Below are 1,153,433 nucleotides of genomic sequence, written 5' to 3'. Positions count from 1 at the left end.
TACAAAACTCAAATCACTACTGCGTCCTTACACGAGGTCATTCCTGCTCCATTTATCCAGGATCGTGGCTGCACCTAAAACCCAAACGAGGTGCAGTCAAACCCTTATTGCAGCTTTGCGCCTGCGGCAAGGGCATCAACAACTTAGCCCAGCATACTCTTAGTTTCTCTCTCCTTCACCAAAAAACCCAGACGTGGAGAGGAGATCACCTAAAGAGTGTGTGTAAATGATATCAAATCCTCATCTATTTATACGGAAACAAGGATGACGAATAGACACGTCGGTTGGGCTTCTAGAGCCTACATAGGAGCTGGTCGGCTTGACTATAATTACATAAACAAAATAAATTCATATCTCCATAAATACTTATCGGAATCGGATGATCTTTGGATCAATCCTACACCTCTCGACGAGAGGGATCCAATAAAAATATCAGCTGCCATAAATAAGTTGACCCACATGGAGTTTGGCCCTAGTTGCCAATTTAACAACTCGGTCAAGTTGGAAGGTTTGGTACTGAACCAGCCAGTTTGGTATCAAACTGGTCCCTAATCTACTTTAGGAGGTCCAGTCAAGTTGGAAGGCAGTTTGGTATCAAACTGGTCCCTAATCTACTTTAGGAGGTACGGTCAGTTGGAAGGTTTGGTACTGAACCAGTCAGTTTGGTATCAAACAGGTCTTCAGCCATTTTGGTATCAAACTCTTCCCTAATCTAGTTTAGGAGGCCAAGTAGGCCAAGTAGAGAGTCAACTCAGCTGAGTCCAAATCTGAGTCCGCCGAGTTTTTAAACACGGCTGCTCATCAAGATTCAAACCAGCTCATTAAGATTCAAACCATGTGCAAAGAGTTCCAAAGTTCTTCCAATCTTATATTTGTCTTATCTAACCTTCGCCTATTCAGAATGTGATGTGATATGTTCCAAGCTGCTATTACCCATAAACCAACTTTGTCAGTTCTTTATTTTAATTGCTAGAATTGAAAACGCTGTAATAAGAGCGAGTACAGTTCAGAAAGATGTTCAGCGGTCTCTTTAGCCAGAGACTAGCCATGTTGGCTGGTCATATTGTCCCTTGACAGGAAATGAAGGTTTGCTCTGCTGATCTCTGGTACAAGTCTACTCTAATATTCGTTTTTGTGGATTTAGAAGGTCGTCCAGATTGAGTAGTGAAGCTGGTATCCAATCTGATACTTAACCTATTTGTTATTTTGTTTGAGCTGTAAAGGATGCTTCTGTTATTTGTTATTTTGTTTGAGCTGTAAAGGATGCTTCTGTTATTGAACTTGGTCTAGTTTGCCTCTGAATCCCTTCCCATTGTACTTTTGTATATGTGGTAATGTTTTACTATTCCCATAATTGCAGCTGTTTGTAATCTATAATTGTGCTCGAATACTCACGTGGCTGTCTTCCAAAGGGGTTAATGGTTACGTCCAAATTTCTACATTGGTTGCACGATCATATAATTTTCTCCGAGCTGTTTTTTTGCTATCTATTTGAACTAGCAATTTAATTAGAAGTGATTTTGCTTTTGAAATTTTGCTTGTGGCTGTCGTAGCATAGATTTCTCGAGTCCTTTATTGTTTCTAGAAAATATGTTTACACTATCATCCAAATTATTGAAAGGGATCAAGTTCTTTGTCATTGCAGGAGTACAAAGGGAAATTAAAGGTTTTCAAGATTGATCATGATGCCAATTCTCAACTTGTAGAGAAATATAAGGTTTATGGCCTGCCCACCTTAATTCTTTTTAAAGATGGACAGGAAGTTTCGGGAAGTCGAAGAGAAGGGGCCATTACAAAGGACAAACTAAAAGTGTATCTGGACCAGTTGTTAGAAACAGTAGCAGCAAGATAAATTTCTTTGGAGTATGCTATTAGTATCTTCCATCTATTCATGGTACAAGGGAAGAAATGTATTTCCTGTGCTCTATTTCTGTTCCGAAAAAGGGAAAAAGAAATAGAAGCGATCTCAACTTTAATTTTACTTTGGTAGACTTGCTTCTCTAAGGAGGAATGCATTTCTTGTACTCTAGTCAATACTCTGAGAAGAAACATGACAATAATGAATAATTATCTTTGTGATATTGTCCCTCATGGCATCAAAAGTTTGCTAGTCACACGTCAAAGGTTTATGATCATCTGATTCAATCACAGAATTTTAGTGTATAGCCACTGAAAACTCCATCTCTAATATCATTTTTTAGCTTAATTTTCTCACACTCTTCATTCAGAGAACCGGAAAAACTGCTATGCTACTAATTTTCTCTCCCCTGCCCTCTCGTATGCAAAAAGAGGGAAGAGAAACTGTTTATGTATGCACGCTGTAATATGAAAAGGACATATTTGCACGATCCAGGCATTCTTGGGCACATATGGACTGAAGGCCACCTCGTTTTCTGTTGTTGCCAGTTGGAAATCAATCTATGCCAGAAATTTACAGAGGGCCTCTAACATGACACTTAGGTGTCAGTGAAAGCCATCAACTGATTCATATTGACAGATCTCTTTTAATATTGACTTTGAATGCATAGACGTTATTAAAGGTTGCATCAAATATTACTGTTTGTTTATGTGATGCGCAGGAATTCTATGTTTATACGTTTCAAAAAATGTTATACATTATTCTCTGAGAAAAAGCAAGCAAGTCTGCAATTGTTCACTGTTAAAAAGTTGTTTTTGGCATCAATTGAAATTTTCAAATTTAATGCATAGCTTAAAATTTAAAACACACTAAAAATCAATGTTACTCTAGATTAATCTATGTTAATGATAAGTAACTGAAATAATTTCCATGTACAGAATGGTTCTATATTGTGAGGAGAAGAGAATATTGAAATGAACAACGATGGATATTATGTGTCTTTCCCTACAACAGTCTGGTCACTCTATCCAATAGTAAAAAAAAAAGATGAAAGAAAAAATTTCATGATCGCTTCATGAAATAATCAAGTCTATACATTATGCAATCTGTAATGTAAGAAAAGAACACTTACTATTTCTGTCTAGGCAGTTAAAAGAGAACAGAAAAGCATGCTTGATGGTCTGTAATGTAAGAAAAAAACATACTATGCCTCTTTAATCAGTTAAAAGAGTACAGAAAATACATGCTCGTTTAGACATACCTTTATACTAAAATTCAATACTCAAACTAGGGTGATAGATACAGAGTGAGGTTTATTGGAAAGAAGTTCAAGGAAGCTTATGAATCCACTACATGCAGTTTACAGGTCCTAAATTTCATGAACCTTCAACGGACCATGTGAACAGCTTTCAGGTTATCGCAACGATTTTAGTATGCAGAATTTGACAGTTATTTAATTAGAATTTAATACCGTTTTATCCATGGTCAAAGGATTTATATAATGATATAGAAAAATATCATTAATAGAAACAAATTAGAAGAAAATGTAACCAACCTTTTAAACTAAAATAACAAAAGAATGCAAAACTAAAATATATTTGAAAATTAATTAGATATGATCAAAGTTGTGAAAAATTCAAAGTAAATTAATAATAATTGTCGTGCAATGTTAAAAACGAAAAAGAGGGAGGAGGCGTAGGCGTAAATTTATCAAATGTTAATAGCAAAGTGAATATAGTAATATTATTGGGATAAATAATAGAGCGGTTAGCTTCATAATAATTATATTGCATTTCACAGAAATGCAATCAAGGAAAATTTTAAGAAACCCCCTAAATTTATAAATATAATAAATGGGCGAATCTCCATGGTATATAGGAAAAATGGAAGGCGATTTTATCAATAATATAATATGTATATATAATTTTTTGGCGAATCTTTCACCAGGCATGGCGAATATTTTACTCAATTATAAAATCTTGTAAGATCTTGGCGAGTCTTTCGCTAAATAATAAAACTTTGTAAAGTCCTAGTGAATCTTAGAATAGGCTACATGCTGGTTTAATTCCCCATTTAAATAGGCTACATTCGAGGTGAATACCATGGGTCAATACCATGTGCCATTTTGGTGAATCCATTTTTATTTTTATTAATTCTAATATTAGGGTTAATAATGGTTTTTTTCATGGTATTAATAACAATCTAGTCCATGGTATCGTAAATATAAGGTGACTTATGGAGTAAATATAAAAAAATGTTTTATTTGTTTACCATACCTGTCATTTATTTATATTTTTATTAATTTACCATACCTCTTTTACAAATATGGTATTTGGCCCGTAGGATTCACTTAAATAAAACCTCTTTCTTGAGCCTTCATAAATAGAACTGGACTAAATATAAAAAGAGGTTTTATTTATTTACGATACTTCTAGTTTATTTATATTTTTATTTATTTACCATACTTTTGAGTAAGTATAAAAAGACGTTTTATTTATTTAGCATACCTCCACTTTACTTATATTTTTATTTGTTTACACCCTTACATGTATATAAGACGACTTATGGAGTAAATATAAAAAATGTTTTATTTATTTAACATATCTCTCATTTATTTATATTTTTATTAATTTACCATACCTCTTTTATAAATATGGTATTTGGCCCATAGGATTCACTTAAATAAAACCTATTCTTGAAAATGGGCGAATGGAATCACTTAAATAAAACCTATTCTTGAAATCGTCCACTAAAAATTTAAAACCCCTTAATTTCCCCAAAGGGCAAACATTCGCCCCTAAAATTATCCTTGAATGCAATGTTTGTGTTGAATGCAATGTTTGTGTTGGATGGATTACGAAAAACAATATATTAAAATTCCCTGCTATCAACCCTTGATGAGATCACTCAGCTATTCAGTGTAATGTCAAACATTATCTAACCAGCTAAGAGTTATATAGCGAGGACAGATCCTAATTATATTCAAACGTTATCTACCCAGCTAGGAGTTCATCCAGATAGGGACATATCATAATTATGTTCAGTAAAGCTTGTGTGAGCCCTTGCCAAGGGCGAAAGTAAACGACCTCCAAGGACCTAAAATAAGAGGCATATTGGAGAGACCTGATTAATTAGCCTTCAATCATCTTGCGGGAGATCATCTCATATTAGAAACTTGGAGTTGGTCTAACTCCAGCAAAGAAAGCTATTTGGTTTTTTTGGTGGATTGGAACTGGACGGGATCAATTTTATGGTCTGTTAAGAGGTATCACTTAGTAGGATCTGCTGTATTACTAGTATTAGTAACTTTTTTCTGATTATGCAAACATCTCTCACTGCTGGAAATATATTTTCGAAACAGAGCACTGGTGTAAGCAATGATTGTCTAGTTTCTTGATGTGTGCCAGCTTCATGCATATTGGTGCTGTTACGCTGATACCATTACCATTGATTGCCAATGACTGAAGGTGTTTGATAGAATTTGAAATTTGCTTATCTCAGCCGTTAACCAATTTGGCTGGATTCAGGCTAACTTTAATCTCAATCTAATCATCTTCTAGATGGTTTTTAAGTCATTGTGCCAGCATTCCACCTTAAAGCAGTGCTACAAAATGCAGACAAAAGGGCAGTGGGGTATCTCGGAATCACTTTTGAAGGGTTCTAATATACAAAGACGACACTAATTCCATCAGAAACACCACTGTTAGAAGAAATAAGAGAGTTTTTAAAAGTACCAATGCTGCAGTTTTATTAGAGCCTATTTACATAAATGAAATACGCGCAGGTGTCATACCACTCCTCTTCCAAAGAGTAGGGTTGCTGTCAGCTCTTCTCCCCACATCCTGCAGACAGATGACAGATCCAAACAAAGGTGTTAAACTAATGCAGATGACAGATGACAGATGACGTTCCACTGAAGAGAAGATAGTTACGAAAAAACTTCGCACATGGAATTTTACCGTATGTCTTTATTTTGATTGAAAATAATAAAGTAAAAACCTGCATTTTTATATTAGAATAAAAAAAATTTTAATATTTAAAATTAAATAATTTTTATATATTAAATATTAGAAATACAATTTTGAATAAAATTATAAATTTTTATTAAATTTATTTTAAATACATCAAATAGATACTTATAACTTTAACCACTCTAAAAACCTTGTTTAATCACTCCCGAAAACCTTTCATTCCTAACCTCGATCATTAACTTCCACTTTGATATTCATTAAATAAACACCTATAAACTTAACCACTCCCATAATTTTTTCATTCCTATAAACTTAACCACTCCCATAATTTTTTCATTCCTAACCTTGATCATTAATCCTTTCCCTTGCGTTTTGATTTTCCTAATTTTATTTCTTTTTAATTTCAAATTTTAATTATCTTAAATTAACTTTCAATGTTATTTTATATTTCTTGTAATTTACTTTTTTATTATCTATTCTCCATTTAATCTGTTTTTACCGATTGTCTTTATTTATTTATCAATCACCCCTCTTTATATTATAATCTATTCTATTATTATATAATCAATAGCTTGTTTTATAATCTATTCTATTATTATTTCTTGATTATGAAGCTCCATAGTGAAATAGGTCGTTGGGCAGTGCTTAAAACACTATGGATGGAAAGGTTCTGCTATCTTTGTGAGAATACGAACATTGAGGATGAAAATCACTTCTTCTTAGAGTGCCCCCGTACAACCACGTTAGATCTCGGTTTCAAAATCTTTGTTGCAATACTGACAGTTTCAAAATCTTTGTTGAAATATTGACTTTCTTAGCCTTTTACTTTCTCAAAATTACAGTGAGCTCTGGAGGCTTCTCTCCAAGCTTTTTGAGCATAGGAATAAAATCTTAAATCAAACTAAATAATTCGTTTCTTTAGGTCTAATACACCAAAGTTTGGTCTCAATGGACATCATCATCATCATCACCATCATCACCATCATCATCATCATCACAATTTCCTATTACTCTATATCCTTCTCTTCAATCATAAAATTAAATAATTTTCTATTTCTTGTTAATGTATTTTTTTTCTTTTTTATTAATTATTAAATTAATATATTATTTAATTCAAACATTCTTTTTTCACTTTAGAATGTCTTGAAAATATTAAGATCTTGTATTTTATTTTTAATTATTTATTTATCCATTATAAAATATTTTACATTTCTTATTTTATTATTTATTATTAATTTATTTTCTATTGTTTGAATTTTTTGAAAATAAGTGTGTAGTCGTTTACTGTGTTAGAGTTTTAGGTGAACACTCCACAGGTTATTTTGATTGTTTGACACTAACCTATGTGTAGATGTTTACCGTGTCAGAGTTTTAGGTGAACACTCCACTCATCATCAAAGATTGTCTCACACTACACCCATCATCATCAAAGATTGGTGATAAGAATGTATGTTGATTCGACCTTAATTAATTATATATATGTATGTAGATTTGACCCCATATATATAATTCATTTATTACATAGTTTGAAATATATTACAATATCATAATATTATTAAATCATTAATTGATTATTTGTAACAAGATTAACAAGTGGCCTTCATCTAGCTAGATGACTTGTATTCATGGGCTTTGCAGCAATGTTGTGGACTATGCGATATCTGATATCAAAGTTTTCAATTGTATTGTTAATTTTGACCTCCTAGATGATCACAAGCCTAATTCTGACCACAAACCTCTATCTTTAACCCTAAACCTTGATATACACACCAACCACATGCAAAAGAATGGTGAGAGCCAAAGGCACACTCACTTTGACAAAATTAAAAAAGATCTCTTCTTAAAATATTTAACAAGGAATTTAGGTCTCTTAACGTATAATGATAACATTGATCACATCTACCACAATTTTACTACAACCCTCTCCACTACCATTAACAAATCCTCTATCACGATATTGTATAAAAATAACAACAGAACTTCCGACCCTTGGTATGATAAGGATTGCATGTTTGCTAGGAAGGCGATTAGAGATGCTCCTAACGAAACTGTGAAGCTTGACAAATAAAGTGTGTACAAAGGTCTTATCAAAAGGAAGAAAAAGTACTATATAAATAAGAATCTTTATGACTCCTTGGACACCATGGGCAACACCCTAAACACTCCTATAGAGGAAGATATATTTTCTTTGGAAGACGTGGAGTTCGGCATTACGAAGCTAACTAATGGGAAGGCTAGGGATATTGAAGGATACCAAGCTGTAATTTTCAAAATGGGAAGGTTTATCATCATCTTGCACATACACAAGCTCCTCAGCTTGGTAGTGAAACACGCTTCCCTAAGCCTCGGACGCAAAGCCTGAATGTGCCTATCTTTAAAAGTGGGGATAAAAATGTTTGTTATAACTATAGGACTATCATGATTAGCCTCATTTTAGCCAATTTGTATTGGCTCATTTTAGAAAAGAAGATTAGCATTTGGCTCGAGATTCATGGTAAAAGAGCTAAAGGACAAATTGGTTTTAGGAAGCATCACTCAATTATTAACCACCTTGTCACTATTAGGACTTTTGTCGAGGAGTGGCGCAATAGTAAAATTGATCTCTTTTGTTGTTTTGTTGACTTTAGAAAATCTTTCGACACTGTTCCTCAGGAGAAGTTATGGCAAAGGCTCGATGAGATAATGGTTCCTCTCGAGTTGAGAGTTGTTGTAACTAGGTTATACGAGAATGTTATTTCCAAGCTTAAGACCACCGAGGGTTAGTCTGAGGAGATTAAATACATTATCGGGGTTAAGCAAGGATGCCCCCTATCCCCTACCCTTTTTGGCATTTACATTGATAAGCTAGAAGAGTGTTAAGAATTTGCGAGATGCGATGGACCCAAGCTTGCTGGTATAGTCATTACTCTTCTCTTTTATGTTGATGATATCATTCTTCTTGCTAGAAGCCCTGATGATCTCAACAAGCAGCCTAGAATCCTCCATGATTACTGCTCCAATATGGGTATGATTGTTAATATTGACAAGGCTAAAGTCATGATAATTAAATCCAAAAAGATAAACTATGATAATTTCATTTACGATAACAATTACTTGGAGAAGGTTTCCTCATAAAAATATTCATGTATTGACATTCCCATTAGCCCAACTAGAACTAGAACATTGAGAAAATAATTATAAGAGGTTGGAAAGCTTAATATGAGCTTGAAAACCATTATAAGTCAACTGATCTTTAGTTTTGGAGTAAAAAGAATATCCTCTTTGAGACTCTTGTTGTTGCAGAATCTAGCGCAAATAAGTGTAGTGTGATTCTTTGTTACTTGATAACAATTTGTGGAGTCTTTTTACTTTTTCTCGTTAGCTTAATCTTCTTCTTATTCTTAATGCATGTGTGTGTACTTCATTAAACTGCTACCAAAACATAAGAACAAGAACACAAGATGTTGGCTCTCTGTCAGGGCCAAAACCTCTCTTCTCTTGAGAGGAAAACCCTTTAGTAAGCTTCTCTTATTGAAGCTTCTATTGATCAATGCCAAACCCTATACTCCTGACAAGAATATCCTCCAAGCACAAGTCAAGTCCTTTTGACACTTTGTTTCCTCAGAACTTCCTCCTTCCGGCACTGTGACCTCCTTCTTCTGACACTTCGTTTTTCTCTCAACTTTTGATAGACCTTATTGCACTTGCTCTAGAAGAGACACCTTTTGATAAGTCCATTTTCTTGTGATGATCCCTTCCTTCTACTTGACCAAATGAGCTCTTTCTTCAAGGTGTAGGTGCAGACTTGATATGATTGTCCTGCAACCCTAGATTTCTGCATGTGTGGTGACTTCCTTTATATGGTAAGCTCTTTTCTTCCTTCGCTTGATTGGGAGACCTTATAGGTCTAGTTTCCTAGTCCAATTAGATAGATATGCCAACAGTGAGTTTCTACTGCTATGGCTGCAAGCAGACCCTTCCCCTTTCGCACTTGTGGTTGTGTGTTCACCCTAGAGACAGTCCTTAATCTTTGACTTCTTTCTCTCTTCCTTCGTTGCCATAGAGGACCTCCTTTCTGTCCTTTTTATTAGCCTCTTCTTCCCTCGGATTTCAAAGCTCTTAATTGCGTTGTAATGGAGTGGACAACCTCTATTTATAGAGGACTATCCCTCCTTTTAGGTCGACTAAAAGGCCAACATGCTAACTGTTTGTAGGCCGACATGTTGAGCAGACTTCAATGGTTTCTATGGTGGTGTAACATGCTTGAAGGAGATTCTTTGATGGTGCCTTTACATAGGAGGAGACTTGGCTTTTCTTGGAGGTATTCTCTTGACTTCAATACATAATCATACATGGTGTAACATGCCATTAAGGTCTTTAACATTTCCTTTTGACTATTTGACTCACCTATAGCACTTAACATGTGCTAGACCTATTTCAATGAGAAAGAAACTCATTGTCATATATTATAAAAATAATATTTCTTTTCTTGAATAAGTACAAATATCAAAATCACATTTATGAAGATTGAACCTAGTTACATTTCTTCCAACACTCCCTCTTAACTAGGGAGGTATTCATACACTATTACAAGGTGTTTGGCGATTATCAATTTCTGAAGAATTCACATAAGAGAAATTGGATTTGCAATCCATCTGTTATAACATCATATCAACCAGGATTGTCATAGTGCAAGGCCTTGACTAACAACTCCATCTCTTCATGAGATCATGAGCTACAATGCTGGCGAGACCAATGATTTATAGACACCTTCATCATTGTCTCTCAAGGTACATACCCACCCGGGTGTTCTCTGAGTATGACCTTCTAGGACTATTCTAATCTTGGGTTCCCAACCCTCAAAGAATATTGGTCCTCTTGCCTACTCTTGTCTTGGATGCCCTACACATCCTCAAAGAGTATCGGATCCCAAATGACTACCTAATCCTCCCATTCTTTCTTCTCAAGTGAAGACAAGAATGTTGTGTCTATCTTGTGTCTACATTTCCATTCATGGCCTTCATCTAGACTTATGACTGTTAGCCTTGGTCTAGTGCATGACCCATGAGATGGAAAAACACAAATGTCACTCCTTTGTAATTAGGGGTGATCCAAAATCCCTTTTGAGCAGGGACTTTTCAGAGCTCCCTCTTAACTAGGGACTCTTCATCAACAACTTCTTCTTCGTGGGTTCTTCAACTGCTTGATCTCCTTCCTTTCTTTGATGTCATGAAGTCTTTGTTCGAACTTCTCCTAGGTAGGGCACCATCCATTGATCACTTTCCTTCTTGGTTTTTCATGTCATTGCTTCCTTTGTGGAAAGTGTCTTTCTTGCCATAAATCAGGTTTTCTTGTCATTTTGCTACTCCTTTGTCATTTGTCCATGCTTTGAAATACTCTTCTCATGGATGCTTCGTTGTACTTTCTTGTTTACATGCTTCGACCTAGTAGCCCATTATGACTTCATCCTGATATTTCTTTCAACATTGCTTTTTATTTTGCTGGATGACTTCTTCATCACGACATCTTTGTAGAGTAGAATCAGTTATCTGCATCTTTTATATCTCCAAGGCCTTCATAGGTGTCAAGAGTCCTTCCTTTCTTTGTCAGAGTTGTCCCGCCTTCTTTCGGGAGATATCTTCAAAGTATCTTGTCAGATAGTGATTCTCGGTGATCATGGTGTTCTTCACATGCTTGATCTCTTTCTTCATTTGCTTCTTCTTAGATAGATGGGTCAACCATCTTATGCTTCTTGTGAGAGCATTTCTTCATTGCTTGCTTCTTGGACTAGTCAGCACTTCTTCTTGCTTCGTAGTCAACAATCTTATACTCCTTATGTGGGCATCTTCTTTTGTTGACCTTTATTGCAATGTAGTACATGCCTTCGAGCATGTCCTTAGTGAAAGAGATTCTTTCATACTTGATCATGTTTATAGAACGATTCCTATGACTCAATAATACACAAAAGATAACATGACTAAACTTTGATGCATACATACCTCATCTTGATTCTCCTTTGATCATCTTAGCTTCATTTGGTTGTCTCTGGTGTGGCCCTTCTTGCTTCATCTTAGCTTGCCTACATATCATATTTTTCTTGAATCCCATGAATGAGATTCCCAATGAGACATCTGCTTTGGTTCATGAACCTTCTTTTGAAGATTCCATCATTGGATCTTAAAGACCCTTGCCTTGCAAATGTTTCTTTTCTTTTGATGATGGAGGTCTTCTAAGATTTCTTGATCATGATAAAATTTCTTTCATTGTGGATGAGGTCCTATACTAGGTACGCTCCTTCTACATGAATATCTTGAGCAATATCTACCAAGCTCCTATATTCTAGAAGATGATTCTAACCATGCATTTTGTTATTATTTATAAATGATTCTTCTACATGAGTATTTTGAACTCTATGTACATCATGCTTCTAGATTCTAGAGGATGTTTCTAGCCATGCAATTTTATTCTATTCCTACATGCTCCTATACTACTCAAAAACTTGAAAGAAGACTTGAAGTAAATAGTTTGACTTAGTCATAGTAGAGATCCGGAGGATCTTCCTTCTTTTGCTTCTTGTTTTCTTCTTTCATTTCTTGAGTCACATGAGCTTCTTCCCTTTTCCTCTTGTTGTTGTTGTCCTTCTTAAGCTTGAGACAATTCCTTTTGTAGTGTCCATATTCTTGGCATCCAAAACATTGGATTTTGGACATGTCTTTGTTGTTTGTTCTTCGTGGACCAAATTTTCCAAATTTACCCTTTCTTTTGGCCATGGTAGCGAATGCTTGCTCCTTTGATCCCACATCTTCCTTTTCTTTAAGTATAGTTTGCTTTGTCCTACATAGAGACCACATTTCCCTGAGTTTGGTTGCTTCCTTCTTGGCATATATGCTTGAGGTGAAATTGCCCCAATCCTCATGTAGAGAATTGAGTACTACAGTTGTCATCTCTCTATCAGACATGACTTCCCCAAGCTCTTGAAGTTGATCTCTCATTTAAGAGATTTTCATGAAGTACGGAGCTATTCCTTCCTTTTTTATCTTCATCTTGTACAATTCATTCCTTAGAGATATTACTTCTCTGATTGTGGATACCGAGAATATCTCTACTAGCTTATCGTAAATTTCTTTTGATGTTTCAAATTTGGAGACATAAGAAATGAGAGAGTCTTTGATTGATTCTATCATAATCCTTTGAGCTCTTGTCTTATCCTTATTTTACTTAGCTAAGGCTTGAGTTTCTTCCTTAGCAGTGATAGTGATATTCACTTTGATATGTTCTAGAAGTTCATTCTTCTTGAGAAGTAGATCAGTCTTCCTCTTCCATGCAAGAAAATTATTGGTACCTACCAATTTTTTGCTTTCCTTGCAAAAAGAAATTGATGTATATTCAAAAGGGGACATATAATTACATGATAGATTTTTGATATGTAATGGATTTTCTTCCTCCTTGAAGACTTGATGGCTTGCCTTCCTTGGATCTTTATGTTCTTTAAGTTGCCTTCTCCAAGTGGACTTGCTTGATGACTTGTATCTTGATGTAGGTCCTGCTCCGATCTAATCTTCTTTGTAGGTGCCTTTATGTAAGGCTCTTCTTCTTGCTATGTAGACTTCCTTGATGAATGATGGATTGGAGACATTCTCGTCCTTGAAGTGATTGAGACTTCTAGGCTTGATGCTTCAACCTTGTAGATGTCCTTCCTTGATAAGTGTTCTTGAGTTGCCCTTTCCTTGATGTGTCACCTTAGCTCTGATACCATGTTGAAAAATCTAGGGCAAATAAGTGTAGTGTGATTCTTCGTTACTTGATAACAATTAGTGGAGTCTTTTTACTTTTTCTTGTTAGCTTAATCTTCTTATTCTTCTTATTAATGCATGTGTGTGCACTTCATCAAACTGCTACCAAAACATAAGAACAAGAACACAAGACGTTGTCTCTTTGCCAGGGTCAAAACCTCTCTTCCCTTGAGAGGAAAACCCTTTAGTAAGTTTCTCTTATTGAAGCTTCTTATTGATCAATACCAAACCCCAGACCCCTAACAAGAATATCCTCCAAGCACAAGTCAAGTCCTTTTGGCACTTTGTTTCCTCGACACTTCCTCCTTCCGCCACTTCGACCTCCTTCTTCTGACACTTCATTCTTCTCTCAATTGTTGATAGAACTTGTTGCACTTGCTCTAGAAGAGACACCTTTTGATAAGTCCCTTTTCTTGTGATGATCCTTTCCTTCTACTTGACCAAATGAGCTCTTTCTTCAAGGTGTAGGTGCAGACTTGATATGACTATCCTGCAACCCTAGATTTTCGCACGTGTGGTGACTTCCTTTATATGGTAAGCTCTTTTCTTCCTTCGCTTGATTGGGAGACCTTATAGGTCTAGTTTCCTAGTCCAATTAGATAGATATGCCAACAATGAGTTTCTATTGCTATGGCCGCAGGAAGACCCTTCCCCTTTCACACGTGTGGCTCTGTGTTCACCCTAGAGACAATCCTTAATCTTCGACTTCTTTCTCTCTTCCTTTGTTGACCTAGAAGACCTCCTTTCCATCCTTTTTCTTAGCCTTTTCTTCCCTCGGATTTCAGAGCTCTTGATTTTGTTGTAACGGAGTGGACAACCTCTATTTATGGAAGATTGTCCCTCCTTTTAGGCCGACTAGAAGGCCGACATGTTAACTGTTTGTAGGTCGAATTGTTGAGCAAACTTTAGATGGTTTCTATGGTGGTGCAACATGCTTGAAGGAGCTTCTTTGATGGTGCCTTTGCATAGGAGGAGACTTGAATTTTCTGAGGTATTCTCTTTAATACATAATCATACATGGTGTAACATGCCCTTAAGGCCTTCAACATTTCCTATTGACTATTTGACTCACCTATAACACTTAACATGTGCTAGACCTATTCAATGAGCACGAAACTCATTGTCATATATTATAAAAATAATATTTCTTTTCTTGAATAAGTACAAATATCAAAATTTATGAAGACTAAACCTAGTTACATTTCCTTCAACATTTGTCACCCTTGTTATTTTATATAGATGTGAGGTTTGGGGTTGCGGTATATTGAGAGAATCACGGAGAAAGATTGAGATGATCCAAAATCAATTTGTAACCTATAAGCTCAAGATTAAAGGAAATACTCCCTACCCCAATCAAGTCCTTACCCTATCCTCTTGATTGAAGCTAGCCTCTCCCCCATTGAAAGCATGGCTATGTTTAGGTATCTGATGTACAAGAATAAACTGTACAACATGGAAGCCAAGAGCCCCCACAAAATTTCTTATAACTCTAGTAAAAACCCCCACCTCCGGCTTAAGCGAGGCTTGCATAAGGATGCCCAGTCCTGGCTTGACCATTAGGGGATAAAAGAGGAGATCATCTTGGAGGATAAGGATGATAATAAAAAACTATTACTTCCAAATTTAAGCATAAGTTGTGGGATGATAAGGGGTTAGAGGGAAAAAAGAATCTAAGATACTATAAGGAGGCGATCAACCCCACCCTTACTAACCAGAATTGATTCTCATGAGCTTCAAAGTGAAACCGGACATTAGTCTATTCCCAAAATTCCTTGGGACGAAAGAATTTCCCCCCTTTGTGATACTAAGAGAGGTGAAGATGAAAAACACTTTTTCCCAACCTTTACTTACATCTATTCTCATTTTCAAAACATTTTCCACTATACCAAACCTTCTTGGCTTGTTAAGTTAGCAAAACTGCAATGATCTTGCAACACTTCTCTCCCTTCTCTTTGATCATAGAAATAAACTATTAAAGAGTCTTAGTTAATCACTTACTTTCTTAAGGTCTGGTAGACCATATTGGTCTTTGTGGATGTTAAATATCATTATCATCGTCATAATATTATATTATAAATATAAAGCATATATTATTTTTTTCAATATATAAAATATAATCTAATTTTATTAATTTTCTTAAATTTTCAATCCCCTTTTATGTTTTATCCTTTTTGACCATTTATAGTTTAATTTAATAATTTCTATTTTTGGTCAAATCAACATGCACTCTAGCCATTTGTTTGCTTTCTAGTCGATGATGGGTGGAGTGTCCATCTGTAAACATCTACAAAGTTTATCTCTAAAGATTCAGATAATATGAACAACTTTGGAAATCTCCACTCACAAATTTATTTTCTAATTTCTAATTTATTATTCTTTTTAACTCAATTGAAATTCATTTTCATTATTTTCTCTAATTTATCTATCCCTTTTCTCCATAGTTAATTTACAATAAAAATGTGGTTTATTTTTTATTACCCTTAGTAAGGTAAAATATTTATTTATCTCAAACATACCTTTGACCTTTGAATTCTCTGGTAAACCGTTAAACTCTAGGATATCTGGAACACCTATTCACAATGACCTGCATTCTTTTTGAATCATTTTATTTCATTTGGTCCTTAAGGATAAGTGGAGTGTCCACCAAAACTTTGGACACAATCTTGGTATCACACGCATTGTAATGACTGCCATAAACAACATTACCTCTATATAAAACAGATTCAACACCTTAAAAATGTTTAGAATATTTGGATTTCTCATATTAAAAAAAAATTAAATTTAAAATTCTAAAAAAATTCTACCAAATTTATAATAAAAATAATTCAAAAAAGCTATAAAAAATACCGCAACATCTATTAATTAAACTATACTAATTTTAAAAAATATAAATTTAAAATATTAAATGGCTTCATCCTACTATCATTAGTACTTAGTTTGAGTGGTTGATTAGTGAAACCTTTTCTATGGAGTAATGATTATGCTCACATATATTCGGTTACATTAGAAAGAAGAAGTGGGATATTTAATGTCAAAAATGTTTATTATGGATATTGTATAGAGAAGAAATACGATTTTCAACCAGAAAAGTGTTGATTATAACCAATTATACATATGAATTGTCATGGATATTAGGTAATTGTAACGAGGAAATAATATAAAATGATGTTGTTTTTTTTAATTACGATAATAGGTTGATTATCATTCATATATATATTAAAAATATTCGAGATAACTTTATTTATCTTGGCATTTTGAGTGAAAAAATGGTGAAATTAATTTGTAGGGTTTATTTTAGAGGTAGATACTAGTTTGGTGATTCCATGTCTAGAATCTTCTAGAGTTAATTTAAGGTATCAAATGATATTTTATCGAATCAAACATTGTGATCTTAGCTCTTAGTCCTTGGCATTGTTCTATATATTAGTAGCTTTTTAACAATGTGAAATTCACCTTAATTGGAGTTTGTGTATGGATGTTATGTCTTCCACAAGTTGATTTACATTGTTCACCACCATCATACTAAGTGGATTCCATGTTAGCCCACATTAGTCACACATATGGGTCTACTCATGTGTGGATTGTGAAGAAGATTCTAGAGGTTCTAAAACCCTAATACTAAATGAGGTTTAAGGCATGCAAAAACCCTAACCTTGGAAAACAAGTTATGTCAAACATTAGGCTACTAGAAGATAAGGGTTCACAATATTTTGGTATTGTTATTGTTCCACAGTTGAGCAAAACATCTAGGATTGCGATATTGAAGTATAAAAAAGGAGGTAGAAGTTTCTATAACAACCATTTAGTGAAAGGAAGCATAGGTATCAAATATGCTTCCTACACTAATCCATAAGAAAATAATGTGCAAAAATTAAAACATAGTGTTTGCAAACAAATTAAATGAACATCAAATCATTAACAACATGATATTCTCGGAAAATCCCTTCCATTGGAAAAACCCACAATATAAAGAATACACAATGTACTATTCAGTAACTAAATGAATAGAATACAATTTTTGTGCTCTCAACAAGAGTGTTCAACAATAGCATAACCTATTTTGGTAGCATAATAGTAAGATTAAGATTACTCTCTCTCCCTCTAGCCTTGATACTAAATAAATAGGCATAAATAAAACCATAAACCATTTATGGTTTTCCATTTCTACTTGCTATGAAACCACTAGCAAGTTATTCATTGCCATTGCTCTACATCATTCTCTACTCCACTACAACGTTGCAAGGTTTTCTACTCCATTGAAACATTGGGAGGTTATCTTCTCCATTGTAACTCTTCAAGGTGTACAACATAATTTTCCCAACATTCTCTCACTTGTCATATACCTTGCAAGGGTACGTGGGATAATGCATTACAATACAAGCTAATTGTTAGGACCCATAAGGTCCATAGCCTCACAACATCATTTGGATTTACTTATTCCCATTGGTTTCATCAACATACTTGCAACATTTTCAAAGGTGATATGGATTGTATCATTAGATTATTTTCATCCATCTCGGTGCTTTCATGGTGGATAAATCAAAGAATTAGCTTAAAGGAGCAACTTTGGTGGTGGGAACCATTTTGGAGAATTGGAATCAGAAACCTTCCGAGGCCAATTTGAGGCCTACGATGACATTTTTTGGGGTAAAAATTTGTTTCTCAAGCACAACCTGACCTATTCTACACTTAAATATCTTTCCAACGAAATAAAAATCATATCAACAAAGTTTAAATGCAAAAGTTGTGCCTCCTAGAAGTTGACCTATCTTGATTAGCCATCAGAATTCAAGAGGATGCCCTGTCAACCCGCATTAATCATGGAAAATGGGCTACTCACATGAGCACTATGAATAAGACACTAGAAGGACCAATTTGTAACTCATATTTAGGTTTGAATGGGTCAAATTGACCACTAGTTGGCTATTGGGTTGTGCTATAATTGAGTCACTAGGAGGAAAATGGGTTCTATTAGATTTGTTGGCATTTTGTTCCATAATACAACAAAGAAGTTGATAAAGAGAGACCATAACAGAGGGGATTTGGTGTCTATAGAATCCCATGGGCCATAGTCTCAAGCAACTCCATAGAGAGTGCCTTCTCCTTTGTACTTGCATCATTTTCATTTCCAACTGGGTTTTTTTGGAAAGGGTTTCCCAGGTCATATCTTGGTGTTATTGTGGTTTGTGAATGAATATTTTACTTTTTCCATATTGTCCATATTTTGTCTATTGCACGCACAAGCATAAAACAATAACTTACTAAATCCAAAAATCTAATGAAAATTAACCCTCACAATATAGATTTTGGATATTCATTATATTTTTATCATATTTGTTGTGAAAAATTTTCCAATAGAATATAAACAAAAATTTACATATCATATTGGTATAGGAGCATTTTTCTTTGGGTATTTTTTGGGAAGTTGCAGTGGGTCAATATCGATTTAAGCAGAAAGTCATAAAACCTTGGCCATGGCTTAATCTATTTTTAATCACCCTTAAGATCTAGTAGAACATATATTATCAAGGCTAGAAGAGCGTGTTGTATATATTAGCCATATTAACACGAAACTCCTTATGGTGACTCTATAAAATAAGCTTGGAATAAGAGAAAATAAAGGTTTCAAATCAGAGGTAAAATGAGGGAAAATTGAGAGATTGTGAAAATATAGAGGAGTACATGAAATAATCCAAAAAAAGAAAAAAATTAGTTTCAGTGCCATGAGCCATTCACAATCCTTGTTCAAGATGGAAGAGAGGGTTGACATCAAACCATATCAATGTGATAATAAACAATTTTATTTTCTCATTTGAAACGAGAGGGACATGCCTTGACCTAGTGGGAAAGCCACACAAAAACTATGAGGTTGGAGGGGGATCCTTTAATGACTAAGTGGGAGGATTTTAAAATTGTCATAAAGTCACAATTCTATGCTATTGGGAATGCAGAGGACCAATGGATCTAATGGCATTACTTCACACAAAGATAGGGGCTAAGTGTACATGAGTACACCACAAAATTTAGGAAGAGGCAACAATGTTCGGTATCTCCCCCAAGAACCTAGATGTAATCCTTAAGTATTTGGGAGTTCAACATATCGATCTATAGAAGCAAGTGATGTAGTTCAAATCCATAATGGTGGATGAGGTTTGTGTACATGGACAATTTTCAGAAAATATAGGCTAGAAGAAAGGGCGATCAAGTGGTTCAAAGCAGAAGGAACACTGGGACACTTCCAAGGATAGGAAAAGAAGTGGAAAGGGGAAAGAAAAAATATAGCAACTAAAGAAAACCAATGCAAAGATCTTAGAAACCATTAAAACCATTTTAACAATGATTTTCACATAGAGTAGAATTACTTGAAATTGCATCTAGAGATCAACCAATATAACTGAAAGAAAGATGCAAACAAGATAAATCTCATAGCCATATATTCGAGAAATCAAGTGGAAAGTAGCTTGGAAACGAAGTGAGAATATTGTCTATACATTAGTATAGAAGGGGGTGAACCTGAGTATCCTTAAACAACAGGAAGAGAAGCAGATGACCAAAACCCTTCCATATAAAGATATGAGTAAATAAGACAAAATATGAAGTTATGTTCAACTCAATATCGTAGGAAAATATGTTGCAATGGATTTGGTCAAAAACATATATTGGAGGTTCATGACCAAATTAGCCCATATCCCTTAGGACAAATCAACATGGAGATAGAGATAAAGGTAACCAAACAATGCAAAATTGGATTTTCTATCAATGTTGATTTTATTGATGAAGTAGAATTCCATGTAATTCCACTTGATGTATGTGAAGTTGTATTTGGGAGTCCCTATATGTAGATTCAAGATGCAATCTTCATGTGGAGAGCCAACCAATATTGCCTCATCAAGGATGGGAAATCATCCATCATCAACATGCATAAGGGAAAGTCAAAGATTTCACTGGTAAGTTCCAACCATGTTAAGGAATTAGGTTTAGAAAGAAGTATGTTTGTTATTTTTAAGAGAAAATTAATCTGTAGAAAACTCAATGAGAGAAAATTCATCCTTAGAGGTGTAACATCCCTTGTTTTACCCATATTTTTATAATGATTAATTGTGACTATAATGGTACCATGGGAGCCACGACTAGTTGAGACAATATATTGTAACACATAACATAAATTAATGTAAATTTAATTGATTGGCATGAATGGAGGGACATCATGGATCTAAATCCTAAGGGGGTAACCCTATTGCATGTTGTCAACTAACCATTATACAATCAAGTTAATTGATGGAGGTTGGTTCTGACCCAATGGAGCTACCTCACAGACAATTTTTTATGAGATGGGATTAGGTGGTGTGGATAGGGGATCATGCCCATATCCATCTCCCTCATGAATCAAGGTAGAGACGACTGCCTTGATAAGAATGGGCTCAAATAGATAAGGAATATGGGAAATGAGGAAGGAAAGGCATATAACACATGTCCAAGAGAAAAAGTGTAGTTTAAAGAGATGCGGCAAGGGTAGCAATGGATAAAGACCAAAGCAGTGGAAAAGAAATAATTGGCCACATGAGATAATTCCCTAGAGGTTGGGCGTGGAGAACATGGAGCAAATCTAGAGTTTGTGACTAAGCCCTATGCTCGAAATGTAATTGGGGTTCTTTCCCTTGATTTGTTGCACTTGAGTCCATCGGAATGTGTCTAAGCTTTAATGGTTAGTGCTAGGCTCATTGGATGACCGAATCACTATGGTTCTTGTTGTATAGTTGTTAAACCACTTAGATAGGGCAATTTGAGCCATTGTGGTGCTTGCTGAAGAATTGTTAAACTACCTATACATTGGAATAGAGACCACTTGATCCAGGTGGATATTGGTGGCCACCCACCTATTCCACTTGGACCCCCAACACTGTTTCCTTTCAATTTCCTTAATTCTAGTAGAACTTTCTATTTTTGGCAGTTTTTTGGATCCTGAACTTTCGAAGTCATTTTGAGGCCCTAAATGGTGTTTTTTTGGAAAAGATGCCAAGCTTGTAACCTGTGGGCAAGGTCATTATGGGAATTTTTTTTTATCCTTATATATTTCTAACGAGGTATTGTGCATGCCAAACAAAGATAATATGGCCAAATTATGACCTCGGGAAGTTGGCGTTCCAACTAATCCCAACAAGGCTCACAAAATTTTGGCGCTTCATCTCATAGGGTCAGGTTTTTGGATGTTTAGGGTTTGCCATTATTTTTCGGTAATAAAAAGGCCTCTGAACCTCATTGTAATACAATTCAGAAGACATGTATCCATAATCTCTTCTCAGAGATAAGCTACCACTGCCCAGATAGTTTATTTCCATTTTGCATGTAAACATTTTTTAGTATTTGTTATTAATGAATTGAAGTTCAGTTTTTATTGTAGCTTTGTGTTTCTATTTAAATATGTATTTCATTTCGTTCTTGCATAAATCTGGATGACTGGCATCAGAGTAGTATGTTATTTCTCTATTTTTCTGTGCATGTCCCCAATGAGGTTGGGATATAAGGAGTTAGGACTTGAACTGGTTGAACCCTTATAAGACCATCCTCATCGACCTTGACAACCTCCCATTGTGGAAGATAAGAAAGACAAGGGTGTTGGAGATCCTTTCAAAATGTTTCTTGAAGAATCTCTTGAGCGACAAAGGAAATAGATGATTGATAACTTTTCCCAAATCCTTCAGCGGGTGAGGCATCTTCATCCAAAAACCACCTCAGAGGTTCCACCCCCTTTGAGGTACAACTTAAATTTGACATTCTTATATTTGAAGGCTAGATAGATGTAGATGCCGTAGATAAATTGTTAAATCTGTTGGAAGGATATTTTTCGGTCCTTAATTTTTCCAGTAGGGAAAATATTACTTTTTCGCTCCTAAAGGCCACCCCACACGTCAAGGACTAATGGGAAATCTACTGTGAGTAGAGGGATGAGAAGGAACCCTTGCTATTTTCATCCACACCCACTTCAAATTATTTTTGAGATGCCATCAAGGAACAATATTACCCTGTCTAGAGCTATGAAGATAAGTACATAAAATAGACCACACAGCGACATGTAGGGGACCAAGACGTGCCAGAGTTCATAAATATTTTTCATACCCTTCGCATGATGTTGGATATCAAATATTTCGAGTGGCATCTAGTACTCAAGTATCGCGATTGTCTACACAAATACATCCAAGATGAGATGGAGTTTCTAGACATCTTCTCGCTTGGTGCCGCATTGTTGGGTCCCTATAATACTAGTGATTACCCCATTACTATTGTAGTTATACCCCTTATTAATATTGTTGTGCCCCTATTGCCCCCATATTGTTATTACTGTGCCCCATAGAATCCTCTATTGTTATTTTTGTGGCTTTATATTATTATTGTTAGGTCGGCTGGATTATATTGTGACTCCTTAGACTCCTATATATAGAAAGGAGGTTTTTTCATTTGAATCATCCAAGAATTGTTCATTTATGTAATGTAAAGGAGGTTGCCCCCTCGAAGAGGCTGAATTCTAAGGCATTGATCTATCTTTTCTATCTTTTCTTGAGCTGGTTTCATAACATTTGGTATCAGAGCTTTGGATTCTAGGGTTTCACTGCTCCAAACAGGTCATCGTGGGATTTTCGCTATAAATTTTATTTTGAAATGTCAAAGTTGCAAAAAAAACCCATTTGAGAAGAAATCGCGTTGAATCTCAGGTCCGAATTTCAGAGCTTTTCGCGCTATATTTGCGGAGATATGATCTGAGGAAGTTGGTATTTTTGCAGACTCCTGAATTACATTCCAAATAGGTGACCTAGGGAAAATCGTCATAACTTTCTCTCTGGGGATCGGATTGGAATTTCGTAAGAAGGTATAGAAAGAGGATGGACTTTAGTTTCTTGTATGCATTTTTCAGATCCAAAGGTCGAAACAGTGACTCGTGGCACATCGTACAAGTTCGCTCTACTGAACTAGTCTATAATCAAGTCACTGTGGGAGATTTCACATAACTCTTCCTTGGAGAATCCAATTTGGGTCAGACTTGTGGCATTGGAAAGAGGACACAGAGGGCTACTGCAGGTCACAAATTCAGAACTGGATGATCTGAAATTACAGAGATACATCAGATTCAATATCAAGCTCCTACAAAGTGAAAAAAGGTGTGTAGTTTTTTTTTAAATTTTTGCATAAGATTGGTTTGAAAAATTAGTTTGAAGGAATTCAAAGGGCATAGTAAAGCATTATTATTGGTAATTGATGCCCCGAGGAAAGAAAATGCAAACACCTAGTAGGCAACCTGAAAGCTCTAGCATGACCCATGAAGAAGAGGAAGAAATGCAACATGATATATCAAAATTACGAGACCAAGTGCAACAATTGTCACTTGCACAAAAAGGAACAGAATCTAAGATGGATGGTTTAAAGAAAGATGTAGAAGCTAAGATGGATGGTTTAAAGAAAGGCGTAGAAGCTAAGATGGACGATTTGAAGATAGATTTGAAGACAGACATGGACGAATTGAAGATAAATATGAATAAGTTGCTACAAGAAATGGTCACTAATGGTGAAAGGGTAGTAAAGGAAACTCATGATGACAACAAAAGAAATGTTAATCATGATTCCATAGACTCTAATGTTGGATTGAAGACCCACCATATTCCAAAAATCGATATGAGGAAGTTTGATGGCAAGGATCCCGCCACATGGATATTACAGATGGAGCAATTCTTCGATCTCAATAATGTGCAAAACACACAAAAGGTACGTATGGCAACTTTATATTTGGAACCAAATCAGTTTGTATGGTATCAATGGCTTTGCTCTCGTAAACAATTTATCACTTGGGCAATTTTTACGGAAGAATTGATAGCACATTATGAGGATACAAAAAGCAACACTTTTTTTAGCCAATTGATAAGTCTCAAACAAAAGGGTTCAATAATGGAGCACATTGAGGAGTTCCAAAAATTGAACATAAGGGTAAAAGATATTCCAGAGGAGCATAGGATTGATGTGTTCATAGGGTCTTTAAAGGATAATATCCAACATGATGTTCGCCTTTGGGAACCTGATTCATTAGAGAAGGCATTCAGGTTAGCAAGAAAAATGGAAAGCAAAATTATGGCAACCAGGAAGCATACCACTCACAACTATAAAGACGGAAGTGTTGTTGCCCCTAGTCTTCCACAACCTATAAGGTTGACACCACAACAATTGGAAGAAAAAAGAGCAAAAGGGCTTTGTTACAGTTGTGATAGCAAATACACTAAAGGTCATAAGTGTGCTGAGAAGAAATTATTCTACATAGATTGTGAAGAGGAAGAAGAAAAGGAGCAAGAAAGGTCAAAAGAAGAGGATATACTCCAGGAACAAAGCCTAGATGAAGAACAAATAAATCCGACCATATCTTGTAATGCATTGGCGGGAATTACCACTCCTCAAACCATCAAGATAGAAGGACAAATCAAGAAGAAAAAGGTAATAGTGTTGATTGATTCAGGAAGCACCCACAATTTTATTCATTGTAAGGTAGCAAAAGAATTGAATTGCTTCCTATATCCAGCACCAGAGTGTCAAGTGATGATTGCAAATGGAGGAACAATAAATTGCTCTGGAAAGTGCCATAATATCAAGCTATCCATGGGAGAATATGTATTGACTAGCCCAATGCTTTCCATTCCAATGGGAGGTGTTGATGTTGTACTAGGAGTCCAATGGCTACAATCCTTGGGTACAATAGCTTTTAATTTTCAAGAACTTTTCATCAAATTTTCTACGGAAGGAAAGGAAGTTGAATTAAGGGGTATTGCAGGGAAACCAGGAAATATAATCAGCTCCAATGGTATGACAAAGCTTCTAAAAAAGGAGCAAAGAGGTGTAATTGCACAATTATGTTCGCTAGATGTTTCCACATCGGAATCATCTATTTCTCCAGATCTCCAAAAAGTCCTGGACAATCATTCCAAGGTATTTGAGACTCCCAAAGGTCTCCCACCTATGCGTGATCATGATCATGCTATTCATCTGATTCCAGGAAGTGTTCCTCCAAACATCAGGTCGTACAGATATCCCTATGTCCAAAAGAGTGAAATTGAACGTATGGTTGCAGAAATGCTAGAGGCTGGTATAATTCAACCGAGTCAAAGTTCTTTCTCTGCTCCAGTAGTATTGGTGCACAAGAAGGATGGATCATGGCGCATGTGTCCGGATTATAGGGAGCTCAACAAGCTCACTATTAAAGATAAGTTCCCCATTCCTGTCATTGATGAATTACTGGATGAATTGCATGGATCAATTTACTTCACCAAGTTGGATCTTCGTTCAGGATATCATCAAATCAGAATGAAGACTGAAGACATTCCGAAAATAGCATTTAGAACTCATGAAGGTCATTATGAATTTTTGGTCATGCCTTTTGGCCTTACCAATGCACCTTCAACATTTCAAGGTTTGATGAATTCAATTTTCAAACCATTCCTTAGAAAATTTGTGTTAGTATTTTTTGATGATATACTAATCTACAACAAGTCTTGGAAGGATCATGTTGAACATGTTGACAGGGTGCTACAACTATTGGAGGAGAAACAATTATATGCAAAAAGATCCAAATGTTTCTTTGGAGTCCAGGAGGTGGAATATCTGGGTCATATTGTATCTCATGAAGGAGTTAAGGTAGACCCTAGCAAAATTAAAGCCATTAAGGAATGGAAAATCCCCACATCCATAAAGCATCTGCGAGGATTTCTCGGGTTGACAGGGTATTATCGCAAGTTTGTTAAGAATTATGGGAGAATAGCAGCACCTCTAACAACATTATTGAAGAAAGATGCATTTTCATGGACTCAGAAAGCAACAAAGGCCTTTGAACATCTTAAAGAGGCAATGTGCCAAGCACCGGTCTTAGCTACACCGGACTTCACAAAAACCTTTATTGTGGAATGTGATGCTTCAGGAAATGGAATTTGTGCTGTTCTAATGCAAGATGAAAGACCCATTGCTTTTGAAAGTCGTCCAATCAAGGGAAAGTTTTTAAGCAAAGCTATTTATGAGAAGGAAATGTTGGCAATACTCCATGCACTTAAGAAATGGCGACCCTACCTAATGGGAAGACACTTCAAGGTAAAAACGGATCATGATAGCCTTAAATACTTTTTAGAACAAAGATTATCCTCTGAAGAGCAACAAAAGTGGGTCACAAAGATGTTGGGTTATGACTTTGAAATCATCTACAAAAAAGGGAAGCAAAATGTGGTGGCAGATGCACTCTCAAGAAAGGATGAGGATGTGGAAGCATTGTTGTGCGCCATTTCTATTATCCAACCAGATTGGATAAACGAAGCAAAGGAGGAATGGAAGAATGACGAAGAAGTGTGGGCACTTATTCGAAAGTTACAACAAGATTCCAGTACGTCTGATACATTTAGCTGGCAAAATGATTCGTTATGGTACAAAGATCGCTTATACCTCTGTAAGAATTCCCAGCTAAAACAAAAGATTCTTATGGAATTGCACACTTCTCCCTTAGGAGGGCACTCAGGATTTTTAAAAACTTACCACAGGGTTAAGAAGGAATTTTTTTTTGTTATGGCCTTAAATCAGATATTCAAAAGTTTGTGGCAGAATGTTTGGTTTGCCAACAAAATAAAGTTGAAACAATTAAGACACCAGGTCTATTACAACCTTTATCCATTCCAAGCCAACGTTGGGAGGAGGTTTCAATGGATTTTATCACAGGTTTACCCAAGTCTGAGGGAAAGAGTGTCATCATGGTGGTAGTTGACAGACTTACCAAGTATGCACACTTTTGTGCATTATCACATCCATTTAAAGCCAGTACAGTTTCTACTGCATTTATGGAAACAATTCAAAAGCTACATGGAAACCCAAAGATTATTGTAAGTGACAGAGATCCCATTTTCACTGGAAATTTTTGGACATAATTATTTTCTTGTCTTGGTACTCAGTTAGCTCATAGCTCATCTTATCATCCTCAATCTGATGGGCAAACTGAGATAGTAAACAAATGTTTGGAAGGATATCTTCGTTGCTTTGTATCTGATAAACAGACACAATGGGTCAAATGGTTGCCTCTGGCTGAATGGTGGTATAACACTTCCTTCCATACAACAACAAAAATGACCCCATTTATGGCACTTTATGGGTATCAACCACCATCCATCACATCATATTTAAGAGAAAATTCTAAGGTTCAGGCAGTGGAACATCACATCGAACATCAACAACAAGTCCTCCAACTCCTAAAGGATAACCTCGTATTGGCACAGAATAGAATGAAACAACAGACAGATCAACATCGCAGTGAAAGAAGTTTTGATGTAGGTGATTGTGTATTCCTACGACTACAACCATATAAGAAAATGTCCCTCAAGCAAGCTAAGAAGGATAATAAATTATCACCAAAGTATTATGGTCCGTACAAGGTGTTGCAAAAGATTGGTACTATGGCATACAAATTGGAGCTTCCTGCAGCTTCTCGATTGCACCCAGTTTTCCATGTTTCATGTTTAAAGAAGGTTATAGGCGACAAGCTCCCAGTTCAAACAATATTGCCAGAAATTGATGAGGAAGGAAAAATTATATTGGAACCGGAAGCAGTCACAGAAACAAGAACTCGACAGCTACGAAATCGATCAATTTCAGAGTATCTTATCAAGAGAACTTATCTGCTGAAGATTCCACATGGGAGGATGAGAATTTTATGCAAAGTATCCAGAACTACTCAAGCGTTGAGGACAACACTTGTTTGAAGGAGAGGGGCATGTTGGGTCCCTATAATACTAGTGATTACCCCATTACTATTGTAGTTATACCCCTTATTAATATTGTTGTGCCCCTATTGCCCCCATATTGTTATTACTGTGCCCCATAGAATCCCTCTATTGTTATTTTTGTGGCTTTATATTATTATTGTTAGGTCGGCTGGATTATATTGTGACTCCTTAGACTCCTATATATAGAAAGGAGGTTTTGTCATTTGAATCATCCAATAATTGTTCATTTATGTAATGTAAAGGAGGTTTCCCCCTCGAAGAGGCTGAATTCTAAGGCGTTGATCTATCTTTTCTATCTTTTCTTGAGCTGGTTTCATAACACGCATACCAACATGTGGTCAAGATCAAGCAAAAATTTAAATAAAAGAAGCAAGAAATTAGATCTGCAAATATGAAGAAAGGAAAAGGCACCACCAAACCGAAAAACAAAGGACAAATCCAAGGTGGGGTGACAAGTCATTGAAGCCGAAAGCAAAGAACAACACCATGAAGACAAAGAAGGGCATAACAAAATGGTGTGAGTTTCACAAGAGCCCCACTCACAAAACAAATGAGTGCCATGCTAAGCAGTCACTGGTGGCCGAGCTGAAGGCTTTAGAGTTAGATGCATGTTCTAACTCTGAGTTAGAATCCGACAAGGGGAATGGAAAAGGGAAAAAAATTGTCAATGCAAATCCAAACACCATCATTGTCACCACCAAAGGTCCAAGATATTGAGCCCGAAGATCTAGAGGAAGGGGAGCATCTCTTCCACTCACAAATATGCGTGAAGGGGTCTCCATTGCAGTTCATTGTTGATAGAGGGAACCAAAATAACCTCATCTCAGCAGAGGTTGTTAAGCGGTTGGGCCCACTAACCACACCACACCCATAACCATACACCATCGGGTGACTCCACCAAGGACAAGATCTCCGTGTTAGTCAATAATGCAATCTTTCCTACAACATCAAGCCCTTCACGAATGAGGTATTGTGAGATGTTGCATGAGGTACTATGTGATTTTGCTCCTCTTGAAGTAAATGATGTGTTATTAGGCAAACCATACTTGTGGAAGAAACATGTTGTGTATGAGTCGAGGCCTTGCATTGTTATTATCACTTTGGGCAGTAATTTATATAGGATACCATAGGTAGCCCTTCCTACCGCCATCTCTTTGATCTCTACTAAGTAATGCAATAAGATCATCTACCAGATAGGAATATTTTTTATTTTATCTCAAAGTAAGGGGAAGATCGTGGCAACATCCATAGCCCCTTAGAAGGATTCCACCATGCAACAGAAGTAGGTGGATAAGGTCATGGAAGAATACAAGGACATCTTCTGCTCACCCATAGGGTTATCTTTCCACTATCAGGTCAAGCTTTCAATCGATCTAACTCTAAGAGGACCTCTACCCAGTGCGCTGATATATCGTTGATCTATTCTGATAAATGAAGAAATCAAGTGACATATCTAGGAGTTGTTACAAAAAGGGCACATTTGATCAAGTTCCTCCCCTTGTGGGAGCCCAATTGTACTTGTACAAAAGAATGATGGGATCTAGAGAATCTGCATTGATTATCAAGAACTAAATAAAATTACTCTTAGAAATTGGTATCCAATCCCATGAATTGATGACCTTCTTGACCAGCTCATGGGGGCCAAGTACTTTAGCAAATATCGATTTGAAGTCTGGCTATCACCAGGTTCCAATAGAACCCACATATGTATGGAAGACCGCCTTTAAATCAAAGGAGGGCCTTTTTGAGTGGTTGGTCATGCCTTTCGGGTTGACAAATTCCCTTGCAACTTTTTTGCGGTTGATGGATGACATCTTGTAGCCCTTTACAAAATCGTTCATGGTTTTATATATGGGTGACATCCTCATCTTTAGAATGAATTGGGAAGAGCACTTGCAACACATTCGACAGGTCCTTCAAACCCTATAGTAGCAAAAACTATGTGCCAACTTGGAGAAATGCACCTTTGGCATGAGCCAGGTCCAAAATCTAGGTTACATAATTGATGAACAAGGTGTGCATGTGGATTCAGCTAAGATCCAAGTCATTTATAATTGGCCAACCCCGACCACTCTAACAAAGCTTCGCAACTTTTTGGGCCTTGCCAGTTTTTATTGGAGGTTCGTGTTGGGATTCTCTCATATCACTTGGCCTTTGAGTCAAGTTACCAATGGGTGGAGAAAAAAAAAAGTTTTTCAGATCCAAGTCCCAATAAAAGACATTCGTTGAGCTGAAGCACCACCTTTTCTCTGCACGAGTACTCACATTGTGATACCTGCAACAACCATTTGAAATTGAGACAAAAGCCTCTGACTATGTTATTGGTGTAGTTCTCACCCAACAAGGGCATCCGATGGCCTCTATGATCTAGATGGATATTGGTGGCCACCCACCTATTCCACTTGGACCCCCACATTGTTTCTTTCAGTTTCCTTAATTGTAGCACAAATTACTATTTTTGGTAGTTTTTTGGGTCCTGAACTTCCAGAGACATTTTGATTCCCTAAACGATGTTCTTTTGGGGAAAATTGGAAAAAATGAGTGTTTAACTTATATTTGTAGAAAAAAGCTATAGTCCTCATATAGATATTTCTAACGAGGTATTGTACACATCAAACAAAGATCTTATGCCAAAGTTATGAGCCTAGAAAGTTGATGTAGTAAGTTACCCCAATGGGACCACAAACTTTTGGCGCTTCATCTCCTAGGGTTAGGTTTTTTTATGTTTAAGTTTTTTCATTTTTTTCTCAATAATAAATATGCCTTCAAGCCTCATTGTTAAACACAGTTTAGAAGGCATGTATCTGCCACATATCTTCTCAGAGATAAGCTACCATCGCCTGAGCTAGTTTATTTCCATTTTGCGTCTAAACAATTTTCAGTGTTTGTTATTAATGAATTGAAGTTCTGTTTCATTGTATCTTTGTATTTCTGGTTATATCTATGTTTCTTTTTTTTCCTTCATAAATCTCGAACAATGGTATCAAAGTGGTGTTATATGGAATTTATATCTACGGATAAGTACATCTTCCCTAAGTGGGTAGTTACACTTAGAACAACAAAAGTAAAGATGTTTAACCTTTTCCTACAATATAAAGATAAGATAAAGGAACTTGCTTGTGATCCTTCGCTTCCTTTGAGTTGCTCCCATCGCTCCCACTGAAACTTAATTCGCTCAAATAGTATCTGCCAACATAAACAGAAGGCGACAACAATCAAAGCATATGATCTATCTACTGTAAACAAATGGAATCGACAACATTTTAACATACATTCATCATAGATATAGACAAAAGTATTGGAAAAGGAACAAACAACTTTATTGATTGATAAAAGGAGAAGTTACACCCAATGTGGTTCAATCCCGTGTCACTCATCCAGCTTAGTCCAAACCCTCATCACACCAATAGCACATCAATCCAACAACATAATATTACTTGAAAATGATTTCAAGTCTCAAACCAATAGTATTTCTCTATAATATCCAAGTTCTAGCCTCGTGATCACTATGATAAGTGGTCAATTTATAGGGAAATGCAAGTGGTTTTGTCATAAATTGGGTATTGAATGGTTTTCCATAATTGGATAGTTAGTTTCCATGGAGAAAGGGATGAGAGGATAGAGGGTTGAATGATCCATAGCCTATCCAAAATCGAGCTCATAGGATGAGATAAGAGTTGGGCATCCTTCTAGAATGCTCTAGAATCAAGGAATATTCCCAGAATCCTATGTCAATTTCGTTCATCCTTGCCCAGCGCAGGCTAAAGTGGGCCTAAGTGCTCTGCAACGTAGGTCTGAATGGGCCTACCTACTATGCAGAGTAGTTTCCCCTGACCAAGGCTGCGTTGGTGTCCCAAAGAGGCATTTCAACAGGGTTTCAAACTAGGAAACTTTCATGGATGAAAACATTCAATATGATGACTTGTCTAGGGCATGTAGCAACTGAAATTAGGGTTTGATGAGCCCTATTTGTACTGATCTGATCATCAGGAGTGATGTACCCAAATAGATCTGTAACAACTGCCCCCTAAAGCATGAAGTCGAAAATGATAATGTTGAGTGATATTTTTTATGATGTGATGAGGAGGATCTGAAGCGGATGGTGACCTGCATCAATTACAATACATAATATCATGATATCTTTGAATTTTTCATGAATTGCTGAGGGAAGGCATACCCATACTCAACATATAAACTTTTCATTACATGTACATAAATCAGATAGTCGTCTACAGATATAGACCCATAATAGGATGACCATCTGTGTAAATCCATCATACAGATGATTTAGTACTCTCCTAAAATCGCAGCCCAGATGGATGAAACTAGATCCAGGGTCTTCTATCTCATCCAATTGTTTGCTCAAGTACGAGTCTAACCATGTGAAATGTGTTGTGAAGTCAAACATGGGAAGACATTGTCTGATTAGCAGCCAATGATGTGAGTTTTTAACAGACGCGAGATAAATCACCGATAATGATAATGATTGTCAAGTTACTACATTACATTCTGCATGGTGTGAATATATGTTTTGATGTCGAACACCATGCAAAGTCTTTCGGTCGAAGGCCTGTGATGTCAACCTGTTGCCAGAAGTGAGAAACTTTCCATTGATGTATGCAAGCCTCAAGGTACTGGAAGGGTGTTTCTAAGTCAACTTCCTAGATAATGTGCTTATGTTGACAAGAAGCGACTCGTCGCAAGAGGGCCTTGATGTATCCCCCATCAACGACATGAAACGAGTGTAATGATTTTGAAGACCGAATGTGAATGACGACACAATGTTCAAGAATGGGGTCATGAAAATGAAGGTTTATGAGTATTGCAAAGGATGAAGTTTACAGAGTGACTTCTCTTGAACATGTCGGCGACACTGAATGAATTGGCGGCATTGGCCCAAAACCAAAGTGATGGATGGTGTGATAGACCATAGGTATGATAACCATCAAGCAGATAACCCAACCCAAATAGTCATAGAGATGAATTGAAAGTGTCATGTTCAAGAGCGACTTACTACCATAAAGTGATTTATCCCTTTTCCCATTTTCCATAGTCATTGCTGACTAGTACCTCTTTATTTTTTTAACAAGCTCGAGGAGGATAACATATGCTTGATGTATAATTCTACCCTTTTGGTGAATCCTCGCTATGTGATGTTTTAACAAGTCTAGCGAAGGTGAAACTCGGCCTTATCATGATGGACAATTTTTTCGCTATTTGATGCTTTAACGAGTTTAACGATAATGAGAACTCGGTCCTTTTCATGTTTAGAGAGTTTGAAAAGGGACAAAAAGAAAACTCCACAAGTTCTTTTTCGTAAATTTGTCTCTCAAGTCCGAAAAAGTGTAAAATAATACAAGAGAAAACCTATTGACCATGTTCGATCAACGTATTCCTTTTTTCGTAAATTACCTATCTCAGTCCAGAAAAGGGTTAAACTTATACTGATTAGATGTCATTTCCAATCTGTTTACGAGCTGAAAAGGAAAAACACTCTGCAATCTTTTCATGTTTCAAGAGTTTGAAAAGAGCTTAAAGAGGACTCCACATAGAGGAACAAGTGGTGTTTAGGATAGAAAATGGTTATGATGATGTTGGAACTTCTCAAAACATGTTGATTATGTGAAGAGACTGGCTAATAAGACCACTTATTGCAACTATTCCTCAAAAAGGGTAAAACAACCTAGTGAAAGCGTATGATCCGTCAAGCAGATAGTGACAATGGAAGGAGAAAAACCAAGGCTCATATGACAGAAGAAGTTGATAGAATGGAAATCACGAGGGTTAAATTGGGCATGGGTTAATTTTTACACAAGCTTGAACCATGAAGAACTCTGCTTGGATTCAGTTTCATGTTTACACAAGCTTGAAACGAAAAACTATGCTTGGATTCAGTTTCATTTTTACACAAGCTTGAAACGAAAAAATTATGCTTGGGATTGGTTTACATGCCCCCATCATGATGACTCGATTCTAGGTGCATGCCCCCCAAGCTTCATTGCATTCACCTAAATAGACTACTCGTGGCTATCAGGAGGATGGAATGAAGGTTCATTTATGAGATCAAGTGAAAGACTCGACTGGGATTTTATGAGATCTAATCAAAGACTCGAATTGGAACTTTGCTCCAGGGGACCTTGTTTCATCTTTTAATGAGCTTGACACAAGACAAGGAACTCTGCACAGATTCCATGTTTCATTTTTTAACGAGCTTGACACAAGACAAGGAACTATGCTCTTGGACCTGTTTCTTTTAATGAGGTTGACACAGTAAAAGAACTATCCTCATATTCCTTGTTTCATTTTTTAATGAGCTTGACACAAGACAAGGAACTATGATCATGATTCCTTGATCACGACCCATAAGAGGTCATGAATTACAAGAGGTTCTCATCAGATGGGAGAAAAATGCTCTAGAAGGGATACGTAGCAAGGAATCCATTAGAGAGATCTGGTTCCAAGGCCCCTAGTACATAATGCACGACATCATAGGATTGATCATCAATTGATGTAGGCATGGAATGGGTTGCCACATAATTGACCCGTGGCAGGGAAGATACCATTGGGACAAAAGGACCATTTAGGGAAGATGGTTGACTAGAAGCCATATTTGGGTCGGGAAATGAAAGCTCGTCAACGTTGAAAATTCTTCCTTTATGCGGGAAACACATCACTCGAAAGAGTGTTGAAACAATAGCTCCCATGTCATAAACATAGTGTTTCTCAAGAAGTAAATTGTAATCTAAAGGGCCTGTGACTACCACCACATTAAGATAAAAAAATTTTCCTCCCAAAGTAATAGATAACTGAGGAAGGATTCCTAATGGTTGACTGGTTCCTCTATTAAAAGCCAACAGATTCTAGGTAACAGGCACAAGTGGCGGCGAACCGAGTGGGTGCCAAGAAGTGGAGGAAATGATACTCACAGATGCACCTTCATCTATAAGTGCCAGATATAATCATATTATAAACCTGTAGTATGATCTAGAAAGGCACACAAGAAAGAAGACGACATCCTGCCAGTTGATTCCAATAAAAGGAAGTGACCAGATTACTTGGAGGGGGTACCATAAGAATGGGAGAATTACCCCCTTGAGTTATGAGAATGGGAGGATTTTCCTCCTATCTTGATGGAACGGGAGGGTTGCCTCCAAGCTCATTGGAATCTGAAGAAACGAAAAGAACCTGAGTGGTATCATACTCACTCTCTACGGGAAAGGTACGATTAACTGAAGGTGAAATCGGGTCAATTGTTTCCTCGACCTATGATTGGTTAGGTATAGACTCATGGGATTCACATTCAGAGAGAGTGGGTTTGACCGACGATTGATTTAGGAGACTCATGGGATTCACATTCAGAGAGAGTGGGTTTGACCGACAGTTGATTTAGGTCAGTCACTTCATCAACTAGTGAAGGATTAAGGGAGGGTCTCCTGTAACCAGATGGAAGTCACTGCGGAGACGCAGGACGGTTATCCAACACTTTTTTGGCTTCAACCAAATAGGGACAAAGGTGAATGGGGTGATTCCCTCTGCATAACATATATGGAAACTTAACTTTACCCTTATTTCCATGAACTTTACTACCACTAGTTGATGGTGTGTCACTAGCATGATCTCTAGAAGTTGATGATAGGATGTTGTGAACGAGAAGACCATTATTCTAAGATCTGAGGAATACCAGAACAATTTCGAAGAAGATGGTCTTCCGTACAAAGTTTGCAAGGATATCGAAGTTTGTGAGGTTTATCGAACGATTTCTCATCAGAAGTTGCATTCGAAGCAATGGTTGCTTGGTTGCCCCCTGCTGAATTTTCTTCTTCTTCGTATCCACCTGGTTATTAGTGTCAATACTTTCACCAGGCGAAGAGGAAGAAGGGGAGGAGGAAACAGTCGATGAAGAAGGTAAAGGATCAACTAGATGTTGATTTTGTCTAGTTGTAGGAATATTCAGTTGCGGGGCCAAGGAAGTTGAGAAAAACAATATTGGCAAACCGATGGTAAGTCCCGAAAGGGACAATGTAGCCATATAAGGAGCACTAATATTTCTGAAAGGAGGAAAAGGACAAGGATTCCCATCAAAAGGAATTCCTTGATCGGTGGACTCCGAAGTTGTTGCCATATGTCTCAACCTAAGATCAACTAAGGAGTGACGTGGAGGATGTTATCCGTGGTCAGTTAATTTTATTTTAATCAAAATAACATAACAAAACAAAAAAGGGATAATCTAGGCAAAAGGATTGCCAAGTAACTGTGAACTGCAATATACTGCCTCAGTAAACCAAGGACTTAACATACATGCAGACAATCTCCCTGAATGTTGTTTTCGGTGTGTCACAGTATACAAGGCGGCCGACTCGATTACCTATGGATGGATAGCAACCTAATGTAGTCCTCCCAAATATACCCGAAAGTACATGGAGGCCCAATCTGTGTTAGCATTGTCTAATGCGAAACCACACAGTGAGAGCATTCACTTATACTTTTCATACTATAACACCATCCGATATACCCAAAAGTACGTGGATGAGCTACGATATACTTACATACGTGGAATGAGGTATCACACTCGGAGTGTATCATAGACCATTAGCGACAGCTACAATGTTTAACAACGTAGGAACACGTCTCTAGCCTAGACCTCTAAATGTTATTCGTTAAGTTACAATGCTCCATTAGGTTAATTGAGATAAATTTTATTTGATCTTGTTTAAAAGTTTGCCTTTTAGGTTCACCGCGTGATGTTTATGAAACTCCTAGAATGCAACTATGATGAGAAACATTCTTTTCATTTGATTTAAACAATGAAAACCGTAACTCAAAGGGATAGAGTAATCAAAATCTTTAAACAAAGAGCATATAGCACATCTAATGAAACTTTCCCTATACCATTCCTACAAGCACACACAAACTTCTAAATTCATTATGCATGTTTTTATTTTCATTCCTTTAATGTTTAGATGAACATAAAAAAACTAAATGCACAAACGATCAATCAATGCTTTTCACAGGAAATGAAAACTTTACGACAACTTCTTTTTTAAAGAAATGAAGACTTTACGACAATTCTTTTCAGAAAAGTAAAGACTAATCAATGTAATATAACTTTGACAATGAATTGATAATGATAAAGAAATCTCTTAAGAAACACTAAACAATCAAGATCAAAGTAGGGTTAGGAAAGGAAATGCAAATTGATTTCAGAGCCATAGAAAACATTGATCTTTCAGAAAACAACATCATAAGCAACTTTGGAAAAAATCAAGCAAAATATGGGTTTTTTGGTTTGACAGGGATCAATGCAGCCCTGAGCGGGAGATAATTCATTTCAGAGCATTTTCTTTAATCCAAGGGTGCTCTACAGTCCACTATCCCCTGACCAAGGGTGCATTGGTAACAGAACATTCCTAGAATAGGCATTCCAGTGCAAACTTTTGACCAAAAAAGATTCAAAATGACTAAAAAGAGATCAATGAAGTCAAGTAAAATCTACTAGGATGTAATATGATAAGGGTAAACTACCAGGAACGGTGGTCGTTCCCCAGTATGGTTGCCAATTTTTTATACGAAATTTATACCTACGGATAAGTACATCTTCCCTAAGTGGGTAGTTATACTTAGAACAACAAAAGTAAAGACGTTTAACCTTTTCCTACAATAGACATATAAGATAAAGGGACCTACTTGTGATCCTTCTCTTCCTTTGAGTTGCTCCCGTCGCTCCCGCTCAAACTGAATTCGCTCAATTGGTACTTGCTAACATAAACATAAGACGGCAACAATCAAAGAATATGATCTATCTACTGTAAACAAATGGAATTGACAACATTTGAACATACATTCATCATATATATAGACAAAAGTATTGGAAAAGGAACAAACAACTTTATTTATTGATAGAAGGAGAAGTTACACCCAATGTGGTTCGATCTTGTTTCACTCATACAACTTAGTCCAAACCCTCATCACACCAATAACACATCAATCTAGCAGCATAAAATTACTTGACAATGATTTCAAGTCTCAAACCAACAATATTTCTCTATAATATCCAAGTTCTAGCCTCCTAATCACTATGATGAGTGGTCAATTTATAGGGAAATGCAAGTGGTTTTGTCATAAATTGGGTATTGAATGGTTTTCCATAATTGGATAGTTAGTTTCCATGGAGAAAGGGATGAGAGGATAGAGGGTTGAATGATCCATAACCTATCCAAAATTGAGCTCATAAGATGAGATAAGATTTGGGAATCCTTCTAGAATGATCTAGAATCAAGGAATATTCCCAGAATCCTATGTCAATTTTTCTCATCCTTGCCCAGCGCAAGCTAAAGTGGGCCTAGGGTGCTCTGCAATGCAGGTCTGAATGGGCTTACCTGCTATGCAGAGTAGTTTCCCTTGACCAAGGCTGCGTTGGTGTCCCAAAGATGCATTTCAGCAGGGTTTCAAACTAGGAAAATTTCATGGATGAAAACATTCAATATGATGACTTGTCTAGGGCATGAAGCAATTGAAATTAGGGTTTGATGAGCCCTATTTGTACTGATCTGATCGTCAGGAGTGATGTGCCCACATAGACCTGTAACAAGTGTTCTACTCTTTCTCTGTCTTTCTGTGCATGTCCCCAATGAGGTTGGGGTATAAGGATTTAGGGCTTGAAATGGTTGAACCTTTGCAAGACCTACCTCTCTGACCCCGATGACCTACCATGGTGGAAGAAAATAAAGATGACGGAGCAAGAGACCCTTTCAAAATATTTCTCGAAGAATCCCTCGAGTGGCAAAGGAACACGCTGATGGACAACTTTGCCCAAATCCTTTGGCAGATTCCCACATGCGACGCATATTCATCTGATAGCCACTCTGGAGGCACCACTCCCTTTAAGGTACAAGTCAACTTTAACAATCCCATATTTGAAGGCCAGATAGATGCATATTCCATAGATAAATGGTTAAATATTTTGGAAGGATACTTTTTGGTTCATGATTTTTCCAATAGGGAAAATATTGCTTTTGCACTCCACAAAGTTGCTCCCCACGTCAAGGACAGGTGGGAAACCTACTGTGAGTAGAGGGACGAGAGGGAACCCTCACTGTTTTCAACTGAACCCACTTGAAATTATTTCCGAGACACCATCAAGGAATAGTATTACCCTATCGGGAGGTATGAAGATAAGTACATAAAGTGGACCACATTGTGGCAGGGAAGGGACCAAGACGTGTTGAAGTTCACAAATATTTTTCATACCCTTCACACAAAGTTGGGTATCAAGGATTCTAAGTGGCATCTAGTACTCAAATACCACCATTATCTACATAAATACATCCAAGACGAGATGGAGTTCCTGGACATCTCCTTGCTTGGTGCTGCCTATCGATACGTTGTCAAGATTGAGTTGAAATTTAATAGAAGAAGCGATACTTTTGATCTACGAATTCGAAGCAAGGGAAAGGTGCCCCAAACTGTAGAGTAAAGGACAAAGCCAAGGTGGGGTGACCCATAACAACCTGTCAAAGCCAAAAGCAAATAACAACACCATGAAGAAAAAAAAGGACACAGGAAAGTAGTGTGAGTTCCATAAAATCCCCACTCACAATGCAAGTGAGTGTTGAGCCAAGCAGTGATTGGTGGCCGAGATGAAGGCTTAAGAGTATGATGCATGTTCCGATTCCTAGTCAGAACCTGACAAGGGGAATGACAAAGGGAAGCAAGTTATTGATATGGAGCCCAACGCCACCGTTTCCACCACCAAGGTTTAAAAGATTGACCCTAAAGATCTAGAGGAGGGAGAGCGTCTCTTCCACTCACAAATGTGGGTGTAGGTTTCTTTGTTGCAATTTATTATCGATAATGGAAGCCAAAAGAACCTCATTTCAACAGAGGTCATGAAGCAGTTGGGCTTGTTGAACGCACCACACCTGCAACCATACACCATCGGGTGGTTTCACCTAGGACGAGATCTCTGCGTTAGCCAACAGTTCTGCCTTCCCTACAATATCAAACCCTTCATGGATGAGGTACTGTGTGCGGTTGCTCTTCTTGAAGTTTGTGATGTATTATTAGGCCAACCATTCTTGTGGAAGCATCATGTTGTGTATGAGTCTACGCCTCGTACCGTTATTATTAGTTTGGTAAATAAGTTATACAGAATACCAAAGGTAGCTCCGCTTACCATCATCTCTTTGATCACTGCTAAGAAATATAGTAAGATCATCTCCTAGACTGAGAAATTTGTTTTCTTTTTTATTCACTTTAAAATTAAGGTGAAGATCATGGCCACATCTGTGGACCCTAGGAAGGGTTCCTCCACGCAACAAAAGCAGGTGGATAAGGTCATGGAAGAATATAGAGACATCTTCTCCTCACCCATAGGGGTACCCTTGCAATATTAGGTCAAGCATTTGATCGATCTAACTCCCAGAGCACTTGTGCCCAATGGGCCGATATACCAGCTCCATTATGGAAAATGAAGAGATGAAGGGGAAGATCCTAGAGTTTCTACAAAAATGGAACAATCGACCGAGTTCCTCACCTTGTGGAAGCCTGATTATATTAGTATAGAAGAAGGAGGGGACCTAGAGGCTTTGCATTTATTATCGGGTGTTAAACAAAATCATTGTCAGGAATAGGTATCTAATTCCACAGATTGATGATCTTATGGACTAGTTCAAGGGGGCCAAGTATTTCAACAAGATCGATATGAAGTCTAGCTATCATTAGGTTCCAATAGAGCCCACAAATGTATGGAAGACTGCCTTCAAATGAGAGGAAGGAATTTTTGAATGGCTAGTCATGCCCTTCGAGTTGAAAAATTCCCCTTCAACTTTTATGATGTTGATGGTTGAAATCTTGCAACCCTTCACCAACTCATTTGTGGTTGTTTATCTGGATGACATCCTCATCTTCGGGAGGAGCACTTACAACACATTTGAAAAGTCTTTCAAAACTTGCAACACAAACTGTGTGCCAACTTGGAGAAATGCACCTTTGGCATGAGCTAGGTCCCGTATATGGATAACATCATAGATGAGAAAGGTGTGCATGTTAATCCGGTTAAGATCCAAGTCATTCGGGATTGGCTAGCCCGACCACTCTAACAGAGCTTTGCAACTTTTTGGGCCTTGCAAATTTTTATCAGATGTTCGTGTTGGGATTCTCCCATATCACTTGGCCTTTGAGTCATATTACCAAGGGCGGAGTGAAAGAAATTTTTCATGGTCCAAGTCCCAATAGAAGGCGTTCGTTGAAATAAAGCATCACCTTTGCTTTACACCTGTACTCACATTTCCATACCTGCAACAATGGTTTGAAATTGAGACAGATGCCTCTGACTATGCTATTGGTGTAGTCCTCACCCAACACGGGAATCTAGTGGCCTATAATAGTGAGACACTTTTCGATACAATTTGGAAGTACCCCACCTATGATAAAGAGAATTATTCTATCGTGCAGTCTTGCTAATAATGGAAACATTACATTTTGGGGAAGGAGATGGTCATCCACACCGATCATCAACCTCTTCGGTTTATATAGACACAAGGGAAGTTTCAAAATGATCACCATCATAAGTGTCTACATATCTGCAACAATTACACTTGAACATTAAATACAAAAAAGGAAACACCAACCATCTTACAAATTGCCTCAACCTCCCCCCAATTGCAACACTGACTATTGTTCTAAACTCTTATGGCCGCGAGACCTCTGGATAGCCACAACTATATAAAAATGATCCAGAGTTCGCCACCACAACCAGATGTTAGTGGATAAAAAACAAGTTCCGAATTTCCACCTCTGGGATGCATTATTATGCTACCTAGGCCACCTTTATGTTCCTTCAAGCAAGCATGCCAAGCTAATTTGAGAGGCACATTATAGTTGGGTTGTAAGTCACTTTGTTATGGAGAAAATTGTGGCCATACTCCATTAGTACTTTCATTAGCCAAAACTATGATAAGATGTTGGAAAATATATCAGATCTTGTACTTCCAACCATTAAGAAGCAAGGCATGTACACTCGTCTGCCTACTCCCAGCCACCCCTGGGAATCCATCTCCATGGACTATTTGTCTGGCCTCCCTTTTACCAAGCATGGTAATGACTGTTTATTTTTTGGTTGTGGACACATTTTCTAAAATGGCTATATTAGTGGCCTACAAGAAGAGTATCAAAATAGATGACACTACCAAACTCTTCTTTGAACGAGTATGGGTACATTTTTGGACCCCGCAAACCATTATATCAGATTGAGATAGCAGGTTCTTGAGCACATTATGATCGAGCCTCTGGACACTGTTGGGCACCAAGCTCACTAAGTCGACTGCATTCCATCCCCAAATGGATGGCTAGACAAAATTTGTCAATAGGATGATAGTGCACATACTGCGCATGTACAACTCCAAGCATCCACGAACCTAGGATGAGAGCCTTCCCTATGTGCAAAACATCTATAACACAACTCTCCATAACTTGATTATTCGCAATCCCTTTCAAGTGGGTCTAGGATTTCACCCATTGTGTCTTATTGATATTGCCATGCCTCATGCAACTACAAAGACAAAATCCACACATATATGGTCTGAGGCTGATAAAGCAACCAAGTTTATTGAATGCATCCAACACATTCACTAGCAGGTTCATGACATCTTGGAGAGGTATAATTCCAAGTACAGGCAACGACCTGATCAACATTGGGTGTCGCACAAGTTTTAGGTGGGTGACAATGTTTGGTTGCATTTGAAGAAAGAACATCTTATAAGAGCCCATCAGAAGCTCATACCACTCCGATATGGGTCTTACACCATCACCAAGGTCGTGGGAGATAATGATTTTGAACTCAACATTCCCCCATTCCTTTGCGTGCACCCAATGTTCAATGTGGATTGCCTTTGACCATACTTTCCACCATTACTGGACACATCTGAAATTGTAGAACAACTCACACCAACAAAGCTAAACCCAGAATGCATGGAACATGCCACAATTGATAGGATTATGGACACACAAAACAAAAACACTCGCTAGTAGAAGATCTAATTGTATCTGGTTGTCAAAATTGACCAACTCCTGCACCAAGGCAAGTGGCTCACCAAGGACCAAGTTTAGCTGCATTTTCCCCATCTCATGGAGGCACTCAACGCAATGGGGACCATTTATTCCTAAGGGGGTGTTGATGGTGTTGGATTCTGCCAACAACTAAGGGGTCTGCCCGGTGTGAGGTCCTAATTAGATCTCACACAGTTTGGGATAGAAGCCCATCTGGTATGTGGGCCTGACTGCCACCATTAAGGCTTTCACTCTTCGTTATCAAATGAAAAGGTGTCAGAGTGAGGAAGGAAATGAAATGCCTAGGCAATGAAATAAATTCAACCTAAGATTGACAAACTATAGAAACATGTACAAGAAAGTCACAACAACAATAATAAGGAGTATGCTATGAGAAGGATATGTGAGCCAAAACCCAATCAGACATACATTAAGAAGAACATGTTAGAGGTTAATCACAAATCAGTTCACAATAGATCGTCGACATGGCAAGAAATAAGCAAACACATATTCAAAAGCAAACATACATGCACCAACTATGAACTAGTCCATAACATATTACGTGTATGAAATCAGACATATGATACAATGAAAATATCAGACAACCGATACAACCACCATGAGTAAGCATGGGAATCAATGCTAAACATGAAGAATATCTTATTAATGTTGCTGCAAATTCAAGTAAATATCTTGTAATTTGTCAAAGCCCAATAATGGAACATGGGCTGCTCATACCATTGAACAATGCAAAACCCTAGCCCCACTACATCTTACCCTACTATATGCCAAGAGATGAGTACCTTTAGCTCTTAAGCACAATTCAGCTTCTAATCATATCCCCAACTCAAGTGCTAAAATTCCACCCCCCCTCTTCCAAATGAGGCATGAGGATATACTTATAAGAGTGGGGAGGATGACCTTTCACCCCCTCCTGTGACCTTTCATATACCCTCATGACTCTTGACCTTCCTCACTATTCTCTCATGCTCAATGACTATTACATGCCTAATTCATCTTAGCATGGTTGTTGGCATTATCATGGGAAATATTTCATTATAACAACAAAGAATAAAGAAGTTGTTGGAAACTCTGATGCCTATTTCCAATGTTGTTGCACAAATATAGTGATTTGAATAATCTGATGAACCAAGTGGTGATGCTTATTTGCTACGTTGAATGTCCATTAGCATGCTAACACATTTTCCATTAAGGTTGGTGCAGTTCCTAGACCAGCTTGGTGGGGCCAATTTACCTGTTCATAGAAACCCTAGTTGTGTAGATTCTTGCAAGAAACCCTAGATTTCTTCATGCAAATATTCTACTTGCACACAAATGATACTAGTCATGCACACCTTCAAAATAATGACATTAAAAGGCATAATTAATTTACTAAAATAAATAAATTAATTGGACCCTTGTAAATTCCCCTCTTGTGCAACAATGTTGTTAGGGAAAGTGGCTTTTATAGGGTCTTGCTAGGCTTCCAATCATTATCTGCCAACTTTGAGACCCATCGTTCACTGCCACTCTAGGTGCCCTCTTTTTATTTGGATTGTTGCTTCGAAACTTCTTCCAAGAGTGACCCAAAATGATGGGAATTGGTCATACCTAGGCCACCAACTACAAACCCTAACTAGGCCCTCTTCCCTTGCATTCTGTTGTCTGAACATAGGGCATATTTGAGGTGAAGTGGATTCCTAGGCATTAGCCTAGGTTGGAATTGACTTTGAGGTGCACATGTATTAATGTTCACTTTGTTTGCCTCATGACAAGTTGGCTACATATGAAGTTTCTGGGCAGGTCGCATATCACATCTTTGAAGGAAATCACATTCTACCAACACATCATTAAGGTTCACCTTTTGCGACTTTGCGACTTTAGAGTAAAGGAGTGCAAGAAGGGGTCATGCGGTCACATTTTAGTATGAGTCGCACTTATCGGTAGGTGCTAAGTATGCAATATGTGACCCAACTGAGTACAATCGGGAGACACCATTGTAGGTTAATTCTCCCTTTCAACCCGTGTCTTGGCACAATTTACTGGGCATAAGCACTATTTCCATTACACATTCTTCATTGTGTCATTTTGTCGTTTAACAACTCATAGTACTTACCACCAGCGTATGATGATATATGGTCGCTTCATATATGTGTCAATCGAGCTTGTGCATCAAGTCTCCTATCATTTCCTCCTATGCAACTTTCAAATAGTTTCAAACTCATATCATATTTCAATTTTCATTTATTACCCTCATGGTCATTGCCTCTTGACACTGTGACTATAAGGTTTCAAATGTCTGCATAGTGTTCATGTCATTTCCTCTTGACACTGTGGCTATAAGGTTTCAAATGTCTGCATAACATTCACACTAGAGTTTTAAGGCAACATTGAGTGGTTTTGATAACGAACGTCATTTTTGCTTGATACCGACTTTCACTAGCTGCCATTGTGAAAGAAAATGCGGCAGCATTATGAAATTTTCAAGGATCCCGCCATGCAAGAGAATTCTTTGTTTGGGAGCATGGAGCACATGTTGAGGGAAATGGTGAAATTTCTTGTCTATTAAGGTTTCTCTTAGCTTCATGTTAAATTGCTTTGCTTAGCTATCAATTCAAAATCAAATCTGAAATGGTGTCCCTCCCTGATTAAATCACTGCCTTGATGTTAGTAGCACCTATTATCCAATGCCTGAGTAGGTCGCATTTTACAACCGTGATCTGTAGGTTTGAGGCGTAACTTTAACAATTTCCAAGTTTCGTAGTAAGGGGGGTTGCATGGAACATTGGCTTCGTCAAGTGTGACTTTGCAACTTAGCGACTTGGAAATAGGTCGCAATTACTGGGTGTATTGTTGGGAAAGAAGTGCAACATAGCAACTTTAGAATGTGGTTAAGGTTTCACCAAAGGGTGGAATCATGTGAAATGTAACCCAGTCGCATTGTGTTATTACAGGTTGCATTTCTTGTATGGTCTTGCCACCATATCGGCCCACATAAAACTTCAAATCCATTTTGTATCGAATCTGGTTACCAATTCGAATATATTTCTCCTCTTTTCATCATAACAAAAGCTTTTGTTCCTAAGACTCCAAACCAGCCCCTTAATTGTAGGCCCAACAAGAGCATCACCATAATTTCCTCTTCAGAATGTACATGCCTCAATGCCTCAGTTCCCAATCCATGATATTGCTTCTATCCTCCACACTGTTGCTAAAAGGGGTCTGGAATTGGACCTGTTACTCATGTATCCTCTTATCAACGGTGCTAACAATCGTTTTCTCTTTATCATTTGCTCTCTTACAACCATTTAATGTATCGTTCCTTGTATACAAACATCAAAATAATGCAACCCATAGTATAGTCTCATAAGCGACAAGTTCCTTGAGTGATTTTTTAACGCATTGCATTGTTTCTTATATGCACAACACCTCGTGGATTTGTCACCACTTCGTGCTTTATCACTAAAGCATGGTGTTATAACTAAAGAATAATATGATTTTGTCCAACACGTTGCATACACATGGTTGCAACACTTTGATCATTGTGCTTAACTCGTTTGATACATTTGACTTGTGTTTAACACGCTGTCAAGAGGGTAACAAAACGTGGCCTCAATGCTTTTAACACTATTCCAATATTTGTGTGGTCCTCTGCCATTTTCTCATCGCATAGTTAAATCAAAAGCATCTTTTGATACTTTAAGCAATAATGTAACATGCACCTTTCCCTTGGCACATATTTCTTGGCAGTGCGTTGATCTCTCCCGTCCCAAATCTTGCGCAGCCAGAACTGCACCCTAAGTGTCCTCTTTACAATGTATCACATAGGTTCTTTTCAGTTTTTTCTCTACTGTCAAATAAAGATCACTCTCAAGGAAATATATCGTAGTTTTAGATACTATGCCTAAGTTTCATTTTGAACTGCGAGGTTAAATCACATCTTCTATGCGGGAGACAGACACTTCAGAATTACTAAACAACAACTTCAAATAACTCATGCCCAATTCACATTTTTTCTCTCATCGTAAATTGGGATAATGGATGGCGAAGGGCATACAACGAAGTGCGACTTATGTCAACCACCCATATCTACTAGAGGGGTTAGATCGGTCGATTCCTTGACAACTTTGACAATCTCTGAAGCATATGTTGCCAACATCGATGGCATTCACCCATACATATTTTGCGTAGCCCAGAGTCATAATAGTCTTGAATAATTGCGGAGGTTTCATACGTGAATTTCCCAAGACTTTTCCCAAGCGTATGTCAGGGAGAGCTCAATGCGGTTAGCACACATATACATATCCCATAGAACTACATTTGACCATACCACCTCCCAATCAGTAAGGTTCCAAGGCACGTATGTGCCCATGGAATGCAATAATCTTCATGCTTTTACAAAACATTGCTCTCTTGGTATTCAATTAGGCACGTATTTGTATGGATTTGGCTTTATGCCCATGTTGTCTCATGGCCCTTAAATCATTTTATACCATGCAACCATTAAAATACCATTTTATACTTTGAACATGGCTTCTGCACACATGCAGGATAAGACCCTCTTTTAATTGCGCCCATATGAGACATTCAAACATATTTCTATCACTTTGACCTTAGAGCATCCTCTTTGATACATATATGCAATGGTATGTGTGGTTCACTGTCTCATGGAAACCTTTAAACACACTTTCTACACCTTTTACCCTTTATACTCCATGCATCAGTTTAGAATGTGTGCTAGTTTTATGGTGGCCACATGGCTTTGAATTATTCTTGGCAACAGTTCTCTTAAAACACAAAAGCATGAATCATGTTCATTCAAAATAAACACCCACCATGCCATGTATCAAGAATATGCCTTGTCCTGTGGCATGTTGTTCTTTACAAAGCCTCGTGAAGTGAATATTTTATATTATTAGATAAACTTTCCTCCACAAGTGGTGGCTTCTCAAACTATTATTCAATTTCATCCTTCTTCATTCAATATGTGCCCAATTCAACTCCATTTAAATCCCTACAAAGAAAATGGAATAACTAATTAAATCAGTGAAAGTAATCCATTTAAGACAATTGGAGGTGATAATATAATTACAAATCAATTCTATGGGTAGAACAAGAGATGATTGAATTCAAAACAACTCAACATTTGGGCACTTTAATGGGCCTACTTATTGTAAGAAACTTCGACATCATGCGATTCTCATGGTGATGAGGTAATTATAATGTGAGTGCCTTAAAGTGAAGATACATTGTTGAGAGCTAGGATTACTTCAAATCAAGCTTAGATCCTTAATCATGATGATGTAGGGTTCTAGAGATGCATGAGAAGGGTGATAGATTCACAAACCCTATCGCAACTAAGTGATGCCATGGCCATTAACATCAAATTATTCATTTTTTTACAACACACATGGTGGAGAAATAAGGGTTTGAGGGTGCATAGGACTTCTAATGCATTACTAAAGTAGTGAATGCCCCAAAATCCTCATGCGATAAAACATGATGAATGGGTGAAATATACATTACGTGAGTAGGCACTCCAATAGAATTTGATATAAATGAATCATGGGGATATTGACTAACCAAAAAATAGGTTATAACCCTAATGGCCTAAGGCTAGTGGAGGGGGACTCGAAATTTTGAGGATGCCCAAGATTTTGGGTGCTATTGTCGCAACCACAAAAAATGGCGAATCACTGGTAGAATCCAACATCTCTGGTTGCATCCCTGCAATAGATTGAGTTTGGATAATAATGAAAGGGAGTATTGAACAAACACTATGGGTACTAATAGGCCTCTAAATTAGACATAAATTAAGGCTCATGCCTCTATATTAAACATAAATTAAAGCTCGTCTAAGCATCCTTCAGCACATTAAACCTCTATTTTTGCATTAGATAATGTATTTTTAACTTTAATATGTTCATTAGCAAGGCTTATGGATAATTGCATATTTGTGCCTAATATTATTTATTTTTGTGGAATATTGTAAGAATATTGGGAAGATTATGGAGACTTGGAGGAGGAGATAATTTAGGGACCCACTCCCTACTACAAGAGGATCAATATTAAATAATAAATCAAGAAGATATTATGGAATTATGGCACAAATTGTGGAGCTCCAATGATTGAAAAAATCTAGGAATGTGCTCCTTGCCATTTAATGCAGATACCTAGCATTGGGAACTACGTCCACTAATTAAGGGATTTTGGTGGAGAAAGCTTCCTCCTTTCATGGGGAATGATTTCTAATCATTTTGTATAAATACCAAGTTGAATTTTCCTCTAGGGGTAAATTTTTACTAGTCTTCTTGTGGAGAGAACTCGTATTTTTGCAGCTCCATTGTCATTTCTTGTAGGGATGTAATTGTATTGATGGAAATAATGAAGATTGGTGTCATGTTAAACTTCTAAACCTTTGTATCCTTCATAGGAATTTGAGTTTATTTGGGCGTGGCCATCCCAAGAATCTCAGAGCCCTTTTGTATCATTTACTTTTCTTCTTTTCAATTCCTATTCACGTGCATCTCTTGTTCTTGTCTTTTTTGTATTTGTGCATTTAGTATTAATGATTTCTTGTTGTAGGATTGTGTTAAATGGTTGAAGTAATTTATTTTTCAGGATCACAAGCATCATTTCATCATTGGAACAACTTTGTAAGGTCATAGTAATCATTGAGCTACTTGGATTAATTTGCTTATTCCCAAATCTAGATTTTTGGAAGTCTTTTGTGGCAAATAACAATAAATTTATGATATTTTTTAGAGCATGCTAACAAGCTTAAACTGAATTGATTCCACTTGCATTAGATCACAAAAACATTCTAGTTAATAACAAAAATCACCCCATTGCATTTGCACTTGATTAGGTTAGGCATTTGATAGATTTACTAGCTCACTAGTTCTCGAATTTCTAGATTTTAGACTAGTAATTTTCTGCCATTTTTTAGCATGGGTTAACAAAGGTATTTTTGAGTAATTTCACTTGGAATGGAGACCTAAGACATCCCAGTCAATAAAAAAAAAATTCTCGTCCAATTTGGATTTAATTTGGCTGGTCATTTGGTGAATTATAACTCCCTATATCAAATCTGTTGTTCCCTGTAGTAGTACTACAAGAAACTCCGTAGAAGCCTTCCAACATGTATATACTTGCCCAGATTCCTCAAGAAACTTGGTTATTTATCCTTAGGGTTGAATCAAGACCCCTAGGCTCTAAATCAATTATTAGGAAAGACTAAATACCGCTTAGGATTTTCCTCTTTACCCATGTAAAATATTTCAGCAATTTGGGCTAATGGTCAAACTTATGAAATGGATAATAGAATGATGAATTTATTGATTTCCGCATCCAATGAAATTGGTTAATGGAATAAAATATTTGAAATGTAATGTTTGAAATTTAGTTCACGATCTTTACTTTATTCAATTAGAATAGGTTTCTTTCCTTGTACTTTCTTTCTTGCAATAGGTTGAGGTTTCCATTTCGAGCATTTCATTTTTTGCAATTAGTTTAGGATTTGACTTTAGTACATGCACTCCATTACATCATGAGAGCAAAGGAAGGAAACATTGTATGCTGCACATATAGTGCCGATACCTCTTAAGTTTGTACGAACCCTGGGTTGATAATTAAAGTTAGTAGCCTTGAGAGTTGCAACATTCTTGTTGCAATACCGAGGCTCATTACTTTTTGGCATCGTTGCCAAGGATGTGTCAAGGTATGCATTGTTTTCTTCCCTAGTTGATTAATTTCATTTACTTTCTGCAAAAATAAAATAATTACATTAGGAATCTTTCATTTAAAAACCAGAAAATTTCATTGCATTAGTGTTTTAATTCCATCATAAAAAATAAAAATAAAAAATATCTAACACCAAACCCCCCCTTTGATCACGTGTTGCAGTAAGAGCCACATCATCATTCATTTTTGCAGGTAGAAGAAAAAGCTACAGAAAAGAATGTAGAAGAAATGGATGGAGATGATGACAATGAGGAAGATCCTATCGGATTTCCCATTCAAGATACTGATGGTAGTGTGCACATGAAGAACATCCCTCTATCTTTTGTTCCAAAATTTCATGGTCTAAGGTAAGAGGATCTTGAAATCTCTCTTTGAATTTGAAATTGTTTGTAGATCTTATGGTTACTTATTAAACACTCAAAAATTGAGATTGTTTCTCACAACATTGAAGGATAAAGCTCTTAAATGGTTCATGAGTTTAGGGACTAATTCAATAAGTTCATGGAGTGAGATGCAAAAGTTATTTCTAGAAAAATATAAAGATCATGATCTTAAAGACTAAATATTTAGAATGAACAAAAAAAAAAGATGAGAGCCTTGAGGATCTAATAGAGAGGTTCATATACAATGTTAAGAGGTGAAAATTACATCATTTAGGATCTGACATACTAAAAACCCTATTATTTAGAACAATTAGGGATGAGTGGATTGATCTCCTTTATCTCATGAGTAGAGGTGATGTATACCAATTATCATTTGAAGAAATTTGTGAAACATGCAACCACATGTCAAGAGGAAGGGGAAGAGTAAGTAAATCAACATCAAGATCAGTAAGTCAAACTAAATTTGGAAATTTGCTTGATAACTTTAAAACAAAAATTCTTAGTAATCTAAGTGAACAAGTACAAATGTTAAGAATACAAAATGAGAAAAAAAAGATGTTGATATTTGTGTTGTCCATGCAGAATCACATGATGCTAAATATTACTCCTTATTACCATGGTTGAAGGAAGTTTACTAAGTGGACAATGGAGCAAGTCAATTTCCAAAGCAACTATGATATATAGCTCCAAGAGGACCATGACAACCTATTCAACCTGATATGATTCAAGATCCTAATTCACAATTTCAAGCTTATGCACATTCATCTCAAAGTAATTGGAAAACACCCTTTCCTTGGCAAGCTTGGCCATCTCAACCCCAAAACCAATCTTGGAAACAAGGTTGGCAAGGAACTTATGAGATCCATCCACAATATCCTCAGTATTTTCCTCAATATCCTCCATACCCAACCCCATGTTATCCCTACCATTCACCTCCCCACAACCACAACCCCAACCCCATCCATCTCAAATATCCACTCCCACTCAACTACCTGTACCACCATTTCTGAACCCACACAATGAAGTAGCTCAACCCACTTACAATGTTGAGGTACAACATTTCCAAACATATCCTCTTGATCTAAATGGTATTCATCTTAACTTAGGAAGAGTATCACAAAAAATAGATTATATTGATGTCATTGAAGAACCACATCCAGAAGAAGAAAATTCAAATGAGAATGCCAAAGGATCATGGGCTGCATTTGATGAAGAGCAGACATCAAAATCAAATATTGAGAACGTTCCCTCATTGTTACCATCAAATCCTCCATGTGTTCAAGAGAACAATCAACAAAAATGGGAAGATTTGAAGGTCATGGAAGAAGAAGACATCCAAGATGATCCAACTGAGCAAGTGGACAAGAGGCATCACAACTATATTGAAATATGGTTCCAGACAATCACTAAGTTGTAGCAATACTCTCTTCTTCAACTGTGCTTGATATCATCAAAGTCAAATCATTTGATCTCTCAAATTCAGGTACATGTCAAAGCATACATTTCAAGCGTACACATCAGTTTATCTCTCATTTTGATGTGCACTTGGCTTCATTGGAAGTATTCCTACAGTTGAAAAGGAATTTGTTTTTTCAAGTAGAGTAGGATAGGAAAAGAAATAAAAATTGAAAAATGAGAGAAAAAATAAAAATCTCAAGTGAAAACCTCCTTTGAGGTGCCTGAGATTGGCTCATTAATTAAAAACCTCCACGAGGCAGTCAATGGGTTGGGAAAAAAAGAGAAAAAAGAGAAAAATAAAAGATCTCAGGTGAAAAACTCCTTTGAGGCATGTAGGTAGACCTACGAGTTGAAAAATTCATTGAGGCGGCTAGTAGGCCCAGGAAAAAAAAAAAAAAAAAAAAAAAAACAAAAACAAAAACAAAAACAAAAACAAAAACTTCGCTCCATGTATCTCTCTGATGAATGTAGGTGTTCTCCAACATCTACAAGCAATAAAAACAAGTTGGCACCAAAGAAAAGAAAAATTGGTCAAAATTCTAGTCAAAGGAAGTCAAACTTGGACTTTCTCCTTTTCTCAGATGCTTTAGAAGGACCAAGTCCATGCAAATCCATCACCCTCATCTATTTCCACCATCCACTCATCATTCCCAAGCTTTTACCACTCATTTTCCTTGTTTTCTAGAAATACTACAGAAATGCTTTGTTTTACTACAAGAAACTAAAATACATAGACAATAAATTTATGTTTGTCATATATTGAAAACCATCCATACATTCTCCAATTTATTTCAGGTGGATATTTATATGGATGATGGTAACATGCTTAGGCAATTCCAGCAAATTCCAGTGCACCGTTTTCGAGAAATCAACCTCCATCACCTATAGCCATTTTTGAATTTTCTCAATATTCATGCATCCATTTAAACATTTGTTTCATGTGGAGATGCATATGGATGATGGTAACATGCCCAACCAATTTCAGAAAATTTTAGTGCACGGTTTCCAAGAAATTAACCTCCATCAACTTCAACCATTTTTAAATTTTTTCGAGATTTGTGCATCCATTGGCCAAATGTTTTTTTATGGGGAGGTGCATAAGGATGATGGAAACATGCTCAAAAAATTTCAGGTCAATCTATTCAACCGTTTGGGAGATATGGACAAAACAAGGCAAATATGTTGTTTCCTGTAGTACTACTACAGGATATCCTATTTCTACTACTAGATGCCCTGTTTTACTACATGAAATAGGCTGAAACTTAGGAGATGGTAGGAAAGGTAGAATGAAGTGCGAGAAAGGTGTCTAATGGTGGAATAAGGTATAGGGAAGGTGAACATCACCCATGGACAAGCCCATCACTCCAAGAAGGCTGGATTTGACTAGGATAGCTTGCTCATGGTAACTGGAAGATAGAGGTTTAGAATCACCAATCTATGAAGACATGTGCAGAAGCAAATAAGGGAATTCTCACCTCCGGAGGACCATGGATAAATCATCAACTCAGCAACAACATGCATGTATCTCCAACAACCATCAGGTAGGTACATGTATGCAATATTCTTGACCTCTTCTCTTGAGCATATTATAGTTAGAAATTTGTTGTGAATGCATGAGAGATGATGTTTTATAAGCTAAGGATGGGTCAACAGTCTTATCCGCCTTCAACTGGTTAATTGCAGCTCACTCATTCACTCATGCAATGTGGAAAAGCCAAATTATGAAGGGTGATGATTTCGAGGAATGGGCATAATAGTTAAAAGAGGAAATTTGTGCAAAGACGAAGTCACCAAAGCAATCCAAGACCTCCGTCCACTTCATATCCACTATCTATCTATCATTCATAAATCCCATTTCATAAGAAAAAATTAATATTTTTCAAGAACAAACCCTACACTCTGTCTCACCCTAAATATTTCTTGAAAAAAAAAAACAGAGCATACTTTCCATTTTCACAAACCTACACTACTCCCTCTGAGCCCTAGCATCACCCTCCAACCCCTCTACATCATTTCTCATCACTCTCATATAGTTAGAAGACCTTGAAGGAAGAAGGAATGACTGCTACAGCAAGGCAGAATGTTGCCACAAGAAGGAAGAAATTAACAAACTATGACAAAACCCAAAATGACAGTGCCTAAGAAAGACCTAATCAAAAAATATAATTCCAAGGACATTAGGAAATCATCTAGGCCACAAAATAGAAGAATAAGGCAACAAAAGGAAAGAAGGAATTCATCATCAAAATAGAAGTCAAACTGTAGTGATGAAAATAGGCTTTCCAAGAGGTCTCTAATATCTTTCTAGCTTTTGTCCAAGACCTAAAATATGTTATGGAAATGGGAGAAAGGCATGGAAGTCAAGTTGGGGGCCTACCCTAGGCTCAAACTATCATCTCTTCTCAAAACAGGTTTAAACGGGGTTTCCTGTAGTACTATAGGAACCACTACAGGGTTTCCTGTAGTACAGGAAACAACATAATTACTACAAGATGTCTTAGTTCTCATCTAAATGTGTTTTGAAGGTTTCATAGGTGTCCAAATGGTGGAAAAAGGTAGCATAAAGTTAGAAAAGGATGTGGAAGACCTTGCCAAACTGAAAAATATTCAAGAACCCATATTGAATAAGGGGAAGAATGCAAGCTAATAGTCTCAAGAAACAATGTGATTTTTTCTATGCACAAACAGTTTTGGAAAAGTGAGTGAAAATGGAATGAAGGTTTCAAGGTAGAGGATATGAATGAAATAAATCTACAAGCCAACATAGTTCACTTGCAAAGAGGAAAGTTATGTTTTTTGCTTGAAATATTTTTAAACAATAATGAAAAGAACAACTATATTTTTGGGCTTGTCCTTGCAGAACTTACAACCAAGATTCTTAAGAGAAAGGACTGAGGGATGCACAAGAGAGAGGCCACTAGGGCCATGAATGAGGCAAAATGAGGTCACTAAGTTGCTCATAGGACGAGCAACACTTTCAGCAAGGGGGTATGATGGGCCTATAAATTAGACATAAATTAAAGCCCATCTTAGCATCCTTTAGCACATTAAACCTCTCTTTTTGCATTAGATAATATATTTTTAACTTTAATATGTTCATTAGTAAGGTTTATGGATAATTGCATATGTGCTTAATATTTAATTTTGTGGAATATTGTAATAATATTGGGAAGATTATGGAGATTTGGAGGAGGAGATAATTCAGGGACTTGCTCCCTACTACAGGAGGATCAATATTAAATAATAAATCAACAAGATATTATGGAATTATGGCACAAATTGTGGAGCTCCAATAACTGAGAAAATCTAGGAATGTGTTCCCTGCAATTTAATGCAGATTCCTAGCATTGGGAACCAGATCCACTAATTAAGGGATTTTGGTGGGGAAAGCTTCCTCCTTTCATGGGGAATGATTCCTAATAATTTTATATAAGTACCAAGTCGAATTTTCCTCTAGGGGTGGATTTTTACTAGTCTTCTTGTGGAGAGAACTCGTAATTTTGCAGCTCCATTGTCATTTCTTGTAGGGATGTAATTTTATTGATGGAAATAATGAAGATTAGTGTCATGTTAAACTTCTAAACCTTGGTATCCTTCATAGGAATTTGATTTTCTTTGGGCTTAGCCATCCTAGGAGTCTCAGAGCCCTTTTGTATCATTTAATTTTCTTCCTTTCAATTCTTATTCACATGCATATCTTCTTCTTGTCTTTTTTGTATTTCTGCATTTAGTATTAATGATTTCTTGTTGTAGGATTGTGTTAAATGGTTGAAGTAAATTATTTTTCAGGATCACAAGAATAATTGCATCATTTGAACAACTTTGTAAGGTCATAGAAATCATTGAGCTACTTGGATTAGTTTGCTTATTCCCAAATCTAGATTTTTGGAAGTCTTTTGTGGCAAATAACAATAAATTTCTGCTATTTTTTAGAGCATGCTAACGAGCTTTAATTAAGTTGATTCCACTTGCATTAGATCACAAAAACATTCTAGTTAATAACAAAAATTATCCCATTGCATTTTCACTTGATTAAGTTAGGCATTTGATAGATTTACTAGCTCACTAGTTCTTGAATTTCTAGATTTTAAAATAGTAATTTTTTGCCATTTTTTAGCATGGGTTAACAAAGGTATTTTTGAATGATTCCACTTGGAATGGAGACCTAAGACATCCTAGTCAATAACAAAAAATTTCCCATCCAATTTGGATTTAATTTTGTCAGTCATTCGGTGAATTATAACTCCCTATAGCAAATCTACTGTTTCCTATAGTAGTACTACATGAAACCATGTAACAGCCTTCCAACATGTATATACTTGCCTAGATTCGCTCAAGAAACTTGGTTATTGTCCCTTAGATTTGAATCAAGATCCCTAGGCTCTAAATAAATTATTAGGGAATACTAAAGACCACTTAGGATTTTCCTATTTACCCATGTAAAACATTTCAGCAATTTGGGCTAATGGACAAACTTATGAAATGGATAATACAATGATGATTTTATTGATTGCCACATCCAATGAACTTTGTTAATGGGTCTAAAGTATTTGAAATGTAATGGTTGACATTTAGTTCATGATGTTTACTTTATGCAATTAGAATAGGTTTCTTTCATTGTACTTTCTTTCTTGCAATAGGTTAAGGTTTTAATTTCAAGCATTTGATTTTCTGCAATTAGTTTAGGATTTGACTTTAGTACATGCACTCCATTACATCATGACAACAGAGGAATGAGACATTGTATGTCGCACATATAGTGTCAATATCTCTTAAGTTTTTACGAACCCCGGGTTGATAATTAAAGTTGGTATCCCTGGGAGTTGCAGCATTCTTGTTGCAATACTGAGCCTCATCAGGTACCTCTTGCATTACTTTGACCTTTACAGATACACCACTTTCCCTGTGTCTTAGCTAGGTCCTATTAATCATTAAACACCACATAAAAAGTTCACACATTCCAGTAGTTGATGATAATGGAGAGAAAAGGTAAAGGGATTATTGTATTCATAATTTTAAAATAGGTTTCTGGTGTTGCTCTGTAGCCTGGACAACATCCTAGTGGAGTCACTTCAAGAAATCAAAAACATTGCTCTGTTGCCAGTAGGCGTAAACAATACCTTGACGGATTTGTTGCATCACCTCTCTGTGCAGGAAGAATTTCTCAATCATTTACTCTTTATTTAATTTCATTTCCTTTCATGTGCACATTAGCATTATTTATTGAGTGTTCATTGCGCCAAGGTGGATGAGGGATCCCGACTTATTTTAAACTCAAGAGAGGTTGTTTCTTTTTTAATAGAAACTGAAAGATATTTCAATTTAGGTTTTATCTCATGCCTTATTTCCATGTCACATCTCCAATTGACAGGTGAGTAATGAACACATACCAGGAAAGATATAGGACCAAGACGGAAACAAGGTTTAGCTTATAGAAATAGATCATTTGAACTAATTAGAGTTCCCCACTATTACCTGCTCGTAGTTTCCTTGTTAATGAGATAAATTGATATCAGACATGTTCAGGGCACAATTTTGATTATTGGTTCTATGAGAGGCTTCCACTTGGAGCAACCATTACAACTGTAGGAAACCATTATGCTTAGGGTTTCATATTTAGGGCAAGGTGACTAGGGAATCTCTTCAATGGTTTCAACATGCCCAAAGAGGTCAAAACAATCTTTAGGGTTAGATCACATGCAAAAAAGTGTAAGAAATCTTATCAAAACACCATAGGTGTTAGAGTCAATTAGTTTATTAGTAGTCGAATGTCGTCGAATCCATAATTTTGTTGTCATGCAACTGGTCAAACTCATAATTTTTTGTTGGTCATGAGTTCAACCAACCATTGCCTGGAAAGTCATCATGAACTTGGTCATCACTTGGTCATCAAAGTTTTCATCATTAATGGGAAGGGGTGTTTTTTTTTTAGAGTTGTCATTATAATTCTTGAGCTAGGGTTTTCAATGTTTGTTAGGGTGGTTCACCTGAACATATGTTTACAGTCAAAGGGATGATGTCTAAAGAAGTATGGTCACAATTTTTTCTCCCTCTTCTAATATCATTTATTTCCCTCATTTCCTATTCCCTATTTGCTTCCTTAGCCCTACTTATCCTATTCCCTTATCCCCTTATTCTTTCAAACTTTTTTCCTATTCCTAAATATTCATGTTATCCCTTATATCTATGTTAGGCCTAAATTCCCTTGCTAAAGAATCATTGTGTATGATGAGTGAACCTCACCCAGATACAACATACACAAACTTTGGTGATCATACCCACATCATTTTCTCAGATCCTATCATGCTCCCAAATTCAAATATGATTGCTTTCAGGTGGAGCACTAATTAAACACCATGTTTAATTACATCCTCAGAGGTTAGGATTCATTTTCAAATTACTCTAGGAGGCTGCCATTTTCATTGTTTCTAATAAGAGGAAAATGTATTGGTTCATCGTGCAGGAGAGTTGAAGACTGGTTATGCATTAAAAGGCAGATTGCAAAATAATTTCAAAAATTTTGCTGCGTTGTCGCTATGCAGAGTGCTACGCAACCACTGCGCAGTGTGTCCTGAAGCCACCAACGTTAACACAGAGAAATTTCAGCAGTGTGGGAGATATGATTCAGTTGCCCAGTCTATGAATTTATTGTTCAACACTCAGATTAAGGACAATAAATCTCTTGTTGCATTCTCTTTAAAAAACTTTGCTACGCACACCCTGCCTGTAAACCACGTGTACAGTCAAATTTCTAGCTTGAAGTCGTGTCTTGTTAATGAGAAAACATAGCCATCATGAAATACTGAGTGGTCAGGGAAATTTGTAAAGTGAAAAGGAGGGGATATTGTACGCATTGAGCCCAACACCCTAAACCTAGTAAACTCCTCCCCAACCATTAGAGTCGCTTTCAAGAATGTTGGTTGCATTCCATTCTGTCAGAAAGTCCAGAAAATGGGTCATAATACAAGATTAGCTAGCCTCTTTGCCCCGAACTTCCATGATAACAGAGTTAAGTTAGGGAATGTGGAAATCATTGTCACAAAAAAACTCATTCCAAATGCCACAAGTCTCCCCACAGTAGGTGAAAAATGGTTCAAAGGTGATGAGCTTGATATTTCAGCTTTTAAACAGTTTTTCAAGCCTGAGTTCAATGATAAGTTTGCTACAACTTTCCCCACCATCTACCTTCAGGACCATTACAGTGAGCTTTTGAAAGTTATCCAGAGGTATTTCACATGTGAGGGTAGATTCAACAGGGTGTACCAGTATCATTTGAGGCTTCTATGGCACTTCACAGACAAAAAACCCATGAACCTACCTTTCTTCTTATTCAAAAGTCTGGAAAGGATGGAAAAAAAAGTTCAACTTCAGAAGGATAACCATATGTCCAGTATTTTCCATTTCTCCCTCATTAAAATTTTGGTCAAGTTTGCAATTGATAAGAAGAATATTTATTGGTCAGACTTTCTATCTAGCATTGGTTTACTACCATAGACAGAATCTTCATCAGTCAAAATTTGTGAGGAGGAACAAGAAGTGCATGAAACACATGAGAAGAAGGTCACCCACACAGTGAAAGAGACAAAGTTGGTTGAAGAAAAGGATAAAAAACCTAGCAAGAAGTCCATGGGAAAACTTGGTAAGTAGGGTAAGAAGCAGATTTCAAAAGGCAAAGAGAAAACTCAAGAAACCAATGTTCATGTGGCATCATCTCAGACCACCAAATTTCAGGTTAAGGTAGAAGAAAAAGTCAAGAATGAAGAGTTTGTGATGAGGACTAGGACTAGGTCAAGGGCTAAGAAGAATGTGGAGGGGACAAACCCTCAGGCAGTTATTAAAATCTCAGAAGATAAACAAGAAGAAAAGAAAGAGGACAATAATGAAGAAGAAGTGAAGCAAGATGAACCAATTCAGTTTGAACAAGAAGGATATCCAATGTAATATGAGAAAGATGTCATACAGTATGAGGAAGAAGACCCTAGTATGGTTAGTATGAAAGAATTCCTTTCCAAATATCAGATGAAGATAGCATTCTTGAAGAAGAAAAATAGAGACCTGAAAGAAGTAGCTCAACCAATAATTGAAAAGGAAAAGACACCTCCTAAAACTATTGCTAAGGGTAAAGGTAAACATGTCTCATTCGCTGAATACGCCAAAGAGATTGGAGTGAAGCCTAGTGGGCCCACAACTAGAGTAGCCAGGTCAAAAATTAGTTATGTTCAGTAGATGAAAAAGGTGGCTCAATGATCCAGGAGGATGGATCCAAGAGGATTGATCCAGGGGGATCCATGAGGATTGATCTAGGTGGATCTCTAAAAAGTTCCAGTGGCATGGTAAGAAGGCTCAAAACTCAAATTGGAAGAATCTGGATAAACTTAGTATCAAATTGAAGTGTTCGTCATCCTGATTGCAACGATGCAAATGACACTCGAATTTGAGCTTATATGAAGAAGTTAGGGCAAGTCAAAGTTCTAGTTTGACTTGGACCGATGGCAGGAAGAAAAATGACATGGAAGAACTTCAGTGAATGGGGAAGCGCCAAGTGGTAGGCCGTCATTGGCCCTGCATTTCACAAATCACAGAAGGAATAGGTATGTGTTAAAGAAATCGGCCCTGAGCATACCAGGTTGTGATGCGATAATTGTAATCGCAGATCACAAGGAATAACAGTTACGGAATCGGCCCTCGACAATCAGGGTTGCGATTGTGATATCACAATCGCATATCGCACAACACAGAGTCTCGTATATATGTTACCCCCTGGCTTCGCCTATTGAGAATTGCGATGGATCCTGGATGCAATAAAATTATGGGTTGCAGTTAATAGTTTTGTCGAGTTCGCTGGTTCACACATCGCCCATCACATAGTGCAGCGCCGTTATGGAGAATCACCCCTAGTTCTTTGATTGTGATTTGCGGTGCTGACAGAATATGGCCTCCAATGATAAAGCTTCCAAGTTCAGGGAAATGCACAGATTCTTTGTATTATTCTGTTGGATAAGGAGTAAAGCACCGATTATTTATATTATTCTGCCAGTTTAATGGATTCAATGTGAAATGGTCTGTGAACTGTTTTCGATGGAAGTTTTTCCTTATTCGACAGGCTTGTTACCTACATACCATTCCAGCCCCGAGACCCTTTATTTGAAAAAACCATGAGTTGTCTTCAGACTAATATGTCGATTGTTTAACCAAATCACTTACTAAAGTTTTCCTTTGTTGAAACTGCCGGTTTATGAAGGAATCTGCCCACCAGAATATAAAGTGGGCTATCTGCACAATGATAAAGGGAGGGAAGCAGAGAGCAGTAGATTTACATAGCAGAGCAATGACACCTGCTCCTGGCAGGTGGCCGAAACCTTACCTCAGAGATCAGAAGGTTCCAAGAGGATGCAAAAGCTTCATTTCTCCAAAATAGGTGTTCAGATAGGTGATTCTACACGATTTTTCTCCAGGAAGTTAGTGGTATTATCTATTTCTAGAGTTGGGCTCTCCATTTGTCATCTATCTTCCAGATTTGAGGTATAAGGGTGTTTATGTAAAATATGCTTGTACTTCTTCTCTTTTCATGCCATTTAATGAATGAAGTCCTCCCCACTATTGAGTAGGGCCTAGAGAAGTAGTCCAAATTGGATGAACTCTGTAATAAAATCTCTTAATCTTTATCTCATGCGTGATTATGTCTTTTTATCTTCATTTTATATGTGTATGTTTCTATGATTTTTAAGTGCTCTGTTACATGTAATTCTGATGCATCTATAAGCAAAAAATCCTAGATCACTCAAGCACCTACTAAGCCACATTTTGACCAGTTGAAAGAGTATAAGATATGTATAAAAGAGATCGAGGAGAGTCATGAGAAGGTTAAGAGGTTCACGAATGAGAATCATAAATACAAGAAAGTTGTGCAACATCTACTGGAGAATTGTGACAAGGAAGTTCGTGAGGCTTTAAAAGCCCTTTACAAAGGTAAACATTTTGTTAAATGGTTAATTCCTATAAGAAGACAATGTAAAAACCTCTATATCAGGACCCTGGTATTGAATGCAAAGCTGAGGAACATGAAGAAGAGTTTAGACAAGGCATGGGGACCAGTTAAAAAGTATAAGGAAGTAGCCAAAGCATCTTCACCTGAAAGAGCGCTAAGGCTGAGATCTAAGGCTATGAATGAAGCAAAACCTACCCTGCCACTACGAACTGAGAAAAATGATCCCATACACCAAGCTTCCACCAGCAAGACCTCTAGCAAAAGGAAGAGGAGGTAATAGGTCCTTGCCTGAAGTTTGAAATTTTGTTTTTGGCTCAAATTCAAGTTGTAGATGTTGTTTTGATCAGTATAATGGTATGATTCTAATGTTTGGAGCGGCTTATAGTAGCATGGTGGTGTTTTGTTAAGACTGGAGGGCACTTAAGAGGCATTTTTGGAAAATGCACTACATAGTTGTTGTGCAGGCCCTGCCTACACACTTGCACGAGTATTGGGAAGAAGCCAGTTGTCAGGGTTTAAAGGTGTGAACATGGATCATATGTGAAAGCCAACTCAGACCATCAGTTGTTAGCCACGTGCCATCTTTGGAAGAAAAAAGTGTCATCATATTTACTGCGTAGATGTTACGCAACCATTGCACAGTCATCAATAAACATTTCTTCTTTTTGTTGTTTTATTTCATGAAGATATTCTTCGAAAATAGTATTGCTTTCACAAAGTTGTATTTTTTTGTATTAAGATAAATCCAAGGATACTTTTATGTTTTTCGTTTTTTGAGGAAAATGAATCAAACAACAACTTTCCTCTTTTTGGTTTTGGATCGATCCACTATTTGGATCAGTGATGCAGTGAATCTAGACACTTATTATGTTCTGCCTATGGTTTATTTAAACTGGTAAATACATATGAAACAGGTTGTTATGGTGTTGATGGTGTTGGACCCGTCAACCTTCAAGGGATATCCCCGGTGTGAAGTACCAACTAGACCTCACACCGTTTGGTGTAGGAGTCCCATCTGATATCATGGTCCAGTTTCCATTATCTTAAAGATATGCCTTAGCTCTTTCTTGTCAGCACATTAGAGTGGTATACTTCATCTTCAAACAATGAGGTTCGTGTACTTGGTGGGTGCTTAGTGTGCCCTGTGTCTAAGTTATTTCACTGCAGAGGGAGAGGGTGAGAGTGAGTTTCAAGTCAAAAGAGAATAGTCCCAACTCTTTTAGAGACACAAAACACAACAGGATATGTGAAAATTCTGATGAAGTAGTCCACATGGATGCGGCAGTTACAAACACAAAGGTGAACATATCGCATGTACAACACCCAACGGAGTAGTCCACACGAGTTCAACGGTCGTTATAACAAGTTTACAAGAATGAGTATGTCGAGCGTCCAACGGAGTAGTCCTCATGGGCGAGACAATGATAACAAATGATACAACACATTTCCAACAACATATGTGCTAAAACAACTGAAATAGTTCAACTATCTTAGTATAGGTTCAAGAAACATGCATTACAAGCGTCCAAAGAATAGTTTTATAAACGAATACAATACATGTGTGAAAACGTGCTGCCTGTTAATAGGCTTATGAATTAAGTGAAAGTTTCAAGACACATCTGTACACCATACATCACTAACCCATATAGTGGGGCGTTGGAGCCACTGCTCACTCCTTAAAGAAAAGACTACAAACTGTCAAGGCTATGTGGGAGGAGCCAAGGTGAAAAGAACTTGCATGTACAAGTGAGGGGTATATATAGCCAAGGGTGAACTTGACCCTTGTGACTCTTCGACTTCCATCATGACTGTTTCGCTTACATGACTCTTCAACTTCGTATGTGGGTCTCTTGGAATTCCATGTTACATTACATTGATTACAGCAGTATGACCCACAATAGTGATGTGGCCGAGACGACTCATGAAGTGACTCGACATGACAGTGCTGGTATGCACATGGCTGTGTTGTTCATGTCGAGTTGTTGTGATGTTGAGTGATGAGTGTGCCTGTGATGTACCATAGTGTCACCTCCACATGGCAAAGTGCACAAAGTTTCAATGGTCTTGGTGTTCGCTTGATGGTTCATGCATGTGCATGAGTCTCCTTCGCTTTCTACTTGGTATATTTTGTGTGTTCGTCCAATTGCGAAAAAGTCCTCTAGCATGTGCTCCTTGTTCATCTTGTCCGTCGTCACATCATGTCTCATCCATGTACCTATTTCTGCAATTACTCATGACATGACAACATCAAACACATAAATTCCCTAGTCTATCATGATGCATCATCTTTCACTTCAGGTGCAGGTGACCAAGAGAGAAGGTAAGGCTCTGAAACTGCGCAGAGCATATTTCAGACTGGGATGCGAGGCTCCAGGGCACTGTCAGGAAAAACTTCTTAGAGGTCATTGAGAGGCTGGATTGACAAGTCTGGGACAATAGTGACATATGTGGGATCTGGCTCAGCTCGAAGGCAGAATTGCGCAATTTTTCTATGGAAGGCAGTGCGGGGAAATGTTGATTTTGGGCAGCATCGAATGTGATTGGTGGAGAGGCTAAAGCACATGAGATCTCCAAGACCCAGAAATGGTTTGGCCAGATTCTAACCGGTTTGGGAGATATTAAAATAATTAATATTTTTAATGGAGTTCCTAAGTCTAAACTTAGGAAAAATAAAATATTAATGGGTATTAACATAAAACTCGCTTAGAACGTTCCAAAAGTCATGGATCAAGAAAAATCTAATCTTAGCCGTTGATTAGAGATTTAATCTCGGCCATCATTGACCAACGAGAAAAGTATAAGAAGAGGCTTGAGGGTTAGTTGGAGAACACACCAGAGTGATCAGTCATTCATTTTTCTAGAGCGAGGTTGCTAAGAAAAGTTGAATTAGTGATCAACAATGAGGGGCAGAGAGTAAGAGGCAGAGAGGCAGGGACAATACTGGGAGACCAACACAGAAACAAAGAGAGCAAGAGGAGAAGTCAGTTCAGGCTATGCAAAGCCCAACAGAGGCAGCGCAGAGCCCAGAGAGATTGTGTCATCCAAGTAGAGGGCAAAGGGAGTGACGTAGAGGCTCCCAGAGGCTGTGCAATGCCTCAAAGGGCTGACACAGAGGGTCTTGGGGCTGATGCAAGTTAGCAAGAGGCTGACGCAGAGGCCAGAAGGCCAGCACTGAGCTTCAGTTGTGCGGAAAGGGTTTTGTGGGACATGTTTCTGAATACCTGTTTCCGAATATAGAGGTATTGCTGTCGTGTATTTTTCTCTATCGGGTGAGATGGTTAGGCACCCAATTGTACTCAGAAAGACTACATAATAATATAACCGTCAAAATAGCTGCACCAGTTTTCCCGCATTGGGATTTTCCAGGGACATTTGTCCAAAAATAATGGTGTCACTTGTGTGCTTGTTTTCTTTCAGTTGTTGATCTGTAGATGTTGAGACTGTACTTGTGTTTATTTTCAGCATTTATATGGTTAAATAACTTGTTAATTATTTAAAAAAGTAGGTGAAATAAACCAGATAATAAATGAAGAATTTCTAACGGGTTAGAATTAGAAATTCCAACATGGTATCAGAGTGTGGTTGCAGATCACAGGAAAATCGAAGGCATCAGCTTAGCAAAAAATTTGCATTAGATTCAACTGTCTCGAGTGACAAAGTTGATCCTTATAGAAAGTGACAGAGGAAGGAGTGATGCAAGGGGACTGTCATCAATCTGGGCTAGAGAGAGGCAACGCAGAGGCCGAGGAGGGCAGAAACAGGCTCACGCAGAGCCACGCAGAGGTCAGGTGGGCTGATGCAGTTGGCTAAGGGAGTTGTTTTTCTGGTTCCGAGATTGTGTAGAGCCAAGAGGCTCAATCCATCAGTTGTTGGGGGATAGGAGGCTGTGGGTAGTTTGTGGAGAGAAGCTGGTGGGGTAATGTGGTCAAAACAGTCCCTAACAAGGCAAGATCAAGGTGGAGGGTGTAGAAATTTTGAATAATTTAACACATATTCAACAGAGATTATCCTGATCATGTACTATTGTGGAATACATACACATACATAAGCTCCTCTACGTTGATCATCAATTTAGTAGCATCAATAACAATAAAACATCAAGAGCATTCACACATTAACACAATATGTAACCCGGGGAAAGCATCTCGCTAAAAACCCCAACTATCTGTATATTAATGATTGAGACCATGTAACATTACAAAGTACAATGCTTATCACAAGCAATCCAGTACCAGCTCCACCTGTTACACACAATACAGCTAAGATCTGATCTCCAAATCTATTCCACTGCTTGCCTGCCTCCACTGCTCAATACCTGCTCAAGAATGAATGAGAATGGTTTACCAAACTCGTATTTCACCTCCAAAGAATCACTCACACTGTGTTAGATGTGAGTAGAGGCTATAATACTGGGAAAATACATGAGCAAACTCATTTGCATACTCAATCCCTTGATTGTGCAAGATCTGATGCACAACTATAGTCACAACTGATAGCAATCTGATTCTCTAACACCTGTCCCTGCTGAACTGAACATGCACTGACATGCAACTAAGTTAACTGATGTATTCTATAGTTGTATTATGAGTTAATAATTAGTTTAACAACTCATCATTAGTCTATTTGCAGTTAGACTAACTACAACTAGTTTAACCAGGTCAAACTGAACACAACTCCATCAACTCCACAATCAACTCCACCAAACTCAACTGATTGAGTTCTAACTGAATTCATGCATGCAACAACTCAACTGACTCATAAGAAAAGCGTAATTCCTTCTGACAGCTGCATGGGCCACATCTGTAGCTCAAATTGAAGTGCTCCAAGAGAATAAGATCAAGTTTATAGTCCAAATATTGTTATGAGACAATAATATTTGACTTTTCTATTTTGGACAGCCAGACTAAAAATAGACTTTGATCACTCCTGCTGTGATCACTCCTGCTGTGGTCACTCCTACTGTGATCACTCCTGCTATGGTCACTCCTGCCGTGATCATCCCTGCTGTGGTCACTCCTGCTGTGATCATCCCTGCTGGGATCCAAAAATAGAACTTGCGCCATAATTTGCCTGCGGGCCCACTTAGTGAAGGCGACTCTTTTCACTAAGCTCCATCATCTTGTTGCAATCTCAACACTCCCTCTCGACAAGATATGGATTATTAGCAACCTCTATCCTGCCTCGATGGTATTTGAGTTTGATCCTGGTGAGAGCCTTCGTCAGAATATCAGCATCCTGATCCTCCGTTGGAATGTATGAAAGTAACATGATCCTCCGCTGCACACAATCTCTGATATGATGGTACTTGATGTCTTTGCTGCCATATACTCGGCCTCTTGAGCTCCCTGCCCAATCTGCATCCTCCTGTCTATACCAAGATCCATATCCCGATGTGCCTCTCAAGTATCGCAATACATGCTTGCCCGCCTTCCAGAAGAGCTTGGTAGGCTTAACCATAACTTGTGAAAGCTGGTTAACAACATAGCATATATCGGGTCGTGTATTGACCAAATACATCAACGACCCCACCAACTGCCGATAAACAGTGGCATCCACTTCTTCTCCCGAAGTGGCATCCTCCTTCCTCCAACCTCCAGGAAGAGGAGTATCAACAGGCTTGCAGCCATGCATGTTGAACTTCTCCAATATCTCCCAAGCATACTTGCCCTGAGAAACAAACAGTCCACCACTGCGCTGCCATATTTCCAATCCTAGGAAATAGTGAAGGAGGCCCAAGTCCTTCATATCAAACTCTGTAGCAAGATCCTTCTTGCATGACAGTATCAACAACCCATCACCCATTAGAATCAAATCATCAACATACAGTACAATGATAAGCAACTTACCCTCCGCCACAATCTGGTATAGGTTAGGATCCGCCTCGCTCTTGGAGAATCCAAGTCTTGTGAAATAGCTATCTATCCGTGTGTACCAAGCACATGGTGCTTGCTTCAACCCATACAACGCTCTCTTGAGCCTGCACACATGCGACTCGCTGTTGAAGACCTCAAAGCCTTCGGGTTGCTCAATGTACACCTCCTCCTCAATGACTTCGTTGAGGAACGCAGTCTTCACATCCATCTGATGAATGTGCCATCCCATCTGCGTTGAGAGAGCAAGAATCGTCCGTATGGAAGAATACCTTGCGACAGGTGCAAAGGTCTCCTCATAATCAATCCCCTCTATCTGTGAAAAGCCTCAGGCAACAAATCTTGCCTTGTACTTCTCTACACTCCCGTCAGCTGCCTGCTTAACTTTGTAGATCCATCTCGAACCCACCACTGATTTCCCTTCCGGTCTAGGAATAATCTCCCATGCACTGTTTCTTACAATAGAATCATACTCTTCCACCATGGCGTCTACCCATGCGGGATCCTCCACAGCTTCCTCGAAAGAGGATGGCTTAGTCACAACACACTTGCTCATAAGAGCCATGTATCCAGTGTACCGATCAGGTGACCGTCTCTGCCTGCATTGGGCTGTAGGTGGTCCTACAAATTTCTCTGCATCTTGAGCCAGTCGCTCAGCTTCTGTCAAGCCCTTTCGCCCTCTGATGGTTGGCGCTGCATGAGTTGTCTCTTCTACTCCATGAACCTCGTCCTATGGCTGATCCACATCCTGAAGCTCATCCTTAGGAACTAATAGCTCCTCATCTGCATGCAAGTGTAGCTCCCTCTCAAGCGAACACTTCATGGCTTTCTCCTCCTGAAATTTTATATCCCGTCGCACAACAGTTTTACCACTGTCTGGCAAATACACATGATAGTTGTGGGGCGTATCAGTGCACCCCGCAAATATCCCAACCTCTGCGGTCGGCTCCAACTTCTTCCTGGCATCCTTCATCACATGCATGTAAATGTTAGCACCAAAAATCCTCAAATGAGAAAGATCAGGCTTCTTTCCAGAATAAGCCTCCTCGGGTGTACTCATGCCAAGTATCCTATGAGGACAACGGTTCTGCACATAAACTGTTGCATTGCATGCTTCTTCCCACAAGTGAAGGGGTAGGCCCTGATCATGCAACATTTCCTGTGCAGCACCCACAATCGTTCTGTTCTTCCGCTCAGCTACCTCGTTCTGTTGTGGGTTATGGGGAGCTATGAGCTCTCTTCGAATCCCTTCTGCCTTGCAGAAACCTTGAACTCGTCCGAGATGTATTCACCACCATTATTGCTCCTAAGAGCCTTCACCTTCTTCCCCGACTCCTTCTCGACCAGTGCTTTGAATTCACAGAACTTTGAATATGTCTCGCTCTTCTTCTGCATGAAGAAGATCCAACACTTATGAGAGAAATCATCAACAAAAATCACATAATACCTATGTTTTGTTGTCGAAGCAACTGAGAAAGGTCCACACATGTCTGTGTGAATTCTCTCAAGGATCGTCGTGGCACGACTATCCTTCTCGTGAAAGGTGGCTTTCACAAACTTCCCCAAAATACACCCCTTGCACTGATCTGACTGCGCAAGTGTGCCCTTAGGAAGCCCCGTAATGATCTGCTATAGTATCTTCAAGGCTCCATGGTGAAGGTGATCCAATCTCCTGTGCCACAACTTGCCATCATCCCGGCTCACCAATCCTTCTGCCTTGCCTGCCATTGCTGCGCATCCATCTACATGCAACTGATAAAGGTTCCTCACTCGAACCCCTATCTTCCGGGTCTCACCAGTTGTCTTGCTGCGCAGGAAAGCCTTTCCCTCGCTGAAAACAACATCATACCCCTTATCTTCTAACATTGCCACTGAGATAAGATTCTTCTTCAATCCTGGAACATGCATGACTTCCTTCAATACGAAGGGTTTACCAGACTCCCTCTCAAAGTAAATGGTACCGATACCGGTCGCACTGTATCTACCATCATCGCCCATCTTGATGTGCACTCCAAGATCTTTGTCCTCCAGATCAGAGAACAAATCTCTATCTCCCGTCATGTGAAAAGATGCACCACTGTCCAAGAACCACACCGATCCCATCACACTTGAAACCAAGCATGCGATCAATGAAAAATCAAGCTCAAACTGTGAGTCTAGAGCCTCTCCTGCTGCAGATTCAGCAGCCTGCTTGTTCTTCTTCTTCTGCGGACAATTAGTGGCATAATGTCCGTGTTGGTGACAATGAAAACACTTCACCTTGGACATGTCCTGCTTCTTGCATTTCACACAGGAATGAGAAGCTTTCTTGCTCTTCCCTTTCTTTGCTTTGGCAGCCAAAGCGCAATTCTCTTCATCAGATACCTTTGATGAAGATCCATTCTCACCTTTATTGTTTCTGAGTTTATCCTTGAGCACCAGGTCACTCTTGCTTTGGAATAACATTTGCAATCCGTTGAAAAACATTTCAACAACACTGCTGCAAATTCGATTTCCACCAGCTCCAAACTCAACTGCCTCGGATGTAAGATTTGTGAGAAAACAATATTTCTCGTACAGAGATTGACTGTATGGGAATTCACCGGATATCTCACCTTCCAAAGGAAGGATGAATCCAGAGGCTACCTGGCCCGATTACAGACTCTGCCTGAAGAAATAGAATGTAAACACTTCCTGAATAGTAGATCTGATGATCAACAGCTTCGATACCATGTAGAAATTTTGAATAATTTAACACATATTCAACAGAGATTATCCCGATCATGTACTATTGCGGAATACATACACAATACATAAGCTCCTCTACATTGATCATCAATTTAGCAGCATCAATAACAATAAAACATCAAGAGCATTCACACATTAACACAGTATGTAACCCGGGGAAAGCATCTCGCTAAAAACCCCAACTATCTGTATATTAATGATTGAGACCATGTAACATTACAAAGTACAATGCTTATCACAAGCAATCCAGTACCAGCTCCACCTGTTACACACAATACAACTAAGATCTGATCTCCAAATCTATTCCACTGCTTGCCTGCCTCCACTGCTCAATACCTGCTCAAGAATGAATGAGAATGGTTTACCAAACTCGTATTTCACCTCCAAAGAATAAATCACATTGTGTTAGACGTGAGAAGAGGCTATAATACTGGGAAAATACATGAGAAAACTCATTGGCATACTCAATCCCTTGATTGTGCAAGATCTGATGCACAACTATAGTCACAACTGATAGCAATCTGATTCTCTAACACCTGTCCCTGCTGAACTAAACATGCACTGACACACAACTAAGTTAACTGATGTATTCTATAGTTGTATTATGAGTTAATAATTAGTTTAACAACTCATCATTAGTCTATTTTTAGTTAGACGAACTACAACTAGTTTAACCAGGTCAAACTGAACACAACTCCATCAACGCCATAATCAACTCCACCAAACTCAACTGATTGAGTTCTAACTGAAGTCATGCATGCAACAACTCATCTGACTCATAAGAAAAGTTTACATCCTTCTGACAGCTGCATGGGCCACATCTATAGCTCAAACTGAAGTGCTCCAAGAGAATAAGATCAAGTTTATAGTCCAAATATTATTATGAGACAATAATATTTGACTTTTCTATTTTGGACAGCTAGTCTAAAAATAGACTTTGATCACTCCTGCTGTGATTACTCCTGTTGTGGTCACTCCTACTGTGATCATCCCTACTGTGGTCACTCTTGTTGTGATCATCCCTGCTGGGATCCAAAAATAGAACTTGCGCCATAATTTGCCTGTGGGCCCACTTAGTGAAGGCGACTCTTTTCACTAAGCTCCATCATCTTGTTGCAATCTCAACAGAGGGAGTTTCTACTAATGCATATTTCTAGCCAAGGGATCTGGATAAGTGTTGCAGTTGCAGAGAGACTCAGAGGAGTTGATAAAGAAGAGCAAAGAGATGGTCATGAATGGGCTGAGAGATTAAGATAGGTTGGATGGAGCGTCTAACTTTGTGGTCTGGAAGGGTAGGATCTTGTCCATTCTAGACAAACGTCGCATCAAGGGCTTCGCCTTGAGAACTATGGCTATCCCAGTTGACCTAGTAGCAAATGATAGGTACGAGGAGGCAATGGCTAAGGCTAAGTGCATCATCATCAATGAGGTCAAGGATCATGTGGTACCACATATTGCCGCGAAGGAAATGAAAAAGGAGATGTGGGATGCCTTGAAGACATTGTACCAACATACTTCAGTGCCGAGGAAGATACACGTGGAGAATCAGCAAAGGGCATACCAGATGTAGAAGGGAGAGCATATAGATGTCTACCTCAGTCGGTTGAAGGAGATCCGTGACCAGCTAACTTCCATAGGAGCCACGCCAAATCAGGAAATTATGGTGAGGACTGCACTTAATGCAGTCTCCGAGGATTAGGAGACATTTGTCCAGAGCATAGTGGGTAGGATGAGTCTTCTAGATTGGGAAGAACTATGGGTGGATTTTCGTCAAGAAGAGATCAGACGATTGACCAAGGTGAGGAGTAGCAACAAAGGGGTCAGGTTCAAGACAGAGGAAGAAGAGCATGAATCTCTAGCATCTGTGGGAAAGTAGGAGAAGAGGAAGAAGAAGGAACTCTCCAAGGTCAAGTGATTCCATTGTGGGGAACTGGGTCATTTTGTGAACCAATGTCCAAGGAAGAAGAGTAAGGGAGAGGCTTCTGAGTCGAAGGCAACACCAACGAAGGCAGAGAAAGAAGTTGAGGAGGACGACGATTGTGCCATGAGTGCTCATGTGCCACTTGAGAAGAAGTGGGGAGACATTGAGCTGTAGTCAGGAGGACTACATGCGATGAGGGGCAAGATCCTTGAGGTACCCAACCTCTTGGATTATACCTTGCTACAGGAGCCCCGAAGAGGAGTGGCAGGACTGGCGGATGTCGGTAGAGACGGATGCGGATGAGAGGACATAGAGTGCTACAGTGAAGGAGTCCTGGGGTAGTGCAAGGCTAGCAAGTTGCAACAATGAGAGAGGCACGGGAGTGTTGCACCAGTGTAGGATGGCATGGAGAGGTGTGCAATGGTGCAAGATACAGGGAGTTGTTGTAGCAACGCAGAGGTCAGTAGAGGGAGCACTTGTTAGTGGCAGAGGGAGCTTCAGGATCGAGAGTGTTTCTAGCCTAAGAGGGATGTCAGAAGTTGGGTGGATCAGTTACTTACTTCTCAGTAACTGAGTTGCTGTGCAGTAGCACGATGCAACATGATGAGAGGGGATGTAGTGCAGATGCAGTGGTGGGAGTATGGACCAGCAACATCACAGATGCAGAGAGCGCTGCCATACGAATGCAACAGGGGAAGTGGTAGGGCCTTGGGTAATAGTATCGGATGCAATAGTGCAAAGGATGTTGGGCGATGAGGCCTAGCATCAGCACAGGGACCGGTTCCATATGATCAACGTAATGCTCAGTGTGGAGTATTACTAGAGCACAATCCTCGCTAAGCGGGAGTGCTGATTTGGGGTAGCATAGGATGTGCTCTAGCCATGAAAATTTGTGGAGAGGCTAAAGCACATGAGATCTCCAAGACCCAGAATTCGTTTGGCCAGATTCTAACCGGTTTGGGAGATATTAAAATAATTATTATTTTTTAATGGAGTTCCTAAGTATAAACTTAGGAAAAATAAAATATTAATGGGTATTAATATAAAAATTGGTTAGAAGGTTCCAAAAGTCATGGATCAAGCCAAATCTAATATTATCTGTTGATTAGAGATTTAATCTCGGTCGTTGATGGACCAACGAGAAAAGTATAAGAAGAGACTTAAGGGTCAGTTGGAGAACACATCAGAGTGATCAGTCATTCATTTTTGCTAAAGCGGGGTTGCTATGCAAAGTTGAATCAGTGATCAACAACAAGGGGCAACGAGTACGAATAAGAGAGGTAGGGACAATACTGGAAGACCAACACAGAAGCAAAGAGACTAAGAGCAGTAGTCAGTTCAGGCTATGCAGAACCCAGTAGAGGCAGCACAGAGCCCAGAGAGACTGCATCATCCATGCAAACGACACATGATTTTCTAATTAGAATGCATTGTTGACAAATAGATCATTGAGTTAAATACAGAGCTGCAGAATTGCACGGTTTTTGAAGCTAAAATCCTGAGAAAACAGTTAAGTACACACGGCTATGCATTTTTGTTATGAAAAAAAAAAAAACCAATCCAATATTCAAATTGATCAATATCTCTTCCAGAAAACTATTTTTTATTATTTTATTTTATTTTATTTATTTATTATTATTATTATTTTTTAGACACTTGTGTAAGTGAATCATATCAATAGTTCCCCTTTTTTCTATTTTGCTCCAATCATGAATTGAATTTCACATCAACAAAAATTTACAACATGTTTTCATGGCAATTTTTTTTTTTTGAAAAACAATAAATTTATGAAATATTTACAAAATTAAAAAAAAAAAGTAAAATAAATGTGTATAAAGGAAAAAGAAAAGCACATGTACAAACTAAAGTATATATATACAAATAAACATAAAAAATCATAACAAAAACCTATAACACAAATGTTATAAAAAAAAAAACACTTCATTAAAAAAATAATAATAAAAAATTAAAAAGTTACGTGAGTTGAAGGAGATCTTGTCAGACAACTCAACGGGAGAAGATTGCATCTTGGGTAAAGAAGTAAGACGATGAATATCAAGAATCTCTACACATTTCCTAAGGTATGAAGGAAGCGATAAAGTTCGATGCTTCCCCTGATTCAAGGAAGGCAATTGGAGACGGTTGTGTCTTGGGTAAAGAAGTAAGACGTTGAATATCAAGAATCTCTACACATTTCCCAAGGCTTGAAGGAAGTGATAAAGTTCGATGCTTCCCCCGATTCAAGGAAGGCAATCGCATACCTTCAGCTCTCCTCCATATGTAACTATTTGAATAATGAGAAATCGTATAAAATATGACTCGAGCCAATTTGTGAAAAAAAAATCTCGGTGAAGAGGTATAGAAGTATATGTAGAGTTAACATCTTGTGAACCATCGAAAAAGAAAAATGCTCTACAAAAGACATCTCTTGCGAATTTGTGGAGAATTATTTTGAACCAGTGGCAAATTATTTGAATTTCGGAACTGAAAGAAGTTGGAATGATAACAGCGTGGTCATATGATTTATTCACAAAAATCTTGATACATTTCAAAGGAAAAGAACAATGAAGATATCATTCTCTAGTTAGTATTATGTGGTGACCTTTGTGCCAACCTAATTTCAGATACTCAAATTTTTGTATTCAGTTCAAAACTCATTGTGCGGACTTGTGGTAAAGGATTTTTCCAAGCCAGTGATCATTTATGTTCTCTTTTGCGGATTTATTGTAGACTACAAGAGGCTCGGGGAAATAAAAACAAATACCCATCAATGAAGCGGATCTACCTCTTGTAAATCAGGAAAATCAGATCAGGACCGCAACTACTCCCTGTGTATTAATTGAAAATCGTTTTTTTTCTGACGCAATTTGCCAAGTAAGGCTCCAGAGAACCCAGAATATCACCCAATAGGTTACGAATTTGAGAAAATCGTTCATGGGTTTTATAATTGACCCTGTTATGAGAAAAACCCATGTTTTAGGTTTTTGAAATTCATTTTCATTTGGCCAGATATTGTGTTTTAAAAATGACGTTTTTAAGTTGCTACACATTTCTGGCAAATGCTTAGGTATTTCTTCCAGAATGACTGTTAGATTTGAAGATTTGGCATGAAATGAATACTCCTCGGCAACTGACAAAGGTGGAACCCCTAATATGTTCCTTCCTGATCGATCTATAAGCAGGATGCCAACAATTGTGCCCAATGCATTCACATAGCAACAAAAGCATTCATGGCTCCACTACGACTCAAATGAGTCCAAATTCATATGATTTTTTTTTATTACAAACATCAGAATTTCTCAATGTTTTTGGGCAACTGACCCCTAATGTGTACCTTTCTAATGGCCACTAGTAATCTTCAGAATTCGAGATATTCATCTTGGAACTTTGCAACCTTGATATGCCTCCCATTTGGGTGGACTCTGAGAGATATGCATACCTCAATGTGCCCACCATTCGAGTCTGCGATTTGGGTGAACTCGAGGGAGTAGTTTATTCGGGTAACAAACATTCCAGTTTATTCGGGTGACAAACATTCCTCTATGGCTGATAACTTGAATGACAGAATGGAATTTTCAATTTCTCAGATTCTGACGCCATAGAAGGATTCCCATGGTCCTATTCTCAGTGGAACATGGAAGTTGTTTGCTTACATGAATGGCCTATTCTGAACTGGAGATATGTGTCGTCAATCTTCACAATTTTGGTGCAAATGCATATTGAATTGCAGGTAGAAGTTGAGCTACAGATGATTAGCCAAATATGCAGCAATTTAAAGCAAGATCTAATTTTATTTCTTTTTATTCCTTTTTTTTTTAAATGATGAATTTTGGATTTTGATTTTTAAGCTAATGTAATTTTTTTTACAGGTCGCATGAGAGCTTAAATTGTCAATTTCTTAATTCTCTTACAAAAAAAATTGATAATTAAAAAAAAAAAATACATTTTCTTTATTCAAAAACATGAAGAAATATATATATATATATATATATATATATATATATGTTTTTACTATTATTAAAAATCTAACATGATTTTTTTTATTGAAAATATTTGGGATGTTAATGAAAAGCAATGCAAGAAAATAAATAAAATTATAAAAGATTTCAAAGTCTAAAAACTTTAAAAAATGCAATCAAAAACTTAAAAAATGTAATCAATCTTGATTTTATTTCCCTAATTTAACTACTTGAAATATTTTTATTTTTATTTTTTAAGTATATGAATGCTTCCAATGGAGCCATTTACAGATTAAACTTTCTAAAATGTTCATATCCAAGTTTGTGAAACGTACCTGATTGTGTTTGAGGACATGAGAAATCATTTTAACTTTTAGATTTGTCGCAAAGATATTTTGAAGAACGGATGAATGTCATGGTGCAATCGTGTTTCAATACCATTCCTCAATGTAGTCCTTGTGATCCAAAGAATGTTTGATCTGCATTTTAGATCCTTTGTCCATAAATGGTTAATATCGAAATTTTTTTTTTTTTTTCCAAAAATGATATGCAGCTAAATGATTTATGCATCTACATGCTTTAATCATGCACCTAGGAAAAAATTGAAAAATAATATGAACTCTAGACTGAAAGCTAGTTCCTATGCACACTTCCCTGGAAACGACACCAAAATGTTGGGGAAAATCAATTACCTATCATTTAATTGTCAACCCGGGGGTTTCATAAAACTTGCGAAGCGTGTGTGCACTGTATATGCTAGAAATTAACTTCCAATTTAGATCAACCTAACTATGAAACCAAATAACGAAAAACCAAGTTCACCTATTCTAATTCAAAAATCAATTCAAAATAAATTATAGTACAGTGCGCGGAATTGAAATTACATGAAATGAAAGAAAAAATAATCATTCTTAACCTCTCATGCAGGAAAAGATATGAAAGCAAATAAAAACAATTGTTCTTAACTTCTAGATATGAAAGCAAATAAAAACAATCACTCTTAACCTCTAGGTAGAAAGCAAATAAAAACAATCACTCTTATCCTCTCACACAGGAAAAGATATGAAAGAAAATAAAAACAATTGCTCTTAACTTCTAGATAGGAAATCAAATAAAAACAATCGCTCTTAACCTCTAGGTAGAAAGAAAATAAAAACAATCACTCTTAACCTCTCACACAGGAAAATATATGAAAGCAAATAAAAACAATTGCTCTTAACTTTTAGGTAGAAAGAAAATAGAAACAATCACTCTTAACCTCTAGGTAGAAAGCAAATAGAAATGATCACTCTTAACCTCTCACACAGGAAAAGATATGAAATAAATAAATCTTAATCTATGAAATCAATAAATCTTAATCTATGAAAAACAATAAATCTCACACATTGTAGATGGCTAATCCAAAAGTAAGAGAGATGGAAAGTTGAGAGGCTCCAAATGCAAGCATAACCAAATCAAAGTGAACATCGCTCATGAGCATGGTGCCAAATCCAAATTCTATATTGAAAACATGAGCATTTCGCCAACTTTACGCATGCCTTTGAAAGGATAAGGCTCTCCTATTTATACAAAAACATAAGAAGCTACCTCATTAATGGAGGTCCATTATTCTCTCCCTAGATCCCTAGAAAATTTCATAGAGTTACAATTAAAATAGGTAATGATGAGACACATATCCTCCTTGACCTTTATCCAAATCTTCTTCCATATCTTGAAGGGAATTGGAATTTGAGCATTGGAGGCCACATAAAGGTGCCTTGGAAGCTTCCAAATGACCTACACATGTCATGAAACTCAAGCCACTTTTAAGTATTAGCAAGTATATGTCATTTTTCTAAGTTTTAACCATTTAATTCACTTATAATACTAGAAATCATTAACTTTTGGAAAACACAAAGGTAACCCCATGTAATCATGAAAATGGAGGCTAATGAAAGATTATATGGCTATGGAGTTGCGACATGTGAGTGAAATGGTGGCGATAAAGGTGAAAGTGGATGATATTTTGAATACATTTTGGAGACTCTACAAGTACCAAAGGGGAAAATCACTCGATTTTGTTTCCCATATACACAATGTTCACAAAAATCGATTCCAAAGAGAAATTAGACATACCTTCTACCATACCATTATCATGAAGTATTTGAAGGCCCTTCTCTCCAATATATCCAAGCCTTCGATGCCATAGAATGGTCTTTTCTTCAGAGACCACTAGATTTTCTACTCCAATTTCAGGAGCCCCAGAATTGTGTCACCCATCAATAACAATACTACCCATAAGCTTGTACATAGTTCCAATCTGAACTCCCCACATCAACAACAACGCTCCCCAAACCATATTGCCGGTATCTTTCTCAAACACTTTTTTTACACCTACATCATCCAACTTGCTTATAGAAATCAAATTTCTGGCCAATGTAGGAATATGCAAAACACCCATAAGTGTTCTAATCCTTCCACCTAGCAACTTCAGTTTGACTTTTCCGCGTCTGACAATTCTAGCTTTCCTGTCATCCCCTAAGAAGACATCACCACCATCATATTTCTCATACTCACCTAACCACTCCCTATGGGGAGTGAAGTGAAAGGATGCACCTAAATCAATCAACCATGCCTCATGGTCTACATGTGTACTTGAAGAAGAAACCAAGTACACATCCCCTCCTTCATCTAAGGTGGTTTTCACCTTTGCAAATGGAGCATCATCAGATCCCTTTCCTTTTTAAGGAGTTTTAGATCTACAACCCTTTTTGAAGTGCCCTTCCTTTCTGCATTTCTAGCACACCTTTACAGATTTTCCTGGAGATTTAGATCTCCCACTTGAGGACTTATTTTTGTTCCTGTTCTGGGACCGTCCTCATATAGACGAGACATCTCCATTTCGGCCCTCCATATTTTTCTATCTCATATCCTCCAAGAACAAGGATGAAACTATTTCATCAAACTTCAAGGTATTTGTATTGCTACCTATTGCAACAACCAAACTATCCCACGAATCTAGTAGAGAACACAACAAAATGATGCACTTATCTTCATCTGAAATTTTAATTCAACATATAACGACTGGCTTACCACAGTATTAAAGGCGTTCAAATTATCTATCACTGAGTCTCCATCCTTCATCCTCAGGTTATACAACTTTTTCCGTAGGAACAATTTATTAACCAGAGACTTAGATTGGTACAAAGTCCATAACTTGTCCCACAAAGCCTTCGTCGTAGCTTCCCTTGATACATTCAACAATACTGAATCTGATATACACAACCATATTGTGCTCTTTGCTTTCCGATCCAACTTCGTCCAGTCTTCACCCAACATTATCATTGGTTTAGTACCCAGATCTACTGCGATCCACTGATTTCTATCCACCAGCATATCCTCCATCTTGAGAACTCAAAATTCTGACCATTAATTTTTTCGATCTTTATGTTTCCACTGCTCGCCATCTTCTTTCACCCAAGAATCGATCCTGCATATCTCCCACTGAACAGGGTCTACCACAAGCCTGAGCAAAACCCCTCAGCAAAGGCATCCCCTTGAAGATGAAACAACTTTGATACCAAATATAGGTTTTAACCCCGTACAGAAATTACCTGCATATGAATTCTAAAAACAAAAAATAAACAATGGTGAGAACATAAAACATAAAACAAATATACACAACTATTTTCCCCTGGATCCAAAAATCGAGACTACTAGATTGATTTTTCATTATATTCCTTTCAATGTTACAATACATATGCAGACAAATCAAAACACAATCCATCAGGTCTTGGCATAATTAGGCTCAAATTGCCTGGTCTTCCAGACTTTCTTCTACATGATGTTTTATATCTGTCGGAGATGAGGAGAAAATTATTGTCCTTGGTCCACATTCGCTAGCAAGAACACTCTATTCATATTTTTGATGGCAAGGTTGAGGTCAGAAAAGCATCAGATCACTCACTTGTCATAACGGGGATAAAAGAAGAAAGACTTATGAAGCTGCAAGGTACCTCTGCTCGTGCATAAAACTTCTCATACAGTTCTCGTTATGATGAAGGTACATTTCCATCAAATATTTTATGGCATGCTAGATTTAGACACTTGAACTATGACAACCTTTTCTTCTTGAAGAAAAGTGGTGTTATTGGTTTACCTACAATTCCTAGGAAACTTAAGCAATGTGATGCTTGTATTATAGGAAAGCATAAAAAACAATCTTTTCATTATTCACATTCTAGAGCAAATAGAAAACTTGAACTTATTCATTTAGATTTATGTGGTCAAATGTATGTTCCTTCTGCAAATGGAAATAATTATATGATGACATTTATTGATGACTACACCAAAATGTGTTTGGTTTATTTATTGAAGAACAAATCTTATACTTTTCAAACATTCAAGAACTCTCATGCGTGGATTGAAAATGATGCACAATCTCATATTGGCTTTATTCGCACTGATAATGAAAAAGAATACACTTCAAATGAATTTGAAAACTATCTTCGCCAGCATGCGGTCAAACATCAAACAATTGTGCCTTATAATCCCCAACAAAACGGAGTAGCTAAAAGAATGAACATGACAATCTTAAATATGGTATGTTCTATGATGTTTTTAAAGAATGTAAAATTTATGTTTTAGGCTGATGAGTTCTATGTGTTGTATATGTAAAGAATAGATGTCCATCTAATTCTATTAGAAACAAGACTCCTTATGAAATGTGGTATGGACACATTCCTTCAGTAAAGCATATTAGGGTTTTTGGTTCCACCTGTTATGCCTCGATACCTAAGGAACTGATCTGACATTGAGATCTAAGACAAATAATAAGGCATTACAGACTTATGTGCATGGATTTGTCTATGTTATTTTATGTAATGGACCAATAAGATTGCGAAATACACAGACAATGAGGCAGTAAAACAAAAAACATAATAGACAACACATAACACAACAAATTTAATAAGGAGTTCACCCAATACTCCTGGGCTACATCTCCTGGTCCAGCCTTCAGTGGTGGCCTCTCTATTATGTCTTCAAGCAGAGTTTTTACAACAGTGAGCTCAATTTGAGCCTCACACACAACAGATGCAACAACAAGAGCTTTGCTTGAACCTCTCAAGCTTTCTCTGAGTACACAGACTCCCTCAACGCTCTTTGTCTCTGTCTTAGCTTTGTCTTGGCACTGTCTGCAATACTACTTGCTATGTCTTATGTTTTCCATGGCTTTAAAGCCAATCCTGTGTTGCCCGCTCGTTTCCTCTTCCTGGCTTTCTATCTCCCGGCCTCTGTCCGCTCGAATCCCCCTACTCAGTGTTAGCAAGCACGACATAACGCCTTTAGGGGAGGTGGCCACCTGCTCCGTAACGAATGAGTGCATTGGGCCCCTGAAATCCATGAAATGGTCATTCTCTATTTACACAGAGAAACGCTACAACACTGTGAAATTTCACCAAAACACTGCTTATTTTGGACTTCAAAAGTCCTTAAATATGGTCTATTCCTCTATCGGGTCTGTCCTCAATCGCTGTCGCAAGTCGCTTTGGCCCTGCTCCAAGGTTCCCCTTTGTATTTTAGAAATACGTTAAAACTGCGAAAATGCATTAGAAATGGCTTTTCTCCGGACTTGAAACAATATATAATAGCCTTAAGGAACCCTTTCGGGTCCGGATTATCGCATCGGCGCTTCACCCCTTGTATTTCATTTAATGAATGAAATAACGCAAAATACATTAAAAATCCTTTTCCACAAAACTCAAAACTTATGAAATAATATTTATATAACCATCGAGCTCGGTTCATCGGATTGCATATGTGTATGCGTATATTCCCACTCCTCTGTATAGCCCCGATTGCGATATCGTAATGTGACTGATCGCAATCGCACATCGCGATAACCCCGGGCCGTTGTAAGCGCTCTTGTGATCTCTGATAGCGATCCTGCGATGCAACATGGGTTGTCGATCTGTGTGCTTGATCGATGGTCCTAGTTGACTCCACCAATCGCTGTCGCAGGTGTTATGTAGTCTGCACCGATATCTGCTGTCTGCCTATGCCGATTGCGATTGCCGATCAGATCTGGACCGTTGATCGGCCAGATCTGATGGCTACTGTGCATTCACTTGTTCCGCCTCTGATACTCTATTTTTTTCACTGTTTTCACGTGTTTTCTCTGGTTTTTTCCTCCCGATAGTGTTTTTCAACCATTCTAAGGGCTCTTGGCATGCGATTGTTTGGATCTTTGGCATGGTTTTAAGAGATTTCAAGACTTAGAGAGTGTTCTTGGATCCATTTGGATCATGCCTTCCCATTGAAAAAGGATTTTGGACCACCAAAAGTTGGTTTTCAAGCATCGCTCAAGTGAGGATATAGTTGCCTCACTTGCCCAATCTCCATCCATTTTGCACTGCTAGGTTTTGAACCTTTGAGTCCAATTCTAAGGTACTCCACGTCCCCTCTGCACGTAGTCCTCACCTTCCTATCCAGAATTGTATCTTCTTGCAGCTCATTAAGGTATTCAGGCAACAGATCATCAATTTAAGGCAATTGACTTTGCTCTTCGGGATCTTCAATTAATGAAGGTTCAAACAGTCTTAAATTTTCTGCATTTACCACTGAATAGATGTGCATGTTTGCTGGTAGATCAAGGCAGAAAGCGTTCTCACCAATTTTCTCAAGTACCTTAAAAGGCCCATACCTTATTGGCTTCAACTTTTTTCCTTCACCTTGCATTCTGTCCTTACTAATACACAGCCAGACTTGATCACCAACTTGGAAGCTGTGCTCGACCCGATGTTTATCATGCCTTGCCTTGTACTTGGCTTGGCTCCTTTCCAGCTGTTCCTGCACTGCCTAGTGAATTTCTTGGATTTGTTCGATGAACCTGGTTGCTTTGTCCACATCACTGTGTCCAGCAACTGCTATGTCTTTTTCAAAGACAAAATCCAGGGGAGACCTTGGTATAAAACCAAAATAGGTCTCAAAAGGAGATCTCTGTGTAGAAGAATGTTTAGCACGGTTGTAAGCATGTTTCACATAACATAAATGTTCATCCCAAAGCTTGGGATGCTCGCTGCAATAACCCCTGAGAAACTAGATTACTGTCCTGTTGACTACCTCTGTTTGGCCATCTGTTTGTGGATGAAAGGTTGTGCTTTTATTCAATGTGGTGTCTATTAATTCCCACAAACTTGACCAAAACTTCCCAACAAATCGGCAGTCTCAATCAGATACTATGGAAGTGGGTAACCCAAAATGCACCCAAACATGCTAAAAGAACAACTTCGCTGTTTGTTCAGCTGTAATCTGCTTCTTACAGGGTATTAAAATACACATTTTGCTGAACCTGTCCACAATAACATATAAATAGTGATGACCTTTTCTAGATTTCGGCAATCCCCCAACAAAGTCCATGGAAACACTTTCCCAAGGATGAGAAGGAACTGGAAGTGGAGTGTACAAGCCTAGTTTTCTATTTCTGGGCTTGCTTTTAGCACACATGGTACACCTTCTTACATATCTAGAAATTGTTTCATGCATTTTTGGCCAATAGCAGTATCTTTGCAGCTGTGCAACTTGTTTACTTACACCAAAATGACCTTATATCAGAGAAGTATGTGCCTCCCTAATTATGTTAACTCTTTCTGTTTGTGGAATGCATAGCTTTCCCAAATGATACAAGAGTTGGTCCTTAACATAGTAATCCAATTCTTCTACTTTTTTGCAATTACTTAAAGCTGCATATACAACTTTAAAGTCTATATCTTGAGCATATTGTTCAATGTATCTTTCATGCATTACTGAGTTATGCTTAAGTATAGTAGATGCATTTATGATTGGTCTGGACAACATATCTGCATATATGATGACTAAATGAAACTGTTGTAGGAAACCCATCCACCTATAGTGTCTTGATTGCTGCAATTTAGTTTGTGAGTGCAAATACTGAAGTGGCTGATGATCAGTATGTATTATTGTTTCTTTGCCCATTAAGTAATGTTTCCACTTCTTCACACTCTAGACTAATGCATGCAATTCTTTATCATATGTATGATAATTAGCTACTACATAATTAAAAGTTTCAGAATGGTAGCATATGGGTTTACCATGTTGCATCAACACTGCTCCCATGGCATAGTCATTGGCTTCTGTTTCGATCTCAAATGGTTGTTGAAGATTTGGCAATGCTAGTACTGGTGTTGTACTAATTTTTTCTTTCAAGGTGTCGAAGGCTTTCTGCTGTTTGCCTCCCCACTGAAACACCTTGTTCAATCCTTTCAAAGCATGTAAGGGAGCTACAATTAAGGAAAAGTTAGCAGTAAACTTTCTCCAATATTGTGCTGCTCCTAGGAAGCTTCTAACTTCTGTAGCAGACTTGGGCTTAGACCAGTTTACAATGACTGCAACCTTAGAGGGATCTATCTTCAATTCACCACCCCCTACAATATGACCCAAATAATTCAAAGATGTTTTACCAAATTCACATTTTGATAATTTAAAAAAGAGATTTTCTTTTTTCAAAACATCTAGAGTCTGCCTTACATGCTTCAAATGTTCTTCCCATGTTTTACTGAACACAAGAATATCGTCCAAATATACAATTACAAAATCATCAATAAAAGGCATGAGTACATCATTCATAAGTCTCATGAAAGTGGTAGGAGCATTAGTTAAGCCAAAAGGCATAACTAGCCATTCATACAATGCTTGCTTTGTTTTGAAAGAAGTCTTCCATGCATCTTGCTCTACTACTTTGACCTGATGGTAACCACTACGCAAGTCCAAATTGGAAAAGTAAACAACTTCTTTCAATTGATCCAATAGATCATCAATGTGAGGAAGGGGATAATGATTCTTTATCATTATTTTATTCAGTGCTCAGTAATCAATGCACATCCTCCACGAACCATCTTTCTTCCTCACCAACACGATTGGAGATCCGCATGGTGATGTGCTTGGTCTTATGAACCCTTTCTTGAGTAGCTCCTGTACCTACTTCCTGATCTATGCATTCTCTAAAGCAGATAATCTTTTATACCTGTGGTTGCGATTATTGTTTCATCACCTGAGTTTGACCCCAAATCTTTCTGTATAGCAGCAACAGTCTTCTTCTTCTTGCCATCGAACTTCTTGGGTTTTAGTTTCGGATGCAAAGACCACCAATGCTCATTATCATGTCCATCCTTCTTGCAGTGAGTGCATGAAGGTTTGGCCTTTTGTATAGCATTTTCCTTCCTCTCTTTCCATTTCTGCTTCCTCCTTTCCTTGTTCTTGCTTGCAGTGTGTTTTGATGATCCCCCAATCTCTGGGTTCACATTCCTGCCTCTAGCCTCTAGATGGGTAGCCTAAACAGATACTTCATCTTTGGTAGTAGGGTTGAACATGAGAATGGTGTGCCTCAAATAGCTATGTAGACCACCTATATACTTCAACAAAGTTTCAGGTGAGTCTAAAGAAATGCCTAGAATCAAAGCTCTTTTTCTAAATTCTTGGGTGTAGCTTTGTACACTTTGCCCCTTTAATTGGCAAAGAGTTTTCTAACTCATCATAGCTTGCTGCATATAAGCTAGTGGATAGAATTATTTTTTAATTGAAGAAACAAATTCACTCCAGATAGAAAGAATTTTACCATGCTTCTTCAAGTCAGCTTGTGTCCTGCCTTCCCACCATACCAAGGCAGTTCCTCCAAGGCGTAGGTTGGCCAGCTGAATTTTACTCCTGTTTGAATCAATATTCTGCACCCTGCAATACACATCAATCTGTCTAATCCAGTTATCTAGCTTCTCTGCATTTAATTCTCCATCATATATTGGCAAATCAAATTTAACATCTAATTTAATCAAATATGTTTTCTTCATTTCATTTTCAAGGCTATTAGGAGGTGTGGATAGAGGAGCCACTTTTCCTTTCCCTTTGCCTTCAAAATGGCCATCTAGAAGAGATTCTTCTGTTCCTTTGTCTTGTTTGGAGGTTGAATAATCCTCACTTCGACCTTTCTTAAATTCTCGATACATTTCTTCTACCATGACTCTCATGGTCATGAAATTGTCCATGAACTGAGAGTCTGATTCCAAGGGATTTTCTTCTGCCATTTTCCTCCTAGGATAGACTCAACCAATTTTTGGGTTAGTTTCAACTAGTTCTCTTTCTCCTACTTTGAGCTTCAAACTAGTTACCATTCACCAATCCAGCACAAGCTTGTCTAACCTTAGCAAACCTAAAGCTCTGATACCACTTGATCTGATACTGAGATCTAAGACAAATAATAAGGTATTACAGACTTATGTGCATGGATTTGTCTATGTTATTTTATGAAATGGACTGATAAGATTGCGAAATACATAGACAATGAGGCAGTAAAAAAAAAAACATAGTAGACAACACATAACACATCGAATTTAATAAGGAGTTCACCCAATACTCCTGGGCTACATCTCCTGGTCTAGCCTTCAATGGTGGCCTCTCTATTATGTCTTCAAGCAAAGTTTTTACAACAATGAACTCAATTTGAGCCTCACACACAATAGATGCAACAACAAGAACTTTTCTTGAACCTATCAAGCTTTCTCTGAGTACACAGACTCCCTCAATGCTCTCTGTCTCTGTCTTAGCTCTGTCTCGGCACTGCCTGCAATACTGCCTGCTCTGTCTTCTGTTTTCCATGGCTTTAAAGCCAATCCTGCGCTGCCCACTTATTTCCTCTTCCCGGCGTTCTATCTCTCGACCTCTGTCCACTTGAATCCCCCTGCTCATTGTTAGCAAGCACGGCATAATGCCTTTAGGGGAGGTGGCCACCTGCTCCATAACGGATGAGTGCATTGGGCCCTTGAAATCCATGAAACGGTCATTCTCTGTTTACACAGAGAAACGCTACAACACTGTGAAATTCTGCCAAAACACTGCTTATTTTGGACTTCAAAAGTCCTTAAATATGGTTTATTTCTCTATTGGGTCTGTCCTCAATCGCTGTCGCAAGTCGCTTTGGCCCTGCTCCAAGGTTCCCCTTTGTATTTTAAAAATACGTTAAAACTGCGAAAATGCATTATAAATGGCTTTTCTCTAGACTTGAAACAATATATAATATCCTTAAGGAACCCTTTCGGGTCCAGCTTATCGCATGGCGCTTCACCCCTTGTATTTCGTTTAATGGACGAAATACACAAAATACATTAAAAATTCCTTTTTCGTGGATCTCAAATCTTATGAAATAATATTTATATAACTGTCGGGTCCGGTTCATCGGATTGCAGATGTGTATACATATATGCCCGCTCCTCTGTATAGCCTCGATTGCTATATCGCTATGCAACTGATTGCAATCGCACATTGCGATAACCCCAGGCCATTGTAAGTGCTCTTGTGATCTCCGATAGCGATCCTGAGATGCAACATAAGTCATCGATCTGCACACTTGATCGACGGTCCTAGTTGACTCCGCCAATTTCCATCGCAGGTGTTATGTAGTCTGCGCCGATATCCGCTATCTACCTATGCCGATTGCAATTTCCAATCAGATCTGGACCGTTGATCGGCCAGATCTGACAGCTACTGTGCATTCACTTGTTTCGCCTCTGATACTCTATTTTTTCACTGTTTTCACGTGTTTTCTCTAGTTTTTTTCCTCCCGATAGTGTTTTTTAGCCATTCTAAGGCTCTTGGCATGCGATTGTTTGGATCTTTGGCATGGTTTGAAGAGATTTCAAGACTTTGAGAGTGTTCTTGGATCCATTTGGATCAGGAACAAAGAAACAAACTTGGTGCAAGCAGTCATAAGTGTATCTTCTTCGGGTATTCAAATACCTCCAAAGCATATTTTCTTTATGATGAAATTAATAAGTTTGTTGTATCTAGAGATCTAATCTTTCTTGAATCTTCCAAAGCTAAAAATGTTGTTGAGCGGCAGATTAATCGGTTGGATAGATTTAGACATGCAAAATAATTTCAAGAATTTGATAATCAAATTCCACATCTTGAAGGGGGTATTCCTATACTAGATCAATCTGTTGAAACTTCTTCTGAAGCACTCTCTCCCCCAAATGAAGCTCCAACCATTGATGATACTTTGAGTGATGTGATTGAAAAAATTGGGAGACTAAATCTTGACTCAGCCACAAATTTGTCAACTGAGTAGCCTGAGCCATCTCATAAAGGTCCTCCAAAATGGTTGGGAAAGACACTGGAAAGTGTTCATCGTGATGAGGTTGGAAAGACAGGAACACGATATTCAATGTAACAAACCTGGTGAAAATTCCATGCAAAAATATATAAATTCCATAGATGATGGGACATGTATTCCAAGCTAAATGGTGGGCAAGACATCCTAGTGGTTGTTCATTTGGTTGTTTATGGCTAAGGAAATTGGCAAAGGCAATGGCTAAGGCATTAAAGAGGAAAAAAGGTATTTTGGCACATTTATTTATGAAAATAATGGAAATTAGGAGAAAAGGAAGGTGAAAGGTCACAAGTTGCATGTGAGGATGAAATTGAAGGAAAATAATGAAAAATGAAGAAATTAGAGGCCTCATTGATAAAAAGGCTTCTGAGGATCAGTTGGCAAGTTGCTCAGTATAAATATTTGGTCAATTGAGTGTTGGATCTCTCCCACTTTTCTCTCTCTCTGATACTCTTTGATACTAAGAATTTTCTTGGTGCACTCTTGGAGGGTGTAACATACTTGGATTCTTAGAGCAGGAAGGCAAAGGAAGAGCAGGAAAGCGCAAGAAGGCATCGACATTAGCAACTACATCAAATTTTCTTGTAGGTATTGAGTTGCATGTATGATTTCTTCACTAGTTTGGACATGCATGGCATATGCATGTGGATTCTTGGTCATGATCTGTCATTGGCATGGAGGTTGCCTGGATTGACAGTGGGTTGCATAGCCTTGCCATTTCCTAGATAGCCATGGTGATTGTGGGTTTACTTTCATGATTTTTTTTTGGTTGGTTCTCATGATTCCTTAGCTTGGGTTGAGTTATTAGTTCCTGGAAGCCCTGGTTGGACAAACGCTTTGGAAGCCCTGTAATAGCTTGGGTTGAGTTACTAGTCCTGGAATCCTTGGTTGGAAAAACACTCTGGAAAACCTTGGTGGGTTTAATTACTATTCATGGAAGCCTTGGTTGGACAAACGCTCTGGAAGCCCAGCGACAACTATGGATTGAGTTACTAGTCCTGGAAGCCTTGGTTGGAACAAATGCTCTAGAAGCCCTGGAAGCCTTGGATGGAGGCCAATTTGAAGATGGTTTTGTGATGTCCGACTATGAGGTGGAATCACTATTTGATGGGCTGAGGTGGATGGCCTCTGGAAGCCCTAGATGAGTTTTGATTGATGTGTTCTATGAGATCCCACATTCATGCTTGGAATATGGCACGGGGGTGAATGGATGAAGAGAGATTGGCTCAGCCATTTTACTGTCGGTTGGAATGTGGTAGTCCCATCTCCGGTTAGTTCATTGAATTCATTAATGAGAAATACTTTCCCTTGATTTCTATGTGTCAAGGTACTGATGTATTTATGGATTTGATGGTTGTCATGTTTATTGTATTTTGTGTCCCTATGATGTTGGTTATATGCACATTTTATGATAGCAATTATGTATGGCTTTTAACATGTTTTAACTTGTTACATTTGAATGGATAATGTGTCTATGACCTAATAGATGATAATGCAACAAATGGCATAAGGGAACAATGGTTCAAATGATTCTCAAATAAGTATGAGATCCATACACTTAACTCTGTTATTTACTCCTGTAGATTACATGTCGATGATATGTTTGATGAAATTCTTGTCATGGCTAGTAGGGATCCAATGAAGGTATTGAACAATTATTTTCTTTAGTTGTCCTTGGCTTTGAGCCTAAAAAAGTGGATTAAATCTTGGGGTCGCTGGCGCAACACTGACAATTTTGGTCCACAGTCACTAGCAGGCATGCCTATGAGAGCAAATTTAGTTTGTTGGTCGCTTCCTTGCCCATAGCATGAGAACGACTATGGCCCAAGAGACTTAAAATAGTAGTGGGACCTAGGGACAGGTTGTCTGAGAGCTTGACTTATCTTTTGAGGGTTGTGTTGATGATGTTGGGTGTTTGTATGGTGTGTATACCTTGGTTCCACTTCATTAATGTGACTTAGGAGGTCGAATCATATCATAGTGGCCTCTCGTCGTGTGTTTACCCCAGATGGCCAATTGCTTGGGTAGATATGGGAGGAGGGTGTTATAGAGTGGTATCAGAGCATGGTTGCACTCTCGTTGGGTCATGTGTTGGTCATGAATTCATGTTGGTTGCATATGTGTTCCTTATTCATGTAGTCCATGTGCTTGTTGCATTTGCATGGTGTTGATCATGGTTGTAGTGATGTCGCAATGTGAAGATTGAAGGTGTTGTCATGGGGTATGTCTTCATGTGTTTATGGTTGATTAAGCAGTTGTCATGCATGTATGGACCTAGTTAAAGTTATGCATGAATAGTAGGTCAAACATGCCTTGTGAAGTCATGGTATGCAATTTAGGTCATCATGATGCTATTAGTTGTTATGATACTAATGTGTTGGTTGAGATAGAGCAAGAGATGCAGACCATCATAGTGAGGTTGCGCCATTAGGCTTTGGGGTAAGAGCATATCGTCATACATGTATTGTATGTTTGGCATGCAGGTATGTAAGTTAAGGATTGTCATATGCATTAGGTTTATGTACATGTTTTGATGTTATGATTACATACATGATAAATGACAATTGATTACTATAGTTATATGTACATGTGTCAGATAGTCAAGAATGATAGTAACCTATGGTTGTATGGATTGCTAATGGTGCTTTATGTTAGATAGCTTGATTATTAGTTTATATGTTGTTGATGAGCATGATATATAGCTTATTGTTTTTATATGCTATTAACTTGATGATTAGGGTTATTTCATTGAGATCTTGATGTTCTAATTTAGATTGGTCATATGCGTGATGGTTATGTTCACTGCATTGAATATCTTGATGTTATATGTATTGCGTTAACCTGGTTTTACTTATGCAAATGGTTATGGTTGTGATATTTAGGTATGAGCCGACATATTTGTGATATGGTGTTGTACTAATCTAGATTGATCATACATATGTGATTGTTATGCATGAACGACAAATGCTTATGCACTTATGACGTGAACATGTTAGTTAGTTACTGTTATGGATATCATGATTAATGTTTGAGTTGACACATTGTAAAGTCACGTCTTGCTAACTAGATTGATTATGCAGACAAGATAGCCTCCCCTAAGGTACATTAAGGTACAAGATTTCTTATGTCATCTATTTGGTGTTTGAGTGTTTGGTGTGTCTATTATGTTGTCTAGTTGATTTATTTAGCATGGTATGTTTGCAAGTTGGTGGAATGTTTGATGAATTGCATAATATGAGTATGTGTTCAAATGATATTGTTTCAGGATGATTGTACTAACACATATGTGTCGATATAGTTGATATGTACTTGAGTGTAGTAGGTGATAGTTGTAGTGTTATGTCTAATGACTATGAGTTGACTATGGATTATGACATGATTGTTAGCCTTGCTAAATGTTGATTTCAAATTGATAGATATTACTGTCATAATATTTGGAACATGTGGTTGACATGTGTGAGCAGTTGCAGGAAGCATGTTGGTATTAGCCTAACAAGGTAATAGTTGATGTGTTTACATCACTAATAGTTGGGACGTGATGTGACAACACATAATAAGCCTTGAATTGCAGCAAACTAAAAAGGTAAAAGGAAGGAGTTGGACAAGAACTCATTTGGTTATGTTTGGAAACCCTAATTCCAAATGAATGAGTGCTTTGCCTACAGGAAGTCTTCTTAACCTTAATCTTGTCTGAAATTATGTGGTTACATGCAATATTCATGAACATGTACTTGATAGGTAAATTATCTAGTCTTCAGTTACAAGTGGAACTGTCAAAGAATTGGAGTCCTTTGAGAGATGGCGTGGGTGTGTTTAGTTGCAAGCAAGGTGCTTGGACCAACAATATGAGGTAACCATTGTATTGTTATGTTTATTTATGAATTGACAGTTATGTTTTGATGGCAATATGATGTAGGGAGTTGCATGGAAAGAGAGGTTTCCATGAAATCTTGAAGAAGGCTCAGGTTGAGCTTTCCCTGGGAACCATGGGGATCGAGTCATGATGTTTGTTGTTAGTCTTGTGCTTTTGGTATTTTTGTGCTTTGTTGTGCTTGATTGTGGTTTTGGTTGCGTCTTGTGCATGGCCATGCCACTTGGGTTGTGGTATTGTTATTGGTTTTATGATTTCCTTCTTGGTTGTTTCTTGTCTTGCCTTTTATGTTTTGAGTGTCTTGGGAATTGTTTGGGAAAGAGGAAAGTTAATGGAGCTCGGGGATAGTTGTGTGGTACTTGACAATTAATGTAAGGCTTAGAAGAAGCTCTATGCATGAGTAAGCACAGTGGAAGGTAAGACTATGACAGTCGATTGGATTGGTTGCGTCCATTGTGGTAAGCAAATGGTGGCAATATAGACATGAGAAAGGTAACCAGAAAAGGTCAAGTATGTGGATATGAGGTGTGAGATGCCTTGGCTATGTTGGGAACTGTTTTTCTCAATGTCATGCATGTTGTGCATGAATAAAGGGAGTTCTCTAAACCTTTACCTTGATATCTAGTATTTATGTTGTGATCATGATTGCTTTATGCTAATGACTATATGCATATATGTATGTATGTACATTGTTGTCTGATAGGGTCATCATAGATCATGATTTTTTTATATATGTTTGTATGTGTCTATGACCTAATAGATGATAATGCATCAAATGGCATAAGGGAACAATGGTTCATAGTGATTCTTAGATAAGTATGAGATCCCTACACTTAACTCTGTTATTTACACCTGTAGATTACATGTTGATGATATGTTTGACGAAATGCCTGTCATGACTAGTAGGGATCCAGTTAAGGTCTTGAATAAGTATGTGCTTTATTAATTTCATTTCCATGTTACTTTACTGATTTGAAGAGATGGATCAATTTTGGGCATTGAACTGGGCTCTGGGCCTGAATAAGTGGCTCAAATCCCGGAGTCGCTAACACAACACTCAAATTTTTGGTCCGCAGTCGCTAGCAGACAACCCTGCGAGAGAAAATTTAGGTTGCTAGTCGCTCCCTTTCCCATAGAATGAGAGCGAATATGGCCCAAGAGACCTAAAATAGCAGTGGGACCAAGGGATAGACTATCTGAGTGGCTAACTTGTCTTTTGACGGTTCTATTGATGATGTTGGATGTTTGTATGGTGTGTTTCCATCGGTTCCACTTCCTTAATGTGACTTAGTAGGTCAAATCATATCATAGTGGCCTCTCGTCACATGTTTACCCCGATTGGCCAGCTGCTTGGGTAGATTTGGGAGGAGGTTATACCAATGGATACATCATCGAAATGAAAGCAATGTGTTTGTAGCATGCTGGGATAAGCATGAATAAGACACTAGAAGAAAGGTTTATTGGTAAGGACAGTGTGGTTCTGATGTGTGGTATTACTGTTGTGCATATGTTGTACATGTTGCATCGTTGATGATTGTGTGCATGCAATATTGTGAATATGTAGTGTGTGTACATGTTGTTTATGCAATATTATGTATAGGGTGTAGTATAGATAGTGGTGTATGAATGTTGCATATTCAATGATGGGAATAGATGGTGTTTGCACATATTGGATATGCAGTGTTGCGTACAGATGATGCTATGTACATGTTGGAAATGTAGTGCTATGTACAAGTGGTGTTGTATAAATGATGTACATCTGGTGCTATGTACATATGGTGTGGTGTGCATGATTGTACAAGTGGTGTTGTGTGCATGTGGTGCTATGTACATGTTGTACAAGTGGCGCTATGTGTAGGTGGTGTTGTGTACATGTCTTGCATGTGGCATTGTGTACATGTGGTGTCATGTACATGTCATGCGTGTGGTACTGTGTACTTGTGGTATTGTGTACATGTTGTACAATGGCATTGTGTGCAGGTGGTGTTGTGTACGTGTCTTGCATGTGGCGCTGTGTACATGTGGTGTCGAGTACATGTCATGCGTGTGGTATTGTGTACACATTGTACAATGGTGCAGTGTACATATCGCATTGTGTACACGTTGTGCAGGTGGTGCCGTGTACATGTGATGTTGTGCACACGTTGTGTAGGTGGCGCTTGGTACATGTGGTACTAGTGTACGTGTTGGATTGAGTGCATGACATACATGCTATGTTGCGAGCATGCGGTACTATGGATGTGCATTGTGTAGTTGTGGTATCATGACATATGCATTCATTGTGTTGCAGTCTAGATATGTATTTGTGTTGTGTTGTGTTGTACACTAGGTATAGGTGTATGTGTTGTATGTCAGGTACAGGTGCATGCATTTCATGGTGTTGTACGGTGTGTGCAGTTGTATGTGTGTGATGAACACTATGCATATGTGCACCTGGTGGAGGAGAAGGCACTGGGTGTTTGTTGGGTGTGGAAATCGATTTGGTGTGCATATAGAAAGAACAAATGTATAAGTAAGGATCGATGAAGGATAAGTATCGGTATTGTATTTCAGTTTTACTATGCATATGATTTATGATTCTCATCTATGATGATTACATGTGATCTATGATTCTGGTTTATGATGGTTACATGTGATTTATGATTTTGATCTATGATGGTTATGTTTTGAGCTAACCTGAAGTGTTGTTTTTATACATGATGCTAGTTTGACTTGTCATGATAGGAAGTAAACAGGATTGCAAGTGTACCTTATTGACGAGCTACCAATGAGGTATGATTTGAATTTATTTGAATTTAATGGAAGTTATGTGATTGGTGTAGGAATGCGGGAACATGCCTGGTTGAGTGGCCTAAATCGACTGCAAGAATTAGAAGCAACAAAAAGAAATTGAAACAGGCAGCAATATGCTGGTAAAGCACTTCAGGAATAGGGCCATTGTGGGGCACTGGTAGCCAATTGTGTCCATTGATTTCCATGAGCATGCTATGACTAGTATGATGGTTTTGAGGTAGGTACATGCCTTGGTCTTTTTATCTTTCGATGCGAGGAAGCCTTGCCAAGGGATGGATTGCCCAACATGGGGGTGCCAACGGAACTTGGAAGGTGAGCGATTGCATGGAAGGGTTGATGGATTGGTCGAGGGGCTGTGTAATAGAGAAGGGAAGGCCGGGGATGGATTTGTTTTGGTCATGAACATTTCCAGATGGAATCAAATGCACATTGGCAGTGTTCCCTAGAATAATAAGCTGGTAACTATTCAATGAGAGGACCAGTGACGCGTGATTGCAGCGCTAGACATTGGATGCAACTTTGACTGTGGCAGTGGATTCTGGACTTCTGGGAAGGAGGTGAATCCTAGTATTACTTTTAAGGGTGGAGGTGTGATCCTATAGATTCCATTGTTGATTGATACATGCATTGTATTATTTTATTTGCTTGTTTAGCAAATGTGCATATGTGTATATGTGATTATTGTAAAGACTGTAATGAGTTGTGTTATAAAGATCCACTATGCGGTATGTTTTCATGATGTTTTGTTTTAGTAGATGGTCATTGTAAATACTGCAAAAAGCTATGTTATAAAGCTCCATGGGCAGTATGTTTTGTTTTCAGTGGTCTTGTTGGTCATAGGTTTCATTGAACACCGAGGACGGTGTTTCCCCAACGGGGAGGGTTCTGTAACTACCCTGGTGAAAATTCCATGTAAAAATATATAAATACCACGGATGATGGGACACTAATTCCACGCTGAATGGTGGGTAGGACATCCTAGTGGGTGTTCATTTGGTTGTTTATGGTTAAGGAAATTAGCAAAAGCAATGGTTAAGGCATTAAAGAGGCAAAAAGGTATTTTGGCACATTTATTTATGAAAATAATTGAAATTAGAAGAAAAGGAAGGTGAAAGGTCACAGGTTGCATGTGAGGAGGAAATTGAAGGAAAATAATGAAAAATGAAGAAATTAGAGGCCTCATTGATAAAAAGGCTTAGGAGGATCAGTTGGCAGGTTGTGCAGTGTAAAGACTTGGTCAATTCAGTGTTGGAGCTCTCTCACCTTTCTCTCTCTCTCTCATACTCTTGGATACTTAGAATTTTCTTGAAGAACTCTTGGAGTGTGTGACATACTTGGATTCTTGGAGAAAGAAGGAAAAGGAAGAGTAGGAAAGCATAAGAAGGCATTGGCATCAACAACTACATAATATTTGCTTGCAGGTACCAAGTTACATGTATGATTTCTTCACTAGTTTGGACATGCATGGCATATGCATGTGTATTCTTGGTCATGATCTGTCATTAGCATGGAGGTTGCCTAGATTGACAGTGGGTTGCCTAGCCTTTCCATTTCCGGGATAGCCATGGTGATTGTGGGTTTACTTTCATGATTGTTTTTGGTTGGTTATCATGATTTCTTAGCTTGGGTTGAGTTATTAGTTCTTGGAAGACCTGGTTGGACAAACACTCTGGAAGCCCTGTAATAGCTTGGGTAGAGTTACTAGTCCTAGAAGCCTTGGTTGGACAAACACTCTGGAAGCCCTTGGTGGGTTGAGTTACTAGTCCTAGAAGCCGTGGTTGGACAAATGCTTTGGAATCTCGACGATAGCTGTGGTTTGAGTTACTAGTCCTGGAATCCTTAGTTGGAACAAACGCTCTAGAAGCCCTAGAAGGCTTAGATAGAGACCAATCTGATGATGGTTTTGTGATGTCCAACCGTGAGGTGGAATCACTATTTGATGGGTTGAGGTGGATGGCCTCTAGAAGCCTTGGATGAGTCTTGATTGATGCGTTCTTGAGATCACACATTCATGCTTGGAATATGGCTCGAGGGTGGATGGTAGAAGAGATATTGGCTTAGCCATTCTACGGTTGGGTGGAACGTGGTAGTCCCATCTCCGGTTCGTTCATTGCATCCATTAATGAGAAATCCTTTGCCTTGATTTCCATGTGTAAAGGTACTGATGTATTTATGGATTTGATGGTTGACATGTTTATTGTATTTCTATCCCTATTATGCTGGTTATATGCACATTTTATGACAAGAGTTATGTATAGCTTTCAGCATGTTTTTACTTGTATGTGAATGTATAATGTGTCTATTACCTAATAGATGATAGTGTAGAAAATGGCATAAGGGAACGATGGTTCATAGCGGTTCTCAGATAAGTATGAGATCCCTACACTTAACTCTATTATTTACACTTGTAGATTACATGTCAATGATATGTTTGATGAAATATCTATCATGGCTAGTAGAGATCTAGTCAAGGTCTTGAACAAGTATTTGCTTTAGTACTTTAATTTCCATGTTACTTTAATGATTTGAAGAGATGGATCAGTTCTAAGCAGTGTCTCGGGCTTTGCACCTAAAAGTGTGGCTTAAATCCCATGGTCATTGGCACAACACTGAAAATTTTGGTTCACAGTCGCTGGCAAGCAGGCCTGTGAGAGCAACTCTAGATTGTTGGTTGCTCCCTTGCCCATAGCGTGAGAGCAACTATGGCTCAGGAGACCTAAAATAACAATGGGACCCAGGGATAGGCTGTCTGAGTGGCTGACTTGTCTTCTGAGGGTTCTGTTGATGATGTTGGATGTCTGTATGGTGTGTTTCCGTCGGTTCCACTTCCTTAGGAGGTCGAATCATATCATAGTGGCCTCTCGCCGCATGTTTACCCCTACTGGATGGTTTCTTAGCTAGATGTGGGAGGAGGGTGTTACATTCAACCAGGAAAAATGGGGGGTGATGTAGATGATTCTGATTCACTTGTTGATCTGGATGTTTCTTATGATTGTGAACTGAATTTGTCTATAGATTTTGAACCAACTTCCTTCAAAGAAGCTGCTTCTCATGATGAATGGAAAGAAGCGATGCAAAAGGAGTATGATTCCTTGATAAATAATGGCACTTGGAATCTGGTTGATCCTCCATTGGTAATCAAACCAATTGGCTGCAAGTGGGTCTATAAGAACAAGTATAAAGTTGATGGCTCACTTGACAAGCACAAAGCCAAGCTTGTGGTAAAAGGTTTTGCACAGAAGGAAGGGGTCGATTATGAGGAGACATTTTCCCCCACAACAAAATGGGATACAATCCAGACACTCTTTGCCTTGGCAGCTCAGAATGGTTGGAAAGTCCATCAAATGGATGTAAAAATTGCTTTCTTGAATGGAGATATGAAAGATAATGTTTTTATGTTCCATCCAGAAGGACTTGTTGTGAAGGGACAAGAACACAAGGTATGAAATCTTGTGAAATTCTTGTATGGCCTCAAGCAAGCAGCGTGAGCCTGGTATGAAAAGTTAACTAAGCATCTTTTGAAACTCACTTCAAACATTATGATCTTGATGATGCAACTTTGTTTGTCAAGAAAGTTGGAAAAACAATTGTATATCTTGTGGTGTATGCAAATGATCTTTTGATGACAAGGAACAATGAGAGCTAAATTGCATCCATAAAGAAGGAATTGAGAAAATTTTTTGAAATCACTAACTTGGGCTATGTTCAGTGCTACCTCGGTATTGAAGTAACTCAACATCCGAAGTTTATATTCTTCTCTCAGAAGAAGTACATTGGAGCTCTGCTGAACAAGTTTGGCATGGTTGAGTGCAATGATGCAATCCTTTGTTTACTACAATGGAATATAAATTGAAGCTCACATCCATTGAAGGAAAATAATTTGAAGATGCAACAAAGTATAGACAACTTGTAGGAAGTCTCAACTACTTGACTACTACCAGACCAGACATTTCATTTGTTGTTGGAATCCTCTCTAGGTTTATGAAAAAGCCTTGTGAGGGACATTTTCCTACTGCAAAAAGAGTTCTAAAGTACTTGAAGGGAACTCAAGAACTTGGACTCAAGTATACACAGGTGGGAAACTTCATCTTGATTAGATACTCTGATTCAAACTTAGATGGAGATAAAGAAACTGGGGTATCTACTTCAGGTTATGTTATGAGTCTTGGATTAGGAGTTGTCTCCTGGAGGTCACTCAAACAATCAGTTCCAACAAATTCCACAATAGAGGCAGAATATGTGGCCACAACTACCACCCTATTGAAACATGCTTCTGCAGCAAATTTCCAATGGGTCCCCTAGAAGTTTGATTTTCATCTTTTGGAATGATCTATTTTATCACATGGATGTCAACTTCTTGCCGAGTCAAATTTTCAAGGCCTGGTGGCTAAGCCATTAAATATACCTCTACTGCATGGATCATTCACGACACAGCCTGTCCCTTTATCCTCTCCCTTCATTGGGATCTTTCGATCCTCCCAAACATGCATGGTACATTGGCTCTCGTACAAACCATCACCCCTATTCTTATCATAATCGTTTGTTGGTTTAACTTGCAAAACTATTCATTGCATCATTGTCATGTTATAATCCCTTTACAAAGGTAACCCTTTGCAAAACACATAAACCATCCCTCTTTCACTTATCACACTCAATATGGGCACATAACACATGCCACAAGGGCTCCGGACCCGACGACATTATAAACCACAATATATATATTTTCGGGTCCAGAAACCCCGTTGCATATCGCAATCGGCCTAATTCCAAGGCATATGCATACATGGTGTGCCGCTACCCTCCAGACCCAACGGAATTATCAATCAGAATACATATATTTTCGGGTCCAGAGTGTTAGAGCCCAAATCTACCTCAGGTTGAGAAAGGTAGGTCTAGGGTAACATCAAACCACGCTTAACCTGGTAGCTAGCCCTACCAGGTCGGGAGAGGGCTCTTTCCTTGTCAATCTCAGGAAATATGTCAAATAATGCAAGAGATTACTTATGTAAATACTAATTTTAGGCTAGGTATATGCTCAGAGGAGTTTGATTGAATTTTATGGTTGTTTGCTGGATCAGATGTGAAAGGCAGTTTTGGGTCCGGGGAATGAACTCAGTTTTGCAGAGGGTTCTTTGGGGCGAGGTAGGCAAGTGCTTTAGCACTTTTAGATTAATTTTAATGGTGAGGAGTTGGAGAGGGCATGAATTTGTCATGAGTCCTCTTCAAACAGTATAAAAAATGAAAACTAAATAAACCCTAAGGTAGAGCACTGCGACATCAATGATTTCCACCTTTATACTTGATTCATTTAGTTAAGCAGAAAAGAGAGAGATAGTGGCACACATAAACACATGATAACTTGAACCAGAGAAGGAAAAACAATACTAAGTCACCTTGCCATAAGAATCCCACAAAATGCTGCAAACCCTGGTTTATTTCCTTGCCAAACTGCAAAAATGATGTACAATAGTGCTCAAAGCATCCATAAGAGTCCAACCCTGACAAATGACTAAGAAAACACATGATATAGACCTCTAAACCACCTGTGCTATCCATCAGGGGTCGAATCCATGAGAAGAGGAGTGGTTCCAACCATATCTAAACTAAGAACACAAAAAATAGGCAGTGGAACAACTTGCCTCTAAAACTTGGGAAACTGAATCATTCAACTCAAAACCACCTACAACTGATGTATCTACCTCATCAAGTCAATTTTTATAATTTTTACATCATAGTACATCAATTTACATCATGTCACATCATGAATTTGACCATAAGAGAGAAAATTTCAAATTAGAAGAAAACTAGGCAAAATTCTGAGCAAAAAAGGCAAAATTGGCACTTTTTCATCCTATGCGTAGCGCCATTTTTTCTGTGCGTAGTGCTTTTTCCAAGCTTCTTTGGGAAGGCTTCCTGAGGTCCAAATCAGGTGCAGGATAGCTCGTTGGAAATCCCTGTGAGTGTACTTTCTAGAAAAACTTGAATTTTTTGATTTGGAGTCCATTTTCCCCTCCAAAATTGCAATCTCCCAAGACTGCATCCTCTGTGGCCAAAAAGTGGCACAGAAGGCATCTTTTGAGTGTTTTTGGCCCTTTTGGAGGCCCAAAACTTGTCAAATTTCCTAGCAATTTCTGAGCATGCATAACTTTTCATGAGGAATCCAAAAATGCAAAGTTTTATTCAAATGGAGGTCCCCATCAAAAGCGTAGTGTCGATGGCGCTACGTACCTACCGGAAAAACCTGTTTTTTCCCTTGAAAAATTCAAAAATGCCCAAAAGTTCACCAAATTTCTTGAAATTTGGCATGAGTGATCTATGTTAGGTGCTATGCTGGGCCAATGAAGCTTCAGCCAATATTTTGAGCTTATCTTGCTCTTTCTTGCTCCTCAAAGTTCTCCTTAACTTGGCTTTTAGGCTTCTTATCCTTGTTTTACAAATTTTGTTCCGGGCCAAATAGTGATAAGCCATGTGGCACAACATCTTCTTCTCCTTGTTTCTCCAAGTGAATGTTTACCCTCTCTAGCCATGATTCCTGGTCCGCCTCAATTTCTTGCTCAAGAGGTGTTAATTTGACTTTCCTTCTTTTTACTGCTTGCCTGTTTTCCCTTATGGTTTGCAGCTCCATATTTGTTTGTTTATCCTCCAATTGCTTGTTATGTTGCTCAAGGTAGTTAATTATCCACTTAGCCCTCTCAAGGTTAAGTGATAAGGCACGAATGTCAGCTTCTCTCTCTCTAATGACCTCCTTGAGTCTTGAGATTTTGGAGATCAAATCAGTATCCTCCTCCTGAATCAAAACAAAATATCTATCCTGACCTTCAGAAGGCCCTTCATCAAGCAATGGTTGCTTTCATTTATCCGATACCTGTACTACTAAAGAAGAAGGCAAAGCCCCTTTCACCCCAAGTGAAGATAGCATTTGCCTATGGTCTGGTGAAGGAAACGTGTTGTGGGGAAAAATGCCTATGCAGGACGATCCTATCCACCTAAGGTGTGACAGTGCCTTAGCAACAAACAGAGACAGCTATTCTAGTATTCTTCCTTTATGAAATGAGAATGAAGAGAGATAGATGGACTAACCGGTGTCTTCCGTTTGTCCCTCGATCCAGTTCTCTCTTCTCTTTGGGAGTTCCCAGCTACTTGCCTTCTCGCTCGCCCAGCTTCAAGAGGTTTCTGCAAGATCACAAGAAGAGAACACTACACAAAGACATAGATTCATATTCATAACTAGTTCAGGATTAGAAATAAACTAAACATACTAATGCAACCATACATCAAAGATACACCAGTATATAGGAGAAACCAAGATAGCTTTATTGATGAATAACAAGGTTCAGGAAGAGATACAACCCAGAGGGCTCCAATCCAGCATCTCCTTCCCAGCAAATGAAATTCCTATCTTCACCTTCCCTCAAAGCATTAAGCACCCAATAATTCCAGTCTCAAACCAACAACAATTCTTTGCAATAACAAAATTCTAGCCCCCATATCTCATGGAGGAGAGATCCATATATAGATGTTTGGAGAGAGGATGAGTCAGCTTGAGATCTGACTAGTGTCCTCTCCCTCTGTCAGTTCTTGATTCCACTTGGAGGTTCTTGCTTCCACTTGGAGATTAAGAGCCTCTTACTCATCATAGTCGAATTCACTGAGGCAAGTGTCATTGAGGAAGATTCTGGAAGCTTCCTGGGTCTTGACACCTCTTGGAATGAACTTGCCATTTGTCAACTCTCGCTCAGCGCACCCTGGTAGTGCTTCTACCTGCGTTGCAGTGCAGGTAGCCAGTGTTGACTTTGACATTCAGCGCAGACAGCTAGTGGAGCCACTGAATTGATCCTGAATTGACTTGTTTTTGAGCAGTTTCTGGTGGAGAACTTCTGTGAATTGCTGTGGTTTGTTAGCCTTGTTCCTCTAGGGATAGGAACAACATGTTTGGGGACTTTGGATCCCTTAGATTATGGACATTTCATGCTCAATTCTGTAAGGCACAAAAATGTCTATAACAGTTGCCCCCTAAAGTATGAGGCCGTTTATCGGGTGAAATGCTTTATCAGGAGGATCCGAAGTTCATTCATTGCTGGGAGGAGACCTGTAATAAGATAAAATACAATACATTATTTTTCATACTACTTTCATGATCTAGTTGAGGCGGGCATTCCCATGCTCAGCTTTATAAATTCATTTTTCTGTACATAGAACATACAATCGTCTGATGGTAGATTGATAATTTTGATGAAATTGTCATCCTTTGTATAGGATGATTATCTGCTGCAATGATGTACATGTCAAAGTCTTTATCTTTCCTGAATATATATCGCAGCCCGGATGGATGAAACTAGATCCGGGGTCTTCAAACTCGTTCGATCTTCACTCTAAGTACAAGTCGATCCATGTGAGAATTGTTCTGAAGTCGAACATGGAAAGACATCGCTTGATTACCGGTCAATGAGGTAAACCGTTAACAAGCGCGAGAGGAATCACCGATAATGATAATGACCCTCAAGGTACTGCAGTACAATTCACGTGGTGTGAATAAAGGACTTGGAGTCGAACACCACGCAAAATCTTTCGGTCGAAGGTCATTGATGTATACCTGTCGCCGGAAGTGAGAAACTTGCCATTGAGGCATGCAAGCTTCAAAGTACTAAAGGGGTTGTTCCTAGATCAACTTCTTGGATAATGAGCTGATGTCGACAAGAAGCGATCGGTCAAAGGAGGGCCTTAATGAATCCCACATCAATGACACGGAACGGAGCTAATGATTTTGATGGAGGTGAAAACGATCTGTGATGTATGATTCAGGGTGGCGGTCATGAAAGGATGAAGGATAATGTACGGCAGTGGATGGGACACGGTTGGCTTTTTCTGAACGACTTCTCTTGAACATATGGCGACACTTATGCGATGGATCGGTAGCATTACCCCAAATATGGATGGTATGGCGAGACCATGGTGATGTGTCCGGTGAATGGAACAACCCAACCCGATTGTGGTACGGAGGAAAAGTCTCATGTTCAAGAGCGACTTGCTACCATCAAAGTTTTCTTGAGTTTCTCCCAATTTTTCCCCAGTCATTGCTGACCAGTACCTCTTTATTTTTGTCAAGCTTGAGGAGGATAGCATATGCTTGTTCTATAACTTGCCCTTCGGGCAAGCCCATCGCTATGTTTTAACGAGCCTAGCGATAGTGAAACTCGTTCTCGTCTAAAGACAAGTTTGTCGCTATTTAATGCATTTAACGAGTCTAACGACAAAGATAACTCGGTTCTTTTCATTTTTAGAGAGTCTGAAAAGGTACGTAAAGTCAACTCTGACAGTCCTTTTTTGTCATCTAATCCCTTAAGTCTGAAAAAGTATAAAACAATACAGAAGGGATGAGTTTTCGATAGTTTTAACGAGCCGAACAAAACAAGTGCTCGATATTTTTGTGTAATAATCCCTCAGGTCCAAAAAGATTAAAATCTAGAGGAGGGATAGCACTTCCTATCCCTTTAACGAGCTGGAAGGCCAAGGACTCGACAATCTTTTCATACTTTACGAGTCAGATGAAAACAGCTTAAAGAAGACTCGTCTTTTGAGGAACGAGTGATGAAATAGGTCAGCAGCTGATTCCAGGTAAGGCTTGGAATTTTCCAATCACGGCAGTGTCACAAGGATGGCTAGTGAAATCACTCTTCGCAGCTATTCCTCAAAATGGGTAAACAATCATATGGAGGTGAACGATCGGCCAATGGAAAAGTGGAGGTGACGGTGCAAACACGACCAAGGCTTTAATGGCTGACGATATTACATTCACTGTGGTTATTTACTGGGATAGTTCATTTTTTAATGAGCTTAAACGCGGGTGGAAACATTTGCTCGATCTTATGTTTATTTTTTAACGAGCATGAACTATGCGCTAAAACTGCTCGGATCTTGCGTTTATTTTTTAATGAGCATGAACTATGTGCTAAAACTGCTCGATCTTGCGTTTATTTTTTAACGAGCATGAACTGTGTGCTAAAACTGCTCGATTTATATGGTCAAATTTTGATTTTTTACCATAACTAGCTTTGCCCTTTTCAAAGATGGTACTGTATCCTCAATTGCTGCATCAAACTAGTTAGAAATGAATAACATTTGCTTGAAAACGAGATTGAAACCCTAATATTTCGCTTTGAACTACGTAAAAAGCAATCAAAAAGTGTTTTTACCTCTCATTTTACCATTTCATTTGAACTTGGTTTGTTGGAGCTTTGGAGGTGCCTCTTCCCCCTTGATTTTCATCAGTTGATTCCGGGAGATTCTGCGGACAATTTTCGGCGCCGTCTGGACCAGGTAGGAGCTAAACCCTAGCTCTTTCTTTTCATGGTTTCTTTTCTGCATTCTGTGCCTGTTTTCCTGCTTTCCTGAGCCCCTGGGGTTTTGTTAGGGCGCTCTGCCATCAGCGCAGCTGGTTCACTCAAAACCTGCATTGAATGTCAAGCTGCATGAAGGAAGTTTGACCTTCAACGCAGGTGGAGCACTGGCTAGTTGCGTTGGGCATAGAAAAATAGTTTTGTTGCACAGTTTTTGATGAAAATTTTGCCAGTTTCTCATCAAATTCAGGATCTAACTCCTCTCATGTTTTTTTTTCAGAGATTATTGGAGCAAAATGACCCTTACATGGCGAGAACGAGAACACGAAGAAGAGGACATGATTGCCCTCCATGATCCTGTCACGGTGAACGCGCTGCTGAACTGTGGTCTGTTGAAGTTCTTCCGTATCTCTAGTATGAGAGCACAAATCTCTCTACTGCAGTATATGCTTGATGCTTGGGATCCTATCAACCAAGTATTCCAGATTAGGAGAAAATATATCCCTTTGACCGTGGTAGACATTTACTTCTTGACTGGTTTGTCGAGGCGGGGTGCCCCCATTTCTTTGTCAGATTCGGCCCGAGGGAATGACTCTGTGAGAGATTATGTCTGCCAGTATTGCAGGGAAGGATCTCAGCCGAGTAGAGACGGCAAGGTCGTTATCTGTGAGATTACTGACAGGTCTCTCAGGTCCATTCTGTATACTATTGGTAGGATGGCCGGTAGTGCATCTCTTCATGTTGCCAACAGATCCTATGTGCAGCACGCCTTTGAGTGCCTCCAACCGAAAATATTCAACTGGTGTGATGCAGTACTTCTTCAGATGAAAAGTCAGTTGACCAAGGTAAAGGACGGGAAGCTGAAGAACTTTGGATTTGGTTCTATTTTGACTGCCTTTGCCTTGGAGAAGATACCACTGATGCAGCCTCAATATATTGCACTCGACTTGCCTTCTCCTACCGAGCCACGCATGCAGAGATGGGTTGATCACATGTCTAGGCATGCTGGTCAATCTCAGATTTCTTTCACTGATACCTTCTTCAGGTGGTTCGAGCATCAGGAGATGGTCTATTCCGAGTATCCATATGTTGGTATGGATTTCCGAGGTGATCCGGATTTGGTACTGCCGGATGGCGAACAGTGGGGCGCTATTGGTAAAATCTTCGACCATATCACTGTTTATTGTTTTTATTTGTAATGTCCTTGTGCTTTATTCTATCAATACTTTAATCAAACTCATGTGTGCTTGCAGATGTTGGTCCTGTTCGTCCAGCAGTTCGCCCGAGAGCGCCAGTTGCTGCCCCAGCAGGGGAGACTGCTGGGAGGGTTATTCTTCGTGACCTTGATGTGGCCGAGACCCTTACAGCTGTGCAGGAGCAGGTTGAGAGCCTTACTCTCGGCATTCCCGATGTGAGGATCGACGAGTTACCTTTACAGTTGCAGTGACATACTACTGGTGTGCCTAGACGATGGACTCGTCTCTTACGCATGATTGCACAGGTCGTGACGTGCTATCATGAGCATCACTAGACTAGGGTGCCCCCTAGCATTTTTGAGTTTTTGGGTCATGTGACCGATTTTTGTCTTGGTTACAGAACATTATGTATAAACGATAAACAACTTATATATATATATATATATATATATATATATATATTTTGATTTTCGGGATTTATTCTGGTTGAGTTATATGATCCATATGTACAACACTGATGATGTGTCTCTTTTTATAAATGTCGCAAATGTCTATCTAACACATAATTTGCTAATGAGTCGGTTAATGTGTTTAAGTTTCTAGAAATACGCTGGTATTGAATTAAATCAAACCGTCTTTCCAAAATCTTAACCCTTAGAAACATACGATAGATAGCTGGATTGCGGACGGAATATATACCAGTGAGTTGTAGTATTACGAGTTGTGAGTCTAGCCTGACGATTAGTCAGCTTATACCATGGGTGATGGCATCAGAGAGTAGTTCTATCAACGTGCTATACTCGGCGATGTTATTCGTTGATTGCCCAATACATACACCTCTGAAACTTACTAACTCGCCGCTTGGATCAAAAATGGCCCAGGCTGCGGAGGACACGTTTCGCGAACTACGACTCGCTCCGTCGGCATATCCAACACATGTCTCCAGAGGGTTTGACATCTGCAATAAATGTAAAAAGGTGGATTACTCGACCAAAACAACCACTTTAGCGAAAACAAAATACAACAAAAGCATACAGGTTACTATTTAAGCATAGTAACGCTTGAGGTACAACCCATTACGGGGTTGCGCCAGTGGAATTCCGTCATAATCCATTAACTCGTAGGCTCCTTTTGATAAAACTTGTTTAACAATATAGGGGCCCATCCATAAAGAATTAAATTTACCTGCTCCCAATTTATCGGATTCTTGGTCATAAAGCAAGACCAAGTCACCTTCTGAGAAGACACAGGGTTTGAGATTTTTGTCGAACTGCGCCTTGACTCGTTTCTTATGGGCTTCATTAGCCAAAGTGGCATCATGACAGGTTTCATCCAATTGGATTAATTCCAAGAAACGGGCCTCTTCTTCTGAAGTTCCGGGGAGGAGATCAATTGCGAGTTTAAGAGACGAGATTTCACACTAGATAGGTAGGACTGCTTCCAGGCCATACACCAGTTGGAAAGGTGTGAACCCGGTCGCATTTCTTACCGATGTTCGGTACGCCCACAAAGCTGAGTACAGGATTAGGTGCCATCTTCTTTTGTGAACCCCAATCATCCTTTGCAGCATGCGCTTCAGGACTTTGTTGATCGCTTCAACTTGCCCATTAGCTTGCGGATAATATGGGGTAGAGCTGTCGTGAGATAACCCTAGCTTGGCAGCTAATTCAACCATCATGTGATTGCGAAAATGCGATCCATGATCTGTAACTATAGCCTGTGGTACGCCGAACCTGGTGACTACATGATTGAAAAAGAAAAGGGCAGCTGTTTCACCAGTGTTATCTAATGTAGGCATCGCCTCGGCCCATTTGGTAAAATAGTCAACGGCGACTATAATATACCCATGCCCCCCGGTCGAGGTGGGGTTACATGTCATGAAATCGATGCCCCATTTGGCGAAAGGCCCAACAGCAACTATTGGTTGTAAAGGTGCGGGTGGTCTTCTGGTTTTGCTATCAAAAATTTGACAAGCATGGCAACTTCTGACTGTGGTTATGCAATCTTTGAACATGGTTGGCCAGAAGTATCCTGCTCGTAAGATTTTCTATGCTGTAGCATAACCAGATTGATGCCCCCCATAGGCACCTGAATGACACTCATTCAGGGCTTTTTCGGCCTCCTCATGGGTGAGGCACCTCCTTAGAACTGTATCGATACCACGACGGTAAAGCGTATCACCGACGATCATGTAGTCTTTTGCTTGGTATCGTATACGTTTCTGTTCTGAGTGAGAGGTGTTAGGCCTGAATTTTTGGGTTTGGAGATAAACGATTATATCTCCATACCACTCATCGCTTGTGGATATCAGAAACAAATTTTCATCCACGATTGAATCTTCGGATGTTTCATCGTTGGACGACGATGGGAGATCGCACAATAATTCTGCGAACACTAAAGCTTTCTTTGATTTGGATTTTACAAATTCCAGATCAAACTCTTGAAGGATCACTATCCATTTTGAATATTTGCCCCCCAGCAACTGTCGCGACAATATATAAGTCATGGGGTTGCAATCTGATAGAATGGTAGTTTTCCGAAAGAGGACATAATGTCGAAATCTTTGTATCGCTTGAACAGCAGCGAGTGCTAGCTTTTCAACGTAAGAATATTTGCTTTCTGTATCATTCAAGTTTTTACTTAAATAATATATAGGATGTTCAATTCCATCGACTTCTTGAACTAAAACCATCGCAATGGTCGTATCCGCTGCAGCCAGATACAGGTTAAAATCTCTTTGATAGTCCGGGGCATACATTAATGATGCTCTTACTAGAGACTCTTTCAGAGCGTCAAAAGAAGCTTGCGCCATCTGATCCCAGAAAAAAGGTACATCCTTTTTCAAAAGACGAGTATAACCTTTAGCGAGTTCTGCATAATTTGGAATGAACCTCCTCAGAAAGTTTGCTTTCCCTTGGAGTTTCTGAATTTGAAGCAAATTTGAAGGTGGAGGAAAATTGATGATTGCCTGAACCTTGCAAGGGTCGAGACGAATCCCGTCCTTGGAGACTACAAAGCCCAGTAAATGACCAGAGCTGACGCAAAATACACATTTGTGTGGATTGAGTCGTATCTTGTAGTGTCGGCAACGTAGAAATATCGTTCTTAAATGCTGCGGATGACCAGTCCGCTTTCGCGAATGAGCCGGAAGGTCGTCGAGGTATGGTTGAACGATGTTCTTGATGTCATGGAAGGCATAATTCATTGCCCTCTGAAACGTCGCCCCAGCGTTCTTTAAACCAAAGGGTAATTTCCGATATGCGAATGTGCCCCACGGACAAATGAATGCAGTCTTTGACTGGTCCTGTGGGCGGATATTTATTTGATTATACCCAGAGAATCCGTCCATAAATGAAAAGATTTCACATCCGGCGCATTCATCAATTATCTGGTCGATGAAGGGTGTAGGGTAGTTGTCTTTTGGACAAGCTTGGTTTACATCCCTATAATCGACAGACACTCTAATTGTCCCTTGTTTCTTCATAACAGGGACGATATTCGATACCCAATCGGTTAGAGGAACCAGGTAGATGAAACCAGCGTGGAGAAGTTTTTCAACTTCTGCCTTAATGGCAGCGGCTTTCTTGGGGTGCACCTGTCGAAGCCGTTGTCTTACTGGTTTGACATCATGAGACATCTTGATTTCATGTTCAACGATACTCGAGTCGATTCCTGGCATTTCATTATATGACCAAGCAAAGACATCTCTGAATTCGCGAAAAAGAGCGTTATATATTTCCAGCTCTGAAGGAGAACAACATTTGCCAACATAAATATTCTCTACAACATTTGCTTTGGTTGAGATATTTATGGCTATAGTCTCTTCAATATTGGATAGGTTCCGTTCGGAATCCACCGTGTTTACAGTATTTGATAGGAATTCAAAGACTGAAGGGTGATAAAGGTCGTTTTGAGTATCTTCTTCACAATCTGGAAGAAGGGAACGATGGTGGCTATCATTCCATGGTGCCCCCTCAATCAACATTGATTGTAGAATTCCTTTGTCGGTTTCATGCACTCGCGACCAAGGATCTAAAGGGGTACCATATTCTCTAGACCTATCTACCCAAACGGTTGATGAGTGTTGATTTGGATTCGCCTCCCATGCCAGAAACATTGATTGCTACAAAATTTCTATTAGGCTTGGAGGCAAAACCATTGCATGATCCATGTTAGTATCGTCTTCTGAAATCTTCTGCACTGAAGATATCATGTTGCAGGCTCCTACCAACGCTACTTCTCCAATATAGATTGGAGGTGGAAGCGCGAAAGTTCCCATTAATGTGGGGTCTTTCAGTAGGCCTACTCCGATATTTTGAAGCGAATGGTTGCTCTCATGGATCATTGGAATGCTTCCCGTAACTTGAGAACCATTAGGGAGGAAGTTTTGTTGGTCGACGATCGTAATCCCTCCTTGAAAGGGGAAGGCGATCTTTCTAAAATAGGTCGACACAACAACTGCCATGGCATAGATCCACGGTCTTCCTAGTAGATGTTGTAATCAAGATTCCCATCGATGACTTCAACATCTATTTCTACCGTTTTTCCCCCTAGTTCAACCTTCAAGTTATTTAGGATACCATATGGGGTATATGTCCTTCCGTCGAATGCTTTTAATGTTGTCGAAGATCGCGACAAGGTTGGAGATCCTAAAGTTTTCCAGCAACTCATCGACATGATACATGTAGATGCCCACTCATCAATAATTGTTCGGTGAACAATTTTGTTGAGGGCTTTCACTTGGATAAGGAAAGCTAGTTGAGCTGGTAACTGAGGATCGTATCCTTTGTGGTCAAAGGACACAAGATTGGAATCCTTAGGATCAACCCCACCAATGGCTGATAACAAAGCCTGCCTTTGGGATGGGCAATTTTGTAGTACTTCAAGAGTCGACATAGCGGATGGCGATTGGGCCAAATCTTCCACAATGTTATAACGCTGCGCTGCTCTGGCACGAGGATTAAATGTCAACTTGTGTACTACTCCCTTTGGCGGTTTTATTGTTAATTCAGGAATGATGGGTGGTGCAACTTCTGTCAAAGTTGTTATCAAACTGCTTGGTTGATCTTTTTCCTTGCCGTTCGACAGCTGTGGATTCCCGTAATCTTTGTTCCTTGTCGAAATCAAAGCATCATTTTGTTTCTTGGAAATTGACAAAATAAGCACTTGCGACGGGGAAGCATTTCCACTATCAACCAGATTTTGACCTGGATTTGGAAACGGATCAGTTAACACAGCTGAGGTTTGGGAACTTTTGAAGAACCTTTTAAGCTCAGCTTTGTATGGACAATTTGTTGTCCAATGATCCTCGTCACATATTAAACATGGACTTTTTGGTTTTCCTTTCCCAGGAGGGTTTGAAGAAGTTTTTTCAGGGGATGACTCACCCTGTTTCTTCTTCTTCCCTTTGTTTTGCTTCTTCTTGCTTCCTGGTTGATTGGTTTCTTTGCCTTTATCTGCTGATACGGCATTTACTTCCGAAGCAAGAATTTCGTCTTTTGCATTTTGATCTGAAGTCTTACGGGCCTTCTTGGAGTTGGCCTTTGTCGAATTCGCGTTTGTCGTGCCAATCACGCCATCGCTGGCATGAGAGTCATTATTTGATTTAGGAGGAGGAGGAATTGAGAATTCCGGTCTAGGGGCGTCAGGTATTTTGTCGTAGAGCGTGCCAGACTGAGTGTAGACTAAGTCTAGATATTGTGCACGAGCAATAACTTGCTCTTCCGTTACGACTCCCCCCTTGGCCACATCTTCCGTTATAGCAGGAAGTAACGACTTGATAAACCATTCAGCTAATAGCTGATCGGGAACGTACGTTTTTACCATCCTACGACGACGTCGCCACTCATGTATATGATCAGATATGTGAGTGGCCGTTGTCTGTTTTAAGTTGGTTAAGATTTCCGTTCCCGTTTCGTACCTTATCGGTAATTGAAAATGGGTTAAGAAAGTCGTGGCTAGGGAGCTGAAATTGTCGAACGAAACTCTAGGTAATTCAATATACCATTTTGCCACTGGGCCCGTTAACGTCCTCTGAAAAAGGCGAAGCCTTATCGAATCATCGTTTAGGGTGTTTGATGAACACCACAGATGAAAAGTCATCACGTGATTCGATGGGTCTTCACCTGGATTTCCATTAAATTTAGGAATGTCCGAAGGAAGTTTGTGAGGAATCGCTGGCCACCAAGGGGCGTAAGCAATTGGATCGTTTGTTAATCGGTGTAAATCGGGTAACTCTAAAGTTGCCACGAATGGTAACTGTTGATTCAGGTTAGGTGAAGCATACCCAGGATACGATGGGATCGCCTGAGCAGTTGGCCTTTGCATACCAGCATAATGTAATTGATGTTGGTATGACTGATACGGTTGGTGGACATGACCACTGTAAAGTGGTTGATTTTGACCGTTTTGGATGTATGGTTGTCCACTGTTCGCAAAGATCTGCTGCTCAGAACCTTGGTATACTTGTTGGAATTGTGGTTGTTGATATTGCACCAGCCACGGTTGCGAAGCCATGTTCTATTGCGCTATACTAACCGTTGGACCAAGGTGTGGGGTAATTGTACCCGTCTGGACCTGTGTTGCCCCACCAGTAGGTGATTGTGGTTGAGTCACAGGGTCAAGGGGCTGTTGCATTACAACCTGAGAAATCTGAGGTTGACATACAACAGGCAACGTTTGAACCTACGACACTGTCACAATAGCCGGTGTGGTCGGGATGTTCGACATAGGTACACATTGTTGCATAGAATACACAACCCTTGGTTGTTGAGGTAGCATAGGTACCCAACCACTTGATGTGATTCCAGTATAACCTGAATACTGTTGTGAACTCCCGTATGGATATCCTCCCGGAGGAGGTAATGAAAAGGCATACTGCCCCCCATACGGTGGCAATCCGGAACTCAAGGGGATTGTTTGTCCTTGGGGACTAGATTGCCCAAATTGACCTCCAAATGGATCAATCTGGCAAGTTTCAACATAAGAGTTACCGGATATTATTCCAGAGGAACAAACTGGAACGGACCACACTGTCGAAATAGTCCCTGGGTGGACTCCTTCTAGCGGTTGAGAGCTAGTCGGGACAGATGGTATGCCGGCAAACATTGTCGGAGTGACGGCAGGGAGTTCTGCTGTCGCTGTGTCATTCGACACAGTCCTAGATGTTGACGGTTGCTCAGACATTTTGAGTCTATCCAAGAGATTACCTAGCGATTCTACAGGAACTTCCACTTGTGGTAGACTAACTTCTGATGAAGGAAATAGAGTGACCCCGACTCCAAAATGTGTTGGAGTACTTACTTGCGGATCTTCTACAATTTCCTCTATCGCAATCAAACCAGGTGGAAGGGGAAGACCGTCAGGTCCGTAAAATATTTCTGGTGCTGAAGAAGGGGTTGAATCAACAGCGACAGTTTTTTGAGGAACAATACTCTCTGGACCGGTTACAGATGGAACTGGTTCAGTAACACAAGTGTTTGTTCTCAGACTAGGATCAGTATCACTGTCCCTCTGTGACTGTTGAACTTCTTCTGTAGAGGCAGGGTTTCCAGAAATGTTTGGAGTAACCGGAATCTCAGATGTTGTTGGAACACTTGTTCTAACTTTGATAGGAGATTTCGAACCGGTTAAACGAGTTCGCTTTGTCCGTACTGTTTTCGATTCCGGAGACAAAGACGGTTGACTCGTAAGTCTCCGCGAACGACGGGGTTTCAATTGACTTTCTTCCACGATTGCGGATTACTCGATCAACCAAAATACAAAAGGGGAAAAAGTGTTTCCGAATTAAATGAATTTTTTAGACGCTTTAGACACAACTTGCTTTTTCACTTTTAAAGAGTCGAGAAAAAGTTAAAGATGACTCTAGTCTCCTTCGATGTTTTAATGAGCCCGAAGTGACAAATGCTCGGATGGACTTTTTCTGTTATAGAGTCTGAAAAAGGCCAAAAGGAACTGCTCTGGAGTTCTAGGTAGAGGGTGTGCCAAACTTTTCGCAAAACCGCAGAATACTTTTTAAGGTACGGGCGGTTGATCTTCCTGAATGCTGTGTTCAGTGCATTGCGATCAGTAGGGCGGCCGACACAGCTTCCTAAGGATAAAGGTTTTATGCCTATAGGGGTCTCCCAATATATACGCGACGGTACATGGGAGCACAATCCGTACTGGTGTTATCGTCCCTCAGGAGGAATCACCCACCATCAACGAGATCGACAGTCACCAGGCTTTACGACGCCGGAACACGTCTCTAGCCTAGACCTCTATGTTGTGCGTTATGTTACAAAGCGTTGTTAAGTTCATTCAATTTATTTTAGGTTGATCTTTTTAGAAGTTTTCCTTTTGAGGTTCACCACGAGATGTATGATACAATTCCTAAATGCAGTCTAAAGATGATAAGCAAGCTTTATATCTTTTCAACTTATGAAAATCCTAGCTACAAAGGGAGAAGAAAGACACCATCTTTTCTCAAAGAGCAATCAGCACACTCTAATGCACTTTCCCTAAATCAAGCATGCAAACTATCAAGATGCAAATGCACAATGCAGATGTTTGTTTTCCGCTTTCTTAGTATTGATGCCTACAAAGAAAGCTTTTTGCACAACTTTGAATTTGCTTTTAAATGACAAATACAAACAAGTTTACTTTTCGAAATCAGAGAGGGTAGAAGAGATTACAACACTTTACGATTTGCGAAATGAATACTTGTTTCGACACTTAAAAGAGACAAACTCAAACCAAAAGCAAAAGTAAATGTATAATCAACTGTAAACAGCCAATGAACTCTCTCCTAAGATCACAATCAACAGATCTGAATCAAGGGCTACAGGATGACTATTTCACTCTTGCAAAGGAAAACTGTAAATGATGCCACAAACACATAAAAACACTCACAGTCTTTTTGTACAAAAGGAGGCGGAATTTAAGCAGAGAAAAGGAGTTATCAGACAGGTACCTATGCTGGTTACAGGCTGCAAAAATCAGAGATCAAAACAAGGCAAAACAGAGCAGAGAACCCCAGCTGCACAAGGCCTAACTAGATCAGCGTAACCTCAACACAGAGGTTTTGACATTCAGCGCGGGTAGCCTTCATGGGACCTGCGTTGAAATGCAGAACCTCTTCACAGGGTCTGCGCTGAAGGAGAAACGAGAGTTTCTCACTGGGTTCTGGGTCACAGTTTGCTGATTAATCTACGGTTTCAGGCCAAATCAAAGCAACAAGCAAGGTACAATCAAAGGGATGCTTTGAGGAAGGGCTAAGATCTATCACAAAGGATCATCAAATCATTTGTGAGTCCATTGTTCAGATCATAGACAAATCCAGTGATTGGATCAAAGCAGCAGCTGTCTACTTTGCATCTGAGAATAGCAGATGCAGTTCGATTGTTGCTGTTGAGTCTATGAAACAAACAATAATGGAAACACAAATAAAATGCCTAAACAGATTTCCCCAGTGGAGTCGCCAATTTGTTGTGCGGAAAAATGCCTATGCAGGACGATCCTATCCACCTAAGGTGTGACAGTGCCTTAGCAACAAACAGAGACAACTATTCTGGTATTCTTCCTTTATGAAATGAGAATGAAGAGAGATAGATGGACTAACCGGTGTCTTCCGTTTGTCCCTCGATCCAGTTCTCTCTTCTCTTCGGGAGTTCCCAGCTACTTGCCTTCTCGCTCGCCCAGCTTCAAGAGGTTTCTGCAAGATCACAAGAAGAGAACACTACACAAAGACATAGATTCATATTCATAACTAGTTTAGGATTAGAAATAAACTAAACATACTAATGCAACTATACATCAAAGATACACCAGTATATAGGAGAAACCAAGATAGCTTTATTGATGAATAACAAGGTTCAGGAAGAGATACAACCCAGAGGGCTCCAATCCAGCATCTCCTTCCCAGCAAATGAAATTCCTATCTTCACCTTCCCTCAAAGCATTAAGCACCCAATAATTCCAGTCTCAAACCAACAACAATTCTTTGCAATAACAAAATTCCAGCCCCCAGATCTCATGGAGGAGAGATCCATATATAGATGTTTGGAGAGAGGATGAGTCAGCTTGAGATCTGACTAGTGTCCTCTCCCTCTGTCAGTTCTTGATTCCACTTGGAGGTTCTTGCTTCCACTTGGAGATTAAGAGCCTCTTACTCATCATAGTCGAATTCACTGAGGCAAGTGTCATTGAGGAAGATTCTGGAAGCTTCCTGGGTCTTGACACCTCTTGGAATGAACTTGCCATTTGTCAACTCTCGCTCAGCGCACCCTGGTAGTGCTTCTACCTGCGTTGCAGTGCAGGTAGCCAGTGTTGACTTTGACATTCAGCGCAGACAGCTAGTGGAGCCACTGAATTGATCCTGAATTGACTTGTTTTTGAGCAGTTTCTGGTGGAGAACTTCTGTGAATTGCTGTGGTTTGTTAGCCTTGTTCCTCTAGGGGTAGGAACAACATGTTTGGGGACTTTGGATCCCTTAGATTATGGACATTTCATGCTCAAAGCTGTAAGGCACAAAAATGTCTATAACAAAACGAGACCCCTTCCACCCTTGGTGGAGATAATACTCGTTTGGCAGCTGCAAATAGCCTCTTTGTACCCTTTTCATAAGTGAAAAACACTGGCACACCTATAGTTTGAGTCTCATGAACCTCTGGCTGATTTGAAGGCCCTCCTTCCTCTTGAAGCACTGATGGGGTCACCTAAGGGATTTTGAAAACCTCATGTGAAATGAAAGTATCCCATGAAATATTCAGCAAGCTCAATTGATGCAAAACAACAATCTTGATCAATGAAAAATGATAAATGCTACTGAACTGCTGAGGAAGAGGTTTCCTTTGCACAATTGTAGCCATCTTCTCAATATTTCTGCATATGAAATAGGGGAGGTTCATCATCCTCAATCTAGTGAAATGCATCAACAATCTAACATGGTAAGTGTACAAGTGAGAAAACCTCCCTTCACAGGTGAAATATTTGATAATGAGCTTCATGAGTGGAGCATAAGTGTCTTGTAGGTATCTGAAAGGAAAGACCCTACTGATTTGCCTTTGATAACTAGCCTTGATGTAAGGCTCATAATGCTCTTTGCCCACAAGCTGTCCTTTGTTCCACTGTTCACCCACATTAGGAATACCTATTGCTGTTGCAATAGTTTTAGGTGTCAAAGTGAAAGATACACCAGCTAAGTTCACCTGGCCATTGTGAAGATGAAGGACAAATAGCCTAGCAAGTTCATGGTGATATTTCACCCTCTCCACCATCTCACAAAACTGGTAGCAAGACTGATGTTTAAAACATGTTACTGCAAGAGGGCAAGCTAGTAACTCTGTGAGAGTGGTGGGCTCCTCCCGAATGTGTTTTCCTCCCTTATGTGGTTTTCTTGGTGCATGAACCTCTTGGGAAGAATCACTGATAGTTTCAACATCCCTCTCATATGCTGAATCTGTTTCCATATTTGCAAATGTAGAGTGTAAAATGATGAGTACGAAGAGATTTTCTTGAAGTATAGGTGACTGTTGTTTTCTTTTTTTTAGGATTTAATAGGTTGACTGATAATATAAATGCAAAGGAGGGTTTTGATGATGGCTATAGGGTTAATAGGGAATGATAGGGTTTAGGAAATGAGAATTAGGGTTTGGGGAATATTGGGAATTATGTATAGGGCTTAGGGTTTGGTGATAGGGGTAAGGTGAGTGTCAATGGGAGAGGGAAAGGGAAAGGGAATTAGGGAAATTTAGTGCAAGGGGATGGGATGTGGGAAAATCATACAAGGGAGTGAAAACAACAAAAACTACAAAACCCTAGACAGTTTTATCATGACAACTTTGAGGCAACTAGGGTTTTATTTTTCAAGATTCAAAACACCATCAAGGATGACAAAAGCTCTTGCTATGGAAAATGGGAGGGTGTACTTACTTGTAAAGAGGTTATTTGAAAATTTGGAGGTTTGGAAAATCGATGGAATGAGTTTTTTGAGCTTAGCTGACAGATGCGTCGCGCCAATGGCTAGGTGCGTAGCGCACTTTTTGTGCATAGCGCCCATTGAAATTCCTTTGCAAATCCCGTGCCCGATGCGTAGTACCTGGCAGGTGCGTCGTGCCAGTGCCCATGTGCGTTGTGCTGGTGAAAGCTGGAAATTTTTGCTGCAAGTTTCCCTCTTTCTCTTCAAAGTGCGATTTTTCTTCTATTGCTTTCTCTCTCTTGCACAAATGAGGTCATCTAACACAAAGGATCACTTTATATACATTTTGACTTTAATTTTTCATTTAGAAAAAACCCACTTTCTAAAGTTCCATTTCACTTTTGCTTTTAAAAACCCTATTTTTGCAGTTTGGCTCTTTTTGTCATTTGATGAACATGATGCTTGGATGTTTTTGTTTCTTTTGTAGTAGCTGGAGTGCTGGATTTTGGCAAGGTGACCAAGGCCTGTAGCTGAAGCTTTATTACATATGAAAACATTAAAATTACATAAAATTTGCACATGAAATAGAAAACCATGTTTTCACCTCAAAACAAAGTTTTGAGGTAAAAACCCTTTATGAAGCAAATCACCGATGAAATTTGTGATTTTATGAACTTATTGGACATCCTCATGTGGCTGCTGACCTCTTATTGAGTTTTTGAAGACCATGGTGGCAAGCCCTAGACCTAATGAGACCTAAAACACTAAAATGACTTTTGTAAATGGAATGAAATAAAAATGACAACGATGACCTGTACAGGTGAAAATAGGCCAGCAGATGAAAGGCATGAGGGAAATTGACAAAGAAACACTACCATCAGATGATCCATTACCTAATGGAGTGTAGTTGATCGGATGAGACACCTAATATGCATGCAAAAGAGAAATTTGATCATTGATGGAGGGATGAAGATACCGACACTAACGCTAGCTACCAGGTTAAGCGTGGTTTGATGTTACCCTAGACCTGCCTTTCTCAGCCTGAGGTAGATTTAGACACTAACATGGAACATTTCGCATATCGCAATCGGCAAGGTCCCAAGGCTTGAACATAAGGTGCGCAACGATGTGGCTGACCCGCCGATCCTATTAAGCATATCATATAATATATCGGGTCTGGAGTTAATCGCTTATCGCTATCGGGAGGCATAGGGCTTATATATATGGCGCGCTACCATCTACTGGACCCGATGGTTTTATCAACCACGATATATATATATATATATATATATATATATATATATATATATATATATATATATATATATAGATATCGGGTCCTGTTAGCTCTGCTATATAACATCGATGTTCTAAAGGTTGGAGGAAAACTTGGCCCCTGGTCGTGCTCGAAGAAGGCCTATAACGGTTTCCCTCACCTTCTCCTTTATTTCTCTTACCCTCCCTTCATCTGCATTTCTCGTGCTTTTTGGTTAAAAATCATATAAAAGACCCTCGCTCTTAAGCCCCGAGCATTGAAACCTATACCCCATATAATTGCGCACCTTCACAAACTCTCACTGTCGTGACCTCAGCCGTCGATCTCCGCCGCGCCCGATCTAACGTTTCCCTGTCATATCCAATGAAAATCTGCGTGATTTAAACCCTACCGTCCGATCATCTCTAACGTGATCGGACGACACCCGCTCTCCCAGTGACCACAACGTAACAGCGCGTTAACGCGCGATGGAGGGCGGTTTTCTCCTCCCCTCCACCACCACACATCACGCACTGAGTGGGATCGCGCACTATCATCGCTTATCGCCCAACCCCCAACGCCGGTGCGAGAAACACCACTTACTTCCCATCCTCCATCCTCGCCCGATAATGCCGGTATGCTTCCGATGCCCGATGACCGTTGGAGGTGTCCACCCAAGATCCAACGGCCCACGTTCATTCTGGCCCGCTTTTCCCGATAGTCCCCACCAAGCCATATCTGTCGTCCATCCGCTCAATTCGACGGCTGATCTTCATCCATCATCCAACCCATCTATTCGCCATGCAATCCATGTCCCTGCCTGCTCCATGCACCCGAAGGATGAAGGTGATCAGTCTACCCGTACCAGGTGCATTCCCTCCTCAACAACCGCATTCAACGGACAGTATGGTTGAGGGGGAAAAGGACAGAGCATGAACATATAAATGCATTTAACAGTCATGGGACTTCATCCCATACGATACTCCAGCCACCCGAGAGGACAACAGAGCACCCGAGGAGATCAAATTCACTCACAAAGATAAGTAAACGAACTCAAAAGCTCCATCAGGCAACTCAATGTAGTTGGTGATCAGTTATGACCCCTCCATACTTAGAATGGCCAAGTTCCTTTGTAATGAAACTCTATATATACCCAGAAACAAGATGTGATCAGGGTTGATGGTTGTTGTTTTGATGTAAGGTTCAACTTCTGGAGACTGTAACTATTTTGGCACTTGCAGCGTCTCGTCTTCATTTTCAGCTGGTACAAGCTTCTTTTGCTGTCAATTGCTCACTTTTCATCCTTATTCTATTCTAAGTTGTGCCTAATATGTTGTATTTCTGAGCTCTTGATGTTTAGCATTAGAGAAGCTATCATCCTATCTTTGTGTTAAAGTCTTGTATGTATCAATGAATGAGTTATTCAGGTTTCTTTTCACCTAATGCCAGAGAGCTGTCATCTTGTCTGTGCATAGGGAATTAGATTTGCAGACTTCTTTACTGGTTGCATCCGGCCATCACATGGTCTTGTGCATTTGCTGGTGTGGTCAGTATTCTCCGTATTTACCCAATCCTTAAACTGTGAGTAATTGGTGGTCTAAATCCTTGTAGTCTGGGGGTGTTCACGCATGTCTGGAGTTAAGCTAAGTAGAAGTGGTTATCTGGCTTGAAAATGCATCATCTCTTCCATTCATCCATTTGCAACAATAAGTTGAATTTGTAATGTTCCCGAGCATCTCCGAGCTACAACCTAGGAGAGTTTCTTGGGGTGATAACATTAATTGGTGCCGTTGCTGGGGAGAGGAGATTGAAGCTCAGCTTCCCTGGGAGAACGACACAGTTCCATGCTTTGATGATAGACAAAGTCTGGACACATTTCAGGTTGTAATCATCTATTTGACGACTCTACTAGAGAACCAACCTAGTGGCGACTCCACATTACAGTTCTGGCTCAGTTTGTGAGGCATACCCGGAGAAATCCTCAGAAATCACCAGCTGACCCAGTGCCTGCCCCTGAGAAGATTGCTAAGTATAGGAGCATCAGGATCAGGTAAGCCCAAAAAATCTTATGTATCTCTGCAAGAAAAGCTTGTGGCTGAACATGTGCAGTTTAAAGATATAGAGCCTAGCAGTGTTGGTGAAGAAATACCCGCAGAGATTCATAACGCTCCTTGTTCATTTAGTTCCCCCTTGGATTCTAGTCCAAATAAAGCCTCCCATATAGTCCATCATAATCCTTTGTCTTTGTCATCTATTTTTTTACTTCCTACCATTCAATCTGCCAGTGTCCTCCCACCTATCCCAGTCATGGCAGGCCAACAAGCTCCCACAAAGATGGAAAGAATCATAGCTACTAGGTACAGACCCCTGGTCTTGCCTGTTCCTTTGAATGCCATGCCTACAGGAGAGCATCAGAAATATATGCCTAAGTTCACTAGAACAGAGGAAGTAACTGCTGAAGAACATCTTGAGTCTTTCTACAGTTATGCTGATAACCTAAATATCAGTGAGGATGATGTGTGGATGAGAGTGTTTGTCCAGAGCCTTGATGGAGAGGCTAGAAAGTGGTTCAGAGAATTGCCCCTAGGTCCATAGCAGACATTGAAGCATTGGATGATGCATTTCTGAAGCAATGGGGGGATAAGAAAGACCTGCTATACTACCATACTGAGTTTGGAAACCTCAAGAGGGAAAATGGGGAATCATTGCCTGATTTTACTAAAAGATTCAATCGTATGTACAGTAAGATACCAGCTGAAGTAAAGCCTATCCCCACCTCTGCCAAACTCACTTATGCCAATGCTTTTGACTCTGACTTCTGCCTGCTTTTAAGAGAAAGAAGATGTGCCACTCTAGCTGAAATGCAAGATGCAGCTCTAGAGGTGGAATCGAATATCATGGCTACAGAAAAGCTCAAAAGTCATGTTGATAGAAGGAGGTAGAGAGGTGAGGCTTCTTCTTCCTCTGCTTCATCTTCAGAACCTAAACTAGACAAAATGACTAAAATGATAGAGTCATTGGCTACTGAGATATCTAAGCTGAAGGTTGAGCAGAGCTCTGGAAAGACAAGGCTTCCAAACACATTTTCTCCAAGAAATCCAAATCCTTTCAGAAGAGCAAATGAACAATTGCAAATCATTCAAAGGGGTAAAGAAGCAAATGAAGAACAAAGAGTTAAGGCTCCTTTCCAAAACGTAGTCATGGAAGAGGAACAGCTTGAAGAAGAGGATGAAATTCATTGCATGGAAGATAAAGGCAGTGCTACCTTTTTGACATTGGTTGCCTATGAAGAATCATTGTTGTAGGACCAAACCAGTCAAAAGTGGGACAGAGAGGCTGTTCTACAGACGGATGAGCACCAAAGATATAATCTAAGGTCAAAAGCAAACAATGTCAAGGAGAATCCTTCCCAAAGAGCTGTTGTCCCAACAGAGCTATAGAATATCAGACAGAAGAAGCCAACAGCTGATCTAGTCATCCTCAAAGCACTAGCTCAAGAGGCGAGAGTTCCTGATAAGTCTCCTTCCCCTTTCAGCTTTGAGTTAGAAGTCCAAAAGTTAAAAATATCTCTACCTCTGATAGAACTTGTAAAGAGTGAAGTTTTTAGAAAGCCTATCCTTGATGCTCTTGAGCTAAAAGCCTCATCAGCCTCTACCGACTACGTCAATTTGAAAGATGATAAGCCTACAGTTGTGCTTAGCCCAATAATCAAACCTGCTGACAATAGCTCCCCATCATTCTATGTCTCCTTGACCATTCATGACAAAACCCTCCATAATTTCCTGCTAGACATAGGAGCCAGCCACAATTTGATGCCAAAGGCTGTCATGGAAGAGTTAGGCCTTGATATCAATAGACCATATCATGACTTATTCTCATTTGATTCAAGAAAGGTAAAATGCCTAGGATTAATCAAAGACCTGGCCATTACCCTGACTCAGTTGCCCATGAAGAGCATGGTTATGTATATTGTGGTAGCAGATGTCCCTCCCAAGTTTGGCATGCTGTTGTCTAGAGATCAAGAGACTAGGTGGGACACTACAGAACGATTTATCCTATGCCACTATCCCAGTTTTTGGAGGGGAAAGCAGGAGATTGTACAGAGAAGCACAACTGGCCTACATCATCAGTGATGAAAAGAATCCTTCTAATCATCCCATTTATGCTGTGGACACTGATTTTGGAGCATGTATCCTCCAAATTGAAGAATCTCAGAAGGCCTCAATGCAGATCAAGAAACCAGTGAATCAGGCCAAGAGAGAGCAAGGAAGTCAGGTTTGGGAGATGTTCTTTGATGGAGCATGTTCGAGGGAGACTGCAGGAGCAGGGGTGGTGCTAATATCTCCAAAACAAGAAAGCACACATCTGTCTTTTAAGCTGGCTTTCCAAGTCACGAACAAAATAGCAGAGTATGAAGCTCTGATATTGGGTCTCAATGCAGCTAAGGATAGAGGAATCAGGAACATAAAGGTGTTCGAAGATGCTAATATTATCATTCAACAAGTAAGAAAAACATTTCAAGCAAAGCACCCAAGGTTGAAAGCGTACAGAGATGAGGTATGGAGACTCAAAGATTCTTTTGATAAATTTTGTATCTCATATATCCCTAGAGTAAAAAATCAGCTTGCTAATTCCCTTGCTGTCTCTGCTAGTATGTTTATCCCTCCTATGCCTCCCAGGCTAGTTTATGAAGTTCAAATGAAATATAGACCATCCTTGCCTGATAATATCCAGCATTGGAAAGTTTTTGAAGATGATGATGAAGTGAATAGGTTTCTGCAAGTCATTAATGAATTCTCTGAAATGCAAATCGACCAAGAGAATGAAGCCTTGGAAGAAAGTCCCCAATCCCAGCTTAGAAACAAAATGGAAAAGATAGCATTGTCCAACTGCCCAGCAATCAGATACCTAAGGGTATAGTTCCTTTAGAAACACTGTTTGACCATAATGATGTGCCTTATAAGGCTGCCCAAAAAGAAGACCAGTCTGCAGTCTGTAAGCATAACATAGGGAGTCAAGATCATCCAAGATATATAAATCTATCCACCCATCTAGCTGTTGGCCAAAGTTCTGAGTACTGCAATTTAATGGAACAATTTGCTGATGTTTTTGCCTGGGAATATAGTGACCTGAAAACATATGAAAAAAAGATCATCCAGCAAAAAATCCATTTGGAGAAAGAAACCATTCCCTACAAGCAGAAACTGAGACCATAAATCCTTTGCTCCTCCCGTTGATTGAACAAGAAATCAAGAAGTTACTAGCTGCCAAAATCATAGTCCCTCTGAGATATTCAAAATGGGTAGCCAACCTGGTGGTGGTGAGGAAGAAAAGTGGAGAAATCAGGCTTTGCGTTGATTTCAGGAACTTAAACAAATGCTCTAAGAAAGACAATTATCCTCTGCCCAAGATGGAGCATTTGCTGCAGAAGGTCTCGGGAGCCAAAGTAATGTCTTTCCTAGATGGATTTTCAAGGTATAACCAGGTTGCTGTACATCCAGATGACCAAGAGAAGACTGCATTCACCACTCCTTAAGGCACTTTTATGTATTCCAAGATTCCTTTTGGGTTGATGAATGTTGGAGCCACCTTTCAGAGGGATATGGATATAGCATTTGTGGGAGAGAAGGACAAATTTTTCCTTGTCTACCTTGATGATATAACAGTGTACTCTAGTAGCCATCAAGACCATTTGTAGCATTTGAAGAAAGTGTTCCTGAAGTGCAGAAGGTTTGGGATTTCGGTTAATCCTAAAAAGTTACAGTTTGCTTTAGAAGAGGGCACGTTGTTAGGACATGTTGTTTCTGCTGCAGGTGTCAAGATTGACCCAGAAAGAGTCAGAGCAATACAGGCCTTGTCTGTCCCAAGATCAAAGAAGGATATCTAGTCCTTTCTGGGAAAATAAATTTTGTGAGGAGGTTTATTCCTAATTCTGCAGAACTTGTAAAAAAAATTACCTCCATGTTGAAAAAGGGGTCAGAAGTTAGGTGGACTAATGCAGCAAGAAGATCCTTTGAATCCATTAAGAAAGCTATTATGGAAGCTCCTACTTTAATCAACCCAAATTACAGCAAGGAGTTCCATATATTTTCGTTTGCCTCTGATGACACCCTTGCAGCAGTTTTGATCCAAGCAGATGAAGAAGGCTCAAAGCATCTAGTGGCATTTTTCAGCAAAACTTTAAGGGAAGCTGAGCTAACGTACGATACCATTGAAAAACAGGAATATGCTCTTATCAAATCTTTGAAAGCTTTCAGAATCTACATTCTGCATTCCAAGATAATTGCATATGTACCCTATACTTCAATAAAATATGTTCTAATGTAGCCTGATGCTGATGGAAGAAGGGCTAAATGGATTGCAAAGCTTATTGAATTTAACATAGAACTGAAGCCCACCAAGCTTGTCAGAGGTCAGGGCCTTGCCAGATTGATGGCTGAAGAAAACTGTAGAATATTGGACATAAATCTCATAAGCACAGCCTCAGAAGATGGACAGACAGTAGGAGAAATAGCTGAACCAGGGAAAAATCAGTCATTGGCAGAAAATATAGCTTCTTGTGAATGGTATTCTGCCATGGCTCAATTCTTGCTGAAGCTAGAAATTCCTCCAGGCCTTAGTTCGAGCCAAGCTAGAACTATTAAGCTCAGTGCAGCAAAATATTGCATTCATGAAAATCTCCTCTACTGGAGGGACCCCTCTGGAGTTCTCTTGAGGTGTCTAGACAAAGAACAATCAGTTGAAGTGATGCAGCAGTTTCATTCCAGCATATGTGGAGGACATCATTATTGGAAAACTACAGCCCACAAAATCCTCAGAGTTGGGTACTATTGGCCCACCTTGTTTGCTGATGTCTTTTCCTTTGTTAAATCATGTGATAGGTGCCAAACGTTTGAGGGGAAGCAACAATTGAAGTCCTTGCCCTTAATACCCATACATGCTAGTGGCCCTTTCCAGCAGTGGGGCCTGGATTTCATTGGAGAAATCAATCCACATTCCAGTGGCCAGCACAGATGGATCTTAGTTGCCACTGATTATTTCACTAAATGGATTGAGGCCATCCCTACCAGAAAGGTTGATCACCATGTGGTCATGAAGTTCTTGAATGAGAATATCTTCACTAGGTTTGGTTGTCCTCATAAACTAGTTACAGACAATGCAATAGCATTCCGGGCAAAAGAATGAACAGACATGTGCGACTCAATGGGCATTAAGCTAGTTCATTCCACTTCATACTACCCTCAAGGAAATGTTCTAGCAAAATCTTCCAACAAGAGCCTGACAAGGATAATTAAAAAGCTGTTGGAGGACAACAAAAAGAATTGGGATTCTAAGCTCAAGTATGCACTATGGGCTGACAGAGTAACCACCAAGAAATCCACAGGGAATTCTCCATTCAAGCTAGTATATGGCACTGAGGCTGTATTCCCAATTCAGTTAACCATCCCTATGGCAAAGTTCTTCAAGGAAGAGCAGAATGAGGAATAAGATATGGCAAAAAGGATCATTGATTTAGCAGAGATACATCAAATCAGAGAACAGCTGGTTGAAAGGTCTGCAGCACATCAGAAGAGAATCAAAGAAACCTTTGACAGGAGGAAAGAAACAAATAATTTTCAGATTGGAGACTTAGTTCTCAAGTGGAATGCACTGAAAGAGAAGAAAGGCAACCATGGGAAGTTTGATGCTTTATGGACCGGGCACTTTATCATTTCTTAGATCCAAGGAAACAATACTTTCATGCTGCGAAGTATGGAAGGAGAGACAGTTTTTTATGGCCCAGTTAATGGGCGATTTTTGAAAATTTATGTTGTTTAAGGTCTTCAGGCCTTAAAGTTGTAAATATGTTATTTTATTAGTTTTAGTGTAGACTCAGTTAGACTCCATGCCCAATGGAACACTAGGAGATTTTGCTAATTTGGTTTTGTAGGCAAGGCATTGGTCTGCAAGTTCTTGAGACCTCGCAGGGAGGATCTCATCCCCAGAAGGAGCCAGTGTTAGCTCTGCTATATAACATCGATGTTCTAAAGGTTGGAGGCAAACTTGGCCCCTGGTCGTGCTCGAAGAAGGCCTATAACAGTTGCCCTCACCTTCTCCTTTATTTCTCTCACCCTCCCTTCATCTCCATTTCTCATGCTTTTTGGTTAAAAATCATATAAAAGACCCTTGCTCTTAAGCCCTGAGCGCTAAAACCTATACCCCATATAACTGCGCACCTTCACAAACTCTCAATGCCGTGACCTCAACCGTCGATCTCCGCCGCGCCCGATTCAACGTTTCCCTATCACATCTGATGAAAATCCACGTGATTTAACCCCCGCCGTCCGATCATCTCTGACACGATCGGACGACATCCACTCTCCCCGTGACCACAACATAACGGCGCATTAACACGCGATGGAGGGCAGTTTTCTCCTCCCCTCCACTGCCACGCATCACGCACTGAGTGGGATCGTGCACTATCATCGCTTACCGCCTAACCCCCAATGCCGGTGTGAGCAATACCACTTACCGCCCATCCTCCATCCTCGCCCGATAACGCCCGTATGCTTCCGATGCCTGATGACCGTTGGAGCTGTCCACCCGAGATCCAACGGCCCACGTTCATTCTACCCCACTTTTCCCAATAGTCCCCGCCAAGCCATATCCGCCATCCATCTGCTCAATCCGACGACTGATCTTCATCCTTCATCCAACCTGTCTGTTCGCCATGCAGTCCACGCCCCTACCCGCTCTGTGCACCTGAAGGACGAAGGTGACCAGTCTACCCATACCAGGTGCATTTCCTCCTCAACAACCGCATTCAACAGACAATATGGTCGAGGGGGAAAGGACTGAGCACAAACAGATAAATGCATTTAATAGTTATGGGACTTCATCCCATATGATACTCCAGCCACCTGAGAGGACAACAGAGCACCCGAGGAGATCAAATTCACTCACAGAGACAAGTAAACGCACTTAGAAGCTCCATCAGGCAACTCAATGTGGTTGGTGATCAGTTATGACCCCTCCATACTTAGAATGGCCGAGTGCCTTTGTAATGAAACTCTATATATACCCAAAAACAAGATGTAATCAGGGTTGATGGTTGTTGTTTTGATGTGAGGTTCAACTTCTGGAGACTGTAACTATTTTGGCACTTGCAGCGTCTCATCTTCATTTTAAGCTAATACAAACTTCTTTTGCTGTCAATTTCCCACTTTTCATCCTTCTTCTGTTCTAAGCTATGCCTGATATGTTGTATTTCTGAGCTCTTGATGTTTAGAATTAGAGAAGCTGTCATCCTATCTCTGTGTTAAAGTCTTGTATGTATCAATGAATGGGCTATTCAGGTTTCTTTTCACCTAGTTCCAGAGAGCTGTCATCCTGTTTGTGCATAGGGAATTAGATTTGTAGACTTCTTTACTAGTTGCAGCCAGCCATCACATGGTCTTGTGCATTTTTTGGTGTGGTCAGTATTCTCCGTATTTACCCAATCCTTAAACTGTGAGTAATTGGTGGTCTAAAGCCTTGTAGTCTGGGGGTGTTCACACATGTCTGGAGTTAAGCTAAGTAGAAGTGGTTATCTGGCTTGAACAAGCATCATCTCTTCCATTCATCCATTTGCAACAATAAGTTGAATTTGTAATGTTCCCGAGCATCTCTGAGCTACAACCTAGGAGAGTTTCTTGGGGTGATAACAGGTCCGCAACATTTCGCATATCGCAATTGACCCGGTCCAAAGTTTCATATATAGCGCACCATAACCTCCCGGACCCATCGATGATTACAAAGCCTAGCATATAAATTTTCAAGTCCGCAATTTGGATTCGGCTATGTGTTTTACGACATTTTTCAGTGTAAACTGAGTTTGGCTTGCTAGGCTTAATCTATGCATAAAGCTAAAACCAGGGGCTGATTCTTTCACGTTTGATGTGATAAATGTTCAATAGAGGCAATATTCATGTTTTAAAGCATTTTTGTTGTATTTTTATAAGCGTGACTGGTGTCTCTTATTTCTGCAGGCCAGGAGTAACGAATGCACAAGCGGATCCGGAAAACCCTTATATGCAGAGGTATTCTGTCGAAAGAGCCGGCCTTTGACATTTTCAGTTGGTTTCCAGGCATTGCTTGCATGTTCCAAAAACAAAACCACTCTAGATCGCATCATGAATAGGACACACAGTCATCCTCTCTAATCAATAACCATTCAGTGCCTAGGAAATGAAGCGCCCTAATGACAAGAAACGCCCTTTACGTGTTAGTAGTGACACCGACTGTTTTCACCTATTTCTTCTGATCAACATAATGAAGGAAGGAGAGGGAAGGAAAAGAGTCATGGAAGACTGAGAGCGAGAGGCTTTTAGCATAAATATTACCTCCGAAGAGGGGAAGGGGATTTTAATTTTCGAAAGGAACAGTGTTGCTTTATTGTGAATGAGGAGGACTGTTTTTGAGGGGAGAAGGAGCCGATAGTTTCAGGTTCATTGTATTGTTTTGGATCAGAGTGTTGTTATTGGCATGAATGTAAATGTGATTTATATTTATGCATATTGATGACTTAGAGTCCACTATTAGTCTTCTTAAATTGAATGTGATTCAGTTTCATGGTTAACTTGTGAATGATCTCTGATTTGAAACTAAATTAAACATCAGTTGCAGTTTTAATTCCATAGAAGAATGTGGATTCCTATATGAGTGATTAGATTGCAATTTAGCTTTAATACAGTCTTGTCCAGCTGTGAATTCAATGATTGATTCATTTGGACTTGAATCTATGCATGATGTTTAACCTTCTTTATCACGCTCCTGCTGAATATATATATGATGTTTAAACCTTTGTATTATGCTTCTGCAGGATAGATTAGGATAGCTAGGACTAGATTAGAGTAGTCAGAAGTAGTAAAGATAGGATTTAATACATAATGGTTAGCTGTTTCATTTTGTTGATTTAATTGAAGTCTTCCTCCCGGAAGCAATCTTTCGACATGTTCAAACAGTTCACAGGGTCCTTTAAAACCCATCAAAGCTAGCCATTCCAAATGAAAGCAGGTCTAATTGGGGCTTGCGATCGGGTTAGTTCCCCTTGTTGGCATAGTACACATTAGCCATGTCAACAAATTGGCGCTAGAAGGAGGGCCTGAACTGTCCTCTCCAAGATTTCATCTATAAGTGCCACACATGGATTTAAAAGGATTAATGTATGGATCGTAAAGGTTGGAGAGATCCTGCCACACATTTGAAAGAGCCTCATTTTGAAGAGACAGAGACCCCTCTAAGCCCTGTATCTGGGTCACCCAAGGAAGAGAGACTGTGGGAGTATCCTGTCACTTAGGAACAACCTGTCAGAACACTTACTCGGGCTTACGCTCGTTCCCTCTCTTAGCTTCCCATATTTCACTCTTTACCTCCGACAACTATGAGAAAGCCAAGGATCTTTACCCTGAGTGAAAATACATCAGTAGCCACTTCTCTCGAAGACATTGTGCTAGAATCCTTGCAAAGTATCGACACCCCTTGGGAAGAAATCCCTGAGGATTCTCCTTCTAAAGGTAACTCCTCGCTTGATTTTGAGAATCATAATGGAGAAACCTCCAACCAAAACTTCCCTGTCCATAGTATGGCCAACATTCCCCCTCCAGGTGGAAATCATCCTCCACCACCTCCTCCGGGTGGGAATCAACCTCCACCTGCTCCTCCAGGTGGGAATCAACCCCCACCTCCTCCAGGAGCACTCCCTCCCTGGCTTGCACAGGATGTTGTAGTGGTACCTGGGCAGCAACATCCCTTACCCAAAAATACAGAAAGAGTGTTACCCAATTTTGACCCTGAGTGGGGAGATACTGCTGATAACCATATTCGCTCTTTCTTCCTAGCCTTGCACAAGTTGGGGGTCACTGATGAAGATGTGGTGTGCCGCCTATTCTCTTTTACTTTGATTGGTGCAACCTCCACATGGTATTTCAGTTTGAGAATAGGGTCGATTACCTCTTGGGATGCTTTTCAACAGGCCTTTTTGGACAAGTTTGGTGATGACAAAACACCTGCGACCTTAGTTTTAGAATTATCCCGTATGAAAATGGAAACCAAGGAGAAGGTTAAGGATTTTAACATCCGGTTCAACACCTTGTTCAACATAATACTAGTCACCACTAGACCTACTGAAGAGTTGCTAATGGAATTCTATATCTCTGCTCTCCCTGTCCCTACAACGATGTGGGTTAAAAGGAGTAATGTGCAAACCTTACAAGGTGCTATCGATGAAGCGGTGAAAGTTGAAAATGAAATGATCAGCCTCACAGCGTGCCACCCTACAACTATAGAAAAGAGAGCCCCTCAAACATCCAAGAAGAATAATGGAAATGATAACAAAGGGGCTGAAACTAAAGACAAGGACACCATGGATGTGGAAGGGTTGCATCAGATCATTAAGAAACTTACGAACACCATCATTGATATGAGAAGGAATCATGGAGAGAGTACTAGTGGTAAGGGAGGATATTATAATGATAAAAAAACCTTCAAACCTTTCTACCAGAAGAAAATAAATGGTGGTCATGGTCAACTCGCATTGCCTGCTCCACCTAATGAAGGGGCTTTAAACATAGAAGAATTGGCTCTAATTGGATCACTCCTCAATAAAGAAGAACCTATACTAGAGCTCGAACCAGAAGAATGAGACGAGGAGGAGTACCAAGTAGAGGAACCCTCGGATGAGGAAACCCAAATTAATGTGTTATGGGATTTCCATAATAATGAGAATGACAACGAGGGAGATGACACTGCATAAATTAATGCTAATGAAATCCACACACGCAATAAAGGGTCGCTTCCAGGTGTGACAAATCCATTAGACCAAACAAATTAAGATGTTCGCCCTGTGAAAGCATCCGCTCCTAAAGTTCCTGTTGAGAAGAGTGGGCCTGGCGGTCAATCCAAGAATACCCTTGTTGCAAGTCACCCACAGAAAGAAAATGTGTCTCCCACTGCAACAAAGGCTACTCAACATGGTAAACTCCCATTTAGAAATGGAAAAACATGTATGTTTACTCTGCCCTATCCTGTCTATAACATTGATTATAATATTATGGATGATCTCAAGAAGTTTAGGGCCAATATCACATATTTTGACTTGTTAAAATTAACGCAGCAAAGAGATTTGCTGCTGAAAGCTATGAATGAGTGGAACTGCAAAACCCCCACCACCTCAAGCACCCAAACCAAGAAGCCAATGTCCAAACCTGTTAGTACCACTAGTGCAGCCCAAATACCCTCAACTATGGAGGCCATGTTATCTAAAATGAATCGAAAGCCCCAAGATGTCAGCGCAGCCATGATAGGGAGGAAATCAAAATCTATGACCCCGTCGTTCCTCATTACATTTGAAATTTTCAACATGAACATCCACAATTGCTTGGTAGATTCCGGCGCCTCATCCACTATCATGCCTTATGCTGTGGCTAAAATACTTCAGGCCATACCTGAAAAAACTAGAACTCGAATCATGCAATTAGATAGGACAAATGTGACAGTAATTGGAGAATTGAAGGATGTGTTGATTCGGATGGCTGCTAAACCACAATACACTAGTGGTAGTCGATATACCTGAGGCCTATGGAATGCTGCTTAGTGTTACAGGGAAAAGTGTCTATATAGAACTGCTCTTTCCCACTAACGTGTGACAACTGCCTTAGAAACAAACAGAGAAAAACTACTTATGTTTTTCCTTTATGAATTATAGATAGAGAGGAACAGAAAGACCAACCTCTGTCTTGCACTAATCCCTTGATTCGATTCCTCTCTTCTTTGATAGTCCTCAGCTACCTGCTCCCTTGCACGCCCAGCTTCACAAATTACCTGTAAGATCACAGAAGCATAGCACTATACAAAGACATGGATCTATAATCATAAACAATCTAGGATCAGATGTAAATTGACCATACAAATGTAACAAGCATCAATGATACAAAAGCATGGAGGAAAACTCAAATAGCTTTTATTGATAAACAAGAAAAGAGCCAGGAAGAGTTACAACTAGTTGTTCCGACCCAGCATCAACCTCCCAGCAAAGAAGCCCCTCTTCACCTCAAACAAAGCTTAGATCACCCAACAATCTGATGTTTGTCTCTAGAAACCAACAACAATTCCTTACAATATGAAAAATTCCAGCCTCTGGATCTCTGGGATGAGGGATCCATATATAGATATCTATAAGGGGGATGAGTCAACTTGTGATTTGATTAGTGTCTTCTCTCTCATAGTTCTTGCTTCCACTTGGAGACTGAGAGCCTCTTACTCATCCTTGGTCGAATTCAGTGAGGCAAGTGTCAAAGGAGAAGATTCTAGAAGCTTCCATTGCCTCTCCACCTCGCGGAATGACACTGCCATTTGTCATTTCTCGCCCATCGCACCTGTTATCACTGAAAATTCTGTTGCTAAAATTTTTTTTAGCCTAGCTTAAAGACAGGGTGTTTTCGCAGCGCATGAATTCTTTTTAGCAGTTTCGCAGCGCTACATGTTTAGGTGTTTTCGTAGCATGCTACGAAATGGGGGATTTGTTCGAATCCATAGTAGCTGTCATGCAAAATAGTTCTGGGCGGATACATTTTACAGGTGGCATGTTCTCAAGAAGTCATTATCAATGCTTGTCATTAAGTTGTTGATGGTGGTTTTAATGTCTCTCAGTTAAGCTCTGTAGTCAATGTCTTGCGCCAAAGAAGCCCGAAGAAGAAATGGCCTCTCATTTTATAAAAAACAGAGAAATAAACATAATAAACAGCTGATTGAGGATTGGAGAAAAGCTGGTGCCTTGTGTACAACACCAGCTGGGTCCGGATGATTATTATGACAGATACTTCTCTATGAACCAGGCAAAATCTATCAGGTGGAATGTGTTTGCCGGGGCTGCGAGGCTTAATCCACAGGGGTTTTTCAAATGGATCTATCAATGCCACTCTGGTCTTTGTGTTGAAAAACAAGCCACTAGAATTGGTCAATGGGAAACGACGTTGCACTTTGAATGGGATTTCCTACCAAGCTCCTGCAACTCCACTCAAGCTTGCTGATCATTTTAATTTAACCGGAGACTTCAAACTTGATTTCCCAGACAGACAAATGAACAGGACATCAAAGCTTGATATGTCAATAATTAACGGCACCTATAAAGGATTCATGGAAATCATTCTACAGAATAATGATACAACTGTGCAAAGTTATTACATGGATGGCTATGCCTTTTTCGTTCTCGGGATGGACTATGGAGATTGGATCGAAGACAGCTGAGGAACATACAATAAATGGGATGGAGTTGCTCGTGCCACAGCACAGGTTTTCCCCAATGCCTGGACAGCAATTCTAGTATCTCTAGATAATGTTGGCATGTGGAATCTCCGAGCTTAAAATCTAGATACCTGGTATCTGGGTCAGGAAACATATGTAAGGGTTGTGAATTCAGAGATAAAACAACAAAACTGAGTTGCCTCTGCCTAGCAATGCTCTTTACTGTGGCACCTTCTCGCGCATACAGAAACCACAATCCCATACAAATGATTAAAAAAGCGTCGTTGTCATCTATCAATGTTGGCATGGTTACATTGCTTGGCTTCTCAAGCTGTGTGGAGAACATATCACCAAATAAACTCAACTAAGCTGTGACGATGCTACACCTTTGGACGCTGTCACCATGACATATGTCTCAACTATGGAGGCCTTCAATCATCCAGTGACTGTTGTACAGTGGCATCCAGAGAAAAATACAGTTGAATGGGAAATACCAACAATTCCTCACTCTGTAGACGCAATTCAAGTAACTCAAAGCGTTATATATATATCTGCAATGATTCAGCAAGAGAGAGATGACAAGATGTACTGTTTTTTCTTTGATTAACTTTGGCATGAAACTGAGGGATATTAAAGTTGAGCTACTAAAGGGTTTTGAGGAATGACGGCCTGAACATAAACCACCAACACAAGATGAGGAATTTTATTCGCTTACTGGAGAAAGTGAAGAGAGTCTTTCTGAAGGGAAGGTTGTACAAGCAAAGGTTGCGGTGGTAATAAAGTGGACATAATGTACTTTTCAATAGGAACCGAAATTTCAGGTCGTTTGTTTGGCACCAACATAAGTGATAATACAGATGGCGCTGAAGGAGATAGGCTTTGGCCATTTGGTTGATCTATATGCGTCCACATAATCGGTATCATGATAGATCAGATCCTCATGACCGTGAACGGTGTACGAGAGCTAAATTCTTAGACTTTACAACAGATAATATGTTTATTTATTCATCACCCACTGGTGTTATGATTGCAATCGATCTTGCTTACAATTTACATTCTGCATTTGGTAATTGCTTTCTTGTTTCAAAGCCGCCTCTTTCGGCCCAAGCTATGAACAAAATAATGAAGTCAGATCCTGCTTTGTATGGGTTAAGGAGCGCATAAGAAAGGGCCTGCAATTTTATTCTCCGGAGCCTACAGAATCGTATTTGTCAACTCCAAACTTTGGAGAGGGTTTACAAGTAACTGTTAGTGTGTTTGAGGGCTCTTCGATTCATATGCGGGACGCTTGAGCGTTGCTCACAAGATGATTCTCGAAAAATCAGAGTTGTCTATGAGTTGCAGTTACCTTCAGAGTATACTTTGGGTAAAACAATTTTGTCGAGGATATGACCAAATTTCAGGACTTTGTGCATTGGCCCTCATACCGGCGCTCCTCTGCATTACAAAGGGCTTCCTTTCCATAGAGTTATCAAAGGTTTTATAATACAAGGTGGAGACATTTCAGTTCAAAATGGTACAGGGGGTGAATCAATATATGGATTAAAGTTTGATGATGAAAACGTTCAACTGAAACATGAGCGCAGAGGAATGTTGTCAATGGCAAACTCTGGACCTAATCCATATAATTTTGTGAAGGATCAGATGATGGAATAGCTAATTTTTTCAAAGATGGAGATTTGTATCCAGACTGGTCAGCTGATCTTGATGAGAAATCTGCAGAAATTTCATGGTGGATGAATGTAGTAGATTCTGCGAAATGTTTTGGGAATGAAAATTACAAGAAAGGGGATTATAAGATGGCTTTAAGAAAATACAGAAAGGCATTGCGCTATCTGGACATTTGCTGGGAGAACACCAAATGTTGAACGGATCACTGTATAGGTCCTTCTATTGGTTCTGTTTGTTGCCTGTCGTTAGAATTCATGTTGGGTTTTCATTGGTGGCTGTTTGGAGGACACTGACATGAATACAGTCATCAATTATAACTACAGGATACCAATCATATTCATAAGCAGAGCTATGATTTTATGATGTTCGATCTTCTTTAAAATGATGATGATGATGGATCAATGATAATGCGGCAGTACATGACATCATTACAACACCCATACTACAACTGCAATGAAATTAAGTGAAAGTTATGTTTTGCAAGAACCTGTACCAGCCCTAGTGTTATGCAGAAGATAGTAATGTTGTAAAGAGGAGGTTCAGTAATGAAGACTGTGAAGTGGAGCGAGCCCTGTTGTTGTAGGCCTGGGAAGTAGATCAAGATAAGAAAATCAGAGTGTTACCTTCTTCAAGCCACATTCTAGGATGTGTTTCAAGGTCCACGTTCTTCATAGTAGCATTGATATTGAACAAATAACAAGAGAAACTACAGGTCAATTTGTTTTCTTTCTATTGAAAGTTGCAGCTTTAGAGGTGGTATGAAGGACTTCTAAAGCAAAATTTCCAGTAGTATGGAGGGGTATACAAGGACTTGGGTTGCTTAAATGCCCACCTTTTAGCTGTTTAGCTGTTTGTTAAGAGCACACAGGAATTCTCAAGATTCTCAAGCAAATCATTTACCAACTACAGATTCATTTGCTACGGAACAAATAGAGGTTGTTAACAGCAGTTTCGTAGCGCGCTACGAAACTGCTGTAGGTGATGATTTTAGGCGCAGAGCAGCTATTGTGATACTGTGAGCGGGAGTTGAGGAAGAGAAACACCTGTCTATCAATACCACCTACAGCACATCAGAAACATGGCAGCATTCCATGCCTGGGGTTATTAAAAGATTTGGGAACATGCTGCTATACTTTCGGAGAATGTGGGAGACAGAGACCGTTAAAATAGAGCACATCTTTTGGTCAATTAATGAGCCATCAGCGCTTTCAAGCATCCAAAGTCAGCGTTCCTTGCATCTTTAGCTCAGCCATCTCAGCCTAGCAGCAAAAGGACATGTGTCAAGAGCCAGAAAAGCATCATGCTACGAGGAGCAAAGATTTTGGATTTTGATTAAATGAAAACCATTTGTAATTTCAGTTTAGCCATTATGTAATTAATAAATTAGTTATGCACTAGATAGGGATAGTCAATAGCCACCTTCGAGGCTCCCCTCATGCTGGAGGAGGAAGCTCGAGGTGGTTAAGTTTGTTTGCCTATATATGGATCAAGGTTGGATGTAGAAAGGGTTGGAGATTTTATACAAAAACAGAGTTTATTTGGGCCAATGTAAAGACTTATTACAGTAATAGTAAAACAGTGGTTGTTTCTTCTCAAGATTCTCAATGGATTATATTGTTCAAATGTGATGGTGGTTCATTCTCTTAATGTTTTTTTTACAGCCTTGTTACAGCATAATCACTCAGAATTCATATCTTATGCTCTGACTTCCTGTATGTTTGGCAAGCTGTGGTTTTTGTGAAGTATGTTTGAACATCTAATGCAAAGAGCCTTGACTTCCATGAAATGACTGTGCTTTTGTTTATTAAATGTGTGAGACTCCATAGCCCAATGAAGACCAATTTGATATGTGTCCAACCAGCTTTGTTTTCATAAATGTGTGAAGAGTTAGCCATCTGTTGTTGTGATTGATTTTTATCAAAAGTTTGTGAGAGAGCCCTCTCTGACTAAGGAGGCTAATCCTTAGTCTAAAGACTGGTTGAAAGAGTTACATGAAATCTTGCTTGGCTGCAGCCCTAAGTACTGATTTTGTGATAACATTTTGGTGCATCTGTCGGGAGCCTGAAGCTTATTCATTCTCGAAGTTTTAAGATTGGATTTCTGAAGGTAGCAGGAGTTCAAAATGATTTTCGAGGCTGCAAAACTACCTTGGCAACTCCATTGTTGAAGAATTCAAGGTTTATATATTCATGGTGATTCCACTAGAGTTATGAAGGACCCAGAAGCTGCCATTCTTTGTTCAAGGTATGCATGCATAGATTTCTCAGGAATTCATGGTTTCCCAAATCATTTTCCCAAGGATGCATATTTTCTAAGGAATGGTCCCAAATTTAATGGAGAAGATTTGAGTTTAACTCTGAAGCATATCACAGATTTCTGTCAATTTTCAGAGCTTCTTAGGGTTAAACATGAGGATGTTTGCATAAGGTTATTTTATGATTCATTTCAAGGGAAATGCAAACAATGGATTGAAAGTTTTCCTATCAAATCCGTTAAGTCATTTCAAGACTTATGGCTTATGTTCTTGGAGGAATGGATAGATAGGTCAGAGGTGGTGGTGAACTCTCCTTCAGTTGAGGGTTTCAAACAATGGAATGATGATCATAGTAAAGAAGAAACAAATGAATCTTTTTCTTTGTCCTTATCCTCATATCTAAAATCCTTTGACTGCAAGTCAGAAGATAAGATGAAATTTTTTGATGAATTTGCCAAAGACATTGAGAAAGAAATTGAAGGTTTAGAAGGACAAATTCAGGCATATAGTTTTCATGATTATGATCATTATTCTCAGAAGTTTTCTATGGCAGAACGCAAGGAGACTATGCTGGTTCCTTTCTCTTTTACGATGGAGGAGCTGAACACTGTGGTTGAAGATCAGTTTGCACAGCTGGAAAGTTACAACGAAAACCAAGCTGATCATGTATTCTGGGATCCTGTAGCTGATTACATGGAAGAGTTTTACTCTCCAGTATTTCAGTTTTTCGAAGAAGATCAGAGGCAAATTCAGTGGCAGTGGTCATCAGACTATCATATTAGCTCTGAACTCCGATGCGGTCAAAGGACTCAAATGTCAGATAAGATAAATGATTGGCTACATTGGAAATATCATGTTGCTTGAGCTACAAGTGGAGCTTGTAGCTGATAGGGTAGGTAGGTATAGGTAAATGCAAATAAGCTCAAGGTTAACTGAGCATTTTTCAATAAATGTAGTTTTCTTTCTCCTACAGTCATGCTTGTCAAGCAAATTTCTTAGAGTACCACAAGGCACTGGACCTGCGAGTTCTTAGAGTACCACAAGGGCACACTATCCCAAGTGGAGCCACTGTTATCACTGAAAATTCTGTTGCTAAAAATTTTTTTAGCCTAGCTTAAAGACAGGGTGTTTTCGCAGCGCATGAATTCTTTTTAGCAGTTTCGCAGCGCTACATGTTTAGGTGTTTTCGTAGCATGCTACGAAATGGGGGATTTGTTCGAATCCATAGTAGCTGTCATGAAAAATAGTTCTGGGTGGATACATTTTACATGTGGCATGTTCTCAAGAAGTCATTATCAATGCTTGTCATTAAGTTGTTGATGGTGGTTTTAATGTCTCTCAGTTAAGCTCTGTAGTCAATGTCTTGCGCCAAAGAAGCCCGAAGAAGAAATGGCCTCTCATTTTATAAAAAACAGAGAAATAAACATAATAAACAGCTGATTGAGGATTGGAGAAAAGCTGGTGCCTTGTGTACAACACCAGCTGGGTCCGGATGATTATTATGACAGATACTTCTCTATGAACCAGGCAAAATCTATCAGGTGGAATGTGTTTGCCGGGGCTGCGAGGCTTAATCCACAGGGGTTTTTCAAATGGATCTATCAATGCCACTCTGGTCTTTGTGTTGAAAAACAAGCCACTAGAATTGGTCAATGGGAAACGACGTTGCACTTTGAATGGGATTTCCTACCAAGCTCCTGCAACTCCACTCAAGCTTGCTGATCATTTTAATTTAACCGGAGACTTCAAACTTGATTTCCCAGACAGACAAATGAACAGGACATCAAAGCTTGATATGTCAATAATTAATGGCACCTATAAAGGATTCATGGAAATCATTCTACAGAATAATGATACAACTGTGCAAAGTTATTACATGGATGGCTATGCCTTTTTCGTTCTCGGGATGGACTATGGAGATTGGATCGAAGACAGCTGAGGAACATACAATAAATGGGATGGAGTTGCTCGTGCCACAGCACAGGTTTTCCCCAATGCCTGGACAGCAATTCTAGTATCTCTAGATAATGTTGGCATGTGGAATCTCCGAGCTTAAAATCTAGATACCTGGTATCTGGGTCAGGAAACATATGTAAGGGTTGTGAATTCAGAGATAAAACAACAAAACTGAGTTGCCTCTGCCTAGCAATGCTCTTTACTGTGGCGCCTTCTCGCGCATACAGAAACCACAATCCCATACAAATGATTAAAAAAGCGTCGTTGTCATCTATCAATGTTGGCATGGTTACATTGCTTGGCTTCTCAAGCTGTGTGGAGAACATATCACCAAATAAACTCAACTAAGCTGTGACGATGCTACACCTTTGGACGCTGTCACCATGACATATGTCTCAACTATGGAGGCCTTCAATCATCCAGTGACTGCTGTACAGTGGCATCCAGAGAAAAATACAGTTGAATGGGAAATACCAACAATTCCTCACTCTGCAGACGCAATTCAAGTAACTCAAAGCGTTATATATATATCTGCAATGATTCAGCAAGAGAGAGATGACAAGATGTACTGTTGTTTCTTTGATTAACTTTGGCATGAAACTGAGGGATATTAAAGTTGAGCTACTAAAGGGTTTTGAGGAATGACGGCCTGAACATAAACTACCAACACAAGATGAGGAATTTTATTCGCTTACTGGAGAAAGTGAAGAGAGTCTTTCTGAAGGGAAGGTTGTACAAGCGAAGGTTGCGGTGGTAATAAAGTGGACATAATGCACTTTTCAATAGGAACCGAAATTTCAGGTCGTTTGTTTGGCACCAACATAAGTGATAATACAGATGGCGCTGAAGGAGATAGGCTTTGGCCATTTGGTTGATCTATATGCGTCCACATAATCGGTATCATGATAGATCAGATCCTCATGACCGTGAACGGTGTACGAGAGCTAAATTCTTAGACTTTACAACAGATAATATGTTTATTTATTCATCACCCACTGGTGTTATGATTGCAATCGATCTTGCTTACAATTTACATTCTGCATTTGGTAATTGCTTTCTTGTTTCAAAGCCGCCTCTTTCGGCCCAAGCTATGAACAGAATAATGAAGTCAGATCCTGCTTTGTATGGGTTAAGGAGTGCATAAGAAAGGGCCTGCAATTTTATTCTCCGGAGCCTACAGAATCGTATTTGTCAACTCCAAACTTTGGAGAGGGTTTACAAGTAACTGTTAGTGTGTTTGAGGGCTCTTCGATTCATATGCGGGACGCTTGAGCGTTGCTCACAAGATGATTCTCGAAAAATCCGAGTTGTCTATGAGTTGCAGTTACCTTCAGAGTATACTTTGGGTAAAACAATTTTGTCGAGGATATGACCAAATTTCAGGACTTTGTGCATTGGCCCTCATACCGGCGCTCCTCTGCATTACAAATGGCTTCCTTTCCATAGAGTTATCAAAGGTTTTATAATACAAGGTGGAGACATTTCAGTTCAAAATGGTACAGGGGGTGAATCAATATATGGATTAAAGTTTGATGATGAAAACGTTCAACTGAAACATGAGCGCAGAGGAATGTTGTCAATGGCAAACTCTGGACCTAATCCATATAATTTTGTGAAGGATCAGATGATGGAATAGCTAATTTTTTCAAAGATGGAGATTTGTATCCAGACTGGTCAGCTGATCTTGATGAGAAATCTGCAGAAATTTCATGGTGGATGAATGTAGTAGATTCTGCGAAATGTTTTGGGAATGAAAATTACAAGAAAGGGGATTATAAGATGGCTTTAAGAAAATACAGAAAGGCATTGCGCTATCTGGACATTTGCTGGGAGAACACCAAATGTTGAACGGATCACTGTATAGGTCCTTCTATTGGTTCTGTTTGTTGCCTGTCGTTAGAATTCATGTTGGGTTTTCATTAGTGGCTGTTTGGAGGACACTGACATGAATACAGTCATCAATTATAACTACAGGATACCAATCATATTCATAAGCAGAGCTATGATTTTATGATGTTCGATCTTCTTTAAAATGATGATGATGATGGATCAATGATAATGCGGCAGTACATGACATCATTACAACACCCATACTACAACTGCAATGAAATTAAGTGAAAGTTATGTTTTGCAAGAACCTGTACCAGCCCCAGTGTTATGCAGAAGATAGTAATGTTGTAAAGAGGAGGTTCAGTAATGAAGACTGTGAAGTGGAGCGAGCCCTGTTGTTGTAGGCCTGGGAAGTAGATCAAGATAAGAAAATCAGAGTGTTACCTTCTTCAAGCCACATTCTAGGATGTGTTTCAAGGTCCACGTTCTTCATAGTAGCATTGATATTGAACAAATAACAAGAGAAACTACAGGTCAATTTGTTTTCTTTCTATTGAAAGTTGCAGCTTTAGAGGTGGTATGAAGGACTTCTGAAGAAAAATTTCCAGTAGTATGGAGGGGTATACAAGGACTTGGGTTGCTTAAATGCCCACCTTTTAGCTGTTTAGCTGTTTGTTAAGAGCACACAGGAATTCTCAAGATTCTCAAGCAAATCATTTACCAACTACAGATTCATTTGCTACGGAACAAATAGAGGTTGTTAACAGCAGTTTCGTAGCGCGCTACGAAACTGCTGTAGGTGATGATTTTAGGCGCAGAGCAGCTATTGTGATACTGTGAGCGGGAGTTGAGGAAGAGAAACACCTATCTATCAATACCACCTACAGCACATCAGAAACATGGCAGCATTCCATGCCTGGGGTTATTAAAAGATTTGGGAACATGCTGCTATACTTTCGGAGAATGTGGGAGACAGAGACCGTTAAAATAGAGCACATCTTTTGGTCAATTAATGAGCCATCAGCGCTTTCAAGCATCCAAAGTCAGCGTTCCTTGCATCTTTAGCTCAGCCATCTCAGCCTAGCAGCAAAAGGACATGTGTCAAGAGCCAGAAAAGCATCATGCTACGAGGAGCAAAGATTTTGGATTTTGATTAAATGAAAACCATTTGTAATTTTAGTTTAGCCATTATGTAATTAATAAATTAGTTATGCACTAGATAGGGATAGTCAATAGCCACCTTCGAGGCTCCCCTCATGCTGGAGGAGGAAGCTCGAGGTGGTTAAGTTTGTTTGCCTATATATGGCTCAAGGTTGGATGTAGAAAGAGTTGGAGATTTTATACAAAAACAGAGTTTATTTGGGCCAATGTAAAGACTTATTACAGTAATAGTAAAAAAGTGGTTGTTTCTTCTCAAGATTCTCAATGGATTATATTGTTCAAATGTGATGGTGGTTCATTCTCTTAATGTTTTTTTTACAGCCTTGTTACAGCATAATCACTCAGAATTCATATCTTATGCTCTGACTTCCTGTATGTTTGGCAAGCTGTGGTTTTTGTGAAGTATGTTTGAACATCTAATGCAAAGAGCCTTGACTTCCATGAAATGACTGTGCTTTTGTTTATTAAATGTGTGAGACTCCATAGCCCAATGAAGACCAATTTGATATGTGTCCAACCAGCTTTGTTTTCATAAATGTGTGAAGAGTTAGCCATCTGTTGTTGTGATTGATTTTTATCAAAAGTTTGTGAGAGAGCCCTCTCTGACTAAGGAGGCTAATCCTTAGTCTAAAGACTGGTTGAAAGAGTTACATGAAATCTTGCTTGGCTGCAGCCCTAAGTACTGATTTTGTGATAACAACACCCCACAGAAGGGACTTTTGAAATGCAACGCACCCTCACAGTGTATTTAGGTGAGATGCAACGCACTTAACCAGTGGAGCAGCTGCAATGATCCTGTTTTGACCAATTCTGAGTAGTTTTTCATGGACAACTTCTGGGAGAAGCTGTAATCTGTTGACCTTGTTCCTTTAGGGGTTAGAACAACACTTTTAGGGACTTAGGAGCCCTTGGTTTATGGACATTTCATGCTTGGGGTTGTAGGGCACAAAAATGTCTATAACAGTTGCCCCCTAAAGTATGAGGTCGTTAACCTTTTGGTGTCGGGTGAAATGCTTTATTATGAGGATCCGAAGTTCTTTCAATGTTGGGAGGAGACCTGTAATAAGATACAATACAATACATTATCTTCATAATATTTTCATGATCTAGCTGAGGCGGGCATTCCCATGCTCAACTTTATAAATTCATTTTCATGTACATAGGACAGACAATCGTCTGAGTGTAGACTGATGATTCTGATAGAGCCATCATCCTTTTGAGTGGATAATTATCTGTGCGGAAATGATGTACATTTAATGTCTTTATTTCCCTGAATATATATCGCAGCCCGGATGGATGAAACTAGATCCGGGGTCTTCAATCTCGTCCGATCTTCACTCGAAGTACAAGTCGATCCATGTGAGAAATGTTCTGAAGTCGAACATGGAAAGACATCGCTTGATTACCAGTCAATGATGTAAACTGTTAGCAAGCGTGAGAGGAATCATCAATAATGATAATGACCCTCAAGGTACTGCAGTACAATTCACGTGGTGTGAATAAAGGACTTGGCGTCGAACACCACGCAAAATCTTTCGGTCGAAGGCCATTGATGTAAACCTGTCAATGGAAGTGAGAAACTTGCCATTGAGGCATGCAAGCTTCAAAGTACTGAATGGGGTGTTCCTAGATCAACTTCTTGGATATTGAGTTGATGTCGACAAGAAGTGATCCGTCACAGGAGGGCCTTACTGAATCCCACATCAATGACATGGAACGGAGCAAATGATTTTAATGGAGGTGAGAACGATCTGGTGATATAAGTTTCAGGGTGGCGGTCATGAAAGAATGGAGTATAATGTATGGTAGTGGGTGAGACACAGGTGAATTCTCTGAATGACTTCTCTTGAACATATCGGCGACACTGATGTGATGGATTGGTAGCATTAACCCCAAATGTGGATGGTATGGCGTGACCATGGTGATGTGACCGGTGAATGGAACAACCCAACCCGACTCGAACACGGAGCGGAAGTGTCATGTTCAAGAGGGACTTGCTACCAACAAAGTTTCTTTGAGTTTTCTTCCCAATTTTTCCCCAGTCATTGCTGACCAGTACCTCTTTATTTTTGTCAAGCTTGAGGAGGATAACATATGCTTGTTCTATAATTTGCCCTTTGGGCAAACCCATTGCTATGTTTTAACGAGCCTAGCTATCGCACGGAATGAGTCAATCTTGCGGACAAGATAGACCTTCCTAGAATCTAAAGAAGACCTAACGACAAGCAAATCAACCAGACACTATCTTTCTCTAAATATGCTTCAATAAACAATAGCAAACAAGTGTTTTTAGGGCCTACCTTTGGTCCAACGCAAGCTTGTGGATGCCCTCGCTCTTTTGATCCAAATGAGCTCCTTTTCACGAATCTGCAAACACAAACAAGGAAAACAAATTAAATAGCACCTGAAAAACCAATTGCATAAAACATAGTTAACATGAAAGTCAAGGAGTCCATGAAACAAATAACATAAGATACTTGTTGAGAAAAATGAGTTTGATTGTATTAATTCAAAAGAAGAAGAACTTTACAACCTTTGCCTTGACGCTGTACAAGCTCCTCCCAGGGTCCGACAAGATGTCTCCTCTACTTTGACAAGTTTCACTCACTCTCCAATGGAACCAAGAGGTATGTGATCTCTCCTCTCAAGCTCAACCAAAGAGTCTTAATTTCACCAGCATTTACCCTCAAAATGTTCAGCTTCTAACCTCCCTAGTCCTCACCCCAATGCCTGTATTTATAGTGCAATGGAGGGAAGTTACTAGGTCCTCCTTCAAAGGGATAAAGCCCTCCTTCAAAGGGATAGCTCCTTTAGTCAAGGGATTAGCTCCTTCTCTTTTGGGATGCATGAACCACCTCAGAGCGAACAATCCATGTCAAAATTCCTTCTAGAAAACTCTAGAATTAATCAAAAGTGAGTTTTTTAAGATAAAACTTGCGCCTTTTGACTTTCACAGGGGTCCGCACCTACACCGTTAGGGACAGAGCGGGTAGGTACGCAGCTTTTGTACACAGAAGGTGCGAGACCGCAGGTGACCATGAGAGAAAGTGCGGAACCAGAGTTACATTGATTTTTAATGTCTTTCTCCCACTTCCAAAGCTTGATTTGAAGAGCTGAGGTTTTAGACTTGCTTAGGAGGACAGTACAAGTGATGATAGACCCATACTGACTGCAAATAATCATGGTGACGATATTTTAGTGTAACAAATTGCCCCCTAAAGTGCGAAGTCTGTAGTAGATGAGGATTTCATATATCATATAGGAAGAGTGAAGTACTTTATCATTTCGAGGATCATCTTGTGGAGAGCCTGGTCGGAACCTGTAAAAACATTCAATGCAAGATATATGTATGAGATCATATCATCGCTGAGGTAAGCATTCCCATACTCAGATCAAAACTAACTAGAAAACTATCTACTGCTCTGATATAGGAATGATCTTGTAAAACATCACAAGTATGGACTCATGTGAACACAGTATGGACGCAGCCATATGTTTATAAATAGTCCACAATACAATGAATACAAAATTCCTCGCAGCCTGGATGGTAGAAACTAGATCCAGGGTCTTCATTTCTACTTCCCGAAAAAGTACGATTCTATCCATGCGAATAAATGTGTTGATGTCGAACATGGTAGAAACCACTTGATTACCAGTCAATGATGTAAACTGTTAACAAGTGTGAGAGAAACCACAAGTGATGTCAATGGCTCTCAAAGTACCCAGTACAATCCATGAGATGTGAGTAAATGTGTTGATGTCGAACATATCACGGAATCCTTCGATCGAAAGTCAATGATGTAAACTGTCATCAAAGGCGAGAAACCTGCCATTGAGGCATGCAGATCTCAAGGTACTGACGATTTCTAGATCATCTTTCTAGATAATGAGCTGATGTCGATAGAAAGCGATCCGTCGTAGGCAAGCCCACAACACGAAATCATAGATCAAGTTGAAGAAATTTAGTTGCAAGGACTGACTCAGGGATGGTCAAGATGGATGATAGATATTTTTACATATGAATGGCTTATTGGCAGTGACCTCTTGAACATATAACGGCATGACAGATGGCTTGGTGACAATTGACCCAAAGTTAATACCCAGAAACCGGCAGAAGACTTTCAATGTGGTTTGATCAACTGTTAGGCAAAGGATTTCCCAACCCAGGTAAATAAAAGTGTCGTATTCAAGAGTGGTTACAAAGTATGACAAACAGGCTCATTTTCCTCTCTTTCCCCCACCATTTCTGGCAAGTACCTCTTTATTTTTGACAAGCTTGAGGAGGATAACATTTGCTTGATTATAAGCTCATCCTTCGGATGAGTCCAACTTAGTTTAAATTCGAACCCTAAGAAGGAGTGGTTCATTCCTATTTGTAATTGAACAGGTCCTTTACTGTGAAATTTTAACGAGTCCAGTATAGGAGAAACTCGACGTTTTTCAATTTTAGAGAGTCTGAAAAAACTTAAGAAGACTCCAGGGTTGACCTTTTTCATAAATTTGTGTCTCCCAAGCCCGAAAAAGTATAAAATAATACTTGAGAGAACCGCTTGATCTTTTACGACCAAGGAGTACTTTTCGTTATTAGTGTTACTGATCCAAAAAAGTAAAAAAGCGATCAACGACATGTCGTTTTATAACCGATATCGAATTTGAAACGACAAAAATCCGGCAATCTTTTCATGTTTTTACGGTTGAAAAAGAGCTGTAAGTGGACCGTCTTTTAATTCCATTTTAACGAGTGTAAAAGAAACGCTCGGCAATCTTTTCATGTTTTAGGAGTCAGAAAAGGGCTTAAAGATGACTCTACTTGTTTTTCGTTGAAAATGATAGATTTCGCCTGAACAATCCTTTATTCTGCACAAAAACACAAACATTACTCATACCTGTTTGAAATGGATAAAAGCGTTGCAAAATACCTTTTCAAAGTGAAACATAAACAAATTTGCGATTTATTTACTCAAAAAACTTATAAAAAGGGCCTTTGTCAATTCATTTTTACTGTTCGAGTTTGGGTGAGAAAATAGTGCTTTTGCTTAGAAAACTTCTCGTGAAGATTGTGGAAAATCCAACCGTCGGAATCGAGCGCCGCCTTCTCCAGGTAATCCACATCATCCTACTCTTCATTTTCAACCGTTTAGTTTTTTGATTTAGTCCCTCATTTCATTTTTTGGGAGGGTTTTTAGGCGCAAAACCCGCGCGTGGGGGTCCACAGGTTTACCATTGCGGACCCGCGAACCCCGACTTTTTCTCCATTGGGAAAAAGCTCGGGGTCCACACCTTCCGTGTAGACAAAGTGCGGACCCACGCACTGTGTCTAACGCGGAGGGTGCGTACCCCGCCGCAAGGGTTTTGAACCCAAAATTTCTCAAAAATGGACCAATCAAAATGTTTTCTAGCAATTTAATTAATCTTTATACTTGATGCAGAGAGTATATCATGCTAGATTGGCGTGAACGAGAGCATGAGGACGTGGATACTGCTGCATGGAATCATCAGCCTTCACTTGATGCTTTGAGTGCATGCGGATTGTACAAATTCTGGACCATTCCTGGCATGAGGGCTCAGGTAGATTTCTTACAGTGGCTGGTTGACAGATGGAGCATACAGGACCAGTGTTTTTTCATTGGCGGGGCACCGGCTCGAAATCGAGCCGGAGGACATTTATTTCTTGACTGATTTTCCTAAGAGAGGCGAAGACTTGACTCTATACGGGACTAGGCCAGGTGGCCAGTCTGTCGATAGCCTCTGGCTAGAGTTCTGCAACAGCCAGGCTAAAGACAAAGGGATAGACATAAAGACCATATCCCGTCCTGAGCTCATGGTGATTGCGTTTACTGTCACCAGACTTTGCAGAGCTACCGCATTACATATTGCCACCGGATCCCAGATGCGTATGGCAGTTGATTGCTTTCGAGGCACCATCTTCAACTGGTGCAATGCTGTGCTGGCCAATGTGAAAGGCCAACTGACCAGGGCCAAAAGCGGACAACTAAAGACCTTTGGTTATGGGGCTTTGGTCGTGAGTTTTGGCCTGGAGAGGGTTCCTATGCTGATCCCATAGCACCTTACTGTTCGAGCAGGGCTTCCTCGAGAGCCCAAACTGATGCGATTGGTCGCAGTCATGGCCCGTCACCCGGACGAGAGGACAGAAGTTGCTCGGTTCAAACCTGAGTATTTCCAATGGTTGGAAAGTCAGGTTTTTTCCATTCAGGACTTCCCTTACGCTGGGATGGATTTCCGTGGTGACCCAAACATGGCTCTTCCACCAGGAGAGCAGTGGGACGAGTCAGGTAAAATCCTTTTCAACTTTTCCTATTTAAATATATATATATATATATATATATATATATATATATCTATATATATATATATATATATATATATATATATATATATATATATATATCTAGATATATATATATATATATATATATATATATATATATATATATATATATATATATATATATATATATATATTTTCCATCGTCTCAAAACTGATAGTAAAAATTTCAAATGCAGATGTGGGTCCACAGCGACCAGCCGCTCTCCGGCCTTTCGAGAGGAGGCAACCAGTTGCACCCGCGCCAACTCCACAAGACGAATCAGCAGAGGTTTTGGCCGAGTTGGAGAGTCATCTTGAGCACTTGACAGGGGATATTCCTGAGACCACTATAGACGACATTCCTCGTTGACTTCAGCGCTATGTGATTGGAGTCCCGGGACCTTTTAGGAGGTTCCTTTGCAAGGTGGCCCAGGCAGTGGTTTCTTATAGAGATCATCACCAGTGATAGGATGATCGCCTTTTGTGGGCACATGTGACATTTTTGTTTTTTGTACTTATCATTTTTGCCGATTATAAGGTGTTTTTCAACCTATGATCGAAGATGATGTATTTTTTGACACACTCCTATATATATATATATCACTATTACCGGCTTGTCTTGTAAATCATATTATGGAATGGTTTTAAATTTACATGTATGATTATTGCAAATGTCTATTTAACATTCGAGAAGCAATTGCATATGCTAATGTATTTAAAGACCTTGGAATATGCTGATATTCAATATAATCAAACTCACGTTCCAAGAGACGCACTCTCAAAAATAGTCTTAATAACACTGGATTTCTAATGGCATACACTCTATTAAGCTGTAACACAATGAGTTCAGAATCTAACCTCACTATCAAACTCCGAATCCCAAATGAAATAGATTCAAACAATAACTCAATCACTGCACTGTACTTTGCAATGTTGTTTGTAGTTTGACCGAGGCTTACCCCATGCATAGAAACTAACTCGTCAAGAGGGCGAATAGATAACCCAAGCTACGGAAGAGATGTTCCGTGTATTACAACAAGCACCATCAGCAAATCCAATGTATGTTTGGAGAGGCATCGACATCTGCAATATCAAGAGTAAAACCAAGATAAGCAGGAAAAATGACGGAAAAACACTCTCTAAGCTAAGCACACTTTTGTTTTTAAACTAAAACACACCAGCTAGAAAGAAAAACTATCCTAACTAAAAATCTCCATACCCCATTCTTTTAAGCATAGTACCTCTTCAAGTAAAGGCCATTTCTGGGTTTACCCAAAGAGTCCCCATCAAAGTCTACCAATTCATAGGCCCCTTTTGCTAGCTTTCGCTTAACAATATAGGGACCATGCCACATAGGAACGAATTTCCCAGCGCCTAATTTATCATTAGCTTGATCATACAATAACACTAGGTCTCCTTCCGAAAAATTTCGAGGGGTCACATTCCGATCATACTGAGCTTTCATACGTTTTGCGTGAGTCTCGATCGCCAATGCAGCATCACTTCGATTCTCATCTAATTGAGCTAAGTATAACAAACGCTTTTCCTCTTCGGAAGTAGCTGGAAGTAACTCGATGGCCATTTGCAGTGACGGGATTTCGCACTCAATGGGTAACACAGCTTCCAAACCATAGACTAGTTGGAAAGGAGTGAACCCTGTTGATGTTTTTATTGAAGTTCGGTACGCCCAAAGCGCTGAAAATAGCATGTTGTTCCAATTTGACCGATGAATCCCAATGATTCATCGGATCATGATAACTAAAACTTTGTTGATGGATTCAACCAGACCATTTGCTTGTGGATAATAAGGAGTTGAACTATCGTGACGTAAACCAAGCTGGCCTGTAAGTTCGGTCATCATAACGTTTCGAAAATGACGCCCATGATCAGTGATTATCGCTTGTGGGACACCAAACCTAGCAATTATATGATTGAACATGAAAATTGCAGTTGTCTTGCCGTCTGCCTCGAATGTAGGCATCGCCTCAGCCCACTTAGTAAAATAATCTACCGCAAGGATGATATATGCATGCCCCCCGGCCGAGTGAGGGTTACATGTAATAAAATCGATACCCCATTTGGCAAAAGGACCAACGGAAATTATAGGGTGGAGAGGAGCAGGTGGAGCGCGCATCTTATGATCAAAAATCTGGCAGTTGTGGCATTTTTGGACCGCCGTAATACAATCTTTAAACAAAGACGGCCAGAAATAGCCAGCGCGCAATATCTTTTGGGCTGTGGCATACCCAGACATATGACCACCACATGCTCCAGAGTGAAAGTCATTTAGAACCCTTTCAGCCTCTTTGTGAGTTAAGCAACGTCGAAAAATAAAGTCTGCCCCACGGCGATAAAGAGTATCTCCAATAATTTTGAATTGTTGGGACTGGAATCGAATTTTTCGACGTTCCGACCTTGAAATTTCTGGCCGAAAGGATTGGGTCTGGAGATAGATGATGATATCCCCATACCACGGATCTAAAGTGCTGATTAGAAACAAAGATTCGTCCGCAATGGGCTCCTCTACCATAGTTTTCGTGTCAGCACGCGGGAAGTCACACATTAATTCTGCAAAAACTAAAGATTTCTTAGACTTAGATTTCTCAAACTCCAAGTCGAACTCCTGCAGGATAACAATCCATTTAGAGTACTTGCCCCCTAGCAATTGTTTGGTCAAAATGTAGATCATAGGGTTGCAATCCGAAATTACCGTAGTTTTACGTAGTAAAATGTAGTGACAAAAACGTTGGACAGCTTGAACGGCTGCCAATGCCAATTTCTCCACATGTGAGTATTTTAGCTCAGTTGGATTTAACGTTCGACTAAGGTAATATATCACATGTTCCATTCCGAATTCATCTTCCTGAACTAAGACCATTCCAATGGTAGAATGGGAGGCGGCGAGATACAAGAAGTAATCCTGGTTGTAGTTGGGAGGATGCAACAACGGTGCATGGGTCAACGCGTGTTTGAGTGCATCAAAAGATTTCTGAGCTATCTCATCCCAAGAAAATTGAGTGTTTTGTTTCAACAACCGTGTAAAACCCTTTGTAACCTCGGCGTAGTTAGGAATGAATCGTCGTAAAAAGTTTTCTTTCACCTGCAAACTTTGGAGTTGGCGAAGACTCGAAGGAGGAGGCAAATTGATAATAGCTTCGACCTTCGAGGGATCAACGCGAATGCCGGCTTTTGAAACTACAAATCCCAGCAATCGACCTGTTTCTATACAGAAGACACATTTGTGTGGGTTCAACCGAATACGATAATGCCTACACCTCATAAAGATTGCTCGTAAATGGATGAGGTGATCAGCTCGATGTAATGAATGAGCCGGCAAGTCATTGAGGTAGGGTTGCACAATGTGCTTGATGTCATGAAACGCATAAGACATCGCCCTCTGAAAAGTTGCTCCGGCATTCTTAAGCCCAAAAGGTAATTTGCAATAAGCAAATGTCCCCCATGGACAAATGAAAGCCGTTTTTGGTTGATCGGCAGGTAGAATATTGATTTGATTGTATCCGGAAAAACCGTCCATAAAGGAAAATATTTCGCTGCCGGCACAATCATCAATGATTTGATCGATATAGGGAGTTGGGTAGTTGTCCTTTGGACAGGCTCGATTAATATCCCTATATTTGATGCATATTCTTATTGTCCCCTATTTTTTGTTAACCGAAACAATATTCGATACCCAATCCGTTAACGGGATCGGATAAATGAAACCTGCTTTCAACAGTTTCTCAACTTCTGCTTTAATTGCAGCAGCTTTTCGTGGGTGAATTTGACGCAAACGTTGCCGGACAGGTTTAGCGTCCGGGTAAGTCTTGATCTCATGAACAACAATTGTGGGATCAATTCCTGGCATTTCCTCATAGGACCAGGCAAACACGTCGCGGAATTCTTGAAATAGGGCCTTATATAATTGAATTTCATCATCTGTACACGAGGCACCTATATGAATGTTCTCAACAATTCCGAGCTTAACCGAAATGTCAATGGGGATAGTTCCAGAGATGTTTCCCAAATTTAACTCCGAATCGGGATGTTTGATTGGATTCTGAGGTTCCTTGACATATTCAGTCGTAAAGATTGATGAGAAATCATTTTCAAAATGATCATCCTCAGGTAAAAACGAAGATCTTTGATGGAGATCTTCCCATGGTAAATCATCTACACATAGGATTTCACGAATTTGCTCGTCAGAGTGAACAAGTTCAGAAAACGTAGTTAAATCCGAGGTTGATGTGAAAAGTGATTCCTCACAGACCACATTCATTAAGTCATTTTCGGTTGAACACGGGTCGGCAAAAGACTGCACGGCTTCATAGGCAATTTCATATGGACTCAAAGGCATGGAATTACCAAATGAGTCTATTTCAGATTCAGAAGGAACGATCCAAGGATCGTCATAAGAAACGGTGTCTGATGTAATCATATGAATGGTTACAAATGAAGATGATGCGTTGATTGGAGGAAAATGAAAAGTTCCCAGTAAACCAGCATCTTTAAATAATCCTACTCCAACATCCTTATATGGGATAGTCGATTTACCGACATGCTGAATACTCTCCGAAGAGGCTGGGTCGGATGAAAAGTAAGCCAGCTAGTCTATTGTTACGATCTTTCCATTATGTGGAAACTTTATTACTCTAAAGACCGATGAAACGACCGCTGTCATAGCGTAAGACCAACTTCCACCCAAGAGAAGGTTGTAGTCTAGAGGGGCATCAACCACCTCCACATCTAGACTAACGGTTTTTCCTTCAACCCCTATAGGAAAATCCTGTAGAATGCCAAAAGGATGAAACCCACGGCCATCAAAGGCCTTAAGAATTGTCGGGGATTGATTTAGTGAAGGAGAACCAAGCAATCTCCAACACTGTATCGACATAATACACGTTGAAGCTCCTTCATCAATTACAGTCCGATGAATAGGCCTGTTTTTTACTATCACTGGGATCTGGAAAGCCATTTGATGAGGCAAACGTGGTGTACTATTTTCTAGATCAAAGATTATTAGGTTCGGGTCCTGAACATCAACAGCTCCTATAGCCGACAAAAGTAATTTACACTGTGTTGGGCATGATTGCAGCACTTCCAAAGCCGACATTGCTGAGGGCGAAACAGCTAAATCCTCAACAATGTTATAACTCTGAGCCTCTCTCGCATGTGGATTGAAAGCTGACTTTCGAAGTATACCCTTGGTGGGCGGTTTGATTACTAAGTCTGGATTAGGTTTCTCGATCTGTAGTGGATCGGAACCGGGAGCTGAGGTTGATGGATTAGAATGAGAAGATTCTGCTTCTTTACCATCAACAGGACTTTTACTGCCATAATCTTGCGATCGAGTCGCAATCCTTACATGGGACATCATCAATATGGGTTCTTTATTGGCACTCGAGGAAGAACCTATCATCTTGCTATCTTGACTTGGAAACAGATCCTTCAAAACAGTAGGAGTTTGGGAACCTTTGACGATCTTTGAAACCTCTGCTCGATGAGGGCAGTCTCTTGTAAAATGTTCTTCATCACAAATGATACATGGATAACGAGGTTTGCGCTTTTCATCATTGGATTCTGCCTTTTCAGATTTCTCTTTTGAACTTTTGTCCGTTTTATTCTTCTTCTTTCCTTTCTTCTTCCCACCAGATTTTGATTTAGCTGTAGATGACTCTACAACGTGAATATCGGCGGAAACCTCTGCAGAAGAATCTCCTGTCGGGGAATCAGGCAAGGTTATGATAGGAGAAGAATTCTTGGAAGACTTCTTCTTACTTTTAGTGTTAACCGTACCAATCATACCGTCAGCGGCATGAGATCCCGAAGGAGCTGCAGTGATTTGATTTGACTTGGGAAGATCAGGGATCTTTTCGTGTAACGTACCTGACTGAGTATAGACCAAGTCAAGGTACTGTGCTTGAGCAATCACTTGCTCCTCAGTAACAACTCCGGCTTTAGCAACATCTTCAGTGATCCTTGGCAACAAAGATTTTACAAACCACTCAGCCAAGATTTGATCCGGAATAAATACCTTCACTAAACGTCGTCGACGTCTCCACTCATGAATATGATTTGAAATGTACGTGGATGTCGATTGTTTTAGCGAAGTTAACAATTCTGTGCCATTGTCATATCTGACTGGCAACTGAAAATGAGTTAAAAACGAGGTAGCTAACTGACTAAAATTATAAAAAGTGCCTCGCGGTAACTCAATGTACCACTTGGCTGCGAGACCAATTAGAGTGCGCTGGAAAAGTCTAAGACGGATCGAATCATCTGTGATGGAGTTAGACGCACACCAGAGGTGGTAAGTCATCACATGGTTCGACGGGTCCTCTCCAGATTTACCTTCGAACTTGGGAATGTCACTGGGCAACTTATTCGGCATTGGCGGCCAAAACAGAAGATAATTAATCGGATCATTCGTTAGGCACGACAAATCAGGTAAGTCCAAAGTTGCGATAAACGGTAACTTCCGATTAGGATCCCTAAAACTCTGGGTCATGAGACCAGCCCCAAGAGGAGGATACCTGGCATAACTAGGAATAGGAATCGCGTTCGGGATATTGTATCCTCCCGGAAAACCAGGATTAACCGGACCGTACTGGGGTTGTTGAGGTTGTTGATAAGTGTACCCAGGATACTGTTGATACTGATAAACTGGCTGCTGGACAACAGGACCGAATTGGTACTGTCCCTGGTATGGTTGATAGGTGAATTGAGGTTGACTTGTGACAACCGTACTTAAACCAGGTTGTCCTACAGGCATCTGAACCGTAGTTTGAATCGTGGATCCACACGATGGTAAAGATGTCTGAGGAGTAGATACAGGAATAGTAGAAACCCGAGCTGTCGATACTCCAGAAGTAGGTGGGGTAGATTGAACAGATCTTACGGCAGTTGCAGCAGTCATTTGAGATGGAGTACGAGGCGCAGTAGGCCCAGACTGAGAAACTATCGAAGGTACAGAAGTTTGAATGTTAGACTGGACTGGTTGGTGGAGTGAACCAGAAACTAAGGGTTGTCCAGTTTGAGATGACAATTGTACACTTGGCTGCAACACCTATTGAGTTTGCGATGGATCCCACACTATGTTCATTCCGGGGTACTGACCCATAACAGGTTGAGAATATTGAGGACCATAACCGGGTTGAGGGTAGGAATGATAATTGAAAGGCACATTTCCCGTTCCTTGAACATAAGATTGACCTTGGGGTGGTTGGAAACCTTGGTTCGAGTACTGACCTTGGGGTAGATACCCCTGAGGCACGTACTGATACTGGGGTTGACCTTGAGGTATAAATTGATACTGGGGTTGACCTTGGGGTACATATTGAGTCTGGGGTTGACCTTGAGGAACGTATTGTACCGTAGGTACGTACTGTCCTTGAGGTTGCCCCCCAGATGCAAATTGTGTACCTTGAGGTTGCCCCCCAGGCGTTAATTGAGGCTGCCCCCCAGGCGGTAACTGGCCACCTTGAGGTTGAGAATTGGGAATAGAACCTGACATCATAAGAATGTCTTCTACGCTCAACGGCTTTGCACCATTGCTTCCAGTGAATAACCCTTGTTCAATAGGTTGAGGAGATGCTCCCGAAAAAGTACCAGAAAGTGACTGATACCCAGAGGGAACAGAAGGACCGCCATACAAAAAAGATTCAGGCGATTGAGTAAACATGGACGACTGACCTGACATATTTACGGGAGTATAAAAACCTCTAGGGTGATAAGGAGCACGAGGTGGTGAAAAACTTAACGCTGGGTTTTCCAAATAATTAGTCAAAGAAAGATACCAAGTAGTACTTCTAGGTGGACTGTAAAAAATTGATTCACGCTCCCTTAGATCAATAACAGGTTGATTTTCAAGGATAGGGATGCCTACTTCTTCTTCCGGAGCAAGTTCTTTAATAGCTATCAAACCAGAAGGAAGATTTTCGGTGATTACTCTTTCTACCCTAGGTGAATTAGGACCACTAGAAGTTGGAGAGACAAAACCCGATGTTGGAGTAACAGGTTCAGATATCTCAATTTCTTCACCTATATCACTAGTAGATGAAAAGCTACCAGCAAGTTCAGAAACCGAAATAGATTCAGGATTATAACCTGTTACTAGAGTTTGGTAATCAGGATGTACAACCAATGAAGACTCTCCTTCTTTAGGTGACCCAACTTTACTGCCACTAGGAGTTACGAGGACTTTCAAGCCTTCAAGATGGCTCGGGACTTCTTCAGGAGGTTGGCCCCGAAGTCTAGGGGACTTCCTCAATAAATCAGCCACGGTTACAAACTCAGGAGACTTGCCCCGAAGTCTACGGGACTGTCTTGGTAATTCAGCCACAGTTAAAAACTTTTAACTACTTCACACGCAAACAAAGTAAAATCTCAATGAAAAAAACTCCTAAAGCCTCTAAAGAACCAAACAAATTTGAATCACACGCCTAAAGAATCTAGAGATCAAACACACACAAGCAGTAACTTTCCGGACCGAAAACACTAGTTGGTGATGAAATCCAACGTCGCAGAATTCAGTACAGAAATGGCAGTTGGAACAGTTACCCCGTCAACCTACTTAATGAATAGACTGGACCAAGTTCCTCCACTTAACCGTCTTGAGTGAAGTGAACCCCCCAGAAAATCCAGGTATAGTGGGATCTTCCCACCACTGTCACCTTAGGAAGAATCCTAAAGAATATGGCCACTAAGGTTACCAACTGAGACAAATACACCTGGGGGAACAGTCTACGATCCGATACGCATGCAAGGGCAGAGTAGCAAGCTCAATCCCCTTGAAGGCTCCTTGACATAATCCAAGGTTTACCAACAAGTGACCCCAGGCTCCTCGACAATGGTTAATTCGAGGTTTACCGTTTTTAATACGTGAATATCTGGCGTCGTTCCCAATGAGGAAGGATTGATTCCCACACTGGTTCAGACACAATCTCGTGCTTCTCCTTTAAGAGGAGCTTTCCCAGAGCATAAATGCAACAATTGGATTTCTTCCTACCACAAGATACAGCTACTTGTTTGTTTTTACTGTCTTGGAGAGTTAATTACTCTCCTACTCCAAGACACTAGCCTAAGCTAAGTTGGTGCATCAGAGCCCTAGAAATAAAATGTTACTAGGTGAATTTTACTTTAAGCGTTAATTTTAGTGGTTGTTGTTTAAGTCAAGAGGTGGCGGAGATGAAACTCGTGGTGTAAAGACTCGACTCAAAATCACTAAAAATATGCACCTAAGATGATTTAAACAATCTTTTCTCTTCGATGAACTTCTAAACTAAGAAAGAGTTTGAGAATGCAAATACTTTGTAAACACAAATCTTTCTCAATTAAACAAATTAAAAGAAGAGCTTTTCCTTTCCAAAGCACTCAAAACGAGACAACTAGCTATTTCACACAATTTTCCCTTTTCTTTTCAAAGCACTCAATCACTACAAAAAACAAACTTTTCCGAAAGAGATTTTTTTTATATTTTGTAAATAAAACACTCAAAACTAATGAAAATGACTAACTTTGAGAGCTACAAACTATATAAAAAGCTACTTGAAGTCAAAGCCTACTAAAAGTCTTTTTGAGGATGTTTTACTTAGCTAAATGTGAGCTAAGGACTAATTTATGCAGAATCACAATTAGTCAAAAAACAACCAATCTTTCGTTTTTTTTTTTTTTTTAAATGAAAATTCCAAACTTTCAACTACAAGCTTTTCGAAATTTTGAAATGAGAAAACTCAAAGCGGATTCCTCAACAAGGGGAGATTTCATAAATGGTCAGACTCATAAGAAGACTGGTAGACACCAAGGTAATCTGAGGTCCCTACGGCTTCTAAGCTCAGAGCCACTACACAACCAAAAACGAAAAACAAACCCAACAAGCAAAACTCCTAGTAATTCCACCTAAAATCCTAATGCTAATGAAATTAAACCAAGGAAAGTTTTTGACAGCGAACAAGCAGGTCTGGGCAATGGCTAAAACCTATAAACAAATTCTAAACTGATAAAAAAGAGAAAAATTTAAAATTTTTCAAATTTTTGACAGGGTACGCAGGCAACCTGTTTACACAGGTGCGTCCACGCTCTGTGCACAAAGCAAAAGTGCGTACAGGTACGCACTGTGCTTAACTCAGAGGGTGCGTACCTCTCCCAAAACTATGAAAAATGAAAACTAACTCAAAATTAACTAAATTCACCCAATCCCACAATCATCAAGTCAAAAACAGAAACAGAAAATACAGTTTCTCAGGTCAAAGTATAGACAAGGAAAACAATCAAGTCCCCAGTGGAGTCGCCATTTTGTCGCACGGAATGAGTCGATCTTGCAGACAAGATAGACCTTCCTAGAATCTAAAGAAGACCTAACGACAAGCAAACCAACCAGACACTATCTTTCTCTAAATATGCTTCAATAAACAATATCAAACAAGTGTTTTTAGGGCCTACCTTTGGTCCAACGCAAGTTTGTGGATGCCCTCGCTCTTTTGATCCAAATGAGCTCCTTTTCGCGAATCTGCAAACACAAACAAGGCTAACAAATTAAATAGCACCTGAAAAACCAATTGCATAAAACATATTTAACATGAAAGTCAAGGAGTCCATGAAACAAATAACATAAGATACTTGTTGAGAAAAATGAGTTTGATTGTATTAATTCAAAAGAAGAAGAACTTTACAACCTTTGCCTTGATGCTGTACAAGCTCCTCCTAGGGTTCGACAAGATGTCTCCTCTACTTTGACAAGTTTCACTCACTCTCCAATGGAACCAATAGGTATGTGATCTCTCCTCTCAAGCTCAACCAAAGAGTCTTAATTTCACCAGCATTTACCCTCAAAATGTTCAGCTTCTAACCTCCCTAGTCCTCACCCCAATGCCTGTATTTATAGTGCAATGGAGGGAAGTTACTAGGTCCTCCTTCAAAGGGAAAAAGCCCTCCTTCAAAGGGATAGCTCCTTTAGTCAAGGGATTATCTCCTTCTCTTTTGGGATGCATGAACCACCTCAGAGCGAACAATCCACGTCAAAATTCCTTCGAGAAAACTCTAGAATTAATCCAAAGTGAGTTTTTTAAGATAAAACTTGCGCCTTTTGACTTTCACAGGGGTCCACACCTACACCATTAGGGACAGAGCGGGTAGGTACGCAGCTTTTGTACACAGAAGGTGCGGGACCACAGGTGACCATGAGAGAAAGTGCAGAACCAGAGTTACATTAATTTTTAATGTCTTTCTCCCACTTCCAAAGCTTGATTTGAAGAGATGAGGTTTTAGACTTGCTTAGGAGGACAGTACAAGTGATGGCAGACCCATACTGACTGCAAATAATCATGGTGACGATATTTTAGTGTAACACTAGCGATAGTGAAACTCGTTCTCGTCTATAGACAAGTTTGTCGCTATTAATCTTTTTAACGAGTTTAACGACAAAGATAACTCGGTCCTTTTCAATTTTAGAGAGTCTGAAAAGGAACGTAAAGGTAACTCCAAAATTCCTTTTTCGTCATCTAATCCCTTAAGTCCGAAAAAGTATAAAACAATACAGAAGGGATGGATTTTTGATACTTTTAACGAGCCGAACAAAACAAGCGCTCGATCTTTTTGTGTAATAATCCCTTAGGTCCAAAAAGATTAAAATCTAGAGGAGGGATAGCACTTCCTGTCCCTTTAACGAGCTGGAGAGGCCAATGGCTCGGCAATATTTTCATATTTTACGAGTTAGTTGAAAAGAGCTTAAAGGAGACTCGTCTTTTGAGGAACGAGTGATAAAACGGGTAGCAGCTGATTCCAGGTAAGGTTTGGAATTTTCCAATCACGGCAGTGTCACAAGGATGGCTAGTGAAATCACTCTTCGCAGCTGTTCCTCAAAAGGGTAAACAATCAAATGGAGGTGAATGATCGGCCAATGAAAAAGTGGAGGTGACAATGCAAACACGACCAAGGCTTTAATGGCTGAAGTACTACATTCACGATGGTTATTTACTGGGGAATAGTTCATTTTTTAACGAGCTTAAACGCGGGTGGAAACATTTGCTCATGTCTTATGTTTATTTTTTAACGAGCTTGAACTATGTGCTAAAACTGCTCGATTGAATGGTCCCATTTTGATTTTACCATAAATAGCTTTGTTCTTTCAAAGATTGTACTGTATTTTCAACTGCTTCATCAAACTAGTCAGAAATGAACAATATATGCTTGAAAATGAGTTTAGAACACTAATATTTTACTTCGAACTACGTAAAAAGTAATTAAAAAGTGTTTTTACCTCTCATTTTACCATTTCATTTGAACTTTGGTTTGTTGGAGCTTTGGAGGTGCTTTTCCCCCTTGATTTTCATCAGCTGATTACGGGAGGTTCTGTGGACAATTCGCGGCGCCGTCTGGACCAGGTAGGAGCTAAACCTGAGCTCTTTCATTTCATGGTTTCCATTTTGCATTTTGAGCTTGATTCCTAGCTTTTCTGAGCCCCTGGGCTTTGAAGAACTCGTTCTACCTTCAGCGCACCCTCTGTGTATCGAAAGATGCGTTGAATGTTGACCTGTCTAAAGGCTATCTGACATTCAACGCACCTAGAACACTGCTGCAGGTGCGTTGGGTGCAGAAAAGGAATTTAATGCACAATTTTTTATGGAAAATTTTGCCTGTTTCTTACCAAAATCAGGATCTAACTCTTCTCTTGTTTGTTTTTCAGGGATATTTGGAGTAAGATGACCATTACATGGCGAGAACGTGAGCATGAAGAAGAGGACATGCTTGCCCTACATGATCCGGTTACAGTGAACGCACTGCGGAATTGTGGCTTGCTGAAGTTCTTCCGCATTTCTAGCATGAGACAGCAGATCAACTTACTGCAGTATTTGCTCGATGCTTGGGATCCTACCAATCAGGTTTTCCAGATCAGGGGCAAATCTATCCCCTTGACTGTAGTAGACATCTATTTCTTGACTGGCTTGTGGAGGCGGGGTGCCCCCATCTCTTTATCAGGTTCGGCCCGAGGAGGCGACTCTGTGAGAGATTATGTCCGCCGGTACTGAAAAGAAGGATCTCAGCCGAGTAAAGACGGCAAGATCATCATCCGTGATGTCACTGACAGGTCCCTCAGGACTATTCTGTTTAATTTTGGTAGGATGGCCGGTGGTGCAGCTCTTCATGTAGCCAACCGATCTTACATGCAGTATGCCTTGGAATGCCTCCAACCGAAGGTGTTAAACTGGTGCGACGCAGTGCTTCTTGTGATGAAAGAACAGTTGACCAAGATAAAGAGCGGGAGGTTGAAGAACTTTGGGTACGGTTCTATTTTGACCGCCTTTGACTTGGAGAAGATACCACTGATGCAGCCGCAGTATATTGCACTCGATCTACCTTCTCCTACTGAACCACATATGCAGAGATAGGTTGACCATATGTCTAGGCATGCTGGCCAGTCTCAGATTTCATTTTCTGATACCTTCTTCAGGTGGTTTGATCGTCAGGAGATGGTTTATTCTGAGTATCCATACGCTGGCATGGACTTCCGGGGTGATCCAGATTTAGTACTGCCGGATGGCGAGCAGTGGGGCGCCATTGGTAAAATCTTTGACCATATCCCTGTTTATCGTTTTTTGTTTATAATGTCCTTGTGCTTTATTCTATCAAGACTTTAATCAAACTCATGTGTACATGCAGATGTTGGTCCTGTTCGTCCAGTAGTTCGCCTGAGAGTACCGGCTGCTGCCCCAGCAGGAGAGGCCGTCGGAAGGGCTATCCTTCGCGACCTCGACGTGGCTGAGACTCTCACAGCATTACAGGAGCAGGTTGAGGGCCTCACTCTTGGTATTCCAGATGTGAGGACTGACGAGCTACCTTTGAGGTTACAGCGGCATACTACTGGTGTGCCCAGACGATGGACTCGTCTCTTACGCATGATCGCACAGGTTGTGACTTGTTATCACGAGCATCATTAGACTAGGGTGCCCCTAGAATTTTGAGTTTTTGGGTCATTTGACCGATTTTGTCTTGGTTACAGAACATTATGTGTAAACCATAAACAGTTATATATATTTTTGATTTTCGGAGTTTTACTTTGGTTAAGTTACATGATCCAAATGCAAGCATTGATGGTATGTTTCCTTTTATAAATGTTGCAAATGTCTATCTAACACATAATTTTCTAATGAGTCAGTTAATGTGTTTAAGTTTCTGGAAATATGTTGATATTGAATAAAATCAAATTGTCTTTCCAAAATCTTAACCCTTAGGAACATGCAATAAATAGCTGGGTTTCGGACGGAATATATACCATTGAGTTGTAGTATTACGAGCTGTGAGTCTAGCCTGACAATTAGTCGGCGTATACCATGTGTGATGGCATCAGAGAGAAGTTCTATCAACGCGCTATATTCAGCGATGTTATTTGTTGATCGACCAATACATACCCCTCTGAAACTTACTAACTCGCCGCTTGGATCAAAAATAGCCCAGGCTGCGGAAGATAGGTTCCGTGAACTACGACTCGCTCCGTCGGCATATCCAACACATGACTCCAATAGGTTTGACATCTGCAATAAATGTAAAAAGTGGATTACTTGACCAAAATAAACACTTTAGCGAAAACAAAAAACATAACAAAAGCATACAGGTTACCATTACGCATAGTAACACTTGAGGTACAACCCATTACGAGGTTGCGCCAGTGGAATTTCGTCATAATCCATTAACTCGTAGGATCCTTTTGCTAACACTCGTTTAACAATATAGGGGCCCATCCATAAAGACTTAAATTTACCTGCTCCCAATTTATCGGATTCTTGGTCGTAAAGCAAGACCAAGTCACCTTCTGAGAAGACACGGGGTTTGACATTTTTGTCGAACTGCGCCTTGACTCATTTCTTATGGGCTTCGTTAGCCAAAGCGGAATCACGACGGGTTTCATCCAATTGGATTAATTCCAAGAAACGAGCTTCTTCTTCTGAAGTTCCGGGGAGGAGATCAATTGCAAGTTTGAGAGACGAGATTTCACACTGGATTGGTAAGACTGCTTCCAGGCCATATACCAGTTGGAAAGGTGTAAACCCGGTTGCATTCCTTGCCGATGTTCGGTAAGCCCACAAAGCTAAGTACAGGATTAGGTGCCATTTTCTCTTGTGAACTCCAATCATTCTTTGTAGCATGCGCTTTAGGACCTTGTTGATTGCTTCAAATTGTCTGTTGGCTTGCGGAAAATATGGAGTAGAGCTATCGTGAGACAACCCTAGTTTGGCAGCTAATTCGACCATCATGTGATTGCGAAAATGCGATCCATGATCTGTGACTATAGCCTGTGGTACGTCGAATCTGGCGACTACATGATTGAAAAAGAAGAGGGCAGCTATTTCACCAGTATTATCTAATGTAGGCATCGCCTCGGCCCATTTGGTAAATTAGTCAGCTGCGACTATGATATACCCATGCCCCCCGGTCGAGGTGGGGTTACATGTCATGAAATCGATGCCCCATTTGGCGAATGGCCCAACAGCAACTATTCGCTGCAGAGGTGCGGGTGGTCTTCTGGTTTTGCTATCGAAAATTTGACAAGCATGGCAACTTCTGAATGCTATTATGCAATCTTTGATAATTGTTGGCCAGAAGTATCCTGCTCGTAAGATTTTCTGCGCTGTAGCATATCCAGATTGATGCCCCCCACACGCGCCTGAATGACAATCATTCAGGATTTTTTCGGCCTCCTCGTGGGTGAGGCACCTTCTCAGAACTGTATCGATACCACGACGGTAAAGTGTATCACCGATGATCATGTAGTCTTTTGCTTGTATCGAATACGTTTTTGTTCGGAGTGGGAGGTGTTTGGCCTGTATTTTTGGGTTTGGAGATAAATTATTATATCTCCATACCATTCATTGCTTGAAGATATCAGAAACAAACTTTCGTCCATGATTGTTTCTTCGGACGTTTCATCGTTGGACGACGATGGGAGATCGCACAATAATTCTGCGAAGACTAGAGCTTTCTTCGATTTGGATTTTACAAATTCCAGATCGAAATCTTGTAGGATTGCTATCCATTTTGAATATTTGCCCCCCAGCAACTGTCACGACAATATATAAGTCATGGGGTTGCAATCTGACAGAATGGTAGTTTTACGAAAGAGGACATAATGTCGAAATCTCTGTATCGCTTGAATAGCTGCGAGTGCTAGCTTTTCAACGTAATAATATTTGCTTTCTGTATCATTTAAGTTTTTACTTAAATAATATATGGGATGTTCTATTCCATCGACTTCTTGAACTAAAACCATTGCGATGGTCGTATCCGCTGCAGCCAGATACAGGTTAAAATCTTTTTGATAATCAGGAGCATACATTAATGATGCTTTCATTAGTGATTCTTTTAAAGCATCAAAGGAAGCTTGCGCAACCTGATCCCAAACAAAGGGCACTTCCTTTTTCAAAAGACGTGTATAACCTTTAGCAAGTTTGGCGTAATTTGGAATGAACCTCCTCAGAAAGTTCGCTTTCCCTTGGAGTTTCTGAATCTGAAGCAAATTCGAAGGTGGAGGCAAATTTATGATTGCCTAGACCTTACATGGGTCGAGACGAATCCTGTCCTTCGAGACTACAAAGCCAAGCAAACGACCAGAACTGACGCAAAATACACATTTATGTGGATTGAGTCATATCTTGTAGTGTCGGCAACGTAGAAATATCGCTCTTAAATGCTGCGGGTGATCAGTCCACTTTCGCGAATGAGCCGGAAGGTCGTCGAAGTATGGTTGAACGATGTTTTTGATGTAATGGAAGGCATAATTCATTGCCCTCTGAAACGTCGCCCCTGCATTCTTTAAACCAAAGGGTAATTTTCGATATGCGAACGTGCCCCACGGACAAATAAATGCAGTCTTTGACTGGTCCTGTGGGCGGATATTTATTTGATTATACCTGGAAAATCCATCCATGAATGTTCCTTGTTTCTTCATAACAGGGACAATATTCGATACCCAATCGGTTAGAGCAACCGGGTAGATGAAACCAGCATGGAGAAGTTTTTCAACTTCTGCCTTAATGGCAGCGACTTTCTTGGGGTGCACCTGCCTTAGCCGTTGTCGTACTGGTTTGACATCTGGATACATCTTAATTTCGTGTTCAACGATACTCGAGTCAATGCCTGGCATTTCACTGTATGACCAAGCAAAGACATCTCTGAATTCGCAAAAAAGAGTGTTATATATTTCCAGTTCTAAAGGAGAACAACATTTGCCAACATAAATATTCTCTACAACATCTGTTTTGGTCGAGATATTTATGGCGATAGTCTCTTCAATGTTGGACAAGTTTCGCTCGGAATCCACCGTGTTTACAGTATTTGATAGGAAATCAAAGACTGAAGGATGATAAAGGTCATCTTTAGTATCTTCTCCACAATCCGGAAAAAGGGAACGATGGTGGGAATCATTCCATGGTGCTCCTTCAATTACCATTGATTGGACAATTCCTTCGTCGGTGACATGCACTTGCGACCAAGGATCTGAAGGGGTACCATATTATTTAGACCTATCTATCCAAACGCTTGATGAGCGTTGATTTGGGTTTGCCTCCCATGCTAGGAACATTGATTGCCACAATACTTCCGTTGGGCTTGGGGGCAAAACCCTTGCATGATCCATGTCGATATCGTTTTTGAGATCTTTTTAGAAGATATCATATTGCAGGTTCCTATCGACGCCACTTCCGCCAGGTTGATTGGAGGTGGAAAGGCGAAAGTTCCCATTAGTATAGGATATTTTAGTAGGCCTACTCCGATATTTTGAAGCGAATGGGGGCTTCCATGGATCATGGGAATGCTTCCTGTAACTTGAGAACCATTGGGGAGGAAGTTTTGTTGATCGGCGATTGTAATCCCTCCTTGAAAGGGAAATGCAATCTTCTTAAAATAGGTCGACACAACAGCTGCCATAACATATATCCATGGTCTTCCTAGTAGGATGTTGTAATCAAGATTCCCATCGATGACTTCAACATCTATTTCTACCGTTTTCCCTCCTAGTTCAACTTTCAAGTTACTTAGGATACCATATGGGGTATATGTCCTTCCGTCAAATGCTTTTAATGTCGTCGAAGATCTCGACAAGGTTGGAGATCCTAAAGTCTTCCAGCAACTCATCGACATAATGCATGTAGATGCTCCCTCATCAATAATTGTTCGATGAACAGTTTTGTTGAGGGCTTTCACTTGAACAAGGAAAGCTAGTTGAGCTAGTAATTGAGGATCGTATCCTTTATGGTCGAAGGATATAAGATTGGAATCCTTTGGGTCTATCCCGCCAATGGCTGATAATAAAGCCTGCCTGTGGGATGGGCAATTCTGTAGTACTTCAAGAGTCGACATAGCGGATGGCGATTGGGCCAAATCTTCCACTATATTATAATGTTGTGTCGCTCTAGCGCGGGGGATTAAACGTCGACTTGTGTACTACTCCCTTTGGCGGTTTTATTGTCAATTCAGGGATGATGGGTGGCGTTCTGTCGAAGTTGTTGTCGAACTACTAGGTTGATCTTTATCCTTGTTGTTCGACAGCTGTGGATTCCCATAATCTTTGTTCCTTGTCAATATCAAAGCATCATTTTGCTGTTTTGAAACCGACAACATTAGCACTTGGGACGGGGAAGCATTTTCACCTTCAACCAGATTTGTTCCTGGATTTGGAAACGGATCAGTTAACACTGTGGAGGTTTTTGAATTCTTGAAGAATTTTTTAACCTCAACTCTGTGTGGACAACTTGTGGTCCAATGATCCTCATCGCATATGAGGCATGGATTTTTTGGTTTCCTATCTCCAAGAGGGTTTGAAGAAGATTTTTCAGGTGATGATTCCTCCTGTTTCTTCTTCTTCCCTTTGCCTTTCTTCTTTCTCCCTGGTTGTTTGGTTTCTTTGCCTTTATCTATTGATACGGAATTTACTTCCGAAGAAAGAAGTTCATCTTTTGCATTTTGACTTGAAATCTTACGGGCCTTTTTGGATGTAGCCTTTGTTGATTTCGTGTCTGTTGTGCCAATCACGCCATCGTTGCATGAGAGTCATTGTTCGATTTAGGAGGAGGAGGAATTGAGAATTCCGGTCTAGGGGCGTCAGGTATTTTATCATAGAGCGTGCCAGACTGAGTGTAAATCAAGTCCAGATATTGCGCACGAGCGATAACTTGCTCTTCTGTTATGACTCCCCCCTTTGCCACATCTTCCGTGATGGAAGGTAGTAATGACTTGATAAACCATTCAGCTAAGAGTTGATCGGGGACATAAGTTTTTACCATTCTACGACGACGTTGCCATTCATGTATATGATCAGATATGTGAGTGGCTGTCGTCTGTTTGAAATTGGTAAGAATTTCTGTTCCCGTTTCGTACCTTATTGGTAACTGAAAATGGGTTAAAAAGGTTGTGGCTAAGGTACTGAAGTTTTCGAACAAAGCTCTAGGTAATTCGATGTACCATTTTGTCGCTGGACCCGTTAACGTCCTCTGAAAGAGGCGAAGTCTTATCGAATCATCATTTAGGGTGTTTGATGAACACCATAGATGAAAGGTCATCACGTGATTCGATGGATCTTCACCTGGATTTCCATTAAATTTAGGAATATCTGATGGAAGTTTATGCGGAATCGCCGGCCACCAAGGGGCGTAAGCGATTGGATCGTTTGTTAACCTATTTAAATCAGGTAACTCTAAAGTCACCAAAAAGGGTAACTGCTGATTCAGGTTAGGCGAAGCCTACCCAGGATAAGATGGGATTGCCTGAACAGTTGGTCTTTGCATACCGGCATAATGCATTTGATGCTGGTATGTTTGGTAAGGTTGGTGGGCATGACCATTGTAAAATGGTTGATTTTGACCGTTTTGAATGTATGGCTATCCACTGTTAGCAAATATTTGTTGCTCAGAACCTTGGTATACTTGTTGGAATTGCGGTTGTTGGTATTGCACCAGCCATGGTTGTGAAGCCATGTGTTGTTGCCCGATACTAATAGTTTGACCAAGATGAGGGGTAATTGTACCCGTCTGAACCTGTGTCGTTCCACCGGTCGGTGATTATGGTTGAGTCGCAGGGTCAAGGGGCTGTTACATTACAACCTGAGAAACCTGAGGTTGGCATACAACAGGCAGCGCTTGAACTTGCGACACCGTCACAATAGCTGGTGTAGTTGGGATGTTTGACATAGGTAAGCATTGTTGCATCGAATATACAACTCTTGGTTGTTGAGGTAGTATTGGTACCCAACCGCTTGAGGTAATTCCAGTATAACCTGAATGTTGTTGTGAACTCCCGTATGGATATCCTCCCGGAGGGGATAATGAAAGGGTATACTACCCCCCATACGGTGGTAATCCAGAACTCAAGGGAATTGTTTGCCCTTGGGGATCGGACTGCCCAAATTGACCTCCAAATGGATCAATTTGTTGAGACTCAACATAAGAGTTTCCGGACATTATTCTGGATGAACAAACAGGAACAGACCCTACTGTCGAAATAGCCCCTAAGTGGGCCCCTTCTAGCGGCTAAGAGCTAGTCGGGACAGATGGTATACCGGCGAACATTGTCGGAGTGATAGCAGGGAGTTCTGTCGTCGCTGTGTCAGACGACACAGTCCTAGATGTTGACGGTTGTTCAGACATTTGTAGTCTATCCAAAAGATTACCTAGCGATTCTACAGGAGCTTCCGCTGGTGGTAGACTAACTTCTGATGAAGAAGGATATAGAGTGATCCCAACTCCAAATTGCGATGGAGTACTTGTTGGAGGATCTTCTACAATTTCTTCTATGGCAATCAGACCAGGTGGGAGGGGAAGACTGTCAGGTCCGTAAAATATTTCTGGTGCCGAAGAAGGTATGGAATCGGCAGCGACAGATGTCTGAAGAGCAAGACTCTCCGAACCGGTTGTAGATGGAACTGGTTCAGTAACATAAGTGTTTACTCTCAGGCTAGGATCAGTATCACTGTCCTTCTGTAGCTGCTGAACTTCTTCTGTAGAGGCAGGGATTCCATAAATGTTTGGAGTAACCGGAGTCTCTGATGTCGTTGGAACACTTGTTCTAACTTTAATAGGAGATTTGGAATCGGTTAAACGAGTTCGCTTTGTTCGTACTGGCTTCGATTCCGGAGACAAAGACGGTTGACTCGTAACCCTCTGCGAACAACGGGGTTTCAATTGACTTTCTTCCATGATTGCGGATTACTCACTAAAATAAAGGGGAAGTATGTTTCCAAATTAAATGAATTTTAGACGCTTTGACACAACTTTTTTTTTTAGTTTTTAAGAGTTGAGAAAAAACAAAAGATGACTCTAATCGCCTTTGATTTTTAATGAGCCTGAAGTGACAAGTGCTCAGATGGACCTTTTCTGTTAAGGAGTCTGAAAAGGAACGAAAGGGACTACTCTAGAAATCTAGGTAGAGGGAGTACCAAACCAATCGCAAAACTGCAGAATAATTTTTACGGTACGGCAGTCAATCTTCCCGAATGCTGTGTTCAGTGCATTGCGATCGATAGGGCGGCAGACATGGCTTCCTATGGATAAAGGATTAAGCCTATTGGGGTCTCCCAAAATATACTCGACGGTACGTGGGAGCACAAGTCCGTACTGGCACTCATGGTCTCAAAGTGGAGGAATCACCCAACCATCAGTGAGAACAACAGTTACCAGGTTTTACGACGCTGGAATACGTCTCTAGCCTAGACTTCTAAATGTTGTGCGTTAAGTTCCAAAGCGTTGTTAGATTCATTGAATTTATTTTAAGTTGATCTTGTTTATGAAGTTTGCCTTTTGGGTTCACCACGAGATGTAGATGTAATTCCTAAAATGCAATCTAAGATGATAAACAAACTTTTTATCTTCCTTATGCAATGAAAATCCTAGCTACTAGGGAAAAGAAAGACAGAATCTTTTCACAAAGAGCAAAGAGCACACTCTAAATGCACTTTTCCTAAACCAAGCCAATCAGACTATCTATATGCGAATGCACCTGCATGTATTTGTTTTCGACTTTCTTAGTATATGGATGCTAAAAAGAAAGTTGATGCACAAACCTGAATTTCTTTTCAAGCGAAAAATATAAACAAGCTTCTTTTCGAAATCAAAAATGGAGACGATCACAACACCTTACGATTTTGAAATGAATACTCGTTCTTGACACTAGAAAATTACAAATTCAGACCAAAAGCAATAGTAACAGGATAATCGACCATCAATAGCAATCAAACTCTTTCCTAGGACTAAAATCGACACTTGCGATAGTTTCAAATCAAAGGGCGACAGTACGATTATGCTACTTTTGCAAAGGAGAACTGTAAACGACTCAACAAACACACAAAAACATCTACAGTTCTTTTGTACAAAGGAGGCGGAATAACAGCAAGGAAAAGGGGTTTCAAACAGACATATACTGATCACAGGCAGCAAAATTCAGGAATAGAACTGGAAAGAATGATCCACAGAAACCACAACTGCACAGAGCTAGTCTGATCAGCGCACCTGTAACACAGAGAATCTGAAATGCAACACAAGTTGTCCACTCGGGAAGTGTGCTGAAATTCAGAATCTTTGAACAGTACCTTCGCTGGGCCAGAAACGAGACTCTGTTCAGTCTCCGGGTCACAGTTTGCAGTTCAGTTCTTGGTTTTTGGCCGAGTAAAAAGCAATCAGTAAGGCAACAATTAGGGGTAGATCTAAGGAGGATCTAAGAGCTATCACAAGGGCAATCAAATAGTTTGTGAATCAGTTGTTTAAATCATAAACAGATCCAGTAGATGGATTGAAGTAGCAGTTGTCTACTTTGCATTTGTTATGGAAAATGCAGTTCGAATGCTACTTGTAAGTTTATGAAATAGACAACAAAGAATGATAAACAAACAAACTAATTAGTTCCCCAGCGGAGTCGCCATTTTGTTACAGGGAAAAGTGTCTATATAGAACTGCTCTATCCCACTAAGGTGTGACAACTGCCTTAGAAACAAACAGAGAAAAGCTACTTATGTTTTTCCTTTATGAATTATAGATAGAGAGGAACAGAAAGACCAACCTCTGTCTTGCGCTAATCCCTTGATTCGATTCCTCTCTTCTTTGATAGTCCTCAACTACCTGCTCCCTTGCAAGCCCAGCTTCACAAAGTACCTGTAAGATCACAGAAGCATAGCACTATTCAAAGACATGGATCTATAATCATAAACAATCTAGGATCAGATGTAAATTGACCATACAAATGTAACAAGCATCAATGATACAAAAGCATGGAGGAAAACTCAAATAGCTTTTATTGATAAACAAGAAAAGAGCCAGGAAGAGTTACAACCAGTTGTTCCGACCCAGCATCAACCTCCCAGCAAAGAAGCCCCTCTTCACCTCAAACAAAGCTTAGATCACCCAACAATCTGATGTTTGTCTCTAGAAACCAACAACAATTCCTTACAATATGCAAAATTCCAGCCTCTGGATCTCTGGGATGAGGGATCCATATATAGATATCTGTAAGGGGGATGAGTCAGCTTGTGATTTGATTAGTGTCTTCTCTCTGATAGTTCTTGCTTCCACTTGGAGACTGAGGGCCTCTTACTCATCCTTGGTCGAATTCAGTGAGGCAAGTGGCACAGGAGAAGATTCTGGAAGCTTCCATTGCCTCTCCACCTCGCGGAATGACACTGCCATTTGTCATTTCTCGCCCATCGCACCCCACAGAAGGGACTTTTGAAATGCAACGCACCCTCACAATGTATTTAGGTGAGATGCAACGCACTTAGCCAGTGGAGCAGCTGCAATGATCCTGTTTTGACCAATTCTAAGTAGTTTTTCATGGAGAACTTCTGGGAGAAGCTGTAATTTGTTGACCTTGTTCCTTTAGGGGTTAGAACAACACTTTTAGGGACTTAGGAGCCCTTGGTTTATGGATATTTCATGCTTGGGGTTGTAGGGCACAAAAATGTCTATAACACTTAGCAGGAACTGGTCAGCAAAATTGAACGAATACTTCTCGACTAATTGGTCCCATCTCTTGTTGCCTAAGAAGGGAAAGGGTGATATGCTGAGAGTCGACAGGGAAAGATACATGAAGTATGTGGTAATGGAACTAAATGGTCCCAATGAACCTGTAATGTTTACCAACTCCATCCTTGGGAACTATAGTTTCAATGTTTATAATACAAAAACCTGTTTTGGAGATCAAGAAACTTTGACACACACACACAGTTGGAAATTCCTTCCCATAATCCAACTGATGAGCTATCCTGTATTATAGTAGATGATAGGACCAATTTCTTAGATAGTAGTTCAATTGATATAACATTAGATGCAATATTTTGGACACTCTATTTTGATCGATCTAACTGCTTTGAAGGTGTAGGTGCTGGAAATACTCTCATTGACCCGTAAGGGAACCAACACCTAATGGCCAGCCGGTTGGAGTTTGCATGTACCAACAACATGGCGGAATATGAGGGCCTACTTCAAGGCCTGAAGAAAGCCATTGGTATGAATGTGAAAAATCTTAAAGTTTTTGGTGACTCACAGATAATCGTAGACCAGGTAAGGAAAAGGATACATTGCAATTCTCCACACCTAGTGAGGTACCAGCATGAGGTATGGGATTTAATTGATAGTTTTTATTCCTTTAATATTACATACATACCTCGAGGCCAAAACCAAGATACTGATCTGATGGCTAATATGGCTGCTAAACTTTTGCCTAATTTTAGATTGAAGAAAAATAAATGTTCTGTTGAATTGATTTTCAGACCGTCTGTGCCTGATAACATCTCGAATTGGTAGGTTTTTGAAGATGATGAGCAAATCCTTGAGTTCCTACACTGCGAGAAGACATTCAAGAGTGCAGTCATTGACGAAAGGGAGCATGACAAGCTTATGAATGAAAGGGAAGATGAGGAAAAGGATCAACCCAATGTGATTCCAAAATCAGTGGTTAGGATGGAGCACTTGTATGACTTGCATGATAAATTCAAGAAACCTTTTAACTGCAAAACACATAGCTCGTCCATGAAATATGAAATGATAAACCTTAGGACCAAAAAGGACCTAAAAAAGGTCAATCTAGGCCTGGGGTGCTCTCCGCAAGAAAGGGCTGCATTTGTCAAACTATTTAAAGAATACAAGGATGTCTTTGCATGGACATATGAAGACCTAAAGACCTTTGATACCAGTATTATGCAGCATGTGATCCCTTTGGAAAAGGAGGCCAAGCCCTACCAACAAAAGCTACGTAAGATGCATCCAAGCCTAGAACCATTGGTGAAGAAAGAACTAAACAAGATGTTGGATGCTAAAATCATATTCCCGGTTAGACACACTCGCTAGGTAGCTAATTTCGTGCCAGTGAGAAAGAAAAATGGAGACATCAGGCTGTGTATTGATTTCAGAAACCTGAACAGAGCGTCCTAAAAGGATAACTATCCTGTTCCTGCTATGGAACACATCCTTTAGTGTGTTTCTGGGTCTGAAATGTTGTCCCTATTAGATGGGTTTTCAGGATATAATCAGGTACTGGTATCTCATGGGAATCATCTTAAGACAGCTTTCAACACGAAATGGGGCACCTACACATACCATAAAATTCCTTCTGGGCTCATTAACGCGGGTGCCACATTCCAGAGAGATATGGACATAGCCTTCTGAGGGTTGATGAACAGATCGGTAGTGGTGTACATGGATGACATCACTGTGTATTCATATCGCAGAAGGGATCACATTTATCACTTGAGGCAGATTTTCGAAAGATGCCAAAGGTATGGAATTTCTTTGAATCCCAAGAAGAGCATCTTTGCAGCCACAAAGGGGAAACTACTAGGTCATATCCTTTCTAAAGACAGAATTGTGATTGATCCTGAAAGAATATAAACCATCATGAGAATACAACCCCCTACCAATAAAAAAGCCATGCAATCTTTCTTCGGGAAGATTAATTTTGTTAGAAAATTTGTCTCAGGCTTCGTCGAAATAGTACGCCCCTTGCAGCTGATGATGAAGAAAGACGTTGTGTATAAATGGAGCGATGAAGCCAAGGAAGCATTTCAGTGAATCAAGGAAGCCATTGCTCAAGCTCCTGCGCTAGTCAGCCCTGATTTTGGCAAAGGATTCTCCTTATACACCTTTGATTCCGACCTTTCATATGCCACAATTCTCACTCAAAAAAGTGATGGTGGCAATGAAGTCCCCATTTCCTACATGAGTTCGAATCTCCAAGGAGCAGAACTGAATTACCCAGACGTGGAGAAACAGGGCTATGCAGTTTTCAAGGTCGTTAAACATTTCTGCCCTTACTTACTGAAGGCCAAGACCAAAGTCATCGTGCCCCATCTTGCTGTAAGAGCCCTCTTCGTGCAGAAAGAAATGGGCGAACAAAGAGGGAACTGGATAACCACCCTTCAAGAATTCGACATGGAGATAAAGCCAACACTGATAGTTCGAGGGCAGGGACTTTGCAAGCTAGTGGTAGAAGCCTTAGCGGACCAAAAGGAGGCATCTGAAAAATCAAGAATGTTGAGCTTGCAATATGCACAAAGGGAACTCAGGGAGGAGCTCTTATGGAGTAACGAAGCGCTGATGTATGAGCGAGAAGCATCGGAAACCTTTTTGGACCCCGAGTCGTGGTACCACGACATACGCTTCTATCTAGTGCGGGGTTCGTGTCCTGAACACATGGATGCATCACAGAGGAGAGCTCTCAGATTAAAATCCAATCTGTATTATTTGGCCGACAACATCTTGTACAGAAAAAATCATGATGGAATCTGGCTGAGGTGTTTAGAGAAAGATGATGCCAACCATGTATTGAAAGAAATGCATGACGGCCCAGCAGGTGGTCATTATGGCGGAGAGACCACTGCCCACAAAATATTGAGAGCTGGATATTATTGGCCCACAATGTTTAGAGACTCACATGCCTATGCTCGCAAATGCAAGGCGTGCCAAACCGCTGCAGGACGAGAAAGAAAGCCTGTTGTTCCCCTCAGGCCTATCATGATTTACTGACTGTTCCAACAATGGGGCCTAGACGTCATGGGCAAGATCACTCCAAACTCCTCACAACAGCAAAATTATATACTCACAGCGACTGATTACTTCACCAGATGGACCGAAGCCGTGAACGAATATGAGGTAATATCATTCATTGAGAAATTCATTATCAACAGGTATGGCATCCCTGATGCTCTCATCTTTGATAATGCTTCTTATTTTTCATCTCTGAGACTGACTAATTTTGCCATTGATAAGTCAATCCACATAAAATATGCAGAAAACTATTATCCCCAGGGAAACGGAGTTGCAGAGTCTTCCAATAAGAACCTTATCCGCATAATCTGCAAGACAGTCGCTGATAACCAGAGGAACTAGCACAATGCCTTGACAAATGCCCTTTGGGCCGATAGGGTCACCCCTAAAGTGGCCTTGGGAAACTCTCCATACTTCCTAGTCTATGGACAGGAAGCCATCTTGCCCCCAAACATTGCCCTTCCATCCTTACAGCTCTCCCAAGCTTCAAGAGGAACCCCTTCAGCCCCGCTTCAAGAAAGGATCGACCAACTGATGAAGCTGGAGGAATTAAGGGATAGAGCCAAAATTAAATTCAAAAATCACCAAATGATTGTAAAAAGATGGTTTGATCATCATCTGGCGGGAGATAAAGATTTCCAAGTGGGGGAACTAGTTCTGAAATGGGACAAGCTAAGTGAGCCAAAGGGTAAACACACAAAATTCCAACACCTATGGTTGGGCCCATTCCAAGTCGTTGAAAAGATTGGTCAAGGGACTTACAGGTTGAAAACATTACAGGGGGAGACTGAAAAGCTCCCTGTTAATGGCCAACATTTGAAGAGATACTTCCAGTAGCCACTGCATTGGTGGTTGCCTCCTGAGTAGGTTAGAGTTCATTTCATTTTTGTTGTTAGTTTAGTTGTATTTCTGTCCTTTCCTTTGTTTTCTGCCAAGTCTGTTCTCCTGCTGTTTTGAATTACATTCCTTTTCAGCCAGCTAATTGTAGTCCTCCGGTCTCGTTCTACCTTTCAGATTTGCCCTCATTCGCTACTCTCGGCCTTTCCCTACCTCATTAGCTTGCTGATGATTCTGTTGTTCCTGAATCCATCATTTCCCCGCAAATCAAACAAACCTTCTATCAGCCCATGAGCACTTGAGAATCAACAGTGGAATGCAAACCAAAACCCCTCATTGGCATCTATTGGGAACTGTGTGAGATATGTTGATAACTTGAACATCTGGAGCATGTAGGGGCATCTTTATAAAACAAAAAATGTGTAACTACAGCTGGAATAGCATGGAGGAATGTTGCATTTAAATAAATCCCACTCAAACCTAGCCTATACTTGCTTGTAAGGTTTACAGTCATTCTCCATTGGTCCCATCCACCACATTAAATGGTCCAATACCTGTTACTCACAAGTAAACCTCCTTTCATGGGCTAAGCTCACTGTCTCATACCCTGTGGCAAATCTAATTGTGCTATAGTCCTTATGCCTGAAACTAGAAGGACTTATCTAAAAAGAAATGAAGTGTCAAGTCCTTGTGCCAATCTGGAAGGACAGGTTGTTTGGGAAGCCGGTTAGAGTAACAACTGTTGTTGGGCTCAGAGTAACGATTGACACAGAAATCCCAACCTTGCTTAAGCGGTTTAAAAATATGGCATTATCCATGACTGCACCCCATTCAATCAATAAATATAGCACTGAAATTCTCATATAAAGTCCAAGAAAAACATGTTTACATCAAGCTTGATGAGCAATAAAGAGCTGAGGTACACACCTAAACATGTATGGACAAACTAGTGACGGCCCCAAAGGGATTTTTGAAAGTGGGAAACAGGTAGAGGAAGGTCAATAAACCCCATAATACTACCATTGGAGAATGCCCGTCAAAATCATATCAACAAGTGGAAGCTATTTGTCTCTATCCCCTTTGAAGCAATAATGTTCAAGTGGAACCCATGCTTGTCCATCTATATAGTTTTCATTTCAAGTTTATTTTAACATCCTGATGTGCTATTGATCTGAAGGTTATTTGGAAGCAGAGATAACTGGTTCGCCCAATGGTTCGCCATTTGTTGTGGCCACAACTACCACCCTATTGAAACATGCTTCTGCAGCAAATTTCCAATGGGTCCCCTAGAAGTTTGATTTTTCATCTTTCAGAATGATCTGTTTTATCACATGGATGTCAACTTCTTGCTGAGTCAAATTTTCAAGGCCTGATGGCTAAGCCATTAAATATACCTCTGCTGCATGGATCATTCACGACACAACCTGTCCCTTCATCCTCTCCCTTCATCGGTGCTATAGACATATTTGGGCACTACAACCCTAATCACATATGTCCATAAACCAAGGCTTCTAAACCCCTAAAAGTGTTGTTTCATACCCTAAAGGAACAAGGTCAGATGATTACATCATTTCCCAGAAGTTCTCCCTGAAAAACTACTCAGAACTGGTCAAAACTGGACCATGCAAGCTGCTCCATGCATAGGGTGCGATGCATCTCACCTATTACACACGGGGGGTGCGATGCATACTGGAAAGCCCTTCTGTAGGGTGCGATGAGCGAGAGTAGACAAATGGCAGAAGCAGTATGCTAGGTGGAAACCCAAAGAATCTTCTAGAAACTGCTCATATGACACTTGCCTCTCTGAATTCGCCAAGGGATGAGTAAGAGATCATGAAATCTCCAAGTGGAACCAAGAACTATCAGTGAAATGACACTAATCAAAATCCCAAAATCTGACTCACTCTCCTGTAAACATCTATATATGGATCCCTCATCCTAGAGATCCAGGGGCTGGAATTTTGTAACTTGCAAGGAAGTGCTGTTGGTTTCTCTTTGAAGACATTGTTGGGTGATCTTTCTTTGTATGAGGTGAAGAGGGCTTTCATGCTGGGAGGATGATGCTGGATCAGACAGCTTGGTTGTAATCCTCTACTACTTCTATCAATAAAGCTATTTGATTTTTCCTCCATATGTTTGTATATCTCTGAATCTTGTATTTGTATATGCATTTATATGGTTAATGTAAATTTGATCCTGCATTGTTTATGGTTATAGATCTCTATGCTTTGATGGTATTTTGCTGCTTTGACTCTATAAGTGTTCTTTAAAGTGGGACAAGTGAGAAGGGAGTGGTGAAGGCTCTATCAAAGGAGAGAGGAAACAAGGAAGGAGACTAACAAAAGACTGAGGTTGATACTCTTTGCTTCTCTCTCATCTATCTCTCATAAAGGAAAACACAAGTAACTTTAGTTTGTTTGTTTCTAAGATAGCTACCCGTCTTAGTGGGACTAGTAGCTCTAAATGGACACTAGTTTTCCCGATAACAAAATGGCGACTCCACTGGGAAGTGAATAGTTTGTTTGTTTTGTTACTGTTGTTTGCTTTATAAACCACAGACGGAGCCTAAAGTCAAGCCAGCTAGCCTTTGAACTGATTTTGCTATGCAACTGCAAAGTAGATCAACACTGATTCAGTCAATCTCCGGGTTGGTTTATGAACTGAACATCTAGCTTACAAACATCCTAAGTGCCCTGGTGGTAGCTCAAATAACCTCATTAGATCAGCCCCTATACTTTGTGTTTATTCACAATCATTAGCTCAGCCTAAATCCCTAAACTGAGCTGCAAACTGTGAGTGAAAACCAAGCTCAGTCACGTCCCTGGACCATCGCACTGTCTCTTCTTGGAAACCTGGATGCATCACACCTCCCGTGTGTTGCAAGTGAGATGCATCCCTGTTTCCCCTTGTTACAGGTGAGATGATTGAATGAGACTGTTTCTGCCTCCAGATTTTGGTTTTTTCTTCATTGTCTTTAGCTTTATTCAGTAGCTTTGCTGTCTATGATCAGTATATCACTGTTGAAACCATATTCCTTTGCATTATTCAGCCTCCATCAGGAGGAATTGTGAATGTTTTTTATGTATTTTTCATCATTTATAGTTCTCCTTTGCAAATAGTAGCTTAATCGAACTGTCGTCTTTTGATTTGAAAGTGTCGCAAGTGTCATTTTCAGTCAAGAAAAAGAGTGTCACAAAGCATTCTTCTTTTAGATAGTCGATTACACTTTTGCCATCATATTTGATTTGAAATTATTAGTATTTCAAGTGTCGAAAGTAGTTTTAATTCAAAATCGCAAAGTGTCGTCTTGGCCTTACTTTCGTTTTTTGAAGAGGAAATTGTTAGTACTGTCGCTTTGAAAGAAAATAATTCAGATCTGTACTTAGTTTTCTTTTTGTCATTCTCACATTAAGGAAACTGAAAAACAATACATGCATGTGCATTTGCATTTAGACTGCATGCTGAAATTGATTTAGGAAAAGTGCATCTAGTGTGTGCTCTATGCTCTATGTTGAAAGAATTTCATTTCTCTTTCCTTAGTAGCTAGGATTTTCATTGCAAAAAGAAAGTAAATGATTGTTTATCATCTTAGATTGCATATTTAGGAATTGTATATCTACATCACGTGGTGAACCTTAAAGGCAAACTTCTTAAGAAAGATCAACTGTAAAATAAACCTCAATGAACATAAAAATGCTTTGGAACCTAACGCACAACATTTAGAAGTCTAGGCTAGAGACTTATTTCGGCGTCGTAAAACCTAGTAACTATCGCTTTCATCGTAGGTTGGGTGATTCCTCCTCTTTGAGATGACAAGTGCTAGTACAGACTTGTTCTCCCACATACCATCGAGTATATATTGGGAGACCACAATAGGCTACATCCTTTATCCTTAGGAAGCCGTGTTTGCCGCCCTATCGATCGCAATGCATTGAACACAACATTCGGGAAGATTGACTGCCGTACCATAAAAAGTATTCTGAAGTTTTGCGATTGGTTTGGTAATCCCTCTATCTAAATTTCCAAAGCAATCACTTTCATTCCTTTTCAGACTCCTTAAAAGAAAAGGTCCATCTGAGCACTTTTCACTTCAGGCTCATTGAAAATCGACGGCGACTAGTCATCTTTAGCTTTTTCTCGACTCTTAAAAATTGAAAAAGCAAGTTGTGTCAAAGCGTCATAAAATTTATTTTAATCGGAATAACGTCACTGTTCCCTCGTTGGTCTTAGGTTGAGAAATGGAGTCTACCAATCAAGGATTTCCCCTTGGGGGAAATCCTAGTCCCTTCTCCTCTTGGGGGGATGTCGCCGCTCCACACATGGCCACATTGTCCCTTCCAGGACTCACAATTGGCCTGCTAGTATGGCTTTTCTTGACCTCTGTCGTTCAAAACACCGCAATTCCTTAGCAATCAAATCAGTAACCAAATGATACTAAAGTTGCTTCCCTACCTTCTACTTTGTTTGTTTCTCCCTCTCCTTCTTCCTCTTCGCTTGGTGAAGCTAGTAACGCTAAAAACCAAGTAGCTGAGAAGAAGAAGAAGAATCCAACGGCAAAAGGGGGCAACCATGCATCGTCTAGTGAAAATCCACACACTGCACCTTCTAAACCTAAATTTCCATGTGTCATTTGCAAGGGAGACCACTATCATCGAGATTGTCCCTGCATCCCACAGATCCTGAGGGACTGGTCTCCCCGCTTGCACAATCCAGTGTCTTCAACCTCTGACGATCATGTTGAGAGCACACCATCAACTAGTGAAAATGAAGCCAATGGAAAGAAAGGAAGATCTAAATTTCCTTGTAGACTATGTGAAGGTGATCATGTCCTCCATCGTTGTCCTTTCCTAGACGAAGCTAAAAGAGTCTTGGATAACCGTCCTACGTCACCGCAGCGACTTCCTCTCGGATACAAGAAACTCTTGCTGAGTCCATCGCTAGTTGAAAATCCGATTGACACACTATTGTTGTTGGTTGAAGCACCTATCATTGAAGATAAACCCTCTGAGTCCACACCGGACCAAAGTCAACAAGTCGAGATGGCAGTCGACCCAATCTTGTCTTCAGAGGGTCCACCTTCAGATGATACTGTCACCAAAGAGAATGAGAATGACACCGTTCAAATTCTTTTCGTAAACACAGAATTTGATGAACATGGGGGAAATCTACCCGTTCCTTTACCGCAGGAAGGAAGTTCATCAGAGATTTATCTGGCCATTTATTCGGTCCCTCCTCCAAGCAATCTAGTCATTTCCTTCGATTGGAATCTACTAGGGAGACCCCGCCTACCATCTAATGTACCATTCTGAATCATAGTACAAGCTTATAGAATGATCATGGTTGGTACTATCATAGATGAAGGGGCTTCTGTGAGTATCCTTTTCTCAACTACTTGGAAAGCACTTGGTTTGCCATCGCTTCTTCTTAAGATTCAAAATCTGACAGACTTCATCAAAGGAACCAGTTGACTGTTGGGGATCCTTCCAAATTTTCCTATAACTTTGAGAAGGAAAACCATTCATCTAAACGTGATGGTAGTCCAAGAGCCTTTAGATTACAATCTACTCCTCGGACATGACTACATTTATGGCATGGGAGCTATTGTTTCCTCACTCTTTCGAGTGATGTGTTTTCCACATGAAGGCAGAGTGGTCCACCTAGTTGACCAACTTTCATTCCCTGGTTCAAACACAACTATTAGTCAAATGCCATCCCTAACTGGTCCTTTTGCACAAGGAATGCCTCATCAATCTCCAATCTATCCACCTGATGAGCGCGAGTGATTCGGTGATTGTGACTGAAACCCAAGAGGCATGCGCCCTGGTCTGCTTCGGCAGGAAAACCTGGATATAGGGTAGGTTTCCACGTAGGAATATGACTAGTTTGACAATCCTGTCTATTTAGGAAAATGGATCAGACTGGAAAAGGATTCCCCCGTCAAAGGTTATGTAATTGGGACTGACAACAGTTACCTTTGTCCATTTCGATGGACATCACCAAGGAAGTGTTTTGTCTGTGACGTGGATCGAACAACCTTGCTAATGCAAGAACTTCCATATGGTGACCTGGAAACTCTACTTTATGCTTGGGGGCATGCAAACCTTTTTTCATGCAAGTGAAAAACAACCATTTATTTTCTTAGTTTGTAGGCTCTTAACCCTTTAGACTCGTCGGTTGGTCGTTCCTAGCTTGCATAACGAAAGGCTTCAGAGCAAAGTTTCGAATGGTGCAAGCTCCCTAAAAAATGAACCTATCAATGAGACATCCTTATTATACGACTGGCACGAGCAGTTTTATGGAAAGTTCAAGATCGTTAAAAAATAAACCTAGCCATGAGCAGTTTTACGTGAAGTTCAAGCTCGTTAAAAAATAAACCTAGCAATGAGCAAATGTTCCCCCAAAGTTTAAGCTCATTAAAAAATGAACCCACCTTCAGTGAATAATCTCTGAGATCGCATAATTATCAGCTTTTGAACCTTGGTCGTTTTCTCACCATCACCTCCACTCTTTTTTAGCCGATCATATGCCTTCATTTGATTGTTTACCCTTTTGAGGAACAACTGTGACGAGTGATTCTATTAGCCACCTTCTTTAGATTGTCGTGATTGAAAAGTTCCAAACCTTACCTGGAACCAGTTTCTATCCAAAAACATCAATCGTTCCTCAAAAAACAAGTCTCCTTAAAGCTCTTTTCATCTGACTCGTAAAATATGAAAAGATTGCCGAGCAATTGGCCTCTCCAGCTCGTTAAAACAATCGGAAGTGCCATCCCTCCTCTAGATTTTAATCTTCTTGGACCTGAGGGATCATTACACAAAAAGATCGAGCGCTTGTCCTGTTTGACTCATTAAAACTATCAAAAAGTCATCCCTTTCGTATTATTTTACACTTTTTCGGACTTAAGGGATTACATTACGAAAAATGACCACAGGAGTTGCCTTTCCATCCATTTTTAGACTCTTTAAAATTGAAAAGGACCGAGTTATCTTTGTCGTTAAACTCGTTAAAACAATAGCGACAAACTTGTCCATGTAGAGAAGAGCGAGTTTCACTGTCTTTAGGCTCGTTAAAACATAGCAACAGGTTTGCCCGAAGGGGAAATTATAGAACAAGCATATGTTATCCTCCTTAAGCTTGACAAAAATAAAGAGGTACTGGTCAGAAATGACTGGGGAAAAAGGGAAGAAAACTTGAATAGCTTCATTGGTAGTGGGTTGCTCTTGAACATGACACTTTCACTCCGTCACCATGATTGAGTCGGGTTGGGTTATTCCATTCACCGGTCATATCACCATTGGTCTATCGTACCATCCATTTTGGGGTTAATGCTACCAATCCATTTCAGTGTCGCTGATATGTTCAAGAGAAGTCGCTCAGAGAATTCACCAACCTAGCCAATGCCTCATCTGCTGCAATACCTTCACTCTCCATTTCTCATGACCGCCACCCCGAACCTTATATCATCAGATCGTTTTCACCTCCACAAAATCATTTTCTCTGTTCCGTGTCGTAGATGTGGGATTCATTAAGGCCCTCCTACGACGGGTCACTTCTTGGCGACACTAGCTCATTATCCAAGAAGTTGACTTAGGAACAACCCTTTCAGTACTTTGAAGCTTGCATGCCTCAATGGCAAGTTTCTCATTTCCAGCGACAGGTTTACATCAATGGCCTGCGACCGAAATATTTTGCGTGGTTTTCGACATCAACTCATGTATTCACACCACGTAAATTGTACTGCAGTACCTTGAGGGTCGTTATCATTATCGGTGATTCCTCTCGTGCTTGTTAATGACTTACATCATTGGCTGGTAATCAGGCAATGTCTTTCCATGTTCGACGTCAGAACATCTTTTCACATGGATCGACTTGTACTTCGGGCGAAGATTGAACAAGTTTGAAGACCCCGGATCTAGTTTCATCCATCTCGGCTGCGATATATTCAGAAAAATAAAGATATCAAATGTACATCACGGTGTTGTGGGGAAAAATGCCTATGCAGGATGATCCTATCCACCTAAGGTGTGACAGTGCCTTAGCAACAAACAGACAACTATTCTAGTATTCTTCCTTTATGAAATGAAAATAAAGAGAGATAGATGGACTAACCGGTGTCTTCCGTTTGTCCCTCGATCCGGTTTCTCTTCTCTTTGAGAGTTCCCAACTACTTGCCTTCTCGCTCGCCCAGCTTCAAGAGGTTTCTGCAAGATCACAAGAAGAGAACACTACACAAGACATGGATTCATATTCATAACTAGTTCAGGATTAGAAATAAACTAAACATACTAATGCAATCATACATCAAAGATACACCAATATATAGGAGAAACCAAGATAACTTTATTGATGAATAACAAGGTTCAGGAAGAGATACAACCCAGAGGGCTCCCATCCAGCATCTCCTTCCCAGCAAATGGAATTCCTATCTTCACCCCCTTCAAAGCATTAAGCACCCAATGATTCCAATCTCAAACCAATAGCAATTCTTTGCAATAACAAAATTCCAGCCTCTAGATCTCATGGAGGAGAGATCCATATATAGATGTTTGGAGAGAGGATGAGTCAGCTTGAGATCTGACTAGTGTCCTCTCCCTCTGTCAATTCTTGATTCCACTTGGAGGTTCTTGCTTCCACTTGGAGATTGGGAACCTCTTACTCATCACCAGTCGAATTCACTGAGGCAAGTGTCATTGAGGAAGATTCTGGAAGCTTCCTGGGTCTTGACACCTCTTGGAATGAACTTGCCATTTGGCAATTCTCGCTCAACGCACCCTGGTAGTGCTTCTACCTGCGTTGCAGTGCAGGTAGCCAGTGTTGGCTTTGACATTCAGCGCAGACAGCTAGTGGAGCCACTGAATTGATCCTGAATTGACTTGTTTTTGAGCAGTTTCTGGTGGAGAACTTCTATGAATTGCTATGGTTTGTTAGCCTTGTTCCTCTAGGGGTAGGAACAACATGTTTAGGGACTTTGGATCCCTTAGATTATTGACATTTCATGCTCAATGCTGTAAGGCACAAAAATGTCTATAACAGTTGCCCCCTAAAGTATGAGGCCGTTTATCGGGTGAAATGCTTTATCAGGAGGATCCGAAGTTCATCCAATGCTGGAGAGGAGACCTGTAATAAGATACAATACAATACATTATTTTTCATACTGCTTTCATGATCTAGCTGAGGCGGGCATTCCCATGCTCAGCTTTATAAATTCATTTTCCTGTACATAGAACAGACAATCGTCTGGTGGTAGACTGATAATTTTGATGAAATTATCATCCTTTGGGTAGGATGATTATCTGCTGCAATGATGTACATGTCAATGTCTTTATCTTTCCTGAATATATATCGCAGCCCGGATGGATGAAACTAGATCCGGGGTCTTCAAACTCGTTCGATCTTCACTCTAAGTACAAGTCGATCCATGTGAGAAATGTTTTGAAGTCGAACATGGAAAGACATCGCTTGATTACCAGTCAATGAGGTAAACCGTTAACAAGCGCGAGAGGAATCACCGATAATGATAATGACCCTCAAGGTACTGCAGTACAATTCACGTGGTGTGAATAAAGGACTTGGCGTCGAACACCACGCAAAATCTTTCGGTCGAAGGCCATTGATGTATACCTGTCGCCGGAAGTGAGAAACTTGCCATTGAGGCATGCAATCTTCAAAGTACTGAAGGGGTTGTTCCTAGATCAACTTCTCGGATAATGAGCTGATGTCGACAAGAAGTGATCCGTCAAAGGAGGGCCTTAATGAATCCCACATCAATGACACGGAACGGAGCTAATGATTTTGATGGAGGTGAAAACGATCTGTGACATATGAATCAGGGTGGCGGTCATGAAAGGATGAAGGATAATGTACGGCAGTGGATGGGACATGGTTGACTTTTCTGAACGACTTCTCTTGAACATATGGCGACACTGATGTGATGGATTGGTAGCATTACCCCAAATATGGATGGTATGGCGAGACCATGGTGATGTGACCGGTGAATGAAACAACCCAACCCAATTGTGGTATGGAGGAAAAGTGTCATGTTCAAGAGCGACTTGCTACCATCAAAGTTTTCTTGAGTTTCTCCCAATTTTCCCCAGTCATTGTTGACCAGTACCTCTTTATTTTTGTCAAGCTTGAGGAGGATAACATATGCTTGTTCTATAACTTGCCCTTCGGGCAAGCCCATCGCTATGTTTTAACGAGCCTAGCGATAGTGAAACTCGTTCTCGTCTAAAGACAAGTTTGTCGCTATTTAATGATTTTAACGAGTCTAGCGACAAAGATAACTCGGTCCTTTTCATTTTTAGAGAGTCTAAAAAGGTACATAAAGTTAACTCCAAAAGTCCTTTTTCGTCATCTAATCCCTTAAGTCCGAAAAAGTATAAAACAATACAGAAGGGATGAGTTTTCGATAGTTTTAACGAGCCGAATAAAACAAGCGCTCGATCTTTTTGTGCAATAATCCCTCAGGTCCAAAAAGATTAAAATCTAGAGGAGGGATAGCACTTCATGTCCCTTTAACGAGCTGGAAGGCCAAGGACTCGGCAATCTTTTCATATTTTACGAGTCAGATGAAAAGAGCTTAAAGAAGACTCGTCTTTTGAGGAACGAGTGATAAAATAGGTTAGCAGCTGATTCCAGGTACAGGTTGGAATTTTCCAATCACGGCAGTGTCACAAGGATGGCTAGTGAAATCACTCTTCGCAGCTGTTCCTCAAAATGGGTAAACAAACATATGGAGGTGAACGATCGGCCAATGGAAAAGTGGAGGTGACGGTGCAAACACGACCAAGGCTTTAATGGCTGATGATATTACATTCACTGTGGTTATTTACCGGGATAGTTCATTTTTTAACGAGCTTAAACGCGGGCGGAAACATTTGCTCGATCTTATGTTTATTTTTTAACGAGCATGAACTATGCGCTAAAACTGCTCGGATCTTGCGTTTATTTTTTAACGAGCATGAACTGTGTGCTAAAACTGCTCGATGCGGGTTTATTTTTTAATGAGCTTGAACCTCGTGGTAACACTGCTCATGATAAGTTTGCATGCCCCCAGCATAACAACGCAAATCGAGGTGTATGCTCCCCAAGCTTCATTGCATTCAACTCGGTGGTTGGAATGAAGGTTTACCTTTGAGATTTGGAAAGGGGATTGTTTCATTTTTTAATGAGGTTGACACAGTAAAAGAACTATCCTCATGACTCCTTGTTTCATTTTTTAACGAGGTTGACACGAGATAAGAACCGTCCTCGGAGCCCATTGTATTTACAGTATTTCTATTAGGCCGATGATCCATGCTGACAAAATGTTTAGGAATCTTCCGAATCCATTAGATATAGAAGATTTCATATTGTCGGTTTCCACTATGGCTACTTCCGCCAGATTACTCGTAGGCGGCAGGGCAAAAGTACCCATTAAGGCAGGGTCTTTTAGGAGACCTACTCCAATGTTTTGAAGCGAATGATTGCTTCCATGGATCGTTGGAGTGCTTCCCGTAACTTGTGAACTGTCGGGGAGGAAAGTTTGTTGGTCGACGACTGTAATTCCTCCTTGAAAGGGAAATGCAATCTTCCTGAAGTAGGTTGACACAACTGCGGCCATGGCATATATCCAGGGCCTTCCCAGTAGGATGTTGTAATCGAGGTTTCCATCGATTACTTCAACATCAACTTCTACTGTTTTTCCCCCCAGTTCAACTTGCAAGTTACTTAAAATCCCGTATGGAGTGTATGATCGTCCATCAAATGCTTTTAACGTCGTTGACGATTTCGACAAGGGTGTTGAGCCTAAATTTTTCCAGCAACTCATCGACATAAGACATGTAGATGCCCCCTCATCAATAATTGTTCGATGAACAGTTTTGTTGAGGGCTTTCACTTGAATAAGGAAAGCTAGTTGAGCTGGTAACTGAGGGTCATATTCTTTATGATCAAAGGCCACAAGATTGGAATCCATTGGGCCAATCCCACCTATTGCTGATAATAAAGCTTGCTCTTGGGAGGGGCAATTTTGCGGTACCTCAAGTGTCGACATAGCGGACGACGATTGGGCCAGGTCCTCTACTATATTATAATTCTGTGCTACTTTGGCACGAGGATTAAATGTCAATTTGTGTACTACTCCCTTTGGCGACTTTATCATTGGTTCAGGAATGATGGGTGGCACAACTTTGGTTAAAGTTGTCGTCGAACTATTAGGTTGTTCATTAGCCTTGTTATTCGACAGTCGTGGATTCCTGTAATCTTTATTCCTTGTCAAAGAATCATTTTGCTGCCTTGAGACAGACAACATAAGCACTTGGGATCGGGAAGCATCTTGATTAGCAACCAGTTTGGTTCCCGGGCTTGGAAACGGATCAGTCAATACCGCTGGGGTTTTTGAACTCTTAAAGAGTTTCTTAACTTCAGCTATATGTGGACAATCTCTCGTCCAATGATCCTCATCGCATATATGACACCCCGCAGGGGGTTTCCTTTTTCTCCCTTTCTTTTTCTTCTTGCCCCCTGGTTGCTTCAGTTGTTTGCCCTTGTCGGTCGACATGACATTTACTTTCGAGGCAAGAAGTTCCTCATTTGCATTTTGACTAGAAATCTTACAGGCCTTTTTAGATGTAGCCTTTGTCGATTTCGTACCTGTTTTGCCAATCACGCCATCGCCGGCGTGAGAGTCATTGTTTGATTTAGGAGGAGGAGGAATTGAGAATTCTGGTCTAGGGGCGTCAGGTATTTTGTCGTAGAGCGTGCCAGACTGAGTATAGACCAAGTCCAGATATTGCGCACGAGCGATGACTTGCTCTTCTGTTACGACTCCCCCTTTTGCCACATCTTCCGTGATTGTAGGAAGTAAGGATTTGATAAACCATTTAGCTAATAGCTGATCGGGAACGTACGTTTTCACCATCCTACGACGACGTCGCCACTCATGTATATGATCAGATATGTGAGTGGCCGTTGTCTGTTTGAAGTTGGTTAGGAGTTTCGTTCCTGTTTCATACCTTATCGGTAATTGAAAATGGGTTAAGAAAGTCGTGGCTAAGGTACTGAAGTTGTCGAACGAAGCTCTAGGCAACTCAATATACCATTTTGCTGTTGGACCCGTTAACGTCCTCTGAAAAAGGCGAAGCCTTATCGAATCATCGTTTAGGGTGTTCGATGAACACCATAGATGAAATGTCATCACGTGATTCGATGGATCTTCACCTGGATTTCCATTAAATTTAGGAATATTTGACGGAAGTTTATGCGGAATCGCTGGCCACCAAGGGGCATAAGCAATTGGATCATTCGTCAGCCGGTTTAGATCTAGTAATTCTAGAGTTGCTACAAAGGGCAACTGTTGATTCAGGTTAGGCGAAGCATATCCAGGATACGATGGAATTGCCTGAGCAGTGGGTCTTTGCATACCAGCATAATGCTGGAAACTTTGACAAGGTTGATGGGCATAACCACTATAATATGGTTGCCCATTACTTACAAAGACTTGTTGCTCAGGTCCTTGATATGATTGCTGGAATGGCAGTTGTTCTGATTGAACCAGCCCTGGTTGTTGGACCATTTGCTGTTGTCCAATACAGGATGATTGACAAAGATGAGGAGTCATAGTACTTGTTTGAGCCTGAGTCGCTCCAGATAAGGAGGCACTAACCTGAGGTTGTGATTGAGTCGTTGAGACAAGAGGCTGTTGTATTGCAACCTGAGGGTGTTGGGGTTGACATACAACAGGTAGCGCTTGTACTTGCGGCGCAGTCACCATAGCAGGTATAGTGGGAATATTCGACACAGGGTGGACTGGTTGCATTGAATATACAACCCTTGGTTGCTAAGGCAGTATTGGTACCCAACCGCTGGATGTAATTCCAGTTTGACCTGAACTTTGTTGTAAACTCCCATATGGTTGTTCTCCGGGAGGGAACAATGAAAAGGCATACTGCCCTCCATATGGCGGAAATCCAGTACTTAAAGGGTAGATTGGCCTTTGAAGACACATTGGATCAATTTGTTGAGTTTCAACGTAAGAAATACCAGATGATAATCCGGATGAAGAAATAGGAACTAACCATGTTGTCGAAGCAGTCCCTGATGGGACTCCGGCTTGTTGTTGATAACTTGCCGGGACAGATGGTATACCATTGAACATCGTTGGAGTAGCAGCAGGAGGTTCTGTTGTTGCTGTGTCATTCGACACAGTCCTAGATGTTGACGGTTGTTCAGACATTTTGAGTCTATCCAAAAGATTTTCTAGCGATTCTACAAGAACTTGCGATGAAAAGAGACTAACTTCGAAGACCAACGAGGGAATGGTGATGATTATTCCGTTTAAAATAAATTTTAACGACGCTTAGACACAACTTGCTTTTTCAATTTTAAAGAGTCGAGAAAAAGCTAAAGATGACTCTAGTCTCCTTCGATGTTTTAACGAGCCCGAAGTGACAAATGCTCGGATGGACTTTTTCCGTTATAGAGTCTGAAAAAGGCCAAAAGGAACTGCTCTGGAGTTCTAGGTAGAGGGTGTGCCAAACTTTTCGCAAAACCGCAGAATACTTTTTAAGGTACGAGCGGTCGATCTTCCTGAATGCTGTGTTCAGTGCATTGCGATCAGTAGGGCGGCCGACACGGCTTCCTAAGAATAAAGGTTTTATGCCTATAGGGGTCTGACAATATATACTCGACGGTACGTGGGAGCACAATCCGTACTGGCGCTATCGTCCCTCAGGAGGAATCACCCACCATCAGCGAGATCGACAGTCACCAGGCTTTACGACGTCGGAACACGTCTCTAGCCTAGACCTCTATGTTGTGCGTTAAGTTTCAAAGCGTTGTTAAGTTCATTCAATTTATTTTAGGTTGATCTTTTAGAAGTTTTCCTTTTGAGGTTCACCACGAGATGTATGATACAATTCCTAAATGCAGTCTAAAGATGATAAGTAAGCTTTATATCTTTTCAACTATGAAAATCCTAGCTACAACGGGAAAAGAAAGACACCATCTTTTCTCAAAGAGCAATCAGCACACTCTAATGCACTTTTCCTAAATCAAGCATGCAAACTATCAAGATGCAAATGCACAATGCAGGTGTTTGTTTTCCGCTTTCTTAATATTGATGCCTAAAAAGAAAGCTTTTTGTACAACTTTGAATTTGCTTTTAAATGACAAATACAAACAAGTTTACTTTTTCGAAATCAGAAAGGGTAGAAGAGATTACAACACTTAACGATTTTCGAAGTAAACACTTGTTTCGACACTTAAAAGAGACAAACTCAAACCAAAAGCAAAAGTAAATGTATAATCAACTGTAAACAGCCAATGAACTCTCTCCTAAGATCACAATCAACAGATCTGAATCAAGGGCTACAGGATGACTATTTCACTCTTGCAAAGGAAAACTGTAAATGACGCCACAAACACATAAAAACACTCACAGTCTTTTTGTACAAAAGGAGGCGGAATTTAAGCAGAGAAAAGGAGTTATCAGACTGGTACCTATGCTGGTTACAGGCTGCAAAAAATCAGAGATCAAAACAAGGCAAAACATAGCAGAGAACCCCAGCTGCACAAGGCCTAACTGGATCAGCGCAACCTCAACACAGGGGTTTTGACATTCAGCGCAGGTAGCCTTCACGGGACCTGCGTTGAAATGCAGAACCTCTTCACAGGGTCTGCGCTGAAGGAGAAACGAGAGTTTCTCACTGGGTTCTGGGTCACAGTTTGCTATTTAATCTACAGTTTCAGGCCAAATCAAAGCAACAAGCAAGGTACAATCAAAGGGATGCTTAGAGGAAGGGCTAAGATCTATCACAAAGGATCATCAAATCATTTGTGAATCCATTGTTCAGATCATAGACAAATCCAATGATTGGATCAAAGCAGCAGCTGTCTACTTTGCATCTGAGAATAGCAGATGCAGTTCGATTGTTGCTGTTGAGTCTATGAAACAAACAATGATAGAAACACAAATAAAATGACTAAACAGATCTCCCCAGCGGAGTTGCCAATTTGTTGGGGGGAAAAATGCCTATGCAGGACGATCCTATCCACCTAAGGTGTGACAGTGCCTTAGCAACAAACAGAGACAACTATTCTAGTATTCTTCCTTTATGAAATGAAAATAAAGAGAGATAGATGGACTAACCGGTGTCTTCCGTTTGTCCCTCGATCCGGTTTCTCTTCTCTTTGAGAGTTCCCAGCTACTTGCCTTCTCGCTCGCCCAGCTTCAAGAGGTTTCTGCAAGATCACAAGAAGAGAACACTACACAAGACATGGATTCATATTCATAACTAGTTCAGGATTAGAAATAAACTAAACATACTAATGCAATCATACATCAAAGATACACCAGTATATAGGAGAAACCAAGATAACTTTATTGATGAATAACAAGGTTAAGGAAGAGATACAACCCAGAGGGCTCCAATCCAGCATCTCCTTCCCAGCAAATGGAATTCCTATCTTCACCCCCTTCAAAGCATTAAGCACCCAATGATTCCAATCTCAAACCAACAGCAATTCTTTGCAATAACAAAATTCCAGCCTCTAGATCTCATGGAGGAGAGATCCATATATAGATGTTTGGAGAGAGGATGAGTTAGCTTGAGATCTGACTAGTGTCCTCTCCCTCTGTCAGTTCTTGATTCCACTTGGAGGTTCTTGCTTCCACTTGGAGATTGGGAATCTCTTACTCATCACCAGTCGAATTCACTGAGGCAAGTGTCATTGAGGAAGATTCTGGAAGCTTCTTGGGTCTTGACACCTCTTGGAATGAACTTGCCATTTGGAAATTCTCGCTCAACGCACCCTGGTAGTGCTTCTACCTGCGTTGCAGTGCAGGTAGCCAGTGTTGGCTTTGACATTCAGCGCAGACAACTAGTGGAGCCACTGAATTGATCCTGAATTGACTTGTTTTTGAGCAGTTTCTGGTGGAGAACTTCTGTGAATTGCTGTGGTTTGTTATCCTTGTTCCTCTAGGGGTAGGAACAACATGTTTAGGGACTTTGGATCCCTTAGATTATGGACATTTCATGCTCAGTGCTGTAAGGCACAAAAATGTCTATAACACATGGCTGCACAGATAATAATCCAAAGTAAAGGATGATGGCTCTACTAGAATCATCAGTCTGCCACACAAACAATTGTCTGTCTTATGTACATGAATATGAATTTATAAAGCTGAGCATGGGGATGCCTGCCTCAGCTAGATCATGAAAATATTGTGAAGATAATGTATTGTATTGTATCTTATTACAGGTCACCTTCCAGTTCGAAAAACCTCGGATCCTCATTATAAAGCATTTCACCCGACATAAGAACATTTACGACCTCATGCTTTAGGGGGCAACTGTTATAGACATATTTGGGCACTGCAACCCCAATCACATATGTCCATAAACCAAGGGCTTCTAAACCCCTAAAAGTGTTGTTTCATACCCTAAAGGAACAAGGTCAGCTGATTACATCATTTCCCAGAAGTTCTCCCTGAAAAACTACTAAGAACTGGTCAAAACTGGATCATACAGACTGCTCCATGCATAGGGTGCGATGCATCTCACCTATTACACATGGGGGGTGCGATGCATACTGGAAAGCCCTTTTGTAGGGTGCGATAAGCGAGAGCAGACAAATGGCAGAAGCAATTTGCTAGGTGGAAACCCATAGAATCTTCTAGAAACTGCTCATATGACAATTGCCTCTCTGAATTTGCCCAAGGATGAGTAAGAGATCATGGAATCTCCAAGTGGAACCAAGAACTATCAGTGAAATGACACTAATCAAAATCCCAGAAGCTGACTCACTCTCCTGTAAACATCTATATATGGATCCCTCATCCTAGAGATCCGAGGGCTGTAATTTTGTAACTTGCAAGGAAGTGCTATTGGTTTCTCTTTGAAGACATTGTTGGGTGATCTTGCTTTGTATGAGGTGAAGAGGGCTTTCATGCTGGGAGGATGATGCTGGATCAGACAGCTTGGTTGTAATCCTCTCTTCTACTACTATAATAAAGCTATTTGAGTTTTCCTCCATATGTTTGTATATCTCTGAATCTTGTATTTGCATAGGCATTTATATGGTTAATGTACATCTGATCCTACATTGTTTATGCTTATAGATCTCTATGCTTTGATGGTATTTTTCTGCTTTGATTCTACAGGTGTTCTTTGAAGCGGGACAAGTGAGAAAGGAGTGGTGAAGGCTCTATCAAAGGATAGAGGAAACAAGCAAGGAGACTAGTGAAAGACTGAGGTTGGTACTCTTTGCTTCTCTCTCATCTATCTCTCATAAAGGAAAACACAAGTAACTTTAGTTTGTTTGTTTCTAAGATAGCTACCCGTCTTAGCAGGACTAGCAGCTCTGAATGGACACTAGTTTTCCTGATAACAATCGAGATCTTTCGATCCTCCCAAACATGCATGGTACATTGGCACCCGCACAAACCATCACCCTTACCCTTATCATAATCGTTTGTTGGTTTAACTCGCAAAACCCTTCATCGCATCATTGTCGCATTATAATCCCTTTACAAAGGAAACCCTTCGCAAAACACATAAACCATCCCTCTTTCACTCATTGCACTCAATATGGGCACATAACACATGGCACAAGGGCTCCGGACCCAACGGTGTTATAAACCACAAGATATATATATTTTTTCGGGTCCGAAAACCCCGTTGCATATCGAAATCGGCCTAAGTCTACAGCATATGCATACATGGCGTGCCGCTACCCTCCGGACTCGATGGCCTTATCAACTGGAATACATATATTTTCGGGTCTGGAGTTAATCGCTTATCGCTATCGGGAGGCACAAGGCTTATATATATGGCATGCCACCATCTACCGAACCTGATGGTTTTATCAACCACGATATATATATATATATATATATATATATATATATATATATATATATATATCGGGTCCGCAGCATTTCGCATATCGCAATCGGCCCGGTCCAAAGTTTCATATATAGCGCACCATAACCTCCCGAACCTACCGATGATTACAAAGCCTAGCATATAAATTTTCAAGTCCACAATTTGGATTCGGCTATGTGTTTTGCGACAGTTTTCAGTGTAAACCGAGTTTGGCTTGATAGGCTTAATCTATGCATAAAGCTAAAAACCAGGGGCCAATTCTGTCAATAAAGGCAATATTCATGTTTTAAAGCATTTTTTTTGTATTTTTATAAGCGTGACTGGTGTCTCTTATTTCTGCAGGCTAGAAGTAACGAATGCACAAGCGGATCCGGAAAACCCTTATATGTAGAGGTGTTCTGTTGAAAGAGTCGGCCTTTGACATTTTCAGTTGGTTTCCAGGCATTGCTTGCATGTTCCGAAAATGAAACCACTCCAGATCGCATCATGAACAGGACACACAGTTATCCTTTCTAATCAAGAACCATTCAGTGCCCAAGAAATGAAACGCCCTTTACGTGTTAGTAGTGACACCAACTGTTTTCACCTGTTTCTTCTAATCGGCATAATGAAGGAAGGAGAGGGAAGGAGAAGAGGCAGGGAAGACCGAGAGCGAGAGGCTTTTAGCATAAATATTACCTCCAAAGAGGGGAAGGGACCTTTGATTTTCGAAAGGAATAGTGTTGCTTTATTGTGAATGAGGAGTACTGTTTTTTAGGGAAGAAGGAGTCGATAGTTTCATATTCATTGTATTGTTTTGGATCAAAGTGTTGTTACTGGCATGAATGTAAATGTGATTTATAATTATGCATATTGATGACTTACAATCCACTATTAGTCATGTTAAACTGAATGTGATTCAATTTCATGGTTAACTTGTGAATGGTCTCTGATTTGAAACTAAATTAAATATCAATTGCAGTTTTAATTCCATAGAAGTATGTGTATTCCTATATGAGTGATTAGATTGCAATTTAGCTTTAATACAGTCTTGTCCAGCTGTGAATTCAGTGATTGATTCATTTGGACTTGAATCTATGCATGGTGTTTAACCTTCTTTATCACGCTCCCGCTGAATATATATATGATGTTTAAACCTCTGTATTATGCTTATGCAGGATAGATTAGGTTATCTAGGACTAGATTAGAGTAGTCAGAAGTAGTAAAGATAGGATTTAATACATAATGGTTAGCTGTTTCATTTTGTTGATTTAATTGAAGTCTTCCTCCTAGAAGCAATCTTTCGACATGTTCAAACAGTTCACGGGGTCCTTTAAAACCCATCATAGCTAGCCATTCCAAACGAAAGCAGGTCTAATTCGGGCTTGCGATCGGGTTAGTTCCCCTTGTTGGCATAGTGCACATTAGCCATGTCAACACAACTGAAGAAACAAAGGAAATTGTGTGGCTCAGGAAAATTCAGGAAGATTTGCACGTGAAACAGGTGCATTCGAATCCACTCATGATTGACAACACTTCTGCAATAAAGTTGGCGAAGAACCCAAAGTTCCATGATCAAATGAAACACATCAATACAAAATATCATCTAATTTGACATCATATTGAGGCCAAAAAAATCCATTTATGCGATTGTTCCACAAATGAGCATATTGTAGACATATTCACCAAAGCACTGGCAAGAGAAAAGTTCGAAAGATTCAAAATGATGCTTGGACTCACTAACATCCCTTCATATTAAGGGGGGGGGGGGGGGGGGGGGGGGGGGGTGTTGACAACTAATCACTAGGATTGGGTGAATATATATAAAATAGTGTAAATAGAAAATAAAAAGAATAGGAATAAGAAGAGACGCTAGGAGGTGAAGCCCAAAAGTCTCTCCCTCCACGTATATATCCATGAGCAATCTTAATGAAAAAACACAATTCACATTGTGGAGTTACCTCTTAGCCTGACAAAAAGAAAAAGGTTCTTCAGCTTGACAAATATTCTGCCAAAAAAATGACATTGTCTACTGAGGCCACAATTTCGCTGGGAAAAATAATTTTTTTGTCGAAATCCTGCCCCTTTTGTTTTAAAAAAATGACCATAGAAGTGTTTGAATTGTTGTTGTTGTTTATTTATTTATTTTTATTTTTTATGGTGGAAATGAATTCAACGCCATCAAAAACCCCTAAGACACCCAAAATTCTAAAGCTTGACAACTGTAACCTAGATTTTTCAAAATTTATGTTGGATCTTTGCTAAAACCATGCAAGAATTTCCACTATTTTCTCAGCAAAATTGTGGTTTAATTAGACTACTCTAAAAAAATCAGGTATAGTAGGAATCCTGCAAGTGTGGCCTGAACTTTCCTGCGGAGTTATCATTACCCAACTTATTGCCTTTCAGTGGTAATTTCTACCATCCTAGTTTTATTGGACTACATAACACATCCCGCTCTTTAGGAAATGTCGTGGTTATCAAACTATATGTAGAGAATCGACCGTATCATCAAGGGGATCCTAAGAAGATTTTAAGTATAACAAACATTTAAATCCTGAAATCAGTGCAGGCATCAAATCACCTTGGATAATTAATTTTTTGTACATTTGGTGGTGTGAGGTTTTTTTTTTTTTTTTAACAAATTTCTATTTATGAAAATTTGATTAAAAACCATATACAAATTGTCAATCAATGTACAATAACCAATCACAAAAATGTAATTTAAATTAAAAAATAAAATTTATTTTCAAAATATTCAGTTTAATATTTATTTTTTTCAAAACTTTAATAAATTTGAGAGAATCTATATAAAAATTTCAAAACTAATTAAAGACAAACCTTTTTTACCTCAAAGCAAAAACAATATAACGTGTCTTTGGCAGATGTAATAATATAATCACTTAATTGCCTAAAGGGATTGGATTTAATGGTGGAAAGAAAAGAGTTTTTCACTACTGGGCAAAGTTGAATTCCTATGATGACCTAACTCAAAGCCATGGCGGCACCTTGAGGTACTAGTTTAACTTGTGGTAGTTGTACCCAAAGAGATTATATTAAATGGTTTCGTGATCCCACATGCCTAGCTTTAAAAATATGTAATATAATCATTTAACTAAAAAATACTTATAAATAACTTTTAAGAAACATATTATATTTATCATAATTTTGTATTAATATTAATATTTCTAAATTATTATTTAATAAAAAAACAATATTTTAAATCTATTTGATGGTGTTGGTGGTGGTGGTTAAAATGAGATAAGGAATTAATTAGTTTGCTTTATAATTTAACGGTATTGTAAAAAATATTTTTAAATTGAGATTTATTATGGGTGTTCATATGACATTTTAAGAGAATGTGAATTCATATTAACATTATTTATCTCACAAAATTGACAAATTATTTTGACCCATAACATTTTAGGGATTGTCCAATACTCTATTTCACTATGGATCTCATGAAAGCTTGTTCTTCCCTAACAATGTTGATTTTCTTCTTTATGAGTGTTGAAACATAGAGATAATTCTTATAACTTAATATTCTTTTATTCTCTAATTCTTTATTGTGCTACAATTTTTTCTTAAATTTGGATTAACTATATTTTTAATATTATTGTTATTCCATTGAGTGGGCATATTTCTTGACATCACAATAATCTAGCCAAGGCTTTGCATGTTTATGCCAACTCTACTTGAGTCTTCAGTGGTTTTAACCAATTCTGAAGCAACCTTAGGAATCATCTTGTCTTCCATGTTCTTTATTTTATTCTTGTACACTAATTGCATATTCATAACCATACTCTCTAATGGGGAAAGATTCATTTCTATGAGAAGGATAAGATATGATGCGTTGCCTTTAATTTTAAGGTTACAGTTATAAAAAACTTTTGGATTTGCTCTACAATTCTACATGATTCTCTAGAAATGTTGAAACCCAAACTTCACAATTTAGATAGTACGAGCAAGAGGAATCTTAGAGATGAGCTTCTTCTTATCCCAAAGCCAAAAGTTCACTAATTCACAATGTTTTCAAGTTAAACTTTCAACTTTCTATTTATCCTTTTCAATGTTAAATGAACATGTAATGAAGATTCATTATAAGATATTTACATAAAGTCACTTTCTCTAAATTATTATTCTCATACAAAACAAACTAGCGTTAGTAATCCTTTCAAATTTTGTTATTATAAACTTTGTTTTATAATTGTTAAAGAAAAAATATTTGAAAATCTTTAATAACTTCTTGTGATCATCAAAATTCCTTACCTTATATTTTCATTGATTCAAGGTTTATTAATATTTTACAATATTATAATTGTTTTAATGGTGTTATATATATAAAAACGATTTATTATTACTAACTTAATATATAAATACCATGTAATTGTAGTTTCATGATTATAATAATTAAGTTGTTTTTTCCCTTTAAAATTTTATCAATTATATGCATTTATTTCATGTATTAATAAGCTCTATAAAGCAATTTGTCTTGCCTTTTAGTAAAAAAATAATGAAATTGACGTGTTAAATGTTAAACAATGTGAGTGTATTTAATAAGTGTTTTTGTTACATACGATTTATAAGTGACTTGGAATACCAAGGAAGCTATTGTTAGACGATGTTGTAAGTTGTGTGCAAAGAAAATTGATGTCCCTATTAGTGCTTTTATTTGCTTAAATTAGAATGCAAGACTGGAGATGCTTACTATGCTTTCACAATGTCAACCATTAGTTGATCTCATCATTGATTTTATTAGCCAACTTGTTTAAACAAATTATTCCGATAAAATTATAACCGAAATGTTTATATATTTACCCTTTAAACCTTGACGCGGGAAAAATTTAAGGATGGATATTTATATTAAAGTTTAGAAACTTTGGCGAATCTCACTAGTCCATAATATGCAATTGTAAAATGTTTAGAGATATTTTTGTAAAAATATTCAAATTTATAATAATTTTATAGTCTCCATATAATTTTTTGACGATTTTTAGGATAAAATATTTTCATACCATAAAATTTGGGCGAATCATTTAAAAAAAATGGAAATTAGCAAATCTTTTTTTTTGGAAAAAGTATAGAAAATTAGTCCACCTATGAATATTAGCCCCTAAAATTTTCCCTGCCTTGAAGCAAGTCTCATAATCATTCTCTATCATATAGTCTTGGAGACAGACTACAAATTGATGCTCTGAAACATTGACCAATGACCAAATTGAAGGGAATGCAGTTTATCTAGAAAACATGCTTACAATTTTCTTTTTTCCCTTGGAAAAAGTCGTAATTTTCATTAAGAAAGAAAATTACATTTTGCAAATGCAAAGGCATACACTGTACTTTGGGCTAAAAGCCCATCCAATTTGAGTAATCAAAATTTGAGGTGTACTCCATGCAGGGAGACACTACTCTGTTACTGAGATTGCAATATAAAATATGTACATACTCTACGCAGAGAGTATTCAAAAAAATAGTTGTCATATATAAGTCTGTTTCATTGTGCATATATATAAATTATATAATCAAAAACAAAAAATAATTTCAAGCTCCTTCAGAGCTAGTTAATCTGATATGTCTATAAAAGGTCGATGATAGTACTGATGGAAATTCCATCCTTCTGCTCCAGTATGCTCCACGTTCCTCAAGGCCTGTGCGCTGCTTCCTTGGATAACAAATCGACAACTATCTTCCGCTCCTTATATATATGATGACAAATAAATGTGTCAAATAAATTTATAAGTCTATGGACTTCCTCCATGATATGTATCAGAGAAAATGCATTACAATTTGCATTTTTATTTATTAAATTGCATACTGTTTTTGAATCTCCAAACAGTTGTCAATTTCTGCATTGTTTTTCCAGTTCAAATTGTATGGTGTATTTTGCTGTGATAAGCTCAGCAAAATTGTTTGTCCCTCTTCCCAATCCCATTTTTATTTTGTATGAATGTGATACTGAGAGATGTAGTAAAGCTCCCCCCCCACACCCTATGTCTTGCGCTGAGCCGTCAAAATATGCCCAGGGGTGTGCTTGGTTTATGCTTTCTGGTGTGATATGCCTGGGAGTGGAGCGAGGTTCCTCCTCCGGGATGAGATGGTAGTCAGCTAGTATTCGGGCAGTGATGGTTGGCCAGTAGGGAAGGGAGTTTTGAAAGATATATCTATTACGGGTAATCCAAATGGCCCAGCAAGTAAGAATGGGAAGGTTCCTAGCTTTCGCTGAGGGTACGATAGACCACCAAGCTGTCTAGGCTTCCCAGACTGTCATGCCCTGCCATAGTGGGAGCGAGGGTATATGGAAGTGGATGGTAGTCCATAAATCTTTTATGGATGGGCACATAAGGAAAAGATGGTCTACAGTTTCGTTGTCGGTTTTGCATAGGCCGCACCAGAAGGGTCCATGAAAGGATCTTTTGCTAAGATACATGCTTACAATTTTCATAACAAGTCAGCAAAAATTATTTCAAAAAATGTTGTTTTGAACAATTCACATAATTCATCTCAACTTCATTTGTACCGGTGCAATAAGCAAATTCTGTCATGCGATAGTTGTTGATTGTGTTGGAGAATAACTCTTCATTACATAAATGTAATAAGCTATTATTTAAGGAATCTATTTTAGTTTAAAACAACTCATGTATAAGTGATCCAATGCATAATTAATTAATTATATTCCAAAATACATATCCATTAATATTGATATTCAACTATTGTGCTTGTGTGCATTGTTAGATTTGGAAAACTAAGCGACAATTTCTAGATATATGTCCATTAATGTTGCTTCGCTAATTATTTGTTAAACAATTTGATAAAGTTAGTAAAAAATGTATTCTTTTTCCTATTATTTTATAATTACTTAATATAATAAGTTTACTTAAAATATTTTATTATTAAAATGTTTTTTAATAAAATAACCGTGCCTTCAAAGTAATATATATATAAAAGTGAAGATTAAACCCTTTCACAGTTATTTGTATTAGATAAGATAAAGTGGAGTATGTATTTGTATTAGATAAAATGGAGTATGTTTACATAGACGGGACTGAAGACATCATTAAGAAGCATGTCTTCCAAATATGGAAGCTTGGCGGATGCTCGCAGAGTTTTGAATTTGATGCCTGAACTAAATGATGTCTCATGGATTGTGATGGTGGTTGTTTATGGTAGAAATGGGTGATGTGAGGATGCATTAGCTTTGTTTTGCCAATGTAGGTAATATGGGTTTATTTATGCTTGCCATGGCATATAATTCTTATTGCAAGTCAAAAGTATATTAGTGGCGTATATCAAGATGCCATAATGTTGAAATTATGGCTAAGTAAAGATCTAATAAGTAATTAATTAAAATATATTTATTTGAACACCATTAAAATGTCAAAAGTGGGTACATTTTAGCAGTGAATGAAGATGGCAAGATGTGAACCATCTCATTTAAAAGATATTTATTTGAACACCATTAAAATGTCAAAGGGGGTACATTTTAGCAGTGAATGAAGATGACAAGACATGAACCATCTCTTTTAATACTTTTGCCTTGCATTTATATGTTTATGAATTTCTGTCTTTCTTCTAGACTTAAAAGTTTGATGAAGATTCTATTTTATATGTTTTTTGCACCTGCAACTCTTAAATGCCTAAGTTTGTGGACAATTTCCATAATTAATGACAACAAACATTGGCTATGTCATTCAATTCCTTTACAAATGTTTTACAGTGATCTTCTTAATCCCATACCTTGTTATCAACCCATGAGTGATGCAAGATACAACAATAATAATTGTGATATGATAGCGAGAAGGAGCATCAGTACGAAGAATCAACTACACGTCATGTTGCAAGCCACAAAAATTATGCGTTAAGGTGCATTGCCTAATAACATATCCAAATTCACAACCAACTGTAGCAGAAATAAATGCCAATATTTTTTATTTTTTTTTGTGTGCATAAAATAGAAAAATAATTTATAAAGTTACTTCTTGTTAAATTGAAAAATATTTCATAGATTTGACTAAACTAATAGGTGGTTAGCCCAATACCGATTGTGTAACACTGTTAGGCGACAAGAATAATAATATTTCCTAAGTTAAGTTTTTTTTTCTTTCTCATATCTACAATTTTTTCTGATTTGATGTCATATTGAGATTCATATAATCGATTAATTTCATTTTAAACTAATCACGTAACTTAAAAATTTCATGTCTTAGGTTTTGAGTGTTGTATCTTCACTTATGGTTTGCATTTAAGTCATCTCTCCATACCATGAGTAGCGAACAATTAATGACACCTCCCTAAGACAACTAATGACACAAATCATCCATCGAGTTCTACGTGCACTGCATTAAAATTTTTATAAATATTGAGATTTGATGTGTACTATTATGACAATTTGTGGCATATAGATTTTTTTTTTTTTTTTTTTTTTTTTTATTAGTAAATAAAAATATTTTGACAAATTCTATTTATAACCACATAAAATTAGTCATTTCGTCTATATGAACCAATAAAAAAAAAGTAGAAATGCAAATTTAAAAAATTAAAATTTTCAAAATTTTTTTTTTTCAAAACTTTAATAAACTTATAAAATTTGTTTAAAAACTTTAAAACTAATTAAAATTCAAACATTTCGACCAAAAACACAATATAACCTATATAGATATAAAAATAAGAAATAATTAATATATACATAATCCTAATGGATTGTGTAAAGAAGCCACACATTTTTTTCTCATAAGAGAATTTTTATTGTTTTTAGAGGGAAATGAGGTTTTTTTTTTAATTTTTTAAACAAATACTACATTTACATAAATTGTATTTCATTCTTTCTATAAAAGACCTTATTGTCATCCTTACAATACTTTTGTTTCTACTATTCCTCCTATGAATCTTACCAGAAGTGTATTCCATAATCTCTTATTCTTTCAACTACTGTCCAAAAAAATAAAACTATCTTTGCAACAACAATAAGACAAGAGGGCTCTATGTCAATTCTTTTAATGTTCCTTACATTTTTCCCAAAAAAAAAACCACAATTCATCAAAACATAAAAGCTCTATGAAAAGTTTATGCTATCAGCATTTGTCATGGCTCCTTGTTCATACGAAGAAAATAAAAACTTACTTGGTTCCTTATCAATTCCTCTCTTAGATAGTAAATTTGTGGTCCAGTTTTGCTCCCTGTAAATGTGATTGAAATTGATAAGATGGTAGGTACTTACCAACGTCATGCATTTCATCCAGTTGATTAGTATGGGAGGATTGAAACTATTGTATCCTTTCACCTAGTCTATGATTCCTTTTGAATTTCCATAAATCTGAATGTGTTCCATACCTAGCCATTTTGCTGTGATGAGTACTTCCCATAGGGCTAAGATCATTGAAACTATTGTATCCTTTCACCTAGTCTATGATTCCTTTTGAATTTCCATAAATCTGAATGTGTTCCATACCTAGCCATTTTGCTGTGATGAGTACTTCCCATAGGGCTAAGATCTCTGCTTCATTGTGAGTGCCCTTACCTTTAGACTACGCATAATCGTAACATATTTACCAAATCCCAATCTAGGTTTCAAATTTGCCCGAAAAATCATGGAAATTCAGGTACAATTTTGAAAAAATCCGGCATAAATTTTTGTAAATGCAAATGGAAGCTTCAAGATTTTGGGTGTCTCATGGGTTTTTGATGGCGTTGAATCCATTTCCACCATCAAAAACATGATTTAAACTTTCATCCTGCAAAATTCTTTTGTAAAACAAATACAACCATTTTTAGCTATCCTAACAAATTTGTCCCTTGGGTAAAGCCTTAACAAATATTTAAAAAAAGAGTCATCTATGGAGGCGGAGGAATTGCCCAGAGGGCCAAAATGGCCGAAATCCGGGCAAAAAAAATTCAAAAAATCTTGTAGAGGTAGTGTTTGAATCATGTTTTTGAAGGTGAAAATGGATTCAACACCATTAAACACCTAAAATCTTGAAGTTTAACAACTATAACTTGAATTTTTACCTTTCAATTTCAAATCAGCTGGCCATTTAGCTTTGGGATTGTCTCATCTCAATGGTTTCTGCTTTTTGAAAATCTGCGTTGTTGTCTTACAATAAGGCACTCCGAATATGTGTACCCCTAATACTACTTTAAATGCGATGGAATATGTCCCATGCTGCCTGCTTTTTGAGACTTGTTTGAACATCTGCCCTAAGATGCTTCTCAAACATCCTGGAACGTGGCTTCATATGCCACCATTATGTATCTTATGATGACTTTTATATTGTCTTAATATAATGCATTTCTGCTTTTTTCTCTGAAAAAAAAACAACTATAACTTGAATTTCCAAAATTCCCTGCCAAATTTTCTCAAAATATAACCAAAATTCCCAGAGCAAAAGACAATGTCATTAGGCTACAGCTTTAAAAAAAACAGTTACAAACTTTAAAAATGAGTGCAAATCTGACAAGCTTGTCCTACAAGCAACTGGTATTCAATGCTTTCCAAAGTTCTCAGTAATAGTACAAATCCGACAAACTTGTCCAAATGCAGCTGGAATCTCAATGCTTTCCAAAGTTCTAAGCAAAGGGCCAATCTGACAAACTTGTCCTCAATACAAGCGGAACTTTAACGCTTTCCCAAGATCAAGGCAAAATAGCTATGGCCTCAGTGGTTTTGGAAATTTGGAACACACAGTTACGACAAATCTGTCTACCGCTTAAAGTTTGCCTTACTGTTCACATGGACGAGGCAAGCTGCAGGCAAGAATGGAGTTTAAGCGTCATTCTGTCCTTTTGTCCACTTTCAACTAGTAAATTCAGTGCGACATTAAAGCTGAATACAATAATATTTATTTTCGGCTATAAAAATTGTTCCCTGGCTTCAGCAATTACATTCTGGAATATCTTCATATAAATTTGTGCAGAAGGAAAAGCATCAACAATCTTTTCGTCTAATTCGATCTACTCTGAAAATGTAATATCTAATGGTTTCCGAGGTTTTCTCGTTTTCGAATCCTGCACACTGTTTCACGAAGCGAGACCGGAATGTACAGCTTTTAATTTACAGAGCAATCCATTAGTCACGGTAGTTCGCCAATTTTCCCATATCAGAATTATTGCTTCCGAATTACTTTTGCGAAAATTTCAATGAAAATTGTCTTTAAGAGAGCCAACTGGCACCGTCAAATCTGCTTTGAATATGACCGTAAAACATTAACACAATGGCGAGATATCTGCCTGTCTGTGAAAGCAGTTCATTCGAGGACCCCGGACGGTAGCGAGGAACGGATCACAGACAGCCAGGCAAGCGTGAAAGCAGTTGCTGCTGTAAATGCCAATCGGAATGGTTGGTTTTGATATTAAAGAACACTTGTCAGTGGGTCAGTCTGTCTACCTAGTGCATGAATCAACTTTATAATGATGTATAAATATTTTTATCACAGTCGGAACTTTCCAAAATGATACAAAGTAAATTAAGAATTTGGATGATACTGAAACTAAAAGAATTCATACGGAAATTTAATCATATTTAAAATTTAAAAGTTACAGATCTTCTCATTAATAATATGTTCTTGAAATCTGAAAAAGATCTTTGCAGATTGCAATTTTAAAATGGATTAGTTTTTAAGTTCAATAAATCTTTGCGAAATTCTACATAAATTAAATTAGAAAATAACCACAAAACTTTTCAAAATATTGCAGTTAAAACTTCCTGTTCAAAGACCTAAAAAGACTGCAATGGCTTTTTCAATAGTTAAGATTGTGGTTTTAACCCTACGGTACTCCAAACGCTTCCAAGATGAATTTACTCCATCGAATAAATGTCGCGAGAAGCAAACCCCAAAACTGACTCGGACCGACATGTGTACCCGTGATCCCACGGTAACAGGGTTGGTTGCTTGAAATTTTCCTTTTGTTAGTGCTGGTTCTGGCATCTCTTCAGAATGACGGGACCCTCAAACCGAGAGTAGCGCCCAAGCTTAAAAGCACCACAAGCTGGCGTGACAGGCAAGGCTCTGAGGACCTGGGTGACCCTATCAGCAGCAGCAGGAGGCTTATGAATAAATGCGATCACAGCATTTCTGCTACTCTCATTCGTTACAGCCTGGCACTAGGGTTTGGGCTTAAATCTTTAAATCTTCTTCCCCACTCGACACTTCACAGAGCAGCATTCTATAGGCAGTGGATGTGCAAGCAGCTGTCCCGGTTTCAAATCCTCAGACGGACAGACGTTAGCTTAGTAGAGTGTCGCCAAACATACATTCAATCCGAGATCGATTTCTGGGGACCTTTGCAAAGATATTACAGAAAGGTATGTTTTTGTAAGGTTCATTTCTGAAAGAAACCCCATTATTTTTTTAATTTGTTTAGCCAACTGTTTTCGACAGGGTATTCTATAATGGGGGCAGTAAGAGGGCATTCATCATCAGTCATAGCAACTGTGTGTGTGGTATTTGCTGCGTGTCTTGCCCTGCTGCTGAGTGATGGGGTGAATGGGCAGCTGAGTTCCGACTGGGTGTCCGAGCTGGCCTCGTCAAGGGATGGATGGTTTGATCTCGGCATCGAATCCTCCTCTGCAACCGAAATGTGCGATGAAGAAAGCTGGGGAGACTGTGGTGCTACTGTTGATGAGGAAAATGAAAATGTAGGGCATGGGAGGCTTTTGAGGCGAATCCGATACTACATCAGTTATGGGGCCTTAGCCGCGAATCAAATCCCGTGCCCTCCACGGTCTGGGAGATCGTATTACACTCGCAACTGTTACAGAACCGCAGAGCCCGTCAGACCTTATCACAGATCATGCACTGCAATCACTCGCTGCTTTAGAGACACTAGCTAATAAGCTAAACAAGGTCCTCAATCTTTGGCTCGGCCAGCTTCTTGAGTTGTATGCTTTGCACCAAAATATATGCATGCATTTTCTCTCTGATTTGCTATGTTATTTTTATCACAATGGGTGATATATCGTCTGTTTGCAACTGACAGGGTCTGGAACTTTGCATTGTGATTTTCAATTGAATGGTGAAAAAAAGTTGTCAGTTAAATTTACCAAAGTCGAGGGATAATCTTGGAAAATATATTCGTTTTATTCTAGGCTCTGCAAAATTGGATTTTAATATTCAAAATATATATATATATATATATATATATATATATATATATTTTGTCTAGTCAACTTAAAATGTTTTAAAATTTTGGGTTTTGACATTCAATATCATTTGTCCAATAAACTTTTGACTATTTAAAATTTGGATTTTAACATTTATTGAAATAAATTATTATAGAGGACATAATTTATGTCTGTCTCTTTCTCTTTTTTTTTTTGTTCTGGGAAAAAATTCCTGTTTTCTATTTTTATATTTTGCCTAATAAAAATTTCATATATTTGTAAATTTGAAATTTAACGGAAAAACGTTAAAATGTCAATAAAATTACCCTCAGATGATTCTGAATTCAATCAAACACAGTAAACCTCAAAAGTAGGAAGGAATGACTTAAGTATTTCATTTTAAAATATAAATTTGTCGTGTGTATAGTTTCTACAAATTCAAGTGTGCTCTGTTTGTTTCCCACCGTTGGTCTACTGGTTTGCCGTCGGAGACATGGTTGACAGTTGATCATCTTGTGCTCTGCTTAACGTTAAGCTTTTCGTTTTTTACTGATGTCCAGTGGCTGAGTAACAGATATATAGGTTTTTTTATTTTTATTTTTATTTTTTTTATTTCCTTCTTATATTAAATTGATAAATGTTATCATGACAGGTCATCAGCATACTGACTCAATTAACTGTAAGTATTAGATGTCAACACATTTTAACATTCAGACTTCTGCAGTATTTAAGGGGTGTATTTACCCTTAAGTACAGGTATTGCGTAGGGTTTATATAAAATAGTTTGGAACAACCAATTTTTAAAATTAAAGAGAATTTGGTGAAATAAAAAGATCAGAAATTGCAAAGTTCCTAGTTAGTTTACGATTTTCCAGGACTTTGGATAACTTTGGGACCTGTTAAAATGCATTGCAAAAGTTTTGACTCCTGAGAAAACATCTAAATTTCTGGCAATTTTTCTTCTAAAACTTAAAATCGAGGCAAATTCTCTTCTACAATTTCGAAAATAATTTTTAGGTTATCTACAGTGCAGCATTGATGATCGTATTTAGTGATGGTTGATAGAATGGTTAAATGGGAAGATATACAACATTTATGAGGGATGGTTGATATAATGGTTGATATAATGATTAACTGTGCAACATTTATGAAGGATGGTTCATCTCTCATGATGGTCAACTGTGTAGCATTGAAGGATGGTTCATCTCTCATGATGGTCAACTGTGTAGCATTTGTGAGGGGTGGGTGATATGATGGTTAAATGGGAAGATATGCAGTATTTATGAGGGATTCTTGATATAATGGTTAAATAGGAAGATATGTGATGGTTAACTTTGCAACATTTATGAGGAATGTTTGATATAAGAGTCAAATGGGAAAACATTCAACATCTCATGATGGTGTGCAGCTTTTGTGAGGAATGGTTTTATCTAAGGGTGGAATGAGAAGAAATGTAGCATTTCATTTTTGTGAGGATGGTTTTCTCTAATAGTGGAATGAGAAGAAATGTAGTATTTCACTACATTTCATTATGGTTAAATGTGCAGTATCTAGTGATGGAATGAGAAGAAATAGCATTTCATTATGGTTAAATGTGCAATATTTAATAGTGGAATGAGAAGAAATGTAGCATTTCACTATGGTTAAATGTGCAATATTAATGGTGGAATGAGAAGAAATGTAGCATTTCATTATGGTTAAATGTGCAATATCTATGAAGGATGGTTAAATGGTAAGATTTACAATATTTAAGAATGATGTAATTGTATTTAATTTATAATGGTCATAAAGATATTCATTTTGATGTGGTATTAAGGATAATGTAATTATATTTAATTTATGTCATCATAAAGATGTTTTTTTATTCATTTTGATGTTATGGTGAGATATGAAAGGTGTTGATGTTAGGGTTAAATATGAAAGATAATGTTTATAAAGGTGCCAATTTTTATTGGACATTCATTTTCTTGTTTTGTTTTTGTTTTGTTTTTTGATTGTAGGAGTGTTTGCATAATTTTTTAATAGTGAAAGTTGATTCAATATCATCAAAAACTATCATCCAAAATCCTTAAGGGTACTAGGTTTCCAAAATTTCCATTAAATTTTATTAAAATTTTACTGATATGATTTTTTTTATTAAATAATAATTCATTTGTTATATATATATATATATATATATTATTAAATAATAGTTCATTGGTCATATAAATATATATTTTTTTTGGTAGATAAATGAAAATGTTTAAATGATTAGGTAAAGGAAATACATGAGAAATTTAAGTAGTTAATGGATATCTTTAAAATAAAGATTTTATATTTATTATTAAAATGAAAATTTTATTACGAAAGTATTGTATTTTATTATTATTATTATTATTATTTTAATGGATGGGAAATATTTAGAATATTCATTCTTTTTTAAAAATGATGACGATGATAATTAACGTCTACGAAGACCAATGTAGTCTATCAGACCTCAAGAAAAGAGCCTAATTGTCATTATTCAAAATCTTGATTTTGTGATCATAGAACAGGGAAAGAAGCGTTCCAAGATTGCTATAACTGGGTTGGCTTAATAATTCAAGAAAATTGGAGGTGCGGCTGATGATTGGGGATTGAGAATGGATGTGGGAAAGAGTTGGGCAAAGGAAGTGCTTTTCATCTTTCACATTCTTAAAGGAAGTGCTTTTGATCACCTCCTTATAGTACCTTAACTTTCTTTAACCCTCTAGCTCTTAACACCACACATATTGTCCTTAAAACTAAAGGTAATAGTGTCTTTGATATTGTTCTTGCTTCCCATGATGATCCACTGCTTAATCCCCCAAAGGTTGACCATCTTGATGCCACCTGCGCTTGAGACGCGGGTGGATTTCATATCGTGAAGCTTCTTTTTATATATTAAATATCTAAACATAGTTGCACTTTCAACGGGGAACATGCCAACGCCGATCAAGAAGATATAATAGGGAGTATTTCCTTTGACCTTGAGGTTATAGGTTATGAATTGCTTTTGGATCATCTCAATCTTTCTATATGATTTCTTAGATATATTGCACCCCCAAACTTCACATCCATATAAGACAACAGGGGTGATGAGAGTCTCAAAGAGGAGCCTTTCTTTACTCCAAATGTAAATATCGGTTGACTTACAATTGTTTTCATGTTCATAATAATCTTCCCAACCTCCAATAATTATTTTTTCGTTGCTATAATTCTAGTTGAGTGGATGAGGAAAGTCAATACCCAAATATTTATAAGAAGAAACTTGCTCAAGACAATGGTTAGCATAGATGAAACTACCATGGGTGATCTTTTTGGATTTAATGATCATGACTTTAGTTTTGTCGGTATTAATTGTCATACCCATCGTGGAGTAGTAGACATGAAGAGTCTTAAATAGATGAAACTACCATGGGTGATCTTTTTGGATTTAATGATCAAAACTTTAGTCTTGTTGGTATTAACTGTCATAGTCATCGTGGAGTAGTAGACATGAAGAGTCTTAAGATGCTTGTTTAGGTCATCATGGCTCCTTGCAAGAAGAACGATATCATCAACGATAAAGGAGAAGAGTAATGATAATATTAGCGAGTTCGGTGCCTTTGCAGCCTGTAGTTTCCAAAGACTCCTCTAGTTTATCTATGTAAATACCAAAAAGGGTAGGGGAAAGGGATAACCTTGCTTAACCCCAATATTACATTTAATATCATTAGAGCACCCTTTGTTGGTCTTAATCTTGGCAATGATAGTCTTTTAGAGGTAGAGCACAACAATCCTTAGTTGAGTAGGAACCATGATCTCTTTGAGCCTCTCCTAAAGCTCATCTCGGGGGACAATGTTGAAAGCTCTTCTAAAGTCTACAAAACAACAAAAGAGATTAGTTTTACTATTGCAACATTCTTTTGCGATAATCCCAAGGGTGACAAGGTGGTTGATGGTCGAGTGATGTCTCCTAAAACCAACTTGCCCTTTAGCTCTTTTACCTTGGTTTTCAAGCCAAAGGCTAAGCTTTTTTTCCAGAATGAGCACATAAACCTTGGCTAGGATGTGGTTAATCATAATGGTCATGTAGTTAGAGGGAACATTTTTTCCCCATTTTTGAAGATAGGCACAATAAGGCTTTGAGTCCAAAGCTTAGGAAAGCCATGTTTTACGACCAAATTGAAAAGCTCGTGGAGATGAGTGAGGATAGATTTACCCATTTTAAAGATCTCATCTTGGTAACCTTCAATATCTTTGGCTTTCCCATTAGCGAGATTATTAATCCTAGACTCAATGTTCTTTAGAGAAAAAAATATCATCCTTAATAGGAGCGTTTAAGATGGTGCCCATGGTGTTAAGAGAGTCATACAATTTCTTAAGATAGTTATCCCTATTTTCTAGGGGGATAAAATGATTATCTTTAGTTTTACGAACAAACACATTCTGCCAAAACTTTTTGGGCTCAACTTTAGAAAGGTGGAGAAGATGCTCTTGTCTTTTATTAATATATGACCTCTTCTTCCTCTTAATGAGAGCTTTGTATATACTTATATTCTGGAGCTTAATGTTTTCATTAGGGTTGTCTCTGATTGCTTTCTCGGCAATTTTACAATGTTTGTCATACCAAGGGTTGAAAGTTCTATTATTTTTCTTATACGGAGTTTTATTAGAAAATTTCTAAGAGTGGTGGAAATGGTAGTAGTAAAATGGTAATAGATTTGATCAATGTTGTTATTATAAGTTAGGGAGCCTAAATTCCTTTCCAAATACCTTAAGAAAAGGTCGACATTACTTCTATTGAAGTGAATGTGACTTTTGCTTTCACTGTTATTTTGCATGTGGGTGGTGTGCATAACAAGATTGAGGGATAAAGACAAAGGTCTGTGGTCAGAGTCAGGTTTGTACTTGTTAAGAAGCTCAAAGTTTGTAATATGGTTGAAGACATGGATGTCAGAGATCACATAATCCACGACGCTGCTACTTAACCCATGGAAACAGGGCATCTGACCGGAGAGAGGCCATTTATTAATACCATTACAAATGATTAGGTTATGGGAACTACAAAGTTTAAGGAGGTAGGTGTCGAATAAATACTCGATTATGTCTTCAGATTTTCTTTTGAATCTATTAGCTAAGTGACCATCCTCATCAAGCCACAAGGGGTCGGGGTTAGAGTTGTTACTTAACATAATAGCTTGGTTAGTAGCAGTTTGAGCATTAAAGTCCCTAAGCAAAATGATATTGCCTTCATTCCTTAGGTTGTAGATGTTTTTTCTAAGGTATTGAAAGGACAATTCTTATCCAAGTTGTTTTTCTTATAGGATGTAGAGTTGATAGGGGTGGAATAGCAGATTGCAAGAAGATCCTATTGGTTTTAGAATCAGAGATTTCGATCCAAATGTATTGATTGAAGGGGTCGTTTTCATGACTCCGGATGTGAGAGGAAACCATATTCCTAATATAATAGGCTATACCACCAAAACCTCTCATGGAGGATTTCTTATTCCAGATAGACCAAAGAGTGAACCCGTCAAGGTGAGGGACCCTAGATTTGTTATGCTCCCAAGTTTCAACTAAAAGAATAAGATCAATATTACTCGGGATCCAACTTAACATAGGACCTTTACTCCATGGAAAACCACAACAGTTCCAGAAGAGGATCTGGAGTGATGTTATTCCCTATTTATCATTCATGTTTGGAACTTTGTCTTTAATAATAGCTTTTCTATTCCCAATGATTGCACATTTCCCCTCTTTTCTTGTCTCTTTGAATTTTTGTACTTTTTTCCCAAGTTCAACTTGGTCTTCTAGAATGAAGTCTTCATTTATAAATATTCTCGTTTCTTTTAGGCTTGGGGATTTCCTAAGTATATCTAATTTATGGTCATTACAATTGACCTTGACACGGATTAGTTTATGTTTATGCTCAAGTATCTTTCCTACCCTTATTGCTTTGGTGAGATAAGTTGTTTGAATTTGAGATTTTGTCTTTAATTGTTTTTTAACTAATTTTAATGTGTTTTCATTGTTTTGTCATTCTATATTAGCAATTATAAGGTGTAAAGCTCTTTTGTGGCACTCATGGTCAAGTACGATTAATTTATTAATTTATTCTTTTATGGGTTTAATATATTTTTTTGTGTTATTTAGGGTTGAGTTATTATGTAGTTGTTCTTTTAGATTTTTAATCTCATTTTTCAAAGTGTCATTTTCTTTAACCATTGCTTGTTTGCTATGTTCAATTTCTTGAATTCTACTTTTCATTCTTTGGAGTTCATGCTTGAGTGAGAGTAATTTATTTTTTAACGATTTATGGTTATTGTCAAGCATTGTAGTTAATTCTAGTCTAAAATGGTTCTCTTTCTTCTCTTTGTCTTTCTAAAGATTCAATGTACTCATAAAGACTCTCTAGGTTAATTTTACTTGGTCTCCTTTTGCTAGAGGGGGGTTTAGAAAGATGAAGAGAAATACTCATAGTGGAAATAAGCAAAACTTAACAAGAGGAGAATAGGTGGGAATGTATGCAACTGTCAGAGTTGTCTATAGTTGAACTGATTCTTCCTGATTCACTCATAGTTGAACTGATTCTTCCTGATTCACTCATAGTTGGTGTGTAGTTTGTCTCCCTCCGACAATGCGTTCTCTTATAACTACTGTAAGTAGCAAATTGCCAAGCTTTGAATTTGCAATATTAGATTGCTTGTGTTCTACCACAACTACCTAAGACCGTAAATTGCTCAGCTTTGAATCTGCAATCTTAAATTGCTCGCATCCTCCAACAACTTCAGGAGATGCGTTGCCTAAGAAGTTATATAATGTTGGAGAAACTGCCTCAAAAGTTATATGCGACCCTCATACACAGATCAATAATTATAATGCTGGAGAGACTGCCGAAGAAATTGCCTCAGAAGTTATATGTGACCCTTTGAGAGTGTGTTCTCTAATAGCTACTGTAAATAGCAAATTGCCCAGTGTCGAATCCGCAATATTAAATTGCTCGCATTCTGCAACAACTACCTGAAATCGTAAATTGCCCAGTTCCATATCTGCAATCTTAAATTGCTCGTGTCCTCCAACCACTGAATTCATAAATTTCCTAGTTTCGAATATGCAATTTTAAATTGTTCGCGGCCTCCAACAACTTCAGGAGATATGTTGCCTTAGAAGTTATATAATGTGTTTTGCAACAACTACCTCATGATTGTGCCTACACATTCTATCCAAAACACTGTGACAATTCGATTTTGCACAAATCCATATTATTGCACTTCCTATAGAGTGTTATTCTATTTTTGGAACTTAAAATCACTAATAAATAAGTTAATTTTATGTTTTGTTAAAAGCCTTATCTTTGTTGTTGCATTACATCTTTAAAAGTCAATAAGTGTGAGAGATTCAAGATTACATACGAAAAAATTTAACTTTTATTCTTCCTCCCAAAACTAAAGCCTCATTCTATTTTCAATATAATCTAGAACTAAAGCCTCATTCTATTTTCAATATAATCCATTGATTGAAAATCAATAATGGTGAGAGATTCCCAAATCACAAATAAATATTTTCACTTTAATTCTTCCCTCCTAGGATCAAAACCTTATTCTATCTTCAATATAATCTATGAAAATCTAGGTTTCATTTTGGAGATCCACAGAAGGCAGGTACTTGGAAATCATGATGATATTTGCTCCCTTTTAATAGTGTTAGTGTCGCTTGGTGGGAGGTGTGGAATCTGATGAGTTGTAATATGTATTTGTGGTTACAACTCATATTTAACAAGTATATTAAAAAAATACATCTCATAAATTACATGCATTAAAACATTTAATCTCTTAAATTGAGAGAATTTAAGGTACTTGTCATAAATTATAGTACCCATTTACAGAGTATTTACATCCTTACGATGATCGTACCACTAGTTGCAGTCCCATGAATCTCCATATGATCTTTTGTGAACAAAAGTGTAATTAAGAATATTGAAATCAAAGGCTCGAAACATAGTCATAGTCTCATGAGATATAAAGATAAAATAATTTTTGTTGGGGTTTCCGCTGAGATCTCATGCTCACTCTCCCTAGGAGCTAAGCCGAATAGTTGTGGACATGGACTCTCATGGGTTTCTCCTCACATTTATCTCTTCGCCCTTGCCTGCATAACCACCATTGCTGCTCTCTCCTTGCATTCATAACAGAAACCCAATTGGACTTCATATAACGTTGGCTGCTCCTTATGAAACGTTTTTGGCGATATGATAAGGACTAGCAATGAAGATACATAAGGTGGAGTAACGAACACCTTTAATGTTTATAGTCATTGAGTTATAAGGACTAGTTTTGCATTTACAGGCTGGCTCTTTGCATTCATGTACTTTGTCTTCCCTATCCTTATCTTCATCACTTCCAGTCTACTTTCCCGAAATTCGCAGTCTTTAAAGTCTTAATTTCATTGTATTCTCTTGCGCACTTAATAGATGTATAAATATGGTATCCGACATGCAATTTCAAGTTCACCTTGCCTCTCAGGTGAAAATGTGATGAATGTTAAATCTTTTTTAAGTACCATTCTGTTTATGCTTGGTTTAAATTGAGCTATATGTTGATCTTAGATGTACCATTCCATTAGGAATGATTGTGATACTATGAAGATGCACCAATATTTCAGGGGTGATTGTGCTAGTGAGGTTTGGAATTTCAAGTTCACTTTGCTTCTGAGGATTTTTTTTTCTTTTTAATGAATTGGTAACGTTTTTTAAATACCATTCTATTTAAATTATTTATATATATATATATATATATGAAATTTATCAACAATGGTGAATATGATGTTTTTTAATTTTATTTTTAATCATATATTTTATTTTTGGTAAACTAAAGCAAGATTCTATTACTAAAAGAGAATGTACATACATAAGCAGGACGCCACCCGCCCAGAAGGGAAACCGGGTGGCCTTCGATAGTATATAACAACCATCCAAAAAAAGTAGATGTTCAGTCTATCTAACCATGCTAAAAACCCTTCTATTCGTCCTAAAAACATACTGTTCGTAACTTGAAACCAGACCATCTAATATATCAAAAATACAAAAAGATTCATAGAAAAACCTCCTGTCGACATCTGCATATTCTACTGCTTCATGGCATCAGGCTTGACCTCAGTTTCTGCTTTAACCTCTATTCCACTTGCTTTAAACAGCTGGACCAGCTTGTCCATCTTCCTATCCTGCATGAGAAGAGTCATTTGTATATTCTTCAGTTCTCTTTTAAGGGTGGGCATTCCTTGAGCCAGCTCCACCATTTCAAATGCCACTTGTTCCATAGCCTTGGCGAGTAATCTCTTCATACCCCAGTAGACATGTAATGATTGCTTATAAAGGGACATTCTCCCTCTAGTGTGTCCCGGATCAGGGAGAAAACTCTCCCAATCTTCCATTTCAGGTTCAGATTGTTCCTGCATTGCCTCTTCTTCTAGGTGATCTATAATTCTCCGAATGTTAGGATTGGTCTCATTAATATAGGCCTCCTCTGCCTCCTGCAACTTCCTCCTCATATCCTTTTTTCCTCTCTTCCTACCTCGGACCCCACTGACTGAACCTTCCTCATGCGCTGCTCTGTTTGTTCGGCTCCCTCCACTGCCTGCAGGCCTCCCTCTGCTCCTGACGCTCCCTCGACCCCGACGACCTCGACTCCTTCCACGCCTGTTACCCTCATCCTCTTCAGATTCTTCCGAATCCTCCTCTGTATCTCCCCTGGCGCCCAATGGAGCAGTACTCCGCTTCCATATCCCAACCTTTCCGCCCGAGGTCGGCCGCTGTTCCTCCTCTGCAAGATAATCCCGTATATCAAATTCTTCCGAATCTTCCGGTATGTCCAGGTAAATGCGGTGCGACGGTTCCTCAGCCACATTCTTCAATTTTAATCATATTTGACAGTGAATAATTTTAAACCATAAATTCTATATCAAAATATTTTAGTTGCTTGTCATAAATTTTAATAAGCAGTTTAAATTTTAATAAGTAGTTTACGGACAAAGATTAAGCTAGAAAATTTGTCCTTCCGTTAGTTATAGCACCCATTTCTTATCACCATAATTCTTTCGTCGATTAGCCATAACATAAAAGGAATACGAAGAAAGATTAAAGCAGTTCCATTTTCTAGTTACACATTTCTATATTTTTGACATACATTTAAAACCATTTACTTTATCTTCAACAATTATAAAATTGTTGAAATTGCTCCCTACTCATCTTTATAAAAATAGAAATTTATTGGATATATGTACATCTAATAATAATAATTAATTCCCTCCCATCCATTATTTCCCTTTGAAGAACCTTCACCATTAGTAAGTGAAAGAGCTATGGTGAACCTAGTTTGCTTTCTTAAAGGTTTAGAGAAGGCATTTCCCATTTTTGCATTGATATTTGTATATGTGAAATAAAAAATTATAAATAATCAAGTATGCGTTAGATGTTATGTAAAGATGCAAAAAATAAGTTCTATAAGTACATATTTTTTTAGATATTGAATTCTTATTTAACAAATATGTCAGATGCACACGGAATGTGGACAACCATATAAGGTAAAGTGTGAATACATCTTCTATTAACAAATGATGCACATTTATAATACATGGGAGTGACCATTGGGTTCCATATTCCAAGGAATTTTGGACTCCCTTTGACTGTTTATCTTCCACACCATAACCCTTAGAGGATTACGTGTCCAACATTCCCCCCCTTAATCCAAAGGGGTATGTATGAGTCCAAGAAGAGAGTTGTAATAAAAAAATGTGCAAAAACATGCATGGCAACACTAGGCTGAATGTGCTCTCTGAAATGTTGGTATAAAAAGGGGTGGTTTAAGGATGACCACTAACACTAAAACACTTAGTGCAGTTCTAGGAACTCTTCCAAATCTCGCACGAAGTTGAAGTCTTCTGCTAGAGGAAGTGCTCCTTATGTTTTGAAGAGGGAAACCTTCAACCTTGGAAGGGAGGTCTCACCTCGCATAAAAAGGGAGAACCTCAACTTGAAAAGGGAGGTCTCAACCTGTGATGGTTTAAGGATGAACACCAGCTCTGGAATGCTTAATGCAATTCCTGGAACTCTTCCAAAACTAGCAAGAAGCTGAAGTCTTCTGCTAGAGGAAGTGTCCCTAATTCTTTTGAAGAGATATCTCAACCCTGCATAGATGGTTTAAGGTTGATCATCAACCGAAGGCATGCTCAGGAGCATCTTTGTCTTTGGCTACAACTCTGAATCTGGTACGAAAGTTTGTGGCTCAGGCTTGCTTGATGTGGCTTTGAAGCTTGTAGATGACCATCACTTCCCCCACCTGTCAGATACAAAGTGAGATGATGGAGAAAACTCAACTGCAAGATTGTTCAATATTATATAACAAGTTCTGAAATATGACTGAAATATCTTCTTGGCTATTGATGCCCATTGCCAAGAAGCGATCCATCCAAGATGAATCTTTGTTCTTGTAGGAGAATTGTTTTTGAAGCATCTGTTTGAAGAATGACTACTTTTATGACAATTCTTACATGGATGAAGATGAAAACAATGATCTTTCACATGGACAAATCTGTCACAATGTTGGCATTTAACAATTTGTTATGACTGTTGTGGAGGAGAAGAATCCGGAACAGGTAAAGGTGAACTATCATGAAGCAATCGAACACTCTGAAATTGGATGGGCTTTGAGTAATCTGGAATGTGAAAGGAAACCTCCTTATCATATCCAAGCCTATTCTGTGCTTGTTGTGGACAAGCTCTTCCCATGGTCTGATGATTTTCTTGGGAAGTGCAGACTGAATTTTTGTATCTGCATATGACTTTGTTGCTTCATTGGGCACCTGATCTAAATTAACTTGCTGCTCATGAGAGTCTGTTTCAATGTTCTGAACAGAAATAGGTTCAGAATGATGACTATAATTATGTAACTCCTCTTGCTATAGCTATGATTCAAGTTGCGAAAAATCAATTTTGTCTTGTGCATTTTGCGGACAAGTTTGAATTTCTGAGAGAGAGCCTTTTTTGATTTGGACTGTGTCATCAACAATAGATTGTATCAGAGTTTTCAAGAACTCTAATACTTCACCAATTTGAGTCATTTTCTCTAATGTCAAACTTACATTTTAAAATTTGTCCACAACTATGAACCAATTTCACTACAAGGTATTCTCAAGCTTTTTTCTCCCAGGAAACTACAATAATCAAGTGATACTCAAAATTTTAACTCTACAATTATTCTCCAAATCCACACTCACAAATAATGATTGGTTGCATTCATATACAAGGAAAATTATATTGTGCATTCCCAAACGATGAGACTCAAAACAAGAAACAGGTTAGTACCAAATCTGGTTACATAGACCTCGACCCAACATCATGGCGAGGATAAAAAAATGTTGTGAAAAATCATTACAGCCTAAATGGAGTGCTGACTGTGACGGTGCCCAAGCAGCCACAACCGAAACCTAAGAACTTTAAAATAAATTTCCAGATCCTGGCAAATAAGCATCCGCCATACTTTAAACTATAATCTGATTCGTAGATCCAGGTCAAATAAACATGTTATAAACCTTTTTCCCTTTCTTCCTTCGTCACGACAAGGAAATTTTATTAAAAATCGCTCATGCATGCAAGCTGAGACCGCAAGAGGACTCAAAATCTCGGCGGGCCGTATTTTCAAACCAGACGAACCATGTAACCCAGGAATAACGATTTCTTGATCACCAATCCAAAGAATTAAACAAAATTCACAATTACGCGGCTATGATCTTCAAATGAAATGAGACTTGAATGAGAAGAAACACTTAGGTCACCTTGTCAAAGAGATAACCAGATTCAAAATGTTGAGCTTTAATTTCAAGGCGATTTCACGATTCCGAGCCTGAGCTTTGTAGGTGATCCGCCATGAAATACGAGGAGTTGGGGCAATTCAAACCACTGTCCGTCACTTTATTAGGTCAATGGAAGCCCTACTTTTCATTTACAACTTGGTTCTAGCAATGCTATGGCGACACCCAGAAAATGTCGATCTGGAAAAAAGTTAAAGTCGTCCACTATTGCGCAGCTAGATCCAAGCCCTGGAGATACACGGGTAAGGAGGAAAACATGCAGAGGGAAGACATAAAAGTATTAGTTAAGAAATGGTGGGATATATATAACGACAAGTCTGGATTTTTATTTTTTATTTTATTTTATTTATTTATTTTAATTAATTATTTATTTATTTTTTCCTGAATTTGTCTACTCCTATATTGATACAAAAATAAAATTACAGAGAGGTAGTGGCCTCGAGAGGACTAGCCCAGAGAAGCGACATGCTTACAAAACCTCGCTTGAACACTGACCAAAAAGACTTGCTTAATGACTGACCAAGAAACATAGATATATCTAGAGATTGTAGCTGAACACTGACCAAAGATATATCTAGACCAAGACAAATTGATTGGGCCCATTCAAGTAATCAATAAAGCGCTGCCCTTTCAAAACTGGAATCTGACCCAAAAACAGTTTGATCCGAAACTGAGACCCAAAGACAGGAGAATGCTGCCCACACAGGGGAAACCGGCAATTTAACATTGGAAAAAACGGTCTGATCCTGAGAACTGTAAATCATGTAATGACTATAAACCCGGAGGGAATTGAGCATCTTCGTACAGCAAAAAAACAAAAACCAATAAGCGCAGACCTGATTAAGCTTCATGAGAGGTTGGAGGTGACTATTCAACAATGCGACATCCATATTGGTAGGGGTCTTCATCCTCAGAGGGATGACCCTCTTTGTTTAAAGAACCGCCACCTGTAGGAACGCTCGAACCGACCTGGGTGTTCATGTCCTGGGTTGCAGAGCCACCAGGGTCCTTTCTCTGAATATTGGCAATCTGAGAATTATCATGCTTGTCCTCCATCCTCGGCTCTAGAGATACCCCTGGAGTAACAACAACTGAACCAAAAGTATCCTCTCGCAGCTCAATGGTAACTGAAGCGATGAAGGAGGAATTACTGAGAGTGCAGGGGAAACGAAAGCGAGCCGTGTGAGATTGGGAATGTTGAGAGCGCGCTTCTATATTAAGCTGCCCTCGACCCCGGCCTCGGCCACTCCTGGTCACGGGATAACTGTCAAAGAAAAAGTCCGAGGCTTCAGACGATGGGTCCGAGGTAGTGGAGGAGGGCTGGTGGGTGACGCGGCCTCGGGAACTTCCTCTTCTGCAGCTCATTCTTGAGCGCACTCTGGGCATGTTGAAATGAGCAGAAAGAGCAGAATGGACAACTGTGGGAAAGACTGAGTAGGAGCAACAACAGAAATTGCAGAAAGGACTATGAGGAGCATGAAAACACAACGGAGAATCAACACAGCAATCCAGAGCCAGACAATACCCAGGGCTGTCTTGAGAGCGAGGAGCTGCTGCAACACTGGAACAACATGAGCGCAGGGGAGGAGCAAGAATGAAAATTAAGAAGAGTGCCATAACAAATAAACTTGCATACTAGAGAGGGGGAAGGAGCTGCATTAATGCGGCATTGAAGTTGTTGGCAGGAGACTTTAAAACTGGCTTCATGTGAGGCCGGATGGCGGTGGCATTAAGCCACGTGCCCACCCTCCAAGCCGCCTTTGTACAGCTTGCCATGCTACACACCCGCATCCGGGAGAGATATATCTTGTTGCACCAGAAGAGTGCAGTCTTGTTTGAGTTGTGCATCATTAGAATCACTTATTGGACCGGAGAAGAATGGGAGCTGCTGATTGACGCCTTGATTAGCCAATCTGTCTGCTACCTTGTTGGCTGAATGCCGAATGTGCTTGAAGGTAATGCTGCGGGAAGTCCTGAGCCATTCTTCAATTTGTTCCAATCTGCTTAGAAGCCGCCAGCTCGAAGCGATCTTTGCTGCTGAGGTGCCTGAGTGAATCCGAGTAGCTGCTTCTATTAAGATTTGAGAATCCCCTTCTACCTCTAGAGGGAAAAATTTTCCATTTCTGCTATACAGATGCCTTTCCATAAGCCTTCAAGTTCTGCAGCGTTGTTGGTATCTTTTCCAAGCGAACCATGATATATGTGCAGTGCTGAGCCAACATCGTTTCTGAAAATACCACCATATCCAGCCAGCCCAGGATTGCCCTTAGCAGCCTCGTCGAAGTTCAGTTTGTAAGAATGGGAGGCAGGAGGAGACCAGTTGTGGGGAGAAGCAGTACGGATTGGGGAGCTGGTCTTGACTTGAGCTAAAAAAGTGAGGTCCAAATTCCAATTTTTCAGGATGAGGCATTCCTGGGGTGAAGCTGGCAAGTCTGAGTCTTGCCAATGTCTTAGAGCTAGAGTTTCTTGCAAGTTTTGTTTGAGAAGTAGCCACAGGGTGTCAAGTGGCTTACTAATATTGTTGAAGATCCTGTTATTTCTCTCCTTCCAGATACTCCAATAGACAAAGCTCGGTAGGAGGATCCAAAGGGAGTTGAGAAGAAGGCTTTGGAAAGGATGCCGAGGCCAGTTTCTGATAGTGTTTATAATATCTCCCACACGTCTGCCCGTTCTTCTGTTGCACTGTGCAATTCTCTCCCAAAGTTGTGTTGCTAATGGGCAGGTGTCCAGGAGATGCAAGATGGTCTCTGTGTTAAGATTGCAATTAGGACATCTAGAAGGCCCATTAAATCCTCGCTTTTGTAGATTATCCCAAGTGAGGATTCGTTGTTTTCTTAGCAGCCAAAGGAAAGTAGAGACCTTAGGCCAGATGCTTGGTTGCCAGACCTGATCCCATAGCTGATCCTTTGTTATCTGCGTGGGTTGATAGAGAAGTTGGTATGCTTCCTTGGTAGTGAACATACCTTTGGGCGAGTATCCCCATCGCAGTTTGTCCTTTTGATCAGAGTATTTAATTTTCCTGAGTTTGAGCTCCTGATCGATCTCTTCATATGTTTCCTCCTGCCAGGTGCTAGCTGATCTCCAGAGTTGAAAACCTTGAGGGGATTGCTGCTGCCAAAACTGATGAACATGGATTTGATCAGTATGCTGCATAGAAGCTTGCCAATTGGGTTTATGGAAGAGTGAGGCTAGTTTGGGAAGTTGTTGCCAGGAGTCCTCCCAAAATCTTGCTGTGGTACCCGAATGGATTTCCCAAAAGCTGTGCGCTTGAATAAATGCACTATGTTGCTTGGCAGCATTCCAAATCAACGAGCCAGGGGTGGTTGTGCTAATTCGGATGAGATCTTCCTGTTGACTGCCTGGCGCATATTTGGCCTGCCAGAGATGTGCCCAAGGAATGTGCGGTTTGGATATCCAGTTCCACCAGATGCGGGCTCCCATGGTGTTATTGCTGTGGAGGGGATCCCTCAAACCTAGCCCACCAGCTGATCTCGGTAGACAGACCTCAGTCCATTTGACAAGAGCCCATTTTCTGTTGAGTCCTGAGGAACCCCAAAGAAAGTTTCTTTGAAGATTGCGAATATTTTTAAGAACCCATTTAGGGGCTGCCAATATAGAAAATAAGTACAGAGGCATGGCTTGGAGAACGGATTTGATTAGGATAAGCCTGCTAGCAATGTTGAGCGAGCGGAAGGTCCAGGAAGAGAGCCTGGTTTCTAAGTGGTCAAGGAGGGATCTCCAGGAGGCATGTTTGATAGCTGAGTCCAACAGGGGAGCTCCCAGATATTTCGAAGGAAGCACAACTATCGGGAAGCCCAAAATCCTGGCAATGTTTCTCTGAGTAAGGGTGGGAGTGTGGAAGAAGAAGAGCTGGGATTTGGAGGCATTGATGGTGGTACCAGATGCTTCTGAGAAGAGATTGAGCAGGGACTTAAAGGCAGAGGCCTCTTGAGCTGACGGATGGCCGAAAAGCATATTGTCATCGACAAACTGTTGGTGGGAGATGGGGGGTAGACCATGTAGAGAAATTCCCTTTAAGGTGTGGGAAGAGATAGTAGAATGAAGAAGGCGACTGAGACCTTCGGCCATGAGAACAAAGAGGAACGGGGAAAGAGGGTCACCTTGTCGAATGCCACGGGAAGGACGAAAGGGCGCAGAGGGAGAGCCATTAAGCAGGATGGAGAAACAGGGGGAAGAGATAAGATTCATAATCCATCGAGTCCAAGTAGCACTGAAGCCAAATGCTAATAACATTTGATTGATATAGGTCCAGCTGAGTTTATCAAAAGCTTTAGAAAGATCTAACTTGAGAATCATACCTGGCTTTTTTAATATCTTGAGTGAGTGGATCACTTCATTTGAGAGAATGATACCGTCCATGATCTGGTGCCCTTCTACATAGCCTGTCTGCTCTGGCGAGATGAGGATAGGGAGAAGAGGTTTGAGCCTGTTCGCCAAGACTTTGGATATGAGTTTGTAGATGACATTGCAAAGTGCAATGGGCCTATACTTGTCAGGCGTATTGGATTCTTCTGCTTTAGGTATTAGCACTATGAAGGTAGTGTTTAGGGAAGGAAGGATCCAATGCATCGATCACGATTCTTCCACTAGCTCCCAGACCTCTGTTTTGATAAGCTCCCAGAACGCATGAAAGAAGTTGGCTGTGAAGCCATCGGGACCAGGCGCTTTGCCATCCTTAAGATGGGCCATAGCATCCTCCACTTCCTGCATAGAGATGGGCTGGAGAAGCATATTGTTGTGGTCCGCCGTAATAATTTTAGGAATATGCTGCGTGATTGATCGAATGGCCTAGTTCCTGCACCCCGGAGGCTCCCGAAGAATGTCCTGAAAGTGCTCTTTGAATTCCTGTTCCACTTCTTCATGCACCTCCAGTCTCTCCCCTTGCCGATTATTAATGAAGGCGATGTTATTGTGCATTCTCCTTTGAATAGTAGACCTGTGATTTTTTTTTGTATTTTTCTCCCCTTCCTTAAGCCATCTGACCCTGGATTTTTGACGCCATAGGATTTCTTCTTGCTGCCTTCGTGCTTCGATCTTGGTCAAGAGGGCCTTCTCCTGTTGCGCATAGTCTTCCGTTCTTCCCTCAGAGATAATACACTGTTGCAGTGTATTCATTTGCTACTCCAGCACTTTCCGATGATCAAAAATGTTACCAAACTGAGTGCGATTCCATGATTTGAGAACTTGTTTAAGGTATTTTAGTTTTTGTTGAAACTGGAACATCTTGGCTCCTGCAGGGGGAGAGAAGGATTTCCAGGCATCGATAACTACTTCTTTGAAGTTAGGATGAGAAAACCAAAAGGATTCAAAGCGAAAAGGTCTATTGCACTTAGAGCCTGGACGCAACCACTGTAGCATTATGGGCCAATGATCAGAGCCCACTTGAGGCATGATGGAAGCATGAAAGTCCCCACCCAGGTGAATGGCATTATCCGATATAAGGAATCGATCCAGCCTAGAAGCTATATGCTGTGGTCCCCTTCTTTTATTGGTCCATGTATACACACCATTAGAAGTCTGAAGGTCCATTAACTGATTTCTGTGGATGAAGTCTTTGAAGCCCATGCTGTCACCTTCCAGCCTCGATCTACCTCCTGATTTTTCCCCCAAAGCTGTGATTATGTTGAAGTCACCGCCACAAATCCAAAGGGGAAAGCTCCTGTCAGAGTTGAGAGCTGTGAGTGTGTCCAACAGATCCAATTTTTTTTGTAAATCTTGTGGGAAATACACATTAGAGAGATGACCATGGATATTGGTCCCAATTAGGTGGAAGGTTGTCTGAATAAAGAAGTGTGAGGCGTGAAAATCTTGAAGGGAGAGTACTTGAGGGTTCCACATGATTGCTAGCCCTCCTGAAGCCCCTGAAGCATCCACTGAGACTGAGCGGCATCCTGACCAGGCTTTATTTAGAATCTTTTCCAGTACAGTGCTATTGCCTTTTGTTTCTTGTAGAAAGACTAATGAAGGCTTTTCTTGCTGGATCATATTTTTTAACATTCTGTGTTTTGCAGGGCTGTTAAGCCCTCTCACGTTCCATGAGATGAGCTTCATGAGGAACAGTGGGGAAGAGATTTGAAAAACTTGGTCAGCTTGGGAAATCTACCAGATTCCACCAGCATTTCTCCAATAATAATGGTCCTTTGCAGATCTGTTTTGCGCCCACGTTTCTTCGTGTCTTTCAGTATTTTTTTCCATCCCAAGGACTGCCTGCTTGAATACCAAGACATTTGTTATGCTGTGCTCTGGCTAAAACTACTTCAAGTCTTTCGATTTCCTGGGGGGGTATAGCATTGAATTCTTTCTGTCTACACGCTGCTTCCAGTTTGAGAATGTCCAGACCTTCTAGATCTACGCTTTCTGGTTCCTCATCCATGTGTATCGGTGTGTTCTGATCTTCCTCGTTTGACTTTTGATGGATACTGAGAGCTAGAGCTGCATCTATCTCCATGGTGGAAGATTGTAGGGCTATATCTAGATCTATTTTCTCAGAGGAGGTAGAGGTGGGGATGCTGGTGAGATTGGAGGCTGAGAGCGGAGCTGAAGATTTTGGAGGCGGGGGGGATGAGGAAGGAGATGGATCTGAAGGAGGGATTACAAGGTGATCCTCCATGGTATTTTGAGAAGTCAGGATTTCGAAACTGTTCCGTGTTTCAGGTTTCTTGAGATTATCTAGGGCGACTGGAGATTTCTTGGCATGCTTTCTTCGACTAGAGACCTTTGTGAATCCCTCAGCATCTTTGCTCGTCTCAGTGACAGGAGCTTTGGATTGAAGATTCAGTGGGCAATCCCTGAAAAGATGGCCATGTTCATGGCATTTTCTGCAACGAAAAGGAACATGCTCGTAGTCTATTGTTTGGACCCATTCAAAATCGTCATGAAATAGACTTACCGAGTCCATGAGTGCTTTGGCCAGATGCATGTGTACACAGATCCTGGCATAGGAGGTGTATCTTCGGAATTTAGTTTCCTCAGCAACTTTGATGAAAACCCCCAGGCTGTTGCCTATGTCCTTTAAGGTCTCCTCGTTCCAGTATTCCAGGGGAAGAGAGTACATACGAATCCATACTGGAGCCCAGTTGAAATATTCTTTGTCTGGATTGAACCTTTCTATCCAGTCACGAAGGTACAGGCCTGAAGAGTTGAAGAAGTACGGGCCTCCCTCGAAGATACGAGTTTTTTCCTCCAGACAGTTGAAAGTAGCAGTGAAGAAGCCTTTGGGACCGAGCTGCAAGGTAACTTGTCCTTTAGGCTTCCATTTGGAGGCGATCCATCCTTGCAAGGCCTTTTCAGTTGGCCAGAATCCGAGGAACTTGCCTATGAGTGCATGATCCCTCATATATTGGATTTGGTTGTTAATTCGATGACTGGGGAGATCTATTTTGATTCTTTCTGCAGACTTGGGGATGCATGTTGCAGAGGACGCCTTTGGTTGTGACGTCGAGGCATTCTGGTCAATGCCTTTGTCTTTGGCGGCCGCGGAACCTGTAGCAAAGTCACCAGCGTTGTCGATGGCAGGATCGATGTCATGGGCAGTCAGAGGGGTGGAGCCAGGATTGACCTGAGTGTCTGCGCTTACTGAAATGTCAGAAGAGGGACTGACGGGGGGAGGGGGGGCCGAGCCCACCCCTCTAGAGGGCGGATTCATGGTGAAGAAATCAGCGGAAATGCAGTATCAGGATAGCCATGAGCACAGAGGAGAAGGGTAACAGGGTTTATGCCAGAACCCTAGCAAGAGCAACATCGCTTGGTTGAGAATAACCACCCAAGTTTTTGTTTCAGTCGATCATATGTTGCAGTGAGTAGTGTCTTATGTGCACCCAACGATGAGTCTGGATTACAAAGCAGAGAAGCATTCAATTCCTGAGGCCGAAACACTTTCGAACTTGCAACAAATTATAGCGAATTCATTTTTGGCTACAATTCCCACGGCCGCTGGTTTCATTCCTTCTCCTTCTGCAACTTGATTCTTACGATAAATAATCTGGATCACTGATTCTTACAATTCCGTCGGGCAGAGCTGTGGTGCAGTAGAAACATATGGTTCCCAAGCACGACTGTGACATACTAAACATTCCTTTGTTATGTGAAGGCAAGCTTATATCTGTGAATTCAAAATTTCAATTGTGGGATAAATAATGGCCTCACACTGCCTAGGAGAGAAACATGCACCAGCAATGCTGTTGGAAGCACCAAAGCTGCATCCGAATAGATGACCCAATATCTAGATTGAGACCGAGGGAGACATAACTAGGCAGTACACATTTGATTCTAATGCCCTTCTCTGCGTAAAGGTCCTTGATGATTCAAGACCAATCAGAGATACAATGTCGACTGCTTTGCAGTCACCGCCATGAGATGGGAGGTATAGAGAAATGCAAAGAATCACACAATGGTATCAAAAAACTGAATAGAATACGCGTTACTACACAGTGGCGCAGAAGCGTTTTGTGAGACCAACACACAAATGGTTAGATAAATCGCTTTTCAAGAGGAATTCCTTTTAGAGAAGAATTTCAGGGGATTAAATGGAGAAAACACTTCTGACGGGGATGTAGAAAGGCCACAAAACAAAACAAGTGGCTCAAATATGAGCAGGGCCAACAATCACCCACTCTGATACCATGTCAGATGCACATGGAATGTGGACAGCCAAATAAGGTAAAGCGTGAATACATTTTCTATTAACAAATGATGCACATTTATAATACATGGGAGTGACCATTGGATTCCATATTCCAAGGTCTCTTGGACTCCCTTTGACATTTTATCTTCCACACCAGAACTCTTAGAGGATTAAGTGTCCAACAAAATATGTCATAATATTATGTAGTTTTTATTTGCAAATAAAGTCCTGAAATAAATAGAAACTCATTCTTCATATTTTTTTTTAGATGTTGTCACTTTCTCAATTTACATTTTTTGTTTGAAGTGTCACTTTTAGGGAGTTGTGGTTTCCAAGCATCACTTCAATCTCAATGTATTTTTGGAGCTATATAATTAGACTAATGAGTTATTGTGCTCTCTTTTTTTTAAAGATAACAACTCTAAGCCTACTTCCCAATTGTCATGCAAAATATGTATTTAATAGGAAAAAAAATTGACATTCACTAATATACATTAAAAAAATTAAAATAACAAATATGAAAAACAAATAACTATCATCAAATTTTCATTTGACATGCCAACTAAATTTGAAATTCTAAACTTGTTGGATAGCCTTCAAACTCTGGTTTGAGTTTACACTGCCATGACGCATGGGGAGTCCTTTAAAACGCAACACTTGTACTTAACTTGTCTATCCCATCCCTTTATTGTTATAATTATGGCGTTGTATGCCCTAGAGGATCGAAAATTATTGCCAATCCCACTAGTACGAGAGACATATCATGCACTATAGTTCTTCCCTATGGCCCTCGGGTCGCTCATCGCTTGGGTTCATCTTGCGAGGTGTTTTAGGTTCAAATTTAACTTTGTTGTTATCTAATATTGTGGTTTTGCTTTTAGAACAATTGATGTTACCAACGAACAATTTACCAGTTATATATTATCCAGGTATATTATGCTTTTAGACATTGTTATGTATTCATATGCATATGGTTGTGTATTCATATCACATTATATGCATATGGTTGTGTATTCATATCACATTCATATGCATATTTTGATACGGGTAACAATTTTTTTTTTTAATTCACTACTATATATTTTTTACGAAATATGTTCACATTTTTTTTTATAAATATAAAGCAATATAATTATTAAAATCTAAAGAAGAAATTAAAAATAATAAAAGTATAAATTTTTTAACTTGATTTTATATTTATCTATATATATATTAAAATCTGAAAAAGTAATTAAATATAATAATTGTTGGAGTAATTTATATAATGCTAATTAATTTTAACATAGTTATAAATAATTTAGAATTTAAAGTGAAATCAAACTCATCACAGTGAAAACAAATAAATTGATGAGCATAACAAAAGGGCTTTGAACTTCATAATTTTTTTATATAAAAGAGAAAGATTAAGACATCTTTGCAATAGTTAAGGAACTAAAAAATAAATAAAGATCTAGGTTGATGTTATTTGAGGTAAGTTTTAAATATGATAAATATGACATACTCAACAAAGCTTTGAGCTTAAAAGAGTAGAGTCTGGGTATTTATAAATGAAGATCTTACTCAAGTGGAAGTTAGTTGAAAAAGGTCAAAGAAGCCATACAAGAAGAGAAATTGATGATGATGATGACGAAGTTAGTTGAAAAAGGTAAAAAAAGCCATAAAAGAAGAGAAATTGATGATGAAATTGATGATGACGACGACGACGACGACGAAGAAGTTAGTTGAAAAAGGTAAAAGAAGCCAATGCAGTCTATCAGACCTTAAGAAGGAGAATCCAATTGTAATTATTTAGGATCTTATTTCTTTGCTAAAAAAGAAGGGAAAGAAGCACACCGAGATCAATATAGTTGGGCTGACTTAGTAAGTCAAGAAGATTGAAATTGTGACAGATGTTAGAGAAATGAGAGCGGACGTGAGTAAGGGCCGAAAAATCTAAAAGAAAGTGCTTTTCATCCTCCACTTTCTTAGTATCGCAAAGCTAACAGATTCTATCATCCTAGGGAGTCTTGGGATTAGACCACCATCCAATTTCACTCCAAAGATCGTGAGAGTTAGTTCTAATCTTAGCGATGTTCATATTTTTCTTCGAGCTAGTTAAAATAGAAAGATAATTCTGGTTCTCAAGGGTGGGATTGATCACCTCCTTATAATATCTTAGCTTCCTCTTACGCTCCAGCTCTTTATCATCCCATAATTTATCCTTAAATTTGGAGGTGATAGTATCTTTGACACTATCCTTGCTTCCCAAGACGATCTCCTCATTTATCCCCCAGTGGTTGAGCCAAGACTAGGCATCCTTATGTCACCCACGCTTGAGGTGAAGATGGGGGTTTTGACTAAAGTTAGAAGCAATTTTAGGAAGCCTCTTGGATTCCATGTTGTAAAGCTTCTTCTTATACATTAAATATCTAAACATAGCCCTGTTTTCAATAGGGGAGAGGCCAACTTCAACCAGGAGGATAGGATAGGGGGCATTTCCCTTGATCTTGAGGTTGTAGGTTATGAATTTCTTTTGGATCATCTCAATCTTTCTCCAAGACTCTCTGGATATACTGCAACCCTAGACTTCACAACCATACAGGACAACAGGGGTGACGAGGGTCTCAAAGAGGAACCTTTTTTTACTCCAAATACAAAGATCGACATCCTTACAATTGTTTTCAAGCACATAATAAGCTTTCTAGCCTCCAATAATCATTTTCTCAATGTTGTAGTTCCAGTTAAGCTGATAAGGGATGTCAATACCTAAATATTTATAAGAAGAGACTTGTTCCAAGCAATTGTCATCATAGACGAAATTTCCATGGGTGGTCTTTTTGGATTTAATTATCATGACTTTAGTCTTGTTGATATTAATTGGCATACCCATCTTGGAGCAATAGTCATGAAGAGTCTTAAGCTGCTTGTCCAGGTCCTTGTGACTTCTAGCAAGAAGAACGATATCATCAACGTAGAGGAGAAGAGTGATGATATTAGCAGCGAATTCAGTTCCTTTGCATCCCGCGATCTCCAAATACTCCTCTAACTTATTGATGCAAATACCAAAAAGGGTAGGGGAAAGGGGACACCCTTAACCCCGATATTGCATGTAATATCTTTAGATCACCCTTCGGTGGTTTTAATCTTGATAATAACCGTCAAAGAGTTATTAAGCATGGGGCCAAAAAGATAATAATAAATAGGAGGAATTTGAGACACTTAAGATCCTATCATGGAATTGTCGGGGTTTTCATTAGAGCAAAGAGTTTCTATTAAATTGGATATTGAGTAAAGTTGATATTATATTTTTGGTTGAAACTTGGGAGCACAATAAATCTAAGTTCCCTAACATAGAAGGATTAACACTGTATTTGAAATGAAACAATAAAACCTTTGGCAAAGGGATTAGAGGCATAACTTGCTACTTAAATACAACACTCCTCATGTTTAGCATTAGAAGAAATATCCTTTCAATCAGTACATGTAGATGGCGATTTCAGATATTAACGTCAAGAAAATTTATATAGCAATCTACTACTTCACGCTTACTAAATCTATCTTTCATAAGAAAAACAATTTAGATGAGAATTATCTTTACAAAAGCTTAGAACATATATTTACAACTTAAGAAATGAAAGTAAGCAGCATACTCGTGTTAGGAGACATCAATGCTAAAGCTGCAACTAATCAAGTTCTTTTAAACAATGCTCCCAACCCTAATCCTCTATTATTAGATGAGGACCTTGTTTTAGTAAACAAATACCAGAGAAACTTTGAAGATCTAACCAAAAAATTATTTTTCATTGAATTAATCAGGTTATAGTTCTTGATCTAATAATTTATAAGGGTTTATCCCCAATCGAGGTGTGAAACAGTTGGAGGCCCACTTGGGTTTGATTGATATGATAGAGAATTTATTGGTTTGGGATGGTGGGTGGTATCCCCCACACCCTCACATGCTTATTCACTATGATAACATGAAGCATCGCAGATCAAGGCAGATCCACGACGTGAAGGTTGGTAACCCTTGGTGCCTACAGGTGGTGGGAGCAGAGGTGGAGTTAAGACCATCTGTTCGACGTATAAATTCGGGTCCTCGGCTTCTTAGGGAGCCTAAGTTTGATGTTTACAGGTTCGCGGCACCAGAAATGCGAGAGGTATACCCAACTGCTACCTATCTCAGTTTGAGGTTGGCGTATAAAGTCTGGTATGTTATAATGCTATCTTTGTATCCTGGGTTGGGGACTGCTACTCGTGATAAGCCTTACATCTGGAGGGGAAAGGAAACACTGGTTAAATTAACAGTTTCTGTGACTGGCAATATTAGCCTTCTCGACTATGTAATGTTGATTTCTATCTTTTTTGGCAACATCCTTTCTCGCATGGGCATGTTTACTAGTTTCTGGTTTTTTCTCATGATGTTTCCTCTGCATGTTGATAATTAGGTTCCCCATTTTAAGCTTGAATTGTTTGGGCAAGCCTTGTGGAGAGTAAGGGTTCTGGTAAATGACCAGGGCCGAGTCTACGGACTCAGGGCTCAGGGGTGCATGGGGGCCACCATTTTTATTCTGGTGGTACCTCCCACTCCCGAAGGGTTACTATTTATGTATGCTTGCTGGCTCGGGTGGTGGAATTCTGAAGGGACGCAGTGTTGTCTGACGCTTCATTTGTTTTTCTAGTCATACATTAAATTAATGCTTGTCTTTTGGGTGGTTCTCTATATAAATCATATTCCAGGTCTGCCTACGTTGTATCCACTTCCAGCCTCTATATAATGTGCTGGTTTATGAGCGCGGGAAGGTGGGAGAAGGGTGAAGAAAGGGGGCCTGACCTTGGCAGATATGGTGAAGTCTTAGCCTCGCGGTGGAGCCTCGGGCCGAGGCGGAAGGGGTCATAGACACCAGGAAGGAAAGGAAAAGAAGTTGGTTCATCTTCTAGTTGGACTGCGCAACAGAGGACTGCGCAGTAGAGGACCACGCGACAGAGGACTGCACAAAATCGGGGCCGAAAAACGGACTCTGAGATTCTCCAAGCCATGGTTCAGGCATACAGCGAACGAGCCCCGACACAAGTGAAGCAATTGATCACGACCTGGGAGGCAAAGTTGAATTTGAATGCTGAGATTGAACCACCAGCCGAAGATTGGGGGTGAGCTAATCACGGACCCTGGGTACACTCGCAGCCATCTCACCCTGTTTAGATAGTCTGTCCATCTTTAATGGTTAAGGAAATGCATAGTGGCCAAAGCAATGACTGCGACCACCAACACAACAACACAAAGTGAGGCCGAGTTGGGCCTCCGAGACATTCAAAAATAGCTCCAGCTTATTCAACTTCAGTTCCAGAATCATAACACTCACCTGCTGTTGGGGTATAAAAGGTGCCTTTTAAAACTCCTATTTGTCCCACATTAATTATCAACCCGGGAAAGTCCTCTTATTTCAAGAGTGTACACAGTTTGTGGTGGCTATTTACTCAAGAGTAATGTTTCTAAATTGCAGTATAGTGCTTTCAAATACAAGAGTAAACGGATGCTTTAAATAAAACTCACTTGCAATTAAAGGAAACTCAATGCTCTGAAACTAAATTATTTATTCGACAAAGTAACAACAATTATCAGTCAAGGATACAATAGCAATAACTCATTCCTTGTTTAACTGATGTAAACTAAATCAAGCATAAATAAGATCCTCAATTTGAGAGCTTTGACAGTAATAGCCAATGTTCTTTACAGTTGTTGATCTCACACACAACACACTAAATAACCAAATTGGAAATGACAATGAAGTAAATCAACAATACCACTGCAAATTATGTAAATAAGATAATTCTGTTAATTGTAAGAATGCTAAAAGGAAAAACTAGATGATTACAGAAAGTAAATGAGCAGCAAAGCTATATAATAGAAATGAATAGCAAAGCTTATGTGACTGCAATGAAAAACAAAACTAAGTTGCTGAAATGAACAACGAAGCTCTGTAATTAGAATGAACAACAAAACAACATACTTGCAAAAAGCAATGATCTTGTTATGAGGGAAATGAACAACAATGCAATTCAATTGCAGAAGGTAATCATTAAACAAGCCACACTTGCAGAAATTAGAAATTAGGCAAACCACATTGTATGGTACAGGAACAACAAGTAGATCCACCAGGAGCTGGGCCCTTAGCCACCGGTGAATGCCACCAAATTACTTCAGGAGATGCAAAGGAACAACAACTATTTTTATATATTAATCATTGCATAATCGTTACAGCAAGTTCATAATCTGCTTCAACAATGAGAGTCAATGATCAAAGTTACAATTTTAATAGTAATTCTCCCATTCCTCCTATCCTATCCTATCTATCTCTAATCTAATAATCCATCTAATTCTCCATAATTCCTTCTTCTTTGCATTTATCTCCGTTTTTATTTAAATACATAGAGAGCAGAGAGTTGTTACAACATAGATGATTACAATGTGATTCCCATTACAAAATTGGATTGTTCACAACAAATTGATCAACAAGATCATATCTGAAATATCTTTCCATCAACATTCAACAAGAACAGGTCGAATTTGGTATTGCAATTGAGATAATTTGGAAACGGCCACAACAACGAATCTGAGAAAAACATCTTAAGAGAACCTTCCGTTTCTCTTAATACAGACGAAATTTGGGAAAACGGATCACAAGAAAACTAATTTGGTCTATTTTGGACAAAACCCATGTTTCGGATTTTCCAGATTCTTCTCCATTTGCCCAAAACTTCCAATGCAAAATTGTCACTTCTTATTCCAACGAATTTCTGAGTTGGAATATTTAATGATGAGCTGGAGATCAAATCTTCAATCTAGAAAATATCTTGGAGGCTAAAATGGTGAAAAAAATTATTAATAAACCATCATTGGTAAAATCATGCATAATAATCAATTTATTAAAAATAAAGGAGAAGAAATAATATTTATCCATAAGAGCATAAATAATTATAAAATGGAATTATATGATAAATAATGATAAATGACATGATAAAGAAGAGTAAAAATGGATGAAATAGGTGTTAAAAAGTGATAATAATAATGACGTATTAACGGCCCAACATACCCCCAAACTGAATATATTTCATGTCCTCATGCAACCCAAAACTGAATATATTGCATGTCCTCGTGCAACCCAAAGACTCTGTGTTAACCAAGCAATAAAAAAATTGGTCATCCCAAATCATGAAATGGATGGAACAAATGAATTCTTCCTCAAATAATGAATATTCAATTTTATAAATCTTGATGAAGGCGTGACAATTTTTACATTGACGTTCAACTTATGTGTATATGAAGTTGCAACAAAATATGATATAAGAAACAGCAAACTACATTAACCATTTTCTCAAAAACTACAAACCAGATTTTGCTGAAATTTTGCAAGTAGATTTATAATATATTAATGCTTCTATGATCCAAAAATCAGATCGTTTTGATGCACGGATCATGAGATATAAACAAAATGGTTGTAGGTGATAGTGCATGATTTCTGAAATTTTATGAACTAATTTAACTTGAAATTATCTGGGTTTGTGTATTTTAATGATACCTCTTTGTTATCCAGAAATCACAAGAATTCAGTTCATAATTTTAAAGATATATGCCAATCAATTTCTGCACTGTATAAAAATGAAATTGTATGCCTTAAATGAGAAAGAAAGTAGAAAACATTCATCATGTGTAGCAATTCCTCCCCCAAACTGAAGAATTAGCATGCCCTCATGCAATGCTAGAAAACAAATTGAGGTGGTTGCTACCATCTGTTGAAATCTATGCTTGGTGTAAAACAACATGGAATAAGGGAGGTGTTGAGAATGAATAAGAATATCAATGGATGATAAAGAATATTAATGACATGGTCATAAGAAAGAAATGAATGAAAACAACACTCCCCCAAACTGAAAGATGATATGTCTCTGAAAAATGGGAAGTGGTAAAGATGTGAAATGAATAATAATGCTCAATGGATTTTCATGAAATTCTCCTAAATTCGTAATAAATCAGAAAATTATGCTATTTTACCTCAAGTTTTACCTCTGAAAAAAATGTAGAATGACATGTATGGATTGACATTTGCTGAAGTTGATGTAAGCAGAGTTGATGCTGAAAGTGATGCAAAAGGTGGAATCCAGGCAAGCACATCATGTCTGAACAATTGTTCGCATTCGCGAGTTGCTCGAGCCTCTTCTGTTAGTTGCAATAGTGTGGTCATGCTGCGAATAGAGTTTCTCCCCCATACTTGTTGTTCTCCTGTAAACAAATCACTATTTTGCATACAATGTTCTTGAATCCACAGTGTTAGTTTTGAATAGCAACAGATAAGATGCATGCAAAAATTTCAATCAAAAAAACTTTTGTATACATGCAATACTAATATTTTGTCAAATCAACAAGTTATGGCAGAGTGCAGTAATTATATCGCATGTTATCCCATAATGTATACATTCCCCCCTCCAATTGGAAAAGGGATTCCATGACCATAAAGCATATGAAAGGTGTTATGCTGACGACAAGGCAAGGGAATGAACAATACGACAGTAAATGAAGCAGAGTACACATATCAATGATAGGATGACAAGAGGTATGGTTATAATGAGAGCAGAGTGTGTAAATATAGTTATGAATAAGAGATAGGACGCTTTGGATTGATGATAAGTTAAAAAAGAAAAAGGACAACAATATTCCAAAAAGATGCTTTGTTGACGGTATTCTAGCTAAAAATGATGCGATTGATTGGAAAACAATTTCTCATGCGTAAAGGTTCAAAACAGGGAAAAATTAAGGAAACAATTTCTCTGATAAAAAAAGAGAATAAGAAAATGGTATTATAGTAATAATTGACGATAAGATATAACTTCAATACCATAAGCAAAGCCTCTACTGCTAGCAGGCGTCCATAGCCTCGACAAGGTTGCTTTTTAACCCATATGAGCTAGGGTCCTCAATTTATAAATGGAGAGTTCTAGTGTTGTTTTACAGAAGAGATAGTGTGCTGGCGTGGTAATCAGATAACCACACTGCCATTCACTGGGATGTAGCAAAAGTGATCAAGCCGACTCGTGATGAGACCTCCTGTTCCAAGGATATTGTGTCTATCCAATGGATCATAACCCTAGTGTGGTGGCCATAGTGGGAATGTCACTTCGCTACATCCTTATGAACATGGTAGGCTGGCTCTTGATGAGACCCCCTATCCTCTATCTGTAGGCAAAATTTTTCTATTATTACAAATTTTTATGATAAAATAAAGGGAGGCTCAGTACTCCTTAAGAGTAGGTATGGTGGAAGAAGTTGGAACATGTCAATAGAAAAAAAATAAAAATATACCCATAATCTCATTTATTACAGACAGAGAAGATTATAACCAGGAAGGGTGGAACTAGCAGGGTATTAAGATGATCAGTTAGGATCATGTTCAATAGAAAACAATGCAATAAAGTAGTATATAAATAATTGTGTCCCTTTTGAAAAGAATCTATCATCAAGGAGCTGTCATGTTAAAGATCATAACGTGAATGATATTAACTCGCTTCAATAGAATCCATAATTCTTGTCCTCATAAAAGTAGTGTACTTCATGCCATGACGAGGAATCAATAAAATCTGGTTGAGATGAACTAGGAATAATCCCACAAGAGGAAAGAAGGGTTGTTCTTGAAAATACTTCCAAAGTGTTGTTCCTTTGAAGGAACAACAAAAACACTAAAAAAAGTGATGTTCCTTGTAGGGAACAACAAAGGAAAATACATGCAAAAGTGTTGTTCAGAGATATCTGAGTAGAGGAGGTATGATGGATATTATAAGGTATGAGGCCATTTCATATCATCAAACATCAGGTCTCCATCATTTGTCGAGAAGTCATTCTAAGGAACAAGTCATTCACCACACATAAGGGACTGTTTTTCTTCAAACTGTGTTTCTGGGCAAGAAAAGATGAATTTGAAAAACGTGAGAGATGTTTTTGTCCATCATTGACTTAAGAAGAAAAACCTCTTTTATTTTTTACACAGGTTTCATGGTTTGGGAGAAATGTCGAAAACATCATTTTCCTCAAGAGGGTTAGTGCACCTCTGGAGTGACCTTGGTAAAATCATTTTTTCTCCTATATGAAATGACCAAATGACTTTCTTGATGCGTCAATTGATAAGTAGACACAAATATCTTTCCAATGAGCTATCATGAACTCAATTTGGAGTTGAGGAAGACCTTCAAAAATTGACTACAACATCACTATGCATTTCGGCAGCCTCATTCTGCACATTTTGACCAGTCTTGGGAGATTGGACTTTTGACAAGGCAAATGAACTCCAAATTGAAAAATTCAAGATGTTATGGAAAGTAGACTTGACAAGATTTCCAACAAGCTATTGTACGCTCAATTTTGCTAAGGGGAAGGCCTCCAAAAGCAGGTGGAAAGTGGCGCTGTGCTTTTGACCAGTTTGCCCAAAAATTGTTGTTCCTTAAAAGGAACGACTGTTGTTCCTTAAGAGGAACAACAACTGTTCCTTAAGAGGAACAACAACTGTTCCTTAAATGGAACAACAAAAACATCAACACGCTAAACTGTTGTTCCTTAAATGGAATGGTTGTTGTTCCTTAAGAGGAACAACATCTGTTCCTTAAGAGGAACAACAACTGTTCCTTAAATGGAATAGCAAAAACACAAACACGCGAAACTGTTGTTCCTTAAATGGAACGGCAGTTGTTCCTTAACAGGAACAACAAAAGGACAAACATGCGAAACTGTTGTTCCTTAAATGGAATGGCTGTTGTTCCTTAAGAGGAACAACAGCTGTTCCTTAAGAGGAACAATGAACAAAATTCATACGAAAATTGGTGTTCCCTGTAGGGAACAACAAGGGAAAAATAGAAAAAAAAACTAATGTACAATCTATTATCCAAGCAAATCCAATCAAATAAAAAGAAAACAACAAAAAAGGTAAACTTATGTACAGGTTTCAAGAGAATAAATTGTTTAGTGGACTGGTGTTGTCGAAGAGTTTCCTTCTGCAGCAAGAATTTGTATTGTGGGGTCCTCATTGTTCAACCGCCAATGGAGCGGAAACTACAATTTGAAGGGAGCAACACCTGAAACACAAAAAAATAAAAGAAATCAGAAAAGAAACAACACTTTATTAAGTTACAACAACTATGATGTTATTTCTTAAGGAAAAAAATGATCTCTTTGAAAAATGTTTTGGCAGCAGTGACATGACATGAATCTTCAAATGGAAATCAATTGTTCATTGCTTCTATTATGAATCCATTGGGTAATGAATTGGATGAAATTCCTTTGTTTCATTAAAATTTCTTTCAAGAATCGCTCGTCCATAAATTGACCTTCTTTATTCTCCTAGGACTTGCAAAAAAACGAGTGTCTACCTGCAATAAAACATTAAATCATGGAGAAAGAGAGGTGATCAGGCTCCCCTAATCCAAGAATTATGCAAAAAAACAACAAGTAGTTACTCTATATAACAAATCCACGGAGAAAATAACAAAGTAAAATTTATTTGTTACTTGCGGGAGAGCAGTGGCCAATCATGCTAACCTGCAGTGTTTTAATCACAACTTCTTTGTTTTTCGTCCAAATTGAGTGATTCCAAAGCCAGATGAGAGCTAATTCAAAGGTATATCTCCAATAGAAATAGGTTTTAAAAATTCAATGATATGATATGTCAATTTTAGTTAGAACAACCTGCATAACAAAGTCATTTTCGATTACCCCACTTAGAACAACAATGGATATTTTAAGCATAGATTTTTTGTTTGATGTCGGATTCAAATGATTCAAATTGGAAATGAAAGTATATTCATTTATTTATCTCCAATAGAAACAGGTTTTGAAGAAAATAATAATTGATAGGTCAAATACTCTAAGGAACAGCCAGAAAAATAGAGTTTTAAGAGTGTTGATTTACGATAGACAGTCAGTATTTTTGTCATAACTTCCTCATACGATATCGAAAATGAGTGATTCAAATTGCCTTGTAAACTAGATTCATAGGGGAATATACCATAGAAAATTTGTTTCAAAATATGATCATTGAGGCCTTCAAAAATGGACTGTCCCAACTCTATTCCTGAGTTGCCCGCCAGACACCTTGTCAATGTTTTGGTTCTACATTTTTCGTTTTAAATCCAAATTGATTAATTCAAATTGGGTTGGAAAGTATACATCAAGGGATACTTAGGATAGAAACAGGTTTTAAAAATATTCCCTTTTGGTCCCTCAAAACATGACTGTCTCGGCTGTGTTTTCAGAAATTTCATCAAGGCCACAAGCCAAAATGGCGCCAAAATGCTGGGGTATAAAAGGTGCCTTTTAAAACTCCTATTTGTCCCACATTAATTATCAACCCTGGAAAGTCCTATTATTTCAAGAGTGTACACAGTTTGTGGCGGCTATTACTCAAGAGTAATGTTTCTAAATTGCAGTACAATGCTTTCAAATACAAGAGTAAACAGATGCTTTAAATAAAACTCACTTGCAATTAAAGGAAACTCAATGCTCTGAAACTAAATTATTTATTTGACAAAGTAACAATAATTATCAGTCAAGGATACAGTAGCAATAACTCATTGCTTGTTAAATTCACTGATGTAAACTAAATCAAGCATAAATAAGATCCTTAATCTGAGAGCTTTGACAGTAATAGCCAATGTTCTTTACAGTTGTTGATCTCACACACAACACACTAAATAACCAAATTGGAAATGACAATGAAGTAAATCAACAATATCACTGCATATTATGTAAATAAGATAATTTTGTTAACTGTAAGAATGCTAAAAGGCAAAACTAGATGATTGCAGAAAGTAAATCAACAACAAAGCTATATAATAGAAATGAACAACAAAGCTTATGTGACTGCAATGAACAACAAAACTAAGTTGCTGAAATGAACAACGAAGCTCTGTAATTAGAATGAACAGCACAACAACATACTTGCAGAAAGCAATGATCTTGTTATGAGGGAAATGAATAGCAACACAATTTAATTACAGAAGGTAATCATTAAACAAACCACACTTGCAGAAATCAGAAATTAGGCAAACCACACTGTATAGTATAGGAACAACAAGTAGATCCACCAAGAGCCCCTTAGCTGCCGGTGAATACCGCCGGATTACTTCAGGAGATGCGAAGGAACAACAATTGTTTTTATATATTAATCATTGCATAATCATTACAACAAGTTTGTGCTCTGCTTCAACAGCGAGAGTCAATGATCAAAGTTACAATTTCAATAGTAATTCTCCCATTCCTCCTATCCTATCCTATCTATCTCTAATATAATAATCCATCTAATTCTCCATAGTTCCTCCTTTGCTTTGATCTCTGTTTTCATTTAAATACATAGAGAGCAAAAAGCTGTTACAACATAGATGATTACAATGTGGTTCCCATTACAAAATTGGATTGTTCACAACAAATTGATCAACAAGATCATATCTGAAATATATTTCCATCAACATTCAACAGGAATAGGTCGAATTTGGTATTGCAACTAAGATAATTTGGAAAACGGCCACAACAGCGAATCTGAGAAAAACGTCTTCATAGAACCTTCTGTTTCTCTTAATACAGACCGAATTTGGGAAAACGACTTACTAGAAAACTAATTTAGTCCGTTCTGGACAAAACCCATGTTTTGGATTTTCCAGATTCTTCTCCATTTGCCCAAAACGTCCAATGCAAAATTGTCACTTCTTATTCCAGCGAATTTCTGAGTTGGAATATTTAATGATGAGCTGGAGATCAAATCTTCAATCTGGAAAATATCTTGGAGGCTAAAATGGTGAGCAAATTTATTAATAAACCATCATTGATAAAATCATGCATAATAATTAATTTATTAAAAATAAAGGAGAAGAAATAATATTTATCCATAAGAGCATAAATAATTATAAAATGGAATTATATGATAAATCATGATAAAGAAGAGTAGAAATGGATGAAATAGGTGTTAAAAAGTGATAATAATAATGACGTATTAACGACCCAACACCTGCATCGCATTGAGCAGCATATCCCATGTTTGCCGCAATTTGAATTACCAGGATCAAGTGCTAAAGATATTTCTCTAGTGGAATTGTTAGATGCTTAGTTGGTCGAAGTTATGCGTGTTAATTTTGGCTTAATTTTGGTTGTATATGTCAGGTAACATTTATGCTTTCAGTGTTATGCTTGCTAGTTGGTTTCTAGACTATCAACCTTATAAGGATTGATTAAACAGACTCAAACTATTCATGTTTTGGATGGATTATAATGCGATTCGGTGGTCAACGCACCTGTTTTCCCACTGGGAAGGTTGAGGCCACCGAACGAATTATATATTTGTAACCTGCCTATTTATAGATGAATGAATGAAAGGTACTGCTAAGCTTACAAAAAAAAATAAAATTATAAGGGTTTAACAAAATGTCATATGCAAAACTAATAATTTTCTTATTATTGTCAATAATTTATTTTTTATGTGAAACATCTAAAATAAGTGAAGATCAATGACCCCACAATTAACAGTTGCTATGGATATGTTGAAAATATATATAATTCTTTCTTTAAGTATTAGGCATTTAAAAGTTTTAGGTAGATGTAGTTATTTAATTGTTGGTCATTTATAAATTATGCCTTCATAATCAAAATCTCTATATTCTCTTAAAATTGTGATGATATGAACAATTTTAACATTGTTTAAAGAAGTTATTCAACATTTAATGTAATTTACCAAAAAAATTCAATGTTCCACCAAGTTCCCAAGAGGAGAGAACATAGGAATAGGGAGACACACACGGAGGATATGTGTGAGCAGCACATTTTTTTAAGGAAATATGGGGGGATGGGTGGACGTTTTGGTCCATAACATAGGGTTCCTTGTTTCTAAAATTATAAAAATAAAAAGTAATGACAAATTCACAACAATAAAAATTCATTTCATGCTAATTCATTATTGTGCAATCTTGTGGAAATGTTATAATCCCATAAATCCTAAAATCCTAAAAACTATTAATTTTTCCGAGTTACGAGATATAAAATTCTACTTTCTCCATATGACGTCTGATGATGTTGAAACGATTCTCAAACATCTTGAAACAATTAATAGTAATGAAAATTTAAGTAAAATGATAGAAAAAGTAAAATAAGGAGAATGCCATTTTTACTTTAAGAATTTAAAATTATCGTTAATTACCAAGATCACAAACACTTGAAAGCACTATCCATTATCTCTTATCCATTTTAAAGTGTTGGAAAAAAAATAACGTTTGGGGGAAAGGGGTGTTGAGTGTTCAAATGTATACTTTCTGGGGGAATGCCTAGAGTCCTCCTTTAGGGAAATTCATCATCCACATTAGGGAAACATTTCCCCTTGTATTTTGATAAATTTTCCATTAAGGAGGATGTGGGGAGATGTTTCCCTAGATTTCCTTGCCCCTGAATTGTGGGAAACATGGGGAGTGTCTATCAAGACCTCAGAGGACCCACACTGATATGGGTTCTCTATTGATCTTTGGGTGTGCGGCACCATGACCATTCCAACTTGGCAATGTATCCACATCAAGCCTTCTAAGCTTAGATTATACCTTAGTTCTTACTTCATAGTAATATTTTCCTTAAACACACAATCTATACACATTTATAATATTAACCAAGTATGCAATAGTCATGCACAACACAAGAATATAGGAACCAAGATTTTACTAGCTTGTGTGAATCCAATTGTGACTAACACCTAGCCATAACAATCATATTAAAAAAGTTTTACATTTGTAATGCAATCTTGGTCAATAAATCTCCACAAGAGATACAATGATATGATCTGAGCACAATCGTGTCACCCACAATATTGTGTAAGAATCCTCAATACACACCCACTTAGTCAACCACAACTTAGGCGATCCACACCACCCGAAATTGTATCACATCAAACTATTTTTCATAGGCCATGCCCTGTCATGTGCCCTATCTCTTCACTATACCAACCATGTGCCTTAGCTCATCACACTCCCTGTGACAACTTTCAAATTACAACACCGTGTGACTACCATGCGTTCAACCCATCACACATTTTGCAACTACAATTTTCTCATCGTATGTGATGTGTGTGTTATGCATTTTGGTTGCACTATTCAATGTGTTCTCCAATTCCTTTGTAATGTGACATATATGCATGCTTGTCTCATCCATCAAAAAATCATGTTATTCTGTGTGGCATGAGTCAACCTCTTGTTGTATGTATGTGTCGTTTGGGGAACTCCAAATTCTGTGCAATGGATTTTGGGAAATGTCTTCATGCATACATGCATCCAGCCAAGACCAATGATGCAGGAGCATTAGAGCTCCCAAGCCATTAATTCTTCGATGTGAAAAACATTCAAAATGGTGTCTTGATTTTTGGGAAGAATTTATATTCTTCTATGTAAATAAATTGTATTTTCAAAGTTGGTATATTTTATGAGTTTTATAACTAATGAGTCATATCTTTAGAAAAATTATGGATAGGTGAGATTTTGTCCAAAAGGAAAAATCAAATCTACCTTGAAAGGCATGAGAGATTCTAGGGATAGAATGAGCGATTTTAGAATTTAGAAAGATATGATTTATGGAGTGATTTTAGGATTTAAGAAAATCTAATTTATAAAGTGTTTTTAGGATTTAGAAAATCTATTGCATTTCATAATTCTACTTTTTGTAAGCCTACTAGAAATGAGAACTAATGGCCAAATGAATGTGAAATTGGGCTCATAGATTGAAACACATGTTTTTGAGTATTTTGTATTTACAGGTTTTGTTAACTTCATATCTTATGTGTATGAAGTGTCTATGTGCAGTATCATTCAAGAATTGTTAAAACTTAGAATTGGTGGAATTAAGTGCCTATGTGTGTGAAGAATTAGGTAGGGAAATATTATTTAAAATTGAGTGAAATTAAATTTACTGTATGTGTTAAATGATAGAGACCAATAATTATTGGTCAAACTATTGATGGGATATTTGCAATTAAATTCTTTGTGAATTTTGTATTGAATTTAGTTTTGGGTTATGTTGAGATCGTGTGGAGATCTAAGTATAGATTAGGAACATGAGTCATAGCAGGAAAATTTGATTTTCCTGCTATCACCCAAACTCTCATCCGTGCATGTCCAATTGAACTTTGAGTTGACTCTTGCCATATCATGCTAACCCTTATCACGATCTCTCTCACTTTCCCAACTAACCTAATGTATGTTGTGTTGTCCTCCACTATGTATCCACTCGCCCATGTAGTCGACCTAATTGAACTTAGTAAAGAGTGCTTGATGTCATACAACTGATCCGAATTGGATCCAAGAAGGGTTATCAGAGAACCATGACTGTATCAGGTCGGGACAGGCTTCAAAGAATTAAGAGTAGTGATCAGAAACACCTCTAAACAGTGGCAGTTAGCAACCACTGTGGAACGACGAGGACCTCAGTCAAAGCGCGTTGACCGAGGCCCATGGAGACTGCGCAGGAGGCGAAACTATTCCTTGGGAAGCCCGGATCGGGAAAAGGAGGCAGTATCACTGGGAAAAACCCCTCGAGAAGGAGAGGCCCAAGCGCTCAGTCGGATGGGAGCCGGGAAAAAAGTGGGGAAAAGGCTAAAGGCTAAGGCGGGACCCGCGCTCCAAAAACCGGCGGTATTTATCGGGGGCACCCTTGGGCGGTAAGCAGATTTGGCAAAAATGGAGCGATTCCACTCAACACTCGATGCGTGGCTAGCAGAGGAGAGAGAAAAACACCGTTCGTTGCGCGCTAACAGTCGAGCAAGTCAATCGCGCGAAATGTGCGAATGGCGTCGGATTTGGAGGCCCCAGATCTAACGGCTAAGATCGTGCCCGATGGGGAGACCAGAATTGACAGGCGATTAAGCCGCAATCTATAAGAATTTGAGGTCCAATTTGACCGCCAAGGTGGCGGATGACTCATTCCATGATGTAACTGAGAACCGAACCGACGAAGAAAGCTGGCACAGTTCATAGGAGGACAAGTGGCCACTCCCTGTGAGCCTGATGATGACGCCGAGAGAGGGAACTCCAAGCGAAGCTGCAATAGGTGATCTGATGGAAGTGGAAGGGGAATCGAATAGCCATGAGCTCGAATGGCTCTAAAGCCATGAACAGACAAGTAGAAGACACGGAGAGGAAGAACAGAGAAAGGAAGGAAACAAAAGGCAGAGAGAGCAAAAGCGAAGAAGATAGTGAAGCAAAAAGCAGAAAGAAGACAGAGGGCCGAGCTGACCAAAGGCAGCGTCGAGCACCAGAGAGCTTGAGAGATTCAAGCCATCCTTGAGAGGATCTGTCAGGACTGAGCACCACACTGGGCTCCTTCCATTAAAGACCAGAGAGGTCGAAGAGCTGGTGAGGAAAAGAGTCTGTGCACTCTAGTGGCTTGGGGAATCCAAGAACCACCCTGCCAAGCAAATTCTGTTTTAGGAGACTCATATTGAGCTCCTTCATTGTAATTCTCTACTTTAAGACACAATAAAAGAAGGCCACCACTGAGAGCTGGACTGAAGATGTAGCCCTGGAGGATAGGGTGAACTCCTTATTAAATTCTTGTGTTCTTATATTTTCTTATTGTATTTCTCTACTATTTTCCATTTCAAGTGTCTGTGTATTTGCAATCTGATCGATCTGTTGCCTAAATAACATAGACACACACCAGCACATGAGTCTGTAATACCTTCATTTAATAAATATTTAACTGAGATCACTCATAGGGTGATTTTCAGATCAAGTGGTATCAGAGCTTTAGGCTGTAAGGTTAGACAAGCTTGTGTTGGTTTAGCTGTTGAATGCTCACTAGATCAAAGCTCAAATTAGGAGAAGGAGAGTTGGTCGAAACTAATCCTGAAATTGGGAGAGTCTATCCTCGGAAGACAATGTCAGAGGAAGGTTCTGTAGGGCCAGACCCTCAATTCATAGAAAGTTTCCTAGCCATAAAGTCCATGGTAGAAGAAATGTATAGGGACTTTAGAAAGCATAAGGATGAAGATTCATCAGGTTCTAAACAAGACAAAGAAGAAGATGAGTCTCACTTCCATGACCACTCCAAAGGAAAAGGGAAAGAGGAAAACTTTCTGACACCTCCTTATAGCCCCGTGCATAATAAGAAAGCATCTTTGATCAAACTAGATGTTAAATTTGATTTGCTTGTATATGATGGAGAGCTAAATGTTGAAAAGTTGGACAATTGGATTAGACAAATTGATGTTTATTGCAGAGTGCAGAACATCGACTCAGACAAGAGCAAGATTCAACTGGAAAGCCTACGCCTAGGAGGCATTGCCTTGGTTTGGTGGGAAGGCAGAACCCAAACTGATTTGAAAAGACATGGCAAGCCTATCTCTGTCTGGAGTGAATTTGTTTCTGCCATCAAAAAGTAGTTCTATCCATTGGCCTACATGCAACAAGCCATGATGAGTAGGCAAACTCTTTGGAAGTTGAAAGGGAAAAGTGTGCAAGGGTACACTCAAGAATTTAGAAAGAGGGCATTGATTCTAGGAATCTCAGTAGACTCACCAGAGACTCTTTTGAAGTACATTGGTGGTCTACACAGCTACATGAGGCATACCATCCTCATGTTTAATCCAAATAGTATAGATGAGGTATCTGTACAAGCTACTCATCTAGAAGCTAGAGGAAAGAATGGAAATCCAGAAGTTGGGGGACCATCCCAACCCATTGCAAGCAAGAGCAAGGAGAAAAGAAAACAGAAGTGGAAAGCAAGGAAGGCTAACACTGCATAGAAAAGCAAAGCTTCATGCACTCACTGTAAAAAGGATGGGCATGATGATGAGCATTGTTGGATTTTGCATCTAGAGCTGAGATCTAAGAAGTTCGAGGGCAAGAAGAAGAAGACTGTTGTAGCTATTCAGAAAGATTTGGGGTCAGACTCATGAGATGAAACAACTATTGCAGCCAGAGGTATAAAAGGTAAGAATTCTGAGGCATCTACTAGTAATTTTGCTCAATCTATTATTGATGAAGAACATGAGAGAAAAATACATGAGCTTTTCCATATTCGAGTTGTTTCCAAATATCAAAATATTGATACTTTGTTTGATAGTGGCTCACAAGTAAATTTAATTTCTGAAACAATTGTAAAGAAATTTGGATTAGCAACTACACCTCACAAGAAACCATACCCATTAGGATGGTTGAACGATAAAGCACAACTACAAGTGACTAGACAGTGTAAACTCAAGTTTTCTTTTGGGTCAACATTTGTAGATGAGGTTGAGTTAGACATAATTCCTTTGGATATATGTGGAATTGTTTTAGGAAGTCCTTACTTGTATGATAGAAAAGCTATTTTCTATAGAGCTGAGAACAAGTATCTACTTGTTAAAGATGGAATCAAATACTTTGTAAGAGCTCATAAGCTCAAGAATAATTATACTCTCATAAACTCAAGGCAAATGAAAACAATGATAAATTCATGCAAACAATTCTTACTGATGGTTGTAAAGGAAAAGAAACCTGATAAAACCAATGTATTTGAGGGCTGTAATACTAAACAACAAGCTGATATAGAAAAGATTGTTTCAGAGTATGATGTCTTGTTTCAAGAACCTAAAGGTCTGCCACCCAAAAAGGAAATAGTACATGATATTATTTTGCAGCAAGATGCTCCATTGCCTAACATTGGAATGTACAGGTTGTCTGCTTTAGAGAATGTTGAAATCAAGAAGCAGGTGCAGGAGTTGCTCGAGAAAGGGTTCATCAGGCCTAGCACATCACCATGTGGGTCACCAATCGTTTTGGTGAGAAAGAAAGATGGCTCGTGGAGAATGTGCATTGACTATCAAGCACTGAATAAGATAACAATAAAAAATCGTTATCCCCTTCCTCGCATAGATGATCTTTTGGATCAATTGAAGGAAGTTGTTTATTTCACCAAGCTGGACTTGCACAGTGGATACCATCAGGTCAGAGTTGCAGAGCAAGATGCATGGAAGACTACTTTCAAAACAAAGAAGGGATTGTATGAGTGGCTGGTTATGCCTTTTGGCTTAACTAATGCTCCTGCTACTTTCATGAGATTAATGAATAATGTACTCAGACCTTTTTTTGATGATTTTGTTATTGTGTATCTAGATGACATTCTGATTTTTAGTAAAATGTGGGAAGAGCACTTAAAGCATGTTAAGCAGACATTAGATGTTTTGAGAAGAGAAAAACTTCATGTTAAACTCTCAAAATGTGAATTTGGCAAAACATCTCTAAATTATTTGGGTCATATAGTAGGGGGTGGTGAATTGAAGATAGATCCCTCTAAAGTGGCAGTCATTGTAAACTAGCCTAAACCCAAGTCTGTTACAGAAGTGAGAATCTTCTTAGGAGCAACACAATATTGGAGGAAGTTCATTTCTAACTTTTCCTCAATTGCAGCTCCCTTACATGCTTTAACAGGATTGAACAAGGTGTTTCAGTGGGGAGGCAAACATCAGAAAGCCTTCGACACCTTGAAAGAAAAGATTAGTACAACACCTGTACTAGCACTGCCTGATCTACAAAGACCATTTGAGATCCAAACGGATTCCAGTGACTATGCCATGGGAGCAGTGTTGACACAGCACGGTAAACCCATATGTTATCATTCTGAAACTTTTAATCCTGCAGTAGTTAACTATCCTACATATGATAAAGAATTGTATGCATTAGTTCAGAGTGTGAAAAAGTGGAAACGTTACTTAATGGGAAAAGAGACAGTAATACATACTGATCATCAACCACTTCAATATCTACACTCCCAAACTAAGTTGCAGCAATCAAGACATTACATATGGATGGGTTTTCTACAACAGTTTCATTTAGTCATCAGATATAAAAAGGGCATACATAATAAAGTTGCAGACATGTTATCTAGACCCATTATAAATGCATCTACTATACTTAAGCATAATTCTGTGCTACATGAAAGCTACATTGAACAATATGCTCAAGATATAGACTTTAAAGATGTATATGCAACTTTGAGTCAAGGCAAACGAGTAGAAGAATTGGATTACCATGTGAAGGACCGACTCTTATACCATTGTGGGAAACTCTGCATTCCACAAACTGAGAGAGTAAAGATAATTAGAGAAGCACACACTTCTCTGATATCAGGTCACTTTGGGGTAAGTAAAACAGTTGCACAATTGCAAATATTTTGTTATTGGCCAAAAATGAATGAGACAGTTTCTAGATATGTAAGAGGGTGTACTATGTGTGCTAAAAGCAAGCCCAGCTATAGAAAACTAGGCTTGTACACTCCATTTCCAGTTCCTTCTCACCCTTGGGAAAGTGTTTCCATGGATTTTATTGGAGCACTGCCTAAGTCTAGGAAAGGTCATGATTATCTATATGTTGTTGTGGATAGGTTCAACAAAATGTGTATTTTAATACCTTGTAATAAACAGATTACAGCTGAACAAACTACAAAACTGTTCTTTGAACATGTATGGGTTCATTTTGGATTACCCACTTCCATTGTATCTGATCGAGACACCTGATTTGTGGGGAAGTTTTGGTCAAGTCTGTGGGAACTGATGGACACCAAACTAAAGAAAAGCACAACTTTTCATCCACAAACTGATGGCCAGATAGAAGTAGTTAACAGGACAGTGATCCAGTTACTCAGAGGATATTGCAGCAAACATCCTAAGCTTTGGGATGAACATTTGTGTTATGTGCAGCATGCTTACAACAGAGAAAAACATTCTTCTACACAGAGATCTCCTTTTGAGACCTGTTTTGGTTTCACACCAAGGTCTCCTTTGGATTTTGTCTTTGGTAAAGATACCATGGTTGATGGACACAATGATGTGGACAAAGCAACTAGGTTCATTGATCAAATCCAGGAGATCCACCAGGCAGTACAGGAACAGCTGGAAAATAGCCAAGCCAAATACAAGGCTAGACATGACAAGCATCGGATGGAGCATAGTTTCCAAGTTGGTGACCAGGTCTGGTTGTATATCAACAAGGATAGGCTGCAACGTGAAGGTAAAAAGCTAAAGCCTATCAGGTATGGACCTTTCAAAATACTTGATAAGATTGTGAGAATGCTTTTCGCCATGATCTACCAACTTACATGCACATCTAATCAGTCGTAAATGTAGATTGATTGAGATTGTTTGAACCCTCACTGATTGAGGATCCTGAAGAGCAAAGTCAGCTGCCTTCTATTGGTGACCTGCTACCTGAATATCTTAATGAATTGCAGGAAGACACAGTGCTGGACAGGAAGGTGAGGATGACGCGCAGAGGAGATGTTGAGTACCTCAAAGTAGGGCTCAAAGGTTAAAATCCGAGCAATGCAAAGTGGATTGAGATTGGACAAGTGAGAAAACAGTACCTTCACTTAGTCAATTCTTGAAAACCAACTTTTGGTGGTCCAAAAGCTTTTTTCAATGGGAAGGCCATGATCCGAATTGGATCCAAGAAGAGTTATCAGAGAACCATGACTGTATCAGGTCGAGACAGGCTTCAAAGAATTAAGAGTAGCGATCAGAAACACCTCTAAACAGTGGCAGTTAGCAGCCAACGTGGAACGACGAGGACCTCAGTCAAAGCACGCTGACCGAGGCCCATGGAGACTGCGCAAGAGGCGAAACTAGCCCCTGGGAAGCTCAGATTTGGAAAAGGAGGCAGCATTGCTGGGAAAAACCCCTCGAGAAGGAGAGGCCCCAAGCGCTCAGTCACATGGGAGTCGGGAAAACCGTGGGGAAAAGGCTAAAGGCTAAGGCAGGACCCGCGCTCCAAAAACCGGCAGTATTTATCGGGGGCACCCTTGGGCGGTAAGCAGATTTGGCGAAAATGGAGCGATTCCACTTAGCGCCCGACGCATGGCAAGCAGAGGAGAGAGAAAACCGCCGCTCATCACGCGCTAACAATCGAGCAAGTCAACCGCGCGAAATGTGCGAATGGTGTCGGATCTGGAGGCCCCAGATCTAACGGCTGAGATCGCGCCCGATGGGGAGACCGGAATTGACAGGGGATTAAGCCGCAATCTATAAGAATTTGAGGTCCGATTTGACCGCCAAGGTGGCGGATGACTCATTCCACAACGTAACTGAGAAACCGAACCGACGAAGCAAGCTGGCGCAGTTCGCAGGAGGACAAGTGGCCACTCCCTGTGAGCCTGATGATGACGCCGAGATAGGGAACTCCAAGCGAAGCTGCAACAGGCGATCTGACGAAAGTGGAAGGGGAATCAAATAGCCATGAGCTCGAATGGCTCTAAAGCCATGAATAGACAAGCAGAAGACATAGAGAGGAAGAACAAAGAAAAGAAGGAAACAAAAGGCAGAGAGAGAAAAATCGAAGAAGACAGTGAAACAAAAAGCAGAAAGAAGACAGAGGGCCGAGCTGACCAAAGGCAACGTCGAGCACTAGAGAGCTTGAGAGATTCAAGCCATCCCTGAGAGGATCTATCAGGACTGAGCACCACACTGGGCTCCTTCCATTAAAGACCAGAGAGGTCGAAGAGCTGGTGAGGAAAAGAGTCTGTGCACTCTAGTGGCTTGGGGAATCCAAGAACCACCCTGCCAAGCAAATTCTATTTCAGGAGACTCATATTGAGCTCCTTCATTGTAATTCTCTGCTTTAAGACACAATAAAAGAAGGCCACCACTGAGAGCTAGACCAGAGATGTAGCCCTGGAGGATAGGGTGAACTCCTTATTAAATTCTTGTGTTCTTATATTTGCTTACTGTATTTCTCTGTTGTTTTCCATTTCAAGTGTCTGTGTATTTGCAATCTGATCGATCCGTTGCCTAAATAACATAGACACACACCAACACATGAGTCTGTAATACCTTCATTTAATAAATCTTTAACTGATATCACTCATAGGGTGATTTTTAGATCAAGCTTGATGTTGTGCCTCATCATTGTGCATGCCATCCCTAAATTTCTCCAAGAATCTTCTTTATGATCTTCTTGTGCAACTAAATGTCTCATATGTGTAGTCCATGCTCAGGAAATTCCCTAGGTGCATCGAAGATGATTGCTTGGCCTGATATAAGTGTGGAGTGCTTGCACTGTTCGGTTTGCTCCCTTGTGGGTCTAAAAAAAATCCCAACTTTCGTCTTGTCATGAGGTTTCCCGCACCTACCAAGTTTATGGTATTACATCCTCCCCCACTCCATGTTTTTTCCATCCTTGACAACCTCCCAAATAGTAAACACGAGCCTCCACGTCCACCAATGGACCATCATCATGGAAACCTACCACAAAATCCCTGTAGTGTCCTTCTTTGGTTCACTGACCTTGATATTACATTAGGCTTGATATAGCCTTAGGGATTATACATTATTCTTTGAGGACCTCAGGTTAAGGATTTGGTTATTTAACTTTTACTATTAGTGTTTGTGATATATCAATTTGATGTTAAGATGATAATGGTTGTGATAGACATGTTTGATAACTATACCTAATCATGTGATAGATTCATTGTGTTTCCTTGTTTACATTAGCGTATTGCTTACAATTAATGACTATGTTGATGATTACGTCATGGTGATGATTTATCATACACAATTATATTGATGACTAACATTATGAACATATATTACTGATGATTATTGAGTATGGTAAGAGATCACTTGGATGCACTTTCATGTGATAAGTCAATGACCTATGGTTTGATTGAATTGCATATTATTGTCTCAAAAATTTAAAGGTCAAATTAATATTTTATTGTGATTACTAATGGTATGTGAGTGGCTATAGACATGTGTTAGCTGCTTGGCTGAACAACTCACACATGGGTGATGAGGTTGTATAGATAGATGTTACTTCATGGGAAGGGTGGGATAAAGTCCCTGATTTCACCCCTGCCACTCCTGCCTTGCCTTGGGTTGTAAGGTGTTGAGATACGTTTTCTTTGAAGATCACGATGCCGTGGGGGCGGACCCTAGATTGGGTCTCTCACGAGGATTTACTAGGGGGATCACATCAAGGTGGATTTCTTTATCACCAACACCATTAATCTCACTATAGAGGGTGACATAGGAGAGGACAATGGTTTTCTTCGTCGCGCTTAGTTTTTCCCTTTGTAGTCACAAGATACCTGAATGGCAAGTGGTGCAATACCCTTGGAACTTCAAGGGAGGTTCTTGAAGTGCACCATTAACTTGGTACCCTTGGCATTAAGAAGAAAAGGGTAAAATATAATTAAGAGATGGTAATCATACAATGATGAACACTAATTCACACCATGCAGTAAGTGAGGTATTAGAATCAAATTAACTAAATCAAGAGAAAACCTTGGGATAAAGTGAGAATAGGACAAACTATAAAAAACTAAACCAATTGAGCAATTCTATCCTTCTCATGTTTGGAAAATATTAGGTAGATAATGTGTATTAAAATAACTCCACCAATATATAAGTTCTAATAAGAAGAAGTGGAAAATGACATAATAGAAACATTATTCCAAGGGTATTTTAACCCCATGAAGAGAATAGTGTGGTGCATGAAATTAAATAGGAAATTTAGTTTCATGAAAGAACTTCTGTTTGACAATAGCACAACACAAAGATCTCCATCCAAGAGTTCAACTAGAGATAAACTAGGGTGTAGTTGGAGAACGAAAATTAAGACCTTCCAGTTGACTTCAATAATGAACACAAAATAAGTAGTATAAAAGGAGGATCAAGGGACAACTATGAGAAGAAATAGGGAGCCATGTTGGAGTGATGGAAATTATGTTTTATTAATAAGAATTTAAGTAAATAATTTAGAAGAGCCTTGGTGAGAGGCTGACACGTGGATGGGTGAATAATCAAACTTTTAGATTAATAAAAATAAATGTTTTTTGCATGAAGTGACAAGTGTCACCTATGAAACCTCCTATAAAGAAGGAGCAAGATATGAGAGAGGGATTATTTTTCCCCCACTGTTGGATGACTTTCATAATACTGTTGTGATAGTGACTACTGAGTCTATAGCGAGTTTATTGAAGTGGAGGCCATTAGAGAGAGAAATATTGAACTAAGAGTGCTCTCCTCCACTTGCAAGTATTTTTCCTCCACTTTACAACCCCATTGCAGCTTGGGGGTTTGTGGGGAAGAAGCGTACCCAAGGAGTAGGTTGGGAGTTCAACTTGTGAGTCAACAACATTTGATTGGGACACAACATCCTTCACACATGTGCATGAACAACATCAAGGGAACGCAAGAATCAACAAAGTTAAGATTGAGACTCCACCTCTTTGGTGAATGGTATCTTAGGTTTTGGTAAATTTCTCATATATTTTTATTTATTATATATAATTATCATATTGTAAAAGTGAAGGATATTATTTATAATTGTAAATTTATGACTTGTTGATGTATGTGCCTTAAAATTATTGTGTGATTCTCATGGTTGATGTGATTTTAATTATTATGAGATTCTCATGTTGGATGTTGCTAATTGATGATTAGTTTTAAAATAAAACTTTTAATTGCTTATTATTTTCAATACAACAACTTAGACTTCACTACTTATTTGCTAATAAAATGTGAGCATGATACCCTGCATCTAATAACTTGCTGCTATTACCTTGTGTTTGGTTTGTAAAAAAAGATAGAAAAAAAGAAAAATAAATAAGTATATATACATATGGGTAAATGGCATCATAAGGAAGGTACCTACACTTGGTATCAGAGCTTAGGTTCAACCTTTAGGACTAATGGACCGTACATTAGTGTACATATGTAAGGTCAAACTGGATTGCTTTATGCCATCTCATGCCTAATGAATCTATTCTCACCATGAGAATATCATGTTGCACCATATGGATGATTGAAGGTTTATTGGCATTGCACTCATAACACTTAGTTCTCTTGGCCTCTTAGGCAAGACCAATTATTGGGGCAAAAAAAAACTATTAAAATGGAAAAGGAAAAAAATATATAGGTAAAGTGAATGAAAAGTACCATGATTTGTTCAATGATAAGAAAGAATCGAAAAGAAAAGAAAAAAATAGTCCACGACAACAAATGGTGTCATAAGGGTTGTCTATTTTAAACATAATTACCAATAAAACGGTAAGCGTACTGAGTTCTCAATTTTTTAGAGTTGCATAAAATTATCTGATTTTGAAAAGTGTTGATCAAAATACATCTTTTTTTTTAGCATATTTTTGACACTTTAAATATTCTTATGTATTAATTATGTACATTTTTTTTTAAATGTCAGTAATTTTCATGCTAATTTGAAAATTATTGATGCAACATCAAACCCTTTTTTTTGGGCTTATTTTTGACACTTGAAATTTGTTTGATATGTTAAGCATGGATAATTTTTTTTAAATTTCGGTGCTTTCATGTGGATTTTGAAAGTAGCATCAACCTTCTTTTTTAGGTATACTTTTAACACTTTTTTTTTTCAATGGTAAAATTGTAATCTTTAATTAGGTGGAAAAATTACATGTAGTAGATGCCCAAGGCATATGCATGTCTGCTGGACCACGACCATTTCAAAAAAAATTTATCAATATATTTGTTGGCGTAAGCCATCCATTGTGGAAATGTTCAGTAAAAGTTCCCTGTACATATTAACCTCTCCAGAGGTATTCATTCTGTTGTGCCATATATCATCAAAAAAATATACATAGTTCTTTGAGAAAAATAAAAATTGATAGACGAAGATAAACAACAAAAAATTAGGGCCTTTCCACCCTATGATATCCCTGATCTATATAGGGGCGGTGATGGTATTGGTAATGTTTGGCTCTTATTTGTTCTGAGGTCATCCACAAGCCTCGGGGTAGTAGCATGCCCTCCTTGGAAAGCCTGTCAGCACCTTTGTTATATTCCCTGTATATATGATGACAAGAAATTGAGTTATAATTTGTTGTAGGTGATGACTTCATCCAAAATATTTCAAAGTGAAATAGCATGACAATGATTTTTATTGTTGAACTAGTTGATAATGATTTTTGAATCCCCGAGAATCTGAATGGAAGTGAAATCATGAGCTAAAGCAAAGTGCAGCAGTTGTCTAAGGGTAATTAGCTCGACATAGTTGTTTGCCCCCTCCCCCAATCCCATTTGAACTTTGTAAAAGTGTTGTTCAGAAATATATAAGATGAAGCACCCTCCGCATCCATGGTTTTGAGCTGCTCCATCGGAAAAGGCCCATGGCCGGGATTTGTCAATCCGTCCGGGGGAGGTAATTTGGCGGTTGTGGGAGTTTTCAACTTCTGGGATGTCATGATAGGCAGCGACAGTACACTTTAAATTTTTTTATGTCCTAAGTATCCACAATTTTTTTTTAAATGTTGATTATTTAACCATTTTTCAAGTTGTCTTGTTCATCTTCTTATTTTTCGTCCTAAGATGTTTGTTTTTTAAGAGTTTTCCAAAGTTGTGTTTTTTATTTTTCTTTGCAATGTTTTTTTTAATGATTTTTTTTGCAAACTTATATATATATATATATATATATAAAGTTAAGATTTTTTATATATTTATATATCGTTAATTAATACTTCAATACACATAAAATAATTATCACTAGAAAATTATAATTTTAAACACTTAACAAAAATATACACATTTTCCATATAAATATAATTACAAAAAAACATGTATTTTGAAACACTTTCGCTATAAATAACATGTTAAATAAACGATTTTTATGAAAAATTTGAATATTTTCTTTTGCAAAAATAACAAATTATATATATATATATATATTCCAAAAAAACGATTCACATAAAATTTTAAATAAAAATAACAAAAAAAGCGTTAATTTTTTTTTTAAACATACAATTAAAAAAAACAATAATACATAAAATAAATAAATAAATACAATAAAATTAAAAAATTAAAAACATAAACGACATTAATTAAAAAAATATAAAATAAAAATGAAAAATAAAAACATTTAAAAAACACTAAAATAATTAAAATAATAATAATAAAATTAAAAAAACAAAACATTAAAGAAAAACGCATCTCTTAGCCACATAAGTTGACTCTGAAAATCAACTCTCTAAGGCCAAGGGCAGTTAACTTTTTTTAATTTTAATTTTAATTTTCTATAATGTTTTTTGTTTTGTTTTTGTTTTTGTTTTTTTTTTTTTTTTTTAAATTAATTTTTAATTTTTTAAATTTGTTATAAGTGTTTATTTTTATTTTTTTAATGTTTTATTTTAAATTAGTTTTAATTTTTTTCTTTTAATATATTTTTAAATTTATTTTTAACTTAATATTTATTATGATTTAAATATATATATTTTTTAATCTATTTTTTTTTTTAAATTGCTTTTCATTTGTATTTAATTTGCTTGTTTTTTAATTATCCCATTTTTTTTTCATTAATATTCAAATTTTTTTCATGAGTGTTCAATTTTTTCTTTAAATGATGTGTTTTTTTCATTTTTTTTATTTAAAATTTTTTCTTTTATGATTTAATTTTGTTTGTTAAACCATTTTTATGTTTGATTTTTTTTCGTATTTTTATTTTTATTTTTATTTTATGTTTTAATATAATTTTTTTATTTATTAGTTATTAAATTTTGTTTTTGTTTTACCTTTTTTTTCAATATTTTAATTTGTGTTTTGTTTTGTATTTTGTATTTTTATTTATTTATTATTATTATTATTATTTCCCTGCAGGGTTTGTATCGATCTTCGACTAGCAACTCGACCCCGTTATATGTTTATTTCATAGTTGATTTTAAAGTTTTTGTTATAATGGATCAAGTTTGGCCCCACAATGTGTCAATTTCATAGTTGATTTTTAAGATTTCATTGCAATTGTAGAAATTATGGTGTAGATTTGCAACTGCTCATAAAGTTTTAATTAAAATTACAAGTCACAAACCTACTCTACTTCTTTACAAAAGTTAATTCACAATCTAGAACAAAATTTTCAGACATGCGATAAGAGATAACACATATTATGCACATAGTATTTTCCCTGGGGAAAACAATCCTGCTAAAAACCCTAATGGTTGTTTATGTTAATATGATGAATAGAGATGTATTACAATTGCTTTGCTCAACTGAGCACAACCTAGAAATGAATAACCTATCTCTCTGCTCACTAAGAAGCTGTGACCCAGACTTAGTCAATTTCTTCCTCTACTTGAACCCCTATTTCCTTGCGTAATTCCTAAGAAATTATGCCCCTATTATTTAGGAATTTCTCCAAAATGGATTGCGTAATTCCCAAGGTTGATCATCTGACTGCATGCAACACTTGTACACTCAAGACTTGTCTACAATTGATGTTACATTGCCTTGGAATCTCCACAATAGCTGGCGAACTCAAATTCTCTACATGTAATAGCTATTTTGGGCTGATTGATTAGTTAACTGGATGATCACTGAGTTTGACTAAAGTCCCATTGCACAACTAACCTTCCACTAGTTCCTCCAATAGTTGGAACTAGTTTAACTGAAAACAACTTGAGATAACTGACTTTGATTGCTACAAATTAGCAATCGCATATGCTTAAATGAACTCTAAATCCTACAACTCGAATTTACTGAGTAAACTGGGTGACACAAGCCATGTCACACAAGTTAATTGCATTCAAGTTGTCTGCTGATGTGGAAATTCAAATTTTCTCAATTTAATCAAGGAAAAATCAAATTGAGAATTTCTTGTTGCATTTTTCAACACTCTCTCTCAGCAAGAAAGAGATTATCAACCACCCCATATCCTCCACCTATGGAACTTGAACTTCCCTCTTAACAAAGCCTTTATCAAAATGTCAACATCTTGTTCCTCTGTCAGAATGTAGTGTAGCAATATTATCTGCCTTTGCACACAGTCTTGTAAATGGTGATACTAGATATCTATATGCTTGGATCAATCGTGAAATACAAGATTCTCAAAGAGCTTGATGCAACTATGCTTTCATAGTAGATCATAGTTGAATCCATCATCTGACTAGACAATCTAACAAGTATCTTTCGCATCGAGATCACCTCACATGCTGCTTAACTGTCAACCATGTATTATGCTTCCGCTGAGCTGAGCACCACAGTTCTTTGCTTCCTGTTGTACCAGGAAACAACTGCGGACCAAACAATGAAAATTTCACTTGATGTATTCTTTCGGTTTGATGGACTCCCCGCCCAATCTGCATCTATGAAGCCACATAACTTCACTCCCTCTGTCTGTCTATACCATAGTCCAAATTGGGTAGTGTCTCTGAGCTACCGTAAAACATGCTTAGTGTTGGCATTATGATGCATGTGTTGTACTTGATGGCAACCCACTTGTAGCAGAACAACTCACTTGTATATGGTAACTAAATGAATCTACATAAGAGATATCAGATGTGACAGGATGCATGGCAGTTGTGTTTACATATGTGACAAAATGAAGGAATCAATTCAGAAGTAATATGGAAACTCACTCAGATGAAAGATCACAGTACAACAGGTTAACAACAAAGAATTACAAATCAGTCTACACAGAATGAAGAAAGAGAGGTATACGCAGGTTCATCTTGACCAAGCTGCGTATACACGCAGGTTAACAGAACAAAAGGTGCGTATAACGTATACACGCACTTTCACAGAAGGAAAAACACGTATATCTTGGAAAACTAAGTTTTTGGTTCGAGGTATTTGGTCCATGGTATTCTGATCCATGGTATTGGTCCAAGGTATCTGGTCCGAGGTATTGACCCTAGGTATTTGGTCCAAGGTATTGGTCTTAAGTGGTTTTGGTCCATGGTATTGAGAAAGACCTAAAACTATAAAAGGAGGAGAAGATCATTAGGCCAGTGGGTGCAAGGATTGAATATTTGATGAAGTGTGAAATATAGTATGCAAGTTATCGGCTTATGGTGCTTTGTTTGATCTGAACCAAGGAGGAACCTTAGCGGTTGATGGAGGATAAGATCTAGTGATGGATCGAGATCTTAAGGCTTGAAATGAACTATCTTTATATGGTTTGATCATGTTTATTCTAGATCTGAATACTGACGCATGTGTTGTTCTGTAAATGTTATGATCTGGGTATGACTGAAGTCTGGAATAACTATAAAATTATGAATTAATATTTACAGACATATACGCTGGTTGGCTTTGATAAAAGCGCGTATACATGCTAGTTCAACACATCTAAGTAGCGTATACATTATGTAATATGATATTTGAAGTTACAGGTGGATCTGACTGTTGTTGTAGAATTCTGGGTTCTGCTCTGTGTTCTGGTGACTGCAGTTTGATGATAGTATACTGAATGTTCAGATTGATTGATTATGATTTGCGTCAATGACGATAGGCTTTCAGTGATTCAGTTATGGGTGATTCAGAGATGTATGATTGAGTTTCAATGATTGGTTAATGCAGATGTATTTGATGGTTGTAGTGCAGTGGTGATTGATTTTGAGCTTCAATGTTGATAATGGGTCCAGTGTGAAAATTAGATGAAATGAGGCCTTCATGTGTATTGTTGTGTACCAAGAACATCTAGTCTGAAAATTTATGAAATGTCGTCCCTAGAGGAAGAGAGAAGGTTGCAGCCTTTTGTAGGTCGGCGCCTACGTACTAGTAAACATATCGGCTAGTACAAAAGCTAGGGGGTTGTAGCTCCCTTCCATTAGAAGCTAGAGAACGAGAGAAGGTAGTAACCTTCTACAGGTAGAAGCCTATGTATTGGTATGATTCTGCACTAGTACAATGTTGCAAACAGAGTTTCTTATTATTAAAAGAAAACAGAGATGACAACAGCAGGTGGTTTTCACCCACATTGGATTTCCACCTTAAATCTTGGTGTTCATGTGTGTTGCTTATGTGTGATCGTTCACTCTGTTATTAACTGCATATGGTTACTGTTTAATATTTAATAAAGTACTGATGCACAGATTAAATATCAACATATGATGAATTAATTGAATCATTAGTTTGTTGGATATACGCTTGTTTCTTTAAACACAGTTGCGTGTACACGTGGGTTACCCACATGGAAGTAGCATATATAAATTTGAGTATGAAAAGTAAAATATTATTGACTTGACTAATATTGATTCACCCCCCCCCCCCAAAGTATTATTTCCAACAATTGTTATCAGAGCAGGTCCTTTGGTAGAAGCTTGATCGCTTGAAGGAGATCCGTATAATAATGGGAAAGAAGCTAAAGAAGAAAACGCCTAAGAAGAAGAAGACATCTCAAAGGAACTATGACAATGGGAGAGTCGATAGGGGATTATGTGGAAGCAACTCTTCAGATTCAGAATCACCTTAGAATGAAGATGAACAAACAAAAGAACTATTAGGTATGAATTTGTTATCCTCTAGTGATACATTTCTTTGTCCATTAGAAGATGATGAAAGTGATAGCGAAACAACTGAATTTGCTCTTATGGGTGAGAGAGAAAGATATCAAATAGAGGTAGAATTTAAAAGGCTCACGGACAAAATTAGAGATCAACAAGATCTATTGGACAAAAGGGAATGTGCCTTCAAATAAGAAGCTACCAAACTAAAAGCTCAACTAGAGGAAGGAAACAAGGAAAAGGAAGATCAATGTCAAAAGCTGCAGGATGAAGTGACATCATTAAGAAATGAAGTAAATAAAAGGAGCACAACAATCAAGAAACTCAAAGATAGATCCAGTTACTATGAAAGTTTTGAAGCTAAGATCCTCTCTCTAAAGGAAGATCTTGAAAAATCAAATAACCAAAATGAAGAACTACTTCAAGCTCTTGAAGAACAAGAAAAAAAAGTTCTTGAATTAAGGCAACAGATGGAAGAAGGAAGAAAAGCTGAAGAAATCATGAAGAAACAGTATCTTGAAAAGGAAGAGAAATATCAAGTTGAGGTAAATATCCTAAAAGGTAAATTAGGAGAAAAGGATAAGCTTTTACGATTTCAAGATAGTACTAAGATTTTGGATGATATTCTTAGTAGTCAAAGGTCTCCTGCCATCAAAACTGGTCTTGGTTTTCATGAATCTGTTGAAGGTGAATCTAGCTCACAAAGTGAGGCAAGGAACTCTAATGCAAAATCTGAAATGCTCAACAAGGAGATGAGAGGTCAATCCCATCAACAACCAAGGAAAGAAATTCTTCAAAGAAAATCTTTTACTCCTAACTATGGAAGTGATAGTTGGTTATTTCCTCAAATGAATAATGTTGAATGTTTTATATGTCATAATCTTGGACATGTTGCAGCGAGATGCGGAAGTAGAATGGTTCAAAACCATCACTCAGAAAGATCATAAGCTTCCAGGTACTTTAAGGGATATTTTTTTTCTTGCAATATGTTTGGTCACAAAGCCATTGAATGTTATAGAAGAAATATGGAACATGTAAGATGTTATGCATGTAACAAGTTTGGACATATAGCAAAGGAATACAGGAAAAAATTTCGGGCACCATACCAAAAGGAGAAAACATCATCACTCTCGAAGATATGGAAGAAGAAGGAAGTACAGTCAGAAAAATGTGGCATGACATAGTGTACAAACATGGTAGACTCAGGAGAAGCCGAAAGTATGAAACTTCAATATTCTAAATCTCATACGCAAGTTTCATGAAGACAAGTCGTGTATATACGCAAGTTAGAAGTTGCACAGTCGCGTATATGTGGTTTGAGGAAAAATGCAGCGGGAAAGACTCAGAAAAACTGATTAGATATGATTCTGACAATTATCAGTTATCTTTTATGTTGTAATGATATATGACTATAGTCTGTGGATGCTATCCTCACAAGTTGTTGATAACTTGATGTATATCTAATTGATGATGATGCCTTGATACTTCTTACTGATATATGCAATGATCAGATATGACAGTGAATAGGTGGAACACGTTCAGGGGGAGAACATGCTATGCTTCTAACAAAACATTGTTGGCATTATGTTTAGAAGTCTTTTCAATGATGATGATGATTATGTGGCTAAAGTATTTAATTGATACATCTTGCTATGTAATGGTTATGATTTGCCTATGATGAAATCTCAGATGATGCTTGTATTGATTGGGGTTACATAGTTGTTGTTCGGATCAGATTTATGGATGATTGTGGATGTCTTTTTGATAATGTATACAGTACATATGTGTTGCTTACATAAGGACAAGGAGAAGTACAAAGCTTGAGTACACAACTTCATTATCTAATGATGAGCCACTCATTTCTTTTATGTTGCTATCATCATGCCTTCAAAGATGCATAAAGTTCATATGGTGCAGTTATGATGCAGGATTCCTATAGTTCTTGGCTCTCACATGGTTGAAGATTGCTACTATTGATGATATCAAGAAATCTTGACACAATGAGCTCATGGTTTAGATACATATTTCTATCTCTTTGATGGATATACAATATGCTGGATACATGGATGATTACTTAAGTTGCATATTGATAAATATTGTTGGTTGGCCAAGAGAATGGTGTTATTGCAGGTCACATGAAGACATAGCTATTTGAAGACAAGACTTAATGATGATGAGTTCTTATGATGATAGGTTGATACTCACATATGTTGATTATCATGGTTGATGCTTATCAGATATGGGATGTTCCCTAGTGATGATACATGGTTGATATATTGAAGTTCTTGTGGAAAGATCATGCAGTACTTGATGATGTTATGATCATAGATGATGACTATGGTGTTGTCACATACATATGATATGATGTGAATGATTTTGTGCTATTACTTGGAGATATGACATATGCTTAGAAGACTCCTTTTACTAAGGAAATGAAGCAAATTGATCTTGATGAGATCAAGAGGATGAGTTGATATCTATATGCGGAATACTTTGTCACATGTTGAAGATATTTACACTGTCATATCTTGGGAACAATGATGAACATATACAGGTTGTTGCTTTGGATGTTGTTGACAGATGCTTATGGTGTAGATCATACATGGTGTATGATAGTCGTTGATGACTATCATGGTCTTGTTTAAACATTTGGTCTCTGTTATAAATGTCATGTATATCATTCGATGTAAAGACCCATGATGTAATAATTTGTCTCTGTCTGTTGTAGTCTTTTGATGAATTCCTTTTGATCATATGATGTAATTTGTAACCCCACTATGCATGATTTAATAATTGATATATTTCAGTCATGTATATCCCCACTTGGTTGGGTGGATGAGTCAAATTTGGTATATCCCCACTCGGTTGGGAGATAGATGTATGTATGAGTGATTGGTGATAGGAAGGTCATCCTCACTTAGTTGAGTTATAGAGTCATGCTATTCTTTTGGAAAAATATTTGCAGACTCTGCATGAGCTCAGGGGGAGCATGGATGATATAGTGAATCTCAGCATGTACAAAGGGGGAGTTTAATCAGAGAATTCAACATGTGCTTAGGGGGAGCATGATCAATGTTTATATTCAGCTGTTCAGATATGAAAGTCTTATTTTTGGTCAGCCCTTTGCCCTTGATGTCAAAGGGGGAGAGTATTTTGGTGTTGCTTGTTATCTCTAATAGTTTCTACAGCTTGTGGTAATCAACACCAACATGGTTGCCATCAAGTCCAAAGGGGGGGATTGTTGGCATTATGATGCATGTGTTGTACTTGATGGCAACCCACTTGTAGCAGAACAACTCACTTGTATATGGTAACTAGATGAATCTACAGAAGAGATATCAGATGTGACAGAATGCATGGCAGTTGTGTTTACAGATGTGACAAAATGCAGGAATCAGTTCAGAAGTAATATGGCAACTCACTCAGATGAAAGATCACAGTACAATAGGTTAACAACAAAGAATTATAGATCAGTCTACATAGAATGAAGAAAGAGAGGTACGCAGGTTCATCTTGACCAAGCTGTGTATACACACAGATTAACATAACAAAAGGTGCGTATAACGTACACACACACTTTCACAGAAGGAAAATCGCGTATATCTTGGAAAACTAAGTTTTTGGTCCAAGGTATTTGGTCCATGGTATTTTGATCCATGGTATTGGTCCAAGGTATTTGGTCCGAGGTATTGACCCTAGGTATTTGGTCCAAGGCATTGGTCCTAAGTGGTTTTGGTCCATGGTATTGAGAAAGGCCTAAAACTATAAAAGGAGGAGAAGATCATTAGGCCAGTGGGTGCAAGGATTGAATATTTGATGAAGTGTGAAATCTAGTATGCAGGTTATCGGCTTATGGTGCTTTGTTTGATCTGAACCAAGGAGGAACCTTAGCAGTTGATGGAGGATAAGATCTAATGATGGATCAGGATCTTAAGGCTGGAAATGAACTATCTTTATATGGTTTGATCATGTTTATTCTAGATCTTAATACTGACACATGTGTTGTTCTGTAAATGTTATGATCTGGGTATGACTGAAGTTTGGAATAACTGTAAAATTATGAATTAATATTTACAGACATATACGCTGGTTGGCTTTGATAAAAGCACGTATACACGCTAGTTCAACACATCTAAGTAGCGTATACATTATGTAATATGATATTTGAAGTTACAGGTGGATCTGACTATTGTTGCAGAATTATGGGTTCTGCTCTGTGTTCTGGTGACTGCAGTTTGATGACAATATACTGAATGTTCAGATTGATTGATTATGATTTGCTTTAGTGACGATGGGCTTTCAGTGATTCAGTTATGGGTGATTCAGAGATTTATGATTGAGTTTCAATGATTGGTTAATGCAGATGTATTTGATGGTTGTAGTGCAGTGGTGATTGATTTTGAGCTTCAATGTTGATAATGGGTCCAGTATGAAAATTAGATGAAACGAGGCCTTCATGTGTATTGTTGTGTACCAGGAGCATCTAGTCTGAAAATTTATGAAACGTGGTCCCTGGAGGAAGAGAGAAGGTTGTAGCCTTCTGTAGGTCGGCGCCTACGTACTAGTAAACATATCGGCTAGTACAAGAGCTAGGGGGTTGTAGCTCCCTTCTAGTAGAAGCTGGAGAATGAGAGAAGGTAGTAACCTTCTGCAGGTAGAAGCCTGCGTACTGGTATGAGTCTGCACCAGTACAATGTTGTAAACATATTTTCTTATTATTAAAAGAAGATAGAGACGAAAACAGTAGGTGGTTTTCACCCACATTGGGTTTCCACCTTAAATCTTGTTGTTCATGTGTATTTTTTATGTGTGGTGATTCACTCTGTTATTAACTACATATGGTTACTGTTTAATATTTAATAAAGTACTGATGCACAGATTAAAGATCAACATATGATGAATTAACTGAATCATTAGTTTGCTGGATATACGCTTGTTTCCTTAGACACAGTTGCATGTACACGTGGGTTACCCACATGGAAGTAGTGTACATAAATTTGAGTATGAAAAGTAAAAAATTATTGACTTGAATAATACTGATTCACCCCCCCCCCCCCCTTCTTAGTATTATTTCCAACACTTAGATGCCTTCCAAAATAATTTGGTTGGCCTAACCATAGCTTGGCTTAGCTGGTTGAATGCATAACACATATTTGGTTGTGTGTTAACAAGATACATGAGTGAACCCACTAGTTTCCAATAAATGGTAGCATCCACTTCTTCACTTGAAGTGACATCCACCTTCCTCCAGTTGATTGCTAGAGGCATTTCCATGGGTTTACAACCCTCCATGCGGAACTTCTGTAGTATTTCATTTGCATACTTGTCTTGAGAGACAAATAGTTCCCCATCGCCTTGCCATACTTCCAAACCAAGGAACTAGTACATGAGACCCATGTCCTTCATTTCAAATTCTCTTGCAAGGCCCTCCTTGCAAGAACTGATCAATTGTTCATCACTAGTTAAAATCAAATCATCAACATATAAGACAATAATAAACAATTTATCTTCTACCAAGATATGATAGAGGTTTGCATCCTCTTCACTTTTAGTGAAGCTCAAACCCGTGAAATAGCTATCGATTCTGGTGCACCAATCATGTGGTGCTTGTTTGAGACCGTACAACACATGCTTGAGTTTGCACACATGAGACTCTTGATCAAATGTCTCAATATCTTCTGGTTGCTCGATGTACACCTCCTCCTCGATAAACCTAATGGAAAATGTTTTTTTATATCCATCTGGTGGATCTTCAACCCATCTGTGCAATCAGTGCATGAATTGATCTAATGGATGAGTACCTTGTTACAAGAGCAAAGGTCTCCACATAGTCAATTCCCTCAACTTGATAGTATCCTTTGGCCAGAAATCTAGTGTTATACTTCTCTATGCTTCCATTTGCTACCTGCTTCACCTTGAATATCCATCTCGAACCCACAACTGATTTATCTGTTAGTCTTGAGACCACTTCCCAAACACTATTCTTTACAATGGATTCACAATCCTCCAACATTGCATCATCCCATACAGGTTTCTCTACTGCTTCCTCGAAAGAGGATGGTTTAGTCTCTACAAGCTCAATCATTAGAGCCATGTAGCCAATGTATCGATCATGTGACCTTCTCTGCCTGCGCAAATTTGAAGGAGCACCCACATTCTCCCTCACATCCTGCACAAGTCTCTCAGCTTCCCTGGTTCTTTTTCTACCTTCTCTGGATGGTTCTGCTTGAGTGGTTGTCTCCACTCTCTGCTCCTCAATTTGTGGTTGCTCCACAAATTCTTGAGGTTCCTCCTTTGGAGCTAAAAGCTCCTCTTCTGGTGGGATCTGAAGCTCCCTCTCAAGAGAGCAACACATCACTTTCTCCTCATCAAAATTTACATCCCTTTGCACAACTGTCATTCTGAGGGATGACAAGTACACACAGTAGTTGTGTGGAGTTTTTGTGTAACCCACACATACCCCCAATTGTACAGTCGACTCAAGCTTCTTTCTTGATTCTTTGTAGACATGGCAGAAAACAGAGGCTCCAAAAATCTTGAAGTGCGACACATTTGACTTTGTCCCTGAGAAAGCCTCCTTCAGTGTAATCATGTCCAGAATTTGATGAGGAATTTGGTTCAGAAAATAGACTATTGTGTTGCATGCTTCAGCCCACAAGTGCAGAGGTAGGCCTTAGTCATGCAATGTCACCCTTGCTACTCCGACAATGTTATGATTATTTCTCTCAACCACCCCATTCTGCTGTGGGTTTTGGGGTGTTGTCAACTCTCGTCGAATGTCTTCTTTTGCATGGAAATTTTTAAATTCACTCGACACATACTCACCTCCATTATCATTCCCGAGAGCCTTCACCTTCTTGTCGATTTATTGCTCAACCAGTGCTTTGAATTCTACAAACTTGGATAATGTCTCATCCTTCCTCCGCATGAAGAAGATCCAACACTTCTATGAGAAGTCATCAATAAATATGATAAAATATTTGTGTTTTGACAGTGGAGGTTATCGAGAAAGGTCCACAGACATTATAGTGGATCCTTTCTAAGACTGCATGTTCTTTGTTGTTCCGATCATGGAATGTGGATTTTGTGTACTTCCCCAAGGTACATCCTTTACATACATCCTATTGCTCAAGTGCTCCTTTAGGGAGGCCAATGGTTATTTCTTGCATAATCTTCAAGGCACCATGATGCAAATGGAAAAGTCTTCTGTGATCATCGTCATCGCAGCTATGCACTTTCTCCACCTTAGTGCTTAATGCAACACAATCTTCCACATATAACTTATATAGGTTCTTCACATAACCCCGATCTGCTTTTCTTGTCCCTTGGCTATGTGTCTCAGGAATTATTTTCCTTTGTTGAATATCACATCATAACCACGATCTTCAAAAATTGCAACAAAGATGAGATATTTCTTTAGGCTCGGAACGAACATGACATCCTTGATCCTGAAAGGGGAGTCCGACTCCTTTTGAAAGTTTACTGTACAAATCCCAGTCTTGTTGTACCTTCCATCGTCCACAAGATCTATGTGCATATGGAGATCTTTGTCCTCCAGGTCACTGAAAAAATATCTACACCCTGTCATGTGGAATGAGACACCTGAGTCCAAGTACCACACGCTCCCCATCACTGTGCTTTCCATGCATGTGATAAGGGTAAATTCAAGCTCAAACTGGGAGTCAAGGCTTCACCTGCTGCTCCTCATGAGGTCTTCTTTCTTTCCTTTTTGTGTGGACACTTTGTGGCATAGTGCCTGAATCCATGACAATGGAAACATTTAATTTTGGACAAATCTTCCTTCTTGACCCCTTGGCTAGATTCTAATTTGGTTTGAGATTTATTCCCTTTTCCCTTCTTTGCTTTTCCAACCAATGCAATTTTTTCTTCATCCTTGCACTTGGATGAAGTCCCATCTATGGTATTCCGCCTTCTTTTCTCCTGTACCAAATCAGACCATAAGTGTTCCCAATTCAGTAGTTTCTCCCTCTCATTCACTGAATCTTGATAGCTATGCTAGCTCTTGGGAACACCTAGAAGGATTAGGCCTACCAAGTCATCCTATGAAATAGTAACACCAAATCCTCCAAGCTCATCACGAACTTGTGTGAACCTGCTAAGATACTGTGAGATAGTGACATTTTTCTGCATCTTGATATTTCAAAGTTTATCCTTGAGTGCCAGCTTCCTGTGGTCACTACTATTCTGGAATAGATTTATAAGTTCTTGCCACATTGTATAAGGAGTTTCTTTCCCATGGAGATTGGTGACAATGTGGTCCTGTACTCCCTCCAGTGTTATTATCCTCACTTTGACTACATCTTTCTTCCACTGAGCAAGGATTTGGGCATCAGATTCTATTAGTTTTGTAACATCTCTCTTGATGTATTATAGCAATCCATTGTTATTGAATACTGCCTCCATGAGATCCTTCCATGCAATGAAATTAGAGCTGCCTTCCAAGGCATACTCTAGCCCTAACCCGTTGAAGGTCATTTTCTCAGCTCTGAAGAGATCCTGCTACACTGAACTGCAAATTCAAACCTCCTAAGAAACAACTTCAAATTTTCTGCTCTAATGTGAATCCTGCTTCGATACCATGTAGAAATTATGGTGTAGATCTGCAAATGCTCATGAAGTTTAATCAAAATTGTTAACACTCAGGTTGTTCCCTTTGACTCCCAAGGGAATACGGCCGAGGTAACCACTAACCAATCTTTGGGTCACAGGTTCTAGTCTACCTATGACCAGAGAGGGCTCTCTCTTTATGTTTTAACTTTGTTTGTATAATTTTTTAGGCTAGTTATGATGCTCAAGGTTTTGTTTTTGGAATTTGCTGGATGATGACTTCAGTCAAGATATATATGTGCTTACCAGGGTGTTCTAGGCCATTGGGCATGGAGTCAGTGGTGCTAAATTTGTTTGATATGTCTTTGTTGATACATTAGTGATGCTGCAGAGCCAGATAAGTGTCTGAGAAACAATTCTTTGAATCTGTGATTAAGTGTGATGTAACCAGGGTATGAAAGGCAATTAAGAATCTTTCAACAAACTGGTATGGGGAAACAGTGAGAATATTATTTAGAAGCAGTGAAGAATTTCTATATAACATTCATATTTATAGAATTAATGAAAACATGAGCAATCAAGAATTCATGTTCATGATCAATTCTGAAGAAAACATTTTCAGCAATAAAGATTGAGCACAAGGTGTAACCAAACATTTCCTGTACTATTCCTTTTCTCTACTGCTAGATTAGTGAGACATGTGTATGATTTAATAAACATAAGAAGACAAAACATAGATTGAGAAAAACTTATTGTTCCATCAGACAGCACAGGAATTCTGCAACAGCACGCATAGCATCACCAAGACATCAAACATTCAGGAAATCACTGAGCTTTTCCAGCCTTTTGCATTAGATAATCTGAAAATATACAATACATTTGCCTCAGAATGAAAATCACCAACCCCTCATACGTTGCCAGGGGAGGTATATATACATAATTTACATAAGAAAATATCTAGCTGATGAGTAAATGTTTCATTAATGTCGTGCCAACTCCTGGAGCATTGTAGCTGAGAAAGTAAATGCTGTAGTAACTCCTCAGTGCCTTAGCTGTCCAAAATGGTCAGAGAATGTTGACTTAGTGACCGTTGGAGTCGGCTGAAGATGCGCTGCCCAAAATTTGCGTATTTTTGATCTTTTGCTTGCTGCCGCTGTCTTTTGCTGAGTCACCCTTTCGGCTGCCTAAAGTGCTGTCTTTATTATGCTTTTTGCCTTTTGCTGAGTTAGAGCTGAGTAGGACCGAGCAACTGAGACTACTGTGGCAAAATTTGTAGCATTGCCTGCCACCAATCCTCTTTGGGCAGCTGGTGTCTTCGAATTTTCACCAATGTTTCATCTGCCTCTGTATATCTATAAAAATTAGGGGGAACCTCAAATAGGTGGTGGATTTCATTTTCAATAAAAAATAGATTTTCAAGTTTGTCATGAAGGCCCTGCTTCCTCAGAAGTACTGGCAGATGCAGTGATATGATTTTCAATAAAAGTTGCCATCCTGGCAGCATATTGCTCACGGGGGAGCAGTTTCCCTATGCTGGTTAGTAGGCTGGGTAATCCCTTTCCTTGTAGTGCTCCCATTTTGAGCTTGTATTCATCCACCTCAGCCTGTATTTCGTGGCACTTTCTCTCTACAGTCTGTACATAATTCCTGAGAGTTAGCACCTTTTTAGCTGTGAGGACAGCCTCTGTTCTGTTAACAATGTTGATGGCTGCTAGCTCCTCCTGGGTCTGATTGTTCAAAAAATGTATCATTCTATTGGCCTGCTCAGGCCTATTCCCCAGTACTGTTCTGGCCTTTTGGATCTCGATCTGTGCTTTGGCAATTAGTTCCATTTGTTCATGCACAATCTTGATTGACTTCCATTGTCTAGTAATGGATTGGTCAATTCGGGCCCACAAAATTCTTTTTATTTCTGCCATAGCGCTTTCTAGCTTGAGCTCTTTCTCCAAGGCCTTTATTTTCTCTTTCAGGGCCTTTATTTCTCTACCTTGCTCTGCCACAGTCATCTTTGATTTGTCATATTTGGCCTCTAGCTCTGCCAACTTTTCCTTGGCCTGCTTAATCTCAGTAGCCTGGAGCTCCATTTCTTTGATAGCCTTAGTCAAATCTTCCATGTTTAAACTGGACTCTGGGGCTGTGGTTGTTGCTGCTGCTTCTGTTGTTGTTGTAGTTGTTACAGGGGCCACTGCTGCCTCTGTAGTTGTTGCAGTGGTTGAAGTAGTTGGAGGAGCTTGGGATGTAGATTCTCCCTGCTTATCTTGTAGTGCCCCTTCAAGCTCCTTTTCCAAATCAAGGACCTTCTGGTTAAGTTGCATTATTAAATCAAGCTGCTCATCGGCCTCCTTTTCCTTCTGCAATTCTGCTGTTTGGGGGTGCTCGGTGGGCAGCAGCTTTAACCTTTTCTTCAATGCATTAAGATCATCTTCTTTTTTCTTCATGAGGGCCCTCACGCCCTTTGGGTCCTTGGGATCATGTCCCAGGTCTATAATGATGTCCTCTAATGATTTGATCCTGTTATCCTTGGCCATGGAGGACATTCTCTCAAAATCCAACTGAATGTTGGTATTCTTTAATGATTCCTTTAATTCATGGGCCATTGTTGCCCTGTCCACCAAGGTGGCATAGACCATTTCTCCAGTCTGCTTGTGCAGTTCAATTTGGTCCATGGGGTGAATGTCTTTTGCCATGACCTCCACCCTTGTTCTTACATAATCTGCAGCTGATTTAGGCTGCGGCACCTTAGGTTTGAAGTGGCTGAGGATCATTTTCTCCTCTTGAATGTCATATACAGACATTAGCCTTTCTTGCTTGGCTGGTGTTGCCTTGAGAAACTGTTTGTATACTTCTATTCTTAGCAAATCATTCTATGCCTTTATTTGTTTGAAAGAAGCCTTAGTGCTTGAAGGCTTCTTGCTCTGCTGAGTGGAGGAGGACACCTCCAAGCCAAGCTGCAATCCCTGCTCCTGCTGAAAGGAGCTTGTGCCCGTTTGCTGGCTACCTTCCCCATCTTTCCTTGGACTGTCAAGGACTTCTTCACTTATCTCTTCTATTACCGGGGAGTCAACCTTTTGCCTCTTGGCCTCAGGTTGCTGGGAGGATCCACTAGCAGGAGTGGACTCTTCTCTGTCTCTTTTCTTACCCCTCTCCTCATGTGCTGGAGTCTGCAAAATAGGTGTTGTAGGTGGTTCAGTTTGCGGTGGAGGGGTCTGCTCTTGTTGCTGCCCAATTGAGGAGGCAGGCTGTTCTTTTACTGTTTCTTCTTCAACACCCATTATCCCTTTACCTTTATCTGTACCTAATGCTGCTATGGAAGGTGCCTCGGTGGCTGGTGCAGTTGTTGTGGCTAAGGTCCCTTCTCCCACTGGATGTGGTTGCTTGAAGATTACCTGCTGCACAGAATCCAAGTCAAGAGTTTTTTCCAAATCCTTGACATTCTTTTGCATTATCTCTTCTTCAGTTAGTTTTTCAATTAAAGTATCTTGCAGCCATTCTTGCTGATTGGCATACTGTTCAATATGTGGATATTTGCAATGCTCATAGCCTAACAGCCTGTACTTAACCCTCCTGGCACAGATGAAGCCTTCAGGGTCATAAGGGACCCACCGGAAGCTTTTTGAGAGCATGTACTTGTCTTTGAGGATTTGCTCAACATCTTGCCATCCCTCTTTTTTGTTCATGATGAAGGGGCCCAGGTGGTGCTTGAACTTGAGGTGTGCTTTCTTTTTGGCACTGTGAAAGTGGGTGAGGTCAGAGTGAATGAGCTGCCTATAATACTCCAAGGCAAACAATCTCATGGGCACATATTTTGGGAGCCTGTATGGACAGAGCTCACAGCCATAGATTCTGATGACTGTATGATCCTGGTATAGGTACCAATCACCTATTTTATAGTTTTTAGAGAGTTGCAGGGTTTTCTGTATTTCAAATGACAATTTGGGAGGAGGGGACCTCATCAATAAGTAGGAGACTGGGTATACAAATTGATCAATAAATTCACAATATGAATATGGTGAATTTTGGACTTGGTGGAAGACAGATGTCCAGAAGATAACAGATCTTCTTTCTCCTCTAGAATCCAGCTTTTTGATGTAGCATGGAAAAGCCTCGGTCTGGTAGTACATGAACATGTGATAGATATACGATGAATACTTGAAGATGCCCTCCCTAACCACTTTGAAAAGCTGCTCATGTATCTTGTTGGCTATGAACTTAGCAAAATTATATTTGTAGGCAGGAGGTTAGCCTGGGCTATAAGCAGCTAGTAATACCAGCACTGTCTCATCAACAAATTCACTGGTTTTATAGCCCAACACATATGAAATCATGTCCAGCAGAAGTTTTCCTATATCAGTAAAGTGGACATATAAGTAGGGAGGTGGCCCTGTGGGCTGGCGGTCAGGCCTCATAAATGTCTGGGTGATCTTATGCATGTCCTCAGTGGACATCTTGGCACCTGTATCCAGCAGATAGTTCATGGAGAAAGGAAACAACAGCTGAGTTTGTTTGAAGTTGAGCATCTGGTTGATGGACTCAGCATTAATGTGAAAGAGGATGCTCCCAGATGGAGACTTGACAGCTCTGTGATTTGCATCATAATTCTCAGCACATAGGCGAATAATCTCTGGAAAAATGTTAACAGACGGAAGAAAGTAATATGGCAGATTTGATTCCCATATCCCATATGTATCCTTGCCATTCAAATAGTCATCTCTCAACTCCCTGAAGGTCTGCAAATGGTTCCTATCACCCACAAAGTCTTGGATGAGGTAATCCCTGTCAGCAAGAGGCAGGGACTCCAGCTCTTTATTTGGTGGATTCATGGGGGCAACACTGAGAGCTGTGGGTGCAGGGGCAGCCATTATGTAATTTCTGAATGGAACAAGGCAAGTGCAATAGGTTGCAAGGCCTTTCTAGAAGTCAATTGGCAGATTGGATGCAGGTGCTGCTGAATGTATTCTTCAAAGAGGAATTGGCTGGCTAGGCAGGCTTGCCTCTGCTCTGCTTGGGTAAATTCACAGGAATTGTGAATAATGAAGATGAATTGCAGGGGGTGCAATTATAGTTTGGTGAAATTTGGTCCTTGAAGTATGTACCCGGCAAAAGGGAACAATGCCGGGCGATTTGGGAGTCAATTTGCGATTTTTGAGACCGCGGATTATTGTTTTAACACCAAATTTTGGAGCAGGGGGCAATGTAGGTTGCTTTGGTCCAGAATTGATTAAATGACAGTCCTTAATGTTGGATTTAGCAGGTGTTTAATGGACAACTTGCAGAGAAATGGCGTAAACACGGGTAGAACAGGTGAATTTGGGCAAATACCTGGATAAACGACGCCGAGATCCTCCGGATTGAACAGTGAGTGAATAATGCAGCTAAATTGGTGAGTTGCGGCGTCTGCAGCTTTGAATTTGGTGACTTGGAGGCAATTTTCGCAATGGACGCATAGAACAGTGACTCTGTCTTTTTCGCGTGAAAATGACACTAAACGGCTCTTTTGCGCGTTTTTAATGACCATTTTGGAAAATATGGGTCATTGGCGCTTTTCCGCCGATGACGTCAGCATGACGTCATGGCGGGCCCGGGTACGGAGGGTGACGTGGGCGCTGAGCTGGAGGCCAGCGTGGCCGGACACGGTGGCGGGCGGTGTGGGGTGGCAAAGTGACATGGAGGGCCACGAGGCGCGAGGGCGGGGGCCGGGGACATGACGTCAGGATGACGTAGAGTGACGTGACGGGGAAGGTGGTAAGCGGGAGGGTGGTAAGCGGTCTCCCCGCACTGCTTTTGGGAGAAGGCGGTATCGGGGAGGGGGGCTGCGAACACCCCCGCCAGCTGCCACGCGTCCCGTGTACGGGGGGGAAAACCGCCCGCTCCCCGGACGTTAACGCGCGGCACCTTCAGATCTCAAAATGCCCGCCCACCGTTGGATCAAAGGGGGCGGGAGATCAAGGGTTGGCGGGGGTCCCGACCCATCGTGCACGTTTTGGGGGGTCCCGCCGGCCAATAAACCATTTATTTAATACTTCGGGGTTCAAAACTTTGGTTAAGGGGTTTTTGCGTGGGTTTTGGGGTATGCGGGTTAGACTGTCGGGTTTAGAAAATATGTGAATATTGGGTTTGAGAGGGGGAGAAGGGGTTTGCATGGGTATTTTTCTGGAAAAAAGGGGGTATATATGAGGGTTAAGGGTGGGCTATTAGTCTAACCAGGGGTTAGAGTAATTCCCAAAACAAGGGTTGACTATAGTCCCTGGTGGACTAATGTCTCCCATAGACATACTATTTAGCTATAATGCTAAAGGGGGGATATTTATACATTGCTTGGGGTTTTATACACCATGGTGTTATAGTAGTAGGGGAAAAGGGGAACATAGGGGATTTAGTGTAGATAGAGTTAGTAGTTAGCACTGGAGGGGAGTGTGAATGGGAAGTGACAGATACTAAGCCTTTTTAGGAAACAAATTTAGTTAGGGAGTAGATCAAAATGAAAAGAATTTTTACACAAGAAATGTGGCTTCTTTTCAAAGAGAGAAGTCACTTCTGACATGAAATTTGTACAAATGAAGAGTCTAAGGAGGACTGATCAGGCAGATCCTGCAGTGCTCATGGGGAGGTTAGTAAAAACTTTTGAAGGGGATGAGGGAAGTTAGTGATAGTTTAGTAGTTTGCCAAATGAGCCATTGGTCTTGCCTTTCTTCTGCTGGTGACATCATTGTGATTTTTTCCAATTGATATACTTAGATCATGCTTTCTGCAACCTTCCACTGCCTACCCTGCCTATTATGCCTAACATGTTTTCTTCCTTTGGATGGGTGCACTTGGCCTTGCAAACCCTGATAATTCTCTTTTTCTTTTTGCTGCCCTCCTATCTAAGTCTACCCTTATGACTTCTAAGGGCCCAGATTTAGCAGTTGGGCTCCTTTATTTCTCTATCCACATAGTCATCTGTCAAGCTTGAACTGTTTGAACAGGTACTTCCTCTCTAGTCTACAACATTCAATTCAAAACATAGTGAGGCCCAACTTGAGCTGTTGGACCACCCATCAAAATAGTAGTGGCAATTTGGACTAGCCACTTTCATGGTCTTTGTTTGGGGTTCATTTCTTTTATTTTTTTCTTTGACCAATTGATTTTCTTGCCCTTTGATGTTTCTTTTAAGGCATACCCTCTTTACATTTTTTAAATGTCTGCCTCTTTCACAAAAATGGAACCTTAGCAGCATGGAAGGTGAACATTTTTGGCACTTCCACTGTCAATCATGAGAAATGAAAACCTATTGGTATAGGAGGCTAACAAAAATCACAAGACACAAACCTACTCTACTGCTTTGTGGAAGTTAAATCACAATTTAGAACAAAAATTTCAGACATACAATAAGAAATAACACACATGCACACAATATTTTTTCTGGGGAAAGCAATATGCTAAAACCCCCAATGCCTACTTGCATTAATTTTATGAATATAGATGTATTACAATTGCTTTGCTCAACTGAGCACAACTTGCAAGTGAATAACTTATCTCTTTGCTCACTAAGAAGCTATGAACCAAACTTAGTCAATTTTTGCCTCTACTTGAGTACCTATTTCCTTGTGCAATTCCTGAGAAATTAGGCCCCTATTATTTATGAATTTCTCCAAAATGAATTGCGCAATTCCGAAGGTTGACCATCTGACTGCATGCAACACATGTACACTGAAGACTAGTCTATAATTGATGTTACATTGCCTTGGAATCTCCACCACAGTTGGGGAAATCGAATTCTCTGCATGCACTAGCTATTTTGGGTTGATTGATCAGTTAACTGGATGATCACTGAGTTTGACTGAAGTCCCACTGCACAACTAACCTTCCACTAATTCCTCCAATAGTTGGAACTAGTTTAACTGAAAACAACTTGAGATAACTAACTTTGATTTCTACAAATTAGCAATCACACATGCTTAACTGAACTCTAACTCCTCCAACTCGAATTTACTAAGTAAACTGGGTAACACAAGCCATGTCACACAAGTTAACTGCATCCAAGTTGTTTGCTAATGTGGAAATTCAAAGTTTCTCATTTTAATCAAGGCAAAATCAAATTGAGAACTTCTTGTTGCATTTTTCAACAACAATGGGTCGAGTTCTCCTACACTACGTGTCAATTTGATGGTTGATTTTTAAATTTTTGTTGCAATGTGTAAAGTTGTTTTAGTTTAAGATTTTAAAACAGCTATAATTTTAGATTTAAAAAAATAAATTACTCTTGGTATAATGACTTTTTCATTCATAAGTTTATTTTTAAAGTTTTTTTAGTCATATAATTCTTCCATAATGACATGTTTGAAATATATTGAAAACTTAAGGTTTTTTCTAGTCGTGATATTTGGTTCTAATCTCATGATTGGAAAATTGTCAAAATTTTAAGATTTTTATGAGTCATGATATTTTATCTCTAATGCTATGATTGAAAACAATTATAAATATTTTATCTTTAACGCCATAGCTGAAAATTGTTGGAATTTTAAGGCTTTTTAGAAACATGATATTTTATCTTTAATGTCATGCCTCAAAATCGTTGGAATTCTAAGGTTTTTCTAAGTCATGATATTTTATCTTTAACGCTATTGTTAAAAATTGTTGAAAATTTACAAAAAAAAAATATGTTATTCCCGCATCAAAACTTTTCGTTTTCAGAGTGTTTTTTGCACAAAAAAATTGGTTTTTATTGCCATTTTTAAAAAATGTTAAAAATTTACCAAATATAAGTGTTGATGCAGCAACAACACTTTTATCTTTTAGACTGTTTTTCATGTTTTTTTGGGGTTTTTTGGCTAGAGTTCTCGTTTTGAGGTTACAGTTCTCGTTTCACTGGTAACTTTGTTTTTAGAAAAAATCCATATAAATTGATTACATTAGAGATTGAAAGAGGACCATAGCTTAGGTAACACTGCTTGCCATATTGCATGGGTGTGATGCATACACATTTAATGGTCATGTTCTTGTACCTCTTGTGTTGTCGTGCATCACATGTGGATATAATGAATGAATTTTAAATCCTGTCATAGGCATCAGAGATGTTTTTTTTTGTTTTTTTTTCTAAGTTGCCATCTAGAAAAACAACCTTCATACTGTTTGAATACTAAAGCTCACAAGCCCAAAGAAACCGGTCCTATGTAAAAACTCTCGAGAAAATATTTCTAGATTACTTGCAAACAATGTGAAGCATAGGCTCCCCCTTTAGCATTAAGATCACGATATACCAAACAAACAAATTTTTATCCTAACTTAAGATTTGGTTTTCGTGTTCTACATTTCCTTTTGCCTTAAAGGAAACTTGAGCAGGAAGTTTCCCATCTCAAAGAGAAAATACATAGCAATGATTGTAGGTATTAGCCTTCTGAAGGAAAAATGAAAGAAGCATTTTATTTTTACTCACTCTGCAACTTACTATTTGTGTTAAATAATTACCCATCTTTTTGTTTCTTCCACGCCATGAAAAATTGACATTCTGATTGCAAAGCAAAATTCCTCTATATCCCTAATTTTATGTACTGGTTAGAACACTTGGGCAGACCCAATTCCTGTTTATTTAGCAAATCAAAATCATGCTTATGATTATCATGGAATTGGTTCGATTTTTATTAGATCTCACCCATCACATCAACTTTGGCGAGAAATCAAACACACACTGGCGAGAAATCAAACACAAGGAGGGATATAAGTTGCAGAGCATGAAGACCAAATAGGAATGAGGACATCTTATAATGATTTGAATCATGATCCTTGTTCTTGAATTTCCACATGCACCTATGTTATAACTAAATCCAACTTGAACTTTAGTAAATGGCTTTCCCGGTGCACAATTAGCAAGTCTTCCTCCACAACACACTAGGGGGGTTTGATTGAAGGTTACATATCAAGCTAACTTATTGCCCAACCTAATCTAGAAGATGAATTAAACATATCAAAGCCCTAAAAGGCCATTACCCATATCCTGCATTGAAGAGAATAAGACATAAATTCTAAAACTTGTGCTTGTGTTAAAAATTTGGGAGTGTGGAAAAACAAGGCATAAATTTTGACTGCCTGTCGCAATGCTTCCTCATTCTTGATAGAAGTGTAATGGTTTTTGGAGCAAGTCCATCAATCTTCCCCAACACTTGTCTTATATCAAACCTTAGAGCAATGTTCTCTCATATAATCAGTGACTGAGGAATTCCCACTAGCATCCCCAACATCCATTGTTGCATTCCTTGGGCTTACAATGATGCTTCTAAAAAATGAATTTGTGCATATGTACCCCCATTAAAAGAGGGGTAACAAAGACAAGTTCACATCTTTGGAATCTGAAAAATATTGTAAGGAAGCTAGGATCAAAAGGCATCAAACCATTGTATACACTCCCTAGAAAAATGGCATGACAAAATGCATGAACATGATTCTTCTAGAGAGAGTAAGGAACATGCTTAGTAATGCCAATTTGCAACAAGAGTTGTGAGCAAAAGCAAACACAACATTCTATACGGTAAATCGATCATGATCAATTGCAATAGATTGTGAGATTCCTAAATAGGTATGGGCATATCATTCTTGTGATTACTCAAATTTAAGATTTCTTGGTTGTGAAGCTTATGCTCTCACTCCTAAAAATCAACACTCTAAGTTAGACCTTAGATAAAAGAAATATATTTTTATTGGTTATGATGATGTAGCTATGGGATATAAATTGTAGTATCCTACTACCCACAAAATCATCATTAGAAAAGATGTAATATTTGATGAGTCCCCTCTTATAAAAACAGGGATCGTGAAAAATGAATAGGAACAAGTATCGCAAAATCAACAAATTCAATTGGAGACTCAACCATCTACAAAACTGGGAAGCAAGAAGAATCTTCTAAAGAAGAAAATGTGGGTTAGAGAAAAACAAGGAAATGCCACAACCAACACTGAGGAGACCTACATAGTACATAAATCCTCCTAAGAGGTACAAAGATTATGTTTCATCTATCACTTTGATTACTAATGATGGGGAACCTTCTTGTTATTAGGAAGCTATAGGTGATATTGGAAGTGTTAAATGAAAAATAACAACGAAAGAAGAAATGAATGCCTTAGAGAAGAACAAAATATGGGATTTCATATAACTCCCAAAGGGCATAAATGTTGTTGGATGCAAGTGGGTTTACAAATTAAAAAAAGTGTTGACGGTAAAGTTGAAAGATACAAAGCAAGACTAATAGCAAAAAGGTATTCTGAAATGAAAGGTATTGATTTCCATAAAAAAAAAGTCACCACTCACTAAAATTGTTTCTATTCGTGTAGCATTAATACCAGTTGCTTTACTTGATCTTGAGTTAGTGCAGTTAAATTTAAATCACATTTTTAAATGAAATTTTGGATGAGTAAATATTAGTATTGAACAAACTAAATGGTTTGTTCAAGAAAAATGAATTGTTCGTAAATTCAAGAACTTATTGTATGGCCTAAAACAATCTCCTAGCAAATGGTACAAGAAGCTTGATTCCTTCATTGAGAACCAAAACTTTACTAAAAGTGAGTATGGATATTGTGTCTACTTCAAAATTTTGAATGGTATATTAATTATTTTGGTGTTACAAGTTGATGATATGCTTATTGCAAGTAAAATCATGGTTGACATCAACAACTTATATAAAAGATTTAGGGGTAATAAAACAAAAATTGGGCATTAAAATACACAAAAAAAATGGTCAATTTTGGTCTTCACAACAAAAATATGTGGAGAAAATCCTCGTGAAATTCAACATGAATAATGTGACACTTGTAAACATCCCTTAGGCTTCCCATTTTAATTTTGGTCTTCACAACAAAAATATGTGGAGAAAATCCTCGTGAAATTCAACATGAATAATGTGACACTTGTAAACATCCCTTAGGCTTCCCATTTTAAGTTTTCTTCAATTTTATATTCTAGTGGTAAAGAAGAAAATGATTATCTCTCGTGTACCATATGCTTGTACAATAGGAAGTTTAATACATGCGATGGTATGTACTAGATCAGATATTTTACATGCAAATGGTATTGTCACTAGATACACGGCAAGTCCTAGTAGATAGCATTGTGCAACAGTAAAATAGGTACTTCAATATCTTAAGGTACTTCAATATCTTATTGCATATATACTTATTGCATCGTCTTTAATGCTTGTAGCGATTTGGTCTGTGGTTATGTTGATTCAAATTTTGCAGTCGATTTGGACAAAAAGAGATCTACTTCAAGTTGCCTTTACTCTTATAGGAGGATTTATTAGTTGGATGTCAAAGCTTCAAGAAATGGTCGTTTTATCCACTATGAGGTAGAATATATAGCCGTCCCACATGCATAGAGGGAGACAATTTGGTTAAAGGATCAATTAGGTGAGTTTGGATAAGTGCAGTGCAAATTAATGTATTTTGTGATGGTTAAAAAACTATTTATTTGACTACCAATCCAGTTTATCACAATAGGACCAAGAATTTGATATTAAATTCCATTTTGTTAGACAAGTTATTGATGGAGGTGTTGTAGCTCTTAAGAAAGTTCATAGTCAAGAAAATTGTACAGACATGTTTAAAAAACTAGTGTTGTTAGAGAAACTATGGTGGTGTTTAGTTTGTCTTGACTTGTAGAAAAGGTAATCAATGAGCTTAGGCAAGGTATCAAATAAATTGTTGATAACGTGAGATTGTTGGAATTGTGGCAACAATTAACAAAAAAAATTACTGTAGAATTAAAATTTACTTCAAGTAAATATTTGGTAGTGTGTGTAACAGTGGTGGTTTATGTAATGGTGGCAGTTCATGTAACTCCTGTAACAATACCAAGACAATAAGATACCCATGTAGTCCAAGAGATGTATGGCGGAGTTTTAGAAAGCTTGGTTTAAGAAGATTTTAATCTTGATTCTTGAGCAATAAGAATAACAATACCTTACCCATGAATGTTTGCTTGATACACTATTTGGATTGTACCACATAAATTCTGTCTTGTTTGTATGCTTCTTTGTTAAATTGTTTTTCATTATTCCTCTGCATTTAATTTTGTGCTGCAATTCAACTTTTATGTGGGCTTTCGTATACCAACATTCATTCTTCATTCTTAACTCGAGTTAATATTCCTTTTGCTACTAAGATTAATTGTGATAACTAAGGGCTATCGATTAGGAATTTGGAACTGCAGAATAGTGGCAAACATAGAGTGAACTTGAAGGATTCTATTGTTTGACAATTGGCAGCGAACTTTACATCAACAAGAATCAAACCAAGAGAAAAATGAGAACAACCTGTAAGCCTGAAAACCAAGACAGACATTATGCTGTTTGTAATGCGTGTGTGTTTACAGGTAAAGGAATGGAAGGCAAGATGAAGCTATGGGGTTTTAAATTTTGCGTAGGGGATCGGATCAACTGCTTAAAGCTATGGGCAGCTCACATTCAAGAACAGTGTCAAATCCTACCGCAATCAGGATTGGTCAGCGTGGTTGCGGCCTGTGCTATACAAACTACCACAAGGTATGTGAAGCAATTAAAATTAGAATATCTTTACACCACAGATCTGAATATTAAATTCATTGGAAAGCCAAAATCACGGCTATTCCCCAAACAAAAGCTAAAGGTATATGTTACTTAAATCATCATGACCTATTCCCCTTGATAATTATAATTACCAATAATCTCCACAAGTACAAAGACCATCCTTGAAGTGATGAAAGCGATTCGCATCCCTCACAACTATTTCTCGTGTAACAACCTTTGAAATAAACTTAATGGCTATGTGGCAGTCACCACAAACACGAAGGTTCTTGATGACTCTAATGGTGGTACCTGGAATTGTGCTGATAAGACCAAAAACAACAGCAAGCTTCTCGCTGTGGTGGTGTAGGTGGCTTTCTTTATGCTCCTCCTCCAGATCATGCAATACAAAGTTTGTATGAGGCACATAACCTAACTCCTTTAAATAAGCTGTCAATTCCTCCAATTTTGCGTAAATTTCTTCAGTTTGTGGATGTGACATATCCCTTGCAACAAATGTGTGTATCTTGTTGTTGACTTCAATCCAACTGAGACCTGGCTCCTTTTTCACCCCTTTGTCATTCATCATTTTCCGAACCTCTGCTGCCTCATCCCAGCGGCCAGCAGCTGAAAAGATGTTTGAGAGTAGCACATAGGCTCCAGGGTGCTGTGGTTCCAACCGAAGAAGACATTCTGCAGCACGTTTTCCTATTTCCATATTGCCGTGAATTCTAGAAGCACCAAGCAAGGAACCCCATACAACAGCATCAGGTTCAACAGGCATCTTGCTGACCAGATCCTCTGCCTCATCCAGATGCCCAGCACGACCAAGAAGGTCAACAACGCATGCATAGTGATCAGATTGTGGTGCAATTCCATAATCTCGACTCATCGATTCAAAGTAAAGGAGACCTTCATCCACTAATCCCACATGGCTGCATGAAGAAAGGACTCCAATAAAGGTAAACTCATCTGGCTTCATCTCTTGGCATTGCATTTGCTCAAAGAGTTGGAGGGCTTCTTTACCATGACCATGCTGGGCATAACCTTTAATCATCGCATTCCATGATATAACATCTCGTCTAGTCATGCAGTTAAAGACTTGCAATGCATCTTCTATGCTCCCGCATTTGGCATACATGTGAATAAGGGCATTCCCTACAATGACATCCAACTCCAACCCAGTCCTAATGATTTGAGAATGAATGAGCTTACCTTGTTCAAGAGTTGCTAGACTGGCACATGCCTTAAGAATAATAGAGAAGGTAAACCGATCAGGTTTCGTATCTGTCTGTCTTAGTTGCATAAACAGTTTCAGGGCTTCAATATGTCCTTGCTGAGCATAAATTGCGATCACCCCAGTCCATGAAACCACATCTCTCACAGGCATTTTATCAAACACGTTGAGGGCATCTTCCACATTTCCACATTTTGCATACATGTCAACAAGGGCACTCCCCACAATGACCTCTGAATCAAACTCAGTTTTGATAACGACAGCATGGATCTGCCTTCCCTGCTCCAGCATTTCTAGGCCGCTGCAGGAACTGAGCACACTAGCCAGAGTGCTGCGATCGGGTACCATGCCGTATCCTAATATTCGGCAGAAGAGTTCAAGGGCTTCTCTTCCATAACCTTGCCGTTCGTACCCTGCAATCATTGCATTAGTTGATATCAGATTTTGTTGAGGCATTTTGTCAAACACTTGGCGTGCATCATCTAAATACCCGCATCTATAATACATTGTAACAAGAACATTTCCTACAAAAATATGCTGGTCAAATCCAGTTTTGATAGAGTTAGCATGGATCTGCCTTCCCTGTTGAATAGCTGCTAAGTTGGCGCATGCACTACAAACACTTCCAAGAGTAAACTGGTTCGGCTCGGCACTTACCCGATGCATTTCACTAAACAATGAAAGAGCTTCTTCGCTCATGCCCTGCTGCTCATAGCCCGAAATCACGGCAGTCCATGAAACTACGTTTCGCACAGGCATTTTTTCAAGCACTTGGCGCGCATCCGCTAATTCTCCGCATTTGGCGTACATGTTAAGGAGATGATTTTCAACGAAAAAATTGGGGTTAAACCCTGTTATGATCATATGGGCATGAACCAGCTTTCCCTCTCCCAATGCTTTTATTTTAGCGCAACCATGCAACAAAGGAGCATATGCATTGAAGTTTGCGGTGATGCCCAATTTATTCAAAATATCCATCGCTTTCTTCAATTGCCCATCATCACATAGGTTGGCAACATGCTCGTTGATTTCACAGCTGAACTCATTTGGGCATCTCTCTGAAGCCATGCCAATATTAAAGGAGCTTTTTAAGCAAACGGTTGAAAACATCTGGCGCCATAGTGATAAATATCGTGGCACTCCAGCTACATTCTGCATCTCTTAGAATTTTCAGTTCATTCGTCTGAGAAAAATGTCAGCTTCCATACCTCTCAGCCTCGTACTCTTAACATCTGACCAAGGTACTCTTGTTATGCGCGAAATCCATGAAAATCCAAAGTTTTCAGAGTCTAGGCAGCGTACTCCTTTCACTGGCATTTTAACCCGCCTTCTAGCGATAATTCAAGGGAGAAGGATAAAAGCCAGTAGAGAGAATAGTGACTTGGACAAAATAAAATGAAATCGCGTATTCTAAAAACCTAGTGTTAACACCCAGGTTGTTCCCTATGACTCCCAAGGGAATACGGCCGGGGTAACCACTAACCAATCTTTGGATCACTGCTTCTAGCCTAACAGTGATCAGAGAGGGCTCTCTCTTTATGATTTGTAACTGTTTGTTGTAGGGTTTTAGGCTAGCTATTATGCACTGTGTTTTGTTTATGTTTGGTTGGTGAAATTCCTTTTAGGTTCTAGTGAAGTAGTTTTCTGAGAAGTTGAGTACCATTGGGCAATGGAGTCTGTAGCTGTATGTGTTTGAAGTTTTGAGATGAAAGATGGGACTTACAGGGCCATTTGGGAGTTTAATAGAACAGATTTTTGATTAAAAGACTGGAAACAGGTAGCACGAATAGTGAAAGCATTTAAGAATTTCCACTATTTATCTATGTGTTCCCAACAGATAGCTTTAAGAAGAGAAAACAGAGGTCTTAGGGGCAAAGTTGAATCCCAGAGAATGACTGTTACAATAAAAAACACAGTCTTGAATTGCAGCATTTAAGAATTACAATTCTGTTACTGTATAAGAGGAAAACATTTATAATAGCTCAGTTTGAGTCCAGGGTAAACATGGTTAAATCCTGGTACTATCCTTTCACCTTGCTATCAAGTGTAAAACATTAGAACGACAAAGAGAACAAAAGACTCAAAACGGACACGATAAGAGATTTGAGAATACTTATAGTTTTATGCAACACCCATGGAATCCTGTAACAGGCATCCTTCACCACAAGACATCAAATACACCAAACTTCTGGAAGTTCCATTCCTCCTTTGTATTAATTCTCTGAAAATATTACAGCAGATGGAAGTTATCCAAGAGAAAATTCCAGCAACCCCTTCAGCATCTGTGAAGGGTCTATATATACTAGCGGTGGTCTACAGAAATATCTGAGTTCTGCGTTATCTCAGTCTTTACATTCTCACCAACTCTTTAAGATATTATGTCGAAAATTTATTACACATTTAATACACAGTACAGGCATTTTAATGCTCTGTCAGAAGATATTTAGCTTTATAAGAATAGCTAAGTCGGTCTGAATATTTGGAGTTAATGCATAGAAAACCCGACTGTAGGCTGGTACACTATGTCTCGGACCTGTCAGCTGTGACTTTGACTGCTGCTGGTGGCGAGTGACTGGTCTGGCCGAGTTGGCTCAGCCTCTGCCTTTTCCTGTGGGTATTAATTCCAAAAATTGTCACTGTATGTACCTGCTTCTTTCCCTTTGCGCTATTGGTTCTGTCCCGTTAAAATTGTCTGGGTCAAATGCCTCCAGACATCCTGTGTGGGCAGTTGATGTGCCAAAATTGCCCCTAGAGTCTCATCTGCTTCTGTGAACTTGAAGAAATTGGGTGGTGTATCAAACAGATGCTCTATCTCATTCATGAGAAAAAACAGGTTCTCCACTCTGTCATACATCATTTGCCCTGTGGCTGGCCCTGTGTCCTTTGAAGTGCTGGGAGGTTTTGCAATCTCTGCTACTGCATGTGCATCAATTCTCTTGTTATAGTTGTCCAGGGTGAGCAGTCTTCCCACGCTGCTCAAAATGTTGGGGAGGCCTCTGTTCTGCAGTGTTACAAACTTCTCCAGGAACCTGTTAATTTCTGTCTGCATGTCCTGTGTCCTTCTTTCCAAGGTTCCAATCAAGTTTCTCAATGTAACAACTCTCTTGGCTATGGCAATCGTTTCTGTCCTGTTGTTGATTCCCATGCTAGCCAATTGAGTGCTGGTTTTGTAATTCAGGATATTGATCATCCTGGTAGCTGCTTCTGGCATGTGCCCAAGGCTTGCCCTTGCTCTCTGTATTTCCTTGTTTGCTTTGGTGATGAGCACCATTTGTTCATCCATGGTTTCAATGTATTGCCACTGTTTGGCAATGGATCTCCCAATGTTGCTCCACAACACTGCTTTCATATCAGCTGTCACCCTTTCCAGTGCAAGCTCTTTTTCCAGCTCAGCAATCCTTCTCTTAAGGGTTTTCACCTCTCTCTCCTTGGCTGCCTCATTTTGTTTGCTTTTATCAAATTTCTCATTAACATTAGCCAAGTTCTGTTTGAGCCCATCCAGCTCTTTCATTTGAGCTTCCATAGCTCGGATCTCTGCTTGCAGCTTTTGCATGTCTAGACTAGCAGCCTGTTCTGATGTTGTAGTTGTTGCTGCTGTGGATGGCGCTGTAGTTGGTGCTGTAGCTTCTGTTTGCTGAGGAGGAGGAGCAGTCTTTGGAGGGACTTCCTCAAGATTTATTATCACAGGAGGAGGCTGGGAGGGATGGCCCTCTTCTCTTTGCTTCAGTGCTTCCTGTAGTGCTGCCTTTGCAGTTTCAGTTTGTCCTAGCTGGTCTTGAGTCCTAACCAGCTCTTTGTATAAGGATACCAGCAGGTCTGTGGTATCTTTTTCTTGCCGTTGCTGGGCAACTTCATCTGTTTGTGGATGGATGGTGGCCGGGAGTTTGATTTTCTTTCTTAGGGCTGCCATGTCTGCATCCCTTATTTTCAGCAGTTCTTGGATGCCTTTGACATCCTTGGGATCATGTCCAATATCTATGATTACCTCCTCCAAGGATTTGATCCTGTTGTCCTTGGCCTGTGAGGATGCTCGTTCCAATTCTAGCTGGGATGATGTATTGTCTAGGCTGCTCTTTAACTTGTAATTTTCCAGTGTCTCATCTGCCAGGGAGGCATACACCATTTCACCCGTTTGTTTGTGTAACTCTATCTTATCCATGGGGTGAATATCTTTAGCCAGAACCTCCATGTTGGTTCTTAAATAGTCTGAGGTGGACTGAGGATGTAGAGTTGTGGGCATAAAATGGCTCATTATCATTTTGCCCTCACTCACATCAAAAGCAGACATTAGTCTCTGCTGGTTGCTGGGGGCTAGTTTTAACAAGTGATCATAGAGTTGCACTTTTATGGGATCACTCCTTCTCTTGATTTCGATGAACTGCTGCTTTATACTTGAGTGCCCCTCTCTATGCCGGCCAGAAGAGCTGACCTCTCCTCCCATTGTCATATCTGGTCCTCTTTGAGATGAGCTGGCCGAGAGTTCTCCACTGGGTGGGCCCATGCCCATGGCCTGCCTTACTGCTATGTCCTCCTCTTGGGAGTCATTCAATCTTTGTCTCTTCTCTCCTCTGATCAAGGATGAAGTCTGGGGAGTCTCTCTCTCTCTCTTTCTGGTTAAGTCCTCCTTCTGAGGTGTTTGGAGGACTGAGCTGTCCACATTGATGTCTGTTCTTGGAGACAACTCTGTTTGGGGCTGCTGTTCTGTAGATCCGGGCAAATCTGTCTCTTTATTTTGCTGTAATGGCTGCTGCCCACTAGTTTGTGGTTTATCTTGTTGCTGCCCCAACTCCCGTTCTTCCATTTCTTCTTGCTGCTGTAGCAAGGTGTCAACCTGTTCTTCTGTTAATATAGGTGGTTGTTCCACCTGTTTGCCTTTGTCCTTGCTTGCTGCTTGGGTTGTCTGCTCGGCAGTTCGCTGTTGTGTTGCTGGTGTTGTGGTGGCTGCCCCAATTTGCCTCCTGTAGGAAATAGGCACCTGTCCACAAGTTTCCAAGTCAGCTTGTTTTTGGACATTTCTAGCCTCTTGCTCAAGTATTTCTTCATTAGTCATTTGCTCTACTAATGTGCCCTCTTCCCAATCTGGTGCATTTGCATATTTTTCAATTTCAGGTAATCTGGCATGAGCATAGTTGCCTAACTTATACCTGATCCTCCTGAGGGAAATAGAGTGGTTAGGGTCATATGGAATCCACTCAAAACTAGTTTTCAACTGGAGTCCTTCCAGGATCCTGTCTGCCTCTTTCCAGCCTTCTTCCTTCCTGTTGTATAAGAAGGGACCTAGCTGATTTCTCACTTTCAACTGTGATTTCTTGTTTTTACTCTGAAAGTGTAGGTAATCTGAGTTCCCAAATTGCCTGAAATATTCTAAGGCAAACAGTCTCATGGGAACGTACCTTGGCAGCCTAAATGGATTTAATTCACATCCATACACCCTAATGACTGTGTGATTCTGGTAGAAGTACCAGTTGCCGATGTTGTAAAGCTTGTTCAAATGAAGAATTCTTTTCATGTCATCGGTCAGTCTAGGAGGAGGGGCACCTTGCAGCACTGTTAGGGCTGGATGAACAAATAAATCAATAAACTCACAGTATGTATAAGGTGATAGTGAGGTACGATGGAACACAGGGGTCCAAAAAACAACTGATCTTGGGGTTCCTTGGGCGTTGAGTGACCTCAAAGGGACAGAGAAGGCAGCTGGCTGGTTGAACAAGAACAGATGATATATGTAGGAGGTATATCTGAACAGCCTCTCCCTCTTCAAGTTCATGAACTGGTCATGAATCTTCTCAGCTATATAAGTTGCATAATCATAGTGGATAGCTGGAGGCTTACCCGGGGCAAATATGGACAGCATGGCCAATATGCTGTCATCTACATCTTCCAGTCCTCTGAATCCCAGGACATATCCAATCAAGTCCACCATCATCCTGCCCAACTCATTCAGGTATTGGTACCCAATGGGAGGGGTTCTGACTGCTTCAGAGCTAGGTGTGACAAATAGCTGGTTAATCTTCACAATCTGGTCATTAGACAGGTTATTTCCTCTCTTTATCAAATCTTGCATGGAAAGAGGGGTCAATTTCTTGGCTGTATGAAAATGCAGCATCTGATTTATACTCTCTGGAGTGATCTGAAACAGGACTAGGCCTGTGGGGCTAATGACTGCCCTTTGGCTGGGGTCATAGCACTCTTGGCAACTGTAGATAAGCTCTGGCATGGGATTAACTTGGGGAAGGTTGTATATGGGCAAATTTGATTCCCAAATTCCCAGGATATCTGCTCCACTCATGTGCTGGGCTCTTAGTTCATTTAACATCTGGATATTATACTTAGTTCCCATAGGAAACCAGTCCAACATCTGGTAATCCATGTCTCCCAGGGGTTTCCATGCTAATTCTTGGTGGGGGGCATTGATAGGCTTAATATTGAGAGCAATGGGAGTCTCCATAGCTTGTGAAGGGATAAACTAATGCAATTTGACAAGTGAGTTGGCAAAGACAGACTGCAGATTGCCCTCTGTGGTAAAAACTTGATTTTCTGAACTGTCAGAGGGGAATTTACCAGCTAGAAATTGAAATACTGCTGGTAATTGGTTACAGAGACTCTTTTGGGGCCCAATTTAGCTCCTGGTAGTAATTCAGAGGTATTCAGCGGGGCATTTAGCCGAGAAAACGCAGGACGAGGGGTTTTCAGATGAATTGCAGTTTGTCACAACTCTGCAGGGAATTTTTGGACTTCACAGAGACAATGGTGGAGGTATAACTCGGTTTTAGCGGTGAAAAAATCTGTTTTACGGTCCTATTATGCCTGTGAGCAGTTTAGAGCAGAATGCAGGTCGAATGGAGGGCAGGGTAGGGTAAATACCTGTAACTTGACGTGCAGAAGTCGTGACAAGGTGTACTGCAGTTGCTGGAGTGGTCGCCTTTGTTGAATTTACAGGTTGGCGGAAATCCGGGCAGAAACGGTTAAACAGAGAGTTCAGCAGACAATAACAATGAAATGGTGAAAAAACGCGTGAAATTTGGTTAATATGAGATTTTTACCCATTTGGCGCTTTTTTTTTTTATGATGACGTCAGCATGACGTCATTGGTGGGTCACGGTGATGTGACGTCAGCTGACGTCATCGGGGAGGACGTGGCGGAAGACGACAGGTCAACGGGGGTGAGGTGGCAGTCCAGTCAGCGGTGAGTTGGACGCGTGGTGGAGGCGGGTACGAGACGTGGCAGACAGGTCAACTGGACGGGTGGAGGTGAAACCGTGACGGTCATGGTTAAGGCTCTAACCGTCACGGTTTCTCGGGGCGGTTAGAGTACGGTGCCCAGGGTGTCAGAGGGAGCTCCGAGACGGTCTAACGGGCGACGCGTGGCAGAGGCATGACGAGGCGCAACGTCATGTTCTCGGGAGTTAACGCGCGGACGTGGACGGCGTTCCGATATTGTGGTGGGCCGTCGGATCTGGAGGGCTTGATCCGACGGCTGGCGGAGGTGTAAGGTGCACGGCAGATAGGGCGGCGGAAAAATTTAACGTTTATGGGTTTTTTGACAAGGTTTTCAAATGTTTCAACCTCTGACCACCCGCGCTTGCATTTGGGGGCATGCTGAAGGCGGGATTTTGCCTTTTATAAGGTTTGCGGAGGGTTTGTGGGCTAGAGGGGTTTAGAGAGGGGTTTATACCCATGCAAAGGTATTTTTTGAGGGGAAATGATCTGCAGCAAAGGGAGAGTATCAGAGATAGGTTCACCATGGTGGCCAGATGCCACTATGATCCCTCTTTGCAGATTTCTCGGCTATTATGCCTAGGGGAGGGAATATATAACATTTAGGGCTTTATACACCTTAGTGTTATTACTATTAGGGCAAGGGGTAGAATAAGGGAGTTAAATAGTAGAATTAGGAGTTAGTAAAGTGAAGGAGGGGAATCTTTGAGAAAGGGGATGTTAATGATGGAGTAAGGGGGAAGAAGTGAAGTTAGTGATGCTTTCTGCTGTGAATCCATGAAATTCACCACCTTTTTTGCTGATATGTCCATTGCCTTGGCAAAATATCTTTGACAACTATGTAATGGTGAACCTGTCCTTTCTGCAACCACAACTGCCTACCCAACTATTTCACCTAACATTTTTTAGTTTCTTCTTGGAGGGGCACTTAGACTTGCAACCCTCAAGTGCCTTTTCTTTTCTTTGGCTTTTTCCTTGTTTTACTCTATCTGCTTCTACCCTTATCTCTTCCAAGGTCCCAGATTAGGCTTTTGGGAACCTTTGTTTCTCTACCTGAACTACTTGTCTGCCAAGATTAAGCTGTTTGGACAGACTTCTTTCTCTATTCTACAACTCAAAATTGAAACATGGCATGATCCAGATTAGACTGTTGAATCATCCACAAAAATGTAATAAGGTCCTCAATATCTGAAGTAATTTCACACACCTCTGATTACCTGGAAATATGGGATCTTTGTGCTAACAAAGCAGAGCCTATTTGGATTTTCAATAATCAATCATGAAATATGAAACCTATTACTATAGGTATCCAACAGTGGCTCCACATGGGGATGGTTTTTCTTTTGAAAGACCAAGAACAGCAGGTCAGATTGCCTTGTTCCTTGAATGTCCATCTTAATCTTTGAGCTCTGATACATGTAACCTGTCAAAATTGTGTGCTTTTTGATGGGAACCTCTGGTTCTATGTGCCTGTTGCTGCTAGGTGCAGCACTTGGAAAACCTCTTCTTACAAACTAAAAATAGAAAACATATATAGGCCTGAATATATACAATGAACCTTTGGATCCTTATCATAGTGGACCATCATAATAGTGCTTCAGCATCCTGCCATTGACAGGACCTTCATCCAGTTCAGTTACAGTCAAACTTTTAAGGAAATAAGTGTTATTACCTTGCACTGCTTGGACAGCAAATGGTCCTTTCCATAAAGAATCAAACTTCCCATGTTTCCCTTTCTCTTCTCTTCTTGCATCCCACTTTAGAACTTTGTCTCCCATATTGAAATCTTCTGCTTTGGTTCTTCTGTCAAAGGCCTTTTTCAGTTTTTCTTGTAATATTTGCACTCTGCTGAAAACTTGTTCTCTGGTCTGCTGTAAACAGATTATCTGGTTGATCCTTCTTTGCATATCATTTGGCTCTGCTTGACTTTCTTGTAGAAGTTTCATAACTGGCACCCCTAGTGATGAAGGAAATCTGGCCTCTAATCCATAGACCAACTCATATGGGCTGGTACCAATTGATCTTTTGGTGGTTAATCTATCTGCCCATAAAGCATTTACTAGTTTCTTGTGCCAGTTCTTTTTGTTCTCTTCCAATACTTTCTTTATGATGTTTATCAAGCTTTTGTTTGATGATTCAGCAAGACCATTTCCCTGAGGATAGTAAGCTGTAGAATGGCCCAAAGTGATGTGAAACTTATGACAGAAATTTATCATTTTCTTGGATTTGAAGGCAGCAGCATTGTCTGTTATTATCTTTTCTGGGCAGCCAAATCTAGCCAGTATATTGTTTTCTAGAAATTGAATGATCACTGAGTCATTTGCTTGTCTGCATGGGGCAGCTTCAATCCACTTGGTGAAGTAGTCTGTTGCAGTCAAAATCCATCTGTGTTGTCCTGAAGATGAGGGATGAATCTCTCCAATGAAATCCAAGCCCCATTGTTGAAAAGGTCTTTCTGTTGAAATGGGCCTCAAAGGAAGTGGCAGCAACTGTCTTCTGCCTTCAAACAGCTGGCACTTGTGGCATGATGTTGTGAATTTCTTCACATCTGAGAACATGGTGGGCCAGTAATAACCGGCCCTTAATATTTTGTCCACAGTGGACTTCCAGTACAAATGTCCACCACAGTCTCCAGCATGGAATTCTTGCATAATTTTATCAGTTTCATTCTCAAGAAGACAGTGCAGCAAAATACCTTCATGGTTTTTCCAGAGTAGATTCTCATCTAACACACAAAATTTGGATGTTTTCATTTTTAGGAACCTAGACTTAGTTCTGGACAGTCCTGGGGGAGCACACAGGTTTTGTAACACATAACAGATATCAGAGTACCATGGAGATTGTTCAAAGGCTACATTGATCTTTGGAGTCGCCAGCTCTGTTTCACTGTCCAGTTGGTTGATATCTAAGGCTTGGAAATTTGATTCTGTCATTAACTTAGCCAAACCTTGCCCTTTTATTAACTTTGTAGGCTTTATTTCAATGTCAAATTCAAGTATGTTTGCAATCCATTTTCCTCTTCTACCCTCTAAGTTTTCTTGGGTGAGAATGTCTTTGACAATAGGACTTGGTACATAAGCCACAACATGAGAGTAAAGGATATAGATCCTAAAATCTTTGATCGCTTTGATTAATGCATAGGCTTGTTTTTCCATTATTTGGTATTTCAAAGGAGCATCTCTAAGAGCTCTGCTGAAGAAGGCAATGGGCTTTTCATTCCCTTGATCATCTTTCTGCAATAAAACAGCAGCAATAGTATGCTGGGAGGCAAAAGAAAAAATAATAAAGTCTTTGTCAAACTGAGGATTAGTTAATACCGGGGTTTGGGTTAAAGCCAGTTTTATGCTTTCAAAGGCTTGCTTTGCTTCCATAGTCCACTTAACCTTTGAATCTTTCTTTAGCATATTGTTTAGCAGTCTGATCAATTCTGCTAAATTTGGGATGAACCTTCTTAAAAAATTGAGTTTTCCTAAGAATCCTTGCAACTCTTTGACACTCCTAGGGTGAGGCATTTGTAGGATCGCTTGTATCCTATCTGGATCAATTCTTATGCCATCTTTCGAAATGATGTGTCCTAGAAGTTTCCCTTCTTCCAAACCGAATAAAGACTTCTTGGGGTTTAAGGAGATGCCATATTTTCTGCATGTTATGAAAATCTGTCTTAAATGTTTCAAATGTTCTTGGTCAGATTTTGAGAAGGGTGTAAGATCATCTAAGTAAATGACCAAGAAATCATGAATTTCTTTTGCAAAAGCAATGTCCATTGCTCTTTGAAATGTTGCCCCTGCATTTTTCAATCCAAATGGCATTTTCACATACTTGAAAGTTCCCCATGGGGTAGTAAATGCAGTTTTGTCTTGATCATCTGGGTGCACTAAAATTTGATTGAAGCCTGAGAAGCCATCCAACAATGATATTCTTGAGGCTCCTACTACTCTTTGAAGGATGTGGTCCATTTTGGGTAAGGGATAGTTGTCTTTGAGTGAAACTTGATTCAGATTCCTTAAGTCTACACAAAGTCTGATTTCACCAGTTTTCTTTCTGGTAGGGACTAAATTTGAAATCCATTCCGAGAATCTGATTGGTGCTATAATACCAGCCTTGAACATTTTATGCAACTCTTTTTCAATGGAAGGAAGGAGCACAGGATTGATCCTTCTCAATTTCTGTTTGAATGGTTTTTGATTAGGCTTGAGAGGGATGGTATGCTGGATGACAGATGTGTCATAAGACTTCAAGTCTTCATAACCCCAGGCAAAGACATCTTGGAATTCTTTAAAGAGATCAACATATTTGGGCTTTTGATCGGGGGGCAAAGAGGCGGACAGCTTGACTATCTTAGGCTTTTCCATAGTGCCAATATTACATTCTTCAACTCTTGCATCTAATGGCTGCATCTTTGGCTTCCTAGGGATGTCATTTGAGTCAAAAATATCCTCTAATGGGGTAAGGCCCACTGGGAGGAAATTGTCTTTGAGTTGTATGATTTCAGTTTCAATGTTACTCATCTCTTCACAGTCCATTTGTTTAATTTGTTGAATGTTTTCATTGTTGAAAATGGTTGGGCTGAGTAGTTGTTTTGCTGTCCTAAGTGACATTGGGTGAGCAGATTGTTGAAACTGTAATTGTGATTGACTTGCTCCATCAACAATTTGAGATTGACTTGCTGTCTCAAGGTCAATATTTAATCCTGTAAACTCTTGTTGCAAAGTTAAAAAGTTGTTTATTTGCCTATCATTCTCAAATACTTGCCATTCTTTGACATTGTTTGGAATAGAAGGCCTATATTTGACTTCTGCTGTGAAACAATTGTTGGGTTGTAGTGGGAATTTGAAGGTGCTGGCAAATGTTGCCAAGCTGTGAGCATGGAGATTGTGGCCCCTTGGAATCTTTGTGAGAACAGACTCGGAGAAAGTTTCTAGTATTTCAATTACAGCAGACCTGTAGGACCTTAATCTTTTGTCATTGGTGACAAAATCCCCTTTTACTTGTTGAATTACTAGATCAGAGTCCCCCATGATTGAGAGGCTATGTGCTTGTAATGATTTAGCAATCTTGAGACCTAGTAGCAGAGCTTCATATTCTGCCATGTTGTTAGTGCATTTAAAGTTCAGTCTATATGCCCTGCCTTGTGCACAGGCTTTCTCTTTGTTATGTATCCATACTCCAGCTCCTGCCCCTAACTTGTTAACTGAGCCATCAAACTCTAGGACCCACAGACTATCTTGCTGGTCAGGGAATCTTAAATTCTTCTCATGGGATGGCCATGTGAGCATGAGTTGAGGTTTCTTTTCCCATTTGTCTCCTAGGATAATTTCATCATTTATTTGACAATTTTTTACAACTGAAGGAGGGTGAATGGGTATTGTTGGGCTGATTAAATTTTGGCAGGTGCCACTTGTTTGATGGATGTTTTGTTTTTGTATGGGTGTCTCGGTCTTGATGTTATTGCTTAAGGAATTTGTGCTGTCATTGAAAAGGATGAAGGAGTCTATGTCCGAATGGACAGCATATATTGGAAAATTTTGAGGCTTTTCTTCACTGCTGACCATGTATTTCATGAGTGTTTCCCTATAAAGTCTCTTGGGTTGCCCAAAGACAGAGATGGTTGCATATGACATGTCTAATTGCAGGGAGCCTTGGAGCTTGGCTCCCCATGATCTTGATAAGAGCATTCCATATTTGGGTGGGATATCGGCAACAACAACATCCATTAAAATGGTTTTGTTGGGAAATTGAACCAGGGACACACATAAATCCTTAATCAGGCCCAAGCATTTTACTTGACTAGAATCAAAAGAAAACAGGTCTTTGTATGGTCTTGTTATATCCAAATTTAATCTTTCCATGACTGCTTTTGGCATGAGGTTGTGAGATGCACCTGAGTCAAACATTGCATTGTGCAGTATTTTATCATGAACGTGTAAGCTGACATAAAAAGGTAAAACCCCTGTGACTACTGTTTTTCCATCTACCTCTGGACCAAACAGTAATTCTGGAGTGTCATCTAGCACATTTACATCATCTTTGTTGTTGGTGAGCTGAAGGGATTTCTTGATCTGTTGCTTATATATGTCATGCTTGGCTAGCTCTAAAAGGGGAATTGCTATCTTTAACTTGCCAACCTCTGTTCCTAGGTCAAAGGGTTTATCCACCTGAATTTTAGGGTCACGGACAGCAGTCCTTTTCTTGTTCAATGAAACTTCTTGTCGGATTTCATCTTGATTTTGGAACCTGCCCCCCATGTCCATGTCTTGAGGGGTGATGTTCGGATTTGGGTGAGAGGATGATGTTGCAGTGGGCTCTTGTGGTGTGGACAGAAATTCAGTGACCTCCTCAACCACTACTTCCTTTGCAGGCAAGTTTGTTTTGTCATTAGGTTCAGTGACTGAGGCTTCTTTAGATTGCTGTTTCTCCTTTACCTTTTCAGGCTGATTTGCATTTATAGTCCGACTTCTTAGTTTGTACTGCTTATGGACTTCATAGACAGCAGTATCATATCCTTGCTTAAAGTCAAAGGATTCTCCTGATTGTGTTTGGAATGTTTTGTTCTCATCCTCATCATGGTCTTCTTGTGTTAGGAACACATGGCTTTTACCATCCAGACCTATTAAATTGATCTCTGGATCTTCATTGAGTTGATTAGCCGAGGAAGTTTCTGCATAATTTTCTTGAAAAGGTGGTCTGATATCTTGGTCAGCACCTGTTTTTCCTATATTGGGGTTCTGTGTTCTCCTAAAATTTGGGTTTCTAGGAGTATTGTTTTGTGGTGCTTCCCATGATGACTTTCTTTCTACTGATTCCACTCTTTCACCTAGTCTTTTCATGCTGTTTAGTATTGCATCCAACTTTTGATCGAAACCCGAGGGCTCTTCTTTGAAACCAACCTTCTTTTCCAGCTTTGCCCTGTTTCTTTTGGCAATTAGGTTGGCCTCTACAGTGACTGCAACTCTTTGGGCTTCTGCAAGGGTTGGAGGGTCTCTTTCTCTCAACTGATAGGCCATATCAGAGTCAAAACCATCAGGGAAGTTATAAAGGGCTAAATCAGGAGGGGGCCTTAAGTTCTGGGGAATAGCATTGTATATGTTGTTAAACCTAGCACAATATTCCAACACCGTTTCTTGGGGACCTCTTTTAATAGTGTTATATTCACCCAGTATATGGTGTGGATCTCTCTTTTTCTCCCATCTGTTGGTAAATTCCTGGTATAGAACTTCAGAGGTTGCAATGGAATTTGCATTCAAGGATCTAAACCAAGTTCTGACATCCCCAGTTAGGCTTTGGACAAAAATTCTCATCCTGACACTATCATCATCAATTTCATAGGTCTCAAAGTGGTCTTGCATCTTTTTAGCATGCTGGATGGCTGTCAAAGGGCCATGGGAATCAAAAAATGAGAGTCTGGTTTGGTAGTCATGGGGTAGAGCTGGAGCATTGGCTGGTATCTGCAGAGGTGCATATCTGTTAGCCATATTTATGGGATTTATAGGGTTAATAGGGACAAATGGACCAGCTGGTATCACAGGTATAACAGGGGTAACAAGAGGGAAATTGATTGAAAGATTATGTGCAGAAGGTGAAGATGGGAGAGGAGGACTTTGAGGTGTTGATGATGAACTAGGGGAATTAGGTGTGGAACGGAAAAGGACTTTACAAGGAGTTGGTATGAGGATAGGTTGGTCTAAACTTATGACTGGATCAGCAGGCCTCTCCTGCTTGTGCTGTTTCCTTATGTTTTTTGTGATGATGTTTGGATTATTAACAATGATAGGCTGATCAGGGTCAGGATGTGCCCTAGTATGCCTTGGGTTTCTTTTAGGAGCCAGCTTCCAAGTGTTCTTTCAGAACTTTATACAGAAGTTTAGTATTTACAAGGGCTAAATAAGAACTCTGGAATGACTATATATGTTTCAAGGCCAGGATAAGTTTCCCTAGTTAGCTCTTCCTTAAGACTGAGAAACAGTCCTAAGATGTCTTGGCTAGCTTCAGGCTTGATGAAAGCTTTGGAAGATAGATAGTGATTGAATAGTCTTTGTCCCCAGCGGAGTCGCCAATTATGTTAACACCCAGGTTGTTCCCTATGACTCCCAAGGGAATACGGCCGGGGTAACCACTAACCAATCTTTGGATCACTGCTTCTAGCCTAACAGTGATCAGAGAGGGCTCTCTCTTTATGATTTGTAACTGTTTGTTGTAGGGTTTTAGGCTAGCTATTATGCACTGTGTTTTGTTTATGTTTGGTTGGTGAAATTCCTTTTAGGTTCTAGTGAAGTAGTTTTCTGAGAAGTTGAGTACCATTGGGCAATGGAGTCTGTAGCTGTATGTGTTTGAAGTTTTGAGATGAAAGATGGGACTTACAGGGCCATTTGGGAGTTTAATAGAACAGATTTTTGATTAAAAGACTGGAAACAGGTAGCACGAATAGTGAAAGCATTTAAGAATTTCCACTATTTATCTATGTGTTCCCAACAGATAGCTTTAAGAAGAGAAAACAGAGGTCTTAGGGGCAAAGTTGAATCCCAGAGAATGACTGTTACAATAAAAAACACAGTCTTGAATTGCAGCATTTAAGAATTACAATTCTGTTACTGTATAAGAGGAAAACATTTATAATAGCTCAGTTTGAGTCCAGGGTAAACATGGTTAAATCCTGGTACTATCCTTTCACCTTGCTATCAAGTGTAAAACATTAGAACGACAAAGAGAACAAAAGACTCAAAACGGACACGATAAGAGATTTGAGAATACTTATAGTTTTATGCAACACCCATGGAATCCTGTAACAGGCATCCTTCACCACAAGACATCAAATACACCAAACTTCTGGAAGTTCCATTCCTCCTTTGTATTAATTCTCTGAAAATATTACAGCAGATGGAAGTTATCCAAGAGAAAATTCCAGCAACCCCTTCAGCATCTGTGAAGGGTCTATATATACTAGCGGTGGTCTACAGAAATATCTGAGTTCTGCGTTATCTCAGTCTTTACATTCTCACCAACTCTTTAAGATATTATGTCGAAAATTTATTACACATTTAATACACAGTACAGGCATTTTAATGCTCTGTCAGAAGATATTTAGCTTTATAAGAATAGCTAAGTCGGTCTGAATATTTGGAGTTAATGCATAGAAAACCCGACTGTAGGCTGGTACACTATGTCTCGGACCTGTCAGCTGTGACTTTGACTGCTGCTGGTGGCGAGTGACTGGTCTGGCCGAGTTGGCTCAGCCTCTGCCTTTTCCTGTGGGTATTAATTCCCAAAATTGTCACTGTATGTACCTGCTTCTTTCCCTTTGCGCTATTGGTTCTGTCCCGTTAAAATTGTCTGGGTCAAATGCCTCCAGACATCCTGTGTGGGCAGTTGATGTGCCAAAATTGCCCCTAGAGTCTCATCTGCTTCTGTGAACTTGAAGAAATTGGGTGGTGTATCAAACAGATGCTCTATCTCATTCATGAGAAAAAACAGGTTCTCCACTCTGTCATACATCATTTGCCCTGTGGCTGGCCCTGTGTCCTTTGAAGTGCTGGGAGGTTTTGCAATCTCTGCTACTGCATGTGCATCAATTCTCTTGTTATAGTTGTCCAGGGTGAGCAGTCTTCCCACGCTGCTCAAAATGTTGGGGAGGCCTCTGTTCTGCAGTGTTACAAACTTCTCCAGGAACCTGTTAATTTCTGTCTGCATGTCCTGTGTCCTTCTTTCCAAGGTTCCAATCAAGTTTCTCAATGTAACAACTCTCTTGGCTATGGCAATCGTTTCTGTCCTGTTGTTGATTCCCATGCTAGCCAATTGAGTGCTGGTTTTGTAATTCAGGATATTGATCATCCTGGTAGCTGCTTCTGGCATGTGCCCAAGGCTTGCCCTTGCTCTCTGTATTTCCTTGTTTGCTTTGGTGATGAGCACCATTTGTTCATCCATGGTTTCAATGTATTGCCACTGTTTGGCAATGGATCTCCCAATGTTGCTCCACAACACTGCTTTCATATCAGCTGTCACCCTTTCCAGTGCAAGCTCTTTTTCCAGCTCAGCAATCCTTCTCTTAAGGGTTTTCACCTCTCTCTCCTTGGCTGCCTCATTTTGTTTGCTTTTATCAAATTTCTCATTAACATTAGCCAAGTTCTGTTTGAGCCCATCCAGCTCTTTCATTTGAGCTTCCATAGCTCGGATCTCTGCTTGCAGCTTTTGCATGTCTAGACTAGCAGCCTGTTCTGATGTTGTAGTTGTTGCTGCTGTGGATGGCGCTGTAGTTGGTGCTGTAGCTTCTGTTTGCTGAGGAGGAGGAGCAGTCTTTGGAGGGACTTCCTCAAGATTTATTATCACAGGAGGAGGCTGGGAGGGATGGCCCTCTTCTCTTTGCTTCAGTGCTTCCTGTAGTGCTGCCTTTGCAGTTTCAGTTTGTCCTAGCTGGTCTTGAGTCCTAACCAGCTCTTTGTATAAGGATACCAGCAGGTCTGTGGTATCTTTTTCTTGCCGTTGCTGGGCAACTTCATCTGTTTGTGGATGGATGGTGGCCGGGAGTTTGATTTTCTTTCTTAGGGCTGCCATGTCTGCATCCCTTATTTTCAGCAGTTCTTGGATGCCTTTGACATCCTTGGGATCATGTCCAATATCTATGATTACCTCCTCCAAGGATTTGATCCTGTTGTCCTTGGCCTGTGAGGATGCTCGTTCCAATTCTAGCTGGGATGATGTATTGTCTAGGCTGCTCTTTAACTTGTAATTTTCCAGTGTCTCATCTGCCAGGGAGGCATACACCATTTCACCCGTTTGTTTGTGTAACTCTATCTTATCCATGGGGTGAATATCTTTAGCCAGAACCTCCATGTTGGTTCTTAAATAGTCTGAGGTGGACTGAGGATGTAGAGTTGTGGGCATAAAATGGCTCATTATCATTTTGCCCTCACTCACATCAAAAGCAGACATTAGTCTCTGCTGGTTGCTGGGGGCTAGTTTTAACAAGTGATCATAGAGTTGCACTTTTATGGGATCACTCCTTCTCTTGATTTCGATGAACTGCTGCTTTATACTTGAGTGCCCCTCTCTATGCCGGCCAGAAGAGCTGACCTCTCCTCCCATTGTCATATCTGGTCCTCTTTGAGATGAGCTGGCCGAGAGTTCTCCACTGGGTGGGCCCATGCCCATGGCCTGCCTTACTGCTATGTCCTCCTCTTGGGAGTCATTCAATCTTTGTCTCTTCTCTCCTCTGATCAAGGATGAAGTCTGGGGAGTCTCTCTCTCTCTCTTTCTGGTTAAGTCCTCCTTCTGAGGTGTTTGGAGGACTGAGCTGTCCACATTGATGTCTGTTCTTGGAGACAACTCTGTTTGGGGCTGCTGTTCTGTAGATCCGGGCAAATCTGTCTCTTTATTTTGCTGTAATGGCTGCTGCCCACTAGTTTGTGGTTTATCTTGTTGCTGCCCCAACTCCCGTTCTTCCATTTCTTCTTGCTGCTGTAGCAAGGTGTCAACCTGTTCTTCTGTTAATATAGGTGGTTGTTCCACCTGTTTGCCTTTGTCCTTGCTTGCTGCTTGGGTTGTCTGCTCGGCAGTTCGCTGTTGTGTTGCTGGTGTTGTGGTGGCTGCCCCAATTTGCCTCCTGTAGGAAATAGGCACCTGTCCACAAGTTTCCAAGTCAGCTTGTTTTTGGACATTTCTAGCCTCTTGCTCAAGTATTTCTTCATTAGTCATTTGCTCTACTAATGTGCCCTCTTCCCAATCTGGTGCATTTGCATATTTTTCAATTTCAGGTAATCTGGCATGAGCATAGTTGCCTAACTTATACCTGATCCTCCCGAGGGAAATAGAGTGGTTAGGGTCATATGGAATCCACTCAAAACTAGTTTTCAACTGGAGTCCTTCCAGGATCCTGTCTGCCTCTTTCCAGCCTTCTTCCTTCCTGTTGTATAAGAAGGGACCTAGCTGATTTCTCACTTTCAACCGTGATTTCTTGTTTTTACTCTGAAAGTGTAGGTAATCTGAGTTCCCAAATTGCCTGAAATATTCTAAGGCAAACAGTCTCATGGGAACGTACCTTGGCAGCCTAAATGGATTTAATTCACATCCATACACCCTAATGACTGTGTGATTCTGGTAGAAGTACCAGTTGCCGATGTTGTAAAGCTTGTTCAAATGAAGAATTCTTTTCATGTCATCGGTCAGTCTAGGAGGAGGGGCACCTTGCAGCACTGTTAGGGCTGGATGAACAAATAAATCAATAAACTCACAGTATGTATAAGGTGATAGTGAGGTACGATGGAACACAGGGGTCCAAAAAACAACTGATCTTGGGGTTCCTTGGGCGTTGAGTGACCTCAAAGGGACAGAGAAGGCAGCTGGCTGGTTGAACAAGAACAGATGATATATGTAGGAGGTATATCTGAACAGCCTCTCCCTCTTCAAGTTCATGAACTGGTCATGAATCTTCTCAGCTATATAAGTTGCATAATCATAGTGGATAGCTGGAGGCTTACCCGGGGCAAATATGGACAGCATGGCCAATATGCTGTCATCTACATCTTCCAGTCCTCTGAATCCCAGGACATATCCAATCAAGTCCACCATCATCCTGCCCAACTCATTCAGGTATTGGTACCCAATGGGAGGGGTTCTGACTGCTTCAGAGCTAGGTGTGACAAATAGCTGGTTAATCTTCACAATCTGGTCATTAGACAGGTTATTTCCTCTCTTTATCAAATCTTGCATGGAAAGAGGGGTCAATTTCTTGGCTGTATGAAAATGCAGCATCTGATTTATACTCTCTGGAGTGATCTGAAACAGGACTAGGCCTGTGGGGCTAATGACTGCCCTTTGGCTGGGGTCATAGCACTCTTGGCAACTGTAGATAAGCTCTGGCATGGGATTAACTTGGGGAAGGTTGTATATGGGCAAATTTGATTCCCAAATTCCCAGGATATCTGCTCCACTCATGTGCTGGGCTCTTAGTTCATTTAACATCTGGATATTATACTTAGTTCCCATAGGAAACCAGTCCAACATCTGGTAATCCATGTCTCCCAGGGGTTTCCATGCTAATTCTTGGTGGGGGGCATTGATAGGCTTAATATTGAGAGCAATGGGAGTCTCCATAGCTTGTGAAGGGATAAACTAATGCAATTTGACAAGTGAGTTGGCAAAGACAGACTGCAGATTGCCCTCTGTGGTAAAAACTTGATTTTCTGAACTGTCAGAGGGGAATTTACCAGCTAGAAATTGAAATACTGCTGGTAATTGGTTACAGAGACTCTTTTGGGGCCCAATTTAGCTCCTGGTAGTAATTCAGAGGTATTCAGCGGGGCATTTAGCCGAGAAAACGCAGGACGAGGGGTTTTCAGATGAATTGCAGTTTGTCACAACTCTGCAGGGAATTTTTGGACTTCACAGAGACAATGGTGGAGGTATAACCCGGTTTTAGCGGTGAAAAAATCTGTTTTACGGTCCTATTATGCCTGTGAGCAGTTTAGAGCAGAATGCAGGTCGAATGGAGGGCAGGGTAGGGTAAATACCTGTAACTTGACGTGCAGAAGTCGTGACAAGGTGTACTGCAGTTGCTGGAGTGGTCGCCTTTGTTGAATTTACAGGTTGGCGGAAATCCGGGCAGAAACGGTTAAACAGAGAGTTCAGCAGACAATAACAATGAAATGGTGAAAGAACGCGTGAAATTTGGTTAATATGAGATTTTTACCCATTTGGCGCTTTTTTTTTTTTATGATGACGTCAGCATGACGTCATTGGTGGGTCACGGTGATGTGACGTCAGCTGACGTCATCGGGGAGGACGTGGCGGAAGACGACAGGTCAACGGGGGTGAGGTGGCAGTCCAGTCAGCGGTGAGCTGGACGCGTGGTGGAGGCGGGTACGAGACGTGGCAGACAGGTCAACTGGGACGGGCGGAGGTGAAACCGTGACGGTCATGGTTAAGGCTCTAACCGTCACGGTTTCTCGGGGCGGTTAGAGTACGGTGCCCAGGGTGTCAGAGGGAGCTCCGAGACGGTCTAACGGGCGACGCGTGGCAGAGGCATGACGAGGCGCAACGTCATGTTCTCGGGAGTTAACGCGCGGACGTGGACGGCGTTCCGATATTGTGGTGGGCCGTCGGATCTGGAGGGCTTGATCCGACGGCTGGCGGAGGTGTAAGGTGCACGGCGGATAGGGCGGCGGAAAAATTTAACGTTTATGGGTTTTTTGACAAGGTTTTCAAATGTTTCAACCTCTGACCACCCGCGCTTGCATTTGGGGGCATGCTGAAGGCGGGATTTTGCCTTTTATAAGGTTTGCGGAGGGTTTGTGGGCTAGAGGGGTTTAGAGAGGGGTTTATACCCATGCAAAGGTATTTTTTGAGGGGAAATGATCTGCAGCAAAGGGAGAGTATCAGAGATAGGTTCACCATGGTGGCCAGATGCCACTATGATCCCTCTTTGCAGATTTCTCGGCTATTATGCCTAGGGGAGGGAATATATAACATTTAGGGCTTTATACACCTTAGTGTTATTACTATTAGGGCAAGGGGTAGAATAAGGGAGTTAAATAGTAGAATTAGGAGTTAGTAAAGTGAAGGAGGGGAATCTTTGAGAAAGGGGATGTTAATGATGGAGTAAGGGGGAAGAAGTGAAGTTAGTGATGCTTTCTGCTGTGAATCCATGAAATTCACCACCTTTTTTGCTGATATGTCCATTGCCTTGGCAAAATATCTTTGACAACTATGTAATGGTGAACCTGTCCTTTCTGCAACCACAACTGCCTACCCAACTATTTCACCTAACATTTTTTAGTTTCTTCTTGGAGGGGCACTTAGACTTGCAACCCTCAAGTGCCTTTTCTTTTCTTTGGCTTTTTCCTTGTTTTACTCTATCTGCTTCTACCCTTATCTCTTCCAAGGTCCCAGATTAGGCTTTTGGGAACCTTTGTTTCTCTACCTGAACTACTTGTCTGCCAAGATTAAGCTGTTTGGACAGACTTCTTTCTCTATTCTACAACTCAAAATTGAAACATGGCATGATCCAGATTAGACTGTTGAATCATCCACAAAAATGTAATAAGGTCCTCAATATCTGAAGTAATTTCACACACCTCTGATTACCTGGAAATATGGGATCTTTGTGCTAACAAAGCAGAGCCTATTTGGATTTTCAATAATCAATCATGAAATATGAAACCTATTACTATAGGTATCCAACACCTAGTTCCGAAAATAATGGAAATTTTGGTAAAATTATAATAAAATTTGGAAATTTTTTAAGATCATTTTGGGTGTCGGGTTAGTTTTTGATAATCATTCAGACACTACAGCATCCTGATTCTTTTTAAAAAATTTTTACCAAATTCAGGCAAGAAATCTAAGTTCCGTGCGAATTTGTGGCGTGGGTAGACAATGCCTACTCCCCAAATAAAATTCAAGTGGTGGATCCTCCAGAATGAACAATATAAAGGTGTACAATGCATTTTATGAGCGATCCAGGGAAAGGATGATCATGCGTGCGACATAGCGAACTTTCACACGAGCCCTGTGCACTCGTACTACCAAATTATGTGATGAATGTTGAATTGTTATCACAAATTACTCGTTTAATTGTTTACGGGCAGGCATTGTGAGAAAATAGCGTCTAATCTCCTTAGAAATGTAAATAGCCTGTAATGTCCTCAGTAATGTAATTGGTGCAACTAACATTAGGCCGCCTGCCATGCTATTCGGATTGCTATGTACCGTTGAGAATATTTTGCACTCTGAAACAACTTCAATGGTTGGATAAACAAGATAGTCAACTCATTGTTTGAAACCAATTTGCAGAGATATTATTGATAAAATATTTGATTTTCGTTTTAATTTTATTTTTTAGAATATATTATAATAGGTTTTTAGTTTAGGTTTTACCATAAGAGTAATGATTCAATGCAGATGTGAGTTTAGGGTTTTCATACGAGCAAAAAATTAAGGAGGGTGTCATTTAGGTTGTAGAGGATAGATCAAGGAGGCTGTCATCTAGGTTTGTAGGATGGATGTTGAGAGATAAAGATATGCAAAAGGAGAAGGTGAAGACAAAGATCCGTGGGAAGCAAGATGGAGGTCTACAAGAGGCTAAGGTGAGGATGGAGCTCTATGGGAGGTGAAGGTAAGTTTGTGGCCCATCTAAGTGATCGCTATGATTCAACATAATGAGATTATGGGACCAAACATGGATTTAAAATTGTAAAACGAAATATTTGAGGATGTTGATAGGAGAAATACCTACAACAATCATTATACCCTGTTGAAAATTAAGAATGTTTGGAGGAGGCAAAGTTGGCACTAGTAGAAGGTGCAAGTCTTGTCCAAAGATCAACTAGAAATAATCGAGATCTCATGACCTACACCATTAGCTACCTTTTGTTCCTTCTTCCATGCAACTACTATTAAATTTCAAATGAATGGATATTTGGGTAAGGATTTATGCATTAATTAGGAAATCAATCAACATAATGTTTTTAGTAGTGCATTAAAGGCTACAAACTCTCCAATTTGGCTAAATGGAAGAGGATTATTCGAATGACCCATTGGGCAACCAATCGATCTGGTTTGACCTTATGGAGATCCTCCTCGGGGTTGTTGCTTTAACAAGACGGGAGGTCGTGGGAAATGATAACACTAAACCTTATGAAGATTTTGCTATGTGCCAAATCAGTCATTAGGTTGATTATTTGGACATCTACCACATTGAAATGATAGCCATTAGGGGAATTTTGAGGTCTAAAATGGGTCTTCTAAGGAAAATAATAAAATAAGAGTTATGAATTTTAAAAGGAAAATAAGGAAAAGTATTTTTTATTGTATTTTCGGCTTATCTCCTTCTATGTTTACTCAATTGACACGTGTAGACACTCGTTGGATGAATAATTAAATTCCACATCCAATGAGTACTCACTTTGCATGTTTTTTTAATAAACTCATATAAAAAAAATGAAAATACATGTGGTGTGGGTCTACTCAAAAGTATGCAGAGTGAGTATTTGTTGGATGTGGAATTTAATTCTACACCTGACGAGTGTCTACAATTGGCATTTAAGTAAACCTACAAGGAGATAAGACAAAAATACAAGGAAAAGTAGTTTTCTTCTTTTCCCTCCAAAATATTTACCATTGGGGATGACATCATCATCTTGAATCTTATTGGCTCTTTTAAAGTTGATTTTGTTAGTACATTTTTTGTTTTGAGGCTCATTTTTTACCTCAAAATTACACTAATAAACAATTTATTCTCCCCAAATCGCCTTATAAGGCCTACATGGAAAGGATGTTGGTATGTACAGTCGGGGAGATCATCTACCCTAGGTAATGGATTAGGTGGGAGAATTAGGCTCGTTTCTATGGAATCATTCTGAAAACTAGTAATGTGTTTGATGCACGTCCTTTAGAATTGATGACAAACAACTTGAGTTCTAGCTTTGTTGAAGGTCTATCAAACAAAAATTAAACCTAAGGGTTTATTGAATTGAGTCTAACTAGTGAAATTATCAATGGTATCTCTCCTTCTGACTCTAGAACCTCTACACAAGGAAACTTGGGACTAGGAGGATTAAGAAATCCTAGTAAAAGCAGGAAGTGTATAAAGAAAAAGCCAAAGGCCATTAGCATCCTGCTTGGGGACATAGTGAAACTCATGAGATTATGGAATTTGAGAACTTGATGTTGATAGGTAGTTTCTTGAGTAGGTGAACGGGGACAACATTGCTCAAATCTTGGAGTAAAGGAAACTTTGATACCCTTCTTGGTTATATCTTATGCAACATGGTCTTCATAAAAGGTTAGCTAATTTAGACCTTTTGGACCTTTGAAGACATAGAAAAAAATATCCAAATTAAATGGATATAGGGCTCACAAGTTTTATATCTCAAAAAGTGACACTTGGGCTTTGATGTCTTTTTGACCCAACTTGATTTTATTATATGCTCAAACTTCCCCTAATCCTCAAATTGAGGAAGCCTTTAGGAAACTTGGAAAATCTTTAGGTCTTTTTTATGAAGTAAATAGTTTCTATCATGACATAGGATACACTAGGTTGGCCAAAATATTGGTAAGCCTTGACCTTTCCAAGGGTATCATTGATATTGTAATCATCTAGAAAGGTCCAACTATTTTCTAGTACTATACCCTCGATTATGAATATGTGGAATATTTCATGAATATGGACATCTAGTAAAAATTTCTGCTCCTGAGAATATAAAAAATGTCTACGTTCAAAAGTTTCCTCCTTGTCTAAAGAATCTAACTCCTACTCATTAGGAAGGTAAGCCTACAAAGCACTTTCAGTCTATCCCTTGAGAAGATGTATCAATGCTAGACATCCTTGTAAAGGAGCTCCCATAGGAATAGTAGGACCCCCGTTTAAGGCTACCTTAATAGAAAGACTCTGCAACAATACAGGGTAAGAAATTGTACAAATTCATTGTAGTTTCAAATTGCTTTTGTAATATGCAAAAACACAAGACTTGAATCTACTCTGCTCAGCAGCGGAAACAATTAATCGATCGAGAAATCACAACATAAACATGAGGCAAGATTCAATCACATATGGTCAGATATTTATTTAAGGGGAAAGCAACTGCCCAAAACCCCTTCCTATTTGTATTGCATTAGTCAGAAAATAGAGAATAAATACAATGCTTGTTCAAGTCTAAACAATCTCTACACAAGTATAATCTATCTCACTACCTCACAAGCTGACTTTGGCCAATACTTAGCCAATTTTGCTGCCTGCCAAGCTCCTATTTCCTTGTGTTGTTTCTTTGGGAATTAGCCCCCTATTAATTAGGGAAATTCCCAATTAGAATTGCGCAATCCCTGTAGGCCCTTCTCTGACTACATGCACCACCTGTACAACTCGAAAAATTATACAACTGATAGTACACTGCCCTTGAACTCCAATCTCAATTGGGTAACTCGAATTTCATGTAAGCATGAGTTATGTATGGCTGATTTATCAGTTAACTAGTTGAACATTGAAGTTGCACCCCACTGTTAGGCCTCCTACTAGTTTCTCCAATAGTTGCAACTAGTTTAACTAACTTCAATTTAGTTTCACTGAATTAAATTATTACAACTCAAATTAAACTCAACCTAGGCCCCTAAAATTTATGAACAAGTCTACATGACTCAAGTTAGGCCCTCAACTCGAATTAATTGATCCAACTAAGTGAAATTAACTTACTTAACTCATTCTTATGGTCTTGTGATGTGGAATTACAATTTTCTCCTAATTTAATTCAAGGGAAAATTAAATCAGGGTTTTCTTGTTGCCATTTTCAACACTCCCTCTCAACAAGAAAGGGATTATTAGATACCCAAATCTTATCTCTATGGAACTCAAATTTTCCTCTTGACAATGCCTTTGTCAAAATATATGCATCATGTTCCTCTGTAGCAATGTATTCCAACAACATGATCTGCCTCAACACACAATCTCATAGATGGTGATACCGGATGTTGATATGCTTGGATTGATCACATCACAGTAAATCACGCTGGGATCCATCATCTGACCAAATAACCCAACAAGAATCTTCGTCATCCAGATAGATTCACAAGTTGCTTGACTAACAACCATGTAATCTGCTTCTGTTGAACTGAGTGCAACTAATCTATGCTTCTTGTTGTACCAAGAAATTATTGTTGACCCAATATTGAAGACTCCTCCTGAAGTGCTATTATGATCCGATGGACTACTCACCTAATCTGCATCTATGAAGCCTTGAAGCTTCACTCCCCCTGTCTGTCTGTACCAAAGACCATATTGAGTAGTTCCTCTGAGATATCTCAACACATGTTTGCCTACCTTCTAATACAATTTGGTTGGATTAACCATTACTTGACTAAGCTGGTTAACTACATAACACATGTATGGTTGTGTATTCACCAAATACATAAGTGAACCCACAAGCTACCTGTAAATAGTGGCCTCAGCCTCCTCACCTGAAGTAGCATCCTCTTTCCTCCAACTATCTTCTAGAGGAGTGTCCATGAGTTTTCTACTCTCCATGCAGAACTTCTTCAATATCTCATTGGCATACTTTCCCTGAGAGACAAATAGATCCCCATCTCCTTGCCATACTTCCAAACCGAGGAAATAATGCATGAGTCCCATGTCCTTCATCTTGAATTCTCTTGCAATATCCTCTTTGCAAGACTTGATCAACTTCTTATCACCAGTTAAAATTAAATCATCGGCATATAATACTATGATCAATAATTTACCTTCAACAACAATATGGTAAAGGTTTTCATTTGCTTTAGTTTTGGTGAAGCTCAACCTGGTGAAATAGTTATTGATCCTGGTGTACCAAGCACGAGGCACTTGCTTCAATCTATACAACACTCGCTTGAGTATGCACACATGTGACTCTCTATCGAAGGTCTCAAATCCTTCCAGTTGTTCAATGTACACCTCCTCCTCAATCACTCCATTGAGGAACGTTGCCTTCACATCCATCTAATGGATCTTCCATCCCATCTACGCTGCAAGTGCTAGAATTGATCTAATAGAAGAGCACCTTGATATTGGAGCAAAGGTCTCCTCATAATCAATTCCCTCCACCTGAGAGAACCTCTTGGACACAAATATGGCCTTATGTTTCTCAATGCTTTCGTCTGCTACTTTCTTCACCTTGTAGATCCACCTTGAACCTACCATTGACTTGTTCTCTGGTCTAGGGACAACTTTCGAAACATTGTTTCTGACTATGGAATCACATTCCTCTACCATGGCATCAACCTATACTGGCTTCTACACTGCTTACTCGAATGAGGATGGTTTTGTCTCAACTAGCTCATTCATCAGAGCCATGTACCCAGTGTACTGATCTAGTGACCTCCTCTACCTGCATTGTGATGTGGGTGCTCCCACATTCTCTCTAGCATCATGCAATAATCTGTCAACTCCCCTGGTGCGCTTCGTGCCATCTCTAGATGTCTTTGCATGAGTTGGTGTTTCCACTCTTTTCTCCTCTGCTTGTGGTTGCTCCACAACATCCTAAGATTCTTCCTTTGGAGCCAAAAGATCCTCATTTGCATGCAACTGAAGCTCCCCCTCAAGGGAACATCTCATGGCCTTCTCTTCATTGAACTTCACATGTCTACGAACAATTGTCATCCTGTGATATGGAAGGTACACCCGATAGTTGTGAGGTGTGTTAGTGTACCCCACAAATATGCCCAAGTCAGCTGTAGGCTCTAGCTTTTTCCTTGAATCCTTGGAAACATGAAAGTAAAAGGATGAACCAAAGATCCTGAAGTGTGACACATATGGTTTCTTCCCTGAAAAAGCTTCTTCTGGTGTACCCATCCTGAGAATCCGATGAGGACTCTTGTTTTGCAAATATACTACTGTTTTGCATGTTTTAGCCCACAAGTGCAACGATAGGCCCTCATCATGCAACATCACCCGTGCAACTCCCATAATACTTCTGTTCTTCCTCTCAGCCACCCCATTCTGTTGTGGGTTATGGGGTGCCATTAACGCCCATCAAATGCCTTATTTTGCATAGAATTTCTTGAACTTATTCGACACATATTCACCATTGTTATCGCTCCTGAGAGCCTTCACTTTCCTACTAGTGTCTTTCTCAACAAGTGCTTTAAATTCACAAAATTTGGAGAATGTCTGGTCTTTCTTCTACATGAAGAAAATCCAGCACTTACGTGAGAAATCATCTACAAATATAACATAATACCTGTGCTTGGTCGTGGAGGTTATCGAGAAATGTCCACACACATCTGAGTGAACTCTTTCAAGGATTGCTTGTGCTCTAATTTTCTTATCATGAAAGGTGGCTTTGGCGTACTTCCCCAGTGTACACCCTTTGCATGTATCTTGCTGCACTAGTGCACCCTTGGGAAGTCCTCTAGAAATATGTTGCATGATATTCAAAGTGCCATGGTGCAAATGACCAATTTTCATATGCCATAATTCACAAATGTCTCGGCTTTGCACCTTCTCTGCTTTCATGCTCAAAGCAACATAATATTCTACATCCAGTTTGTAGAGGTTCTGCATTCAAACCCCGACCTGCTTCACTTGTTCGTTGGCGATATGTCTAAGGAAAGCCTTTCCTTTGCTAAATATGCCATCATAGCCACAATCTTCCAACATAGCAACTGAAACTAAATTCTTCTTCAAACCCGGAACATACATGACATCTTTTAATGTGAGAGGAGAACTAGACTCCCTCTGAAAAGTAACTGTACTGATGTTGATCACGTTATACCTTCCATCATCTCCCATCTCGATGAGCATCTTGAGGTCCTTCTCCAAGTTAAAAAAATTCTTTGTTTCCCATCATATGGAATGAGGCTCCACTATCCAGATACCGCACACTACCCATCACCGATGTCACCATGCATGCAATGACTGTGAAATCCAACTTGAATTGTGAAGCTAGAGCTTCACTTGTCACTCCTCCTAAGGGCTTCTTGTTAGCCTTCTTGTGCGGAAACTTCATGGCATAGTGTCCCAGCTCATGACAGTGAAAACATTTTATCTTCGACAAGTCTTTCTTCTTGCCCTCCTGACGGGAATCTCCTTTGGATTGGGATTTCTTCCCTTTCCCTATCTTTTCCCTTCTAGCCAAGGCACAATTCTCCTTATCCTCAACCTTGGATGACGTTCCATCTCTATTGCTCTGCCTGATCTCTTCCTGCATGAGATCGTACCGTAATCGATCCTAGCTTGGTAGTTTGTCTCCACCATTCATGAAATCTTGATAACTATGCTAGCTCTTAGGAAGACCCAACATAGCTAGAGCTACCATATCTTCTTCTGGAACAATATTACCGACTCCGCCAAGTTCATCACAACAATGTGTGAATTTTCTCAGGTACTGCAGAATTGATTTTCCTTCTGCATTTTGATACTACAAATCTTGTCCTTTAGTTCCAACTTCCTATGGTAACTATTTTTCTCAAACAAGTTGATCATTGTTTTCCACGTCGCAAATGGAGTTTCTTTCCTGTGGAGATTTGAGACAATATGATCTCAAACTCCCTCAAATATGATCCTCCTCGCTTTAGCCACATCCTTCTTTCATTGAGAAAAATCCGGGGAATCAACTGTTGGGGGTTTAACTAAATCTATCTTGGTGTAATCTACTAGCCCGTTATCATCTAATACCGCCTCCATACAGATCTTCCATGCCAAAAAAATTGTGGTTCCCTCTAGAGCATACTCGAGCTTGAGTCCAGTGGAAGTCATCTTCTCAGTCCTGGAGAAAACCCGCAAGATTGATCTTGTAATTCAAACCTCCTGCAAAAGCTTCAAATTCTCTTCTCTTCTATTGTGATTCCTGCTCTGATACCATGTAGAAATTCATTGTAGATTCAAACTGCTTATGTAATATGCTAAAACAAAAGAATTGAATCTACTCTACTCAATAGTGGAAACAATTAATCGATCGAGAAATCACAACATAAACATGAGACAAGATTCAATTACATATGCTCAGAGATTTATCTAAGGGGAAAGAAACTGCTAAAAACGCCTTCCTATTTGTATTGCATTAGTCAGAAAATAGAGAAGAAATACAATGCTTGTTCAAGTCTGAACAATCTCTGCACAAGTATAATCTATCTCAGTGCCTCACAAGCTGACTGTGGCCAATACTTAGCCAATTTCTTAGACTTGATGGGTGGAGTTGCAGATTTCCCGTCCACCCATGGAGCAGAATTTTTGAGGAATCCAGGGGGAATCTAAAAGATTCCTTGAGCCCTAGTTTCTCAACTTCTCAGAATTCAGATTTTGGACAATCGATTTTGCACCATTCGACGCCACAGATCTGATGGTGCATTCGGATTTCTCATTCTCTCATTCTATTCTTCAGCCACTTTTCTAAGTGGAACGCAAGTGTCAACATCCATGTGCAAACAGTCATGTGATTGATTCCATGAGATCGATGGCCCGAACAGCTTCAACAGTTTGACATCCGCTTCTTCAGATGGCCCTTGGTTGTGAGGTATATGTTGTGTTCATGTACTTCTTCTTTATGCATTGTGCTGCACAGATCCTTGTTGATGCTTGATGTGGGATCTTGTTTCTTACTCATTTTTATGATTCCTACTTGATGTGACACGGAATCGCCTATGTGATGTACTTGTTGTCATGATTCATCATGTTGTGTTTTGAGATCCCTTTGTTGTATGTTGATGGGATACTCATGTGTCACCATGCATGTTTGTTTTGAGATCCCTTTTATGCCATGTTGGCGGGATGCTCATCGTGCATGAGTTTTGTGTCATATTGATAGGAGTCTTTTGACTAAGAGTTCCTGTAGTGGAACATCTCTTGGAGCCACTCTTGTGTGAGGGCATTTTCCTTGTATGATCGCGACATCATCTCTTGTGTACATCATCACTATTGAAAACACTTAATGCAGCAGCCTACACCATCTTGACATCGGGGCCCGGAGACGTAGTCCCTCCTAGACGAACTTCGTTATCAACGACTTATGTTTTTATGTTACTGATGATTGACATGTTCCTATTCTTTATAACATGCAGATGTATTCATTAATGTTCTTTTAAAAATGCAATTTAATACATCACAAAAGTAAAAGGTCTTGGAAGGGTCCTTCGTCACACCCGGACCTGGATCAAGTGGTATCAGAGCGGTCTTTGCGTTGATGTGAATTGTAGTGTGAACAATGGAACGTGCAACGACTAAGGATGAAAGAGCGATGTACGAGACCATGCTTAACATTTCCAAAAGAGTGGAGATAATGTATGAAAATATACAGAAAGAGAGAGGAAAAAGAGCGATTGCAGCTTCAGTTGCAAGCCACAGAAGAGGCCATGGAAGAACTAAAGCAAAACAACCAAAGTCTTCAAACAGATAACGTTGAATTAAACATGCATCTACATGAAGAGAAAGAGGAAAAACAAAGTTTGTTACGACATCTGCAAGCAAAGGACGAGGCCTTGGAAAAACTGCAGCGAGACCCATGTGAGGTAAAAAGTACTTTTCCATCTTCATGTATGTTTCCTGATGATGATTTCGCTATTTTTGAAAATCATACCACACGAATTGGCTCCAAATTGTTGAAGAGAATGGGGTATGAAGGAAAAGGCTTGGGCATTAATAGCCAAGGCATTGTCAACCCCATCAAAGTGGAGGAATTACCTTGTCATGCAGGACTTGGGTATGTCAGAAAGGAAGTTGGGCAATGTGCTGAGACAGCTAGTAAATCACCAACAACAGATGATGAGAAGTCATCATCAGTTCTTTCCAAATCGACAGAGGAGGTAAAAGATCTTGATTTACTTTTAGTTTTGTCATCACATAGTATGATTTCTATTGGAGATGTGGAGATCCCAATTACAGGGACAAACATGAGGCTCCTTACCAGGATGAAGCACGAGGAGGAAGAAGAACTTGGTGTTAATAACCAACGCATAACTCAACCTTTGGAGGTTGTGCACAAACATCAATTTGTAGGCTCAAGATACACTAAAGGAGAATGCTCGAAGGTGTTAGATTCGTCTGAGGCATTGTCGAAATCGTCGAGGAAAGAGAATGATGGGAAAACATCCCCATCATCCCATGGTAAGGAAAGAGCTAAGGCAAGCTCTCATCGCCATACTTACACCAGAGACAGCAAGGGAAGGTATAACCACTTTTGATCATTGAATGTTTGTTTCGATTATGATCATGTTGATAATAATGAATGTAAAACATGGCATCGAAAAACATGCACCTTTTTTGGATTACATAACCATACATTTTCTAAGTGTTGGAAAAGAATGGTTGCACACAAAAGGATGAGGCATGAAAGACCCTCTCAACAGCATGAAAAGAAACAGGTTAAGAAGATATGGAGGAAGAAAACCTACTGCAGTCATTGCGATAGAAGTGGCCATCAAAGAGCCACTTGTTGGAGGCTCCATCCAGAGCAGCGCCTTAAAGACAAAGATTCGGTGCATGAACCAGGTGAAGCAGTTGTTCGACAAGCAGAAACGCTACAAGGAGGAGACCCATTCACATTGATAAGTGAAAAATGGTTTCTAGATATGTTGTCATTTCATGGTTGTGCTTTTGTGAATCATTTGTTGCATTTTAAAATGTAAAAGTGATGATGTACTTTCCATCACTTGTTCAACAGCAATGATGTCTAGTCTTATTTAGTGTCGCATGTTAAACCATGAAAGTGATGTTATGTTTCCATCACTTGTCAAAACAATAGTGTTTGGCCTTAAGTTTGTAAATCATGTGTTGCAGTGATGATGTGTTTTCCATTACTTTTTGAAGCAACAATGATAGGTCGACCTTTTTGATATAGCTGAGGTCTTGCATCTATCTTGATGTAAACTTGACCACGGAGTATGTGTTATAAACTCATGGCAAGTGTGGGACATTTGGGTCATTAGTTGGTCATAAAAGTCAAGCATGTAATTTGCAAAACAATGTACTACAGGTTGCAGAGGTAGCAGGTGTCGGCTCGTCGCTTAAGGCTCCGAAGAACAAAGGTGAAGGAGATGGAAGCGAGACCTTTTCAGGACGCTTGTGATGCAGACAAGGTACATAGAAGTTGCAGATTATTTTTCATGCTTTTGGAGGACCAAAAGCTCTTCAGTGGGGAGGATTGATCCAAATGGTTGCAGAGACACACAAGACAAAGAGGGTTTATGAACGCTCGAAAATCAAAGTGCTCAAAATGAATTCAACCCAAGACCAGAGCGTAGATCTCGTCGTCCTGATCATGGAGGTGCGAACGGTTCGTCAATCCGAGCTCGTATGAGGGAGAACGAGCCAGTCAAATTTTTGGTCAAAGTTGGGTTGTGGGCCAGGTTTAAGTGTCCTACAATTTGAACGACCCCGAGGCATGAAACCTAGCTCCCAAAATCGGTCGAAATTGCGGCCTCATTAATTTGCCCAATATCCCTTATTTTCTAAATATTTAAAAAAATACCATATGTTAAATAAAAGTTAAAAAAAAATATATGATGTGGTGGCGGGCCACCACCCCTGCCACCCCCAAACCCACATTACATATGAAAAATTCAAAATTTTGTGGGCCGATGGGCCATCACCCCCACCAGCCCTTCCCCAAAACCTTACAAATATATTTTAAATAAATTTTGGCTCGGCGGCCATCACCCTGCCGAGCCCTCCATGCCACCGTAACCATTAAACATATTAAAGGGGTGAGCACGGGCCACCTCCGGTGGACACGGCCCCAAAACTTTAATACATTACAACAGGCCAACTAAAACCAACCAAATCGTGCGGGAAGTATGCGGCGGGCCACCCAATGCACACCCGACCCCCCATGTTTAAACAAAAAAGAATATGCCACGTTCTCATGTGTTAAAATTGGAGGGGTGGGGTTTGACTGCCTGACCCCTCCTCAATGAATCATTAAATTTAACCAATTCACCAACCACCTGCTTTGGGAAATTCGTCGACATTTTTATATTAACCAGGGATTTATTCAGTGCACGAAAAGGAGATGGACGAACCAGGAGAGGGCACGGTTTTAGAGACTAGTTAATTTTTAATTAATTTTTATGCAGGTGGAACCATCACTGAGCAGAATTTTGCAAGGGGACAAAATTTTCACTTTGTCAGATTTTGACAAATTTTATGGTTTCAACACTTCTTGACACCACGAACGCAATGGCGCTGTCCATGTCTCCATCAGAGTTCTGCATTTTTCATCCATTTTCAGTATGACGGTGGAACCATGATTGCTGCAAAAACAGGGAGCGGAACCACGATCGTTGCAATTTTCCTGAGGAGGTAATTTTTCTCCATGTCGGAATATAGTCAAGTTTACACTTGTTTTTCATGGTTTTCCGCAGGGATCGTAATGGAGAAGTTAGATTCACCTTTGGAGTTTTAGATTTCCCGTCCACCCATGGAGTAGAATCTTTGAGGAATCTAAAATATTCCTTAAGCCCCAAATTCTCAACTTCTCAGAATTTAGATTTTGGATAGTTGATTTTGCACTATTCGACGCCACAAATCTAATGGTACATTCAGATTTCTCATTCTCTCATTCTATTCTTCAACCACTTTTCTAAGTGGAATGCAGGTGTCAACATCCGTGTGCGAGTAGTCATGCAATTGATGCTGTGAGATCAATGGCTTGAACAGCTTCAGCAGTTTGACATCCGCTTCTTTAGATGGCCATTGGTTGTGAGGTATATGTTGTGTTCATGTATTTCTTCTTTATGCATTGTGTTGCACAGATCCTTGTTGATGCTTGATGTGGGATCTTGTTTCTTACTCATTTTTATGATTCCTGCTTAATGTGACGCGGAATCGCCTATGTGATGTACTTATTGTCATGATTCATCATGTCGTGTTTTGAGATCCCTTTTTTGTATGTTGATGGGATACTCATGTGTCGCCATGCATGTTTGTTTTGAGATCCCTTTTATGCCATGTTGGCGGGATGCTCATCGTGCATGAGTTTTGTGTCATATTGATAAGAGTCTTTTGACTGAGAGTTCCTGTAGTGGAACATCTCTTGGAGCCACTCCTGGGTGAGGGAATTTTCCTTGCATGATCGCGACATCATCTCTTGTGTACATCGTCACTATTGACAACACTTAATGCAGCGACCTACACCATCTTGACACCGGGGCTCGGACATGTAGTCCCTCCTGGACGAACTCCGTTATCAACGGATTATGTTTTTATGTTGTTGATGATTGACATGTTCCTCTTCTTTACAGCATGCAGATGTATTCATTAATGTTCTTTTAAAAATGAAATTTAACACGTCACCAAAGTAAAAGGTCTTGCAAGGGTCCTTCGTCACACCCGAACCTGGATCAGTTGTAGCTTGGTTACTTACATTAATGAAGAAAGGCTACGTTTAATTCATACTTATATTCTGAGTACCTCTTACCGAAGAATTCTGGAGACTTTGGGCCCGGTAAAGAGAAGATGTATTGCTTCGCCTATGTCATAATCCCTTCTATTTCGTTCTTGATTGCTTGTTAATGTTAAGTTAATATTACTTTTGGTTACTGTAAGGATTGTCAATTTAGTTTGAGTTTGCTATTCATTTGAGATTTAGATTGATCCGTGTGTTATATGCGAGTAATAATTTTGATTGAATCGGTTATGATAGTTCTAGCTCAGATCGTCATTCCCTTCAAGTAATGTTATCATAGGTTTGAGAAGTAGAATTAATCACTTTATGCTTCTATAGTCATTTGCTATTTAGATAACGTTTGATATTCTTCTATCGTTTTCTATTCAATTCAGAATTGTTGTTTGATTTGAAATTGTTGTTCAATCTGAAATTGTTGTTCAATTTGGAATTGTTGTTCAATCCAGAATTGTTATTCAATTCAGAATTGTTGTTCAATTCAGAATTGTTGTTCAATTTGGAATTGCTACTTAATTAGGATTTGTTGCTTAATTGAGATTTGTTGTTTATTTAGGATTTGTTGTTCAATTACCATTGCTCTTAATTGTTACAGTTCTCTTTCACTAGTGAGTGAGTTAGCTTCAATTCTAGTTAAAACTACCAAGCATGATTCTTTACAAGTTGTATTCAAATCTATTTTCTTCCATGATAGGTTAAGTAGAATTGCAGAGTGCGTTATGAATTTCTTTTAGAATTACTTCTTTCAGAGTTGATTGGATTGAGTTTGAAGAAGATAGTCATTAGCAATTGCAACGATTTGTTATTAGTTAACCTCTGAATTCACTGCATATATAGTGCTGACACTCTTGAAATAAAAAGACTTGCCTCAGGTTGACAATTAATGTAGGAATTAAGATTATTTGTAAAAAGACATCTTAGTGCACCAACATTTTGGCGTCATTGTTGGGGAGAGTATTCCAAAAATATTTCCTTTTTATCTTGCTGTAAAAGAATTGGGTTTTAAAAATGAGAGGTAAGAACCTGCGTACCTAGCAAGTAAAGTGCTTGCTTACCAGCCCGCTTTTTAGCAAAAGCTTAGAGGTTAAATAGGAAATGGTTTTTATGAATGACTAGGAATAGAAAGATAGAAAAAGAACCGAAACCCCCTCCAAAATCCACAAAACCCAGGGGATTGGTGAACCTTGGGAGAACGACCTTTATAGACGGAATTGTGAGAAAAGTAGAGTCTCAAGCATGAGTAGGATTCTAGGTTGTAACTGGAAAAAGTCCTACTATAATCCCTCAAGCAACATGCTCACCATCTGCAGCTCATGCTGAGATTCAAAGCCAAATTGGAGGATCTGAATAGAGTCTTCAAGCTACAGTAAGCTTACATTCTGATCCTCTACAAGTGGGAAAATCTTGTAGGTTAAGAGAAGGAGAAGGAGAAACCAGTGGAACTGCTAAGGTAGGACCTTAGTTGTCTGAACAAGGGTCTCCTATGATCCCAGGTCTAGGTAGTGCTGCAAAGCCATCTCGAGTTGTTAATCCTCTGCTTACTCGAAAAACACCCCGTAAAATTCCTGAAGAGTATTGGCATATATTTGACCAAATGGAAAACCAACCACATCAAGGTCAAACCTCGAAATTGGAATACCCCATAGTTGACCAAGTGGCCAATGCCCCCATGAAGGCTATTCCTTTGCAAAGTATCCCAACTTTTCATGGGATGATCACAGAGGATCCTAACGCCTTCTTATTCGAATTTTACGTCCTCTACAGAGGGTATGACTACACCATTGACCCCCAAAAGCTAAAAATATTCCCTTCTACTCTGAAAGGAGCAACTTTAAGATGGTTCATGGGTTTGGGTTGGCGTACTATTAATTCTTGGGACGATATGAAAACTGCCTTCCTCACCAGATACTAGGAATTTTGCAAGACTAGGGAGCTAAAGGATGAAATCTTTAAGATGGCTGCAAAAGATAATGAAACTCTAAAAGAGTACGTCGAACGGTTTCATTATATCTTGCAGAGATCTCCACACACCACCCTACGAAAAGAAGTCCTAAGAGTTATCTTAATTAAAGTAATGAAAGAGGAATGGTTAGAAACTCTAAATTTAATGGGGAAAGGATATATTTCTGAGGAAGATTATGATGAAATCATTCACTTGCGTATCAGGTGTTCGCGAGGAAGCTCGCGCATAAGAGCAGCAAGTTGAGATCCCATGAGCAAGGGACACAAGACACACAGTGGAGGAGTAACACAAATGGAAATTGGTAACCTCTTAGAAGATTTCAAAACAAATATCCTAGGCACCCTCACGACGTAGTTGGACATCCTACAGTCTAAACAAAAACAATCTTTAGCATAAAAAAACTTGGTCGTTTTCTGTCCATGCAGTCGGAAGAAGCAAAACCAACAAGAGTGTCCACTAGACATGGTTCAGACATGTGCTATTTGTACCAAGGATCACACTACTAAACAATGTCCATCACTCCCAGGGTTGAAAGCAATGTTCAAGGAAGTAGAAGAAGAGACAAAGCCAATGTATCTAATGAACCAACGTTGACAGTGGTACGCAAAACCTCTAGGTATGTCACAAGACACATCCCGGTTCTTTCCTTCTTCACGGTTTAATTAGCAACAGAACCCTGGGGCAGCATGGCAAGGCCAATCACCATACATGGTCAAATCAATCCTTTCCGGGTAATGGATGGCCAAATTCTCCTTTTACTCTTGTTTGGCAAGGCAATCCCTATCAATCCCAGTGGTTTGCCTCCACTTCTATTGGCATGCAGATGTATTCATTAATGTTCTTTTAAAAATTCAATTTAACACATCACCAAAGTAAAAGGTCTTGGAAGGGTCCTTCGTCACACCCGGACCTGGATCAGTTGTAACTTGGTCACTTACATTAATGAAGAAAGGTTGCGTTTAATTCATACTTATATTCTGAGTACCTCTTACCAGAGACTTCTGGCAACTTTGGGCCCGGTCAAGAGAAGATCTGCTGCGTCACCTGTGTCATAATCCCTTCTATTTTGTTCTTGATTGCTTGTTAATGTTAAGTTAATATTACTTTTTGTTATTGTAAGGATTGTCGATTCAGTTTGAGTTTGTTATTCATTTGAGATTTAGATTGATCTGTGTGTTATATGCGATTAATACCTTTCATTGAATCGGTTCTGATAGTTCTAGCTCAGATCGTCATTCCCTTCAAGTAATGTTATCATAGGTTTCAGAGGTAGAATTAATCGCTTTATGCTTCTACAATCATTTGCTATTTAGATAATGTTTGATATTCCTATATCGTTTTCTGTTCAATTCAGAATTGTTGTTCGATTCGAAATTGTTGTTCAATTTAGATTTGCTGTTTAATCCGGAATTGTTGTTCAATTCGGAATTTTTGTTCAATCCAGAATTGCTATTCAATTCAGATTTGTTGTTCAATTCAGAATTGCTATTCAATTCAAAATTGCTACTTAATTAGGATTTGTTGCTTAATTAGGATTTTTTGTTTATTTAGGATTTGTTGTTCAATTACCATTGCTGTTAATTGTTACAGTTCCCTTTCACTAGTGAGCGAGTTAGCTTCAATTCTAGTTAAAACTGGCAAGCGTGATTCTTTACAAGTTGTATTCAGATCTATTTTCTTCCATGATAGGTTAAGTAGAATTGTAGAGTGCGTTATGAATTTCTTTCAGAATTACTTCTTTCAGAGTTGATTGGATTGAATTTGAAGAAGACAGTCATTAGTAATTGCAACGGTTTGTTATTATTTAACCTCTGAATTCACTGCATGTATAGTGCTGACACTCTTGAAATAAAAAGACTTGCCTCAAGTTGACAATTAATGTAGGAATTAAGATTGTTTGTAAAAATACATCTTAGTGCGCCAACATTTTGGCGTCGTTGCCGGGGAGAGTGTTCCAAAAAGATTTCCTTTTTATCTTGTTGTAAAAGAATGGGGTTTTAAAAACGAGAGGTAAGAACCTGCGTACCTAGCAAGTAAAGTGCTTGCTTACCAGCCCACTTTTAAGCAAAAGCTTAGAGGGTAAATAGGAAATGGTTTTTATGAATGACTAGGAATAGAAAGATAGAAAAAGAACCGAACCTGCCTCCAAAATCCACAAAACCCAAGGGATTGGTGAACATTGGGAGAACGACTTTTATAGACGAAATTGTGAGAAAAATAGAGTCTTAAGCATGAGTAGGATTCCATGTTGTAACTGGAAAAAGTCCTACTATAATCCCTCAAGTAGCAGGCTCACCATCTGTAGCTCACGCTGAGATTCAAAGCCAAATTGGAGGATCTGAATAGAGTCTTCAAGCTACAGTAAGCTTACATTCTGATCCTCTACAAGTGGGAAAATCTTGTAGGTTAAGAGAAGTTGAAGGAGAAACCAATAGAACTGCTAAGGCAGGACCTTAGTTGTCTGAACAAGGGTCTCCTATGATCCTAGGTCTAGGTAGTGCTGCAAAGCCATCTCAGGTTGTTAATCCTCTGCTTACTCGAAAAACACCCCCTAAAATTCATGAAGAGTATTGGCACGTCTTTGACCAAATAGAAAACCAACCACATCAAGGTCAAACCTCGAAATTGGAATATCCCATAGTTGATCAAGTGGCCAATGCCCCCATGAAGGCTATTCCTCTACAGAGCATCCCAACTTTTCATTGGATAATCACAGAGGATCTTGACGCCTTCCTATTCGAATTTGACATCCTCTACAGAGGGTATGACTACACCATTGACCCCCAAAAGCTAAAAATATTCCCTTCTACTCTGAAAGGAGCAACTTTAGGATGGTTCATGGGTCTGGGTGGGTGTACTATTAATTCTTGGGATGATATGAAAACTTCCTTCCTCACTAGATACCAAGACTTTTGCAAGACTAGGGAGCTAAAGGATGAAATCTTTAAGATGGATGCAAAAGATAATGAAACTCTAGAAGAGTACGTCAAATGGTTTCATTATAACTTGCAGAGATCTCCACACACCACCCTACCAAAAGAAGTCCTAAGAGCTATCTTAATTAAAGTAATGAAAGAGGAATGGTTAGAAACTCTAAATTTAATAGGGAAAGGATATATTTCTGAGGAAGATTATGATGAAATCATTCGCTTGTAGTTGTGTATCAGGTGTTCACGAGGAAGCTCGCGCACAGGAGCAACAAGTTGAGATCCCATGACCAAGGGAAGCAAGACACACAGTGGAGGAGTAACACGAATGGAAATCGATAACCTCCTAGAAGATTTCAAAACAAATATCCTAGGCTTTCTCACAACGCAGCTGAACGTCCTACAGTCTAAACAAAAACAAGCTTTAGTAGAACAAAACTTGGCCATTTTCTATCCACGCAGTCGGAAGAGGCACAACTAACAAGAGTGTCCACTAGACATGTTTCAGACATGCACTATCTGTACCAAGGATCACGCTACTGAATAGTGTCCATCACTCCCAGGGTTGAAAGCAATGTTCAAGGAAGTATAAGAAGAGACAAAACCAGTGTATCTAATGAACCAATGTCGACAGTGGCAGGAAAAATGTCTAGGTATGTCACAAGACGCATCCCAGTTCTTTCCTTCTTCACACTTTAATTAGCAACAGAACCCCAGGGCAGCATGGAAAGGCCAATCACCTTACTCGAATTGGCAACCTTAGCCATTCTCTATGACACCATGGTCAAATAAATCCTTTCTGTGTAATGGATGGCCAAATTCTCCTTTTACTCTTGTTTGGAAAGGAAATCCCTATCAATCCCAGTGGTCTGCCTCCAGCCCTCCACTTCTGAATACCTGAATTGGTCTACGAATTGGCAGCGACCTTTGGGAATATCCAACACTCCTATGAGGACAGGTCCTTAACCTCAACTCGCATTGTTAGCTCCTTATCCATTACAACAAAATCCTCAGCCCCTTCTGCACCCTCAACTACCAGCCCAACCTAATGCAAATCCCAATAATAGACCAGTTCAACTGGTGCAAATTGTAGAAAGCTCAGACTATGAGATTGAGAAAAAAGAATGTAATGAACTTAGATTGAGGTCAGGACGTATCATCACCCCTGAGGAAAATAGGGATCAACCATCAATTGAGATTGAAACACCACCTTTACATATACCAACGCCTGTAATTGATATTGAAATGAAACGAGGAGAAGAGACAGATCAGCAGAAAGATCTAGAGGAACAAATAGTCACTTCTCCCCCGTTCCCCGAAAGGTTAATGATACCTAAGTTGATTGTGTACCCAGATTTTGATCTTCTAGGGGAATTAAAAAATATTTGTATAAAAATTCCGCTCCTCCAGGCCATTCAGGACATTCCCATCTATGCTAAAACAATTAAAGAGTTATGTGTAAAGAAGCTTGTGAGGAAAGCGAAAACTTCACCCACCATTCATGTTGTAGGAACCTTATCTCATTTACTCTTGGGAGAGGAAACTCCGGTAAAGTATGAAGATACTAGAAATCCCATAGTGACAGTTCATATATATGGTCGCTCTTTTCCAAATACACTAGTTGATCTGGGTGCAAAGATTAATATTTTAACAACAGAAACCTGTCAAACACTTGGTATTACAGCCTTGGAACCAACCACCACCTTACAAGAACTTGATAATCATTCGGTGGTAAGGCTAGAAGGAACTCTACAAGATATCATGGTCTCCGTTGATTCATGGAAATATCCAATAGATTTTCTTGTTATAAACTCGAAGAGTCAATTGGATGGGCACCCTGTGATATTGGGCCGACCTTAGCTGGTGACAACTGATGCATATATAGGCTGTCGGAGGGGCAGCATGACTATTGCAAAGGGGGATGTTGTAAAAAATCTTGGTTTATATCCCCCTTCCATACCTTCCATACCAAGTCTAGCCATTGTAAAAATATGTAAACAACCACCATCATACCTCGAAGAAAGCATCCGTTCACCACTCAAGTAGCAGAGGCACTAGAATTCAAAGATCAGACTGAAGATGATGTTATCAACAATTTTATTAATTAACCAGTTGATGTGAGCAATGTAAAGTGTCAAATGCTGAAAGCAATCCTTGATAATGAAGCATCGGAAGATCCCTTGAAGGATACTGATGATCAACACATCTAGATGACTGTTGTTCATAACAGCAAGCCGGTGGAAATTGAACCAGGAAAATTTTTAAACATTAATGATAGCTTGGACAATGATCATCAGCAAAAGCTCATTCAAATCTTGCAAAAATATAAAGGGGATTTTGCCTGGGATTATCCTGATATGAAGGGTATAGACCCATAACTGTGTACTCATCACTTCTATACTGAGAAGGATGCTCGACCTATCCGGCAACCTCAATAGAGATTGAATTCGCACCTTAAGGATATTGTGAAAGAAGAATTACAGAAGCTGCTGGATGTGAATTTCATTTATCCTATTTCATATAACAGATGAGTCTCTTCATTAGCGTTCGTTCCCAAGAAAAATGAGAAATGGTATATCTATGTAGATTACTGGGAACTGAACAAGGAAACACAGAAAGATCATTTCCCTCTCCCATTTATCGATCAATTCCTAGATACCTTGGTACGGAAGCAATTCTTTTCCTTCCTGGATGGCTTTAGTGGCTACAATCAAATTCAGATCACCCTTGAAGACCAAGATAAAACAACCTTCACTTGTACCTAGGGTACGTTCACTTACAGAGTATTACCATTCAGCTTATGCAATGCCCCAACCACATTTCAAAGAGCTATACTTAGAATTTTTGTTGACTTGATAAATGAAGGACTTGAGGTATACATGGATGACTTTACTCCATACGGGGATGACTTTGATCAAGCACTACAAACATTAGAAAAGGTTTTAGAACGATGCATTGCTACCAGGTTATGTTTAAGCAATGTCAAGTGTCACATGATGATGACCGAAGGTGTAATCTTGGGACATTATATTTCTGCAGCAAGGATATAGGTAGACCCAACAAAAATATAGGTAATTATTTTATTGCCTACTCCTTGTACTTAGACAGAGGTACATAGTTTCCTGGGATATGCAGGCTATTATCGCAGGTTTATTAAAAACTTTTCACAAATTGTTGCACCTTTATATGCTTTAACTGGAAATGTTGATTTCAAATGGTCTGACAAATGTGACACAACTTTTACAGGTTTAAAGAAGCTAGTCTCGACGACACCAGTATTACGTGGACCAAACTGGGAGCTACCTTTTCACATATCCACAGACGCATCAGATGCAGCTATAGGCGCTGTCCTCGGTCAGGAAGAGGACAGGAAGCCTTATGTTATATATTATATTAGCAAAAATCTCACTCTTGCAGAACTTAATTATACAGTAACAGAAAAAGAATTCTTAGCCATTATTTATGCAATAAACAAATTTAGACATTACATAACTGGCTACCAAGTTTTTCTGTATATTGATCACTCTACCATTCGGTATTTAGCTAACAAACCTATCAAAAATGGATGAGTGACCCGTTGGCTATTGCTTTTGCAGGAATTTGACATTACTATTAAGGATTGTCCGGGGAAGGAAAACCTAGTTACTGATTTTCTGTCTCGAATCCCAAAGGTAAATGATCCACTGGAAGTGGATGACCAATTCCCATATGAAAATTTGTTTGTCATGACAGTCAAGACGCCATGGTATGCAAATGTGGCAAATTATTTGGTAGTAGGGAAGCTTCCCAGGCATTTGAAATCGAGGGAAAGGAAACAGATCGTTTAGCATAGTGCCTGATTCTCTTGGATTGGCGGATATCTTTTTCACACAGGGTCTGACATGTGTATATGTAGATGCATTCATGAGGATGAGATTTATGACATCTTGAAAGCTTGCCATGTGAGCCCTGCGGAGGTCACTTCGCAGATCGAAGGACAAGGCATAAGGTACTACAGATGGGCTATTATTGGCCCACTATTTTTAAAGATGCTAAGAAACATGCCCATGCTTGTGATAACTACCAAAGGATGGGCCGACATGGCCAATCTGATGAAATGCCGCTGCAACCCCAATTAGTCATAGAACCCTTTGAACGATGGGCGTTGGATTTTGTTGGCCCATTCCATCCGCCATTGAATCAGAAAGCCTACATATTGGTTGCCATAGATTATTTGACGAAATAGGTGGAAACATTATATTTACCAAGAGCCATAGAGGAAGCCATGATTAACTTCCTCTTTGGGCTATTCATGCAGTATGGTTTACCGCGAGACAAGGATAATTTTAGGGGCGAATGTTCGCCCTTTGGCGAAATTAAGGGGTTTTAAATTTTTAGTGGGCGAATATTTTGTATCATAGTACATTTTTACAAATCACCTCAAATAGCCCACCTTATTTTAAGGGAGAGGGTAAAAAAGGTAAATTTAACCCTTGAAATTAGGACTTACAACCTTCCATTCGCCCATTTTCAAGAATAGGTTTTATTTAAGTGAATCCATTCGCGCATTTTCAAGAATAGGTTTTATTTAAGTGAATCCTATAGGCCAAATACCATATTTATAAAAGAGGTATGGTAAATTAATAAAAATATAAATAAATGAGAGGTATGGTAAATAAATAAAACATTTTTTATATTTACTCCATAAGTCACCTTATGTACATGTAAGGGTGTAAACAAATAAAAATATAAGTAAAGTGGAGGTATGGTAAATAAATAAAACGTCTTTTTATACTTACTCAAAAGGTATGGTAAATAAATAAAAATATAAATAAACTAGACGTATCGTAAATAAATAAAACCTCTTTTTATGTTTAGTCCATAACCCTCGTTCTATTTATGAAGGCTCAAGAAAGAGGTTTTATTTAAGTGAATCCTATGGGCCAAATACCATATTTGTAAAAGAGGTATGGTAAATTAATAAAAATATAAATAAACGAGAGGTATGGTAAACAAATAAAGCGTTTTTTTATATTTACTCCATAATTCACCTTATATTTACGAACACTCAAAAAATGGGTTATATTTAGGTGAAACCTATGGCCAAAATACTATGGGACAAATACCATGGACTAGATTGTTATTAATACCATGCAAAAAACCATTATTAACCCTAATATTAGAATTAATAAAAATAAAAATGGCACATGGTATTGACCCATGGTATTCACCAAAATGGCACATGGTATTGACCCATGGTATTGACCTGGAATGTAGCCTATTTAAATGGGGAATTAAACCAGCATGTAGCCTATGCTAATATTCACTAGGACTTTACAAAGTTTTATTATTTAGTGAAAGACTCGCCAAGATCTTACAAGATTTTATAATTGAGTAAAATATTCGCCATGCCTGGTGAGAGATTCGCCAAAAAATTATATATACATATTATATTATTGATAAAATCGCCTTCCATATTTCCTATATACCATGGAGATTCGCCCATTTATTATATTTATAAATTTAGGGGGGGTTCTTAAAATTTTCCCTGCCGCGAGAAGTGATAACAGATGGGGGATGGAAATTCGTAGGACACAAGATTATTGCCACTCTTAGAAACCATCACATTACACATAGGATCACTTCTCCGTATCACTCGCAGGAAAATGGGCAAGTCGAAAGCACCAATAAGGTCATTTTGTGATTCTGACCAAAGCAATCTCAACACATCAGCGAGACAGGGCTACTAGACTGTTAGAGGCCTTGTGGGCCTATTGCACAACTTGGAGGAATACTACTGGATACTCTCCGTACTAGCTCGTGTTCGGCAAAGAACCTATTTTCTGATCGAATTTGAAATAAAGACTCTAAGAACGCCTCAGGAAGTGGGGCTAGATTTAACAGAAGCCCAAACCAAGGGACTGCAAAAAATCAATGAATTAGATGAAGCTCGATTGCTAGCTTTGCAATGGGCTGCGATTATTCAGCAACAAAGGGCAAAGTGGCACGACAGCCACATCAAGAAGAAGACATTTCAAAAAGGGGATTGGGGACTCCTTTGCGACTCCAGATTCTAGGACTTTCTGGGCAAGTTTCAAACAAGATGGCTCAGCCCTTATGAGATTCAAGAAGTACATAACAATGACATTCTTACTTTTACTACCATTGACGGGTCTGGCCATTCTCTTAAGTTAAATGGGCATCGAGTGCATCTCTACCACAAACCACTCACTAAAGATTCTTTCTGCCATCAGGTACGCGAGTACCCCTCCATGCAAATCTCAACTGTAGAGAGTGATGACCCTGCAGATTTTCTTTCAAAAAATTGTGATTTAAAAAAATTGTAAATAATGTATATATTCTTTTTGATTGATTGTAATTTAGTTAGGTACCACCATGTAAATATGAGGATTTTTCTTGTTTTTAGTGCTTGGTAAGTGTTATTAAATCAATTGAATAATTGTCGTTCAATCAATTGAACAACACTTATGTTTATGTGTGTGTCATTGTTCAATTGATTGAACAATTTCTCTTCAATATATTGAAGATCACTTATTTTTATGTGTGGAAATTGTTGTTGAATCGATTGAACAACATTTTTGCGTTTTTAATTTTGCTGCTCAAACGATTGAATGATTGTTGTTCAGTTGATTGAACAACACTTTTTGCATTTTTTATTTTGCTGTTCAAATGATTGAACAATTGCTGTTCAATCGATTGAACATCACTTTTTGTGTTTTTATATTTTTGTTGTTCAAACGATTGAACGATTACTATTCAATCGATTGAACAACACTTTTTGCGTTTTTATATTTTCGCTATTGAAATGATTGAATGATTGCTTTTCAATCAATTGAACAACACTTTTTGTGTTTTATATTTTCGTTGTTCAAACAATTGAACGATTGCTGTTCAATCGATTGAACAACAATTTTTTCATTTTTATATTTTCGATGTCCAGACAATTGAACGATCGATGTTCAATCAATTGAACAACACTGTTTGCATCTTTAAATTTTTACTGATCAAACGATTGAAAAACACTTTTTGTGCTTTCATTTTTACATTTTCGTTGTTCAAACGATTGAATGATTGATGTTCAATCGATTGAATGATTGTTGTTCAATCAATTGAACAACACTTTTTGGTGTTTTAATTTTTTAATTTTTGTTGTTCAAACAATTGAATGATTGTTGTTCAATCGATTGAACAACACTTTTGCCTTTTTCTTTACCAATATTTGTTGTTCAAACAATGGAACATTTGCTGTTCAATCAATTGAACAACACTTTTGTGCTTGTTATTTTTCAGTTTTTGCTATTCAAACGATTGAACGATTGCTGTTTAATCGATTGAACATCACTCTTGAGTTTTATTTTCAATTTTTTTATATATTCATAAGATTGAACGATTGGTGTTCAATCAATTGAGCAACACTTTTGTGTTTTTTTCTTATTGATATTTTCCATTCAAACGATTGAATGATTGTTGTTCAATCATTTGAACACCAATCTTGCGTGTTTTCCTTTTGATTTTGCTGTTCAATCGATTGAACGATTGTTGTTCAATCAATTGAACAACAATTTTTCTTTCTTTTCGATTTTGCTATTCAAATGATTGAACGATTTCCGTTCAAACAATTGAACAACACTTTTATGTTTATTTTAGGACAAATTGTGATTTCTTTTATTTGATTCATTGCCAATCATTATGCCATCTTCTTTTTCTTTTATGTTTTGAATAAACACTATTTGAGTGGATTTGTGCCTAACATAAAGAAAAACAGTAATATCAACACTATTATGATTTATGAAGCCTCTTGATGGTTATCTTTATCCAAAAGCTGATATGGTGCATCTCTATAATGACTGGTTAGACATCTTTTTTGGATTCATCATAAAATGATTCATTATTTCAAACCATGCTTGCTTATTTACCACACTTTCAAATGGACAAATCCCTTCGAAATGATGAGATGGGGGTAAGAGTATAACCTTTCTTTGGCATATTTTTACTTCTTACACCATCCCTGACTCTTAAGGAGCAAATGAGCCTCCCTCTTTTTATAAAAACATCAAAAGATGAGAAAAATAAAAATAAAGAAATATGCAAATGCAATGAATACTATCTTAAAGAGGATAGGGGGTCTCATCATGAGCCAGCCTACCATGATCATAAAGATGTAACAAGTGACATTCCATTTTTGGCTACCAAACCAAGGTAATGACCTTCTTGATGATTACAAACTGTCAGAAGGACAGGGGGTCTCATTACGAGCCAACCTGATCATTTTGTTATATCTTGGTGAATGGCACTATGATCATTTGGTCACCATGCCAGCATAGTGGTCTCTTTATGGCAGAAAAAGAAGAATCAACTACATATTAAAAGGAGGACTCTGGCTCATTTGTGGGGTTAAAAAGCAACCCTGTCGAGGCTATGAACGCCTGCTGGCAGCAGTGGCTCTGCTTATGGTATTGGAGTATTATCTTACACTACCAAATTCTCTCTATTCTATTGCCACCTATGGATTCATTTCTAAGATGGTTTCCCATTTGAACAACACTCTTACAAGCCAATATGCATGGTAACTTATGTCACATATTCATTATATTATATATTTTTCCAATCAATTCATGACAGTCATTACTGCTTACCGCCAATTATGCGTCCATTACTAATACCGCTTGCAGTGAACATCTTTTCACATAATAATGTAGATATCTGTTTTTATCTTTTTCGGCCATTTTTACCTCTGATACGTGTCTTTCTTTAATTTATTTGTCATAAATTGCACCACTTTTCTAGATTGGTTGTCTGCATTTATGAATCCTCAATTCATGCACTTTCTTTTCACATGCTTGGTGGACGTGGACATCCTTTTTCCCATTGGAGGGGGGATGGTCTGCGTGTGAACAGTGTGTGAAACAGTTATGGATAATTGAATGCTAATTATTAAATTGATTTTCGGGTAAAGGTTGCATGATGATTGGATATGCATAATAATTAGCAAGGTATTTCTGATTAGAGAAACGACGATGACCATTATGGATGGCATGCAAATTAATTATGGGCCTGCGTAAAAAATGGTTGATGAGACAAATGACTTGACTGTATATGTTGTTAATTCCCAAATCAACGTCATTTTTCCTGTTAATTGCTTTAATGATCTTTGCTGCTGTTCTAATTTGCGAAAGAGCAGGAGAAGTCCATACAGGAGAACCAATCACAGGAACATAGTAGCCATGGGAGGTAGAGCTATCCGAAATGAGCCCTCTCGAGCACATAGGATAGCTGCAATATCTGAATAAATTGTAGGGATTTCACAAAGAAATGACACTCGAATTCTTGTAGAATTTGCAGAATGGAAGCACCACAGTAAGAGGCAGGGATATAATAGTCTCTGAAGCGGTCATAGCTGAAGTCACTGGACTTCCAGCTAAGGGAACAAAGTGGATAGAAAAGCACGTCATTTTGCACGATTCAGTTGCAGTGTTCCAGGACCCAGATGAGCAATTAGCACGAACAGGGAAAGGGATTCACCCTTCAGCGTTAAGATAGCCTTGGCTAGAGTTGGCAGTCATCGTGTGATGGTACATCACATGCGATTTTCACTAGGATGTGGTAAAGCCTCATCAACTCAAATTGTTAGCCATCCTAAAACAAAAAATTTCAATTAATTTGTTGTTTTATTTGAATTCTCTATTGCATGATGTCGCTCAATGAGTTAGGAAAGCTAAGGACCCACGCACTGTCATCAATCATCATGGACTGATTAAATTTCTTACCATACATGGACTGGCCCAACAACAATTAACCTAGGACAATATTGTAAATCCTACTTTGGCCCCACCTCTAGAGAACCTAGTAGTAGAACAATAAGGGCCTAGAACCCCAGGTCCGAGAAGGACGTGGAAGAGGAAAAATTCCTCTATGCCTTTGAACCCAACAAAACGCAGATGCTTTGCGTGCATGAAGTCCCAACAACATACCCAAATTCAGACAAATGAGGCCAACTCATCACTTACACCACCTCCAAGTCTGGAGAATACCCCTTTGCGAGACTATGAAGAAGAGGTGGCCGGGGTATTGGGAAACATGGGAATGTTTGGTTAGGGAAGAGAACAATTTGAGAATGTTGAAGGACAAAATTATACCCCCAACCAGTCTAAATCTGTTGATAGCCCTGGTTGTGATCAAACCCTGTCATTTACTGATTTCTTGGAAGAACAGAGGGAACCAGCCCCTTCTATGGAAAAACCCCTTGAAGCTGAGATGCATGAAGAGGAAGCTATTAGAGAAGAAAATCAGACAGCAGATATCGGTCCAGTGGACCCCCCAACTGAAGAAAATCCTGCAGATGAGACCCTGGGAGATGAAAATCAACCAGGTAATACTACTTTTTCTATGTCCCCTGAGGATGAGGCCTACCCAAAAGAAAACCCAGAGAATGATAACTGCTCAGGAGACACCATTCTATTGGGGTCTCCTAAGAGAAAAATTCATGTCAAAAAAGAATTAGAAGGTGAAGCTCCATCAGGAGATACAGTTCTAGTTGAAACCCTCACTGATGCTGACACAATGCCACCCGAGCATGAACCAGAGGAAAATGTAGCTGCACAACCATTGGTCGGAAGTTTTAGAATAAAGAAGTCCTACAAGGATAGGCTCATAAAAATGTTAAAAAATATAGAAAACAAAAGCGAATAATTTTGCAGCTAAGACAATGGTTAAAAGAAGCCATTAGAGCCAGGAATTTCAAAGTAGAAAAAGAGACCACAGGAACACATACAAAACATTGTTCTAGAAAGGATGCTGAAACCCAAACTGAGGTTATTCTGGTCTGTCCAAAGGAAACTCAACCAGAGCCATATCTTGTAGAGGACACTGAAATGCAGACTGAAGACCCCTGTGTTTGTACGCATGAGACCCAAACAGACTACTGTACTATGAACATTGATGTTCAGACTGATGTTGAAGAAAGCATCCCAATTGATTGTTGCATAACTCAAGAAGCAGTCGAGGATGCTATCCGAAATGAGCCTATAGAGACACAATATAATGATGCCCAAACAAAGGAGACACTTTCTTATATTCCCTTAGTAAGGAAGGCATTTATTAGCAGACTACGGAATGAACTACTAAAGGTTCAGCAGGAGTTAACCCAACACAAGGAGGAGGTAGTGCCCCTATGGATACATCAAGAATTAAAGAAAAAGCTTGGGGCACTCATAGTGACTGAGGATGAGACCTTTGCTCAGTACAAGGCTGAATAGAAAAAGGTTGAGAAAGCAAATAAAAATTACAGATGGCTAAAGAGCAGTTGGAAACTATCTGCTCTCTTTATTTAGACACCCTGTCATGCAGAGCCCCTGCTACAAATTATGCCTTATTCCTCCTGGAGAGATACCTCTTGTTGAAAGTCAAATTTGTTAAGGCTGGGAAGTCTGTGGAAATCAAAACTACCCCAGACTTTGTCAAGTTCTTCAAAGAACAAGATGAGCAGGTACAATGCCTCCTCTGTGAAATTTATATGCACAATTTCTTTCTGGAAGATGATAGGGACAACAACCCTGGCCCCTTTATAGGGGATGTACAACTCTAGACATTTCTCTCTTTTGCTACTAATCAACTCAAGTGGGCCAAGGCTCACAATACTTTTAGAAAGTGTGAAGAAGGAATCGACCTATGGGTGAGAGGGGAACCTACCAAACCCCTGCATCTCTCGGTCAGACACAAGCAATTCATGAAGAGAGATGGTGTTGTGGGCCAATTAGGGCCATTTCACACGGATATTATACAAGCTGGAAAGGACTACTTCCAAGAGATTAAGGAGGAAGCCTTGTATGAAGCCAGATAAATATGGGAAGTCTCCAACATTACTGTTAGAAACCGAGAACCATTTGGATACCGGAACTTTAAAGCTGCCTCCTCTCGTTTCCATAAGTATAGTAACATGGTCTTAACCATGGGGCCTGAATGGATAGGATGTCGGTATAGAACTCCAATCATATGGTATCCTTTAGAGAAGTATGAATGTGACAACACCTTGAAGGATCAAGACATTAACTAGGGTTTTGCTATACTAAAGAAGAAAAATGGCTTCAAAAATTATAAGGAGGTATATCCTGCCTATTCCCTAACTCGGCTACACCTCAACTATTTAATTGCATGAGGTCATGCAACAAGGTAAGCTGGGGAGTATGTTGGGTCAAGAAAAAGGTATTTTTTCTCCTTGGTAATCTCTTTATTTAACACTCATCCTCACATGATCATCTCTAGTTATGAATAAAAGTAGAGGAAATAGTAACTAAAGTCGCGTAAAAGTAATCAGTAACAAATTAGACGAATCTGAGTAGGAAAACCTGATTTTTACTATATTTATGTGCAGAAGTCACGAATTGAGCGATGGTTGCCCAATCGACAAAATGACAACATCTCACAATGGAAAGTGAGTGTCAGAGGCAAGGTAGGACAACGAAAGACCAGGCAAACCAATGGCTATTTTATGACAGAATCATACCAAGTATAGCGAAAGGGGATCCTGAGGATTCGCTTTTATCTATTTACTTTCTAAATTTAATATATAAGGCCGAAAGGCAAAACTGCACGAAGTTCAGATTTACATAGTTTGTAATTCTTCTTTTTGACATATAATATTGTTATTTTGGATGCTGTAACTTGGCTACTTACATTAATGAAGAAAGGTTGCTTTTAATTCATACTTATATTCTTAGTACCTCTTAGTAGAGACTTTTGGCGACTTTGCACCCGGTCAAGAAAGATCTACTGCTTCACCTATGTCATAATCCCTTCTATTTTGTTCTTGATTGCTTGTTAATGTTAAGTTAATATTACTTTTGATTATTGTAAGGATTATTGATTTAGTTTGCATTTGCTGTTAATTTGAGATTTAGATTGATCCATGTGTTATATGTGAGTAATAATTTTGATTGAATCAATTATGATATCTCTAGCTCAGATCACCATTCCCTTCAAGTAATGTTATCATAGGTTTCAGAGGTAGAATTAATCGCTTTATGCTTCTACAGTCATTTTCTATTTAGATAACGTTTGATATTCCTGTATCGTTTGCTGTTAAATTCAGAATTGTTGTTCGATTCAAAATTGTTGTTCAATTCAAATTTTTTGTTTAATCTGGAATTACTGTTCAATTCGGAATTTTTGTTCAATCCAGAATTGTTGTTCAATCCAGACTTTCTGTTCAATTCAGAATTGCTGCTTAATTAGGATTTGCTGCTTAATTAGGATTTGATGTTTATTTAGGATTTGATGTTCAATTACCATTGTTGTTAATTGTTACAATTTTATTTCATGAGTGAGCGAGTTAGCTTCAATTCTAGTTAAAAATGCCAAGCATGATTCTTTACAAGTTGTATTCAGATCTATGTTCTTCCATGATAGGTTAAGCAGAATTGCAGAGTGCGTTATGAATTTCTTTCAGAATTACTTCTTTCAAAGTTGATTGGATTGAGTTTGAATAATATAGTAATTAGTAATTGCAATGATTTGTTATTAGTTAACCTCTGAATTCGCTGCATATATAGTGTTGACACTCTTGAAATAAAAATACTTGCCTCGGGTTGAAAATTAATGTAGGAATTAAGATTGTTTGTAAAAAGACATCTTAGTGCACCAACACAAATCTCCTACTAGCTATGAAATAAAATTGCCCAGTGGTGGAGGGCCCTTTGCCACTATCGGGTATGAAACTTACAGCAAAATGGAGAGAATCAGATGACTATATCAAACATTTACAGCGCTTGCAAACACAATTCCTCCTTCAACGCAAAACCAAAGCCAAGATAATTTCCATTCGATAAAATCCGTAGAACAATAACAAAAGAGTTTGAATCCTTTAGTATGTATGCGTTGATCTATAGGTCTACATTGTTTCTACATGATTTATAGTCCATTCTACATATTACAATTTAGTAAAAATCAGATCATGGAGATGCCAATAGGATTTCCATTCTAAACTAGGCTTAGCAACCAACAGTTTGCCATACAAGTTTAATGATAAGACAGAATTCTTTTGTGGAGACTGAAAGCTGGCTATGCATCGTTTAATTTGATGAGGTCATGTTGACTATCATGTTCATCCTTAAGTGCAAATCTTCAAGTGTAATTTCCTAGAGTGCAATTCTGGATTGCTGCCTTAAGTTCAGTTCCTTTTCTGAGTGAAAAATTCACTTTTGATGTTGAATTCATGGGTCCCTGTGAGAGCAATCTTCACATATATCACCCATAATGATTAGTAAACAAACAAGCACACATTCAACTTCCAAATATTGATAATCAAAATAGCTAAAACAACACCATTTGTAATAATTTTACCTTAGATAGGAATTGGGTATAGTCCAGGCACAAGGAGGTTAAAATGACACAAAAAGAGTTCAACTGTAGGTTAAAATAGGGCAAAAAGTAGTATGAAAAGTGTATGAGCAAAGACAAAAAAGGGGGTCCAACATCTCCCCCACACTTGAGGTGATGCATGTCTTCATGCATCTCAAACCAAAAAGAGATTGAATCTCCTAAGTGTCTGGTCAAAGGAAAGCTGCCTTGACCAAGACTTCAAGCCCTCTTTTCACTAGCGCTGAACATTTGGTGAATTGTCTGGCTAATTTTTAGCATTGATCCTTTTTGCAGGATGAGTTCTAGTTGCTTTCCATGTAAAAAGCTATCTATTATTTCTCTTCAAGGCATCATTTTGAGTGAAGAGTCTCAAGTTACTATCGCAAAGCTGCTCATTCACTCCTCTGACATAGTGAAACAATACCTTAAACTTATGAGCCTGATCTTTGAGTTTACCAATCCTTTTATAGAGTCTGATCAACTTAATTCTTAGGTTCTCCTCTTCTTCAAAAATAGGTGTCCTTGCTGGAGCTGTGGATTTTTGGGAAGTACTTCCTTCAGGCATCTGACTTGCACTATGTTTAGGTGAAGAGAATTGTTGTTGTTGATTAGTTGAATGCTGAGTGGAAGTATGTAAATATCGAGCAATATCATCGGGAATTTGGGACTGCAATGGAGGTGAAGGAGACTGAGGGAGAGATGATGGGGATTGAGCAACGAACTCTGGGGATGAGGTTATAAACACTTGTTGAGGACTGGCAACTCGAAATAAAGATAAGGTGTGAGGAGGTTTGTTCATGCTTCGAGTCCTTCTTCTACCTTGTATAGGAGTTTCTATAGTAGGAGCTAGAGTTTTGTGAGCAGGAAACAAGGTTCTCCTAACCTTGTTCTTGGGTTGGTGACTTCATTGACCTGTTGAGGGAATTTCAGCTGGCTCAGTTAAGGTCTCCCTTCCTCTCTTCTCCTTTTTCTTCTTTCCTAACCGTATCTTTGAAGGCTCAGCTGCCTGGCTAGAAGAGGGATCAAAAATTTTAAGATTCTTGGGAGGAGGTGACACAAAATGGGCAAGAGAAGTGGGGGAAGTAGGGGTGCTTTGTGAGGTAGGTGCAGGGGTTTCCCTCCTAGACTTCAAGGTTCTGCCCATAGGCCTCTATCTCCACTTGACCTGTGTCTCTTCTCCTGGAAAGTTTTCTATGAGAAAGTCTTCCCAAGAATTATTTCTCTCACGCAACTTAGCCACAATCAAAATTTTAATTAGACTATGATGGTAGAGGGAAGTCTCTGGTTTCTTACCCTCAGATTGCGCTCCCTTGGCCATCTTGTGGAGGCTTAATTTCAAGAAATTTAGAATATTTATGGAGCAGTCCTCTGTAAAATGCAGAATATTTATGGAGCAGTACTCTTTAAAATGCATCAAGAGCCTGATATGATATAGAAAAACGATGTCGTACCTCACTTCGCAGGTTAAGAAACGCTAGATCATAGTTAACAAGGGATGCCATTGATCTTGAATGCAGGTACGCAAGACTCCTTTGGCCTAGCTTAGTGATTGATAAGATAGTTTTAGAAATTCTGCACCATTGGGAATGTGTAATTAGCTGCCCTTGAAGAAATTCTCCCCACTTGAAGGTAGCCCTATTGCTTCACTGAGAGACTGCTCTGTAATCTTGAGTTGCAAGTTTCCAACTTTGGCTCTCTTTCCATCCAACATTTGGGCAAAGGCCAAATCAACTACATTGTTATACCCCTAAAATTTTTGGAGAAAAACTATCCATCCCTTCTCTTCAATGACTGCCTTACAAGACTGATATTCAAGGGTCCGTGAGAACTGGCCAAATGTCTGCTCGTGCTTATATACTCCCATGGTGAAATTCTAAGTGCTCCTGTAGAATGTGCTGGCTCAGACAAGTGATCAACTGAACCAATGAACCGACTCTCTTATAGCAAATGTCACTCTAGTATTAGCACCCAATCGAATTACCAGACACCTCTATGGTGAGAACAATTCATATGGAGTCATTGTGAATAAATAAGAATGGTGTAGCAATTAAAAATCGAGAAGGGAATGTGCATTTCATAATTATGACATCAACGATTAAAAATAAGGGAATGGAACATGTATTTCATAATGGAGTCATGGGCATCGAGAGCAATAATGTGTTGGCCACCTTCTAGAGTGAGAGGTGTCAATCGATCATCATTACGCATCATACCTGTGATCAAAAGTCGGCAAAGGACTACTGATTTGGAATAGACTCAGCATCGATCTCCACCAAAGACTGCTCGTCTCAACGGAACCAATCATACTAACACCTGTGCGTATCTAAAAAATAATACCCTGCGTCTAGCCACAGATCAGTGCATGTCATGCCCATCAATGGAAATCATGCTCGAATTATGATTATACATGCAGAAAGGGTAGGGATCATAATCATGAGGAAGCCGAAATGAAAGGTCGCTTAATCAAATCTAGGAATATGTTAGGAAGTCGAGGTGAAAATAGGAATAGAGCTCGGATTTTTACGAAATCACGTAAAATAAAATTACATTTGGTGATCATTAGAACTATTCGAGACCAAATTAGGTAAGTTAGGTGCAATACTTGTGTCACTGCAATGATCTTGGGTATAGAAGATAGTGAAAACGCCTTCTAGATCCGTCGGTTGAACATGTTTCCTCATTGTGCAGAGAACATCAATTTTTCAGTGAATTGAGAGATCCAATCATCTGAGAAGACTTATTGGTGCTTTAATAACAGAGTTTACATATTTTTTCAGAGACTGTTATGTTTTAAGAAGCTAATGATGTTGCTATCACGATTAGCACTTGAACATTCATATTATTACAAATATTGTAGAATCTTGAAACAAACTGATTCTTAGGAAAGCTCTAGCCCAACATTAAGTACTTGAGAACAAATCTAGTTAAACATAGGAAATAGAACACAAATCTGTAACTCTTTCGACAAATTGGCATCAAATCAGCTGTGGGATAGCACTAGAACCCTGTCTATCATCTCATGGTTATTGACCAGGCTTGAGATGACAACTGCTTGGGTCATTTCTTATTTAGGGAGTTGGAAATGTCCAGAAAGAGAGCTCCAAGGGGGCTTCTTTCCTGTAATTATTCCCTTGGGCTCGAAAAAGAATAATTCAATGCCCAAAGGATCCCTAAACTACCACTACTTTATTTTTTTAGTGAGCCTAAAGTAGTTTGTGCTCGAGGCATTCATGTTTAGAGAGTCTGAATTGCCCATAGTAGACTCCAAGGGGTTTCCTTTCCGTAAACATTTCCTTGAGCTCGGAAAAGAACAATTCTATACTCAAGGAATCCCTAGACTAATACTGGTCCATATCATTTTGCGAGCCTGGATCAGTCAATGCTTGGGAGCTTCATGTTTAGAGAGTCTGAAGGCCTCCAAAGAAGACTCCACAGGTTCCTTTTCCATAAGTAATCCACCAGGCTTGGATAAAGGAATAAACTTGCTCATGGTGAATTCCTCCTTTATTCTACATGGGCTGTGGGGAGAACCACCTGTAGATATGAAAAATAATAGGCCACTAGTATAGATATATATATATATGCATGAGTAAATATAAAGAGATTAATCAACTGAACCAGTAAGGGGCTGGTCATTTGCATGAATCAGCTCCAACCCTAGATCCTTTCGCATTTCCTACAAAAATTGATCACATAACAGTGGTTTGTGATAAACTTTAAGCCGATGACCATTTACTACAAAAGAAGTCTTATCATCATCGATAATACAAATATGAACTGAACCGTTATCAAAAACTTCAGTTACTTCATACGGTCCTAACCATATGGTAGAATATTTACCTTTAAAATGCTTAAAATTACTAGTCACCTAGGCGAAAGACTTTCTTCTTGATAAATTTGTCATGCCATCATGCTCTTTGGTTCTAAACCAATGCAGTTCTATGGTAGGCATCTTGTCAGATTTCGTCAAGTTCATTCAATTGCATCAACCTCTGCTCTTGAGCCTCATTTAGATTCATGCCCAATTGGGTGGCAGTCCTGAATGTTTTTACTTGGAACTCAATGGGCAAGAGCACTTGTTTACCATAGACTAACTCACAAGGTGTGTGTCCTGTCACATTTCTCCAAGTGATTTGGTAAGCCCATAGTGCCTCTAGTAACTTATCCGTCCAATCCATATGATGCAATTGAATATTTTTTGTGAGGATGGGTTCCAAAACTTTTTTCGTGGACTCCACTTGCCTGTTAGCTGGGGGTGTTAAGGAGTCGATTTGTGATGCTTAATTTGATACTGCTCCGTGATTGCCTTGACCAAATTTTATGTAAATTGTGTACCCTGGTCAATGACAATTTCATGAGGCAGACCGAATCTTGTAAAGATGTCTTCGAAAAAAAATTATACTATTGCCTTTTCGATGGCAGCGTACAATGCTTTAGCCTCCACCCACTTGGTGACGTAGTCAATGCACACCAAGATATATTTTTTCTTCTTTGACATTGGGGAGATGGGCCCTACAAAGTCCAATGCCCACTTCTCAAAAGGTTCAATGGAAATTTGTGGTTGAAGAGGCATTTCATCGGAGGCAACTGGTCTCCCTATCTGTTGGCAAGTGTCACAACTCAAAACAAACTTCTTGGCGTCTTTAAAAAGTGTAGGCCAATAGTATCCAGTATGAAGAACTTTTTATGCAGTCATTTTATCGACAAAATGGCCACCACAAGGCTCGTTGTGAGTGGCTCTCGGCACATCATACATTTCATATTTCCGCACACACCGCCTCATAATCAAGTCTGGCCCAGTATAAAATAGATCCCCTTCGATCCAAGCGAAATTAGCACTACATTGCACTATATTATGTTTTTCTTAGGCCACCATGTTTTGAGGTAGTTTCCCCGATACCATATAATTGGCAACATCAACAGACCAAGGAGTAATAGTAGAAATGGCAAATAATGCTTCATCTGGCAATTCATCAGGCATTGGTGTTGGCATGCTTCCCTGCGCAATGTTCAAACGATATAAGAAGTTAGCTGCCAAGTTATCCCTTCTAGGCCTATCAATTATCATTATATTGAATTCTTGTAAAAGAAACAACGATCTTGTTATCCTACCATTAGTAATATCTTTATTCATTAAAAATCTAACAACAGAATGATTGGTATGGACAAATGTCTCATAACTGGTAATATAATGCCTAAACTCTCCTATAGCATGCACAACTGCTAACAACTCCTTTTCAGTAACCATATAATTTAATTCAATGGGAGAAAGATTTTTTGCTGACAAAATAAATAGCATAAGTAAAGTTATCCTCCCTTTTTCCCAAGAGCGATCCCAATGCAGTATCTGAAGCATCTATACAAATATGAAAAGGTAAGGACCAATTTGGCCCTCTCAATACCTAAGCAGTGGACAACTTTTCCTTTAGTACCTGAAAATCCTGTTGATAGTCAACATTCCATACGAAGTCAACATCTTTAGTTAACAATTTAAATAATGGTGCTGCAATTCTAGTGAAATTCTCAATAAATCATCGATAATAACATGTGTGCCCTAGAGAACTTCTTACCTCTTTTTGCGAACTAGGAATAGGGATACGTGAGATTACCTCAATTTTTTTCTGGATCAACTTGAATTCCTTCTAATGACACATGATGACCTAAAACAATCCCCTTAGTTTGCATCATCTTACATTTATCACTACTAAGGGCTAAATCAGCTTCTTGACAACGAATTAATACTTTCTCTAGATTTTCCAAAGCCTATGAAAATTCATCTCCATAAACTATGAAGTCATCCATATAGACCTCCACACAGTCATGGATAAAATCAGAGAAAATGGCAAGTACAACTCTCTAAAAAGTGGCGGGGGCGTTACAAAGACCAAAGGGAAGGACTCTATATGCATAAGTACTCCAAGGGCATGTAAAAGTAGTCTTTTCCTGTTCTTCTTCGGCTATTTGTATTTGATTGTAACCATTGTACCCATCTAGAAAATAAAAATACCTCTCATCTGAAAGCGTGTCAAGGACCTGGTCAATGAAGGGCAGTGGAAAATAATCACGCAATGTGGCTTTGTTTAATTCTCTGTAGTCAATGTAGATATGCCACTTGCCATTCTTCTTTGGAACCACTACTAGAGGTGACACCCACCTACTATCAGAAATGGGGTAAATGAAATCTACAACCAAAAGTTTCTAAAGTTCATCTTTGACAATGTCTTTTAATGCTGGGTTCATACGCCTTTGTGGTTGCCAAACAGGTCTCATTTCTTCATTTGTATAGATATGGTGGATGCAGGTGTCTGGATGTATGCCCCTCATGTCCAAGTAATCCCAGGCGAAAGCTCCAGTTTGTTCACGAATCATACTCATCAACTGCTGCCTTTGTTCTGCAGTCAATCCTGTACCGATATGTAATATTTTTCCTTCAAAAATTTCTACAGGTTCTATGGCGGGTTCATGGATTTCCTCCATTGCTGCAAAAAAGGCGAAGATAGCTAGATGGCAGGTTTCATGAAACTCATCACTAAACACATGCTGATAACCATTAAAAGAGATAGGATAATCGATACAAGAGCTATCAGCTAAAAACTGCTGCAAAACATGTTCATCAGAATGCTCCTGGAGACCTCTAGACTGATCTAATGAAAACAAAGGAAACATACAGTCTTCATCTCCATATGGGTTTTCGAGCCATAATGGTACTTCAGCAACTTTTTGAGTAGGGGGGAAAATAGAAAAAGTTTGGTTGTGGGGACCATTAGAAATAATCATTTCTCCGTTTCTACATCCTATGACAACATCAGTAGTTTCTAGCCACGGCCGTCCCAGAACCACAGGGTGTCCGGGCCTAGACATTTTCGGGAAATGACAACAAAATATATGGGATATTGAAAATAGGCAATCGTGACTACTATGTCCTCTAAGGTTCCCATTGGTTTGACAACAGATTTGTCTGCCATTTCTAGAAGGATAAGGGTGGATTTAAGTCCAGGTAGCTGTAACGATGTCATTGTTTCATAGGTCATTGAATTTATTGCTGCCCCTAAGTCCACAAGGGTATTTGGTAGAAGTACCCCGTTTATCTCAATGGTGACAATGGGATTCCCAGGGTCATTGTACTTTGCAGGCAAATCGGAAATCATAGTGGACATTTGGCTTATGATTTTGATGTTCTGGTTCTTATGCCCCTTCCTCCCTGGTTTCTTAATGCAGAGATCTTTGACAATTTTGGTGTAAATAGGAATGTCTCTAATTGCTTGTAAATGTGGAATTTTTATGCAGGCATTTCTTAGTTTGTTTTCCAAATCATGCTCAAGCAGGATCTGTTCTTTCTTTACAATTAGTCTTTCCAGGTATGGTGGTTCATTTGATTCTTCTTGCTGTGGTTGTTGTTGTTTTTCATTTTGCAAATGGTTTTCGAATGATGTGGGGGGCACATCTTCCTGGATAACAACAACTGATTTCCCTTTGTTAACTGTGTTTCCTGATCGTAATTGGATTTCATTCATATGAATGGAGATGATCATATATGTAGGAAAGGCTGAATATCCATGTTCTGCATAGGTTGAGGTAGCCTATTATGACTTGGGTTAGGTATGGGTTGTGCAGGAAATAGTGTAGGTCGAGGTGGGTTCAAGGTATTAGGTGCCTGCAAGGATGACGGGTTAGAAGGTGCAGGTAACAACTGATGCAAAGGAGGTGGTGGCAACATGGGTTGTTGATATATGTTAGGGTTATGCCCTTACTGATAGGTTTGCATGGTCGTATTATACGAGGTACTTGGCATGTTTGGGTAAGGCGCATAGAATTAGGTTTGGGGTTGATAGGCGTTGGTATAGGGGTTTGTCCTCCAATTCTGGCTCCAGGCAGTGTTTTGTGGTTGCAGAGTAGCCCAAGGAGGGTAAGATGCTTGGAAGGTCCAAGGCTGAGTCTAACCATAACCTTGGGAATTTGGATCTGGAAACACATTCTGATTCTGGCCTCTCCAGATGGGTCTTTTGGTGGCTTGAGATTGGTCAATGGCTTCAACGTTCCCTTTGTAGATAGCTTGTAGGTCGGGAAGTGATGGGCACTTCTCGGTCGGGTGTTCTAGAGTGCAGATTCCACAAATCTCAATGGCATTTAAAGGACATTCCCTATCTGCATGTTTGTGCCTACACTTGGAACAAAAGACTGCCATGGCTGCTTTTTCAGCCTCTTGTTTTTGTTTGATTTTCATAGTGTCTAGCTGGTCACTGATTGTGTTGAGTATATCAGTTTTAAAATTTTCTAATAAGTTCCCTAGTTCGACTCTTGTAGCAACATTAGCCACAGTTTTATTTAGCACATAGTCTTTGGAATTATCTTTAAATTCGTGAAGCTTTTTTCCTACTTTAGCTTGGCTCCTAGAATAGGTATGACAAAGCTCGACTACTGCAGCAAATGGCTTCTTATAGATGTCCTCAATGCTAAGAAGGTTTAATGTTTCAATGTAGTGATCCCTTAGCCCTTTTAGGAACACAATTTTAACAGTCATTTCATCTAAGTTTGACCCATGAAATTTGTGAAAATTGTATAGGAATCGTTCAAGATACTCTAGGTTTTCGTCTTCTGTTTGTTGCATCCTAAGGATATCATTGATGTCCCTACTCTTACAAAAATCATGATACTTTTTAAGGAAGACTGGTTTCATTTCATCCCATGAGTATATAGTGTGTTCCCCTAGACTCATGAACCATCTAAGGGCTGCATCTTTTAAAGTGGCAGGAAACAAGTTAACTTTATGTGCATCCTCATAGTAATTATAACTGTGACATAACATATCAAATTCCAAAGGAAATGCATCGGGATCTTCAGATGATTTACTGTAGAATATCGGAAGAGATGCCATTGGGATGTTTTTCATGTTGATGTCACGAGTCACATCTAGGATAGGGAATCCAAAGGTAGTTTCCTCTTCATCTTCCTTTGGGCCTCCCCTTGGTCCTTTCAGGTTGTTTCCTCCAAAGAGGTTAACATTGTGTTGAGGGCCTTCTCCCTCTCCATGGTGTTCTTCATTGTTTTGGTTCTCCCTATCGTGGTGGTCCATATCTGCGATGGGCACCCAAAGGGGTTTGATGATTATGGTGTGAACAGGAGGTATTGGAACACGGTTGATGTTGGTTGATTTCTCATCCACGTTATCTTGCAGTTCTACTGGTTCTTCTACCTCGATCCTTTCAGTGTTGTCAAAGACAACCTGTTGAATGGTCTTTTCTCCTTAATCTAATAATTCTCGATCCAAAACCAGGTTGGTATCGACACTTCCTCCTTCTTGTCTCAGTCCTGCACATCGATTAGCATGATTAATAAGAGGTATATTAACTAATGCAAAGGTTGCAGGAAATTTAGAACTAGAAATAAATCTACCCTTGCTATCTCTAGGTCTACCTGTACTCCTACACATAAAGATAAAGGAAATAGAAGTTCAAGAACAAGTAGTGATCGGTCAGAATTTGGAGCAACCCCACAAAATTGGATGCGTGTCTCTTCACTCACATCTTACCATACACTCTCCGCCCTCTGACAGTCCTAAAATATCCAGAAACTCTAACAATAATTGTTACCTGAATAAGAAATTACAACTTCCCCAACAACGACGCCAAAATGTTGAGAGCTTTAATGGGTGTATTAATTCTCCTACATCTATATGTCAATCCAGGCTCGTAAACACAAGTTGTACTGCGCTTTATAAATTTAGTTCTTGGTCAGAGTTCTAATGGTTTCCTTTATGAAGTTGAATCTAGCACACAATTCATCAAATTCTAGCAAGCATAATCAATAATCAAATTTTAACCTTGAAACTTTTAAGGAATCTATATCTTAAAACTATTCTACTTAAATGAAATCATGATATATATGCTAAGCAAAGACTTCTGATCCAAATACTTCATCAAATAACTCAAATATTATGAAAACCCTAGGAAACCCTAATTCTGTTACCTATGCTACTCTTGAAGGAAAAGTTGCAAATTCTAATCTAATTCAAGCATATTCCAAAGGCAAGTAGACTTGAAACTAGGCTTTTCAAGGGTAGCTTCAAACCCTTAGGACTCTATGATAAGCTTCACTCTTGGGTGCAACTCAGAATAATTTCCAACGAAAAACCTATTTCAATTATCTTGTTGGTTTGACTAAGTACAAATCTAACTCCTATGCCTGAAATTAAGATGACACAATAACTTCAAACCTGCTATCAAACCCTAGCTTAACAAAATAAAATCTTCTAGCATTCAATCATCATGAAAGGAAAACTTAAATAAGTGAAATACCAATTCTTCTTATCAAACCAAAGAAAGCTTGTCTTCAAACTGATAAACCTATGTCACTTTGAACCTATAATCTGTTTCAAAATAATATAAATTCGAGTTAAAAGTAATCTTCTACCTAATCCAATCAATCAAAGAAAGAAATGATCCTCCAATAACTAACTATGCTTAAATTATGTTCTGGAAGTCAATTTTTAACGTTTGACACATGCTCTGCAAATCATGAATGGAAAATCGAAATTGGAATTAGCTATCTCAACAACTCAATTATTATAATATCGAATTCAATTCAAAGTTCTGGGATTTTTGTATTAAGTTTCAATGATTTTTTATGAGATTGATCAGTCAACACTCCACATTGTAAATCTAATTCACTTGCTATAGCTACCTCACACACAACATGCAATATTTCTCGAGTTCAGATAAGTGTTTATAATCAGACTGTGATGGAGGAATTGAGATGATCATTGTGCAATTCACTTTTTGTGTAATTCAGGTTTGTGACTTGGGTTGTGCCTACGAGTGGGTAATGCTGCTATGTAGCAATAAATAGAACGATCATGCAGAGGCTAGGAAAGGCATTTTAGATTAGAAGCAAAGAATCAACATGCTGGGTTGAAGATGCAGTGAACAGAGGTTATTACATTCATCGTTGATTCACTTTGAGAACAAAGAGTGCCTAAGAGAAATTAAAGAAATGTGTTTTTGTTGAGATCGACTTGTAGAGACTGTGCAATCCAATCAAATGTGGATGTTAATTAATCTACTCATTTTCCATATAACCAAATCCAATCTGATGAAAACTAGCTCACTCAGAAACCAAAACAAGATATGTCACAAATGCCAGAACGTTGTTAAGTAAGAAAAATGAATTCAGAAGCTCTGGGAACAATTAACACAATCAATCAATGTTGCAAACTAATTTTAAATTCCTTTCAGAACAATTCAGAGAAACAAACTAAAAATTAAAGCAATCAAATCACCTACTAGCTATTAAATTAAATTGCCCAGTGGTGGTGGGCCCTTGCCACTACCGGGTATGAAACTTACAACAAAATGGAGAGAATCAAATGACTATATCAAACATTTACAGCTCTTGCAAACACAATTTCTCCTTCAATGCAAAACCAAAGCCAAGATAATTTACATTCGATAAAATCCGTAGAATAATAAAAAAAGGGTTTGAATCCTTTAGTATTTATGTGTGTATGTATCATTCTACATTGTTTCTACAGGATTTATAATCCATTCTACATATTACAATTTAGTAAAAATCAGATCATGGAGATGCCAATCAGATTTCCATTCTAATCCAAGCTTAGCAACCAACAGTTTTCCATACAAGTTCTAAATGATAAGACTAAATTCTATTGTGGAGGCTGAAAGCTGGCTATGAATTTTTTAATTTGATGAGGTCATGTTGACCATCGTGCTCATCCTTAAGTGAAAATCTTCAAGTGTAATTTCCTAGAGTGCAATTCTAGATTGTTGCCTTAAGTGCAGTTCCTTATTTGAGTGCAAAATTCGCTTTTGATGCTGAAGTCCTGGGTGCCTATGAGAGAAATCTTCACATATATCCCCCATAATGATTAGTAAACAAACAAGCACCCATTCAACTTCCCAGTATTGATCATCAAAATAGCTAAAACAACACCATTTGTAATTCTTTTACCTTGGATATGAATTCGGTATAGTTCGGTCACAAGGAGGTCAAAATGACATGAAAAGAGTTTTACTGTAGGTTAAAATAGGGCAAGAGGTAGTATGAAAAGTGTATGAGTAGAGACAAAAACAGGGTCCAATAGGGGTTACATGCAAAAGTCGTTTTAGAAACCTCCTGCCAAGTGTCGGCTTCTCTTAGATTTTTGGCATGCACATCATAAACCTCGATCTTATAAAAAATATTTATTCGACACTTCAGAGCTGATTATTCACTTCGATATTTGAGCTCTGGCATTCCCCATCGCATCTAGTAGTGTTCAGCACACTCAGCTCAATTTTTTCTGGGTAAGTCCACTTTTCATGTCTTTTGCTACTTTTCTGTCGCTTTTTGTATTTTAGATTGTGTGAGTGTTGTTTGATTGGTTTCATTGAACGCTTGTTGTCATTTTAATTCATGTTAGCTTGTAGAAGCACTATTTCAATTTTTCCATTTAATCTCCTTGTTGTCGCATGCATGGAAATGTTTGCACACTAACTGTCGTTGTTGTGGCGACTAGCTTCACACACTTCATTGTTTTCCCGTTTTACAGAATCTTGTAATCACTGATTGCATGCATGTTCATTCACTCATATTTGCACCCAACTTCACACATGAATTCAGTCTTTACAGTTTTCAGTCACCTGTTAGTGAGATTGCGTTGCCTTGGCCTGGACCTTGCCTTGCCCGACTTTCACTGTGCATTTCTGGGATGGAAGGCTCTACCTTGCTCCCAGAAATTGTACAGAGCTTACCTAACATTGACCTCCCAAGCATGCTCTGCATAATTCTAAGAGGCAGTGCCGTGTTGGCCCCCGGAATTGCGTAATGCAGTTTTACCGCGCTGAAGTCAAGTTAACTGAAATTGTGCATTACACAGTTTCAATCCTCAAAAGGCAAACATGGACTGTGCTTTGCATAGTTTCAGCAGTTAGTCAGTCCACTGATAGCCCGGATTGTGTTCTGTGAAATTCTGGCAGTCAGTCTCCCAGCCTTCCAGTGAAAATTGCGTAAATGTTCCAGTGAGTCACCTAAGTGTGTTGCATGTCAGTCCTCAGGTTCCTTTTGCTTTTCAACTGACAATTTGCTTGCCATGAGTGTTGCTCTATCTCCAGGTATCATAGATGTTCAAGATTCTCTCAGCAGTATAGGTACAATGGCTTCTAAGAGAGCAGGGTCAAAGGACACCATTAAGAGCACAACTGGAGATGTGGTTGAGAAAATGTCTATGAGCTTTCCCATCTACGAAGACACTAAGTTGTTCATAGACAAGGTGATCAAGATGAAAGGGAAGGACATCAACGACATATTTTCAGGCACATTTGAGGAGAATCTGTAGGACAATAGAGTCTATACCAAAGTACATAAGTCTGGCTTGTACTGGATTGCTTGCAGGTATCCCACGTTTCCATGCGCGGAAATGATCCATTGGATTGTCTCGCATACTGATCCAGAGGCAATGGGGTTGAGAAGTTTTAGTGGAACAAAACTTGCTACCTTCAGGGCAAAGGAATTTTAAGCAATGTATCACTTGCCGTAGCCGACGATCACAATGGATGCACCCTTCACCAGGCCCAGCAGTAGTGAAAACTCAAGAGACATCTTGAAGAGTTGGGTGAAAGAGCCGTCTAAGTTCAAGACAACACCCAACCAAGTATACAAGACAAAGATACTACAAAAGGCTTATTGATGAGGGTTCCCAGCTACTTGCCTTCTCGTTCACCCAGCTTCAAGAGGTTTCTGCAAGATCACAAGAAGAGAACACTACACAAGACATGGATTCATATTCATAACTAGTTCAAGATTAGAAATAAACTAAACATACTAATGCAATCATACATCAAAGATACATCAGTATATAGGAGAAACCAAGATAGCTTTATTGATGAATAACAAGGTTCAGGAAGAGATACAACCCAAAGGGCTCCAATCCAGCATCTCCTTCCCAGCAAATGGAATTACTATCTTCACCCCCTTCAAAGCATTAAGCACCCAATAGTTCCAGTCTCAAACCAACAACAATTATTTGCAATAACAAAATTCCAGCCTTCTAGATCTCATGGAGGAGAGATCCATATATAGATGTTTGGAGAGAGGATGAGTCAGCTTGAGATCTGACTAGTGTCCTCTCCCTCTGTCAGTTCTTGATTCCACTTGGAGGTTCTTGCTTCCACTTGGAGATTTGGAACCTCTTACTCATCACCAGTCGAATTCCCTGAGGCAAGTGTCATTGAGGAACATTTTGGAAGCTTCCTGGGTTTTGACACCTCGTGGAATGAACTTGCCACATGTCAACTCTCGCTCAGCGCAGGTAGCCAGTGTTGGCTTTGACATTCAGCGCAGGTAGCCAGTGTTGGCTTTGACATTCAGCGCAGACAGCTAGTGGAGCCACTGAATTGATCCTGAATTGACTTGTTTTTGAGCAGTTTCTGGTGGAGAACTTCTGTGAATTGCTATGGTTTGTTAGCCTTGTTCCTCTAGGGGTAGGAACAACATGTTTAGGGACTTTGGATCCCTTAGATTATGGACATTTCATGCTCAATGCTGTAAGGCACAAAAATGTCTATAACACTTACCAGGGAGATCCCTTGACATGTTGGCAGGTCCATTACCATCAACATTTCTAGCAATAGAAGGAGGGCTAGATGAAAAGCTGAGTCATCAGATCCTATTTTGAATCTTTGCACATCTATCATGGATATTTTTATAGTTAACCCTCTGTGATTTCTGTCCAACACACATTCCTTTGAAGTCACGAAGAAGTTTTTTGATCACTTGTCCAAACTAACGTATGATTGTGAAGGCGAAGTGGCTTGGCCTAAGAACTTACATGAATTCCTTTCATTCTTGGGGAGTGAGGAAGATTTTGATGAAGTAGAGGTCAGTATGTTGCTTGCGTACACACTTCGTGAATTCCCAGATCTATGGTGCCACAACCTGTCTCACAATTGCATACACTAATTTAAGGACTTTTTCACCATTTTGATCCTGAAGCTCTTGACAAGAAAATGTTAAAACAATGGAAGGCCCTGCATGAATCACCTATGGATTTTTGGAAGCACTTTCGTCTACTCATGTTTGAAGCTATGAAAACTCAGATGAAATTCCAATATCTTATGGATAGATTTGAATATTGATGTCACAATTCAATCTACCCCAAATTAAAGAAGAAGTTCAAATCCTTCTCAACATACTTCAGTGATGGAGCTGCGAAATCTCAAGCGGATATAGTTGTTGTCACAAGTGACTGTTTTCCTTCCCCTCATAAAACAACTCCACCCCCGCAAAGTGACGTGGGAGATCATGCACACACGTTTATTTAGTTGGTACATGCTTCCACCCTCACTACTCTTAATTTCTATGCAAATTTGGTTGGCAAGCCCATGGGTTGTCATATGCACTTGTTACTACAACCTCCGTCTCCGCGTTTTGCTGATCTTCCGGATTGCACTGTCTTGTGTTCTTCTGTTCCAAACTCTACACCTGTTGTTAACGAGGATCAAGCTATTGACGAAGTTGGTGTTGCAAAACCAACTTATGTTGTCATTTACAACGAGTATGACTGGGAATCTGAGCATCAACTCGTGGTGAAGGATGACCTCCTTCTGTCTGTGACTCCTCTATTTTTTCCTGACATCTTTGGTGATTCTTCTATCTCTTATTTTCCTTGTGTAAATTCATCCATAGATGCATCTACTTCTGATCATGCGCAGAACACACCCAATGTCAGTCCATTATTTGACAACGGAGAGGATAAATATTTCATTGAAAATCCACTTTATATTTCATCTACTTTTTTCGGAAACACAGAGGGTGAGCATTCTTGCTTCTCATCTACCCCTCTATTTGATTCATCAAATCATGAGGATGTCGATGAACTTATTGATTTTTCTGATCGTAGTTGTTGTGATCTATTTACTCATGTATTCGATCACGATGTTGATTCAATCATTGTTGATCTTTCAAAGCCACCTGTTTATGATGATCTATATGTCGATGAAGTTGAAACCTTGCAGGTTGTCAAGGCACTTCAGCCCGAGATGATGGTTATGTCAGGCCCTCGTTGTCCTAAGGTTGGTTTCATGCCCAATTAGGAAATTTTTGAACTACCCAAGGCCCCTCATCACTCATATGTATGCACTGAAGATCAATCCAACACACTTATTTCACTTCCTCCACTTGAATCACATGATCCTATCGCTCATGCATTGGAGGAATCATACACATCAAGAAAACTTGCAAGACATAAGTTATCTCTCTTTCTTACATTTGCTTCTCTATCACAATCAAGAGAGTGCATATGCTTATCATCTGCATGCAGTGTGTCACAACACTATGGTAAGTCCACATAATGCTTTTTGTGTGCTTTCACTCTTTTCTTGTATGTGTATGTGTTCAAACTCAGAGTGTGTTTGTATTCATTGTTATATCTTTCATGTTTATTGGTTTGCCTGATTGTACTTTTCATGAACCATGCCTTCACCAACATGGGTCAACCAATGCGCTGGTGGATGCATTGGAAGTATCACTTCACATGAGTAGACCCATGCACAGTTAGCTTAGGAGTAGGAGTAGTGTTTTCTTTTGTCTTGTTTGTTTGCATGCATGTTTCCTTTCTTGCTTTGTTTGTTTATTTGCTTGATTGCATGTTTTGCTTACTTGCTTTGCTTTTGCATTTACTTCTGCTCTTTGCTTTATTGTTTGTTTGCTTATTTACGTCCGTAGGTTAGTTTCACATCAAACTGTGTACGATTCTTGAAACAAGCCGGGTAAAGTACAAGAGGACTTGTACAGCTACCAACACTTGGTTATCTATTGTCTTCTCTCTTTATGCGGAAATTTTTTTCTTCAATCAATGATACACCAATGGAAAATAAGTTCTGTTTGAAGTGAATCTTGGTGAAAACACAAAACTTGCGCTCTAACTAGTACCACCTACTCTAGTAGGTCATTTTGGGTTAACCCTTGTCAGCTCAGTCAAGTAGAGTAAGGTGAGGGGGAAAACCTTAACAAGTATGTAAGAGGTACACATAACATACTTCTGTGAAGGAACAACCTCTTCTGCTCTCAATAAGTTAGGATCCCTCTTTCGCCTCTGAAATAAATAAGTTCCTATGCACAGTCCTTTGAAAAATGTAAAAAATGAAAAATGAAAATGTGAAAATTTTGAAAAATAAATAAATGAATAAGCTGAAAGAAGAGAAAGGCTTCCTGTGCAGAGAGGTGATGCAAGTAACTCCGCTGGGGTACTAACTAGGATTCCTGGTAGCGTAGCGATGCTTGTGTTCCTGTGTGACTTCGTCGGGGTACTGTCCAGGCCTGCTGGCAGCGGAGCAACACCAAAGATGAAACTTAAACTCTAATAGTCACATTACTTGTGCACCAATATACCCCTCATCCCCAATTGAAACAACTGATTTGACTTGGCTTGGAATGTGTTCTCACCGATTAAGAACATGGCAGGTGATACATCTTTCAATCAAGCTAGTGTGGAAACCACGATGATCCAAGAATCAAACAATACTTCCAGAGGGGTTAGACTTGCTTTTCACGAAACAAGGTCTATTCAGAGAGCTAGAGTTCTACTAATGTGTCCCCAATGTTGTAGCGACTACAACCATCCTCCAAAATTTTTCCTTAGCTTCGTTTTGGAGCCTCCCTACCAACCATCTTTAGCAGCATGTCTTGCACTGATAGGTACTTATGCTTCAGTTGAGTTTTTGTGGCTTATCAGCTTGTGTTTGCTAGCTTGTTTGCCTTCCACCCGCAAGTTGACATCCTGTGACTTGGTCATTAACTGGCTATTGTGCTCACTTGAAGAATTGTGCAAAACTGGAGGGAAACCAACCTTGCTCTCCAGGATTGTGCAGAGCATCAAGGCAGCTTGTTGCTCTCCAGAAATGCGCAGAGCAAGTAGACTACGTTCCCTTTGAAAATTGCGCAGAGAAACACATCAATGGGCTTGCTATTAAAATTTACGCAGATATGGATGATAGCCTTGGCTTCAGTCCAGAAATTTTGCAGAGCTTAAGGGGAAGCTAGAGCCACTCAACCCAGAAATTGCGCAGAGGTCACTTCAGGGCTTGCAATCTGTTTCATGTGTTGTAAAGTTGATTAGTTCCCTCTAGGACTGATCAATCTTACTTTGCATGCATGGGATGATTTTTTGCAGAAAAACAAAAAGAAAAAAGCAAAAAGAATTCCTAGATTTTAGGGATCCATTTTTAGCAGCTGGGGGTTACATGCAAAAATCGTTTTAGAAACCTCTAGCCAAGTGTCACTTTTTACTAGATTTGTGGCATGCACGTCATAAACCTTGATATTATCAAAACTATTTATTTGACACTTTAGAGCTCATTCTTCACTTCGATCTTGGAGCTCTAGCATTCCCCATCACAACTAGAAGCATTCAACACACTCCGCTCAACTTTTTCTGTGTGAGTGCACTTTTCATGTCTTTTGCTTCTTTTCTGTCACTTTTTGTATTTCAACTTGTGTGAGTGATGTTTGCTTGGCTTCATTGAAAGCTTGTTGTCATTTTAATGCATGTTAGCTTGTAGAAGCAATGTTTCAAGTTTTCCATTACATCTCCTTGTTGTCGCATGCATGGCACTCTTTCTGCACTAATGGTCATCGTTGCGACAACTCGCTTCACACACCTCATTGTTTTCCCTTTTTACTGAATCTTGCACTCACTGATTGCATGAATTTTCATTCACTCATGTTTGCACCCAGCTTCACACATGAATTCAATCTTTACTATTTTCAATCGCCCGTCGGCGGGTTTGAGCTGCCTTGCCCAAGACCTTGTCTTGCCTTGCTTTCACTGCACATTTATGAGATGGAAGGCTCTACCTTGCTCCCATAAATTGCATAGAGATTGCCTAACATTGACCTCCCAGGATTTATCTACGCAATTTTGAGAAGCAATGCCCCATTGGCCCCCAGAATTGCGTAATGGAGTTTTACTGGGTTGCAGTCAAGCTGACTAAAATTGTGCATTGCAGAGTTTCAGTCCTCAGCAGGCCAAGCTAGAATGTGCTCTGCATAGTTTCAGCAATCAGTCAGCCCACTGACAGTCGAAACTATGTTATGCACAGTTCTAGAAGTAAGTCTCCCAACCTCCCGGTTAAAATTACAAAAATCTTCCAGTGAGTCACCCAGGTGTGTTGTATGTCAGTGCTCAGGTTGCTTTTGGTTTTCAACTAACAATTTTCTTGTCATGAGTGTTTCTTTGTCTCGAGGTATCACAGGTGTTCAACAGTCTCTCAGTAGTAGAGTTACAATGGATTCCAAGAGAGGAGGGTCAAAGGACACCATTGAGAGCGCAACTGGAGATGTGGTCGAGAAAATGTCTATGATCTTACTCATCTACAAAGACACTAAGATGTTCATATACAGGGAGATCAAGATGAAATGGCAGGACATCAATGAAATCTTTTCATGCACATTTGAGAAGAATCTGGAGGACCGTAGAGTCTATGTCAACATAAACAAGTCTGACTTGTACCAGATTTCATGCATATATCCCGCGTTTCCATGCACAGACATGATCCATTGGATTGTCTCACATAATGATCCAGAGATAATGGTGTTGAGCAGTGTCAGTGGAATGAAACTTGCTACCTATAGGTGTAAAGGAATTTCAGGCGATGTATCACTTTCCACAGCCGAGGGTCACAATGGATGCACCCTTCACTAGGCCTAGCAGCAGTGCAAACTCAAGAGACATCTTGAAGAGTTGCGTAAAAGAGTCGTCTAAGTTTAGGACAACACCCAACCAAGTATACAAGACAAAGATACTGCGGAAGGCTTATCAACTCTTGGTCATCTTCCCATGCCGCTTATACGACTAGGAGAGCACAAAAACCTTCTTGTAGAGTTGGTGATTGTGTTGGATCATCTGGAAAACGAAGGAAGACCTTTCAACTAGTCCCACATGTTGGCTCTCTGATTGAAGGAACAATTAATAGAAGCCTGACATCTGCCCAAGGGTCAACAAGCAAAGCTTTTCATGTCCGCTTACATACTTGATGCAATCTGTGCTTGTCAACATTTTCCAAGCTTTGGTTGGGCATGGACACCTTCAAAAACCTCTGTGCACACCTATTGCAGGTTTTTTTCCGAGTGATACTTATGTGGAGTTATAATACAACTATCAAAACACTTTGTCACCACGGTGTACAGGATGATCTTTGAGCAGGATCCACCTTGCATGTCACAGGCAATAATGGAGGCATTGGTAAACATAGCGGATTGGTATGCCTCACCCCTTGGTACCTTCATCCGGATGTACAACACAGAGAAGGCTTCACATGTTTTACCAAAGTTTGCCATGGAAAAGCTAGTCATGCAAGAAGTTTCATATCACATCTTGACAGGGTTGTTAGCGAGACTGCACAGAAAGAAGAAGGCACCTTGGCCCTCTCTTCCTTTGCGGATCAGGTTGTATGAGATCTGGAATCTCAAGCATGTTGAGGCCGAGACAGAGGAATTCAATAGGTTTACCTTCAACACCAAAAGTTTCAATCCATATGAATCACGTTGCTTAATGAAGGACCACTATGCGAGAGTGTATCATCCTTGGATCCACGGGGCATGTCATTGGCCCGAGAAAGACCCATGGAGATATTGCTATAACTTCTCAAGGCTCAATGAACCAGTCAGTATGGTTGTAGATTGGTTAGCAATGCAGAAGGCAATAACATATCAGAGAGCAGCATCATTAGCAGCGTCAGAGGGCAACAAACCTACGCTTGAAAAAGGAAATAGGAAGGTTGCTGACAATGTAGAGGTGGAGCAAAGCTGCAAGTTCAAAGTAGATCCACTTGTGTTAAGAGCATCTTTGAAGATTGAGGTGAAGAGGTGACAACACGAAAAAAGGATCGTGCAAAGGTAGAGGGAGAAGCAGAAGCTAGAGGAAGTAGAAAAGGAGTTGTAGGAGTTGAAGCAACAACTCATGGAAGAACAAGAGATGCGCAAAAGAGAGAAGGAAGCGTAGCAGGAACATGAACAATAGGAGGCACAACATGCACACATTAATGAAATTGTGCTTATATAGGTTATTTATTCATCCAAACAGCTAGCACATAACAGAAAGGGTGAGCAGTCGCAGGAGCAGGACTTTTCTCAGGAGATTTTATAGATGTTGGAACAGATGGAGACGGATGTGGTTCAACCAGAGTTAGATTAGGACATTGATCTTATGCCTCGGAACCAAGAGGTCACTCCACCAACTTCACTAGATCCGAGAGTAGAGCAAGTCCCAAGCGATCAAGGAAACACTGAAATCCTTGAGGACAATCTGGAAGTGGATGTGCACAACATATCTTTCGACGAATCACAACACAGAGTTGTGCAGTCGCACATAGTGCCCACTCCAGATGTTTATGTATCTCCTGCGCTGTTTGAAGAACAAGTGATCATGTCCGATGTGTGCAGACATCTAGCTACCTTGCCTGAAGCTACAAGGGCATATGCCGAAGCCACTAGCTCGAGTGTTAGATTCTTGACAACTGAGAACGAGTGCATGGGTAAGGAGTTACAAGCGACCAAGCAGGGAGAAGAGCAAGTTATAACGTCCACCATAACGGAGTTGAGGAAAGTGATACTTGATGAAGTATCGTCTGTCGAGACAGTAATGTGGAAGTTGTACTTCAGGTTCATCATCGTGCATAAGTCAGTTGTCCATCTTAACAGTTGGAAGCAACGCTATGCTAGGAGAGCACACATCTTGTCATCATACACACTGTTGTCAATCATATGCAGATATGGATAATGAGGTACAAGGGAGCCCCATTGCACTTGCAAAAGAGGATGAATCCAAAGGCAGTGGAGTTGAAGGCACACATTTGGAGTCAGATCCATAAATATGAGAAACTCCCGCAGCTCATCACCATCTTACAGGCTTCACATGCACGAGTGTTCAAGAGCATGGATGTCATTGTGCGCACCCATGCGATCCCATCCATTGAAACACTCACTGAGGTGAAGACAAAGAACCAAGTCTGACTAGATCTGGACATGTACTTTGATCAATCGATGCGCATAGCCACCAGTGCAGACTTGTAGATGAGTGCAGACACTATGCACCAGTATGTTGTTGGTCCAACTGCACTCAAGACCATGATGCACATTCTATTCGACTAGTTGGACAGAGGTGCCAAATTAGTGTACCCGGATGCAACAAAGGAAAGAGTTCACTTTTAGAAGGATGTCACCACAGAGTACGTGGAGACTATAACAGACTACCAAGCTTGCAATCAATTTGCCACCGTCGATCATCGAGAGGATGTCGAAGAGTTAGTCTTCCCACAACTATCCGAGTCTTAGTGATGTCTCGCATGGCTTACTCAAGCCCATTTTTGTCTCACATGGGTACATGTGCAGATTGTATTATAAACATGTTGTAAATTGAAAGACCAAATGTCCATAGTAGAATGTAACAGTCATGTGTAAGTTGAAGAGTCATGAGGGTAGTTGAAGAGTCATAAAGGGGAATGTTAAGGGTCACCCCACCCTTTGCTATTCATAGAACCTCATAACTCTTGTATAGGCTTTTGGGAGCCAAGATTCCTATAGGTATAACTTAGAGAAAGATTGGAGTGTATTGTAATGAGCCTTGGCTTCTCCATAGTTCAAAGTTAGTACATCTCTTTGGAGGAGCAGGCGGTGGTGACTGTAATGTTTTGCTATTGAGGCTAGTGGTTGTCATGGTTGTATGTATGATTGGATCTTTCACTCTTTTGATATAATAGAGCCAAAACGTTTCATGCATATGTTGTTATTGTAGTTCGACTATACTGGTTACTCTAATGATGTATGTAGCTGTAATTTCCGCATGTATATATGGACTATTCCGTATGTGTTTGTATGAATCTTATCGAAGTGTGTTGTTGGTATAACCAATTACTTTGGATCATCGACTATCCTACTTTCCATATCGATATATCTTTCTACTTGTGTGTTCCATTTCAAGATGCGTGCTATCACAGGTTTCTAAGGGGCACACTCCTCTCCCCTTTCGTGTTTTAAAGCCTTTCATGCACCTTCCTTGACTTGCTGCAAAGTCACACCCTTGCTTCCAACAAGGACATCTTACTTACCTTTGTGCGTAACGGCCCAAGGTGATATCGTACTACCCGTTGCTGGGACTCCTACTCCAAACGGTCTGAGGTCTAGTTGGGACTTCTTACCAGGGAGATCCCATAACATGTTGGCGGGTCCAAACCGTCAACAGTACCTGCAAGAAAAACCCATTGTGGCTGTTGATCCTGATGTCCTCTTACACTTTCCTACTCTTCCTTTGCCTTCTTGCTCCAAGAATCCAAGTATGCCACATTCTCCAAGAGTGCTCCAAGAAAACTCTAAGCATCCAAGAGTTTGAGTGAGAGAGAATGGAACGAGAGCTCCAAAACTGAATTGACAAAGCTTACACTGACCAAGCCCTGAGCAAAAGCTTGCCAACTGATCCTGATAAGCCTTTTTATTAATGAGGCCTCTATTTTCTTCATTTTCCTCATATGCAACCTGTGACCTTTCACCTTCCTTTTTTCCTAATTTCCATTATTTTCATAAATAAATGTCAACAAATGCATCATGCCTTTCCAAAACTTTTTCCATTTCCTTTGCCAATTTCCTTAGCCATAATAAACTGATGAACACTCGCACTAGGATCTCTTACCCACCATTCAACTTGGAATACATGTCCTATTACCTTGGTCTTATTTTTTCCTTTATTAACTTTTTACATGAATTTTGACCAAGATTGTTACAATATCAGAGCAAGTTTCAATTCTATGTGACCTTTAGGTAAACATTGACAAATTTTTTTAAATAAATTTATCAATAATTTTAATGGAAATGAAATTTAAATTAATCTTAGATTAATTTAAAGTTGTGGCAACTATTCTATTACCCTTTATATTTAAATACTTCTTAATATTTATAATTAACCGTGTGTTCACTTAGACCAGAATAGAGAAACTTTTTAAGAATCTTTCAAATTGTTTAAGGAAAAAAGTATTTAAAATAAAAAATAAATTAAAAAGGAAAAGTAAAGTTCTAAATTTGTGTGTCCACCACAAAACACTACATAGTTTGAGGTTTGTCGAGGTGACAAAAGCATGGCTGACAGGGATTTCATGCACAATGTACACACCTACATCCTCAACGAACTCGTTGTGGATCGCCTTACCAATAGGTATATTATATAGCTTCTCTACTTAACGAATCTAGATTAAAATTCCACATTCCTATCAAATATTTCAAACTTCTCCTGCACTGTCGTTAATTATCTACAGACAAATCAAGGAGCCTAGAAACTTTTCATTCAATTTCCTTGTAACTTGGTTAAAAACTCCTCCTTACACCCAAAATAGTTGAAGAATAATTTTATACACGAAATCATATACGTCTCTATATATATACCTATCAAACACAATATTTAATCTGGTGATTTTAACATCCATTATTAGTCATTATAAATCTTTTTATAATACAAATATAAAAAATGCCTTTAAGTGTTAATAAATAAAAGCTTTCTACGTAACTTGAATTGAAGTATATGGATCTAGTGAAAGCATAGAATTGGTTTATATCTAAATAAAATGTTAAATATTTTGTTATATATAGAGATGTATGGGTTATATTAAATAATTTATTAATTTTAAGAAATTTATAAATAATATATATATTTAAGTATATAGATGGAAGCCGATAAGAATTCACAAAATGTTGATTGATATGACTATAAGTAGGATTTTATCTTAATCATATCAGCAAATCTAGTTGCATGTTTTGTAAATTATTATTTTTATAACTAAATGAATTATATAAGTTATGAGTATGTGATCAAAAAATTCTGTGTGGAGGTTTGGTCCTCGCAAGTCCCAAGGTCCATTTCCGGGTAGAGCTATGTAGTGGCTCTTCCTTAATTCCTGCTAATAACAGGGAGAATATATATGTATGTAAAACAAATAAGGAAAGGGAATTATATCACCCTATTACATACATAAATAGTACGAGTAATCTAATAAAGCACATAGAATAACTTGATAAAATATATATCAGATCTTCATGGATTAGTGTAATTTTAATGAAGGAATTAAGGATTGTATATGAAATGACCATTCTAACAAAGTAAAGATTGGTGTATATCATTTTTACATTTGGATGAGAATGAAATAAAACATGTGTTAAGGAATTTCATATATGAAGAAAGATAAAACAAATTTGCAAGATAAGTAAGACTTAATTAATAAAGGGTGTACTTGATTGGTAGGCAGTCATTGTTTCATGAGAGGATTAATGATATTTTTTTGGAGTAACATATCAAATTTATGATACTAGTAGAAGAATCCTTAGTCTGATTTGAAGAATGTTGCATCTTCGATAAAGGATATCAAGTGGCACTAAAGGATATCAAGTGATACCGAGTTACGAACATGATGAGACAAGCCAATAGTTCTGAAAGCAAACAATGATAATTACTAGGGATTAATTATCCCTTTGTACAAGTGAATTAAGAAAGATAAAAACAATTAAACAACGATGAATTTCATTGAATTTCCTTGGGAAAGGAAGAATACATGACTAAAGATCAGGGCTCAAAATGTTGAGGTTCATTTGAAATTTAACAATGTATCTAAATTACTATAACTATTATGTAAATTGTCAACTTCCTAGTTGAAAGAAATGGCAATGATTTTCGAAAAGTACTTGATATCTTGATGAAAACATGACACTAATAGTATTGATGAGATACCTTAGATCCTAGATGGATATTGAATAATCTTATTTTGTAGTACATTGTTTATACAAGCATATGAAATTGATTTTTTGTTCACAAATCATAATAAGAATGTTTATGGTGTACTATTGATCTATATTGTTGTGTATTAAGATGATGATCGTATTGATGATGTTATGATATGAGGTGATATTGACATGTGGTTCCATTTATTATGTGATTTCATGATTTGTCTTTGATACTTATATGTTTGATGTTATAACTTGTGATGGTATTTCATGTGGTTATTGCATACATATGTTATGACATGCATGAGCATGCAATTGTTACTATTTAGAATGTTGTGATAACAATGATGTTATGTTCTGTTGATGGATATGGTATGCGCGATAAAGCATATGGATTATTTTTTATGATGTTATGATTATCACTAATGCATGTTGAGATGTAATGATTTGCAGAAAATCCACAAATGGACTGAGAGGGTCGATTTATTTGATGATCTCATGAGAGCCCATACCTGTGAGGGAGAATATGTAACACCATATGGGCTGGGGATGGACTCAATCAACACTACATAAGCTAGTGGTCCCTTTGCTTTTTATAGTTCTTGATGTATAACTCTTGAGGGGCTATGGGACCATCTTGAAAAGGTTGAGTGCTTGATATTGAATTGAGATGTTGAAGTCCTGAGGGGGCATGATGATTTCAATTCCTGGTGTTGGGCACGTTAGTGAGTGTGGAGGGAATGGGCCAACCTTGCGAGATGCCCAAAGTCATTAAGTATTAGGACCAGATGCCTACCTTAGGGCAGATGAGGTCTAAGCCTTAGCGCGAGTTGTGAGGCCACCCTTAGGTGATGAGGCTTTAAGCTTGGTTTTGAAATTTGAGAAAAAGGACTTAAGATTCCTTGGGATTTCCCTGATGATGTGTAAACTTTCGATGCCTGCTGGTATACTAGTTCAACAGAGGGCGTAGAGAAAACATGAAGCAATAAATAAGTAAACAAAATAAAATAAAAAGTTAAATAACTCAACTTAAATTCGGGACGAAGTTCCTTAAAGAGGAGGGAGTATGTAATGCCCCATAGCAATAATAATAATAAAATAAATATTAATACATAAGTAAATAAATAATAAATAATAAAGAAAATATAATAATAGTAAATAAATAACAAATAATGAAGAAAATATAATAATTGTAAATAAATGAAATAGTAAATAATGAGTTCTAATAAATATATATAAAAGTAAACTATAAAAATAGTAAGAATAAGTAAAGTTAACAAAAGTAAAAATGAATAACATAATAAATATTTAAATTAAGAGAAATATTGAATTAAGTGAAATTTAAAACAAAGAAATAAAAGTTGGCATGTTGACACATGAATTGTGTACATGCATATTCCTTTCTAATTCCTTTCTATTTTGGGAACCATTTTTTCTTTTTAAAAGACAAAGAGGAGGATGCGATTATTCAATCTTTCAGAAGAAGAGTCTTGTGAGACAAAGGATTCCCTAGCAGTAGTAGTTGATTGAGGCTCAGGGGTGACTAGCTGTAGAAAGATAATGTCCCATTGAGCCTATGGTTAGGTGAAGAGTCGTGCCCATAAATTTTGTTGTGGTTAGCGGGATTCAAATAGTGTTCAACTTTGAAATCACAAGTAAAGAATATCATCACTACAGGTAAGTCGTCTCTACTCGTGTTTTTCAAAAATTCTCTGCTATTAGTTGAATAGTTTGTGTGCTGATTATTAATCACATGATTGATGTAATTAGTTGTACATGTTAATTTTGGGGTTGTTACAATTACCTATTGGGGTAATTTTCCTCAGAGAAAAATATTGTCCTTTTCTATTACCGAAAAGGAGTACATAGCAACTTTTACAAAATGTGTTTACACTACTTTGTATGACTTTGGCAAACAACATAGGATTGCAGGAAATAGCAACATTATATGATTTACAATAGAGAGTGTACAAAATAAACATCATCAACCATTGGGATCACAAAAAATGATAAAGAAAGAGCATAAATTAAGTGAGAACGTTATTCAATATTGAGTTTTGACTGCAAAAAACACTTGAAAATGAATTCAAAAATGATAAAAAAAAAAAAATTGCCAACAAACTGAAAATGCCGAGAAATTGATGCAAGATTCATACAAGAGGCACTCTAGAATGTACAAGGTGTATATTGTTATGATCATTAGGCAATTGTTGACCTGTGGATATGAGGATTCTCCCACTATTCTTTAAATGAGTACCCTTTCTTTCTTCAAAAAAAATGAAACCTTCTTCTGCTTTGAGATCATTCTTTGAAAGTATATCTACTTGCTTGTTCCACTCTCTATGGATGTGCTAAAAGGAGAGGAAAAATATTTTTTCATTCAGTATAGATATTATGTCCTTATAGTGGTATCATTAGAGAAATTTTGAGTTCAAAAATGGGACTGAAAATAAAAATTTATGACAAAAATAAACTTTATAGGAACCAATAGGATCCAATATGATGATGTCAACCATTAGGGATGATTCATCATTTTTGGAGGGAAAAAAAATAAAATAAATAAATAAATAAAAATAAAAATAAAAAAATTTCAAATCATATTTTCAACTTATTTCCCTATGATTTTACTCAAAGTTTGAGCGAGATCACTTGTTGGATGCATAATTTAATTTTTCATCCAAGGAGTACCCATGTTGCATACTTTCGATGGATCCTATTACATGAAAACTGTGAAATACATGAAAAAACATGATTGCAATCACATTTTTTCATGTATTTCATTTTTTTTTTTTTTTTTTCGTGTAGTAGGGTCCATCAAAAGTATGCAACATGGGTACTCATTGGATGAAAAATTAAATTATGCATCCAACAAGTGATCCCGCTCAAAATTTGAGTAAAATCATAAGGAAATTAGTTGAAAAAATAGTTTTTTTTCTTTTTCCCTACAAAACTTGATGAGGTAATCTAATCTTATTTTATTATTTCCACTATTATTTTATAATATTCCTTAGGAGTCCCATTTTAGACCTCAAAATTTCTCTAATGAACTTATATTCTTGTATATTATTTATTCATGATATCTAGACAATGATACATTTGGAGCCACCATAAAACTGTAAAGTATCAATTTTGATGTGAGAAGCAAAGAACATAAATTTTCAGCAAGTAGTGATTTCAGCCTTGGTATTGGAACCAGGTCCTATGTTCAACATATGTGATAGGAAAGGCCCCCGTGAATAAGTAAGTGGGTTCCCCCACCACATAGGAAATCTTGTGAGGAGTCATCAAAGAAACCCACATGGCAGGAACGGGGATTCGACAAATAATGGAAAGGTTTGAGAGGCTTGAAATTTTGGGGTCTCAAGTACTCCTTGAAAATACCAATAATTTGAGGGAGGATGTGGGGAGATTTGATATACATATCCTCAAATATGCATTTGTTTTATATCCCAAACTATAGAAACATGTACGGATTTGAAGTTACCCATCTTATGGTCCCACCAATGAAGACAAGAATCAAAGGAGGATATGGGGCCAAAATCCAAAAGATTGAGAGAAGCTAAAACATCATTCCATAAAGGCACCACTGAAAGTAGAGGTGATCTATGGATTTATACCCATTCAAGCATAGGAAACATATATTTAGGCCAGTGAAACCCCTACACAACAAGCTATCCCAAATGAGGACGTGGTTTTCCAAAGTAAGCCAAACAAAACATCTGAGTTTTGTGGAAGGGAAAATTTCCAAATCTTCATGTGCCACCATATATCCTCGGGATCAAGAGAGGAAGCAGTGATGGAGTGATAAGCCTACCTAGTTGTGACTTGACCATAGGATGAATTACAACTCCTTACAATGGAGTCCTCATTTAAAAAAAAAACTCATTAGAAGAGATACTTTTAACAAAAAAAGCCCATTGAGAAACCTGAGACCCTTGTAAACCCATATTAATAGATATTTTCCAACATCAATAGGGGATAGCCTAAGAGCTAGATGATGAATCATGGTATAAAATAAATACTCCCTGTGCATTTAGAGAATAGATAAGCTCTTAAGATAGATGATACAGATAATTTCCCCTGATAAAGGGATCCTTCCCAATGATACCTTGGTGTCCATTTCCCACCTTCTGTTAAAAATAATCAACTGCAGGTTAAATTCCACTTTGGACAACTCAATTGATGGAGATAATAATTGCATTGAATTCCTCTTTTCGAGAGGACCAACATCGACCTAAATATCACTCAAATCGGATAAGGGAAGGTGTACTTATTAAGAAAATCCCACATGTGCACTTGTGACAAGGTCAACCCTACAGCAAAGTGGACACCCTTGGAAGGCTATAAATACAAGTGACCTCTACCTCACTTGGACACAATCATGAGACACTCTTCTATATTGGTTTTTGGCTCACATAGGTCTAAGGCTTGTCCATGGAGGATCAAGTTCAATATGAGGTGAAATTGCAGGGTATGAAGCTCACATCTCTAATTTAGGGTTTTGGGACTCAGTTGCAAGCACAACACAGGAAGGATTCAACCATAATTGCTCAAACAGAAGCTCATCCGTGCTACTAAAGCCTTGCAGTTTCACATACAACTCTCCATCCATGTGACAGGGAGTTAGGGTTTCTGCAGTCTAGATCTAACCCCAGTTGCTCACATGCCAATCTTAAGGGAGCAACTAAGAAACTATAGTCGCTCGCATGACACCTCCTCTGTGCAACGGAGACCTAAAAGATGAAATATCAGTCTTCTGAATTTTTTTCTCATTAACTGCAATGTTCGGTAGTTGACCGCATATAGTGACAGTTCATTATAGACTTCAGAATGAGGGTTTTGAGTATATACATTGTTGGGTTCATTTCATGGATGTTGCAGTTGTTTTGCTGGTTAGTTGCATAGGTAAAGATATGGATTGGTGTACTCTATTTTAATAAATAATTTGATGACAATATAAGAAGAAGAATAATTTGAAAGGGTTTTCCCCATAGTGAGTTTTTCTTTGGTCTCCAACCAATCCTAGTGTCTCTATGTGTGAATTTTTTTCTTCTATTGTTCCTTTATGTTCCATTCCCTTGATGATGATGATATTGTTCTTTCTATATAGTTGCATATGCTGCTGAAGAATGATGTAAATTTGAATAATGTAATGATGTTATGGGGTGAATGTAATGTGTTAATAAAGAAATTATCAAATCAAAGAACAATATAGCCCTAAGAAAAAACAACATGGTACTAGAGTTGGGCTAAAGAAAAGTCATGGAGATCACCCCATGATGACACCATTGACGGAAGAAATAAGAGGATGGTGGAGACCTAAAAGAATTCTAGGGCTTGGAGAAAACCTTATGAAATTTGTGTATTAGGGTTTAATGGATATTATGAAGTTAGGGTTTGAGAGAAACCCTGGTTTATGGAAAATATTTGAGATATGAAACCTAGCATGGTCAACAAGAAGATGCTCAAGCACTTGTGACAGATTTGATGAAGCCCTAAATAGGATAGTCTCTAGTAGAAATAATTGTTGATAAAAGTTGTTGAATGGAAAGTGATGGCCCTTGAAGGCTGGTTCAATAGAGAGATGATCAGCTCCCTTTGAAGATAAGTAATTTTCGGTTTATGATACTTCTTTATTTATTTACTTTTGTTTAGACTTATGAAGCTAGTATTTTGATCATTACTTAGGCTTCCTGCATATATATTTGAGTATTTGGATGCTTCTAACTTCTTGCTCAGATATGATAAGTGGATCCTTCTTGCGGATCATAGCTAGTGTAGGAAGAGAAGATCTAGCATCAAAAAATAGGCATTTGATGAAAAGGTGACAATACACTACAAGCTTCCTATGTAAAATAAGAAGGTACAAAAGTATCTAATCACTACAAGGTATATATGGTGGTAGGTTTTAGCTACAAATTGGATGGAAATGTAAGACCTAAGGTATGATGAGAATGTATCTTTCACAAATGGCTCATACATATGAAAGTGATTTGGATTCATGGTTCTTATGATGAAATGGTGCACTTGGTATTGAACATGTATCTTACTTCTTGATCATGATGAACTTCTTCATTCTATGAGGCTACTTAATGTTGATCTCTGATATAGTGGTAGACTTGATGTTTGGCTAACATCTATCATTTTGGATATCTTAATCCCATAAACAAGTTTAGCACCTTGATTCTAGTAGATGGTGACTTGACACTATTTGTTTGTGAAAAGCATGGTAGCCATGATGATAGAAGTTGATATTTAGGATCTTTTGCTAACCATGGTTATGATTTTATGCACTTAGTAATTATGGCATATGGTAAAAATGAATTCCCTTACTTGACAGATTGAGTTACGTGACAAAGAAGTAATGTTGTGATCATGGTTCTTGAAGCATGCTCTTATTATCTATTTAAAACTAACCCTTGATTAATATCATGATGTCATGGTGAAGTAGCTAATGCTAACATATATGACCATGATGAATATGTGGATATAGTTTGACTTTATAATCTAACATATCTGCTGATGCATGACAATATTGTAGTCAGGTTGATGACTTAAATAAGGATGATTGAAGTGGCTTCCAATTCATAGGGAGAATCTCTCCATAAGATCCTTACTCCTATTACCATTGGCATTATATGTATATTGTTTACTGTTGAAGTATGATTTATGGGCATGAATAGACAAATATATGACATTGTTGATCTACAACAAGTTCTTAGATGAGGAGAGAGAGTTTTCCCTTGCTCTAAACATCATTCACATGGAAGAAAGATTACAAGTGTGACTGTAGCCTCTCAGCCACACATAAGTAAGGTCAATGGTGCAACTAGAGTCTCCCAACCACACGCAGGAAGTCCTATGGGTGCGACTATGCCTGTTAGACACAAAAATGAAATTTTATGCATGAAATTAGATGTTCACTTGAAGGATGTCAGTCCTACAGATGTGGAGTTGACAACAGAAAGATCCATGAGAAGGATAGCTTACTATAATATGAATATATAGACTGAACTTGTGTTTGCAGGTGACCATGACATGCATATAGATGTCATTATGTTTGAAGTGTGTGCTACAAGAGTTTGACATGATTTGGTTGTTTAATATAGAAAAACAATGTTTGGAGTTTTGACATGATGATGACTTAGAACTTCAACTTGATGTTGAAAAATGTTTTGGGGCTATAGATCTCTCTACGATAACAAATTTGGATTTGAAATGCTATTTAATTGTTTGATTTAAAGGCTGATGATTTATGCTATGTGGGCATAGTGACCTTTAGTGACTAATATGGGTATCTGATAATGGTCTTGTACTTGCCTCCTTGTTCCTAGCACAATGAGTCGAAGTATTGACAACTATGATTTAATGTGAAGTAATATGACAATGAATGGATGGAACTTGCATTACTTATTCTTGGTGTATGCATTTGCGTCTAGTGACTTATATTATGATCATGACTTGATGAAGTTTGGATTGATATTGCATGGTAGATGAAAACTTGTTGGCATGATAATAGATGAAGTCATGACTTGATGAGAGCTCTACTTGTCACCTGGTCTCAAGAATATGATACTATGATATTGTGATAATTTTGATATTCGTTATGATTTGGCATCTAAACTTTGATAAGCTGACTTATTTGATTTGATTATAAAATATTTATACAATATTGGTTTGGAAAAGTGTTATGTTTGTAGAGAGCATTGTCTAAAGCAAACTCCTCTATCTTGATGTGTCTTCATTGATAATTATCTGATGAATTCAAGATGATGTGTTGATCCAAACCTCTACTCTAGAAGTGTTCTAAGGTATGTTTTTAATTTTGGTTTTGGTTTTGGTTTTATACTATGACGGTCTACTATTGATAGGTATTGAGCCTTTGATTATCTAAGTGAGAAGGAGATGTCTTATGAAGATCGAAATAATGAATCATGGCATGATGAATCAATTTGTGAAGTTGGGGAAATATAATATATACTGTGAATCTATTGAAGAAGTATTGGAAAGTGGAAATTCAAATCCTTGCACACTTTGATTGAATTTCAAGATGTTGTGAAGATATATTGTTGAACTCAACTTGGAAACCAATAGTTGATTGAAGTATTGATGTTCCATTTTGAACACTTGTCCACACACACACACACACACACACACACATATATACATACTAGCTATGAGGAAGGATGAAGAATCTCTTTGGAGACATGTTTGAAAAAGTTTTGAATATGACATGGATACATTGCGATGACAAAGAGTGGGATCCGATTGACATAGAATATCATATATAGCTGGGATTGAGATACCTTCATATATTGAGACATTGTTGTTGTATGAGACAAGCATAGACTTGTGATTGACAGCTCCTTGAGAGGGAGGATTAATACGGTATATTTTTTGTATATATATGATTTTTTATGTTTGAATATGATATTTGATGTAATGACTTGCATGAACAGGAGACTGTTGCTATTGCTTCATGATGATCAAGATAATAACTGAAATGAATTATATGACAAAGAACATCGTTGATCGAGGATACTAAGCCAACTCTTCCCCCCTATCTGAGCTCCCATGGTAGAAGGGATCATGGGGTTGATGTAACTATGGACAATAGGGTATCACCCCTATATGTTACCCATAGGGTTGGAGATGCTACTCCCCTATCTACCAATAGGGTTGGAGATGTTTCTCCCCTATCTGGTCTATGAAAAGTATACCATAGTTGGCATCATACCCACAAGCATGGCTTGTTGGGAATACCAATCCTCATTTGGCCAATGGATTGAGAGTGTACTTGGGGTGTACAACCCAAGTCAATTATGATGCATATATTCTACCACATGAATGCTTAGAGTCATCAACGGGAATATCGGTAAGCAATAAGATTGGTTTGAGATTTTTTCCCCTATGAGATTCTGGGTTGGGAATGACTAGCTCCCCGATGTGATTCCGGGGTTGAGATGTGCTCCCCTGTGTGTTTGGATATCCTATTGCTCGATATGGGGTCATAGTAGTAGCTCCCCCATGAGATTGTGGGTCGAGATGTGCTCCTCAATGTGGTTCCAGGTTGAGGTATGCTCTCTGATGATATGCTCTCCGATGATGAGGCAAATTGACTCTCTGATGTGATTCCAAGTAGTAGCCCGATGGATAGAGGGTGGTAGATTGAGCTCCCCTCCAATGTCAAAATTCTTCTTCTTTTAGATTTGAGAATGTTTAGCATGTGAGAAAGGACAATCAAGAGATAAGTAGAAATAGGCAAGAGATGAATTGAGATGATCATTGATGATACATGATGACAAGATACTTGAGATTGGATATAGTTTGATGACAGGCTACAGACATAAATTATGTGGGTGTAATTCTCTGTAGTTGAGAGGAAGTGTTAAATATGAAACTACGATTAAATTACACTTTGGAAATCTCACTTGATGGAGATAATAATTGCATTAAATTCCTCTTTTTAAGAGGAATAAAATCGACCTAAATATCACTCAAATCGGATAAGGGAATGTGTACTTATGAAGAAAAGCCCACATGTGCACATGTGACATGGTCGACCCTAAAGCAAAGTTGACACCCTTGGAAGGCTATAAATACAAGTTACCTCTACCTAATTTTATACAATCACGAGAAACTCTTATATCTTTGTTCTTGGATCGCATAGGTCTGAGGGTCGTCCGCAGAGGATTAGGTTCGCTCTGAGGTGAAATTGCAGGGTCTGAAGCTCGCATCTTTGATTTAGGGATTTGGGCCTCAGTCATAGGCACAAAACATGAAGGATTCGACCATATTCACTCGCAAAAAAACTCATTTGTGCTGCTGGAGTCTTAAAATTGCATGTACAACTCTCCATCCATGCGACTGGGAGTTAGGGTTTCCGCAGTCCAGATCTAACCCCAGTCGTTCACATGCCAGGCTTAAGGGAGAGATTGGGAAGCTATAGTCACTCACATGACACCTCCTCCGTGCGACCGAGACCTAAAATATGAAATCTTAGTCTTCCAATTTTTTTTCACATTGACCGTAGTGTTCGAAAGTTTACTGCAGATAGTGACATTTCATTACAAACTTCAGAATCAAGGTTTTGAGTATATACATTGTTGGGTTCATTTCATGGATGTTGTAGTTGTTTTGTTGGTTAGTTACATAGATAAAGATATGGATCATTGTACTCTCTTTTGATGAATCATTTGATGAAAATATAAGAAGAAGAATAATTTTAAAGGGTTTTCCCCATAGTGGGTTTTCCCCTAGTCTCCGACCAATCCCGATGTCTCTACGTGTGAATGATTTTCTTCTATTGTTCCTTTATGTTCTGATGCATTGATGATGATGATATTGTTATTTCTATATAGTTGTATATGTTGCTAAATAATGATGTAAATCTGAATAATGTAATGATGTGATGGGTTGAATATAACATGTTAATGAAGAAATGCAATTATCAAAGCAAAGAACAACATAACCCTAAGAAAAATTAACACCTTCTAGGACATCCATTGAGCAATCCAAGGAAAAGCCACCACCAATCCCCTCTAGGAAATAGACCCAAAATAATACTCCTGCATATTGAAAGACCTCAACCACTTTGAAATAGGAATGTTATGTAAGTATTTATTAGAGATGGTACGGCTCCAGAGACCCAATCCAGTGATAGGCCTCGAGAAACTCTTCATGGAAAGGGCTTAGATTGAACCAATGAATATTTTTAAAACCCCATCCCCCAAAGCACTTAGGTTGATATAAAAATCCCATTTGGCCAAATGGTAGCCCGATCTTACCTTCTTGCCAGATAAAAGAAAATTGAACATACAATGGCATATCTTCCTAATGGTATATCTAGATATATTAGAAAGTGTCAACCAATATATTAGTATACTCTCCAATACATATATAACACCCTCCTCCCACATTTACCTAAGTGAACTGGTCTGTTGGGGTAAACATGTGACGGGAGGCTACTACAATATGATTCAAATCCCCATGTACAGTTAAGGAAGTGTAGCTTACACAACATAACCAATCTGAACTTCCGCACATACCACAGAACCTATATGAGCCAACCAACCCTTCTAGATTATCAAAACTTGTGACAAATTGATACTTCACTTCCCCAGAGCCTCAGTTGCTCCTAGGACATGGGCATGCATGATATCGGGGCCCTCCATTCGCTCTCACAACATGGGCATGCAAGTGACTGGGTTTTTTTTAGCCAATTTTAAGCTTGCTACCCAGGATTTTGTGCCCCCTTTTTAGGACCAGGACTCAGGCCACTACCCAGAACTCCATGAAACTTTCAGGAATGAAAATTAATATGAAAACAATGATACAAATGAAAATACTTGAACAAAGGCTTGGCTGGACCCCTACTAGCCATGACAAAATTTTTGGCAAACATGTCACAAATTTGCTGTTGGGTAGCGGAGGTCCTACATAACAGTTTTGGGGCGAGCCTATAAATTAAGATGAAAATATTGTAAAACTCCGAAATATGCGGAGCGCGGACTGAGGTCTCACCCGAGGTAGCAGGGGAGGGTGCTGGAACCAGGTTTCCGCACCCTTGGGATGTCTTGATGTGGTCTGGAAGGTTCGCGCACCATTTTGTGGCTTCGTGACACTCTGCTCCGCGTAGATCCGGACCCATGAAAATCCTTAATTCTTATTTATATATTAGATCTACTTTTTATGGTCTTTAAGCAAAAATTTAACAGAATTAACCAGTTCGCGCATCCAGAAAGATATAGATTTGCATAAACTCATAACATAAGCATACGCGCATAGATCAAATAGTTATATCAACCATAAATTAGCCAGATCCACAACAATTCAGATTTAACACAGAATTTCAGAATCAACTTATCTTTATTCAATTCTTACACCAATACATCCAGATCCACCCTGCACAATCAGTTGCAGGGGTCCGCGCACACAGCTGCGGACTCTACTAGGCCTCTCCGCACACAGTTGCAAAGCCTCTTTTTACCTACCAACACCCTTGACTTAGACTTATAGACGCTTCAAGACTTCGCTCCTCCAAAACCCATTACATTTCAGATCCAAAGTACATGTCAAAAGCTACCTTCTACCCTTAGAGCCTCGCTCTATTTATACATTCCCATGGTCAAGGGGGTCATGGGCAAGCCGTCTTAATTCCTATTATTCTATATTATTTCTTGGGCAGACAACCCTTTGACTTGATCTTTTACATGCTGCGCTCCGCATATTTCAAAGTTTTACACATGAAGGAACCTTTGAAAATTGGCGCGACTGTAGGGGCATGATGCAGGTAAGATTTGGGAGGTCGAAACTACACATAACGGAGAAATACGATGGACATGATGATCCACGCATGCAACTGAACAGATGGGTCCAAGCCTATGGAGAAGAGCCTCAACAGGAGTGGGTACACTTATTTTATCATACCCTGGACGTCATCCCAAGGAATTGCTATACTGAAACATAGCTCTAACATGGCACAGGCCAAGGGGATATCCTGCGCGAAGGGTTTCTGTCAACTTTCCTCTTTGAGCATCAATGGATGGATACTGTGGACGACGCTTTGCAGGTGGTAAAGGCCACTATTTTCAAAATACCATCAGAACCAAAAGAAATCGTGTAGCCAGACTGGTTGTGACAATTGAGCCAGGCCCTGGAATGTTACAATGTGCAGGTAGAAGAAGATGAGGATGACCCTAGTAACATCAATATTCGAGAAACAGAGGGGAGTCGCGAGGTGAACGGACCAGTAATTGAGGATCCAGACATAATCGCGCCATTGAAAACGAAACAAGTAAACATCATAACAGAGGAAGAGTCGAATTATGCAACGCTCAGAGACTATTGGGACGATGCCACAGTGGAAAAGGTTGTCGAGTTGCTTCGATAATATCAAGATTTATTCCCCACAAAAATCACGGAGTTAAAAGGGATCCTCGGTGACCTGGGAATGATGAAGATAACCCTGAAGCCGGATGCAAAGCCAGTTAAGCAGCGGCCTTACCGGTTGAATCCAAAATAGAAAGCAAAGGTTCGCGAAGAGTTGGACAAGATGCTTGTAGCAAGAATAATTGAACCAGTAGAAGAGTCCGACTAGGTAAGTCCTATGGTTGTGCAGGAGAAGAAACAAAAGGGTGAAATTCGAATTTGCGTCAATCTTAGAAAGCTCAATGATGCATGTGTCAACGATCCATTTCCGACGCCATTTACAGACGAGGTACTGGAAAATGTGGGAGGAGAGGAAGCCTACTCCTTCATGGACGGTTTCTCGGGTTACCACCAGATTAAGATCGTGCCAGAGGATAGGAGTAAGACAAATTTTGCCACCGAGTGGGGTTGTTTTCAGTATATAGTGATGCCCTTTGGACTAAAGAACGTGCTGACGATATTCTCCCGCGTTGTGGTAGCTGCATTCAAGGAATTTATACACAATTTCTTAGAGGTATATCTTAATGATTGGACCGTATTTAGGATAGTTAAGAAACAGACTGCGAGCTTACGGTTAATGCTGGATACTTGCCGACGGCACCAGATTGCACTAAATCTAAAGAAGTGTACTTTCCTCATCCCCTTCGGGAACCTGCTCGACCATGTGGTTTGTAAGCAAGGTTTGATGGTGGATCCGGCGAAGATCGTTGTCATACTCAATTTGCAAGCGCCGCAAAGTGTCAAACAATTGCACGCCACACTGGGACACACTGGTTACTATCGGAAGTTCATAAAAATCTACGCGCAAATCATGGCACCAATGGAACAGTTACTGAAGAAGGATGCTACTTATTGCTGGAATGAGGAATGCAACAAAAGTTTGGAAACGCTTAAGGAAAAGATGGCGTCAGCCCCTATATTGGTCTTTCCGAAATGGGACATTGAATTTCATGTTCACGTTGACGCATTGTGTATCGTGTTGGGCAGGATACTCACTCAAGAAGGAGCAGAGGGAATTGATCATCTGATCATGTTCGCAAGTTGATGATTGTCAAACGTTGAGAAGAACTACTCCACTATTGAGTGAGAAGGGTTGGCGATGGTATACGCACTCCAGAAATACTGCCACTATCTACTCGGAGGACACTTTAAGATGTATACTGACCACTCTGCGCTAAAATACCTAGTGAATAAGCCTGTGTTGGGGGGGGCGCATTTGTAGGTGGCTGCTATTATTTCAAGAATATGACTTCAAAGTTGTCGTAAAGGTAGGATGTCAGAATGTAGGCCCAGACCACCTATCTCGAATTGAGAACGGCGAAGAGCCCACAAACTTGGAGGAAAGACTACCAGATGCACAACTGTATGCAGTGCACATCACGAATAGCCATTTTGAGGACATAATCCACTTCTTAACCACAAGAACCACGCTGCAGGGATATTCCATTCAGCAGAAGAAAGAATTGGTGATACGCGCAACAAACTTTACTGTTATTGCAGGACACCTCTACAAGATTGGCAACGGCGAAATATTACGCAGATATGTACCTGAATTCAAGCGAGGACAGATCCTGGCCGAAGCACATGGGGAGGTTTCTGGAGGACATTATGCGGGTCGTGCCACAACATAGAAGATTCTTCGCGTGGGACTATGGTGGCCAACTCTACATCAAGACTCGAAAGCATACTGTCGGGCTTGCGACGTATGTCAACGGACTGGTAAACTGTCGTGAAGGGATGAAATGCCGCTCAATCCACAGATGACACTGCAACTGTTCAAAAAGTGGGCAATCAACTTCGTGGGACCTATCACACCTTAACGTAAGATGGGTGCACGCTATATCATCACCGCGACAGAATATTTGACCCGGTGGGCCGAAGCACATCCGGTTAAGGATTGCACGACTGCTACAGTGGCAAAATTTTTGTTCGAGAACATGTTGACACGGTTTGGATGTCCCAAAATTCCATTGACTATGAGTTTATGCAAATCTATATCTTTCTGGGTGCATGAACTGGTTAATTCTGTTAAATGTTTTCTTAAAGACCATAAAAAGTAGAGCTAATCTATAAATAATAATTAAGGATTTTCCTCGGTCCAGATCTACGCGGAGTAGAATGGTGCGAAGCCACAGAATGGTGTGCGAACCTTCCAGACCACATGAAGACATCCCAAGGGTGTAGAAACCTGGTTCGAGCACCCTCCCCTGCTACCTCGGGTGAGACCTCAGTCTGCGCTTCGCATATTTCAGAGTTTTACAATATTTTCATCTTAATTTATAGGCTCTAAGCCCCAAAACTATTACGCGGGACCTCCGCTACCCAACATATGCATTCTATAGGTCATAACAATAGATCTGAGCATAGGGGTCTCATACTTATCTGAGAATCTCTAAGAAGCATTGATGCTTTATCACCTAGCTGCATTATCATTTATTAGGTCATATATTCATTGTACATTTATTACAAATCAAAACATGATGAGAGCCATACATCATCATTGTCATAAAACATGCTCATAGCCAACATATAACCAACATAAATAACAAGGATACATCAGCCATAAATGCCTCATATGAACTAGTACATTTTCTCATAAAATACCAAAGAGAAATAGTTCTTATTAATTAATGATTAGGCCAACCAGGTTTGAGACTTCCACGTACCACTTGACCATAGATTTGTTGAACCAAATCTTTCTTTCAGCCAATCACCCCTGTGCCACATTCCAAGCATGAATTTGGAACTTATAACCAAAATCTACCATGGCTTCTTGAGGCTACACCACCTCACCCTCAATAATATAACCAAGCTTTACCGCAATCCCCACTGGATCACTAGGCCATAAACAATAAACATACAATACCAGGCTTTACCACAATCCCGATCGGATCACTAGGCCAAAAACAAGCATGGATGCCACTAGATCTTTCCACATACACCATGATGGATTTGTCCATCCTAACCTCTCGACTTTACCATGTATCCCGTCATTACTAGTAAAGGGATTCCTAGGCCTACAAGGTCTCCACCCTCTGGTATTTACTATGTATCCCATCTCAGGATTCCTAGGCGCAATCAAGGGTACTCACCATTGATATTTACCGTGTATCTCGTCATTCACCGATCAACGGATTCCTATGCTCAATCTAGGTGTTCACATTCAAGATTTACCATGTATCCCATCCCGAGATTCCTAGGCATTGTGAATAATATTGGGACCACCGCACTCAACTTCGAGTCCATTTGACAATCCAACTCAACCACATACAAAAGAACCCACCACACCATGGCTATTTGGAAATGGCAAGGCTAGGCTGAAAAATATTGTTACACTTGACAAAACCCATTCCCATGAAAACAAGAGAACCAAGAACACACATGCATAACCATACATGCTAAATCTAGCAAGGAAAATCATACATGAAAATCGATACCTGCAAATAATCCCACTATAGCTCCTTGATACTTCTCTTTCTTGTATGATCTTTGGTTCCCTTTGCCTTCTTTTCTCTTCTTGATCCAATGCTATAGTGCTCTAAGAAAAGCCTAAGTGTCCAAGAGTGTGAGAGAGAGAGAATAGGGAGAGCTCCAAAACTAAACTGAAAAAAGTCCATGAATTGATCCTTAGAAGCCTTTTTATCAACGAGGCCTATATTTTCTTCAATTTTCCATTATTTTCCTTCATTTTCCTCCTCACATGCAACCTATGACCTTTCACCTTCCTTTTCTCCTAATTTCCTTTATTTTCATAAATAAAATGCCAATTAATGTCTCATGCCTTTCCAAATCCTTTGCCATTGGCTTTTCCAATTTTCTTTAGCCATAATAATAAAAACGAACACTCACTAGGATGGTTTGCTCACCATTAAGCTTGGAATACGTGTCCCATGACATTGGTCTTATTTTTCCTTTATTAACTTTTACATGGATTTTTTACTAGGGTTTTTACAGAACCCTCCTCCTTAAGGGAATGTCGTCCTTGATGTTTAATGACACCTATAGCCAACAAAACCGTTGAAGACCAAAACATACTTCCCATGGAGCTTTATAACACAACTCAGTGCAGTGTTTACAATGACCACTACTAAAACATGATAAACATATCGTTCACTGGAGCTTTATAATACAACTCATTTATGATTTTACAATAACAACACATATATAACCATATTGTCTATGGAGTTTTATAAATCCAATTCGATACAGTATTTACAATAATATACACATATGCACGTTTTCTCAAACAACAAATAAAAGGGTATAATGCCTATATTTGCAACAAGGGAGTCCAGAGGCTCACACCTCCACCCTCAAAAGTAACACCAGGATTCACCTCCTTCCTAGGAAGTCCATAATCCACTGTCAAAATAAAAGTTGAACCCAGTGTCCAACGCCACAATCCTGCACCACTTGTCCTCTCAGTGAACAATTACTGACTCATTGTTCTAGGGCACACTCCCAATGTGCATCTAATTCCATCTGACAATGCTAATGATAAAAAAAAATATCCCCAACTTTCCCTTCTCTGCTACATAGTCCCTTGGGAAATCCAGAAACCCCCTTTCATGCAGTCACTCACCTTCCAAGTTCCCTTACATCCCCTATCCCAGATGATCTACCTCTTAGCAAGGCTTCCTTGCATCAGAAGGTAAAACAACCAAGGCATATACCTGCCTTAAAACCATCATACCGATCATAGCATGCTCAAGGAAATCAATGACACTATTAGGTACCAGTATCCCACAAAGGCTCTGCTCCTGGAGTGCTTTACCTACATATTGTTGCCTGTTCCAATTCCTTTTGATGCTGCTGCTAATTCTTGCAGTCAATTTCAACCACCCAACTGGGCATTTTTGTGCTTCATGTACCAAGCACATAACTTCCATTAGATTTAAAATAAATTGAAATAAATTCACATAATACCTCATTGGTAGCTCGTCAATGAGGTACACTTGCCATCATGTCTACTTCCTGTCACAACAAGCCAAACTAGCATCTTGACCACATCATCATGTATAAACATATCACATCCGGTTAGCTCAAAACACAACCATCATAGACCAAAATCATGAATCACATACAATCATCATAAACCAAAATCATAGATCACATATAGCCATCATAAATCAAAATCATAGATCACATGCATAATTAAAATTGAAATAAAATACTTATACTGATATTTTAATCAATCCTTAACTTCTACATTTATCTTTTGTTCTTTCCATACGCACACCGGATTGGTTTCCATACTCGAAAATCAACTATTTCCTTCTCTTCAACCTTGTACACATACACATAGTGTGCATCACACACATACAACCACACACGACATACAACACCATACAATTCATGCACTTACACCTGACATACAACACATACACCTACACTTGGTGTACAACACAACACATACACCTGCATCTGGTGTACAACACAAAACATACACCTACATCTAGTGTACGACACAACACAATACATACACCTACACCCAATGTATGACACACCACAATACATACACCTACACTTGGTGTACAACATAATACATATATGTATACAGACTACAACACAATGAATACACATGTCACGATACCAAGACTACACAATGCACATTCATAGTACCACACGTACACAAAATGACATATACAACATGCACACAATACCACATATGCACAACAAAACATGTACTACATGAACACAATACCACATGTACACAGTACCACCTACACACATCATCCCATGTACAACATGTGCACGACACCACATGTACACAACACCACCTACACAATGTGTACACAACACCACATGTATACAACATCATATGCACGACGTGTACACAAAACAACATGCACACATCACCACATGCATGACATGTACACAACACCACCTGCACACATCACCCCATGTACAACATGTACATGATACCATATGTACAATCATACACACAACACATGTACATAGCACCATATGTACAACATGCACACCACACCATATGCAACATGCATAAAGCACCATATGCACATATCACCGCATATCCAACATGTACATAGCACTATCTATACCCAAGATTGCATAAACAACATGTACACAACACCATATGTACATAGCATTACATAAACAACATGTACACAACGCCATCTGTACATAACATTGCATAAAAAACATATACAGAGTATCATATATACACAAAACCATATGTATACAACATCACAAGTATAACATGTACAACATATACACAATAGTAGTATTGCACATCCATAGACTACATAATGACTCTACCAAGCAACCTTGCTTTTAGGGTCCTTTCACTATGCATGCATGTTCCAGCATGCCACCGATCACACTGCTTCCATTTTTCTTATGTATCCCTCAACATCACCTGTCCATAACATAAACATAGAAATAGTATAAAAATATAATATCAATTCATATCCACATGACACTGACCTCGTATATCTGTCAGAGCTACTCTTCCCAATTTATTCCTCATAAACTAGGAATCTCTTCATACCATTCACTTGCATAAGCAATTATTCCTCCACAAGAATGATTCCTGATGGCCCTGTTAGACAACAACATGCATACATACATCTATATACATATAAACATAAGTATGAAACAATCATGATCCCTAACCACCCAGTCAGACAACTATATATATATATGTGTGTGTGTGTGTGTGTGTATGTATATACATGTGAACACTAGCACAAAACAATCATAATGACCCTATCAGTCAACAACATACATACATACATATATGCATATATAAACATCATACATGAATATATACATATATAGACATTATCATAATCATGATCACAACATAATTACCAGATTTCATAAGGTCAACGTTAAGAGAACTCCCTTTATCTTTGCACAGTAGGCACAACATTTAGAACAATAATTAGCAATCATAGCCAAGGAATCCATTATCTCAGATCCATTTTATTTACCTTTCATGTTACATTTCTCTTCATTTTCCCGCCACCATCCATTTACACCAATGAACCCAACCAATCGAACCAATTGCCATACTCTTACCTTCAGTTTCCCTTACTCATGCATCAAGCTTCATTCGGGTCTTACATTACTTGCTAGGTTTCATTCATCTCTCCCTGAGGTCCACTAACTTTCCTTTTTCCCAACTGATTCCCAAGACCCTCAAAACATAAAAGGAAAGAAAAAACACAAACAAGAAGAAAACCATGAAAACCAATAGTAATACGACACCGCAAACAAAGTGGTATGGCCATACACTAGACATAAACAAAACTGCAAACAAAGCACAAGAAAATCACAAAACATCGAAAGTACAAGAATAGAAACAAAAACCATGACTCAATCCCATGGTTCCCAATGCTTCCAAGGGAAAGCTCAACTTGAGCCTTCTCCAAGATTTCATGACAGTCTCTCTGCCATGCAATTCCCTGTATCATACTGCCATAAACACATAACTATTAGTGTATAAACAAATATAACAATATACCAATTATCATACTATGTTATGCCTAGCACGATGGCTTGTAACTGAACACATCCATACCATCTCTCAAGGGACTCCAATTCCCTTGACGAACCTAGCTATAACTAGAAACTAGCTAATATAGCTATCAAATACATGTTCATGAATACAACATATATCCACATAATGTTAGACAAAATCAAGGTTAAGAAGACTTCCTGTATGAAAATAAATCATTCATTTGGAATTAGGTTTCCAAACGCCAAAGGAATTCTCACCCTGTTCCCTTTTTACCATTTACCTTGCTGCAACTGAGCCTTATGATGTGCTATCACATTATCCAACTGTTACTTATATAAACAAATCAATTATTACCTTGTCAGGCTAATATCAAGCGTGTTTCCCTGCAACTATTCACATATGTCAATCATATGTTTCAAAGATAAGGACATCATATCTATTAATTGAAATCAACCTTTGCCAAGACTAACGACCATGTTATAATAAAAAATAGTCAAAACCATAATACTACAACTAGCACATACTTACACTCAAGTACATATCAGTTGTCTCAACACATAATTTGCTAGTACAACCATTTTAAAACAAGACCATTCATTCGTTCAATCTTATAGACACATACTCATATCATGCAAGTAATCAAACATTCAGACAACATATAGAAAACATAATAGACACCAAACACTCAAATACCAAATAAATGACATAATCAAACATTCAAATACCAAATAGACGACGTAAGAAAACTCATACCTTAATGTATCTCAGTGAGCTATCTTGTTGCACAATCAATCTAGATTATTACAACACAACATCACAATTATATCAACTCATACACGAGTATCATAACCAAAATCATCTGCATAGACCAATCCAGATTAACACAATACATATAACATCAAGATCTTAGTTGCAATGAACATACTCATCATGCATACGACCGCAATAACAACATGTTACTATCGTTCATGACAAACTGACGCATGTACACATGATCACACTGATTAACTAACATCTATCATACATGTAGTCGCAATAACCATAGACTAAAAAACATGTACATAACACTAATTCTTATAAAAATCCATTAACTAACATACTTGCATGCCAAACATACAATACCTGTATGACGACCTACTATTACCCTGACGTTCAATGTTACAACCTCGCTCTGGTGATCTACATCTCTTGCTCTATCTCAACCAACACATAAACATCATAACATACCAAGAATATCATGATGAACTAAAATGCATACAATGACCTCACAATGCATGTCTGACCTACTTATATACATGTATAACCATAACCATGACAATGCATGCATAACAACATATAGACACATACATGCATAACAAATGAAAAATCGACATGCACTCATGATGATCACATCCAACAAAAACACCGTCAACTGCTACATGGCGACACAACTGTAACAATGACCACTACCATGCATACATAACAAGAACATATACAACCTTCAGGCATGCATGACACACACATTCGGCCCACCTAGTCCAAGTCTTGAATCATGCTCTAATACCACTCTGTAACACCCTCCTCCCACATTTACCCAAGTTAACTGGTCTGCTAGGGTAAACATGTGACAAGGGGCTACTTCAATCTTATTCAAATGCCCATGTACATTTAAGGAAGTGGAACTGACACAACACAACCAATCTGACCTTCTGCACATACCATAAAACCTACAGGAGCCAACCAACCCTTCCAGGTGATCAACCGTTGTGATAATTTGACACTTCATTTCCCTAGAGCCTTTGTCTCTCCCAGGACATGAGCATGCATTTAACTGGGGACCTCCAATCCCTCTCATAGCATGGGCATGCAAGTGACTGTGTTTTTTCCAGCTAGTTCTAAGCCTGAGACCCCGAATTTTGTGCCACTTTTTTAGGACCAGGACTCAGGCCACTGCCCAAACCTCCATGAAACTTTCAGGAATGAAAAGTAACATCAAAACAATGATAAAAATGCAAATACTTGAATAAATACTTAGCCGAATTCATACTAGCCATGCCATACATTTTGTCAAACATGTCACAAATATGCATTCTATAGGCTATAACAACATCTCTGAGCATAGGCGTCTCATACTTATTTGAGAATCGCTACGAAGCATTGATGTCTTATCACATTAGCTACATTATCATCTATTAGGTCATATATTCATTGTACATTCATTTACAAATCAAAACATGATGAGAGACATACATCATCACAATCATAAAACATGCTCATAACCAACATATAACCAACATAAATAACAAGGATGAATCAACCATAAATGCCTCATATGAACCAGTACATTTTCTCATAAAATACCAAGGAGAAATAGTTCTTATTAACAAATGATTAGGCCAACTAGGTTCGTACTTCCACGTACCACCCAACCATAGATTTGATGAACCAAATCTTTATTTCAACCAATCACCCCCGTGCCATATTCCATGCATGAATGTAGAACTTATAACAAAAATAAACCAGGGCTTCCCAAGGCTACACCACCTCACCCTCAACAATAGAACTAGGCTTTACCACAATACCCACCAGATCACTAGGCCATAAACATTAAACATACAATACCAGGCTTTATCGAAATCCCCACTAGATCACTAGGCCAAAAACAAGCATGGATGCCACTAGATCTCTCCACCTACACCGTGAGGGATTTATCTGTCCCAACCTCTTGGCTTTACCATGTATCCCACCATTACCGGTCAAGGGGTTCCTATGCTTATGATGTCTCCACCCTCTGGTATTTGTTGTGTATCCCATCTTGGGATTCCTAGGCCCAATCAAGGCTACTCACCACTGAGATTTACCGTGTATCCCACCATCCATCGACCAAGGAACTCCTAGGCTCAATCGAGGTGTTCACATTCATGATTTACCATGTGTCCCATCCCAGGATTCTTGGGACCACCCTACTCAACTTCGAGTCCATCTGAGAATCTACCTCAACCACATACAAAAGAAACCACCACACCATGACTATCTGGAAATGGCAAGGTTAGGCTGAAAAACACTGTCACACCTAGAAAAGCCCATACCCATGGCAACAAGAGAACCAAGAACACACATGCATAACCATGCATGCTAAATCTAGTAAGGAAAATCATACATGCAAATCGATACCTGCAAATAATCTCGTTTTAGCTACTTGATCCTGCTCTTCCTTGCTTGGTCTTTCCTTCCCTTTGCCTTCTTTGCTCTTCTTGATCCAATGCTAGATTTCTTCAAGAAAGCTCAGTGTTCAAGAGTGTGTGAGAGAGAGAATATAGAGTGAGAGATCCAAAACTGAACTGACAAAAGTCCATGAATTGATCATCATAATCCTTTTTATCAATGAGGCCTCTATTTTCTTCAATTTTCCATTATTTTCCTTCATTTTCCTCCTCACATGCAACCTGTGACCTTTCACCTTCCTTTTCTCCTAATTTCCTTATTTTTCATAAATAAAATGCCAATTAATGCCTCATGCCTTTCGAAAGCCTTTTCCATTGCCTATGCCAATTTCCTTTAACCATAATAACCGAAATGAACACCCATTAGGATGTTTTTCCCACCATTCAGCTTGGAATACATGTCCTATGACCTGGGTATTATTTTTCCTTTATTAACTTTTACATGGATTTTTGACTAGGACTACTACGACATATTTAACGAAAACCATTCTACCACCCAAGGAAAGCCACTTGTAACACTAATTTGTATTTATGCTTTCAATCCTCTTAATAATTCAGGACCTATCTTGCACATAATAACAATTTGGTTTTCGGTGATAACCTAGGTAAGTAATGCCATTGTCAATGGGTGGAACCTTGAATGAAAGGATGGAGATAATAGAATCAATGGTCTGGTCTAGAATGTTATTATGGATGAAGGAGGATTTATGACTACTGATTTCCATATCAGTTGTAGCAAAAAAGGCTGAGAAGGTGCGATAAAAAATAACTCATTTAGTGGCGGAGGCTTACCCAAAAATTAACACATCATCCATGAAGAGTAGATGTGTTAAATATAAAGACTTGAACACCATAACACCTTTGATGAGACTATCCCTTTTAGTCTTGTTGATCATCTGGTTTAGACTGTCTATGATAAGAATAAATAAAAGAGGAGATAAAGGGCACCCATGTCTCAAGCCTCTATCAAGGAAATAAAACAGATGGGGATCCATTGACGAGCACCGAGAAGTTTGTAAATATTACACAACCCATGATCCAATTTGTAACCTTTAAGTCAAGACCAATATGGAGGAGTAAGAGCCTATGGAAGTCCTAATTCATTCTATCATATGCTTTGACCAAATATTTTAGTAGTCATAGCAATGGAATTTTTCGGTCTTAATGGAGTGCATAGCCCCTTGTGCCACTCTAATGGCATCATGAATTAGGAGACCAGGAACAAAACCAAATTGTTCTAGAGATAGGGAGGCATGGAGTTTACTTTTTAATATGTTAGAGAGGACTTTAGCAATGGCCTTATTTATCAAATTACATAAGGCAATAAGCCTAAAATCATTGAAAGTGAGAGGTTTGGAACATTTAGATATTAAATCAATGAAAGTGGCATTTATTGCCCTAGCCACCAACCTCGTATTCCTAGACTCCACAACCTACAAAATGTCATTTCCTAGTAGGTCAAAAAATGTGAGGGATAATTCAATCGTCCACTCGTTAGGACTAGGACTCTTGTCCTTAGCAAAGGATTTGAGAACCAATTTGATCTCTTCCAAGGAAACAAGAGCACCCAACAAGGTTGAGTCTTCCTCCAAGAAAAGACAAGGATAATGCTAAATAATATCATGTTAAGCTTGAATCAGATTATCACCTCGATCTTTGAAAAGTATAGGAAAATGTTCCTTAGTGACCTTCTCCAATTCTAATTGGGAACAATATATGTTTTAATCAGCATCCTGAATGTACCAAACATAATTTGTGATCCTTAGATGGTTGGAAAATTTGTGGAAGAATTTGGTGTTTCCATCTTCTTCCTTAACCCATATAGCTCTAATTTTAAGTGCCTATGTTCCTCCTCAACTTTGAGGAGCTAAGATTTCCTCTTAGGTAAAGTACAAAGGTAGTTTTTGATAACATCTAAGAAACTAGAGGATATAGTGAAATTTTGAGAGGATTTAATATCATATTCAATACCATCCAACTCTCGCTTCAAATTTAGAATATGAAGTCTTTCCCATGTTTTGAAATGTTTCTTAAGTTCCTTCATTTTAAAAACCCAAGATTACATGGTAGAGAAAGAGGATCCAACCTGTAACTCCTTCCAATAGGAATGTACGAAATAAATGAAATAGTCCTCTTTGAGCCAAGAATGATTAAATTTGAATGGGGGCTTACAGGGAGAGGTGCTAAAATCCAGTTGAAGAATGATTGGGGAGTGGTTGAAGATGTTATCCTGGCTAATCTAGGAGTGAAATCTACCCATTCTAGCAACCAAAGAGTCAACATTCAAAAAATGATCTAGGTGTTTGGAAATCCCATGTAACCCCGACCTCCCATTCCTCCAAGTAGCAGTAGGAGGGATGGTGTTAGGTCCTTATAATACTAGTGATTACCCCATTACTATTGTAGTTATATCCCTTATTAATATTTTTGTGCCCCTATTGTCCCCATATTGTTATTACTGTGCCCCATAGAATCCCTCTATTGTTATTTTTGTGCTGTTATATTATTATTGTTAGGTCGGCTTGGTTATATTGTGACCCCTTAGACTCCTATATATAGGAAGGAGGTTTTTTCATTTGTATAATCAAATAATTGTTCATTTATGTAATGTAAATGAGGTTTCCCCCTCGAAGAGGTTGAATTCTAAGGCTTTCATCTATCTCTTCTATATTTTTGTGAGCTGGTTTCATAACATTTGGTATCAAAGCTTTGGATTCTATGGTTTCGCTGCTCCAAACAGGTCATCGTGGAATTTGCACTATAACTTTTTTCTGTGATGTTTCAGACACTAAAAAAAAAACCCATTTGGTTTGAAATCGTTCTGAACCTTGGGTTCACAATTCAGAGCTTTTCGCGCTATATTTGCAGATATATGATCTGAGGAAGTTGGCCTTTTTGCAGACTCCCGAATTACATTCCAAATAGGTGACCTGGGGAAAATAGTCATAACTTTTGCTTTGAGCATCATATTGAAATTTCATAAAAAATTACAGAAAGAGGATGGACTGTAGTTTCTTGAATATATTTTTCAAATCCTAAGGTAAAAACAGTGACACGTGGCACTTCATACAAGTTTGTTCTTCTGAAAAGGTATATAATTAGGTCATCTTGGGAGATTGTGCATAACTCTTTCTTGGAGAATCTAAATTCGACCAGACTGGTGGCATTGGAAAGAGGCCACAGAGGGCTACTGCAGGTCGTAATTTTAGAACTGGAAGATTTGAAATTACAGAGATACATCAAATGCAATATTGAACTCCTACAAAGTGAAAAAGGTGTGTAGATTTTTTAACTTTTTGCATAAGCTTGGTTTGAAAAATTAGTTTGAAGAAATTCAAAGGGCATAGTGAAGCATTGTTATTGGTAACTGATGCCCTGAGGAAAGAAAATGCAAACACCTAGTAAACGACCTGAAAGCTCTAGCATGACTCATGAAGAAGAGGAAGAAATGCAACATGATATATCAAAATTATGAGGCCAAGTGCAACAAATGTCACTCGCACAAAAAGTAACAGAATCTAAGATGGATGGTTTAAAGAAAGTTGTAGAAGCTAATATGAATGACGTGGAAGCTAAGATGGATGATTTGAAGATATATTTGAAGACAGATTTGACAAAGTTTCTACAAGAAATGCTTACTAATGGTGAAAGGGTAGTGAAGGAAACTCATAATGAGAACAAAATAAAGGTTAATCATGATTTCATAGACTCTAACATTGGATCGAAGAACCACCATATTCCAAAAATCGATATGAGGAAGTTTGATGGCAAGGATCCCGCAACATGGATACTACAGATGGAGCAATTTTTCGATCTCCATAATGTGCAGAACACACAAAAGGTACGTATTGCAACTTTATATTTGGAACCAAATCAGTTTGTATGGTATCGATGGCTTTGCTCTCCTAAACAAATTGTCACTTGGGAAATTTTCATGGAAGAAATGTGTTAAGTTATGGTATGTTCTATGCTTATAACAGTTTACTTCTTTTTCTTATTATATTCAACCGATTAGCAATCACATGTACATAAAGTGAAGTGCAGATAGAACATTAAACGATCGACAGAAAACAAGCCAAGACAAGAGACACAAGATGTGGCGGCTAGCCAGGGACAAACCCCACAATGTGTGGGGAAACCCTTTGATCAAATCTTCTTTTATCTTCAATAATTCAGCAGAGATAAATAGTACAATAAATCTGATTCATATCAGCAGTAGCAAACCCTAGATTAGTAGCATCAGCATTAGCGGCTTCATTATCAAACTAGGGCAGACCATATCTCACAAACCGACAGTCGAATTGACTTCATTCCACCACAAAAAGTTTTGGCTTCCAGAGGAGGTTCAGATGAACCTATAGCGTAGTTCCAAAGAGGACATCTTCTAGGCCACGCAAGTCAATCTTTACTTCTGCAGTTGCAGCTTCAGTTTCAGCAGTTTCCGGTTTCAAACTAGGGCAGTTGATATCTTGCAAACCGTTCGTCAGATTGACTTCATTCCACCACCAAACGTTGTGGCTTTCAAAGGAGGTTCAGATGAACCTACAGCGCAGTTCCAAAGAGGAGATCTTCTAGGCCACGCAAGTCAATCTTTACTTTTGCAGTTGCAGCTTCAAATTCAACAGCTTCCGGCTTCACATGTGTGAGAGAGAGAGACCCATTTCAGCGCAGTAGAGAAGAGACTCATATCTGCGCAGTAGAGAGAGAGAGATGTGATGAGATGAGTGAGTCTAAATGAGGAAAAGTCCTCTTATATTTATACACAACGTTGGTGGGTGAATAGATGCGACTGTTGGGCTTCTGAGCCTACATGAGTTGTAGGTCGGCTTGATAATAATTCCATAATCAAAATAAATTCATATCTCCATGAATACTTATCGGAATCGGATGATCTTTATATCAATCCTACACCTCTCGACGAGAGGAATCTAATAAAAATATTATTAGCCATGAATAAGATGACCCACATGACGTTTTTCCCTGGTTGCCAAATTTAACACTCCCTCTCAACCATGGAGAACTTCATCTACAATCTGTCTATCGGTCGTTACTATTCATCCATCAAATGCACTGCCTTGTACAACTTGACCCTTGCCCTGCTCTGCTCTATTTTGCCTGTTCTGCTTTGTCTTGTTCTGCCATGCACTGATCTGTACTGTTTTGTTCTGTTCTGCTCTGCTCTTGCATTGTTCTGTTCTACTCTGCTTTTGTCCGAATTATGAAGAAGAAGAAATGATCGAGGATGTATCATACTGACTCAAAGTCAGTCTCAGAGTATGTACCACTGGTCCCAGACCAGTCTCAACCAACCCAAAGTCAGCGTCATAGTGAGTACAACTCCAATGGTCCCAGACCAATATCATCCTCCACTGACTCAAAGTCAGTCTCAGAGTATGTACCACTGATCCCAGACCAGTCTCAACCTACCCGAAGTCAGCGTCATAGTATGGTACAACTCCTACCACTGGTCCCAGACCAGTATCATTGATCCCAGATCAATGGAGGTCATCCTAGCGTAGGGAGTACGGTAGTTAAAACGATGCATTCATCGGTACTACTATGGTCCCTAACTTCATTTCCCTGCTGATTGATCAGATGAGAGGTACTTCCCATGTGTCCCAGACTGCATGGGTAGGATGCCTCGACAGGAGAACTAATCAATCCTGTCCTCACAGGAGAACACATCAATCCTGCTACAATTGCCATGGAGAACACATCAATCCAGGCCTCACAGGAGAACACATCAATCCTGCTACAATCGTTGTGGAGAACACATCAATCTAGGCTGCCATGGAGAACACATCAATCCAGGCCTCACAGGAGAACTAATCATCCTGCTACACAGGAGAGCGAATCATCCTGTTCCATAAGAGAGCGAATCATCTTGTCCCACAAGAGAGCGAATCATCTTGTTCCAGTGTGCACCACCAGGGGAGGGTGAGTCACCCTGTGGTCATATGTTTCTCCAGTAGGAACCGCAAGCTCTCAGAGCTCCCAGAGCTCAATGTATGCAACATGTAGGACCCTTGTACAAGGGTTTCTTGCCGACTCCAAGTCGTTTGGGAAAATCACATATTAGATATTTCCTCGGGGCTTTGACAAGGTGTATCAACCTGTACATCATCTTAATGTGATGGAGCTTCCTTGCTCATCGACTTACCATATCCCAGATGATGTCTATCTGCTGGAGAAATTGACGAATACGGGATTCCTCAATAATCGAATCCCACCTCTGGTTGTTACAGAGAATCACAGTGGTATCCAATGTAAATCCAAACATCTCACTAAAGAGATTTCACAACCAGACTGCCTCACATGAGGTTATGCTAGCAACAATATATCCTGCTTCGGCGGTGCTCAAAGCCACCGACTTCTGCTTCCTGCTCATCCAGGATATCGAAGCAGATCCCAAGGTGAAACAGTACTCGGAAGTGCTCTTACGGTCCACCACACTGTCTGCCCAATCAACATCAGTATATCCAAGTAGTCTCACATCTCCGATAGTGTATCTTAATCCATGAGAGATTGTGTCCTGAAGACATCTCAGAAGATTCCTGGCATCAATCCAGTGAGGCTCAACCAAATATGAGCTCACAATGCTAATTGCAAAACATATGTTCGGACGGAGGTTCACCAAGAACATCAATGCAAATGAGTTTTTGAAACTCAGAGGCATTTCCCAAGTCTGGTCCGACATCAATAGCATATAACTTCTAAAAGTTAAGATCCTCGAGGTAGTCACAGGCTTGTAGTCCATCATACTGAATCTTTCCAATATATTTACCACATATTTTCCTTGAGATAGGAAAATTTCCCTTGGCTTCTGCCACACTTCAAGTCCTTGGTCCTTCATTTCAAATTCAGAAGCCATCTCCCTCTTACATTTGTGAATGAGAGGGTTTGCACCTGTTGGAAAGAGGTCATCCACATACAACATCAGTATGAGAGGCTTGTCATCTTCAACCTTAAAGTAAAGGTTAGGACCAGCTTCACTCCTAGTGAATCCCAGCTTCATCAAGTAGCTATCGATCCTCTCATACTATGCTCGGGGTGCTTGCTTCAGCCCATAGAGAGCCTTCTTCAACCTGCATACATGAGATTTTCAATCATAAATCTCAAATCCTTCAGGTTGCTCTACATAGACCTCTTCTTTGATAGAACCATGCAAGAACGCGGTCTTAACATCCATCTGATGTAGGTTCCATCCTTGTGAAACGGCAAGGGCTATGATCGAGCGGATGGTCGTATATCTGGCAACAGGTGCAATTATCTCATCATAGTCTATACCTTCCTTTTGGGAGAAACCTCGAGCAACAAAACGAGCCTTATACTTTTCCGTGCTTCCAACTGCTGCATGCTTTATCTTGTAAAGCCATTTGGAAGTAACAACAGTCTTGTCCTGGGGTCTGGGAACTACTTCCAAACATCATTCTTTATGATAGACTCATATTCTTTGGTCATAGCATCCTTCCATACTTGATGCTTGACGGCATCTGAGAATGATGAAGGCTCATTTTGTATGATCGTTCTCATGATGGTCAAGTATCCCTGATACCTGTTAAGTTTCTTACTTTGACGGAAGGTTCCTCAGGGTGCAGCATGTCCTTCAGCACCATCAAGTATCCCCCTAAGCCATGAAGGCCTCTTCCTAGAAGAGGAAGGCTTATGTGGATGAGGATCAATCGGATCCATGGGTTCTTCTACATCAAGCATTGATTCATCATCCTTTTCTTTCGGTTCCCTGGTGTCGGCTTCTTAAGAGCTACTCAAAGTCAGCAGATTGTCCACCTTGCTGAGAGCCATATCTTTGTCAAAGGTGACATCATGACTAATCACAACTTCCCTTTGACTGGTGGTGAACATTTCTTCAGGAGTTGAGGAACCCAATGCTTGATGAGCTAATCGATTTTTTACATATACGGCGGTGATTGTAGTTTCAGCCCATAGAAACTTTGGAAGTCTTTTATCATGTAGCATGGCCCGGACAGCTTCCATCATCATGTGGTTCTTCCTTCCCACCACACCATTCTGCTCACGAGTATGTGGTGTAGTAGTCTCCCTCTTAATGCCAACCTCAGGTATGCCTGAGTTAACCAATTGTAATATATCGGAGGTCTTGCTTTGGCTTGAGGGGAATGGTCCCCTTTTGAGCTTTCCTTTGGCACATCCCGGACATACACCTTATTTCTCTACTTGGAATTCGGGCATCCCTGTTACCATATGTCTTACATCGGGTAGAGCTTTGTAATGAAGGTGGGCAAACCTCTGATGCCAAAGTTCGGACTAAAGAGTTGTGTCACAAGACATGACACCTAGCAGACTTCCATCGACCTGATATAATGAATCAACACTAAACCCAAGAGTAAAGGCATATTTAACATTATTTTTCCATATACATACCTTGCCATTGCTGAAGGTTACCTTGTAGCCTCTGTCTTCCATTGCCAAGATGGACACTAGGTTCCTTTTGAGGTCAGGTGCATTTAATACATCCTAGAATTTCTAGCCTTCTTGAATGCTTGTCCTCTTCCTTGATTCCCAGCTCTCCTCTTACCTTTGCTGTTGAATTTTCCATTCCTTTGATTGCCATCAGAGGGATTTCGAGTTGCACCACTGCATACTGTACCATGCTTCTCTAATCATGATTATCATCATGCTGCCCATGTCCATGATTTTATCCATCATAATGCTGCTCAAACTAGTGTGCATCATCATCATTCTATCCTATATGTCCATGATCTCATGTTGCCCTTTATGTCCATGATCTCATTCATCATGATGCTCGTGATCCCATACATAGTGACTTTCTTTATCGCGAATGTAACATCGTCATTTTCTTCTAGCCTTAGGTCTAGCCTTTCCTTTTGATTTAGTCCCGGAATTATTTCTTTTCTTTGCATGAGAAGAAAAAACAGCAGGAGGACCTTTAGGCATGGGCATTTCTTGCACTTCTTCCCTTGTTTCTTCTTGAATGCATCTAGCCATTAATTCCTCGAAACCAGGAATTACATTATAGTTCAAAAGAGTAGTCCTGAACACATACCATTCAAATGGCAATCCTCCAAGAGTTGTGAGTGCCATTTCTCTGTCAGTAATAGTTTCCCCAATAGATAGGAGATCATTCTTGATCTCGGTGATTCTTAAGAAGTATGCTTGCATACTTTCATCTTTACCCTTCTTGATTTCCCTCAACTTATTTCTAAGAAACAAAACTTGATTTGCATCATTAAATTTAAATAAACTCACCAGTCTGTCGTAGATTTCCTTGGAGGTGTCTAGATCAGAGATGTAGGCCACCAAGCGCTTGTCGATAGAGTCCCGGATGATCTTCTTTGTTTTGACTTCTCCATTTTTCCATTTGTTCCAGGCAGCAGCAGATGCATTTGATGAAGGCTCGACAATATTGCCTCTTACATGGTCCAACACTCCTTGATCTTCAAGGGTTAGATCGATAGACATATTCCATCCGTGATAGTCAGCTTTCTCACAGAGCTTGTCTTCGGTAGGAAAGAGTGTTGAGGACCCCATAGTTCTTTTAGGATAGCCTTGCCAATCTTCTCTTCAATGATTGCTCTTGCTCTTGCTCGGGCTTTGTCTTCACCTCAGCTCTGATACCATGTTAAGTTATGGTATGTTCTATGCTTATAACAGTTTGCTTCTTTTTCTTATTATATTCCACTGATTAGCAATCACATGTACATAAAGTAAAGTGCAGATAGAACATTAAACGATCGACAGAAAACAAGCCAAGACAAGAGACACAAGATGTGGCGGCTAGCCAGGGACAAACCCCACAATGTGTGGGGAAACCATTTGATCAAATCTTCTTTTATCTTCAATAATTCAGCAGAGAGAAATAGTACAATAAATCTGATTCATATCAGCAGTAGAAAACCCTAGATCAGTAGCATCAGCATTAGGGGCTTCATTATCAAACTAGGGCAGACCATATCTCACAAACCGACAGTTGGATTGACTTCATTCCACCACCAAAAGTTTTGGATTCCAGAGGAGGTTCAGATGAACCTACAGCGCAGTTCCAAAGAGGAGATATTCTAGGCCACACAAGTCAATCTTTACTTCTGCAGTTGCAGCTTCAGTTTCAGCAGTTTTCGGCTTCAAACTAGGGCAGTCGATATCCTGCAAACCGTTCGTCGGATTGACTTCATTCCACCACCAAAAGTTGCAGCTTTCAAAGGAGGTTCAGATGAAACTACAGTGTAGTTCCAAAGAGGAGATATTCTAGGCCACGCAAGTCAATCTTTACTTCTGCAGTTGCAGCTTCAAATTCAACAGCTTCCGGCTTCACATGTGTGAGAGAGAGAGACCCATTTCAGCGCAGTAGAGAAGAGACTCATATCTGCGCAGTAGAGAGAGAGAGATGTGATGAGATGAGTGAGTCTAAATGAGGAAAAGTCCTCTTATATTTATACACAACGTTGGTGGGTGAATAGATGCCACTGTTGGGTTTCTGAGCCTACATGAGTTGTAGGTCGGCTTGATAATAATTCCATAATCAAAATAAATTCATATCTCCATGAATACTTATCAGAATCAGATGATATTTATATCAATCCTACACCTCTCGACGAGAGGAATCTAATAAAAATATTATTAGCCATGAATAAGATGACCCACATGAAGTTTTGCCCTGGTTGCCAATTTTAACAAAATGACAGCACATTATGAGGATACAAAAAGCAACACTTTTTTTAGCCAATTGATAAGTCTCAAACAAAAGGGTTCTATGATGGATCACATTGAGGAATTCCAAAAATTGAACATAAGGGTAAAAGATATTCCAGAGGAGCATAGGATTGATGTGTTCATAGGGACTTTAAAGGATAATATCCAACATGAGGTTCGCCTTTGGGAACCTGATTCATTGGAGAAGGCATTCAGGTTAGCAAGAAAAATGGAAAGCAAAATTATGGCAACTAGGAAGCCTACCACTCACAACTATAAAGATGGAAGTGTTGTTGCCCCTAGCCTTCCACAACCTATAAGGTTGACACCACAACAATTGGAAGAAAAAAGAGCAAAAGGGCTTTGTTACAGTTTTGATAGCAAATACACTAAAGGTCATAAGTGTGATGAGAAGAAATTATTCTACATAGATTGTGAAGAGGAGGAAGAAAAGGAACAAGAAATGTCAAAAGAAGAGGATATACTCGAGGAACAAACCCTAGATAAAGAAGTAATGAATCCGACCATATCTTGTAATGCATTGGCTGGAATTACCACTCCTCAAACTATCAAGATAGAAGGACATATCAAGAAGAAAAAAGTAATAGTGTTGATTGATTCAAGAAGTACCCACAATTTTATTCATTGTAAGATAGCAAAAGAATTGAATTGCTTCCTATATCCAGCACCAGAGTGTCAAGTGATGGTTGCAAGTGGAGGAACCATAAATTGCTCTGGAAAGTGCCATCATATCAACCTATCGATGGGATAATATGTATTGAATAACCCAATGCTTTCCATTCCAATGGGAGGTGCTGATGTTGTACTAGGAGTCCAATGGCTAAAATCCTTGGGTACAATAGCTTTTAATTTTCAAGAAATTTTCATGAAATTTTCTGCGAAAGGAAAGGAAGTTGAATTAAGGGGTATTGTAGGGAAACCAAGAAAGATAATCAACTCTAACGGTATGACAAAGCTTCTAAAAAGGAACAATGAGGTGTAATTGCACAATTATGTTTGCTAGATGTTTCCACATCGAAATCATCTATTTCTCTAGATCTCCAAAAAGTCTTGGACAATCATTCCAAGGTATTTGAGACTCCCAAAGGCCTCCTACCTATTTGTGATCATGATCATGCTATTCATTTGATTCCAGGAAGTGTTCCTCCAAACATCAGGCTGTACAGATATCCCTATGCCCAAAAGAGTGAAATTGAACATATGGTTGCAAAAATGCTAGAGGCTAGTATAATTCAACCTAGTCAAAGTTTACAAAAAATATTTTTCGGCGAAGATCACATGAGACATCATTTGTCGACGCGTTTCGAACCAACCAGTGTGGTTCATCGTCAGGACAAGTTGAAGAAACAGATCTAGCTTAGCATGCTAAATAGACCGAGCAGAGCCTCCAATGGCTGGAGGAGTCTCTGCATCGTTTAAGAAAGGCTAGATCCATCTTCAACCTTGAAACCTGCAAGCGCGCAAACTCTACTAGTCAAAGTTCTTTCTCTGCTCCAGTAGTATTGGTGCATAAGAATGATGGATCATGGTGCATGTGTGCGGATTATAGGGAGCTCAACAAGCTCACTATTAAAGATAAGTTTCCCATTCCTGTCATTGATGAATTATTGGATGAATTGCATGGATAAATTTACTTCACCAAGTTGGATCTTCGTTCAGGATATCATCGAATCAAAATGAAGACTAAAGACATTCCAAAAATAGCATTTAGAACTCATGAGGGTCATTATGAATTTTTGGTCATGCCTTTGGCCTTACCAATGCACCTTCTACATTTCAAGGTTTGATGAATTCCATTTTCAAACTCTTCCTTAGAAAATTTGTGTTAGTATTTTTTGATGATATACTAATCTACAACAAGTCTTGGAAGGATCATGTTGAACATGTTGACAGGGTGCAACAACTATTGGAGGAGAAACAATTATATGCAAAAATATCCAAATGTTTCTTTGGAGTACAAGAGGTGGAATATCTGGGTCATATTGTATCTCATGAAGGAGTTAAGGTAGACCCTAGCAAAATTAAAGCCATTAAGGAATGGAAAATCCCCACATCCATAAAGCATCTGCAAGGATTTCTCAGGTTGACAAGGTATTATCGCAAGTTTGTTAAGAATTATGGGAGAATAGCAGCACCTCTCACAACATTATTGAAGAAAGATGCATTTTCATTGACTCCAGAAGCAACAAAGGCCTTCGAACATCTTAAAGAGGCAATGTGCCAAGCACCGGTCTTAGCTACACCGAACTTCACAAAAACCTTTATTGTGGAATGTGATGCTTCAGGAAATGGAATTGGTGTTGTTTTAATGCAATATGAAGGACCCATTGCTTTTGAAAGTCGTCCAATCAAGGGAAAGTTTTTACACAAAGCTATTCATGAGAAGGAAATGTTGGCAATACTACATGCACTTAAGAAATGACGACCCTACCTAATGGGAAGACACTTCAAGGTAAAAACGGATCATGATAGCCTTAAATACTTTTTAGAACAAAGATTATCCTCTGAAGAGCAACAAAAATGGGTCACAAAGATGTTGGGTTATGACTTTGAAATCATCTACAAAAAAGGGAAGAAAAATGTTGTGGCAGATGCACTCTCAAGAAAGGATGAGGATGTGGAAGCATTGTTGTGCGCCATTTCTATTATCCAACTAGATTGGATAAACGAAGCAAGGGAGGAATGGAAGAATGACAAAGAAGTGTGGGCACTTATTCGAAAGTTACAACAAGATTCCAGTACATCTTATACATTTAGTTGGAAAAATGATTCATTATGGTACAAAGATCGCTTATACCTCTATAATAATTCCCAACTCAAAAAAAATATTCTTTTGGAATTGCACACTTCTCCCTTAGGAGGGCACTTAGGATTTTTAAAAACTTACCACAGGGTTAAGAAGGAATTTTTTTTGGGATGGCCTTAAATCGGATATTCAAAAGTTTGTGGTGGAATGTTTGGTTTGCCAACAAAATAAAGTTGAAACAATTAAGACCCCAGGTCTATTACAACCTTTATCCATTCCAAGCCAACGTTGGGAGGAGGTTTCGATGGATTTTATCATAGGTTTACCCAAGTCTGAGGGAAATAGTGTCATCATGGTGGTAGTTGACAGACTTACCAAGTATGCACACTTTTGTGCATTATCACATCCATTTAAAGGCAATAAAGTTTCTACTGCATTTATGGAAACAATTCAAAAGCTACATGGAAACCCAAATATTATTGTAAGTGACAGAGATCCCATTTTCACTGGAAATTTTTGGACAAAATTATTTTCTTGTCTTGGTACTCAGTTAGCTCAGCTCATCTTATCATCCTCAATTTGATGGGAAAACTGAGATAGTAAAAAAATGTTTGGAAGGATATATTTGTTGCCTTGTATCTGATAAGCAGACACAATGGGTCAAATGGTTGCCTCTCGCTGAATGGTGGTATAACAATTCCTACCATACTGCAACAAAAATGACCCCATTTATGGCACTTTATGCATATCATCCACCATCCATCACATCATATTTGAGAGAAAATTCTAAGGTTCAAGTAGTGGAACATCACATCGAGCATCAACAACAAGTTCTCCAACTCTTAAAACATAACCTTGTGTTGGTGCAAATAGAATGAAACAACAGGCAAATCAACATCGCAACGAAAGAAGTTGTGATGTAGGTGACTGGGTATTCCTACGTCTACAACCATATAAAAAAATGTCCCTCAAGCAAGCTAAGAAGGATAACAAATTATCACCAAAGTATTATGGTCCATACAAGGTGTTTGGTACTATGGCATACAAATTGGAGCTTCTTGCAGCTTCTCGAGTGCACCCAATTTTCCATGTTTCATGTTTAAAGAAAGTTATAGGTGACAAGCTCCCAGTTCAAACAATATTGCCAGAACTTGAAGAGGAAGGAAATAACCGGAAGTAGTCACAGAAACAAGAAATTGACAGCTACGAAATCGATCAATTTCGGAGTATCTCATCAAGTGGAAGAACTTATTCGTTGAAGATTCCACATGGGAGGATGAGAATTTTATATAGAAGCATCCATAACTACTCAAGCATTGAGGACAACACTTTTTTTGAAGGAGAGGGGAATGTTAGGTCCCTATAATACTAGTGATTACCCCATTACTATTGTAGTTGTATCCCTTGTTAATATTGTTGTGCCCCTATTGTCCCCATATCGTTATTACTGTGCCCCATAGAATCCCTCTATTTTTATTTTTGTGCCTTTATATAATTATTGTTAGGTCAGCTTGGTTATATTGTGACCCCTTAGACTCCTATATATAGAAAGGAGTTTTTTTCATTTGCATAATCAAAGAATTGTTCATTTATGTAATGTAAAGGAGGTTTCCCCCTCGAAGAGGCTGAATTCTATGGCGTTCATCTATCTCTTCTATCTTTTTGTGAGCTGGTTTCATAACAGATAGGGAAAACATCAATGATATTTGAATCTTGAATAAGTTGAGAGATGACAAGAGTAGATGGGTCAAACCTAGCACTTACTCCCTAAACCTCATTGGCAGAAATAGTGAAATTTAAATCCCCAGCTAAAATGAAGGAGCGTTCTCGAAGCAAGTGATCCAAGGTATTCAAAAAATGCTCAAAAATCAAAGTGCTCAAAATTTCTCGAAACTAACACCAAGTCGTAGAGCTCGTCGTGTTGATTCCAATTATGCTTGAATTGCATCAATCCAACACCATATGACAAAGTTATGATGCTCTAAAGTTTTGGCCCAAAAAAAAGTCAACAAGTAGGTTTGACTGCGCAGGGTATGGATGTTGACATGGTAGTTCGTACGGGGACGTGGCAATCGATGGTTGATTGTACAGACATGAAGGTGGACCAATCACTGGAAGGCACGTGGTAACTGAATCGATGTACGGTTGGTGAGGTAGTCCATTCATAAGCCGTCATGTGGGCTAATCAAAGGGCGCCATGTAGCCCTATGAAAGGCCACCATGTGGCCTTGGAGTCTGAATTAAAAAATTTGTTTGGAGGGCCCATCAAAATCGAACCTCAGGCCTATTGACAAACAACATATCGCATTACAGTTAGACCAACTGTGTCACTTGTTAATTGTTGGTGGAGCAATTATATGTAAATACGAGTGGGATGGCGGTTTAGGGTAATAGGTGGGTCGATGGGCACACCTGACTAACCTAACCCATAGTTGTATGGTTATTAATGTGATTGAGGGCGCAACAACAGGAACGAAGCCAACAACCTTAGGTCATATGGGGTATCACGTAACCAACGACAGAGGAGGGTGCGGGGCCAATAACCCTATTTAATTTTTTAAAACAAAATAACATATAGCTGCCAACCCCGTCGGTTCGAACCCCCAACCTATGAGGAACCAAACTAATGTGCCATTGTTGGGCCATAGGCTCGTGTTGTTGAACTATTTGCAAAACCATTGGCTTTGATAGAGTAGTTTGTAGACAAATTGGATAAGAGGGGATATTTTGTTCATTTGAAAACATTTTTTAGTGCAACACGAGTCTATACGAGGGTTTTTGAGCATTCTAGACATCATGAGAGCATTATTTTTCCAAGTTGAGGCTTGTATTTTGTTGTAATGATCACTTGAGCATATTAATAAAGTGGTCACCATTGGAAGTTTGACCTGGATATGTAGCCCAAGATGGGTGAACTCCATTATTAACTTGTCTTTATCTTGTCATACATTTTTGTCCTCTTAACACTTTAAAATTTCTACAAATTAACTTAAGTTTGTGTGTTTTTTCAATTTCAATCCATTGCACAAAGATACATAAACTAATCTGCAAATTGATTAGTAATACCTTCAATTTTATTTTTGGATCAATTTGGTATCAGAGCATGGTTTTTGCAGTGAAGGTATGATAGGATTTGCAAGGTTTTTGAAAGCTTACAAGGTCTAAACGCAAGAAAGAAGGATTACTCTAAGAACTTAATCCTAAAATTGGCACAAGAAGACCACATACTCGACAAGTAATGTCGTATGAAGAAGCACAAGAGCTACTTTCTGAAGATGAAAGAGATTTAAAAAAACATTTTTATGATATGATTGAGGTGGTGAAATATTTGTATAATGAACGGACAAAACAGATACAAGGAGAATGGTCTTGACAATAAATAAATGAAGGTGGTGATGGGAGCATGCCTCCACCTCCTTCTCCTCCTTCTTCACATCCGTATTCACCTCCTTCTTCACATAGACCAACTCCCCAACATCCCCAAAAGGACATGCTAAGTCTCATTTACTTAAGCTTGATATAATGTTTGAATTGCCAATGTATGATGGAGAATTAAATGTTGAAAAGTTGGATGATTGAGTTCAACAAATTAAAGTTTATTGTAGGATCCAAAAGATTGATGATGATGTTATAAAAATCCAACTTGCTTCTCTTCAATTGGAAGGTGCAACTCTTATTTGGTGGGAGGATAGAACTCAAGAAGATTTGAAGAAAAGTGGTAAGATTATCTCTTCTTCGAATTATTTTATAGCTACATTAAGGAAGCAATTTTATCCATTAGCTTACATGCAAAAAACAATAATGAATTGGCAAACCTATAGACAAGCTAAAGTTCAAAATGTACAAAGTTATACACAAGAATTTAGAAAGAGAGCTTTGATCTTGTGTATTGATTTAACTTCACAAGAAACTCTCCTCAAATATATAGGTGGATTACATTGTTATTCAAGGCATACAATACTTATGTTTAATCCAATCAATCTAGATGAAGTATGTGTTCAGGCTACTCATTTAGAATCAAGAGGCAAGAATGTTCACGAGAGTCAAGCAAGAAACCATTTAAATATGGACACAAGGGGAAAGTAAAATCCAAAGGCAAAGCAAAGAAGAATGCTACGGTTAAGAAAGAGGAAGAGAAACTGACCTACAAGAATTGCTCAAAAGATGGTCATGATGAAGACCATTGTTGCAAATTACATCTAGAATTGAAGCCAAAGAAGTTCAATAACAAGGGCAAACAAATGACTGCTTTTACAACTCAACAAGATCTAGCATCTGATTCAGGTGATGAAACCAAGATCATAACCATGGCAATTAAAGGACGTATATCTTCTACCGCAAGTACTAGCTCTTCTAGCAAGTCTGTTGAATCTCAAAATGATAAGAAAATAAGTGAGTTTTTTCATATTAGGGTCATTACAAAAAATATAAAGGTTGATACACTATTTAATAGTGGATCTCAAGTCCATTTTATTTCTGAAGCAATTGTCAAGAGACTTAATTTAGAGACAACACCTCATGCAAAACCTTACCCTTTGGGTTGGGTACGTGATGATGCTAAATTGAAAGTGACAAGAAGATGTAAAATCAAATTTGCTATCATTGCTAATTTTATAGATGAGGTTGAGCTTGATGATGTACCACTTGAAATTTGTGGGATTGTCTTAGGGAGTCCATTTTTATATGACCGGAAATCCATATTCTATCGTCATGAGAACAAGTATCATATTTTCAAAGTTGGAATTGAATATATCGTTAGAGCACATCACAAGAAGATGAACTTATATCTTGTTAATGCAGGACAAATGAAGAGGCTTATGAATGCTAGTAATAATTTTGTATCGTTGATGATAAAAGCTAAGGATATTGCTGAATCTGAAGATTTCTCATAATATGATTATAAACTTAAGCACAATTTGGTTGAAGTGGTTAATACTTATGACAAGATGTTTTAGGAACCTAAAGGGTTACCCGCAAAAAGAGGAATCCAACATGAAATTCAATTGTAGCAAGATGCATCACTTCCAAATAATGGCATGTACAAAATGTCAACTTTGGAAAATGAAAAGATCAAGAAACAAGTGTAAGAGTTTTTTGATAAAGGGTCATCATACCTAGCAAATCTCCTTGTGGTCTCATATTGTTTTGGTTCCAAATAAATATGGTACATGGCGCATGTGTGTGGATTTCTGAGCTTTGAACAAGATCATGATAAAGAATCACTATCATCTTCATTGCATTGACGATTTTATAGATTAATTGAAGGATGTTGTGTATTTTACTAAGTTATACTTAAGAAGCGGTTATCATCAGATAAAGATTGTTGAAGGTGATATTTGGAAACTTATTTTAAGGCAAAACAAGGGTTGTTTGAATGGTTAGTAATTCGCTTTGGGATTTGCAATGCACCTGCTACATTCATGAGAGTTATGAATAATGTGTTGCGACCATTCCTTGATGAGTTTGTCATAGTATACTTAGATGATATTATGATTTTTAGTAAGACCGTGAAGAGCATGTCAAGCATGTAAAGCAAGTTATAGATGTCTTATAAAAAGGAAAAACTGTATTTGAAGATGTCAAAATGTGAATTTGGCAAAACATCTTTGGTGCGTTTAGGTCATATTGTAGGGGTGGTGAATTGAGAATTGATCCCTCCAAAGTTGATGCTATTGTGAATTGGCCTAAACCCAATAATGTAACAAATGTTAGGAGCTTTTTGGGATCAACCCGATATTGAAGAAAGTTCATTGCTAACTTCTCATCTATTGCAGCCCCATTATATGCTTCGACAAGTGTGAAGCAGGTCTTTTAGTGGGTAGGAAAACAATAGAAATCCTTCAACGCTTTGAAATAGAATATCAGTACAACCCCAGTTCTAGCACTTCCAAATCTCAAGCAACTATTTGAAATTCAAACCGATGCAAGTGAATATGCTATGGGAGCAGTTTTAATGCAACATGGTAAGCTAATATGCTGTCATTCTGGGACCTTTTCCAATGCAGTAATTAACTGTCCAACTTATGATAAATAGTTGTATGCTTAAGTTCAAAGTGTCAAGAAATGGAATCATTATTTGATGTGTAAAGAAACGAATTATTCATAATGACCATCAACCTTTGCAATATCTTAAATCACAAACTAAGCTACAACAAGCTAGGCATTTCAGATGGATGAGATTTTTGTAGCAATTTCATTTGGTCATCAAGTATAAAAAGGTATTTACAACAAAGTTGTAGATATGTTGTCAAGACCTATAATCATGCATCTGTCATTGTTAAGCCTAACTCGATCGTGCATGAAAGCTATATTAAACAATATGCTCAAGGTGAAGATTTCAAAAATGTTTATGCAACTTTGAGTCAAGGCAATCATGTTGAAGAATTGGATTATCATGTTCATAACAAGGTGTTGTATCATCTTGCAAAGTTGTGAATTCCATAAGGTGAAAGAGCTAATGTCATAAGCGAAACCCATACTTCTCTTATTGTTGGTCACTTTGGTGTAGGCAAAATAGTTGTTCAACTGCAGAGGTATTATTATTGGCCTCGTATGAATGCAACTGTAACAAGATATGTAAGAGGATGTTCTATATGCTCTATTATTAAACTGAGTAATAGGAAATTGGGTTTGTACACTCCACTTCCTATCCCTTCGCGTCCTTGGGAAAGTGTTTATATGGATTTTGTGGGGGAATTACCTATGTGTAGAAAAATGTCATGATTATTTGTATGTTTTAGTGGATATATTCAACAAAATGTGTGTGTGTTTATGCCTTGTAAGAAACATATTACAAGTGAACAAACTGCACAGATCTTCTTTCAGAATGTGTGGGTTCACTTTGGGTTATCCACTTCTATTATTTATGATCAAGATTCTCGATTTATCGGGAAGTTTTGGTCAAGTTTATGGGAACTCATGTACACCAAGTTAAAGAAGAGAACAACATTTCATCCACAAACTGACAATTAGACAGAGGTAGTAAACAAAACAATAGTGCATCTCCTTTGTAGATATTATGGTAAACATCCTAAGCTTTGGGATGAACATTTACATTACATCCAACATGCGTACAATCGTGTCAAGCATTCATCTACACAAACATCTCCATTTGAATCTTGTTTGGGTTGCTAAAGTCTCCTTTGAATTTCATCTTTGGTAAATACATCACAGTGGATGGACATAGTGATGTGAACAAAGCCAAGAATTTCATTGAACAAATCCAGTTAGTGCATCAAAGGGTACACGAACAGCTAGAGAAAATCCAAGCCAAGTATAAATCAAGGCATGACAAGCATCAGGTTTATCATGTTTTCCAAGTGGGAGATAAAGTTTGATTATACATCAACAAGGAAAGATTGCAAGGTGGAGGTAAAAAGTTCAAACCAATCATTTATGGCCCTTTCAATATTTTGGAGAAGATTGGTAATAATTCTTTCCGATTAGATTTTCCACCTTATATGAAAATTTACTCTAGTGTGAATGTGGAAAATTTGAGATTGTATGAGCCTCCTATGATCGTTGATCAAGAGGGGAATGTTCAGATTCCATCTATAGAAAATTTTGCTCCTAAATACTTGAACGAGTTGCAAGAGGACACTATTCTTGATAGAAAAATAAAGACTCCACGTAGAAGCAATGTGGAGTATCTTCATGTGGGACTTAAAGGTACCAATCCAAGTAAATGATCAGATAATGGGACTCATGTGCATGGATTTTCCTATGTTATTTTATGCAATGGATCGATAAGATTGTGAAATACACAGACTATGAAGCAGTAAAGAAGCATAATAGACAACACACATAAACATAGCAAATTTAATAAGGAGTTCACCCAATACTTCTGGGCTACATCTCCTGGTCTAGCCTTCAGTGGTGACCACTCTACTATGTCTTCAAATAGAGTTTTACAACAGTATGAGCTCAATTTGAGACTCAACACACAATAGATACAACATCAAGAGTTTGCTTGAACCTCTCAAGCCTCTCTGAGTACATAGACTCTCTCAATCACTTTTTGTCTTTGTCTTTGCTCTTTGTCTTGGCATTGCCTCCAATACTGCTTGCTTCAGTTTGATCTCTATCTATGGCTTTAAAGCCAATCTACGCTACTTGTTCGTTTCTCCTTCTCAGCTTTCTGTCTCCCGGCCTCTGTCTGCTCGAATCCCTCTTCTAGCGTTACACAATCATTGCATAACGCATTAAGGGGAGGTGGCCACCTATTCTGCAACGTAAGAGTGCCTCGGGCCTTTGGAACCCCTGAAACAGCCGCTTTCTGTTAACACAGAGAAATGTACTCGAAACTGTGAAAGTCCGCCACACCACGGTCTTTTGAACTTCAAAAGTCCTTAAATCTGGTCTATTCTCCTATCAGGTCCGTCCTCAATCGCCATTACAAGTCGCTTCGGCCTTGTTCCAAGGTTTCCCTTTGTATTTTGGAAATACGTAAAAACACTAAAAATAACGTAAAAATGGCTTCATACGGACTTGAAACAATATACATTTCCATTACCAAACCCCTTCGGGTCTGAGTTTTATCGCATCGACACCGTTTCTTTGTATTTCAAAATACACGGAATTACATTAAAAAAGCCAATCAATGGATCTGAAACTTTATAGCATATTGTTTTTAATTCTATCAGGTCTAACTATCGTGTATATATATACATATGTGTCTGCCCTTCTGTATGGCTCTGATGCGACTTGTCACAGTCGCATGTCGCATGGGCCCCGGGTCGTGGTAAGTGCTTCTATTGAAATCTGCCAATGCGATATGGCAGTGCAACATGGGCCGTCAATCTGCGCGCTTGATTGACAATCCTTGTTGACCCCGATGATCGCTATCGCAACATACATATGGCCTTTACCGATATCCGCCGATTTCCACTACCGATTGCTATTCATTGATTAGATCTGGATCGTTGATCGGCCAAATCTGACTGTTATTGTGCATTCACTGTTCAAGCCTCCGCTACTCTGTTTTTCAATGTTTTCTTTGTGTTTTTGGCTCCCGATAGCGTTTTCCACTGTTTTGTGAAGGTTTGATTATGCGATACTTCTGATCTTTTAGAGGATTTTTGAAGACTTAGAGGGTAAATGGATCCATTTTGGATCACTTCCCACTGAAAAAGGTTTTTGGACCACCAAAAGTTGTTTTCAAGCATCGATCAAGTCAGGATACAACTCCCTCACTTGCCCAATCTCTATCCATTTTGTACTGCTGGATTTTGAACCTCTGAGTCCAATTCTAAGGTACTCAGCATCCCCTCTGAACGTAGTTCTCACCTTCCTGTCCAGAATTGTATCTTCCTGCAACTCTTTGAGATATTCAGGCAACATACTATTAATAGAAGGCAATTGACTTTGCTCTTCGGGATCTTCAATTAATGAAGGTTCAAACAGTCTTAAATTTTCTGCGTTTACCACTGAATAGATGTGCATGTAAGTTGGCAAATCAAGGTGGAAGGCATTCTCACCAATTTTCTCAAGTATCTTGAAAGGCCCATACCTTATTGGCTTCAGCTTCTTTCCTTCACCTTGCATTCTGTCTTTGCTGATATACAACCAGACTTGATCACCAACTTGGAAGTTATGCTCCATCCGATGCTTATCATGCCTTGCCTTGTACTTGGCTTGGCTCTTTTCCAGTTGTTCCTGCATTGCTTGGTGAATTTCTTGGATCTGTTCAATGAACCTGGTTGCTTTGTCCACATCGCTGTGTCCATCAACCGCTATGTCTTTTTCAAAGACAAAATTCAAGGGAGACCTTGGTATAGAACCATAACAAGTCTCAAAATGAGATCTTTGTGTAGAAGAATGTTTAGCACGGTTGTAAGCATGTTGCATATAACATAAATGTTCATCCCAAAGCTTGGTATTCTTGCTGCAATATCCCCTAAGCAACTGGATCACTGTCCTATTGACTACCTCTGTTTGGCCATCTGTTTGTGGATGAAAGGTTGTGCTCTTCTTCAGTCTGGTGTCCATCAACTCCCACAAACTTGACCAAAAATTCCCAACAAATTTGGAATCTCGATTAGATATTGTGGAAGTGGGTAACCCAAAATGCACCCAGACATGCTGAAAGAACATCTTTGTTGTTTGTTTAGCTGTAATCTGCTTGTTGAAAGGTATTAAAATATACATTTTGCTGAACCTGTCCACAATAACATATAAATAGTCATGACCTTTTATAGATTTAGGCAATCCCCCAACAAAGTCCATGGAAAAACTTTCCCAAGGGCGAGAAGGAACTGGAAGTGGAGTGTACAAGCCTAGTTTTCTATTTCTGGGCTTGCTTTTAGCACACATGGTACACCCTTTAATATATCTAGAAACTGTTTCATGTATTTTTGGCCAATAGCAGAATCTTTGCAACTGTGCAACTGTTTTACTTACACCAAAATGACCTGATATCAGAGAAGTATGTGTTTCTTGAATTATGTTAACTCTTTCAGTTTGTGGAATGCATAGATTTCCCAAATGATACAAGAGTTCATCCTTAACATAATAATCCAGTTCTTCTATTTTTTTGCCATGACATAAAGTTGCATATACATCTTTAAAATCTATATCTTGAGCATATTGTTCAATGTAGATTTCATGCATTACCGAGTTATGCTTAAGTATAGTAGATGCATTTATGATTGGTCTAGATAACATATCTGCAACTTTATTGTGTATGCCTTTCTTATATCTTATGACTAGATGAAATTGTTGTAGGAAACCCATCCACCTATAGTGTATTGATTGTTGCAATTTAGTTTGTGAGTGCAAATATTGAAGTGGCTGATGATCAGTATGCATAACTTTTTCTTTTCCCATTAAGTAATGTTTCCACTTCTTTACACTCTGTACTAATGCATACAATTCTTTATCATATGTTGGATAATTAACTACTGTAGAATTCAATGTCTTAGAATGATAACATATGGGTTTACCATGTTGCATCAACATTGCTCCCATGGCATAGTCACTGGCATCTGTTTCAATCTCAAATGGTCTTTCAAGATCTGGCAATGCTAGTATTGGTGTTGTACTAATTTTTTCTTTCAAGGTGTCAAAGGCTTTCTTCTGTTTGCCTCCCCAATGAAACACCTTTTTCAATCCTGTTAAAGCATGTAAGGGCGCTGCAATTAAGGAAAAGTTAGCAATAAATTTCCTCCAATATTGTGTTTCCCCTAGGAAGCTCCTAACTTCTGTAGCAGATTTGGGTTTAGGCCAGTTCACAATGACTTTGACCTTAGAAGGATCTATCTTCAATTCACCGCCCCCTACAATATGACCCAAATAATTTAAAGATGTTTTGCCAAATTCAGACTTTGATAATTTAACATAGAGATTTTATTTTTTTCAAAACATCTAGAGTCTGCTTTACATGCTTCAAATGTTCTTCCCATGTTTTACTGAAAACAAGAATGTCATCTAAATATACAATTACAAAATCATCAATAAAAGGCCTAAGTACATCATTCATAACTCTCATGAAAGTGGCAGGAGCATTAGTTAAGCCAAAAGGCATAACTAGCCATCCATACAGACCTTGCTTTGTTTTGAAAGAAGTCTTCCATGCATCTTGCTCTGCTACTCTGACCTGATGGTAACCACTACGCAAGTCCAACTTGGAAAAGTAAACAACTTCTTTCAGCTGATCCAATAGATCATCAATGCGAGTAAGGGGATAACAATTCTTGATCGTTATTTTATTCAGTTCTCGTAATCAATGCACATCCTCGATGAACCGTCTTTCTTTCTCACCAACACGACTGGAGATCTGCATGGTGATGTGCTTGGCCTTATGAACCCTTTTTCGAGTAGCTCTTGTACCTGCTTCTTGATCTTTGCATTCTCTAAAGCAGATAAGCTGTACATTCTGATGTTAGGCAATGGAGCATCTTGCTACAAATTAATATCATGTACAATTTCCCTTTTGGGTGGTAGACCTTTAGGTTCTTGAAATAGGATATCATATTCTAGAACAAATTTTTCTAAATCGCCTTGTTGTTTAGCATCATAGCCTTCAAATACATTGGTTTTATCAGGTTTCTTTTCCTTTACAACCATCAGTAAAAATTGCTTGCATGAATTTACAATTCTTTTCATCTGCCCTGAGTTTATGAGAGTATAATTATTCTTGAGTCTATGAGCACTTACAATATATGCTATTCCATCTTTAACAAATTGATACTTATTTTTAGCTCTATGGCTTTTCTATCATACAAGTAAGGACTTCCTAAAACAATTCCACGTATATCCAAGGGAATTACATCTAACTCAACTTCATCTATAAATTCTAAACCAATGGAAAATCTAAGTTTACATTGTCTAGTCACTTGTAGCTTTGCTTTATCACATACCCAACCTAATGGATATGGATTTTTGTGAGGTGTGGTTAGTAATCCCAACTTCTTTACAATTGCTTCATAAATTAAGTTTACTTGTGAGCCACTATCAAACAAAGTATCAATCTTTTGATGCTTGGAAATAACTCTAATATGAGAAAGCTCATGTATTTTCCTCTCATTTTCTTCATTATCAATAGTTTGTGCAGAATTACTAGGAGATGCTTCAGAATTTTTACCTTTTATACCTGTTACTGTGATTGTTGTTTCATCACTTGAGTCTGACCCCAAATCCTTCTGCATAGCAGCAACAACCTTCTTCTTCTTGCCATCGAACTTCTTGGGTTTCAGCTTCGGATGCAAAGACCAGCAATGTTCATCATCATGTCCATCCTTCTTGCAGTGAGTGCATGAATGTTTGCCCTTCTGTACAACATTTTCCTTCCTCTCTTTCCATTTCTGTTTCCTCTTTTCCTTATTCTTGCTTGCAGTGGGTTTTGATGATTCCCCAACCTCTAGGTTCACATTCTTTCCTCTAGCCTCTAGATGTGTAGCCTAAACAGATACCTCATCTATGCTAGTATGGTTAAACATGAGAATGGTGTGCCTCAAATAACTATGCAGACCACCTATATACTTCAGCAAAGTTTCAGGTGAGTCTAAAGAAATGCCTAGAATTAAAGCTCTTTTTCTAAATTCCTGGGTATAGCTTTGTACACTTTGCCCTTTTAATTGGCGAAGAGTTTGCCAACACATCATAGCTTGCTACATATAAGCTAGTGGATAGAATTGATTTTTCATGGAAGAAAAAAATTCACTCCAGATAGAAAGAATTTGACCATGCTTCTTCAAGTCAGCGTGTGTCCTGCCTTCCCACCATACTAAGGCAATTCCTCCAAGGCGTAGGCTGGCCAGCTGAATTTTACTCCTGTCTGAATCAATATTCTGCACCCTGAAATACACATCAATCTGTTTAATCTAGTTATATAGCTTCTCTGCATTTAATTCTCCATCATATATTGGCAAATAAAATTTAACATCTAACTTAATCAAAGATGTTTTATTCTTTTTATTTTTAGGGATATCAGGAGGTGTGGATAGGGGAGCCTCTTTTCCTTTTCCTTTGCCTTCAGAATGGCCATCTAGAAGAGGTTCTTTTGTTCCTTTGTCTTGTTTGGAGGTTGAAGAATCTTCACTTCGACCTTTCTTAAATTCTCGATACATCTCTTCTACCATGGCTCTCATGGTCATGAAACTATCCATGAACTGAGAGTTTGATTCCAAGGGATTTTCTTCTGCCATTTCCCTCCTAGACTCTTCCTATTTCTGGGTTAGCTTCAACCAGTTTTCCTTCTCCTAATTTGAGCTTTGACCTAGTTATCATTCACCAATCCAGCACAAGCTTGTCTAACCTTAGCAACCTAAAGTTGTGATACCACTTGATCTGATAATGAGATCTTTTCAATTAATAAGGTATTACAGACTCATGTGCATGGATTTGCCTATGTTATTTTATGCAATGGATCGATAAGATTGTGAAATACATAGACAATGAAGCAATAAAGAAGGATAATAGACAACACACGTAAACACAGCAAATTTAATAAGGAGTTCATCCAATACTCTTGGGCTACATCTCCTAGTCCAGCCTTCAGTGGTGACCTCTCTATTATGTCTTCAAACAGAGTTTTACAACGGTATGAGCTCAATTTGAGACTCAACACAAAATAGATACAACGGAAAAAGTTTGCTTGAACCTCTCAAGCCTCTCTGAGTACACAAACTCTCTTAATCACTCTCTGTCTTTGTCTTGGCACTGCCTCCAATACTGCTTGCTTTAGTTTGCTCTTTGTCTGTGGCTTTAAAGCCAATCTGCGCTGCCTGTTCATGTCTCCTTCTTGGCTTTCTGTCTTCCGGCTTCTGTGATCCAAATGGATCCAAGAACACTCTCTAAGTCTTGAAAACTCTTAAAATCGTACCAAAGATCAAAATCATCACATGCCAAGAGCCCTTAGCATGGTGGAAAAACATTATCGGGAGGGAAAACCAAAGAAAAAAAATGAAAACAGTGAAAAAACATAGTATCAGAGGCGGAGCAAATGAATGCACAGAAGTTGTCAGATTTGGTCGATCAACGGTCCAGATCTGATCGAAAATCAAAATTGGCATAGGAAAATAGCGGGTATCGGCGCAGACCACATGACACTTGCGACGGTTACCGGCAGAGTCAATTAGGACCGTCGATCAAGAGCGCAGATCGACGGCCCATGTTGCATCGCAGAATCGTTATCGATGATTACAAAGAGTGCTTGCAAACGAACCGGGGCAAGAGCGATATGCGATTGCGATCAATCGCATCGCCATATCGTATCAGAGCAACACCATGGAGCAGGACCAATACACCTGTATAAGTGCGATCCGGGGAACAGGACCCGACGAGTTTATCAATATTATTCCATAAAATTTGAGATCCACAACAAAGACATTTTTAATGTATTTTCGCGATGTTCTTTATTAAACGAAATGTGAAGGATGAAGGCTAATGTGATGAGCTGGATCCGAAAGGGCTCCTTAAGGTTATTATATATTGTTTCAAGTCTAGAGAAAAGCCATTTCCAATGCATTTTCGCGATTTTAACACATTTCAAAATAACAAAGGGGAAATTTGGAGCAGGGCCATTGTGACATGTGATGGCGACTTACAGGCGAACCCGATAGGAGAATAGGGTGGATTTAAGGACTTTTCAAGTCTGAAATGAACTATGCTTTGGCGGAATTTCACAATCGTGAATGCATTTTCCTGTGTAAAATAGAAAACAACTACATTTGTAATTCTGAAGGATTTCAAGGGACCGAGGCACTTTTACGTTTCCGAATAGGTGGCCACCTCCCCTTTAGGCGTTATGCAATGATTGTGTAACGCTGGAAGAGGGATTCGAGCGGACAGAGGCCTGGGAGAAAGAAAGTCGGGAAGGAGAAACACAGCCTAGATTGGCTTTAAAGCCACAGACAAAGAGCAAACAGGACCGGCAGTATTGAAGGCAGTGCCGAGGCAGAGCTAAGATAGAGGCAGAGAGCGTTGAGGGAGTCTGTGTACTTAGAGGAAGCTTGAGAGGTTGAAGCAAAGCTCTTGTTGTTGCATCTATTGTGTGTGAGGCTCAAATTGAGCTCACTGTTGTAAAAACTCTGCTTGAAGACATAATAGAGACGCCACCATTGAAGGCTGGACCAGGAGATGTAGCCCAGGAGTATTAGGTGAACTCATCATTAAATTTGTTGTGTTATGTGTTATCTATTATGTTTTTTTTACTGCTTCATTGTCTGTGTATTTCGCAATCTTATCGATCCATTACATAAAATAACAAAGACAAATCCATGCACGAGTCTGTAATACCTTATTAATTGTCTTAGATCTCATTAACATATCAAGTGGTATCAGAGCTTTAGGTTTACTAAGTTTAGACAAGCTTGTGCTGGATTGGTGAATGATAACTAGGTCAAAGCTCAAATTAGGAGAAGGAGAACTAGTTGAAACTAACCCAGAAATTGGTAGAGTCTATCCTAGAAGGAAAATGGCAGAAGAAAATCCTCTGGAATCAGAATCTCAGTTCATGGACAGTTTCATGACCATGAGAGCCATGGTAGAAGAAATGTATAGAGAATTTAAGAAAGGTCGAAGTGAAGATTCTTCCACTTCCAAACAAGACAAAGAAACAAAAGAATCTCTTCTAGATGGCCATTTTGAAGGCAAAGGGAAAGGAAAAGAGGCTCCCTTATCCACACCTTCTGATAGCCCCGAAAATAAAAATAAGAAAACATCTTTGATTAAATTAGATGTTAAATTTGATTTGCCAATATATGATGGAAAATTAAATGCAGAGAAGCTAGATAATTGGATTAGACAGATTGATGTGTATTATAGGGTGCAGAGCATTGATTTAGACAGGAGTAAAATTCAGCTGGCCAGCCTACGCCTTGGAGGAACTGCCTTGGTATGGTGGGAAGGCAGGACACAAGCTGACTTGAAGAAGCATGGTAAAATTATTTATGTCTAAAGTGAGTTTGTTTCTGCAATTAAAAAACAATTCTATCCACTAGCTTATATGCAACAAGTTATGATGAGTTAGCAAACTCTTCGCCAATTAAAAGGGCAAAGTGTACAAAGCTACACCCAAGAATTTAGAAAAATAGCTTTGATTCTAGGCATTTCTCTACACTGACCTGAAACTTTGTTGAAGTATATAGGTGGTCTACACAGCTATTTGAGGCACACCATTCTCATGTTTAATCCTACTAGCATAGATGTGGTATCTATCCAGGCTACCCATCTAGAGGCTAGAGGAAAGAATGTGAACCCAGAGATTGGGGGATCATCAAAACCTACTGCAAGAAAGAACAAGGAAAAGAGGAAGAAGAAGTGGAAAGAGAGGAAGGCAAATGTTGTACAAAATTCCAAACCTTTATGCACTCACTGCAAGAAGGATGGACATGATGATGAAAATTGTTGGTCTTTACATCCGGAGCTAAAACCCAAGAAGTTTGACGGCAAGAAGAAGAAGATTGTTGCTGCTATACAGAAAGATTTGGGGTTAGACTCAGGGGATGAGACAACAATCGCAGCCACATGTATAAAAGGTAAAAATTCTGAAGCATCTACTAGTAATTCTGCCCAAACTATTGATAGTGAAGAATATAAGAGGAAAAGACATGAGATTTTTCATATTAGAGTTATTTCCAAGCATCAAAAGATTGATACTTTGTTTGATAGTGGCTCACAAGTAAACTTAATTTTTGAAGCAATTGTAAAGAAACTGGGACTACTAACCACACCTCATAAGAAGCCATATCCATTAGGTTGGGTATGTGATAAAACAAAGCTACAAGTGACTCGACAAGGTAAACTTAGGTTTTCTTTTGGGTCAGCGTTTGTAGATGAGGTTGAGTTAGATATCGTTCCCTTAGATATATGTGGAATTGTTTTAAGAAGTCCTTACTTGTATGATAGAAAAGCCATTTTCTACAGAGCTGAAAATAAGTATCAACTCGTTAAAGATGGAATTGAATATATTGTAAGAGCTCATAAACTCAAGAATAATTATACTCTCATAAACTCAGGGCAGATGAAAAGAATTGTAAATTCATGCAAGCAATTTTTACTGATGGTTGTAAAGGAAAAGAAACCTGATAAAACCAATGTATTTGAACACTGTGATGCTAAACAACAAGCTGATTTAGAAAAAGTTGTTTCAGAATATGATATCTTATTTCAAGAGCCAAAAGGTCTGCCACCCAAAAGGGAAATTGTACATGATATTAATTTGCAGCAAGATGCTCCATTGCCTAACATCAGAATGTACAGGTTATCCGCTTTAGAGAATGCAGAAATCAAGATGCAGGTACAAAAGCTGCTCGTGAAAGGGTTCATAAGACCAAGCACATCACCATGCAGATCTCCAATTGTGTTGGTGAGGAAGAAAGATGGTTCATGGAGGATGTGCATTGATTACCAAGCACTGAATAAAATAACAACCAAGAATCGTTATCCCCTTCCTCGCATTGATGATCTATTGGATCAGTTGAAGGAAGCTGTTTACTTTTCCAAGTTGGACTCGCGTAGTGGTTACCACCAGGTTAGAGTAGCAGAGCAAGATGCATGGAAAACTGCTTTCAAAACAAAACAAGGGTTGTAGGCTAGTTATGCCTTTTGGCTTAACTAATTCTCTTGCCACTTTCATGAGAGTAATGAATGATATACTCAGGCCTTTTATTGATGATTTTGTAATTGTATATTTAGATGACATTCTTGTTTTCAGTAAAACATGGGAAGAACATTTGAAGCATGTAAAGCAGACTCTAGATGTTTTTGAAAAAGAAAATATCTACGTTAAATTATCAAAATTTGAATTTGGTAAAACATCTTTGAATTATTTGGGTCATATTGTAGGGGGTGGTGAATTGAAGATAGATCCCTCTAAGGTTGCAGTCATTGTAAACTGTGAAAAACCCAAGTCTTCTTGATCCAGACTTAAACAGGAACGCAAAAAATTACAGAGATAACCATAACACATATATGCAGTGGAAATAATACTTCATTTCATTAATATAAAATACTGAAATATGTTTACAAACAGTGATGGAAATAAACCAGTTAGGGCGATGGTAGCTTATCTCTGAGAAGAGATGTGGTGGCTACATGCCTCTGAACTGTGTTACAATGAGACTCGAAGGTCTATTTATTGTTGAGAAACAATGGAAAACCCTTAACATTCCAAAACCTAACCCTAGAAGATGAAACGCCAAACGGTGGGCCCTGTTTGGGTAAATTGGTACATCAACTTCCTGGGGTCATAACTTTGGCATACGATCTCCATTTAACGCATGCAATAGCTCGTTAGAAAGATCTATCTGAGCACTACCACTTTGGGAAGGGAAACATCGGTCCATGGACCCATGTTGCCCCCATATTTCCCAAAAAAAGTCGTTTAGGGCCTCAAAACGGCTCCAGAAGTTCCGGACCCGAAAAACTGCTAAAAATAGTAAGTTGTGCTACAATTAAGGAAACTGAAAATGATGAGAGAAACAATGGTGGGGGTCCAGGTGGACTTGGCAGGTGGCCACCAGCATCCACCTGGATCATTCCTCCCCCCTAGGAAGCAATGGTCCCCATTGCGTTGAGTTCCTCCATGAGATGAGGAAACTTTTGCTGAACTTGGTCCCTGGTGAGCCACTTGCCCTGGTGAAGGAGTTGGCCTGCTTTGACAACTCGATACAGTTGGATATTTTGTTGGCAAGTGTTCTTGATCTGTGTGTCTATGATCTGATCAATTGCAACTTGTTCCATGCAATCTGGATTTAATTCTGTGGGTGTGAGTTGTTTTGCAATGTCGGATGTGTCTAGCAATGGTGGAAAGTATGGCCGAAGGCGGTCCACATTGAACACTGGGAGCAGGCCAAGGAATGGGGGAATGCTAAGCTCAAATGCATTGTCTCCCACATCCTTAGTAATGGTGTAAGGACCATATCGGAGTGGTCTCAGTTTCCGATAGGCTCCAGTAAGGCGTTCCTTTTTCAAATGAAACCAGACTTTGTCGCCCACCTGAAACTTGTGTGGCACCCAATGTTGATCATGTCGCTGCTTGTACTTGGCATTTGACTTCTCCAGGATGTCATGGACCTGCTGGCGAATATGTTGGATGTGCACTATGAAGTTGGTTGTCTTATCTATTTCGAATTGGACATGAGCCGAATCTATGTGAGTAGCTGCAAGTGGTATGGCCACATCAATGGGGCATAGTGGTTGGAATCCCAAGCCCACCTAAAAAGGGTTGTGGCCAGTCGAGCTGTGAAGAGCTTGGTTATAGCTATGCTGAACATAGGGGAGGCTCTCATTCCATGTGCGTGGATGCTTTGAGTTGTACATGCGCAGAATGTGCACATTCATCCTATTGACAACCTCTGTTTGGCCATCAGTTTGAGGATGGAAGGCTGTGGACTTAGTGAGTTTGGTGTCCAGCATTGACCAGAGACTAGACCAAAATGTACTGAGGAACCGACTATCCTGATCTGAGATGATAGACTATGGGATCCGAAAGTGCACCCACACTTGTTCAAAGAAGATTTTAGCAGTGGCTTCTGCTGTGATATTCTTCTTGCAGGCCGCCATAATGGCCATCTTTGAGAACCTGTCGACGACCACAAAAACACAGTTATTTCCATGCTTAGTGGAAGGAAGGCCTGACATGTAATCCATGGAGATGGATTCCCAAGGTTGACTAGGGGTAGGAAGCGGGGCTTAGAGGCCTTGCTTCTTGATGGTCGATTTGGCAATGGCACAGGCAGTACATGATCTGATGTACTTCCCAACATCCTGTCAAAGATTCGGCCAATAGAAATACTTTTGCAGTACTGCCACCGTTTTTTTGACCCCGAAATGCTGAGCAGTGCGACTGTCGTGTGCTTCCAAAATCATATTGGCACGCTCGCTTGAAGGAACGCAAAGGTGACCCAGGTGGCATAATAGGGCATCTTGGAGGTGAAAATCTGGAACATGCCGACCCTCCAAGAGTGTCTGGTATTGGGAATAGTGTCTATGCAGAGCTGCTAATCCCACTAAGGCTGGTAGCTACCTTAGAAACAAACACTCTAAAAACTACTTTCGTTTTCCTTTATGAGAAATAGATAATAGAAGAATAAGGAGACCAACCTCTGTCTTGCGCTTGGTTCCTTGCTCGATTCCTCTCTCTTCTGGTAGGTCTTTGCCACTCGCTTCCTTGTCTACCCAGCTTCAAAGAGTACCTGTAGAATCAAAGCAGCATAACACTATCCAAGAACATAGATCTATTATCATAAACAATATAGGATCAGATGTACATTGACCATACAAATGCATAAATCATCAATCATACAAGAATATGGAGGAAAACTTGAATAGCTTTATTGATAATCAAGAAAGAGCAAAGAGAATTACAACTGATTGTTCTAACCCAGCATCATCCTCTCAGCAAGTAAGCCCTTCTTCACCTCATGAAAAGCTTAGATCACCCAACACTATGATATTGCACCAAGAAACCAACATCACTTCCTTACAAGATAAAAAATTCTAGCCTCTGGATCTCTGGGATGAGGGATACATATATAGATGTCTGCAAGGGAGGTGAGTCAGCTTTTGAGATTTGATTAGTGTCTTCCCTCTGATAGTTCTTGATTCCACTTGGAGATTGATGATCTCTTACTCATCCCTGGTCGAATTCAGAGAGGCAAGTGTCACAGGAGAAGTTTCTGGAAGATTCCATGCTTCTCCACCTTGTGGATTGACCCTACCATTTGTCCCTTCTCGCCCATCGCACCCCATAGAAGGGATTTTTGACATGCATCACACCTACTGTGTGTATTTAGGTGGCATGCAACGCACTTTGCCTATGGAGCAAGTGAATGGTCCAGTTTTGACCAGTTCTGAGTAGTTTTTCATGGAGAACTTCTGGGAGATGCTGTAATTAGTTGACCTTGTTCTTCTAGGGGTTGGAACAACACTTTTATGGATTTAGGAGCCCTTGGTTTATGGCCATTTATGCTTGGGGTTGCAGTGCCCAAAAATGTATATAACAGTTGCCCCCTAAAGCTGAGGTCGTTAATCTTTTGATGTCGGGTGAAATGCTTTATCGTGAGGATCCGATGTTTTTTCAAGATGGGAGGCGACCTGTAATAAGATACAATACAATACATTATCTTCATTTTATTTTCATGATCTAGCTGAGGTGGGAATTCCCATGCTCAGCTTTATAAATTCATTTTCATGTACATAGGACAGACAATCCTCTAAGTGTAGACTGATGATTCTGGTAGAGCCATCATCCCTTAGATTGGATGATTATCTGTGCGGCAATGATGTACGTTTGATGTCTTTATTTTCCTGAATATATATCGCAACCCAGATGGATGAAACTAGATCCAAGGTCTTCAATCTCGTTCGATATTCCCTCAAAGTACAAGTCGATCCATGTGAGAGATGTTTTGGAGTCGAACATGGAAAGACATCGCCAGATTACCAGCCAGTGATGTAAGTTGTTAACAGGCGCGAGAGGAATCACCGATAATGATAATGATCCTCAAGGTACTATAGTACAATTCACGTGGTGTGAATAAGGGAATTGGCATCGAACACCACGCAAAACATTTCGATCGAAGGCCATTGATGTAAACCTGTGGCCGGAAGTGAGAAACTTGCCATTGAGGCATGTAAGCTTGAAAGTACTGAAAGGGTTGTTCCTAGATCGACTTGGATAATGAGCTGATGTCGACAAGAAGCGATCTGTCATAGGAGGGCCTTAGTGAATCCCACATCAATGACACAGAACGGAGCAAATGATTTTAATGGAGGTGAAAACAATCTGGTGATATACGGTTCAGGGTGGCGGTCATGAAAGAATGGAGCGAAAATGTATTATAGTGGGTGAGACACAGGTGAATTCTCTGAGCGACTTCTCTTGAACATATCGGCGACACTGACATGATGGATTGGTAGCATTAACCCCAAATGTGGATGGTGTGATGGAACCATGGTGATGTGACCAGTGAATGGAACAACCCAACCCGACTCGGATGCGGAGTGAAAGTGTCATGTTCAAGAGCGACTTGCTACCAACAAAGTTTCTTCAAGTTTTCTTCCCAATTTTTCCCCAGTCATTGCTAACCAGTACCTCTTTATTTTTGTCAAGCTTGAGGAGGATAACATATGCTTGTTCTATAATTTTCCCTTCGAGCAAACCCATCGCTATGTTTTAATGAGCCTAGCGATAATGAAACTCGTTCTTGTCTGTTATGGACATGTTTGTCGCTATTAGGTTTTAACGACATAGATAACTCGGTCCTTTTCAATTTTAGAGAGTCTAAAAAGGAACGTAAAGGAAACTCCAAAAATCCTTTTTCGTCATCTAATCCCTTAAGTTCGAAAAAGTATAAAATAATACGAAAGGTATTAATTTTCGGTAATTTTAACGAGCCGAACAAGACAAGCGCTCGATATTTTTGTGTAATAATCCCTCAGGTCCAAAAAGATTAAAATCTAAAGGAGGGATAGCACTTCCGGTCACTTTAACGAGCTGGAGAGGCCAATGACTCGGCAATCTTTTCATATTTTATGAGTCATTTGAAAAGAGCTTAAAGGAGACTCTTTTTTTGAGGAACGAGTGATAGATTAGGGTAGCAGCTGATTCCAGGTAAGGTTTGGAATTTTCCAATCACGGCAGTGTCACAAGGATGGCTAACAAGATCACTCTTCGCAGCTGTTCCTCAAAAGGGATAAAAAATCAAGTGGAGGTGAATGATCGGCCAATACAGAGTGGAGGTGATGATGAGAACATGACCAAGGCTTCAAAGTCTGAAGTAATACATTCACGATGGTTATTTACCAGAAATTGGTTCATTTTTTAATGAGCTTAAACGCTGGGGGAAACACTTGCTCATTGCTTATGTTTATTTTTTAACGAGCTTGAATTCCACATTAAAACTGCTCGATTAATCCAGTCGCATAATAAGGATGTCTCATATAAAAGACGACATTATTTCAAAGCTTTTCCCTACGTCCTTTCTTTATGAAAGTTAGGAAACGACCAATCCTACGAGTTTAAAGCGTTAGAGGGCCTATAAATTTAAAAAATAAATGGTTGCTCTTCGCTTGCATGCAAAAAGGTTTGCATGCCCCCAGGTATAGTGAAATAGAGTTTCAAGGTTACCCCTCAATTTGTAGACAAAACATTTGTTTTATCGGGAAAGGCCTACCTTTTCAGGTTACCCCTCAATTTGCAGACAAAACATTTGTTTTATCGGGAAAGGCCTACCTTTTTCAGGTTACCAAAGATTGTTCTATTTGTGTAACAAACAAAACACTTCTTCGGCGATGTCTACCGAAATAGACAAAGGTGAGTGGCGCAGATGCCTCCACTCACATAAATTTGACGAGGGAACCTTATTCTAGTCTAATCCCCTTTTCCTAAATGGACGGGTGTGTCAGACTAGTGAGATATCCTTCGCAGAAACCTACCCTATACCTGAAGTTTTCCTGTTGAAACAGGTCAGGGTGCATGCCCCCTGGGTTTCAGTCATGCCCTTCGAATCACTTGCGCTCATCAGGAGGACGGACTGGGGATTGATGAGACATTCCTTGCATGAAAAGACCATTCAGAGTTGGTATATGACTATTTGCTATGTGTGAACCGGGGAATGAAAGTTGGTCTACGAGCTTGACCACTCTTCCTTTGTGCGGAAAACACATTACTCTAAAGAGTGAGGAGACAATGGATCCCATGCAATAAATATAGTCTCGTCCAAGGAGTAGATTATAATCTAGGGGTCCTTGGACTACCATTATGTTCATGTGAACAATTTTCCTTCTCAATGTTATCGGCACATCGGGAAGGATCCCTAACGGTCGACTGGTTCCTTTGTCAAAGCCTGTTAGATTTCTCATCTCAGGCAAAAGTGATGGCGAACCAAGCGCTTTCCAAGAAATTGAAGAAATGATACTCACAGAAGCCCCCTCATCTATGATGGTACCGGCCATAACCATTCTATATACTTGAGCGATGATTTAGAATGGTACACTAGCCGGTAAACGGGGTCTACCTAGTAGATTCCAGTCAAAGGAAACAACCATGTTGCTCGGAGGTGGGACCAAATAGATGGCCGGGTATGACTCTGACTAACTTCCTTCCTGTGGTAAAGGAATGGGTAGATTGCCCCCATGTTCATCGGAGTCTGCGTTTATGAAGAGAATTTGAATGGTGTCGTTCTTGTTCTCTTCGGTGACTGTATCATCTGAAGATTGATCCTCTGAAGGCACAACCGGGTCAACTACCGCCTCGACCTTTTGACTTTCATCTGGTATGGATTCAGATGGTTTATCTTCAATGATAGACGCTTCGGCCGACCACAAGGGCATGTCAGCCGGATTTTCAACTAGTGACGGACTCGGCAAGAGTTTCTTATATCCAGGAGGAAGTCGTAACGGTGAAACCGGACGGTCGTCCAAGACTCTTTTAGCTTTGTCTAAGAAGGGACAACGGTGGACGGCATGATCGCCTTCACACAATTTACAAGGAAATTTATACTTTCCTTTTTGTCCAGGGGCTTCACTTTCACTAGTTGACGGTGTATGCTCAACATGATCGTCAGAGGTTGATGACACCGGATTTTGCAAACGAGGAGACCAGTCCCTTAAGATCCGAGGGATGCGAGGACAATCTCGATGGTAGTGGTCTCCTTTGCAAATGACACATGGCGATTTAGGCCTGGTCGGTGCAGTGTGTGCATTTTCGCTAGACGATGCTTGGTTGCCCCTTTTCGCCTTTGGCTCCTTCTTCTTCTTTTATTTTTTCTTCTTCTCCTTCTTCTTCTCAGTTACTTGATTTTGGGCTTTATTAGCTTCATCAAGCGAAGAGGAAGGAGGAGAGGAAGAATTCGATGAAGTAGAGGGTTGGGGGGTAACTCTAATATCGTATAGTTGCTGACTTGATTGTTCAAGAATTACGGTGTTCTGAACGACAGAAGTCGAGAAGAGCCATACGAGCAAGCCGATTGTCAATCTTGGAAGAGACAATGTGGCCATATGGGGTGCACCAACATCTCCCCAAGAGGAGAAGGGACTAGGATTTCCTCCAAGGGGAACTCCTTGGTTGGTGGACTCCATTTTTCTCAACTTAAGATCAACATAGGAAAGGTGATGATTATTCCATTTAAAATAAATTTTTGATGCTTTGACACAACTCGTTTTTTCAATTTTTAAGAGTCGAGAAAAAATAAAAGATGACTCTAGTCGCCTTCGATTTTTAATGAGCCTGAAGTGACAAGTGCTCAAATGGACCTTTTCCGTTAAGGAGTCTGAAAAGGAACGAAAGGGACTGCTCTAGAAATCTAGACAGAGGGATTACCAAACCAATCGCAAAACTGCAGAATACTTTTTACGATACGGCAGTCAATCTTCCTGAATGTTGTGTTCAGTGCATTGCGATCGATAGGGCGGCAGACACGGCTTCCTATGGATAAAGGATAAAGCCTATTGTGGTCTCCCAAAATATACTCGAAGGTACGTGGGAGCACAAGTCCGTACTGGCACTTATTGTCTCAAAGTGGAGGAATCACCCAAGCAACAGTGAAAACAACAGTTACCAGGCTTTACGACACCGGAATACATCTCTAGCCTAGACTTCTAGATGTTGTGCGTTACGTTCCAAAGCATTTTTAGATTCATTAAATTTATTTTATAATTGATCTTGCTTAAGAAATTTTCCTTTTAGGTTCACCGCATGATGTAGATGTACAATTCCGAAAATGCAATCTAAGATGATAAACAGTCATTTAATCTTCTTTCTGCAATGAAAATCCTAGCTACTAAGGAAAGAGAGATGGCGTTCTTTCAACAAAGAGCATAGAGCACACACTATGTGCACTATCCTAAATCAAACCAACAAACAGTCTAAATGCAAATGCACATGCATGTATTTGTTTTCAGCCTTCTTAATGTGTGAATGATAAAAAGAAAGCTAAGCACAAATCTGAATTATTTTCCAAAGTGACAATTACTAACAAGTTTCTTTTCAAAACAAAATGAGGACAATGACAACACTTTGCGATTTGGAATTGAAAACTTGCTTTCGACACTAGGAAAAACTACTAATTTAGATCAAATACAAGAGTAATAGTGTAATCGACTATCAAGAACAATCAGATTCTCTTCTATGACTGAAAACGACACTTGCGACACTTTCAAATCAAGAAACGATAATACAATTACGCTACTTCTTTGTAAAGGAGAACTGAAAATGACTCAAAAATACATAAAAACATTTACAGTTCTTTGCACAATAGAGGTGGAATAACAGCAAGGAAAGGGGTTTCAAACAGAGGTGTACCAACTACAGGCAACAAAACTCCTGAATAGAGCTAAAAAGAGTGAACACAGAAACCAAAATTTAGGAACAAGGCCTTGTCTGGTCAGCGCACTTGTAACACAGTGAAACTAAAATGCAAGGCACCTACTACACTCGGGAAGTGCGTTTCATTTGAAGTTCACAGAACAGACAGTGCGCTGGACCAGGGACGAGACTTTGATTGGATTTCGGGTCACAGTTTGCAGTTCAGTTCAAGGATTTAGGCCAAGCAAGTGGTAATCAGTAAATCAATCACAGGGGTAGATCTAAGGAGGTTACTAGAGCCACCACGAGGGCAATTAGAAAGCTTGTAAATCAATCATTTAGTTCATAAACAAAACCCAGAGATTGACTGAAGCAACGTTGATCTACTTTGCACTTGCAGAGCAAATGCAGTTCAAAGGCTAGCTGGCTTGACTTCAGGCTCCATCTGTAAGTTTATAAAGTAAACAAATGTAGATGAACAAACAATCTATTCGCTCCCCAGCAGAGTCGCCATTTTGTTTTTGGGAATAGTGTCTATGTAGAGCTGCTAATCCCACTAAGGCTGGTAGCTACCTTAGAAACAAACACACTAAAAACTACTTTCGTTTTCCTTTATGAGAAATAGATAAGAGAAGAATAAGGAGACCAACCTCTGTCTTGCGCTTGGTTCCTTGCTCGATTCCTCTCTCTTCTGGTAGGTCTTTTCCACTCGCTTCCTTGTCTACCCAGCGTCAAAGAGTACCTATAGAATCAAAAGAGCATAACACTATCCAAGAACATAGATCTATTATCATAAACAATATAGGATCAGATGTACATTGACCATACAAATGCATAAATCATCAATCATACAAGAATATGGAGGAAAACTTGAATAGCTTTATTGATAATCAAGAAAGAGCAAAGAGAATTACAACCGATTGTTCTGACCCAGCATCATCCTCTCAGCAAGTAAGCCCTTCTTCACCTCATGAAAAGCTTAGATCACCCAACACTATGATCTTGCACCAAGAAACCAATAGCACTTCCTTACAAGATACAAAATTCCAGCCTCTGGATCTCTGGGATGAGGGATCCATATATAGATGTCTGCAAGGGAGGTGAGTCAACTTTTGAGATTCGATTAGTGTCTTCCCTCTGATAGTTCTTGATTCCACTTGGAGATTGATGATCTCTTACTCATCCCTGGTCGAATTCAGAGAGGCAAGTGTCACAGGAGAAGTTTCTAGAAGATTCCATGCTTCTCCACCTTGCAGATTGACCCTGCCATTTGTCCCTTCTCGCCCATCGCACCCCATAGAAGGGATTTTTGACATGCATCACACCTACTGTGTGTATTTAGGTGGGATGCAACGCACTTTGCCTATGGAGCAAGTGAAATGGTCCAGTTTTGACCAGTTCTGAGTAGTTTTTCATGGAGAACTTCTGGGAGATGCTGTAATTAGTTGACCTTGTTCTTCTAGGGGTTGGAACAAAACTTTTAGGGACTTAGGAGCCATTGGTTTATGGACATTTATGCTTGGGGTTGCAGTGCCCAAAAATTTCTATAACACTCCTCCCTTGGTGACTTGACTCAAGGGCCCAGTGATATGAGAAAAACCCAACACGAACCTGCGGTAGAAGTTGGCAAGACCTAGAAAGTTGCGGAGCTCTGTTAGAGTGGTTGGAGATGGCTAATCCTGAATGACTTGGATCTTGGCTGGATCCACATGCACCCCATCTTCATCAATAATGTATCCCTGATACTGAACCTGGATCATGCCAAAAGTGCATTTCTCCAAATTGGCACATAGCTTGTGTTGCCGCAGTGTTTGGAGAACCTATCGGATGTGGTGGAGGTGCTCTTCCCAACTCTGGCTGAAGATTAGAATGTCATCCAAGTATACCACTACAAATGAGTTGGTGAATGGTCGCAATATGTCACCCATTAGCCTCATGAAGGTTGTAGGAGCATTTGCCAATCCGAAAGGCATAACCAACCATTCGAAAAGGCCCTCCTTGGCTTTGAAGGCAGTCTTCCACACATCAAAGGGTTCGATTGGTACCTAGTGATATCCTGACTTCAGATCGATCTTATTGAAATATTTCACCCCCTTTAGTTGGTCCAGGAGGTCATCAATCCTCGGGATCAGGTACCTATTACAGACAGTGATCTTGTTCAGCGCCCGATAGTCAATACAGAGTCTCCAAGTCCCATCCTTCTTCTGTACCAACACAATCTGGCTCCCACAAGGTGATTAACTCGGACGGATGTGACCTTTATACAGGAACTCCTGAATCTGCCTCTTGATTTCATCGTTCTCCAGAACGGAGCGCTGATAAATTGGTCCATTTGGTAGCGGCGCACCTGGGGTCAGATCGATGGAGTGCTTGACCTGACAGTGCAAAGGAACCCCTGTGAGGGAGGTGAAGATGTCCTTGTACTCCTCCACGACCTTGTCCATCTGTAGTTGTCATGCGGAGGGGCCCTGTCTAGAGGCCGTGGCTACCGTCTTCTTCTTTCCTTGAGGGCGTATCATCAGGAAAACAAATTTCATGGTTTTGGAAATGAGCTTACTGCATTGTTTTGCAGTAATCAAAGAATGGCGGTAGGCGGTGCTAACTCTGGTATCCTGTACAACTTATTTCCCAATGTAATAATAACAGCACAGGGCCTTGATTCATACACAGCATGTCACTTCCACAAGTATGGTTGTCCTAATAATACATCACAAACTTCAAGGGGAGCAATGTCACACAATACCTCATCTGTGAAGGGCTTGATGTTGTATGGAAGGCGACACTGCTGGCTCACGCGAAGATCCCGTCCTTGGTGAAGCCACCTGATGGTGTACGGTTGTGGATGTGCTGTGGTCAGTAAGCCCAACCGCTTCACGACCTCTGCCGAAATGAGGTTCTTTTGGCTCCTGCTATCGACAATGAACTATAGCGGGGAGCCCTTTACCCACATCTGGGAGTGGAAGAGACGCTCCTCCTCCTCTGGATCTTCGGGTTCATTTTTCTGGATCTTGGAGGTAGCAACAGTGGCGTTGGGATCTGCATCAATGATCTGCTTCCCTTTTTCATTCCCCTTGTCAGGTTCTGACTCAGAGTCGGAACATGCATCTGATTCTGAAACCTTTAGCTCAGCCACCAGTGACTGCTTGGCCCAACACTCACTTGTGTTGTGAGTGGAGCTCTTACGGAACTCACACCATTTTCCCGTGTCCTTTTTTGGCTTCACGACGCTGTTCTTTTCTTGCAGCTTCGGCGGGTTGTCTTGCGCTGCCCGCCTTCGCTTTGTCCTTTGTTCTGTGGTTTAGGGGCACCTTTTCCTTGCTTTGGATTCGCAGATCCAAAGTCTCGCTTCTTTTGTTTAAACTTTTGCTCGACCTTGACGGCATATCGATATGCTGTGCTGAGCAAGGATGTACTTGTGCAGGCAACCGTGGTATTTGAGTATCAAATGTTGCTCTGAATCCTTGATACCCAACTTTGTGCGAAGGTATGGAAAAGATTGGTGAACTCTGGCACGTCTTGGTCCCTTCCCTGCCGCAGCGTGGTCCACTTTATGTATTCATCCTCATAGCTTCCGACAGGGTAGTACTACTCCTTGATGGCATCCCGGAATGAATTCCAGGTGGGTGCGGCTGAAAATAGTGAGCCGGTACTTTCATCCTTCTGCTCGCAATAGGTTTCCCACCAGTCCTTGACGTGGGGGGCTGCTTTGAGAAGAGCGAAAAAAATCATTTCCCGACTCGAAAATTCATGAACAAAAAAATAACCCTCTAGCAGATTTAACCATTTATCGACGGCATCTACATCTATCTGACCCTCGAATATGGGGATTTCAAAATTAACTTGTACCTTAAAGGGCGTGGCATTTCCAGAGTAGCTGCTGAAAGCCGATGCGTCGCCTTTGGGTAGTCGCTGAAGGATCTGGGCAAAGCTTTCCATCATCACATTCTGTTGTCGCTCAAGGGCTTCTTCGAGCAAGATTTTGATAGGATCTCCTGCCCCTTCGTCTTTCTTCTCATCCGCCATGGGGGGCCATCGGGATTTGTGAGGCTGGTCATGCAAAGGTTCGACCAGTTCAAGCCCTAACTCATATCCCGACCTCGTTGGGGACATGCAAAGAAAAACAGAGAAAAAGTAGACCACTCTGATACCACTGATCCAAACTTAAACATGAACGCAACAAATTACAGAGATAACCATAACACAGATATGCAGCATAAATAATACTTCATTTCATTAATATAAAATACTGAAATATGTTTACAAACAATAATGGAAATAAACCAGCTAGGGCAATGGTAGCTTATCTCTGAGAAGAGATGTGGTGGCTACATGCCTTTGAACTATGTTACAATGAGGCTCGAACGCCTATTTATTGTTGAGAAACAATGGAAAACCCTTAACATTCCAAAACCTAACCCTATAAGATGAAACGCCAAACTGTGAGCCATGTTTGGGTAAATTGGTACATCAACTTCCCGGGGTCAAAACTTTGGCATACGATCTCCGTTTAATGCATACAATAGCTTGTTAGAAAGATCTATTCAAGAACTACCACTTTGGGAAAGAAAACGTTGGTCCATGGACCTAGGTTGCCCCCAAATTTCCCAAAAAAACGTCGTTTAGGGCCTCAAAATGGGTCCGGAAGTTTAGGACCCGAAAAACTGCTAAAAATAGTAAGTTGTGCTACAATTAAGGAAACTGAAAATGCTGAGAGAAACAATGGTGGGGATCCAGGTGGACTTGGTAGGTGGCCACCAACATCCACCTGGATCACTGCTACAGAAATTAGAAGATTCCTAGGGGCAACGTAGTACTAGAGAAAGTTTATTGCTAACTTTTCCTTAATTGTAGCACCCTTACATGCTTTAACAGGATTGAACAAGGTGTTTTAGTGGGGAGGCAAACAACAGAAAGCCTTCGACACCTTGAAAGAAAAACTTAGTATAACACCAGTATTAGCATTGCTAAATCTTCAACAACCATTTGAGATCGAAACCAATGCCAGTGATTATGCCATGGGAGCAGTGTTGATGCAACATCGTAAACCCATATGCTACCATTCAGAGACTTTTAATTTTGCAATAGTTAATTATCCTACATATGATAAAGAATTGTATGCATTAGTCCAAAGTGTGAAGAAGTGGAAACATTACTTAATGGGCAAAGAAACAATTATACATACTGATCATCAGCCACTTTAGTACTTGCACTCACAAATTAAATTGCAGTAATCAAGACACTAGGTGGATAGGTTTCCTACAATAGTTTCATTTAGTCATCAGATATAAAAAGGGAATACACAATAAAGTTGTATATATGTTGTCCAGACCAATCATAAATGCATCTAATATACTTAAGCATAACTCAGTAATGCATGAAAGCTACATTGAACAATATGCTCAAGATATAGACTTTAAAGATGTATATGCAGCTTTAAGTAATGGGAAAAGGTAGAAGAATTGGATTACAATGTTAAGGACCAACTCTTATATCATTTGGGAAAGCTATGCATTCAACAAATAGAAAGAGTTAACATAATTAGGGAGGCACATACTTCTCTGATATTAGCCCATTTTGGGGTAAGTAAAACAGTTGCATAGCTGCAAAGATATTGCCATTGGCCAAGAATGCATGAAACCATTTCTAGATATGTAAGAGGGTGTACCATGTGTGTTAAAAGTAAGCCCAACAATAGAAAACTAGGCTTGTACACTCCACTACCAGTCCCTTCCCTTCCTTGGGAAAGTGTTTCCATGGACTTTGTTGGGGGGTTGCCAGAATCTAGAAAGGGACATGACTATTTATATGTTATTGTGGACAGGTTCAGCAAAATGTGTATTTTAATACCTTGTAATAAGCAGATTACAACTGAACAAACAACGAAGTTGTTCTTTCAGCATGTCTGGGTGCATTTTGGGTTGCCCACTTCCATAATATTTGATTGAGACTCCCGATTTGTTGGGAAGTTTTGGTCAAGTCTGTGGGAATTGATGGACACCAGACTGAAGAAGAGCACAACCTTTCATCCACAAACAAATGGCCAAACAGAGGTAGTCAACAGGACAATGATCCAGTTTCTCAAGGGTTATTTCAGCAAGCATCCCAAGATTTGGGATGAACATTTATGTTATGTGCAACATGCTTACAACCGTGTTAAACATTCTTCTACACAGAGATCTCCTTTTGAGACCTGTTTTGGTTTTATACCAAGGTCTCCCTTGGATTTCGTCTTTGAAAAATACATAGCAATTTTTGGACACAGTGATGTGGACAAAGCAACCAGATTCATTGAACAGATCAAAGAAATTCACTAGGTAGTGCAGGAACAACTCGAAAAGAGCCAAGCCAAATACAAGGCAAGGCATGATAAACATCGGGTGGAGCACAACTTCCAAGTTGGTGATCAAGTCTGGCTGTATATCAGCAAAGACAGAATGCAAGGTGAAGGAAAGAAGCTGAAGCCAATAAGGTATGGGTCTTTTAAGGTACTTGAGAAAATTGTTGAGAACGCTTTATGCCTTGATCTGCCAGCATACATGCACATCTATTCAGTGGTAAATGCAAAAAGTTTAAGACTATTTGAACCTCCATTAATTGAAGATCCCGAAGAGCAAAGTCAATTGCCTTCCATTGATGATCTGTTGCCTGAACACCTCAATGAGCTGCAGGAAGATACAATTCTAGACAGGAAGGTGAGGACTATGCACAGAGGGGATGTGGAGTACTTTAGAATCGGGCTCAAAGGTACAAAACCCAACAGCACAAAACGGATAGAGATTGGGCAAGTGAGGCAACTATATCCTCACTTAAGCGATTCTTGAAGACCAACTTTTGGTGGTCCAAAAGCCTTTTTCAGTGGGAAGGCGTGATCCAAATGGATCCAAGAACACTATCTAAGTCTTGAAAACCCTTAAATCATACCAAAGATCAAAATCATTGCATTCCAAGAGCCCTTAGCATGAAGGAAAAACACTATTGGGAGGCAAAACCATAGAAAAAAACGTGAAAACAGTGAAAAAACAGAGTATCAGAGGCGAGCAAATGAATGCACAGGAGTTGTCAGATCAACGGTCCAGATCTGATCGGCAATCGAAATTGGCATAGGCAGACAGTGGATATCGGCACAGACCACATGACACTTGCGACGGTGACCGGCGGATTCAACTAGGACCGTCGATCAAGAGCTTAGATCGACGGCCCATGTTGCATCGCGGGATCGCTATCAGTGAATACAAAGAGCGCTTGCAAACGGCCTGGGGCATGAGCGATATGCGATTGCAATCAGTCGCATCATAGCAACACCATGGAGCGGGACCAATACACTTGTATATGTGCGATTCGACAAACCGGACCCGACGGGTTTATCAATATTATTCCATAAAATTTGAGATCCACAGCAAAGCCATTTTTAATGTATTTTCGTGATGTTCGTTATTAAACGAAATGCGAAGGATGAAGGCCAATGCGATGAGCCAAACCCGAAAGGGTTCCTTAAGGTTATTATATATTGTTTCAAGTCCGGAGAAAAGTCATTTCTAATGCATTTTCACGATTTTAACACATTTCAAAAATACAAAGGGGAACTTTGGAGCAGGGTCATTACGACATGCGATGGCGACTTACAGGTGGACCCGATAGGTGAATAGGGTGGATTTAAGGACTTTTGAAGTTCGAAATGAATGGTGCTTTGGCGGAATTCCATAATCGTGAATGCATTTTCCTGTGTAAAACATAAAATGACTGTGTTTGTAATTTTGAAGGATTTCAAGGGACCGAGGCACTCTTACGTTGCCGAATAGGTGGCCACCTCCCCTTTAGGCGTTATGCAATGATTGTGTAATGTTGGAAGAGGGATTCGAGTAGAGAGAGGCCTGGGAGAAATCCAGGAAGGAGAAATGCAGTGTAGATTGGCTTTAAAGCCACAGACAGAGAGCAAACAGGACAAGCAGTATTGAAGGCGGTGCCGAGACAGAGCTAGGACAGAGACAGAGAGCATTGAGGGAGTCTGTGTACTCAGAGGAAGCTTGAGAGGTTCAAGCAAAGCTCTTGTTGTTGCATCTGTTGTGTGTGAGGCTCAAATTGAGCTCACTGTTGTAAAAACTTTGCTTGAAGACATAATAGAGAGGCCACCACTAAAGGCTGGACCAGGACATGTAGCCCAGGAGTATTGGGTGAACTCTTCATTAAATTTGTTGTGTTATGTGTTATCTCTTATGTTTTGTTTACTACTTCATTGTCTGTGTATTTTGCAATCTTATCGATCCATTGCATAAAATAACATAGACAAATCCATGCACATGAGTCTGTAAAACCTTATTAATTCTCTTACATCTCATTAACAGATCACTCTATCCACTCGAATCCCTCTTCTAGCATTACACAATCATTGCATAATGCATTAAGGGGAGGTGGCTACCTATTCTACATAAGAGTGCATCGAGCCTTTGGAACCCCTGAAATAGTCGCTTTCTGTTAACACAGAGAAATGTACTCGAAAATGTGAAAGTCTGCCACAACACAGTGTTTCAGACTTCAAAAGTCCTTAAATCTGGTCTGTTCTCCTATCAGGTATGTCCTCAATCACCATTGCAAGTCGCTTCAGCCTTGTTCCAAGGTTTCCCTTTGTATTTTGGAAATATGTAAAAACACTAAAAATAACATAAAAATGGCTTCCTCCGAACTTGAAACAATATACATTTCCATTCCCGAACCCCTACGGGTCAGGGTTTTATCGCATTGGCGCTATTTCTTTGTATTTCGAAATACACAGAATTACATTAAAAATGCCAATTTACGGATCTCAAACTTTATAGCATATCGTTTGTAATTCTATCGGGTCTGACTGTTGCGTATATATATACATATGTGTCCGCCCTTCTGTATGGCTCTGATGCGACTTTGCGATGCGACTTGTCGCAGTCGCATGTCGCATGGGCCCCAGGTCGTGGTAAGTGCTTCTATTGAAATCTGCCGATGCAATATGGCGATGCAATGTGGGTCGTCGATCTGCGCGCTTGATCGACGGTCCTCGTTGACCCCGCTGATCACTACCACAACATACATATGGTCTCCGCCAATTGCCACTGCTGATTACGATTCGCCGATCAGATTTGAACCGTTGGTCATCCAGATCTGATGGCTACTGTGCATTCACTGTTCAAGCCTCGCTACTCTATTTTTCGACTTTTTCTTTGTGTTTTTGGCTCCCGATATCGTTTTTCGTTGTTTTGTGAAGGTTTGATTATGCGATACTTTTGATTTTTTAGAGGATTTTTGAAGACTTAGAGGGTAAATTGATCCATTTTGGATCAGTAAAGCATGGTGGAGAGAGATTTTGAAAGTGAGGGATTTTTACCCTCACTTGCTAAATAAAAACAAGTTTTTGGTGGTCCAAAAGCTTCTTGTAAGGAGGAGTGATTTAGGGGATCTAGAAAATGTTCAAAAATAAAAGTGCTCAAATTCTCTCGAAACTAATGCCAAGTTATATAACTCATTGCGCTGATTCGAATGACGCTTGAATCACGTCAATCTGACACCATATGACAAAGTTATGACGTTATGAAGTTTTGGCCAAAAAAAATAAAAAAAATCAACAAGCAGGTTTGACTATGCATGGTACAGACGCTGACATGGCAGTAAGTGGTTGGTTGTATGGAAAATCATGTGGACCAATCATGGGAAGGCACATGGCATCTGACTCAACATATGGTTGGTGAGGTGGTCCAATCATAGGCTGCCACGTGGGCTAATGAGAAAGCGCCATGTGGCCCTATGAAAGGTTGCCATGTGGCCTTGGAGTCTGAATTAAAAAAATTGTTTGGAGGGCCCATCGGAATTGAACCCCAAACATGTTGGGAAAAAATTCGTCACATTACTTTTTAGACAAATTGTGTCACTTGTTAATGGGTGGGCCAACAGGCACACCCCACTGGCCTTGCCCACAAATGTATGGTTATTAATGTGACTGGGGGCGAGGTAATGGGAATGGAGCCAACGACCCCAGGTCATATGGGGTATCACGTAACCAAAGGCAGAGGAGGGCACAGGGCCAATGATCCTATTTAAAATTTTGAAACAAAATAACATTATAACCGTCAACCTCTTCAGTTCGAACCCCCGACCTGCGGGAACCAAACTAAAGCATCATTGTTGGGCCATAGCACTGTGTTATTGAACATTTTGCTAAGTCATTGGCTTTTGTAGAGTATTTTGTAGACATATTGGAAAAGAGGGTATATATTGTTCATTTAGAGGCATGTTTTAGCACAATAAGAGCCTAAACAAGGGTTTTTGAGCATTCTAGACAACACGGGAGCATTATTTTTGCAAGTTGAGGCTTGTATTTTTATGTAATGAGAACTTGAGCATCTTAATAAAGCAGTCACCATTGGAAGTTGGCCCCGGAGACATAGCCGAAGATAGGTGAACTCCGTTATCAACTTGTTTTTGTTTTGTATTGTATTTTTGTCCTCTTAACACTTTAAAATTTATGCAAATTAACTTAAGTTTATGTGTTTTCACAATTTCTATCCATTGCAAAAAGATACATAAACTAACTTGAAAATTGATCAGTAATACTTTCAATTTTATTTTTGCATCAGCGAGCCACTGTGATGGAGATGGCTCCAAAAAACCTCTTTTTCCTCATAAGGCCCATAATAGTTAACAAGAATGACAAGACACTCCAAGCCTCTAAAATGACCTCCCAGGATGATACCAACCTTCAAGGAATATGGTCTAATAGATGCATCATGTAGATTCCACATGACCAAGAGGCCCCTACAACGTACCATAACATCTATAGAGAAAACATACCATTTAGGAAACATTTGAAGGAGTACATCCCTAGCCTTATCACTTAGAACCATGGTTTAATGAATAAAGATAATAGAAGGACAATGTATTCCAACCAAGCTATGGAAGGCTCGTCTTTTAGGAGGGAATCCTACTCCTCAGATATTCAAGGAAATTATGATCAAGGGGAACCCTTGTAAGAGGAATGTTTTGCTCTAAGGGCCCTTAGGGATACAGACACATTTGAGATCTCCTTGAAGAGTCCACCTTGGAAAACACTCTCAGGAGCAAGTTCCTTTTTATTTTGTTTTTTCTTTTTGATAATTACATTTTTGAAAGAAAATTTTGAATCCACATTTGGAGGGGCACTAGTGTGTGGAGAGGGGAAAATAGGAATATGGGAAAGGTTGAGAGATGCTTGATAGGAAGAGTCTAGGGAAAGAGAGTTAGATCTAGAAGAATCCCCCACCTTAGGAACAGAAAGAGAGTTAGATCTAGAAGAATCCCCCACCTTAGGATCAGAACCCTGATGAGAGCTTGACCAAGGAAGAGACCTAGTTGTCTGGTTTATGCACCTTCTGGAGGAGATATCAGAGTTTTTAAGAAAATGAGATGTAAATGATGAAGAAAGAGGGGAACCAGAGGATTAGAGAAGAGGATTTATGGATGAAACATGGCCTAATGACAAAGGATTAAAAGGTAGGGAGGAGGAACTACTTAAAGGATGAAAATTTGAGAGATATGAGTCATAATGGTCTAGATCCTTTGAAACAAAGGATAATTCTTTAAAAGGAATAGAGGAATTAAAAACAAGATTATCCAGAAAAAGTGTGTCTTCAACAGAAAGACATTGTATGAGCTTACCTAACAGGACGTTAGATGAGGTAGATGAGTTCCCAAAAGAAATAGGAGGAGGTGCAATTCTAACAACTACATCACGAGTGAAGTCTTTCAAGCCCTCAATAGCATCCAAGACCCCAGCACCTCCAAAAAAAGAGGGGAAACCCTCCTCTACTAAACCCATGTGAGTGCGAGTGGTGTCTGCAATTATAGACACCCCAATAGAGAAAATGACAGTATTCAAAGCCCAATTACACAATACAACTGAGGATTTATATCCACGCACAACTAGAAAATCATTTACATCAGCGTTCATCAATAAAATAGGAGGCCGCCTTGGATGAACCATCCTCGCCCCATTAGAGCCCCAGGTCATTTGAACACCCTGGATGGTGATGCACCGCGTTGAGGAAAATTAGAAGCCTTGCCACCCAAGCTAGGGTTTGTGAGCTCAGGCATTACAAAGAAGTCACAAGTCGCTTTGAGATGTGTTGATTGATGACATTTTACGCACCTAAAGGGGACTTTCTAGAAATACAACATTTGACAAAAGGACGTGTGCTTGAGAGCAATCTCTAGTTTCGCTGGAAGACCTTGGGAGACATCCATCTCCACCAAAACCCATAACACCCTTTTATCATAAGCAACCAAAGGCCCATCATTGAAGAAAACAAACCTTCCAATTTTGTTGGCTACCTTCAAAACAATTTGATGAGTCCAAATTTCCAGGGGGAAGTCGACCAACTTGACTCAAAGATATTGAGATTTGGGTTTTTCCGAAAGCGTATTAAACCCTACATGCCACCTATGAAGCCAAAGATGTTCTCGTCCAACGACCCGACTTTCTATTGTATCATGAGTAGATCACCTTCGTCTAGGAAATGAAAATGGAGCCACTTGTTCATAAGACGACTAATATTTAGACTGTATCCAAGCAAGGGCTTCCAATGAACAAACACCCAAGTTTGAATCTGATTTTTACTGAGAGCCATATAGTAATCTTTTCCCATTAAGGCACGAGACGATAGGCTAGCAACCCCGTTCATGTCGATGTCACAACCTAGGGTAAGCGACGACCTCTTGTCACAGATTCAAAGAGCTTTGGAAGCTCGATTAGGTCTCACTAGAGAAACCTGAGAATGTAAATGGGGAACCTCTAGACAATTGTGACCCTCACCACCAGGTGTTAGCCCCTAGTTACTCTAAGGTCACCTAGTGGTTTTTCCAATATGTTTGACTCCATAAGCGAACTAAATGGTGGCAAAAAAACAAACAAGGGGCAAAAGAAGCAAATAAAACTGGAAACCCCTTTAATGAAAAATAATCTAACCCAAGAAAAGGAAAAAAACCTTACAGAGTGAGGGAGTAACCTAAAATAACTAGAAAAAACAGGAATAAGTTGTCAGGCCATGGGAAGAAAAAAGGAAGATAAACAAGTCATAGCGGGCCCAGTAAACAAGAGAAGTGAATGACTGAGGTTAGAAACATCCCCATAGAACCCACGAGCCACTGAGCAACCACCTCAACACTAAACTCATTGTATGAAAGAGGAGGAAAATGGTATCATAGAAAGATAGACAAAAGAGGGATGGAGAAAATAAATTTTTACCAGAGCCTCCCAACAACTTGAAAAACTAGTAATGATCCAAAATGGATTTAGTACAGAATCTAAGTCTAAAAATATTTCTCACGGAGGAAAAATGAAAGTCAAAGGATGCTCTTGGGAATAGTCTCATTGCATAGATATTTTCAATCTGAATCTAATGCAATTTGAATGGGCGAAAATGGACTCCGGATGAAGGAGTTATCGCAAAAAAAAGATTGTCCATTATCCTTACAAAATGAGGCATTTCCTATAAAAATGATCTTAAAGGCTCCTTAAGGAAAATTCGCATTAGAAGGGTTCAAAGGGAGGACTTAAGCGGAGGCGGAAGGACTCCCCAATTGCGACCTCTGACATATCGCATCGGAGGTAGGCCTTCATGCAATATCGGAACCCAGGCAGAGCCGATTGCGATATGCGATGAGTCGAATCGGCGATATATATATATATATATATATCACATCGGAACAATGCATTGGATGTTGTTTAGACCTCGGGAAGTTGGGCAATGCGACTGTGAAATTCCGATGCGATCGGTGATTGGCGATCAGATCGCACAAATATAAAGGGTCATTGACACAACGCGATTGCGATTAGTGATCAGGGCGTGGACTCCATAGTGTTTATAAATGCGACTGCATATTATTTGAAGTTTGGATTTTCGGATTTTCAATGTAATCCTGTGTATTTGGTGTTTGGCCATAGGCAATGCGATTTGTGATGAGCGATGAAGAACACGGACCCGATAGGATTATAGGAGCGATTGAATATTATTTGAGTTCCGGCTAAATGCTCCATGATGCATTTTTCATTAGTTTTCCTGTGTATTGTGTTACGTGTTCGAACTCAGGAATCTGCCCGAAGAAAGGCCGTCTGTGTATTTTCCATTGTAAAAACAGCTTCCATTCCTTGTGCCACGTTTTAAGTAGGCGTTTCTGTAACAATGATGTGTTATGTAATACGCAGAGCCACAGAGCCAGATCGCCAGTCGCAGAGCCACAGAGCCAGAGAGCCAGAGGGCCAGTCGAAGAAACACAGAGGTAGAGGAATGATTACACACAGAGGAACGGATGGAAGCGGAGAGTCGGAAAATACCTCACAAAAGCCAGAGAGCAAGATTGACAAATGGGAGCTCACAAAAATGTAGCAGCATAGAAGCTAGTCTCCCTTCGAGGAGCTCACAGCAGGCTCCCTTCAGGGAAGTTCTCTCTCCAGAGAGCTCACGCTGTAACATCCTATAGCCGCAGAGCTGATAGAGGCATAAAGCCACCAAAGGTTGGGGTCAAATTGCCCAGGGATGATTCCTCAGGATGAGGAAGGGACAAAGAGCCCAAAGCCAGAGAGCTAGAGCCAGAGCCAAGAGCCAGAGCCAGAGCAAAGAGCCAGAGCAGAAAGCCAGAGCCAGAGCCCAGAGCGAGAGCGAGGGCCGAGAGCTAGAGCCAAGCGCCGAGAGCCAGAGCAGAAAGCCAGAGCCAGAGCCCAGAGTGAGAGCGAGGGTCGAGAGCTAGAGCCAAGCGCCGAGAGCCAGAGAGCCAAATAGCCAGGGATAAAAATGGTATTCTAAACCCATAGGTTCAGTTGTAAACCAATGGAGTTGAGCGTGGAGCTTGTAAAAGAATTCAACCATAATCCCAAAGAGCCTAGTTGAATTGACTAGAGCTCAAGGAGACGTAGCCCAAGAGGTTTGGGTGAACTCCATATTAAATTTGCTGTCTTATGGTTTGTTTACTTGCTGCATCTTGTTGCTATGTGTATGATGTTTATTTGCTGCACTGGCTCACTATTATATGCTACATATCAGTTTTAAGCAAATAAACTTAAAGCAAATAAACAATTAAAGACAAACACAAGCAGACACCTATTTCAAGTCCTTTAATTCCACAAATTGTCAAGCATAAGATAGATCTTGGGAATATATAAGCTTTGGAGTGGGAGAGGTTCTTGTAAGCATGACAAGAACCCTTTAGTGCCCCATTTTCAGATCAGGTGGTATAGGAGCCAAAAGTTGATTAACCCCACCTTCAAAGAAGGTTATATCAGAGCTGGTTATACCAGAGCAGGTTGTATCATGAAGCAGGTTGTATCGTGATGCAAGTGGTATCAGATCAGAAGTCTTGATTGACAGAGCAATCTATTTGCTTGTTTGACTTGAAAGGTGTTCAAACATTAGAAAGAATTTAGTTGTTTGATTGTTTGTAAACTGACTGTTGAGTGAGTTTGCAGAGGTGAAAACTATTGATAGCTAAGTCCAGGAGAGGACAAGAAGGAAGAAGGGCTGAAGGCATTCTTCTTATGCCAAAGGACCTTAAAGAAAACCTTGAAGCACAAACGGTTTGTTGCAAAAGGTTGCTTGAATAAGCTCTTTGTTAATCTTGTTTTAAGTTCTTTTGTTCATTTTGATAATGACAACTTCTACAAGTGAGTCCTCAAATTCTTCTTTCTTCACAAGAGTCTTTGATGAAGACATGAATCAAGACTTGTTCACCATGATGGATATGGTGAGAGAATGTATGAGGATGAAAGGAAGAACACCATACTTAGAGAGAAGTTGAATTCCATGAAGGAAGAGAAGCAGTTGCTTTCTGACAAATTGCAGGAATGGAGTGACAACTTCATATTGCAAATATGAACCTGAAAAGGATGCATGACTTGGAAACACAACCCTTTGTTGCAAAAGAAGCCTTATTCAAGTATTAGCTTGAAGAAGAGTTAAATAATTCCAGTTTGCCTTCAAATTCCTCTAAGAATGTTTATATTGGTTCTTTTGAAAAACATACCAGATGCATAGGTTCCAAGTTAATGTCTAAAATGGGCCATGAACGAAAATGCTTGGGCAAACATGCATAGGGTATTGTTGAGCCAATAATAGTTGAGGAAAGGCCCAAGTATTTGGGTCTTGGCTATGGACAAGCTTATGGAGAAAGTTCCAAAGCTACCCTGAAGACCATTGAAACAACTCCAAGAAAGAGTTTCATTGTAAGTCTTCTACCTCAAGATTGTGAAGGTTGTATTCTTGGGGAATGCAATAGTGTGAAGCATACTTTGCAGAAAGAAGGTGTATATCAGCATACACTTGAACCAGAGAGTTGTGGAAACTCTCAAACCATTGAAGAGGTTGATGGTGTTCCAAAAGGAGCTACTTCTTCATTCAATTCACCTCCTCATGAAGGCAATAAAGGTGAAAGAGAAAGATATAAATCTGGTTTTAACCATATTCCTTTTTATTATGTTCAACATGGTAAATTTCCATATAAGTATGGGAAAAGAATTGCATGTTCCTTTTATGGTTTGGATAACCATAATGTTTCTAGATGTTGGAAGAGAATGGCCACAGAGAGGAAAATTTTGAAGGAAATGAAGCAAGAAGCCATAGGTCCACTGGACAAGGCAAATCATGCTGTCAAGAGGATGCACATGTGTTGCACTTACTGCCATTAGCAAAGACACATTGCTGAAAAGTGTTGGACTTTAAATCCAACAATGCTTCTAAGAAACTTGAAGAAGGTGGAAAGAGAGAATGGCAGGAATGGAAAGAAAGATTCCACAAATGATGTGTTTCAAGATGATTCACATGTTGATGCTGATGTGTAGACAAAGGAAGGACCTTTGAAATGGATTGGTAAGAAATGGTTAGAGTTCTTATCTAATTAAGATTGCATGTCTATTAATATAACACATTTATTTGCATTTATTTGTTAATGGAATGCAAGTTGCAGGATTCTACCAAGAAGGTGAATGGAAAAGTTGAGTAGGAGACTCACTTTATTGCTGCAATATTATATTCATTTTAGCTTCGAAAATACAATGTGCTTAAGCGAAAGTTGAAAGGTGAAATGCATGCATAAGCATGATATGCATGAACACAGGGATGTTGATGATTTCCTTGTATTTGAACATGTATGTGTGATTAACTTGAAGGGTTGATTACTTTGTTTTAAACATGCATGTAATGTTAATGTTGACTTGGAAAATGTTGATTTGGTCTCCAAGATGGAGATGAAGATGAAGTGTTTTATCTTGAAAAAGAACTGTAGAATTCTTTTTCTACATGCTTGACTTAAGGGTCAATTGTTTTAAAGGCATGTTTTGTTGACTTGTTATCTAGTTAATCATTTGTATGCAGATGTAAAGACATGGAGGTGTTCACAAGATGTGAAATCTGTTTCTTTTGTTGACGCAGGAGTTTAGGCCATCTAGTTGTTGTCTGTAATATGTTGTTGTTAACTGTTGTTGTTGACAGTATGTCAAACAGGTACAAATGAAAATTTTGTGAAGCAGATGTAACTTCACATTGGTTAGAACCACCTTGGATCAATGATAAAGGAATAGAAGTTCAAACTACCTTCTGTGACCTTCTCAACAGGAGTTCTGCAAGAAGTCAAGGAGGAAGACAGTTCTTCCCAGGAGGACAAGCACATCCAGAAAGAAAAATGTTCAAAGGCTTTGGTTCACAGGCACTATGCAAGGCAAGTGTATGGAGGTTGAAAGAAGAGGGTGAGGTACTCTCATTTATTGTTCAGATTAGAGTATCAGTCTTTTGGAGACCAAAAGATTTTTAGTGAAAAGGCGTGATCCAAAATGGATCTAGTATAGACTCTAAGTCTAAAAATATTCCTCACATAGGAAAAACGAAAGTCAAAGGATGCTCTTGGGAATAGTCTCATTGCGTAGATATTTTCAATCTAAATCTATTGCAATTTGAATGGGTGAAAATGGACTCCGGATGGAGTTATCGCAAAAAGAAAATTGTCCATTATCCTTAGAAAAGGAGGTGTTTCCTATAAAAATGGACTTAAAGGATCCTTAAGGAAAAACCACATCGGAATGGTTTATAGGGAGGACTTAAGCAGAGGCAGGAGGACTCCCCTATTGCGACCTCCGACATATCGCATTGGAGGTAGGCCTTCGCGCGATATCGGAACCAAGGCAGAGCCGATTGCGATATGCGATGATTCGGATCAGCAAATCGACAATAGATATATATATATATATATATATATATATATATATATATATATATATATATATATATATATATCGCATCAGAACAATGCATCAGATGTTGTCCAGACCCCGGGCCGTTGGGAAATGCGACTGCGAAATGCCGATGCGATTGGCGATCAGATCGCACAAATATAATAGTGCGAATGCGATTAGCGATCAGGGCATGGACCCGATAAGGTTTATAAATGCGGCTGCATATTATTTGAAGTTTGGATTTTCAGATTTTCAATGTATTCCTGTGTATTTGGTGTTTGGCCAAGGCAATGCGATTTGCAATGAGCGATGATGAACATAAACCCGATAGGATTATAGGAGCAATTGAATATTATTTGAGTTCCGGCTAAATGCTCCATGATGCATTTTTCATCAGTTTTCCGATGTATTGCGTTACGTGTTCGAACTTGGGAATCTGCCCGAAGAAAGGCTGCCTGTGTATTTTCCATTGTAAAAACGGCTTCCATTCCTTGTGCCATGTTGTAAGCAGGCGTTTTTGTAACAATGATGCGTTATGTAATACGCAGAGCCATAGAGCCATTGAGCCAGATGGCTAGTCGCAAAGCCATAGAGCCAGAGAGCCAGAGGGCCTGTTGAAGAAATGCAGAGGCAAAGGAATGATTACACATAGAGGAACGGATGGAAGCCGCAGAGTCGTAGGATACCTCACAAAAGCCAGAGAGCACGATTGACAAAGGAGAGCTTACACAAATGTAGCAGCAGAGAAGCTAGTCTTCCTTCAAGGAGCTTAAAACAGGCTCCCTTCAGGGAAGTTCTCTCTCCAGAGAGCTCACATTGTAACATCCCATAGCTGCAGAGCTGATAAAGGAATAGAGTCACCAGAAGTTGGAGGCGAATTTCCCAGGGATGATTCCTCGGGATGAGGAAGGGACAAAGAGCCTAGAGCTAGAGCAGAGAGCCAGAGCAGAGAGCTAGAGCTGGAGCGAGAGCCAAAGCCAAGAGTCAGAGCCAGAGCCGAGAGCCAGAGCTAGAGAGCCGAGAGACAGAGAGCCAAATAGGCAAGGATAAAAATGGTATTCTAAACCCATAGGTTCAGTTGTAAACCAATGGAGTTGAGCGTGGAGCTTGTAAAAGAATTCAGCCATAATCCCAAAGAGCCTAGTCGAGTTGACTAGAGCTCAAGGAGACGTAGCCTAGGAGGCTTGGGTGAACTCCATTTTAAACTTGTTGTCTTATGGTTTGTTTACTTGCTGCATCTTGTTGCTATGTGTATGATGTTTATTTGCTACACTGTTTCACTGTTATATGCTACATATCAGTTTTAAGCAAATAAACTTGAAGTAAATAAACAGTTAAAGACAAACACAAGCAGACACCTATTTCAAGTCCTTTAATTCCGCAAATTGTCAAGCATAAGATAGATCTTGGGAATATATAAGCTTTGGAGTGGGAGAGGTAACATAAGACAAAAAGCCTTTAGTGCCCCATTTTCAGATCAAGTAATCCCCATTCCTGGCTACAAATTCCACTCCCTGCTCAAGATTTTCAACAAACCCTAGCCACCAGATTGCAACATAGCCATTTTTTTCATCTGTGGTGTTTCATTCTATCAGTACAATTATCTGCATCAATTTCATTCCATTGATGCAATTTTTAGCTGCCACATAATGGTAGGTGCGTCCATTATCATCACCTATTGGGGTCTTACTAAGGTTCAAAAACAACACATAAATCACATTTTCCACTTCCCTACATAGTTTTTGACACATGATTTAAATACCTTGGTTTCATCTAAAACCCAATATTTACTTGAAAGTTGATTGACAATGGCTCATTGCCAAAATTGACAAAAAACTAAACACTTAGTTCAATAAGTGGCTCTCGTATGGTGGATTCTTAGTTATGGTCAAATCTATCCTTGGGGCTATCCCATTCAATCAGATGTCCCTTGTTGGGATCCCAAAAAGGAATCCTTTCATAGATTAGGAAGCTTTGCTATCATTTCATCTCATTAGAGGACTGAGAAAATAAAGGTATGGCACTAGTATCCTAGAAAATGCTTGCTATCCCAAAATTCCAAGGAGTTTGGGGGATAAAACATCTATTTCTATCCTCAAAAGCCCTAGTAGCAAATAATGTTTGGAGACACTTGAAGGGATAAGGATTGTGGGCTCAAACCATAAAGGATAAATATTTTTCCACCATATCCATGGAGGATTGCATTCAAACTCCAATTTAAAAAGCATTAAACTCTTCGCTCATTTGAAAATCCATAGCTTCAACATTTCTATTCATTTAGATTTGGTTGATTTGGAATTTTGGCAAAGGAAACAAGGTCCATATATGCCTTGACCCTTGGATTGGAAGAAAATGTGCACATAGGCTAACCACTTCCTATCATTTAGGACTTAAGATCCAAAGACTTCTATACATTGAGTCATATTGCTTAGGGCTAGGTGGGTTAATAATCATCACCAACAATGGTTGTCGTAAAGACATGTAACTCAATGAAGATTATGCTAAGGCTTGGAAAAGCATACATAGATAGTGTAGGAAATGTAGCATCATCTTAACTAATGGAAAGGATGAACTCTTATGGTTCTTGCACCCTTTAGGAGGCTACAAGCTAAAATCTAGGTACAAAGCTTTCGAATTGGAAGACATGGATTAACCATCAATCTAGTGGTGGGAATCCATTTAGAAACTCAAATGTAACCAACAAAAGAAAAACTTTTCATGTAGTTGCTCCTCAACAATAGGGCCCTTACTTGAGATATTATTTAAAAAGGCATTTTGAAGGTCTAGGTAGGTGTTGCCTCTATGAAGTTGATCTCAAAACAAATTCCCATCTTATCCTTTCCTAACAAGAGTTTCTTAAGATAGGTACGGATAGAAATTGAAGGACTTATTGTTGTGAATAATCCATGCAAGAAGCCTCCACAGAAAAAGCTTACAATAATTGGAATTAGAACAACACCACTAAAGCCTTAAAAGCTTTTACCCTCACCCTATCTTGGGGAATTTGGTTGGTCCAAAATGTCAATATTTTTGAAGGAAATGGCACCATGCCTCTTAAGTGTGCTACTCAAACTCTTATCTTAGTGCCTTTCCTCAAATCTCTTCTACCCCTCGCCCTCAAGTATCAACATGCCAAATAACGAATCCTTTTTGTGGGCATTTTTGGATGGAACCTCTCGAGGCAATCCATCCAATGCATCCAAGGGAGGTGTTGGAGGTGCCATTTTCCTCTCCAAAAATGACTGTTTCATTGGGAGATGGGCTCAGCCATAATTCCAGTGAACTCGATATGGTCCTTATGCTTGATGTCGTAAAAGAAGTCACACATATACAAATATTGGGTAACTCTCTCTTAATTATACAACCAGTGAAAGTGGTTTATGTCTTGTGGAATTACCTACTGCGGCCTTTATTTCCAGACATCAAAAAACTTGCAATCCACTCTCTCACATTTCTTTCACTTTTGTATAGGGAACAAAATTTTGAAGCTAACAAGTTGTCCAAGGGAAGGTTAGGAGCTACAAGAAGGAACTTATGAAATCATTAATTCCCAACAAGGCCACCCGACTTCACTTTTATGAACCCCAATTTATAGTTTTCTTTTAGTATTAAAGTTTGTGGAATATTGAACTTACTAAAAATCACTTAGAAGCTATTGTCCTTATGGGCTGTAAATGCGAGTCTTTATCTTTTTTGTTTTCTATATCTAGATTTTAGGTGATGATAATCTAGAAACAACCTAGCCCGAAAATCTGCTAACACGCAAGGATACTGAATCTATCTTTATTTTTCGCTAAAGAAAGGATAGATGCCCTTTTTGTATAAGGCCCATTAGAAGTAGTTTGATATACCAATCCATCTCTCTATTTGTAATTTTGTTATCTTTAACAAAATTACTAGATTTTTCTCTTTTTCTCTTTGGAAAAGAAGAAGATAAAGATTTTGTGACAAAATCATTTCGCTAAAGAATTCCCATTACAAAATTTAAATTCTTTGTGCTCTAATCTTTGATAAACAAGTATGTGGTCCAAAATTACAAATTATATCTATTATTGTTGCACATTGACTCCAACATCAACATTGAACCATTTCCTCCTAATTTAGTTGTCACCTACACAATCTTGCCCTTTCAAACAGTTGGCAAGAAATCTAGCACTCACAAACTGAACTAGTTTGGAATATAAAAGGTAATGTCGTTTGCATATCCTAAACCATGTTAATTCTTGTTGAATTGCAATTCTTACCCAGTTCTGAAAATATCACATCATTGATCAAATAATCAGTTTCATAAAGTGACAGGATACCATTTTCATAAGAGTACAGATGAGCATATCATGAATTTCCAGTGTCAATCTGTCATATGGGTTGAAACTTCACAAATAATTGGTTAACAATTTGGAAATCAAAACTCTCGAAAGAAGCAGGAAACTCTTTACTGCTGCCTATTTGCAGAATCCGCATATATGAATGGGCATCGAATTGAGGGAAGGTGCAAACTGTGGTTTTTTTTTTTTTTGGTTATTTTCCCCTATTAAAGCGTGTTGGAGAGCCATCATACACTTACAATACTGGGTTTTTCCCCTTCTTTGTATTTTGCTTCTCCCTTTTTTCATTTACACCGTTTCATCACCACTGGGGCACATTCGTGGATGCTATCTTGGGGACGACAGTGGATTCCGTTATCCACACAGGTTTGGAACAGAATCACCTAGACTTCCACCTTCTCAAACCGGACACAAACATCTCCCCATCTTGGGAATGGCACCTGAGCCTTGTTATGTAGATGGAAAGAAAATTCAGTCAAACTTGACTGAGCTTAAATGTTAAGAACATGCATTTCCTTCCTCTTAAGAGATTACAGGTTCAAATCTAGAGGGTAGAGTATATACCTCCAGATAGTTTAGCAGTCAAATCACTGCATAGAAGAGCCCCTTATCCCACAAACAAAGAGATCCCCACCACCAATTTGGCGTCTGACTTAGCTGTGAACTTAAAATTAAATTATTATTATTCTTATAATTTGTATCCAGTAATAGCAGTGATCACCAATAACCACCACAAGAACATAGCCCATCGCTGAAATGATGAAAGCGATTAGCATCCCTCAGAACAATTTCTCGGCCCACAATTGCCGAGATGAATTTAATGGCATCATGACAGTCACCACAAACTCTCAGATTTTTCATAATTCTTAAAGGTGTATGGGGTGGTGTGCAGATGAGCCCAAACGCAATAGCCAGCCTTTCACTGTGATGGAAGAGGTGGTCTTCCTTCTGATCTTCTACCAAATCATGCAGCACAAACTTTGTGTTGGGAACATATCCTGCCTCCATCATCTGTCCAGTCAATTCCTCTAACTTTGCATAAATCCTGCCAGTTTGAGGGTGTGTTCTGTCTTTTGAAAAAAACACATGCATTTTGTTCTTGACCTCAATCCAGCTGCAGCCCGGTTCTTTCTTAACTTGTGTTTCTTTCATCCGTTTTCGGACCTTCTCCACATCATCCCACCTATCAGCTGCAGCATAAATGTTTGACAGGAGCACATATGATGCAGAATCATGTGGCTTCAGATCTAGAATACGTTCTGCGGCGTGTTTTCCTATTTCCATATTGCCATGGACTCGGCAGGCACCAAGTAATGTCTGCCATATCACAGCATTTGGTTTGAATGGCATTCTTTCGATGATATTCTCTGCGTCCTCAAGGTTCCCAGCACGACCATAAAGGTCCACCATGCATGTATAGTGTTCCAATCTAGGCACAATGCCATGATCTTCGCACATGGAATTAAAGTATCGGCGGCCTTCATCTACTAGGCCTGCGTGGCTGCATGCATAAAGCACACAAATGAAGGTAATATCATTTGGTTTCAGGCCTGTAAGTTGCATTTGTTCAAACAGTTCAACGGCCTCCTTTCCAAAACCATGATGAGCATATCCCGCGATCATTGCAGTCCATGAAATCACTGTTTTCTCAGGCATTTTGTTGAAGACTTTCCCTGCATCCACCATGCTTCCACACTTCGCATACATGTCAACAAGGGCATTTTCCACAAAGACATCCTCCTCAATCCCCAATTTGATTCTGTGGGCATGGATTCGTTTGCCCATCTCTAGTGATGATAAACTTGCACACGCACCAAAAACACTGGCCAAGGTAAACTTATTTGGTCTCACACCAGCTAATTGCATTTGTTCAAACAGATGGAGCGCTTCTTTGCCATGTCCATGTTGGTGGCAACCAGCAATCATCTCAGTCCACGAGACCACATTTCTGTCGGGCATTGTGTCAAATACTTTGAGTCCATCGTCCACCACTGTCGAACACTTCGCATACATGTCAGCAAGGGTATTGCCAACCCAAATATCCGAATCAAGCCCAATTTTGATGATTTGAGTGTGCAATTTCTTGCCATGCTCGACATCTCCGAGAACAGAACATCCACTCAAAACGGTGGCAAAGGTGAAATGGTCTGCCTTGATGTTTTGGATTTCCATTTCACACAAAAGTTTAAGAGCTTCCTCAATTCGCCCGTGCTCAACATATCCTGCAATCAGTGCATTCCATGAGACTACGTCCCTTTCAGGTATTTTGTCAAACATTTTCCTTGCAGCCTCCAGACTCTTGCATTGCGCATACATTGTGATAAGTGCATTTGCCACAAAGACTTGATACTCAAACCCACTTGTAATGGTATGAGAATGTACCTGTTTGCCTCGTTCCGGCGATGCTAGACTCGCACACGCACTCAAAACGCTGACGAAAGTGAACCCATTAGGCTTGTCTCCTGCGCGGTGCATTTCAGAAAAATAATTCAAGACATCTTCACCGTAGCCGTGCTGATCATATCCTGCCATTATAGCAGTCCAGGAGACCACGTTTCTCTGAGGCATTTTGACGAACACTTGGCTGGCATTCTCCAGATTCCCGCATTTAGCATACATGTTGAGCAGATGGTTGTGAACAAACATGTCGAACTCAAAATTAGATAAGATGATATTGGCATGAATCATCTTGCCTCCTGTCAGATCTCTCGTCTTGGCACACCTCTGCAATTCATGAGCATAGCTATCGGAGTTCCAAAAGCCCTCTTCCTCTGTATTGTCTTCATCATAACATCTCATGGTTGACACATTTTTACCGATAACATAACCCATGTGATGGATTCCCGGGGACAACCGCATGCTTAATTGAAAGAGATGAGATGACAGTGTCCTCACCAGGAACGTATTTTTCATTATTTCTGTGTCTCGAACTCCATATATGTTCAATTTATATGACTATTACAGTGAATATAATCAATTTATATGCCCATTGCAGCATGGTCAGTTGCCTCTGGTCCACTGCATGACGTCTCAGCGTCACAGCTAGGATCGGCATGTTTGGATGGAGCAGGCCGTTTTTTGAGTGAAAATTGTAGAAAAAGTTAATATGGTTATAGGTAGAGTAAGAGAGAAATAGAAATGTTAATTATTATTATTATGATGGGGAATAATATTTAAATTTCTAAATTAAGAATATTTATTAGATTAATTTTTAACTTTAACGTTAGAAATTGAAATATTAATAGTTATGTATATTTAAACTTTATAATATGAAATGGTATAGAAATGAAGAGAAAGACTTTTATAATAAATCATTTTTTATTTTAATTATGAGAAATATTTAAATTTCAAAATTAAGAACCCTTATTATCTAAATTTCTAAATTTAACTTATGAAAATTCAATACCGTATAGTTTTTATGCAAGTACTAAAAAGATAGCTATGCATATTTAAGCTTCATAATATAAAATGGTATAGGCATCAAGAGAAAGACATTAATGCACCTTTCGAAAGCACCTTCCCTATAGTGATCAATTGGGTCACAACCTAGATTTCCTGTTATGCCCATTCCTCTAACTCTGGTGAGTGCACAAACACGATGCTAGTGTTTGTGTTATTATTAACGAGCACAACCATGATGATTAATGGGATTATGTGAAACCACAAATGAATCTTCAAGTTCCAAGTGATTTTATCGTGAGACTTCCTACATGAGTAATTTATTGCTAATTATTATGTGGAAACAAATCCTAAAATTGAGTATGTTTTTCCTTTCTTATGGATGGCATTGTTAATTAAGAATGTTGATGGCTGTGGAAATTTTCTAACAACATACGATAGGTGAATTATGAATTGTAATTCAATCAATTGTAGATTGTAGCAGCAAATCAAGAGACTAAGGTGGTCGCAAAAGGTAGCCAAATGGAAGAGAGCATGGAATATAGAGGAGGACAAGTAGTTACCTTCATTCTCCACATTCTCTGGAAAATGAGAGACTCTTGCTTCAATATGAGCAGAAAAAATTGAAATGCAATCCAAGTTGAATGAATCTAAGGAAAAGACATAGGAATTACTGGAAGAGACGTGTTTTTGGGTTTTTAAAAATGGAAAATTGAAAGGTAAGTTACATACATGCAAACAAAGTTTGATTTGATTTCTAGAGAAAGGGGAATACCAAATTAGAAAAATATAGGGCTAAGTATTAAAATAGGCTTGAAGGCCTATTTGAACGATTCAAGAATTACTAAGAAAATTAGAATAAGATGGGCATTGGTGGGATGAGGAAAAGAGAAATTTGGAGGCCACTCTTTCATAGATGCAAACAAAACTTGATATGATGGCCAGTACAAGTGAAACAATGAGAAAAAAGATTATAGAGCTAATCAATGCACTATATCTCTTTAATATGGAGAGAGTATAATGCTACTCTAGCTTGGATGGAAGATGAAAGGAAACTTTTGAATGTCGAGTCTTGAAATAAAGAGGGTATATTACAATATTTTCTTACCAAAATTGCAACTAACTAATATGAAGTTAACAACTTGCAAAACCACGTGAATGAAGAGAAACGCCATTTAGATTTGCTTGAATACTACATGGTAATAGAGCATTCTCTTCAATAATGAAATGAAATCCTACAGAGGGAGGTCAACAATACTAATCATTTTCTAGAAATACAAAATCAGAGAGTTGAAGAGTTGGAGAGTGCTCTACATTCTATCAACGAGGATTTTGAATTTAAAGACCATCGACCTTTTCAACTAAGGTCACTAGCACTAGAAAATGGAAAATCAAAATCAAATGACTCCCTATAACCAAACCCAAACCATGTGCATGAAAGTAAGAATAGAAAACCAAGCCATGTTGTTATGAAACCAACTCACAAAAAGATAGAAAAGAGAGATAAATGCCTTATAATTCAGCCTCTTCGAGGGGGAAACCTCCTTTACATTACGCAAATGAAAAATTCTTCGATGATACAAATGACAAGACCTCCTTTCTATATATAGGAGTCTAAGGGGTCATAATATAATCAGAGCCGACATAACAATAATAATGTAAGGGCACAATAATAACAATAGTGGGCTTCTATGGGGCACAATAATAACAATATGGGGACTACATGGGCACAACAATATAATAAGGGGATTGTACTAATAACAATAAGGGGTTACACTAGTGGTATAGGGACCTAACATGCCCCTCTCCTTCAAAAAGTGTTGTCCTCAACGCTTGAGTAGTTCTTGATGCTTCTGTATAAATTCTTGTCCTCCCATGTGGAATCTTCAGCGGGTGAGTTCTTCCACTCGATGAGATACTCTGAAATTGATCTATTTCGTAGCTGTCGATTTCTTGGTTCTGTGACTGCTTCAAGTTCCAATATGATTTTTCCTTCCTTGTCAAGTTCTAAGTGCTGTAGTTTTAACAAAATCCAATGGGTATTCAGGGACTCAGAGATTAGAGAGAACTTATTTGGATTCCAGAGCGACTCAAGTCCTCCTGATGCTCCACAGGCAGAGGTTGCTTTTGCTCCGTCTTTTTTCCAAAATTTTCTGCTTGTTTGGAGGAAAAATGAGTCCTCCAATTTAATCTCCTGGATGAGTAGAATGTTCGGGGCTTCCAGTCTTACTAGACTATTCATAGCTTCTTCCTTGGCTTTGGAGCCCATTCCCCTACAATTCCAGGAGACTATCTTCATCATTTATTTTTACTGTGGTGAGCTCCCTTGGAGCTCTGGGTTTGGATCCTCTTCATCTTCGAGGTTTTAGCTAGAAGTTTCTCTAGCGTTGGCTGGCTGCCCTGAAGCTTGTCTTTATATGTCTCTTGATCTCTTTTTTCCTTTGTTGACATCCTTCCTCTCGTAGATCTTCTAGGGGTAGACTATGATTCCCCTATCTCCCCTTCTTCCTCCGATTCCTTTGACTCTTGAGTTTCCTCTTCTTCTTCTGACAACTTCCCTTTGGATCTCTCTGGTACGCTTATGGATTTAGTCGGAGAGACTGCTTTCGGGATTTCTGTCTCTTGCGTGTTCATGATATCAGATCCAAGGATCTCAAATTTGTTCCCTTGGCTTTCCAAGGGTGGATTCTGAGCAGATCCCGCTTGGGGGACTTTAGCATTAGTGCTAGCATTCTTCTTGAGTGAAGTTTTGGATCTTTTTGCCTGGTTCCATCCTTCATCTTTCCCTTTTTCTTCTACCCCTTTGGTTGGGCAATCTCTGGCGAAGTGACCGTAGACTTGGCACTTCCGGCATTTGAACGACAGCTGCTCATAGTCTAATTTTTGAACATGCGTCCACGGACCTACCCTTATTTTGATGGCCTCTGGTAATCCAACCTCCAGATCTACCTCCACACAAATTTTGGCGAAGTCGTACTGATCTTTGTTGTTAGCCTTGTCTATGAATTTCCCGAGAGCATTTCTGATATGTTTCAAAGAGTCCCAATTCCAGCAATGAATGGGAAGATTTGGGAGCCTTACCCACATCGGGACCATAGAAGGCACATCCACCACTGGATCGAAGTCTGGCGTCCATTTGTTTAGATACAGCCCTTGAGGGCCCATGAAATAGGGGCCATTTCTGAAGATGAGATCCTTATCCTCTTTGTCAGTACATTCAAATAAGAAATATCCTCTTCTGAGGAAGTAAGAGGTTACCTTGTTCTTTATCAGTGGAGCCCAGTTCCTAGCAACCCAGTTCTCTGTTGATTTCGGGGAAGGCCAGAGACCTGTAAATTGATCGACCAGAGCCCGATCCACCAGAGATAATGTTACTTGAATCAGACCATTAGGAGGGAGGGCGATCTCAAGGATATCTTCTAGCTTTTTCATGAACTTGGCAGCTTCCATGACTCTCTTCTTGGGTAGAGAGGCTAGCAAGGATCTGAAAGCTTTAGCGGCGGAAGGCGCAGAAGGGGAGGAAGACCCTTGGTGGGGAGCCGGCTCCTCCATGGAGGGCCAGCAAAACAAACCCTAGTCGACCACAGCCAGAAGCAAGAGCCCTCTATGGATTCGTCCGCAGGGATCGGAATAGGTAGAGTGCGGGTGCACACACAAACTTCAGGTTCCGCGGGGTGCAGATCTCGCAGGACACAGGGGGAGCCGAGCGCGCAGAGAAGAAGAAAATTCAAATAAATAACAAATAATTAATTTTATTTAATTATAAAATATATTCTAAATTGATGAAGGAAAATATAAACCACTAAAATATCACCTCATAAATTTTATATCATTTTGGAAAAAATTAAATATAAATAAAGATTATGAAAATTTATTATCTTAAATATATACTAAACATTATATATCCACTCCACACACATATACTGTGTAGCCATCTCAATGTGCTTATAACCAATCTTGAGTTTCAAAAGGCTAATTGAATGTTGGCAGATTGATTTTATCAACATCTCTTTTCCAATTAAATGTTGGTAGATTAATTTTTCTTTTAATTTAATGTTTATTTTATGGTTATAAGTAAAAGATGCTAGCATATTTTTATTATCTCCACTTAAATCAATAAATAAAATGTTAAATATTAATTAATTTGTATTGCTAAATCTATATTTACTTTTTCACATTTACTTAATACAATTATAAATTACAATGCAAATTATTAAATAACTAATAACATTGTAAGAATATATAAATTTATAAAAGAAATAATTATGTTATAATCATTAATTTAAATTATGTTAATTTTGAAAACACACTTACATATATATTATAATCACTCGTTCAAATGATCAAATAACATGAAAATTATCAAATTTTATAAAACAAATAATTATATTATAATCCTTAATTTGAATTATGTTAATTAAAAAACACACTTTTTAATATAAATATAAAAATAAAAATAAAATATATCCCCAAACTTTGCACTAACAAGTTTCCCCCCCCGCAAAAAGCTATCTCAAGAAAAGTCATTGAAAACGGTGACCGTTGGAAAATTATGGCAACATATAATTTTATATTTGTTACAATTACGATGCACCATGTTGATATAAATATATTTGATTTCTTTTTTATTTCTCTAAAAAGCTATGCCTTAGATGGTATTCTAAATTGTAAGTTAAGAAAATAGCAATAATGAAAAAGTTTTCAGATATCAAATTTATGGTGGAGTCATTTCGAGTTTACAATGTAATGTTTCATAATTAAAGTGTTTCATAGTTGAGATTGTATTGAGAGCTTATAATTACCAGAACTTTGTCTTATATGTGAGTAAAAATGTTTCATTTATAAATCAAAAGCATATAATCGAAGATGAAATTTTATGGTAATAATTGAGTTAATTATTTTTATAATTTAGTTTAATAATATTATAATAAAAACAATAAAATCAAGTAAAATTTTGAGATGTCTTTACAACAAAAATATGTTTTATAGTATATAATTGAATAAAAATTAATTTTGATTTTTTTTTTTAAATTGAAAAAAAGAAAAATGTATTTATGGATTTAAAATAGATGGTGATGGGGTGTATTGTTAAGGCATTTTATGATGTGAAGGTCACTGGTTCGAAATTCTATGAGCAAAAATTTAGTCATGTTAAGGATTGGTGTGGCCCAAGCTGAGTGCATTCCCTAAATAATTTTGATTGCTTAAATGCCTTTAGGTCACGATTTCTCAAACCAAAAATTAAGCATACAATATCTCAGTTCTCACACAACTTAACAAATAAAAAAATAAAACAAAATTTAATTTTCTAAACTTACGGCTCAGTATATTTATCTATTTTTTATTAAAAGTTCTAACTCATACAAGTAACCAATTATATGGATGTATCCAAAACACTTGTGAAAGAGAAGTCAAATGTTTGACCATTGTGGAGATGGCTTTCTTTCTTCACTCGAAAAACACATGCAATTTGATTTGAACATAATACAAGAAAATACAATCATGTATCATCGATTTTATTGATAGTACACATAAATCTTAAAATTATGATAATGATTTCTTCTCTAATCTATCTTCTAATTGAGTGCATTTGAATTTGCAATGAGGTGAGCTAATTGTTGTTGTCTTTTTTTTTTAGTTTTATACTCTGACCATGATTTTGGTAGGAATTATGAACAAATACCCAGTCATTTTCCATCACAATGGGATTTGGATTTCACACTGGACACATATGATAGTTGTCAGCATATCATGGTCGAATTTTGATTTAAATTGATAGATTCATTGTTACATTGTGTTAAATGAAAATTAAACTTCAAATTATAATTGAATTCTTGTGTGTTTGTTTGGGAAGATTATTAGATGGAGGTGTTGTACCTCTGAGATAATAATGGTAAGCTATTATGTCAGAGCATCTAAGATAAATGTTTTGGGGGTTTTGTTTTAATTTGGAAGACCAATGGATGAAACAGATATAGAACTGATGTGCCTAACATTTTGAATAATATCAATATCTCAGCATAGGGCTGCTATAAATATTTACACAGTGAAATAGCTTTAATGATGATGAGCAGAAACATAAAAGTAATATGATTGCCACAGTTTTCAAATTGAAAGCTAGATAATCATAAGTATGAAAACTTTAAACTATGTTCACAGGTTTGAGAAAATACACATGCGCTTACAAAAGACGCTGATGATTTATTAATTTTGAGGGAATTAATTAAACAAACAGTCCATTAATTGATTCTCTTTATAGATTATCACTTCAGAAAGCTTATAGGAATAGATTGAAATACAATTAATCCTACCTAGTTATATCTGCAAGACACAAGTATATGAAGAAAAACATAATGAATGACGCTCGAAACACTTATAGGAAACACAAACTGTGCAAAACAGAATTCAGAATCCTTTGCTTCATATTAACGATCCAGAAATATTAATTACATCAGATGTCTAGAAATGTTTCTTCAAGGGTGCAACCCTTGATAACTCATGAAGAGAGTTATTTATACAACAATAGGACGAAAAATATCCTAAACTACTTTTACAAAAATAGATTATTTACACAATCAAAAATAAAATTGTCTAATGATCTGGAACTGCTTTGGTGTTGCGCTGTTTGATGACTATCATTGAAAAAGTTGAAAAGTGGTTGAAGTTGGCTGACTGTTCCCTCAAAAGCTGAATGTTGTTCAATAATCCTTAATCAAGTAAATCTGTTAATTCTTCCTAGCGTTTCTTATCTGGGATATAAATCTTTGTTACCCTCCTGTAGATTTCATCCATCTCGGTGTATTTAGTAAAAGTGGGCTTTACCAAAAATATATGCTTGATTTCATCCAGGATGAAGAAAGAATCCCTGAGTGTTTTTACTATGAGAGATGGTGTTGGCGATCCTTTGATATTGGCTACTGAAGCTGCATGGGTGCGCACCCCTGTTAAATTTTTGACATAATCCTCAATTGGCATCAATTTATCAGTAATAGCCATCATAGAAGGTAAACCTTTGTTGATCAAAGGTTCAATTTTGTTGAAGAATCTTTGAACCATGTTTTTAACATTGCTGCACTTTTCTTGTAGCTGAAGGTTGAGATTTCTCTTAGTGATAATCTTCTTTACTTCTAATATTGTTGCAGTTCTGTCACTTATCCTTAACTCCTCAAGCTCATAGTCATCCTTGGAATTCAGAAATTTGATTATATTAGAGGCAGTCTCTAGCATATCCTCCAACTGCCTAGTTATGGATTCCACTGCTTCCCGAGCTTTCTCCAGGAGATCTTTTTAATTGAATATTATCTTAAAGGAGGGCCAAATCTCCTTGATTTCTTCTGTTATTTCTTCCCACGGAATTTATTTTGCTAAACCCAACTTGTTTCCTATGAAAGAATCTATGAGTTCTTTCTTCAACATTTCCACTTGGCCTTTGAGTTTGTTTGTTTCAGTTGTGTGTGAATTGTCTGATATAGACTTCATAAGCCGTAACTCTTTGAGTTCATCCTTTAGTTTATTGATTTCTCCTGTCTGGATAGATAGGTTTTGAACAACTGCAGTAAGTTGTTCAGCTCCTTCTGTTGTACCTGTAAAACACAACAATTATTAAGAAAACCTCGGTTCGCAGGGAAGGCGATTGATGGCTTTATTCGAACAGGGATGCCTGGGGAAGGGGTCGTGGCAGTGTTTTGAACGTAAATGGAGGTGGAGTTGCGTTGCAGAGATTCAGGTTGGCGCTGAAGGTTTTAACGGTTTTAACTGTGAAACGGGGCAAAAAGCATGAAAACGAGGGTTTTCAAGGTTTTAAGCTTAACGAGCAACTTTTTAAAATATGGCGCGAAATTTCATACTATGGATAATAAGCGGTTTATCGGGTTGGCGAGGAGGTGGTATTAGAGGTCGTCGCACCGCTTATGAGGCGAAGGCGGTTTTTAGGAGGGGTCACCCAATATAACCCAGCGCTCGACATGTAGCCATCGGGGGGTCGGGGAAAACCACTTTATCGGGTGGGTATCATTCGGCCATCGGGTGCGGCCGATATGGCTTTGGGCCGTTGGATGAGGCAGATGTTGATCTAAAGGTAGTCGGGCATAGGAAGTGCGCGGACGATAAAACATGGGCTACGGATAGGCGGCAGATGATTGGACGGGAAATATGAAGTGAACGTGATGTGGGGTGGCAGTAACGACTATGAAGGATACCACGTTCGGGGGTAAGACGAAGCGGTTTATGGTTTTGGGATTTTTAGTTCCGAAAGACTAAAAGGTACTTTTGTGGTTTATATAGGCGGTATTAAAGACTGCCCATTTCGCCCCCCACCGATAAACTTCAGACAACGAATGAGGGCCGAAAGGGAGTGTGGGCTGTATGATTGCGGAGGAGTGTGAGGGATGAGAGGTGAGGTGGAGGGAGTTTAACGTGTGAGCGGGGAATGAACGGTGGGGTCGCGATATGATAGGCAGATGTGGCGGCTGTGGGTCTGGGTGTTTTAATGAATGAAGTGATAGCATATGAATCATAAATCGCACTTTCTTCTGCCCAAGGTTCATTCACTCATGAATGATGTGATGCGATATTGATCTTTAGGAAAAAAACAATTTCAGCTTCTCAAACTTTCACATTTCTACCTACCCTTCTATTCCTAACATTTTTACTTATCCTTCTAGAGTGCATTTGAACTAGCAACCCAATATTTTCTTTTTATGAACAATCTATCTCTATACCTTATTTCTTCCATTGGCTCAGATTACACTGTTGAGCCAATTTATTTTCTACCTATGAGAATTAATTTAAAACAAATCCAATTATGATGCAACTATATAATTGGATAAAATAACCTAGTGTGGCATCTAAACAAACTGCACACAACTACTATTTTCCAAACTGAATTTAGAACAAAGTAGTGGCATTTATATTTGTAACACTTTCAGAGTTGATTTCTTTTTCTTTTCTGTCTAACCTAACATTTTATTTTGCCTTACATTTTCTTTGATATGGACATATTTATCAAAATATTTTCCTAACATTTATTTTTTCAATATTCTTTTTGTCCATATCCTATCTTAACATCTTGTAAATACATTTTCATTTTTTGTCTAATTTATTCTAACTTATCAAAACCAAAAAATGCTACAACATTGGCTCCAACTGGGGACTGCTTTCTCCTGTAGAATGTAGAGAAGTATTTTGTTGTTGTGAGGATCCATCTATGATGATTACTTGAAGTGGGATGGATTTCTCCAAAAAAATCTAATCCCCATTGAAGGAAAGGTGATGAGATTAATGATGGTACTAGTGGAAGAGCTGCTAGTTTCTACTTACTAGCAAACATCTGACAAGGAACACAACCTCTGACCTTTGCCCCCTCTTGTAAGAACAATGTTGGCCAATAAAATCCTCCCCTTAAAATCTTGTATGTTGTTGCTCTCCAAGCATAATGTCCTCCACAAAATCCTGTATGGAACTGATCAATGATTCCTTCAATTTCTGATTCTATTAAACATAATAACAAAATATTCAGAGGATTTTTCCAGTACAAATTTGCATTTATGATGCAGTACTTGACTGCTTTCAATTTAATATTTTTACACTGGGCTTTGGAAAATGACGTTGGGCATTCAAAATGGAGCAGAAAATTTACAATGTCTTGATACCAATCTGACAATAGAAATTTGTCATCAATATGTAAAGGGCTAATCTGATCTGAAGGTAAAGGTTCTTGTGGATTCTTTTCTTCAGGTTGAAGAGAAGGTTCTTGTGGATTCTCCCCTTGTAAAATTAGGAAAGGTTCTTGTGGATTCTTCCCTTGTGCAAGGATAGAAGGTTCTTGTGGATTCTTCCCTTGTGCAAGGACAGAAGGTTCTTGTGGATTCTTCCCTTGTACTTCTAAAATACAATTGATTCAAAGCACTTTGCAATTGCATTATGCTAGAATCTTGGCTAATCCCTGGCCTTTTACTAGCTTTGTAGTTTTGATAGTTAGATCAAACTCAAGTATTTGAGTGATCCACCTACCTCTTTTCCCATCAGTGTCAGGTTGAGTTAAAACGATTTTTACAGCACCATTAGGAACATAAGCAGTAATAGGTGAATGTAGGACATACATCTTGAAAGATTTCAGGGCTTGAATGAGGGCATAGGCTTGCTTCTCGATTATGTCATACTTAAGCTCGACATCTCTCATAACCTTACTGAAAAAGGTTATGGGCTGGTCATGGGAATCTTCATTCTTTTGTAATAGAACAACAACAAGGGTTGTTTTTGAGGCAAAAGAAAAGATACTGAATGGTTTAGTATAATCAGGGTTGGCCAAGGTGGGAGCTTCAAAAATAGCTTTCTTGATCTGATCAAATGCATGCCTAGAAGAGACAGTCCATTTAACTTCATGATCCTTTCGGAGCATGTCAGTTATATCTTTTACAATCTCTGCATAATTTGGGATGAATCTCCTTAAAAAATTAATCTTACCTAGAAAAGCTTGAATTTCTTTCTTGTTTCTAGGTAAGGTCAATGTTTCAATGGCAGACACACGCTTGGGATCAATTACCACTCCTTCCTTTGAAATTATATGGCCCAATAGTTTTCCTTCTTTGATAACAAACAAAGACTTTTTAGGGTTCAATGATATCCCAAATTTCCTACACTTATCAAAAACCTTGATCAAGTGCTTTAGATGTTTCTGATCAGATTTAGAAAAAACAGTAATGTCATCAAGATAAATAACCACAAATTTGTTTACCTAACCCATGAAAGATACATCCATAGCTCTCTGAAGTGTTGCTCCAGCATTTGATAAGCCAAATGGCATTCTAGAGTACATAAATGTACCCCAGGGTGTAGTGAAGGTTGTCTTTTCCCTGTCTGCTAGATCAACATTCACCTGATTATAACCTGAAAAACCATCAAGCATAGAAAGTATTTGTGCTCCTGAAACCATTTGAAGTAACTAATCCATTTTGGGCAAAGGGTAATTATCCTTTAATGATGCTTTGTTCAAATTTCTAAAGTCCACACAAAGTTTGATTTCTCCATTCTTTTTCCTGACAGGAACTAAATTTGCAACCCAATTAGAATATCTAAGAGGGAGAATGATATGGGCATCTAGCATTTTCTTAATTTCCTTTTCGACAGTTGGTAGAAGGGTTGGATTAATCCTCCTAAGTTTTTGTTGATAAGGTACTGCTTCTGGCTTCAAAGGGATCTTATGTTGTATTAATGAAGTATCATAAGTTTTTAGATCAGCATAGGTCCAAGCAAAAACATCCTTATAATTTTGAAGTAACTTAAGATATTGAGTTTTAATCTCAGGGTCTAGAGATGCACAGATTTTGATGCTTTTGACATCATCATTTGTTCCAATGTTAATTTCTTCTATGTCCTCTTCCGAAGAAATGGATTGAGGATTTCGAAGGACATCATTTTGATCAAACAATTTTTCTAAAGGTATCAAGCCTTTGGGAATAAAATTGTTAGACAATTGAATAATATCATGATCAACAATTTTTGAACTGAAATCTGAAGTATCTTTTTTTTTGCTAATGCAAGAGTCGGACCTTCCAATTCATTAATCAAAAAATAAAGTACATAGATTACATCAGAACCCTCAAGGTCGGTGAATGGGGGAAAACACCATCAAAACTGTTCCCTACACTCTATCGCTAACCTTTACATTTCTCAAAAGGACCATACACATGGACTCGGACCCGAAAAGTTCATGTGGTTGTTTACATATGAAGGCAATAAATCTGCCCAATTACTTAAACTTTGGTACGGTTGTCCACCCGGTAAATCTTTTTTCCCCCCGGACTCTCTTTTCCCGCCAAGCCTAGCCTTCCCCTTTAATCTTGACCGTTGAACTTTGCCGATTGATCTAACGGATGTAGACCAAATCGCAATGAAAAGCTGCTCACCATTTACCTCAAGGATCCTCAAACCTGCACGATCGATCTGAACCGTTGAATCGCCTTGAGAGATCCAACGGTGGATATAAATATCGCGACCGCCAACCTTCATGGAAGTTAGCTCGCGATAAGGGTTGTTTTTCTCTCGACCCCACTGCCACGTGGAGCTCACTGAGTGGGATCGCTCCTGAAAGGGATAAAACCGCTTCCCGCTTTTGAGGGCCCCGATCACCTGAAAACCGCTCAGGTCATGGTAAATAGGGCAAAAAAGGAAATCTCTGGTATCGCGGTCTTCAGGTGTCATCTGCTCCCGATTGTCTGCATCATCAACCCTCCTACGTGAAGCCTGCGGCGCCTGCCTTCCTGCAACTCCTAAGGCCCTTTCGTCCTCATCTGTACAACTGGATACTTTAGTGAACCAATTAATCTGAGAAACACCGGTTAACCTCTCTAGCCCACTTTCAAAAGACCCCATTGTGGGCATGCTAGTTAACTGTACCCGCCTTCATGTCTCTCTTAAGAAATACTGTGTAGTCTTCATTAGCTTGGTTTTGACACTCCGTCTTTAAACTGTTTCTAGGGAACTCTCGCCAATTCCTTACTGCCCTATAATCTGTGCAGATCACTCCGTGATTGGCTAGCAAATCTGCTAGTTTATTGGCCTTTCTTCACACATGTGTGAAACTGACTGTTCTCAGTCTCTGAAGATGACTTTGAATCCGTTGGTAGACCTGAATTAGCCTCCAGTTTGTAGAGGCTTTTTCCGGTTTTGTTCCCCAGCTTATTCTTTTGACTGAGTTAATGACCAGCTCAGAGTCAGCTTCAATGATCGTATTTAGGCGATTTTCCTGAACCAGGAATTCAAGACAGTATTCCATGGCCATTAACTCCGCCATGTTGTTGGTTGCCTTTCCTAAGTGGCCATGGAAGATAAACAGAATGTCTCCTCTGTCATCCCTTAACACCCCACCATGGCCTGCCTTGCCCGGATTACCTTTGGAAGCCCCATCAATATTGAATTTTAGAAAGCCCTTGGGTGGAGGATGCCAGAAGTCTAGTTCAGGATCCATAATGGAAACTTTCTTGACTAAGCCCTGAGGAACGAGACTCTGCAACTCTAGTCTACAGAGAATCCTCCAGTTTGTAGCAGAAGGGGGATTTGAGGGAAGATTTCGAATGGTGGTGCTAACCGTTTCCCTAATCTATTTTAGGATAAGATCATAGATATACTGGGAAGATTTCTTCACATTCTTGAAGATTCTATTGTTCCTTTCTTTCCAAACATTCCAAAGAATGAAGCTTGGTGTAAGAGCCCATGCTAAATTAAGAACATCAATAACCGAAAAGTTCTTTCTCCATTTGGTGAGAGTATTAAAAAGACTTCCAATATCTCTGTCAGATTGTTGGAAGATAGCTACAAAAGAATCCCATAATCTGGATGTGAAGATGCAATTGTTGAGAAGGTGTTCCATAGTCTCCTCTTGAGCCTCACAGAGATGGCATCTAGAAGGCCCTAGGAAACCCCTTTTCCTGATATTATCGCAGGTTAGGATTTTCCTATGCAGAACCAACCACATAAAAAGTTTAATTTTCATCCAACCCTGACACTTCCAAAGGTTTTTCCAAATCCTATTAGGAGCTTGGGAATCAAGTTCAAGGAGTATAAGTTTAGCTTCTTTGAGATTAAAGCTCCCCTCATTGTTGTTGCCCCATCTCACCTGGTCATGCCCCCTTGAAACTAGAATTTTCCTTTGCTCTAACATTTTCATTAGTCTTTCCGCCTTAGTTTGTAGAGGACTGTCATCTCGAAGATAAAGTTTCCTCCATTTTCTCCATTTCCCTGAACTATGAGTTTGATACCAAAAATCCTTTACCTGGGTGAGCTCCTTGGTATCTGTCTCTGCTTTGAGGTTCTCAAAGTCCTCCTGTAACAGAATAGGTTCTTGTTGCCATCTATCCTCCCAGAATAAGGCTAATTCTCCCTCTCTAATCTCCTAGAAGCTATGGTCTTGAATTAAGCTTATGTTATCCCATGCTTTGTTCCATATATGAGATCCTCTTATCTCCCCCTCCATCCTTATGCGGTCATTATCTAGCCGAGAACTTGCATATTTTTCTTTCCAAGTGATGGCCCATTGTGCTTCCGGTTCCTTTATCCATCGCCACCAAAGTTTTGTCCCTAGAACCTTACACAGAATCTCAGGATCATCCAAACCAAGACCCCCGTGGTTCTTGGGTTTGCATATTTTTTCCCATGCAACTAAGGCCCATTTTTTCTTTTCTTCCCCCTTGCCCAAAAGAAAGTCTCTTTGAATGTTTCTCATTTGATGCAGAATTCCTTTAGGGGCAGGGATAGCTGAAAGCATAAAGATTGGGATTGATTGAAGCACAACCTTTGTGAGGACCAACCTGCCAGCCAAGTTTAAAGATCTGATTGTCCATTTCCTGGTTTTGTCTTGCAACTTACTAATCATCAGCTCCCAAATACTCTTGTGTAGTGGTTTTGCAGTTAATGGAAGCCCTAGGTATTTCGAGGGAAGAGAGTCTCTTTGGAAGCCCAGAATTCTAGATATGTTCCTCTGAATAGCAATATTAGTATTAAAGAAAAAGATCTTAGATTTAAAAAGATTAACTTCCATACCTAAAGCCATGGCAAAGTCATTGAGGATTTGTTTGTAAGAAAGAGCTTCTTTGACTGTGGGTATTCCCTGCAAAATGGTGTCATCCACAAATTGGTAACATAAGGGGGATTCAACTCTCCGACAACTGAAATCTAAAGTATCATTCTCACTTGTATTTCCATTTATTTTGGATCTATCTTCATCAATTTGTAGAACATAAAATTGATCTACAACTTGCAGAAAAGATTTCAAGTGTTCATCATCTTCAAATATCTGCCAGTGTTTTAGATTGTCTGGGATAGATGGTCTATACTTGACTTGTATTTGGTAGAGTAAATTATTCTGATCAGGAATTTTAAATGAACTAGCAGAAACAGCTAAGGCATCTGCATGAATATTTTGATCTCTTGGAATATAAGTCAAATTAAAAGCATCAAAGAAGTTTTCAATTGAATCCCATACTTCATTTCGGTAAGACCTAAGTCTAGGGTGTTTAGTCTGGAAAATATTTCTCACTTATTTGACAATAAGTTCTAAATCAGTAAAAACACTTAAGTTCTGAACCTTTAAGATTTTGGCTAATTTCAACCCCAAAAGGAAAGCTTCATATTCAGCCACATTATTTGTAACTTCAAAGTCAAGCTTACATGATTGGGTAATGTTTTCTTTTTTTGGTGATATTAAAACTACTCCAGCTCCTGATCCATCTTTTGTACAGGAGCCATCAAAGAATAGTTTCCATATATCAGTTTTATTTGGTACTGGACTTTCAATTACATCTTCAATTTTAACTTGAGTTTCATGCACTTGGTTTGAAGAGAGTTGAAAGCAACCAAAATCTTGGTCAATTGCATAAATGGGATGGTTCCTTGGCTGGTCTGTTTTGCAAACAGTGTGCACAAATCTCACCTCCCTATATAATCTTAGTTGTTCTCCCCCATAAACTGGAATAGTAGCATAAGACATATCCATCTGAAGAGTTCCCCCTAATTTGGCACAACAAGACCTTGAAAGGAGCATTCCAAATTTGGGAGGGATATCTGTGACAACTATATCAAGTACTACACTTTTCACTGGAATTTGGGCAAGGGTGACTACTAAATCCTTAATCAATCCTAAGCAAGGCACCCTTTTAGAATCAAAGGTGTACAAGTCATGATAGGATCTAGTTATGTTAAGTTTCAAATGATCCATGATAGTTTTTGGCATGAGGTTATGTGATGCTCTAGAATCAAGCATACAATTATACAACATGGAATCATTTGTCTTAAGAGTTACATAGAAATGAGGCACTATTTCATCTATCATATCTGAGCTTGGGCTAAAAACAACTGCTGGTTTTTCATCTTGTAGACTGATGATATCACCTTTAGCATCAACCGAGGTATTTTGTATCCATTTGGAGACCTGATTTTTATACCCAGGGTTTTTAGAAAGTTCTGAAAGAGGAATTGGGATTTTAACTCTTTCTAACTCTTTTTCAACATTAAATGTAGTCAATGTATTTTTGTCATTTTGAGGAATATCAATTGGCTGTTCTAATGGTCGAATAAAAGTCATTTGAGTTTGTGTAGTTTTGGCACAAGGTTCGATTACTGGAGTTTCCTTAGGAGGTATTCCAGGGCCAGGCCTAGGCCTAAGGTCATATCTTTTGTTCAACTCTGCAGTTAAAAATTTAGATAAGGCATGGTATTTAGAGACCTGTGAAGATTCTTGATATTCTTGAACCTGATTTTGTTGTGTAAGAGGAATAATAACTGTTTGATCGGAGGAAGTATCCATATTATTTATATCTTCAGTGATGGTCATAGTATTATCATCAGGTTGTTGATCATCTATCAACAAAGGAGTGGGAATCTGCTGATCATTACTAGGTCTCTGAAGAATTTGTAATTGTGGATTTCTTTTATACTGACCTTGATTTTGATTTTGGGGTCTGGAAACTGTTTTTTGAATTGTCCTAGGTTGAGTCTCAATCTTGGAAATTCTATTAGATAGATTTATAAGAAGAGAAGTTATTTCATCTATTTTAGAATCTTTAGTTTTAGTCTTAGAGGAACTAGAAGCCTCTAGTGTCGATTTGAGTTTTCTTTGGGCCTTTTCCTCTTTAGCTTTCAAAGAAGTTGAAGCAGCCCTGTTTGCTTCTACCTCAATAGCATTTGTTTTCATATCTTCAAGAGTTCCTGAAGTTCTCTCTCTCAGCATAACAACAAAATCATCATCAAAGGCTTTAGAAAATCTAGACTTTGCTGCTGCAACAAGGGGTTTACAATCAAGGGGCATTTTATGATAAAGCTTATTGAATCTTTTGATAAAGTCTCATACAGGTTCACCAAAATTTCTTTTAAGTTCATCAAACTTAGTGAGAAAGTAAAGAGGATCTTTTTTCACACCCCACTGGTTTTCAAATATATTTGTAAGTTCTTCCCAATTTCTAATGGAATTCACAGGTAACTGCCTAAACCAAATTCTTACATTTCCTTCAAGTGATTGTACAAACAACCTCATGTAAACGTTTTCTTGTTCAATATTCATGTTATCTGCAAAGTCTAAAAGGTATTGAAGATGGTATTTAGTAGAGGGACCGGTTTCTCCATTATACCTGGGAAGGTATTTCAAGTATCCAGCTGGGAATGCATCGAGATTAGGAGTTAAGACTAAAGCTGTGTATCTAGCCTGTACAATAGGTCGGAAAGCCATAATGGGAGGTCATGTATGAGGTGTTTGTGTTGATGAAGAAGTTGAAGAAGATGAAGAAGGAGTTGAAGAAGGTGATTGAGGGGGTGAAGAACTAGTTGGAGGTGAAGAAGGAGGGGATCTCCTGAATGATTTCAAAGGAGTCTTAAGAACTAACTTCTGGACCTATGGATGAATACCTTCCTTTGTTTCAAAGAGTGGATTTGAATACACAGAGAAGTTCTCTTCAGGTTGTTCAGAAGTAGAAGCTTCAAATTGTCCAAAAGTGGGGGAAAATGAATAAGTGGTAGGGGATATGAAATCTTTGGTTTATATTCTGGTAAATTAACACCCAAGTCAGACTTAGTTTTAGGTGATCCTGGTGGTAGTGAGGGTTCTGGATGAGATTCAAATGAATAAATGAGGAATGCTGATTTAAAATCAACTCCCCTGTTTAAGAGTTCAACAACCCTATGTGATAGGTGGGAGTAATCTGGATTGGATGGAATATTACTGTAAGGATCAAATGATGCTAAATCTTCAGACTGCAAGACTTAAGAAGAAGAAGAAGAAGAAGAAGAAGAAGAGGGTTGATGTCCCCTTTTAGAACTGGCTTTTCTCATAATTTTTTCAGGGTCTGACAGAGGATCAACTAAGTTAGCCTCTGAATGCGATCTGGTGTGCTTAAAAGGTGCCATTTTGGAGAGTGGAGTCGCCAGGTGAAGGATTTTATCCTTTCTAGACCTTTAATCGCCTTAAAGGAATAGAATACATATCGTTGCCCCAGGAAAACTTAATGAAATTTGAGTCCTCGGCAACGGCGCCAGTTTGATATTGTACCTCTGAGATAATAATGGTCAGCTATTATGCCACAACATCTAAGATAAATGTTTTGGGCTTTTGTTTTAATTTGGAAGACCAATGGATGAAACAGATATAGAACTGATGTGCCTAACCTTTTGAATAATATCAATATCTCAGTAGAGGGCTGCTATAAATATATACACAGTGAAATAGATTTTATGATGATGAGCAGAACAGAAAAGTAATATGATTTCCAAAGTTTTCAAATTGAAAGCTAGATAATCATAAGTATGAAAACCTTTAAACTATGTTTACAGGTTTGAGAAAATACACACGCGCTTACAAAAAATGTTGATGATTTATTAATTTTGGGGGAATTAATTAAACAAACAGTCCATTAATTGATTCTCTTTATAGATTATCACTTCAAAAGGCTTATAGGAATATATTGAAATACAATTACTCCTACCTAGTTATCTCTGCAAGACACAAGTATATGAAGAAAAACATAATGAATGACACTGGAAACACTTACAGGAAACACAAACTGTGCAAAACAGAATTCAGAATCCTTTGCTTCGTATTAATGATCCAGAAAGATTAATTACATCAGATGTCTAGAAATGCTTCTTCAAGGGTGCAACCCTTGATAACTCGTGAAGAGAGTTATTTATACAACAGTAGGACGAAAAATATCCTAAAATACTTTTACAAAAATAGATTATTTACAAAATCAAAAATAAAACTGTCTAATGATCTGGCACTGCTTTGGTGCTACGCTATTTGATGACTATCACTGAAAAAGTTGAAAAGTGGTTGAAGCTGGCTGACTGTTCCCTCAAAAGCTGAATGTTGTTCAATAATCCTTAATCAAGTAAATCTGTTAATTCTTCCCAGTGTTTCTTATCTGGGATAGAAATCTTTGTTACCCTCCTGTAGATTTCATCCATCTCGGTGTATTTAGTAAAAGTGGACTTTACCAAAAATATATGCTTGATTTCATCCAAGATGAAGAAAGAATCCATGAGTGTTTTTACTATGAGAACTGGTGTTGCTGATCCTTTGATATTGGCTACTAAAGCTACATGGGTGCCCACCCCTATTAACTTTTTGACATAATCCTCAATTGGCATCAATTTATCATTAATAACCATCATAGAAGGTAAACCTTTGCTGATCAAAGGTTCAATTTTGTTGAAGAATCTTTGAACCATGTTGTTAACATTGCTGCACTTTTCTTGTAGTTGAAGGTTGAGATTTCTCTTAGTGATAATCTTCTTTACTTCTAATATTGTTGCAGTTCTGTCACTTATCCTTAACTCCTCAAGCTCATAGTCATCCTTGGAATTCAGAAATTTGATTATATCAGAGGCAGTCTTTGGCATATCCTCCAGCTGCCTAGTTATGGATTCCACTGCTTCCTGAGCTTTCTCCAAGAGATCTTTTTGATTGAATATTATCTTAATGGAGGGCCAAATCTCCTTGATTGCTTCTGTGATTTCTTCCCACATAATTTCTTTTGCTAAACCCAACTTGTTTCCTATGAAAGAATTTGTGAGTTCTTTCTTCAACATTTCCACTTGGCCTTTGAGTCTGTTTGTTTTAGTTGTGTGTGAACTGTCTGATATAGACTTCATAAGCCGTAACTCTTTGAGTTCATCCTTTAGTTTATTGATTTCTCCTGTATGGATAGACAGGTTCTGAACAACTTCAATAAGTTGTTCATCTCCTTCTGATATACTTGTAAAACACAACAATTATTAAGAAAACCTCGATTTGCAGGGAAGGAGATTGATGGATTTATTCGCACAGGGATGACTGGGGAAGTGGTCATGGCAGTGTTTTGAATGTAAATGGAGGTGGAATTGTGTTGCAGAGATTCAGGTTGGCGCTGAAGCTTTCAACGGTTTTAACGGTGAAATGGGGCAAAAAGCATGAAAATGAGGGTTTTCAAGGTTTTAAGCTTAACGGGCAACTTTTTAAAATATGGCGAGAAATTTCATATTATGGATAATAAGCAGTTTATCGGGTTGGCGGGGAGGCAGTATTAGAGGTCGTCGCACTGCTTATGAGGTGAAGGTGGTTTTTAGGAGGGGTCACTCGATATACCCCAGCGCTCGATATGTAGCCATTGGGGGTTGGGGAAAACCACTTTATCGGGTGGGTATCGTTTGGCCATTGAGCGCGGCTGATATGGTTTTGGGCCGTTGGATGAGGCGAACGTTGATCTAATGGTAGTTGGGCATAGGAAGCACGCGGGTGTTAAAACATGGGCTACGGATAGGCAGCAGATGATTGGACGGGAAATATGAAGTGAACGTGACGTCGGGTGGTGGTAACGGCTATGAAGGATACCGAGTTTGGGGGTAAGACAGAGCGGTTTGTGGTTTTGGGATTTTTAGTTCTGAAAGACTAAAATGTACTTTTGTGGTTTATATAGGCGGTATTAAAAACTGCCCATTCCCCCCCCCCTCTCCCCTGCCGATAAACTTCGGATGGAGAATGAGGGCCGAAAGGGAGTGTGGGCCGTATGATTGCGAAGGAGTGTGAGGGATGAGAGGTGAGGTGGAGGGAGTTTAACATGTGAGCGGGGAATGAATGGTGGGGTCGCGATATGATAGGCGGACGCAGTGGCTGTGGGTCTGGGTGTTTTAATGAATGAAGTGATAGCATATGAATTGCAAATCACACTTTCTTCCGCCCAAGGTTCATTCACTCATGAATGATGTGATGCGATATTGATCTTTAGGAAAAAACAATTTCAACATCTCAAACTTTCACATTTCTACCTACCCTTCTATTCCTAACATTTTTACTTATCCTTCCAGAGTGCATTTGAACTAGCAACCCAATATTTTCTTTTTATGAACAATCTATCTCTATACCTTATTTCTTCCATTGGCTCAGATTAAACTGTTGAGCCAATTTATTTTCTACCTATGAGAATTAATTTAAAACAAATCCAATTATGATGCAACTGTATAATTGGATAAAATAACCTAGTGTGGCATCTAAACAAACTGCACAAAACTATTATTTTTCAAATTGAATTTAGAACAAAGTAGTGGAATTTAGATTTGCAACACTTTCAGAGTTGATTTCTTTTTCTTTTTAGTCTAACCTAACATTTTATTTTGCCTTTATTTTTTAGGGCATCTACCCTAACATTTTCTTTGATATGGACATATTTATCAAAATATTTTCCTAAATTTTTTTTATTCAATATTCTTTTTGTCCATATCCTATCTTAACATTTTGTAAATACATGTTCATTTTTTGTCTAATTTATTCTAACTTATCAAAACCAAAAAATGCTACAATAGGAGGGAGAGTTCTTTCTGTGAAAATATGACAAAATTGTCAATGTTGAAAAGTGTGGGTGGAAGGATCAATATGAAGGGTGTCATTGAAGGGGCAATATTTATTTGCGAGGAAGGAAGAAGAAATGACCCTCAAATGGCTAACCAACTAAACCCACAACTTGATTTATTGAAGGCGATAAGGGACAACAACCAAAACTTATTGTCGACTAAGTTTGACACAACATAACCCTCTTCTTCACAAACTATTAAAAACAAAATAGTGATTAAGAAGGGTAAGATGTCATATAGGATGCAAGGTAGTGATGGGATTATTGGTGGATGAAGGGTAGTGCTAGATAAATCCAATCAATGCATGACAAGTGGAATGGTATTGGTTGACTGGTATTGAAGGTTGACATGTTTTCACCAAAAGCTATCCTTAGGAAACGCCTTTGGCATAAATAATTCAAAATTGTTTGTTTGTTTGTTTGTGTTTTAATAAACTGGAAGAAGAACATTTATATTGCTAAAAACTATGTTTGTGTGTTGCCAATACATCAAAAGAGGGGAAATTCCCATTTTCTGATTAACAACTCGATCAACCCTTGGAATGCTTACTATGTCAAAAATTATGAGTTCTCTTATATCCAAGCTATTATTCCTATTTGCATATAAGTGTAAAAAAAATTACAAAATCTCACATCGACATACTAACATATTAGATATCAGTAAGGGGAATGCATCCCTAGATGTTACCCACTACTTCGTGGGTGATATCCCCAGGAGAATTTTTTCTCCATGATGAGCCTCAGTAGGAAACCAATACCCCCTTGATGCCTCCTACTAGCTCATTGTGCCATTTCTTTGCCACCTGAGCCAGCCATGTGGTCCCTCACCCACTAGTATTAATCATATGTTTGAAGGTGAGCCTCCCGAATCTAAAGGTATGCTAGTTTTGGCATGCATGGCATATGCATGTGGTTTCTTGGTTATGATCTATCATTGGCAAGGAGGAATGCCTGGATTGACATTGGTTTTTCCTATCCTTGCCATTTCTTGAATAACCATGGTGTTGTGGGTTTTATCTTTGTTTTTTGGTTGGTGCTCATGTTCCTTTGGCTATGGGTTGAGTTATTAGTTACTAGAAGACTTGGTTGGACAAACGCTTTGTGTTATCACTGACAAAATTTCAAAGAAAAAAGGTAAGGGAAGAGTTAATTGATCCTGGACATATTCATGCTGATCTTGGTCGTGTTCATGCAATAGACATTTGACCCAATTCTTAGTTTGAGCAAACAAGCCCATGGTGAGCAGAGATAAGAAATCTTCATCAAATTCAAGCAAGGCAAGATACATCAGATGGATTGATAATAGGCTCAGACCCAACATCAGAATTATGAAGAGGCAAATCGAGGATTTGAAGATACAACTAAGCCAGCAGAAAGGATTTCCTTAGCTAAGGAAAATCACATAGCAAACAAGTTTCAAGGCAGATGAGAAGGACATTTCAAGATAAAGAAGCTCAAGACAGTCGAATTTGGCATGTAAGCTGTGTTTTTGAAATTACACAGCAGTTTCGTAGTGCGCTACGAAACTGCTGTAGGTGATGCCTAATGCACAGCAGTTTCGTAGCGCGCTACGAAACTGCTGTAGCTACATATTATCATTCGATGGGCCAATTTTGAAGAACAAAGGGAAATATTTTTGGAGCAAGGTACGCCTGGCATGGAAAACAAAATAATCAAATGCATTTTTATGCAAATTAAAAGAAACAAAGAAGGACATTTGTGAACTCCAAAATTTCATGTTATGAAAATAGCAACCAACTTCCAAGGGGATTACCAAGCAATGGAAAACTCATCTCTGAAAAGTAAAAGAGGTTTTCATTATTAAGATACTAAAGTACAAAAACCTCTTCCACTTTCTTCAAATCCATTATTATTTGAGAGAAATGAATGATCAAACTTGCGCTACGAAACTGCTGTAGGTGCAATTTTTCATCTCCTGTTTCACACCTGGTTTTCAAAGACACATTCTGGGCGGTACGGAAGGTGTTTCAAAAAACCAAGATAGGTTTTTGTTCAGAATGGATTTTTTCACAAAATCCTCCTTCAGTTTTTCGAAATACATTTTTTATGAGAAGTTATGAGCTCTGTCCCAAGACCTATTTTTCAGCCAGAACAGAGCAAGGGACAGTCTCCTAGTTTCTAGGAACAACAAAAGGATGAGTCATCAAGGGCCAGCTGGAAGGTTATGAGCACCATCAAATTCGACTTCATGGAGTTTTAGGTGTCAAAGAATGTTTTAAATGTTTAGATAAGGTTGTTGTAATCATAATAAGGAGTTACACTCCTAGTTGTATTAGGTCTCTAGGACTCCTAGTTAGCTGTCCTTTGTATTAAATAGTTAGTTTTAAGTGTCAATAGGTGTCAAATTAGGAGGAATTCGAATTCCCCTCATGCTGGAGGAAGGAATCTACATGAACTCTATATATGGGAGAAGAACTAATGTATTAAGGGTTGGAAATTTTATGGAAAAGCTTGTATTTGGCCTATGTAAGACTCATTTTCAGTAATACATGCTTGACTTTACTTCTCAGGATTCATGAAGGATTTTTTATGTTTAGAATAAGTGATATTGTCCTTTTCTTAATTCTTACAGTGGTATGGATGTATAATCACTCAGAATTCACTGAATGTGCTTTGACTTCCTGTATACATTTATAAACTGTGTGGTCCCATATGAGTTTATGTTCTGAATGTTTAAATGCTGAATGCCCTGACTTCCATGTAAGGTTGAGTTCATTGTTATATTGAGGTGTTGTTGAATCCATAAGCCCAATGGATAGTTTTTTTTAATGTGTTTCCACCATTCATATTTTTCACAGTTGTTCTATAAGAGTTAGCCATCTTATCTTTAATCAAAATAATTAATCCATCAAGAGAGAGCCCTCTCAGGTTGAGGAGGCTAAGCCTCAGCCTAAAGTAGGTTGAAATAGTTACTTAGAGTCAACCTGACCAGCAGCCTATCAGGATCTGATTTTGAGATAACATTTTGGTGCGTCTGCCGGGAGCCTGAAGTCTATTCATTCCCGAAATTAAGAAGTTGAACTTCTGAAGGTAGCAGGAGCTCAGACATCTATTTGAGGCTGCAAAACTACCTTGGCGACTCCACACATCGAATAAGAAATTGGAAGGTGACTCAACTGCTAGAAGATCAGTAGCTTGATGAAGTTTCAAGATGAATTCCACTGCAAGAATGAATGCCAGGTATGCTCCTATGAATCGGTCTCATATCCCTGGTTTTCCAAATCCTATGCCAAAGGTTGATTGGTTAGAGGATCTTCCGATATTCAAAGATGAAAAGAAAGACAATGCTGCTCTTCATTTGGTTAGGTTTCATATGCATGTACGCAATCTTAAGGTTCACTTTCCTGAGGATTGTCTCATGAGGATGTTTATGACCACTTTAGAAGGAAAAGCATGGTCTTGGTATAAAAGTTTGGAAAATGGTTCATTATATTCTCTTGCTGATTTCCATGATGTGTTCTATGACATGTATAAAGAGTGTCATCCCTCCTTATTGCTGGTCAAAGATTGTTGTAAACATTCTACGAGTTTTATTCAATATTTGGAGGATCATTATGATGATGATGAATTTATGGATGAAGAAATTTTAGAGGCTCTTCATAACAATGCATTTCAACACCAAGAAGAAAGTATAACATCTCATGAAACGCAGCATGAAGATCAGCAGGGGTTTATTTGTGAAAACCATGTTTCATCCTTTGATATGAATGAAAAGATGCAGCAGATTTGTCAGTCTTTTGATCATAAAGAATATGAAATTGATTGCAAACACCAAGAAGAAATACTGGAAGAAATTTTTTATAATCCTCAGGCAGAAGAAAAGGTTGTTCATTTTTGTGATTCCTTGCAGCAGCTTGCATCAAAGAATGATCTTTATAATGAGGAAAATTACATTGTCTATGGGAATCATGCAGAAAGGCAGTTGGACAGCACATCAAAGGAATTTTGTGTGGCTGAGGATCAGTTGTCTGAAGAGATAGAATGTTATGATGATTATCAAAATAACCATGTTTTCTTTGACCCTATAAATGAATACATGGCAAAGTTTTGCACATCAGTATTTCATTTTCATTTGCATTATGAAGATCATATACATTATAAGTTGATTTGGTCATCTCACTATCATGGTTATTTTGAGGTTGAATGCAGTCAAGAGATTCAAGTGTCAGATCACATCAATGACTGGCTTCATTGGAAATTTCATGTTCCTTGAGCTACAAGTGGAGATTGCAGCTGATAGGGTAGGTAGGTAGGAAAATGCAAATAAGCTCAAGGTTGACTGAGCAATTTTTCAGTAGATATAGACTTCTTTCTCCTACAGTGATCATCAAGCTTAAGCCTGAGGTGAAGGCCCAAGGAACTTAAAGAAGATGTTTGTCAAATAAATTTTTGTTCATCATAAGAGGATAAGGCACTGGAACTGCAGGTTCTTAGTGTACCACAAGGGCACACTATCCCAAGTGGAGCCACTGTTATCACTGACAAAATTTCAAAGAAAAAAGGTAAGGGAAGAGTTAATTGATCCTGGACATATTCATGCTGATCTTGGTCGTGTTCATGCAATAGACATTTGACCCAATTCTTAGTTTGAGCAAACAAGCCCATGGTGAGCAGAGATAAGAAATCTTCATCAAATTCAAGCAAGGCAAGATACATCAGATGGATTGATAATAGGCTCAGACCCAACATCAGAATTATGAAGAGGCAAATCGAGGATTTGAAGATACAACTAAGCCAGCAGAAAGGATTTCCTTAGCTAAGGAAAATCACATAGCAAACAAGTTTCAAGGCAGATGAGAAGGACATTTCAAGATAAAGAAGCTCAAGACAGTCGAATTTGGCATGTAAGCTGTGTTTTTGAAATTACACAGCAGTTTCGTAGTGCGCTACGAAACTGCTGTAGGTGATGCCTAATGCACAGCAGTTTCGTAGCGCGCTACGAAACTGCTGTAGCTACATATTATCATTCGATGGGTCAATTTTGAAGAAAAAAGGGAAATATTTTTGGAGCAAGGTACGCCTGGCATGGAAAACAAAATAATCAAATGCATTTTTATGCAAATTAAAAGAAACAAAGAAGGACATTTGTGAACTCCAAAATTTCATGTTATGAAAACAGCAGCCAACTTCCAAGGGGATTACCAAGCAATGGAAAACTCATCTCTGAAAAGTAAAAGAGGTTTTCATTCTTAAGATACTAAAGTACAAAAACCTCTTCCACTTTCTTCAAATCCATTATTATTTGAGAGAAATGAATGATCAAACTTGCGCTACGAAACTGCTGTAGGTGCAGTTTTTCATCTCCTGTTTCACACCTGTTTTTCAAAGACACATTCTGGGCGGTAGGGAAGGTTTTTCAAAAAACCAAGATATTTTTTTGTTCAGCATAGCTTGGTTCACAAAAGCCTCCTTCAGTTTTTCGAAATACAGTTTTTATGAGAAGTTATGAGCTCTGTCCCAAGACCTATTTTTCAGCTAGAACAGAGCAAGGGACAGTCTCCTAGTTTCTAGGAACAACAAAAGGATGAGTCATCAAGGGCCAGATGGAAGGTTATGAGCACCATCAAATTCGACTTCATGGAGTTTTAGGTGTCAAAGAATGTTTTAAATGTTTAGATAAGGTTGTTGTAATCATAATAAGGAGTTACACTCCTAGTTGTATTAGGTCTCTAGGACTCCTAGTTAGCTGTCCTTTGTATTAAATAGTTAGTTTTAAGTGTCAATAGGTGTCAAATTAGGAGGAATTCGAATTCCCCTCATGCTGGAGGAAGGAATCTACATGAACTCTATATATGGGAGAAGAACTAATGTATTAAGGGTTGGAAATTTTATGGAAAAGCTTGTATTTGGCCTATGTAAGACTCATTTTCAGTAATACATGCTTGACTTTACTTCTCAGGATTCATGAAGGATTTTTTATGTTCAGAATATGTGATATTGTCCTTTTCTTAATTCTTACAGTGGTATGGATGTATAATCACTCAGAATTCACTGAATGTGCTCTGACTTCCTGTATACATTTATAAACTGTGTGGTCCCATATGAGTTTATGTTCTGAATGTTTAAATGCTGAATGCCCTGACTTCCATGTAAGGTTGAGTTCATTGTTATATTGAGGTGTTGTTGACTCCATAAGCCCAATGGATATTTTTGTTTAATGTGTTTCCACCATTCATATTTTTCACAGTTGTTCTATAAGAGTTAGCCATCTTATCTTTAATCAAAATCATTAATCCATCAAGAGAGAGCCCTCTCAGGTTGAGGAGGCTAAGCCTCAACCTAAAGTAGGTTGAAATAGTTACTTAGAGTCAACCTGACCAGCAACCTATCAGGATCTGATTTTGAGATAACACTTTGGAAGCCCCATAACAGCTTGGGTTGAGTTACTTGTCCTAGAAGCCTTGGTTGGACAAATGCTCTGGAATCCCTTGGTGGGTTGATTTACTAGTCCGGAAGCCTTGGTTGGATAAACGCTCTAGAAGTCCGACATCAGTTGTTGGTTGAGTTACTAGCCTTGGAAGCTTTGGTTGGAACAAACACTCTAGAGCCCTAGAAATCTTGGGTAGAGACCAATCTGGTGAAGACTAGTGATGTTCGACCATGAGGTGGAATCATTGGTTGAGGGTTGAGGTTGTTTGGCCTATGGAATCCTTGGGTTGGTTTTTTTGATTTGTTTCATGAGATACCACATTCATGCTTGGAATATGGCGCGAGGGTGATTGGTTGAAAGATAGATTTGGTTCAACTTAATCTATGGTCGGGTGGTATGTGGAAGTCTCAGACTTGGTTTCAGTTTTCATGTGTTGATAAGAGCTCCTTTTGTCTTATATTGATGGGTAAATATACTTGTTCATATGTGGTTTTTATGGTTGTTATATCTTTGTTATTTCTGTTGAATATATGTTGGTTATGAGGATGTTTTATGACAGACTTGATATATGGCTCTCATCATGTTTTGATTAGCAAATGAATGAACAATGAATATATGACCCAATATATGATATTGCAGCTATTGTGATAAGTCATCAATTCTTCTTAATGATTCTCAGATAATTATGAGACCCCTATGCTCAAATATGTTGTTATGACCTGTAGATTACATATTTGTGACATGTTTGACGAAATCCTTGTCATGGCTAGTGTTGGTGTTCATATATGAATGATGCAATTCACCCAATTACACATTATTTGTCAACCCAAGGCTCTATGAGTATTTTAAGGCTATCATGCAAAGTATATACAGGCCACAAATTCCCTACCAAGTACTAAACATTCAATTATAAACTTAACAATGTGTAACAATAAGCGATAATTGTAACAAAAAATTAGAGTAACAACAATAATGAATGTAATAGCAATAAGATTAACATAAAATAAGACTCACAACAACACACCGATAAGCATTCACAACAATAAATAAACTAACTGAAATAAACCCATGCATACATCTATCCAACAACACATGGTCAAGAGAGTGGGCCCAACTCCCTGATCAGGGCTGTGGCGAGATCAAGAAGTCACGAAATGCTCAGAAGATCATAATTTCATTAATAAAAAAGGTAATACATGTATGTTGTTACAGACTCAAATACAACACAATTCCTTGTGATACTGTTGGCTTTCACAGCCCCGTAACTCTACTTATACAATTTGTTAACACTAACAGCTCCTAGAATTACGGTAGTTGTCTGCCTACAAATACATAGTGGTTTCTTAAGCGAAACATAATATAAAGATAACAGTGAATTCACTCAAAGATTGATCCACCATTGTAGCTGATGTCTTGAGATAGCACTGCCAGTTGGATGGTCACCATTATAGAACCACAGTCTTAATCATACTTCCTTCAAATCTGCAAGAATAATCGAATTAGCAAGCCACTTAGGAAACAATCCCCTATGACTATGCTTCATTGATTATTGATTCATAATGACATGAAAAGAGGTATACCTGTGTGGTTTAGAATGTAAATTGATCCATAATGGTGTAAAATGGATACAGGAAACAAGGTAAAAACGTGGGTAAAAACATGCAATTTCAGCCACCAAAATCTCCCCCCAACTAGTCTTTTAGCATTTTCTCATGTAGCTCGTTGCCTGCGCAAATTGGTGTTGGAAGTGCAATGATCAGCATGAAGTTGTGTTAGATCATTTTTTGCAGCCATTTCTGTTCCTAGAGGCTTATATCCATTTGTCTGGATGACTTCCTTCCACCAATCCTCACCTACCTCGTATTTTGGAGTATACTGATCAACTGGTAGCGAGATAATGGGGAATTGGAACCTCAAACCCATTCATCAGACCCCATGAAGCTGCATGCTTGCAATATACTGAGGTACCCTATTCAAAACCCAAGAAAAATTGGGGGCCCCAAAAGGTTCACGTGTCCTGACGGCTAATGACGATAGCATCCATCATTTCTGGCAGTTGTCTCGGGCCTCCTCTTGACAAGTAAAAATTTGTTTTTTGCATATGTCAACACACCATTTCTGGGTTTCCAGCATCTATTCTTTCTGTCCCTCGATCCCTAAGAGGGTTTCATGTCTGTTATAAACATTCATAGAATGACAATTCTCCATCTGAAGGACAAGTGGCTTGTTTACTTGATTCTCTTCGAACGTGTCGAAGGCCTTCTTCCATTTAACATGATTAACTGTGTAGGAGGTAAAGGCTCTCAATTGAATGTCTCCCATGTATGGCACTGAGTTAAATGATTGATAATTTCCCAAAAAGTAATCATGCATATAGAGTTCTCACATCAAGTGCTGATCCAGAATATTGTGTCATCTCAATAGCAGAAACTACCTTGAGTCTTCTATCTCATGGATGAGTTCCTAGCAGACACTTTCTAAACAAAAGAATATATATTGTTCATGGAGGAACAAATCATAACTATGAGCAGGGGGTTGGCAAGCCATTTCCTGCTGTGCTAGAGAAAACATTTCTTTCTTAGCAACCTTCAGTAGTTGCACCTGCCCTTCCAGTTCCTTGATTTTCTTATGTTGCTTCCCCTGCTTTCATTTCTCTTTCTCCAGTTGCTCCATGTAATCAGTAAATAATTTAGTGGCTTTCTCCTAAACTCCCTTCACTCCTTCTTGGTGGGATTCTAAAGGAATGGTCCCCCATTGAAGGCGAGTTGTAGCAGCTTGCCACTTCTGAATTTTTGCAGTCATGAAAAGCTCTCATGCCTTGATTACATACAAAAATGACTCGGTCTGTGTAGCCACGGAGGTTGTGGGCCTGTCCTCAATTTTCACTACTGCTAAGATGGTTTCAGCCCCATGTTTTGTAACATTCTTCTTATGCCTTCTCACTTTTCTTCCTAAGCTCTGTACCTACTTCCTTAACTTGATAATTTCCATTTTTAGCTGCATGTTTTCCCTGAACTTCGACTGGTACATCTCTTTAAGAGGAGGCCTTCTATTTTCACATTTCTCATTGAATTCTTGTTTGACGGCAACCTCCTCGACCGGTCTCACAGCTGGTGTGGGGTTTGGTGGATTGGCATCGACAAATTCATTAACCGGCTCTTGCTTTACCTTTACCCCCTCAATTGGTTCCTTAACCCAAGGAATGGCCCCAAAGTCTTCTCCTTCGGGTCTCGGAATCTCCATATCTTCCCTTGGTGGTTCTGGAGTCACTGTAGGCCCTTGCGGGGTAGTGTCTTCGACACCCTTTTCTTGTGACTGCTCCGCTTCCCGACCGTTTTCTCCTTCGAGCCTCAAATCCTCCACACCTTCCTTTGGTGGCTCTGTAGCCACTGCAGGTCCCTGTGGGGTAGCGTCAACAACAACATCCTTCTCTAATGGCCCTGTGGGGACAATATCAGCCATGGTCTCTTCAAGTTGTTCTTTGGTCAGCACTGGTTCTTGTGTGACAGTGTCGATCACCAATCCCTCAATTTGTGCAATTTGTTCACCAATCGACACTGGTTCTTGTGTAACAATGTCGACGATGGTGCCTTTAACCGCCCTGACAAATTTTAAGATTGGGGGAGAGGCTTATTCCTTCATTAGGTGCCTAAGGGAACGAAACTTCCTTACCCCTCTTGGTAAGGATGCAAGAAGCAGAGAATGAAGAATGATTTCTTCAGTGTCCATTCTTTCAGTGCTTGATGCCTCATATCCTCCTTCCCTTGTGCTCACTGGCTGGTCTGACCCTCTTTTTATGCCTGTGCTTCTTCTAGTTTGTCCTCCTTTTCAACAATCGCCACTGGTTCCTATGGAGCAGTGTTGACTGCGGCCCCAACTTCTTTAAAAGGTTCCATAATCGCTTGAGCAGGTGATGTTGGTATTTGTGTATCTACATCACTTGCAGCCTCGTCTAAAGGTTCCTCAATTTCTTCAACAAGTGATTCTATTTCTTATGTGTCAGCACCACTTACAGTCTCGTCCACAGGTTCCTCGATTTATTGAATGGGTGATGCTGGTTCTTGTGTGTCAGCACCACCTGCAATTTCATCCAAGGGTGGCGATTCTCTCCCCAAAGTGGTGGTCGCCATTGGTTCCTGCGGAACAACGTCAAATGTATTTTCTTCTATATCCATTTCTTCTGCTCCCATTAGGTCAACAAGTGACGCTGGTTCTTGTGGAGCAGCGTCGGCTCTGGCTTCTTCTGTCTCCATTGCTTCCTCTCCCGTTGAGACAACAGGCAACGCTGGTTCTTGTGGAGAAACATCGACTGTGGCCTCTCCTGTTTCCATTGCTTCTACTCCCATTGAGCCAGCAGGGGACACTAGTTCTTGTGGAGCAGCGTTTTCTACAACTTCTTCTTCCTCTACCATCAATTCTTCCTCATCCTCCCTTGCCAGCATCATCGCCGCAATTCTTCCTTTGCTAGCTCGGTGAATTGTGGCCAAATCATAGAAGTTCAAGACAGAGCATGCACCACTAATAATATGACCAACCCATTATTTGTAAGGATCTCTAATGCTTGTTGAGACCGACAAGAAGATTGCACCATCAATTGAAGATTGTTCCATAGAAAATATGGCATGCCTAGAGAATGAATTTGTGCATGCCAAAACCGAAGGCATGCAAGAAGCTTAAAATGATACTTGAACAAGGTAGTAAACAGACCTTCACAAGTAATGTACCTCATGACAAAATATGCAATCTCATCCCATGGCAAAGACTTTCAATCATACCCCCTACCCTTTTGGACTGTTGTTTCACCAGCCTGTAAGAAAAATTTTGGGAACTCTGGCAAAGGAAATTTCCTTGAAAAAAATTTCTTCCCTCCTTGTGGCAATCCGCTGGCAGTCAAAATCACTTCCTCTGTGACAAGAATATCCAATCCATGCACTCTAGAATAATTTCCATCAACATTCAACGTGAATGCGACCGTGATGGCTTCATCAAATCCAACCTTTCAAAATACACATGCCATCCAACATCTAAAAAGACATGCCATACGTCTGGATTGCTCCAGACCTACACTGTATTCTCTGGTTCGTGCCTAACGACTTGCCCGCCCATTTTGCAGTTGCTTTGTAGCAGTAATTGGAGTAACAAAAAGACCGTTGAGGAGGAGTGTCGGCAGGTAAAATTGCAGTGACAGGGTTGTGGTAGTGACAGGGTGCAGTGATAGTGAAAATCAGAAAGATAATGGTAAAATATGGAAAAATCCATGGGAGATTATGGTAATGATGAGTGATGATTATGGTAATCATTTCATAGCATTGGAAAGCACTGTCCATTAACACAATCGTACTTATTCAAGTCCCGATGCATATGGATAATCGTGCAAGGTATGGTGGGGATCGTGGAGTGTACGCAATTGGCACATTGTTCAATAGTGATACGACAAGTCATTACTTCATTTAATTATGGTTTCTTTGTATTTATTATAATAGCCCCCCCCCCCCCCCCCCCCCCCCAAACTAAGTGGATGACTGTCCACGGTCATATCGAGTCATGTCAAATGAATTATCAATCAAATCCACAAATTTGATCAAGGACGTACCTGTCGACTTACATTGACGGGGTAACAACAACGGAGGAGTAACAACATCGGAGGGAGTAACAACACCCGATGAGTAACAACATTAGGGGAGTAACAACACCCGAGGAGTAATAACACCGCTTGAAAACTCAGTCAGAATCGTGACGGAGTAACAACACCAGAGTACTTAGACGAAATTGCGATGGAGTAACAACAATAGAGGAGTAAAACACCGGGGGAGTAACAACATTGGAGTACTTAGACAAAATCACGACGAAATAACAACATAGGAGGAGTAATAGCACCAGAGTACTTAGAAGAAATTGCGACGAAGTAATAGCACCGGAGGAGTAACAACACCAGAGTACTTAGACGAAATCGCCATCGCCATGGAGTAACAACACTGGAAGAGTAACAACACCAATGAAGTACTTAGACAAAATCACCACAATCAGAGTAACAACACCGAAGGAGTAACAACACTAGTGAAGTACTTAGACAAAATTGCCATGATTAGAGTAACAACATCGGAGGAGTAACAACACTAGTGAGATACTTGCAGGAAAAAGAATGATAGAGTAGTAACAACATTTTATTATATTAGATATATAGATATATATTATTCCTTTTTTTTTTAGATCATAGGTGCAGAGGAAGAGTTGTTTGCACTAATAATTTTAAAACCAGAATTATCAGAGAAATGTTTGATAAAGGAGTCTTTAGAAGTTGCATGATGGTCTAGTTTGAGGCGATGTCCATTTACAAGCAAAGGAGTATGTGCCTCATCAATCATTATAAGTCTAGTAGTCCCGTTATCAACACTGTATCAACTTCATATGGTCCCATCCATCTAGAGCAAAGTTTCCCTTTAAAATATTTGAACCGAGAGTCATAGAGAAATTCCCAATCTCCTCTTTGAAACACCTTTTTCTTGATAAATCTGTCGTGCCATTTAGTTCACTACTGCTGAATTGCAACAATATTCTGGACAAATACCAAAAAATTTCATCCATCTCATTTAACTGTTCCAGTCGGTGTTTCTGGGATTCTGAAAGATTCAAACCTACTTCAAGAGCTGTCATGAGTGTCTTAATTTTGAATTCCACTGGAAACAAAGGGGATTCCCTATCAACAAGCTCATATGGTGAAAATCCTGTTGTGTTTCGCCATGTTGTTCTATATGCCCACAATGCCTCAGGACGTTTTTTAGCCCAATTTCGGCAATGGTTTGCTACAATCTTTGTAAGAATATTTTCCAATACCTTGTTTGTTCTCTTGTCTTGGCGATTTGTCTAAGGGTGATATGGAGAAGTTACCCTATGCTTGATCCCATATTTCTTCATAAGTCCTGCTATCATATGTGATGTAAATTGTGCCCCTCCATCTGAAACTATCTCTCTAGGAGCTCCATACTGAGCAAAAAATTCTTCAAATAAAAAGTTTGAGACAACCTGTTATGTTGCTTTCACAACAACCTTGGCCTCTACCTACTTTCTCACACAGTCTGTGAAAACCAGAATGTGAACTTTCTAATTTGATGGCGAATTGAATGGCCCAACAAAATCAATAGCCCACTTTTCGAAGGGCTCAAGAACTAGTTTAGGCTATAGCGGCATCTCATCTGCCTAACCAGGCTGACCCATCCATTGGCAACTATCGCACCCTCGAACATATTTCCTTGCATCACGAAAAATAGAGGGCCAATAGTACCCCATTTGCAACACCTTATGACATGTCCACTTATTTTCAAAATGTCCCCTGCAGGGGCCATCATGATCAGCTTTTAGGACTCCATAGATGTCATCCTGAGGCTTTCCCCAAAGTATTTTCATGTGTATTGTGCCATTGATTCTTCTTCTTCTTTTGGTTATATTGTTCAGCTCGATCTTTAAGCTTCCGTAAATTGATAGTAAAAGTCGGTTATAGTATTCTGCTTTGATTTATATTGCATTATCGGGTTAACGTATCACATATTTTCTACATAGCATCGGAGCTATGAACAATATACAGAGAAGAGAATTCGAAGTTTGAAGTTCGAGGTTGCAGGTGAAAATTGAATTCATATCATACTTCAAGGTTGGCCAATGGCGTTCTATGGCTTGAGACTTGAGTATGCCTTGGAAGGTAGCTCGAATTACATAGCATGGAAAGATAGAATGGAGGCAATATTAGAAGACAATGACTTGAAGGAATTCATTGATCAAGAAATCCCAAAGCCAGCTTCAACTAATGCACAAGAGTTGTCTGAGTGGAAGAAGTGTGTGGCGAAGGCAAGATGGCTCATCCTTGAGGGAGTTCGAGACCATATTGTCTCAAGTCTCCATGGGAAAGATACTCCATTTTCAATGTGGAAGACATTGAAGGACGTCTACCAGAACAATAGCGACCAGAGGAAATTGGCGCTCAAGGATAAGCTTCGAAGAATCAATATGGAGAAGGGCGATACTATTTCCACATATCTGAACAAGCTCATCACCTACAAAGATGAGCTTGGCAGTGTGGGAATAACTACTGCCGATGATGATATGGTGAGCCTCACTCTCCTTGGTCTTCCAAAGAGTTGAAATAGCTACCAGGACTGTGTGAATGGAAGGGAGAAACTTCTGGATTAGGAATGATTGTGGTCGGATCTTATGTAGGAGGAGATCAGGAGGAGCACATGAGATGGTTCTTCATCCAAGAATGATGATGAAGGAAATCTGGCCTTAGCAGGTAAGGCAAGGAAAGGGAAGGGGAAGACTTCCCATTTCAAATCGAATTATTCTCATGGAGGGAAGAACGGTGACATGTCTAAAGTAAGATGCTTTAATTGTCACAAGATGGGACATTATGCGACTAATTTCCCATCGAATAAGTCCAATAAGGGATCCTCGGAAGGATCAGAAGGTGAAGCATTAGCCTCTCAGTTCGAAATGGACTTTACCCTCATTGCATGCATGGTGTCATCGATGATGGGTTGTGTCTGGTATCTTGATAGTGGAGCCTCATTCCACATGACCAGTGATAAAAATTTATTCAGTGCCTTGGAGGAGAAAGACCTCAAGATGTGCATAGAGATGGGTGACGATGGAAGGTATAGTGTTTCAAGAGTGGGTACGGTTGCTTTTCAGAGGGAGCATGGAGCTCCTCTCACCTTGACAGTTGTGATGTATATTCCTAGACTAAAGAAGGACTTGGTATCGGTCACAATGTTGGAGGACAAAGGCTACGATGTTGTCTTCAGTAAAGGAAAGGCATTCCTAAGACACATAGCCACGAGTCAGACCAAGAGGATAGGGATTCGGGTGAAGAATCTCTATAAACTAGAGGTAGATGATTGTGCAAAATTGAGTACGAAAGCAGAATTGGTGCAAAGCCAAGACATTAGCGATATGTGGCACAGGTGGTTGGGCCATTTGCATCATGGGGCTTTGAAGATAATGCAACATATATATACAAGACTTCCCAAAGGTAAACTTGAGCAAGTTGACACATGAAAAGGTTGTACATTGGGAAAGTATACCAAGTCTTCCTTTCATGATCGAGACAGTCGAGCGGAGGCTATCTTAGAGTGAGTTCATATTGATTTGTGTGGACCATTCTCGACGGAATCCACAGTGAAGCAAAGGTATTATGTGATTTTCATTATTGACTATTCTCGTAAATGATGGATTTATTTCATGCAGAAGAAGGACCAAACCTTCACAAAGTTTTGTGAGTTCAAAGCTTTGGTCGAGAAAGAGTCAGGGAAGAAGATCAAGGCCTTGAGAAGTGACAACAATGGAGAATATGTCTCTCAAGAGTTTAAGGACTTCTATGCAGTTGAAGGAATTAAACGAGAGTTGACAGCACCTCATAACCCATAGCAAAATGGGGTGGCCGAGAGGAAGAACATAACTATTATAGGCGCAGCACGGACAATGCTGCATGACCAAGGCCTACCACTTCACTTGTGGGTTGAGGCATGCAACACAACAGTCTATTTGCAGAATAGAAGCCTGCATCGCATACTTGGGATGAAGACACCAGAGGAAGCTTTCTCCCGTAAGAGACCAGATGTGGGTCACTTCAGGATATTTGGCTCATCGGTATATTGCCATGTGACAAAGGATGCATGGAAGAAGCTTGAGACGATAGCAGAGTTGGGGATATTTGTGGGGTACACTAATACACCTCACAACTATCGGGTGTACTTTCCTACCAGTCGGAGGACAGTGGTTCACAAAGATCTCAAGTTTGATGAGTAGAAGGCCATGCAAGTTTCCCTTGAGAGGGAGCTCCAACTACAGGCTGTGGAGGAACTGTTGGTTCCTAAGGAGGAGGAGCCTCAGACTAATGTGGAGCAGCCGCATGCAGAGGTTCCAGGAGTGGAGACATCCACTCAAGCAGAGTCTTCCAAAGATGGACGGAAGCGCACAAGAGAAGCTGACAGATTGTTGGAGGATGCGAGAGAGAATGTGGGAGCACCATCTTCTCAGTGCAGACAGAGGAGGTCACCTGAGAGGTACACTGGATACATCGCCCTTGCTAGGGAATGTGTTGAGACCGAGCCATCTTCATTTGAGAAAGTAGTGCAACAACCGATTTGGGTTGATGCTATGATGGAGGAGTATGACTCCATAGTTCGTAATAGTGTTTGGGACGTTGTTCCAAGACCAGAGAACAAGTCAGTTGTGAGTTCTCGTTGGCTTTACAAGGTAAAGCAAGCTGCTGATGGTAGTGTGGAAAAGCGTAAGGCAAGATTTGTTGCCCGTGGATTTTCACAGGTCAAGGGGATTGACTATGATGAGACTTTGCTCCTGTCGCAAGGTACTCATCTATTAGATCTATGTTGGAACTATCAGCACAGATGGGTTGGAAGATCCATCAGATGGATGTGAAGACTACATTCCTCAATGGCCAGATTGAGGAAGAGGTGTACATAGAGCAGCCGGAAGGTTTTGAGACCTTTGATCGTGAGTCGCATGTGTGTCGACTCAAGAGAGCATTGTTCGGGCCGGGTTGGGCTTCACAAAGAGTGAAGTGGATGCAGACTTGTACCACATCGTGGTGAAAGGTAAGTTGTTGATCATCGTACTTTATGTTGATGATCTCATATTGACTGGTGATGATCAGTTGATCGTGTCTTGAAAGGAGGACCTTGCAATAGAATTCGAGATGAAAGACATGGGTCTCATGCATTACTTCCTTGGCATCGAAGTGTGGCAGAAGGATGGGGAGTTGTTTGTGTCTCAGGGCATGTATGCCAACGAGATACTCAGAAGATTCCACATGGAGAAGTGCAAGCCCATGCAGACTCCTTTAGCAGGTAACTGGAGGAAGGAGGTTTCTACTTCAAGAGAAGTGGTAGAGGCTACTGTGTACAGGCAGCTTGTGGGTTCACTGATGTACTTAGTGAACACACGACAAGATTTGTGCTATGCGGTGAACTAGCTGAGTCAAGCGATGGCTCAGCCTACCAAGATGTTTTGGAAGGTGGCAAAACATGTATTGAGATACCTCAGAGGCACATCTTAGTATGGATTATGGTACAGATGGACAGAGGGAGTGAAGCTACAGGGCTTCACTGATGCAGATTGGGTAGGGAGTCCATCAGATCGGAAGAGCACATCAGGGGGGATTTTCAACCTTGGGTCAGCGACAATTTCTTGGTACACCAGGAAACAGAGGTTGGTTGCACTCAAATCAGCAGAGGCAAAAACCATGGCTGCAAGTCAGGTATTATGTGAGGCCATCTGGATGCAGAAAATCCTAATTGGTTTGTTTGATCAGAGGATGGATCCAACTGTGATCTATTGTGATAATCAGAGTCGTATCAAACTCTCTGAGAATCCAGTATTTCTTGATAGGTCCAAGCACATCGACATCCGATATCACCATCTCAGAGACTGTGTAGCAAGGAGGATCATGTTGCTACAGTATATTTCAACAGAGGAGCAAGATGCTGACATTTTGACAAAGGTATTGTCAAAGTGTAAATCCAAGTTCCATAGAGACAAGATCGGGGTGGCACATAATCCCTTTCTTGTTGAGAGGGAGTGTTGAAATATGGCAACAAGAATATTCCAATTTCATTTGTCCTTGAATTAAATTGTGAATTGAAATCGAATTTAGTCTTAACAGCTACTTGGAAATAATTAATTAATTTATTTTAAATTAATTAGTTGGAGAAATTCAAGTTAGAAGTCTTTCTGAATTCATGCAAGAGTTATCCCTTAAATTAAGGAGATAAGATTGAGTTATATTTGAGATGTAATTAGTTAACTCAGTTTATTGAGTTAAGTCCAGTTAAATTAGTTCCAAACTATTTGAGGAACTAATAGTGAGTTAACAGTCAGTTGATGCATTAATGCACTCAACTAGTGCTACTCCAGTTAACTGAAGATTCCCTCATTAGAAACTCATGCATGTCTATTTTGAGAAAGACCCAGTTGAGATTAATGTTCAAGGACAATGTACTATCAGTTTCATGTGTTTTCTCATGGAGAAAACTCATGCATGCAGTCAAGGATTCATCCTTGAGGATTGCGCAGTTTTGAAGGATTGGTTTTCCACTTGGTAAAAGGAAAATCATCCACAAGGAACAGCACAAGGAAATAGGAGCTTGGAGGGTAGAGAGGAAGGCTGGAGAGAAGCCAAGATTTCATGTGAGCATCTGTGAGGATTGTACTGAGAGCTGGCTAGCTGTGAGAGCTAAGGCTTTGTATAATTCCTATGTATTTCCACCATGTATGATAATACAATAGTGTGGGGTTTTTAGTTGAGGCTTTCCCCAAAGTATTTTCATGTGTATTGTGCCATTGATTCTTCTTATTCTGGTTATATTGTTAAACTCGATCTTTAAGCTTCTCCAAATTGATAGTAGAAGTAGGTTATAGTATTCTGCTTTGATTTATATTGCATTATCGGGTTAACCTATCACAGACTTTCTACACACACAAACTCTGCATCTTTAGGTAACAATTGAAAAAGTTGGAATGTTGTCTCAGAAAAATTCTCTATAAACTGCCTGTAATAGCTAGCATAACCAATAAAGATACGTACCTGTGTCAATGTCTTTGGTGTAGGAAAATTCAATATCACTTCTACCTTAGAAAGATCAACCCGAATTCTTGCAGCTGAAAGTATGTGTCCCAGTGGTGGGCTCCAGTATTGTAGCAATAATGCTACAACTCCTGGGGTTTCCTATCTCTAATTTTATCAACCCGGTAGTTCGTACAAACTTGGAAGCGACAGTGCTGTATGCACAAGTACTAGCTCTTGTCGCAGCTGTCACTTGGTCAGCTGGCACAAGTCCGCTAGGGCTCAAGCCAACTTCTATATGCTCTCAGAAGAAGCTTTCTAAATGATGGACGAAGGCTATCTCAAAGGAAATTGATCTACTTTGCAAAAGTGAACTGAAAGCCAACAAAGCATGAAAACCCTAGTAAACCCTAATTTGACTAGCTAGGCCCTTACAATGCAAAACTGTGAATGAAACTTCTACCAATGATGCCATTACTTGCAGTGAGATGAAATACATGCATCTAAGCTACTTGCATCTGAAAAGACATGTTTTTGTATTTTTTCATTAAGTGGTTGGATTTATTGTGATGATGCTTTTGATTAGGGTTTGACTGTGCAGGAGCGGTTCAAATGGAAGGAAAGCATGGGCAAGGTCAGGATGGCTAGGAGAGGTCCCAGAGGGTCTCTAGCATCAGTCCACAGAAGTCTACCACGTTTGGATGCTCAGCAACCGAGTTTGCAGGCTTCTACAGAAAGTCTGCAGGGGATCCTACAGGAAACTCAGGGGTTCTACAGGAAGTCTGTGAAATTCTACAGGATGTTCGACCGTGGGAGTTTTGGGAGATGGTGAAGTGATGGAGTGGTGTGGGAGGATAGGTGAGATGGAGATGGAATTGGTGATGGCTCAGGAGCAGAGAAGTCAGATGGAGAAAGAGTCCATGCAGTGGGTTGATGGCTGGAAGGATGGGATCAACGAAAGGTTAAGTAAATGGAGCTACGTGAGTAATGGAAGAGCTAGAAGGTAAACGAGATGAACAGAGGTCGGTTGAGTGGCTTCAGGTGTGGTTGACAAGAAGAGGAAGGTAATGGAATGGTGTGGAGCAGTGTAGATGAAACAAATGTCTATGAATGTTACCAAAAACGAGAACTCTTTAACCTATGTTAACTGTGCTATTTTGAACCAATGAACAACATTGCAATTTGTGAAAGAAACTCGTGCATGGAAGTGGAATGAAGAAGTAATGATCAAGACCAAAGTGCATGGATGTATCTACGACTAAAGTAACTGTTGCAGCTTGCATGGACATGAAAAGAACTGCGTTTCTTTTTGGTGGTTGATATGGACTGCACCCCAATCCCTAAGCAGAGATGGCAGTGATCTCTAACAACCTTTTTCTGGAGCTCCAATGAATTATAACTATCCTCTTCTAACCTAAGCAACTGGAAGCAAATTCACCATAAACTAATCCTATTCAATCTCATAAAAACTAAATCAGCAGACTGTAAATTCGAATTGCATGTCAAAGTAAAGAAACGAAGTGCTGGAACGAAAGGCAAATAACATTACAACACAGAGGAGGTCTACTGCTCTCAGGTTGGGCCCTAACCTGAGAGCTATAGCTCCCTTAGAAACTCAGAATGAAATCAAAATCTACCTGCCTTTATTCATAACCAAAAATCTGATGTCATGCCAAAACTGGCTTACAAAAAGAACCAACACCGAGCTGTAGCTCGTACTTTGAAATTACAAGAGTAATGCAAAAGTTCAAAAAGCTTCTATCAAAGGCTACAGCCTCAGTATTTATGCAAAACGATAATCCAACAGGTTTCCTTGATTTGTGGAGCTCGGCTGTCCAACTGAAGGTTAAACTGTTGATCCTGTAGAACAGTTGTAACTGCTGTTCCTGTAGAACGGTTGGCGGCCTCTAAGCTCGGTGGGGAAACTGGTTGGAGCTCGGAGCTATGGTGGGAATCACGAGGAAGGTCCCCAAGACTGTGGACATCCTCTCCTAAAAACCAGCAATGCCACCTTACTGTCTCCTTGTCTCCTTTCTCGTGGTCTTTGCTCCCTTTTAATGCCAAAAACCTGAAATCATCATGTATTAGTCACGTAGATAGAATGCCTACCCTTCTTCCTACAAACAACACGAATAAACCAAGAAATGAATGCATAAGCAATAAAAGATGAATGGTTTGAGAAAAGCAAGTAGGCCAAATGAGCCCAAATTGTACCAAAAATTGGGGCTCATCATCACCCCCCAGCTAAACTATTTGCTCATCCTTGAGCAACTTTGCTCTGGCTCCTCGTCTTTGGCCGAGAACTAGAGCCCGGAGCATGCTCTTCCTTTCCTGTTTTTGGTGGCCCTGCCTTTTCTGCCCCTGGTGGTGATGAGGGTGGCGCTTCTTCCCCCTTTTCCATTTCCTTGAGCCGGGCTTCGGAAGGCGATTGGCCTATTTTTTGTGTCCAGGAAGTTATTTTTGGGCTTCCCCTCTCGAGGGTGGCTGATGTTTTAGAGGGGGTTCTTGCACTGGGTGAAGTAGGGACATCCCCTAAAATGGTTTGGCTGCTAGGTGGAGGCTGTGGCTTGCCCGTGTTTATCCTCTTACTTCTCCTGGCTTCAGATGGTGTACTGAGGGCGGCCAGCGCCGCTGCTGCCTCCTTTTCAAGAATACCAGCCTTCTCTTTCTTGCGTTTTGCTCTCTCAGAGCTCCTTGTAGAGGGCCCCTCCTTTTCAGATTTTGGGCTTCCTGTAGAAGACCCTGCTTTGCCCACTTCCGGGCCTCCTGTAGAAGATTCTTTCTTTCCTGATTTTGGGCTTCCTGTAGAAGACCCGGTTTTAGCCACTCTCGGGCTTCCTGTAGAAGCCCCTGCTTTGGTAATCTTCGGGCTTCCTATAGAAGACCCTTTCTCTGTCTTCAGGCTTCCTGTAGGAGCCTGTTTCTCAATGATTTTCGGGCTTCCTGTAGAAGCCCCTTTTTCCAATTTCGGGCTTCCTGTAGAAGCCTGTTTCTTAATGATTTTCGGGCTTCCTGTAGAAGCCTGTTTCTGCTTTCCTGTAGACACAGGTGTCTCCACCTTTGCTTGCTTACCTGCTTGAGTTTTGCTTTTTGCTTTGGTTGCAGGTGCTGTTGAGGTACTTGGGCTGACGTGGACCACCTCAGCTTTGTCCATTTTGCTCTTCAGCCTCTTTTCTCTTGCTGACAAGATAGGCGTGCCACCTTTTTCTTTGTCCTCCTTTTCCTCATGCTTCTTCCTTTGTTCTTTCTTTTGCACTGTGGTCGGGGTCTTCTGGCCTTTTTCTCTCTGTCCGTCGGCCACTGCTTCTTGTTCCTCACTGCTGGAGGAACCCGTTTCTTCGATCAACATTTTAATGTCTCCATCTTTTGTCAAATTCCGGAAGGATTCCCATGAGATGGGAACCTTATACGAATGCAGCGCATCCTCCACAAGAAGCTTGATCAACCCATGGTGGGCTATCTGATCTGGTATGCCCTCTTTTAGCTTTGTGGCACACTCCATTAGAGACTGCAATAGGAAATAAGGGATGCTCAGTTTTTGTTCTACAGGAAGATCAATCCGGTGCCTCAATTCAGTGAGCAACCGAAAGTGATATGCATACACGATGCTAAAACGGCCTTCACAAGTGATATATTTCATGATTTGCAAACTGACTTCATTCCATGGTGGCAACAGACTCGTTCTTCGCACCCCATTTTTGTCCTCCGAGAATTCCTCCTCAGGTGGAAAGAATTCTTTCTTTGCCTGCTGGCTCAGCTTTCTTTCTTCCTTATCCCACGACAAACCCATAGGAAGTTCTGTGATCCGACTGATATGTTACGGGGTGAGCTTGAGGCTTAGACCTCTGAAGTTCACTGTGGCCAGTGTCTGGGATTTCGGCCTCAGAGCCTGCAAGAATTCTTCGGCCACTTCATCATCGTAACCCTGCAGCTTATCACAAAAAGGCATCCATTGTGCTTGTGTGAAGAGCTCTACCACTTCCTGGTTTTCCCTTAATTTGGTTGAATCAGTGGGTTCCCGTCTTATAAACCCACCCGGCATGATGAACACAGTTGTTTTAACTAAAGGTGGCAAATGCGAAAGAGATTTGGTCTATTGAGACAGAGCATGCACATAATCCACAAAATTCAACACAGTCTAATTACACTGACATTGTGTAGAACGACAGTATAGGCACAGCAAACAACAATTTCACCGATATCTTTATGACCAGACTGTGGACGATGATCTTGCCACTCTTACTAACCAGTTGCATGAAGAGTTCAGGGTTACCTCTTTAATTGGCCACCTTTTTACGTGAGGCACCTGCTTCCCTGTAGAAGACTGCGTTCCTGTAGAGACTGCGTTCCTGTAGAAACTGTGTTCCTGTAGGAGCAGTGCGCAAATTTCGGGGAGGACTGTAGTTGGCTTGCGCTCGAGGTGTGCTTCACCGGCGTTCTGGTAGCCAAAATCTCGGCGTATCAAAGTTCAGAGGAGATCAGAATAGCCACTCGAGTTTGAAGTGGTGGTTGATAAATGCATGCGCACAATCTAGCCGATTAGATTTTGAATCGGCGCAATCTGTGGCGCGGGGGGTGAGCTGTCCCCGCCGGACCGTTGGGCGACGTCATCCATCATTCGCCTGCGTATTCACTTGCTGCCGCATCCATTCCCACAGATCTGCCACCGCCTCTTTCTGTTAAACTCATTGCTTCCGACGGGAGTGTTCTCACATGCGTGCTGCTCATTCTCTTTGTCGTGGCCGCCACCCAAACATCCAACTATACCATAACTAGCCGACGTGGCCAGTCGACTGGCCATACGGCCGCTCAACCATTCACTTTTACGCTGTGCAAACAATTCAAAGTAAAATTCATGCGATTTGATGGAAGGAAGGGTCGAGACACTTACCTGCGTGGCTGCACACGATTTTTCCAGTTTTTGGACGATGGTGAGTGGATCTACCTGCTACATGCGAACTTACACAGACCCGGAGGCTCATGGTTACAGGCTGCCGACGATGGAGTGGATGCTTTGGTTGCATGTGCCCGCGTTTCATTGCAGATGGCGGTGCTGTGAATGGTATCCACTCTAGCAGGTTTAACTGTTACAGGATTCCCGCGGGGTGTCTCGTAACAGTTCTTCCTCCTTGGGTGCATGCTGCACGACGGAGGATCTGGCCTTTCGATCATGCTCCCGGAGCTTCTGATGCCTGTGGTATGAGATCTCAGCACTTGTTTATCTTTGAAAATGGCTTTTCCCGCGAGAACTCATCGATCTGCTTTGTTGGTGCAGGGAACTTGGTTGCATGTCGACAAGGATGGTGGAGCAAGGTAATAGCAATGTGCAAGGGTGCTAACAGAGGCTTGCATGCGTCCAAACCGATCCGTAGTCGCTAGATCTCCTTTTAAAATGAATTCTGGGCCATCCCAAACTTCTACAGGAAGTTTCCTGTAGAACACAGAGCCTCCTGTAGAAAGTTCGGGCTTCCTGTAGAAAGTCTGCACTTTCCTGTAGAAAATCCGCGTCTTCCTGTAGAAAGACTGCATCTTCCTGTAGAAGATTCAAACCATGATAAAATTGCACATACCTTGAAAAAACATGGGTATCCTTGGAGGAGGTGCTGGTGAGGTCCCTTGACAGCATGATAAGGACCCTTGGCTTTGAGTTGAAGGGCTTCCTCTCCTCCATAGAACATCTGCAACCTGCATGCAATTTTACCATATTTTGCTTATTGTTTTTTTTCTTTTTTTTCTCTCTTTTCTCTTTTTTTTTTTTTTGAAAGATAACAGGGGCGCCTCAAAGAGGTTTTCACCCGTGCCATCTGCCCTGAGTGCCTCAGAGAGGTTTTCACTCAAGGATCTTTTTCAAACCTTTTCCTTTTTTTTTTTTTTTTTTTTGAAAGACAATAGGGGCGCCTCAATGAGGTTTTCACCCCTACCACCTGCCTTGGGCGCCTCAGAGAGGTTTTCACCCAAGGATCTTTATTATTTTTTCCTTTTTTTTTTTTTTTTTTTTTTTATTATATATCCTTCAGGGTATGCCAAAAGCAGAGGCAGAACCCTTCTCTATGACCAATACAGATTTCTCCATAGTTTTGATGAACTCTTGTCTTGAGAGAGGTCTCATGTAGATCTTCAATCGATGCCCATTGACGAGCATGGGAATGGCTTCCTCATCAATGGTTCGAATAAGGACAGATCCATTGTCATGGCATTTTTCCACTGCATATGGTCCTAGCCATCTGGTTCTCAGCTTCCCCTTGAAATCTTTGTATCTGGAGTCATACAACAAAGCCCAATCTCCCGGCTGAAATTGCTTGTCATGGAGATGTTGGTCATGCCACACCTTTCTCTGAAGTTGAACCACTTCTGAGTGAAGGAGGGCCTGCATTCGGTGCTCATCCAGGCCATTCAGCTGCAATAGCCTTTCTTGTTGTGCATGGCTGAGATCTAGGTCCAGCTGAGCTGCCATCCTCAAAGTGTTGTATTCAAACTCAATGGACAGCAAAGCTTTCTTCCCATAGACCAACTCATATGGTGTGAAGCCAGTGGTGGTCTTCCAAGTGGTGTTGTAAGCCCATGTGGCTTCAACCAGGTGATCTGCCCAGTCCTTTCTGCTGCTGCTCACCACCTTAGTCAAGATCCCTTCTAATGCTCTATTGGTGACTTCCACCTGCCCATTTGCTTGAGGGTGATAAGGGGTGGAAGTCCTATGCTTGATCTTGTGATGAGCTAGTAGATCTTCAACCAGGTTGGAGGTGAACTGGCTCCCTTGATCGGTGACCAGCTCTCTTGGATAGCCAAACTTATAGAAGATGTTTTCTCTTAGGAACTCGGCCACCTTTTCTTCTGTTGCTGCTTTGATTGCTTTGGTCTCTGCCCACTTTGTCAAATAGTCAGTACACACAATGATGTAAGACCTTTGCCTCGAAGAGGGGTTGATTGGGCCCACAAAGTCCATGCCCCACTTCTCAAATGGCTCAAGAGTCACTTGAGGTTGGAGAGGCATCTCATCCCTTTGGGTCGGTTTCCCCATTCTTTGGCATTGGTCACACTGATTGACATATCTTCTGACATCTTGATGAAGTGTGGGCCAATAGTAACCTGCCTGCAGGATTTTGAAGGCAGTTCTCTTTGCTGCAAAATGTCCCCCACAAGGCCCATCATGACAAGTGAGGAGGATATCAAAGACTTCCTCCTCCCTTACACAACGCCTTAAGATCTGATCGGGGCCAAGCTTGAATAGATTGCCCCCGATCCAAGTAAATGAGGCACTTTTTCTGATGATTCTACTCTTCTCTCTGGAAGATAGGTGCGGAGGGAACTGTGCTGAAATAAGATAGTTTGCTATATCAGCAAACCATGGAGAGAGTACTGAAATAGCAAACAGATGTTCATTGGGCATCTGGTCATCCACTGTTCCATCCTCATCTGCAGACAAATCCAATCTAGATAAAAAGTCAACAACAACATTTTCTCTACCTGGTTTGTCAACAATGGTCAAATCAAACTGCTGCAATAAAAGTAACCATCTAATAATACGAGCATTCACATCTGGTTTATTCATTAAATATCTAATTGCAGCATGGTCATTATGTACAAAGGTCTGGTAACCAGTAATATAATGTCGGAACTTGTTCAGTGCATGGACCACAGCCAAGAATTCTTTCTCGGTTACAGTGTAATTCAGCTCAGCTTTGGACAAGTTTTTGCTAACAAAGTAAATGGCATATGGAAGTTTTTGCTCAACTTGTCCTAAAGCTGCACCTATGGCTTTGTTCGAGGCATCAGTGTGGATGTGGAAAGGTAGGGCCCAGTTTGGACCTCTCAGGATTGGGGCTGACACCAACTTGTCCTTCAATTCATTTAAAGCCCTCTGACAATCGTCAGTCCATTTAAACTCCACATCTTTTGCCAACAGACCAAACAATGGCGAGGCTAGCTTGCTGAAATCTTTAATGAATCTCCAGTAGTATCCTGCTAATCCCAAGAAACTCCGGACATCCCTTACCTTTTGAGGAGGTGGAACCCTCTTGATGAGAGCAATTTTGTTAGGATCCACCTGCAACCCTTGGCAAGAAATGGTATGGCCTAGCACGGTCCCTTCAGTCATTAGGAATTCACATTTTTCAGGACTAAGGGACAAGTTCATCTCTGTGCATTTGGTTAGGACTTTTCCCAGGTTGGACAATGCTTCCTGGAAGTTGGCCCCATAAGGAGTAAAGTCATCCATATAGATTTCTACTGCATCATGGACCAGCTCCGAGAAGATGCTCAAGACAGCTCTCTGGAAGGTAGCAGGAGCATTGCATAGCCCAAAGGGAAGGACTCGGTAGGCAAAGGTACCCCAAGGACAAGTGAAGGTGGTCTTATCTTGGTCTTCCGGGCTGATTTGGATTTGGTTGTACCCGCTAAACCCATCCAGGAAAGAGAAGAACTTCTTTCCTGCCAGTCCATCCAACACTTGATCTATGAAAGGTAGAGGGAAATGGTCTTTCTTGGTAGCTTTGTTCAGTTCTCGGTAGTCTACACAGATTCTCCATTTCCCATTTTTCTTGGGAACCAACACTAGAGGGGACACCCATTCACTATCTGAGATGGGGTAGATGAACCCGGCATCCAACAGTTTTTGCAATTCTTCCTTGACAATGTCCTTAAGGGCTGGATTCATTCTCCTCTGAGGTTGCCTAACCGGTTTACAATCCTCTTTGATGTATATATGATGGGTACAGACCGAAGGATGGACTCCTTTCATTTCCTTATAGCTCCAAGCAAAAGCATCTAGGTGGTTGGCCAACAGACTACACAGCTCCTTTTCCTGGGAAGGAGATAGGGAGGAGCTGATCTTCAATGCTTTCTCAGGGTCGAACTCCACATTCTTGACTCTGGGAGTAACAGGGTTGGTTGTACAAAGATCCACTAAAGTGCTAGCTTGGGCATCCTCCACCAATTTCTCTAAGGGTAGTGCACTGGAAGGTGGATTCTGGATCAAGGTCTCGATCAAGTCATCCTCGGTTGGGGGGTCTCTTCTAGTGGTATCTAAGGTGCACAGAGGTGCTGAGTACACCTCGTCTTCGTCTCCTTCTTCCAACCAGAGTGGTAAGTCATGCTCTAAGGAGGGTTGGGCAGGAGGGTATAGGACTAGCTGCTTGGACATGGGACCATTTTTGATGGTCATGTTTCCTGCACGACAACTTATGTAAGCATCTGCAGTAGCTAACCAAGGCCTTCCCAAAATGAGAGGATATCCAGTAAGCTTTGCCTTTGGTTGCAGAACCAGGAAGTCTGCAGGGTATTCCCAAGAGTCAATAGAGACCAAGACATCCTCCACAATCCCTTCGGGAGTCACAGTGGAGCGATCTGCTAATTGCATTACTGTCGAGGTCTTCCTCAAGGAACCCTGAAGATTGAGTTTAAGCATGGTATCCCTGGTCATCACATTAATGGCAACCCCCAGATCAATCAAGGTGTGAGGTATAATGGTGCCATTGATGTGGACATCTACTATAGGACTTCCAGGATCTAGGTACTTTGGGCAGATGACTTGTCCCAACATAAGGTCAGACAGTTGTCCTATGACATTGATAGTTGAAGCATCTTTCTTCCGTCTGCCTGGGTGTTTGAAACACTTCTCCTTAACCAGTTTGTTGTATATTGGCACATCCTTGATGGCTTGGAGAAGTGGGATTTTTACACACAACTGCTTGAGCTCACCCAGAAGCTCATCCTCCTCTGGGTTGGGTTGTGTGGTGGCTGTTAGTCTCTCAGGAAAGGGTGGAATAGCCTTTGGTTCACTTTCCTGTTTATCTTCCTCATCCTCTGGGGAGGAGGTTGGCGATCTGGTAGAGTCTTTCCAGATCGAAGATTGATCTCCTGGATCTCCACAGCATAGGTAGGGCATGAGGTTTCCCCAGTGTATACCTGCTGGGCCTGTCTATTGTTGGGGTTCAGGTTCGGTTGAGCAAGCATTTGAGGTTGTCTTGGAGGAGCAGGAGGTAATGGCTGAGGTTGAACTGGTGGTGGAGGCAAGATGGCAGGAGGAGTGTTGTATTGGGGCCTCCACCCCGACTGAGGTGCATTCCATTGAGGCTGTGGCTGGGCATGTGAGTGATATGAATGAGAAGTAGGTTGAGTGGGGTACTGAGGTGGATAAAACCATGGAGGAGGCATGGACCATGAAGGATGAGCAGGGGGACCCCAGGAAGGCATAGGAGTCGATTGGTTGGGGCTGTAATAAGCTTGAGATGCCCCTTGCATCCCCTGCTGATAAGGTCTAGATCCTTGTGGCTTCCTTTGGTTGAGGTAATAGAGAGGTTCAGTGGGAGCTTCTGTCCCTTGGTACATGGCTTTAAACCCAGGTAAGGTTGGACACTGATTTGTGGGATGGTCCTCCTCACAAACAAAACACACTTCAACCGAATGCAATGGACATTCGTTCTTAGGGTGTCTCCTTGTGCACCTAGGGCAGAAGACAGCCAAGGCTCTCTCAGCTTCTTCTTTCTTTTGCTGAATCCTGAATGTGTCAAGCTGCATGGCAATGGTCTGTCTCACCTCACTCTTAAGATCTTCTAATTGATTTGCAAGCTCATGTTTGGAGAAAGGGACACTAGTTGAGAGGAGGTTTCCTCTACCTCGTTTCCGAGCTGCCTTGGAGTGGTTTCTAAACACAGTCTTGATGTCCTCATAAGGCAATTGGTAAATGTCCCCCCCAGCTAACATGTGAAGGGTATCTAAGAGGTCTTTAGGGACTCCTCAGAGCAGGACCAACTTGAGGGATTCGGGGTCAAGTGTGCACCTGGCCCGCTTATAGCTTAGTTGGAACCTCTCCTCATAATCCTCTAAGGACTCATCGTTTCCCATGGTCATCTGAAAGATTTCCCCCTTTGTTTCCTTGGACCTACAGTAATCCCGGTACTCGGTATTGAAAGCTTGCTGCATCTAAGCCCAAGTGGTGATACTATTCCCAGGTAAGCCCATGAACCAGCGTAATGCTGCATCCTTAAGAGTGGAAGGGAAAAGTTTCAGCTTTTGCTCATATTCAGTGTAGTCATAGGTTCTACAAAGGACAGCAAAATCAAACAGGAAGGTATCCGGATCCTCAGTAGTCAGCCCATGGAAGTGACGTAAGGCGGAGGGGCTAATGTTCTTCATTTTCATCTCTCCATTGGCCTCTCGGATGGGGAAGGCACCTTCTATTCTCTCATCTTCTCTTCTATTGTCAGCCATAGCTTTAGATGGAGCGGTCTCTAACTCTTCTTCTACTATAGGATCTTTGTATATCTCAGGATGTTCACCTATAGGTTCTTCTGGGTCACTATCACCAAAGAAGAGAGAAGGGTGACTCAGTGATGTGGTGGGGGTGTTTGGTAGGAATTTGCCTGATCTATCTCGGTTCCTACGAGGCATGAAATGGAAAAGACTTTCTTTTTCTTTTGATTGTTTTTGCTTTTTTCCTTTGGTACCTGCAAAACTAAAACAGATTGATCTACAACTAACTATGAAAGATGCAGAATTAAACTGAAAGCAGGAAAGAACTAATCTACTTTGCTTAAATGAAATTGCAAGAATGGAAATGCTAGTCTACACTTGCAGAAAGGAAATGCTAATCTATGAAAGCAGGAAATGCTAATCTATGAAAGCAGGAAATGCTAATCTAGGAAAGCAGGAAATGCTAACCTATGAAAGCAGGAAATGTCTATGCTACTTTTGCAGAATGGAAATGAAATAAACTACTTAGCAGAAGGCAAGAGTAAGAAAGTAGAAGAAAAGCAACAATTACTAATACTCTGACGCTTCCCCGGCAATGGCGCCAAAAAGATGGTGGGCTCCAGTATTGTAGCAATAATGCTACAACTCCTGGGGCTTCCTATCTCTAATTTTATCAACCCGGTAGTTCGTACAAACTTGGAAGCGACGGTGCTGTATGCACAAGTACTAGCTCTTGTCGCAGCTGTCACTTGGTCAGCTGGCACAAGTCCGCTAGGGCTCAAGCCAACTTCTATATGCTCTCAGAAGAAGCTTTCTAAATGATGGACGAAGTCTATCTCAAAGGAAATTGATCTACTTTGCAAAAGTGAACTGAAAGCCAACAAAGCATGAAAACCCTAGTAAACCCTAATTTGACTAGCTAGACCCTTACAATGCAAAACTGTGAATGAAACTTCTACCAATGATGCCATTACTTGCAGTGAGCTGAAATACATGCATCTAAGCTACTTGCATCTGAAAAGACATGTTTTTGTATTTTTTCATTAAGTGGTTGGATTTATTGTGATGATGATTTTGATTGGGGTTTGACTGTGCAGGAGCGGTTCAAATGGAAGGAAAGCATGGGCAAGGTCAGGATGGCTAGGAGAGGTCCCAGAGGGTCTCTAGCATCAGTCCACAGAAGTCTACCACGTTCGGATGCTCAGCAACTGAGTTTGCAGGCTTCTACAGGAAGTCTGCAGGGGATCCTACAGGAAACTCAGGGGTTCTACAGGAAGTCTGTGAAATTCTACAGGATGTTCGACCGTGGGAGTTTTGGGAGATGGTGAAGTGATGGAGTGGTGTGGGAGGATAGGTGAGATGGAGATGGAACTAGTGATGGCTCAGGAGCAGAGAAGTCAGATGGAGAAAGAGTGCATGCAGTGGGTTGATGGCTGGAAGGATGGGATCAATGAAAGGTTAAGTAAATGGAGCTACGTGAGTAATGGAAGAGCTAGAAGGTAAACGAGCTGAACAGAGGTCGGTTGAGTGGCTTCAGGTGTGGTTGACAAGAAGAGGAAGGTAATGGAATGGTGTGGAGCAGTGTAGATGAAACAAATTGTCTATGAATTTTACCAAAAACGAGAACTCTTTAACCTATGTTAACTGTGCTATTTTGAACCAATGAACAGCAGTGAAATTTGTGAAAGAAACTCATGCATGGAAGTGGAATGAAGAAGTAATGATCAAGACCAAAGTGCATGGATGGATCTATGACTAAAGTAACTGTTGCAGCTTGCATGGACGTGAAAAGAACTGTGTTTCTTTTTGGTGGTTGATATGGACTGCACCCCAATCCCTAAGCAGAGATGGCAGTGATCTCTAACAACCTTTTTCTGGAGCTCCAATGAATTATAACTATCCTCTTCTAACCTAAGAACCTGGAAGCAAATTCACCATAAACTAATCCTATTCAATCTCATAAAAACTAAATCAGCAGACTGTAAATTCGAATTGCATGTCAAAGTAAAGAAACAAAGTGCTGGAACGAAAGGAAAATAACATTACAACACAGAGGAGGTCTATTGCTCTCAGGTTGGGCCCTAACCTGAGAGCTATAGCTCCCTTAGAAACTCAGAATGAAATCAAAATCTGCCTGCCTTTATTCATAACAAAAAATCTGATGCCATGCCAAAACTAGCTTACAAAAAGAACCAACACCGAGCTGTAGCTCGTACTTCGAAATTACAAGAGTAATGCAAAAGTTCAAAAAGCTTCTATCAAAGGCTACGGCCTCAGTATTTATGCAAAACGATAATCCAACAGGTTTCCTTGATTTGTGGAGCTCGGTTGTCCAACTGAAGGTTAAACTGTTGATCCTGTAGAACAGTTGTAACTGCTGTTCCTGTAGAACGGTTGGCTGCCTCTAAGCTCGGTGGGGAGACTGGTTGGAGCTCGGAGCTATGGTGGGAATCACGAGGAAGGTCCCCAAGACTGTGGACATCCTCTCCTAAAAACCAGCAGTGCCACCTTACTGTCTCCTTGTCTCCTTTCTCGTGGTCTTTTCTCCCTTTTAATGCCAAAAACCTGAAATCATCATGTATTAGTCACGTAGATAGAATGCCTACCCTTCTTCCTACAAACAACACGAATAAACCAAGAAATGAATGCATAAGCAATAAAAGATGAATGGTTTGAGCAAAGCAAGTAGGCCAAATGAGCCCAAATTGTACCAAAAATTGGGGCTCATCACCCAGCTCTATTCCCTCCTCCATCATCATATGACATTTGACTGTACTAAGAGAAAAATGTGTCTGTATACATCTTTTAAGTACTTTCTCTATGTTTTCTAGACCTTCTTCAAAGGAAACCCCATATGGGGTGAAGTCGTCCATGTAAATTTCAACACTATCATTGATTAGATCATAAAAAATTCCTACTATTTCACTTTGAAAGGTAGCGGGTGCGTTACAGAGACCAAATGAGAGGACTCGGTAGGCAAAGGTTCCCCAAGGACATGTGAAGGTGGTTTTATCCTGATCGTCAGGAGCTATTTGTATCTTGTCGTATCTACTAAATCTGTTTAGAAAGGAGAAAAACTTCTTTCCAGCTAATGTATCAAGGACCTTGTCAATAAAGGGTAGGGGAAAATGATCTTTTAAAGTTGCTTTTTCAATTCCTTATATTCCACACAAATCCGCCACTTTCCATTCTTCTTAGGAATAATGACCAGTGGGGAAACCCATTGACTGTCCAATATCGGATAAATGAAACCCACATCTAATAGCTTCTGTAATTCATCTTTGACAATGTTTTTTAAGGCAAGATTCATTCTTCTCTATGGATGCCTAACAAGTCAAAATTCTTATTTAATGTATATGTGATGAGTGCATAAATCAGCAGGGATGCCTTTCATATTTGTATACTCCCAAGAAAAGGCTCCTTTATGTTCCCGAAGGACCTTCAGTAACCATTCAGTTTGGGAGGGAGAAAGGCTAGGATTAATATTCAATGTTTTCCCTGGTTCAATTTCTACAAAAATGCTGTCATGGGGTACAATTACAGGAATATTTCCAACTTTTGTTTTTGGTTCCATATTTTCACGAACGTTGAAACTCATGAAAAATTCAAATATTTGGTGGGTTGGGTCAGAAATAGAGTTGGGATTGCTGAGAAAGGTGTTAATGGCATCATCCTCTATTTCATCCTTGAAACAAAGAGCCTCACTAATGGTAAGGATCGGTCTAACTTATTCATTCTCAGATTCGAGCTCTTTCATAGGTAGAGATTTTTGCATCAAGGTAAATCTTGGTTTATCTAACGAACTTGGATAGACAGGGGGTAAAGGATAATATTCTTTGTAACTTCCCCATTCGATATTACCATATTTCCAGACCGACACCTAATGTAATCATTTGCGGTTGCAAGACAAGGTCTCCCTAAAATCAAAGGGTTTCCACCGGCTAGGGATTGAGTATGTAAAACCAAAATATCGACAGGGTATTGCCATGAGTCTACCAAAATAGTTATATCTTCTAGCTTCCATACCGATCTTATAGTAGACCGATCTGCCAATTATAGGACGGTGGGAGTTGGTTTAAGGTTTCACAGACCAAGGTAATCATAGTTGCAGAGGTTACAACGTTAATGGTTGCCCCTAAATCTACAAGTACATTTGGGATATCAACCCCATTAATCTGTACTGTCAGAATCGGGTTCCCTGGATCCCCATATTTAACAGGTATAGGCTTCCCCAACATTATGTCTAATAATTTTCCCATAACGTGAATAGTGAGTGGATCCTTTGGTTTTCTGCTAGGTTTCTTAGAGCAATATTCTTTAATTATTTTGGCATAAATCGGTACGTCCTTCATAGCCTGAAGTAATGGGATTTTGACAAATAAATTCTGTAGCTCCCCTAAAAAGTCGAATTCAGGACAAGGACTTGGTTTGCTCAATGATAATATCTCAAGATAAGGTGGACCAGTCTGACATCCTCTAGTAACAATCGTTTGTGAAGGGGTTTGTTGTTTCATAGGAATTTGTATTGACTCATCCCCAATTGTTCTAGTAGAATCTCTAGGTTCTGGTTCTGAGACTTCATCATCGGTATGTTCAACAATTATTGGTGAAGTCTGAGTATTCACCACCCGACTAGACCGGAGATTCAATTCGTTACATTCCACAATGGCAATACTATATGCAGGGAGGTTGAGTGTCTCAACCTGCTGAGCCCCTAATTTTTTGGATTTGGATTGGATTGAACAGGTAGTTGCGGACGAAGAGGAGGATTACTAGTGGATACATTAGAAGGTAGTTGTAGCTGTTGTTGTGGCATAGGTTGGGAGAATTGTCCTGAAGGAGGAGGAGGAGGTCCATGCCAATTCTGGGACCATGAAGGGTTTGGACCAGATTGAGGGTACCATGGTTTCCAAGGCATTGGATATTGATAAGATTGCGGCCATGAAGGTGAAAAGGGTACAGACTGAGGCCCAAAATTCAGATTATTAAAATATTGAGAAGGGTCTTGAGGCATACCTTGATTCATGTTTTGTGGTCATGGTTTCCATGGTTTCTTTGATCCCATAAAATACAGTTGATCCATTTCTTCATTCGTTCCCTGAAAGACTACCTTCAGCCTAGGAAGAGATGGACAGGTGCTAGTAGAATGACTTTGTTCACATATCACACGTGTCTCAATGGAATTCAATGGAAATTCCTTTAGAGGATGCTTCTTCCTGCATTGAGGACAAAAAATGGACATATTCTTCTCTGCTTCTATCTGCTTATATTTCATGTCTAACACGTCCAGCTGTGATGACAGTGTGCTCAAGATATTGGTTCTCAAATTATCCAGCAAGTTCCCAATCTCTGCTTTTGTAACTCCATCACTGGATGCCTTGAGAGTTCAGATCCCCTGCTTATGCCTTGCAACCCCTCGTGAACACTTGATGCATAATTCATATATGGCATCAAATTCCTCCTGTGATATATCTCCTTTCCCTACCACATTCAATAGTTCCAAAGATTCCTCCCTCAGTGCCCGAAGAAAGATTATTTTCAAAATATTCTTATCCAGATCACAATGGCCTAATCTTTGCAAACTATATTGAAAGTGCTCCACAAAGTCCTCCATGTTCTCATCCTCTTTCTGCATAATCTTAAATATTTCTTCCTTCACATCTCGGGATTTGCAGTAGTCTTGATATTTCTCAAGGAAAATCATCTTCATATCATCCCATGTAGCAATAGATTTCCCCCCTAAACCCATAAACCATCTCAAAGTTGTGCCCTTCAAAGTAGCGGGGAATATCTTCAATTTTTGAGCATCAGAAATATAATCATACCCCCAAAAAACAACGTCGAATTAAAAAAGGAATGTGTCTGGATCCTCAAAAGAAAGACCATGGAAATTAGGTAATGCTGTCAAAGGAATAGGCTTCATAGGCGCATCACCTCTTGATATCTCCAATTGGAAATTCGATTGAAGAAGTTGCAGGAGCCATGAATATCTGCCAATACCCACTTGGAATCTCAACAGGTTTTAGCTCTGGTTGTTCTATAACAGGTGGTTGAGGTTGTTTAACAACACTCCCTTGATCAAATGGTGCAAATAATTCCCTCAAATATTCTTCCTCTGAACTTGCAATATGCAGTTCCTCAGATCCTCTACTTGCTACTTCTTCTTCCCTGAATTGCACTTCTGTTATTGGGGAAGGTTCTGGTTGTGAAACTGATTTCCCTCCAGATCTCGTGTGAGATCTCACCCTAACAACAACTTGCGATGATGCTCCTAAATCAGCTCTTGAAATGATCTCTTGGATGTAGGTATTTATGCCTAGATCTCTCCCTCTTCTTTTCGGGGGTCTTCCTTTGCCCCTTTTATTTGTATCTCTATTCATACAATTAGAAAATGAAAGGAAATCATTCAAACAAGTCAAAAGCTTAGGACTTGGAGAAGGGTACGAAATTCCCTCCCCAGGATGAGAGAGTGGCCCCTAAAAAGAGAGCAAAGAAAGAAAATAAATCAATCACAGAATTAAGCTCAGGACCTGAAATAGGGTGACATAAAAACTTCCCTTCCCAGGACGAGAGAATGGTTCCTATGAAAAATAAAACAAGGAAATCAACGCAAAAAAAACAATCGAATGCTCAAGGCCTGGAGCAAGGTGAAAAATTCCCTCCCTCGACAACGATGCCAAAACGTTGGTGTTCAGATATGAATCATGAAATTCACCCAATTCCACATTAATGGTCAACCCAGGGCTCTACGAGTATGTCAAGGCTATCATGCAAAGTATATGCAGGACAGAGTTTCCCTACCCAGTACTGAACATTGAAATATAAACTTAACAATGTGTAACAATAAGCGATAACTGTAACAACAATAATGAATGTAACAACAACAAGAGTAACAACAAAGCAGACTCACAGCAACACACTAATAAGTATTCACAACAATAAATAAATTAATTGAAGTAAACCTATGCAGACATCTATCCAACAACACTTGGTCAGGAGAGTGGGCACAACTCCCTGATCAGGGCTGTGGCGAGATCAAGAAGTCACGAAATACTCAGAAGATTAGAATTTCATCAATCAAACGAGGAAATACATGTATGTTATTACAAACTCAAATATAACCTAATTCCTTGCGATTTTAACTGTTGTCTTTCACAACCCTGTAACTCTACTTATACAATATGTTAACACTAATAGCTCTTAGAATTACGGTAGTTGTCTGCCTACAATTACATAGTGGTTTCTTAAGAGAAACATGATATAAATATAGCAGTGCGTTGATTCAAATATTGATCCATCGTTGCAGCTAATGTCTTGAGATAACGCTGCCAGCTGGTTGGTCACCGTTGTAGAACCACGGTCTTGATCATGCTTCCTCCAAATCTGCAAGAATAATTAAATTAGCAAGACACTTAGGCAAAAATCCCCTATGAATATGCTTCATTGATTAATGATTCATAACGACATGACAAGAGGTATACCTGTGCAGTTTAGAATGTAAATTGATAAAAAATGGTGTAAAATGGATACAGGAAACAAGGTAAAAAGGTGACTAAAAACATGCAATTTCAGCCACCAACAACTAGTAGCGGTCAAATCAATTACTTGTACCAATGATTGAATTAGTAGCCTTATTCCATTGTTGTTTATCATTTCTCGAAGTTTCATGAAGTTATAGGCAGTGGCTTGAGACCTAGCCCTGAAAAAGTGGCTCAGAATCCGTGGTCGCTGGCTCAAAATTGTTGGAAAAAGTCCACACACATTGGCATGCCTTGCTGTGGGAGCGACTGGAAGGCCTCAGTCACATGCATGGATTGTCATGGGAGAGACTGAGGGTCTAGATCATTAAAATGTCAACTTACCTTAGGGGTTTGATCCAAATGGATCCTAAAAACCCTCTAAGTCTTCTAAAGATCAAAACTATCGCAAAAGAAGAACCTGTTAAAAATTCGGATTACACTATCGGGAGGAAAAAACATGAAGAAATCAATGAAAACAGGCTTATCGAAGGCTTAAAACAACTTTGTATTGGAGTCGTCGGATCTGGCAAATCAATGGTCCAGATCTGATCCGCAAATCGCAATTGGCTGTGGAAAAGGGAGGCTATAAGCGGAGACCACATGGTGTATGCGACTGTCATCAGCGAGGTCAACGAGGACCGTCGATCAAGCGCGTAGATCGATGACCCAAGTTGAATCACGATATCGCAATCAGATATTAGAACAGAATGGGGCTGATATAAACATAACTCGTAATAGCTAGACCCGATAACATTATAGACAATATTCTATATATTTTGAAATCCAGAAAGTGACAATTTCCTTCGCATTTCCGCCAAAAAAACGAAGCACAAAGGATAAAACACCGTTGCGATGAAACCAGACCCGAAATGGTTTCTTAATGTTATTGTATGATTTTTCAAGTCTGATATGAGTGGGATTTTCATATTTTAATGTATTTTCGAATATAAAGGGAAATCACAAAACAGGCAGGATTTCGGGAGGACGGAAGGTGGTAAGTGGTTTGGGCCAGGCTCCGCCCGATCCCATACATTGGCTGCCATGTGTCCAGGCTAAGAGAGAGAAAACCACCCTTATCGAGCGGTTAACCCTCGTACGAAAGAGCCGCCCGAAATGAACCACAATCGTTGGATCTGGATCTCCCAGATCAACAGTGGAGAGGCGATGTCGATATACAGGCGGACCCGATAGGAGTTATAAGGGGAATTTATATTATTTTGACTCCGATAAACGACAGATTGGCAGAATTTCACAGTTTTGAATGTATTTCTCTGTGTAAATAAAGAATGGCTATTTCGGGGATTTCAAAGGCCCGATGACCCATTCCATTACAGAACAGGTTGCCACCATCCCTGAAAGCATTTAGCAATGATTGCTAATGCTTAGAGGGGGATCTGAGTGGACAGAGGTCAGGAAGCCAGAGAGCCCGAGAAGAGGAAACGAACAGGCAGCGCTGATTGGCTTTAAAGCCACAGATTGACAGAAAACAGGGAAAGTAGTGCTGAGACAGAGCAGAGACAGAGATAAAGAGTCAGTGAGGAGAGTCTGTGTACTCAAAAGAGACTTGGGGGATCCAAGTAAAGCCTTATTGTTTTGTATCTGTTATGTGAGGCTCAATTTGAGCTCACTGTTGTAAAAATATGTTTTGAAGACATAATAGAGAGGTCACCACTGAAGGCTGGACCAGGAGACGTAGCCCAGGATTGTTGGGTGAACTCCTTATTAAACTTGTTGTGTTTATATGTGTTTATCTATTATGTTCTTTAACTGCTTCACTGTCTATGTATTTAGCAATCTTATCGATCCATTGCAGAAAGTAACATAGTTATATCCAAGCACATGAGTCTGTAATACCTTAATAATTGTCTAAGATCTCATTATCAGATCAATTGGTATCAGAGCATTAGGTTGCTAAGGTTAGACAATCTTGTGCTGGATTGTTGAATTCTAACTAGGTCAAAGCTCAAATTATGAGAAGGAGCACTGGTTGAGACTAACCCAGAAATAGGAAGAGTTTATCCTAGGAGGAAAATGGCAGAAAAAATTCCCTTGGAATCATACTCTCAGTTCATGGACAGTGTCATGACCATGAGAGCCATGGTTGAAGAGATGTATCGAGAATTTAAGAAAGGTCGAGGTGAAGATACTTAAACCTCCAAACAAGACAAAGGAATAGAGGAACCTCTTCTAGATGGCCATTCAGAAGGCAAAGGGAAAGGGAAACAACCTCCTCTATCAACACCTCTTCTAGCCCTTTGATTAAATTAGATGTAAAATTTGATTTACCAATATATGACAGAGAATTAAATGTAGAAAATCTAGATAACTGGATTAGACAAATTGATGTATATTGCAGGGTGCAGAACATCGATTTAGAAAGGAGAAAGTTTCAGCTAACCAACCTTCGCCTTGGAGGAACTTCCCTAGTGTGGTGGAAAGGTAGGACACAAGCTGATTTGAAGAAGCATGGTAAAATTCTTTCTACCTGGAGTGAATTTGTTTCTGCCATTAAAAAAAAATTCTATCCACTAGCTTATATGCAGCAAGCAATGATGATTTGGCAAACTCTTCGCCAATTAAAGGGGCAAAGTGTACAAAGCTATACCCAGGAATTTAGAAAAAGAGCTTTAATTCTAGGCATTTCTCTAGACTCACCTAAAACTTTGCTGAAGTATATAGGTGGTCTACACAACTATTTGAGGCACAACATTCTCATGTTTAACCCTACTAGCATAGATGAGGTATCTGTCCAGGCTACACATCTGGAGGCTAGAGGCAAGAATGTGAACCTAGAGATTGGGGGATCATCAAACCCACTGTAAGCAAGAACAAGGAAAAGATGAAGCAGAAATGGAAAGAGAGGAAGACAAACACTGTACAGAAAGACAAACCTTCATGCACTCACTGCAAGAAGGATGGGCATGATGATGAACACTGCTGGTCTTTGCATCTGGAGCTGAAACCCAAGAAGTTCGGTGGTAAGAAGAAGAATATTGTTGCTGCTATTCAGAAAGATTTGGGGTTAGACTTAGGTGATGAAACAATAGTCACAGCCACAGGTATAAAAGGTAAAAATTCTAAAGCATCTACTAGTAATTCTGCACAATCCATTGATAATGAAGATAATGAGAGGAAAAGACATGAGCTTTTTCATATTAGAGTTATTTCCAAGCATCAAAAGGTTGATACTTTATTTGATAGTGGTTCACAAGTAAACTTGATTTCTGAAGCAATTGTAAAGAAGTTGGGACTACTAACCACACCTCACAAGAAGCCATATCCATTAGGTTGGGTATGTGATAAAGCAAAGCTACAAGTGACTAGACAATGTAAACTTAGGTTTGCTTTTGGGTCAACTTTTGTAGATGAGGTTGAGTTAGATATAGTTCCCTTGGATATATGTGGTATTTTTTTAGGAAGTCCTTACTTGTATGATAGAAAAGCCATTTTCTATAGAACTGAAAATAAGTATCAACTCACAAAAGATGGAATAGAATATATTGTAAGAGCTCATCAGCTCAAAAATAACTACACTCTCATAAACTCAGGGCAGATGAAAAGAATTGTAAATTCATGCAAGCAATTTTTACTAATGGTTGTAAAGGAAAAGACCCCTGATAAAACCAATGCATTTGAAGGTTGTGATGCTAAATAGAAAGTTGATTTAGAAAAAGTTGTTTCAGAATATGATATCCTATTTCAAGAACCTAAAGGTCTGCCACCCAAAAGGGAAATAGTACATGATATTCATTTGCAGCAAGATGCTCCATTGCCTAACATTGGAATGTATAGGTTATCCGCTTTAGAGAATGCAGAGATCAAGAAGCAGGTACATGAGCTGCTCGACAAAGGGTTCATAAGGCCAAGCACATCACCATGTGGATCTCCAATTGTCTTGGTGAGAAAGAAAGATGGCTCATGGAGGATGTGCATTGATTACAGAGCACTGAATAAAATAACGATCAAGAATCGCTATCCTCTTCCTCGCATAGATGATCTGTTGGATCAGTTGAAGGAAGCTGTTTACTTTTCCAAGTTGGACTTGCGTAGTGGCTACCATCATGTCAGAGTTGCAGAACAAGATGCATGGAAGACTACTTTCAAAACAAAGCAAGGGCTGTATGAATGGCTAGTTATGCCTTTTGGCTTAACTAATGCTCTTGCCACTTTCATGAGAGTTATGAATGATGTACTCCGACCTTTTATTGATGATTTTGTAATTGTATATTTAGATGACATTCTTGTTTTCAGTAAAACATGGGAAGAACATTTAAAGCATGTAAAGCAGACTCTAGATGTTTTGAAAAGAGAAAATATCTATGTTAAGTTATCAAAATGTGAATTTGGTAAAACATCTTTGAATTATTTGGGGCATATTGTAGGGGGTGGTGAATTGGAGATAGATCCCTCTAAGATTGAAGTCATTGTGAGCTGGCCTAAACCCAAATCTGCTACAGAAGTTAGGAGCTTCCTAGGAGCAACACAATATTGGAGAAAGTTTATTGCTAACTTTTCTTTGATTGCAGCTCCCTTACATGCTTTAACAGGATTGAACAAGGTGTTTCAGTGGGGAGGCAAACAACAGAAAGCCTTCAACACCTTGAAAGAAAAGATTAGTATAGCACCAGTACTAGCATTGCCCGATCTTCAAAGACCATTTGAGATTGAAATAGATGCCAGTGACTATGCCATGGGAGCAGTGTTGATGCAACATGGTAAACCCATATGTTATCATTTTGAGACATTTAATTCTGTAGTAGTTAATTATCCCACATAAGATAAAGAACTGTATGCATTAGTGCAGAGTGTGAAAAAGTGGAAAAATTACCTATTGGGCAAAGAAACAATTATACATACAGATCATTAACCACTTCAATATTCGCACTCACAAGCTAAATTTTTTCAATCAAGACACTATAGGTGGATGGGGTTTCAATAAATTGCATGAAAGCTACATTGAACAATATGCTCAAGATGTAGATTTTAAAGATGTATATGCAACTTTAAGTCATGGCGAACAAGTAGAGGAATTGGATTATCATGTTAAGGACCAACTCTTGTATCATTTGGGAAAGTTATGCATTCCTAAAACTGAAAGAGTTAATATAATCCGAGAAGCACATACTTCTCTAATATCAAGTCATTTTGGTGTAAGTAAAACAATTGCACAGCTGCAAAGATTCTGTTATTGGCCAAGAATGCATGAAACAGTTTCTAGATATATTAAAGGGTGTACCATGTGTGCTAGAAGCAAGCCCACCAATAGAAAACTAGGCTTGTACACTCCACTTCTAGTTCCTTCTCATCCTTGGGAAAGTGTTTCCATGGACTTTGTTGGGGGATTGCAAAAGTCTAAAAAAGGTCATGACTATTTATATGTTATTGTGGACAGGCTCAGCAAAATGTGTATTTTAATACCTTATAACAAGTAGCTTACAGCTGAACAAACAACAAAGTTGTTCTTTCAACATGTATGGGTTCATTTTGGATTACCCACTTCCATTGTATCTGATCGAGATTCTCGATTTGTTGGGAAGTTTTGGTCAAGTCTATGGGAGTTAATGGACACCAAATTGAAGAAGAGCACAACATTTCATCCACAAACAGATGGTAAAACAAAGGTGGTCAATAGGACAGTGATCCAGTTGCTCAGAGGCTATTGCAGTAAGCATCCCAAGCTTTGGGATGAACATTTATGTTATGTGCATCATGCTTACAACCGTGCTAAACATTCTTCTACACAAAGATCTCCTTTTGAGACTTGTTTTGGTTTTACACGAAGGTCTCATTGGATTTTGTCTTTAGTAAAGACATAATAGTTGATGGACACAATGATGTGGACAAAGCAACCAAGTTCATTGAACAAATCCAAGAAATTCACCAGGTAGTGCAGGAATAGCTGGAAAGAAGCTAGGCCAAGTACAAGGCAAGGCATGATAAGCATCGAATTGAGCATAGCTTCCAAGTTGGTGATCAAGTCTGGCTGTACATCAGCAAAGACAGAATGCAAGGTGAAGGTAAGAAGCTGAAGCCAATAAGGTATGGGCCTTTCAAGATACTTGAGAAAATTGGTGAGAATGCTTTTTGCCTTGATTTTCCAGCTTACATGCACATCTATTCAGTAGTTAATGCAGAGAACTTGAGACTATTTGAACCTTCATTGATTGAAGATCCCAAAGAGCAAAGTTAGTTGCCTTCTATTGATGATCTGTTGCCTGAATATCTCAATGAGTTGCAGGAAGATACAGTTCTGGACAGGAAGGTGAGAACTACGCGCAGAGGGGATGTTGAGTACCTCAGAATCAGACTCAAAGGTTCAAAACCAAGCAGTGCAAGATGGATAGAGATTGGACAAGTGAGGAAGTTGTATCCTCACTTGATTGATGCTTAAAAACCAACTTTTGGTGGTCCAAAATCTTTTTCAGTGGGAAGGCGTGATCCAAATAGATCCTAAAAACCCTCTAAGTCTTCTAAAGATCAAAACTATCACAAAAGAAGAACCTGTTAAAAAGTCATATTACACTATCGGGAGGCAAAAAGATGAAGAAATCAGTGAAAACATGCTTATCGAAGGCTTAAAGCAACTTTGTATCGGAGCCATCGGATCTGGCCGATCAACAGTCAAGATCCGATCGGCAAATCGCAATCGGCGGTGGCAAAGGGAGGCTATCTATGGAGACCACATGGTGTATGCGACTGCAATCAGCAAAATCAACGAGGACCGTTGATCAAGCGCGCAGATCGACGGCCCAAGTTGAATCACGATATCGTAATTGGCGATTACAGCGGAACGGGGCCGATATAAACATAACTCGCGATAGCCGGACCCGATAACATTATAGACAATATTCTATATATTTTGAAATCTGGAAAGCGACAATTTCCTTTGTATTTCGCATTTCCGCCAAATAAACAAAGCACAAAGGATAAAGCACCGATGCGATGAAACCGGACCCGAAAGGGTTTCTTAATGCTATTGTATGATTTTTCAAGTCCGATATGAGCAGGATTTTCATATTTTAATGTATTTTCAAACATAAAGGGAAATCACAAAACAGGCAGGATTTCGGGAGGACTAAAGGCGGTAAGTGGTTTGGGCTGGGCTCTGCTCGATCCCATACACTGGGTGCCACGTGTCCAGGCTAAGGAGAGAGAAAACCACCCTTATCGGGCAGTTAACCCTCGTACGAAAGAGCCACCCAAAATGAACCACAACCGTTGGATCTGGATCTCCCAGATCAACGATGAAGAGGCGATGTCGATATACAGGCGGACCCTATAGGAGTTATAAGGGGAATTTATATTATTTCGAATCCGATAAACGGCAGTTTGGTGGAATTTCACAGTTTTGAATGTATTTCTCTGTGTAAACAGAGAATGGTTATTTCGGGGATTTCAAAGGCCCGATGACCCGTTCCATTACAGAACAGGTGGCCATCATCCCTGAAAGCATTTAGCAATGATTGCTAACACTCAGAGGGGGATCTGAGCGAACAGAGGTTTGGAAGCTAGAGAGCCTGAGAAGAGGAAACGAACAGGCGACACCGATTGGCTTTAAAGCCACAGATGGACAGAAAACAGGGTAGGCAGTGCTGAGACAGAGCAAAGATAGAGACAAAGAGTCAGTGAGGGGAGTCTGTGTACTCAAAAGGGACTTCGGGGATCCAAGTAAAGCCTTATTGTTTTGTGTCTATTGTGTGAGGCTCAATTTAAGCTCACTGCTGTAAAACACTATTTTTGAACAAATAATAGAGAGGTCACCACTGAAGGCTGGACCAAGAGACGTAGCCCAGGAGTGTTGGGTGAACTCCTTACTAAACTTGTTGTTTTTATATGTGTTTATCTATTATGTTCTTTAACTGCTTCACTGGCTATGTATTTCGCAATCTTATTGATCCATTTCAAAAAGTAACATAGGCATATCCAAGCACATGAGTCTGTAATACCTTAATAATTGTCTAAGATCTCATTATCAGATCAGGGTTGGTCACCTGGAAGGGTTAGTTAGCTCTTGAAGGTTTTGTAGCATGTGTAGAAGGTTAGATTGGTTGATTTTTGTTGGTTCCACTTCCTTAACTATATATGGGGAGTTTAATCACATCATAGTATCCTCTCGTCACATGTTTACCCCAACATACTGGTTAACTTGGGTAAATGTGGGAGGAGGGTGTTGCAATTTGTTTGAATTATGCACTAGTGGGTATAACCATTGTGTAGGTTACTCTACACCCACTAATTATGAACAAAATTTTCTTTCTTACCTCAACAAAGAGGAGAATCCTCTCAAAATGAAACTTTTTCAGATTCTTTGATCTCTAAGTTTTAAAAGATGTCAAATTCCTATCCTAAGAGTTATAATTCAAAATTGAACAATAGACGAAATTCTCATTTCCTAACTTGTAAAGCAGATAAAGGAGAATCCTCGTAATATCTTCCCAATCCATCCCCCAATAATTAAATTCACCAAATAATAATAATCAAAACACAAAGATATCAAAGCCGAAAAATACCTTCCCCCCAAACTCAAGCTATCAAGTTAGAATGACGAATAGGCCAAAAGTGAGCATATATCACAACATCTATCCAATCAAGTTACAAACTAATGTAGAGGACATTTTCTCCCCAAAATTCAATAAAATTAATGAAAAAAATTCAATTACAACTAATTTCCTTAACCCTCTCCCATTGGTAGTGTACACTATAGCACAACAAGTAGACCACATAGTTTTCCACCTCGAAAGTGATCATTTCCCCCAAACTTAGAGTTATCAAATGAGACACCTGAATATGAAAGAGTTTATCAAGTATCATAGAGCTCGACCATTCAACGTTGAGACGAGAAACAATATTCCCCTAGATTTCAATAAAGTTTAGATTTATAGTCCATTAGCACAGAAGGTAATGTTTGAAGATGCTTCTTTCCAAGCATGGAAAGAGAAAGAAATAACAGAGCTCCAAAAATAAGGAGGAAAGCAAATAATTCTTACCAAACCTTCTCAAAAAATCCTTGCCATTTCATGGTAGTCATCTACAAAATATCTAGTTGGTTATAACCTAGGTAATTATCCTATTCCTTTATCTATTTTGCTATTTCACCCCGGTCTATCATTACATCTTCCCTCAAACTCTAATCCCCAAACTGTGAACTAAGTATGAACAGAGTATCCATGTACTTCTTTCAAGCCTGATGCCATGTGACCCTCCATCACTATAGGGGATATGATCTTTTATTGTGATGAATTCCATCATATGCAGGAGTGTAGACATAAATATCCCAACCACAGAGAACCATCACCTCTGTGTAATTAGATGTACATGGCCAAGTGCTAGAGTGGTTATCTCTGAATGCCTCCACTAATAACTACCATTAATTTTGCATGATGATGAGTCCATGAGGATGCCACTTGGCTCCTCCAACCTTTTTTCATTTGAAATATAAATTTTTTGTCCATATTCATGGAAGGGTACAAAATGAGGATTTATCCATTATTTTTAGTTCTCCAAGGGCTAATGAAATCTCACTTTTAGGCCAGGAGAGTGACTCCATGAATTAATTGTGTTTTTGCATTAAGAGAAAACATGGATATATACAAGGAGAAGGAGACTATTGGGATTCATATCCCAATGTTTCTTCATCTTCCAGTTTCTTTTATTTTTCTATTTACAATATTTACATGGATTTTCCTAATCCCAAATATTTGGTGTCAACCTTCCCCCCCTTAATCTAAAGGGGTGTTGGTGAGTCAAAACATCATTATGAATATTTTGAACTTTCTCTTCCAAGCACTTTGGTGAAGATGTTTGCAATCTGCTCATTTTTGGAACAATGGCGTAGATGGATTTTCTTGGCCTTAACATGATGTCGAATTAGATGGTATTTTGTATTGATGTGCTTCATTCGATCATGGAACTTTGGGTTCTTGGCCAACTTTATTGCAGAAGTGTTGTCAATCATGAGAATAGTTGAATGCATTTTTTTCACCTAGAAATCTTCCAGAATTTTCCTGAGCCACACAATTTCCTTTTTTGCTTTAGCCGCTGCCACATATTCTGCCTCTGTTGTGGAATATGCTGGAACTGATTATTTGCATGACCTACAGGAGACAAATCTTGATCCAAGACTCATAGCATAACCTGAAGCAGATACCCCAGTTTCTTTATCTCCATCGAAGTCTGAATCAGAGTATCCAATAAGGCTGAAGTCGCCCACCTATGTATACTTGAGTCCAAAGTCTTGAGTTCCCTTCAAGTACTTTAGAACTCTTTTTGCAATATACCAATGTCCCTCACAAGGCTTTTGCCTAAACCTAGAGAGGGTTCCAAAAACAAATGAAATGTCTGGTCTGGTACTAGTTAGGTAGTTGATAGTTCCTATAAGTTATCTATACCTTGTTGCATCCTCAAATTCTTTTCCTCCGATGGATGTGAGCTTAAAGTTATCTTCCATTGGAGTATTCAAAGGATTTCACTTATCCATGACAAACTTGTTCAACAAATCTCCAATGTACTTCTTTTGAGAGAGGAATATAAACTTAAGATGTTGAGTTACTTCAATACCAAGATAGTAGTGAACATAGCCCAAGTCAGTCATTTCAAAACCTTTCCTCAGTTCTTTCTTTATGGATGTTGTTAGTGCCTGTCAGTCATGTTAGTCACCAGTGATCAAATATGCTCTTTCAAAGTTTTTTTTCTAGGGTCTTAGTTCAAATTTTTATGGTTTCAGTAGGTCTTCAAATAAAAATTTGGTCACTGGTTGGTGTTGGTCTAGGTCATCACTACTCCCTTGGTTTGCAAAGTCCCCACCCTAAGCATGGTCATGTCATTATTTATTATCATAAGTATAAATGTTGATCTAGGTCATCATTGTGGTATTGAAATCATGTATGGTTGAAAAGTCCAAAGTTTCATAAAGTAGTTAAGAGTACACCTAGTCTCATCATTTGCTTGTGTCATCCATATCCAATGAGAGTCATGTCATCATTCTTGTCACTCTCATGGGAGTTAGTGAATTTAGGGAATAAAGTGTTAAAGTGCAAAAATTCACATTGAGATCTTAATTTCAACTTCAATTAAGATTGATGCAAGTACTTTTCAGTTACAAGTTACTCTAATCAAGTACGTTTGATGTCACCTATCAAATCAAGCCTCAAAGTCTCCAAATTCGATTCTACAACCTAAAAAATCATTCAAACTTCAATTGAAACTTAATTTCTACTCTCAAAATATATCCTCATCATTAAAACACATTTCCCCTATCCTTCCTTATCGCTAATCACCTCACTACCTATGTCCTTGAGCTAATCCTAGTCCTCACGCTGTGTTTTTGGCAGTTTTAGGGTTAGGACTGTGTTTGAATTCCTACCGCCTATCCCTACACTCCCTATGTGTTTTTTCATTTCACTAAGCCTCCCAGCACATATAACTACCTCATAAATCCTCCCCTAATATTTTCCCATGCCCATTCCCCTCATTTCCTTTACTTTCCCACAAACCCTAACCTATTGCTACACTTTTGACACTTTCCTAGGCTAGGACTATTTTATCCACTTTTGCACCCTTCCCCTCACCTATTCCCTAAATTTTCACTTCCCTACACTCCCTAACATCTATCCCTACCCCCCTAAATTTTCCCAAGTATTAAGGAGCCCCTAACCTCTTCATCTCCCTTCATTCATAAAACTTCTCTAAATCCCCTGTTTTCTAACACTAAACCCTAATTCCCTTTCCTAGTGAGCTAGGGTTACATAATGGATGCAAAGACCACATCCACTGTTCATTGGAAGTATAAAGGAGGGAAAATTTCCAGTTATTAGCCCATTTTTGCACATAGCATCATGTCTCCACCATTTCTCAAGAAAATCATTCCAAGAGACCAATCATTTGCTGCACATAGGGAAAATTTTGCTTCAAAGTATGTTTCTGACAAAATGGAGATAATTTTTACAACGCTGAAAGAGGTTTTAGTAAATCATAGACCAAGGAACAAAAAAATCCTTTATTTTATACATAGGAATTATGATTTGGGAGAAATGCCCAAAACACAGTTGCTACAGGAGAGTCACTGCACTTCTGGAGCGACCCTGGGAGAATGAATTTTTCTTAGTCTTAGAGAGGCCATGTTGCATCCTTAAGTAATCTATTGAAAATTAGACATCCTAAGATTTCCAATGGTACCTTCAAATCTGAATTTGGAGCTCAGAAAGGCAATCAAAACTGCCCTGCAAGATGGCGCTGTGTTTTTGCTACACTTCTGGGAGTAGTCTTGGGAAAATGCATTTTTCTCTATCATGGAGTGTCAAAATGACTTTTTTGATGAGTCAAATAATAACTAGAGATCCACGAATTTCCAATGATCCATCAAGATCCTGATTTGGACCTCAGGAAGGCCTCCAAAAGTCACTTCTACCAATTTCGCTGCGTTTTCTCCCAACATGCTGCGCTTTTGCCTGAATTCGTTGCGTTTTCAGCTGAAAGCCACTTTCCTCAGTTGACTTAGTCCAGATTCGACCTCCACTAATGTAATTTGTCATTTTTTATGTCGTGATGATGTAAAGAGGTGTAAATAGGTTGGTTAGATTGAATGTGAAGTAGATACATGCTTGTAAATGTCTTTTATGGACAAATGTATCAGTTTTACTATTAAGAGGAGAGTTTGTTAACCTCCCTAATAATTAGGTTATGGTTAGAGATATTTTGGAAACTGCTCCGCCACTCATGGATTCAACCCCTGAGAGAAGGGAGATGTTTTTTTTTTCTATATGTATCATTTTCTTTGTCATTTGAAAGGTTGGACATCAGACGTTGGAACACTTGTAGCTTGTACTTCAACTCTTAATTTAGGAAATCAAAGGAGAAGTTGCAGCTATTATCTAGGAATTCATGTGTAGTGAGTTTGTGATGATATATTTTCTCTTTTATACTTTTATATGAATGGTATACATCTCTCCTTTCCATACCTTATTTCTTCAGTGATTTTCCTTAAAGGTTATAAGCATAATTATTTTCATGTAAGCTCTGTTTTGATGGGAAAGTCATTTTGTGTAATTTTTCTTCTTAACTAATGAATTCATGGTGCACATGCTCATTAAGACCTTCTTACTCTTTCAAACCCTACACTACACTGAAAAAACCCTAAAGCCATCACAAAAGTATTGCTACCTTTCTCCTCCATATATTTTTTGTTGTAACCCTTTGATACTTTGACCTAGCTACCTGATTTTCATCCCTAATCCAGCATCAAAACCCTAAAAAATAAAAACCTACCTGAGCCTAGCATACCTAGCCTAATATTATTTTACATTCCAGTCAACCTTTGGTTGTGATTTCATAAAGAGATCCCTCTCTGGTTTGGTGGGGTTAGCTACAAAATTGAAAGTTTGGTTTGAGGTTACCTCCTTCGTTCTCGCTTCTGAACCTTGGGATATTGTGGAGGATAATAGATGCAATTTAGTTCTCAATGTTACCTTCCATCAAAAGATCATATACATACACCACAAGATATACAACTATTTTTCCAACTTTATTGACAAACAAAGTTGCATCACCAAGATCAAAGTTTTTGAAATCGAGTTTCAAAAGATGCTAAGTCAATTTCTCGTACCAGGCTCACAATGGTTGTTTGAGGCCATACAAGGATTTGACAACTTTTTCATGATAATGTCCTTGGATTTTGCATTAAGATCATTGTTTTCTCCATTCACTATGGAGTACCATACATCAACATCTAACACCATTAAATAGGCTTCCATTCTAATCCTCTAGAGTTCATAATATGATCAATTTAAGTATGGAACTCCCTCTTATGTTAGCCAAACTTTAATAACCATTGTTTCCCTATAATCTACCTTCGAGTGGTTAAGTTTTTCCTGAAGGAACTTGGCTCTGATACCAATTGTTGGAAACAATGTTAATACAAATATGAGAGGGGTGAATCAATATTAAGGCTAACTTTAATTTTTTATGTCAATTTACATTATATCTTTCAAACATGGCAACCATTCATGTGACCAGCAACAACACATGTTTAATAGTAATACAAATCAGCACATGAACACATACACCATGAGAAACATACACATGAGACACAAATTTTTAACGTGGAAACCATTTCGAGAGAAAAACCACCAAAGGTTGTTTGTTATTTGATGTAAATATGAACTCCTACTCTATTAAATCAATTTTTTTTGTGAGCCACCACTCACAGGAAGCAAAAACTCCCTTTGATTTTTGTCTAACACCCACTAGAAGGAAGCACCAACTTCCTTCATCTGCAGACACCTTATCAGCTTACCAGAAGCATCAACTGAAGCATCAACTTGGATTTTTTGCAAGCAACAAAATGCATCTTATTTGATTTATGCAAGCACCAAATTACACTAGGAACCAAACCCAAATATTTCTTTATATATCCACCCATACGAAGCACCAACTCCCTATTTTGTAGGCACCAACCCACACTTAAAATGAAACCTAAATTCACTGTAATTGGCAACCACTCTTCTTGAATTCAACTCTTTGTTCTTCTTTGCATCCTCCTCTTTACTCAACCCACACAACATTATATTTTATGCTCACTCTGTAGCATCATACACTCAATTCTCAACCGCTTCTATTTCATAGGCTCTCTTAGCCTCTCACAACAACACAAGCACCTTGGGCCTTCTCTCAGCAGCTTAGGCACACTCTTGGCCTCTCTCTACAACATAACCACACTCAGCCTTCTCTCAGCAACATAGGCAAACTCTTGGCCTCTCTCTCCGGCACAGACACACTCAACCTTCTCTTAGCAACGTACACCCACAAAGCTCTCTACTCATCACTCTTAACAATGCTCTGTTTGCCCCACTTTGCACAACTGTAATCCTGAATTTTGTTCCGCTACTACATAGGGAAGAATTTTATCTCTGTTTTCATTCAAGCGGCCCAAGTGCATACTCCTGCATAGCTTCCCATACTGCATAGGAAAGGTCCCTGATCAATCTCATAACTACAACAAGGTTCTCCATTTTGTTGTTGGATCAAATTACTTGGCCACTACAACTGAATTATTTCAAGGAATGGGAATTTGAGTGTTCTTTCATACTGAGAATTAATTATCAATCAAACTATTTTACTCCAACAAGGATCTTCATGGTTCTTTGTTTCCCATAGAGATCATAGTGTACTGAAAACATGGATTTCTAAGCTATGGTCAAATCCCTGATCTAAACTCTTCTTTCCGTGAGGTCCACTTAGGTATGGCGACTCTGCAACCAACCATATTTTCAATTGAATTCTTTGTGTCATGCAAGGAAGCTCAGTCATAGTTGGTTATGTATAAATCAATCTCATAAATTGCTCTTGAAAACCATGGTCCTCTTGTTGTATTAATTCAATTCCATTGACACCAATTTGCAAATCTAGCTACCGACTCATCCACAATTGTGGCACATTGCCAAATATGGCACATAGGCCAAATCTAGTGCACATTGCCACAGAGTTGTTGACACATCCATGATCCATTAAATAAAATTCCCATGGTGGTTTATGTATATCCTGAAGGCCTTTAAATACTTACCCGCAATGATGTTATTGAAAATTGGCCCATAGGCCCATGGTCGCAATAACATGCAAAAATGTTCTGAAACCACCACAGAAGAACTCCTGGGTGCCTCTCCTTATTATCTCTACTAGGGATTATCTTCCTCCATTCCCTTGGTAAGCTGCACATAGGACCATGTCCTAGGATTTACTTTATACCCCAACTCCTTTAACCCGACACTTTTCTATTGTGCCTTGCATAAAACATGAACCCACGAGCTCGCATGCCTATAACTTCTTATATAATGAATTTCATACACCTTGCGGGCTTACGGGCTTTCGACCTAGCCCACTTGTGTTCCCCACTGAAATGGTCACTCCTCTTCCTTTAAGGTATTAATATGGAGGTTCCGATCTTGACCCACCTTTCACCTATCGGCCTCTGACGACCTCCGCCTGTTGACCCCACCTGGAAATGCCCTGCTCTCAACTACAATTTATTTCAGGCTTCTAGGTTTCCTACCTTCCGGACATTGTTCCCACTAGATATCAACTGGATTCTGGGCATTGTTTCCACTAGCTATTAACTAGCTTCTGAGAATTGTTCCTGGTAGCTTTCAACTAGCCTTTGGGATTCCGGGCTTTCGAGCTTCCAGGCACTGCAACTATGACTATTGGGGTCCTTATTTTGACTATCACTAAGTTTTGATCCAGGGGGCCATTTGTTGACTTCAACATACCGTTAGAAATATATTTCCAAGCACTAACCAAATTTCCCACTTCCACGAGCATATGAGTTGATCTTGAGGAAAAAATTCCTTCAAAGCCTCAGTCTCCCAACCATCATAGTCATCATATTATGGCTTCTCCAATAAGCCTACTACTATGATGATTCTCTATATGAGACTACAACAACAATGGGACTCCCCCCGAGCTTAACACACCAAGAACATCAATGCTAGCCCAATTTCTATTACAACTAGCCAATGGACATCAATGCTAACCTAGTTAACATCAATGCTAACACATTTGCTACCACCAACATCCATACTAGTCTAGTTGACATCATTGCCAACACACTTGTTGTCACTATAAATTAGATAATGCCAATTTTCCAACACATCTCCCCCATGTATGGTTGACATAAATACCAACACACTCACTTCCACTAGTCATCCAGGCAATGATCTATAGAGAAGGACTTAATTGAAAGTGTTTGTGGCTAGTTCAAGTGAAGGAGCTCCAAATTGAAGAATTACTTATGAGACAAAATTATTTTTTTATTCGTTGGAGATAGGAGAGTATGTCTAAATTAATAAGAATGTTATGAAAACCTTCGATTCTCAGGAACATTCCTTATTCTGTATATTTTTTGTTATTACTCTCCTTTTTGTAATATAAAAATAGGGGAATTTACCTCTCGTGGTTCGGTTGTAATTTTTGTAAAAACATAACTGAAGACAAAAATTTGACTATACATTGTTTCCAAAGGATCATAATGCAAATACTTCTCGTTTGATTTCAATATTATCAATTATCTCGTGATTTGAATTTCTTTTAGAGGCAGTTTGACTTCGGGAAGTTTGGGCTTGCTTCCTGGATGAAGCACTGTCTTATCAGTGTAAAGTAAATTATATTAGCGTTTGTTGTTTCATCTTTCCAACTAGTTCTTTCACAATATATGGTTATTAAAGAAGTTTCATTTTTAGTAGAAATAGAATTCATAGTACTATTTCACATTGTTGTTTCCTATGTAGACGATATTTGTTTTTTCGATTCCGTATTGTTATTTCTTGAAGCACTATTGTTAAATTAGATTATTTATGATATTCTTTTATGAATGGTTAGATACATGATAATTTTAGAATTGAGGTTCTTTATGTTGTTCCTTAGTTAGAATGTTCATTCAGTAATTAGTTGCACATATGAATTTCCTTTTTGTAGTAAGTTTTGATTTCATTAGATATAAACATATTTTCTTTGTTATCTTATTTTGTAGGAAAGATTTATATTTTAGATTAATTCATATAATACCATCATTAGTTCTTGGAAGCCTCTTGCATAAACTTTTAAAACTGCCTTGAGATAGAAAGACATATCTCCGATTGATATATTAATGTTCAGTACTTGGTTGTTGTTTTAAGCAACCAATAGTCTCGACAAAAGTAAATCATAAATCGAGCCACGAACTTGCTGATTCCTTCATTAATTTTGGAAAACAATAGAGATGCATAGTTTGAGAAAATAATGCTAACCCCCATTTGGGGTAAGGAGGTCCTATTTTAAATCCCCCTTCTTCACATCTAATCTTAGTAATACATCAGACATGAAAAATCTTGAGAATCTTTTCGATTTTCAAGTTGTTCAATAAATTCATTTTGATAATCGATTACAACAAATCATATACAAATAATGTTTCATGCCATAATGGGTTTCCTTAATTATTAAAACAACAAGGGGACTGGTCCATTTTATTATTATTTTATTATTTTCCTTAGGAGGTCCATTTTAGACCTCAAAATTCCCTTAATGATTCCCCAAGTCAATAATGAAGATGTGATTAAAAAATCATTTTATAATGAGTCATTATTTCTCATTAACTCATCTGATCCATGGTATGGGATGTCATGCTATATCTTCAGACTTATGGTACGTCGCCTTAGTTGTCTCAAAATGAGCATTGATGCGTATGCCACTAGGCTAAACAATACCTTACTATTTATGACACTTTGTATCACTATAGAGTAGACTTGATTTTATGTTGATGCTTTAATAATGATGATTCCATATGAGTTTTAAATGATTGACATGTTGAAGCATCTTGAAGTCATCACCCTGGATTTCCACTACTTAGAAGATATTATGTGTTGGATACTTTTGACCATTGTCTTCAAGGATTGTATGAGTATGGTATACAAGTGCCATCCTTGTCAAGTTTTTACTTAGAAAAAGTGCATACATCCCACTCCACTTCATCTCAAAGTTGTTATTAGGCCCTTTTTGTCACACGGAATCTGTCAAGGGTGCGGACACGACTGACCTTCCTAGAAGTCTAAGACATTCTAATGACAAACAAGACAAAATGGAGTGATCTTTCTCTAAATACACCTTTTACAACATGAAAACTACAAGCGTTTAGGCTTACCTTATTCCAAAACGCTGTTGTTGAAGTCCGTTCTTGACGATCCGGATGAGCTTCTCCTTCAAGTCAATTCCTGCAACCACAAACAATCAAACAATTACCAAGCACTTGCATTTCATATAATAAAACATATATTCAACATGCAGACCAAGGAACACATGAAATAACTCATTAACACAAGCTATTGAGAAAAATAAACCAGTTTGTATTAATAACGAAACAAAGAAACTCTTACAACCTGGCCTTGGTGTTGTGCAAGTTCCTCCCAGGGTCCATCAAGGGTTTTCCTCTACTTTGACAAAGCTCACCCTCTCCCAAGTAGAATCAAGTGAAGACAATCTCTCCTCACAAAGGCTCTAATGGAAGACCTAAATCCTGCAGCATTTACCCAAAGAAAATGTATAGCTCCAACCTCTTCTCCTTCTGGCTCAATGCCTTTATTTATAGTGCTGTAAAGAGGTTATTCAGGTCCACTATCAATGGGATCATCCCCCTCTATGGGTGGGATAGCTCCCTTATTGATGGGATAAGTTCCCCCTTAATAGAGATACATGAACCAACTGGAGGCGCATCCATTTCATCAAACCGACCTCTAGAATGTTCCAGAAGTAACCACAAGTAACTTTTTCAAGATAAAACTCGCGCATTTTGCCTTTTACAGAGGGACGCACCTGTCCCTTAACATACAGAGCGTCCATGGACGCAGATTTTGTGAACATGGTCAGCGTCCCCGCAGGTAAGGCTAGAGAGAACCTGCGACCCCAGAGATAAACATAGTTTTTACAAGACTTTCTCTCTTCTTTGAGTTTGAGATGGATAACAGAGGCATGAGACTTGCCTAAGAGGGTAGCATGACTGTTGATTTGAGCCATACTAACTGTAAGTAGTCAAGGTGACATTTTTTAGTGTAACACTTTTCCAAAGGGGACATCGATTTAATGTAGTGTAATACCACCTTGGTTAATGATCATGGTTATATTATTGTGGTTGTGGAATACTATAATAAGTGGGCCAAGGTCATGCCTACTTATTCTAATGATGACACTACAATGGCACTTTTCATATTCAGCCATATCATAGTCCACTTTGGTGCCTACTTATTCTAATGATGACACTACAATGGCACTTTTCATATTCAGCCATATCATAGTCCACTTTGGTGTACCAAAACTAATTGTGAAAAACCATGGGTCTCGTTTTTGCAATAAGATAATAGTGAATTAGTCACTATCTTGGGTTTTCATCATGATAACACAACACCCTCTTATCCTGAAGCTAATGGAAAAGTAGAGGCCATCAATAACATCTTGAAAAACATGATTAAATGGATTGCAGGGACACATAAAACCAACTAGAATTTGATACTCTTTTTGACATTATGGGCCTATTGAAATTTAATAAAAATAAGCATCATATTAACAACATTTAACCTTGTTTAGAACATGGAAGTAGTCTTACTGGTTTGAATGCAAAATTCCATCTTTGAAATTGGTTGTAAAACTCTTTCTAAGTATAGTTTCTCATGAAGAATACCTCTTATACTTGGCCCAACTAGATGAACATCATGATGCGACATTGGCCAATGAGACTCATAAGAAACATGTTGTTATTACACAAACAATGATCACCTAGCCAAAATTACTAGGATAATTGAAATACATAATTTTAGCATGGGTTTTACACATTAAAACCCACTTTCACCTAAGGAACTACTTTTCCTAAGTTATTTCCATTAATTTACCCATTTACATGAGGATAACCCATAAATTCACTAATTTATGTCATTCTCATAATTTTACTCATTTATGTCAAGATAATCTAATTATTTTCACTCAATTTATGTATTCACATGAAAATAATTCAATGAATCATTTCTTTATGATGTATTTCCACTATTTTACCATCTCACATCAAAATAATTTATTTATGAATTATTTTAGACATTTTTTTCCTATTTCTCAAGATTATTTTAATGGTTGTTTTAATATATTATGATAATTTTCTTGAATGGAAAAAAGAGATACTTTGTCATGATGAAATAAAATATCCTTCACTTTGTTGCTAAATAGATTCCTATTCCCTATTCTTAGATCTATTCCATTTTGTTTCCCTGAATGGTGAATATGTTGCCTAGTACCAACATATATCATCCCAATGAGAATAACATTTCCCTTCAAGCCTTTCAACCAATAGACACAACCTTGTAGAGAAGCTTTAGCTAAGGCCCGAGCAGTTTCTTGGAAACTCACTTTAGATATAAAATTTGAGTATTCCGAGATGCCCTTGTTATTCCTAATAACATGGTTTATATACTCATTTTCTGATCCAAAAATGGATCCTGGATAAACCTCTAAGTCTAAAAGACTTCGTATAAGAGGTAAAAGGTGCCTAATGGCACAAATCCTTTGTAAATCAGAGGAAAATGAAAGTCGCTGGCTGCTCTCAGAAATAGTCTCATTGCAGAGATCTCTTCATTCAAAATCCAACGCAACTTGAATGGGAAAAAACGGACTTCAGATACAGAAGCTATCATAAGATGAGGATGCCCTTTTTCAAAGGAAAAGAAGAGGCAAAATCCCTTGAATAATGGGTCTAAAAACCCTCTTAGTTTTCCAAATCTCCCAAAAGGTCGAAACCACCGAAAAAGGAGGACCTCTTAACAATTCGGATTACACTATCGGGAATTAAAAAAATGAAGAAAACCATGAAATCGAGGCAATCGGAGGCTTAAACCAAAACTACACAGGAGCCATTGGATCTGGCCGATCAACGGTCCAGATCCGATCGGCAATCGCAATCGGCGGTGGCTGTCAGAAGGTATCAGAGGCAGACGCGCGATAGAACGAGGCCGATGTGATACCGCGATTGTCGATATCGGTGGATCGCAATCGGCAAACAAAATGGAGCGAGGCCTTATGTATATATATATATATATATATATATATATATATATATATATATATATATATATATATATATATATATATATATATATATATATATATATATATATATATATATATATATATATATATATATATATATATATATATATATATATCTATAGATATAGACATAGACATAGACATAGACATAGACATAGACATATATATATATATATATATATATATATATATATATATAGATATATATATATATATATATATATATATATATATATATATATATATATATATATATATATATATATATATATATATATATATATATATATATGCGATGGGATTGGGCCGAGCGATGTGCCGATCGTCGATATCGGTGGATCGCAGTCCGCATTGGCATCGGTCACGCCATATGGCTTCCCCCGGGTTCCCCATGATATGAGACAGCGATATTACGAACTCGATGGAAATATAAACATTGTTGCATAAGATTTGAGATCCGCCAAATGCCATTTTCAATGTATTTTCGCATCTTTCGTTATTTAACAAAATACAAAGGAACAAGGCCATTTGCAATATGCAATACCGAATTCAGGCGGACCCGATAGGGATATAAAACGGGGTTATGAATGTTTCAAGTCCGGATGAACAATTTTCTATGGATTTTTCCATGTTCTGCAGTGTTTTCCTGTGTTAATAGAAAACGACTGTTTCAAAGGATTGCAAGCGCTGATTGCCCCTTCCGTTATGGTATAGGTGGCATCCATCCCCGAGAGTGTTTAGCAATGATTGATAACGCTTAGAGAAGGGATTCGAGTGAACAAAACAGGAAGACAAAGAGTCCGAGAGGGACAATGAACAGGCAGCACCGATTTGGCTTAAAAGCCACAAAACAATAGAACGAGGGGACTGTTGGTTGCTGCTGGGTTGTTGGTCATTGTGGGAGCTGTTGCTGAAGCCGAGCAAAAGCAAGCAGCGTAGAAGCAAAAGAGCAGCCTACGAGGTCACTTGGAAGCCAAGTGAAAAAGCCAAGAGGGCTGTGAACTGATAGAGAGCCAAAGAAGCCAGAGTTGAAGAGCCAAGAGCCAAAGAGTCAGAGCCAAGAGCCAGAACCAAGAGCCAAAGAGCCAAAGTTAGAGCCAAGAGCCAGAACCAAGAGCCAGAGAGTCAAGAGCCAGAGATTTAAGAGCCAAGGGATAAAATGGTGTCTGAACCCATTGTTTATGTGTGTAAGAGTAGGAGTTGAGCCAAAGAGCTTGTAAAAAGACTTATACCATAATCCTAGAGAGCCTAGTTGAATTAACTAGAGCTCACGGAGACGTAGCCCAAGAGTTGTGGGTGAACTCCAAATTAATATTATTGTTCATGTGTCTGTTTTACTGCTACATTGTCTCTGCTGCTTTATTTACTGTTATATGCATTTATATATTAGTTTCAACACATTAATTTACAAAACATAATCAGTTTAAAACAAATACAAGCATACACCTATATTTTCAAGAATTTCTTATTTCCACATTGGTTAATCAATAAGACTTGGGAAAATTTAAAGCTTTGGAAGTGGGAGAGGTTCTTGTAAGTTAGGCAAGAAGCCTAAGAGCCCCATTTTCAGATCAGGTGGTATCAGAGCTTAAGTTTGATTAACCCCACCTTCAAAGAAGGTTATATCAGAATTCTTGATTGACAAAGCAAAGACTGCTTATTTGAAAGGTGTTTGAACAACAAGAGGTTGATTGTATGCTTGTTTTGCAGACTGACTATTTTCTGAGTTTGCAGAGGTAAAGGGAAAGTTGTTGATAGCTCAGTCCAGGAAGGACAAATAGGAAGAAGGGCTGAAGGCATTCTCCTATCCCAAAGGACCTCAAAGCAATCCCTGAAGCACAAGAGGTTTGTTGCAAAAGATTGTTGAATAAGCTCTTTATTTATCTTGTTGAAGTTTTTTTTGTTCATTGGCATAATGACAACTTCTACAAGTGGGTCCTCAAATTCTGCGTTCTTCACAAGATTCCTTGATGAAGACATGAAGCAAGAATTGTCCACCATGATGGATATGGTGAGAGAAATGTATGAGGATGGAAGGAAGAGTAGCATGCTTAGAAAGCAGCTGAATTCCATGAAGGAAGAGAAGCAGTTGCTTGCTGAAAAATTGCAGGAAATGGAGAGGCAACTTCATATTGCAAATATGAACCTGAAAAGGATGCATGAGTTGGAAACACAGCTTTTTTTTGCCTAAGAAGCCTTAGTCAAGTATCAGCTTGAAGAAGAGGTAAACCATTCCAGTTTGTCTTCAAATTCCTCTGAGAATGCTTATATTGGTTCTTTTGAAAAACATACTAAAGGAATAGGTTCCAAGCCAATGTCTAAGATGGGCTATGAAGGAAAGGGCTTGGGGAAGCATGCACAAGGTATTTTTGAACCAATAATGGTTGAGGAAAGGCCTAAGTATTTGGGTCTTGGCTATGGATAGTCTTATGGATAGAGTTCCAAAGCTGCCATGAAGGCCATTGAAACAGTCCCAAGAAGGAGTTTCATTTCATGTCCTCTACCTCAGAAGTGTGAAGGTTGTATTCAAGAGGAATGCAATAGCTTGAAACATCAATTGTAGGATGCAGGTGTTCAGAGGCACACACTTGAACCAAAGAATTGGGGAAACACTAACAGCCTTGAAGAGATTGATGGTTTTCCAAAGGGAGCCACTTCTTCATTTGCTTCACCTCCTCATGAAGGCAATAAAGGTGAAAGAGGAGGTATAAATTTGGTTCTAAACATTTTCCTTTTGATTGTGCAAAGCATGATAAATTTCCACATAAGTATGAGGAAAGAATTGCATGTTCCTTTTGTGGTTTGGATAACCATGATATTTCTAGATGTTGGAAGAGAATGGCCACATACAGGAAGCAGAAGAAGGAAAAGAAGCAAGAAGCCAAAGGTCCATTGGACAAGGCAAATCATGCTATCAAGAGGATGCACATGCAGTGCACTTACTACTATAAGAAAGGACATATTGCTGAAAAATGTTGGACACTGAATCTAGTAATGCTTCCACCAAACCTGAAGAAAGTGGAAGGAGAAGATGGAAGAAATGGAAGTGAAGATTCCATGACTGATGTGTCTCAGAATGATTCACATGATGATGCTGATGTGCAGACAAAGGTAGTACCTTTGAAAGGGATTGGTAAGGAATGGTTAGAGTTCTTATCCAATTGAGATTGCATGTCTATTGATGCATCTACATTATATTTCATTACAGCTTCGAAAGTACAGTGTGCTTAAGCGAAAGTTGAAAGGTGAAATGCATGCATGAGCTTGAGATGCATGAACACAGGGATGTTGATGATTTCCTTATTTTTGAACATGTATGTGTAATTAACTTGCAGGGTTGATTGCTTTGACATACATGTGATGCCATGTTGACTTGAGAAGTTAACTTGGTCTCCAAATGGAGATAATGATGAAAGTTTCATCTTTTGGAAAAAGAGTCCTAATGGTCTTTTTCTACATGCTTGACTTGAAGGGTCATTTGTTTAAAGGCATGTTTTGTGGGCTTGTTGTCTAGTCCATCATTTGTATTCAGATGTAAGACATGGAGGTGTTCACAAAATGTGAAAATCTATTTCTTTTGTTGAAGCAGGAGTTTAGGCCATCCAAGTTGTTGTCTGTATGCCTGTTGTTGTTAACAGTTGTTGTTGGCAGCTTTTCAAATAGGTACAAATGAAAGTTTGTGGAGCAAATGTACTTCACATTTGTTGAGCCACCTTGGATCAATGATCAAGGCAAAGAAGCTCAAAACTACCTTCTATAACCATTTCAGCAGGAGTTCTACAGGAAGGCAAGGAGGAAGACAGTTCTTCCCAAGAAGACCAGCCCATCCAAGAAGGGAAGTGGTCAGAAACCTTGGTTCAGAGGCACTATGCAAAGGCAAGTGTAGGGAGGCTGAAAGAAGAGGGTGAGTCACTCTCATTTACTGTTCAAATCAGTATATCAGTGTTTTGGAGACCAAAAGTTCTCTTAGTGGGAAGGCGTGATCCAAAAATGGATCCTGGATAAACCTCTAAGTCTAAAAGACTTCATATAAGAGGTAAAATGTACTTAATGGCACAAATCCTTTGTAAATCAGAGGAAAATGAAAGTCACTAGTTGCTCTCAGAAATAGTCTCATTGCAAAGATCCCTTCATTCTGAATCCAACGCAACTTGAATGGGCAAAAACAAACTTCAGATCCAGAAGCTATTATAAGATGAGGCTTCCATTTTTCAAAGGAAAAGAAGAGGCAAAATACCTTGAATAATGGGTCTAAAAACCCTCTTAGTCTTCCAAATCTCCCAAAAGGTCGAAACCACCGAAAAAGTAGGACCTCTTAACAATTCGGATTACACTATCGGGTCTTAAAAACATGAAGAAAACCGTGAAATCGAGGCAATCGGAGGCTTAAACCAAAACTGCACAGGAGCCGTCGGATCTGGCCGATCAACGCTCTAGATCCGATCGGCGGTGGCTGTCAGAAGGTATTGGAGGCAGACGCGCGATAGAACCAGGCCGATGTGACACTGCGATCGTCGATATTGGCAGATTGTAATCGGCAAACAAAATGGAGCAGGGCCTTATGTGTGTGTGTGTGTATATATATATATATATATATATATATATATATATATATATATATATATATATATATATATATCTCTATGCGATGGGATCGGGCCGAGCGATGTGCCGATCGCCGATATCGGCGGATCGCAGTCGGTGTTGGCATCGGTCACGCCATATGGCTTCCCCCAGGTTCCCCCCGATATGCGACAATGATATTACGGACCTGATGGAAATATAAACATTGTTGCATAAGATTTGAGATCCGCCAAATGCCATTTTCAATGTATTTTCGCATCTTTCGTTATTTAACGAAATACAAAGGAACAAGGCCATTTGCGATATGCGATAGCGAATTCAGGCGGACCCGATAGGGATATAAAGCGGGGTTATGAATGTTTCAAGTCCGGATGAACAATGTTCTGCAGATTTTTCCATGTTCTGCAACGTTTTCCTATGTTAACAGAAAACGACTGTTTCAAAGGATTGCAAGCACCGATTGCCCCTTCCGTTACGGTATAGGTGGCATCCATCCCCGAGAGCGTTTATCAATGATTGCTAATGCTCAGAGAAGGGATTCGAGCAGACAAAACAGGAAGATGAAGAGCCCGAGAGGGACAATGAACAGGCAGTGCCGATTTGGCTTAAAAAGCCACAAAACAACAGAATGAGGGGACTGTTGGTTGCTGCTGGGTTGTTGGTCATTGTGGGAGCTGTTGTTGAAGCCGAGCACAAGCAGGCAGCGCTGAGACAACAGCACAGAAGCAAAAGAGTAGCCTACGGGGTCACTTGGAAGCCAAGTGAAAAAGCCAAGAGGGCTGTGAACTGATAGAGAGCCAAAGAATCCAGAGCTGAAGAGCCAAGAGCCAAAGAGTCAAAGCCAAGAGCCAGAACCAAGAGCCAAAGAGCTAGAGTCAGAGCCAAGAGCCAGAACCAAGAGCCAAAGAGCCAAGAGCCAGAGCTTCAAGAGCCAAGGGATAAAATGGTGTCTGAACCCACTGTTTATGTGTGGAACAGCAGGAGTTGAGCCAAAGAGCTTGTAAAAAGACTTATACCATAATCCTAGAGGGCCTAGTTGAATTAACTAGAGCTCACGGAGACGTAGCCCAAGAGTTGTGGGTGAACTCCAAATTAATATTGCTGTTCATGTGTCTGTTTTACTGCTACATTGTCTCTGCTGCTTTATTTACTGTTATATGCATTTATATATCAGTTTCAACACATTAATTTACAACACATAATTAGTTTAAAACAAATACAAGCCTACACATATATTTTCAAGCATTTCTTATTTCCGCATTGGTTTTTTTTTTAACAGAAACGATTAGAGAGGTATATTAATTTCTGGCCAAAATGCCGCAATTTTGATTACAGTATGCAGAGCAAAGACCGTAATGCTCTTTATCCAGGACCGAGGTCTCTTTTCCTATGCTACACCAGAGATTTTTACAAACTGTTTTTCTGGCAACTGCCTCTATTTTTCCCAATTTAAAAATGCAAACAAACTGCTTCTGTATAAGCCAGTAAATCATGAACACCAGGTGATTAAGGAATGGGATCCCAACCTTCTTCTTCATCTCTGAGAATGACTCCGAGGGGAAGAAGAGCAGCTTTATTAGCTTCAGTGTCAGCCTCTTTGTTGTTGTCTCTCTTGACATGATATAATTTCAAGCTCTGAAAAGCATTTGAAAGAATTCTTGTTCTGGTAATCAACGTGGACAGCCTTAGATCTGTTGGGACAGAGCTGTCAATAAAAGTTTTTATGATAGTCTGGGAGTCTCCCATCACTATTGCATCATTGATTCTGAGAATTTTAAGTTGCTTCAACCCTTGGAAAAGGGCCAGAGCTTCAGCTTGAATGCTGGTGTTGAAGCCCACTCCCCAGGAAAATCTGAGAACAGTTCTGCCATCCGCTCTCTTAGCAACTCGACCAGCACCGTATCTGCCCGGGTTGCCTTTGGCAGCCCCATCGAAGAAGAGGATAATATGCTCCTGCTTTGAGCAAAGGGCCAAGAAATCTGCATCGTTGAGACGAATTTGCCAGTCTTTAAGGAGAACGGGAGGCCTGACAATTTCAATAAATCGAAGGTCCAGGGAATCGCTCCAAGCTGCATCAAGATCACTCATACCTGCCCCATCAAGCTGATCACCAACACATTCCTTTAGCTATGTTTTGATTTTAACCCAGACAATCTTGAGATATCTCTTCTTGTCTCTGAAAATCCTCTGATTTCTTTCCAGCCAGGTGTGCCAACAAATTAATTTGGGGAGAATACACCAGGCAGCTTTAAGATGAGCGTTTTGTGTAGAGCCTCCGGGATACGACTGCTTCCAGTTCAAGAAAAACTCTGGAATATTCTTGGGGCGAATGAAATCCGCCCTCCAAGGGCCTAAGGCCACATTCCATAGATCGGCTACAAACTTACAATTCAACATCAAATGCACAGCAGTTTCTAAATTCTCACCGCACAGGGAACAATGAGAGGGGCCATGGTAACCTATTTTTTGTAGTCTGTCATCCGTCAAAATGTGTTGGTGATAGAGGAGCCAACAAAAATGGTCGATTTTTGGGAGTGAGCGCTGGAACCAGACTCCTTGCCAAGGTTTCGGATTTGGGGGTACATGTGGGTACGCTGAAATCTGCCTATATCCCTGGGAGATGGTGTAATGCCCAGGCGACGAGCCCCAGCCCCGAACGTCTACCTTTCTGTTGTTCAAGGGAGCCTTACCATTCAGGAAGTCCAAGAAGATTACCAGTTTGTTTGATAGGGATTGGGGCACCTCAAACTTAATCCAACTGAGCCAGTGACCGTTCTCCCAATTCGATATATCCCACAGTGTAATGAGCCCCGATCTATAGATCTAGTCTTTCAACGCTGACAGGGAGCGATCATCAGATAGAGGGTCGCAACCCATTATACGATCCTCCCAAATCCTGATTTGCTTGCCATTACCCGAAATCCAATGAGCATGATTTTTTATTAGCGAGGATGATTTTACACAGAGTTTTTGAATTAGCGAGCCAGAGTTTGCTCTGGGATGATCTAAGCACCTTTTCCTCTGCCCACGAAAGAATTTTTTCCACAAGGTGAGCTGAGCCCACCCCGGATTTGGGGCAATGATCCTCCAGATCAATTTTTCTCCCAGCGCCATATTTTTCCTACAAAGGTTCTTAAAGTTCAGGCCGCCTTCCAATCTGGGCATGGAAACTTTAGGCCAACTTAATAGAGGGATTTTCTTATCGTTAGCTTTCCCACCTTTCCAAAAGAATTTTCTGATATGTTCCTCCATTTTCTTTATGATTCCAACAGGGGCCAGCATCACTGCAAATTGATATATGGGGAGGCTGTTAAGGACAACTTTTATTAGAACTGACTTACCTGCTAGGTTGAGCCAGTTAAAACCCCAAGAATGGATCTTAGTCTTGAACTTTTCCAGCAGGGGCAACCAATCTCTGTTGACAGCGCGCTTTTGAAAGATAGGGAGGCCCAAATACTTGAAGGAGGACCAAGTTGAGGATGCCGCGAATCCAAAACAACTGGAGATGGCTTGTAGTGTGGAGGCAGGGGTGTTCCAGCAGTAGACCTGGCATTTGCCCTTATTCAGCTTGCTTCCAGAGTCTTCACAGTAATCATCAACCACTTCTTTGAAGCTTTTAGCTGAGGACACAGAGGCAGCGCCCAGCAAGAGGGAATCATCCGTGAATAACGCATGATTTATGTTATTAACCCCTCTCGCAATGTTCAGACCCATAAGATCTTGGTCCTGTTGCTTTTTGTTCAAGAGGAAGCTGAGAAAGGAAGCTTGGAGGACAAAGAGCAGAGGTGATAAAGGACACCCTTGCCTCAAACCACAAGAAGATTTGAAGAAATCTGAGGCCCTCCCATTCACTAGAGGGGCTATCCAAGGCTCGCTGATACAGGCCTTAATCCAGTTAATAAATTTGGGGCCAAATCCAAATTTGCACAGGACAGCCAACAGAAAGCTGTGTCTCACTCTGTCAAAGGCGCTCTCAAGATCTAGCTTGACAACCATACCTTTCTCTTTGCGAACCAAACTAGAGTGGATCGCCTCTTAGACCAGGACGAAGTTGTCCACGATCTGTCTTCCCTGAATAAATCCTCCCTGGTTCGCAGGAATGATGTCCGGGAGGATGATTTTTAATTTGTTGGTAATAACTTTGGTGATCAACTTATAGCCTATATTACAAAGGGATATAGGGCGAAATCGGCTGAAGGAGTTGGCTCCTTTCTCCTTGGGAATGAGGGCCAATAAGGCCGAATTAGTACTTCCCCCAATTTTCTGGCACTCTTGGGATTTTCGTATCATTCTGCAAAGGTCTTTCTCCACAATCTGCCAACAGATCTGAATGAATCCAGCAGTGAAACCATCAGGGCCCGAGGCCTTATCTGGTTCCATAGTGAGGAGAGCGACTTTTATTTCATGGTTGGAGATCTCAGCCTCCAAAAATTGATTACTTCTTTCGGTTATCAGGAACGACACCTCATTCACCAGGGAAGGAGCATGATCGGCGGGCTCTTCTTCACTATAAATATTTTTGAAATGAATGGAGGCCGCATTCTTTATGCTACTAATGTCTCTATGAGTGATAGTCTCAACTTTAATTTCAGATATGGAATTGTAAGATTTTCGGGCCTGAGCTTGCTTATGGAAGTAAGAAGAGTTTCTATCTCCCGCCTTGAGCCAGAGACTGCGGGATTTCAATCTCCAATACTCTTCCTCTGCCAAGCTAGCCTTAAGGAGCATGCGCTGAAGATTAGCCTCCTTGTCAAGTAATTCTTTAGTGATCTCAGCGTTTTCCGAAACCAAATGATGCGATTCGAGGTACTCCTGGATCCTTTCTCTTTCCATAGCAGGGTTTGGTAAGGATTTTACCCAAGACTTTAAAGCAGCTTTGACTCTCCTGAGTTTCTCTTCCCAAACAAAGAATGCAGGCCTTTGACAGGAAGATTCCAGGTTTCTTTTATCAGAGGCAAGAAGGACTGCTCCTTGGCCCAGTGAGAGTTAAATTTAAAAGGAATGGGACCTTGATCCGAATGAGCCAGCAGCTCGAGTTTAATGGGACGATGATCGGAAACACTGCAAGGAAGAATATGCATTCTAGATTCTAGACCAAGAAGAAGAAAAGAGCTTTGAACGAGAAATCGATCTAACCTTGCAGCGATGTGGCCTGGACCGATTCTTTTGTTTGTCCATGTGTACTTCCCAGCCGAAGGCTTGATGTCGATCATATCCCAGTCGAGAAGCAAATCCTCAACCCATTCCCGCGCCGGATCCCTGACGATGCTTCCTCCACGTTTTTCAGACAATGATAATGTTAGGTTAAGATCCCCTGCTATAATAATATTAGCTAAGTCTTCAATATCTGCCAGATTCCTTATGGAGTCCCAACAGAGCTTTTTCTCTGCTGAGCTAACGGGAGCATACACATTGAAGAGGGAGAGTGTCGTATCTGTTTCTACGTGTTGGATTTTTGAGAACAGCCAATGGGTATTTTTAACTTCTCTGATCTTTGTAAATTTGTTTGCATTCCAAATAGTGCCCAGTCCACCAGAAGCACCTCGAGCTGAGACTGCTTGTCCTTCGCTTTGCTTCCACAACTTCTTGCCGATCTGGAGGAAGGCATAATCCTCCATTTTAGTCTCCTGGATGAGGAGAATGTCAGGAGATTCTGTTCTTATCAGGCTTCTTATAGCTTCTTCTTTTGTTCTGCTCCCCAAACCCCTGCAATTCCAGGAGACAATCTTCATCACTTGCATTTTGAGTGGTGAGCTCCTTTAGAGCTCTAGGGCTGATTTCTGTTCTTCTTCGAAGTATTTACCAAAAGCTTCTCAAGGGTTGGTTGACTTCCCTGGAGCTTATCTTTGTAGGTCTCTTGTTCTCTTTTTTCCTGCGCAGATTTTCGACCTCTCAATGATCTTCTGGCCGAGGTTTGCGAAGCTCCGATTTCACCTTCTTCTTCTGATTCCTCCGAGCTTTGCACCTCCTCTGTCTCTTCAATGAGAGGCTCTTTTGGTCTGTCTTCATTGCTTTCCACCTATATTGGTTCCTTGAGGGACTCCTTGGGGATCGATTCTTCTTTCTGTGTCTCTGGTTCTAGAGAACCTTCCAAAGCTGGGCTTAACAGAATGTATTTGTTTCCTTGCTCTTCCATGCTAGGGGTTTGGTTTCTAGGAGCAACCTGAGAACCATTGCCTTTTGTATTGCCTATTCGGTTGGCTTTGTGGGCATTTTTGGGTCTTTTGACCTGGGTCCAACCTTCATCCTTGCCTTTCTCCATTTCAGTATTCTTTGGACAATTCCAAGCGAAGTGGCCATAAACCTGGCATTTCCTGCACTTGAACGGGAGCTTCTCATAATCCAACTTCTGAACATGAGACCAGCTTCCAACCCTGATCTTTACTGCCTCAAGCAAGCCAACTTCCAGGTCAACTTCAACGCAGATTCTTGCACAGTCAAATTGATCCTTGTTATTTGCTCGGTCAATGAATTTGCCCAAGGTGTTGCCGATATGCTTTAGGGATTCCCAATTCCAGCAATGCACAGGCAGATTGGGCAGCCTAACCCATACAGGAACGGCTATGGGAACATCAACTGAAGGGTCAAAATCAGGCGTCCATTTGTTGAGATACAGCCCCTGAGGGCCCATGAAGTAGGGGTCGTTCCGGAATATCAGATCCTTATCCTCTTTATCAGTGAATTCAAACATGAAGAATCCCTTCTCTAAGAAATACGAAGTGACTCCATTCTTAATCAACGGAGCCCAGTTTCTAGCAATCCAGCTCTCCGTGGATTTGGGGGAGGGCTAGAGGCTCATAAAATGACCTACCAGAGCTCTCTGAGCTAGGGAAAGGGCGACCTTGATCGGACCCTCAGGGGGAAGCGAGATCTCTGGGATATCGTCCAAACGTTTCACGAACTTCACAGATTCTGAAGCTTTCTTCTTCGGAAGGGATTCCAAAAGCTTAAGGAAGGCTTTAGCATCAGAATGGGGGGGCGGAGGGGGCGGATCCATTGTGAGCGGATCAAACCCCACAAGCCATATCAGGATCTACGCACAGAGTGAAGGGAGTCCCGGCAGATTCAGGACAGAGAACCGCGCAGGGAGGCACCGCGCAGGGGAGCACCTCACAGGGAAGAGCCCACAGGAGGCCTACGGATCCCACCAAGCAGCCCGAGGGCCGAGAAGTCGACAGGTGCAGCAGAGCGGCGGCTAGGTCTCGGATCGTCCTTTATCAAAAATCCAAGTAAATATTAAAAACAACTTCGTCTTATTTCCGCATTGGTTAATCAATAAGACTTGGGAAAATTTAAAGCTTTGGAAGTGGGAGAGGTTCTTGTAAGTTAGACAAGAAGCCTAAGAGCCCCATTTTCAGATCATTTTTTTTTCACTCTTCTACGGGGATTACGAGCTTAATTTATTAACTTATTGTATCGGGACTAACGGAGCTCGAACCCGCAACTTCCATCTTGATAGGGCAATACTCTAACCAATTGAATTAGAATCCCAATACAATACAATTCACCTACTATTGGATCATAAATAATTTATTTTTAAATTATTCCCAACCATGTTATCCAATGAAATTGAAATAATCTTAATTTTTTATTTATGGATTTCTTTCATTAATTAACTCAATAAGTCATTATTTTTGAGTTAGTTAGCCATAATAAAGGTCATTAACCATTTTTGTTTTTGCCATTTCCTCACACAAAATTAATAAAATACCATAACTAATTAGATCTTGATTTGGTCCAACAAATATATTTTATTATTTGACCTCATGAAATATAAAAACTATTTTGTTATAAATAGGAGAGGTTTTTTTTTCTCATTTAACCATGACCATTTTCATTGTCCAACCTTTTCTCTTGTGATATTTGAGTTCTTCTCACTAGTTGAGCTCTAACTAATTTTATTATTATTACTTTTCTACTGTTTGGAGAGTTAGGTTTTTCTTGTAGGATAAGATACATCATGAACCCTTCCAAGGAGGAAAGTGACCAAACTACATTTCAACTAAGATATCTCCCCACAGTTTCTATTAATAAAAGACCATTCTTTTGGGTAATTTGGAGTTCTATTATACATTTTTTTTTCTTGAAAAAATCCTAACTTTTCATACATAAACTAGAAAAGAAATACATTATGCACATGAACACCTAGTACATTCCCTGGGATCTACCTTGATCCCACATGAGGCTCAAATCTATCCATATAACAAGGTCGAAAGGTCAAACAAGAAACATGGCACACAAGCCCGCCAAGAAACCCCAAAAGGTTCAACCAAAAACCAGAAAAAAAACTCCATGGGGTGCAAAATTTATATACAAAATATGGGTAGAGGCCACCTAGAAGCCCAAGTAAAAAAAAGCCTAGAGTGGGCCTCCAAAAAAGACGAGAAATATCCCAACAAAAACCCATCATCAACCAGGTAGGAAGCAACGCACAAGTATTCGACGATGAGCGAAACACCACAACGTGCAAGAGGCACAAAACAGAGTGACAGGGAGGCCACCCACCCCCTCAACTCCCCACATGCAATCAAGCACCATCGGAAACCATGAGAACCCAGCAATGATTCCACACCTGAGAGAAACAGGGTAATGTTTAGTAACGACCCATCGATGACAGTAGCGAGCAAGAAGAAATAACAACCACCAAGACACCATCAAACCCAAGTGACACCACATAGAGGAAAAGGGGGTCATGACGACTAGGGTTCCAGCTGTCGGACCCCCTTAAAGTCGAACCCTAAGAAAAAAACTAGTCCACTAAAGGAGTAGGAAAACACTAGAGCCAGTTCTATTATGAGATTCATTGTTTATATTTCTGTAATGTTTTTCTTTTTTTTAATAGATCTATGAATGTAATATGCTAATTAGTAATCAACAGACTCTAAGCTTAACATAATTCTCATAATCAAATGTTGGGCTAAGTACAACCATTAGTTTTTTTTACTTTTTGCTTACCCTTGCTATAGAAAACACCAAAAAACTAGCGACTTCATTGGGGATATGAACATTCTTAGATCCTAGTTTTTGTTCTATGAGTGCTCATTCTCCTTTCTCCCTCATTTGCTTCCCTTTTTTAGTAATTTTTAGATTATTTTGGTGTTTGTTTTGTCGTATGTGTGTTTCTTAGGGTGGAGGTCTTGACAAGTCAACATGAATTATTTTTGGAGTAGATCCTGACAATTTAAGCTATGGGAGTGCCAAATCATTTTTCAACCCCAAAACTGAGTTGAGATAACACACTTATTGACCTAGAATCTATGTTACCAATGCAAGAATATGTCAATTTTCTACACTACCCAATTTTATAAAAATTGCAATTTCTTTTTACATTTTTTCTAGCTTTTTGTTTGAAGTATAGGTTTAGGATTACTTTTCATAGTAAGACATCATCAAGCTTTGATATTTCTTTCCCCACATATCAAGAGGAATAAAGAGATCCATAAAGGGTTTCTATTACTCTACCAAGTTAGATCTTTGGGACTGGTTAGGGAGTTTGTTCAAGCAAGCTAGTAGAAACCATTTTTTAGTCATTTCTATATTTGTTCAATGATTTTATCCAATGATATAGCTTGTTAACTAAAAACTATATTTTCGTTAGTATTGGCCTCCATTTTGTTTTCTCTTTAGATACCCCTTCAATGATATATCTTTTAGAGGACCTTTAGTAGCCCAAAATGATTGTATATTTGTTGTTATTGCTACATAAAGTTGGTTGTAGATTAATGACACATAACTTAGAATTTCTCTTAGTTATTCACCTACCCATATTGGACTCTTTTTTTCCTTATCTTTTACTTTTTTTAGCTTGCATGAAACCCTCACAGGCTAGGTAGTTTGTTGTCAAGTGGTGAATGTTATTGGTTGTTCATTTGCATAGTTGTTTTTACTAATTTTTAATTTTAAACTACCTTTAATTTCATTTCAAGCACTTTATTTTTCAGTTGCAACTTATCATAATTTCACAAATTACACACCATTAAAGTTAACACTTGGTTCATGGCCCCAATATAAGCCCTAAAATTAGCCATAATATAATAGACCTTATTAAGCCCACATGGGAACCAAAAAATATCTAATAGTTAAGTTAGAGCCATTGGAATAGGCATCCAAATAACTCCCATTGGCTAATATATATTGAGTCATAGTGGTTGTTTTTAGGGAGCTTGAAATCCTTCATCATATGGTGATCAAGACCAATGTGAGAAGAATCTCATGAAGGGGTTAAGGCTTAGGCTGTAGATATAGCAGTTCACCTTGAGGCTTCTGATTCTTAGCGGATGTTTACTTGAATTTTTATTTATTACCAGAGTATACATACATAAAAATGCCTAAGACCTATGATAGACATTTGTACCTATGATCTACTTAATGTTGTTGACATGCATGGAAACAAAAGCTAAAGTAAACAAATATATGGATATGACATATACCTTATCTTGGAAGGTGGATGGTTGATTGCTCCTAGTGGTTTGAACTATTGATATCTAGATCCTTGTAATATCCCAAACCTTAAATTTTTTTACCGATCTAGCACACTATAGTGTTCTCTTGACGGTGCTAGACACGCCAACATGTAAGGGGATCTCCCCGGTAAGAATTCCCAATTAGAGCTCAGACCATTTGGTGTAGGAGTCCCAGCAGTGGGTCGTATGGTAGTGCCTTAACTGTGATTTCACACAGAGGCAAGTAAGATGTCTCTATTGGTAGCAAGGTTGTGACAGTTGCAACAAGCCAAGGAAGGTGCATGAGAGGTTCTAACACACTGAGGGTGAGGTGAGTGCGCCCCTTGGAAACCTGTAATAGTATGCGGCTTGGAAGGGAACAAATGAGCGAAGATGCATCACAAGCTAGACAACAAGTTAGCGAGCAATCCAAAGTGATCGTTAAACCCACAACACATTTCAAAAAGATTCATACATACTTATACAGAATAGTCCATACATGCATGCATACGCAAACAAATACATATATAATTTAGAGTAAACCAGATAGCATAGAATACAATACAACATATGCATGAAATGTGCTAGCTCTGTTATATTAAGTGTAAGTTCCAGCCATACAATACATCCATGTCCAACCACTATTTCAAATAGTGGAATGTTACAGCCACAACCATCTTCTCCTCCAAAGAGATGTACTAGCTCTGTGCAGTGGAGAAGCCAAGGCTCGTTACACTATTGTCCAAGCTTTCTCTAAGATACTCCTATCGAAGCTTGGTTGACCAAAAGTATTTACAATGAGTTATGAGGTTCTATTTATAGAAAAGGGTGGGGTGACCCTTGGCATTCCCCTTTGTGACAGTTCATATACCCTCATGACTCTTCATCTACTCTATGATTGTTACATCCAACTATTGACACTTGAACTTCCACTTGGCACGACGTTACACTACAATGCACATGTGCTCATGTGAGACAAAATGGCTTGAGAGAGCCATGCAAGGAATCACTGACACTTGGTATGTTGTGGTGAGACTAGCTCTTTGACATGCTTGTGATGGTGAAGGTGGTGAGCTGATGCCAAGCTGGGTCATCCGTGATGGTATGCATGCACCCCATGGTGAAATCTTGTTGAAGCGAACTCTTGCCTCCATTGCATCCGGTGCATTGGTGTGGCTTCTTCATCCAACTCGTCTGCCAACATGCACATGGTCTTCTTGGGTGCGGACGAACCGACAACACACTGATGCATAGTGTTCGTGCTGATCTTCCAGTGTGTGATGGTGGTCATGCACATCAACTATCAACTACATGTTCAGCTCCAGTTGGAATTGCTTCTTGTCTTCGCCTTGATGAGTGTGCTGAATGGGTTGGGTCGCATGCGTGCCACAATGACATGCATGTTGCTGAATCCCTTGCATGCGATCAACAACAATGCTCACCATGTCTACTCTGTGCCAGCTATTGGGATGGATCTATAACTTGTACGAGCACAGTTTCATCCGTGAGTGCATGTTGTGCCCCCTGCTGTTCCTGTTCCTGCTGAAACTCATTCGCTTGTCTGTGCAACTCATGTTCTTCCATGAGTTGTTGCTTCAGCACATGCAACTCCTTCTTTGTTCTATTCTCTGTATTCACACGATCGCGTCGTCACCTCATAGCTCGAGTCTCCAAAGTTGATTTCATCATCAGTGGATCTGCTTGAGCTTGCAACTTTGTTCCGCCCCCGTGTTGCCAACAACCTTCCCCTTGCATTCGTTGCATTTGGTATGCTGACTTCAGTGGTTGTTCATGATGCTTCTTGCTATGATATTACTGCCGTCATATCTTGATGTCCTTGTCTATGAACAACTTGATGTCTTCGTGAGTAGGCAAGCTCATAGACACTTGATCGACTGCATCCCCAAGTGTGCTCTGAATGGTGTCTTCGAATCTGCTCTCCTGGAAACCATTGTACCTGTGCTGCTGAGAGGTAGATGAACACTTGCGATACCTGGAGACATGGAAACACTCATGGCAAGCAATCTGTTAGTCGAAAACCAAAACGAACTTGAGAATTGACTTGCAACATACCTGTGTGACTGATCATGAAGGTCGCGCAATTTCCGCCGGGAGGTTGGGAGACTGACTGCCAAGACTGCGCAAGGCACAGTCTGGGCTGTTGGGAGGCTGACTGGCTACTGGAACTGTGTAATGCACATTCCAGTCTGGCTGTTGACTGCTGGAATTGCACAATGCGCAATCTCAGCTGGAAATGGTTGCAGGCTCAGTGACTGCATTGTGCAATTTTTTGGACCAATAGTCATTGTCCCTCATAATTTCACAATGCAATACTAGAGGACAGTCACTGGGAAAAAATTGCATTTCCTGAGAGGAAGACAGAGCCTTCCCTCTTAGGATTATGCAATGTTTTCTTGTTGAGGCATAGTCTGAGCCAAGGCTACCCAGACTCACCGACGAGTAACTGAAATCAAATGTGAATGCGAATGCATGGCGATACTGAGTGTAAACATAAGTGAATGATCGTACATGTAAATAATGAATGGAATATTTAGGAAAAGGAACAACATGCATGTGAGTGAGGCGAGTCACCGAATCAACGACCGTTCGTGAAAAATAGTTTCATGCATGCGACAACAATTAGATGTTAATGAAAACTGAAACGGTGCTTGTACAAGCTAGAATGTATCAAAACGAAAACAAGCACTCACTGAAATCAAGAAGAAATTGTTCATATGAAGCGAAGCACAAAAAGCGTCGGAAATGAAGCACAAGACATAGAAAGCGGGCTTACCCCAAAACAATTGAGCTGAATGTGCCGACAGCTCCTAGATGTGATGTGGGATGTCAGAGCTGCAAGGTTGATGTGAGGAATGATCTCTACAACATCCGGTTGATGAGTTTTGATAAAATCTAGGTTATGATGCACATGCCACAAATCTAGGGAAATCGACAATTGGTGGGAGGTTTCTAAAATGATCCTTGCATGTAACCTCCAACTGCCAAAAATAGATCCCTAAAACAAGGGATGCCTTTGCATGTTGCCTTGGGAGAAGCAGTCCATGCATGCAAGTTTGTTTTCCTCGGTCCCGGAGGGAACCGGTCAACTCAGCTGCACATGCAAGAGGTTGCTCAACTGCTGGGAGAAAATGAAAATTTCTGGTTGGGAGCTGGGCTGGCTGCTCAGAAAATTTGTGCGATTTTTGGGCAGACCAGCTGACTGGTGCCCAGATTTGCGCAAATTCTGGGCTGAGCAGGCCAGCTGGGAAGGATTGCACAATTTTCTGGGTGAATCTTGCTCAGCAGAATTACGCAATTCTAGGGCCCAGCAGGCTGCCAGTCAGGATCGTGCAATTTCTAGAGGGAAGGCTGGTAGCCCTCCAAATTTACGCAAATTCTTGAAGGAGCTACTCATATTGTTGTTGGACCAAGTCCGGATGAACAAACTTTGAGGGGAATGCATCAAGGTTTGATCGACAGGCTCTCTCTGCAAGAAAATCACTGGAGCTTGTGTACTTGACGAAGCAAGACATGCTACTATGAAGGTTGGTAGGGAGGCTCCAAAATGAAGCTAAGGAAAAATTTTGGAGGGTGGTTGTAGCCGCTACAACTTGTTCTAATTAACTTAAGTATTCAACAAGAAACATAACATATAAGGGATCTAGAACTGCAACCACTTTATTTAATTAATTACTACAAATGATACATGCCAGAATAATTAACATAAGAAACCTTCACCAATGGCATGCAAGGCTGCTCATCAAACGATATTGAAGCACAATCATAGACCCTGGATGGATCCACCAGACAAATTACTCCCACGGGGTTTTCGTCCCTGGGATCAAACTAGAACTGGCCTTGCCAAGTTCTCAACAAAGGAAAAATAGATAAATAACTTCGGAATGCCCTCAATGCCTAGCTCCCATCCCCTTTTATAGGCTTGATGGACTCTCTAGAAGATTTATTTAATTATTTTCCCTCGGAAAAATGAAGGGGAATATTATGGGAAGATACTATGGGTAAATACCACGGGTAGATTCCATCTATTTTGACCATATCCAGAAAATGGAATATTACAAATCCTCCCGCCAAAATATTGCTTGTCCTCAAGCAATCCATCACTATCCACAACAGAAACATCAAGACATTTATGCCTCCATTCTAAATGATCTTGAACGGATCCTCCGATACCTAGATCCCAAACAATCCTCCTGTCAATCCTTCCCTCGATAGATTCACCTGGATCCCAAACAATCCTCCAACCAATCTTACCCCCAATGGATTCTCCTAGATCCCAATGCCACCTAAGTCTTGGGACCTGTGGGTTATGATACCATCTCATCCTTCCACCACTTCTCATGCCAAAGGGCCCAAGCTGCAATATTCTCTTGGATGTGAGTATCTTCCTAGGAATTAACCCATCAATAGAGCACCAACTCATAATCTCTTGCCAATCCATGCCTTGGGAAGGATGAATACCTGCAAATCTATTATGTTGATGTTGTTCGATGCTCAACTCATGCTGCTCCACTAAATCACCCAACATGATTCATTTGGAGAAATTTGTCCTGCTCTTCCAAATATATAAAGGTGGGTTGGTAGTGTTGCAAGCCTTATCTATGTACTCCTGTAGATGGCTGCTCTAGAATTCCCAATTGTACTCCTCTTGCTGCCTTGTGAGGGACTTGAGTCGTTCCTCAACACTAGACAACTTGGTCATTGATTTGGCACATACCCCTATGAGCTCCTCAATTTTTCTATTCTCCTGTAAGACAATGTCTCGAACTGTCCAGACTCTCTGCTTCAACATCATAAGACCTGTCTTTAAATGCATGATCCTCTCCCGAAAGTCCTCTACTGACAATTCTAGTTCTCTGTTGAATGTCTCTGTATCTGTCTGCACCAAATGCCCCATGACTACAACTTCATCTTGAACCTTTGACTGACCCTCCAAAAATGGGTCATCCTGCATACTATATTTTTCATGCTTCCCTGCATGATCATGCTCATCATGTTAGTTTATTACTACTGGCTCCTCATTTGATTTTCCTTGAATGTATTCTTCCTGACCTTCTCCACATGTGGGGATAATTTTTCCACCTTCTCTAGTTGTCAAACATGGAAGTATCGGTGGAATATTATCTACACCTGATGGCCCATACTCTTTATGGACATCCCCCTAGAGACCTATGGACTCAGTTGTATAATATTCTACCTCACTAATACCATTAGGTAGAATTTCCTCACGCACTTCCAAATGATTGTCATCCAAGTCTCCCTGAATAACATCATGTTGCTGCTCACCATCGTGAAAATAAATAGACCCGACTACAGAAGACTCCCTATGATATGAAGGAATCTCATCTTGTTCTGTCTTTGTTGCTTCCTTACTATCACCTGGACATGAATGGCTAAGGGCCCAAGGTCCCTTGCAGATGAAGCATAGTCCTCTCCTCCTTGTTCATTCTTGCTACATGTTTTGTTCTTACTTCCTCCATCAATCCTTATCAACTCCTTCCTAGTCAACACCCTTCTGAGAAATTTTATGTTTTGTATGAACAACTTCTCCATTAGATCATAGGCAACTGATGATACAAATAATTCCTTCCTCCAAATGGTCAAAATTTTGGATCTCAGTATCTTTTAGATGTTGGTATCTCCTTCTAGGAACAAGGACACAATCTTTTGCATGCTTGTTTTGACATGGTCTGTATGAGTTGATTTAATTTTGGTGTGAAAGTTTTGGAATACCTGAAATATTAAGTCATCACATTCTAGGTTCAACATGAATGTGCCAAAGTTGAACTTTGCCATCAGTTCTAGAATTTTGTGTCACTTTTGAAAGGTCAGAAGTATGATGTTGTTCAACACTTGAAGGGTTTCTACTATCAACTACAATATCTCCCTCATGAGATCATTGTTTTAAGGTGGTAGTGGCGATGTTAAAGCTATGATCTGGTTGAGACAAGAGGCAACTGCGAGTCTAACATTTTCAAAAGAATTCTCCAAAAACAAGGCTTGTATCAAAGCAATCATTGATGGCTTCAAGGCCCAACCTGACCTTTTCCAATCTAATTCCTCTATCAAGGACAACACCATATCTAATGTGTCCAACCATAAGAGTACATCTTCAGAGTTTGTATACTGCAATTTGGATCCAAGTTCAAAGAGACGCTTTCTTTTTACATCTTCCTTCTGGATGTCCTTTGACTGTTGAAGGATAGCATGGACCTTCCGAGAGAAAGGCTTGTTCTGTTCTTGCTTCTGATCTGTAATTTGTTTCCATTTTTGATTCGCAGAAGTATTGTAGCTCAAAGGACCGATTGATGTGTTACCATGTCAATTCCTGAGGTGCTTCCAAAAATAAAATGATGACATTATGGCTGGGCATTAATGGATTCTGATACTTAGCCTCCTTTCTCTTTCACCAGCTTATTCAATAAAATCGATTCACCCTAATGTAAGAAATTCCTTTGCAATAATAACTGTGAAGACACTTTCTGCAATAACTAGTAGAATACTAATTTCATGGTTTTTTTTAATATTTAATGCACTTGCAAAAACTCCCAATGGTCTTGCAAAACCAAAACCTGGAAGTTCTAATGTATTGGTATTTTCCTTGATTCAATCAATCGCCCAAACTTTCGATCAGCTGAAATAATCAGTTGCCATGCTACCATGGCCTCCTCCCTAAGCTTCATACTTGCAGTTACCAGTATTGCATGCCTCCTACTTGCAATCGAACATGGATATGCCTACTCTATTTCAGAAGAAAACAAGGATTTTGAAATCCATACTGATGGCGATATGGCATTGTCTCTAATAGTTGCAAGGGGAAATTCCACAACGTACATGAATTTAATTGTTAATGCATAATTGATGCACCATATCACCCCATATGCAGTCGGTCGAGAGTGTGGAGAAATTAAGTCAAATTTCCCTTGGCCATGCAACAAGCTGAATAGACGTTTGTCATCCCAACAATGATGTGCTCAAGCTCCTATGTACCCATTGGATAGACTTAGGAGTGTGTTGCGTCCTTAGTTTCGCTGTCTAGATCCATTGCCACTAACCCCCTAGCCGGATCTCAGCAATTTGCTTGGTCAACGAGGGGCTCGTGACCTTCCAAAATCGAGACTTCCTCCTTTGCTACCTCTTAGACTCCAAACGTGGATCGGAATTGGTCAACGAGGGGCCCATGACCATATGCCACCATCCACTGAGTCTCTCGGATGGATTCGACCTCAATATTTAGTGATAATGTTGGATCTTGGCCTCTAAAAATTAGACAGACTTGTCCTCCAAAAAAATTAGACAGACTCGTCCTCCCAATATGTGAGAAATTCAGCCTCAGCCTCCTGGTAGGAATTTCTCTTGACCCAATTAGAGAATATTATAGGCCCTCTAAAGGAATTAACACATCCTCCTGCGAATGAATGACTTTGCTCTAACAGAGCGCTGATGCTTATTGTTGATGTGCTCAAACTCAAGACGACATATCTGTTGGATAACCTCTCGACTGTGAAGATCCAATACTCCCCTCACCCTTTGTGATTGTTATTGGATCGGTGATAGTGATACGTACTTGATAGAGTTGCGTCTCCTGATAGGACCACGCTCTTCAATCCTCTCTTGCTCGAATAAGTCTTCAACACCAAATTTTTCCTTCTATCAGGCGCGCAGGTTTTCACCTTTCTACCCTCCAAAGTCTAATGCAAGGGTCTTAACAATGCTAGATCCGATTGCTATATTTATGAGACCAGTGCATGCATTGTTTCCCCTCGGGCTACATATTCTAACTATCTGCAACTGTGGGTGTCATTCCAGCAAAATAATTCCAGTTCCGCTAACGCACTGCTGCATGTTGATGTGTGTGCTAGGCCACGAAATAGATATGGATCCTATCGATCAAGTCTGTGGCCCGTATAGTGCATTTGATATCCAACATACATCACAACTATATAGTGCATTTGATATCCAACATATACTAATATAGGAGAATACTATTGAGAAAATCTCTCAACAAACTCCAACAACCAACAAACCAAATATGCCAATATACTATTATAAGTTTCAAACACACACATGGGCAGCAACAGAATCTGAAAGATAAAACATGAGAGTACATTTTTTATTAACAAAACATATACATTTATAGTACATGGTTTGACCGTTGGGTTCCACATCCCAAGGTCTCTTGGACTTCCTTAGTCTATTCTGCTTCCACACTAACCCATAGAGGATTAGGTGTCCAACATTCCCCCCCTGAATCTGAAGGGTTATGTATGAGTCCAAGAAGAGAGTTGTAGTACAAAACGTGCAAAAATGCATGGTAGCACTAGGCTGAATGTGCTCTCTGAAATGTTGGTATAAAGGGCGGTGGTTTAAGGATGACCACCAACACTGAAATGCTTAGTGTAGTTCCCGGAACTCTTCCAATTTTGGCATGAAGCTCATGTCTTCTGCTAGAGGAAGTGCTCTTGACGTTTTGAAGAGGGAAACCTTCAACCAATAAAGGGAGGTCTCACCCCGCATAAAAGGGAGAACTTCAACCTGAAAAGGGAAGTCTCAACCTGTGATGGTTTAAGGATGACCAACAACTCTGGAATGCTTAATGCAATTCCTGGAACTCTTCCGAAACTGGCAAGAAGCTGAAGTCTTCTGCTAGAGGAAGTGTCCCCAATTTTGTTCCTGGAATTCTTCCGAAACTGGCAAGAAGCTGAAGTCTTCTGCTAGAGGAAGTGTCCCAGATTCTTTGAAGAGGCATTACCAAATGAAGGCATGCTCAAGGGCATCTTTGTCTTTGGCTACAACTCTGAAACTGGTGTGGCAGGTTGTGGCTCTGGCTTGCTTGATGTGACTTTGAATCTTGTAGATGACCATCATTTCCCCCCTGTCAGATACAAGGTGAGATGATGAAGAAAAATCAACTGCAAGACTGTTCAATACTCTGGAACAAGTTCAGATATGTGACTGAAATATCTTCTTGGATGTTGATGCCCATTGCCAAGAAGCGATCCATCCAAGATGAATCTTTGTTCTTGCAGGAGGTTTGTTTCTGAAGCATTTGTTTGAAGAATGACTGGTTTTATGATAGTGCTTACATGGATGAAGATCAAAACAGTGATCTTTCAGATGGCCAACTCGGTCACAATGTTGGCATTTCACAATCTGTTGTTGTTGCTGTGGAAGAGGAGCAGAATCTGGAACAGTTGGAGGTGAACTGTCATGAATGAATCCAACACTTTGAAATTGGATTGGTTTGGAGTAGTCTGGAATATGAAAGGACAAGTCCAATACCAGTTTTGTGCTTGTTATGGACAAGCTCTTCCCAAGGTCTGATGATGGGCTTGGGAAGTGCAAACTGAACTTTTGCATCTGCATGTACAACTGCTGCTTTATTTGGCACTAGATCTGAATCAATTGTAACATTATTGTCTTGTTGTTTATGGGAGTTTGTTTCAATCTTCTGAACAGAAATAGGTTCAGAAAGATGACTCCATTGTTGTAATTCTGCTTGCTGTAGCTGAGATTCAAGCTGCAAAAACTCAATATTCTCTTGTGCATTTTGCAGACACATTTTAATATTGGAAAGAGAGGTTTTGTTGATCTTAACCATCTCATCAACAGTGGAATGTATCATATTATTCAGTAGTTTTAATACATCATCCATTCGGTCCATTTCAAAACAATAAAATCAGAGGAACTGTGTTGTCTTCAACTACAAATGCACCTATAAAATGATAAATAGCTGCGACTAATATATGAGTAGAAAATCGTGTCAAAAGTTAACTGTTCCACGCCACTTCAAACCCAATTTTATTTTAGCTCACGATACAAAATTATATTTTGTTCATAATCAAGACACCATGCTCCAAAACTTGCTTGGTAAGCTCAATTGTCCTTTACAGAATCATGCGATTGTGAGACATATAACACTAGCAAGAAACTAAAACCAATGGCTAACATCAAATTTCCATCACCAAAGGAGGGATTGTCACATCTGGTAGCTCGCCAACTTTTCCAAGGACTTGCCCCACAAGCCTGTCAGCATGGGATCTATTGTGGTATTTGCACCAATAAGGCCGCCAGGAACAACAAACTTCAACTCGTTTTGCTCAGCATAAAGTGAAATTATTCTTGAAAAGATGGGCATACACTTGATGTTGTCACCCTCATCCTTGACAACGATGCCTTGACAAACTTCAATTTTTTTTTTTTTGATTCACCTTCAAAACGCCCTTCAGTGTACTTCCACCTGCAACACCTCCTTCAACACCAAGCAGACGCACCATTCAAGAACTCAACGCATACCATGCGGCCTTCAATGCATATACCATGCATATCATATATCATGCAAAACTCAATGCATTCATCAACGCATCATAGAACACTTGCAGAAGTAACACACAACAAAGAGCATCACCATGCACCACAATAGAAAAATTTTGAAGATGTCAGGTGTACACTAAAATAGAAATAAACCAGCTCACTAATATTTAACGCATAGAGACGTTCAACCTCCCAATGCATAAGGCAGTTCAATGCACATATAACGGACACATATTTCACCAGCGTACATAAAATACTCTACGCATCATATAAGGCACTGTTTTTAACAAATTTTAACGTACCTCCAGAAGTTCAACACTTCACTCATGGTGTAACATTTAACATGAGCCATCACACATATATGAACATATATGAATGTATTAGCCACAAACTTGCCAATACATACAGGCTTTATGGAGAGCACAATAGTTAAGTCACAGTCTTCAAACAAAAACCTCATAAATCACCATGCAGGAGTTTCAACACATTCTTTCAACACGTTCTCAACAATGACCAACGCGAAGATAACGACCAGGACGTTCCATACGCTTTGTATTCAAACTTGACCAGTTTACATACCAAGTTTTGAATGCAACATTCCATGAAGTATTCTTGTCAATGGAGTATACAACTCAACCGTCACTGATATTTTACTTTCGACAACCTGTGGGCATTACTGTAGCCATGAATCGAGTCTCGAGAGATGTTGAACGACTTCTTTTTTTTGAAACTCTTTGCTCTCGAGCATGAGGTACCATCTCTGACATTTTTTGTACTATCTTCCAAGTGAATCTTTGTGCATGCTTTTCGTCGAATGTGCCCAGAGTTATAAGTGTAATTTTATGTTTATAGCATTAGAAGAAGCAGAGAAAATCTTGAATTTGGATTTGGAGAAATACGCGGGTATAATACCATTTTTTTACGGGCTACTCAAAAATAGCAGACAACACATGGGATACCAACACCTCAACCAGGAAACGATGAAAAACATACAAGAATAGGAGTTGCAAACAGAAGAAAAAGAAGAAAAATGAAACCCAACAGTGGGATTAGCGGTGTACCTATCGATATTAAGGTTTTCATAAAAAGATCGGTGAAGAGAATTAGAACTCTTTTTTTCTATGGCGGCCAAGAATAAATACCGTACTCATGCTGATGCTCTCCTGGTGTTGATTCGTATAAAATATTTGAACCAGGCTGAAATATGGGATTTGGATAACATGAAGGATCCTGTCATTGTGGTTACTGGAGAGACATATGACCGAGCATTTATCAAGGCTTTGCAAGAGAAGAATTGAATGTAGGGGAGCAGAGGACAAAGTAGGGACCATTTCCTTTTTCTTTGTTTGAATTTATTTACAAATTGCATGGGACAGAGACCAGCGCTTATTCATGGAGAAAGAGAATCGACAATGCTGAGGAAATGTCAGGATTGACAGAGTTGGCAGGGAATTGCAGGGTAGAAAACCTAACGCATAAATGGCAAATATTAACAATAGATATCAAAAGATAAGCATTTGATTTCTTTCTACCTAACACAATTGGCGCAGTAGAATGTCATGTCAGGGCATAATATCTCATGAAAAAATCACTGCATACGAGGCTAAGGAATGATAGTTCTGACATGCAGGAAGGTTGCAGGAAGGAAAAGTGCTCAGGAGTGTTAGGTATGCATGGAACATTACAGGTAATGAAGACCAGGCCAGTGCTATTCAAGGCAGCTCAGACCAGCTGCACAGGGAATAATAACATGGCATTTTTTTTTCTTTTCTACCTGTTGTGGCCACCAACAACCCCCCTCCTTATTTAGTATTAGCAATAACACTATGTAAGTGGGGACCCTTAGTCAAAAAAATCAAAAAATCAATTAGTACTCATATATGTCACTCCTTAAGAAATATCGCATCACGCAAAGAATGATAGGGCATTTTCTTATGAGTCAAAAGGATAAAATGCGAGATTGCGACGCAAACTCCAATGCATCACATGTATTAAGAAACACTCACGTTGGAAAACCTTAAAAATCGCCGATATGCGATATGCGATATCGCATCTCGCAAAATTTCATAGAGGACACATAACAATCAAACGATTAAGCGATCTGCGATCTTGCGATAGTGCGATCAAAGATCCTTGCGATACTGCGATCTGCGATCCTTGCGACAGAACAACACGATGAGATTGCGGTAATGCGATACTGCGATGCAGATCGCAGAAACATTCCATCGCAGATTTTCCTGGCTCAATATTCAAGAAAAAGTTTTCCATGAACCAAGAACTGGATACGCGCTTTAATTATAATTAATGAGTTATATGCCAGTTGTTAATAAAATATGGTTTTGTGTTGTTCGAAGGGCCAGTTCACGTAAGGTGGCGTGTTTTTGCATATCCATAGCATTTAAAGCTTTCCTGTCGTTATTTATTATCATTATTCTCCTCACTTGTGAACTGCAGGAACGAAAAACAACAGTTACACAAAGCAATGTGCAGGAAGCTATGAGGAAAAAGGGTAGAGATCCAATGTTCAAAGACAAAGAAAAGACGCCCTCGTAAACAGATACTGCATGTAGCAAAGCCGTAGATTCACAGAATGCTGCTGAGCCATCCATTACAGGTCTCTCATATACAGCCATGGTTAAATGGGTACTAAGTGATGCTGATATCAACATGCAGTGTAATGCTCAGGGTCAAGAGCTCACGAGGTCATTATTTTTACAAATTTTGAAGCTTTATACCCGATAAAGATGAAGAGGCGCAAAAGGCGAAAGACGCATCAGACAAGCCCGGATCAAAAAACGGAGGCAGTTTCCGATGCATGATTAGCGCCTAACGCTAATCGCGCATTACTGAGAAAATTGCTCGAGAAGGAAAGCGTCCAACAGCTCAGTTACCTGTAAACCCCAAAAAATTGCAAGAGGCGACGTTAGAAACAGAAAGCTAAAGAAAAGGCAGAAGCAATCCAAGGGTTCAACAAGTGGAACTGAGATTATTACTGGGCACACACGGTAAAGCCATATAGTCAGTGGATGTCTTTCAAAGATATCATCGATTATGCTGGGAAGATGGTGCCAGCTCTTGCCAATTCTGTTTGCTTAGCTCAATTAAAAGCGGGAGATAGTCAGCCGACTCTACTCAAAGCAAATACTGAATGCTTGCAACATTAAGGAGCAAATGCAAAAATAGTTAGATATTAGATTTAATTTTTAAAAATAGTCTTGTTTTATTTTTGCTTAGAAAAAGAGCGGTCATTTAAACCGTATCCTGAATCTGTGTAATTAAGTTATTTAGTTAGTAGTATTTAAACCCTTCTCATGCATTTAGAGAAGGGTCCAGAAATTTATCAAAAAATTGTCATCAGAACATGCACTTTTGCACCCTCGGAGGAGGTTTTGGTGAATGAATGGAACAAGATTTTTTGATGTTTGCATTTGATATCTGCTACTGATGTTGCACTTATGTACTCTTAGTGGATGTTAGAGCAAAGAGAGATAAATCATTGTCGCTTGAAGCTCATGAGTAGGACTAGTCATAAATGATACTTTTATCTCTTGACCATTTCTGCTTATGTGTTAAAGTGATATACAGTTTTTAGTTGTTTATGTATTACTGCATGAATGCCTGAGTTATCATTTGGCACTTTTGTACGGTGATAGCTATTTATTTATGCTTAATGTATGAATAGCTCATTATGCGATATGTTTTTCGCAACTGTTTCGTCTAACTTTTTATACGAAGTGGTTCATCCTTATTGATTTCTTTTCTCATAATAGCTGAATGATATTTATTACCAATTGTTATTTGAAATCTTTTTAGATCGCATAATAGAAGAATTACACCCCGGGTTAGTATAGATTTAGGTGTTGTTGCTTATTAGAATACAATAGCATAGCATTAGATTAAATTTAGAATTAGAATATCTTAATTAGGAACTGTTAGATCAGGAACATCAAAATCTACACACACACACTCATAGATTGGGAAACTGGTCCCACATCCCCAGTCGGACCCGCTATACCAAACGGATAAGGAGCTGCCAACCAAGGTCCGGACCAGGCGGGTATCCCCCTTGTTGTAGACCCGATTTTCAGGGCTTCAACATATTTGGCGCTAGAAGGAGGGCATGAACTATGAATGGCAAGTAAATCTAAATCTGAATACCATTCTGAGAGTAAATCGCCCTCACCATCTCCCCCAACTTCTCCATTACACTTAAATCCAGAGTTAGAAGTCGTTGGAGCATCAACCGCTGCTACAAACCCTGACATTTCAGAACAATCTACTATTGAACCTCCTGAAGTTGAATCTCTGATTCACAAACTTCAGCGATTTTCCATTTCTCCTCAAAGATATGATAAATCTCAAGGCAGCGTGACTTCGCAATATAACCCTGCTCATCCCCTGACCAAATTGAAGAGTGAAAAGTTTGGCGTTAAACCAACCGAATTACCTCTTCCCAGCAGGAAAAGAGCAAGGAAATCACCTAAAGGGTCCGATAGCGAGACTCTTTCATCAGCATCATCCATCTCAACCTCTTCACCGTGAAGTCAACCATCCACTCCTCCATTTCAGACCATTGTCAATCCACCCACTGGAACCCCTACAACTCCTCCTCAATCATCTGCGATCGTAATATCCTCATCCTCCCAACCGCAGGGATCATCTTCTGCACTTTCCTATGTTAGTAGTTCAGTAATGGCCACTCCATGGAATAACCCTAGGGCAGTATTAATTCCTGCACCCTTGAGTCAAATACCGGCCCATCCTGAGAAATGGTTGCCTAAGTTCAATCCCAAGGCAGGCATGCTAGCAGAAGAGCACATAAACAACTTTATGTTATCCATTAATCTCAATGGGGTTACTAATGAAGATGTTGTTGTTCGACTCTTTCCTTACACTCTGTAAGGAACAGCTGGATCATGGTATTTTTCATTACCCTCTGGATCTATCACTAGTTGGGATATCTTCCAGGAGCAATTCCTAACCAAGTTTGGTGACGACAGGTCTACGGCAATGCTAATCAACGATCTATCTAACCTTAGGGCCGAAACAAGAGAGCCTATCAAAGATTTCAATCTGTGTTTCAATAAAATTCTAAACAAAATTCCTACTGCTTCTCAGCCCAGCGAAGAAGTACGATGTGAATGGTATATCACTGCTTTACCATCAAACATAGCAATCTTCATCGACAGGGCTAATAAAACAACCTTAGCCGAGAACATGAAAGAAGCCATAGCAGTAGAGAAACATATAATAGCCTTAGAGAAGAAATCCGCGATAGAAGAATGGAAATCCAAGAAAGTCACCTTCAAAGAAGATTCCAAGAAGAAACAAGCAAAAGATCCATTCGACTTGGAGGGATTGCAAAAAGTTCTGAAGACCATGTCCAATGAAATGGTCGACATCAAAAAGCAAGTAGCAGAAAATTCTTCAAAAAGGCCCTATAGAGCTTTTAAAAGAGGCCCTTCAACGGATTCAAAGCCACCCAATGCTATTACAAGTGCTGAATCCGAAGAAGAGGAAGAGGAAATTGCCACTGAAGGGCAAACCGATGATGAAGAAGTTGTAGAATTACAAGGAATGTGGGATTTCATCCTCCCACAAGAAGAAGATCAAGAAGTATTCCCAGTTAGCACACGAAGTAAAAATCAGCTTGATCCTCCCCAAACTGTCCCCAAGCCAAAGAGCGCAAGCTCTGCAATAAAGGATAAAGTCGCAACAAAGAAAACGACATCCAAAGCGACTCAAACCAGCCCAGTCCAAACAGATCCATCAACTCCATCTAAAACGTTGATCGTTTCGGATGAAATGGAGTACAATATTATTGAAGATATGAAAAAGACTAGGGCCAACATCACCCTTTACGAACTGAGCAAGTTAAAGCATCAACAAAAGATAATGTTGAAGGAATTATATGCTGTGCCAGTTGCACCTTTACCTGCTGCTGTACTTTCTCAAGCTTCCCATAACATGGGAAGACCTCCAACTAATGCGACCAACAATATTGATCCAAATGACATCGCTCTAATTGGAGGAAGATCAAGATCTCATACTCCCCCGTTTCTCCTTACTTATGAAATTTTCAATAAAAATGTGCACAATTGTTTGGTAGATTCTGGTGCTTCATCGAATATTTTACCCAAGTCCATATGTGCCAAATTAAACGTTCAACCACAGAAATCCGTTGTGCGCACAGTTCAGCTAGATCGATCTCAAGTCGAAGTGATCGGCGAACTAAATCAGGTGACCATAAGGTTGTCATCCAACCCAAAGGTATGTCAAGTTATTGACATTTTAGTTGCTGATATTCCAGAATTTTATGGCTTAATTCTTAGCAGGGATTGGTCAGAAAAACTGCATGGATACTTCGCAACTGACTGGTTGCATATGTGGCTGCCTTACAATGGTAAGCCAAATCAAATAAAAGTTTAACGAGAACTACACCAAAAATACATAGTAACGGAGCTAGAAGGGGAAAATGAACCAGTGGCATACAACAGTAGCATTATCGGCAATTAATCGATAGATTCTTTCCTCGGCAATTTTAATGCTCATACGTCACCTTATTTAGAACATTCTGTTTTGTCCCAAGTCGAAAATTTTTCTCAAACAGATAGTTCAAAATGTATCAATTTTTTAGATAGTCCTGTAGATAAATCTTTGTTTTGGAAATTATTTTTTGATGGTTCTAAATCTAGTGAAGGAGCAGGAGCAGGATGCGTTCTAATTAGTCCAGAAGGAGATAAAATTATGCTCACATGCAGACTCGAATTTGATTGCACCAACAATACAACAGAATATGAGGCTTTAGTCCAAGGGTTGTACAAAACAATCGGGTTAGATGTCAAGTACCTTCAAGTGTTCGTAGACTCTGAGATTGTAGTCAAAAAGGTACGTAATACTATACATTGCTTGTCGGGTCATTTAAAACATTATCAATCCTTAGTTCAAGATCTGACTGAGCATTTCATAGCATTTAATATCTCTTCAATTCCCAGACTCCAAAACGCAAGTGCAGACCTGTTAGCTAACGTAGCTTCTAAGCTCATTCCTTCCGAAGATTTTAGTCCAGATAGATTTTCAATAGAATTAATCTTTAGACCATCCATTCCTGATAACATCACAAATTGGAGAGTATTCAATGACGATCCTGATATTGTAAATTTCCTCACATCTGAAGGATCCTACTCCAATGAAATAATTGACGAAGACCAACATGATCGACAATTGCAACAAGATAGCACTAACAATGTTATACCTAAGTCGGTAGTCAAGTTAGAAGATCTATACGATTTGAAAGATCGGTTTAAAAGGTCTACCAATTCAAAACTCCAAAGTTCAACTTTGAACTACGAATTAGTAAACCTAGGGACCGATGACAAACCACAAAACATTAATCTAGGTCTCGGCCTAACCCCTGAAGAAAAACTAGCGTACATTCGTCTGTTGAGACAATATAAAAATGTTTTTGCCTGGAACTATGATGAACTCAAAACATACGACACTTCCATCATCCAACATACTATTCCCATGACCGATAATGAAAAACCTGTCCAACAAAAATTGAGAAAGATCCATCCCAATTTAGAAAATCAGATAAAAACTGAGCTCAATAAGTTATTGAAAGCCAAAATAATCTTTCCCGTCAGACATTCTAAATGGGTCTCCAACATGGTACCTGTTAGAAAGAAAAACAGAGATATTAGAATTTGCATTGACTTTCAAAATCTTAACAAGGCCTGTAAAAAAGACAATTTTCCCTTACCACCTATGGAGCAGATATTGCAGGCAGTGGCGGGCTCAGAATTAATGTCTTTCTTGGATGGATTTTCAGGATACAATCAAGTGTTGGTACATCTTGATGATCAATTGAAAACCACATTCAGAACTAAATGGGGCACGTACACATATCGAAAGATGCCATTTGGTTTGATTAATGCTGGTGCCACATTTCAGAGAGCCATGGACATCGCATTCAAAGGTTTAGTCAATAAATCTGTAGTAATTTATTTGGATGATATAACAGTGTATTCCAAGAAACAAAGCGACCATCTTAGAGACTTGAAACAAATCTTCCAACGGTGTTTAAGGTATGGAATTTCACTTAACCCAAAGAAATCTTTTTTCGCATTAAGTGAAGGGAAACTTCTAGGATTCATAGTGTCAAAATCCAGTATTCACATCGATTCCGACAGAATCAAAGAGATTTCTGAAATATCCTTACCTCATAACAAAAAAGCCATGCAATCTTTCCTTGGTCAGATCAACTTTGTAAAGAGATTCGTTCCAGATTTTTCACGAATCGTCTCTCCTTTGCAAACCATGATTAAAAAGAACTCAAATTTTAAATGGGGCCAAGATGAACCCGAAGCATTCAACCTGATCAAACAAGCTATTATTAATGCTCCATCGTTAGCAACTCTGAATTTCTCAGAACCTTTTATTCTATATACATTTGCCTCAGATAGGTCATATGCTGCGATACTCACTCAAGCAAATCAAGAAAAAGCGGAAACCCCAATTGCGTTTTTCAGTTCAAATTTACAGGGCGCTGAATTAAATTATTAAGACGTGGAGAAACAGGCTTATGTTGTTTTCAAAGCAATCAAATATTTCAGACCTTTTCTACTCAAAACCCATACTAAAATTATAGTACCGTTTCCAGCGGTAAGGAATCTTTTAGTACAAAAGGATGTGGGTGAGAAAAGGGCCAATTGGGTTACTGCCTTACAGGAATACGACATTGAGATTAAACCAGCAAACATTGTGAGAGGCCAAGGCTTTTGCAAAATGCTGGCTAGGGCATCGCAAATTTTTGAAATTCCATCTGCAGAGGCACAAATGTACGAGGTAAGCCTAAATGATGCAAAGTCATTATACGCTGATATCATTTATTATCTTAAGAACGGGTATGCTCCTTCACACCTCGATCATACTAAGAAAAGAGCTCTCAGGTTGAAAGCCAAACAATATCAGCTCATAAATGATATTCTTTTTAGAATAAATTATGATTATGTTCTCCTTAGATGTCTTGAGAAATCTGAAGTTGAAAAAGTTTTGCATGAACTCCACGATGGACCAGCAGGCGGACACTATGCTGGAGATGCTATTGCACATAAAATCTTGCGCGCAGGGTATTACCAGCCCATGTTATTTAAAGACTCGCACAGTTACGTGAGGAAATGTCAAGTCTGCCAAGCTACTGCTGGAAGACAAAAGAAGCCATCCTTGCCACTACAGCCGGTTAACATTGAGAAACCTTTCAATCAGTGGGGATTGGACATAATAGGTGAGATCGTTCCTCACTCTTCTAAGCAGCATAGATACATCCTCACAGCAACAGATTATTTTACTAAGTGGGTAGAAGCAGTTCCACTCAAGACAGCTAATGCTGAAAATATCATTGAGTTCATAGATCAATTTATAATCACCAGGTTTGGATTGCCTTCCGCTTTAATGTTTGATAATGCATCATACTTTTCTGGAAATGCAATGACTGAATTTGCACTTAAAAGAGGATTCAAACTTAAATATTCGGCCAATTATTACCCACAAGGCAATGGGTTAGCTGAGTCCACAAATAAAAACCTAATCAGGATTATCAAAAGAACAGTTGACCAAAATCATAAAAATTGGCATAAGGCTTTGATATATGCTTTATGGGCAGACCGAATAACGCAAAAAGCTTCTATCAACACTTCTCCCTTTAATTTAGTTTATGGGAAAGAAGTGGTTCTTCCGACTCATTTAGCAATTCCCTCTTTGTCTCTAGTTCAATACATTGATGAAGTACCCACTTCCTCCTTACAGCTAAGACAAATGGAAATAATCAAATTAGAAGAACAACGAGAACAGGCTAAGAAAACCCATGCTCATCATCAAGCACTAGTAAAATCCTCTTTTGATTCAAACATAATGACCAGAAAAGATTTTCAGATAGGAGATTTGGTTTTAAAATGGGACAAGGCTCATGAAGAGAAAGGCAAACATACAAAATTTCAAAGAATGTGGCTTGGTCCTTTTCAAATTGTAGAAGTCATAGGTCCATCAACGTTTGTGTTACAGGATTTAGCAGGTAAAAGAGACTCTTTGCCTGTTAATGGACAAATTCTCAAGAAATATTTTCCATAGAAGATTATTCTTCTATTTTTGTAGAGTAGTGATTTTTCTTTTCATAATAAAACTAGTTGTGAGTAGTTACATTAGGCATTTACGAAAAAGACACCAATTCTCTTTTAAATTTTTAAATTTTCGCTTGTATAAATAGAAAATCTTTTGGAAAATTGATCTTTATTATTGATAGATATAGTTAAAGACTCTAGCCTAGATATGATACTAGTTTCAACTTCATAAAGTTTGATGAAAACAACCTTTAGTGAAGAAATTGTTTTATGTCAGTACAATGAAAGGTATCAATAACAAAATAAAGATTATCTGTAGAACAGTTATTTCCCAAAAACTCTATTATTGTCGTCCAGAGCTATCTTAAGGAAACAATGATTTCCTCCCTGCTAAGGAAATCACAACTTTCAGAGGAACAACCCAAGGAAACACTTTATCTTGAAGAATAAGAGGTCTCATCACGAGCCGGCTTATCATAATCACAGATATTATAACTTGCTGACTTTGCCGAATACTGTACACCACAACAGGGAAATGACTCAAGATTGTTGCAATCAAAAGACAAGGGGTCTCATTACGAGCCAGCTTGTTCAGCAAAGTTATAAATCAAGTGAATGACTGTGTCATAAATTGGCTATCAAACCAAGACATTGTTCTTTAAGAGTAAAAAGAAAATCAAAGCAATAAGTGTGGACATGGATTCTTCTTTGAGAGTTGTAGGTTGCTTTAAGTAGGATACAGGATCATTGCTAGGTAACAGGTAACCCTGTCGAGGCTATAAACGCCTGCTGGCAACAGAGGCCCTACCTATGACAAATGAGCATATTTAAAACTGGTTTACAGAGAAGACTTTGTTTTATCTTTACAGACCAAGTAATGACTGATGTAAATACAAGGACTAGCTTGAGGGAGAAAATAATCAAAGCTGAAAATAGTTGAAACAAAATTTCATTGACAGGTTAGAGCATAATGTACTTTATCTTTCCATAATAAAGTTTAATTTTCTGAAAAATTTTCTGTTTTGGAAGTTTAGAAAATTCAATAGAAAAACAGAGATAACTGGTTCTTCCAAGTGAATCGCCAATTGTTGTAGCCACCAACAACCCCCCTCCTTATTTAGTATTAGCAATAACACTATGTAAGTGGGGACCCTTAGTCAAAAAAATCAAAAAATCAATTAATACTCATATATGTCACTCCTTAAGAAATCGCATCGCGCAAAGAATGATAGGGCATTTTCTTATGAGTCAAAAGGATAAAATGCGAGATTGCGACGCGAACTCCATCGCATCGCATGTATTAAGAAACACTCACGTTGGAAAACCTTAAAAATCGCCGATATGCGATATCGCATATCGCATCTCGCAAAATTTCATAGAGGACACATAACAATCAAACGATTAAGCGATCTGCGATCTTGCGATAGCGCGATCAAAGATCCTTGTGATACTGCGATCTGCGATCCTTGCGACAGAACAGCACGATGAGATTGCGGTAATGCGATACAGCGAAATGCGATACTGCGATGCAGATCGCAGAAACATTCCATCGCAGATTTTCCTGACTCAATATTCAAGAAAAAGTTTTCCATGAACCAAGAACTGGATACGCGCTTTAATGATAATTAATGAGTTATATGCCAGTTGTTAATAAAATATGGTTTTGTGTTGTTCGAAGAGCCAGTTCACGTAAGGTGGCGTGTTTTTGCATATCCATAGCATTTAAAGCTTTCCTGTCATTATTTATTATCATTACTCTCCTCACTTGTGAACTGCAGGAACAAAAAACAACAGTTACACAAAGCAATGTGCAGGAAGCTATGAGGAAAAAGGGTAGAGATCCAATGTTCAAAGACAGAGAAAAGACGCCCTCGTAAACAGATACCGCATGTAGCAAAGCCGCAGATTCACAGAATGCTGTTGAGCCATCCATTACAGGTCTCTCATATACAACCATGGTTAAATGGGTACTAAGTGATGCTGATATCAACAGGCAGTTTAATGCTCAGGGTCAAGAGCTCACGAGGTCATCATTTTTACAAATTTTGAAGCTTTATACCCGATAAAGATGAAGAGGCGCAAAAGGCGAAAGACGCATCAGACAAGCCCGGATCAAAGAATGGAGGCAGTTTCCGATGCGCGATTAGCGCCTAGCGCTAATCGCACATTGCTGAGAAAATTGCTCGAGAAGGAAAGCTTCCAACGACTCAGTTACTTGTAAACCCCAAAAAATTGCAAGAGGCGACGCTAGAAACAGAAAGCTAAAGAAAAGGCAGAAGCAATCCAAGGGTTCAACAAGTCGAACTGAGATTATTACTGGGCACACACAGTAAAGCCACATAGTCAGTGGATGTCTTTCAAAGATATCATCGATTATGCTGGGAAGATGGTGCCAACTCTTGCCAATTCTGTTTGCTTAGCTCAATTAAAAGCGGGAGACAGTCAGCCGACTCTACTCAAAGCAAATATTGAATGCTTGCAACATTAAGGAGCAAATGCAGAAATAGTTAGATATTAGATTTAATTTTTAAAAATAGTTTTGTTTTATTTTTGCTTAGAAAAAGGGCGGTCATTTAAACCGTATCCTGAATCTGTGTAATTAAGTTATTTAGTTAGTAGTATTTAAACCCTTCTCATGCATTTAGAGAAGGGTCCAGAAATTTATCAAAAACTTGTCCTCAAAACATGCACTTTTGCACCCTTAGAGGAGGTTTTGGTGAATGAATGGAACAAGATTTGTTGATGTTTGCATTTGATATCTGCTACTGATGTTGCACTTCTGTACTCTTAGTGGGTGTTAGAGCAAAGAGAGATAAATCATTGTCGCTTGAAGCTCATGAGTAGGACTAGTCATAAATAGTACTTTTATCTCTTGACCATTTCTGCTTATGTGTTAAAGTGATATACAGTTTTTAGTTGTTTATGTATTACTGCATGAATGCCTGAGTTATCATTTGGCACTTTTGTACGGTGATAGCTATTTATTTATGCTTAATGTATGAATAGATCATTATGCGATATGTTTTTCGCAACTGTTTCGTCTAACTTTTTATACGAAGTGGTTCATCCTTATTGATTTCTTTTCTCATAATAGCTGAATGATATTTATTACCAGTTGTTATTTGAAATCTTTTTAGATCGCATAATAGAAGAATTACACCCCGGGTTAGTATAGATTTAGGTGTTGCTGCTTATTAGAATACAATAGCATAGCATTAGATTAAATTTAGAATTAGAATATCTTAATTAGGAACTGTTAGATCAGGAACATCAAAATCTACACACACACACTCATAGATTTGGAAACTGGTCCCACATCCCTAGTCAAACCCGCTATACCAAACGGATAAGGAGCTTCCAACCAAGGTCCGGACCGGGCGGGTATCCCCCTTGCTGTAGACCCGATTTTCGGGGCTTCAACACTACCTAAGGCATAAACTGTGAGGAAGAAAACTACACAAGCCACACATCATGGCTCTGATACCATGTCAAACACACACATGGGCAACGACAGAATCTAAAAGATAAAACATGAGAGGACATTTTTTATTAACAAAACATATACATTTATAGTACATGGTTTGACCGTTGGGTTCCACATCCCAAGGTCTCTTGGACTTCCTTAGTCTATTTTGCTTCCACACTAACCCATAGAGGATTAGGTGTCCAACAATAAGCATTATTTCTAAGTCCCTTCCTTAATGCTTACATTACCAAATTAACATTACAAGAATCACAAATTACATTTCACATATTTGTTACGTTTGTCTGATATGGTCTTCACTGGCACTTCTACCCACTCTGAAATCTCACGGACCACACTCTTTCTCCACCACAATCTTCGAGCTTCCCACTTGACTAATTTAAGGTACAATTGTCACTGACCATTGTTGAAAAACTTGTAAGATCAATAGTGTTGACATATTTGTCTCCTCTGGGATTCTGCAATAAAAGTTGTCAAGTAAACCACTCTATGGACCTACCACCATCCATTGGATATTTCAATTTTGGGTATCTGTCAATTTCTAGGAAGACAATCTGGATACTGAAAGTGTTTAGAAGTTGATCATACCACTTGACCTATCTAACACACAAGGATCTCATACTATAACCTATAGTAGTTGTTCAGTGGTTTCTGAGCACTAGGAACAACAAACCATAACAATTTATAAACACAATCAAACTAGTGATATGTTCAAGGGTTTCTGAGTTCCAAGAACCACTAATTTTAATTATGCAACACTATTAATTAATTGGTTCTACACCATATTTTATATCAAAAAAATTACACACCAAAAAAACTGAAACCAATCTTTTGCACATGACGATTAAAAAAATTATTCTGCACAGTACATCAGGATTGAAAAAACAAAACTCTAGAAATATCTAGCACTGGAACATAAATGTCAAGCTTATTTCCTCCCAAGCGTGTAGATATATGTTGCAGATGAACATAAAACCATAAAGTACCATCAAATATTCGACCATTGAAGTTCTGATTTTCTCTTCGTATATGTAGCCTCAACATCATAGTTTTTTATATTGAAAAATGCCCATCTTCGTAGATTGTGCACCCTTCCATTTGCATCCTAGACTAGTAGTATTAATATGCTTATGGAAAGTCTATTATAAAAGCTCATTTTTTTGGGTGCACTTATTCATCAGAATGTTGATACTTTGAGGAGAAATGTATCCCACAAATCTTGACAAATCAATCACATCGTTGTTAGATAGAGTGGGAAGAATCCATTGGCACAATCCTATCGACAAACTAATTGGACAACTACAAGCATAACTAAGCTCTGTGAACTAGATTAATGATCACCAAAATTTCTAGTTCTGAAACTTCTCACTACCCCAAAATTCAATTAAAAACGACAACCGAGAAATATTCTATTTGTATTAGTAGGTCTCAATGTCTAACTCTGTGCTGAATACTGAAATTAACAGTAATCATAACTTATGGCATTGGAAACAATTTGTGCTCATGGCATAGAGGGTCCTTATCAACATCAATATGGTCTATTAGTATCAACAAAAAAGATTTTAGATTGCGTATGGGCCCATTTCACTTCACCAGGGTCTAATCATTTAACACACAATGAGTTGCAACCAACTACCTCTAAAGGAAAATGATTTTGAGGACATAAAAATCATCCAGCTTCTCAACGAAGCCGCTAATCATGGATGCTCTGCATCTCATCAACAACAAGAGACGACAATCTCTGGAACAACTTTTCTTGCGAATCCTAGTCTCTGATAAATGAACGACGTCGCCAGATCTCAAATTGTTAGGACCATTCAACACACTCAGATATGCAGACTTTGATTATGGAAATGATATGCATGCTCAAGTGTGCAACGTACAAATGAAAAACAATCAAAATGTCAACAAACCACCACAAATCCAAGAAACACGAGCTGGTGTGAGTCCTAGGATTCAATACTATAAAGAATATCCTTCTCCTTCCTATGTGTACTTTATGTACACAATAGGGATTTAATCTTCATAATTCTTCCATCTTCTTGTCCCCCACCCTTAAGGGAGTCAAGCCCATAAAGGCTTTGATACCAAAAAGGAAATTTGAGGAGTAGACATCATGCACAAATTACACACAAAACAATTAATATAGTACCCTTTGAAACCAAAATACATCACACATATATAGTGCATATGAGATCCCAAATACTAAGATAGGAGAATACTGTTGAGAACATTTCTCAACTGACTCCAACGACCAACAAACCAAATCTTCCAATATACTATTGTAAGCATAATTTCTAAGTGTTTATACATAAATCATATGAATAACACATAAATGGGGAAATATTTATTCTTATTGTACCAAAATGGTTACATAAATACATCTCCTTGAGTTCCTTGACCTCATCTATTCCTCTCACCAAGACTCATATTGAGGCTCACTGCTAGTGTTGGATTATCACAAGGTGGAACTGAGTTCTCAATTCAACAACATTTAGCTATATTCACTCCTCTCTTTTTCTTCATGGAAATATTTTCTTTTATTGATGAGTTAACAAATTTATTAGATGAATAATAAATCTTTCCTGACTGAGTTTGATTCGCCCCTTTGATGCTTATCTTGAATTTTTGGTCACTTTTTGACCTTCTCAACCCTTATACATGCACTTTAAAAACCCTATCCACTTCAATTCCATGTGATTAAAGTATCACAATATTCATTTTTTCTTGATGAGCCATTTGGGGCATTGCAACTCTCCTTGCCAGTGTTCAGAGGGCATTGAAGAGGAAAAACTTGGTTTTTTCTGAGGTTTCCGTGAAACTTTTGTTGCATTGCAACTTAATTTCTATGTTTCTTCTCTATTATACTCAAGGGAACTTCATTTTGAGCTATAACATATGCCCCCTAATGTATGAGGTTAGAAGAGAAATTGATGTTTGAAATACATTACAATATTATAATGACTTTGGTAGATGAAAGGAGCTAAGAACATAGAATATGTAAGAATCTACACTGGAATCATAATTTGACATATATGATATACATCCTCGAGGTAAGAAAACACATACTTAGTACAAAGGAATAGAATATGATTGCCAACATAATACACTGTGAACTCATGTCATCAAGGAATGATAATAATGATACAATGTGGATCTTTGTGTTTGAATCGTGTTCTTTAATCCAAGATGTCAAACTCACATTTGTGTCATATTGTTATATGTTTAAGGGAAATTTTAATCCGATTTTACCACCTACAATATGTTCTGGCCTCTCATATTGACCATACCTATGTTAGTTGTGAATCTATATTAAGGCCCTACTTCAATGAATCTCTTCCCATTGAAATCAACATCTTATCTGGGATGTAAATTTAGAAACATGTAAGTACTTAGAGCTTAGAGTGCTTAGTGGCAAATTTCTTCCCAGTTAATAATAATTTTTCCTCATTGATCCATGTTAACCAATTGTACAAGTGTTTTACATCATTCTATTCCTTCAAACTTATTAGATTGTACTAGGGTCCTTGGGAACCATTTCCATCATTGACAACCTATTGTGTTTGTTAATAAAATTTGTAAATGTTTGGTAGTTAAATAATCCCATAACATGCTTGATATCAATTCAATTAACATGTAGTAGGGTCATACCATCAAAACGAATTGAAGGCCTTGGGAATTGAGGCTACCTCACTCATGCATATCACCTCACCTCCCCATTGTGATGGTGAATGTATTATGTACTTTAAGGACAACATCCTAACACTCTTATTTGTGTACACAATCCTCTACTCTTATTTGTGTCCACAAACCTCTAGTTAATAGTCTAAATGTCTTAAATGTACATGAGAAAATTCTTAACACACCTTTTTTTTAAGAATCCACAAACTGGTTTTATCTATTATTGATCTAAAAAATGGGGCACTAAAGGCTTCTTGTCAGCTTACAAGAACCTCTCCCACTTCCAAAGCTTAAATATTTCCAAGACCTTATGATTAACCAATTGCAGAATTAAAAAGTGCTTGAAATAGGTGTATGCTTGTGTTTGGTTTTAAACTGTTTATGTGTTTTAAGTTTGTTTGCTTGAACTGATATAAAACATATGACAGAAAATAAAGTAGCAAATACAATTCAGCAACAAGTAATCACACATAACAACAATATAATATGGAGTTCACCCAAAACTCTTGGGCTACGTCTCCTTGAGCTCTAGTCAACTCAACTAGGCTCTTTGGGATTATGGCTTAAATTCTTTTACAAGCTCCATGCTCAACTCCATTGGTTTACACTGAACCTATGGGCTTAGAATGCCATCTTACCCCTCTAGCTGTCCTCACTCTACAGACATATCTAGGCTTCTCTGGACTTGACTCCTTCAATCAACGCTCTGAGCGATCTTGCTCTAGCTTGCACCAACTCCCTCAGAATCCTCTTAACTATCTCTGGAATGCCTTCTTCTGTCTTCAGCACACTCTGGACACCAGCAACAGTTGATCATTTCGACCCTTTGTTGTTCTGCAGCTTCACTACAGCTCCATGGCTCTTAGAAGTCTGCTGTGAGCTCTCTGGCTCTCGCTCTGGCTCTTGGCTCTGGCTCTGGCTCTGGCTCTCTGGCTCTGGCTCTAGCTATCTCTGAGCTTCTTTCGGCCTCTGCTTGCCTTTGTAGTTCTCTTGACCTCCAAGCGACTCTCAGCAACCTTCCAGCGACCTTTTTCAGTCCTCCAGCTCTCCTTCTACAATTGTGCACTTTGTGCATTTGTAACACGTCGGTTACAGTCCTCCATCATGGAAAACCCGACTGTTCACCACAAGAATCCATTTACAATGGAAAGGAATCGTCGGCGTGGGAAATCCGATCGTTTTGCCTTCCTCTGGCCGTGACAACCAAATAACGGAACTACACAGGAAAATGGCTGCAAAACACATCATGGGACTTTAGCCCGGACTTCAAATATTATGGAATCGGCCCTATAAACCTATCGGGTCCGTCCAAATATCGCTTATCGCTATCACATGGCGTAATGGCCAAAAACCTCAATACTCGGATAATACACAAAAAATCTGAAAATCCGGATTTCAAAACTTATGAAATTGTGTCCATAATTCTTATCGGGTCCACCTTTTTATCGGCATATCGCAAGTCGCAATCACAATGTGCATTGGCCCTAGCTTCGGGGGTTCGCTGATCGCCGATCACCGATATCGCTGATCGACCCATCAAAACATTGGCATATCACATATCGTTGTCACAACGGCCCGGGGGTCTTCCCTTTGGTCATGTCGATCGCCGATCCACTAATTAGATCCTGACCGTTGATCCGCGACCTTTAATCTGACGGCTGACATTCCATTTCGGGCGCATAACTTACAAGGGGATTAACCGCCCGAAAAAGTGGTTTCCTCTATCCTCCGTCGTGCCACGCGTCAGTTAATGTATGGATTTGGGTGGAGCCATCCAATACGCTTACTGCTTGGAGCCCGCCCGAAATACCGCTTACTGCCCTTCTTTTTGGAACTCAAAAGGTTCACTTGTTTGATTTATAAATCCGTTGGGTCCGCTGAAGGCTTTTGCGCCTGTTTTAAGTCCTTCAGACTTAGTTTATTGCGATGCGATAAAATAATGCGATGTAATGAAATCTAAGGGTTATTATGTTTAAAAACACATTTTCCCTTAAGTCCCATTTATATAAGAATTTTCTTCCTTTTCAAAGGACAAATGCAAACTTCTTTTTGCAATAACTTCATCATCCGAAGTCCATTTTAGCCTATTCAAATTGCAGTAGATTCAGAATTAAAAGATCTACGAAATGGGACTATTTCCAAGAGCATCCTTGGACTTTCATTTTCCTTTGTGAGGAACACTTTAGACTTATAAGTCTATCCAAGATCCATTTTGGATCACGCCTTCCCACTAAATAACTTTTGGTCTCCAAAAGACTGATATACTGATCTGAACAGTAAATGAGAGTAACAACACCCTCTTGTTTCAGCCTCCATACACTTGCCTTGCATAGTGCCTCTGAACCAAAGCCTTTGACCACTTTCCTTCCTGGATTTGCTGGTCCTCCTGGGAAGAACTGTTTTCCTCCTTGACTTCATGCAGAACTCCTGCTGAGACGGTCACAAAAGGTAGTTTGAACTTCTCTTCCTTGATCATTGATCCAAGGTGGCTCAAACCAATGTGAAGTCACATCTACTCCACAAAATTTTCATTTGTACCTGTTGACAAGCTGTCAACAACAACTGTTAACAACAACAGAAATACAGACAACTACTAGATGGCCTAAACTCCTGCTTCAACAAAAGAAACAGATTTTCACATCTTGTGAATACCTCCATGTCTTACATCTGCATACAATTGATGGACTAGATAACAAGCCCACAAAAAATTCCTTTAAAACAAATGACCCTTCAAGTCAAGCATGTAGAAAAAGACCATTAGGACTCTTTTTCAAAAGATGAAACACTTCATCATTATCTCCATCTTGGAGACCAAGTTAACTTCTCCCAAGTCAACATTGCATCACATGCATGTCAAAGCAATCAACCCTACAAGTTAATTACACATACATGTTCAAATACAAGGAAATCATCAGCATCCCTGTGTTCATGCACATCAAGCTTATGCATGCATTTCATCCTTCAACTTTCGCTTAAGCACACTGTACTTTCGAAGCTGAAATGAAATATAATGTTGCAGCAATAAAGTGAGTCTCCTACTCAAATTTTCCATTCACCTTCTTGGTAAAATCCTGCAACTTGCATTCCATTAACAAAGAAATGCAAACAGATGCATCAATAGACATGCAATCTTAATTGGATAAGAACTCTAACCATTTCTTGCCAATCCATTTCAAAAGTGCTACCTTTGTATGCACATCAGCATCAACATGTGAATCATCCTAAAACACATCATTCATGGAAACTTCCTTTCCATTCCTGCCATCTTCTCTTTCCACCTTCTTCAACTTTTGTGGAAGCATTGTTGGATTCAGAGTCCAAAACTTTTCAACAAGATGCCCTTGCTTATGGCAGTAAGTGCAACTACATGTGCATCCTCTTGACAGCATGATTTTCCTTGTGTAATGGACCTTTGGCTTCTTGCTTCTTTTCCTTCAAAAGTTTCCTGCATGTGGCTATCCTCTTCCAACATCTAGAAACATTGTCGTTATCCAAACCACAAAAGGAACATGCAATTCTTTTCCCATACTTATATGGAAATTTATCATGCTGAACATAATCAAAAGGAAAATGTTTAGAACCAGATTTATACCTTTCTCTTTCACCTTTATTACCTTCATGAGGAGGTGAATTGAATGAAGAAGTGGCTCCCTTTGGAACACCATCAATCCATTCAAGGTTGTCAGAGTTTCCACAACTCTCTGGTTCAAGTGCACGCTTATGAACACCTGCATCCTACAAATGATGTTTCAAGCTATTGCATTCTCCACGAATACAATCTTTACACTCTTGAGGTAGAAGACCTGAAATGAAACTCCTTCTTGGAACTGTTTCAATGGCCTTCATGGCAACTTTGTAACTCTCTCCATAAGACTATCCATAACCAAGACCCAAATACTTAGGCCTTTCTTCAACTATTATTGGTTCAACAATACCCTGTGCATGTTTACCCAAGCCTTTTCCTTCATAGCCCATCTTGGACATTAGCTTGGAACCTATGCCTCCAGTATGCTTTTCAAAAGAACCAAAATAAGCATTCTTAGAAGAATTTGAAGACAAACAGGAACTATTTACCTCTTCTTCAAGCTAATACTTGACTAACTCTTCTTTGGCAACAAAGAGTTGTGTCTCCAACTCATGCATCCTTTCCAGGTTCATATTTGAAATATGAAGTTGCCTCTCCATTTCCTGCAATTTGTCAGAAAGCAACTGCTTCTCTTCCTCCACGGAATTCAATTGCTCTTTAAGTATGCTGCTCTTCCTTCCATCCTCATACATTTCTCTCACCATATCCATCATGGTGAACAAGTCTTGCTTCTTGTCTTCATCAAAGAATCTTTTGAAGAAAGAAGAATTTGAGGACTCACTTGTAGAAGTTTTCATTATGCCAATGAACAAAAGAACTTCAAACAAGATTAATTAAGAGCTTATTCAGCAACCGTTTGCAACAAACCTATTGTGCTTCAAGGATTTCCTTGAGGTCCTTTGGGATAAGAAGAATGCCTTTAGCCCTGCTTCCTTCTTGTCCTCTCCTGCACTTAGCTATCAATAGCTTTTCCTTCATGTCCTTCGCAAACTCAAACAATAGTCAGTCTACAAACAAGCATACAGTCAATCAGACAACCAATCCTTGACTGCCCAAACACCTTTCAGACAAGCAATTTGTTGCTCTGTCAATCAAGCATTCTGATCTGATACCACTTGCTCTGGTATAATCAGCTTTGATATCACCTTCCTAAAGGTGGGGTTAATCAATCTCAGGCTTTGATACCACCTGATCTAAAAATGGGGCACTAAAGGCTTCTTGTCAGCTTACAAGAACCTCTCCCACTTCCAAAGCTTAAATATTTCCAAGACCTTATGATTAACCAATTGCAGAATTAAAAAGTGCTTGAAATAGGTGTATGCTTGTGTTTGGTTTTAAATTGTTTATGTGTTTTAAGTTTATTTTCTTGAACTAATATAAAACATATAACAACAAATAAAGCAGCAAATATAATGCAGCAACAAGCAATCACACATAACAACAATATAATATGGAGTTCACCCAAAACTCTTGGGCTACGTCTCCTTGAGCTCTAGTCAACTCAACTAGGCTCTCTAGGATTATGGCTTAAATTCTTTTACAAGCTCCACGCTCAACTCCATTGGTTTACACTGAACCTATGGGCTTAGAATGCCATCTTACCCCTCTAGTTGTCCTCACTCTACAAACAGATCTAGGCTTCTCTGGACTTGACTCCTTCAATCAGTGCTCTGAGCGATCTTGCTCTAGCTTGCACCAACTCCCTCAGAATCCTCTTAACTGTCTCTGGAATGCCTTCTTCTGTCTTCAGCACACTCTGAACACCAGCAACAACTGATCATTTCGACCCTTTGTTGTTCTGCAGCTTCACTACGGCTCCATGGCTCTTAGAAGTCTGTTGTGAGCTCTCTGGCTCTGGCTCTGGCTCTGGCTCTGGCTCTGGCTCTTGGCTCTTGGCTCTGGCTCTGGCTCTCTGGCTCTGGCTCTGGCTCTCTCTGAGCTTCTCTCGGCCTCTGCGTGCCTCTGTAGTTCGCTTGACCTCCAAGCGACTCTCAACAACCTTCCAGCGACCTTTTTCAGTCCTCCAGCTCTCCTTCTGCAATTGTGCGCTCTATGCATTTGTAACATGTCGGTTACAGTCCTCCATCATGGAAAACTTGACTGTTCACCACAAGAATCCATTTACAATGGAAAGGAATCGTCGGCGTGGGGAAACCTGATCGTTTTTCCTTCCTCTGGCCGTGACAGCCAAATAACAGAAATACACAGGAAAACGCCTGCAAAACACATCATGGGCCTTTAGCTCGGACTTCAAATATTATGGAATCGGCCCTATAAACCTATCAGGTCCGTCCAAATATCGCTTATCGCTATCGCATGGTGTAATGGCCAAAAAACCCAATACTCGGATAATACACAGAAAATCCGAAAATCCGGATTTCAAAACTTATGAAATCGCGTCCATAATTCTTATCGGGTCTACCTTTTTATCGGCATATCGCAAGTCGCAATCGCAATGTGCATTGGCCTTGGTATCAGGGGTTCGCCGATCACTGATATCACTGATCGGCCCATTGGAACATCCGCATATCGTTATCGCAACGGCCCCAGGGGTCTTCCCTTTGGTCATGCCGATTGCCGATCTGCTGATCAGATCCTGACCATTGATCCGCGACCTTTAATCCGACGGCTGACAGTCCATTTCGGGCGTATAACTTACACGGGGATTAACCGCCCGAAAAAGCGGTTTCCTCTCTCCTCCATTGTGCCACATGTCAGTTAATGTATGGATTTGGGCGGAGCCCATCCAATACTGCTTACTGCTTGGAGCCCGCTCGAAATACCGCTTACTGCCCTTCTTTTCAAAACTCAAAAGGTTCACTTGTTTGATTTATAAATCCGTCGGGTCTGCTGAAGGCCTTTGCGCCTGTTTTAAGTCCTTCAGCCTTAGTTTATTGCGATGCGATAAAATAATGCAATGTGATGAACTCTAAGGGTTTTTATGTTTAAAAACACATTTTCCCTTAAGTCCCATTTATATAAGAATTTGCCTCATTTTCAAAGGACAAAGGAAAAATTCTTTTTGCGATAACTTCATCATCCGAAGTCCATTTTAGCCCATTCAAATTGCAATAGATTCAGAATGAAAAGATCTACGCAATGGGACTATTTCCAAGAGCATCCTTGGACTTTCATTTTCCTCTATGAGGAACACTTTAGACTTAAAAGTCTATCCAAGATCCATTTTGGATCAATTATAAAGACATGTTACTTCAAAAGTAAATTTATCTTGTGATTTTTTTTAGATTACTTAAAGAGTGCAATCTTATTTTAATAAGAGATCACATGGTATTTTTTTATTTCAATTTAATATAGAGTAAAATATTATGAATATATTCTATTTTTTATAATTTTGTTATTTTTTAATTAAAAAAAATCAATATATATCTTATATTTAATAAAATAAAATAAATTTATGCCTATTAATTTTAATATTTGAAATTTAAAATAAATATATAATAATTAAATTTAAAGATAAATTCTAAATAAACAATAATATAATAATTTACCACTTATTTTATATCTCAAATTTACATAAATTATTTTGGAATAGCACTCACTTTAATCTAAAATTGAAATTCTAAATAAACCATAATAGTGATTAAATTCAAAGATCAAATTCTAAAAAACAATAAAAGCATATTTCCTATTTATTTTATATTTCAAATTTATAATATTTTCTTTTGGAAATCACACTTAGTTTAAGTTAAAATTCAAATTTTAAATAAACAATAATATAATATCTATATTTTTTTAATCTCAAATTTATATAATTTTTTTGGGAATAAATTAAGTGAAAATTCAAATTACTACATTAAATTGTTTTTTAACTGAATTTATATATATTACATTTCTAATCAAATCAATAATATTTTTACCTAGTAGTTTATGAAGGTGGAAGATTTGCCTGGTGGGAATCCGAGCAAAAAAATTTTAAAAAATCTTGTAGAGACAGTGTTTGAATAATGTTTTTGATGGTGGTAATGGATTCAATACCATCAAAAACATCTAGAAAACCTAAAGACAGTGTTTGAATAATGTTTTTGATGGTGGTAATGGATTCAATACCATCAAAAACATCTAGAAAACCTAAATTTTTGAAATTTAACAACTGTAACTTGAATTTACAAAAATCCCTTCTAGATTTTCTGGAAATATAGCCAAATTTCCATAACTTTCAAAAAAACAGTCTCTTTAGACTACGACTCTTTTTACAATAAAATATTTAAAAAAACACTCTATCAACCCCACTTAATTGCTTTTTGATATCCAAACTTCATATATAACTTCATCATCTTTTTACAACAAAATATTTAAACAAAACACTCTAGCAACAACCACTTAATTATTTTTTAATATCTCAACTTCATGTGTAACTTTATTGGCCACAATTTTCTTAAATATGTTGACGTCAATATTACAAGTTTTAGATAACTTGCATATTTTTTTTTACTTTAGATAACTTGTATATTTTTACAATTTTATTTTTTTATTAAATTTGATGGGACTATATTTTCATAATGTTCAATATATCACCAAGATTTAGGTTAAGAATTGAACCAATAACTTTACATCAAAAAATGCTAACAAAACCAATCCTTAAAAATATCTTAAAAATATCTTCACATAGCCAATACTTAAAAATATCTTCACAAACCCAATCTTTCTATCCAAAACAGGTAGACATATTTGTACGAATTTAATTTTAAATAAACCATTAAATTAATTTTACTCGACCTTCATATGTGGCCTAGGTTCAAAGGCTACACTTTTGTAAAGGCCCCCATGACAAATCTTTTCTCCCACGCAGCGATGGCTGGTGGAAGCACTAGGAAGCCAATTCCATGTGTTAGCCCTTAAATTGTAGTCAACCACCTCCACCACTTTTGATGGAGCGATATACGGTGATGTCACGAAACACACATGATCCCCAACTCCTACGCAGCAATCCCACAGAAAATACCCATTTCCATAATTTGACGAAAGTTTATTCAGCCATTCTCTGCAAAGAAAAGACGGCATCCTTGTAATTTCCACCCATTTCGGTCCGCCCTCCTCATTCTCAAACTCCCACATAATAATTACCAACTCCCTGCACCTGTTTTTGGCGGCGATTAACAGTAGACGCGACCCGCAGGTGATGAGCCGCGGCGCAGGAAGCACGTAGTGATCGTTGAACCGGTTCCGGCTCTGAACAATTTCAGGGAATGGTATAAAAACAAAGTGAATATTCGGCATGGACACGACGGCTGAAGTACCGAGGGTGAAACTCACGATCCCATTTTTTCCGTCCTCTGCACTTTGACAGTATGCGTAGAGCGACCCTTTGCAGAAAACAAGCTCGCTGTCTAGGTATAGTAAGAAATACTCTGGAATGTGGGTGACCATATTCCATCTATTTTGGGAAGGCTCGTAAATTTCCACAATCTGTCTTTCGCGCACTCCAATTGCATTCCCCTGTGCATTCCCAACAGCAACCACTTTGTATGAAATGTCGAGTCGCCCATTATCATTCTCGTCGACCACCATGGATTCAACGTAGGGCTCTGTGTGTGGGGCTGGAATTTGGACAAAATTTCGTGTATAGGGATTGCAGACCCTGCTACATATTGTGTTGGGTCGGATTTGGCGTACCAGTATGAGACCTGCCAGAGACTGTGTGCAATAAATACCCTTAATTCTGTTACAGATTTGTGGTATCCAGTCCTCTAGGAAAGAAAAGTTGAAGCAGGACTTGATCCAGGTTCGTGTGTGAAAGCAGAAAGCCATACAAGGCATTTTGGGATTTCTATCGCAAAGAACCAGGCGTGGTTGCTTCCTGTTGACAGATGCCTCAGTCCAATGGGTTATGAAGTAATTTGACGAAAGTAAGTCATCCCATTGCTTGCAGATGATGCGGTACTTGTACACAAACTCAACGTGAACCTGAGCAAGTATCTCAGTTTGTAAGTCAATGGGCCATTCGTTCCAGTATGCAGCAAGAGGAAACACTTCTTCCATTTTCTATAATTGTGACCTAGGACATATATGCAGAGACAAAGATGGGTGACTACATGGGTTCGTTCACTAATTATAAATTGATCTCGTGTGTAACAAGAGCAACTGGAATTCTTTTATACAACTATGTATCGTCATAAACCGATATGAAACGTCGCCTTCAAACCTTCATTTATTGTGAATTATAGATGGTTCATCAATTTTTGTTGCAGGAATTTTATGGAATCCAACTAGAGTCTTCTCTGATACTAGGAGGTTTGCTATTACATCAAAATATTTTCTAGGAATTTTGTGGAATATATTCTAGGAATTTTATCTAATAAACGTTTTTCTCTGTTTGTTATTATATCAAAATCTATAAGTATTAGTAAACTTTCCAAACAAATAATTAGGAAGACATTTGCTATTACACTAAATCTATAAGCATCCGTAAACTTTTTAAACAGAAAACTAGGACTCTAGGGTGGAAATTATGAATTCCATAAATGTAATATGATTCCTTCAACAATTTTGAAGTAAATATCTTTTTGGGTTATATAAATTTCATTAGTTTTAAAGGTAGTTACCAGATTCTTATTCTAATTCTCATAAGAATAAGATCATAAAAAATTGGTTGGTTTAAAATTCAATTTTAAAGAATGTACATCTTTCCAATAAAAATACATTATTTTTGTTTTTAATATTGAAAATTTCAAAAATTTCTTAAAAATTATTTTCAAATAAATATACATTATTTTTGTTTTTAATATTGAAAATTTCAAAAATTTCTTAAAAATTATTTTCAATAATAAATATTGCAACTAAAATTATATATTAGAACAACTTACATAATTCTATAATTTAGATCAAAATAATAGATTATCAAAATTTTTGTATTCATCTATCTACCCAAATTATATCATAAATTATATGATGTTCGACTTTCAGCTCTTCCAGCTAGAGAGAGAGCTAGTTGTTATATCATAAATTATATGATGTTCGACTTTCAGCTCTTCCAGCTAGAGAAAGAGCTAGTTGTTAGCACGCCTCACCCGGCTCCATAAAGGCCTTAAGGAAGGGGAAAGATGAGGGGGTTTTGACTAATGTGGTGCGCCAGCCTTCTTCTCTTCCCTGCCCTAATGTCTCTTAGGGTCTATCCATTCTTTGCCTTATATCTCTCCTCCCTACTAGCCACCACTTCATATCCTTATCATTTTCAACGATCCGGCTCACCGTACTAGGTAATCCGTATCCGTATCCGCTCTCTCCTCAATTGGACTTCTCATAAATTCCACTTTACATTAAACAATATAAATTCTAAATTACTAACCTAATTTAGGTTTAAAATAAAGATATATATAAATAAATTCAAAATATACCTTTATATTTCCAATTATATTGCTCATTTAATTTTACGTGATGGAATCAAATTTCAGTCTATAATACAAAATATTAATAATATTCAAATTTCCCATAAAAAAAATCCACTAGTATTATAAATTATTAATATAAATTAATTAACACTTTTGAAAGGAAATTCACTCTGAAAATTTTCATTTTATAAAAATTCAAATAATAATATAATAGTAATAGTTAACCTATGCCATCTCATGGATCTGAAAGGAATTAATAATTTTATTATGAATCTATGGATTGATCCGTACCGGATTTCGACCTGTCCGATTAAACCACTAACGGAATCGAATACCTGAATTTTCAGATTTTTTTTGTGAGTACGATCCAATTTGCTAACTATGGTTTAGGTTTGGGAAGTTCAGGGCAGTTGTCACAAAATAAAATAATTTTTTAAGATTATGTCTCAGACAAATAAGTGGAACGTTTAAAAGGGTTTCAATAAGCTTTTGTTTTTCCTTCAGGGATTTGAGAATTTCATGGTTTATGTTAATGGCTAATTGAGTGGTTTTTTATTAGCTTTAAAATGTATAAAGATCCGAGGAATTTTAATCCACTTATATATATTAGTTATAACATTATTTAGTACAATTTTTTTAAATGTAATTACACATTATCTCTTCAAGATGTTTCATATTACATTATATTATCATTTCATAATTTCAATATATCTCATTCAGTTTCATGTTTAATAGTTTTGTATTAGATTCTTATAATTTCAATATATCTCATTTCAAGATGTTTCATAGTTTCGTATTAGATGCTTATAATTTCAATATATCTCATTTTAAGATTTTTCATAATTTTGTATTAGATTTTTATGAGATTTCAAGATGTTTCATAGTTTTGTATTATATTCTTATAATTTCAATGTATCTCATTTCAAGATGTTTCATAATTTTGTATTAGATTCTTATGAGATTTGAATTTGGTTTGATAGTTTTGTATTAGATTCTTATAATTTCAATATATCTCATTTCAAGATGTTTCATAATTTTGTATTAGATTCTTATAAGATTTGAATTTAGTTTGATAGTTTTGTATTAGATTCTTATAATTTCAATATATCTTATTTCAAGATGTTTCATAATTTTGTATTAAATTCTTATGAGATTTGAATTTGGTTTGGTTTAATTATTAGCATAGATTTATCTTAAATACCCATTTAATATAACATGAGACAAGATAGATTCCAATTTTTTTTGTGTAATTTTTCTTTCATAAATAAGATTATTTAATTATTTTGTATAATTTTTTTTTTTTTTTTTTTTTTAAATTTTTATAGTTTTTTATTTTATTTTATTTTATTTTATTTTGATTGACATATCACACTAAACTATGAGCATGAATCATCTCATCACACTTAACTATAAAATGCGCCTCTCAACTTAATAAATAAGTTCTCACTTAAATAACTTTTCATTATTTAATTATCATATAAACAAAAATATTTCTGTAATTTATATTTAAAAAATAAAATTTTAATTTTCACAAAATGTGGCTTTTAAAAAATAATATTTTAATATTCACGGAGTGAATATGTGGCTTTAAAAAAAAAATTCAATTGAAGGAGGTGGTGGTGTCATTTTTAATTTACACTTTAGAAAATAATATATTTTTATTTAAAAAATAACATATTTATACTTTAAAAAATAATATTTACTGATGATGATGATGGTTAACGTCCGCTGAGACCAAATAATGATCTATCGGACCTAAAAAGACAAATTATTTATTTTGATTTAAGATTTTATTCCTATGCTCAAAAAGCTTGGAGAGAAGCCTCCAGAGTTCACTATAATTTTGGCATTGTAAAAGGCTAGGAAGGTCAGTATTGTAACAAAGGTTGTGAAATTGAGATCTAATGTGGTTGTATGCAGGGCACTCTAAGAGGAAGTGGTTTTCATCCTCGATGCTCGTATTCTCACAAATATGGTAGATCCTTTCTATCCACGGCGTTTTAGGAACTGCCCAGCGGCCAGTTTCACTATGGAGCTCATGAGAATTCGTTCTAATCTTTGCTATATTAATTTTCTTTTTTGAGCTAGTTAGAATAGAGAGATACTTTTGATCTTCAAGGGTGGGGTTGATGACCTTCTTATAATAACTTAATTTTCTTTTAGATGTTAAATCTTTCTCACACCACAATTTTTCTTTGAACTTAGAAGTAACAATATCTTTAATGTTATTTATGTTTTGCAAAGCATCATTCTCATTGATCTCCCAATAGTTTAACCAGGCCCTTGTGTCCTTATGCCATCCTCGGTTAAGCCTTAGGTGATTTTGGCTGGAATTTAAAGCTAGCTTAGGAAGTCTATGATTGTCTATGTTATTGAGCTTGTGCTTGTACATTAGAAACCTGAGCATAGCTAGGCTCTCAATATTTAGGAACTGTAAAATATTTAAAAAAATAACATATTTATACTTAAAAAAATAATATTTACTGTAAAATGAGCCTGTAGGCGGCGAAGGTTTCATTTTTAATTTATACATTAAAAAAATAATATATTTATATTTTAAAAAATAATATTTAAAGTAGAATAAGCCTCTGTAAAATGAGCCTCAACTTAATAAATAACTTCTCATTTAAACAATTTTTTATTATTTAATTACCATATAAACAAAAATATTTTTATAATTTATATTTAAAAAATAATATTTATAACTTTTTATTATTTAATTACCACATAAACAAAAATATTTTTATAATTTATATTTCAAAAATAATATTTATAACTTTTTATTATTTAATTAACACATAAACAAAAATATTTTTATAATTTATATTTAAAAGTTAATATTTTAATTTTCAAGAAGTGAATATGTGGTTTTTAAGATTTTTTTCCCAATAAGGTGTTGATTTTAATTTATATTTTAAAAGATAAAAATAATATTTATGCCATAAGGCTTTGACTTTCCCCCTTTGAGAAAAAGTCCCTCCCATGCTAAGGAGGCTTTCCCCTCTAGCATAGGAGGCTTTCTCCTTTGAGAAAAAGTCCCTCCCATGCCACTTGTGCTGTTGTGCCACCTGTGTTGTTGTGTTGTGTTCCCATGCCACCTTTTACATGGCATAAGGCTTTCCCCTTGGAGAAAAAGTCTCTCCCATGCCACATGTGTTGTTGTGTTGTGTTCCCATGCCACCTTTTACATGGCATAAGGTTTTCCCCTCTGAAAAAAGTCCCTCTCATGCCACCTTTTAGATGGTATAAGGCTTTCCCCTCTAAGAAAAAGTCCCTCTCATGCCACCTGTGTTGTTGTGCTATGTTGCTATGCTATTGTGGGATGTTGCCATCAGATTGAAGATTGAAGAAGACCGGTATTGTCATTTGGTATTATCAGTTTTATACTTTAAAAAATAATATTTAAAGTAGAATGAGCCTCTCATCACAATGAATTATAAACCAAACTATAAAATGAGCCATTGAAGGAGGTGAAGATGTCAATTTTAATCTATACTTTAAAAAATAATATTTACGACGTAAGGCTTTCCCCTCTAAGAAGAAGTCCCTCCCATGCCACCTGTGTTGTTGTGGGCTTTCCCCTCTGAGAAGAAGTCCCTCCCATGCCACTTGTTGTGTTGTTGTGGGATGTTGCCAGATTAAAGATTCAAGAAGACTGATATTGTCATTTGGTATTGTCAGTTACTGAAGAAGAAGATCGGTATTGTCAGTTACAATTCAGTAGGAGCCTCTTCGTTGCATTTGGGAGCGCCTTGTTTTTAGTGGCGCTACAGGAAGATGGCAAGAGTCACGGCATTATAGCCGTGAGCATGAGAATAAACATTCTCATGCAGATTGAATTAAACGTCTACAATATTGTTGAATATGTAATTTAAACTGCGCATTTATAACTCCAAAACCACCAGAACAAAACCATAAACCGCTTGAGGGATATCGGACTGCTTTTGGTCACAAGGCAGTTTCCGTACACAAGAGCCCGATACAATATAGTGCAAACGCATGGCTCTCGGCATACGTAAGCAGAAGTCACTTCTCGGGCGCTATCGTTCAGTCAAGTAAGGGCTCCCGATATTCTCCTCCGCCGTTCGATCTGCTCCATCGATCTCCGTCGTCGATTGTTCCAAGTTGCATTCGAGCCAGCATTTAATACTTGCATGGATTAAAATTTTTGAGTTTGACCGCCACTCGTGTCTGCAAAGAAATTAAGTGAAACTCTTCCAAATCGTAGAAAGTAGGTAGAAGTTTTTAAAGTTTTTTTTTACGGCACGTAAAGCATTTATTTACGTTTATTGTATGTTTTGATACATATGTTTTTGTTTTGTATTAAGTTTTTTTTATAATGGGCCAAACACATATGCTCGCGCAGTTGTTCATTGTATTAGCAATGAAACACACAGCAGTGTGTAGAAAAAGAAGAACAGGGGCCGTGGGTAATTTTTCTTTGAAGTAATGTAATGAAACTGAAGTTTTTGCACAGCAGTGCATAAAGACAGAAGGAGGAGCGCATAAGTTTTCAGTAAAGTTTTAATGTGACCAGTGTATGAAGGAAAGAGCGTATGGTGTGAGTATTTTTTTTATAAGTGAATGTAATGAAATTTTTACTGTGTATGTAAAATTTGTTTTACAGCAGTAATGTAAAAAGGGTTTTACAGCAGTAAACCCAGCACAGTAAATTCTCAAGTGGAGACAGAGTTTGTTGGATGAATGTTGTTTTTTGGTGAATCCCTCTCATCAAAGAGGATGATGAATATGTATCAGTCATTTTGTTTTAATGTATAGAAATCATTTTCTGATGGTGTAATACTCTGTTCTCAGTCATTTTTTTTATAAGCTTTCCTGTGCACAAAAAGATCCTGGAGTAAAGGAAACAGAGCATTGCCTCTGTGGAGTTTATTTTGTATGTTTTTGGGATTTTCTCAGAAAAATCCCCAACAGTGGTATCAGAGCAGGCTTAGGCTCTTTGAAAGTGTTCAAGAAGCTGAAAGGAGGAGTCTTTGTTGCAGCAGTAAATCTTCTCCAGCAGAGTGAAGACACAGTCAACAAAAGATTCAGGTATTCCTCAAAGTTTTTTTTGTTACTGCTGAAGAGACAGTCAGTGTTTTAAATACACAGTCAAGGAATGGCTAGCACAAGCACTAGCATGGGTATGTTTAATACCCAGCTCCCACAATTCAATGGGAAAAACTATGACTATTGGGCAATAACTATGAGAGCCCTGTTTGCCTCTCAAGATTTATGGGAAATAGTTGAAGATGGTTTTGAAGAACCAGCAGATGAAAATGAGTTTAATAGATTAACTCCAGCAGAGAAGGATCTGCTGAAGAGCAATAGGAAGAAGGATTCAAAAGCCCGTGTGTTGTTGTATCTAGCAGTAGACCAGAGTGTGTTTCCAAGGTTAGCAGCAACTAAGACAGCAAATGAAGCATGGCAAACCCTCAAGACAGCCTATCAAGGCATGGAGAGAGTGAAGACAACAAAACTACAATTGCTGAGAAAAGATTTTGAGAATCTGAGCATGAAGGAGTCAGATAATATTGACTCATTCTTAACACATGTGATTGGTTTGGTCACACAGATGAGGACTCATGGAGAAACCATTGAATAAAGGAGGATTGTGGAGAAAATATTGAGGGTCTTACCCTCAAAGTTTGATGCGATTGTCACCACCATTGAAGAGACAAAGGATCTCTCAAAATTTTCAGTTGATGAGCTACATGCATCACTGATAACACATGAGCAGAGGTTGAGTAGAAATGAAAGCTCATCTCTAGAGCAAGCCTTTAAGACCCAGATGTCTTTTGGAAGAGGAAGAGGTCAAGGCAGAGGAAACAAGAGAGGAAGAGGCAGAAGTCAAAATAGAGGTGGAAGGAATAGCCCAGCAAATGCTCAAGGAAGAGGCAGCAATCCAAATCAGAACCAAGGCCAAGGCAGCAACCAACAAAGAGGACAACATCATGCTCAAGGACAAAGGTATGAAAAATCCAATGTCCAATGCTATTATTGTAAAAAATATGGGCATTATGCCAGCGAATGTAGGAAGAAGCAGCATGATATGAACAATAGATCAAATGCAAATGTCACTAGAGAAAACAACAGCCAAGATAATGTGTTGTTAGCTTGTAACATGGCTGAAACAAACAGTGAAGACATATGGTTTTTAGACTCAGGTTGCAGCAACCATATGACAGGAAACATAGCCTTCTTTTCTGCCCTAGATAAAAATGTGAAATCAGAAGTCACACTAGGAACTAATAGTAAAATCTCTGTTATGGGAAAAGGAGAGGTAAAAATATTCACAAAGCAAGGAGAAAAGAAAACCATAGCAGATGTCTACTATGTCCCTGGAATGAGATGTAACCTCTTGAGTATTGGACAACTTGTCCATAAGGGGTACAATGTTTTCTTTAAAAATGATGTATGCACCATCATGGATATAGCACCCAGCAAACAATGAATTGCTGAAGTAAAAATGACAAGGAACAGGATGTTCCCTCTCAGGATCAGGGCAGATATGAAAAACAAAAATGAAATTGCAGCAGTCACCCAAGAGGCTTTCCAAAGCGTGCCAAAGGATGAAAATTGGTTGTGGCACTTGAGATTTGGACATCTCAATTTTGGAGGTCTAAACTTGTTGAGCAGAAAAGGAATGGTAAGAGGACTACCATTGATAGAGAAACCGGACAACGTTTGTGAAGGTTGCATTTTGGGAAAACAACATAGAGAAATTTTTCCATCAGGGAAGAGCATAAGGGCAAAGGCACCCTTAGAAGTCATCCACTCAGATTTATGTGGACCAATGAAAGCTCCATCATTAGCAGGCAGCAAATATTTCCTAACATTCATTGATGACTTTACAAGAAAAACTTGGGTATATTTTCTTAAAAACAAAAGTGAAGTGTTTGAGAAATTCCAAAATTTCAAGGCATTTGTGGAAAACCAAAGCGGGCTGCATATTAAAGTTTTGAGAACTGATAGAGGAGGTGAGTATATCTCCAAGGAATTCCTAAGATTTTGTAGAGAAAATGGAATTCACAAACAGTTTACAGCAAGGTACACCCCACAGCAAAATGGAGTTGCTGAAAGGAAGAATAGGACCATCATGGATATGGCAAGGAGCATGCTGAAGGCAAAGCATTTGCCAAATGACTATTGGGCTGAAGCTGTAAATTGTGCAGTGTATATTTTGAACAGGTGTCCTACAAAAGTAGTGTTGAACAAAGTGCCGGAAGAAGCATGAGTGGGAGAAAGCAAGGTGTCACTCACATGAGAGTTTTTGGATGTGTGGCCTATGCACACATACCAAATCAGCTAAGGAGGAAGTTGGACAACAAAGGGGAGAAATGCATCTTCATTGGATACAGTGCGGAATCCAAAGCCTACAGGTTGTATATCCCATCTACCAAGAAGTTTTTTGTCAGCAGAGATGTTAAATTCATTGAAGAGGAAGCTTGGGATGGAAGCATAGAGAAAACAGTGAATGTTAAAAACTGTTTGTCTCATGATGAAGATGATGAGGAGGTGGCTGAAATGCATCCACAAACAACAGCGCCAATACAAGGACAGAAAGGGACACCATTGAGGATAAATGAAAGTGCTTCTCCAAGCACACCACAAGGAGGAAATTCAAGTGCGTCATCAAGCACTTGCACACCAAATGAAAGAGGTAAGAAATTTAGAAATCTAAGTGACATTTATGATGAAGGAATGAATTCCTTATTTGCCTTGTATTGTCATGTTGATGATCCTATTCATTTCGAAGATGCAATTAAAGATAAGAAATGGATAGAAGCTATGGATGAGGAGATGAATGCCATAGAGAGAAACAAAACATGGGATTTGGTTGAGCTACCAAAAGGTAAAGAAGTCATTGGAGTGAAATGGGTTTACAAGACTAAGAGTAATGCTGAAGGTAAAATAGAAAGACACAAGGCAAGGTTGGTTGTCAAAGGGTACAAGCAGCAGTATGGGAGAGATTATGAGGAGACTTTCGCCCTGGTTGCAAGAATGGAAACCGTGAGAGCAGTGTTGTCCATAGCAGCATAAAACAAATGGAAAGTCTACCAAATGGATGTGAAGTCAGCATTCCTAAATGGAGTGTTAAACGAAGAGGTTTACATTGAACAACCTCTAGGCTATGAGAAGAAAGGTGAAGAGCACAAAGTGTGCAAATTGAAGAAAGCTCTTTATGGGTTGAAGCAAGCGCCAAGAGCATGGTACAACAGGATAGATTCCTATCTATTGGATAATGAATTTGACAAGTGTGAAGGAGAACCCACCGTCTACATCAAAGAAAAAGATGGTAAAATTTTGATTGTTGTCTTATATGTTGATGATGTTATTTTCACAGGTAATGATGATCATCTCATTGAGAATTTTAAATCAGTCATGAAGGAAGAATTTGAAATGACTGACATGGGTTTCTTGAGATACTTCTTAGGTATAGAAGTAGATCAAAATGAAAAAGGAATTTTTATCTCACAAGCTAGATATGTAAATCAAGTGTTGGGCAGATTTAACATGGAGGAATGCAAAGCAGCGATCACTCCCACAGTAATGGGATTAAAACTCAGCAGAGAGGACAGCAGCAAGGATTTTGATCCTAGTTTGTACAAGAGTATTGTTGGCAGCCTTATGTATTTAACAGCAATTAGGCCTGACATTATGTTTGTTGTTAGTTTAATTTCCAGATTCATGGAGAGGCCAAAGGAGGCACATTGGCAGACAGCAAAAAGAATTTTAAGGTATGTCAAAGGTACCAAAATGTTTGGAATTTTATATAATGTCTCAGAACATTCAGATTTGGTTGGATACACTGATAATGATTGGGCTGGAAGTGTAGATGATCGGAAAAGCACTTGCGGTTATGTTTTTCATATGGGTTCAGGAGCCATTTCATGGGCTTCTAAGAAGCAGTCCATTGTAGCATTGTCTACAGCAGAGGCTGAATATGTGGCAGCTACAGCAGTAGCATGTCAAGCAGTTTGGATGAGAAGAATGTTGAGGAGCTTAGGCCAAGAGCAGGCAAAAGCGACAGTGATTTTTTGTGACAATAGCTCTACTATTGCATTGTCAAAGAATTCAGTGTTTCATAAGAGAACGAAACACATTGATACAAGGTTTCACTACATCAGAGAATTGGTGAACAATGGAGAAATTGTCTTAGAACATTGCAGGACTCAAGAACAGGTAGCAGACATCTTGACAAAGTCACTGGATCAGAAAAGCTTTGAATTTTTGAGGAAGTGTTTGGGTATGACTGAATGCCCAGCAGTTGAAATTAAAGGGGAGTGTTGAATATGTAATTTAAACTGCGCATTTATAACTCCAAAACCACCAGAACGAAACCATAAACCGCTTGAGGGATATCGGGCTGCTTTTGGTCACAAGGCAGTTTCTGTACACAAGAGCCCGATACAATATAGTGCAGACGTGTGGCTCTCGGCATACGTAATCATAAGTCACTTCTCGGGTGCTATCGTTCAGTCAAGTAAGGGCTCTCGATATTCTCCTCCGCGATCTACTCCATCGATCTCCGCCGTCGATTGTTCCAAGTTGCATTCGAGCCAGCATTTAATACTTGCGTGGATTAAAATTTTTTAGTTTGACCGCCACTCCTGTCTGCAAAGAAATTAAGTGAAACTCTTCCAAATCGTAGAAAGTAGGTAGAAGTTTTTAAAGTTTTTTTTTACGGCACGTAAAGCATTTATTTACGTTTATTGTATGTTTTGATACATATGTTTTTGTTTTGTATTAAGTTTTTTTTATAACGGGCCAAACACATATGCTCGCGCAATTGTTCATTTTATTAGCAATGAAAACACATAGCAGTGTGTAGAAAAAGAAGAACATGGGCCGTGGGTAATTTTTCTGTGAAGTAATGTAATGAAATTGAAGTTTTTGCACAGCAGTGCATAAAGACAGAAGGAGGAGCGCATAAGTTTTCAGTAAAGTTTTAATGTGACCAGTGTATGAAGTAAAGAGCGTATGGTGTGAGTATTTTTTTTATAAGTGAATGTAATGAAATTTTTACTGTGTATGTAAAATTTGTTTTACAGCAGTAATGTAAAAAGGGTTTTACAGCAGTAATGTAAAAAGGGTTCTACAGCAGTAAACCCAGCACAGTAAATTCTCAAGTGGAGACAGAGTTTGTTGGATGAATGTTGTTTTTTGGTGAATCCCTCTCAGCAAAGAGGATGATGAATATGTATCAGTCATTTTGTTTTAATGTATAGAAATCATTTTCTGATGGTGTAATACTCTGTTCTCAGTCATTTTTTTTATAAGCTTTCCTGTGCACAAAAAGATCCTGGAGTAAAGGAAACAGAGCATTGCCTTTGTGGAGTTTATTTTGTATGTTTTTGGGATTTTCTCAGAAAAATCCCCAACAAATATTTTTTAGGATCTCATCGACTAAGAAAAACCAATGAAGCATTCAATTGAAAGTTGATCTATAAGATACAAACCAACACATGAAAAAACAACCTATGGTTATCATTCCAAATCAGCTGACGTTGGAGTCTGTCAGAAAGGCGCCGAGCAGGGTTGCAAGGCTCGTCATTCATGGAAACAAAATTATAGATCATGGAAAATTTATTTGGAAATTCGGAAACACAACTATTTAGCCATCGTTTGAAGGTAATGCAGGGGTCTAGAAGCCGCCTTTTGATTTTTGAAAAAAAGCCTTGATTCCCCTGTTTCTTGAAAATATTTTTGTTGCTCATCTTCAGACTTCAATGAACTAGAATCGACAACAGAGGCCATCTAATATAATGATTTCACATGCTTACAGGTCTTCTTCAAGGCAGGGCTTCTTACATTTCCGCTCATCAGTAGCATTGATTTAACACAGCGTGAAAGGATTTTTCATGACATTACTCCTCAGGGAAATATAGCAGAGAAACCATATATTTTTACTGTGTAGTGATTTACAATAGAGATTTAGTTAATTTGCTGGAAATAGTAAGCCAAGTAATTTACATTAGAGTTTTAGATAACTTGTTGGAAATGATTAAGCCAAGTGCTGGTTCTAAATTGTGTGTGTAATATTGTAATTATTAAAGAAAATTTATGTATTGATTGTATAAAACTTTTGCAAATCTGGTATATGCCGAGAACTGTAACCCTTGAAAGAACAGACAGTATGGGGGAGGGGTCTCTGGCTTTGCAGGGAGGTTCAAGTAATGAAACCGGAGGGAAAAGAAAATTGCTTCTGAAGCAGTCATAATAAAAGATGACACGCTGGAAGCAGAACGAAAACTAGTCTCGTATCACCTACAGGAAAATTTCTGTATTGATTGTATAAAACTTTTGTATATCTGGTACATGCCAAGAACTGTAACCCTTGAAAAAACAGACAGTATGGGGGAGGGGTCTCTGACTTTGTAGGGAGGTTCAAGTAATGAAACCGGAGGGAAAAGAAAATTACTTCTAAAGCAGCCATAATAAAAGATGACATGCTAAAAGCAGAACGAAAACCAATCCTGTATCGCCTCCAAGAAATTGTTCCTGTGCTAGAGAAGACCGAGAAAAATGGGTAGTGCCAAAACAAGATTGGAGGCCTGGAACCTCTCTGCCCAAACCTGTTTCCATGACTCAACGAGGTGGTATTTTTCGTGGCTACAACCTGCGAAACCTCCACCGAGTCCTTGACATAGATAAAGATTAGGCTGGTAAGTAATAGGAAGGGAAACATACCTTATGGATGAGAGGGTTAACCGTGAACCCCAACAAGGTTGTCAGTTCTTGAAATCATAACCATTGTTACAAAGATAACTCAATAAAAATAAAATAATGTGAAATATTATATGAATGCAGTAAGAGTTAATTGATTATAACTAGTTCTGGAAAATTTTCTATTATGTATAGGAGAAAAACCCTCGTTAGGTGAACTAGGTTGTCGAAGGGGTCAAGACCAGGATACCGAGTGCATAATCTACCGAGTCTAGTCCCCTTTGAACCTCTGTTCAAGTATAAACTGAACCAGACTAAACCGCAATTTCCATTTAAGTATGGGGGATTTACGCAATGCATTATATTAGATATCATTTTTGGGATTCAACTGCGTTAAGTAAGTCATTCAAACGTATGACCATTTTCATGAGAGGTAGTCGTAACTGACTAATTTCTCATGATTTTTGAATAGTTCACTTAGCACTCATTGCATCGGGTGATGCTCACAGGGGTGAAGAAGTGGGATTGAAACTAGTGAAATGTGGAGAACAAATCACATAGCATCAATCATCACTTCCGGGGCTTGCACCCGGTAACCAGGACTTCCCAGGAGGTTACCCATCCCAGAACTCCTCTGGCTCAAGCGCGCTTAACTGTGGAGTTTTTCCCCACAATCAAGCCCACTTAGCTTGCTACCCCATTTGCAAAACCTTAGCAAGTATTGTGCCTCATGAACCATTCAAGTAGAGATCCCTTGACTCTTTTTGAATTTAAGTATGGGGGATTTACGCAGTGCATTATATTAGATATCATTTTTGGGATTCAACTGCGTTAAGTAAGTCATTCAAACGTATGACCATTTCCATGAGAGGTAGTCGTAACTGACTAATTTCTCATGATTTTTGAATAGTTCACTTAGCACTCAAGAATTTAAAGCATAAAATTCTATAAGCATATATTATATATAAATAAAGCATTCAAAGAAATACCATAAACCCACAGAAAAAGACAGTGGAAACCAGTTTCACAGTTAACAAGTAGGAAACCCTTTTTTGGGTCAAAATTGGAGGCTCTACATTTTCCTGAATAAAAGTTCAGCAAAACTCACAAAAAGGAAACCCACAAATCTTAACCTATAAACTACCCTACCTGGCCGCAAGCAAATCAACACTTGTTTATAGTCAGGATATAGTTGCAGCAGTGCTTGTTGGAACTACTACACACCTACATGCGGACTCTTAGTTAGAGCATGGGACTACATGCAAGATTCCTTTTGCATGATTTGCTCATTCTTTAACTCCGCAACTGGTTAGTTCTTCTGCATGATTTACTCCCTGATTTGCTCCTTCTTTCACTTCGCAATTGGCTAGTTATCTCCAGAACTTGTTGTAGGTGTTTATTCTTCTCATTGATCACCACTATGGTGCATTACCTTGGGATCTTCACCCAGTAATGCTATATCATGAGCATTGTAACCTATTTTCTAATGAACCATTCTTTTCTTCTTTCGATTTTCTTTTTGTGTTTTTGCTCTACAAAGCTGTGTGTTCAACCTTTACTAGCTAGATTCATCTGTGCAGGTTTTCTAACACATTTACATGGTATAAGAGCCCACAGGTTGCTAGATAAAAGGCGCACCAATACTTTATTTTGTAGGTATAGCTTAGAGACCGAAGATCGACAAAAAAATGGATTTTCCCAAAGCATCGATCCTAACACCGTACAACTATCACGAACGGAAGGACCAAATGGCTCGATACCTTCGTCATAAAGTGTTGTATAGGATTACCATGGCTATAGAAGTGGAACCCACTTCAGCCATAGAGAAATCCAAGTACCTCAACCGTATGGATGAGGCTCATGGATCCATATGCATGTGAATCTCTCCAGAGTTGCAGTTTCATCTATCTGCCTACAATACTCCCAATGAGATTTGGAAAAAGGTTGAAGATCTCTAGGGGAAATAGGATGAGATGAAAGGACATCTGCTCGAAGTTGAGTTGCTCTCATTGGATCCACGGAACTATGACAGAATTCAAGACTTCTTCACCAAATATAATGATCTATTGTTGCAACTCAAGGGTTGTGGAATTGACAAATCCAAGGAGGAGAGTCGCCAAGTTCTCTCTATTATGTCAAAGCTCGGACCAGAATACTCCATCTTTTTGTCTACATTTCATTCAGTAAGGCTCGCAACAGGTAAATCCTACACTATGCCTTCTCTCAAAGAATTTATGGAGTCCATTATTTTTGAGCAAGATAAACTCATTGGCATGGGGAAAATCAAACCTCCAAAAGCGCATGCACTTGCTGTGCATGATGGCAACTACAATAAAAATCACAGATTTGATTCAAATCAGAAAAATCAGCAGCAAAAATACAAGGGAAAAGTGCATTCCCATCCAAAAAAGGAAGGGTACACCAAGCCCTTCAATGACTCCTCTGACTCGAGAAATGAGAAAGGGAAGAAAGGAAATAGATGAACCTACTATTAAAGAGGATTCCATCCAGAATCCTCTTGCATGAAGAAACAAATTGACCAAATGGCAGAAATTATTCAGAAGCACAACCTTGGGGACCACATCCCTTAGGGCGCCAAGAAGAAAACTGAGGATCCGCCACATGGGAAAGGTAACAATTTTCATGCTTTAGTTGCAATTAATTCTTCCCCTGATGCATGGATTACAGATTCTCGTGAATCACATCATATGGCTGCTGCAAAGGAAGTCTATTCCTCTTTGGATGCATGCAAAGGACCTCCCATCCTCATGGGAGATGACTCACCTATTGAGGTCACCAGAAAAGTTAGAGTGGAACTTTTACATGGAAGCTTTGAAGATGTGCTTCATGTTCCAAAACTTTCAGTAAACCTACTTTCAGTTTATCAGATCTCTCATTCTGGCACCAGAAAGAGAGTGGAATTCACTCCAGATGCAGTGAACATATATGATTTACATATCAGCTCCAAAATTGCAACCAGTGAGGAAAACAATGGAGCCAGACTGTACACATTTTCTGAATTTATTGAATCTGAATCCTCCTTATTGCTTACACATGTTGATGATAGTAGTAGGCTTTGGCACGAGAGGTTTGGTCACTTAAACTACAGGTATATGCAGCAACTAAGAAAGCATGAGATGGTTGAAGGCTTGCCAAATATCAGTTTCTCCAAAGGATTTTTTGAAGGGTGTGTCCTTGGCAAACATCCCAAAGAAAAGTTTGACACTGGCAAGACTCACAGAGCATCCTCTCCTCTAGATCTGATCCATAGTGATATCATGGGGCCTTTTCCTCATCCTTCCATCAACAAACCAAGGTATGTGCTTACATTTATTGATGATTTCTCACGGTATACTTGGGTGTATCTTCTCAAGGCCAAATCTGAAGTTTTTGCGCACTTCGAAGATTTCAAAGCACTAGTTGAGACACAGTCAGAGAGAAAGATCAAAGCCCTCTGTACAGACAATGGGGGGGAATGTGTTAACACAATACTTCAGAACCTTTGCCTTCAGTCCAACATATAGTTGCAGTACACAGTTACATACACTCCGCAGCAGAACGGGGTTGCTGAGAGAAAGAACCGATCTCTCAAAGAGATGGCTTCCTGCATGTTGCATGCTAAGTCACTGCCTCATAAGCTATGGGCTGAAGCAGTTAATTGTGCTAACTACATCCAGAACAGATATCCTCATAGGCCTGTCAAGGATCAGACCCCCTTTGAGGCTTGAAGTGGCACTAAACTAGAGATCACCCACTTCTGTGTTTTCGGTTCCCAAGCATGGGCCAGGATCCCCTCTGAAAAGAGGAAAACTCTTGATCCACAGAGCATTGAGTGCATCTTTGTTGGATACCCTGATGGTGTGAAGGGATACTGACTCCTGATTCCCTCTACAAACAAGCTCATCATTGAGTGAAGTGTCAAATTTGAGGAAAGTCTCTCGCATGCACCTCAATCGCCGCATGCAGACACCCTTTATCTACCTCATGTCCGAGATGATGACTCAATACACTCAGATGAAAATACAAAGCATGCAGATGTAGAGACAGAGTCTTCAGATGCAAATCTAGTGCATGCAAATGATGATCCACATCCAAGTCCAGATCGAGCTTCCAGCAGTGAATCATATTCTCCTGTCATAAATCAGAGAACAAGGAGCTTACGTGAGATATATGCACAAGACCACCCAGTTGCTAGAAATGGTCTTGTGGGGGATCATTCTAATCTACATACTAGCTCAGAGTTTATTGAGCCTCCTCTTGTCCTCACTGCCACTGAACCATTGCCATCCTGGCATTGTCATTTGGTTCAGTCTTCTAATCCACAGTCTTATGCTGAGGCTGTTGGGCATCCATCTTGGGAGTCTACCATGGAGGAGGAGTATAACTCCCTCCTCGAGAATCAGACTTGGGATCTGGTCCCCCTTCCTTCAGGAAGGAAACTTGTCCGATGCAAATGGGTCTATAGGACCAAGAGTGATGCAAATGGGCAAATCACCAGACGGAAAGCAAGGCTAGTAGCCAAAGGCTTCCAACAAGTGCATGGCATTGATTATGACGAGACCTTTGCTCCAGTAGCAAAGATGGATTCTATACGCCTTACAGATGCCATTGCGGCTACCCAGGGGTGGGAAGTACATCAGATGGATGTGAAGAATTCTTTCCTTCACGAAGACCTATCTGAGGAGATCTACATGGAGCAGCCACATGGTTTCATTCAGGATTCATCTTTGGTCTGCAGATTGAAGAAATCTCTCTACGACCTTAAGCAGGCCTCGAGAGCTTGGTATGCGAAGATGGATTCTTTTCTCTTATCACAAAACTTTGAAAGATGTAAGTCTGATTCGAATGTTTACATGCTTAGGACACATGATTCTCTTCTTATCTTAGTTTTGTATGTGGATGATCTCCTAATCACTGGCAGCTCGGCTTCAGCCATTGCTACAGTCAAGAGGGCCTTGCATGATAGGTTCTTGATGACGGACATGGGTCCATTACACTTCCTTCTTGGTCTTGAGATCAGCCAGGATGCCACAGGCATCAAACTCTCTAAGGCTAAGTATGCATGGGATCTCCTCGAGAGATTTCGCATGACTGATTGCAAGCCAGCACCGACTCCTTTTCTATCTGGGGTTCACCTTGAGGATGTAGGTGAAACTCCATTAGTTGACAACGCTCTCTACCGATAGCTAGTGGGGAGCTTATTGTACCTCACCCACTCCATACTAGATCTCTCATATGCAGTAAGGGCAATTTCTAGATACATGCAGGAGCCGCATGAGCTACATTGGAATGTTGCCAAGCGCATCCTCCGATATGTGCAGGGCACCATCACCTTCGGGATTCACTATGCAGCAGGCACTACATTGAATCTCCTTTGTTTCACAGATTTTGATTGGGTGAAAGACAACATTGATTGCAAGTCCACCTCCAGATATTCACTCAGTCTAGGATCTGGCCCTATCTGTTGGTCGAGCAAGAAGCAGGCTGCTATTGCTCTCTCTTCAGCTGAGGCCGAGTACAAAGGAGTAGTCAACATCACCATTTAGGCTTTGTGGCTACAGTACTTCCTCACTGAGTTGGGCGTCCAGTTCCACCAGCCCATTGTCATCTGGTGTGACAACCAGAGCACTCTCAAATTTTGCAGGGATCTAGTACAGCGGCAGCGGACGAAGCACATTTAGATCCATATGCACTACATCAGAGACTTAGTACATGATCGGATCATTAATTTGTAGTTATTTCCTTCAGCAGAACAGATTGCAGACATCTTCCCCAAGACATTCACTGAGCAGAAGTTTTGCTCTCTGCGCGATCGTCTTGGAGTGAAGGACACAGTTGCTTAGCAAATGTTTTTTCTTCCTCTTTTCTTTTGATTACATTGTATTTTTGGGGGGGTTTTCCCATGAGGTTTTCCCTCTTTCCTCAATTTTAGTACAAGTTGCACTATATTTTGGGTGACCTTTGGCCTCAGTTTCCACGGCCCATTTTCTATTTTTCACCATAGTGGTGTTCAGGGGGGGTTTGGAACTACTACACACCTACGTGTAGACTCTTAGTTAGAGCATGGGACTACATGCAAGATTCCTTTTGCATGATTTACTCCTTGATTTTCTCATTCTTTAACTCCACAACTGGTTAGTTCTTCTGCATGATTTACTCCCTGATTTGCTCCTTCTTTCACTCCGCAACTGGCTAGTTATCTCTGGAACTTGTTGTAGGTGTTGAGTCTTCTCATTGATCACCACTATGGTGCATTACCTTGGGATCTTCACCCAGTAATTCTATATCATGAGCATTGTAACCTATTTTCTAATGAACCATTCTTTTCTTCTTTCGATTTTCTTTTAGTGTTTTTGCTCTGCAAAGCTGTGTGTTCAACCTTTACTAGCTAGATTCATTTGTGTAGGTTTTCTAACACATTTACAGTGCTACTGGTGCCCAAATTGCCTGAGGAGCAATACCTGTCACATACAAAACAAATAGAAAGTGGAAACGAGTTTCACAGGTAACAAGTAGGAAACCCTCTTCTGGGTCAAAATTACCAAGAGACTCTACATTTGTCTTAATAACAGTTCAACAAAACTCACAAAAATGAAACCCACGTTTCTTAACCTATAAACTACTTGGTTGCAAGCAAATCAACACCTTTTTATAGTCAGGATATAGTTGTAGCAGTCCTACCGGTGCTCAAATTGCCTGAGGAGTAATAATTGTCACATATAAAGAAAATTGGGGTGAGAATCGTAAGGAAACTAAATAAAGGGATAAGTTGTAATTTAAAGAGCAAGAACTTGGGTAGGTTAACTTCTATTAACCCCAACGTAAAACCAGAGACCAGTCACCTGTATGCTCCTTGCAAACCAATCGAGGGTTTAGAGAGAGCCCGGAAAAATAAACCCTAGCGGGAATTGCCAATGGTAAATATTGAGACCTGTCTAACCAAATGGGTGGAAAAACCTGTGTTGATTCACCTGGTTAATGTGGGGAAATGCCAAAACAACAGAGCCACCGATGCCAAGGGGCAAAGCTCAACCAGAAGGAGCAGTGAAGAGCAAATGAGCCAAACTGAGGGCACGAATTTTGGCATTTGATATCCTAACTGAAAGTTGAAGAAGGTGGACCATCGGATTAGATCCGGAAAACAAAATCGTGTAGTCTAACGAGGCTAAGGAGTTTCCTGGAAAGTTATGGAAATTCCGGTCATATTTAGAGAAATCCAGTAAGGATTTTTGTAAATCCAAGTTATAATTGTTAAACTTAAAAATTTTAAGTGTCCTACAAATTTTGCATCTACAAATTTTTTTGAAATTCTTTTGCTCGGATTCCGACCACTTTTGGCCATCTGGGCAATTCCTCCGCCTCGTTAGACGACTCCAAAAACAACGGTTCAAATGTACCCAATTGTCCACCATGATGACCGACAGACGTCGTCCTCACCTCCTTTGCGAACCTTAGAGCAAACCTTATGGTGCATAGTTAAGTTGCAATGTTTATTGGAGCATGACGGATTTTGGTATGGTTTTTAATAACATTTCAAGCAGGTATGGTATGCCACCCATTAACCGAAGTACCCAATCGGATTACCATAATAATTATTCAAAGAACGCTTATAATCCTAGGTGTTTAAGCTTATGGTAATAATTAAAAAAAATATTACTTAGGTATGATTATGTTAAAGTTTTAAGTTTTAAATGTTACACATGGATACAAAGAATAACATCAATTATTTACATATTTACATTTTTATTGGGTTGCCCCCATCATTTTACTATTTATGAAACGCCCACGTAAATCGAATAGAAATGCTGGGGATAACCAAGAAAGTGGTTGCATTTGTAAAATCACAAAAGCCACACTACATCACCAATTCATTTGTCCACATAATTTTGAGAAAGAAATGAGAAATGAAATCATTATATAGATTAATAAGGTTATATAAATTAAATAATTAATAAATATAAATAGATATTAATTTATTGTAAACATTAAAATATAATAAATTTATTTAATAAATTATTATATTATTAATTAAATTAATTATTTAAAATTTAATTTTTTTTAAGTTTAACACTAACAAAAAAATGTATATATTGAAATTTCTCTTTTATATATGAGTTTAAAACTATTTATATCATTATTAATAAAAACAAAATTACAATCATAACCGAACAAAATAAAAATTCAAATTATATTTAAAAAATTATTCGATTTAACAAAATTCAAATTCTACCTCGGTCATCATTGCAATTGAATTGAAAGTCGAACTTTACCTACTCATCATTCGAAGTGAAATTAAGATTTGATATTTTTCAGGGTTCAACTCTTTCCGAGCCGTCATTCCGAGTAGATTTTAGGGATAAAATTCCTCCCAACAGTTTATTTATTTGAAATTGACGGTCAATCTCGACTAATGAGTTTATTGAAGCGAGTTTAACTGAGAAAAACAACATGAGCCAAAGAACGTTGATCTTCTGGACAATGAAATATAACATATATATTCGTAAGTTCTAAAGATGTAGTGTTATAGATATTTATTTTCTCTTATAAAGGACTAAAACCCAAAACTTCATAGTTATCGATTCAAAGTTAGGGCTATACGAGTAAAAACTAATAATCATCCATACTAAACCAGAACACACAATATTCCTCATATTGTCTAGAAAAGGGCTTATCCAAACAAATACCAAAGAGTTACACGCTACGTAACAAAAGAAATCCTATAGGCTTCAGAACAAGTTTGCAAAATATAATTTTAATTGGTGTTGCTTGTATTAATGCAGAGCCAGTAACGTCTGGTTCATAAGGTCAATATTCAAATCTTTCTACTCATAAAGAATGGAGTCTTTCCGAAAGTCTGTTTCTTTCCGAGAGCTTGAAGAAAGATATTCAAAAGCTGAAGAAAACCCTTTAAGGGAAATGTTTGCTTCTAGTTCCAGTAGAGTTTTAAATTCTACTGAATTAGCCTATGAAGAACCTCAGCCTTCAGCCCGATGGGAACTACCCTTGATAGCTCCCTCAGAAGTATATAGTGACCTTTCTGCTTTTCATTTAATAGCTGCTACTAGAATCAGCATTAAAGAGTTTGTAAGCCAAATTCAGGAGAATTCAGATAATATACAGACTATATCTCTGTTGAAACCTAAAGAGTTACAGGAAGAGGCAAAGAAACTAAAGACAAACTATTTGCACTTAGGATGCATTTGCGTAGGGATCAATGCCTTAACCCATAAAGGCCTAGATACTTTTGTGCTTGCCACTATCAGGGATATGACACAAAATAAGTATACAGATTCTCTAATAGGCAGGTTTGTTGCTCCTCTCTCTGATGGCCCAGTCTATTTTGACTGTTACCCAAATTTCTCTGTTTATACTTTTGACGAAACCATAGATCAGATACTGCAACTCCAGATCTAAACAAATGGTTTCAATATGAAGAAAAAGAGAAATAATATTGCCATCCAGACCAAAGGTTGTTTCCGTCACACCAATACCCTTTGGCCAGCTATCCGCCATACACCCAGCAAATTGTCCTCACAGATGGTAAAAACCAGAAGATTGAACATCAAACCATCCGTTGGGAAGACTTGACATTTCTAGAACACTGGGTTGTAAATAATCCTAAGCCTCTCATTCCGAAAAATATTACCTTCGCTGATATTATAGAAAACCCATCTTTTGCAGTAATTTATTTTCCCAGGAGATCTACCATTCACCGAAGACGTATAGAGTTGGCCTGTAAGCAATCCAAGTATTATAGAGATCCTTCCACTATAGATACTACTTGTTCTACTTCATCTTCTTGTGGACATAATCCTTTGTATGAATTAGCCCAGCTTGTAAATTATTGTTCTTTAGAGGTCAAATGTCCAGATTGTCAAGAGCATGTAAATCTTCTCACTCTAGTCGAGTCTGATATCCATAACAATCATAATCCCACGACTGGTATTGCTACTCCTTCCACATCTATAAATTCATGCCCAAACCCCAAATGCTCAGATATACTTTTCCCACATGAGCAAGATCCAGATCATGTACTCATGATGCATGAAATTGTAACATTAGAAGGAGAAGACCCAAGGTTGACTGAGATGATATGTCAAATGAGACCAGCCAAGCCCAAATATGGTTTGGGATATCTTGAGCAGGCCAATGGCCTGATACCATAATGCAGATTTCGCCCTGTTCCTTCTGACTGCAAAAATCTTGCAGTAATGGAAATGCATAAATTTTTCTCTCTCATGGATGGATGCTTGAAATCTGAGATTAGTGCCCAATGGATGAAAGCTATGTTAAATTGGGATTTGTACACTAATCCTCAAGCAGATGAATTTGATCAAAATTACACTCCTGTAGAGAAGAAACAATTTGCTGAAGATTGGAAACACTATATGGAGATGAATAACACTTGGATATCTTTCTATTCATGGAAAGATAATATTGCTCCATTGAATGTCGTCACTGGTTCTACTAATGCTTCAGCAAGTAAACATGCCTGCACTGCATTAGATGGATCCAAGGTTGAAACTCCTACAACCTTTCCTCCTTACAAAGGAATTGTTATAGGGAAAAATCAACATACAGCCAAAGCCATTCCACTAGTGCAGAAAGATGAAAATGCTTTAGGCATTGATCGCTGCATACAGAAAGCCAGTGAACAAATAAATTGGACAAATACTGCAGTAAAAGGCTTAGAAATGAATGTTACAAAATCAATAGAAGTCAAGGAACAAATTGATACTGTCCAAGTATCAATTAATGATGTAAATAGATGTTTGAACAATGTACAGTTTAAATCTAGTATGATTCGTTCTTATGCTAGAGATTCTTTCAATAAAATAGAAGGAGTTGAAGAAAAGTTAGTTGATCATTTGGATACAACTAAACAGCTTATAACTGGTTTAATAGATAAAGTCAAAAAGTTGAATCTGTCTAAAACTGAGAAACCAATGCCAAACTCCTTTCTGGTAAAAAGAAGTATAAGAATCCAAGATCTTGTAAAATCTATAGATAAATTTCTAGCATTATTTCCCAAAGAAGTAGCCACATCTTCAGACTCAGAGGCTACAAAAAAAATCACTATTGCATCCTTGTTTAAGGATGAAGAATCATATATAGGGAAAGAACAGAAACAACAAGATACCCAAATTTTTCCCAGATACGAACCTCTTGAACATAGGTTCACCAGATATCTAGCACTTGACATAGAAGGAAAAGGAAAGCTTCCTGAAGCACACACATTTATTGCAGATTCCCATAGAGAATGGAATATAGATAGCATGAGTGTTGGCCAAGTACGCCAAATGATTGACATGATGTATATAGAATATAAACTCATGTGTCTCAGGGGGCAATCTAAAATAGATGCTTGCAGGACTATTATTCAATGTTTTACAGGGACACTCCTCAGATGGTGGGAGATAGAATCATCTCCAAATCTCATAGAAACAATGGAAGCAGAAGTGCTCAAAGATGAGAAAGGAGATGTAATACATAATTCTGATGGCTTAGTTATCAGCAACATGATAGGAGCATTGACATCAATGATTCTGGAACATTGGTGTGGAAGTGAAACAGAAATTGCTGATAAAAATGAAGTTATTTTGATGAATTTAAAGTGCCATAAGATGTCTCAATATGATGATTTCCATAGGGATTGGATGCAGAGAATATATGAAGTAAAAGACTCAAAGAACCTGTTATGGAAACAAGTATATCTTGCAGCTCTGCCATCTAAATTTGTTGATTATATAAGAATGCAAGAAGTCTTTCAATTACCTTTTGAGTCATATACATGGGGATAGATTTATGCTCTCATTAAAAAGACATTGGTCAGTCTTTGTACTAGCTCAAAGATAAATAAGTCTCTGGAAAAACTTTCCAGATTGCCTGACAGAAAATCCATATGCAGCAAGTATGGATTAACATTGGATGATCCTTTGGTAAAATGAAGGAAGGCTAAGAAAAGAGCCAAAAGAGAGTTTAAAGAAACTTTCTACAAAAACCGAAGAAATTATCCAAAAACCAAAAGAAGATATTCAAAGTTGAGGCAAAGTCAAGCCTCCAGACCAAAAAGAGGGTATTATAAATATATTCCCAAAACACATTATTATAATCCCTCAGATACTCACCTACACACCAATAAGCAGGAAAAATGGAACAAAATTACTTGTTGGCTATGTGGAAAAACTTGACACACTTCCTCCCGATGCCCAGAGGGTGAAGAGTCAAAGCTAAACAAGGGAAAGAAATCCCAAATCTTTGCCCAAAGAAACAAACAAGTAAAACAAGAAGGAAGAAGACCAATCGTGTGCATGAAATGTGGTTCTCATGCTCACAGCACAGAACGCTGCCCGAATGTCACAATCAGAGATATAGCTCAGCAGCATCAAATAGAAGAATCTTCTTATGATTCTTTCAGTTCTTCATCTGTAGAAGAAATCCATGCTTATATGGAAAAATATTCAAACTCTAGTTCTTCAGATTGTTTATGTTCTGACTCTGAAAAATGTGCTTGTCAAATTCAATATCATTCTAATTCTGAATATTCCAGTGAATCTATTCCAGTGAATCCAGTTATGAAGAAAGGGAAAAGCCTAAGCCCCAAAATGAAAAAGTCCTTATGGCTGCAACAGAAGAAGAATAATTGAAGATTTTGTCCCAGATCTGAGCCATGGAGGATGGAGAGATGAAAAACCGCCTGATTGAAGCTTTTATGGATCAGCTAAAAACAAAAACTTCTAACAACTTAGGTAAGAAACCTCTATTTGTTGATGCTTCATATGAACGAAATACAAAATCATTCCAAAGGCATCAGCAGAATCCTGATAGAGTAAGATCACTTATTCTAGGAGATGTCAGTCGAGAGATTCATAATCTCAAGACGAAAATTTCTGCAATAAAAGCTCAAGTTGTAGAAATACAGAAAGGGAAACAAATGGCAAAAGGAGAAGATGATGATCAACCATGGAATACTATTTCATATAGCAGTAATCAAGAAGTTCAAATTGCTGAAGGTATGAAAGATCCAAATTTTGGATTCAGAGATATGAGATTATTAACTGTCTCATACCAACAGCACCATGTCCTGATAAATATCTGCATAAAAGGGAAAATGTTTGGAATGATTGCTCTTATTGACTTAAGAGCAGATATAAACATTCTGAATATGAAAAATATCCCAGCAAAATATTTGGTGACTGCAGAAAGAGAAGTGGTAGGCCTGGGAAATAAAAAGCTCAGATATGAAGTACCCAAAGCTTTTGTTTGTTTTGATAGCCACTGTATTTATTTGAAATTTGCAGTAGCTGACATTCCAGTAGACTGCATACTTGGTAACGTCTTTCTTGCAGCAGTAGAACCTCATGGGTCACTCAGACTCAAAGGAGGCAAAGTTGGATATTTTATTTCTGTCCCCACTTCCAAAGGGATAAGAAAGAAAATTGAACTTCCATATATCTCCAATCCCAGAATTTCTACAATGGTACACACTGTGCATGATCTGGATAGAGCCGAAGCCAGACTAACATATCTAAAAGATCTAAAATCTACTTTGAGAATAGAAGAATAGCTTAAATCACCCCAGATAAAAACCAGAATTGGAGAATTAAAGAAACAAATAGAAGAAGATTGCTGCTTAGAGGAACCTAATGCATTCTGGCATAGGAAGCAACACACAGTGGAGCTCCCCTACAAGGAAGGATATGCTGGTAAACCTTGTAAGAGCCGAGCCATTTTGATGAGCAAAGAATACAGAGATCTTTGCCAAAAAGAAATTCAACAGCTCCTTAGTAGAAGATTAATCAGAGAATCCGACAGTCCCTGGAACTGTTATGGGTTCTATGTAAACAAAAGAGTTGAACAAATCAGAGGCATCCCGAGACTAGTTATCAATTATAAGCCTCTCAATTCAGTCCTAGATGATGACACCTATCCGATCCCACATAAAGGAGACTTAATCAGGAGGATAGCAGGTGCCAAGATATTTTCCAAATTTGACCTGAAAGCGGGATTTTGGCAAGTGGCCATTGCTGAAAAAGATAAATTCAAGACTGCCTTCAGCATTCCAGCAGGACATTATGAATGGAACGTTATGCCTTTTGGACTCAAAAATGCTCCATCAAAATTTCAAAAGGTAATGGATAGTATTTTTAAGCCATACTTTGATTCGCTGATTGTATATATTGATGATGTATTAATATTTTCCAAGAATATTCAGGAACATTTTAAACATGTAAATATATTTAAGAATTTAGTTAAGCACAATGGCTTGGTGCTTAGCAAGAAGAAGATAGAGGTATTTCAAACCACTATCAAATTTTTGGGTCATACAATCTGCAATGGGCAGATATCTCTGTAGAAACATGCTTTAGAGTTTGCAGACAAGTTTCCAAATGTCATAACAGATAAGAATCAATTGCAAAGATTCTTAGGCTGCCTCAACTATGTGAGCAATTTTTACCAGGACTGTGCCAGTGACAGAAGGATACTGAACAAAAGGCTAAAGAACAATCCTCTAGAATGGACAAAATTCCATACAAGAGCAGTCCAGAATATCAAAACAAAGGTAAAATCCTTGTCTATCTTGTATGTTGTTGATGATCTTGCTTACAAAATTGTTGAATCAGATGCAAGTAATATTGGATGGGGTGGAATCTTGAAGCAAAAAGTTGGAAAAGATGAACAAGTTGTTCAGTTTTCTTGTGGAGTATGGAATCCAGCCGAATTAAATTACTCCACAATAGAAAAAGAGGTCAAGGCAGCATGGAACTGCATCAGTAAGTTTGAAGTTTATCTTATTAATAAACCTTTTTTATTAAGGACTGATGCATCTGCTCTGCAGAAGGTGTTAACAAAAGACATCAAGAAAGCTGGAGAAGCCAAGTTTGCCAGATGGCAAGCTTTATTTGCAAACTTTGATTTTCAGGTAGAACATATTAAAGGAAAAGACAACAATCTCCCTGATTTTTTAAGCAGAGAATACATTGAATCAAAAGATCATGTCATGATGATCATCACCGAATGGGACCAGCACCAGAAACAAGAAGTCTTAAGGACCATCTCGGATGACCAAGACTGAGAAACATATAAGAGAAACTTGAGGCCCACCTGGAAGGGTTAGAACACTTTTGAGTGTTCTTCATATTCCTGCATTGGCCAGAAATATGATTTTTGTAAGCAAGTTGGATGATGTAGGTGTAAAAATAGTGTTCGAGAAGGATACCTGTGAGCTGGTTCGGGGAGCACTAGTATTGATGCAGGGAGTTCGGATTGGAACTCTGTAAAAGCTGCAAGGTAACACGGTTGTTGATGGGTACAACAAATCTATGGTTCCTGAAAGTGGAGAAGAAAATCTAGTGGTCTCTGGAGAGAAGACCATGTTGTGGCATCAAAGCTTGGACATATTGGAGGGAAGGGCCTTCGAATACTTCATGGTAAAGGTATGGTAGAAGGTATGAGTAATAGCTCTTTGGATTTTGATTTTTGTGAAAATTGTGTATATGAGAAGCAGAATCGGGTGAGTTTCCCCTCTGGTGGTAAGAGGGAGAAGCATATATTAGAGCTTGTGCATAGTGATGTGTTTGTATCTGTGAAGGTTCCATCACTGGGTAAGTATGTGTACTATGTATAATTTATAGATGACTTCTAAAGGAATACATGGATATATTTCCTTAAGAAGAAATCTGAAATCTTTGACAGGTTTAAAGAATTCAAGACTCTAGTGGAAAACCAGACAGAGAAGAAGATAAAGGTGTTGAGGAGAGATAACAGTGGAGATTTTTGAAGTAAGGAATTTGAAGAATTTTATAAAAAGTGTGGTATAGCATGGCAGAATACTACTCCATATACACCTCAACAAAATGTAGTTGAAGAAATAATGAACAAGACGTTGATGGAAAGGGAAAGAAGCCTCAGTGGTGTTGGGTTAGGACAGGAATTCTGGGCAGAGGCAGTGGAGACAACATGTTACCTAGTCAACAGACCACCTTCATCAGCATTGGAGGATAAAACTCCATCAGAGGTATGGACTGGTAAGAAACCCTCTCTTTCAAATATGAGGGTATTTGGATGTGATGCATATGTACATGTTCCAAAGGAGAAATGAACCAAGTTGGATAGTAAATCTGAAAAGTGCATCTTTATTGGGTATAAGGATGGTTTAAAGGGTTATAAGCTTTGGAACCCAGTAATAAGGAAGGTTGTGTACAACCAAGATGTAGTGTTTAGAGAGGTGAAAGATGTTATTAAACATGAAATCCAACTTAAGGAACCTGAGAAGATAGAGTTTGAGCTAAAGGAGGAAGAATCAGACTCTACAGCAAAGGAGGAATTAGAAGATGAAGAGCCACAAACTTTGGGTGTGAGAAGATTAGTTCGAGAAAGAAGGCAGCCAGAAAGGTATAGTTCATCTGCTTTATGTTCAAATTTTGCTTTATCTATTATTGATTATGATCCCAGAACTGTGAACGAAGCAGTAGATTCAGAGGATGGAAAACTCTGGAAAGAGGCCATGGTTGATGAAATGGCATCTTTCCACAAAAATGAGGCTTGGGATCTGGTGGAGTTGCCGGCTAGAAGGAAACCCATAGGAAGCAAATGGGTGTTCAAGAAGAAGACAAATGCAGAAGGAAAGGTGGAGAAATACAAAGCTTGGTTGGTAGCAAAACGTTATTCCCGGGTGCCAAGAATTGATTTTGGTGATATTTTTTCTCCTGTTTCTAAGGTAATTCTATTAGATTAATTTTATCTGTTGCTACTGCTTTTGATTTTGAGGTAGAACAGATGGATGTGAAGACAACATTTCTTCATGGGGATCTGGAAGAGGAAATCTACATGAAGCAATCTAAAGGCTTTGCGGTGAAGGGTAAGAAAGAATTGGTATGCAAGTTAAATAAGTCTTTGTATGGGTTAAAACAATGACCAAGGATGTGGTATCGAAAATTTGATACATTTATACGGGGACTTGGCTTCACGAGAAGCAAAGTAGATCACTGTGTGTATTTTAAATTAATTGGTGACTATGTTATTTATTGGGTCTTGTATGTGGATGATATGTTGCTGGTTGGAAATGACAAAGAAATTATCCAGGATTTGAAGACCCAATTGTCCTCCAAATTCGACATGAAAGATCTTGGTGCTGCAAACTATATTTTGGGCATGGAAATTAAAAGAGATCGGGTAAAGAGGAAGCTCTGGTTAAACTAGAGGAAGTGTGTCGAGACAATATTGCAGAGATTTAATATGCAGGATAGTAAACCGGTGAAGGTTCCTATAGGTGTAAAGTTATTTGTTGAACAGTGTCCCAAGACATAAGAAGGGGAAGAGGACATGTCCCGTGTTCCAAATGCAAATGCAGTCGGTAGCCTGATGTATGCAATGGTCTATACTAGACCAGACATTGCACATGCATTGGGAGTTTTTAGTAGGTTTATGTCAAAACTAGGAAAGGAGCATTAGACAACAGTGAAGTGGGTTTTCAAGTATTTGTATGGCACTAGTGATTATGGTTTGTGCTACCAAGGAAGACTAGGATTGGACAGACTATTGGATATTCGTGGCTTTGTTGATGCAAACTGGGCTGGAGACCTGGAGAAAAGATTTACAAGTGGGTATGTGTTTAACCTATTTGGAGGTGCAGTAAGTTGGATGAGTAAGAAACAATCTATAGTGGCACTATCAACTATAGAGGCAGAATACATGGCAACCACTCATGCAATTAAGGAAGCAGTTTGGTTGCAGAGATTTTGTTCAATTATGGAGTTAGTATAGGGAGCTATAAGGATAGACTGTGATAGACAAAGTGAAATTTTCTTGTCAAAGAACCCTGCATATCATTAAAAGACAAAGCACATTGATGTTTAATATCACTTTGTGAGGGATATGATAGAAGACAAAAAGGTGTTGTTGGTGAAGGTGCACACTTTGAAGAATATTACATATGCATTGACAAAATCTGTGAGCTCTGAGAAGTTCTCTTGGTGTAGAGAAACAATGGTCGTTGCAGGGCTGGATAAATGACTAAGCTCTCTTGTGGCCCCCTATGGAAAAAAACAACAAGTGGGACAATGTTGGGTTGTGTTATATTCTTTCCACGACTAGCCCACGTAGTTAACCGGGGAGTTAGAGGGGGGGCGGAGCCCCCCCTTCATTGTGTCGATTGCGTAGTGGGGGGTTCACAGGGGGTTTGAGGGGTGCAGGTAAAAATTTTGGTTTTGGAACCCATGTTAGGTTGAGTGGACCCACCTATGGTTTTATGCATGATTTTTGCACATGTTTTTGGACGCAATGGTTTTCGGTTCATTGTATTGGATGTTTCAGCATGTATAAATATGTATTATAACATTGAAATGAATATAATGAAAAAATCAAGCTGGTAGTCCCGGTTTTGGGATCCAGGGGAAAATCTTTGTTTATATGTGTTTTATGTGTTATGCTATCGCATTGTTTTATTTTCTATGTTTTAGAATTTGTATGCAGGTAATTTTTGTACGGGGTTAAAACCTACGTCCATATTCTATGGAAGTGGGGGATAGGTTCCTTCGGGACATCCTTACCCTCCCTGATATATCTTTGGACAGATCCTGGCTAGGCTTCGACTCCACTCTCTTCCTTAGGTTCTAGACTGCATTTGATCAACTCTGCACCCTCAGGGCCAAGCGAAGGTTGTTTTCTCTTCCTAACATGATTTTCTTAGATGAGGACCTCACTCAATCACATGTTGTGGAACTTAAAAAATCCAAAGAACAAGTTATGGCAACACGATAGGCAGGGAAATGGGTAGTTACTAGGAATCTTTAGGCAGTCATTCAGGACTCCTTCCCACCTAGGTGGGAACCCCGAATTGGAGGTTCCAAATGATGGGCTTGCTTGGGGAGGCGATAGGGTACAAACATTTCTATTTGGTTTTGGAATGGAAATGGATATTTCTGGTCATCGCTAGGACTCTCATATGATGCTCTCAAATCAGCGAACATCCTCTTCGTGACCGAGACTCATGTGATCCATGTTCGACCCTTCCCAGATATTGTAGGTTACCATTGGATCTTATTTTGTAGGTAGGAGACAAGGAGTTTGGGAGGGGTTAGAGGATCAAGTGGAGTTACTTGTTTGGCTAGTGACTCACTCCAGAATAGGGTATCTTTGGTAGACGAAGATGAGTTTGCCAAGTTTATGTGGATTCAGATTAGCATTGGAGTCTCTCCTCCAAGGGACATCTACATTGCAGTTTGTTACTTTTCCCAAACCTCTTCACCATTTTCCATCCATAATGGCTCAAATGGGGACCCCTTTATATACTTGTACATTGACATCACCCAATATTCTATTGTTCGGGAAGTCATCATCCTAGGTGACTTCAATGCTCATTCTAAAGATCTCCATATCCCTCTCCACGGCCGATCAGAGGATGTGTTTTGTACCCAGGGGATAGATCCAGATTAGTAGGGATTCACTAGATGTCAGATGATGCTTTGGGGCCCACTACAATTTATGGTAAGCATCTATTGCAGTTGGGGGAATCCCAGGAGTTATTGATTCTAAATCATCTCCCTTGTTTCCTAGACTCTCGCTTTTTCACATGTTGGCCATATGGCGAGGGTGCGAGTTTAGTTGATTATGTCCTCGCTAGCCATAACTTTCTCCCTTTTATTCACCATTTCTCGGTCTCTCCCATCCCTCTTTCTAATCATGCACTTCTTTCCTTCTATCTCTAGTTTGACCCTCCCCTTCCACCCCATCCCTCCCCTCGGGGCCTACCCTAAACAACCTTCTGATTTGATGAAGGATACCTTGACATCTTCTCCTCTACCCTATGCAAGATGCTCCCATCAAAGACCCAGTTCTCCTTGCTTGATTATTCTTCCACTAAATACACTTGTATTTCATCTACCATTTGGGAAACGACACTCATATCCTTTTCCCACTCCATTCGTTCCATTTCCATCTCCCCTAAAATTGGATCTTGCCCCATGAACAAGTGGTACGATGATGAATGAAAGAATCTACACTGAGAACTTCGATACGATTTCACCCACTCTCAACCCTTCTACTCTAAGCTCAAATCTTCTTATCATCATCTCCTTCATTACAAGAAATGACTCTCTATCTCTCATATAATACGGGAACGTTGTGCTCTCCTTGCTAACTCTCCTAAACAATTATGGTGTACTGTCCTTCCCTGACACTCCCCTCCTCCTGTCTTCCACCTACCTTGACCCTACATCCATGTTCTCTCACATTTCTAACCTTTATGATATTTCTGGGCATGCCCAAACTCATGTTACATCCCCACCCTCTTCTTGTTACCTATTCTTAGACATAGATATTAGAGAGGTCAATTGGGTGCTGAACAACATCAAAGAAATCAATGAGGAAGGTTACCAAGCAAAGTTCTTTAAGCATAATTTTTGTGCTTTGGTTAGCTACTTGGATGATCTCTTCATGTAGTTTGTGAAGGTTTTCTGCTGACATGGTCACACCACATCATCCATCTAATCTACAAATCAGGTTCCAACTCAAATCCCAATAACTACAGAACGATCATGGTGGGCCACACATTCTGAAAGTTGTATGTTATTGTTCTACATAGGAAGCTTTCCAGTGACCTTGAGCAGAGACAACTTAGAGCTAGGGGACAGGCAAGTTTTCGACCAACTCATCAGACCATTGACCACATCTTCACCCTTTGCACTGTGATCGAGGAGGCATTGTACTGCTCTTCAAAAGTCTACTGTTATTTAGTAGATTTTCAGAAAGCTTTTGACTTTGTTCCGAGGGAGGCCTTACTATAGATACTCTGAGATATTGGCATATTTGCAACCTTGTTGACCAATATTATGTTCTTATATGAGTCCATTCTTGGTCGTCTTCACTTAGCTCATGGTATGTCTAATTTCATCTGAAGAACTATTTGGGTTAAATAGGGTTGTCCACTATCCCCTACCCTATTTTGGATCTATATTGATGAGTTGGAGGAATTTATACATGAGCATATCCAAGACACTGATGATTTCCTTCTTCACTAGGTTTTAATATCTATTCTACTCTTTTGTTGATGACATGGTCCTCCTCTCCCCATCCCCAAAAGGATTACAGAGGTTGTTGGATGCCTTATCTTTGTTTTGTGATCATCGATAGTTGGTGGTCAACCTTGGTAAAACCAAGGTTATGATCTTAAATGGGGTGAAGAAAACCTCAGACCTTCACTTCCTATTAAAAGGGGAGGAGATTGAGAGCACATATACTTACTTGGGGGTGTGATTCTTAGGTCCCCGCTTTAGTTTGCGATCAACGCTTAAGCCTCAGATCAAAAAAGGATATAGATCCTTAGCCCTTCTCGAGAGATAGTGCTTTCGACATCACTTCTAGGTCAAATCATCCAAGATGAGCCTCATGGACACCTTGATCCTTCCCGCTATTCATATGGCTAAGAGATTTGGGGACCGTCTTTACTTTAGTCAAATTGGGTTTTAGTTGAGAGAGTCCATATTCTTCTTCTACATTGCATCATTAGATGCAAACTAATAGTACTGCAACACATCATCCTTACAGAGATTGGAGCTTAGCCCTTTTGACTTGAGATGGTCTTCAGATTGGTTTCATTCTTGCATTGTGTCCAGGGCTTTGTAGACTTGATAAAGAGTAGAGAGCGATATCCTTACTTGGCATATTTCATTTTTGAGACTATTGCTCATTCTACTCCCTTAGGCTGAGCTAGATGTTGGTTTACAAGAGTTTCATATCTCTTAAAGTCAGTGGGAATCAAGTTGGATCGTCTCCCTCCTTTTTGATATTCCTTAGATGTCGCTAGTCACCTTTTACCTACTAGACAGGAGCTAAACAATTTATCAAGGAGGAAATTTGCACGCAGTTCATCCAAGTCACCTGGGTTAATCCTCCGAGAGGATTGCGCCCAAATATGGTCTTCTATGGTGAGCACTTATTGAAGTTGAGAGACAGGCTTATTGTTCAACTCCAGTATATGTTTCACCACTATATGCATGCTAGATCTAAGACTTTTGTGATCCATAATGTAGATATCAGTTTTTCGGATTAATCACATCGTTAGGATTTTGTCGACGTTTTGAACCAACCAATGTGGTTCATCCTCAAGACAAGGTGAGAAATTGATCTATCTGAGTGAATAAATAGCAGTGATGTATCATGCCCAGAGTTAGCCATCAGAGAAATAGTTGTTAATTAGTTGAAAAATAGTCTTTAATTATTTAATAAATTAGTTAGAAACTAGCTATTATATATTATTTTATTATTTATTAAATCTTTTATTATTAAATAGGCTTAATAATAGGTTCTTAGAGTAGGTTCTCATAGGCTTGGGGTTGAGACGGACCACTAGGTGGATAGACCAAATAGAATCTGCCAAGTATGTAATTTACAGGAAGTAGAGATTGATGTGCACTTCATTTTTGGATGCCCTATCTACTACGCGATCAAAGGAAGGTTTCATTTCTTGTTCAGAGATTCTCAGAGCCTCACCGACTTTTTCAAGTATCCCAATCAGAGATGTTTGGCCTTATATATGTAGGAGGCTCTCAGGTTCTAAGTGCATATTATTCAACCTCCCATCAGACTAGAACCCACACAGAGGATCACGATATTTTTCAGGGTACTACCTTCAAACAGGGGCACCAAAGAGACCGATTGATACTGGTACATATCTAGACTCTAGATCAATGAGGATCTGTGGGACCTCACCTTGCCACATGAGATCTCAACAACATATTCATCTCAAATCCATTCATGGGAGACAGACTAGGCCCTCCAGACCTCAGCAATGCACGAAACCCCCCACGCAATGATTTAGTGGACAACCTGCACTTTCCACCGGCTTTTCATCAGGCCAACAAACTTTGTTGAGTTTCTTTAGTGTTCTTCATTCAGCCTTCGATGTTAGGAGACATGGCTCTGATCCTCAGACCTATTAGCTCTGGATCTTCTCCGCTAGGGCCAAATGTTGATTTACTTCATGCATTGTATCTTTTTTAGGAGATTGTTTGGTTCTCCTGCTTTGTATGGACATCATTGTACTCAACAGTCCCTTTGACCTACTTTGTGGTCATTAGTTGGACATAAATATAATTATCTTATCTTATCTTCTTCCCTCTCTCCCCTTGCACACACACACACACACACACACACACACACACACACACACACACACACACATATATATAGATATATATATATATATACTTCCCTCCATCTCTCCTTATTTGTCTCTCTATCTCATCCCCCTAAACACATCTCTCTCTCTCTCTCTCTCTCTCTCTCTCTCTCTCATTAGAGGAGATTTCAGCCTAAAATCTCCCATGTACATAATATATAAACCTTTCAAAATCCTTTAAATTTAAAAAGAGGTACATGTAAATATTTTGGAGGGAAAATAACAAAATACTTTTAAATCCACTTGATAGCCTACATGCAAATCTGTTTGCCACATGAAAAGAAGAAATACAAGGAACCTGAAGGAGTTTGCAATCCATCATATTTGGATTGTGTGAAGATTGGGGAAGGGTACATTCAAATTATTTTTTAAAATATGGAGGAATTTTGTTGCTCATTATGGGAGGTAATGCGAATCAAGTGAATTAAGCTGAGAGGTGGTGAGATGGGGATCAGTTGGTAAATATTGAATGCCTTCACATGTATATATTCAGTCAACCATGGAGAGCAAGCAACAAAGTTGGAGTTGCCAAATTGCCAAAATTAATTCATTGAACTCTTGAGGGTTAGGGATCTGATATTTATCCTTGTTGAAGGCTTCTTAAGGCAACACTCTTCAGCTCCATAGCCATCATGCAGAGCCTCCAACAATTGTAGGTTTGGGCTTTTGGCCATTCCAATTTGGAATTCTATTTTAGTATTATAATTTCTTGTCAATGGTTTAAGTTATACCTTTGGCTTTGTGGTCTTCTATATTTTCATTCCTTCTCTAGATTTAATTTCCCTGAGAGACTTATTTTTCCTCTAGGCTAATTTCTCACTCCCTTTCTGTCCTCTCACTCTTGTCCTCTCGAAATTTGCTTAGCTTTCCTCTTTCTCTTTGGTTTCACCTATTAACTCCTATTTCCTCCTTTGTTCTAGACCTCTACTTCTACTCCCTAGATGCTCCTCAACTTTCCTAGAGAACAACCCTCTAAAATGAAAATACACAAAAGCAACACTTATCATTTTTTTTTTAATGTTTTTGAATATAGTATTGGGTTTTTATGCTATAAATTATTCCAATTTTAGTTATCAAACTCTTTAGTGAGCCATCAAAATATTGTGAACTTATATTTATTAATTTAATTTCCAAAAAGAAAATATATATACACTCTCTTAAAAGTAACATAAATATCATAATCTCCCCCATACACATATATTCTTGAAAAGCATATAATAACCAAAAAAGAAAAAGAAAAGACGAATAAGGATTGGTCTGAGGATAAAGCTAGCCGTCCATGATTGGTATCGCCGTGTTCAATTGACTAGCAATTATGAAAGTGACAATTGACTATACCATATCCAGTGGGGCGATTCTTATTTCCAACTCCGGGGAAATAACGCTCGTTCTCTCTCTCCACAGCATGTGGACAAATAGATGCATCGTGGAGAGACAGGGGAAATAACGCTCGTTCTCTCTCTCCACAGCATGTGGACAAATAGATGCATCGTGGAGAGACAGGAGGCGAGCGCTATTTCCCTCGCTTGTCAGCCCTATAGCATTCGCCTATCCAGCAGTGCAAGTTGAATAGACAGCATTCGGTTGACTAGCAATTATGAACAGGTGACAATTGACTATACCATATCGAGTAGTTCAAGTTGAATAGACAGCATTGAAATGCCGAACCACGTTATATTGGACTTGAGAATTGAAATGGCAAATCAAATTATGAACAGGTGACAATTGACTATACCATATCGAGTAGTTCAAGTTGAATAGACAGCATTGAAATGCCGAACCACGTTATATTGGACTTGAGAATTAAAATGGCAAATCGCAATCATAACACATTATAATGGACTATATTGTATCAAAATTCAAAGCCAAATCGCAGACGTACGTCATAATGGGCTTCTAAATTCAAAGCCAAATCACAATCATGAACCATTCAAGGGTTGGACCAGACTCATGAACACGTTATAATGGGCTTGAGATCATGGTGTACTGGCAGCAAGGCAGCTCATGTATCATTGATTTTAGAATGGGAAGTGAAAAGAGTATGACAGAGCGACTCCCATGGATTCTCTACTGTTTTCTCTTCCTGTTTGTGATGCTGTTTCAGATAAAGTCTGGTGATGCGGAAGACGCAGCTTCCGACAGAATAGTGGTGGGCTCTTCTCTCACTGGTAATCAGACCAGGATTTCTAAAGGCGGTATCTTTAAATTTGGATTTTTCAATCTCAACCACAACAATGTTGAAAAATGGTATGTAGGAATTTGGTATGCCCAGACTTCACAGCAGACAGTCGTTTGGGTGGCCAACGTGCAGCAACCGCTGGAGAACTCGTCCAGCGTTCTTAATCTCACAGAGGACGGGAGTCTCCTTTTGTCTTATGGAAGATCCACTATTTGGTCTTCCAAGGGAAACGGGAATAAGCCTTCTTCTGCTGTGATAACGGATTCTGGTAACTTGGTTGTTGTGAGTGCCAAGAATAACACTCAAATCATTTGGCAGAGCATTGACTATCCGCAAAATACATGGTTGCCAGGCATGAAGGTTAGCAATAGCCAGAGGCTGTCAGCGTGGAGGAGCCCCTGGGACCCGAGTCCTGGACCCTTCACCCTGTTGTTGGATCCAAATGGAGCCGTCCAGTTCGTGTTGATGTGGAATAATGACACCACATATTGGCACAGCGGTCTTTGGAACGGCCTATATTTCAGCAATAATCCCGAAGCCTCCCAACACAGGTACGGTTTTAAATATTTCAGAAACGGTTCGTCCATGTATTTTACTTCAACTCTACTGCAGGCGGGAATCCGTTTCTTTATGGATAAGTCAGGACAAATTCGAGCGGACGCATTGGTGGAAAATAAAAAATGGATGATGATCTGGCAACGGCCCCTCACTCAATGCGAGGTTTATGCCATATGCGGGCCTTATGGATCGTGCAATAATAACAATGTTCAGTCCTGCAACTGCGTGCCGGGTTTTATCCCCAGGGACAGCCAAGAATGGAAATCTCAGCAATGGTCAAGCGGCTGCGTTCGGAAGACGCCGCTGCGATGCAGTCATGCGAGAAACCAGAGCAGCACGGACGGGTTTGTAGAAATAAGTGGCACATCTGTGCCCTCTCACGGGGTTGAATACAAAGGCCAAAACCGGTGCCAGGAAGCCTGTCTCAGCAATTGCTCCTGCACTGCATACGCTTACGTTAACGGCACTTCGCAGAGGTGTGTAATGTGGTTCCGTGAATTACTAAATTTGTACGATACTTCCAACGGGATCTCTGTGTTTCTGCGGTTAGATGCCGCTGATGTGCCTCATTCCGTCAATTCCAACAAGAAGACCAAACTCGCAGGCGTGGTGGGCGGTGTCGTAGGAGGGGTGCTTGCTATTTTGGCTTTTGCGTTGTTGTTTATCTGGTGTTGGAAGCGATCGATTTTGTTTTCCACAGAATACGTCCCCGCCGGGCTAACTTTATTCACTTACAGAGAGCTGCAGAATGCAACGAAGAATTTTTCTGAGCGTCTGGGAGGTGGGGGTTTCGGCTCCGTCTTCAAAGGGACTTTAGCAGATGGCTCTCTGGTGGCAGTTAAGAAGTTGGAGAGTGTGAGCCAAGGAGAGAAGCAGTTTTGCATGGAGGTGAGTACCATCGGAGTTGCCCATCATGTGAATTTGGTTAGGCTGCTGGGGTTTTGTATAGAGGGCTCCCAAAGACTGTTGGTGTACGAATACATGCCTAATGGCTGCCTCAGCTCCTTCCTATTCAAGAAATCCCAGAGAAATCATGAACAGCACAAGTGGAAAACGCGTTTCAGCATCGCGGTCGGAACTGCCCGGGGAATTGTTTACCTGCACGAGAAGTGCAAGGACCGCATTATTCACTGCGACATCAAGCCCGAAAATATCCTCCTGGATTCCAATTTCTGCCCGAAGGTGGCCGATTTTGGAATGGCGAAGCTCCTGGGCAGAGAGTATAGTAAGGTCTTGACGACCATGAGAGGAACGAGAGGGTACTTGGCCCCCGAGTGGCTCTCAGGTCTGCCGATCACTGTGAAAGCCGACGTCTACAGCTTCGGCATAACGTTGCTTGAAATAATTGCGGGGCAGAGAAACATGGACAAGGTCTCTGAATCCTCCGAGCTGTATTTTCCAGCTTGGGCTGCAACTCACATCAGCAGAGGAAACGCCATGGAAGTGCTCGACAAGGAATTGTTGAATGATGCAGACCTGGAAGAAGTGAAGAGGGCTGCCATAGTGGCAGGATGGTGTATCCAGGACGACGAAGACGCGAGGCCGTCGATGAGTAAAGTGTTGCAGATATTGGAAGGTATTGTTGACGTACCCCCGCTTCCCCCGATTCCCCACTCTCTCGATACCTGCGATGACAGTCCAGGCGTTTTCTTTTGGGATGAAGATACTTCTGCATATGCACGCAACGACACTGGTACTCCCTCCACTCCACTGTAGCATCTCCTCGATAATAGTTTTTACATAAAGAGGCGTCTCCCTTGTTAAAATAAGCTAAGTACTCCTGACTAGTTGGTTAAAATTAGAGAGTAAATAAATTTGAGTGTCGACTCAGTTTAAGTGATATAGATAAGTTGTTAAGTGGAAATATATACATATTTTTTATTGGGTTCATTGTAATTATCCGGTTTTATGTGATAAATAAGGAGTGGTAATTTTTGTGTTTTGTGTATGAAATTTGTGTTTTGGTGTTTATGTTTTTTCAATAAATTGGTATCAAATAAAGTTATAAACAATTGAGGAGATGTTAAAATAACTTAATTGCCTCTAAAGAGTTGACTAAAATTAAAGAATCAATTAATTGAGGGTTGAGTGTTGAAGAGTTGAGTCAAGTCAAAGCGAAGTTACAAAGACCTAGAGATGTTAAAATAAACTAATTATTTATACTTGAAGAGTTGACTAAAATTAAAGAATTAGTTAACTAAGTGTTGAGTGTTGAAGCATTGAGTCAAGTCCATTTAACTCATAGTCTAATTAAGTGTGTGGTTGCATGTCAAGATATTTTAGATGAATTGTAAGTGTATAGTTGGATATCAAGATATTTTAGGCGAGTCTCTAGTCAAAAAAGTTTAAATACACTTCACTTAGTTCATTGTAAGAATCAAGTTTTTGTATGATTAATAAAAGAGCCATAACTTGTGTATTTTGTGTGAAATTTATATTTTGCCTAATTTACGTTTTCAACAAATTAATATTAAAAATAAAAAAAATTACAAGCTCCATAATGCTTACAAAGTCAGTAAGGAAAAAGCCAAGGTAAAAAAAAAAAAAAAAACATTCTTTTTTAAAAACATTTACAATACACGTTTTTCAAATTATTAAAAAACACCCAAATTTCACACTTTGTTAGTGTAAAAATTGCACAAAATTTATGTGGTCAAAAGCACTCAAACCGTTAATAACGGTGAAACCGTATCCATTAATTGTACTTGAACCAAGTCAAATTCACGTGGGCTGCATTACTTTATATTAAAACCTTTAACAAAAAAGGACACGTGACGTCCTTTTCAAAGTTTTTTTTTGCGGGAATAAGAATTTTGAGTGACTTTATAAAAGATTTGGAAATAATGGTTATAAAAAGGCATTCATGAGGTTATGAAAGTTTTTTTTGTTTTTGTTTTTGTTTTTTTTTTTTTTTTTTAAATTATATAAAGGTTTATTTTGTTAAAGGGAATTGTAAGATTTATTTTAAATGGTTTTTTTGGAAAGTCTAAAGCTTTAAAGTGTTTTTTTAAAAAGAGTTTTATTATAAAGGTTTGTTTAAAAGGGTTTATAAAGAGTTTTAACAAAATAGTGTTTTATTATTTGAAGTGTATTTTTTTGAAGAAAGATGGCTTTCTCAAATTTCCAGCCCCAATTTCTACCATTTACAAGAAAGGATTATGATGTGTGGGTCATTAAGATGGTGACTATATTGTAGGCACATAATGTTTGAGATTATGTCCAGTTTGAGTTTTCAGAACCTACAGATGAAGCAAGAGAATAAGCTCTCACTAATGCAGAAAGGGAACAATGGAAGAAAGAAAAGAAGAAGAATGCACAAGCATTGCAACTTATCCAGCAAGGAGTGGACCAAGCAGTGTTCCATAAGATTATTATCACGTCTTCACCAAAGGAAGCATGGGATACCCTGGTGACAAGCTATAAAGGTATGTCCAAAGTCAAAATTGTTCAGTTACACAATACTAGGAGAGATTTTGAATGTCTACAAATGAAGGAGACATAGGACATCGATTCTTTCATGAATCGGGTCATGATTGTCGTAAATCAGTTAAAAATTTATGCTGAGGAAATTAAAGATCAAATAATGGTTGATAAGGTTCTCAGATCTTTGTCTACCAAATTTGATGTTATGGTAGCAGTAATAGAAGAAGCCAGGGATTTGACATCACTAACAATTGATGAGTTTATGAGATCACTTCTATCACATGAGACAAGGATAGACAAAAATAAGGATTCCACTTTAGAAACCGATTTCAAAAGCCAGGTTTCTATTTCAAGAGATAGAGGTTGAGGCAGAAGTAGATCGAGAGGCAGAGGATGAGGCAGAAGATATGGTGGTTAGAGAGATGGTAGAGAAGAGCATGAACATGAAAGTGGAAGAAACTATAGAAGCTTCAACGATAATCAAAGAGGTGACAAATCAAAGGTGAGATGTTATTATTTCAATAAATTTGGTCATTATGCCTGTGATTGCAAGAAGATGATAGTTGATCAAGGGAACTAGAGAGCTAATGTCACTATAGAGAGTACTAACTCCATGTTCTTAGCTTGCCATACCATGCATGAACCTTCTAATAATGTGTGGCTATTAGATAGTGGTTGCAATAACCACATGATAAGAAACAAGAATTTGGTTGCAAATCTGTGAAGACAGAGGTAAAGTTGGGAACTGATAAGACTGTGGATGTAGATGGCAAAGGAGTGGTCAACATTCTGACCAAGCAAGGGGAGATGAAGACAATATCAGAGGTATATTATGTCCATCGTCTCAAACATAATTTGATAAGTGTTGGTCAATTGACATAGAAATGATACAAAGTTACCTTTCAAGGACAAGAATGTGTTATATATGACAAGCCACCATGAAAGCAACTAATATCAAAGGTGTAGATGACGAGGACAAATTTTTTTCCCTCTAGCCATGAATTATAGTGACCAGGTTAATTCTTTTACAATTGCATGTTCTAATGATTACTGGTTATGGCACTTTCGGTTTGGACACTTGCACTTTTCTAGTTTAAGATTATTGTAGCAGAAACAGATGGTTAGAGGATTACCTCCCATTAAAGAACCTGCTAGTACTTGTGAGTGTTTCATCTTGGGAAAGCAACATTGTGAAAGTTTTTTAAAGGGAGTTGCATACAGAGCAAATCAACCTCTTAAGCTAGTGCATACAGACTTGTGTGGACCTATGAGGACACAATCGATTGGTCGAAGTTGTTAATTCTTCGCGTTCATTGATGACTATAGCAGAAAGACTTGGATTTACTTATTGAAGTAGAAGTCTGAAAGTTTTGCAAATTTCAAGTATTTCAAAGCCTTAGCAGAGAATCAAAGTGATCGACACATCAAGGTATTGAGGTTAGATCATGGTGGAGAATATAATTCAAATGCATTCCATAATTACTGCAAAAAACATGGAATCAGAAAACAATTTACAACACCACAATAGAATGGTGTAGCAGAGAGAAAGAACAAGAGAATTATGAACATGGCAAGAAGCATGTTGAAAGGAAGAAACTTATCTAATGAGTATTGGGCAAAAACAGTTGCATGTGTTATTTATGTGATTAATAGATCTCCTACAAGAGTGTGAGGAACATAGTACTAGAACAAGCATGATTAGGTATGTCTTGTAGTGTAGCTCATTTCAAAGTATTTGGATGTGTAGATTATGCACATGTGCCTAAACAACTAAGAGGAAAATTCGATGATAAAAGTGAAAAATGCATATTTCCTAGTTATAGTGAGCAATCAAAAGCTTACAAATTGTATAACCCTGTCACTAAGAAGACCATAATTAGAAAAGTTGTTTTGTTCAAAGAAAAAGAGTCATGGAATGGGACTGTAGAAAAAACAGTTGATGCACAAGTGCCACCGATGGAAGAAGATGGTGTAGCAGAAAAGGAGCAACAATAATCACGTGTGGAGACACCAAATAGAGACACACCAACAAAGAGTCCAAGATTTTTTGCGGAACATGGATCTTCAAACAAATCAACAGATCGAGATTCTCCCAACAATCAATCAGGTGATGAATCAAGCAATGCTAAGAGAAAGATGAGAAGTCTGAAAAGTATTTATGATGACTTGGATGTTAGTTCAAATTTTGGATTGTTGTCATTCCAACCTTCCTCGTTTGAAGAAGCTATCAAAGATGAAAATTGGGTGCAAGCCATGGATGAAGAAATTGCAGCTATTGAAAAGAATGATACAAGGGATTTGGTTGATTTGCCAAAGGACAAAAATCTCATTGGTGTGAAATGGTTGTACAAGACAAAGTTGAATGAGAAAGGTAAAATTAACAGATTTAAAGCAAGACTTGCAGCAAAAGGATTTTCGCAGCAACAGGGAATAGACTTTGGAGAAACATTTTCTCTAGTAGCCAAATTGGATATTGTAAGAGCAATTCTAGATACAACAACTCAGAACAAGTGGAAAATATATCAAATGGATGTGAAATCAACTTTCTTGAATAAAGGTGAGAGATACACCATAATTGAAGTATTATCAGTGTACTTGTGCTAATCAAGAACAAGGGCTCTTGATTTTTCAGCATAGAAAGATGTCAAATTATTGTTTGCTTTAAATGCTTGGTCTTTGTTTCAGAAGTCTCTTCCAACCAGTTATTATGGTAATTAATAACTTGCATTTTCACTAAGATGAAAGCCTAGGCCAACCACTATAAGAGTTTTATATAATTCAATGTGAAAGTATTATATAATTCATTGCGTAAGGATATTTGGAAAATATATTTCCTACTTGTCTACTTTGTGATGGTTTCTATGTAAAAGAGTTTGTTCCTATTGTTTAGGAGTTTTTAAGATCTAGATGTTCTTAAATAAGTGTTTGGTTGATATATTTCCTCAACTAATTGATTATATGGTTAAGGTAGAATTACTATCTTCAACTAATTGATTATATGGTTAAGGTAGAATTACTATTTTCCATCACTGTTTGATTTATTTATATATGTAATAATCTAATGTAAATGAAGTTATTGGTGTGCAATTGGTTTTTAACTTGGTATCATAGCCCTTTTGGTCTTCACTCCTGACTGGGACGATAAGGATATGCAGGCATAATAGTCTTTGTAGTGTGTGTTTGTCTATCCATAGAATAGATTTCTGGTTGTGATAGATCAATGTTTGAGAGAGGGTGTGAGATCTAATATAGATCTGATATAGACTTTGGACAGGGGCTACATAGCAGGTGTTCTGCCACTAGATCAAAGCGGCTAGTGTGGAGAACCACGTGTTGCAGATCAATTTAAAGTCAAAAGACGAGAAGGCTTTGCTGCATGATGTGTCATCCAGAGCTATACATTGCGAAGTGCGTAGAAGGTGCAGAAAGTTGGGCATGTCTCATTGCACCTGCGCATTGGAAGAACGTTTGGAAAATCCAACAAGTACAACAATTAAAATTTTACGATGATAGCCACTGTTAAAACCAGCTCGAGTCAACAAAAATAGATATGTTCAGCCACTTGGTGGAAACACCATTAATGTCGATGTCAACCATTTGGATTTGCAACCGTTTGAGGAGCTTAAATTATTGAATGCAGTGTGGCTGGTGGGATCCGAGAGGAATGTTTTGTTGACATATTGTTTTGAATGAGCCAACAACGTTGTCATGATCCCTGAAAGCAGCGAAGCTTGCTATCATTATTTTTGTATTGGCTATCATTATATTTGTTTTCATTATCATTAGTGCCATCTGTGGGCACTAAGGCTCATGAGATCGGGTGTTCTGAAGATCAGAGGTTGCGGCAGAAATTGGGACCTCAGGTTTCTTGAGTTGAAGATCCAATGCCCACTGTCGTTTCTGTGTTTTGTAACGTGTTGAGTGTTATACAGGATCACAGTTGTTTGGTGGTATACCAAATACATAAAACGAAGTACAACTGTGGAAATATTATAGGGAGAAGATGGATTCTACAATGGTGATGTTGCCTGGAGAATTTATAGCAGAGCCATGTGCGGCATTGATGTTTAGAGTGTGTTTACCTGTGTAGACAAGAAAATTTGACTTTAAAGGACTATTGATTGCCATGGTGCACAAAGCCTTCACCATGAGCTACGGTTACGCTCCATGTTGGAAATGTGGATCCTCTTTACAGGTCATATGAAGAGAAATGTGAACGTTGTATTGGAGAATTTATGAGAATGGCAGGGATGCACCAAAAGTAGTGTTTTTCAATAACTATGAACGTTGTATGGGAGAATTTATGAGAATGGCAGGGATGCACCAAAAGTAGTGTTTTTCAATAACTATTAAGATTTTGTTGCTGTAACAATTAAATTATTCTCAGTATTTTAGTTTTTTATTTACGTGTCAGATAAGTTTTTAATTTTGGTTTTTACTTTGCAATGTGAAAGAGGTCAACAAATTGGTTTAATGGTCTCAAGTAATTTATAGAAGGAATTAAGAGTAGGTAAAAACTCACTATGGATGGTTGAGTTAGTTTGGTAGCTGTGGATCTAGGGAAGGATCCCTCATTTGCCTGAAAGTGTTTTTCTCGTGAGGTTATGAGATAACTTGGAATGTTGTTTAATAATTGAATTTGGGAGATTCGTGATTCGAGAATTTGAGAGTGGAACTCTGGAATCTAGCTTGCCAATTACACCTTTTAAGAGGGTTATGAGACAACTTGATGGAGTTAGTAGCCTAGAAGATTTTGAATTAACAATGATGGAGAAGTATGCAGTTATAATGGTTGACGTAAACATGTATGCAAAGGATATCCTAGTAGACTGGGTTGTAGCTGTTGGGTACCCATGCATTATGGTGGATGGTTGTTCCTTTATATGGGCATATTCTTCTTTCTGTTTATAATCACCAAGACAATAGTTAGACTTTGCTGATTGAAATTGATACAAGTAGTCATTAAGGGAGGGACTTGGAAAATATAATTTCTACTTGTCTAACTTGTGATGGTTTCTATGTAAATGAGTTTGTCCTTATTGTTTAGGAGTTGTTAAGATCTAGATGTTCTTAGATAAGTGTTTGGTTGAGATATTTCTTCAACTAGTTCATTGTATGGTTAAGTAAGAATTACTATCTTCAACCTATGTTTATATATTTACGCCTATAGGCGTCCTTCCTACTGGAGTTGGGAACTTTAATGATTTTACTAATCAAAAAAATTGATCGGATGTTTTGAATTGAAAGATGCCAGTGTATTTTCGTTGTTGTCAAAATATCAATGGATTGAATTCACACGACTAACTTCCTTGCATATCTAAATCGCCTGATTAAACCTTGTTTAAATTAATTTTCTACAAAGCTACATTAAAACTTTACCATGCCATTTGTTAATTGACACCTATCAATGTAACACACACTTTACACATACACTTGGCATAGTAGTGGAAAGGTGTATTTCGATGATCATCCATTTCAAACCATTGGTAACGTGTGTCCAATTCTAAATAACAGGTGTCGGTAGGTTAAAAGCTAATTAAACCTTAACTGTAATTAGATTAATATATTGAACAAATTTCTTATCCCAAACACAAATAAAACTAATTACACCTTAATTTTGGACATACTCTAAATCATATCAACATTTTGAAAAAAAAATAATATAAATAATTTATAAAATCTTTTGACCTAAAAGATGATCCAATTAACTTTTTATTAGCTTTTTATTATGATTATCCACAAACATCTCATGATTTCCTGGTTTCTTTTATATATTTATCATTCTACCCTATGTTAATTTCATTTTTTAAGTTACATATCATTTATATTTTAGGTTAGTGAAATATAAAATATTAAAAAAAATCACTATTTAATAATTTAATAATTATAATTTATAATTAATCCAGTTAATACTGGAGTCCTTTAATATGGATATGTTCATTTAATAATAATCCATTCTTTTTGTATTTAATTTTAATTTTAAATTGGAAAAATGGATATGAAACACATTTATGGCTATTTTTATATTTACTTGCTCCTGGTAAAGTTATTTGGGCTCTTAAACTAATTACACCTTAATTTTGGACATACTCTAAATCATATCAACATTTTGAAAAAAAATAATATAAATAATTTATAAAATCTTTTGACCTAAAAGATGATCCAATTAACTTTTTATTATGATTATCCACAAACATCTCATGATTTCCTGGTTTCTTTTATATATTTATCATTCTACCCTATGTTAATTTCATTTTTAAGTTACATATCATTTATATTTTAGGTTACTGAAATATAAAATATTAAAAAAAATCACTATTTAATAATTTAATAATTATAATTTATAATTAATCCGATTAATACTGAGTCCTTTAATATGAATATGTTCATCTAATAAGAATTAGTTCCTTTTGTATTTAATTTTAATTTTAATTTTAAATTGGAAAAATGGATATGAAACACATTTATGGCTATTTTTATGTCTGCGTAAAGTTATTTGAGCTCTTAAACTAATTACACCTTAATTTTGGACATACTCTAAATCATATCAACATTTTGAAAAAAAAGATAATATAAATAATTTATAAAATCTTTTGACCTAAAAGATGATCCAATTAATTTTTTATTAGCTTTTTATTATGAATATCCACAAACATCTCATGATTTCTTGGTTTCTTTTATATATTTATCATTCTACCCTATGTTAATTTCATTTTTTAAGTTACATATCATTTATATTTTAGGTTAGTGAAATATAAAATATTAAAAAAAATCACTATTTAATAATTTAATAATTATAATTTATAATTAATCCGGTTAATATTGGAGTCCTTTAATATGGATATGTTCATCTAATAAGAATCCGTTCCTTTTGTATTTAATTTTAATTTTAAATTGGAAAAATGGATATGAAACACATTTATGGCTATTTTTATGGCTGGTAAAGTTATTTGGGCTCTTTATGTTTCTTGACAATAACTTGAGGTGAGTATTAATGGATGGTCAAATCAAAATTCAAGGATCGAATTCTTATTAGATGAACATATCACTATTAAAGGAATCCAATATTAACCAGATTAATTATAAATTATAATTTTTAAATAGTGATTTTTTTCTAAACCATTGGTGACCTGTCCAATTGGAAATAATAGTTGTCTGTAGTTTCATTAAATTGTACATCAATTTCACCCTTTCATGTTGTTAATAATAACTCCAAACAGGTGTCTCTATAACTCCAAAAAATAGGTGTCTATCAATTTCACCATTTGAGCAATAGTTCCAGTAATCATCAATGGAAATAATAACTCCAAAAATATAGGTGTCCATCAATTTCACCATTCATGCTCTTAATAATAATTGAGCCACTCCATCTCTGATTGTAACGTGGAGGAACCATAGAATAACTCTCCCACTCCATGTCCAATTGTAACCTTGATGAATAATAGAATAACACTGCCTCTCCATTTAAGTGTTTCAAATGATAAATTAAATATTAATGATTGCTGGAAGGATTACTCTAAAGATTTGAAGGGCTTCTCTTGGCTTCTATCTACTAAGAAAGGTGAAAAATATTTCATACCCTTCTTTTTCTGTACCTAGTGTTTTTTCAAGTTTGGTTCAAGATTCATTGGAGGAACCCTTTCTTAGTGATTGGGTTGTTGGAATTGTTGAAGGATTACTGGAAGGATTGGTGCAAGGATTACCATTTGAAGGGGCTTCTCTAGGCTTCTCTCTCCTAAGAAAGGTGCACAATTTGTTACCTAGATTTGTTTTCAATAGCCACTATTAACTAAATTTGTCCTTACTCTAATGCTCTAATGTGGAATGACTTTGTTCATTTTTGGTGAAGCCTTGTTGAACAACCCATACCAAAAATAAATAATATATATGCATTGATGGGATAAACATAACATAACATAAATGAGAATTTGACTTGATATAAAAGCCTCAATCAGCCACATTCCACTGTAGTTCCTTATATCCACCCATGTCATTTTGGTTATCTTGTCTATGTTTCTTTTTATCTGCCCTATCTTAATTTTCAAATCAACTCATCCTTAACGTATATTTAAAATGCACTTTTTCGATCATAACATTAACCATTCTAAATGTTTCTCGATGATTTCGGCTATATTCTCAGCCATCACCAGGAAGTTGCAACACTGAGATTGAATTTACACCATCGTATGTATGAGGGTGTGATCCTATGATTGAGGTAAAAGGAGTTAGGTTTTTGTGTAAGGGCACCCTCCGTCCACCGCAGACCCTCACTGCATTTGCATTTTTCACTATTTCTTTCTCGCTCTGCAAAACCCTAGGTAATAATTGAACCCTAATTGCTTAGAAAAGGGGCTCCGAACAACCAAGTAACTTCCGACTCCCTTACTAGTCTATTATTGATATGATTTGGGTATCGAGACCATGACTTCTTCCCAGCCAAGGCTATGCATCAATCTTTGTATGACCACTACAACTGAAAGGTTCAGGACATGGCTACCATTCTTTTAGGAAGCTGAGACCTTCGCCCCATTTTTTCCCTTCCCTACAAGTCTTTAGCTCTTAATTGATTAGAGTCCATGGTTTTTAACTCTACAGCTTTCTCATAACTGAGTATTGGCTTTCTAGGGTGTAACAAGATTGTTTTTATTTAACAATAAGCATTTTTTAGTAATATAGATTCATATGTGTAACTTGTAGGTCATCAAATGAAATTTTGTTCATTTCTGTCAAAATAAAAAAAATTAAATAAGTATACAAAACATTTAAATAAGGTAGACTTATACAAAAAATATACCTCAAGAAATTGGATTCTTCTCAAGAAATTGAATGTTTCTCCTACCTTAGATCTCCATTTAAGATAAATCTATGCCGATTAAAAATTCATTACATCTAAAAAATTACAAAAAAAAATCATTTTTGTAATACTAAGTCTCATTTATTTATACTAATTAGATGAACATATTAATATTAAAGGACTCCAGTATTAACCAGATTAATGATAAATTATAATTATTAAATTATTAAATAGTGATTTTTTTTAAAACCATTGGTGACCAGTCCAATTCAAATAACAGTTGTCTGTAGTTTCATTAAATTGTACATCAATTTCACTCTTTAGTGCTGTTAATAATAACTCCAAAAAACAAGTGTCTCTATAACTCCAAAAAACAGGTGTCTATCAATTTCACCATTTCAGCAATAGTTCCAGTAATCCGCAATGGAAATAATAACTCCAAAAATACAAGTGTCCATCAATTTCACCATTCATGCTCTTAATAATAACTGCGCCACTCCATATCTGATTGTAACGTGGAGGAATAATAGAATAACTCTCCCACTCCATGTCTGATTGTAACCTTGAGGAATAATAGAATAACACCGCCACTCCATCTTGAGTGTTTCAAATTGTCATTAAATATTAACAATTGCTAGAAGGATTACTTTAAAGATTTGAGGGGCTTCTCACTCCATCTTGAGTGTTTCAAATTGTCATTAAATATTAACGATTGCTAGAAGGATTACTCTAAAGATTTGAGGGGCTTCTCTTGGCTTCTATCTGCTAAGAAAGGTGTAAAATATTTCATAGCCTTCCTTTTCTCTACTAGTGTTTTTTCAGGTTTGGTTCAAGATCCATTGGAGGAACCCTTTCTTAGTGATTGGGTTGTTGGAATTTTTGAAGGATTACTAGAAGGATTGGTGCAAGGATTACTTGAACGATTTGAAGGGGCTTCTCTTGGCTTCTATCTCCTAAGAAAGGTGCACAATTTGTTACCTAGGTTTGTTTTCAATGACCACTGTTAACTAAATTTGTCCTTACCCTAATGCTCTAATGTGGAATGACTTTGTTCATTTTTGCTAAAAACTTGTTGAATAGCCCATACCAAAAATAAATAATATATAAATGCATTGATAAGGTAAACAGAATTTAACTTGATACAAAAGCCTCAATCAACCACGTTCCACTGTAGTTCCTTATATCGACCCATGCCATTTTGGTTTTCCTATCTATGTTTCTTTTTATCTGCCCTATCTTAATTTTCAAATCAACTCATCATTAATGTATATTTACATGCACTTTTTTGATCATAACATTAACCATTCTTAATGTTGCAACACTGAGATTGAATTTACACCATCATATGTATGAGGGTATGATCCTATGATTGAGGTAAAATGAGTTAGTTTTTGGTGTAACGGCTCCCTTCGTCCACCGCAGACCCTCAATGCATTTGCGTTTTTCACTTTTTCTTTATCACTTTGCAAAACCCTAGGTAAGAATCGAACCCTAATTGCTTAGAAAAGGGGCTCCTAACAACCAGGTAACTTCCGACTCTCTTATTGGTCTATTGTTGATATGATTTGGGTATGAGACCACAACTTCTTCCGAGCTAAGGGTATGCATCAATCTTTGTATGGCCACTGCAACCAGAAGGTCATGGACATGGCTACCATTCTTTTATGAAGCTGAGACCTTGGCTCCATTTTTTTTCCTTCCCTACAAGTCTTTAGCTCTTAATTTATTAGAGTCCACCGTTTTTAACTCTACAAATTTCTCATAATTGCATATTGGCTTTCTGGGTGTAACAAGATTGTTTTTATTTAACAATAAGCATTTGTTAGTAATATAGATTCATATGTGTAACTTGTAGGTCATCAAATGAAATTTTGTTTATTTCTATCAAAATAAAAAAAAATTAAATAAGTATACAAAACATTTAAATAAGGTAGACATACAAAAAACATACCTCAAGAAATTGGATTCTTCTCAAGAAATTGAATGTTTCTAGGCACATTAGATTTGCATTTAAGATAAATCTATGCTGATTAAAAATTCATTACATCTAAGAAATTACAAAAAAAATCATCTTTGTAACACTAGGTCTTATTTATTTATACTAATTAGATGAACATATCAATATTAAAGGACTCCAGTATTAACCAGATTAATTATAAATTATAATTTTTAAATTATTAAATAGTGATTTTTTTTTAAACCATTGGTGACTTGTCCAATTCGAAATAACAATTGTCTGTAGTTTCATTAAATTGTACATCAATTTCACCCTTTTGTGCTGTTAATAATAACTCCAAAAAAACAGGTGTCTCTATAACTCCAAAAAACAGGTGTCTATCAATTTCACCATTCAAGCAATAGTTCCAGAAATCCGCAATGGAAATAATAACTCCAAAAATACAGGTGCCCATCAATTTCACCATTCATGCTCTTAATAATAACTTAGCCACTCCATCTCTGATTGTAACGTGGATGAATAATAGAATAACTCACGTGGAGGAATAATAGAATAACTCTCCCACTCCATGTCCGATTGTAACCTTGAGGAATAATAGAATAACACCGACACTCCATCTTGAGCATTTCAAATTGTCATTAAATATTAATGATTGCTGGAAGGATTACTCTAAATATTTGAAGGGCTTCTCTTGGCTTCTATTTGCTAGGAAAGGTGAAAAATATTTCATAGCCTTCCTTTTCTCTACCTAGTGTTTTTTCAGGCTTGGTTCAAGATTCATTGGAGGAACCCTTTCTTAGTGATTGGGTTGTTGGAGCTTGGTTCAAGATTCATTGGAGGAACCCTTTCTTAGTGATTGGTTTGTTGGAATTGTTGAAGGATTACTAGAAGGATTGGTGCAAGGATTACTGGAACAATTTGAAGGGGCTTCTTTAGGCTTCTATCTCCTAATAAAAGTGCACAATTTATTACCTAAATTAGTTTTCAATAACCATCGTTAAGTAAATTTGTCCTTACTCTAATACTCTAATGTGGAATGGCTTTGTTCATTTTTATTGAAGCTTTGTTGAACAGGCCATACCAAAAATAAATAATATATATATTCATCCATAAGGTAAACATAACATAACATAAATGGGAATTTGACTTGATACAAAAACCTTAATCAGCCACGTTCCACTATAGTTGCTTATATCAACCCATGCCATTTTGGTTCTCCTGTCTATGTTTCTTTTTATTTGCCCTATCTTAATTTTCGAATCAACTCATCCTTAAGGTATATTTAACATGCACTTTTTCGATCATAACATTAACCATTCTGAATGTTTCTCGATGATTTCGGCTATATTCTGAGCCATCACCAGGATGTTGCGACACGGAGATTGAATTTACACCATCATATGTATGAGGGTCTGATCCTATGATTGAGGTAAAAGGAGTTAGGTTTTGGTGTAACGGTTCCCTCCATCCACTGCAGTCCCTCACTGCATTTGTGTTTTTCACTTTTTCTTTCTTTCTCTGCAAAACCCTAGATAAGAATCGAACCCTAATTGCTTAGAAAGGGGCTCCTAACAACTAGGTAACTTCCGACTCTCTTACTGGTCTATTGTTGATGTGATTTGGGTATCGAGACCACGACTTCTTCCCAGCCAAGGTTATGCATCGATGTTTGTATGACCACTACAACCGGAAGGTTCTGGACATGGCTACCATTCTTTTACGAAGTTGAGACCTTCGCCCCATTTTTTCCTTCCCTACAAGTCTTTAGCTCTTAACTGATTAGAGTCGACGGTTTTTAACTCTATCGCTTTCTCATAACTGCATATTGGCTTTCTGGGGTGTAACAAAATTGTTTTTATTTAACAATAATAATTTTTCAGGAATATAGATTCATATGTGTAACCTGTAGGTCATTAAATGAAAGTTTGTTCATTTCTATCAAAATTAAAAAAATTAAATAAATATACAAAACATTTAAATAAAGTAGACTCATACAAAAATATACCTCAAGAAATTTGATTCTTCTCAAGAAATTGAATGTGTCTGGGCACATTAGATTCGTATTTAAAATAAAATTACAAAAAAAATCATCTTTGTAATACTGAGTCTCATTTATTTATACTAATTTTAATGAATTTAATTAGGCTTTGTAATAATGTTCTTAAATGATAAAAATTGTTATTCTAATTTATGTATCATTCCCTTCCTTGATCACTGTTTCCACTATTTCCAGACGTAACAGTACTGGAAGAATCAATAACAAGATCTGTATATCAACTATCACCGTATTGACGATTTAGGAACATAAACTTAATTGATAGTATAATTCCAATGTTGAGATGAATTATCTCATACTTTTTAACTAATTAAAGAAGTTTTGGTAACAGAATGACAATTAGAATTTCAATGGGCATTACGATGCATATATCTCAGATATTAAGATATAACTGCTCAAGCATTGGGGACTGAGATGATTAAATTGAATTCACATTAATAAAAACACATAGAGTTGTTTTGCAACCTTTCTGTGACTGATTTTGGATTTTGGTTACAAAAATGGGCACGAAATTACTAACAATTATAATTCCATTGTCGAGGTTTAGATTTATAGATCTTCACTAACCTGTGTCATACAGTCACCAAAAAGTTTTTAAAACAATTTTCAATTTGAGTAGTAAATAAACGTGTGTAAAATTTGGCGTATCATTTGCAAATTCAAATACATAAAAAAGGACATCATTACTATGAGAAAGATGTGACCTAACCCAATATTCATCAATTTGTTTAACTGAATAACCAGAAGTTTCCAATTCAAGCTGCTCTTCACCATTATTCAAAATGTCTCGTTCCTTGTAAACTGGTTAGATTGCATGTGACAGAATCTAGCAAAGTGCCCCTTAAACATAATTTTATTTATGGTTTTGAAAATTCAAATTATCATGTTTCTCGAGGGTTTTATAATTTAAATTATTATGTTTCTCTCTTTCATATATGATTTAAATTATATATTCATCTAAATAATATAAATTTATATATAACTATATATATATATTTTATCTAATTAGTTTTAATATTTAATGACTATTTTTATATTAATTATAATTGGATGATCAGTAATACTTTTAGATAATTGTATGTGTTCACCTAGATTGTCATTGATGTCAATATGGCAATATTCTAGGAGAATCAGAGCAGATCCATGAAGAAACAGGAATAAGAAGCCAAGGAGCAAAGCCATCAGCTAAACCATTGGAAGAGCTCATTGGAAGCTCAGAACAAGAGCAGTCAAAGAAAAGCCAGAGGAAGAAGTTCAACGGAAGAAGCAAAGAGGAATACACAGTGGAAAAAGGTAAGAACTAAGAAACAAAGAGGAACACGTAGCAGAGGAGCATAAACAAAAATATTGGGAGTATCCCATGTAATATATGACAAAGAAGAACTATCGGAATCCAAAGGGAAGACCGATCAGTGGAGCAAGAGAAACATAGAGGAAGGGTCATTGGAAGCCACTAGAAACAAAGAGAAACACATATCATAGGTGCATAAGCAGAAGAGAAGTTAACAGAGGAGCCATATTGTTCATTAGAAGGAACAAAGAGGAACACGTATCAGACCAGAGAATAGTGGAAAGAGCTATTGGAGTGGAGAGTTGTTACTCTATGTATTTGCGTGGAGACATATCAGACCAGAGAAGAGCGGAAAGAGCTATTGGAGTGGAGAGTCGTTACTTAGTGTTCAACAGCTATAAGCGGGTTTGTAATAGTGGCGGTGGTTTTCGGGTGGATGCTAGGCTGTAAGTGGTATTTAGAGGAGAGTGCCCGATTCCATTCAATGGGCGACACATAGCACTCGAGTGGAGAGAGAAAACCACTTTTTCGGGTGGTTATTTCCCTTGAAAATTGCTCACCCAAAATTCATGCAGGCCGTTGGATCCAACATGGGTTGATCGACAGCAAAGGATCAACAAACGATTTTGGATTGATTGGGTTAAGTGTTGACTGTCGGATCATGAGCAGATCAATAGTGGAGGATCGCTAAGGAATACCATGAAAAATAAATATCGACAGCCTACATTGAATCCCCCGACTGTGATATGCATTATGGATCCATAACAATATGGTCTATTGTAATATCGCATCCACAAAAATCACAAGTATTGAAGAGAGGTAACAAGGGAAAACTGCCGAATGCGATAAGCTATGGACTCGACGGATGTATTAACAACCGTTTAATATGATATCGCGCCCACCTCATCTGAATTATCATATCACAAGTCTTAACGGGATGCCACATTGAAACGACCAATTGCGATATACAGTTGCAGACTCGATGGTCCATTATATCGTGCCCTAATGGTATATCGCATCTGCCATATCAGGAGTTATGTATTGCAGTGTTTAAGGCCTTGTCACATTAAAACTCCGATTGCGATAATGCCACGGACCCGCTGCTCCATTGTAATGCGCCCTATTGTAATATCGCGTCCACTGCGTTAGAATATATGTTGTATGGTCTCGGGTTTAAAGGCTTAAAGCCTTGCCACATTGAAAGTGCCTATTGCGATATATATATATATATATATATATATATATATATATATATATATATATATATATATATGTATGTATATATATATATGTATGTATGTATGTATGTATGTATGTATGTATATGTATATGTATATGTATATGTATATGTATATGTATATGTATATGTATATGTATATATATATATATATATATATATATATATATATGGACCTGACGGAGTTATTAATAATATCACGTCCGGGTATCGGGAAATTGGCTATGTTATGTGCAAATCTGCCGATTGTGATAAAGTTGTGGAGGAGCGGACCCGATGAAGTTATAGATGTGGGCGTAATGCATTTGAAGTCTAGCCTTATGTGTTCAGAGGGTGTTTTTCCATGTATTCTTGTGTATTCCGATAAGTAATGTTGCCCGGGTTTTTTAAGGCCAAAAGCATAAATTAACGCTTCTGATAGTTTAGTGGGCCTGAACCATTGCGATAGCGATATGCGATAAGGTATGCCTCGAGAAACATGCATAGGCGAGGAATTAAGAAAAGGATGTCCTGCGTCATATAGGCATGACTTATAAAAGACCTCCAGAAAGTTGCGATTGTGATTGGATAGTGACGTGGCATGTGGGACCTCTCTGTTGATAGAGGAAGCCATGGACCGAGAAGCCAAAGAATCAAGTGAGCGTAGATGGATGAGCGTGCACAAAGGAAGCTAAAGTGACCAGAGGAGGGAAGCCAAAAGGTCGAGTGAGCGTTGAGGAAGCCAAAGCTCAAGCAAGCAAAGAGGAAGCCAAAGGTCAAGTGTATCAGGCATATAAAACAGAGAACAAGGAAAATTTAGATGTTGGAAAACTAGAAGAAACAGAGGCAGCGGTAGGTACAACACGATAGGAGGAAGCCGAAGGTCCAGCAGGACAAGAGGAAGCCGAAGGTCTAGAAAAACAGGAGGAAGCCGATGGAAGGGCAACTCTGTTGATCAAGCTAGCCTGCGAAAGGCTCAGACCAACGATGAATTAATCAGAGCTTAGTACAGCTAATAGTAGACTCACTAAAGCTGTGTGGAGACATTATGAGAGATCTTGATGGCTATTGCAGACTCTATGTGGACAGTATGAAGAGTTGTATAGACTTCCTCATATGAAGACTGATTTCCATTGATGTTGTAGCATGGAGACTACAATGAAGCTGTAAATAGACAGAACTCAGTAAAGAAGAGTTCTGAGAGCAGAACATTACTATCAAACATGCCTTGACAAGAGGGTTGAAGCTCTTGGGGTTGGTGCCTCAGAAGTTTTAAGGATTGGTGTCCTTGGAGTTGGTGCTCCTATATCCAAGGTTGATGCCTTGACAAAACAGATCCAGACAGTTTGCAGTAGAGGGTTGGAGCGCTTGAGGTTGGTGCCTCAGAACTGGAAGGATTGGTGTCCTGGGAGTTGGTGCTCCTAAGTCCAAGGTTGGTGCCTTGAGAAAACAGAGTTGGTGCTCTAGAGGTTGGAGCCTCACAAAAGTCCAAGTTGGTGCTTGGAAACAGATTGGAATCATATATATATTGTATCTATTTTATTGCAAAGATTAAATTAATAAAATCATTTAATCTTTTTGTTCATCTTGTGTTATGAATATAAATGTTTTAACTGGTAAAATAACAATTGAAAAGAAATACTGATTCATCCCCCCTCTTAGTATTTCCAATAGTATGTTTTAATTGGGATATTAGAAGAGTGAAAAGTTTTCTCATCAAAACATAATTTAATAATAGGAAGAGTGAGAGGTTGATGGCTAAAGATTCATCAAGTTATTTGGCATAAATATTATTTCATTGTCACAATAATATCTAATTTTCCAACTTTCACATCTCCTATCCATATTTCAATGCACTAATGGGTGAGGATTATAATGGATTTCAGGAAATTTATGTATTCATTTTTGTAGTTGAAGTGAATTTGGTTACTGTGGTCCATTAGCATAAGGTAAATTGGTACATAGATTTATAGATGCATATACCATGTACATTTTAAACAAATAACTTTTCAACTCTACAATCTAATAGAGAACATTTTATTTTTAAATATTCTTCAATATCCAATTGAAATTCAATAAAATCTACAATAACATTATTTACATATATAATAAAAAATCTTTAGATATCAAATTCAATGGTGCATTTACTTTTTTCCTAAAATATCTAATGAAATGAAAAACAATATATTGTTTTATTAATAAATAAGTAAAATGATTTTAGATTAATTTTAAATATGAAAAAATTTAATATATAACAATGTGTTGTTTTAGAAATTTAATAATATAATTTTAATTTTAAATTTCTGGATTCACTATGATTGACTCAACAAAAATTTGTCAAATTCCAACCAAAACTTCCAAAACATGTTTTAGACAACCCATTAAAAATATTTATAAATATATAAAATAAAGATAATAATACAGTTTTAAGATTAAGATCAACCTATATATTTTAGAAACGCATATTTCTTAATGGTTAATAACATTTAAATTATAATTATTATGATTAAACACTATATTATTAAATAACAAACACTATCTTAATAAATATTAAGAAATTCAAATAATTAAAAAAAAATTATAAATATATAAAATTATGTTGAAAAATCTCACAAACTTAAAACATACTACATTTTTTATTATTCAAATTTCCCAATTTTCATTAATTTAACCTCCACAAAGCCCATAATCATAATCAAGTGGATAAAGAAATCTAAGTTTCTTGCTAATGTCAAATCTTATGTGTGTGGTTGGTTGTCATTAATATTATAGGAATTTGGATAATGTATATGTGTAATATGGGTAATGTAATTGGTTGTTATTAATATTATAGGAATTTGTATAATGTATATTTGTTTCGGTGGAATGTATTAATTTAAATAATTAAATGTATTTAATATGTTATTGAGAATTGTTTAAACATTTTTTTTAACTTTTTTGAAAGAAATAGAATTATATAATTATATAAGAGAATAATGAAAAACTCTTCTCATTATATTACATACATATTACAATATGTTAGCAAAATAAGATATGGATTTTATAAAATTATATTACAAAAAGTTATATTAAATATCTTACTGTAACCTTTTTTTTTCTTTCATAAATTATAATTACAAAAAAAGCATTGTATAATAAAAATCTTTTCAATTTTTTTAAAAGAAACTTTAAACACCTTACTTAATATATGTTTAAATTCATGTGTTGTTAGATTTTCTATTGTTTATAATTTGGCAAAGATTGTTTGGAATTACAAGTAAATTTGATTCAACAAAAAAATTTAAAAATTACAAGTAAATTTTAGTAAAGATTGTTTGGAATTACAAGTAAATTTGGCAAAGATTGTTTGGAATTACAAGTAAATTTGAGTAAACAATAAAAATTAAGATTGAGTCAACAAAAAATGTAGTTAGTTCCAACCAAAAATTCCTAAACATCTAGGTGTTAGACAACCCATTAAAAATATTTATAAACACCTAAAATAAAAATAATAATTCAGTTTTAAGATTAAGATGAAGTTATATATCATTATTTTTTTAAAACAATGGAGACATATAGAATTAATTGTTTTAGAAACACATTTTCTTAATGGTTAAGAACATTTAAATTATAATTATTATGATTAGTGTATGATTAAAAATTACATTATTAAATAAGAAATACTATTTTAATAAATATTAAGAAATTCAAATAATTAAATTTTTTTATAAATATATAAAATTATGTTGAAAAATCTCACAAACTTAAAACATATTACATTTTTTATCATTTAAATTTCCTAATATTTATTAATTTAACCTCCATATACCACATATTCATAATCATGTAGATATTAATGTAGTCCATTACAAGGATTATCTTATGATATTAACAATCTATTATTTTACTAATAAATAAGTAAAATTATTTTAGATTAATTCTAAATATGAAAAAAATTAATATATATGAATGTGTTGTTTTAGAAATTTAGTAATATAATTTTAATTTGATATTTCTGGATTCATTATGATTGAGTCAATTTTTTTTTTGTCAAATTCCAACAAGAAATTATTTAGGTGGCTATTACACCTTAAAGACTACTCCTTTTTTAGGTGGTTATTACAGCTAATCAAAATTGACAAATAGTTAATTATGATTCACATTAAATACATAATTAAAGACTACTCCTTTTTTAGGTGGTTATTACAACTAATCAAAATTGGCAAATAGTTAATTATGATTCACATTACATACATAATTAAAACATATAACTAAAATAAATTCACTACTATAAAAAGCAGGTAGCCATGTGATTTTGAATCTAGAAAAAAACCAAGTTGTTCCCCAAGGATGTTTTATTAGTTAAAATTTCACTCTTACATAACCATTAACATTTCCTATCCTTAACAAAATGGAAAATTGTGTATGGTATATTATGTATGTTTGTTACTTTTAATTTTATTCAACATTAAATTGTTTTGTTGATATCAAATGTGTGTTTTTTTTTATTATTATTATTGTTAGGTGATTTCATTGTTTCATGATGGATCCAGCTATTTGGAGTTGTCTTCCATTCGAAGTTCTTGAACTTGTCTTCCTATGGCTCCATTTATCGGTTGTGATAAAGTTTAGCACTGTTTGTAAAAAATGGAAGAATGCTTTGCAAAACCCTTCTTTCTTTTTACGTTGCAAGAATGTCTCTACGAACGAATTTGGATTCCTCATTCCTTTTCTCAATAGTGAAGACAATCGTTTTGCTGCTCAATACCTTAATCAGAATGGCCACATATCTCAATTTCATTTCCTATTCATGGATTCAAGATACACAGTAGAGTGTATTTTTGGACCAATGGTGGTTTTATCCTTACCAATAGAATGCTCCCAAACACACAACTATTTTGTGACGAATCCGTTTACAAAGGCATTTAAAAACATAGGGCTAATACGAATTGGAGACTGGGGATTCTTTTCATTATTGGAAAATGTAAGCAGTAGAAAATATGATTGGGTTGTTATAAAACATATGTTTGACATAATGCAGTCTAAATTTTATGTTTGTAGTAGTCTTGATAGGGTGTTCCAAAGGGCTGTTGTTCCATTTGGTAGCACTTCACCCCCTAAGAATGTATTGTTTTATAAGAGTAAATTGTTTTGGCTGTATTTGGACAAGGAGTATGAAGATTATCCTCAATATGGGTATACAATCTACTGGTTTGACATAATAAAAAATGAGTGGGTTTTTCATTTGTTCCAATCAGTGACATATGGTGTATTGTAGGTTTTTCATTATGTTCCTTTCAATGTTATACTACATATTTATACATGCCAAAGCATCCAACACCATGGACCGAAAAACCATCGCGTCTAATACCATGGACCGAAAACCATCGCATCCAGAAAACATGTGTGAAAATCATGCAAAAAACCATAGGTGGGTCCGCCCAACCTAACATAGGGTCAAAAACCAAAATTTTCCGAGGCAGTGTAAAGTGGGGTTACGGGTACACCTCAAACCCCCTGTGACCCCCCCTCACTACACAATTGGCGCAACGAAGGGGGTGCTCCACCCCCCCTCTAACCCCTCGGTTAACTATGTGGGTTAGTCATGGAAAGAATATAACACAATCGAACATTCTCCCACTTGTTTTTTTCTTTCCACATGGGGCCACAAGAGAGCTTAGTCATTTTTCCAACCCTGAAATGCCCATTGTTTCTCTACACCAAGAGAACTTTTCAGAGCTCACAGATTTTGTCAATGCATCTGCAGTATTCTTCAAAGTGTCCACCTTTACCAGCAACACCTTTTTGTCTTCTATCATATCCCTCACAAAGTGATACTGAACATCAATGTGCTTTGTCTTTGAATGATTTGCAGGGTTCTTTGCCAAGAAAATTGCACTTTGGCTGTCACAGTCTATCCTTATAGCTTCCTGTACTAACCCCATACTTGAACACAATCTTTGCAACCAAACTTCTTCCTTGCTTGCATGAGTGGCTGCCATGTATTCTGCCTCTGTAGTTGATAGTGCCACTACAGATTATTTCTTACTCATTTAACTAACTGCACCTCCAAATAGGTTAAACACATACCCACTTGTAGATATTCTTTGATCCAGATCTCTAGCCCAGTCTGCATCAACAAAGCCATGAATATCCAACACTCTGTCCAATCCTGGTCTTCCTTGGTAGCACAAACCATAATCACTAGTGCCACGAAAATACCTGAAAACCCACTTCACTGCTATCCAGTGCTCCTTCCCTGGTTTTGACATAAACCTATTCAATACTCCCACTACATGTGCAATGTCTAGTCTAGTACAGACCATTGCATACATTAGGCTAGTGAATGCACTTGCATATGGAACAGGGGACATGTCCTCTTCCTCTTCTTGTGTCTTGGGACACTGTTCAGCAGATAACCTCGCACCTATAGGAATAGGAACCTTCACCGGTTTACTATCCTGCATATTGAACCTCTGCAGTATTGTCTCGACATACTAACTCTAGTTTAACTAGAGCTTCCTCTTTGCCTGATCTCTTTTAATTTCCATGCCCAAAATATAGTTTGCAACACTAAGATCTTTCATATCGAATTTTGAGGACAATTGGGTCTTCAAATCCTAGATAATTTCTGTCATTTCCAACTAGCAACATATCATCCACATACAAGACCAAATAAATAACACGGTCACCAATTAATTTAAAATACACACAGTGATCAGCTTTGCTTCTGGTGAAGCCAAGTCCCCATATAAATGTATCAAATTTCTGATACCACATCCTTGGTGACTGTTTTAACCCATACAGAGACTTCTTTAACTTACATATCAGTTCTTTCTTACCCTTCACCGCAAAGCCTTCAAGTTGCTTCATGTAGATCTCCTCATCCAGATCCCCATGAAGAAATGTTGTCTTCACATCCATCTGTTCTACCACAAAATCAAAAGCAGCAACAACAGATAAAAGTAATCTAATAGAAGTTACCTTGGCAACAGGAGAAAAATTATCACCAAAATCAATTCCCGGCACTTGGGAAAAACCTTTTGCTACCAACTAAGCTTTGTATTTCTCCAATTTTCCTTCTGCATTTGTCTTCTTTTTGAACACCCATTTGCTACCAATGGGTTTCCTTCCAACCGGCAACTCCACCAGATCCCAAGCGTCATTTTTGTGCAAAGATGCCATTTCATCAACCATGGCCTCTTTCCAGAGTTTTTCATCCTCTGAATCTACTGCTTCCCTCACAGTTCTGGGATCATCATTAGTAACAAAAAAAGCAAAATTTGAACAGAAAGCAGATGGAATATACCTTTTTGGCTGCCTTCTTTCTCGAATTGATCTTCTCACACTCGGAGTTTGTGGCTCTTCATCTTCTGATTCCTACTCTGCTGTAGAGTCTGATTCTTCCTCCTTTAGCTCAAACTCTATCTTCTTAGGTTCCTTTGGTTGGACTTCATGTTTAATAACATCTTTTACCTCTCTAAACACCACATCTCTGTTGTACACAACCTTCCTTGATACTGGGTTCCAAAGTTTATAACCCTTTAAACCATCCTTATACCTAATAAAGATGCACTTTTTAGATTTACTATCCAACTTGGTTCATTTCTCCTTTGGAACATGTACATATGCATCACATCCAAATACCCTCAGATGTGAAAGAGAGGGTTTCTTACCAGTCCATACCTCTTGTGGCGTTTTATCCTCCAATGCTGATGAAGGTGACCTGTTGACCAGGTAACATGCAGTATCCACTGCCTCTGCCCAGAATCCCTGTCCTAACCTGGCACCACTAAGCATTCTTCTTGCCCTTTCCATCAACGTCTTGTTCATTCTTTCTGAAAATCCATTTTGCTGAGGTGTATATGGAGCAGTCTTCTGCCGTGCTATACCACGCTTCTTACAGAATTCTTAAAATTCCTTGTTGCAAAACTCTCCCATTATCTTTCCTCAGCACCTTTATCTTCTTCTCTGTCTAATTTTCCACGAGAGCCTTAAATTCTTTATACTTGTCAAAGACTTAAGATTTCTTCTTAAGGAAATATATCCATGTATTCCTTGAGAAGTCATCTATAAATGATACATAGTACATAGACTTACCTAGTGATGGAACCTTCATAGGTCCAAACACATCACTGTGCACAAGCTCTAATATATGTTTCACCCTCTTACCACCAGAGGGGAAACTCACCCGATTCTGCTTCCCGTACACACAATTTTCACTGAAATCAAAATCAAGAGAGCTATTACTCATACCTTCTACCATACCTTTACCATGAAGTATTTGAAGGCCCTTCTCTCCAATATGTCCAAGCCCTTGATGCCACAGCATGGTCCTTTTCTCCAGAGACCACTAGATTTTCTACTTCACTTATAGGAACCACAGAACTGTTGTACCCATCAACAACAATGCTACCTTGCATCTTGTATAGAGTTCCAATATAAACTCCCCACATAAATACCAGTTCTCCTCGAACCATCTTGCAGGTATACTTCTCGAACACTATTTTTACACCCTGCATCATCCAGCTTGCTAACAGAAATCAGATTTCTGGCTAATGCAGGAATACGCAGAACATCCTGAAGTTTTCTAACCCTTCCACCTTGCAGCTTCAACTTTACTTTTCCACGACCAATGATTCTAGCCTTCCTGTCATCCCCCAAGAAGACATCACCACCATCATATTTCTCATACTCACAGAACCACTCTCTATGGGGAGTGAAGTGAAAGGATGCACTTGAGTCAATCAACCATGCCTCATGATCTACATGTGTACATGAATAAGCCAAGTACACATCCCCACCTTCATCTGAGGTGGTTTTCACCGCTGCAGAAGGAGCATCATCAGATCCCTTTCCTTTATCAGGAGCTTTAGATTTACAGTCCCTTTTGTAGTGCCCTTCCTTTCCACATTTCCAGCACACCACCTTTACAAGTTTTCTTAGAGATTTAGATCTCCCTCTAGATTTAGATCTCCCACTCGATGACTTATTTTTGTTTCTGTTTTGGGATCGTCCTCGTACAGACAAGGCATCACCATTCTGTCTCTCCATATTTTTCCGTCTCATCTCCTCTGTCAGTAAGGTTGAGACTATTTCATCAAAATACAAGGGAGTTGCATTGCTACCTATTGCAATAACCAGACTATCCCACGAATTTGGTAGAGAAAACAACAAACTAATGCACTTATCGTCATCTGAAATTTTAATATCAACAGATGCTAATTGACTTACCATAGTATTAAATGTGTTCAGATGCTCTGTCACCAAGTCTCCATCTTTCATCCTCAGGTTATACAACTTTTTCCGCAGGAATAGTTTATTCACGAGAGACTTAGATTGGTACAAAGTCCTTAATATGTCCCGCAAAGCTTTCTCCGTAGCTTCCCCTCATACATTCAGCGATACTGAATCTAAGACACACAATCGTATTGTGATCTTTGCCTTCCGATCCAACTTCTTCCATTCTTCATCGAACACTCCCATTGGTTTAGTACCTGGATCTACTACGATCCACTGATCTTTATCCACCAACAGATCCTCCATCTTTAGTTTCCACAACTCAAAACTCTGACCATTAAATTTCTCGATCTCTATCTTTCCACTGCTCACCACCTTCTTTCACCAACAGAATCAATTTCACAGATCTCTCACTGAACAGGGTCTACCATAGGCCCGAGCAAAACCCCTCAGCAACAAAGGCGTCCCCTTGAAGCCAAAACTTGGCTCTGATACCAAATGTATGTTTTTCATTATGTTCCTTTCAGTATTATAATACATATTTATATATGTTGAAGCATCCAAAACCATGGACCGAAAAACCATCGTGTCCAATACCATGGACCAAAAACCGTCGCGTCCAAAAACCATGTGTGAAAGTCATGCACAAAACCATAGGTGGGTCCACCCAACCTAACATAGGGTTACGGGTACACCTCAAACCCCCTATGACCCCTGTTGAGCCTCAACCTTGCACTCATTTACCTGTCCTCCCAACAACTTTTCCCTATTCATTTCTCTCTTCTGACATCATTTCCTCCATCAACTTGTTCAATTCATTGCATTATATGTCTTTTAACATGATTTGATTGACTGTGGTAATGATTGATTGTTTGTTTAGAATTTTGGTACATGTTCAGCAATTCCGCAGCTATTCTGCAATTCCGCAGCTGTCAGAGATTCCGCAACCTTTTTGTTGTTTGCCATACTCCACGTGTCTTCTCCAGGAACGAGCCACATGGGCATGTTGGTATGGATGTCTACACGGATCGTATGCTATTGGTTGGGCCAAATCAGTCATGTATACCCCCGGTCAACGCAGGAGTACCCACGGTCAAACAGTTAAGTTCCAGACGGTGGCACGGCTCTGCGTGAGCAACTGAGACACGGAATCAGAGCTGGCATTTCCTCCACGCCATGAAGATAGCAAGGGACAGGATCTAACCATAGATTTACTCCCCATGATGACCGTTTCCTCCAAATGTGCACGGAGCTGCCTGCGTGTTGCTGCGTAGTTAATTAGTTAGGCCTGTAGTTGCTTAGTTTACGCAGAGGACAGTTTGTCCCTGTGCCTATAAATAAAGCGTTCTCCAATGCTTAAAGATTAGCTTTTTGTTATTGTAATTTCCGTAATCATTTTGGTTGTAAAACTTTGTTTTAAACACTGCTGTTACAGCACTTTTTCACTGTATTTTGACATGTTGAATTAATAGAAGAAGACTGTTTCTGCTCATCTCTGCGTAGCTGATCTTTAGCTGGTTGAGTGGATGGAGGGCCCCCATCTATCACAACCTATGTACAGTAGCATTTAATTTTATTTTCCTGCCTTTCTTTGTTTTCATTTTCACATGTACAATAATGTATAGTTTGATTTCTGCAATTTTTCATTTCTTTGATCATGTATAATAATGTACAGTTTGATTTCATGCCTTTACATTTCCAGCACTTTTCAGAACTGATCAGTTTGTTTATGCAGGTGTGTTAGAGCTCGGGATAGTGTGTTTTTATTTCACTGATGGTATTTGAAGTTGTCTTGTCTTAGCTGCTGATTTTTACTTTGCTTACGCAGTTTCATTGCTAGTTTACTTTCTAAAGTTTTTGACAAGTTGCTTACTAAAGTTTTGATGGTCTTCTTATCATAATTATCTAACTTTTATTGGACCAGAATATGATTGAGTAGCAGCTTGGTTTGATTAGCTTTTTGACTCATATTACTGATTTCTTCTTAACTGTTTTTCACATGAACAATTACAGCTAGAAGCAGAGTGTTAAGAAAGAATGAAGTGTTATGATTTGTCATTTAAGTTTTGCAGTTAAAGTAGTGTTTTTCACTTTCCATTGAGTTAACATAGATGCTATTTTTTGTTCTTATCAGCAGCATAGATAGTGGACTAGTGCCATTAGTCATTTTGTTTAATGCTTTGCTTTCATTCGAAGTTTCAATTCCATTGCAAGTCACTTTTCAAGCTTTCTCTTTAAAAAATTCTAGAAGCATTTAGTAATCACCATACACACACACACACTCACCTGTTTATAAATCCATCACTCCGTCTTAGGAAGTTAAATCAACCACAAACATCATCTAAAAACGACAAAAAGAACTAGGAAAGGTTACTTAAGTACATACTGTACATATCACTTCATCAGCTTACGAGCCCCGGGTTGACAATTAATGATAGCAATTTAGACAACACTAAATTGACCAAACATTTTGGCGCCGTTTCCGGGGAAGTGAAATTAGGTAGCCAATTCTAAAAAAAAAAATTAAGAAAATTTCAAGAAAGGGAAATTGATAACCTCTCAAAGTATGCTCTCCTCTTGCACCTAGAGTGATCTGGAGGATCAGAAAAGAGAAAGTTATTGGTTTAATAGTTTCTTAAGTATGCTCTCTTCTTGCACCTAGAGTGACCTGGAAGATCAGAAAAAGAATTATTAACCTGACTTGAAGAAAAATAAAAAAAATGACATGCATAGAGCTAGAGATTCTAGGGGAAGGTTTTTAGCTAGAGCCAAGAGTTCAATTTTTACAAGTCCATCTACTCCAAGGGATAGACAAGAGACACCTCCCTTATCTCCAACTGATACTCCTAGCCCTAGGGTTCCCGAAATTCAGGAAGCAGGAGTTGAATCTCCCATACCTTCCATCGAGTCTAAAAGAGATCCTTTCCTTCTTTCTCCAGAGAGGCAAATTATAATTGAAGAAGTAGAAACACCTGAAGAAGAAGGAGGGAGTCCTTCTCATACACCCTTAGTAGAAGAACTAGAAGACTCTGAAGTCTATGGGGAAACTACCATGGTAGAGGAAGAAGCACCTGGATTCGGTAGAGGTAGAGGTAGAGGAGGAGGAGGAAACAATGGAGGAGGTAGAGGTAATATTGGAGGAAATAGGGATGGGGATAACTCATTCGGATTCCCTATAGTTGATGAGGATTCCCGAGCTACCATGAAAAACATCTCACCATCTGTCCTCCCAAACTTTCATGGATCAAGGAATGAGGACCCTGAAACATTCTTATTTGAGTTTGAAGTCGTATGTAGAACTTATGACTATTTGGATGACACTCAAAAACTCAAACTGTTCCCTTCCACATTGAAAGGACAAGCTTTGAAATGGTTCATGGGGTTAGTCACTCAATCCGTTAGGTCTTGGAATGATATGAAACAAACATTTTTGGATAGGTACCTGGACTATTGTATGCCCACCAACCACAAGGATGAGGTATTTAAAATGGTACGAAGAGAGGATGAGAATTTGGAGGAATTGATTGAAAGATTTCAGTATAATTTAAAAAGAGCAAAAATGAGTAACTTGGATGAAGAGACCTTGAAAGACCTATTACTAAAAGCCATTAGAGATGAATGGATAGATCTTTTGAATATGATGGGGAAGGGAGATATATATCAGCTTCCACTTTCTGATATAGCAGAATTATGTGTCCATCTCTCAAGGGGCAAATCAAAAACTCAAAAAGGGCCTAGGGATCCTTCACTCCTCAGAGCAAATAAATATGCAACCAGATCAGTAAGTAGGGCTGAAATCGGCAATATGATTGATGAATTCAAAACTGATATCTTAGGGAGTCTTAGTGAACAATTAGACACCCTTAAGGTCCACAATAAACATAAAGCAGAAGCCGAGGCCTTGACCATCTTTTGTCCGAAATGTAGGAAGAAACATGCTTTAAGGGAATGTCCCTTGGAAGCACAAGTTGTGGAAACATGTGTAATTTTCTCAAAAAACCATGAGACCAAGGTTTGTCCTTCAATCCCTAGACTCAAAGCAGTCTTTCAAGAAGATCCAAATACACTTGAATCTCTCTGTTTTGTTGCAAGGAGACCATGGCAGGGGCAAAAAACTCAAGGGTTTAACAACTCTATGAATTTTCAACCCCAACCAAATTGGAATCCTTGGCAACAACCTTGGCCTCAACCTCAAAATCCTTTTCAAGCATGGATGCAAGGCATGCAAAATCCTTATGGGAGATTTGCTCAATTCTATCAATATCCTCCATCTTTTCAGAATCAACAAGCTCCACAACTCCCAAATCAAAGTCAACAACTATCATTACCATTCCCTCAACAACAATAACCTTCTCCACAAAATCAAAACTCTCAACTCTTGCTCCAATCCCAACAAAAGCCAAATCAACTTCCATCTCAGCCATTGCCAAACCCCAATAATAGAAACCCTCAAAATGCTTACATGATGGAAGGTCAACCATTCCCTACCTATATGATTGTTCCTCTCAATGAAGTACAACTCAGATCAGGTAAAATCTTAGATCAACCTTCTATAAACGTTCAAAAACCAAGCATTTCTGAGGAAGAATCTCTTAGAGCTAATAAGGGTTCTGAAGCATCCCTTCAACACCCAAACATTCAAACAGAAAAAGAAAAAGAATCAACCCCCACAACTCCCATAGTTGAGCAACCTACATCTATGGCCACACCTCCTTTTCCTGAAAGGTTACAAATCGACAAAGGAGTGGAAAAGCAAATTTGGTTGCCTGACTATAGTTTTCTAGATGAATTGAAGAATGTCCGTATCAAGATTCCCTTGTTACAAGCCATTAAAGAGATTCCCATTCTAGCAAAAACAATAAAGGAGTTGAGCCTTAAGAGACCAGGAAGGAAACCAAGAGATACCAGAAAGATCCACGTGGTAGGAAAAATTGCAGACATTATGATGGGAAAGATTACCATGCAGAAATATGTAGACCCCGGTAGTCCAATTGTCAAAACACATATCAATGGGGTAGAAATACCAAATACTTTGATTGATTTAGGGGCTGCTATCAACATTATGAGTAGACAGACCATGGACCAATTAAAACTTCCTAACCTTCTCTTTACACCTACTTTACTGCAGCTTGCAGATAGATCGATCATTAAACCCGATGGTGTATTGGAAGACATTCCAGTCTCCTTAGACTCTTGGGAATATCCAGTTGATTTTATGATTTTAACTCCCAAGAAAAATCTAGGAGGACATCCTCTTATTTTAGGAAGACCTTGGCTGGCCACAACTGATGCTTTCATAAGTTGTAGGTCTGGGGACATGTATATTTCTGATGGCAATTCAACAAAGAAGTTCAATTTGTATCCTCCAGCGAAAGCAACTACAGAAATAGGAGAGAATGAGTGGGTTGATGATGAAGATACTATACAACCTGTCTTTACCATTTCTGAGATTAGTGAAGACAGTCAAATTCTGAATACATTAGAAAATTTCGAACCATCTTCAGAATATGACTCTACACAATTTCAGCTGGATTCTGACATAGAGTGTCTATCATCTAGACAAATGTCTCTTTTCTCTATGGAAGAATTTGGTAGTTCTGCCATTGAAATCTTTCCAGGAAAAACATTAAACATTAACAAAAACTTGGAAAAATTCCAACGGGAAGAGCTAACCAAAGTCTTGCAAAGACATTCTACTGCTTTTCCATGGGAGTATACCGACATGAAAGGAATAGACCCTAAGACTTGCATTCATCACATTTACATTGAGGAAAACAGTAGACCAATCAGACAACCTCAAAGAAGGATGAATCTAAATCTTAGGGAGATAGTGAAAGAAGAGCTCCAGAAGTTACTCAATGTAAACTTCATTTACCCTATTTCAGATAGCCAATGGGTTTCTCCCTTGGTCATAGTACCTAAAAAGAACGGTAAATGGAGGGTTTGCATTGATTACAGAGAATTAAACAAAGCAACCTTGAAGGATCACTTTCCTTTGCCCTTTATTGATCAAGTATTAGATACTTTAGCAGGTAAAAAGTTTTTCTCATTTTTGGATGGTTTTAGTGGTTACAATCAAATTCAGGTAGCACCTGAAGATCAAGACAAGACCACATTTACTTGTCCTTGGGGAACTTTTGCTTACTGAGTACTTCCTTTTGGATTATGCAATGCACCCGCTACATTTCAAAGGGCTGTACTAGGAATTTTTTCAGATCTAATTCATGATTGTGTAGAGGTCTACATGGATGATTTCACAGTATATGGTAATACATTTGAAGAAGCATTAGAAAATTTGGAAAAAGTTCTGATTAGATGTAAAGAAACAAATCTTTCATTAAGTCATGAAAAGTGTTTTATGATGTTTACTGAAGGAATTGTTTTAGGACATCATATTTCAGGAGATGGAATTAAAGTTGATAGATCCAAAGTAGAAGTCATCTCCAAGTTACCTGTTCCAGATTGCCAGAGAGATGTTAGAAGTTTTCTTGGGTTTACTGGATATTACAGAAGATTTATTGAAAACTTCACTAAGATAGCATCTCCTCTTTTCAAATTACTTACCAAAGACTGTGAGTTCAAATGGGATCCTGAATGTCAGTCTGCCTTTGAAACTTTAAAGACTAGAATATCTGAAGCACCCATTTTGAGAGGGCCAAATTGGAAACTCCCTTTTCACATTTCTACTGATGCTTCAGATACAGCTCTAGGAGCTGTTTTGGGACAAAAAGATTTGGTCCCTTATGCCATTTATTACACCAGTAAAAATTTGACTCCCACCGAGTTAAATTACACTGTGACTGAAAAAGAATTCTTAGCCGTTGTTCATGCAATCAACAAGTTTAGACACTACATAACCGGCTATGAAACTTTTGTCCATACTGATCACTCCGCAATTAGATATCTCATGAACAAACCTATTACTAATGGCAGAGTTACAAGATGGCTTTTACTTTTACAAGAATTCAACATTACTGTGTTAGATAGACCAAGAAAACAAAACACAGTAGCTGATTTCTTGTCTAGAATCCAAAACACTAACGAAGATTCTCCTATGGAGGATAAGTTTCCAGATGAGTACTTGTTTGCAGTAACTACCAAGACTCCTTGGTATGCAGATATTGCTAATTATCTAGTTACAGGGAAGCTACCTCCACACTTATTTCCTAATGAGAAAAGGAAAATCATTCAGGAGAGTTCACATTATTCTTGGATTTCTAATGAATTGTTCAAAACAGGGCCAGATTGTATGATCAGAAGGTGTGTTCGGGAAGATGAAATGCCTGACATCCTTAAGGCATGTCATGATGAACCATGCGGCGGACACTTTGCTGACAAGAGGACAACCTATAAAATCCTTTCTTTAGGATATTATTGGCCTTCTCTCTTTAAAGATGCAAAGCAGTATGTTAGAAGGTGTGACAACTGCCAAAGAGTTGGGATACCAACTCCTTCAAATGAAATGCCACTACAGCCACATGTATGCATCGAACCCTTTGAGAAATGGGCTTTAGATTTCGTTGGACCTATTAATCCACCATCTAGGGAAAAGAAGTATATATTGGTTTGCACTGATTATGTTACTAAGTGGGTAGAAGCCAAGGCATTGCCTTCTGCCACTGAAAATTCAGTTGTTCAATTTCTTTTTGAGGATATTTTTACTTGTTTTGGTGTCCCAAGAGAAATTGTGACAGATCAAGGAAGCCAATTTACATCTAAATTGATGGAGAAGCTGATGGAGGAATACAAGATCAAGCATAGAACATCTAATCCATACCATCCGCAATCAAATGGTCAAGTGGAATCTACAAATAAAGTCCTTGAAGGCATTATCACCAAGACTGTTCATCTTCATAGAAGAGATTGGGCGGAAAGGCTTCTTGAAGCCTTATGGGCCTATAGAACTACATGGAGAAACACAACAGGACATTCTCCCTATGAACTTGTTTATGGGAAAGAAGTCCTGCTCCCCATTTAGTTCCAAATCAAGACCTTCAAGATGGCAGTTCAATTGGGGATGAGCCTATCAGAAGCTCAAAAACACAGAATGGACCAGCTAAATGAGCTAGATGAAATAAGACAAGATGCAATTCTAAGGACCGATCTAGTTCAGCACCAAAGAACTAAATGGCATGATCGACATATCAAAGAAAGAAAGTTTCAGAAGGGAGATTGGGCACTATTGTTTGATTCCAAGTTTAAGGACTTCAAAGGAAAATTTCAAACTCATTGTCTTGGGCCATATGAGATTGATGAAGTCTTTAAAAATGGAGCAGTTCGAGTGAAGACCATTGATGAGCTTCAGACTCCTCTCATTGTGAATGGCCATAGATTGAAAGTCTACCATAAGCCACTCTCAAGAGAGGAATTTGTTAAGTTGTTCCAAGAAGATTCTGCAATGAGGCTAGTGGAGAAGAATTCTTCTCCTCCATCAGCCTGATCTTTGTTTCTTTCAGTTAAAAAAAAAAAAAAAAAAAAAAAATATCTCTTGTATAAGCCTGAAAACCAATCTTGGATTGGCAGTCTTATGCAGAAAATATGAAGTGAAAATCAGGGTCACCTGACGCTTTATATTTTCTCTTTTTTCTGTCCATCTCATCCATCTCATCCATCTCATCATTTTCATTCCACCTCATTTTCTTTCAGTCCATTCATTCCATCTCATTTTCACCAATAAAGTCCCTCTCAGGACTATTCCATTCAGTCAAGTTGTTTTAATCCTCTTTGTGCAGGCAGAAAAGTGTTGCTGCAATTTCCACAGCTAGGAGCCAATTCCGCAGCTGATATCAAGATTCCGCAGCTAATACACTCTGTTCCTGCAACAAAAACAAACTCTGTTTCAAAAAAGAAAAAATCTGCAGTCAAAAGCACCAGCATCATTAAAAGAGCAAGGACACATGGCATATACAAAGGCAGCAATAAATCAAAGGTTAGGGATCAAAATGCAATTATACGAAGGTATGTTCTAAATTTCTAACTAACAGTTATATCATTTATGTATGGTTTTCGGATTATGGTAGGAGGCATGTAATGTAATGATTGACAAGATCCCCATCCACTCCTCATAATCCTCATCCATTACGCTGCGTAATCCACCTCACCGCCTTCCTAACGGTTCCCTAATCGTTGAGATTTGAACTTAATACGGCCTGCTCTCTCTCATCAATTCTTCGTACTAGAGTGACGTGTACTGTTGTACCACGGCTCTCCAATTGATTATTCCGCAGCCAAGTGTACGCAGCCACTCGACGTTCAGGGATTCGGCCGTTGTATCCTCTACCCATAACTCCGCTTCTCGCATGCATAACCTCATCTCCGCATTGTTATCTACGCCCTCACCGTTTTCACTCCTGGTTTAATTCACCACGCCGTTTCACCGTGAACATACTCTGTTCTATTCCTCACCTCTCCACTCAAAACCCTGACCACCAGTTTCGTAATTGCATCACGGCCATTCTGCTGCAGCCGTAAAACCATTGCTGACCATTCTGCTGTAGTCGTAAATACCCACTGCTGAGCACTGTTTTTCCCGTATAAGCTCTCTCTCCCGTATTTGAACATCGCTGTCAGAGCAGTAAGAGAGCTAGTAACCGAAATGGGCAAGTTATTAAGAGCAGAGCCGGAAGGTTCTAAGTTTTTAGACGGTTACCCACAAACGAAGAATGCCCTGCAGAAGGCCAAGTGGTTAAAATTTATTCAGAAGTTCAAAGGATATCACAAGGAAGTCACCAAGGCCTTTGCTCGGTCGTTTGATGGAAAAACAAATACTGTGGATATTGGAGACCTAAAATTCACTGTCACAGAGAGCAGCTTGGCTCAAGCAACGGCTTTGCCTCGTACTGGGGAACGTTGGTTCAAAAATCGAACTGTTGAAAGCCAGGAGTGGAAGAACATGTTGAAAAATCCAGGTATGGATACCACTATCTTCACCAAAGGAATACCTGTAAGTGTCATTAAAAAGGAATGGACTACCTTACTTTTGCTAGTTCAGAAATTTTTAACATGTGAAGGCAGATTTGGTATAATGTATGTTTATCATACAAAGATAATGATGCATTTTATGGGTGAACATACCATCAATCTTCCTTATTTCTTGCTGGCTAGTCTGAAAAAAATGAGTGCCACTGTTCAGAAAAATGTGGGAAACATTGAGCCCCACCTATATCACCATGGACTCATTAAAATCTTGATTGAGGAACAGTTGAAAATCAGAAAGGATACATGGGAGAAATTCCTTGTTAGAAACCATTTTCAAGAGGCAGCAGAAGCCTCTAGTAGCTCTCCTAGGGTACCAAAAAGAAGTAGAAGAAAAGGGAAAGAAATAGTCACCCAAGAAGAGACTGCTGCCCAAGACACTGCTGTAGAAGTTGAAGAAACTGCCCAAGAAATTGTTACAAAAACTCTTCAAGAAATTGCCCAAGAAACTGTTCAAGAAACTATTCAAAAGGAAAAGAAAAAGGGAAGCAGAACAAAAAGACAAAAGGAGGATAAAGAAAAAGCTATTTTGCAAGAGTCATACCCTTCACCTGAACCTTCAAGTGAAGAAGATACCCAAACATTAGCTCATAGGCTTGCTCAGCTTCATGAAACTGCCAGCTCCAAAAAGAAACAAAAGCAAAAACAGCAAGAACCAAAAAGTACGAGCCTACAAATAAGGAGAAGCAGTAGACTTATACAGAAGAAGAGTGTGACTAAAGAAAAACAGTCCCATTTCATTGATTTGGGCACACCTGAGAAGACTCCAATTCGGCTAGCTATTGAGCTAAGTCCTCCAAGAGAGGAAAGTCCTGTCCAACAAGAGAGAGAAAGCAGTTTTCAAGGATTTGAATTTAGGCCAAGACAAACACCTGACATTGACCCTGTCCAGCAGGAGGCATATGATTATTTGGAAACATTAGAGAAATCTGTTGCTGGCCCTAGTACTGTCTTGCCCCTTGAACAACAGGTTCAATCTTTGAAGCAAGAAGTATTTGAGCTAGAGGTTTTAAACCGTCACATCAAACAGGAAAATGAAGCACTGAAAGAACAGAGAAACGTGGACAAGATGATCCACGATAATACAATGCTTCATCTGGGTCTTTGGCAAAGAAAGAACAGGAAATTGAAGAGGAAATGCAGGAAATTGAGCAGAGCCTTGGTCAACTTGAAATTCAGATGCTTGGTTAAGAAACCAAGAACAAATGTGGCAACAGGAAGGAAAAGGAGAAGGTTGGATGTCTTGGCAGAGGCATCCAAACATGTGAACTAAAAGATTATGATAAAATTTTGGTTGCATGAGGACATGCAACACCCTCGCAGTGGGGGTATGTTGAGCCTCAACCTTGCACTCATTTACCTGTCCTCCCAACAGCTTTTCCCTATTCATTTCTCTCTTCTGACATCATTTCCTCCATCAACTTGTTCAATTCATTGCATTATATGTCTTTTAACATGATTTGATTGACTATGCTAATGATTGATTGTTTGTTTAGAATTTCGGTACATGTTCAGCAATTCCGCAGCTGTTCTGCAATTCCGCAGCTACTCAGCAATTCCGCAGCTGTTCAGAGATTCTGCAGCCTTTTTGTTGTTTGCCATACTCCACGTGTCTTCTCCAGGAACGAGCCACATGGGCATGTTGGTATGGATGTCTACATGGATCGTATGCTATTGGTTGGGCCAAATCAGTCACGTATACCCCCGGTCAACGCAGGAGTACCCACGGTCAAACAGTTAAGTTCCAGACGGTGGCACGGCTCTGCGTCAGCAACTGAGACACGGAATGACAGCTGGCATTTCCTCCACGCCACGAAGACAGCAAGGGACAGGATCTAACCATAGATTTACTCCCCATGATGACCGTTTCCTCCAAATGTGCACGGAGCTGCCTGCGTATTGCTGCGTAGTTAATTAGTTAGGCCTGTAGTTCCTTAGTTTACGCAGAGGACAGTTTGTCCCTGTGCCTATAAATAAAGCGTTCTCCAACGCTTAAAGATTAGCTTTTTGTTATTGTAATTGTCGTAATCATTTTGGTTGTAAAACTTTGTTTTAAAGACCGCTGTTACAACACTTTTTCACTGTATTTTGACATGTTGAATTAATAGAAGAATACTGTTTCTGCTCATCTCTGCGTAGCTGATCTTTAGCTGGTTGAGTGGATGGAGGGCCCCCATCTATCACAACCTATGTACAGTAGCATTTAATTTTATTTTCCTACCTTTCTTTGTTTTCATTTTCACATGTACAATAATGTATAGTTTGATTTCTGCAATTTTTCATTTCTTTGATCATGTATAATAATGTACAGTTTGATTTCATGCCTTTACATTTCCAGCACTTTTCAGAACTGATCAGTTTGTTTATGCAGGTGTGTTAGAGCCCGGGATAGTGTGTTTTTATTTCACTGATGGTATTTGAAGTTGTCTTGTCTTAGCTGCTGATTTTTACTTTGCTTACGCAGTTTCATTGCTAGTTTCCTTTCTAAAGTTTTTGACAAGTTGCTTACTAAATTTTTGATGGTCTTCTTATCATAATTATCTAACTTTTATTGGACCAGAATATGATTGAGTAGCAGCTTGGTTTGATTAGCTTTTTGACTCATATTACTGATTTCTTCTTAACTGTTTTTCACATGAACAATTACAGCTAGAAGCAGTGTTAAGAAAGAATGAAGTGTTATGATTTGTCATTTAAGTTTTGCAATTAAAGTAGTGTTTTTCACTTTCCATTGAGTTAACATAGATGCTATTTTTTGTTCTTATTAGCAGCATAGATAGTGGACTAGTGCCATTAGTCATTTTGTTTAATGCTTTGCTTTCATTCGAAGTTTCAATTCCATTGCAAGTCACTTTTCAAGCTTTCTCTTTAAAAAGTTCTAGAAGCATTTAGTAATCACCATACACACACACACACTCACCTGTTTATAAATCCATCACTCCGTCTTAGGAAGTTAAATCAACCACAAACATCATCTAAAAACGACAAAAAGAACTAGGAAAGGTTACTTAAGTACATACTGTACATATCACTTCATCAGCTTACGAGCCCCGGGTTGACAATTAATGATAGCAATTTAGACAACACTAAATTGACCAAACATTTTGGCGCCGTTGCCGGGGAAGTGAAATTAGGTAGCCAATTCTAAAAAAAAAAATTAAGAAAATTTCAAGAAAGGGAAATTGATAACCTCTCAAAGTATGCTCTCCTCTTGCACCTAGAGTGATCTGGAGGATCAGAAAAGAGAAAGTTATTGGTTTAATAGTTTCTTAATTATGCTCTCTTCTTGCACCTAGAGTGACCTGGAAGATCAGAAAAAGAATTATTAACCTGACTTGAAGAAAAATAAAAAAAATGACATGCATAGAGCTAGAGATTCTAGGGGAAGGTTTTTAGCTAGAGCCAAGAGTTCAATTTTTACAAGTCCATCTACTCCAAGGGATAGACAAGAGACACCTCCCTTATCTCCAACTGATACTCCTAGCCCTAGGGTTCCCGAAATTCAGGAAGCAGGAGTTGAATCTCCCATACCTTCCATCGAGTCTGAAAGAGATCCTTTCCTTCTTTCTGTTGATGAGATTCCACCATTGGATATGGATATGGATTCTTAAGATACTAGTATTCTTAGGAGTTCTTATAAATATTTCCATTTTATATACTCTCTATGATTGTGGAAAATATTTCCATTTTTGTCTCTATACATACTATGGGTCTTTATGGTAATATTTTAAAATTATGTTTGTATCGATCTTTCTGATGTAAAATATTTCATATCGTTTCGCCTAAATTTTTCTTATTTACATGTAAATGTTTTTCGATGTTATGCATTTTTCTTTGTTTGTATAATTATTATTTGTATTGGTTTTTGTCATTGATTCTCAAACAATGTTATATGTTTATGTTCATTTTAATATTTACATTTATATTTTGATAGTATATAGTTCCAAATTTTTAGATATACTTCCAATTCATATAATTCTTAGAGTATTGTGTCCTAATAGTATGGGTTTCATTTTGATTCTAATATGATACATGGAAATTTAGACTTTTTTGTTTAAGCCATTCGGAATAATTCATTTCTATTTTTTTCCATTTTTGTTTTTTTTAGCCATTTGGAAAAAGCCTTATACATTTTGATAATTTTATATGGTTGGAAAAAAAAGAACATATACACTTTTTAGGTTTTTTACAATTTCCAAAAAAAACTTGTGCCTTTTTCATTATTTTCTGTTTGTTTATATTAAATATTTGTTATGTTCCATGTTTATGATTCCATAATGAACATTTTATTATTCATTGTAGACATGTCGTCTGAAGGCACAAGCAAGCATACAAGAAAAAAAAATTGTCACAAAAATCACGTGAGAGGTCTAATGAAAGTCGTCGCTTACAGTATCAACAAAATAAGGATGCCATAAATGAGCATAGGAGAGCTACATATAATAGAAAAATGAGTGAAGCCACTCTTGAAAATGATTTTATAATTCCTTGTAAGTATCGTATTATGGATGATATAATGGAAAGAACATTTCCTATTGATAGTTCATGATCAGGATATGCTCCTTTCCCACATAATCTTGTTGTTCGATGCTTTCCTGAAAATTTTCATAACATTGGGGAAACATCTTGCAATTGGGAAGAATGCCATATCGATAATGTGGATGCAAATGTTCACCCTAACCCTTTCATGTGTCCAATTGCATGTTTTGATGGCCAAAGGTTGCAAGACATCCATGGTGGAGGTAATGATGACATTTTGTGTGATGATTTGGATGCTATTTTACTTGGCCATTTGTTTGATAATTTGGATCTAGTTGCTCGAAACATCAGATCTTCAAATCCTGCTTCTCAAAGTAATGTAGTCCCACCAAGAGAATCATCATCCCTAATAGAATCTCGTGTGGAACAATGGAGGTAACACAATTATATTTTGATTTTTGCTATAATAGTGGTTGTTTTATTACATTCCTATATTTACAAATTTTTGTTTACTAAACTTACGTTATTTTATTCTCTTCGAATAGGATACACCTTGTTTTAATAGAGGTCTAGAAATTAACTCCCAAAGTGTTCCATCTACTAATCTGAGAAGTGAAGATGAAGCATGTCATAACCTTCCTGTGCATTCTCCTCGAAGATCAAATTGCCAGACTAATGTAAATTTTCAATGTTTTTGATTTTCTTTTCATCTTTTAAATTTGTAGCTGCTTGGACATTGAATTTTATGGCGTATTTTATTTTCTTTGAACATGACACAAGTAATTTCAATAGAGGCATACAAATTAACTTCGTAGATGTTCCATCTACTGATGTTAGAAGTGAAGAGGAACCATCTCATAGCGTTCATCCACATCGCCAAACAAATGTAAATGTTGAGTGAATTTGATATTTTTCTCATTTTCTCATTTGTAGTTGCCTAGAAATTGTATTTTGTAACCTTTTATGGATAAATCATGATCTCATCTCATTAGGTTGGAGAATTGGAATCCAAAACATCAAATTGTAAAAGTAATGTATATGTTCAATGCATTCTATTTATTTTCAATTTTTGAATCTTACTTTTGAACATTTAGTTTTATAACATATTTAATTTTTTTGAAACAAGAAACAACTCATTTGAATAGAGGCATAGAAACTACATCCCAAAATGTTCCATCCACTGATCTAATAATCCAAGAGAAACCATCTCATAACCCTCATCCACATGAAGACACATATGTAAAATTTGAATGCATTTGATTCTTTTTCATTTTTTTTCATTTATAATTAGTTGGAAATTAAAGTTTAAAGTATTTTATGACAAAGAGACCTTTACATCCTCTCAGGTTCGTGAAATGCATGCCATAAATTTGGAAAGACATTCTCATAGATCCATTCCACATGCTTCAACTTTTTGAAGGGAATCTCATGTTCTTGAAGATGAAGTACATGTTAGAAGAAATTTTACTCTTCCAAATGGTTTTCAACATGGTTCGGCCAGTAGATATCATATTCATTTTGATGAAAACATGATTGCAGTGCATAAAAGCTTTTGAGAAAAGATAGGTAGCTTGTCAGTCGTCCAAATGTGCCACATTTGCCAAGAATTGTATCTCGGAATCCATGTTGTGAGACATTTTGAAGGACCTGTTTGCAAACGATGTAAGATTGAAAGAGGAGCCCATCGTTTTTGTCGATATAATAACATGGATCCTGGTGAGAAACCTCATATTTTAAGAGTTCTTACTCAAGTTGAAGAAATGTTAATAGCACGTGTGAATCCTATTTTGCAAGTGACACATGCTCAAGGTGGGAAATATAAGTATAGTGGTCATACAATTAGCTTTCCTCAAGATATTTCTACAATTGTACAAAGCCTTCCCCAACATGTTGAAGATATTGACTTTCTAATTGTGAGGAGACATGCCGCTCAGTCTAAATATTATGAATGTTATGTCAAAAGATCTCGAGTGATGGCTGCATTGCTTTTCAAAATCCAACATGATCAATATTATTGAGATGTTGTAATTGATTATGATTCAGTGAATGCTCTACCTGAAAGATCAACAAATGTCTCCTCCAGGCTTAAATTTGTTGATTGTGATATTGAAGAATCTGAGATCAATGAAACTAATAATGAAGGGTTTCCTGCTGAGCATTTTCCCTCTCATCCTTCTTCTTTTGTTGCTCGCCTACCAAACGAACAAAGAGAAACATAAGAAATTAAAGCATTTCTTGATAATGTTGATTCTTCACATGTTCAAGACATGGATTGGCCCAGTATTGGAACCTCTCTAGTGAATGAATATAATACAGAGGGGTTATTAGATATGGCATTCCCAACATTGTTCCCCATTGGTGATGCTGATTGGTTGCAACCACGTATTTGTAGTGTTGAACTTCATGAGTATGCATTGCATCTTCTTCGGTACTATGATCAAAGATTTGGTAGCCATCTTTGCTTTTGATATTACCAATTAAACATGATAATGAGGCATCAGAGCCAAGCAATTGCTGCAGTTTGTTCAAAGAAAAATTTACATGATAACTCACCTACAACAATTGAAGAGTTGTGTCACCAACTATCTGACTACCAGATAATAAGTGGGCTGAGCATCTTATGCGATTTGGTTCTTCTTCGAGAGGTATAAGGGCATACTAGACTAAGTGTCGTTTTGAATTGATGGACATGATTACTCAGTTAGGATGTCCATATTTATCTTTTACTTTAAGTGCAGCTGACACAAAGTGGCTAGAGTTGCATAACCTCATGCCCATACATTCACATTCTTGTTCTTCAAATGAGCATCATATGAAAATTGAGAATGTTATCCAGTACCCTCATATTTTTGCGACATTTATGCACCACAAATTCAATATTTTTCGAGAGGAAGTTATCCAAAAATATCTTAAAGCTAAAGACTTCTGGTATAGGTTTGTGTTCAATTTGTTTTCTATACTTTTCGACTTTTATTATGATTCTATTTATATTGTTTGTAGTAACTATATCTTCATTTTTTTTCAGATATGAGTGGCAAAATAGACGACTTTTATTATGATTCTATTTATATTGTTTGTAGTAACTATATCTTCATTTTTTTTCAGATATGAGTGGCAAAATAGAGGTTAAGCACATATCCATGGTTTCTTATGGTTAGAAGGTGCTCCTGACTTGGAAATACTTGATTGGTCAAATAGTTCTGATGTACAACTTGCAAAGATATTCTTCGACAAATATGTAACTGCATGGAATCCACATGACATACATCGTCACAACATAATGGTTCCACGAAGCCTCAATGATGACCCTTTCCTATTTAATACTAGTCAGATTTTCTCTTCTAATCCTCATAATGATTACGAAGAATTGTTAAACCGTTTCCAAAGGCACACAAAGTGTACTGTAGATTCTTGTTTGAGCAAAACGGGCACTATTCTAACATGTTGGTACAATGCTCCATGGGATATTTGTGATGAATCAAGCTTTTTCATAGATGATCAAGGGAAAAAAAAAATATGAGCCAACAAGAAATGATGATAGGCTTAATGTGCATAACATTGAGCTTCTAACAATGTGGCATGCAAATGTTTATTGCCAGCTAGTGCTTTCTCTCTATGTTGTGTTGAAATACATTTCTAAGTATGCATCAAAAGCAGAAAAAAGGTTTGAAAGTCATCATCATATGTTACCTATAATTTCAAATTCTATTGGCTTTGAGGATCATGCTTTATGTTCATATAGAATGTTTCTTGCAAAAATGATTGTTGACTGTGACATTGGAGCACAAGAAACATGCCATATGTTGCTTAAGCCACCTCTTGTTGTTTGTAGTTGGAAATTTGTTTCCTTAGATGTTGGAAGAAAGTTTTTTAAGAAAATCTCAAGGGATGGCTTGCAATGTTCATCTGAGAATGCTTTTGTTCAACATTATCAGAAGAGACATTTTTTCCTTGAACATCTATCTTTGATAGAAATAGAAAGATCTTAGACATTTGATAGAAAGCGTAAACACGATCCATGGAAGCCTAGAGATGTTCATGACATTGTTTGGGTTTGGCCACGGTTTTATTCTATTCCTGGTGAGGCTTCAGAGGAATTTGAAACCTTTTGTTGGACAAAATTTCTCTTGTACAATCCATTTCGTGACATTCCTACAGAAATTGGCCTTTCCGTTGAAATTATTATTAAAAATTGGAGGAATTTTCAATATCGAGCATGGCATTTTGATCAAAATACATCAATTATAGACAATATTGAAGATGAAGAAGATGGTGATTTTTCTAACCAGGAAATGAATCTTGAAGATGATTTTCAAGAATGGCAGATTTTCTCTCACTTGGTTCCACCAAATTATGTGAATGTTTCTGATCTTCACACCCTTGGTCGAAGGGACTTTGATATATCCTTTGACTGGGAAAGTACAACTATTTCTGATGATGTTGCAGAAGAAGCTATTAATTTTATAAGGAATGAAAAATCAAGGGGTGATATTGTTGACCTTTCAAATAGAATATTTGCATCTCCAAATTCTTTGTCAGAAAAACAACGACTTTCTTTTGAAATTGTTTTAAGGCACTTTGTTGAATATGAGATTCGTGAAGCTCTTCTTATGATTGTTCAGGGCACTGCGAGCATTGGGAAGTCTTTCCTTATCCATTGTATTTTTGAAGCTCTTTCTAATTTGTCAAGTAATGGAAGAAGCCCTTTGCTTCTTCTTGCCCCAACAGGAATAGCTTCTTTTAATATACATGCAAAAACAATACACTCAGCTCTAAAAATTCCAATTAAAGATATGAAACAACTACAGGGGCAGTCACTTGCAGCATTCCAAGAAGAAATTTGACATGTCAGATATATATTTATTGATGAAATGAGATTTCTAAGATCAAGGATTTTTATGCAAATAGATGCTCGATTACGAGAAGAATTTCTAGAGAAAAAGAATTGTCCTTTTGGTGGCAAATCCATCATCCTTGTGGGTGACCTTGGCCAACTGCCTCCTGTGAGAGATAAGCCTTTTTATGCAGGTAATATAGCAGGGAAAGTCTTGTGGAACAAATTCAACATTGTTGTCACTCTTGACACAATCTTTCACCAACAAGGGAATAATGAGAAACAATCTTGTTTTCATAGAGTCCTCAATAACATAAGAAATGTAGAACCTGTTCTTGAAGATTGGGACTTTCTTATGTCACGGGCTGATATGAGGTTGCATCCTAGAGAAAGAGATTTATTTAATGCAACAGTTCACATGTTTCCAACAAATAATTTGGTCTCCTTCCATAATAGGCATATGTTAAAATCATTAAATTCTCCAATTGCACGATGTGTTGTTGAGCATTCAAGGCGTTCAGAAATCAGTGGTGTTGATGATGATCAATTGGACCATGAAGTTTTGTTGTGTCGTGGTCAGTGTGTTATGTTGACATGTAATTTATGGGTTGAATTTGGCTTGGTGAATGGTGAACTTGGTTATGTTAAGGATATATTTATCCGCCTATCTCTAAGACACCTCAACTTCCAATGTTCACAACTGTTGTTTTTTATAAGTATGATGGTTTTCCATTTGATGCAAACAATGCAAACATTGTCCCTATCACACCAGTGATAAGAGGAAATCAAAAACAAATTCCTTTGAATATGGCATGGGCTATTACAATCCACAAGTCACAAGGATTTACTTTAGAACGAGCGTCAGTTGATATCGGGAATAAAGAGCAGCAAGGCCTTACCTTCACAGCCATATCAAGAGTGAAATCAATAGATGGTTTATGCATTGCACCGCCTTTTTCTTTTCAACGTTATGCCAAGATGAAAGATAGCGCATATGTTACAATTAGGAAGAAGGAAGAGGAGCGATTGAAGTCCATATCGCTATGACATACAACTAATAACATTGTGACCTTTTTATAGTATGCTTTTTGAATTGCTTTTATTGTCCTCTTGATTTACTTTTAATATAATAATCATTTTCATATATTTATTAGATTAATAAATTCATCATATTCATAGTAATATTTGAGAAAGTTGTTTACATCGTTTTTCATGTTTTTCAATTTACTTATTTTTTTTTTAAAGTGCCTATTGCTCTTTTCTTTGCAACAGACCATTCAAACATAAACAATGAGTTATATGAACCAATCATTCAAAATCATTTTTATAACTAGTTCATATTGATATTAATATTGTGGATTCATATTACATCATGAAATGAAAAAATGGAGGTTTTGAATATTGGCCATCACCATGGCCAATATTCATTTTTTGAATATTGGCCATCACCATGGCCAATATTCATTTTTTGAATATTGGCCACGGTTTTATTCTATTTCCACAGTTTTTTCTATTGTATTTTGAAATGAGGCTTATATTTGTAGAATTTTTTATATCATTTGGTTCATGTAACACTAGATTGTTTTTTTTCATGTAACACTATAACATTAAGTTTTTTAACATAAATACAAATGGGGTGTTATGTTTTATGTATATACATATATATATATATGTATGTATGTATGTATATGTATATGTATATGTATATATATATATATATATATATATATATATGCTTATCTATTTGTGCATGTCTTTTGTTAGAGCCTAGATTTGTCTCAGGCTGATATATGCTTATCTATTTGTGCATGTCTTTTGTTAGAGCCTAGATTTGTCTTAGGCTGAAAAGACAAGGTTCTAGGTCCACATCAAACCACGCTCAGCCTCGTAGCTAGCCCTACGAGGACAGGAGAGGGCTCTCTCCGGGTCAATCTCAGCAAAAGGTAATCGATGAGGCTCGAGATGACTAAATTTGCAATTGATCTTAGGCTAGGTATGAAGTACAAGGAGTTTGAGGTTGATTTTTTAAGGTTTTTGTTGAATCAAAGGAAAAGGCAATTTTGGGTGCGGGGATGAGACACAGTTTTTGCAGAGGTCTACTTGGGGCAAGGTAGGCGATTGTCTTGATGCTTTTAAAGAGAATGAATGGCTAGATCTGACTGGTGAGAAGCTAAGGAGAGAAAGAAGCTTTCAAGGATTCTCCTTAAACAGATGAAAACATGGAAAATCAAACAAATTTAAAGGCAGAGCATAACAATCTATGGATTCTACCTTAACACTTCATTTGTTCAATTGTAGAAGATGAGAGAAGGAAAACGATACACATAACAACTTACAATTACTGAAAGAAGCACACCAACAACACATAAAGCCACAAGGATCCCAAACAGTGCTGGAAAACCCTGGTCTTTCCTTTGCCAAAAATGCAGAAGTGAATGTACAATATAGTGTCAAGCTTTTGCCCAAGAGTCCAATCATGAAAATGACTTAGAAATTACATAATATAGGCAAGACAACCTCTTCCCTTGCCTCTAGGGGTCGAGCTCATCATTCTAGGAGCTATTTCAACCAATTCTAAACAAAGCACTACAATCTAGACAGTCAAAACAACTTGCCTCTATAAGGTAGGAAACTGATTCATTCATTAAATTTTCACCCTTTGGTGAATGAATCTTCTAGAACAAGTAACTAAGTGCCAAAATTACATCATGTTCAGTCAATTACATCAAGAGAAGTCAAAAATTACATCACAAATCAAAACTAGTCAAACTGGCCGAATTTCTGAGCTGAAAGATGAAAAATTGGGCAAAACATCTATATGCGCCGCACTAATTTCTATATGCATTGCGCTACTTTTCTGCTGATTTTGGGGCACTTTCTAAAGTCCAAATTGAGCTCAGGTTGGCTTGTTAGAAAGCCCTACCTATCTACTTTCCACCCCAAGTGGAATTTTCCAATTTGGTGTCCATTTGCCCCTCCAAAAGTGCATTCTCCCAAGACTGCTTCCTGTGTGTCAAAATAGGGGTAGTGAGGTCATTTTTTGCATGTTTTTTGACCTTTTGGGGACCCAAAACTTGCCCAAATTTCTTGTCCAAGTACCAAAATTCATGATTTTTCATGAAAAATCTAAAACTGCAAGCCATTTTTGATTTGGAGCTCTCAATCCTAAGCGCCGTGCAAGGTGCACAGCGCATAGGGAGAAGGCGCGGCGCATATAGCCTGTACATAGCATTTTTTGCAGGAGACGTTTGGAGGCCTTCCCAGTGTCCAAATTGGGTGCAGGATAGCTCATTGGAAATGTATTTGAGTCTAATTTCCAACCCAACTAGAATTTTTCAATTTGGAGATCATTTGTCCTATCAAAAATCAAATCTCCCAAGACTGATCAAAATGTGCCAAATGAGGCTACCTCAAGGCAGAGTGCTATTGTAGTCAACTCTTGAATGCCTTCCAACGAAGGGGATAGGGAGCTTCTAAATTCTTGAGAAAAATTTTGGACGTAGGGAGGGATGTTAGGAAGTAGGGGAAAGTGGAATCTCAGAAATTTAGTGAGGGGAAGGGGTCCAAAAGGGCAAAACACAGGCCCAACCTAGAAAATTGCCAGGTTGTAGCAAGAAACTAGGGTTTGTGCGAAAATGAGGAATTTGGGGGATCTCAGTGATGTGAAGTGTTTAAGAAGGTACATGAAGGATAGGGGAAGGTGTATGAACATCTGGATACAAGTTTTGCTAATGATTTGACCATTCAAGAGAAATTGCCTTCAAAACCCTAGGAGAGGGAAATGAACCTTGCCTAGGCGCAACTGAAGCATGAACAAGGTGTAAAATGACCCAATGGAACCTGACATGATGATGAAAACCCTCTAAATGATGATAGACTCAGCTGAATAGTGACATAGACTGACATTTGGACAACTTTGAAAGGAGTGAAAGCAAACCCTAGACCTAATGCCTAGTGACCAAATTTTACTTGAAGACTCACTGAAATGACAAAATTTGACCTTGACACTTTGATACCACTTTGTAAGAGCATATTTGATCACTGGAGGAAGGCTGGAAAGACTGACACTAACATATTTATTGATTTTGCTTTTGTTTTTGTGTCTTTCAAATGCAGATATGGACAATAATGATGTCATCTATTATTCTAGAACAATACGCGATATTGATCGAGCTATAAGCTTTCTTTCCTATCTTCGGAACAAGTTTGATAGAAAACATGGGTTCCATCCTACATTTATTGATGATCATATTCGTGAGCTAGATCAACCAAAACACATGTAAAATACTTGAAACATGTGCACCAGAGGGAGTCTGGGAGGAGAACAAGAAGGAATTGTTTGGAAAGGGTTAAGTATCGTGATCATTATCCTGTTGATTTGAATTGGTGCTGCTTTTATCATCGGTCTGGTTGTGTTTTGGAAGAGGCCACTCCATAGATGACTTTTGAAACATTGTTTGAAGTTCAATTTTGTAGTGGAATTATTTGATGTAAAGAAAACAAAAATTATATGTTAAGACTCAATGTTCTTTCTGTGGTTGCAATGTTGGTTAAATTGATTTTTTTTTTAAACACTAATGTTGTTTTTATGTAAAAAATTCTATATCTCTAGTCTTAAAATGTCCTATTATGTTGTTCTTCTTTAAATCCAATGTGTGCAATTTAGATGTGTTTTTTTCATTTATGTTGCTTTTCTCCAATGGCAGTGTTACTATTTTATATCTTTCTCTTGCATTTGTGATTGTTGTGGTCTTTTGTGTGGATCCCTTCACTTTGTTCATGTCTTTCATAAATGAAAATATTGTTTACATTTATAATATTATTGTTTGGATTTCAATTTCTAGGTGTTTATATCAATATCCTTGAGATTTATACTATTAACATTCATGTATTGATATCAATGTATTTATGGCTTAAAATTTATTTATTTTTATAATGTAGTGATATAAATGTGTTATTATTAATGTAATGATGATTTATCATGTTTTAATGCTTTATGGCTTGCAATGTGGTTCTTATATTGGTTTTGGTTTATGTTTTTTATTATTGTTTTATGTTATAGAATTAATTATGTTTATAATATTGATGCCATGGATTTAGGGCTTAGGCTTGGTTTACTATTTCCTTGGGTTTATAATATTAAATGATCAGGTTTATTTGTTCTTTAAGTTTATAATATTAATAATTCCTTTGGTTTATCATTTATTCCCTTTCGTTTATTTATCCCCAATATTATGGTTTAAATAATAGTCCTAAGGTTTAATATTAATCCCTTACATTTACAATGTTTATCCCTTCAATTTATTAGTGTGTTGCTTTCATAATATTAAAAATCCCTAGGGTTTATTGATCCCTTAGGTTCATAATATTCAAAGTCACGTGGGTTGATCAATCTGATGGGTTTAAGAAATTGATTCCTACTAATCCCTTTTGTTTTTAATATTGATCCCTTGCCATTTTTGATCCCTTTGGTTTCTAATACTTTTCCCTTGGGTAAATTAATTCCTTAGGTTTATAATATCAAATTCTTGGGTTTCTTCCTTCTTCAATATTTTTATATTAATAATTCCTTGGGTTCATAATCCCTTTAGGTTTTAGCGTTAATCCCTTGGGTTTATTATTCCTTTGGGTTTATTATATCAATACCTTAGGTTTATTATTCCCTTGGGCTTATATTATTAGTCCCTTTGTTTAATAGTATTCCCTTAGGTTCATAATCCCTTGGGGTTTTAGTATTAATCCCTTGGGTTTATAATATCAATCGCTTGGGTTTATTATTCCTGAGTCAAACATGGTTTATTATAATTTCGACCATGGTCCAACATGGAATTGTGATAAGGATTGTCTCAATATGAAAATCAATGATGGTCGATCATGTTTATTTTAATGTTTATAATATTTGTCTTAGGGTTTATATACATTGGGTTTATAATATTAGTCCCTTGGATTTAATATTATTCCCTTGGGTTCATAATCCCTTGGGGTTTTAGTATTAATCCGTTCGTTTTATTATTCCTTTGGGTTTTTCACACTAATCCCTTGGGTTTATTATATCAATCCATTGGGTTTATTATTCCCTTGGGTTTATATTATTAGTCCCTTTTGTTTAATAGTATTCCCTTTGGTTCACAATCCCTTGGGGTTCTAGTATTAATCCCTTGGGTTTATAACATCAATCGATTGGAAAATTATTCCCGAGTCAAACATGGTTTATTATGATGTCAACCGTGGTCCAACATGGAATTGTGATAAGGATTGTCTCAATATAAAAATCAATGATGGTCGATCATGTTTATTTTAATGTTTATAATATTTTTCTTAAGGTTTATATATGTTGGGTTTATAATATTAGTCCCTTGGGTTTAATATTATTCCCTTGGGTTCATAATCCCCTAGGGTTTATTATTCCCTTAATTTTATAATATTGATCATGGTAAACCATTTTCAATCATAGCCAACCATGGTAAACCATGCTTGAATGTCACATTGTGACAAGGATTGTCTCACCATGAAAATAAATCATGTTTATTTTAGTGTTTGTAATATTTATATTTGGGTTTATGCATGTTGGGTTTATAATATTAGTCCCTTGGGTTTAATATTATTCCCTTGGGTTCATAATCCCTTGGGGTTTTAGTATTAATCCCTTGGGTTTATTATTCATTTGGGTTTATAATATCAATCCCTTGGGTTTATTATTCCCTCAGGTTTATAATATCAATCATGGTCGACCATGGTTGAATGTCACATTGTCACAAGGATTGTCTCACCATGAATAAATCATGTATATTTTAGTCTTTGTAATATTTATATTTGGGTTTACAAATGTTGGGTTTATAATATTAGTCCCTTGGGCTTAATATTATTCCCTTGGGTTCATAATCCCTTGGGGTTTTAGTATTAATCCCTTGTGTTTATTATTCATTTGGGTTTATAATGTAAATAACTTGGGTTTATTATTCCCTTAGGTTTATAATATCAATCATGGTCAACCATTTTCAATCATAGCCAACCATGGTAAACCATGTTTGAATGTTGAATTGTGACAAGGATTGTCTCAACATCAAAATAAACCATGTTTATTTTAGTTTTTGTAGTATTTATATTTGGGTTTATCAATATTGGGTTTATAATATTAGTCCCATGGGTTTAATATTATTCCATTCGGTTCATAATCCCTTGGGGTTTTAATATTAATGCCTAAGTTTTATTATTCCTTTGGGTTTATAATATCAATCCCTTGAGTTTATTATTGCCTTAGGTTTATAATATCAATCATGGTCAACCATTGTCAATCACAACCAACCATGGTCAATCATGGCTGAATGACACATTGTGACAAGGATTGTCTCACCATGAAAATAAATCATGTTTATTTTAGTCTTTATAATATTTATATTTGGGTTTACGAATGTTGGGTTTATAATGTTAGTCCCTTGGGTTTAATTAAATTCCCTTGGGTTCACAATCCCTTGGGGTTTTAGTATTAATCCCTTGGGTTTGTTATTCATTTGGGTTTATAATATCAATCCCTTAGGTTTATTATTCCGTTAGGTTTATAATATCAATTATGGTCAACCATGGTTGAATGTCGCATTGTGAAAAGGATTGTCTCACCATTAAAATAAATCATATTTATTTTAGTGTTTGTAGTATTCATATTTTGGTTTATAATATTAGTCCCGTTGAATGTCATATTTTGACAAAGAATGTCTCACCATGAAAATAAACCATGTTTATTTTAGTGTTTGTAATATTTATATTTGGGTTTACATTATTAGTCCCATGGTTGAATTTCCCATTTTGACAAATATTGTCTCACCATGAAAATAAATCATGTTTATTTTGGTATTTGTAATATTGACATTTTGGTTTACGAATGTTGGGTCTAGAATATTAGTACCTTGGGTTTACTATTATTCCCTTGGGTTCATAATCCCTTCGGGTTTAGTATTAATCCCTTGGGTTTTAATATCAATCCCTTGGGTTTATTATTCCCTTAGGTTTATAATATCAATCATGGTCAACCATGGTCAATCGTGGTTGAATGTCACATTGTGACAAGGATTGTCTCACCATGAAAATAAATCATGTTTGTTTTAGACTTTGTAATATTTATATTTGGTTTTACAAATGTTGGGTTTATAATATTAGTCCCTTGGGTTTAATATTATTCCCTTGGGTTCATAATCCCTTGGGTTTTAGTATTAATCCCTTGGGTTTATTATTCATTTTGGCTTATAATATCAATCCCTTGGGTTTATTATTCCCTTTGGTTTATAATATCAATCATGGTAAACTATTGTCAATCTTAGCCAAACATGGTCAACCATGGTTGAATGTCGCATTGTGATAAGATTTGTCTCACCATCAAAATAAACCATGTTTATTTTAGTGTTTGTAGTATTTATATTTGGGTTTACCTATTTTGGGTTTATAATATTAGTCCCATGGTTGAATGTCACATTTTGACAAAGATTGTCTCACGATGAAAATAAACCATGTTTATTTTAGTGTTTGTAATATTTATATTTGGGTTTATGAATGTTGGGTTTATAATATTAGTCCCTTGGGCTTAATATTATTCCCTTGTGTTCATGATCCCTTGGGGTTTTAGTATTAATCCCTTGGGTTTTTTATTCCCTTAGGTTTATAATATAAATCGTAGCCAAACATGGTCAACCAGGTTTGAATGTCGCATTGTGACAAGGATTGTCTCACCATCAAAATAAACTATGTTTATTTTAGTGGTTTTAGTATTTATATTTGGGTTAAACAATGTTGGGCTTATAACATTAGTCCCATGGGTTTAATATTATTCCCTTCGGTTCATAATCCCTTGGGGTTTTAGTATTAATCTCTTTGTTTTATTATTCCTTTGGGTTTAGAATACCAATCATGGTCAACCATTGTCAATCATAGCAAACAATGGTCAACCATGTTTGAATGTCACATTGTGACAATGATTTTCTCACCATCAAAATAAACCATGTTTATTTTAGTGTTTGTAGTGTTTATATTTGGGTTTAACAATGTTGGGTTTATAATATTAGTCCCATGGGTTTAATATTATTCCCTTGGGTTCATAATCCCTTAGGGTTTTAGTATTAATCCCTTAGTTTTATTATTCCTTTAGCTTTATACTCTCAATCCCTTGGTCAACCATTGTCAATCATAACCAACCATGGTCAACCATAGTTGAATGTCACATTGTGACAAAAATAGTCTCACCATGAAAATAAACCATGTTTATTTTAGTCCTAATATTTATATTAGTGTTTACTAATATTAGGTTTATAATATTAGTCGCTTGGGTTTAATATTATTTCCTTGGGTTCATAATCCCTTGGGGTTTTAGTATTAATCCTTTAGGTTTATTATTAACTTGGGTTTATAATATCAGTCCCTTTTGTTTAATATTATTCCCGTTGGTTCATAATCCCTTTGGTAATAATAAACAAAAGGGACTAATATTATAAACCCATTGTATACAAACCCTAAGATAAATATTAAAAATACTAAAATAAACATGGTTGAATTAATAAAGTCTAATAATAATAATAATAATAATAATAATAATAATAATAATAATTATTATTATTATTATTATTATTATTATTATTAAACAAAGTCTTTCTGTAGAAATCACATGAGAGAATTTTTTGACCTAGACTTTGTTTAATTCATTATGGATCACAGAAGCTTGAATACAGAAATTATTATTATTATTATTATTGTTGATGATGATGATGGTGGTGGTGGTTAACGTCCACTGAGACCAAAATTTTGTCTATCGGACCTAGAGAAACAAATTATTTAGTTTGATTTAAGGTTTTATTTCTATGCTCAAAAAGCTTGGAGAGAAGCCTCCCAAGCTCACTGTAATTTTGACATTGTAAAAGGCTAGGAAGGTTAGTATTGCGACAAAGATTATGAAACTAAGATCTAATGTGGTTGTACGCAGGGCACTCTAAGAGGAAGTGGTTTTCATCCTCAATGTTCCTATTATCACAGAGATGGCAGATTCTTTCCGTCCATGGTGTTTTAGGAACTCTCCAATGACCTATTTCACTATGGGGCTCATGAGAGTTCGTTTTAAACTTTGCTAAATTAATTTTCTTATTTGAGCTAGCTAAAACAGAGAGATACTTTTGATCTTCTAGGGTGGGGTTGATGACCTTCTTATAATAACTCAATTTTCTTTTAGCGCTAAATCTTTCTCACACCACATATTTTCTTTGAACTTAGAAATAACAATATTTTTAATGTTACTAATGTTTTGCAATGCATCATTCTCGTTGATCTCCCAATGGTTCATCGAGGCCCTTGTGTCTTTATACCACCCTCGTTTGAGCCTTAGATGGTTTTGGTTGGAATTTAAAGCTAGCTTGGGAAGTCTATGATCTCCTATGTTATTGAGCTTGTGCTTGTACAACAAAAGCCTAGTCATAGCTAGGCTTTCGATAGGGGAAAGACCTACTTCTATAAGGAGAATAGGGTAGGGTGTATTGCTTTTAATTTTCAGGTTATATGTTATAAAGTGCTTCTGGATTTGCTCAATCTTTCTCCACGATTCTCTAGAGATGCTACAACCCCAAACCTCACATCCATATAAGATAACAGGAGTGACTAAAGTTTCAAAGAGGAACTTCTTTTTATCCCACATTACGAGGTTTGCCGTTTTACAATTATTTTCAAGACCAAAGTAAGCTTTCCACCCCCCATTAATCCTTTTCTCAATGCTATAGTTCCAGTTGAGTTTGTGATGAATATCAATTCCAAGGTACTTGTAAGAATATACTTCCTCCAAGTTATTATTGTCATATATAAAATTAGCATAGGTGTCCTTCTTGGATTTGATAATCATAACTTTTGTTTTGTTAGTGTTAACAGTCATACCCATGGTAGAGCAAAAATCCTTAAGAAGTCTAAGCTGTTTATCAAGATCAGATGGACACCTTGCGAGGAGAACAATATCGTCAGCATAGAGAAGAAGGATGACGACTAGCCCAGCTAAGAGCGTGCCAGCACATCCTACTTCCTCTAAATAACCTTTGAGCTTATTATTATTATTATTATTATGAGTTTATATTATTATATTAATATTAATATAATAATAATAAATATATAAATATGTAAGAATAACGTTGTTATTATTTATATAGTTATTAATTATCATATATAGTTGGTCTTTAAAAAATTACACATAATGATTCACTTATCACAATTCTAATTATTATTGGATGATGGTTGTTATTATGAGCTAATATTATAATAATAATAATAATAATTCAATATAAGTGTGATTATTATTATTATTATTTTATATTATGGTTATAATAATATAATCATAATCATAATATATTATTATAATAACAATAAAATAATATAATAGTAATTATTATTATTATTAATATAATAGTTATTATATTATTATTATTATTATTATTATAATATATTATAATAATATTAATTATATTATTATTATATAATATAATATTATTATTATGATGATGATGATGATGATGGTTAATGTCCACTGAGACCAAACTTTGGTCTACCGGACCTAAAGAAATGAATTATTTAGTTTGATTTAAGATTTTATTCCTATGCTCAAAAAGCTTGGAGAGAAGCCTCCCAAGCTCACTGTAATTTTGACAACGTAAAAGGCTAGGAAGGTCAGTGTTGCAACAAAGATTTTGAAACTGAGATCTAATACTAGTCAAATAGCAAGGGCATGAAAACCCTGAAACCTTACTAATACTAGTCAAATAGCGAGGGCATGAAAACCTTTGAAACCACACACATACACGGAGGAATCAAAATCCCAAGGGTTATACCCGATTACAGACAGAGCAAGAAACAGAGCAAGCAAGAGAAAGATACAACCACGAAAAGACCCTACCTAGGTTTTCCCTAAGCCCACGAACAATCCCAAGGACGAAGTCGTGGAGCATCATTCCCCTGGAATGACCTGCACACCACCATAATGTTGAAAATATCAATAATAAATGCTAAAAATAGAAGTGCTAAAAATAGCATTGCTATAAATAGCATTTTGGGATACCTTCCAATTTTAGTTATTCCCTAAACTAAAATTGAGAAGTAAAATTCGAATTTGATCTTAGCAGTTGTTTGTAAAATAATTAAGTAATTCATCTTGAGTTAATTAGGTGTAGGAAATCAAACATGAAGTCTATGTGAAGACATGCAATAGTTTCTCCATTGATTGAGGAAGTTGTCCCTTGATTAAAGGAGATCAGGATGAGTTGTACTTTGAGTTGTAATTAGTTAGCTCAGGTATCTTAGTTAAGTCCAGTTATATTAGTTCCGACAGTTTGTGGAACTGATTGTGAGTTCAGTTAGTTAATGCATGCAAGAATGTAACTGTTGCACTTCAGATAACTGAATATTCTCTCATAAATAACTCGTGAATGTTAGTTCAGTCAGAGACCCAGTTGAGATCAGATGATGGGACAATGTACTATCAGTTGTAGGAATATTCCTAGGAGGATATCTCTTGCATGCAGAAGGAATTCATTCCTTGGAGATTGTGGAGTTACTTTTGAGTTTGATGGTTGTGTGATGAGGCCAATTCACACAGGTGGCAGCATTGGACTCCAAGAGAAACTGCGCAAGTAAATAGGAGGCTTAGAGGGCTGAGGGAAGGCATATGTTGTGTCTATTCAGTCTGTGACTTGTATTGTTTGATTGTACTGAGGGCTGGATGGCTTGTGAGCTGAAGCTTTGTGTAATCTGAACATATTTCCACTTGTATGATATTACAGAGATCGAGATTTTAGGCTAAGGCTTTCCCCAGAGTATTCTTATGTTTTCATGTGTGCTTACTTTCTCATTCTCAGTTATACGTGTTCTATTTGATCTTGCTCATATTCGATTAAGCTTCTGCAAGTTTGTTGTAGAAGTAGATTTGGTATTTTGCTTTAGTATATTGCATAATCTGTTGATCTACAATGGGAAATTCTACATGGTATTGGAGCAAAGCTGATAAAAGCAAAGAACAGTATACAAGAAGGGAGAATTTCTAAGTTTGAAGTTCCTGATTATAGAATTCAAATTCTTATCACATCTCAAATTTCACCAATAACTTTCAATGGTTTAAGACTCGAGTATGCCCTTGATGGCAACTCGAATTATATAGCTTGGAAGGATCGCATGGAAGCAATATTAGAGGATAACGGTCTAAAGGACTTCATTGATCAAGAAGTCCCCAAGCCGACAGCGGCTAATGCTACAAAATTGGCTGAATGGAAGAAATGTGTGGCTAGAGCAAGGAGAATCCTTCTGGAGGGAGTTCGAGACCACATAGTCTCGATTCTCCATGGGAAGGAGACACCGTTTTCAATGTGGAAAACATTGAAAGATCTATATCATAACAACATCGATCAGAGGAAGCTAGCGCTAAAAGACAAGCTTCGGAAAATCAAGTGTGAAAAGGGCGACACGATCTCTACATATCTGAACAAGCTCACCACCTGCAGGGATGAGCTTGGAAGTGTAGGGATCACGACAGCCGATGATGACATGGTGAGTCTTGCACTCTTCGGTCTTCGTAAGAGCTGGCATAGATACCAAGACTTGGTAAATGGAAGAGAAAAACTACCAGATTGGGAACGACTTTGGTCGAATATGGTGTAGGAGGAGATAAGAAGAAGCACCAGAGATGGATCCTCATCAAAGCAAGATGATGAGGAAAATATAGTCTTAGCGAGTAAGGCGAGGAAGGGGAAAGGGAAGGCGTCCCATTCCAAATCCAGTTCTTCCCATGGTGGGAAGAAGTTTGACAAATCGAAAATGTGATGCTTTCATTGTCATGAAGTGGGCCATTATGCTACGAATTGTCCACAGAAGAAATCCAATAAGGGATCCTCGAAGGGATCTGATGGTGAGGCATTGGCCTTACAGTTTGAGTTGGATTTCTCGTTCATCGCATGCATGGTTTCATCCATGGTGGGATGTGTTTGGTACCTGGACAGTGGAGCTTCATTCCAGATGTCCAGTGACAAGAATCTGTTCAGTACCTTATAGGAGAAGGATCTCTAGATGTGGATCAAGATGGGTGATGATGGAAAGTACCATGTTTTAGGTAAAGGTACGATTGTGCTTCAGAGGGAGCATGGAGCTCCTCTCACCTTGACTGATGTAAAGTATGTACCAAGTTTGAAGAAGAATCCTATGTCCGTTGCTATGCTAGAAGATAAAGGCTATGATGTAGTCTTTAGTAAAGGAAAGGTATTCCTGAGGCATATCGGCACTGGACAAACCAAGAGGATAGGGATTCAAGTTAAGAATCTCTACAAGCTGGAGGTAGATGACTGTGCTACATTGAGTTCCAAAGCTGAATTGGTCCAAAGCCAAGATGTTGGCGAGCTACGACATAGAATATTGGGCCACTTGCACCATGGAGCCCTGAAGATCATGCAACAGATTTCTACCGGACTTCCCAAGGGAAAACTAGAGCAGACGGATAAATGCAAAGGTTGTACCTTGGGTAAGTATGCGAAATCTTCCTTTCAGGATCGAGACAGTAGAGCTGGAGCAATCCTGGAGCAAGTTCACTCAGATGTTTGTGGACTTTTCTCTACAGTCTCCACCACTAAACAAAGGTACTATGTTCTTTTTATTGATGATTTTTCTCGTAGATGTTGGATCTACTTTATGAAAAAGAAGGATCAGACCTTCTTGAGGTTTTGTGAGTTTAAAGCCTTGGTAGAGAAATAATTTGGAAAGAAAATAAAAGCCTTGTGTATCGACAATGGTGGAGAGTATGTCTCTTAACAATTTAAGGACTTCTGCGCTATAGAAGGAATTAAACAGGAATTGACGGCACCCCATAACCCACAGCAGAATGCGGTGGCCGAAAGGAAGAACGGATCATTTGTGGGAGCAGCTCGAGCGATGTTGCATGACCAAAGCCTACCACTGCATTTGTGGGTTGAGTAATGCAATACAACAGTATACTTGCATAACAGAAGCCTGCACTGTATACTGGGAATGAAGACACCTATGGAGGCCTTTCCCAGGAAGTGACCAGATGTGAGTCACTTTCGAATCTTTGGATCATCGATTTATTGCCATGTGACCAAAGATGCCCAGAAGAAGCTAGATCCAATAGCTGAGTTGGGAATACTTGTGGGGTACACGGATACACCCCACAAATATCGGGTGTTCCTGCCTACCAGTCAAAGGACAGTGGTACGCAGAGATCTAAAGTTCAACGAGCAGAAAGCCATGTGAGCATCACTTGAGATGGAGCTCAAGCTACATGTAGAGGAGGAACTTTCGGTTCCTAAGGAGGATGAGCCTCAGATTGATGCGAAGCAGCCGCATGCAGAGGATCCGTGAGTGGAGACATCCACTCATGCTAAGTCTTCTAGAGATGGGTGGAAATGCTCAAGGGAAGCTGATAGGTTGATGCTGGATGCACGGGAGAATGTGGGACAACCTTCTTCTCAACGCAGACAAAGGAGGTTGTCTGAGTAGTACACTAGTTACATGGCCCTGGTTGGGGAGTGTGTAGAGTCCGAGCCTTCTTCATTCGAGGAGGCAATGCAGCAACCAGTTTGGGTTGATGCAATGGTGGAGGAGTACGACTCCATCATTCAGAACTATATTTAGGATGTTGTCCCAAGACCTCAGGACAACTCTGTGGTGAGTTCTAGATGGCTTTACAAGGTAAAGCAGGCAGATGATGGTAGTGTTGAGAAACATAAGGCAAGGTTTGTTGGTCGTGGTTTCTCACAGGTTGAGGGGATAGACTACGATGAGACTTTTGCTCCTATAGCAAGGTACTCATCGATCAGATCGATGTTGGCACTATCAGCTCAAATGGGTTGGAAGATCCATCAGATGGACGTGAAGACAACATTTCTCAATGGGAAGATTGAGGAGGAGGTGTACATTGAGCAGCCAGAAGGGTTCGAGACCTTCAATCGTGAGTCGCATGTGTGCCAACTCAAGTGGGATTTTTATGGGCTGAAGCAAGCACCCCGTGCTTGGTACATCAGGATCGACAGCTATTTCACTGGGTTGGGCTTCACCAAGAGTGAAGCAGATGCAAACCTTTACCACATCATGGTAGAAGGTAAGCCATTGATCATTGTTCTTTATGTCAATGATTTTGATTTTGACAGGTGATGATCAGTTGATCTAGTTTTGCAGGGAGAACCTTACAAGAGAGTTCGAGATGAAAGACATGGGTCTTATGCACTACTTTCTAGGCATGGAAGTGTGGCAGAGAGATGGGGAATTTTTTGTGTCTCAAGGCAAGTATGCCAATGAGATACTCAGGCAGCTCCACATGGAGAAGTGCAAGCCCATGCAGACTCCTCTAGCTGGGAACTGGAGGAAGGAGGATGCTACTTTAAGTGAGGTAGTAGCTGCTACTGTTTATCAGCGGCTTGTGGTTTCACTTATGTATCTAGTGAACACACGACCAGACTTATGCTTTGCGGTGAACCATCTGAGTCAAACTATGGTTCAGCTTACCAAGCTGTTTTGGAAGGTAGTGAAGCATGTGCTCAGATACCTTAGAGGCACATCTCAGTATCGATTGTGGTACAAACAGACAGAGGGAGTGAAGCTTCAGGGATTCACAGATGCGGACTGCGAAGGGATTCCATCATACCAGAAGAGCACTTCCGGAGGAATCTTCAACCTTGGTTCAACTGCAGTTTCCTGGTACAGCAAGAAACAGAGGTCAGTTGCACTTAGCTTAGTAGAGGCCGAATACATGGCTGCCAGTCAGGCAACATACGAGGCCATTTGGATGTGGACGATTCTAGTGGGATTGTTTGGTCAGAGGATGGATCCAACTGTGATATACTGCAACAATCAGATTTGTATCAAACTCTCTAAAAATCTAGTTTTTCATGATAGGTCCAAGCACATAGATATCCGGTATCACCATCTTCGAGACTGTGTGGTCAACAGGATCATGTTGTTGTTGTATGTTTCGACCGAGGAACATGATGCAGATATTTTGACTAAGGCATTGTCAAAATGCAAGTTTGAGTTCCACAGAGATAGGATTCGGGTTACTAATAATCCCTTTCTTGTTGAGAGGGAGTGTTGAAAATAGCAACAAGAAATGATAAAAATAGAAGTGCTAAAAATAGCACTGCTATAAATAGCATTTCGGGATACCTTCCAATTTTAGTTAGTCCGTGAACTAAAATTGAGAAGTAAAATTCGAATTTGATCCTAGCATTAATTAATTCATCTTGAATTAATTAGTTTTAGGAAATCAAACATGAAGTCTATGTGAAGACATGCAACAATTTCCCCATTGATTAAGGAAGTTATCCCTTGATTAAAGGAGATCAGTATGAGTTGTACTTTGAGTTATAATTAGTTAGCTTAGTTATCTGAGTTAAGTCTAGTTAGATTAGTTCCAACAGTTTGTGGAACTGATTGTGAGTTCATTTAGTTAATGCATGCATGCATGTAACTGCTGCACTTCAGATAACTGAATATTCTCTCATAAATAACTCATGCATGTCAGTTTAGTCAGAGACCCAGTTGAGATCAGGTGATGGGACAATGCACTATCAGTTGCAGGAATATTTCTTGGAGGATATCTCTTGCATGCAAAAGGAATTCATTCCTTGGAGATTTCGCAGTTACTTTTGAGTTTGATGGTTGTGTGATGAGGCTAATTCACACAGGTGGCAGCATTGGACCCCAAGGGAAACTGCACAAGGAAATAGGAGGCTTGGAGGGCTGAGGGAATGCATATGTTGTGTCTATTCAGTCTTTGATGTGTATTGTTCGATTGTGCTGAGAGCTGGATGGCTTGTGAGCTGAAGCTTTGTGTAATCTGAACATATTTCCAATTGTATGATATTATAGAGATCAAGGTTTTAGGCTGAGGCTTTCCCCAGAGTATTCTTTGTGTTCATGTGTGATTGCTTTCTCATTCTCAGTTATATGTGTTCTATTTGATCTTTTCTCATATTTGATTAAGATTCTGCAATATTGTTGCAGAAGTAGATCTGGTATTTTTCTTTAGTATATTTCCTAATCTATTGATCTACAGTGGGAAATTCTACACACAAAACAGGGCAGCAGTTAGGTAGGGCCATGAGACCAAAACACAATGAACAAAAAACCAAGAGAGGAGTGAGGATTTACCTGGAGGAGGTCCAATTCCGTGACAGAGGACGAGAGTCAAGACCCGCAACAGAGGGTTTCTCCCAACAGAAATGCCATGATAGGGTTTTGCCTGCTCACTAAGGAGCCAGAACGTTAGAGCCTAAAAAACAAAAGGATGAATTGTAACCAGAACAAGAAGATTACCTGAGAACGATTTTGCTGAGCCATCCTGTGCAGCAGCAAGGCGAGAACCTATGTTTGTAGAGCTGAATCATCACCAGACCCAGCATCATGAAAAAAATCATTGCAAAACAGATCAGAACGAAGTATGAGCCAAATGACAAAGATAAATAGACTTGCAGGTGGGAAAATGACCTGAAACCCTCCAAGAACCAGTGAAGTGAATCACCACAGAGAGCGATCAAAGGCACGATGCTAACAATCCACCACAGGGAACAAGCAAGGCACAACATTAACAAACCACCATATGGGACAAGCAAGGCACAATGCTTACCAACCATCACAAGAACCAGGCGAAAGCACCGAGAACCCATAGAGCCAAACTAGACCACAACAAAGCAAGAATGGGTTCCAAATACCCTCGACAGGTGTGATAGACCGTGGTTTCAAACCCAATGCCAGTATGAAGGGAAGGCCGAAAACCATAAAACCACATTAAAACCTCACACAAAAACCCTTCCACTGTCTTAAATTCGAAAACGAAAGAGTTAAACAGTCACTGCTACGTGTCCCTCCTCGGGATCGCCGCCAATTTTTGGTATCAGAGTAGATTGTTCCTTTCTCTCAATAAAGATGGAGGTAGGAAGAAGGAGTCGAGCAAGAGCCATCAGAAGAGTAGCAGATGAAGGGTTATGAGAAGAAATTAGGATTTTAATTGCACGTTTGGCAGCAATGGAATCAGGAAGGCATAGAGATCCGGAAGGTGGGGATGACAGTGAGGAGGAAAACACAGCCATGACGGATGGATCAGATGACAAAGGACCAGAGATTAAACTATTGAGGTCAGTTTTGTTGGCTACCAGCAAGCCAAGACCGAAGCTCTCTAATTATGATGACAGTTTGTCCAGAGAGGCATTATTAGACTGGATAAGTGAACTAGATAAATATTTTGAATACAAAGAAATCAGTGAATACAAGAGGATCAGGTTTGCTGTCACCAAGTTGAAGGGACATGCAGCACTATGGTGGGACAGTGTACAGGCAGAAAGGAGGAGATTGAACAAACCATTGATTAAAAAATGGGATAGGATGATTGCTAGAATGAAGAGCAAATTTTTGCCTAAAGATTATCAAATTGCCCTTTATAGATAAGTATAGAACTTGAGGCAGAGAATGATGACCATAAAGGTATATACTGAAGAATTTTGTAAAGCAAACATGAGAGCTAGTTATGTTGAAGATACCCCAAAGAAAATAGAGAGGTTTGTAAATGGCCTACGGATGGAGATTCTAGACGAAATTAGTATTATTTCCCCTAAGACCATAGAGGAAGCCTATCAAAGTGCTTTGAAGGCAGAGGAAAAGATTGCTAGGAAATAGAATGCCGGAAGAGGACGTGGTTCTGGCAGTGGTTGGGGACAAACCTTTGGCAAAGCTAGGACTACCAATAGCAATGAAGAGGGCAATAGTTCGAATACTTTGGGATAGACTGAAAGGGAAGGTAACACTAGAGGAGGAAGGTCATACCAGCGAGGAAGAGATAATGGTAGAGGCAGAGGAAATGCCTATCATTTTTATAAGTGTCACAAGTGGGGACACAGGTCCTTTGGATGTCCTAAAATGAAAAAACTAGGCAGAGGGGGGCATATGTCGCTCAGCCCGATGAAGCGAAGGCACCACCACAGGAGGTGGAAAATATGCCAGAAATCAGGGAAGCTTTGGTGTTGAACAAGGTATTATTGAAACCAACTAAGGAAGTAGCTGATCAGACACAAAGGAAAGCATTGTTCCGGACTGTGTGCAAGTCGCATGGGAAATGCTGCAAATTAATCATAGACAATGGAAGTATTGATAATCTAGTAGCTACTGAAATGGTGGTGAAATTGGGTTTGAAGAATTTGAATCACCCAACTCCGTATAGGGTGTCTTGGTTGCAGAAAGGTCACCAACTGCTGGTCAATGAGTAGTGCGAAGTAGAGTTTCATATTGGCAAGTACAAGGACAAGGTGACTTATGATATCATGCCTATGGATGTGTGCCATATTCTGCTGGGTAGACCATGGCAGTATGACAGGAAGGTCGTCCATGATGGGGAAAAAAATTGTTACAAGTTTGTTAAATATGGGATAAAGCATATGCTAGTGCCCATGAAGGAAGAGGACGTTGCAGAAACCAATGGGACAAAAGAATTACTATTAGGCAGAAAAAAATTCCTGCGACAGATGGAGGATGATGAGGTAAAATATGCAGTTGTGCGAAGGCTAAAAGTAGTATTGATCCATACTGAAGTCATCGAATTACCTAAAGAGATACAAGACATGCTGTAGGAATTTAGTGATATTGTGGTAGATGATCTACCAGACAAATTACCACTAAAGCGGAGCATTAGTCACCATATTGATTTTATTCCAGGAGCTAGTTTGCCAAACAAGGCTTCCTATTGGATGAGTTGGATGGATAATGAAGAAATTAGGAAGCATGTGCAGGAGTTGCTGGATAAAGGACTGATTCGCGAGAGTTTAAGCCCTTGTTCCGTTCCGACTGTTTTAGCTCCCAAGAAAGGAGGTGAGTGGCGAATGTGCACTGATTTCGGGGCCATTAACAAGATCACTATTAGGTACAGGTTTCCTTTACCTCGGATGGATGATATGATGGATTGTTTGAGTGGAGCAACATACTTTTCAAAGATAGACCTGAAAAGCGGCTACCACCAAAGAAGAATTTGAGAAGGTGACAAGTGGAAGACAACTTTCAAGACTGATGAAGGCTTATACGAATGGTTGGTTATGCCATTTGGATTGAGAAATGCCCCCAACATGTTCATGCATTTGATGAATGAGATGATGAAGGAATTCATTGGTAAATTTGTGATTGCATATCTGGATGATATACTTATATTCAACAAGATGAAGGAAGAGAATTTTCGACACGTGAGGTATGTATTGGAAAAATTGCAGCAAAACATATTACTAATAAATTTGAAGAAATGTTCTTTTTTCAAGAAAGAGTTAATTTACTTGGGATTTGTGATTTCCGAGAATGAACTAAAATTGGATCTGGAAAAGGTTGCAGCCATAGTTAGCTGGTCGTCTCCCAAAAGTTTGTTTGAGGTACAGAGTTTTCATGGATTTGTGAGTTTTATCGGAAGTTTATTAAAAAATTTAGTGGGATTTGTGCATCCATGGTGGACATCATTAAGAAGGAAAATCAGCCTTTCCATTGGATGTAAACGGCAGAGAAGAGTTTTCAACTGCTCAAAAGAAAAATTACTAAAAAACGAATTTTGAGATTACCGGACTTTAACAAACTTTTTGAAGTTCGTTGTGATGCCAGTGGAATAGCCATTGGTGCAGTACTCAACCAAGAGGACAAGCCAGTAGCCTATTTTAGTGAGAAACTAAATGAAAGCAGGCAGAAGTACACGTCTTATGACAAGGAATTTTATGCAGTGGTTCAAGCGCTAAAGCATTGGAGACATTATCTATTGGCCAATGGATTTGTCTTATTTTCAGACAATTCTGCGTTACAGTATATGATGCAGCAGCATAAGCTGAACCATAAACATGCGAAGTGGGTGGAGTACTTGCAGAGTTTTACATTTGTGTTGAAACACATCGGTGGTCAAGCCAACAAAGTGGCAGATTCATTAAGCAGGAGGAATTTGATCCTACTGGAAAGTACGATACAAGTATTAGGATTCGAACATCTTAAAGACCTGTATGAGACAGATGCAGATTTTAAGGAAGCCCATGAAGCTTGCCAAAATTCATTGTTGAGAGATAACAGTTCATGACTGGACTATAATATGTAGGAAGGGTTGTTGTTCAAAGGAGGGCAGTGGTGTATTCTAGAATGTTCTATGAGAGAGAACTTAATCCAGGAAAAGCTTAATGGAGGTTTAGCCGGGCATTTTGGCATAGACAAGACCTTGGATCAGTGGAGCCACTTTTACTATTGGCTGAAGATGCCTAGAGATGCACAGAGGTTTGTGACTAGATGCAAAGTGTGTCAGCTTGTAAAGGGACACAGCTAGAACACAGGGTTGTACACGCCCTTACCTATTCCAAATAGACCATGGGACTCAGTTAGTTTAGACTTTGTCTTAAGTCTACCGAAGACACAATAGGGATTCGATTCCATCATGGTGGTGTTGGATCGTTTTACCAAAATGGCACATTTCATTCCGTGCAGGAAAAACAATAATGCCACATATGTAGCACATTTGTTCTTCACAGAGATAGTCAGATTACATGGCTTTCCGAAGTCTATTATTTCGGACCAAGACGTTAAGTTTACAGGACATTTTTGGTGGACCTTATGGAAAAAATTAGACACCAAACTAAACTTTAGCTCAACTTATCATCTATAGACCGATGGCCAAACTGAAGTGGTGAACCGAAGTCTGGGAAACCTATTAAGAAGTTTGGTTGGAGAAAATTCTCGACAATGGGATTGTGTGCTTGCACAAGCGGAATTTGCTTATAATGATTCGCCCAATAGAAGCACGGGTAGTAGTCCTTTCCAAATCCTATACAAAATGCACCCGTGTGGATACATGAGTTACGGGATTTGGGTCAGTTGGAGCGTAGGAGTGCTGATGGTGAATATTTCGCAAAGGCAACCAGCGATCTCCATGAACAGGTGAAATTAAAATTACAAGACAATAGCCAAAGATACAAACAGAAAGCAGATTTGAAAAGGCGAGAGGTACAATTCAACATAGGAGACCTGGTATTAACACATCTATGCAAGGAGAGGTTTCCTAAAGGTGAATACAACTCGTTGAAATGGAAGAAAATTGGGCCTTGTATGATTCTTCAGAAGTTTTCTGCGAATGCTTATGAATTGCAGTTACCCCCAGGTATAGGAATTTCACCCATTTTTAATGTAGCAGATATGTACCCGTACAGTGCGGAAAATGAAGAATACAGTTCGGAAAACAAACACGGGACACCCAAAATGAGAATGATTCGTGGATTAAACAAATGCCCCCAACAAAGCCTTTAGAGATTGAACAGATCCTAGACACCTAGGTGGCCAGACAAACTCGAAGGAAAGAATATTTGCGATACCTAGTCAATTGGAAGGGTCATCCTATTGAAGATAGTTCTTGGTTAGATGCTGACCAGATTCAAAGTGCCAGGTACTCTATTGAAGAGCTCACGGACTCGATCCATGACTTCAATTTACCCAGGGAGCCTGATGCATGAGCATCCGAGTGAAAAGGCGATAGCTGGGAAATGTGTTTTTTAATTTTATTTTGCTAGACAGAAAGAAAAACATTTTGAGTTTATGTTTTATTATTTATAATTTAAAATTAAGGTTGACTCAACCATTGTTCTTTAAAATTAGGCAAGCAAATCAAGATAGGATTAGTTAGAAACATGTTTAAAGAAACTGTTAGAAATCTGAAAGGCAACTGAAGAATAGTTCCTCAACTGTAATGAAACTGCTAATAATGCATTGAAAAAGAAGCACTAGAGCTCATTGAGGGGCTACCATCCAGAGAGGAGAGAGAGCTCAGAATTTGTAATTTACAATTGTTTTGAATCTCTATAAAAGCAAACAATTCTACAACCTGTCATTAAGGAAGCAGGATAGCTTTTTTTTTTTTCCTTGTGCATAAATGTTTCAGAGATTGTAATGAAAGAAAGACAGTGAAACAACTCATTAAGATTTTGAATAGCATTGACAAGAATATTGTAATAGAAGGCATCTCAGACTGGGAACCAGACAAAGGCAAAACCAGCATATACAATACATTTTTCCTTTTCCTCAATAAAAAGAAACAAGTACTTTTATATTCAGCATTCAAGCATTCCTGGACATTCATTTCATTTTCCATTTAACAGTTGACTGTACAAAATTTATAACCCTGAGATCATGGAGGGTATTGAAACCCATGCAAACTAAAAAAAATTACAGTTCACAGGCTAAATACTAGTCAAAAACCAAGGGCATGAAAACCCTAAAACCTTCCTAATACTAGTCAAACAGCGAGGGCATGAAAACCTTTGAAACTACACACATACAAGGAGGAATCAAAACCCCAAGTGTTATACCCAATTACAAACAGAGAAAGAAACGGAGCAAGCAAGAGAAATATACAGCCACGGAAAGACCCTACCCAGGTTTTCCCTAAACCCACGAACAATCCCAAGGACGAAGCCATGGAGCAGCATTCCCCTGGAATGACCTGCACACCACCACAAAATAGGGAAACAGTTAGGTAGGGCCACGAGACCAAAACACAGTGAATATAAAACCAAGAGAGGAGTGAGTATTTACCTGGAGGAGGTTTGATTCCGCGACGGAGGACGAGAGCCGAGACCCGCAATAGAGGGTTTCTCCCAACAGCAATGCCATGAGAGGGTTTTGCCTGCTCATCAAGGAGCTAGAACGTTAGAGCCTAAAAACGAAAGGAGGAATTGCAACTGGAACAAGAAGATTACCTTAGAACGAGATTGTTGAGTCGTCTTGTGTAGCAGCAAGGCAAGAACCTGTGTTTACACAGCCGATGTAGAAATTTTGAATAATTTAACACATATTCAATGGAGATTATCCTGATCATGTACTATTGCGGAAAACATACACAGTACATAAGCTCCTCTACGTTGATCAACAATATAGCAGCATCAATAACAATAAAACATTAAGAGCATTCACACATTAACACAGTATGTATCCCAGGGAAAGCATCTCGCTAAAAAGCCCAACTATCTGTATATTAATGATTGAGTCATGTAACATTACACAGCATAATACTTCCCACAAGTATCTCCACCTCTGTTACACACAATACAACTCAGATCTGATCTCCAAATCTCTTCCACTGCTTGCCTGCCTCCACTGGTCAATACCTGCTCAAGAACTGATGAGAATGGCTCACCAAACTCGTTTTTCACCTGCAAAATAGTCACTCACACTTTGTTGGACGTGAGCACAAGCTATAATGTGGGCAAATACGTGAGAAAACTCATTGGCATACTCAATCCCTTGATTGTGCAAGATCTGGTGCACAACTATAGTCACAACTGATAGCAATCTGATTCTCTACCACCTGTCCCTGTTGAACTGAACATGCAACTGAGTTAACTGATGTATTCATTAGTTGTATTATGAGTTAATAACTTGTGAATTAATTAATAACTAATTCACCCAACTCATCTCTAGTCTATTTGCCAGTTAGACTAAATACAACCAGTTTAACAAAGCTAAACTGAACACAACTCCATCAACTCCACAATCAACTCCACCAAACTCAACTGATTGAGTTCTAACTGAAGTCATGCATGCAACAACTCAACTGACTCATAAGAAAAGTGTATTTCCTTCTGACAGCTGCATGTGCCACCTCTGTAGCTCAAACTGAAGTGCTCCAAGAGAATAAGATTAAGTTTATAGTCCAAATATTATTGTGAGATAATAATATTTGACTTTCTATTTTTGACAGCCAGTCTAAAAATAGACTTTGATCACTCACACTGTGATCACTCACACTTTCATCAAAAATAGAAGTCCATCTATTTTTTCCCAACTTGATCAATCATCCATAAACAACAACCTGCAATCAATAGACATGATCCATATGTCTAAAAATAGACATAGTCTAAAAATAGACTTGCGCCAAAAATAGCCTGCGGGCCCACTTAGTGAAGGCGACTCTTTTCACTAAGCTCCATCATCTTGTTGCAATCTCAACACTCCCTCTCGACAAGATATGGATTATCAGCAACCCTATCTTGCCTCGGTGGTACTCGAATTTGCTCCTGGTGAGAGCCTTTGTCAGAATATCAGCATCCTGATCCTCCGTTGGAATGTACGAAAGTAACATGATCCTCCGCTGCACACAATCTCTGATATGATGGTACCTGATGTCAATATGTTTAGATCTATCATGAAATATAGGATTAGCCGAGAGTTTAATGCAACTCTGGTTATCACAGTAAATCACAGTAGGATCCAAATGAGAACTGAACAAACCAACCAGGATCTTCCTTATCCATATAGCCTCGCATGCAGCCAAACTTGCTGCCATATACTCGGCCTCCGCTGAACTGAGTGCCACGGATCTCTGTTTCCTGCTGTACCAAGAAACTGATGTCGATCCAATACTGAAGATCCCTCCTGATGTGCTCCTTCTGTCTGTTGGGCTCCCTGCCCAATCTGCATCCGTGAAGCCACATAGCTTCACCTCATCCTCCTGTCTGTACCACAAACCATATCCCGATGTGCCTCTCAAGTAGCATAATACATGCTTGCCCGCCTTCCAAAAGAGCTTGGTAGGCTTAACCATAGCTTGTGAAAGCTGGTTAACTGCATAGCATATATCAGGTCGTGTATTGACCAAATACATCAGCGACCCCACCAACTGTCGATAAACAGTGGCATCCACTTCTTCTCCCGAAGTGGAATCCTCCTTCCTCCAACCTCCAGGAAGAGGAGTATCAACAGGCTTGCAGCCATGCATGTTGAACTTCTCCAGTATCTCCCGAGCATACTTGCCCTGAGAAACAAACAGTCCACCACTGTGCTGCCATATTTCCAATCCCAGGAAATAGTGAAGGAGGCCTAAATCCTTCATCTCAAACTCTGTAGCAAGATCCTTCTTGCATGACAGTATCAACAGCTCATCACCCGTTAGAATCAAATCATAAACATACAGTACAATGATAAGCAACTTACCCTCCACCACAATCTGGTATAGGTTCGGATCCACCTCGCTCTTGGAGAATCCAAGTCCTGTGAAATAACTGTCTATCTATGTGTACCAAGCACGTGGTGCTTGCTTCAACCCATACAGTGCTCTCTTGATCCTGCATACATGCGACTCGCTGCTGAAGACTTCAAATCCTTCGGGTTGCTCAATGTACACCTCCTCCTCAATGACTCCATTGAGGAACACAGTCTTCACATCCATCTGATGAATGTGCCATCCCATCTGCGCTGAGAGAGCAAGAATCGTCCGTATGGAAGAATACCTTGCGACAGGTGCAAAGGTCTCCTCATAATCGATCCCCTCAATCTGTGAAAAGCCTTAGGCAACAAATCTTGCCTTGTACTTCTCCACACTCCCGTCAGCTGCCTGCTTAACTTTGTAGATCCATCTCGAACCCACCACTGATTTCCCTTCCGGTCTAGGAACAATCTCCCATGCACTGTTTCTGACAATAGAATCATACTCTTCCACCATGGCGTCTACCCATGCGGGATCCTCCACAGCTTCCTCGAAAGAGGGTGGCTCAGTCACAACACACTTGCTCATAAGAGCCATGTATCCAGTGTACCGATCAGGTGACTGTCTCTACCTGCGTTGGGCTGTAGGTGGTCCTACAACTTTCTCTGCATCTTGAGCCAGTCTCTCAGCTTCTGTCAAGCGCTTTCGCCCTCTGATGGGTGGCGCTGCATGAGTGGTCTCTTCCACTCCATGAACCTCGTCCTGTGGCTGATCCACGTCCTGAAGCTCATCCTTAGGAACTAATAGCTCCTCATATGCATGCAAGTGTAGCTCCCTCTCAAGTGAACACTTCATGGCTTTCTCCTCCTGAAATTTTATATCCCATCGCACAACAGTTTTACCACTGTCTGGAAAATACACACGATAGTTGTGGGGCGTATCGGTGTACCCCACAAATATCCCAACCTCTGCGGTCGGCTCCAACTTCTTCCTGGCATCCTTCGTCACATGCATGTAAACGTTAGCACCAAAAATCCTCAAATGAGAAAGATCAGGCTTCTTACCAGAATAAGTCTCCTCAGTTTACTCATGCCAAGTATCCTATGAGGACAACGGTTCTGCACATAAACTGCTGTATTGCATGCTTCCGCCCACAAGTGAAGGGGTAGGCCCTGATCATGTAACATTGCCCGTGCAGCACCCACAATCGTTCTGTTCTTCCGCTCAGCTACCCCATTCTGCTGTGGGTTATGGGGAGCTATGAGCTCTCTACGAATCCCTTCTGTCTTGCAGAAATCCTTGAACTCGTCCGAGATGTATTCACCACCATTATCGCTCCTAAGAGCCTTCACCTTCTTCCCCGATTCCTTCTCGACCAGTGCTTTGAATTCACAGAACTTTGAATATGTCTCGCTCTTCTTCTGCATGAAGAAGATCCAACACTTACGAGAGAAATCATCAACAAAAATCACATAATACCTGTGTTTTTCTGTCGAAGCAACTGAGAAAGGTCCACACACCTCTGTGTGAATTCTCTCAAGGATCGTCGTGGCGCGACTATCCTTCTCGTGAAAGGTGGCTTTCACAAACTTCCCCAAAGTACACCCCTTGCACTGATCTGACTGCGCAAGTGTGCCTTTAGGAAGCCCTGTAGTGATCTGCTGCAGTTTCTTCAAGGCTCCATGGTGAAGGTGACCCAATCTCCTGTGCCACACATCGCCATCATCCCGGCTCACCAATCCTTCTTCCTTGCCTGCCATTGCTGCGCATCCATCTACATGCAACTGATAAAGGTTCGCACTCGAACCCCTATCTTCCGGGTCTCACCAGTTGTCTTGCTGCGCAGGAAGGCCTTTCCCTCGCTGAAAACAACATCATACCCCTTGTCCTCTAACATCGCCATTGAGATGAGATTCTTCTTCAATCCTGGAACATGCATGACTTCCTTCAATACAAAGGGTTTACCAGACTCCCTCTCAAAGGAAATGGTACCGATACCGATCGCACTGTATCTACCATCATCGCCCATCTCGATGTGCACTCCAAGATCTTTGTCCTCCAGATCAGAGAACAAATCTCTATCTCCCATCATGTGAAAAGACGCACCACTGTCCAAGAACCACACTGATCCCATCACACTTGAAACCAAGCATGCGATCAATGAAAAATCAAGCTCAAACTGAGAAGCTAAGGCCTCTCCCCCTGCATATCCAGCAGCTTGCTTGTTCTTCTTCTTCTGCGGACAATTTGTGGCATAGTGTCCGTGCTGGTGACAGTGAAAACACTTCACCTTGGACATATCCTGCTTCTTGCCTTTCGCACCGGAATGAGAAGCTTTCTCGTTCTTCCCCTTCTTTGCTTTGGCAGCCAAAGCGCAATTCTCTTCATCAGATACCTTTGATGAAGATCCATTCTCATCCTTATTGTTTCTGAGTTTATATTTGAGCGCCAGGTCGCTCTTGCTTTGGAATAACATTCGCAATCCGTTGAAAGACATTTCAACAACACTACTGCAAAATCGAATTCCACCAGCAACCAACTCAACTGCTTCCAATCTAGAATTCATGAGAACACAATATTTCTCGTACAGAGATCGACTATATGGGCATTCACCGGATATCTCACCTTCCAAAGGAAGGATGAATCCAGAGGCTACCTGGCCCAATTACAGACTCTCCCTGAAGAAATAGAATGTAAACACTTCCTGAATAGTAGATCTGATGATCAACAACTCCGATACCATGTAGAAATTTTGAATAATTTAACACATATTCAATGGAGATTATCCCGATCATGTACTATTTCGGAAAACATACACAATACATAAGCTCCTCTACGTTGATCAACAATATAGCAGCATCAATAACAATAAAACATCAAGAGCATTCACACATTAACACAGTATGTATCCCGGGGAAAGCATCTCGCTAAAAACCCCAACTATCTGTATATTAATGATTGAGTCATGTAAGATTACACAACATAATACTTCTCACAAGTATCTCCACCTCTGTTACACACAATACAGCTCAGATCTGATCTCCAAATCTCTTCCACTGCTTGCCTGCCTCCACTGCTCAATACCTGCTCAAGAACTGATGAGAATGGCTCACCAAACTCGTTTTTCACCTGCAAAATAGTCACTCACACTTTTTTGGACGTGAGCACAAGCTATAATGTGGGAAAATACGTGAGCAAACTAATTGGCATACTCAATCCCTTGATTGTGCAAGATCTGGTGCACAACTATAGTCACAACTGATAGCAATCTGATTCTCTACCACCTGTCCCTATTGAACTGAACATGCACTGACATGCAACTGAGTTAACTGATGTATTCATTAGTTGTATTATGAGTTAATAACTTGTGAATTAATTAATAACTAATTCACCCAACTCATCTCTAGTCTATTTTCCAGTTAGACTAAATACAACCAGTTTAACAAAGCTAAACTGAACACAACTCCATCAACTCCACAATCAACTCCACCAAACTCAACTGATTGAGTTCTAACTGAAGTCATGCATGCAACAACTCAACTGACTCATAAGAAAAGCGTATTTCCTTCTGACAACTGCATGTGCCACCTCTGTAGCTCAAACTGAAGTGCTCCAAGAGAATAAGATTAAGTTTATAGTCCAAATATTATTGTGAGATAATAATATTTGACTTTTCTATTTTTAAAAACCAATCTAAAAATAGACTTTGATCACTCACACTGTGATCACTCACACTTTCATCAAAAATAGAAGTCCATCTATTTTTTCCCAACTTGATCAATCATCCATAAACAACAACCTGCAATCAATAGACATGATCCATATGTCTAAAAATAGACATAGTCTACAAATAGACTTGCGCCAAAAATAGCCTGCGGGCCCACTTAGTGAAGGCGACTCTTTTCACTAAGCTCCATCATCTTGTTGCAATCTCAACAGCCGAATCATCACCAGACCCAACATCAAGAAAGAAATCATCGCAAAACAGAGCAGAGACGAAGTATGAGCCAAATGACAGAGATAAGTAGACTTGCACGTGGGAAAACAACCTAAAATACTCCAAGAACTAGCGAAGTGAATCACCATAGAGAGTGAGCAAAGGCATGGCACTAACAATCCACCACAGGGAACAAGCAAGGCACAATGCTTACCAACCATCACAAGAACCAGGCGAAAGCACCGAGCACCCATAGAGCCGAATCAGACCACAGCAAAGCAAGAATGGGTTCCAAATACCCTCGACAGGTGTGATAGACCATGGTTGCAAACCCAAGGCCAGTATGAAGGTCAGGCCAAAAACCATAAAACACATTAAAACCTCACACCAAAACCCTGCCACTATCTTAAATTTGAAAATGAAAGAGTTAAACAGACGCTGCTACGTATCCCTCCTTGGGATTGCCACTAGATAGCATTCACAGGTCAGTTTTCCATTAGTGTGGCTATACCGCATTGACTCGTTCAAACGCATGTAAGTCCGCCAACATTCAAAAAACTCATAAAAGTGGGATGAATAAAAATCAAAGGCCCTCTCACAGGGTTGAATACAAAGGCCAAAAGCGGTGCCAGGAAGCCTCTCTTAGTAATTTCTCCTGCACCGCATATGCTTACGTTAATAGAACTTTGCAGAGGTGTGTAATGTGGTTCAATGAATTACTATATCTGTACGATACTTCCAACCGGATCTCATTGTTTCTGCGGTTAGATGCCGCTGATGTGCCTCATTCCATCAATTCCAACAAAAAGACCAAACTAGCAGGTGTGGTGGGCAATGTCATAGGAGGGTTGCTTGCTATTTTGGCCTTTGTGTAGTTTTTTATCTAGTTTTGGAAGCAATTCATTCTATTTTCCACAGAATACGTCCCCGCTGAGCTAACTTTATTCACTTACAGAGTGCTATAGAATGCAACGAAGAAATTTTTTGAGCATCTGGGAGGTGGGGGTTTCGGCTCCATGTTCAAAGGCACTTTAGCAGATGGCTCTCTAGTGGCAGTTAAGAAGTTAGATAGTGTGAGCCAAGGAGAGAAGCAATTTTGCATGGAGGTGAGTACCATCGGAGTTGCCCAGCATGTGAATTTGGTTAGGCTGTTGGGGTTTTGCACAGATGGCTCCCAAAGAAGGTTGTTGGTGTATGAATACATGCCTAATGGCTACCTCAGCTCCTTCCTATTCAAGAAATCCCTGAGAAATGATGAACAACACAAATTGTTGAACTCGAAAACGTGTTTCAACATCACGATCGGAACTGCTTGGGGAATTGTTTACGTGTGTTAGAAAAATAATTTTACGAGGGCAAAGGAGCTCAGAAATCAGTTGCGGAAAAGTAAGAAAGGTCAACTTCAGTTGCGGAAAGGTAAATCTTTGGTTGCAGAGAGGATATCGCAACCATGCAGGGCCTTTAATTAAAACACAGAGTTCACTCACCATAAAACAGAGTAAAATAAAAGAGGTTGCGTAAATTTACTTATGTAAGATTAAAACCATAATGCAACTAACTACACTTTATGTTATATGTCAAAACATAAAGGAATTACATTCAGGTGATAAATGGAGGCTGCAGCTCCAAGTGAAAAGCACAACAAACTTACTGCGATTTATGCATTATTGGGTTGCGGAGTAAACTTCTGTAAAACTCCGTAAAACTGGTTTTCATGCACCCACCAATATTTCCTCCACGATTTTTTCCTCACTACCTCATAGATTATTGCTCCCTAGCTTGCCCAACATGCCCAACATTACAAATGACTTTTATTTCCATATTTATCTTAACATACGAATTTGACATTAATTACATGACAAAGAAAATATTTAATAAGCAACATGGGCGATTTTACATAGTAAATGATTTTTTGAACTTGCAGGTGTTGTGGAGTGTGGGCAACAGTCACAGAATGAATGTTTTGCCATACTTATTTATTAAAATTCATTAAATGCTTTAACTTCTGTGATGTGTTGTGGAATGGTCCACTCTAAAATTTTGTTATAACTTCTGTCCTTCTGCCTGCAAACAAAATCGCAACTGTGCAGTGGGTGACTGGGCAAGCATAGTGTTTGTTAGTGTGTTAAGTCGATGGTTGGGATTATTATTTCCAACACTCCCCCTTAATTACAATTGTCTCCATTGACAATTCCCATACAATCTCTGAGATAAACAAAACTTTCACGTGCTAATGGCTTAACAATGTAAACTTTGAAATGGGAACTCTGGCCAAAAAACCCTGAAAAAACATCAAAAACAATGCTAAAAACAAAAAGTGTGTATACTGAAACGATGGTTTTTTTTTAGGGTCAATTTTGAACATGTTTTAAAAATGGTAGTGAAAACGAAATTTTCGTGCAAAAACACCTTGAAAACGAAAAAGTGTTGATACTGGAACAATGATTTTTTTTTAGGGCCAATTTTCAACATTTCTAAAAAATGCTAGTAAAACCGAATTTTTATGTGCAAAAAAACAGTTGTTTATAAGGGAAAAACACACTAATGTTTTTGGTAGAATAACAATTTTCTTTCCTAAGTATAAATTCAACATGTTTTCAACCATAACATGCTATATACAAAAAAATTGGAATTTTTTCAACCATAAAATTAAAAAACCATGACATTATGAACAAATTACATGACTAAATTAATCAAAATGTCATTATTTGTATATTGAATGAAACATACATTATATCTCTAATTTAATGTTGCAGTGGAGATATTCTATATAATAAAAATTATCATAATTAAGACATATAATCCAACAACATAAAAATGACTCATAACTTCTGATTTAACACCATATGGAAATCAAAATTTTTATTTCAAGATACGATGCAAACATCAGTTATATAAACTGTCTTGGGCAATTATTCAAAATCACTCATATTTTCTTGCAAACCATCAAAATTCACATCTTCAGATGAATGACTGGATGCTGACGAAGATGTTCCATATTCTTCTCTTTGATCAACTAGTGCCCCATCTGAGTCCACATGCACACCCACCATTTCAGGTTTCAAAATTCTTCTAGATCTATGACTGGTTTAAGCAGACTCCCATCTCAACATTGTTCCTTCTGGTAGCAACCTTTTCATAATCTCTATCATCTTGAAGTGAAGACTTCCTCTCTTTGTTAAATTTATGTCATAAACAAGTATGTCAACATCCTCCAATTTTAAGATGTCTGTGCGGTGGTGATTTATATTTTTACCCTTTCTTTTTCTCTTTCTGCCATTTTTTTTTTCAACTACCATCTCTGGCTTATACACACCATTGAATGGGTGTGTATTTTTGGCATACCAATGTACTTCAACAACTTTAACATCCTCATTTTCTGTAAAGACCTTTATAACCTTAGAAACCCAGAATGGATAGCCATTTGGATCTCCATATGCTAGCACTGCGATCATGAAACCCTCATTAATATCCTGTACGGAACCCATGTAAAGGTCTTCCATGGCTTCACGTTGTGCACGAGATCTTCTGGAACTAATATACATCTCTCTTTCCTCTGCCTATGAAGAATTAATAATACCTTGAGATTGTTGTTGTTCAACAATGTTTATTTCCTCATGTTCATTTGACACATTTTGTGGCCAAATAAATGGATTTTTCAAATGTATATATTCATTTGTTGTTGTTCAAATGATATCACTTTGATTATTGAAAAATGACTCCCACCAAACTAAATCAGCAATGTCAAAGTACTCATATGTATATCTAATACGTTTTTTAATTTCTTCTAGGCAATCAAAATAATTTATATCTCTATTATGTCTGTGTGCATTATGAACTACACCAACTGATTGTAATAACAATATTTTTTATGCAAATATTGGATGATCTGGAATGAACTTCAAAAATTCCAAACCTGATGACGATGCCCATTCTGTAGTAGTTGAATACTTCTTGCCCCATATTAGTGTTTTCCCATCAATTTTTTTGATATGAAATTGATGTTGGTAGCTAATGTCATTAAGTTGTTCAATGCATTTCTCCTCACCATGCGATCCCAGAATAAACCTTTGCATGTCAACAGTTTCTTCCAACACATCAAAAGTAGGCTCTGGCATGTATGATTTCTTAATACATTCAATTAATGATGGAAATCTCCCAACTTCCTTCCTCCTCAATGTGACTGAAAAATAACTGAACATCTGATCAATTATCAATTCAACAAGCATGTTTAGATATCCAAAAACAACCTGGTTTTTGTTTTCACAACAAGTGTTTTCCAATGGTAGATACAAAACTTTAGGAAGATTATGAGATCAATGAGAAAGCACATCATGAATTATGGTTATTGTCATATTTGCATCATTATGAATATTTGGAGTTGTGAAGTACACCCTTGGCAACAGACCATACAACCGACCAAGTGATACTGAATAAAATTTTCCTCCTGTAAGTTTTTGGGTGTGCAAAAAAAATGTGCCAAAAGTGCTTTCTTCTAGTCCATACCATCAATTATCAAACCCAAATATTTATTCGGATTATCATAACATTTCTTTCGATGCTTGTACAACTTTTTCCTTTCACTTGTTTGTTGTTCAAGATGGTCCTGAAGTTCTTTGACAATTGAATCTACACAACATAAAAGAAAGCCATTAATAAATATGTTTTCATAGTTGATGAATATACAATTTTAAAAGTTAAAGTTATGAATGCTTACCTGTTTCTGACCCTTCACATTTGTCCCTTTTTTATTTAAGAGAAGCACATGTATTGCAAATCCCCATCCTTGTTTTCTTACGAATATGGACATTGTTGAATTCTTTCTTCCATACCTTCACAAAATATTGATATGTAATAAATCGACCATGTCCCTCAGCACCTTCTGCATATTCTTTGTATAAGTTGTAGATTTCTCTTCTTGAAAAATTATCTGGAATATGTATTGTCTCCCTATTTGGCATACACTCTCCATGCTTTGAAAAGAAATATTTCATCCATGACATTTCAATATTTGATAATGGCCCAAACTGTCATTTATGACGTACTTCTGAATAAAATGTGGGATCCTTTTCCAAATTTTCTTGAATTCTCGAGAGACGAAAATTCCCCATCAAATGAAACATTTTGAAAGCCTTTCTACAGATAAATAAAGAACCGATATGATAATCATAACCTGACAATGTAGATTGCATGCACCCAACTAAATATGAATTTTGCATGCTTTTATTAATTGACAAATATCTCTTCCTTTTCTCTAATGCAAATTTGAAATTCATATGTTTCAAGCAATCTTTTTGACAACATTCACTTGAATTGAGAGCGTTGATAGAACTTCTTCTCATCGGATACTCTGATCTACCCCTTGTATAACTAGAACATCTTGCATTTATATGAAAAGGTCTTATCCTACTCCTTGATACAATATTTCTTGGCAACATCTCCATCATTAGATCATCATTTGTATAAGCATTTTCATCATCATTAAGAGGAATTTTATCCATAGTATGATCAGTTGTGATTTTCAAATACTGACTTGGAGGATATTCTTCATCTTCTCCTTCTTCAGTGCTACTATCATATTCCTTATAATTGGGACTAAATGGAAAATTTGACTCGATGTTTATTGGATATTCCTCCCCATGTGCATTGTCAGTGTTGCTCTCATAGTCCATAGAATTAGGACTACGTCGAAAATGTGACTATTTACTTATTGAAAATGCTACATCATGTCCTTTGTCATTGCTACCTTTATAGTCATTAGGATTAGGACTAAGTGCTTCATCCTGTCCTTCATTACTACTGCTCTCATAGTCCATAGGATTAGGACTAAGACGACACCATGACACTCCATTCTTTTGAAATTTTTCATCATGCTCTTCATCACTACTGCTCTTATAGTCCATAGGATTAGGAATAAGTGGACACCGTGACACTCCATTATTTTGAAATTTGTCATCATGCTCTTCATCACTACTGCTCTCATAGTCCATTGGATTAGGACTAAGAGGACACCATGACACTCCATTCTTTTGAAACTTTTCATCACGCTTTTCATCACTGCTACTCTCATAGTCCATAGGATTAGGACTAAGTGGACACCGTGACACTTCATTTTTTTGAAATTCTTCATCACTGCTGCTTTCATAGTCCATAGGATTAGGACTAAGTGGACATTGTGACACTCTATTCAGTTGAAATTATTCATCATTGTTGCTCTCATAGTCCATAGGATTAAGACTAAAAGGACATCGTGACACTCCATTCTTTTGAAATTCGTCATCATGCTCTTCATGACTGCTGCTCTCATATTCCATAGGATTAGAACTAAGAGGACACCATGACACTCCATTCTTTTGAAATTCTTCATCATGCTCTTCATCACTGTTTCTCTCATAGTCCATAGGATTAGGACTAAGAGGACACCGTTACACTCCATTCTTTTGAAATTCGTCATCATGCTCTTCATCATTGTTGCTCTCCTAGTCCTTAGGATTAGGACTAAGTGGACACTGTGACACTCCATTCTTTTGAAATTCATCATCATGCTCTTCATCACTGCTGCTCTCATAGTCCATAGGATTAGGACTAAGTGGACATCATGACACTCCATTCTTTTGAAATTCGTCATCATGCTCTTCGTCACTGTTGCTCTCATAGTCCATAGGATTAGCACTAAGAGGACACTGTGACACTCCATTCTTTTGAAATTCATCATCATGCTCTTCATCACTGTTGCTCTCATAGTCCATAGTATTAGGACTAAGAGGACACCATGACACTCCATTCTTTTGAAATTTTTCATCATGCTCTTCATCACTGTTGCTCTCATAGTCCATAGTATTAGGACTAAGAGGACACCGTGACACTCCATTCTTTTGAAATTTTTCATCATGCTCTTCATCACTGTTGCTCTCATAGTCCTTAGGATTAGGACTAAGTGGACACCATGACACTCCATTCTTTTGAAATTCGTCATCATGCTCTACATCACTACTGCTCTCGTAGTCCATAGGATTAGGACTAAGTGGACACCGTGACACTCCATTCTTTTGAAATTTGTCATCATGCTCTTCATCATTGTTGCTCTCATAGTCCATAGGATTAGAACTAATTGGACATTGTGACACTCCATTCTTTTGAAATTCTTCATCATGCTCCTCATCATTGTTGCTCTCATAATCCTTAGGATTAGGACTAAGTGGAATCCGTGACTCTTTATTTATTTGAAATTCTTCATCCCCTCTTTCATCAGTGCTGCTCTCATAGTCCTTAGGATTAGGACTAAGTGGAAGAATTGACTTTCTATTCATAGTGGAAGAATTTTCATTATATTCATCAATATGATTAGAGTTGTTATGCAATGAAGATGTTGATGCTTTACAAAGTGAAACTTCACTATCAGAAGAATCCATCCCTTTCAAATAGAAGAGGTTGAATGATACAAATGTAGACTCTCCTAAAGATATTATATAGCTTAGAGAATGAAATTTTCCCTCCAAAATTTTTCCCTTCAAAAAGTTTCGCCAAAATATTTCCCTCCAAAAATTTTGTTTAATGTATTTCCCTTCATTATTTTATTCTACAATTTATTGAAAAATTTTAACTAAATTTTTTTATGAAATAAATCTTTAAATTTAAAATTGTAAACTAAAACTTTTACCTAAATTATTTTAATAGTTAAACTATATAATATTTACTAAACAATTGAACGTTTTTTATTTTTATTTTTTATAATACCTTCTAAAACAAATTAATCCCACATTCACCGCGTTGTAAAACAATTCCATAATATTCGCTTTATCGTAGTTTCCTATATCGCCATAAAAAAATTAACATGTTAATTTTTTTAAAACAAATTAATCCCACATTAACCGTATGGTAAAACATCTCCGTAATTTCACCTAGATAATAAATTTCATTATCACTATTACTCACATAACATCAAGGTTTTCCGAGGTTCGTTAAAATACTTGCAGCGGATTTGTGGAGCAGCTACATTGCTATCAACAAGATATTCAACGAATGATTCTCGCATTTGAAAGGTTAGTTAATTTTTTTTCTTTGCAAATCTTAAAATTAAATAAGTTTAATGAAGCTCAATTTTTTTAATTTAAAACTTTTTGTGGACCAAATTTACCCACTACATTCGTAGTGGGAATGGTGGGTCTGGTAATGCTCACAGTGGCCAAACGGGCTCGTAGGTTAGGGGCGATGGTGATGGCTACCCAACCCTCCACCCCATCCCTCCTACCCACGGGATGGCGAGCGGGCCGTCGGGGTGGCATGGGGGGAACTGCGGCAGCTCCCTCTCGTGCCACCTCGGAGGCTCGCCACCCTGCGGGCAGGAGGGTCATTGGGGTGGCACGGGGGGGAGATGCCGCAGCTCCCCCCACGCCACCCCGGCGGCCTGCCACCCCGCGGGCGGGTGGGCCACTGGGGTGGTGCGGGGGAGGGCTGTCACAGCTCCCCCTCCACCACCCCAGTGGCCCGCCCACCACCCCCTGGGCGGGCGGGCCGTCAGGGTGGCGTGGGGGAGTTGGCCACCCTTACGACCCGATGGCCCATGGGCAGCCCCTCCACCCCACCTCGACGGCCCGATGGTCCACGAGGTGGCGACGCCACTAGGGTTGGGTTGGGGGTAGTGGTTGGGCCACCAAGGTGGGCTAGGGGGCTGGACCCAACGACCGGCTCGATTTGCCGGCTGATTTTTAGGGTGCGGTGGTAGGGCGATGTATTTTTTAATTTTTTAATTTTTTTTCTAAACTGTTATGGTTTATAAAATTAATTATCATTTATCGTTTTCATTTTTAATTTAAGTTACTATGTTTTTGTCATTTACTGATTTATGTGTGTCTTTTTTTCAGGAAAATGGCATCAAAGAAGATTTCTGTGAATCTTTCTGGACCAAAGACTCTTAAAGGTGGATCTTCAAAAAACATTGGTGAACGAACCCCACCTGAGCTGATGGCTACAAATCTTTCAAGTGCCTCAAATGATAAGAAGATGATTTCATACTAGAAGAAATAAAAAGAAGTGAAACTTCTATCAAAAGTCTGGTATGTGAAGGAAAGAGAAAGCCAAAATGTGCAGATATATCTATACGTTGATATACCTAATGATAATGGAATTTATGATGTGATGGGAAGAGTCATAGACATGTGTTCGGTATCGGACAATAAAGTTTTTTACATACTTACAAAACCGCCCAAGTCACATGGAAGGATTAAATACTAGTTAACATATTCATTGTATGACATGAGAGAGGTATCTACAAAGTTGTGTAAAAGAATCATAAATGAACTGAAAAAAAAAATATCGTAAGTATTGTTATTTATATTTGTGTTTTGTGTTCTTGTAGCTATCTCACTATATTTTTTTAACTTTATTTTTATTGACATATGATATTTTGTTTGGCCGAATTTTGTTGAAAGTTGTTCAATTAGATTGGGAGGCATTCATTTCATAGAGCATGATATTATGAAATTTGTCAGCAGTTTCTACTCAGTGTCAGAAGAAGATATGGCAAACAAGCAAAATGTAGTAATTCATGATGCCACAAAACTACATCCAAGGGATTAGAAAAAAAATCCCCTAGTGGATAAATCTAGCAAGGGTAGACAATTTAATTTTGAAGACGAGGAAGTTGAAATTGGTAGTGAAGAATATGTTGTCGTTACTGAGGATGACATTGGAACTGAGAAGAGCCGTAAAAGACCAAAAGTAACAATGCCCAAGAATAAATCTGTTACAGTTAATGATGAGAATGTTATGAAGAAGAAAAGTAAAGTTGAACATTTTGAAGTAGTCATTACCAACAATCAAGAACCTAGTGAAACTTCAAAAGAAAGCAGAGAAATCATTACACCAGGAGCTGATTTAGAGGATGGCATTATCAAAACAAAACAAAATGCCATTCGACAGAACTTGACAAAGAGAAACTTAATTGAGGGTGGTCATACATTTCAGCTTAATGTCAGACAAATCTATAAGGCAAGTGAAGGACAATGTCAATATCAAATCAGAAAGCCACACCATCTACATGTTCACAACTTGAAGACATTGATGAGGTACAATCCATATGTTCATGTGGTTAATTATGTGCTTCTTGTTGACCCAGTTCAAGTTCCCAACAAAGAAGCATTTGATAAGTAAAAATGTTTTGAATACAATTATTATGTGCTTTGGGGGAACCATTCTGTAGAAGCTCAAAGACAATTGATGGAGGAATATCCCAATAATCTACGTTTTGAAACAATGAAATGTATCATTTATGCTGGTTTATCAGATACAGAAGCAAAGTTAGTGGCATGGGATCATAATTCAGATAATGAATATAGGATTTCTATGACTTTCATCCAAAGTGTAAGATTTATTCATAGTGAATTTGAAGAAAAATGTGGTGGGGATAGGATAAATGTTACTGTAGATTTTCGAAAAGAATTTTGTATGGAAATAGGCTATCAAATTGAAGATAAAATCAATTCAAAAGGCAGCAAAGGCGAAAATTTAGTGATTTATTCAGAGGTGTTGATAACATTTTCCAGTTGAAATTTAGAACTAGAGAGATATGGGAGTTGATTAATGAGATTTTTAGCATGTGGGAGAACATTGGCATTAAAAACCAGAAGGTCAAAAAGTCTAAGCCATTGATATTAGCAATAGTAAATTAGGTCCTGAAGTGAAGCATATTCCAGAAGATATGACTATCACACCTTGAAGAGCATTGCAAGGAGTGAAGGACGAAAAACTTGTCAAAGAAATATTATCTCATGTCAGGTCAGGGGAATTATCATTGGAGGAAATGTCTGAGGAATTTCATTGTTGAATTATTTTTATTTATTTCTAGATTATAATTTTTTTTTGAAATATAACATACTATTCTTGGTAGTATTTGTTATACATATCATTATATTAACTTTTTTTACTTTATCTATGCAGTCACAAAGTTTACATGAAAATTCAAGAACAAATGGTTAAATTGTTGAATGAAGATAGTTGGGATGATGTTGTACGCAACTATCCAGATTCAAGTTCTACATCAACATTAAAAAAAAAATTATCTTGCATTTAAAAAGGTATGTTGATTTATACATTCATTTTTATTCATTTGTATACTATTTTTAATTTATAACTTACACATATATTTGTTTATTTTATAAAATATGAAGAAGGATGAAAATGGAGCACTATATAGTTCCAGAACCTTTATTGAAAAAATAAAGATCGAAAGACTGAAGAAGCAATGTCTTAAGAATGTTGAACTTGATCCAAATCTTACTCATTTCATTTGGAATGGGCTAGACACTATTCAATATCAAGTAATACAAGGCGACTATGAAGACATTGCTAAACTCATACCTAAAAGGGATTATGCCTTAGTTATTGCAGATATTCCCCATGGTTTCAATATTCCAAACATTGACTATGATAGTGACCCTTATACTTATCAAGCTCTTAGTAAAGTGGTTGCGGGATTTCTAGAAGTCACGTCATCACCATTATGGAGATTTGTGACATTTCATTTAGACACATAATTGGAAATTTTATTGTCAAGCTTCAAGGGGAAAACAAATTCAAGGATGTAGCTTACATGGTAAGACGTTTAAAATGTATATTTGATTAATGTTAAAAAATTCATTTATGTACAAGTTAATTGAAATTTTACTATTTCATGTTACAGGCAAAAGTCAAATCTTCTTAACTGTGAAGATCAACCATTTATAAATGATTGTGAGTTCATCCATATTGATAGTTTGGCAAAAGATGATAGCTATATGTCTATGATCTTTAATCGGGTAGATGGAAATAGTCATAGCCAAATACTCACTTATGATGCTGTTGTGAGAAAACTAACATATGAAGACAAAAAAGCAGCAGTAGAGATAGTTAACATTTATCAAAAACCACAGTTATTGATTAACTATCTGTCAGGCTAGGCAGTAACTCCATAAGGAAAAAATGATTCGACTATTCTATTCCATCAGGTAGGTCTTCATTATATACATGAGGGAGAGACTATTCAGTTCGTCTCCTGATGACTACTCATATTTCCTATTTATCTATTTACACAAATTCACCCAATCACAAGGATTAGGTGTCAACATTCCCCCCCTTAATCTGAAGGGACGTTGGTGAGTCCAAGCATCATTCTGAATCGTTTAAGTTTTTCTCTTCCAAGCGCTTTGGTGAAGATGTCTACAATTTTCTCATTTGTGGAACAATGACGGAGATGGATTGTTTTGGCCTCAACATGATTTCGAATCAGATGATAGTTAGTATTGATGTGCTTCATTCGATCATGGAACTTTGGGTTCTTGGCCAAATTTATTGCAGAGGTATTGTCAATCATGAGTGGAGTTAATTGTACTTGTTTTACCTGCAAATCTTCAAGAATTTTCCTGAGCCACATAATTTCTTTTGCTGCTTCAGCTACTGCCACGTATTGTGCTTCTGTTGTGGAATCTATTGGAACTGATTATTTGCGTGATCTCTAGGAGACAGCTCCTAATCCAAGACTCATAGCATATCCTGAAGTTGATACCCCAGTTTCTTTGTCTTCATCGAAGTCTGAATCAGAGTATCTAATCAAACTGAAGTCGTCCACCTGTGTATACTTGATTCCAAAGTCTTGAGTTCCCTTCAAGTACCTTAGAACTCTTTTTGCAGCAAACCAATGTCCCTCACAAGGCTTTTGCATAAACCTGGAGAGGATTCCAATAGAAAATGAAATGTCTGGTCTGGTAGTAGTTAGGTAGTTGAGACTTCCTACAAGCTGTCTATACTTTGTTGCATCCTCAAATTCTTTTCCTTCAATAGATGTGAGCTTTAAGTTTTGTTCCATTGGAGTAGTAAGAGGATTGCACTCTGTCATGCCAAACCTGTTCAATAGATCTCCAATGTATTTCTTTTGAGAAAGAAATATGGACTTTGGATGTTGGGTTACTTCAATGCCAAGATAGTAACAAACATATCCCAAATCAGTCATTTCAAAACTTTTCCCCAATTCCTTCTTTATGAATGCAATGTAGCTTTCATTGTTCCCTGTCATCAAAAGATCATCTACATATACCACAAGATATACAACTGTTTTGCAAACTTTCCTGACAAATAAAGTTGCATCATCAAGATCAAAATGATTGAAGTTGAGTTTCAGAAGATGCTTAGTTAATTTTTCATACCAGGCTCGCAGTGCTTGTTTGAGGCCATACAAGGACTTCACAAGTTTGCATACTTTTTGTTCATGTCCTTTCACAGCAAATCCTTTAGGCTGGGACGTAAAAACATTCTCTTTTAGATCTCCATTCAAGAATGCAGTCTTTACATCCATTTGATGGACTTTCCAACCGTTCTGAGCTGCTAGTGCAAAGAGTGTCCGGATGGTAGCCCATTTTGCTGTGGGGGAAAAATTATCCTCATAATCGACCCCTTCCTCCTATGCAAAACCTTTTGCCACAAGCCTAGCTTTGTGCTTGTCAAGTGAGCCATCAGATTTATACTTGTTCTTGTAGACCCACTTGCAGCTAATTGGTTTGATTCCTAATGGATAATCAACCAGCTTCCAAGTGCCATTCTTTATGAGGGCATCATACTCCTTTTGCATCGCTTCTTTCCATTCATCATGAGAAGCAGCTTCTTTGAAGGAAGTTGGTTCAAAATCTATAAACAAGTTCAATTCACAATCATAAGAAACATCCATATCAACAGGTGAATTAGAGTCATCTACATCAGCTCCATTTTGCCAGTTTGAATTTCCGGTTCTTGTCTTTCCAACTTCATCAGGATGAACACTTTCAAGTGTCTTTTTTAGCCACTTTTGGGGACCTTTCCTAGATGGTCTAGGCTGCTCCGTTGATTGAGTTGGGACTGAATCGAAGTTTAGTCTCCCAATTCTATCAATCACATCACTTAAAGCATCATCCGTTGTTGGAGTTTCATGCAGGGGGAGATTGTTTTTCAGAAGAAGATTCCACATGTTGATCTAGTATAGGAATCCCCCCTTCAAGATGTGGAATCTGATTATCAAATTCTTGAAATGATTTTGCTTTTGTGAATCTATCCAAGCGATCAAGTTGCCACTCAACAACATTGTCAGTTTTGGATGATTCAAGAAAAATTACATCTCTAGATACAACAAAATTTTTATTTACTTCATCATAGAGGCGGTATGCTCTGGAGGTGTTTGAATATCCCAGAAAGATACACTTACGACTTCTAGCACCAAGTTTGTTTCTATGTACCTTTGGTATCAAGGCATAATAGGTGGAGCCAAAGACCCTGAGATGCTTTACCAAAGGAACATGTCCATACCATATTTCATATGGGGTCTTGTTTCTTATAGCATTTGATGGCCATCTATTCTTTATATATGCAGCACATAGAACAACATCAACCCAAAACATTATCTTTACATTTTTGAAGAAGAGCATGGATCGTACCATATTTAATATTGTCCTATTCATTCTTTCAGCTACACCATTCTGTTGGGGATTATAAGGCACAGTTGTTTGATGTTTGATCCCATGTTGGCGAAGATAGTTTTCAAATTCATTTGATTTGTATTCTTTTCCATTATTAGTGCGAATAGACCCAATATGAGATTGTGCATCATTTTCAATCCATTTATGAAAATTCTTGAATGTTTGAAAAGCATCAAATTTGTTCTTCAATAAAAAAAACCCAACACATTTTGGTGTAGTCATCAATAAATGTCATGATATATTTATTTCCATTTGTAGAAGGAACAGGCATTGGACCACATAAATCTGAATGAATGAGTTCAAGTTTTCTATGTGCTCTTGAATGTGAATCATGAAAACATTGTTTGCTTTGTTTTCCTAGAATGCAAGCATCACATTGCTTCAGTTTCCTAGGAATGTAGGCAGACCAACAACACCATTTTTCTTCAACAAGCGGAGACTGTCATAGTTAAAATGTCCAAATCTAGCATGTCATAATAAACTTGATGGAAGTGTACCTTCTTCATGATGAGAATTGTATGAGAAATGTTGTGCATGAGCAGAGGTTCCTTGCAGTTTGAGAATCCTTTCTTCTTCGATTCCCCTCATGACAAGTGAGTGGTCAGATGCTTTTCTTACCTCAAGCTTGCCATCAAACATATGAATGGAGTGACCTTGCTGGCGGATGTGGACCAACGACAGCAAGTTTCTCTTGATTTGTGGGAGATATAGAACATGATGCAGAAGAAAGTCTAGAAGACCAGGTAGTTTAAGCTTGATTGTGCCAAGCCCTGATGGCTTGATTTTTGATTGATTTGCAAAGTATACTGCTCCATCAACATTGTCAGTGAAATCTTAAAAAAAAATAATTTCTATGAGTCATGTGGCAGGTTGCTCTTGAATCAAGCAACCAATCATTTTTCCAAGAAGCAAGTGAAGCATTAAATAAATCTTCATTTACTCCAATGTTACATTGTGCCACAACATAGTAAGCGGATTCAGGTGCTTTACCTTTGTCTGTATCATTAGTTTTACCTTTCTGTTGATTTATTTTCTGCTCAACTTTGTCCCACGGTAGATTGCATGTAGAGGCATCATGTGATCCATTTTTTTTGCAGTGTATGTAATGCATATCTGCCTTTTCTCCTTGAGAATGTCTACCCCCCTGCCTCTGAAATATCTTCCTCTTCCTCTTCGACCACCTCTTCCTCTTGTAGAATCTTGAGAAGGATACTTTTCTTTATGAGCAAGGCACAACCTCTTTAGAAGATTCAGGGGCTGTCTTTTTTCCAAAAGCTTTCTCTCTTTTAGCAAACTTTTTCACAAGAGAGTCAAAGGTTATATCTTTGAGATTTCCATTTGCTTGCAATGACTCAAGATAATTGAAGTGGGATAAAGTGCATTAAGAAAAGCAATAAGAGGAATATCCAATTAAACCTTAGTGGATTTGATATCATGCATTATAAACTTTACTTCAGATGCAAGAGCAAGAGGATCATTATTTTGTAGTTCAAGAGTGAAGAGTTTAATCATGAGTTGAACAACTTCAAGTGCAGAATGTGAGTCATAGAGTTCTCTCAGCTTTTGTAAGGCTTCAAATGCAGTTGAATATGATGAAATATGGTCACTCACCTCTTCATTTACAAAAGCTGTGATTAATTCATAAGCTTTGCTTTTCTTGTTTTCCCAAATGATGAGCTCTTTGTCTGAGGTAGGCTGTACTGGTTCATTGTCTCCGTCTCCGACACACACTCCTTTCCACAACTCATTGAAAATGAGGGTGTGTTTTATCATCCAGGACCATTCAAGATAGTTCTCCTTTCCAGTGAGAACTATTCCCACCATGGATATGATTGAATCCATACTGTAGCAAAAAAAAAAAATTGCTGCAAAACTTTTACTCTTAATGGAAAAAAATATAGTTCTGATGTGACTAGACAACAAACTCAAATGTCAATTCACATTCATCTACACAACGTTAAAGTATAGAATATGGCAGTATACTAAGTCCAAAAAAATGCCCTCAACAACATAAAGCACTTTGTCCACTAAAAGGCCGAAGAACGTAGTCCAGACGTATTTGGACTCTCAATATCACAAGTTAACATATATGAACAAATGGCATACCGCCTTTTCTTGCTTGATTTAGAACCAATAAGTATATAAACCCCACAATGATTATAAGGATGGACATTTAAATATTTGTATGTCCACGTTTCCTCATGAAGAATTTAGAATTGCCAACTTTAAAACCCAGGCGCATTACTTAATACAAAACCAGAGTGAAGAGAGTAAAAAAAATACGAAGTCTTCATGTGAACAAAAGAGAATTCTAATCCGTGATACCAAAGTCAGTAACCGACATTGATAATGAAACGTGGATCTTCTGAAGGTAGCTTGGGCACCAACAAGTCCGCCACCAATACTCTTACAAGAGATTATTACTCAATCATCGAAATTGATAATGAAACGCGGGTCTTCTGAAGGCAGCTCGAGCACCAGCAAGTCTGCCACCAATACTCTTACAGGAGATTATTACTCAATCATCGACATTGACAATGAAACGCGGGTCTTCTGAAGGCAGCTCCGGCACCAGCAAATGTGCCACCAATACTCCTACAACAGATTATTACAGACCTTGACATATAAGTCATTCCTGCTCCTTTGATTAAGCTACCAAATTCACTGCAAACGAATGCAAATGAAACATTGATGGGAATATCTGATTGAATAGGGGGGTTCACTAATCGGGACCTGAGCCGAGAACTTGCACCACACTATGTAGGGGAATTAGAGACTCTACACAACACGCCAATTCTACAGGGAACCTTGAAATTGAAGAAAAGCGACGTCGGAGGACAGGCATGTCTCTGCCACTACCGAGGGGATTTGAAATGCTTGATGTGAATTAGTGCAGACTGCCACAACAAGGAAAATGGAGAAACAAAATCGCCGAAGAGTATAATCGCAGGCCCTTCAAAAAAAATTTAACATACAACACTTCTTTTATGAAACGTTTGTGAAACCATGTCAGGACAGCATGGACAACGCTAGACAATGGGGCAGTATGGACAATGTGGACAGCGCTGGACAGTGGGGCAGTATGGACAATGTGGACAGTGCTTTATTTTGTGAAACATTTATGGACAATCAAGACAACACTGGTAAAGCAGCGTTTAGGCCTGGCAACGATTATGGAGGGGGCAGGGCTGTATATATGGAATATGGCAGACAGAGGGCGCAACTAATTGTATGAAGGAGAAACGTAGGTATATGGAGAGCAGACAAGGGAGTTACAAGGGACATAAGAGCTAGAAAAAGGAGCTGGCTTTGATACCATGTCAGGCCAGGCAGTAACTCCATAAGGCAAAAATGATTCAATTGTTCTATTCCATCAGGTAGGTCTTCATTATATACATGAGGGAGAGACTGTTCAGTTCATCTCCCAATGACTGTTCATATTTCCTATTTATCTATTTACATAAATTCACCCAATCACAAGGATTAGGTGTCAACACTATCTTATAGACATATGTTCAAATGAAGGAGATTGGGTTTTGGATTTATTTTCTAGCTCAGGTAAGTTTTATTATATGGAATTGAATTTCAATATGTTATTTATTAATTTATATGTCATTGTACTAATTTACTTCATTATTTCTTTTGTGCTTGATAATCAGGTACAACACTATCATGTTGCCTTCAAAAAGGAAGAAATTCCATTTCCATTGAAAAAGATCCAATACAATGAAATTTTATTTAGCAAAGAATTAATGCTCTTCAATTTCTTCCAGATGCAATGCAAGAACTTGGGTTGAAGAAAGGGGACTTTACTGAATCACCTGTGGAAAAAAAGGCAAAGGAACCCCAACCACCATTACACGGAATGATTGGAAAGGCATATATTGGGAGATTCCCAGACATCAAAGATCCATTAGAGGAGGAAAATGAGCAAAATGAAGCAGAAAATATTGTGGAAGAAGACAATGATGAAACTCTAGAGGACAAAGAGTTTGGATAACGTGACATTGTTGATTAAATTTAAGTTATGCTTGGAAATCAAGCTCATTGTTTGTAACTATTAATTAGTTATACTTGTAATGTTTTGACTTTTACACTTTATGAGAAGAATAAGCACTCATTTAAGGTTGTTATGCGTTCAATATTTGTATTATGTGATTTTTACATTAATTTTTATGTTAATCATTATTTTTTGAAAACAACAGTGGTTATTATTATTTTTTGACATTAAATTCATAAAAAAATATTATTTAACCATTTTTAGTTAAAATTTTCCTATAAAAATTGTGATTTTGACATGTCATCTCTAGCAAAAAATTAAAAAAATTATCAAAATGTGTAGTTTTTTAGTTGTATTTATGTTAAAAATGGTTATTTTTATGTCAATTGTTAAAAATTATTGTTTTTTAGAGACAATTATTTCGTGTGGATTGAAATATTAATTAATGATGTATAAATATGTAAAATATCAAAAATTCAAAATATCGACCTTCTTTTTTAAATATGCAAAACAATAAAAACCTCACTACAAAAAAAAAAAATAAAAACAAGAAAATATGAAGAATAATACCACTTCAAAAATTATTAAATTTAGAAAATAATTATTTACATTTCATACATTAGAAAATTTAAAGTCAAAAAATAGGTCTTTTAAAAAGACGGCCTGATGCAGAATTACCACTTTTTTAAATAAGCATGAAAATCAATACCATTCTAAAACGTAATGTACATAAAAAAATTTAAAGTTCCAAACACTATGCTCTAAAAAAACATGTGTGTTATGCATCACCACTTTTCAAAATCGGGTCACTTTTTTGCTATCTCTACGAAACAGGTAACTGTATCAATTCCCGTTTCAAAGTTTACATTGTTCTTTGTGAAAATATCAGTAAACTTTTCTTGTGACATATAGTGTTGCAACACAATTTCATCATTGTTAATCAACTCTCTGAGAAAATGATATTTAGCATCAATATGCTTGGTCCTCTTTTGAATGGTTGAATTCTTTGAAAATGCAATTGCGGATGTGTTATCGCAGAAAATAGTTGTCACTCCCCCTTGGTCACAGCAAAGATCCTTCAACATCTTTCTCATCCCAAATTCCTGACTCGCTACTACTGTTGCAACGATATATTCAGCTTCTGCTGTTGACAGTGATACTATTGATTGCTTCTTGGAGGTCCATGAAATGGCTCTAGAGCCCAAATGAAAAACATAACCCAATCTGCTCTTTCTGTCATCGACAATTCCTGCCCAATCACTGTCGATGTAACCAACCAGCCTAAAATCATCTGTTTTGGTGTACAAAACACCATATTGTTTTGTCCCATTGGCATACCTTATAATCCTTTTCGTTGCTTGCCAATGTGTCTCCTTGGGTGTCTCCATGAACCTCGACACCAAGCTCAATGCATACATTATATCCAGCCTAGTGGCGGTCAAATACATCAAGTTGCCTATCATACTCTTGTATAATATCAGATTGACATTGTTGTTGCAATATTCTTTGCTCAATTTCAACCCCATGATAGTTGGAGTTGGTGCGGGCTTGCTATTTTGCATTTTAAACCTCTCCAAAATGTCTTCACATACTTTTCTTGAGAAATAAAAATGATATTTTCCGTTTGCTTCACTTCTATGCCCAAAAAATATCTTAACAAGCCCAAGTCAGTCATTTCAAATTCATTCTTCATGACTTGTTTGAAATCAGCGATGAGGAAATCATCACTGCTTGTAAAAATTAGATCATATACATATAAGACAACAATGAGAATCTTACCATCGCTCTCTTTGATGTAGAGGGTAGGCTCACCATCAAATTTGTCGAAACCATTGTCCAACAAGTAGGCATCTATCTTGCTGTACCATGCACGCGGTGCTTGATTCATCCCATAAAGAGATTTCCTCAACTGATACACTTTGTCTTCTTGGCCTTCTACCTCATAACTAGGCGATTGCGCGGCATACACTTCCTCTTTCAGCGCTCCATTCAAGAATGCTGACTTTACATCCACTTGATACACTTTACATTTATGCTGCACGGAAATTGCCACAACTATACGCACCGTCTCCATCCTCGCCACTGGTGTGAATGTCTCCTCATAATCTCTTCCATGTTGCTACTTGTATCCTTTGACAACTAGCCTTGCTTTGTGCCTTTCAATCTTCCCATCGACATTGCTCTTGGTCTTATAGACCCACTTCACTCCAATGACTTCTTTTCCTTGCGGAAGGTTCACTAACTCCCATGTGTCATTCCTTTCTATTGCTTCTATTTCTTCCTCCATTGTCGCAACCCATTTTTCATCTTTGATTGCATCTTCAAAATGGATTGGGTCATCTACATGACAAAACAAAGAAAATAATGAATTCAGACCAGTGCTGCTATCAACTTCATCTTGCTCATAAATTTCATTTAAATTTCTAAATTTTGGTCTTCTTATGCTTGTTGAAGATGGGCTTGACATGTCACTTGGTGTTGTGCTTTGCGGCATGCTTGGAGAAGCACTTGCTTGACTGCGTGACGTTGTCCTATTATTTGTTGATGGTGTTCCTTGCTGCTTGCTTTGTTGTGCTTGAATAGGTGTAGAGGGAGTCATTGTTCAGGAATTACTTGCTACTATTAATTCCTCTTTGTCCTCATGTGGTATGCATACTTTGACATTGACTGTCTTCTCTAAACTTCCATCCCATGCTTTCTCTTCTATGAACTTCACATCTCTGTTGATTATGACCTTCTTGGTTGATGGATTGTATGCTTTGGATTCATCATTGTATCCAACAAATATACATTTCTCCCCCTTTCTGTCCAACTTCTTCCTTAACTCATTTGGGACATGTGCATAAGCCACACATCCAAAAACTCTCATGTGAGTGACACTATTCTTTCTTCCACTCCATGCCTCTTCAGGAACCACATTCTAGACACTTTTGGTTAGACATATATTCAAGATGTATGCTACACAAGCGACAACTTCAACCCAATAATCATTTGGCAAATTCTTTTCTTTCAACACACTCCTTTCCATCTCCATAATGGTCCTATTCTTCCTTTCCGCCACACCATTTTGTTGAGGTGTATACCTTGTTGTAAATTTTTTGTGAATTCCATGCTCCCTGCAAAATCGAAGGAAGTCATTTGAGATGTATTCGCCACCTCTGTCAGTCCCGAGGACTTTGATGTAGTATACACTTTGCTTCTCAACAAGAGCCTTGTACTAGTGAAAGCACTCAAACACTTCACTTTTCTATTTAGGAGATAGACCCATGTATTCCTTGTGTAGTCATCTATGAATGTCAATACATAGTGGCTAGCACCAATTGATGGTTTCTACATTGGTCCATATAAATCTGAGTGGACAATCTCCAAAGGTGCATTTTCCATTACTGACTTTCCTGCTAGAAATGTCTCTCTATGTTGCTTGCCCAAGATGCATCCTTCACATAGGCTGTCTAGTTTTTCTATGAGAGGTAATCCGTTCACCATGCCTTCCCTATGCAGAAAATTCAAACCTCCAAAGTTGAGATGTCCAAATCTCAAATTCCATAACCAGTTTTCATCTTTGACCTCTACTTGATAGTTCACTTGTGGGACAACTGCCTCTTTTCTTCCATCCTCTTGTGAGTTCATTGAGAGTTGTGCTTGTGCGCCTTCTTTCTGAAAATCTGATCTTATGTTTAGGGCAAACATTCTATTGTTTGTCATATGAACCTTTGCAATCAGCTGTCTGCTTGGAGGCCTGTCCAAAATTGTGCATACATCATTCTTGAAAAAAACATTGTAGCCCTTTTGCATGAGTCGTCCAATGCTTATGAGGTTATGTTTCAGACCGGGGACAAAGTAAACATCTGAAATGTACTTCTTTTCCCCCTCCTTTGTTAGGATATTAATTCTACCTTTTCCCATGATAGAGACTTTGCTATCAGTCCCTAATGTCACTTCAGATTTCACATTTTCATCTATATTGGAAAACATTTTTATGTTTCCTAACATGTGGTTGCTACACCCTGAATCTAGCTACCATATATCACTTTGTTTTTCTTATGCTACATTACAAGCTAAAAACATGTTATCATGGTTCTGATTTTCTTTTGTGAAATTTACACTTGGTTTGTTACTAATGTCATATTGCTTCTTTCTACATTCATTTTCATAATGACCATACTTCTTACCGTAATGACATTGGACTTGAGATTTATCATACCTCTGACCTTGTGCTTGATTTTGGCTTGGGGCTTGACTTGGATTTTGATTGTTGCCTCTTCCACTTGAGCTTGAAGGACTGCTTCTTCCACCACTATGTGGGCTTCTTCGTCTTCCTCTAGCATATGATCTAACTCTACCTCTACTTTGACCAAAGGAAACTTGTGTCTTGAAGGCATGCTCCAATGAGGATCTTGTTGCTCTATTCAGTCTATGTTCATGAGAAATCAGTGATGCATGAAGCTCATCCACTGAGAAATGTGAGAGATCTTTTGTATCTTCTATGGCCACAACAATGGCATCAAACCTTGCTGGAAAACTTCTCAAAACTTTCTCAACGATTCTCCTTTCTTCAAGTGTCTTGCCATGAGACCTGATTTGAGTAACCAACCCGATTACATGTGTAAAAAATGAGTCTACATTCTCAGACTCTTTCATACAAAGTGTTATCTCAAAATCAGGTCCTGGAAGGCTGCAGACCAGGAAGACTTCAAGTAACTATTTCAAACCTACTTTAGGCTGAGGCTTAGCCTCCCCAACCTGAGAGGGCTCTCTCACAAGATTAGAGATTTGGATAATGAATAAGATGGCTAACTCTATGGATTGAAATCAAATGAAAATGTATAAATGGTTGAAATTCCAATCAACAAGCATCTATTGGGCTATGGAGTCAGAACATGTTTTAGTACAACAACTGATCAGCTTACATGGAAGTCAGGGCATAAAGAGTTTTAATCTACTAGCAAAACAGAGACATCATATAGGAAACACAGTTTATGAACACATGAAGGAAGTTAGAGCATTATCAATGAATTCTAAGTAACATGTGTTCATACCACTGCAAGTGAGCAAATGAAGAAATCCATGAGGAAATAAAACACATAAAACCCTCTCTGAATCCTGAGTAGTAAAGCCAAAGTTCTGCATTAACATAAAACATACAGTGTTCTGCAATAACATAATATGCACTGTTTCTCTTGAAATTTCCAACCCCAAATACATTAGTTCTTCTCCCATATATAGAGTTCATGTAGATTCCTTCCTCCAGCATGAGGGGAACTCAAATTTTCCATCCTTGACACCTATTCTAACCATAAAACAAAACTTTGAATGCATTTGACAACTAACTAGTAGTCCTAGAGACCTAATCCAACTAGGAGTGTAACTCCTTATTATGATTACAACAACCTTATCTAAACATTTAAAGAATTCTTTGACACCTAACACTCCATGAAGTCGAATTTGATGGTGCTCATATCCTTCCATCTGGCCCTTGATGACTCATCCTTTTGCTGTTCCTAGAAACTAGGAGGCTGTCCCTTGCTCTGTTCTGGCTGAAAAATAGGTCTTGGGACAGAGCTCATAACGTCTCGTACAAATTGTATTTGGAAAAACGGAAGGAGGCTTTTGTGAAACAATCCATGCTGAACAAAAACCTCTCTTTTTTTTTTGAAAAACCTTCCGTACCTCCCAGAATGTGTCTTTGAAAAACCTGTGTCAAACAGAAGATGAAAAACTGCACCTACAGCAGTTTCGTAGCGCAAGTTTGATCATTCATTTATCTCAAATAATAATGGATTTGAAGAAAGTGGAAGAGGTTTTTGTACTTTAGTATCTTAAGAATGAAAACCTCTTTTACTTTTCATAGATGAGTTTTCCATTGCTTGGTAATCCCCTTGGAAGTTGGCTGCTGTTTTTCATAACATGAAACTTTGGAGTTCATAAGAGTCTTTCCTTTCCTTGTTTTGTCTTTGCTAGACACTTATACTTCGTGAATGCTGACCCTGAGTTTGCCAAGTGCTTCTTATGCATGAAAGGAGCATGACAATAACCAAAACCAAATCTTTCTTACCTTACTCTTTTCCTTTGAAATTTGTTTAGTGATAACACAAAGTGTTTCAAAATCTCTTCTCAACATTTGTAGTTTTGTTGTCTGACTTTTTCCATTCCTTGGTAGGTTGTCTAGAGGGTGTACCATGCTTTCTTGGACTTTGTTGCTACTGCAACCCTTGGGAAAACACTTTCATGAACTTCTTGGAAAATATATAACAAGGATTTTTCTTCCTATTGTCCCTTAACAAATCTCTTTCTGCTTGAGACAACGAATTGTATGTTGTTGCATCTGCTAGTGCTTGAAAACCATTCTCCACCAAATCCCAAATGTCTTGAGAAGAAAACAGGGTCTTCATTGTAATAACCCAATAATCATAATTTTTTCCATTAAACTGAGGTATCTGAGCATTAGTCAAGCTTGTGCTTGATGTTTCCATTTCTTAGTGTAAAAAAAAAAATTCTATCTGCTGGTAAATTCGCTCCAAAGGAAAAAACAATCTTCCCTCAAAACAATTTTCAATTGCTAGTAAAACACTTGTTTTACACTAACAATATTTAACCCGCTCTAATACCATGTTAGGAAAATAATTTTACGAGGGCAAAGGAGCTTAGAAATCAGTTGCAGCAAAGTAAGCAACGTCAACTTCAGTTGCGGAAAGGTAAATCTTTGGTTGCGGTGAGGATATCGCAACCACACAGGGACTTTAATTAAAACACAGAGTTCAGTCACGGCAAAAAAGAGTAAAATAGTTGCGTAAATTTACTTGTGTAAGATTAAAACCATAACACAAATGACCACAATTTATATTGTATGTCAAAACATAAAGGAATTAAATTTACGTGATAAATGGAGGCTGCAGCTCCAAGTGAAGAACACAACAAACTTACTGTGATTTACGCATTACTGGGTTGTGGAGTAAACTTCTGTAAAATTGGTTTTCACGTGCCCACCAATATTTCCTCCATGATTTTCTCCTCACTACCTCAGAGACTCTCACTCCCTAACTTGCCCAACATGCCCAACATTACAAATGACTTTTACTTGCATATTTATCTTAACATACGAATTTGACATTAATTACATGACAGAGAAAATATTTAATAAGCAACATGGGTGATTTTACATGGTAAATGATTTTCTGAACTTGCAGGTGTTGTAGAGTGTGGGTAACAGTTGCGGAATGAAAGTTTTCCCATACTTATTTATTAAACTTCATTAAATGCTTTAACTTCTGTGATGTGTTGCAAAATGGTCCACTCTGAACTTCTGTTTTGACTTTTGTCCTTCTACCTGCAAACAAAATCGCAACCGTGCAGTGGTTGACTGGGAAAGCATGGTGTTTGTCAGTGTGTTAAGGCAGTGGTTGAGATTATTATTTCCAACAACCTGCACGAGAGGTGAAAGGACCGCATTATTCACTGCGACATCAAGCCAAAAAATATCCTACTAGACTCCAATTTCTGCCTAAAGGTGGCCGATTTTGGAATGATGAAGCTCTTGGGTAGAGAATATAGTAAGGTCTTGACAACCATGAGAGGAACGAGAGGGTACTTGGCCCTTGAGTGGCTCTCAGGTCTGCCGATCACTATGAAGGCCGACATCTACAACTATGGCATAACATTGCTTAAAATAATTGCAGGGCAAAGAAACATGGATAAGGTATTTAAATCCTCTGAACTGTTCTTTCCAACTTGGGCTGCAACTCACATCAGTAGAGGAAATGCCATGGAGGTGTTGGACAAGGAAGTGTTGAATGATGCAGATGCGGAACAAGTGGAGATGGTTGTCATAGTGGCAGGATGGTGTATTTAGGACAAAGAAGACATTCCCCACTCTCTCGATACATGTGATGACAGTCCAACTGTTTTCTTCTGGGATATAACTACTTTAGAATGGGCGCGCCACGACACTGGTGCTCCCTCCACTGCAATGTAGCATTTGGTCGATAATATTTTTTACAGAAACAGGTGTCTATTTGTTAAAATAAGTTATTTGTTTGGGTAGGAGTTGGTCAAAATTAGAAAGTCAGTTAAGTTAATTAAGCGTTGAGTCAAGTGATAGACGAATTTAGTGTGTGGTTGCTTGTCAAGGTATTTTAAGTGAGTAGCTAGTTGGAAGCATATAAATATCTTTCACTGGGTTCATTGTAATCATCAAGTTTTGTGTGATTAATAGAAAAGCCACAAATGATGTGTTTTGTGTGTGAAATTTGTGTTTTGGATCCTTTGTATTTCCAACAAATTAGTATCAAAGTGAGGTTACAAAAATCCAGAGTAAGCAGATCAACAGGAATCCATGAGAAAGAAGAGAGAAATAATTTATGTTCCTCTTGATTGAGTTATAACACACCTTACAATGGTATTCAATGTGTTATAATGCTCATAGGCTTAGCAAAGAATAGCTTAGAAGACTAACAAAGAATAGCTTAGAAGACTAACACAAGACTTGACCATCATGAAGAGCATTAGCACACAACTGTAGAAAACTATACAACGCGTTAGTGTGAAAAGTTTGTTAAGTTTTCAAAAGGAGTCATGTATGGTGGTTTTTTGAATTTTTGACAACCTTTTTTGAAAAATGATTGATTTTTTGAAATATTGATAAAATTGCCTTCAAAATAAAGGGTTTTTTTAATATATTAAAGTTTTCAAAAAGTGGTTTTTGAAAAGGTTTTTAAAATATTGGAAAAAGTTTTTAATATAGTTTTTTTAAAAAGGTTTTTGAAAAGGGCTTATAAAGTTCTTCAGAGAAAGAGGGATTTATTACTTTGAAGAGAAATTTTTGAAGAAAGATGGCTTTCTCAAATTTTTAGCCTTAGTTTTCACCATTTACAGAGAAAGATTATGATGTGTGGGCTATTAAGATGGAAACCATGTTGTAGGCTCATGATGTTTGGGATTATGTCCAATTTGGGTTTTCAGTACCTAAGGATGAAGTAGAAGAATGAGTTCTCACTAATGCAGAGAAGGAACTACGGAAGAAAGATAAAAAGAAGAATGCACAAGAATTGCAACTTATCTGGCAGGGAGTGGACCGAGTAGTGTTCTAGAAGATTATGATCATGTATTTAGCAAATGAAGCATGGGACACCTTGGCAAAAAACTATAAAGGTTTGGCCAAAGTCAATATTGTTAAGTTGCAGAATACTAGGAGAGGTTTTTGAAAGTCTGCAGATGAAGGAGACAGAGGACATCGATTCTTTCATGTTATGAAACCAACTCACAAAATATAGAAAGATAGATCAACACCTTAGAATTCAGCCTCTTCGCGGGGGTAACCTCCTTTACATTACACAAATGAACAATTCTTGGATGATACAAACGACAAGACCTCCTTTCTATATATAGGAGTCTAAGGGGTCATAATATAATCAGAGCTGACATAACAATAATAATGTAAGGGCACAATAATAACAATAGTGGGCTTCTATGGGGCACAATAGTAACAATATGGGGACTACATGGGCACAACAATATAATAAGGGGGTTGTACTAATAACAATAAGGGGTTACACTAGTAGTATAGGGGCCTAGCATGCCCCTCTCCTTCAAAAAGTGTTGTCCTTAATGCTTGAGTAGTTCTTGATGCTTTTCTATAAATTTCTTGTCCTCCCATGTGGAATCTTCAGCGGGTAAGTTCTTCCACTTGATGAGACTCTGAAATTGATTGATTTCATACCTGTCGGGTTCTTGTTTCTGTGATTGCTCCATGTTCCAATATGATTTTTCCTTCCTCTTCAAGTTCTGGCAGTATTGTTTGAATTGGGATCTTTTACAACTTTTGAATGAGTGGCCACACTTCTTCGTCCTTCTTCCATTCATCCCTTGCTTTGTTTATCCAATCTGGTTGGATAATAGAAATAGCACAAAACAATGGTTTTAAATCCTCTCTTGAGAGTGCATCTGCAACAACATTTTGCTTCCGTTTTTTTTAGATGATTTGAAAGTCGTAACCCAACATATTTGTGACCCATTTTTGCTACTCTTATAAAGATAATCTTTGTTCTAAAACGTATTTAAGACTATCATTATCTGTTTTTACCTTGAAGTGTCTTCCCATTGGGTAAGGTTGCCATTTGTTAAGTGCATGTAGTATTGCCAACATTTCCTTCTCATAAATATCTTGCTTGATATGTAGCCATAAAAATACCCAATCACCTACATCAAAACGTTTTTAACTGCGATGTTGATGTAGCTATTGTTTCATGCGATTCTGCACCAAAGTGGAGTTATCCTTTAAAAGTTGGAGAACTTGTCGTTGATGCTCGATGTGATCTTTCACTGCTTGACCCTTTTTCTTCTTGATATGTTTGAGGAGTGGTAATTTCTTCCAATGCTTTACAAGATATGGTCAGATTCATTTCTTGATGCTCGATCTGATCTTTCACTTCTTGATAGTTTGAGGAGTGGTAATTCTGACCAATGCATTACAAGATATGGTTGGATTCATTTCTTTATTCTCGATGTGATCTTTCACTTATTGAACCTTTTTCTTCTTGATATGTCCTTATATCTTGAGAGTTTGAGGAGTGGTAATTGTTTGGTCAATTTAGTGATGTCTAAATTGCAACTTTTAAATGTCAACCCGGGGCTCGTAAGCTGATGAAGTGAGGTGTACTATATGTACTTAGGCAACTGTTTCTTAAGCTTTTGTCGTTTTTAACTTTTTAAGTTTGTTTTCAAATATATTTCTCCTACTGTGATGTGATGGAAATGAAATAAAGCGAGTGAAGTGTGTGTGTTTGTGATGAGTTTTAAATGATTTCTTAAAACTTAAAAGTATTCTACAAGAAAGCTTTGAACAACAACTGAAATGAAATCAACTCTTAAAGGAAAATGAAGGCATCAAATAAAAGACTAATGAAATTGGCCCAGTATCTCTGCTGCTGCAAGAAAATGAAGATGAAATCTATGTCAAATCTAGCTAATAAAAACTAAGCAATGTGAAACTGAAGTAAATCTACATAAAATAAAGACTAGTCACAATTACTTTAACTTCTTCTTAACCTCTTGTCTTTTAACTGAATATATCATGTGAGAAACAATTAAAAATAAGCCAAGCAATTGTGAGTTCTTGAGCAACTAAACCAAGCTGTGCTAAGTGATATTTTGGTCCTCAATAAAGATATTAAATTATGGAGAAGAAACCATCAATAGGTAAACAACTTGATGTCTAAAAGCAGAAAGAAACTATGCACATTAAAGAAATGATAATAAGGAAATAAAGGCTGCAAAACAAAGAAGGTCAGCAACATAGACAAGATGATCACAAGTGTCACTAGTTGTGAAAAAGAAAAGAAAGAAACTGTCCCGGGCACGCCTAAGAAATCTGCATAACACACTGATCAGTCATGGAAAAGTGCAGAAATATAAATAAGCAGAATTCAACGTTATATACAGCTATTGTACATGATCAAAATGCAGCAATCAAAGGCATTCTGTACAACCATTATACATAAAATGAGAAAAATAAATGCAGGAAATTAAAAAGCACTATACAGGCCTTAAGTAAACAGGGGCCCTCTGCCTACTCTAGCCAGCTCAATGATCAGTTACACGCTCAAATGGAAAACAATCTTTTCATATATTATGTATCAAAATAGAAGTACAGTGGGGAGTTCGAAATTACATATCAGCGGCTAACTATCCAGCGTTCAAAGACGCTTTATTTATAACAGAGGAAAGCAAACTAACTTAACGAAAACTAAGCTATTCTATCAGCTGTGTAAAAACACGTAATCTGGCACTGTCCTCGGATTTAGGCAACGGTCGTTATGGGATATCAATCTGCTGTTGGATTCTTGTTTCCCACGGTCCTCGTGGCTGAGAAAGAGGCCAGTTGTTCTTTACGTGCTCCAAACTGAACACGCAGAGCCGTGCCACCGTCAATGACCTCTGTTTGACCGAATGTGCTTCCTCGTTGTCCACGTGTTTTGATGACCGGTTTGGATGAGATGGAAGGACACACACCATGTCCTTGATCCCACAAACTTGCCCATGTGGCTCTTCGACCCGGAGGACACCTGGAACATAGCATTTAAGAAAACAGTTGCGGAATCCGGGGTTGGCTGCGGAAACGGGGATCAGCTGCGGAAACCCTTTGTGAGATGCGGAAACGCAGCATTTTGAACCAAAAATCTAAACCAACAACACAATCATTAGCATAATTAGCAAATCATGTAAAAAGTCCTAAAATACAATGATTTGAGCAATTTGATGGAGGGAATGAGTGGCAAAAGAAGGAAATGAATAGGAAAAGGAGGCTGAGAGGATGTGTAAAGAAGTGCAGGTTTGAGGCTCAACAGTAATTCTTGCCAATGCTTTACAAGATATGGTTGGATTCATTTCTTCTTTCTCTAGGGTTGGGTCCTAGCGTATATCCTCTTCTTTTGATGTTTCTTGATCATTTTCTTACTCCTCTTCATACTCTATGTAAAATAATTTCTTCTCAGCACACTTATGACCTTTAGTGGATTTTCTCTCACAATTGTAACAAATCCCTTTTTCTCTTTTTTCTTCCAATTGTTGTGGTGTAAGCCTTGTAGGTTGTGGAAGGCTAGGAGAATAAACACTTTTATAGTCATGAGTGGTGGGATTCCTTGTTTCCATAATTTCGCTTTCAATTTTTCTTGCCCACTTGAATGCCTTCTCCAATGAATTAGGTTCCCAAAGATGAACCTCATGTTGAATGTTATCCTTTAAAGTACCTATGAAGACATCAATTCTTTGCTTCTCTGGAATATCATTTACCTTTATATTCAATTTTTGAAAGTCCTCAATGTGCTCTGCGATTGAACACTTTTGTTTGAGATTTTATCAATTGGCTAAAGAAGGTGTTTCTCTTTGTATCCTCATAATGTGTTATCATTTCCTCCGTGAAAATTGACCACGTAACAAGTGGTTTACAAGAACAAAGCCCTTTATACCATAAAAATTGATCCGGTTCTAAATATGAAGATGCAATACGTACCTTTTGTAATAGTTGCACCTCATGTAGATTGAAATATTGCTCCATCTGTAGTATCCAATTTACCGGATCCTTGCCGTCAGACTTCCAATGGGCTAATTTTCCATGATTTTTCCACCAAAAAGCTTCGCCAATTTGCAAATTTTATAAAAGATGATTCACCCAAATTTTAGGATGTAAAATTATTTTACCTTAAAATTCGCCAACATTATATAGATGCTATATATAAAATCATTATAATTTGAATACTTTTACAAATATATCAATAAACATTTTACAGTTTGCATATTACGGATTAGTGAGATTCACCAATGTTTTAAACTTCAAGAAAATTTTCCATCCTTAAAATTTTCCTTGTTTACAGGGTGAAGAAAGTGCTCTATGGATTGAACCAAGTGCCTAGAGCTTGGTATAATAGAATTGACAACTACATGAATAAGAATGGATTTTTAGAAGCAACATTGAGCCTACCTTGTACACAAAGGCAAATGAGCATGGATAGATGTTGATTGTTTGCTTATATGTTGATGACACAATTCTACAGGTGATCTTGAGTTAGATGAATTTAAAGCATCCATGATGAAAGAATTTGAGATGATAGATCTTGGTCTCATGAAATATTTTCTTAGCATAGAAGTTGAGCATTCTGAAAAAGGAATTTTTATTTTCCAAAATAAATATGCTAGAGATTTGCTGAAAATATTCAGGATGGAAAATTGCAAACTTGTCCCTACACCAGTTGCAACAAGTACAAAGTTAAGAAAGGATGATGAAGGATCATATGTCAATCCAACTTTATTCAAAATATTGGTTGGCAACCTCATGTATCTCACACCTACAAGACCGGATATTATGCAAGGAGTGAGTATGATTTCCAGATTTGTGGAGACTCAAAAAGACACACATTGGATTGCATGGAAAAGAATTTTGAGATACATAGCAGGAACTAGAGATTGTGGCATAATGTATGTAATTACAGAGAAGAAGGATTTGATTGGATACATAGATAGTGATTTTGCAGGAAGTTTGGATGATAGGAAGAGCACTTCTGGTTATGTGTTCCATCTTGGTTAAGGTGTGATAGCATGAGCATATAAGAAGAATAATATTGTGGCACTTTTGTCAACAGAAGCAGAATATGTAGTAGCAAAATCAACAACATGTCAAGCAGTATGGTTAAGAAGAGTATTTGATGGACTCAAGCAAAAACAACAAGGATCAACAACAATAGATTGTGACAACACCTCAGCGATTGTAGTATCCAAGAATAGTATGTTTCATCAGAAGATAAAGCATATTGATATTAGATATCAATTTATTAGAGAACTTGTGAGGATTGGAGAAGTTCACTTGAAGCCTTGTAAATCGAGTGATCAATTGGCTAATATATTTACTAAGCCATTAACAAGAGATGTGTTTGAGTTTCACAACATAAACTTGGGTGTTGTGAGCTAAGCCGAGACATAGACCAGCAGGCATGTTCGAGCTGTCATGATCATGTCATAGTTTAGCAGTTGTAATTAAGGGGGGGCGTTAAAATAAGCTAATTACTCCTGCATGAGGAGTTGTCTAAAATTAGAGAGTCATTTAACTGAGTGTTGAGTCAAGTCGAGTTAAGTGATAGAAAAATTTAGTGTTTGGTTGCATGTAAACGTATTTTAGGCGACTCGCTAGTTGGAAACATATAAATATCCCTCACCACGATCATTGTAATCATCAAGTTTTGTGTGATCAATAGAAGAGCCGCAACTCGTGTGTTTTGAATGTGAAATTTCTGTTTTGTCTCCTCTGCCTTTCCAACATCCCTTAACCTTGATATTATCTTTTGTGAAATTTAAGGTTTCTTCAGGGCAGATCTTGCAATTTCTCTTTTAATACGTCGCAATACATATCCAAAACTATTGTAAAAAATTCATATACAAAGTAATAAATAAACAAATTTGAATGAAGACGTGGTTTCTTCATTGTTTCATGAAATTTTTTATTATATAATTATATATTCCATCATATTATGGCGATCCTATCATCGCTAGCATGTATGATGTCGAAAGTTAGGAAAAAACGCCAGAGAAATGGAAGTTTCTTGAAATGTTGTCAAGCCGCAATGTATTTCAATCTGACCTTAATAACTTCATATTTCCATTCAAATTTTCTTTTCATGTGCTCCATCTAAAGTTTTAGAAAGGAAGTGATATGTTTTTATCATTACGAAGAAACATATTTAGTTACATATATATATATATATATATATATATATATATATATATATATATATATATATATATATATATATATATATATATATATATATATATATATATATATATATATATATATATATATATATATATATATATATATATATATAGATATAAATATAGATAGATAGATAGATAGATATTGGTCAGTTGGTGAAATTTTTAAAAGGAGATGGATTTTTTTTATTTTTAGAAAGGTGTAATAATTAAAATTTTATCTTGAAAGTGGATTTTTGTTTCTTGGGGTGTGAATTTTATTATGGAGACAGCTACATTAATTGACATGGAGAAATTGACCAGATCTAAGTTTACCCTATGGAAATCACATATGGAGGATATACTATTTTAAAGGATCAACATTTTCCTATTGAGGGTATGACAAAGAAACCCTCATCGATGACAAATGAAGAATGGAATAAGCTATATAGGAAGGTGATTATGACAATCCGCCAATATCTAGTAAAGAATGTGTATTTCAATGTGTCCAAAGAAAAGATGGCAAAAGGATTATGGAAGAAGCTCCATGATCTATATGAGAAGAACATGGCATCAAACGAAGTGTTCTTAACGAATAAGTTTTATAATCTCAAGATGGAGGGATATTTAGTTGTTAATCACTTGAATGAATTCAATATTATTACTAATCATCTTGCCTCTATTAAAATAATTCTAGATGATGAACTTAGAACTATATTGTTAATGTGTTATATGCCAGGCAGCTGGAAAAATTTAATTATAGCTATGAGCACTTCAACACCAGCAGATACCCTGAAGTTTGATGATATCAGCAACAGTTTAATGAATGAGTTGCAATGCAAGAAATTATGGAAAGCTAGGGAGGAGAAGCTCTAACTATAGTTGATTGTGGTTGGAGAATTAATTGAGGCAAACAAGGGCATTCAAGATGGAGAGGTCAATCAAAATCAAGGAGGGGTAGAATCATTTGCGTTCATTGTGGAAAACCCAAGCACATGAAGAAATAATTTCAAGTTTGGAAGAAAGGACAAAAGGATCAAAGACTGACTAGTTCAAATCACAAGTCATCCAGCACAAATGAAGGTGAGACTATTGTTACAGTAATAGATGGTGATATATTATTTACTGTTTCAATAGAATATGCATGTTTAAATACATCTAGTAGTAGATTTGGTTGGATCTTTGACTTCTGGGGCATCTCACCATGTAACCCCATGAAAAGATAGTTTCGTTGCATATACTCTTGGTGATTATGGTAGAGTGAATTTGGGGAACAATCACTTTTGCGGTATTGTTGGAGTGGGAGATGTCCAGATCAAGATGAAGGATGGAAAATATATATTGTTGAAACATGTCAGACATGTACCAGAAATGCGCATGGGTTTGGTCTCTATGGGACGGTTGGATGATGAAGGCCATTACAAAATATTTCTAAAAGGAGGTTGGAAAATTAGCAAAGGAGCATTGGTCGTAGCCAAAGGACCCAAGACGGGAACATTATATATATTGAAGGAATTGATTGGAAAATTATATTTGGTTTCTATTGCAAAAGAAGGAAATTCAGCAGATCTATGGCATAAGCGCTTGGGTCACATGAGAGAGAAGGCCTTAAAAATCCTTGTTGGTAAAAATATACTGCCATGATTAAAATCCTATAATCTTGATATTTGTGAGCATTGTATATATGGTAGACAAAGAATGGTTTCATTCCTTAGAGGTGGCCATGACAAAAATAAAATTTGTTAGAATTGATACAATCATATGTGTTTGGACCTGTTAACATTAAGTCATTAGGAGGAGCATCATATTTTGTAACATTTATAGATGATGCATCCAGGAAAGTTTGGGCCTACCCTATGAAAAGAAAAAGTGAAGTGTTTGAAATACTTCAAAATTTTCATGTTGTTGTTGAAAGATAGACTAACAAAATTCTCAAGTGTATAAGAACAGATCATGGTGGAGAATATTGCTCAAATTCATTCAAGAAATATTATAATAAGTTTGGAATAAAGCATGAGAAGACTATCCCTAGTACTCCTCAACAGAGTGGTATTGTAGAAATGATAAATCACACCATTATGGAGAAAGTGAGGAGTATGTTGTCAAATTCTGGTTTGGAGAAGCATTTTTTAGCAGAAGTAGTAAGGCCAAATTGCTACCTTATAAATCGATCTCCTACTACAGCCTTGGATGGCGGAATTCCTTCATAACATGTATGTAAGATTCTAGATAGAATGTATCTTTTCCAACTTCAACTACCCCCGTTTCAAAATAGGTCATACAAAATCGTCCTAAGTTGTATATGCTTAGTACTAGAACAAAAGGTTGATTTTTTTATAAGATGAATGACAGTCTCACTATCACTATACAACTATTATTCTCTAGATATTCTACAGATGCTAGTAAAGGGATTATTCGGTTACCTCTCACTATCACTATACACCTTGTTATTATGTAACCAAATAATATCTTTGCTAGCATATGTAGCAACAACATACTCTGCCTTTATTGTTGAAAGTGCAACAACCCTTTGCAATTTTGAAATCCAACTTGGTGTTGTTCCACCTACAATATGTTAACATACCTTGTGGTGCTTCTCCTGCTATTTATATCACCTGTCATAATTTTATCCCTATAGAATACTGTTTGAACCTCCAAAGTATAATTCTTGAGTATTAGTACCTCTCAAATGCTTAAGAATTCATTTTAGTTCCTTCCAATTTTGTTTACCTGGATTATTCATATACATTTTCAAACTTCCCACTACATGTGCAATGTCTAACTTTGTGCACACCATCACATACATCAAGCTACCAACCACTGATTAATATGGAAACTTGGACATGTATTCCATCTCCTCTTGTGTCTTGGGACACATCTCCTTTGTCAATTTGAAATTGCTAACCAAATTTGTACTCATAACCCTTGCATCTTTCTATTTTAATATTTCCAACACCTTTTCTATGTGCTCACTCTATGAAAATGTTAATTTATGACTTTTCCTATCTCTTATTATTCTCGTATCGAGGATTTAGTTTGCAGCACCAAAATGCTTCATATTAACTAAACACTTCACAAGAAATACCGTGTTGGAAGTTGAGGTTTTTCCATATAGTTTAGCCAATGTTATCACCAATGCCTCTATTATCTTATCTTTTGAAATGTTGAAAGTCAATGATGCAACGAATCATAGCCATATTGTTCCCAATGCATTTTTGTCAAAAAAATCTCATTCTTTGTCTTTCATAGCAGTTGGCCTTTTTTTCTAGATTGATAATCTTCGTTCCACTCAAACCAACATCCCCCCTTTCCTATGGGTTTTATCATCCAAATGAACCTTTGACACTGATATAAAATTTTAGGAATAAAATCATAGAGCAATAATATCAAAATGAATAGGAAGATAAAACATAGAATGAAACAATACAAAGGAGACACCAACATATGTAGTTCAGTCAATTTGGGATACACCCATATAGAAATATCTAGGCTTTTTTTAATTCCATCTAGCAAAATTAAGGGATTACAACCTATAACAAATCTAGTATAACCTCGTATTCTCTCTCTCTTAGTCTCCTATCTCAATTACAATGTTATCTCAATATATAGAATCATAATACATTTCCTTCATAAAAAGAGGGTTTCCTTCCAAGGGAAAAAGAAAACCCTAATATACCATCTACCATCAAATACGTGGCCTAATGATGAATAATCTAGATTGACTATGAAAGTACAATATTTTATAAGTTATCTTTTCCAAAATATTATCTTCATAGGCACTGCACCCAAACTCCCACTATGGGGGCTCCAAATATTTTTTTCCACCCCCCCTAAACCCCTTGGCAACAATAGTAGGGGGGAAATCCCCCGTACATTCCTTGTCAGGTACTGGGGTACACACACGGTTAAAAAAAAGACTTATAAATCAGGAAGATAATTAGGCTCCAAAACTAATGCTTTTGTCCTTGATGATGGGTGCAGTGTCCATTCGAAATCTTGGACGCTTCTACATACACACACAATTTATCTCTAGAAATAAATAAGTATGATGAATAACTATGGAAACATACAGTTGCTCAAAATCATGATAAACATGAATACTAGAAATCATTCTTATTGGTGATCTGTATCTCCCAAACATTAAGAATGCTTCTCAAGATGGCTAAGCATATCTTCAATTTGTACTTACCCTCAACCAATGGTGGGGTGGACACTTTACATGGTGGTGTTCATCGTATTCCTCCTAAAAAGTGCAAATGAAGTTATTTCCTTGATTGATAAATTCTAGGTTTACGATAAAGTCTCTTGCAAAACGATAAGGGATATATAAATTGATTTCAAATTTAAGAGGGAACTTGTTTATTTATTTATTAGGAATTTTATAACAAAATTTATGATATATTTTGATCCATTCTAAAAAGACCCACATCACCAAATCAAATGAAAAAAAAAAGGAAAAAGTAAAATAAAACTTGAGTTCACATGTGAAAAACTAAAATAACATGATTAAATTTCCATTTAAAAAAACCACACAGTGTTCAAACAATGACTCCCCACATAGGGTTCAAAGAAGGGGTGCCTCATCCAAACTCAAGATGAGAGCCATAACAAATAAAAATGAAAGTGAGCTACCCTCCACCTGATAACCTACATGTAAACATATATGCCACATGAAAAGAGGAAAGAGATGGAACTTGAAAAAGCTTTCAATCCATCATATTGGGATCATGTGAAGATTGGGGAAGGTACATTCAACTTGGTTTTTAACTATGGAGGAATTTTGTGAATCAAGTGAATTATGCTAAGAGGTGGTGAGATGGGGATCAATTTGTAAATATTTAATGCCTTCGCATTTATATATTTAGTCGGCCATGGAGAGAAGGCAACAAAGTTGGAGTTTCTAGCTAAAATTAATTCATTGAACTATTGAGGCTTAGGGATCTAATTTGTATTCTTGGTGAAGGATTCTTTAGGAGAAACTCCAACAATTACAGGCTTTGGCTTTCAGTCATTCCAATTTAGTGGCTCCTCCAAGCTTCCAAATTTAGTTGGCACTCTGCTAACTTTAGCCAAGGGGCCTAGTTGACCAAAAATTTGACTAGCCATCACGTTTTCATATAGTGCCAGATTTAGTTGTCATTTACACCGTTGGAAATCTTCTGAAATGATCTTCGATATAACCCTAATTTCATGGTAATCCAAGAACTTTTATTTTTGAGCCTTTCCTGAGCCTTTTTTTATCATTGAGTGTTTCGGGAGCCACCTAGATCATTCCTCCCCATTGAGGAGATTTTGGTCCTCCAAAATCATGAACATAATATGAAATATGTTATGTTCCCTTGTGTACACAACAAGTTCCTTGACATGCCACACTTCCTTCTCCTTCACCTTTGTTGTTCGGAGACATAAGTGATGAGTTAACACTTTCATCCTCTACAAACCTATCGTACAATCTTTGTAAACTACATGTTCAATTACATGACCAATCATGACCAAAGCATCCCCATACTTACCAAGAGTTTATATGACACACTCTTTGGTCAAGTGTACATCATAATAGAAACCAATACCCTAGCTATCAATAAAAAGAGCCCAAACATCATTATGTTTCTTTTATAAGTGATGGAAAACACATCATCACTTTTACAATAAGTTTGCAACATATGATTTACAATAATATGACAAGCTGCTATATCTAATAAAACCATCTCTCACTCAACAAAGTGAATGGGGCATCCCCTTGTGGTTGATTCGCTCGTTGAACATCTTCACCAGTAGGTTTCTTCATAAGTGCTTTCTGGGCATGAATATCTGACATGTGGCTCTCTGGTGTCCATTCTCATTGCAGTAACTACAATGATTCTTTCTCCTCAAAAATGTCTGGATCATCTCAGAACGCTTATTCCTAGTGCGCCTCTGATAAGTGCCCATGGAATCCTCACTATCAGTAGAATGTGATGAATTTCTCTCATCATCTATCATTGGTTGGGCACTGGATATCTTGGAGCATTCACCAACATATTTTCTAACATATCCAAGTCCTACATAATGAGGCAATTCCTCCACTTTTATGGGATTCACAATACCTTGGCCATTAATTCTGAGGCCCTTTCCTTGATACCCCATTTTCTTCAACAATTTTGATCCAATTCCTGTAGTATGTTTCTCAAAAGAAATGAAATCATCTTCATAAAAAGAACATGAAATTGAATAATCACTTTTTACCTCAGGCTTGTTATTCTGCAACTTTTCCAAGGCCTCCTTAGTTTTAACTGATGCTACAACCTTTGTTTCTCCTCTTCTTATTTTTGTAGGAGTCTCTTTAGTTCAGCATTCTCCACTTGAATTCTTCGGTTGATCTCTTCAAGTTATTGTAGCTATGAAATATTTGGCTCCCTTTTCACCTTTGGCACAATGTTTGTTGAAATACTTTTCTCATCGCTTGAATCAGAATCTAAGTCAATAGGTCCACCTTCTGCAATCCAAAGAGCTGCAATCTTCATTTCATCACCTGAGTCCAATCCAAGGTAAACTGGTCCAACACCTGCAAATCTTGCACTGATGTGATCTTTTCATCATCCTTTGATTCTAATTCTTGGTCTTGTGGCACAGTTGCAACTGCCTTCTACTTCTCTTTTTTGTCGTTCCTATTAGGCCTCATCATGTCCTTATTTCTCACAATGAGTATAAGAGGTATTTTCTTCCTTTCTCTTAGTTGTTGTTGTCGTATTTGGGAGGTCTTCTTGCTCATGCTTCCCCCTGCTTTCAATATGTACAGCCTTCACACTAGCTTCATCAATAGCTTAGGTTCAAATAATAACAATGAATGATGAAAATAACTATGCAAAGAGCCAATATATCTCATCAACATCTCAGGAGTGTCTAGTGGAACATTTAACGCTAATGCTTGTTTTATAAACTCCTCTATAAAACTTTGAACATTTTGACCTTTACCTTGTTTCAAATTTTGTCATTCCATCATGGCCTTCTGTCTGTAACCCAATGGTTAAAATTGTCATTTTAAGCAGAAACAAGCTTATACCAAGATGAAAGAAGCTTACCACTGTTCTTACCAACTTATGTAGCTTGTCTTCTCACTAGATGAGAGCAGTGTCATTCAATCGAAGTGATGCTAGTTGGATCTTGGCTTCATCCTCTTTGATTCGTTGTATGCGGAAATATACTTCAACCTATCTGATCCAATTATCTAGCTTCTTTGCATTAGATTCTCCACTAAACAAAGGCAAATCAAACTTAACATCCAACTTAAACATGGATTTTTAGATGCATTCCTATGATGCCTATTAGAATGATGAGAAGAGGAAGAAGAAGAACTTTCACTGGAAGATGGAGAGGGAGGTTTAGGAGTCTCTTTTCCTCCTCCTTCATGATAAACTAAGGCATGATCATCTAGTCCTTCCTTCTTCTTTAGCTTTGCCATTGACTTATCATACTCTGCAAATATTTGTCCACTTTTTCTACCATGGTGTAGAAGGCCTTGCGATAATTTTTCTCTTCCTCCAATTGAGCATCTTCATCTGCAATTTTCTCTCTTCATGTTGTATGCCCTACTTCTGTACCAAAGGAATTAAGTTTTCCTTCACCTGTTTGGAGATTTTCCTTTTATCAACAGAAGACCTCCTCTGATACGAAACGTGATCCAGATATTTTCACTTCAAATATGCATACAAAATCAAATTTTAAAGAGCATGTGACCATAAGATGCATATACATAAACAAAGTGGAAATAAACAAAAAACATGAGAAGCAAAGACCCAACAGGTTGATAATGGAGTTCACTAGTGTGGGATATGTCTTCGGGCTCTGCTTAAAGTGGGTAGGCCTCTTTCATTAATCTTCAGTAAAAATCAAATTACATGAATGTAAAAAAGACACCTTATACCTCCACTTTTGGAGATGTCCTGAAATTGCACACATCTACTAACAAAATGGACTACACTATTGAATTCCTAGTGAACAATCGTGGAAAATGACTATAAACTTGACCCCTTTCTGCTTCAGTCAAAATATGGACCTTCGGGAACCCCAAAGATTCCCCAAAGATTCCTTCTCGCTGGTTGACTGAAATTTTACTGCTCAGATGACAAATCTGACTTCACCACTGTAACAGCCCTAGTGAAAATTCAATGTAATAAATGTTAATAAAGGAAAAATAATAACCATGGTTGATGGGACACTTATTCCAAGTTGAATTTTGGGCAAAAATCATAGTGATGGGGGTCACTGGTGATTAATTAATGGCTAAGGAAATTGGCAAAGGAAATGGAAAAGGCTAATTGCATTTTGGCACATTTATCTATGAAAATAATGGAAATTAGGAGAAAAGGGAGGTGAAAGGCCAAAGGTTGCATGTGAAGAGGAAAATGAAGGAAAATAATGGAAAATGAAGAAAATAGAGGCATCATTAATAAAAAGGCTTCTGAGGATCAATTCAAAAACTTTTGTCGATTCAGTTTTTGAGCTCTCTCTCTATTCTCTCTCTCTCATACTCTTGGACACTCATAGTTTTCTTGGAGAACTCTTGGAGAGTGTGGCATACTTGGATTTTTGGAGCAAGAAGGTAAAGGAAGAGCAGGAAAGTGCAAGAGGACATCGAGATCAATAGCTACAATGGGTTTTTCTTGCATGTACCAAGTTTCATGTATGTTTTCCTCACTATTTTTGACATGCATGTGGTTTATTGGTCATGATATGTCATTGGCATGGAGGACTGCCTAGATTGATAGTGGATTTTCCTAACCGTGCCATTTCCTAAATAGCCATGGTGTTGTGGGTTCATTTCCTTATTTTTTATGTTTGGTTCTCATGTTCCCTTTAACTTGGGTTGAGTTACTAGTTCCTAGAGCCTTGGTTAAACAAACTCTCTAGAGCCAAGTATCAATGGTGGGTTTAGTTACTTGTCCTAGAGCCTTAGTTCGACAAATGCTTTGAAGCCCTTAGTGGGTTGACTAACTAGTCCTGGAGTCTTGGTTGGACAAACTCTCTAGAGCCCTTGGTGGGTTGAGTTACTAGTCCCAATGCCTTGGTTGGATAAATGCTCAGGAGCCCTATATCATCTGTGGGTTGAGTTACTAGACCTAGAGCCTTGGTTGGAACAAACACTTTGTAGCCCTGGAAGGCTTGGGTAGTGACCAATCTGGTGATGGTTTGTGATGTCTGACCGTGAGGTGGAATCACTATTTGATGGGTTGAGGTGGTTTGGCCTCTAGAAGCCCCGGATGGTTTTAATTGATGTGTTTGATGAGATCCCATATTTATTCTTGGAATATGGCACAAGGGTGATTGGATGAAGAGAGATTTGGTTCAACCATGTCTACGGTTGGGTGGTTCATGGAATTCCGGAACTAGGTTGGCCTTTGCATCATTAATATGAGGTTATTTCATGAATATTGTATTGGTTTATATGTGGATTATATGGCTATTGTTTCCTTGGTATTTATGTGGTTATTATGTTGGTTATGGGCATGTATTATGACAGTGGCTATTTATGGCTCTCATAATGTTTTTAGTTGTAAATGAATGAACAATGTATCTATGGCCTACTAAATGAAATGGTCTCTAATGTGTTGAGGCATCAATGATTCTTAGCGATCCTCAAATAAGTATGAGACCCCTATGCTTAAATTAGTTGTTTAAATCAATAGATTACATATTTGTAACATGTTTAACGAAATTCTTGTCATGGCTAGTAGGGGTCCAGTCTAGTCATTATTCAAGTATTTGCAATGGTATCATTGTTCTATTGTTATCTTTCGGTTCTGAAACTGTCATTTAGTTTTGGGCAGTGACCTGGGCTCTGGGCCTAAAAAAGTGGTTCAAATCTTGTAGACACAGGCACAACACTGGGTAGAAATGTCCTTAGACGGATGCATACCCATGTTGTGGGAGCGTCTAGAGCCTCCTGAATGCATGCTTATCCATATCAAGGGAGCGTCCGGAGGTTTAATGGTCTAAAAACTCAGTTAGTCTCAAGGACTGGTTACATAATTTTTTGGGAGGGCTCCTCAGAGTTCTGTTGCTAATGTGGAAGGTCTGTATAGTGTGTTTCTCTCGATTCCACTTCCTTAACTGACACGTAAGGAGTCAAATCATATCATAGTAACTTCTCATCACATGTTTACCTTGGTTGGTTGGTTACTTGAGTAGATGTCGGAGGAGGGTGTTACAAAGTGGTATCAAATCATGGTTCACCCCTCGAACTGGATGGGTTGTGTGTTGGTCATGTGTTCATGTCGATTGCGTATGTGTTTCTTGTGTTGTAAGACCGTGTTCTTGTTGCATTTGTATGGTATGGGTTATGGTTGCAGTGAGGTAACCATGAGAAGTCGATGGTGTTGTTGTGGAGTTCGTCATCATGAGTGTATGGTTGAGTATGCATTGTTTATACATGTTAGTATTCACATGTGGTCAAGTGGACGATGATGTGAAGATTGTTGTCATGCATGAGGTCATGGTAGGTGTAGTTGATGTGGTCATGCATTGATGACTGGACTCTAGCAATAATGATGGTTATATGCTTATATGCTTATGTGTTATATTTCTATATGTTGTCATGATTATGTTATAATGTATTACGTTGATTTGTTGATCCTGCAGATGAGGCATCCTCCCCGAATTATGCTAAGGTACATTGGTTTATTGTGATTTGGTTTAGCTAACATGATACACCTTGCAGGAAGAATATCAAAGATGGCTAGAAATATGGTAGACTACAGTTCCCGAGACTCTCACTCTGGATCAGATGAGTAGCGTGGTTTTGGGCATCTTTCTGATTTGGTAAACACATTGAGAAGCTTAAAGGATAAATAAGGAGTTGTAAAGCAAACAATGATAGAATCATATAGGCATAGGAGAAACAAGGAGAGGTAAATGTAATGATACTTCAGATTTTGTCAAAATAGTAGTGATAGGGACCACTTCGAATCAGCCATGAGAAAGAGGAAAAAACTAATGGGGTATATGGCAGCAGGTCTCATGGTGAACACAGGTCGGATAGAGATGACATAGTTAGAGATGGTAGATTGTTGGATACTTCGGATAGGAAAGGTGATAAACACAGGTACTATTCTAGTTTTGGTTCTGACAGGGATGATGATCGGCATCGATATCATCATTACAGGAGGAGTGACATGGGATATTTGTTGAATGAGTTTAAGAAACCAAAGCCACCTACATTTGATGGAGATATGAAGAAATCACCAGACGTAGAGGCATGGTTTCTTTGTATGAGGAAGTTCTTCAGGTTGCATGATTATTCATAGAACATGAAAGCCAAAATAGCTACATTCAATCTCAATGGTAAAGTAGATATTTGGTGGGAAGATGTGAATAATGTTAGAGGTATTCATGAGGAGGACTTGACTTGGAATGAGTTCAAGAGACTATTCAAGCAGAAGTACCTATCGGAGAGATAATTTGATGATAAGGTACAATAATTCTATGAGCTAAAGATGGGATCAATGACAAATGAGGAGTACGCTAGTAGCCTCTTGGAGCTACTGAGGTATGTGCCTTACCTCAAGGAGGAGAAGGCTAAGATTCATAGATTCACTAGTGGGTTACTAAAATATGGGATTGATTTTGATGAGCCTGCATCATTAGAGAAGGCCATTCGAAAGCTAAAGCATTTCTATGAGCAATTAAAGCGCAGATCTGAGACTAAGCCAGACTAGAAAGGTAATGCAAGGAACAAAGGAAAATGGTACAAGAAGTGAGCAAGACCTCAGGATATAGGTAATAAACATAATTCAAAAAAATTTAAGAAGTTTAATGGATTTGATAGAGGACAGGAACTTAGATGTCTCGGACAAGACTTCCAAGAATAAAAGACAAGAGGTCACGGGGTCTTTCACACCAGACAATCAGTGATAGATGTACCAGCTACCAGAGCCTCAAAAGCTCTATAAAAAAGAGTTCCTTGAGCATTTCGCTAAAGAGAATGAGGACCTGCTCGACATTACACAGACCTGGAGGTTAGGCGGAGGCAAATTCAAACGGGATAAATCTGGTATGTACCTGATAGCATCCCTCTCTTCCCCTCATAATTTTGCTGTAGCAATGATGTGTATATTTGGTAAACCCAATAGCACCAAATTTTCTATGGAGTGGCTCCCATTAATTGATGCAGTAGTTAACTCAAAATTTATGAACTGGAATCAGATTTTATCAGATAATTTAGCAAAGGCCATCATGGAATATAGATAGAAGAGAAGTGTTTCTTCAAGAATTTTTCCCCCTTTCTTTACGAGTGCTTTTTTTATGGATGCCATTTGTTTTTGTTCTCAGTTTCCAAACATGGGATAGAAGTGGATTGTATAGAATCCGCTCCCCATCCATGTATACCATAAAAAATTTTGGGAATCTCAATTCCATGCCCATTTTTACAAAATCTACCAGGGTGTTATGTTGCCTATTCATAAAACCGTTTTTTATAGAACAACCCCTAGGTTTTTTGAATAAGCCAAAGTAGACATCTTGCGAGTGGCTAGATGGTTCGATGAAGAGGCGTTCACTTACATCATAGTTTCTGGGAGTATTGCTTGTCTGCATGTCCTCCCATATTACATCCCAGACAAGCCACTAGCCATAGAAATAACTTACCAGACAACAAGGGAGGGTGGTTTAACCAAAGGCCTGAAAGAACAAAGGAAAGCCATTTGGACATCCTTCCCATTACAATGTGGTTCTTTCGCACTACATGACTATGGTCATGCAGTAAAAGAAGCTGAGATTATTATGTCTCTGAAATTGGCCACAGTTCCAGGGAGACAATATGACACAAATAACACTACTAAAGAATTTACTACTATGGTTAAAGTCAAACAATTTTCTCATGAAGAGGATGCCTTTGATGACATTTTTCAAGGAGCAGAAACATTTGCACATGTCCTACATTCGGCATCATTACAGTTCAGCCGAGAAGATATTAATGCTTTTCATGTATATATGGATAAGACACTGTTAAAGGTCCCAATAGACCTATTACAGATTGAACCAATAAAAGAACCAACTCCTAGCATAAGCTTGGAGGGAATTTCAAAAGAAATTTCTAATGAATAAACCCAAGAGAACTTGACTAATGATTCAAAACACCTAGAAAAACAATCTCAGAATGGAGGAGAAAATACAAATAAAGATTCTGAAAAATATATAGCTGGAAGTACTGAGGAAATGGTCGAACAAGCCTTGGCAAAGAAGCAGGGAAAGGTTTCTTCCACTTCAGTTGAATCAGGGAAGGTTCCAGTCATCAACATTGACAAGGAATGGGAGAAATTCAATAAGAAGCTCCAAACAGGTACTGAGGAAACATATGATTTTCATACCCCCAAACAGACTCAGCATAAAGAAAACCTAGAAACAACAAAGCAAGGGGATATAGGTACTCAAGATATCGAGGTTATTCCTGCTTTTCCTACTTCTGAAATTGTCTCGAGAATCGAAGAGGTACCTCCATTAAATATATTCTACAGTGCAAGTCATATGGTTATAGTTAAAAGAAAAAGGAAGAATAGGAAACTAGACACCACGACTGTTACAACTTTAGAGAATGAACCAATGGATATTGTGTGGAAGGACACTTTTGTTGAACCCTAAGAGAATCTCATAAAGTTGTCACAGTTCACAGGAGCTTATGCCACAACAACCATCGATAAGGCAACAAAATTCTGAATGATGCTAAAGTAAAAAGAACAAAAAATTATGCTGCTTGAACAACAATTAGAACAAGAAAAGACTAATCAGCAAGCAAAACAATAGGTAGCTCAGCTTCAGAGGGAATTCAAGCAGATGAGGCTACAACACTAGGCCAGTTTTTTTGGGTTGTGTTATATTCTTTCCATGACTAGCCCACATAGTTAACTGGGGGTTTAGAAGGGGGGCGGAGCCCCCCCTTCGTTGCGCCGATTGTGTACTGGGGGGAGTCACAAGGGGTTTGAGGGGTGCAGATAACCCCACTCTAGGTTGGTCGGACCTACCTATGGTTCTGTGCATGATTTTTTCGATCCATGGTTTTGGACGCGATGGTGTTTGGTCCATGGTATTGGATGCTTCGGCATGTATAAATATGTATTGTAAAGTTGAAAGGAACATAATGAAAAATCAAGCTGGTAGTCCTAGTTTTGGGATCTAGGGAAAAATCTCTGTGTATATGTGTTTTATGTGTTATGCTCTCGCATTGTTTACTTTCTATGTTTCAGAATTCATATGCAGGTAATTTCTGTACAGGGTTAAAACCTACATTTGGTATCAAAGTTGTTTTGGCTTCAAGGGGACGCCTTTGTTGCTGAGGGGTTTCGCTCGGGCCTGTGGTAGACCCTGTTTAGTGGGAGATCTGCGGGATTGATTTTGGTGGTGAAAGAAGATGGCAAGCAGTGTAAAGATAGATATCAAGAAATTTAATGGTCAGAGTTTTGAGTTATGGAAACTCAAGATGGAGGATTTATTGGTGGATAAAGATCAGTGGATCGCGGTAGATTTAGGTACTAAACCAATGAGAGAGTCCGATGAAGAATGGAAGAAGTTGGATCAGAAGGCTAAGAGCACAATACGATTGTGTGTCTTAGATTTAGTATTGTTGAATGTATCATGGGAAGCTACGGCCATGGCTTTGTGGGACAAGTTAGGGACTTTGTACCAATCTAAGTCTCTAGTGAATAAACTGTTCCTATGGAAAACGTTGTATAACATGAGGATGAAAAATGGAGACTCGGTGACAGAACATCTGAACGCATTAAATACTATGGTAAGTCAGTTATTATCTGTTGATATTAAAATTTCAAATGAAGATAAGTGCATCAGATTGTTGTGTTCTCTACCAGAGTCGTGGGATAGTTTGGTTATTGCAATAGGTAGCAATGCAATTGCCTTGCAGTTTGATGAAATAGTCTCATCCTTGCTGACGGAGGAGATGAGAGAGAAAAAATTGGAGAGCCAGAATGGTGATGCCTTGTCTATACGAGGACATTCCTAGAACAGAAACAAAAATAATTCATCGAGTGGGAGATCTAAATCTAGAGGTAGATCTAAATCTCCAGGAAAACCTGTAAAGCTGGTGTGCTGGAAATGTGGAAAGGAAAGGCACTACAAAAGGGACTGTAAATATAAAGCTCCTGATAAAGGAAAGGGATCTGATGATGCTCCTTCTGCAGAGGTGAAAACCACCTCAGATGAAGGTGGGGATGTGTACTTGGCTTCTTCAAGTACACATGTAGATCATGAGGAATGGTTGATTGACTCAGGTGAATCCTTTCACTTCACTCCCCATAGAGAGTGGTTCTGCGAGTATGAGAAATATAATGGTGGTGATGTCTTCTTGGGGGATGACAGGAAGGCTAGAATCATTGGTCGCGGAAAAGTAAAGTTGCAGTTGCAAGGTGGAAGGGTTAGAACACTTCCGAGTGTTCTGCATATTCCTGCATTAGCCAAAAATCTGATTTCTGTAAGCAAGCTGGATGATGCAGGTGTAAAAACAGTGTTCGAGAAGGATACCTACAAGATGGTTCGGGGGGCACTGGTATTGATGTGGGGAGTTTGAATTGGAACTTTGTACAAGCTGCAAGGTAGCACTGTTGTTGATGGATGCAATAGTTCCATGGTTCCTGAATGTGGAGTAGAAAATCTAGTGGTCTCTGGAGAGAAGATGATGTTGTGGCATCAAAGGCTTGGAAATATTGGAGAGAAGGGCCTTTGAATACTTCATGGTAAAGGTATGGTAGAAGGTATGAGTAATAGCTCTCTGGATTTTGATTTCTGAGAAAGTTGTGTATATGGGAAGCAGAATCGGGTGAGTTTCCCCTCTGGTGATAAGAGGGCGAAACAGATATTAGAGCTTGTGTGTTGTGATGTGTTTTTACCTGTGAAGGTTCCATCACTAGGTAAGTTTGTGTACTATGTATCATTTATAGATGACTTCTTAAGGAATACATGGATATATTTCCTTAAGAATAAATCTGAAGTCTTTCGCAGGTTTAAAGAATTTAAGGCTCTGGTGGAAAACCAGAAAGAGAAGAAGATAAAGGTGTTGAGGACAGATAACGGTGGAGAGTTTTGTAGTAAGGAATTTGAAGAATTCTGTAAGAAGTGTGGTATAGCACGACAGAAGACTATTCTATATACACCTTAGCAAAATGGAGTTGCAGAAAGAATGAACAAGACGTTGATGGAAAGGGTAAGAAGCATGCTCAGTGGTGTCAGGTTAGGATAGGAATTCTGGGCAGAGGTGGTGGAGACAGTATGTTACCTGGTCAATAGATCACCTTCATCAACGTTGGAGGATAATTCTCCACAAGAGGTATGGACTAGTAAGAAACCCTCTCTTTCACATCGGAGGGTATTTGGATGTGATGCATATGTACATGTTCCAAAGGAGAAATGAACCAAGTTGGATAGTAAATCTGAAATGCGCATCTTTATTGAGTATAAGGATAGTTTAAAGGCTTATAAGCTTTGGAACCCAGTAACAAGGAAGGTTGTGTATAGCCGAGATGTGGTGTTCATAGAGGTGAAAGATGTTATTAAACATGAAGTCCAACCAAAGGAACCTAAGAAGATAGAGTTTGAGCTAAAGGAGGAAGAATCAGACTCTACAGCAAAGGAGGAAACAAAAGATGAAGAGCCACAAACTCCGGGTGTGAGAAGATTAGTTCAAGAAAGAAGTCAGCCAGAAAGGTATAGTCCATCTTGTTGAAAAATGTGTAACAAGAAATGCTAAATTTATAAAGTGCTAAAAATAGAACTCCTAAAAATAGCACTTCTAAAAATAGTAGTTTGGCCAATGAGCATTTTGGCCACCTTCGGTGAGAGGTGAAACTGCTAAAAATAGAATCTTCTCAAAATAGCATTTATGGGTCCCTTCCTATTTTTAGCAGCCCCCATTCTAACTATAGGAAGTAAAAACGAATTTGATCTTAACAACAGTTTAAAATATTAATTAATTAATCTCCATGAGTTAATTAGTTATGGAAAATTAAACTAGAAGTCTTTGTGAGATCATGCAATTATTTTCTCTCTTGATTTAGGAATTTATCCCTTGATTAAAGGAGATAATGTTCAGTTCTATAATGAGAGGATCAATTGACTTAGTTTAAATTAGTCAAGTCCGGTTAGATTATTTTAACAAGTTGTTAAAATAATGAAATATAGTTTGTTAATTCTTGCATGCATGTGACAACTATTATTTCAGATAACTAAGCATTCCCTCATGCATAACTGATGCATGTCAGTTCAGACAGAGACCCAGTTGAGATCAGATGTGGGACAACGTATAATCAGATGCTTGGATATTTCTAGTAAGTATTCCTTGCATGGAGAAGGATCTATTTCCAAGAGAAATATGTAATATAGGAGATTGGAGGACTTGTGGCTTATATATTGAGGCCTAGGTAGTCTATGATCTTCATCTTCTAATTACAGAGAGAGAAAGATAGCTATTGAGCTTATTCTTTTTGTATGTTGTTGAGGATCTCCACTTGATTGATAATACAGAGTTGGGATTTTATGCTGGTGCTTTCCCCAGTGACATATTCTGTGTTATGTGTGATTGATTCCTTCTTATCAGTTATATGTGTTCATGCTTGATGTTGCTCATGTTGATTAGCTTCCGCAAAGTTTATGGTTGATGTAGATCTAGTATTATTCTTTAGTACATTGCATATATTAGTTTGATCTGCAAGTGAAATTTCTACATGATATCAGTGAGCTAGCTGATTTGTAGAGAAAATACTACACATCTGCTTTCTGTTCAAATTTTTCTTTATCTATTACCGATGATGATCCCAGAACTATGAAGGAAGCAGTAGATTCAGAGGATGGAAAACTATGGAAATAGGCCATGGTTTATGAAATGGCATCTTTGCACAAAAATGAGGCTTGGGGTCTGGTGGAGTTGTCGGCTGGAAGGAAACCCATTGGAAACAAATGGGTGTTCAAGAAGAAGACAAATGCAGAAGGAAAGGTGGAGAAATACAAAGCTTGGTTGGTAGCAAACGTTTATTCCCAGGTGTCGGGAATTGATTTTGGTGATGTTTTGTCTCCTGTTGCCAACGTAACTTCTTTTAGATTACTTTTATTTGTTATTGCTGCTTTTGATTTTGAGGTGGAATAGATGGATGTGAAGACAACATTTCTTCATGGGGATCTGGAAGATGAGATCTACATGAAGCAACCTGAAGGCTTTACGGTGAAGGGTAAGAAAGAACTGCTATGCAAGTAAAAGAAGTCTCTGTATAGGTTAAAACAATCACTAAGGATGTGGTATCAAAAATTTAATACATTTATACGGGGACTTGGCTTCACCAGAAGAAAAGCAGATCACTATGTGTATTTTAAATTAATTGGTGACTGTGTTATTTATTTGGCCTCATATGTGGATGATATGTTGCTGGTTGGAAATGACAAAGAAATTATCCAAGATTTGAAGACCCATTTGTCCTCGAAATTCGACATGAAAGATCTTGGTGCTGCAAACTATATTTTGGGCATGGAAATTCAAAGAGATTGGACAAAGAGGAAGCTTTGCTTAAACCAGAGGAAGTATGTCGAGACAATATTGCAGAGGTTTAATATGTAGGATAGTAAACCGGTGAATGTTCCTATCCCTGTAGGTGTAAAGTTATCTGCTAAATATTGTCCCAAGACACAAGAAGAGGAAGAGGACATCCCCCATGTTCCATATGCAAGTGCAGTTGGTAACCTGATGTATGCGATGGTCTGTACTAGACCAGACATCACACATGTAGTGGCAATATTGAGCAGGTTTATGTCAAAACCAGGGAAGGAGCACTAGACTACAGTGAAACAGGTTTTCAGGTATTTGCGTGGCATTAGTGATTATGGTTTGTGCTACCAAGGAAGACCAAGATTGGACAGAGTGCTGGATATTTGTGGCTTTGTTGATGCAGACTGGGTTGGAGATGTGAATCAGAGAAGATCTACAAGTGGGTATGTGTTTAACCTATTTGGAGGTGCAGTCAGTTGGATGAGTAAGAAACAATTTGTAGTGGCACTATCAACTATAGAGGCAGAATACATGGCAGCCACTCATGCAAGCAAGGAAGCAGTTTGGTTGCAGAGATTGTGTTCAAGTATGGGGTTAGTACAAGGAGCTATAAGGATAGACTGTGACAGCCAAAGTGCAATTTTCTTGGCAAAGAAGCCTGCATATCATTCAAAGTCAAAACACATTGATGTTCAATATCGCTTTGTGAGGGATATGATAGAAGCCAAAAAGGTGCTGCTAGTAAAGGTAGACACTTTGAAGAATACTGCAAATGCATTGACAAAATCTGTGAGCTCTGAGAAGTTCTCTTGGTGTAGAGAAACAATGGGCGTTGCAGGGCTGGATAAATGACTAAGATCTCTTGTGGCCTCCAGGAAAGAAAACAACAAGTGGGAGAATGTTGGGTTATGTTATATTCTTTCCATGACTAGCCCACGTAGTTAATCGAGGGAATAGAAGCCGGCCCCCCTTCATTGAGCTGATTGCGTAGCAGGGGGAGTCATAAGGGGTTTGACGGGTGCAGGTAACCCCACTCTAGGGGGTTTGGGTGGACCTACCTATGGTTTTGTGCATGATTTTTTCGCACATGATTTTGGACGCGATGGTGTTTGGTCCATGGTATTGGATGCTTTGGCATGTATAAATATGCCACATAAACCATCGATAAGGCAAAAAAGTCTCAATGTTGCTAAAGGAAAAAGAACAAGAAATTATGCTGCTTGAACAACAAATAGAACAAGAAAAGACTAATCAGCAATCAGAACAACAGGTAGCTCAACTTCAGAGGGAATTCAAGCATATGAGGTTACAACACGAGGCCAACTTATCGGAAAAGGATTCACAGATTCGTAAAATGCAAGTCATGGTGGATAAATTTAAAGATAACCCGCAAATTGATGAATTCATCAGAGAAGCAATCAAGCTCAATTCCCTATTAATTCAACAAGAAGAAATGTTCTGCCAAAAAATCTCACAGATTAATCCTTATTGTGAGACAAGTGATAAATTGAAAAACCATGTAATTGATATGACGTTTGAATATGAAGAGATCCATAAAAATATTTCTAAATTTATCACTTAACAAGAGTCTGAGGAGGGAAGAAGAGTTGACCTACAAAAAATAGAGGAATCCCACAAAGATATTATGTTAGCAGATTCGGATTCATAGTTGAAACAGGCAAAAAGGGTGACAGTGATAGTAGCCGGAGCAACAAGAAGTATAATAGAAGCCATTAATGAAAACCTCCATGGTGTCAACCTTGTCAAATAGTGCATATCAGGGTTTCTACCAAATGTCAAATAACTAGAGAAACAGTGGAAACCGATACGCAGGACAAGGAAGAAGCAATTAAACAACTAACCACACTGGATTGGGATACATATTCGCAGTTTCTAGTAAAACCACACAACGAGTGGATGACTCTGTGGTGTTTAACAACCTCTACACAAAAGATGGTGCTAGCTTTATCAGGTGCCATATTTGTTTTGCAATTAAAATCCACAATCAGCGAGCCACCTCAGCTCAAACCAATGACCGACATTTGCAATCTCAAAGATCAAGTTAGCCGATTAAGTTAGTTCAAGTTCAAAGGAGCTAGTCATTAGTTTAATTCTATTTTTAGTTTTATTTTTTCCCACTCTAAGGAAGGTTGTTTGAAACCTCCTCAGCTATTTTTGTAATAATCTATTTTTGAGCTATGTATTTTAGTATTTAAACCCCTCTCATGCATTTAGAGAGGGGTCCATAATTTTATCAAAAACAATTTTCAAGACATTACACTTCTGTATTTTTAGGAAGGTTTTAATGAAATTAATGAAACAGGATCTATTGATCTTTCAATATCTAGCATGCTCTACTGAAATTACACTTCTGTACTCTTAGAGTGTATTGGATTGGATGAAATTGGGTCAATATTGCTGAGCACATGAGAAGGACCTATCATATATGATACTTTTATCGTATTATTGTGTTTTATTTATGTATTAGCAATACTTTTTCTCTTGATTGTTTTATGTATGAAATTCTGAGTTATAGTTCTGCATTATTGCACTTTTGTATGATGTTTTAGCTCTGATTCTGTTTTGAATACATGAACAATTTCTATATGCAATATAGTTTTCTCAATTGTTTTATCTAACTATTTATCCAAAACAATTATCGTTGAACGATTTCATTTCTTTTGGCAGTTGAATGATCTTTATTACCAATTGATTTAAGACATCATTGTAGATCACATATCTTATTTTATTCCCGGGAATATTTATAGTTAGATAATGTTAGATTAAGATATATGCATGTGTTTATTATTTATTAGATTACACTTAGTTTAATCATTCCCCGTTACATTTTATATCATCCCATCAACATTATCAAATCAATTCTAGTTGGGAAACTGGTCCCATTATCCCCAGTCGGTGCCACTATACCAAACGGAAAAGGAGTTTCTTTCAAGGTCCGGACCGGGTGGTTATTTCCCATGTTGTCGCAGTGAATTTTGAGGCTTCAACAGGTTCCTGGGTTTTGATGCTACAATTGTGGTGGTCAAAACCATGACGATGTGGGTAAGGCTTCCAAACCTGCCACTTCTTTTTTGACATCACAAATTTCTTGAAGATATAGGAAATACATTGACCTTTTTTTTTAAATGGATATGGAGAGAACAAAAAATGTCATCTTCACATTTTCCAGAATTTGTGTGGAGATAGACCTAAGTAAGGGGCTACGAGATCACATAACATTAAAACACGAAGACTTTCAGTGATCTCAAGTTTTAGACTATGAGAACACAAAATTATGATATTGACTATGTTTTCAAATGGGTCACTTGTAGAATACATGTCCGTTGGTAAACAAGGCTCCGAAGAAGAAAAAAGGTCAATATAGTAGGCCAAAAGGATGGCATTTTATTGAGCCTATTCCCTCAGATGATAAATAGGAAGAAACCATTGAGACACAACAAGAACAGTCAGATATAAATTTTAATGGGGTCAACGCAGTACACACAGTTGGGGAAGTTGATGCTGACGCCTCTCCTATTTAGAATGGGGCAATTATAGAAACACCTATAGCTGCTCCATATCAGTAGACAAAAGAGACATTTATGGAGGATGGTTTGGCGAGTTTAAGCTCAGACTCGGATAAAGAACATCCTCGAGATGAATTTGTGAGTGCGTTGGCTTTAGTCCTGGTTGGGTCGTACGAATATTATTTGATAGAATCTAAGCATTTTATATTGTGATTTTTTATATTAAAATTTAATAAAATAATTTTTTTGAAATCATAATTTTAAGTAATTTTTAGATATCTAAATAAATTTCATGGATGAGCACTTTAAAACATACAAAAGTGGCCATCAAGGTTCTTAAAAATGAAGCAAATCAAGGAATACAACCATTTCAACATGAAGTATTAAGTCCTCTACCCTTTTCTCCTTTTTATCTTCTAGCCGCCCTCTACTTGAAAGATGACTAGTTACTTGTGCATTAGGTTCTTCAATAACAAATTTGAAATATTACCTCTCTTAAATTTAAAACTCATTAATGAGTCTGCAAAAGTTTTGTTTAATACTTGGGTTTGCATTTATTTTGTTTTTAAATATTTGGTTGGGTGCTTTTTCCTTTTCTAGGTTGTTCACATTGAGATATTGAGCCTAAGTGGCATGTGCATTGTCATTTTTTCATAGTTCACGATAGTAATCGATTGTTCACCCTGCTTTGAAGCTTGCGAATATCTTACTTGACTACAACTTTGTCAGCAGTATTGGTGATGCAAGTCTTGCAGGCTTGTAGCTACAAATATGACAACCATAGTAGTCCAATGCAATGATATCGTCCCTACAGGCACATTTTGTTATATAGATCTTGAGTACCAAAGGACTAGTGGTCTTGACCCCATATCATATTTGTATGCTATGGAAATTATCACTCTGCAATTACTGACAGAAAAAGCACCTATGAACCTTACTGATGCAGTTGAAATAACCATTAAGAATGGCTCATTTCGGTATACCTTGGACAAAAATGTTGCAAATTGGCTAGATGCTCCTCTATCTATGTGTCATTCTTCGCCTGCCCGACCAGATTCTCTAACTTGACCACTCGTTCCCATATTGCCACCGTCTGAGTATTTCCTGCAACAATAAACGATCCCTTAGTTCAACTTTATCATCAAACCTTAAAACCTCATTTTACAAACTAATTCTCCACAAAAGAACAGGGCCACCTTATTTTACTAACTAATTTTCTAGAAAATAATGAATATAGAAAGAACCGAATTTTAAGAGTCTTTAAAGCGACCATAAACCTAAAATTCTTCTCGGATCCAAGGAACTCTAATAAAAACCAAGGAAAACTTGATGCAATGAAGTTTAAAGAAAAAAGAGGGAAGATTTGTACACTCCATTTCGAAACACCTTCTCTGACTTGACCACTCATTCCCTAGCCACTGCTTCCACCTCTGCCACCGTCTCATGAGGATTTATTGCATTAGTAAACGATACCCTAGCTATGATTTATCGTCAAACCCTAAAACCTCATTTCACAAACTAATTCTCTACAAAAGAATAGGCCCTCAGAGCGAAGAGCGAAAAGGTACTCAAAAGCTGTCAAAAATACGTTCAATATGCAAATAGAGAAAATCGAGGAAACAACAAGAATGCAGGTTTAAATCCTTTAACTATTTATCACTGGGATTGAATGACATGCATATTTTCTAAAGCTCATAACCCTAAATTTTCTAAGAGTAGAATTTCTCTTCAAAGAGTTATCGAATAATTCTCTGGAAAACGAAAATTATGTATATATATATATATATACATGGTTATTTTTATTGAAATCTTTTAGGCATTGTTGGAGCTAGAGATATGGTCTGTGATATGCGTTTTAGGGTTTTATCTATTAGGAACATTTTTCCAGATTCCACATTTTGACCAGTCCTGGACTTGGCCTCCATGGTTGGGCCGCGTAATGAATTTTCTATCTCGCTTTCTGGTGATGGTCTAGGCACTGGGCAGAGCTAGTTTGTGGCTACAGACGGGTGTGGAGACGTCGATTAAATGTAGGCTCTAGACCTGTGGCGGGGTCTGCATGATAATAGTCTACAGGATGTCAGTTGCTTTTATCATTGCCAGCATCTGCTCCATATTGGACCTGGCTGGATTAGGCAGGAACCGGATGGACTAGTCCGCTGAAGAACCTAATGATAGATGATATTGTCTCTTTGCGGGCTTCCTGCCATTATACCTTGGTGTCAAACTGCTGCAGGTAATAGCTTGATTATTCAAGGACGGCCTTTGACTAGTGGCCTTTTATCCAACAAGATTTCATATCCACAGTTTGGGGTTGCACGCGCTACTTGTCGTGGTGGCTCTGTAACTCAGAATAGGGGGACTTAATTTCATTTCAGATATTTATTAAAAATGAGCGCGAGGATTCTTTACTATTTTGGACAAGAGCCACAGACTTGGTTCTTTGCATAAAATAAAATATTGAATTCAAGTGGGGCTTTCATGTTGAACAACAATGCCTCATTTTTGGAGGGAGGATATTCCACGATTGCAATCGGATCAAAGACTATGATATTGCCAGGAATTCAACCATTGCTTTTTATTTGTGGTTTAGTGGAGGAGCTCTTGGAGCTAAGACACAAAATGGTTCAGTCTCCTATAAGGATGCAGCAAATGGAAAGGCCCCAATTTCTGCAATTCACGGGAATGCTAATATACCTTCAGATCTGAGCCAAATGTCTCCAGGACCCTACATGTTGGAGAAATTGGAGCAGACCCCAACAATGGAAATAAAAAACTCAAAGGTAACTTTTGGTTCTCTGCTTTTCAATCTAACGCTATTATTTGTAGATTTAATGAATTTTGGCCAAAACTTGAGGCTTTATTTTAATGGCTCTTCACCTCATGGACAACAAAATGTGCCAATCTCTTATTTTCTAAAGAAATTTTTATAGTCCAATTCCATTCTCAAAATGATCTTGATTATGTCCAAAACATTAGCCCAAGGTTTTGGGGGCAAGCCATGTTATCTATCACTCAATGGTTTCTAGGTTTTGATGCTATAAGTATGTTGATCAAAACCATGTCAGTGTGGGTAAGGCTTCCAAACCTACCACTTCCTTTTTGGCATCACAAAGTTCTCGAAGATATAAGAAATACATTGGTGTTGGAATATTAATTCCAACTGCAGGTAACATGGATGCGGACGTGGACAGCGACGGCAACAGTCAGTTGCCGATTCAGCCAGCACGCAGCAACAAAACCGCTTCAGCAGAACCACTGACACATATCAGACCGCCTTTCTTGCAATTGTGGTTTTGGTACAAACGCCTCCGATACAATCACCTGTGGACGCGTGGTCTTCTGTACGTCCGCTGAACCTGCCATATCGGAGCCTAACGTTCAGCAGTAAAAGGGCTCCCGAAATCTCCGTCAACCGTCCGATTGCAAGGCTCGCTGTCCACCGTTGATGAAACCCAAGCTGCGTTCAGACCTGCATTAAATACATTGCGTGGCGTAAAATCAAACTTCTGTTTTGACCGCCGACTTGTCAATGAATTAATTTATGAAGTACCTTCGCCATGCTGAGAATTAAATGGCATTCGTAGATTGTTGGTGAAATTTTTATTACACAGGAGTATGGCAAGTGAAATTGAATTGCCCTGTTATGTTTTTTGTTGACCGCTGAAAATAAAATGTTGTAGCATAGATGTGCGAATATGAAGCAGCGTGAGTGGGATGTGCGGCAGCTGAAAAAAAACGAAAGGAGAATTGCACAGCAGTGCAAGGTAAAAACAAGGAGAACGCATAAGTTTTTTTTGTAATGTTTTTTATGAGTTGACCACCGTATGTTCACATTTTCGGTGAAGAACAATTGTGGCTTGCACAGCAGTGCAAGGGTTCTTTTACATAACCAAACGAAAGGGTTCGCTGCCATAATATGTTTTTATTAGCACATGGAATGAGTGAAACGAAATGGGCAGCGCATATGACTGGTGTTAAAAATATGTAAAGGTTTTTAATAACATGTGCAATGCAATATGCATAGAAGTGCAGTGAGGGTAACGGACACAGCAGTGTGAGAAATTTTTACGCACAACAGTGCGAATTGCAGAGGCAACGCAGCAGCAAGTAAAAACTCAGGGGAGACAGACGAATTGCAGAGGCAACGCAACAACGAGTAAAAACTCAGGGGAGACAGACTCTATGGTTATGGGTATGGACAGCAGTGCATAAGAAAAAGGCAGCAGTGTGATGGCAAGAAGGTGAAGCACAGTAGTGCAAAGAAAATGAAACCAGAGAAGTGAGAATGAAGAAATGTGTTTTTACACATCATTGAAAAGGTGAATGAAGCAAGAGGATTTTTATTTACAGCAGTAAATGTAAGTAAATATTTTTATTACCGCAGTATAAGCAAAACTCTGTTTTTACAGTGGTTAATGTAAATGAGATTTTTACACACCAGCAATGTAAAATCTTAGGAGGAAAACAGAGTAATATTTTGTTGTTGAAATGTTTTCTTGGTGAATCCCTCTGTTAAAGAGGAAGGTGCTTTTCAGCACAGTGTCATGGTGAATCCCTCTGTCAAGAGGAAGATGCTTTTCAGCATATACTGGTGAATCCCTCTGTCAAGAGGAAGGTGCTCTTCAGCACAGTCTCAGGTGAATCCCTCTGTTAAGAGGAAGACTCTTTTGATTGTTTGTGGAACTGCATCTGAAGCAGTGTTGGTGAATCCCTCTATGTGAGGAAGATGTTTTTGTAACAGCAGTTGGTGAATCCCTCTGTGTGAGGAAGATGTTTTGTAAAAGCAGTGCTGGTGAAATCCCTCTGTTAAGAGGAAGACCCATTTTGTAACAGATGTTTTTGTAGCAGCTGTTTCTTTTTATGAATACAAGTTTTTATGTGTGTGGGTAAAACTCTGTGTTCGCTGGAGAATTTTTTTTTAAACTTCCGCTGCATTAAGGTCCTGGAGAAAAACAGAGCATTGTCTCTTGTTCAGTTTTATTTGTTTTTGGGATTTTACCAGAAAAATCCCCAACAATTGGGAATTTTTTAAAAATAGATATAGAAAAAACAAAAAATAGCATCTTCACATTCCTGAAAATATGTGTGGAGAGAGGCTTAAGCAAGAGGCTACCAAATCACATAACATTGAAAGACGAATACTTTCAGTGGTATTAAGTTTTAAACTACAAGAACACGAGAGTCTGATATTGAATATGTTTTTAAACTGGTCTCTTGGTAAAATTCACGTCCTTTGGAAAAAAGGTTAATTTAATACTCCAAAAAAATGACGCCTATTCCCTCTTATGAGGAAGAGGAAGAAATCAATGAGACACAATGAGAACAATCAGATGCAAATTTTAATGGGGTCAACGAGGTATACACAGTTGGGGAAGTTGATGTCGATGGATCTCCTATTCAGAACTAGGCATCTATAGAAACACCTATGGCTCCGTATCAAAAGACAAAAGAGGCATTCATGGAGGATGGTTTTACAAGTTTCAAACGTGTACATGTTTCGGAAATCTTAGACTCAGATAAATAACATCCTCAAGAGGAATCTGCGAGTGTGCTGGCTTTAGTCCCAGTTGGTGCCAATCCTGGCTTTTTGTTTATTTCTTTCTTATTTTGAGTCATTATTATTTATTCCCAAATACTTTGCATATGCTCGCCAAATGGATCTAGGTAGATTCAATGAAAGCACAATTGTGTGTATATATTAAATGTATGTTTTTTTTTAATATATGAATGGAAGTACGAGTCAGTCGATCTCTTTTTATATATATATTTTTATAGGTAAAAATACCATGAAAAAATTAAGGATTCTCAAAAACTAAAGACTAAAAATCCACCGTAAATTGACTATTTTTTTTTCATTAAATTATTTTTTATTTAATTTAATATAAGATTGTTTAATTAGTAAATTGTTTAAAATTTTATTTGAGATTTTTTTGAAATATTAATTTAAAATATATGTATATATAGATAGGATATTTTGAATTATATAATATATTTTACATTTCACATTTTACATTTAGAATTTATAATTTAAAATTTTTATATATTTGAGTTAAATTGATAAATTCTTTTAAAAAATGTTTTTAATATTAAATTTTTATGATAAGTTAGAGATTGTCCTTAATGGGGGCATCGAAAAGTGAGCCAACATAAAGGGAGGCCATCTATTGGCTCACTTTTCAATAAATCCAGAATTGATGGTGATTATTAGTATTGGTCCATGGTTCAACCATTCACATCATTTCTGCAATGATCTGAATGCTTAATTACTAGGTTTTTGATTCTTGGGTAAACTCATTTGATTTGTATGAGGGTGTTGATATGGCTCATATTTCTTTTCCACAGACTCAAATCCTCATAAAATAAACTATCATCTACAATCACATCATCATCAATATGAACACAATTATTGGTAGGGGGCTACTCTTCTAGTCACACCATATGAAGTCTACCTACAATAAATCAAACCTTTTAGGATTACACAAGATCACATGTAGGTAGTGAAGCATTAGAAACAACATATCCAATCCCTACTCTAGATATCGGCATTTTAGGGGAAATAGGCACAACAATGCCCTATCCATTCTTCCCAAGTCCTCCTTTGGTATATCCCATTTTGCATAGTAGTTGAAATCCAATACTGGTAGTGTGCTTTTGAAAGCTAGGTGAAACAAAAGCATGTGACAATGCACAATCATCAACATCAAGTTTCTGACAAATAACAAGGCTACAATCAATATCATGAAGAGTGGAAAAAGATAAGATTAACAACTCAAAAACAGTAGTCATCTTCTCAACATTTTATAGTCGACTAACTTACAATTAAGATTTTGTTTTCAATACTACAACAAGCCCTTAATAATATCATTATTCTTAATCAAATACATAAATAATACATTGTGATATTCTTTCAAGGCTTGATATTGATCCAAATATCTCTTGTTATCTACTTAGAAAGGGGCAATGCCTTCATGAATCATTTCCACTTGGGTTTTGAAGAATGCAACCTCTTTAGTGTTCTAGACATTTTTCTCCTCCAACCTACAAATTTACCTTCATGAATCATTTCCACTTAGGTTTTGAAGAATGCAACCTCTTTAGTGTTCTAGACATTTTTCTCCTCCAACCTACAAATTTACTTCTTAAAGTTATCATTTTCAAAATGAGAGGGATGTTCAACTTTCTCCACCAAAATCATCAAGGAAAATGATTATCAATCTCGTTGATTTTCTTAGTTATAGTAGTTTGGAACTGATTCTTGAGTTTGTATTTCTCTATTTGCATTATTTTTCTACTTTCCCTACAACAATGATAGACTACAAGTTAATGTTAAATGTGAAGTCATAATGAAGACGTCGATGCCAACTCTCTGACAAACACGCCGACATTGAACCTAACACACCGACTACCGCCCACTGTAACTGAATTTTTGACGTCACTGTGCAGCCATGAATTTCACATGAGGAGAAATCTAGAACTCTTCTCCCATTTATAAATGTGTAATCTTGCCTCTACCTGTGCAATCCAAGCAAGGCCAAGGCTTATCCTACCTATAATAGAAATGTGATTTATGTTCTCCATTGAGTAATGTCTTCTTGTTTTTAATATCTCTGGTGTTGTCTCTCAATTTAGTGCATTTAATATCTCTGTCGTGTGCTCTGTAACCCCATCAACTGGTATCAGAGCCAGTAAGCAGTAAGCTCTATTTTTTTCTCTGTGGTTAGTCATACCCCAGACTCTACTTCTTCGTCGCCACTTGAAGAAATCCGTAGTCCTATGAACCAATAGATGTATCTTGATTGCCAAGAAAATGCCAAAGTATGCTTGTGCAGTTAGCAGAGGATGAAATCTCAGGATGATTGAGAATATTCCTGTGGATTTTGGGATATGAACAACCAAGTTGTGTCCAGTCTGAAGGGGGTGTTTGCACGATTGTTGTAGTCACCCACTGAGGTTTTAGATTGACTCCTACATCGTGGGTATATAATAAGATTAGTGAACGATTTCGATGAACCATATGGACATTTTACACAACCTACGCTGAAAAATTAGAGGTACGTTGGTTAAATTCTCATGGGATCGGTGTGTTGAAAGGAAGTTATATTTGGTGGTGGTCTTCGCAGACTCGTTATTGCCATACAAGGTCGAAAGATTGGCGTAGTTTTACTGTGAGTTTTTCCAAATGATTATGTAATTTGTGTGAAGTGGATTCTCTTTTGTTATTATTATTATAGGGGACACACACTTCAAAGTTATATTTGATGTTCTTGTGAAAGAAAAGTTTAGTTGAATATTATTATTAAATAAATAAAAAATAAAGGAGGAAAGAAGCAATTAAAATAAAAATATTTTTTTTAAATAGATTGATTTTGGAAAAAAGGGTGTAATAATTAAAACCTTATTTTGTAAGTGGAGTTTGATATTTTGGGGTGTGAATCTTATTGAGAATGGAGACAGCAGTTACTGATATGGAGAAGTTGAGTGGGGCTAATTTTTCCATATGGAAATCATAGATGGAGGATATATTGATTTTAAAAGATCAGTATTTGTTGATTGAGGGTGTAACAAAGAAACCCTCATAAATGACAAATGAGGAATGGAATAAGATAGATAGAAAGGCAATCACGACAATCCACCAATATCTAGAAAAGAATGTGTATTTCAATGTGTACAGAGAAAAGCCGACAAAAGGATTATGGAAGAAGCTCCATGATATATATGAGAATACCACGACATCAAACAAAGTGTTTTTGAAGAAGAATCTTTATAATCTCAAGATGAAGGAGGGTGCTTCCATTGCTAAGCACTTGAATGAATTCAATATTATTACTAGTCATCTTGCCTATTTTAAAATCATTCTAGTTGATGGAATTAGAGCTATTTTGTTAATGTGTTCTATGTCAAATAACTGGGAAAATTTAATTGTAGTTATTATCACTTTAGAACCTGTAGGGCACTTGAAGTTTGATGATGTCAACAATAGTTTAATGAATTAGGAGTTGTGATGCAAGTTAATTGCATAAAACCAAGGAGGAGAAGCTCTATCTCTAGCTAATTGTGGTAGGTGAATTGATTGGGCCGACAAGGGCGATCAAGATCGAAAGGTCGATCAAAATCAAGGGAAGGATCACCTTCTTTCATTGTGGCAAACCTAGGCACATGAAGAAAGAATGTTGAGTCTGGAAGAAAGGAGAAAAGGATCAGAGACTGGTCAGTACAAATCAAAAGTCATCCAACACAAATGAAGGTGAGACTACTGTTGTAGTAACATATGGTGATGTGTTGTTTACTATTTCAGTAGAGGATGCATGTTTATATACATATAGTAGTAGATTTGATTGGATCCTTGAATCTGGGGCACCTCACCATGTAAACCCATTCAAAGATAGTTTTATTGCATATAATCCTAGTGGTTATTGATGCAGGAGCATTCAACCCAAGAGAAAATCATTGTAATTAAGTAGACATAGGGGGTCATGTATTTTTAGGAAGTTATTTTCCTAAGTCTCAAGTTAATGTAATATTTAGGCTTTAAGTGTTTTAATTAGATAATGTGAGATGTTTGTAAATGCTCTCAAATAAATGAGAACATGAGTGGGCAATAATGACAAAAGAGTCTAAAGTCAATTAGGACTCTTTAAGCAGTTCCATGATTCAAGGAACTAAGGAGAGCTTTTAGGAATTAAATGGAGATTAGAAGTGGACATAGAGGACAGAGAGGATTTAGGAGTTAGTTCAATAGATTTATGAATGGAACCAGAATTAGTTAAACAGAGCTTTCTGGTATAAATGTAAGCCTACGGGTAGAGTAGAGGGGGAGGCCACTGATAGCAGAAGATCAGGCCACGAGACAGAGAGTCTCATTATGTAATCAACTGTTTATATGTTTATATACAGAGGAATTCGATTCCGAGTGTGCAAATGTGTGAATCGAGTATTTTATGATTGATTATTGTGTGAACTCATAGGTTCTGTAACAGAGGTTGCAGGCAGAGTCGAGGCGGAGTACAGAGGAGAAGAACAAGCCAGAGGTTCATAATGGATCTTTGAATCCATTTGAAAGATCAAGTAAAGTCTAGAGTCAATGATAAAAATCACAGAAGTCAAGCTCAGGAGGAAGTCGCAGCGGAACAGCGAAGGGGGAAGAACATTTGAAGAACCAAAAAAAAAAACCACAAAAAACCATTGAAAATGGCGGAAAAACATAAGTAACAGAGTAGCGGAGGAGTAAGAGTTAATGCACAACAGCCATTAGATCTCATAGATCAACGACCGGGATTAAATTGTAGGAGTGGAAGAATCGGGATTGCATCGCAATCTTTCAAAGGGAAGAAGCGAAGTGCGATTGCGACATGTAATGGATAGCTAGACCTGAAACCTTATCAAATGTAGCCTAGAATCCCATCGGGTCTGAAACATATGTTGGATCAGAGTTTTAAAGCAGAGGAATCAAGCATAAAGATAAAGCGATAGCCGATACACGATAGCAATAAATCGACGATTGGAGATCAGGCCGATCAGAGTTTGGAGAAGAGTGTTGTGGAAAGGGAAGCAGAGGACGGACTCGACGATAATTATATATGCGATGCACAGAATTTGAAATCCGCTATATGTGTTTGGAGCGGGATTTCAACGTATTTCTATGTATTTGCAATAGATGTGTTGGCCGAGCCTTTTAAGGCTAAAACATATATTATCATTCCGATAGTTGTATATCGGAGGGGAAGGGGTGATAATATATATATGTGGTGTGCCGCAGAGGAGCAATACCCGATCGTGATAAAGGTAACCTCGGGATCTGTGCAGAGACCATACCGAGGATGAAAAATGTGTGTTTGCGTATGTTTTCCTTTGTAAATGGTTTTATAAGGAAAATAGCACGATAAAAGGTTTTGTGGGTTAAATATATGTGTAGCCAATGTTTAAAGAGGGAAGGTTACATATATAAGTGGTTAAAGGGTTGTATAAAGGTTACGAAGGGTTTTAACAGTCTTGATAAGAGAGATTGAGGAAGGCTTTAATAAAAGGGATAATGAAGGTTATGAGGAGGTAAATAGTCCCGATTAGAGGTTTAAGCGGGGTGATTGAGTTCTGATAGAAAGGAATTGATAAAAGAGGGCCTTAACCATTTGTGGTTGATGATTTGACTCTGTTGAGAGTTAAATACCCGAGACTAATGAGTGGATGCATTTATATGCATACTGTGGGTGTAAGTGGGGGTAACCTTGCCATCATTAGTGGTATCAGAGCAGAATTGTAATCAGAGTGGGGAAAGATTTCCTATGAAAAGGAGTTTGCACACAGAAGAAGGTAATGTGCATAAGTTAATTGATGAATGATAGAGGCTACAACAGAATATTGTAGGGGAACTTTTGGAGTTCTTGGGATATTGTAGCAGTTCCAACAGAGGCTTGGAGTAAACAGGAAAATGATAGAGGCTACAATAGAAGATTGTAGGGGAACTTTTAGAGTTCTTGGGAGATTGTAGCAGTTCCAACAGAGGCTTGGAGTAAACAGGGACAGAGGATTCCTTGAAGAAAAGTGAGAGCAAGATTACTTCGTACAAGTTCTGAAGGAAAGAGGACTTGGAGACCAAACAGAGGACAACCCATTCAAAGTGCAGGAGAATGGGAGAACAAGATCATGCATGGATATTGGAGGTAAGATACTGTGTTTCGTTTCAAATTGAAATTGAAGATTGTGGTTGCAGATGAAACATCTCAGCATAGGACAAAAAGAGAAGTTGTGAGAGGAGAACCAGATGTGTTCTTGAAGACACAGTAAGTAAAACACTCTGAAGAAGAAGTGGCAGTGAACCTGAAGAATCCAACAAGAGGTTGGACAGAGAGGGCAGCTGAAGTGTTCTCAAGTGAGAGTGAGAGATTTTAGAAGCCTAGAAGGAGCAAAGGTGTTGCTCAAGAGGAGGTTCCAGACATAGGACCTGTGCTTACCAAAAGAATGAGTGAGGAGAGCTTATTGAGGTAAGATTGCAGCGAGGAGGACTAACTGTTGCAAAGGCTTGATGTAGATGAGTGAGGAGCTCATGAAGAAAGAGGAGAAGAAGATGACTACTAATAGTCATAGCAGAGGTTCAGAGAGAAGCTAGTGTAGAGGATATGAGAAGAAGAATGCCAAAGTAGATGGCAAGAGACTGAGTCAAGAGGAGATTGACAAGGAGTTAGCTGAGATGAGAAAAGAACTTGATGTGTTAACAATGCAGCTAGAAGAAAACCAGAGACAAGATTGGGTATTAAGGAAGAAGCCAGTGGAATGGCATGAGATGCAAAGAAGGCTACAACAAAAGCAAGTAAAGTGGCTGAGGGAAAAACTCAAGGAAGCTGAGATGGAAATGGAAGAGTACATTTGTGAACCAAAACAAGGAGAAATTCTAGGAGAAAGTGAAGACTACACTGAAGATAAAAAATGGAGATCAAGTGAATATCTCCTGGACTATTGGGATAGTTCAAAACAACATGAATATACGTTGTCTGAAGATGAAGAGTTGACATATAAGGCCATCAAGCCTTGTGTTTTTGAACCTAATAGTTTTGGTGTACTTGTAGGATGCATAGGAGAGGATAGACAATCTTGTGAAGCTATTGAAAGCATGGAGGAGTATCTTACAGAAGATGAATACTCTGAAGTGAAGCTGAATAGAGCTCTTAAACTGAAGTATGTGGAGCAATGTATTTTAGGGGAGAAAAGGTACTCTAAAGCAGTAGAGTATGATGAAGAATACCTCTCAAATGAGGAAAGTATTGAGTTGTTACAACAGAAAGAACTCATTGACAAATTAATAATTGGAGCTCTTACAAGAAAAGAACCATTCCTTGTGAAGGAAGGAGATGAATTTGAGCCTGAGGAGCTGAATCACGTAAAAGATTCCAGGCAGCAAGGAAATGTGATGACTGAAGAGTCGAGTAAGACCACCAGGTCTTATGATTTTAAAATTAATAATTTGTGGATGATTGCAGGTACATCACAGGAGAATGAAAAAACTTTAGAGTTTGTCAGAGAGAAGGAGCAGAATATGAAATATGTTTAGATCAAGACTGAGATGGCAAGATCTCAGAATCAGAAGGAGATAGAAGAATCACCTGGGAGTAGGCAATAGAATGATAGAGCTGTCATAGAGGAGGAAGATGGCAGTCTTATTCCAATGAAGACTGAAGAAATGTTGTCCCAAAGAAATGATCCAATGAATGTCATTGGGGAAGGACAGAGATTGTTTAAATATGATATGGAGGTTCTTAAAGAATAAGAGGGTAAGGATGAAAGGGAGGCAGTAAGAATCAAACAATTTCAAAGAAGAGTTAACCAGCAGCAGGCTAAGGAAGAAGAAGTTCACTACTGTGAACAAAAGCAGAGAGATATCATTGAAGAAGATGGTATGGAGAAGAGACTAGCTGACAGTCTCATGAATTCTATTGAGAATTCAAAACAACATACTGATGTGCTGACAGAGGTGAAAGAAACAGAGCAACAAACTGAATTGTTGCCAAAGGAAAATAAGGCACAGAAGCCTTATGTTTTTTATTTTAACAATTGTTTTGTGAGTGCAGGTTTAGTTGCAGATGCTGGAGGAAATTTGGCACAGGTGAGCAAACAAATAAAAATGAAAGAAGAAGATTTTGTGGAAGTATTTAATCCATGGAACTGAAATGTTCAATTGCTGGAGAGAATGCTGGAAAGTTAGAATTCAATGTAGAAATTAGATGTTGCAGAGGGAGGTATCCTTAAGGATATTCAAGAAGTTTGGGTGGAGGCAATGTCTACAATGATAACCAGAGCAAGAGAAATGTCTACAATGGTAGAAAGAGAAAAAGTAGAAGAAAATAAACAGCAATTTGAAGAGTTAGTAGACATCAGCAACAACCTAAAGCAAAGAGGAAGAGGTAACAATGAATGGCAGAATATGGGCCAGCCCAAAGATATGCTAGAGATGGAGATTGAAGAATTGTGGCAGCTGATGATGAAGCAGTCGAAATGGAGGAAAATGATAATAGGAAGAATGATCAATCAGAGCATGAACCTGATTGACAAAGAAAAGAAGATGGAACAAAAGACAGTAGAAGTACAACAACAACAAAGGAACAAGACATTTGGGCAATTACAAAACAAAGTATGGGATCCAGGAAGACAAAGATCAGGAGACACATGATCAGGAGATCATGAATATTTTCTACTTTGGGAGTCTGATGCAGGAGCATTCAACCCAAGAGAAAATCATTGTAATTAAGTAGACATAGGGGGTCATGTATTTTTAGGAAGTTAGTTTCCTAAGTCTCAATTTAATGTAATATTTAGGCTTTTAAGTGATTTAATTAGATAATGTGAGATGTTTGTAAATGCTCTCAAATAAATGAGAACATGAGTGGGCAATAATGACAAAAGAGTCTAAAGTCAATTAGGACTCTTTAAGCAGTTCCATGATTCGAGGAACTAAGGAGAGCTCTTAGGAATTAAATGGAGATTAGAAGTGGACATAGAGGACAGAGAGGATTTAGGAGTTAGTTCAATAGATTTAGGAATGGAACCAGAATTAGTTAAACAGAGCTTTCTGGTATAAATGTAAGCCTATGGGCAGAGTAGAGGGGGAGGCCACTGATAGCAGAAGATTAGGCCACGAGATAGAGAGTCTCGTTATGTAATCAACTGTTTATATGTTTATATACAAAGGAATTTGATTCCGAGTGTGCAAATGTGTGAATCGAGTATTTTATGATTGATTATTGTGTGAACTCGTAGGTTCTGTAACAGAGGTTGCAAGCAGAGTCGAGGCAGAGTACAAAGGAGAAGAATGAGCCAGAGGTTCATAATGGATCTTTGAATCCATTCGAAAGATCAAGTAAAGTCTAGAGTCAGTGATAAAAATCACAGAAGTCAAGCTTAGGAGGGAGTCACAGCGGAACAACGAAGGGGGAAGAACCTTTGAAGAACAAAAAAAAACCACAGAAAACCATTGAAAATGGCGGAAAAACATAAGTAACAGAGTAGTGGAGGAGTAAGTGTTAATGCACAGCAGCCGTTAGATCTCATAGATCAACAGCCAAGATTAAATCACAGGAGTGGAAGAATCAGAATCGCATCGCAATCTTTCAAAGGGAAGAAGCGAAGTGCGATTACGACATGTAATGGATAGCCGGGCCCGAAACCTTATCGAATGTAGCCTAGAACCCCATTGGGTCCGAAACATATGTCAGATCGGAGTTTTAAAGTGGAGGAGTCAAGCATAAAGATCAAGCGATAGCCAATACGCGATAGCGATAAATCGGCAATTGGAGATCGGGCCATCGGAGTTCGGAGGAGTGCTGTGGAAAGGGAAGCGGAAGACGGACTCGACGATAATTATATATGTGGTGCATAGAATTTGAAATACCCTATATGTGTTCGGAGCAGGATTTCGACATATTTCCATGCATTTGCGATAGATGTCTTGGCTAGCCTTTTAAGGCAAAAACATATATTATCGTTCCGATAGTCGCATATCGGAGGGGAAGGGGTGATAATATATATATGGTGTGCCACAGAGGAGCGATACCAGATTGCAATAAAGGTAACCTCGGGATCTGTGCAGAGCTCGTACCAAGGAGGAAAAATGTGTGTTTGCGTACATTTTCCTTTGTAAATGGTTTTATAAGGAAAATAGCGCGATAAAAGGTTTTGTGGGTTAAATATATGTGTAGCCAATGTTTAATGAGGGAAGGTTACATATATAAGTGGTTAAAGGGTTGTATAAAGGTTAAGAAGGGTTTTAACAGTCCCGATAAGAGAGATTGAGGAAGGATTTAATAAAAGAGATAATGAAGGTTATGAGGAGGTAAATAGTCCTGATAGGAGGTTTAAGCGGGGTGATTAAGTTCCGATAGAAAGGAAATGATAAAATAGAGCCTTAATCATTTGTGGTTGATGATTTGACACCTTTGAGAGTTAAATACCTCAGACTAATGAGTGAATGCATTTATATGCATACTATGGGTGTAAGCGGGGGTAACCCTGCCATCAATTATGGTAGAGTGCATTTGTAGAATAATCATTTTTGCAGTATTGTTGGAGTGGGAGATGTCTAGATCAAGATGAAGGATGGATAAGATATATTGTTGAAACAGGTCAAGCATGTACCAGAAATGTGCATGAGTTTGATATCTATGGGATGGTTGGATGATGAAGGCTATTACACAAGCTTTGGAAAAGAAGGTTGGAAAATTAGCAAAGGAGCATTGGTCATGGACAGAGGACCCAAGACAGGAACATTATACATTGAAGGAAATGATAGGAAAATCATATTTTGTTGTTGTCACAAAAGAAGGAAATTCAATAGATTTGTGGCATAAGCGCTTGGGTCACATGAGCGAGAAGGGCTTAAAAATCCTTTTTGGAAAAAAATGTATTGTCAGGTTTAAAATCCTTTCATCTTGATCTTTGTGAGCATTGTATATATAGTAGACAAATAAGGATTTCATATTTGATTTTTAGTTTGTTTTTGGGTTTATCTTCGTTGATTCCCTAATGTAGGATGGCAATCCTAAAATACAAGTATGGATATAAGTGTTCAAGGCAATGGTGTCCCTTAAAATGATTTCCAAACTTCAAAAATTTCAAAAAGGTTTTAAAACATGCAATGATGAAATTAATTCCTAAAAGAGAATGAAAATGTGCCACTATTCTAATTAAACAAACAGTGAGTTATTGACCATGAAATCCAGTATCCTTGTTGCTGTCTAAATATAAAAGAAACTGAACTCAAAGAAATCCAAAATTGAAAGCAAAGTAAACTAAAATCAAATCACATCAATTCATATTTTGACCCCTCACCATTCGTCTTGTTCTGGCTTTCGGAGGTAATCATAAACAACTTGAGCAATCTGATATCTAATTTGCAGAAAATAAAACTAGTATCAAACTACACACTCATACTCCAATCCCTCACCATTAGTCTCGCTATGGCTTTCGGAGGTAACTGAAAATGACATGAGCAATTCAATATCTATCTTGCAGAAAAGTAACCTAATATCAAACTACACACTCATACTTCAACCCCTCACCATTAGTCTCGCTATGGCTTTCATAGGTAACTGAAAATGACATGAGCAATTTAATATCTATCTTGCAGAAAAGTAAATGAGAAAAACTGAAATACATAAAACAGTGCTGGAACTAAGAACTAAAGAAAAATAAATCAGCAGAAGGACAAGAATAATTCCATGTCATTAGTCATTATAAAACTATGTGCAAATGCCCGGAATGCCTACTGTAATCTGAAACAAAGACACTGATCAGTTAACAACATTATAAAGCATAAAAACTATGGACAGCAATCAACGTGAATAGCATAAGCAGTGCAATATATTCAAGTGAATGATTATGACATAAGGAACATAAAGAAATAAAGCATGAAACTATACAGCAATTAACAAAACTTCGGTGTGTACAGGGGTCCTGTACACAACCTCGGGCAATCAGCAATCAACCACGAATTGAGTTTATAAACAGAGTCTTCTCATGTATTAAAATGCAATCATAACACAGAAATAAAGTCACGGCACAGTGGGCTTATTAACAGTCAAAATTACATTCCAAAAGCTAGCTACTATGCGTATGAGAACGCTTTATTTATAACAAAGGATGACATAACTACTTTCCTAAAATCTACACTGATAAAAGACACTTGAACAACCACGTCCAGGGATCTAGCATCATGGCTACCATGGTGATTAAATCTATGGAGTGTGGCTGTTGGATTCGGTTCATGGAGCAGTCCACAGGTGTTGATATGTCCCCAGAAATCTAGGAATGGCCACGCAAGTCTTCATGTGGTGAAAACCAGAGTTCTGTCACTGTAGGACTCTTACGTTGACCACCGCCAAGGAAAATTTTAAGGATGGAAAATTTTCTTGAATTTTAAAACATTGGCGAATCTCACTAATACCTAATATGCAAACTATAAAATGTTTATTGATATATTTGTAAAATTATTCAAATTTATAATGATCTTATATATAGTCTCTATATAATGTTGGCGATTTTTAAGGTAAAATGGTTTTATATTCTAAAATTTGGGCGAATAATCTTTTATAAAAATTGGAAATTGGCGAATATTTTTTGTGGAAAATCATGCAAAATTAGCCCACTGGGCGAACATTAGCCCCTAAAATTTTCCATGACCACCGCTTGACTACCTTTGACCACGGCCCTCTTTGGTAAATTCGAATGAGCCAATAAGACTCGGTCCATGTCAACGTCATTTGAAACTTGCCCATGTGGCTGGATTTGCCTGAAGACACCTGTAACATAGACTTTAACAAAAAGCCTACGGAAAGTTGAACTGGCTGCGGAAAGTGACAAGATTCCGCAGTTGAATGAGCAAAAATATAATTCAAACAGCAGACACAAAACATAGTTAGGAAACCACTTTATATGCTCTTTTAAACTAACTTGCAATGATTTGACAGCTTAGGAGGTCCAGGTAAATTGAAAAAGGTTAGAAAGGTGTATAGGGAAGATGCAAGTTTGGGGCTCAACATACCCCCACTGTGAAGGTGTTGTATGTCCTCATGTAACCAAAATTTTGATCATCCTCCCTTTAGTTCATGTGCTCTGAAGCTTCTGCCAGTACATCCAGTCCTCTTCTCCTCTTCCTTGGTACTACTACCATCCTGGGCTTCCTCGTCAAACATCTGAATTTGAGACTAATCAATTCTCTACTCAACTTCCTGCACTTTTTCTTTAATTTCCTATTCTTTTTTTGCCAAAGTCCCAGATGTAACATAGTGTTGTCATGAATGATCTTGTCCAATCTGCTTTTCTCCTTTAATGCTTCATTTTCTTGTTTAATGTGTCTGTTTAAGACCTCCAATTGAAACACTTTTTGTTTCAATGATTGGACTTGTGCTTCTTGTGCTGTGTGAGGCAGAGTGGATGACGTGCTTGGGCCTGCAACTGTCTTCTCTAAGGATTCTAGATAATCATACACCTCTTGCTGATTTGGGTATATTTCGGGTGTTTTCCTTGGGCTGACCCCAAAGTCCTGTTGAGGAGGACTGATTTCTAACTTTGGTCGAGAAGGACTCATGTCAACATATGGAGGATTGGTTTCAATATTTGGCTGAAGATGAGGTGGGCTACGGCCAGTAGGAGGTTTCTCCGGTGTTTCCCCACCCAAGTCAATAAAGTGGGTTCCTTTTGTTTGTGCTTTCCTCCACTTTCCTCTAAACCTGTTGCTTCTTCTTAAAGGCTATGAGCTAGTACTCTCTTCTTCCATACTCTATTTTCCATTTTCTTTCTTCTTGGCTGTAGCCGCTTGTTCTCGAATATGCACTAGTCTTTCAGACAATACTTGATGGTCTTCTTCTAAAGAAGGTTTTGGTGATTGGTAGACATCCTCTATGCTTCTTTTCCCTTTCAATTTTCTCTGTTTTCTATCCTTGGTTCTTTCCTCCCTCTCTTTTTGATCAACTTCTTTGATTTTACTAATAGGAGGGTCTTGAATTATTGCACTTTTCTCCTTTCTTCTACTCCTTCTTGGTGTACTGCTTTCAGGTGCCTCGGATGGCTCTTGAAAGTAGTTTCTCACCAAAAATTTTCCCAGGTATCTCTATTTTTCTTCAATTGGTCCTCAATTAGAATTCTCACAAGGCCATGATGATACAAATGAGGTTATATGTCTTCTATATTCTTTTGGACTGTTGTGCACATATTTTTCAAGCTCAACAATAAAAAGTAGGGCAGATTGAGGGTTTGGTTCTCTAAAAAGTTCATCAATAACCGATTATGATACATGTACATTGCCCCAAAATGGTCTTCACAAGTAATGAACTTTTGAATGATTAACAGTAAGCTGGCCCACTCCTCTTTTAAAGCATGAATAGGAATTCCTCTTGTGAATATAGTTACGTCCATACCTGGGTTGCATAATATGACTCTCCAAGCCTGCTCGTCCAAGCTCTTGTTCTTGAACGAGCGTTCGCCTTCCTGGGGTAGTTCTGTAGCAGCTGCTATGGATGCCTCGGTGACTGTAAACTTAAGGTCCCCAATTTCCACCACCTGGCCGTTAAAAGACCTTGCAAAAGCTTTTGTAATCTCCTTATTGTGGCCCTTAAATTTTTGAATGAAACGTAGCCATTTTGCCTTCTTCAGTAAGTCTTTCACTTGAGGGTATCCTTCTAAAAACTTGGGCCCTTCCGGTTCTACCCTCAATAATCAACCCATCCTTTCTTCTGTTTGAAATTCGTCTGTGTGTGAGGGGTTTAGCAGAGGTAAGACGGCTAGGTTACGGGGTTTATAGAGAAGAAAACAGTGGCTGAAAATGGAAACTGGAGAACAGGTAGCAGGAGTGTTCAGGGACTGTAAGCGGAAAACAGAGGACAGGCAGCCGAGGTGAGTTCATGAAATGGAGTGGAGACATATGTGAATGAGGTGGTAATGTAGCCGTGGCTTCAATAAAATGGCAGGGGAGTGAAGTGAACCCGACAGAATTTTTAAACTAAACGGATGCGGAGGAGATGTTAACACGTTTATGAAATGGCTGCGGAAATTATGCGGTGGAGAGGAGCAGTAATTAAATCGGTCACGTCCCATGATTATAGGTGGAGTGTGAAAGTGCAGTTAAATACAAGTTAAACTCGAGAATTAATCATGAGGCTGTTTGGAAAATAAAAGCATGGTTCGTGGAAGAATGTCGTGGAATGGTTATGGAGCTATCATGGCAATCATTGCATATAGTGGAGCTTATGGTTTAATAACTATGCAAACATGTGCTTTGATTGCTATTTGAAAGAAATTTTTACTCATACCTTGGAATCTTTGCCATTTATTGTCCATTAGCCCTTAATCAACTGCTCCTTATTGATGCCTTTATATGCTCCATGTCTTCATAATATGTTCTCGGTCATACCTGCATTTGCTTTCATGATTATTGAACTAACATCTTGACTGTCAATTTGAAAAACAGAGTGGTGGCTGCGGAAACTACTTCTGGCTGCGGAAACTGATTCCAGCTGCGGAAACTGATACAGAAACCACTTGGCTGAATGAAGATGCATAGATAATAACTAACTGAATGAAAATGGTCATGAAAGAGAATTTTATTGATGAAATGAAATGAAATGGATGAAATGGAGTGGGATGAAATGGAGTGGAGTGGAATGAAAACGAAGTGAAGTGAAAATGGGAAAGAAAGAGATTTTTTCTTTTGGAAAATATAGGGTGTCAGGTGTTTCTGATTTTCACTCTATATTTTCTGTATAAGACTGCCAATAAGTGATTGGTTTTCAGGCTTATACAAATTATTATATATATATATATATATATTTTGACAGAAAGGAACAAAGGCTAGGTTGGTGGAGAAGAAGGATTCTTCTTCACCAGCCTTATTGCAGAATTCTCTTGAAACATTTTGACAAATTCCTCTTTTGAGAGTGGCTTATAATAGATCTTTAATCTATGGCCATTCACGATAAGAGGAGTTTGAAATTCATCAATGGTCTTGATTCTTACCGCTCCATTGCTAAAGACTTTGTCAATCTCATATGGCCCAAGCCAACGAGTTTGAAATTTACCTTTGAAGTCTTTAAACTTTGAATCAAATAGTAATGCCCAATCTCACTCTTGAAACTTTTTCTCTTTGATGTATTTGTCATGCCACTTAGCCCTTTGATATTGAACTAGATCAGTTCTTAGGATTTCTTCTTGTCTGATCTCATCCAGCTCATTCAACTACTCCATTCTGTGCTTTTGGGCTTCTGATAGATCCATCCCCAACTGAACTGCCATATTGAAAGTTTTGACTTGAAACTCAATGGGGAGCAGGACTTCTTTCCCATAAACAAGTTCATAGGGAGAATGTCCTGTTGTATTCCTCCATGTAGTTCTGTAGGCCCATAAGGCTTCAGGAAGCCTTTCTGCCCAATCTCTTCTGTGTAGATGAACAGTTTTGGTGATGATGCTTTCAATAAGTTTGTTTGTAGACTCCACTTGTCCATTTGCTTGCGGATGGTAAGGAGTAGATTTTCTGTGCTTGATTTTGTATTCTTCCATCAGCTTCTCCACCATGTTGGATGTGAATTGACTTCCCTAATCTGTCACAATTTCTCTTGGGACATCAAAGCGAATAAAAATATCCTCATAAAGAAAACTAACAACTGAATTTTCAGTAGCAGAAAGTAATGCTTTGACTTCTACCCATTTAGTGACATAATCAGTACATACCAATATATACTTCTTTTGTTTAGATGGTGGATTAATAGGTCCAATGAAATCTAAAGCCCATTTTTCAAAGGGTTCGATGAGTACCGGTGGTTGTAATGACATTTCATTTGAAAGAGTCGGTTTCCCTACTCTTTGGCATCTGTCACACCTTTTGACATATTCTTTTGTATCTTTGAAGAGGGAAGGCCAATGATATCCTAAAGAAAGGATTTTATAGGCCATCCTTTTGTCAGCAAAGTATCCGCCGCATCCCCAGATGCGGGTGGTTATTAGTTATAAATGGCTCACGGCTTGTCTGCAGGGCATGTGTCCGCCCGGACAAGCCACGTACACAGGAAGGACTCGCCCACATCGTCATAGCATGCAACATTTAAGGAGAAGGGACATGGCCTACAGCAGAAGCGTCCCCTCGACATTTACTACTCGCCTTGAGAAGCGGAACATGGCGCTTCAAAGCCAGAGGTTCTCGGACATTCTCCCGCATTTCTCGTTTGTTCCTGCTCTGGTCTTGAGGGAGGTGGCAGAGGCTCACTGTTTCGGCTCCCATTCAGGCTCTGAGAGCGACTGTGTTGGTTTAGAAGCCATAGATTTGGGCAATTCGGAGGCATACCAGCAGTCTGGTCAAGAGTTTGGGAGCTTGGCGGTGTGGCATATCTGCTACTCGCCGTCTAGTTTGAGGATTGAAGGTCTGGTTCAGAGCGACAATTCGCGTGAGCATACATGTCACCCGCGCATTACCATCATGCAACGAGAACGTCAAAGAGGAGTCAGTCGGCGTGGTAGTTACAGTGGCAGAGCCCCGTCTCAGAGGCATGCCCCTTCTCCCTCCTCCTCAATTGAAGTTTCTTCTGAGTGGAGAAGAACCAGGGGAAGGCCTCCGGGCAGAGGAAGAGTGGCGGATTTTCAAGAGAGAATGGAATGCGGGCATTCTGAGCACCCAATGGTCAGATACCGCATTCCATGCACTTTGTCCAATTCCACCTTCTTTGTCACAGTTTCAGTGGAGCACTGCAGCAATCCTTGGGGTGAAGATGAAGCTCCTCGTGCCAGCCCTCCGCGGATTCCTGGGATAGCACCCACAGTTGACATGCAGCTTCCCGCTATTGACATTCTGCGCCCTGTTCAAGACAGCCTCTCCCCTGATCCTGGAGCAGGCCTGAGCGAACCTGTGCAGCGCAATGTCGGCAAGGCCATCCACCAGCCTCCCCGTTGCAAGATGGAGGACGACCCGCAAACAACTGATGATGAATAGTACGCCTAGCTCGTGCTCCAGGTTCTTCAGCAAGGATTTTTCTCTCTGTCTGCTCCTTACGCTATCTTATATGTGTCTACACTTCGTCACTATGTATCTCTGTCCTTCTCTGTCACAGTTTCGGTTATCTACAGTTGTTTTAGACTCCATGTGTTTCTGTTGTTTCAGTCCTCATGTACTTCAGTCCATGTGTCGGTTTCATGAATGTCACTCTGGTTTCAATTTTTGTAAACCTGGAAATGCATACTCCTGAGTCTACTGTCTATCCTACGACAAGTTTTACAGAGCCTCAGCTCTGTTGTAATACTGCTGATGTAATTTTTGTTCTTGCTGTAATATAATAGCTCAGTATTATTTAGAAAAAAAAAAAAAGTATCCGCTGCATGGTTCATCATGACACACCTTGAGGACGTCAGGCATTTCATCTTCCCTAACACATCTTCTGATCACAAGATCTGGCCCTGTTATAAATAATTCATTAGAAATCCATGAATATTTTGAACTCTCCTGAATAATCTATCTTCTTTCACTAGGAAATAAATGTGGAGGTAGTTTCCCTATAACCAAATAGTTAGCAATATCTGCATACTAAGGAGTCTTAGTAGTTACTGCAAATAAATATTCATCTGGAAACTTATCCTGTACCGGAGAGTCTTCTTTAGTATTATGGATCCTAGACAAGAATTCAACTACTGTATTTTGTTTCCCTGGTCTATCCAACACAGTAATATTGAATTCCTGTAAAAGTAAGAGCCATCTTGTAACTCTGCCATTAGTAAGAAGTTTGTTCATTAGATATCTAATCGCAGAATCATCTGTATGGACAAACGTTTCATAGCCTGTTATATAATGTCTAAACTTATTGATTGCATGAACAACAACTAAGAATTCTTTTTCAGTCACAGTATAGTTCAATTCAGTGGGAGTCAAATTTTTACTGGTATAGTAAATGGCATAAGGAACTAAATCCTTTTGACCCAACACAACTCCTAGAGCTGTATCTGAAGCATCTGTAGAAATATGGAAAGGAAGTTTCCAATTTGGCCCTCTCAAGATGGGTGCTTCAGATATTCTTGTTTCCAAAGTTTCAAATTCTGATTGACAATCAGGATCCCATTTGAATTCACAGTCTTTTGTAAGCAATTTGAAGAGTGGAGATGCTATTTTGGTGAAGTTCTCTATAAATCTTCTATAGTACCTAGTAAATCCCAGAAAACTTCTAACATCTTTTTGACAATTTGGAATAGGAAATTTGGAGATGACTTCAACTTTTGATCTATCAACTTTAATCCCATCCCCTGAAATGTGATGTCCCAAAACAATACCTTCAGTAAACATCATAAAGAATTTTTCATGACTCAATGAAAGGTTTGTTTCTTTACATCTTATAAGGACTTTTTCCAAATTCTCTAATGCCTTCTCAAATGAATTACCATAAACTGTAAAATCCTCCATATAAACCTCCACACAATCATGGATTAGATTGGAAAAGATTCCTAGTACTGCTCTTTGGAATGTTGCGGGTGCATTACATAATCCAAAAGGAAGCACTCGGTAAGCAAAAGTTCCCCATGGACAAGTAAATGTGGTCTTATCTTGATCTTCAGGTGCGACCTGAATTTGATTATAGCCACTAAAACCATCCAAGAATGAGAAGTACTTTTTGCCTGATAGAGTATCTAATACCTGATCGATAAAGGGCAAAGGAAAGTGATCCTTCAAAGTTGCTTTATTCAATTCCCTGTAATCAATGCATACTCTCCATTTACCATTCTTTTTAGGTACTATAACCAAAGGAGAAACCCATCGGCTATCTGAAATTGGATAAATGAAGTTTACATTGAGTAGTTTTTGGAGCTCTTCTTTCACTATCTCCCTAAGGTTTGGATTCATCCTTCTCTAAGGTTGTCTGATTGGTCTACTGTTTTTCTCGATGTAGATGTGATGAATGCAAGTCTTAGGGTCAATACCTTTCATATTAGTATACTCCCATGGAAATGCAATAGAATGTTTTTGCAAGATTTTGGTTAGCTCTCCCTGTTGTGATTTTTCCAAGTTTTTGTTGATATTCAATGTTTTACCTGGAAAAATCTCAATGGCGGAACTACCAAACTCTTCCATAGAATAAAGAGACATTTGTCTAGATGATAGATACTCAATGTCAGAATCTAACTGAAATTGTGTGTGGTCATATTCTGAAGATGTTTCAAAATTTTCTAATGTGTTCAGAATTTGACTATATTCACTGATTTCAGAAATGGTAAAGACAGGTTGTATAGTGTCCTCATCATTGACCCATTCATTATCTCCTACTTTTGTAATTTCTTTTGCTGGAGGATACAAATTTAATTTCTTTGTCGAATTACCATCAGAAATGTACATATCCCCAGATCTACAACTAATGAAAGCATCAGCTGTGGCTAGCCAAGGTCTTCCTAAGATGAGTGGGTGCCCTCCTAAATTACTCTTGGGAGTCAAAATCATGAAATCTACTGGATATTCCCAAGAATCTAAGGAGACCGAAATGTCTTCTAATACACCATATGGTTTGATAATTGATCGATCTGCAAGTTGCAGTAGAGTAGGTGTAAAAAGAAGATTAGAAAGTTTTAGCTGTTCCATAGTTTGTCTACTCATAATGTTGATAGCAGCCCCTAAGTCAATCAAAGTATTTGGAATTTCTACCCCATTTATATGTGTCTTGACAATTGGACTACTGGGATCTACATACTTTTGCATGGTAATTTTTCCCATCATGATATCTGCAATTTTTCCTACCAGGTGGATTCTTCTTGTATCGCTTTGTTTCCTTCCTGGTCTTTTGAGACTCAACTCCTTTATTGTTTTTGCTAGAATAGGAATCTCTCTAATGGCTTGTAGCAAGGGAATCTTGATACAAACATCTTTAATTCATCTAGGAAATCATAGTCAGGCAACAAGATTTGTTTTTCCACTCCTTTGTCAATGTGTAATCTTTGAGGAAAAGGAGGTGTGGATGAAGATGCATGTTGCTCAACTATAGGAGTTGTGGGGGTTGACTCTTTTTCTTTCTCTTTTTGAGTGTTTGGGTTTTGAAGAGATGCTTCAGTACATATATTGGCTTCAAGAGAATCTTCCTCAGAAATACTTTGCTTTTGAGCATCTATAGAAGGATTTTCTAAAACTCTACCAGATCTGATTTGTACATCATTGAGAGGAACAATCATATAGGTAGGAAATTGTTGTCCTTCTACCATGTAAGCATTTTGAGGATTTTTATTATTGGGATTTGGCAATGGCTGGGAAGGTAGTTGATTTGTCTTTTGTTGGAATGGAAGCAAGAGTTGAGAATTTGGATTTTGTTGAGAAGGTTGTTGTTGTTGTTGTGGAAATGGCAATGAAAGTTGTGGATTTTGATTTGGAAGTTGTGGAGCTTTTTTATTTTGAAAAGATGGAGGATATTGATAAAATTGAGCAAATCTCCCATAAGGATTTTGCATACCTTGTACCCATGATTGAAATGGATTTTGAGGTTGGGACTAAGGTTTTTGCCAAGGATTCCAATTTGGTGGGGGTTGAAAGTTCATGGGGTTGTTAAACCCCTGATTTTGTTGCCCCTGCCAAGGTCTCCTTGAAACAAAGCGGAGAGACTCAATTGAATTTGGATCTTCTTGAAAGACAGCTTTGAGCCCAGGAATTGAAGGACAATCCTTGGTCTCATGGCTTTCTGAACAAATCATACATGTTTCTACAACTTTTGCATCCAAGGGGCATTCCCTTAGAGCATGTTTCTTCCTACATTTTGGACAAAAGATGGCCAAAGCTTCAACTTTTTCTTTCTGCTTGTTTTGTATTTTAAGGGTGTCTAGTTGCTCACTAAGGCTCTCTAAAATATCAGTTTTGAACTCAACAAGCATATTGCCAATCTCAGACCTACTTACTGATCCAGTTGCAGATTTGTTTGCTCTAATGAGAGAAGGATCTCTAGGCCCTTTTCCGGTTTTAGATTTTACCCTTGAGAGATGGACACATAATTCTGCTATATCGTGAAGTGGAAGTTGAGAAATATCTCCCTTTCACATCATGTTTAAAATATCTATCCATTCATCTCTAATGGCTTTTAATAGAAGGGCTTTCAAGGTCTCCTCATCTAAGTTACTCATTTTTAGTCTTTTCAGGTTGTATTGAAATATTTCAAGTAAATCCTCCAAGTTTTCATCTTCTTTTTGCACCATTTTGAATACCTCATCCTTATGGTTGGTGGGCATGCAATAGTCCAGGTATCTATCCAAAAATGTTTGTTTCATGTCATTCCAAGTCCTAATAGATTGAGTGACTAACCCCATGAACCATTTCAAAGCAGCTCCCTTCAATGTTGAAGGAAACAATTTGAGTTTTTGAGAGTCTTCCATATAATCATAAGTTCGGCACACGACTTCAAACTCAAATAGAAATGTTTCAGGATCCTCACTTCGCAACCCATAAAAGTTTGGGAGGACAGATGGTGAGATGTTTTTCATTGTTGTACGAGATTCCTCATCAACTATAGGAAATCCAAATGAGTTATCTCCATCCCTATTTCCCCCATTGTTACCTCTACCTCCTCCATTGTTTCCTCCTCCTCTACCTCTACCTCTACCTCTTCCTCCAAACCCGTTTACTACTTCCTCTGTCATGATAGTTTCCTTAGAGATTTCAGAGTCCTCTAGTTCTTCTACTAATGGCGAACAAGGAGGAATATCTCCCTCTTCTTCTTCAGGTGATTCTACTTCCTTGATTACAATTTTTTCTCTTGTAGAAGTAAAGGAAGGTTCTTTTCCTAAGGCAGATTCGGTGGATAGTGTGGGAGAGTCTCCTAATTCAGCTGCTTCCCCTTGAATTCCAGGAATCCTAAGGCTAGGAGTGTGAGTTGGAGATGATGGAGGTGTATCTTGTCTGTGCCTTGAAGTAGATGGAGTTGTAAAAATCGAACTCTTGGCCCTAGCTATAAACCTTCCACTAGAATCTCTTGCTCTATGTATGTCATTTTTTTATTTTTCTTCAAGTCGGGCTAATAATTCTCTTTCTGATCTTCTAGATCACTCTAGGTGAAAGAAGAGAGCATACTCAAGAAATTATTCAACCAATAACTCTCTTTTCTGATCCTCCAGATCACATTAGGTGCAAGCTGAGAGCATACTTTGAGAAGTTATCAATTTTTACCTTCCTTGAAATTTTCCTGTTTTTTTTTTAAGAAATTGGCTACCTAGTTTCACTTCGCCGGCAACGACGCCAAAATGTTTGGTCAATTTAGAGTGTCCTAAATTGCTATATTAATTGTCAATTCGGGAGTCGTAAAGTGCTGAAGGGAGGCGCACTATATATGCAAGATAAACGATTTCTTACTTTTTTGTCGTTTTTGATTTTTAGTTTATTTTTGGGTTTATCTTCATTGATTCCCTAATGTAAGATGGCAATCTAAAAGACAAGTATGGATATAAGTGTTCAAGGCAATGGTGTTCCTTAAAATGATTTCCAAACTTAAAAATTTTCAAAATGATTTTAAAACATGCAATGATGAAATTAATTCCTAAAAGAGAAGGAAAATGTGCCACTATTTTAATTAAACAAACAGTGAGCTATTGACCATGAAACCCAGTATCCTTGCTGCTGTCTAAATATAAAAGAAATAGAACTCAAAGAAATCCAAAATTTCAAGCAAAGTAAACTAAAATCAAATTACATCAACTCATATTCTGACCCCTCACCATTCGTCTCGCTCTGGCTTTCGGAGGTAATCATAAACAACTTGAGCAATCTGATATCTAATTTGCAGAAAATAAAACTAGTATCAAACTACACACTCATACTCCAATCCCTCACCATTAGTCTCGCTATGGCTTTCGGAGGTAACTGAAAATGACATGAGCAATTCAATATATATCTTGTAGAAAAGTAACCTAATATCAAACTACACACTCATACTTCAATCCCTCACCATTAGTCTCGCTATGTCTTTCGGAGGTAACCGAAAATGACATGAGAAATTTAATATCTATCTTGCAGAAAAGTAAATGAGCAAAACTGAAATAAAGAAAAATAAATAAGCAGAAGGACAAGAATAATTCCATGTCATTAGTCATTATAAAACTATGTGCAAATGCCCGAGCTACCTACTATAATCTGAAACAAAGACACTGATCAATTAACAACATTATAAAGCATAAAAACTATGGACAGCAATCAACGTGAATACCATAAGCAGTGCAATATATACAAGCGAATGATTATGACATAAGGAACGTAAAGAAATAAAGCATTAAACTATACAACAATTAACAAAACCTTGGTGTGTACAGGGGCCTTCTGCACAACCTCGGGCAATCAGCAATCAACCACGAATTGAGCTTATAAACAGAGTCTTCTCATGTATTAAAATGCAGTCATAACACAGAAATAAAGTCACGACACAGTGGGCTCGTTAACAATCAAAATTACATTCCAAAAGCTAGCTACTATGCATATGAGAACACTTTATTTGTAACAAAGGATGACATAACTACTTTCCTAAAATCTGCGCTGATAAAAGACACGTGAACAACCACGTCCAGGGATCTAGCATCATGGATGCCATGGTGATTAAATATATGGAGTGTGGTTGTTGTATTTGGTTCATGGAGCAGTCCACGGGTGTTGATATGTACCCAAAAATCTAGGAATGGCCACACAAGTCTTCACGTGGTGAAAAACAGAGTTCTGTCACCGTAGGACTCTTACGTTGACCACCGCTTGACTACCTTTGACCACGACCCTATTTGGTAAATTGGACTGAGCCAATAGGACTCAGTCCATGTCAACGTCATTTGCAACTTGCCCATGTGGCTGGATTTGCCTGAGGACACCTGTAACATAGACTTTAACAAAAAGGCTGCGGAAAGTTGAACTGGCTGTGGAAAGTGACAAGATTCTGCAGCTGAATGAGCAAAAATATAATTCAAACAGCAGACATAAAATATAGTTAGGAAACCACTTTATATGCTCTTTTTAAACTAATATGCAATGATTTGACAGCTTAGGAGGTCTAGGTAAATGGAAAAAGGCTAGAAAGGTGTATAGGGAAGATGCAAGTTTGGGGCTCAACATACCCCCACTGTGAAGTTGTTGCATGTCCTTATGCAACCAAAAGTTTGATCATCCTCCCTTTAGTTCATGTGCTCTGAGGCTTCTGCCAGTACATCCAGTCCTCTTCTCCTCTTCCTTCGTACTACTACCATCCTGGGCTTTGTCATCAAACATCTGAATTTGAGACTGATCAATTCTCTACTCAACTTCCTGCACTTTTTCTTTAATTTCCTGTTCTTTTTCTGCCGCAGTCCTAGATGTAACATAGTGTTGTCATGAATGATCTTGTCCAATCTGTTTTGCTCCTTTAATGCTTCATTTTCTTGTTTAATGCATTTGTTTAAGACGTCCAATTCAAACACTTCTTGTTTCAATGAATGGACTTGTGCTTCTTGTGCTGTGTGAGGCAGAGTGGATGACGTGCTCGGGCCTGCAGCTGTCTTCTCTAAGGATTTTAGATAATCATATACCTCTTGCTGATTTGGGTCTATTTCGGGTGTTTTCCTTGGGCTGACCCCAAAGTCCTGTTGAGGAGGACTGATTTCTAACTCTGGCCGAGAAGGACTCATGTCAACATCTGGAGGACTGGTTTCAATATTTGGCTGAAGATGAGGTGGGCTACGGCCAGCTGGAGGTTTCTCCGGTGTTTCCCCACCCAAGTCAATAAAGTGGGGTCCTTTTATTTGTGCTTTCCTCCACTTTCCTCTAAGCCTGTTGCTTCTTCTTAAAGGCTGTGGGCTAGTACTCTCTTCTTCCATACTCTGTTTTCCTTTTTCTTTCTTCTTGGCTGTAGCTGCTTGTTTTCGAAGATGCACTAGTCTTTCAGACAATACTTGATGGTCTTCTTCTAAAGAAGGTTCTAGTGATTGGTATACATCCTCTATGCTTCTTTTCCCTTTCAATTTTCTCTGTTTTCTATCCTTGGTTCTTTCCTCCCTCTCTTTTTGATCAACTTCTTTAGTTTTACTAATAGGAGGGTCTTGAATTATTGCACTTTTCTCCTTTCTTCTACTCCTTCTTGGTGTACTTTTTTCAGGTGCCTTGGATGGCTCTTGAAAGTAGTTCCTCACCAAAAATTGTTTCGAGGTATCCCTATTTTTCTTCAATTGGTCTTCAATTAGAATTTTCACAAGCCCATGATGATACAAATGAGGTTCTATGTCTTCTATTTTCTTTTGGACTGTTGTGCACATCTTTTTCAAGCTCAGCAATAAAAATTAGGGCAGATTGAGGGTTTGGTTCTCTAAAACGTTCATTAATAACTGAGTATGATACATGTACATTGCCCCAAAATGACCTTCACAAGTAATGAACTTTTGAATGATTAACAGTAAGCTGGCCCACTCCTCTTTTAAAGCATGAATAGGAATTCCTCTTGTGAATATAGTTACGTCCATACCTGGGTTGCGTAATATGACTCTCCAAGCCTGCTCCTCCAAGCTCTTGTTCTCGAACCATCGTTCACCTTCCTAGGGCAGTTCTATAGCAGCTGCTATGGATGCCTCGGTGACTGTAAACTTAAGATCCCCAATTTCCACCACCTGGTCGTTAAAAGACCTTGCAAAACATTTTGTAATCTCCTTATTGTGGCCCTTAAATTTTTGAATGAAACGTAGCCATTTTGCCTTCTTCAGTAAGTCTTTCACTTGAGGGTATCCTTCTAGAAACTTGGGCCCTTCCGGTTCTACCCTCAATAACCAACCCATCCTTTCTTCTGTTTGAAATTCGTCTGCGTGTGAGGGGTTTAGTATAGGTAAGACGGCTAGGTTACGGGGTTTATAGAGAAGAAAACAGTGGTTGAAAATGGAAACTGGAGAACAGGTAGTGGGAGTGTTTAGGGATTGTAAGCGGAAAACAGAGGACATGCAGCCGAGGTGAGTTCACGAAATGGAGTGGAGACGTATGTGAACGAGGTGGTAATATAGCCATGGCTTCAATAAAATGGTAGGGGAGTGAAGTGAACCCGACATAATTTTTAAACTAAATGGCTGCGGAGGAGATGTTAACACATTTATGAAATGGTTGCGGAAATTATGTGGTGGAGAGGAGCTGTAATTAAATCGGTCACGTCCCATGATTACAGGTGGAGTGTGGAAGTGTAGTCAAATACAAGTTAAACCCGAGAATTAATCATGAGTCCGTTTGGAAAATAAATGCATGGTTCGTGGACGAATGTCGTGGAATGGTTATGGAGCTATCATGGCAATCATTGCATATAGTAGAGCTTATGGTTTAATAACTATGCAAAAATGTGCTTTGATTGCTATTTGAAAGAAATTTTTACTCATACCTTTGAATCTTTGCCATTTGTTGTCCATTAGCCCTTAATCAACTGCTCCTTATTGATGCCTTTAGATGCTCCATGTCTTCATAATATGTCCTCGGTCATGCCTGCATTTTCTTTCATGATTATTGAACTAACATCTTGGCTGTCAATTTGAAAAGCAGAGTGGTGGATGCGGAAACTACTTCTGGCTACGGAAACCTATTCCAGCTGCGGAAACTAATACAGCGACCACTTGATTGAATTAAAATGGATAGATAATAACTAACTGAATAAAAATTGTCATGAAAGAGACTTTTATTGATGAAATGAAATGAAATGGATGAAATGGAGTGGGATGAAATGGAGTGGAGTGGAATGAAAATGAAATGGAGTGGAATGAAAATGAAGTGAAGTGAAAATGGGAAAGAAAGAGATTTTTTTTTTTGGAAAATATAGGGTGTCAGGTGTTCTTGATTTTCACTCTATATTTTCTGTATAAGACTGTCAATCAGTGATTGGTTTTCAAGCTTATACAAATTATTATATATATATATATATATATATATATATATATATATATATATATATATATATATATATATATTTGACAGAAAGGAACAAAGGCTAGGCTGGTGGAGAAGAAGGATTCTTCTTCACCAGCCTTATTGCAGAATTCTCTTGAAACATTTTGACAAATTCCTCTTTTGAGAGTGGCTTATAATAGATCTTTAATCTATGGCCATTCACGATAAGAGGAGTTTGAAATTCATCAATGGTCTTGATTCTTACCGCTCCATTGCTAAAGACTTTGTCAATCTCATATGGCCCAAGCCAATGAGTCTGAAATTTACCTTGGAAGTCTTTAAACTTGGAATCAAATAGTAATGCCCAATCTCCCTCTTGAAACTTTTTCTCTTTAATGTATTTTTCATGCCACTTAACTATTTGATACTGAACTAGATCAGTTCTTAGGATTGCTTGTTGTCTGATCTCATCCAGCTCATTCAACTGCTCCATTCTATGCTTTTGGGCTTCTGATAGATTCATCCCCAACTGAATTGCCATCTTGAAAGTTTTGACTTGAAACTCAATGGGGAACAAGACTTCTTTCCCATAAACAAGTTCATAGGGAGATTTTCCTATTGTATTCCTCCATGTAGTTCTATAGGCCCATAAGGCTTCAGGAAGCCTTTCTGTGCAATCTCTTCTGTGTAGATGAACAGTTTTGGTGATGATGCTTTCAATAACTTTGTTTGTAGACTCCACTTAGCCATTTGCATGCGGATGGTGAGGAGTATATTTTCTGTGCTTGATTTTGTATTCTTCCATCAGCTTCTCCACCATGTTGGATGTGAATTGACTTCCCTGATCTATCACAATTTCTCTTGGGACACTAAAGCGAGTAAAAATATCCTCATAAAGAAAACTAACAACTGAATTTTCAGTAGCAGAAAGTAATGCTTTGACTTCTACCCATTTAGTGACATAATCAATACATACCAATATATACTTCTTTTGTTTAGATGGTGGATTAATAGGTCCAATGAAATCTAAAGCCCATTTTTCAAAGGGTTCGATGAGTACCTCTGGTTGTAATGGCATTTCATTTGAAAGTCGATTTCCCTACTTTTTTGCAGCTGTCACACCTTTTGACATATTCTTTTGTATCTTTGAAGAGGGAAGGCCAATGATATCCTAAAGAAAGGATTTTATAGGCCGTCCTTTTGTCAGCAAAGTGTCCTCCGCATGGTTCATCATGACACGCCTTGAGGATGTCAGGCATTTCATCTTCCCTAACACATCTTCTGATCACAAGATCTAGCCCTGTTTTAAACAATTCGTTAGAAATCCATGAATATTTTGAACTCTCCTGAATAATCTTTCTTCTTTCACTAGGAAATAAATGTGGAGGTAGTTTCCCTATAACCAAATAGTTAGCAATATCTGCATACCAAGGAGTCTTAGTAGTTACTGCAAATAAATATTCATCTGGAAACTTATCTTCTATAGGAGAGTCTTCTTTAGTATTCTGGATCCTAGACAAGAATTCAGCTACTGTATTTTGTTTCCCTGGTCTATCCAACACAGTAATATTGAATTCCTGTAAAAGTAAGAGCTATCTTGTAACTATGCCATTAGTAACAGGTTTTTTCATTAGATATCTAATTGCAGAATGATCAGTATGGACAAAAGTTTCATAGCCTGTTATATAATGTCTAAACTTATTGATTGCAAGAACAACTAAGAATTATTTGTTAGTCACAGTATAGTTCAACTTAGAGGGATTCAAATTTTTAATGGTATAGTAAATGGCATAAGGAACTAAATCCTTTTGACCCAACACAGCTCCTAGAGTTGTATCTGAAGGATCTGTAGAAATATGGAAATGAAGTTTCGAATTTGGCCTTCTCAAGATGGGTGCTTCAGATATTCTTGTTTTCAAAGTTTCAAATGCTGATTGACAATCAGGATCCCATTTGAATTCATAGTCTTTTGTAAGAAATTTGAAGAGTGGAGATGCTATTTTGGTGAAGTTCTCTATAAATCTTCTGTAGTACCTAGTAAATCCCAGAAAACTTCTAACATCTTTTTGACAATTTGGAATAGACAACTTGGAGATGACTTCAACTTTTGATCTATCAACTTTAATTCCATCCCCTGAAATTTGATGTCCCAAAACAATACCTTCAGTAAAAATCATAGAGCATTTTTCATGACTCAATGAAAGGTTTGTTTCTTTACATCTTATAAGGACTTTTTCCAAATTCTCTAATGCCTCCTCAAGTGAATTACCATAAACTATAAAATCATCCATATAAACCTCTACACAATCATGGATTAGATCGGAAAAGATTCCTAGTACTACTCTTTGGAACGTTGCAGGTGCATTACATAATCCAAAAGGAAGCACTCGGTAAGAAAAAGTTCCCCATGGACAGGTAAATGTGGTCTTATCTTGATCTTTAGGTGCTACCTGAATTTGATTATAGCCACTAAAACATCCAAGAATGAGAAGTACTTTTTGCCTGCTAGAGTATCTAATACCTGATCGATAAAGGGCAAAGGAAAGTGATCCTTCAAAGTTGCTTTATTCAATTCCCTGTAATGAATGCATACTCTCCATTTACCATTCTTTTTAGGTTGTATAACCAAAGGATAAATGAAGTTTACATTGAGTAGTTTTTGGAGCTCTTCTTTCACTATCTCCCTAAGGTTTGGATTCATCCTTCTCTGAGGTTGTCTGATTGGTCTACTGTTTTCCTCGATGTAGATGTGATGAATACAAGTCTTAGGGTCAATACCTTTCATATCAGTATACTCCCATGCAAATGCTGTAGAATGTTTTTGCAAGATTTTGGTTAGCTCTCCCTGTTGTGATTTTTCCAAGTTTTTGTTGATATTCAATGTTTTACCTAGAATAATCTCAATGGCGGAACTACCAAACTCTTCCATAGAGTAAAGAGACATTTGTCTAGATGACAGATACTCAATGTCAGAATCTAACTGAAATTGTGTGTGGTCATATTCTGAAGATGTTTCAAAATTTTCTAATGTGTTCAGAATTTGACTATTTTCACTGATTTCATAAATGGTAAAGACAAGTTGTATAGTGTCCTCATCATTGACCCATTCGTTATCTCCTACTTCTGTAATTGCTTTTGCTGGAGGATACAAATTTAATTTCTTTGTCGAATTACCATCAGAAATGTACATATCCCCAGATCTACAACTAATGAAAGCATCAGCTGTGGCTAGCCAAGGTCTTCCTAAGATGAGTGGGTGCCCTCCTAAATTACTCTTGGGAGTCAAAATCATGAAATCTACTGGATATTCCCAAAAATCTAAGGAGACTGAAATGTCTTCTAATACACCATATGGTTTGATAATTGATCGATCTGCAAGTTTCAATAGAGTAGGTGTACAAAGAAGATTAGGAAGTTTTAGTTGTTCCATAGTCTGTCTACTCATAATGTTGATAGTAGCCCCTAAGTCAATCAAAGTATTTGGAATTTCTACCCCATTTATATGTGTCTTGACAATTGGACTATCGGGATCTACATACTTCTGCATGGTAATTTTTCCCATCATGATATCTGCAATTTTTCCTACCAGGTGGATTCTTCTTGTATCGCTTTGTTTCCTTCCTGGTCTTTTGAGATTCAACTCCTTTATTGTTTTTGCATGAATAGGAATCTCTGTAATGGCTTGTAGCAAGGGGATTTTGATACAGACATTCTTTAATTCATCTAGGAAATCATAGTCAGGAAACAAGATTTGTTTTTCCACTCCTTTGTCAATTTGTAATCTTTGAGGAAAAGGAGGTGTGGATGAAGATGCAGGTTGCTCAACTATAAGAGTTGTGGGGGTTGACTCTTTTTTTTTTTTTTTTGAGTGTTTGGGTTTTGAAGAGATGCTTCAGTACCTATATTGGCTTTAAGAGAATCTTCCTTAGAAATACTTTGCTTTTGAGCATCTATAGAAGGCTTTTCTAAAACTCTACCAGATCTGATTTGTACATCATTGAGAGGAACAATCATATAGGTAGGAAATTGTTGTCATTCTACCATGTAAGCATTTTGAGGATTTTTATTATTAGGATTTGGCAATGGCTGGGAAGGTAGTTGATTTGTCTTTTGTTGGAATGGAAGCAAGAGTTGAGAATTTGGATTTTGTTGAGAAGGTTGTTGTTGTTGTTGTGGAAATGGCAATGAAAGTTGTGGATTTTGATTTGGAAGTTGCGGAGCTTGTTGATTTTGAAAAGATGGAGGATATTGATAAAATTGAGCAAATCTCCCATAAGGATTTTTCATACCTTGTACCCATGATTGAAATGGATTTTGAGGTTGGGACCAAGGTTGTTGCCAAGGATTCCAATTTGGTGGGGGTTGAAAGTTCATAGGGTTGCTAAACCCTTTATTTTGCTGCCCCTGCCAAGGTCTACTTGAAACAAAGCAGAGAGACTCAATTGAATTTGGATCTTCTTGAAAGACAGCTTTGAGCCCAGGAATTGAAGGACAATCCTTGGTCTCATGGCTTTCTGAAAAAATCATACATGTTTCTACAACTTTTGCATCCGAGGGGCATTCCCTTAGAGCATGTTTCTTCCTACATTTTGGACAAAAGATGGCCAAAGCTTCAGCTTTTTATTTCTGCTTGTTTTGTATTTTAAGGGTGTCTAGTTGCTCACTAAGGCTTCCTAAAATATCAGTTTTTAACTCATCAAGCATATTGCCAATCTCAGCCCTACTTACTGATCCAGTTGCAGATTTGTTTGCTCTAATGAGAGAAGGATCTCTAGGCCCTTTTCCGGTTTTAGATTTCCCCCTTGAGAGATGGATACATAATTCTGCTATATCGTGAAGTGGAAGTTGAGAAATATCTCCCTTTCCCATCATGTTTAAAATATCTATCCATTCATCTCTAATGGCTTTTAATAGAAGGGCTTTCAAGGTCTCCTCATCTAAGTTACTCATTTTTGCTCTTTTCAGGTTGTATTGAAATATTTCAAGTAAATCCTCCAATTTTTCATCTTCTTTTTGCACCATTTTGAATACCTCATCCTTATGGCTGGTGGGCATGCAATAGTCCAGGTATCTATCCAAAAATGTTTGTTTCATATCATTCCAAGTCCTAATAGATTGAGTGACTAACCCCATGAACCATTTCAAATCAGCTCCTTCAATGTTGAAGGAAACAATTTGAGTTTTTGAGAGTCTTCCATATAATCATAAGTTCGGCACACGACTTCAAACTCAAATAGAAATGTTTCAAGATCCTCACTTCGCAACCCATAAAAGTTTGGGAGGATAGATGGTGAGATGTTTTTCATTTTTGTATGAGATTCCTCATCAACTATAGGAAATCCAAATGAGTTATCTCCATCCCTATTTCCCCTATTGTTACCTCTACCTCCTCCATTGTTTCCTCCTTGTTATAGACATTTTTGTGCCTTACAACACTAAGCATGGAATGTCCATAATCCAAGGGATCCAAAGTCCCTAAATGAGTTTTTCCTACCCCTAAAGGAACAAGTTCAACCATTGACAGCTTCTCCCAGAAGTTCTCCACCAAAAACCACTCAGAAACAGTCAATTCAGGATCAATTCAAGAGCTCCACTAGCTGTCTGCGCTGAAATGCAAGGATTACACTAGCTAGGTGCACTACAACGCAGTTAGAAGCACTACCAGGGTGCGCTGAGCGAGAAATGCCAAATGGAAAGTTCATTCAACGAGGTGTCCAAGCACTAGAAGCTTCCAGAATCTTCCTCAATGAAACTTGCCTCAATGAATTCGACTATTGATGAGTAAGAGGTTCTCAACCTCCAAGTGGAAACAAGAACTGACAGAGAGAAGCCACAAGTCAAAATATGATGAGTCCATGAGCTGACTCATCCTCTCTGCTCACATCTATATATGGATCTCTCACCCAGAGGTTCAGGAGGCTGGAATTTGGTATTTTGCAGAGAATTGCTGTTGGTTTGAGATTAGAGCTATTGGGTGATTTGCTTTGAAGGAGGTGAAGAAGGGATTTCCTTTTGCTGGGAAGGTGATGCTGGATTGGACCTCACTTGGTTGTATCTCTTCCTGAACCTTGTTATTTCATCAATAAAACCATTTGAGTTTCTCCTATATGCTTGTATATCGATGATGTTTTGGTGTATTTGCATATTTAGTTTATTCTAATCCTAAACTAACTATGAATGTGAATCTATGCTTTTGTAGTTTTCCTCTCTTGTGATCTTGCAAGACCTTGACGAAGCTGGACTAGTGAAGGAGCAGGCAGTGGGAAGCGAACAAAAGAGAGAGATTGGTTCAGCAAACTAGCGGAAGACACGGGTTAGTTACATCCTTCTTCTCTGTTTGCATTTCATAAAGAAGAAAACTCAGATTGTTTTCCTTGTTTGTTGCTAAGGCACTATCACACCTTAGAGTGGGATAGGGGCATTCCGTATTGGATACTTTTCCCAACAACAAATTGGCGACTCCGCTGGGGAGAGTATCTTGTTAGTTTATTTGTGTTTTGCTATTCATTTCATAAACTCAAAGAGTGCCGAATTGAACTGCATTTGCCATTTTCAAATGCAAAGTAGAGAGCAGCTACTCTAGTCCATTCACTGGGCCTATTTATGATCTGAAAAGCTGATCCACAAGTGCTCTAATAGCCCTTTGTGATAGATCTTAGTCCTCCTTTAAATCATCCCTCTGATTGTACCTAATTGATAGCTTTTATTTGGCCAAAAACTGTGGATTTAACTGCAAACCGTAACCCAGAACCCAGAAACAACTCTCGTTTCTGCTTCAGCGCAGACTCTGTGAAGATGTTCTGCATTTCAACGCAGGTCCCGTGAAGGCTACCTGCACTGAATGTCAAAACCTCTGTGCTGAGGGTGCGCTGATCAGTCTTTGCCTAGTGCAGCTGTGGTTCCCTGCTTCCTTTTGCTCAGTTTTTACCTCTGTTTTTGCAGCCTGTTATCAGTCAGTGTACCTATCTGAAACCCCTTTTCTTTGCCTCAATTCCGCCTCAGTTGTATAAAGAAACTGTATTTGTTCTTTGTGTGTTTGTTACATCATTTGCAGTTTCCCATTACGAAAGTAAACTAGTCATACTATCGCCCTTAGATCTAGACCTGTCATAAGTGTCGTTTTGATCTTAGGAGTGAGTTTGTTTGCTGTTCACAGTTGATTTAGCTTTTACTTTTGTTGTTTGGTTTGAATTTATGCATTTCTAGTGTCGAAACAAGTAAATCATAAGGTGTCGTAATCGTCTTTTGATTTTGAAAAAGGAACTTGTTTATGTTTTCACTTGAAATCGAATTCAAATTTATACAACAGCTTTCTTTATATAGGCATCAATATTAAGAAAGCGAAAAGAAATACATGCATTTGTGCATTTGCATTTTGACAGCTTGTATGTTGATTTAGGAAAAAGTGCATTATTGTGTGCTCTATGCTCTTTGAGAAAAGATGGTGTCTTTCTTTTCCCCTTGTAGCTAGGATTTTCATTGTCGAAAAGATATAAAAAGCTTGCTTATCATCTTTAGACTGCATTTAGGAGTTGTATCATACATCTCGTGGTGATCCAAAAAGGCAAACTTCTAAGAAAGATCAACCTAAAATAAATTGAATGAACTTAACAACGCTTTGTAACATAACGCACAACATAGAGGTCTAGGCTAGAGACGTGTTTCGGCGTCGTAAAGCCTGATATCTTACCGTCGAGTGGTTGGGTGATTCCTCCACGGTGAAGCGATAAATATCAGTATGGATTGTGCTCCCACGTACCGTCGCGTATATATTGGGAGACCCCTATAGGAATAAAGCCTTTATCCATAGGAAGCCGTGTCGGCCGTCCTACTGATCGCAATGCACTGAACACAACATTCGGGAAGATTGACCGCCCGTACCCTAAAAAGTATTCTGCGGTTTTGCGAAAAGTTTGGCACACCCTCTACCTAGAACTCCAGAGCAGTTCCTTTTGGCCTTTTTCAGACTCTATAACGGAAAAAGTCCATCCGAGCATTTGTCACTTCGGGCTCGTTAAAACATCGAAGGAGACTAGAGTCATCTTTAGCTTTTTCTCGACTCTTTAAAATTGAAAAAGCAAGTTGTGTCTAAAGCGTCTAAAAATTCATTTAATTCGGAAACACATTTTCCCCTTTTTTGTATTTTGGTTGATCGAGTAATCTGCAATCGTGGAAGAAATTCAATTGAAACCCCGTCGTTCGCGGAGGCTTACGAGTCAATCGTCTTTGTCTCCGGAATCGAAAACAGTACGGACAAAGCGAACTCGTTTAACCGGTTCGAAATCTCCTATCAAAGTTAGAACAAGTGTTCCAACAACATCTGAGATTCCGGTTACTCCAAACATTTCTGGAAACCCTGCCTCTATAGAAGAAGTTCAACAGCCACAGAGGGACAGTGATACTGATCCTAGTCTGAGAGCAAATACTTGCGTTACTGAACCAGTTCCATCTGCAACCGGTTCAGAGAGTCTTGCTCCTCGAACATTTGTCGCTGTCGATTTAGCCCCTTCTTCGGCACCAGAAATATTTTACGGACCTGACGGTCTTCCCCTTCCACCTGGTTTGATTGCGATAGAGGAAATTGTAGAAGATCCGCAAGCAATTACTCCAACACATTTTGGGGTCGGGGTCACTCTATTTCCTTTGACATCTGAAGTTAGTCTACCACCAGTGGAAGTTCCTGTAGAATCGCTAGGTAATCTTTTGGATAGACTCAAAATGTCTGAAAAACCGTCAACATCTAGGACTGTGTCAAATGACACAGCGACAGCAGAACTCCCTGCCGTCACTCCGACGATGTTTGTCGGCATACCATCTGTCCCGACTAGCTCACAACCGCTAGAAGGAGTCCATCCAGGGACTATTTCGACAGTGTGGTATGTTCCTGTTTGTTCCTCCGGAATAATATCCGGCAACTCTTATGCTGAGACTCGACAAATTGATCCATTTGGAGGTCAATTTGGGCCATCCAGTCCCCAAGGGCAAACAATTCCTTTGAGTTCCGGATTACCACCGTATGGGGGGCAGTATGCCCTTTCATTACCCCCTCCAGGAGGATATCCATATGGGAGTTCTCAACAATATTCAGGTTATACTGGAGTTACGACAAGTGGTTGGGTACCTATACTACCCCAACAACCAAGAGTTGTGTATTCTATGCAACAATGTGTACCTGTGTCAAATATCCTTACAACACCAGCTATTGTAACAGTGTCACAAGTTCAAACGATGCCTGTTGTATGTCAACCTCATATTTCTCAGGTTGTAATGCAACAACCCCTTGACCCTGTGACTCAACCACAATCGCCAACTGGTGGGGCGACACAGGTCCAAACGGGTACAATTACCCCACATCTTGGTCCGACGGTTAGTATAGCACAACAGAGCATGGCTTCACAACCGTGGCTGGTGCAATACCAACAACCACAATTCCAGCAAGTGTACCAAGGTTCTGAGCAGCAGATCTTTGCGAACAGTGGACAGCCGTACATTCAAAACGGTCAAAACCAACCATTTTACAATGGTCATGTCCACCAACCTTATCAGTCGTACCAGCATCAACTACATTATGCTGGTGCGCAAAGACCAACTGTTCAGGCGATTCCATCCTATCCTGGGTACGCTTCGCCTAACCTGAATCAGCAGTTACCATTCGTGGCAACTTTAGAGTTACCCAATTTACACCGGTTAACAAACGATCCAATTGCTTACGCCCCTTGGTGGCCAGCGATTCCTCACAAACTTCCATCAGACATTCCTAAATTTAATGGAAATCCAGGTGAAGACCCATCGAGTCACGTGATGACATTTCATCTATGGTGTTCATCAAACACCCTAAACGATGATTCGATAAGGCTTCACCTTTTTCAGAGGACATTAACGGGTCCAGCAACAAAATGGTATATTGAATTGCCTAGAGCTTCGTTCGACAATTTCAGCACCTTAGCCACGACTTTCTTAACCCATTTTCAATTACCGATAAGGTACGAAACGGGAACGGAAATCTTAACCAACTTCAAACAGACAACAGGCACTCACATATCTGATCATATACATGAGTGGCGATGTCGTCGTAGGATGGTAAAAACGTATGTTCCCGATCAGCTATTAGCTGAATGGTTTATCAAGTCGTTACTTCCTGCCATAACGGAAGATGTGGCGAAGGGGGGAGTCGTAACAGAAGAGCAATTTATCGCTCGTGCGCAATATCTAGACTTGGTCTATACCCAGTCTGGCACGCTCTACGACAAAATACCTGATGCCCCTAGACCGGAATTCTCAATTCCTCCTCCTCCTAAATCAAACAATGACTCTCATGCCGGCGATGGCGTGATTGGCACGACAAACGCGAAATCAACAAAGGCCAACTCCAAAAAGGCCCGTAAGATTTCAGATCAAAATGCAAAAGACGAAATTCTTGCTTCGGAAGTAAATGCCGTATCAGCAGATAAAGGCAAAGAAACCAATCAACCAGGAAGCAAGAAGAAACAAAACAAAGGGAAGAAGAAGAAACAAGGAGAGTCATCTCCTGAAAAAACTTCTTCAAACCCTCCTGGAGATAGGAAACCACCTTTTGGGTGTCATATATGTGACGAGAATCACTGGACGAGAGAATGTCCATACAAAGCTGAGCTTAAAAAATTCTTTAAGAGTTCGCAAACCTTAGCTGTGTTAACTGATCTGTTTCCAAATCCAGGTACGAATCTGGTTGATAGTGGAAATGCTTCCCCGTCGCAAGTGCTAATGTTGTCAATTTCCAAGCAACAAAATGATGCTTTGATTTCGACAAGGAACAAAGATTACGGGAATCCGCAGTTGTCGAACGGCAAGGAAAAAGATTAACCAAGCAGTTCGAAAACAACTTCGACAGAAGTTGTACCACCCATCATCCCTGAATTAACAATAAAACTGCCAAAGGGAGTAGTACACAAGTCGACATTTAATCCTCGCGCCAGAGTGGCGCAACATTATAACATAGTGGAAGATTTGGCCCAATCGCCATCCGCTATGTCGACTCTTGAAGTACTACAAAATTGTCCGTCCCAAAGGCAGGCTTTGTTATCAGCCATTGGTGGGGTTGATCCTAAGGATTCCAATCTTGTATCTTTTGACCACAAAGGATACGATCCTCAGTTACTAGCTCAACTAGCTTTCCTTATCCAAGTGAAAGCCCTCAACAAAACTGTTCATCGAACAATTATTGATGAGGGGGCATCTACATGTATTATGTCGATGAGTTGCTGGAAAACTTTAGGATCTCCAACCTTGTCGCGATCCTCGACAACATTGAAAGCATTCGACGGAAGGACATATACCCCATATGGTATCCTAAATAACTTTAAGATTGAACTAGGGGGAAAAACAGTAGAAATAGATGTTGAAGTCATCGATGGGAACCTCGATTACAACATCCTACTGGGAAGGCCCTGGATATATCCCATGGCTGCAGTTGTGTCGACCTACTTCAGGAAGATTGAATTTCCCTTTCAAGGAGAAATTACAGTCGTCGACCAACAAACTTTCCTCCCCGACAGTTCACAAGTTACGGGAAGCATTCCAATGATCCATGGAAGCAATCATTCGCTTCAAAATATTGGGGTAGGTCTCCTAAAAGACCCTGCCTTAATGGGTACTTTTTCCCTACCGCCTGCGAGTAATCTGGCGGAAGTGGCCACAGTGGAAACCTACAATATGAAATCTTCTATATCTAATAGGTTCCAAAGATTCCTGAACATTTTGTCAGCATGGATCATCGCCATTTTAGAAATATTGTAGCAATCAATTTTCTTGGCCTGGGGGGCAACCCCAAATCAACGCTCATCAAGCGTTTTGATAGATAGGTCTAGAGAATATGGTACGCCTTCAGATCCTTGGTCGCGAGTGCATGGAACCGACGAAGGAATTGTCCAATCAATGGTAATTGACGGAGCACCATGGAATGATTCCCACCATCGTTCCCTTCTCCCAGATTGTGGAGAGGATACTCAAGATGACCTTTATCATCCTTCAGTTTTCAATTTTCTATCAAATACTGTAAATACAGTGGGCTCCGAGGACAGTTCTTATCTCGTGTCGACCTCGTTAAAAAATGAAACAAGGAATCATGAGGATAGTTCTTTTACTATGTCAACCTTATTAAAAAATGAAACTCAAAGGTAAACCTTCATTCCAACCACCGAGTTGAATGCAATGAAGCTTGGGGGGCATGTACCTCGATTTGCGTTATTATGCTGGGGGCATGCAAACTTATCACGAGCAGTTTTACTGTAAGGTTCAAGCTCGTTAAAAAATAAACCCGCATCGAGCAGTTTTGGCACATAGTTCATGCTCGTTAAAAAATAAACATAAGTTTCGAGCAGTTTTAGCACATAGTTCATGCTCGTTAAAAAATAAACATAAGATCGAGCAAGTGTTTCAATCCGTGTCTAAGCTCGTTAAAAAATGAACTACCCGGTAAATAACCACTGCGAACGTAAATTTATCAGCCATTAAAGCCTTGGTCGTGTTTGCACCATCACCTCCACTTTTCCATTGGCCGATCATTCACCTCCATTTGATTGTTTACCCATTTTGAGGAACAGCTGCGAAGAGTGATTTCACTGAGCCATCCTCGTGACACTGCCGTGATTGGAAAATTCCAAGCCTTACCTGGAATCTGCTGCTACCCTGTTTATCACTCGTTCCTCAAAAGACGAGTCTTCTTTAAGCTCTTTTCATCTGACTCGTAAAATATGAAAAGATTGTCGAGTTTTGGCCTTCCAGCTCGTTAAAGCGACCGGAAGTGCTATCCCTCCTCTAGATTTTAATCTTTTTGGACCTGAGGGATTATTGCACAAAAAGATCGAGCGCTTGTTTTGTTCGGCTCATTAAAACTATCGAAAACTCATCCCTTTTGTATTGTTTTATACTTTTTCGGACTTAAGGGATTAGATGACGAAAAAGGAACTTTGGAGTTACCTTTACGTACCTTTTCAGACTCTCTAAAATTGAAAAGGACCGAGTTATCTTTGTCGTTAGACTTGTTAAAAGCATTAATAGCGACAAACTTGTCTTTAGACGAGAACGAGTTTCACTATCGCTAGGCTCGTTAAAACATAGCGATGGGTTTACCCGAAGGGTAAATTATAGAACAAGCATATGTTATCCTCCTCAAGCTTGACAAAAATAAAGAGGTACTGGTCAGAAATGACTGGGGAAAATTGGGAAGAAACTCAGAGAACTTTATTGGTAGCAAGTCGCTCTTGAACATGACACTTCCACTCCGTTCCTGAGTCGGGTTGGGTTGTTTCATTCACTGGTCACATCACCATGGTTTCAGCATACCATCCACCTTTTGGGGTAAATGCTACCAATCCATCACACAAGTGTCACCGATATGTTCAAGAGAAGTCATCCAGAGAAGTCAACTGTGTCCCATCCACTACCATACATTATCCTTCATCCTTTCATGACCGCCACCCTGAACCATATATCATCAGATCGTTTTCACCTCTATCAAAATCATTTGCTCCGTTCCGTGTCACTGATGTGGGATACATTAAGGCCCTCCTTTGACTGATCACTTCTTGTCGACATCAGCTCATTATCCAAGAAGTTGGTCTAGGAACACCCCCTTCAGTACTTTGAAGCTTGCATGCCTCAATGGCAAGTTTCTCACTTCTGGCGACAGGTATACATCAATGACCTTCGACCGAAAGATTTTGCGTGGTGTTCGACGCCAAGTCCTTTATTCACACCACGTGAATTGTACTGCAGTACCTTAAGGGTCATCATCATTATCGGTGATTCCTCTCGCGCTTGTTAACAGTTTTCATCATTGACTGGTAATCAAGCGATGTCTTTCCATGTTCGACTTCAGAACATTTCTCACATGGATTGACTTGTACTTAGAGTGAAGATCGGACGAGATTGAAGACCCCGGATCTAGTTTCATCCATCCGGGCTGCGATATATATTCAGGAAAATAAAGACATTGACATGTACAGCATTGCAGCAGATAATCATCCTTCCAAAAGGATGATGATTTCATCAAAATCATCAGTCTACCATCAGACGATTGTCTATTCTATGTACAGAAAAATGAATTTATAAAGCTGAGCATGGGAATGCCTGCCTCAGCTAGATCATGAAAGTAGTATGAAAAATAATGTATTTTATTGTATCTTATTACAGGTCATCCTCCCAGCATCGGAAGAACTTCGGATCCTCCTAATAAAGCATTTCACCCGATAAACGGCCTCATACTTTAGGGGGAAACTGTTATAGAAATTTTTGTGCCTTACAGCACTAAGCATGGAATGTCCATAATCCAAGGGATCCAAAGTCCCTAAATGAGTTGTTCCTACCCCTAAAGGAACAAGGTCAACCATTGACAACTTCTCCCAGAAGTTCTCCACCAAAAACCACTCAGAAACAGTCAATTCAGGATCAATTAAAGAGCTCCACTAGATGTCTGCGCTGAAATGCAAGGATTACACTGGCTAGGTGCACTGCAACGCAGGTAGAAGCACTACCAGGGTGCGCTGAGCAAGAAATGCGAAATGGCAAGTTCATTCAACGAGGTGTCCAAGCACTGGAAGCTTCCAGAATCTTCCTCAATGACACTTGCCTCAATGAATTCGACTAGTGATGAGTAAGAGGTTATCAACCTCCAAGTGGAAACAAGAACTGACAGAGAGAAGCCACAAGTCAAAATATGATGAGTCCATGAGCTGACTCATCCTCTCTGCTCACATCTATATATGGATCTCTCACCCATAGGTTCAGGAGGCTGGAATTTGGTATTTTGCAGAGAATTGCTGTTGGTTTGAGATTAGAGCTATTGGGTGATTTGCTTTGAAGGAGGTGAAGAAGGGATTTCCTTTTGCTGGGAAGGTGATGCTGGATTGGACCTCACTTGGTTATATCTCTTCCTGAACCTTGTTATTTCATCAATAAAACCATTTGAGTTTCTCCTATATGCTTGTATATCGATGATGTTTTGGTGTATTTGCATATTTAGTTTATTCTAATCCTAAACTACTTATGAATGTGAATCTATGCTTTTGTAGTTTTCCTCTCTTGTGATCTTGCAGGACCTTGACGAAGCTGGACCAGTGAAGGAGCAGGCAGTGGGAAGTGAACAAAAGAGAGAGATTGGATCAACAAACTAGCGGAAGACACGGGTTAGTTACATCCTTCTTCTCTGTTTGCATTTCATAAAGAAGAAAACTTAGATTGTTTTCCTTGTTTGTTGCTAAGGAACTATCACACCTTAGAGTGGGATAGGGGCATTCCGTATTGGATACTTTTCCCAACAACAATCCTCTTCTACCTCTACCTCTACCTCCTCCTCCAAACCCATTTACTACTTCCTCTGTCATGATAGTTTCCTCAGAGATTTCAGAGTCCTCTGGTTCTTCTACTAATGGCGAACAAGGAGGAATTTATCCCTCTTCTTCTTCAGGTGATTCTACTTCCTTGATTACAATTTGTTCTCCTGTAGAAGTAAAGAAAGGTTCTTTTCCTAAGTCAGATTCAGTGGATAGTGTGGAAGAGTCTACTAATTCAGCTGCTGCCCCTTGAATTCCAGGAATCCTAAGGTTAGGAGTGTGAGTTGGAGATGATGGAGGTGTATCTTATCTATGACTTGAAGTAGATGGAGTTGTAAAAATCGAACTCTTGGCCCTATCTATAAACCTTCCCCTAGAATCTCTTGCTCTATGCATGTCATTTTTTTTATTTTTCTTCAAGTCGGGCTAATAATTCTCTTTCTGATCTTCCAGATCACTCTAGGTGCAAGAAGAGAGCATACTCAAGAAATTATTGAACCAATAACTCTCTTTTTTGATCCTCCGGATCACACTAGGTGCAAGCTAAGAGCATACTTTGAGAAGTTATCAATTTTTACCGTCCTTGAAATTTTCCTGTTTTTTTTTTTAAGAAATTGGCTACCTAGGTTGACTTCGGCGGCAACGACACCAAAATGTTTGGTCAATTTAGAGTGTCCTAAATTGCTATATTAATTGTCAATCCCGGAGTCGTAAACTGCTGAAGTGAGGTGCACTATATATGCAAGATAACCGATTTCTTACTTTTTTGTCGTTTTTGATTTTTAGTTTGTTTTTGGGTTTATCTTCATTGATTCCCTAATGTAAGATGGCAATCCTAAAAGACAAGTATGGATATAAGTGTTCAAGGCAATGGTGTCCCTTAAAATGATTTCCAAACTTCAAAATTTTCAAAAAGGTTTTAAAACATGCAATGATGAAATTAATTCCTAAAAGAGAATGAAAATGTGCCACTATTCTAATTAAACAAACAGTGAGCTATTGACCATGAAACCCAGTATCCTTGCTGCTGTCTAAATATAAAAGAAATTGAGCTCAAAGAAATCCAAAATTTCAAGCAAAGTAAACTAAAATAAAATTATATCAACTCATATTCTGACCCCTCACCATTCGTCTCGCTCTGGCTTTCGGAGATAATCATAAACAACTTGAGCAATCTGATATCTAATTTGCAGAAAATAAAACTAGTATCAAACTACACACTCATACTCCAATCCCTCACCATTAGTCTTGCTATTGCTTTCAGAGATCACTGAAAATGACATGAGCAATTCAATATCTATTTTGCAGAGAAGTAACCTAATATCAAACTACACACTCATACTTCAATCCCTCACCATTAGTCTCGCTATGGCTTTCGGAGGTAACTGAAAATGACATGAGCAATTTAATATCGATCTTGCAGAAAAGTAAATGAGAAAAACTGAAATAAATAAAACAGTGCTGGAACTAAGAACTAAAGAAAAATAAATCAGCAGAAGGACAAGAATAGTTCCATGTCATTAGTCATTATAAAACTATGTGTAAATACCTGAGTTGCCTACTGTAATCTGAATCAAAGACACTGATCAGTTAACAACATTATAAAGCATAAAAACTATGGACAACAATCAACGTGAATACCATAAGCAGTGCAATATATACAAGTGAATGATTATGACATAAGGAACGTAAAGAAATGAAGCATGAAACTACACAACAATTAACAAAACCTCGGTGTGTACAGGGGCCCTCTGCACAACCTAGGGAAATCAGCAATCAACCACGAATTGAGCTTATAAACAGAGTCTTCTCATGTATTAAAATGCAGTCATAACACAGAAATTAATTCACAGCACAGTGGGCTCGTTAACAGTCAAAATTACATTCCAAAAGCCAGCTACTATGTATATGAGAACGCTTTATTTGTAACAAAGGATGACATAACTACTTTCCTAAAATCTGTGCTGATAAAAGACATGTGAACAACTACATCCAGGGATCTAGCGTCATGGCTGTCGTGGTGATTAAATCTATGGAGTGTGGCTATTGGATTCGGTTCATGGAGCAGTCCACAGGTGTTGATATGTCCCCAGAAATCTATGAACGGCCATGCAAGTCTTCACGTGGTGAAAAACAGAGTTTTGTGACCGTAGGACTCTTACGTTGACCACCGCTTGACTACCTTTGACCACAGCCCTCTTTGGTAATTTCGATTAAGCCAATAGGACTAGGTCCATGTCCACGTCATTTGAAACTTGCCCATGTGGCTGGATTTGCCTGAAGACACCTGTAACATAGACTTTAAAAAAAAGGCTGCGGAAAGTTGAACTGGCCGCGGAAAGTGACATGATTCCGTAGTTGAATGTGCAAAAATCTAATTCAAAGAACAGACACAAAACATAGTTACGAAACCACTTTATATGCTCTTTTTAAACTAATATGCAATGATTTGATAGCTTAGGAGGTCCAGGTAAATGGAAAAAGGCTAGAAAGGTGTATAGGGAAGATGCAAGTTTGTGGCTCAACAGTCGCTTCCCCTAGATTTGTGGCATGCACATCACAACCTCGATGTTAACAAAACTCATAAACCAGATGCTGCAGAGCTCATTCCTCACATCAACCTTGTAGCTTTGACATCCCACATCACATCTAGGAGCAGTTGGCACATTCAGCTCAATTGTTTTGTGGTAAGTTCCCTTCCCATGCCTTGTGCTACTTTTTTGTTTCTTTTTGTGTATTCACTTGTGCGAGTGTTATTTTCTTGATTTCTTTGAGCACTTGCTGTCATTTACATGTATTCTAGCTTGTCATAGCTCTATTTCAATTTTTGTTGCTATCTCACTGTTGTCGCATGCATGAAATAGTTTTGCATGGAAGTTCGCCCATTTGGTGAATGGCCTCACCCACATGCATGTTGATCTACTTTTTGAATGTTCCATTTAGGTTTTGCATGCACTTTTTATCACTTCTACTATCACTTAGTGTTGCCATGCATTTCATCAACTTACTTTCTTTCAGTTGTCCATCAGCAAGTTGGGCCAACCTTGGCCTGGCCTCTACCTTCACCAAGGCTGCATTGCGGAATATAAAGAAGGAAATCTCACCTTCCTCTCTAGATTTACAGATTCTAGCCCAACACTGGCCTCCTGGACTGAATTGTGCATTTCTATAGGTAAGTGGCTGCTTGGCCCAAAAATTTGCCCAAATCTGTCCTTGGGCCAGCAATCTTTCCCAGCTGGAATCATGCATTGTGCAATCCCAGTAGCCAACTACCCAACTGGACTGTGCATTATGCAGTTCCAGTAGTCAGTTAGTCTCTTAGCAGCCCGGACTGTGCCTTGTGCAGTCTTGGCAGTTGGTCTCCGAACCTCCCGGCCGAAATTACGCAACCTTCATGATCGTTCACCTAGGTATGTTGCAAGTTAGTTCTCATGTTCATTTTGGTTTTTGACTGACATATTTCTTGCTATGAGTGTTGCCATGTCTCCATGATCTCAAATGATCAGATGTTAAACTGAAGTAGGATTTATTAGTGCCAATAGTGAACTCAATGTTAACTTAAAGTGTTTTAACTGTGAGAACTCTTTGAGAGGAAAGACTTTAAGATAGATGAGAAACATAAGAAATATGTAAACAGAAGTGAAAAGCAGTAAAAACACAGTGGTACCAGACAACAATATTGATTATGGAGTTCATCCCTCATGGACTACATCTCCGAGTCCTCTTTCAAGATGGGCGACCGCTTTATTAGGATTGAATTCGAGGAGGTCGATTACACAGAAAATTAACCAAACTGATTGTGCATGCAGGCACTGCTGGTCACTGTCACAAGAAATCTCTCTGAAATAGGTTTCCAATGCCCATCACGGTCCCTAATTCTAACTCCTGATGCTCCTATTACACTGAAAATAAAACTGCCTATAACCTCCAGAATCTGCATACAAAAACTCTAAAACCACTCTCCCTTCTCCATGAGTAGAAGGATGAATTTATAGAGTTGAAGGTTCAGTTTCGAGATTCCATGGCCAAACATAGCATTTGGTTAAGCATTAACCATCATGTGGTCTCAGTCTTATCACTAGAGGACATCTTAGTACCTAGTCACATGGTGGTTTAATTAAAATAGACCAAAACTCAATGAAAAAACCCAAAATTAAACTTTAGGTTATAACAAGCCACTGGCGGTCACGCTAACTACCAGGAAAAAGGGAACTAAATCATGTGACTAGGTGGTCTAACCATAACCTGCCACCTTGCAGGTTAGTTTTTGGTGGTTCCAGGTACCAGTGCGGTCTTCCAACTTGCATGTGACAACTCTGCCCGACGGTTCCATTCCGCGCGTACTTAGCTGCTACGGTTACACTGGCTGTCCTGTGATGACCTTGTTGTTCACATGCCACAACCTAACACGGTTAATTCAACTCTGCCCAATTGTTATCCCCGCTCATGGTAATCGCCCGGCTAACTCTGCGTTCACTTGCTGTGGTCCCACTACGATTAAGAGCACTGGTTAGGGTCTGTGGGTTTATTTGTAATGTTTTACAATGTATTTGCAATGTAATGTTGTTACAAGATATGAGGGGTTAGGTTTTAGGATTGTAGACTTAGGTTTATGCATTTTTTTCACCATAGGATTGTAGACTAGGTGTTAGGCTTAGGTTTAGTACAATGTTTGAATACAAGTCTTTTAGACTTGGTACATCAAATTAAAAAAACCATTTTTACAGTAAATTGTCACAATGCAACATCAACCCAAAGACCACATCACTGAACCACACATTACTGAAGACGACTGAATGATGCCCATGAACTGCATGGTGACGATGAACTAAACCTATGCAACTGATTTGACGAGATCCTCCTGGATAAATCCTATCCAATTGAAAGCTTTTGGACCACAAAATTTTGATTTTAAGCAGATATGAGGGGAGGGTACAAATCCCTCACTTTTCCAATTTCCATCCTCCTTGCCTTGCTCATATTCATGCCTTGAGTCTTAATCAAAGATATTCAACATATCCATGCCTTGAAGATCGAATCTTCCTGTCCCAAATGATATCTTCCTGCAACTCATTCATATACTCAAGTGCCAAATCATCAATAGTTAGAATCTATGTATCTTCCTTGGGATCCATGATCATTTGAGGTTCATACAATTTCAGATTTTCCACATTCACAACTGAGTAAATTTGCATGTAAAGAGGTAAATTTAATCGAAATACATTATTTCTAATCTTTTCCATAATCTTGAAAGGGCCATACTTGATAGGTTTTAGTTTCTTACCTTCTCCTTTCAACCTCTCTTTACTGATATACAACCATACCTGATCGCCGACCTGAAAATGATGATCGACTCGATGCTTGTCATGGTGCATTTTATACTTGGCCCAACTCTTCTCTAACTGATCCTGCACTATTGCATGTATCTATTGTATCCATTGAATGAACTTAACTGCTTTGTTCACATCATCATGTTTGTGGAGCACCTGGAAGGTATGCTTTTGACAAGCAATCTAGTGGTTTTTCAATAATAATTGTAACCTTTTCTGCATTAAGAATTCAAAGAAGATAAAGGATTTTGATAAAATGTGCAAAAATAGACAAAGGAAGCTCAAGTGTTAATAATTGACGTTTTCTATGTAGGAAGACGTGCAAGCAAGGAGTTCCCGTCCAAAAGCGAGAAGCAGAGGAAAAATAACTGTTGTTCCTCCAGTAGGGAACCGGATGCGGACACGATCAAGCAAAATCGGAATTGAATAGTCCAGGAAAAGAATGCGGGATACCGGCTCGGCGAACGCAAGAAAGATTGAACGATTAGCGAATCCCTCAGGATCTTTGATCCTGAGGGGTCGCTGCTTTACTTATCTATGATTATCTAGACATCTCCGTCATTTCTTTTATATAATGGCACAGCATCATTAGGGAAGGGACGACTGTTTTTGTAATTTTACAGTTCCAGAACAAACTTTAATCATTGAGTCTCACTGAGACCTGATTTTGTTATACTTTTGTGAATGCGATTAATATAAAAGACTTGGTGTTTATTCCGTCTCTGCGTCTAGAGTAATCTAAGGCAGTGTACCATTGGCAGCTAAGGGCCCGGCTCCGAAGGACACTTGCTTTTGTATCATTATACGGTGATTTGTGTGTGGTTTGTTTATCTTGATTACTTAGCAATCTGATAAATTCTTTATATGATACGCTATGCTCTGTTATGATCAATGAATGAATGATCTCTCCATGTAAGGACTCTGCACTATATAATCGGGTTTACACAGGGTCGAATTGTATCTTTATTCAGCTATTTCTGTAACAGAGTACTGGTATGAATGTTACTGTCATTGGATTTATGTGAAACAATATTTGTGGGATTTGAAGAGTAGCGTCATTCTGTTTAGAAACATAGTTGTATCATCCCATATTCTCAGATTGCTATATTAGTGTAGAACATGTACATACAGGTGATGGTTGTTGTTCCATAAATCATTAAGGATTGCTGTTCCATTTGATTATTGTTGTTCCATTTTACTGCTGTTCCATTTACTGCTGTTCCATTTCTGTTTTGCTGTTCCATTTTACTTTCCGATGATTTATTTACCTGCCTTCGTTGTTTTGGTGTGAGAGAAGGCTTAAGGCTGTAGTGAGCCTCAGCAAGACGCTGCTTAGCTCCCAGACCTATAAGTCCATGCTCTAATTTCCCTTCTTTAATCAGTTTCTAGAGGGATGGGTTATTGATTCCGTACCCTTGACTGATCAACTGTTTTGTGTGATTCTATCTTTTGGGTTAGTTTAGTTATAGCTTAGCATCTGTTTTCCTTCCGAACACTGTACTACTAAGCATTACTCGGACAAATAGCCTCAGATTGAGCTACTTCTTGCAATAACAAAACGTTCCCGGATTGACTAATTAATGTCGAATAATTAGCGGTGTGAGAGACCCTAGTTACAGCTCTACAATGTTCACTCACTTTATCCTCTTCACTGAACATGAAATCCATCATTGTCTTCGCTAGATACCTAAAACATGTTTTGAATGGCGATCGATTAGTTGAAGAATGTAAGGCTCGATTGTAAGCATGCTGCACATAAGGTAAAGATTCATCCCACAACTTAGGATGTTTACTGCAATAACCTTGGAGAAATGTATGACTATCCTATTCACCACTTCAGTCTATCCGTCGGTCTATGGATGAAAAGTTGTGCTCTTTTTAAGCTTTGTGTCCATGGGTTCCCAAAAAGTGGACCAAAATTCTCCCACAAAACGAGTGTCTCGATTAGAAATAATGGAAGTAAGTAACCCAAAATGAACCCATACCTGATCGAAGAACATCTTTGCAGTTTGTTCAGCAGTCACTTGCTTTTACATGGAACAAGAATGAACATCTTGTTGAATCTGTCAACCACAACATACAGGTAATCATGCCCTCTCCTAGACATTGGAAGCCCTCCAACAAAATCCATGGAAATACTGTCCCATGGTCGCAAAGGAACTAGAAGTGGCATGTACAAACCAATCTTTCGATTGCTTGGTTTGTTGGTCGAACACATCACACATCCTTTAATGTATTTAGCAACAGTTTCATACATACGAGACCAGTAACAATACCTTTGAACTTGTGCCATTGTTTTTCTTACTCCAAAATGTCCTGAAATGCGAGAAGAATGTGCTTCCTGGACAACATGTGCTCTTTCTGTCTGCCTATGCATAACTTACCCAGATGATATAAAAACCTGTCATGAACATGATAATTGATTTCTTCCACCTGAGCACCATGAGTTAGTGATTCATAAATATCTTTGAAATCAAAATTCTTACTATATTGTTCTATATAACTTTCATGCTTTAAAGAACTACTATGCAGCATACTAAAGCATTCAAAGATGGTCTAGGCAACATATAAGCTAATTTGTTTGTGACACCTTTCTTGTACTTAATTACTAAGTGAGATTGCTGAAGAAATCCCATCCATCTGTAATGACGATATTGTTGCAACTTAGTTTGAGACTAAAGCTTCTGAAGTGGTTGATGATCTGTGTGAATCACTGTTTCCTTACCCATTAAATAATGTTTCCACTTCTTAACAATTTCAACCAAACCAAACAGTTCTTTATCATATGTTAGATAATTCATTACTACCTTAGAAAAAGTTTCTGAATGAAAACAAATTGGTTTCCCTTTTTGAAGTAAGACTGCACCCATTGCATAACCACTAGCATCTGTTTCAATTTCGAATGGTTGTTGAATATCTGGTAAAGCTAAGATTGGTGCTGTGACTATTTTCTTCTTAAGTGTATCAAAATATTTTTGTTGTTTACCTCCCCACTGAAAGGGAACTTTAGAACCTGTTAAAGCATGTAATGGTGAAGCAATCAAAGAAAACTGAGCAATAAATTTTCTCCAATACTGAATTGCACCTATAAAACTTCTAACTTTAGTCACATTCTGTGGTCTTGGCCACTTAACAATCACATTGATTTTAGCTGGATCTATTTTTAAACTTCCACCTCCAACTATGTAACCAAGATAATTCAGTGAAGTTTTCCCAAACTCACATTTGGAAAGTTTAAGGTACAACTTTTCTCTGTGCAGTATTTCGAAAACCTGTTTAACATGCCTAACATGATCTTCTATACTGGAACTGAAAATCACAATGTCATATCAGTATATTATGAAACATTTATCAATGTATGTGTGGAAAACATCATTCATAACCCGCATGAAAGTTGTTGGTGCATTACACAAACCAAAAGGCATTACTAACCATTCAAATAGTCCCTGCCTAGTTTTGAGTGCAGTCTTCCAGATGTCATTTTCTGCTATGCGGATTTGATGATACACACTTCTTAAATCTAACTTAGTGAAATAGACAGCATTTTTTAGTTGATCAAGTAAATCATCTATCCTAGGAAGAGGATACCTGTTTTTTATTATTATCTTGTTTAAGGCCCTGAAGTCGACACAAATTCTCCATGTCCCGTCTTTCTTAGGAACCAACTTTATGGGTGAGCCACATGGAGATGAACTAGATCGAATAAAAACTTTTTCAATTCATTCTTGGATTTGTTTCTTTATTTCTTCATTCTTTATAACTGATAGGCGATACATTTCGATATTAGGAAGAGCGGCATCAAACATTAAGTGTATTTGATGTTGTATTTCTCTTTTAGGAGGAAGATTTTTCGGTTCCTTAAATAGATTTTGAAAAGAATCTACCACTTTAACCAATTTATCTTTGAACTGAGATTCACAACCTGAAAGAACATCCTGTCGATCCTTATGTTGTTCTTTTACAACCATAAGTACATATCTCTTAATTGAACTTATTAATCTCTTCATCTGATTAACTGAAACTAAATCCAAGTGTGTTTTAAGTTTATGTGCCGTGACAATAAATTCAATCCCATATTTCTTAAGATGATATTTATGCTCTTTCCTATAAAACACTGCATCAGGATCATAGAGATAGGGACTTCCTAGCACTGCTCCACATATATATGCTGGAATCACATCTAAATCCACTTCATCAATGTAGTTATTTGTTATGGCAAATTTTAACCGACACTGCTTTGTGACATTAATCTGAGTCTCTTTATTTAGCCAACCTAGAGGGTATGGTCTTGGATGATTATGTGTCTCCAAACCCGATTTCTTAACTAAATCTTCAGATATTAAATTTTCCTGTGATCCACTGCCAAATAATGTATCTATCCTTATGTGCTTATAAGTTATCCTTATGTGAAATAGTTCAACCCTTTTATCCTCATTTAGATAATTTCGGTTTGAAGAAGGTGCAAAAGTGCTAGAATTTGAACCAGTATCAGAAGTTTTACTTGTTGAAACCATTGCGGTTATTTTACCTTCGTCACCTGATTCATAGCCCAAATCTTATTGGATTGCTACATTTGCCTTCTTTTCACCTTTCTTCTTCTCGAACATCTTTGGTCTGTGTTCTAGGTGAAGTTTCCAACATTTGGAATCATCATGTCTGATCCTTTGGCAATGGATACAAGTAGGTCTTTCACATTCCTTCTGAGATGTCGCTAATGATCTATTTCCCTTCAGATTTCCCTTCCTCTTGCTATCTTTGGAATCCTTGAATTCCAATTGTCTAGATGGTTTCTGTGAAAACTTGAATGGCCTTCCACCTGATTCAACATGTATGAATTGAACACACACTTCATCAAAATCATCAGGATTAAACATCAATAATGTATGCTGCAACTATGAATGTAAATTGCTGATGTATTTTAACAAAGTTTCACGTGTATCCAATGAAATGCCAAGCACCAATGCTTTCTTTCTAAACTCCTGAGTAAACTCCTGAACACTCTACCCTTTACCTTGCCTCAAGTACTGCGAATCAATAACAACTTGGTTCATGTATCCTAAAGGATAGAATTGCTTCTTAAGAGCTTTTAAAAACTTAGACCATGAAGAGATATTTTACCTTTCTGCTTTACATCTATTTGAGTTTTACTTTCCCACTAGATTAAAGTTGTTCCCCCCATTCTAAGTGTAGCTAACTAAATTTTCGTTTTATCATCATAAATGTTCTAAATACGACAATACGCTTCTAACTACTTAATCCAATTATCTAGATTTTCAAGATTCATTTCGCCATCATAAATAGGTAATTCAAATTTTACATTAAGTTTCACAAGAGATGTTTTCTTAGGTTTTTTTTTTTCTGTTTCAGATTTTGAACTAGAAGAAGAAGATGATGATGATGATGATGGAGATGATGGAGGTGAAGGAAGTTTATCAACATTGCCTTTACCTTTGTCATTCTTCAATTTCTTTGAAGAGGAAGCTGCATCTCTCACCTTCTTATCTTTGTAAAGTTGTCCCAACATCTGTTGCATACTCAAGAATGCTTGTTGAAACTGTTCCTCGCCCATCTTAGTTTCAGGGGTTTCACTTGCATCAGATCTTTTCATGGTTGACTTGTGAGAGGCTCTTCGATTTCCAATATTTGGATCAATCTCCTTGAGGGTTCCTTCTCCATGTTGCGACTTTGACCTGGTTAACATTCAGTGACAAACTATACAAACACAACCTGCTCAGATACCAAATTATATGATCTGAAATGATCATATGTTAAACTGAAGTAGAATTTAGTTGAATTGAGGCTTCTGTGATCCATATCAAGTTTATGTGAAAATTTTCAGCGTAAATCACATGATATTTCATTTGTCGACACGTTTCGAACCAACCAGTGTGGTTCATCATCAGGACAAGTTGAAGAAAGAGATCTAGTTTAGCATATTAAATAGTTAGAGCAGAGCATCCAACAACTATATTTCCTAACCAGGTAACGACTATATTGTCTAACGGCTAAATTTAACCGGGAAACGGTTAGATGGACCGGATTAGGGGCAAAACCTATATTTAAATAAATAAGTTAATTCAATTAGTTATATATTTTAATAAAAATAAAAGCAAGGGGACCATTTTATGAATTTATAGTTATAAATATATATTAAAATAAATAAATTATGAAATAAATTGATAGTTATTACCTATATAAATATTAGAGTAATTATTAGTTATAAAAAATAAAAGTAAGGGGACCGTTTTATAAACTTATAGTTATAGTTATATATTAAAATATAAATTAATAGTTAATTATAAAAGCTATTACCTATATAAATATTAGAGTAATTAATAGTTATTAATAAAAGTTGTTAAATATAAATATAGTTGGTTATATTCTTATTAAGAAATGAGTTAAAGGGACTATTTAAATAAAAAAAAATAAAATAAAAATAAAAAATAAATAAATAGTTATTTATATAAGTTATTAAATATGTAAGTATTAGAGAAACGTAAGGGTCAAAAAAATATTTTAATATTTAAAAATTAGTTAATATTTTATTTAAGGGTTAAAAATAACATCTTATCATATATTAATTTCAAGATTATTTTTATTGTTAATTAAAATGATTAGAATAAACCTAATAGCATAAATTAATAGCTACTAAATTAATTGAAGTAGAATTTATTAATGCCAACAGTGAACAGAATGTTAACTTAAAGTGTTTTAACCATGAGATCTGTTTGAGAGGAAGGACTTTACAACATATGAGAAACATATGCAAGATGTAAACATAAGTGAAAAGAAGAAAAAACATAATGATACTAGACAACAAGATTGATTACGGAGTTCATCCCTGATGGACTACGTCTCTGGGTCCGCTTCCAAGATGGGCGACTGCTTTATTAGGATTGAATCCGAGGAGGTCAATTACACACCAAATTAAACACACTGATTGTGCATGCAGGCACTTCTGGTCACTGTCACAATAAATCTCTCTGAAATATCTTTCCAATTCCTGTCACGGTTCCCAATTTTGACTCCCGATGCTCCTGTCACACTGAAAACAAAATTGCCTATAACCTCTAGAATCTGCATACAAAAGCTCTAAAACCACTCTCCCTTCTCCATGAGTAAAAGGATGAATTTATAGAGTTGAAGGTTCAATTTCGAGATTCCATGGCCAAACATAGCATTTGGTTGAGCATTAACCATCATGTGGTCTCGGTATTATCACTAGAGGACATCTTAGTACCTAGTCACATGGTGGTTTAATTAGAACAGACCAAAACTCAATGACAAAACCCAAAAATAAACTTTAGGTTATATCAACCCGCTGGCAGTCATGCTAACTACGCGGAAAAAGGGAACTGAATCATGTGACCGGGTGGTCTAACCGTAAGTTGTCACCTTGCAAGTTAGTTGCCAGCGGTTCTGGTTATTCTCGCGGTCTTCCGGCTTCCATGTGACAACTCCGCCCAACGGTTCTATTCCATGCGCAGTTAGCTGCTGCTGAATGACCTTGTTGTTCACATGCCACAACCCTACATGGTTAATGCAACTCCACCCAACTATTATCTCCACTTGTGGTGATTGCCTGACTAACTCTGTGTTCAATTTTCGCAGTCCTGTTGCGTTAAGACCAATGGTTTGGGTCTGTGGATTTATTTGTAATGTTTTACAATGTATTTTCAATGTAATTTTGTTACAAGATTTGACGAGTTAGGTTTTAGGATTGTAGATTTAGGTTTATGCATTTTCTTTCACCATAGGATTGTCTACTAGGTGTTAGGCTTAGGTTTAGTACAATGTTTGAATACAAGTCTTTTAGACTTGGTACATCAAATTAGAAAAACCCTTTTTACGATAAATTGTCACAATGTGACATCAACCCAATGACCACATCACTGAACCACACATTACTAACGACGACTGAATAATGCCCATGAACTGCATGCTAACTATGAGCTGAACCTGTGCAACTGATCTAATGAGATCCTCCTAGATCACTCCATGTATTGTAGGTGTTCATCTACCTCTTAGTAGTACAGGTACAATGGTTTCCAGGAGAGAAGAGATGAAGACACCATTCGGAGCACACTTGGAGATGCAGTCGATCAAGTGTCCATGGGGATTACCTACTCATGAAGACATTAAGTTTTTCATGGACAAGGACATTGAGCAACAACATCACAGTGGGAAGCATCATGAACAGTAGCTGAAGGAAGCATACCAAATGCAGCAAATGCAGCGAACACAGCAAATGCAAGAGGAAGGTTTTTGACAACCTAGAGGTGGAGAAAAGTTGCAAGATCAAGCAAATCCACTGATAATGAAAGCAACTTTGGAGACTCAGGCCATGAAGTGACGGTGCGACATGAATATCGCGCGAAGGCAGAAGATGGGACAAAGAAGGAGTTGCATGTGTTGAAGCAACAACTCAAGAAGAACATGAAGCTGCACAGACAATCCAATGAGTTGTAGCAAGAACATGAATAGCAGTGGGCGAAACATGCACACATGGATGAAACTCACCTAGTATGAGTTGAGGATCTATCCTAGCAGCTGACACAAAGAAAACATGGTGAGAAATGTTGTTGATCGCATGCAAGGGATCAAACAACATGCATGTCGTTGAGTGCACGCATGCAATCCAACCCATTCAACACACTCACCAAGGCGAAGACAAGAAGCAAGTCCAACTGGGGTTGAACATGTACTTTGGAAATTTGATGTGCATGACCACCAGCACACACTTTAAGATCAGCACATACACTATGCATAAATGTGTTGTTGGATCAACCATACCCAAGAAGACCTTGTGCATGTTAGGAGACGAGTTGGATGAAGGGGCTGAACCAATGCACCTGTTGCAATGGAGGCAAGAGTTCACTCCAGCAAGATGTCACCATGAGGTGCATACACACTATCACGGACGACCAAGCTTGGCATCAACTCACCAACTTCACCATCACAAGCATGTCAAAGAGTTGGTCTCACCACAGTGACCGAGTGTCAGTGATGTCTTCCAAGGCTTGCTCAAGCCATGTTGTCTCACATGAGTACATGTGCATTGTAATGTTGAGTCATGTCAAGTGTAAGTCAAGTGTCAATGGTTGGATGTAACAGTCATAGAGTAGTTGAAGAGTCATGAGGGTAGTTGAATTGTCACAAAGGGGAATGTCAAGGGTCATCCCACCCTTTACTATAAATAGTTCCTCATAACTCATTGTATAGGACATTGGTCAGCCAAGCTTCGACTAAGACTATCTTGAAGAAGGCTTGGACAGTATTGTAACGTGCCTTGGCTTCTCCACTACATGGAGCTAGTACATCTCTATGGAGGAAGAGGCAGATTTGGCTGTAACATTCCACTGATGGGGCTAGTAGGTTTACATGGTGTATTGTATGATTGTGACTTACACTTCTTTAATAATAAGAGCCAACCCATTTTCATGCATATGTTGTTTTTGTAGTTGGACTATTCCAGTTGCCTTAATGATATATGTTGTTTAACTTACGTACTTGTATATGAACTGATTTGTACGCAATTATATGATCTTGTTGTTAACATGTTGAATGTGTTGTTAAAGTTGTCACCGTTCGTGTCAACTACACTGTCGGACACCAGTTAGACCTTTCTTTGAACCTTGTTATATCAACCATCACACTCGTCTCGCACTGATCAGTGGGTGTTGTTCGTGTAATCTTACCTTGCATGTTGTGACTGCCACATTCGTGTCGACTGCTCTACCAGAAGCTGTGCATGTCCTTTGTGTTGTGTGTTCCTAGCCGAGTTGGGACTAATCCTTTTCAACCTGGAACTCACCTTAACCTTCCTCTCCCTTTGAAGTGTTGGAACCTCTCATACTCATTCCTTGACTCACTACATCAGTCACACCCTTGCTACTGACAGAGTTATCTTACTTGCCTCTGTGCGACATCATAGTCAAGGCATTACCTTATGACCCACTGTTGGGACTCCTACACCAAACAGTCTGAGGTCTAATTGGGAATTCTTACCGGGGAGATCCCCTTGATATGTTGGTGGGTCCAACACCGTCAACACAACATCAAAAACATGTTAAGCAGTGTGGTTAAGTAGAGTATTTGATGGACTCAAGTAGAAATAACAAGTATCAACAAGAATATATTGTGACAACACCTCAACGATTGCACTTGTTAGTGTCAGTGTCTTCACACTGCCATCAGTGATCAAAATCTTCTCTGTTGCATTTCATAGTAGGAGTTCCATACTGATGAGTTTTCATTCCATTATGTCATGGATTCATTGATGGTAGGGTTTCTTCCTATTTTTTCCCTCATGATCTGTCCTTGCTGATCCTCTTTTATATATTTCAGTCGTGGCTCATGTTCACTTCGCAATTCATTTCATTAGGTCATAGGGTTCGGTCTCATTAGGTTTTGGGGTTTTCACCATAGTCAAGTTTGATGATAAAAATGCTAATAAAGATAAAAAAGGACATGAGGAGGTTAAATAAACTCAAAGCATAGCATTTGGAAATTCAAAAGTTATTCTTTTTACAGCTTAATGTAATTTTTACCTCAAAACATGTTTTGAGGTGAAAACAGAGTATTTTATTTTATTGTCATTTCTTATGTAATTTCATTGTTCCTATATGTAATATTGGTTCCCAGCTGCTCCTAAGCATCTTGTGATGTCGCTAAGCACTTGCCACTGCAAAAATCAAGTCATTTTGAGCGCCAATCCACCTGCAAGAGCAAAAGAAAACAAGCATGAAAAATACAGTATTAAAAAGACAAATAGAAATTATAAAAGTGGGTTTTTCAAAAGAAACAATGAAATGGAGTTCATATAAAACCCTCCCATCCTAATTTCAAAATCATTATGCCATGTTTGCAAAAGCCAAAGGAGAGAAAAACATCAAATGAGCAAGTGTTTATGAGCAAGGGAGTGGAGCATTGCGCTTAGAGAGAAAAACGTTGTGCTTCTGAAGTTTTTGGCCTAGCATCGCGCTTAGGGAGGAGGGCGTTGTGCTTAGGGGCCGTTTGCTCAGTTCAGAATACAACAGGTGCTGCACGCATGGGCAGTGGCGATGCGCTTAGGCCAGCCAACCCAAAAAATGCTCCCAGCTTCAGATTTACGCCAAATTTCCTCCATTTCCACACTTGGCAAGTAAGTAATCACTCCTCTCCTCCAATTTGGTTTGCACATGTTAAGATTTTCATAAGTTTCCACTCATGTCACAAAACCCTAATTCTCACCATAAACCCTAAATCATTTGGTTTATTTCACTACATGGCTTCATAGCTACAGCCTTCCACATATCATCTCCTCCATCCTCATCTATTTCTCATCACTTTTTCATCCGCATAAACCATCCTTTCATTCTCATAATTCATGCCCTAGCTATAAATACATACAGTCACTCATAAACCCTAGAGCCTACCCCTCATTCCATTCATATTGGTCTCTCTATGCTGTAAATTTTGGTGAAATTAAACAGTGAAACCATGGACAGAGGAAGTGATTTTGAGTATGATGAAGAGATAGCCAGTGATAGTTCTGTAGAGAGACATAGGCAGAGAAAGCCTCACAAGGGAGGAAAAATCATAAGAGAAGAGCCCACCAGTTTAAGAGAATTGCAAGCTTGCCCACTTGCAGTCTCTTGTTTCAGACACCTTGGATGTTTTGAATTCTATGAACTAGTGGAAAGAGCTCAATTTCATCATGAGTTGGCCAGACTTTTTGTGGCTCATTTGCATAACTATGAGGTGACACTTGCTGGAGTAACCTTCACAATATCACCAAATTTCATTTCAGAGGCCACTAGAATTCCTAATGTTGGTGAGAAATGGTACAAGGTTCAGGAGCTTGATGAGCATTACTATGAGCCTTACATCAAGCCTCAGTACAGAACCAGGTGAAGAGGCTTTTCCCCTTTAAATTTTTGGAGAACAGGTATGTTCCTTTGATGAGGATTATCATCAAATATTTCACTTGCGAAGGAAGATTCTCCTGGTTGTATGCTTACCATATCAGACTCCTCATGCACTTCAATAGGGTAAATATGATGAATCTCCCATATTTATTGTTTAGAAACATTGACAAAATAGCTTACCTTGTGCAGAAGAAGCCATACCCTCAGTAGTTGAACAACATCTATCATTACTCTTTTATCAAAATCATTGTTCTTCACCATCTCAGTCTTTTTAACATTCCTTGGGAGACTTTCATTGCTCATGAGATGTTCAGAGGTCCATAGATCCCTTCACCAATGAATTAAGAAAAAAGTGGGCCTTCTAGCCATGGGGAAACACGGGAAGAGGTCAAGGAAACAAAAACTAATGAGGTGCCAGTGTAGTTAACATATCAGAGAGACACAAGGAGACTTTTTGTAGCTGCTAGGAAAGTGTTTGCTCCACAGGATGTGGAAGGGTCCTTGCCTTCTTCATCAGTCCATATGAAAATGTTATCTCCACAAGGTGTGGAAGGGGCTTTGCCTTCTACATCAACAAAATAGGTACATGTTGAAAAACTGAGCAAAGGCAAGGAAAAAGTGCAAGAGGAAGACCTTGGGAGGAAAGAGATTTTGACTTGACTAAGCATGAGGAGCCACAGTAGCATTATACTCATCAAGGAGTTGATATTACTGACTTGGAGGCTCAGGATGAAAAAACCATCAAAGACATCATCATAAAAGAAAGTGAAGCTCAAATACAAGCTTTGGTAGACAACTTAGAGAGAGCCAAATTCATCATCAAATACTTGGAACAGGAGAACAAACAATTAAGTGATAAACATGTTGTCATGGAGCTTGAACTACTGAAAGTAAAGAGGCAAAGTGACAAAGAGGCTCATGTCACTTTGACTCCTATCGAACAAGAAATTGAAAATGATAGGGAGACTTGGCTTGAAAGAGTCAACATACATCTTGAAGGGCTAATTGAGAAGGCCAACAGGGACAAGAAAATGCTCTGACACATGGCATACCATTACATGACCCGCAACAAAATTTGTAACATAAGGATTAGAAAGTTAAAGGCTAAGCTAAGGAGAGCTTTGGAAGGAAAAAAGGAGTACGATAGATTGAAGATGTTGGTTGAAGCTTCCCTATCCCATCAAAGTAGTTGATGGTGGTGTCTCATGCCAAATTTGGGTAGTTTTTGGAAAAGTTTGTCATTTTGAAATTTTTGAAATGAAAAACATAGAAAATCTGCCCAGAAGCACAGTGCCACCGGCTATGTGCTTTTTCTAGGGGCATCCAATGCATAAATGGTTTACATTTTTGGATTCAGGGCATCAAGGACATGCACCCTACCAATTTTCAGAATTTTTGAAGCAGATTCAGTCCACCGAAAGGTCCAAAAACACTCAATATTTGACCTCTCTGCCAGTTTTTGGAAACATAGAAGTAGCCTTGAGAGAAACCGTGTTTTACAGGGAAAATGAGCTGCAAATCCATAAATTCTAGGTGTTCCAGAAACTAGATTTGAATACGTTTCCATTGAGCTATCCTGGGCTCAAGTTGGATGAGGGGAAGGCCTCAAAATTGGACTCAAAGTGGCGCTACGCTTAGGACCAGTGGCGCTGTGCTTAGGGCATTTTTACTCAGGATGACTGTTTTGCTAACTCGCCTATGTAATTAATGCTATGGATTGTAAATTTAATATTTAAACTCCAATATATGGTAGATTCATGCACAAAAAGTGGTTTTGAGGGTAATAAATCAGTTTCCCTTGTTTTAGAGGCAAGTTGTTTGACTGCCTAGATTCCTGGTCCTTGTTTGGAAATGGTTGAAACAACTCCTTTTCTCAAGGTTTCCACCCCTAATGGTTAGGATGAGGAATTACCATGTTTATATCATGTATTTTCTTTCTCATTTGCAAGGGTTAGATTTAGTTGGATGCTCATGTACTAAATACTTATCATTTTGTAGCAGTTTTGGGAGGAAACTAATAAAGTTGTAACTATTTTTATGGGATTCCTGTGGTATGGCCTTTATCATGTGTTTCTTCTTTTGTTAATATGTTCTCATGTTATTTATGTATGCCTATTTCAGGTAATTGCTTCTGATGGGTTGTTTTCAAGTCATATGGGTGGAATACATTAGGTTTTAATGCTCTACCTTGGGAAAACACCAGTATTTTATGTTTTCTTCTATTTAGGAAGGATTCTTGACTTTCTCAGGCCCTTCTTAGTTCCTCACTAGTCTAGCCTTTCACCCCATCAATATTAAGGTGCTGAAGATCATACCTACCTTGCCCCATAGAATCCCATGCGATTTTGATTTAGTTTCCTAGACCCAAAATTGCCTAGCTCCTCTTGATCTGGCAAAAACACCAACAAAATCAATCAAAACCTTTTGAGCTACTATACCTAGCATAAAATATTGTTCCTGATCTAGTCATCTTGACTAAGGTTCATAAGAAGAGAGCCCTCTCTCGACCTAGTAGGGCTAGCTACTAGGTCAAGCGTGGTTTGTGGTTACACTAGAATTTCCTCCCTTCATCCTGAGGTAAATCTAGGCGATAACATAGTGGTGAACATATTGGGGAACGAAAGAATAATCACCCCAGTAATATCTTTCAACCAAATTCTTGAACTTCAGATGATGAGTTTTAGAATTTGCTAGGCTGAAATAGAAAGTTGTAAAGAAAAATAAAATTTTTTAAATTTGAACACACTGGCTTCAAGAAGGTACACGAGGGCCAATCCTGATCCAAGTCCTCCTCCTGTATTTGAAAATCCCAACCTCATTTCGAGAATAATCAGACAAGAAAGTTTAGTAAGCCCTAGACCTCATTTTAGATCCTATTCATGCCCTGTTGACTGGTTATTCATTGAATACATCCCTTTTGACGAGTATTTTGACCTTTCTCTATTTAGAACTAAGTCTGACAGTGAACTTGTGAAAACAGTTCTAGATCCAGTATTCACAAGAGAACTTGAAGTCCAACGAGCCAATTTGCCAATTGATCAATACCTTCTGAACTCTGCTCAGTCATCCCTTACCTCTGAAAGAATCCCTGAGTTTTCAAAATCAGCATCCACTGCTCTTAGTTCAGTAGTATTCCCATCAATTTTCGAAGTCTATTCTCAATCTCCATTCATACCTTCCCTTGCCCATCAGCCTATCACTACCCTTCAAAAACTTGTCACCCCTACTTCTCCATCAACCACTCCACTAAACCCTAGTAGTTCAACTGTTGTTTCAAATCCACCTCGAGTCATGGCTGCCCGATATGCACCCCTTATTCTGCTTCAGAATCTAGATGATATGCCCACTGATTACCAAAGTAAGATACCTCCTTTTGATGCCACTCAAAGTATTACAACACAAAAACATGTTGACAGAATGAATGACTTCTTCGACCTTCATGAGGTAGATGTAGAAAATGTGACTATGAGATTGTTTGTGCAAAATTTTTGAGGTAAGGTTCGAAAATGGTTCAGAGCTTTACCAGCAGCCTCTATCAACACTTTGTCGGTTCTGCATAAACAATTACTAGACCAGTGGGAGGTAAAGAAGAACCCACTCCAAATTTTATCCAAGTATGAAAATATCAAAAGGAATGTGGGTGAAAGTGTTCAAGATTACTGTGTGAGGTTCAGTGTAGTCTATAATGCTATTCCGACTGACATTAAACCACCGATGGGGTTAGCCTTGCTCAAGTTTCCAGACGATTTTGATGTTGATATGGCATATCAGTTACGAGAAAGAGATCCTACGACACTTGAAGATATGCAGAAGAATGTTGTAAGTGTAGAAGAAAATCTGTTGGCCAAAAGAGCGAGAATGAAATCTGAAAATAAGGTGACTATAAAGGAAGAAGCATCTACCTCAGATGTTAAGATAGATACTTTGCTTTGGAAAATTGAGAAGATGTTTGACTAGATGACGGTTGTAGATAAACCTGAAACACCAATCAGGAATCAAAACTTCAGAGGACAGCAGTAGTCCTAATTCTGGATTAAACAAAGGGAGAAAAAGGCGCAAGATCAGATAGCACAATGACAGCAGGTCAGAACTCCTTTGCAACAAAACTATGTGCATGGAATGGAGGAGGAAGATGATGATGATCCGGTGATTGAGGAAAATCATTTCTTCACTGCTGATGGTTTTCCCATTTTTTGCTAGAGGTTCCAGATACTCAAAGGGATGAAGATTACATACTAGAAAATGAGGCAGTTTTGGAGGATGAGTCGAATGATTATCAACGAGGGTATATGAACGCCTTGACATCATAGCAGAAGTAATATTCATTGAGAAGCAGAGATGTACCAGTCAGTCCAATTCAAAAAATAAAGGAAGCACAATCCAAAAATGACTCCACAAACATTCAAAAGAAAGGGAAAGAGCCTGTTGATTCCACTTCCAGCAAAGGACCATCAGCAAATAGTGTTGCAAAGGAGAAGAAAAATCAGCAAAGTGCAACAAAAGAAAAAGCAGAAAAGAAGGACCTTCCCGTCAAAGAGGTAGAGAAAGTTTCAGATTTTAGTTTAGAAAATGAAATTGTTAAATTAAAAGTTTCGATTCCTTTGACTGAGTTGATTAAGAACAACAACTGTAAACACCAAGTGTCCAAAATTTTGCATATAGATCCTTTGTCAGATATGGTAAATGTCAAAGACGATCATCCTGAGCTATTTTTGACCCTGCCTTAGAAGGTCAGTCCAAATATAGTGAAGCTCCTCCATTTTTTATAAGCCTTAGACTACACGAGTATGTTCTCCATAATGCCATGTTCGACTCCGGAGCTTCCCATAATCTAATGCCAAAAGACATTATGGAGAAATTGGGCCTTGACATTACTCGAAAATATCATGACCTGTATTCTTTTGATTCTGGTAGGGTCCGTTGTATTGGTCTTACCAAAGACTTGGTGGTATCTTTAGATCAAATTCCAGCCAAGAATGCTATGATGGATGTGGTTGTTGCTGATATTCCAGCACGGTTTGGTATGCTCTTGTCCAGATCGTGGGGTGCAAAACTTAAAGGAACTTTACAACTTAATTTATCTTATGCTACCATTCTCGTGTTTGGCCAATTGAGAAAACTATACAAGGAGAAGAAAATGAAATACATGAATACTAGCAAAGAGAAACCACTCAATCATCCAATAAATGTTGTACATACAGATTTAGAATCATTTGTACTATATTCAGATAGTGGTCTGAATGATGTAGATAGTCAGTTAGTTGAAGTAGAAGATGTACTGGAGATTTCAGAAAATTTTAGAGTAGCCCTTGATCAAGAAATATAGAAAATAGCAAGTTCTTCTGAGCAGTCCACATACCAGTAGCAAAAGGACAGTGAACAACAGAAAAATGAAGAGATCAGTCAGGGTAAGGAAGAGAAGGAAACAAAATTTCAGCATTTAGAAGAAGAGGCAGGTCTTTGGAACATGAATTTTGATGGAGTCGTGGGTAAGGATGGTGTTGGCATAGGGATTTGGATTTGGAGCCCTGCTTTCTAGCTTGACAAAGTTCCTAGTAATGTTAGAGTGTGTTCTTACAAATTGTCTTTTCACTGCTCTAACAATGAAGCAGGGTATGAAGCTTTGATTGTAGGTATGAAAATGTTGGAGAAGTTAAATGCAAAAAGGATTTTGGCCTATGGTGATTCAGAGCTGGTAATCAAACAGGTAAAGGGAGAGTATCAAGCAAAGCACCCATGGATGAGAGTCTACAAAAATGCAGTCCTAGACATCTTATGAATGTTTCTTGATTATACCTTGACAACTGTACCCCAGACTCAGAATATTATTGCAGATTCACTCTCCACTGCTGCAAGTAATTTGAAGATCCCAATGAACTCCAGCAACAAGTTTAAAACTCATGTCAAACAATGACCTGCTATTCTAGATAATTTAAGGTATTGGCAATTATTTTGGGATGATAATGAAATCAATAGCTTTTTTCAAAATGAGGGAAATTACAAGGATGCTTCCATAGATGATGACTATGATACCGATGAACAAGAGATTGAGGTGAACCAGATGGAGATATTGTAGTTGAAGGACAACATTATTCCTAAAGGTCTCATACCTTTAGAAGAACGTTTTGATCAAGATGATGTGGCTAGGAAGCCGAGCTTGGTGCCTACAGACAAAGGAGTTGAGGATGTCAATCTTAGAACAACAAATAAGCCCAAGTTTATGAAATTGTCCAAAGCATTGTCTCTCGAGGTAAAGACTAAATATGTTAGATTGTTATTTGAATTTTCTGATGTGTTTGCTTGTGACTATTCAGATCTGAAGGTGTATGACAAAGGTATAATTCAACACACTATTCACATCAAGCCAAATTAGAAACCTTTGAGGCAAAAGTTGAGAAGAATTAACCCAAAGTTGTTTCCTTCCATTGAAAAAGAGGTAAACAAATTATTTAAAGCTGGTATAATTGTCCCAATCATATTTTCTGATTGGATTTCGAATCTGGTTCCGGTACGAAAGAAGACCGGAGAAATAAGATTTTGTATCAATTTCTAGAATCTTAACAAGGTGTCTTTGAAGGAAAATTATCCACTTTTGAAGATGGATCATATCCTGCAAAGAGTGGTTGGAGCATCGTGCATGTCGCTACTCGACGGGTATTCAAGTTATAATCAAATCCTGGTGAATGAAAAGGATTGGGACAAAACTGCATTTACAACACCTTGGGGAACTTTTCATTATGCTAAAATTCCATTTGGTTTGAAGAATGTTGGAGCCACATTTTAGCAAGCAATGGACTCACTTTCGCTAATGAAAAGGATGTATTTCTGGTTGTCTATTTGGATGATTTGACTGTGTTTTTAGGTTCCGATGATGAGCATCTACATCATTTTGTGTTTCAGAGATGTAGGAAGTTCGTGTCGTGGCGGAAAAAGTCATTTGTGCGGACACAACTGACCTCCCTAGGAGTCTAAACTCTCTAGCGACAAACAAGACAAAATGGAGCGATCTTTCTCTAAATACACCTTTTAAAACATGAAAACTACAAGTGTTTAGGCTTACCTTATTCCAAAACGCTGTTGTTGTAGTCCGTCCTTGCCGATCCGGATGAGCTCCTCCTTCACATCAATTCCTGCAACCAATCAAACAATTACCAAGCACTTGCATCTCATATAATAAAACATATATTCAACATGCAGACCAAGGAACACATGAAATAACTCATTAACACAAGCTATTGAGAAAAATGAACCAGTTTGTATTAATAACGAAACAAAGAAACTCTTACAACCTGGCCTTGGTGTTGTGCAAGTTCCTCCCAGGGTCCATCAAGGGTTTTCCTCTACTTTGACAAAGCTCACCCACTTCCAAGTAGAATCAAGCAAAGACAATCTCTCCTCACAAGGTTCTAAATGGGAGTCCTAATTCCTGCAACATTTACCCAAAGAAAATGTATAGCTTCAACCTCCTCTCCTTCTGGCTCAATGTCTTTATTTATAGTGCTGTAAAGAGGTTATTCAGGTCCACCATCAATGGGATAATCCCCCTCTTTGGGTGGGATAGCTCCCTTATTGATGGGATAAGTTCCTCCTTAATAGGGATACATGAACCAACTGGAGGCGCATCCATTTCATCAAACCGACCTCTAGAAAGTTCTAGAAGTAACCACAAGTAACTTTTTTAAGATGAAACTTGCGCATTTTGCCTTTTACAGAAGGACGCACCTGTCCCTTAACATACAGAGCGTCCAAGGACGCAGCCTTTGTGAACATTGTAAGCGTCCCCGCAGGTAAGGCTTGAGAGAACCTGCGTCCCCAGAGATAAACACATTTTTTACAAGACTTTCTCTCTTCTTTGAGTTTGAGATGGATAGCAGAGGCATAAGACTTGCCTAAGAGGGTAGCATGACTGTTGATTGAGCCATACTAACTGTAAATAGTCATGGTGACATTTTTTAGTGTAACAGATTGCCCCCTAAAGTGCGAAGCCTGGAATAGATTAGGGTTTTGTAATTCTAGGAAGGGTGAAGCGCTTTATCATTTCAAGGATTGTCTTGTGGATGACCTGGTTGGAACCTGCAATTTTCAACACAAAATACATGTATAAGATTATATCATCACTGAGGTAGGCATTCCCATACTCAGATTCAAAACTTTAACTAATGAACTAACTACTCTGATACAGGAATGATCTTGCAGTACATCATTTTTATAGACTTTTGTAGACACAGTATGGACGCAGCCATCTGTTTATGATTAGTCTACATAGATAATGAATACAAAACTCCTCGCAGCCTGGATGGTAGAAACTAGATCCAGGGTCTTCACTTCTACTTCCCGAATTGGTACGATTCTAGCCATGTGATTAAATGATTTGATGTCGAACATGTTAGAAACCACTTGATTACCAGTCGATGATGTAAACTGTTAACAAGCGTGAGAGAGACCACCAGTAATGTCAATGGTTCTCAAAGTACCAAGCACAACCCATGAAATGTGAATAGATGTTTTGATGTCGAACACTTCACGGAATCCTTTGATCGAAAGTCAATGATGTAAACTGACGTCAAAGGCGAGAAACCTGCCATTGATGCATGCAGACTTCAAGGTACTGTCGATTCCTAAGTCATCTTTCTAGATAATGTGTCGATGTCGATAGAAAGCGACCCGTTGCAGGCAAGCCCGCAACACGAAATCATTGTTCAAGTTGAAGAAATGTTGCTGTAAGGACTGACTCAGGGATGGTCAAATGGATGACAAGTATTTTGCAGATGAAAGTTTTGCTTGCAGACCTCTTGAACACATAACGACACGACAGATGGCTTGGTGACGAATAACTCAAAGTTAATCCCCGAAACCCGGTTAAAGACTTTCAAAGTGGTTTGATCAACTGTGAGGTAAAAGATTTCCCAACCCAGGTGAATGAAAAAGTGTCGTGTTCAAGAGTGGTAATAAAGTTTCTTTTGAGACAAAAGGTAACAAACAGGTTCATTCTTCTCTCTTTTCCCCCACCATTTCTGGCAAGTACCTCTTTATTTTTAACAAGCTTGAGGAGGATAACATATGCTTGATTATAAGCTCATCCTTCGGACGAGTCCAACCTAGTTTAAATTCGAACCCTAGGAAGGAGTGGTTCGTTCCTGTTTGTAATTGAACAGGTCCTCTACTGTAAAAGTTTAACGAGCCCAGTATAGGAGAAACTCAGCGTTTTTCAATTTTAGAGAGTCTGAAAAAACTAAAGGAGACTCCACGTTGAACTTTTTCGTACATTTGTGTCCCTCAAGCCCGAAAAAGTATAAAATAATACCTGGGGGAACCGCTTGATCTTGCGACCAAGGAGTACTTTCATAATAGTGTCGTTGACCTGAAAAGTAAAAAGCGATCAAGGACACGTCGTTTTATTTCCTTATCGAGTTTGAAACGACAAAAACCCGGCAATCTTTTCCTGATTTTGCGGTCAGAAAAGAGCTAAAAGGGGACCGTCTTTTAATTCCGTTTTAACGAGTGTAAAAGAAACGCTCGGCGATCTTTTCATGTTTTAGGAGTTAGAAAAGGGCTTAAAAGATGACTCTGATATTTTTGTTTGTGAAAAATGACAATTTCCCTCGAAATCCCTTTGTCCTGCACAAAAGCAACACATTACTCATACCTGTTTAAAATAGGCAAAAATACATCGAAAAACATCTTTTCATGGTAAAAAATGAACTAATTCATCCAAAAAACCTATAAAAAGACCTTTCACCATGTCATTTTTACCGTTTGACTGTTGAGGTTGAAAAAGGAGCTTTTGACAAGAAACTTCCCGTGGTCGCTGCGGAAAATCCGACCGTCGGAATCGAACGCCGTCTTATCCAGGTATTTTACACATCCTACTCTGCATTTCTATCTGTTTAGAATTAATTTTTAGGTCTTAGTTTCATTTTTTGGGGGGGTTTTGGTTTTGGAATGCGCCTCTCGGCGGACGCGGGTGCCCTTCGGGTGACCCGCGTCCCCCGACTTTTTCCTATACAGGAAAATGGTCGGAAGACGCAGTCCGCCTTCAGGCCAGCCGCGTCCGGGCGTCCTGTGCTGTAAAGGCGGGGTGCGTCTTCCGTGAAACGCGCATTTCAAAACCCCAACCCCTCAAATAACTATCTAAAAATTCCCAAATCAATTTCTAATGACTATTTCTGGTGTGCAGGGCATTAACCATGTTAGATTGGAGAGAAAGAGAGCATGTAGAGGATGATGAAGCTGCAATAAATCATCAACCTTCCCTGGATGCCCTAAGAGCATGCGGGTTATACAAATACTGGACCATACCGGGCATGAGGGGCCAGGTAAGATTCTTGGAATGGCTGGTTGAGCGATGGAACGTTCAAGAACAATGCTTTTACATAGGAGGGCACCAGCTCGAGATAGAGCCCTCGGATGTATACTTTCTCACTGGCTTGCCGAACAGAGGCGAGCAACTCAGTCTTGCGGGGACTAGGCCGGGTGGCCAATCCCTTGATAGTCTCCGCGACGAGTGGTGCACACCTGGGGCTCACCATTCGAAAGGCATAGAGATAAAACACATCACTCTGCGTGAACTCAAAGTCATAGCGTTCACGGTTACCAGAATTTGCGGCGCGGCCGCTTTACACATTGCTTCCGGATCCCAAATGCGGATGGCAATTGACTGTTACCAAGGCACCATTTTCAACTGGTGTGAAGCTGTGTCGGCTCATATGAAGAGCCAACTGACCAAGGCAAAGAACGGACGACTAAAGACTTTTGGATATGGGCCTCTAGTCGTGAGCTTTGCCTTGGAGAGAGTTCCAATGCTGATCCCTCAGCAACTCACTGTTGATATCTTGGGTCCTCGGGAGCCAAAGCTGATACGATGAGTTGCGGTGATGGCCCGACATCCTGACGAGGGCACGACGGTGGTTCGATTCTCAGATAGTTACTTTCACTGGTTAGAGGACCAGGTTTTTTTGATACAGGACTTTCCGTATGCCGGAGTGGATTTTAGAGGTGATCCGGACATGGTTCTTCCACCGGGAGAACAATGGGATGACAGAGGTACTTCATTTTTCACAAGTTTTCTAATTATGTATTTTTTTATTTTTCATATATATCGTCTCAAAACTAACAGTAAAATTTTCAAAATGCAGATGTTGGTCCACAGCGTCCAGCCAACCTCCGGCCTTTTGATAGACTACATCCAGCTGTACCGGTACCGGCCCCACAGGACGCGGCTGCAGAAGTACTAGCTGAGTTGGAGCATGATCTAGAGCGTCTCACGGCAGATATACCTGAGACTACTATGGACGACATTCCTACCAGGCTTCAGCGCTTCGTAGTCGCGGTCCCTGGACCGTTTAGGAGATTTTTGCGTAAGGTAGCCCGCGCAGTGGTGTCATACAGAGAGCACCACCAGTGATTGACTAGTCACTTTTGTAGTCACATGTGACATTTTGACTTTTTGTACTATCATTTTGCCGATCATAAGGTGTTTTCAACCTATGATCGAAGACGATGTATATATTTTTTGACACACTTCTATCTATATATATCACTATTACCGGCTTATCCTGTTTAACATATGTGATGAAATGTTTTTAAATTTACTTGCATGATTATCGTAAATGTCTGTCCAACATTCGAGAAGCAATTGCATCTGCTAATGTATTCAAAGACCTTGGAATATGTTGATATTCAATGTAATCAAATTCACGTTCCAAGAGACGCACTCTCAAAAACAACCTTAATAACACAGGATTTCTAATGGCATAAACTCTATTAAGCTGTAATACAACAAGTTCAGAATCTAACCTCACTATCAAACGTCGAATTCCAAATGAAATAGATTCGGATAATAATTCGATCACTGCACTGTATTCTGCAATGTTGTTCGTTGTTTGACCGAGGCTTACCCCATGCATAGAAACTAACTCGTCAGAGGGCGAATAGATAACCCAAGCTGCGGAAGAGATATTCCGTGTACTACGACAAGCACCATCAGCAAATCCAATGTATGTTTGGAGAGGCGTCGACATCTGCAATATCAAGAGTAAAACCAAGATAAGCCAGAATAACGACGAAAAACCACACTCTCTAAGCTAAGCACACTGACTAAACTAACACACTCGCTAGCTAGAAATAAAATCTAACCTATCTAAAAATTTCTCCATACCCATCATTTAAGCATAATACCTCTTTAGGTAAAGTCCATTTCTGGGTTTACCCAAAGAGTCCCCATCAAAGTCAACTAGCTCATAAGCCCCTTTTGCTAGCTTTCGCTTTACAATGTAGGGCCCATGCCACATGGGAACGAATTTTCCGGCACCTAGCTTATCGTTAGCTTGATCATATAATAGTACTAGGTCTCCTTCCGAAAAACTTCGAGGGGTTACATTTTTATCATACTGAGCTTTCATTCGTTTCGCGTGAGTCTCGATAGCTAATGTAGCGTCACGTCGAGTCTCATCTAATTTAGCCAAGTACAATAACCGTTTCTCCTCTTCGGAAGTAGCTGGAAGTAATTCGACAGCCATTTGAAGTGATGGGATTTCGCATTCAATGGGTAACACAGCTTCCAAGCCATAAACTAGCTGGAAAGGAGTGAACCCTGTTGAATTTTTACTGAGGTTCGATATGCCCATAGCGCCGAAAATAACATGTTGTGCCAATTCGTTCGATGGATACCAATGATCCGTCGAATCATGATGACTAGAACTTTGTTGATAGACTCAACCAAACCGTTGGCTTGCGGATAATAAGGAGTAGAGCTATCGTGGCGCAAACCAAGCTGGCTTGTAAGCTCAGTCATCATGACGTTTCGAAAATGGCTCCCATGGTCAGTAATGATTGCTTGTGGGACACCAAACCTAGTTATGATATGATTGAATACGAAAACTGCAGCTGTCTTGCCGCTTGCGTCGAATGTAGGCATCGCCTCGGCCCATTTAGTAAAATAATCAACCGCGAGGATGATATACGCATGCCCCCCGGCCGAGTGAGGGTTACAAGTAATAAAGTCAATACCCCATTTGGCGAATGGACCAGTGGCAATTATAGGGTGGAGAGGAGCAGGTGGAGCGCGCATCTTGCGATCAAACACTTGACAGTTGTGGCATTTCCTGACGGCAATGATACAATCCTTAAACATAGACGGCCAGAAATAGCCAGCGCGCAACACCTTCTGAGCTGTGGCATACCCAGACATATGACCGCCACATGCTCCAGAGTGACAATCATTCAAAACTCTCTCAGCCTCTTCGTGAGTTAAACAACGTCGAAAAACTAAGTCTGCCCCCCGGCGATAAAGTGTATCTCCAATAATTTTAAATTGCTGGGATTGAAACCGAATTTTTCGACGTTCTTCTTTGGAAGCTTCAGGCCGAAAGGTTTGGGTTTGGAGATAGATGATTATATCCCCGTACCACGGATCTAAAGTACTGATAAGAAACAAAGATTCGTCCGCAATGGACTCCTCTGCCACAGTTTCTGTGTCAGCACTCGGGAAATCACACATCAACTCCGCAAAAACTAAGGATTTCTTAGACTTAGACTTCTCGAACTCCAAGTCGAACTCTTGCAGGATGACAATCCATTTAGAGTACTTGCCCCCTAGCAATTGTTTTGTCAAGATATAAATCATAGGGTTGCAATCCGAAATAACTGTAGTTTTATGGAGGAGAATGTAGTGACGAAAACGCTGGACAGCTTGAACGGCTGCCAGGGCCAATTTCTCCACATGCGAATATTTTAACTCAGTGGGATTTAAGGTCCTACTAAGATAATATATCACATGTTCCGCTCCGAATTCATCTTCTTGAACTAACACCATTCCAATGGTGGAATGCGAAGCTGCGAGGTATAAGAAGTAGTCCTGGTTGTAGTTGGGAGGATGCAACAACGGTGCATGGGTCAACGCGTGTTTAAGTGCATCAAAAGATTGTTGGGCAATCTCGTCCCAAAAGAATTGTGCGTTCTGTTTCAACAACCGTGTAAAACCTTTAGTGACCTCGGCGTAGTTTGGGATGAATCGGCGTAAAAAGTTCGCTTTCCCTTGCAAACTTTGGAGTTGGCGCAAACTCGAAGGAGGAGGCAATTTGATGATAGCTTCGACCTTCGAGGGATCGACGCGAATGCCGGTTTTTGAAACAACAAATCCCAGCAATCGACCTGTTTCTATACAGAAAACACACTTGTGGGGATTCAACCGAATTCGATAATGCCTACACCTCATAAAGATTGCTCGTAAATGGACAAGGTGATCAGCTCGATGTAAAGAATGAGCAGGCAAATCATCGAGATAGGGTTGCACAATGTGCTTGATGTCATGAAATGCATAAGACATCGCCCGTTGAAAAGTGGCCCCGGCATTCTTAAGCCCAAAAGGTAACTTGCAATAAGCAAATGTCCCCCATGGACAAATGAATGCCGTTTTTGGTTGGTCGGCAGGTAGAATATTGATTTGATTATAGCCTGAAAAGCCATCCATAAAGGAAAACAGTTCACTTCCGGCACAATCATCAATAATTTGATCGATATAAGGCGTAGGATAGTTGTCTTTTGGACAAGCTCGATTTATATCCCTATAGTCGATACAGATTCTTATTGTTCCTTGTTTCTTGTTAACCGGAACAATATTCGATACCCAATCCGTTAACGGGATCGGATAAATGAAACCTGCTTTCAACAGCTTTTCGACTTCTGCTTTAATCGCAGCCGCTTTTCGAGGGTGAATCTGACGCAACCGTTGCCGGACGGGTTTAGCATCCGGGTAGGTCTTTATTTCATGAACAACAATGGCAGGATCAATTCCCGGCATTTCCTCGTAAGACCAGGCAAACACGTCGCGGAATTCTTGGAATAGGGCCTTGTAAGTTTGGATTTCATCTTCTGTACAAGCGGCACCTATATGAATGTTTTCCTCGATTCCGGGCTTCACTGAAATATCAATGGGAATAGTACGAGAAATATTCCCAAATTCAACTCTGAATCAGAATGTTTCGTTGGATCCTGAGCGTCTTTGACATATTCAGCGGTAAAGATAGATGAAAAATCATTTTCAAATGCATCATCCTTAGGTAAAAACGAAGATCTGTGATGGAGATCCTCCCATGGTAGATCATCTACACTTAGGATTTCGCGAAGTTGTTCGTCAGATGACACGACTTCGGGAAACGCTATCCGTTCTAAGGTTGAGGTGAAAAGTGATTCTTCACTGACCACATTCATTTGGTCGATTTCGGTTGAATGCGAGTCGGTAAAAGACATGACAGCTTCATAAGCAATTTCATATGGACTCAAAGGCATAGCATCACCGAATGAGTCTATCTCAGAGTCAGATGGGACAATCCAAGGATCGTCATAAATAATGTTTTCTGATGTAATCATATGAATTGTCGCAAATGAAGGGTCTACGTTGAGTGGAGGGAGAGGAAAAGTTCCCAGTAAACCGGAATCCTTAACTAAACCTACACCAACGTCCCTATAAGGGATTGTCGTCTTACCGACATGCTGGATACTCTCTGAAGAGGCTGGGTCGGATGAAAAGTATGTCAGCTGATCAATAGTCACGATCTTACCGTTATATGGAAACTTAATTACTCTGAAGACCGATGAAACGACCGCTGTCATAGCATATGACCAACTTCGACCCAAAAGAAGGTTGTAGTCTAGAGGGGCATCAACCACTTCCACATCCAGACTAACGGTTTTACCTTCTACCCCTATAGGCAATTCTTGTAGAATACCAAACGGACGGAACCCACTGCCATCAAAGGCCTTAAGGATGGTGGGGGATTGGTTCAACGGAGGAGAACCAAGCGATCTCCAACATTGAATCGACATAATACACGTAGAAGCTCCCTCATCAATCACAGTCCGATGAATAGGCCTGTTTTTTACTATCACTGGAATTTGGAAAGCCATTTGATGGGGGAGACGTGGCGTACTATTTTCTAGATCAAAGATCATTAGGTTCGGGTCCTGAACATCGACAGCTCCGATAGCCGACAAAAGCAATTTCCGTTGTGCTGGGCATGATTGCAGCACTTCGAGTGCCGACATTGCTGAAGGTGAAACAGCTAAGTCCTCAACAATGTTGTAATTCTGGGCTGCTCTCGCATGTGGATTGAAAGCAGACCTTTGAAGTACACCCTTGGCGGGCGGCTTAATCACTAAGTCTGGGTTAGGTTTTTCGATCTGTAGTGGATCGGAACCAGGAGCTGAGGTTGATGGGTTAGAGTGAGAAGATTCTGCTTCCTTACCATCAACAGGAGCCTTACTACCATAATCTTGCGATCGAGTCGCAATCCTCACATGAGACATCATCAAAATGGGTTCTTCACTGGCATTCGAAGAAGAACCTATCATCTTATTCTCCTGCTCTGGAAATGGATTCTTTAACACAGCAGGAGTGGGAGAACCTTTGACTATTTTCACAACCTCGGCCCGATGAGGGCAATCTCTCGTAAAATGATCCTCTTCACAAATAAGACAAGGATATCGAGGTTTGCGTTTTTCGTCATTGGTTTCCGACTTTTCAGTTTTCTCCTTTGGAGCCTTGTCTGCTTTAGCCTTCTTCTTTCCTTTCTTCTTCCCACCGTTTTTTGATTTGGCCGTAGATGACTCTACAGCGTGAATGTCGGCGGTAAGTTCAGGGGGAGACTCTCCTGTCGGAGAATCAGGCAAAGTGATAATTGGAGTAGTTGAAGCCTTGGAAGACTTCTTCTTGCTCTTCGTAGTCACGATACCAATCATACCATCAGCGGTGTGAGATCCCGAAGGAGTAGCAGCGATTTGATTCGATTTTGGAAGATCTGGGATCTTCTCGTGTAACGTACCCGACTGAGTGTAAACTAAGTCAAGGTATTGCGCTTGAGCAATGACTTGCTCCTCAGTAACTACTCCGGCTTTAGCTACATCTTCAGTAATCTTCGGTAATAATGATTTGACAAACCATTCAGCTAAGATTTGGTCCGGGATAAAAACTTTCACTAACCTCCTACGACGTCTCCACTCATGGATGTGATCAGAAATGTACGTGGACGTCGATTGTTTTAGCGAAGTTAATAATTCCGTGCCGTTATCGTATCTGACCGGCAACTGAAAGTGAGTTAGGAACGAGGTAGCTAACTGGCTAAAGTTGTAAAAAGAGGCCCGTGGTAACTCAATGTACCACTTGGCCGCGAGACCAATGAGTGTACGTTGAAAAAGACGTAAGCGGATGGAATCATCTGAGATAGAATTCGAAGCACACCAGAGGTGGTAAGTCATCACATGATTGGACGGATCCTCTCCAGACTTACCTTCGAACTTGGGTATGTCGCTGGGCAACTTATTTGGCATTGGCGGCCAGAACTGAAGATATTGAATTGGATCATTAGTTAGGCGCGTCAAGTCGGGTAAATCTAAAGTTGCAATAAACGGTAACTGCCGGTTAGGATCTCTAAAACTCTGGGTCACAATACCAGCCCCAGGAGGAGGATATCCAGGATAACTAGGAACAGGAGTCGCATTTGGGATATTATATCCTCCTGGAAAACCAGGATTAACCGGACCGTACTGGGGTTGTTGAGGTTGTTGATAAGTGTACCCAGGATACGGTTGATACTGGTAAACCGGTTGTTGGACAGCTTGCCCATGTTGGTACTGTCCCTGGTACGGAGGTTGAACAAATTGAGGTTGAGTAGTGACAACCGTACTTATACCAGGCTGACCTACAGGCATCTGGACCGTGGTTTGAATCGTAGATCCAGACAACGGTAAAGATGTCTGAGGTGTGGTAACAGGGACAGTAGAAACTGGAGCCGTCGATACTCCAGAAGTAAGTATGGTAGATGTAGCGGTAGTTGCAGTAGCCGTTTGAGATGGAGTACTAGGTGCAATTGACGGCTGAGTAACTACCGAAGTTACAGAAGTTTGAACATTTGGCTGGACAGGTTGCGGTTGCTGGGTTGGACCAGAAACTACGGGTTGTCCAGCTTGAGGAACCATCTGTACACTTGGCTACAACACCTGTTGACCCTGTGATGGATCCCACACTAACATCCCAGGGTATTGACCCGTAACAGGTTGAGGATACTGAGATCCATAACCAGATTGAGGGTAGGATTGATAATTGTAAGGTGCAGTTCCCATACTTGGAACATATGACTGACCTTGAGGCGGTTGATAACCTTGACTTGAGTATTGACCTTGAGGTTGATAACCTTGAGGTAAATACTGATACTGGGGTTGACCTTGACCTTGAGGTTGGTACCCTTGAGGTTGATAACCTTGGGGTTGATACCCTTGAGGTTGCCATCCTTGGGGTTGCCATCCTTGAGGTTGATATTGATACTGAGGTTGACCTTGGGGTACATATTGAGGCTGAGGTTGACCTTGAGGCACGTATTGCACCATAGGTACATACTGACTTTGAGGTTGCTCCCCAGACACGATTTGTGTACCTTGAGGTTGCCCCCCAGGCGGTAATTGGCCACCTTGAGGTTGGGAAACGGGAACTGAACCTGACATCATGTAAATGTCTCCTACACCCAATGGTATATTACCACTGTTTCCAGCAAATAACCCATGATCAACGGGTTGAGGAGATGCCCCCGCAAAGGTACCAGAAAGTGACTGATACCCAGTGGGAACAGAAGGACCGCCGTGTAAAAAAGATTCAGGACTTTGAGTAAACACGGACGACTGACCAGACATATTTACAGGAGTATAAATACCTCCAGGTGGAAAAGGAGTACGAGGTGTAGAAAAACCTACTGAGTTGTCTAAAAAATTGGTTAACGCAAGGTACCAAGAAGTACTTCTAGGAGGACTGTAAAAGATGGATTCACGCTCCCTTAGATCAATAGTAAGTTGACCTTCAAGGTGAGAGACACCTATATCCTCTTCTGGAGCAAGTTCTTCTATAGCAATCAAACCAGAAGGTAGATTTTCGGTGATAATTCTTTCTATTCTTGGTGAATCTGGAACACTAGAAGTTGGAGTAACAGGTTCAGATATTTCAGGTTCTTCGCCTGTATCACTAGCAGACGAAAAACTACCAACAAGCTCAGAAACTGAAACAGCTTCGGGATTATAACCTGTCTCTAAACTTTGGTAATCTGGATGGACTACCAAGGAAGATTCTCCTTCTTCAGGTGAACCTACTCTACTGTCACTAGGAGGAGTTACAAGGACCTTTAACCCTTCGTACTGACCCGGAATGTCTTCAGGAGATTCACCCCGCGATTTACGGAGTTTTCTTAACAAATCTATTCTGGTAACAATATCAGGAGACTTGCCCCGAAGTCGATGGGACTGTCTCGGTAATTCCGCCACAATTAAAGATTTTTAACTACAACACACGAAAACAAAGTAAAAATTTCAAATCAAACCACCTAAAGTCTTCTAAAGAAGCAAACAAATTTGAAGCACACGCCTAAAGAATCTAGAGCGTCAAACCAAACACAAACAGTAGTCTTCCGGACCAAAAGCGCTAGTTGGTGATTAGGCCCAACCTCGCAGGATTCAGTACAGAAATGGCGGGTGGAACAGTTACCCCGGCAACCTGCTTAATGAATAGACCGGCACAAGTTCCTCCACTTTAACCGTCTCGAAGTGAAGTGAACCCCCCGGAAAATCCAAGTGAGTATAACCGACGTCTGCTCCAGGTACAGTGGGACCTTCCCTCCACCGTCACCTCGGTAGAACCCTAAAGATTATGGTCACTAAAGTTACCAATCACAACAATTACACCTGGGGGAACAGTCTAAACTCCGACAGCACGCAAGGGCAGAGTAACAAGCTCAATCCCCTTACCGGCTCCTTGACAGTAATCCAAGGTTTACCGATAAGTGACCCCTGGCTCCTCGACAATGGTTAATCCGAGGTTTACCGTTTGTAATACGTACTGTCTGGCGTCGTTCCCAATGAGGGGGGAATGATCCCCTCACTGGTTCGGACACGAGCTCGTGCTTCTCCTTTAAGAGGAGCTTTCCAGAGTGCAATTGAAACAATTGGATTTATTCTACTCAAGATAAACTATCTGTTTGGTTTTGTAGTCTTGGAGAGTTAAGTACTCACCTACTCCAAGACCCTAGCCTAAGCTATGTTGGTGTTTCAGAGCCCTAGAAAAATAAAAATTACTAGATTGATTTTAATTTAAGCGTTACTTTTAAGGTTGTTTCTTAAGTCAAAAGGTGATGGAAGTGAAACCAGTGGTGTGTTGACTCGACTCGAAACCACTACAAAATGCACCTAGGATGATTTACCCACTACTTTACTTTTTCGATGAATTGCTTAACTAAAAAGTTGAGAGAATGCAATTTTTATAAAAGCAACTTCTTAATTAAAGACAATCAAAGAAACAATTCGTTTGTCTTTTCCAAGCATAAAAACATGACCGCTCTTTACTTGCACGAAAAACTCTTTTTCTTCCAAAAACTTTAAATGCTACTTGAAACAAAACTTTTAAAAGGAGATGTTTTTGTATTTTTCTTATTTAACGAAAAACATAAATCTATTTTAATAAAAATCAATTGCAAACTATGAAATCTATGAAAATTCACTCAAAAAAAACAAATCAAAAGGAAATTACCTTAATTAAACCTAATGAGGCAAAGCCAACAATGATTATTCTAAGGTGTTTTACTTGATCACAATCAAATCAAGGACTAGCTTGTTGCAGAACCAAAAACTAGTCAAAACAAAACTCTAATCTTTTTGTTCTTTTGTAAAATGGAAATCAACACTTTATAAACAAGTAATTCGAAATTTGACCCAAAAGACAACTTAAATGGCAAGCTGCTCACACAAGGAGACTTTACGACAGGTCCGACTTCTAAGAAGGCTGACAAACCAGAGAGATCTAAGGCTGGACAACTTTCTACCGTCAAAGTCACTACAGGACCTATTCAAAAATCAAACCCTAGACCTAAACTTCGTTGAAATCCACTAAAACACTCAAAGCTCACAAAACAAGTTCAGGTGAAAATTTTTGACAGGGTACTAAAGGATCTGGGCAGAAAACACTAAGAAAAACAAAATCTAAAAGCAATTAAAGCAAAAATGGAGTTTTCCTAAATTTTTACAGGAAGACGCAGGCAACCCGTTAGAACAGGCGCGGGCCCGCTCTGTGCAAACGGAAACAACGCGTCCAAAGACGCACTGTGCAGTACTCAGAGGGTGCGTCCTTCTGGAAAAGTTAAGAAAAACCAAATCTAACTAAATCTAAAGCTAAGCCACCCAAATACTAATTCTCACAGTCAAAAACCAGAAAATAAAAATGATTTTCTCAGAGCAAAGTTCACACAAAGGAAAAGACTTTCACATTAATGGCTTCCCCAGTGGAGTCGCCAATTTGTCGTGGCGGAAAAAGTCGTTTGTGCGGACACAACTGACCTCCCTAGGAGTCTAAACTCTCTAGCGACAAACAAGACAAAATGGAGCGATCTTTCTCTAAATACACCTTTTAAAACATGAAAACTACAAGTGTTTAGGCTTACCTTATTCCAAAACGCTGTTGTTGTAGTCCGTCCTTGCCGATCCGGATGAGCTCCTCCTTCACATCAATTCCTGCAACCACAAACAATTACCAAGCACTTGCATCTCATATAATAAAACATATATTCAACATGCAGACCAAGGAACACATGAAATAACTCATTAACACAAGCTATTGAGAAAAATGAACCAGTTTGTATTAATAACGAAACAAAGAAACTCTTACAACCTGGCCTTGGTGTTGTGCAAGTTCCTCCCAGGGTCCATCAAGGGTTTTCCTCTACTTTGACAAAGCTCACCCACTTCCAAGTAGAATCAAGCAAAGACAATCTCTCCTCACAAGGTTCTAAATGGGAGTCCTAATTCCTGTAGCATTTACCCAAAGAAAATGTATAGCTTCAACCTCCTCTCCTTCTGGCTCAATGTCTTTATTTATAGTGCTGTAAAGAGGTTATTCAGGTCCACCATCAATGGGATAATCCCCCTCTTTGGGTGGGATAGCTCCCTTATTGATGGGATAAGTTCCTCCTTAATAGGGATACATGAACCAACTGGAGGCGCATCCATTTCATCAAACCGACCTCTAGAAAGTTTTAGAAGTAACCACAAGTAACTTTTTTAAGATGAAACTTGCGCATTTTGCCTTTTACAGAAGGACGCACCTGTCCCTTAACATACAGAGCGTCCAAGGACGCAGCCTTTGTGAACATTGTAAGCGTCCCCGCAGGTAAGGCTTGAGAGAACCTGCGTCCCCAGAGATAAACACATTTTTTACAAGACTTTCTCTCTTCTTTGAGTTTGAGATGGATAGCAGAGGCATAAGACTTGCCTAAGAGGGTAGCATGACTGTTGATTGAGCCATACTAACTGTAAATAGTCATGGTGACATTTTTTAGTGTAACAGTTCGGGATATCTCTTAATCCAAAGAAAATACTTTTCGCCATGGATGAAGGAAATATGCTTGGTCATATTATCTCAAAAGAAGGAATTCACATTGATCCTTCAAGGGTGGAGGCAATTCAGCAAATAGATTTTCCCCGAAACAAGAAGGAGATACAAGATTTCAATGGTAAGATCAATTTCTTATGCAGATTTATACCCAATCTAGTTGAGAATTTAAGAGAAATAACTAACATGTTGAAAAAGGAAAGCATAGTAAAGTGGACGGAGGATGCCATGAAGTCATTTAATCTGGTAAAGTATGCTTTATCTACAGCCCAAGTCTTGATTAGTCCTGATTACACTCAAGATTTTATCATATTTTCATTTTCATCTGAGCATAACATGGTCGCAATATTGATGCAAAAGAGAGATCAACTGGAGAAGCTCATTGCCTTTTTTCGGTAGGACTATCCGAGATGCTGCCTTGTGGTACAACATAATTGAAAAACAAGCTCTTGCTCTTGTCAAAGCATTGAAGGATTTCAGAGTGTACATTATACACTCACACATTATAGCATATGTTCCTAATGCCGCAGTAAAGGATGTGATGATAAAAACTGATCCGGAAGGAAGGCGAGGAAAGTGGATTGCAGCGATGTTGGAATATGATCTAGAGATTAAATCCACAAAGTTGATCAAAGGACAAGGCTTGTCGAGAATAATGGCTGAATCAAATCTGCATGCTTTAGATATCAATCTCATTGCAACCATGTTAGAAGATGAAGAAGAAGGCTCTCTCATTCAAGTGTCTTAAATGTTTCTTTACTCACCATGGTATTCTGACATAGTGTATGTACTTCAACACCTTTCGCCACCTCCAGGAATGACAAAGAATAAAGGTAGATCACTTAAACTCAAAGCTGCAAAATTCTGCATTCTAAATAATGCGCTTTATTGGAAAGATCTGGGAGGTGTGTTACTTAACTGTTTGGTTAAAGACGAAGGTTAGCAGGTGATGCATGACTTTCACAAAGGTGATTGTGGTGGTCATTTGTTCTGGAAGACAATGGCAAACAAAGTGTTGAGAGCAGGCTATTACTGGCCGACTCTATTTTCATATGTCTACAAAACAGTCATGAGTTGTCATGAATGTCAGGTCTTTCAAGGAAAAAGAAAATTGTTGCCCCTTCCTCTGAAACTTGTTGAAGTCAATGCACCATTTCAGCAGTGGGGGCTCGATTTCATCGGGGAAATCCATCCAACATCATCGGTACAACACAAATGGATGCTAACATCAACCGATTATTTCACCAAGTGGATTGAAGCAATTTCGACTAGACAAGCCACAGATACGGTAATCATCCAGTTTCTAGAGTCAAATATTTTATCTCATTTCAGTTGTCCTAATAAAATCATCATAGATAATGTAGATGCATTCAATCGAAGACGATAATCGAATTTTGTGGCAAGCATAGCATTATTTTGGGTCATTCTACAGCATATTACCCACAGGGAAAGGGTTTGGATGAATCATCAAATAAGTCTTCGGTGAACGTCATCAAGAAGATGTTGGAAACAAATAAGAAAAGTTGGCACAGGAAGTTGGTTAATGCCTTATGGGCTGATAGAGTGAGCCACAAGAAATCCATAGGTATGTCTCCATTTGAATTAGTTTATGGCATTGACACAGTTTTTCCAACATCTCTTGCAGTTCCGGTTATGAGACTGTTACAGGAGGCTGGCAGTGAAGAGGATGACTTTCAGCGAAGAATCAATCAGATGATTCATCTGCAGCAAACAAGGGATGAAGTTTTCCAAAACACTTTCAGATTACAGGAAAAGATCAAGAAGATCTATGATCAGAAAACTAAAGCAGACAAATTTCAGCTAGAGGATGTAGTGTTGTGGTGGGATGCTCGGAATGAGGACAAAGGAAAGCACAGTAAGTTCGAAAACTTATGGAAAGGACCTTATAAGATTGTAGAATACAGAGGACAGAATGCTCTTCTGCTCAAGGAAATTTATGTGTTGAAAAATGTGCAACAAGAAATGCTAAAAATAGAAGTGTTAAAAATAGCACTGCTAAAAATAGTAGTTTGGCCAATGAGCATTTTGGCCACCTTGGGTGAGAGGTGAAACTGCCAAAAATAGAAACTTCTAAAAATAGCATTTCTGGGTCCCTTCCTATTTTTAGCAGTTTAAAATATTAATTAATTAATCTCCATGAGTTAATTAGTTAAGGAAAAGCAAACTTGAAGTATTTGTGAGATCATGCAATTATTTTCTCTCTTGATTTAGGAATTTATCCCTTGATTAAAGGAGATAAGGTTCAGTTCTATATTGAGAGGATCGGTTGACTTAGTTTAACTTAGTCAAGTCCAGTTATATAATTTTAACAAGTTGTTAAAATAATGAGATATAGCTTGTTAATGCTTGCATGCATGTGATGACTATTATTTTTAGATAACTGAGTATTCTCTCATGAATAACTGATGCATGGTAGTTCAGACAAAGACTCAGTTGAGATCAGATGAGGGACAATGTACTATCAGATGCTAGGATATTTCTAATAAGTATTCCTTGCATGAGGAAGGAATCTATTTTCTTCTATGACTATGTAGTTGGACCTGAGGTGACAACAAGTATGATTAGGCCAATTTACAGCCTATATATTGAGGCCTAGGTAGTCCATGATTTTCATCTTTCGATTACAGAGAGAGCAGGATAGCTATTGAGCTGATTCTTTTTGTATGTTGTTGAGGATCTCCACTTGATTGATAATATAGTTTTGGGTTTTTATGCTGGTGCTTTCCTCAGTGATATATTATGTGTTATGTGCTAAGGCCTAAATCTACCTCAGGCTGAGAAAGGCAAGATCTAGGGTAACATCAAACCACGCTTAACCTGGTAGCTAGCCCTACCAGGTCGGGGGAGGGCTCTCTCCTTGTCAATATCAGGAAAAGATGGCCAATAAAAGCTTTAGATGACTAATGTAATCACTGATTTGAGGCTAGGTATGTGTACAGAGGTGTTTGATTGAATTTGATGATGCTTTGTTGGCTCAAATGTGAAAGGCAGATTTGGGCCTGGGGAATGAGGCTCAGTTTTGCAGAGATCTCTATGGGGCAAGGTAGGCAAGTGATTTGGTACTTTAATTCGAGTGATATGAAGAGCTATTAGATAAGTAAGAAGTTGAAAAGGCATGAAAAACTCAGGGATCATTTTCAAATAGCTGAAAACATAGATAACTAAGCAAACCCCAGGTAGAGCATTGCATTTTCAATGTATTCTACCTTTATCCTTGTTTGATTTAGTTAAGATGAAATAAGAGAGATATGGCATGCATAAAACACATGTAGACTTAAAATTATAGAAGAAAACACAATACCAAAGCAAGATTCCACATGAATCCCATAAAGTGCTACAAACCACTGGTCTATTCCTTAGCCAAACTGCTAAAATGAGTATACAATGAAGCTCCAAGCTTTCCCAAAAGTCCAACCATGCTAATGACTAAAAAATTACAAGATATAGGCAACCAAAAACTCATCCTAGCCTCTAGGGGTCGAGATCATAAGATTAGGAGCTGTTCCAACAAAATCTAAACAGAGAACTAAAAAGTAGGCAGTGGAACAACTTGCCTCTAGAAACTAGGAAACTGATTCATTCAGTTGCAAACTACCTTTTGATGAATGAAAATTTAGCATAATTACATCAAAATATATCATGTCACATTAAATTACATCATGAGTTTGACAATTAGAAGGAAAAAATTCAAACTGTGAAAAAACTAGGTGAAAAACAGAGTTTTTGGCTCAAAATGAGCAAAATTCCTCCAATGCGTCGCGCTGATTTCCCTATGCATAGTGCCTTTTTGTAGCTGATTTTGGAGGCCTTCCCAATGTCCAAATTTTCTCCAAGTGGGATTGTTGGAACAGTCTACCTGTCTACTTTCTAGAACAAGTGGAATTTTTGAATTTGGTCTCCATTTGCCCCTCCAAAATTGAGTTCTCCCAACATTGCTTCCTATGTGTCAAAAAAGGGGTAGAAAGGTCATTTTTGAGGTGTTTTTGACATTTTTGGAAGCTCAAAACCTGTCAAAATTTCTTGGCCGTTTGTGAGCATGCATATTTTTCCATGAAAAATCCAAAAATTCTGAGTTTTCCTCAAAAGGAGGTCCCCATCAGAAGCAAGCACCAGGTGGCGCGACGCGTTGGGCAGAAAAGCCTATTTTTTAAGGCAAAAACTACAAAATTGCAAAAATTGTCCCAAATTTCTTGAAATTTGGGCTGAGTTTCCTTCATCAAGTGCTATGTTGGGCCAAGGAAGCCTCGGCCAAGATTTGAAGTCTATCTTTCTCTTTTCGCTTCGTCGATGCCTTCTTCAACTTGGCCTTCAAGTTCCTGATTCTTGCTTGGCACACCATATTTATTGACAAGTAGTGGTATGCCATGTTTCTCAACATATTTTTCTCCAGCATCCTCTCTAGGTGCATTTTTTTCCTTTCAAGCCAAGATTCACGATCAGCTTGGATTTCTTGTTCAAGTGTTGTACACTTGGTTTTCCCTCTTCTTAGCAGTTTGTTGTTTTGCTTTCATGTTTTGGAGCTCCATGATGATTTGTTGATCTTCTAGTTTTTTATTTCTCTACTCTAGATAGTTAATTATCCACTTGGCTCTTTCCATATTGAGAGACAAATGATGAATGTCATCTTGCTGCTCCTGAATGACTTCTTTGAGCTTTGAGCTTTGTGAGCCCAAATCTGTGTCATCATCTTGAATGAGGATGAAATTTGTCTCTTGACCTCCTGACAGTCCCTCATCATGCAAGGGATTCTTACCCTTGTCCTGTACCTACTCTAATGATGGCAAAAATGAGACCCCTTCCACCCCGGGTGGAGATAATACTCGTTTTGCTGCTGCTTCAACTCGGCAAGTTAAGTGGGCTCCTCCCGGTTATGTTTTCCACTTTTATGAGGCCTCCTTGGTGCATGTGTTTCTCTAGAAGAATCACTGACTGTCTCCTCATCTTTGTCATAGGAAGGATCAGACTCCATGTTTGCCAATGTTTGAGTTTTCTTGATGAGTATGAAGAGATTTATGGTGTCTTTAGGTTTTTGTTGTCAAGGATGAGAATGTATGAAGGACTATGGAGGAAATGTGTATGAGGGGTTTTGGGAATATTACTGTCAAGTTTCTGGGGAATAGAAAGGTTTTAGGGATATTAATTAGACTTTTGGGACAACAATTAGGGTTTGGGATAGTAGGACTAGGGATTTAGGATTACTGATGTTAGGGATATGGAATTTTGGGAATGAGTTGATGAAATGTAATGAGAGGGAAAAAATGAAGGAACAAAGGAGTAGGGCGTAAGAGATAGCTAAGAGTGGAATTGGCAGCAAAACATGCAATTTGCAAACCCTATGCAACTACTTTTGGCAAGAAATGTAAAGAGGTAGGGTTTTGATTTTTTTCCCATTAAATCACCATAAGCACCAAAAGAAATTCATTAATTGGTCATGGAGGGATGTTAACTTGGGAAATGAAGAATTTATCAATTTGAGAGTCTTTGGAGGAATATTTGAATGTATTTCAGGCAATGCGCTGTGCCATCTCAATGCGTCGTGCTAGTTCATTTTTTACACTGCAGAGGGTTGACCAATGCGCTGCGCCATCTCAATGCGTAGTGCCTTTTTGTAGGAGACTTATGGAGGCCTTCTTGGTGTCCAAATTGGGTGTGGGATAGTTCGTTGGAAGATTATTGAGTCTACTTTCCAACCCAACTTGAATGTTTCAATTTGGAGTTCATTTTCCTTGTCAAAAATCAAATCTCCCAAGACTAGTCAAAATGTGCAAAATGAGGCTACCTCAAGGTAGAGTGCTGTTACAGTCAACTTTTGAAGGCCTTTCTCAACTCCAAATTGAGCACATGATAGCTCATTGGAAATATGTTTCTGTCTAGTTATCATTTGACTCATCAAGCAAGTCATTTGGCTAACCACGCTAGGAGAAAACTTGATTTTCCCAAGGTCACTTCAGAGGTGCATCAATTCTCCTGAGGCAACTGCATTTTTGACATTTCTCTAAAAATATGATACTTGTGTAAAACGTGAAGGAGGTTTTTCTTCCTTGGCCTATGGTGGACAAAAACCTCTCTCAGTTTTCCCAAATTCATCGTTTCTTGCTCAGAAACATGATTGAAGTAAAACCTATCCCGATGTGTGGAACAAGGGATTTGTCGAAATGAAGCGAAATGAAGGGGATAAGGGGCTTCTAAATTCTTGAGAAAATTTTGGGAAGTAGAGAAGGATGTTAGGAAGTAGGGGAAAGTGGAATTTCAGAGATTGAGTGAGGGGAAGAGATCCAAAAATGCAAAACACAGGCCTAGCCTAGAAAATTGTCAAGTTGTAGCAAGAAACTAGGGTTTGTGCAAAAATGAGGAATTTGAGGGATATTGGTGATGGGAAGTGTTTAATAAGGTACATTGAGGATATGGGAAGGTGTATGAACATCAGGATACAAGTTTTGCTGATGATTTGACCATACAAGAGGAATTACCTTCAAAACCCTAGGAGAGAGAAATGAACCTTACCTAGGCACAACTAAAGCATGAATAAGGTGTAAAATGACCCATTGGAACCTGACATGATGATGAAAACCCTCTGAATGATGGTACACTCAGCTGAATGGTGACATGGATTGACATTTTGAAAACTTTTAAAGGAGTGAAAAAAAACCCTAGACCTAATACCTAGTGACCAAATTTTACTTGACTCACTGAAATGACAAAATTTGACCTTGACACCTTAAAATCACTTTGTAAGAGCATGTTTGATCACTGGAGGAATGCTGCAAAGACTGAAACTAACATTATGTGTGATTGATTCCTTCTTATCAATTATATGTGTTCATGCTTGATGTTTCTCATGGTTGATTAGCTTCTGCAAAGTTTATGGTAGATGTAGATCTAGTATTATGCTTTAGTACATTGCATATATCCGTTTGATCTGCAGGTGAAATTTCTACATGATATCAGTGAGCTAGCGGATTTGTAGAGAAAATTCTATAGGATGGTCAGGATTGTCCAGGAGGGCCAGTTAATGGTAGGCTCCTGAAGCACTACTACTTCTGAGGTGATTTCTGAAATCAAGACATGATCATTGTACATACCATTTTCCCTTTCATTGCAAGATTTCAAGGTACACAGTCATTCCAACTTGGGGGCCGAGGTGAAGGCTATAAAATTTGAATGATATGAGTAAGGTTTGTTGGTTCTAACTTAGTTTATAGTCATAGTTTGAGTCATGAGTCAGTTTTAGTTTGCATAGTGTCAGTTTTCGGTCTTTGAAGTGTTTTGACCCCATTGCCCAATGGATAAGGCTACTAGGTCTACAGTGTTCTTGGCACCTCTAAGGGGCTACCATCCCCATTGGAGCCAATGTTAGTGTCAGTGTCTTCACACTGCCATCAATGATCAAAATCTTCTCTTTTGCATTTCATAGTAGGAGTCCCATATTGATGAGTTTGCATTCCATTAGGTCATGGATTCACTAATGGTAGGAATTTTTTCCAAAATTTTCCCTCATGATCTATACTTGTTGATCGTCTTTTATATATTTCAGTCATGGCTCATGTTCACTTCACAATTCATTTCATTAGTCATAGGGTTCAATCTCATTAGGTTTTGGGGTTTTCACCATAGTCAATTTTGATGATGAAAATGCCAATAAAGATCAGCAAGGACATGATGATGTTAAATAAACTCAAAGCATAGCATCTGGAAAGTCAAAAGTTATTCTTTTTACAGCTTAATGTAATTTTCACCTCAAAACATGTTTTGAGGTGAAAACAAAGTATTTTATTTTATTGTTATTTCTTATCTAATTTCATTGTTCCTATATGTAATATTGGTTCCCAGCTGCTCCTAAGCATCTTGTGATGTTGCCAAGCACCTGCCACTGCAAAAATCAAGTCATTTTGAGAACCAATCCACCTGCAAGAGCAAAAGAAAACAAGCATGAAAAACAGAGTATTAAAAAGACAAATAGACATTAGAAAAGTGGGTTTCTCAAAAGCAAAAATAAAATGGAGTTCATATAAAACCCTCCCATCCTAATTTCAAAATCATTATGCCATGTTTGCAAAAGCCAAAGGAGAGAAAAACATCAAATGACCAAGTGTTTGTGAGCAAGGAAGTGGAGCGTTGCGCTTAGAGAGAAAAAAATGTTGTGCTTCTGAAGTTTTTGGCCCGACGCTGCGCTTAGGGAGGAGGGCGCTGCGCTTAGAGCCAAGCGTTGCCTTTAGGGGTCATTTGCTCAGTTCAAAATACAACGGGTGCTGTGCTTAGAGGGTGGTGCTGCGCACCTGGGTAGTGGCACTGTGCTTAGGCCAGCCAACCCAAAAAATGCTCCCAACTTTAGATTTACGCCAAATTTCATCCATTTCCACACTTGGCAAGTAAGTAATCACTCCTCTCCTCCAATTTGGTTTGCACATGTTAAGATTTTCATAAGTTTCCACTCATGTCATAAGAACCTAATTCTCACCATAAACCCTAAATCATTTGGTTTATTTCACTACGTGGCTTCATAGCTACAACCTTCCACATATCATCTCCTCCATCCTCATCTGTTTCTCATCACTTGTTTTTCATCCCCATAAACCCTCCTTTCATTCTCATAATTCGTGTCCTAGCTATAAATACATACAATCACTCATAAACCCTAGAGCCTACCCCTCAGTCTGTTCATATTGATCTCTCTACGCTGTAAATTTTGGTGAAATTAAATGGTGAAACCATGGATAGAGGAAGCGATTTTGAGTATGATGAAGAGACAGCCAGTGACAGTTCTGTAGAGAGACATAGGTAGAAAAAGCCTCACAAGGGAGGAAAAATCATAAGAGAAGAGCCCACAAGTTTAAGAGAATTGCAATCTTGCCCACTTATAGTCTCTTGTTTCAGACAACTTAGATGTTTTGAATTCTATGAACTAGTGGAAAGAGCTCAGTTTCATCATGATTTGGCCATAATTTTTGTGGCTCATTTGCATAACTATGAGGTGACACTTGCTGGAGTAACCTTCACAATATCACCAGCTGTCATTTCAGAGGCCACTAGATGTCCTAATGTTGGTGAGAAATGGTACAAGTTTCAGGACCTTGATGAGCATTACTATGAGCCTTACATCAAGCCTTAGTACAGAAACTAGGTGAAGAGGCCTTTCCCCTTTAAATCTTTGGAGAACAGGTATGTTCCTTTGATGAGGATTATCATCAAATATTTCACTTGTGAAGGCAGATTCTCCCGGTTGTATGCTTACCATATCAGACTCCTCATGCACTTCACCAAGGTAAAGATGATGAATCTCACATATTTCTTGTTTAGAAACATTGACAAAATAGCTTACCTTGTGCAAAAGAAGCCATACCCTCAGCAGTTGAACATCATCTATTATTACTTTTTGATCAAAATCATTGTTCTTCACCATCTCAGTCTTATTAACATTCCTTGGGAGACTTTCATTTCTCATGAGATGTTTAAAGGTCCACAGATCCATTCACCAGTGCATCAAGAAAAAGGTGGGCTTTTTATCTTTGGGGAAACAAGGGAAGAGGTCAAGGAAACCAAAACTGCTGAGGTGCCAGTGTACTTGACATATCATAGAGGCACAAGCAGACGTTTTGCAGCTGCTATGCAAGTTTTTTCTCCACAGGATGTGGAAGGGACCTTGCCTTCTTCATCAGTCCACAAGCAAATGTTATCTCCACGAGGTGTGGAAGGGGCTTTGCCTTCTATATCGACAAAACAAGTACAGGTTGAACAACTGAGCAAAGGCAAGGAAAAAGTGCAGGAGGAAGACCTTGGTGATGAGGAGGAAAGATCATAGCATGAGGAGCCGCAACAACATTATACTCATTTTAGGGAGTTGATATCATTGACTTGGAGGCTTAGGACGAAAAAACCATCAAAGGCATCATCATAAAAGAAAAGGAAGCTCAAATACAAGCTTTGGCAGACAACTTAGAGAGAGCGAAGTTCATCATAAAATACTTGGCACAAGAGAATAAACAATTAAGTGATAAACGTGTTCTCATGGAGCTTGAACTACTGAAAGAAAAGAGGCAAAGTGACAAAGAGGCTCATGTCACTTTGACTCCTATCGAGCAAGAAATTGAAAATTATAGGGAGACTTGGCTTGAAAGATTCAACATACATCTTGAAGCGCTCATTGAGAAGGCCAATAAGGATAAGAAAATGCTCTGACACATGGCATACCATTACATGACCCGCAACAAAATTTGTAACATAAGGATTAGAAAGTTAAAGGCTAGGCTAAGGAGAGCTTTGGAAGGAAAAAAAGGAGCAAGATAGATTGGAGATGTTGGCAGAAGCCTACCTAGCCCATCAAAGTAGTTGATGGTGGTGTTTCATGCCAAATTTGGGTAGTTTTTGAAAAAAATTTTGTCATTCTGAAATTTTTGAAATTAAAAACACAGAAAATCTGCCCAAAAGCGCAACGCCACCGGCACTGCGCTTTTTCTAGGGGCATCCAATGCACAAATGGTTTACATTTTTAGATTCAAGGCATCAAGAACATGCACCCTACCAATTTTTAGAATTTTTGAAGCAGATCCAGTCCACCAAAAGGTCCAAAAACACTCAACATTTGACCTCTCTGCCAATTTTTGGACACACATAAGCAGCCTTGGGAGAAACAGTTCTTTTAGGGGGAAAATGGGCTCCAAATCAAGAAATTCTAGGTGTTCCAGAAACTAGACTTGAATACCTTTCCAATGAGCTATCCTGGTCTCAATTTGAATGATGGGAAGGCTCCAAAAGTGGACTCAAAATGGCACTGCGCTTAGGACCAGTGGCGCTGCGCTTAGGGCATTTTTACTCAGGATGACTGTTTTGCTAATTTCGCCTATTTTCTTGATTTCTCTCTCATGAAAGTGAATTTGTTAATGTAATTAATGCTATGGATTGTAAATGTAATAGTTAAACTCTAGTAGATGGTAGATTCATGGACAAAAAGTGGTTTTGAGGGTAATGAATTAGTTTCCCTTCTTTTAGAGGCAAGTTGTTTGACTGCCTAGATTCTTGGTCCTTATTTGGAAATGGTTGAAACAACTCCTTTTCTCATTTTTTCGACCCCTGATGTTTAGGATGAGGGATTTCCATGTCTATATCATTTATTTTCTTTCTCATTTGTAAGGTTTGGATTCAGCTGGATGCTCATGTACTGAACACTTATAATTTTGTAGCAGTTTTGGGAGGAAACTAATAAATATGCACCTATTTTTATGGGATTCTTGTCATATGGCCTTTAGCATGTGTTTTGTCTTCTGTTAATATATTCTCATGTTATTTATGTATGCCTCTTTCATATAATTTCTTCTAATTGGTTGTTTTCAAGTCAGATAGGTGGAATGCATTAGGTTTTAATGCTCTGCCTTGGGAAAACAACAATATTTTATGTTTTCTTCTATTTAGGAAGGATTCTTGACTTGCTCAGGCCCTTCTTAACTCCTCACCAGTCTAGCCTTTCACTCCATCAAGCTTAAGGTGCTGCAGATCATACCTACCTTGCCCCATATAATCCCATGCGATTTTGATTTAGTTTCCCAGGCCCAAAATTGCCTAGCTCCTCCTGATCTAGAAAAAAACAGCAACAAATTCAATAAAAACCTTTTGAGCTACTATACCTAGCATAAAATCTTGCTCCTGATCTAGTCATCTTGACTGAGATTCATAAGGAGAGAGCCCTCTCCCGACCTAGTAGGGCTAGCTACTAGGTCAAGCATGGTTTGTGGTTACCCTAGAATTGCCTCCCTTCAGCCTGAGGTCAATCTATGTGATAACAACACTATCCCAGAATAGTATGGTTCATCAAAATAGCAAGCATATTGATGCTAGATAACACTTTATTAGAGAACTTGTGAGCAATGGAGAAGTTCACTTGAAGCCTTGTAAATCTAGTGATCAATTGGCTGATATATTTACTAATTCATTAGCAAAATATGTGTTTGAGTTTCATAGAAGCAACTTAGGTCTTGTAAGCCTAGCTGAGACATAGACTAGCATGGATGTTTGAGTTGTCTTGAGTCATGTCCTAGTTTAGAGGTCGTAATTAAGGGGGATTGTTAAAATAAGCTAATTATCCGCATGAGGAGTTGGATAAAATTAAAGATTCAGTTAACTAAGTGTTGAGTGTTGAAGCGTTGAGTCAAGTTGAGTTAATTCATAGTTGAATTAAGTGTGTGGTTACATGTCAAGATATTTTAGGCAAGTTGCTAGTCGAAAAGGTTTAAATACCCTTCATCGGGTTCATTGTAAGAACCAAGTTTTTGTGTGATCAATAGAAGAGCCACAACTCATGTGTTTTGTGTTTTGCTTCCTCTGCTTTTCTAGCACGAGAGAGGATCAACGGTAATCCATGAGAGAGAAGAGATAAATAATTTATGTTCCTCTTGGTTGAGCTATAACACACCTTCGTGGTATTCAATGTGTTATAATGCTTGTGGTCTTAGCAAAGGGTCGAGTTACAGGTCACAACCTTACAAGACTTTGCAAACACGCGGGTTTCCTTTGATGTTGGTAGCGTTAGAGGACTAACGTGAGACTTCACCATTGTGAAGAGCGTTAGCACACAATTGTATTAAAATACACAATGCGTTAGTGTGAAAATTTTGTTAAGTTTTCGAAAAGCTTCATGTAGGGTTATTTCTCAAAGTCATATTAAAGTCAGTTTTTGGAATTCTTAACAACCTTTTTTCAAAAAGGATTGATTTTTTTAAATATTTATAAAAGGGCCTTCAAAATAAAAAGATTTTTTCAATATATTAATATTTTCAAAATGTGGCTTTTGAAAAGGTTTTTAATATAGCATTTTTTAAATTTTTTTTGAAAAGGGCTTATAAAGTTCTCTAGCAAAAGAGCGTTTTATTATTTTGAAGAGATATTTTTGAAGAAAGATGGCTTTCTCAAATTTCTAGCCCCAGTTTCCACAGTTTACATGGAAATATTATGATGTGTGGGCCACTAATATGGCGACTGTTATGAAACCAGCTCACAAAAAGATAGAAAAGAAAGATCAACGCCTTAGAAATTAGCCTCTTCGAGGGGAAAACCTCCTTTACATTACACAAATGAACAATTCTTGGATGATACAAATGACTAAACCTCATTTTTATATATAGGAGTCTAAGGAGTCACAATATAATCAAAGCCAACATAACAATAATAATATAAGGGCACAACAATAACAATAGTGGGCTTCTATAGGGCATAATAATAACAATATGGGGACAATAGGGGCACAACAATAAAAATAAGGGATGCCATGACAATAGTAATGGGGGAATCACTAGAATTATAGGGACCTAACATGCCCCTCTCCTTCAAAAAAGTGTTTTCCTCAACACTTGAGTAGTTGTGGATGTTTCTGTATAAAATTCTCATTCTCCCATGTGGAATATTCAGTGGGTAATTTCTTCCACTTGATAAGATACTTTGAAATTGATCGATTTCGTAGCTGTCGAGTTCTTGTTTCTATGAATGTTTCAGGTTCCAATATGGTTTTTCCTTCCTCATCAATTTCTGGCAATATTGTTTAAACAAGGAGCTTGTCACCAATAACCTTCTTTAAGCATGAAACATGGAAAACTGGGTGCACTCAGGAAGCCGAAAGAAGCTCTAATTTGTATGCCATAGTACCAATATTTTTCAACACCTTGTATGGACCATAATACTTTGGTGATAATTTATTATCCTTGTTAGCTTAACTGAGGGACATTTGTTTATATGGTTGTAGCCGTAGAAACACCGAGTCACCTATATCAAAACTTTTTTTGCTGTGATGTTGATTTGTCTGTTGTTTCATTCTATTATGTGCTAAAGTTAGGTTATCCTTTAAGAGTTGGAGAACTTTTTGTTGATGCTCGATGTGATCTTCCACTACTTGAACCTTATAATTTTCTCTTAAATATGATGTGATGGATGGTGGGTGATATCCATAAAGTGCCATAAATGGGGTCATTTTTGCTGCAGTATGGAAGGAAGTGTTATACCACCGTTCAGCCAAAGGAAACCATTTGACCCACTGTGTCTGTTTATGACATACAAAGAAAAGAAGATATCCTTCAAAACATTTGTTTACTATGTCAGTTTGCCCATCAGATTGAAGATGATAAGATCAGTTATGAGCTCACTGAGTACCAAGACAAGAAAATAATTATGTCCAAAAATTTCTAGTGAAAATGGGAACTCTGTCGCTTACAATAATCTTTGGGTTTCCATGTAGCGTTTGAATTATGTACATAAATGCAGTAGAAATTGTACTCGCTTTAAATAGATGAGATAATGCACAAAAGTGTGCATACTTGGTAAGTCTATCAACTACCACCATGATGACACTCTTTCCTTTGGACTTGCGTAAACCTGTGATGAAATCCATTGAAACCTTCTCCCAACGTTGACTTGGAATGATAAAGCTTGTAATAGACCCGGGGTCTTAATTGTTTCAACTTTATTTTGTTGGCAAACCAAACATTCTGCAACAAAATTTTGAATATCATATTTAAGGCCATCCTAAAAAAACTCCTTCTTAGCTCTATGGTAAGGTTTTAAAAATCCCGAGTGCCCTCCTAAGGGAGAGGCATGCAATTCCATAAGAATGTTTTGTTTGAGTTGGGAATTTTGACATAGGTATAAGCGATCTTTGTACCATAACAAATCATTTTTCCAGCTAAATGTATCAGATGTATTGGGATCTTCTTGTAACTTTTGAATGAGTGCCCAGACTTCTTCGTCATTCTTCCATTCATCCCTTGCTTTGTTTATCCAATCTGGTCAGATAATAGAAATGGAACAAAGCAATTCTTCCACATCCTCATCCTTTCTTGAGAGTGCATCTACCACAACATTTTTCTTCCCTTTTTTGCATATGATTTCAAAGTCATAACCCAACATATTTGTGACACATTTTTGATGCTCTTTTGAAGATAATCTTTGTTCTAAAAAGTATTTAAGAATATCATGATCCATTTTTACCTTGAAGTGTATTCCCATTATGCAGGGTCGTCATTTCTTAAGTGCATGTAGTATTGCTAACATTCCCTTCTCATAAATATCTTTGTGTAAATACTTTCTTTTGATTGGACGACTTTCGAAAGAAATGGGTCTTTCTTCTTGCATTAAAACATCACCAATTTCATTTCTCGAGGCATCACATTCCACAATAACTGTTTTTGTGAAGTCTAGCATAGCTAAGACCAATTCTTGGAACATTGCCTATTTAAGATGTTCAAAGGCCTTCGTTGCTTCTCGAGTCCATAAAAATGAATCTTTCTTCAATAATGTTGTTAGTGGTGCTACTATTCTCACATAATTCTTAACAAACTTATGATAATACCCTGTCAACCTGAGAAATCCTCACAAATTCTTTATGGATGTGGGGATTTTCCATTCCTTAATGGATTTAATTTTGCTAGGGTCTACCTTAACATCTTCATGAGATACAATATGACCCAAATATTCCACCTCTTGTACTCCACATAAACATTTGTACTTTTTGCATATAATTGTTTCTCCGCAAATAGTTTGAGCACCCTGTCAACATGTTGAACATGATCCTTCCAAGGCTTGCTATAGATTAGTATATTATCAAAAAATACTAACACAAATTTTCTAAGGAAGGGTTTGAAAATGGAATTCATGAAACCTTGAAATGTAGAAGGTGCATTGGTAAGGCCAAAAGGCATGACCAAAAATTCATAATGACCCTCATGAGTTCTAAATGTTGTTTTTAGAATTTCTTCAACCTTTTGATGAGCCTTGGTATTGCAACAAGAATGCTTCAACTCCCAAGACTATCGACTTTAATTATCAACCCGGGTTTCGTAAAAACTTAAGAGGTGTCGGCACTATATGTGTGGAATACAATGTGTCCTTCCTTTGCGGTCATGATGTAATGGAGTGCATGTATTGAAGTCAAATCCTAAACTGGTTGCAAAAAATGAAATGTTTAAAATGGAACCTTAACCTATTTCAAGAAAGAAAGTACAAGGAAAGAGACAGAAATTCAATGCTAAATCACACCATTTCCTAATTAACTGCCAAGAAACTATGCTTTACAATAATGTTAAATTATCATGAACCAAATGCTACTATCTAAGCATGGAAGTAAGAATCATCAAACATCAGTAATGTGCAAGTAAAGGGACTGAAATAAATTTGTTTTTTTCTTTTTCTCTTTTCATGCAAAATCAAGTATGAAAACTAATTTCTTTTGGTGATGTGGTAGGTGAATTAAGGATGTTAGAGGTTGGATGGAAGGGTTAGGATATGGTTGGATGGTGTGGGAGACCCTTGGGAGGCTTTTGGTAACTTCCTAGAGGTTTTCTCTCAATTCAGCCTCAAAACATGCCATTTCAGGAAAACCTATAGGATGTACTAAAAACCTACACGATGATCCTGTAGGAATTACAGTGAACCTACATGATACAACCGAGAGAAAAATGTGAGGTGTTGGAGGTAATGGGAGGCCTAATAAAGGTGTGTGATGGGTGGAATGGAGTGTTAAAATTCCTAGGATCACTCAGAACTCAAAACCAAATTCGAGAGATGGATGGATTCACTCAAAAAGCTTGAAGAAGTTTCCTTGTGAAATGATGAATTTGGTGAGGGTTTAATGACCAAGAAAATCAAATCAATATGGGAAAAATTTTGTTATTAACTAGGATGTCTTAGGTTCCCATTCCAAATGGAATCAATCAAAAATACATTTTTTAACCCATGCTAAAAAAATAAAAAACATTACTAGTCGAAAATCTAGGAATTCGAGAACTAGTGAGCTAGTAAATCTAAAAAATGCTTAGCCAAATCAAGTGAAAATTCAATGGGGTAATTTTTGTTATGAACTATAAGTTTTTTGTGATCTAATGCAAGTGGAATCAAGTTGATTGAAGCTCATTATTATGCTAAAAATAAAAATAGAAATTTATTGTTCTTTGCTAAAAAAGAGGTCCAACAATCTAGATTTGGGAATAAGAAGACTAATCCAAGCAGCTCAATGACTACTATGAACTTCCAAAGCTTTTCCAAGGATGAAATAATGCTTTTGATAATGAAAAATAACTTACATCGACCATTTAACTGAATCCCACATGGTCCAAAAATGTTATAATTAGAAGAGATGTAAATTTTTCTTAAAATATATCGGCCTACGAGCCTAGTTTGACGGATGTGCCACCTCTCTCTATGCCTTCTACTTCTAAAAAAATTTCTTCTTCAGATGATGACAACGAGGATGAAAATCCTTCTCCACCTTCTTAGGATCCTCCTTCAGCTCCTCAGCTTCCAAAATGGGTTTGTGCTACTCATGATCGTGCAGGTGCTCTCGCTGGTGATCCTACAGATCAACGACATACATGTTCTCAGTTCGATAGAGCCTCTTCTTTACTAGCTCAAGCTTTAGCTAATTATGATCCTGACACCTTTGCAGAAGCTTCAAGCCATCTATATTGGGATGCACCTATGAATGGATAATATCGTTCATTATTGGCAAATGATACATGGGATCTTGTTCCCCTTCCAAAGGGACAAAAACTTGTTAGATGCAAATGGGTTTACAGAACCAAGTACGGACCAGATGGAAAAGTTGATAAACATAAAGCTTGTCTTGTTGCTAAGGGTTTTTCACAAGTTGAAGTCATTGACTATACTTAAACCTTCTCCCATGTTGCCAAAATGAACTCTATCCACCTTGTTCTTTCCCTTGCTGCCTCTTTCAAATGGGAAGTCCATCAGATGGATGTTAAATCTGTCTTCTTGCATGGGGACTTGCATGAAGAAATCTATATGGAAAAACCTACAAGATTTATACAAAGAGACTCCAGCCTTGTATGTCGGCTTAAGAAATCCCTTTATGGTCTCAAGCAAGCCCCTCAGGCTTGGTATGCCAAAATGGATAACTTTCTTTTAGAAACTGGATTTTCTAGGTGTCATTCTGACAATACTGTCTACACCAAGAAAGTGGGCAAGTCTCTTATCATTCTTTTTCTTTATGTTGATGATCTTATCCTTACTGATAGTGATCCCAACCTTATAAACCATGTGAAGTCCACCTTAAAAAGAAGTTTGAAATGACAGACTTAGGACACTTACATTATTTTCTTGGTCTTCAAGTCTTGTAATCGAAGGAAGGTATTTCCCTTTCCCAGTCCAAGTATGCATGTGATCTTCTACGCCTTTTTCACATGGAAGACTGTAAGCTAGCCCCTTCTCCCTTTCAGTCTGGAGCCAAACTTTCAGTCACTTGTACTTCCCCTGAAGTTGATGCTACCTTATACTGTCAACTTGTAGGAAAAATTTTGTATCTGACCCATACGTGTCCTGAACTTTCCTTTGTTGTTGGCCTTATTTCTCGGTTTATGCAAAACCCACATGAAAGTTATTGGAAAGCAGCTAAAAGAATATTTTGTTATGTTCGAGGTACAGTTCATTTTGGGATTCATTAAAGTGCAGAAGCATCTCCTCTATTGGCTAGTTTCACTGATTCTGATTGGGCTAGTGACCCTGATGATCAGAAGTCTACTGCAGGTTATGTGTTCACTCTTGGTTCAGGACCTATTACATGGGCTTGCAAGAAAAAAAGTTCCATTTCTCTTTCTTCAACAAAAGTAGAGTATCGCGGTGCTGTAGGAGCTAGTAAGGAAGCCTTGTGGCTTCGTCAGATCCTATCAGAGTTTGGCTTTCAGTAGCAGCATCTGACTACACTTTGATGTGATAATTAAAGTGCCATTAAACTATACAAATATCCATTTCAACATCAGCGCATCAAATGCATTGAACTGCACATGCAATTCATCAGAAATCTCATTAACTACCATGTTCTTGAAGTGCAATATTGTTTATAGGATGATCAAGTTGCAGACATCTTTACAAAGGCTCTCACAGAGGCGAAGTTTACTAAACTTTGATTTATGGTTGGTGTTCAGGGAGTTTTCACTAAGGGGGGATAGACTCTAATGCCTCCTTCCTTCTCCTATTGTGTCATATTTGTACATCCTTCAATCCTATCCCAAGTTGTTCTTTAGGGGGGATGTTAGGATTTTCCAACACATAGGAAATAGTTAAGTATAACTTGGTCTAGTGTAGAGTTAGGTAAAGTGTGTTTCTTTACTATGTATTTTTGTAACTTACAATCCGATGGTCAAGATATGTAGTGATCTGACGGTTCATTCTCTCCTTAGTATTACCGATACTTGATCTGTGGCTTAAGACCTGATTGGTCCATGATCTATATTTAAAGAGCATGGAGGGTCATTTGTAGGGTAACCATTCATGAGAGAAGCTTATGTAAATTTTCATTATTTTATTAATAAATTTCCTGAAGTGGCCGCGTTGGCTCAAGCTGTGGACTATTTCCCTCTTTGAGGGTTTTAACCACGTCAACAATACTGGTGTATTGATCTGTGATATGTTTGTGAGCGGTGTCCTTTGGTGTTCTGTTTGAGGAACTTACCCTGTAAATTCCTACAATTCTCATAATATTCTACAAAAATAAATAATATTAGGCACAAATATTAAATTATTCATAAACCTTTCTAATGAATATATTAAAGTTAAAAATAAATGATCTAATGCAAAAAGAGAGGCTTAATGTGCTGAAGGATGGTCATAGGCCTTAATTTATGTTTTAAATTAGAGGCACATGCCTTAATTTAAGTCTAATTTAGAGGCCCATCATACCCCCCTGCTGAAAGTGTTGCTCATCCTCTGAGAAACTTAGTACCTCATTGTTCCTCATCCATGGCCCTGGTGACCTCTCTCTTGTGCATTAAGAATCTTGGTTGTAAGTTCTGCAAGGACAAGCCAAAAAACACATTTGTGCAAAGAAAAATCCTTGTTTCTTGAGATCATTAGTTTGCCTTCTTCCATTTATTCAAGATGGTTTTTGATTGTTATTTCAGTTTGGCAAGGTCTTCCACACCCTTATCAACATTCTTCTACCTTTTTCCACCATTTATTTGCCTTAGGACAACCTCCTATAGGATTTCTAGGTCACTATAATTCCTGCAGGATCATCCTCTAGAAAATATAGTCGCTTTGTAAACTGAAGTAAAGGAGTAGAAAAAATGACATAAGTGGTGGAGTAATGAATGGTAATGAGTGGTAAAATAAAAATGTGAGTGACAGGGGTCTATTTGTGATCCTCCTTTTCTCTTTGACTGTCCTTCTTGCTGACTTGCAAATGGAAATTTCATGAAAATGGAGAGGATGCTCTCTTTGTTTTTTTTTTCAAGAATGAAATGGGATGGATGAATGATGAATAGATAGTTAATATGAAGTGGATGGAGGGCTTGGAGTGTTGTGGTGACCTTGGCCTTTGCAAAAATTTCTTCTTTTAACTGCTATTCTCATTCCTTGAAATGATCACCCTTCATAATTTGACTTTTCAACATTGCATGAGTGAAGGAGTGAGTTGCAATTAACTAGCTGAAGGTGGCTGAAAACGTTGACCAATCCTTATCTTATAAAATCTCATCTCTCATGCATTGATAGCAAATTTCTAACTATAATATGCTCAAGAGAAGAGATCAAGAATATTGCATATCTGTACCTACCTGATGGTTGTTGGAGAAACATGCATGCTGCTGCTGAGTTAATGTTGATCTGCAGGTGTTGGATGGTGATGCGGATGATCTTGATGCTACTACTAAGCTTTGGAGGAGCTTCTTTGACCTTTGGATCTTGTTTAAAACTACTCGCTGCTAATCCTGTAGGTGTTGTTCTGTATCCTGTAGGTTTACAGAACAACGACTTGTTTTGTCCATATCTCCTAAATGGTAGACTGGTTTGAGCTGAACCTTTTTGAGCATGTTTCCATCATCATTATGCACCTCCCCATAGAAAAATTTTGTTCAATGGATATACGGATCTTGAGAAAAACTAAAAATGGTTGAAGGTGATGGAGGCTGATTTCTTAGAAACCGTGCATTGGAATTTGCTGAAATTGCTTGGGCATGTTACCATCATCCATATGCATAAAACTTTTTAAATGGATGCACGGATATTGAGAAAATGCAAAAATGGATGAAGGTGATGGAGGCCAATTTCTTGGAGACCGTGCATTGGAATTCGCTGAAACTGCTTGAGCAAAGTAAGAGAAAGTCAAAATTTGACTAATTTTGGCTAGGCTTGACCAATTTTGCTGTTGGTACCAACTTTGTTCTTATTGCTTGCGGATGTTGGAGAGTACATGGATGCATGGAGCAAGGATTCTTTTATTTTTTCTCTTTTTTTCTTCTAGGCCTACTATCCGCTTCAATGAGGTTTTCAACTACTAGCTCTGCCTAAGCGCCTCAAAGGAGGTTTTCACCTAGGATCTTCTTTTTTCTCTTTTTTTTCCCAACCCATTGACTGCCTCATGGAGGTTTTTGTAGGTTTTAATCCCATATAAAAATTACCTGCATATGAATTCTAAAAAACAGAAAATAAATAGTGCGAGAGAAGAACACATAAAACACATATACACAGAGATTTTCCCCTGAATCCCAAAACTGGGACTACCAACTTGATTTTTCATTATGTTCGTTTCAATGTTACAATACATATTTATACATGCTGAAGCATCAAATACCATGGACCAAAAACCATCGTGTCCAATACCATGGACCAAAAACCATCGCGTCCAAAAAACATGTGTGAAAATCATGCACAAAACCATAGGCGGGTCCGCCCAACTTATCATAGGGTCCAAAACCAAAATTTTCCGGGGCGCTGCCCGGGACCCCATAAAGTGGGATTACGGGTGACCTTCAAACCCCCTGTTAACTACGTGGAAAGAATATAACACAACCCGACAATTTTCAACCAATGAGCCAATCTAAGGCACCTCCAAGGAGGTTTTCACCTTAGATTTTGTTTTTCTCTTATTATTATTATTTTTTAACCCTACTCTACTTGAAAAACAAAATCACTTTCAAGTATAAGAATAATTCCAATGGAGCCATGTGCACATCAAGATGACAGACAAAATGATGTGGAGGCTTGAAATACCAGTTCTTTCTTACCCTTCACCACAAAGCCTTCAGGTTGCTTCATGTTGATTTCCTCTTCTAGATCCCTGTGAAGAAATGTTGTCTTCACATCCATCTGTTCTGCCTCAAAATAAAAAGCAGTAGCAACAGATAAAAGTAATCTAATAGAAGTTGCCTTGGCAACAGGGGAAAAAATATCACCAAAATAAATTCCCAACACCTAGGAATAACCTTTTGCTACCAACCGAGCTTTGTATTTCTCCACTTTTCCTTCTACATTTGTCTTCTTTTTGAACACGCATTTGTTGCCAATGGGTTTCCTTCCAGCCGGCAACTCCACCAGATCCCAAGCCTCATTTTTGTGCAAAGATGCCATTTCATCAACCATGGCCTCTTTCCAGAGTTTTCTGTCCTCTGAATCTACTGATTCCTTCACAGTTCTGGGATCATCATCAGTAACAGACAAAGCAAAATTTGAACAGAAAGCAGATGGACTATACCTTTCTGGCTACCTTCTTTCTCGAACTGATATTCTCACAATGGGAGTTTGTGGCTCTTCATCTTCTAATTCCTCCTCTGCTGTAGAGTCTGATTCTTCCTCCTTTAGCTCAAACTCTATCTTCTCAGGTTCCTTTCGTTGGACTTCATGTTTAATAACACTTTTTACCTCTCTAAACACCACATTTCGGTTGTACACAACCTTCTGTGTGACTGGGTTCCAAAGCTTATAACCCTTTAAACCATCCTTATACCTAATAAATATGCACTTTTCCTATTTACTATCCAACTTGGTTCATTTCTCCTTTGGAACATGTACATATGCATCACATCCAAATACCCTTAGATGTGAAAGAGAGGGTTTCTTACTAGTCCATACCTCTTGAGGAGTCTTATCCTCCAACGTTGATGAAGGTGACCTGTTGACTGTTGGGCCGTTAATATGCCATTATTATTATCACATTTGAACACTTATTCCACCCATTTCTATTATTCTTCATCATGTCATTTATTATAATTTATTATATAAATCCATTTTATGATGATTTATGCTTCTACGAATGAATATTATTTATTCTCCTTTATTTCTAATAAATTGATGATTATGCATGATTTTATCAATGATAGTTTTAATAAATCAGTTGTAACATTATTCACCATTTTTAGCCTCCAAGATAATTTCCAGATTGAAGATTTGATCATTAAAAGTGCCAACTCAAAAATTCGCTGGAATAAGAAGTGACGGTTTTGCGGTTGAGATTCTGAGCAAATGAAGCAGAATCTGGAAAATCCGAAACATGGGTTTTGTCTAGAACGGACCCAATTAACTTTATTGAAGAACGGTTTGCCCAAATTCGGCTTGTACTGAGAGAAACGCAGGGTTCTTTGAGCACGATTTTCTCAGATTTGTTGTTGCGGCCCTCATTCAAATCACAGCTGCAAAGCCAAATTCGTCTTGCTCTTGTTGAAAGCTGGATGGAAATATATCTTCTTGTTGATCAATTGGTTAGAAGCAAACCAATTTTGTAATAGAAATCATGTTGTACTTATCTCTATTGTAACTTCTCTCTGATCTCTCTCTATTTAAATGAAAACAGAGATCAGAGATGGGGGTGATTTGGGGGATTTGAATGATGAAAAATGATGGAAAAATGATGAAGAATGATGGTGGATTATTTATGATAGGATAGGGATTGTTGCTTGTTGTAAGTCTCAAAGCTGCTGCTGTTGTAATGATTTTACCATTTAATGATTAATACCTGATTTGGGAGTTGTTGTTCATTCTTTTCATCTGAAGTAGCCCAGCAGCATCCGCTGGCGGCTAAGGGCCCAGCCTCTGGTGGAGTACGCTACTGCTGTGTATCATATCTTTACAGTTGCTGCTGTGTGATGGTTTGATTTATTTCCTATTCTTTTGAATTGCATTATTTTACAGTTTCATGTTTTTATAGTGTGCTGTTAGAATATTTTATGGAATTGTTTTATTGCACAAGTTGAGATTGAATCGTGTGGCTGTTCTTTTCCATCATAACAGAGATTATTATCCTTTTCAACTTATATTGTTATGCTGTTCATTTCAAATGTAAAGCTTTGCTGTTCATTTCAGATTGTTGGTTATTCGATTCCACTAATCAGAGTTTGTTGTTCAGATTTATTAAATATGATTCGTTGTTTAATTCCTTTAATTATAAGTTGCTGTCCATTTACTTCGCTATTCAGTTTGGTTGATTAATTGCAAGAGTTTGCTTTTAAAGAGTTTTCCTAGTTTACTTTCAATGACAACTTTAGTTCAATTTCGATTTCCTTTTGATTGCTTTAAAGCAGGACTGTCAACTGTAGAGAACATTGGTTATTGCTTCCTCGTTCCTAGATTGATTGTCTTGTTCCGGTTTGATTTCAATTGCATCAATATCCAGAGGAATGAGTTATTGCTACTGTATCCTCGATTGATGGTTGTTTGAGTGAATGATTTAGTTTAAGAACATTTCAGTTTCTTGCTATTCCATTTCTTAATTGATTTCTTATCTGTCGTTCCATTTCCTGTTATTCGCATTATCTTTGCTTTGGTGTGAAGAACGATCTGAAATTGTAGTGGGCATTGGCATTTGCTGTCTAGTCCTAAAATTGACGATCTGTTCCTTGATTACTTTTGGTTACATTAGTTTCCAAAGGGATGAGTTATTGCTACTGGACCCTTGACTGATACATTGCTTATTTTTCAGAATGCATGATTTAAGTCTTAAAGTGCTTTGTTGTAAGTAGATTTTATTTCTAGCTTTCATTTACTTTTGGATTTTGAGCACTATACTGCAAAACATTACTCTTGAGTAAATAGCCGCCTCAGACTGAGTACACTCTTGAAATAAAAAGTCGTCCCTGGGTTGATAATTAATGTGAAGGTAATTAGGAGTTCAAAAGACACCTTTTTATTGCTCCACATTGACCAAGTAACATGTAGTATCCACCGCCTCTGCCCAAAATTCCTATCCTAACCCGACACCACTAAGCATGCTTCTTTCCCTTTCCATCAACGTCTTATTCATTCTTTTTGCAACTCCATTTTGCTAAGGTGTATATGGAGTTGTCTTCTGTCATGCTATACCACACTTCTTACAGAATTCTTTAAATTCCTTGCTATAAAACTCTCCACCATTATCTATCCTCAACACCTTTATCTTCTTCTCTGTCTGATTTTCCACGAGAGCCTTAAATTCATTAAACCTGTCAAAGGCTTTAGATTTCTTCTTAACGAAATATACCCATGTATTCCTTGAGAAGTCATCTATAAATGATACACAGTACATAGACTTACCCAGTAATGGAACCTTCACAGGTCCAAACACATCATTGTGCACAAGTTCTAATATCTGTTTCGCCCTCTTACTACCAGAGGGGAAACTCACTTGATTCTGCTTCCCATATACACAATTTTCATAGAAATCAAAATACAGAGAGCTATTACTCATACCTTCTACCATACCTTTACCATGAAGTATTCGAAGGCCCTTCTCTCTAATATGTCCAAGCCTTTGATGCCACAACATGGTCTTCTCTCCAGAGACCGCTAGATTTTTTGCTCCACTTTTAGGAACCACAGAACTGTTGCACCCATCAATAACAGTGCTACCTTGCATCTTGTATAGAGTTCCAATTCGAACTCCTCGCATCAATACCAATGCTCCCCGAACCATTTTGCAGGTACCCTTCTCGAACATTGTTTTTACACCTGCATCATCCAGCTTGCTTACAGAAATCAGATTTCTGGCTAATGCAGGAATATGTAGAACACCTGGAAGCATTCTAACCCTTCCACCTTGCAACTTCAACTTTTCTTTTCCGTGACCAATGATTCTAGCCTTCCTATCATCCCCTAAGAAGACATCACCACCATCGTATTTCTCATACTCGCAGAACCACTCTCTATGGGGAGTGAAGTGAAAGGATGCACCTGAGTCAATCAACCATGCCTCATGATCTACATGTGTACTTGAAGAAGCCAAGTACACATCCCCACCTTCATCTGAGGTGGTTTTTGCCTCTACAAAAGGAGCATCATCAGATCCCTTTCCTTTGTCAGGAGCTTTAGATTTACAGTCCCTTTTGAAGTGCCCTTCCTTTCCACATTTCCAGCACACCACCTTTACAGGTTTTCCTGGAGATTTAAATCTCCCTCTAGATTTAGATCTCCCACTCGATGACTTATTTTTGTTTCTGTTCTGGGACTGTCCTCATACAGACAAGGCATCACCATTCTGGGTCTCCATATTTTTCCGTCTCATCTCCTCCGTCAGCAAGGATGAAACTATTTCATCAAAATGCAAGGCAGTTGCATTGCTACCTATTACAATGACCAAAATATCCCACGAATCTGGTAGAGAACACAACAAACTGATGCACTTATCTTCATCTGAAATTTTAATATCAACAGATGCTAACTGACTTACCAGAGTATTAAATGCATTCAAATGCTTTGTCATCGAGTCTCCATCTTTCATCCTCAGGTTATACAGCTTTTTCCGCAGGAATAGTTTATTCATCAGAGACTTAGATTGGTACAAAGTCCCTAACTTGTCCCACAAAGCCTTCACCATAGATTCCCCTAATACATTTAGCAATAATGAATCTGAGACACACAATCATATTATGCTCTTTTCCTTCCGATCCAACTTCTTCCATTCTTCATCAGACACTCCCATTGGTTTAGTACTCGGATCTACTGCGATCCACTAGTCTTTATCCACCAACAGATCCTCCATCTTGAGTTTCCACAACTCAAAACTCTGACCATTAAATTTCTTGATCTCTATCTTTCCACTACTCGCCATCTTCTTTCACCACCAGAATCGATCTCGCAGATCTCTCACTGAACAGGGTCTACCACAGTCCCGAGTGAAACCTCTCAGCAACAAAGGTGTCCCCTTGAAGCCAAAACAACTCTGATACCAGATGTAGCTTTTAACCTTGTACAGAAATTACTTGCATATGAATTCTAAAACATAGAAAATAAATAGTGTGAGAGCAGAACACATAAAACACATATACCCAGAGATTTTCCCCTGGATCCCAAAACTAGGACTACCATATTGATTTTTCATTATGTTCCTTTCAATGTTACAATACATATTTATACACACCAAAGCATCCAATACCATGGACCGAAAACCATCACGTCCAATACCATGGACTGAAAACCACCACGTCCAAAAAACATGTGCGAAAATCATGCACAAAACCATAGGTGGGTCCGCCCAACCTAACATAGGGTCCAAAACCAAAGTTTTCCGGGGCGCTGCCCCGGACCCCATAAAGTGGGGTTACAGGTGGCCTTCAAACCCCCTGTTAACTACGTGGAATGAATATAACACAACCCAATAGTTTTCGATCAATGAGCCAATTTGAGGCACCTCCAAGGAGGTATTCACCTTAGATTTTTTTTTTTTAACCCTACTCTACTTGAAAAACAAAATCACTTTCAAGTATAAGAATACTTCCAATGGAGCCATGTGCACATCAAGATCACAGAAAAAATGATGTGGAGGCTTGAAATGTATGCATTAACAGGTACCTGGATTTCAGAGACCAAATGGTTTGACTTTGAAATGATCAATCATAGTTGAGGAAGAGAGTGCTGCTACAACTTAGTGACTATCTCAAACCATATTTCAATATAGTTATGATGTCCTCGGTCCTTTTGCTGATCTGGATCATTCTTCATGTCTTCTTCTACCATGACCTTCAAATCTTCCTCTTTTTGCTGATTGTTCTCTTGAATACATGGAGGATTTGATGGTAACCATGAGGGAGTTCTCTCAATCTATGATTTTGATGTCTACTCTTCATCAAACGCAACCCATGGTTCTGTGGTCTTCTTATTTGAATCTTATTCTTTTGGATGTGGTCCTTCAATGATATCAAGATCATCTTTTTTTTGCAATACTATCCTGAGCTATGGTCAATACCATTGATCTCAAGAGGAGATGTTTGGAAGTGTTGTACATCAACATTGTAAGTGGGTTGAGCTATTTCAATGTATGGGTTTGAGAATGGTGGTACAAGGAGTTGAGTGGGAGTGTATATTTGAGATGGATGTGGATGGGGTTGTGTTTGTGGTGGAGGTGAATGGTAAGGATAACATGGAGTTTGGTATGGAGGATATTGAGGAAAATACTGAGGATATTGTTGATGGCTCCCATAAGTTCCTTGCCAACCTTGTTGCCAAGATTGGTTTTGGGGTTGAGATGGCCAACGTTTCCAAGGAAAGGGTGTGTTCCAATTACTTTGAGGTGGATGTGCATAAGCTTGAAATTGTGAATTAGGCTCTTGCATCATATCAAGCTGAATATGCTGCCATGGTCCTCTTGGAGCTACATAACATTGCTGTATTGGCAATTGAATTGCTCCATTGTCATCTTGGTGAACTTCATTCAATCTTTGTAATGAAGAGCAACATTTAACATCATGTGATTTTGCATGGACAACACAAACATCTTCTTTTTGCTCATTTTGTATTCTTAACATTTCTACTTGTTTGGTTAGATTGCTAAGAATTTCTGTTTTAAAGTCATCAAACAAATTTCCAAGTTTAGCTTCACTTACCGATCTTGATGTTGATTTACCTACTCTTGATTTTCCTCTTGATATGAGTTTGCATGTTTCACAAATTTCCTCAAATGATAATTGATATACATCACCTCTACTTATGAGATTAAGGAGATCATTCCACTCATCCCATACTGCTCTAATTAAGAGGGTTTTTAGTGTGTCAGATCCTAAATGATGTAGTTTTGCCCTCTTAAGATTATACATGAACCTTTCTATTAGATCCTCTAGACTCTTATCTTCTCCTTGATTCATTCTAAATATTTCCTCTTTAAGATCACGATCTTTATATTTTTTTAGGAATATATTTTGCATATCATTCCATGACCTTATTGAATTAGTCCCTAAACTCATGAACCATTTAAGAGCTCTATCCTTCAATGTTATCGGAAACAATATCACTTTTTGCGTTTTTAATAAGTAACCATAAGATCTACAAAAAATATCAAATTTAAAGAGAAAAGTTTCTTGATCCTCTGACCTTATACAATGAATTTTTGGAAGAAAAGATGGAGGGATGTTCTTCATGTGCATACTTCCATTAGTATCTTGAATGGGAAATCCGATAAGATCTTCCTCATTATCATCATTGCTATCAATTTCTTCTACATTCTTCACCATATTCTTCTTCTACCACAAAAGTGAATGGTGATGTGGCTCTTACTGCACCACGTGATCAATTGAGGGGGGGGGGGGGTGGTTGGTGTTGGATATTTTTTGTTGTTGTCATGATTAAATGAAAACACTAATGCAATGCACTTTTCTATTTTTGAAAAGAAATATGCCTAACGCAATTATTTTTTGTTTTTGAAAAAATTAAAAAGAAATGAATCAACTAGGAAGGAAAAAAATGCATACTTTGACACCTCCCTAGAAACGGTGCCAAAAATTGATGAGCCTCGGTATTGCAACAAGAATGCTACAAATCCCAAGGCTACTGACTTTAATTATCAACCTGGGGTTCGTACAAACTTAAGAGGTGTCGGCACCATATGCGCGGCATACAACGTGTCCTTCCTTTAATGTCATGATGTAGTGGAGTGCATGTACTGAAGTAAAATGCTAAACTAATTGCAAAAAATGAAATGTTCGAAATGGACCTTAACCTATTGCAAGAAAGAAAGTACAAGGAAAGAGACGGAAATTCAATGCTAAATCACACCATTTCCTAATTAACTACCAAGAAACTATGCTTTGCAATAATGCTAAATTATCATGAACCAAATGCTACTATCTAAGAATGGAAGTAAGAAGCATCAAACATCACTAATGTGCAAGTAAAGGGACTGAAATAAATCTATTTTTGTCTTTTTGTCTTTTCATGCAAAATCAAGTATGCAAACTAATTTCTTTTGGTGATGTGGCAGGTGAATTAAGGATGTTGGAGGTTGGATGGAAGGGTTAGGATATGGTTGGATGGTGTGGGAGACCCTTGGGAGGCTTTTGGTGACTTCTTAGAGGTTTTCTCTCAATTTGGCCTCAAAACAAGCCATTTCAGGAAAACCTACAGGATGTCCTAAAAACCTATAGGATGATCCTCTAGGAATTACAGTGAACCTACGGGATACAACTGAGAGAAAAATGTGACGTGTAGGAGGTGATGGGATGCCTAAGAAAGGTGTGTGATGGGTGGAATGGAGTGGAAAAATTCCTAGGGTCACTTAGAACTCAAAACCAAAGTCAGGAGATGGATGGATTCGCTCAAAAAGCTTGGAGAAGTTTCCTTGTGAAATGATGAAATTGGTTGTTAGAAAGTTATATATTACAGAGCAATGGAACACATAAAATATTGCAGAAATATAAACACAGAAAACACATAAAACAAGAGAGACATAGATATACGTGGTTCACCCAGTTTGGGCTACGTCCACGAGAAACAGCCAGTCTTTCTTTTATTATATTATCCAGCAAAATTAAGAGATACAACCTACAACAGATCCACTGTAACACCCTCTTCGCTCTCAATCTCCTCTCTCTTCCTCACTTAGAATCAGATATACATAGACGCAATACAATTCCCTCATATATAATGAGGGGTTTCCTTCTAGGGCAAAAAAACCCTAAATTAAACATAACTTCCACCGTTAGATCATCTGCCTAATGAACAGCCTAGTTTGACTAGAAATTACTAGACTTTTACAAGGCAATTTTACATCTATTTTTAGCTTCACGGGCGCTGCCCCTGAACCCCCGCCGGGGGACCGCTGGCCCCCGGACCCCCCAGCCGGGGGGGATTTACCCCCTCAGACCCCCACGGGAGGGACAAGTCCCCTCCACACCCACCCCCCCCCCACATGGAGGGGTGTATAGTCTTCCTAGGGTATACATCTGGCTGAAACCTTTGAATACAAAAGATAATCAGGCTCCACACCCAACAATCTCCCACTTGGAGACTGATTATAGCAACTCCACCACTGCTTCATTTGCTAGACAATGACTCCACCTTGGACCTGGTTGTTTCTCATCTTCTTCATCATAATTGAAGACCAATTGAATCTTTGCAGATTCTCAGTTTCTCCCTGGTTACAACTTTTGTTAGCATATATGCAGGATTCTGGCTAGTGTGTATCTTTTCCAGCTTCAACTGCCTATCTTCCAATGTTGACCATATGAAATGGTACTTGAGCTGTATATGTTTAGTCTTGGAATGAAATGCAGAGTTCTTTGCAAGATGTATGGCACTCTGGCTGTCACTATATAATCTGCCCAACTCCAGCTTTTTACCCAATTCATCCAGAAACCTTTGTAAATCATTTCTTTACTAGCCTCTGTAGCAGCAACATACTCTGCTTCTATTGTTGAAAGTGCAACAACACTTTTGATTTTTGAAACCCAACTGACAGCTGTTCCACCTACAGTAAATAGATATGCTGTAGTGCTCCTTTTGTTATCTCTATCACCTACCATATTTGCATCAACATATCCCTGTAGAGCAACGTTTGAACCACCAAAGCATAATGTTTGATTTGTGGTACCTCTCAAATACTTGAGAATCCACTTCACCATCATCCAATGTTCTTTTCCTGGATTGTTCATGTACCTGCTTACAACTCCCACTGCATGTGCAATATCAGGCCTTGTGCAGACCATTGCATACATTAAGCTTCCAACTGTTGATGCATATGGAACTGTAGACATATGATCCATTTCTTCCTGAGTCTTGGGACACGCCTCCTTACTTAATTTGAACTGGCTAGCCAAAGGTATACTAACTGGTTTTGCATTTTGCATATTAAACCTTTTCAACACCTTTTCTATGTACTCACTTTCAGACAATGTTAATTTGCGATTCTTCTTGTCTCTAGTTATTCTTATACCAAGGATTTGTTTTGTAGCACCCAAATCCTTCATTACAAATGTGTTTGCCAATTTCCTTTTGAGCACATTTATTTCCTGCATGTTAGAACTTGCAACAAGATGTCATCTACATACAATAACAATATAATATAGCTGCCATCATTTTTCCTTTTGAGATAAACATAATGATCAGAGTGACACCTAGTATAACCTTGTTCAAACATAAACCTGTCAAATTTTAGATACCACTACCTTGGAGCCTATTTTAAGCCATACAAGCTCTTCTTCAACCTGCACACTAGTTTCTCATTCCCTTTTACCTCATATCCTTGTGGCTACTGCATATATATATCTCTTCCTCCAAATCCCCATGGAGAAAGGTTGTCTTTACATCTAACTTCTCAAGATGCAAATCTTCAGCTACTACTAGACTTAAAATAGTTCTGATTGAAGTCATTTTAGCAACAGGAGAAAATATATCATCAAAATCAATACCTTTCTTCTATGTAAACCCTTTCACCACAAGTCTAGCTTTGTACCTCTGTTTTCTTCCATCTTCTTCCTTCAACCTGTAAACCCATTTATTCTGCAATGCTGTTTTACCTGCAGGCAACCTAACTAAGTTCCAAGTCTGGTTATGTGCTAAGGAGTCCATCTCTTCTTTCATGGCTGTCTCCCACTTCTTCCTGGTTTCTACCTGCACTGCTTCTTCATAACATTCTGTTTCACCAGAATCAGTCAAAAATACATAATATAATGAAGGAGAGTATCATTCAGGGGGTCTACTTATCCTGGTAGATCTTCTAACACCACTTTCAGGTGTTTGAAGTGCTTGCTGCTGTTGCGGTTGTTGTTCTAGCTGTTGATCATTATGATTTTCAGGCACCATAACTTTTCCTATGATATCGTCAAGCACTGTGTATTCTCTGTTTTCTTTTTCCCATTTATTTTCCTGCAACTGAGTCTTATACAAGACCTTTTCATTGAATATTACATCTCTGCTTCTAACGATTTTGTGATTTTCATAATAATATAAGTAAGAACCAAAATCATTAGCACCATATCCAATAAAGGTACATTTCTTTGATTTTGCCTCAAGCTTTGTTCTATTTTCTTTGTTAATGTGGACAAAGGCCTCACAACCAAAAGGCTTTAAAAAAGAGTAGTTTACCTTTTTACCTGTCCATGCTTCCTCTGGAACACCACCATCCAAGGAAATTGAAGGCTCTCTGTTTATTAGATAAACAACAGTATCTACAACATCTGCCCAAAATTGTAAAGGCAATCTTGCATGCAATCTCATGCACCTTGCACGCTCCATGATTGTCCTGTTCATTCTTTCTAACACGCCATTTTCTTGTGGTGTTCTTGGAATTGTCTTCTCTCTACGAATTCCATTTTCTGAACAGTACCTATCAAACTCTTTGCTGCAATATTCACCTCCATTATCTGATCTGAGACACTTCAACCTTTTTCCTGTCTCATTTTCAATCAAAGCTTTCCTTTTCTTGAAAGTATCAAATACATCAAATTTATTTCGAATACAATAAATCCAGGTTTTTCTAGTTGCATCATTAATAAAACTAACATAATAACGCGAGCCACCAAGAGATGATACCTGAGCAGGTCCCCCTACATCTGTATGTACAAGCTCTAATTTTTTGCTCTTCTTTTCTTTCCCAACTCTGAGGAATCTGACTCTTTTTTTATTTTCCATAAACATAATTCTCACAGAATTTTAAATCAACATGCTTCAAACCTGGCAAAAAATTTCTTGAGTGAAGAATCTACATCCCCTTCTCACTCATGTGCCCGAGCCTATGATTCCACAATGTTGTATCTTCTCCTGTAGAGGTTAAAGCATTAACAAAATTAGAAATACCATTGCATAAATACAATGTACCAACCTTTTCTCCTTTCGCTATTACCAGTAATCCTTTAGTGACCTTCCAGGTTTTATCTGTGAAAGTAGTTACACAACCTTCACCTCCTAACTGCCTTGTTGAAATTAGATTTTTCTTTAGATATGGAACATGCCTTACCTCATTTAGTAGCCATTGGTTTCCATTCTCTTGTTTTACAAGAACCTTACCCATTTCAACAATTTTACAGTGTTTATCATCACCCAAACGGACTTGTCCAAAATCTCCTTGAACATAGTCATGAAAATATTTCTTATCAAGTGTGGCATGGAATGAGGCCCCTGAGTCTACCACCCAGGAATCAGTGATATTTTCGAAAGAAAGAATCAAATCATCTTGTAACACCTCACCTGTCACATTGCTTCATGATTGTTTTCTTGTTGTGCATCTCCTTCCGAGATCTATAGTCTTTCTTTAGGTTTCCTTTCTTTTTGCATTTCCAGCACACTATCCCCGATCTGGACTTGGATCTACCTTTCCTTGATTTCCTGCGATATCCTGAACTCTCTCCTCTTTTCATTTTTCTTCTCCTAGTCTCTGCAGTCAAAACATTACTTGATGTCTCACCGGAGCTTTTCCGTCCCATTTCCTCGCTAAGGATTGCATCGAAAACATCATCAAACTTTAAAGTACTAGATCCAGAGATAGAGTTACTAATGGCCATAACGAAACCATTCCAATTTTCTGGCAATGAGCACATAAATAATAGAGCCCTAACTTAATCATCAAAATCCCCTACAGAACTTAAATGACTTGTAACTGTATTAAAATCATTTAAATGGTCTGCAATAGATCCACCTTCTGACATATTCATATTAAATGATGCTTCATAAGAAATACCTTATTTAAGGCCGAGGTTTTTTCATATAGTTTGGCCAATGTCGACATTAAACCCTGTGTTGTTGTTTCCTTCGAAATATTAAACGCTACCGACGCTGCTAGGCACAACCGTATTGTTCCAAGTGCCTTTCTGTCAAGAATATCCCATTCTATGTTTGTCATATTCGTCAGCTTCTTTGTCTTTCCACTCAATGGTAGGTACAGATCTCTTTGATACAGATAATCTTCCATCTACATCTTCCACAGATGGTAGTTTTGGTCATTAAATTTTTCAACCCTAAACCTAACATCTTCCGCCATTGCTCCCACTCAAACCAGGAACCCTTCTCTCCTACAAGTTTATCAGCCAAATACACCTTCAGCTCTGATACCAATTGTTAGAAAATTATATATTACAGAGCAATGGAGCACATAAAATATTGCAGAAATATAAACACAGAAAACACATAAAACAAGAGAGACACAAATATATGTGGTTCACCCAGTTTGGGCTATGTCCACATAGAAATAGCCAGTCCTTCTTTTATTGTATTATCCAGCAAACTTAAGAGATACAACCTACAACAGATCCGCTGTAACACCCTCTTTGCTATCAATCTCCTCTCTCTTCCTCACTCAGAATGAGATATACATAGACGCAATACAATTCCCTCATATAGTAAGGGGTTGCCTTCTAGGGAAAAAAATCCCTAAATTAAACATAACTTCTATCATCAGATCATCCGCCTAAGAATAGCCTAGATTGACTAGAAATTACTAGACTTTTAGAAGGCAATTTTACATCTATTTTTAGCTTCAGGGGCGCTGCCCCCAAACCCCTGTTGGGGACCACTGGCCCCCGGACCCCCCAACCGGGGGGGGATTTACCCCCCCAGACCCCCGCGGGGGGGACAAGTCCCCTCCGCATCCCCTGGTATGGACGGGTGTACAGTCTTCCTGGGGTATACATCCGGCTGAAACTTTTGAATACAGAAGATAATCAAGCTCCACACCCAACATTGGTGAGGGTTTAATGACCAAGAAAATCAAATCCAAACTGGATGGGACAAATTTTGTTATTAAATAGGATGTCTTAGGTCCCCATTCCAAGTGGAATCACTGAAAAATACCTTTGTTAACCCATGCTAAAAAAATAAAAAAACATTACTAGTTGAAAATCTAGGAATTGGAGAACTAGTGAGCTAGTAAATCTAAAATGTGCCTAACCAAATGATGCAGGAAAACCCATGTATACCCATAGTATGCATGCAAAATGTACATATCTATTTTTCCCTATGAAATTCAACTCTCTGCCGAGTCAAATCTTCAAAAATGAATAAAGGTTTAAGGCCCATTACTTAAGTCTTATGTGGAATGATTTCATAAATTAACACAATCTAACTCTTTGTTCAAATCCTTCATCGGGACTCTACAATCTACCTCATTAAGTCTTGATTAATCCTTAACCTTTATGCTGCACACATTAACCAAACCCCATAAACCCTTTATGCTTTTCTTATTCATGGACTTAACCCGCAAACCATCTATCGACGTTATTTCTATTATAAATCCTTTATAATAGAAGTTCATATAAAACATACATTTTCCTCTTTTCCACAGTCGTTACACATTTATCAACACATGCCTTATCGCTATCGCAATCCTCCTTTTGAATCTCACTAACACATGGCTCCTTATCGCATCTGATATGCGATAACCGTCTAGACTTCAATATAATATAAACCACATTCATTACTTTCTCGGGTCCAAACTTCTATTGCACATTGCCAATCCTTTTGGCCCGTTCAACATCGTATACTGCATTATTTATCGGCTTGCTCCACATCACATGTCGCATTGGTTAAGGCTTGATACATTAATATGGAATATTTGCGATGCGATCAAACCTCTGATCACATCGGACATCGCAATCGCATATCGCATTACTTATGGCCCAAGGTTAATTCCTCCCATTGGACTATTACGATGCAAAATTCCATAACGATCCTCCACCATTGATCCAATCACTAGATCCAACGGTCAACGATGATCCCGCATATCGTAATTGCAATTCCCTTAAGGCCAATTCATTCACTTACTGGATAAGTTGCAATGCGATATTCATAACTCCATTCCATCCGACTTGATCTCATCCATTGATCTGATAGATCCAACAGTGCCTGTGCAATAACACTTCATTTTTTCATTCTTCTTTCCAATTGGGATTTATGCCATTTCTCTAATGTTCCTCTGTGGCTTCGGTTATTTCAGTGGTTCTTCGTCCTTCCACTGTTCCGCTGTGTGACTCCCTCCCAAGCTTAACTTTACATGTTATTTAACACAGCCCCTCCATAACATTACTTTGGTTCTTCGAACAGTTTCAAAGGTCTATTACAATCCATTGTCTTGTTCTCCTCTCTGTGTTCACCGAACTCCACCTGCATACATGTGTTATACAAAATCACTAATACATGCATCATTTATCCTTCAATACTCGAATTGCACACTTATACAGTTTTATAATCAATCTTTGTATATATAAACAAACTTTTATACAATTTCTCTCTCAGGCCTAATCTTCTAACGTCAGTGGCCTTTGTTTTACAATATGGCCGTAGGCTTACAATCACACTCTAACTAGCTAACCTATCTAACCTATCTCTCCTAATTTTTCCTTTTAGGCTTACATTTATACAAAGGGATTCTAAAACCAATTCCTGTTTTAGATCCATAAACTCCTCAACAAAATCCTAGAATCTCTTCCTTATCTCTAAGGATCCTCTCTAATCCCCAAAATCATGAACTAACTCCTAATCTGAGTTTTACAATTAATTCTCAAATCCCTCAATCTCTCAACTATCCTAAATATCTCATATTATCCTATATTCAAGAATATTTACAAATATGCCTCACGATATTCAATTAATTGCTATCCTCATTAAAATCACTCAAAAGCCTAAATATTTACATTAATTCACACTTAGGAAACCAACTTCCTCAGAAACACAATACCCCCTATGCCTTACTAAAATACAATGATAATATTGAGCTGAATGCTCCTGCATCAGACTCCCAAAGTAGAAAATATTCATGATCTCCAGATCATGTGTGTTCATAAGTTAATAGAAAACCTCCAGGGTCCCAAACTTTAGTTTGTAGCCGCCCAAATGCCTTGCACCTTTGCTATTGTTGTATGTCTACCGTCTTTTGTTTCATATTCCTCTTTTTGTCAATCAGGTTCATACTTTGATTGATCATGCTTCCTGCTACTATCAATCTCCTCCATACGAACTGTTTCATCATTAGCTACCATAATTCTTCAATCTCTATTTCCAGAACATCTTTGCACTGGTCCATACTCTGCCACTTACTTTTTCCTTTTTATTTTTGTTTCAGGTTGTTGCTGGTGTCCACTAACTTTTTAGTCTGTTATTCTACTCTTTGAAGTTTTTGAATTCTTACTTGTTCTTTGCTTATTTTGATTGTCTCCCTTTCATCCTTACCCTCTTTCACAGTTATTTCTTTCTGCATGAAATCCTAACTGTCTAGCATTCTCTTCAAAAATTGAACATCTCTGTTCCATGGATTTAATACTTCCACAGAATCCCCTTTTTTCATTTTTATTTGGCTGCTCATTCTATAGCTTCTACTGGAAGGGAGCTACAACCCCCTAGCTCTTTTACTAGCCGATATGTTTACTAGTACGTAGGCACCGACCTACAAAAGGATACGACCTTTTTCTTCCTCCAAGGACCACGTTTCATAAATTTTTAGAATAGATGCTCTTGGTACACAACAATACACATGAAGGCCTCATTTCATCGAATTTTCATACTGGACCCATCAACAACATTAAAGCGTAGAATCAATCATCATTGCAATACAAACATCATCTACATCTACATCAACCAATCACTGAAACTCAATCATCACTCTTTGAATCAACCAAATTCAATCAATCACTAACAAACCCTAAACCTCTGACACAACTGAATCAACCATTCATTCATACTTAATCAACTTCAACAAATAAACTGGAACAGGTAGATCACTGTAACAAGTACACAGATCTGAACCCATAACACTACATCATCATTCAGAACTAGTTGTAACCTCAAAACCATGCATCAGAGTGTATACGCAACTTGGAAGAGCCAAACTAGCATGTATACGCTCTTTTACTAAAGTGAACCTGTGTACAGATATGTAAATGTTAACTTAAAACATCACAACTATTCCAGACTTCAGTCATACCCAGATCATATCATTTACAGAGTAAAACATGCGTCAATATTCAGATCTAGACTGTCCATGATCAAACCACATAATGATAATACATTTTAAGGCTTTATGATCCTGATCCATCAATCATCATCAACCACATAGGTTCATCCTTAGATCAGATCAAGAAAAGCATCAAAAGCTCATAACCCACATATATCATCTCAAACTTCAGAAGATATTCAATACTTGCACATATGGCCTAATGATCTTCTCCTCCTTATATAGTTTTAGGACTTTCTCAATACCATGGACCAAAACTACTTAAGACCAATACCTTGGACCAAATACCTTGGACCAATTACCTTGGGTCAAATACCTTGGACCAAGAAATACCTTGGACCAAAATCTTTGTTTTTCCAAGATATACGCGCTTTTCCTTCTGTGAAAGTGTGTGTGTACGTATACGCTCCTCTTGTTTAGTAAACCTGCGTGTATACGCAGCTTCGACAAGGTGAACCTACGTATACCTCTCTTTCTTCATTCTTTGTAGTATGATCTATAATTATTTGATCCAAAATGGATCCAAAATGGATCTTAAACCCTCTAAAAATGTAAGTCTTCAACTATCAGAAAATAGAGATCGCAAAGAAAAACACTAAGGAATGACGGGAAACAGAGTGAAGCGGAGAGTGAAGTATTGTTGTATAGGAGCCGTTGGATCGACCAGATCAATGGCTCGAATCAAATCGGCGATATCGCATCGGCGGAGAGGCCAGCGAAGTATATCAGAGGTGACCCTAAGGGAAATGCGACTGTGATCAGCGACACAACATGGACCGTTGATCGAGCGTGCATATCAACGACGAAGATTACATATCACATCACAAATTTGCGAAAGGGAGGACTTACTGCAGGCCAAAGACTATGCGATATGCGTGGACCCGAAATAGTTTATAAATGCGGCTTTATGTTATTTGAGTTTCGAGGTAAACGGTATTTCCGGCAGGCTTCAATCAGTAAGTAGTAGTGGAGAGGCTCCACCCGATTGCATACACTGGCCGACACGTAGCATGCCGCAGGAGAGAGAAAACTGGTTTTTCGGGGGGGTAATCTCCATGCAAGTGGGCCACCTAAAATGGCTGTCATCCGTTGGATTAGCGAACACCGATCAAGCGGTGAAGAATGATCCGGATTTAAACAGGAACGCAACAAATTATAGAGATAACCATATACACAAAGATGCAGTGGAAATAATACTTCATTTCATTAATGGAAAATACTGAAATATGCTTACAACCAGAAATGGAAATAAACCAGCTAGGGTGATGGTAGCTTATCTCTGAGAAGAGATGTGGTGGCTACATGCCTCTGAACTATTCTCAACTGTGTTACAATGAGGCTCGAAGGCCTATTTATTGTTGAGAAACAATGGAAAACCCTTAACATTCCGAAATCTAACCCTAGAAGATGAAACGCCAAATTGTGGGCCCCATTTGGGTAAATTGGTACATCAATTTCCCGGGGTCGTAACTTTGGCATACGATCTCCGTTTGACGCGTACAATAGCTCGTTAGAAAGATCTATCCGAGCACTACAACTTTGGAATGGCAACATCAGTCCATGGACCCATGTTGCCTCTGATTTCCCAAAAAATGTCGTTTAGGGCCTCAAAACAGCTCCAGAAGTTCAGGACCCGAAAAACTGCTAAAAATAGTAAACTGTGCTACAATTTGGGAAACTGAAAAAGTTGAAAGAGACAGTTGTGGGGGTCCAAATGGGATAGTTGGGTGGCCACCAACATCCACCTGGATCATTCCTCCCCCCTTAGGAAGCAATGGTCCCCATTGTGTTGAGTTCCTCCATCTGCTGAACTTGGTCCCTGGTGAGCTGTTCTGCAATCTCTGATGTGTTCAAAAATGGTGGGAAGCATGGTCGACGACGGTCCACATTGAACACTCGGTGCAAGTCAAGGAATGGAGGAATGCTGTGCTTCAAAGAATTGTTGCCCGTAGCCTTGGTACTGGTGTAAGGACCATGTCGGAGTCACCTGAGTTTCTGATGGGTTCTGGTAAGCCATTCTCTCTGTAAATGTAACCAAACTTTGTTGCCCACCTAAAACTTGTGTGGTACCCCTGTGGGTGAGGAGAAGTTGTTCCTGTGTCTTGTCATGACTGTATCCCTTTGCTATTGCTGCTGCATGGAGGAACCCTTTGAAGGGGTCATGGATGTAGCAACGATCTTCCCCTTACTTTGGGAGTGAACCAGACAGATGAATTTCCTGGTCTGTGATATGAGCTTGCTGCCTTTCTTGGTAGTGATCAAAGATGTGGCGGTAGGTGGGGCTACCTCTGGTATCCTGTATAATGAATTATTCAAAGAAATAATGACAGCACGAGGCCTGGACTCATACACAGCATGTCGCCTCCACAAGTATGGCTGGCCTAATAATACATCACAAACATCCAGAGGTGTAACATCACACAATACCTCGTCTGTGAAGGGTTTGATGCTATAGGGAAGGCGGCACTGTTGGCGAACTTTCAGATCTCGTCCTTCGTGAAGCCACCCGATACTGTACAGCTGCGGGTGCGGTGTAGTCGGTAGGCCCAATCGCTTCACGACCTCTGCTGAAATGAGGTTCTTTTGGCTACCACTGTCGACAATGAATTGCAGCAGCGAACCCTTCACCCACATCTGTGAGTGGAAAAGACGCTCCCCCTCTTTTGGATCTGCAGGTTCATTCTTCTGGATCTTGGCAGTGGCAACAGTGGCGCTGGGATCCGCATCAATGATCTGCTTCCCTTTGCCATTCCCCTTGTCAGATTCTGGCTCAGGGTCAGAACATGCATCTGATTCGGAAGCCTTCAACTCAGCCACCAGCGACTGCTTGGTCCGACACTCACTTGTGTTATGAGTGGGACTCTTGTGGAACTCACACCACTTTCCTGTGTCCTTCTTCGACTTCGTGGTGTTGTTCTTTTCTTGCAGCTTCGATGGGTTGTCTTGGGTCACCCCACCTTGGCTTTGTCCTTTGGGCTTCGGATTTGTAGATCCAAAGTCTCGCTTCTTCTGTTTGAACTTTTGCTCGATTTTGACAGCGTATCGGTATGCTGTGCCGAGTGAGGAGATGTTCAAGAACCCCATCTCTTCCTGGATGTATCTGTGTAGGCAGCCGCGGTATTTGAGTACCAGATGCAGCTCAGAATCTTTGATACCCAACTGTGTGCGAAGGGTATGAAAAATGTTTGTGAACTCCGGCACATCTTGGTCTCGTCACTGCCGCAGTGTGGTCCATTTGATGTATTTGTCCTCATAGCTTCCGACAGGGTAGTAATGCTCCTTGATGGCATCCCGGAAGTCATTCCAAGTGGGTGCGGCTGAAAATAGTGAGCTTGTACTTTCATCCTTTTGCTCGCAGTAGGTTTCCCACAGTCCTTGACGTGGGGGGCTGCTTTGAGAAGAGCGAAAACAATCTTTTCCCGACTTGAAAATTCGTGAACAGAAATATACCCATCTAGAAGATTTAACCATTTATCTATGGCATCTGCATCTATTTGTCCCTCGAAGATGGGGATTTCAAAATTAACTTGTACCTTAAATGGTGTGGCGTTTCCAGAGTTTCTGTTGGAAGTCGATGCGTCGCCTCTGGGTAGCCGCTAAAGGATCTGCGCAAAGCTATCCATCATCGCGTTCCTTTGACGCTCGAGCGCTTCTTCGAGCAAGATTTTGATAGGATCTCCTGCCCCCTCGTCTTTCTTCTCATCCGCCATGGGAGGTCGTCGAGATTTGCGAGGCTGGTCTTGTAAAGGTTCGACCAGTTCAAGACCTAACTCCTTATATCCCGACCTCGTTGGGGACATGCAAAGAAAAACAGAGAAAAAGCAGACTGCTCTGATACCACTGATCCAGATTTAAACAGGAACGCAACAAATTATAGAGATAACCATATACACAAAGATGCAGTGGAAATAATACTTCATTTAATTAATGGAAAATACTGAAATATGCTTACAACCAGAAATGGAAATAAACCAGCTAGGGCGATGGTAGCTTATCTCTGAGAAGAGATGTGGTGGCTACATGCCTCTGAACTGTTCTCAACTGTGTTACAATGAGGCTCAAAGGCCTATTTATTGTTGAGAAACAATGGAAAACCCTTAACATTCCGAAATCTAACCCTAGAAGATGAAACGCCAAATTGTGGGCCCCGTTTGGGTAAATTGGTACATCAATTTCCCAGGGTCGTAACTTTGGCATACGATATTCGTTTGACATGTACAATAGCTCGTTAGAAAGATCTATCCGAGCACTACAACTTTGGAATGGCAACATCGATCCATGGATCCATGTTGCCTCCGATTTCCCAAAAAACGTCGTTTAGGGCCTCAAAACGGCTCCGGAAGTTCAGGACCCGAAAAACTGCTAAAAATAGTAAACTGTGCTACAATTTAGGAAACTGAAAAAGCTGAAAGAGATAGTTGTGGGGGTCCAAATGGGATAGGTGGGTGGCCACCAACATGCACCTAGATCAAAGAAGGCACGAGATGGTTGGATGCGAACCATCGGATTGAAGGAAGATCAGAGGTGTGGAATACAAAGGGCTTACGACAACGATAAAAAACAGACCCGAGAGGATTATAGGGTGGACTTGATATCTTTTGAAGTCTGGCTTGGAATATTTTCCTCTATTTTAATGCATTTCTCATGTATTTCTCTGTGTAAACAGAGAAGTGTATTCCTAGGGATTTCAACCGTGCCAATGGCCCTTTCCGTTTGTAAACAGGTGGCATTAATGCCTTGAGCATTATTATTATGATTGTTTAACACTCAGCGAGGAGATGAAGGGATAGCGGACGGGAGCCATAAAGCCCGAAATGGAGGTGAAAAGACAAAGCCGATAGGCTTAAAAGCCATCCAATGGCATAACAGAGGGGGACAAAGAGAGAGAAAGAGAAATCAGAAGACATAGAGTAAGAGGAAGCGATTGTGTACTCTTGTAGACTTGAGGATTTCGAGTAAATCCCTGTTGTTCTTATCACTGTTGTGTTGAGACTCTGTTTGAGCTCATACTTGTAATATTTTTCACTTAAAGACATAATATAGAGGTTGAAACTAAAATCTTGGACCAAGAAACGTAGCCAAAGGGTTTGGTGAACTCCTTCATTATTTTGACTGTGTCGATGTGTGTTTATTATGTTTTATAAATGTTCATTGCCTATATTATTCAGAATATTTTTGATCTGTTGCACTAAATAATATAGGCATTCCTGCACATGATTCTGTAATACCTTTTCTTCTTGATTTAGTATCCATTTTGGATCAAGTGGTATCAGAGCATTTTGTTTTGTTTTTATTAAGGTTAGACAAGCTTGTGTTGGATTTTGAATGCTAACTAGATTAAAGCTCAGACTAGGAGAAGGAGAACTTGTTGAGGCTAATCCAGAGATTGGAAGAGTCTATTCTCAGAGGAGAATGGCAGAAGAAGCTCCATTCGGATTATAATCTCAATTTATAGAAAGTTTTAAGACACTCCAAGCCATGGTGGAAGAGATGTATCTGGAGTTTAAGAAGGGTCGAGGTGAAAGCACTTCAACACCTAAATGAGACAAAGGAGCAGAGGAATCTTTTCTAGTTGCCCCTCTAGAAGGAAAAGGAAAAGGAGGAATGACTCCTCCACCATCTCCTCCATCATCATCCTCGTCATCATCATCTTCTAGCTCTTCTAAGAAGAAGAAGAAAACTTCCTTAATCAAATTAGATGTGAAGTTTGATTTGCTAATTTATGATGGAGAACTCAATTCAGAAAAGCTAAATAATTGGATAAGACAAATTGATGTATATTGCAGGGTATAGAACATTGATTCAGAAAGTAAGAAGATTCAGCTGGCTAGCCTTTGACTTGGAGGAACTGCACTAGTATGGTGGGAAGGTAAGACACAAGCTGATCTGCAAAAACATGGTAAAATCATTTCTACCTGGAACGAATTTGTTTCTACTATCAAAAAGCAATTCTATCCTTTAGCTTACAGGCAGCAGGCAATGATGAGTTGGCAAACTCTTCGTCTGTTGAAGGGTCAAAGTGTACAAATTTATACTCAAGAATTTAGAAAGAGAGCTTTAACTCTAGATATATCATTAGACTCACCTGAGACTTTATTGAAGTATATAGGTGGTCTTCATAGCTCATTAAAGCATACTATTCTTGTGTTTAATCCCACTAGCTTATCTAATGTATCAGTTCAAGCCACACATTTAGAAGCTAGAGGTAAGAATGTAAACCTAGAGGTTGGGGGATCATCTAAATATTCTGTAAGCAAGAGCAAGGAAAATAAGAAACTAAAATGGAAGGAGAGGGAAGCAAACACTATAAAGAGGGATAAACCTTCATGCACTCATTACAAGAAAGAAGGACACGATGAGGCACATTGCTGGTTTTTGCATCCAGAAATGAAACCTAAGAAGTTCGGTGGTAAGAAGAAAAATAATGTTGCTGCTATTTAGTAGGACTTGGGATCATATTTAGGTGATGAAACAACAGCTACAACCATAGGTATTAAAGGTAAAGATTCTGAATCATCCACAAGTAATTCTGCACATTCTGTTGATAATGAAAATAATGAGAGGGAAAGAAATGAGCTTTTTCATATTAGAGTAATTTCCAAGCATAATAAGATCGATAATTTATTTCATAGTGGATCACAAGTAAATTTTATTTCTGAAACAATTGTAAAGAAGTTGAGATTACAAACAAAACCTCATGAGAAGCCATATCCATTAGGTTAGGTGTGTGATAAAACAAAGCTACAAGTAACGAGACAATGTAAACTTAGGTTTGCTATTGGATCAACATTTGTAGATGAGGTTGAGTTAGATATAGTTCCATTGTATATATGTGGTATTGTTTTGGCAAATCCATACTTGTATGATAGAAAAACTATTTTCTATAGAGCTGAGAATAAGTATCAACTCACTAAAAATGGAATAGAATACACTGTAACAGCTCTTAAACTCAAAGATAACTATTCTCTCATAAACTCAGGACAGATGAAAAGAATTGTGAATTCGAGTAAGAAATTTTTACTAATGGTTGTAAAGGCAAAGGATCCTGAAAAATCCAATGCATTTGAAGGCTGTGATTCTAGACAAAAAGTTGATTTAGTTAAAGTTGTTTCAAAATATGATGCTCTATTTCAAGAACCTAAAGGTCTGCCACCTAAGCGAGAAATAGTACATGATATTTATTTGCAGCAAGATGCTCCATTACCTAACATTGGAATGTACAGGTTGTTAGCTTTAGAGAATGCAGAGATAAAGAAGTAGGTATAGGAGTTGCTCGATAAAGGGTTTATATGACCAAGCACATCACCATGTGGATCTCCAATTGTGCTGGTGAGAAAGAAAGATGGTTTGTGGAGAATGTGCATTGATTATAGAGCACTAAATAAAATAACGATCAAGAGTCGTTATCCTCTTCCTCGTATTGATGATTTATTAGATCAATTGAAAGAAGAAGTTTACTTTTCTAAGTTGGACTTGTGAAGTGGTTATCATTAGGTCAGAGTTGTAGAACATGATGCATGGAAGACTGCTTTTAAGACGAAGCAAGGACTTTATGAATGGTGGGTTATGCCTTTTGGCTTAACTAATGCTCCTGCTACGTTTATGAGAGTCATGAATGATGTACTCAGACCATTTATTGATGATTTTGTAATTGCTTATTTTTATGACATTATTGTTTTTAGTAAGACATGGGAAGACCATGTAAAGCATGTGAAGTAGACTTTAGATGTTTTAAAAAGAGAAAATCTCTATGTAAAACTGTCAAAATGTGAAATTGGCAAAACATCTTTAAATTATTTGGGTTATATTGTAGGGGGTGGTGAATTGAAGATAGATCCCTCTAAGGTTGAAGTCATTGTGAACTGGCCTAAACCCAAATATGCTACAGAGGTTAGGAGTTTCCTAGGGGAAGCACAATACTGAAGAAATTTTATTACTAACTTCTCATTAATTGCAGCTCCATTACATGCTTTAATAGGATTGAAACAGGTGTTTAAGTGGGGAGGAAAACCGCATAAAATCTTCAACACCTTAAAAGATAAAATCAGTACAGCACCAGTACTAGCACTGCGAGATCTTCAACATCCATTTGAGATTGAGACAAATGCTAGTGACTATGCCATGGGAGCAGTGTTGATGCAACACGGAAAACCCATATGCTATCATTCTGAGACATTTACTTCTGCAGTAGTTAATTATCCCACATATGATAAAGAATTGTATGCATTACTAGAAAGTGTGAAAAGGTGGAAACATTACATAATGGGTAAAGAAACAATCATACATACAAATCATCAACCACTTCAATATTTGCATTCACAAACTAAATTGCAACAATCAAGACATTATAGGTGGATGGGTTTTCTACAACAATTTCATCTTGTCATCAGATATAAGAAGGGCATACACAATAAGGTTGCATACATGTTATCAAGACAAATAATAAATGCATCTACTATACTTAAGCATAACTCAGTAATGCATGAAAGTTACATTGAACAATATGCTCAAGATGTAGATTTTAAAGATGTATATGCAACTTTAAGTCATGGAAAGCAAGTAGAAGAATTGGATTATTATGTAAAGGACCAACTCTTATATCATTTGGGAAAGTTATGCATTCCACAAACTGAAAGAGTTAACATAATTCGAGAAGCACATACTTCTCTCATATTAGGTCATTTTGGTGTAAGTAAAATAATTGTGCAATTGCAAAGGTTCTGTTATTGGCCAAGAATGCATGAGATAGTTTCTATATATATAAAAGGGTGTACTATGTGTGCTACAAGCAAGTCCAATAATAGGAAATTAGGCTTGTACACTCCACTTCCAATTCCTTCTCATCCTTGGGAAAGTGTTTCCATGGATTTTGTTGGGGAATTACCAAAATCTAGGAAAGGTCATGATTATTTGTATTTTGTTGTGGATAGATTCAGTAAAATGTGTATTTTGATACCATGTAACAAGCAGGTTATAGCTGAACAAACAAAAAAGTTGTTCTTTCAAAATGTATGGGTTCATTTTGGGTTACCCACTTATATTATATCTGATCGAGATTCTCAATTTATTCGGAAGTTTTCGTTAAGTTTATGGGAGTTGATGGACACCAGGTTGAAGAAGAGCACACCATTTCATCCAAAAATAGATGGTCAGATAGAAGTGGTCAACAAGACAGTGATCCAGTTGCTCAGAGGCTATTGAAGCAAGCATACCAAGCTTTGGGATGAGAAATTGTGTTATGTGCAGCATGCTTACAACCGTGCCAAGCACTCTTCTACTCAGAGATCTCCTTTTGAAACTTGTTTTGGTTTTATACCAAATTATCCATTGGATTTTGTCTTTGGTAAAGACATGGCATTTGATGGACATAGTGATGTGGACAAAGCAACCAAGTTCATTGTAGAAATCCACGAAATTCACCAGGTAGTACAGAAATAGCTAAAAAGAAGTCAAGCCAAGTACAAGGCAAGCCATGACAAGCATCGAGTTGAGCATAATTTTCAAGTAGGTGATCAAGTCTAGTTGTACATCAACAAAGACGGAATGCAGGGTGAAGGTAAGAAGCTAAAACCAATAAGGTATGGACCTTTCAATATACTTGATAAAATTGGTGAAAATGCTTTTCGCCTTGATTTGCCAACTTATATGCAGATTTATTCAGTCGTTAATGCAGAAAACTTGAGATTGTATGAACCTTCATTGATTGAGGATCCTGAAAAGAAAATTTAGTTTCCTTCTATTGAGGATTTGTTGCCTGAGTATCTCAATGAGTTACAGGAGGACACAATTCTGGACAAGAAGGTAAGAGCTACGCGTCAAGGGGATGTTGAGTACTTGAGAGTAGGATTCAAAGGTTAAAATCCAAGCAAGGTACGATGGATAGAAATTGGAAAAGTGAGGGAATTGTATCCTCACTTGATTGATGCCTAAAACCAACTTTTGGTGGTCCAAAAGTTTTTCAGTGGGAAGGCGTGATCCAAAATGGATCTTAAACCCTCTAAAAATGTAAGTCTTCAACTATCGGAAAATAGAGATTGCAAAGAAAAACACTAAGGAATGGTGGAAAACAGAGTGAAGTATTGTTGCAAAAGAGCCGTCGGATCGGCTAGATCAATGGCCCAGATCAAATCACCGATATCGCATCGGCGGAGAGGCTAGCGGAGTATATCGGAAGAGGCCCTAAGGGAAATGCGACTGTGATCAGCGACACAACATGGACCATGGATTGAGTGCACAAATCAACGACAGAAATTACATATCGCATCGCAGATTTGCTAAAGGGAGGACTTACCGCAAGCCGAAGACTATACGATATGTGCGGACCCGAAAGGGTTTATAAATGTGGCTTTATGTTATTTGAGTTCCGGGGTAAACGGTATTTCAAGCAGGCTTCAGGTGGTAAGCAGTATTGGAGAGGTTCCGCCCGATTCCATACACTGGATGACACGTAGCATGCCGCAGGAGAGAGAAAACCACTTTTTCGGGCAGGTAATCTCCATGCAAGTGGGCCACCCGAAATGGTCGTCAGCCATTAGATTAGCGATCACAGATCAGATGGTGAAGAAGGCATGCGCTAGTTGGATGATCGGGTTGGATGTGAACCGTCCAATTGAAGGCAGATCAACGGTGTGGAATACAAAGGGCTTGCGACAGTGATAAAACATGGACCCAAGAGGATTATAGGGTGAAATTGATATCTTTTGAAGTTCGGCTTGGTGGATTTTCCTCTATTTCAATGTATTTCCTGTGTATTTCTCTATGTAAACAGAGAAGTGTATTCTTGGGGATTTCAACCATGCCACTAGCCCTTTTCGTTTGTAAACAGGTGGCCTCAATGCCTTGAGAATTATTATTATTATTGTTTAACGCTCAGCGGGGAGATGAAAGGACAGTGGCCGAGAGCCAGAGAGCCCGAAATGGAGGCGAACAGATAACGCTGATAGGCTTAAAAGCCATCCAATGGTAGAACATAGGGGGATAGAGAGAGATCAAGAGAAAGCAGAAGATAGAGAGTAAGAGGAAGTGGTTGTGTACTCTTGTAGACTTGAGGATTTTGAGTAAATCCCTATTGTTCTTGTCACTATTGTGTTGAGAATCTGTTTGAGCTCACACTTGTAATATTCTGCTCTTAAAGTCATAATATACAAGTCGACACTAAAAGCTTGGACCAGGAGACGTAGCCAGGGGGTTTGGTGAATTCCTTCATTATTTTGACTGTGTCGATGCGTGTTTATTATGTTTTATAACTATTCATTGTCTATATTGTTCACAATATTTTCAATCCGTTGCACTAAATAATATAGGCATTTCTACACATGAGTCTGTAATACCTTTTCTTCTTGATTTAGTATCCATTTTAGATCATTCTTTGACCTGTTGCACTGTGAGCTTTCATCTAAATGAGTTGCCATCAAGGACAACACCTATATCATAATGCCAACAATATCCCCCTTTGGACTTGATGGCAACAACACCAAGACACTCTCCCACTTTGACATCAAGGGTAAAGGGCAGACCAATATATTCTCTCCTTTTGACATACATTATGCTGTTCATGCTCCCCTTGAGTACATGTTGAACTCTCTGATTGAGCTCCCCTTTTGTACATGCTGAGATGCACTGAAACTGTCCATGCTCCCACCAAGCACATGCTGAATTCTTTGATTAAACTCCTCCTTTGTACATGCTGATATGCACTATATCATCCATGCTCCCCTTGAGCACAGGCAGAGTCTACAAACATTTTCTAAAAGAATAACATGACTCTATAACTCAACTAAGTGAGTTTGGCCTTCCTATCACCAACGACTTATACATACATCAATCTCCCAACCAAGTGGGGATATACCAATATGGAAATTATTACATCATCCTTCCCATGCATAATGGGGGTATAAATTACATCATATAAAAAAAAAGGATCCATCAAAAGACTATGACAGACAGAGACAAATTATTACATCATGAGTCTTTATGTGACATTTATAACAGGGACCAAATATCTAAACAAGATCATGATAGTCATCAACAACTATCATATACCATGTATGATCTGCACCATAAGCATCTATCACCAGCAACTTGTATATGTTCATGATTAGTTTCCAAGATATGAGAGTGTAAATATCATCAACCTGTGACAAAGTATGTCACATATAGATATCAACTCATCCTCTTGATCTCATCAAGATCAACTTGCTTCGTTTCCTTGGTAAAAGGAGCCTTATCATAACCCTCCATGAATCAACTTGAGCATATGTCATATCTCCAAGTAATAGCACAAAATCATTCACATCATATCATATGTATGTGAAAACACTATAGTCATCATCTATGATCATAACATCATCATAAAAAATTGCATGATCTTTCGACAAGAACCTTTAATATATCAACCATGTATTATCACTAGGGAACATCCCACATCTGATAAGCATCAACCATGATAATAAACATATGTGAGTATCAACCTTTCATCATAAGGTAAGAACTCATCATCATTATGTGACTAAGTAAGCCATGTCTTCGAATATCCATGTCTTCAAATAGCTATGTCTTCATGCGAACTACAATAACACCATTCTCTTGGCCAGCCAACAATATTTATCAATATGCAACTTAAGTAATCATCCATGTATCCAACATAATGTGTGTCCATCAATTATGTATCTAGCAAACCATGAGTGCATGGTCATTTGTCTAGTTTTCTTGATACCATCAACAACAACAATTCTCAATGATTTGAGAACTATACGAATCCTGAATCATAACTACACCATATGCATCTTTGAAGGCATGATGACACTAACATAAAAGAAATGAGTGGCTTATCATCAAATAATGAAGTTGTGTACTCAAGCTTTGTACCTCTCCTTATCCTTATGAAGATCACCATGTAAGAAACATATATGTACTATATACATCATAAAAAAAATTTCATCCACAATCATCCATAAATCTGATCTGAATAACAACTATGTAACCCCAATCAATACAAGTATCATTTGAGATTTCATCATGGGCAACTCATAACTGTCACATAGCAAGATGTATCATTTAAACACTTTAGCCACATAAGCATCAACATCATTGATTAGGTACCAAAGACTTCTAAACATAATGCAAACAATGCTTTATTAGAAGCATAGCATGTTCTCCCCCTGAACTTGTTCCACCTATTCATTGTCAGATCTGATCATTGCATATATCAGTAAGAAGTATCAAGGCATCATCATCAATCAGATATACATCAAGTTATCAATAACTTGTGAGGATCAAAACACTTCTAAATAACATCCACGGACTGTAGTCATCTATCATCATAACAAAAAAGATAATTGATAATTGTCTGACTCATATCAAATCAGTTTTTCTGAGTTTGTCCTACTGCATTTTTCCTCAAACCACATATACGCGACTGTGCATCTTCTAACTCGTGTATATACATGACTTGTCTTCACAAAACTTGCATATGTGATTTATAACATTGAAGTTTCACACTTTCAGGTCCCCCTGAGTCTATTATGTCTGTACATTGTGCCATGCCACATTTTTCTGACTATACTTCCTTCTTCTTCCATATCTTCAAGTGTGATGATGCTTTCTCTTTTTGGTATGGTGCCCGAAATTTTCTCCTGCATCCCTTTGCTATATGTCCAAACTTGTTACATGCATAACATCTTACATGTTTCATATTTCTTCTATAGCAGTCAATGGCTTTGTGACCAAACATATTGCAAGAAAAACAATATCCCTTAAAGTACCTGGAAGCTGATGATCTTTCTATGTGTGAAACCAACTCACAAAAAGATAGAAAAGATAGATCAATGCCTTAGAAATAAGCCTCTTTGAGGGGGAAACCTCCTTTACATTACACAAATGAACAATTATTAGATGATACAAATGAAAATACTTCCTTTCTATATATAGGAGTCTAAGGGGTCATACTATAATCAAAGCCGACATAACAATAATAATGCAAGGGCACAATAATAAAAATAGTGGGCTTCTATGGGGCACAATAATAACAATATGGGGACTACATGGGCACAAAATATAATAAGGGGGTTCTGCTAATAATAATAAGGGGTTACACTAGTAGTATAAAGGCCTAACATGCCCCTCTCCTTCAAAAATTGTTGTCCTCAATGCTTGAGTAGTTCTTGATGCTTCTGTATAAAATTCTTGTCCTCCCATGTGGAATATTTAGTGGGTAAGTTCTTCCACTTGATGAGATACTCTGAAATTGATCGATTTCGTAGTTGTGAGGTTCTTGTTTCTATGACTGCTCCAAGTTCCAATATGATTTTTCCTTCCTCTTCAAGTTCTGGCAATATTGTTTGAATTGGGATCTTCTGCAACTTTTGAATGAGTGGCCACACTTCTTCATCCTTCTTCCATTCATCCCTTGCTTCGTTTATCCAATCTAGTTGGGTAATAGAAATACCACAAAACAATGCTTCCACATCCTCATCCTTTCTTGAGACTGCATCTACAACAAAATTTCGCTTCCCTTTTCTATAGATGATGTCAAAGTCATAACCCAACATATTTGTGACCCATTTTTTCTGTTCTTATAAAGATAATAGGTGTTCTAAAAAGTATTTGAGACTATCATGATCCATTTTAACCTTGAATTGTCTTCCCATCAGTAAGGTCACCATTTCTTAAGTGCATGTAGTATTGCCAACATTTCCTTCTCATAAATAGCTTTCTTGAGATGCAGCAGTAAAAATACCCAATCACCTACATCAAAACATTTTTCACTACGATGTTGATCTACTTGTTGTTTCATTCGATTTTGCGTCAAAGTGGCATTATCCTTTAAAAGCTGGAGAACTTGTTGTTGATGCTCGATGTGATCTTTCACTGCTTGAACCTTTTTGTTCTTGATATGTCCTTCTATCTTGAGAGTTTGAGGAGTCGTAATTTCTTCCAATGCATTACAAGATATGGTCGAATTCATTTCTTGATGCTCGATGTGATCTTTCACTTCTTGAACATATTTTTTCTTGATATGTCCTTCTATCTGGATAGTTTGAGGAGTGGTAATTCCGGTCAATGCATTACAAGATATGGTTGGATTCATTTCTTCATTCTTGATGTGATCTTTCACTTCTTGAACCTTTTTCTTCTTGATATGTTCTTCTATCTTGAGAGTTTGAGGAGTGGTAATTCTTGCCAATGCTTTACAAGATATGGTCAGATTCATTTCTTCTTTCTTTGGGGTTGGGTCCTGACATATATCCTCTTCTTTTGATGTTTCTTCATCATTTTCTTCCTGATCTTCATACTCTATGTAAAATAATTTCTTCTCAGCACGCCTATGACTTTTAGTGCATTTGCTATCGCAATTGTAACAAAGCCCTTTTTCTCTTTTTTCTTCCAATTGTTGTGGTGTAACCCTTGTAGGTTGTGGAAGGCTAGGAGAACAACACTTCCATATTTATAGTTGTGAGGGGTAGAATTCCTTGTTGCCAAAATTTTTCTTTCCACTTTGTAACAAAGCCCTTTTTCTTTTTTTTTCTTCCAATTGTTGTGGTGTTGCTCTAACAAAGGTGTTGCTCTTTGTATTCTCATAAAGTGCTATAATTTCCTCTGTGAGAATTGATCACGTAACAAGTTGTTTATGAGAACAAAGCCTTTTATACCATAAAAATTGATCTTGTTCTAAATATGAAGATGCAATACATACCTTTTGTAATAGTGGTAAACCATGTAGATCAAAATATTTCTCCATTTGTAGTATCCAATTTACTAGATCCTTGCCATCAAACTTCCTCATCTCGCTCTTCTTGATTTTAGGAGCTCGATCTTGAAACGACTGTAAATCTGTACTTTCAGATCTTTAAGTTCTGAAATTGTGACATGTAGTAGCCCTCTGCATCCTCTTTCCAATGCCACTAGTTTGATCGAATTTAGATTCTCCAAGAAAGAGTTATGCACAATCTCCCAAGATGACCTTATTATATACCTTTTCAGAAGAGCGAACTTGTATGAAGTGCCATGTGTCACTGTTTTGACCTTAGGATCTGAAAAATATACATAGGAAACTACAGTTCATTCCCTTTATGTAACTTACAAAATTTCAATCTGATGCTCAAAACAAAAGTTATCACTATTTTCCCCAGGTCACTTGTTTGGAATGTAATTCAGAAGTGAAAAAATGCCAACTTCCTCAGATCATATCTCCGCAAATACAGCACGAAAAGCTCTGAAATTCGGACCCGAGGTTCAGAACGATTTCAACCCAAATGGGTTTGGGTTTTAGCATCTGAAACGTCACAGAAAAAAAAAAGTTATAATGAAAATTCCATGATGACCTGTTTGGAGTAGTGAAACCCTAGAATCCAAAGCTTTGATACCAAATGTTATGAAACCAACTCACAAAAGATAGAAAATATAGATCAACACCTTAGAAATAAGCCTCTTTGAGGGGGAAACCTCCTTTACATTACACAAATGAACAATTCTTAGATGATACAAATGAAAAGACTTCCTTTCTATATATAGGAGTCTAAGGGGTCATAATATAATCAAAGCTGACATAACAATAATAATGTAAGGGCACAATAATAACAATAGTGGGCTTCTATGGGGCACAATAATAACAATATGGGGACTACATCGGCACAACAATATAATAAGGGGGTTGTACTAATAACAATAAGGGGTTAGACTAGTAGTATAGGGGCCTAACATGGTCTTGAACCATTCTACTTCCGCATCTCGCTGCAACATGTCCAAGGTTATGACATATAAAACATTCAACATTATTCATTTGAGGAAATAACCAACTATCACTTCCATAGTTAGGAGTAAAAGATTTTCTTTGAAGAATTTCTTTCATTGGTTGTTGATAGGGCTGACCTCTCATCTCCTTATTGAGCATTTCAGATTTTGCATTAGAGTTCCTTGCCTCACTTTGAGAGCTAGATTCTCCTTTAATAGATTCACAAAAACCAAGACCAATTTTGATGGCAGGAGACCTTTGACTACTAAGAATATCATCCAAAATCTTAGTACTATCTTGAAATCATAAAATCTTATCCTTTTCTTCTAATTTACCTTTTAGGATATTTACCTCAACCTGATATTGCTCTTCCTTTTCAAGATACTGTTTCTTCATGGTTTCTTTAGATTTTCTTCTTTCTTCCATTTGTTGCCTTGATTTGAGAACTTTGTTTTCTTGTTCTTCAAGAGCTTGGAGTAGTTCTTCAATCTGCTTATTTGATTTTTCAAGATCTTCTTTTAGAGAGATGATCTTAGCTTCAAGACTTTCATAGTAACTAGATTTATCTTTAAGTTTATTGATTGTTGTGCTCCTTTTATTTACTTCATTTCTTAATGAAGTCGCTTTATCCTGCAACTTTTGACATTGATCTTCCTTTTCCTTGTATTGCTTCCTTTGTTTCCTTCCTCTAGTTGAGCTTTTAGTTTGGTAGCTTCTTCTTTGAGGGCACACTCCATTTTGTCCAATAGATCTTGTTGATATCTAATTTTGTCTGTGAGCCTTTTAAATTCCGCCTCTATTTGATATCTTTCTCTTTCACCCATAAGAGAAAATTGAGTTGTTTCGCTATCACTTTCATCATCTTCAAATGGGCAGAGAAATGTATCACCAGAGGATAACAAATTCATACTTGATAGTTATTTTTCTTGTTCATCTTCAGTCTGAGGTGATTTTGAATCTGAAGAGTTGCTTCGACATAATCCCCAATTGACTCTCCCACTGTCATAGTTCCTTTTAGATGCCTTCTTCTTTTGAGGTGCTTTCTTCTTTCCCACGGATCTCCTTCATGTGATCAAGCTTCTGCAAAGGACCTGCTCTGATACCAATTGTTGGAAATAATACTGAGAGGGGAGGTGAATCAGTATTTGTAAATCAATAACTTTTTCACTTTCATAATCAGATTTATATATGCTACTTCAGTGAAGGGAACTCACGTGTGCACACAACTATTCTTAAGGCAACAAGCGTATATCTAGTGAACTTATGATTCAGTTAATTCATCATATGTTGATATTTAATCTGTGCATCAGTACTTTATTAAACATTAAACAGTAACCATGTGTAGTTAATAACATAATGAACCATCACACATAATCAACACACATGAACACCAAGATTTAAGGTGGAAACCCAATGTGAGTGAAAACCACCTGCTGTCGTCATCTCTATCTTCTTTTACTAATAAGAAAATATGTTTACAACATTGTACTGGTGCAAACTCATACCAGTACATAGGCTTCTACCTACAGAAGGTTACAACCTTCTCTCATTCTCTAGCTTCTACTAGAAGGGAGCTACAACCCCTAGCTCTTGTACTAGATGATATGTTTACTAGTACGTAGGTGCCGACCAACAGAAGGCTACGACCTTCTTTCTTCCTCCAGGGACCACGTTTCATAAATTTTCATACTGGATGCTCCTGGTACACAACAATACACATGAAGGCCTTGTTTCATCGAATTTTAATACTAGACCCATCAACAACATCGAAGCTTAGAATCAATCATCATTGCAATAAAACCATCAACTACATTTGCATTGACCAATCATTGAAACTCAATCATCACTCTCTAAATCAACCAAACTCAATCAATTACTAACAACCCCTGAACCTCTGATACAACTGAATTAACCATTTATTCATATGTAATCAACTTCAACAAATCAACTGGAACAGATAGATCAGTGTAACCAGTACACAGATCTGAACCCAGAACACTGCATCATCATTCAGAACCAGCTGTAACCTCAAAACCATGCATCAGAGTGTATACGCAACTTGGAAGAGCCGAACTAGTGTGTATACGCTCTTTTTACTAAAGTGAACCTGCGTACATATTTGTAAATGCTAACTTAAAACATCACAACTATTCCAGGATTCAGTCACACCCAGATCATATCATTTACAGAATAAAACATGCGTCAGTATTCAGATCTAGATTGTCCATGATCAAACCACATAATTATAATACATTTTAAGGCTTTATATCCCAATCCTTAAACCATCAACAACCACATAGGTTCATCCCTAGATCAGATCAAGCAAAGCATCATAATCTCATAGCCCGCATATATGATCTAACACTTCAGAAGATATTCAATACTTGCACATATGGCCTAATGATCTTCTCCTTCTTATATATTTTTAGGCCTTTCTCAATACCATAGACCAAATACCTCGGACCAATTACCTTGGGTCAAATACCTTGGACCAAAAACTTTGTTTTTCCAAGATATACACACTTTTCCTTCTGTGAAAGTGCATGTGTACGTATATGCTCCTTTTTCTCAGTAAACCTACGTGTATACACATCTTGGACAAGGTGAACCTGCTTATACCTCTCTTTCTTCATTCTTTGTATTCTGATCTGTAATTCTTTGACCTATTGCACTGTGAACTTTCATTTGAGTGAGTTTCCATCAAGGAAAACACTTGTATCATAATGCCAACAAGTTCTTTCTGCTACAATAATTCACTGCTTTCCTCATTCACGAGACGTTCTCCATCATTCTTGACTTTAGAGTTTTTACCTTCTGAACAATACTCCCCCATACTTTTAATAGCTTCAAAAGACTGCTTACCCTCTGCAAAACCTGTAATCACATCAAAATTATTAGATTCAACAATACAAGGTTTTACATTCTCCTGTTGGTCTGCCTTTGCCCAATAGTTCAGAAAATCATTAATAATTCCTTCTTCTTCATCCAAAACTTCACCTTGCTCTGGTTCACAAATAAACACTTCCATTTCCAACTCAACTTATCTGAGTTTTCCCATTAGACACCTTACTTGCCTCTGTTGTAGCTTCCTCTATAACTTATGCCACTTTACTGGCTTCTTCTTTGAGACCCAACCTTGTCTCTGACTTTCCTCTAGTATCATCATCAATACATTGAGGTGTTTTTTTTAAGAAGAGTTTCAGCGTAAATCACATGTAGAAAACCTTTGTTGAGACGTTTCGAACCAACTAGTGTGGTTCATCGTCAGGACAAGTTGAGGAGTAAGATCATAGCTGCGAGTTAAATAGGGAGAGCAGATCTTCCAAACGGCTAGGTGTGACCATTAACGGCTATATAAAAACAGCTAAATTATATAGTAATATTCTAATGTTAATTATGGGTCAATAGTAATATAATATATAGTCAACGTAACTCATTATATTCCTAATAAATAATTAAATAATTCATTTAAATAATTGAATCTTGTATTATTTTATATTTATTTTTAAAATTCAATAATTTATATATTATAATATATTATATATTTGGATTTTACACTATTTCATTTATAAATTTTATTGGTAATTAAATTAATTTCCTTATTTAATTTCAAAAGGTTAAGTAAAGGGGTATCCATAACATTTAAAAAAATATTATTTGGTTATTAATTTTTAATTCTTTTTAATATATTTAAACATTTAAGTCCAATAGGGAAATATATAGTCAATCTAGTAAAAGGGTAATTGTTATTTTTATTTTTTGGAAATAATAAAAATTATTAAATAGAATTAATAAATTATTTTTAATTGTTAGTTAAAAATATTTACTTGTTAGCTAAAGAAAAATAAAAAAAAAAATAAAAAAAAAAATAATAATAATAAATAATAATAATAATAATAATAATAATAATAATAATAATAATAATAATAATAATAATAATAATAATAATTTTGGATTAAGGTAAGGGTAGTAAAATAAATCTCGGATGCGGGTGTTCAATCGGCGTGAGGGTACGAAGGTGGCGTTTCACATGGGCAGGTGTCAGCCCATGCACGCCACGAGGTACCGTGCAGATCAAGTGAGCTGGTCTCACGCAGGGTTATTAATGTGGTTCTTTTACTCCTCCATCTACCTCCTGGTAAATTGTGCAATGGCGCTTCAAAATGTTTGTGCTCCTGCGGCCTCCTCGCATTCCTCTGTGGTTTCTTGGCATTCCTCGGTGGCCTCTTCGCATCCCTCTGCTGCCACTTCGCACTCCTCTACGGTCCTGTTGGTAGCTCAGGGGCATTCACTCTTTGTGCCCAAGTCCGTCTCCGTCTCAGGCTCGAGAGTGTTTCACAGGAATTTCGCTCCAGTTCAACAGGCTCACGTTCTGGTTAGTTGCTCCCCTCCGTGTATTTGTGCGCTGGTCAATCCACTGTATACTGCAATGCCGAGAGAGCGTCCAAGAATGGGTAGCAGACGCAGAGGCTCCCGTGGACGCGCCACCTCACAGAGGTCTGCCCCCATCTCCCCCTCCTCCTCGGTTGAGTTGGCACCTGAGCAAAATCGCCCTCAAGTTTCTAGAGCTGGAAGAGGCAGAGGTCATGGGCATGGAAGGTTGGTTGAATGTGAGCATGTGGCGCATCCAACAGTCCGCTATCGTATCCCCTGCACTCTTGCCAATTCCACTTTCTTAGTCTCTGTTACTATAGAAAATTGTGCAAATCTCAACGGCCAGGCAGCAGCACATCAGGCAATTCCGCCAGAACAAGGGACAACGCCTCCAATTGATACTCAACGCCCAGTCACGGGAAGCTCCTCCTTGGCAACTCAAGCCGCCCCTGATGGTCCAAGCAAGCCTACTTAGGGAGTCCCAACCGGCTCGGTGGTCCTTCGCTCAGACTCGGAAGACTCTTTGCAATTTGGGTGCAGGGTAGTGGAGGAACCCTACACTACGGATGATGACTGATCTTGTATGGCACTCTGCTCTCGGAAGCTTAAGAAGTAGGCGCATTACTCTGTTTTTGAAACTCACAATTCTTCCTGTGTCAGGTCATAGTATGTGTCTATATGTCTCTGTGTCGACTGTTCGAATCTATGTATATTTGTCCTTGTTCAGCGCTGTACAACAGTGCAATAGTTGTTTGTATCAGCTTGTCTGTTTCGCAATATTTAGAGTCTTAGGAGAAGATGTAACAGATGGAAGTCCACCATTTTTGGAAGGTGTTCAGTTATGCTAATTGTCAATCTCATGGCAATATTTTCAAGGCTACGGCCTTGCTATAACATTTTGAATCTTTTTGTATAATAATAGAAGTAGACAGATTGAGAAAAAAAAAAGTGTAGTAAAATAAATAAATAAATAAATAATTGACTCATCCTCTTGCCATTTTCCTTGGCATCCTCCTTCTTCACTTTTCTTCTGTTGTGGTCTTCCTCAGAACCTCCACTATGACTGTCACTAGTCATCATTCTCTCCATCTCTATCTTCATGAGCTCCTCCTCACTATGAGCTGCGTTAAAGCCTCTACAACAGCAAGTCCTCCCTGTTGCCACTTACCTCACCAAGCTTTCCTCTGTACTCGGTCTTTTGGCAAGCACTTGGTTCTCTATCTTTGGAACCTCCTTTGAGAACTTCTCTCTAATGCTTCTAGGCTTCAACTTATCTGCATCTCTCAAGAACACAACTGTCCTCTTGTATTTCAATCACCCTGAAGGACTTGTGTTGTGGGGAAAAGTATCCGATGCGGATGACACTAACCCTTTCTAAAGGTGACAGACTTTAGCAACAACTGAATGACAAAGTTTTCATGTTCATCTTTATAAAAGCACAGAGAGAATAGAAAGAGGATCAACCAACCTGGTGTCTTGCGCTTAGTCGATCCTTGTCCTTCTCGCTTTGTATCCCGTTCCCAGCTCTTTACTCTCCAAGCCGATCCAGCTACACACAGAATCTGCACAACAAAAGGGAGCAAACTACGAGATACAAGCAATCATAATTGAAGCATGGATTAGGTTGCATCAAATATACATGTAAACACAAAAGCATCTATGTAAAACAAGTATATAGAAGAACATGCAAACTTTATTGATAGAAAGTAACAGGGTTCCAGAGGAAGTTACAACCAATGATGTTGGCCCCAATCCAGCAGCACCTCCTCGGCAGCAAGAACTCTCTTCTTCACCTCTAGTAAAACAATCACCCAATAATCCTGGCAGTATACCAACAGCACCTCCTTGCTTATACAAAATTCCAGCCTCCTTAGACCTCATAGAAGAGCTCTATATATAGGAGAGAAGAGGAAAGGATGAGTCAGCTTGAGACTGACATGAAGCTGCCTTGTGTCCTCTCCATCTTCAGTTAATCTTCAGTTCCTGTGTCCACTTGGAGATCCTTGCTTACACATGGTGATCAAGTATCTCTTACTCATCACAGGGCGAATCTCATGACCCAAGTGTCAGTTTGGAAGCTTCCTGGGCAGTTGACACCTTGCAGGATGACTGTGCCACTTGGCCAATCTCGCCCAGCGCAGGTAGCCTTCATTGTTTTTGACTTCCAGCGCAGGTACAGAGTGGGACAGTTGCAATACAGTGCAGAAGCTCAGTTAAGCAGCTGACATGATCCAAAATAAGCCTGTTCTGAAGTGTTTTCAGGTGGAGAACTGATTGGAAGTGCTGTTGATTGATGACCTTGCTCTTTTAGGGGTAAGAACAACATGTTTAGGGACTGAGGATCCCTGTAATTATCGACATTTCCTGCTCCTTGACGCGAGCACAAAAATGTCTATAACAGTTGCCCCCTAAAGTATGAGGCCGTTAATCGGGTGAAATGCTTTAGCTAGAGGGTCCGAAGTTCGTTCTAGTGCTGAGGAGAGTGCCCTGTAATACAATACAATACAATACATTATCTTTCATTCATCATTATTCTCATGATCTAGCTGAGGCGGGTATTCCCATGCTCAGCTTTCTATAAATACATTTTGGTACATATGACAGACGATCGTCTGAAGACAGACTGATAATCTTCCGCTAAAATTATCATCCTTTGAGGAGGATGATCATCTGTTGCAATGATGTACATGGAAAATGCTTTTATATTTCCTGAATATATATCGCAGCCCGGATGGATGAAACTAGATCCGGGGTCTTCAAACTCGTTCGATCTTCACTCTAAGTACAAGTCGATCCATGTGAGAATTACGCTGAAGTCGAACATGGAAAGACATCGCTTGATTACCGGTCAATAATGAAAACCGTTAACAAGCGCGAGAGGAATCACCAATAATGACGATGACCCTCAAGGTACGGCAGTACAATTCACGTGGCGTGAATAAAGGACTTGGCGTCGAACGCCACGCAAAATCTTCTGGTCGAAGGTCATTGATGTATACCTGTCGCCGGAAGTGAGAAACTTGCCATTGAGGCATGCAAGCTTCAAAGTACTGATGGGGGTGTTCCTAGATCGACTTCTTGGATAATGAGCTGAAGTCGACAAGAAGTGATCCGTCAAAGGAGGGCCTTGATGAATCCCACATCAATGACACGGAACGGAGCTAATGATTTAGTGGAGGTGAAACAAACTGTGACATATGATTCAGGGTGGCGATCATGAAATGGATGAAGGAAAATGTATGGTAGTGGATGGGACACGGTTGACACTTTCTGAATGACCCCTCTTGAACATATAACGACACTGATGTGATGGATCGGTAGCATTACCCCGAATGGATGGTGTGGCGAGGACCATGGTGATGAAACCGGTGAATGAGACAACCCAACCCGATGTGATACGGAAGAAAAGTGTCATGTTCAAGAGTGACTTGCTACCTCTAAACTTTGATGTTCTCCCAATTTTTCCCCAGTCATTTCTGACCAGTACCTCTTTATTTTTGTCAAGCTTGAGGAGGATAACATATGCTTGTTCTATAACCTGCCCTTCGGGCAAGCCCATCGCTAAGATTTAACGAGCCTAGCGATAGGGAAACTCGTTCTCGTCTAAAGACAAGTTTGTCGCTATTTAATCATTTTAACGAGTCTAACGACAAGGAAAACTCGGTCCTTTTCATTTTTAGAGAGTCTAAAAAGGTACAGAAAGTCAACTCCATAATTCCTTTTTCGTCAGCTAATCCCTTAGGTCCGAAAAAGTATAAAACAATACAGAAGGGATGGCTGTTCGGTATTTTTAACGAGCTGAACCAGGCAAGCGCTCGATCCTTTTGTGCAATAATCCCTCAAGTCCAAAAAGATTAAAATTTAGAGGAGGGATAGCGTTCCGGTCATTTTAACGAGCTGGAAGGCCAAAACTCGGCAAACTTTTCATATTTTACGAGTCAGTGAAAAGAGCTGAAAGAAGACTCGTCTTTTGAGGAACGAGTGATAAACAGGGATAGCTACAGATTCCAGGTACAGGTTGGAAATTCCAATCACGGCAGTGTCACAAGGATGGCTAGATGAAATCACTCTTCGCAGCTGTTTCTCAAAAGAGGTAAACACACCAATGGAAGTGAATGATCGGCCAAATGAACGGTGGAGGTGGTGGATGAAAACACGATCAAGGTTCTTATGGCTAATGAATTTACGATCTCAAAAGGTTATTTACCGGTTCATTTTTTCCATGAGCTTGAACTCTGGGGGAAACATTTGCTCACACTTTTCTATTTTTTAACGAGCATAAATTCAGGCCTAAAACTGCTCGAATTTCGCGTTTATTTTTTAACGAGCATGAACTATATGCTAAAACTGCTCGATATACCAGTCATAAGAATGCCTCCTATAAGGACCAATTTTTATAGAGCTTATGCCTTACTACAGCTATGCTCTTATTTTGGCAAATTTTACTTCTGCCCCACAGGCTTTCTTTCATGTAAGTTTGGAAACGGCTAATCTTAAAACCAGATAAATAACCGCCCCTAGCTTGCACTCCAGAAAGTTTGCATGCCCCCAGGTATAGGATAGAATTTCGAGGTTGCCCCTCCTCTCTTCTACTTCTGCTTTTCTTTGGGTGTTCACAGTTATTTGTCATCTTGCTAATCTAATGCTAACGATACTTGTCTTCTCGTTATTTTAAGGGGTCTTACGCAGTACTCAGACTTCCTGTCGGCCCACTTTTAACAAACAGCTATTGTGACAATAGAAGAACACTACTCAAAGATAAAACATTGGTATTATCGAGGGAGGCTTGCCTCTTTCTTATTATCCGAAGAGTGGTTCTATTCGCTGCCGCAAATTAATCTCTTTCTTCGGCGGTGTCTATCATTGGGTTGTCCAAAGATGGTTACCCTCTGTCACAACAATACGGTCTCCTTCTTAGTTTACTGCCCCTGCTTATCCTTCAAAACATATGTTTCGATGGGCGAGGCTTGAATTTAAAGATGGTGACTACTTGTTATAATAAGGGAATTCCTACTTGGGCATTGCCCACTTTTTTAGACAAAGTTGAATGATTCCCAAACACATAACTTTAACAAAAGATCATTATTCTAGAACAACCCCACTTCCTTCGGACGGGGTACGGACTAGTCATGTTCTCCTGCGGAAATTCTTCCTTATACCCGGAGTTTCTTCTGCCCGAAGCAGACCAGGGTGCATGCCCCCTGGGTCCTAGTCTTTCTTCCCGAATTACTCGCGCTCATCGGGAAGGAGGACTGGGGGCGGAGGCGAATCTTGAGTGAACAGACCATTTAGGATTGGTATTTGACTATTTGCGATGCGAGATCCCGGAAATGAAAGCTGGTCTACGAGCTTGACCACCCTTCCTTCGTGTGGAAAACACATTACTCTAAAGAGTGAGGAGACTATCGCTCCCATGCAATAAATATAGTCGCGTCCAAGGAGTAGGTTATAATCCAAGGGTCCTTGAACTACCAACACGTTCATCCTGACGGTCTTCCCCTTCAATGTAACAGGTACATCGGGGAGGATTCCTAATGGTCGACTGGTTCCTTTATCAAAACCTGAGAGATTTCTCAACTCAGGTAAAAGCGCTGGGGAACCCAGTGCTTTCCAAGCAATAGAGGAAAGGATACTCACAGATGCCCCTTCGTCAATGATAGTACCAGCCATAACCATTCTATAGATCTGGACAATGATTCTAAATGGTGTACTGGCTGGTAACCGGGGTCTGCCTAGTTGATTCCAATCAAAGGATACAACCAGGTTGCTTGGTGGTGGGACCGAATATACGGCCGGATACGACTCAGATGATGTTCCTTCCTGCGATAAAGGAATGGGCGCATTGCCCGGATGCTCGTCGGAGTCAGTGCTGATAAAGAGAACTTGGATGGTGTCATCCTTGTTCTCATCAGTGAGGGTGTCACATGAAGATGACACTTCGGTGACGGTGTCATTTGAAGACGGGTCTTCAATGACGGAGTCATTGGACGATAGAACCTTTGAAGGAAGAACCAGGTCAACTGCCGTTTCGACCTTTAGACTTTCGTCTGGTCTAGATTCGGTAGGTTCACTCTCAATGACTGACACATCAGCTGACCACTTGAGTGGTTCAACTGGATTTTCAACTATCGAGGGATTAGGCGCGAGTTTTCGGTATCCAGGCGGAAGTTGCACCGGTGACACCGGGCGATCTTCCAAAACTCTCTTTGCCTCATCTAAGAATGGACATTTGTGGATGGCATGGTGACCTTCACACAATAGATAGGGTGATCTTGGTCCCCTTCTTCGTCCTTCACTCTCGCTAGTTGAGGGAATGCAATCAACTTGACAACCAGAGGTTGATGCTACCGGATTGTGCAACCTCGGGGACCAGTCCCTTAGTATCCGGGGAATACAAGGACAATCACGATGGAAATGGATCCCTTTGCAAATGACACATGGCGATTTAGGCCCGGTCGGTGCAGTGTGTGGGTTTTTGTCAGTTTTCTTCTGCTTGCCCCCAGTCGCCTTCGCCAGAGGCTCCTTCTGCTTCTTCCCTTTCTTCTTCTTTTCCTTCTTCTCCTTGGGAGGCTGACTTTTGCCGGCTCTACCCTGCGAAGATGAAGGATCAGAGGAAGTATCACAAGAGGTAGAAGGCTGGTGGGTAGTTCTAGATTGTTCTGACAGTTGATTCGACTGCTCAGGATTAGTGGCGATTTGGACAACATTAGTTGAAAAGAGCCAAACAGGAAGGCCGATTGTCAATCCTGGAAGTGACAATGTAGCCATATGAGGCGCACCAACATCTCCCCAAGAGGAGAAGGGATTTGGACTTCCGCCAAGGTTACTTCCTTGGTTGGTGGGCTCCATACTTTTCAACTGAAAGATCAACGTGGGAATAACAGGTGATTATGTTCCGATTTAAAATAAATTTTATTTACGACGCTTTTAGACACAAACTTGCTTTTTCATGTTTTAAGAGTCGAGAAAAAGCTAAAGATGACTCTAGTCGCCTTCGATGTATTAACGAGCCCGAAGTGACAAATGCTCGGTTGGACCTTTTCAGTTATAGAGTTTGAAAAGGGCCAAAAGAAACTGCTCTGGAGATCTAGGCAGAGGGTGTGCCAAACCTTTCGCGAAACCACAGAATACGTTTTACGGTACGGGTGGTCGATCTTCGTGAATGCTGTGTTCACTGCATCGCGATCAGTAGGGCGGCCGACACGGTTTCCTAAGGATAAAGGATAAAAGCCTATAGGGGTCTCCCAATATACGCGACGGTACGCGGGAGCTCAAATCCGTGTTAGTGCCACCGACTCTCAGGAGGAATCACCCACCTTCGTAGAGATCGACAGTCACTATGTTTAACGACGCCGGAACACGTCTCTACCTAGACCTCTAGATGTTTGCGTTAAATTCCAAAGCGTTGTTATGTAAATTGAGTTTATTTTAATGTTGATCTTCCTTAACAGTTTGCCTTTCAGGTTCGCCACGAGATGTATATATACAACTTCCTATATGCAATCTAAGAATGAGAAGCAAAATCTTTTCAATCTTTCAACTTTGAAAACCTTAATCTACTTGAGGAAAGAGCAAGACACAACTTTTTCCACAGATCAAAGAACACACACTAAAATGCACATTTTTCCTAAATCGTCAAGCATACAGTCAAATGCAAAATGCACAATGCATGTATTTCTTTTCGTTATCCTTAATGTTGATGCTTAACAAAAGGAAACTATTGCATGATTTTTGAATCAACTTTCAAGTAAAAATAAACAAGCTTGTCCACAATCAAAAGAACACCTTATGAAAGACTTGTTTTAAATACAAGAAAAGTATAGATTCAAACCATAAAGTGAGAAGCAAACCAATCCAAAACAGCTATGAACAGCAATAACACTAACTCATAAGATCGCAATCTAAGAGGCCACAGCTACTAGGTTCGCTTTTCACAATGGGAAATTGTAACTGAAACAAGAAATACTGAAAGAACGTTTACAATTTCATCACACAACTGAGGCGGAATAATGTCAAGGAGATAAGGTCTACAGCAAATACAATAACCAGCAAGCAATCAGCCAAAAACAAGTGCAAACAGGGCCAAGACACAAAGGAAGAGCTGAGCTAGACTAAGGCCAACTGGACCAGCGCAGGCACTGGTCTGCCAATCTCACTCTCAGCGCAGTTCCCGAAGGGAGCACCTGCGCTGTAATGCAGACTGCCTGTGGACAGCCTGCACTGACTTGCGAGAGTTACGTCTGCTAAGAATTCCGGGTCATAAAAAGCTCAAAAATGTACTGTTTTGACTGAAATAAAATGCTATGGGTTAAGTACAGGCTAAGGGATGATCAAGAGGATAAAGATCTATCACAAAGAGTAAGGATTCATCTGTAGATTAGCTCTTTAAATCTTGAATTTGCTCAGCAAAGGAGCAAGAGTAGCAAAAACCCTCTACTTCGCTTTTGATAGAGTCAAAAGCTTTTTGATTCGGTACTCCTTTCTTCAAGAAATGAATAGCAAAATACTACAACAACAAGATACTAGGACCTCCCCAGCGGAGTCGCCAGTTTGTTGTGGGGAAAAGTATCCGATGCGGATGACACTAACCCTTTCTAAAGGTGACAGACTTTAGCAACAACTGAATGACAAAGTTTTCATGTTCATCTTTATAAAAGCACATAGAGAATAGAAAGAGGATCAACCAACCTGGTGTCTTGCGCTTAGTCGATCCTTGTCCTTCTCGCTTTGTATCCCGTTCCCAGCTCTTTACTCTCCAAGCCGATCCAGCTACACACAGAATCTGCACAACAAAAGGGAGCAAACTACGAGATACAAGTAATCATAATTGAAGCATGGATTAGGTTGCATCAAATATACATGTAAACACAAAAGCATCTATGTAAAACAAGTATATAGAAGAACATGCAAACTTTATTGATAGAAAGTAACAGGGTTCCAGAGGAAGTTACAACCAATGATGTTGGCCCCAATCCAGCAGCACCTCCTCGGCAGCAAGAACTCTCTTCTTCACCTCTAGTAAAACAATCACCCAATAATCCTGGCAGTATACCAACAGCACCTCCTTGCTTATACAAAATTCCAGCCTCCTTAGACCTCATAGAAGAGCTCTATATATAGGAGAGAAGAGGAAAGGATGAGTCAGCTTGAGACTGACATGAAGCTGCCTTGTGTCCTCTCCATCTTCAGTTAATCTTCAGTTCCTGTGTCCACTTGGAGATCCTTGCTTACACATGGTGATCAAGTATCTCTTACTCATCACAGGGCGAATCTCATGACCCAAGTGTCAGTTTGGAAGCTTCCTGGGCAGTTGACACCTTGCAGGATGACTGTGCCACTTGGCCAATCTCGCCCAGCGTAGGTAGCCTTCATTGTTTTTGACTTCCAGCGCAGGTACAGAGTGGGACAGTTGCAATACAGCGCAGAAGCTCAGTTAAGCAGCTGACATGATCCAAAATAAGCCTGTTCTGAAGTGTTTTCAGGTGGAGAACTGATTGGAAGTGCTGTTGATTGATGACCTTGCTCTTTTAGGGGTAAGAACAACATGTTTAGGGACTGAGGATCCCTGTAATTATCGACATTTCCTGCTCCTTGACGCGAGCACAAAAATGTCTATAACAACTTGGTTCTGACCACCTCTTCTTTCTTGGTTCTGACCACCTCTTCTTTCACTTAGAAAGTCTTACTAGCTGCCTTCATTACTTAGCAATTCTACCCACATCCTTTTGTGGAATTTCCTTTGTGATCTGCAACAATATCTCTACAGTAACAATTCTTCTTCTTGCTACCTATGCCTCACTAAGCTTGAGCTCAATCTTTTAGCATTTCTCTGGTTCTTCCCTCTGGAACCAATTCGAACACTCCTCGCTCTAGATTGCTGCAACCTTCTCACCTTATTGTGCTGTCACTTGTGTGTCAATATAAAAACCACACATTCTCCACTCTTAAAATCAAATAAAAAAAAAACATGTCATCTCACCTTCAATATATCTGTGTGATCTTGTTCCACCATCTTCTATACTTTGAATGGATTGTTCTTTTCTACAGCCTTTAGGTATATCTTTAAACTTTGCTACTTCAAGAATTTGAAAAAGTCCCTATTACAGTTTTACTATTTTAATCCTACTCTAAATTCTTATTCATTCTATTTCTACTAATCATTAGAAAAATTTTCATACCTCACTTCTGTGTGATTACTGTGTCTCAAATTAAAATCTGATCGCCCTTGCCTACTTTCATCATCATTCGCCTGTATACGCATCTCTAGAATATAACTTTGTTCTAAACTCTTTTAAAGAAATGTTCATACAGAATTTCTTTGCACTGCCATAATACAAAATGTTTCAATGACAATTCTGCTCTGATACCAGTTTGACGCAGGAAAACCCACGTATGCCCATAGTATGCATGTAAAATGTACATATATGTTTTTCCCCACAAAATTCAACTCTCTGTCAAGTCAAAGATTCAATAATGAATAATGGTTTAAGGCCCCTTACTTAAGTCTTATGCAGAATGATTTCATAAATTAACACAGTCTAACTCTTTGTTCAAATCCTTCATTGGGACTCTACACTCTACCTCATTAAGTCTTGATTAATCCTTAACCTTTATGCCGCACACATTAACCAAACCCCATAAACCCTTTATGCTTTTCTTATTCATGGACTTAACCCGCAAACCATATATCGGCACTATTTATATTATAAACCCTTTATAACAAAAGTTCATATAAAACATACCTTTTCCACTTTTCCACAGTCTTTGCACATTTATCAATGCATGCCTTATCGCTATCGCAATCCTTCTTTTGCATCTCACTAACACACAACTCTTTATCGCATCCGATATGCAATAACCCTCTGGACTTCAATATAATATAAACCACATTCATTACTTTCTCGGGTCCACACTTCTATTGCACATCGCCAATCCTTTCAGCCCATTCAACATCATATACCGCATTATTTATTGGCTCGCTCCACATCAAATGTCACATTGGTTAAGGCCCGATACATTACTATGGAATATTTGTGATGCGATCAAAATTCCGATCGCATCAGACATTGCAATCGTATATCACATTACTTATGGCCCAAGGTAAATTCCTCCCATTGGACTATTGCAATGCGAGATTCCACAATGATCCTCCACCGTTGATCCAATCACTTGATCCAATGGTGAATGATGATCCCACATATCGGAATTTCAATTCCCTTAAGGGCAATTCATTCACTTACTTGACATGTTGCGATACGATATTCATAACTCCATTCCATGTGACTTGATCTCATCCGTTGATCTGATAGATCCAACGGTGCTTGTGCATTAACACTTCATTCTTTCATTCTTCTTTCCAATTAGGATTTACGCCATTTCTCTAATGTTCCTCTGTGGCTTTGGTTATTTCAGTGGTTCTTCGTCCTTCCATTGTTTCGCTGCACGACTCCCTCCTGAGCTTAACTTCACATGTTATTTAACACAACCCATCCAGAACATTACTTTGGTTCTTCAAATAGCTTCAAAGGTCTATTACAATTCGCTGTCTTGTTCTCCTCTCTATGTTCGTTGAACTCTGCCTGCATACATATGCTATACAGAATCACCGATACATGCATAATTTATCCTTCAATACTTGAATTTCACACTTGTATAGTTTTAGAATCAACCTCTGTATATATAAATGAACATTTACACAATTTCCTAATGTTAGTGGCCTTCATTTACCAATCTACCTATAGGCTTATAGTCACACTCTAACCAGCTAACCTTTCCAACCTATCACTCCTAATTTTGCCTTCTAGGCTTACAGTTATACAAAGGGATTCTAAAACCAATTCCTGTTTAAGATCCATAAACTCCTCAAAAAAATCCTAGAATCTCTTCCTTATCTCTAAGGATCCTCTCTAATCCCCAAAATCATGAACTAACTCCTAATCTGAGTTTTACAATTAATTCTCAAATCCCTCAATCTCTCAACTATCCTAAATCTCTCATATTCTCCTAAATTTGAGAATATTTGCAAATATGTCTCAAAATATTCAATTAATTCCTATCCTCATTAAAATCACTCAAAAGCCTAAATAATTACATTAATTCACACTTAGGAAACCAACTTCCTTGGAAACACATGACCCCCTATGCCTTACTAAAATACAATGATAATATTGAGCTGAATGCTTCTATATCACCAAATCAAGTGAAAATTCAATGGGGTAGTTTTTGATATGAACTAGAATTTTTTTGTGATCTAATGCAAGTGGAATCAAGTCGATTGAAGCTCATTAGCATGCTCAAAAAAATAACAGAAATTTATTGTTCTTTGCTAAAAAGGAGGTCCAAAAATCTAGATTTGGGAATAAGAAGACTAATCCAAGCAGCTCAATGATTACTATGAACTTTCAAAGCTTTTTCAAGGATGAAATAATGCTTTTTATCCTACAAAACAACTTACATAAACCATTTAACTCAATCCTACAACAAAAAATCATTAATACTAAATGCAGAAATAGAAATAAATAAAAATTAGAGATGCATGTGAATAAGCAATGAAAAGAAGGAAAGAAATGATACAAAAGGGCTCTGAGGCTCCTAGGATGGCCAAGTCCAGGGAAACTCAGAGACATATGGAGGAGAAAAGGATTTAGAAGCTGAACATGACACCAATCTTCATTATTTTAATCAATAGAATTACATCCCTGCAAGAAAATATAATGGAGCTACAAAAATACAAGTTCTCTCCACAATAACACTAATGAAAATCTCTCCCTAGAGGAAAATTCAACTTGGTACTTACAAAAAATGATTAGGAATCATTCCCCATGAATGGAGGAAGCTTTCCCCACCAAAATCCCTTGATTAGTGGATCTAGCCCCCAATACTAGGAATTTGCATTAAATGACAGGGAACACATTCATAGATTTTCTCAATCATTCCTTAGAGGAAAATTTGACTTGGTACTTATACAAAATTATTAAGATTCATTTCCCATGGATGGAGGAAGCTTTCCCCACCGAAATCCCTTGATTAGAGTATCTGCGCCCTTGATTGGTGGATTTGCTCCCTTGATTAGTGGAACACATTCCTAGATTTTCTCAATCATTGTAGTTCCACAATTTGTGCCATAATTCCATAATATATTGTTGATTTATTATTTATTATTGATCCTCCAGTAGTAGGGAACAAGTCCCTAAATTATCTCCTCTTCAAACTCGTCATAATCTGCGCAATATTCTCATAATATTCCACAAAAATAAATAATATTAGGCACAAATATTCAATTATTCATAAACCTTCCTAATGAATATGTTGAAGTTAAGATTAAATTATCTAATGAAAAAAGAGAGGTTTAATATGATAAATGATGGTCATATGCCTTAATTTATGTTTTAAATTAGAGGAATGGGCCTTAATTTATGTCTAATTTAGAGGCCCATCATCTTCATTATGATTTGATGATATCCTAAATGAAGATCCAACTTGGTGAAGTAAATTGATCCATGCAATTGATCCAATAGTTTATCAATGACATGAATGTGAAATTTATCTTTAATAGTGAGCTTGTTGAGCTCCCTATAATCTAGACACATGCATCATGATCCATCCTTGTTTTGCACCAATACTACTGGAACGGAGAAAGAACTTTCACTAGGTTGAATTATACCGAACTCTAGCATTTGTGCAACCATACGTTCAATTTCACTCTTTTGGGCATAGGGATATCTGTAAGGCCTGATGTTTGGAGGAATACTTCTTGGAATCAAATGAATAGCATGATCTTGATCATGAATAGGTTGGATACCTTTGGGAGTCTCAAATACCTTGGAATGATTGTCCAAGACTTTTTGGAGATCTGGAGAAATAAATGATTTTGATGTGGGAACCTCTAGACAGCATAATTGTGCAATTACACCTCATTGTTATTTCTTTAGAAGCTTTGTCATTCCATTAAAGATGATTGTATTTCATGGTTTCCCTACGATACCTCTTAATTCAATTTCCTTTTCTTCCAAAGAAAATTTCATGAAAAGTTCTTGAAAATTAAAAGCTATTGTACCCAAGGATCGTAGCCATTAGACTCCTAGTACAACATCAACACCACCCATTGGAATGGAAAGAATTGGGATATTTAATACATATTCTCCCATGGATAGCTTGTTATTATGGTACTTTCCAGAGCAATTTATGGTTCCTCCATTTGCAACCATCACTTGACACTCTAGTGTTGGATATAGGAAGTAATTCAATTCCTTGGCTATCTTACAATGAATAAAATGATGGGTACTTCCTGAATCAATCAACACTATTACCTTTTTCTTCTTGATATGCACTTATATCATGATATTTTGAGGAGTGGTAATTCCATCCAATGCATTACAAGATATGGTCGGATTCATTTCTTCTTTCTCTAGGGTTTGTTCCTAGTGTATATCCTCTTCTCTTGACATTTCTTCTTCCTTTTCTTCCTCCTCTTCACAATCTATGTAAAATAATTGTTTTCTCAGCACACCTATGACCTTTAGTGTATTTGATATCACAACTATAACAAAGCCCTTTTTCTCCCTTTTCTTCAATTGTTGTGGGGTCAACCTTGTAGGTTGTGGAAGGATAGGGGAAACAAAACTTCCATCCTTATAGTTGTGAGTAGTAGGCTTGTTGCAATAAGTTTTCTTTCCATTTTTCTTCCCAACCTGAATGCTTTCTCCAATGAGTCAGGTTCCCAAATGTGAACCTCATGTTGGATGTTATCCTTTAAATTCCCTATGAACACATCAATCCTATGCTTCTCTGGAATATCTTTTACCCTTATATTCAATTTTTGGAAGTCCTCAATGTGCTCCATCATTGAACCCTTTTGTTTGAGGTTTATCAATTGGCTTAAAAAAGTGTTTCTTTTTGTATCCTCATAATGTGCACCATTTCTTCCATAAAAATTGCCCCCAGTGACAATTTTTTTATGTGAGCAAAGCCATCGATACCATACAAATTGATTTGGTTCCAAATATAAAGTTGCAATGCGTACCTTTTGTGTGTTTTTCACATTATAGAGATTGAAATGTTGCTCGATCTGTAGTATCCATGTTACAGGATCCTTTCCATCAAACTTCCTCATATCAATCTTTGGAACATGGTGGGTCTTAAATCCAACATTAGAGTCTATGAAATCATGATTACCATTTCTTTTGTTCTCATCATGAGTTTCCTTTACTACCCTTTCACCATTAGTAAGAATTTCTTGTAGCCACTTAGTCAAATCTATCTTCAAATCTTCCATCTTAGCATCCACGCCATTCATCTTAGCTTCCATGCCATCCATCTTAGCTTCCACACTATCCATCTTAACTTGCACGTCATTCATATTAGCTTCCATGCCATTCATCTTAGATTCCACGCCTTTATTTAAACCATGAATATTAGCTTCTATTACCTTTTGTGAGAGTGAAATTTATTGCACTTGGTCTTGTAATTTTGATATATCATGTTGCATTTCTTCCTCTTCTTCATGAGTCATGCTAGATATTTCAGGTTTCTTACTATGTGTTTCCATTTTCTTTCTTCAGGGCATCAATTAATGATAATTATGCTTCACTATGCCCTTTGAACTTCAACCTATTTTTTCAACCCAAGCTTATGCAAAATTTTAAAAAGACTACACCTTTTTTCGCTTTGTAGATGCTCAATATTGAATCTATTCTATATATCTAATTACGGATCTCCAAGGTCTAAAATTGATTCCTGTGGTAGTCCTCTGAGTTCTATTTCTAATGCCACCAATCTGATCAAAATTGGATTCTCCAAGAAAGAGTTAATGCCAATATCTCGAGATGACCTGATTATATAATTTTTCAGTAGAGAGAACTTGTACGACATTCCACGTGTCACTTTCTCTTCCTTTGGATCTGAAAAAGATACATAGAAAAATACAGTTTGTCCTCTTTCTATAACGTCTTACTAAAATTTCAATCTAATGCTCAAATAGAAAGTTACAACAATTTTCCCAAGGTCACCTATTTGGAATGTAATTCGAGAGTCTGCAAAAACCCTAATGTACTTAGATAATATCTTTTAAAATATAGCAAGACAAGATCTGAAATTCAAACCTGATGTTTAGACCAATTTCGTCTTAAATGGGTTTTTGTTTTAGCTTCTGAAACATCGCTGAAAACAAGTTATAGTGAAAATTCCACAATGACCTATTTGGAGCAGTGAAACCCTAGAATCCAAAACTCTGATACTAAATGTTATGAAACCAACTCATAAAAAGATAGAAAAGAAAGATCAACGCCTTAGAAGTCAACCTCTTCGAGGGGAAAACCTCCTTTACATTACACGTATGAACAATTTTTGGATGATACAAATTACAAAACCTCCTTTCTATATATAGGAGTCTAAGGGGTCACAATATAATCAAAGCTGACATAACAATAATAATATAAGGGCACAACAATAACAATAGTGGGCTTCTAAGGGGCATAATAATAACAATATGGGGACATTAGGGGCACAACAATAACAATAAGGGCTACAATGACAATAGTAATGGGGGAATCACTATTATTATAGGGACCTAACAATGATCACATTGTAGGTTCATGATTTTTGTGTAGGTTTTAACCCATGTACAGGAATTAACTGCATGCAAATTCTAAAAATAGAAAATAAACAATGGCGAGAGCATAACACATAAAACAAACATACATAGATATTTTCCTCTGGATCCCAAAATTAGGACTACGATTGATTTTTCATTATGTTCCTTTCAGTGTTACAATATTTATATATATACATGTCGAATAATCCATAAACCCCAATCCATTAACCCTACATTAGAACATAACCGTAGTTCCCTTGACCGGATCTACAAAATACCATGGACTAAAAACCATCACGTCCAAAACATGTGTAAAATCCATGCACAAAATCATAGGTAGGTCCGCCCACCTAATATAGGGTCCAATTTTTTATTTTTTTTTGTCGGGGCGCTACCCTAGACTCCATAGAGGGGAGCTACCCCCCCCCCCCCCCCCCTCAAACCGCCCACTATGCCCAACGCAATGAAGGTGGGATTGTCCACCCCCCCTCTAACCCCCATGGCTTAACTAATGGGGCTAGTCGTGGAAGAATATAACACAACCCAACAATTTGGGATTATGTCCAGTTTTGGTTTTCAGAACTTAAGGATAAAGTAGAAGAATGAGCTCTCATTAATGCAGAGAAGAAACTATGGAAGAAAGACAAAAAGAATAATGCACAAACATTGCAGCTTATCCAACATGGAGTGGATTGAGCAGTGTTCCAAAATATTATGATCACATATTTATAAAATGAAGCATGGGAAACCTTGGTGAAAATCTATAAAGGTATGACCAAATTCAATATTGTTAAGTTGCAGAATACTAGGAGAGATTTTGAAAATTTGCAGATGAAGGAGACAAAGGACATCAATTCTTTCATGAATTGGGTCATGACTGTCATAAATCAATTAAAAATGTATGGTGAGGAAATTAAAGATCAAATAGTGATTGAGAAGGTCCTCAATTCTTTCTCTACCAAATTTGATGTTATGCTAGCAGGCATAGAAGAAGTCAAGGATTTGCATCACTTACAGTTGATGAGTTGATAGGATCACTTCTATGATATGAGGCAAGGATAGACATAAATAAGGATTCCACTTTAGAGAATGCTTTCAAAACTCAGGTTTCTATTTCAAGAGACATAGGTCGAGGCAGAAGTAGATCGAAAGGTAGAGGATGAGGCAAAAGACATGGTGGTCAGAGAGATGTCCAAGAAGAGCAAGAACATGAAAGTGGAAGCAACTGCAAAAGCTTCAAAAATAATCAAATACTTGGCAAATCAAAGGTGAGATGTTATTATTGCAATAAAGTTGGTCTCTATGCCCGTGATTTCTGGATGAGGATAATTGATCAAGGGAACGAGAGACCTAATGTCACTACAGAGAGTACTAACTCCATGTTCCTAGCTTTCCATACCATGCATGAATCTTCTAATAATGTGTGGATATTAGATAGTGGTTACAGTAACCAGATGATAGGAAGCAAGAATTTGGTTGCAAATTTGGATCAATCTTTGAAGACAAAGGTAAAGTTTGGGACTGACAATACTATGGATGTAGATGGTAAAGGAGTGGTCAACATTATGACCAAGCAAGGGGAGCCGAAGACAATCTCATAGGAATATTATGTTCCTAATCTCAAACATAATTTAATAAATGTTAGTCAATTGACACAAAAAGGATACATAGTTATCTTTCAAGGAAAAGACATTAGGGAAATTTTGAGGTCTAAAATGGGCCTCCTAAGGAAATTATAAAATAATAGTGAAAATAATAAAATAAGATTAGATTACATCATCAAATTTTAGAGGGAAAAAAAGAAAAGATATTTTTTCAAACTATATTTCCATCTTATCTCCCTATGGGTTTACTCAAATTTTGAGCGGAAACACTCATTGGATGAAAAATTCGATTCCTCGTCCAAGGAGCACCCATGTTGCATACTTTTGAAGGACCCTACTACACAAAAAATGAGAAATACATGAAAAACGTGATTGCAATCATGTTTTTTCATGTATTTCTCATTTTTCGTGTAGCAGGGTCAATCAAATTCATGCAACATGGGTCCTCCTTTGATGTTGAATTAAATTTTGCATTTAACGAGTACTCCTGATTGAAATTTGAGTAAAACCTTAGGGAGATAAGTTGAAAATACTAGTTGAAAAAAAAGTTTTATTATTTTTTTACTTTTTTACTCCAAAAATGTCAAATCATCCGCCATGGTTGACATCATCATATTGAATCCTATCGGTTCTTATAAAGTTTATATTGGTTGTACATTTTTCTTAGGAGGCCCATTCTAGACCTCAAAAGTCCCCTAATGGTGTGTTATATGAGACAAGCCCCCATGCAAGCAGCTGATAGAAAAGGTGCAGATGACAAGGAACAAACTCTTTCCTCTAGTCATGAATTAGAGTGATCATGTCAGCTCTTTTATAGTTGAATGTTCTAATGATTGTTGGTTATGGCACTTTCGGTTTGGACATTTCAATTTTTTGGTTTAAGATTGTTTTAGCAGACACAGATGGTCAGAGGATGACCTACCATCAGAAAACCTGCTAGTACTTGTGAGTGTTGCATCTTGGGAAAGCAACACCGTGAAAGTTTCCCAAACAGAATTACATATAGTGAAAAACAACCTCTTGTTCTAGTGCATATAGACTTGTGTGGAGCTATGAGGACACACTCGATTGGTGGAAGTTGTTACTTCCTCACTTTCACTGATGACTATAGCAGAAAGACTTGGCTTTACTTCTTGAATCAGAAGTCTGAAACTTTTGAAAAGTTCAATGAATTCAAAGCCTTAAGAGAGAACCAAAGTGATCAATAGATCAAGGTATTGAGGTCAGATCGTGGTGGAGAATATGATTCAAAGGCATTCCATGATTACTGTAAACAAAATGGAATCAGAAGATAGTTTACAACCAAGTACACATCGCAGTAGAATGGTGTAGCAGAGAGAAAGAACATGATAATTATGAACATGGCGAGAAGGATGCTCAAAGGAAGAAACTTGTCTAATGAGTATTGGGCAGAGGCAGTTGCATGTGTTGTTTATGTGGTAAATAGACCCCCTACAAAGAGTGTGATGAAAAAAGTACCAGATGAAGCATGGTCAGGCATGTCTTGCAGTGTATCTCATCTTAGAGTGTTTGGATGGGTAGCTTATGCACATGTGCCTAAGAAGAGAAGAGGAAAATTTGATGATAAAAGTGAAAATGCATATTTACTAGTTATAGTGAGCAATCAAAAGCTTACAAATTGTATAACCCTATCACCAAGAATACCATAATTAGTAGAGATGTTATGTTCAAAGAACAAGAGTTAGGGAATGAGTGTTGGGCGCGGGATCCCCCAAGGGAAATTTTGGGGCTTAGATCCCAGATTTTGGTCAATTTTGTAATTCCAATGTAAAGACTCTGCATTTTTTGGGTGCAGAGCACATAGTTGTAAAAGAGTCATAGGGTTGTCTTCCCTTATTTTGATAATGTAATGTTGGCTGTAGAAGATCTACCCATGGTCTACGGACTATGGGATTATATAAATAGAGTGAAGCTCTAAAGTAGTTTGATAGCATAGTCGAAGAATCAACATGATGTATGCGAGATAGGTTTGAAGTGTCAAGTCTAGTTTTGGGTTGTAGCGTAGGAAGAGGCTTTGCAGCTGAGTGCGCAGAGGCCTAGTAGTTTGCAAATGAGTGCGCAGATCCTTGTAGCTGAGTGTGTAGGGCGAGTCGAGTCTGTAAACAGTGGAAGTATTAATAAAGAGAAGTTTCTATTAATTCTGCATCTTTATCTCCGGTTTTATGCATCTATTATATTGGGTATGAGTTTCATTTTTAATTCTTATATAATGCACGAATGTGTATAATTGTATTGGTTAAGTGAACACAAGATAGAATATTTTCTTACGTGAAGATAATCAAGACCTATTAATAAGATAAGTAAGATACTTGGCATAGTTTAGGAGATATTGTACTTCGCTACCTTAGCAGCACGAAAGGACTTCAGCCCCTGGTTAGGGCTGCGCGAAAGTCAATTATAACAAATCATGAAGATGAAGGGTAGAACAGTGTGCGAAGTGACTTGCATGAAGGCAGGTTTAGTTGGGCTAAACCGACATCACATCCATCTCAAGAGTGCAAAAATTTGGTTCCAGCATCCCCCCATACTACTTCGGGTGAGACTTCAGTCTGCGCTTCGCAGGCTGATGCTGAAAGGGCCAGTAGTGTAGGGATTTGTTTGGTGAAATAACTCTGAACCTAGGTCAGGCCCCCATAAAACAACAAATGATTTCATTGTTGGGACCTAACTAGTCGACCAAAGCACAGTCTTAGCGCTCCAGGCAGTTGAAAGGAGACGCGGGACTATAAACAACTCTACCCATGGATGGCATGATGTCAGGACTACGCGCAATAGGAAGTGTCATAGGGTCCACGACAGCACGAGGGTAGTTGTGCTGGCGCATGGGTAGGCCAGGAAGTGACCGTTACAGTCACTATTCATGATGTTATCCTTGGTTTGAGACCAAATGGAGCGGACGACAGGAATTTAAGGCGAACTTTATGGGCTATATTCTTGAAAATCTTCTGCCAATCTAGCATTAATGGACCGAAAGTGGGGGGAACGGTCAAATTAAAATTCAAAAGGTACTATAAATTACAAAGGGTTTTCCAGCAAACAACACTTGGAAATTTGAGAACTAAGTTGTTGCGTGCTTAGATATTCATGAACTGAGACTTGTTCGATATTCTGAAGGTGAATTCGTTACTTGAGCAATTATAAGAGACGCTGAGAGAACTATGGAATCACACTATGGCAGCACCCAAGGAATTCATGGATACTGGAGCAATGATCGCCAAGGAAGTCGCGTAGGCAATTACGAAAGTGGAAGCCCTAGAAAGTACCAAGATAGTCGTTGATATCCCTAAATCACCGCGCACACTGAGACCCAAGAAGGATAAACATGCCATGATACCGATGCATGTCTCGCCTAGGAATCCGCTAAGGGCCAAAATCACAAAGGAGGGAAAGGGGAAGGCAATTAATGTTGAGGCCGATGAGGAGGAAGAGTTTGAATAGATCCTGGTGGAGGAGGATGTAGAGATGGAAGTTGGAATCCAAGGTGCAGACCCTCTCACCACGTTCCCTGAATATGTTCCTCTGTGAAAGGGTAAAGCCAAGGTGCCCAAGGATATAGATAAGAGCAAGAGCTCTCTACAAACTCCACTACTCCCTGACGACATTATTTTTGAAGGAGCGCACCTGGGGCAGGTTCCCATACTAAAATTTGAATATTAGGATCTCGTGGACCACACGGAGTTCCCGCATTTAACGACTGTGCAGCTAATGCGCCAAAAGATAGACGCGTCGGCTCGAATGATAGAGTTGGAGCCGCAAAAATGGCTCAGATGTGTTGAGAAAGTAGGGTTGTTAAACCTACTTTGGGTGCCGCATAACCATCGTGCCCCTGTAACCATTTTCGTCATTAGGTAGCTGCTTTGCTTGGTGCATGATGGGTGCTTGTGGCTGGAGGAGCCCATCCCCATCACAGACCATATAATTCACATGATTACATGGCTCCCTTGCATAGGGGAGGACTTGAAGAACATTTCAGAAGGAAAGAGTGACAATTTGGCCATTGTAGAGGCCATGAAAAAGAAAATTAAGCTGGAGAAGAAGAAGAGAGGGTACACCATCTCCAGCATCAACAACCCTGCAGTTAAGGTCACGACTTAGATATTGGCAGAAAAGGTGATGCGGAAGTGTTGTGTGGATGAGCTTCCCGCACTAATGGTTGCACTATGAGCGCAATGCGCAGAAGGGGTCCAGTTCAACTGGGCAAATTATCTATGGAGAGAGTTCGTTGAGAACTGTCGCGAGGCATAAGAGCAGGTTAAAACATTCCATTATGCATGGATCCTATTGTCAATAGTATTGGTGGCATGGGAGTTGCTTGAAGATAGCCAGTTCATGTCGATCACGCAGGAACTTCCAGAGGTAGTAAAGTACGCTTCGCTGTGGGAAACCAGGGACACACAGAGGATAAGGGAGAGCAAGATCTTTTGGGTGCTCATGGAGATCAACATCAGAATGGGGATTAATCACAAGCCACGGTTATCGCCCACGGTCTACAACAGTCTGTAGAGCTTCGTGGAGTTCAAAGCAGACTTCCACCATGTCTTCATTAGGGAGCAGAAGGACCCTACAAAGACATGGCATGAGCTACCTTACTTAGCGACTGATGATGTAATTTTCACGGTCGTTGAGTCTTGGCTGGCGGAGTGGCGTGCTAAAGTTTTCTCTGCGGTGGAAGCAGAGAAGTCTGCCATGCATTGGAAGAAGGAAGAAACGAAACTGCAGATGGTGTAGCTGGCGGAAAAACGCAGTAAGGAAGAAGCAGTGGCTAAGGCCGAGGCGGCACGCGATGCTGCAAAGTAAAACACAGGAAGGAAGATGTAGCGGCTAAGGCCCACGTGGCATGCAATGCTACAAAGTTGCGTGAGGAACAATAGAAGACAGTAGAAGAAGAGCACGAAGGACAGAAGTCACCTTCGCTTGAGCCAGAAACAGACACATAACAAGGTGGCACGGACCTGCAGACAACGTCCGCGCCCAAGAAAGCAGGTAGGGTCGTGAAAGAAGACAAAGACCTTAAAAAATTCATTCGACCCAATCACGCTCACTGAGGGGGATCTACATGATATTAGTGAAACGGTGCAGGATGTCACCACGGAGGCCCTCCAACTGTTTGAGGAGCAGCACCAGATGGTATTGGGGGCTCTCCGGATGCAAATACAGGAGTTACAGGTGAGCACTCCGCATGTTGGCACAGTGTCAACTAGTGTGTTGGCATTATGATTCTGGTATGGCTCTATGTTACAAATGGTGTACTTGATGGCAACACCCTCAAGTGGCAATGCTCTGATCAGGCTCTCAAAATTTGGAAATTAAGAAGTACACAGGAAAATAGTTCAAAAGGTGCGTACCCGCAGGTACGCCATGAAGGGACTGCGGCCACACACGCAGGTCACCCATTTAGAAGGTGCGTACCCCTAGTTCACTTACTTCAAGGCAGAGAAGCGCGTTCACGTGGGGTTTCCTATGTTTGGCCCGTGGTATTTAGCCCGTCGTTCTTGATTCTATGGTTTTGGCCCGTGGTATTGTTTTATATTATTATTATTATTGAGCCCCATGTTTTTGGGCCCCTTGTATTGGTTATCTATGGTATTGATCCATGATTTTAGGAAGAGCTTGCCTATATAAAGCAAAGGAGATCACTTGGCTAAGTATCTTTTGAAAATTGAATATCTGAAGATCTGAAATATTGGGTTATTGTTTTAAAAGCTTGATCTATATAAAAGTGAAGTTGAAAGCGAATCTATGAAGGGTGATCTCTCGAGCGCATGATCAGATCTGGGCATCTGACGATCTGTAGCACACTGGTGGACTGCCAATTCGGCCCTAACCAGAGGTACGCAGGTGATTAACAGTGCAAGTGCGTGGGTACGCAGAGAAGAAGAAGGAGAAGTGCGTGGGTACGCAGAGGAGAAAAAGGCGCAGTGCGTGGATACGCAGCGCGACAGAGGTTCAGGTGCGTGGTCACAGGGAAAGTACGCGGCGCTTCAGAAGCCTCAGGTGCATGGGTACGGGGCGCGATAGCATCTGTGGGTGCGTGGCTGCAGTAGTAGTACGCGGCGCGATAGTATCTGTGGGTGCGTGCCTACAGTAATAGTACGCAGCGTGATTGAAGAAACAGTGCGTGGGTACACGGTGCGGCAGAAGGGTCTCTGCGGGTATACGCGGGGGAGCAGAAGGTGAAGTGCGTATGCTCTCAGGCCAGAGAAAGAAAAACTGCGTATCTGTCTTAAGATCTTTTGTTGGCTAACTTTTCTCTGTTGATAAGGTGTTCTGGGTTTAGTTTACTGTTATTGTTGATCTGGTTACTGCAGTTGACTGGGTGATTTACTTGTACTTGATGATCTCTTGATGTTTATGGATCTAGTTTGAAAATTTATGAAAAGTGATCCTTGAAAGAAAAGAGGTAGGGGGTTGTAGCTCCCTTCCAGGAGAGACTGGAAAACGAGAGAGAGTTGTAGCTCTCTGCAGGTTGCAGCCTGCGTACTGGTAAAGGACTGCACCAGTACAAAACCATTGTAAAAGGAGTTTCTAATTTGAAAGAAGATAGAGACATATTGCAGCAGGTGGTTTTCACCCACATTGGGTTTCCACCTTACATCTGGTGTTCTTTGGTGTGACTATCTATTTTCTTTGTTCATGCTCATTATTTTATGGTACTGACATGCAAAAATAATTCAAAGTATAAATAAGGAAGATTTATTAAAAGAACTTGATAATACTGATTCACCCCCCCTCTCAGTATTATTTCCAACAATTGGTATCAGAGCAGGTCCTTCAGAGAAGCTTGATCGCTTGGAGGAAGATCATTCATCATGACCAACTACGAGAGGGAAGCATCAATCAGGCCACCAATCTTTGATGGGACAAACTTCAATTATTGGAAGGTAAGAGTCACTGCCTATCTTCAATCTCTTGGTACAGAAGTTTGGGATATCATAGATACATGCTACACTTTTCCTTCAGCAACTCCTACAGATTCGGCTGAGAAGAAGAAATATGAAACAAATGCTAAAGCAGTCAATACTCTGCTAGGATGCTTATCTCAAATAGAATTCGTAAAGGTTATGCAATATAAATCCGCAAAGGAAATATGGGACAAGATTGTCTTGAGCTATGAAGGAGATGAACAAGTAAAGCGTGCTAAACTTCAAACCCTCAGGATTCAGTATGAGAATCTCAGAATGTATAATGATGAAAGTGTGGCTAACTATTTTCTTCGGGTAGATGAGATTGTTAATTGCATGAAAAACTTGGGTGAAGAAATAAAAGAGGCTATTGTGGTTGAAAAAGTTCTAAGATCATTGTCCCCCAAGTTTGAATCTAAAGTGTCTGCAATAGAAGAAAAGGAAAATCTACGAATTCTTACTATGTCTCAGCTACACGGAATTCTAACTGCTTATGAAATGAGAAAGGGAGGTCCTTCAGACAGAAGAGAAGATGCTTTCAAGGCTTCAGGCAAAGGAGACTATTATGAAGCAAGTCATGTGCCAGAAGAAGAAGAAGAAGAATCAAATTTTGTCAGAAATCTTCAAAGGGGTTCTGGAAGTTTCAGAGGTAAGTTACCTTTTAAATGCTTTGCTTGTGGAAGAGTAGGTCATTATGCTGCGAAATGTCCTTATAAGGATAAAGGAAAGGAACCTGCTAGATGGAACAAGAAACAGATTGCAAATAAGAAAAGCTACTACACGCATGAAGATAGTGATGGTCTATCAAATAGTGATGAAGATGAACGAGGTAATGACTATAAAATTTTAATGGAATTTGAAGATGATGATTACATGGATGCTATAGATGTGGATAGATTTTTTGAAGAAATTTCTAGACTCAAGACATGTATAGAAGAAAAGAATAGGATCATTGATACTCTACAACTTCAAATTGATGAAAAGGAAAAATATCTTGAAAAGTTAGAAGGTGAAATTGTTGGTCTTAGAAAAGAGATTGAGAAAACAAAGGCTATTAATCTTAAGTTTGTCAAAGGATCTGAAACTCTGGATGAGATCATCAATGTACAGCGTTCTCCTCTAAACAAGACAGGTCTGGGCTATAATGGAGAAACTTCTCAAGCATCCACCTCAAAAAGTTATCTTGATGCAGCAAGAAGAAATGAGCAAAGGCACAATGGAGATCACCAGGTAAAGCAGGGACCAATTACAAACAAAGACTATCAGGCAAATCAGGGGCAATCCGTCTTAAGGATGAACAAAAGCTACAACCAGCCACAGGTAAAATCCTCTCAATTTGCTTCAAGAATGAATGACAATAGAAATTACAATCGTTTGGCTGGAAGATTGGATAACCGCAGAAGTTTCTTCAATGGACAATGCTTTTCTTGCCATAACTTTGGTCACAAAGTAGCTCAATGTGTTGCATATAAAACGATCATGACTAGAGAAGCTCAAAAACAAAGAAGTATGACCTGGATTACAAAAAGGAACTATAACAACTTTTCGGTTCTTGAAAATGAAGTTGAATGTTCTATTTGCAATAACTTTGGTCATGAAGATTCTGAATGCAGGAGCAGGTTTCAGCAGACAAAGGAACAAGCCTCAAGCACCAAAACATGGAGAATAAAGGAACCACAAACAGAAAGATGTGGAATATCATTTTATGTAGAGGGACAGGAAAATCTATGGTACATTGACAGTGGATGTTCGAAGCATATGACAGGTGATAAAGAAAAACTTGAATCATATTCTGCTCTAGAAAAGGGAAAGAAAGTTTCTTTTGGAAATGATACTCCTGCAACTATAAAAGGAAAAGGCACTGCTCAGTTAAAAGAAAAGGTCAAAGCTGGAAATGTTTTGTATGTTGATGGATTGAAGCATAATCTTCTAAGTGTCAGCCAAATGTGTGATCAAGGAACCGAGGTGGTATTTAGAACTAATGGATGTTTTGTTCGTGATCTTGATACAGGTAAAACGGTGATCAAAGGCAAAAGAACTCCAAATAATCTATACATATTTGAAGAGGGACAATAACAATGCTATCTAAGCAAGGATGATGAACACTGGTTATGGCACCAGAGGTTGGGGCATCTAAGCTTTTGAAAAATAAGGAAAGCATGCAAATATCAGGTAGTTCGCGGTCTTCCAGATATCAAAATTCTAGACAACACCATATGCAAATCATGTCAGTTTGGAAAGCAAACCAGAACTAACTTTCCAGAAAAGGAAGGATCAGCTAGCATGCCTCTTGAGCTTGTACATACAGATGTATGTGGACCATTCAGGAAAAGGACACCTCGAGGAGAAGAATACTTGATATTATTCTTTGACGATTTCTCCAGGTTTGTCTGGTTAGGACTTATGAAGCACAAAGATGAAGCATTCAAAAAATTCAAATCCTTTAAAGCCTTGGTTGAAAATGAATCAGGATACAAAATTAAGTGCCTCAGATCTGACAGAGGTGGGGAGTTTACCTCAAATGAATTTTTCGATTTCTGTGAAGAACATGGGATAAGAAGAGAATTCTCTACAGCTAGAACTCCTCAGCAAAATGGAGTAGTGGAAAGAATGAACAGAACAGTCCAACAAATGGCTCGTGCTATGCTTGATGAGTCTGGAACTCCCGCAACTTACTGGGGTGAAGCTGCATATGCTGCGGTGGTTATTCTCAACAACACAAATGTCCGGGTGAACAGCACTCAAACTCCTCATGAGCTCTGGTATGGTGAGACTCCTTCGGTAAAGCACTTCAAAATCTTTGGAAGCAAATGCTATATTAAGAATACTGATGAGCAACTTGGCAAACTTGAACCTAGAGCAGATGAAGGCATTCTTCTTGGTTATCCTCCACACAGTAAAGCATACAAATGCTACAATAAAAGACTTGGAAGAATTGTTGATAGCATTGATGTAGTGGTTGATGAGAAGGGATACATTCCTAGGCAAGTAAATCATGAAGATATCGAAGAAGAAGAAGACTACCCTCAAAGCCAGAATGATGAAGAAACAGAACCTCAAGAAGAACCAGAGGAGCAGATAAGGATAGAAGAGAAGAATCCATCCAGATATGTTTAGAAGAATCATCCAGAATCTCATATTTTGGGGCAGAAAGAAGCAGGTGTACAAACAAGAAGAACAGTTGCAGAAGCTTCAAGCTATTTGGCATTACTCTCTTCCACTGAACCACAAAATGTGAAAGAGGCATGCAAAGATGAATGTTGGGTGAAAGCAATGGATGAAGAACTTGAGCAGATTGAAAAGAACAACACTTGGGAGCTGTTTCCTAGACCAAAGGATAAGAATGTTATAGGGACAAAATGGGTCTTCAAAAATAAATTGAATGAAAATGGAGAAGTAATTAGAAACAAGGCCAGACTTGTTTGTAAAGGGTATGCGCAGCAAGAAGGAATAGATTTTGAAGAAACCTTTGCTCCTGTTGCAAGACTTGAGGCCATCCGAATGTTCCTTGCTCTCTCAAGCTTTCAAAACTTCAAAGTATTTCAAATGGACGTGAAATCAGCCTTTCTGAATGGAGACTTGGAAGAAGAAGTATACATTGAGCAGCCAGATGGTTTCATTCTTGGAAATGATCCAAATCTTGTATGCAGATTGAAAAAGGCTCTCTACGGTCTCAAACAAGCTCCAAGGGCTTGGTACTATCGTTTGGACAAATATCTTCATCAACAAGGTTTTTCAAAAGGATAAGCAAACAACAATCTTTATATAAAAGTTGAGAATGACAAATTGCTAATACTTGTTGTGTATGTAGATGACATTATCTTTGGCAGCAATGAAGAAGCTACGAGTCAAAGCTTTGCCTTGGTGATGCAGAAAGAATTCGAAATGTCCTTGCTGGGAGAACTGAAATATTTTCTTGGTTTGCAAATCCAACAAAAAGAAGGAGGGATCTTTATGTCTCAAACCAAGTATCTCAAGCAGATTTTGAAGAAATATGGCATGGAAGATGCAAAACCAGTATGTACACCCATGGTCACAGGATGTAGCCTCAGTGCAAATGATGAATCAGCAGCAGTGCATCAACCAACCTACAGATCTATGATTGGAAGTCTACTTTATTTGACAGGTACCCGACCAAATATCATGCATTCAGTGGGAATAGTTGGAAGATTTCAAGCAAATCCGAAGGAAATTCATCTTCAGGCAGTGAAGAGAATCTTTAAATATCTTCAAGGGACTCAAAATTATGGCTTATGGTATCCTAGAGATACAGATCTCACACTTCATGCTTATACAGATGCAGATTGGGCAGGAAGCGTGGATGACAGGAAGAGCACAAGTGGTGGTGCGTTCTTTATGGGTTCTAGATTAGTATCTTGGTTCAGCAAGAAACAGAGTTCGATTGCCTTGTCTACAGCTGAAGCAGAATATGTTGTTGCTGCATCTTGCTGCACTCAACTCCTTTGGATGATGCAGACCTTGTAGGACTTTCAAATCACTTGTACACCACCTATCTCCATCTTATGTGATAACACAAGTGCAATCAGCATTTCAAAGAACCCAGTCATGCATTCAAAGACCAAGCACATACCGATCAAGTATCATTTTCTTCGGGAACAAGTACTAGAACAAAAGGTCAAGTTGGAGTATGTTCCTTCTAAGGAACAAGTTGCTGATATACTCACCAAACCATTGCCCACGAAGACCTTTGAATACTCAGGCAAAAGCTGGGGGTTGTTGATGCATCATCTTGTTGAATCTCTTCTGATGGTTGGTTGTACGCAAGGTTCATTTGGGGTATATGCGTACATTTGCTAGGTTGCAGATTGGTTGAAGATCGAATGGCACAGGTTCAGGGGGAGCATATAATGCATCGTTGGCATTATGGAGGAAGTACATCATGGATGCTGGTCTGAATATTGCTGCAATATGTCTCTATCTCTTTCATGGTCATTTATGGTGTTTTGGTGGCGTATGGTTCTTATTTGCAAATCTGGTTTATAGTCAGGGGGAGCATGTTCTTAGGGGGAGCATAACCCTTTGCCCTTGATGTCAAAGGGGGAGAATGACGTTGAAGATTTTAGGGTTGCCATCAAGTCCAAAGGGGGAGATTGTTGGCATTATGATTCTGGTATGGCTCTATGTTACAGATGTTGTACTTGATGGCAACACCCTCAAGTGGCAATGCTCTGATCAAGCTCTCAAAATGTTGGAAATTAAGAAGTACGCAGGAAAATAGTTCAAAAGGTGAAGGGACTACGGCCGCACACGCAGGTCACCCGTTCAGAAGGTGCGTACCCCCAGTTCACTTACTTCAAGGCAGAGAAGCGTGTTCACGTGGGGTTTCCTATGTTTGGCCCGTGGTATTTAGCCCGCCGTTCTTGATTCTATGGTTTTGGCCCGTGGTATTGTTTTATATTATTATTATTATTGAGCCCCATGTTTTTGGGCCCCTTGTATTGGTTATCTATGGTATTGATCCATGATTTTAGGAAGAGCTTGCCTATATAAAGCAAAGGAGATCACTTGGCTAAGTATCTTTTGAAAATTGAATATCTGAAGATCTGAAATATTGGGTTATTGTTTTAAAAGCTTGATCTATATAAAAGTGAAGTTGAAAGCGAATCTATGAAGGGTGATCTCTCGAGCGCATGATCAGATCTGGGCATCTGACGATCTGTAGCACACTGGTGGACTGCCAATTCGGCCCTAACCAGAGGTACGCAGGTGATTAACAGTGCAAGTGCGTGGGTACGTAGAGAAGAAGAAGGAGAAGTGCGTGGGTACGCAGAGCAGAAAAAGGCGCAGTGCGTGGATACGCAGCACGACAGAGGTTCAGGTGTGTGGGCACAGGGAAAGTACACGGCGCTTCAGAAGCCGCAGGTGCGTGGGTACGCGGCGCGATAGCATCTGTGGGTGCGTGGCTGCAGTAGCAGTACGCGGCGCGATAGTATCTGTGGGTGCGTGCCTACAGTAACAGTACGCAGCGTGATTGAAGAAACAGTGCATGGGTACGCGGTGCGGCAGAAGGGTCTCTGCGGGTATACGCAAGGGAGCAGAAGGTGAAGTGCGTACGCTCGCAGGCCAGAGAAAGAAAAACTGTGTATCTATCTTAAGATCTTTTGTTGGCTGACTTTTCTCTGTTGATAAGGTGTTCTCGGTTTAGTTTACTGTTATTGTTGATCTGGTTACTGCAGTTGACTGGGTGATTTACTTGTACTTGATGATCTCTTGATGTTTATGGATCTAGTCTGAAAATTTATGAAAAGTGATCCTTGAAAGAAAAGAAGTAGGGGGTTGTAGTTCCCTTCCAGGAGAGACTGGAAAATGAGAGAGAGTTGTAGCTCTCTGCAGGTTGTAGCCTGCGTACTGGTAAAGGACTGCATCATTACAAAACCATTGTAAAAGGAGTTTCTAATTTGAAAGAAGATAGAGACATATTGCAGCAGGTGGTTTTCACCCACATTGGGTTTCCACCTTACATCTGGTGTTCTTTGGTGTGACTATTTGTTTTCTTTGTTCATGCTCATTATTTTATGGTACTGACATGAAAAAATAATTCAAAGTATAAATAAGGAAGATTTATTAAAAGAACTTGATAATACTGATTCACCCGCCCTCTCAGTATTATTTCCAACATAGTGTTATGCTCTTAACCTGCAAAAAAGATACCCAAATACAGAATATGCGAAGAAAGATACCCAGAACATAGAATAGTGAGAGGCAACAGCAAATATTTTATTATTCAGAAATCAATGTTCACTGGCCTCTTCGAGGGGGCAACCTCCAATAGAGCAGAGCTCGATAAAAAAATAAGACACGATGCTCCTCGCAGGGAGTCTCTATCCTTTATATATGACTCATACATGCAATACCGTGGATCAATACCATGGTTTGTATTAATACCATCTATCTAATACCATGGCCCATTTGCAACTAACTGTGGTCCCGTCATTAATTGCGGGTTAACCACTTACAATTATTAATATGGGCTTTATTGACTCTTTACTATGACTCGATCCCAGTACATAAATAAGGGGTTTAGGGTGGGACCCTAACATGCCCTCCCCCTTAAGAATAGCCTTGTCCTCAAGGCTGAAGTTGCGGAAACTGCTGAAGAATAGTGGCTGGTTCCCAAGTTGCATCTTCCGGACAAGTGTCTTTCCACTTGACGAGAATTTCCCTAATCATGCGGCCACGCAGGTGCCTTTCTTGTGTGTCTAGGACTTGTTCAGGTTGGAGCTAGATTGACCCTTCCTCGTCCAATTTAGGTAGACTGGTTTGAATTCTGCAATTGTTCCCAATCACTTTCTTGAGGCATGAGACATGGAAAACTGGATGGATTTTTGCAGTAGGCGGCAAAGCCAGCTTGTAGGCTACTTCTCCAATGCGCTGAAGTACTTGATATGGTCCGTAGAATTTTGGAGATAGTTTCTGACAACCCTTGTCTTTGAGTGATGTTTGCTTATATGGTTGCAGCCTAAAAAAGACCTGATCCCCTTCTTGAAATTGGCGTTCTGAGCGATGCTGGCATACCTGTTGCTTCATGCGGTTTTGAGCTTAATGAAGATTCTCTCTAAGATGGGCAAGCATGGTTGCATGGTTTTGTAGGAGTTGATCCACTGCTTGCACCTTTGAGTACCCCTTGATATAAGAAGTAGGAGAAGGAGGGAGTTGACCATATACTGCTTCATATGGAGTCACTTTGGTGGTGGCATGATAGTTGGTGTTATACCACCATTCAGCCAGAGGTAACACTTGTACCCAAAGATGTTGCTTTTCTGAAGTGAAACACCTAAGGTAGGTTTCCAGACATTTATTGATGGCTTCAGTTTGACCATCTGTTTGTGGATGATAAGAAGTACTGAGTTTTAGTTGGGTGCCTTGTAGCCTGAAGAGTTCCTGCCAAAAATTACTGGTGAAGATCGGGTCGTGATCGGACACAATAGAAGTGGGCATGCCATGCAATTTGAAGATCTGATCCATGAAAGATTAAGCTACCAAAGTCGGTGTAAACGGGTGGGGTAGGGCACAGAAATGAGCATACTTCGAAAGTATGTCCACAATCACCATGATGACTGACTTGTTTCCTGACTTTGGAAGACCTGTAATGAAATCCATAGAAACCTCCGTCCATATTGCTTCCGGGATAGGCAACGGTTGTAATGTGCCTGGTGCTTTGACGGTCTCCCCTTTGTGGCATTGACAGACATCGCATTTTGCTACAAAAGTAAGGATGTCCTGTTTCATTCCTGTCCAAAAAAATGATCTTCTGGTGCGAGCATACATCTTCTGAAAGCCTGAATGTCCTGCAATGGGGGATGAGTGCAATTCTGCCAAAATGCGACTTTTGAGGGTGTATTTTGGTGATATTACGACTCTGTCCCTGTAGCAAAGAATCTCATCGTGCCACGAGTAGCCCTTGGTGGAATTTTGATCCGCTTGCAATTGAGAAATGAGTTGGGAGAGCCCGGGATGTGAAAACCATTCCTTGCGAGCCTCTTCAATCCATTCTGGAATGGGAAGGGAAATTGCTAACAGGGTACTTCCCTCCTCAAATCGGCGAGATAATGCATCTGCTACACTATTTTCTTGTCCTTTCTTGTAAATGATCTCATAATCATATCCTAGCATTTTGGCGAGCCATTTATTTTGTTGTGGGGAGGATAGGTGTTGCTCCAAAAAATATTTAAGACTGTGATGGTCTGTGCGGATTTGGAAACGTCACCCAAATAAGTAAGGTCGTCAGCTCTCTACTGCATGTAAAATGGCCATCATTTCCTTCTCATAGGTAGATTGGCCCAGATTCTTCCCACTTAGTTGTTGGCTTGTGAAGGCCAAAGGTCGCCCTTCCTTCATTAAGACCGCCCCAATACTCGTACCCGAAGGTCACATTCAATGACAAAATATTTGGTGAAGTCAGGGAGTGCTAAGACTGGAGTGGAACACAAGGCATTTTTGAGAGCTGTAAATGCCTGTTGTGCATCCTCATTCCAGAAGAATGAATTTTTATTTAGGAGTTGAGTGAGGGGCTTCGCTATGCGACCATAATTAAGGACACATTTGCAATAATAGCCTATGAGACCCAAAAATCCTTGCAGGCTCTTCAAAGTCTTAGGTTGAGGCCAATCCTGCATTGCCTGGATCTTTTTGGGGTCCACCTTGACACCTTCACGCCCCACAATGTGGCCCAAATACTCAAATTATTCCATGCCAAACGAACACTTGGACATCTTAACAAATAATTTATGCTTGTGGAGCAGTTGCAATAGTAGATCTACATGCTGAAGATGTGCGGCCCAAGTGCAACTATAGATGAGGATGTCATCGAAGAAGACAAGGACAAATTTCTTGAGATATGGTTTGAGAAGGTGGTTCATAAGGCTCTGAAATGTAGATGGGGCATTACAAAGACCAAATGGCATGACCAGGAACTCATAATGGCCTTCATGAGTTTGGAAAGCAGTCTTTGGAATATCGACTTCCTTCATGCGAATTTGGTGGTAGCCTGAGCGAAGATCCAGCTTAGTGAAGAATTGAGCTCCATTGAGTTCAGCCAACAAATCATCAACCACCGGGATGGGAAATTTATCTTTGACTGTTAACTTATTGAGGGCCCTAAAGTCTAGACACATCCGCCACTCCCCATCTTTCTTGAGCACCATAACCACCGGTGATGAATAAGGACTAATGCTGGGACGAATGACACCTGCTTTCAAAATTTCCTTGATTATTTTTTTCTATCTCATTATTTTGGGTGAACGGATATCTGTATGGGCACACATTTGGGGGTTGGGCCCCTGGAACCAAGGTGATGCTATGATCATGTTCCCCTCTCGAGGGTGGAATCTCATGAGGCTTGTCAAAGACCGGTAGATGGTTATTTAAAATCTGTTGCATCTCAGGATGAATCGGCAAAGACTTGGTTTCAACTGCTTGGATGGCATTAAATTGAGCTATAACTCCATGATGGCCCTTTTTTAGAAATTTTTCCATCCTATGTGAGCTGATGATAGAGGGAGCTCCTGCCTGGAGTCCACGGAGGGTCTGTGTGGAGTTGTTCTGCTTAAAACTCATATATAACTCCTGGAAATCCATTGTGATTGGCCCAATGGTACGAAGCCATTAGCACCGAGGACAATGTCGCACCCTCCCATGTGTATGGCAAACATGTGGGTCTTCAACTGATAATCCCCCATTTGAAGTTTGACATTTTCACAGCGGCCTTAACATTTCATTGTGCCCCCATCCGCAATTTGGACTTGGAAGTTAGAAACTGCTCGTACAAAACAAGGCATTGCTTCCGTGACTTTTTGATGGATGAAATTATGTGTACTTCCACTATCAATAAAAACTACTACTGGGCGATTTTTAATAAAACCTCTGAAATTTTGAGAGTTTGAGGTGAAGAAATCTCGGCCAAAGAATGCAGCGAAATAACGGGTTTGTCAGGGACATTGTCCTTTTAGTTGTCCTCTTCTACCGCCTCATGTTCCTCCAATGGTGGATCTTCCTCCGATGAGATGTAATTAGTGGCATCAATTTGAAAAAATTTGGGCTCCTTGCATTTATGACCTGGGGAGTATTTTTCATCACAGTAGTAACATAATCCTTGCTTTCTTCTTTCGACCATTTCTGCAGGTGACACCTTTTGAACCTTAAGTGTTGGGGTCGTGCTATGAGCCTGTGGGGGGCGACCCTTAGCTGTGAAATTTGGGTGACTATACTAGGCTGCTAACGCACGTTCCATGTTACGAGCAATCTTGCAAGCCTCCATCCATGTGGGAGGGTGGTGCAGTAGGACGTGGGCTTTTATGGCTTCTTTAAGACCGCTGATAAAACATTCTGTGTAGAACACATCTGAGAGACCCCTAGTGCGGAAGGCTAAGGCTTCAAAGGCTGTAACATATTCATCCACTGTGCCAGTCTGTCGGAGCTTAGTAAGACAACCCAGAAAAGAAGATTCCTGGTCAAAGCGGTCTGTAAGAGCTTTTTTGAAGGTGGTCCAAGTCACAAAAGGTCCATTGCAATGTTGATTCCATTCCCACCATTGCCACCTTTCAGTTTCCAAGTACATGCTCCCCACCATAAGCTGAGTCTCATTATCTAAGATGTTATTCAGATTGAAATACTACTCCATTTGTGCTATCCATGCTACCAAGTGAGAGCCATCAAATTTATGCATATCCAACTTGGGAGGTCGCAGACGGGATTGTTGGTGGGGGCCCTAGAGGTGAAGAGAGTGGCTAGACTCACCCTCACTGTGTCCATTTCCAATATACGCCTCCTCGTGGACTTCCTCCTTGCCCTTCGGGATTATGCTAGTTAGTCTGTCAAGCTCAAGTTGGAGAGATTGCAAGTTTTGTTCTAGTTTTTCCATCCTCTCATTGGCCATAGCTTGAGCTCTAGTTTCTACCATGCATCGACCTGCTGTTCTTGAAATTTCGGACCGCCCAAAAAAAATTTTCACTAAGAATTGAATGGTACCACCATGCTCAACTCGTCGTCCTGATTCTGATGGGCTAGATCACCAACAAGCGCCCAGGAAGATCTCAGACTCTTTTTTTTCTTTGAAAACTCTTAATGGAGTTTTACTCCTTCCTTAGGAATACTGTAGTAACCGAATCCTCAAAATGTCAATGCTGCCAAAAGTCCTGCGAAAATCATGCCCTGGTATAGGAACCCCACACAACTACTTAGATTCAGTGGATCTGAGAGATCTGAATGGCGGATCGGATAGCTCTGAGTGGTAGAACAGATTGTTGCTGTAGATCTGATGGATCTAATAGATTAGAATGGCTGGTCGGAATTGCGGGACTGATGTCTGCTACTGCTCACCCCTTTGCGCGAGCGGACCTGTCATAGATGATGCGTGATCCCAAGATAGAAAAGGTAACTATGGTCTCGAGGAGTGTCAGGTGCTACAGATCGCAATATACATAAGGGTCTGATAGTAGTACTTGGCCCAATGTTTTAGGGCTCTAACTAAGGAGGATCAACCGTACCCTTAGCTGTACAACCCGACTACCCTATCGTACGGGTGAGTAATCTCTCTGAGTGCTGTTCTCGGTGTACTGTAGCAGCAAGAAGGCCGACGGTTTATCTATGGCGAGGTTGAAGAGGAGCTAAGGGGCTTCCGATATACCCAGAAGGTACTTGGAAGACAGTCCGTACGCGGTTCTGTCTAATGTGCTACTACTCGAAGGGGTACCCACAAGGGTTACAAGGGAGTCCAACAAGCGTGACCACCTCTTGTATTTCCTGTGTACATGCCTCCCCAAATCCCTAGGTTTATGCGCTCAACAACAGATCCCGTGGTTTAAAGACGCCGGAACACGTCTTTAGCCAAAAAAAAAAAAATTTGCTAAGAAATGGAGATCCCACTGGCCCTGGAAAGTGCTCTGATACCACTTGTTATGCTCTTAACCTGCAAAAAAGATACCCAAATACAGAATATGCGAAGAAAGATACCCAGAACAGAGAATAACGAGAGACAACAACAAATATTTTATTATTCAAAAAGCAATGTTCACTGGCCTCTTTGAGGGGGCAACCTCCAATAGAGCATAGCTCGATACAAAAATAAGACACAATGCTCCTCGCAGGGAGTCTCTTCCTTTATATATGACTCATACATGCAATACCATGGATCAATACCATGGGTTTTATTAATACCATCTATCTAATACCATGGCCCATTTGCAACTAATAGTGGTCGCATCATTAATTGTGGGTTAACCACTTACAATTATTAATATGGGCTTTATTGACTCTTTACTATGACTCGATCCCACTACATAAATAAGGGGGTTAGGGTGGGACCCTAACAACTAGCCTCGTAGTCGACACATCCGCGGCCGAGGAAATGTTGCGCGCCCAAATGACCAACACAATTGTGCTACCGAATGGAGCACTCATTATAGAAAATGAGGTCGACAGGCCTATGGTCAGCAGCTTGAAAGGGATCAGGTTAAACATGGTTCGTGACAGTGTGAGGGTAGCTGCGTAGGCGCACAGGTCGGCTAGAAAATTACAGTTATAGTAATTTATTAATGATGTGATGCTTGCTTTGAGACCAAATGGAGCGGGCGACAACCATTTAAGGCAAACTTTATGGGCTAGATTCTTGAAAATCTTTCGCCAACCTAGCATTAATGGATCGAAAGTGGGGGGCGCGGTTGAATTCAAATTCAAAAGGCATTATAAGTTACAAAGGGCTGTCCAGCAAATAACACTTGGAAATTTGAGAATTGAGTTGCTGTGCACTTAGATATTCATGAACCAAGACTTGTTTGATATTTTGAAGGCAAATTCCTTACTTGAGCAATTACCAAAGACGTTGAGAGAACTGTGGAATCGCACTATGGCAGCACCCGAGGAAGTCATGGATACCGGATAAATGACCGCTATGGAAGTCGCGCATGCAATTACGAAAGTGGAATCCCCAGAAAGCGTCGGGATAGTTGTTGAGATCCCTAAATCACCACGCATGCTGAGACCCAAGAAGGATAAACAGGCCATGATACCAGTGTGCATGTCGCCTAGGAATCCGTTGAGGGCCAAGCTCACAATGGAGGAGAAGGGGAAGGCCATTAATTTGGAGGCTGATGAGGAGGAAGAGTTTGAAGAGATCCTGGTGGAGGAGGAGGATGTAGAGATGGAAGTTGAAATCCAGTGAGCAGACCCTCTAAATAGGTTACCTGAATATGTTCCTCCATGAAAGAGTAAAGCCAAGGTGCCCAAGGATATAAATGAGAGCAATATCTCTCTACAAACTCCGCTGCTCCTTGATGAAATTATTTTTGAAGGAGCGCACTTAGGATGGGTTCTCGTACTAAAATTGGAAGATTGGGACCTCGCGAACCATGAGAAGTTCCCGCATTTAGGGACTACATAGCTAATGCGCCAGAAGATAGACGCGTCGACCTAAATGATAGATTTGGATCCACACAAATGGATCAGAGGTGTTGAGAAAGAAGGGTTGTTAAACCTGCTCTGGGTGCCACATTACCATCGTGCCCCAGTAACCATTTTCGTCATCAGGCAACTGCTCTGCTTGGTGCATGATGGGTGCCTATGGCTGGAGGAGCCCATCCCCATCATAGACCATTTGATTCATAGGATTACATGGCTCCCTCGTGCAAAGGAGGACCTGACGAACATTTCTGAAGGAAAGAGTGACAATTTTGCGACCACGGAGGCCATGAAAAAGAAATTTAAGTTGGAGAAGAAGAAGCGAGGGTACACCATCTCCAGCATCAACAACCCTGTAGTGAATTTCACAACTAAGATTTGATGCAGAAGTGTCATGCGGATGAGGTTCCCATGCCAGTTGTTGCACTAACAGTGCAATGCGCAGAAGGGGTCCTGTTTAATTATGGTATGTTCTATGCTTATAACAATTTACTTCTTTTTCTTATTATATTCCACCGATTAGCAATCACAAGTACATAAATTAAAGTGCAGATAGAACATTAAACGATCGACAGAAAACAAGCCAAGACAAGAGACACAAGATGTGGTGGCTAGCCAGGGACAAACCCCACAATGTGTGGGGAAACCCTTTGATCAAATCTTCTTTTATCTTCAATAATTCAGCAGAGAGAAATAGTACAATAAATCTGATTCATATCAGCAGTAGCAAACCCTAGATCAGTAGCATCAGCATTAGCGGCTTCATTATCAAACTAGGGCAGACCATATCTCACAAACCGACAGTCGGATTGACTTCATTCCACCACCAAAAGTTTCGGCTTCCAGAGGAGGTTCAGATGAGGAGATCTTCTAGGCCACGCAAGTCAATCTTTACTTCTGCAGTTGCAGCTTCAGTTTCAGCAGTTTCCGGCTTCAAACTAGGGCAGTCGATATCTTGCAAACCGTTCGTCGGATTGACTTCATTCCACCACCAAAAGTTGTGGCTTTCAAAGGAGGTTCAGATGAACCTACAATGCAGTTCAGATGAGGAGATCTTCTAGGCCACGCAAGTCAATCTTTACTTCTGCAGTTGTAGCTTCAGTTTCAGCAGTTTCCGACTTCAAACTAGGGTAGTCGATATCTTGCAAACCGTTCGTCGGATTGACTTCATTCCACCACCAAAAGTTGCGGCTTTCAAAGGAGGTTCAGATGAACCTACAGTGCAGTTCCAAAGAGGAGATCTTCTAGGCCACGCAAGTCAATCTTTACTTCTGCAGTTGCAGCTTCAAATTCAACAGCTTCCGGCTTCACATGTGTGAGAGAGAGAGACCCATTTCAGCGCAGTAGAGAAGAGACTCATATCTGCGCAGTAGAGAGAGAGATGTGATGAGATGAGTGAGTCCAAATGAGGAAAAGTCCTCTTATATTTATACACAACGTTGGTGGGTGAATAGATGCGACTGTTGGGCTTCTGAGCCTACATGAGTTGTAGGTCGGCTTGATAATAATTCCATAATCAAAATAAATTCATATCTCCATGAATACTTATCGGAATCGGATGATATTTATATCAATCCTACACCTCTCGACGAGAGGAATCTAATAAAAATATTATTAGCCATGAATAAGATGACCCACATGAATTTTTTCCCTGGTTTCCAATTTTAACACTCCCTCTCAACCATGGAGAACTTCATCTGCAATCTGTCTATCGGTCGTTACTATTCATCCATCAAATGCACTGCCTTGTACAGCCTGACCCTTGCCTTGCTCTTCTCTATTTTTCCTGTTCTGCTTTGTCTTGTTCTGCCCTGCACTGATCTGTACTGTTTTGTTCTGTTCTGCTCTGCTCTTGCATTGTTCTGTTCTACTCTGCTTTTGTCCGAATTATGAAGAAGAAGAAATGATCGAGGATGTATCATACTAACTCAAAGTCAGTCTCAGAGTATGTACCACTGGTCCCAGACCAGTCTCAACCAACCCAAAGTCAACATCATAGTGAGTACAACTCCAATGGTCCCAGACCAATATCATCCTCCACTGACTCAAAGTCAGTCTCAGAGTATGTACCACTGATCCCAAACCAGTCTCAACTAACCCGAAGTCAGCGTCATAGTATGGTACAACTCCTACCACTGGTCCCAGACCAGTATCATTGATCCCAGATCAATGGAGGTCATCCTAGCATAGGGAGTACGGTAGTTACAACGATGCGTCCATTGGTACTACTATGGTCCCTAACTTCATTTCCCTGCTCATTGATCAGATGAGAGGTACTTCCCATGAGTCCCAGACTGCATGGGTAGGATGCCTCGACAGGAGAACTAATCAATCCTGTCCTCACAGGAGAACACATCAATCCTGCTACAATTTCCATGGAGAGCACATCAATCCAGGCCTCACAAGAGAACACATCAATCCTGCTACAATCGCTGTGGAGAACACATCAATCCACGCTGCCATGGAGAACACATCAATCCAAGCCTCACAGGAGAACACATCAATCCTGCTACAATCGCCGTGGAGAACACATCAATCCACGCTGCCATGGAGAACACATCAATCCAGGCCTCACAGGAGAACACATCATCCTGCTACACAGGAGAGCGAATCATCCTGTTCCACAAGAGAGCGGATCATCTTGTCCCACAAGAGAGCGAATCATCTTGTTCCAGTGTGCACCACCACGGGAGGGTGAGTCACCCTGTGGTCATATGTTGCTCCAGTAGGAACCGCAAGCCCTTAGAGCTCCCAGAGCTCAATGTATGCAACATGCAGGACCCTTGTACAAGGGTTTCTTGCCGACTCCAAGTCGTTTGGGAAAATCATAGATTAGATCTTTCCTCAGGGCTTTGACAAGGTGTATCAACCTGTACATCATCTTAATGTGATGGAGCTTCCTTGCTCATGAACTTACCATATCCCAGATGATGTCTATCTGCTGGAGAAATTGACGAATATGGGATTCCTCAGTAATCGAATCCCACCTCTGGTTGTTACAGAGAATCACAGTGGTATTCAATGTAAATCCAAACAGCTCACTGAAGAGCTTTCGCAACCATACTGCCTCACACGAGGTTATGCTAGCAACAATATATCCTGCTTCGGTGGTGCTCAAAGCCACCGACTTCTGCGTCCTACTCATCCAGGATATCGAAGCAGATCCCAAGGTGAAATAGTAACCAGAAGTGCTCTTACAATCCTCCACATTGCCTGCCCAGTCAGCATCTGTGTATCCAAATAGTCTCACATCTCTGGCAATGTATCTTAACCCATAAGTTATAGTGCCACGAAGATATCTCAGCAGATTCTTGGCACCAATCCAGTGTATGTGGTGGGGTTCAACCATATGCTGGCTCAACGTGTTGACTGCAAAGCATATATCTGGATGGGAGTTCACTAAGAACATTAATGCTCTGACGAGTTGCCGATACTTGGTAGCATTTCGTAAAACAGGTCCAGCAGCACTACTACTTAACTTCTTGAAGTCAAGCTCCATCGGAGTAGTTACAGGCTTGCAGTCCACCATTCCGAATCTTTCCAATATCTTCACCACATATTTTCCTTGAGATAGGAAAATTTCTCCTGGCTTTTGCCACACTTCAAGTCCTAGGAAGTAGTGCATCAGTCCTAGGTCTTTCATTTCAAATTCAGAGGCCAGCTCCCTCTTACATTTGTGAATGAGAGGGTCTTCACCTGTTAGAAAGAGGTCATCCACATACAACACCAGTATGAGAGGCTTGTCATCTTCAACCTTAAAGTAAAGGTTAGGATCGGCTTCACTCCTAGTGAATCCCAGCTTCATCAAGTAGCTATCGATCCTCTCATACCATGCTTGGGGTGCTTGCTTCAGCCCATAGAGAGCTTTCTTCAACCTGCATACATGAGATTTTCGACCATAAATCTCAAATCCTTCGGGTTGCTCCACGTAGACCTCTTCTTTGATCGAGCCATGCAAGAATGTAGTCTTGACATCCATCTGATGTAGGTTCCATCCTTGTGAAGCGGCAAGGGCTATGATCGAGCGGATGGTCGTATATCTGGCAACAGGTGCAAATATCTCATCATAGTCTATACCTTCATTTTGGGAGAAACCTTGAGCAACAAAACGAGGCTTATACTTTTCCGTGCTTCCATCTGCTGCATGCTTTATCTTGTAAAGCCATTTTGAAGTATCAATTGTCTTGTCCAGGGTCTGGGAACTACTTCCCAGACATCATTCTCCATAATATACTCATATTATATGGTCATAGCATCCTTCCATAGTTAATGCTTGATGACATCTGAGAATGATGAAGGTTCATTTTGTATGATCGTGCTCATGATGGTCAGGTATCCCTGATACCTGTTAAGTTTCTTACTTTGATGGAAGGTTCCTCAGGGTGCAGCATGTCCTTCAGCATCATCAAGTATCCCCCTAAGCCATGAAGGCCTCTTCCTAGAAGAGGAAGGCTCATGTGGATGAGGATCAATCGGATCCATGGGTTCTTCTACATCAGGCATTGATTCATCATCCTTTCCATTCGGTTCCCTGGTGTCGGCTTCTTCAGAGCTACTCAAAGTCAGCAGATTGTCCACCTTGCTGAGAGCCATATCTTTGTCAAAGGTGACATCATGACTAATCACGACTTTCCTTTGACCGGTGGTGAACATTTCTTCAGGAGTTTAGGAACCCAATGCTTGATGAGGGCATCGATTTTGTACATATACGGTGGTGATTGTAGTTTCAACCCATAGAAACTTTGGAAGTCTTTGATCATGTAGCATGGCTCGGACAACTTCCATCATCGTGTGGTTCTTCCTTCCCACCACACCATTCTGCTCAGGAGTATGTGGTGTAGTAGTCTTCCTCTTAATGCCAACCTCAGGTATGCCTGAGTAAACCAATTGTAATATATCGGAGGTCTTGCTTTGGCTTGAGGGGAATGGTCCCCTTTTGAGCTTTCCTTTGGCACATCCCGGACATACACCTTCTTTCTCTACTTGGAATTCGGGCATCCCTGTTACCAACTGTCTTACATCGGGTAGAGCTTTGTAATGAAGGTGGGCAAACCTCCGATGCCAAAGTTCAGACTAAAGAGTTGTGTCACAAGACATGACACCTAGCGGACTTCCATCGACCTGATATAATGAATCAACACTAAACCCAAGATTAAAGACATCTTTAACATTATTTTTCCATATACATACCTTGCCATTGCTGAAGGTTACCTTATAGCCTCTATCTTCCATTGCCAAGATGGACACTAGGTTCCTTTTGAGGTCAGGTGCATTTAGTACATCCTGGACTTTCTAGCCTTCTTGAATGGTTGTCCTCTTCCTCGATCTCCAGCTCTCCTCTTACCTTTGTTGTTGAATTTGTCATTCCTTTGATTGCCATCAGAGGGATTTCGAGTTGCACCACTGAATACTGTACCATGCTTCTCTAATCATGATTATCATCATGCTGCCCATGTCCATGATTTTATCCATCACAATGCTGCTCAAACTATTGTGCAACATCATCATGCTATCCTATATGTCCATGATCTCATGTTGTCCTTTATGTCCATGATCTCATTCATCATGATGCTCATGATCTCATACATAGTGACTTTCTTATCGCAAATGTAACATCGTCATTTTCTTCTAGCCTTAGGTCTAGCCTTTCCTTTTGATCTAGTCCCAGAATTATTTCTTTTCTTTGCATGAGAAGAAAAGGCAGCAGGAGGACCTTTAGGCATGGGCATTTCTTGCACTTCTACCCTTGTTTGTTCTTGAATGCATCTAGCCATTAATTCCTCGAAACTAGGAATTACATTATTTTTCAGAAGAGTAGTCCTGAACACATACCATTCAGATGGTAATCCTCCGAGAGTTGTGAGTGCCATTTCTCTGTTAGTAATGGTTTCCCCAATAGATAGGAGATCGTTCTTGATCTCGCTGATTCTTAAGAAGTATGCTTGCATACTTTCATCTTTACCCTTCTTGATTTCCCTCAACTTATTTCTAAGAAACAAAACTTGATTTGCATCATTAACTTTAAATAAACTCACCAGTCTGTGGTAGATTTCCTTGGAGGTGTCTAGATCAGAGATGTAGGCCACCAAGCGCTTGTCGATAGAGTCCCGGATGATCTTCTTTGTTTTGACTTCTCCATTTTTCCATTTGTTCCAGGCAGCAGCAGATGCATTTGATGAAGGCTCAACAATATTGCCTCTTACATGGTCCAACACTCCTTGATCTTCAAGGGTTAGATCAATAGACATCTTCCATCAGTGATAGTCAGCTTTCTCACGGAGCTTGTCTTCGGCAGGAAAGAGTGTTGAGGACCCCAGAGTTCTTTTAGGATAGCCTTGCCAATCTTCTCTTCAATGATTGCTCTTGCTCTTGCTCGGGCTTTGTCTTCACCTCAGCTCTGATACCATGTTTAATTATGGTATGTTATATGCTTATAACAGTTTACTTCTTTTTCTTATTATATTCCATCGATTAGCAATCACATGTACATAAAGTAAAGTGCAGATAGAACATTAAACGATCGATAGAAAACAAGCCAAGACAAGAGACACAAGATGTGGCGGCTAGCCAGGGACAAACCCCACAATGTGTGGGGAAACCCTTTGATCAAATCTTCTTTTATCTTCAATAATTCAGCAAAGAGAAATAGTACAATAAATCTGATTCATATCAGCAGTAGCAAACCCTAGATCAGTAGCATCAGCATTAGCGGCTTCATTATCAAACTAGGGCAGACCATATCTCACAAATCGACAGTCGGATTGACTTTATTCCACCACCAAAAGTTTCGGCTTCCAGAGGAGGTTCAGATGAACCTACAGCGCAATTCAGATGAGGAGATCTTCTAGGCTACGCAAGTTAATCTTTAATTCTGCAGTTGCAACTTCAGTTTCAACAGTTTCTGCTTCAAACTAGGGCAGTCGATATCTTGCAAATCGTTCATCGGATTGACTTCATTCCACCACCAAAAGTTGCGGCTTTCAAAGGAGGTTCAGATGAACCTACAGTGCATTTTAGATGAGTATATCTTCTAGGCCACGCAAGTTAATCTTTACTTCTGCAGTTGCAGCTTCAGTTTCAGCAGTTTCCGGCTTCAAACTAGGGTAGTCGATATCTTGCAAACCGTTCGTCGGATTGACTTCATTCCACCACCAAAAGTTGCGGCTTTCAAAGGAGATTCAGATGAACCTACAGCACAGTTCCAAAGAGGAGATCTTCTAGGCCACGCAAGTCAATCTTTACTTCTGCAGTTGCAGCTTCAAATTCAACAGCTTCCGGCTTCACATGTGTGAGAGAGAGAGACCCATTTCAGCGCAGTAGAGAAGAGACTCATATCTGCGCAGTAGAGAGAGAGATGTGATGAGATGAGTGAGTCCAAATGAGGAAAAGTCCTCTTATATTTATACACAACGTTGGTGGGTGAATAGATGCGACTGTTGGGCTTCTGAGCCTACATGAGTTGTAGGTCGGCTTGATAATAATTCCATAATCAAAATAAATTCATATCTCCATGAATACTTATCGGAATCGGATGATCTTTATATCAATCCTACGCCTCTCGACGAGAGGAATCTAATAAAAATATTATTAGCCATGAATAAGATGACCCACATGAAGTTTTTCCCTGGTTGCCAATTTTAACAGGTCCAGTTCAACTGGGCAAATTATTTATGAGGAGAGTTCCTTGAGAACAACCGTGAGGCACAGAAGTAGGTTAAAACATCCCATTATGCATGGCTCTTATTTTTAATGGTACCCATGGCATGGGAGTTGCTTGAAGATAGCTAGTTCCCATCGATCGTGCAAGACCTTCTAGAGGCAGCGAAGTACACTTCGCTACGAGCAACCAGGGACACACAAACGATAAGGGAGAGAAAGATATTTTGGGTTCTCATGGAGATGAACATCAGAATGGGGATTAATCACAAGCTGTGGTTATCACCCACAGTCTACAACATTCTGCAGAGCTTCGTGGAGTTCAAGGCAGACTTCCACCATGTCTTCTTCAGGACGCAGAAGGACCCTACGAAGATGTGGCATGAGTTTCCTTACTTAGCAACCAATGATGTAATTTTCGCGGTCCTTGAGTCTTGGTTGCCGAAGTGGCGCACTCTAGTTCGCTCCGCGGTGGAAGCAGAGAAGTCCACCATGCAATGGAAGAAGGAAGAAATGAAACTGCAAATGGCATAGCTGGCGGAAAAACACTAGAAGGAAGAAGCACCGGCTAAGGCCCAGGCATTACGCAACGCTACGAAGTTGGGTGAGGAACAATAGAAGACAGTAGAAGAAGAGTGCGAAGGATAGAAATCACCTTCACTTGAGCCAGAAACAGAGACAGAACAAGGTGGCACAGACCTGTAGACAATGTCCACCCAGGTAAAACATTTGTGCCCAAGAGAGCAGGTAGGGTCGTGAAAGAAGACAAAGGCCTCAAAAACTTTGTTGGACCCAAACACCCTCACTGAGGGGCTTCTACATGATATCGGTGAAACGGTGTAGGTTGTCACTAACGAGGCCCTCCAGTAGTTTGAAGAGCAACATCAGGTAGTATTGGGGGCTCTCCTGACACAAATATAGGAGTTGCAAGTGCACACTTTGCAGGCTGGTACAGTGTCAACTAGCCTCACAGTTGTGTTACACTCAAAAATGTCACCATGACTATTTACAGTTAGTATGGCTCAATCAATAGTCATGCTACCCTCTTAGGCAAGTCTTATGCCTCTGCTATCCATCTCAAACTCAAAGAAGAGAGAAAGTCTTGTAAAAAATGTGTTTATCTCTGGGGACGCAGATTCTCTCAAGCCTTACCTGCGGGGATGCTCACAATGTTCACAAAGGCTGCGTCCTTGGACGCTCTGTATGTTAAGGGACAGGTGCGTCCTTCTGTAAAAGGCAAAATGCGCAAGTTTCATCTTAAAAAAGTTACTTGTGGTTACTTCTAGAACTTTCTAGAGGTCGGTTTGATGAAATGGATGCGCCTCCAGTTGGTTCATGTATCCCTATTAAGGAGGAACTTATCCCATCAATAAGGGAGCTATCCCACCCAAAGAGGGGGATTATCCCATTGATGGTGGACCTGAATAACCTCTTTACAGCACTATAAATAAAGACATTGAGCCAGAAGGAGAGGAGGTTGAAGCTATACATTTTCTTTGGGTAAATGCTGCAGGAATTAGGACTCCCATTTAGAACCTTGTGAGGAGAGATTGTCTTTGCTTGATTCTACTTGGAAGTGGGTGAGCTTTGTCAAAGTAGAGGAAAACCCTTGATGGACCCTGGGAGGAACTTGCACAACACCAAGGCCAGGTTGTAAGAGTTTCTTTGTTTCGTTATTAATACAAACTGGTTCATTTTTCTCAATAGCTTGTGTTAATGAGTTATTTCATGTGTTCCTTGGTCTGCATGTTGAATATATGTTTTATTATATGAGATGCAAGTGCTTGGTAATTGTTTGATTGTTTGTGGTTGCAGGAATTGATGTGAAGGAGGAGCTCATCCGGATCGGCAAGGACGGACTACAACAACAGCGTTTTGGAATAAGGTAAGCCTAAACATTTGTAGTTTTCATGTTTTAAAAGGTGTATTTAGAGAAAGATCGCTCCATTTTGTCTTGTTTGTCGCTAGAGAGTTTAGACTCCTAGGGAGGTCAGTTGCGTCCGCACAAACGACTTTTTCCGCCACGACAAATTGGCGACTCCGCTGGGGAAGCCATTAATGTGAAAGTCTTTTCCTTTGTGTGAACTTTGCTCTGAGAAAATCATTTTTATTTTCTGGTTTTTGACTGTGAGAATTAGTATTTGGGTGGCTTAGCTTTAGATTTAGTTAGATTTGGTTTTTCTTAACTTTTCCAGAAGGACGCACCCTCTGAGTACTGCACAGTGCGTCTTTGGACGCGCTGTTGCCGTTTGCACAGAGCGGGCCCGCGCCTGTTCTAACGGGTTGCTTGCGTCTTCCTGTAAAAATTTAGGAAAACTCCATTTTTGCTTTAATTGCTTTTAGATTTTGTTTTTTCTTAGTGTTTTCTGCCCAGATCCTTTAGTACCCTGTCAAAAATTTTCACCTGAACTTGTTTTGTGAGCTTTGAGTGTTTTAGTGGATTTCAACGAAGTTTAGGCCTAGGGTTTGATTTTTGAATAGGTCTTGTAGTGACTTTGACGGTAGAAAGTTGTCCAGCCTTAGATCTCTCTGGTTTGTCAGCCTTCTTAGAAGTCGGGCCTGTCGTAAAGTCTCCTTGTGTGAGCAGCTTGCCATTTAAGTTGTCTTTTGGGTCAAATTTCGAATTACTTGTTTATAAAGTGTTGATTTCCATTTTACAAAAGAACAAAAAGATTAGAGTTTTGTTTTGACTAGTTTTTGGTTCTGCAATAAGCTAGTCCTTGATTTGATTGTGATCAAGTAAAACACCTTAGAATAATCATTGTTGGCTTTGCCTCATTAGGTTTAATTAAGGTAATTTCCTTTTGATTTGTTTTTTTTGAGTGAATTTTCATAGATTTCATAGTTTGCAATTGATTTTTATTAAAATAGATTTATGTTTTTCGTTAAATAAGAAAAATACAAAAACATCTCCTTTTAAAAGTTTTGTTTCAAGTAGCATTTAAAGTTTTTGGAAGAAAAAGAGTTTTTTCGTGCAAGTAAAGAGCGGTCATGTTTTTATGCTTGGAAAAGACAAACGAATTGTTTCTTTGATTGTCTTTAATTAAGAAGTTGCTTTTATAAAAATTGCATTCTCTCAACTTTTTAGTTAAGCAATTCATCGAAAAAGTAAAGTAGTGGGTAAATCATCCTAGGTGCATTTTGTAGTGGTTTCGAGTCGAGTCAACACACCACTGGTTTCACTTCCATCACCTTTTGACTTAAGAAACAACCTTAAAAGTAACGCTTAAATTAAAATCAATCTAGTAATTTTTATTTTTCTAGGGCTCTGAAACACCAACATAGCTTAGGCTAGGGTCTTGGAGTAGGTGAGTACTTAACTCTCCAAGACTACAAAACCAAATAGATAGTTTATCTTGAGTAGAATAAATCCAATTGTTTCAATTGCACTCTGGGAAAGCTCCTCTTAAAGGAGAAGCACGAGCTCGTGTCCGAACCAGTGAGGGGATCATTCCCCCCTCGTTGGGAACGACGCCAGACAGTACGTATTACAAACGGTAAACCTCGGATTAACCATTGTCGAGGAGCCAGGGGTCACTTATCGGTAAACCTTGGATTACTGTCAAGGAGCCGGTAAGGGGATTGAGCTTGTTACTCTGCCCTTGCGTGCTGTCGGAGTTTAGACTGTTCCCCCAGGTGTAATTGTTGTGATTGGTAACTTTAGTGACCATAATCTTTAGGGTTCTACCGAGGTGACGGTGGAGGGAAGGTCCCACTGTACCTGGAGCAGACGTCGGTTATACTCACTTGGATTTTCCGGGGGGTTCACTTCACTTCGAGACGGTTAAAGTGGAGGAACTTGTGCCGGTCTATTCATTAAGCAGGTTGCCGGGGTAACTGTTCCACCCGCCATTTCTGTACTGAATCCTGCGAGGTTGGGCCTGATCACCAACTAGCGCTTTTGGTCCGGAAGACTACTGTTTGTGTTTGGTTTGACGCTCTAGATTCTTTAGGCGTGTGCTTCAAATTTGTTTGCTTCTTTAGAAGACTTTAGGTGGTTTGATTTGAAATTTTTACTTTGTTTTCGTGTGTTGTAGTTAAAAATCTTTAATTGTGGCGGAATTACCGAGACAGTCCCGTCGACTTCGGGGCAAGTCTCCTGAGATTGTTACCGGAATAGATTTGTTAAGAAAACTCCGTAAATCGCGGGGTGAATCTCCTGAAGACATTCCGGGTCAGTACGAAGGGTTAAAGGTCCTTGTAACTCCTCCTAGTGACAGTAGAGTAGGTTCACCTGAAGAAGGAGAATCTTCCTTGGTAGTCCATCCAGATTACCAAAGTTTAGAGACAGGTTATAATCCCGAAGCTGTTTCAGTTTCTGAGCTTGTTGGTAGTTTTTCGTCTGCTAGTGATACAGGCGAAGAACCTGAAATATCTGAACCTGTTACTCCAACTTCTAGTGTTCCAGATTCACCGAGAATAGAAAGAATTATCACCGAAAATCTTCCTTCTGGTTTGATTGCCATAGAAGAACTTGCTCCAGAAGAGGATATAGGTGTCTCTCACCTTGAAGGTCAACTTACTATTGATCTAAGGGAGCGTGAATCCATCTTTTACAGTCCTCCTAGAAGTACTTCTTGGTACCTTGCGTTAACCAATTTTTTAGACAACTCAGTAGGTTTTTCTACACCTCGTACTCCTTTTCCACCTGGAGGTATTTATACTCCTGTAAATATGTCTGGTCAGTCGTCCGTGTTTACTCAAAGTCCTGAATCTTTTTTACACGGCGGTCCTTCTGTTCCCACTGGGTATCAGTCACTTTCTGGTACCTTTGCAGGGGCATCTCCTCAACCCGTTGATCATGGGTTATTTGCTGGAAACAGTGGTAATATACCATTGGGTGTAGGAGACATTTACATGATGTCAGGTTCAGTTCCCGTTTCCCAACCTCAAGGTGGCCAATTACCGCCTGGGGGGCAACCGCAGTTAACGCCTGGGGGGCAACCTCAAAGTCAGTATGTACCTATGGTGCAATACGTGCCTCAAGGTCAACCTCAGCCTCAATATGTACCCCAAGGTCAACCTCAGTATCAATATCAACCTCAAGGATGGCAACCCCAAGGATGGCAACCTCAAGGGTATCAACCCCAAGGTTATCAACCTCAAGGGTACCAACCTCAAGGTCAAGGTCAACCCCAGTATCAGTATTTACCCCAAGGTTATCAACCCCAAGGTCAATACTCGAGTCAAGGTTATCAACCGCCTCAAGGTCAGTCATATGTTCCAAGTATGGGAACTGCACCTTACAATTATCAATCCTACCCTCAATCTGGTTATGGATCTCAGTATCCTCAACCTGTTACGGGTCAATACCCTGGGATGTTAGTGTGGGATCCATCACAGGGTCAACAGGTGTTGCAGCCAAGTGTACAGATGGTTCCTCAAGCTGGACAACCCGTAGTTTCTGGTCCAACCCAGCAACCGCAACCTGTCCAGCCAAATGTTCAAACTTCTGTAACTTCGGTAGTTACTCAGCCGTCAATTGCACCTAGTACTCCATCTCAAACGGCTGCTGCAACTACCGCTACATCTACCATACTTACTTCTGGAGTATCGACGGCTCCAGTTTCTACTGTCCCTGTTACCACACCTCAGACATCTTTACCGTTGTCTGGATCTACGATTCAAACCACGGTCCAGATGCCTGTAGGTCAGCCTGGTATAAGTACGGTTGTCACTACTCAACCTCAATTTGTTCAACCTCCGTACCAGGGACAGTACCAACATGGGCAAGCTGTCCAACAACCGGTTTACCAGTATCAACCGTATCCTGGGTACACTTATCAACAACCTCAACAACCCCAGTACGGTCCGGTTAATCCTGGTTTTCCAGGAGGATATAATATCCCAAATGCGACTCTTGTTCCTAGTTATCCTGGATATCCTCCTCCTGGGGCTGGTATTGTGACCCAGAGTTTTAGAGATCCTAACCGGCAGTTACCGTTTATTGCAACTTTGGATTTACCCGACTTGATGCGCCTAACTAATGATCCAATTCAATATCTTCAGTTCTGGCCGCCAATGCCAAATAAGTTGCCCAGCGACATACCCAAGTTCGAAGGTAAGTCTGGAGAGGATCCGTCCAATCATGTGATGACTTACCACCTCTGGTGTGCTTCGAATTCTATCTCAGATGATTCCATCCGCTTACGTCTTTTTCAACGTACACTCATTGGTCTCGCGGCCAAGTGGTACATTGAGTTACCACGGGCCTCTTTTTACAACTTTAGCCAGTTAGCTACCTCGTTCCTAACTCACTTTCAGTTGCCGGTCAGATACGATAACGGCATGGAATTATTAACTTCTCTAAAACAATCGACGTCCACGTACATTTCTGATCACATCCATGAGTGGAGACGTCGTAGGAGGTTAGTGAAAGTTTTTATCCTGGACCAAATCTTAGCTGAATGGTTTGTCAAATCATTATTACCGAAGATTACTGAAGATGTAGCTAAAGCCGGAGTAGTTACTGAGGAGCAAGTCATTGCTCAAGCGCAATACCTTGACTTAGTTTACACTCAGTCGGGTACGTTACACGAGAAGATCCCAGATCTTCCAAAATCGAATCAAATCGCTGCTACTCCTTCGGGATCTCATGCCGCTGATGGTATGATTGGTATCGTGACTACGAAGAGCAAGAAGAAGTCTTCCAAGGCTTCAAATACTCCAATTATCACTTTGCCTGATTCTCCGACAGGAGAGTCTTCTCCTCCTGAACTTACCGCCGATATTCACGCTGTAGAGTCATCTACGGCCAAATCAAAAAACGGTGGAAAGAAGAAAGGAAAGAGGAAGGCTAAAGCAGACAAGGCTCCAAAGGAGAAAACTGAAAAGTCGGAAACCAATGACGAAAAACGCAAACCTCGATATCCTTGTCTTATTTGTGAAGAGGATCATTTTACGAGAGATTGCCCTCATCGGGCCGAGGTTGTGAAAATAGTCAAAGGTTCTCCCACTCCTGCTGTGTTAAAGAATCCATTTCCAGAGCAGGAGAATAAGATGATAGGTTCTTCTTCGAATGCCAGTGAAGAACCCATTTTGATGATGTCTCATGTGAGGATTGCGACTCGATCGCAAGATTATGGTAGTAAGGCTCCTGTTGATGGTAAGGAAGCAGAATCTTCTCACTCTAACCCATCAACCTCAGCTCCTGGTTCCGATCCACTACAGATCGAAAAACCTAACCCAGACTTAGTGATTAAGCCGCCCGCCAAGGGTGTACTTCGAAGGTCTGCTTTCAATCCACATGCGAGAGCAGCCCAGAATTACAACATTGTTGAGGACTTAGCTGTTTCACCTTCAGCAATGTCGGCACTCGAAGTGCTGCAATCATGCCCAGCACAACGGAAATTGCTTTTGTCGGCTATCGGAGCTGTCGATGTTCAGGACCCGAACCTAATGATCTTTGATCTAGAAAATAGTACGCCACGTCTCCCCCATCAAATGGCTTTCCAAATTCCAGTGATAGTCAAAAACAGGCCTATTCATCGGACTGTGATTGATGAGGGAGCTTCTACGTGTATTATGTCGATTCAATGTTGGAGATCGCTTGGTTCTCCTTCGTTGAACCAATCCCCCACCATCCTTAAGGCCTTTGATGGCCGTGGGTTCTGTCCGTTTGGTATTCTACAAGAATTGCCTATAGGGGTAGAAGGTAAAACCGTTAGTCTGGATGTGGAAGTGGTTGATGCCCCTCTAGACTACAACCTTCTTTTGGGTCGAAGTTGGTCATATGCTATGACAGCGGTCGTTTCATCGGTCTTCAGAGTAATTAAGTTTCCATATAACGGTAAGATCGTGACTATTGATCAGCTGACATACTTTTCATCCGACCCAGCCTCTTCAGAGAGTATCCAGCATGTCGGTAAGACGACAATCCCTTATAGGGACGTTGGTGTAGGTTTAGTTAAGGATTCCGGTTTACTGGGAACTTTTCCTCTCCCTCCACTCAACGTAGACCCTTCATTTGCGACAATTCATATGATTACATCAGAAAACATTATTTATGACGATCCTTGGATTGTCCCAACTGACTCTGAGATAGACTCATTCGGTGATGCTATGCCTTTGACTCGCATTCAACCGAAATCGACCAAATGAATGTGGTCAGTGAAGAATCACTTTTCACCTCAACCTTAGAACGGATAGCGTTTCCCGAAGTCGTGTCATCTGACGAACAACTTCGCGAAATCCTAAGTGTAGATGATCTACCATGGGAGGATCTCCATCACAGATCTTCGTTTTTACCTAAGGATGATGCATTTGAAAATGATTTTTCATCTATCTTTACCGCTGAATATGTCAAAGACGCTCAGGATCCAACGAAACATTCTGATTCAGAGTTGAATTTGGGGAATATTTCTCGTACTATTCCCATTGATATTTCAGTGAAGCCCGGAATCGAGGAAAACATTCATATAGGTGCCGCTTGTACAGAAGATGAAATCCAAACTTACAAGGCCCTATTCCAAGAATTCCGCGACGTGTTTGCCTGGTCTTACGAGGAAATGCCGGGAATTGATCCTGCCATTATTGTTCATGAAATAAAGACCTACCCGGATGCTAAACCCGTCCGGCAACGGTTGCGTCAGATTCACCCTCGAAAAGCGGCTGCGATTAAAGCAGAAGTCAAAAAGCTGTTGAAAGCAGGTTTCATTTATCCGATCCCGTTAACGGATTGGGTATCGAATATTGTTCCGGTTAACAAGAAACAAGGAACAATAAGAATCTGTATCGACTATAGGGATATAAATCGAGCTTGTCCAAAAGACAACTATCCTACGCCTTATATCGATCAAATTATTGATGATTGTGCCGGAAGTGAACTGTTTTCCTTTATGGATGGCTTTTCAGGCTATAATCAAATCAATATTCTACCTGCCGACCAACCAAAAACGGCATTCATTTGTCCATGGGGGACATTTGCTTATTGCAAGTTACCTTTTGGGCTTAAGAATGCCGGGGCCACTTTTCAACGGGCGATGTCTTATGCATTTCATGACATCAAGCACATTGTGCAACCCTATCTCGATGATTTGCCTGCTCATTCTTTACATCGAGCTGATCACCTTGTCCATTTACGAGCAATCTTCATGAGGTGTAGGCATTATCGAATTCGGTTGAATCCCCACAAGTGTGTTTTCTGTATAGAAACAGGTCGATTGCTGGGATTTGTTGTTTCAAAAACCGGCATTCGCGTCGATCCCTCGAAGGTCGAAGCTATCATCAAATTGCCTCCTCCTTCGAGTTTGCGCCAACTCCAAAGTTTGCAAGGGAAAGCAAACTTTTTACGCCGATTCATCCCAAACTACGCCGAGGTCACTAAAGGTTTTACACGGTTGTTGAAACAGAACGCACAATTCTTTTGGGACGAGATTGCTCAACAATCTTTTGATGCACTTAAACACGCGTTGACCCATGCACCGTTGTTGCATCCTCCCAACTACAACCAGGACTACTTCTTATACCTCGCAGCTTCGCATTCCACCATAGGAATGGTGTTAGTTCAAGAAGATGAGTTCGGAGCAGAACATGTGATATATTATCTTAGTAGGACCTTAAATCCCACTGAGTTAAAATATTCGCATGTGGAGAAATTGGCCCTGGCAGCCGTTCAAGCTGTCCAGCGTTTTCGTCACTACATTCTCCTCCGTAAAACTACAGTTATTTCGGATTGCAACCCTATGATTTATATCTTGACAAAACAATTGCTAGGGGGCAAGTACTCTAAATGGATTGTCATCCTGCAAGAGTTCGACTTGGAGTTCGAGAAGTCTAAGTCTAAGAAATCCTTAGTTTTTGCGGAGTTGATGTGTGATTTCCCGAGTGCTGACACAGAAACTGTGGCAGAGGAGTCCATTGCGGACGAATCTTTGTTTCTTATCAGTACTTTAGATCCGTGGTACGGGGATATAATCATCTATCTCCAAACCCAAACCTTTCGGCCTGAAGCTTCCAAAGAAGAACGTCGAAAAATTCGGTTTCAATCCCAGCAATTTAAAATTATTGGAGATACACTATATCGCCGGGGGGCAGACTTAGTTTTTCGACGTTGTTTAACTCACGAAGAGGCTGAGAGAGTTTTGAATGATTGTCACTCTGGAGCATGTGGCGGTCATATGTCTGGGTATGCCACAGCTCAGAAGGTGTTGCGCGCTGGCTATTTCTGGCCGTCTATGTTTAAGGATTGTATCATTGCCGTCAAGAAATGCCACAACTGTCAAGTGTTTGATCGCAAGATGCGCGCTCCACCTGCTCCTCTCCACCCTATAATTGCCGCTGGTCCATTCGCCAAATGGGGTATTGACTTTATTACTTGTAACCCTCACTCGGCCGGGGGGCATGCGTATATCATCCTCGCGGTTGATTATTTTACTAAATGGGCCGAGGCGATGCCTACATTCGACGCAAGCGGCAAGACAGCTGCAGTTTTCATATTCAATCATATCATAACTAGGTTTGGTGTCCCACAAGCAATCATTACTGACCATGGGAGCCATTTTCGAAACATCATGATGACTGAGCTTACAAGCCAGCTTGGTTTGCGCCACGATAGCTCTACTCCTTATTATCCGCAAGCCAACGGTTTGGTTGAGTCTATCAACAAAGTTCTAGTCATCATGATTCGACGGATCATTGGTATCCATCGAACGAATTGGCACAACATGTTATTTTCGGCGCTATGGGCATATCGAACCTCAGTAAAAAATTCAACAGGGTTCACTCCTTTCCAGCTAGTTTATGGCTTGGAAGCTGTGTTACCCATTGAATGCGAAATCCCATCACTTCAAATGGCTGTCGAATTACTTCCAGCTACTTCCGAAGAGGAGAAACGGTTATTGTACTTGGCTAAATTAGATGAGACTCGACGTGACGCTACATTAGCTATCGAGACTCACGCGAAACGAATGAAAGCTCAGTATGATAAAAATGTAACCCCTCGAAGTTTTTCGGAAGGAGACCTAGTACTATTATATGATCAAGCTAACGATAAGCTAGGTGCCGGAAAATTCATTCCCATGTGGCATGGGCCCTACATTGTAAAGCGAAAGCTAGCAAAAGGGGCTTATGAGCTAGTTGACTTTGATGGGGACTCTTTGGGTAAACCCAGAAATGGACTTTACCTAAAGAGGTATTATGCTTAAATGATGGGTATGGAGAAATTTTTAGATAGGTTAGATTTTCTTTCTAGCTAGCGAGTGTGTTAGTTTAGTCAGTGTGCTTAGCTTAGAGAGTGTGGTTTTTCATCGTTATTCTGGCTTATCTTGGTTTTACTCTTGATATTGCAGATGTCGACGCCTCTCCAAACATACATTGGATTTGCTGATGGTGCTTGTCGTAGTACACGGAATATCTCTTCCGCAGCTTGGGTTATCTATTCGCCCTCTGACGAGTTAGTTTCTATGCATGGGGTAAGCCTCGGTCAAACAATGAACAACATTGCAGAATACAGTGCAGTGATCGAATTATTATCCGAATCTATTTCATTGGGAATTCGACGTTTGATAGTGAGGTTAGATTCTGAACTTGTTGTATTACAGCTTAATAGAGTTTATGCCATTAGAAATCCTGTGTTATTAAGGTTGTTTTTGAGAGTGCGTCTCTTGGAACGTGAATTTGATTACATTGAATATCAACATATTCCAAGGTCTTTGAATACATTAGCAGATGCAATTGCTTCTCGAATGTTGGACAAACATTTACGATAATCATGCAAGTAAATTTAAAAACATTTCATCACATATGTTAAACAGGATAAGCCGGTAATAGTGATATATATAGATAGAAGTGTGTCAAAAAATATATACATCGTCTTCGATCATAGGTTGAAAACACCTTATGATCGGCAAAATGATAGTACAAAAAGTCAAAATGTCACATGTGACTACAAAAGTGACTAGTCAATCACTGGTGGTGCTCTCTGTATGACACCACTGCGTGGGCTACCTTACGCAAAAATCTCCTAAACGGTCCAGGGACCGCGACTACGAAGCGCTGAAGCCTGGTAGGAATGTCATCCATAGTAGTCTCAGGTATATCTGCCGTGAGACGCTCTAGATCATGCTCCAACTCAGCTAGTACTTCTGCAGCCGCGTCCTGTGGGGCCGGTACCGGTGCAGCTGGATGTAGTCTATCAAAAGGCCGGAGGTTGGCTGGACGCTATGGACCAACATCTGCATTTTGAAAATTTTACTGTTAGTTTTGAGACGATATATATGAAAAATAAAAAAATACATAATTAGAAAACTTGTGAAAAATAAAGTACCTCTGTCATCCCATTGTTCTCGCGGTGGAAGAACCATGTCCGGATCACCTCTAAAATCCACTCCGGCATACGGAAAGTCCTGTATCGAAAAAACCTGGTCCTCTAACCAGTGAAAGTAACTATCTGAGAATCGAACCACCGCCGTGCCCTCGTCAGAATGCCGGGCCATCACCGCAACCCATCGTATCAGCTTTGGCTCCCGAGGACCCAAGATATCAACAGTGAGTTGCTGAGGGATCAGCATTGGAACTCTCTCCAAGGCAAAGCTCACGACTAGAGGCCCATATCCAAAAGTCTTTAGTCGTCCGTTCTTTGCCTTGGTCAGTTGGCTCTTCATATGAGCCGACACAGCTTCACACCAGTTGAAAATGGTGCCTTGGTAACAGTCAATTGCCATCCGCATTTGGGATCCGGAAGCAATGTGTAAAGCGGCCGCGCCGCAAATTCTGGTAACCGTGAACGCTATGACTTTGAGTTCACGCAGAGTGATGTGTTTTATCTCTATGCCTTTCGAATGGTGAGCCCCAGGTGTGCACCACTCGTCGCGGAGACTATCAAGGGATTGGCCACCCAGCCTAGTCCCCGCAAGACTGAGTTGCTCACCTCTGTTCGGCAAGCCAGTGAGAAAGTATACATCCGAGGGCTCTATCTCGAGCTGGTGCCCTCCTATGTAAAAGCATTGTTCTTGAACGTTCCATCGCTCAACCAGCCATTCCAAGAATCTTACCTGGCCCCTCATGCCCGGTATGGTCCAGTATTTGTATAACCCGCATGCTCTTAGGGCATCCAGGGAAGGTTGATGATTTATTGCAGCTTCATCATCCTCTACATGCTCTCTTTCTCTCCAATCTAACATGGTTAATGCCCTGCACACCAGAAATAGTCATTAGAAATTGATTTGGGAATTTTTAGATAGTTATTTGAGGGGGTTGGGGTTTTGAAATGCGCGTTTCACGGAAGACGCACCCCGCCTTTACAGCACAGGGCGCCCGGACGCGGATGGCCTGAAGGCGGACTGCGTCTTCCGACCATTTTCCTGTATAGGAAAAAGTCGGGGGACGCGGGTCACCCGAAGGGCACCCGCGTCCGCCGAGAGGCGCATTCCAAAACCAAAACCCCCCCAAAAAATGAAACTAAGACCTAAAAATTAATTCTAAACGGATAGAAATGCAGAGTAGGATGTGTAAAATACCTGGATAAGACGGCGTTCGATTCCGACGGTCGGATTTTCCGCAGCGACCACGGGAAGTTTCTTGTCAAAAGCTCCTTTTTCAACCTCAACAGTCAAACGGTAAAAATGACATGGTAAAAGGTCTTTTTATAGGTTTTTTGGATGAATTAGTTCATTTTTTACCATGAAAAGATGTTTTTCGATGTATTTTTGCCTATTTTAAACAGGTATGAGTAATGTGTTGCTTTTGTGCAGGACAAAGGGATTTCGAGGGAAATTGTCATTTTTCACAAACAAAAATATCAGAGTCATCTTTTAAGCCCTTTTCTGACTCCTAAAACATGAAAAGATCGCCGAGCGTTTCTTTTACACTCGTTAAAACGGAATTAAAAGACGGTCCCCTTTTAGCTCTTTTCTGACCGCAAAATCAGGAAAAGATTGTCGGGTTTTTGTCGTTTCAAACTCGATAAGGAAATAAAACGACGTGTCCTTGATCGCTTTTTACTTTTCAGGTCAACGACACTATTATGAAAGTACTCCTTGGTTGCAAGATCAAGCGATTCCCCCAGGTATTATTTTATACTTTTTCGGGCTTGAGGGACACAAATGTACGAAAAAGTTCAACGTGGAGTCTCCTTTAGTTTTTTCAGACTCTCTAAAATTGAAAAACGCCGAGTTTCTCCTATACTGGGCTCGTTAAACTTTTACAGTAGAGGACCTGTTCAATTACAAACAGGAACGAACCACTCCTTCCTAGGGTTCGAATTTAAACTAGGTTGGACTCGTCCGAAGGATGAGCTTATAATCAAGCATATGTTATCCTCCTCAAGCTTGTTAAAAATAAAGAGGTACTTGCCGGAAATGGTGGGGGAAAAGAGAGAAGAATGAACCTGTTTGTTACCTTTTGTCTCAAAAGAAACTTTATTACCACTCTTGAACACGACACTTTTTCATTCACTTGGGTTGGGAAATCTTTTACCTCACAGTTGATCAAACCACTTTGAAAGTCTTTAACCGGGTTCCGGGGATTAACTTTGAGTTATTCGTCACCAAGCCATCTGTCGTGTCGTTATGTGTTCAAGAGGTCTGCAAACAAAACTTTCATTTGCAAAATACTTGTCATCCATTTGACCATCCCTGAGTCAGTCCTTACAGCAACATTTCTTCAACTTGAACAATGATTTCGTGTTGCGGGCTTGCCTGCAACGGGTCGCTTTCTATCGACATCGACACATTATCTAGAAAGATGACTTAGGAATCAACAGTACCTTGAGGTCTGCATGCATCAATGGCAGGTTTCTCGCCTTTGACGTCAGTTTACATCATTGACTTTCAATCAAAGGATTCCGTGAAGTGTTCGACATCAAAACATCTATTCACATTTCACGGGTTGTGCTTGGTACTTTGAGAACCATTGACATTACTGGTGGTCTCTCTCACGCTTGTTAACAGTTTACATCATCGACTGGTAATCAAGTGGTTTCTAACATGTTCGACATCAAATCATTTAATCACATGGCTAGAATCATACCAATTCGGGAAGTAGAAGTGAAGACCCTGGATCTAGTTTCTACCATCCAGGCTGCGAGGAGTTTTGTATTCATTATCTATGTAGACTAATCATAAACAGATGGCTGCGTCCATACTGTGTCTACAAAAGTCTATAAAAATGATGTACTGCAAGATCATTCCTGTATCAGAGTAGTTAGTCCATTAGTTAAAGTTTTGAATCTGAGTATGGGAATGCCTACCTCAGTGATGATATAATCTTATACATGTATTTTGTGTTGAAAATTGCAGGTTCCAACCAGGTCATCCACAAGACAATCCTTGAAATGATAAAGCGCTTCACCCTTCCTAGAATTACAAAACCCTAATCTATTCCAGGCTTCGCACTTTAGGGGGCAATCTGTTACACTAAAAAATGTCACCATGACTATTTACAGTTAGTATGGCTCAATCAACAGTCATGCTACCCTCTTAGGCAAGTCTTATGCCTCTGCTATCCATCTCAAACTCAAAGAAGAGAGAAAGTCTTGTAAAAAATGTGTTTATCTCTGGGGACGCAGATTCTCTCAAGCCTTACCTGCGGGGACGCTCACAATGTTCACAAAGGCTGCGTCCTTGGACGCTCTGTATGTTAAGGGACAGGTGCGTCCTTCTGTAAAAGGCAAAATGCGCAAGTTTCATCTTAAAAAAGTTACTTGTGGTTACTTCTAGAACTTTCTAGAGGTCGGTTTGATGAAATGGATGCGCCTCCAGTTGGTTCATGTATCCCTATTAAGGAGGAACTTATCCCATCAATAAGGGAGCTATCCCACCCAAAGAGGGGGATTATCCCATTGATGGTGGACCTGAATAACCTCTTTACAGCACTATAAATAAAGACATTGAGCCAGAAGGAGAGGAGGTTGAAGCTATACATTTTCTTTGGGTAAATGCTGCAGGAATTAGGACTCCCATTTAGAACCTTGTGAGGAGAGATTGTCTTTGCTTGATTCTACTTGGAAGTGGGTGAGCTTTGTCAAAGTAGAGGAAAACCCTTGATGGACCCTGGGAGGAACTTGCACAACACCAAGGCCAGGTTGTAAGAGTTTCTTTGTTTCGTTATTAATACAAACTGGTTCATTTTTCTCAATAGCTTGTGTTAATGAGTTATTTCATGTGTTCCTTGGTCTGCATGTTGAATATATGTTTTATTATATGAGATGCAAGTGCTTGGTAATTGTTTGATTGTTTGTGGTTGCAGGAATTGATGTGAAGGAGGAGCTCATCCGGATCGGCAAGGACGGACTACAACAACAGCGTTTTGGAATAAGGTAAGCCTAAACATTTGTAGTTTTCATGTTTTAAAAGGTGTATTTAGAGAAAGATCGCTCCATTTTGTCTTGTTTGTCGCTAGAGAGTTTAGACTCCTAGGGAGGTCAGTTGTGTCCGCACAAACGACTTTTTCCGCCACGACAAGTTGGCACATCCGCGACTGAAGAAATGTTGTATGCCCTAATGAACAACACAATAGTGCTACTAGATGGAGCACTCGTTACAGAAAATGAGGCCGACGGGACTATGGTCAGCAACTTGAAAGGGATCAGGTTAAGCATCTTTCGTTCCCATAGGAGTTTGCAGGATGGAGTCACCGTAGAACTATGCGCCACGGAGATTCGCACGCTACAGGTAATGAGCAAGCAACACATCAACTTTGATCCATTGAGCCTATAGTGCGACGAGGTAGTGGCACAGAAAAGACAGATATTGTACATGGTGGAGGAAGCTTGCCAATTGGTCCTGGAGTTTGCCATCAAAGTAAAGGAACCAATGGGGGTGCACGTTCGAAAGTTAGCACCAGGGGTACACAAGGCAAGAGCAAAAATGGCTAGGGTTCAGCTGGAGCTAAAGCTTCAGATAGTAGAACTGTATTTTAAGGCACAGCCTTCAACTCCGCTAGAGGTTAAGGAACAATGAACCACCATGATCACAACAGTAATGGCGGTGGTTAACAATGCAGTGATAGACTGTACGAAGCTTTTCAAGCAATCGTTTGAGGTCCTCACCACCCTGCAAGAGGACCCGAACATAGAGTGCCTAGAGATAGAGGCGCATGAGCTGCAATAGAGGTATGACAAGGTAAAAGGGACCACGTAAACAGTTTCCTTTACACAGAGGCTCGCAAGGATGTAGCAGGAAAAGGTGCTCAAGGAGCAGGTGGATGTTGCTCAGCATAAAGAGGTAGTTTTGAAAGCACGCCTATAGCCGTGGATTGATGAGGCATATACCATTACAACCTCCATTGAAGCAAAACTTTCATAGCTGCAAGTAACTTAGGAGAGGATTTAGGGCAGCAGTTCGACAACAACTATCACTGAACAATGCGTAGAGGAAGTTCAACAGGCAGCCACTCAGTGCATCGCCAAACTTGAAATGATCCAATCAAAGTTGGGAGGTCTTTGTGCAAAGATATTTGCACCTACAGAGCGACTTGATGGTGAGTCAAGATGTTTGTGCTAGGGGCCTGTTGGGCGCGGGAACCCCCAAGGGAAGTTTTGGGGCTTTGAGCCTAGATTTTGGTCAATTTTGTAATTCCAATGTAAAGACTCCACATTTTGTGGGCGCGTAGCCTGTAGTTGTAAAAGAGTCATAGGGTTGCCCTTCCTTATTTTGATAATGTAATGTCAGTTGTAGAAGATCCACCCATGGTTCGCAGACCATGGGATTGTATAAGTAGAGCGAAGCTCTAAGGTAGTTTGATAGCATAGTCGAAGAATCAACATGATGTATGCGAGATAGTTCTGAAGTGTAAAGTCTAGTTTTGGGTCATAGCATAGGAAGAGGCGTTAACTGAGTGTGGATAGGCCTAGTAGTCCATAGCTGAGTGTGAGAAATCCTGCAGTTAAGTGTGCAGGGCAAGTCGAGTTTGTAAACAGTGGAAGTATTAATAAATAGAAGTTTCTATCAATTCTGCATCTTTATTTCCTGTTTTATGCATCTTTTCTATTGGGTATGAGTTTCACTTTTAATGTTTATATGATGCATGAATGTGTATAATTGTATTGGATAAGTGAACAAAAGATAGAATATTTGTTTACGTGAAGATAATCAAGACCTTGTAATAAGATAAGTAAGATACTTGGTGCAGTTTAGGAGATATCGTAATTCGCTGCCTTAGCAGCGCGAAAGGAATTCAGCCTGTTGTTAGGGCTGCACGAAAGTCAATTATAACAAATCACGAAGGTAAAGTGACCTGCATTAAATCACGTTGACATCACATCCATCTCAAGGGTGCGTAAACTTGGTTCTAGCATCCCCCCATACTGCTTCGGGTGAGACTTCAGTCCGCGCTTCGTGGGATGATGCCGAAAGGGCCAATATTGTAGGGATTTGTTTGGCTGAATAACTCTGAACCTAGGTTCAGCCCCTATAAGCCAACAAATGGTTTCATTGCTAGGAGCTGACTAGCCGACCGAAGCACGGTCTTAATGCTCCAGGCAGCTAAAAGGAGGTGCGGGACTATAAACTACTGTGCCTGGGGACTACACAATGTTAAGACTGTGCAGAGTAGCGAAGTGTCACAGGGTCTGCAATAGCACGAGGATAGCTACACTGGCGCGTGGGTTGTCTGGAAAGTGATCGTTACAGTCACTATTCACAATGTGATGCTTACTTTGAGGCCAAATAGAGTGAGAAACAAGCATTTAAGGAAAACTTTATGGGCTAGATTCTTGAAAATCTGCTGCCAATCTAGCATTAATGGACCGAAAGTGGGGGGAATGGTTGAATTAAAATTCAAAAGGCAGCATAAATTACAAAGGGTTGTCCAGCAAACAACACTTGGAAATTTGAGAACAGAGTTGTTGCACGCTCAGGTATTCATGAACCGAGACTTGTTCAATATTCTGAAGGCAAATTTGTTACTTGAGCAATTACGAGAGACGCTGAGAGAACTATGGAATCACACTATGGAAGCACCCTAGGAAGTCATGGATATCAGAGCAATGATTACCAAGGAAGCCGCACAGGAAATTACGAAAGTGGAAGCCCCAAAAAGCGCTAGGATAGTTGCTAAGATCCCTAAATCACCACACACACTGGGACCTAAGAAGGATTAAAAGGCCATGATACTAGTGTGCATCTCACCTAGGAATCTGTTGAGGGCCAAGCTCACAATGGAGGAAAAGGGGAAGGCCATTAATTTGGAGGTAGATGAGGAGGAAGAGTTTGAAGAGATCTTGGTGGAGGAGGAGGATGTAGATATGGAAGTTGAAATACAGGGTGCGGACCCTCTAACCAGGTTGCCTGAATATGTTCCTCCACGAAAGGGTAAAGCCAAGGTGCCCAAGGATATAGATGAGAGCAAGAGCTCTCTACAAACTCTGCTGCTCCTTGACGACATCATTTTTGAAGGATCACACTTGGGACGGGTTCTCGTACTAAAATTTGAAGATTGGGACCTCGCGAACCACGAGAAGCTCCCACATTTAGCGACTACGCAGCTAATGTGCCAGAAGACAGACGCATCGGCTTGAATGATAGAGTTGGATCCATGCAAATGTCTTAGAGGTGTTGAGAAAGAAGCATTGTTAAACCTACTTTGGGTGCCGCATTACCATCGCACCCCAGTAACCATTTTCATCATCAGGTAGATGGTCTGCTTGGTGCATGATGGGTGCTTGTGGCTGGAGGAGACCATCCCCATCACAGACCATCTGATTCATAGGATTACACAACTCCCTTGCGCAAGGGAGGACCTGACAAAAATTTCAGAACGAAAGAGTGACAATTTTTCAATCATGAAGACCATGAAAAATAAATTTAAGTTGGAGAAGAAGAAGCGAGGGTACACCATCTCTAGCATCAATAAACCTGTAGTTAAGGTCGTGACATATTAGCAGGGAAGGTGATGCAGAAGTGCTACGGAGATGAGGTTCCCACACTAGTGGTTTCACTAGCAGCACAATGCATAGAAGGGGTTTAGTTCAATTGGGCAAATTATCTATGCGGAGTGTTCCTTGATAACTGCCATGAGGCACAGGAACAAGTTAAAACATTCCATTATGCATGGATCCTATTGTCAATAGTACTAGTGGCATGGGAGTATCCCGAAGATATCCAGTTCCCGTCGATTGCGTAGGACATTCTAGAGGCGGCGAAGTACACTTCACTATGGGAAATTAGGGACACACATAGGATAAGGGAGAGCAAGATCTTTTGGGTGCTCATGGAGATGAACATCAGAATGGGGATTAATCGCAAGCCATGGTTATCGCCCACGGTCTACAACAGTTTGCAGAGCTTCGTGGAGTTCAAAGTAGACTTCCACCATGTCTTCATCAGGGCGCGGAAGGACCCTATGAAGACGTGGCATGAGTTACCTTACTTAGCAACCAATGATGTAATTTTCGCAGTCCTTGAGTCTTGGTTGCCAAAGTGGCGCGCTCCAGTTCGCTCCGCGGTGGAAGCAAAGAAGTCCGCCATGCAGTGGAAGAAGGAAGAAACAAAACTACGGATGGGATAGCTTGTGGAAAAATGCAGGAAGGAAGAAGTAGCGGTTGAGGCCCAGGCGTTACTCGACGCTACAAAGTTGGGTGAGGAACAATAGAAGACAACAGAAGAAGAGTGAGAAAGATAGAAGTTGCCTTCACCCAAGCTAGAAACAGACACAGAACAAGGTGGTTTGGACCTATAGACAAGGTCCACCTAGCTAAGACGTCCATGCCCAAGAGAGCAGGTAGGGCCGTGAAAGAAGACAAAGGCCTCAAAAACTTTTTTCAACCCAATCACCCTCACTGAGGGGGATCTACATGATATCGGTGGAATGGTGCAGGTTGTCACTGTGAAGACCCTCCAGTAGTTTGAGGAGCAACACCAAATATTATTGGGGGCTCTCCTGACGCAAATACAGGAGTTGCAGGTGCATAGTTCACAGCCTGGTACAATGTCAACCAGCCTCGCAGTTGGCACATCCGCGACTGAGGAAATGTTGCATGTCCTAATGACCAACACAATAGTGCTACTAGATGGAGCACTCGTTAAAAAAAATGAGGCCGACAGGCCTATGATCAGCAACTTGAAAGGGATTAGGTTAAACATGGTTGCACTCCCTTGGGAGTTTGCAGAATAAGTCACTTTAGAACTACGCGCCAGGGAGAGTCGCATGCTACAGGTAATGAGAAGTAGCACATCAAAATTGAGTAGTTGATCCTATAGCACAATGAGGCAATGGTGCAGAACATACATATAGTGCAGGTGGTGGAGGAAGCCTACCAGATGGTCCCGAAGTTGGCCATCCAAGTAGAGGAACCAGTGGGGGTGCGTGTCTGAAAGTTAGCACCAAGGGTACGCGACGTGTTATAGACATATTTGGGCACTACAACCCCAATCACATATGTCCATAAACCAAGGGCTGTCAAACCCCTAAAAGAGTTATTTCAAACCCTAAAGGATCAAGGTCAACTGATTACATCATTTCCTATAAGTTCTCCCTGAAAAACTACTTAGAACTTGTCAAAACTGGACCATATAGACTGCTCCATGTTGAGGGTGTGATGCATCTCACCTGTTACACACAAGGAGTGCGATGCATACTGAAAAACCTTCTGTAGGGTGCGATGAGCGAGAGCAGACAAATGGCAGAGGTAGTTTGCTAGGTGGAAACTCAGAGAATCTTCTAGAAACTGGTCATATGACACTTGCCTCTCTAAATTCGCCCAGGGATGAGTAAGAGATCATGAAATCTCCAAGTGGAACCAAGAACTATCAGTGAAATGACACTAATCAAAAACCCAGAAGCTGACTCACCCCTCTGCAAATATCTATAAATGGATCCCTCATCCTAGAGATCCAGGGGCTGGAATTTTGTATTTTGTAAGGAAGTGCTGTTGGTTTCTCTGTGAAACATTGTATTGTTGGGTGATCTAGCTTTTCATGAGGTGAAGAGGGATTTCATGCTGGGAGGATGGTGCTGGATCAAACAGCTGGGTTGTAATCCTCTCGTCTACTTCTATCAATAAAGTTATTTGAGTTGTCCTCCATATACTTGCGTATTTCTGAATCTTGTATGGTTAATGTACATCTGATTCTACATTGTTTATGGTATTATAGATCTCTATGCTTTGATGGTATTTTGCTGCTTTGCCTCTACAAGTGTTCTTTGAAGTGGGACAAGTGAGAAAGGAGTGGCGAAGCTCTATCAAAGGAGAGAGGAAACAAGCAAGGAGCCAAGCGAAAGACTAAGGTTGGTGCTCTCTGCTTCTCTCTTATCTACCTCCCATAAAGGAAAACACAAGTTACTTTGAATTGTTTGTTTCTAAGATAGCTACCTGTCTTAGTGGGACTAGCAAATTTGAATAGACACTAGTTTTCCCAGAAACAAAATGGCAACTCCGCTGGGGAGCGAATAGTTTGTTTTTTTGTTATTGTTGTTTTCTTTATAAACTATAGACAGAGCCTGAAGTTAAGCCAGCTAGCCTTCGAACCACTTTTGCTATGCAATTGAAAAGTAGATCAACGCTGCTTCAGTCAATCTCCAGGTTGGTTTATGAACTGAACATCTGACTTGAAAACATCCTAAGTGCCCTGGTGGTAGCTTAGTAACCTCATAAGATCATACCCCTATACTTTGTGTTTACTGTATATCATAAGCTCGGCCTAAATCACTGAAATTAGCTACAAATTGTGAGTGAAAACCAAGCTCAGTCTTGTCCCTGGACCATCGGACTGTCTCTCATTGGTAGTCTGGATGCTTCGCAACTCCCATGTGCTGCAGGTGAGATGCATCCCTGTTTCCCTTAAGGACAAGTGTGATGATTGAATGAGACCGTTTCCCTCTCTGGATTTTGGTTTTTTCTTCATTGTTTCTAGCTCTATTCAGTAGTTTTGCTACTTATGATCAGTATATCATTGTTGAAGCCTTCTTCCTCTACATTATTCAGCCTCCATTGATAAGGATTTGTAATTTTTTTTTATTTTTTTTTTTATGTATTTTTCATCATTTACAGTCCTCCTTTGCAAATCATAGCTTAATCGAATGTCCTCTTTTGATTCAAAAGTGTCTCAATTGTCGTTTTGAGTCAAGAAAAGAGTGTCGTAAAGTATTCCTCTTTCAAATAGTCGACTGTACTTTTGCCATTGTATTTGATTTGAATTGTCAGTATTTGAAGTGTCGAAAGCAGTTTTCCATTCGAAATTGAAAGTGTTGTCTTAGTCTTCCTTTCGTTTTTGAAAAGAAATTGCTAAAGTGTCGCTTTGAAGAAAAGTAGTTCAGATCTGTACTTAGTTTTATTTTTTGCATTCTCACATTAAGGAAACGGAAAAACAAATACATGCATGTGCATTTGCATTTAGAATGCATGTGGAAATTGATTTAGGAAAAGTGCATTTAGTGTGTGCTCTCTGCTCTCTGTTGAAATAATCTTACTCTTCTTTCCTTAGTAGCTAGGATTTTCATTGCTAAAAGAAAACAAACCACTGTTTATCATTTTAGATTGCATATTTAGGAATTGTACATCTACATCATGCGGTGAAACTTGAAAGGCAGACTTCTTAAGAAAGATCAACTATAAAATAAACCTCAATGAACATAAAAACGCTTTGGAACCTAACGCACAACATCTAGAAGTCTAGGCTAGAGAGGTATTCCGGTGCCGTAAAGCCTGGTAACTACAGTTTTCATCGTAGGTTGGGTGATTCCTCATCTTTGATACGACAAGTTCCAATACAGACTTGTGCTCCCACGTACCGACAAGTATATATTGGGAGACCACAATAGGTTGATATCCTTTATCCTTAGGAAGCCATGTTTTCCGCCCTATCGATCGTAATGCACTGAACACAACATTCAGGAACATTGACTATCGTATGTAAAGTCCTTGGTAATTTCTCTTTAATTTACCATCGAGGTGTATATTGCAGTTTTGTGATTGGTTTGGTAATCCCTCTGTCTAGATTTCCAGAGTAGTCACTTTCGTTCCTTTTCAACTCCTTAAAAGAAAAGGTCCATCTAAGCACTTGTCACTTCAGGCTCATTAAAAATTGAAGGCGACTAGAGTCACGTTTAGCTTTTCTTGGCTCTTAAAAATTGAAAAAGCAAGTTGTGTCAAAGCATCATAAAATTTATTTAATTCAGAATAACATCCCTGTTCCTTCGCTGATCTTAGGTTGAGATAATGGAGTCCACCAATCAAGGATTTCCCCTTGGGGGAAATCCTAGTCCTTTCTCCTCTCGGGGAGATATTGGTTCTCCTTATATGGCTACATTGTCCCTTCTAGGACTCACAATTGGCCTACCAGTTTGGCTATTCTCGACCTCTGTCGTTCAAAACACAGTAATTCCTCAGCAACCAAATTAGCAAACGGATGATACTGTAGTTGCTCCTGCACCTTCTACTTCATTTGTTTCTCCCTCTCCTTTTTCATCTTCGCTTGGTGAAACTAGTGATACTAAAAACCAAGTAGCTGAGAAGAAGAAGAAAGGGAAGGACAAGAAGAAGAAGAAGCCAGCTGCACAAGGGAGCAACCATGCATCGTCCACAAAAATCCACACACTGCACCTTCCAAACCCAAATCTCCATGCGTAATTTGCAAAGGGAACCACTATCATCAAGATTGTCCTTGCATCTCATGGATCTTGAGAGACTGGTCTCCCCGCTTGTACCACTCGATGTCATCAACCTCTGTTGATCATGTTGAGAGTACACCATCAACTAGTGAAAATGAAATCAATGGACAAAAAGGAAGATCTAGATTTCCTTGTAGGTTGTGTGAAGACGATCATGCCCTCCACCATTGTCCTTTTCTAGACAAAGCTAAAAGAGTCTTGGATAACCATCCTACTTCACCATAGCGACTTCCACTTGGATACAAGAAACTCTTGCCAAGTCCATCGCTAGTTGAAAATCCGATTGCCACACCTCTGTTGTTAGTCGAAGTGCCTATCATTGAAGATAAACCTTCGAGTCCACATTGGACCAAAGTCAATAGGTCGAGACAACAGTCGACCTAGTCTTGCCTTCAGAAGGTCCACCTTCAGAAGATGCAGCCTCTAATGAGAATGAGAACGACACAGTTCAAATTCTTTTTGTTAATACCAAGTTTGATGAACATGGGGGAAATCTACCCATTCCTTTACCGCAGGAGGGAAGTTCCCCAGTTCAAGAGATTCATCTGACCATTTATTTGGTCCCTCCTCCAAGCAATCTAGTCGTTTCCTTTGATTGGAATATACTAGCGGGACCCCGCCTTCCATCTAATGTACCATTCTGAATCATAGTACAAGTTTATATAATGATCATGGCTGGCACTATCATAGATGAAAGGGCTTTCGTAAGTATCCCTTCCTCAACTGCTTGGAAAACACTTGGTTCTCCATCACTTCTGCCTGAGAATCGAAATTTGTTAGGCTTCAATAAAGGAACCAGTCGACCATTAGGGATCCTTCCAAATTTGCCTATAACTTTTAGAAGGAAAAACATTCATTTTAATGTGATGGTAGTCCAAGGGCCACTAGATTACAATCTACTCCTTGGGCATGACTACATTTACAGCATGGGAGCTATTGTTTCCTCACTCTTTTAGGTGATGTGTTTCCCGTATGAAGGCAGAATGGTACAACTTGTTGACCAGCTTTCATTTCCCAGTTCAAACACGGCTACGAGTCAAACACCATCCCTAAATGGTCTCTTTGCACAAGGAATGTCTCTTCAACCTCTAGTTCATCCACCTAATTACCGCGAGTGATTCGGTGAATGTAATGAAACCCAGGGGGCATGCACCCTGGTCTGCTTCGGCAGGCGAACCCAGATGAAAAGATAGATTTCCTCATAGGATATATGATTGGTCTGAAACACCATTTCCATGTAGGATATGGGATCAGTCCGAAATAGGATATCCTTGTCGTAGGTTATATGATTGGTCTAAAACATCATTTCCGTATAGGATATGGGATCAGTCCGAAACAGGATCTCCTCGAAGGTTATGTGAATGGTCCAAAACACCATTTCCTTGTAGGTTATGTGATTGGAAGTTTCGACCCATGCCATTCACCTTTTTCTATTTCGATGGACAAAGCCAAGGAAGAGTTTTATCTGCTCTGCGGACGAAACAATCTTACTTTAATGCACGGACTTCTATATGGTAACTTGGAAACTCTACTTTTATTTATAGCTGGGGGCATGCAAACCTTTTTATGCAAGTGAAACACGACCAGCCTAATAGTGTTCTAGCTTAGCTACTAGTAGCAACTTCTTAGGTTAGGTGATTGGTCTGATCCACCATTCACCTTTGTCGGTGGCCCTTGCAAAGAAAAGGAAATGTTTTTTCTAAACTATCCTACCTAACCACAGTAGTTCTTACCTGTTAGTATAGTTAGCTCTGTAGTTTGATCGTTTCTAGCTTGCATACAAAAGGCACTGAGAAAAGTTTCGCATGGGGCAAGATCACTAAAAAATGAACCTACAAAATAAGAGACATCTTTAAAAGACGGTTGGAATGAGCAATGTTTCTGCAAAGTTCAAGCTCATTAAAAAATAAACCTAGCAACGAGCAGTGTTACCACAAGGTTCAAGCTCATTAAAAAATAAACCCTCCACTGAGCATAGTTTCCGAAGATTCAAGCTCATTAAAAAATGAATCCACCCTTGATAAATAACCTTTGTGATCGCATTACTATCAGCCTTTTGAGCCTTGGTTGTCTTCTTACCATCCCCTCCACTCTTTAGCCGATCATACGCCTCCACTTGATTGTTTACCCTTTTGAGGAACAGTTGCGACGAGTGATTCTATTAGCCACCCTCGTTACACTGTCGTGTTTGAGAAGTTCCAAACTTACCTGGAACCCGTTTCTACGCAGATACATCACTCGTTCCTAAAAAACGATTCTCTTTTATGCTCTTTTTAGACTCGTAAAATATGAAAATATTACCGAGCTACTGGCCTTTCCAGCTCGTTAAAGTAAAGGGAAGCACCATCATTCCTCTATATTTTAATCTTTTTGGACTTGAGGGATCACTACACAAAAAGATCGAGCGCTTGTCTTGTTCGGCTTGCTAAAACTTTCGAAAAATCATCCCTTTCGTATTATTTTATACTTTTTCAGACTTAAGGGATTGTAACATGAAAAAGGACTACTGGAGTTTCCTTTCCGTCTCTTTTCAAACTCTCTAAACATGAAAAGGACTGAGTTATCTTTCTCGCTAAACTCGTTAAAACAATAGCGACAAACTTGTCCATCCAGACAAGAGCGAGTTTCAATGTCGCTAGGCTCGCTAAAACATAGCGACAGGTTTTCCCGAACGAAAAATTATAGAACAAGCATATGTTATCCTCCTCAAGCTTGGCAAAAATAAAGAGGTACTGGTCAGCAATGACTAGGGAAAAAGGGAAGAAGACTTGAAGAACTTCATTGGTTGTAGGTAACTCTTGAACATGACACTTTCACTTCATCACCATGATTGAGTCGGGTTGGGTTATTCCGTTCACCATCACCATTGGTCCTTCGTAGCATCCATGGGGTTAACGCTGCCAATCCATCACAGTGTCGCCGATATGTTCAAGAGAAGTGGCTCAGAGAATTCACAAAGCCAGCTAATGCCTCATCCACTGCAATACCTTCACGCTCCATTTTTCATGACCGCTACCCTGAACCTTGTATCATCAGATCATTTTCACCTCTAGAAAATCATTTTCTTCGTTTTGTGGCGTAGATGTGGGATTCATTAAGGCCCTCCTACGACGGGTCACTTCTTGTCAACATCAACTCATTATCCAATAAGTTGACTTAGGAACAACCTTTTGAGTACTTTGAAGCTTGCATGCCTTAATGGCAAGTTTCTCACTTTCGGTGACAGGTTTACATCAATGGCCTTTGACCGAAAGATTTTGCGTGGTGTTTAACATCAACTCATATATTCACACCATGTGAATTGTACTGTAGTACCTTGAGGGTCATCATCATTATCGATGATTCCTCTCGTGCCTATTAATAGCTTACATCATTGGCTAGTGATTAGGCGATGTCTTTCCATGTTCGACTTCAGGACATCTTTTCACATGGATCGACTTGTACATCAGGCGAAGATTGAACGAGTTTGAAGACCCTGGATCTAGTTTCATCCATCCGAGCTATGATATATTTAGGAAAATAAAGACATCAAATGCACTCCATAGCTGCATAGATGATCATCCAAGATAAGGGATGATGGCTCTACCAGAATCATCAGTCTGCCACACAGACAGTTGTCTGTCCTATGTACATGAAAATGAATTTATAAATCTGAGCATGGGAATGCCCGCCTTAGCTACATCATGAAAGTAATATGAAGATAATGTATTGTATTGTATTTTATACAGGCCACCTTGCAGTTTGAAAAACCTTGGATCCTCATGATAAAGCATTTCACCCGACATCAAAAGATTTATGACCTCATGCTTTAGGGGGCAACTATTATAGACATATTTGGGCATTGCAACCCCAATCACATATGTCAATAAACCAAGGGCTCTCAAACCCCTAAAAGTGTTGTTTAAAACCCTAAAGGATCAAGGTCAACTGATTACATCATTTCCCAGAAATTCTCCCTGAAAAACTACTTAGAATTGGTCAAAACTGGACCATACAGACTGCTCCATGCTGAGGGTGCGATGCATCTCACCTATTACACACAAGGGGTGCGATGCATACTGAAAAACCTTCTGTAGGGTACGATGAGCGAGAGCAGAAAAATGGCAGAGGCAGTTTGCTAGGTGGAAACTCAGAGAATCTTCTAGAAACTGCTCATATGACACTTGCCTCTTCGCCCAGGGATGAGTAAGAGATCATGAAATCTCCAAGTGGAACCAAGAACTATCAATGAAATGACACTAATCAAAAACCTAGAAGCTGACTGACCCCTCTGTAAATATCTATAAATGGATCCCTCATCCTAGAAATCCAAGGGCTAGAATTTTGTATTTTGTAAGGAAGTGTTGTTGGTTTCTCTATGAAACATTGTATTGTTGGGTGATCTTTTCATGAGGTGAAGAGGGCTTTCATGCTGGGAGGATGGCACTAGATCAGATAGCTAGGTTGTAATCCTCTCTTCTACTTCTATCAATAAAGTTATTTGAGTTTTCCTCCATATACTTGTGTATTTCTAAGTCATGTATTTGTGAATGCAATGGTATGGTTAATGTACATCTGATTCTACATTGTTTATGGTATTATAGATCTCTATGCATTGATGGTATTTTGCTGCTTTGCCTCTATAGGTGTTCTTTGAAGCAGGACAAGTGAGAAAGGAGTGGTGAAGCTCTATCAAAGGAGAGAGAAAACAAGCAAGGAGCCAAGCGAAAGACTAAGGTTGGTGCTCTCTGATTCTCTCTTATCTACCTCCCATAAAGGAAAACACAAGTTACTTTGAATTGTTTGTTTCTAATATAGCTACCTATCTTACTGGGACTAGCAGAATTGAATAGACACTAGTTTTCCTGGAATTACGACGCCAGAGCAGAAATGTCCAGGGTTCAATTGGAGTTGAACCTTCAGATAGTAGAACTGTAGTTGAAGGTACAACCTTCAATTCCAAAAGAGGTTAACGAACAATGCACCACTGTGATCACAATAGTAATGGCGGTGGTTAACAATGCAGTGACAGACTGCACGAAGCTGTTCGAGCAGTCGTTCGAGGTCCTCACCACCCTGCAAGAGGACCCGAGCATAGAGTGCCTAGAGACAGAGGCACGTGAGATGCAACAGAGGTATGATGAGGTAAAAGGGACCACACAAATAGTTTCCCTTACATAGAGGCTCACAAGGATGCAGCACGCAAAGGCGCTCAAGGAGCAGGTGGATGTTGCTCAGCATAAAGAGGTAGTTTTGAAAGCGCGCCTACAGTTGTGGATTGATGAGGTGTATACCATTACAGCCTCCATTGAAGCACAACTCACGCAACTACAAGCAACTTAGGAGAGGATTCAGGGTAGCAGTTCGACAATAGCAGTCACCAAACAAAGTGTAGAGGAAGTTCAACAGGCAGTCACTTAATGTGTTTCCAAACTTACAATGATCCAATCAGAGTTCCGAGGTCTTTGCACAAAGATCTTCGCACCTATAAAGTGACTCCAGTGTGAGTCAAGATGTTTTTGTGGGGGGCCTATTGGGCGCAAGATCCCCCAAGGGAATTTTTTGGGCTTAGAGCCCAAATTTGGGTCAATTTTGTAATTCCAATGTAAAGACTCCGTATTTTGTGGCCGCCTAGCACGTACTTGTAAAAGAGTCATAGGGTTGTCCACCCTTATTTTGATAATGTAATGTCAGTTGTAGAAGATCCACCCATGGCCCACGGACCATGGGATTGTATATGTTGGAAACAATACTGAGAGGGAGGGGGGTGAATTAGTGTTAGCAAGTCAATAATTTTTCATTTCCATAATCAAATTTATATACGCTACTTTAGTTAATGGAACTCGCGTGTATATGAAACTGTGTTTAAAGAAACTAGCATATATCCTGCAAACTTATGATTCAGTTAATTCATCATTTTTTGATCTTTAATCAGTGCATCAGAACCATATAAATAGTAACCAGGTGCAGTAAAAACAGAACAGACAATTACACACATGAACACAAGATATAAGGTGGAAACCCAATGTGGGTGAAAACCACTTGCTGCAATCGTCTCTATCTTATTTTTAAATTAGAAACTTATTTTTACAATTTTCGTACTAGTGTAGTCTCATACCAGTGCGCAGGCTTCTACCTACAGACTGTTACAACCTTCTCTCATTCTCTAGCTTCTCCTGGAAGGGAGCTACAACCCCCTAGCTCTTGTACTAACTGATATGTTTACTAGTACGTAGGTTCTAGCCTACAGAAGGCTACAACCTTATCTTTTCTTCCAGGGATCATGTTTCATAAATTTTCAGACTGGATCCATCAATAACATTATTCAATCATCAAATATATCTGCATCACCCAATCTCTTTTGCACTAACCACAACTGAATCAATCTATCACTTTTCAGAATGCTATAATCAGAATACAGTAACAAGAACCCAGAGCACTGCAACAACAAAGAGAAGCAGCTAAAACATATTTTATGAGATATACACTACTTACTTTTGTCAAACATGAGTGCATATGCTCTTTTCTCAAGGCGAACTTGCATACAGATTAGAAAATGAAATTTAAGATGTATACACTGTTTTGATATGTAGAACCAGCATGTATACGCACCTTTTCTAAAGTGAACCTACGTACAAATCTGTAAATAATGATTTAAACTTTACAACAATTTCAGACTTCAATTATACCCAGATCATCATATTTACAGACTACAACATGTGTCGGTTATTCAGATAAATGATCAAAACCACATAAATATACTTCACTTCAGCCTTAAGATCTTGACCCATCATTAGATCTTATCCTTCATCAAGCGCTAAGGTTCATCCTTGGTTCAGATCCAGCTATGCACCATAACCCAATAACCTGTATACTAGATCTTACACTTCATCAGATATTCAATTCTTGAGTGCCTTTGCCTAATGATCTTTTCCTCCTTTTATAGTCTTAGGCCTTGCTCAATACCATGGACCAAAACCACTAAGGACCAATACCTTGGACCAAATACCTGGGGTCAACACTTCTGACCAGATACCTTGGACCAATACCATGGATCAAAATACCATGGACCAAGACTTATATTTCCAACATGTATGTGCCTTTCCTTCTATGAAAGTGTGTGTGTACATTATATGCTCCTTTTCGTCTGCTAACCGGTGTGTACATGTGTCTTGGTTAATGTTGAACCTGCGTATACCTCTCTCTCTTCATTCTATAAGTCTAAACTGTGATCTATCATCTTAGTGAGTTGCCATCAAGGACAACACCTGTGTCATAGTGCCAAATTTGTGTCATAATGCCAATAATCTCCCCCTTTGGACTTGATGGCAACCCCAAGTCACTCTCCCCCTTTGTCATCAAGGGCAAAGGGTTATGCTCCCCCTGAGTTCATGGTGAATTTTCTGACATGTTGAAGTGTGCTAATTGAGCTCCATGCTCCCCCTAAATATATGCAAGGTCTATAAAAAGATGTTCTAAAATAAGAACATGACTCTATACATACATCATAAATGACCTTCCTATCACCAATGACTCATACCCACATCCATCTCCCAACCAAGTGGGGATATACCAATTGTTTATACATGTCAAAACAAGAACATTACATCATCCATCCTATGCATAGTGGGGTAACAAAATAGGTCGTTTCATGACCTTTACATTAAAAGAGATACATGACATATATAACAGAGACCAATTATCTGAAACAAGACCATGATATTCATCAACAACTATCATCAGCAACATCTGTCAATTAGCATCCAAACCAGCAACCATGTTCTCCCCCAGAACCTGTTCCACCTGAATAAAAAACAACTCTGTGAATTTGTACCAAGATCTTCTAAGATAATGCCAACAATGCATTATTAGAAGTATATGCTCCCCCTGAACCTGTGCCAGATGATCACTATCAGACCCATATCAGACTCCTTTCATCTTGAGTCTGGCCCACTGCTTTTCTTCAAACCAACATATACGCGACTGTATCCACAGAAACCTGCATATGTATGTGACTACGCTTCATGAAACTCGCGTATAACCACTTTTATTTGAAATAGATAAGCTTTAACAACAGGATGATGCATCAACTACTCCCAACTTCTATCTGAGATATTCAAATGTCTTTCTGGGCAGTGGATTGGTGAATATATCAACAACCTGTTCTTTGGAGGGAACATACTCCAATTTGACATTTTGTTTAAGCACTTGTTCATGTAGAAAATTATATTTGATGGGTATGTGCTTGGTCTTGGAATGCATGACTGTATTTTTTGAAATACTGATGGCACTTGTATTATCACATAGAATGGAAATGGGTGGAGTAGATGTGATCTGAATGTCTTGCAATGTTTGCATCATCCAAAGGAGTTTTGTTCAACAAGATGCAGCAGCCACATATTCTGCTTTAGCTGTAGATAATGCAATTGAACTTTGTTTCTTGTTGAACCAAGACACTAATATGGAACCCATATAGAATGCACCACCACTAGTTCTTTTTTTGTCATCAACGCTTCCTGCCCAATCTACATCTGTATATGCATGGAGTGTAAGATTTGTATCTCTAGGATACCATAGACCAAAATTCTGTCTTCCTTGAATATATTTGAAAATCCTTTTGACTACCTGAAGGTGTGATTCCTTTGGATTTGCTTGGAATCTTCCAACTATTCCTACTGCATGCATGATGTGTGGTCAGGTACGTGTTAGATAAAGCAGACTGCCAATCATGGACATGTAAGTCAGTTGATACTGCTACTGATTCATCATTTAAGCTGAGACTGCATTCTGTTACCATTGGGGTACATACTGGTTTAGAATCTTCCATGCCGTATTTTTTCAAGATTTGTTTGAGATATTTGGTTTTTGACAAAAAAATACCATATTTATTTTGCTGAAATTGTATACCAAGAAAATATGTAAGCTCACCAAGTAGGGACATTTCAAATTCATGCTGCATTACCAAAGCAAAATTCCGACTCATGGCTTCATTGTTGCTACCAAAAATGATATCATCAACATACACAACAAGTATTAGCAATTTATTATTGTCAATCTTTATATATAGATTGCTATCAGCTGATCCTTTTGAAAAAAACTTGTTGATGGAGATATTTGTCAAGACGATAATACCAGGCCTTTGGAGCCTGTTTTAGACCATAGAGAGCCTTTCTAAGTCTGCATACAACTTTTCATCATTTCCAAGAATGAACCCATCTGGTTACTTAATATAGACTTCTTCTTCTAAGTCTCCATTAAGAAAGGGAGATTTTCTATCCATTTGGTATACTTTGAATTTCTGAAAACTAGAAAGAGCAAGGAACATTCTTAAAGCTTCAAGTCTAGCAACAGGTGCAAAAGTTTCTTCAAAATCTATACCTTCTTCTTGAGCATATCCTTTACAAACAAGTCTGGCCTTGTTCCTAATAACTTCTCCATTTTCATTCAGCTTGTTTTTTAATATCAATTTAGTTCCTATGATATTCTTGTCATGAGGTCTAGGAACTAATTCCCAAGTATTATTCTTTTCAATTTGCTCAAGTTCTTCATTCATGGCTTTGACCCAATATTCATATTTGCATGCTTCACTTACGTTTTGAGGTTCGGTGGAGGATAGCAATGCTAGATAGCTTGAAGCTTCTGTAATAGTTCTTCTTGTCTACACACCTGCCTCTTTCTGTCCCAAAATTTGAGTATCTGGATGATTTTTCTGAACATACCTGGATGGAGTATTTTCTTCTACCGTTATCTCTTCTTCGGGTGCTTCATTGGTTTCTTCTTCAGAATTGGTCTGATTGGATGTGGAAGGATAATCCTCATCTTCTTCATAACCTTTGGTTTTTAGTTTCTTTTGATTTTTGCATGCTTCATCAACCACAACATCAATACTTTCAATAATTTTCCCAAGTCTTTTATTATAACATTTATATCCTTTACTTCGGGAAGAGTAACCAAGGAGAATACCTTCATCTACTTTGGGTTCAAACTTACCAAGTTTTTCATCAGTCCTTTTCATGTAACATTTGCTTCCAAAAACTTTGAAGTATTTTACAATAGGAGTCTTACCATACCAAAGTTCATGTGGAGTTTGAATGTTGTTTACCCGAACATTTGTTTTGTTGAGAATAGTGACGACAGCGAATGCAACTTCACCCCAGAAGGTTGTAGGAGTTCCAGACTCATCTAGCATAGCACGAGCCATTTGTTGAACAGTTCTGTTCATCCTTTCTACCACTCCATTTTGTTGAGGAATCCTTGCAGTAGAGAATTGCCTTTTTATTCCATGTTCTTCACAAAAGTCAAAGAATTCATTCGAGGTAAATTCCCCTCCTCGATCAGATCTTAGGCATTTGATTTTGCGATCTGATTCATTCTCAACCAAAGATTTGAAGGCTTTGAATTTTTCAAATGCTTCATCTTTATGCTTTAGAAGTCCTATCCAACACATTCTGGAAAAATCATGAATGAACAATGTTATCACTCAGATTTTCCTTGAAGTTGTCAAAAGGAGGAAAGGGGTCCGAGGTAGCCACAAACCAACATTTAAGTACAGAATCTAGCTAATCTGTACTCAGAGAGGGCTCTCTCTTTAATATTTAGCTTTGTTTATGAGATATTAGGTTGGTTATGAAAGCTTGGGGGGTTTTGATTGTGTTTGGTGGTGGAATTCATGAGCAGATGGATAGAACAAGGTATCTCAGGCCATTGGGCTATGGAGTCAATTGAAGATGGCTTAAATGGATTAGGTTGATTCAACAAAGGAGGGATTCACAGGGCAAGATAGTTAAACAAGAGACAAATGGTAACTTGAAAGGGTGAGATGGTCTGAAAAGGGAAGAAGGGCAGTTAAGAATCCTTCAACAAATTTTAAGAAGACGGAAAGTGGGTAATCACTAACAAAAAGCAATTAAGAATTTATTATTTAATAACCACAAAGATAAACTAAGAAGCAAGGAGCAGTTAAGAATTCCCTACCTATGATAGCTTAGAGGAAAACATTTAGAATAAAAATGATTTTAAAGACAGACTGCAGTAAAGCACTTTCTGAAATATAGTTTTTCTTTTATTATTCAAATATGAAACACAAGTGAAATATTAAATCAGAAAACAACAACACACATAAGATATAGAATACTTATTTGTCCAACATTTGACACATGAATCCTATAATAGTCCTTTTCTTTATTTCTTCATCCAGCTAGACATACAAAAGTTTTTTAATAGCTTTTCTATTCCAAAATAATGAGTCTACAGAAATGTCTAAGAATCCACCCAAGTACTCCGAATGAGGAAGTACTTATACAAGAATTTACAACAAAATATCTCATAACTGAGAGAGATATAATCTAGGAAGACTAACTATATTTTACATAAAAGTAGAGATAGATGGTCTCGAAGATAGAAACTGAAAGTGAACGGATGGCTTGCTGTCCCTGTTTTTGTGAATGAGCTGGAGGCAGGCCCTATGATTGAGCATCTTGCTGTCTTGCTCATAATTTTGTGCCAGCTGTTTTTCTTTTCATCTTATTACTGATACTATTTGACCTATTATGATACTCTTTACCTACTTTATCCTTATTCACCTTCTTTTACCAAAATTGACTATGGTAAATACTGAAAATTTACTTTTTTACCAAGGTAAATCATAAAATTTCTGTCATATTTGTCCACCAATCATCCCTTGGTATCCTAGTCCTTTGTAGCTTCCTGAAGATTTCATCAGCCTCAGTGTATTTAACAAAATTGGGCTATTCTGGAAATAAATGTTTTAATTCATGCTCAACATAAAAAAGGTTCTCCAAATTGTCATAGAGAACTCTACCTGTAGGTAGTGCCTTGGGTGCAGATGCACTAGCTGATGAAGTGGCCTGGTTATTTGCATACTGACCCAATTTGTCAACATAATCTTCATGTCTCATTAACTTATCATTGATTACTAAAGGACTGGGAAGTCCTTTGCTCTGTAAAATGCCAAACTTTTCCATAAATTCATCTATGTCCTCCTGCATATTCTGACATTTTCTTTCTAGGTTCTGCATTAGAGCTCTTTTAGTCAATACCTTCTTGATTTCTACGATAGTCCTAGTTCTATTCTCAATATTCAGCTCTTCTAGTTGGTGCCTAGTCCTACTGTTAAATTTTTTTATGAGCCTGATAGCTTCCTCAGGCTTCCCTCCTAGCTCTTCCTTGGTTTTTTGAATTTCTTGAAGTGAAACTTTCACTAGTTCAATCTGTTCAAAAATGTGTATGGATTTCCAAACATCATTTATTGATTGAGTGATGTTGGTCCATAGAATTTTCCTAATATCTGTTAAAGGCTTTTCAAATGTGAGGTCATTTTCTAATGTTTTTACTTTTTGAGCTAAGCCTTTATTTTTCCTCGCTTCCTCAGCAAAATTAATCTTTGAAACATCATACTTTTGTTCTGAAGTGACAAATTTCTCCTTTCCCTTTTGGAGTTCAGAAACTTGGAGTTTCATCTCCTCCATGGACTTGATTAATTATTTTGTGCTTTGACCTCAAGTTTCTACCTGTGCTGTACTTGTACTTGTACCTATAATTGCACCTGTGATAGCTTATGTTGTGGCCAAAGGGACATTTGGTGCAAGAGTTGTTGCAAGTGTGGAAGGGACTACCATGGAGACCACTGGTACTACATTTTGAGGATGAGATGTCGACTCACTCTACCTATTCTGTAGGGATTTCTCTAATTGTTTCTCAGTCTCCTTTAATTGTTCATTTATCTTGAAGACTAGGTCCATAAGCTCTTCTTTAGCTTTCTTTTCAATAACTTTAGCAGTTTGTGGATGCCTCAGTGGAGGTAACTTTAACTACTTTCTCAAGGCAGCTATGTCTTCATCTTTCTTCTTTATCAAGGCCTCTATAGCTTTTACATCTTTTGGGTTATGACCCAATCCAATAATCAACTCCTCCAATGATTTGATTCTATTGTCCTTAGCCTGTGAGGAGGCTCTTTCTAGCTGTAACTGAGCAGTGGTATTGTTTAATGAATTCTCTAATCTATGGGCCATCATGGCTTTACTTGTCAAGGTGGAATACACCATCTCCCCTATCTGCTTATGTAATTCAATCTGATCTAGGGGGTGAATGTCCTTGTCCATGATCTCAAAATCAGTTTTGAGGTAGTCTACAAGTGACTGAGGATGTTGTACTTTGGGCTTCAAAAAGCTCATTTTCATTTTGCCTTCCTTGATGTTGTAAGCTAACATCAACCTAGTCTGATTGGTAGGAGCCATTTTCAAATGCTGATTGTAGACTTGGGCCCTTAACGGTTCATTTCTAGCCTTTATCTCTTTGAATTTTTCTTTGATGTCCAGGGACTTGTTAGCTGAAGGCCTGAAATATGAAACTTTAGCACTTTGTTGTCTTTCCAGCTCCTGCCTTTGTGAGCCAGAAGGTGTCCCACCTGCTGGGAAAGTATGCTGACTATCTGCACCTTCCTTTCTCAAACTACGTGTTGTTTCTTCAAAAAATTCTTCCTCTAAATGGGGATTTAGCTTGTGCCTCTTAGCACCAGGTTGATCTGAAGGAGCACTAGCAGGGGTAGCTACTTCCCTATCTCTTTTTAAACTTTTTTCCTCATTTAGGGGAGTCTGCAAAACTGGGGGATATCCCATGTTAACTTGAGCTTGATTGGTTTGTGTTTGAGCTTGTTCGTGAGAGATTTCAGACTGCTTTGACATGCTTGATTACCCTGTTGCTGGAGTGCTATTTCCTTGTTCTTTTTCCTGTGATAGTTCTGCAAGTGGTGCACTTGTTTCCTGTGAGTGCCTTTGAGAAGTATCTACTATTGAGGCACTAGTCCTGGGTGTTGGCTTTTGAGAAGTCCCAACTGGCACCTGTTCAAAAGAGTCCATGTCAAGTGTCTTTTCTAGATATTTCATTACATTTTCTACATTGACCTGATCACTATCCATCTCTACAAGAGTCCCTTCCCTCCATTCATCCATGTTAGCATATTGCTCAATTTCTAGGATTATGTGATGCAAATAAGGTGATAACCTATTTTTCATTCTCCTATCACAGACGAAACTATGGGGGTCATATTTCAAACCAAAGCTTTTGTTTAATCTCATGTGGTCTTCTAGGATTATTTCCGCTGCTTTACCTGCTTCTCTATTGTTGCAAATAAATGGGCCTAGGTGTTACACAATAATTTGTCACTGTCTTCACTCCAGTCTTCCTACTGTGTCATGTGTTCAAGCGTAACATGCTCATATTCTCTTTGATATTTCCAAATGACCCACTTTTCCTAAGTAATCTGTCTCATCACGTTTGTTGGCTAAATAAACGCGATGAAGGGCACTCCTAAACAGTCCAGAAGCGCTGCCATCGCGGAAGTACACCTGATTACCACGATGGTCCGATTTTGTGTGCTAGCGCGAGGATGCTTGTGATCTTCAATGATGACCTGACTAGCTACGTTATTCAATAGTGATGCAAGCGCTTTAGACCAGTTATGTACCCACGATGATCTAGATTGGGTGAATTTTTTCCAACAGTCGGCCTTCCAGATGACTCCAGACCTGGTTGTTGGCATAGTTTGTATTGCCCTCCCTTCTCTGGCGTGGCTGTTCCGTCATTTGTGCTACCTTCCTTGGAGATAAGCTCACTCTTCCACCTTTCATGAAGACTCCTTCTCCTATTTAAACTCTCACCATTGCTATGCACTGCTAGTTTTTGGAATGGTTGCTGATAGTTGGCTAGTGGAGCAGTGCTTGTGAGTTTGCTAGATAGCTGGTGTGAGTGTGACAAGTGTGGGATTGTTGATAGCTTGTGGAAGGTTGTGAAGTGCCCTTAATCTTGTATGAAACTTGTGAGTGAGAGAGACTTGTATGTTGGGAGATCCATCTTCAAAGAGTGCGTGCTTGAAGAACAGGCTAGCTGGATCCCTCTGAGAAGGCTTGTGATGTCAAGACTTTGGTTGTAAGCTTACTCTTATTTCATTGTTAATGCAATCAATGATGTTTTCCTCTGTCTTGTATGTAATGTACTTGATAGCTCATGACTTCTTGACTTTGTGAGTAAATAGATCATTGTTGTTTTCCGGTTACGTGCTTTGTTGTATTTCCTTTGCATTGTTTCAGGTTGATTACTCATTAGGAAGTGGAAGCTGGAGTAGCGCAATGGAACTCCATCGACCACCAGTTGAGGTAGGCCTCCAACTATGACTGTTTAAGGAAAGCTATTGTTGATCTTTCCTTGTTTGTGACTAGACCCACTCTAGGGCTAGAGGGGTTGCCTCTATCTGCAGAGGGAACACTTTCCTGCATGACAAATTGGCGACTCCACTGGGGAGATTTGGCCTTTGTTCCTTTCTTGTTTACTCTTGTCTTGATTTTTTGATTAGGTATCTTTTGAAATTTTGAGGATTAGTTACCAGTCTTCTATGTTTCCTAGCCTGATCTCGGAAATGCCCTTATTTGACTGAAGATTTGACTATTTTGATTTGGGATTTTTTGGTCTTCCCATTCTTGTTTTGAACATCATCGCAGCTTTAAATTTAACAGTTGTGTTGTCATCGTGTCCACCCTTTTGTGATATCCTATTCATCGCGCGATTACACCTAACAGTCGCGAAGGTTCTGTAAATCGGACCATCGTGGAAAAGTCGTGTACTTCCGCGCTGACATCACTCTTTTGCTGTGGCGTGTTCTTTATCAGTGCTTATTGCTTGTGTATTACCCATGTTGATTGCTGTAGAATTGATTTTCTCGATTCAGCCTCCTGAGTCCATCAGTCCTCCTAGTCCCTTGCTGTTCTCACTTGTTTGATGACTTGTTTTTCACTGTTTATAAGTTGAGGCACTCTCTTGTGAGCTTTGTTGAATGAATCTTGTTTTCTTGCTTATGTGACCTAGTCTCATTGTTTCAAGTCTCTTGGATCAGTTTCGCTTGGTTGCTTGTTTGCTCAAAGATTCGTTTGCAGCTTGTTGTTGGTTTGATTAAGCCTTCCCCTTTGCTTGTTTTTGGTTGATTGTTTAGTGACTGTTATTGAACCAATCTCTAGCATTGATTCGATTTCTCTTCACTACCCGAACATAGATTACAATTGTTTGGATCAACCATTTTTCCACACTTTGTTGTTGCTTATTCGCTTTTTCTAGAATTAAAAGACATAAAAATCAAAAGAATTACATTCATTTAGTATACGAAAGTGAAAGTGAATTTGCATTTCAATTTTACATATTGGAAAGTGAATGTTTAAATCTCTCATTAGTAGTACCCATGCACTTTAGTAATTGATGTCTACCCACATTGAGTGGCTGCCTTTGTTGTCTTGGTTTTCTTGGTTTGGGAATGATCTCTCTACCCCCCCGTAGGTAGGTGTTCATCGAAAAAAGGATATTTCATTCATTCTAGCTGCATCCTAGGATTTGTTATATACATACGGGAAGGCCTGAAAACTGAAACATAATCTAAGATCAACTTTAAAATGAATTGAATAAATCTAACAATGCATTGGAACATAATGCACACTATTTAGAGGTCTAGGCTAGAGACATGCTCTGGCATCGTTAAACCTAGTCACTTTTGTTTCCACTTAAGGTTGGGTGATTCCTCCTATGACTCAATAGTGGTCTAGCATGGAATTGTGCTCCCATGTACCATTGAGTATATGTTGGGAGACCCCACTAGATTATCATCCTTTATCCCTAGGAAGCTATGTCTGCCGCCTTACAAACCGTAACGCATCAAACACAACATTCGGGAAGATTGACTGTCATACGGAAAGTCCTTGGTTTTCATATGATCGCCAAGGTGTATATGCAATTTTATAGGTTGTTTGGTAAACCTTTTGCCTACTTCTCTAGAGTAGTCACTTTCGTTCCTTTTCGGACTTCCTAAAAGAAAAGTTCCATCTAAGCACTTGTCCTTTCAAGCTCATTAAACCTCGAAAGAGATAGAGTCATCTTTTCATCCTTTTCTCGACTCTTGAAACATGAAAAGGTCACGTTTTGTTTCTGTGTCATAAAATTTATTTGTCCACGAAATATTCCTGGTAACAGTTAGAGTTCTTCATTACAGTTTGAGTGTTTTCAGGCTCGTTCCTGATGGCAACATTCCCCGAGTCTACTGGCCAAGGTCTTTCCCTAGATGGGAATCGTAGTCCATTTCCTTCTTTTGGAAATGTCGGTGCTCCGTATATGGCAACATTGTCTTTTCCTGGGTTAACAATCGGTTTGCCCGTATGGTTATTTTCAACCTCGGTGGTCCCGAGTGTCATAACTCTTGTTCCACCGTCTACTTCATCCGAACCACGACACGATGATTCCAAGGTTGAGCCTACGCCTTCTTCCCCTATTTCTTCCTCCTCCTCTCCTCCTTCACCTAGTGAAAGTTTCACATCTAGTAACCAAGAGACTAAGAAGAAGATGAAGAAGATGAAGAAGATGAAGAAGAAAAATAAGTCTGATAAATGCAAGGCCACCTGTGCGGCTACTGCTCCAAGTACATCTCAGGTCGGATCACCTTCTGCTCCTCCACGGAAGGCTAAGTTTCCCTGTAAATTGTGCAAGGGTGACCATCTTCTTCGTGATTGTCCTGGCATCCCTAGGATCTTAGAAGTATGGTCTCACAATCTGGCTCATCCCTCATCGTCCGTTGAAGCTCATGACAATGCTACCCTATCAACTGGAATTGGTAAGAAGAAAGGGAAGATTCGATTCCCCTGTAGGCTATGTGAAGGCCACCATCCCCTTCACCTTTTTCCACTCATGGATAAAGCTTCCTCCATTTTGGAAAGTATTACAGCTTCTTCACCCCAACTTCCTATTGGTTATCAGAGGCTCTCTTCAGACCCTTCCCCCGTCGACAAAGAGATTAACTTAGCTTCTTCTCTTGTTTGTCCTCCTCTTTCCGAACCTTGTTGTGCTATGCCTGTTCCAGACCAACCATTGGTTTGAGAGTGTCGACTTGGGTTCACCACCTTTTGATCACTCTGTCTTGGAAGAGGGTCATGCTCATGTTCTTCCTGTCTCGTCAGATTCTCCTGAGTTCGAGAACGGCACTCCTATCCCAGCTGATTCGGAGAGTCCTTCTTCGGTTCCTATAGAGTAGGGGGGCAATCATACAATTCCCCCACCAAATAGTTCAATCATTTCCTTCAACTGGCATCATTTGACTACATTTCACCTTCCATCCCATGTGCCTTTCCAGATTACAGTACATGCCTATGATAAGGCAGTACCTGGCACTATCTTGGATGAGGGTGCATCTGTCAGTCTTATGCCTTCCACTAGTTGGCAAGATTTGGGTTGTCCGTAGCTTGTGCCAGTCATGCAGAATCTGTTGGCGTTTGATGGAGGAACCAGTCAACCTTTAGGGATCCTCCTGAAGCTTCCAGTTACTTTGGGGGGTAAAACCATCTATATAGATTTCATGGTTGTCCAAGGTGCTTTAGATTTCAATCTTCTCCTTGGTCATGACTATGTTTATGCCATAGGGGTCCTCGTCTCTTCCCTTTTCCATGTGGTTTATTTTCAACACGACGGAAGAATTGTGACCATAGACCAATTATCGTTCTTTAGTTCCCTGGTGCCTCCTGTGTAGCTATCATCCCCTATCGGTTCTTGCTCGCAAGTAGTACCTTCTTGCCATAGGTCAATTATGTGGCTACCCGTTCCTTCTCTACCTCTGCTGATGATCATGCAGATGGTCTTGTATATCATGTACTGGGGGCATTGGTAGCCAATCTGTCATTGGTGCATCATGACATGTATTCCTCCCAAACTGCGTTTCTTCCATCCCGTGAAGAACTCTTGGGAGCCATGTTCTCGTATGGCCCATGAGTAGGTGTCCGAAGGATAGTTCTAATCTTATGTCAACCTCATTAAAAAACGAAACAAGGTGTCCGAGGACGGTTCTTATCATGTGTCAACCTCGTTAAAAAACGAAGCAAGGAGTCCCGAGGATAGTTCTGATCTCGTGTCGACCTCGTTAAAAAATGAAACAAGGTGTCCGAGGATGGTTCTTATCTTTTGTCAACCTCGTTAAAAAATAAAACAAGGAGTCCTAAGGATAGTTCTGATCTTGTGTCAACCTCGTTAAAAAAGGAAACAAGGTGTCTGTGGACGGTTCTTATCTTGTGTCAACCTCGTTAAAAAATGAAACAAGGAGTCTTGAGCATAGTTATTTCTCTGGTGTCAAGCTCGTTACAAAATGAAATAAGGGTTATGAGGATAGTTCTTTTACTATGTCAACCTCATTAAAAAATGAAACAACTCCTCCTTTTCCAAATCGAGTCTTTGATTAAGATCTCGTAAAATCCAAGTCGAGTCTTTCCAAGATCTCGAATGTGAACCTTCATTCCATCCACCTCATTGAATGCAATGAAGCTTGGGGGGAATGCACCTCGATTTGCATCATTATGCTAGGGGCATGCGAACTTATAACAAGCATAGTTTTTCATTTCAAGCTTGTGTAGACATGAAACCGAATCCAAGCAGAATTCTCTATGGCTCAAGCTTGTGTAAAAATGAACCCATACCTGATTTACATCTCGTGATTGTTGTTTTTATCAGCTAAATTTTGATAGATGAGCCTTGGTTATTTCATTCCGTTGCCACCATCTCTTTGGCCGATCATATGCTTTCACTTGGTTGTTTTTTCTTTCTTGAGGAACTGCAATGATGAGTGGTTTTATTAGCCAGCCTCTTGACCATTACATGTTTTGAGCAGTTCCACCATTGCCGGAACCAGTTGCTACCCTTTATACCACTCGTTCCTCTAGAATGAGTCTCGTTTAAGCTCTTTTCTGACTCATAAAAAATGAAAATATTTCCGAGTATTTTTCCCTTTTTGACTCGTTAAAGAAAATAAAAAGGGAGTCTACTTTTGACTCTTTTCTGACCGTTTAAAGACAAAAAGATTGCTGAGTTTTCCCTCTTGATTCATTAAAAGAAATAAGAGGCGGTCGACTTTAAGCTCTTTTCCAATCGTGTAAACATGAAAAGATTGCCAGGCCTTTGTCGTTTCAAGCTCGTTATCGATTACGAAATGATGTGATTTTGATTACTTTTCTACTTTTTTGGGTCGAAATCACTAGCTATGAAAAACACTCCTTGAATGGTCGGGTGGTTCTTTCGAGTATTGTTTTATACTTTTTCGGGCTTGAGAGACACAAATTCATGAAAAAGGACCCTCATGGAGTTTTCTTTTCCATGTCTTTTCAAACTCTCTAAACATGAAAAAGACTCCGAGTTTTACCTATGTCGGGCTCGTTAAACCCTGACGACATTGGACTCGTCACCATGACGAGACTCGGGCTTCTCCTTCTTAGGGATCGTTAAAATATTACTAGTTTGGACTCAACAGTAGGTTTATCATTGATTGTCTATGGCAGCTAGTCACTCTTAAACATCGACACTTTTGCTTCTTGTTGGGATGGGACATCGATACATTGTCAGCGGGCCTTCCACGGGTTTGGGTTGTCATTTAGCCTTATTCCATTTGATTCATGCCGTCTCCATCGTGCCTCTGATCCTTTGGTATTTGAATGCTGCCACCCTCCGGAGTCATGTCGCCGACATGTTCAAGAGTATAATCCCTCTATAGTTTACACCCTCGCCTTCTCCTTTGATACTCTGTTTCACCATCTACCCCTTGTTCCTTATCTTATGTTGTTGATGGGGGAAACATTATGGCCCTCCTGTGACGGGTCGTCTCCTATTGAAATCAGCTCATTATCCAGGAGATTGATCTAGAGATCCCCTTTGGTACCTTAGAGCTTACATGCCTCAATGGCAAGTTCTTCGCACCTGATGGTCAACTTTCATCATTGGTCGTTGATTGGGTGATTCCACGAATGTTCGACTCCAGCTCCTTTTTCACACTTCATGGATTGTGCTAGACAATACCTTGAGAACCATTGCCATTATTGGTGGTCTATCTCGTGCTTGTTAACGGTTTCCATCATTGACTGGTAATCAAGCGATTTAATATCATGCTTGACTTCAGCACATCTATTCGCATGCTAGAATTTGTACTATGATCGGATGGGTTCAAGACCCCAAACTCAAATTACATATGTTCAGGCTGTGTGGATTGGTTTACAATTACATGACTCATTGATGGATGGCTGCGACCATACTTGAGTCTTCATGGATGGCTGCGAACATACCTTTATCATCATCATGGTCTCATTAGCTGGATGGCTGCGTCCATACCACAGACCTATTTCGTATGTCTTTTGGATGGTTGCACCCATGCCTAGACCACATGTACTTCATTATCAGAGATATCAGTTGTACTTGCGTGTAGGTTCTTCCAGATGGTGTTATAGCTCAGCCATTTTCATAAAGCATTTCACCTGTCCCACTCTCTTGGGCTTCATACTTTAGGGGGCATCTGTTACATAGTAATTTGTCACTGTCTTCACTCCAGTCTTCCTACTGTGTCATGTATTCAAGCCTAACATACTCATATTCTCTCTGATGTTGCCAAATGACCCACTTTTCCTAAGTAATCTGCCTCATCGCGTCTGTTGGCTAAATAAACGCGTTGAAGGGTGCTCCTAAACAGTCTAGAAGCACTGCCATCGCAGAAGTACACCTGATTCTTGCGATCGTCTGATTTTGTGTGCCAGCGCGAGGATGCTTGTGATCTTCAGCGATGACCTGACTAGCTACGTTATTCAATAGCGATGTCAGTGCTTTAGACCAGTTATGCACCCACGATGATCCAGATTGGGCGAATTTGTTCCAATAGTCGGCCTTCTAGATGACTCCAGACCTGGTTGTTGGCATAGTTTGTATAGCCCTCCCTTCTTTGGCGTGGCTGTTTCGTCATTTGTGGTACCTTCCTTAGAGATAAGCTCACTCTTCCACCTTTCATGGAGACTATTTCTCCTATTTAAACTCTCACCATTTCTATGTACTACTAGTTTTTGGAATGGTTGCGGATAGTTGGCTAGTGGAGCAGTGCTTTTGAGTTTGCTAGATAGCTGGTGTGAGTGTGACAAGTGTGGGATTGTTGACAGCTTGTGGAAGGTTGTGAAGTGCCCTTAATCTTGTGTGAAACTTGTGAGTGAGAGAGACTTGTATGTTGGGAGATCCATCTTCAAAGAGTGAATGCTTGAAGAACAGGTTGGTTGGATCCCTCTGAGAAGGCTTGTGATGTCAAGAATTTGGTTGTAAGCTTACTCTTATTTCATTGTTAATGCAATCAATGATGTTTTCCTCTGTCTTGTATGTAATTTACTTGATAGCTCATGACTTCTTGACTTTGTGAGTAAATAGATCATTGTTTTTTCCGGTTACATGCTTTGTTGTATTTCCTTTGCATTGTTTCAGGTTGATTACTTATTAGGAAGCGGAAGCTGGAGCAGCGCAACGGAACTCCATCGACCACCGGTTGAGGTAGGCCTCCAACTATGACTGTTTAGGGAATGCTATTGTTGATTTGTCCTTGTTTGTGACTAGACCCACTCTAGGGTTAGAGGGGTTGCCTCTGTCCGTAGAGGGAACACTTTCCTGCATCACAAATTGGCAACTCCACTGGGGAGATTTGGCCGATTTTTTTTCTTGTTTACTCTTGTCTTGATTTTTTGATTTCGTCTCTTTTGAAGTTTTGGGGATTAGTTACCAGTCTTCTGAGTTTCCTGGATTGATTTGGGAAATGCTCTTATTTGATTAAAGAATTGACTGTTTTGTTTTGGGAGTTTTTGGTCTGCCCGTTCTTGTTTTGAACATCATCGCAGCTTTGAATTTAGTAATCACGCTGTCATCGCTTCCACCCTTTTGTGATATCCTGTTCATCGCCCGATTACGCCTAACAGTTGCGACGGTTCTGTAAATCGGACCATCACAGAAAATTCATGTACTTCCACACTGACATCGCTCTATTTCTGCGGCGTGTTCTTTATCAGCGCTTGTTGCTTGTGTATTACCCGCACTTATTGCTGTAGAATTGATTTTCTTGATTCTGCCTCTTGAGTCCATTAGTCCTGCTGGTCCCTTGCTGTTCTCACTTGTTTGATGACTTGTTTGTTTATAGGTTGAGGCACTCTCTTGTGGGCTTTGTTGAATGAATCTTGTTTTCTTGCTTCTGTGAAGTAGTCTCATTGTTTCAAGTCTCTTGGATCAGTTTCGTTTGGCTGCTTGTTTGCTCAAAGATTTGTTTGCAACTTGCTGTTGGTTTGATTGAGCCTTCTCCTTTGCTTGTTTTTGGTTGATTGTTTAGTGACTGTTATTGAACCAATCTCTGGCATTAATTCGATTTCTCTTCACTACTCGAACATAGATTATAATTGTTTGGATCAACCGTTTTTCCACACTTGCTTGTTGCTTATTCGTTTCTTCTATAATTAAAAGACATCAAAATCAAAAGAATTGCATTCATTTAGTATACGAAAGTGAAAGTGAATTTGCATTTTATGTTTACATATTGGAAAGCAAATGTTTAAATCTCTCATTAGTAGTATCCATGCACTTTAGGAATTGATGTCTGCCTGCATTGAGTGACTGCCTTTGTTGTCTTGGTTTTCTTGGTTTGGGAATCATCTCTCTACCCTCCCGTAGGTAGCTGTTCATCGAAAAAAGGATATTTCATTCATTCTAGCTGCATCCTAGGATTTGTTATATACATACGGTAAGGCCTGAAAACTAAAACATAATCCAAGATCAACTTTAAAATGAACTGAATAAATCTAACAATGCATTGACACATAATGCACACTATTTAGAGGTCCAGGCTAGAGACGTGCTCTGGCGTAGTTAAACCTAGTCACTTTTGTTTCCGCTTAGGGTTGGGTGATTTCTCCTTCTGTGACTCAATAGTGCTCTAGAACGGAATTGTGCTCCCATGTACCGTCGAGTATATGTTGGGAGACCCCACTAGGTTATCATCATTTATCCCTAGGAAGTTGTGTCTGCCACCTTACAAACTGTAACGCACCGAACACAGCATTTGGGAAGATTCACTGTCGTACAGAAAGTCCTTGGTTTTCATATGATCGCCAAGGTGTATATGTAGTTTTATGGGTTGTTTGGTAAACCTTTTGCCTAGTTCTCTAGAGTAGTCACTTTCGTTCCTTTTCGGACTTCCTAAAAAAAAGGTCCATCTAAGCACTTGTCATTTTAGGCTCATTAAACCTTGAAAGAGATAGAGTCATCTTTTCGTCCTTTTCTCGACTCTTAAAACATGAAAAGGTCATGTTTTGTTCCTGTGTCATAAAATTTATTTGTCCACGAAATATTCCTGGTAACAGTTAGAGTTCTTCATTACAGTTAGAGTGTTTTCAGGCTCGTTCCTGATGGCAACATTCCCCGAGTCTATCGACCAAGGTCTTTCCCCAGATGGGAATCCTAGTCCATTTCCTTCTTTTGGAAATGCCGGTGCTCTGTATATGGCAACATTGTCTTTGCCTGGGTTAACCATCGGTTTGCCTGTATGGTTATTTTCAACCTCGGTGGTCCCGAGTGTCATAACTCCTATTCCATCGTCTACTTCATCTGAACCACGATGTGATGATTCCAAAGTTAAGCCTACGCCTTCTTCCCCTATTTCTTCCTCCTCCTCTCCTCCTTCGCCTAGTGAAAGTTTCACAGCTAGTAACCAAGAGACTAAGAAGAAGAAGAAGAAGATGAAGAAGAAGAAGAAGTCTGATAAATGCGAGGCCACCTATGTAGCTACCGATCCAAGTACATCTCAGGTCGGATCACCTTCTGCTCCTCCGCGGAAGGATAAGTTTCCCTGTAAATTATGCAAGGGTGACCATCTTCTTCGTGATTGTCCTAGCATCCCTAGGATCTTAGAAGTATGGTCTCGCAATCCGGCTCATCCCTCATCGTCCTTTGAAGCTCATGACAATGCTACCCTATCAACTAGCAGTGGTAAGAAGAAAGGGAAGATTCGATTCCCCTGTAGGCTATGTGAAAGCCACCATACCCTTCAGTGTTGTCCACTCATGGATAAAGCTTCCGACGTTTTGGAAAGTCTTACAGCTTCTTCACCCCAACTTCCCGTTGGTTATCAGAGGCTCTCTTCAAACCCTCCCCCCATTGACAAAGAGATTAACTTAGCTTCTTCTCTTGTTCGTCCTCCTCTTTCCGAACCTGGCTGTGCTACGCCTGTTCCAGACCAACCATTGGTCGGAGAGAGTGTCGACTTGGGTTCACCACCTATTGATCACTCTGTTTCGGAAGAGAATCATGTTCATGTTCTTCTCATCTCGTCAGATTCTCTTGAGTCTGAGAATGACACTCCTATCCCAGCCGATTCGGAGAGTCCTTCTTCAGTTCCTGTAGAGCAGGGGGGCAATCATACAATTCCCCCACCAAGTAGTTCAGTCGTTTCCTTCGACTGGCGCCAATTGACTACATTTTGCCTTCCATCCCATGTGCCTTTCCAGATTACAGTACATGCCTATGATAAGGTAGTACCTGGCACTATCTTGGATGAGGATGCGTCTGTCAGTCTTATGCCTTCCACTACTTGGCAAGCATTGGGCTCTCCACAACTTGTGCCAGTCACGCAAAATCTATTGGAATTTGACAGAGGAACCAATCAAACTTTAGGGATCCTCCCGAAGCTTCCGTTACTTTTGGGGGTAAATCCATCTATATAGATGTCATGGTTGTCCAAGGTGCTTTAGATTTCAGTCTTCTCCTTGGCCGTGACTATGTTTATGCCATGGGGGCCCTCGTCTCTTCCCTTTTCCGTGTGGTTTGTTTTCCGCACAATGGAAGAATGGTGACCATAGATCAATTATTGTTCTTTAGTCCCCCAGTGCCTCCTGTGCAACCATTGTCCCCTATCTGTTCTTGCTCGCAAGCAGTACCTTCCTTGCCATAGGTCAATTATGTGACTACACGTTCTGTCTCTGCCTCTGCTGATGATCATGCAGATGGTCTCGTACATCATGTATTGGGGGCATTGGAACCCGATCTGTCATTGGTGCATCATGACATGTATTCCTCCCAGGCTGCGTTTCTTCCATCCCGTGAAGACCTCTTGGGAGCCATGTTCTCATATGGCCCATGAGCAAGTGTCCGGAGGATAGTTTTGATCTTGTGTCGACCTCGTTAAAAAACGAAACAAGGTGTCCGAGGATGGTTCTTATCTTGTGTCAACCTCGTTAAAAAATGACACAAGGAGTCCCAAGGATAGTTTTGATCTTGTGTCGACCTCGTTAAAAAACGAAACAAGGTGTCCGAGGATGTTTCTTATCTTGTGTCAACCTCGTTAAAAAATGAAACAAGGAGTCCTAAGGATAGTTTTGATCTTGTGTCGACCTCATTAAAAAACGAAACAAGGTGTCCATGGACGGTTCTTATCTTGTGTCAACCTCGTTAAAAGATGAAACAAGTAGTCTTGAGCACAGTTCCTTCTCTTGTGTCAAGCTTGTTACAAAATGAAACAAGGGTTATGAGGATAGTTCTTTTACTATGTCAACCTCATTAAAAAATGAAACAACTCCTCCTTTTCCAAATCGAGTCTTTGATTAAAATCTCGTAAAATCCAAGTCGAGTCTTTCCAAGATCTCGAATGTGAACCTTCATTCCATCCACCTCGTTGAATGCAATGAAGCTTGGGGGGCATGCACCTCGATTTGTGTCATTATGCTGGGGGCATGCGAACTTATAACAAGCATAGTTTTTCATTTCAAGCTTGTGTAAACATGAAACCGAATCCAAGCAGAGTTCTCTATGGTTCAAGCTTGTGTAAAAATGAACCCATACCTAATTTACACCTCGTGATTGTTGTTTTTATCAGCTAAGTTCTGCTAGATGAGTCTTGGTTATTTCATTCCATTGCCACCATCTCTTTGGCCGATAATATGCTTTCACTTGCTTGTTTTTCCTTTCCTGAGGAACCACAACGATGAGTGGTTTTATTAGCCACCCTCTTGACCATTACATCTTTTGAGTAGTTCCACCATTGCTGGAACTAGTTGCTACCCTTTATACCACTCGTTCCTCTAGAACGAGTCTCCTTTAAGCTCTTTTCTGACTCGTAAAAGATGAAAAGGTTGCCTAGTATTTTTCCCTTTTTGACTCGTTAAAGAAAATAAAAATGAAGGTCTACTTTCAACTCTTTTTCGACCCTTTAAAGACGAAAAGATTGCTGAGTTTTCCCTCTTGAATCGTTAAAAGAAATAAGAGGCGGTTGACTTTAAGCTCTTTTCCGACCGTGTAAACATGAAAAGATTGTCAGGCCTTTGTCATTTCAAGATCGTTATTGGTTACGAAACGACGTGATTTCGATTACTTTTCTACTTTTTCAGGTCGAAATCACTAGCTATGAAAAATACTCCTCGATTGTAATGGTCGAGCGGTTCTTTCAAGTATCCTTTTATACTTTTTCGGGCTCGAGAGACACAAATTCATGAAAAAAGACCCCACTAGAGTTTTCTTTTCCGTGTCTTTTTCAAACTCTCTAAACATGAAAAAGACTCCAAGTTTTACCTGTGTCGGGCTCGTTAAACCTTGACGACATTGGACTCATCACCATGACGAGACTCGAGCTTCTCCTTCCTAGGGCTCGTTAAAATATTACTAGGTTGGACTCAACAGCAGGTTTATCATTGATTGTCTACGGCACCTAGTCACTCTTGAACATCGACACTTTTGCTTCTTATCGGGATGGGACATCCATACATTGTCAGTTGGCCTTCCGTGGGTTTGGGTTGTCATTTAGCCTCATTCCATCTGATTCATGCCGTCTCCATCGTGCCTCTGATCCTTTGGTATCTGAATGTTGCCACCCTCCGGAGTCATGTCGCCGACATGTTCAAGAGTATAATCCTTCTGTAGTTTACACCCTCGCCTTCTCCTCTGATACTCTGTTTCACCATCTACCACTTGTTCCTTATCTTGTGTCGTTGATGGGGGAAACATTATGGCCCTCCTGCGACGAGTCGTCTCCTGTCGACATCAGCTCATTATCCAGGAGATTGATTTAGAGATCCCCTTTGGTACCTTAGAGCTTGCATGCCTCAATGGCAAGTTCTTCGCACCTGATGGTTGACTTTCATCATTGGTCATCGATTGGGTGATTCCACGAGTGTTCGACTCCATCTCCTTTTTCAGACTTCGTGGATTGTGCTAGACAGTACCTTGAGAACCATTGCCATTATTGGTGGTCTCTGTCGCGCTTGTTAATGGTTTCCATCATTGACTGGTAATCAAGTGAATTTCTATCATGCTCGACTTCAACACAACTATTCGCATGCTAGAATTTGTACTATGATCGGATGGATTCAAGACCCCAAACTCAGATTACATATGTTCAGGCTACGTGGATTGGTTTATGATTACATGAATCATTGATGGATGGCTACGACCATACCTTTATCATCATCATGGTCTCATTAGCTGGATGGCTGCGTCCATACCACAGACCTATTTCGGTGTCTTTTGGATGGCTGCGCCCATGCCTAGACCATATGTACTTCATTATCAGAGATATCAGTTGTACTTGAGTGCAAGTTCTTCAAGATGGTGTTACAGCTCAGCTAGTTTCGTAAATCATTTCACCCCTCCCACTCTCTTCGGCTTCATACTTTAGGGGGCATCTGTTACACAGTAATTTGTCACTGTCTTCACTACATTCTTCCTACTATGTCATGTGTTCAAGCCTAACATGCTCATATTCTCTCTGATGTTGCCAAATAAACCATTTTTCCTAAGTAATCTGCCTCATCACATCTGTTGGCTAAATAAACATGCTGAAGGACACTCATAAATAGTCCAGAAGCACTGCCATCACGGAAGTACAGCTGATTCCCACGATGGTCTAATTTTTTGTGCTAGCGCGAGGATGCATGTGATCTTTAGCAATGACCTGACTAGCTATGTTATTCAATAGCGATGTCAGCGCTTTAGACCAGTTATGTACCCGTGATGATCCAGATTGGGCGAATTTATTCTAATAGTCGGCCTTCCAGATGACTCCAGACCTGGTTGTTGGCATAGTTTGTATCGCCCTCCCTTCTCTGGCGTGGCTATTTCATCATTTGTGTTACCTTCCTTGGAGATAAGCTCACTCTTCTACCTTTCATGGAGACTCCTTCTCCTATTTAAACTGTCACCATTGCTATGCACTGCTAGTTTTTGGAATGGTTGCTGATAGTTGGCTAGTGGAGTAGTGCTTGTGAGTTTGCTAGATAGCTGGTGTGAGTGTGACAAGTGTGGGATTGTTAATAGCTTGTGGAAGGTTGTGAAGTGCCCTTAATCTTGTGTGAAACTTGTGAGTGAGAGAGACTTGTATGTTGGGAGATCCACCTTTAAAGAGTGAATGCTTGAAGAACAGGCTGGCTGGATCCCTCTGAGAAGGCTTGTGATGTCAAGACTTTGGTTGTCAGCTTACTCTTATTTCATTGTTAATGTAATCAATGATGTTTTCCTCTGTCTTGTATGTAATGTACTTGATAGCTCATGACTTATTAACTTTGTGAGTAAATAGATCATTGATGTTTTCCGGTTACGTGCATTGTTGTATTTCCTTTGCATTTTTTCAGGTCGATTACTCATTAGGAAGCGGAAGCTGGAGCAGCGCAACGGAACTCCATCAAGCACCAGTTGAGGTAGGCCTCCAACTATGACTGTTTAAGGAAACCTATTGTTGATCTGTCCTTGTTTGTGACTAGACCCACTCTAGCACTAGAGGGGTTGCCTCTGTCCACAGAGGGAACACTTTCTTGCATCACAAATTGGCAACTCCACTGGGGAGATTTGGCCTCTTTTTTTTCTTGTTTACTCTTGTCTTGATTTTTTGATTTGGTATCTTTTGAAGTTTTGGGGATTAGTTACCAGTCTTCTGAGTTTCCTGGCTTGATCTAGGAAATGCTCTTATTTGATTGAAGATTTGACTGTTTTGTTTTGGGAGTTTTTGGTCTGCCCATTCTTGTTTTGAACATCATCGCGGCTTTGAATTTAACAGTCACGCCGTCATCGCGTCCACCCTTTTGCGATATCTTGTTTATCGCGTGATTACGGTTAACAGTCGCGACGATTCTATAAATCGGACCATCGTAGAAAATTCGTGTACTTCCGCACTGACATTTCTCTATTGCTGCGGTGTGTTCTTTATCAGCGCTTGTTTCTTGTGTATTACCCACGCTGATTGCTGTAGAATTGATTTTCTCGATTCTACCTCCTGAGTCCATCAGTCCTGCTGGTCCCTTGCTATTCTCACTTGTTTGATGACTTGTTTTTCACTGTTTATAGGTTGAGGCACTCTCTTGTGAGCTTTGTTGAATGAATCTTGTTTTCTTGCTTCTGTGACCTAGTCTCATTGTTTCAAGTCTCTTGGATCAGTTTCGCTTGGTTGCTTGTTTGCTGAAAGATTCGTTTGCAGCTTGCTGTCTAAGGACGGTTCTTATCTTGTGTCAACCTTGTTAAAAAATGAAACAAGGAGTCTTGAGCACAGTTCCTTCTCTTGTGTCAAGCTCATTGCAAAATGAAACAAGGGTTATGAGGATAGTTCTTTTACTATGTCATCCTCATTAAAAAATGAAACAACTCCTCCTTTTCCAAATCAAGTCTTTTATTAAGTCCTCGTAAAATTCAAGTCGAGTCTTTCCAAGATTGCAAATGTGAACCTTCATTCCATCCACCTTGTTGAATGAAATGAGGCTTGGGGGGCATGCACCTCGATTTTTGTCACTATGCTAGGAGCATGCGAACTTATAACAAGTATAGTTTTTCATTTCAAGCTTGTGTAAACATGAAACCAAATCCAACCAGAGTTCTCTATGGTTCAAGCTTGTGTAAAAATGAACCCATACCTGATTTACATCTTGTGATTGTCATTTTTATCAGCTAAATTCTGCTAGATCAGCCTTGGTTATTTCATTCCATTGCCACGATCTCTTTGGACGATCAGATGCTTTCACTTGGTTGTTTTTTCTTTCCTGAGGAACTGTAATGATGAGTGGTTTTATTAGCCAACCTCTTGAGCATTACATGTTTGGAGCAGTTCCACCATTGCCTCAACCAGTTGCTACCCTTTATACCACTCCTTCCTCTAGAACGAGCCTCCTTTAAGCTCTTTTCTGACTCGTAAAAGATGAAAGGATTGCCGAGTATTTTTCCCTTTTTGACTCGTTAAAGAAAATAAAAATGGAGGTCTACTTTTAGCTCTTTTCCGACCGTTTAGAGACGAAAAGATTGCTGAGTTTTCCCTCTTGATTCGTTAAAAGAAATAAGAGGTAGTCGATTTTAAGCTCTTTCACGATCGTGTAAAAATGAAAAGATTTCCAGGCCTTTGTTGTTTCAAGCTCGTTATCAGTTACGAAATGACGTGATTTCGATTACTTTTTTACTTTTCCGGGTCGAAATCACTAGCTATGAAAAATACTCCTCGATCGTAATGGTCGGGCGGTTCTTTCGAGTATTGTTTTATACTTTTTCGGGCTCGAGAGACACAAATTCACAAAAAAGGATCCCCCTGGAGTTTTCTTTTTCGTGTATTTTTCAAATTCTCTAAATATGAAAAAGATTTCGAGTTTTACCTATGTCGAGCTCGTTAAACCTTGACGACATTGGACTCGTCACCATGATGAGACTCGAGCTTCTCCTTCCTAGGGCTCGTTAAAATATTACTAGGTTGGACTCAACAACAGGTTTATCATTGATTGTCTACGGCAGCTAGTCACTCTTGAACATCGACAATTTTTCTTCTTGTCGGGTTGGGACATCCATACATTGTCAGTTGGCCTTCCGTGGGTTTGGGTTGTCATTTAGCCTCATTCCATCTGATTCATGCCATCTCTATCGTGCCTCTGATCCTTTGGTATTTGAATGCTGCCACCCTCTAGAGTCGTGTCGCTGACATGTTCAAGAGTGTAATCCTTCTGCAGTTTACACCCTCGCCTTCTCCTATGATACTCTATTTCACCATCTACCACTTGTTCCTTATCTCGTGTTGTTGATGGGGGAAACATTATGGCCCTCCTGCGATGGGTCATCTCCTGTCGACATCAGCTCATTATCCAGGAGATTGATCTAGAGATCCCCTTTGGTACCTTAGAGCTTGCATGCCTCAATGGCAAGTTCTTCGCACCTGACGGTCGACTTTCATCATTGGTCATCGATTGGGTGATTCCAAGAGTGTTCGACTTCCAACCAAAGCTTTTGTTTAATCTCATGTGGTCTTCTAGGATTCTTTCTACCACTTTACCTGCTTCTCTATTGTTGCAGACAAATGGGCCTAGGTGTTACACAGTAATTTGTCACTGTCTTCACTCCAGTCTTCCTACTTTGTCATGTGTTCAAGCGTAACATGCTCATATGCTCTCTGATGTTGCAAAATGACCCACTTTTCCTAAGTAATCTTCCTCATCATGTCCGTTGGATAAATAAATGCGATGAAGGGTGCTCCTAAATAGTCCAGAAGCGCTGCCATCGCGGAAGTACACCTGATTCCCGCGATGGTCTGATTTTGTGTGCCATCGTGAGGATCCTTGTGATCTTCAGCGATGACCTGACTAGCTACGTTATTCAATAGCGATGTTAGCGCTTTAGACCAGTTATGTACCCGCGATGATCCAGATTGGGCAAATTTGTTCCAACAGTCGGCCTTCCAGATGACTCCAGACTTGCTTGTTGGCATAGTTTGTATCACCCTCCCTTCTCTGTCGTGGCTGTTCCGTCATTTGTGCTACCTTCCTTGGAGATAAGCTCACTCTTCCACCTTTCATGGAGACTCTTTCTCCTATTTAAACTCTCACCATTGCTATGCACTACTAGTTTTTGGAATGGTTTCTGATAGTTGGCTAGTGGAGCAGTGCTTGTGAGTTTGCTAGATAGCTGGTGTGAGTGTGACAAGTGTGGGATTGTTGATAGCTTGTGGAAGGTTGTGAAGTGCCGTTAATCTTGTGTGAAACTTGTGAGTGAGAGAGACTTGTATGTTGGGAGATCCATCTTCAAAGAGTGAATTCTTGAAGAACAGGCTGGCTGGATCCCTCTAAGAAGGATTGTGATGTCAAGACTTTGGTTGTAAGCTTACTCTTATTTCATTGTTAATGCAATCAATGATGTTTTTCTCTGTCTTGTATGTAATGTACTTGATAGCTCATGACTTCTGGACTTTGTGAGTAAATAGATCATTGTTGTTTTCCGGTTATGTGCTTTGTTGTATTTCCTTTGCATTGTTTCAGGTTGATTACTCATTAGAAAGCGGAAGCTGGAGCAGCGCAACGGAACTCCATCGACCACTGGTTGAGGTAGGCCTCCAACTATGACTGTTTAAGGAAAGATATTGTTGATCTGTCCTTGTTTGTGACTAGACCCACTCTAGGGCTATAGGGGTTGCCTCTATCCGCAGAGGGAACACTTTCCTGCATCACAAATTGGCAACTCCACTGGGGAGATTTGGCCTTTGTTCTTTTCTTGTTTACTCTTGTCTTGATTTTTTGATTTGGTCTCTTTTGAAGTTTTGGGGATTAGTTACCAGTCTTCTGAGTTTCCTGGCCTAATTTGGGAAATTCCCTTATTTGATTGAAGATTTGACTGTTTTGATTTGGGAGTTTTTGGTCTGCCCGTTCTTGTTTTGAATATTATCACGGCTTTGAATTTAACAGTCGCATTGTCATCGCATCCACCCTTTTGTGATATCATGTTCATCGCGCAATTACACCTAACAGTCGTGACGGCTCTATAAATCGGACCATCGCAGAAAATTCGTGTACTTCCGCGCTGACATCACGCTATTGCTGTGGCATGTTCTTTATCAGTGCTTGTTGCTTGTGTATTACCTGCGCTGATTGCTGTAGAATTGATTTTCTTGATTCTGCCTCTTGAGTCCATTAGTCCTGCTGGTCCCTTGCTGTTCTCACTTGTTTGATGACTTTTTTTTCACTATTTATAGGTTGGGGCACTCTCTTGTGAGCTTTGTTGAATGAATCTTGTTTTCTTGCTTCTGTGACCTAGTCTCATTGTTTCAAGTCTCTTAGATCAGTTTCTCTTGGTTTCTTGTTTTCTCAAAGATTCGTATGCAAATTGTTGTTGGTTTGATTGAGCCTTCCCCTTTACTTGTTTTTGGTTGACTGTTTAGTGACTGTTATTGAACCAATCTCTGGCATTGATTCGATTTCTCTTCACTACCCGAACATAGATTACAATTGTTTGGATCAACCATTTTTCCACACTTGCTTGTTGCTTATTCGCTTCTTCTAGAATTAAAAGGCATCAAAATCAAAAGAATTGCATTCATTTAGTATACGAAAGTGAAAGTGAATTTTTATTTCAAGTTTACATATTGGAAAGGGAATGTTTAAATCTCTCATTAGTAGTATCCATGCACTTTAGGAATTGATGTCTGCTTGCATTGAGTGACTGCCTTTGTTGTCTTGGTTTTCTTGGTTTGGGAATGATCTCTTTACCCCCCCCCCCCCATAAGTAGGTGTTCATCGAAAAAAGGATATTTCATTCATTCTAGCTGCATTCTATTTGTTATATACATACGGGAAGGCCTGAAAACTGAAACATAACCCAAGATCATCTTTAAAATGAACTAAATAAATCTAACAACGCATTGGAACATAATGCACACTATTTAGGGGTCTAGGCTACAGACGTGCTCCAACATCGTTAAACCTAGTCACTTTTGTTTCCACTTAAGCTTGGGTGATTCCTCCTTCTGTGACTCAATAGTGGTCTAGCACAGAATTGTGCTCCCATGTACCGTCAAGTATATGTTGGGAGACCCCACTAGGTTATCATCACTTATCCCTAGGAAGCTATGTTTGACGGATTACAAACCGTAACGCATCGAACACAACATTCGAGAAGATTGACTACCGTACGGAAAGTCCTTGGTTTTCATATGATCGCCAAGGTGTATATGCAGTTTTACGGGTTGTTTGGTAAACCTTTTTCCTAGTTCTCCAGAGTAGTCACTTTCGCTCCTTTTCAGACTTCCTAAAAGAAAAGGTCCGTCTAAGCACTTGTCCTTTCAGGCTTATTAAACCTCGAAAGAGATAGAGTCATACTTTTGTCTTTTTCTCGACTCTTGAAACATTTAAAGGTCACGTTTTGTTCCAGTGTCATAAAATTTATCTGTCCACGAAATATTCCTGGTAAAAGTTAGAGTTCTTCATTACAGTTCGAGTGTTTTCAGGCTCGTTCCTGATGGCAACATTCCCCGAGTCTACCGGTCATGGTCTTTCCCCAGATGAGAATCCTAGTCCATTTCCTTTTTTTGGAAATGCCGGTGCTCCGTATATGGCAACATTGTCTTTGCCTGGGTTAACCATCGGTTTGCCCGTATGGTTATTTTCAACCTCGGTTGTCCTGAGTGTCATAACTCCTATTCCACCGTCTACTTCATCTGAACCACGACACGATGATTCTAGGGTTGAGCCTATGCCTTCTTCCCCTATTTCTTCCTTCTCCTCTCCTCCTTCGCTTGGTGAAAGTTTCACATCTAGTAACCAGGAGACTAAGAAGAAGAAGAAGATGAAGAAGAAGAAGAAGAAGTCCGATAAATGCGAGGCCACCTGTGCAGCTACTGCTCCAAGTACATCTCAGGTCAGATCACCTTCTGCTCCTCCGCGGAAGGCCAAGTTTCCCTGTTTATTTTGCAAGGGTGACGATCTTCTTCGTGATTGTCCTGGCATCCCTAGGATCTTAGAAGTATGGTCTCGCAGTCCGGCTCATCTCTCATCATCCTCTAAAGCTCATGACGATGCTACCCTATCAACTGGCAGGGGTAAGAAGAAAGGAAAGATTCGATTCCCCTATAGGCTATGTGAAGGCCACCATCCCCTTCACCTTTGTCCACTCATGGATAAAGCTTCCGCCATTTTGGAAAGTCTTACAACTTCTTCACCCCAACTTCTCATTGATTATCAGAGGCACTCTTCAGACCCTCCCCCTATCGACAAAGAGATTAACTTACCTTCTTCTCTTGTCTTTCCTCCTCTTTCCGAACCTGGCTGTGCTACGCCTGTTCCAGACCAACCATTGGTCGAAGAGAGTGTCGACTTGGGTTCACCACCTGTTGATCACTCTGTTTCAGAAGAGCATCATGCTCATGTTCTTCTCGTCTCATCAGATTCTCCTGAGTCCGAGAACGACACTCCTATCCCAGCTGATTCGGAAAGTCCTTCTTCGTTTCCTGTAGAGCAGGTGGGCAATCATATGATTCCCCCACCAAGTAGTTCAGTCGTTTCCTTCGACTGGAATCATTTGACTACATTTTGCCTTCCATCCCATGTGCCTTTCTAGATTACAGTACATGCCTATGATAAGGCAGTACCTGGCACTATGTTGGATGAGGGTGCATCTGTCAGTCTTACGCCTTCCACTACTTGGCAAGCTTTGGGCTCTCCATAGCTTGTGCCAGTCACACAAAATCTATTGGCGTTTGACAGAGGAACCAGTCAACCTTTAGGGATCCTTCTGAAGCTTCCCGTTACTTTGGGGGGTAAAACCATCTATATAGATGTCATGGTTGTCCAAGGTGCTTTAGATTTCAATCTTCTCCTTGGTCGTGACTATGTTTATGCCATGGGGGCCCTCGTCTCTTCCCTTTTCCATGTGGTTTGTTTTCCACACGATAGAAGAATCGTGACCATAGATCAATTATCGTTCTTCAGTCCCCCGGTGCCTCCTGTGCAGCCATCATCCCCTATCGGTTCTTGCTCGTAATCAGTACCTTCCTTGCCACAGGTCAATTATGTGGCTATCCATTCCGTCTCCACCTTTGCTGATGATCATGCAGATGGTCTCGTACATCATGTATTGGGGGAATTGGAACCCGATCTGTCATTGGTGCATCATGACATGTATTCCTCCCAGACTGCATTTCTTCCATCTCGTGAAGACCTCTTGGGAGCCATGTTCTCGTATGGCCCATGAGCAGGTGTCCCGAGGATAGTTCTGATCTTGTGTCGACCTCATTAAAAAACAAAACAAGGTGTCCGAGGATGGTTCTTATCTTGTGTCAACCTCATTAAAAAATGAAACAAGGAGTCTCGAGGATAGTTTTAATCATGTGTCGACCTCGTTAAAAAATGAAACAAGGTGTCCAAGGACGGTTCTTATCTTGTGTCGACCTTGTTAAAAAATGAAACAAGGAGTCCTGAGGATAGTTCTGATCTTGTGTCGACCTCGTTAAAGGGGTGCGATTATTGATGAATGAGGTTAAGTGCTTAAGGCATTATAGATTATTGGGTCGAGGGTCCGGTCCCTCCAAAAGTCAGAGAAATTCTCTGAGCCCCTCTAATTTGATAGATACCTTGGCACTTAGGGGAAATTAGTGAAAAGTTAGGGGAAATGAATAGGGAAGTTAATTATTTTGACTTTGCTTGCTTGATGTGCCTTCCATGTGATACATGCCTTTGCTTTGTGATGAAAGTAAAAGATTTACACATTTAAACTTATCATTCACCACATATTATTCTGCAACCATCATCTACTTACCCTACCTACTTAACCTAGCATTTTCACTTCTTTATTAGGGTTCACTTAGACTGGCAAACCCTTATCAAAATTTCTTTTCTTTTACATGGTAATGCCTATATAAGTCTACACTTATTACATCCAAAGGGTCAGTTTAAATGTTGAGCTCCTTTTTTCACTCTACCCATCTATTTATCTGCCAAGATTAAACTGTTTGGTCAGATCTTTATTCTCTATTTCTACAACATGAAATTGAAATATGAACTAGCCAAGTTTAAACTGTTTGACTTGTTATCTCTGCTACAAACTTATGCGTTTGGAGGACCAAAATACTAGCACGGCCGCGTGTTTATACTGAAAAGGGCAGATCATAGTAGTTTTTCTGCCCTTCCCCTTCTTTTCCCTTACACTCCATAGCTCCGCTTTATTTGTTTCCTCCTAAAACCTCTTCTTTCCCTGTTTTCCCTATTTTCTTTCGAAACTTAGTGTGAATCCTTTTTCCCATTAAACACACTTTTCCTTTTCCCTGGGTGCTTAACCGACAAAACCGTGCCCATATTAGCCTCTGCCGCATTTGCAACTGCAGCCGTTGATCGTCGTGATCCAATGGTCACAACCCTTTTTCCCCACACATTAAACATCATGCGTATTCCTCGCCATTTGACCATCCTTCGCACGATTGGATGGTAGTCGCTCCTCCAAATCATGTGACTTGCCCACCCATTAATTCGTGGGGAGAGTGGTTTCCCACCCGTCACTTCAGCCACGTGTCGTGCAAAGACTGGATCGCGTGGCCATATACGGATACCGCCATCCTCCTGTGGGTGGTGCGGGGAATACCACCCGCCACTCAAAACTATTCTCCCGCGCATTATTCTCCACGTGGCTTCCGCTCCTGATCATCTTCGGATTTGCCTGACAGTGATCTGATGACCCAAGTGCTCCCAATCCCACATTTCCCGATAGCCTCTGGAAAATGTTTCCCAACGTTGATTTGCGCAATCCAATGGCCTATCTTTCCTCCTAATTCACCCACACAGTCCTCTTCCATAGCCATTCCAGACTTCTGAAGGACGGAGGTGTTTGCAAATTATGTACCTGTGCAAATTATTCTACAACTTCTGCATTCAAGAGCATTATGGCCAAAGAAGGAAACAGGACAACATCGAGCAGTTAATGCAGTTATTAGTTATGGAGCTTGTATCAGTCAGTAATCTTCCTGCTCAGAGAAGGACAACAGAATATCTAAAAAGGACAATTTGTTCATTAAAGCACACAGTTTTGCAGCAGTGATCCATATTAGATTGTAAATGTGGTTGGTGGTCAGTTATGACCCCTCCATGCGTAGCATAGCAGACTTTTGTAATCAACCTCCATATATACCCAGAAATAGAATGTAAGAGGTTGATGAATGTTATTTTGATGTAAAGTTCAACTTCTGGAGACTGTAACTACTATGATACCTGCAGCTTCTGGTCTTCATTTTCAGCTAATACAAGCTTCTTTTACTGTTAATTTCTCATTTTCCACTTCTTCTTCTTTGTTCCAGGCTGTGCCTGTTCTGCATTCTTCATGTGCTCTTGATGTTTAGCATTAGAGGGGCTATCATCCCACCTCTGTGTTAGAATCTAGTATGTATCATTGAATTTGTATGCAGGTTTCTATTATTTCAATGCCAGAGAACTATCGTCCTCTCTGTGCATTAGGAAATAGATTTGCAGACCTCCTTACTGGTTGCAGCTGGCCATCACAGGGTCCTTTGTGTCTACTGGTGTGATCAGTCTTCTCCATCTTCACCTGTTCCTCAAACTGTGAGTAATTGGTGGTCTAAAGCCTTGTAGTCTGAGAGTGTTCACCCATGTTTGGGGTTAAGCATAGTAGAAGTGGTTATCTAGCTTGAATATGCATCATTCCTTCCATTCATCCACCATTTTCCAACAATTTTATTGAGTTTGTAATGTTCCCAAGCATCTCTGATATACAACCTAGGAGAGTTTCTTGGGGTGATAACATTAATTGGTGCCGTTGCCGAGGAGAGGAGATTGAAGTTCAGCTTCCTTGGGAGAACAACATAGTTCCAGATTTTGATGATAGACAAGGTCTGGGCACATATTCTGGTTGTAATCATCTATCTGGTGACTCCATTGGAGGAAGGCTAACCTTTGGCGACTCCACATTGAAGTTCTGGCTCAGTTTGTGAGACATACTCGAAGAAATCGTCAGAAATCATCAGCTGAACCAGTGCCTGATCCTGAGAAGATCGTTAAGTAGAAGAAAATCTCGTAGAAAGGAGCTTCAGGACCAGGTAAGCCTTAGAAATTCCATGTATCTCTGCTAGTGAAAGTCACCTTCAGAGATTCATAAAGCTCCTTAGTCATTCATTTCCCTTCCAGACCTCAGTTCAAACAAGCTTCCATGTTGTCCAACATATTCCTCTACTTTTGTAATTCTTTTCATTGATTCATACCACTCAGTCCACTAGTATCCTTTCATACACCCTAGTCATGGCTGGTCAACAAGCCCTTACAAAGATAAAAAGAATAGTTGCTGCTAGGTATGGACCCCTGGTCTTACCTGTCCCTTTGAATGCCATGCCTGCAGGAGATTATCAAGAATATATGTGTAAGTTTACTGGTACAGAAGGAGTATCAGCTAAAGAGCACCTCGAATCTTTTTATAGTTATGTTTATAACATGGATATCAATGAAGAGGATGTCTAGATGAGGGTTTTTTTCCAAATCCTAGATGGGGAAGCTAGAAAATGGTTTAAAGATTTACCCCCTAGGTCTATTGAAGACATTGAGGCTTTAGATGATGTGTTTTTAAAGCACTGGGGGGATAATAAAGATTTGCTCTATTATCATGCTGAATTTGGGAACTTGTAGAGAGAAGATGGTGAGCTGCTGTCTGATTTCAACATCAGATTTAATCACATGTACAACAGAATGCGAGTTGAAGTAAGACCGACCCCTGCTTCTGCCATGATTACTTATGCCAATGCCTTTGATTCTTAATTCTGCCTGTTGTTAAGAGAAAGAAGATGTACTTATTTGGCTGATATGCAAAATGAAGCCTTTGAAATAGAAGCAAGCATCATTGCTACAGAAAGACTCGAAGGTGATGCTGAAAGGAGAAGATAGGGACATGAATCCTCATCATCCTATGATCTTGAAATAGACGAATTGGCTAGGATGATAGAGTTTTTAGCCTCTGAAGTTTCCAAACTAAAAGCTGAGCAGTATTCTGAGGAAGAAGGAGCTCCTTTTTCATTTACTCTTTCAAAGCCAAATCCATATAGAGGAACACAGGAGCAGTTGCAGATTTTGCAGAGAAATAGAGATGCAAACCAAGATCAAGGGGTGAAGACCCTTTTACAAAATTTAGTAATGGAAGAAGTGTAGTATGAAGAAGAGGAGGAGGTCCATGGTTTGGAAGATGAGGGTAGTGCCCCTTTCCTAACCAAAGTTGCCTTTGAAGAAGCATTATCTAGAGGCACTGCTTGTTAGTTTGTTGTACATGTAGAACAACAAGCTTATCAGCAGCAGCAATCAGCAGAAGGCCCCTTCATCCTCCAAGAACCTGTGTTCAATGCTAGCTCATCTTCACATGGCTATGCAGATCTGAAAATTAGCCAGCCTGCTTTTGTCCCTAGAACAGTGATCAAGAAGGGAGAGGAAAGCCCCCCATCATCTTATGTTTCTCTGTCTGCTCAGAAGAAAATCCCTCACAGTTGCCCCCTGAACACTGAGGCAGGCCATGATTCAAAGCTCAAGGCTGATACTGATCATCCCAGTCTTGATATTCTGATACCTGCTCAGTTGGCCTCCACACAGATTAAAAGGGCAGCCTGTCAGGTGACAGAGGAAGAGGATGCATAGTTTTGGGACTCCTCCTTAGATGAAGATTGTTCAAAGCAAGATGCAGGAGAAGTTGATGTGTGTGAGTCCTCCACATAAGAATACATTGGTTTGCCATTCATATTAATTGTGCAAGCCACAGATGATAAAGACAAGTACACAACAACCATGATTGTTCAGAAGGTGTACAAAGGCTCCCATGAAGAATGTCCAAGGAGGAAAGTACACAGAAGGGAGATGAAATTTGATTCATATTTACCTATTAAGCACAAATGCCCTAAACTTTTTGAGGTAAAGGATCAAATTAATCCAGTTTTGATGATCTATGATGAGCCGGTCGAGAACAAGAGACAATTTTGATGGCTCATCAGTTGGCTAGTTTTTGAATTTTTATGTTGTTTAAGGTCCTCTGGCCTTAATGATTGTAAGCATTTTCTTTTACAGGTTTTAGTGTAGACCTAGTTTGACTCCATGCCCAATGGATACTAGGCACTGTTTTTAAGCTGGTTTTGCATGAAGGCATTGGTCTGCAGTTCTTGAGACCTCATAGGGAGGATCTCTTCCCCAGAAGGAGCCAGTGTTAGCTTTGCTACAAACTTGTGCGTTTGGAGGACCAAAATACTAGCGCGGCCGCGTGTTTATAATGAAAAGGGTAGATCACATTAGTTTTTCCACCCTTCCCCTTCTTTTCCCTTACACTCCATACCCCCGCTTTCTCTATTTCCTCCTAAAACCTCTTCTTTCCCCGTTTTCCTATTTTCTTTGTAAACTCAGTGTGAATCCTTTTTCCTCTTAAACCCACTTTTCTTTGTCCCTGGGTGCTTAACCCACAAAACAACACCCATATTAGCCTATGTTGCATTCACAACCGCAGCCGTTGATCGTCGCAATCCAACGGTCACAGCCCTTTTTCCCCACACGTTAAACATCGTGCGTATTCCTCGCCATCTGACCGTCCGTCGCATGATCGGATGGTAGTTGCTCCTCCAGATCACGTGACTTGCCCGCCCGTTAATTTGCGGGGAGAGGGGTTTGCCGCTCATCACTTCAGCCATGTGTCATGCAAAGACTGGATCGCGCGGCCATATATGGATATCGCCATCCTCCCGTGGGCGGTGCGGGGAATACCACCCGCCACTCAAAACCGTTCTCCTGCGCGTTATTCTCTGCGCGGTTTCCGCTCCCAATCATCGTCGGATCTGCCCGACAGTGATTTGGCGACCCAAGTGCTCCCAATCCCACATTTCCAGATAGCCTCTGCAAAATGTTTCCCACCATTGATTTGCGCAATCCAACAACCTATCTTTCCTCTCAGTTCGCCCACACGGTCCTCTTCCATAGCCATTCCAGACTTCTGAAGGACGGAGGTGGTCTGCAGATTATGTACCTGTGCAAATTATTCTACAACTTCTCCATTCAAGAGCATTATGGCCAAAGAAGGAAATAGGACATCCTCGAGCAGTTAACGCAGTTATTAGTTATGGAGCTTGTATCAATTAGTACTCCGCCTGCTCAGAGAAGGACAACAGAATATCTAAAAAGGCTAATTTGTTCATTAAAGCACATAGTTTTGCAGCAGTGACCCATATTAGATTGTAAATGTGGTTGGTGGTCAATTATGACCCCTCCGCGGATGGCATTGTTACACAAAAATATCGTCACCATGATTATTTGCAGTCGGTATGGGTCTATCATCACTTGTACTATCCTCCTAAGCAAGTCTCAGACCTCAGCTCTTCAAGTCAAGCTTTGAAAATAAGAGAAAGACATTAAAAATCAATGAAACTCTGGTTCCGCACTTTCCCTCACTATTACCTGTGGTCCCGCACCTTTTGTTTACAAAAGCTGCGGACCTGCCCGCTTTGTCTCTAAAGGGGTGGGTGCGGACCCCTATGAAAGTCAAAAAGGCGCAAGTTTATTCTAAAAAACTCACTTTGGGTTAATTCTAGATGATTCTAGAAGGAATTTTGATGTGGATTTTCCGCTCTTAGGTGGTTCATGCATCCCAAAAGAGAAGGAGCTAATCCCTTGATGATAGGAGCTATCCCTTTGAAGGAGGACCTAGTAACGTCTCTCCATTACACTATAAATTCAGGCATTGCGCTGGTTGCTAGGGAGGTTAGAAGCTGAACATTTTTGAGGGTAAATGCTGGTGAAATTAAGAATTCCTAGTTGAGATTAAGAGGAGAGATCACATACCTTTTTGGCTTCATTGGGAAGTGAGTGAAACTTGTCAAAGTAGAGGAGACTTCTTGCTGGACCCTGGGAGGAGCTTGTACAACGTCAAGGCATAGGTTGTAAAGTTCTTCTTCTTTTGAATTAATACAATCAAACTCATTTTTCTCAACAAGTATATCATGTTATTTGTTTCATGAACTCCTTGACTTTCATGTTAAATATGTTTTATGATATTGGCTTTTCAGGTGCTATTTAATTTGTTTGCTTGTTTGTGTTTGCAGATTCGTGACAAAGGAGCTCATTTGGATCGAAGCAGTGAAGGCTTCCACAAACTCGCATTGGACCTACGGTAGGCCCTAAAACACTTGTTTACCTTTGTTTATGAAAGCGTATTTAGAGAAAGATAGTGTCTGGTTGGTTTGCTTGCCATTAGGTCTTCTTTAGATTCTAGGAAGGTCTATCTTGTCCGCAAGATCGACTTATTCCGTGAGACAAAATGGCGACTCCGCTGGGGACTTGATTTTTTCCATGTTTTTACTTTGACCTGAGAAACTGTGTTTTTGTTTCTGTTTTTGGCTTGTTGTGTGTAAAATTGGGTAGAGTTTATAGATCCACGGTTATTTTTCGTTTTTCATAGCTTTGGGAGAGGACCGCACCCTATCCTTTTGACACAGTGTGTACCTATCCGCACCTTTGCTTTTAGCAGAGAGCGGTACCGCACTTGTGTTAACTGTGGGTCTGTGGACCCTGTCAAAATTTTGAAAAACCTAAGATTTCCTCTGTTAGTTAGCTTAGTTTTTGTTTAGAAGTTATTATCTACTGCCCAGACCTGCATATAACCTGTCAGAAGCTTTCCTTAGGTTGATTTCATTAGTGTTAGGGTTTTAGGTGAAATTCCTAGGAGTTTTGCTTGTTGGGCTTGTTTTTCATTTTGGTCTTGTAGTGGCTCTGAGCTTAGAAGTTGTAGGGACCTCAGATCACCTTGGTGTCTACCAGCCTTCTTATGAGTCTGGCCATTTATGAAATCTCCCCTTGTTGAGGAATCTGCTTTGTTTTTTCTCTTTACAAAACTTCGAAAAGCTTGTGTTTAAAAGTTTGGATTTTCATTTTTATAAAATAAAACAAAATTGGTTGTTCTTGATTGATTTGTGATTCTGCATGAATTGGTCCTTAGCTTACATCTAGCTAAGTAAAACATCCTTAAAAAAACATCTTGTAGGCTTTGACTTCAAATAGGTTTTTATAATTTATAGATCTCAAAGTTAGTCATTTCCATAGTTTTGAGTGTTTTATAAAAAATTAAAAACAAAAAAAAAATCTCTTTTGGAAAAAAGTTTGTTTTTGTAGTGGTTGAGTGCTTTGAAACGAAAAAGGGAAATTTTTGTGAAATAACTAGTTGTCTCGTTTTGCGTGCATTGGAAAGGAAAAAAGCTCTTCTTTTAATTTGTTTGTTAAGAAGGATTTGTCACACGGAATCAGTCAAAAGTGCGGACACAAACGACCTTCCTAGAAGTCTAAGACATTCTAATGACAAACAAGACAAACTAGAACTATCCTTCTCTAAACATGCATTGTGATATGAGAAATCAAGTGTTTCGTTCTTACCTTTGTCCAAACGCTGTTGTAGAAGTCCAAGCTTTGTTGATCTGGATGAGTTCCTCCTTTTCTCCAAAACCTGCAATCACCAACAGTCAAACAATTAAATAGCACCTGATTATAACATAAAACAAAGCATATTCAACATATAGACCAAGGAGTACATGAAATAACCCATAAACAACAAGTTATTGAGAAGAATGGACCAATTTGCATTAAAGGTAATCAAAAGGAACCATTACAACCTGAGCCTTGGTGTTGTGCAAGCTCCTTCCAGGGTCCACAAGAGTCTTCCTCTACTTTGAAAAAGCTCACCCACTTCCAAATAGAACAAGCAAAGATGGCAATCTCTCCTCACAAGCTTCTAAATGGGAGTCCTAATTCCTGCAACATTTACCCTTAGAAATGTATAGCTTTCAACCTCCCTCCTTCTGGCCCAATGCCTGTATTTATAGTGCTCAAGAGGAAGTTAATCAGGTCCACCATCAATGGGATAGTCCCCTCTTTGGATGGGATCACTCCCTTATTGATGGGATAAGTTCCTCTTTGGTAGGGGTGCATGAACCATCTGGAGGCGCTCAATACACGTCGAAAAACCTTCTAGAATGCTCTAGAAATGACCACAAGTAAGTTTTTGAAGATAAAACTTGCGCATTTTAACCTTTTCAGAGGGACGCCCCTGCCCCTTTAGATACAGAGCGTCCTTGGACGCAGACCTCATGAACAATAGGTGCGTACCCGCAGGCAAGGTTTGAGAGAACCTGCGTACCCAGAGATAAACACATTTATAAAGACTTTCTCTCTTTCTTAGAGTTTGACATGGATAGCAGAAGCATAAGACTTTCTTAAGAGGGTAGTATGACTATTGATAGAGCCATACCAACTGTAAATAGCCATGGTGACATTTTTTAGTGTAACAGATTGCCCCCTAAAGTGCAAAGCCTGGAATAGATTAGGGTTTTGTATTATCTAGGAAGGGTGAAGCGCTTTATCATTTCAAGGATTATCCCGTGGAGAGCCCGGTCAGAACCTGCAATTTTCAACACAAAATACATGTATAAGATTATATCATCATTGAGGTAGGCATTCCCATACTCAGATTAAAACTTTAACTAACAGACTAACTACTCTGATACAGGAATGATTTTGCAGTACATCATAATCATAGACTTTTGTAGACACAGTATGGACGCAACCATCTGTTTATGATTAGTCTACTTAGATAATGAATACAAAACTCCTCGCAGCCTGGATGGTAAAGATTTGATCCAGGGTCTTCATTCCTACTTCTCGAATTGGTACGATTCTAGCCATGCGAATAAATGAGTCGATGTCGAACATGGTAGAAACCACTTGATTACCAGTCGATGATGTGAACTGTTAACAAGCGTGAGAGAGACCACCAGTAATGTAAATGGTTCTCAAAGTACCGAGTACAATCCATGAGATGTGAATGAATGAGTTGATGTCGAACATTTCACGGAATCCTTCGATCGAAAGTCAATGATGTAAACTGACGTCAAAGGCGAGAAATCTGCCATTGATGCATGCAGACTTCAAGGCACTGACGATTTCTAAGTCATCTCTCTAGATAATGTGCTGATGTCGATAGAAAGTGACCCGTTGCAGGCAAGCCCACAACACGAAATCATAAGTTGAAGAAATGTTGCTGTAAGGACTGACTCAGGGATGGTCAAATGGATGACAAGTATTTTGCAGATGAAAGTTTTGTTTGCAGACCTCTTGAACACATAACGACACGACATATGGTTTGGTGCTAAATAACTCAAAGTTAATCCCCGGAACCCGGCTGAAGACTTTCAAAGTGGTTTGATCAACTGTGAGGTAAAGAATTTCCCAACCCAGGTGAATGAAAAGTGTCGTGTTCAAGAGTGGTAGTAAAGCTTCTTCTGAGACAAAAGGTAACAAATAAGCTCATTCTTCTCTCTTTTCCCCCACCATTTCTGGCAAGTACCTCTTTATTTTTAACAAGCTTGAGGAGGATAACATATGCTTGATTATAAGCTCATCCTTCAGATGAGTCCAACCTAGTTTTGATTTGAACCCTAGGAAGGAGTGGTTCGTTCCTGTTTGTAATTGAACAGGTCCTTTACTGTGAAATGTTTAACGAGCCCAGTATAGGAGAAACTCGGCGTTTTTCAATTTTAGAGAGTCTGAAAAACTTAAGAAGACTCCAAGTTGAACTTTTTCGTAGATTTGTGTCCCTCAAGCCCGAAAAAGTATAAAATAATACCTGGGGGAACCGCTTGATCTTGCGACCAAGGAGTACTTTCATAATTAGTGCCACTGACCTGAAAAGTAAAAAGCGATCAAGGACACGTCGTTTTATTTCCATATCGAGTTTGAAACGACAAAAACTCGGCAATCTTTTCCTGATTTTACGGTCAGAAAAGAGCTATAAGGGGACCGTCTTTTAATTCCGTTTTAACGAGTGTAAAAGAAACGCTCGGCAATCTTTTCATGTTTTAGGAGTCAGAAAAGGGCTTAAAAGATGACTCTGATATTTTTTTCGTGAAAAAATGACAATTTTCCTTCTAAGTCCCTTTGTCCTGCACAAAAGCGACACATTACTCATACCTGTTTAAGATAGGCAAAAATACATCGAAAAACATCTTTCCATGGTGAAAAATGAACAAATTCATCCAAAAAACCTATAAAAAGACTTTTTACCATGTCATTTTTACCGTTTGACTGTTGAGGTTGAAAAAGGAGCTTTTGACAAGAAACTTCCCGTGGTCGCTGCGGAAAATCCGACCGTTAGAATCGACCGCCGTCTCTTCCAGGTATTTCACAACATCCTCCTTGTCAATTTCATCCGTTTAGAAATTTATTTTAGGTTTCATTTTTTATTTTTGGGGGGTTTTGGGTTTTGAAAACCGCTCTGCGGGGGATGCAGGTTCCCTAAAGGCTGGCTTGCGTCCCTCGATTTTTTCCTACACAGGGAAAAGGTCGGGGGACGCAGGCTACCTTCAGGCCACCTGCGTCCCGGCGCACTGTGTGCCAAACGCGGGGTGCTTCCTCCGCAAAATGCGGATTTTGAAACCCCAAGCTCCCAAATTAACCATTGAATTTACCCAAAATTGATTTTAATGCCTGTTTGTTCATGTGTAGGGCACTTATCATGCTGGATTGGAGAGAAAGAGAGCATGAGGAGGTTGATGAAGCTGCAATCAATCATCAACCTTCCCTCGATGCCCTAAGAGGATGTGGATTATACAAATACTAGGCCATACCTGGCATGAGGGCTCAGGTAAGATTCTTGGAGTGGCTGGTCGAGAGATGGAACGTTCAAGAGCAATGCTTTTATATCGGGGGGCAACAACTCGAGATAGAGCCCTCTGTTATCTACTTTCTCACTGGCTTGCCGAATAGAGGCGAGCAACTCAATCTAGCCGGGACTAGGCCGGGTGGCCAATCCCTTGATAGTCTCCGAGCAGATTGGTGCCTACCTGATCGACACCATGCGAAAGGCATAGAGATCAAATACATCTCTCGGCGTGAACTCATGGTCTTAGCTTTCACTGTGACCAGGATTTCTGGCTCAGCCACTTTACATATTGCCACTGGGTCCCAAATGCGGATGGCAATTGACTGTCTCCAAGGCACCATCTTCAACTGGTGTGATGCGGTGTCGGCTAACTTAAAAGCTCAACTGACCAGGGCAAAGACGGGAAACTAAAGACCTTTGGATATGGGCCTATAGTCGTGAGCTTTTCCCTAGAGAGAATTCCGATGTTGATCCCTCAGCATCTCACTGTTGATATTTTGGGTCCTCAGGAGCCAAAGCTGGTACGATGGGTTGCGGTGATGGCCCGGCATCCGGACGAGGGTGCGGCAGTTGTTCGATTCACTGACAGTTATTTTCACTGGTTAGAGGACCAGGTGTTTGCGATTCAGGACTTTCCGTATGCCGGAGTAGATTTTCGAGGTGATCCGGACATGGTTCTTCCACAGGGAGAACAATGGGATGACAGAGGTACTTTATTTTTCACGAGTTTTCAAATTATGTATTTTTTTTGTTTTTTATATATATCATCTCAAAACTGACAGTAAAATTTTCAAAATGCAGATGTTGGTCCACAGCGTCCAGCCAACCTCCGGCCTTTTGAGAGGAGACATCCAGTTGCACCGGTACCGGCCCCATATGACACGGCGGCTGCAGAGGTACTAGCTGAGTTGGAGCATGATCTACAACGTCTGACGGCGGATATACCTGAGACTACTATGGATGATATTCCTATCAGACTTCAGCGCTATGTAGTCGCGGTCCCTGGACCGTTTAGGAGATTTTTGCGCAAGGTAGCCCGTGCAGTGGTGTCGTACAGGGAGCACCACCAGTGATTGACTAGTCACTTTGTAGACACATGTGACATTTTTGACTTTTTGTACTCTATCATTTTTGCCGATCATAAGGTGTTTTTCAACCTATGATCGAAGACGATGTATATTTTTTGACACACTCCTATCTATATATATATCATTATTACCGGCTCATCTTGTTTAACATGTATGATGAAATGTTTTTAAATTTACTTGCATGATTATCGTAAATGTCTGTCCAACACTCGAGAAGCAATTGCATCTGCTAATGTATTTAAGGACCTTGGAATATGCTGATATTCAATGTAATCAAATTCACGTTCCAAGAGACGCACTCTCAAAAACAACCTTAATAACACAGGATTTCTAATGGCATAAACTCTATTAAGCTGTAATACAACAAGTTCAGAATCTAACCTCACTATCAAACGTCGAATTCCAAATGAAATAGATTCGGATAATAATTCAACCACTGCACTGTATTCTGCAATGTTGTTCGTTGTTTGACCGAGGCTTACGCCATGCATAGAAACTAACTCGTCAGAGGGTGAATAGATAACCCAAGCTGCGGAAGAGATATTCCGTGTACTACGACAAGCACCATCAGCAAATCCAATGTATGTTTGGAGGGGCGTCGACATCTACAATATCAAGAGCAAAACCAAGATAAGCCAGAATAACGACGAAAAACACACTCACTAAGCTAAGCACACTGACTAACTAACAATCATACTAGCTAGAAAGAAAAAATAACCTAACTAAAAAAAAAATTCTCCATACCCACCATTTAAGCATAATACCTCTTTAGGTAAAGTCCATTTCTGGGTTTACCCAAAGAGTCCCCATCAAAATCTACCAGCTCATAAGCCCCTTTTGCTAGTTTTCGCTTTACAATATAGGGTCCATGCCACATAGGAACGAATTTTCCAGCACCTAGCTTATTGTTAGCTTGATCATATAAAAGCACTAGGTCTCCCTCTGAAAAACTTCGAGGGGTCACATTTCTATCATACTGAGCTTTCATTCGCTTCACGTGAGTCTCGATTGCCAATGCAGCGTCACGTCGAGTCTCATCTAATTTAGCTAAGTACAATAAACGTTTCTCCTCTTCGGAAGTAGCTGGGAGTAATTCGACAGCCATTTGAAGTGATGGGATTTCACATTCAATGGGTAACACCGCTTCCAAGCCATAAACTAGCTGGAAAGGAGTGAACCCTGTTGAGGCTTTCACTGAGGTTCGGTATGCCCATAGCGCTGAAAATAAAATGTTGTGCCAATTCGACCAATGAATACCAATGGTTCGTCGGATCATGATAACCAGAACTTTGTTGATAGACTCAACCAAACCGTTGGCTTGCGGATAATAAGGAGTAGAGCTGTCATGGCGCAAACCAAGCTGGCTTGTAAGTTCAGTCATCATGGTGTTTCGAAAATGGCTCCCATGGTCAGTAATGATTGCTTGTGGGACACCAAACCTAGTTATAATATGATTGAATATGAAAAATGTAGCTGTTTTGCCGCTTGCGTCGAATGTAGGCATCGCCTCGGCCCATTTAGTGAAATAATCAACCGCGAGGATGATATACGCATGCCCCCCGGCCGAGTGAGGGTTACAAGTAATAAAGTCGATACCCCATTTGGCGAATGGACCAACGGCAATTATAGGGTGGAGAGGATCAGGTGGTGCGCGCATCTTTCGATCAAACACTTGGCAGTTGTGGCACTTCCGGACTGCAATGATACAATCTTTAAACATAGATGGCCAGAAGTAACCAGCACGCAACACCTTCTGAGCTGTGGCATACTCAGACATATGACCGCCACATGCTCCAGAGTGACAATCATTTAAAACTCTCTTAGCCTCTTCGTGAGTTAGACAACGTCGAAAAACTAAGTCTGCCCCCCGGCGATAAAGTGTATCTCCAATAATTTTGTATTGCTGGGATTGAAACCAAATTTTTCGACGTTCTGCCTTTGAAGCTTCAGGCCGAAAGGTTTGGGTTTGGAGATAGATGATTATATCCCCGTACCACGGATCTAAAGTACTGATAAGAAACAAAGATTCGTCCGCAATAGACTCCTCTGCCACAGTCTCTGTGTCAGTACGTGGGAAATCACACATCAATTCCGTAAAAACTAAGGATTTCTTAGACTTGGACTTCTCGAATTCCAAGTCGAACTCTTGCAGGATAACGATCCATTTAGAGTACTTGCCCCCTAGCAGTTGTTTTGTCAAAATGTAAATCATAGGGTTGCAATCCGAAATAACTGTAGTTTTACGGAGAAGAATGTAGTGACGAAAACGCAGAACAGCTTGAACGGCTGCCAGGGCCAATTTCTCCACATGCGAATATTTTAGCTCAGTGGGATTTAAGGTCCTACTTGTTACACTAAAAAATGTCACCATGACCACTTACAGTTAGTATGGCTCAAACCAACAGTCATGCTACCCTCTTAGGCAAGTCTTATGCCTCTGTTATCCATCTCAAACTCAAAGAAGAGAGAAAGTCTTGTAAAAAATATGTTTATCTCTGGGGTCGCAGGATCTCTCTAGCCTTACCTGCGGGGACGCTGACCATGTTCACAAAAGGTGCGTCCTTGGATTCTCTGTATGTTAAGGGACAGGTGCGTCCTTCTGTAAAAGGCAAAATGCGCGAGTTTCATCTTAAAAAAGTTACTTGTGGTTACTTCTAGAACTTTCTAGAGGTCGGTTTGATGATTTGGATGCGCCTCCAGTTGGTTCATGTATCTCTATTAAGGGGGAACTTATCCCATCAATAAGGGAGCTATCCCACCCAAAGAGGGGGATTATCCCATTGATGGTGGACCTGAATAACCTCTTTACAGCACTATAAATAAAGACATTGAGCCAGAGGGAGGGGAGGTTGGAGCTATACATTTTCTTTGGGTAAATGCTGCAGGAATTAGGACTCCCATTTAGAACCTTGTGAGGAGAGATTGTCTTTGCTTGATTCTACTTGGAAGTGGGTGAGCTTTGTCAAAGTAGAGGAAAACCCTTGATGGACCCTGGGAGGAACTTGCACAACACCAAGGCCAGGTTGTAAGAGTTTCTTTGTTTCGTTATTAATACAAACTGGTTTATTTTTCTCAATAGCTTGTGTTAATGAGTTATTTCATGTGTTCCTTGGTCTGCATGTTGAATATATGTTTTATTATATGAAATGCAAGTGCTTGGTAATTGTTTGATTGTTTGTGGTTGCAGGAATTGACTTGAAGGAGGAGCTCATCCGGATCGGCAAGGACGGACTACAACAACCGCGTTTTGGAATAAGGTAAGCCTAAACACTTGTAGTTTTCATGTTTTAAAAGGTATATTTAGAGAAAGATCACTCCATTTTGTCTTGTTTGTCGCTAGAGAGTTTAGACTCCTAGGGAGGTCAGTTGTGTCCGCACAAACGACTTTTTCTGCCACGACAAATTGGCGACTCCACTGGGGAATCCATTAATGAGAGAGTCTTTTCCTTTGTGTGAACTTTGCTCTGTGAAAATCACTTTTATTTTCTGGTTTTTGACTGTGAGAATTAGTATTTGGGTGGCTTAGCTTTAGATTTAGTTAGATTTGGTTTTTCTCAACTTTTCCAGAAGGACGCACCCTCTGAGTACTGCACAGTGCGTCTTTGGACGCGCTGTTGCCGTTTGCACAGAGCGGGCCCGCACCTGTTGTAACGGGTTGCCTGCGTCTTCCTGTAAAATTTAGGAAAATTCCATTTTTTGCTTTAATTGCTTTTAGATTTTGATTTTTCCTTGTGTTTTCTGCCCAGATCCTTTAGTACCCTGTCAAGAATTTTCACCTGAACTTGTTTTGTGAGCTTTGAGTGTTTTAGTGGATTTCAACGAAGTTTAGGCCTAGGGTTTGATTTTTCAATAGGTCCTGTAGTGACTTTGACGGTAGAAAGTTGTCCAGCCTTAGATCTCTCTGGTTAGTCAGCCTTCTTAGAAGTCGGGCCTGTCGTAAAGTCTCCTTGTGTGAGCAGCTTGCCATTTAAGTTGTTTTGGGTCAAATTTCGAATTACTTGTTTATAAAGTGTTGATTTCCATTTTACAAAAGAACAAAAAGATTAGAGTTTTGTTTTGACTAGTTTTTGGTTCTGCAATAAGCTAGTCCTTGATTTGATTGTGATCAAGTAAAACACCTTAGAATAATCATTGTTAGTTTTGGCCTCGTTAAGATTGCTTAGAGTAAATTTACCTTTTAGTTTGCTTATGAGTGCATTTTCATAGATTTTAATAGTTGTTAAGATTGATTTTTGGTTATATTAGATTTATTTGCTTTATTAAAAGAAAAATACAAAAACATCTTCTTTAAAAGTCTTGTTTCAAGTAGCTTTTTGTTTTTGAAAGAGAAAAAGAGTTTTTTCGTGCATGTAAAGAGCGGTCATGTTTTTTATGCTTGGAAAAGACAAACGAATTGTTTCTTTGATTGTCTTCAATTAAGAAGTTGCTTTTATAAAGATTGCATTCTCTCAACTTTTTAGTTAAGCAATTCATCGAAAAAGTAAAGTAGTGGGTAAATCATCCTAGGTGCATTTTGTAGTGGTTTCGAGTCGAGTCAACACACCACTGGTTTCACTTCCATCACCTTTTGACTTAAGAAACAACCTTAAAAGTAACGCTTAAATTAAAATCAATCTAGTAATTTTTATTTTTCTAGGGCTCTGAAACACCAACATAGCTTAGGCTAGGGTCTTGGAGTAGGTGAGTACTTAACTCTCCAAGACTACAAAACCAAACAGATAGTTTATCTTGAGTAGATTAAATCCAATTGTTTCAGTTATACTCTGGGAAAGCTCCTCTTAAAGGAGAAGCACGAGCTCGTGTCCGAACCAGTGAGGGGATCATTCCTCCCTCGTTGGGAACGACGCCAGACAGTACGTATTACAAACGGTAAACCTCGGATTAACCATTGTCGAGGAGCCAGGGGTCACTTATCGGTAAACCTTGGATTGTTGTCAAGGAGCCGGTAAGGGGATTGGAGCTTGCTACTCTGCCCTTGCGTGCTGTCGGAGTTTAGACTGTTCCCCCAGGTGTAATTGTTGTGATTGGTAACCTTAGTGACCATAATCTTTAGGGTTCTACCGAGGTGACGGTGGAGGGAAGGTCCCACTGTACCTGGAGCAGACGTCGGTTATACTCACTTGGATTTTCCGGGGGGTTCACTTCACTTCGAGACGGTTAAAGTGGAGGAACTTGTGCCGGTCTATTCATTAAGCAGGTTGCCGGGGTAACTGTTCCACCCGCCATTTCTGTACTGAATCCTGCGAGGTTGGGCCTAATCACCAACTAGCGCTTTTGGTCCGGAAGACTACTGTTTGTGTGTGGTTTGACGCTCTAGATTATTTAGGCGTGTGCTTCAAATTTGTTTGCTTCTTTAGAAGACTTTAGGTGGTTTGATTTGAAATTTTTACTTTGTTTTCGTGTGTTGTAGTTAAAAATCTTTAATTGTGGCGGAATTACCGAGACAGTCCCGTAGACTTCGGGGCAAGTCTCCTGAGATTGTTACTGGAATAGATTTGTTAAGAAAACTCCGTAAATCGTGGGGTGAATCTCCTGAAGACATTCCGGGTCAGTAGAAGGGTTAAAGGTCCTTGTAACTCCTCCTAGTGATAGTAGAGTAGGTTCACCTGAAGAAGGAGAATCTTCCTTGGTAGTCCATCCAGATTACCAAAGTTTAGAAACAGGTTACAATCCCGAAACTGTTACAGTTTCCGAGCTTGCTGGTAGTTTTTCATCTGCCAGTGAAACAGGCGAAGAACCTGAAATTTCCGAACCTGTTACTCCAACTCCTAGTGTCCCTGATTCACCGAGAATAGAAAGAATTATCACCGAAAATCTACCTTCTGATTTGATTGCTATAGAAGAACTTGCTCCAGAAGAAGATATAGGTGTCTCTCACCTTGAAGGTCAACTTACTATTGATCTAAGGGAGCGTGAATCCATCTTTTACAGTCCTCCTAGAAGTACTTCTTGGTACCTTGCGTTAACCAATTTTTTAGACAACTCAGTCGGTTTTTCCACACCTCGTACTCCTTTTCCACCGGAGGTATTCATACTCCTGTAAATATGTCTGGTCAGTCGTCCGTGTTTACACAAAGTCCTGAATCTTTTTTACACGGCGGTCCTTCTGTTCCCACTGGGTATCAGTCACTTTCTGGTACCTTTGCGGGGCATCTCCTCAACCCATTGATCATGGGTTATTTGCTGGAAACAGTGGTAATATACCATTGGGTGTAGGAGACATTTACATGATGTCAGGTTCAGTTCCCGTTTCCCAACCTCAAGGTGGCCAATTACCGCCTGGGGGGCAACCGCAGTTAACGCCTGGGGGGCAACCTCAAAGTCAGTATGTACCTATGGTGCAATACTTACCTCAAGGTCAACCTCAGCCTCAATATGTACCCCAAGGTCAACCTCAGTATCAATATCAACCTCAAGGATGGCAACCTCAAGGATGGCAACCTCAAGGGTATCAACCCCAAAGTTATCAACCTCAAGGATACCAACCTCAAGGTCAAGGTCAACCCCAGTATCAGTATTTACCTCAAGGTTATCAACCTCAAGGTCAATACTCAAGTCAAGGTTATCAACCGCCTCAAGGTCAGTCATATGTTCCAAGTATGGGAACTGCACCTTACAATTATCAATCCTACCCTCAATCTGGTTATGGATCTCAGTACCCTCAACCTGTTACGGGTCAGTACCCTGGAATGTTAGTATGGGATCCCTCACAGGGTCAACAGGTGTTGCAGCCAAGTGTACAGATGCTTCCTCAAGCTGGACAACCCGTAGTTTCTGGTCCAACCCAGCAACCGCAACCTGTCCAGCCCAATGTTCAAACTTCTGTAGCTTCGGTAGTTACTCAGCCGGCAATTGCACCTAGTACTCCATCTCAAACGGCTGCTGCAACTACCGCTACATCTACCATACTTACTTCTGGAGTATCGACGGCTCCAGTTTCTACTGTCCCTGTTACCGCACCTCAGACATCTTTACCGTTGTCTGGATCTACGATTCAAACCACGGTCCAGATGCCTGTAGGTCAGCCTGGTATAAGTACGGTTGTGACTACTCAACCTCAATTTGTTCAACCTCCGTACCAGGGACAGTACCAACCTGGGCAAGCTGTCCAACAACCGGTTTACCAGTATCAACCGTATCCTGGGTACACTTATCAACAACCTCAACAACCCCAGTACGGTCCGGTTAATCCTGGTTTTCCAGGAGGATATAATATCCCAAATGCGACTCCTGTTCCTAGTTATCCTGGATATCCTCCTCCTGGGGCTGGTATTGTGACCCAGAGTTTTAGAGATCCTAACCGGCAGTTACCGTTTATTGCAACTTTAGATTTACCCGACTTGACGCGCCTAACGAACGATCCAATTCAATATCTTCAGTTCTGGCCGCCAATGCCAAATAAGTTGCCCAGTGATATACCCAAGTTCGAAGGTAAGTCTGGAGAGGATCCGTCCAATCATGTGATGACTTACCACCTCTGGTGTGCTTCGAATTCTATCTCAGATGATTCCATCCGCTTACGTCTTTTCCAGCGTACACTCATTGGTCTCGCGGCCAAGTGGTACATTGAGTTACCACGGGCCTCTTTTTACAACTTTAGCCAGTTAGCTACCTCGTTCTTAACTCACTTTCAGTTGCCGGTCAGATACGATAACGGCACGGAGTTATTAACTTCACTAAAACAATCGACGTCCACGTATATTTCTGATCACATTCATGAGTGGAGACGTCGAAGGAGATTAGTGAAAGTTTTTATCCCGGACCAAATCTTAGCTGAATGGTTTGTCAAATCATTATTACCGAAGATTACTGAAGATGTCGCTAAGGCCGGAGTAGTTACTGAGGAGCAAGTCATTGCTCAGGCACAATACCTTGACTTAGTTTACACTCAGTCGGGTACGTTACACGAGAAGATTCCGGATCTTCCAAAGTCGAATCAAATCGCTGCTGCTCCTTCGGGATCTCATGCCGCTGATGGTATGATTGGTATCGTGACTACGAAGAGTAAGAAGAAGTCTTCCAAGGCCTCCAATACTCCAATTATCACTTTGCCTGATTCTCCGACAGGAGAGTCTTCTCCTCCTGAACTTACCGCCGACATTCACGCTGTAGAGTCATCTACGGCCAAATCAAAAAACGGTGGAAAGAAGAAAGGAAAGAAGAAGGCTAAAGCAGACAAGGCTCCAAAGGAGAAAACTGAAAAGTCGGAAACCAATGACGAAAAACGCAAACCTCGATATCCTTGTCTTATTTGTGAAGAGGATCATTTTACGAGAGATTGCCCTCATCGGGCCGAGGTTGTAAAAATAGTCAAAGGTTCTCCCACTCCTGCTGTGTTAAAGAATCCATTTCCAGAGCAGGAGAATAAGATGATAGGTTCTTCTTCGAATGCCAGTGAAGAACCCATTTTGATGATGTCTCATGTGAGGATTGCGACTCGATCGCAAGATTATGGTAGTAAGGCTCCTGTTGATGGCAAGGAAGCAGAATCTTCTCACTCTAACCCATCAACCTCAGCTCCTGGTTCCGATCCACTACAGATCGAAAAACCTAACCCAGACTTAGTGATTAAGCCGCCCGCCAAGGGTGTACTTCGAAGGTCTGCTTTCAATCCACATGCGAGAGCAGCCCAGAATTACAACATTGTTGAGGACTTAGCTGTTTCACCTTCAGCAATGTCGGCACTCGAAGTGCTGCAATCATGCCCAGCACAACGGAAATTGCTTTTGTCGGCTATCGGAGCTGTCGATGTTCAGGACCCGAACCTAATGATCTTTGATCTAGAAAATAGTACACCACGTCTCCCCCATCAAATGGCTTTCCAAATTCCAGTGATAGTCAAAAACAGGCCTATTCATCGGACTGTGATTGATGAGGGAGCTTCTACGTGTATTATGTCGATTCAATGTTGGAGATCGCTTGGTTCTCCTTCGTTGAACCAATCCCCCACCATCCTTAAGGCCTTTGATGGCCGTGGGTTCCGTCCGTTTGGTATTCTACAAGAATTGCCTATAGGGGTTGAAGGTAAAACCGTTAGTCTGGATGTGGAAGTGGTTGATGCCCCTCTAGACTACAACCTTCTTTTGGGTCGAAGTTGGTCATATGCTATGACAGCGGTCGTTTCATCGGTCTTCAGAGTAATTAAGTTTCCACATAACGGTAAGATCGTGACTATTGATCAGCTGACATACTTTTCATCCGACCCAGCCTCTTCAGAGAGTATCCAGCATGTTGGTAAAACGACAATCCCTTATAGGGACGTTGGTGTAGGTTTAGTTAAGGATTCCGGTTTACTGGGAACTTTTCCTCTCCCTCCACTCAGCGCAGATCCTTCATTTGCAACCATTCATATGATTACATCAGAAAACATTATTTATGATGATCCTTGGTTCGTCCCATCTGACTCTGAGATAGACTCACTCGGTGATGTTATGCCTTTGAGTCCATATGAAATTGCTTATGAAGCTCTCATGTCTTTTACTGACTTTCATTCAACCGAAGTCGACCAAATGAATGTGGTCAGTGAAGAGTCACTTTTCACCTCACCCTTAGAACGGATAACGTTTCCCGAAGTCGTGTCATCTGACGAACAACTTCGCGAAATCCTAAGTGTAGACGATCTACCATGGGAAGATCTCCATCACAGATCTTCGTTTTTACCTAAGGATGATGCATTTGAAAATGATTTTTCATCTATCTTTACCGCTGAATATGTCAAAGACGCTCAGGATCCAACGAAACATTCTGATTCAGAGCTGAATTTAGGGAATATTTCTCGTACTATTCCCATTGATATTTCAGTGAAGCCCGGAATCGAGGAAAACATTCATATAGGTGCCGCATGTACTGAAGAAGAAATCCAAACTTACAAGGCCCTATTCCAAGAATTCCGCGACGTGTTTGCCTGGTCTTACGAGGAAATGCCGGGAATTGATCCTGCCATTGTTGTTCATGAAATAAAGACCTACCCGGATGCTAAACCCGTCCGGCAACGGTTGCGTCAAATTCACCCTCGAAAAGCGGCTGCGATTAAAGCAGAAGTCGAAAAGCTGTTGAAAGCAGGTTTCATTTATCCGATCCCGTTAACGGATTGGGTATCGAATATTGTTCCGGTCAACAAGAAACAAGGAACAATAAGAATCTGTATCGACTATAGGGATATAAATCGAGCTTGTCCAAAAGACAACTATCCTACGCCTTATATCGATCAAATTATTGATGATTGTGCCGGAAGTGAAATGTTTTCCTTCATGGATGGTTTTTCGGGCTATAATCAAATCAATATTCTACCTGCCGACCAACCAAAAACGGCATTCATTTGTCCATGGGGGACATTTGCTTATTGCAAGTTACCTTTTGGGCTTAAGAATGCCGGGGCCACTTTTCAACGGGCGATGTCTTATGCATTTCATGACATCAAGCACATTGTGCAACCCTATCTCGATGATTTGCCTGCTCATTCTTTACATCGAGCTGATCACCTTGTCCACCTACGAGCAATCTTTATGAGGTGTAGGCATTATCGAATTCGGTTGAATCCCCACAAGTGTGTTTTCTGTATAGAAACAGGTCGATTGCTGGGATTTGTTGTTTCAAAAGCCGGCATTCGCGTCGATCCCTCGAAAGTCGAGGCTATCATCAAATTGCCTCCTCCTTCGAGTTTGCGCCAACTCCAAAGTTTGCAAGGGAAAGCGAACTTTTTACGCCGATTCATCCCAAACTACGCCGAGGTCACTAAAGGTTTTACACGGTTGTTGAAACAGAACGCACAATTCTTTTGGGACGAGATTGCCCAACAATCTTTTGATGCACTTAAACACGCGTTGACCCATGCACCGTTATTGCATCCTCCCAACTACAACCAAGACTACTTCTTATACCTCGCAGCTTCGCATTCCACCATTGGAATGGTGTTAGTTCAAGAAGATGAATTCGGAGCGGAGCATGTGATATATTATCTTAGTAGGACCTTGAATCCAACTGAGCTAAAATATTCGCATGTGGAGAAATTGGCCCTGGCAGCCGTTCAAGCTGTCCAGCGTTTCCGTCACTACATTCTTCTCCGCAAAACTACAGTTATTTCGGATTGCAACCCTATGATTTATATTTTGACAAAACAACTGCTAGGGGGCAAGTACTCTAAATGGATTGTTATCCTGCAAGAGTTCGACTTGGAGTTCGAGAAGTCCAAGTCTAAGAAATCCTTAGTTTTTGCGGAATTGATGTGTGATTTCCCGAGTGCTGACACAGAGACTGTGGCAGAGGAGTCCATTGCGGACGAATCTTTGTTTCTTATCAGTACTGTAGATCCGTGGTACGGGGATATAATCATTTATCTCCAAACCCAAACCTTTCGGCCTGAAGCTTCCAAAGCGGAACGTCGAAAAATTCGGTTTCAATCCCAGCCATACAGAATTATTGGAGATACACTTTATCGCCGGGGGGCAGACTTAGTTTTTCGACGTTGTTTAACTCACGAAGAGGCTGAGAGGGTTTTGAATGATTGTCACTCTGGAGCATGTGGCGGTCATATGTCTGGGTATGCCACAGCTCAGAAGGTGTTGCGCGCTGGTTATTTCTGGCCGTCTATGTTTAAAGATTGTATCATTGCAGTCAGGAAGTGCCACAACTGTCAAGTGTTTGATCGCAAGATGCGCGCTCCACCTGCTCCTCTCCACCCTATAATTGCCGTTGGTCCATTCGCCAAATGGGGTATCGACTTTATTACTTGTAACCCTCACTCGGCCGGGGGGCATGCGTATATCATCCTTGCGGTTGATTATTTTACTAAGTGGGCCGAGGCGATGCCTACATTCGACGCAAGCGGCAAAACAGCTGCAGTTTTCGTATTCAATCATATCATAACTAGGTTTGGTGTCCCACAAGCAATCATTACTGACCATGGGAGCCATTTTCGAAATGTCATGATGACTGAGCTTACAAGCCAGCTTGGTTTGCGCCACGATAGCTCTACTCCTTATTATCCGCAAGCCAACGGTTTGGTTGAGTCTATCAACAAAGTTCTAGTTATCATGATCCGACGAACCATTGGTGTTCATCGGTCGAATTGGCACAACATGTTATTTTCAGCGCTATGGGCATACCGAACCTCAGTGAAAAATTCAACAGGGTTCACTCCTTTCCAGCTAGTTTATGGCTTAGAAGCTGTGTTACCCATTGAATGCGAAATCCCATCACTTCAAATGGCTGTCGAATTACTTCCAGCTACTTCCGAAGAGGAGAAACGTTTATTGTACTTGGCTAAATTAGATGAGACTCGACGTGACGCTACATTGGCAATCGAGACTCACGCGAAACGAATGAAAGCTCAGTATGATAGAAATGTAACCCCTCGAAGTTTTTCGGAAGGAGACCTAGTACTATTATATGATCAAGCTAACGATAAGCTAGGTGCCGGAAAATTCGTTCCCATGTGGCATGGGCCCTACATTGTAAAGCGAAAGCTAGCAAAAGGGGCTTATGAGCTAGTTGACTTTGATGGGGACTCTTTGGGTAAACCCAGAAATGGACTTTACCTAAAGAGGTATTATGCTTAAATGAGGGGAATGGAGAAATTTTTAGATAGGTTAGATTTTCTTTCTAGCTAGCAAGTGTGTTAGTTTAGTCAGTGTGCTTAGCTTAGAGAGTGTGGTTTTTCGTCGTTATTCTGGCTTATCTTGGTTTTACTCTTGATATTGCAGATGTCGACGCCTCTCCAAACATACATTGGATTTGCTGATGGTGCTTGTCGTAGTACACGGAATATCTCTTCCGCAGCTTGGGTTATCTATTCGCCCTCTGACGAGTTAGTTTCTATGCATGGGGTAAGCCTCGGTCAAACAACGAACAACATTGCAGAATACAGTGCAGTGATTGAATTATTATCCGAATCTATTTCATTTGGAATTCGACGTTTGATAGTGAGGTTAGATTCTGAACTTGTTGTATTACAGCTTAATAGAGTTTATGCCATTAGGAATCCTGTGTTATTAAGGTTGTTTTTGAGAGTGCGTCTCTTGGAACGTGAATTTGATTACATTGAATATCAACATATTCCAAGGTCTTTGAATACATTAGCAGATGCAATTGCTTCTCGAATGTTGGACAGACATTTACGATAATCATGCAAGTAAATTTAAAAACATTTCATCACATATGTTAAACAAGATAAGCCGGTAATAGTGATATATATAGATAGAAGTGTGTCAAAAAATATATACATCGTCTTCGATCATAGGTTGAAAACACCTTATGATCGGCAAAATGATAGTACAAAAAGTCAAAATGTCACATGTGACTACAAAAGTGACTAGTCAATCACTGGTGGTGCTCTCTGTATGACACCACTGCGCGGGCTACCTTACGCAAAAATCTCCTAAACGGTCCAGGGACCGCGACTACAAAGCGCTGAAGCCTGATAGGAATGTCGTCCATAGTAGTCTCAGGTATATCTGCCGTGAGACGCTCTAGATCATGCTCCAACTCAGCTAGTACTTCTGCAGCCGCGTCCTGTGGGGCCGGTACCGGTGCAGCTGGATGTAGTCTATCAAAAGGCCGGAGGTTGGCTGGACGCTGTGGACCAACATCTGCATTTTGAAAAGTTTTACTGTTAGTTTTGAGACGATATATATGAAAAATAAAAAATACATAATTAGAAAACTTGTGAAAATAAAAGTACCTCTGTCGTCCCATTGTTCTCCCTGTGGAAGAACCATGTCCGGATCACCTCTGAAATCCATTCCGGCATACGGAAAGTCCTGTATCGAAAAAACCTGGTCCTCTAACCAGTGAAAGTAACTATCTGAGAATCGAACCACTGTCGCGCCCTCGTCAGGATGCCGGGCCATCACCGCAACCCATCGTATCAGCTTTGGCTGCCGAGGACCCAAGATATCAACAGTGAGTTGCTGAGGGATCAGCATTGGAACTCTCTCCAAGGCAAAGCTCACGACTATAGGCCCATATCCAAAAGTCTTTAGTCGTCCGTTCTTTGCCTTGGTCAGTTGGCTCTTCATATGAGCCGACACAGCTTCACACCAGTTGAAAATGGTGCCTTGGTAACAGTCAATTGCCATCCGCATTTGGGATCCGGAAGCAATGTGTAAAGCGGCCGCGCCGCAAATTCTGGTAACCGTGAACGCTATGACTTTGAGTTCCGGTAGAGTGATGTGTTTTATCTCTATGCCTTTTGAATGGTGAGCCCCATGTGTGCACCAATCCTCGCGGAGACTATCAAGGGATTGGCCACCCGGCCTAGTCCCCGCAAGACTGAGTTGCTCACCTCTGTTCGGCAAGCCAGTGAGAAAGTATACATCCGAGGGCTCTATCTCGAGCTGGTGCCCTCCTATGTAAAAGCATTGTTCTTGAACGTTCCATCGCTCAACCAGCCATTCCAAGAATCTTACCTGGCCCCTCATGCCCGGTATGGTCCAATATTTGTATAATCCGCATGCTCTTAGGGCATCCAGAGAAGGTTGGTGATTTATTGCAGCTTCATCTTCCTCTACATGCTCTCTTTCTCTCCAGTCTAACATGATTAATGCCCTGCATATCAAAAATAGCAATTAGAAATTGATTTGGGAATTTTTGGTGGTTTTTTGAGAGAGTTGGGGTTTTGAAATGCGCACTTCTCGGAAGACGCACCCCGGCTTTGTAGCACAGGGCGCCCGGACGCAGCTGGCCTGAAGGCGGGCTGCGTCTTCCGACCGTTTTCCCGTATGAGAAAAAGTCGGGGGACGCAGGTCACCCGAAGGGCACCTGCGTCCGCCGAGAGGCGCATTCCAAAACCAAAACCCCCCCAAAAAATGAAACTAAGACCTAAAAATTAATTCTAAACGGATAGAAATGCAGAGTAGGATGTGTAAAATACCTGGATGAGACGGCGTTCGATTCCGACGGTCAGATTTTCCGCAGCGACCACGGGAAGTTTCTTGTCAAAAGCTCCTTTTTCAACCTCCAAAGTCAAACGGTAAAAATGACATGGTAAAAGGTCTTTTTATAGGTTTTTTGGATGAATTAGTTCATTTTTTACCATGAAAAGATGTTTTTCGATGTATTTTTGCCTATTTTAAACAGGTATGAGTAATGTGTCGCTTTTGTGCAGGACAAAGGGATTTCGAGGGAAATTGTAATTTTTTCACAAATAAAATATCAGAGTCATCTTTTAAGCCCTTTTCTGACTCCTAAAACATGAAAAGATCGCCGAGCGTTTCTTTTACACTCGTTAAAACGGAATTAAAAGACGGTCCCCTTTTAGCTCTTTTCTGACCGTAAAATCAGGAAAAGATTGCCGGGTTTTTGTCGTTTCAAACTCGATAAGGAAATAAAACGACGTGTCCTTGATCGCTTTTTACTTTTCAGGTCAACGACACTATTATGAAAGTACTCCTTGGTCGCAAGATCAAGCGGTTCCCCCAGGTATTATTTTATACTTTTTCGGGCTTGAGGGACACAAATATACGAAAAAGTTCAACGTGGAGTCTCCTTTTGTTTTTTCAGACTCTCTAAAAATGAAAAACGCCGAGTTTCTCCTATACTGGGCTCGTTAAACTTTTACAGTAAAGGACCTGTTCAATTACAAACAGGAACGAACCACTCCTTCCTAGGGTTCGAATTTAAACTAGGTTGGACTCGTCCGAAGGATGAGCTTATAATCAAGCATATGTTATCCTCCTCAAGCTTGTTAAAAATAAAGAGGTACTTGCCAGAAATGGTGGGGGAAAAGAGAGAAGAATGACCTATTTGTTACCTTTTGTCTCAAAAGAAACTTTATTACCACTCTTGAACACGACACTTTTCATTCACCTGGGTTGGGAAATCTTTTACCTCACAGTTGACCAAACCACTTTGAAAGTCTTTAACCGGGTTTCGGGGATTAACTTTGAGTTATTCGTCACCAAGCCATCTGTCGTGTCGTTATGTGTTCAAGAGGTCTGCAAGCAAAAACTTTCATCTGCAAAATACTTGTCATCCATTTGACCATCCCTGAGTCAGTCCTTACAGCAACATTTCTTCAACTTGAACAATGATTTCGTGTTGCGGGCTTGCCTGCAACGGGTCGCTTTCTATCGACATCGACACATTATCTAGAAAGATGACTTAGGAATCGACAGTACCTTGAAGTCTGCATGCATCAATGGCAGGTTTCTCGCCTTTGACGTCAGTTTACATCATTGACTTTCGATCAAAGGATTCCGTGAAGTGTTCGACATCAAAACATCTATTCACATTTCACGGGTTGTGCTTGGTACTTTGAGAACCATTGACATTACTGGTGGTTTCTCTCACGCTTGTTAACAGTTTACATCATCGACTGGTAATCAAGTGGTTTCTAACATGTTCGACATCGAATCATTTAATCACATGGCTAGAATCGTACCAATTCGGGAAGTAGAAGTGAAGACCCTGGATCTAGTTTCTACCATCCAGGCTGCGAGGAGTTTTGTATTCATTATCTATGTAGACTAATCATAAACAGATGGCTGCGTCCATACTGTGTCTACAAAAGTCTATAAAAATGATGTACTGCAAGATCATTCCTGTATCAGAATAGTTAGTCCATTAGTTAAAGTTTTGAATCTGAGTATGGGAATGCCTACCTCAGTGATGATATAATCTTATCCATGTATTTTGTGTTGAAAATTGCAGGTTCCAACCAGGCCATCCACAAGACAATCCTTGAAATGATAAAGCGCTTCACCCTTCCTAGAATTACAAAACCCTAAATCTATTCCAGGCTTCGCACTTTAGGGGGCAATCTGTTACACTAAAAAATGTCACCATGACCACTTACAGTTAGTATGGCTCAAATCAACAGTCATGCTACCCTCTTAGGCAAGTCTTATGCCTCTGTTATCCATCTCAAACTCAAAGAAGAGAGAAAGTCTTGTAAAAAATATGTTTATCTCTGGGGTCGCAGGTTCTCTCTAGCCTTACCTGCGGGGACGCTGACCATGTTCACAAAAGGTGCGTCCTTGGACGCTCTGTATGTTAAGGGACAGGTGCGTCCTTCTGTAAAAGGCAAAATGCGCGAGTTTCATCTTAAAAAAGTTACTTGTGGTTACTTCTAGAACTTTCTAGAGGTCGGTTTGATGATTTGGATGCGCCTCCAGTTGGTTCATGTATCTCTATTAAGGGGGAACTTATCCCATCAATAAGGGAGCTATCCCACCCAAAGAGGGGGATTATCCCATTGATGGTGGACCTGAATAACCTCTTTACAGCACTATAAATAAAGACATTGAGCCAGAGGGAGGGGAGGTTGGAGCTATACATTTTCTTTGGGTAAATGCTGCAGGAATTAGGACTCCCATTTAGAACCTTGTGAGGAGAGATTGTCTTTGCTTGATTCTACTTGGAAGTGGGTGAGCTTTGTCAAAGTAGAGGAAAACCCTTGATGGACCCTGGGAGGAACTTGCACAACACCAAGGCCAGGTTGTAAGAGTTTCTTTGTTTCGTTATTAATACAAACTGGTTTATTTTTCTCAATAGCTTGTGTTAATGAGTTATTTCATGTGTTCCTTGGTCTGCATGTTGAATATATGTTTTATTATATGAAATGCAAGTGCTTGGTAATTGTTTGATTGTTTGTGGTTGCAGGAATTGACTTGAAGGAGGAGCTCATCCGGATCGGCAAGGACGGACTACAACAACCGCGTTTTGGAATAAGGTAAGCCTAAACACTTGTAGTTTTCATGTTTTAAAAGGTATATTTAGAGAAAGATCACTCCATTTTGTCTTGTTTGTCGCTAGAGAGTTTAGACTCCTAGGGAGGTCAGTTGTGTCCGCACAAACGACTTTTTCCGCCACGACACTACTGAGATAATATATCACATGTTCCGTTCCGAATTCATCTTCTTGAACTAACACCATTCCAATGGTGGAATGCGAAGCTGCGAGGTATAAGAAGTAGTCTCGGTTGTAGTTGGGAGGATGCAACAACGGTGCATGGGTCAACGCGTGTTTAAGTGCATCAAAAGATTGTTGGGCAATCTCGTCCCAAAAGAATTGAACGTTCTATTTCAACAACCGTGTAAAACCTTTAGTGACCTTGGCATAGTTTGGGATGAATCGGCGTAAAAAGTTCGCTTTCCCTTGCAAACTTTGGAGTTGGCGCAAACTCGAAGGAGGAGGCAATTTGATGATAGCCTCGACTTTCGAGGGATCGACGCGAATGCCGGCTTTTGAAACAACAAATCCCAGCAATCGACCTGTTTCTATACAGAAAACACACTTGTGGGGATTCAAACGAATTCGATAATGCCTACACCTCATAAAGATTGCTCGTAGGTGATCAGCTCGACGTAAAGAATGAGCAGGCAAATCATCGAGATACGGTTGCACAATGTGCTTGATGTCGTGAAATGCGTAAGACATCGCCCGTTGAAAAGTGGCCCCGGCATTCTTAAGCCCAAAAGGTAATTTGCAATAAGCAAATGTCCCCCATGGACAAATGAATGCCGTTTTTGGTTGATCAGCAGGTAGAATATTGATTTGATTATAGCCCGAAAAACCATCCATGAAGGAAAACATTTCACTTCCGGCACAATCATCAATAATTTGATCGATATAAGGCGTAGGATAGTTGTCTTTTGGACAAGCTCGATTGATATCCCTATAGTCGATACAGATTCTTATTGTTCCTTGTTTCTTATTGACCGGAACAATATTCGATACGCAATCCGTTAACGGGATCGGATAAATGAAACCTGCTTTCAACAGCTTTTCGACTTCTGCTTTAATCGCAACCGCTTTTCGAGGGTGAATCTGACGCAACCGTTGCCGGACGGGTTTAGCATCCGGGTAGGTCTTTATTTCATGAACAACAATGGCAGGATCGATTCCCGGCATTTCCTCGTAAGACCAGGCAAACACATCGCAGAATTCTTGGAATAGGGCCTTGTAAGTTTGGATTTCTTCTTCTGTACATGCGGCACCTATATGAATGTTCTCCTCAATTCCGGGCTTCACTGAAATATCAATGGGAATAGTACGAGAAATATTCCCTAAATTCAACTCTGAATCAGAATGTTTCGTTGGATCCTGAGCATCTTTGACATATTCAGCGGTAAAGATAGATGAAAAATCATTTTCAAATGCATCATCCTTAGGTAAAAACGAAGATCTGTGATGGAGATCCTCCCATGGTAGATCGTCTACACTTAGGATTTCGCGAAGTTGTTCGTCAGATGACACGACTTCGGGAAACGCTATCCGTTCTAAGGGTGAGGTGAAAAGTGACTCTTCACTGACCACATTCATTTGGTCGACCTCGGTCGAATGAAAGTCAGTAAAAGACATGAGAGCTTCATAAGCAATTTCATATGGACTCAAGGGCATAGCATTACCGAATGAGTCTATCTCAGAGTCAGATGGGACAAACCAAGGATCATCATAAATAATGTTTTCTGATGTAATCATATGAATTGTTGCAAACGAAGGTTCTACGCTGAGTGGAGGGAGAGGAAAAGTTCCCAGTAAACCGGAATCCTTAACTAAACCTACACCAACGTCCCTATAAGGGATTGTCGTCTTACCGACATGCTGAATACTCTCTGAAGAGGCTGGGTCGGATGAAAAGTATGTCAGCTGATCAATAGTCACGATCTTACCGTTATGTGGAAACTTAATTACTCTGAAGACCGATGAAACGACCACTGTCATAGCATATGACCAACTTCGACCCAAAAGAAGGTTGTAGTCTAGAGGGGCATCAACCACTTCCACATCCAGACTAACGGTTTTACCTTCTACCCCTATAGGCAATTCCTGTAGAATACCAAACGGACGGAACCCACGGCCATCAAAGGCCTTAAGGATGGTGGGGGATTGGTTCAACGAAGGAGAACCAAGGGATCTCCAACATTGAATCGACATGATACACATAGAAGCTCCCTCATCAATCACAGTCCTATGAATAGGCCTGTTTTTTACTATCACTGGAATTTGGAAAGCCATTTGATGGGGGAGACGCGGTGTACTATTTTCTAGATCGAAGATCATTAGATTCGGATCCTGAACATCAACAGCTCCTATAGCCGACAAAAGCAATTTTCGTTGTGCTGGGCATGATTGCAGCACTTCTAACGCCGACATTGCTGAGGGTGAAACAGCTAAGTCTTCAACAATGTTGTAATTCTGGGCCGCTCTCGCATGTGGATTGAAAGCAGACCTTCGAAGTACACCCTTGGTGGGCGGTTTAATTACTAAGTCTGGGTTAGGTTTCTCGATCTGTAGTGGATCAGAACCAGGAGCTGAGGTTGATGGGTTAGAGTGAGAAGATTCTGCTTCCTTACCATCAACATGATTCTTACTACCATAATCTTGCGATCGAGTCGCAATCCTCACATGAGACATCATCAAAATGGGTTCTTCACTGGCATTCGAGGAAGAACCTATCATCTTATTCTCCTGCTCCGGAAATGGATTTTTTAACACAGCAGGAGTGGGAGAACCTTTGACTATTTTCACTACCTCGGCCCGATGAGGGAAATCTCTCGTAAAATGATCCTCTTCACAAATAAGACAAGGATATCGAGGTTTGCGTTTTTCGTCATTGGTTTCCGACTTTTCAGTTTTCTCCTTCGGAGCCTTGTCTGCTTTAGCCTTCTTCTTTCCTTTCTTCTTTCCGCCGTTTTTTGATTTGGCCGTAGATGACTCTACAGCGTGAATATCGGCGGTAAGTTCAGGAGAAGACTCTCCTGTCGGGGAATCGGGCAAAGTGATAATAGGAGTAGTTGAAGCCTTGGAAGACTTCTTCTTGCTCTTTGTATTCACGATACCAATCATACCATCAGCGGCATGAGATCCCGAAGGAGGAGCAGCGATTTGATTCGACTTTGGAAGATCCGGAATCTTCTCGTGTAATGTACCCGACTGAGTGTAAACTAAGTCAAGGTATTGCACCTGAGCAATGAATTGCTCCTCAGTAACTACTCCAGCCTTAGCTACATCTTCAGTAATCCTTGGTAATAATGATTTAACAAACCATTCAGCTAAGATTTGGTCCAGGATAAAAACTTTCACTAGCCTTCTTCGACGTCTCCACTCATGAATGTGATCGGAAATATACGTGGAGGTTGATTGTTTTAGTGAAGTTAATAACTCCGTACCGTTATCGTATCTGACCGGTAGCTGAAAGTGAGTTAAGAACGAGGTAGCTAACTGGCTAAAATTGTAAAAAGAGGCCCGTGGTAACTCAATGTACCACTTGGCCGCGAGACCAATGAGTGTACGCTGGAAAAGACGTAAGCGGATCGAATCATCCGAGATAGAATTTGAAGCACACCAGAGGTGGTAAGTCATCACGTGATTGGACGGATCCTCTCCAGACTTACCTTCGAACTTGGGTATATCGCTGGGCAACTTATTTGGCATTGGCGGCCAGAACGGAAGATATTGAATTGGATCGTTCATTAGGCGCGTCAAGTCTAGTAAATCCAAAGTTGCGATAAACGGTAACTGCCGGTTAGGATCTCTAAAACTCTGGGTCACAATACCGGCCCCAGGAGGAGGATATCCAGGATAACTAGGAACAGGAGTTGCATTTGGGATATTATATCCTCCTGGAAAACCAGGATTAACCGGACCGTACTGGGGTTGCTGAGGTTGTTGATAAGTGTACCCAGGATACGGTTGATACTGGTAAACCGGTTGTTGGACAGCTTGCCCAGGTTGGTACTGTCCCTGGTACGGAGGTTGAACAAATTGAGGTTGAGTAGTGACAACCGTACTTATACCAGGCTGGCCTACAGGCATCTGGACCGTGGTTTGAATCGTAGATCCGGACAACGGTACAGATGTCTGAGGAGTGGTTACAAAGACAGTAGAAACCGGAGCCGTCGATACTCCAGAAGTAAGTATGGTAGATGTGGCGGTAGTTGCAGAAGCCGTTTGAGATGGAGTACTAGGTGCAATTGGCGGCTAAGTAACTACCGAAGTTACAGAGGTTTGAACACTTGACTGGACAGGTTGCGGTTGCTGGGGTGGACCAGAAACTACAGGTTGTCCAGCTTGAGGTACCGACTGTATACTTGGCTGCAACACCTGTTGACCCTGTGATGGATCCCACACTAACATTCCAGGGTATTGACCCATAACAGGTTGAGGATACTGAGATCCATAGCCGGATTGAGGATAGGATTGATAATTGTAAGGTGCAGTTCCCATACCTTGACCGTATAATTGACCTTGAGGTGGTGGATAACTTTGACTTGAGTATTGACCTTGAGGTAAATACGGATACTGGGGTTGACCTTGACCTTGAGGTTGGTACCCTTGAGGTTGATACCCTTGGGGTTGATACCCTTGGGGTTGCCATCCTTGAGGTTGCCATCCTTGAGGTTGATATTGATACTGAGGTTGACCTTGGGGTACATATTGAGGCTGGGGTTGACCTTGAGGTATGTATTGCCCTATAGGAGCGTACTGACCTTGAGGTTGCCCCCCAGACACGAATGAAGTACCTTGAGGTTGCCCCCCAGGCATTAACGGAGGCTGCCCCCCAGGCGGTAATTGGCCACCTTGAGGTTGGGAAAGGGGAACTGAACCTGACATCATGTAAATGTCTCCTACACCCAATGGTACATTACCACTGTTTCCAACTAATAACCCATGATCAACGGGTTGAGGAGATGCTCCCGCAAAGGTACCAGAAAGAGATTGATACCCAGTAGGAACAGAAGGACCGCCATGTAAAAAAGATTCAGGACTTTGTGTAAACATGGACGACTGACCAGACATATTTACAGGAGTATGAATACCTCCAGGTGGAAAAGGAGTACGAGGTGTGGAAAAACCTAGCCCAAAGTTGTCTAGATAATTGGTTAACGAAAGGTACCAAGTAGTACTTCTAGGAGGACTGTAAAAGATAGATTCACGCTCCCTTAGATCAAGGGTAATTTGATCTTCAGGATCAGAGACGCCTATTTCTTCCTCTGGAACCAGTTCTTCAATAGCAATCAAACCAACAGGAAGATTTTCGGTGACAATTCTTTCTATTCTCGGTGAATCAGGAACACTAGAAGTCGGAGTAACAGGTTCGGATATTTCTGGTTCTTCGCCTGTATCACTAGCAGACGAAAAACTACCAACAAGCTCAGAAACTGTAACAGCTTCGGGATTATAACCTGTCTCTAAACTTTGGTAATCTGGATGGACCACCAAGGAAGATTCTCCTTCTTCAGGTGAACCTACTCTACTGCCACTAGGAGGAGTTACAAGGACCTTTAAACCTTCTAGATGACTGGACTCGTCTTGAGGAGGTTCATCCCTAAGTCTACGAGATCTTCTCAACAATTCGGCCACAGAAACAACTTCAGGAGACTGGCCCCGAAGTCTACGGGACTGTCTCGGTAATTCCGCCACAGCTAAAAACTTTTAACTACTACACACGAAAACAAAGTAAAAATTTCAAATCAAACCACCTAAAGTCTCTAAAGAACCAAACAAATTTGAATCACACGCCTAAAGAATCTAGGGCGTCAAACCAAACACAAACAGTAGTCTTCTGGACCAAAAGCGCTAGTTGGTGATGAAGCCCAACCTCGCTGGATTCAGTACAGAAATGGCGGGTGGAACAGTTACCCCGACAACCTGCTTAATGAATAGACTGGACCAAGTTCCTCCACTTTAACCGTCTCGAGTGAAGTGAACCCCCCAGAAAATCCAAGTGAGTATAGCCGACGTCTGCTCCAGGTACAGTGGGACCTTCCCTCCACCGTCACCTCGGTAGAATCCTAAAGATAATGGCCACTAAGGTTACCAACCGCAACAAATGCACCTGGGGGAACAGTCTAAACTCCGACAGCACGCAAGGGCAGAGTAGCAAGCTCAATCCCCTTGCCGGCTCCTTGACAATAATCCAAGGTTTACCGACAAGTGACCCCTGGCTCCTCGACAATGGTTAATCCGAGGTTTACCGTTTGTAATACGTGCGTGTCTGGCGTCGTTCCCAACGAGGGGGGAATGATCCCCTCACTGGTTCGGACACGAGCTTGTGCTTCTCCTTTAAGAGGAGCTTTCCCAGAGTACAAGTGAGACAATTGGATTTATTCTATCACAAGATAAGCTACTTGTTTGGTTTTGTTGTCTTGGAGAGTTAATTACTCACCTACTCCAAGACACTAGCCTGATCTAAATTGGTGCTTCAGAGCCCTAGTAAATAAAAGTTACTATTTCGATTTTACTTTAAGCGTTACTTTTATGGTTTTTCTTTAAAGTCAAAAGGTAGTGGAAGTGAAACCAATGGTGTGTATACTCGACTCCAACCACTACAAAGATGCACCTAAGATGATTTACGCTACTTTGCTTTTTCAATGAAATTCTTAACTAAGAGAGTTGAGAGAATGCAAATTTTAGAGAAAACAACTTCCTTAGAAAAGACAATCAAAGAAACAATTCTCTTTTTCTTTTCAAGCACACAAACATGACCACTCTTTACTTGCACGAAAAACTCTTTTTCTTTCAAAACTTTCAAAGCTACTTGAAACAAAACTTTTCAAAGGAGATGTTTTTGTATTTTCTCTTTTTAATAAAGCATATAAACCTATCTTAACATAAAACAATCTCAAAAGCTACAAAAACTATGAAAACTTGACTCACAAGCAAATCAAAAGAGAAATTACTCTAAACAAACCTAACAAGGCAAAAGCTCACAAAGATGACTCTAGGTTGTTTTACTTGATCAAAATCAAATCAAGGACCAGCTAATGCAGAATCAAAAGACTAGTCAAAACAAAACTCAAATCTTTTTGTTCTTTTTGTAAAATGGAATTCAAGACTTAAACAACAAGCACTTCAAAATTGGCCCAAGAGACAACTCAATGGTAAGTTGCTCTCACAGGTAGACTTTATGACAGGTCTGACTTCTTAGAATGTTGACAAAACCAGAGAGATTTAAGGCTTGACAACTCCTACCGCCAAAGTCACTACAAGACCTACTCAAAATCAAACCCTAGGGCTTATACTTCGATGAAATCCACTAAAACACTCAATGCTATCGAAACAAGTTCAGGTGAAGATTCTTGGCAAGGGACTAATGAATCTGGGCAGAAAAAACTAAGAAAAAACAAAATCTAAGAGCAAAAAGTGTAAAAAATGGAATTTTCTCAAATTTTGGCAGGGGACGCAGGCAACCCGTTAGCACAGGTGCGGGCCCGCTCTGTGCACACAGCAAAAGTGCGTCCAGGGACGCACTGTGCAGCACTCAGAGGGTGCGTCCTACTGAAAAACTCAAGAAAAACCAAAATAAAACTAATCCTAAGCTAACCCACCCAGAGACAGAATCACAGAGCCAAAACCAGAAAAATAAACCAATTTTCTCAAAGCAAAGTTCACACAAAGGAAAAGACTTTTCTCATCAATGGATTCCCCAGCGGAGTCGCCAATTTGTCACACGGAATCAGTCAAAAGTGCAGACACAAACGACCTTCCTAGAAGTCTAAGACATTCTAATGACAAACAAGACAAACTAGAACTATCCTTCTCTAAACATGCATTGTGATATGAGAAATCAAGTGTTTCGTTCTTACCTTTGTCCAAACGCTGTTGTAGAAGTCCAAGCTTTGTTGACCTGGATGAGTTCCTCCTTTTCTCCAAAACCTGCAATCACCAACAGTCAAACAATTAAATAGCACCTTATTATAACATAAAACAAAGCATATTCAACATATAGACCAAGGAGTACATGAAATAACCCATAAACAACAAGTTATTGAGAAGAATGGACCAATTTGCATTAAAGGTAATCAAAAGGAACCATTACAACCTGAGCCTTGGTGTTGTGCAAGCTCCTTCCAGGGTCCACAAGAGTCTTCCTCTACTTTGACAAAGCTCACCCACTTCCAAATAGAACAAGCAAAGATGGCAATCTCTCCTCACAAGCTTCTAAATGGGAGTCCTAATTCCTGCAGCATTTACCCTTAGAAATGTATAGCTTTCAACCTCCCTCCTTCTGGCCCAATGCCTGTATTTATAGTGCTCAAGAGGAAGTTAATCAGGTCCACCATCAATGGGATAGTCCCCTCTTTGGATGGGATCACTCCCTTATTGATGGGATAAGTTCCTCTTTGGTAGGGGTGCATGAACCATCTGGAGGCGCTCAATACGCGTCGAACAACCTTCTAGAATGCTCTATAAATGACCACAAGTAAGTTTTTGAAGATAAAACTTGCGCATTTTAACCTTTTCAGAGGGACGCACCTGCCCCTTTAGATACAGAGCGTCCTTGGACGCAGACCTCATGAATAATAGGTGCGTACCCACAGGCAAGGTTTGAGAGAACCTGCGTACCCAGAGATAAACACATTTATAAAGACTTTCTCTCTTTCTTGGAGTTTGACATGGATAGCAGAGGCATAAGACTTGCTTAAGAGGGTAGTATGACTGTTGATAGAGCCATACAAACTGTAAATAGCCATGGTGACATTTTTTAGTGTAACAGGATTTGTGTTTATAAATTACTTGCATTCTCAAACTCTTTCTTAGCTAGAAGTTCATCGAAGAGAAAAGATTGTTTAAATCATCTTAGGTGCATTTTTAGTGATTTTGAGTCGAGTCTTCATACCACGAGTTTCATCTCCGCACCTTTTGACTTAAACAAAAACCAATAAAAAATAACGCTTAAAGTAAAATTCATCTAGCAACATTTTTATTTCTAGGGCTCTGATACACCAACTTAGCTTAGGCTAGTGTCTTGAAATAGGAGAGTAATTAACTCTCCAAGACAGTAAAAACAAACAAGTAGTTGTATCTTGTGGTAGGGAAGAAATCCAATTGTTGCATTTATGCTCTGGGAAATCTCCTTTTAAAGGAGAAGCACGAGATCGTGTCTGAACCAGTGTGGGAATCAATCCTTCCTCATTGGGAACAACGCCAGATATTCACGTATAAAAAACGGTAAACCTAGGATTAACCATTGTCGAGGAGCCTAGGGTCACTTGTTTGTAAACCTTGGATTATGTCAAGGAGCCTTCAAGGGGATTGAGCTTGCTACTCTGCCCTTGCGTGCATATCGGATCGTAGACTATTCCCCCAAGTATACTTGTTTCAGTTGGTAACCTTAGTGGCCATATTCTTTAGGATTCTTCCTGAGGTGACAGTGGTGGGAAGATCCCACTATACCTGGAGCAGACATCGGCTAGACTCACTTGGATTTTCTGGGGGGTTCTCTTCACTCGAGACGGTTAAGTGGAGGAACTTGTGCCAGTCTATTCATTAAGCAGGTTTCCGAGGTAACTGTTCCAACCGCCATTTCTGTATTGAACTCTGCGACGTTGGATTTCATCACCAACTAGTGTTTTCAGTACGGAAAGTTATTGTTTGTGTGTGTTTGATCTCCTAGATTCTTTAGGCGTGTGATTTGAATTTGTTTGGTCCTTTAGAGGATTTAGGTGGTTTTCATTGAGATTTTACTTTGTTTGTGTGTGAAGTAGTTAAAAGTTTTTAACCGTGGCTGAATTACCGAGGAAGTCCCGTAGACTTCAGGGCCAACCTCCTGAGTTTTCACCGAGCCAGCTTGAAGGCTTGAAAGTCCTCGTAACTCCTAGATATAGTAGAGTTGGGTCACCTAAAAAAGGAGAGTCTTCTTTGGTGGTACAGCCTGATTTTCAAGCGTTAGTAGCAGATTATAATCCACAGTCAGTGTCTGTTTCCGAAGTTACTGGTAGCTTTTCGTCTACTAGTGATATAGGTGAGGAACCTGAAATATCCGAACCTGAAAGTGAATTTGCTGCTACTCTGACATCGGGGTTTGCTTCTCCAGCTTCTAGTGGTCCTGGTTCACCTAGGGTAGAAAGAGTAATCACCCAAGATCTTCGTTCTGGACTTATAGCTATTGAAGAACTTGCTACTCCGGAAGAAGAAGTAGGCATCCCTATCCCTGAAAATCAACCTGTTATTGAGCTAAGGGAGCGTGAATCAATTTTTTACATTCCACCTAGGAGCAGTACTTGGTATCTTTCTTTGACTAATTTCTTAGAAAACCTAGGGTTAAGTTTTTCACCACCTCGTGTTCCTTATCACCCAACACCTAGAGGTTATTATCCTCCGTTAAATATGTCAAGACAGTCGTCCATGTTTACTCAATCGCCCTAATCCTTATTGTACGGCGGTCCTTCTGTTCCCTCTGGGTATCAGTCACTTTCTGGTACTTTTTCGAGAGCATCTCCTCAACCCATTGAGCAAGGGTTATTAATTGGAAGCAATGGTACTAAACCGTTGAGCGTAGAAGATATTCTCATGATGTCAGGTTCTAGTCCCAATCCTCAACCTCAAGGTGGCCAGTTACTGCCTGGGGGGCAGCCTCAATTATCACCTGGGGGACAACCTCAAGGTTCTCAATTTGCGTCTGGGGGGCAACCTCAAGGACAGTACATACCTACGGGACAGTACGTTCCTCAAGGTCAACCCCAGACTCAATATGTACCCCAAGGTCAACCCCAGTATCAATTTATACCTCAAGGTCAACCCCAGTATCAGTACGTTCCTCAAGGGTATCAACCCCAAGGTCAGTACTCGAACCAAGTTTTCCAACCACCCTTCGGTCAAATGTATGTTCAAGGAACGGGAAATGTACCTTTAAATTATCAATCCTACCCTCAACCCAGTTATGGTCCTCAATATACTCAACCTGTTATGGGTCTGTACCCCAGAATGAATATAGTGTGGGATCCATCACAAACTCAACAGGTGTTGTCGCCAAATGTACAGTTGTCATCTCAAACTGGACAACCCTTAGTTTCTGGTACACCCCAGTAACCAGTCCAGTCTAACATTCAAACTTATGTACCTTCGGTAGTTTCTCAGCCTGGGCCTAGTACGCCTCGTACTCCGCCTCAAACGACTGCTACAACTGCCGCAATATCTGTTCAATCTACCCCACCTACTTTTGGAGTATCGACAGCTCCGGTTTCTACTGTTCCTGTATCTACTCCTCAAACATCTTTACCACCGTCTGGATCTACAATTCAAACTTTGGTTTAGATGCTTGTAGGAAAACCTGGTTCAAGTACGATTGTCACAATTCAACCACAATTTACTTATCAACCGTACTAGGGACAGTACCAATTCGGTCCTACTATGCAGCAGCCAGTCTATTAGTATCAACCGTACCCTGGGTACACATATCAACAACCTCAACAACCCCAGTACAGTCCGGCTAATCCTGGTTTTCCGGGAGGATACAATATCCTAAATGCAATTCCTATTCCTAGTTATCCTGGATATCCTCCTCCTGGGGCTGGTCTCATGACCTAGAGTTTTAGGGACCCTAATCGTCAGTTACCATTTATCGCAACTTTGGACTTGCCTGACTGGTCGCGCCAATGCCGAATAAGTTGCCTAGTGACATTCTTAAGTTCGAAGGTAAATCAGGAGAGGACCTGTCGAACCATGTGATGACTTACCACCTCTGGTGTCCGTCTAACTCCATCTCAGATGATTCAATCCGTCTAAGAATTTTCCAGCGCACTCTAATTGGTCTGGTGGCCAAGTGGTACATTGAGTTACCACGAGGCACTTTTTATAATTTTAGTCAGTTAGCTACCTCATTTTTAACTCATTTTCAGTTGCCAGTCCAATATGACAATGGCACGGAATTATTAACTTCGTTAAAACAATCGACGTCCACTTACATTTCAGATCATATTCATGAGTCGAGACGTCGAGGGCGTTTAGTGAAGGTTTTTATTCCGGATCATATCTTGGCTGAGTGGTTTGTAAAATCTTTGTTGCCAAAGATTACTGAAGATGTAGCTAAAGCCGGAGTTGTTACTGAGGAGCAAGTAATTTCTCAAGCACAGTACCTTGACTTGGTCTATACTCAGTCAGGTATGTTACATGAGAAAATCGTCGATCTTCCCAAGCAAAATCAAATCGTTGCAGCTCCTTCGGAATCTCATGCCGCTGATGGTATGATTGGTACGGTTAACACTAAAAGCAAGAAGAAGTCTTCCAAGAATTCTTCTCCTATCATAACCTTGCCTGATTCCCCGACAGGAGATTCTTCTACAGAGATTTTCGCCGATATTCACGTTGTAGAGTCATCTGCAACCAAATCAAAATCCGGTGGAAAGAAGAAAGGAAAGAAGAAGAATAAAATGGACAAAAATTCAAAGGAGAAACCTGAAAAATGGGAATCCAATGATGAAAATCGCAAACCTCGTTATCCTTGTCTCATTTGTGACGATGAACATTTTACAAGAGACTGCCCTCATCGTGCAGAGGTTGCGAAGATCGTCAAAGGTTCCCAAATGCCTACTATTTTGAAGGATCCTTTTCCAGGTCAAGACAGTAAGATGATAGGTTCTTCCTCGAATGCCAATGAAGAACCCATACTGATGATGTCCCATTTTAGGATTGCGACTCGATCGCAAGATTATGGTAGTAAAATTCCTTTTGATGGTAAAGAAGCAGAATCTTCTCATTCTAATCCATCAACCTCAGCTCCCGGTTCCGATCCACTACAGATCGAGAAACCTAATCCAGACTTGGTAATCAAACTGCCCGCCAAGGGTATACTTCGAAAGTTAGCTTTCAATCCACATGCGAGAGCGGCTCAGAACTATAACATTATTGACGATTTAGCTGTTTCACCCTCAGCAATGTCGGCTTTGGAGATGCTGCAATCATGTCTAGCACAACGTAAATTACTTTTGTCGACTATAGGAGCTGTTGACATTCAGGACTCGAACCTAATGATTTTCGATCTAGAAAATAGTACACTGCGCTTACCTCATCAAATGGCTTTCCAGATTCTAGTGATAGTAAAAAACAGGCCTATTCATCGGACTGCAATTGATGAGGGAGCCTCAACGTGTATTATGTCGATACAGTGTTGGAGATCGCTTGGTTCTCCTTCGCTAAATCAATCCACGACGATTCTAAAGGTCTTTGATGGTCGTGGGTTTCATCATTTTGGCATTCTACAGGATTTGCCTATAGGGGTTGAAGGAAAAACCGTTAATCTAGATGTGGAGGTGGTTGATGCCCCTCTAGATTACAACCTTCTCTTGGGTCGAAGTTGGTCTTACGCTATGACAGCGGTCGTTTCATCGGTCTTCCAGGTTATAAAGTTTCCTCATAATGGAAAGATCGTAACAATAGACCAGTTGGCTTACATTTCATCCGACCCAGCCTCTTCTGAAAGTATTCAGCATGTCGGTAAAACGACTATCCTGTATAAGGATGTTGGAGTAGGACTAGTTAAAGATGCCGCTTTACTGGGAACTTTTCCTTTTCCTCTGATCAACGCATCGTCTTCATTTGCAACCATTCATATGATTACGTCAGACACCATTGTTTATGATGATCCTTGGATCATTCCTTCTGAATCTGAGATAAACTCATTTGGTGATGTCATGCCTTTGAGTCCATATGAAATTGCGTATGAGGCCGTGCAATTGTTTACCGACCCATTTTCAACCGAAATTGACTTAATGAATGTGGTCCGTGAAGAATCACTTTTCACATCAAGCTCAAATTCGATCACGTTTTCTGAACTTGTTCACTCTGATGAGCAAATTTGTGAAATCCTATGTGTAGATGATTTACCATGGGAAGATCTCCATCACAGATCTTCGTTTTTACCCGAGAATGATCATTTTGAAAATGATTTTTCATCAATTTCTACGACTGAATATGTCAAGGAACCTCATAAATCAATGAAACATCCCGATTCAGAGTTAAATTTGGGAAACATCTCTCAAACTATTCGTATTGACATTTCGGTTAGGCCTGGAATTGTTGAGAACATTCATATAGGTGCCTCATGTACAGACAACGAAATTCAAATATATAAGGCCCTATTTCAAGAATTTCGCGACGTGTTTGCCTGGTCCTATGAGGAAATGCCAGGAATTGATCCCGCGATTGTTGTTCATGAGATCAAGACTTACCCGGACACTAAACCCGTCCGGCAACGTTTGCGTCAGATTCACCCAAGAAAAGCTGTTGCAATTAAAGCAGAAGTTGAAAAATTACTGAAAGCAGGTTTCATTTATCCGATCCCGTTGACGGATTAGGTATCGAATATTGTTCCGGGTAACAAAAAGCAGGGAACAATAAGAATATGTATCGATTATATGGACATCAATCGAGCCTGTCCAAAGGACAATTACCCAACTCCCTATATCGATCAAATCATTGATGATTGTGCCGGCAGCGAAGTATTCTCCTTCATGGATGGTTTTTCCGGATACAATCAAATCAACATTCTACCTGCCGATCAACCAAAAACGGCTTTCATTTGTCCATGGGGGACATTTTCTTATTGCAAGTTACCTTTTGGGCTCAAGAATGCCGGAGCAACTTTTCTAAGGGCCATGTCTTATGCGTTTCATGACATCAAGCACATTGTACAACCCTATCTCGATGACTTGCCTGCTCATTCATTACATCGAGCTGATCACCTTGTCCATTTACGAGCAATCTTTATGAGGTGTAGGCATTATCAGATTCGGTTGAACCCACACAAATGTGTCTTCTGTATAGAAACGGGTCAATTGCTGGGGTTTGTAGCTTTGAAAGCCGGCATTCGCGTCGATCCATCGAAGTTCAAATCTATTGTCAAATTGCCTCATCCTTCGAGTTTTCGCCAACTCCAAAGTTTGCAAGGGAAAGCAAAATTTTTACGACGATTCATTCCTAACTACGCCGAGGTTACAAAGGGTTTTACCCGGTTGTTGAAACAAAATACTCCATTCTATTGGGATGAGATAGCTCAGAAATATTTTAATGCACTCAAACACGCGTTGACCCATGCACCATTATTGCATCCTCCCAACTACAACCAGGATTACTTCTTGTATCTTGCCGCCTCTCATTCCACCATTGGAATGGTCTTAGTTCAGGAAGATGAATTCAGAACTGAGCATGTGATATATTACCTTAGTCGAACTTTAAATCCAACTGAGCTAAAATACTCACATGTGGAGAAATTGGCATTGGCAGTTGTTCAAGTTGTCCAATGTTTTCGTCACTACATTTTACTATGTAAAACTACAGTGATTTCAGATTGTAACCCTATGATCTACATTTTGACCAAGCAATTTCTAGGGGGCAAGTACTCTAAATGGATTGTCATCCTGCAGGAGTTCGACTTGGAATTTGAGAAATCCAAGTCTAAGAAATCTTTAGTTTTTGCAGAGTTAATGTGTGACTTCCCGCGTGCTGACACGGAAACTGTGGCGGAGGAGCCCATTGCAGAAGAATCCTTGTTTCTAATCAGCACTTTAGATCCATGGTATGGGGATATCATTGTTTATCTCCAGACCCAATCCTTTTGGCCAGAAATTTCAAGGTCAGAACACTGGAAAATACGATTCCAGTCCCAACAATACAGGATTATTGGAGATACTCTTTATCACCGTGGGGCGGACTCTGTTTTTCGATGTTGCTTAACTCACGAGGAAGCTGAAAGGGTTCTAAATGACTGTCACTCTGGAGCGTTTGGTGGTCATATGTCTGGGTATGCCACAGCCCAAAAGATATTGCGCGCTGACTACTTCTGGCCGTCTTTGTTTAAAGATTGTATTACTGTCGTCCGAAAATGCCTCATCTGCCAAATTTTTGATCGAAATATGCACGCTCCACCTGCTCCTCTCCACCTTGTAATTGTCGTTGGTCCTTTTGCCAAATGGGGTATCGACTTTATTACATGTAACCCTCACTCGGTCAGGGGGCATGCGTATATCATCCTTACGGTAGATTATTTTACCAAGTGGGCCGAGGTGATGCCTACATTTGAGGCAAATGGCAAGACAGCTGCAATTTTCGTGTTCAATCATATAATTGCTAAGTTTGGTGTCCCACAAGCAATAATCACTGATCATGGGCATCATTTTCAAAACGTTATGATGACCGAACTTACGGGCCAGCTTGGTTTGTGTCACGATAGTTCAACCCCTTATTATCCACAAGCTAATGGTCTGGTTGAATCCATCAACAAAGTTTTAGTCATCATGATCCGAAGAATAATTGGGATTCATCGGTCGAATTGGCATAACATGCTATTTTCAGTGCTTTGGGCGTACAGAACTTCTGTAAAAACATCAACATGGTTCACTCCTTTTCAACTAGTCTATGGTCTGGAAGTTGTGTTACCCATTGAATGCGAAATCCCATCACTGCAAATGGCCATCGAGTTACTTCCAGCCACTTCCGAAGAGGAAGAGCGTTTGTTATACTTGGCGCAATTAGATGAGAATCGACGTTATGCTGCATTGGCAATCGAAACTCACGCGAAACGTATGAAAGCTCAGTATCATCGAAATGTGACCCATCGAAATTTTTCGGAAGGAGATCTAGTCTTAGTTTACGATCAAGCTAATGATAAATTAGGCGCTGGAAAATTCGTTCCTATGTGGCATGGTCCCTATGTTGTCAAGTGAAAGCTAGCAAAAGGGGCCTATGAATTGGTAGACTTTGACGGGGACTCTTTGGGTAAACCCAGAAATGGTCTTTACTTGAAGAGGTATTATGCTTAAAGAATGGGTATGGAGATTTTTAGTTAGGATAGCTTTTCTTTCTAGCTGGTGTGTTTTAGTTTAAACAGTGTGCTTAGCTTAGAGAGTGTTGTTTCGTCATTATTCCCGCTTATCTTGGTTTTACTCTTGATATTGCAGATGTCGATGCCTCTCCAAACATACATTGGTTTCGCTGATGGTGCTTGTTGTAATACACAGAACATTTCTTCTGCAGCTTGGGTTATCTATTCGCCCTCTAATGAGTTAGTATCTATGCATGGTGTAAGCCTCAGTCAAACAACGAACAATATTGCCGAGTTTATTGCAGTGATTGAGTTATTAGATGAATCTATTTCATTTGGGATTCAGAGTTTGATAGTGAGATTAGATTTTGAACTCGTTGTATTATAGCTTAATAGAGTGTATGCCATTAGAAATCCAGTATTATTAAGATTATTTTTGAGAGTGCGTCTCTTGGAATGTGAATTTGATTATATTGAATATCAGCATATTCCAAGATCTTTAAATACATTAGCAGATGTAATTGCTTCTCGAATGTTAAGTAGACATTTGCAATAATCATACATGTAAATTTAAAACCATTCCATAACATGATTTTTAAGATAAGCCGGTAATAGTGATATATATATATATATATATATATATATATATATATATATATATATATATATATATATATATAGGAGTGTGTCAAAAAATACATCGTCCTCTATCATAGGTTGAAAAACACCTTATGATCGGCAAAAATGATAAGTACAAAAAACAAAAATGTCATATGTGCCCACAATAGACGATCATCCTATCACTGGTGATGATCTTGATAAGAAACCACTGCACGGGCCACCTTGCAAAGGAACCTCCTAAAAGGTCTTGGGGCCCCAATCACATAGTGCTGAAGTCGACAAGGAATGTCATTTATAGTGGTCTCTGGAATATCTCCTGTCAAGCGCTCGAGATGACCCTCCAACTCGACCAGAACCTCTGCTGATTCGTCCTGTGGAGCTGGCGCGGCTGCAACTGGTTTTTTTCTCTCGTAAGGCCGGAGAGCGGCTGGTCGCTGTGGACCCACATCTTCATTTGAAACTTTTGCTATCAGTTTTGGGACGATGGAAAAATAACAATAAAAATTAAAATAAGGAAAATGTTGAAAATGATTTTACCTGAGTCATTCCACTGCTCTCCTAATGGAAGGGCCATGTCTGGGTCACCACAAAAATATACCCCAGCATAAGGGAAGTCCTGAATAGAAAAGATCTGGTTTTCCAACCATTGGAAATACTCAGGTTTGAATCGAGCAACCTCTATCCTCTCGTCTGGGTGACGGGCCATAACTGTGACCCATCGCATCAGTTTGGGCTCTCGAGGAGCCCAGCTCCAACAGTAAGGTGCTGCGGGATCAACATGGGAACCCGCTCCAGGCCTAAACTCACAACCAAAGCCACATAACCAAAGGTCTTTAGTTGTCCGTTCTTGGCCCTGGTCAGTTGGCCTTTCACATTGGCCAACACAGCATCGCACCAGTTGAAGATGGTGCCTCGAAAGAAATGAACTGCCATATGCATCTGGGATCCGGTGGCAATATGTAATGAGACACTCCCGCAAAGTCTGGTGACAGTAAACGCGATCACCATGAGTTCAGGATGGGATATGGTTTTTATGTCTATCCCTTTTTCTCTAGCCTAGCTGTTGCAGAACTCTAGCCGGAGGCTATCGACAGACTGGCCACCTGGCCTAGCCCTGAATAGAGTCAAGTCTTCACCTCTCTTAGGCAAACCAGTCAAGAAATATATGTCTGCCGGCTCGATTTCGAGCCAGTGGCCGCCAATGAAGAAGCACTGGTCTTGTATACTCCATCTGTCAACCAGCCACTGTAAGAAATCCACCTGAGCCCTCATGCCAGGAATGGCCCAGAATTTGTACAGGCCGCACGCCTTTAAAGAATCAAGCGAAGGTTGATGATTCCATGCGGCAGCATCCATGTCCTCATGCTCTCGTTCACGCCAATCTAGCATGATGTACTCTCTCCATCAAGTAAAAAGATAAATTAGAATGCCAGAAATTATTTTGTTTGGGCCAATTTTGAGAAATTTTGGGTTAAAAACCCTTGCGGCGGGGACCGCACCCTCCAGGTTAGACATAGTGCGTGGGACCGCACCTTGTCTACATGGAAGGTGCGGACCCCTAAATTTTTCCCAATGGAGAAAAAATCAAGGTCCGCAGGCCAGCAGTGGTACACCTGCGGGCCCCCGCACGCGGGTTTTAAGCCTAAAAACCCTCCAAAAAATGAAATGAATGCCTAAAACAAAAAATGAAACGGTTAAAAATGAAGATTAGGATGATGTGGATTACCTGGAGAAGACAGCGTTCGATTCCGACGGTTGGATTTTCCGTAATCTTCACAGGACGTTTTCTGAACAAAAGCACTATTTTCTCACCCAAAACTCAAATGGTAAAAATGAATTGACAAAGGCCCTTTTTATAAGTTTTTTGAGTAAATAAATTGCAAATTTGTTTATGTTTCACTTTGGAAAGGTATTTTTGCGACATTTTTATCAATTTCAAACAGGTATGAGTAATGTTTGCGTTTTTGTTCCGGATAACGGATTATTCAGGTGAAATCTATCATTTTCGGCGAAAAAACATTTAGAGTCACCTTTAAGCTCTTTTCTAACTCCTAAAACATGAAAAGGTTGCCGAGTTTTTCTTTTAAACTCATTAAAACAGAATTAAAAGACGGTCCACTTACAACTCTTTTCTGACCGTAAAAACATGAAAAAATTGCCAGATTTTTGTCGTTTCAAATTCGATATTGGTTATAAAACGACATGTCGTTGATCGCTTTTTTACTTTTGCAGATCAGGGACACTAATTACGAAAAGTACTCCTTGGTTGTAAAGATCAAGCGGTTCTCTCAAGTATTATTTTATACTTTTTCAGGCTTGGGAGACACAAATTTACGAAAAAGGTCAACCTTGGAGCCTTCTTAAGTTTTTTCAGACTCTCTAAAATTGAAAAACGCCGAGTTTCTCCTATACTGGACTCGTTAAAATTTCAATTACTGGGTACTTTTAGAGCCATTGACATCACTGGTGGTTTCTCTCACACTTGTTAACAGTTTACATCATTGACTGGTAATCAAGTGGTTTCTACCATGTTCGACATCAACACATTCATTCGCATGGATAGAATCGTACTGTTTCGAGAAGTAGAAATGAAGACCCTGGATCTAGTTTCCACAATCCAGGCTGCGAGGAATTTTGTATTCATTATATAATGGACTATTCATAAATAGATGGCTGCATCCATACTGTGTCCACATGAGTCTATACTTGTGATGTTTTACAAGATCATTCCTGTATCAGAACAGTAGTTAGTTTTCTAAGTCAATTTTGATCTGAGTATGGGAATGCCTACCTCAGCGATGATATGATCTCATATATATATCTTGCATTGAATGTTTTTACAGGTTCCAACCGGGCTCTCCACAAGATGATCCTCGAAATGCTAAAGTACTTCACTCTTCCTAAATGATAAATCAAATCCTCGTGTAATACAGACTTCGCACTTTAGGGGGCAATCTGTTACACAAAAATATCATCACCATTATTATTTGCAGTGGGTATGGGTCTACCATCACTTGTACTGTCCTCCTAAGCAAGTCTCAAACCTCAGCTCTTCAAGTCAAGCTTTGAAAATAAGAGAAAGACATTAAAAATCAACGAAACTCTGGTTCTACACTTTCTCTCACTGTTACCTACGGTCCCGCACCTTCTGTTTACAAAAGCTGCGGACCTGCCCGCTCTGTCTCTAAAGGGGTGGGTGCAGACCCCTGTGAAAGTCAAAAAGGCGCAAGTTTATTCTAAAAAACTCACTTTGGGTTAATTCTAGATGATTCTAGAAGGAATTTTGATGTGGATTTGCCGCTCTTAGGTGGTTCATGCATCCCAAAAGAGAAGGAGCTAATCCCTTGATGAGAGGAGCTATCCCTTTGAAGGAGGGCTTTATCCCTTTGAAGGAGGACCTAGTAACTTCCCTCCATTGCACTATAAATTCAGGCATTGGGCTGGTTGCTAGGGAGGTTATAAGCTAAACAATTTTTAGGGTAAATGCTGGTGAAATTAAGACTTCCTAGTTGAGCTTAAGAGGAGAGATCACATACCTTTTTGGCTTCATTGGGAAGTGAGTGAAACTTGTCAAAGTAGAGGAGACTTCTTGCTGGACCCTGGGAGGAGGTTGTGTAGCGTCAAGGCACAGGTTGTAAAGTTCTTCTTCTTTTGAATTAATACAATCAAACTCATTTTTCTCAACAAGTATCTCATGTTATTTGTTTCATGAACTCCTTGACTTTCATGTTAAATATGTTTTATGATATTGGCTTTTCAGGTTCTATTTAATTTGTTTGCTTGTTTGTGTTTGCAGATTCGTGACAAAGGAGCTCATTTGGATTGAAAGAGCGAAGGCTTCCACAAACTCGCATTGGACCTAAGGTAGGCCCTAAAACACTTGTTTGCCTCTGTTTATAAAAGTGTATTTAGAGAAAGATAGTGTCTGGTTGGTTTGCTTGTCATTAGGTCTTCTTTAGATTCTAGGAAGGTCTATCTTGTCCGCAAGATCGACTTATTCCGTGAGACAAAATGGCGACTCCGCTGGGGACTTGATTTTTTCCTTGTTTTTACTTTGACCTGAGAAACTGTGTTTTTGTTTCTGTTTTTGGCTTGTTGTGTGTAAAATTGGGTAGAGTTTATAGATCCAGGGTTATTTTTCATTTTTCATAGCTTTGGGAGAGGACCACACCCTAGCCTTTTGACACAGTGCGTACCTATCCGCACCTTTGCTTTTAGCAGAGAGCGGTACCGCACCTGTGTTAACTGTGGGTCTGCGAACCCTGTCAAAATTTTGAAAAACCTAAGATTTCCTCTGTTAGTTAGCTTAGTTTTTGTTTAGAAGTTATTATCTACTGCCCAGACCTGCATATAACCTGTCAGAAGCTTTCCTTAGGTTGATTTCATTAGTGTTAGGGTTTTAGGTGAAATTCCTAGGAGTTTTTCTTGTTGGGTTTGTTTTTCATTTTGGTCTTGTAGTGGCTCTAATCTTAGAAGCTGAAGGGACCTCAGATCACCTTGGTGTCTACCAGCCTTCTTATGAGTCTGACCATTTTTGAAATCTCCCCTTGTTGAGGAATCCGCTTTGTGTTTTCTCTTTACAAAACTTCGAAAAGCTTGTGTTTAAAAGTTTGGATTTTCATTTTTAAAAAAGAAAACAAAATTGGTTGTTCTTGACTGATTTGTGATTCTGCATAAATTGGTCCTTAGCTTACATCTAGCTAAGTAAAACATCCTTAAAAAAACATCTTGTAGGCTTTGACTTCAAATAGGTTTTTATAATTTATAGATCTCAAAGTTAGTCATTTCCATAGATTTGAGTGTTTTATAAAAAAAAAAAAAAAAAATCTCTTTTGGAAAAAAGTTTGTTTTTGTAGTGGTTGAGTGCTTTGAAATGACAAAGGGAAATTTTTGTGAAATAACTAGTTGTTTCGTTTTACGTGCATTGGAAAGGACAAAAGCTCTTCTTTTAATTTGTTTGTTAAGAAGGATTTGTGTTTATAAAGTATTTGCATTCTCAAACTCTTTCTTAGCTAGAAGTTCATCGAAGAGAAAAGATTGTTTAAATCATCTTAGGTGCATTTTTAGTGATTTTGAGTCGAGTCTTCATACCACGAGTTTCATCTCCGCACCTTTTGACTTAAACAAAAAACAATAAAAAATAACGCTTAAAGTAAAATTCATCTAGCAACATTTTTATTTCTAGGGCTCTGATACACCAACTTAGCTTAGGCTAGTGTCTTGGAGTAGGAGAGTAATTAACTCTCCAAGACAGTAAAAACAAACAAGTAGTTGTATCTTGTGGTAGGGAAGAAATCCAATTGTTGCATTTATGCCCTGGGAAAGCTCCTCTTAAAGGAGAAGCACGAGATCGTGTCCGAACCAGTGTGGGAATCAATCCTTCCTCATTGGGAACGACGCCAGATATTCACGTATTAAAAATGGTAAACCTCAGATTAACCATTGTCAAGGAGCCTGAGGTCACTTATTGGTAAACCTTGGATTATGTCAAGGAGCCTTCAAGGGGATTGAGCTTGCTACTCTGCCCTTGCGTGCGTATCAGATCGTAGACTGTTCCCCCAGGTATATTTGTTTCAGTTGGTAACCTTAGTGGCCATATTCCTTAGGATTCTTCCTGAGGTGACAATGGTGGGAAGATCCCACTGTACCTGGAGCAGACGTCGGCTAGACTCACTTGGATTTTCTGGGAGGTTCTCTTCACTCAAGATGGTTAAGTGGAGGAACTTGTGCCAGTCTATTCATTAAGCAGGTTGCCGGGGTAACTGTTCCAACCGCCATTTCTGTATTGAACTCTGCGACGTTGGATTTTATCACCAACTAGTGTTTTTAGTACGGAAAGTTACTCTTTGTGTGTGTTTGATCTCCTAGATTCTTTAGGCGTGTGATTCGAATTTGTTTGGTTCTTTAGATGCTTTAGGTGGTTTTCATTGAGATTTTACTTTGTTTGCGTGTGAAGTAGTTAAAAGTTTTTAACCGTGGCTGAATTACCGAGGAAGTCCCATAGACTTTGGGACGAACCTCCTGAGTTTTCACCGAGCCAGCTTGAAGGCTTGAAAGTCCTCGTAACTCCTAAAGACAGTAGAGTTGGGTCACCTGAAGAAGGAGAGTCTTCTTTGGTGGTACATCCTGATTTTCAAGCGTTAGTAGCAGATTATAATCCGCAGTCAGTGTCTGTTTCCGAAGTTACTGGTTGCTTTTCGTCTACTAGTGATATAGGTGAGGAACCTGAAATATCCAAACCTGAAAGTGAATTTGCTGCTACTCCGACATCGGGGTTTGCTTCTTCAGCTTCTAGTGGTCCTGGTTCACCTAGGGTAGAAAGAGTAATCACCCAAGATCTTCCTTCTGGACTTATACTGTTTAAGAACTTGCTACTCCGGAAGAAGAAGTAGGCATCCCTATCCCTGAAAATCAGCCTGTTATTGAGCTAAGGGAGCGTGAATCAATTTTTTACAGTCCACCTAGGAGCAGTACTTGGTATCTTTCTTTGACTAATTTCTTAGAAAACCCAGGTTTAAGTTTTTCACCACCTCGTGTTCCTTATCACCCAACACCTAGAGGTTATTATCCTCTGTTAAATATGTCAAGACAGTCGTCCATGTTTACTCAATCGCCCGGAATCCTTATTGTACGGCGGTCCTTCTGTTCCCTCTAGGTATTAGTCACTTTCTGGTACTTTTTCGGGAGCATCTCCTCAACCCATTGAGCAAGGGTTATTAACTGGAAGCAATGGTACTAAACCGTTGAGCGTAGAAGATATTCTCATGATGTCAGGTTCTATTCCCAATCCTCAACCTCAAGGTGGCCAGTTACCGCCTGGGGGGCAGCCTCAATTATCACCTAGGGGGTAACCTCAAGGTTCTCAATTTGCGTCTGGGGGGCAACCTCAAGGACAGTATATACCTACGGGACAGTACGTTCCTCAAGGTCAACCTCAGACTCAATATGTACCCCAAGGTCAACCCCAGTATCAATTTATACCTCAAGGTCAACCCCAGTATCAGTACGTGCCTCAAGGGTATCAACCCCAAGGTCAGTACTCGAACCAAGGTTTCCAACCACCCTCCGATAAAACGTATGTTCAAGGAACGGGAAATGTACCTTTAAATTATCAATCCTACCCTCAACCCGGTTATGGTCCTCAATATACTCAACCTGTTATGGATCCGTACCTCGGAATGAATATAGTGTGGGATCCATCACAAACTCAACAGGTGTTGCAGCCAAATGTACAGTTGTCATCTCAAACTGGACAACCCTTAGTTTCTGGTACACCCCAGCAACCAATCCAGTCTAACATTCAAACTTCTGTACCTCCGGTAGTTTCTCAGCCTGGGCCTAGTATGCCTCATACTCCGCCTCAAACGACTGCTACAACTGCCGCAACATCTGTTCAATCTACCCCACCTACTTCTGGAGTATCAACAGCTCCGGTTTCTACTGTTCCTGTATCTACTCCTCAGACATCTTTACCACCGTTTGGATCTACGATTCAAACTTTGGTTCAGATGCCTGTAGGACAACCTGGTTCAAGTACGGTTGTCACAAGTCAACCATAATTTACTTATCAACCGTACCAGGGACAGTACCAATTCGGTCCTGCTGTGCAGCAGCCAGTCTATCAGTATCAACCGTACCCTGGGTACACATATCAACAACCTCAGCAACCCCAGTACGGTCTGGTTAATCCTGGTTTTCTGGGAGGATACAATATCCCAAATGCAATTCCTATTCCTAGTTATCCTGGATATCCTCCTCCTGGGGCTGGTCTCATGACCCAGAGTTTTAGGGACCCTAATCATCAGTTACCATTTATCGCAACTTTGGACTTGCCTGACTTGTCGTGCCTAACGAACGATCCCATTAATTATCTTCCATTTTGGCCGCCAATGCCGAATAAGTTTCCTAGTGACATTCCTAAGTTCGAAAGTAAATAAGGAGAGGACCCGTCGAACCATGTGATGACTTACCACCTCTGGTGTGCGTCTAACTCCATGTCAGATGATTCAATCCGTCTAAGACTTTTCCAGCGCACTCTAATTGGTCTGGCGGCCAAGTGGTACATTGAGTTACCACGAGGCACTTTTTATAATTTTAGTCAGTTAGCTACCTCGTTTTTAACTCATTTTCAGTTGCCAGTCCGATGTGACAATGGCACAGAATTGTTAACTTCGTTAAAACAATCGACGTCCACTTACATTTCAGATCATATTCATGAGTGGAGACGTCAACGGCGTCTAGTGAAGGTTTTTATTCCAGATCAGATCTTGGCTGAGTGGTTTGTAAAATCTTTGTTGCCAAAGATTGCTGAAGATGTAGCTAAAGCCGGAGTTGTTACTGAGGAGCAAGTAATTGCTCAAGAACAGTACCTTGACTTGGTCTATACTCAGTTAGGTACGTTACACGAGAAAATCCCCGATCTTCCCAAGCAAAATCAAATCGTTGCAGCTCCTTCGGGATCTCATGTCGCTGATGGTATGATTGATACGGTTAACACTAAAAGTAAGAATAAGTCTTCCAAGAATTCTTCTCCTATCATAACCTTGCCTGATTCCCCGACAGGAGATTCTTCTGCAGAGATTTCTGCCGATATTCACGTTGTAGAGTCATCTGCAGCCAAATCAAAATCCGGTGGAAAGAAGAAAGGAAAGAAGAAGAATAAAATGGACAAAAATTCAAAGGAGAAACTTCAAAAATCGGAATCCAATGATGAAAAACGCAAACCTCGTTATCCTTGTCCCATTTGTGACGATGAACATTTTACAAGAGATTGCCCTCATCGTGCAGAGGTTGCGAAGATTGCCAAAGGTTCCCAAACGCCTACTGTTTTGAAGGATCCTTTTCCAGCTCAAGACAGTAAGATGATAGGTTCTTCCTCAAATGCCAATGAAGAACCCATACTAATGATGTCCCATGTTAGGATTGCGACTCGATCACAAGATTATGGTAGTAAAAGTCCTGTTGATGGTAAAGAAGCAGAATCTTCTCATTCTAATCCATCAACCTCAGCTCCCGGTTCCGATCCACTACAGATCGAGAAACCTAATCCAGACTTGGTAATCAAACCGCCCGCCAAGGATATACTTCGAAAGTCAGCTTTCAATCCACATGCGAGAGTGGCTCAGAACTATAACATTGTTGAGGATTTAGCTGTTTCACCCTCAGCAATGTCGGCTTGGGAGGTGCTGCAATCATGTCCAGCACAGCGTAAATTACTTTTGTCGGCTATAGGAGCTGTTGACATTCAGGACTCGAACCTAATGATTTTCGATCTAGAAAATAGTACACCACGCTTACCTCATCAAATGGCTTTCCAGATTCCAGTGATAGTAAAAAACATGCCTATTCATCGGACTGTAATTGATGAGGGAGCCTCAACGTGTATTATGTCAATACAGTGTTGGAGATCGCTTAGTTCTCCTTCGCTAAATTAATCCCCGACGATTCTAAAGGCCTTTGATGGCTGTGGGTTTCATCCTTTTGGCATTCTACAGGATTTTCCTATAGGGGTTGAAGGAAAAACCGTTAATCTAGATGTGGAGGTGGTTGATGCCCCTCTAGATTACAACCTTCTCTTGGGTCGAAGTTGGTCTTATGCTATGACACCGGTCGTTTCATCGGTCTTTCGGGTTATAAATTTTCCTCATAATGGAAAGATCGTAACAATAGACCAGCTGGCTTACTTTTCATCCGACCCAGCCTCTTCTGAAAGTATTCAACATGTCGGTAAAATGACTATCCCGTATAAGGATGTTGGAGTAGGACTAGTTAAAGATTCCGGTTTACTGGGAACTTTTCCTTTTCCTTCGATCAACGCATCGTCTTCATTTGCAACCATTCATATGATTACGTCAGACACCATTGTTTATGATGATCCTTGGATCATTCCTTCTGAATCTGAGATAGACTCATTTGGTGATGTCATGCCTTTGAGTCCATATGAAATTGCGTATGAGGCCGTGCAATCGTTTACCGACCCATTTTCAACCGAAATTGACCTAATGAATGTGGTCCGTGAAGAATCACTTTTCACATCAAGCTCAAATTCGATCATGTTTTCTGAACTTGTTCACTCTGATGAGCAAATTCGTGAAATCCTATGTGTAGATGATTTACCATGGGAAGATCTCCATCACAGATCTTCGTTTTTACCCGAGAATGATCATTTTGAAAATGATTTTTCATCAATTATTACAACTGAATATGTTAAGGAACCTCAGAATCCAATGAAACATCCCGATTCAGAGTTAAATTTGGGAAACATCTCTCGAACTATTCGTATTGACATTTCGGTTAAGCCTGGAATTGTTGAGAACATTCATATAGGTGCCTCCTGTACAGACGACGAAATTCAAATATATAAGGCCCTATTTCAAGAATTTCGCGACGTGTTTGCCTGGTCCTATGAGGAAATGCCAGGAATTGATCCCGCGATTGTTATTCATGAGATCAAGACTTACCCGGACGCTAAACCCGTCCGGCAACGTTTGCGTCAGATTCACCCAAGAAAAGCTGCTGCAATTAAAGCAGAAGTTGAAAAATTACTCAAAGTAGGTTTCATTTATCTGATCCCATTAACGGATTGGGTATCGAACATTGTTCCGGGTAACAAAAAGCAGGGAACAATAAGAATATGTATCGATTATAGGGACATCAATCGAGCCTGTCCAAAGGACAATTACCCAACTCCCTATATCGATCAAATCATTGATGATTGTGCCGGCAGCGAAGTATTCTCCTTCATGGATGGTTTTTCCGGATACAATCAAATCAACATTCTACCTGCCGATCAACCAAAAACGACTTTCATTTGTCCATGGGGGACATTTGCTTATTGCAAGTTACATTTTGGGCTCAAGAATGCCGGATCAAATTTTCAAAGGGCCATGTCTTATGCAATTCATGACATCAAGCACATTGTGCAACCCTATCTCGATGACTTGCCTGCTCATTCATTACATCGAGTTGATCACCTTGTCCATTTACGAGCAATATTTATGAGGTGTAGGCATTATCGGATTCGGTTGAACCCACACAAATGTGTCTTCTGTATAGAAACGGGTCAATTGTTGGGGTTTGTAGTTTCAAAAGTCGGCATTCGTGTCGATCCCTCGAAGGTCGAAGCTATTGTCAAATTGCCTCCTCCTTCGAGTCTTCGCCAACTCCAAAGTTTGCAAGGGAAAGCAAACTTTTTACGACGATTCATTCCTAACTATGTTGAGGTTACAAAGGGTTTTACCCAGTTGTTGAAACAAAATACTCCATTCTATTGGGATGAGATAGCTCAAAAATATTTTGATGCACTCAAACACGCGTTGACCCATGCACCGTTATTGCATCCTCCCAACTACAACCATGATTACTTCTTGTATCTCGCCGCCTCTCACTCCACCATTGGAATGGTCTTAGTTCAGGAAGATGAATTTGGAACTGAGCATGTGATATATTACCTTAGTCGAACTTTAAATCCAACTGAGCTAAAATACTCACATGTGGAGAAGTTGGCATTGGCAGCTGTTCAAGCTGTCCAACGTTTTCGTCACTACATTTTACTACGTAAAACTACAGTGATTTCGGATTGTAACCCTATGATCTACATTTTGATCAAGCAATTGCTAGGGGGCAAGTACTCTAAATGGATTGTCATCCTGTAGGAGTTCGACTTGGAATTTGAGAAATCCAAGTCTAAGAAATCTTTAGTTTTTACGGAGTTACTTCTCGCGTGCTGACACGGAAACTGTGGCGGAGGAGCCCATTGCGGACGAATCCTTGTTTCTAATCAGCACTTTAGATCCATGGTATGGGGATATCATCATTTATCTCCAGACCCAATCCTTTCAGCCGGAAATTTCAAGGTCAGAACGCTAGAAAATACGATTCCAGTCCCAAAAATACATGATTATTGGAGATACTCTTTATCGCCGTGGGGCGGACTCTATTTTTTGACGTTGCTTAACTCACGAGGAAGCTGAAAGGGTTCTAAATGACTGTCACTCTGGAGCGTGTGGCGGTCATATGTCTGGGTATGCCACAGCCCAAAAGATATTGCACACTGGCTACTTCTAGCCATCTTTGTTTAAAGATTGTATTACTGCGGTCTGAAAATGCCACAACTGCCAAATTTTTGATCGAAAGATGTGCGCTCCACCTGCTCCTCTCCACCCTATAATTTCCGTTGGTCATTTTTCCAAATGGGGTATCGACTTTATTACATGTAACCCTCACTCGGCTGGGGGGCATGCGTATATCATCCTTGCGGTAGATTATTTTACCAAGTGGGCCGAGGCGATGCCTACATTTGAGGCAGACGGCAAGACAACCGCAATTTTCGTGTTCAATCATATAATTGCTAGGTTTGGTGTCCCACAAGCAATAATCACTGATCATGGGCGTCATTTTCGAAACATTATGATGACCGAACTTACAGGCCAGCTTGGTTTGCGTCACGATAGTTCAACCCGTTATTATCCACAAGCTAATGGTCTGGTTGAATCCATCAACAAATTTTTAGTCATCATGATCTGACGAATCATTGGGATTCATCGGTCGAATTGGCATAACTTGCTATTTTCAGCGCTTTGGGCGTACCGAACTTCAGTAAAAACATCAACAGGGTTCACTCCTTTTCAACTAGTCTATGGTCTGGAAGCTGTGTTACCCATTGAATGCGAAATCCCATCACTGCAAATGGCCATCGAGTTACTTCCAGCCACTTCCGAAGAGGAAGAGCATTTTTTATACTTGGCGCAATTAGATGAGAATCGACATGATGCTGCATTGGCAATCGAAACTCACGCAAAACGTATGAAAGCTCAGTATGATCGAAATGTGACTCCTCGAAATTTTTCGGAAGGAGATTTAGTCTTAGTTTATGATCAAGCTAATGATAAATTAGGCACTGGAAAATTCGTTCCTATGTGGCATGGTCCCTATGTTATCAAGCGAAAGCTAGCAAAAGGGGCCTACGAATTGGTAGACTTTGACGGGGACTCTTTGGGTAAACCCAGAAATGGTCTTTACTTGAAGAGGTATTATGCTTAAAGAATGGGTATGGAGATTTTTAGTTAGGATAGATTTTCTTTCTAGCTGGTGTGTTTTAGTTTAAACAGTTTGCTTAGCTTAGAGAGTGTTGTTTCGTCATTATTCCTGATTATCTTGGTTTTACTCTTGATATTGCAGATGTCGATGCCTCTCCAAACATACATTGGTTTCGCTGATGGTGCTTGTCGTAATACACGGAACATTTCTTCCATAGCTTGGGTTATCTATTCGCCCTCTGATGAGTTAGTATCTATGCATGGGGTAAGACTCGGTCAAACAACGAACAACATTGCCGAGTATAGTGCAGTGATTGAGTTATTATCTGAATCTATTTCATTTGGGATTCGAAGTTTGATAGTGAGGTTAGATTCTGAACTCGTTGTATTACAGCTTAATAGAGTGTATGCCATTAGAAATCCAATATTATTAAGATTATTTTTGAGAGTGCGTCTCTTGGAACGTGAATTTTATTATATTGAATATACGCATATACCAAGATCTTTAAATACATTAGCAGATGCAATTTCTTCTGAATTGTTAAGTAGACATTTGCAATAATCATACATGTAAATTTAAAACCATTCCATAACATGATTTACAAGATAAGCAGGTAATAGTGATGTATATATATAGGAGTGTGTCAAAAAATACATCGTCCTCGATCATAGGTTGAAAAACACCTTATGATCGGCAAAAATGATAAGTACAAAAAACAAAAATGTCATATGCGCCCACAATAGGCGATCATCCTATCACTGGTGATGATCTCGATAAGAAACTACTGCACGGGCCACCTTGCAAAGGAACCTCCTAAAAGGTCTTGGGACCCCATTCACATAGTGCTGAAGTCGACAAGGAATGTCATCTATAGTGGTCTCCGGAATATCTCCTGTCAAGCGCTCGAGATGACCCTCCAACTCGGCCAAAACCTTTGTTGATTCGTCCTGTGAAGCTGGCGTGGCTGCAACTGGTTGTTTCCTCTTGTAAGGCCGGAGAGCGGCTGGTCGCTGTGGACCCACATCTGCATTTGAAACTTTTTCTATCAGTTTTGGGACGATGGAAAAATAACAATAAAAATTAAAATAAGGAAAATGTTGAAAATGATTTTACCTGAGTCATCCCACTGCTCTCCTGGTGGAAGAGGCATGTCTGGGTCACCATGAAAATCTACCCCAGCGTAAGGGCAGTCCTAAATAGAAAATACCTCGTCTTCCAACCATTGGAAATACTCAGGTTTGAATCGAGCAACCTCTGTCCTCTCTTCTGGGTGACGGGCCATAACTGTGACCCATCGCATCAGTTTGGGCTCTCGAGGAAGCCCAGATCCAACAGTAAGGTGCTGCGGGATCAACATGGGAACCCTCTCCAGGCCAAAACTCACAACCAAAGTCCCATAACCAAAGGTCTTTAGTTGTCTGTTCTTGGCCCTGGTCAGTTGGCCTTTCACATTGGCCAACAGAGCATCACACCAGTTGAAGATGGTGCCTCAAAAGCAATGAACTGCCATACGCATCTGGGATCCGGTGGCAATATGTAATGCGGCACTCCCGAAAAGTCTGGTGACAGTAAACGTGATCACCATGAGTTCAAGACAGGATATGGTTTTCATGTCTATCCCTTTGTCTCTAGCCTGGCTGTTGCAGAACTCTAGCCGGAGGCTATCGACAGACTGGCCACCTGGCCTAGCCCCAAATAGAGTCAAGTCTTCACCTCTCTTAGGCAAACCAGTCAAGAAATATATGTCTTCCAGCTCGATTTCGAGCTGGTGGCCGCCAATGAAGAAGCACTGGTCCTGTATGCTCCATCTGTCAACCAGCCACTGTAAGAAATCCACCTGAGCCCTCATGCCAGGAATGGCCCAGAATTTGTACAGGCCGCATGCCTTCAAAGCATCAAGCGAAGGTTGATGATTCCATGCGGCAGCATCCATGTCCTCATGCTCTCGTTCACGCCAATCTAGCATGATGTACTCTCTGCATCAAGTAAAAAGATAAATTAGAATGCTAGAAATTATTTTGTTTGGGCCAATTTTGAGAAATTTTGGGTTAAAAACCCTTGCGACGGGGACCGCACCCTCCGGGTTAGACACAGTGCGTGGGACCGCACCTTGTCTACATGGAAGGTGCAGACCCCTGACTTTTTCCCAATGGAGAAAAAGTCGGGGTCTGCAGGCCAGCAGTGGTACACCTGCGGGCCCCCACGCGCGGGTTTTAAGCCTAAAAACCCTCCAAAAAATGAAATGAATGCCTAAAACAAAAAATGAAACGGTTAAAAATGAAGAGTAGGATGATGTGGATTACCTGGAGAAGATGGCGTTCGATTTCGACGGTTGGATTTTCCGCAATCTTCACGGGAAGTTTTCTGAACAAAAGCACTATTTTCTCACCCAAAACTCAAACGGTAAAAATGAATTGACAAAGGCCCTTTTTATAAGTTTTTTGAGTAAATAAATTGCAAATTTGTTTATATTTCACTTTGGAAAGGTATTTTCGCAACATTTTTATCCATTTCAAATAGGTATGAGTAATGTTTGCGTTTTTGTTGAGGATAACGAATTATTCAGGTGAAATCTATCATTTTCGACGAAAAAACATTTAGAGTCACCTTTAAGCTCTTTTCTGACTCCTTAAACATGAAAAGGTCGCCGAGTTTTTCTTTTAAACTCGTTAAAACGGAATTAAAATACGGTCCACTTACAACTCTTTTCTGACCGTAAAAACATGAAAAGATTGCCGGATTTTTGTCGTTTCAAATTTGATATTGGTTATAAAACGACATGTCGTTGATCGCTTTTTTACTTTTTCGGATCAGGGACACTAATTACGAAATGTACTCCTTGGTCGTAAAGATCAAGTGGTTCTCTCAAGTATTATTTTATACTTTTTCGGGCTTGGGAGACACAAATCTACGAAAAAGGTCAACCTTGGAGTCTTCTTAAGTTTTTTCAGACTCTCTAAAATTGAAAAACGACGAGTTTCTCCTATACTGGACTCGTTAAAATTTCACAGTAAAGGACCTGTTCAATTACAAACAGGAACGAACCACTCCTTCTTAGGGTTTGAATTTAAACTAAGTTGGACTCATCCGAAGGATGAGCTTATAATCAAGCAAATGTTATCCTCCTCAAGCTTGTAAAAAATAAAGAGGTATTTGCCAGAAATGGTGGGGGAAAAGAGAGAAAAATGAGCCTGTTTGTCATACTTTGTAACCACTCTTGAACATGACACTTTTAGTCACCTGGGTTGGGAAATCCTTTGCCTAACAGTTGATCGAACCACATTGAAAGTCTTCAGTCGGTTTCTGGGTATTACATTGGGTCAATTGTCACCAAGCCATCTGTTGTGTCGTTATGTGTTCAAGAGGTCACTACCAATAAGCCATTCACCTGCAAAATATCTTTCATCCATCTTGACCATCCCTGAGTCAGTCCTTGCAACTAAATTTCTTCAACTTGATCTATGATTTCGTGTTGTGGGCTTTCCTACGACGGATTGCTTTCTATCGACTTCAGCTCATTATCTAGAAAGATGATCTAGAAAGCGTCAGTATCTTGGTATCTGCATGCCTCAATGGCAGGTTTCTCGCCTTTGACGACAGTTTGCATCATTGACGTTCGATCAAAGGATTCCGTGACATGTTCGACATCAACACATTTATTCACATCTCATGGATTGTACTGGGTACTTTGAGAGCCATTGACATCACTGGTGGTTTCTCTCACACTTGTTAACAATTTACATCATTGACTGGTAATCAAGTGGTTTCTACCATGTTCGACATCAACACATTCATTCGCATGGATAGAATCGTACTGTTTCGGGAAGTAGAAATGAAGACCCTGGATCTAGTTTCCACAATCCAGGCTTCGAGGAATTTTGTATTCATTATATAATGGACTATTCATAAACAAATGTTTGCGTCCATACTGTGTCCACATGAGTCTATACTTGTGATGTTTTACAAGATCATTCCTGTATCAGAACAGTAGTTAGTTTTCTAAGTCAATTTTGATTTGAGTATGGGAATGCCTGCCTCAGCGATGATATGATCTCATATATATATCTTGCATTGAATGATTTTACAGGTTCCAACCGGGCTCTCCACAAGATGATCCTCGAAATGATAAAGTACTTCACTCTTCCTAAATGATAAATGAAATCCTCATCTACTACAGACTTCGCACTTTAGGGGGCAATCTGTTACACAAAAATATCTTCAAGTCAAGCTTTGAAAATAAGAGAAAGACATTAAAAATCAATGAAACTCTGGTTCCGCACTTTCTCTCACTGTTACCTGCGGTCCCGCACCTTCTGTTTACAAAATCTGCGGACCTGCCTGCTCTGTCTCTAAATGGGTGGGTGCAGACCCCTGTGAAAGTCAAAAAGGCGCAAGTTTATTCTAAAAAACTCACTTTGGGTTAATTCTAGATGATTCTAGAAGGAATTTTGACGTGGATTTGCCGCTCTTAGGTGGTTCATGCATCCCAAAAGAGAAGGAGCTAATCCCTTGATGAGAGGAGCTATCCCTTTGAAGGAGGGCTTTATCCCTTTGAAGGAGGACCTAGTAACTTCCCTCCATTGCACTATAAATTCAGGCATTGGGCTGGTTGCTAGGGAAGTTAGAAGCTGAACATTTTTGAGGGTAAATGCTGGTGAAATTAAGACTTCCTAGTTGAGATTAAGAGGAGAGATCACATACCTTTTTGGCTTCATTGGGAAGTGAGTGAAACTTGTCAAAGTAGAGGAGACTTCTTGCTGGACTCTGGGAGGAGCTTGTACAGCGTCAAGGCACAGGTTGTAAAGTTCTTCTTCTTTTGAATTAATACAATCAAACTCATTTTTCTCAACAAGTATCTCATGTTATTTGTTTCATGAACTCCTTGACTTTCATGTTAAATATGTTTTATGATATTGGATTTTCAGGTGCTATTTAATTTGTTTGCTTGTTTGTGTTTGCAGATTCGTGACAAAGGAGCTCATTTGGATCGAAGGAGCGAAGGCTTCCACAAACTCGCATTGGACCTAAGGTAGGCCCTAAAACACTTGTTTGCCTTTGTTTATAAAAGCGTATTTAGAGAAAGATAGTGTTTGGTTGGTTTGCTTGTCATTAGGTCTTCTTTAGATTCTAGGAAGGTCTATCTTGTCCGCAAGATCGACTTATTCCGTGTGACAAGCATAACAGATTTTTGTAATCAACCTCCATATATACCCAGAAACAGAATGCAAGAGGTTGATGAATGTTATTTTGATGTAAAGTTCAACTTCTGGAGACTGTAACTACTGTGATACCTGCAGCTTCTGGTCTTCATTTTTAGCTAATACAAGCTTCTTTTGCTGTTAATTGCTCATTTTCCACTTCTTCTTCTTTTTTCTAGGTCGTGTCTGTTATGCATTCTTCATCTGTTCTTGATGTTTAGCATTAGAGGGGTTGTCATCCCACCTCTGTGTTATAATCTAGTATGTATCATTGAATTTGTATGCAGGTTTATGTTATTTTAATGCCAGAGAGCTGTCATCCTGTCTATGCATTAGGAAATAGATTTGCAGACCTCCTTACTGGTTGCAGTTGGCCATCACAAGGTCCTGTGCATCTGCTGGTGTGATCAGTCTTCTCCATCTTCACCCATTCCTCAAACTGTGAGTAATTGGTGGTCTAAAGCCTTATAGTCTGAGGGTGTTCACCCATGTCTGGGGTTAAGCATAGTAGAAGTGGTTATCTGGCTTGAATATGCATAATTCCTTCCATTCATCCACAATTTTCCAACAATTTTGTTGAGTTTGTAATGTTCCCGAGCATCTCTAATATACAACCTAGGAGAGTTTCTTGTGGTGATAACATGACTATTCATGAATTGTGGCATAAGTGACATGCTACACACAATTGTTTATTATACAAAAGTGAAAAAGTAGTGTCATTTAGACTTGCACACTTTCCTGGTATTTCTTTTTGTTGGAGTTTATTTTCTTTCATTTTTTGACCATCTTTTTATTCTTTTTTCCCTTTGATTTTTATTTTAGGGTATACGCTCTTTACATTTTTAAAATTTTTGATTTTTTACAAATATGGAAAACCTTTCCAACAAGTAAAGGTATGAACATATGATAGCTCATCAAGTCAATCATGATATATGACACCTATTGGTATAGGGGAATAACAAAAAATATAAAGTATTATTCTCCACGAGGTGATTTTTTCCTTGATGGTCCACATAAATCAGTATGAACAAGTTCAAGAGGCTTACTAGATAATCCTTCATTTTCAGGGAGTGCGACCTGGTTTGCTTACCAAATTGACATGATTTGCATATTGTATTTTTTGGAATGTTGATATCAGGAAGATCATGAACAACCTGGAATTTGCATGCTTTTCTTATTTGAGAGAAGCTTAGATGCCCCAATCTTTTGTGCCATAGCCAATGTTCATCATTTTTGCTTAGATAACACTGTTGTTGTCCTCCCTTGAGTATGTATAAGTTGTTTGGAGTTCTTATACCTTTGATCACGGTTTCACCTGTATCAAGCTCACGAACAACACATCTATTTGATCAAAATACTATTTCATTGCCTTGATCACACATTTGACTGACACTCAATAGGTTATGATTTAGACCATCAACATACATAACATTCCCAGCTTTAACTTTTTCTTTTAAGAGAACAAAGCCTTTACCTTTTATGACAGTAGGAGTGTCATTTCCAAATGAGACCTTCTTTTTCTTTTCTAAGGCATTATATGACTGAAGTTTTTCTTTGTCACCTGTCATGTGTTTTGAGCATCCACTGTCGATGTACCATTGATCTTCTTGTCCTTCTGCATATAAGGCTATACCACATCTTTCTGTTTGCTATTCTTTCTTTCTCCATATTTTGGGACTTAATGAAGTTTGTTCCTTTTGAGATGTTTGCCAAAATTCACTCCTACATTCAGATTCTTCATGACTGAAGTTGTTGCAAATAGAGCATTCTATTTCATTTTCAAGAAGAGAAAATTTATTGTAGGTCCATTTCATGATCCCTGTCACATTCCTTTGATTTTATGCTTCTCTAGTCATGATGGTCTTGTAAGCAACACATTAAGCAGCTTTGTGTCCAAAGTTATGACATGAAAAACATTGGACATTAAAGAAGTTCCTGCGATTATCGAATCTATTGACCTGGTGACTGTAGTTTCTATTGATATTTATTCTTGAAGCAGATTGAGTGTGATTTACCTGAGGTTGGTTGTAGCTTCTATTTATCCTTGAAGTAAATTGTGCCTGATTTACCTGGTGGTCTGCTTTATGCCTTTGCTGACGATTGTCAAACTGTTCACTGCTCTTTGTTGCATCAACATAGCTTTTAGTGGAGGTTGACAACTTTTGTGCTCGAGATGCTTCTTCAGTATATCAAAGACCTGTCTTTATCAGAGGAGAACACTGCACTTCGATAATTTCATTTAATGTTTCTGATCCTTTAGTAAATCTAAGATTGAGAGTTTTTGTTTTCTCAATATCCTTTCTTAGACCTACAATTTCACATTCTAGTTTTTCATTGTGTTTTTCTCTTTCAGCAAGTTGGAATGTCAAAGTATCTATAATCATATTCTTTTCTTCTAAACAGATTTTGAGTTTAGAGATTTCTTCATAAAGATCATCTTCATCTAAAGCATCCAAGAAATCATCATCTTCAAAATCCATAAGAAGTCTATAGTCATTACTATTTTCATCTTCATCACTAATTGATAAATCATCGCTATCTTCATGCGTATAGTAGCTCTTCTTACTTACACTTTGTTTTCTATTCCATTTTGCTAATTCCTTACCTTTATCAAGGTTATCTTTATGAAGAAATTTGGCAACATAATGACCGACTCTTCCACAAGCAAAACATTTGAAAGGTAGTTTACCTCTGAATATTCCGGAACCCTGTTGAAGGTTCTTGACAAAGTTTGCTTCTTCCTCTCCTTCTGAAATATGTCCTGATTCATTGATTTTTTCTCTTCCTAAAGATTTAAATGCAGCTTCTCTCATGTTTGATTGATCTGAAAATCCCTCTTGAGTGACCTTAGTTAATTTATTAATGAATGAAGGTATTACAGACTCATGTGCTGGTGTGTGTCTATGTTACTTTAGGCAATGGATCGATCAGATTACAAAATACAAAGACACTAGAAAATGGAAAACAGTAAGAGAAACACAGTAAGAAAATACAAGAACACAACAATTAATAAGGAGTTCACCCTATCCTCCAGGGCTAAGTCTTGGGTCCAACTTTCAGTGGTGCCCTTCTTTTATTATGTCTTTAAACCAGAGATTTACAATGAGGAGCTCAAATTGAGTCTCCTGAAACAGAACAATGCCTAGTAGGGTGGCTCTTAGATCCCCCAAGCCACTAGAGTGCACAGACTCGTTTCCTTTCCAGGTCTTGACCTCTCTGGTCTTTAATGGGAGGAGCCCAATGTGGTGCTCAATTCCTGATAGATCCTCACAGGGACTGCTTGAAAATCTCAAGCTTTTTGTCTACTCGATGTTGCCTTATGCTACAGGTCAGCGCGACCCTCTGTCTTTCTACTTCTTGCTTCACTGTCTCTTCTTTTCTCTTTCTCTTGTTCTCTCTGTCTTCATTCTCTTCTCTTCTCTTGTTCTAGATCCCTGAAACTCCAGATACCAGTTATAAACATGAAATCCTTTGGTACTTAGAATTTGATGGTTCTGTCAACAAACTTGGAGCTGGAGCAGGAGTCTGAGTGCACAATCTTGAAAACAATCATGTTGAAGGCCATGCCTACAGGCTAAACTTTAAATGTACTAATAATATGGCTGAATATGAAGCTTTACTACTAGGTCTTAAACTGGTTAGGAAATTGGGAGCAACTAGAGTATCAGTCCTAGGGGATTCTGATTTAATCATCCAACAGATAAAAGGGAAATTCTTAACCAATGATTCCAGATTGAGAGAGTATAGAAGAACAACCATAGAAATCCTCAGTACATTTCGAGAAACTCAGCTTGCCAAAATTCTGAGAAAACATAACTTGCAAGCTCATAGCCTAGCAATTTTTGCCAGCACCTGTAAATTGCCATTTGAAACAAATCATCAGTTCACAGCAGAAATTAGACACAGGCCAGCCATACCTGATAATTTGAAGAACTGGCAGGTGTTTGAAAGTGATAATCAGATCAACAATTTTTTGACCCAAGAAGAGGAATTTTCTAGTGCTAACGCAGATGAAGACACAGTCAGTGAAATTGATCCAACAAACCAGGTAGAAACAAACATTTCAGCAAAAAATACAAGTCAAATGCTTCGTCCAACAAAATTCACCAAAGAGGAAATACAAAAGCTCAAACAAACAGATGTTGATGATATTATTGAAGAAGAATCTAAAGTCATCCATTTGAAAGACAATCATTTACCCAAAGGGTTAACTCCTTTCGAAGATCTCTTTGATTTCAATGATATTTCAAAGAAACCCCAGATGGAACCTCCAAAAGCAGACATTGAAGACTACAACATAGGAACTAAACACAATCCAAAAATGATAAAACTATCCAAATCTTTGCCCCCTGATAAAAAACTAAAGTATGTTGAACTGATCAAATAATTCCAAGATATTTTTTCCTGGAGCTATGAAGACCTGAAGTCTTATGACACCTCTGTGATTTAACATACAATACCCCTCAAGGAAAGTAAAAAACCATTCAAACAAAATCTCAGAGGAATCAACCCTATACTACTTCCTTTAACTGAAAAAGAAATCAGGCGAATGCATGATGCAGGGATAATTGCCCCAATCAGATTTTCAGAATGGGTGTCTAATTTAGTGCCTACCAGGAAGAAAACATGAGAGATCAGGTTATGTGTTGATTTAAGGAATTTAAACAAATTTTCTTTGAAAGACAACTACCCCTTACCTAAGATGGATCATATTTTACAAAGGGTAGTAGGGGCTTCTAGGATTTCACTTTTGGATGGGTTTTCAGGTTTTAATCAGATTCTAGTTCATCCTGATGACCAAGAAAAAACTGCATTTACAACACCATGGGGTACATTCAAATATGTTAAAATGCCATTCGGACTTAAGAATGCAGGGTCAACCTTTCTACGAGCAATGGACATAGCTTTTGCCAAAGAAATTCACGATTTTCTGGTTGTATATCTTGGTGACCTTACTATGTTTTCCAAAACAGATTAGCAACATTTAGATCATTTGAAATAAGTGTTCCTAAAATGCAGAGAGTATGGTATTTCACTGAATCCTAAAAAATCCTTGTTTGGTCTAGAAGAAGGCAAACTCTTAGGCCACATCATCTCCAAAGATGGCATTAGAATTGATCCTGCTAGAATTAAAGCTATTCTGCAAATACCTCACCCCAGAAATGTCAAAGAACTTCAATCTTTCCTAGGGAATATTAACTTTTTGAGGAGATTCATACCTAATTTGGTTGAATTAATTAGATTGTTGAACAACACGTTGAGAAAGGATTCAAAGGTTAAATGGACAGTAGAAGCCAAACAAGCATTTGAAGAAATTAAAATTGCTTTGACCAAAACACCAGTCCTCACAAGTCCAAAATTCGACAGAGATTTCACAATTTTTTCCTTTGCATCAGAACATACTTATAGCAGCTATTTTACTTCAAAACGATGACCAAGTATGTGAAAAACCCATAGCCTTTTTTAGTAAAGCACTTAGAGACGCACCTCTGAATTACAAAATAATGGAAAAACAGGCTTTTTCACTTGTGAAGGCTATTAAAGACTTCAGAGTTTACATACTATACTTCGATGTAATATCTTATGTACCAAACGTTGTTGTTAAAGACATCCTGACTCAGGATGCAATTGAAGGCAAAAGAGGAAAATGGATTGCTAAAATATTGGAGTATGACATTGAAATAAAACCTGCAAAGCTGATAAAAGGACAAGGATTAGCCAAACTCATGACTGAAACAAAATTTCAAGCCTTGGATATCAATGAACTGGACAATGAACAAGAGATGCCGACTCCACAGATCAGCCAGGCCTTCTTAGAATCACCTTGGTATGCTGACATAATTCATGTATTATTAAACCTGTAGGCTCCTACAGGGTTATCCAGAACAAAGAAAAGATTTTTAAAGATGAAAGCATCAAAATTCTGTATTGTAGATAATGCTCTTTTTTGGAAAAATTATGAATGTATTTTATTGAATTGTTTAATAAAAGAAGAAGCTGACAAAGTTCTCAAAGAGTTTCATGCAGGAGACTGTAGGGGACACCTTTACTGGAAGTAAAGTGCAGACAAAATCCTAAGGGATGGATTTTACTGGCCAACCTTGTTCACTGATGCAAAGAAGTTTGTCACTACTTGCCACAAATGCCAAATTTTTTAAGGCAAAAGGAAACTGTTGCCCTTGCTCTTGAGACCAATTGCCACTGAAAGACCTTTTCAGCAATGGGGTTTAGATTTCATTGGGGAAATCCCCCCTTCCTCTTCTAGCCAACATAAATGGATACTTACTGCCACTGACTATTTCCCCAAATGGATAGAAACCATTCCTGCTAGACAAGCCAATGATACAGTGATAATAGGGTTCTTAGAGACCAACATATTGTCTAGATTTGGCTGTCCTGAAAAGATCATAACCGATAATGTTGCTGCCTTCAAATCCAAGAAACTGGTAAATTTTGCAGCAAATACCATATCACTTTAGGCCATTCCATAGCCTATTACCCTCAAGGTAGTGGTCTAGCTAAGTCCTCCAATAAAATCCTGATCAACATTATTAAAAAACTATTGGAAAAGAGCAAGAAAAACTGGCACAAGAAACTCATAAATGCACTATGGGCAGACAGACTTACTACAAAGAGATCAATTGGAACCAACCTTTATAAGTTAGTCTATGGCATGGAGGTTGTGTTTCCTTCATCTTTAGGAGTTCTTGTGATGAAGTTGCTGCAAGAAACTCAGGTGGAACCCAATTAAATTCAAAGAAGAATAAATCAGACCATCCATTTGCAGCAGACCAGAGAAGAAGTGCACCAAAGATCCCAAGTCTTACAAGAAAAACTTAAGAAATTTTTTGACAAAAGGACCAAAGCTGAAGATTTCTACATTGGAGACAAAGTTCTAAGGTTGGATTCCAAAAGAGAAGACAAAGGAAAAGATGGAAAGTTTGACATCCTATGGAAAGGCCCATTTATCATCCATGCATTACAAGGAAACAATACTTACTTTCTAAAGAGCCTGGATGGTACAGAAACAGAAGAAGGACCAGTGAATGGTCGAATGCTGAAACATTACTTTGATCCAATTTTTTGACGTATTTTGACTCTAACATGTACATACTATATGCTAATAATGTCATAGTTTTGGATGGGATAGTAACTTGCTACAGTTGAAGCCCGAAGAGAAGGCCCTAAGCTTCATAAAGTGTGCTGTCATATATACAAATAAGCAACCAGCAAAGAAGGATTTCAGAGCACAGTCAAAGTTGTTCATAAGGCCATCTGACCTGCTGTTCTTGACTTTCCACCAAGGAAAGACATCTCCATGTGGAGCCAGTGTTATACTCCTATAGTAATAGGTGTCATATTTCATGATTGACTGGTTGAGCTCTGTAATATGTTCATCCTTTTCTTGCTATAAAGGTTTCCATATTATCAAAAATTCAAAAAATATAAAAATGTAAAGAGGGTATACCCTAAAATAAAAATCAAAGGGTGAAAAAATAAAATAGTCAAAAGAAAAAATGAAAAGAAATGAACCCCAAATAAAAATAGACCAGGAAAGTGTGCAAGTCCAAAATTCCACTATTTTTTATGTTTTCTGTAAATAAAGCATTGTGTGCAGCTTGTTAACTTCATACCACAATTGATGAATGGCCAAACAGCTTAATCTTGGCTAGTTCATGTTTGAATTTCCTGTTTTAGAGATAGAGAATAAAATCTATCCAAACTGTTTAATCTTGGTAGATAAGTGATAGGTATAGAAGCAAAGGAGCTAAAATGTTTAATATGAGCCCTTGGAAGAAATAAGTGCAGACTTAGGTAGGATTCCTATGAAAATAAAAGAAGATTTATGAGGGTTTGCCAGTCTAAATGCACCCAAAGCAAAGAAGGAAAAAATGTTAGGCAAAGTAGGCTGGGTAGGTAGATGATGTTGCAGAATGAGACTTGTGATAAATTTTTGTTACACAAAATATTGTCACCATGACTATTTGCAGTCAGTATGGGTCTATCATCATTCATACTGTCCTCCTAAGCAAGTCTCAAACCTCAGCTCTTCATGTCAAGCTTTGAAAATGAGAGAAAGACTTTGAAAATCAATAAAGCTTTGGTTCCGCACTTTCTCTCACTGTTGCCTGCGGTCCCGCACCCCTTGTTCATGTTACCTGCAGACCTACCCGCTCTGTCTCTAAAGGAGTGGGTGCGGACCCCTGTGAAAGTCAAAAAGGCGCAAGTTTATTCTTAAAAACTCGCTTTGGGTTAATCGTAGATGATTCTAGAAGGAATCTTGACGTGGATGGTTCGCTCCTAGGTGGTTCATGCATCCCAAAAGTGAAGGAGCTAATCCCTTGATGAGAGGAGCTTATCCCTTTGAAGGAGGACCTAGTAACTTCCCTCCATTGCACTATAAATTAAGGCATTGGGCTGGTTGCTAGAGAGGTTAGAAGCTGAATATTTTTTAGGGTAAATGCTGTTGGAATTGAGACTTCCTAGTTAAGCTTGAGAGGAGAGATCACATACCTTTTGGCTTCATTGAGAAGAGAGTGAAACTTGTCAAAGTAGAGGAGACTTCTTTCTGGACCCTGGGAGGAGCTTGTATAGCATTAAGGCACCAATGTTGTAAAGTTCTTCTTTGATTTAAGTTAATACAATCAGATTCATTTTTCTCAACAAATTGTCTTATGTGATTTGTTTCATGAATTCCTTGATCATCATGATAAGTATGCTTTATTATATTGGCTTTTCAGGTGCTATTTAATGTGTGTGCTTGTTTGTGTTTGCAGATTCTCTACAAGGGAGCTCATTTGGATCAATGGAGCGAGGCTTCCACAAACTTGCATTGGACACAAGGTAGGCCTAAAACACTTGTTTGCCTTTATTTATGAATTGCATATTTAGAGAAAGATAGAATTTGTTTGGTTTGCTTGTCGCTAGATACTAGGGAGGTCGGTCTTGTCCGCAAGAACGACTTATCCGACCGACAATTTTGTCTCTCAAAAGTGTTAATTTTACTCATCACAAGTGCAAGGCAGATATTCTTGGTGCAGCTCAAGCGAGGCATATTTCATTTCACTAACTCTCCTTCACATTTTGTCCCAAATCACTTACTAATCTCCCCCCAAGGATATTAAGATCTGGTTAATATAACCAAACAAGTCCTTCCATTTCATCCATTGCCTAGGTAAAACCCCATGTTTACTTAGGAAAATGTGCAAATATCACATATCCCTCAAAACCCCTGCTTTTACCCTTGAGCCTAAGTTTTTTGACACTATGGCTTCGCGCTTTCAGTCATTTATCATATTAACAATTAAACATGTATTATATAAATCCTTTGTAAAACCTTTATTCCTGTAATATGTATATATAAATAAAAGCCTCGCTTTTTTAATATTCCCCACCCCCGGTTAATTACAAACCATAGTCACTATACAACAGGGATTAAATGGTTCATTTGGAACCTTTTAATAACCTTTCTCCCCACACGCAAACCTTGGAATTAATTAACCTCTGGTTAATTAATAACTTGAACAATCACCCCGACAACCAATCAAACTACGCCCGATATCATTAATTAACTTTAATTTTGATCGGCCCCGCACATTAATTCCCTGCCATCTCTGGAGAGCACCCACCATCCGGTCTGGACCTCCACATGTAATGGATGCTATTCATTTCGCAACTCATCTTTCCACCGAACGTTACCGCCTAGGGAAACGGTGGTATTGCTCCCGTACTACTACCATGCGTCACTCTCCTGGGTTGTTCGCTGCCCCTCCGCACAAAACTGCCCAAGCCCATAAGCAGTGCGGGCAAAACCATTTACCGCCCTCCCCCTCGCTGACGTCACTTGTAAACATCACCTTCTGCTGACATCACTGCCACGTCATCCATATTGTACTCCCACTGACATCATGCTGACGTAATCCGTCCTTCAAATCAAATTTTCTCGCCAAAATTCTTTTTGTCAAATAAATGGTAAAAAAAACGTTATTTTTGATGTTTTTTCACTGCAAAGGGCGCTCTGGGTATGATATCTTCCAAGGTCGCATTTCCAATGTTTCAACCGCCTCCAAACAAGAAATCTTTAGCGCCAGCTCCGTGACCAACCGTTCAACCTGCATAGTACAGTTCCTTACTCTTTAATACAGTTCAAGCCAACACCGGGGGATTCCCAAACCCGCAGACGAGAGAAACAAGGATAAACAGGGATATTTTGCTACCCCAGCTAGTGGATCTTCAGAAACATGATTTACCAAAGAAAAGTAGTGTGCGGGGGTTAGATCAGTGATAAAGAGTATCCGTTCAAGCATTAGAGTGTATCAGATCACAAGTCAAAGTGTATCAGTGCAGAATTAAAGACAAGTCAAGTCAGAATTAATGAATATCAGAGCCGACTAAGAGAAGTAGATCAAAAGTTAAAGAACAGTTAATACAAATAGTCAGCACAATTATTGCAAAAGGACACCTGTAGGCCGAACCCTAAGAGCTAGCCTCCAGCATGACATAATTTAGCTGCTTCTATGTTACTTGTAAATTACTTTAGGCTAAACTTAGATATTATCTCACATCTATAAATGAGATGTTTTGTTGTACATATTTTGTTGTATAAATACCCCCTTCCTCAGATTTTTAAATAGGTTGGGTATGTGTAGATTTCCTAGACTTTGTTGTAACTCTGAACTTTGGAATAAAGAGCTATTGGAAACAAATTGTTGTCTGGTCTATTGGATGGAGAATCGATGATGAGGACTTGTCATATAATTCTTGAATCGACCCATGGATCAATGAGTACTTTCTACCTTATGTTTTACAGTTTCTTGTCTGTTATATCATCTATGTTTCATAAATCTGAATGATAAAGCAAAAGGTTAATTCAGAATTTGCTTAAACTACACTCTGTCTTCAGTATTTATTATTCTCTGTGTTTTCTTCAGAATTAGCATAAACAGTGAATTCTTAATTGCTCATGTTTCCTGATTCCTTCCTGTTGCTTATTTGCTAAGGAATTCTTAATTGCTCCTTATCAGTAATCATTCACTTTCCCTCTTTCAATATGTTGAAGGATTCTTAATTGCCCTTCATCCATTTGAGTCCATTCCATCTGATTCCAGTGTTTATTTGTTCCATGTTTGACTACCTTGCTCTGTGATGCCATCCTCTGTTAAGAAACCAAATCTAGAAAGCCATCCTTCTTTGACTCCATCATGCCCAATGGACTGAACTGTTCTGTTTACCTCACTGTTCTATTGAATCTCACCACCAAAACTCAAAACAAAACCCTTGAACTTCATAACTAGCCTAATACCTTTCAAAACAAAGCTAAACCATAAAGAGAGATCCCTCTCTAGATGCAGATTGGCTATAATCTGTATCTAAAAGATTGGCCTGTGGTTACCTCGGCCATATTCATCATTTGGGAACAACCTGAGTAATAACATCATTAGTGACTCCACTGGGGACCTGAATAATAGTTTTCTACCATTGTTTATTTTATAAGCTACAGATGGAGCCTGAAGTTAGCTAGGTAGCCTTTGAAACTGCTGTTGCTTTGCAATTGCAGAAGTAAATAAATGTTGCTTCAGTCTATCTCCGGTCTAGTTTATGGTTTGACAGTTGGTTTCAAATCCTTGATCAGTTCCTCTTTTCAATAAATCTTTAAGAAAGTTCAAAACTCCCATATCCAAAATTTCTTAGAAGAGACTGTTAAAGTTGTAGTGTCAAATTTATTTCAAGAAAAACAAAAAAAATACACCTAGAAATAGGCTTCAGAAAAGATTCATTACACCAGATCAAATCCTGATCCTAATCCTCCACTTGTGTTTGAAAATCCTAATCTGATTTCTAGGATTGTTAGAAGACAAGAGAGCCAAGAAATTCTACTAGTTCACACCTTGACAGACTTTTGCAGAACCCTATTCAATCTGAGCTTAACTCTGGAACAACACCAAACCTTTATGTGATTACTACAACTTCTCCTAGTTCATCAGCACCTCAAACTACCTTTTCCACTCCTCCATCTACAACTCTCATTTCCATTGTTATCCCTACTCTTCCAACTGTCACACTCATTTCTGAAATCATGGCAAACTGATATACTCCCCTGAACTTACCTGCAAATCTAGGGGCTATGCCCCAAGATTATCAAAGAAAAATCACTTATTTTGGTGGTACTGGCACTTACACAGCTCAACAACATACCAAGAAAATGACTAACTATTTTGAAAACTATGAGATTGATGATGATGATGTCAGAATGAAAGTATTTGTTCAAAGTTTAATTGGTGATGTTAGAACCTGGTTTAGAGCCCTCCCTGCAAACAGTATCAATGACCCACAAGCTTTTTATCGGGCCTTCTTAAACAGATGGGAAAAGAAGAAAGATCCTCTCCACATTTTATTAGAATATGGAAACATAAGAAGAGGCACACAAGAAACTGTCCAAGATTACTATACCAGATTCAATAATATCTACAATGCTATTCCTTAGAATCTTAGACCTCCTCCAGATTTGGCCTTGATCAAATTCCCTGATGCATTTGACTCTGATATGGCATACCAACTTAGGGAAAGAGCTCCTAGAAACTTAGAAGAAATGCAAAACATAGCTGTCAGTGTGGAAGCCAACCTGATATCTAAATGATCTAGGGCCAGAGTTGAAAGGAGGATAATGTTTAAAGAAGAACCTTTTGTCGTTGAACAAAAACTTGATGAAATTATCAAAGGAATGGATAAACTCGGAGATAGATTAGAAATAATTGAGAGAAAATCCCCTTGGGATGGTCAACCAAACAACACTGGGAGAAGTCCAAATTTTAAGAAGAATCAAAATCCTAAAACTAGAAAGACAGGGCCTGACCAAAATATTAGGCTCCCATTTGAAGAAAATGATGCTGAAGCCTCAACTTCTGATGAACCAATAGAAGACACTCAAATTAATTTGATGGGACTCAACAATGAACAACAAGTTTTCTTGACCCAAGAAGATCAAGAAGCTCACATCCTTAAACAATTCCAAACTCAATCAAGTGAATCATTTGACTTTAGGGAGGTATATGGCACAACCATTTATGAAGTCCACAAACAGTACAATTTGAGAAGCAGAAGGATAGATATCCCTGAAATCAGTAAATAGAAAGATACCAAGCAGCCCAACAAAGGTAAGAACAATAACACTCTTGTACATATTCTTTCCGAAACCGATCCTAACCCAAATAATCCAATTGTTGAAGATATATCAGACAATCAGCCACCCAACAGACAACCTTTCACTGCTATTCCTTCAAAAGGAAAAGAAGAAGAGCCTCTAGAGCATGATTTGGAAAACAATTCAGCCTATAATCCCACACCTGAAGAGGTTAAAAATGCAGAAAATTCAGCTGTCCGAAATACAAAATCTCAGATCGAAAAACCTTTCAATCTTGTGACAGGAGTAGGAAAACTAAAGATAGTTGTTCCCTTATCAGAACTAGCTACAGAAGTCAAATCAGTAGATCACTCAAAATTTCTGTGAATGAGGATTCAGAAGATTTAATAAATGTTTTTCATGAACAGCCTGAACTGATATTTGGCCCTGAAGCCAATGGAAAAACAGTAGAGGGAGAAATTCCTCCTTTCTATGTGGGTTTAAACATACATGATAAAATACTCCACAATGCCATGTTCGATTCAGGTGCTTCCCATAACTTAATGCCTAAATCTGTAATGGGAAAACTTGACCTTGACATCACCAGGCCATACAAAGACCTTTTCTCTTTTGATTCAAGTCAGGTCAAATGTTTGGGTTTGATCAAAGACTTATGTGTGTCACTTGTCCAATACCATCTTAATGGACATAGTAGTAGCTGATATTCCACCAAAGTATGGTATGTTATTGTCTAGATCTTGGGGTGCAAAGCTTCAAGTATATCTACAATTAGACATGTCTTATGCTACTATTTCAGTGTTTGGTAAACCCAAGAGACTTTACAGAGAAACCTTAATGAAGTATGTAGTAAGCAGTTAAGAGAAACCTAAAAATTTCCCTATCTACTTAGTACATTCAGATATGGATTCTTTTATCCTCTACAATGCTAAAATTAATCCCCCAAATGAAGTAAAAGTTCTGGCAGAGAAAACAAAAGAAACAACAAATGAAAAGTTTAGTGTTTGAATCCAAGAAATTTCTGAAAATCATGAAAAATTAGACAAATCAGAAGAAATTGAAAAACCAGATCTCTCCATTAAACAAATCCCTGAAACTACAGAGACTAATTATAAACATGAAATACTTTGGTACATAGAATTTGATGGTTCTGTCAACAAACTTGGAGCTGGAGCAGGAATCTGGGTGCACAATCTTGAAAACAATCATGCTGAAGGCCATGCCTATAGGCTAAACTTTAAATGCACTAATAATATTGCTGAATATGAAGCTTTACTACTAGGTCTTAAACTGGTTAGGAAATTGGGAGCAACTAGAGTATCAGTCCTAGGGGATTCTGATTTAATTATCCAACAAATAAAAGGGAAATTATTAACCAATGATTCTAGATTGATAGAGTACAAAAGAACAGCCATAGAAATCTTCAATACATTTTGAGAAACTCAGCTTGCCAAAATTCCGAGAAAACATAACTTGCAAGCTCATAGCCTAGCAAATTTTGCCAGCACCTGTAAATTGCCATTTGAAACAAATCATCAATTCACAGCAGAAATTAGACACAGGCCAGCCATACCTGATACTTTGAAGAACTGGCAGGTGTTTGAAAGTGATAATCAGATCAACAATTTTTTGACCCAAGAAGAGGAATTTTCTAGTGCTAACGCAGATGAAGACACAGTCAGCAAAATTAATCCAACAAACCAGGTAGAAACAAACATTTTAGCAAAAAATACAAGTCAAATGCTTCATCCAACAAAATTCACCAAAGAGGAAATACAAGAGCTCAAACAAACAGATGTTGATGAGATTATTGAAGAAGAATCTGAACTCATCCATTTGAAAGACAATCATTTACCCAAAGGATTAACTCCTTTGGAAGATCTCTTTGATTTCAATGATATTTCAAAGAAACCCCAGATGGAACCTCCAAAAGCAGAGATTGAAGACTACAACATAGGAACTGAACACAATCCAAAAATGATAAAAATGTCCAAATCTTTGCCCCCTGATCAAAACTAAAGTATGTTGAACTGATCAAAGAATTCCAAGATATTTTTGCCTAGAGATATGAAGACCTGAAGTCCTATGACACCTCTGTGATTCAACATACAATACCTCTCAAGGAAAATAAAAAACCATTCAAACAAAAGCTCAGAGGAATCGACCCTATATTGCTTCCTTTAATTGAAAAAGAAATCAGGCAAATGCATGATGCAGGGATAATTGCCCCAATCAGATTTTCATAATGGGTGTCTAATTTAGTGCCTACCAGGAAGAAAACATGAGAGATCAGGTTATGTGTTGATTTAAGGAATTTAAACAAATTTTCTTTGAAAGACAACTACCCCTTACCTAAGATGGATCATATTTTACAAAGGGTATTAGGGGCTTCTAGGATTTCACTTTTGGATGGGTTTTCAGGTTTTAATCAGATTCTAGTTCATCCTGATGACGAAGAAAAGACTGAATTTACAACACCATGGGGTACATTCAAATATGTTAAAATGCCATTCAGACTTAAGAATGTAGGGGCAACCTTTCAACGAGCAATGGACATAGCTTTTGCCAAAGAAATTCATGATTTTCTAGTTGTATATCTTGATGACCTTACTGTGTTTTCAAAAACATATCAACAACATTTAGATCATTTGAGACAAGTGTTCCTAAAATGCAGAGAGTATGGTATTTCACTGAATCCTAAAAAATCCTTGTTTGGTCTAGAAAAAGGAAAACTCTTAGGCCACATCATCTCCAAAGATAGCATTATAATTGATCCTACTAGAATTGAAGCTATTCTGCAAATACCTCACCCGAGAAATGTCAAAGAATTTCAAGCTTTCCTAGGGAAGATTAACTTTTTGAGGAGATTCATACCTAATTTGGCTGAATTAATTAGATTGTTGAACAACGTTTTGAGAAAGGATTCAAAGGTTAAATGGACAGTAGAAGCCAAACAAGCATTTGAAGAAATTAAAATGGCTTTGACCAAAACACCAGCCCTCACAAGTCCAAAATTCGATAGAGATTTCATAATTTTTTCCTTTGCATCAGAACACACTATAGCAGTTGTTTTACTTCAAAAATATGACCAAGGATGTGAAAAACCCATAGCCTTTTTCAGTAAAGCACTTAGAGACGCACCTCTGAATTACAAAATCATGGAAAAATAGGCTTTTGCACTTGTGAAGGCTATTAAAGATTTCAGATTTTACATACTATACTCCGATGTAATAGCTTATGTACCAAACATTGTTGTTAAAGACATCCTGACTCAGGATGCAATTGAAGGCAAATGAGGAAAATGGATTGCTAAAATATTGGAGTATGACATTGAAATAAAACCTACAAAGCTGATAAAAGGACAGGAATTAGCCAAACTCATGACTGAAACAAAATTTCAAGCCTTGGATATCAATGAACTGGACAACAAACAAGAGATGGCGACTCCACAGATCAACCAGGCCTTCTTAGAATCACCATAGTATGCTGAGATAATTCATGCATTATTAAACCTGCAGGCTCCTACAAGGTTATCCAGAACAAAAAAAAGATTTTTAAAGATGAAAGCATCAAAATTCTGTATTGTAGATAATGCTCTTTTTTGGAAAAGTTATGAATGTATTTTGTTGAATTGTTTAATAAAAGAAGAAGCTGACAAAGTTCTCAAAGATTTTCATGCAGGGGACTGCGGGGGACACATTTACTGGAAGTCAACTGCAGAAAAAATCCCGAGGGCTAGATTTTACTGGCCAACCCTGTTCACTGATGCAAAGAAGTTTGTCACTGCTTGCACAAATGCCAAATTTTTGAAGGCAAAATGAAACTGTTGCCCTTGCCCTTGAGACCAATTGCCACTGAAAGACCTTTTCAGCAATGGGGTTTAGACATTGGAGAAATCCACCCTTCCTCTTCTAGGCAACATAAATGGATACTTACTGCCACTGACTATTTCACCAAATGGATAGAATCCATTCCTACTAGACAAGCCAATGATACAGTGATTATAGGGTTCTTAGAGACCAACATCTTGTCTATATTTGGCTGTCCTGAAATGATCATAGCCGATAATTTTGCTACCTTCAAGTCCAAGAAACTGATAAATTTTTGCAGCAAATATATATCAGTTTAGGCCATTCCACAACTTATTACCCTCAAGGTAATGGTCTAGCTGAGTCCTCCAATAAAAGCCTGATCAACATTATTAAGAAACTATTGGAAGAGAACAAGAAAAACTGGCACAAGAAACTCATAAATGCACTATGGGCAGGAAGACTTACTACAAAGAGATCAATTGGAACCAGCCCTTATGAGTTAGTCTATGGCATGGATGCTGTGTTTCCTTCATCTTTAGGAGTTCCTGTGATGAAGTTGCTACAAAAAAATCAGGTGGAAGCCAATCACATTCAAAAAAGAATAAATCAGACCATCCATTGGCAGCAAACCAGAGAAGAAGCGCACCAAAGATCCCAAGTCTTACAAGAAAAACTTAAGAAATTTTTTGACAAAAGGACCAAAGCTGAAGATTTCTACATTGGAGACAAAGTTCTAAGGTGGGATTCCAGAAGAAAAGACAAAGCAAAACATGGGAATTTTGACTTCCTATGGAAAGGCCCATTTATCATCCATGCATTACAAGGAAACAATACTTACTTTCTAAAGAGCTTGGATGGTACAGAAACAGAAGAAGGACCAGTGAATGGTCAAATGCTGAAACATTACTTTGATCCAATTTTTTGACGTATTTTGACTCTAACATGTACATACTATATGATAATAATGTCACAGTTTTGGATGGGATAGTAACTTGCTGCAGTTGAAGCCCAAAGAGAAGGCCCTAAGCTTTAGAAAGTGTGTTGTCATATATAAAAAAAAAGCAACCAGCAAAGGAAGATTTCAGAGCACAGTCAAAGTTGTTCATAGCATCCAATTTACTGGATCCTTGCCATCAAACTTCCTCATATCGACTTTTCTTGATTTTAGGAGCTCGATCTTGAAACGACTATAACTCTGTAATTTCGGCTCTTCTAGATCTAAAATTGTGACCTACAATAGCCCTCTGTGTCCTCTTACCAATGCCACTAGTTTGATCAAAATTGGATTCTACAAGAAAGAGTTATGCACAATCTCCCAAGATGACCTAATTATATACCTTTTCAGAAGGTTGAACTTGTATGAAGTGTCACGTGTCTCTGTTTTGACCTTTGGATCTAAAAAATATATACAAGAAACTACAGTCTGCCCTCGTTCTATAACTTCTTACGCAATTTTAATATGATGCTCAAAACAAAAGTTATGACTATTTTCACAGGTCACCTGTTTGGAATGTAATTCGGGAGTCTGCAAAAAGGCCAAATTCCTCAGATCATATCTACGCAAGTATAGCACCAAAAGCTCTGAAATTTGGATCCGCGCTTTAGACTGATTTCAGCCCAAATGGGTTTTTTTATTAGCATCTGAAACATCACAGAAAAAAAATTATAGCACAAATTCCACGATGACCTGTTTGGAGCTCCGATACCAAATGTTATGAAACCAGCTCACAAAAGATAGAAAAGATAGATGAGCGCCTTAGAATTTAGACTCTTTGAGGGGGAAACCTCCTTTAAATTACACAAATGAACAATTCTTGGATGATACAAATGACAAGACCTCCTTTCTATATATAGGAGTTTAAGGAGTCGTAATATAATGAGAGCTGACATAACAATAATAATGTAAGGGCACAATAATACCGATAGTGGGCTTCTATGGGGCACAATAGTAACAATATGGGGACTACATGGGTACAACAATATAATAAGGGGGCTGTACTAATAACAATAAGGGGTTACACTAGTAGTATAGGGGCCTAATAGAAAAGTTTTCCTACCAAGTGATCCTATAGCTAAGTAAAAGTGTAGAATAGGGAAGCCTTGTGGATGGATACAGTGTTGAAGTAGCCTTTTCTCTCGGTACATATTGGCGATAGATTACCAATATTATTGAATCGTGATGGCTCTCACGTGGGTGACATGGATCAAATCAGGCTTGGCTGCAGAAACTAGTCGTTTCTGCAACTCCTCAAGAAGGGAATAGATATTCAGCAATTTAAAGCAAGATCTATTTTTTTTCTTTTAATGATGAATTTTGGATTTCGATTTTTAAGCTAATGCAATTGAATTTATTTTTTTTATAGGTCACACGAGATTCATTTATCAATTTGTCAATTCTTCTTAAAAAAAGAATTTACATTTTTATTTAAAAATTCACATTTCCCTTATTCAAAAACATGAAAAAAAATATTATTTTTTTATGTTATTTTTTTCTTTATTGAAAATCTAACATGACTTTTTTATTTTTTAATTATTTAAAATCAAAACATAAATTTTTTTTACTGAAAATATTTGTGATGTTAATGAAAAAAATGCAAGAAAAGAAAAAAATTAAAAACCTAAAAGATTTTAAAGTCTAAAAACTTTAAAAAAATGCAATCAAAAACTTAAAAAAAAATGCAATCAAGCTTGATTTTATTTTTCCTATTTTATCCTACTTGAAAGAACTATATATATATATATATATATATATATATATATATATATATATATATATATATATATATATATATATATATATATATATATATATATATATATATATATATATATATATATATATATATATATATAAGGATATGAATGTTTCCAATGGAGCCATTTACGGATTAAACTTTAAAAAATGTTCATATCCAAATTTGCAAATTTTACTTGATTGTGTATGAGGACATGAGAAGTCATTTTGACCTTTAGATTTGCCGCAAAGATCTCTTGAAGAATGGATGAATGTCGTGGCACAATCGCGTTTCGATACCATTCCTCAATGTAGTCCTTGTGCTCCAATGAATGTTTAATCTTCATTCTAGATCCTTTTTCCATAAATGGTTAATATCGAATCCTTTTATATTTTTATAAAAATGATATGCAATGAAATGATTTATGCATCTACATGCTTTAATCATGCATCTAGGAAAAAACTAAAAAAAAAAATATGAAATCTAGACTGAAAGCTAGTTCCTATGCACACTTCCCCGGCAACGGCGCCAAAATGTTGAGGCAAATTAATTAATTATCATTTCATTGTCAACCTGAGGGTTTCGTAAAACTTGCGAAGCATGCATGCACTGTATATGCTAGAAATTAACTTTCAATTTAGATTAATCTAACTATGAAACCAAATAATGACAAACCAAATTCTCCTATTCTAATTCAACAATCAACTCAAAATAAATTATAGTACAATTATAGTACAACGCGCGAAATTGAAATCTTAATCTTTAAATCTTGCAGGAATTGAAAAGCACACCACTCTTTCATAAATGAAAGCAAAAATAATCATTCTTAACCTCTCACATAGGAAAAGATATGGAAGCAAATAAAAACAATTACTCTTCACTTCAAGGTAGAAAGCAAATAAAAACAATCACTCTTAACCTCTAAGTAGAAAGAAAATAAAACCAATCACTCTTAACCTCTCACACAGGAAAAGATATGAAAGAAAATAAAAACAATCACTCTTAACCTCTCACGCAAGAAAAGATATGAAAGCAATAAATCTTAATATATGAAAGCAATAAATCTTAATCTATGAAAAACAATAAATCTCACACATTGTAGGTGGCCAATCCAAAAGTATGAGAGGTGGAAAGTTGAGAGGCGCCAAATGCAAGAATAACCAACTCAAGGTGAACATCACTCATGAGCATGGTGCCAAATCCAAATACTATATTCAAAACATGAGCATTTCCCCAACTTTACACATGCCTTTCAAAGGAGAAGGCTCTCCTATTTATAGAAAAACATAAGAAGTTGCCTCATTAATGGAGATCCATTATTCTCTCCTTAAATCCCTAGAAAATCTCATAGAGTTACAACTCAAATAGGTAATGATGAGACACATATCCTCTTTGACCTTTATTCAAATATTCTTCCATATCTTGAAGATAATTCAAATTTGAGCAAAGGTGCCTTGGAAGCTTCCAAATGACCTACACATGTCATGAAAATAAAGCCACTTTTAAGTATTAGCAAGTATATGTCATTTTTCTAAGTTTTAACCATTTAATTCACTTATAATACTAGAAATCGTTAACTTTTAAAAAATACAAAGGTAACCCATATAATTATGAAAATGGAGGCTAATGAAAGGTTATATGGTCATGGAGTTGTGACATGTGAGTGAAATGGCGGTGATAAAGGTGAAAGTGGATGATATTTTGAATACATTTTGGAGACTCTACAGATACTTTATGGTTAGATTATGACAGTAGTGATGAGGAGACCCAGCCTATTTCTTCAATCCAGCATTATACCAAGTCCACCCAGGATGGTGAATTACAAGATTTCTTGAACAGTATAGACACTATGCCTATTTTTGATACACTTCATTATACCTTTAGTCTAGATTTCCAAGAAATTCTGATTCCCAGCCTTCCTAATCCCATATTGTGGCATCATCTTCCTATACTCTTGAGCTCGAGACCACTCTTGTTGAAATTCGTTCAGGCAAATCTTTACACATTAGTTCAGACCTGGATTCATCTCATCAAGAGCAACTTGTTTCCTTTTTGTGAGATCACTTGGATGCATTTGCTTGGAGTTACGAAGACATGAAAGGCATTCCTTCTAAGACTTGTACTCATCATATCTATATCCAGGATGGAGCCTGACTTGTCCAACAACCCCACAGATGAATGAATCTAGCACTAAGAGATATTGTTAAGGAGGAATTACAAAAACTCTTAGATGCTAATTTCATCTACCCCATTTTTGATAGTCAGTGGGTCTCTCCATTAGTGATAGTCCCTAAGAAATATGGGAGATGGCGTATTTGCATTGACTATCGAGAATTAAATAAAGCCACTCTCAAGGATTATTTCCCCCTTCCTTTCATTGATCAGGTGCTAGATACCCTTGCCAGTAAAAAGTACTTTTCATTTTTAGATGGCTTCAGTGGGTATAACCAAATCCAAATCGCACCCTCAGATCAAGACAAAACTACCTTTACATGCCCTTGGGGTACATTTTCTTACCGAGTGCTTCCTTTCGGGTTGTGTAATGCACCCGCTACCTTTCAAAGGGTTGTGCTGGCTATTTTTGTTGATCTTGAATGTGTTGAGATTTATATGGATGATTTTTTTGTGTTTGGTAACTCATTTGATGAAGCTCTTAAAAATCTAGAAAAAGTGCTTTTATGTTGCCAAGAAGCCATCTTCCTTTGAGTGATAAAAAATGTAGATTAATATGCAAAGCAGGAGTGGTTCTTGGCCATTTGGTTTCTGACAAAGGTATCTAGGTAGACTCCACTAAAATTGAGGTCATTATTCCTCTACCTGCACCCAAAACCAAAAGGGAAGTGAGAGGTTTCCTGGGACATGCTATTTATTACTGGAGATTCATTGAAAAATTTTCCAAGATTTCTACCCCCCTTTTCGATTACTAGCTAAGGATAGTAAATTCACCTGGTCCACAACTTGAAAATTGAAGGGAAAACTAGTACAAGAACCAGTTTTGAGAGGACCAAACTTGTCCTTGCCATTTCATATGTCCTCTGATGCTTCAAACACTACCATTGGTGCAGCCTTAGGACAAGAGGAGAATAAACAATCATATGCTATTTACTACATCAGTAAAATTTGTCACCTACCGAATTTAATTATATAGTGACTGAGAAAGAATTTTTAGCCATTATTTTTGTTATTAATAAATTCAGACATTACATTATAGTATATAAATTTTATGTGCATACTGATCATTCTACTATAAGATATTTAATGAATAAACCTTTAACTAGTGGTAGAGTGACTAGGTGGTTGCTTCTATTACAGGAATTAAATGTTACAATTATTGATAGACTATGAAAGTCTAATGTTGTAGCTGATTATCTTTCTAGATTAAACAATCCTGGTGAAGTAAGTCATGTTGGTGATGATTTCCTTGATGAGCATATTTTTTCTATGTTAGCAAAATCTCCATGGTTTGTTGACATAGCCAACTATTTAGTCACCGGAAAGACACCATCTCACTTATCCACTCGTGAAAAGTGGAATATTATTCAGAAAAGTGCTTCATATTCTTGGCTACAGGGAGACTTGTTTTATACTAGGCCAGATTTTGTTATTCATAGATGTGTAAGAGAGGAAGAAATGTTTGATTTCTTAAAATCTTCCTATGATGAACCTTGTGGTGTCCACTTCGCTGACAAGCGAACTACATATAAAATTTTACGCACTGGCTACTTTTGGCCTTCTTTGTTTAAGGATGCCAAACAATATGTTAGGCATTGTGATAGTTGTCAACGAATGGGTCAACCTGTTTAAGCCAATGAAATGCCTTTATGTCCTCAAGTCATGATAGATCCCTTTGAAAAATGGGCTACTGATTTTGTAGGACCCTTAAAGCCCACATCTTTAAATAAAAAAAAATATTGGTTTGTACTGATTTTGTTACTAAATGGGTAGAGGCTAAAGTTGTTTCTTTTGCCGTTGAAAAAGTAGTTGTTGATTTTTTGTTCAATGAATTTTTTACTAGATTTGGTGTTCTTAGAGAAATTGTTTCTAATAATGGACCGCAGTTTGTTTCTAACTTGGTACAGGAACGCATGAATCAGTATAAGATTCGCCACAAGAAATCTACATCGTACCACCCACAAGAAAATGACTAGGTGGAATCCACAAATAAGGTGATCGAATCCATCCTCACCAAAATAGTAAACATGCACAAGAAGGATTGGGCTAGCCAATTGCCTAAAGCCTTATGGGCTTATCGAACCACTTGGAGGAATAACACGGGGCATACACCATATGAGTCAGTGTATGGAAAACAAGTCCTTTTGTCGATTGAATATCAGATAAAGACTTTCAAAACTGCATTTCATTTGGGTCTAGATCTCTCGGAAGCACAATAGTAGCATTTATTGTAGATAAATGAGTTGGATGAATTTCTAAAGGATGTTGTTCAATAGAATATTTTGGTGTAGCAGCAACGCAAGAAGTGGCATGACAAGTTTATCAGGAAGAAACAGTTCCAACCAAGTGATTGGGTAGTTCTCTATGATTCTATATTTAAACATTTTAAAGGGAAGTTCCATACTCGTTGGATGGGATCGTATGAGCTAATTCAAGTTTTCAACAATGTGGCTATAGAGGTAAAACCTATCGATGGGCGAGATTCAATTTTCCTTGTGAATGGGCATAGGCTTAAAGTATATTTTCAGCCCATCACAAAGGAATACTTCATGCAGCAAGTGCAGAAGCAGTCTGAACTTCAGTTGGTAGGTGGATATGCTAGCCTATTGTAATCTGATTTCTTCTATCTTGAAATAAAGTTTAAAGAAAATCTAAAAATCTATATATAATAACCAAAAGAAAAAAAAGTTAAAAAAAGTTAAAAAAATTCCTTTGATTATGAAAATCAATTTTACAGACATGATTGTAAAAGAATCAACCTGAAAACCAGCTTGATGGAAGGAATATCAGTTCTAATAAAATGGGAATGTTGCTTGATCTTTAGATGTGTTAACTGTCACCAAGAAGAAGCAGGTTCAAGCACAGGAACCAAGCCCTTATCCAAGTTTGGGATAGCTGGCACGAAAAATTTTATTAAAGCAACATTCAATTCCCGTTGCATTTATTTTATGGATTAGCATTATACAGGCAGATGTCAGGTGAAATTCTACCCTTCTTCTATTCCCATTTTCATAAAAACAAAAAAAAAAAAAACCCTTATTTTTTTCTTTTTATCCCATAAAGTTTATCATCCCTTTCTTCAAAGAAATTTTTGTTGAAATATGGCATCAAGAATATTCCAATTTAATTTTTCCTTGAATTAAATTGTGAATTAAAATTGAATTTAGTCTTAACAACTACTTGGAATTAATTAATTAAGTTATTTTAACTTGATTAGTTGGAGAAATTCAAGTTAGAAGTCTTTCTGAAGTCATGCAAGAGTTACCCCTTAAATTAAGGAGATAAGCCTTAAATTAAGGAGACAAGATTGAGTTATATTTTAGTTGTAATTATTTAACTCAATTTACTGAGTTAAGTCGAGTTAAATTAGTTCCAAACCATTCGAGGAACTAATAGAGAGTTAACAGTCAGTTGATGCATGCATGCACTCAACTAGTGTACTCCAGTTAACTGAAGATTCCCTCATCAGAAACTCATGCATGTCTATTCTAAGAAAGACCCAGTTGAGATTAAAGTCAAGTATAGTGTACTATCAATTGCATGTTTTTTCTTATAAAGAAAACTCATGCATGCAGTCAAGGAATCATTCCTTGAGGATTGTGCAGTTCTGACAGTGTGTGAGATCAGGCGATCATCCACTTGGTAGATGAGTTTTCCACTCGGTAAGGAGAATCATCCCAGAGGAACAGCGTAAGGAAATAGGAGCTTGGAGGGCAGAGAGGAAGCCTGGAGAGAAGCCAAGATTTCCTGTGAGCATCTGTGAGGATTGTACTGAGAGCTGGCTAGCTGTGAGAGCTAAGGCTTTGTATAATTCCTATGTATTTCCACCTTGTATGATAATATAGATAGTGGGGTTTTTAGCTGAGGCTTTCCCCAAAGTATTTTCATGTGTATTGTGCGATTGATTTTTCTTCTTTTGGTTATATTGTTTAACTCAATATTTAAGCTTCCGCAAATTTATAGTAGAAGTAGGTTATAGTATTCTACTTTTATTTATATTGCGTTATCGGGTTAACCTACATACAGATTTTCTACATGGTATGAGAGCGAGATTTGTAGAAATTTTCTACATGGTATCAGAGCTGTGAACAGTATAATAAGAAGAGAATTTGAAGTTTGAAGTTCAGGGTTGCAGGTGAAAATCGAATTCATATCATACTTCAAGGTTGGCCAATGGCATTCTATGGCTTGAGACTCGAGTAGGCCTTGGAAGGTAGCTCGAATTACATAGCATGGAAAGATAGAATGGAGGTTGTATTAGAAGACAATGGCTTGAAGGAATTCATTAATTAAGAAATCCCAAAGCCAGCTTCAACTAATGCACAAGAGCTGGTTGAGTGGAAGGAGTGTGTGGCGAAGGCGAGACGGATCATCCTTGAGGGAGTTTGGGACCATATTGTCTCGAGTCTCCATGGGAAGGATACTCCATTTTAAATGTGGAAGACATTGAAGGACCTATACCAAAACAGTAGCAACCAGAGGAAATTTTCACTCAAGGATAAGCTTCGAAGAATCAAGATGGATAAGGGAAATACTATTTCCACATATCTAAATAAGCTCACCACCTGCAGAGATGAGCTTGGTAGTGTGGGAATAACTACTGCTGATGATGATATGGTGAGCCTCGCTCTCCTTGGCCTTCCAAAGAGTTGGAATAGCTACCAAGACTCTGTGAATGGAAGGGAGAAATTGTCAGATTGGGGACGACTGTGGTTGGATCTTATGCAAGAGGAGATTAGGAGGAGCACACGATATGGCTCTTCATCCAAGGATGATGATGAAGAAAATATGGCCTTAGCAAGTAAGACAAGGAAAGGGAAGGGGAATCTTCCCATTTCAAATCGAATTCTTCTCATGGAGGGAAGGAGGGTGACATGACTAAAGTGAGATGATTTAATTGTCACAAGATGGACATTATGTGACTAATTGCCCATCGAAGAAGTCCAAGAAGGGATCCTCGGAAGGATCGGAAGGTGAGGCATTAGCCTCTCAATTTGAAATGGACTTTACCCTCATCACATGCATGGTGTCATCGATGATGGGTTGTGTCTGGTATCTTGACAGTGGAGCCTCATTCCACATGACCGATGATAAAAATTTATTTAGTGCCTTGGAGGAGAAAGACCTCAAGATGTTCATAGAGATGGGTGACGATAGAAGGTATAGTGTTTCAAGAGTGGGCACAGTTTCTTTTCAGAGGTAGCATGGAGCTCCTATCACCTTGACACATGTGAAGTATGTGCTTGGACTTAAGAAGAACTTGGTATCGGTCACAATGTTGGAGGACAAAGGCTACGATGTTTTCTTCAGTAAAGGAAAGGCGTTCCTAAGACACATAGCCACGAGTCAGTCCAAGAGGATAGGGATTCGGGTGAAGAATCTCTATAAACTAGAGGTAGATGATTGTGTAGCATTGAGTACGAGAGCAGAATTGGTGCAAAGCCAAGACATTGGCAAGTTGTGGCATAGGAAGTTGGGCCATTTTCATCATGAGGTTTTGAAGATAATGTAGCAGATATCTACAGGACTTCCCAAAGGTAAACTTGAGCAAGTTGACACATGCAAAGGTTGTACCTTGGGAAAGTACACCAAGTCTTCCTTTCATGATCGAGATAGTCGAGAAAAGGCTATTTTAGAGCGAGTTCATACTGATGCGTGTGGACCATTTTCAACATCCACAGTGAAGCAAAGGTATTATGTGATTTTCGTTGATGACTATTCTCGTAAATGCTGGATTTATTTCATGCAAAAGAAGGACCAAACTTTCAAAAAGTTTTGTGAGTTCAAATCTTTGGTCGAGAAAGAGTTAGGGAAGAAGATCAAGGCCTTGAGAAGCGACAACGGTGGAGAATATGTCTCTTAAGAGTTTAAGGACTTCTGTGTAGCAAAAGGAATTAAACAAGAGCTGACGACACCTCATAAGCCATAGCAGAATGGGTTGGCTGAGAGGAAGAACAGAACTATTGTAGGGGCAGCACGGGCAATGTTGCATGACCAAGGCCTACCACTTCACTTGTGGGCTGAGGCATGCAAAACAACAGTCTATTTGTAGAATAGAAGCCCACATCGCATACTTGGGATGAAGACACCAGAGGAAGCTTTCTCCGCCAAGAGACCAGATGTGGGTCACTTTAGGATCTTTGGCTCATCAGCATATTTCCATGTGACAAAGGATGCACGGAAGAAGCTTGAGCCGACAATAGAGTTGGGGATACTTGTGGGGTACACTGATACACCTCACAACTATCAGGTGTACTTTCCTACCAGTTGGAGGATAGTGGTTCGTAGATATCTCAAGTTTGATGAGAAGAATGTCATGCGAGTTTCCCTTGAGAGGGAGCTCCAACTACAGGCTGTGGAGGAACTGTTGGTTCCTAAGGAGGAGGAGCCTCAAATTGATGTGGAGCATCTGCATACAGAGGTTCCAGGAGTGGAGACATCCACTCAAGCAGAGTCTTCCAAAGATGGACAGAAGCACACAAGAGACGTTGATAGATTGTTGGACGATGCGAGAGAGAATGTGGGAGCATCATCTTCTCAGCGCAGACAGAGTAGGTCACCTGAGAGGTCCACTAGATACATGGCCCTTGATGGGGAATTTGTTAAGACTGAACCATCTTCCTTTGAGGAAGCAGTGCAGCAGCTGATTTGGGTTGACCCTATGCTGGATCATGTTGCTGTAGTATATTTCGATAGAGGAGCAAGATGCTGACATTTTGATAAAGGAATTTTCAAAGTGTAAATTTGAGTTCCATAGAGACAAGATCGGGGTGGTAGATAATCCCTTTCTTGTTGAGAGGGAGTGTTGAAATATGGCAACAAGAATATTCCAATTTAATTTGTTCTTGAATTAAATTGTGAATTAAAACCGAATTTAGTCTGAACAGCTACTTAGAAATAATTAATTAAGTTATTTTGACTTAATTAGTTGGAGAAATTCAAGTTAGAAGTCTTTCTAAAGTCATGCAAGAGTTATCCCTTAAATTAAGGAGATAAGCCTTAAATTAAGGAGACAAGATTGAGTTATATCTGAGTTGTAATTAGTTAACTTAGTTTATTGAGTTAAGTCCAGTTAAATTAGTTCCAAACTGTTTGAGGAACTAATAGAGAGTTAACACTCAGTTGATGCTTGCATGCACTCAACTAGTGTACTCCAGTTAACTGAAGATTCCCTCATCAAAAACACATGCATGTCTATTTTGAGAAAGACCCAGTTGAGATTAAAGTTAAGGACAGTGTACTATCAGTTGCATGACAGTGTGTGAGATCAGGTGATCATCCACTTGGTAGACGAGTTTTCCACTTGGTAAGGAGAATCATCCCAGAGGAATAGCATAAGGAAATAGGAGCTTGGAGCGTATAGAGGAAGGCTAGAGAGCAGCCAAGATTGCTTGTGAGCATCTGTGAGGATTGTACTGAGAGCTGGCTAGCTGTGAGAGCTAAGGCTTTGTATAATTCCTATGTATTTCCACCTTGTATGATAATACAGATAGTGGGGTTTTTAGCTGAGGCTTTTCCCAAAGTATTTTCATGTGTATTGTGCGATTGATTCTTCTTCTTCTGGTTATATTGTTCAGCTCAATCTTTAAGCTTCTGCAAATTGATAGTAGAAGTAGGTTATAGTATTCTACTTTGATTTATATTGCATTATCGGGTTAACCTACATACAAATTTTCTACAATTTTCCCTATCTAATTTCATATTTCCTTCTTTTTCCTTTGAAATTTTTTTCCCCAAAATCCCTTTTTTGATTTTTCCCTCTTGGTGGTTTCGCTCTTGAATTCCATGTCATAATTTCCTTCCCATTCTAAAAATTTACCCTTTTTTCCCACTTATTTTTCCCCTCATGGATTGATTGTAGGATCTGATGTGAACTCACAAATCAGATCGAAAGGCATATGTCAACAACAAAGAATGGCGATTAAAACCTCCTTTGTATATTCAGAAATTTTTTCAATCCAGCCTATGAATTATATCCTATCATAATTTTCTTTTGGTTACAATTATGCTACAAATATCCCTAGTGCAGGAATGTGTGTTCGAGTGCAAGCAAATTCGGTGCAAGCATGGGTAGTGCAAGCATGTCTAAGTGAAAGAATCCTTGGTGCAGGCATGGTTGGTGCAAGCACGTCCAATGCAGGCACATTCAGTACAGGCTGAGCATGCCCAATTCGAAAAAACACATGTTCTGGTGCAAGAAAACCTGGTGAAAAAAAGCATATCGAAGCTTATCTTTTGTTTCATGAACTTTTGTATAGGAAGAATAATTGTACCACCTGCAGATCATGGCATTCAATTTGTATTATGATTAACACTTTGTTTTATCATTTACCAAATTAGGAAGAAATCATTTAAGTACAAAGATATTTTAGGTTATGAAATCTTATCTTTTTAATGAGTACTAAGTACACCTTATGTGAGATCATGGAGTAAATGCGTGATGGTACGATTCTCCTGAAATCCAATACTTACCTTCCCTTGAAAAATTCATCACCTAATAATAATGGCCTTACTCCATATCTGACCTTGCATGATTGTTATGTGGAATTATTATCTAAACCGTCACCTCTTCCAATCATCATCGCCTGCCTGTACTTGAACCAATTCACATTCACATCTGTGTAATTTTAATGATGAAGCACGACCTTTCGGGAAATGGTTAATATAGCGGTAGATGTATAGCTCGATCATCATTTGAGTTATTTTTGTTGTAATATCTTTTTAAAACTTGAGATAGAGATTGGGTGAATTCGAACAGACATGGCGCCTGTAAGGATTGAGCCACGATCCATACAAGAGATGGAACAAACAGCTGAGTACAGGAATAGTCTTGTAATATTGCAAGAATCTAGATTCCTCCTCTTTCTACAAAAATTCGATGGATTCGACTCAGCCGTGGCAATAGAATTCACCTGTACCTTTGATGGGAACCGAGCCAAGGTTGGTTCATTAGGATTTGCAGCCACAGAAGAGTCCATATCTCAGGCTACAAGTTTGCCATTAGTGGGGGAGAAAAGGTTTAAGAATGTGTTGACGGGCTGGAATATTCTGTCAACAGTCAAGGGGATCTCCCCGGTGTAGGCTCCCAACTAGAACCTGCACCGTTTATGGTAAGGATCCCTTTTGGTATGTAGGCCTAGTTGTCATTCAGTTTTGTAGAGTTTGCTTTGGACGAAGGTGAAATGTAGACCCAATTCAAAGCATGAACCTTAAATAAATACAAGGAAATAATTGACAAATATCCTATGTTGCATATACCATGAATAGCAAAACCATAAAAGACATAAAACCTTATGTAAATTTACTGTTAGCAGACTCTAAATAAGACTCATGTATTCTAAGATAAAATTCTTAACAATTGTAAATCAGTTCACAATGATCAAACATTTATAAACATCCATAATGTGTGTGGTCAGAAACAGATTATACCAACACCAAAGAAATAGTTCACTGGCACAAGTATAGAGTTAGCGAAACAAATACCATTCATATGAAGCAACATAAAGTGTGGGGTATGAGACAACATGTGAGGAGACCGCAAGTCAAAAAGATTTCTGGAAAAATCGATCCATCAAGTGAAGGATCAAAATGTATCACCAATGACTAAGGGGTCTCCCTGATGTGAAGTCCCAATTATACCTCACATCATTTGGGATAGGAACCCCATCCAGTATGTGGGCCTGGTTGCCACCATGAACGTTTTCTGCTCTTGGTTATCAAATGAGAAGATGCCAGAGTGGGGCAAGATTGAAGTGCTCGGGCAGCGAAACAAAATTAGTCCAAGATTGACAAATTATAGAAAGAGGCACCAAAAAGTCACAACAATGATAAGAAGAGATGGACGATTAGAGGGATTAGTGAGCTAAAACTCCATCAGACATAATAAAGAGGAACATGCCGAAGGTTAATTGCAAAGTAGTTCACCATAGGTTACCGACATGGCAAGGGACAAGTAAACATAGATTCAAAAGTGAAACATAAATGCAACCACTATGTATCAGTACATAACATCTTGCATATATGCAAGCACACATACAAATATGGTGAAGGTACCAGACAACTAATACAACCACCATGAGTAAGCATGGGAATCAATGCAAAGATAAAAGAAAACAATATTATTAATATTTTTGCAACTTCAAATACATATCATGCAATTGGTCAATACCCAATAGTGGAACATGGGTTGTTCATACCATCGCCTGATGTCACAACCCTAAACCCACTGTAGATCCACTCAACTAGCTACCAAGAGCTGAGTGACCCTAGCTCTCAAGTATACTTCAGCTATCTATCTGTACCTCAACTCAAGTGCTAAAAGTCCTTTTCAATGAGGCATGAAGGCGCATTTATAGAGGTGAGGTGATTGTTCACCTACTGTGACCTTTGACCTTGTTGGGCAACAGACCCCCTACGTAACGGTTTTCGGGCTTAAAGCCCACAATTTTGGGTAGTAGTATGGTAAAGGTTCCGCGAAGTGTGCAGAGCGCAAATTGTAATGGGTCAAGTCTAAGGGTAGTTCGCCCTAAAATATTGTAATTTAATCTAGAATGTGTCAGCCTACCCATGGTCCACGGACCATGGGAATGTATAAATAGAGCAAGGCTCTAAGTGTAGAAGGCAGCTTTTGTTCGGATCTTGAGGGTTATGGGTTTACGAATGCTATATTTGTTCTGAGTCTGTAAGTCCAAGTCAGGGTTGATAGAGGTTCGAGTAGGCTCTGCAGCTGTGTGCACAGACGCCTGGTAGAGTCCACAACTATGTGCGCAGACCCCTGTAGCTGAGTGCGCAGGGCAGATTTGGATTGTACTGAGACAGAAGATTATTATACGATAAGTGTTTTTGAAGTATCATGCATCTGGTCATAAAATTTGTATGTTTGTTCTTATGTTATGAGTTTATGCATATATTTAAGATTTATGGTTGTGTGCAGTGGTTATAACTATTGAATGCTTGATCAAGGCCACCAGAATTAGATCAAATCTATAATAATTGCAATAATAATAAGGAATCTAGGAAGTGCCCCATCGCAGAGCTACGGGAAGGCTAGACAGCTATGCAGAGCAGTGTGATTGCGCAGATTGATTCACAACCTTTCCAGACCTCATCAAGACATCCATAGGGTGCGAAAACCTGGTTCCAGCACCCTCCCATACTACCTCGGGTGAGACTTCAGTCCATGCTCCGCGGATTGTTGCTGAAAGGGCCGGTAGTGCGGGATTTGTTTAGTTAAAACTCTTCAAAACCTGGGTCAGGCCCCAATAAGCCAACAAATGGTTCCGTTGCCAGGACTGGGATCTGCCTAAGGGATGTCTGATGTCGGAACACTGGAACCCTACTAAGAAAGAAATTGAAGAGTGGTTAGATCAGAAGCTTCACGAGTTCGTGGTATAGGAAAACAAAACTCTGCAGATATCCGAGAAGAGGTGGCTAGATCGATACATATATACGGAGATCCACGAGATCTTCTTCGCAACCTTCTCGCCAGAACTGTATGATTCGATCACGAGGCTAGCTGATAGCCAGGGAAGGTGCAAACTCGATCAACTGATAGTGTGGACTCCGGAGTTGGTGCACATGCTAGAGGCATCTGAAGATAAGATTGCGTGGGTTTTAGATCATTGGCTAGATCGGATAATAGGAGGGCTTATCACTGAGTTTGCGATAGACACAACCGTGAGCTACAACAAAGCTGAGCAGCGTTTTCTCAAGGGACCGTGAGGTAAGTACATCAAATCTTTGAATACCTGGATTAAGATGTTGTTATGTGAAAAATGGATGATGCGAATACATTAATGAGTGGAACGACACGGAGTGGAAAGGTCTACAAGGGTATCAAAGGGTTAGGAAACAATCCTTTAATTTCACCTCCACGAGCAGGTGAGGAATAGCGCGATTGGGTTTCTCTGAGGAGTGCGGTCAGTTTGATAAGGCAGTGCATTTCACAGTTGCCATCTCCACTTACGCCATCACCCACTTCTCTTTCATCTCCTCCATCTTCAACCACCCCGCCTCCACCCAACCCACCATTCAGCATGGAAAGTGCGATTAAGTTGCCTGTATTCAGATGAGTAGGGAGCCAAGATCTAGATCAATTTTGGTTCGTAGTAAGAGCGGTGTGGGAAGCGCACAGAGTTACGGATGATAACATTAAGAAGGCAACCTTGGTAAGCATGCTACAGAATCATGCACTGACTTGGTATATCAAGCACTCGAATGATCATCCGAATGTAGGAATAGCGGAAATCTAGATTGCATTAAACAAAGAATTTAGCAGCCAAAATCGAAGACGCAGTCAATCATTGGATTCAAGGAGATCACAATGCTTCTAGGTGAAACCCCCTGGGATCTGAATCAAAGACTGAAGAGCATGATCCAAGAGGCTAACATGATGCCAGAAGCACAACACCACGTGTGGTTTGTGGCGTCTTTGACACCACACCTGAGGATGGCATTATCACAACAGAAGCTTTCAACCCAGGTGGAAGCATTGGAAATAACAATGAGGTTGCATGAAACTCCGATACAGGATCCTGGGTTGGGAGTCCAACAGATCCACGCGCAACTACAAAACCTATGTTTGGAGATGTAGAGTTTGAAACAGGATAGGGTACCTCGGCCAGAAGTGTGCGAAGAAGTGTGATGCATAAAATGTAAAGGCTAGGGCCACGATAAGGATCATTTTCCGATATTCACAAACTATTTAACAGGGGGGGGACCAATGCTGGTAAGACCAGAGGCACGGGCAGGGCCAAGTACGACGCCTTCGATCTGGTGTGCAATCTATTAGGTGGGAAGAAAGCACATGATGGACAACTGTCATCTGTTGCAGAAGTTTACACAGACCCCCCAACAGCTGTTTTGTAATTTTTGTAGGTCAGTGGGCCATGATGAACGAAACTGTCAGAGTTATGAATTGTTTACGGATCGAACACCTACCTATAGGATGCAGACTAAGGCACGAGTTCAGGATCCAGCCACAGCAATAGCGCGTAGTGGATTCCAGGGACGCGGATGAGGACGAGGAGGAATGGGACCCGGACGATGGCGTGGACAGTTAATCTGCTACAATTGTGGATGACCTGGGCACTGCGCGTGTGACTATACAAACCTGACTAGAATGAGTTATCCATACTGTTACCAGTTTGATCATGAAGTGGTAGATTGCCCCACACTAATCGCACAGATGCGTGAAAAAGGGGTGCTCTAGGCTACTCCAACGCAAAACATCCAAATGATGAGGTCTGAACCATGCGAAGAGGACCCCAGTGTGAACATGGTGCTCAAAAGCGATGCAACCACAGGGGAAGATAAGGGGAAGCAACCTAAGGAGAATACATGGGTTCACAAGGCCCCCACAAAGCAACTTGAGTTTGACTTGGAACACGCAAAGGAGACATTTATGGAAGGTAAGAAGAGCTTTGCGGAGGCCTCTACTTCAGGTAGTAAGGATCAAACTGAGCCAGAAATGGATCCTTCTATGCTAACTACCTTTTTAGAGACATGCATGAAGCTACTATAGGACAATAAAGCAGTTAAGGGATTGCAAGAACTAATAACTAGGTGCGTAGGGTTGGGCGAACCACGCATGGTCTGGAAACTAGGAAAGCATGCTTTATGCACCAGGTGGGAAATGCGATTGATGGCGCAGATTGGTGACTATGAGATGGATCAGGTCATTCTAGACCTAGGTTCGAATGAAAATGTGCTATCTCAAAAGACCTGGGAATGCATGGGCAGGCCCTCATTACATTGGTCTCCTATTCAACTACAAATGGCGAACCAACAAAATATCTTACCCATGGGGAGATTGCAAGGAGTAACAGTGGACATCAAAGGTGCGAGCACACAAACGGATTTTGAGGTAATAGAAATTGTGGATGATAGTAACCCTTACGCCACATTGTTAGGAATAGACCGGGCCATGGACATGAATGGAGTCATCAACCTCAAGAGACGGAAAATGATATTCGAGAAAAAGTATCTCTGTGTAATAGTTTTGCTGGATCCAGCCAAAGGAGCGTGCTACACCGAACCTGTGCACGACGAGGATAGTGATGATGAACTGGACTGCATTTACTAGATAACGGCACAAGACCAAGATCAGGTGAATCCAACGGTGGACGGGAGAATTTCATGGGAGCACAACAGTTCCTGCATGTCAGATTCAAATGAAGAAATAGAGTGATGGCAGAACCGATTGCATGAAGTAACAGCGTTGAATTGTAATATGATGGTTAAATCACTGTGACACGTGATGACCAAAGCAAGGGAACTGCCAATAGATGAGGGCACAACAAATGTGGAGGAATACGTAAACCACTGTGAAAATGCAATACCATAACATAGGTGGAACGGTGCGCGAAAAGGGGCATTTCATGAGACAACTGCACAGAGGTGGAGTACACCTCAGAAGACTAGGTGGAACTGGTGCGAATGTAGAAGGTGGGTGCATGCACAGAGTGGAGGTCCCCAGTGACGAACGCGATCTAGGCAGCAAGGACAAAGCGGTTTGAGCATCCACTTGCGGCGAGGGAGGCAGAGTTATGCTGTGCAACCACCTCCCCAACTAAGGATTAAAAATCAGAACCCAACGCGGCAACAGGGAAGGCGATGCATTCCGTCAGCAGTTTGTGACAAAACAATCAAAAACACACGCAGGATCCTGAATAAAGTTCATCGGATAAAACAAACCTAGTGGAATCTGAGTGTACCAATGGCTCAATGGGCCCATAGGACCATAAGCGAAAAGAGGAGTGTGAAGGTAGCCTTATCAATAAGGAGACAAGATGAAACCAGGAGGATGGAAAGAACTCCCAAGACCATAGCCCTCGCAGTGCGGACAAGGAAAAAGGACCTGGGTAAAAGAATACAGCAGTTACAGGAAGCCATTAGGCGAGGGAGTTTGAAACTTCACACAATCGATGAAGAATGGGCACGGCTGAGGAGGAAAAGCATAACATTGGGCAAAGGAATTAGCAAACTAGAAAACGGAGTCGCACAAGTGAGCCACGCAAAACTAAGCATGCTAATACCATGCCTGGCTGGCCTTACTACTACATTAGAAACAGTTGCGACCTTGCTAACATGGCTGCGACCGCACTTTACCAAACAAGGGGGTGCACCATACCAGGAAGAACGAGATGCACTAATGGACATAAGGGTAGGTGAAGGGTGCACACAGCCTGCTAGTAGGAAGTTGAAGTATTGCACCTGGGGTGCGACCACCTGACTATTTGTGGGAAGAACAGTGTCAGCACTCCAAGCAATTGAAAGAAGGCGAGGACTATAAACAAGTCTGCCAGAGAGTTGCGCAGAAAGGAGGTTCCACGCAGGGCCAGTAGGTCACTAGGATCGCGGTCGTGCATAAGCTGCGCTGCCGTGTGGGTAGGCTGGGAGGTGACCGTTGATGTCACTATTCATTGTTGGGCCTCTATTTTGCCTTGCTTTATATCACCTTTTACTCGAAATCACTCATGCTTTTGTTTAGCTTTACTAGTCATTATCATAGTTTTGTGCATTCTCGGAGATAATAGGTAAGTATTTGCTATTTCTTTGTTTTAATGAGATTTAAACATTAAAGGCATATTTAATAATAGTTTGTGTGTTTGTAGGTTTAAAAAGTTGGTTATATGCCTATTCTGATAGAGGCGAAGTTCCTGCACCACAAGTTCCTACACTAGTACTAGTAGGATTCCTGCACCACACATTCAGGCACCAGTTCAAGTTTTACAACTTCCACCCAAATTCGCAGCAGTATCCTGATGGCCAATTTACTCCTCGATTTCCACGCCGATCGTTGCAAATCTCAAAATTCTGAAACATGGGTTTTTTTCCCAGTATAGGAAATTGAGCAAGTCGTGGGCTGTTTTCCAAAATGCATAATGGTTGAGGAGATACGAAGAGGTCTTTGGAGGTAGTTTATTAAAAATACCAATTTTTTCCAGAAATCTAGAAAACGCCCAGATTTGGCAAATTCGTATTAAATCTCTACTTTTTTTTAATAAGGGAATGGTTGTACTGATATTCTATTTAAATAGAATTAGTTGGGATGAAATCCCCATGATTATTTACAAAGCATACGATTAATTATCATGTAAACATATTATAAAAGGAGGAGCGATTATGCACGTGGGGGGGAGGTAGTAACATGACTGTGCTTCTAAACGGGAGATTGTACCTTTTGTTATCACCCAAATCTAGGTTGGACTCTGTATTTCATGATGTACTTTGCCTCTATGAATTAATAAGAAGGAAGCTCCACCTCATGTTTCATAAATCATATTTCTGTGTTTAAGAGGTGAATGAATTGATAAAGTATTGAACCCAACACGTTTACCCCATTTTCTGTTCTTTTAATTTATGCTTATATTGTCAAGTGTGATTTAATTTACAGCACATGTATTCTTGTTTTAGTGAAAGTGGATCCGCTGTGTGAAGTAGTTAAATTTCGTTTTCCTGCACCTGATTTCGCATTGGTTTTCCCGCCTAGTCCAAGCAGGAGAAGTAACCCTGCACCAATGCACGTTGTTGTGCTATTCATTTTCCCACACCTGATTTCGGATTGGTTTTCCCACCTGGTCCAAGTAGGAGAAATAAACCTGCACCAATGCACGTTGGTGTGTTATTCATTTTCCTGCACTTGATTTTGGATTGGTTTTCCCCGGTTGGTCCAAGTAGGAGAAATAAACCTGCACTAGTGCATGTTGGTGTGCTATTCATTTTCTACAGTTCTGTTTGATTTGGTTTTCCCTGCCTGGTTCAAGCAGGAGAAATGAACTTGCACCAGTGCATGTCGGTGTGATTTAGCAAGCCTTTTTTAGTTTACTTCCAGTAGTTTTCTTAATTTCATTAAATACTTCATGATAGGATAAATTATATGGATTGTTTCTCTATTTCTACACTCTGTTAAAATCAGAAACATTCATTTTTATGTGTGCAATTTGATTTCACAGTATAATAACACTTTCAATAATTAAGCACTCATTTTAAGAATTAATAGCTAAGTGCATGAAGCTCTGATTAGGTGCAAGAACTAGTTTCTTGTCATAGGATCTGAGTGCTCTGAAACCTAGAAGTTCAAGCCCTTGCATGAAGTAAAAATCCTTTGGTAAAGACACTATTCATACCTCCTGCATAATCCTTTATTCCTGCACAAGTGCAACCAGACTGTGATAGTGCAGGACAAATTAGTGCAAGAAGGAAATCTCTAAAGAAGCAGGTTTAAGGGCCCATTCTACGAGACTGCCAAGTTTCTCTACTAAAGAAAAACATAACACATACTCAGTAATTAAAAATTGATCAGTTGGAGTGATTGCCTTTTTATTTTGATTCCTTTGCAAATGCATTCTTTCTTGTTCCAGCACTAGATTACTTTGATGATTCAGTTATCTTTTACTCTTTCGATTCGACAAGCTTTTCTTTAAGAAAGTAGGAATTTCTATCAGGAAAATTCATACCATCTCTGGCATTGCCTGTGCTTTGTCTCTAAGTTTACGAATCCCCCGGGTTGACAATTAAGTGTTGAGGAGTTTGCTTAAGTGCAATTCCTGCACCCAACATTTTGGCGTTGTTGCCGGGGAGGCGATTTGATTTTGTAAGAATTTTTATTGATGCAATAAGGGTAAATGTTCCTTTATCTTTTTGTATTTTTTATGCAAGTGTGGTGAGCTTTATTTCAGCCAATAACTTTTAAAATAAATTATCTTCAGATCCTAATCTTTAATTTTATATCATTTTTGGTGTGTTGTAAAAACCCTCGTTACTAATATGTGTGTGGAGACAGGGACTATCAATCAACCAGATGGACTTAAAGATGATAACAAGTATGAAGGTTCTTTCTCAAGCCCTAGCAGCTATTGGGATCTTGACCTCTACCTCTCAAGAAGAAAAATTCTTGACAATAGTCAAGGACTTGTCCATTTCTCCACCATCACAAGAGGATTTAGAAGTCTCTTTTGAGGAGATGAATGAATCATGCACTATAATCAATGAAGGATATCCATTGGAACCTGAGAATGAAAAGTTCTTGACATGTCTATTAGCAGATCCAGAATGCGATCAAGAGATTAATTGCCCTAAGGAGGACAATCGACATGACAAGGAAGAAGAAGATATGCAACATGGGCCAAATCAAGAAATGGACCAAGGCTACCATGATTACATCGAACATTGGTTCCAAACAACGACTGAAGCAAGGCAACATTATCCTCTTCTAAAACTCTTGTTGTCATATCATTTACATTCGTTGGTTTTTCATGCTCATGCACACTTTCAAGTTTGTATGATAAATTTGAGCATGAATATATATTTTCACCTAATCCGCACATGGCTTCATTGGAAGTACTCCTATGCATAAAAGGAAGTCTTCCACCTCTTATGTAAAGTAAGGTAGGTGAATAAAGCTGTTAAGATGCTATTAGGGTTTTTGATTTTTAAAGTGTAGTCACTAAAACTACTTTTGATCCGTATTGGTTGTTAATGCACACATCTGTGACACATCTTGTTGAGTATGATTCACTCTAATGCCTCATGATTTTTCAAAGTAACCATAACTAATCACTCTAAGAAGTTGTCATCTTATATATATGATTTCAGTTTCCCTTAGAAGGTACGATTGGAAACCCCCTATTGAGGACCACTCTTGTTAAGATCATAATAAGCTATTCATGAGAACACTAGAATTCTTAATTCAAGGAGTCTTTTACTCATTATCTTGGATATCTTTAATAAGTCTTAGGGTAGAGGAACTAGTCAGTGATGATTAGTCATTAAAATTTTTTTATGCCATCCCGTACTCTTAAGGAGTAGATCTGTCTTTCCACTTATTAAGTAACCTTTTAGGTTAATCATAATCAGAGTATACAAAAGATTTAGGGGAGGATAGGAGGTCTCGTGATGAGCCGACCTACCACGATCATGAGACCTAACATGCATGACATTACTACTTCTGGTCACCAAGCCAGAGTAATGGCTTTCAACCGAAAAGTTGGAAGACAGGAGGTCCCGTCATGAGCCGACCTGTTCATCCATGTTACTTCTTGTGAGTGGCACTTCCATTAGTTGGTTACCAAGCTATAACAATGGCCTTCATCTAAAATTAAAATAAGATAACTCTGAATCCATGCCTAGTAAGTGGGACATAGACATTTTGATGGGTTAAAAGACACCCCTGTCGAGGTTATGGACACCTGCGGGCAGCAGGGCTATGTCTGTGGTATTAAAGTTAATTGCATACTATGATTTTCTTGGCTATTTTTCTCTTCCCCTAAACTTATCCTTCTTTTTTTTACAATGGTTTTAAAGACGATTTGAACATGATGCTTTGAGTTATATCTTTAAAAAATCAAGAATCTTTAAGGATGTGGTACCCTTAGTAAAGGTTATTCTTTGTTCTATATTAAGAGGAAATTTAGTTTGAATCCGGATGACAACGGAATTTAGAGTGTTCAATAAAGAGGTTGCTAATTGGTATCATAACTCATTTTGACTTTCATGGTATTTAGAGTGATGAATTACTCAATGATGACTACTCACAAGATGCTGGTTGGCAACAATGTGTATTGATGGTGGTTGCCTCTAAATATGTGCTGCATAATCTAGGTACAAGATTGCTATAGTAGGTGCATGAACTTGTGGTAGTTATTTTGAGATTGCACCTTTTCAACAAAATTTGATTTTCATTATAAGACTTTGGGCAGAAACAAAACAAGGAATTCATTTGGGACAAGGTAACAGGTATGTACCATACTCTTTTGTCTATAATTTCTACTTTTTGTACCTAATCTTGTTGCATTCTTACAATTGATATTTTCATTAGAACTGTAACGTGGTTAGCACGCAGACCTTCCAGAAAATTTTCTACCTTTCTTCTTATCCCATTTTTGTAATTCCACATCAGTTTTCTTCTTCAATCCCAGAATGATTACCTTCCCATCTGTTTCGTAAATCCCACTTTAACCCTTGAATTTTTTGTCCTATCCACTTCTATTTACGCCCTCTTGATGGTACTGTTCCTGGAATCCCTGTAATAAGCTTCCTTCCCATTCTAAATTTTTCCCTTTTCCCACTTCTTTGTTCCCCCATGAACTTATTGTAGGATCTACTCGAGAAAGAGCAAAAGGATATGCTCAGAAGCATCAAAGAAATGGCAAAGCAAACCTTTTGTATGATTGAGGAAGTCATGTTAAATTCCAGCCCACGTTTTACCAAAATTCCCTTTTTTTTAAGCACATTTTATGCTTGCACCAATGGAATCACATTGTAATATACAGTAGTGCAAGTAGAAAAGTGCCAGTAAAGTAGCGCAGTTTAGGCGGTGCAAGCAGATCAGTGCAAGAACGCACAATCCTTGCAATTTGGTATTTTTATTGTAGTCCTTGTGATAAATTTTCTTGAAATTAGTATAAATAATCAAAGAGTCCAGCAAACACTCTGTTCTTGAAACAAGCTTTATCTAGCGTAGGAAATGTGATAACATAGAATTGTAGGAAACATCATTACGAATGCCCATAAATGTTTTTAATATTGCTTTTTGCAAGGGAGCAACAACGCGACAATTGATTTCCTTGCATGAGGACATGCAAGAAGGTCAGCATGGGGGGATGTTGGGCCTCTATTTTTCCTTGCTTTATATCACCTTTTACTCGAAATCACTCATTCTTTTGTTTATCTTGACTAGTCATTGTCATAGTTATGTGCATTGTCGGAGATAATAAGTAATTATTTGCTATTCCTTTGTTTTAATGAGATTTAAACATTAAAGGCATATTTAATAATAGTTTGTGTGTTTGTAGGTTTACAAAGCTGGTTATATGCCTATTCTGATAGAGCCAAAGTTCCTGCACCACACATTCTTGCACTAGTACTGGTAGGATTCCTGCACCACACATTCTTGCACTAGTACCGGTAGGATTCCTGCACCACACATTCTTGCACTAGTACCGGTAGGATTCCTGCACCACACATTCTTGCACTAGTACCGATAGGATTCCTGCACCACACATTCTTGCACTAGTTCAGATTTTACAACTTCCACCCGAATTTGCAACAGTTTACCGACAGCCGATTTATTCCTCGATTTCCATGTCGATCATTGCGAATCTCAAAATTCTGAAACATGGGTTTTTTCCCCAGTATAGGAAATTAAGATGAGGGTCGTTTTCCAAAATGCGTAATGGTTGAGGAGATACGAAGAGGTCTTTGGAGGCAGTTTGTTAAAAATACCAATTTTTCCAGAAATCTAGAAAACGCCTAGATTTGGAAAATTTGTATTAAATCTCTATTTTTTTTAATAAGGGAATGGTTGTACTGATATTCTATTTAATTAGAATTAGTTGGGATAAAATCCCCATGATTGTTTACAAAGGATACAATTAATTATCATGTAAACATATTATAAAACGAGGAGCGATTATGCACGTGGGGGGGAGGCGATAACAGGATTGTGTTTCTAAACAGGAGATTGTACCTTTTGTTATCACCCAAATCTGGGCTAGACTCTGTATTTCATGATGTACTTTGCCTTTATGAATTAATAATATGGGAGCTCCACCTCATGTTTCATAAATCGTATTTCTGTGTTTGAGAGCTGAATGAATTGATAAAGTACTAAGCAACATTTTTGTTTGAAAGGGAAATGCACTAGTTGGCTAGGGCCCAGCCAACCCAGCACATTTACCCCATTTTTTGTTCTTGTAATTTATGCTTATATTTTCAGGTGTGATTTAATTTACATCACATGTATTCATGTTTGAGTGAAAGCGGATCCGATGTGTGAAGTAGTTAAATTTCTTGTTCCTGCGCCTGATTTCGGATTGGTTTTCCCACCTGGTCCAAGCAAGAGAAGTAAACCTGCACTAGTGCACGTTGTTGTGCTATTCATTTTCCTGCACCTGATTTTGGATTGGTTTTCCCGCCTGGTCCAAGCATGAGAAATAAACCTACACTAGTGCACGTTGGTGTCCTATTCATTTTCCTGCACTTGATTTCAGATTGGTTTTCCTCGCCTGGTCCAAGCAGGAGAAATAAACCTGCAACAGTGCATGTTGGTTTTCTATTCATTTTCTGCAGTTTAGTTTGATTTGGTTTTCCCTCCCTGGTCCAAGTAGGAGAAATGAACCTGCACCAACGCACGTTGGTGTGATGCAGCAAGCCTTTTCTAGTTTACTTCCAGTAGTTTTCTTGCTTTCATTAAATACTTCATGATAGGATAAATTATATGGATTGTTTCTCTATTTTTGCACTCTATTAAAATTATAAACATTCAATTTTATGTGTGCAATTTGATTTCACAGTATAATAACACTTGCAATAATTAAGCACTCATTTTAAGAATTAATAGCTAAGTGTAGGAAACTTTGATCATGTGCAAAAACTAGTTTCTTGTCATAGGATCTGAGTGCTCTGAACCCTGGAAGTTTGAGCCTTTGCATGAAGTAAAAATCCTTTGGTAAAGACACCATTTATACCTCCTGCATAAACCTGTGTTCCTGAACTAGTGCAAGCAGACTGTGAAAGTGCAGGATAGATTATTGCAAGAAGGAAATCTCTAAATAAGCAAGTTTAAGGGCCCATTCTACGAGACTTCCAAGTGTGTCTACTAAATAAAAACATAACACATACTTAGTAATTAAAAATTGATCAATTGGAGTGATTGCCTTTTTAGTTTGATTCCTTTACAAATGCATTCTTTCTTGTTCCAGCACTAGATTACTTTAATGATTCAGTTATCTTTTACTCTTTCGATTCTCCAAGCTTTTCTTTAATAAAGTAGGAATTTCTATCAGGAAAATTCATACCATCTCTGGCATTGCTTGTGCTTTGTCTCTAAGTTTACGAATCCCCAGGGTTGACAATTAAGTGTTGAGGAGTTTGCTTAAGTGCAATCCCTGCACCCAATATTCATGACAAGAAGTCGGACTTATGGTAGAAAGGAGTGGGCAGCGGGCCATTATGACAAGAGTTCGGGGCTAGATACGAGAAGATCTACCGCCAAGAAGATATTATTGACTCAGAAGTGGAGGGAATGGTCGAATTCAAATTCAAACGTTACTATAAAACCCCTTGGGATAGCCCCAAACCAACCCTTGGATATCTGAGATTTGAGCCAGTACAGAGCACCAAGCACCAAGCTCCCTTGCCACCCATAAGTAAGTACCCGAGTGAATCCAGGGTAGAAACCATGTCAGTTGCTATAACCAGAGTGAGATTCGCGGAGGAGCCCGATCTAACCCAGGAGGAGGCTGGAAATGCGGCCACTGCCCCAGAAGTTCCAAAGTCTCCACGCACGTTGTGACCCCAGAAAGACAAGCAGACTGTGGTGCCAGTCTGGGTATCACCGCGATTTAGTAAATTGTCAATCGCAGAAAAGGGAAAAGCTATCAGTGTTGAAACCGAGGAGGAAGAGGAAGATTTACAAGCCCTGATCGCTTAGATTGAAGCACAGGATGAGGAAGAGGAAAATGTTTCCCAATTACCTTCGGCGATAACACCATACATCTCCCCATGGAAAGGGATGACCAAGATACGAAAGGGCCTGGAGGCCATAAGGAGCACATTCCAGACCCTGTTTCTTCCGGATGAAATAAGGTTCAATGGTTTGCCATTGGGTCGGGTACCAAATATCAAGTTTGAAGATTAGGACCTCATGGACAGTGAGAAATTCCCCCAATTGGCCGTGGAGAAATTACAGCAGTAGAAGTGGCTAGGAGGTGTGGAGATGGGATTACTCCATCTGAGGTAGATACCCCACTACCACGTTGCAGCCATCACAATTTTTGTTATCCGGTAGCTATTATGTCTAGTGCATGATGGGTACCTCTAATTGGAAGAACTGATTCCCATCACGGACGATTTAATACACCGGATTTCCCAGCTGCCTAATAAAGGAAACGATCCTGTAGCCATAATAGGAAAGAGTAGTGACACGGGTCTCACAGAAGCCATGAAGGCTAAATATAAGTTGGGGAAGCGGAAGTGAGGGTATGTAATAACAAGTATCAAAGATTGAGGGGTGCGCGTCGCCACCCAATTATTGGCCGGAAATCTCATGTAGAAATGCCACGTAGATGAGGTTTCAGCCTCTATCATTGTGTTCACAGAGCAGTGTGCAGAAGGGGTTCAGTTCAATTGGGCACAGTTTCTCTGCAACGAATTCTTGATGAATTGTAGGGAAGCCCAGGAGCAGGGTAAAACTTTCCACTACACATGGTTGCTCCTATCGATCCTACTGGTTGTAGGGGAGCTGCCGAAGGGCAGCCAGTTTCCCAACATTGAGAAGAACCTACCTGAAGCCATGAGATATAACTCGCTCTGGGCAACAAAAGATGCCACGAGGGTTCGTGAGATCAAGGTGTTTTGGATATTTATGGAGGCTAGTATCTGGACATGGATTGCCCGCAGATCGTGGTTATCCCAGAAAGTATACAACAGTTTTCAAAGCATGGTTGAGTTCAAGGCGGATATGCATAATCTTTATATCCGGGAATGAAAGGATCCAAATCAAACATGAGTAAAGCTTCCATTCATTGCAACATATGATGCAATTTTCGAGGTAATGGCAGCATGGCCTCCGGAGTGGTGCACCCTGGACTTGGCCGAATTAGAAAAGATTGCAGCACAGTAGCGAAAGAAGGAAATCAAGCTACGCATCACAAAGTTGGCAAAAAGGACGTGCCAGGAATAGGAACCAGCCATGCAGCGGGAGGTGACCAAGGCAGCGGCAGCAACCACTGCCATGCTTGCCGAAGAGATCGTGGAAGACTAGGAAACGTCCACGGAGCAGGACATACAGGGGAAGTGGGGACACAAGAATGCACAGACCTTACCACAACATCGACCCTATTAGAGCCTAGATTTACCTCAAGCTGAAAAGGTAAGATTCTAGGTCCACATCAAACCACGCTCAGCCTCGTAGCTAGCCCTACGAGGACGGAGAGGGCTCTCTCCGAGTCAATCTCAACAAAAGATAATCAGATGGGGCTTGAGATGACCGAAATATAAACTAATTTTAGGCTAGGTATGAACTGCAAAGATTCGATTTGAGTTTTTTGGGGGTTTTGTTGGAGAAAAGGGAAAGGCAAATTTGGGTTCGGGGATGAGGCCAAATTTTTTGCAGAGTTCTGATTGGGGAAAGGTAGGCAGCAGTTTTTATGCTTTAGATTAAATGAATGGATGGAAAATACCACTGAGGAGCTAAAGAGGGCAAGAGGGTACCAAGAATCCTCTTCAAACTGAAGAAAACATTGAAAATTAAACAAACTAACAGGCAGAGCACAACAAGCTAATGAATTCTACCTTCTGTCACTCACTTGTTTAATTTCAGAAGCAAAGAGAAGGGAATGGCATACATGAAACATCAATGAAATTACAATTTCATGAAGAAAAACACCATCAAAACACAGAGCCACAAGGATCCCAACAAGTGTTGCAAAATCCTGGTCTTTCCTTTGCCAAAAATGCAGAAATCAAATGTACAATAGAGTGCCAAGCAATCCCAAGTGTCCAACCATGAAAATGACTGAGAAATTACATAATATAGACAAGCCTAACTCCTTCCCATGCCTCTAGGGGTCGAGCTCATCATTCTAGGAGTTGTTTGAACCAATTCTAAACAAGGAACTGAAATCTAGGCAATCAAACAACTTGCCCCTATATGCTAGGAAACTGATTCATTCATTTAATTTTCACTTTTTAGTGAATGAATCCTCTAGAACAAGTAAAAATGTACCAATATTACATCATGGTTATAAAATTACATCATGAAAGATCAGGAGTAACATCAAAAAGCAAAACTGGTCAAAACTGGGTGAATTTCTGAGCTGTACAGTGAAAAATAGGCAAAAATCCTCTATGCGCCGTGCCTGATTCTCTATGTGTCGCGCGAATTTGGAGCTGAATTTGAGGCACTTCCTGAAGTCCAAATTGAGCCTAAGATAGCTTGTTGGAAAGCCCTACCTGTCTACTTTCCATCCCAAGTGGAATTTATAAATTTTCATGTCATTTTCCCCTCCAAAACTTCAATCTCCCAAGACTGCTTCCTGTCTGTCAAAATAAGGGCAGTGAGGTCATTTTTTGAGTGTTTTTGACCTCTTGAGGGCTCAAAACCTGCCCAAATTTCTTGGCCATGCACAAAAAACCATAATGTTTCATGAAAAATACAAAAATGTAAAGTTTTATAGATTTGGAGCCCTCTAGAAAAAGCGAGTGCCACGTGGCGTAGCGCACAGGGAGGCAAAACCTGTTTTTTAGTGCAAAAAAATTCAAAATGCCAAAAATTGCTCCAAATTTCTTGAAATTTGGGCTGGACCTTCTCTATCAAGTGTCATGCTAGGCCAAAGAGGCTTTGGCCAATATCTGAAGACGATCATGCTCCTTTTGCCTCTTTTGCTTCTTTATTGCCTTCTTTAATTTTGCCTTTAGATTCCTTATTCATGCCTTGCAAACCTTGTTTCGTGCCATGTAGTGGAAAGCCATGTGTCTCAACAATGCTTTTTCCCTATCAGACTTGTCCAGTAGTCTCTCTAAGTGGATGTTGACTCTTTCGAGCCAAGACTCCCGATCATCATTAATCTCCTGCTCAAGTGAAGTGAGCTCCACCCTCCTCCTTTGGGCAGCTTGATGATTTTCCCTGATGTTTTGTAATTCCATAATCACCGGCTGATCTTCAAGCTACTTATTCCTTTGCTCCAAGTATTTTATATTCCACTTAGCCCTCTCCAAGTTGAGGGACAAGGCTTTGATCTCTATCTGCTGCTCCTGGATGATATCTCTAAGGTTGGCACTTTGCGGGCCCATGTCTGTATCATCATCCTGAATGAGAATGAAGTCAGTCTCTCGTTCACCTGAAGGCCCCTCATCCTGCATTGGCCTCTTGCCTTTGTCCTGTACCTGTGGTGCTGATGTCAGAAGCGAGGCCCCTTCCACCCCAGGTGGAGATAACACTCGCTTTGCTGCTGCAAATAACTGTCTAGCGCCCCTCTGATAAGTAATGAATACTGGCATAGTAGCAGTATGTGTCTCATGACCTTCATGTTGATAAGAAGGTCCTCCTGTCACATGTCCAGCCTCTGAAGATCCCTGTGAAGCTCTGAAAAAGTCACGAGAGATAAAATCATCCCAAGTGATGCCCTGTAATCCAAGCTGATGAACCACCACAATCTTGATGAGAGCAAAATGATAAACATTGTTAAGTTGCTGCTGAGGGGTCTTGTGCTACACAAGGGTGGTCATCCTTTCTATATTTCGGCATATGAAATAAGGAATGTTCATCATCTGTACCCGAGTGAAATGCATCAGCAGCGTGATGTGATAAGCATACAAGCGGGAGAACCGTCCCTCACAGCTGAAATACTTCATGATTAATTTCATTAGTGGAGGATATTCATCTTTAAGATATTAGAATGGAAACACTCTCTTGAGCTGCCTCAAGAAACCGGGTTTAATATATGGCTCATAATTCTGCTAGTCAATCTTCTGCCTCCTGTTCCATGGTTCTCCAATCTTTGGTATGCTAGTTGCTAATGAAATGGAATCCGGTGTTAGTGTGAAAGTGAAACCAGCTAAAGTGGCCTAATCACCATGTAAATGCAGTACAAATAGATGAGCCAACTCATGATGAAATTGAACATTAGCAACCTTCTCAAAAAACTCATAACATGACTGATGCTAAAAACAGGAGATGGCAAGAGGGCAGGCCTGTGATTCAGTAAGGGTGGTTGGTTCTTCTCTGATATGTCTGTCACCTCTATGAGGCCTCCGGGGTGCATGTTCCTCCATGGGTGAGTCACTTTGGGTCTCCATTTCATAATGAGATGAATGCTCGGATGCCATAACTGCTGATAGACAAATTGGTTTGAAGAAACAGGTGCTAATGTATGAAAACTGTGTTGGACTGCCTTTTGGTGATGGACTTGACCTCTGCCACCAAGGGGAAAACAATGAAATGAGGGACTATTAGGAGAGGGGAAAACTAGTGGGAAATTTGGGACTGTTGGGATAGAAGTAATTAGGGAAATATGGGATAGTTTGGGATTTTATGTATGGGATTAGGGTTTAGGGTTTTAAATTTGGAAATTTGGGAAAGGGAATTTGGGATAGGGGTTTAGTGATTTTAGGGGGTAGGAAACAATGAAATTAGGGGAAAATGGAATAAGGGAGAAAAGAGTGATGGAAAGAGAATAAACTTGGTGGCAAACAGTTGTTGAAACCCTAGGCAACCATTTTTATGTGAGGGCTTTGACATGGTAGGGTTTGATTATATGTTTAGACCATCACCATTCATAAACCACCATAGCCTATCACAAAATTGGATAAATCACAGAGATGGAGGCTCTACCTATCAAATCGTGCAAGTTCTTGGCGATTTGGAGCAAAGGTTAGCAGTTTTCGGGCCTTTTGCTGTGTGCGCCGCGCAGCTCACCCAATGCGCCATGCCTTCCCAGTGCGCCATGCCCATGTTATTTTGCACTAGGTTTTTTCTCCCAGTGCGTCGCGCCTCCCCAGTGCGCCGCACCTCCTGCTCAGTGCGCTGCGCCAGCCAGTTTTCTTCCAAATTCACCCAAATTTCACACTTGTTCACCAAATTTGCTATACCTTGCTTCTCTTTAACAAATGAGCTTATCAAGAGAAGGAATTGCTTATAATCAAAGAGCTTTTAAGATTTTAGCTCATGAAACCCACTTTTATAATGTTTGGCAAATAACCTTTATTTCAACCCCTGTTTTTGGACTTTTTTCACTTTTTTTGGCATGTTGATGAGCTAAATGAGCTGAACTTTGTTTGTTTTTGCAGGTGATGGAGCTTATGGGCTAAGGAAAGAAACCAGGGTGCAGATGAAGGAATTTGCAATGATGAAAACAAAATTTACATGATTTTTGTACAAATAAGGCTAAATACTCTGTCTTTTCCTCAAAACCCCGTTTTGAGGAAAAACACATTTCTGAACACTTGTTGATGAAATTTATTGATGTTGAAACATCCTCATGGCCTGCAGGAAATTTTTGAACACTCTGATACATTTTTTTAACAAAGCCCTAATACAACCCTAGACCTAAGTGACCATGAAACCCTAAAGACAACTTATGCAATTTTCAAGATAAAAAGACTGTATATGTTTTTTTAAATGATGAGCCAGTAGGTAGATAACATGAGGGGAATGAGTGACAAGGCCCTTCCATCAGAAGATCAATGCTCCTAATGGAATGCAGATGATCGAGCTGAATGAGACACCTAAAAATGAAATGCAACAAAAGAGTTTTTGATCTCTGACGGAGGGCTGAACAGACCGACTCTAATAAACCCAACGCAAGAGGTCGCGCATCCGGGAGTAGCCACCTGAAAGAAAAAAGACAAAGACAACAAAGACCTTGGATAGAGATCTTCTTGCCAACAGTGAACCAATGTGTGATGTCACTAAGAGTGCTCTGGAGGAATTGATGATAGAGTAGACAACTGTGTTGGGGGCACTCAGAGCGTAGTTGCAAGTGTTACAGGTACGACCCACAAGAGGGATGATTCTGAACCTTGCAAAAGGTACACCCGCAATTGAGCAGATGGTGTGCACTGGCACAATGAACACTTTAGTATTACTAGTAGATGCCATCCTAGCAGAGGCCAAAGGTCACATAAGGGGTCAGGGTTTGAATTTGGGCACCCTTCCTAGAGAGACCCTATACCAGCTGCAGGATGGGGTAACCGCTGAGCTCCACGCCAGGGAAGGCTGCGCCCTCCAGGTCTTAATAGAGCAAAAAGGAAATCTAGAACAGATCAGTCTACAGCATGACGACTTGGTTGCACACAACCAAGGATTGGAACAGGCCATGGAGGAGGTCTGTAGCAGTGTACCAAAACTGGCTGTGCCAGCGGAACTCCCCGCAGCCGAAAAGATTCATCACATGGTGGCAGGATTCCATAGGGCCCAAGAGGAGGCCGTGAAAGCTCAGTTGGAATTGACCTTGCAGATCACAGAGCTAAGGATGAAGGCGCAACCCCCTACACCCCCAGAAGTTAGAGAGCAGCGTCGCCGCACAATTCAAGCAGGATTTGAAGTCATAGAGCGCATTGTACAGGACTGCATGGGCTTGTTGGATTAGTCCCTTCTTACGCTCACATCACTACAAGAAGACCCAACACTGTAGCAGGTGGAGACAGAAGCATGGGAATTGCAGCAGGCTTATGACAATGTTCGGGGGACTGTGCAAATGATCGCCATCACTCAACGCTTAGCCAAGATGAGGGAGGACCAGGCTCTGAAGGAGCAGGTGGACACCGCACACTAGAGAGAAGTTGGGCTCAAAGCACGCATCCAGGCTTGGCTTAAGGAAGTGTTCATGATCACCATGACAATCGAGGGGAAGTTGAGCCAGCTGCAGGACACATATGTGCTAAGGCAAGAAGGTGCTTCTGACAATGCATCGAAATGCCGAGCACAATTGATACAGTGGACAGTAGAAGAATGTGTGGCAGATGTCAGCGCAGCCCAAAGGTTGTTGGATGGACTCCGAGCGAAGATCATCGCACCAGCCTAGTGACTCGGGACGAGTCACGATGATTGTGTTGGGGACCTGTTGGGCAGCGGACCCCCTGCGTAACGGTTTTGGGGCTTAAAGCCCACAATTTCGGGTAGTAGTATGGTAAAGTTTCCGTGAAGTGTGCAAAGCGCGAATTGTAATGGATCAAGTCTAAGGGTAGTCCGCCCTAAAATGTTGTAATTTAATCTAGAAATTTTCGGCCTACCCATTGTCCGCGGACCATGGGAATGTATAAATTGAGTGAGGCTCTAAGTGTAGAAGGTAGCTTTTGTTCAGATCTTGAGGGTTATGGGTTTATGAATGCTATATTTATTTTGAGTCTGTAAGTCCAAGTTAGGGTTGATAGTGGTTAGAGTAGGCTCTGCAGCTGTGTGCGCAAAGGCCTGGTAGAGTCCGCTGCTGTGTGTGTGAACCCCTGCAACTGAGTGCACAGGGCAAATTTGGATTGTACTGAGAGAGAAGATTAATATAAGATAATTGTTTCTGAAGTATTGTGCATCTGGTCATAAAATCTGTATGTTTGTTCGTATGTTATGAGTTTATGCATATATTTTAAGATTTATGGTTGCACGCAATGGTTATAACTATTGAATGCTTGATTAAGGCCACCAGAATTAGATCAGATCTATAATAACTGCAATAATAATAAGGAATCTAGGAAGTGCCCCGTCGCAGAGCTACACAAAGGCCAGACAGCTACGCAGAGTAGTGTGAGCGCGCAGATTGATTCACGACCTCTCTAGACCTCATCAAGACATCCCTAGGGTGTGGAAACCTAGTTCCAACACCCTCCCATACTACCTTGGTTGAGACTTTAGTCCACGCTCCGCCGATTGTTGCCAAAAGGGCCGGTAGTGCGGGATTTGTTTGGCTAAAACTCTTCCGAACCTGGGTCAGGCCCCAATAAGCCAACATACCTACCATCATGACTCTTGAACTTCCTCACTGCTCTCTCATGCCTACCACCTAGTACATGCTCAATCAACCTCAACATAGTTATTAGCACCATCATGAGAACATTTGCATATTGATAGAAGAGAAAATGTGAGGAGAATAAAAGAGGGTTGCTAGAAACCCTAATTTTGTTGCACAATCAAGATGATCTATTAAATAGGGTTGTGATGCATTTATTGCATTGAGTGTCGATTTGCCTATTATTGTTGCTGCCATCATGGTTGATACAATGCTTTGAGCATCTACATGGATCCAGCTAGCTTGTTTGTCAACACCCTAATTGCACAATTTCTTACAAAAACCATAGCTTTATCCATGAAAACCTTCCACCTGCAAACAAATGACATTGGTCATACATACTTTTCAACAATGAATGATTTAAAGCATAAGTACTTGCTTGAAAGAAAAACACTAATTGGGACCTCTGTATAGTCCCCTTCCATGTAATGATGTTGTCAAAACAAGTGGCCTTTGCGGGGTTTTTTCTAAGATTCCTTCATCATGTTATCATCCATAGATCTGTTATTATCCTTAGAACAAGTGATGAATGTAACCTCATTGTCTTGAAATGTCAAAAGGCATAGTGCTTTTAAAACTGGGTGATGTTTTTCCATGTCTCTCGAAACTATAGTAACAAAATCTTTCACAACATCAAACCTACAGCACATACAACCATTGATTAATCATCAATATAAGTTTACTTTAATAAAACATGTAGCAAATATTATAAGTAATAAAGGTAAAAACGTATGGCCCTGAGATGCTATCATCAAGATGGCTTGCCCTTCCATAGCCCTTTATAATGGCTCTCAACATTCTTTGTATCACCCCTTTAATATGACTTTTGGGATGTATCCCAATGCATTGTTTGATACTTTATGTTTGTCCATGTATAAACCAACCCTTTGGATCAATTAATTAGGCATTGAAAGTAGTGTGTTCCTCTTGCTTGCATTATCTTACATTTCGAAGGAAACATATTTGATGGGCAAGGAGCTAGATATGTTTTCCTTGGGTCACAAATTTGGTGAGGTCGTACAGTCGCCATTTAATGGAGGTCACATTTTCTGGAAGCAATGTTGGAGCCCTGAAACACAACTTTGTGACGTGCAATGTTGTTGTCGTCGCATTTTGTATAGGAAAGGTAGGTTGCATATTCACAGCGTAGTTCAGGTTCCATTTTCAAGTCATGGTGTTGGAGCCTCTGTTGCGATCTTTTGACCTAAAGGAAGGTTGCATAGTCGCAAAAGAGGGAGGCTCACAGAGATCATGAGATTTTTCAAGTGTGGTTTTGCGACCTTGGAGAGGGGTCTGTTGTGGCCAGCAACAACCCCCCCTTTTTCATTTAAGTGTTATCCAAAATACTAAATGAATGGGGACCCTTAGTTAAAATTCAGGAAAATCAAGAGTTTCCTTTCTTCAGAATAAGGTTACCATCGTAAACTTAGGAAGACCTTTTGAATACTTTAAAACCTAAGTCCATGATAAGGGAAAAATCTTTAAAGCCGGGTTGCAAAAAAGATAGGAAGTTGCCTCAATTTCGCTATAATATCGGTATGCGCAAGATTCTCGTGCCAAGCAATATATCGCATCGCAATAAAGTAATGCTCATAAGGGAAAAACTTCAAGATTTACCGATCTGCGATAACACCGATCGCATATCGCAGAAAATGAGCTGACAAGATTTGGCAAGCATAAAACTTCTGCGATCTGCGATGTTGTGATATCGCGATAAAATGATGGTTGCGATATTAAGCCAAACCAACACTGCGATGTTATATTCGTGTGTTTGCGCGATCTGCGATGGTGCGGTTTGCGATGGTGCGATCTGTGATGTTACGTAAGCAAATCATAAAATCACTTCATCACGAATCCTTTGGGCACGCTATTCAAGAAAACCACTTACCATAATCTGACTCAAGATCATACGCTTTTAATGATAGTAAAGGAATTAGTTGTCAACTATTAAATGAAATGTAGACGCGTGCTTTTGTAAAGAATTACTTCACGTAAGGTGGCATATTTGATATATCTGCTGCATTTAAAACTCTCCCATCACCTTTCTTGATTAGTCATTTCCATTTCACTTGTGAGCTGCAAGAACGAAGAATGAAGGATGATTCAAAGCCAAACGCAGGAAGAAATGGGAAAGAAAAACAAAGCTCAGGGCTCTGAGGCGAAGGAGAAGGTGAAGGAAATGGCGCCTTTGTGTACAGACACAGCATGCAATAGAGACGCAGGGATATCGATGTGGGAAAGCATGTATAAACTGCTTGAAGAAGAGAATCCCAGAATAATGAAGGTTACTGCTGTCGCAGGCTCACAACGCTCTTCCGAAGCATCCTTAGAAGAGCTAGCATGCTCATTTCTTCATCGGATAGCAGCAAGGCCCAAAATTCTACCATATACGGATATGATCAAGTGGATACTTGACAATGCAGAGATGAACAACAGACAATTCAAGATTCAAGGACATGGGCTCATCGGATCATTCGCTGCACAAGATTTAAAGCTTATGTATCATCTTCCTGAACCGCAGGCGACTTACAATGCACAATTCGTTAAGAAATTTGTGGCAGAGAACCCAAACCTATCAGAGACCACCAAAGATTGGTCCAGAAAAGAGGAACCACTCAAGAAAGACAAAAACGGTATGTACAGCACTGGTTCCCTCACCTCTCCGTATTGTTTTGCTGCGGCCATGCTTTGTAGATTCTTTGGGATGCCAGATATCAATAAGTTTTCATCTGAATGGTTACCATTAATAGATGCTGCCACAAATGCCGATATTATGGATTGGGCCAAGATCTTTTCTGATAATCTATACACGGCTATTATCAATTACCGGTCTAAAAGATCCTTGTCTCAAAGGATCTATCCTCCTTTTTATCTATCCGCATATGTTATGGATTCTATTTGTTATGTGTCTAAATTTCCCATTATGGGTTGGAAATGGACTACCCAGGACCCATTACCTATCCATGTTTATCATAAGATATTATGGGATTCTCAGTTCATCCCACATTTCTACCAGATTTGTCACGGGCTTATCTTACCCTTGTATAGAATGATGTATGATGAAGACCCCCTGAGGTGCTCACCCGAGGCACAGATAGATATCATCCCCATCGCAAGATGGTTCGGGGAAGAATGGTTCACCTATATTAGAGTATTTGGAAGCACCGTCCCTCCTCATGTCCTGCCTTTGTATATTCCTGACAAACTATTGGCTCGAGAAATTGCATATCAAACCTGTTCAGAAGGTGGCCTAACAAAAGACCTAAAAGACAAAAAGAAGGCCATATGGCCTCAGTTTCCTGTAGCTTGTGGGGCCTTCTCATTGTTCGATGTAGGTCACACGTTCACCGAAGTGGAGAACGTGACGTGTCTGCAATTATTCAAATTCCCGGCAAGGCCATTTGACCCAAATGAAGTTGCCCAAGATTTCACAACGAACGTCAAAATAAAAGTATTCGTTGGAAAGAAAGATTTATTTGATGATTTATTTCAGAATAAAATCTCACTCCAGGAAATTTTGCGGGAAGCTCAGTCGAAATTGTCTCCAGATGACTTCCAAAGATTTATGTTATATAGGGAAAGAAGACTAGCCAGTGTTCCTCTAGAAAAGCTGCGACTGCCTACCAGAGAACCAACTCGGAGCGTTAGCCTCAGTCGGAACTCAAGAACTTCCAGATCTAAATCTAACACTGCGCAAGGAGTACCTGAACATTCTAAAGGGTCTGGAAGCAACCAAGGAAAGAACGAAGAAACAGCTAAGGACACGGCTCAGTCAAGTGCAATGTCGCAACAGCAGGTTATCGCCTCCCTGCCAAGAGATGTCCCCCCTCTCGTCATTGAAGCACCACCCGTCATGACAGAATTAGACAAAGAATGGGAAACCTTCAACGAGCTGATCAATCTTGAAGGGCAAGCCCCAAGAACGCCTGTGAGCAATACACAGGTAGCACAAGAAGTGGTTTCGACCATAGTCAGCAGTGTCACAGAAACGGAGCACATTCCTATCGCTCCACCTTCTGAGCTTCTACTTAATGTAGAAGAAATTCCCCCACTGGACGTATTCTATAGTCCCCAACATAAAGCAGTTGTAAGAAGACAGAGAAAGAATAGAAAACTAGAAAATACACTGTCACAAGATGCTGAACAATTGGACGTCTTATGGAAAGACCCCAACAATAACCCAACTGAAAACCTCACTAAATTGTCTCAGATCGCAGGAGCATATGCTTCTGCAACTATTGACAAGGCATCGGAAGTTCAGCAATTGTTGAAAGAATAAGAAGATCAAATACAGCTACTACAACGATAATTGCAACAAGCCAATACTAATATTGAAGTTCACAAACAGCTCAAGAAGTTGCAGGAAGACTTTCAGCAGATGTAGATAGGCTATCAAAGAAGTCTATACGAGAAAGGAAAACAATTACAAATTCTACAAGAAATGCATAAAGATGAGCCTAAGCTTACAGAATTTATTTCAGAGTCTATTGGCTTAAATGAACAATTACTGCAGCAATAGGAAGAGTTGGGACGGAAGATATCATAGTGGAGTCATTATTGCGAACTGAGTGATAAAATCACCAATCAAGTGGTAGACTTGCGAGCTGACTATGATCAGATTGAAAAACGAGTGACAGAGTACTTGGCTTGGCAGGATGAAGATGAGGGAAAAAGGGCAAGTGCACCTAGAATAAACGAGAATCATAAAGAGCTGCTCTTCAACAAGTGGGACGATCATATCAGAGAGGCGGAACAAGCAGCGGAAACAGCGGCCACGCAAGCAAGCATTCTTATCGACTGTGTAAATGAGAATTTGCACAGAGCAAATTTAATCGAAGAGACCACCCCGGGGTATCTACCAAATAAACTACGACTGGAAGCAGAATGGAAGCAGAAGGCACAGGAAAAGGGAAAAGCGATCCAAGCACTAAACAGGTTAAATTGGGAGTGTTACTGGGCATACTTAGTGAAGCCGCATAGTCAGTGGATGACAGTGAAATGTATCGTAAATGTGGCCGAGAATGTGGTGCCACCTCTCATAGATTTTGTTTTCTCAGCCCAGCTCAAAGCAGAAGTCAGCCAGCCGACTCTCCTCAAGCCCATGATGAACACTTGTAGCTTTAAAGATCAGATTTAGAAGTAGCCTTATTTAGAATGTTGTTTTTTCTTTAAAATTAGATTAGAAAAAGGACGGTCATTTGAAAACCGCATCCTAAATTTTGTAAATAAACTATTATTAGAATTAGGAAGTAGTATTTTAACCCTTCTCATTGCATTTGGAGAAGGGTCCAGAAATTTGTCAAAAACTTGTCCTCAGAACATGCACTTCTGCACCCTCAGACGAGGTTTTGATGAATGGATGGATCGAGGTTTATTAATATTTGCATTTAATGTCTGCTACTGATGTTGCACTTCTGTACTCTTAGTAGATGTTAGAACAAGTAGAGATAAATCATTTTTGCTTGAAGCTTATGAGTAGGACCAGTCATAAATGGTACTTTTATCTCTTGGCCATTTCTGCTTATATTCTTAAAGTGATATACAGTTTTAGTTGTTTATATGTTGTTGCATGAATGTCTGAGTTACCATTTGGCACTTTTGTACGATGGAGTCATTTATTTATGTTTGATATATGAATAACTTATTATGCGATATGCTGTTCACAACTGTTTTGCCTAACTTTTTATGCAAGGTGGTTCATCTTAAATTGATTTCCATTCTTATGATAGCTGAATGATCTTTATTATCAGTTATTGTTTGAAATCTCTTTAGATCGCATAATAGAAGAAATACATCCCGGGTTAGCATAGATTAGATGTGTTGTTTTTCATTAGATTACAATAGCATAGAGTTAGTTTAAAAGTTTGAATTAGATTAGCTTTAAGTATTCTTAGATCAGCAACATCCAACTCTGCACACACACACACACACCCTTAGATTGGGAAACTAGTCCCATGATCCCCAGTCGGACCCGCTATACCAAACGGATAAGGAGCTGCCAACCAAGGTCCGGACCGGGTGGGTATCCCCCTTGTTGTCGACCTGATTTTCGGGGCTTCAACATATTTGGCGCTAGAAGGAGGGCCTGAAGCATATTGTCTGTTGGAATGGTTTGAAATCATAACATTTGAATTAGGATGGCTGCTCACAAACTTCCCATTTGGAGTTGCATCCATGTTCATGCCTCTTCCAACACTCCACCTGAAGTGGTAAGACTCTTGTCTCAGGTAAAATTCAATGGTAAGAATAATTCTTCTGCTTTTAATCATGCCCTTCAATTTATTCAAAGAGTTTCAAGTTCGAACGTTCAAAGAATTGATGAAGGCGTTTTATGCAGAATTTTTACTCTTACATTCACGGCGGAAGCTAGAAAATGGTGTAGAACCCTCCCAGTTGCCTCAATTCACAGATGGTACCAATTCGTCAAGGTTTTCATTTGTAAATTTGATTGTTATGACTATGACTAGGTATATGATGAAATTGATTATCTACGGAAACAAGATGAATCTGTTAGGGATTTTAATATGCGATTTCATCTTAATTGTCTAAAGTATGATCTTGAAAGTGAACTCATGGATGAAGAATCTTCAGATTATGCTGAGCATTCCCTGCCTCCTATGTCTGATCCAGCAGAAATTAGTCCAAGCTTTGTCTCATTTTCTTCTAATATGAATGAGAATTCCAATTTGAATATACAAATCAGCCATGATGAAGAAGGTTCCCAAAGCCTAGGAGACATGCATGCTCTAATGAAAGAAGACAAAAGCAAGAATGTTGGAGAAAAGCCTGCCTTGGAACCAGGAGATGACTTTGATACAAGGTTAGATAATATCATTGCAAGTCAACAAATGCAGATGCCAAGGTTAGAACAACAAACTAATTCTCTTTCGAAAAGTATCAGTACACAAAGGTATGATCTAAAGCCCGATGTCTATGATGAATCTGATGAACAAAGATTTTTCCACCATGATATTTTCAAATGCATTGTTCCATAATCACATTTTTCTCTTTATCCTGATGTTTTTAATGATGATAATTTTCCCCCTCTCAGTAATAAAGATATCTCAAAAAGTACAGAGGATTACTCAAATGAGTCATCATTAGGTTTTCAAAAAAAAAGACATTTATAGAACATCCTTTGATCATTTTCAAACAAGAACCACTTGACCTTCCTTGTATGAAAATATTGGATGAAAAAGAGAAATCTAGGGAAACCTGTAAAATCATTTATGATAGCTACTTTGATGATGATGATGTTGATTTATCTCAAGTAACTCAACAAAGCTCAGATAATGAGAGATATTTTAATTCAAGAATCATATCAGTCAATCCTCATTCGAGAGTGACAGATCATTTACATGATTTTACTATCCAAGACAATATTCTGATCTATGATTCATATCATGAGCAAACCCCCATGTCTGTTCCCAATCATAACTTGTTTTCTGATTCACAAGATGGAATTCAAAATTGCTCGGATCCCATAATTCTGGTCAGTTCTTGTGAAAAAGAAGATCTTTCAAGTCAATCCTAGTTGTGCTGTAACGTTAGTTGTACAGATAATCATTTCATTCTTTCTCACTTGCACTCATTTTGTAGAAAATCGGATTGTGTTTTAAATTTTCAGACTTTTGATAGATTACTATGGTATGTTGAGCACCTTATCAAAGAACATTCGAAAGATGTGCTACCATTTTGGAAAACTAAATTGTGTCAAGGAAGTATATAACTTTTTCAATTCCAAGATCAATTAATATCAGACTTCTTTAAAAAACTTCTTTGGCATCCAAAGCATCATCAACGAAAGAAAGTACTTTTGGAAACTTGCCGGAAATTCGGGCTAATTGATAAATCTCTTTCCAGAAATTTCCATCTATTCTTCATTGATTTATTTAGTGATTTATATGTGGAAACTTTCCTTTTACAAGAAATTGCTAAAAGCTTGACCTTAACGCATGGTAGATTACAGGCCATTAAAACCAAAAAATCTTATTCGCAAACTGGCTTGTCATCTTTCCTATTGCACGATCACCAATACATAACGAAGATTCATCCTGATTTTTATGATCCAATAGGTATCCAGTTGGAAAAAAGTTTTCATAAGAAAGAAATTTCAGACAGAATTCCAACTGAAGTTACACATTCTTATTCCACATCCAACGTTAACAGTCCAAGAAATTTTTTGTTCTTAACACTGACGTTTGAAAGTCACATACGTGCAGGAATAAAAATGAAAAAATGGTTCCACTGGAAATATCATTTCACCTAGTTAATTCTTCTGTGTATAGTTAGAATAGGAGTAGGAGTAATTTAGCTAGGTTATTAGGTTGATAATTTACTTTTAATAGTTGGTAGGCAAAATAAGAGAAGAGATTATCCCTATTGTGTACATAATCCTAGGGAATGTCTACCTCTCATTTCTTTAAATGTTTTTGTTTCCTAATAAAATTTGTTGTGGTTAACAGCATTTGACATTTACTAAAGACACCTTTTCTCTATCAAGATTTTGAACTTCTGCTTCTATAAATAGCAAATCTTTTGGAAACTTGATCTTTATTATTAATAGATACAGTTTAAAAAACTTTAACCCTGATATGATACTAGTTTCAACTTCAAGAAATTTGATGAAAGCAATCTTAGTGAAGAAATTGTTTTATATCAGTACAACGAAGGGTATCAATAACAAAATAAGGATTCCCGGTAGAAACAACCATTTCCAAAAAAAACTCTATTATTGTCATCCAGAGCTTTCTTAAGGAAAAAAAAAATGACTTCCTCCCTGCTAAAGAAAATCGCAGCATTTAGAAAAATGACCCAAGGATACACTATATCTTGAAGAATAAGAGGTCTCATCACGAGCTGGCTTATCATGATCACAGATATTATAACTCGCTGACTTTGCCATTACTGTCCACCAAAACAGGGCAACGACTTAAGATTATTGAAATCACAAGACAAGGGGTCTCATCACGAGCCAGCTTGTTCAGCAAAAGTGTAAATCAAGTGAATGACTGTGTCATAATTTGGCTACCAAACCAAGACATTGTTCTTTAAGAATAAAAAAGGAAAAAGTGTCAATCTGGGTTTTTTCTTTGAAAGTTGTAGATCACCTTAAGCAGGATAAAGGATCATTACTGGGTAATAGGTAACCCTGTCGAGGCTATGAATGCCTGCTGGCAGCAGAGGCTCTACCTACGACAAAGGAGCATATTTAAAAAGCTGCTACACAGGGAAGACTTTATTTTATCTTTACAAGACCAAGTAATGGCTGATGTAAATGCAAGGACAAGCTGAGGAAACAAACAATTAAAATAGAAAGAAGTTGAAACAAAATATCATTGACAGTTTGGAGTATAATATGCTTTATCTTTTTATAATAAAGTTTAAATTTTCTGAGAATTTTTTTTTTGTTTCGGAAGTTTGAAAACGTCAATAGAAGATCAGAGATAACTGGTTCTCCCAAGTGAATCGCCAATTGTTGTGGCCAACAACAACCCCCCCTTTTTCATTTAAGTGTTATCCAAAATACTAAATGAATGGGGACCCTTAGTTAAAATTCAGGAAAAGCAAGAGTTTCCTTTCTTCAGAATAAGGTTACCATCGTAAACTTAGGAAGACCTTTTGAATACTTTAAAACCTAAGTCTATGATAAGGGAAAAATCTTTAAAGCCGCGTTGCAAAAAAGATAGGAAGTTGCCTCCATTTCGCTATAATATCGGTATGCGCAATATTCTCGTGCCAAGCAATATATCAACTTCAAGATTTACCGATCTGCGATAACACTGATCGCAAGCTAGCATATCGCAGAAAATGAGCTGACAAGATTTGGCAAGCATAAAACTTCTGCGATGTTGCGATATCGCGATAAAATGATGGTTGCGATATTAAGCCAGACCAACGCTGCGATGTTATATTCGTGTATTTGCGCGATCTGTGATGGTGCAGTTTGCGATGTCGCGATCTGCGATGTTACGTAAGCAAATCATAAAATCACTTCATCACGAATCCTTCGGGCACGCTATCCAAGAAAAGCCACTTACCATAATCTGACTCAAGATCATGCGCTTTTAATGATAGTAAAGGAATTAGTTGTCAGCTATTAAATGAAATGTAGACGCGTGCTTTTGTAAAGAATTACTTCACGTAAGGTGGCATATTTGATATATCTGCTGCATTTAAAACTCTCCCATCACCTTTCTTGATTAGTCATTTCCATTTCACTTGTGAGCTGCAGGAACGAAGAACGAAGGACGATTCAAATCCAAACGCAGGAAGAAATGGGAAAGAAAAATAAAGCTCAGGGCTTTGAGGCGAAGGAAATGGCGCCTTTGTATACAGACACAGCATGCAACACAGACACAGGGATATCGACGTGGGAAAGCATGTACAGACTACTTGAAGAAGAGAATCCCAGAATAATGAAGGTTACTGCTGTCGCAGGCTCACAACGCTCTTCCGAAGCATCCTTAGAAGAGCTAGCATGCTCATTTCTTCATCGGATAGCAACAAGGCCCAAAATTCTACCATATACGGATATGATCAAGTGGATACTTGACAATGCAGATATGAAAAATAGACAATTCAAGATTCAAGGACATGGGCTCATCGGATCATTCGCTGCACAAGATTTAAAGCTTATGTATCATCTTCCTGAACCATAGGCGACTTACAATGCACAATTCGTTAAGAAATTTGTGGCGGAGAACCCAAACCTATCAGAGACCACCAAAGATTGGTCCAGAAAAGAGGAACCACTCAAGAAAGACAAAAACGGTATGTACAGCATTGGTTCCCTCACCTCTCCGTATTGTTTTGCTGCGGCCATGCTTTGTAGATTATTTGGGATGCCAGATATCAATAAGTTTTCGTCTGAATGGTTACCATTAATAGATGCTGCCACAAATGCCGATATTATGGATTGGGCCAAGATCTTTTCTGATAATCTATACATGGCTATTATCAATTACCGGTCTAAAAGATCCTTGTCTCAAAGGATCTATCCTCCTTTTTAACTATCCGCATAT

General features: G+C 39.1%; 3 protein-coding genes and 4 pseudogenes across 6 annotated transcripts in view; 3 read left to right on the top strand and 4 right to left on the bottom strand.

The window, feature by feature from the left end:
• Positions 1-2,079, top strand: part of LOC149233782 (thioredoxin X, chloroplastic-like) — a 21,568-nt gene extending 19,489 nt beyond the window's left edge. The window contains exon 2 of the mRNA XM_089379846.1: positions 1,646-2,079. Coding sequence (XP_089235972.1) covers positions 1,646-1,852 — 207 coding nt within the window. The 3' untranslated portion in view covers positions 1,853-2,079. The remainder of the gene's footprint in view (positions 1-1,645) is intronic.
• A 207,897-nt stretch (positions 2,080-209,976) lies between these two features.
• LOC149233781 (protein RALF-like 34 pseudogene) lies at positions 209,977-211,222 on the top strand (annotated as a pseudogene). 2 transcript variants are annotated; one of them, XR_016247621.1, is made up of 2 exons: positions 209,977-210,435; positions 210,495-211,222. The product of XR_016247621.1 is annotated as a protein RALF-like 34 pseudogene, transcript variant X2 (transcript). The 2 variants fall into 2 exon arrangements; XR_016247620.1 differs by having other exon boundaries at positions 209,985-210,435; positions 210,512-211,222.
• Positions 211,223-289,098: 77,876 nt separating this feature from the next.
• LOC149233780 (putative pentatricopeptide repeat-containing protein At3g13770, mitochondrial pseudogene) lies at positions 289,099-312,819 on the bottom strand (annotated as a pseudogene). The gene is made up of 2 exons (XR_016248247.1): positions 312,681-312,819; positions 289,099-291,709 (listed from the first exon to the last, which is right to left on the bottom strand). The product of XR_016248247.1 is annotated as a putative pentatricopeptide repeat-containing protein At3g13770, mitochondrial pseudogene (transcript).
• Positions 312,820-350,465: 37,646 nt separating this feature from the next.
• Positions 350,466-350,849, bottom strand: LOC149233779 (uncharacterized). The gene has a single exon (XM_089382293.1). It carries the CDS (start codon positions 350,847-350,849, stop codon positions 350,466-350,468), a length of 384 nt encoding a protein of 127 aa, XP_089238419.1.
• A 106,733-nt stretch (positions 350,850-457,582) lies between these two features.
• On the bottom strand, positions 457,583-460,814 carry LOC149233778 (pentatricopeptide repeat-containing protein At2g03880, mitochondrial pseudogene; annotated as a pseudogene).
• A 131,899-nt stretch (positions 460,815-592,713) lies between these two features.
• LOC149233777 (F-box/kelch-repeat protein At5g15710-like) lies at positions 592,714-593,985 on the bottom strand. The gene has a single exon (XM_089382292.1). The coding sequence runs from the start codon at positions 593,983-593,985 to the stop codon at positions 592,714-592,716; it is 1,272 nt and encodes a 423-aa protein (XP_089238418.1).
• Positions 593,986-632,129: 38,144 nt separating this feature from the next.
• Positions 632,130-634,858, top strand: LOC149233776 (G-type lectin S-receptor-like serine/threonine-protein kinase At2g19130 pseudogene; annotated as a pseudogene).
• Positions 634,859-1,153,433: the final 518,575 nt, after the last annotated feature.

This window comes from Pinus tabuliformis, chromosome J (genome assembly GCF_031772625.1).
Source record: "Pinus tabuliformis cultivar Carrire ecotype Pingquan chromosome J, CPIR1, whole genome shotgun sequence".
Lineage (NCBI taxonomy): Eukaryota > Viridiplantae > Streptophyta > Pinopsida > Pinales > Pinaceae > Pinus > Pinus tabuliformis.
The sequence above is the reverse complement of the archived record's forward strand: the minus strand, read 5'-3'. Positions and strand labels throughout refer to the sequence as shown.

Excerpts from the sequence above, each read along its gene's own strand:
- LOC149233777 (XM_089382292.1), bottom strand. The coding sequence starts at position 593,985 with ATGGAAGAAGTGTTTCCTCTTGCTGCATACTGGAACGAATGGCCCATT.
- LOC149233779 (XM_089382293.1), bottom strand. The coding sequence starts at position 350,849 with ATGGTTACTGAAAAGGAGTTGTTAGCAGTTGTGCATGCTATAGGAGAG.